Source organism: Rhineura floridana, chromosome 2, assembly GCF_030035675.1.
Source record: "Rhineura floridana isolate rRhiFlo1 chromosome 2, rRhiFlo1.hap2, whole genome shotgun sequence".
Classification (NCBI taxonomy): Eukaryota; Metazoa; Chordata; class Lepidosauria; order Squamata; family Rhineuridae; genus Rhineura; species Rhineura floridana.
Genome location: NC_084481.1, coordinates 187,810,759 through 188,936,404, shown reverse-complemented (window position 1 = coordinate 188,936,404; position 1,125,646 = coordinate 187,810,759). Strand labels below are relative to the sequence as shown.

The 1,125,646-nt window shown below is 41.7% G+C and overlaps 4 protein-coding genes, 1 long non-coding RNA gene and 1 pseudogene across 9 annotated transcripts; 4 read left to right on the top strand and 2 right to left on the bottom strand.

Moving 5' to 3' along the window:
* Nucleotides 1–78,165: 78,165 nt before the first annotated feature.
* LOC133378527 (5S ribosomal RNA) lies at nt 78,166–78,284 on the top strand (annotated as a pseudogene).
* Nucleotides 78,285–90,116: 11,832 nt separating this feature from the next.
* FOXA1 (forkhead box A1) lies at nt 90,117–96,737 on the top strand. The gene is made up of 2 exons (XM_061613228.1): nt 90,117–90,281; nt 93,714–96,737. Exons 1-2 carry the CDS (start codon nt 90,207–90,209, stop codon nt 94,992–94,994), a joined length of 1,356 nt encoding a protein of 451 aa, XP_061469212.1. The 5' UTR covers nt 90,117–90,206; the 3' UTR covers nt 94,995–96,737.
* Nucleotides 96,738–175,942: 79,205 nt separating this feature from the next.
* On the bottom strand, nt 175,943–471,312 carry MIPOL1 (mirror-image polydactyly 1). Its single transcript, XM_061611676.1, has 15 exons — nt 471,121–471,312; nt 419,677–419,779; nt 408,917–409,024; nt 407,037–407,116; nt 387,565–387,805; nt 386,705–386,840; nt 383,116–383,221; nt 351,052–351,181; nt 348,441–348,474; nt 348,011–348,181; nt 297,261–297,368; nt 235,950–236,044; nt 197,143–197,373; nt 180,078–180,195; nt 175,943–177,214 (listed from the first exon to the last, which is right to left on the bottom strand). The coding sequence occupies exons 5-15, from the start codon at nt 387,633–387,635 to the stop codon at nt 177,083–177,085; spliced, it is 1,332 nt and encodes a 443-aa protein (XP_061467660.1). The 5' UTR covers nt 387,636–387,805; nt 407,037–407,116; nt 408,917–409,024; nt 419,677–419,779; nt 471,121–471,312; the 3' UTR covers nt 175,943–177,082.
* On the top strand, nt 471,073–477,116 carry LOC133377494 (uncharacterized). The gene is made up of 3 exons (XR_009760721.1): nt 471,073–471,556; nt 473,603–473,880; nt 475,755–477,116. It is a non-coding gene; the product is annotated as an uncharacterized LOC133377494 (long non-coding RNA).
* A 1,916-nt stretch (nt 477,117–479,032) lies between these two features.
* Nucleotides 479,033–1,011,103, top strand: SLC25A21 (solute carrier family 25 member 21). Of its 2 annotated transcripts, XM_061611677.1 has the most exons (10): nt 479,033–479,389; nt 818,490–818,538; nt 890,548–890,631; nt 979,468–979,534; nt 987,207–987,266; nt 992,796–992,903; nt 1,001,349–1,001,513; nt 1,004,365–1,004,546; nt 1,005,927–1,005,979; nt 1,008,573–1,011,103. In XM_061611677.1, exons 1-10 carry the CDS (start codon nt 479,323–479,325, stop codon nt 1,008,632–1,008,634), a joined length of 897 nt encoding a protein of 298 aa, XP_061467661.1. In that variant the 5' UTR covers nt 479,033–479,322; the 3' UTR covers nt 1,008,635–1,011,103. The 2 variants fall into 2 exon arrangements, with proteins under 2 accessions (XP_061467661.1, XP_061467662.1); XM_061611678.1 differs by lacking the exon at nt 890,548–890,631.
* A 5,514-nt stretch (nt 1,011,104–1,016,617) lies between these two features.
* On the bottom strand, nt 1,016,618–1,065,508 carry PAX9 (paired box 9). Of its 4 annotated transcripts, XM_061611673.1 has the most exons (6): nt 1,064,577–1,065,508; nt 1,062,677–1,063,303; nt 1,057,156–1,057,315; nt 1,055,331–1,055,473; nt 1,022,463–1,022,565; nt 1,018,788–1,018,875 (listed from the first exon to the last, which is right to left on the bottom strand). In XM_061611673.1, exons 1-5 carry the CDS (start codon nt 1,064,578–1,064,580, stop codon nt 1,022,471–1,022,473), a joined length of 1,029 nt encoding a protein of 342 aa, XP_061467657.1. In that variant the 5' UTR covers nt 1,064,581–1,065,508; the 3' UTR covers nt 1,018,788–1,018,875; nt 1,022,463–1,022,470. The 4 variants fall into 4 exon arrangements, with proteins under 4 accessions (XP_061467656.1, XP_061467655.1, XP_061467657.1 ...); XM_061611671.1 differs by lacking the exon at nt 1,022,463–1,022,565 and having other exon boundaries at nt 1,018,615–1,018,875; nt 1,064,577–1,064,848; XM_061611672.1 differs by lacking the exons at nt 1,022,463–1,022,565; nt 1,057,156–1,057,315 and having other exon boundaries at nt 1,016,618–1,018,875; nt 1,064,577–1,064,841.
* Nucleotides 1,065,509–1,125,646: the final 60,138 nt, after the last annotated feature.

Here is a 1,125,646-nt window from a genome sequence, read left to right as displayed (position 1 = left end):
TAATATATAATCTTGCTAACCAAATGAACTTAAAGCAATGTAGATAAGCAATGGCATGCACAGGGTCACTTAAATGCCAATTTGACTGTTTCATAAACTTTGGCATTCTTTTCCCGTGAGTCTGCTCTCAGTTACTTAATTGAAAGTAATATCCATTTACAAACTTCAGACCTGCCATAAAAAGGATCTCTTCCGTATCCAAGAAACTTGCCAGGCTTGGAACACAACAAAAGCTAGTAATTAAAGCTTTTTCCCTACATCAATAAAGTACTGAAGTGGTAGCTCAGGGTATTTCAAAACACATTTGGCCATAAGATGTTACTCTGCAGAAAGAGAATGAAATGAAATGAAAATAAAATAAAATAAAGGAAATGGTACCAGACAGATTACAATGCCAGCCTAATACCAAATACACTTTATGTAATGATTTCTATAGAATGCAACAAAACGTACTTCCAAGCAAACATGTTTCAGATCACAGCTAGACATCATTAAAAACTTGCTAAAATATGCATGCGTAAAATTAATAAGGAAGCCATTCCATGCAGGGATCACTATGTATGCACCCAGAAACGTAAGATTTCAAAAAAAATTGAAGCCATGGAGGAAAATGTTTTTTTCCTTAGGGTTTCAGGAAAAAATATAAATTTTGGGGAAAACGGAAAAATATGCTATCTATATTTTTTTAGTAACCTTTACAGATCAAAAGTTGCTTTGTTACTTTAGGAACATAAAATGTATTATGTATAATTTGGATAAAATTATCATGTTTGGTATATTAAAAGTACAGTTTATTCAGTCAATAATTACAAGTTAAATTTACTTTTTAAACATTTTTTAAAAAATTGTTATAAATTGAGCTACAAGTTGCTGAACTGTAAGAAACCTAGCATCTCTTTGGTTTTGCCAGTTTATGAGGAGCAGGCGAAACACTAGAAGAAATCATCAACATTATATGCATTTATTTACTTACTTATTGGTTACATTTATATCCCATCCTTCTTCCCCAAATGGCTCAAGATGGCAAACAAACAAGCAATAAAGCATCTAAAAACGTCTTTAAAAAGGTAAAACAAAGAAAATTATTGTATATTCTGAAAATTGTCTCCTCTGGTCCTCCAGTGTCAACCAGATGTAAAGCACTCATTTCCATGGCAAGAGCTGAGAAAAAGAGGGGCGGACCAAGAATCAATGAATACTACATGAAATTTAATCAGCTTCTTTTTCTCTTTCACTATCTTTCTGCTTTTTTGTGTTGCTCTGTAACTTCTCCCAATCCCAGTCCTTCAAGGCCTAGTCAAGAGCACAGAAAAAGATTCACCAACTATGCCAACATAAGGAAGCACAAAAGCACAGAATCCTTCTTCGTTCTCTTGTGTCAATGGCAGTGCTTCCTGGAGACAATGGCAGTGCGTCCTAGAGACAGAGACACATCTTACTCTTGCATATGAGAATTGTACTCTCAATATTTATCTCAGGATTTGCTTGTCCTCAGTATACATTATTTTGTGTTATGTGCAACTTTAAGTCAATTACAACTTATGGTGACCCTATCAATCAGCAACCTCCAACAGCAGCTGTTATAAACCACCCTGTTCAGATCTTGTAAGTTCAGGTCTGTGGCTTCCTTCATGGAATCAATCCACCTCGTTTGGTCTTCCTCTTTTTCTACTCCCTCCTGTTTTTCCCAGCATTATTATCTTTTCTACTGAATCATGTCTTCTCATGATGTATCAGAAGTATGATTAACCTCAGTTTCATCATTTTAGCTTCTAATTATAGTTCTGGTTGAATTTGTTCTAACACCCAATTATTTATCTTTTTCGCAGTCCATGGTATTCGCAAAGCTCTCCTCCAACACCACATTTCAAATGAGTTGATTTTTCTCTTATCCACTTTTTTCACTGTCCAACTTTCACATGCATACATAGAGATCGGGAATACCATGGTCTGAATGATCCTGACTTTAGTGTTCAGTGATACAGCGTTGCATTTGAGGACCTTTCCTAGTTCTCTCACAACTGCCCTCCCCCCAGTCCTAGCCTTCTTCTGATTTCTTGACTATTGTTTCCATTTTGGTTAGTGACTGTGCCAAGGTATTGGTAATCTTTGACAAGTTCAATTTCCTCATTGTCAACTTTAAAGTTACGTTAGTCTTTTAGATAGCGATGCCAGGTCTCTGCCAAACAGCCGGAGACTCCGGCCCCGCCCTTGCTTTTCTCACCTCCGGCCTGAATGGCCCCCATGTTGTTTAATCTCCAGTTTTCAGTTGGAGTCTCCAGTTTTTTGGGGGGGGCCTCCAGCTCTCCGGCTAGCCCCCCTTAATCTCCGGACTCTCAGCTTCAATTTTAAAAAAAATTAAGTTTCTAGGTGGTCTGGTTCCCGACATATATACCAAAACATCAAATCCCCCCCCTCCACGCGACTATTTTTTACAGATCTTTAGAACAATTCCTTGCTCTGGCTACAACTCCCATCAGACCAATCCAGTGGCCATGCTGGCTGGGGCTGATGGGAGTTGTAGTTTTAAAAAGTAACTTTTCAAACCTCTGGCTGTAACCCCGCCCTTTCAGGATTGTAGCCAATGAAGCCAGGGTTGTGACTTGTTGATCCAGGCATGCCTAGGCTTAATTTCAACATCAGAAAATGGTGGCTGTAAGATTTTTGCAGTCTGTGTAAGTAATATGGCTTAATGGTTTTTTTCCTCTTCTGTCCAAGAGTCAGACCCTGGGCTATAAAATATGAAATTATTTAATCCAATATCTGCTTTTCTGGGAGTAAAGCAATTCTAATAATCCCATGTACCTGGAGTAAACCCCATTGAACTCCATTAGGACTTACTTTTGAGTAGACATGGTGAGGATTGTGCTGTAAATTAATGGAACTTATGAGTAAACATAGAGCTGACTTGTGTTTGTGTTGTAAATCTTTCTCTCCCCCTCCAACCCTATTTTTAAAGAAATTAGGCAGGGTTTATCACAGTTTTTATTATGTAGGAAACTAATACTTATTTTTTAAAAAAATGAATGAAGTTTATTTATTTATTTTTATTTATTTATTATTTGATTTATATCCTGCCCTTCCTCCTAGTAGGAGCCCAGGGCGGCAAACAAAAGCACTAAAAACACTTTAAAAATCATAAAAACAGACTTTAAAATATATTAAAACAAAACATCTTTAAAAACATTTTTTTTTTAAGAAAAGGTTTAAAAATATATTAAAAAGTAATTCCAACACAGACGCAGACTGGTATAAGGTCTCAACTTAAAAGACTTGTTAAAAGAACAAGTTCCTTATCACTTCAGGGTACAGTTTTCCCTGGTTGAGTAAGCCCCATTGAATACATTGGGACTTGCTTCTGAGTAAACAAACATAGGATTGTACTATAAATATCTTTACAGGTTGTGTAAATAATAAACATATTTGATAGTCATGCTTATATAAATATTTTTATAGAATCATAGAATAGTAGAGTTGGAAGGGGCCTATAAGGCCATCAAGTCCAACCCCCTGCTCAATGCAGGAATCCAAATCAAAGCATTCCCGACAGATGGCTGTCCAGCTGCCTCTTGAATGCCTCCAGTGTTGGAGAGCAATTGGTTCCATTGTCGTATGGCTCTAACAGTTAGGAAGTTTTTCCTGATGTCCAGTCAAAATTTGGCTTCTTGCAACTTGAGCCCATTATTCTGTGTCCTGCACTCTGGGACAATCGGAAAGAGATCCCGGCCCCCCTCTGTGTGGCAACCTTTCAAGTACATGAACAGTGCTATCATATCTCCCCTCAGTCTTCTCTTCTCCAGGCTACACATGCTCAGTTCTTTCAGTCTCTCCTCATAGGGCTTGGTTTCCAGTCCCCTGATCATCCTTGTTGCCCTCCTCTGAATCTCTTCCAGTTTGTCTGCATCCTTCTTTTTTTTTTTTTTTTACAATAATTTTTATTCAAATTTTCATAAAACATACAAAACAAAATCATAAAACATTCAAAGACAAAAAACAAAACAAAACAAAAATGATTAAACAAAAAAATAAAATGTTGACTTCCCATTTGTCGCAGATCAAATCAGTTATAGGTCTACAATATATAACAATCCTGTCTCTTAAATTATATTATAAAATCACTTTCCTCCAGTAGTTACCTTAATTAATCATCAAATCTCATAAACATTACTTTATTCTTTCCACAAAAAGTCAAAGAGAGGTTTCAATTCTTTAAGAAATATATCTATCAATTTTTCTCCAAATAAACATGTCGATTAATCCATCTCGTTAATAATAATAATAATCTTATTGTCATAACCATAGTACAAATAAACATATCGATTAATCCATCTCATCAAAATCTGTTAGGTCCAATAATTTCAATAGCCATTATTCCATTATCCCTATTAATTCCATCTTTCATCTTCAATAGTCCTGTTAAGTCCAGTAATTTCAGTGTCCAATCTTCCATTATCAGTATTCCATAATAATCTTGCTGTCATAGCCATAGTCATATAATAAGAGTCTGATGGGAATTTCCTCTCTCCCAAATATTTTCTTGCCATCAATTCTAAATAAGTTGCTGAAATATTGTTGTAAAGTCATATCTCTGTTCTTCTTTTTTACAAAATGCGCTGGTTCATCTCTTGAGAGTTTTTCCATTGTCACATGGCTGCTGTTAGTTCCATAGATTTTCTCTATATCAAGCTCCATCACGTCATTCCAGTCCAGAAGATTATCCAAGCCATTGATAACTTTATCTCTAATATCTTCATTAATTTCTTCAGAGATAACGTTAAATTCCAAACAGTAGATTTTATTTCTAATATCCATAAACTCCAGAACTTTTTCCAATTCCACATTTGTTCCAATCTCCAGGGCTTGTATCTTCCCTTTATTTTTTCTTTTCTCATCTCTGATCTCATTCTCCTCTCTCACAGAATCCCCTATTTCATTAAGGTCCTGCGTCATTTTGCTCAGTTCAATTTTCAGCTCCTTACTGCCCTGTCGCAGGGTTTGTTTCGTTATCTCAATCTCATCCATTATTTTCTGAAACATAATTACTTCCAGATTCTCAGCCACTTTCTTGATTGCCATTTTTTAAAACCACGAAAACAAAGCAAAACAAAAATAAAGAAGAACCACTTCTTATTTCAGCAACAATTGGGTTAATATTCCAGGCTTTTTTTTTTTTTTTTACAATAATTTTTATTCAAATTTTCATAAAACATACAAAACAAAATCATAAAACATTCAAAGACAAAAAACAAAACAAAACAAAAATGATTAAACAAAAAAAATAAAATGTTGACTTCCCATTTGTCACATATCAAATCAGTTATAGGTCTACAATATATAACAATCCTGTCTCTTAAATCATATTATAAGATCACTTTCCTCCAGTAGTTATCTTAATTAATCATCAAATCTCATAAATATTACTTTATTCTTTCCACAAAAAGTCAAAGAGAGGTTTCAATTCTTTAAGAAATATATCTATCAATTTTTCTCCAAATAAACATGTCAATTAATCCATCTCGTTAATAATTATAATAATCTTATTGTCATAACCATAGTCCAAATAAACATTTCGATTAATCCAGCTCATCAGAATCTGTTAGGTCCAATAATTTCAATAGCCATTATTCCATTATCCCTATTAGTTCCATCTTCCATCTTCAATAGTCCTGTTAAGTCCAGTAATTTCAGTGTCCAATCTTCCATTATCAGTATTCCATAATAATCTTGCTGTTGTAGCCATAGTCATATAATAAGAGTCTGATGGGAATTTCCTCTATCCCAAATATTTTCTTGCCATCCATTCTGAATAAGTTGCTGAAATACTGTTGTAAAGTCATATCTGTGTTCTTCTTTTTTACAAAATGCACTGGCTCATCTCTTAAGAGTTTTTCCATTGTCACATGGCTGCAGTTAATTCCATAGATTTTCTCTATATCAAGCTCCATCACATCATTCCAGTCCAGAAGATTATCCAAGCCATTGATAACTTTATCTCTAATATCTTCATTAATTTCTTCAGAGATAACGTTAAATTCCAAACAGTAGATTTTATTTCTAAAATCCATAAACTCCAGATCTTTTTCCAATTCCACATTTGTTCCAATCTCCAGGGCTTGTATCTTCCCTTTATTTTTTCTTTTCTCATCTCTGATCTCATTCTCCTCTCTCACAGGATCCCCTATTTCTTTAAACTCCTGCGTCATTTTGCTCAGTTCAATTTTCAGCTCCTTACTACCCTGTCGCAGGGTTTGTTTCGTTATCTCAATCTCATCCATTATTTTCTGAAACATAGTTACTTCCAGATTCTCAGCCACTTCCTTGATTGCCATTTTTAAAACCACGAAAACAAAGCAAAACAAAAATAAAGAAAAACCACTTCTTATTTCAGCAACAATTGGGTTAATATTCCAGGCTTGATGACATCACAGTATAAACAGAGCAACCTGCCTTATCTCTCTATGTTCAAGAATGCAAAACAAATTTAGTTCCCAGCATCAAAACAGTTAGCGGCGTCGTGAAGAAGCAGATTCGTCAAAATAAAATAGACCAAAAAGAGAATAGTCCCAGACAATATAATATTCCTTGGAATAGAAATCAGGAATAGAAATCCCTCTTCTGTGTATATCTTTAGAATGCACTTCCAGGACAGCTTTTTGCGACAGAAACAGAGATAAGCTGTTAATTTCGTGGATAACAGAGAAGAGTTATAGCTCACCCAGAAGCTGTCCAAAGCCGATCAATCTGACAAATCTCCTTTTGCTGCAACAATTTAAACCAAGTAAAAAAAAATAATAGAAAGAAGGGTGCTTGCCTGTTAGTCCGTTCTCTCTTTAAAGAAAAGATAAACGTATCGCTTAAGCAGATAGAGCTTGTTCGAAAGTCCGTCCGGCATTGTTGGCTGGACCTTATCTCATAAATTAATGAAATCCAGTCCTCCCAACAAAAACAGGCTTTTGAGGTTGATCTCTACGTTTCTCCCTGCCCGGGAGAAATTTCATCAGTCAAAAAAAAAATTTTCTGACTGATTTATATCTGAATAAGCTTCTTTTGAGGCGGGAGCCCGTCCCAAAAGCAGGCACAAGCGAAGTCACCCTTCCCGGAAGTCCTGGTTAATATTCCAGGCTTGATGACATCACAGTATAAACAGAGCAGCCTGCCTTATCTCTCTATGTTCAAGAATACAAAACAAATTTAGTTCCCAGCATCAAAACAGGTAGCGGCATCGTGAAGAAGCAGATTTGTCAAAATAAAATAGACCAAAAAGAGAATAATCCCAGACAATATAATATTCCTCGGAATAGAAATCCCTCTTCTGTGTATATCTTTAGAATGCACTTCCAGGACAGCTTTTTGCAATAGAAACAGAGATAAGCTGTTAATTTCGTGAATGAGAAGAGTTATAACTCACCCAGAAGCTCTTTAAAGCTGATTAAATTGACAAATCTCTTTTTGCTGCAACAATTTAAACCAAGTAAAAAAAATAATAGAAAGAAGGGTGCTTGCCTGTTAGTCTGTTTTCTCTTTGAAGAAAAGATAAATGTATCGCATTAAACAGATAGAGCTTGTTCGGAAGTCCGTCCGGCATTGCTGGCTGGACCTTTTCTCATAAATTAATGAAATCCAGTCCTCCCAACAAAAACAGGCTTTTGAGGTTGATCTCTACGTTTCTCCCTGCCCGGGAGAAATTTCATCAGTCAAAAAAAAAATGTTCTGACTGATTTATATCTGAATAAGCTTCTTTTGAGGCGGGAGCCCGTCTCAAAAGCAGGCACAAGCGAAGTCACCCTTCCCGGAAGTCGTCTGCATCCTTCTTGAAGTGCAGAGACCAGAACTGGATGCAGCTCTCAAGAGGAGGCCTAACCAGTGCTGAATAGAGGGGAACGAATACTTCACGTGATTTGGAAACTATACTTCTGTTAATGCAGCCTAATATAGCATTTGCCTTTTTTGCAGCCACATCACACTGTTGGCTCATATTCAGCTTGTGATCAGTGACAATTCCAAGATCCTTCTCACATGTCGTACTGCTGAGCCAAGTATCCCCCATCTTATAACTGTGCATTTGGTTTCTTTTTCCTAAGTGTAGAACTTTGCATTTATCCCTGTTGAATTTCATTCTGTTGTTTTCAGTCCAAAGCTCCAGCCTATCAAGGTCCCTTTGAATTTTGTTTCTGTCTTCCACAGTATTAGCTATGCCCCCCAATTTTGTATCATCTGCAAATTTGATAAGCATGCTCTGTACCTCCTCATCCAAGTCGTTAATAAAAATGTTGAAGAGCACTGGTCCCAGGACCGAGCCCTGTGGTACCACTCATTACTTCCACCCAGTTTTGTCATGCTGTGTCCCTATAAGTATCCAATTGCATACTATGGTTGTACAATACTTCCTTTACATTTTAAGTATGCCTTGGGGTAGTCATGGTTCTCCATTGTTTTCATCCTGAGGGGCAGATAGGCTGAGAGATGGTGAGTAGCCCATGGTCACCCACTACAGTTTATAGCTCATTTCCATTTTGAAAAATTAATTAAAACAATTTACAGGCAGGCAAAATTTATTAAGTGGATTCACACAATACGTGTAAAGCATATCCAACTCACATTTAAAGCACATGACTTCCCCATAAGAATTCTGGGGAGTGTCATTTCCCCCTCACAGTTATAGTTCTCACCACTCTTAATAAACTGCAGTTCCCATGATTCTGTGGTGGGATTCATGTGCTTCAAATGGGTGTTGAATGTGCTTTAAATTAATGGTGTGGATCTGCCCTAGGCATGATGTTCATTCAAGAGTGAATTGAAAAGAATAATTTTAAAAGATACTTCTTACTCTTACTCATTTCTCAGACCTCTTTCTGAAGGGTCAAATCTGTAAAAAAGTTTGGAGCAGCCACATTAAAAGATAAGGGCAGGGTATTCCAGGCAGGGGGTTGCTAACCTTGCTTGGATATGGATGTCTTTGCAGAAGAACCCTAGTCAAGGTTTACCAACAGCACAATCCAAATTATATCTACTTAGAAGTCAGTCCTGTTGAGTTCTATGGGGCTTAATCCCTTAGTAAGTGTGTTTAGAATTGCAGCCTTCAGGAGCATCCATCTTTACTCCCCAAAGCTCCCATCTAACATCTCCACAACACTAGGCTCCTTTGTCCCTGCAGTGGCCTTCTGGTGACTGCCCTGGCCTGAAGGCACTTAACCCTTCTTGCTGAAAGCAAGTAGGCTAGATTAAATGTTCCCTACCCAGGCTCCATCTTTTAGCTAAGATTTCTATCTTAATTTCCAATCAGATTTTTTTTAATTGTATGCTCCAAGCAACTGTGATTGATGCTTAATGTATCATGCTTAATGACATCACTCGGGCCCACCCCGTGACATCACTCGGGCCTGCCCCATGACATCACTAGGGCCCACCCCTCAAATCTCAGGTTTTGGGATGCTTCTGACCTGGCAACCCTACTTTTTGATGTTCAACTGTAGTCTTGCTTTTGGGCTTTCCTCTTTAACTTTCATCAGCATTCGTTTCAAATCATTACTGGTCTCCTAGTAGTATGGTTTCATCTGCATATCTTAAATTATTGCTATTTCTCCAATTTTCACACCTCCTTCATCTTGGTCCAGTCCCATTTTCTGTATGATATGTTCTGCATATAGATTAAACACCACTATCTCACACCCTTTCTGATAGGGAACCAATCAGTTTCTCCATATTCTGTCCTTACAGTAGCCTCTTGTCCAGAATATAGGTTGCGCATCAGAACAATCAGATCCTGTGGCACACCCATTTCTTTTAAAGCATTCCATAGTTTTTTGTGATCTACACAGTCAAAGGCTTTGCTGTAAAGCACAGGTGATTTTCTGCTGTATTCATTATTCATCTGTATTCATTCTTTATTATTCAATACAGGAATAATTATCTAATATTGTACACAGTCTTGCTTAAAAGTCTTCTTGTTCCTTAGTTTTTGAAATTATTTTGGGGGTAGGAAATATATAAACATCCTGTCTTAAACATTTTTATTCATCATTCTAAAAAAATCATGATCCAAAATTTTTCAACTTGCTAGAAAAACAAACAAACAAAAAGGCTTCAGGAAAAAAATGGAACAACAAGAGAGGGGGGGTCCAAAGTTTTCCAGGGCCTTCACATCTCCACATGCACCACAGCCTGCCACAAGGAAAGTATATCACCATATTTAGGCCTTTGTGAATAGCAGAGCGTGGAAAAGTTACTTTTTTGAACTACAACTCCCACCAGCCCAATCCAGTGGCCATGCTGGCTGGGGCTAATGGGAGTTGTAGTTCCAAAAAGTAACTTTTCCAAGCTCTGGCGAATAGTACATATAATTCATTACATCTTCAGCAATTCTATGGATTATAGCATAGTCACTAACAGCACAAGCCTATGTATGTCTGGGCAGAAGTAAGTCCCATTGAGTTAAATGGGTTCACTCCCAGGTGAGTATAGGATAACAAGACATGCAAAATTTCAAGGAATTATGTGTAGCACTTGGCACATAAATATTCCAGACAGTATAATTTTAAGAAATAACACATAAAGTAGGTTTGTTTCAAACATGTGGTTCTCCTCCTGAATTTTTGTACATTCAGGGAGGTTACGGGTGCAAAACCCTTCCTGAAGATCGAGGGGGGGGGCGACAGACTTCAGGGGAGTGGGCATTCAGGTGGGGGATTTTCAATTTAATTTACAGTAATATATGAGGTGGCCCTTCCTTCTTTTTTCTCTTTTAAAAAGGTAAGCCACAGCTTTGTTCTGCCTCAGCAGCAACCTGGGTGCCACATACTTTGAAAATGTGGCTGCAAATGCCCTTGGGAGTAATGCTACATGATAATTTACACTGTTCCCTGGAAGACAGAAACAAAATTCAAGGGGATCTTGATAGGCTGGAGCATTGAGCTAAGAACAACCTAACAACAATTCTAAGTTCTACACCTAAGAAAAAGAAACCAAATGCACAGTGATAAGGTGGAGGATACTTTGCTCAGCAATACTACATGAATGAAGGACCTTCGGATTATTATTGATCACAATCTGAATACGAGCCAACAGTGTGATGTGGCTGCAAAAAAGGCAAATGCTATTTTAGGGTGCATTAGCAGAAGTATAGTTTCCAAATCAAGTGAAGTACTAGTTTCCCTCTATTCAGCACTGGTTAGGCCTCATCTTGAGTGCTGTCTCCAGTTCTGGTCTCTGCACTTCAAGAAGGATGGAGACAAACTGGAACAGGTTCAGAGGAGGGCAACAAGGATGATCAGGGGACTGGAAACAAAGCCCTATGAGGAGAGACTGAATAAGCTAGATTTCAGCTGAACACCAGGAAAAACTTCCTAACTGTTAGAGTGGTATGACAATTATCTCTGCCAAGTCAGAAGCATCACAAACCTTGAGATTTCAGGGGTGGGCCCTAGTGATGTCATGGGGGCCAGTCATAGTGATGTCACAGGGTGGGCCAGAGTGATGTCATGGGGCAGGCCCAAGTGATGTCACAGAGGTGGGCCCAAGTGATGTCATTAAGCATTATAAATTAAGCATCAACCACAGTTGCTTCCAGCATACAATTCAAACAAAAACATTTTGCTAATTGGAAATTAAGACAGAAATCTTAGCTAAAAGATGGAGCCTGGGTAGGGAACATTTAATCTAGCCTACTCGCTTCTGGCAAGAAGGGTTTAAGTGCCCTCAGGCCAGGCTAGTCACCAGAAGGCCATTGTAGGAAGAAAGGAGCCTAGTGTTGTGGAGATGTTAAATGGGAGCACTCAGGAGTAAAGATGGATGCCCCTGAAGGCAGCAATTCTAAACACACTTACTAAGCCCCATAGAAGTCAACAGGAGTTACTTCTGAGTAGATATGGTTTGGTTTGTGCTGTTGGTAAAGCATGAGTAGGGATCCTTTGCAAAGATATCCATATCCAAGCAGGGTTGGCAACACCCTGCCTGGAATGCCCTGCCCCTACCTTTTAACATGGCTGCTTCAAACTTCTTTACAGATTTGACCCTTCACTTCAGAAACAGGTTTGAGAAATGAGTAAGAGTAAGAAGATTCTCTACTCTTTTCTGTCTACCCTGTGGCCTGCTATAAACACTGTGACAGCCAATCCAAGTCCCCTGAGTAATAATTGACAGAGAGAAAACACACATGGTTTTGCCAGAGCTTGGAAGTTACTTTTTTTGAACTACAACTCCCATCAGCCCCAGTCAGCATGGCCAGTGGATTGGGCTGATGGGAGTTGTAGTTCAAAAAAGTAAGTTTTCCAAGCTCTGGTTTTGTCTACCTTCACAGGCAGTAGATTAGGAACAACAGTAATTGAAGCCACACTTCCCAGTATGTGAATTCTCTTTTATCACTATTGGGCAAGAAACAAACTGTCATGCAACCAGTAAGGTGCAACATCAGTGGGTTTAAGTGGGTTGAGCTGAACGCATGGAACCACTGCTGTTGCTTCTATGGATATAAGGGAGTGAGGTTAAAGGTAAATTAAATGCAAATAGAAAAAGAAAAGGAAAAGACGATGATTTCCTACACCATATGCAATACCATACCAACCACAACGAATTTCCTCTGAGTAACGCAGAAAACTCAGCATCCCACAACCAGTCAGGATTCCTAACCACAAACCAAAACTAAAAAACTCCTGGCAGCCAGTCAGCCAAGGTCACAGAAATCCCCATGCATCACAACCTGACTCGGGGACTACAGTTAGTGCAGAATGCTGTGGCACGATTGCTGACATGAGTGAGACCCTATCAGCACATAATACCTCTGCTCTGAAATCTGCAATGGTTGCCAATTTGCTACAAGGCCAAGTTCAAGGTGTGATTTCCATATTACAGGTGCCACATAGTACTTGTTCTGCTCTTATAAGAAATCAATCCTTTAGTGTGGCAGCACCTACGCTTTGGAACTCCCTGCCTAGTAACATTAGGTAGACACATTCATTGCACTCATTTGGCACCTGCTAAAAACATTTTTGTTTAGGCTAGCCTACCCAGGCAGGCAGAAGCTATTGTATTTTTAATGTTTTTAACTCATCATTGGTTTTATTATTTTGAATGTTTTAAAATACCTGTCTTTAACTGTTTTTGCCAATAATTTTATTATTTTACTTCCTTCTATAAACCGCTCTGAGATTTATTACAATACAGCAGTATATAAATGTTGTAAATAAAATACATAAATACATTTTGGAGTCACTGTGGCCCTTGGGTCTCTTTCCACTTTGAGGAAAAAGGAATCTACCTTATACTGAGTCAGGCCATTTGATACCATCAAGCTCAGTACTGATCACATGGACTGCTCTCCAGAATCCCAGGCAAAAGTTTTTTCCTGAAAATTAAATTTTGGACCTTTGCATGCAAAGCATATGCCCTACCACTGAGCTACAACGTTTCCCCTGTTTAAAAAAGTATCTTTTAAAATTGTTCTTTTCGATTCACTAATGAATGCACATCATACCTAGGACAGATCCACACCATTCATTTAAAGCACATTCAACACACATTTGAAGCACATGAATCCCACCACAGAATCATGGGAACTCTAGTTTGTTAAGGGTGGTGGGAACAATAACTGTGAGGGGGAAACTACATTTCTTAAGATTATTTAAGGGAAGTCATGTGCTTTAAATGCAAGGTAGATGTGCTTTAAATGTATTTTGTGGATCTACTTAATAAATCTTGCCTGCATGTAAATTGCTTTAATTAATTTTTTTTAATGGAAATGAGCTATAATGTTTACTGGGTGACCATGGACTACTCACCATCTCTCAGTCTAATCTGCCCCTCAGGATGAAAACAAGAGGGGGCCACGAACACCCCAAGGAAGAAGGGCACATTTAAAATGTAGAGGAAGTAATACTGTACAACCATAGTGTGAAATCAGATATTTATTGGGACATAGTATGAAAAAATATTTATATAACCATGACTGTCAAAGATGTTTATTATTTATACAACCTATAAAAATATTTGTAGTGCAACCCTATGATTGTTTACTCAGAAGCAAGTCCCAATGTATTCAATGGGGCTTACTCAAACAGGGAAGTGTGCACAGAACTGCAGCCTCGATAAGGAACTTCATTCACCCAACCCAAAATTCACAATCATGCCACTTTAAGCTGTTTTGCAACTGTTTATACTTGTTTTTATGGTCGTTGGATTTTAAAGGGACTTTTCTTGTTATGAGCTGCCTTGGTTTCCAATCACCAACACCAAGTGTTGTTGGGAAAACTCCATATATATACACACACACACTGGAGATGTAAAAATACATAGACCCCAGATAATAGTTTATTGTCAAAAGCAGTTTGTCACTGCAGAACATTTTTTTTAAAAAAATAAAATCAGTATTAGTTTCCTACATAATAAAAGCAGTGATATCTATGTAAGCCGTGCCTAATTGCTTTAAAAATAGGATTGGAGAGGGAGAGAAAGATTTAGAACACAAACACAATTCTTTTTTCACTCAAAAGTCCCATTAATTTACAGCACAATCCTAACCATGTCTACTCAAAAGTCCTATTGAATTCAATGTGATTTACTCCAGGTGTGGGAGATTAGCATTGCAGCTTTACTCCCAGAAAAGCAAGTATTAGATTAAAGCTTCATATTGGGAAGGTTTTCAAAACACTGCCATCTTCAACAGCCCAGGAAAATTTAAACTCAACTCCTGTACACAAGAGAAAAAATGACTTTTGGTGCTGCTCAAAGCTATATACTTACTCAATTTATGAGATTTTCAGATAAACAGGAAAAGAAGAACAGTTTCTACCTTTGCAGTGGGGTCTGGAAGCCAAGAAATCCCTTGTCAATCACAACCCTGACTTCACTTGTTACAAATCTGAAAATGCATGGTTACAGCAGCCGGCTAACAGATCATTTCACAGAAGTTGCAGAGGGGGGCTAACATTTTGGTGTATATCTTGGGAACCAGACCACCGAGAAACTTAATTTGTTTTAAAATGAAAGCAGAGAGTCCAGAGATTAAGGTGACTTAACTCAGAGACACAGAGAGGTCCCCAAAAATCTGGAGTCTCCAGGCAAAAACCGGACACCTGGCAACCATTGTCATTGACAATGAAACCAATTACCTAGAACAGTAGTTCCCAATCTTTATGAGTATGGGAACCCCCCTTTGAAAGCTCAAAACATTTCATCGTCCCCCCCAAGCTAATTGTAATTTTAATGGTTAACGAGCAAAGTCAAGGAAGCTCTTAGAGGCAAAAAGTCTTCCTTCAGAAAATGGAAGTGTTGTCCGAATGAAGAAAATAAAAAAGAACACAAACTCTGGCAAAAGAAATGCAAGAAGACAATAAGGGATGCTAAAAAAGAATTTGAGGAGCACATTGCTAAGAACATAAAAACCAACAACAAAAAATTCTATCAATACATTCAAAGCAGGAGACCATCTAGGGAGACGATTGGGCCCTTGGATGATAAGGGAGTCAAAGGTGTACTAAAGAACGATAAGGAGATTGCAGAGAAGCTAAATGAATTCTTTGCATCTGTCTTCACAGTGGAAGATATAGGGCAGATCCCTGAACCTGAACTAACATTTGCAGGAAGGGATTCTGAGGAACTGAGACAAATAGTGGTAACGAGAGAGGAAGTTCTAGGCTTAATGGACAATATAAAAACTGACAAATCACCGGGCCTGGATGGCATCCACCCGAGAGTTCTCAAATCTCAACTCAGATGTGAAATTGCTGATCTGCTAACTAAAATATGTAACTTGTCCCTTGGGTCCTCCTCCGTGCCTAAGGACTGGAAAGTGGCAAATGTAACGCCAATCTTCAAAAAGGGATCCAGAGGGGATCCCGGAAATTACAGGCCAGTTAGCTTAACTTCTGTCCCTGGAAAACTGGTAGAAAGTATGATTAAAGCTAGATTAACTAAGCACATAGAAGAACAAGCCTTGCTGAAGCAGAGCCAGCATGGCTTCTGCAAGGGAAAGTCCTGTCTCAGTAACCTATTAGAATTCTTTGAGAGTCTCATCAAGCATATAGATAGAGGTGATCCAGTGGACATAGTGTACTTAGACTTTCAAAAAGCCTTTGACAAGGTACCTCACCAAAGGCTTCTGAGGAAGCTTAGCAGTCATGGAATAAGAGGAGAGGTCCTCTTGTGGATAAGGAATTGGTTAAGAAGCAGAAAGCAGAGAGTAGGAATCAACGGACAGTTCTCCCAATGGAGGGCTGTAGAAAGTGGAGTCCCTCAAGGATCGGTATTGGGACCTGTACTTTTCAACTTGTTCATTAATGACCTAGAATTAGGAGTGAGCAGTGAAGTGGCCAAGTTTGCTGATGACACTAAATTGTTCAGGGTTGTTAAAACAAAAAGAGATTGCGAAGAGCTCCAAAAAGGCCTCTCCAAACTGAGTGAATGGGCAGAAAAATGGCAAATGCAATTCAATATAAACAAGTGTAAAATTATGCATATTGGAGCAAAAAATCTTAATTTCACATATACGCTCATGGGGTCTGAACTGGCGGTGACCGACCAGGAGAGAGACCTCGGGGTTGTAGTGGACAGCACGATGAAAATGTCGACCCAGTGTGCGGCAGCTGTGAAAAAGGCAAATTCCATGCTAGCGATAATTAGGAAAGGTATTGAAAATAAAACAGCCGATATCATAATGCCGTTGTATAAATCTATGGTGCGGCCGCATTTGGAATACTGTGTACAGTTCTGGTCGCCTCATCTCAAAAAGGATATTATAGAGTTGGAAAAGGTTCAGAAGAGGGCAACCAGAATGATCAAGGTGATGGAGCGACTCCCTTACGAGGAAAGGTTGCAGCATTTGGGGCTTTTTAGTTTAGAGAAAAGGCGGGTCAGAGGAGACATGATAGAAGTGTATAAAATTATGCATGGCATTGAGAAAGTGGATAGAGGACTTCCGGGAAGGGTGACTTAGCCTGTGCCTGCTTTTGAGACGGGCTCCTGCCTCAAAAGAAGCTTATTCAGATATATCAGTCAGATTTTTTTTTTTTTGACTGATTAAACTTCTCCCGGGTAGGGAGAAACGAAGAGATTAACCTCAAAGCCTATTTTTGTTGGGACGACCAGATCTCATTAATTTGTGGGACGAGGTCCAGCCGACGAAGGTGGGACGGATTTTCAACAACAAGCTCTATCTGATAAAGCGAACGTTCATCTTTTCTTCAAAGAGAGAACGCACTAACAGGCAAGCACCCTTCTTTCTATATTTTTCTTTTACTTGACTTAAATTGTTGCTGTTTAAAAGAGATTTGCCAGATTGATCAGTTTTTGACATCTCACCGGGGAGCCATAACTTCTCTCTGCTATTCACTAATTAATAGCTTATCTCTGTTTTTGTTGCAAAAAGCTGTCCTGGATTTGCACCCTAAAGATATACACGGAAGAGGGATTTCTATTCCTGATTTTTATTCTGAAGAATATTATATTGTCTGAGATTACTTTTTTCCTAGTTCATTTTATTTTGACGAATCTGTTTTCTCACGACGCCATTAATTGTTTCGATCCTGGGAACTGCATTTTGTTTACTTAAGCATGGAGAGATAAGGCTGTCTGTTCTGTTTACGCTGTGATGTCACCAAGTTTGGAGTATTAACCCAATTGTTGCTGAAATAAGAAGTGGTTCTTTTATATTTTTCTTTTAAAATGGCAATTAAGAAAGTGGCTGAGAACCTGGAAGTATCTATGTTTCAGAAAATAATGGATGAAATTGAGATAACGAAACGAACCCTGCGACAGGGTTGTAAGGAGCTGAAAATTGAAATGAGCAAAATGATAGGGGTCCCTGTGAGAGAGGAGACTCTGGAGACTGGAACAAACGTGGAACAGGAAAAAGACCTGCGACAGGGTTGTAAGGAGCCGAAAATTGAATTGAGTAAAATGACACAGGAGCTTAAAGAAATAGGGGTCCCTGTGAGAGAGGCATGGATAATCTTCTGGACTGGAATGATGTGATGGATGGAATTAACTGCAGCCATGTGACAATGGAAAAACTTTCAAGAGATGAGCCAGTGCATTTTGAAAAAAAGAACAGAGATATGATCTTACAGCAGTATTTCAGCAACCTATTCAGAATGGTTGGCAAGATAATATCTGGGATAGAGGTAATTCCCATCAGACTCTTATTGTATGACTATGGTTATGACAGCAAGATTATTATGGAATACTGATAATGGAAGATTGGACACTGAAATTACTGGATTTAACAGGACTATCGGAAGATTGGACACTGAAATTACTGGATTTAACAGGACTATCGAAGATGGAAGATGGAAGATGGAACTAATAGGGATAATAGAATAATGGCTATTGAAATTATTGAACCTAACAGATTCTGATGAGACGGATTGTTTGAAATGTTTATTTTGACTATGGTTATGACAATAAGATTATTATAATTAGTAATGAGATGGATTAATTAATATGCTTATTTGGAAAAAAATTGATAGATATATTTCTTAAAGAACTGAAACCTCTCTTTGACTTTTTGTGGAAAGAACAAAGTAATGTTTATGAGATCTGATGATTAAGTAAGATAACTATTGGAGGAAAGTGATTTTATAATATGATTTAAGAGACAGGATTGTTATATATTATAGACTTATAACTGATTTGATATGTGACAAATGGGAAGTCAATATTTTATTCTTTATTTTTTTTTTCTTTTTGTTCAATTATTTTTGATTTTGTTTTTTGTCTTTGAATGTTTAGTTTTGTATGTTGTATGAAAATTTGAATAAAAATTATTAAAAAAAAAAAAAAGAGAAAGTGGATAGAGAAAAGTTCTTCTCCCTCTCTCATAATACTAGAACTCGTGGACATTCAAAGAAGCTGAATGTTGGAAGATTCAGGACAGACAAAAGGAAGTACTTCTTTACTCAGTGCATAGTTAAACTATGGAATTTGCTCCCACAAGATGCAGTAATGGCCACCAGCTTGGACGGCTTTAAAAGAAGATTAGACAAATTCATGGAGGACAGGGCTATCAATGGCTACTAGCCGTGATGGCTGTGCTCTGCCACCCTAGTCAGAGGCAGCATGCTTCTGAAAACCAGTTGCCGGAAGCCTCAGGAGGGGAGAGTGTTCTTGCACTCGGGTCCTGCTTGCGGGCTTCCCCCAGGCACCTGGTTGGCCACTGTGAGAACAGGATGCTGGACTAGATGGGCCACTGGCCTGATCCAGCAGGCTCTTCTTATGTTCTTATGTTCTTACTCTCTGTTAAGTGAAAAAAATGGTGCATGACAAAATCACATCTCCAAATATCCCTTTCCAGACAGGGAGGTGTTGCTTTCTTTTCTTAATGCAAAGGTCCAATCAAATTAGTAGCCCCCTCCTATACACACACACAGTCTGAAGATGTACAGTCCTGTCTCCCATCACCAGTGGGTTACACTGTTGGACTAAGAACCAGGTTCAAATTTTCACCCAGCCGTGAAGCCCACTAGGTGACCTTGGATCAAACACAATCTATTAGCCTGACCTATCTCACAGGGTTGATGTAAGGATAAAATGGAAAGGGCAGGGGAAACCATGTGCACCACCTTGAGCAACTTGGAGGAAAGGTGGGATATAAATGCAATAATTAAATAAATACATTTCTGTTGCAATACCAGGATTTCAGCCTCAGTCAACCTGTTGAGCTTTTTATAATAATAATAATAATAATAATAATAATAATAATAATAATGAAGCAGCAATGTGGTGGTGATGGGGATGCTAGATTGTTCACTGCAGACAACAGGGTGGATAGACTGAGGAGTGGGGTTAGCGCTTTTAGGACTTGGGATGATAATCAGAACTAATGACTTGGTTAGTGTGCACTTGGGGAATGGGAATGGAGCAGACAACACACACAAACATACCTGCCCCTCCTGCAAGCATCTGCAGGCATTTGGGCACATGGGAGGCGGGAAACCCACAGCTGCCACAACATCTTGGAGAGAGAGATTGGGAGGGCAGAGTGTAGGTGGAAGAAAGGAGGGACACTGGCACACACACTTAGCCTCAGAAATGGGTGGCAAGGAAGTCCTGAGCTTCCTCACTGCTTCTTGGCTCTGTCTGGACTGAAGGTACAATCTGGTGGACTCACAAATAAGAATAAATTTTAAAAGGAGGTGGCTGCGAAGCAGGAGTCAAGAAAGGCAGGCGGGCTGGCTGCCTGTCAGGAAGTACAGGAATACCCTGCTATACGGACCTTCACTTAACGTACACTCGCTTTTACGGACATACTCCATACTCCACCATGCCCCTGTTTACGTACACTTGTTTCACACTTACGGACTCTTAATGGTGCGTGGGGGTGGAAATAGACGCGATCGCGCCACCGCAAATCAGCTGGGAGGCACGATAGCGATCAGCTGAGAGGCGCAACAGCGCAGCAGCAGAGGCTTTAACGCGGGGCTTTGAGGCTCCGCATGAAGGAGAGGTAAAAAAAGTTTTAAAAGGTAGTGCTTCACTTTAAGGATATTTTCATTTTACGTACTCACTCTGGTCCCATTGAGTACATTAATGCGAGGTATTCCTGTAAGGGGGAAAGCAGGCTTTCCTTGAAGCCTTGCTTCTTTTTGCTTCACAAAAAGCCCTCTCCTCTTGTTCTGAGCAAGGGAGTTGTGGCAGTGCAAGGAGACAGGAGTCGGTGATAACAATTCCCTCTTTTTCCTAGTAGCTCTGCCTTCAGCCTCCTGCGGGGTCTGCCACTTGTTTTATTGACAAATGCCTGCCCTTGGTGCACCTGAAAGATGCTCTGCCACTTCAGCAAAAGTCTTCCCCTCTCATTTGGAGCAAGGGGGAGGTGTCATCTGCAGCAGCAGTGGGAAGCAGACAGCATCCAGGGAGTTAACACCTTTTTAAAAATTAATAAATAATTCATTTCTTTACTGTCCGCACCCCCACCCCCGGATTACTTTATGGCCCCCCAGGGGTCATGGCCTCCACGTTGGGAACCACTGACCTAGAGAGGTGGTGGGCTTTCCAACACTAGAGGCACTCAAGAGACAGCTGGACAGCCACCTGTCAGGAATGCTTTAAGTTGAATTCCTGCATTAAGCAGGGGGTTGGAGTTGACGGCCTTATAGGCCCCTTCCAACTCTACTACTCTATGATTCTATAATGTACTAAACGAAAGATGGCTGACCCCATGGACATTTTTAGCATGCTGCGCGTGGCAGAGGCAGAATCTGAAAGAAGCTTCCCTAACCTGCCACTCATAAAAACTGCAGGCATTCGTTATGGGGCAAGAATGGTTAAGCAATCTAACTATTTTGGCTACCAAGTGTCAACATAAGAGAAATTGGTTTTGGGGAGATAATTCATGAATTTATGGTGAAAATTGCCAGATTTATTTTCTAGTACTTTATTTCTGGCTGAAATTTCTTTGTTTCATAAGTAACAATGAATAGATGTCAACTGCAAATAATCAACTTGAAGGCACATAACAACATGCAAATACAACATTAAAGTAAGCTTGGCAGCTTCAACATTTTTACCTTCGCTAAATACAAGTAAAATAAACATGCTAAATTAGATCATTCTGTAGGACCTCAGAACTTTTTATGATACAAATTTTAAAATTTCCAATGCAAATTACCCTGTTTATTTATTTATTTATTGCACTTGTATACCGCTCCATAGCTGAAGCTCTCTGGGCGGTTTACAGCAATCAAAAACATTAAAACAAATATACAATTTAAAACACATATTTTAAAAACAATTTAAAACACAATTAGCTTAAAATAGCATGGATCTTTTTACTGGAAAATCCACATCATTGATAAGGATAAATCAAAACATTCAGAATAGAGTGTTTTTCCTTGACACTGGGAAAAAAAGAGCAGCATGGCTAAAAAGCCCCTTTGTCAGCCATGATTAAATTCAAAAATCTGTTTACTGAGACAGATTTTGTTTTATATACAACATATAAGAGTTAACTGTACATGTGCAGTTATAGGAAGGGTTAAGTTTGAAATAAAGTAACAATTAGTGGCTGGCAGTTGGCATTTATATGTGACTGGCTTGGGAAGCTAAGATTCTTTTTATACTGTGTTAAAGAACTGTAACTGTTCTGATTGGCTAGCTGGGTTCTTGGGTCAAACATTGGACAGAAAAAGTGGTCTGATGAGGAGAATTCTATGCCACTCATATCTATTCGGTTGAAGAGTAGGCTGGTTAGAGGCCAGTTCTGCCACTGTTAGGAGGAGAGACAGCTGATAGGAAGGAGAAAGTGAAGAAAACAGAAAAAAAGGAAGTCGAGTTGAGGCTAGTGGAAGTGCCAAGTCAGAAGATGGGCAACAGGCTATTGAAGAGGCTAGGAAAAACCTGGAAGTATAATCTGCCCCAAAAGAGCTGCATCACTGGCTTAAACCACAGATTGGCAGGGAACCCATTAAAGGACAGTAAGCAGTGAGAAGAGTTCAGTAAGGAGCTTCTGGAGCCAACCAGAGAGAAAACTGCCTCTGACCCTGGCTCATGGAAAAACTGCAGAAGTCCTCTGTACCCAGAGGTGGTAAGATTGACTGACTGGGGAAGAGGGACTAAGGGTAATTGGCATATAAATCAGCCAGCCAACTTGGCCATCTTTCCCTCCCTTCTCCCTAACTGGCTTCTCTTCTTTCCTTTCTTCCTTCTTCCTTCTCCTCCACCCCCACCTCCACCCCACTTCCAGCCCTGCTTGCCTGCCATGTAGGCACCTGGAGGAGCCAGTAGCAAGTTCAGCAACCTGCTGCACAAATTCAAGTTTCTTCTCAATCATCCCAGAGTGAAGGACACGGAATAATGGGCTCAAGTTGCAGGAAGCCAGATTTCAACTGGACATCAGGAAAAACTTCCTAACTGTTAGAGCCATACAACAATGGAACCAATTACCTAGAGAGGTAGTGGGCTCTCCAGCACAGAAGGCATTCAAGAGGCAGCTGGACAGCCATCTGTCAGGAATGCGTTGATTTGGATTCCTGCATTGAGCAGGGGGTTGGACTTGATGGCCTTATAGGACCCTTCCAACTCTACTATTCTATGATTCTAAGTTGGTTTTCCTCAGAGACTAGAGTGGTAAGCGCAGGGCTGGGGCTGAGGATGGGGAGCGCTGCAGGTGAAAGCATGGAGGGTGGGAGGTTGCTGGAGCAACAGGAAGCTACACGGAGGCAGGATTACCCCCCACCCCTTGGGTGAGGGAGTACAGGGTAGTGGTAGTGTTATGCTCTCAAATGTATACGGTGCCTCACAGAATTATAAAAGCAAAATCAGGTAAGATGCCTCTCCCCCCCCCAAGTCAACACCTGTGTAAAATCTCATGCCCACAAATAGACTTTCACATACCCTATCTTTCCTGGGTGGGCAGCTGATGAGGCTCTCTCTGTGTGTGTGTTTGTGTGTGTGATGTCATTCTAGGGAATTTTGTGAGAAGTCCTTAAACAAGTTCAAAACTAAAAGCATTGCAGCTGCACATTAGTTAAGTGTGTTAAATGCTTCTCTTCCACAGTCCCAGACATAATACTGCTACACCACCACCACCTATTAGCTGCCCTCCTCCTGAACTAGAGGCAGACTCCTCCACAGAATCGTTGTGGGTGGTGATACCATGCCCCAGGAGGGACTTAATACTGGGAACGATCTATCGTCCCCCTGATCAAAATGCTCAGGGAGACCTGGAGATGAGATATGAAATTGAGGAAGCATCCAAACTAGGAAATGTGGTAGTAATGGGTGACTTCAACTACCCGGATATAGACTGGCTGCATATGTGTTCCAGTCATGACAAAGAAGCAAAGTTTCTAGATATTCAAAATGACTATTCCCTAGACCAGTTGGTCATGGAACCGACCAGAGGGACGGCAACCCTGGACTTAATCCTCAGTGGGGACCGGGACCTGGTGCGAGATGTAAGTGTTGTTGAACCGATTGGGAGCAGTGACCACAGTGCTATTAAATTAAACATACATGTAACTGGCCAATTGCCAAGAAAATCCAACACGGTCACATTTCACTTCAAAAGAGGAAACTTCACAAAAATGAGGGGATTGGTAAAAAGAAAGCTGAAAAACAAAGTCCAGAGGGTCACATCACTCGAAAATGCTTGGAAGTTGTTTAAAAACACTATATTAGAAGCTCAACTGGAGTGCATACCGCAGATCAGAAAAGGTACCGCCAGGGCCAAGAAGATGCCAGCATGGTTAACGAGCAAAGTCAAGGAAGCTCTTAGAGGCAAAAAGTCTTCCTTCAGAAAATAGAAGTCTTCACAGGAGATTAAAGACATAGGGGTCCTTGTGAGAGAGGAGACCCTGGAGACTGGAACAGGGGTCCCTGTGAGAGAGGAGACCCTGGAGACTGGAACAGGGGTCCCTGTGAGAGAGGAGATCCCGGAGATTGGAACAAACGTGGAACAGGAACAAGATTTGGAGTCTATGGACTTTAGAAATAAAATCTATTGTTTGGAATTCAATGTTATCTCTGAAGAAATTAATGAAGATTCTAGAGATAAAGTTATCAATGGCATGGATAATCTTCTGGACTGGAATGATGTGATGGAGCCCAATATAGAGAAAATCTATGGAATTAACTGCAGCCATGTGACAATAGAAAAACTTTCAAGAGATGACCCAGTGTATTTTGAAAAAAAGAACAGAGATATGATTTTACAGCAGTATTTCAGCAACCTATTCAGAATGGATGGCAAGAAAATATTTGGGATAGAGGTAATTCCCATCAGACTCTTACTATATGACTATGGCTTTGACAGCAAGATTATTGTGGAATGCTGATGATGGAAGATTGGATACTGAAATTACTGGACTTAACAAGACTACTGAAGATGGAAGATGGAAAATGGAACTAATAGGGATAATAGAACAATGGCTACTGAAATTACTGAACCTAACAGATTCTGATGTGATGGATTAATTGAAATGTTTATTTTGACTATGGTTATGACAATAAGATTATCATAATTAGTAATGAGATGGATTAATCGATATGCTTATCTGGAAAAAAAAATTGATAGATATATTTCTTAAAGAATTGAAACCTCTCTTTGACTTTTTGTGGAAAGAATAAAGTAATGTTTATGAGATTTGATGATTAAGTAAGATAACTACTGGAGGAAAGTGATTTTATAATATGACTTAAGAGACAGGATTGTTATATATTATAGACTTATAACTGATTTGATCTTTGACAAATGGGAAGTCAATATTTTACTCTTTATTTTTTATTTTTGTTTTTTTTTTTTCTTTTTTTTCTTTTTTTCTTTTTGTTTAACTATTTTTGATTTTGTTTTCTGTCTTTGAATGTTTTATGATTTTGTCTTGTATGCTTTATGAAAATCTGAATAAAAATTATTGAAAAAAAAAAAAAAAAAGAAAATAGAAGTCTTGTCCGAATGAAGAAAATAAAAAAGAACACAAACTCTGGCAAAAGAAATGCAAGAAGACAATAAGGGATGCTAAAAAAGAATTTGAGGAGCACATTGCTAAGAACATAAAAACCAACAACAAAAAATGCTATCAATACATTCAAAGCAGGAGACCATCTAGGGAGACGATTGGGCCCTTGGATGATAAGGGAGTCAAAGGTGTACTAAAGAACGATAAGGAGATTGCAGAGAAGCTAAATGAATTCTTTGCATCTGTCTTCACAGTGGAAGATATAGGGCAGATCCCTGAACCTGAACTAACATTTGCAGGAAGGGATTCTGAGGAACTAAGACAAATAGTGGTAACGAGAGAGGAAGTTCTAAGCTTAATGGACAATATAAAAACTGACAAATCACCGGGCCCGGATGGCATCCACCCGAGAGTTCTCAAAGAACTCAAAGGTGAAATTGCTGATCTGCTAACTAAAATATGTAACTTGTCCCTTGGGTCCTCCTCCGTGCCTGAGGACTGGAAAGTGGCAAATGTAACGCCAATCTTCAAAAAGGGATCCAGAGGGGATCCCGGAAATTACAGGCCAGTTAGCTTAACTTCTGTCCCTGGAAAACTGGTAGAAAGTATTATTAAAGCTAGATTAACTAAGCACATAGAAGAACAAGCCTTGCTGAAGCAGAGCCAGCATGGCTTCTGCAAGGGAAAGTCCTGTCTCAGTAACCTATTAGAATTCTTTGAGAGTGTCAACAAGCATATAGATAGAGGTGATTCAGTGGACATAGTGTACTTAGACTTTCAAAAAGCCTTTGACAAGGTACCTCACCAAAGGCTTCTGAGGAAGCTTAGCAGTCATGGAATAAGAGGAGAGGTCCTCTTGTGGATAAGGAATTGGTTAAGAAGCAGAAAGCAGAGAGTAGGAATCAACGGACAGTTCTCCCAATGGAGGGCTGTAGAAAGTGGAGTCCCTCAAGGATCGGTATTGGGACCTGTACTTTTCAACTTGTTCATTAATGACCTAGAATTAGGAGTGAGCAGTGAAGTGGCCAAGTTTGCTGACGACACTAAATTGTTCAGGGTTGTTAAAACAAAAAGGGATTGCAAAGAGCTCCAAAAAGACCTCTCCAAACTGAGTGAATGGGCGGAAAAATGGCAAATGCAATTCAATATAAACAAGTGTAAAATTATGCATATTGGAGCAAAAAATCTTAATTTCACATATACGCTCATGGGGTCTGAACTGGCGGTGACCAACCAGGAGAGAGACCTCGGGGTTGTAGTGGACAGCACGATGAAAATGTCGACCCAGTGTGCGGCAGCTGTGAAAAAGGCAAATTCCATGCTAGCGATAATTAGGAAAGGTATTGAAAATAAAACAGCCGATATCATAATGCCGTTGTATAAATCTATGGTGCGGCCGCATTTGGAATACTGTGTACAGTTCTGGTCGCCTCATCTCAAAAAGGATATTCTAGAGTTGGAAAAGGTTCAGAAGAGGGCAACCAGAATGATCAAGGGGATGGAGCGACTCCCTTATGAGGAAAGGTTGCAGCATTTGGGGCTTTTTAGTTTAGAGAAAAGGCGGGTCAGAGGACACATGATAGAAGTGTATAAAATTATGCATGGCATTGAGAAAGTGGATAGAGAAAAGTTCTTCTCCCTCTCTCATAATACTAGAACTCGTGGACATTCAAAGAAGCTGAATGTTGGAAGATTCAGGACAGACAAAAGGAAGTACTTCTTTACTCAGCGCATAGTTCAACTATGGAATTTGCTCCCACAAGATGCAGTAATGGCCACCAGCTTGGACGGCTTTAAAAGAAGATTAGACAAATTCATGGAGGACAGGGCTATCAATGGCTACTAGCTGTGATGGCTGTGCTCTGCCACCCTAGTCAGAGGCAGCATGCTTCTGAAAACCAGTTGCCAGAAGCCTCAGGAGGGGAGAGTGTTCTTGCACTCGGGTCCTGCTTGCGGGCTTCCCCCAGGCACCTGGTTGGCCACTGTGAGAAAAGGATGCTGGACTAGATGGGCCACTGGCCTGATCCAGCAGGCTCTTCTTATGTTCTTATGTTTGGGCTGAATGGGAAGGTGTGCACTGCAAGCTCTCTTGAATGGGAGTGATTCAGCTTGCATGCATAGTGGCTGCACAACTTCAAATTACTCAACATGAGTTCTATATCTGCTAATTTTCTGCCAGGCAGCCACTACACATGTAATCTGGATCACTCCCATTCTAGAGTGCCTAAACTGCACACCTTCCCACCAAACAAGGCGTGCAGGGGGAACCCAGCCCAGACTGAAAACCTGCAGTAAAGGGACAAGGGAGTGGAGGCAGGAGTGGTTTCTACCAAGGCTTTCCTCCTCTCTGATGAAAGGAGCAGCGTTGGGCTGAAAAAGTCAGAAGGGATGTTTTCTTCTTCTTCCCTCCTGGCATGCTAGCTTCTTGAAAAGTAAGAGGAATCCCTTTTCTTGAGGGAGGGGAGAAGGGGGGGAGAGAAGAAGCCAGTGCACTTGTTGCATTGAAATTAAAATATCGAAACAAGTTAGATGTGGAACCAGATTTAAGGTTGAAAGTTACATCGCTTCAACCAGACTTCCAATCTCTGACAGCTGCAAAACAGTACCAGCCTTCTCATTAACTCAGTTATACCATGTATGTATGAGACTGATTTTAAAAGCCTGTCTACACTTAATTACTTGGTCACCTGGACACTCTTGGGCTGCATTCACTGTACATTTGTTCCACTATTATTGCACTTGAAACAGTTATGGCTTCCCCCAAAGTATGCTGGAAAGTGTAGTTTCTAAAGGGTGCTGAGAGTTGTTACAAGACCCTTGTTCCCCTCACAGATATACAATTCCCAAAGTTTCCTAGGAAGAGGGTTGGAACATTATAACCACTCAGGGAGTTGTAGCTCTCTGAAGAGAACAGGAGCCTTTTAACAAATCTGAGCACCCTTCACATACTACACTTCCCAGGCTTCTTTGGGGAAAGCCGTCAGTATTTAAAGTGGAATAATAGCAGAATAAATGCATGGTGTGAATGTGGCCTGGTTTCACACTTTTTCACATTGTGGGTTTCAGAAGTAATTATCTGAGCAGATTCATTTGGGAAGGAACCTGTTCTGGAGTCCTGGGGGTGGTGGTTGGTTGGTGCGTGAAGCCAATAGTTACCTAGTAAGTTGACTATCCTTCAAAGTTTGTTAGACGTTTATATTCTGTAACCTGCCCTGGGACTTTCTGGTGAAGGGCAGATAATAAATATCATCATATCTGTTGTTGACATGAATAAAAAATGATATTACTTAACACTTCATTATGTATTTTTTTCAATTAACAGAGAGCAAAATTACAACAATTAGCATGTGGGGGGGTCATTAATTTTTTTGAGTTTACAAAGGGGGTCCTGTACTCATAAAGGTTGGGATCCACTGCTCTACATTATACTACAGCCAGCATGGATTTTTCACATTCCACAATATTAAATTGAAAATGCCATTCTGATGCTTCCCATAAACTCATTTCAAAACAAAACGTTACAAAACTTATAGTCCTGAACTCAGAAATGCTTGCTTAAGAACCCTCTGAGTTTTTATGGTGATACACAAAACACGCAAAGAGAATCTAGAGTTCAAAGTATAAAACAAAAGAAAAAAATCCAGACCATTATTGGGCTTTTTTCTGTCAGTGGTCTCATAATTTGTTGAAATTTAGTAAAAATCAGCCATGTTCACAGAGTACCTATAATCCTATTACTGACCTTGAACCATACTCTGACCTTCATCGTCTGCAGTATAAAAGTTTAAAAAAATGCCTGGCTGATTTTTAATTAATTTAAGAAATTTAACATTGAAGTAAATGATAAGCATGGTAAGAACCAACTGTGTTCTAAAAGCCAGAATCAAAGCTGTTTGCCTTGGCTAATCAGGTGGCCACACCCACACCAGTTTGTGAAAGGTGCTGGAAGGAGACTCCTATTCCCCTGACAGACCTCCAGTGGTCAGAGCGATTTAACAATCAGACCCTCTTCTGGGGACTGTAGGTATGTGAGGGGAATAGGGCCTCTCCTAGCAACTCTCAGTATCCTTCACAAACTGCACTTCCCAGGATTCTTTGGGGGAAGCCATGAGTGTCTAAAGTGAAATAAAGGTTTAGTGTGGATGTGGCCAGTCACAGCTTTGGTTTAAATTTGGGTGGGAGGCTACATGTGCCTACTATAGAATAAAAAGTTTGGGGAAACCCTGAAAAATAATGATATTGTTCACAATGTTTTTCTTTTGGAAAGGAAAGGGGCTTTCCCTCTGCCCAGTGCCCACCCACCCAATCTCCTCCCCCCTCCTCCCTCTCCCTTTCTCCTTCCTTCCTACCCCTACTCTTCCTCCCCCTCTTTCCCTCTTCCGCTCCCCCTGCCCAATCTATCCTAAGCATGTTTGCACAGGAGTAAATCCCACTGAACTCAAAAAACATGCAAATGATCAAATCTGCCCTCCCCTCCTCCTCCCTCCTATCCCCTCCCTCTTGCCCCTTACCCTTCCTTTGCCTCTCCCATCCCCTTTTAATCCCCTCCCTTCTCCTTCCCCCTTCACCCCCCTCTCCCCTCCCTTCCTCCTTCATTCTCTTCTCTTCCCCTCCCCTTCTTCTTCTAATCCCCCATAGTCAGCTTTACCTATCCTAAGCATGACTGTACAGCAGTAAATCCCACTGAACTCAAAAAGCATGCAAAAGATCAAACCTACCATTCGCTCCTTCTCCCTACTATCTCCTCCCTCCTGTCCTTCCCCTTCCCCTTCCTTCCCCCCTCCCCTTCCAATTCTCTTCCCCTACTTCCCTCTCCTCTCCCCCTTCTCCTCGTCCCCCATGGTTTCACCTATCCTAAGCATGATTGCACAGGAGTAAATCCCATTGACCTCAATAAGCATGCAAGTGATCAGACCTGGCTTTCTGCTCCCCCCTCCTCTCCTCTCCTTCCCTCTCTCTCCTTCCCCTCCCCTCCCCCTCTCCCCTTCCCACTTCCCCCTCTCCTCTCCCCTCCTCCTCCCATCCCCTCTTCCTTCTTCCTCTTCCCTTGCCCACTCCAGTCCTCACCCCTCCCTCTTCTCCTCCTCCCCCGTGGTCATTTTCACCTATCCTGAGCTTGATTTCAGGGGAGGAAATCCCACTGAACTCAATAAGCATGCAAATGATCAATCCATTCTCAGCAAACTTGCACAGGATCCCATTTCTTACCTCCCAGATTAAAAAGCAGAGAAGTTCACTAATAAGCAAAACAAAACCCTTGCAAATTAAGAACGTACCTATACCCAACAGATATTTCTATTAAACTTTAAAAAGCAGGGAAATTGGGCAGCTATAGTGAATGCACCAGGGGAGCAGGAGACCTGACCTCCTCTCTGATATTGTACTGCCCTACACATTTGTCAAAATGCAAACACAATTTGGGTTGGTCTTTCACAGTCCAATCCACTTCCTGTGTAGCTTGGAAGAACTGGGTAACATGTGCCTCTGAGCAACACCTCCAACACCTCCAAGCAGCCCAAATAACAGAAACAAGACATGTGTTGTGCTGATCTTGTTTTAGCAGCGAGGAACCAACAATACTAAGACAGATATCGTTCAATTCATCATTGTAAATATTTGATTTACTTTGCAATTTTAGTGAAACATTTTCTTTTGCTTCTGTTTCTGTGAATATGTGAAGTACAGCAAGGGGTTTTTTTTGGCCTATTAGTGAAATTATTTATCAGAGTGAGTAAATGATTAACATTTTCTTAAAATGAGAACTATTTGATTTATTGGCAACAATTTATAGGGTTGTTGTACTATGTTTTGAAATGAATTGGTATTAGACTGTTTTATTGTAATTTTGTATTGATAAGTATTTTTGCTGTTGTGAGCCACTTTGTGCATTTTTATGTGGAAAAGAGGCCTACAAATTGAAGTAATAATAAGTACAATTAATTGCATGTACCAAACAGGAACACCTGTTGCGCACCTCCCCAATCTTCGAGAGGTGAGATTTCAGGGGTCCCTGCGCTCATCCAGGGTTTCCTTTGGGAAGAAGGTCAGTGGAGACTGCGGTGCCTTTATGAAATATGGTTTATTTATTTACACACATTCCAACCTGAGATTAGGATGGAGGGGTTCAAGACATCAGCAGTCCAATATCCAGCTTTTCCATCTGGGTTGCAGGAGGCATCCTAAAGCCATGGTGCATTCTCCAGACAACTCTCAAAACACTCAAAGCACAAACTTCTGCTAGCCGCCAGGAAGGGGGGGAAGGCTCTCCTGCAGTGTTTAAATGACAAAAGGATCTTCCTGGCTCATTCACCAGTTGCTGGGCACCTGAAAGACCCATCAGCAACGTGGCCACGCTATTAGCTTAACAAAAGAAATTCATCTGGCCAGCACAGCCAGCCCGAAGGCACAGGATTCCAAATCAGAGGCTGGAAGGGGACCCACAGGGATCATCCATTCCAACCCCCATGCTCATAACACACCAATAAACAAAACTCCAGACCAGATAAAAGGCCTGAAACAACAATGGCATGACAGGTAAGCTAATATAATATTCAGTCTCAATATGCATCTAATGTAAGAGAAGACAATCATTGTTATCATATATGTCATAAAGAGATAGTTAACCACCCTTAAGTGAGGTGGTTTAAGCATAGCAGGCTGAACACATGCATCTTGGGCAGGCCAAGTTTTTTTCAACAGCTAAATTCATTGCTTAAGTTACAACATATTGTAATCAGTCTGATTTTACATCAAACTGTAGTTTCAGATTCAACTGTAAATGCACCTAAAATAGAAATAGAACATAACCTCCAGTTTGAAACACAAAAGGCTGTCTTTACCATCATATGATACTGACCAATAAAAAGACTTTGATATTAATAAAAAATAAACTTGACACAGGTTTCTATGATGAATAATGAGAGAAATATCATTTTCTAGATTACATGCTCTGTAGAAACATTAGTAACACAGGAAAGAAGCAAAGCAAGAACACCAACTAGCATACAAAAATGTAATTCTTCATCTTTGGAGATATAGTCCTGATTGCAAGAGTTCAGAGGCACATATTACCAAATTCTTCCAAGCTACACAGGAAGTGGATTGGACTGTGAAAGACCAACCCAAATTGGGTTTGCATTTTGACAAATTTGTAGGGCAGTACAGTATCTCAGAGAGGAGGCCCGGTCTCCTGCTCCCCTGGTGCATTCACTATAGCTGCCCAATTTCCCTGCTTTTTAAAGTTTAATAGAAATATACGTTGGCTATAGGTACATCCTTAAACCGCAAGGGGGTTTTGCCTATTAGTGAATATTAAGTGGTGTTGCGGAGGGATCAGCAGGAGTCGTCTCAATAAAATGGACATCTATCTCTCCCCCAGTCTTCCTACACAGGGATACATGTTCAATAGCTTACTTTTATCCATGCATTATTGTCTACAAATTTGGGATAGTAATGGTACTTCGAGATACTTAACAATATCAAAAGAGCATATGATTATAATTTATTAAATATATTAGTCTCTCTAACCTAATATATGAATGTATGTAAAAGAGAATAGCTGTCAGAGAGTTAAAATAGTTATAAGAATGCTGCATTTTATGACTGCTTGTTGTGTTCATTAATTAAACAAATGTTTATGTTTCCCAATCTGTGTTCTGGTCTGGGTGGATTCTAAAGTAAAAAAAGGCTCACACAATATCTGCTGTCCAAACAGTACATAGGTAATATTACAGAAAGAGAGTAATGACCATCAGGACGCAGACCCTAAGGAAGCACCCTGAGAAGTCACAGTTTCCTAATACCACAGGCAGAATATATATAACAAAACAACATAGGAAGCTGTTTTATAACAAATCAGACTACAGGCCCATTTATTTCAGTAGTGTCTACATTGGCATGGGCAGAGAATAGATCAGGATCTCTGGAAGATCTGTAGTAGATCAGTAAGGATTTCTGACTCCTGTTTGTTTATTATTTATTGCATTTATATCCCACCTTTCCTCCAAGGATCTCACAGTTGCATACATGGTTCTCGCCCTCCTCATTTAATCCCCACGACCTTGTGACATAGGTTAGGCTTAAAGACAGTGACTGGCTCAAGGTCACCCAGTGAACTTCATGGCTAAGTGGGGACTAGGGATTCCAACCTTGATCTTGCAGGTCCTACTGCAACACTCTAACCATAATGGCAACAATAAAATCACTCCCCCCTACCAAAAAAAAAAGAACGAGAGGAATTATTCTGCTGAAATGGTGGGTAACTGGGAGTGGCTTTGTATGCAGAAGAACTATGAGCAAAGTTCATAGAAATCTTTAACTCTATGGTTTTTGCACCAAGTTCCTGTTGGTGGCTTTCAGGAGTCTAGTAAAAACAAAGTAGATCCCATAAACTTGATGTCTGCTCACTCCTGATCTACACTGACAGCAGTATTTTAAGGCTTCAGGTAAGAATCCTTCTCAGCCCTCTTTGGAGATGGCATGGACTAAACCTGGGGCCTTTTAGCAGTAAAATCCCATGCTTAACATTGAGAGATGGCCCTTTCCCTACTTTAGGCAAGTATATGAAACAATCTTTGCAATTTAGGATAGACTCTTCTGAACTCTAGAACTATTTTTGTACATTTACAGTGCCATAATGCAGCAAGTTGTTGTGGTGTAGCTACTAATACTTCTGTCACCTCTGCCATGAACTCATTAGGTAGCCTTAGACCAGCCTTTCCCAACCAGTGTGCCTCCAGATGTTGCTGGACCACAACTCCAATCAGCCTCAGCCAGCATTGCCCATGATCAGGAAAGATGAGAATTGTGTCCAACATCTGGAGGCACACTGGTTGGGAAAGGCTGCCTTAGACAAATCACTAGTCTCATCTGAAATTTGGAGATAATAATATGACCTATTGTGTATGGTGCTTTAAGGATTACAAAAAAAACCTGATGCAAAATACTTTGAAAGCTCTGAAATGCTATATAAATGCAAAGTATTATTATTAATTAGTGGTAAAAAATGAAATATTCTTAAACTCACTTGATCTTTGTAGTCCAAGTTGAAAGCAGAGACACAGGCTGGTGTTCAGAAAGATCTTCAAAACTTCTCTGAATTTCGACTGCTTTAGCCTTTGGAAATGCTTTTCCTTTTATTTCCAGATCTGTGTCTGAGGACACCAACTCCTATATAGGGATAATACTCAATATTAAAGCCAAAAACATGATAAAAGTATAACCAAAAAAAAGCTTTCTGAAACCTCTCAATTCAGGTTTGGGTCATTTGTCCAGATGCACATTTAGATTCTAGAGACTAACACATTATATACCTGAAACTCCAAACAGGTTTTTCCTATGTCCCTCATCAAAGGAGAAGTGCCTATCTTCAAGCAAGAGGACTGGTCCTTTCAGAGTCTGTAGTTCTCCAACAAAGGCAGCAGAGACCAAGAGGGGTAGATAAGAGGCAGAGGGTCAAACGGTCTCTACCTCCAGCCCTTGTCAGACCACATTGCTCATTCAGAACAATTTGTGGGATTGCAACCATTGGCCTGCCTCACCACATCATGCCTTGTGTGCTCCTTTTGGGGTACAGGACAGGACAGCTAGCTTCTTGAGCTAGAGAAATAGGACTTGCCCTCTTCCTACCTGTCACCTGCCTATATGACACATGCCCTAAATTCCCTTCAATACTCCTGATTGAAAGATTTCCCTCCATCTATCAATCGTCTCCACATCTTCCAGACTCTAAAGAGACAATATATCACTGGTTTTCTAATGAAAGTGTCTATCTTAAAACGTGTGTGAGAGACCCTTGCTCTATGCAGATAAATTGCTGATGCTCTGAAAGTTTGTCTAGTGTAGTATATTTGGTAGGGGTAGATTTGGACAAATCCCAAGGCAACATGGAATGCCTTGGATGGATTTGGGGCTTGTCAGAGGTTAAACAGGGTCTCTATGAGGTACAAGTCACATCAAGAGCCTCTGAAGTGCTTTGTGGCACTATAATGATTCAGACATTAAAAAAATGTTGTTAACTAGTGTCTGATGAAAGCAAAGGTAAGGTCTCTAAAATTACCATAATGCAAAGGTGGGATGATAGAGGAAGGAAGGGCAAACACCAGTGGGGAGAAGATGCAGAGAGAGAGGACTGATAGGTCAAGCTTGTAATTAGAGCAAATTATCTAACTCAGAAAGAAAATCCCTTAATTCTTTCCACCCCAAAAACCAACTTTTAAAGGGTGCATAGCACAAAAACAAACCTATTTCTCTTCAGTTTGGCAGATTTCTCATATCTGCAATTTTCAGAATAATTGCCTGCAAAATACTAGAGGAGATTAAGCAATTCCCACCCTAAAATTATAATTGCTGCCCTTGTGGGGAAACCACTGTAGCTATCCTCCTGAAATTTGTAGGAATTTCTTTTATTTAACAAATCTTTAAAGGCACCCATCACAAAGCTATTATGCCTTCAAATTTCATCCACTTCTATCAAAAGAAAAAAGGTATGTGTGTGTTATGTGCTTTCAGGTCGATTATGACTTATCGCGACCTTATGCATCAACGACCTCCAGTAGCATCTGTTGCAAACCACCCTGTTCAGATCTTGTAAGTTCAGGTCTGTGGCTTCATTTATAGAATCAGTCAATCTCTTCTTTGGCCTTCCTCTTTTTCTACTCCCTTGTTTTTCCCAGCATTATGGTCTTTTCTAGGGAATCATGTCTTCTCATGATGTGTCCAAAGTATGATAACCTCAGTTTCATCATATTAGCTTCTAATGATAGTTCTGGTTTAATTTGTTCTAACACCCAATTATTTGTCTTTGTCACGGTCCATGGTATCCGCAAAGCTCTCCTCCAACACCACATTTCAAATGAATGGATTTTTCATCAACATTTATTTCAAATCATTACTGGTTTCTGCCAGTCTGCATATCTTAAATTGATATTTCTCCCTCCAGTTTTCACACCTCCTTCAACTTGATCCAATCCTGCTTTCCGAATGATATGTTCTGTGTATAGATTAAACAAATGGGGTGATAAAATACACCCGTGTCTCACACCCTTTCCGATTGGGAACCAAACGGTTTCTCCATATTCTGTCCTTACAGTAGGCCTCTTGTCCAGAATATAGGTTGCGCATCAGAACAATCAGATTCTGTGGCACACCCATTTCTTTTAAAGCATTCTATAGTTTTTCGTGATCTACAGAATCAGAGGCTTCCAGTCTGTGGGCCACTGTTTAGTTTTCCATATTTGCTGACTTTTTTTCAAAATTTGGACAGATTCACTCCCAGTAACGTGTAGCAACTCTATTGGTATGTCATCTGTTCCTAGTGATTTGTTTCTTCCAAGTATTTTAAGAGCAGCTTTCACCTCACATTCTGAAATTTCTGGTTCTTCAGCACAGTTCCTCTGTGAATGAATCAGTCATCCTTGCATCTCAGTGTATTGCTTCCCTTCTTCCTTTTATTTCATCTCATTCAGTCAGTGTGTTCCCATTAATTATTCAACATTCCTACTCTTGGTTTATATTTCCCTTTCATTTCTCTAATCTTTTGGAATAGGGCTCTTATTCTACCCTTTTCGTTGTCCTCTGCTATTTCTATACAATAACTATTGTAATAGTTCTCTTTGTCCCTACGTACTAGTCGCTGTATTATTGCATTTAGGGTTCTGACCATGTTTCTGTCTCCTTTTGCTTTTGCTTTCCTTCTTTCTTTAACCATTTTAAGAGTTACGTCAGTCATCCATTGAGGTCTTTCTCTCTTTTTAACTAGAGGGATTCTCTTTTTGCATTCTTCCCTGATAATGTCTCTGACCTCAATACATTGTTCTTCTGGTTCTGTATCAACTAAGTTTAATGCCTCAAATCTGTTCCTTATTTGATCTTTATATTCTTCTGGGATGTTATTTAAATTGTATTTTGGCATTATGATTGCTTTGTTGTTGTTCTTTAGCTTTACTCTGATTTTCGATATGACCAGTTCATGATCTGTACCCCAGTCTGCTCCTGGTCTCATTTTTGCCGTAAGTATGGAACTTCTCCATCTTCTGCTACCAATTATATAATCAATTTGATTGCTATATTGACCATTTGGTGATCCACATGTACAGTCGTCCTTTCGGTTGCTCAAAAAATGTGTTTGCAAGAAACAAATTATTGGCTTCACAGAATTCAATAAGTCTCTCTCCTGCTTCATTTCTATCCCCTAAGCCCCATTTTCCCACAATTTCTAGTTCTTCTCTGTTCCCTACTTTTGCATTCCAGTCCCCCATGATTATCAGAACATCTTGTTTTGGTGTGTGATCTATTTCTTCCCGTACTTCTGCGTAAAATCTCTTCAATTCCTCTTCTTCTGTGTTTGCCATTGGAACATAGACTTGGATAACGGTTATGCTAACAGGTTTCCTGTTTAATCTCATTGATATCACTCACTCAGACCTTGCATTATAGCTCCTAATTCCTTTTGCTATATCACTTCTCACTATTAGCGCAACCCTGTTTCTTCTTAATTTCTCATTTCTTGCATAAAATATTTTGTAAGTCTGGTGTCACAGCTTTGACCATTCTGTCTTGGGTGCCCCTGCTAGAAGTCTAGCCTCTTGGTCTAGATTTCTGACGGCATTGCTTTCAGCTTCTTCAACGCTCTCAAACACATTCCAACCCAGTCCACACCACATAGTGGGTAGGATTGTATTCTTCACAGTCCTACTCTGTCCCACTGGTTTGAGGATTTTTAAAAATATATATTCCATTTTATGTGGCTCCTATGTATGGAAATCCCACTTCCCCTTCCAAGCCAAATCCTCCTTGAATCTTAGGATGCATTGTTTAAACAACAGATTTTTTTTAAAGCACTTCAACATTCCATCTAAACAAATATTTTTATCTATATTTATGCATTCATGGGATCATTTCTACCCAACATACTCCCTCCTTTATTTTTCCCTGAGTGGGAATCAGTGAATTGGTGTAGAGACAAACTTACTGTGGTGCCAGTTCCAGTGTATCTCCACCTCTCTTTTCTGTAAACAGGGACACACGATGCTAGTCAAACCCCACCCCTTTTTACTCTAAACCCCTGGTTGGATCAGCTTAAGTGTGTTTTATATTTTAATTTAGCTTCAGGCACATTTCGTAACTGATTGGTAGATCAACCTGTTTGTCTTTCAAGTGTGGCCAATGGAAATGCTTTGCTGCAGACTCAAGTAGAAACAGGGATTGACCCAACACTTTGCTGTGGGCAATCCTGAAAGGTTGGAAGTCAGCAGTGGAGAAGGGAAGTGCAGCCAGCAGAGGGCAGAGTCGCTTCAAAACACAGCCAGAAAAACATTTCAGTTGCTTTTGAAGTGACTAGTGTGCCTACAGCCTTGATGGCTGGCGAGTCCTTTCTATGCTAAGGCTTTCCCAGATCTAAATATTAATTAATGGTATTTTAGCATTCCTCTCTTACCTTTGATTCTATAAAAGCGACCGTTTCCAAATCTTTTCGCTCTGCAGAAGAAGCTGTCTCTTGTAACTTTTCAGTCTCTGAAGATGAACACTCTTCACTCACTTGTATGCTTGATAGCCCTTGTGAGGGTGTTATTAAGACATGTACAACTTTCTCCCTGGAAGTTTCAGTCACTACTTCTTGTGCCTAAGAGGACATTTTAGTCTAGATATAATTTTTTTTTTAACTTTCCTGAATTATAAAAATTCCACTTCAGACCTAGCTAAGTACCAAAATATTTAGTTCACAGATATAACTTTGAAATACTGACAATTCATTAGATGTGTAAAGACCTGGCTTAAAAATTAACAACAGCTTAAGTCTTCCAATCAATTCTTTTCAGAAGTTAAACCATCCTGCCAGACCAGCCTCTGCTGCTTTGTTATTCCTGCTACCACATCACTCAGTTATCTCAGCAGGCAAAGGCATAGCAGTGCCTTTTTAAAAATATGTTTTTTTCTTCCCGCAAACCATTTACTTCCTGCTTCTCTGGGTGCACTCATCTGCTGCTCTCCAGCCCATCTCTCTTTTCAATTATCTTATCCATTCTCCCCCCTCATCTCTCCTATTACTCATAGCTGCAAAATCAGTGGTGGTAGCAGTATTCATTTCATTTATGAGTTGCTGCCCAGGAGGCACCCCAAAAATTGTTGGAAGAGGAAAGTCTTCAAAAGGTGCCGAAAAGATAGCAGAGATGGCGCCTGTCTAATATTTAAGGGGAGGGAATTCTTACTTCCAAGTAAACATGGATAATATTGCACTGTAAAAGTACCACACTTTCAGTCTTGCTATTTTGGGGGGAAGTAGACTACAAACTTGATACTGCTGTCAAATTAGTCAAATTAGACATGATATTGTTCACATGGTTAGCCCTGGTGTGAATGATTTTTTAAACAAACAATTTGCAGGAGGGGGAACAAGGCAAGGTTCATGATCTGGGGGAGGATTTTTTAATCCTTTGCCCCCACTACAGTCCTAACTGGAATCGGACCACCACACATGCACCAGCTTGTCACAATGGGGGGGGGGGATTCCCACTGGCATCAATAGGAGTTTTCCTCCCATTGTGGATAGCAGTCCCAGAGGGCCCAGTTTCAATTACCCCAGGCCATGGTCCTTATCCAGTTTGGGAAGCCCCATGCTAACTGTTTAAAAAAATCATGCACACCAGAGCTAACCCTGAGACTAACCGCATCTATTTGGTCTTCATGTCTGCTTTGGCCCTACATCAGGGCCAGAGGACCAAGCATCACTAGACAGTCACTAAAACTCCATTAAATGCTATTTGCATGATTTTATTAGACTCTGTTCACATCTACACATAGACCAAAACTGCTTAGTGTGTGAAATTGAAGGATTAAAAATAAAAAGGATGCCTACCACAACAGCTGGAAAACAGAGTAACAGTGTCAACAAACAATGAATTCACTAATAGGCAAAAAACCTTGCGGTTTAAGGACGTACCTATAGCCCACAGATATTTCTATCACACTTTAAAAAGCAGGGAAATTAGGCAGCTATAGTGAATGCACCAGGGGAGCAAGAGACCTGACCTCCTCTCTGAGATATTGTACTGCCCTACAAATTGGTCAAAATGCAAACCCAATTTGGGTTGGTCTTTCACAGTCCACTCCACTGCCTGCGTAGCTTGGAAGAATTTGGTAACATGCCTCTGAGCATAAGCTGAGCAGTGGCAACACCTGCCATCTCCAAAGATAGAGAATTATATTTTTGTATGTTTGTTGGTGTTCTTCTTACTTTGCTTCTTTCCTGCGTTACTAATGTTTCTACAGAGAATCTAAACTAGAAAAGTTTATTTCCCTCATTCATTCTAGAAATCCGTGTCAAATTTATTTTTATTAATTTCAAAGCCTTTTTATTGGTCAACGTCATATGATGGTGAAGACAGCATTTTTTGTGTTTCAAATTGGAGGTTATGTTCTATTGCTATTTTGGGTGAATTAATAGTGGAATCTGAAAATGCAGTTTGATGTAAAATCAGACTGATTCCAATATGTTGCTACTTCAGCAATGACTCTAGCTGTTGGAAAAAAGAGGATGCATGTTTTCAGCCTGCTATGTTTAAACCACTTCATTTAAGGCAATTAAATGGGTGCGGTCAATTAAAAACATAGAGCACACCTAGCATTTTGCTAGAATATATTTTACCTCCCACTGTTTTATCTATTGCAAATTGAGACACTCCTGAGGTCCACTGGAGACTATTCTGCAGAAGTAAGTGCCATTATTCCACAATTATGTTTGGAGTTTTTTTAGTGTAAATTTTGCAGAGTGTTGCTGTACTTCATATATTCACAGAAATAGAAACAAAAGAAAATGATTTCCTATAAGAAACTTCACTAAAATTGCAAAGGAAATCAGACATATTCAAAGTGACCATCTGAACTATATCAACTGTCTTAATAATGTTGCTTCCTCCTTGCTAAAATCAGATCAGCACAGCACATGTCTTCTTTCTATTATTTGGGCTGATTGCAGGTGTTGCCACCACTCACCATATGCTCAGAGGCACGTTACCCAATTCTTCCAAGCTACACAGGAAGTGAATTGGACTGTGAAAGACCAACCCAAATTGTGTTTGCATTTTGACAAATGTGTAGGGCAGTACAATATCTCAGAGAGGAGGTCAGGTCTCTTGCTCCCCTGGTGCATTCACTATAGCTGCCCAATTTCCCTGCTTTTTAAAGTTTGATAGAAATAGCTGTGGGCTATAGGTACATTCTTAAACCGCAAGGTTTTTTGCCTATTAGTGAATTTCCCTGCTTTTTAATCCGGGAGGTAAGAAATGGGATCCAGTGCAAGTTTGCTGAGAATGGATTGATCATTTGCATGCTTATTGAGTTCAATGGGATTTCCTCCCCTGAAATCATGCTTAGGATAGGTGAAACTGACCACAGACGATGGGGAGGGGAGGGGGAGGAGGAGGAGGGAGGGGAGGAAACTCAGAGGGGAGGACTGGGAGGGGAGTAGGCAGGAGGGAGAGGGGTGGAGGACAGGTTTGATCATTTGCATGTTTATTTAATTTTGTGCAATTTACTCCCATGCAATCATGCTTAGGATAGGTAAAACTGACCGGGGGGGAGGGAGGGCTGGAGTGGGCAGGGGAGGAGGAAGAAGGAAGTGGGGAGGGGAGGAGGAAGGGAGAGGAGAGGGGAAGGAGGGGGAAAGCAGGTCTGATCATTTGCATGCTTATTGAGTTCAATGGGATTTACTCCTATGCAATCTTGGTTAGGATAGGAAAAACTGACCATGCGGGAGGAGGAGCGGGAAGGGGAAGGAACGTATTGGAGGGGGGCAAAGTAAGGGGGAGGGGAGAGCAGGTTTGATCATTTGCATGCTTATAGAGTTCAATGGTATTTACTTCCATGCAATCATGCTTAAGAAAGGTAAAACTGACCATGGGGAGGAGGGAGAGGGAAGGGGAAGGGGGATCGGAAGGGGATGGGGATGGGAAGGGAAGAGCAAAGGAAGGAGAAGGGAAGGGGCAAGAGGGAGGGGATAGGAGGGAGAAGGGAGGGAGGGTTTGATCATTTGCATACTTTTTGAGTTCAATGGGATTTATTACTATGCAATCATGTTTGAAAATGGAAACGAACTGCCTTCAAGTCGATCCCCACCTATGGCGACCCTTTGAATAGGGTTTTCATGGTAAATGGTATTCAGAGGTGGTTTCACCATTGCCTTCCTCTGAGGCTGAGAGGCAGTGACTGGCCCAAGGTCACCCAGTGAGCTTCATGGCTGTGTGGGGATTTGAACCCTGGTCTACCAGGTCATAGTCCAACACTGACCCAGGGAAGGGGCAGGGAGAGGAGGGGGAGGAGATTGGGTGGGTGAGAACTGGGCAGAAAGGAAGCCCCTTTCCTTTACAAAAGGAAAACATTGTGAACAGTATCATTCTTTTTCAGGCTTTCCCCCACCTTTTTATTCTACAGCAGGCACATGTAGCCTCCCACCCAAATTTAAACCAAAGCTTTCCCAGGCCACATCCACACCAGGTCTTTATTTCACTTTGGACAGTCATGGCTTCTCTCAAAGAATCCTGGGAAGTGTAGTTAGTGAAGGGTGCTGAGAGATGCTAGGAGACACCCTGTTCCCCTTGCAGACCTTCAATCAGAGTGGCTGACTGTTAAACTAGACTGGCCACTGAAGCTCTCTCAGTGGAACAGGAGTCTCCTCTCAACACCCTTCACAAACTACACTTCCCAGGATTCTCTGAGGGAAGCTATGACTGTCTCAAGTGAAATCAAAGTCTGGTGTGGGTGGGGGCCCCTGATTAGGCAAGCCCAGCAGCTGTGAGTCTGGCGTTTAGAATTCTGACAGTTGGTTCTTATTGAGCATGCCCCACGTTATCATAGGCTGCCAGCCAAACTTTCTTAAATTAATTAAAAATCAGCCAGGCATTTTTTTAACTTTTAAACTGCAGAAGATGAAGGTCAGAGTATGGGGCAAGGTCAGTATTAGGATTACAGGTACTTTGTGAATATGGCTGATTTTTAATGAATTTCAACAGATTATGAGAACTCTCCGAGAAAAAAAGTCCAAAAGGGCTCTGGGTTTTTTTTTTCTCTTTTTAGACTTTGAACTCTCTATTCTCTCTGACTGTTTTGTGTATTACCATGAAAATTGAGAGGGCTGAGTTCAGCACTGTAAGTTTTGTAAGGATTTGTTTTGAAATGAGCTTATGGAAAGCATCAGAATGGCATGGGGGGTATTTTCAATTTAACATTGAGGAATGTGAAAAACCCAGGCTGGCTATAGTATACAGCCACTCTCATGGCTGTATAATAATCAAGGAACAGAAATGTTTACAATTGTGTGTATTTCACCTCAGCTTTGGTAGTATCTTCTCCCAATTCTGTGGCTTCATGTTGCGCTTTGTGGAAAATACTCTCCTTCTCTGAGCTTCTAGGTATATTCTAGGAAAATAATAAAGGACAAGAACAACGCACTTTCTACAAGGAAAATACAATGGGTTGTCTTCAATGTAGCACTGAGGAGATTGTTTCACTGGTCCAAGCATTTCTGCTTGCCCAATGGAACAATCTCCCCTCTCATCTCCGCATGCACTGGGGTTCTCTGAGGCAGATTTGGGGGAAGAGTGGGAGCACATGGGGGAGGGGGGAGTCCCATTGTGCTATTGGGATCTTTGCTCTGGCTTCCACTCATGCCATGAGTTCATTGAATATGGCCCAATGGAAGTAAATTGTCAATCATCATGGAAGCAGTGATATGCTATGGCTACGTGATATAACTAATGATTTTTCCTTGTCCAGATCCAGGGATTACAAACAGAATATTCTCAAAGACAGCAATAATAAAGGTAGTGATGATTATGCTTCATAACAACATACTTTTGGAGAATTGTAACTGCAAATAAACCAAATACACCACAACAAAAGGAATATTAATGAGATTTCTAAAACAAGAGAAAAAATGGTAGACTCTTTCAAATCAGGAACATTAACTGTAGAAATAATATTAAATATTAAAAAATAAAGTTTGGTTTTCATCTCTCAATAAGGACCAAATTTTTAGTGTCCTATCTTTGAGAAAGTAACCAAACCATTTCAGACTGCTGCAAGTCAGGAAAAGAGCACTAAGCACTACGTGACAGGTGCTAGACTTGACAATGCATTGCAGCACTAATATTTATTTATTTAAGAATATTTTTAATACCACTCTTTGTCAACAAATGATCCCAGGACAGGATACAATGAAAACCAAATAAAAATACAGCTACAGTTCCAACAATATAAAATAGCAGGCAGATAAAAACAGAAATCAGAGCAATAATAACACAACAATAAAAACTGATTAAATAAATAAATGGCATCTTCTCAACAAATGCCTGTGCAACTAGATGTGCTTTTCTGTCAGCACTAACCATGTCAGAAAGGACAGTTATGCACAATTGGAATGCCTCACAGGTTGCTGCATAACCAATTTCATTCAACTGTGGAACAACTAAATGATCCTGCGGAGATGGTATTAACTCATGAGCAGGTCAGTAATTTAGGTTCCAAGCTATTTAGGGCTTTATAGATCATCACAAGCACCTTGAATCTACCTGGTACCATACTGACAGCCAATGAACTCTGCAGGATAGATGTGAGATGATCCCAGTAAGCTGATCCAGTCAACAACTGAGCAGGGATGGATCTCTCTCTCCCATGAGGTCTGGTAGGGGGGTGCCCAAGCTTTTACTTAACATCTCAATTTTTTGTTTTTTTTGGCTTTTCATGCCACCAAGGCAGAGTTCTGTTGGGGGAATGCACTCCTCCTTTTCTGTTGAAAAGGCCTTGAATCCTAGGGGACATCAGTGCAGTTTCCCACCATGATTTGGTCCCAGGACATGCTCTGAGTGTAACATCCACTGGCTGCCCTGTGGTGGTGGTGGTGGCGGCAATCAGAATGAGAGCAGCAATTCTGTTCCTTTGTCTGCTCTGCTTACTGTTTCTTTTGGATTCAGGCTGGTAAGTCAGGCTGGTATGAGAGGATGCTAGTTTCACTAGCGGAGCCCTGCACTGGGGAGCTACTTAATCCAGCCAATGGAGAACCAATCCACAACAGAAGTTCCTTTCTACCTTCCCAAACTAATTCCGTTTGTAACCTTGAAATCCCTATCAAGGATGAGTCAAAGGGGTGGGGAAAGAAGGCTGAAAAGAAGCCTGGCTTTTAAAAAAGGTGAAAAGGATGATCCTAAGTTCCCGTCATGAGAGGAGGACTGAACAGAGAGCTCGAGCTACCACCACATTTGAAGTGCTGCTGCTCACATCAGTCAGGATGGGAGGTGGTAGTGTTTTCATATTTTTTGCTGTGGCAGCTCCAAGCTAGTAAAGCAGAGAGGCCTAGATCAGGCCCATTCACCAGACGCTAACAGGCCAGCTCAACCCCCTCCCCACTCCAGAAACATCACATTTAAAGGGCTGACACTGACTACTGCCACTAACTACTGATGTGTGCACAGAGATTTCTGTAGTGGCAGAGTACCCCTGCTGGTACAGCTGACTAGAGACACCCCCTTCTAGCACAGCAGATTGGGGTTGTGATTACTTTGCCCAATATTTAACGCAATTATGGGTTGGGCTCTTAGGAGCACCAACTTGGCTGCCTACGTTGCTCATGAAGAGGATATGGGCTAGGATTCAGGCAGTCCCTTCCTAATTAGACTGGCTGCACCAGCATGCTCCAGAGGGATGCGCTATCCCACAGGAAGCTGCCTTATACTGAGTCAGACCACTAGTCCATTGAGATCAGTATTGTCTACACTGACTGGTAGTGGGGTCTCCAGGGTCTCTAGGGTTTCAGAAATGGATTTGTCCCAGAAGCAGGAGACTGAACCAGATGGTCTATGGCGCTTCCCTAGTGCCCTCTGGAAGCCTCTGGAGAATTACCCACCAACAGGGCATCCATCTTGTTGGGATTCAGTCTCAGCTTTTGGTCCTCATCTAGAATCTGCACAGCCTCGCCTAATTCTGAAGTCAAGACAAATAGAGCTAGGTGTCATTGGCATATTGGCGGCACCCTGCTCCAAGACTAGGTTCACAGTGACTAAACAGATGGTATGTGTAACACAAATATAAGAAAAAGGATGCATAAAAGAGCAGATTGGAAAGAGAATTACAAAATCAGCAAAGAAAGGAATAGCAAGGAACAGGAAAGTTTAGAATTTTGATATTTCACCTCAACTGCAGCAATATCTTCTCCAAGTTTTGCAGCTTCTTGCTGAATTTTGTGGGAAACTGTCAGCCTTTGCGAGGTTTCAGGTATTTCCTGGAAAAAATAAAGGTCAAATATACAATCTATATAAATGGAGGAAAGCAGTGATTTTCTATAAACAACCTGTAACATCTACACCAGGAATAGGGAGCCTATGGTCCTTCAAATGTTGTTGGACTACAACTCCCATTATCCTTAACCATGCTGAACTAGGGATGCTGGGAACTGTAGACCACAACATCTAGAGGGCACCAGCTGGGGAAAGTCTAATGTATATTAATCAGAGACCCAAGCTTATGTTTGTCAACCCAAAAGCTGCTTTTGCAATTTTCCTATTGCCACAAATCAAGGGGCTTGAGTAGGTTCTCTAAAGCAAGGCACTATTGGCACATTTCCCATGAGGAAACATTGGTCTACATTTCCTCACACTTCACATGGTCACCTGTGGCTGCTGCCTAATAACAGGTTCTAATACACACCTGCCTAAGTACTTCTCAAGCACTTCTTGTGGCATCTTAAAGACTAACAGATTTATTATGGTGAGTCCAATGTGTTGCCCTCCAAAAGTTGTTGTGCCCTGGCCACAAATGATGTAAGCTGTAGTCCAACAAGATCTAGAGGGTCACCAGTCTCCTTTCCTGATCTACACTCTTTTCTTGGCCCAGCCAGAGATATCAATCAGAATATTCTTAAAAGTAACCATTATAAAGGTAGAAATTGTTACGTTTTATTACAAGCACGTAGCAGCCCATGTGGCGGAGCAAAGGCATCAAGCCACCCTCCCAACACTGGCAGCGCTGCAGATTAACTGGATGGGAAAGGCAGCAGTGAGGGTGAGGCTGCCCAGACAAAGCAGCAAAAACAATGAATTAACTGCCAGTGTGCCTGTGCAACCCTGAGCTCACCACCACCTTTTTGTACCTCACCCAGCTCCGGCCCAGACAGGTAAGCTACAGTGATGCCAGTGTCGGGAGGGCGGCTCCATCACACAATACAGGCAGCTACTGATTACAACATACTTTTTTGCATTTTAACTGTAAACAAGCCATTGTTTACAAAAACAATTCGAGGAATATTAATGAGATTTTCAAAAAAGAAAAGACTATTTCAAATGAGAATATTTAAGTGTAGAAATAATATAAAACTAAAAAAAGTTTGCTTTCAGTTCTTCATAGATTCATCACTTTCAACAGACATAAAAGAGTTTAAATACAGAGTATATTGCAAAGTTGATGAAACAAGTTCCATCATAGTAGTTTTCCGTAAGCTTGACAGCCCAATTGATATATGGCAACTTAATGCAAACTAAGCCCGTCTTGCCTCTAACTGCCCTACCCCCACTTTTTTGCAGGTGCAAGTTTGTTTTTTATCCAGTCCAAATTAGGGGCTATACACAATGCCAGCCTGTGCAGTGCTCCCACCCCACATAAAGCCATTTTCCCAACACCAGAACAATGGCATGTATTCTCTTTCTTGGGACGCTTAGTAATAAATTCTATGCTCTCCTGCCATGAGAGAGCATGGCACAGGATAAAGGGTTAAGAAAGAAATGTCTTTCCATAACAGCAGCTTAAGCTATACCAGTGTTGTTTGTTCAGCATCTGCCGGTGTCACTTGTTCAGCTTGAGCTTCAAAATCTATTGCCCAAGGTTCTTTTTTAACGGGTGATGGCTTAATTGAGAAAGAAAAAAAACAGTATTAAGATTAAAAAACATGATTTTTTAAATATATTTTAAATTAAAAGTTGTACAACATACAACCTGTAATCAAGTAATCAAACAATAAAGCAAAGGGGGGAAACAACAGCAAAAAAACCCTAAAAATAAATTAATAAACCAAAAGTCGTTGCTGAGGAGAATATAATATACATATGAACTCTGTTAAATTAGACAATCATCTTCACTACCCGTTACCCAAAGTGCTATATAACGAAACTCAAACCCAATCCATACTAAGTAACATGGAATGCCAGAGAGCACACACAAAGCTGTTGTAGGTACTAGATGTACACACCAAACACACACACACACTTTAAACAATAATATATAAAAGTAAAGAGAATGAAATAAAAACTATCCAAAACCATCCCTCCTCAAGCAATCATGATTAGATGGTAGAGAGAAATCATGTTTCAGCATTGCCTCATCATCATCATCAATAATAATAATAATAAATTTATATCCCACCTTTCCTTCCAATAGAAGCTCAGGGCAGCATAACTAACAAACATGAACCATTTTAAATAAAAATTGTCTTGTTTATTCGGATTTTTTCTCAGCCGCCTTGGCTGCATTAATTTTTCTATCAAAGCTAAATTCCAGACCTGTTGATACCATTCTCCCATAGAATCCTTAATATCCATAAAAGCATAATTTTTGATGACACATTTTAGTCATACTGGAGGCATTTGTTTACCTAATATTTAATTCTATGTGAAACAAATTTGATTTCATATTTACAGCCTGGATCTAACCTCTGCTCACATAGTGGGGGAGCTGCGTTACCAATTCCCACAAGCTGCTTTCTTTATCATGTCACATGCTGCTCTAGAAGGCACACAAAAGCTCCAGAGCAGCTTCTTTGGGAACGGATCACTGGTCTCATCTGAAAGGTGGTTTTCCCAGGTATCATGCCATCAGGTGGGCTCTAGCGCCACGTAGTGTCTGAAAGCAGGAATGCTCCAAAGTCAAGATTTGGGCTGCTCCTTCTGGTCTTCACTTCAGTCCACTCCAGACAAGGCCGAAGGAAGATATTTTGACAGCAGTCGCATGGCAAACACGAACACACAGCATAAAAAGAACACATAGGCAGAACAACTGCACTGAGAAAGGAGCGGCCAGAACATTGGCAATCAAGTCTTGATTATTTAGAAAAAACACTCAGATAACAGCCTTAATAAAACATGTACTGAAAAAACAGCAGCCGCCTAGCAGGGAGGGCCCTGATGGCAAGATATATGGGAAAACCACCTTTCAAGTGAGATCAATGGTCCATTTTCCCCGGTAACATGCCATCAGGTGGGACATACCAAAGCAGTCCCAGTAGGGAGGGTGAACCCTGGCTATCTAAACTTGAGCTACCACTTGTTGCAAAACCCATCTCCCAGGAGGCATCAGCAGAGACAAAATTATCTATTTTATAACATCTGATAAAAGAGTCCGGAGTGGACCAAACAGCAGCTCTACAGATATCCCCAAGAGGGGCATTCGTGGCAAATGCAGCTGAAGTTGCTGCAGACCTAGTGGAATGCACCATGATATTACTAGGTACTGGGAGCTTGAGGGACTGATATGCCAGAGCAATACAGGCCTACGACCAGCAGGATAAGGAAGAACTGGAAACCTTCTTACTTAAGGTCCTAAGATAAAAGGAAACAAAAAATGACTCCATCAACCAGTTGTCTCGAGTGAGGGCCAGATAAAACGTAAAGCTCTGCGAACATCCAGGGAATGCCAGGACTCCTCCAGGGAATGTGTTGGGTTCTTTGCCAACTGACCTCCGTCAGGCCCCTTCCTTGTTATGCTTTTGTCAGGCCTTGAAAACCTGGCTCTTTAACCAGGCTTGGGAAGGGGGTTAGGGTGGCAGAGGGTAGTTCTGAGGGGATTTATTCAGTTTTTAAATTTTATACTGTTTGCTTTTTGAATTATTTTTACATGGATTGTATTGTATTTTGTTGTACGTCGCCCAGAGTGGAAGATTAACCTCTGCCAGATAGGCGTCTAACAAATCTAATAAATAAATAAATAAATAAAGACAAACGGAAGGCAGAATAACGTCATGGTTACGATGGAAAGCTGAATTAACCTTAGGCCTAAATGATGGATAGGTGTGTAAGATGACTGAATCCTTATGAAATGTACACAGATGGTGAGCCAAGGACAGAGCCCCCAATTCTGACACTCGTCTCACCAAAGTAATGGCCACAAGAAAAAGAACCTTGAAAGACAAAATTTGTAATGGGACAGCCCTGAGAGGTTCAAATGGGGGCCATTGCAGGGCCTGCAACACCTTCAGTAAGCTCCAGCTGGGGAATCGATGAAGAATTGAAAGTGAAAGTGAAGTGGCTCCCTTCAGAAAACACTTGACCAAGGGGTGTGAGTCCAGGGAGATGCATGATGGTGTGACCAATAAAATAGAAGAAATGGTGGAGACCTGATGACACAAGGTATTCAGCTTCAGCCCCATCTTCACCCCTTATGGAGAAAGTTCAGAACTTGCTGCACAGTGGCCATGGAAGGTGGAAAACCTTGGGAAACATACCAGTTGGAAAACTTGGACCACAGACTTTGATAGACCTGGATGGTAGAGGACAGCCTAGATGCGAGCACTATATCAGTGACCTCTTGGGAGAACCCCAATCGAGTCAACTGGTGCTGCTCAAATGCCAGGCTGTCAGATTCAGCCAGTTGGGATCTTGATGCCAGAAAGGCCCCTGTGCCAGAAGATTATCAACCTCCATGGTGTCCCTACCAATAGACTTAGGAGATCCAAAAACCACACCAATGTGGCCAGTAAGGAAGCACCAGTTGAGCCTGTTACTGGCGAAGTTTCCTCAATGTTTGGCTAAGCAATGGGACCATTGGGAAGGCACAGAGTAGACCATCCAGCCAAAGGTCCATGAATGCATCGACTAACTCTGCACTGATGTCCAGATATCTTGAGAAGAACCGGGGAAGTTGAGCTCAAGGCGAAAAGCTCTATGCTCAGAGGACAGAACAGATATTGCAGCTGATGAAATACATCTGAATGAAGTTTCCACTCCCCTGGTACCAACTGCCGCATCATTCAACTCTCCCTTGAGATGTTCCGCCCACATGAGCAGCAGGTGACACTCTGTCCAGTTGAAAATGAGGGTGGCCTCTGCCTGAAGACTCCCTTCCCAGTTCAGATGCTATTTCACAAATGTGTTTTGGTCCTGATCAAAACATGGGTTAGATGAAACTGGCGATGAAAATGAAGCAGAGCCAGACAGACCGCTTCTAATTCCAACCAGTTTATGCTGCGAGACTCCTCAGATGCGCTCCAGGTGCTATGTACAAAGTGGGTGTTAGGGGGGGCCCAGCCGAGCAGGCTGGCATCTATTGTGATCAGGGTCCAGACTGGCTCACGAAATGGAGAACCTCTCCAAAGAAAACTGGTAGAAAGTATTATTAAAGCTAGATTAACTAAGCACATAGAAGAACAAGCCTTGCTGAAGCAGAGCCAGCATGGCTTCTGCAAGGGAAAGTCCTGTCTCAGTAACCTATTAGAATTCTTTGAGAGTGCCAACAAGCATATAGATAGAGGTGATCCAGTGGACATAGTGTACTTAGACTTTCAAAAAGCTTTTGACAAGGTACCTCACCAAAGACTTCTGAGGAAGCTTAGCAGTCATGGAATAAGAGGAGAGGTCCTCTTGTGGATAAGGAATTGGTTAAGAAGCAGAAAGCAGAGAGTAGGAATAAACGGACAGTTCTCCCAATGGACGGCTGTAGAAAGTGGAGTCCCTCAAGGATCGGTATTGGGACCTGTACTTTTCAACTTGTTCATTAATGACCTAGAATTAGGAGTGAGCAGTGAAGTGGCCAAGTTTGCTGACAACACTAAATTGTTCAGGGTTGTTAAAACAAAAAGGGATTGCGAAGAGCTCCAAAAAGACCTCTCCAAACTGAGTGAATGGGCGGAAAAATGGCAAATGCAATTCAATATAAACAAGTGTAAAATTATGCATATTGGAGCAAAAAATCTTAATTTCACATATACGCTCATGGGGTCTGAACTGGCGGTGACCGACCAGGAGAGAGACCTCGGGGTTGTAGTGGACAGCACGATGAAAATGTCGACCCAGTGTACGGCAGCTGTGAAAAAGGCAAATTCCATGCTAGCGATAATTAGGAAAGGTATTGAAAATAAAACAGCTGATATCATAATGCTGTTGTATAAATCTATGGTGCGGCTGCATTTGGAATACTGTGTACAGTTCTGGTCGCCTCATCTCAAAAAGGATATTATAGAGTTGGAAAAGGTTCAGAAGAGGGCAACCAGAATGATCAAGGGGATGGAGCGACTCCCTTACGAGGAAAGGTTGCAGCATTTGGGGCTTTTTAGTTTAGAGAAAAGGCGGGTCAGAGGAGACATGATAGAAGTGTATAAAATTATGCATGGCATTGAGAAAGTGGATAGAGAAAAGTTTTTCTCCCTCTCTCATAATACTAGAACTCGTGGACATTCAAAGAAGCTGAATGTTGGAAGATTCAGGACAGACAAAAGGAAGTACTTCTTTACTCAGCGCATAGTTAAACTATGGAATTTGCTCCCACAAGATGCAGTAATGGCCACCAGCTTGGATGGCTTTAAAAGAAGATTAGACAAATTCATGGAGGACAGGGCTATCAATGGCTACTAGCCGTGATGGCTGTGGTCTGCCACCCTAGTCAGAGGCAGCATGCTTCTGAAAACCAGTTGCCGGAAGCCTCAGGAGGGGAGAGTGTTCTTGCATTCGGGTCCTGCTTGTGGGCTTCCCCCAGGCACCTGGTTGGCCACTGTGAGAACAGGATGCTGGACTAGATGGGCCACTGGCCTGATCCAGCAGGCTCTTCTTATGTTCTTATGTTCTTAAGATTCCAGGATGATGACCACCAGCAGAAGGAATAACAGAGGTAGAGAGAGATGAAGTCTGTGGTGCCTGGAATTGGCTATGGGTAAAAAAGCTCACTGGAGCAATCTGCTATGATGTCAGGCCCATGGGATGATCTGAATGGTGCACAGAAACAGACCCAATGCCTTCACAAGCATCATTTTTTTTACAATATATTTTTTTATTTTTTTAAAGAAAATAAAATACAAATAAAATACAAAAGAAAAAGAAAAAAAGAAAAATGCAAAAACAGATGACTTCCGATTATCTTCGATCAGCTGTAACAGATACATATAGAGATACCTTGTTCACTGATAAATTACATAATCTCCTTTTTTTCTCAATTAAATAATCTAATTAATAGTCAAATCCCAATATCACAAATTCATTTTCTGTGTCTCGCAAAAAACTCAAAAAGGAATCCCAATCCTTGAGAAATGTGACTATTGTTTTTTCTCTCAATAGGCATGTCAGCTTATCCATTTCTGCCAGGTCCATTAATTTTAGTAGCCATTCTTCAATTGTTGGTAATGTTGTATCCTTCCATCTTTGCGCATATAGTAATCTCGCTGCAGTAACCATATATTGAATCACTCTTCCATGATTCCTTTCCAATTGTATTGTTAGTCTTTAAGATGCCACAAGCCCAACAAGAAGAGTTCTGGTTTATATTGAATATTAATCTTTAAAATTCTCTGCATTAATTTATATATTTGACTCCAAAACGTTTTTGCTTGTTTACATGTCCACCACATATGGTAGAAAGTCCCTTCCTGTTGCTTACTGAATATTTTTCATTTGTTGTTTCTCCATACTATCTTTAAATCTTTCCAAAAATTCTCTTGCTTTCTGTACAGTATTCAATCTGAACCGCTGGTGTTTATATATAAAAATAACACCTTCCAGTTTGTCCCATCGAAATTGGATATTACTTTGTTTGAGTTTATCTGTCAAAAGCATATAGCCCCTTCTTTCAATAATCTTTTCTGCATTCTTGCCTGTCTTTCTTGTATTCATATGTAGAAAATTTAAAGGGACAAACCTCCCCAACTTCTTTTTTTTTTCTTGTTCTTCCGGCTCAGGCTTGTAGCTTGTAACTATCTGCCGTCCAATCCAGCAAGGCAGATTTATCAGATGAAAAAGCAATGTTTTTGAGTCAGAAAGTCTTCAGTTTTCAAGGATGAAAACCCCTTATCCATTACACGCTTTCTATATCCAAGTTTCTTTTAAGCTCCTTGCAATTTGAATTTAAATAAAGTCTCTTATAACCACTATTTTACTTTGTTATTAGCACGTAAAAAAAAAAGTAATTCACCAAGGCTTGAATTTCAACTGACCTTCGGTAGAGCTCTCTTCCATCATAAATAGCCCCAATAAAGTGATTAAGAAGGTGAGCTGTACTCGGATCTTGTGCCTAAACAAGGCTCTTTTAAGTGGTAAAGCTTGTTTGTAATCCTAGGTCTCGTTCTCCGCTCCGCCCGCACTCAACCTCCGACTCCCCAACAGTCTCCCACGAACAAAAGCGCCTCGGGACACCCATGGTAAATCTCAGACACTCTCTTTATCCAGAGAGGATCATTAGCTGCTCAAAGGAATGCTCCTGAACAGCATATTTACCACTTGAAATTTCCCTGATACAGAGCTCACTCAGGGAACCTCAACCTGCCACGGATGCTCACCTGGAAGTCCTGCCTTCACAAGCATCATGATGTCAGCCATCCTGACACATGACAGAAGGCATGCCATATCTATGACTGCTGAAATTCGTTCCAGGGGACAGATGCACCATGGCTTGAGCTGTGTTCAGTATGGCTCCCAGGTGCTAGATCCTCTGTGATGGAGACAGCTAACTCTTCTCCAGATTGACCAGCAGCCCATGGTCTCGCAGGGCTGTGAGAATGTAGTGTACGTGAGCTGTAGCATGATGTAGGCTGCCCGCCCAAAACAGCAGATTGTCCAGGTATTTATTTATTTATTTATTACATTTATAGCCTGCCTTTCTTTTCATTATAGAAACCCAAGGTGGCTTACATATGGTTCCCAGGCAGTCTCCCATCCAGGCACTGACCAGACCTGACCCTGCTTAGCTTCAGCAGCGTGCTGGCCTCATGTGCCTTCAGACCATGGTCTGGGACTATGGGTACTGGTAGAGGTAGATATCCTGAAGGTGGAGATGAGCCACCAGAGTAACTATCGCCTTCGTAAACACTTTCAAAGCCAATGAGAGACCAAACAACAGGGCCCTGTACTGGAAGTGTGAATGGCCATAAATCATAGAATAGCAGAATTGGAAGCGCCTATAAGGCCATCAAGTCCAACCCCCTGCTCAATGCAGGAATCCAAATCAAAGCATTCCCAACAGATGGCTGTCCAGCTGCCTCTTGAATGCCTCCAGTGTCAGAGAGCCCACTACCTTTCTAGGTAATTTCATTGTCATATGGCTCTAACAGTTAGGAAGTTTTTCTTGATATCCAGTTGAAATCTGGCTTCCTGCAACTTGAGCCCATTATTCCATGTCCTGCACTGGGACGATCGAGAAGAGATCCCAGCCTTCCTCTATGTGACAACCTTTCATGTACTTGAAGAGTGCTATCATATCTCCCCTCAGTCTTCTCTTCTCCAGGTTAAACATGCCCAGTTCTTTCAGTCTCTCCTCATAGGGCTTGGTTTCCAGTCCCCTGATCATCCTTGTTGCCCTCCTCTGAACCTGTTCCAGTTTGTCTGCATTCTTCTTGAAGTGTGGAGACCAGAACTGGATGCAATATTAAAGATGAGGCCTAACCAGTACTGAATAGGGAGGAACAAATACTTCACATGATTTGGAAACTATTCTTCTGTTAATGCAGCCTAATACAGCATTTGCCTTTTTTGCAGCCACATCACACTGTTGGCTCATATTCAGCTTGTGATCAATGACAATTCCAAGATCCTTCTCACATGTCGTACTGCTGACTCGCATATCCCCCATATTATAACTGTACATTTGGTTTCTTTTTCCTCAGTATAGAACTTTGCATTTATCCCTGTTGAATTTCATTCTGTTGTTTTCAGCCCAATGCTCCAGCCTATCAAAGTCCCTTTGAATTTTGTTTCTGTCTTCCACGGTATTAGCTATGCCCCCCAATTTTGTATCATCTCCAAATCTGATAAGCATGCTCTGTACCTCCTCATCCAAGTCTTTAATAAAAATGTTGAAAAGCACTGGGCCCAGGACCGAGCCCTGTGGTACCCCACTTGTTACTTCCACCCAGTTTGAGAAGGAACCATTGATAAGCACTCTTTTATGATTCTGGAGCCAACTGTGGATCCACCTGATAGTTGTACCATCCAGCCCACATTTATCTAGCTTGCTAATCAGAATATCTTGGGGCACTTTGTCAAAAGCTTTGCTGAAGTTGAGGTATATTATGTCCACAGAATTCCCACAGTCTACAAGGGAGGTTACCCGGTCAAAAAATGAGATAAGATTAGTTTGGCAGGATTTGTTCTTCATAAATCCCATGTTGGCTCCTAGTAATCACTCCATTGTTTTCAAGGTGCTTACAGATTGACTGCTTTATAATCTGCTCCAGAGTTTTTCCAGGGATTGATGTAAGGCTGACTGGTCTGTAGTTCCCCAGTTCCTCCTTTTCCCCTTTTTTGAAGATAGGGACAACATGAACCTCAGGAAGCGTCTGTGAGCCACACATATGGGCATGTGCAGATAGGTCTCTATCAGGCGAATGGATGCTAAGAAATCTCCTTGTTCGAGTGCTTCCATAATAGAAGAGAAGGACTCCATTTTGAAGTGGCAGTACCTCATGAAATTGTTGAGAAATTTTAAATCTAGGATGGCTCTCCATAAAACGTCTTTCTTGGGGACCGCAAACAGAATTGAGTAGGCTCCTTGGTAAGCCTGTTCTGGACTCACTGACTGTGGCTTGTACGTCCAGAAGGTGGCGAATGGCTCTCCCCATCACGGCCTACTTCTCCAGAGTTTGGGAAATAGGGGAGGGAACAAACCTGTTCAGGGGAGGAAGATGAAAGCCTATTGCATAGCCAAAGGAGACCAGGTCTCTTACCCAGGAGTCCACAGTCACCTGTTGCTAGGCAACTGAAAATTGAAGCAGTCTGCCCCTCACTGGAATGGTGTCAATACTGATGGTGTGAATGACCCCCTCATCCAGAATTCATCCTTCCTTGGTTCTGGGTCTGACCATGAAAACACTGCTTTGACCAGGAACCCCTTGGAGCACAGAAGTCATGACCCCTACCTCCAGGCCATGCTCCCCAAAAGAGCTGGAAAAAGTGGTATGGGGTAAATCTCCTGAAAGGCTGGCGATCTTCCTTCTTATTGTTAGCCAGGACTGGCTTTCATTTTTCTTTAGGGTCTACCAATACTGACTTGAGAGCCTCCTCACCAAAAAGCATGATACCAGCATATGGGGCTGTGGCAAGATTGATCCTGGCAGTGTTATCAGCTTCCCAGTGATGGAGCACAGTGTCCGCTGTGCCACCACCTCAGCTGACATGGCACAGGCTGCGAACTGGGTCACATCCAAGGTGGTATCAGCCACAAACGCAGCCAACTTGTGCAATGAGACAAGGGTTTTCCTCACAGGATCAAGATCCAGATCATCGAAAAGGTCATTCAGCCAGATCATGGAGGCTCTAGTGAAAAAGGACACAGCGCATGCGGCTCAAATGGAATAGGTCATGGCATCATGGTTCTTCCTAAGAGCAAAATCCAACCTCCATTCAGATGGATCCTTAAGTTGAGAATCCCCTTCCTTGGGCAAGAGAGATTTGGAGACCAAGTTTGAAACCGGTGCATCTACCTTTGGGACTTTCAAGAAGTTTATGAAGTCAAGATTCAAGGAATAGAACTTATTTGCAACCACTGAGGTACGTTGAGCATGTAAAGGACAGGCCCATTCATTCTTGGTTAACTTGCCCAGCGGATCAGAAACTGGAAAAGCATGGACAGCAGATTTGGGAGCTTTCAACACCTTGGCACTCTTTACCAGGGGCAGGGTAAGCTCTGAAGGAGTTTACTCCAGTCCTAATGTGTCTAGAGTCATGAAAAATGGGGGCAGGAAGTCAGCTGACTCGAACAGGCAATGGGAAGTATACTCCTCCATAACTGACTCGCCACTCCAGTAGTCCACATCCCCATCAGGCAGGATGGATGGATCTAATAGGTCCACCCCTTGGTCCATGGCTCTACCTATGGGACTGTCAAAGGGACTGGAAGAGGCAGAGGAACATGCATCAGATCAACAGTGTAGAGAAGAGGACCTGATTTGGGACTGAGCAGGAGGCCATAGAATAGCTGAAGGGACCAGCCACCTCAATTCTGCTGAAAGCGGGTCTAACAGGGTGTCCTTAAGTTGAACCACAAACTCAGGGGTCAAGTGGAAACCCAAGAATGGGACCTATGCTGAACAAGAGAGGTAACCCTGTGCAGTTGTAGTGGTAAGGGAGACCAGACTGGTGAAAAGGAACAGAACTGATTGCGGACTCTGAAGTCCCTGGGAGGGCTGGATCCAAAACCAAGTCAGCAGTGTCTGATTCAGTGGCACCTTGACCTGAGTGCACAATGGAGCAGCGTGCTGGAACTGGGCACTGTTGGGCAGTACTTATTGGAATCTAGAGGTTGGTCCAGAAAACCACTAAATTCCTCATCAGAAGACACCTACAGGGAGTAAAACAGAGCCACCAGCTTCTGTTGACCACCAGCAGCCAACAAAGGTTCCACATCTGCGATGGCAGCCAAGATGGATGTAGCAAGCTCGCCTAGCTTTTAACGGCTTGCTAGAGTGCTTAGACTTGGTAACAGACTTGGTAGAGTGCTTGTCAGTCTTGTGCTCAGACCTTGCTTTGACCACTGGGGCTGTAGATTGTGAAGGTAAGATTTGATGGGCATCCATCTGTCCCACCTCATCTGGTTGCCTTTGGGTGGATACAATGACAGACTGGCTTTGAGTATCTACAGTAACAGCTGGTGCTGGTACCATCATAGCGTACACACACAGGCCAAGAGGTGTAAAAAGAGATCCAAAAATCACACAAGCACTAGAAGAGTGGTGCAGTGGAAGGAAACAGGAGCTAAAGCACACACACACATGGTAGAGGGGTGTGGTGAAACTCTAAGCAGAGGTTACTATGCATTGAATTTTCTCCCCCCTCCCAATGCGCATAACTGTAAAAACTACTAGAAAACTCTCTATTCTTGTCCAGAAAGGAAAAAGGAGAGAGACAACAGACAAATGGCACACAGAGAAAATGCACAGGGAAAAAGGGCAGGAAGCAAAAACAAAATGGCGGATGGAGGAAAGGAGAAGAAGAACTAACAAAATAGTGGTCAGAGAAGCAAACGGAGGAAAGAAGGCAAACAGAAGGAAAGTCTCCAGGGAAAACAAACACAGGCAATGGAGAGAATGTGGGGCAAGCTGCAGACGCAACTGTGCGCTGTTAATGGAGAGTCATCGCTGTTACAGACTGGGAGTTGCGGTCACCGAGAATGAGGGCAGATGTGGCAAGCTCCTGTCTCCAACCCAGGAAGACCAGAGGCTGCGGCTGCAGGTCCCTTTCAAAATTAAAGACCCCCCCCAGCCATATAAACCCCACAAGTGCAGGGAGGCCAAGGAGACAGGAAGCAGGGGGCTTCGGAGCCACAGCTGCAAACTCCAAAAAAGGGGGGTTGCTGAGAAAAGGGGGTTGCTGAGGAAAGGGGAAGGCAACGGGCATTGAGGAACTCCAGAACTATAGCCACAAGTCCAAAGGGAGAGGGGGGAAATCGCCGCCAAGTGAAAAAGAGCACCACCCCAGGAAATAAAAGTTCACACAACAAAAGGACCAAACCCCTCTCAGACAACACACAAGCTTCACTCACACAGAACATATCCACAGAACAGCAAGAAATCAGTGGAGCTAAAGCTGGAGCAAAGTGCCTTGAATGAGGCAGGAATGGACTAAAGACTGGAAGGAGCAGCTGAAGTCTTTACTTTGGAACAGTCCTCCCTTCGGACACTAGGCGGTGCTAGAGCCCACCTGATGGCATGCTACCTGGCAAAAATTAATATACTGCAAAGGGGAGCGGAATTAGTGGCCCTATGCCTGTGACAGGGCAAGTAGGGGTTTAATCTGAACGATAGTCCTTAGTTTCAGCCTACAGCAACTTGGATTACAGAAGATATAATAAAGGGAGTAAAAAAGACTTTGTTAGAACAGTTGGCTGTAACCACAATGAAAAATTAACAACTTTCTCCAATAATGCTTTGAGCTTTACCTTTTTTCTCTCTTCCATTTCCGCAGGTGTAACTTCTATAGTTGCACACTCCAATTCACTTGTCTGGGTTTCTTTTTTAAGAGCTGGTAGCTTTAGTATACAAAAAAATAAATATATGAACGTTAGAAAGCACAAATGTGTGATAATACATTTAAGTCCCTTTAGAGGCATTTCGTATTCATCAGCAATATTTCTCCAATTATCAACTTTCATTTTATCAAATATCTAAACTATCTGATCAGTCCTAAATGAAAACAGATAATTATTTTGTAGTTGTTGATCTTAGAGAGAATAAAGATGATGAAACTTTAGTAACAATAAAATAAATACTAATGAAATCTGTTCAAAAATAGGCATTATCTGGTTGATTGTCCCTAGAAAGTATACCATGAAAAGCAGAATAATGTATTGGGTTAGACCCAGGCAGGCAGACCAATCTAAACCCTTCATATGCCACACAAGAGTGGGTTTGGATGCAACAGAGGCATCACTCTGCCTGGCTCCACTCCATTACCTCCAGCTGGAGACTTCAGCTGCTGTAGAGGTACCTGAAGCACCCATCAAAAGCCCAGGCACACTGAAGCTACCAACAACAACCCCACCATCCGCACCCACTGTAAAACTCCAAAGCAGGGTGTTTCTGGGGTGTGGAGGGGCAAAGCCGGGCCAACCGAGGATCCCCTGGATCCTACACCAGTCCAACTACTTGTGATGGGCCTGATCCACGCCTTTCTGCTGCACCAGCTTGCACAGCAAAAAATGGGGAGGGACATGCCCCACCTTGCCTTAGCTAGTGCGAGTAGCCAGATTTCAATGTGGTGGTGGCTCTGTCACTCTGTTCAGCCTTGTTCAATTGTCCACAACTAAAATCAAGGAATGCTAAAATATAATTCATGAGTTTTTTTATATACTAAACTCATTAGTTTCAAAATATCATTGAAAATAAACTAAGCCTGCAATCCCAACCCAATTTACTTGGGAGTAAGTCCTATTGAATCCAGCAGGACTTACTGAGTAGACAGTTAGGATTGTACTGCAAGTCTGCAATTCTAAACACACTAAGCCTACAATCCACTACATGTTGATTCAGAAGTAAGCTCCACTGCGTTCAATGGGACTTACTTCCAGGTAAGTGTGTATTGGATTGCAGCCTAACCTGGTAATTTCTCTCATTGAACTCAAGTAGGCATTTATAGGATTGCACTGTACATTAGGGAACATTCCTAGCTCCTGGCTGGAAGCAGTGGGGCTAAATGGAGCAACAGAGCCACCACCTCATTCTAAGTCTTGCCCTTACACTGGCCAGCTCAGGTGAGCAGCCTTTTTTTCCGTTTTTTCCTGCACCACCTCCAGTTTCAGAGTTAGCAACAAGCTTTCAAGGCAACTGATTCCAACCGCTGTAGAATCATCAACAAAGACCCCTTCTCGCAGAATACAATGCCTAGGGTTCCTTCATGGGGAAGTTATGTCTATTAAACCAGTTTAAACTTGTAGCATAGATGAACATCTCCATAAAACCTCCATGAGAGATTATTCAGAGGTTTAGGCAGAGATATTACCAATATCCAGATAACACACAGCTCTACCTCTCATTTCAGTGGTCTAATCCCAGGGAAGCAGTGAAAAACTTGAACATATATCTGGAAAAAAATCTGGTATGGATAAGAGCAAATAAGTTAAACTTAATCCAGAAAAGACTGAAGTGCTATTGGTTCAGAAAATCACAAGTCTGAAAGAAGGTTTGCAATCTGTCCTTCACTTTAAAGTCCTAAATAATTTGGGACCAGGTTATTTTTAGGACTGCTGGACCTAAATTAGGTCATTTAAACCTGCCCAGGCCCCAAGATCAGCCTTTAGAAGCCCTTCTCTCTAGTCCACCACCAGGAAATATTAGATTAGTGGCTAGCAGGGACAGGGCCTTTTCAGGAGTGGCCCCATATTTGTAGTTTTCCTTACACCAAGACCTGCAGCCAACCTTTTTGGATAGTTTTAAACAGACTCTGAAGATAGAGGTTTTATTTAGCTTTTCCCTGACTGTACTTATACTAACTACTTGTTGTTTTGCCTGCTGTTCACCTTTAACTTTACATAGATGTTTTATTACATTCATGAAGGATAAGGCTATCTATGGCTACTAACCCCGATGGATATGTTCTACCTTCACAGTTGGAGGCAGTATGCTTCTGAATACCAGCTGCTGGAAAGCACAGGAGGGAAGAGTGCTATTGTGCTCAGATCCTGTTTGTGGGCTTCCCATACATATCTGGTTAGTCACTGTGAGAACAGGATACTGGACTAGATGAGCTACAGACCTGATCAAGCAAGTTCTTTTTATGTTCTTATGTTTTTTAAATTCCTGATTGTAAACTGCTTTGTTAGGACTTTGTCCTGAAAGGCAGGGTAAAAAATGTTAAAAATATATAATCATGCTTCTCTGTAAAGAAGTAGTTCTGTCTTTTTATCCCTTTATACATGGAACCCAAAGCTGATCTGCATAGGTTAGAACATGCATGAGTCTTGAGAATAGATTTTGTGGTCTGAACATCGTGATCCTTAGGAACTGGAATGAGCCCACAAATACGTCTTACTTATACCAAACAATGGTAAAGTTTTTTGCTAAATAATTTTGAGAGCCAGTGTGGTGTAGTTGTTAGAGTGTCAAACTGAGACCTAGAAAACCAGGGTTCAAATTTCTGCTTAGCCATGAAGTTCCTGGGTGACCTTGGGCCAGTCACTGTCTCTCAGCCTAACGTATCTCACTGGGGTATTGTGAGGAAAAATTGGGAGGGGAAGCACCATGTTTGTATACCACCTTGAGCTCCTTGGAAGAAACAAGGGATATATGTAATAATAAATATATAATACATAAATAAAGTTAATGGTAATGTAAGTTTGGAGTCTCCAGTACAAGTTTTCAAAAAGCATGTTCTATCAATAACTACTCTATTGTGAACCTATACATTTCTGGGCCCAGTTCAAGCTGTAACATGTCTATCAGCTTGAGCTCTACACAGCTTAGACACTGCATTCTTCCCTATATTCCATCTCACTTTTGAAGGCTGTACATCAAATTCAAACATTGAAGGCATGTAGACAGGCATTCTCAGTAAGTGTTTCACATCCATGGAACTTTCTTCACTAGGGCCCTAGCCAGAACACATATCAGGAACCACAATAAGACCTACCCATCAGTCTTTTATTTTATTTATTTATAACCATTGTAGTTCACCTTTTGGCACCAGGATGAAGGATATAAATAAATAAATCGTTACAGGCAGCAATAATGATGTTATGTACATATAACACTCTTCTACTGATACCTCTACTTAACTACAGAAAACTTTTCAAAGGAGGATGCATTTAAATTTGCTCAATTTAATACTATTAGTTTTACTCTCTTTTTTGTCTGTGTTATAATACATGGTAGGCTTTGCAGGAAAAAATGCAATATTTTTAAAAGAAAACCACAACATATTTAGCTCATTTTAGTATACCTACTTCTGTTTTTACACTGTAGTCCTGACCAAGAATACTCTCCAGGAGTTCTTTGATCCTCAGGTCTGAGGGAGTTGGAGAAGTAGACTTCAGGGATGCAATTATTTCATCAATAGACCGTGGAACCATTCCAGTAGAAAATTTTTGCAGGGAAGCATTTATTTGTGACTTACTCTGTGGGAAGTGCTTCACTTTTGAAAAGTCTGATCTACTTCCAACCCGAATTTCTTCCAAAGACTCTGGAACAGACTTCACACTAGATGAGCCACTGCTTTTTTTACTGCATGCTCTTTCAACGTCAACTGTTGAAGTTAATAAACTTGGTTTTGAAATTTCTTTAGATATCTTACATAATTTTTCACTTGAAATGGAAATCACAGAATATGCATCGTCACATTCTACAGTGAGAGTGCTGGGTCCTGCAACTAAGGAAACTCCTTGTTCAGAAAATTTTTGTTCTGGTTGTTCAGTATCAAAACTGCCTTTCTGTAGAGAGCTGGAACGTTTAAATATTGATTTTGCACGAAACTTTCTATATTTGGGTTTAAGTGGGGGCTCTGGTTTCTTTAACATGGTGATTTGTTTGCTGGTACCTACTAAAGAGGCTATTACTACTGGCACTTTATCACATTCATCTTCTTGGCTATCACTTTTATGTTCTAGAATTGTTTTCTTAGAGCTACAGGGGGTTTTTTTGTCAGCACTGTCCTCTTTTTTAGGAGATTGCTTTTGCTGAGTTGTGACGTGATGTATTTGATCTTCTATGCTTATAATACTAGTAGAGATCCTCACTTTTTTCAGAATTTTAGAAAAATCCGATTCAAGGGAAGAATTTGTCCTTTCAAGAAGCAGGGGTGGGCTCTTTGAGCTCCCTCGAGAACAAGGTTGTATCTGAGGTGACAAGGTTGTATCTGGTGGTACAATCTCCAATAAAGGTTTGTTCAATTCTGTATGAACAACAGTTTCTTCTTTAAACTTCTGAAATTCCCGCTGAGATTCTTTGCATATATTCTCACGCTCCTTAAGTATACTCAGTTCTTCCAAATAGCTTAAGCCAAAATGTTCATGTTTTCTAGCCATTTCTTGGCACCTTACAAAAAATAAGCAAAATATTTTGCTTATATGTAAATAAAATACATAACTATAAATGATGTTTACATTCTTGCCTATGTAAATTAGCATATCTGGGATCACCAATCAGCTTGTCCGCACAAAGTTCTCAATGGAAGCATCACTAAGAAGTTTGAAAAAGGGGAGAAAAAAACAGAAAAATCAAAAACTTTTAACTTACAATAGTTATTAAGAGATAAGAATTGGTGACCCCAACTGTGCCATTTAATTTTCCCTTTCCCAGTACCACATGTAACACATCAACCAAACTGTATCACTGACTGATAGATTTATAAAATGTTCAACCCATGCTTCTATACAAAAAAAATCCAGAATTATAAATTGACACTAATTTGACAAAAATGTTTTGGCAATAAGAGTATCACAGTCAGTTAATCGTATCAGTTTAGGTCAATTTGCATAACTGTGCTTATAAGTAAATGCAACAGTTCTGAAACAATAAGTGTTACTGCATTTTTACCTGTGTAGGGGTTAAGCACCCACAGCCCTCCAGAAGTTGGTTGGCTACAACTCCCACCACCCGACCACCCTGGCTGGGGCTGATGGGAACTGAAGTCCAACACCAACCAAAAATTCAACAGGGAAAGCTTTTCCTCCCAAGGGGTCTCCATGATGATGAAACCCGCACCTGTTAAATTTCTCCTATGCAGCTGCTAAAAAACAAACGCAAAAACGCACCAAGCCCTATTTTTTACATTAACTGTGCTGCCCCGGCCCTCAACCACCACCAAAATAGTCCCGCAAAATATTTCAAGCAACCTCTCTTCAGGTTAAGAGGAGCATTTCTGACGCGATTATTCCCACGTCAACTCAGATCGTTTATATCCCTTCTTCGGGTCGATTCCAAACGGTTCAACCCTGTTTATGCTGAGGGGCGTGCCGGCACCCCGCCCACTTTGATCCCAGCTACATCCCTCGCTCCCTTCGGCCCTCAACTCCACACCCGCCACTCCAGGTAGAAACGACACTCTCGAGTCCCTCAGGCGCCCAGCGAGACGCGAAATGTCAACCCAGCCCCCGCCGTAGTGGGTCCGTCAATTTCTCCACATCTCCTTCGTTTCTATCTTCCCTTTCAGCAGTCGTCGACCACAACGACTCTGGCCAGCCAGGCGCAGGAGGGAGGGGGGACGCGCGCGCGGTCACTAAGCAACCGGCTTGGACACAGAGTCAAACTAGTGAGACGGGCTAGCGGGCTGTGGCTGAGAGGGAAGGGAAAGTGGGGATGCGCCGTTGCCGAGGGCGCCCCCTGGGGCAAGGAAAGGCCGTGCAGAAAATGATTCCCTTGGGAAGGCGGAAGAAAGGGGGGCGGGATTGTGGCAGCCTGCCATCTGTATACTCGTTGCTGGGAATCACAAATGGGGAGAGTGCTGTTAAGCAGCACGGCTCCTCTTAATGTTCTTATGCTTGGGTGCAATCCTATGTCCAATTAAGGGGTAGGTGATAAGAGAAAACCTTTGCCCATCTAAGTAGACAGTGCTGGGCTAATTGGTCTGGCGTAGTCGAAAGCAGTAGAGTCAAACGTGGTCAAGCGTATAGATATCCCCCCTCTGCTAAGTTATTATTTAAGGCGTGTTGACTTCTGTTTAAGAGTCGGTGTGGTGGTAGTGGTTAGAATGACAGACTAGAACAGACCCAGGTCCAAAGTTTTACTCAGCCATAAAACTTGATCAGGGCCCCTCCAGACTAGATTTTGTTTTTGTTTTGCCCATGTCATTGATGCAGTAATAGTGCATTAGTGCTTGATTTATACTGGACCCATACTGGACCCTTGATTTATACTGAACACATTCCACTTTATTGGTTGTTCTGCTACGTTTCTCCAGTGTTGCTGCATTATTGCCATCTTGCATTACAGTGCAAACAAAAGCAGGACGAAAAATAAACTGGACTGTTCGTGGTATAAAAAGTTACAGGATTTCCCCCAGGGAAGTTATGGGACATGCACTAATTGGAAATGAAGCAGTATGCCCACCCTGAAACTTTTGTAAGCACGAACGGTATGGGAAGTGGGATCATATATAGTTATCCAGATACTATCATGAGCTCAAATAATCAAGAAAGGCACAATAAAAAGGACATCTGGAGCCTCACAGGATTCTTGGGAGAGATTAAAAAGGTAGAGAAGAGAACTATGTATACCACCTTGAGCTCCTTGGAGATGCACAATGCAATTTTATCCATGTTCAGTAGGGCTTATTCTTAAGTGAGTATAGGATTCCTGCCTAAAACTGGATATTTATGTTCTTTAATGAAAAGTGAATTCCCATTCTGCTATCCAGTACTGTTGTCTACAGTTCAGTTTTTTACTACTTCAGTTAATGCAAATAGTGTGCGGAAAAGCCTCATTGCTTATCCTCCTAAGTGTCTTCTAACAGTTCTTCTAACAGTTTTCTCTTCCAGTCATGAATGAGTGGGGGAAAGAGTGATAGTAATTAGGAAGAGAGTCATACAGATAGGATTTTAGGGAGCAATTCAAACAGCAACTAATTGTAAATAACAGTAAATTAAAAAAGCATGCATCGGATGAGGTGGGTCCACAAAAGATTATGATGTAATAAATTGTACTAGTCTTTCAAGATGCCAGAAGGCGCTTTGTTGTTTTTAATAGTAAAAAAGGTCATCAATATGCCATTTTAGGCAGCCATGACACCTCTCTGTGGGAGTCCCAGCAGGAGATGGAGGACATGGCAATGAATGTAAAGAGCTATTAGCATCAGGAAGGAGGACCTGAATGGGATGTTGGGATTTGCATCAGGAAGGAAGCAAAGGAAAACCCCACAATAGGCAGAAGGGTAGCCCTGTTAGCCTGTGCCACAATAGGTTCTCTGTAGATCAGGATTCTGGCACAGTGGTAAGGGACAGTTTCAGAGAAATTGGCACTGTTTATTTTCCTGCACTATAGCTCTGTCATTGCAAGGGATCTGAGCCCTCTTCAAAGTTATTCACTTGCACAGCAAGGAAGGCTCAATCCTAATCCCATTGAAATTAATAAGAATGTCCCTTTTATCCTCTGTGGGAATAGAGTTGTAGCCCCAGTGTGCAACTTCCTTCCTAGTTTCAGTTCCATAGAAAGTTGGTCAGAAGTCAGAAAGAGAAGAGTAGAAAGAGGAATGTCAGAATTATATAATGTTTGAAGGATTCACATTAAGTCAAATATCTATCTAGACTGTTTTAAGTTTTGTTGGTAATCAAAAAATCAGTCAGCTAGACATTACACTGCTGGCATTTTATTACCCATACCAGGGGTTCTCTGCTATATCAAACAGTAGTCTGGATGTGTGGCTTGTTTGGTGAAGGCAGGAAGACCAGATTACCTGGATCACAATGACGGAGAGAGGGGCAGGCACTCAGTCGACATAATGCAATTAGTATTCCCCTAGATTTCTACTATTATTTCTTACCAATTTTTCAGACTGATCATTCTCTTTCCCTATACAAACTAATTTAGTGAAAAGATGAAAGGGCACCCTTGCATATATTTTGAATTGCCTCCTTCCACGCTCTTGTTTGTAAAATCTACACCTTAAGATTCATATACGCTGCAATCCTATACACACTTTCCTGGGAGTAGGCCCCATTGAAGTCAGTGGAGCTTACTTCTGAGAAGACATGACTAGGATCATGATGTTTATTTTTTATTATTTATTTATGGCACCTATAACCAGCCTTTCCTCCAAAGAGATCAAAATGGAGATGGACTGCCTTCAAGTCGATTCCGACTTATGGCGACCGTATGAATAGGGTTTTCATGGTAAGCAGTATTCAGAGGGGGTTTACCATTGCCTGCCTCTGAGGCTGAGAGGCAGTGACTGGCCCAAGGTCACCCAGTGAGCTTCATGACTGTGTGGGGATTCGAACCCTGGTCTCCCAGGTCGTAGTCCAGCACCTTAACCACTACACCACACTGGTGGTGTGCAAATATGGTTCTCCCCCTCCTGATTTTACCCTCAAAACAACCCTATGAAGAAGGTTAGGCTGAGAGGCAGTGACTGACCCAAGGTCACCCAGTGAGCTAGTAGGGATTTGAACCCTAGTTTCCCAAGTCATAGTCCAACACTAACCACTTAGTCACATTGGCTCTCTTTTAGTATCTGTATTTTCACCCAATATGAAAAAGGCACATTGCCACTTCCTCAATGGTCTGTTGCAATGTTAATAGTTCCAATTTACATATTACACATGGGAAAATATTGCCATATCTTTCAAACCAATTTGCCAGATAGTGTAGATCACCAACAAATCTGTGGTGTGGCTTGTCATGCAAACCCAAATAATAATTTAAAATATGAAAAGAAGTATTAAGGCTCAGTCTTATACCCACTTACGTGGAAGTAAGCCCCATTGAACCCTACAGGATTTGCTTTTGGTTAATGCTGCCTAGGATTGTACTGTAAAGGTTGCAAAACAAAATTGCCACTGAATACTTAATAAAGTCTCCTTAAAAATATCCTTAAGAGCAAATGAAACCACTGAAGAAGACCAGATCAATCTAAGTGTAGATTGACATCACTTGTACAGTATATTAAAATATATTTTATAAAGCAAGTTCCTCATCTTTATTTGCCTGAAAGGGGCCACTAATTGCAGTTTGTTTATCATGAAGCAATTTGTGTATATGTATATTGGAGTAGCATATAGGATGTTTGTTTTTTACCTTTGTAATGAAATGTGTTTTATGGATTCTTAAGTGTTTGTCTAATTTGGACTTTTGCATTTATTAAATATTATTTATCCCAACTTCTGTTTGTACTTTTTAGGTTTACTGTTGGTTTGATTTCCTTTTGGGTTTGCCTTTTTTTAATCCAATGTGCCCAGCAAAAAAAAAAAAAACCCAACAGCCCAGAAAAGGTCTGTTCTGGACATTCACACACATATATATATGTACATTCACATTCAGAGAAATGTTTTTTAAATGTTAAGAGATTCATGGAACAGGGAAAACATAATCCAAGGCATAAGAACAAATGCTGATATAGCCAGTTGAATCAGTGGGAGTCCACATGTGGAATTACAAAGACATAAAGTGCCCACTGGGAAGCTTTTTGGGGAAAATATGTACATTTGGCTCTCAGATGTCAGTTGCAATTTCATCATATCCAGGTGCTTCCTCTTCTTTTCATTTTCCCAAGCACCTTCCCTCAGCTATTTCTCACTCTCCAAGTAGTCTAGGGTTCCATGCTAGCATAAAAAGGTTGCTTTCAGTACATGCTTAGTTCTTACATTTACTATGAAGTTAGGTCCCTTTGAATACAGTGGGACTTGCTTTGAAGAAAACAATCCTGCTCACTTACCCATATGGGATTCTGCATATCAAAATGATCACTAAGAATGTGTCATCAGAAAATAAAAATGCATGAGAGACAGCAAATAGGTATTAAGCTGTTGAATAAAGCACATGGAAGTCTCTGAGAGGAGAGCTAGAGCAGAAACAGGTACCTTTAAACTCAGCTTCACCTTAACAGAAAAAATGAATTAGATACTAACTATAACACACTTCATGCAATAAAAAGACCCTTCAACACAGCATCAGTAAAAGATGCTCATTCTGGTTTATTACTTGTCAATAAGCTATCTGCAGCCATAATACCCCCAAAGGAGCCCCATTACATTTGATCTCAAAGCCATTTGTGTAGAACATTTTGCAGTTTTAATTAGAAACCAGGAAATTATATCTGAATTATAGATAGAATACATTGCAATTATGTTGATGATGTTCTCAAATCGCAAGATTTCTGTGAATAAAAGACATCTCAAAGTGCAGCCCCACAATGTTATCGGGGCTTCCTGCATTACAGAGTAAGAAACAGAGTGAATAAGACAAATGTAATGGACCATAAAAAGGACCTGGAAAGTAGCCAAAGGTTTGTGCAACACCTTGCTCAAATGAAAGAACTTTTCTGAATTGAGTGGTGATGTTTCCAATGAAATACTCTTCCACAAGATTGGCTAGTGGAAGGACATATATGGGTCCAAGTTAGTACTTCTAGCAGCGTTTAAAAGTAGACAGAGTAATGATTGACATCAGTGGAGACTGATGGCTCCAATGTCAGTGGGGCAGTGAATCCGCTCCAGGTTGTAATCTGAACTTTCAAGGAGCTGTCCAAGGTGCTTTCAGCTCCTTGAACAGCTCCTTGAAAGTTTTGATTAAAACCTGGAGCAAGTTCACTGCCTCACTGACATCGGAGCCACCACTGGATTATCATTTATACAGGACTTCCAAGTATTCAAAACATTATCTAGATGTAATCCTTACAACACCCCTGCAAGGTAAGTACATTAGAATATGATACTGAAATGTTTATACTATACATGAAACATTCAGGCGCTGCTGTAGCAATACTGGGGGGGGGAACCCTACATTTGAAACTGGATTAGGCATTCCTAATTTTTGCATATATTCTATTTCTTAACTTCAGGTGAGAGTGCCCACTGTTCTGGAGCCAAAACAGGAACACTCTCACAACAGAGGGAGATATCAGCAGATTTGAAGGAACTCCAAGGTTTGCAGAAGTACAAAAACATTTTTTGGGGAAAAACAAACAGCCCAATTAGGACTCAGTGACACAGAATGTTGAGGTTTGTAAAATGGCATACTAAATCACAAGCATGTGGAAATGGAGCAAATTGAATTTAAGATTGGAAAAATAAACAGAGAAATCTTCATTACAGATTTGCCCATCTCTGTCCGTGGTCAATCTGCATTTGAGAGGGACCATCGCTGAATAGTGGATGGGGTTGTTGTCAATAGCAGATGGGAACTGTCATCCAAAATATCTGGAGGGCATCAAGTTGCCAACAACTGGGGCAAACAGCACAAGGAATAATGAACCAATAGTCTGATTCAGTATAAGGGAGCTTCATATACTTGACATAAACAAAAGAAATCACGTTGCTTTAAATCAGGTAGGCAATCTGCAGCCTGAGAATTGCAGACCTTGACCTAATTCCATTTGGGTGGAGAGCCCAGAGCCAGGAGAGAAGAAGAGTCAGATGGGGGGAAAGCCAAAGGATGGAATGATGGACAGGGAGGGAGCCCTCTGCATGCAGACCTCTGGCAAGTGCAATCTGTTCTGTCCCCCCACACCCCCACTGGGCAGGAAGGGAGAGATGGGGGAAGCTGTGGCAAAAAGAAACTTTTGACTGACTTTTGGCTTTGGGCCCCTTCCCCCATTGGCTTCAACCTCATCCACAGCTAGCCTATGACGCCTCCCCCAAAAGAAAGATGGTTCCCCATCCTTTGCTTTAAATACATAGAGTAATGTGAGATCTTCTGAACATCTTGTGTTTTCTCCTGTACACCACAACAGCATTTGGAAAGAAAGTCTTCTTGCGTATCTCAAGATTTCAACTTCTGTGGGGAGAAATGCCTACCTCCATATATCGGAGGACACTATTCACACAAAGCTCTGTGGACCTAACTCTTAGACGATATAAAAGTGTTTCAGAGTCCTCCCTCCTCATCGTAACTCCAAAGAACGGGCTATTTCACCATTTTAAAGGCCATGCAAAAGTTAATGTGTCACCACCACTTAAGCGGTCATGGCACCAGAAAGGCTCAGAAGAGGGGGATGATTGCAAGCGTCCTCTTTGCAACCATATCTTGGCCATCAAGAATGTACTGAAAAACAAGATGCAGGAGCAGGGAGGGTCTTTCTCTATCCATGCATGAATTGTGTGAAAGGGGACGATCCTTAGCCACCAATGATACATGAAATTCCAAAGATGGAGAAAAAAGAGCTTTTAACTACCCTATGTGCACTCTGCTTAACCCAGGTGTTTAATTAGTCAATAAATACCTCTAGCCAGCAGGTGGGACTCTTAACTAGGAAGATTTCTACTACTGACTCCCTAGGTACACGTTTTTCTAATGATGTGTCCCAGTACTGCTAAAGTAACTGTATATACATAGCATCAGCTTATCTATTAGGATGCTATAGTTTTAAAGAGTTTTTATTCAAAATATAAGTAAATATTTATTAGTGAGAACCAGTGTGTTGCACTGGAAGGTGCTTTGGGTTTGAGTTAGGGATACTTAAGTTTATTAATATCTTTATTAATATTTACTGAATTTATGCATTGCCTACACCAGAGTCTTTAAGAAACTTTCAAAAACATACAATATCACAAATACAAAATTTAAAACACACAATTTTAAAAACAACATCAAACAAATAACCCCATTATACAAAAACATAAAATTTCCCATATCACAGTAACAATAGTAGCAACTCCAATAAACAACAATTTAAAATCATCAGCTAAGAAGATGAAACCCCAAGACTGTGCTGCTGTTGAGACTAATAAAACTATTAAAATTACAGGTTTAAATCCCTGCTCACCTGTGAAGTTCGTGGTATAACTGAGCACATCACTATTTCTCACTGTTGTAAAAGTAAAATGTTTGGAGGGGTCAGGGCACTTGGAGGTTTTCAGACAGAAACATCCATTTCCTTCATCTTGTGAAGTGTTGATCATGATGCATTCATTTAGATCATTTTAGACTCCGGAATTAATAATCTTACAGGTGGGGCCTTCTTTAGATGGTAATGTGTATTACTTCACTTGCTTTAAAATGTGGTAAGCGAGCCTTGCTGTGTTTGGGAAATGGAGGGCATGGCTCATTCAGCTGATTACTGCCCCAAAGTCCTACCCTGCTGGCACCACTGAGTATTCACATGGCGATGTCTACACCAAAAGCACAATCCTATGCACATGTACTTAGCAGTAAATTCTACTGAGTGCAGTGGGACTTACTCCCAGGCAAGTGTGTCTGGATGGTTCACAGCAGGTGAGGGGAAGCTTTGGCCCTTCAGATGTTGCTGAACTACATCTCCCATCAGTGCCAGCAAGCATGGCCAATAGCCAGGGATTGTGGGAGTTGTAGCTGAGCAGCACCTGGAGGGTAAAAGGTTCCCAAGAGCTGGTTTATACCAAGAATGGGAAAACTTTGGCTCTCTAGAAATTGTTGAACTGCAGCTCCCATCATCCCTGACCATGAGCATGCTGGCTGGAGGGAATGGGAGTAAGAGTCCAATCACATCTGGATAACCACAGTTTCCCTTGCTCTGGTTTACATTATGAACTGTACTATTTCTTCTTCACAGTCTTCAACAACTTGATCTGAAGATATGAGCAGGTAAAGCATTTTGCTTCAGGAACATAAATATTATTTCCTCATGTCTGCAGCTCAAAATGAAATGGACTGCCTTCAAGTCGATCCTGACTTATGGCTACCCTATGAATAGCATTTTCATGGTAAGCGGTATTCAGAGGGGGTTTACCATTGCCTCCCTCTGAGGTTAGTCCTCCCCAGCTGGCTAGGGCCTGCTCAGCTTGCCACAGCTGCACAAGCCAGCCCCTTCCTTGTCAGCAACTGCCAGCTGGGGGGCAACTGGGTTCCTTGGAACTATGCAGCTTGCCCACGGCTGCCCAGGTGGCAGGGCACGTAACCCCTGAGCCACTCACTGTGGGGGTGATCTTTAGCTGGCCCTTTACACCCAGGAGACACAAGCTGGGATTTGAACTCACAAACTCTGGACTTCCAGCCAGGCTCTCCTCCCCACTGTACTATACCAGCTGTCCTTGTCTACAGCTCAAGCTGCTGTTAAAGGCAGTTAGGCCCAAGAAAAGCAGTGGGTGCACTAGGGTAAGCCTCTGGGGAAGAAGATCCACTCAGCAGACTAATCATGAGGGCCGCCAAATGCAAAAAGGTGAGCTTATAACATTTTGAAGTAGGTAAAGCAATACATATTACCATCCAAAGGGGGAGGGTGTCATCCCTGTAAGTTCATTAAGTCCAGAGTCTAAAAGTACTTAATTACACCACTTAGTAAAAATATACTAATTCTACATAGTATTCATGTTAAGAATTGCTTTTTAATGGGCAACATGTCTGGGTCTTTAACAGCTACTCACTATGCAGAGATAAAGTGTTTTCTAATGTGAGGATTCCTATCATGGATCTCTCCATTATGCAACTGTTAAAAGGCACAAAGCTTGAAAAATGACAGCAAACCTACTACATCAACTCCCATGTTGCAGGATTGTCCCTTCATAGCATAGTTATCTCTTGAGATTTATGATGCTTTGAAAGCAGTCAGTCCTTTAATTATTTTATATAGGGCCATCTTGCAATGAATTCACACAGAGGCTTTTCTGTGTATTTGACAATCTGGCTTATGCTTTATTTCTTTGCCAGTTTAAACACAGATATTTCCTTAACAAGCCAAACAAAAACACGGCTATTAATTTTTTTTAAGCTTATATTAAGTCAATAATATCCTTAATAATTTTGATGTTTTGATCAAAGTTATTTTCAACATTTTACAAGGAAAGTTTTCCTCCACTTAACAAACAGAAACTAACTGTTGATTTGTGATACTTCAAAGCCACAGCACTCCTAAACTGGATAGGTAGGTCCCCCATTATTACAAGGTCTAAAATATAAATTTAGTTTACTGTACAAATGGTCATGAACTTTATTATACCAAGAAACCCAGCACCCTTTCTGGCTTTGATATTTATCTGTGTAGTATTGTTGCTTGTAGAATTAACAAGATAAACTTTATCATTTCCTCATGTCTGCAGATCAAGATGCTGTTAAAGGCAGAGGAGCAACTAGTAAAAAAAATTGCAAACCTACTAGAAGATAAGTTATATATCAACAAGACAGAAAAAAATTGTTGGACTGATATTCTATAAAGTGTGTGTGCATGCACACACTCGTGAATTTCTGCTTCCTGCCTGAAAAGGTTTCTGTGAAATTCAGAGGCTTGTATATATCCACCAAGAGGGGCCATTAATCATACACAGCATTTGTATGAAAACATTCACATTAGTGCCCTAGTCATCTTTTAATTCAATGGCACTTACTTCTGAGTAGATAGGCATAGGATTGTGCTGTGAATCATGTATCCTGAAGACAATGAGCTCCCTTTCACACACTGAGGCATTGCATTGGCATGGGTGGAATTGATTATATGGATCTTTCCCACCCAACTGGTACCCTCCTTCTCAGACAGTGCCAATGTTACTGGTGAGTATGTAGACTTGCATAAATGTTGACCTTGAAATGTGAGTTGAAATATACATTCATGTTTTGAAGTTAAGCTCCTTTGAAGACCTCTGCTGGACCTTAACCCTACTTTTGACTTTGGGGTATGTTACGAGGCTTTTAAATAATGGGTGCTGTTAGTGCTCCATCACTGGTGGGGTTTGGTGACTTTCCTATGAGGTTACTTCGTATTCAGCCCCCTCTCTCTGCTGCTGTAGGGTAGTTCTGGTACTTATCACTTAAATCTGATGAAATCTATTTAAAACAAATCCTTAAGCCCCTTTCTGAGTTTCCAAAGATTTCATAAACTACAACCTAATCCATCAAAGATTGTTTTTTCTCATTCAAAAAGATGGGAAAGAAGGCATTCAGCACTCTAAGGCAGCAATTCTTAGCATACTTCCTAGAACATGTAAGTCCCATTGAATGTAATGGGATTTACTTCTGAATAGCTATGTATAGGATTGGATTGGATTGTAAGTAACAGAACTAGAACAGAGGCTGGAATGAGTATCTATCACTTAAGAATTAAAAGCTACCATGCAAAAAACCTTTTCTGGCTCTAAGGCTGTAATCCTATATCCACTTACCTGGAAGTAAGAAACACTGAAACAAATTAGATTTCTTTTCAGTAGACATTTTAATCCTTTGAATGGGTTAATACAAAGAGCTACAAAGTCGAACCAATAAGGTGATGAAATACCTTTAATATCTAAATATTTGTGGAAAAGGTGGCATATCCCCTGTGCAAAGGGGATTCAGCATCTTCTACACTAGTGGTTCTCAAACTGGTCGGCAGACCATTGATGGTTTACAGAAAGACTGTAAAATAGTAGAGGTATCTGCACTTAGTTCTGCACTAGATTAATTTTTTTCTGTTTATGCAGATTGAGGCTTTGTTGAGCAAAACTAGGTTATACAGCCACAAGAGTGGCTGTATACTATAACCAACATGGATTTTTCACATTCCGCCACGTTAAATTGAAAATACCCCCATGCCATTCTGCTACTTCCCATAAACTCGTTTCAAAACAAATCTTACAAAATTTATAGTCCTGAACTCAGAAACTCTTGTTCAATAATCCTCTAGGTTTTCATGGCAGTACACAAAACACTCAGAGAGAATCAAGAGTTCACAGTGTAAAACAAGACCAAAAAAATCCAGACCCCTATTGGACTTTTTTCTGTCAGTGGTCTCATAATTTGAAATTAATTGAAATTAATTAAAAATCAGCCATGTTCACAGAGTGTCTGTAATCCTATTACTGACCTTGCCCCATACTCTGGCCTTCATCTTCTGCAGTTTAAAAGTTTTTTAAATGCATGGCTGATTTTTAATTAATTTAAGAAATTTAACATTGGAGTCTATGATAGAGCAGGCATGCTCAGTATTGTAAAAGCCAGACTCACAGCTGTTTGGCTTGGCTAATCGGGGGACATTATAATCAGCTAAATGGCTAATCAACCAGACATTTATTCCACTTTAAAAGGTCATGCCTTCCCCTAAAGAATCCTGGCAACTGTCATTTGTAAAGGGTGTTGTGAGTTGTTAGGAGACTCCTATTCCCCTGACAGAGTTCCAGTGGCCAGAGTGATTTAACAGTCAGCCCCTCTTCTGGTGACTGTAGCTTTGTGAGAGGAATCGGGCATCTCCTAACAAAGCACCCTTCACAACTATACTTCCCAGGATTCTTTGGGGGAAGCCATGACTATTTAAAGTGAAAAAAGGTCTGGTGTGGATGTGGCCAGGGATAGCTTTGGTTTAAATTCAGATGGGAGACTAACATTTGTCTCCTGTAGAATAAAAAGATGTGGGAACCCCCAAAAAATAATCATACCATTTATAATGTTTTTCCTGTCAGAAATGAAAGGGTCATTCCCTCTGCCCACTGCCCACCCACCCACCCAATCTCCTCCACCTTCCTCCTTACTCTTACCCTTCCTCCCTTTCTGTCCACTCTTCCCTTCCTCCTCCAGGTCAGTTTCACCAATGCTAAGGATGACTGCACCTACAGCCATACTACCCTGAACACACATGATCTTGTCTGATCTCGGAAGCTAAGCAGGGTCAATCCTGGTTAGTACTTGGATGGGAGACCACCTGGGAATACCAGGTGCCATAGGATAGAGGAAGGCAATGGTGAACCACCTCTGAATACCTCTTAACATAAAATCGTATGAATATATCCAAAAGATTCATAGAGTCACCATAAGTCGTAATCAACTTGAAGGCATATAACAAAAAAAAGCAAAGGATGATTGCACAGGAGTAAATCCCATTAAACTCAATAAGCATGCAAATTATCATCCCTACCTTCCCCTGCTCCTCCCCTTTCCTCTCCTCTCCCTTTCTCCACCCTCTCTCCTTCTATTCCTCCTACCCCATAGTCCCTTTCACCTATCCTAAGCATGACTGCATGGGTGGAAATCTGACTGAACTCAATAAGCATGCAAATGATCAGACCTGCCTTTCTCCTCCCCCTACCCTTCCCCCTCTCTTCTTCCTCTTCTCCCCCTCTTCCTTCTTCCTCCTCCCCTGCCAACTCCAGCCCTCCCTTCTCCCCCATGGTCAGTTTCACCTATCCTAAGCATGATTGCACAGGAGTAAATTTTAGCATGTGTTTTTAAATTGTGTTTTTAAATTGTTGTTTGTGTTTTAAAATTTGTATATTTTTATTGTTTTTAATTGCTATAAACCACCCATAGAGCTTCAGCTATGGGGTGGTACATAAATGTAATAAATAAATAAGATAAAATAAATAAATCCCACTGGACTCAATAAGCATGCAAATGATCAAACCTGCCCTCCCCCTCCCACCTGCTCCCATCCCCCCTCTTCTCCTCTGCCATTCCTCCTCCTCTCCCTCCTCCTCCCTGTGGTTAGTTTTACCTATCCTAAGCATGATTACAGGGGAAGAAATCCCATTGAACTCAATAAGCATGCAAATGATCAATCTGTTCTCAGCAAACTTGCACAGGATCCCATTTATTAGCTCTTCGATTAAAAAGCAGGTCTCACTAACAGGCAAAAAAACACCCTTGTGGATTAAGAACATATCTATAGCTAACAGATATTTCTATCAAACTTTAAAAAGCAGGGAAATTGGGCAGCTATAGTGAATGATGGCAAACTTGCAGTCAGGACTGCATCTCCAGATGGAGAATTACATTTTTGTATGCTTGTTGGTGTTCTTTTTACTTTGATTCTTTCCTGTGTTACTACTGTTTCTACAGAGAATCTAAGGTAGAAAATTATATTTCTCTCATTATTCATCCTAGAAATCTGTGTCAAATTTATTTTTATTAATGTCCAAGCCTTTTTATTGGCCAATGTCATATAATGGTGAAGACAGCCTTTTGTGTTTCAAACTGGAGGTTATATTCTATTTTGGATGCATTAACAGTTGAATTTGAAACTGCAGTTTGATGTAAAATTAGACTGATTACAATATGTTGCAATTTAAGCAATGAATCTAGCTGTTGGAAAAAACAAACTTGGCCTGCCCAAGATGCATACTGTATGTTCAGCGTGCTAAGCTTAAATCACTCCACTTAAGGAAAAGTGGGCATGGTCAATAAAAAACATGGAACACACCTAGAAATTTGCTAGAATATATTTCACCCCCCCGCTGTTTTATCTTGTGCAAATTAAGATACTCCTCGTGTCCACTGGAGACTATTCTGCAGAATAGTCAGTGCCATTATTCCACAATTGCTTCTGGAGTTTTTTTAATGTAAATTATGCAAAGTGTTGCTGTACTTCATATATTCACAGAAACAGAAGCAAAAGAAAATAATTTACTATAGGAAATGTCATTAAAATTGCAAAGTAAATCAAACATATTTGGTTCTTCCTTGCTAAAAGAAGATCAGCACAGCACATGCCTTGTTTCTGTTATTTGGGCTGATTGCAGGGTTGCCACCACTCACCATATGCTCAGAGACACATGTGTTATGACATGAGTCAACCCAAATTGTGTTCGCATTTTGACAAATTTGTAGGGCAGTAAATATCTCAAGAGAAGAGGTCAGGTGTCCTGCTCCCCTGGTGCATTCACTATAGCTGCCCAATTTCCCTGCTTTTTAAAGTTTGATAGAAATATCTACTGACTGTAAATACGTTCTTAAACTGCAAGGTTTTTTGCCTATTAGTGAATTATCACATAGGCTAACAAGCCCCTGGTCCAGGGCCTGTGAAGTTCATAATAGAGCCCCTGGTACAGTTTCCAAATTTTCAGTAGCTTGGCTTTATTAAATGATCTGCCAAGACATGCAGCAATTGTCAAATGGGGTGTGTGTGTGCATAAGTGTGTGTAAAATAAACAGAACGTTTGTATATGGAATATTATCTTGTCTGAAGATCATTAAAAAAATTTACAGCCAACTTTTTCAGACTGATGAAGGCTGCAGTTCAGCTCTCCCCACTCTGATACCCTCTGGATATTTTGAACTAAAACTCCCACCAGCCCCACCTTGTCCTTTGCTGCTGATTGGAGCCAATCAGAGTGAAAGGAGACGAGTCAGCCACTGAGAAGAGTCTTCTCAGTAGCTAACACTCTCCCCTTTCACGCTTATTGCTTATTGTCTCCTAGGAATGTCTATTGTGGGAGAAGGCATTAACAAGGATCTCATTCTCAACCCCACAGCAAAAAGGGGGAGATGAAGATGAAGGGACCCTGCTGTTATGAATTTGCCTATATACGTGTGATTAACGCCCTCGGTGCCCTGTTTTTGAGAACCCACTCGACCCCCTTGATCTGTGGCAATAAGAAAATGGCAACAACAGTCATTGGGCTGACAAACCATAAACTTGGGTCTCCGATTAACATACAGCAGCCTCTATTTGCCTACTGCTGCTGAGGTGCATGATAGGGGACACCACGCTTATTCGAATGTGTCCAAACACCGCTATTGGTGGGAAATGCGTCCGAGCTGCTGTTGCGTTGTTTGCAAGGGAACAAGAGGCTTCAGGCCCCAGTTGCGATCAAAACCTGTTATCCACATCAGCGGGAGGACCGAGGCAATTTCGTGTACGGAGGGGGAGGAGGCGGCGGAGTGCTTTGTTTCCCTTCCATTGGTAAATAAATGATACTCAAGTTACTTCCACACCATTCTATGGGAAAGGCACTCCCTAGAAAATAGAGATAAGCAGGATCAACAAAGCTGGCAGAAATCAAAAGGAAGAAACTGGAGATGTTCGGAGCTGATGCGATGGGTGGACAGAGCTGGTCTTGGCTGTGGGTTCAGGTTCTGCCCTGACTACCCGACCCTGAAGTAACGGCCTTTCCCTTCCGATCCGCATCCAACCCTTCTCTGGGAGTTGGGGGGCATACACACCATCCCTTTAAAGCACTTTTCCCCTGGACATCCAGGGAACTGTAGCGTGCCTCTCATTTGTGCCCCATGTCATTAGATGGCCTTGCTTTTGGATTCCCTACATTTACAGACCGCCTTTCAGGCGTAACGGTTCCTAAGGCAAGCCACTCCGGCTGCGATATGGAGGTCATGGATACTCATCTAACTTAGATTGATCGTGTGGGTGGGTGCCTGCCTGTTTGTCTAGGGCTTTGCGCACTTTAGAGCTTATAAAAAAGCCAGGGTGTGGCAGTGGTTAATAAAGTGCTGGGCTGAGATAGGGACACCTAGGTTCAAATCCCTGCTCAGTCACAAAACTTCCAGGCTGACCTTGGGCCAGTTGCTGTCTCTCCACCTTACCTACCTTACAGGGTTGCTATGATGATAACAGCACAATCCTATACCTGTCCAATCTGAGCCCCATTGAATTCGACAAGGCTTCCTCGTTGAAAGGAGATAATGAGGTAGACATCTAGATAGATTTTCAGTTTTGCACCTATTTGGTAATATCCCATTAAGCTCAGTGGAATATTTTGGGGTGGGTTGGCCTATCTAAGTAAATTGGTGGTAACAGTAGAAGCAGGTTTGCTGGGGAGATCCCCCATTTAGCTGAAGAAGCTGCAATCCAAATCCTTGCAAATTTGTTTATTTTGACACTCTTTTGAGTATGATTTTCACTTTCTAGGATGTAGATCATCTGTCCATGAACTGCTCTGAAAATATAAAATTGAAGGGCAGTAGAAAGACTGGAAACAAACTTCCATTTATTGTCTTAGTTCTGGACCCAGCCTTTCCTCAGCTAAACTGCCTTATTTACCTATTGCTAATTCAGATACCGCATAACGGGGTGGCTCTCATTCACTTTTGGCCATACCTGGGATCGCATGCCAGCAGTGAGTGTGGCCACCTCACATTCTCACAGGAACACATACACACAAACAAACACAGGGCACAGGCGCCTACACGGAACACACACGGATATCCCTTCCCCATCAGCTGAAGTGGGACTTATCGCCCCCTTCCTATCTGATGAACTGGGACAGGTGATTTGCACCACCGTCTCGGAGCTTGGCTGGGCAGAGAGGTTTAAACCCCTGTGGCCTATACACATTATTTTGTTTTTCTCCTCCAATTTCGGTGGGGAGATCAGTGGGACTTGCTTCTGCAAAAATGTGTAAATAATTGTACTACGAATTTGCAAAGCTCGCATTGATTAAGTGGAGCAGGTTTGAATTTGTCCTAAACTCTGGAAACGGTTAGAAGTTCATATGTAGAAGACACAAGATGCTTGACATACTTAAGCAGACAAACTGGTAGGAAGAGCGGGCGACAAGCTTCTTGCCTCTCTAAGTCCAGAACTTTCCTGCTGGAGGATCGATCCTTTACCCCATCTAGGTCTGATTCTAAACATATATACTAGGAAGTTCAATCCTTTCCATATTGATTTGCGCTTGTGAGGCTCCCACTGGCTGAGCTCGTGAGATGCCTCGGAATGTTCACCAACATTCCACTCTCAGGTAACAAAGTTAACAACGTCTGCAAACCAGAACATATGAATGAAGGGAATGTTGTTTTGTGGATGAGGCTGGGAACTGGCAAGAGATCCCAAAAGGTAAGGAAACTAAGGTCAGAGATCCCAGAAGCGAAGGAGCTGAAGGAACGGTTGAATAGTAGGCAGCAGACTCAAGCTGCAATTCACACTTATTCGGGAGTGAGTCCCATTGCATACAGTGAGATTTACTTCCAACATGAATAGAACTGTGCTGTAAAAAGAGGGTAGATAAGAAGAAGGCTTGAGGGGAAAGGGAAAAAGAGAAAAGGACAGTTAAAAGAGAGAGAGAGAAAGGGGAATGAAATGGGCATATTGAATTAAAGCCCCGTTTGGGGGCTTCTTTCTTTGAACTGGTGCTTACACTTAACACTTGTCTGTGTTTCAACTGTGGGGTTTAGGAACAGCCGGGAAAAGGGAAGACTCCGCTGGGAGTCTAGGGGAGGAATGTGGACGCCTCAGTTGGTGCTCGCTAACCCTCAGTAAGGCGCGCAGAAGCAGTTTAAAGCCTCAGCGCCTTCCCACAGATGTGGCTATCCCTCCTCCTCCTCCTCCGCAGCCAAGGAAAGCGTTGTTAACCATTTTGCCTGCGGAGAACCACCGATCCTTTGACAGGACTCCTGCCAAAGCCCCCAGGCCCTCTTTCTGGGCAGGGCTTCACTTCCACAGCGCTGAATGAGTTTGAAGGAGAGAGTGTTTGCGGGATCCTTTCCTTTGGTAAAATCAAAGGCTGCCTTTCATCCTCCTTTGTCCAAGCAGGACAGAAGGCGTTCAGTTTTGGAAGGAGAGCATCTCCCCTCTTTTGCTTCAAGAATGAACGAAACTACCCAACTTTGGTCGTGTAGGAAAGGAGCGTAGATAGTCTTGCACTAAACAGAGAGGGGGGGGAAGATAAATCGTGTGCGTGTGTGTGAATGATATTAGGATCTATAGATAGATAACCACCCTGCTGCGAAACTGGCTGTCACATCTGGCTGGCCACAGTCGGAGGAGACCACGCTGACCTAAATAGACCATTGTTGTTAGTCAGCAAGCGCATCCTTTCGGTTTACGAGGATTAGATACGAAATTCCGGTCATCCGGAACTCCATTATCAGGTTGAAAACAAACAACATAAAAAACTACTGCTCATCCACTTTTTCGAAGGAGGCCACCCTTTTTCTTTTTTTACACTGATTTTAATGTAACGGTCTTAATGGAGAAACCTAAACATAGAGGAAAACAAGAAGCTCCGGTTTTCCTCTTCTAAGATAGAAGAGGAAGCTGAAGCCACGGGGAGGGGGGTTAGGAGAGCCTTCCCCCGCCCTCACTCACGTTAGAAATTGGATCCTTAACTCAATACCTGACAAATCCAGCTGCTAGTTGTCCGGGGTCTCCGGGGTCTTAGTCCCCTTACTTTTTGGGGAGCAGGGTCCCAGCATCCTACGAGCCAATCAGCATGAAAAGGGAGTGTGTTAGCCGCTGAGAAGAGTCTTTTTATGTGTTTCCTTGTCCTTTCCTGCTGATTGGAGCCAATCAGAGTGAAAAGAGATGAGGTGAGTCAGCCACTGAGAAGACTCTTCTCAGTAGCTAATACTCATCACTTTCATGCTCATTGCCTCTTCGAGATATCTGTTGTTGTGGGAGAAGGTGTTAACAAGGATCTCATTCTCAACCCCACAGCATAAATAAATAAATAAATAAATATTTTTTTAAAAAAAAGTAAAAGGGAAGGGGCATGACTGTGACTAACAGGAAGGGACCCCGGACTTCTGAATTTGCCACTACACTTCTGGACAAATCTCGATGAGAACACTCCTCAATATCAAGGTTAAACTGAAAACAACTTCTAACCTAGCGAAATTTCTGCCACCCCCACGCCTAAGTGAAGCTGAAGCAGTTGGATTTAAGGGGGGTGTCTAGTAATGAGAACTGCCCTCCCAGTGCTAAAACAGCTCCTTGAAAAGTGCCTCGCTGAAATCAATGGGAAACACTGCCTTATTAGCCTTTGCCGTGTTAATTAATGTATGTTAAGAAAAGAATGTTGTGTCACCTGAAACACCATCGTATTTATTATGGTATCAGCTGTGGGTCACACTCCACTTCATCAGCTGAATAAAGTGTAAACCTGAACTGATAGTCAAATACTTGCCATTTCAGAATAATCGCGCATCTAACGGCTGGTCTATGGTCTACGGAAGCATATGTCGTACTTCTGCAGTGATCGAGTCGCTCCTCGAAATGATTCGTGTGTAATTATTCTCTCTCTCTCTCTCTCTCTCTCTCTCTCTCTCTCTCTCTCTCTCTCTCTCTCTCTCTCACACACACACACACACACACACACACACACACACACACACACACACACAGGAGTCTTGGAGCATCTTCAAGGTGAACAGGTTTGTGGTGCAGCGAGCTCTCTTGGTCTAGAGTCCGCTACACCTCACGAGGCGGGCTTGTTACTTCATGAAGGTTTCTGCCCCAATTCACCTTTAAGGTCCCTGCTGTTTTGCTTTTGCTGTGACAGACTAACAGAGGATCCCTCCCCGCCCGTGGATTCTCTCCCTCTCCTTCACCCCCACCCTTGTCCATCACCCCTAAGCCAGGAGAAATGACACAAGACAAACGCTGAAATTCTCGCCCTCCCCACGTCCACCCCCACCCCCGTTTTCTCGTTTTCCTCCAGGCAGCAGAAGAGAGGAGGACTCCAGTGGCTTTACACCCGGGGGACAAGTAGCATCGCCCCCGGGGAGTTAAAGATCAGGGATGTCCCGCCTGTCTAGCGCCCCATCACCCCCCAAGCCATCGGAGGCATGCAAAAGCGCTTTGCAATAATGTCGTCCGTCCCCCACCCCCCGCCGCCTTCTGACAAGTCTCCTTCCTGCGCAGTTTCCTTTGAAAATGTGGGAAGAGGTAACCTGTGAATGAGCCCCGCTAATCTGTTTTTTCCTCCCGCGATGCTTAAGTTCAACAGAGGTGGGCTTTTGGTGTTTTTTTAAAAAACGAAGCCTAGGAACAAGAAGGGATTCGCAGGTCAACACACCTGAGCTTTTCCCCTCTGTGCTCAAGAGACCCCCATCCGCTACATGCCGCCGGGAAGTGAGCGATGGTCTTATTTGGGCACGTCTTGCATGCCACAGAGGCGTCAACTCCGGACCCGTGTGATCGTGGCGTCCGGCTGAAGCCAACAGCAAACCTGGCGATCGCTTGGGTGGCTGGGCATCGGCTCCTCAGCTCTTTCTGCCACTCGCTAGTGCGCGCTTGAGGTTGCGGCCGGTCGACAGGAGGCGCTGTATTATCACAAGCCGAGCAACTTCCCCCAGCAGTCACCTCAGTCTTACCGGCACACACAAATCTCTCATCAACCTCTGAGCAGATAATTCCCAACACATACACAGAGAGCGAGAGAGAGCGCGCGGAGGGGGAGCGTTGCTTTGCTGATGTTGTTGCTTAAGGTTTGCGCCCCTCGCAAACAAAATGTTTTAAAAGCCTTAAACCTTATTGTACACAAATATATATTATTGGTCAGCTTTGTCTTGCGAAAGTTTTGAACACTATTGGAAAGTGATCGGATCAAGATAGGAAGAAATAATAATATCAGCAGTAGTAGTGCCACAACAACCTTATTTGCACGGCTCTGTTCTGGTGTAATGTGTTTGGGGGCAGCTACACACATAATGGGGCTGAGGGCACGAGGAACGACGCGCTTTTGCTGAATGAATGAATGAAAAGAGTTTCGAGAGTGCATCGGTCATTTAGGCTGACCACGCACCGCCTTTTTATTTATTTCTTCTGCTTTAGATTAAGCTCCACATTGAAATCGGCGGAGCTTCTTTCCACACACAAGCGTTGTAGGATCCGACGGTTTGAAGACGTTCAGCCAGAACTGATACCTAATCATATACCCATCGGCCTAAAAGGGGAGGAGGAAAGGGGGGATCAAACAAGGCTGCGATCCTTAAGACTGGAAGTCATTCCCCTTGAAGTTGCCGAGATGCTTTTCACTCCGGTTAGGTTGAGATGGAAAACGCGTTCAGGATTCCAGTAGCACAGTGGCATTTTGATTTTAAATGAAGTGGACGCTACCCTGCCAAATGAACGAGCTCCGGTCCGCTGAAATGAACGAGACTCACAACTGCTTAACTGAAATTAACAATTGCATTAATTCCATTTGACTGGAATTTACTTCAGGTAATGCGTTTAGGCTGAGAGAATTCCATCAGTAATACAAACAGTAGCATCTCTCTTCCTTCCCCTCCCCTCCCCTCTTTCTCTTCAAGTCACAAGCAAAGGTTGTGTCTTTCATGGCAAGGCGTCCCACAACCACTGTATTTCAATAGGACTCCTTAATTTAGTGTGACCATATTCAAAAGCAGTTTGCCCTCTAGTTAGCTTTTTCCTTTTTATTTCTTTAATGACACATTTTCCTCCTCTCCAGCTGATTTGAGACATTTGTTTGTTTCAAGGATTTAACAACTCTGTTGCCAGATTGCGGGGGAGGCGCGACAGGGCAAGAGACTAGGGACAAAGAAAGAAAGGGATGAGAGAGGCGGCCTTTAGACGTAACTGAAAATTATGTAACTGAAAATTATGTATCGCCCTGCTGAGTCCCAGGAAAAGAAAAACTGGATTCCCAACTCATGTAAACCGAAAGGCTTATTCCGGACAAGTCTCTCAGCCCTCCAGCGACACCAGCAGAAATACACGATCTGAAATTCCGCCGAAGCGCCTGCGATTCTCGAAGGACGTTTCCAGGGAAGAAAATTCAGGTGTCATCAATGGGAACTGGAATGCTTCAGGATGCCGGCGTGTTGATTGGGTTGTGGATTAATCGGGCAGTAAATGCAGACGTGCACCTTCCATCAGATAAACACGTGGCCCGTAATACATTCAGTGCAAAACTGGCCCATCAGTTCGCTCAACTTCCTTGCAATTTTCAAATTCTTGAGAACGTCAGAAGTCCGTTTCGCGTCCGCCACCTCCACCGTGAAAAAGTCAGCCAGCCAACTGGCAGGCTGATCCCAGCATCTTTTCCTAACCAAAAGTACGCAGCTCGGAAAAGAGCCCACGTTCCACTTAGATCAGTCAGGACAAGACGCTTGAATTTAAGCACTGTTTTATTCCAGTAATAGTATTGGAACCAAATCGGCTTGCAGCCTCAATAAGTCCAAATGACCTACCCCTGAGGAAGCATTGGGGCACTCAGAAGCGACATTTTACTGTTACTTTTCACCGTGGGGCTTACACCCAAGTAGGACTGCAGCCTTTGGATTGCAGGTATTGGGCCAAATACTTGAAATTATGTAGGATTTGGATCAAGCCGAGAAGCCTCGGTCTTGACTTAAGCTGCAGTCCTATACACTGAACTGGCAATGAGTACCTTATTGAACATAGCGGGACTTACCTCCCAGTGAAAATGCTTAGGATTGCACTATAAGCAGAAAGGACGTTGGACTCATACTACGTTGCCTCAGCTTACCAATGGGAAAGTTTATTCATAACTTGACCTATGCCCCATTGATTTCAATGGGAGGTAAGTTCAGCTAACTTAGGCTGGATCCAGCCCATGGAAAGGATCTTCCACTGCCCACCCCTGTCAAGAGCCACAGCGCCCCAGAAACAAATATCTGATTTGCTTGTTTTCACGAATTTCTATTACATGATTCCCCCCGCCCTCCGCGGCCACCAACGGCGGGGATAATGAAGAGTGCACACTCCAACTGCGATCCGCAACTCATTTACTCAAAAGTAGCACTATTCAAGTTAAGGGAGCTGCTTTGCGGTCTTAGACCGCCTTCTCAAACTTCACAGTAGCTGCAAAGGTTCCTGGCAGATTCACTATGGAAAGAAGAGCCGTTGAGTTCAAAGGAATCGCCGCCTTCGGCCCTCGCGGTCGGGTTAGGACAGGCAAAGGGGTCGTGGACCCGAACCACTGCCCAGTTCGAGGGAAGTGCCGTCCGCCCAACTTTCCGTGGCTATCACCTGTTATTTACTCGCCCAGGCTGTTCCTAAGGTGACGATTACCAGGTAGGCAGGCGAGGCGCGGGGCTGGCGGGAGGGACGGAGGGCGGGCTCAGGCCGAGAAAGCCGTGAAAATGGTCGGCCTGACTCACCTGGGCTGCTTGCCAAGTGTTGGTTTCAGCCGAGGAGATCCGCATTTCAGACCTCTATTCATCGGGACGGCTTAACGTCACGAGTGTGACTCATTCACACGGCTCGGGGCTTCTGGACGGCAGGGGCAGAGGGCCAAAAAGGAGCGGGAAAACCCGGCGAGCAGAGCGACCGAAACGCTCCTACTGCAAGGGATTTTCAAGGCGATGGGGCGTGAGGAGGGGTGGCTGTGGGGTCAGGGTCATGATTCTCTTCGGGGGCTGGGAGAGGGACACACTTGGCGGTGGCCTCCCCTGCGACCCCACCCGAAAGTTAAAGGAGTCTCCAGCTGCCCACCCCCAGTCAGCAAAACACGCTCCGGGCACTGGCCCTGGCTGCTCTTTTCCGCCGGCGATCCAAACAGAGAGGGCTGCCCTCGTCTGTCTCTTCGAATCGACTCACCCCCTCTCCATACACAAAAAAAACCCCCACAGAAGCCATCCCTGCCTGCATTTCCAGTGGAGGGGGGGCGCGGAGAGAAGGGGAGGATTTTCCTGTTTTCCCTTCCCCTGCCCTGTGGGTCTCTCTCTCACCCTCTCTCTCTTTCCTCCCCCCTTTTTTCCTTTTCGTCGTCTCTTCTCCCCCCACCCCAACGTCGCTCGGCTTAAACCAATTACACCGCTTTGCAAATAAAGTGCCGCCCCGGGGGAGTTGCAGGGGAAGTGGAACTGCCTTGTTTGCAGGTGCATCGCCGGCTTTGTAGGTGCGAACGTCTTTGTGCGTGAGGACAAATGGGGAGAGGAGGAGGAGGAGGAGGAGGAGGAGGTGGGCGCTGCTGCTGTTGCTCCTGCTGGTGGCGCGACGTAAGATCCACATCAGCTCAACTCCACTCACATCCCAGCCGGCACTTCCTCACTTCCTCGAGTGGCTCGCCGCCACCCAGCGCTCTCTGCCTCCTTCGGGGGGCTTGATCGAGCCCTCCCCGAGGGTCGGTTTCCTGCTAGGACTTGGGGGGGCTCCCTCTCCCGCCGCTCGCCAGAAGGGGCTGGATGGTTACACCGGGCAGGCTGGCTCCATGATGTTAGGGACTGTGAAAATGGAAGGGCACGAAACGAGCGATTGGAACAGCTACTATGCCGATACGCAGGAGGTGAGCGGAGCCAAAGGGCAGGCGGAGGAGTGGGGGGCATATGGCCGGGGGGGGATTGGAAATGGAAGCCGGGGTGGGGAATTCAGCCAGAAGGGGGATCGAGGGTCCACGCCAAGATCCTGATGGGGTGGATTTGCCTTTCCCAGCGTTACAGCTGGCGGCAAAGCCAGGAAGAAATGCACCTCATTTCCAATAGTCCCACGAGGGAGGCCGCCGATCGTGGGGTGAGAGAAAGGAAGTTACTGATCTCCTTCTAGGATCTCGGTTTGGCACGCAGGACGGGCGCTCCTCAAACTCCTCTTCCACCGCGCCACAGTCTTTACAGTTAGGGCCTTGATCTGGAGGGTGGTGGTGGAGGAGGTGGCAGTGATCACTTCTACTCCTCCCTTTGGGGAAAGCGTTACACTTTGTTGGCAGACCTCTCCCCCAGCCCTCACCTATGCTGATATTGTACGCTGCTGGGCATAACAATAATTTATGTGTACTTTGCAACACGCTTCTTTAAGGGGGTGGTGGGGGAAAATGAAAAATAAAGGGAGCAATTCTCCGTGTGACCGGCGGGTGGCGCTGCAGAGAATAGGATATCCGAGTTTGTAACCAGGAACCTGGCTCTTTTTCATTGTCCATTCATTTCCACGTTCCTTATTTTACAATATGCTCCAAAGAAGTGAAAAGAAAAGATCAAAGACGACCCAAGGAACAATAACGGGTGGGGGAGCATGTAAAATCCCAATGGAGGGATGAATGGGCCTTCTGACTGAATAGGGAGCGAAAGGCGGAAAAATACATAAAATAAAATAAAATATGGCTTCAACGCCGCGAACGTAGCCTTACAAAACGTGAAAGGGAAAGTAACGAGAAGGCATGAACAAAAATAAAAGTAAAGGAGGGGGAGGGCATCCCAGAGCATACAGACAGAACTGCGTGTACAAGAAGGAAATGTTGCTTAGCAGTGCCTTACCAGAGTTAATGTCCCAGGTTCATGCGCTAAAATGCAGGCTGTGGACTCCAGCTCAACATGTGTTTGTGTAGGCTGCCGTATCCCGGATTCTTATTTAATACTGAAGGGTCAACAGGGGGCAAAGAAGGGGTTTAGATTAAATGTATGCTCCACAGGTACTCGATTGGAAAAAAACCGAAACTGCTCCTCCTATGCTAATATGAGGCCCGTCATTTGTAGACATAATTTACCCTCGTCTGCGCCAGATTACCCCCTTTAATTTAATTTTTCAATGTTAGAGTGACAATTTTACGCTAAATTTTATTTACCATACCACACATACATCCACAAATATTACTTCCCACACCAGTCTTGCCGCTATGCAGGATATTTATTTTGTTGCTGCTGCTGTTGTTTTTAAAAGGTATTTTTTAAAACCATAGCGCTACAGGCGAGGAAAAAATCATGCCGTTATGTAGAAATAATTGCATATAAAATAATGTGTTTATATAGAAATAATTTTCTCCATCAGTTATACTTGGTTATAGTGCATAATCTTAGGTTTGTTTACTAAAAAATTGCCACCAGCAGGTGGATGGTCTAGCTGTCTATATATAGACACTTCTAGATATGTGAACGATGTTGGAGAGCTATTTTACAAGAAATCTCAAATGCCACCATATCAGAAACCTCTTTGCTTTTAGGAACCTGGCATTCTAATTATCCCAGAGAACCCGGCCTACAACTATGATATGCTGCAGTGACAAACTAGGAAGGGAGCCAGTGGGACATCCCCCTTCACATCCAGTTTCCCAAACCCGACTGACAGCGCGCATTAGCTGCAGCGGTCTTAGCAACTAGATTTTAGTTTATTTTTGAGCAAGGGTTAGACTTTTCAGGTCCATTCTTCTTCCAGGCTGTTCCCTTCGTGGGGAAACTTTCTGAATCTAATTTAGACTCTTGAAAGGTTTAATGAAGTGAGCGTCGATTGGCTTTTACTAGTCAGCCAAAGCCAAAGAAAAAGAGAAAAGGGTGAAGAGAAAGGAAGATACCTCCCACCCCCCCTCGCAGAAGAATGTGGTCATAAGCTGTTTGGTTTGGGGTCAAAAAGGTGCAATGGTTCATTTTGTCGAAAACTTTCCTCGCGGCTGTTCTGGGATGGGGAGGGGGAACCAGCGCAGGACAGCGGGGAGAGAGAGAAAAGGGGGTGGGGGTCTGTGAAAGAGGCCCCAAAGTTTGCTTTTCCCACCAACCCTCGCTGAGGCCTCGGGAAGGCTTGGCCGGCTAGAAGGCGCTCAGGGGCAAGGAGGCCGCGGATGAGCGCCATTCTGGTGCCTTGGAAGCAGGCGCGGGGTTTGGGGAGGGCCTCCAGGTTGGGCCTCCCGCGGCCAGCACGGCTCGGCCCTCTGGCCCATCCGCCACCAGCGTGCCTCAGTTCGGCAAGCCGTCGGATTGCCTTGCTTGCCTTCGATCCGCTTTGTTGAGGCCTGGGCAGCTGAACTGGCAGGCTTCGAGGGAAGAAGAGCAGCCTAGGGTCGTTCGCCTTCCATTTCCGTCTTGTTTTGTTTTGTTTTAAACAAAATAATAAATGATCAGGCCTTCAAGGGTGGACTAAGGCCTTGCGAAAGGGGAATCTCTGGAGAGAGCCCCTCGCTCGCCTAGATCTAACTTTAGATGCCCGTCGTGGTGATGTGGGGTGGGTTGTCTCCGCCGGAGCTTCGCGCCGGTGTGTGGCCATTTGGGCTGGCGCGTTCTCCTTCCTCCGCGTCCCCGAACCTCCGGGTTGGTGGGTATGATTTGGCGCACGTGGTCGCACACTGGCGCGCCGCATCCGTACTGTACCCGAAGAGGCCTCCTCGATGTAGGCCCCATCCAAACGTCTCCTTCAAGTCCTTTGTTTTGCTTCCTGAGGACGATAGCGCTGGCTATAGATGTTTACTCTGCGATCCTAAGCACTCTTTACTTCGGAATAAGAAACATGTTAAGCATGATGTGCGACCGGTTGCAACGTTGTCGATTCCACCGTGATATTTACAGATACCTTTGGCTTTTCCTACAAAGCTGGATGGAGTAGATTCATAATGTGGCTGTCTTTCAAATGTAAACCATTTCTCTCTGTGTGTGCGTGTGAAACCTCCTTTCCTCCCAGTTTCCTTGGCACACATGCCCTCCCCAACTGATAATCCAGGGCCTATATATTTCTAGAGTTTGGGGCATAATTTTGGACAGGCTAATAGTAGGGGCTGGCTGGATAATTAAGAGCTGATGTGTAAAGAGCCTTGCAATGACGTTTACGGGAGAAAGTGGAGATTCTAATCCTAGCTAGTTGGACGCTGGAGGAAGGAATCCTGCAGGGGCAGTTGGGAATTAACTGAGGTGGCCTATAAGGGTATGCGATTTGGTGACTGTGCGATGCTGCTGCAGCAGGGGCGGGGGTAGGGAGGGAGACCTTTCCTTTCCTTTCCCCTGTCTAACCTGGTTCCTCTCCGCAGGCCTACTCGACGGTGCCCGTGAGCAACATGAATTCGGGCCTGGGCTCCATGAACTCCATGAACACCTACATGAGCATGAACGCCATGACCACCAGCGGCAACATGACGTCGGGCTCCTTCAACATGTCCTACGCCAACCCCAGCCTGGGCGCGGGCTTGAGCCCCGGCGGGGCCACCGGGGGCGCCATGAACAGCATGTCGGCCATGGGGTCGGCGTTGAGCCCCGGCGGCATGAACGCGATGGGCAGCCCGCAGGCGTCCCTGAACGGCCTGAGCGCCTACGGCGCCATGGGCCCCTGCATGAGCCCCATGGCCTACGCGCCGGCCAACCTGAGCCGCGGCCGCGACGCCAAGGGCTTCAAGCGCAGCTACCCGCACGCCAAGCCGCCCTACTCCTACATCTCGCTCATCACCATGGCCATCCAGCAGGCGCCCAGCAAGATGCTGACGCTCAGCGAGATCTACCAGTGGATCATGGACCTCTTCCCCTACTACCGCCAGAACCAGCAGCGCTGGCAGAACTCCATCCGCCACTCGCTCTCCTTCAACGACTGCTTCGTCAAGGTGGCCCGCTCGCCGGACAAGCCCGGCAAAGGGTCCTACTGGACGCTGCACCCGGACTCGGGCAACATGTTCGAGAATGGCTGCTACCTGCGCCGCCAGAAGCGCTTCAAGTGCGACAAGCAGCCAGGAGCCAAAGCCGGCCAAGGAGCGGGCGGCGGCAACTGCAGCGACGGAAGGAAAGACCAGGGAGGCGGAGGCGGCTCGCCCTTGCACCGAGGCGGTGGCCAGGGCAAAGGAGGCCAGCTCGAGGCCGCCCCGTCCAACCCCGGCGGAGCAAGCAGCCCCCAGGACCTGGACCACAATGGGAATGGAGCCGAGCTGAAGCCCTCCGTGGCCGCAGCGGCGGCGGCCGCAGCGGCGGCAGCGGCTGTAGCGGCCGCCTCCGTGCCCCCTGGCCCGGCCTTGGCCACCCTGGGCCACGCGGGCCACTCGCTGGGGCATCACGAGTCGCAGCTGCACCTCAAGGGCGACCCCCACTATTCCTTCAACCACCCCTTCTCCATCAACAACCTCATGTCCTCCTCGGAGCAGCAGCACAAGCTGGACTTCAAAGCCTACGAGCAAGCGCTGCAATATTCCTCCTACGGGGCGGGCCTGCCCGGCGGGCTGCCCCTCAGCAGCGCCTCCATGGGCGGCAGGGGAGGCATTGAGCCCTCGGCCCTGGAGCCTTCTTATTACCAAGGTGTGTATTCCAGACCGGTCCTAAATACGTCTTAGCTGGCAGGGACTCGAGGCCCCCCGAGCTGAAGCTTCCTTCCCTGCCTTGTGGGCTCGTCCCCCGTCTCTCTCTCTCTCTCTCTCTCTCTCTCTTTCTGTCCAAATTGGCGGTGCGTTTCCCCAACACTTTGCACCGTTCGTGCGAGGGGGGGAGCAAAAGAAGAGACTGTTACTTTATTATTATTGTTGTCGTCGTTATTCTTATTGTATCCCAATGCATTGTGTTTATTCTGTTTTGGCCTGGAAAGTCCCGCAAGTCCCAGCTAACGCCATGCGCGGGCGCGCGCGCGCACACACACACTGTATATACCGGCCCTGCCATCACCACTGTAGACCTTGGGAAAGAAAGAAAAAGAGTTTTCGAGCTTGTAAATTATTGTTTTTTATTGGTGAATTTTCCCCACCTTTTCTTCTCGGGGGCAATCTCGCGAGATGTAGAGGTTTGCGGTGGGGCTTCCGCCAGGAGAGGCGTGAGGGTGCCTTCTTGGCGTGAGTCGGGCCGCTGGCCGTCCCGGCTCCTTTGACAGCAACTGATGGCGGCTTGCTTCTCTTGAGGACACAAGACGGAGCTGCTCAAGGTTCCTTTTGCTCCTCCATCCCAGCTACTCTCCCCCCACTTTTTTTAAGAGATGCAAACTGGGGCCTTCTGCTTGTGGAGCCTGAACTCCACCACTGAGCGATGGCCTTTCCAGAGAAAGTACCAAAAGGAGAGGTTTAAGTTAAATTCAGATGAGAAAGCTCTGGAGGGACGACGACGCAGTGCTAAATAAACAAGCAAGGAAACCACAAGGGAGCCGTCGAACAGGGAGAGAAGTCAGGCCCGACGTGAGCCTTGGGAAAGCCCCAGTGCCATGGCAAACGCATCTCCCCCACGCGCCCCGGAACTGATCTGCCAGGCTCGGAGTGGCTCCCTTGGGAGATATAGGTTACCCGCGCGCCTGGACAGTGAGCCAGTTCCGGACTCCTCCGGCTGTGTAAAGTGGCGTGGGTGGAGGCTGGAGGTCAGGATGGGACCTCCGCGCCTCCAAAATGGCCTGGGATTGGGATAGGATGCAAAGCCACAGAGGTCATGGCCATTTAATTCCCCCCACCAAGCTGTTACTAAGGAGTCTCCTTTCACAGGAAGCTTCCCGGCCACGTGGATGACCGATTATTTAATCCCAGAACCCTTTCCCCGGCGTGCGTTCAACAACTATAACTATCTGTAACAACGTTATTATTATTATTATTATTATTTTACCCTCTCTTTCTCCCCCCCATTCTAATCTAGAAGCTATTTTTTCTCTCCGCGCTACTCTTCCTCAGATCAGTCTATCCACAGCCATTATTGCCCCCCCATTCCCTGTGGCCGCCTAATGATCGCCGTTGTTAGCACGTTCATCCAGTGTTAATGCACTTTCCACCGTTTTTACACGATGTTTTAGCCTAGCCAGATGGTTTTTCTGTTTTTGTTTTGTTATTTTTTTTCCTGTTCGCTTTCACAATGCCCTTAATTTATTTGCACGGTTTATACTTTCTTTCTTTACAGCTTGAAAGTGCTTTAAATGACGGTTTTAGAATGACACGCACCATTTTAAAGAAAATTTAAAAGATCTTAATTTTATAATAAATGTGATTGTAATTGAAAGAAATGTTTTGATTTTTTTTAAATGGACAATATAAGTATGTTTCCCCACCCCACACCCCTTTCTCTCTCCCTTTCGATAATTTGCAGTTAAGGACTTTAAATAAATCACATATTATCAATGAGAGATTTATGGGTTATTTTATTTTGTTCCATGATTGGAAGAATGGTTGCTTCCATATGGATTCAACTGATCCGGAGTAGAAAAGGAGATGGAGGCGCAAAGATCAGAAGAGGCTGGCTTTCCCCCTCTTCCAAGTTGGCGGATTCGAAGCGCCTTGGGGCTGCCCTGGTGAAGGGTTGGGGAGGTCCATACACGGACCTTGTGAGGCGCCTATTAAATACTTCTTGAACATTTCGCGTATTTAACAATCAGCACAATGCTACAAATACAACTCTTTCACAAATATCCGCTCTGTACGCATAGAAGACAACAACAGAGCTATTGTCACCATCTTCATTTGTAAAGAGGGAGTAAACAATGGGAGAGAAAAGTTGACTTCAGTTTGGGAGACGGTTGTGGATATAATTTAGTAGCAATGAGTTGTCCCGATGAATACTGCACCTCACCCCTCTGTTTGATACTATAGAAGACTCTAGTTCTAAGCGGCCACCATTAGAGCTCAGGTGCAAAATACCTGCAGCATCCAAAACTGGGATACTGCCGTTGACTTTAGTGGGAAATGGGTTGTATTCGCTTTGTGAGTTTTTAAATTTTTGGACGTGTCCGATGCAAAAACTGGCTATGCTGCCCTTGCTTTTTGTTCACTAGAGTGGGCTTTGGGGTCTAATGGATTCTGGATTGACATTTCCATTTTTCCTTTAAAAAAACACCACATGAAAAGTGGTTTAATTCTGTCCAGTTCTGCAGGCCACCTCCGGTTGGATTCTAGATAAACCTTGCTTTTGAAGAAAAACGTATTTGCAGAAGAACACCTTATAGGGTACTGTGCAAAAGGTTGACTTCTATTGGAAGCGCATTTCCTGGGAACTTTACTTGTACTGGAATTTAGCACCAAGTTAGTAAATTAGTAGGAATCTGTGCTTTCCTGGTGCTATTTGCATCTCCCTTAACATTAAATGAGGTTAGTGCTTGCAAGGTTTTTTGAAAATTAAATTCCCCCCCCTCCAATAAGTTTACAAATGCACACTTTTTGTGTATAGACTTGCTGGTTAGTGTCTGTGTGTTTCATATTTTAGCTGTTCATATTCAGGTTATGCTGTTGATCCTTGGAATATTAATACTTACTTTTTAAAAAATAAGACTTTCTATTAATAATATATCACCATTAGTGTGCATGGCGCAGGACAGGTAACTGTTTTGTGGTGCTTACAATTTGAAATGCAAACCTGGACACACTTTTGGGGGCTCCATTGAATTCAGACGGACATGGACCCTTACAGAGGGAGCCATATCCTATGCACGTTTCCTGGAAGGTAAACCCCACTGAGTGAATCTCGTAGGTGCCTAGAACTGGAGTCTTAACTCGAAGGCGCTTCCCCTTAGAAACTGAAGATCCAGCAAGGCAGCCGCTATGTAAGCTCCCAGGAGCAAAATGTGTAGATTGTTGTTCCTGCTACAGGTGTAGAAAATGTAGCAATCCCAAATTCAGGCTCTAGAGAGTCTGATGTAACAAAACCAGCCAGAAGTCTTGCAACACTTAAAGATAATCTCATACAGTAGATATCTACATAGAAGTTATTCGGGTAAGCGTGTAAAGGATTGCAGCCTAAAGCATCTATCCTCGTCTAAGGTTCTCTGGGCCTTTTCTGCAGTTCTAATTTCACACACAGGCCGGTTCCACATCCGTTTACTTGGAAGCAAATCCTACCGTTTTAGATGTAACGTTGTGCATTGTGTTTTGAATTATTATTATATTCTGCTGTTTCATGGGGGTCCCCGGTGATCTTCCATCCGGGCAGCGGATCAGATAATATATATGCTTACGTTAGGACTGCTGCAACCTCAGAAGCCTCCAACTTATTTTCGTGACTAGGATCCAGATATTGGTTAGAAAGAAGCCTCCCTGGCGTCATCTTGGAGCTTTCTTCTTTATAAACACGTTTAGGGGGAAAGGGGTGTCGAAAAGGGGGAGGCTTCCAAGGCCCCTTCTTAACACTCGTCTGAATTCACTCCATTAATTGGAAGAACATCAGCCCTGAAATCAACAGGACTTGTTTCCAGGCCTAGGACCTGCGACGGGAAGACCTAAACAGCTGGCTAGAAACGAGAGGAGGCTGCGGTCAGCTCCACTCCTCGCCGTCCCCTTTTCTTTGCCTGATTTGCTGCGATGGGCACCAAGAACAGCCACCAAAACAACAATCCTCTGACAGTCATCTCGCCCACTCTAGACAATCGCGCAATCGCTCTCCCTCCCTGCAATCAGTTGTGCAAAAACTGCGACAAACTCTGTCGTCAAATGCTCGTGCGAGGATGCCTTTAGAAGGGTTATTAGTTCACTCACTGATCACGTCCTCAGTTCCTCAGAACCTTCCTTCCGGCAGAGAGAAGGGAAATAATTAGTTTTTTGAAGGGAGGGGGACGGCTCAGGGAGAGAAGGGAAATCATTTGACGCTTCCAGGTCCATTGATCCGAACTGGAAAGCATGCACACTTTGGCTGGGTTAATAAAGGCATTGCTCTGGTATGGATTTTGGATTTTATTTTTACTTTTTGTGACACTTGCTTGGGACTTCCTTCCGAGTAAACTGGGAGATGATCGGGCTACACATGCATTTACTTGGATCGATGTGGTTTTCTTTATTCAGGTAAATATATATTCAGGACTTGCAGAGCAGTTAAGGAGCTTTTGAAAATGATTGTGGGGAAGGAAGGAGCCGTTTCCGCAAGACGGAAGAACTGTGGGCAGTGCAAGTGACAAGCAACTCAGGACGAGTTACTTCTGAGTAAATATCTGGCCCTTACATCCTTCAGTTGGTCACTTTGGCTGCAATCCTAAGCACGTTTAGTAGCATTGCGATCCTATAACACATTTACCTGGGAGTAAGTCTGATAGAACTCGCTAGGGCTTACTTTTGAGTAAATATGCTTGGGACTGCATCGTTAGCACGGATCCTCTATTGAATCTAAATGCTGATGTGTGATCGAAGCCCAGGGAGTAATATGTTGGACTCTGTCTCACGGACTTAGGCTCCAACTAGAAGTATAGGCCGCTGCAGTGCACAATGAATAAGATATCAGTATGGGCGACATGTTTTTTAAATTAACAGACTTTAAAGATAGCCCGCCTCGGACTTTGTTTCTGCTCATCTGTATCTCAAATCGTTAGGAGAAGTGCAGGTGCTAACCGGGGCCCTTCCTTCCTTCTCCAGCCTTGGCCAACCTGTACAGAGTTTCTGTTAAGAGATTGCTAAAGATCAGCAGGTCCCTGGGCTTTTGCTAAGGCTCTTTTCTTTTGGAAATGTCCATTTGTAAGGGCAGTCGTTTCAAAGCGACCAACGAGGAGAAATAAACAGGCCATTTCAAGGCACAAGGTTTGCTAGATTACGGCCATTGCTACTACTCTTCATTATTTTCCACAACGTGTTTTCCCCCCTCCTTGCCTCACAAAATAAAGCAGTGATCTTTAAGATGGTGTCCGGGTGCCGCCTTCCACCGTGGACTACACGCCATGTAATTGACTCGGAGCCTGTATAATAAAATATATTCACCAGCTCTGAATTGCTTCCTTCCCAACATCCCCCCGCAACCCCAATAGTGCTAAGCATAATAAGCGCACATCTTTCTATTTACTGGATTGGTTAATGCATAGCACTTCTGGAAAATCCATCTCTATACGACCTTTGTTCTTAATCAAAGGGGCTAGAGTACATGCATATGCGATACCCTATACCCCAAAGCGCCTACACATTTTATGGACATTTTGCTGCAACAGCCTACACTGCTACTTCTCTAGAAATATAAAGGACTTTGGTTTTTAGAGGCACACTTACCTAGTAATGGGGTCCCTTTATTTTCATTGGATTGAGGAGAATGTAATAAATATTACACAAGATTTATTATTATTATTATATATTATATTATATAAATAATAATAATAAAGACGAAGAAACAGTGACGGTAAAGAGACAGCATCGCATCTGGACAGCAATGGGGCGGGGGGGGCAGGGAGGGTTCATTCATTACAACAGGCTTGTAAAAATACTTTCGCTATTCAAACCACTACTGCGTTTGTTTCGATGTCAAATCCAAGCCAACAGAAGGAAAGCAAAGCTGTTTATTGTTTGGCCAACTCTCAGCTGTCACCATCTCTGGTTTCTGAGGCTCTCTCTCTCTTTCTCTCTCTCCCTTTTTTTTATCTTTGTGAACAAGGAATCTTCAGCACCAGAAGAAGAAAAAAACAGAGAAGGCGTCCTGGAAAGGGGCATTCTCTGAAAGTCTCGATTCATAATATGCATAAAGAGGAAGAGTGTTTACTTTTTCCAGCGAACTCAGTCACCCTCCCTGCAGCCAGTTTATTCTCCAGGGGATGTTCGTGATCTGTTTCACTGTCCCTTAGGACACTAAAGACATAGATACTTTTCGGTGCCAGGGGGATGCTCTAACTTGCTTCCCTTCTTCCTGTGGATCCAGGAAATGTCTTCCTTTTCAAATGCAATTACCTCCTTTAATAAGCCACGTGCTAGCCAGCTAAAACTGTTGCCATCATTCAAGCTCATTTAACTCCATTAAACTCAAGCGGGGAGTAATTCAGCACATTACTGAAGCCTGAAAGAGAGCTAACTGGATTTTGGCTCGTGTAAAAGACCCAAATAGGGAGACAGAGGGAATCGTTAGATTCTCCGGACAGCCAGAATAGGGGTATTTGCCAGTGCAACACCCCCCCCTCTGCTCCGTGTAATTAATTATACTGAAACCCCAGATGCAAACTATGTGGATCGGGAACTGCTTTATATATTCTGCAGTTTATTTTTCTCGGTGGTTTATTTGTTCAGTAATCCAGTTACAGGCTTTAACCATTTAAAAAGAAATGAAGAAAATATTCTACCTCGAAGGACAGATTGCGTTCCCCACAATCATGTAATCATTCCTGTATGCACCACAGTATTGTCACAAAACCTCCACTTTATTGATTTAAAGTAAGATGGACGTGCTGATGGCTAAGTTGAGTTGGTTTGTGGCGTTAAAATTTTGCCCGTTTTTTTAAAGAGAGAGGTTTTCTAATGGCGTTCATTCAGAATACGCAAGAATAAACAAAGGCCTTAAGGAAAGGATATTTTGTGATTGTTCCAGATAACATTTCCATGACATTTGCCCATCTTTCTAAATCACATGCACAGGAAAAAATTACAATAAGGGTGTGCTTGTGTCTGAGATACAAGCTGCCGTTTAATTTTAATTAATCCCTGTCATACTCCTAGGGTATGTGTAATCCTAGGAGCTGCCCACTTGGAAGAAAGTGCAATGGAAATCAACAGGACTGACTTCCCTTAAAAGGGATTCAGGTGCCATGATACAATTAGGGCAGAGAAAACAAATCCGAAGACATAGTTATCATCTAAGTTTGGAAGTGATTTTGAACCCGAGGTTCCGTTGATACTGACCTTTTCCTTATCAGTGATTCAGTTCTATCTGAATCTGTTGTTAGATCCCAATTGCCTAGAACTCTCCCCACCCCCCTTCAAGGTAGCACAACCTGTTTTCAAACATCACGTTGAAATTGATTGTTAAGGCTGATTTATACTGGATGCGGAGAGCCAGTGTGGTGTAGTGGTTAGAGTGTTGGACTGCGACCTAGGAGACCAGGGTTCTAATCCCCACACAGCCATGAAGCTCACTGGGTGACCTTGGGCCAGTCACTACCTCTCAGCCTCAGAGGAAGCCAATGGTAAACCACCTCTGAATACCGCTTACCATGAAAACCCTATTCATAGGGTCGCCATAAGTCGGGATCGAAGGCAGTCCTCATACTGGATGTAATCTACATTCTATTGAGGTCAGAGGGGAACCTCTCATTGATTAGAATGGATGCGCATTGCTCCTAATGAGTGTGTTCTGAATCTAAATGGGCTTGCCTCTATATTGAACGGAATTGTACGGATATTTGCAATGAAAACAAAGGCCGGTGCCAAAACTAGCACCAATTGATACTAACACGGTTATGAATTGATTTCCAAGCCTAGCACAAATCTTTAGGTTACAGAACTTATAAGTTACAATGGTTGCAGTCCTATGCCCACTTACCTGGAGGTAAGCCACACTGACCTCATTAGGAGTTACTTTTGAATGTACATGCATAGGATTGCATTGTTACACTTCAGTAGAATAGGGGTGGGGAACCTATGTTGTTGCCTTCCGGCTTCCATCAGCCCCAGCCAGCATGGCCAATGGTCAGGGATGATGGGAGTTGTAGTCCAGCAATGTCTTAAGGCAGCCTTTCCCAACCAGTGTGCCTCCAGATGTTGTTGGACCACAACTCCCATCAGCCTCAGCCAGCATTGCCAATGGTCAGGAAAGATGGGAATTGTGGTCCAACAACACCTGGAGGCACACTGGTTGGGAAAGGCTGTCTTAAGAGCTACATGTTGCCCAGCCCTAGTCTAAGATCTTAACCTTATAGTCTGAGCATATTAACTCAGAAGTGAGTTGCACTGAGTTCGGTAGAATGTAATTCCTGGGAAGCATGCCTAGGGTTGTAGTTTTGAACTCACTGGACTGTATTAAGTTAAGTCCTCCTCATGGTAGACCCACTAAAATTAATAAACCTAAGCTAGACACGTCTATAAGCTTCAATAGGTCTATTGCTCTGAACACCACCCAATAAATGTATCGTATTGTATGAGAGCAGGTTCTCAATTGGACTTACCTCTGTGTTTATGATGGAGATGTGAAGCACAAATCGTTTGAATTTATCGATGTTTGGGTTTAGTCTTTTCACTTTGTATACCGACCTGGGATCCCACTGGGCAATTTAGAAATATAATCAACCAGTTCATTAATTAATGCTTTCTTGTTTGTACCTTGTAAGAGATAATGGCTGCAATTCTTTCCACCCTAACAGGGCGAGGAGGTTCCATTGCATTCAGTGGGGCTCGCTTCAGAGCAACCATGTTTAGGATCCCAATGCACATATGGACAAGGGTGTCACTCCCCCTCCCCGTTTACAGTCCAGGTGTCTCAATTTCTCAGCAAATGCAGAATAAATGGCTCCTGGGTTTAAAAGAGACAGGGTTCCAGTCACCTGTCGAGGGTAAAGATCCACGACTATTCTTTCCAGGGGATCAGCCGTGGAAAAGTAAGTGAAGATAGAAAGGTGACGAAATGGAAAACTGCCTTTGTTCTCAGTGTGTTCTTTTCCACTAATTATTCTGCACTCGGTAACAGCTAAGGACAGATTAGTCGAAATCACCTCTCCTGTTCGCAGTACGGCGCCATTTTCTGGCCCAAGCCTGTGTTTTTCCTCTCTCTCAGACACACATCCCCCACCGAGGTTTCACAGCTTTGAACTTTGGTCAGACCAAGCTACCAGGTTTTCCCTTTGTTGTAAGTTTCAGTCTAGTGATAAACACCCGACACAGAATGCCCTCCCCGACTCTCCCGACAGACTACAGCCAGGTGCCCAACCGGATGGCAAGGATCCGCACCCGTCTCCTCAACCCGGTGCTTACTCCCATTCATTGCAATCACAGGTAAACAGACTGCCATTTCCACTGCAGGCTTTGACAACCCTTGCTCCCTCGGATGCAGGGGGGCGGTGTCAACCCACCCCGAGGCTGATGGGGGCCTCAGAGGCACTCTGCAGGTTTTGTAATTGATGCAGATTCAGCGTAGGTCAGCTATGGAAGGCTTGGCCTTTGCCGTCCATTGCACAGCCGAATGTCTCTGCGGACTTCAAACAGGCCGAGTGGCTTTGACACAGCTGCCCGTTCTCGGCATTTCTTACAAGGGCACTGTTAATGTTTCTGTTTAGGACTGCGCCCTAAGGGTAACTAAGCTTAGATCCAAGTACTTCGGCTTAACTCTGGCGGGGATGGAGCTGCAGGGGGACACATGCGATTCCCAACACATTTCCTGTGTTCCATCGCAGTCAATAGACTTGCTTATTGCTACGTACAAGTCTCGTGGATTTCAGCGGAGCTAATTTCCCATTGTCAGGAAGAGAGTGTCAAGCAATTCCCATTCATTTCTTACATCTCAGTTCTAAAGAAATTTACTCGGACGCACGTCCCATTGATTCCAGCAGAGTTTATACCAAACAAGTCCTCGTAATGATCACTTCCATTAGCCTTGAGAAGCTAAGCTTGTAGCAATATGAATGTTCACCCTTTTTTTCTGGAAAACTATTAGGGTTTTAGCATAATTTTAATTTACATCAATATCTGATATATTTATATTTATTTATTCAAAGCAGAAGACAGATTGCAAATAAATTAGCCAACTATTTTTATATGTTGGATTTTTCTTCTCCACTGTTTTGCCATCTTGAACATTAAGAGCCGGTGAAAGTCCATCTTTTAAACATATTAGAAATTTGGAGAGCTGTTGCCAGGGTCTAAAAACAATCACTTAAAAAAATTATCGTTGTTTTAAGAGTCAGAAAGGGTCACATGCAATATCCTGCAGCAACTGGTTGCCGGACAGCACATGCGAACAAAATACGAATATAGGAACTAGGCATTTACTTGGAAGCAAGCCCCATTGATTTACATCTTTAAATTACTTGTTATTTTAAAAAAGAAATAGGGTGTCTTTTACAGAAGACCAAACAGAATGGAACCCAATCATAGGATACTCTGATCTAATCTTTCCCTACAAGAAAGAGGACCTAAAAGAGAGAGAAAAGAATGGCTTGAAAATATATTCCAACTGCCACACCGAGTGCTTTGCAACTTTTTTTGCGTTTCTACTGGAAACCAAGCAGACAAGCGTTGTAACAGCTGGAGAGCAAACACAATGCATTTCAAGGAGGGTGTAACTGAAAGCTAACATCGCCTAGCAAACTTAGGCACCAATGCGGTGCACATTTACTTAGCAGTAAGCGCCACAGACCGGTGGGACTTCTTTCCGAGTAAATAGTCTATAGGACCGGGATCTCGAGCAAAGAGAACACATTGCAACTACCAGGTATCCCTCCTCGAAACCAAACATAAAGCTTAATTCAGTTGCAACTTTGTCCCAGCCCAATTTTTACTGGTGTTTTAAGTCGATGCCACATTTTCAACTGCTTTGCACTCCGCTTCGAAACTTTACTTGACAGTAAAGTCCCTCTGATTTCCAATGAATGGATTCGGGGGGGGGGGAGGAATAAAGGACGTGTGGGGTGTGGTGGGGTGTGGTGGGGAAAACAGAAATCCACCTCTCCATTTACTTGGGTTAGGGACCGAGCCTGGTCTTATGTACAGTGCTGCTGTAGAAGATCATCCAGTATGCACTGCAACTCTTGTGCACGCGAAGACCCAAATAGAAAAATATATTATTGTGGAGTGGAGGCATGGAAGCCTCAGATAAAACGCGTTTTAACAAATATGCCTTTATTTTAATGGTGGGCTGTTGAGGGTTTGCTGAAATAATCCTCAAGCCACTTACCGAGCCTGAAGCAAGCCCGGTGAATGACAACAGAGCCAATCTGATGACTTGAGCATCCTAGCCAAAAATTATTTTAAGCAGAGACACACAGCTGAATATTGGAGAGCAAAACCAGAAGGATGCAATCCGTTTTTCATTTAAACAGTAAAATCCCACTCATTGTAATGGTTTGCACCTGTTGTGAGACCCAAATTAAAAGCAATAAAAATATGCTACATCGACTAAAGCTGAAGTAACCTACCTGTATACCTTATGCAAATCAAGCAGATATTTGCAGGTATTTCTGTTATTTGCTGTTCTGCTTGCTCTAGCTACAGGGAAGAGCAGAGGAGAGCATTGCAATTCTTTGCAAGCTACTTGGAAGTAAGTTCCATTGTCTCCAACGGGACTGACTTCCCCATGAGCGAATTTAGAGTTGCACCCAGCAGACTGGAGTGGACAAGCTTTTCCTCTGCATGTGCCCATATTTCTCTGTTCATTGAGTTGAGCCTGTCCATGGAGAAACATCCGAAAGGGCTTCCCCAGCAGCCTGAAGTGGTACAGTCTAAGAAAGCCTGCGTCTGGATGGGCTTCAAGGGGTCCGTGAACCAGGCGCTAAAGTAAATAAATAAATAATCCGTTTCCAGTGCAATAACATAAATTGTATTTATTTGTTTTTATGGGTTTCCCTACCTTCCATCAGAGTCTCAAATGGGTCCGTGACCCCAGAAAAGGTTAAGAACCATCGCTCTAGGGAGAGACTCGGCACCATAGGAAATTGTAGGGAGGATTCGTTTGCGCATTTTCTCTCCCTGTCTACACACCATACCTTTAAAGCGCCAACCATGTCTTTATTTCGATGGTAGACGTTGGCACACTTCGCCCCCTTCACCTCAAAACATCCTGGAAACTTCCTTTATCCTTCACACAGCTACAGTCCCCAGCATCCTTAATAAACTACAGTTTCCAGGATTTTTGGAGGGGGAGGGAAAGAGGGATATACTTTGAATATACTACAAAGGTATGGTGCATACGGATGAAATCTGGAGGAGCCACACCGGATTTCTGCTATGAGCACCGTAAATGACGGTCGGTCCACAAAGTGCCCAAGCGCGATTGTTGTCCTGGTTTTCCGCAGCTGTAGCGGCACCATCTAGAAAACAGACTCTCCGTGTCTTCACTTTGAACACGGCGCTTTGGAAAGAAGTCAAAAATATACAGGTTTACACAAATTAGCGAAGAGAATTCCAACTCACCCTTCCCTGCTTTTGCAAAACAAAACCCACCACCCCTAAGATGTTGGGGAGAAAACCGTGCCCTTTGGTTCTTGGCCCAAATCCCGATCGGCTTTCCCCGCTCAGATAATTCTCTGGCATCCAGTTCAAACCCTTTGGACACGATCCTGGGCAAAGACAAATACTCGAGAGTTAAGCAGACGCCTGAAGTCTGCCGCTGAAACAGCTGGATCTCAAATACATCTGACTGAATCTTGCTCATTGCCTGGAAGTCCGTCCCAGTGAAACTCAGAGGACTTCTGAACAGAAAGCAACCAGCGCTGAAGTGTTGACTTCCAAGGCTCGCATTTAAAGTCTTTACACACAGAGTAATCGAGACTTGATATACGAACCGCCTTTCCTGTTCATACAGCGGGGGTAGCTAAAAGAATTAGAGAAAGGTGGGCTTTGCCTCTCCCGGTATGTTTCTGTACTAACAGGTTATTTCATGGCTGAGCTAATAGGTATTCTAGACTCATTAATCAATACCTTGGCACAGTCATTAACCTAAATGGAGACAATAGTCAAGAAATCAGAAGAAGGCTAGGACTGGGGAGGGCAGCAATGAGAGAACTAGACAAGGTCCTCAAATGCAAAGATGTATCACTGAACACCAAAGTCAGGATCATTCAGACCATGGTGTTCCCGATCTCTATGTATGGATGTGAAAGTTGGACAGTGAAAAAAGTGGTTAAGGGAAAAATCGACTCATTTGAAATGTGGTGTTGAAGGAGAGCTTTGCGCATACCATGGACTGCAAAAAAGACAAATAATTGGGTGTTACAACAAATTAAACCAGAACTAACACTAGAAGACAAAATGATGAAATTGAGATTATCATACTTTAGACACACCATGAGAAGACATGATTCACTAGAAAAGACAATAATGCTGGGAAAACCAGAAAGGAGTAGAAAAAGAGGAAGGCCAAACAAGAGATGGATTGATTCCATAAAGGAAGCCACAGACCTGATCTTACAAGATCTGAACAGGGTGGTTCACGACAGATGCTACTGGAGGTCGCCGATTCATAGGATCGCCATAAGTCGTGATCGACTTGGAGGCACATACCAGCACATTAACCAAGATTAGCAATATGACTTTGTGAATGGTCTCCAGGTGATTTGCCCCACAGATAGATCCCAGATACAATTCTCATATCTCGGATTTGGCACCAAGTCAGATTTGCAGCTCGATTTTATGCATGTTTACTTGGAAGTAAGGCCCACTGAGTTCAATAGGTCTTTCTCCCAATAAAGTGTACAAAGAAAGAACTGCAAGCTTGGTGGTGTAGTGAAATGAACGCAGCTGTCACCCCTCTCAAAAACCCGGTTAAGGCGAAGTATTTGAATGTCAACAAATCCACACATTCCAGTCTAAACACATCATGTGCTGTGGCTCCAGCTGAACCAAAAGGAAAGAGAGAGGGAGGGAGAAGAGAACTAGGGAGGTTAATCCCCTGCACCTAGCATGATACTATTCTTAAAGAGGCTCCTTAAGCAAAATTCCACTTCAAAAAAGCACGATGATGCAACTCATATCAACTATCCAAATAAAATATATCTACATATTCTTGTTGGTCTGTTTTTGAACCATCCTACATCACCTTTCCTGCTCCTTCAGAGTCACCTAAGTTACCCTGCTACCGACTGCTAAATTCTGACTCACCCCTACCCCCCACCCCCATTCCTGACAATCAAGTTTAAATTGTAGTCCACTCTGGGGCAGGGACTTGATCAGTTGATGCTAGATCCAACTCCTTATATGCGGTTGGAGATAAATTAATGTAAGCATTTGACAGTAGGAAAAAACAGCTTAATGATTTGGTTGTTTATTTTCTGACATTTACATCCCACCCTTCTTCTGTTATGGAACCCAAGGAGTTGATTTCCATGTGGCTCTCAGGAGGCACTGAGCCACATTCTGGAAAATGGGAACCTCAAGGGCCTTCAGATCTTACAGCGAGAATCTGGCCAAGTGATTGGGATAGGGTGAGGATACTATATAAAGGGATATATACTATCCTCCAAGGGTACTGTGGTGTGAGGGGAAATTAATCTACACAGTTATTTCCCTCCCCCGACAGGACCTGTTCAGGATGTGCACGACTTTTGTCCATATTGTTAGACTAGGCTATGCGCCACTTTTACCAGCTCTGCTCCTGTGCCTTTAATAGCAGCCTGTCCCGCAGAAATGAAGCTAGTGAAGCCACACACACACACCGATGATTTCTCCCCATGCCAGGTAAATTTCTGGTAAATTTCTCCCAGGTAAATTTATGTGCACCTGGTTGCTGTTAAAGGCACAGCCTTAAAAGCCAGGAGAAAAGGAAGAAATTAATGAAGATTCTAGAGATAAAGTTATCAATGGCATGGATAATCTTCTGGACTGGAATGATGTGATGGAGCCCAATATAGAGAAAATCTATGGAATTAACTGCAGCCATGTGACAATGGAAAAACTTTCAAGAGATGACCCAGTGTATTTTGAAAAAAAGAACAGAGATATGATTTTACAGCAGTATTTCAGCAACCTATTCAGAATGGATGGCAAGAAAATATTTGGGATAGAGGTAATTCCCATCAGACTCTTACTATATGACTATGGCTTTGACAGCAAGATTATTATGGAATACTGATAATGGAAGATTGGATACTGAAATTACTGGACTTAACAAGACTACTGAAGATGGAAGATGGAAAATGGAACTAATAGGGATAATAGAACAATGGCTACTGAAATTACTGAACCTAACAGATTCTGATGTGATGGATTAATTGAAATGTTTATTTTGACTATGGTTATGACAACAAGATTATCATAATTAGTAATGAGATGGATTAATCGATATGCTTATCTGGAAAAAAAATTGATAGATATATTTCTTAAAGAATTGAAACCTCTCTTTGACTTTTTGTGGAAAGAATAAAGTAATGTTTATGAGATTTGATGATTAAGTAAGATAACTACTGGAGGAAAGTGATTTTATAATATGACTTAAGAGACAGGATTGTTATATATTATAGACTTATAACTGATTTGATCTTTGACAAATGGGAAGTCAATATTTTACTCTTTATTTTTTATTTTTGTTTTTTTTTTTCTTTTTTTCTTTTTGTTTAACTATTTTTGATTTTGTTTTTTGTCTTTGAATGTTTTATGATTTTGTCTTGTATGTTTTATGAAAATCTGAATAAAAATTATTGAAAAAAAAAAAAAAAAAGCCAGGAGAAAAGGCAGCAATCCTTCCTTAAACAACACACACAACACCAAGAAGGTGGGTCTCCTGTGATGTCCACTGGATTTCTTAGGTGTCAATAAATGCTACAGGGGAGGGGGAGTCATAGCCCTTTCAGAACTGAAGCAAGCTTCTAAGCTGTACTGGGGTTTGGGTCCCCTAAAGATGATAAAGCAGGGTCTTTAAAATGCTCTTGTAAGTGCTTGATTTGGGATGAAGGTTTATTTTTAAAAAACAAGGAGACGCTACCTGAAAGGCAGCTCTTCTGTCTTGGAATCCCCTCCCACCCAAACCCACATGTATAGAAAGAATGAAAAGTACTCTGATTACTTTACTTGCTCCAAATTGGAGCAGTGGCACTGACAAAAGATTTAGGAGCTAAGCCGGCGGGAGAGGCAGCAGGGTTGCCTCATCTGAAGCTGATTGCAGCAGCCTTCCCCTGAAGGAAAAGGTTGAATTTCAACCTGTCTCGCCTTTCTCAGAGGCACAAGGCTGTGCCAGAAGGACATCCCACGGAATGAGAAGCAATGTAGCCCCCCTCAGGGTGGAATTGCTCCGCTCTGAAGCTGCTTCAACAAAGACCCAAGGACGGAGAGCACTTGCCTGCTTCACCCCGAGGCGGCTTCTGATCCCGGGGAGCCCACCCAGCCTGGCCAACACCCTGCCTGCCTGCCTCAGCTGGCGCAGGCCTGGCCGCGCCTGCCTTTGTGCCTTTAGCCGCTCTCCAGTTAACCGCCTCAAGGTTAGCAGCAGCCAGCCCTCGGCCCTTCTTCTCCCAGCCAGGCAGGCCTTTAAGCCGACGGACATTTTCTCCGGCTTCTTGCAAGCGCCGAGGGGAAGGTCAACAGCTTGGTAACCGGGAGAGAGGGCGGGAGTCCTGCGCTCTCTTCTCTCGCCGGTGGCGCTTCGCAATGACCTCCGTTAGCATGAAAATAGCTTCCTCCGAGAGGCGGGGAGACTTCAGGCTGGGGGGAGGGCAAGAATGGCGAGGCGCCCGGGAGGATCCTTTGGGGACCGGCTCCCTTAAGCTTCTCTCCACCCAAGGAAGTCGCTTGTTATATCACAATCGCCTATGAGGGCCGGGGGAAGAGAAGGCCATCCCCTGGCGCCGCCAAGGGAGGATTTTCGGGCAGAAGTCCAGGGCCCCACTCAGCAGAATGAGCAAGAGGGTCCCCAAACAGGGTTGCCAGGTTCAGGGCCTGAGACTGATCCTGTATCTTTAGCAGAAGAGAAAGTCAGCCAAGTGCAGGTGTTCTTGCAACCCTGTAATGAGAAAAACCACAAGGTGGAATTCTCCCTTCCCCCTGCACAACTTTTAAAGATACAGAAGACCTCTTGGAGGCTGGGCCTAAAGATCTCCTAAAGATACAGGATCAGTCTCAGGCCATGAACCTGGCAACCCTATCCCCAAACGAAGATGAGCTGGCGGCTTATCACGTTGAGAAGTAAGGGATGGATTGCAGCCCCCATCCAAAAGGGGGATCCCTCTAAGGTCATTAAGTACAGAGTTTATAACCAGTGTGAGTGTAGTGGTGTAGAGCCAGTGTGGTGTAGTGGTTAAGGTGTTGGACTACAGGGTTCAAATCCCCAATCCCCACACAACCATGAAGCTCACTGGGTGACCTTGGGCCAGTCACTGCCTCTCAGCTCAGAGGAAAGCAATGGTAAACCCCCTCTGAATACTGTTTACCATGAAAACCCTATTCATAGGGTCACCATAATCGCCATGAAGGCAGTCCATCAGGGTTATAATGTCTCACTGCACAACAGGTAGGAGGAGATTGCCTTGTCATTTTTAAAAAATGACAATATTGCCATCGGTGGCTGTTTGAATGTGGCCTAACAATGTCCTAAACATTTTTATCCTGAAGTAAATCCTACTTCTCGATCTTACTCTTCTTTATTCAAAGTTCCAGTGTTTTATTTATTTATTTATTGCATTTGTATACCGTCCCATAGCCAAAGCTCTCTGGCCAGTTTACAACAATTAAAAACATTAAAAACAAATATATAAATTTAAAAACACATTTTTAAAATGCAAATTAAAAACACGATAAAATGTTTGATGAGTCTTACTTCGAAATAAATATGTGTAGGGATGAATTAGGGCCCTACGACCGAGTACTTATACACAATGCTGTGGCCTTTAGCCAAGAAAGCTGCATCCACAACAGGAAATTTCCAGAAATAGAGGAGTCCTTTGGGCCTACACAAACTGCATTCCTCAAACCAGGAGCTCTTCCCCAAGTTTTTCATAGACTGATGTGGCTTCTGGAGCAAATGCTTTATACACTGCAAGCTGACTAGGATTCTAAAGGCATCTTCTGTTGAACAAGGCCTTTTGATTTTCACGTAGCTTAAGTAAATAAGCTTATGACAACACCTTACTATCCTAGTCCTAAACAGACAAAGCAGGGCTGCAATCCCATGCACATTTATTTTGAAGTAAGCCTGACTGAATTCAGCAGGACTTACTTCCAAATAGGGTTGCACATCGGTAGAATTTATTTTCCAGCAAAGTGTTTAGGATGCGCGCGTGCATGTGTGTGTGTGTGTGTGTGTGTGTGTGTGTGTGTGTGAGAGAGAGAGAGAGAGAGAGAGAGAGAGAGAGAGAGAGATCTTTACATCTCAAACACTTCCTAGCCATCCCACTGAAGTTAATGGAGCCAGCCCAAAGTCAGTGATCTGGCGATTTCATCTCCATGCTGGTTTCAGTCTGGAGCTTGACCAGCACGACTGAGGACCCAGTTTAGCTGAAGCATGAAAAGGATTCCTATTTTTTTCTCAACAAAGTGGTTGCTTAATGGTAACATTTTGTTGGGAAAGAGTGTTCCACTAAAATCAGAACAGCTGGTTTTTACCTAAAATCTGTGCGTGTGGAGTGTCCCGGCCAGGGAGTGGTTAGATTAAAGTATTTCTGCTTATTGGATTTGCAATGGGGTCCTCCACCAGTAAATCAGGAATCCTCCTTTGACCCTTTGAGATGTACTCTAGACTCTGTTTACACATGCAGATGCATGTTCATCAGTTGACTACTGCATCCTTAAGTGATGATGTGGCTCTGAAAGACTGGTCACCGACCAAAACACTCACTGAAAGGTTTTCACATTGTTTCATACCTCACCCCAGCATGCACTTAACTTGATTACACTTGCTCACTCTCCATGTGCCCGGCAGCTGAATGTGTGAAAAATCTGAAGTGATGTGAGACTATTTCAGAGTCCTGTCTTGTCCTTTGAGGTCTTTGACCACTCCTTCACACATACACTTCACCATTTCAGGATGCTGTCTCTAAGGCTGAAAACACATCAGTCACCAGCTCAAAGTGTTTCCATTGGCCACACCTGGAATGGGAACGAGTTGAGCTGCAGATCAGCTGCAAAAACTCTTTGAAGCTGATTTTTTTTAAAAAAAATGCACTCAAGCTGATCTTACCAGGTTTTACTGTAAAAAGGGGTGGGGTTTAACTAGCATTGTGTGCCCCCATTTTCAGACGAGAGAGGTGGAGATGCACTGGAACCGGCTGAGCAGTGAATGTGTTTCTATCCTAAGAGATCAGCTTACCTTTGTGAGCCAGCCCTTAGCTGCTTGCTATTGCCACCAAACGTTTAGAAATCGGTAATAATGAGAAAAAACCAAGTTGTCTTAAATCAGGAGTAGGGAACCCTTGGCCCCTCAGATGTTGCTGAACTACAACTCCCATTATCCCTGACCATTGGCTATGCTTGCTTGTGCCAATGGGAGCTGTAGTTCAGCACCATCTGGCGGGCCAAAAATTCCCCACTCATGTGCTAAATGCACGAGTGAACCAGTGGTAGGAAATCTCATCCGTGCTTGGTCATGGCAGAGAGTGTCATGCTAACCCGCCATAGGCCAACTCCTCCTTGAGCTTGTATTAATGCGGGACGTTATATGCCATCAGGTCAGAGGCGGCGGCAGCCCAACTTTGCCCGGCTGATCTCACTTGTTGCGCAACTGACGAGGCGGTTCTCATCTCCGCATCAAAAGCGGCCGGTCTTTCTTCAGCCTGACAGGGGAAAAATGCGAGAACCGCAACCCTCGGCCCCCTTCACTTCAAAAGCCGCTATCAGGGAGGCTCCCCGGCGAATTGGTCTGCCTGCCTTTCATTCTCCGCTGGAAGAAGGGGGCGGGGGTGGGGCGGATGGAAAAGCCCCTACAACAGGGCCAGGGCGCTGCTAATACGCTTTGATGGGGATTGAATTCATTATCTCCAATAACACAATTGTGCTTGGCCAACGAAAAGAGCAAAGTAATACTCATCTAGAATTAGAGCGAGGGGCTCAGAAGAAAAGGGCCGGAGGGGCCATTTCAAAGGGAGCAGGGGCGAAAAATGAGAAAACACCTAGCTGGACAATCGGCTTGGAAAGGGGGTCCCCCAGTTTAAATCACAGAAGTGTATTAAGTGGGCCATTGCGAGGATCAAGGCGCGTTGGTGGTCCCTGACTGCGCATTCTTGCCTTTGCCGGCCAAGTCGACGTTAACAAGGCCGGGTCCTGACATTTCCTTTCCTCGAGACAGAGAGCTTATATCCCACCTCCTCCCCACTCTGCTCCTCTCATCATATTTACTTGGAAGTAGGATAGTCGGACCCAAAGGAGGCGGGGGCCGGGGGGAGGAACACACTCGCGTCTCTTTAGCGCCTTCTGTGCAAAAGAAGGGATGTTGGGAGCATGAATCTTGTCCGCAAGAGCGAGGAAAAATGCATCTGTAGTAAATATTAAAGGTACAGGCGTTTTGTTCTTTTCAGCATCTGGTTGCCTTTGCTGGGGAGGGGGAAAGCTTCGATTTCCGTCAGATAAAGTGCCGGAGCCAGTAGGCTGAACTGGACACGGGAAGGCAGCGGTCCGGATCGCTCGTTAAAATGGGAACAGGCAACCTGTCCCCCTCCACGCTCTACATCCTTGGATTACACCTCCTACCGTGCCTGACCACTGGCCATGCTGGCTAGGGCTGACAGAGTTGGAGTCCAACAACATCTGGAGGACCACGGGTTCCCCACTCCAAGTGATCGCGTGCCGGTATGGTTAGAGTAGAGGATTGTGACCGGGAAGGCTGGGGTTCAGATCTTCACTTAGCAAAGAAGCTGTTTTCCGCATTGCTAGTTCTCTAGCTCACAAGGTTGTTGTGATGATAAACGTCGGGGAAAAGGAAAACAACATCACTTGAGAAGGATGGGGTTGAAAGCGGGCTAGCCAGCGCGGGGCCTTGGAGATACTATTGGACTCCCAGCTCCCATTGGCTACAGCCAGCAAAGGCAGTGGTCAAGAATAACGGGAGCGACATCTGGAGGGCTCCACGTTGGCTGTCCTTGGCTTTAAAAACATGACGATAAATAAATGGCTTCTTTGAGTGGCTTTGGGGCTGGAATGTGGCGAGACCCTGAAACTGACAAGCCCTCGATTCATATGGGATACCTCAGGCGTCGCCCCGGAATCCGGGCTGAGCGGACGAAATTCTGCCCCTTGCAGGAGGGAGGGGGAGGAGGGAAGAAGGGGGGAAGTTGAGGGAGGAAGAAGCTGGGGCAACTGCAAGGGGCAAAGAGGAGCCCTTGAGCTCCCTTAACCGCTTCAGTATCTAATGCCTCAAGAAATAACAACAACAATAATTCCAGGAAATGTATTTTCCAAGGCAAGCAGAAAGCCAAGGCGTTTACAAACCATTCCTGGCACATCACTTTTTATTCCCGGAGAGCGCTCAGGCGTTATTGCGCTTTATTTCACAAACGTTGATGAGGCACGCCCATCCAGATCGAGAATCAGCAGGCGCGCTTGCAGGCGCTTCCAGCCAGAGCCCAAGGGAATGGCTGGGACACCAAGCAGACGACGGGGAAACCGCTCGGAAGAAGGCGGCGGGCTTTCCGCCAGGCGCTGCGGCGAGATGGAGGGCTTCTTCTATCCCGCCCCCTCCGCCCCCTGCCCTTCCCATCACATTTACTTGGAAGCGGGATAGCAAAGGAGGCGCGGTCGGGCTCCCGAGGGGGGTCCCGTCTCTTTAGCGCATTCTGTGCAAATGAAGGCATTCGGGAGAGGCTCGCGTGAAACTGACAAGGCCACTCGCCTGGCCTGGCCTCCGCGCGCTCAGGTGGGTGGGCCGCCACCAGCGGCCTTATCCCGCGTCTAATCGAGTCAATGTTTCACAGGCGGGCGACTGAGACCCCCCCAAGTGGACTCTGCCAAAACCCGCCGCTCTATTGAGTGCAGGGCGGGTCCAGAGTGTGCCCAGAGGGATGAGGGGCGTGGTGCGAGCATATGCCCTGACATCGAGTCTTATTGACCGTTTCAAAGGAGCTGCGCCAGCGAAGACGCCGGTGAACAAACACGAGGGCTTGGCAGCTACACCCCCCGCGGCCAGCAGACTTGGCTGCGTCCTTTATTGCAAGAGGGAGGGGGCGGAAACACAGAAGGAAAGACGGACACACGCCGGAGTGCGCGGAAATGGCTTAGCGAGAGCGGTGGCCTCGCCGATCGCAGAGAGCCAGAGCCACAAAGCCAAGGAGAAATGGCACCATGTCTGGGCCCAGCTATGCGATGAGGAGGAAGATCAGAGTGTAAATTAGGATAGCTTTGCCCTGCGTTTGACTTTGACTTCCACCTTCCTATTAAGAGTGCCAGTTATGTACAGTAAACAAGAGCAGCTTTGCCATGGACTTTCACTGGGCGTGAATGGCATCCTTTCCCCCTCTGCCTAAAACGAGACACCAGAAACAAACTTCATTAACTTCATCAGGATTTCCAAACAAGATTTTAATACCCTGGTTGTGAGCCTTGTCTTTACCCAGATTAATACCGTTAAGAAAAATACTGGCTGCATGTTCAGTCACCAAAGTGGGTTAGCAAACTGCCCACTGTAGAAAAAAATATTGGATGAGTATCTTGTAGGTAGACTTAGTATTACCATTTCCTAATTTCCAAGGTATCTTTGCTGCAAGGCACTGCGGAGTTGTTCTGTTAGAGTGAATTGCTAATGGAGGTCCCAGGCTATGGTCTGAAAGTGCATGAGGCCAGCATCCTGCTGAAGCTAAGCAGAGTCAGGTCTGGTCAGTGCCTGGATGGGAAGCTGCCTTGGGTTTCTATCATGAAAAGAAAGGCAGGGTATAAATGTAAACAAACAAACAAATAAGTTTGCAGTTACACAGGAAATGGCCATCATAGGAGTATTTCTCTGGTTTACACGGGTGTAGTTGTCCAAGGTCTCAAGAGGTCTTAGGCCCCTTACTTTTTTGGGAGCAGGGTTCCTATATCTCCAGCATCCTACAAGTTAATCAGCATGAAAGGGAAGTGTGTTAGTCACTGAGAAGAGTTCCTGATGATTGGAGCGGATCAAAATGAAAGGAGGAGAGTCAACCACTGAGGAGACTCTTTTCAGTAGCTAACCCTCCCCCCTTTCATGCTTATTGGCTCCTAGGGGCCTCTGCTGTCCTGGAAGAAGGCGTTAACAGGGATCTCATTATCAACCCAGCAGCAAAAGGGGGTGGGGTGGCTGTGACTATCATGAAGGGACCCTGCACTTCTCAGTTTGCCACTACACTACTGGGTTTACATAAACGTTATCTGCATTTGAGAGGCACAGCCTGAGCAGTTTTAGGATGAGGAAGGATTAGCAGTTGAACTCCCTCACACACACATAAGAAGCGCTTCTGGTTCGAAATGAGAGCCAACGTCATTCACTATTTCATTCAATGTGGAGTATATTACCGAGATGAGCCTCTCCCTGCTTTTTTGGCGCCCCTACCGGAGCCCTCAGGAACAGCAAACAAAAGAGAGAAGCAGGAAACCCATGAAAATCTTGACACCAAGCCTGAGAAGCAAAGTGGGAATGTAGAGGTGGGGGACGGGAGAAATGGAATAGAGTGCAACCATCCTAAACATATTTACTAGGGAATAAATCTTAGTGGGCCTTATTTCCAAGTAAACATGCATAGGATTGCGCTATAGCAGAACTCCAAACGGGAAGCTCCTCTGCTAAGTCAAGGGCTGCCTGTCCCTGATTCACCATTAATTTATAGCTTCAGAGACTGGAGTAGGGGTGAATGTGGCTGGGTGGTGCTGTATCACTCGATGCATCCTCTGAGGCCTTACTCTAGGTGACCCTGCTGTCTGACATGCAGTCGGGTGGCAACTGCACAGACAGCCTTTTCTGTGGTGGCTCCTTGCCTTAGGACCAGTCTGGAGACCTCCTTACTATCATTTAGGCAACCAGCAAAACCATTTCTGTTTTCCCAGACTTTAAAGGATGGATAATGTATGCATTTAACTTGGAATAGCTATCTAATTCTCTGTTTAAATGAACTGTTGCTGTTTTAGCTTGATGTTTTTATTTGCTGTATTCATTTGTATCATCATTATTTTAAATTGTACTTTTTGTTTCTTACTACTCTGTTAACTATCCTGGGAACACAACATTCTGTTGATGATGCAGGGCAGAAATCATGCAAATAAATATATAACTCAATAAAGCAAGCACAATTCTCCTTCACTGCTTACTATTCTGCACATGGGATTCAACTAATGCTGCTTTCATCAGTAAGTAGCTAGAGCCATCACCATCCCACATCTATTGAGGGAATAAGGAGCAAGATATTTAAGTCAAAATGTGTGATTTGAGACTCAGCACCTTTTCCTTTAGAAATTAAGCAAGGCATGCAACCAGTCTTGGCCTGCTCCAGCATCTGACATGCATTTGGCTGTGCTGCACATGTGATGAACACATCACAAGACTGGGTTTATCTGGATCCGCACTGCAATCCACTCCCAGGGTCTGACAACGTGACATGTTATTTTGTTCATGGAAATGAGATGACTTAGGGCTAAGCCAAGGTGCTAAACATCTGCTCCAAGATGCTGAGTGCCTTTGCTCCCCATGGGGTTTTTATCTTGCTTAAGTGCTCTGCATGCAAAGGAAATTAAGGTGTTCAGCAAGTTGCAAGCTTTGAAGCTATCTAGAAGGGAACTGGAGAAAAGGATATCAGGCCTTCACGGATTACATCTTGGGTGTGGGGAAGAAGCTTAGAATGGCTCCATGCTAGGCCCTTCGTATCTTGAATGTTAATACTTTTGCCTAATGCTGTTACCTGCATAGACTTCTCCTGAGAGTTAAGATTAGAAGGACCTTTGGGAAGGGAGCTGAGGGGGAAAAAAAACCCTAACAAATACTTTCAGAAGGTCAAATGATAAAGACTACCTTGTTAAGCTCATTGTAGCTTTAGTTACATGTCAGTTATGGCTGCACATATTTTCATTCCATTGTGCAGAGAAGGAGAAATTAGCCTTTTACATTTCAAATCTTTCATTAGATTTCATTAGCATTTATAGAGCTTTAAGTGAGGCCTAACCCACAGTAGAGCAATACCTTTATTCTGACTTCTCCAGAACTCTTCAACAAGCTGGATCCTAAGCAAAATAGTGGGGGGGGGCAGTGAGAGAAGAGGGAAGCTGGGAGTGGTGTGCTTGCTCTCCAGCTTTGCATTTTGTAACAATCTTGAGCTGGAATGCAGGAGGCATTTTGTGGACCACACTGGATTAGCTTCCCAAGGTACGAGACAGATTGTAAGATAAATAGGGACAAAGAAGCAAAACTGGATGTTCCCCCATTTTTTTAGACTATAACACAGTGGGGAGGAGAACCTGGCTGGGAGTCCAGAGTCCGTGAGTTCAAATTCCTGCTCGTGTCTCCTAGATGTCAAGGGCCAGCCAAAGATCACCCCCACAGTGAGTCGCTCAGGGGTTATGTGCCCGCCACCTGTGCAGCTGTGGGCAAGCTGCATAGTCTCAAGGAGCCCAGTTGCCCCTCAGCTGGCAGTTGTGGACAAGGAAGGGGCTGGCTTGTGCAGCTGTGGCAAGCTGAGCAGGCCCTAGCCAGCAGGGGAGGACTAGCCTCAGAGGGAGGCAATGGTAAACCCCCTCTGAATACTGCTTACCATGAAAACCCTATTCAGAGGGTAGCCATAAGTCAGGGTCGACTTGAAGGCAGTCCATTTTCATTTTCCAAAATCCAGTAGTTACTCATTTTTGTCTCATGCAGGCCCCTTAGAGGCAGAAAACTGAAAGCAACATGGGTGTCTTTATATTAGCAAAGTTGGAGATGAATTTTTAGGTGGTGCCAAATTAAGTATCTGGCTAGAGAATATGTAACTCTTTAAAGGGAATTCATATTTAGGTAGTAGAAAAGCCTCTTCCTTTCATTTTACAGTCCCTGTCCTTGATGGCTATATTCAGCTTTCTCCGAGACAATTAAAAAGCAGAGGCAGCAGTTATGGCCCAATAAGGGAGAAGACTCAAACCCACAGCAGGACAGCAAGCAATTTTTCAAGATCTTCAGAGCTCTTCATTAGGCAGGATGTTAAACAAAATGGGTGTGTGTGTGTGGGAGAAGCGAGGACTCTCTCTTTTCAGACTAATGTGTCCTTCAGATAAAACCTAAAGCCAAGGTTCAGAGCCTCTTTCAACCATTTGAAGCACCCGACAGTGTTTCACAAGAGACCTTTTGGGCAAACTCCATGTTGGGCAACCAGGATTCTAGACTTTTCTTTAGATTATGCCTGAATTCTCTACTGCGTAGATTGCTGTGCTGTATAGTATATATATTCAATGCGTGTTGACTCATAAATGAGTCCCACGTAGGTCATTTGGGCTTGTACTGAGGTACATGTATATGCACTTACCTAAGAACAAGCCCAAATGTTCTCAGTGGAAGTCACTTCTTAGTAGACACATATTGGATTGCCCTGTTGAAGTGGGAAATTTACTTGAGTTAATGATTTGTGGTATATGGCAAATTAAAGATGTGTATAAAACACTGAGGTTATGATATTCCCACTTTTCTGGATCCTTTCAGTGAAAGTACAGCATTAGTTTTAGGTTCTGTCAAAACACATCCCTTTTCTCCCTAAACATTATACTGCACAAAGGTAAAGACGGTTAAATTATTACCATCAACCTTATTTTTTTCTGTCTCAGTGGATTAGTCTGTAGCATCATCACAACATCTCTGCAAATCTATCATAATGCCATCTTTTATGGTGCAGGCAGAGCAGTCTTTGTATCTCATTCAAATATTCCTTCCTTCCTTCCTAATTGCTAATTTGCTAATGTGGCAAAGCGGAATAGAAATCTTGGGATGTAACAATTAGCAGTAACCAAGTAATAAAGTTGTTGTTGAATGGGCCTTATTCCTGGCAGGAAATTATTGTCCTTTTGTGGATTCATGTGAATCCAATCAGTGGTGACTAATTCCAGCTGTGACTTCTAGGGTGTGCAGTCACCACTGGTGACTGGTGATCGTGTTGCTGTTAATGTGTCACACTTTCATTTCCTGCAAAACAATAGTCTTTCACTTTATAGATTGCATTTGTGAATACATTGTCAGGTTGGGACCCATCCACACATTTAAAGCACATAAATTCCCCCAAAGAATGCTGGGGCTGTAGTTTACCCCTCACAGAACTGCAATACCCAGCACCCTTGACAAGCTTCATTTTCATTGATTCTTTGGGGGAAGCCATATGCTTTCACCATACTTTAAATGTTTGGTGTGGATGTGTCCTTAATCATGACTTAATTCATATTCTTTCTGCTAGTCTGAAGAAAATGAGGCCTGTGGAGATCACAAAGCGGTTTTCAAATGCACTTAATAAAACAAACCATAAATCAAAGTAACACAATATTTAAAATGGTAAAAAGTAAAATAGCATAGATTCCACAAATAGTCACAATACTACAGCCCAGCGAAATATTCTGTCATCCAGAGGACACCAACCAAGTCCATTGTAAGCCTGGGTCAATAAAGTATGTTTTGAGTTGGCAAATGAAGCTCATCAAGGATGTACATTCCTGGATGAAACCGATTTTCTGGATCCATTCCAGTCTGGGTTCAGGCCTGGGTTTGGGACTGAATCAGCCTTGGTCACCCTGATGGATGACCTTTACAGAGAGGATAGAGGGAGTGCCTCCTGCTTGGTCTCTCAGTGGCTTTCGATACCATTGACCTTGGTATGCTTCTGAACCAGCTCTGTGGGATGGGCATTGGTGGCACTGTGCTGTGGTGGCTCCATTCATACTTGCAGAGTTGTGTCCAGAAAGTAGTATTGGGAGAGCGCTCCTTGACCCCATGGTGTTTATACTATGGAGTGTCACAAGGTACTATCTTGTCCCCAGTACTATTCAACATCTACAAGAAGCCATTGGAAGAGTTCATCAGGAGTCTTTGAGCAAGGTGCCATCAGTACATATTTCTCCATTACATCTGAATCAGGAGAGGCATTGCAAGTCCTGGACCTGGACCTGGATGCAGTGGTGGACTGGATTAAGGTCAATAAACTGAGCTTGAATCCTAGAAAGAAGAAGGTCTTGTGTGTGGGGGTGGCTCCCATGTGCAGGAGGTAGGTCAATTGACTGCCCTGGAGGGGGTTGCACTCCCTCTGAAAGAGCAAGCATGCAGTTTGGGGGTACTCCTTGATCCATCTCTGTCACTAGAGGCTCAAATGAGCTTGTGGCGTCCTTCCCTGGTTCTTCCTGTCAGGTTCCCACCTGCTTGTGGCTACTGCCTTTCACTAGGCACCACCAGCGACACCACATGTCAGGACCGTCCTTTATATGGTTTCTCACTCTGCTCTAGCACAGATCTCACTAGATCCCACTGCTAGGCAGCACCACCAGTCACTTCCTGTAACCAATACTCCCAGAAACTTTGCCTAAGTCTCTCTATAGCTTGTTACTTTGTGACTGTGTGCCTATGCTGTTCCCAACCCCGTTGTATCTTTATATATAAAGCATACAACTCTGGGTTGCTCTGGATACTTGACTTGTTACAATATCTCCCTTCACCACTGCCACCATTAGATACAGTTTCTGTTCAGCCTTGGTAATTACCTTGCCCTCCCTTCTGGTCTGTATATTCCCCCAGCCAAGGATCAGGCCTTTGGTAAACCAAATAAGTATTTATTTACTAACAACAGGAAATAACAAGATTACTTTAGGAATGTTTCACAAGCATATGGTTCCATATATGGTCACTCTTTATGTTTCTGTTCATATATATACTCTTTAAATATCAGCCAAATAGATGAGGTACGCCTGGCGCCGACGCTGCTATCTTTTCGGCGCCAGGTGAAAACCTTTTTATACTCCCAGGCATTTTAAAATGTTTCTTAATAATTGTTTTTATCGTGTATTTTAAACAGTATCTTATTATTGTTATATTTTGATGTTGCTTGGTTGTTGTTGTTTGTTGTTTTGACTTTTGATTCTGTTATATTTACTGTATTTATATATTTTGCTTGTTTTATCTTTTATGTACACCGCCCAGAGAGCCTTTTTGGCTTAGGGCGGTATATAAATTAAATTAAATAAAATAAATAAATTAAATAAATCCAAACTTCCCTCAGAACTCTGCCAACCAACCCTCACCAAACGACCTCACTCCAACCAACTCAACAACTTCTCCTCCCGACACAACTTTCATCCTCACGTTTATACCTTCAGCCAGCTAGCCACTCAGCCAATCATCATCCAGCATACTTCAGCTTCTAACCCATGTACTCCCCCTTTCTCTCTCAGTCATTTACCTACATCACCTAATAGACCCGCAATTACCATATTTACAGATGCTAATTTACAGGAACATCACAGAGCTCTGTGGCCAGGAATGCTTTCTGCCAGCTTCGGCTGGTAGCCCAACTGTGTGAGCATCCTGGACCATGATAGCCTGAAGGCAGTGGTCTATGCATTGGTAACCTCAATGCTCGATTATTGTAACACGCTTTATGTGGGGCTGCCCTTGTATCTCGTCTGGAAGCTGCAATTAGTGCAGAATGCAGTAGCCAGACTGCTTACAGGAACAAACTATTGGCAACATGTAACCTCACTATTGAAAGAGTAGCACTGGTTGTTATTTGCTACCAGGCCAGGTTCAAGGTACATCTGTTAATTCACAAAGCCCTGAACGACTTGTCCTCAAGGTACCTTAAGGACCGCCTGACTCCCTTTGTTCCATCTTGATCATTGAGATCTTCTGATTGGGCACTTTTGGTGGTTCCCCATGCCCCTGAGGTTCAATTGGCCTTAACCAGGGACTGAGCCTTTAGTGTGGCAGGCCCTGCCCTGTGGAACTCCCTACCAATAGAGGCTCTTATGGAACCATCCCTTCTTTTTTTCAAGTGTCTCCTGTAAACTGAACTTTTTAGACAGGACTTTTAACATGATCCCACAACCCCCGCAACCAATATGGTATTGTTGATACTTTTATTATTGTCTTTGATGAAGTTTTCATTGTTTTTAATTTTTATTATGCCTTTGTGTCTATAAGCCACCTTGATGTACTCTATGAAAAGTACCGCTTATAAATATTTTAATTAATTAATTAAGTAAGTAAGTACGTACGTAAGTAAGTAAATGTGTCCAGGGTAAAGGGGAATCCAATAGCTGGGGCACAAGCATCAAGAAGGTTGTATTCCACATCATGAGCCACACTTGCATGGGGGACTGTGAGGTAGCTATAAACCTAGACAACTGGTACTCCAACAAATACTTAGGTGCCACTCATTCAGAGCTTTTATATGTTAACATCAACACTTTACATTGGGCTCAGTAATATATAGGTAGCAGATCCCAAAAGCTGGGTGTTCTATGGCTGTGCACCAAGGTGCCAGTCAGTACTCCAGAATTCTGCACTAGCTGCAGTTTCCAGACCATCTTCAATGGCAGCCTTTGAATGTGTCCTCAAACTGTAGTGATGTCTTAATGTTGCTTGCCTGGACAAAGGACAGTACTTTCAGCACCTTGGACAGCTCCTTGAAAGGTTGGAGTAAAACCTGGAGCGGATTCACTGCCCAGCTGACATTGGAGCCTCCGCTGTGTGTAGGAATGTTTCACTTTTGTGCAGCTGGAATGTAGAAGGTAAGAGTCGCATTCTTTGCTCCACCCACTTTTTGCCTCTGGGCCTGCCTACCACTGGCATGCAGCCTTTGGAAGGCTGCCCATAAGGGAATACAGTCCTTGGGTTGAAAAAGGTTTCCCACCCCTACATGATATTAAATTAATTGATCTATGAATTAAATTAATCATCTTCTGTAACATAGATTAATCATGCATTCAAAAATTCATCAAATAGGCCAACAAGGCACACACAAAATGTATCCAAAAACAGAACAAATGGAGGCAAGGCCCCAAAGACTCTCCTCACCTCCTCAGTGAGGCAGGCACACCTGAAGGTATGTAATTCTAGTTTCACATATTCTAAATTTATGCAAGAATGAGGCGTGTCCCATTTAACTTGCCATTTAAATTCAGAACAGTATGTGTCAGCTATCAAAAGTCCGGGAAACTCTAAATGCACAGAGAGAATCTACATATTTTTTAGCTGAAACATTTAGCTGGAGGGAAGATGCCAAAAGTACAGTTCTGGATCTTAGGTTAAGGCTGCTCTCACCACTGATCTCATTTGAAGGCACTTAGGAAGGTATTTATTAATGTAATATAGAAAAGACCATCAAAGGATAGCATTAGAAAATCTTGATTCGAATGTGAATGATTGGATGGAAAGACTGAAATTGGAGTGATGGATATGCTTGTAAATTAATGGCTGGAGTGGGTTGGCTGGCATGTGTAGAAGGAAAGCAGGGCCTGAAAAGAGTCTTGGGGTAGTTATAGCAACCAGATCAGTCCCTGTCTCCTCTCTGCCTTCTGAAGCCCTTTCTGCTCAGACTGCCAGAACATGTTTTTAATTAAAGCGTATAAAAAGTTGTTTTGTAATGGCTCTCATCATCCCACCAGTTTCAAAACAGTTAATCAGGCATCATCCCCTTTTGATGTTCAGGGAAGCATGGGGGACTACCTAAAATGGCCACCAAGAGAGTTATCTTTCAATCAGGATCCCTACAACAGAGAAACTATCATCATGCCACTTACCAGAGGAAGGCTTCAGAAATGTGGCCCTTACAAAACTTGCAAGCTCAAAGTTGTAGTGAGTGTTTGGGGATTCAAAGGGGCATTAGGCAGCCTGTGACTCCTTCCCTCCTCCCTGCCCCTCCAACCCTCGCTTTTTCTGTGCTTGGATTTCCCCACATCAATCAGCCCCTAATGGATCAGCAGGTAGCCTTTCAAATGGTCACCACAGGAGGCAGCAACTTCAACCAGGCCGAAGACACAGCCCCTCACATGTGTTAGCACAAGCATGTAAAAGAGAGGCAGAATTCAGAAGGGGCCCAGCCTGGCCTGGCCTTCCCACTTATTTTAAGGATGGCCCAGCCTACCTAGTTACTATTTCTTGGGGTCTCAGTCTTTATGTTAGGTTAACCAAGAAAGAAAGAAAGAAAGATTAAAACTTTTAAAAATTTACTTTATTTCAAGCATTTATAAACCGCTTCATTTAAAAAAAAAAAAAAACCTAAGTGGTGAAGAATATATAAACAGTCAACAATATCATTAAAACAAAGTACAACATAAAAACAGTAAAATAGTAGTATAAAAGCATATAAAAACAGATCTTAGGCATCAGGGAAAGCCTGGACAAAAAGATAAGAAGTCTTTACAAAACATTTGAAGCAACTGCTGGAGGGAAACCTTTTTCGCTTAGGCAAGCCTACTCAGCCATGTAATTTTATTAGGTATATTTGTTTTTTAAACTGCTGATTTTATTTATGTTTTGATAATTTTATTATGTCTACTTGTTTTTACAGCCTGTTGATTTTATCAGTGTTTTCTTATTAATATTTTGCATTTTTTGTGTAAACCACTTAGATTTTTTAATTAAGTGGTATATCAATATTTTTAAATAAAATAATATAAAAAGTTAGACACCTCCATGTATTAAATAGACTACAGCAGACTACAGAATCTCAGATTTGTTAGATGTTTGTTGGCTCCTGTCTACAAGGAGTCACAATTTGATGTAATGTTTTTGGATGTCTCACAAAATCTATGGGGGCCTACCTTCTCCTTTAGTTAGAATTCCACCCCTGATGTAGTCTCCCTACATTATTTATTCATTAGATTTTTATGCCACCCTTCAGTACAAGGAGAGTTTACAGTAAAAATATGAAATTATAAAAGTACAATTAAAAATCAGCCATAAAATGACAAGAAAAATAAACATAAAATCAGATAATAATACTCCTCAGATAGTAAAAGCCCAAAAGAAATAAAAAGTCTTCACCTGCTAACAGAAAGACAACCCTCCATGGAAAGAGAGTCCCATAGGTTGTGTGTCATAGCAAAGAAGGCCTTCTTGGCTGCCGTAAACCTCACCTCAGTTGGCAGGGGCACCTTTGATCACTTTTTAAATTAAATTTATATCCCATCCTTCCTCCCAGAAAGAGCCCACAGTGGGATGCAAAGGACTGTGACATATTATTACCGTACAGAGGTTGGTTGATGTGGGAGCAGACATACCGACAGGTATCTGTATTCCAAGCCATGCAGGGCTTTAAAGATGGACATCAGCACTTTGAATTGGGCTTGGAAATGGACTGATAGCCAGAGGAGATCTTCAACACAAGTGAGATATATAGCCAACAACCAGCTCTATTAACATCTAGCGCTTTTCAGTTCATCTACAAAAGCAGCTCCATGAATAAAGCATGGCACTAGTCCAGTCTAGAACTACCAGAGCATGAATAATCATGGACAGGCTATGCCTGAAATCCTGCACCATAGAAGAGACCGTTTTGAGCCACACATCTGTTGAAAAGCTGTCACATAGCATCTGTAGGGTGGCCCTAGGCCAATAAGTAAACATAGTGCCATTCTTCCTCTCTTTCACAACTGTTCTAAAATCCAGAGAAGAAGGGAATATAAAGGGAATTTACTAATGTTTCTTTTTTACAGATATGGAAGTCCCATCTAGGAATACAGAATGAGTTAATGGCAGAGGAAATATGTCTTTCAAGATCCAAACCTCTATCCAGTGGACCAATTTGCGGTATAGATGTCAACCACATTTCTGCCTTAACGTGAAATATTAAAATGCCCTTCATTCTTCACATCATTGTGATATTTTTAAGCCTCTCTGTCCCATCAGCACCATTTGCCACCTCTGTAGGCCAAAGGCAGACTATTTTTTCTAGCCATTATGTACACCTGGTAAATGAGATCAGGACTATTTGAGGAGGGGGAAATCCAAAGACAGGAACCACACCTCCAGAGTGGATTTTCTCTTCTCTTCATTAATGGATTACTCCCATTGTCCCAGTTCCTTATCTTCCTTGGTGGTTTGAACAAGAGTAACCTCCAATGGTTTGTGACATAAGAACCAAGTCCTAAGAAGCAAACTACAGCCAGCAATTAGAAACCATTGTGAACTTCTTTCTTTTGCTGGAGAGGCCCTGAGATCTGGGGATCATGGATCAGATGCTTTTGCTGGGAGCAAGAACATGGAGGCTGAGGGGGAAAGGCTACAGATTCGTATGTGTTGTCTTCCCTCGTGGCCCAAATTTTTTTCTGAAGTGGTGGTGGTGTTCAGAATAGTACAGAATGTCACAGGACTTTTGGTGTCTGGAATCAGCTCCCTTCAGTGTCTCTGGCATCATGACAGCCCCCTGCCTTGCTACCTTGCCCAGATGCAGTTGGCTCAACACCCACTCCAGCTTTCAATCATTGCTTTATGAAGGAAGATGGGGCAGCTGACTTAGGCAGCAGTGTGCAAGCACCACTAGGCAGGAGTGAGGAACCTGTGGACTTCCAAATGTTGTTGGACTACAACTTCCATCAGCCTCAGCCAACACAGCCAATGCTCAGGGATAATGGGAGCTGCAGACCAGAAACACCTGGAGGGCCATGGGCTTTACACCCCTGCACTAAGGGCTAGGTGACCATGTGTGCTACTTTACAGGAGATGGTGCTGAGTTGAAAGGGCTGTTTGGTCCAAGTACAGTTTAAAGATAGAAACTCAGAAGAAGGGATAGCAGGAGCTCTGAGGTTGTCCATCAGCAGTTACCTTCTAGACAGCTAACTAAGCAGGCACACCGACCACCTGGTCACAGTCTTCACCACTACAGTGCAATGTATTATATTTCTAGTTAAGAGTATGGTAATTATTTATAGATTTGCATCTATACTTATAAATTAGCTTATGCATTTTTTTATGCAAATCTATAGGCAGTATTCAATGCACTCGTTCCATTTGCACAAGAATTTACACTTGCACCACTAAACTCGCCCTCTCCCCGCCCTGCATGCCCTTCACCCTCCCCAAATCTGCTCTGGAGGATTAGGGTAAAGCCCAGACCAGATTTAGGGAGCATGTAGGGGAGGAGAGGGGGAAAAGGTCCACTGTGCAGCCATCAGTCCTTTCACTAACAGAACTAGTTACTTAGCTCTACATTGGATACAAGACAGTATCCTTTTTGTCCTCTTTTTTTTTTTGGCACCAAGTTGGTTTTTTTTAATGATGTCTCAGTGGTCACTCTGCTTAGGACTGCAAGGCAAGGGGCAGACAAATCCACTAGAAATTCTGTGTATGCCGTTAAAAGCAAGAGGAACTGGGCAAGATCATATTGGTGCTCTTCTGCAGCTGCTGCTCATGTAAGTCATGTTTGCCTAGGTAGGAAAACTTCCCGGTAGATTGTGCCCCTTGGATTCCATTTGGATTTTACTGCCTCTGGCACTCGTATCTGGCCCTGAACAACAATATATTTTCTGTCCCACCACCAGCCACAGTCTTCAGTCTCCTTGATGAGAAGGCTTTTGCCACCTTCTGGAACAGGCACAGACCCAAATACATTATCAGGGGGCCAGTTTCAGAAAGGTTGATCTAGATTCTTACAACTAGAATTCACAGCATGTTCAAACATTAGAAAGAAGTGCTCCAAAGGGTGTAATGTACCAGCTGCAGTTCAATCCGATCAGCATGACAAGCTAGGCAAGTGTTGCTAAAGCCTGGAAAAAGCCTGGCCCCTTGCTTCCAAAGCTAAGGAGGTAGGTCTATAACCCACAGAGGGTGGGTCCGCACACATATGGCTTTTAACTGGTAAACCCTGAGGTTTACTGCTGCCAGCGTTACAAAGCTACAAGCAGTAATGACTCAAGTTAGATAAGGGATTGGATGGGTGGAGCAAGTGAACAATACGCTAAAGTGCTTTTCTTTCAGCAACCCTGGTTCAAATGAAGGTTACATTCCAAGGGGAGTGAACATTTTTTTCCCCAAGGAAAGCACTTAAAGGCCCTTATTTTCAGTTTTGAAATGGCTAAGAAGGGCACATGTGACTCTAAAGGTTCTGATTTGGAAGACACATTGAGTTCTCTGGGGGATTAACCCAGGGTTGAGAACCCTTCGGTGAGTATATTCAGCACCTTACATACCTATAGCTATGATGAAGAAGTCCCATTAAAGGCAATGGGTTGGATCCAGCAATTTGTTAAATGGGAAAATGGCTTGAATTCTCAAATAAAGAATCTCAGCATCCTCAGCAAACTACCATTCCCAGGATTTTCCCCTCTCCTTTCCTTCTGCAAGCATAAGTATAATCTGGCCAGGGAATCATAGGCTGCTTTGTGTGATATAATCTTCATATGGTATAACCAAAGTGCCAAGAACTATGGGCCCAACACTTGGGTAGACCTACATGCTGACATGCTCTTAGCAGAAGAGATCATAGACAAATGTCCTACATTTCCCGTTATCTCTTACTGAGTGACTTCAGTGCTGATCTGGGGGGAAATGAAATCCACCATTACGGAAATGTTGGGTCTGACAATACATGTTTGTAGAGTTTATAGAGTAGATAAGCAACATGGCTTCAATTAAGAGGGCCAGGAACACTGCTTCAGCCATGCCATCCATATTAATGGCTTATGGTGGTAGTGCAGGATGTCTAGGATTTGCCTTTTCCTGTTATGCTTTCTGACCTCCCATTTTCTGTATATCTGTTTATATTTAAAGGTGTACCCCACTTTTTCTGCTGCATGGTCCTCAAAGTGCTTGTACACCATGGATGGGGAGCCTTAGGCCTGGAGCCAAATGCGGCCCTCCAGGCCTCTCTATCTGGCCCTTGGCACTGTCCCCAGGCTGCCCTCCCTCCTCAGTGACACCCCTTACCGACTTGGCCTTGCACTCTCCTTGAGTATTTTTGCCCGGCTTGAATGTGTCCTTGAACTCTGGCATGTGTCCCGCAGGTGACTGTCCAGAAGGGAATGTCACCCTCATGCTGAAAATGATTCCCCATCCCTGCTGGACACTATACTAATGAAATGGAACCAGCACTGGAAATCACCAACAGGATGTGCCTCATCCTTCTGCTTCTGGTCCCAAAATCAAAGCACAGCATGATAGACTCCCTGTTGTACATTCTCTATAGCTACCTTCTTGCATCAAACACCGAGTCAAATCTTCTTTGCTCTTTCATTATGCAGTTTTCGTCCCTTTGCTCCACTTTCCAACCAGTCCTTCTGCAGAGTCAAGCAACATCACTTCCCCCTTTGGATTTTGCTAAAATTCTGCTTGTAGCTAGCATTCCACCACGAACCACCCACCCATTGCTCTTATAGTACTCGATAATCCTTTGATTTAGCTCATGTTACAGTATAATTAAAAGCATCAAAATACAAAGCTAAGCCAACAAGATTAACTACTTTGCTTTTATGTGGCAGCCTTTCAGCCTCACTACTAGATGTTGTCTGCTTGGACTGTAAGCTATTTGGGGGCTAGGTAGCTGTTTCCTTTATTTGCCTTCAAGGCCCCATTGCACACCAATATCACAAAGAAACCCTTGATGACGGTGACTCCTTTGACTGTATATTGAAAAGGATTGCAGAAGAGTATTTTAAACTGTTTCTTCATTTTATACTCACAACAGCCCTGTGAGGTAAGATGGTGACTTTTCCAAGGCCAACCACAGGATCCATTACATCACACCATGGCTGTGAGCCTCAGTGGAAATTCCAGTCAGCCCAATGAGCCCTGTTTACAAAAGCACATATGGTTTGAACACTAAGGTACAATTGAAACACTAGCCAGTGTATGATGTCTAAAGCATTTGCAATGTGAGAAGTCCAGATTATTTTTAATGTGCACATACACAAAAATCTCATTAGGTGGCATTATGGTTGATCCACCCATACAATGTGGTGAAGCTATCCTGGGATTATACCACTTCAGGAAGACTGGTACACGTCCAGTGGGGCTAAACCATGTGATTTCTCTGAAGATGACAATCTTTTCTTTCTCCCCAACTCTCCAAAGGAGATATACATAAATCTGTTGTTACCTGATCTGTATGAAACAAACTAAGGTTTTAGTGGGAGAAGGAAGAATTGTATTATGAATGTCTTCTGTATCTTTAAAAGTTGTGCAGGGGGAAGGGAGAATTTCACCTTGTGGTTTTTCCCATTACCGTGTTGCAAGAAAACCTGCACTTGGCTGAATTTTCTCTTCTCTTATACAGAATCATTCTCAGGCCCTGAGCCTGGCAACCCTAATATGGAAGGATCATTTGGATGAACCAGTGCCTCCATGTGGGCCGTATATCTACGGCCACTTCAGTTCCCATGACAGTCCCACTTTTAGTGACTCAAAAGTGGGTGGTGATTTGCATGGAATCACACAAAAATTGTGGGAGAATAATTCAGAAGAACCAGATTGTTGTTGTTGCTGTTTAAATATATATATCCCATCCATCCTCCCAGAGGAGCCTAGGGCAGCAGATGATATAGTCTATTCTCAGATCTGTACCATTTCAGGACAAAACTCCTGCATCTAGAAAACTAGCACACCAGGGAGAAGGCTAGGTTAGATTTCTTCAAACTGGCATACACGATTTCCATAGTTGGGGCATTTTTGATGTGCAAGAGACCACTGACTCCATAGTTGCTACACTTGAATTGAGAAGTGTTATAGTCCCGGGAAGGATAAATCATGTGATATTTCTTAATGTGTGGTTTAGCTCAAAGACTATGAAAACAAGGGGCCTTTTTCTAGAGCTAGAAACCAATAGTATCAAAAGTTTTTTTCTTTTTAAAGGAGATAACTGAGCTGAGTAATAGGAGCATCCAGCAAACACTACATGAGCAGCTCCCTGCCAGTAATGTTAGGCTGCTAAGGGAGGATTTAGATAATATCTGTACAAAAAACTGAAATGGCTGTGAAGAGATTTGACACTCATAAGCGGGGAGTGGGGAGACCAAGAGACTAGCTTGATAACATACCTTATGGCATTTAAAAGGAAATGAGGCTTCGATGGGTGAAGTCTTAAATGAGCAATATTCTCCCTGATGAGAGCTGTTCTTTGACGGACAGTTAATGACTGGAACATTGCAGGCATAACATGATTATTGAAAAAAAGGCTTGCCATTGGCTGGGTGGAGCAGACCAGAAGCAGCCAGCTGGTGCTAGTTCATGAAAACAAGATCTGCCAAAGGAATAAGTTAATTAGATACAGGCTAAACGAGGCTTATGATGGGGACGTTTTGCTTTCAGAGCTTGGAAAAGTTACTTTTTTGAACTACAACTCCCATCAGCCCAATCCAGTGGCCATGCTGGCTGAGGCTGATGGGAGTTGTAGTTCAAAAAAGTAACTTTTCCAAGCTCTGCTTTAGACGTTCCCACATGAGAGGGAAATCTCATGGACACCAGCAGCGATGAGATGTTATGGGATCAACTGGGTAGAATATTTTGTAAAATGCGTATCAAAACTATCTAGCTCCTTGAAGGCTAACGTTGCAGGAGGTCCTGTCTCCGAGGGGTCTCTAGAAAGTAGAACTTACTGCAGCTAGGCTAAGATGGCTATTCTAAAATGGCCCACCCGCCCACCAGACCTAGATAACAACATATTTTATCAAATAACCTCAGTTCCTGTTTTTCACACTTATATGATGTATTTCCTGGGAAGCTGAATAATATTCCTAAACGTACTTTACGCCTCCTTCGATTGATCTGGTCACACAGAATGTCAGTACTATTCTCAAGCCAGAAATCAGACCAGTTGCAACACGGGGATCTGCTGGTTAAGACAAAGGGGCTAAGGCCTGAAGACATACCGGTATGGACAGAGGTGCCAACAGGATTTCCTGGGCTCGGTACATTGTAGGTAGATGGGAGCCCCTACATGCCCACCCACTGCCAAAACATATTGGCAAGAACTGCTGCTTATGTACATATGTTATATTATTTATTTTTATTTATTTAACAAAATTTATATACCGCTTGAATGCAAAGACCTCTAAGTGGTTTACAAAAAAAATCAAAATTATCAATAAAACAGTTAAAAACAAGTAATTAAAAACATATTTAAAACAATTAAAACAGATCAACATCTATATGTCTGGATAGGCTTGCCTAAATAAAGCAGTTTTAAGCAGGCACCAAAAGGAATACAGTGAAGGTGCCTGCCTGACATCAATAGGCAGGGAGTTCTAAAGGGTACGTGCTGCCACACTAAAAGAATGATTTCTTACAAGTGTGGAATGAGTATTGTGTGGCCCTTGTAACAGTGCATGTTCCGCAGAGCGAAGTACCTGAGGGGGCAAATCATGGGGTAAGGCAGTCTAGCAAGTAACCTGGTCCCAAGCTGTTAAGGGCTTTATATACCAGGAGTAACACCTTGAACTTGGCCTGTTGACATCAACTCCAGGAAATGGAGTCTTAGACCCTTCGGAGGCCCACTGTGAATTGTTTGCAAGGCACTTTGAGGATAAAGTTGCTCGCCTCCGTAGCAGTCTTGATGCCCCATCTACATATACTGTAGTCCCCAATGAGGTGTCCAGTGCAACGTCTGCTGCAATTTCTTGGAAATGGTTTCAGTTGATACGGCCTGATGATGTGGACAAGGTGCTTGTGATGATGCGGCCAGCAATGTGTCTTCTCGACCCTTGCCCTTCTTGGCTTATTAAAGCTTGATGAGGGGGTCTGACCGAGAGGATCCAGGGTGTGGTCAATGCATCATTGTGGGAGGGAGTGGTTCCAGCTGCCTTGAAAGAGGCGGTGATTCGACCACTCCTGAAAAAGCCCACCCTGGACCCATTGGTTTGTGACAACTACCGACCGGTTGCAAACATCTCCCTTTTAGGGGAGGTGATTGAGAGGGTTGTGGCGCAGCAACTGCAAGTACTCTTGGATGAAACAGATTATCTTGACCCACCCAGGTCTGGGTTCAGGCCTGGTTATGGGACTGAATTGGCCTTGGTCACCCTGATGGATGACCTTTATCGGGAGAAGGACAGGGGGAGTGTGACCCTGTTATTTTTACTTGATCTCTCAGCAGCTTTTGATACCATTGACCATGGTATCCTTCTGGGCCGACTTGGTGAGATGGGTATTGGAGGCACTGTTTTACAGTGGCTCTGATCCTATTTCCAGGGTCGTTCTCAGAGAATAGCATTGGGTGACTGTCTTTCGCCCCCCTGGCAGCTGTGCTGTGGGGTGCCGCAGGGTACCATCTTGTCCCCCATGCTGTTTAACATCTATATGAAGCCCTTGGGAGCAGTCATCAGGAGCTTGGGGCGAGGTGTCAGCAGTATGCTGATGATACCCAGCTCTATTTCTCCATAACATCTGAATTGGGAGAGTCCGTGCAAGCCCTGGACCGCTGCCTGGACTTGGTGGTGGACTGTATGAGGGCCAATAAACTGAGTCTGAATCCTAGGAAGACAGAGGCGCTGTGGGTTGGTGGTTCCCAAGTTCAGATAACTGGTCAGTTGCCTGCCTTGGACGGGGTCGTACTCCCTCTGAAAGAGCAGGTCCGTAGCCTGGGGGTGCTCCTGGATCCATCTTTGTCGCTAGAGGGCCAGGTGATCTCAGTGGCTAGGAGTGTCTTTTACCAGGTTCGGCTGGTGAGACAGCTGCGGCTGTTTCTGGACCTGGATAGCCTGACCACTGTTGTCCACGCACTGGTAACCTCCAGGTTGGATTACTGTAATGCGTTCTATGTGGGGCAGCCCTTGAGGTTGGTCCGGAAGCTGCAGCTGGTGCAAAATGCAGCGGTGAGACTGCTCACTGGAGCAGGATATCGCCAATATGTCACCCCGCTGCTGAAATAATTGAACTGGCTGCCCATTTGTTACCAGGCCAAGTTCAAGGTTCTAGTTTTATATAGCTCAGGACCAGGTTACATGAAATACCGTCTTATCCCTTACATATCCAGTCAATCACTGCGCTCTGCAGTTGAGGGCCTCCTGCAGATACCATCTTATCAGGAGCTTTGTTCTGCACAACATAGGAAACTGACCTTTAGTGTGGCAGCACCTACCTTGTGGAACTCCCTCCCTTTGAATATTAGGCAGGCACAATATCTGCTATCTTTTTGGCGCCTTTTGAAAACTTTTCTTTTTCAACAAGCCTTTTAAGTTGAGAGCTATCCCAGTCTGTCTCTGTGTCAGATTTGCGTAATATGTCTTTAATAATGTTTTTGACCTTTTAACACTGTTTTGTCTTAATGTATTTTAAGGTTTGTTTTTAATGATGTTCTAAAGTGTTTTTAGTGCCTTGTTTCCCGCCCTGGGCTTCTGCTGGGAGGAAGGGCAGGATACAAATAAAATAAATACATAATAAATAAATAAACAAATTGGCAACCAGTGCAGATCTCTGAGCAGAGGTGTTATATGCAGGAGTATAGTCATCCAGTTTCTCGGGGGGTCTTAGACCCCTTACTTTTTTGGGAGCAGGGTCCCAGCCAAGTCCCTATGTTTCCAGCATCCTACAAACCAATCAGCATGACAGGGGAAGTGTATTGGTCACTGAGAAGAGTCTTCTAACATGCTACTGGGAGGAAGGGCGGGATATAAATCTAATAAATAATAAATGCTTCCTTGTCCTTTCCTGCTGATTGGAGTCAAAGTGAAAGGAAGAGAGTCAGCCACTTAAAAGACTCTTCTCAGTAGTTAACCCTCTCCCCTTTCATGCTTATTAGCTCCTAGGGATGTCTATTATTGTGGGACAAGCTATTAATGAGGATCTCATTCTCAACCCAGCAGCCAAAAAAAGAAAAAAATTGATAGGAGGGGGCATGGCTGTCACTATCATGAAGGGGCCCTGCACTTCTGAATTTGCCCCTATGCTACTCGTTATATGCTGAGATGGTCCCACCCCCGTCAGCAATCTGGCCACAGCCTACTGCACTAATTGCAGTTTCTGGGTCAAGCGCAAGGGAAGAGGCACGTAGAGTGCATTGCAGTAACCCAATCTTGAATATTGATATTACCAACATGAATAGTTATTTTGAATCCATAGTCTTGATTTAAGAAGCATTTATTTAACAGTTTTTAACCTGTCTTTCAGAGTTCCTTCCCTCACAAGGCATGTTACAAGTTATAAATAGTTCAAAAACCATATAATTATTAAATAACATTTAAACATTAAAATAACATTAAAAAGATAGGAGCAGCTACAAAATCTTGTGTAGCTTGACTGAATCAGCTCTTATCTCAACCTACCTCACAGTGTTGTTGCACAGATAAAACAGTGGGGAGGACCCAGGAAGAAAAGTGAGGTGCAAATATATTATGCCATATTCACAAACCATGCAGTGAAGGGGAAAAACATGCACAAAGGCAGTCTCCCAATTGCTTTAGCTGTAACATTCCACAGTTCTGATATTTTACAGCAAAATACAATGCCCCCAAAACTTGCCAACACACACACGCACATGCACACACGCACACACACACAGCATGTAAAAGTGGGGGGGCACATGTGCTGCTGCTGAAAACTATAAAGGCAAGCAGGAAAAGGCAGCTATTTTCAGGACTTGCAAGGGGTTCTAGCTATTGCCTGGATGGAGGTCAACAAATCCCTCATCAATCAAACCTTTGACTTCACTTAAAAACCTGAAAGGGCAGGGATTGGAGCAACTGGCTACTACCTCATTTAACAGAAGTTGCGGGGTTGACATTTTTGTATATCTCTTGACCCAGAGCACTTAGGAGCTTAATGTTTTTTTTAAAAAAATGAAAGCTAAGAGTCTGGGGCCCATGATGGCCCCAAGTACAGGAGAAAGAGACGGTTTTAGCCCATATGCTGGCCACCCTGGGTGTGGAACACTAATGAGTGACTGGATAACTACAAAAAAGGATGCATAACCAACTATTGCGGGAATGTTGGTACTGGAGCTTCTTCTACTCCTAGTTCAGTGCTTTAGCTTACAGTTCGATATGTGGAAGAAGAATCTGTGCATGTGTGGAAAAAGCAAGGTGTGATGTGGGGTTTGCACATCTATGGCACTCCTTTCCCTATGTGGGCTGCATGCCTATGGTCCCTTGCCTTTGCTGTATGGTCAGGTGGAAGTGCCATTTAGTACAGGTAATAGCAGCTTGCAAAAATTGAATGTGGTGAACACATGCACTGGAAAGACCCTGGCCACACTTAGCCCTGAGCTTTTCCAGGCACACTTGGTTTCAATAGTATATATTTGGTTGCTTGCATCCCTCCATACAATTCCATGAATATGGGCAATACTAACTGGATCTAATCCATACCGACAGGACAGGGTTGTGGCTCGGAAATTTTAGCAAGCTCAGGGAAATGATGGGTAGGATCCCGTGGCTAGATAGACTAAAGAAAAAAGGAGCCCAAGAAGCGTGGGAGTTCATGAAGAACGTATTACAAAAAGCGCAATCGCAAACAATTCCAAAGAGGAAGAAAAACGGAAGACATTGGAAAAAGCCAATGTGGCTACACAGAAGACTGGTGGAGGAGGTAAAAGTAAAAAAGAGCATGTATAAAGAATGGAAGGAAGGATGCATCACCAAGGAAGAGTACCGACGAGTGGCTCGGGCTTGCAGGAATAGCGTAAGGAAAGCTAAAACCCAGAATGAGCTGAGGCTGGCGAGGGAAGCGAGGAACAACAAAAAGGGGTTTTTCAGATATGTTCGAAGCAAGAGAAAGACCAAGGAAACGGTGGGACTGCTGCTCAATGAGGATGGCAAAATGTTGACAGATAACAAGGAAAAGGGAGAACTGCTCAACACCTATTTTGCCTCCGTTTTCTCCCAAAAAGGAAACAGTGTGCAACCTTGCATCGGTAGCAATCTCAGGAAGGGGTCGGGATTGTAGTTCGAGATTGATAAGAAGATAGTCAAGAAATACCTAGTTAACCTAAATGAGTTCAAATCTCCAGGGCTTGATGAACTGCATCCCAGAGTATTGAAGGAACTTGCGGATGTACTCTCGGAACCTCTTGCCATCATCTTTGAGAAATCCTGGAGAACCGGAGAGGTGCCGGAGGATTGGAGATGGGCAAACGTCGTCCCGCTCTTTAAAAAGGGTAAAAAAGAAGATCCGGGGAATTACAGGCCGGTCAGTCTGACTTCAATACCGGAAAAGATATTAGAACGGATAATAAAAGAGTCCATTGGCAACTATCTAGATGACAATGCTGTGATTAGTAGGAGCCAGCATGGGTTTGTCAAGAAAAAGTCCTGTCAAACTAATCTCATCTCTCTTTTTGATCTGGTCACTAGCTTAGTAGATGGTGGAAATGCTGTAGATGTCATCTATCTAGATTTCAGCAAAGCGTTTGACAAAGTCCCCCACGACCTTTTGATTAGCAAACTCGTCAAATGCGGACTAGATGGAAATACTGTCAGGTGGATTCACAACTGGTTGGAAAATCGTACTCAAAGAGTGGTCGTCGGTGGCTCTGCTTCGGACTGGAAGGAGGTTTCGAGTGGAGTGCACAGGGTTCTGTCCTGGGGCCGAAACTCTTCAACATTTTTATCAATGACTTAGATGATGGGGTGGAGGGAAGCCTTATGAAGTTTGCGGATGATACGAAACTGGGAGGGATAGCTAACACAATGGAAGACAGGAATAAAATCCAAAGGGACCTGGATAGACTAGAAAATTGGGCTGAAATTAATAAAATGACATTCAATAAAGACAAATGCAAGATTCTGCATTTAGGCCACAAAAACAAAATGCATGGGTACAGGATGGGAAATACCCGTCTTAGCAGTAATGCGTATGAGAAGGACCTTGAAATTGTAGTGGATCGCAAGTTGAACATGACCCAGCAGTGTGATGCTGCGGCAAAAAAGGCAAATGCGGTTTTGGGCTGCATAAACAGAGCTATAGATTCCAGGTCGAGGGAAGTAATAGTCCCACTATATTCTGCATTAGTCAGGCCTCATCTGGAATACTGCGTTCAGTTCTGGGCGCCTCATTTTAAGAAAGATATAGACAAGTTAGAGCGGGTTCAGAAGAGGGCGACAAGGATGATAGCCGGTATGGAGAACAAGTCTTATGAGGAAAGGTTGAAGGAACTTGGCATGTTCAGTCTGGTGAAGAGAAGGCTGAGGGGCGACATGATTACACTCTTTAAGTACCTGAAGGGCTGTCACATAGAGGAGGGTACAGATTTGTTCTCTGCTGCCCCACAGGGTAGGACTAGGTCTAATGGTTTTAAGTTGCAGGAGCGTAGATTCAGATTGGAAATTAGAAGGAACTTCTTGACAGTAAGGGCAGTTCGGCAATGGAACCGACTGCCTAGGGAGGTGGTGGGATCCCCTTCGCTGGATGGCTTCAAGCAGAGGCTGGACAGCTATCTGCGGGAGATGCTCTAGCTGTGGATTTCCTGCTGTGAGCAGGGGGTTGGACGCGATGGCCTACAAGGCCCCTTCCAACCCTATGATTCTATGATTCTTCCATGACACTGTCTGATTCTCCAGTCCAGTAGCTTAAGTATAAATGTTTGCACTGGCTGGTATAATCATATTCCTCTTACACTCCTTTTATTTTTTAACGTTGGAATCAAGTCATGAAAGTATCCATTCATTATAAATGTAGTCACAAAAATCCAACATGGATGGCATCCACATCTTCTTGCTCTGCTCCACATCTTAATTTGACTTTTGGTAGTCTTCCATTGAACAGAGCTAGTAATGACTTATCAAGTTAACATTTCACCTTAGTATCAGAGCTGAGCTTCAGGTGGCTAACAATTGGAAGCCAAGAGACAAAAACCAGGAATCACACCAGTGATCAGAGATGGGGGGAGTCAACTGGGAGTTGGAGTCAAAGCCAAGAAATGTCAAGAGTCAAAACACATCCAGAGCCAAGAAATACACTTATGGCTTAGACCAAATCCCAGCCTGTAGAAAATTCCTTTGTAGACCTTCCTGTTGATGACAGCTAATGGCCAGCTTGGATAGATGGATGGAGCCAGTGTAGTACTCAAGGATCCTTCACTGCCTAAGGGTAGAGACACCCTTAATGTTGTGCCAGTTCCAGAGTGTCTCCACCTCTCTTTTCAGAAAACAGGGGCACATGACGCTAATCAAACTCTGCCCCTTTTTACTCTAAAACTCTGGTCAGATCAGTTTGAGTGTGTTCTTGAAAAACTCATCTTCAGGCAGATTTTGCAACTGATTGGTAGATCAATGGAAACACTTTGGTGCAAGCTCAGGCAGAGACAGTGATTGGCCCAATGCTTTCCTGTGGGCGGTCCTGAAAAGTCTGAAGTCAGCAGTGGGGAAAGGAGGTGTGGCCAGCAGAGGGCAAAGACGCTTCAAAACACAGCCAGAAAAACCATTCTGGTTGCTTTTCAAGTGACTAGTGTGCCCACAACCTAAGACAAGCTCCAACTATAGCCCTGCTGCCTTACCACATTGGGCAGCTGTGTATAGAGCTGAAAGTTCCTGGTCTTCGACCCAGCAACTTCTGACACCTTGGAAGGACCTTTATAAGCTCTCTCTATATTTATTTATTTCTTTATTTATTTATTACATTTATATACCACCCCATAGCCAAAGCTCTCTGGACGGTTTACAGCAATTAAAAGAATTAAAAACAAATATACAAATTTTAAAACACAAAAAACAATTTAAAAACACATGCTAAAATGCCTGGGAGAAGAGGAAAGTCTTGACCTGGCACTGAAAAGATAACAGTGTTGGCACCAGGCGCACCTCGTCAGGGAGATCATTCCATAATTTGGGGGCCACCATTGAGAAGGCCCTCTCTCTTATTGCCATCCTGCAAGCTTCCCTCGGAGTAGGCACCTGGAGGAGGACCTTGGATGTTGAGCGTAGTGTACAGGTGGGTTTGTGTCGGGAGAGGCGTTCCGTCAGGTATTATGGTCCTAAGCCGTGTAAGGCTTTATAGGTTAAAACCAGCACCTTGAATTGAGCTTGGAAACATACAGGCAGCCAATGCAAGCGGGCCAGAATTGGTTTTATATGTTTGAACTGTCTGGTCCCTGTTACCAATCTGGCTGCTGCACTTTGCACAAGCTGCAGCTTCCAAACCGTCTTCAAAGGCAGCCCCACATAGAGCGCATTGCAGTAATCAAACTTGGAGGTTACACAAGCATGGACAACTGAAGCCAGGTTATCCCTGTCCAGATAGGGGCATAGCTGGGCCACCAACCAAAGTTGGTATAAGGCACTCCGTGCCACAGAGGCTACCTGAGCCTCAAATGACAGAGATGGTTCTAGGAGAACCCCCAAGCAACGAACCTGCTCCTTCAGGGGGGTGCAACCCCATCCAGGACAGGTTGAACATCCGCCATCCGGTCAGAACAACCACCCACTAGCAGCATCTCAGTCTTGTCTGGATTGAGCCTCAGTTTATTAGCCCTCATCCAGTCCATTGTCACAGCCAGACACTGGTTCAGCCAGAGCTTGGAAAAGTTACTTTTTTGAACTACAACTCCCATCAGCCAATCTAGTGGCCATGCTGGCTGGGGCTGATGGGAGTTGTAGTTCAAAAAAGTAACTTTTCCAAGCTCTGGGTTCAGCACATTGACATCCTCACCTGAAGAAGATGAAAAGGAGAAATAGAGCTGCATGTTATCAGCATACTGATGGCAACACACTCCAAAGCTCCGGATGACCACACTCAACGGTTTCATGTAGATGTTGAACAGCATGGGGGACAGAAATGGCCCCTGAGGAACCCCATACTGGAGAGTCCAGGGTGCCGAGCAATGTTCCCCAAGCACCACCTTCTGCAGCCGACCCGGCAAGTAGGAGTAGAACCACCGCCATGTAGTCCCTCCCACTCCCAACTCAGCCAGTCTTCCCAGAAGAATACCATGGTTGATGGTATCGAAAGCCGCTGAGAGATCAAGAAGAATCAACAGAGTCACACTCCCCCTGTCTCTCTCCCGACAAAGGTCATCATACAGGGCGACCAAGGCTGTTTCCATGCAAGAACCAGGCCTGAAACCTGAAATGTCTGGTTGTAAAGGTTTTAATTAAATTAAAGAGTGTTTCCAAATGATGGTTTGGGACTCAGCATCATCATAGGAGAATATAATAATCGCTATGGTTGGTCAGGCCAACATTCAGCCTAATTCAGCATTTTATCTTCTGTAGTGGCCACCCAAATGTCTCAGAGTTGCAGTAGACATTAGGGCAGCATCTCTCCCTTTTCACTAGTCTCAAGCATTTAGCAGCCAGAGGTTGAGACTCTTAAAAAATTTTTTTTTTGCTCTCATGGATAGTAGAAAACCAACTACAAAACTGTGAAAGCATTACAGCCGGGGGGGGGGGGGAGGAGGAAGGCACTGCAAGTGCTTGAAAGAAGATTTATTTCATGACTAAGCCATTTTGGAAAAATCCTTCTTTGGGGCCACATTTTGAGCCCTATTTTTAATCAAGGGCATAATACACTATCGTATCTTCCATGTTCTACTGTATTATGAACTTTATGAGAATTGACAGGGCTGAGGAGAAGGTGAAATTAACACTATGGAGTACAAATACAAGTCTAAAACACAGAATAGAAAAGTGACAAAAATATGAAAAAGCAAAAAAAGGTCAGGCAAGTTTATTCAGCCAGGGCTTTGTTTCAAAATCATGATGAGGTGATGAGGGGGACAGTGTAAGCCAGTCATGGGATACTCAAGCATTATTAGAAGAAGAAAAAGCTAATGAGGATTCTGCTGAAGTAGAAGAACAGAGATGCACTAGCACTGTTCAGGGAAAGAATAGATTGGTCTCACATAATGTTAAGTATTGACATACACTGTTTGCTATTTTCTATGTTGTAAACCACCCTGGGGTCTCTTGATAAAGGCTGGTATATAAATTTTAATTGTAATTTAATTTTAATTTTAATAATAATAATAATATCATTATTGTATACTTCATTGTGAATTAATTTGCCTGCATACTTAGCACACCAGAAGAAATCTGCATATTTTCCCTTTTCATTTTTGTGTATAAAATGAAATATGAAATATGTGTTCTTCAAACATCAAGTAAATACAGTACTAGTGTACAGTATTTGCAGGAAATTTAGGATCATCATGAATTTTCTGGTCCTACTTTGTACATCCTGTACAAAATTAAAAAAAAGTAAAACTATTTACACCAATGGAAATAGCATAAAATTAGCCTGAACATAAAGTACATCTCTAAATAATGTTGAATATATTTTAAAAAATGTAATACAAAAATTATTCATTTTTCAAGGGTTATTTTGAACAGTGTTATTATTAATAAACACACTACCTGTCCTATCCTAATAAAAGTTTTTCTTTTACTTTCAATTTTTCTTGCCCTAAATCAAACCTAAGTCACTTAAGAGCTTGTTTAAAGAAAGTAGTAACTTTTGGTTTGTAATAAGATTTAGGGATGTGGGCCCAATCATGCATCTTGCCCTGGGCCCAGTGACAGCTCTCAGTAGCCCTGGCAAAACATACCCCTGAGAAAGGATTGTTCTGAAACAAATTTTCAGATCAAAGTGTGGAGTTTCTTCCTCTTTCCCCCCTATAATCGTGGACAGCAGCCACTAGTGTACCAGTCTTCCATGAATTTGTGTAAAAAACTTATAAAATGCTTAGTGCTCATCAGTCACCTTGTTCCACAAACCCTCTTAAGTTCCACCTTTTGTCTGTCTTGCACCCTGATCTTATTCAAGTTTACTTTGAACAAAGTTCCACGGAATTTAGTGCAACTTATTTTCTAGTATGCTTGCTTAGGACATTTGCTATGTAGTTACATGCATGTCTACTCAGAAGTAAGCTCCATTGATTTATTGAGACTTACTCCCAGGTAAGTGTGCATAGGACTGTAGCTTTATGTCTGGCTTTAAGTCAGGTGCTTATCCTTTTAGTAGAATAACCCTAGTTTCTTGAACTATGAGAGCAAGGCATTTTTTTCTGTTTACTCCCTCCACATCACTAGATTTATAGATCCCTAAAGTACCTGCTGAACCACCTTCTCTTTTTTCCTAAGTGGAAGTACCTAGATGTCAGATTACTGGGAAAGTATCACACCATTGCAGGTTTGCCGAAAGTAGCTTAAATTGGCAGCTGCAGAGAAAACATGGTACTGCATGTTGGTTTCTCCAGCTGGAGATATCAGTTGACCACTGCACATTACATTTCTTTACATTACACTGCATCATTCAGCATGGATTCACAACATATGACTGTTTGCTCACTGCATTCATGAGATGACAACTGGAAAAAATAGGATTGATTTAACCTTTCCACTCTTGGCTATGAAATTTTTGTGTTGGTGAAATAACACACACTAATGCAGGCTGCTTATTTGTTGAGTGTTGCAGAGCAAAGTGCCTTTGCCAAGTAACCTTAATGACCCTGTTAAGAATTGCTAATTTTATTTGCAGGAAAAATAAGGGGATTCCAACCTATTGAAAGTTCTCAAAATCCTGCTTGTTCATGGCCTCATATTTCAGAGGCTGATATTTATAAATAGTTAAGGGAGAACACACCCACCAGGTGACATAAAGAACTTGTGAAACAATAAAGCAACATCTGTGAAAGTCAAATACTGGAGAACAAAGCTCTGGGCCTCCAGATGTGCATGTTTCAGCAGTTCCCAGACAGTTTTGTATCATGTATCTTAATTTTTGGAATTCCCTTTTAGTTGTTTTGCTTTGGAAAAATATTGGTCAACATTTCTTGTTTTCTGGCAAATGCAGGAGAAGGGATACTGTCTACCATCAGACTTCCTGCAGGGGCAGAGTTTTTGTTGTGATTGTGGGACTGGAAAGGGCCATCATATTCATAATTTTTCATAGGTATCGTTCCAAAACAAAAACAAAAATGCCCTCAGCAGATTTGAGTCAGGAAATCCACTGTGGTTAGTTGTAATTCACCAATCAGCCTATCTGAATGTAGCAATAAAAAAGGGTGTTGCTAATGTACCATAACTCCAATAACAAAAGCAAATAGATAAAAGAGCTATAACTCTGAGTAAAATTTAGGAATTTCCTGAGGAGGCAAAGAGATTTATTTTGATCTCTCTGTGGAGTTCTGAACCCCCTGGGATATTATGGAATAACCCCCCCAAAACTCAAACACAGAAGCACAATAAATAAAACTGGGCACAATCTGGCCCACGCACAGAGGTCTCCATGTGTGCAAAATGGTCCATGGCTCTTGCATCTCATCTCCAGGAACTAGTACTATACCAGGAACTTGTCTCCATGGGAAACTGTGGCACAGCAATGGCAAGCTCCTTCTTGCCTCCAAGGAAGGTTGCCTTTCACATTTCTTGGACTGCACAGAGGAGTGGCTGGAGCCATGTTACAGCAGATGAGTGTGTGTGCTTGCCCTGGGGACACTCCTGTAACCAGCCTTTATTGTTAGGTGGGGCAGCAACATTTCTAGGTGGTACAGTTGGGGAGGAGAGGCTCATAGCACCAGCAAATTCACCCACACCTACTGGTGGAGAGGATGTGAGCCAGGCCAGGCAATGACCTTCCCCCTCACTCCTCCTCCATCCAGAGTGTGTGTTAACTTAGGTGAATGAAGTTTAATCGGTTGAATTGTCTCACCAGTTTTTGAGAGATCACCAGGAATACCAGACTCAAAAGCTTGACTTTGCCTATAGCTACAGTTCTCTTTCACCTGTGGTCTGTCCCTGTGTTCTGATTCTTCATGAACTGAATTACTTCACGATACCTGTTGGAACGCCTCTCCCGATACGAACCGGCCCGTACACTACGTTCTGCTACGAAGGCCCTCCTCCGGGTTCCGACTCATAAAGAGGCCCGGAGGGTGGTGACAAGATCTAGGGCCTTCTCAGTGGTGGCCCCCGAACTGTGGAACAGTTTCCTTGAGGAGGTGCGCCTGGCGCCGACACTGATATCCTTTCAGCGCCAGGTTAAAACCTTCCTCTTTTCCAAAGCATTTTAATTTAAATTAACCTGATTTTCATATTTGGTGTATTGATTTTAGATTGTTCTTATTTTATATGTTTTTATTGTATTAAATTGTGTATTTCATTGTATTCTTTGTGTTCACCACCCAGAGAGCTATTGCTAGTCGGGCGGTATATAAGTCTAATAAATAATAATAATAATAATAATACTTGGATAAAGACAGTGAGCTCCTCAATTTGGCTTTGATGCTGGATTAGGTATCTCAGTTTTAGATTCCACCTGAAAAACAAACTTTCCATACTACAAGTTTAGGGAAGGGCAGAAAGAAAAATACTTTAGGATGTGTTTGTTAACTCCTCCTTGAGGGTCTATCCTTCTAGTCCTGGTTCCTGACCTTTAGATTTTTCTTTCTGTGGAACAATCAAGGGAAAACTTTTAAATTCGTTACTATATAAAGATGTAACTAAGCAACTGGAAACTAATTCTGGAAAGCAATTGAATTTTTTTTTTTTGCTGGTGCTGGATTGATTTTTCTGTCCCTAAACTCTGAGCTGCACATATTCAGAAAATCAGAAATTAGGATTGAGTTATAGCCTAGGTAGCCAGCCAGCCAGCTAGCTAATTATAATGTGCACAGCAATATTTCTTTTCCTCTAGAGCTGTTTTCTATCTGTGCCACCAACAAGGTTGCCAGGTTCATGGCCTGAGACTGATCCTGTATCTTTAGGATAAGAGAAAGTCAGCCAAGTGCAGGTGTTCTTGCAACACTGTAATGAGAAAAACCACAAGGTGGAATTCTCCCTTCCCCCTGCACAACTTTTAAAGATACAGAAGACCTCTTGGAGGACGGGCCTGGCAACCAAAAGGTCTTCTGTATCTTTAAAAGTTGTGCAGGGGGAAGGGAGAATTCCACCTTGTGGTTTTTCTCATTATAGTGTTGCAAGAACACCTGCACTTGGCTGACTTTCTCTTCTCCTAAAAATACAGGATTTGTCTCAGGACATGAACCTGGCAACCCTAGCCACCAAGTTCTCAAGAAAAAGAAGGAAAAATAACCACTATGATTGTGAGTATAGTGAGTGCTTTAAAAGAGTAAACTTTAAAAGGGTAACTTAGGGTAGTCATTTCTTCAGATCACTTTAAGTTATCCCTTTATTTCATCCTGTGCCAATAAGTACCCAATCCTGCTCTACTCATTATAATAACTGCAGAATAAACAAACTCTTACTTCTTACTTCAGGCAAACAAATATACTTCTTTATTGCTAGCTGGGTAGAGAACAGAATTGAAACTGAAAAGCAGAGCAAAGCAAAGTCCAAAGGGTGAAGTCCAGCTCCAGCCCATAACACAAAGTTCCAATATTTTTAATTCTTCAAGGGTTATGTTACTATAAAGGTAAAGGTGTCCCCACACTTGTAGTGCGAGTAGTTTCCGACTCTTAGGGTGAAGTCTTGCGACGTTTACTAGGTAGACAGTATATATGGGGTGGGATTGCCAGTTCCTTCCCTGGCCTTTCTTTACCCCCCAGCATATGCCGGGTACTCATTTTACTGACCACGGATGGATGGAAGGCTGAGTGGACCTCGACCCCTTTTACCGGAGATTCGATTTCTGACTGCTTTTTTCAGGATCACTTAAGTAGTTATAGGGTGATTGTGATCATGAAAAATCCACTCTCCATCAGGAAAAGTCTTGGGTGAGCAGACTTTTGGGTGCTCTTCCAGATAAGACTTTTCTTTGCATAAAAACATATGAACGCAAGAAGAGTCTGCTGGATCAGGCCAATGACCCATCTGGTCCAGCATCCTGTTCTCACAGTGGTCAACCAGTTGCCCACGAGAAGCCTGCAAGCAGGACCTGAGTGCATGTCGAGCCCCAGGTGACCCAGGGGGGCCTGGATCAGGAGGTGGGGGACCCCCAGGGCCCCTTCCCAGCACAGAGTGACTCTGGGGGGAGCTCTTCAAGGGCGCACCCCCAGCTCTGCAGATGGGAGAGTTGTCAAATATGGAGGATGCTCCTGAAGATCTGGGGGGAGGAGACATGACCAACCACTGTCTGGTTCCACAGGAAATTTTCCCACTCACGTGGAGACCCCTCCCTTGCAAAGTGACTCAGGAGAGCCATTGGAGCAAGACCTCACACGCGCGCCAACTCCACCCCAGGATTCCTTGTCTGGCCCTTCAAACGCCTCCCTGCCAGAAACGTCTCCTCCCCCTTCAATGGAGCCGGCACCTGAGGAGTCTAGACTGTCGGATGACCAGACGTGTGCGCTGCTGAGAAAAGAGGCTTGGCCAGAGGGAGGTCCTGCGCAGGAGTCAGAGTTTATGAGCGAAAACCTTTCCTACTTAAGCCCGCGCCCCCCAGATGAGCGTGCTGAGTCGACTCCCCTTACATGCTGCAGAGTAAGCCTGAGTAGTCTAGTTAGGGATTACAGTGAGCTAGTTAGCAAAATCTATGAGACGCCTTGCCTTCGATGTTACTCTAATAAAACAGGAATTAATTCCAGTCTTGCCTCCGTTTCATGATTCTCACTCTGGGCAGGACAGCGCAAGAGCGCTCTCCCCTCCTGTGGTTTTCAGCAACTGGTATTTGGAAGCATACCGCCTCCAACTATGGGGGCAGAGCGTAGCCATCATGGCTAATAGCGACTGATAGCCTTATCCTTCATAAATGTGTCTAATCCTTTTTGAAAGCCATCCAGCACTTGCCCCACCTTATTCCCTGATTTTTTCAGAGGGCCCTGTTCTTAAATTACTCCTGTTTTTGAAACAAGCTATCATTCTTTAAATGGCGGCTGTCATTGTCTGTCATGTCACAAATAAAAAAGAAGATAATTTCTCTCCAAAATTCTAGGGGGGACAAAGCACAGCTGGGGGGGGTGCTCCCATTTGCCTCCCCTTAGCTACAGGACTGCCTGGGGGAGCTCATGATGGGGTAGCAATCACATGCTGGAGGGATCTTGTATGTCTTACTTAGGCTTATGGCTTACCTGGCCATGTCCTGTGTTGTGGGAGGGCACAAGAACAGGCCCAACGATGGCAGCATAGAAGCCTTTGGGGTTCTGCAACTAGCATGCTTGCAACCCTAATATTTTTTTATTTATTCCATAAAAAGGGGGGGGTGGAGAAATAAAAAGAAATCTGGACTATCAATATAAACATTTAAATCCCCCTATTTTTGATTTTTACAGTTAATTTCAGACTCGCATTCATGCAACAACAATCCTTCACATTGAATTGTTTTTAAAAGCAACCTTTACAAAGACTATTTTAATAAAAGGATTACAATCTACAAAAGGGTAAGAGACAGGTAACTTGAGATGCAATTTTGGAACGTACACTTCTAGTTCAAATGTGCAAGCTTGAACTTAACAAATGTTTAAAATATTTGAGTTTTTTAAACTGTGCCAAAATAAACCACATCTTTTCTAAAGACTACATATTTAGCTAGGCACTGGCAATGTAAATCATTCAACCATTCCAACTATTTGTTTAAAAGCCTCATGGAACACGTGCAGCTCCAAGAAAACTGAAGAATGAAAAGTCTAGACTGTTGAAGACTACAGGCTGACTTACAATCAAAGTAAAACAAGTAAGAAACTTTTGAGAGCTTCATTAGGACTTCAGTAATGACATTATTTTTTAAAATGGTGTGTGTGGGTTTTTTTTAACACAGACCTTGTGTTAAATGTGGAAAAAGGACTAAATTGAATATAGCATTGGTAAGCAAATTTACCAATATCTAAATTCTAGATTCTAAAAAACTGATATACTTCCTCTCATCCTTTCGATGTAGAGCAAAACAGAATCTCATATGCTTTAATATTGCAAAGGAGATGGGTAATTAAGAACTGGCACATCCCATCATTGGTTGGAAACCATGCAAAGTTTGGCACTTAGCACATGGGCCTGTGTGTGTGTCTCCTGACGCTGAACTGGGAGCTACACGCAAAGCACCAAGCAGATTGCTAATAGCATCATATGTTCATAGGAATCCTGTTCCTGCTTCACTCTTTCTTTGTCCTAGGCCTAGGGAAAGTTTGGATCCACACCCTCCCATCAAATGCTGTTTGATGGTGTTAAAGCTGATAGCATGGCCCATCTATTGGGCAATTTAGCACTGGCACATGTGTTCATACTGGGATAGAGGCATGGCCTGCATTCGCAAGGGATGTCGCTCTCTGGAACAGTATATAAAAGGAAAACAGTTTTTTTTTTTTACTGGACTTTAAAGCAAACTACAGAAACATGCTATATATTTTCAACCCAGTCCCAAACACAGTTTGCACCGATCCAGCAAGGGTGATCTCTATGTGAAGCAAGTTTCTGCACATCAGTCACCTTCTAGATCATGAACAGTGAGTGCATGCAGTTCTGTTACTAAATTCCCTCATTTAGTAGGCAAGGCTGCACAGAGTCCCCACTGCTGGAGTGGAAGTGCATGCACCTGCTTAACAACCAGTTGGTACTGTCAGCTTCAACAGTTCATATCACCTGCTTGATGGTTGGCGGGGAGAGTGATTGGTTTGTTGACATCTGCAGTCCACTGTGGCACATGTACCTTTGAATTGCAGCCATTTGTGCACCACATGTCTCAGTGTTATAATGGTATTAACTTTCAACATGCATTTTGGTAACAATGTGGAAGATTGCAATACTAAGCACATATATAGTTGGAAGGGCATTTCACTGAGATCATCCAGAAAGTCAGTACAGATTTTTGGCATGGGGAGTCTCTCACTAATTGTTGTGTATGGGTTAAAGCAAGTAACTCATGAGAGGGCCTTCTGGCTGGTGATCCTCAAACTCTGGAACTCCCTACCGTCAGGAACTCTCTGTGTTCCCTATGGAACATAAGGAATTTTCAAAAACATGCAAAGGCGTATCTTTTTACCAAGGCTTTGGGGAATGTGTAAAGGTTGTTTATTCCCTGCAAATGATTGTATTTGTTGAGTGCTGCTTTAACTGTTTACTATCAATACATGCATTTTACTATTGCATTGTGATGTAACCCCCTCTGGGATCTTTTGTGTAGGGAGGGTAAATAAATGTGCTTAATAAATAATAATAATAAATAAATATGATGCAACCAGAAAAGGCTGAAGCGCAGTTCCTTTTATGAAACTTGTCCAGGAGAACTTGGCTCATGCCTCAGATCTGTCTCACTCTACTGCTCTTAAGAGTGCCTAAAATCCACTGCAACACCCTCACATGGCCTCAAGGACGGCTTGCCTCTGCATACAGGTGGCTGGCTGGCTGGCTGCTGGACCATCTCGCAAACAAGGAAAGAACCTTCCACCATCTATGATGTACCAGAGGCCAGCAAGGCTATATATGGTGGCTCTGCCTTCTCTGTTCAAAAATTCACCACTATGAGCGATGTGGGATATGCATGGGGCGGAGCAGAAAGAAGGATGGGAGTGCAACAGTCTGTGTGCATCTCTTTTGTATTTCCAAATGAGCAAATGTGTTCTCTTCTTGAGTAGATCCACAGTCAGTACACATAAGAACAGCTAGCGAGCTTCCTCACTAGAGCAGATAAAGAGGAATCGTCCAGCCCCAATAGAGCAACCATCGGAAACTTCCCAAGCAGTCCTTCAACTGCAAGCCATGTTCTAAGAAAGCATCCTGTCCTGATTCCATTTTGCATCTTCCTCCAAAGTCCCCTCCTGCCAGGGCCGGTTTTAGGGGTGGACAAGCTGGGCAGTCACCTGGGAGGCTGAGCTGAGGGAAGCACCAAGCTGAGCTCAGTGGCTGTGTTTTTTGAATGTCCTGTCTGCGGTGAGCGAGAGTGGCACAAAGCAAGTGTCTGTAACCTTTCCCCCCAAGGTTCTACAAGTTGTTTGGGTACTAACTACAAAAATGATCTTCTTTCAATTAGCTTTAACGTATGTTTCTTTTTCAATTTCCACTTTGATGTGATTTGCATTAGGTAAAAATCAGTGGAGTGAGTGAACATTACCTAAGATGTTCAGGCGAGGTCCCACTGGGGAGTAATTTTCTGCGGCAGTAACTACAAGGAGACGTAGGAGTGTTGTGAGGCCAAGCCTTAAGGGAGAAATCCTTCCTGAGTAAGTAGTGGAGACCAACAGCAAGCCATAACCAGAAAACCTATGAGGCTGAGCCCCAGGAAGCAGAAAGCAGCTCTGTCAGAGAGGGTTTGGAATTTGGAGGAGGTGTTCAGGAGAAGTACAACCTGATCCTTATTCTCTTATCCCCATATAAGAAAAAATGAAGCACATTTATCATTTTGCTTGATCTCAGGGCAAACATCACACCTGCACCAGGCCCCATAAACCTTCTTTGTGCCCCTGCAGAGATGACCTCGGGAGAGGGGGCGGCAAAGGCATTCCTCGCCCAGGGCGCTATTTATCCTAGGGCCAGCCCTGCCTCCTGCTGCAATGCCAGCCAATGTGTAGCCTGTACAGTTATGTTTTAGGAATTGTACTGCGTTAGTGGGAAATATGCACATTGAACAATGGATCCCCATCCTGAAACAGATCCTCTCTTCTTTTGGCTATAAAGAAAACTGCTTGTGAATGGGTCCCAGTAATATATGCACCACTCAGAGCAGTGATCTAGGGGGCTCAGCATCCACAGCTCCAGATGCAAGAGGTACCTGTGCCACAAACAGTGTAGATAGGATTTCCATCACAACCATCTAATGGACAATTCACCAAGGGTGTGGGACTTCCTCAGGGGTACTGCCAGTCTCACTGGAAGAACCAATTAAGGCAGGTGTGGGCAACCCGCAGCCCAGCCCTAGCCTTGGCCTAATTTCATGTGGGTGGCAAGGAGTTAAAAAAAGGGATGGTGGGGACAAGAGTAGCAGAAAAAAAGAGAGTGCGCTAGCTTAGTGGCATAAAGAGAGAGAGAGAGCAATCATCAAGATGACCCTAGCAATGCTGTGTATACCAGGGTGTGCCACTATCCTGATACACCAAGTTAATAGAGGGATCTAGGGCCCCAGGAATCTAGGTGAAACAAACCAGTCTTAGGATAGGAGACACCCTACACCCCCCCTGCCCTTTTCAGAAGGGGGGCAGGTATAAGAGGATGGCAGGGTCGAGGGATTCCATTGTACAAAATACCACGGTCAAGTTATGATTGGGGGCTGAATGGGAAGTATGGCTGGGTGACTAAAGGTCCCCAATTCTTTCCTGTTCAAGTTGACTTGTTGCAATATACTTAATTAGTGAGGGCTTAGGGAAGGCTTACCATGAATCTAATTACAGTGCTGAAAAGCTTTAATAATGTTCTTATTCTGAGACGTGATGCTATTTACATATTTTACCATGGCATAGACCATGGCTGGCTCACAACTCACTGTGCAATCCTGCTGAAAAAATACACATGCAGCACTCAAGTAATGGTGACACTACTCACTACTCAGAGGCTGAGCTAGAGGCAGCTGTCAAAGGTAAGCCAGGAACCAGGAACTAGAAGCCTGGAGTTGAGCCAGTCAGAGCTGAGAAACCAAGCCTGGACTCACAGGACTACACCAGTGCTAGGAAGCCATTGTTGCTCAGACAAGGCCCCAGCCTAAACAGGGAAGCCTTTTATAGCCATTTCTGTACAGGTAGGCCCATCTGATCACATGTAGCCAAGGCATAAGAACCAAAGGTTCCTGGTTCTATCCCTGGCAGAGGTTGAGATCTGTGTATGATCACCTTTTTGAGAGGAAAGGAGTCTACCTATGTGCTTTAATACAATGCATGGAGGTGTCTAGAATCTAGAGGACGAACTTTGCAGCAGGTTTGGGGGGGTCGTAAGGTTAAGGCTATTGGAATCTTCAACAGATTTCTTCCATCTGTTTTCCCTCCAAATCTGTACTATGCCAGGAATAGCCATATACATTTGTAGTATTAAAAAGACCAAAAATTCGGAGAGATTTTAAGGAATAAATGCTTTACAGCACTTTGAAGGAGCAGTGTCTACTTCTTCAGTTGTATGAAATGGACTGAGAAAGTGGGTGTACACACACACACACGGCCCACCACAGTAGCTCAATTTCTGTGTGTGCACATGTGTGCGCATGCACAGCGAGAGACAGAGAGAGAGAGAGAGAGAGAGAGAGAGAGAGAGAGAGAGAGAGAGAGAAAGGTACAATGGTGGATAAACCAAGTTAACGAGAATATAAGAATTATTGACTCACAGTAAATATATCATATGGAATTTGTTTCCTCCTGTTCTTCATTTTTCCACTGTAATCTTTTTACTGAATCAGTAACACAATAATCAAGGAAAACTGGAGAAAGAAATTGCCTAGGCAATTCTAAATGATAAGAAACTGACATGGATGTACCTTTCTTAGTGGAGGTTATCATATTGCCAGCTCATTTGCTTTTATTGAGAGGGTTTGTAACAACATGGACTGCTTAAAATGGAATAAATGAGACACACCGAATCCTCTATGCGTCTGTACAACTTGAGGTAGGGGATCCTCAAAGAAACAACTCTGATCAATAAATATTTGAACCAAAATAATTTGTTACTTTAACAGGAAATGCTTACTACTACTTGATGTCGATTGGGTCTCTGTTTTCATTTCCCCTGAAAATGGTATATATATGCCTTTCCTTCAGTGTGCTTGCACAGGGACAATCTTCATTTACCTGTACATTGCTGACAGAAAATGAGCAGCATGCTTAAAGACAAAACATAACATTTTAAATTAGCCACAGATATTTTTTTATTCTGAGCATCTCCTATCAGTTGCATACATGCTGAATTCAAGCATAATTGGTTAACTTCAATATTCATGTTCAACCCAGTGGATTTAGAGTTCTAGAATACTCTGCAATATTGTGCATCTTAAATTAGGCAGAAAGAGGAAGACCTGACTAAGCTTTGTCTTGTAGTAGACTACACTCTGTAAAGAAAGAATTGCCCACAGTGTGCGTGCATTTATATATATGTGCACATACACCCCTCTCCAAAGGCTCACTAACTCTACCAAAGTAGATCTGCAATGAAAGTAAATAAATGTTCATTGGGATACCTTTGGACAAATCACAGAACTCAGCAGCCAAGTGGTTAAACATTTATGATTTGATTTTATCTCAGCTTGGAATGTCGTTGGAGTGTCCCACTTCTAACAACTGTTTGCTAAGTTAAGGCTTTAATGTTTACACAGTGCTGAATGAAGCAGCCTGGCCACCAGATGTGAATGCTTCCCCAGACTGGGGTTTTCTGTCAGATCACCGTCCTAATGGTCCCCGCTCCAATCTTCTTCCTTAGGACGTCCACCAGCCTTTGCAACCTGGAATGGGGGAGGGGAGTGAAGAAAGGAAACTAATATTAGGAATGTCCTGACTGAAAGAGACAGTGTTTACCCTGGACCAATAAGTCCCAGGGGTGGTCATGCTAGGAAACAAAGCATTACTGTAACAGAGACAGGCTCCCAAGGCAGAATGCAGACAATTTGTGAGGAACTTTTAACCTACAACCCAGCTCTGTCACAGTCAGAAGAGTGTGTTAACTCATCTCCCACTTTGTAGTAAATACAATATCTGAGAACCTCACAGTCCCTTGAGTTTGCACAGTACTCCCAACTGCTTGCATGTGAAGCTTCTTACAGAGATGCTTTACACAAGCAGAACATTCAGTTTGGGGGTGGGGGGGAGAGAGAGACCCTGGTATGGTGGTTGTTGCTCTTGTTACATGGAACATCCAATTCTTTTTTGTCATTTAAAATATCCCTGCACTCATTTCTACCTCATCCAGCAGTGATCTTCAGTTGAATGCATGCTGCATATTTAAATTTTCCCATACATGTTAATGTAAATTATCATTTGCAAAATTGAGGAAACTGGTGGGTTCATGAGATAGGGTAGCTGCTAGAAACCTTTAGTTGGAGGATCAGGCCCCCTCCTTTTTCTTTCTAATATGATACCCCACAATGAACTCTGCTCACCTCATTTCCTAGCTGCCCAGATCATCCTCTTCCATATATATAAGTTACTAACCCTAACCTTACCCCTGCTCCCCCTTCCCCCTAGTTATGGAATATTCGCCCTAGAGAGGCTCACCTGGAACCTAATGTTCAGGTTTTAAAAACCCCTTTTTCTTCTCCCAGGCCTTTAAACATAATGTTAACATTTTAAAAATATCACTTGACATAATTTAAACGTTGTGGTTGGGAGGTATCTGCCCTTGGTTCCATTTCTCTGTGATGAGGTCGTATAGCTATGGCTAAAATATTTGTTTCCTCTCTGTTCTGTGTTTTATCGGATTTAGTGTATATCTTGATTGCATTAAATGGATTTTTGTTTTAAATTGCTCTGCTGTACATTGACCAGATAACCTAGGTCTGGGATAGCCAACATGGTGCCCTCCAGATGTTGTTGGATCCTTAATTCCTACCAGCCCCAGCTAGCATGACCAATGACAAGAATGATGGGAGAGGTAGTCTAGCAACATTTGGAGGGCACCATATTGGCAACCTTTGACCTAGGCACTCTGGGTGATATCGGTTATTGGGCAATTAACAAACAAACAAACACCCACACCCACCTGTTCTATCCACACACTTTCAACAGACCTAGGGCACTAAGAAATACATAGCAAGTGCAGTTTTCTCCAGTATCTTCCCGCTTCTTGAACTCATCACCCTAAACAGCATTACTTTTCACTTTGTTTGGAAATGTGGAGATTTAGATCCTAATCATTCAAAGACCACTTGAGAGCCCCTGAAATTCAAGGCAACAGGAACAATGATTCCTAGAAACATACAAGGTTTTCTTCTGGGCACATGTTACTGTTGTCACAGGGATGCCACCAAAACAGCCTTTGGGTGAATCATCCTTGCACATGCTACAATGTGTTCAAGCACTCTTCACATGAGCTGAGGACATCAAATTGGTATGAACATACAAAGCTACATTATACCATTGGCTTAGTACTACCTATGTGATAGTGGCTCATCACAGTCTTAGGCAGTGATCTTTCCCAGTTTCTAACTGAAATCATTGTAACTAGAGCTGCTCAGGACTGAGCTTTTCTGCATGAAAAACATTGCTCTGCTGCTGAGCTACAGACAGTGGTAAGAGTGCATTGGTTGTGTCTGCTCTCCTACTAGTGGGACAGAGAACGGGCAAACCTGTCCAGCTTGGGCTGATGCCACTTTTGCATGTTTTTACCCATCATTCTGTTCCATTTCCTCATTGGAAAAAATCTCCCCAACTAGTATTTAGATGATGGTGATGATGTCACATTTTTCAAAACTGAACTTATTTTCATATGAATTTAAATGCATACTTTCTTTCAAAGTACATGTTTAAATACTGTCTCACAATATTTGGGGAAATGTGAAATCCATTGAGTAGCGTAAATTCTGGTCCACACTTTTGTCACAGAGGTATAGATTCAATATTTTTATATTGAGAATTTTATACAGGAATTGGCAGATCAAATTCCTCAAGCATCTCTATTTGGGAGCAGGTGTGAACACTTACAACATTATAGTCCCAACCTGCTGTGAATACTTCCATATGTTTATTTATTTACAAGATGTTGCTGTTGGGGTAGGGATGATTTAGCATGGGAGGCCTTGTTTAGCAGGCTGTAACATGCACTTCAACTCTTGGTTATTTATTTCTTTGGGTTGGGGGGTGGGGAGACTATCCCACTCTTCAGGTATTATACAGCCATGACAATGGCTGTATACTATAGCCAGCATGGATTTTCCACATTCTGCAATGTTAAATTGAAAATACACCCCCATGCCATTCTGATGCTTCCCATAAGCTCATTTCAAAACAAAACTTACAAAACTTATAATCCTGAACTCAGAAACGCTTGATTAACAACCCTCTAAATTTTCATGGCGATGCACAGAACAGTCAGAAAGAATCGAGAGTTCAATATTTAAAAAGAGAGAGAGAAAAACCAGACCCCTTTTGGACTTTTTTCTGTCAGAGTTCTCATAATTTGTTGAAATTAATTAAAAATCAGCCTTGTTCACAGAGTACCTGTAATCCTATTATTGAACTTGCCCCATACTCTGACCTTCATCTTCTGCAGTTTAAACGTTAAAAGAATGCCTAGCTCATTTTTAATTAATTTAAGAAATTTAGCATTAAATGATAAGCCTGGGCATGCTCAGTAAGAACCAGCTGTCAGTGTTCTAAAAGCCAGACTCACAGCTGTTTGGTTTGGCTAATCAGGGGGCCACACCCACACCAGACCTTTATTTCACTTTAGACAGTGATGGCTTCCCCCAAAGAATCCTGGGAAGTGCAGTTTGTGAAGGGTGCTAAGAGGAGACTCCTATTCCCGATAGAGCTCCAGTGGCCAGAGTGGTTGAACAGTCAGCCACTCTGACTGAAGCTCTGTGAGGTAAAAGGGCATCTCCTAGCAACTCTCAGCACCCTTCATTAGCCAACACTGTCTAAAGTGAAATAAAGGTTTAGTGTGGATGCAGCCAGTGACAGCTTTGGTTTAAATTTGTGTGGGAGACTGCATGTACCTGCTGGAGAATAAAAAGCTAGGGAAAATGCTGAAAAACAACGATACCGTTCACAATGTTTTCCTTTTGGAAAGGAAAGGGGCTTTCCTTCTGCCCAGTGCCCACCCACCCAAACTCTTTCCCGCCACCTGCCTCCCTCCTCTCCCCTCCATCATGGTCAGTTTTACCTATCTTAAGCATGACCTGCATGGCAGTAAATCCCAATAAACGCAATAAGCATTCAAATGATCAAACCTGCCCTCCCCTCCTCCTCCCATCACCTCCCTTTTGCCCCTCCCCTCCCCCTTCCTTTGCTCCTCCCCCTCCCCTTCCAACTCCCCCTGCTTCCACTCCCCTCTCCCCTCCTTTCCTCTCCTCTCCCCTCCCCTCTTCCCCCATGGTCAGTTTTACTTATTCTAACCATGATTGCATGGGAGAAAAATCCCACTGAACTCAATAAGCATGCAAATGATCAGACCTGCCTTTCCCCTCCTTCCTCTCTTCTCCCTTCTTCTTTCCCTCGCCTCTTCCTTCTTCCTTCTTCCTCCTCAGCCCACTCCAGCCATCCCTCCCTCGGTCAGTTTCACCTATTCTAAGCATGATTGCAGGGGAGTAAATCCCACTGAACTCAATAAGCATGCAAATGATCAATCCATTCGCAGCAAACTTGCACAGGATCCCATTTCTTACCTCCCAGAGTAAAAAGCAGAGAAATTCACTAATGGGCAAAAAAAACACCCTTGTGGTTTAAGAACGTACCTATAGCCTACAGATATTTCTATCAAACTTTAAAAAGCAGGGAAATTGGGCAGCTATAGACCTGACCTCCTCTCTGAGATATTGTACTGCCCTACAAATTTGTCAAAATGCCAACATAATTTGGCTTGGTCTTTCACAGTCCAATCCACTTGCTGTGTACATTCTTAAACCTCAAGGGTGTTGTTGTTTTTTGCCTATTAGTGAATTTATTTTTTAGAGTAACATGACTAACATTTTTTTAAAAAAGTTACTGAGAACTATTTGATTTATTGACAACAATTTATAGGATTGTTGTACTATGTTTTGAAATGAATTGGTATTAGACTGTTTTATTGTAATGTTGTATTGATATGTATTTTTGCTGTTGTGAGCCATTTTGTGCATCTGTTATGTGGAAAAGAGGCCTACAATTTGAAGTAATAATAAGTACAATTAATTGCATGTATCAAACAGAAACACCAATAAACAAAACTCCAGACCAGATAAAAGGCCTGAAACAACAATGGCATGACAGGTAAGCTAATCTAATATTCGGTCTCAATATGCATCTAATGTAAGAGAAGACAATCACTGTTATAATATATGCCATATAGTGATGGTTAGCAAAAATTCAAACAATAAATATAGGAATGATGCAATCCATTGTTCCCCCTGGGAAGGCATTCCAGGGGTCATAGGAGATTGTAGACCTCCTTCTATATGGGCAGAGAAGGAGGTCTGTCCACAGGTAGAGAGATCTGTTGCCAGAAGTTCTCCTTTGATTGTGGTGTAGCTTTCTGTTGCCGTGGCTGCCCCTCTGGTGGTGCTCCTCTGGTGGTAGGGTCAAAAGCAGGGTATTTGGGGGGGAGTGTTGGGGAGAGCTAGCTCTCGTTTCCCTGACATGTCCCTGAACAGTGTTAGAAACTAGACCAGCCTGAGAGCTGATGTAGTTAATTCCCTCCCATTGCAGGCAATGGGAAGGAATCAAAAAAGAAAAAAAGGCCAGCCCTCTACCTTCTGCCCTGGCTGGCCTGAGCTGTCAGGGCTTAGGAAATGGCAGTAGCTTCATTGTGGTTCCTCCACCCAACTGATATAATTGTTCTGGAAGACAACATAAAACAGGAGCAACAGAGAACCATCATAAATTAAATAATACATTTGTTCTTTCATCCTGAATAGTGGAAAACCAGTCACAAAATCTATACATTGATCATGCGGGTCCATCGTCGGAAGATCTTTTGGCTGACGTTCTAATAACAGTGTATTCTAGCCATATCCATAATTTATCTATGAAGCTTTCTTTGAAGGTTCTCCCACACACAAACACATGATGTAAAAGAATACATTGAAAGGAGGGGAGCAAATCCAGCACCATACCCAAGATATTAAATATACAGTACTTTTTGGCCCTTGGGAGTTCAATAAATTGCCAGTGATAAAGTTAGAAACATGGACATAGTTGTACAACAAAGAAATAATGCTCCTTCACATGTGCAGGTTGGAGAATTTTTGAGCACAAATAATTTTGTTCTAATGGATGAGAGAATATGTTGCAAACTCTACGAAGATACCTGCTTTGGTTTTAATGATACAAAACATCTGATATTGACAGAGGTGCACAATAAGTATCAAAACCCTCACATTTTTTCCAGGGGACTCTAGGCTCCGCCCGTGCTTTTTATTGCCCTATTCAGAAAACTTCATCCCTGAAACTAGATTAGGAATCCACTGTACAAAAACAATTGTAGGAAGAAGGCTTTCAGCAAGAAGCAGGAAATGATGCCAGGAAGACTTAAAGGCTATCACCTACTTTTTCCACGCTCTGTGATACTGAAAGAATTTACCTTAATTCAGGGAACCACGAGTGCAACAGGAGGCTGCACACATGCTGCTGTGGTTATGGCTACTTAGAATAAGCTGCTGCCTATGGGCTATATTCAGTTAAGTCCTACTCAAAGTATACCCACTGAAATTAATGAACCCAAGCTAGTCATGTCTATTAACTTCAGTGAGTCTACTCTGAGTAACACTAGCACTGCATACTGCTCTATGGGTCCACATAGGATAAAGGATGGTGTGTGACACCCCACACAGTTTCCATACAGTGCACTTCCACTATATAGCCATGTTAGTCTGCTGTAGTAAAACAGCAAAGAGTCTTGTGGTTGCATCCAACGGTTGTACATGTAGAAGGCAGCTTGTGTGACCATCTTTTTCCTTCCTTCCTTTCCTTCCTCCAATTTATAACCTCCTGCACACACCCAAACCCTCTTCAGGGCCCCTCTGAACAGTGAGGGTGGTATCATCTAAAATCAGGTGGAGGAATCTTGCACCAGACAGAGCAAGATCTCTCTGCCCAATTTCATACATGGTGTATAATCGTATTCTTATCATTTGGCAGGATGAAACAGACAACCTCACAGTTCAGCTATCTGTGTGGGCTTAGCGTTGCCTAAGATGTAGAAAAAGCTGGAAAAGCACCAGTCTAGTCTGACTGCATGAAATTTGAGAGATACAGGCTAAACACTGTGGTACTGCTTATTGTGCAAAAGTTATATTATGAAAGGAGTTGCAAATATTTAGAAGTCATGGGATTCTTCAGGGAGAACAAGCTCTGTATACACCAATCTGCAGGTAGTGTTCCTTGCATTGTCTCCGTTTTTTGAGATCAACCATAGCAAACCACATTCCATATCAATGTGGCTCTCATTTTGTTTCTTTTTTCTCCCCTTTAGCAACAGAAGAAAGTCTACTAACATTTGTGAATGAATTCAAATACTATTCAAGCTACACAACTAATACCATGCATGGTGGGGGCATGGAGAAGACAATGGTTGGAGGGCTTATTTAAGAGCCTCAAGAGTACATAAATATAGGGAGATGTGACCAACTAACTTCAGGGAACACCACAATTGACAAGTCAATGAGGAGTCACCCATGCTTGAAAAGAAATACTCATAAGATGAAAGTTGCTGTCTTCTGGTTAACTTTGAATCTGTCAGGCCTCATTGAAAATAATGAGGCTTAACAATCATGGCTCTTGCTCTTCAAATGAATGATGATGGCTATCATCAAAATGAGGTAGGCCATACCACACATAAGGAATGCAAGATCACTTTGCTCTTTGTTTTACTCTGGAACAAGTTTGCATGTTTAATCAAAGTTAACTAGAGGAATGAGGCTTGTTTTTGTTTTTTTTAAAAAAATAGACCCAAACCAGAAGCCACATCTCAAAAATAATCCCAACTCCCCAAAATCATGTCCTGCACCTGTTATATGCAAATTTCAGATGAACAGAAAAGTATTTATTTAATAAAATTCTTTTCATTCAAAAATACACTCAGGATAGTGCATCTGTACTAGGCTGGACTGACTGATTTCTTCTGAAGCCGCTGACATTTTTTGATTGCTATCCCAAAAGCACTTGGTTTAGATATAGTCAATGCTGCTACTCCAGAGTAAAATGGTTTATATTTGTGGCCACTGAGCTTCAGATGGTAGATTGTGCATATTAGCTGCATTGATTCTGCATGCTTGCAAACCCTTTGCATACCATTACTGGAGATTGAACTGGATCAATGGGTTCCCTTGCCCTGTAGATAAAGATAATGATGGTGATAGTGTAATAGGAAGAATACTTTTCCCAGTTTGTTGGGTGAATCTGTCAATTTTGGTTTCTCTCTCATTTTTCCTATCTTCAGTTTGCCACCTTTCTTCGTCAGTTTGCAGTTACTATTTTTAAACAAATCTTCATGAAAATTCATCAGCATTTTGTGCACATTTCTCCTAATATACATTATAACATGCATTTTCCCCAATATACACATTTTTGCAAGCAATTTTCTCTAATAGAATACATTCTTGCATGCTGCTGTCACTAATATATTCATTTTTATGCACACTTTCCCCTAATATATGCATTTCTGTACACATTTGGTTGGAAAAACTGCATTGCAAAATTTGGAAAAATGCTAATTTTCTAGGATGGCTGTGTTTTGGTTCACATATTGTTTTGGGAAGTGTGAATTAGGGATTCACATTAAAATGTGAACTGAACCAAATTTCTCCCCCATCCCTACACATTATGAAAATATGCTTATATTACAAATCATACAAACTATCAGTGGGTTTATATGGGCACCTCAAGGCTTCTTGTGAAGCAGACTATGCCCACAAAATTCCACCACATTCCTAATAAAAGATTCTAAGAAGCAAAAGGGCAAGTATTTCCTCAGGTCTCCATTGAAACAGGCTGCCATCCAAAGGAAAACACACACCACACTTCCTCCTTAGATTTTTAGTCACAGAAGTTTGAGGGAGCAGCCCATTTCTTTGTGATCTTCATGTCCACTAAAACCCGACAATGTAGCCTCTCCAGATTGTGCCTGTCTAATGGAGAGCTTTCAAGAAAAATTTCATATGAACATATTTGGGATAGTGGCTGCTTTAAATGAAGAGAGACTCTCTAACCTATGGGACGACCACCATGAGCCCTGATTTCCCAGATTTCCAAGACATTGTTGAAGTATGACTATGGTAACTTCACAATGTAATCAAGCGTTTAGAGAATGCATTCCATGTGGTGGCTGCATTAAAAGAAAGTGGTATTTAAAGATTTTAATTAATGAATACAACTAGATTTAACATCACGATACAATAATTGTCATAATTAATGTAACTTTTTCAGGTATTCATGGTGCCTCACATGTATCATCTTCTTGTAATCCTCACACCATCCTTTGGATTTGAGTGGGGTTTAAGTAAAATATTCCACTGTGGGGGTCCCTAACTACGTTAGTGGGCCCTGATGGGCTTACCTGGTGGGGTAATGGCAGCAATAGGCAGCAGTGCTGCAATCAGCACTGGGTGGCTTGGAGCTCCCACAATATCATGGAGTGTCACTGCATTGGAGATATTGAAGGAAATTAAAATGGCAGCTCCCAGTCATTTTAATTTATGCCATTTGGCGTAAGGTTCGTAAGCCACAGGGCAGCTGTCAGAGCCTTGGAGCCCAGTTGCTTGCTGAAAGATGATGCATGCTGTGGCTGGGAGTGGGTCGCATAAGGTCACCGAATGAGTTAATGGCAAAGGCAAGATTTGGAAGAGGGACTTAACTGTACACACTATGCTACACCAGCTGTTACAAAAAGTTAATAATAATTTTAAGCAGCCAACATTAATTAATTAATGTTTATTATTTATGTACTGCTTAATGCCAAAATAGGCTTCTAAGCTGTTTAAAAGTATAAAAACCAATTATTTAAGCATTAAAATATAAACATCCATAATTTAAATAATAAAACAATCCCATTAAACAATAAATATCCATAATTAAAATAACCAATAAACCTCACGCCAAATATTTGTTTATGTATTGATTATACTTCCATCATACCCTTGCTCTAAAGATGCTCAGGATGTTGTACCTGGGATACCGACAGCAACCTGTTACGGTAAATTAACGCCAAGAAAAGGTGACTTGCTCAAGCCTACATGGCTGAGCAGGGACTTCAACTTGGGCCTTCCTGGTTGCAAGCCATCCCACTGCTCTAGGCCTAAAGGGAGCCACTGTGATCAAGGAAGCTGTGAACAGCCCCTTCCAGCCCCAGCCCCCCAATCACACAGTGGGAAACTGGCAAAGCCGTACATAAAAGGTAGATGAGAGAAAGAGATGGAGAGGCAGGATACTTTCTAGTCTTCCATATATTTTGAATAAGCGCTGTTCTTAAGATATTCATAACCAGAGATATTCCTCTGTATACAATCCATCACAGCATGTATGCAGTGATAACTGGATCACACTTAGATATAATGTGCAATGCTGAAGTTTTTATGACACACATTGAGGCTAATCATAGAACAAAATAGTTGTTGATGAAGAAATACTAAGAGTATGTGGATACTTGCCTTTATTATTCTTATATTATGATATATCACACTGGTTCTCAAAGTACCACACTGGCTACCGAGCCCAATTCAAGGTGACAAGTAAAGCCCCAAATGGCTTGTGGCTCCTTGCAGGAGCACTTCTCCTTGCACTGTCCTGCACATGACTTGAGAACCGTTAGGGAGGCTCTGTTGACAGTTCCACTGCCCAGTGGGGTTTAGTGGTCTGACTTTCCAAATGGAGGGGCCTTCTCAGCAATAGCACCTCAGCGATGGAGTTCACTCCTCCTGGAGGTCCAGCTGGCATCAGTGATGTCTGCTTGACAACTGGACTTGGCATTAAATTTGGCTCATGGTTTAAAGTACCTAGTGGATAGTGCTGGAAGGGATGCTTGGCAGAGAGAGAACACAATATTAAAACTGTTAGGGTATGTGGGGCTTGAAGGAGGAGTAGCAATTTCTACCACCCCAGGTGAGAGATGGGAAAGTGATTGAGAGAGGAGTCCCACGGTGAGAGCTGAGAGGGAAGGTTGCCGCAAGTGAGAGGTGTGACTACCATCCAATGCAGGTACATTAAATGTATTATATACGACCGTTTTATTTCTGTGTTTAGCATTATTCTCTCTCCTGTTCAGTTTTAAGTTGTTAAATTAACATTGGTATTGTCTTATACAACGGTATATGGATTAATTTTTTTAAAAAAGTTTGATTATTTCTAACTGTTCCTAATATGCTTTTTGAATTGTTGTTCTTGTTCATTTGAGATTTTATGAGCTACTTTGGGTGCCTGCCTTTCTTCAAGAGTATAAGACCGCAGGTAATTAGTCCATGTAAATAGTGACAGATAATAAAGCTTTTAAATGTGTGGTACTGTGTGGTGTTTCAATGCTTATTGATCACTCTGTGTGTTATTGTTGTAACCCATCCTGGGTTACAAAATGGGTGGGATATAAGTTTTAAAAGTAAACAACCAGATAAAAAAGTAGCAAGAGGCTTATTTCTCATTCCTCTTATAAGTCTCGATAGGGAGTGGAATATAAAATAAACAATCAATAAAATACCTGAATGTACTGTCTAGAATAGGAGCAGAAAAGAGGGCTTTGCCTGTGACAAAACTTACCAGTTTGATTGGTTGGGGCTATGCAACAGAACTACAATGTATATGCAACTCTAAAGGAAGACAGTTGGACTGTGTACTACAAATGAGAAACAACTGAACATTTATTCTGCAAAATTTCATTCTTGTAAGTATTCACCATTATTGTGCAACACAAAATACAGTGAGAGTGCAATTGCATATATTCCTATTCAGAAGGCACTTGAGTCCAATGGGACTTACTCCCAGCTAAGTGTGTATAGAACTACATCCCAAGAGACTTATTTTTATACATAAAAATATTTCTGTCACTAATCCTTTCATTTAGGATTGCTTGTGGTTTCCTAAGGAACCTGGGACCAAAAAAAACTGAGTGAGGCTGAAAGACTGACAAATTTATTATGGCAGAGTTGTTAGTTGTGAGACTCTTTGTTGTTTTTGCTACAGCAGGCTAACAGAACTACTCTTCTGGAAACTGGGGACCCAAAAAGTTCAAAAAGAACTGCTATTTGGGTTTCCATAGCTTATATCCTAGAAGCTGTCTAGACACCAAATTGGCAACAGGAGCTTTTGGCCTTAACCTCTGTGCTATATGGGAGCAGAACAGTGAATACTCTTTTTCTCTGGAATGACTGCTCCTCAGTGGAAGCTGCCAAACAGTGAGGAGAGGGTATGAATCTTGCTGAAGTTCATGACTTTTTGAGGTAACCAAGACAGTGTGCTCCTAGTATTCTTCAGGAAGCAGTGATTTCACCTCCCTTCAAACTAATAAATACTTCAGTCCAAATGTTGTCTGTAGTAAAGATAGCTCACCTTCATGAACAAACTGTTGCTATTGCATGTGCGTATAGGTTCACGTATATGTAGTTACATCATTAGCAGAATACTTTGGTAGTGTAATAACTTGCTGTGGGTGTTTACACAACCACATTCATTAAGCAATGCCTGCATTATTTGACCACACACATATAATGGCAGTAATACTACCAATAAGAGCATTTTGCAAAATATAATTGTTAGTAGAGTTCACCTTTGTTGCACACAAAACACAGTGAAAAACTTTTTCTTTTACTTCTGATTTGCTCTTGTCCATGATATGCAACATGAAAACATCAGCATTACACATATCTGAGAGTGACCAAACTATGCAATGCTGCTATCTCTAAAATTACCTGAGGTTTTGAGAAGGTATTCTTCCGGTGGTTAATACTGGTTTTTCATGGGGGAAAGTGTGGGCTGATTCACACAACTACCTTACTTATTGTGACCATTTTTCTTTGCCCAAAGTAGTTCCTGCCTATGAGGAACTAGTATCTAATGAGCTTGCTCAATGCAAGAATTCAGGTTAAAGCATATCCAACAGGTGGCTGTCCAGCTGCTTCTTGGAGAACCCACCATCTCCCTAGGTAATTGGTTCTACTGTGATACTGCTCTCACAGTTAGGAAGTTTTTCCTGATGTTTAGCTAAAATCTGGCTTCCTTTAACTTCAGCCCATTATTCTGTGTCCTGCACTCTGGGATGATCGAGAAGAGATCCTGGCCCTCCTCTGTTTGACAACCTTTCAAGTACTCAAAGAGTGCTACCATATATCCCCTCAGTCTTCTTAAAGCTAAACATGCCCAGTTCTTTCAGTCTCTCCACATGGGACTTTGTTTTCAGTCCTCTCATCATCTTTGTTGCCCTCCTCGGAACCTGTTCCAATTCATCTGCATCCTTCTTAAAATACATTGTGGAGAACTGGATGCAGAGAAGGCCTAACCATTGCTGAACGGAGCTGAATCAGTACTTCATGTGATTTGGAAACTATACTTCTGCTAATACAGCCTAAAATAGCATTTGCCTTTTTTGCAGCCACATTACTCACATTCAGCTTGTGATCAACACCAATTCCAAGATCCTTCTTGCATGCAGTATTGTTGAGCCAAGTATCCGCCATATTATAACTGTGCAATGGGTTTCTTTTTCCTAGGTGTAAAACTTTGCAGTTATCCCTGATAAATTTCATTCAGTTGTTTTCAGCCCAATGCTCCAGCCTATCAAGATCACCTTGAATGTTATTTCTGTCTTCCAGGGTATTAGCTATTCCTCCCAATTTTGTATCATCTGCAAATCTGATAAGCATTCCCTGCACCTCCTCATCCAAGGCATTAATAAAAATATTGAAGAGCACTGGGCCCAGGACTGAACCCTGTGATACCCAGCTCATTCCCTCCCCTCAGTTTGAGAAGGAATGCTTGATAAGCACTCTTTGAGTATGATTCTATAGCCAACTGTGGATCTTTTCACCCAGCCCAAATTTAGCTAGATTGCTAATCAGAATATCATGGGGCACTTCGTGAAAAGCTTTGCTGAAGTTGAGATATATTATGCCCACAGCATTCCCAAAGTCTACCAGGGAGGTCACACAATCGAAAAATAAGGTGTCTGGCAGGATATGTTCTTGATAAATCCATGTTGTTGTCTAATAATCACTGCACTGTTTACAAGGTGCTTACAGATTGACTGCTTTATAATCTGCTTCAGAATTTCCCCAGGAATCGATGTCAGGCTGACTGGTCTTGTAGTCCCCAGGTTCCTCCTTTTTGCCCTTTTTGAAGATAGGGACAACATTAGCTGTTGTCCCTATCCTCCAGTTATCTGGCACTTCACCTATCCTCTACGATTTTGATAATAGACAGTGGTTCTGAGAGTTCTTCAGCCAGTTCCTTCAATACTCTAGGATGCAGTTTATCGGGCCCTGGAAATTTGAACTCGTTCATAGTGATTAGGTATTCCTTGACCATTTGTCTATCAATCTCAAGCTCCAATCCTGCCCTTTCAACTTCAGATTTCCCAGGAGGGTCATAGACCCTCTTTTGGGAGAAGACTGAGCCAAAGTAGGAATTGAGCACTGTGACGCCCTTCCCTGGCTCTCCCTGTCAGGTTCCTTCCTACCTGCGCGTGGCTACTGCCTGTCACTAGGCACCACCAGGGACTCCACCAGTCCGGACTGTCCTTTTTTATTGTTTCTCTCCCCGCTCTAGCACAGATCTCAACAGATCCCCCTGCTAGGCAACCACCAGTCACGTCCTAATACTAGTATTCCCAGAGACTCTGAATACTGGTATTGTTATTTTCTTCACCGCTGCCACCATTTGTTACAGTTTCCCTTCAGCCTTGGTCATTACCTTACCCTCCCTTCTGGTCTGTGAAACCCCAAATTAAGTATTTATTAAAGATAACAAAGCTAACAAGATTAACAAGATTTCTTCTTAAGGCACATAAGCATATGGTTTTACTCAATACTAATCCAAACTCCACCCCCCTCCTTCTCCACTCTCTCCTGGCAAACAACTCTCTAAACCCCACCAAGCAACCCACTCAGTTTCACCTCATCCACCACCTAGATTCCACTCTCACTCTTCCTTTTATACGTTCAGCCATTTTAAACACTCAGCCAATCATCTAGCATTCTACTGCCCATTCACTCCCCCTCCTCTTTCACTCCACTTACCATGTATCTTCTAAACAACTAACACTTACCATATATACATGGTATATATACATGGTATATATACATAGGAACGTCACAAGCACTTCTGCCTTTTCTTTGTCATCTGTTATTTTGCTATCATCACTGTGTAACTGAACCACCATTTTTCTCTGTCTTTTACTATGCATGTACCTGAGAAGCTTTTTTGTTGCTTTTGGCATCCCTCTCTAACCTTAGCTCATTCTCAGCTTTAGCCTTCCTAATGCCATCCCTGCAATTCTGTGCTACCTGTCTGTACTCTTCCCTTGTGGCCTGGCCTTCCTTCCACTTCCCATGTGTGTCCTTTTTTGTTTTCAGGTCACCCGTAAGCTTTTTGTGAAGCCTTACTGGCTTCTTCTGTTGTCTTCCACCCTTTTTCCTTTTTGGAATGACTGGCAATTGTGCCTTTAGAATGTTCTTTTTTAGAATCTCCCACCTGTCTGGACTCATTAGGGTTGCTTGCCATGGGACCTTAGTTTTCACTATTCTGAGTTTATTAATATCAGCTTTCCTGAAGTCCAGGGTACGTGTATAGCAACACTCAGCTTTTGCTTCCTTTAAAATCAAGAACTCAAGTATAACATGGTCACTTTCCCCCAGAGTTCCTGTAACTGCCACTTCATCCATTTAGGCTGTGATCTAGTGCATGTCTACTGAGAAGGAAGCTCCATTAGGTTCAATTGGACTAATTTCCAGGTAAGTGTGTATTGGACTGCTGCCTAAGTCATCTCTACTGGTTAGAATCAAGTCAAGGATAGTTGATCCTCTGGTTCCTTCCTCCACTTTCTGTTAGAGAAAGCTATCAGCAACCCAAGTCAGGAATTTCTTGGAGGGGCTGTGTTTGGCAGAACTTGTCTCCCAACAGATATTGGGGTGTGAAGTCCCCCATTACTACTACATCATGCATCCTTAGAACACTATTTCATCTGAAACCATCAAAGAGATGCTTCTGCCAGATGACCCCGACAAGACATCTGGCAGAACTCCATAATTCATACAAATAAAATTTTAAAGGCTTGACATTTTTTTTATTTAACTGGAGTATTCAAGGTGGCCCTCTTGCATATTTTTTCAAACATTTTTAGCAGTTATATTTTATTTCATATATTTATGTTCAGCCAAGTTTTAGGACTGTTTGAGAATGATTTTTACAAAATGAAACAAAAAACATTTTGAAAAACCAAAATGTTATAGATGTATTATATTTGGAAAGTAATTTAAGCAGACAATAATTGGCCAGGTTACTTGCTTCTTTTATAATATAAAACTGGGCCTAACAAGATGAGTGATAGCAGTTATTCAAATTAGCTAACATAGTTCTCAAAAAGGTAATTTAATAGTTTGCTTTGGAATAGTTATGGATTTTAAAACACTAGGTAAACATACTTCTTAGTTTTGGACAACGCATACAACTCTTGAGATCTAATTTGGTTGTGTCATTGGTTTTGCTAAATAGTAGTTTCTGCTGGGCTGATGGTTTACTCCACTGAACTTCACTATGCCAACATTTGGGTTTGCTCTGAAGTATTCCACAACATGCTGACGTTATACAACAGCAGCCCCTAACCTAGCTTTTCCAGTTTACTGAGTATACTTAGTATATTTTGCCATTGATAAATCAATGTACAAACTTCCATCTCTCTGAAGCTGTTATAAGCAAACTGTAAATGAACACTCAGGTCAGAAAATGTGATGTGATTATGTTGACTCTGAAAACATTTGACTTTTATAGAGTGAATTTTATTGTTTGAGGGGGAGGAATGTTGCAGCAGTGCCTGCATTTTCATGAAATGTAACAATAAAAATTGTGTCAGGGATAAATCACCTGCTCTTAGCTGCTCAAGAGTGAAAAACAAGTAAGTTAAATATCCCATCTCTGTGAACGTCCATGTTCCTTCACAACAGAAACTACACTTTGCGCAGCGAGGGATGCCCCTCCAGTGTCAAGCTTTCCTTCTCTTATACAAGAGTGGTACGTTATACATGCAGAGAACTCTATATAGCCTTAAGATCACAATAGTCTTCCTTCCTTTGTTTTTTACACTGGTAGTTCCATGCTTTAAAAAGCCAGTTATATCGCCCATATGTAATATGCAAAAAAAGCACATATCATCAGTTTTCTATTTTGCATAATTTAGTCTCCTTTTATTAATCATGAGGCAGAAACAAGTTACTATGTACTTAAGCTCCCTCACCTGACCACTGTCCACTTATTTTCAAGTCCTTTTCAACAGACATCAAGATGCCATTTTCTCAGAAAGGAAAGGCACTGCAACAGCTGGAACCAGTGAGATAATGGACTAACTTTTCATGAATGGAGAAGTAGCTCCAGGTTTTCAAAACCATAGAGGAGCTGGCCCTCACAGCATGTCCACCATGCACTCATAACATCCTAACCAAAACCTGTTTACACTAGAAAAAAGGCTATGAAGTTTTCCTTCTGAGCTGCTCAAGAAATGGTTCAGAGGACCACTCCTTCACAATTAAAAAGATAAACAGAGTGTTGAGTCAGCAAAATTTTGTTTTTGCACCATCCTTAGTAGTTGCCACAGGAGTCCACAAATCAGCCCACCTCACCAAGACTGGCCAGAGGGAACATGTGTCTCACATTGGCTTGAAAAATGAAAATTAACTCAATAACTTAATGTCCTATGTGTCACATTAGCGTCTTCTATTTTAATAAATTAGCTTTATTAGTTTAATAGTATAGAACAGTATTCAGTCTGATTAATTATAATCCACTCTTGGCCTGATAACATCTCTATGATCATAATAAATGCCCTAGACCAGGGTTGGGGAACATTTGGCCCTTTGATGTTGCTGAACGACAGCTCCCATTATCTTTGATCATTGGCCATGGTGGCCAGGGCTGATGGGAGCTTGAGTCCAACAATGTATGGAGGGCCAAGTTTCCCTAGATAATCCAAAACTGACTTTAACTTGTAATTTCACAAATGGATATATAGACACTTTCCTGGTTGTTAGCTAGTGTTCTATGTTATGTGCATTCATATTTTAAAAGGATAGCAGGGATTCTAAGAGGAAACTAATCCTGCATCTCAGTTTTTCTTCTGCTATCCAGAGAGCACTGTAATTCCTTACATTCTATTTCTTGTTTGTTGTTTTTATTAGTGTTTCCAAGACACTTTTTATAGCTACATCAATTAACAATGGAGAAAGACTCATCATTGTGATACATGACTTACGTAATTCCTACTAAGACACATTGGAATAATATTTAGATAATCAGCGCCAGAGCTCAGGAAGTCAGGAAATGCCATTATTAAGGTTGCCCACTATTGCTTGATTTAATCCACCCCTCCCTTTCCCATCTGTGCATTTTCATCAGGATATAGTGTGAAAATCTGTGATAATCAAGGGCCCTGATTTTATATTTTCAGCCTGTAATGTGATTAATTACTACATCTGGAAGGATCACTCTTTCTTGACCTCTTCAGGTAGTTACAACAGCTGAAAGAACTGTTTGAGGAAATAATGAGAGAATACCTGCTTTGTCTTTTCAACTTTCACATAAACTGGAAAATCCGTAGACTGTATACTTTTTCAGAAAGTAATATTTTGATTGCATTGCTCAGGCAGAGTTCATGAACTAGCCACACAGTAGGTAGTTCTGTATAAACCTGGAAGAACTGTTGGACAAATTAACAAGGTGCCCAATGGCTTCATATCTTGTATTTCTAGACTACCCTATCTCAAAAGGCTTGGAAATACACTGAGATGACATGAAGTATCTAACTTAAAGCAGATAGAACATGACAAATGCTGGATCCCAACTCTTCTGTTGGCTCCAGGCCAGCTCAAAGAGGAGTTGCTTTTACTTGATGCTTAGGTAGTCACCCGAGGAACAGAACGTCTCTGCCCCAAGCAATTAAAGGGCTTGTAGGTTAAAACCAAAAACCTGAATTGTGTGTGGAAACCCACAGGGAGCTCTGGTATGTGGTGGTGAGACAAGCCTCATCAGCATTCACTGAAGGACAATGGATTTACCACTGTATTAGCTTCTTCTATATTTTGTTCTTATTAAGCACCTAAAAAGAACTAGACTGTCAAGATAAAATAAGGGCAGCTTCTGATCACAGGCTGATCAGAACAAGTTAATTGTAAAACCACCGGCAATGGGAATGAAATGGAAATGGAACAGAGAGATATGAGCAGACCTTTAGTGTTGCGACACCTACCCTTTGGAATTCCCTCCCCTTAAATATTAGACAGGCGTCATCTCTGTTATCTTTTCCGTGCCTATTGAAGACCTTCCTCTTTCAACAGGACTTTTAAGTAGAGACCTTATCCCAGTCTGCGCCTGTGTTGGAATTGCTTTTTAAGATGCTTTAAAGATGTTTATTTTTAAGTTTTTAGTGTTTTGTCCCTTGTTTGCCGCTCTGGTGTGAAGGCAAATGATACAGCATCCTTGCTGAAGCTGGGAGTGGTAGTCTACACCTGACTAGGAGACCAGCTAGGTAAACTCTTGTATGCTGTCCTATTCCATCATGGAAAAAAAGGTGGGGAATAAATGAAATAAATAAAACAAAAACTTCTTTATTTCAGTAATCTTGCAAAGGCTTTTCATGTCTGGGAAAGGTAAAATTATGTCCCCAAAATACCTCAAAATGAGCAAAAGAATACTTAAAAGGCTGCTTTAAAAAAATAAAAATAAACAAGCCATTCAGCATTTGCAGATAGGATGACCACTTATGCATCTCCATAAAAATAGGAAATGTGTCACTGCACCAGAAAAGAGAATATGGATTAGCATAAAATTCACTTATACAAATTTATATGCGTGAATGCAAATTTAGAAATACTGTAATTTAAATAGAAATACAGCTCACCATAGTGGGGAAGACTGTGACCTGTATATCTGGTCTTTATCCTGTCTGTTCAGTTGCTCACTGTTGATGGGCAAATTCAGGGCCCCTGTTCTCCCTTCCTAAGGGACTTAATCCCTAAATTGGACTTGGATTGAACAGTTCTTCAAATAGAGGACTGTTTTCTGATAGCCCTTCATGTTCAATATTGGGCCACTGGTGATTGTGCTTTGTGGTTATGTTATACAAAACTATCACTTTACCATGATTTCAAAGAATGTTTTTTTCTGCCCCAAGATTATTTTCTTCAGCACTTCATGGAGGATATTCATGAACATCATGATGTTCAGGTCCTCTGAATGTTTCAGGACATGGTCAGCTAACAGGCCATTTTGTATTCAAGATTTTAATATGATTTTCAGTATTCTAAAAAATTAGTCTCCTAGATGATGACATAAAGTAGGGTGAAGTCAATTCTTTCCCCCCTAATATATTTCGGGTTGGATCCAGACTAACAATAAGCAGAATTCAACTCATGGGATGCCACTGGTGTGCATGTGTGTGTGTGTGCGTGCGCAATTTGTGCCAACTCCTCTTTCCCCCTGAAGCTCTGCTAGAGGATTGGGGAGATCTTCTAGAATGGTTTGGGAGGTTATGTCAGAGGCTGCAGGGGATCAGCAAAAATTGGTTCTTCACCTCCATCTTCCAGCATGAGCCTCCACTGAATCAGAGTCCCTTCCACAACAGGAAGGCGCCTGTTCATTCACAGAAAGGCATGCCTGGCTTCAGCCCACTGGTTTTTGCTGTTGTCAGGTGTTGACAATCAAATGGAAAGGATCATCATACTTTTCACAGCTAACATTTGTTGGATAAGCTCTAGATCTCCATAGCTCGTCCAACATGCTTTAGTGGTGAAGTCCATTGTGAATTGAACCTGTCAGGCAAACAGTGGCCAAATCAGTCAACTTTGAAGAAAATGGGCATCTTTTCTCTTTCCATATTCTTCTTAACCATCTGGCTGAGTTAACCGTCACCACCTTAAGAGACAATCCAACATTAATTTATAGACATATGAAATTCAAATATTGATTCATATTTAGTCTTACAAGAGAACATTATTCTGAATCTACATGGACTCATTTTCTGCTTTTTGTTTGTTTTCTCTTCTCCATCTCTTCCATTATTTCTTTCTTTAAAGAAGTGAAAAGGTTTTAGAATGTGTAGGATGATTTTGCTACAATGACAAATTGTATATGTTAAACCTGCAAACTCCTTGCGGTTAGGGATGCTTAACATTTTTGAGTTCTCCAACTTCTGATCTGAACTGACTTGATCTGCACCTCACAAACTAATGTGCAAGTCTTTATGTAATTATTAACATAAGAACATAAGAACAGCCTGCTGGATCAGGCCAGTGGCCCATCTAGTCCAGCATCCTGTTCTCACAGTGGCCAACCAGGTGCCTGGGGGAAGCCCGCAAGCAGGACCCGAGTGCAAGAACACTCTCCCCTCCTGAGGCTTCCGGCAACTGGTTTTCAGAAGCATGCTGCCTCTGACTAGGGTGGCAGACCACAGCCATCACGGCTAGTAGCCATTGATAGCCCTGTCCTCCATGAATTTGTCTAATCTTTTAAAGCCATCCAAGCTGGTGGCCATTACTGCATCTTGTGGGAGCAAATTCCATAGTTTAACTATGCGCTGAGTAAAGAAGTACTTCCTTTTGTCTGTCCTGAATCTTCCAACATTCAGCTTCTTTGAATGTCCACGGGTTCTAGTATTATGAGAAAGGGAGAAGAACTTTTCTCTATCCACTTTCTCAATGCCATGCATAATTTTATACACTTCTATCATGTCTCCTCTGACCCGCCTTTTCTCTAAACTAAAAAGCCCCAAATGCTGCAACCTTTCCTCATAAGGGAGTCGCTCCACCCCCTTGATCATTCTGGGGATGGAGTTATTTGGGGTTTGTCGCTCAAAATATGCAAAAATGCATTAGAATGCATACTTTAGTATAGAACATGTTCAGAAATGGACACAAATTATTTTGTGATACAATATGTATCTAAATATGAATTTCCATACACACACACAAACAGATTAATGTGTCAACAGGATGGAATGGGCATGTGCATAATTATCAGGGACCAGAAATGAACTGATCCATCCTTGCTAGTGGCTTATTCTTAATGATAATCAGGCTTACACAAATTGGCAGAAACTGTACTATTAAGAATGAAGGGCTTACTCAAACATCTATCCAATTTGTAAACCCCTAACTTGTGGTGGGGTGGAAACCCAGACCTCATGAATGCACATGCCATCATGTGGATGACACCAAATATAGACCTTCATTTTAAAATGTTTTAAGTCTGCTGTTACTTAATTTATTTATGGGGTTTGTTTGCTTTTAATTGTTGCAATCTGCCCTGAGTGATACAAATTCATAGGAAGTACATGTGGTTTTAAATAAGTAAATAGAATATGAATGTTTTCCTGGATTTTTGTAAACTTTTTGTTCCCCTAAAGCAGGAAGGGGGAACCTACTGCCCTCCAGATGTTACTGGACTACAACTCCCATCATCACTGATCATTGACCATGTTGGCTGGGGCTGATGTTTATTGTAGTCCAAGAACAACTGCAGGGCCACAGGTTCCTCACTGCTGCACTATGAGGTGTATACTAGCCATGATGGCTGTGCTCTGCCACCCTAGTCAGAGGCAGCATGCTTCTGAAAACCAGTTGCCGGGAGCCTCAGGAGGGGAGAGTGTTCTTGCACTCGGGTCCTGCTTGCGGGCTTCCCCCAGGCACCTGGTTGGCCACTGTGAGAACAGGATGCTGGACTAGATGGGCCACTGGCCTGATCCAGCAGGCTCTTCTTATGTTCTTATTAGCAGACTTCCAGACTCTATAGAGAAACTATACATTAGTTGTACATTGGTACCTTTTAAAAAGGTAATGACCCAGAGCTCAGTGATAAAGCACATACTTTGCAAAACGTCACAGGTTCAAGCCCTAGCATCTCCAATTGGTAGTATTTCTGGGAAACACCTCTTCTTGAGACCTTCAAAAACCACTGTCAGTCAGATATGACAAAGGGGCTAGCCTGTGGTGCTCCAGATTTTTTGGACTATAACTTCCATCACTGCTGACCATTGGCCATGCTGGCTGGGGCTGATGGGAGTTGTAGTTCAACCAATGGAGGGCCATACGTTAGCCACCCCTGAAATAGATAGTACTGGGCAAAATGGTTAAATGATCTTGATAGATAATACAGCTTCATAGATTTCATTTGATCTATATTGTTAGCTTGTTTTGGTCAAAATATTGGGTAAGGGAAGTGTATGTCAATTAATTTGTAAACTTTTCTGTTTTAATAGGATTCACTTTCCATAACTACTCACAGAATTTCCTTTGTTGGAACACTGGTAGCCAGCAGAATTTAACAACTCTTAAGAATATATCTTGCCTTTAAATTACTGGACTTCCTATTAAAATTTGTTTGTATGCATATAGCTTTAGTTATACCCTAGTGATAATTGATCTAGTAGACTATTGACTTTTTAAAAAACTCACACGGTACATGTCAGTTCTTGGGGGGGAAAACACCTTTCTGTACAAATGAATTTTCCTGAGTGGAGTAATAACTGGGATTACAGAAGGGTTTAAAACAACTTTGATGTGTGCTATCAGTCTTAAATACCTAAATAAACGTTGTAAGTTCTCAGTTGGATCACACACAACCTCCTTTATACATTGCAATTAGTCTTAATTCTACACAAACCTTAATCCCTAAGGCAGACTTAGTTTGCACATCCACTGTCACAAAATCCAGTGACTTTACTGTGCCCTTTATTCACATATTCCACAGCTTATATGCCAATTAAAGACAATCTCTTCACCTTACTTTCTTCAATTTTAGACTTTCTTCTCTGGGGAAACTTGAATCCATTGTGTTGCATCCTGCAGAATTCCTTAAAATGTCCCCAGTACTTTGCTGCATATTGAAAAAAATGGCATCTGCCCAAGAAGGTCATATTAAATATGTAAAAGCTAACAAATAAGATGGTCCAAACAAATCCCATTGAATATGAATAACCTTTTAAAAAATCATAATTCTGTCCAGTTTGATGTTCTGATCACAAAACATAAACTAGTCTCTTTAGACCAAGAACTGAAAAGAAAATGGGGGTATTTCTCCCAAGTAATTGTGTAATTTCTGCCTCAAGCTTGTCAGAAAAAATAAAATAAAATTAGGGTGGAAACCCTCAATGCCTTGATCCAGAGTGTGTGTATACTAATTCTTCCCATGTCAGCAACCTTCCCATTCATTTCAATGGAGGAGCTATGTGTAAACATTCATAGCTGCAAAATTAAATGGTTGAGCTGAGTAGCTGAAAGTAAGTGATCAACTGGCTACAACATGGCTAGACCCATGTACATTTTAGGGACAGTGTAGCTCTTAAACTTTCAGAGGAAGTGCCAGCTCTCAGAACCCCAGTGATGTAGCATGAAGAAAAGGGTAAGGAACTAGGTGAGTTAAATACTTGTGTGAATGTGCCAACCAAGTGAAGAGACCAGGCAAGAAGTTCCCTGCTCCATCCTTTTGGCAAACTTAAAAACAAAATTTGACTAACCTTACAACATTACACTTGGCTTTCAATATATCTTAAATACAAAAAAAAAATCTAGAAAGGAAATGGAAGTTATCCAGTGCTTTTTACAGTGACACATGTATGAGTCTATCTGCTTACTGGGCAGAAGCTACAGGCATGTGCTCATGCAATAAGCATCTGGCTCTTAGGAAACTACATAATCTCCCCTTAAGGCCAAGGTGGCTGACATGGAAAACCTGAGACAGGCACACAGGTATGCTGATAAAGACCTACAGAAATGTTGTACAGGCACCCCAGTCCCATACTGAGAGGGTCTTGGGGCAAGACAGCATCATACCGAGGAAGAGGAAAGCAGTAATTTGGAAGGGACCTCCTTTGCAGGTGGTTAAATTATATATTCTTACAATGAGAATATGTCTCTAGGATAGAAGTCTTAACTCACAGAAGGAAAACAAAAACAAGCACAAATTCTGGCATCAAAAAAAGGTAAGTTGACAAGAAAGCAAGTGAAAACAAGTAACAAGCCTGATATGGCTTCTGCAAAAGGAAGTCCTGCCTTCATAATGCTTCTGATGAAGCTTTAGGGAGATCTTCAATATGAAGAGACAAACTCTGCTAAGGCAAATGGAATGCTCTTTTTACCTTACAGTGGACAATTTAGCCCTAAAAATTAAATTTTCACTTTAAACTTAAAACTATATCAAATATAAACAGAGAACTCCCAATAAAAATCTCTATAACAAACTCACTAAAAGATGCAAAATATAATAATTTATTTCTGCAAGTAAAACAAACAGATTTTTTAAAGTTCTCAAAAGTTCAGTCAAACTTTTTTTAAAATGACAACAAATACTGCTTATTTCTTCATTATTATTTCACTGGTGTAATGTTACTTATAATTTTATTAACCAGACCTAGCCTGATTTTAGAGGAAAAATTAAAGTCATGTATTGGATTTGATAACATAGTTTCCTGCAAATACGATTAGCCATTCTGTTTTGCAGAAAGGCCATTCATAAAGTGGCATTGGACAGAAAAAAAATGAAGAAGGACTGATATCCATAAGCCCCGCTTTGAGTTTGCTTTCTATTTAATAGATATTGTACTCTATAGAATGCAATCTGTACTTTAATGATTTAATGTTTGCATTTAAAAATCTCAGACTTTAGACCTACATATAAAAGATAGTCATATTATTCTTTTCTGAGACACTGACCTGTTTCCTCATTTAAAAATGAACAACCCATCTTTATGTAATTAAATCTTTGTTTTGATCTATTAGTATTCAGCAAAGTGCCATTTTATAAAACCTTGCACTGAATAGGCATTGCTGGAGGTAACCATCTGCAGCTTTAGAGTCCGAATTTGAATTGATGAAAAGAGCTTTGTGTTTTCATTGCCAAGGTTGATTCTTCCAGTCATTAGGCATTCCCCTCAGATCGAATCAATGAAGCTGAAGCTCTTACACCCATGTGTTAAATTCTCTTCCTCTCATGTCTTCGTTTGCCAGCTATACTCCAGAAAGACTACTGGATCTTAGCCACATTCTTCTCACAGCTGTGTTAAAAAAGAACTTCAGAGCGTCTTGCCACAAACCCATATGGGTAACTGGTCAGTCCCCTGTCTGAGGGTCACCTCACATTGTGGTGCGATTATTCAAAGATTCATTCTTGTTCTTGAACTGCACTGCTCAGATCATTCTGAGAAAGATTATATCCTCCAGTGGGCGCTGGAGAATGTCTTGGACATTGGTGTGAAACGCACACAATTTCTGTGCTCAGAGAAGGCAGATTAGTATTTATTTTCTGAGGACTAAGATGCAAACACCTATTGAACAGGCTGTTCAAGTGTGTGTTTTTCCATGCACATTTCATGTGTCATAGGCCAGCATAACATAGAAAACAGAGTTTTCTAAACAGATTTAGTTGTGCAGAATGCACCACATGAAATAGAACGTATTCTGAAACATGACAGTTACAAGTGTTTCATTGTTTTCTTGCTAAACACACAAAATACATGCATGATTATAAAAAATGGCTATATATGCAATTCATTAAATGACAAAATGAAATTATGCTAATCTTGTGTGTGTATACATTCTACCTTACAAAAGTTAGGTAATGTTTCTTGGGAAACATTATATTGCGCTAAAATATAGTCTTGCAGTGCAATACAATCAACTGAAATATTATTTGTTCTGATGAATGGTAGTACACAAATATTTTAAATAAATGTATGCAAATTGCAAGCACATGCTATGATATCTACAAATTGCTTTGCTAATTTTTCTGCTATTCTTTATTCACATGAAGCACCTATGTTATTCATTTAGTACCTTTTTTCCATGAAGGTCACATGCCCAGGAACACTCACAAAGTAGCCTTGGGCATATTTGACTTTTGAGTCGTCCCACTATGTTCAAATGAATTTACTCCCACAGGACTAATGTACATAGGACTTACCTGAGAGTAAGCTCAATTCAACCGTGGGACACTTGCATCTCTAAGACAGCACTGAAAAATTATCTATTATACATAGTTACACATATACATTGCGAGGGCACGAATTAATGCACATTTACTTGGAAATAAAGGGAACCTATTTGCAAATGAATTGGATTTGAAATCTTATTAATCAGAAAATAAGAGATAAGCATTCAATAGAATATTGTGCTATTCTTTACAGTTACATCAGGATAAGCATGCCCTATTTTCATCAGTGAAATGTTATACAGAATTGAAACTGTACCCAATAAAATCTCTTTGGGATTACTCTGATGTATTTTTCCTCAGGTTCAGAGCCTTTATGACTTTATGGCTGCTGTTCAGGGTTCTAGGCCCTCCATTCCATCTCTCCTGTGCTTGCCTCCCAACAGTCACATAGCATTACATGGTCACTCACTGGGCTGTTTAGGTGGCAATATTTACATTAAAGGCTTTTCTAAAGCTTTTTTTGTATTTCTGTACACCTTGGGGTTCCCCATCAAACCTGATGATAACTTCCTCTGGATAGTATAATTTTGGGTGTATAAGTGACAGTACTCTAAGTCTTAACATTTGCTCTTGCTTCCAAACCCATCACAAAGCAACACCACAAACGGCAGTTTTGCAGTGGATCCCACTTTGCTGACAACGACATGAATGAATTCAGAACATTTCCCATTTCTCTTTACATTCTTCACTTGGAATGAACACCTTTGGCTCCAGATGTCCCAAGCCTCATAAGCGACATCCCATGAGTTGCTCAAAGTAGTGAACTGATGATGAAAATAAACACTAGTACTACATCACACACGTAAATGGAATAAAGTCGCATTGATATAAAGCAAGCATGCTTTGGTGAAAAATTCCTTAGGGAGTGTTATATTTCAATTAAAACCCTTTCTGGTCCATTTGTTAATCACCAAGGAGATTTATTTCAGCTAGTATTGAAAAGAAGCACTCAAAAATGTAATGATTTTAAATGTTTATATATATCACTTAATGTTTCAAGCTAGACACTTATTTTATAATGATTCTTGTATGTCCAGATAATATTTCAAAGCACAAATATGCAACCTATTGCAGAAAATGGCATATTTCCTAGGGAGTACATGGGGCTGTACCCAAAATACCTGTGTTCCATAAAATTCTGAGCTCATGTCCATACACTCGCCTATGCCAAAGTGAATAGCCACATCCTTGCAAATCTCCAGAATTTAAATTCAAATATTTTAATTTATGCTGATGTTTCTATACTGGTCAATTGACTATGTCCTCTGGGTGGTTCACAAATTAAAATCAATAAAATATAATCACAATTCTATAACAATCAATATAAAAACAGCACCAGCATGAAATTAGCAAAACCTAGCATAAAACCATACAGCAGCATAAAATCAATGAAACAGCAGTAAAACCAACACGGGGAAAAACAAAATAGTTCTAAGAATTAAACACATGGAATTTAAAAAGCCTGGGGGAACAGAAAGGTTTTCACTGAACTCCAAAAACGCTTAAGGTGCCAGGCAACCTTCTCTTATACATAAAATAAAGTATTATCTATAACAGATGCAAACTTTAACTGACTAAAATTAGTTTTAAAAGCCCTATTAATAATAATGGATAAGAATAGCTCTCAATCATTATCAGAAAGCAGATCTCAATATTCAACTGTCGCTCCGTCTGATTCACATCTGTACAATGAATGTATATGCTCGATCCTCATATACAAGCAGTCACAGTGAATTGGGAGCATCATAAAAGCTACGTGATTGAGAAGCCCAGAGTTCTCATGTTAGTAGGTACAGATCTGTTTCTGATGTTGCAGCAAGACATGCATCCTGGCCATGATTAATCATATCCCAACAACCTCCAGGCTGGACTACTGTCATGCTTTGCAACTGCAGTTACTACAGAATGCAGCTGCTAGGATACTAACTGGTGCTGGAGGTTGGGACCCACCTCCCTTTGTTTAAAAAGCTAGACTTGGGGCTGGACCTACGATTAGGCAGAGTGAGGTCACTTCCTCAGGCAACTGATTTTGGGTGTCATGAAAGGGCAGCAAATGGTTAATTCTTTCATGTATTATTGTTGTATTTTTTGGTGGGATTTACTGCTTTCCATGCCAAAATAACTTGACAGGCCCAGGCACCTATGTGGTATCCCTCTTAAGGAACTTTGTCCTCAGAGAACCTTGTCTGGGAACTCAGTGGCCAATTTTTTATGAACCACTTCAACAACTGTACATGGAAGGGTGGGAGAAAAAAACGATGGATAAATAAATCTAGGTTCACCATGACCATGTCTTTTCTGTAATGCTTGTGAGGTGAGCCACTTACTAGGCATGGAAACTGGAAAAAGAACTAATGAAGTGAGGACCAATTCACATTATCACTCATGCTAGCTACTTTCTTCTTCAAAATATGATGAACTACAAACACGTTCTAAATTAGTACTAAGAAACAGCTGATAAATTCACACACATGTACAAAAATTAAAATATGCTGTATAGCAATGTGTATACAAATGCTGTATACCAAAGATGCATCCAGAACCCGATTCCTGAATTAAGAACAATGTTCTATGATCTGAGTTCTAATACTGCGCGAGGTCTGGCCAGATGGACAAATTATGATGTAAATGACCTGTTTAGTGGGACAGTTGGGGAAATGGCATATTGGCATGTAACACATATGGAACATAATTTATCTCTTTACAGTTAATGAGACTGATTTATAAAGATGTTTATTTCTGAAGAAGTGTGTGTTGCAAAACAGGATTAAACTGGGATCCTGTAAAGACCTTCATTCACATCAATATACAAATTTCCTTTTTTGTATACAGTATGTCTATCACTAATGTGGTGTTCAACATATTTGTATACAGCATGTTTTAATTTTTGTACATGTGCATGAATTTCATCAGCTTTTTATTAGTGCTAATTTTGTATTTATTTATTTGTTCCCCATATTTTATAAATTATACACTTGAATATACAAAATTTCTTCAGTTGTGTGTTTATTAGCATTGGTGTTTGGTTTTACATACAACTGGTGTTGTGCAACAACTGGTGCCTTAGATTGTGTTGTTACTTTCTTCTTCAGTCTTTGCTGGACTCCTTGCTTGCAATTAGGGATGGATAAATCTATCAATTTTAGGTTCTCTCAATTTTTCATTTTTCTTCAGTCTTAATTTAAGGTCTCCATATCTTTATAGCAATTTGTGTTGTTTTTTTAAAAAAAGAAGTCTTCAGCATTTCAGTGCTAAATTCTCCTATTAAACATTATTGTATGCAGTTTTGACAAATATACACTTTTGCAAGCAATTTCTCCTAACGGAATGCATTTTGTATGTTATTTTCACTAATATATGCATTTATATGGACACTTTAGTTAGCTGGAAAGCTGCATTGCAAAATTCAAGAAAGTACAAATGTTGAAGGACGGCTGTGTGTCACTTTGCATATTGTTTTGGAAAGTGCAAATTTGGTAACTTTGACTTTAAATGAAAACTGAATCAAATTTCTTCCCCATCCCTGCTTGTGATGAGAACATTTGCAAATTGCGCATAATCTGTAGGTTTGTATGCTGTTGCAAGCCATCTCTCTTTTATGATGGGGGTAGCACACAACACTTGCAAACTTTTGGATTATATGACCTTCTTTTCCATTAACATGGAAGAACAGCCATGACAAAAGTAGCAGCAAGGAGCTCAGAGGTTGTGCGATTTATATCATCATTTGGGAGTTTAAAAAGTTTCTTAAATTAATTTATGATGTTAGCTGCCTTGGGATCGCCAAGGAAAAACAGGATATAAATATTTTAGATAGAACGATCTATAAAAATATTTGTTAAACTTCTGCTATCATAGTACATTATGAAGACTCCAATATATAAAGAATTATTTCATAATTCCTTCAAAGATGATCAAAGGACTATCATAAACTGGCAGCTAACATAAAGGACTCAATTTCAAGTGCCTGCTACATTCTTTAAAAAACTTTAAGGTCTATAACAGAAAAAAGTGGCAGAAAATTTAGAACATTGGATAACACAGTTTGGTTGCACTGCTTGTCATTATTTCTTATGCAAAGCATGCACTTTGCTTTTTTAAAATTTGAGCAAGAATACTTCATTTCCTATTACAAATAACAAGAACTGTCTCCTTGGGGAATGGTGGGAGTGGGAACCCTGGACAAAAATAGCCTGGTAGGAAGTCTTTCAGTACCAGGATCAGTCAGTTCCCTTAAAAAACGTAAAATACTTTCTATCTCTCTGTTTCTCATTAATAAAAGCTTACAGAAGTAATTCTGGCCTAATTGTAAAATACTGATTTGTATGAAGCAGTTGAGGTGACAAAGAAATTGCAAATTCTTAGCCTGGTTTCCCCGCTGATGAGTAAGAACCGTCTGTGTGGCTCTCCCAGAGGTGTCAGTGGAATCTCTATAGTGCCACACAAGGGTTCTTAGCTCAAAGTAAACATACTTTCCACAAACTCAGCTGCTTAATCTGTTTGCAGGTTGAATTATAAGATGGAATGGATGACTGTGGTGCTGGGAAGATGCAGCAAACATTTCCACAGTTTCTCGATAAAAAGGGCATACTGCTGTTGTCAAAAGAATTTCCCCAGCTGTTTAATTTTGCTACAGGCTCAGAACGCTGACTTTAGCATTAACTAACCTGGCAGACATTTCCCCCCCCAAGTACTTAAGCATGTCAAATTGAATTAATTCTTTTCTCAAAAGCTCGTGTTAGAGTTAGCATGGTTCAGGTTATATCTGCAGGTCCATTACAGCACTCCTGGTTTGGGGAGGATTAGAGCAAAGCTAGAAAATTTCCTCTGAGATAATCCTGGCCTATACATGACTACTCTGTTGCAACAGCAAATTATTTTAACACAAATTCAAAATAATAGAAATAGGATACCTACATAAGCATAGCTGTTCATGTCATCTGCCCAGATTCACAGCTCACTGGATTGAACTTTTCAAAATATTTTGCCCTCTGACACGTAGCAATCTATCTATCTTGCCTCCTAGAAAGTGGGCTTCCAAATTCAGTGAAAATCCTAGATGACTCTCTCCCACCCAAGATAATATTTTTCTCCCTTGAAAGGAAATGATTGGGACCTCACCTCAGAGACTTTGGTGGCTTCTCATTTGGGATCTGAAGTTGCCTCCCCAGACACTGATTAAAGCTTTTGTAACTATGGTTACTACTATTATTATTTAAATTTATTACCTGTCCTTCACCATGAGGTTCCATGAGCAGGTTACAACAGTGTAAAATACAGGCTTAAAAACAGTTAAAACAACTTAAAATCAGAACATCACAAAAAACATGGTAGATCCTTAAAATATGCATCTCACGTGTCAAAGGCCAGGGTAAAGGTGCCTCTCGAGCATTCGCAGAAAAATGTGCAGTAAGTTACCAGATGCACCCCAGTGGGGAGGGCATTCCACAACTTAAGGGCTGCAACAGAAAATGCCCCCTCCTGGGCCACCACTTCGAGCTCCTGGCTCTTGAGCTTGTCACAAACCCCGAAAGCCAAATTAAAGTTTTATTAAGAACAGGACAAAGAGGCAAAAAGGGAAAGCAGGATGATACTTTAAGAAAATAAACATTAAAAACTAGCTAATCTCAGGGCTGGCTCTACCATTAGGCAGAATGAGGTGCCCACTTCAGGCAGCAGATGAGGGGTACAGAATGGACATAGGTGTGAGAGCCACATTGCCTGAACTATATGGCACTAAACAAGCCTGCTGCCCTCAAGCGTAGTGGAGGATGCTGTATTGCCAGTGATGAAGTAAGATTCAACCGCTGGTTTGGCTGGCTGTTGTACATGGAATGGAAGAAGCACCACCTCGTCCTTCACCTCAGGCAGCAAGCAATATGGCAGCTAACCTACAGAAGACTACTACAGATGGGATGACTCCATAACTGGAATAAAGCAATTGAAGGATATAACTTGTTCAAAAATAACAGAAGGAATAGAAAGGGAGGTGGAGTCACTATATGTTAAAAATATATATCCCTGCATAGAAATACAGAAGGATGAGCTTGGTAGCTCCACTGAGAGTATCTTGATCAAAATAAATGGGACAAGAAATAAAAGGAATGTGGTGGTTGGAGTCTACTACCGACCACCAATCAAGGAGAAAACAAGGACAAAACGTTTGCAAGGCAAATTGCCAAAGTTTCGAGGAGACATGATGCAGTAGTAAAGGGAGACTTCAATTACTTCGATATCTGTTGGAAGACAAATTCTGCCAAACACGGCCCCTCCAAGAAATTCCTGACTTGTGTTGGAGATAATTCTCTCCTACAGAAAGTGGAGGAAGCAACTAGAGGATCAGTTATCCTTGACTTGATTCTAACCACTAGAGATGACTTGGTGAATGAAGCGGCAGTTACAGAAACTCTGGTGAAAAGTGACCACGCTATACTTGAGTTCTTGATTTTAAAAGAAGCAAAAGCTGAGAGTAGCCATACGTGTACCCTGGACTTCAGGAAAGCAGATTTTAATAAACTCAGAACAATGAAAAGTAAATTTCCATGGCAATCAATCCTAATGAGAAAAGGAGTGCAAGATGGGTGGGAGTTTACAAAAGAGAATATTCTAAAGGCACAATGGCAAACAACTCTGTCAAGGGAAAACGGGGGAAGACAGCAGAAGCTGCCAATGGGGCTTCACAAAAAGCTTAGAGAGGACCTGAAAACAAAAAAAAGGGCACATACAGGAAGTGGAAGGAAGGCCAGACCACAAAGAGAAAGTACAGACAGGTAACACAGAATTGCAGGGATGGCGTCAGGAAGGCTAAAGCCAAGAATGAGCTGAGGTTAGCAAGAGGTGCTAAACACAACAAAAAAGCTTTCTTCAGGTACGCCCATAGTAAAAGACAGAGAAAAGAAATGGTGTACAGCTACTCAGTGAGGATGGCAAAATAATAGATGACAAAGAAAAGGCAGAAGTGCTCAATTCCTACTTTGGCTCAGTCTTCTCCCAAAAGGGGGTCTATGGCACTCCTGGGAAATGTGAAGTTGACGGGCAGGATTGCAGCTTGAGATTGATAGACAAATGGTCAAGGAATATCTAACCACTTTGCACAAGTTCAGTTCTCCAGGCCTGAGAAACTGCATCCTAGAGTATTGAAGGAACTGGCTGAAGAACTCTGGGAACCACTGGCTACTATCTTTGTGAAATTGTGGAGGATGGGTGACATGCCTGATGGCTGGAGAAGGGCTAATGTTGTCCCTATCTGTAAAAAGGGCAAAAGGAGAAACCTGGGAACTACAGACCAGTCAGCCTGACATCAATCCCTGGGAAAATTCTGGAGCCGATTATAAAGCAGTCAGTCTGTAAGTACCTTGAAAACAATGCAGTGATTACTAGAAGCCAACATGGATTTATCAAGAACAAATCCTGCCAGACTAATCTTATCTCATTTTTTATAGGGTTACCTCCCTGGTAGACTGTGGGAATGCTGTGGACATAATGTATCTTGACTTCAGCAAAGCTTTTGACAAAGTGCGCCATGATATTTTAATTAGCAAGCTAGCTAAATGTGGGCTAGATGGAACAATTATCAGGTGGATCCACAACTGGATCCAGAATTGTACTCAAAGAGTGCTTATCAATGGTTCCTTCTCAAACTTGGAGGAGGTAATGAGCAGGGTAATGCAGGGCTTGGTCCTGGGCCCAGTGCTCTTCAACATTTTTATTAATGACTTCGATGAGGAGGTGCAGGGAATGCTTATCAAAATTTGGAGATGATACAAAATTGGGAGGGATAGCTAACACTGTGGAAGACAGAAACAAAATTCAAAGGGATCTTGATAGGCTGGAACATTGGGCTGAAAACAACAGAATGAAATTTATCGGGGGTAAGTGGAAAGTTCTACGCCTAGGAAAAAGAAACCAAATGCACAGTTATAAGATGGGGGATACTTGGTTCAGCAATATTACATGCAAGAAGGATCTTGGGATTGTTATTGATCACAAGCTGACTATGAGCCAACAGTGTGATGTGGCTGAAAAAAATACAAATGCTGTATTAGGCTGCATTAACAGAAGTATAGTTTCCAAATCATGTCAAGTATTAGTTCCCCTCTGTTCGGCACTGGTTAGGCCCCATCTTGAGTACTGTGTCCAGTTCTGGACACCACACTTTAAGAAGGATGCAGACAAACTGGAACAGGTTCAGAGGAGGGCAACAAGGATGTTCAGGGGATTAGAAATGAAGCCCTATGAGTGAGACTGAAAGACGTGGGCATGTTTAGCTTTGGGAAGAGAAAACTGAGGGGAGATATGATAGCACTGTTCAAGTACTTGAAAGGTTGCCACACAGAGGAGGGCCAGGATCTCTTCTCTATTGTCCCAGAGTGCAGGCCATGGTATAATGGGCTCAAGTTGCAGGAAGCTAGATTTCAGCTGAACATCAGGAAAAACTTCCCAACTGTTAAGAGTGGTACGACAACGGAACCAATTACCTAGGGAGGTGGTGGGCACTCCAACACTGGAGGCATTCAAGAGGCAGCTGGACAGCCACCTGCTGGGTATGCTTTAATCTGGATTTCTGCATTGAGCAGGGGGTTGGATTTGATAGCCTTATAGGCCCCTTCCAACTCTACAATTCTATTCTATGATAGCCCCAATACTCACACAGGTAAAGTTACTCAATGTAGATTCAGCATGCAGCACCCTTGGACAGTCAAAAGGTGGGAACAATGGAATATAAGCATCATATTCCATATTTATGTTGCTTGAACACAGGTGGCTTAGACTGAGAGGCTGTCTTATGCAACTAATAGGCTGAGTTGTTTTTAGCTGGAGACACACTTTAGAGTCATGAGATGAGGTTGTAAATATGTTAACATCACATCAGCACTTTAAAATGGACCCAGAATAAAGAGCCAATGAAACTGGTAAAACACTGGCATAATAGGATTGAAATGTGCAATTCCAGTTAATAATCTTGTAGCTCTATTTAAAAGTGTACAAAAATAACATTAAGGTTGCAAGCCAATGCACACTTACTATGGAGTAAGTAAGCCACAGTGGGCCTCCTGACTGATAATACATGCTTAGGATTGCACTGCATGAGATATAACAGAATCATTGAACCAAGGAAACTGTTTCACAACAGCTGCTAAAATAACTGAAAAAGAAAGAATATCACAAAACATGAACTTGAAAAAAGGGTCTTTGTTTTCACTGTTCTAAAATGAGCCAATATTTGCCTGACTATCACTGGGAATTAACCAATATCTAAGTGACTGTCATTGCATAATTGTATCGTTATATAATAGCATTTTGTCAGCTCACTCTATGGAACTAGGTATTTATATGTATGACCCCTTGATTGCTAGACCAAGAAGAAAATTACTGCATTTACAGGTTTGGCAGCTGAAAGTCTGGCTCTAAGGTGTGGCAAGTGGTAAGCAAGAATTTGCTGGTAATAACTGCAGCTTCTCTTTAATGTAACATGACCATGAGATGCTATTCTGGAGTACAACTTATTTGCTCCCGGATATATGTCAATGTACACAAGGTGTGAAACAGTCCTGTGACTATTTTGAACTGTTGTGTAATTTCTGGTTAATTTATATATTTCCTTTCTAATAAGCTCTTGTTTGAAACAAAGATCTGGAGAGTAGATGTTGCTCTTTCCTTGGCAGGGAACAAATAAATAATAGGTTTCCAAGCGGAGTTTGAGACCTAAGGAGCATAATGGCTTCCTGGCACAGTGACTGTCACAAAATATTATTGCAGGGGCCTTGTTGGTTGCCAGAATTCCTTTAGCGGAAAAGCAGGAATTCTTGGTGGCCACACAACCAGGATTGCAACAGGGCAATGTATGAGCTGAAGGAGAGGCTCTTTTGCCTCTGGCAGGTGCTGGCAAAGACTGTACAGAGCACACACAGAGCACTCTGCAGATCTGCTCAGCTACAAACTATTTTTATACCACCCTGTATTCAATTTAGAAAAACAATCAGTTATCACAATGTAAATACAATAAAACAGATAAACAATTTAATAATTACATAGGATCCTAAGAAGCAGCATGTGAGTCAGACCATTGGTCCATCTAGCCCAGTATTGTCTACACTGACTGGCAGCAGCTCTCCAGGATTTCAGGCAGGGGTCTCTCCCAATCTTATCTGGAAATGGCAGGGACTGAACTGGGACCTTCTGCATGCAAAGCAGATACTCTACCATTGAGCAACAGCCCTTTCCCAATTAAAACTTACACAAGCTTAAAAATGACTGGGTGGATACAAATATTTTATCTTGGGACCAAAAGAATGGCAAGTTGGCTGGCTGGTGAGCATCTGTAGGGAGGCCATCCCAGAGGCAGGGTGCCATTACTGAGAAACCCTTTCCTTTGTTGTTGCATTCGGTATCTCTGACAAAGGTGGCTGAAAAAGGGCCCGAGCAGGTTAACGCACAGGAAAGTTGGTATAGGAAGCAGTACTCCTTCATGTACTTGGATACCAAGCCATTTAGGAATGTAAAGGTAAGTACCAGCATCCTGAATTGGGCCTGAAAACCAATAGGTAGCCAGTGGAGTTCCTTTAAAACTAGTGCATTATACATATGTGTTTGGCGAGAAAACTACTGCCAATGACTGAGTTTTGCACAGTCAGATATTTTTCAAACAGTTCAACTTCAAAAATGCACTCACTTTTCCTTCCTTTCGAAAGCTTTTCCCATGACACAGAACAGACAAGAAATATGATGAAAGTGTGCTCAGGGATTGTTATTAATTTGTTTTATACTGCAAAGTAGGCATGAACAACCTGGCCTTTGGGAGTGGGGTGCTGGATTTTCTGGTAAACTGATTTGGACATTAACTTCTCTTTTCAGGAGAAGTTAACACACATTTGGATTTAAAGTACCATTAACAACAGCTAAGTCTATTCCACTTCAGTCTTGCATGAGGAAAAAAAGGCACATTCACTGATTTTAATTTCATCTGGACTCTTCTGGCAATGCAAGTTGGCAACTACATGGCAGAACAACATGAGAGATGCTGTGCCTAGAAGCTGCTGGAAAGCATGAAGCTTTTCCACCATTAATCATCATGCTTCAGCTGGTCTGGATCCAGAAGTGTCCAAGTATATGGGAAGTGTCACATTTTCTCTAAACTGAAACTGGGTAAGACCAAGAAGGGAACACCGTGACAGGCAGAAAAAGCAAAGGAAAGAAGTACAACTCAATCTGGGTTATGGAGAAGTTGTCTGCAATAACTTGTCTTTTCCCAACCCAGATAGGATTGGAAGGGAAGAGCTTGGTGTCTATCAAAAGCAAATTGTAAGGAAAGGTAACGAGAGCAGGCTCCAAATGCACTAAAGGAGGAGCCAAGAAACAGAAGATGCTTTAACCATGAACAGCAATCATAGTCAGAAAGTTGAGAAGTATTTATCTCATTGAGCAGTTTTATTCAATTCTGCTTTTCACCCAGCACTGACAGACTAAGACTTTACATAAAATTAGAATAATAGGGTAGTATCCAACAAACCTATTCCATCAACAGAAGGATTTCAACTTGTACAATGAAATGTCCCCTCTCCTTTCCCTACATGCCCCCTAAATCTGTTCTGGAGGTTCCCTCAGCTCTTCGGAGCAGATTTGGGGAGGACGCAAGGCAAGCACAGGGGGCGGGGGAGTTCTGTTGCACAAGTGGAAATCCTTGCACTTGTTAGTTGAATACTGCACACAGAATTGAAAGGAATCTCAATCTAACTCCCTGTCAATGCAAGAAACCCATTACAAAGCATCCCTGATAGGCAGCCATCTAGCCTCTTCTTAAAAGCTCTAACAAAGGAGAGTCCACCACCTTCCAAGGTAGTCTGTTCTACTGTCAATCAGCCCATATTGTCAGGACATTCTTCCTAAAGTTGACTTGACATTTGTGTGTGTCTGTGCATGCGGGGGGGGGATCCACTGGTTTAGACCCAAATCTGTTAAGCTTCAGCAAGGTGGTGGCCTCATGTGCCTTCAAGACCATGAATGTTCCAAGAAGTGGAAGGAATAGGAAATGCAAGTGCCTTATGCTTCCTTTTCTCTGTGCTTTTTGGCTTCCACCTTGTAAGATGTGAAAAACATTAATGCATCAGAAGCTGTGCATCTCACTCCACACATATATGAATTTCTAGCTTGGATGGGCTAGAGAAGTACAAGCAGTACAAAGTAGAGTAAAAATCCAAAGCAAATCTTATTCAGTAGGAACAAAATGAAAAATATGGAGGCACCTTAAATTCTGAGTTTTCATACTTTTTTTCTGATTCAAAAAGACAGACACTTGTCCTTCAATCCATGGTCTCCCATTTGGTTCACTCCCAATGCTCTTGGACTAGCAAGGTAGTGTGGGAGGCATCAGTTACTCAGGCCCGGAGGAAAGCTCTGGCTCTGTAGGATCCAGTTCAGTGGGCTGCTGCCTGCTAGCTTCAGGTTCGGTTGGTCCCTAATCATCAATATCAGACTCAGAGCCTGGAACCTAGTCCGGCTCCTCAGCCAGTGGCCCTGTAGCCTTCTGAGTTAAGATCCTGGTTACTGCTGGACTCAAAGGTCATGACAAGAACTGATGTGTGTACAACATGTTGTTTAGAAAGGCATGTGCATCTCTCAGTAACCCTGTGCAAGCATTCAAAGCCTCACACAATTAAACTCACGCAAAGTGAGAGCTTGGGCCCCATCTCCTCCATTGCATCACTGCTGCCAGGACTCCACGCAATGTTGTCCCATCATCTGGCCCTGCTATCCTCCATGCACTGGGAGAATGAAGGTCTACAGTAGTTATGCAAGTTTACTGTGCAGTTTAAAACCCTAATCAAGCCAGGATTGACATGACTGTGGCAGACTCACAGTTTGAAGACCTTCACTCTCCCAATGCATGGAGGGTGTCAGAGCAAACAGCACAGGGCCAGCAAGTGTGTTCCCATTCTCCCTCTTATTGCAGGAGGACAAGTACAACTGAATAGGGCTCATGTCTCACAACTACCAAACTGGAAAGTCTAATATTCAAGGCATTTCAGCAGCATACACAAGGTCAAAGCAAGAGTTGCTTCAAATATTACAAGGCTACTCACTAACAGGCAAAAACCCTAGTGGTTTAAGAATGTACCTAAACCTAACAGGTATTTCTATCAAACTTTAAAAAGCAGGGAAATTGGGCAGCTATAGTGAATGCACCAGGGGAGCAGGAGACCTGACCTCCTCTCTGAGATATTGTACTGCCCTACAAATTTGTCAAAATGCAAACAGAATTCGGGTTGGTCTTTCAAAGTCCAATCCACTTCCTGTGTAGCTTGGAAGAATTTAGTAACATGTGCCTCTCAGCATATGATGTTTTGTTTTAGTATGTTTTAAAGTCTTTTGTTTTTAAGATGTTTTAGATTTTTTTAGTGTTTTTGTTTGCCACTGTGGGCTCCTTCTAGGAGCAAGGGTGGGATATAAATTTAATAAATAAATGAAATATATAATAAATATGGAGCAACCATTAAGAACATATTTTATTGAGCAGGGGTAGGGAACCTGTAGCCCTGGGAGTCGGAGTCTAACAAAATCTGGAGGGTCACAGGTTTCCCACCTCTGTTACAGACAATAAGTAAGATCCTATCCCTTCTGCAGATGGTGGGACAATGCAGTGCTAAATTATGTAGAAGCTGACAAAGAAAAGCGCTGCTGTTTTGTTGCTTAAGTTAAAGAAAATGGGTCTTCTATTAAGTCTAAATAAGTATTTAAACAAGTTTGGGTCCACTAGTTCAGGGATTCTGTCTTTTAACTTCAAACTCTATTTTGTATCACAGGAAGAGGAGTCCATTTAGGTGACAAATGGTATTTTTCAAAAAGGAAGATAATGGACTTACTTTTGAAGTTCCTCACTGGTGTCTTGCGAAGCCTGTAAAGAGTGCTGAAACTTCAACTCCGTATTTGCTCTCTCTTCTGCCATTTGCTGAAGATGGGCCGCTAGCTCCTCATTTTGAAGTAGCAGCATGGACACAACATCTTCTCTGTTTTTCAGAGCTTTTTCATACGTCATAAGAGTGGAGTCAAACTGATCCTTAAGATTCACTTCTTGAGATAAAGATTGGTGTAAACTGGGAAAACAAAAAGCATGCATTTCCATGATGGGCAACACATGCCTAGAGGCTTTACTCCAAAAGTATGGCAGGTGAAAAGAGGCCTTTAAAAACGTACAAATATTCCATGGCTAAAATATTTCATTATAAAATACAATTGCAATTCAAGAACATTTGAAGCGCTGATGCTAATACAATACATTAAATATTAACATGTAGCTGAAACAACCATTTCAGGAGGACACATGCATATAGTACTTCTAACATGCAAAATGATCTATTATTATTATCTAATTATTATTATCTAAAATTTATTAGACGCCTATCTGGCAGGTAAAATCCTGTCACTCTAGGCGACGTACAGCAAAAATATAATACAGATACATGTCAAAACACAAAATACAAAACAGTCAATTAAATCAAATTAAAAATCAAAGGAAACAGAAGACCAATCCACACCTTTAACTACACAGCTCTGACAATTTCCTCCCCCCTCCTTCCTCTATTTTGTGGTATCCATAGCAGTTTCTTAGATGTCCAAATGTGCTCCTGGCCCAAAAAATGTTGGGGACCCCTGTCTACAGCTCCTTTCCCTCACAGCAACACTGTGAGATGGAGGCCCCTGCTATAGCCTATTCCCATGAAACAAATAAAAACCTCAGTATTCAATTACATAAAAAGAACATAATACTGACCAACAACATGACATTTTGTTAGAGCCAAGGGGATAGCCCAGAAGCTGAGACAAGAAGTATGAATAATTTGCACTTTCCTTTCCTTATGTTTTGGGGTCTTGTACATCCTCCACGGCAAGATACATGTTCTCATGATGCATTAACAAATTGTGGATTGTATCCAAGAAGACATGCCATTACATGTGATGGAATATTTTCCCCTCTCCTCTCCCTGTGCCCCTCCTCATATCTGCTCCAGAGAGTTGGGGGGACCCCCAGAACAGATTGTGGGCACAGAGGGAGAGGGTAGAGAGAAGTTCCATTGTGCAAGAGGAAGTCATTATGATAACAGGAGGACTTGGTTGGATACAACCATGTGTATTTTATTTCTGCCGATGTGACTGAGAAGTGTTGGAATAGGAAGTATGTCTCATCCTTCCTCTGTTGCCACTTCTAGTGAACATCCAAAGCTAACCAAAATCTAAGACTTAATGAGGACAACACCATCTGGAAGGCCGTAAGTTCCCCATCCCTGCTGTAGAATTTGGGGAGGGGAAAGGTTAATGATACTTACTACTTCCCCCCCCTCCTGAGCTCACTACAGAGAGCATACTTAACAAACATTGAGCTACCAAGATCAGATCAGCATCCCCTTCAGCTTGGTGGCCAGGGTGAGCCACTCTCCTTGCTCACCTGTAAGGCTGACTTTGGCTGGAGCAAAGTCCAGGTATACCATCTTTGGTCTCTTAGAATTGGATCATCTGATTGGTTACCCTTGAATGGGTGGGAGTTAGTTACTATAAAGAGCCATGTAAATGTTGCTGTAAGGCTGCAATCCCACACACACTTACCTGGGAGTAAGCCACACTGAACTCTGTTGAACTCAGTTCTCAGTAAATATTCATAGGAATGCACTGTAGAGCAATTGTTGGAAAGTGATGAAACAAGCTCGGTATGTATTATTTATCACAGTTTTACCCGTTCTTTCTATAAATTCCATAGTGTGGCACATCTGGGGTTATTCTGTTTTTCCGCATAGGAACCCTGTGAGGCAGATTAGGCTAAGAGTGACTTACCCAAGGTTACCACTTAGTGAATAAGTGGATCTCTTATATTATTTTTTGTTTTAAAATGAACAGGTTCTGAAACTTTTGCTTTATGCTGCTTCCCCCCCCCCATAAGTATTTTTGTGTGTGCTTTCTTGAGACTATTAGGTGTATATACTGTGTGCCACAAATGTGAATGATCGTGCAAGTAAGAAATTAGGTATCAATTGTATTTTCCTTTTTTGAGATTTGAAAAGTGAGCACTGGATAACAAACATAACTCTGTGTCAAGATGGTTGGGCAGCACCATCCTTTCCTTTCTGCAAAAAACACGACCACATTGCCTTATCCTATAGAAATTAAAACCCTCTGTGCATGCATAAGTAAAATATGGCTGATTTAATAGGAATCTAAAAGTTAAAGGTCAGAGTATTGGTATGTCATTACACCTACCACCTGAGGTTGTTTGAAAATGGTGCGAAGTACCTATTCAATTAAATAAGGACATTCTGAAACTATAAATAATGTATAAAGAGATACGAAAAATCCACAGAGCAGAGGCTGTCAAAAAAAGAAAACCCCTTGAAGAGTAGCAGATAAAATACATTGACTCTTTTTTCAGAAAAAGCAGAGAGAAAAATAAAATACTCAGGTATTTCAAAGGAAAACTTAAAGCTATAAACTGAAGACCACTGTCTCACTTTTAAGGCATCCAAGGAGTTTTATAAACAGAAGCCTAGAATTCGGTTTCTAATGTCGCAATCCTATGTGCAGTGACTTACTGCCAAATAAAGATGCATGGAATAAGGCTACACATCCAACATTAGGGAACCTAAGCAAATAGTTTGATTTGCAGAACATCAGAGAGCTCAAAGGCCTCTGGCTTATGTTTACTGCACATGAAGCTACAGGAAAAGATCACATTTGATTTGGCCTCTTTGGCAACCATATACTTCATCTTTTGTCACTTATATGCTACACTATTCAATCCACTCCACTTATGTTAGTTTTCTACTTCCAGAGATTTGGGGGAGGGGGGGAGGGAGCATTAAAATGTGATCCTCACACTATGAAGTGGTGCCACCTCATTCTGTTGCTTGTATAGAGCTTAGAAATCATATATTCTATTGACTATTCCCTAGACCAGTTGGTCATGGAACCGACCAGAGGGATGGCAACCCTGGACTTAATCCTCAGTGGGGACAGGGACCTGGTGCGAGATGTAAGTGTTGTTGAACCGATTGGGAGCAGTGACCAAAGTGCTATTAAATTTAACATACATGTAAATGGCCAATTGCCAAGAAAATCCAACACGGTCACATTTGACTTGAAAAGAGGAAACTTCACAAAAATGAGGGGATTGGTAAAAAGAAAGCTGAAAAACAAAGTCCAGAGGGTCACATCACTCGAAAATGCTTGGAAGTTGTTTAAAAACACTATATTAGAAGCTCAACTGGAGTGCATACCGCAGATCAGAAAAGGTACCGCCAGGGCCAAGAAGATAGATTAACTAAGCACATAGAAGAACAAGCCTTGCTGAAGCAGAGCCAGCATGGCTTCTGCAAGGGAAAGTCCTGTCTCAGTAACCTATTAGAATTCTTTGAGAGTGTCAACAAGCATATAGATAGAGGTGATCCAGTGGACATAGTGTACTTAGACTTTCAAAAAGCGTTTGACAAGGTACCTCACCAAAGATTTCTGAGGAAGCTTAGCAGTCTTGGAATAAGAGGAGAGGTCCTCTTGTGGATAAGGAATTGGTTAAGAAGCAGAAAGCAGAGAGTAGGAATAAACAGACAGTTCTCCCAATGGACGGCTGTAGAAAGTGGAGTCCCTCAAGGATCGGTATTGGGACCTGTACTTTTCAACTTGTTCATTAATGACCTAGAATTAGGAGTGAGCAGTGAAGTGGCCAAGTTTGCTGACGACACTAAATTGTTCAGGGTTGTTAAAACAAAAAGGGATTGCGAAGAGCTCCAAAAAGACCTCTCCAAACTGAGTGAATGGGCGGAAAAATGGCAAATGCAATTCAATATAAACAAGTGTAAAATTATGCATATTGGAGCAAAAAATCTGAATTTCACATATACGCTCATGGGGTCTGAACTGGCGGTGACCGACCAGGAGAGAGACCTCGGGGTTGTAGTGGACAGCACGATGAAAATGTCAACCCAGTGTGCAGCAGCTGTGAAAAAGGCAAATTCCATGCTAGCGATAATTAGGAAAGGTATTGAAAATAAAACAGCCGATATCATAATGCCGTTGTATAAATCTATGGTGCGGCCACATTTGGAATACTGTGTACAGTTTTGGTCGCCTCATCTCAAAAAGGATATTATAGAGCTGGAAAAGGTTCAGAAGAGGGCAACCAGAATGATCAAGGGGATGGAGCGACTCCCTTACGAGGAAAGGTTGCAGCATTTGGGGCTTTTTAGTTTAGAGAAAAGGCGGGTCAGAGGAGACATGATAGAAGTGTATAAAATTATGCATGGCATTGAGAAAGTGGATAGAGAAAAGTTGTTCTCCCTCTCTCATAATACTAGAACTCGTAGACATTCAAAGAAGCTGAATGTTGGAAGATTCAGGACAGACAAAAGGAAGTACTTCTTTACTCAGCGCATAGTTAAACTATGGAATTTGCTCCCACAAGATGCAGTAATGGCCACCAGCTTGGATGGCTTTAAAAGAAGATTAGACAAATTCATGGAGGACAGGGCTATCAATGGCTACTAGCCGTGATGGCTGTGGTCTGCCACCCTAGTCAGAGGCAGCATGCTTCTGAAAACCAGTTGCCGGAAGCCTCAGGAGGGGAGAGTGTTCTTGCACTCGGGTCCTGCTTGCGGGCTTCCCCCAGGCACCTGGTTGGCCACTGTGAGAAAAGGATGCTGGACTAGATGGGCCACTGGCCTGATCCAGCAGGCTCTTCTTATGTTCTTATGTTCTTATGACTGTTAGCCACAGATCGTATTTTGACAAAGTTATTTTTGCCAAATTATTGGCAAATTAAATTATTAATCCTTGCATAAGTATGTTAAAGAAATACATTAGGTTCATCTAAACCTTGACTTCATTTCTTTAACTGCATATAGTTTAACAGGAATGCTTTGAATGTTATCTAGGACACTACAATGTGATGCACTTTCCTGGGAATAGGAAGCTGCCATATACAGAGTCAGACCATTGATCCGTTTAGGTTATGCTTGCCTACACCAGAGGTGAGCTAAATATGGGGGAGAAATTCAATTCAGTTTGCATTTAAGGCAAATGCACCTAAAAAGCCCAGAAATTTTGAACCAAAACACTCTGTTTTGAGCCATGCTCTGAACTTCACTCTCCTCCAAATTTTGTAATGACATTCTCTAGCCAAATAATGTGTACAAAAATGGATATAATGGGGGAAAGTGTGCATAAACACATATATTAATGAAAATAACATTCTCAAACATGCATTATATTAGAGGAAATTGCTTTCCAAGTAAGTATATTAGGCAAAACTCGTTATAAAAATGTGTGTATTGGGAGAAACTTACATTAAAATGCTAACAATTTTTCATGAGGACTTAAAAAAAATCGCAAACTGATGTGGAAATGTGGAGAACTGAAAAGATTGGGAAAATGAGAAAATGAAATGGGCAGATTCACCCATTGCTAGGATGGGCAATGTTTCTTCTGTCAAGGGCCACACTGAACCGGAAATCTTCAGGTGAAAAGCATGTGCTACAGCCTTTCTCCATTATTGTACTTTCTCCTATTGTACTACAGCCTTTCTCCACAGGGAATAAACCCCTCTGAACACAGTCAGAGTTAAATATGAGTAAACATGTGGTGCATGACCAAAATGCCATTGGGCATGAAGAACTGGTGAGAGTAACCATCCTAATTTCATGCAGAAGGTACAGGGCTAAAACTCCCAAGCAAAACAGGAGTTTGCATCAAAAACATACTGACAGCATGATGTCACCTTAGTATATCTTTTTAAAAAGAGACACTTGAAGGAGCAACTCTACAGTTTCTGCAAAGTGAATTATGTGAAGTGGCCATTCAGTTAAAAGTGACACTTCTTTGATAACAGCAAATCTCTTTGCGCTGGAACACAACTCCAGCATTAGAATCACCTCAAAACAAGTCCAACTTAATGGCTGTGCTATATGTCATTTACTTTTATTATAGTATCCAGGGAATAGGTCTACGCTGCTGTAAAATTTATACTGCTCATTTTGCAAGCTGCTTTTTAAAAATTAGTCTGAAGGAAATAGTGATTCAGGAGACAGAGCGGAAATCAATTCCAATTCGATATTGATAGCTACTGTGAGATGTATACTGTGTGTTCTTTCTAATTAAATGTAAACACGCTTAGTTCTAAAGTCCAGCAGAAATGACAACAGCCACTAGAATGGATTGCTTAAGCATTGATCAACCAATTTGTCTGAACCTTTTGTTCATATCGTAGGTATTCTTGAGCAATCTGTGGCAGGGTTAGTGTCAGTTCCAACTGACTTTAGTTTAGGTCATCTTCAGGTAAAAAAAAAAAGATTTGACAAGAATGTGGAGTGCTCAGTAATGCCTAAAGTTATTCATTAACTATGTCCTTCTGATAGCTAATCAATACCATTGCATGGAGCCAAGCACACTGCTCTGAACTGCCCCTCTTCCAAAAGCCAAGTCTTGGTAAATATTTAATGGCAGTAAAGGTGTTTTGGGTTGCTATCAAACTGATATGTTAAAGAACTCTTAAAAGAAACTTTATCTTCCCTCCCTCTGCAGAATTTGTTCAGCAATTATATAGCCCTGATGCAAAGTGGTTAAAGGAATGCATTTCAATTCATCTTTGGGATGGAGGATATTTAATTCTGGCATGTAAGTGAAAATAGTTTTGTTATAAAAGAATAAAGAGATAGCTTTTAAAAGCCCATATTTCATTTGTAAAACATGTATCTATATAAAGCAGGGAGGGGAACCAGGGACCCTTCAGATGTTGCTGGAGTATAGCTCTCATCATCCCTGACCATTGACCATGCTGGCTGAAGCTGGTGGGAATTAGAGTCCAACAACATCTAGAGGGCCACAAATTTCACAACCCTGTTATAAAGCAACCCAGCCACTTTGTACACCTTCTTGACAAAGAAAGCAAAAGCTATGGGAGCTCTGAAGGGGCATGACAGACCTTTATGATGAGGGTTGCTGTGTTCTAGTTCTCTAAATCCATACCTACTTTGTATATTATGCAAACTGTTTGTTAATTAATGCAGTCAGGCACATTAACTATTGAACAGTCTACCAGCTGCTTCCTGTATCTTCCTAGCAAATACCTTGAAATGTTGGGGAAGGATCAGAAGGAGCATATTTTTGTAATAGCCATTTGCTCATGCCAGGATTTGCTATGCTTTCCTTTCCTTGAAATAGCAAAGCTTATTAGAGACAGAGATGTTGCAAGCTGCTTGTGTTACTGTCTACAGTTCTGTTGCTCTAGCAGTACATGCTCTTCATCCATTCAATTAATGTGCAACCAGAAACGCCAAGGAAGGGGTTCCTCCAACTGTTGAACCAAACATTTTTTAAAAAAAACTTAGCCTTGGCTAGAAAGAAATGGAAAGTCCCCATAGGCCCCTGAAGTAAGCTAGGCTGCTCTCCTGTGCACACCTACCTGGAGTCTATTCCATTGATTCTAATGGGGTCGGTCAGTCAGCCAGATTTTTATTGTTTGTGGCCAGTAGACCATACAGTTTTAGCAACAAAAACTTTTATTATCGGTTCTAACAAACAACGATCCTTAACATAATAAAGTGCCTTAATAGTTCCCACTGACCAGACAGATGACATTTTAATTGCCTCCAAATAGGTGTGCCATAGGGTGTTTTCACAAAAATGAGTACTTAAATAAGCATCTAATGTTTGATATTATGACCATCCACAGCCCATTTTTATGCTGCTTTTGCTTTATGGCAAACCCAACCACTTTGATCTTACTGTACTTAATAGATAAACCTTGCTGCATCGAGTTCTAAAGTTCCAAATTTAGAGAGAGTAATCTTTTCATAACTCCTTAGGATAATGAAATAACAGCCATATCATTTGGAAGGTTCTGATTGCCAACTGAGTGGGTAGAGGAAAGAGGAGAAGAGAGCTCCTGAACTACAACATTTATGTAGAGATTAAATAATAGCAGGCCCAAAATGCAGCTTCATTTTTACATCCCTTAAATACTGAACCTGAAAGAAAGCTTGTAAATGCAGTTCAGATCCCAACATCACTATCAGAGTACAGCTGCTATATAAGAAACAGCTAACATTTATCCAATGAAATAACTGATACTTTCCCCCATAGATGCGGCCGGTCTATGGAGTCAAAAGTAGATGATGATGATGATGATGATGATTATATCCTGCCCTTCTTCCCAATAGGAGCCCAGGGCAGCATGATGAGAGATCTTATTCTGTCTCAGATGACAACTCTTATTCAGAAGTATGTTGTATGTCAGAACTTTTTGGGTGGGCCACTAACGTACTTCTGAATGAATGAATGAATGAATTTATTTCGGTCATGGACCAGCCAAAACGTACTTCTGAATAAGATAATTCATAACAGAACACTAATCCATTGTGCTATGATCCTTGCAAAAGCCAGCCTGCATAGAGGACAAGACCTGGTTCGCTTTGACCCACTGCTCTAACCAGTGGCGGCTGGTGACTCCATGTCAGTGGGACAGTGGAATACACTCCAAGTTTTAGTCCGGATTGTCAAGGACAGCTCCTGAGCAAGGGCAGGGGGTGAACAGAGTCAGCTGGGGCAGTTTCTGAAGGCTGTGCATTTCTCATCTCCCTCAGGTAATAAAAGCTCAGCGCCTTGCCTAAGGTATGAGCCGTGAAACAGAGCCTGTGGCCACCAAGACTATGGCCAGAGCCTGTGGCAGGTCCAACAAGGGGAGAAAAATGACATTACTGGATTTTCCTGTCTGAGTACATGCAGGAAATCACTGCTTTCCTTATATGACAATAATATCTATGATATCTATATCTCCTTCATTGGCTATAGCAACAGGAGGCAGGAATGGGCTGATGTCTCACTGAATGATTAGGCAGAATACTATTGGCACATTTTGCCTCATATCTCCATGTCCACATGACCTACACTGTAAAGCAGGGACAGCAAACATATTGACTTCCAGATGTTGTTGGATAGCATCTCACACCAGCATGGCCAGTGGTTAGAGCTACTGGGAGTTGAAGTCCAACAACATCTGGAGGTTGGTGAACCAACCATCTTACTACTCCTGCACTAGAAACTTGCCTTTTTTTTTTAAAGTGGGCCAGCTAATGGCCTAAATTGGCTCCGAGAATCATGGCCAGAATATGGGCAAAGTCTGAACAAGGGAGATAGTCAGTAAGCCTGGGTGGTGTTCCATGCTAGTCCTATTCAGAGTAGATCCATTAAAATTAACAGACATGATTGAGGCTCATTAATTTCAGTGGGTCTATTCTGAGCAGGACTTAGGTGAATACACCTCCTGTAACATTATGAACTTTATGAGCAGTATGGAGATATCAGTTCTCTCTCTCATATGGACAGGTAGTAGATTCAAGACAGGCTAATAAAAAGTATGTCTACCTATTCTGCATAATTCACTGCCACAAAATGTGATGATGGCCACTGGCTTAAGGGATTAGACAAATTCATAGAGGAAGAAAGGTCTTAATGGCTATTAGTCATGATGGCTAAACAGAGCTTTCATGCTTAGAAGCTCTTCAGTCTGAACAACAGGTCACCTAGGGAAAACATTCCTAGTCTTCCTCAGTGAAGTCAGGCAAGCTGATATATGACCATGCACATCACCTGTCAGCCACATACTCACCTGAGTATTCTTCAATGCTGGATATAAGCATGCTGTCATGCTGAGGATATAGTACTGTGCTCCTGACATATATCCCATGATAAATTAAGAACAATAATTTAAGAACAAATTATAAAGGAATAAAGTGTGTGTATAAAATAAGCAGATTTCCTTTCTGTCTGTTTTCACAACAACATTGATCAAGAAATAAAAGAAAGCCACACCACAAGCCATCCCAAACTCTTCTAGCAGTGGTGCCACTAACGTTTTTGATTTGGCACCATGTGGCTGGAGTCACCAAAAATGGCTCCCTAAAGGAAGCAAATGCAGCAGCATTGGATTGAACCAAATCAGACAGTATATTTGGGGCAACCCAACTAGTCATGTGAAGCAGAAGGAGGGAACATCAGTCCTTCCCGCCCCCCAGTACACTCTCTTCACCTCTGCTGTTCCTCCACCCATGTGTGGGAATGACAAAGTTGGACTATGTGTATAATATCAACCTGTAACTGAGCAGGCAAGGAAAAAGCCAGGAATGCCACTTTATATTTGTCTAGGACTGCAAAATGGCTCCTAACCAAATACTTCTTGGGAGAAACACCATGCTATTCCTGTAACGGTCGATGCACCTCAGGCTTCAACAGCAGCCAGCTAAATGCCACAGAATATCCACAGCTGAGGCCTTGGCAAACCTATTCTTTATGTATTAGTCTTTTAATATCTATAGGTCAGTGATGCGATGGGTGAAGAGATACTGGCTTTTGTTGTCTGAAAATCTGGCCTCTGTCAATTTAAGGTATAGCTCTGAGTTGTGTTGTTTTTACAGTACTTCCCTATTTAGCATCTAATCCACATCACTCATGCCTCCTATACAGCTCCATCATTTTATTTATTTATTTTATTAGATTTATATCCTGCCCTTCCTCCCAAAGGAGCCCGGGCTGGCAAACACATGTGTAATTTAAAAAAATCAAAAACAAAATAAAAACATATTTAAACCATTTAAAAATGGTTAAAAACATCTAAAAACAATGAAACACTGTAAAAAATCAGGTGGTAGAATAGGCTCACCAAACAGAAACCTTTTCAGCAGGTGTCTATGAGAATACAATGATGGTGCCTGCCTAATGTCAATAGGCAGGGAGTTCCAAAGTAAAGGTGCAGCCACACTAAGGGCATGACTCCTTATGAATGAAAAATGGACACCACATGGCATTTGTAAAAGTGCAAGTTCTGCAGATCAAACTGACTGAGTCAGCATGTATGGGGTAAGACTATCCCTTAAGTACTTTTAATCATGCTTACTTGCAATCATCTCTATTTATCCTAAAACACTCTGTTTAAATCTATTTTGTAAAGATGATCTTCTTACCATTTTAATTGCTTTTTCTGCAACTTCATCAGGGAAATCTCCCTGTAACTTGATATATTTCTGAATGTTTCTGGGGCAAAGTACATCTAAAGTTACTCTAGCCGCTGTGGGGCTAGGGATGGGAAATGGAGGTCAGAGTTCTGCTCATCCGTTAGGAACAGAGGGATGTACTGGCAAACTAAAATAATTCGTTTCAAAAAGCTCCTATTCCCTATTGTAGTTTCTTGGATTTGCTTGTTTCAATAATCTTTAGCATCCTAGAATGAAATAACTATTTCCAGAGAATAACAATGCAGTTATTTTTCTAAGTAGATATAATTCCTCTACCCCACTGAAACCCTGGAGAGCCGCTGCCAAGTCAGTGTAGGCAATACTGAACTAGATGGGCCAAAGGTCTGACCCACCATTGTCATTGTCATCTTATTTGTATGCTGCCTTTCCACAAAAAATTGTGCTCAAAGCAGCTTACAACAAAGAGAACAGCAACACATCTCAAAATCAACAACTGCAAAATAGCAACGTAACAGCAAATATGGGGATGGACTGCCTTCAAGTTGATCCTGACTTATGGCTGCCCTATGAATAGGGTTTTCATGGTAAGCAGTATTCAGAGGGGGTTTACCATTGACTTCCTCTGAGGCTAGTCCTCCCCAGCTGGCTAGGGCTTGCTCAGCTTGCCACAGCTGCACAAGCCAGCCCCTTCCTTGTCCACAACTGCCAGCTGAGGAGCAACTGGGCTCCTTGGGTCTATGCAGCTTGCCCACGGCTGCACAGGTGGCAGGGCACGTAACCCATGAGGCACTCATTGTAGGGTGATCTTTAGCTGGCCCTTGACACCCAGGAGACACAAGCAGGGATTTGAACTCACAGACTCTGGACTCCCAGCCAGGCTCTCCTCCCCACTGTGCTATACCAGCTGTGCAGCAAATATAACAGCAAACGAAAAACAACTTTTCAGTACTATAAATGTAGCATTACATCTCATAGCAGGCAGCATTGCACTTCCTGGCAAAAAAAACAAGAAGGAAGTTTTGATAGTTTCACTTTAGTCCTAGAAACATCTATCCCACAATGTTATTCGCAGTCTCTCTCTTGCAGCAACTTCTTACAAGGCTTCCAAATGGCAGGGGGTAGTGGGGTAGCTGGAATGCTACTCAGTATAAGGCATGTCCCTAACCCAAGACTGTAGGACTACTTACAGCAATTGGATTGAAAAGGTTTTTCGCAGAACCACTGAGGCAGGGGGTAAATCAGGTATTTGAAAACCAATTTCAAAAGAAGGGGGAGGGAACCAAACTGTGTATAGTAACTGATGCAAGAATATGTTGTTACTACTATATTATTTTGATGATAGTGCCATTAATTCCCTCTGCTAAATAATTTCAAAGATGTATTTTCTTAAAAAAAACAACTTATGCAAGGATAATGGAGTAGGTAATCAAGGTAATCAATAGACACCCTATTGGATTTTTTTTCAATATGTCCCCAAATCATAATTTCATAGCAAGTAGCATGACTCCTCTATTTAACCAAGAGTTAAAATATGCACAATAAGTTCTTATTTTCATAATATTCCTTTTGACAAAGATAACAGCCATGAAAACAGTTCCTACCTGGCTAAACCTGACATACAGGTTTTGTTGAGAAAAAAATGCATGACTTAATTATTGAAATGAATCTATTAGAACTGTCCCCCAATCCACCTTGCTTGCCCCACCTACAGATAAACTTCGAATGACCTGTTTTATGCAAAAAAAGAACTGTAATAACTTGCATTCAAAGCTGTTATAAAGCTAAGTAAGACAAAAGCATTATTCAGAACTGTGTGTGATGCCCCTAGAGGAGAAAGTCACCTTTTACCAAGTTTACATTCACAGTGAATAAATAGCTAAAATAATTTGAACCATGTTGTAACCTATTTTCTTAGCATTAATTATGCTTGGTTTCATTAGTCGTTGATACTGTCTATTGTCTAAATTGATTTCATTAAAACAACAGACAAAGTCAAGAGAAACACAAAGAAGAGACATTGTCTCCCCAGGCATTCCTTGAATAAAAAGGGCAGTTTTACAAGGGCTCTTTTCATTTTCCCAGCCAAATAATACTACTATAAAGGACCTTGGTGAGAATATGTTTTAAAAATATGAATGTAAAAATCACTTAAGAACATAAGAACATAAGAAGAGCCTGCTGGATCAGGCCAGTGGCCCATCTAGTCCAGCATCCTGTTCTCACAGTGGCCAACCAGGTGCCTGGGGGAAGCCCGCAAGCAGGACCCGAGTGCAAGAACACTCTCCCCTCCTGAGGCTTCCGGCAACTGGTTTTCAGAAGCATGCTGCCTCTGACTAGGGTGGCACAGCACAGCCATCACGGCTAGTAGCCATTGATAGCCCTGTCCTCCATGAATTTGTCTAATCTTCTTTTAAAGCCGTCCAAGCTGGTGGCCATTACTGCATCTTGTGGGAGCAAATTCCATAGTTTAACTATGCGCTGAGTAAAGAAGTACTTCCTTTTGTCTGTCCTGAATCTTCCAACATTCAGCTTCTTTGAATGTCCACGAGTTCTAGTATTATGAGACAGGGAGAAGAACTTTTCTCTATCCACTTTCTCAATGCCATGCATAATTTTATACACTTCTATCATGTCTCCTCTGACCCGCCTTTTCTCTAAACTAAAAAGCCCCAAATGCTGCAACCTTTCCTCGTAAGGGAGTCGCTCCATCCCTTTGATCATTCTGGTTGCCCTCTTCTGAACCTTTTCCAACTCTATAATATCCTTTTTGAGATGAGGCGACCAGAACTGTACACAGTATTCCAAATGCGGCCGCACCATAGATTTATACAACGGCATCATGATATCGGCTGTTTTATTTTCAATACCTTTCCTAATTATTGCTAGCATGGAATTTGCTTTTTTCACAGCTGCCGCACACTGGGTCGACATTTTCATCGTACTGTCCACTACAACCCGAGGTCTCTCTCCTGGTCGGTCACCGCCAGTTCAGACCCCATGAGCGTATATGTGAAATTAAGATTTTTTGCTCCAATATGCATAATTTTACACTTGTTTATATTGAATTGCATTTGCCATTTTTCCACCCATTCACTCAGTTTGGAGAGGTCTTTTTGGAGCTCTTCGCAATCCCTTTTTGTTTTAACAACCCTGAACAATTTAGTGTCGTTAGCAAACTTGACCACTTCACTGCTCACTCCTAATTCTAGGTCATTAATGAACAAGTTGAAAAGTACAGGTCCCAATACCGATCCTTGAGGGACTCCACTTTCTACAGCCCTCCATTGGGAGAACTGTCCGTTGATTCCTACTCTCTGCTTTCTGCTTCTTAACCAATTCCTTATCCACAAGAGGACCTCTCCTCTTATTCCATGACTGCTAAGCTTCCTCAGAAGCCTTTGGTGAGGTACCTTGTCAAACGCTTTTTGAAAGTCTAAGTACACTATGTCCACTGGATCACCTCTATCTATATGCTTGTTGACACTCTCAAAGAATTCTAATAGGTTACTGAGACAGGACTTTCCCTTGCAGAACCCATGCTGGCTCTGCTTCAGCAAGGCTTGTTCTTCTATGTGCTTAGTTAATCTAGCTTTAATAATACTTTCTACCAGTTTTCCAGGGACAGAAGTTAAGCTAACTGGCCTGTAATTTCCGGGATCCCCTCTGGATCCCTTTTTGAAGATTGGCGTTACATTTGCCACTTTCCAGTCCTCAGGCACGGAGGAGGACCCGAGGGACAAGTTACATATTTTAGTTAGCAGATCAGCAATTTCACCTTTGAGTTCTTTGAGAACTCTCGGGTGGATGCCATCCGGGCCCGGTGATTTGTCAGTTTTTATATTGTCCATTAAGCCTAGAACTTCCTCTCTCGTTACCACTATTTGTCTTAGTTCCTCAGAATCCCTTCCTGCAAATGTTAGTTCAGGTTCAGGGATCTGCCCTATATCTTCCACTGTGAAGACAGATGCAAAGAATTCATTTAGCTTCTCTGCAATCTCCTTATCGTTCTTTAGTACACCTTTGACTCCCTTATCATCCAAGGGTCCAATTGTCTCCCTAGATGGTCTCCTGCTTTGAATGTATTTGTAGAATTTTTTGTTGTTGGTTTTTATGTTCTTAGCAATGTGCTCCTCAAATTCTTTTTTAGCATCCCTTATTGTCTTCTTGCATTTCTTTTGCCAGAGTTTGTGTTCTTTTTTATTTTCTTCATTTGGACAAGACTTCCATTTTCTGAAGGAAGACTTTTTGCCTCTAAGAGCTTCCTTGACTTTGCTCGTTAACCATGCTGGTATCTTCTTGGCCCTGGCGGTACCTTTTCTGATCTGCGGTATGCACTCCAGTTGAGCTTCTAATATAGTGTTTTTAAACAACTTCCAAGCATTTTCGAGTGATGTGACCCTCTGGACTTTGTTTTTCAGCTTTCTTTCACTTAAACTAAAAGTGGTTGTCAATGTGCTTTGGGAAGTGAACTCAGTAATGATCTCCCCATTTTACACCAACCCTATTTCCAATGTCAGGGTTCAGAGGTGAGGGGTTGGTGCTTATGTAACCAAAACAGGACTACCCACACACAAAGGAAAGTATTGGTAGGCTTGGGGACAACCCAAGATTTGAAGAACAAAAAAATCTTAATGGAGAAAATAACTATGGGGAGGGGAAAGAACCTCAAACAGCTCAATGTGTGCTCAATGGCCACTGAATGCTAAGTGTCAGGGTGGGGTGGAGGAGACAGAAAAATGGAAATGGAGTATCTTGAATGACTGAAGCACTGGACAGAAATACCCCAGACTGTAACATTTTGTTGCGTGTCCCACTTGTAGGACTCGATTCTGTTTACACTTGGCTGTATTGATACTCACACTTTCATTAATGCTGGTAGATTTTGCACTACCTACTTCTAAACATATAGGATTCCTTCCCTCAGTAATGGTATAGCTGCAAATTTATTTGCCACGTTTATGTACCACTTTTCTGCCAAAGCACCCAAGAAATGATATGAAAGGGGGCAGGAAAAATTAATGGAAAGGAAAAATTAAAGGCTAAAACAACAAGCATCCTGTAGCACCTTAGAGACCAATAAATCCATGGTGGCAGAGGAAGCTGTGGCCTAGAGTCAGAAGGACTCTAGTCACAAAAGCCTATGTCAGGGGTCGGGAATCTGTAGCCCTCCAGGTAATGCTGGACTTCAACTCCCATCAGCCCCCGCCAGCATGGCCAATGGCCAGGGGTGATGGGAGTTGGAGTCCACCATCTTCTGGATGGCCACAGGCTCCCCATTCCTGGGCTATGCCATACTAAATTCATTTGTCTCCAAGTCATGGCAAGACTTCTAGTTGTTTTTGTTGCAACAGACTAATACAACTATACCTCTGGAAGTTACTAGGCTGCAATCCTAGACATACTGTATGTACTAGGGAGTAAGCCCCACTGGAGACAATGGAACTGACTTAAGAATGAACAAATATAGGATTGCATTGTCAGCCATGGTGACTAACAGCAACCTCCAAGTTCAGGGACAATACTTTCTGAATACCTGATACTAAGGGCAAAAAAATGGGGGGACTGTGGCGAATTTCAAGATGATATTCCATTGTCCACAAAAAAAAAATAGAAGTCTGGACTAGATGTGTCTTTGGCCTGATCCACCAGGGCTCTCTTTATGTCTTCTTACTACATGTTATCTCTTAAAAGCCCTACTATTGCAATACCCCATTTTGTATTTTCTACCATAACATGCTCACTAACTAAACCAGGGACTTAAAGAAAGACAAACAGCCCCCTCCTCATTTTTATACTGGTTTAGGGGAGAGAAGTGAGGAAAAGGGCAAGAGCATCTTAGGCTTGGAATGTTGCAGCCTGTAAAATCCCCTCCAACTAGTCAGGTGCAGCTTTCTTTTACAGCTGCAGTCAAAAATTATAAACCTTCTAGACATATAAGAAAATTTCATTTGGTCTGCATGTTTAAGGAAACTGATTTGATCAGTACCGCCCAGATCAATGCATAGTTCAGAATGCAATTATCCTTTGGATTTTGCACTTCTCCAAGTTTCACTATGCTGTTGGCTAAAAAAAAAGTTCCAAAATTTATTTTAAAATGGTATTTTAGGCAAAAAAGCAACGATCAGGGGTATTCTGGTGATGGCATTAGTTTTCTTGGGATTGTTCCATTTATGAAAGTAGATGACCATGGACAGCCTACTCTTTATATCATGGGCCAGTCAAAATTAATCTTGGAAGGCATCAAAGACCAGGGATATCTGTGAACCTCAGCCAATCTGGACCATCTTGTCTTGTGTTTTCTCAACATCCAGGGTTGTGGCCATAGGACTAAAATAACCCAGAAAACCCCAGGGACTGGCTGTATATCTTAGATAAAACTTAGAACAAGGAGATCCTAAATGGAAAGATTGCCTTGATCAAAAGATGGCTCAGGCTGGAGTGGCCGATGCTATATCCTGGGAAGGCAGTCTGGTAAGGCCATCATGCAGAGTGAGGCACCTGCCTCACGTAGCATATTTAGAGGAAGGGGGCAGGAAGTCACTGCAAGATGTTGGAGCTGTGTGTGTCACATGACTTGCTGGTACCCCCTAAGCTAGCCTGCTGCCTTCTGGTGGAGTGGAGGACACTTGTTCATGTCACCAGTTCTAAAGTATGATTCAACTGGCAGACTGGTCAGCTTCTGTTCACGGAATGGGGGGTGCCATCTTGTCTTTAACCTCAGGCAGGAAAATGTTGGGCTGACTCTGCGAAAGGCAGTGACTTTCCTCAGAAAAGCACACCTCTTCAACTGTTGTGGAGACTGAGGCTGCAATTCGACACATATTTAGCTAAAACTTAAGTTTCATTGAATTTAATGTGACTTCCATCTGAATTGATTGTACAGGATGGCACTGATAAAGTCCATTCTTTTTTGGACCCATTGCTCCATATAGCCACGAGTAGATGGTGAAAGGGTCACACAGACCTTTATGCATGTAAACCAGGGCTGTGGAGAGTCGTGGAGTCGGGAGTAATTTTGGGTGGAGTTGGACTCGGAGTTGGTAGAAATGTACTGACTCCGATTCTGACTCCTTCATAAATGGCAAATGTATATTAACTAGTAATAACAAATTTACTGTAGTAAAATGGTAGCACAAGGCATTTTATCACCACCACATGAATCCATAGCTTGGAAAAGTTACTTTTTTGACCTACAACTCCCACGAGCCCAATCCCTGGGGCTGATGGGAGTTGTAGTTCAAAAAAGTAACTTTTCCAAGCTATGGATTCATGTGGTGGTGATAAAATGCCTTGTGCTACCATTTTACTACAGTAAATTTGTTATTACTAGTTAATATACATTTGCCATTTATGAAGGAGTCGGAGTCGGACAGTAGAAAAATAGAGGAGCCGGAGTCCTGGAGTACTGACTCCACAGCCCTGATGTAAACACTGGTTCACATTTAAAGGTTATACATGTGATGGGGAAGGGTGCACAAGTCCAGAATATATGTCTGACATGCCTGCCTGTGTGGTGTGCAACTGTCCCTAACTTATTTATTTTATTTATTATTTGATTTATATCCTGCCTTCCTCCCAGCAGGAGCCCAGGGCAGCAAACAAAAGCACTAAAAACACGTTAAAACCTGGTAGCCTGGAGGTTACCAGTTCATGGACAACAGTGGTCAGGCTATTCCAGTCCAGAAATGGCTGCAGCTGTCTTACCAGCTGGAGCACTCCTAGCCACTGAGGTAATCTGGGGCTCTAGCAACAAAGATGGATTAAGGAGCATCCCTAGACTACTGACCTGCTCTTTCATAGGGAGTACGACCCCATCCAAAGCAGGCAACTGACCAATTATCTGAACTCAGGAACCACCAACCCACAGCGCCTCCATCTTGCTAGGATTCAGACTCAGTTTACTGGCCCTCATCCTTGAAAGCCTCCCTCTGTTTATTTGCCACTCAGATAAATTCTGCATTATGTTAAGTCTTCACAGTGGCATATTTTAGCTGGAATAAAGTTGAAAAAAATCTCTCAACAATTACTCAATCTTAATAGTACTTCCAGTAGGACATCTATGAAGTAACTGCCTGCTTTAAAAAAGAAAGTTAAAATGCAGGAGATGAGAGCAGTTTGTTTTTGCAATTTGCTTTGACTGAACCTTTCTTGAAGAAAATACCTAATAAATAATAGTAATAGTAATAATATCAGATACATACATTCTCAAAGTGAAAGACAACAAGATTTCCAGATTACCTGAAGTAAAACAACCTGATTTTTGCCATAGTTGGGAGCAAAATTAATGCCTATCACTTAGGTGAAATGGAGGATAAGCTTTTTCATACTCGCCTATTAGTTTTTGAACCTAGAAATACTTATTTTAAATGTTATGTATGATGCTGTTTCCTTCCCAACACTTCCATTTTAACATTCAGTGGTCAGAATCTTGATTTATTTACTCTGAATGTTATCACTCCATGGTTCTCAATGCAAACACTTCCACTGAATCAAGCATATTTGTTTGTGTGCTGAAGGTAAACAGATGGTTTCGTATGGAATTGAAGAGGAGGTTGTTGAGACCCACTGTTCAGGAAGAGCTTTCTAGGCCATGACCTTTTAGAAAGTTGCTTGGCCTCCAGGGACATTGTTAGGTGGTGGCCCAGAGCCCTAGATTGTTTGCACAGGGCCCTCATCCCCTACCCCTTACCCCTTTTTAAAAATACACACACACACATACATATATACATACATACACACATATATATGTAAATTAAACTTTCCTTACAGGGTGCCTTTCCCTTTGAAAGTATACCTAAAGTTTACATATATGCATATAAATTAACATATGACTTATGCAAATTTATGCCATGAGCGTATGTCCCAAGTCTTTTAATGACCTAGCAACATTCCCTGTGGCTTCTGACACAGCCTATGTATTCATAGGAAGGTGAATCTTTAATCCAGGCATGGCCTTTTAAAAGAACAAGCCTCTAAAGGGCAGAGGCAGTAACACTGTCAACCCAAAATATGCTTTGAGGATGAAAAAAGTCCTTTGTCAAAGCACCACAGTCTATCAGATTGTCAAAAATTCTGGAATAGACAAGAGAATCTCCAGCATGAAGTAAAATGTTAAAATATCAACATCAGTTTATCAAATTTAGATACGGGGTACATTAAAGACGACCTTAATAGGGAGATGGTGGGGGTGGGGGAGAGAGAGAGAGGAGCTAAGATATTAGAGTGAGAGACTATACTATGGAGAAGAATGTCAGCAGCTTGCCTCATCAAGTACTGACAAATGGAATGTGAGAACTGTTCCTTAGATGAAAGGAGGCAGACTGAACAATTCAACTAATGGGATCACATTGAGCTAATGGGATCACTCTGACTTGCTTGGCTTCTGTGGGCATATGTCAAAATGCTAATGTTATTTTAAGGTAGTTTCTTTTATTTGTATATTCACTAGCAGTCGGCCATGACAGGTTTAGAGAATTGTGAGGCCGTTAAAACACATCCACATACTTTAAACGTTGTAGGACAAAAAGCAAACTCCCTGAAAAAGAAAAAAAGGGAGGGGGGAAGCAGATGCACACACACTGAAGCCAGGTTCCCTTTCACTAGCTAAACCCCCAAGTTTAACCTCCTCTGATTTTTTTTTTTGAGGGGAGAACTAGTTTGACTGTTCAGACTGTTTGTAAATTGAGGAAAGTTGCTGCTAAAAAATCTCTAATACTCCCCCCCAACTTCAATAGCTGACATGTAGCCTAATCTGAGGTATATAAGTGAAGCTGTTTGTAAAGGCAACCAAGTACAATGGAACTAACTTGCTCCTAAGTGTGATTAGGGCTGTGGCCTTAGTTTACATGCAGAGATGAATGTGTGTTGCATGTTTCTCTGGTACAGTACTCCCACAATGCTTTGTCAGTATTGTTAAGCTCACTGATGCATGTGAGAGAAAAGTGTTTCCAGAACTCTGTGTCTATCCAATTCCTGCTCATCTTCCCCACTGTGGGTACTTCTTTGAATTATAAAATTTATAAACTGAAATAAAATTAAGAAAATGATGGCATAACATGGCTTTTGTAGAACTGAAAAGTTCACACATTTATTTTTTAAAAATATCTTCACACACCATGATTTGTGGCATTCATCAAGTGCTTAACAAAACAACTCTTAAAAGGGCACCTGCGTGGATATCTACACAGAACTAAATCCCACCAAGTTCAACGGGCCTTACTTCCATGATAAAGTACGTATAGGATTGTAGCCTAAGCATATATGGCACAGCTTTTGGATTCTCACTATACTCAGAAGACTAGGCTCATAACTTACTGATGCCAATGACATCCAAGATATTGTACACTGAAAATAAATGGGATTTTCTAGTAAAGATATTGATCCCTCACTCAAACTCATTTACCTCAAAACATGTTCAAGTGATTTCAGTGGAACTGTTTCTAAGTACAAGTGTTTAGGACCACAGCTTTATTCTGTACTGGGGGCTGCATACTTGAAACTCCTCAGTGAATGCACAGAAGGCTAATTAAATAGCAAAAGAATTGTAATATTTCAGCTTTGGTTCATGAAGTTAAGTATTTTATTAATTTTGCTTTTTAGAGGAACTAACATTCCACAGTTTAGCCATCATATTTTGAAGCTAGTTCACAAAGCTATTCAGAGTTGCTCAAGATGTTACAAAAATTCTTACACACATTCTGGGTAGAAATTAGTATGAAATGACCAGCATGTAAATTGTCCTGTCTGGTGATCTTATATACATTATTGCTGCAAGCACGGGCAAAAAGAAGCCACAACTGGCTATAGCTTCCTAGCCTGCAATACATAGCAGATATATAAATGAAAAACCTCTATGTAGTTTTGTCAGATATAAAAACTACATGAGGTTTTCATGCTAATTCTGCGATCTCCCCATCACCCTTGTTTCTGTGCACCATCTGTAAGAAGCTGTATGTACAGCAAATGCTTTCTTCTGTATAATTTTGTAAATCTGGCTAAGGTCACCAAAATTCTGTGAAACCTAACATCTTAGAGTTGCCATTCATTAAAAGGCTGGGGTCACTGAGCTCCGCCCTGGAAACCTAACGATCTGATAAGATTACTTGTATTATCTACAACATCATTAGCTTTAATACAACTAGTGGTTAAACACAGATAAGCTTTTGAGATACTATTGTTATTGTCTATTTTGTAACAGTGGGCATCCTATTGTGACTTCACACTGGTCTTCTTCTAACCGCTGCTCCTTTTTCTTACTATTATCCTCTCAAAGAACAGGCTAAAGAACTTAAAGAAGCTTTTTCTGATGCAAATACATGAAATGCCACATAAAATCAGTATGAACAAATTTGAGGTTCCAACCCCACAACAGATCCCCCAATTTGAAGAAAAAGAAATAGCCAACTATCTATTGCATAAACAGGAACAGCAAGACTTGTGATGCCTTAAACACATTTGTTTCAGTATATAAGCTTTTGTGGAATAGAGTTCCCTTCATTAGAAGCATGCAGTGTAAAGTGGGAGGTATATATACACATGGTTGGCTGGGGATGAGGGAGGGAAGGATTGTAACCAGTGGGGGGTACAAGAAAATGAACTGCAGGATGTAGAGACCATGACAATTTAATCAAAGCTTAAAATGTACCTAAAATTGTGTACAGTGACATTCACAAATCACTGTTGTGGATAATACAATGTCCCAGAATTGCTAAAATAATTAACACCAGTGGTGTGAGATAATGATGTAGTACAATTTACTATTTGATCAAATTAATGTAGCAGAAGTAATCTATACGGAACAATAACAAATTTCAAATCTGGTAAAGATTTCAAGGAGACATACACTGATTGCCACTCAATTGTCAGTGTTTGTTAACAATTACTTAAACATTTACCCTAGTTCAAATGGAAGGAAAATACAGACTTCTTGGTGTGCTGCCTGATGAGGTTTAATTTCACTAGATGTATAGGAGCAATGATGGAAAATATTCTTGGTAGAAACTCTGAGGTAAAGACAAGTTCAGGAGTTTTCAAAAAATAATTCCAAAACATTTTTTAAAAAAGAAAGAAAAAAAAATCCCAAACATGAGTCAAATACAATAATAGTCTCTTCATAAATATTAATTTAATGCATTGATACATATATCTATATGATTTTAATGACAATTTATATATCTGTCTTGTTGGCTGGTCCAGCTATTTGTCATGTCTTATTGATTTAATGCACATATGTTATTGTTATTATTTGATTTATATCCCACCCTTCCTCCAGCAGGAGCCCAGGGCAGCAAACAAAATCACTAAAAACAGTTTAAAATATCATAAAAAGTCTTTAAAATACATTAAAACAAAGCATCTTTAAAAACTTTTTTTTAAAAAGCTTTCAAGACATCTTTTTTAAAAAAGGTTAAAAACATATTGTTAAAAAAAGGTTTAAAAACATATTAAAAAGCAATTCCAACACAGATACAGACTGGGATAAGGTTTCAACTTAAAGGCTTGTTGAAAGAGGAAGGTCTTCAATACGTACTGAAAAGATAACACAGATGGTACCTGTCTAATATTTAAGGGTAGGAAATTCCACAGAGTAGGTGCCGCCACACTAAAACTCCGTTTCCTATATTGTACAGAACGGACCTCCTGATAAGATGGTATCTGCAGGAGGCCCTCACCTGCAAAGTGCAGAAATCGACTGGGTATATAAGAGATAAGACGGTCTTTCAGGTATCCTGGTCCCAAGCTGTATAGGGCTTTGTACATCAAAACTAGAACATTGAACTTGGCCTAGTAGCAAATGGGGTATATAACCCCTTTTGTGTCACAATTGACCTCAAAGGCAGTTTGCATTAAAAAAACAATGTATCACTATGAATCACAAAATACAATTAGGAAAACAGTAAAATATTAACAACATCAATATCAACACTAAAACAACAAAATCAGCATTATAAAACAAAACAAACACAAGGCTCAGACACAGTCTAACCATAGCATGTCTTGCAGTGGAGGTGGTGAGTAAGATTTTCTTTCTAAGGAAAGTCCAAAGTACATCAGACCATTCTATCCTAGCTTTTGGATCAAAGCTTTGTCATAGAGCACGGGTAGAAAAAGTGTAGCCTTCTAGATGTCCTCTCATGGAGGACCGGTGAAGTGCCGGATGACTGGAGGAGAGCTCATGTTGTCCCTATCTTCAAAAAGGGCAAGAAGGAGGAACCGGAAAACTACAGACCACTCAGCCTAACATCAATCCCTGGAAAAATTCTGGAGCACATTATAAAGCAGTCAATCTGTAAGCACCTTGAAAGCAATGAAGTGATTACTAGGAGCCAACATGGATTTATGAAGAACAAATCCTGCCAAACTAATCTCATCTCATTTTTTGATTGGGTAACCTCCTTTGTAGACTGTGGGAATGCTGTGGACATAATATATCTCTACTTCAGCAAAGCTTTTGACGAACTGCCCCATGATATTCTGATTAGCAAGCTAGCTAAATGTGGGCTGGATGGAACAACTATCAGATGGATCCACAGTTGGCTCCAGAATCGTATTTAAAGAGTTCTTATGAATGGTTCCTTCTCAAACTGGGTGGAAGTAACAAGTGGGGTACCACAAGGCTTGGTCCTGGGCCCAGTGCTCTTTAACATTTTTATTAACGACTTGGATGAGGAGGTACCAAGCATGCTTATCAAATTCGCAGATGATACAAAATTGGGGGGCATAGCTAATACCATGAAAGACAGAAACAAAATTCAAAGGGACCTTGATAGGCTGGAGCATTGGGCTGAAAACAACAGAATGAAATTCAACAAGGATAAATACGAAGTTCTACACCTAGGAAAAATAAACCAAATGCAGTTATAATATGGGGGATACGCGAGTCAGCACTACTACATGTGAGAAGGATCTTGGAATTGTTATTGATCACAAGCTGAATATGAGCCAACAGTGTGATGTGGCTGCAAAAAAGGCAAATGCTATATTAGGCTGCATTAACAGTAGTTTCCAAATCGCATGAAGTACTAGTTCCCTTCTATTCAGCACTGGTTAAGCCTCATCTTGAATACTGCATCCAGTTTTGGTCTCCCCACTTCAAGAAGGATGCAGACAAAATGGAACGGGTTCAGAGGAGGGCAACAAAGATGATCAGAGGACTGGAAACAAAGCCCTATGAGGAGAGACTGAAAGAACTGGGCATGTTTAGCCTGAAGAAGAGAAGACTGAGGGGAGATATGATAGCACTCTTCAAATACAAGAAAGTTGTCACATAGAGGAAGACTGGGATCTCTTCTCGATTGTCCCAGAGTGGACATGGAATAATGGGCTCAAGTTGCAGGAAGCCAGATTTCAACTGGACATCAGGAAAAACTTCCTAACCATATGACAATGGAACCAATTACCTAGAGAGGTAGTGGGCTCTCTGACACTGGAGGCATTCAAGAGGCAGCTGAACAGCCATCTGTTGGGAATGCTTTGATTTGGATTCCTGCATTGAGCAGGGGGTTGGACTCGATGGCCTTATAGGCCCCTTCCAACTCTACTATTCTATGATTCTATGTTATTGGACTCCAATTTCCATCAGGCCTGGCTAGAATGGCCAGTGCTCAATAATGCAGTATGTAGTCCGGGACTTCCGGGAAGGGTGACTTCGCTTGTGCCTGCTTTTGAGACGGGCTCCCGCCTCAGAAGAAGCTTATTCAGATATAAATCAGTCAGAACATTTTTTTTTGACTGATGAAATTTCTCCCGGGCAGGGAGAAACGTAGAGATCAACCTCAAAAGCCTGTTTTTGTTGGGAGGACTGGATTTCATTAATTTATGAGAAAAGGTCCAGCCAGCAATGCCGGACGGACTTCCGAACAAGCTCTATCTGATTAATGCGATACGTTTATCTTTTCTTCAAGAGAAAACGGACTAACAGGCAAGCACCCTTCTTTCTATTTTTTTTTTAACTTGGTTTAAATTGTTGCAGCAAAAAGAGATTTGTCAAATGAATCAGCTTTAAAGAACTTCTGGGTGAGCTATAACTCTTCTCTGTTATTCACGAAATTAACAGCTTATCTCTGTTTCTATTGCAAAAAGCTGTCCTGGAAGTGCATTCTAAAGATATAAACAGAAGAGGGATTTCTATTCCGAGGAGAAAAAAATAAAATATATGAACTTTGGAACATTATATTGTCTGGGACTATTCTCTCTTTGGTCTATTTTATTTTGACGAATCTGCTTCTCCACGACGCCACTAACTGTTTTGATGCTGGGAACTAAATTTGTTTTGTATTCTTGAACATAGAGAGATAAGGCAGGCTGCTCTGTTTATACTGTGATGTCATCAAGCCTGGAATATTAACCCAATTGTTGCTGAAATAAGAAGTGGTTCTTCTTTATTTTTGTTTTGTTTTGTTTTCGTGGTTTTAAAAATGGCAATCAAGAAAGTGGCTGAGAATCTGGAAGTAATTATGTTTCAGAAAATAATGGATGAGATTGAGATAACGAAACAAACCCTGCGACAGGGCAGTAAGGAGCTGAAAATTGAACTGAGTAAAATGACGCAGGAGCTTAAAGAAATAGGGGATCCTGTGAGAGAGGAGAATGAGATCAGAGATGAGAAAAGAAAAAATAAAGGGAAGATACAAGCCCTGGAGATTGGAACAAATGTGGAATTGGAAAAAGATCTGGAGTTTATGGATATTAGAAATAAAATCTACTGTTTGGAATTTAACGTTATCTCTGAAGAAATTAATGAAGATATTAGAGATAAAGTTATCAATGGCTTGGATAATTTTCTGGACTGGAATGACGTGATGGAGCTTGATATAGAGAGAATCTATGGAATTAACTGCAGCCATGTGACAATGGAAAAACTCTCAAGAGATGAGCCAGTGCATTTTGTAAAAAAGAAGAACAGAGATATGACTTTACAACAATATTTCAGCAACTTATTCAGAATCGATGGCAAGAAAATATTTGGGATAGAGGAAATTCCCATCAGACTCTTCTTATATGACTATGGCTATGACAGCAAGATTATTATGGAATACTGATAATGGAAGATTGGACACTGAAATTACTGGACTTAACAGGACTATTGAAGATGGAAGATGGAATTAATATGGATAATGGAATAATGGCTATTGAAATTATTGGACTTAACAGATTTGATGAGATGGATTAATCAATATGTTTATTTGGAGAAAAATTGATAGATATATTTCTTAAAGAATTGAAACCTCTCTTTAAGAACATAAGAACATAAGAAGAGCCTGCTGGATCAGGCCAGTGGCCCATCTAGTCCAGCATCCTGTTCTCACAGTGGCCAACCAGGTGCCTTGTATACTTACTCTTTGACTTTTTGTGGAAAGAATAAAGTAATGTCTATGAGATTTGATGATTAATTAAGATAACTACTGGAGGAAAGTGATTTTATAATATAGTTTAAGAGACAGGATTGTTATATATTGTAGACCTATAACTGATCTGCGACAAATGGGAAGTCAACATTTTATTTTTTTGTTTAATCATTTTTGTTTTGTTTTGTTTTTTGTCTTTGAATGTTTTATGATTTTGTTTTGTTTGTTTTATGAAAATTTGAATAAAAATTATTGTAAAAAAAAATAATGCAGCATGTAGTCCGACAATGTCTGGAGGGCCACAGCCCCCTCCCCCCGGCATAAAGAGTGGGAAGGCACTCAAAAGGTCAGTTTGCTCAATCCCAAGCTGTGAAAGCAGGACCAACCATTCATCTTCTTATCCAACATGACACGATTATCCATCTCCTAGGCAGGCTTAATCTAAAACTTGCCCATCTCAAAGAGGACTATGGCCCTAAATCCTTTAAAATGCCTTAACGTGCAATCCTATGCAGGTCTACACATATGTCCCACTGACTTTAATGGAGCTTATCCCCATTGTAAGTATACAAGGCTGCAGCCTAACACTCACTAAATTAAAGGCTTAGCATTGGTAACATATGGTCTTGCTAAGATATTGCGGATGCAAGCAATTTTAGGGAAAGATTCACAAGAGAACGTGGTGCTCAACTCCTCTAGTGGCTATTGATTCTCTTCCACAAAAAATCGAAAAGGCTAAATTTCAGTTTTGGATCCCAGTGGGGTGAGGGAGAGAGAAGGAGACTGAAAACTATTGGAAGGCATTTGCCAGAGAGAAATAGTGGTTAGAGGAAGGGTTGTACCCCCTCCAGTGATTCTTCCCTGCAATGACCTCTAAGCTCTATATTAGCATTACAAGGGAAGCAAGGGGTTTGGTATCCCATGTTCCTCTTGGAATTTCTAGTTCTACCCTAACCAATCTCATGAATAGAAAAATAAACACTCAACGCCCTGTAGGAATAGAAACACCTTCCTGTCTGCACTGGTCAAAAGAGGATTGAGAGTCTTCTTCCCTTGTCTCCATTCCTTTTTTCAGTCATAGAACATCTAAATGTGTATTTTGGTAGAAATACATATTAAATTGGGGATTTCATGTAAGCATATTGATAAATGAACAGAACACAGGATTATAAGAATCAAGGCTTAATTGGTTTTGCAAGACTAGAACACCTCCGATAACTAAAACACATAAAAGGGCATCATAAGTGGACACTGATTTTTTTAACTAATGAAGTGCAAACAGCACACTTGGCATTTCCTTACTTTTTCTTTATCCCATTTAAATTGTGCTATATCAAGTTGCACTGGGTTAGGTTCTTTCATATGAAGCGAATAAATTGAGACATATCACATTGTGTCCCACGGCACAGAGTAGGTAAACAAAGACCTCTTCTTTATGGCAAAGCAGAAAAATATAATTCCTTCCCCGCCTTTAGCTTCCCACCCTGTACATACTTGATGGGTCTTTTGTGGAGCAGGCAATCTGAAGCATAAAAATGAGACTGTCAAGCCCAGATACCTTTTCTATTCTGAGTGCTGCTATCTCTCTCACACACACACAAATACACACACATTGCTAGTAAAAATAAGAATTGCTTTCTGCAATAACATGTATATGTGTGTGGCATGCACATATACATTTGTATATTTCATATAGATTCCCACAACGGTATGAGCAAAAGAAAACAAGTTATCAAATAAATAGTATAGTATACTATAAAATGAAACTAGAACAGTTACATTGTTAGGCTTGAAACTTTACTTAGGCTGCAATCCAATGCATGTCTACTCAGAAGTAAGCTCCATTGGGTTCAATGGGGCTTATTCCCAGGTAAGTGTGTATTGGATTGCAGCCTTAGTTTCTATGGTTATACATAGGTCTGCAGACATTAAAGGAAGGGAGAACAAAACGGTCTACTCAAAAGACTTTCTTTAAAATATGTTCTGTTTGGCACTTGTAAATGTCAGATCTGCAGATCAAAATTGTACATAAGGGACAACAATAACAGAGGATTTTTTTGTCTTGCTGGTAATAACTGAAAAATCATAAGGCTATGTTCAGACTTAAGTCTTTCTTAGAGGTCATTTTAAATAGGTCTACTCTAAGTATGGCCAACCAATCACACTTTATTTCAGGCAGAGAGGTGCAAGTGTGTGGATTGAGCTGAAGCATCTCTCAGCCTGGCTGCCCCGGGCTTCTGTCTGTCACTGCATGTGCAGAAAGGACCCCACCCTAGTGGGCTCTCTGTCAGCACAGACTAGTGAAAATCCCTGAAACAGGGTGTTCCTAGGACAGGAACGGGGAGGGGCTGAGAGAACCCAAGTTCCACTGAATCCTGCGCCAATTTCACTGCAGGTGTATGACAGCATCAGGCCCAATTCAGACCCAACTGCCATGTCAGTAAGGAGCTGGGATAGGGATCAGTCTTGATTGTCCTGTCCTCCACCTTCCACTACAGCTGCCATGAACAACTGGACTGTGGATGAGGCTCTGCAAAGCCACTCCAGTGGTGGGTGGTTGTTTGGACTGCACCCTAAGTCTGGATAGTACAATAGGCACTGAAGTCAGTTAAGAAGGATTTGCTTATTCAAATTGCAGTCGTAGATATACTTAGGAATACAGGAAGGTGCCTTTTACTGAGGCAGACCACTGGTCCATCTAACACAGTATTGTCTACACTGATTGGAAGTGGCTCTCCAAGGTTTTAGATAGAATCACAACTGAAATGATGACTGTATACATGGACATCACCAAATGGTCAATATAGGAATAAATTGATTATATAATTGGTACTAGAAGATGGAGAAGTTCCATACTTTCTGCAAAAACAAGACCAGGAGCAGACTGTGGTAAAGATCAGGAACAAGTCATATCGAAAATCAGAGTAAAGCAGAAGAACAACAACGCAATCATAATGCCAAAATACAATTTAAATAACATCCCAAAAGAACATAAAGATCAAATAAGGAACAGATTTGAGGCTTTAAACTTAGTTGACAGAGAACCAGAAGAACTATGGAGTGAAGTCAGAGAAATTATCAGGGAAGAATGCAAAAAGACAATACCTTGAGTTAAAAAGAGAGAAAAACCTCAAAGGATGACTGAAGAAATACTTAAAATGGTTGAAGAGAGAAGGAAAGCAAAAGCAAAAGGAGATAGAAACACAGTCAGAACCCTAAATGCAATAATACATTGACTAGTACATAGGGACAAAGAGAACTATTACAATGGTTATTGTATAGAAATAGAATAGGACAACAAAAAGGGAAGAACAAGAGCCCTATTCCAAAAGATTAGAGAAATTAAAGGGAAATTTAAACCAAGGGTAGGGATGTTGAATAATCAACAGGGGAACACAGCGACTGACCGAGATAAAATAAAAGGCAGATGGAAGCAATACATGGAAGAACTCTACAAAAGAGATACAAAGATGACAGATTCATTCATAGAGGAACCCTATGATAGAAATTTTAGAATGTGGGGTGAAAGCTGCTCTTAAAATACTTGGAAGAAACAAATCACCAGGAACAGATGGCATACCAATAGAGTTGCTACAAGCTACTGAGACTGAATCTGTCCAAATTTTGACAAACATTTGTCAAGAAATATGGAAAACTAAACAATGGCCCACAGACTGGAAGTGTTCAATATACATCCCAATTCCAAAGAAAGGGGATCCCAGGGAATGCAGTAATTATCCAACTATTGCCTTAATATCTCATGCAAGTAAAGTAATGCTCAGTATTTTACAACAAAGGCTCTTACCATATATGGAATGAGAAATGCCAGACGTCCAAGCTGGATTTAGAAAGGGAAGAGGTACCAGAGATCATATCCAAAACATACGTTGGATAATGGAACGGACAAAGGAATTTCAGAAGGAAATCACCCTGTGCTTTATAGATTACAGCAAAGCCTTTGATTGTGTAGATCATAAAAACTATGGAATGCTTTAAAAGAAATGGGGGTGCCACAGCATCTAATCTGCGCAACCTATACTCTGGACAAGAGGCTACTGTAAGGACAGAATATGGAGAAACCGATTGGTTCCCCATAGGAAAAGGTGCAAGACAGGGGTCTATTTTATCACTCTATTTGTTTAATCAATATGCAGAACATATCATATGGAAAGTGGGATTGGACCAAGATGAAGGAGGTGTGAAAAGTGGAGGGAGAAATATCAATAATTTAAGACATGCAGATGATACCATACTACTAGCAGAAACCAGTAATGATTTGAAACAAATGCTGATGAAAGTTAAAGAGGAAAGCGCAAAAGCAGGACTACAGCTGAACGTCCAGAAGACTAAAGTAATGACAACAGAAGATTTATGTAACTTTAAAGTTGACAACGAAGACATTGAACTTGTCAAGGATTATCAATACCTTGGCATAGTCGTTAACCAAAATGAAGACAATAGTCAAGAAATCAGAAGAAGGCTAGGACTGGGGAGGGCAGCTATGAGAGAACTAGAAAAGGTCCTCAAATGCAAAGATTTATCACTGAACACTAAAGTCAGGATAATTCAGACCATGGTATTTCCCATCTCTATGTACAGATGTTAAAGCCGGACAGTGAAAAAAGCAGGTAAGAGAAAAATCAACTCATTTGAAATGTGGTGTTGGAGGAGAGCTTTGCACATACCCTGGACTGCGAAAAAGACAAAGAACTGGGTGTTAGAATAAATTAAACCAGAACTGTCACTAGAAGCTAAAATGATGAAACTGAGGTTATCATACTTTGGACACATAATGAGAAGACATGATTCACTAGAAAAGACCATAATGGTGGGAAAAACAGAAGGGAGTAGAAAAAGAGGAAGGCCAAACAAGAGATTTTATTTATTTATTTATTTTTAAAACTTATATACCGCCCGACTAGCAATAGCTCTCTGGGCAGTGAACATAGATACAATAAAATACAATATAATACAAAACATCAGTCTAAAATCAAATTTCACAGTCTAAAAACAGCAAAGGCTAAAATCAAATTACAAACATTACAATCATTAACAAAAAATTAAAATGCCTCGGAGATGGATTGATTCCATAAAGGACTCCACAGATCTGAACTTACAAGATCTGAACAGGGTGGTTCATGAGCGATACTACTGGAGGTCTCTGATTCATAGGGTTGCCATAAGTCGTAATCGACTTGAGGGTACATAACAACTCTTATCCCTACACGATAAGTTTGGGAATTAAATGTGGGACCTTGTGCATGCAAAGCAGATGCTCTACCGCTGAGCTGTAGCACCTCGTCTCAATAGGGCAGTAAGCTCCATGCTTTAGCTAAAAGAATCGATGAAACAGGCAGCGAAGCAACAATTGCCATTAAACTGAATATATACTACAGCCTTCTATTTTACCCAGGTTTCAATCAGGAATTGAAATTGGTCTTTTTTTGCCCACAGGTTATATGAAAAGATGATCACATACCCCAGAGGGCTCCGCTTGGATTGTCTACAGACCCTAAGCTATTTGCCTCGGTAACATGTTTCTTTCATAACTAGCACAAACTCATGTTAAGTTTATCTGCGAACAGTATGAGTCAACTCCAACAACAACCCAGCATGGCAGGTAAATGGGAGAGACACTTCTAAAAGGAAGGTCTTTCAAGGTAGTCCCTGAAGAGGAAGGGGGAAAGGGAACAAACATAGCTTATCTCTGGTGGGCCTATCATCCAATCCTTTCATTGTTCTTCTGCCTCCAACACAGCCCTTGCTTTATGCTAGCCCCAACACTCTTCAAGGAAACACACAGTCCTTAACAATTTTTCCTCCACCATGTACCAAACCTATTCATGTTCAGGCACCAGATTAAAACTTGATTTTCCCAAAGCCTTTAGCAGTATTATTTGTTGTATTGATAGTGACTCTTCTTTAATTATGTTGGTTTAAATCTGTATACACACCATACATTTAAACCACTTCTCCCCACCCCAGAATCCTGGGAATGATAAAAGGTGCTGGGAACTGTAGCTCCCTCTCTCTGTGTGGAGGGGTTAACTACAGTTCCCATGATTTCTGGGGTGTGTGCCTGCAAATGTGCTTTAAATGTATGGTGTGAATGCAGCCTGACTGTACATTATTTGAGATATTTTATTACTCTTGCAAGCTGACTTAGAAACCATAAGGCAGGATAAAATTGTTCTAAATAAAATCATTTCCATCACTTCAAAAATATATGCATAAAATAACAGAAAGCCTGTGAGTTGTATTGAATTGTGTCCTGCCACTGACAGAAGACTCACTGATCCAATGGAGGCTTTTATGAACCAATAGGGGAGGGGGAATGCTTTTCTCAAGTTCACCCTTTTCCCTGCAGTCTCCTGCACCACCTACCATGCTGTTGCAAAGGATCCCCCAACCCACTCAAGAAAATTTGGGGGGCACGGGAGGTCTGCAGAGGGAAGGGGGAAACCAACAAAACTAATCTCCCTTCTCTTTCCGTGAACAGAAGCCTCCATTGGACCAAACAGTCTTCTGTCAGCAGAAGGACACAATTGGATACAACACTATCAGTTTTACAAATTAAGAAATATGAAGAAATTGTTAGAGTTGTTATTTGTTCATGCCATTCAGATAATGTATAATTCCACTCCCTCCTTCTCACTGGTAATTTTATCTTCCTCTTATTAGGCCTACAGATAGGGATTGATGTGCACTTTTATTTATTGTAAAGTATTAAGTACACACTAAACACTTCAGAAATAATAAATGATGATCCTGAATGTCCCTCCCTTTGCTAATGAGTATTTTTTGATCATAGCGAAAACGTTACTTGCAAAAGATAACACGATAGAAGTTTCAGGTGTGCAGGCTTATTATGCCAGAAGTTATCTTTTGAAAAATGTGATTGGATAAATCTAACATGTGACTTGGAGGCCCTTCTAGACCTTTTCTATTTATGCCAGTAAATAAACAAACAAAAACCTCTGATGAAGTGCTTCCTTTCTTCAAGAGAAAAAAAACTTGAAGAGGACCCCACTTCAAGTCACTTTTTTTGACTTTCAGCTTCTCATATATTCCTGTTATGTGCAATGCCAGTTCCTGGGTGCCATCATACTTGATACTGAAAGTCTAGAGTGATCAAAGAGAAGTATAGGGCTGGCTCTACACAAAAGGGGCTGGTTCAGTTTTCAGCAGTGACCCTTGAGTTCTGTGAGAGAAAGCAGAGATCATACTCTAGGAAAGAAAATTCTGTGATGTTTTGAGTATTTTCGTTTCCAAGCTTGAATATTGGGACCAAATGTTATTAGAGCAGTATTACTAGGACAGTAAACAGCACCTTCAAGGGTGAACAGAAGCTCTGTGTGTGTGTGTGTTGTGTGTGTGTGTTGTGTGTGTTGAGAGAGAGAGAGAGATTGGTGGGTGCAAGATCTTAGTCTGGATTGGGAGCACAGTGCCAGATTGGGGTCTCAAAACTCATTTTCTGTGGCAGCATTAAACACACTTTTAAAAGTAATTAATATAATTTGTAGTTTGGCCATTAGATATGTATTTATGATTCAGCAAAGCTGACACGTATACAAGTTCAGTCCTTATGAGACCAGAGACCCTTGCGAAACAGGAAAAGGGACTTAAATAACTCAGGCTTTACTGGATGTTTAATAGTAGAAAATAGAGGAAGGGAAGCGGGCTGAACAGAAGAACTGGAAATGGGAAGAAGTTAGAATCTGTGTTCCATATCGCAGTGGGAAGAGGACTTGGCAAATTTTAAGTGAAAAGAAGAGGTACGGAGAGACACTAAAAGGTGAAATGTGAAAGGAGGAAGTAAGATATATTTGGCTGTTTTTGTTTGCTTGTTTTTTTACTCCTGTATCTACAGGTCTGCAAAGGCTCCTGCCTGGACAATTATCAATCAGATAAAGCAACCTGTTTATCAAGCCTCTTTTTAAGGGTATAAATCTGGCCAAAGGTCTTGAATAATGAGGCCACTTATAGGCTGTTTTTTTTAAAAAAAATCTTTAAAATGTTTGAGAGCCTCCACCCTGAGTGTTCCCTGCAGTTCTAGAATATATGCAGTTTGAATGCTATTATTTCTTTACAAACTGGGGCATAAATGGGAACCCCTAATCCCAGATGCTGAAGCCACTGGATACAAGGAATACACACTGCTGGAATCTCTACACACGCAGTGACAGTTGTTTTGCTATAGAATATGGAAATAAAATTATGAAATAAAGGTAGTTTTGAGATTAGAGGCTTTGTGATACACACTCCTGTTACTGGACTGGACTGCCTTCAAGTCGATCCCGACTTATGGTGACCCTATGAATAGGGTTTTCATGTTAAGCGGTATTCAGAGGTGGTTTACCATTGCCTTCCTCTGAGGCTGAGAGGCAGTGACTGGCCCAACGTCACCCAGTGAGCTTCATGGCTGTGTGGGGATTCAAACTCTGGTCTCCCAGGTCGTAGTCCAGCACCTTAACCACTGAATTTTAAAATTCAGTTTTTTAAAAAATACCTGTAGCATTTATTATCATGACAGAAAGCAGTTAGGTATGGACCCAACAAGTCACAACAGAACATCACCTGCAGAGATAGGCCTCTTCCCTGTTGCAGCCTCTTGCACACGCACACCCCTGAGACCCTTGGGAATGGTGTAGGACATGGTGCAAGGGGCTGATGATGGACCGGGGAATTGGCAGCAATTGTGGACAGCCCCCTTGCACAAGTGGAAGTGCCTTACACTTGTACTATGGTCCCTTTGGATCCTATTCACTGTATATGGGCTCCTTCTGGGAAGAAGAGCGGGATATAAATTTAATAAATAAATGAACAATAAACAATATAAATAAATATGCAGAATGGGGTTCCCCGCTGCCCAAAACTCTCAAGTATCTTAAAAGATTGTAACACAGAAACATGATCACGTATGGTAAGTGAGCCTAATTACCAGGTAATGAAACACAAGATGTTCAAATACAGTTAAAAAGTTTCCAGGGTATGGTTTGATGGCCCATGAAGTTACCACCTTGCTAAAGCTCAGCAGGTCTGGGTATGGACACCATAGGGATAACAGCGTAGTTCTCAAACTCTTCCCCCCACAGACCAATTGAAAATGTCCATGGGTCTTGGTGGTCCATTTAATGGGTGGTATGCAATGCTAATCCTACTCTTGAGTTGAAATTAATGAACACAACTAACTTCGGTTCATTAATTTTAATGGGTCTCCTTTGAGTTGGACTTGATTTTTTTTTCTGCCTGTGGTAGCAATTATAATGCACTGTGCTACAAGTATGGTTTTTAATTGTATTTTGATTTGATTGCTTCTTTCATTTCTTATATTGTATTTTATTGCATTACAACTTGAATTCCATGGGATTCTATAGAATTCAGATTGTAAGTAATTCATGAATACAAATTCATGGAGGACAGGGCTATCAATGGCTACTAGCCGTGATGGCTGTGCTGTGCCACCCTAGTCAGAGGCAGCATGCTTCTGAAAACCAGTTGCCGGAAGCCTCAGGAGGGGAGAGTGTTCTTGCACTCGGGTCCTGCTTGTGGGCTTCCCCCAGGCACCTGGTTGGCCACTGTGAGAACAGGATGCTGGACTAGATGGGCCACTGGCCTGATCCAGCAGGCTCTTCTTATGTTCTTAAGTATTCTTCACAGACATGCCACAGACGACCTGAATGAAGCTTGTGGACCACTGTTGGTCCACAGACCACAGTTTGGGAATCCGTATGATAGAAGATTGCCTGGGAGCCACTTGTATGCTGCTTTTGGTTCCATGATGAAAGAAAGAGGTAAGGGGGAAAAACTGCATCATATCAAGATACTAATATCAAGTAATAATTTTTCTATGTTCTACAAGGATTAAGTCATTTTTTAAAAAAATATTAAAGCTATAATACGTTTGCATATGGTTATTTTAGTTAGACTCTTATGATGCACTTTAGTATACCTCATTTTGGTATAATTTTTATGTTTTCATTATACAGGAGAATGAATTATCCCAGTATCAGCCCAGCCTTTGCACAATATATCCAGGTTTTTATGATTTGCATTAATCACCACCTCAGGAATACAGCAGTTAGAAAATTAGAATAGTTAAACTGGCAACACTGTAACTTCTAACTGTTATGCAAAGCTTTGTTTCAGGAATGATTTTCAGATATTGAATCAGGCTGAATGGCACCCTGTCCTGAGTCACAACACAAGGAAAGAACTTGCCTGTCTTCATTCTCAGCCAACTTTTTCTTGGCTCATGAGACTGAGGTAGATTCCTTTTTATTTTTCTCCACCCCCACTTGTTTCTTTCTTAGATTAAATAGATTTTTAGTTATTTTGGAGTAACCTCATGTTTTGCTTTTCTAAAAAAGAAGAATTAAACTGAAATACAGCAGTCTCTGGAGAAAGACATGTTAAATGAACCTTTGTGTGACCATAAGAAAACTTTCCTCATTGAAACGCCTTTTTTGAACTTCTAATGCCACAACAGTTATCAACAGTGCGGCTTCAAATTTGAGGAGTCCTTGGAAAATGTCATCTAGTGGACCCCCTCCAACATAGATCGCCCCCCTCCTATGTCACTGGGTTTACTTGACAGTGACAGCAGCAGAAGCACTCTGATCAGTACCAGGCAGCAGGATCCTGCCATTTTAATTACCCACAATACCTCTGTTAAGTACAGGACACTGAGGAGCATTTAAACAGCAGCTCCCAGACCTAGCTGCATCAGCACCAGAAACTTTTTTTAGAAAAAGGAGGGGGCTCATGGCAGGCATCAGTGCTGAGACCCCATCAGCTGTTGCCATGTGCTACAGGACGGTAGAATCATTAAAAAAAATCACACATAGATCTTAATAAAACTTAAGGAAGTTCACAAAAGGAAAGTGTCCTTTCCCCTCCTCCAACAGCCCCCTGCCCCTCATCCCATATTGTTCACGAGAGTCCCCAATATCCAGAGAGAGGCTTTCTGGATAAATTCTTCCACAAATTTCCTTAACTTACCTTAGGAACCAAGCTAGAGAGCCAATGTGCTCCAGTGGATCATATATTGGACTTAGATTTGGTTTTAATCCTAATGTGGCCAAAGTTAGACAAACCTCAGAAATAATCATATTAATATTTTTCTTTTATATTATATAGAGATGGAACTTTAATGCATTTTTAGGGACAAACTATACAGGACAAAATGTATCTGATAAACTGAGTTCAGGGATATTAGTACTATTTTCTTGATTTGCACATTTTTGTATACCTAGGAATAATACAGCAATACATGTTTTTCAATGGATAGTGATTTTTCAATAGTATAAGTTATATTACCTGTAATAAATACGAAGGGTCTGGAGTTCTTCTTCCAGTTTTTTATATTGCTTAATGATAGCTTCTCTTTCTTGTTGCATAGCCATCAATTTTTCCTGCAAAAAGATAGTCAGTTTAATTTTTCCCTCTTTTCTCAGAATAACAGAAGTGCATTACTTCATGAATGATAGTTGGCACTGTATTCTATGGAAATAACTTATAACAATGCGTACTCAGAAATAAGTCCTACTGAGTTTAGTGGAGCATACTGCCAGATAAATGTATACAGGATTCAGTCTAAGAGGCCAGCTACATCACACCAAAAGCCTATCTAGCATATCGTATCCTATAGCAGCCAGCCAGATGCCTCTGGGAAGCGCACAGTTAGAACAAGATTGCAATAGCAGTCTCACACTGTTGTTCCCCAAAACTGGTATCTTAGAGGTGGAAAATAGATGTAATGACTAATAAACCACTTTGGGTGTCATGAGCCCTGTGGAGCATTCCTGGTGCTATCAGGAAGAAAAGAGATAGAATGGAATCCAGAAGGGGGGCCCAGTGGCTTGCAACAGGGAGGTGCTAAAGCTGAAAGCTTCAGCACTTTTGAGTGTGACAACTCTTCCCCCTTAGCTCCAGTTATAAGAGAGGGAATTCCTGCTGACCAGAAGCCAGCCCCTTCTCCTCCTCTCCTTTTTGCCCAAGGCACCGCCACCACCACACACACCTCCTCTAGAGGAGGAGGACCTCAAACAAGTGCTGCCGCTGCCCTGGACACACAGACAGATGCACCGGAAGGCTCAGAGGGCCCCACTTTTCCAACTAGAAGTGCTCGCTTGCTCATGCATTCCCATTCTGTTACATTTCCCCCACTAAAGTAGAAAGAACCCGCCCCAAACCTACTTAAGGGTTGTAGGGGGGGTGTCTAATTATTGCGACAACATCTTAGCTTTGAGTAGTCATGCTTAATTAGTCTGTGTAGAGATGCAGAATCCTGTGTAAGCTGATCCATGAAATGCTCTTGAATGAAGACATTAAACATCATGGAGAAAACACACTAGTGGGTCTGAGTCTGAATCCAATGGGATTAGCCAGGACATTGAGTGCCTTAGCAGAAAGGCAGTATATAAATGCAACATATAAATAAATGCCATTAATAAAGCTATCATTTCCAGCAACTCCTTCTAACTATTCTTTTTAATATAACCTAACAAGACCTCACGAAAATCTGGAAGTGAATATTTAGTCATAATCAGTGCAATTTTTAGAATTATAGTAATCCTTGTGTATATCCTCACCATATACATTACTTTTCTGCTAAAAAAAAATTCTATACAAAAATTTAGAATCAAAGCATAATCAAAACAAAATAAAATCAGCATCAGATTATCTACATCAGAAAATATAAAGCAGCAATAAATACAGATCTAATCCAGAGTCATTCAATAAAAAAAAAACCTGTAAGAAAATAGTATTAGCTTATCCAGACAAAAGAAATGAGGCACACATTCCCCTAGGAAGGAATTTCCACATTATTGGTGTCACTGCTTGGAAGGCCCTACCCAATGCAGCCACAGTGCTTCAGGTAGAAAGGGCAAATACAACAGTGCCTCTGAGGAAGATCTTAATGCACAATTAGAATCATATGATAAAAGGCAGGCCATCAAGTATCCCGAAACCACTGCATTTAGGGTATGTTTGATCAACACCAGCACTTTAAATTGAGCCCCCAAACCAATCAAGAGCCAATGTAGCTGCTATAAAATAAGCTCTGAGCAGCCAACTCTAATCAACAGCCTGGCAGCTACATTCCGTACCAACTGAAGCTGCCAAACATTTGCCAAAGGCAGCCTCAACTAGAGCACTCTTATATTCAGTAATCCAGTCTGGATGTGAACCAGGCAAAAGTTACAATGCAACTGTGGGTTCCTTTAAGCATAACACTATTTAAGGCATTCACCTTGTCTGAGCCCACAGAATGCATTACAAGGAGCAGATGACCAGATAGGACTATCCCATTGAACCTATGCAGGGCCAGCCCTACCATTAGGAAAAATGAGGTGCCTGCAGATGAGTGACAGAGAGCAGATAGAGACCCCTACGCTTCCTCAACTAGGATAATACCTTCAGGTGTGGTGGGCCTCTGTCTCATTCCCTATGTTGAAATAAGACTCAACTGCCAGCCTTGTCAGCTTTTGTACAAGGCACCATTTTGTCCTTCACCTCAGGCAGCAAAATGTTGGGCCACCCCTGTAGCTATGAATCAGCACCATACCAAGCAAAGGATGGGGTAACAATGCATATCTGGCCTGGGAGTTCACTTTAAAACTAGAGGCACTTGCTTTCCTGTGTTAAGCTTGCACAATGGCATTTACTTTGCTGCCACACTTTGAACAGACAAACACTGATTCCTGAAAATAAGCAGTTAAAATTCCATTTATATTTTGCAGCTTGAGCCATTTATATTTTGAGCCTGGTGCTGCTTTTAGGCTCACACATATAAAACCACAAAAGAATGTTAGCCAAACCAAACTATTTTCTATAATTATACTGTACTGTTGGTGAACCAATCTTCTTAAATATTGGGGGAAACATGCCTGAATCAAAGTAGGTGGGTTGTTCCAAGAGGCCAATAATTAACATCCTTGACAATTTTCAGTGTACTGTGAACTGCAATTGAAATGGTAGACTGGAAGGAAATGTTTGTAGCAGACACACCCACTCACCAAGAGATTACCAGCTAGATTCTTTAGAGAGGTATCACACCTGATATCCTTTTAGGATAAAGGTCAGGAGACATAGGTCTTGACTCTCCTTTCACTTACACCCATACTGGTCTGGCACTACTTTACAAGGCCAGCTCCCAGTTTATTGCAACATAAGAGAGGAGAGAATCGACATAAGTGGGTTTAAGGCAATCAGTCACTGAGAAAGGAAATAATAATAATAATAGGATTGTTGCTAATCTCAGCATAATGAGTGGGATGGGAGTGGAACCCTGGTAAAGCAGAGTTATCAAACATTCCAAGATGGGATTTAGGTTTAGGAGCATGCTACCTGTGACAGAAGCCTTGTTCTCACTAGGGTGGTAAACCCGTGTCTTGACTATACCACTTCAGTTTTTTTTTGGGGGGGGGAGGCTGGCATGATTACTTCTGCATAAAAATAATAATCATCATAAAAATCCATGCATACAGAAAACTAGATCTTAAAAAGCAAGCTGCTTCCTCTAGAGCTGTTGTTGTATTTAAAATGTGAAGGGATTTTAAAAATTATTACTATATGGAGGAGTAAATGTGAACCCCCTACCTATAGTCTGAAATGGTATAGTCCACGCACAAGTTTAGCATCTTAATGAACTAGGTTAAAATCTTATTTGGAAAGTTTGTATTTAGATAATAAAGAGTATTTGCTTGCTAACTATTATATCTGATTATTTGCTTGCTATATTTTTATCCCATGTTTGAGACAATTCTGGTCTCCCATCAATAAATGACCCTGCCATCAGGCTTACAAACTAAAAAAATACAGATATGCAAGAGAAGAGGAGTGGGAGAAAAAGAAGAAGATGAGTTTTTCAAGGTCAGAACGAAGTGGTGAGCTATATGAATTTATAACCAGTTTGGGCCAGGCTGCTCTTCTTTTGCTGGTGTTCTTGCTTAAACAGCAGTTGATAGTTCTTTTGGTTTATGGCCTATGAGATTACAGGGACATTCTACACAAACTGAGTTGTTTCCAACTAAGTCATACTCAGGGCTCATCCAGACGACTGCAAAATGTGTGACACGCCCACTATGTGTGTTCATTATTTTTCGGTCGTTCAAATGACGTCTCGTGCTGTTACGCATTTTCGCGGGTTAAATCTGCTCCTTGCAATACCGGCAAAAATGCGATTTGCTGTTTAAAATCGGGAATCATCCGCTGTGCCTTCAGAAGGTAGGATGCAATACCGCGGACTTTACAGCTGATGGGTGGTTCTTGGGTGTTACCCCTTGCCCCTTTTCCTCATTCCAGCCAATCACGTATCAGCAGTATTGCGCATTGTCCACAACAATTATGTAGTACATTTATTATTTACATACATATACACACATAGAATGATCAGGGATTGTGCAAGAGAGGTAAAGTAATTCAGACAGATAAAGGAATTTTAAAGTATGATTGCAGTTGTCTACTGAGAAACATTTTACTGGATATGGTATTTTAGGAAAGCTAGAGCAATGTTGTTTGCCTAGAATTGCAGTGCTGGAAAGATCTCAAGGATTATCCAGTTCAACCCTTACTGCACTAAGACAGGAATCATTATACCTTAAGAACTCCAGACAATTGTTTATCTATGGCCTTCTTTAAAAAGTCCGCTGACAAGTTTCTATGACTTAATCTTTCAGTTAGAAACCTTTGTTGAACATTTAATCTAATCTACTGTCTTTCTTATAACTCTGCTGCCTCTCACCACACTCTCATTGGCAATAAATAACAATGGCTTTCTACCTTATTTATAGCAAATGTTTGAAAACTGCTTTGGTCCCTAATCTTTTCCCTGGAATCGTCTTTAGGAATGCACCAAATATTCTGCACTTTTGATTTTCAAGCTGAAAATAGAGACTTGGGTGGGATATAAATATTTCTTCTAAATGCTTTGAGCTGTCTCCAACACTCATCATAGAATCATACAGTTGGAAGGGGCCTTGTAGGCCATCGAGTCCAACCCCCTGCTCACAGCAGGAAATCCATAGCTACAGCATCTCCCGCAGATAGCTGTCCAGCCTCTGCTTGAAGCCATCCAGCGAAGGGGATCCTACCACCTCCCTAGGCAGTCGGTTCCATTGCCGAACTGCCCTTACTGTCAAGAAGTTCCTTCTAATGTCCAATCTGAATCTACGCTCCTGCAACTTAAATCCATTAGACCTAGTCCTACCCTCTGGGGCAGCAGAGAACAAATCTGTACCCTCCTCTATGTGACAGCCCTTCAGGTACTTAAAGAGTGCAATCATAGAATCATAGAGTTGGAAGGGGCCTTGTAGGCCATCGAGTCCAACCCCCTGCTCACAGCAGGAAATCCACTGTGTCATGTCACCCCTCAGCCTTCTCTTCACCAGACTGAACATGCCAAGTTCCTTCAACCTTTCCTTATAAGACTTGTTCTCCATACCGGCTATCATCCTTGTCGCCCTCTTCTGAACCCGCTCCAACTTGTCTATATCTTTCTTAAAATGAGGCGCCCAGAACTGAACGCAGTATTCCAGATGAGGCCTGACCAATGCAGAATATAGTGGGACTATTACTTCCCTCGACCTGGAATCTATAGCTCTGTTTATGCATCCCAAAACCGCATTTGCCTTTTTTGCCGCAGCATCACACTGCTGGGTCATGTTCAACTTGCGATCCACTACAATTCCAAGGTCCTTCTCACACGCACTACTGTTAAGCCGGGTATTTCCCATCCTGTACCCGTGCATTTTGTTTTTGTGGCCTAAATGCAGAATCCTGCATTTGTCTTTATTGAATGTCATTTTATTAATTTCAGCCCAATTTTCTAGTCTATTCAGGTCCCTTTGGATTTTATTCCTGTCTTCCATTGTGTTAGCTATCCCCCCTAGTTTCGTATCATCCGCAAACTTCATAAGGCTTCCCTCCACTCCATCATCTAAGTCATTGATAAAAATGTTGAAGAGTATCGGCCCCAGGACAGAACCCTGTGGCACTCCACTCGAAACCTCCTTCCAGTCCGAAGCAGAGCCACCGACGACCACTCTTTGAATACGGTTTTCCAACCAGTTGTGAATCCACCTGACAGTATTTCCATGTAGTCCGCATTTGACGAGTTTGCTAATCAAAAGGTCGTGGGGGACTTTGTCAAACGCCTTGCTGAAATCTAGATAGATGACATCTACAGCATTTCCACCATCTACTAAGCTAGTGACCTGATCAAAAAAAGAGATGAGATTAGTTTGACAGGATTTTTTCTTGACAAACCCATGCTGGCTCCTACTAATCACAGCATTGTCATCTAGATAATGGACTCTTATTATCCGTATTATCATACTCAGAGTAGGCCCACTCAAGGTAATGGATCTAAGTTAGTTGTACTCACTAATTTCAGTGTGTGTACTCTGTGATGTGAGAGCAATTTGGTTGTAACATCTGTCAGCTCATTGTTTTTCAGGGCCTAGTTTTTTATAAGTTCAGACTAAAACCTGGAGCAAATTCCACTGCTCCACTGACATGGAGCCACCAGCAGCCACTGGCCTACTCTGAATGTAACTACTATTGGATACAACTCATAGACGTTGTGATTATTCATTTTTCCCCTTTTTGGTCCTGTTTAGTGCAGGTGTTCTCCTTGCTGTTGCCTCTTTGGCAACCCCTCCCCCATTTCTTGGCTGCTTCTTTTTTCTTCTTCCTGGACTAGAAATATTGGTGATGATAGCCAATAACGGATTGCACACTGAGGCGATGATGTTATAGCACAAGCAGGCAAAGAGAGAGAGAGCAGTTTCTCTATGGGCACTGAGAGAGGTTTTGGTCAAGGTTGAAATCTCAACAAGAGGGAACTGCTCAGGTCATACTTAGCTGCTTAGCATACTTAACTATGCTGGCTTCAAGAAGAAAAGAAGTTCACTTCAACTTTAAAGGAAAATATGGTGTCCTTTCAACATTATGCTTTTTATTAATAGGCTCTAGTTAGGCAAACTTGAAGATCCTCCGGGGGAGGAACTGGCAATCCCACCCCATATTTACAGTCTGCCTAGTAAACGTCGCAAGACGTCACCCTAAGAGTCAGAAATGACTCGCACTACAAGTGCGGGGACACCTTTACCTTTAGGCAAACTTGGGTCCAGATACATGGATAAATCCTCCCCAGATGGTGACTTTTTGGGGGGAGTGACTTGCATTCTCACGATTCAGAGTTTTCATATGGGTGCTATGTTGTTTAAGTAGGAAATGCTTGGATTCAGAGAGAAGCAATTGCATGCCTTTGTTTTCTCTGGAAAGAACAAGATGTGTAATCAAGTCATGCAAATGGCTCTTACAACTCAGCTTCCGACTTCTTGCTACAGTCTCTTTCAACGCTTGCATCAAAGAAAAGACACAAAGAAATGGTAAAACTGTCCATTCCCTGTTGATTATTTTTGGCAGCAGCAATTTAATTATTAGGGAGATCATAAATATTTGTTATTGAACATACTAGCCTCCAGTGTGACTGTTTGGTCAGAGCACTGTTTGGTCAGACCAAAGGCCAACTAGACCAGCAGCTTTTTTGCACCTATAGCCAGCCCCTCCATTTGCCCTCCCTGCTTTGGTTACTCAGCATCATCAACTGCCAGCAGGAGGCAGCTCTCTATTACCAATCAGATTATTAAAACATGTCACCAACAGACTCTTGTCTCTATTCTTAACCATTTTCTAATGATTTGGTACAGGCATTTTACCCAGCATTGATTTTGTTCACTGCCTTGAGCCTGCTAATGGAAAGCAAGCAAACAAACAAACAAAGAGGAAGAAAATCATCATCACAGTCATATGTCTAAGGCTGTAAATCCTGCTCTGTTAAAATTAATGGGAGTTTTGTTCTTGTCTTGAACACCATTTACCAAATTCACCCCTGATTTTGACCAATTTTTTTTTTGCAATGATCTTGAAAGGTGCCTGTGAACAAACATCAGTCACTGCAGACCAAACTCCCATGTGCAAACCAGCTGTCTGTTAAAATTGAGCTGTAAACTTTCCCCGACATGCCAATGCCCTTCTGCATTTGGAATCTTTGCCAATGCTTTTGTTTTTGTTTGTTCAAAGGATCTCATCTGCTGTCACTGGGACTACCTTACCGTTCAACTCCTGAACACCTGCTGAAGTGAACCTGTCATGCCAGAAATGTTTCTAAGGTTGGGCAATCTCCATTCAGTGGATGGCAAGCACTTGGGTACTATTTCCTCTCTACCTTTCAACATAACCAACAGACAATTGGAGAACTGACTGTACTGAGATATTTGCCAACTGAACTGTTATTAAAGCAAGTTTAATCAAGTTATCTTGAACGGCAAAGAATGAGTGTATTGCTGGCAAAAAAATAAAATAATGAAAAGATCAAAAAAATTACCAGATTTAATTGCAATACTGGTAAAATGGAGACTATTTCATTATTATGTCCTGTTAATGAAAAGAAAAAAAAATCGATAATATAGTCTTGACTTTCCTTGTATTTTTTAGCCACAAAGGTCAGTGTGGGAAATGATTGATAATTTGTGCTATTTCTATACCCATACTCAATGCCCATACACATAGATCAATGGGACTTAATTTAGTCATTGATTTCAATGGATCTGCTCTGGGCCTGATGTGCAGGACAATCCAAACCCACAATCTGCTGTGCTGGAGGAGGTTTGGAAGGGGCAGAGGTGTTCCTCCACCTAGTCCTGCCTGGCTGTCCCAGCCTCTGCTGTCAGAAGAGCTCCACTGTTGGTGAAGAAGGCCTGCCGGTGAGGAGTGCCCCATGCACCCACCCAAATGGCAGGGAGATGGAGGCTACTACTATCAGCATCTCTGCTGGCAGTACCCAGAGCATTTTGTGGGATCTGCCAGATCCTTTGCTGATCCTTTTGTTGTCATGTGATGGCAATGGATCCCATCCAGGCCTCTTTGCTGTGCCAACCTGGGCACTGATGCAGCACGAGGATATTTTCTCCTCTCTGCCACCTTCTGCCCTGACAAGCAAGTGTGGTGGAGCTGTGGAGGCAGCGCTGGCTATGCCACTCCATCAAGCTCCACTGCTGCTGGCCAGGAGTTTGGATTGACCCCTAAATTTGGATCCAACCTGTACCTCTTGTATGTTATGATCTTTTGGCTCTGTTATGCCACCATAGGCTCCTTCTGGGAGGAAGGGTGGGATAGAAATTTAATCAACAACAATTTTATCATTCATTTCATTCATTAAATTTATATACCGCCTGACTAGCATAGAGGTGCAGGTGGAGGAAGCAGATAAGTACTCTGACATTTTCCTATGGGGATGATCTAAAAAGTTTGTGGTTTTTATAAAAGTTATAAAGATGTGAACTGTATGGCTAGAGATATATTATTCACTCTGTTAAAAGAACAGAAGTTGCAGTCATCCAGCAAAACTGGTTCGCAGTAGGTTCAACAAACAAAAGGAAAACATTCACATACCACAAATAAATTTATGGCCTCACAAGATGTGGTGACTGCTTGTTCAGTGGCTTTAAAAAAAGACATAGACGAAGTCATAAAGGACGTCTATCAATGTTTTTCATTTGTTATGGCTAAGAACAGAACCTCCATACACAGAAGCAGTATACAGGAATACCCTGCTATATGGACCTTCACTTTACAGACACTCGCAAGTACGGACATATTTACAGTAGCACCATTCCCCTGTTTACGTACGCTCGCTTCGTAAGAACGGACACTTAACGGCATGACACCACCACCCAATCAGTTTCCAACTACAAACTTGGAAGGCCTACTGTGTTTATTTTAGTTATAAATGCGTTATTTACATCAGTTATGCCCGTATATGATGATTGCAGTGCAGTATATGCATCGATAAGTGAAAAAAGGTAGTGCTTCACTTTAAGTACATTTTCGGTTTACGTACTCGCTCTGGACCCATTGCATACATTAATGCAGGGTATTCCTGTACCTACAAAGTAAAGTAGGGCTGTATTTTTTTACTGTTTTATTATTAAATGGTAAGGCATGTTTGTTAATTGTTAATTTATGGTATTATCTTTGTTGTGTCCTGCTTTGGGCTCTTCAGAGGAAAGGTGGGATATAAATATTTTGAATAAAATAATAATACATTTAATGAATTATTGCATCCAGGCAGTGTTTAAAACCAAATAAAGATCCAAAGATAAATAAAAAATACAATGTAATACAATTAAAATAGCAGAACATGGAAAACATATGGTACAATGGTAACAACCTAAAACCTTGTGCCAAAAAGACATAAGGCTTGGCATCTGGTGAACATCTTTGAACAAAGTGTTTTGGAGATAGAGTGCCACAACTGAAAAGTCCCTTTCCCTTATCACTACCTGTCTCACTTATTAATGACCTAGAATTAGGAGTGAGCAGTGAAGTGGCCAAGTTTGCTGACGACACTAAATTGTTCAGGGTTGTTAAAACAAAAAGGGATTGTGAAGAGCTCCAAAAAGATCTCTCCAAACTGAGTGAATGGGCGGAAAAATGGCAAATGCAATTCAATATAAACAAGTGTAAAATTATGCATATTGGAGCAAAAAATCTGAATTTCACATATACGCTCATGGGGTCTGAACTGGCGGTGACCGACCAGGAGAGAGACCTCGGGGTTGTAGTGGACAGCACGATGAAAATGTTGACCCAGTGTGCGGCAGCTGTGAAAAAAGCAAATTCCATGCTAGCAATAATTAGGAAAGGTATTGAAAATAAAACAGCCGATATCATGATGCCGTTGTATAAATCTATGGTGCGGCCGCATTTGGAATACTGTGTACAGTTCTGGTCGCCTAATCTCAAAAAGGATATTATAGAGTTGGAAAAGGTTCAGAAGAGGGCAACCAGAATGATCAAGGGGATGGAGCGACTCCCTTACGAGGAAAGGTTGCAGCATTTGGGGCTTTTTAGTTTAGAGAAAAGGCGGGTCAGAGGAGACATGATAGAAGTGTATAAAATTATGCATGGCATTGAGAAAGTGGATAGAGAAAAGTTCTTCTCCCTTTCTCATAATACTAGAACCCGTGGACATTCAAAGAAGCTGAATGTTGGAAGATTCAGGACAGACAAAAGGAAGTACTTCTTTACTCAGCGCATAGTTAAACTATGGAATTTGCTCCCACAAGATGCAGTAATGGCCACCAGCTTGGATGGCTTTAAAAGATTAGACAAATTCATGGAGGACAGGGCTATCAATGGCTACTAGCCGTGATGGCTGTGGTCTGCCACCCTAGTCAGAGGCAGCATGCTTCTGAAAACCAGTTGCCGGAAGCCTCAGGAGGGGAGAGTGTTCTTGCACTCGGGTCCTGCTTGCGGGCTTCCCCCAGGCACCTGGTTGGCCACTGTGAGAACAGGATGCTGGACTAGATGGGCCACTGGCCTGATCCAGCAGGCTCTTCTTATGTTCTTATGTTCTTATGTTTAAAGGCAGAAACTCCAAGAAGGGCCTCATAGGATGATCTTAAAATGTGGGCAGTTTCATGTGGGAGAAGAAAGTCCCTTTAGGTACCCTGTTCTGAATCCAGAGTTTAAAGGTAAGCATACAGCACTTTGACTTGTGCTTGGAAGCAGACCAGAAGCCAGTGCAGTTCTATAAGAAATGGCAATATATGGATGACAGCCAACATTTGTCATACTCAGAGAAGACATATTGAAAATCAGTGGACTTAAGTAACTTAAGCCCATCCATTTTAATGGGTCTATTCTGAGTATGACTTAGATGGATATCACCCTGTGTACTGTATGGCCAGACCTGGCCCTTTTGGTTGTTCCACCATCCTCAAAAGCTCCGGAGGTGGTGGCCTGGGAGAGGGCATTCTCTGTGGCAGCCCCTAAGTTGTGGAACTCACCCCCCCCACTGAGGTGTATCTGGCAACTTCGCTCTACAGTTTTAGGCAAATGCTGAAGATGCACATCTTCACCCTGGCCTTTGACACCTGAAATGTATTTTTAGGAAGCACCCAATTTTGGGATTTTATGTTATTTTTAAAAGTCGTATTTTAAAGAGGCCCTGGGACCTTTGCGTGAAGGGCGGATAATAAATGATGATAACAACAAAAATGGCCAAATGGAAGTCTTCAAAGGCAGTCCTGTGTACTACACATTACAGAAGTTTAATCTGGATATTATCAGTGTGTGGACAGCACTAGCCAGGCTCTCTCTGTCCAGGAGAGTCATAGCTGATGCATTAACTAAAGCTAGTGGAAGATGCTTCATGCCACAGATGCCACCTGAACACACAAAGACAGAACTGGATTCAAAACACTTAAGACTGCAAGCCTTCTCTGTCTGCCCTCTAGTTTTTGATGTTATTGATAGACCTACTCTGATGTCACAGTGGGTCTGAGCAGGCACAGACCATGACATCGCTAGTTCTCATTAATTTAGATATTATGAGACCCATACTAGCCATGACAGTGGCAGACCAGTGGGCAGAGTTGAGTCTACTGTTTTTTCTCACCTTTGCTACCAGTGGGAAGTAACCTCCAATGGGACAAAATGGCTAAAAAGAAAGTGATTTGGAGTGAAAATGCAATTTCACCCAACATTTCTGAGGTTTTCGCATCCCCTTTAGGGTGCAATTTCACCTAACATTTCTGAGGTTTTCGCATCCCCTTTAGGGTGCAATCCAACTCATATTTCCTGGGGGAGTTGGATGCAGTGGCCTCCCAGCTGAGCTGGTAGGCTCCTGGTGCCACTGGGCTCTGCCAGCAGAAGCCCCCCACCTGGCACCACTGGGACCTGCCAGGGCATTCCAGGGCCGGGGGGGGAAGACTTCCGCAAGATCTTCCTCATGTTCAGAGCCCTCCTCCGAGTCCTGATCCAGCTGAAAGGCTGGCAGAGTAAAAAATTGTAATGAGAGTCTAAGGGGAACGCTCACTCCCCAGGAGGCTGAATTGTGGCAGCCGGCTTCTTCCTTCCTGCTTGGGTGCACACCTCCTGATGGAGCTGGTCCTCAGCTGGGCCGGTGGCTCCCAAGCTGGAAGTGGATGCCATGGAGCTTGCCATGGAGCTTTCCGCCAGCTCCCCCTCCACAGCCCCCCCTCCACTGGCTTCCCACCATTTGGATTGCTCTGCCCGAATTCTGTTGAGTAGCCTTTGAGTACCCAGCTCCTCTGTGTAATGTCAGGATACAACTAGATTTGCCAGGCACAACACAGGTCCTGCCAATTCCCTGTAAAGCAGTGCACAGGGTGATTATTCAGAATTATACACTCAATTAATAACTCAAATTATTTTATATGATGGTGACTATCATGCTTAGGTTAGTCAGAAATTCACATGACCACCAAACCCTGATAATGTCTGAATTTCTTTCAAAGAGGAGCTCAAATGTATGCAAAAGGCAGGCACCTTGCATCTTCTTTTGGAGGCAAAAACTTGTATTAGTCATATTGCTCAGGATAGACTACTACAGAGTTTGGCTGTTGCGCAGAACTCCACAAGTGCTTTTGATCCATTTTATCTTGCAATTTAGCAAAGAAATGTTGCAATAAGAAACACCAACAAAGACATGAAAATCTTAAGCTCTGGATTACCATATTGTGTTCTCCTGCCATTCAATGCATCAGACAAAGGCCGTGGTGTTCAAAGTAAAAGGAAGAGAGAAAGGCAGGGAAAAGAAAGGAAGAAACTGGTCACAGAAAGTGCAGAATACCAAGTCAATAATATTCGTCCACATCTTTCCTCTTTTCACAGATTGGATGTTAAAAGAGGTGCAGCAATTAGGCTTTTGTTAATTACCAGCTGTTGAAACAGATGTGTTGACTGTCCTTATTAGCCCACAGCTGGGACAGGAGAACAATTGATGCTCACTAAAACCACAACCAGCTGTTTTGCAGTAATTATCTCCTATAAATAATACAGGTGATAAATGCAGTAAAGCTTCTGTCTGTGAGTTTCAATAACAAAAGCACAGTTACTACATATATAATAATCTCCCCCCCCCCAATTTAAATGCCAGATCCCCCCATCCTAAATATTTGTGCACAAACCTTTTTGGAAGGTTTGTGATGTTATCTTGGTGCAGCAGATAGCATTGTACCTAAACATTTATTTGCTGGTCCAGCAGGCCTCAAAATTCCCTCAACATGGCATTTTTGCATTAACCAAAAACCTATAAGGATGGTTTGTTCTAGATGTTTCTATGTTGATCCAGAGAATGTGAGATCCAAAATAGGAAATAATACCTCTATTACTGAACTTTATTATGTTTGTGCAACAAGATTCAATTTGAATTTAACAAAATTCTGATGAAGAGTCTCCTGAGTGTCTTGAATGCTTGCACACTTTTATACAGCCTCATTGTCCCGGTAAAACATATATTTGCCTTCTTTATCTTCATTTTCTTCATATCTCTCAAGAGTTTTTGCAACCAGATTTTGCTATGATTTGGCACAGAGTTTGTACAGATTATTTAATTGTTTTTAGCATCTGTTGAATTGATTTTATTGTTTTTAGCCCTTGATGTATGTGTGTTTTATTTTGTTTGTATCTTGTACACCGGTTTTGATGGCTATATGCTGTGCAGCAGTCTATATTTTTGTTTAATAAATAACAATAGCCATATAAGTGTTAAAATATATTTTATAAAATATACATTATAAATAAATATAAGTGTGTGCGTGTGTGAAATGAATTCATAATTCACACCATTGGAAAACATCATACAATCTGAAACCCCCCCAATATATTCTGAAGGAAATAGCAATATTTCTTTTTCATCTGGACACATTTATTTCAGCCCCAATTATACTTACTTAATTTATTTATTTAAAGTCAGATTTTTGACATATACCAATAATGGAAATAATGTGAAATTTCTGACTGAAAAGTTGATAAATGTTACAATAAAGAATACAATTTTAAGAATAAGCTAAAGAAAGAAATATATTTTTTCACTGCCTATTCTGGTTTTTCTCAGCATTAATGTATTTTCTAGTGAATCATGTCTTCTCATTATGTGTCCAAAGTATGATAACCTCTGTTTCATCATTTTAGCTTCTAGTGACAGTTCTGGTTTAATTTGTTCTAACACCCGTCTTTTTTGCAGTCCATGGTATGTGCATGGTAAGCCCTCCTATAACACCACATTTCAAATGAGCTGATTTTTCTCTTATGAGGAAGACCAAACAAGATATGGATTGGTTCCATAAAGAAAGACCTGAATTTACAAGATCTGAACAGGGTGGTTTATAACAGATGCTATTGGAGGTCGCTGATTCATAGGGTAGCCATAAGTCCTAATCAACTTGAAGGCATATAACAACCACCACCTTTTAAAATAACGTTATATCCATGTGATAGCAAGTGCTGAAAATTTGAGAAAGTTGACATTCACATGTGAATACTGATAAACCCACAGATAAATGTTATGAATGTTAAAAAATAGAGATGTCCCCACTTTTAGGATATACACATTTAGGTGCTTGTCAGCATTTTTTCTTAGTTTTCAGATTTTAACGTAATTTTTCTGAAATTAACTTGCACATGCAAATGTCTATATTCACCACATTTTGGATGTGCACTGTAACATCCAGATTACCTGTTGTGTGGGACACCAATATGCCTAGAAAAATAATATATCACACATTGTTAACATAGATGGTCATGTGGTGGTTTATTTACACTGATTCCTAAGCATATTCCAAATGTTTTGTCATTATAACTTATTAAGATTTTTTTTAAAAAAAAAAGTAATGCAAAATAGAAATTTTGATTCTCTTATGTAAGCAAAGCTGTTCATCACAGTCCAACAAAAGACAAGTCTACAGGAATTTAAGTCTATCCACTAATTAGTCCACATTAAAGATACCATCTTCCTGAAAACAAGGATTAAGGCTGGCTGAATATTCACCCTTTTATGTCCTTCCTTCCTTGTGTCTTGGGTAGAATCACCATAAAAAGCCTGTTCAGTCAGCTTTTAAGTAAAGAAGCTTGACAATAATCAAGTCTCTGCTCATTAAGAGGGACAATATCAATTAAGAGACATTACAGGGCAAGCAAAGAAATAAGAAATTCAACACGCACAACCCACACAATGTTCATGAAAGTGGATTTCTAATACTGGGATGTGTCTTAAATTTTCTGCAAAATTACTATTTAAACAAAGTTCATTATTTCGTATCTCAAAATCCTAAATGAAACACACATTGACCTGCAAATACAAACAAAATGAATTCTCTTAGCACCTAGAGAATTCCATTTATGAGGTGACCAATAAAGGTAAAGAATATATAATGCTTATTAAGGAATCGCAGCTTGAGCATTGCGTTGTCTATACACCATTCCATTTTTAATATGATTTAAAGCAAAAGAAAACCAAAATACAGAATTTGTATCAGGTTTCTGTTTTTGAACTAATACCTTTCCCTACAAAGCTACATCTCCTTTTCCAGCATAAACTTTAGAAACAGTTACTTAGTGCTGCTGCATGTGAATATAGCAGTAAGACACAGTATGGCCTGGTATAAAATAAAGCAAATCTCATCAGATTTCTATATCAATACTAAACTGAACAGATAAACACAAAATGCAAACTTTTACTAAGCTATGTTTGACACTTCTGAGCAAGGCATCTGTCCACCATACCGTTGTGAAGACAGCTGAAAAAATAATAGTAGGGAGAGACCTGTTTTGTCTGCTCAGAATAATTGATCTAGTTAATCTGTAATACGTTTAAGAATCCTTTTGTAAATACAATTTAGACTGGTGAAGGGTGTTAAAGGAATGATCTCTCCCTTCTCTAATTCTTTTGTCTTTTATTATTTTTCCATAGTTGTCATGCTGATCTACACTGGTAACTATACATGCAAAATCAGAGGATGGCAGTTATTCAGAACTGAGCAATCTGGAGAAAAAAACAAGACTGATTCCTTTACTCCAAGATTTACTTCTGGTTCCTTTTGATTACTGTCATACTCAGTCTCACACAACGATAACTACACAGACATATCCCCACATGCATTATTTGGACATTTTGAAGACCAGCAAGGATCTCTAGATCTGCTGCCATATTTTGGGCAACATATAGCTTAACTTCGGCCACTGATTTACAAGCAATAATTCTTAGCTATAGCTAGTATGTGAATAATTTTGCCTTAGCTAAAAGTGAGGAGGGAAACTTTATTTACACATGCTTAAAAATAAAGGTTAGTTATCCTTAATTCATACATAGTGAGAAGACATTCTATATTCTGTTTTTACGTGGCCTCGAGGACTTCTGGTTAGTGAAACTGCTATGTAAACAGAGATTCTTCAACATTCAAGCAATTAGAGCATGATATAAAAGTTTGCTCCCCAATTTTTTCAGATAATAAATATTTACTAGATTGAGTAAGACCCATAGTTTTCTTTCATTATATTTTTGCATTGTTTTCATCTATGCATAGGGTATGATCTACACTTATGTCATGGAAGTCCATGGGAAAATGAAAAAGATTATAATGGTAATGGATTGCATTCATGATGTTTCCCACATATAAAACACATGCACACTTTTCTTCTGTCAAGGAAATGGTATATTACCGGCTAATATACAATTTCAAATTGTGTCAGGTCATGGGGGCACAGGTGGTTTTCGTAATACATTAAAAGGCATAGTAAGAACAGAATTCTATTAAAATTCTAAACTGCTGCAAGCTGTCTATAACCATTCCTTCCTGATATATCTCATAAAGTACTGGTAAATGCTCCAATCAAGCTCCCAACAAAATTCACCTGGCAACAGTTGCACTGAAACAAAGTTACTGCAGCAACAAGCAACGTCATGGCGTTAATAATTGACATGAAAAGAATGAAACGGTGAGCAAGGGATAAAGATGACAAAGGAAAGATTTCAGTATAAACTTATCCCAGCAAGTAATCAATCAAATGGAGGCTGAAAAAGGGTTTGACTAAATGTCATGCTAAAACAGAAGCAAATTTCAATATTTTATTTTTACTACGTTTTTACCATGGTTCAAAGAAGGTATCAGCACTCATATTTTTAATTTCGTTACAGCATGAAATGTAGAATGTCAGAAAGAAAAACCCACTAATTTCTTTCTTTCCTCAACGGCTATGATTAAGAAAATCCAAGGTAGCACCAAAACAGTGGCACCAACTGTTTGGTGTTTCTAAGGAAATAAAAAAGTGGTTGAGTCACAGTTTAAAGGTGAAAAGGGAATCAGCAGTGGGTTGCTGGATTTAAATCAATCTATCAAGTCACTCCTTTCTGAGAGAGGTAAAATTTCCTAGTGATACTATTTAGATTAATGTGATTTGCATGACTTATTAACAACCTTGGGTGAATTTTGCTGTTAACATCCATGACAACCATTGCTGGTTGCATTACAGCACAGAATTCTTACGAAGAAGAAAAACCTAACAAAACCAAGACTGAGCAAAAGGGGAATCACACCAGGTGTGGGATGCTGATGGTAGTGACTCTTTGTTCCTCTGGTACATAAATACACACAAAAATATTAGTTCCCAGGGTTCCAATTACATTACCCCCCCCTTTGTTAAATAATTGCAAAAGCATGAGTAAATGCATCACTCAAAGGTAACTGCATACTTTTTGCTGGAAAAATCAGAACATGTGAATATATAAACGAGAACATTAAAATGAGATTAAATGGATTCAAAGGCTCTATGCCATTATTCATAGGATCCTGGGCTTGAAGATTCAGCCCCCTAAAACATAGTGCATATTGGATACAGCACTCCCCTTAAACTGCATATTGATTTCAGTTATGTCAAGATTATTTATATAGAATGCTCTATGAAGCTAGATTCTTTGGTTCTGCGTTAAAAACTGCTAATTGAAGTAATTTCCCATACCCAATGTTATTCTCTTTGATTAAAAAACAAAACAAAGACCCTGGCAGACAATGAAGAGGTTTGCCAACTATTAAAAAGCTAATTCTTACAAAAGGAGACTAATGCCTCATTGGGTTTTAAATTTAAGTTGAACATAATATTAGAGAGTATAACTTAAATAGGTTTCCTGTTAATTGCAGCTATCCACTAGATTTTAAAGCCAACATGGAGGGCTTTAAAATAGGATTAGACAAATCCATGGAGGATAAGGCTATCAATGGCCACTAGCCATGATGGCTATGCTCTGCCTCCATAGTCAGAGGCAGCTGCTTCAGAATACTCCTTGCTAAATTGCTAGACACTACAGGAGGGGAGCGTGCTCTTGCGCTCAGGTCCTGCTTGTGGGCTTCTCCCAGGCATCCGGTTGGCCACTGTGGGAACAGGATGTTAGACTAGATGGGCCACTGACCTGATCCAGCAGGCTCTTCTAATGTCCTTATGTTAGGTTTTGGTTTGCCACCTATCAATATTTCCTGCTTGCTTTTCATGCAGGTAGAATCAGAGCACTATTAATCCATTCACAATTATTATTCCACTATTAGTAAAAAGAAATAATAATAATAATAATAATAATAATAATAATAATAATAATAATAATAATAAATTTGTTTGTCACCTATCTGGCAATTACCACTCTAGGCGACATACATTAAAAGAGATAAAATACAATAACAGATGTAATCACATTAATCACAATAGGTAAAATACTGGACAGTCATCAATACATATAAAAGCAATTATAATAACAACATACGATAAATGACAGAATCATGGTGATTTACCCAATGACCTCAAAGGCTTGCTGGAATAGCCACGTCTTCAGGGCCTTGCGGAATACATCTAGGGAAGGGGCATGTTGAAGATCATATGGGAGGGTGTTCCAGAGAGTGGGGGCCACCACAGAAAAGGCCTTCTCCCTAGTACCCACCAACCTAGCTGTTTTGGTTGGAGGGATTGAGAGAAGGCCTTGTGTGGCTGATCTAGTTGGGCGGCATAATTAGTAAAAAGAAAGAATCCTGCTCAGCATGAGTGTCAGGCTTCTGTTGGACTTTACCAATATTTCAGGCTGAAAGAAAGACAACATTATCATTTTGGTCACAGCAACTTCACAATAGCATTTTTTAATATTTCATAGAGGAGGTGTACTACAACATCACGAAGTCATCATTTAATATGAACCATCTATCAGTACAGAAAAGCAGTATTTGCAAATCTATCTCCCTATGCAACCTTTTTGCAAAACTAGATTTCTAAAATTAAATTTGAAGTGATTATTTCCATGTCTCTTTCTCAACCAAGGATGCAAGAGAGCCAATCTTCACTTTAAATAATAACATCCAATCAGTGAAATTCCCTGACTAAAAGGGTCAAGGTATTGCCTATTCTGTAGAATTTGTGACATCTCAAATTTAAAAATATATATAGCTACTTATACAGAACAAATCTTTATGGTAAACTCCTTGAGTTACCGTATATTCCGGCGTATAAGACGACTTTTTAACCCAAAAAAATCCTCTCAAAAGTTGGGGGTCGTCTTATACGCCCAGTCGTCTTATACGCCGGAATATTTCTCCTGCTCGCAGCCTGGCCCGGCGTCCCCTCCCCTGAGGGGAATCCCCATTGCTCCTCCGTCCCCGCCATCTCCGCCTCCTCCACCGCGGCGAAGGCGGTGCCCTGCATGGCCTCCTCTGCCTCCTCCTCCGTTGCAAAATGGTGGCCGGGGTGGGGAGCAGCAGCAGCAGCAGCCTCCCCGCGTCCTTCTCCTCCGTGGCGGCCTTGCCTGCGCCGCCTCCCGCCGCTGCTGCTGCTCCTCCGCCCGTGGCTGCTCAGGCGAGCGACGGGGCCGCGGTGGCGGCGGCTGCTCCTCCTCGGGCGGCCAACGGCGGGCCGCTTTTGGCACTCTCGCTGCCGCAGGCCGCGCAGGCACCTCCACTGATGCACAACCACCGGGCGACGGCAGCAGCAGCAGCAGCGGGAGGCGGCAGAGGTGGGAACCCGCTGCCAACAGCTGCCCCTGCGGCCTCCTTCTCGGCGCCCTCCGCCGCCGCCTCAGGCCCGCTGGCGCCACGGGAGCCGGCCTACAACTGGCAGGCGACGAAGCCGACCGTGCAGGAGCGCTTCGCCTTCCTCTTCAACAACGAGGTGCTCAGCAACGTCCACTTCTTGGTGGGCAAAGGCCGCGCCGGGGCGCAGCACATCCCCGCCCACAGGTCGGTGCGGGCTATGGGGCGAGGGGGCGCTGACCACGCAGGGAAGAAAGGGGAGAGGGACGCTGGCTTTTTAAACGGGGATCAGGGTCAAAAGTTGGGGGTCGTCTTATACGCCCAGTCGTCTTATACGCCGGAATATACGGTAAGTATACAATGTTCCTCCTGTTGTCTTTTAAATGATAAGCCTGTCAGCAAGATTTGTTCATATGTAATTAACATTATAGGCCACATATCTAGTATAATTTTAATGTTTAAACATATTATAGAATTTTATTTTTTGGGAAATAAATCTGTCAGTATCACTAATCAAGCATAAACACATTTGCTAATAATCACTACCATGTGGAACCTCAGTCCTACATCTATTTATTGATTCTAGTGGCATATCTTTCAGAATAACTGTGCTGAGGATCTAACTGAGCTGTTCAGGGAAATCCTAAGCATCTTTGCTCTGAAGTAACTCCTATCTTGTTCACTGGGACTTATTTGTGGTTTGGATTGCAACTCTATAAAGAGATACTTAGGTTTTGAAACTTGTTGCCGCAAAGATTGAAGCTATTAACCAGAATGAACAATACATACACTAGCGATTGGGGAGAGGGGACAATCAAGAGTATGCAATACAACTAAATGTAAGCATTTAAATGGGGTTAATTGTATGTTCTATTGATTTCAGGTGCCACTGACACTGATCACAATCAACAGGATTTTTAAAAAGTTCTTTACTATGGCTCGTTCCCTAATTAATGTAGCATATACAAGATTATTTCTGTACCTGCTGAGGTTTTTCTTCAAGCTTTTATGTGAAATTATTTGTTGCCAAGCTCTCAGACTCCAGGTCCCATCAGCCCCAGTCCACATGGCCAGTGATGGGGTGATAGTCCAACAACATCTGCAAGGCTGCAGGTTCCCCAATCCTGCTCCAGAGCATGAGTGGTGTGCAGAAAACAAAATAACTTATACAGCCACAAGAGTAGGTGTATACTATAGCCAACATGGATTTTTCGCATTCCACGTTAAATTGAAAATACCCCCCATGCCATTCTGCTGCTTCCCATAAGCTCATTTCAGAACAAAACCTTACAAAATTTATAATCCTGAACTCAGAAACACTTGCTTAAAAACCCTGTTCAGTTTTCATGGCAATACACACAACAGTCAGAGAGAAGCCAGAGTTCAAAGTGTAAAACAAGAGGGAAAAAATCCAGACCCCTTTTGGACTTTTTTCTGTCAGTGGTCTCATAAAAATCAATCGTGTTCACAGAGTACCTGTAATCCTATTACTGACCTTGCCCCATACTCTGACCTTCATCTTCTGCACTTTAAGAGTTTAAAAATGCATGGCTGATTTTTAATTAATTTAAAAAATGTAACATTTAAGTCTAATAATGTTGGTCATGTGCAGTAAGAACCAACTGACAGACTTCTAAGAGCCAGACTCACAGCTGTTTGCTTGGCTAATCAGGTGGCCACACCCATGCCAGACATTTTTTCCTCTTTAAACACTCATGGCTTTCCCCAAAGAATCCTGGGAAGTGAAGTTTGTGAAGGGTGCTGAGAGTTGTTAGGAGACTCCTATTCCCCTGACAGAGCTCCAGTGGCCAGAATGGTTTAACAGTCAGCACCTCTTCTGGGGATTGCAGCTCTGTGAAGGGAATAGGGCCACTCCTAGAAACTCTCAGCAACCTTCACAAATGACACTTCCCAGGATTCTTTGGGGGAAGCCATGACTGTCTAAAGTGAAAAAAAGATCTGGTGTGGATGTGGCCAGTGACATCTTTCTTTTAAATTTGGGTGGAAGGCTACATGTGCTTGCTGTAGAATAAAAAAGTGGGAGAAACCCTGAGAAACAATGATACTGTTCACAATATTTTCCTTTTGGAAAAGAAAGGGGGTTTCCCTCTGTCCAGTGCCTGCCCACCCAAACTTCACATTGTGAAGAAAAGCAACTAACAAATTTAATAAATAATAAATAATACTACATTCTAAGCAACAAAATCTTTCAGGACACCACCCATTTCAAGTTTTGTAATGAACAGAATATGTATATTCTTCTAATCTCTCTCATATCACCTAAATTGTTAAAGGTTAATTCACTAAGTACATGCGCTACAGTACAGGTTATCTTTCCCAGCTGATGAAGATTTTATGATTAAGGTATAAATACTTGTTTACCACATTTCCCTATATTTGTTTCCATTTGAATTATGAGGCACAATATCAGTCTTTTGATTGCTCAGTGATCCAAAGTCGTAAGATACAACCTACCATACAAAGCCCTATCTTCAGTTCATTCAAGTGAGCAGCTATTCTTTTATCAACTTGTTTAATCTCCTCATCAGAGTAATAACCATATCGTGTTATTAGAGCAGAAGTGGTTTCTGCCAGAGAATATGGAAACAGATTAAAAAGAAGGCTGCATTTAATTCAGGACATTCAGTATTTCCCACGTCCTGAATAAAAATATTCAGTGGGTGGACACACACAAACATTTACCAAATAGGAAATTATTAGGGATGCAAGTTATGTAACCATTTGGTAAGATAGTCAGTTGCAGATGTTAAGGAGAACTGTACCATTTCCCACCTCCCTATATTTCTGAGCACTGCTTAGTTACGTGGTAGGTTACACTTGTTAAAAAGACAACTATCTTCACCTGATGAGAGACAATAACTATAGCTTCTGACCTAACTAACCTGTGACCTCCACATGTTGTTGTTGTTATGTGCCTTCAAGTCAATTATGACTTATGGTGACCCTATGAATCAGAGACCTCCAAGAGCATCTGTTATAAACCACCCTGCTCAGATATTGAAAGTTCAGAGGTCTGTGGCTTACTTTATGGAATCAATCCATCTCTTGTTTGGTCTTTCTCTTTTTCTACTCCCTGCTGTTTTTCTCAGCATTATTGTCTTTTCTAGTGAATCATGTCTTCTCATGATGTGTCCAAAGTATGATAACCTCAGTTTCATCATTTTAGCTTCTCATAGATAGTTCTGGTTTAATTTCTTCTAACACCCAATTATTTGTCTTTTTTGTGGTCCTCGGTGTGTGCAAAGCTCTCCTCCAAAACCACATTTCAAATGAGTTGATCTTTCTGCCTTTCTCACTGTCCAACTTTCACATCCATACATAGAGATTGGGAATACTCTGGTCTGAATGATCCTAACTTTAGTATTCAGTGATATATCTTTGCATTTGAGGACCTTTTCTAGTTCTCCCAGAGCTGCTCTCCCCAGTCCTAGCCTTCTTCTAATTTCTTGACTATTGTCTCCATTTTGGTTAATGACTGTGCCAAGGTATTGATAATCTTTGCCAAGTTCAGTGTCTTCACTGTCAGCTTTAAAGTTACACAAATTTTCTGTTGTCATTACTTTAGCCTTCTTGACGTTCAGCTGCAGTTCTGCTTTTGTGCTTTCCTCAACAGCATTAATTTCAAATCATTACTGGTTGTCCGGAGGCAGAGCTGGGGTCCCGGGGAGTTGGAAGAAGAGGATTCCTATGGATGGCAGAGGGGAGGGGGAGGAACTTCCCCCCTTTGGAGTGAAGACGAAACAGAGGAAATGCCAGTGATAGAGTCGCCTAGCAACGGGGAGCCTGAGAGCTTTGAAGTTTCAGAATACTCCCTAGACATTCTCACGCCTCCCCTTCTTCGAAGCTCAGAGCAAGAGGGAAAAGAGGGAGGGCTGACCACAGCAGAAAAGCGGCGAGGCAGTTTACCATCAGTCCCTCCCCTATCCCCCATACTGGAATCGGAAACTTCAGAAGAGGAGGGGCCGATGCTTCCCCCCTCACCGCGCACACGTAGACAGCTGAAAAGACAGGACAGAAGGGGGGGGAAGGCGGGCAGTACCTGAGGGGCAGTTAAGGAGGAGCAAAAGGTTGCGCGCCCGTTTGGCCCCTTCTTAAAGAACAGGCGGGAAGCAGCCCCTTGCTCTGTCAACTTTCTCCCAATGCCGCAGGACCTATATCCCTGTATTGCTTCATGAGAAGACGCAGTTTTTGCTTGGACATTACTCTAATAAAACACAAATTACTTACAACCTCTGGTCTGGTTCCTGAGTCTCATCCTGGGCCTGACAGCTTGACAGAGCCAACTAAATCACCCTCAACGCTCTCTTCACTTGACTGGGACAAGATGTCAAAGGGAGCAGCGGGGGGGACGAACCCCACTTCTGAGACGGAAGAAGTGAAACTGTTGAGGACTAAGGTAGCTGATTTGCAGACGGATGTTCAAGCTCTGCTAGCAGCAGTCAAGGCACTGAAGACGGATAATCAAACCTTGAAGGCCACGATAGACCAGATGTGAACAGCCCCTCCAGCTGCCGCAGTAAAGGTTCCCATTGGACTGCCCCCAAAATACGCAGGACAAAGTGATCAGTTGGCAACCTTCGTGGCTCAATGTGAGTTATATCTGGATGTCAGGCACACGGAATTTCCAGACGATGGGGCTAAAGTAGCTTTCGTGATTAGCCTCCTGGAGGGAGAAGCTGCAAAATGGGTGACTCCATATCTCGTGAGAAAGGATACTGTCTTAGGAAGGTACAGAGGATTTATACAAGAGATGACCGAGATGTTTCAAGACCCGCAAAGAGCTGAAACAGTAGCGCGGCAGCTAGGCGCTCTGAAGCAAGCTAAAGGGACAGTTTCCGAGTACACTAATGCTTTTAAAATTCTGTCCCAGGAAACGGGTTACAATGATGCCGCCCTGATGTTTATGTACCGGAGTGGATTAAATGCTGAAATCCTGGATGAACTGGCCAGGACCTCCCCCCCCCCCGCTGACCTACCAGGGCTCATCCGGCTATGTCTACAGATAGATCACCGGATGGAAGGAAGGCGCCTGGAAAGGAAGCAGGAGGTCCCAAGATACTCAGCCTCGGCATCCCGCAGCAAGACCCTTCCCACTGCAGGGATGACAGGTAATGCAACTGAGGGACAGGGAGGGGCTAGACCAAGACTGTCGGAAGAAGAAAAGGAAAGACGACACCGGGAACGTTTATGCTTTTATTGTTCAAAGCCGGGCCATGTGGCCAGAGACTGTGGACTGAAAGGGGGGAAAGCCGAGCCGTCGGGAAACTAGAACACCCAGTCCATGTGCAGGCCGGTGGACTGGGGGCAGCGTTGTATAAAGGCCCCCCAGTGATCCAACCTCCCGCAAAAGGGGTGTTGGTCTTGCCTATTCGGATTACATAAGAACATAAGAAGAGCCTGCTGGATCAGGCCAGTGGCCCATCTAGTCCAGCATCCTGTTCTCACAGTGGCCAACCAGGTGCCTGGGGGAAGCCCGCAAGCAGGACCCGAGTGCAAGAACACTCTCCCCTCCTGAGGCTTCCGGCAACTGGTTTTCAGAAGCATGCTGCCTCTGACTAGGGTGGCACAGCACAGCCATCACGGCTAGTAGCCATTGATAGCCCTGTCCTCCATGAATTTGTCTAATCTTCTTTTAAAGCCGTCCAAGCTGGTGGCCATTACTGCATCTTGTGGGAGCAAATTCCATCGTTTAACTATGCGCTGAGTAAAGAAGTACTTCCTTTTGTCTGTCCTGAATCTTCCAACATTCAGCTTCTTTGAATGTCCACGAGTTCTAGTATTATGAGACAGGGAGAAGAACTTTTCTCTATCCACTTTCTCAATGCCATGCATAATTTTATACACTTCTATCATGTCTCCTCTGACCCGCCTTTTCTCTAAACTAAAAAGCCCCAAATGCTGCAACCTTTCCTCGTAAGGGAGTCGCTCCATCCCCTTGATCATTCTGGTTGCCCTCTTCTGAACCTTTTCCAACTCTAGAATATCCTTTTTGAGATGAGGCGACCAGAACTGTACACAGTATTCCAAATGCGGCCGCACCATAGATTTATACAACGGCATTATGATATCGGCTGTTTTATTTTCAATACCTTTCCTAATTATCGCTAGCATGGAATTTGCCTTTTTCACAGCTGCCGCACACTGGGTCGACATTTTCATCGTGCTGTCCACTACAAACCCGACTTCCAGAGGAGTGGTGTTCAATTCCACTGCCTTAATTGACAGTGGAGCCTCCACAAATTTTATTGATGCAAAGCTAGTCAAGCGTCATGGAATTTCCCGGTGGAAACTGGACGCTCCCCTAGCTGTGGAGACCATCGATGGGAGACCCCTGAAGTCAGGAGGGGTGACACAAGCCACGGAGGAAGTGAAACTTCAAATCCCTGGGCATGAAGAGTTCATTTCGCTATACGTGTCAGATCTCTCGAACTTTGAGGTGATTCTGGGAGTGCCCTGGCTAGCAAAGCATGAACCCAAAATAAGTTGGAAGGAGGCGGTGGTGTGGTTCACCTCACAGTATTGCCAGGAGAACTGTCAACCTGAAGGAATCAAGAACACCTTAGCGGGGGCAGTGCAAGAGATCGAGCAAGTGACCCTGCCGCTGAAGTATGAAGAATTCAAAGATGTGTTTGATGAAAAAGAGGCAGAGACTTTACCCCCCCACCGCCCTTACGACTGTGCGATTGATCTCGTGCCAGGAGCCAGCATCCCATCAGGGAGAATCTACTCTCTCACAGAGATTGAGAGGGAGGACCTGAAGGAATTCCTGGATAAAAACCTGAGGCGAAGATTCATACGCCCCTCACAGTCCCCTGCTGGAGCGCCACTATTGTTTGTGAAAAAGAAGGGGGGGAGAACTCAGACCTTGTAACGACTATCGCACATTGAACCAGATCACCATCCCTAACAGCTACCTGCTGCCCCTGATCTCAGAGTTGCTGGATCGACTGCGCTCTGCAAAAATCTTCACGAAGCTGGATTTGAGAGGAGCGTACAATCTGATCAGAATGAAGGAGGGAGATGAATGGAAAACAGGATTCTTGACCGCTTACGAACAGTATGAATACCTGGTCATGCCGTTCGGGCTTTGTGGGAGCCCAGGAGTGTTTCAAAAGTTCATGAACGATGTGTTTAGAGACTTGTTGGACACGTATGTAATCTGTTACTTAGATGATATCCTGGTGTTCTCAAAGAACCAGGAAGACCATGACCAGCATGTGAAAACGGTGTTGAAGAGACTGAGAGAAAATCACCTGTATGCTAAGTTAGAGAAATGTGGATTTGACCTCAAGTCTCTAGACTTCCTTGGGTATCGAATCTCAGCGGAAGGCGTGGAGATGGACCCAGGGAAAGTAAGCTGTATATTGGACTGGGGCCAACCTGTCACCAAAAAGGATGTACAACGGTTTTTAGGGTTTGCCAATTATTACAGAAAGTTCATTCTAGGGTTTTCCAAATTAACAGCTCCTCTGACTGACTGTTTAAGGGGGAAGAAGAAGTTTCAATGGACAGAGAACGCCACCGAGGCCTTTGAGGAGCTGAAGAGAAGGTTTGCTACCGAGCCCATTCTGCGCTTTGCTGATCCGAACCGCCCTTTCGTCGTGGAAGCAGACGCTTCGGATTTTGCCATCGGGGGGGTCCTTCTGCAATTAGACCAAGAAAGGAAGGAGCTGCACCCCTGCGCGTACTTCTCTCGGAAGTTAAAGCCTGCAGAGAAGAACTACACGGTATGGGGAAAGGAACTGCTGGCCATCAAGGATTCTTTTGAAAACTGGAGACAATACCTAGAGGGGACCTCTCATCAGATTGAAGTGCGCTCCGACCACAAGAATCTTGAAAGCCTCCAAACAGCCAGAAAGCTGAACCAGAGACAGATAAGATGGTCCCAGTTCTTCACTAGGTTTAACTTCAAGATTACTTACCATGCCCAAGCCAAAAACCAGACAGCGGATGCCTTATCCAGACAGCCACAATACAAAGAAAGTGAATCCGAGTACCAGCCTCAGTACGTGATCCCGCCAGAGAAATTGACGTTGGGATCATGCCAGCCTTCATAGGAAGAGGAACTCAAAAAGGCACAACAAGAAGATGCAGACATGCTAAAATATCGGCAGGAGACGGGACAAGGTCAAGACTCAGACGTAACCTTTCACTGGAGAAATGGACTGTTATGGTTCAAAACAGCCAGATATGTGCCAGAAGGGGAATTAAGACTCAGAATCCTACGCCAGTGCCATGATTCCATCACAGCGGGACACTTTGGGATTTACAAGACCATTCAGAACGTGGCCAAGGACTTATGGTGGCCTAAAATGCGTCGGGATATTGAGAGCTATGTAAAGTCCTGCTCTGTCTGTCTGCAGACAAAAACACAAACAGGAAAACCAGCAGGACTGTTACAACCGTTACCTGTCCCACACGAACCCTGGAAGGACCTCTCCATGGATTTTATAACTGATCTACCCAAGTCCCAAGGAATGACAGCCATCTTAGTAGTGGTAGATCTACTTACCAAAATGGCGCATTTTCTTCCTTGTGCAGGGGCCTTAGAGGCTAAAGAAACGGCCAAGTTATTCATCAAAGAAGTCTACCGGCTGCATGGATTGCCAAACAGCGTAGTCTCAGACCGAGGAACTCAGTTCACAGCCAAATTTTGGAGAGCAATGTGGAAACAGTTGCAGACGGAACTAAAACTCTCCTCCGCCCATCACCCCCAGACAGATGGGCAGACGGAACGCTTGAACGCCGTTTTGGAAAGATATTTAAGAAGTTATGTGTCCTATCAACAGACTGACTGGGTATCATATTTGCATTTTGCAGAGTTCGCCTACAACAATTCTCTGCACTCCAGCACTCAACAAACCCCGTTCTTCGCTAATTATGGATTCCATCCTAAAGTCTTTCCAAGCAGCTCAGAAGGAATGCTGGTACCGGCAGCTGAGGACTTCCTTAAAGAATTGCAAGCGGCACAACAGACACTGAAACAGCAGTTAAACGAAGCCAAAACGGAGTACAAGCGAGTTGCTGACCTGCACAGGAAGGAGGCCCCCCCCCTTCAACCGGGAGACCAGGTATGGCTGTCCACCCGCTTCCTCCAGATGCCGGGCAAATGTAGAAAATTACAAGACAAGAGGGTGGGTCCTTTCGAAATAGAAACTCAAATTAATCCCGTGGCGTACCGACTGAAGCTACCCGACACGTTTAAAATACATCCTGTGTTTCATCGATCCCTCTTAACAAAAGCCGCCCCTCCCAGTGAGTTGCGGCCAGAGGAGCCTCCCGGGGCTCCACTCCTGGTAAATGAGCAGCTTGAGTTTGAAGTTGGGGAAATCTTAGATTCCAGGATCAGATGACACAAGCTGCAGTCCTTAATTCACTGGAAAGGCTATGGAGTGGCTGACAGATCATGGGAAGATGCAGCTGATGTGCATGCTCCAGATTTGGTAAAACTTTTCCATCAACGTTTTCCCCACCGCCCCAAGCCAGACAGGGGGAGGGAGGCACAGCTTGGGAGGGGGGATGGTGTCCGGAGGCAGAGCTGGGGTCCCGGGGAGTTGGAAGAAGAGGATTCCTATGGATGGCAGAGGGGAGGGGGAGGAACTTCCCCCCTTTGGAGTGAAGACGAAACAGAGGAAATGCCAGTGATAGAGTCGCCTAGCAACGGGGAGCCTGAGAGCTTTGAAGTTTCAGAATACTCCCTAGACATTCTCACGCCTCCCCTTCTTCGAAGCTCAGAGCAAGAGGGAAAAGAGGGAGGGCTGCCCACAGCAGAAAAGCGGCGAGGCAGTTTACCATCAGTCCCTCCCCTATCCCCCATACTGGAATCGGAAACTTCAGAAGAGGAGGGGCCGATGCTTCCCCCCTCACCGCGCACACGTAGACAGCTGAAAAGACAGGAGAGAAGGGGGGGAAGGCGGGCAGTACCTGAGGGGCAGTTAAGGAGGAGCAAAAGGTTGCGCGCCCGTTTGGCCCCTTCTTAAAGAACAGGCGGGAAGCAGCCCCTTGCTCTGTCAACTTTCTCCCAATGCCGCAGGACCTGTATCCCTGTATTGCTTCATGAGAAGACGCAGTTTTTGCTTGGACATTACTCTAATAAAACACAAATTACTTACAACCTCTGGTCTGGTTCCTGAGTCTCATCCTGGGCCTGACACTGGTTTCTGCTAGTAGTATGGTATCATCTGCATATCTTAAATTGATATTTCTCCCTTCAGTTTTCACACCTCCTTCATCTTGGTCCAATCCCACTTTCCATATGATCTGCATATCGATTAAACAAATAGAGTGATAAAATAAGCCCGTTTCACACCCTTTCCTATGGGGAACCAATCTGTTTCTCCATATTCTGTCCTTACAGTAGCCTCTTGTCCAGAGTATAGGCTGTGCATCAGGATAATCAGATGCTGTGGCACCCCCATTTATTTTCAGTCATTCCACAGTTCTTTCATGATCTACACAGTCAAAGACTTTGCTGTAATCTATAAAGCACAGGGTGATTTTCTTCTGAAATGCCTTGGTCAGTTCCATTATCCATCGTGTGCTTGCGATATGATCTCTGGTGCCTCTTCCCTTTCTAAGTCCAGCTTGGACATCTGGCAGTTCCATATATGGTAAGAGCCTTTGTTGTAGAATCTTGAGCATTACTTTACTTGCATGGGATATTAAGGAAATAGTTGGATAATTCCTGCATTCCCTGGGATCCCCTTTCTTTGGAATTGGGATATATATTGAATGCTTCCAGTCTGGAACATCTGGAGGGTCACAGGTTAGTTACCCCTGTTCCAGAAGGAAAGTACACGAGACATAAACTGATGAGGGAATGGGTACTAGGTTAAAGGGAGGCTTTGAAACTGGATTAGTGTTGTTGGTTGTAAAGTACTAAATTAATAACAAATATTTTTTTCATTTTAAGTCTACATGGAGGGCCTTGTTTAGCTGTAATTTCTAATACAGTACTTAGTTATGTTAAATATTAGACAGATACCATCTCTGTTATCTTTTCAGCACCTATTGAAGACCTTCCTCTTTCAACAAGCCTTTTAAGTTGAGACCTTATCCAAGTCTGCGTCTGTATTGAAATTGCTTTTTAATATGTTTTTAAATCTTTTTAAACAATGTTTTTAACCTTTTTTAAAGATGTCTTGAAAGCTTCTAAAATGTTTTTAAATATGTTTTGTTTTAATGTATTTTATAGTCTGTTTTTATGAAGTTTATGTTTTTGTTTGCCGCCCTGGGCTCCTGCTGGGAGGAAGGGTGGGATATAAGTCAAATAATAAATAAATAAATAGATGCTTAAGAAATACCACCACTACCAATAAAAATAATAAATATGACCCCCCCTCCCCTAATTTCTATCTTGGACATCTGCCCCAAATGTAAACCGCTAGAGAACATCAAATGATGGGTGGAGGACGTTTTTGAATCCTAATGATAACTGGTCCTATTATGGCATTTTGATCTTGGCTAGAGATGTATTGGACTGAATAACACTACAGAGGTGCTATTGTGAATTGTCAGCATGCATCGGACGGACTAGAATCACAGCTAAAAAAGAACATTCAGCAGATAGCTACCAGATGATGCCTCATGGCAGCAACATGTTGCAGGAAGTACTTTTTGTATGTATGCTAGTGGATGGGTAGGGTCTGCAAATAAATGATATTTGTATACATCTGACGTTTGATAGATAGGAAGAAAAGAGGTGTACAGCGCTGTTGAAAAGATAGGATAGCTGAGGAGTAGATTCAGATAATGAATCGCAGAGGGAGACAAATAGTAATGGATCAGACAAATTTGCTGTAAGGCTGAAGGGAAGTAGTGTGTATTGGACAAGGCTTTGAAAGTATCTTTGAAAAAAGCTAGGGTTGCAAGCTTAAATGCATTTAACTGGTATATTAACTCACTACAACTTTAGTTTATCAATTGTTTAGTAATATTTAATTGATAGGATTGAGTTTGAAGGACACACTTGTTGAAACCATTCTTTGCTCTGGCATACTATGTAATAAAGAATTAAAATTAAAATGTTAAATATGAACTTATCTTGTACCAATGATTAAGTAGCACTCCTCTTCCAAGAGCTAGGAAAGTTCCCCTACGTTTTAACCTAAATCTGTGGTTTTATGATATTTTCAATACGTTGTACAAGTCTCATTACAGAACAACCAATGTGTTCCCCCCTCTTCTTGCTGAAATCCTGTCACATGTTTGAAAACATTACTATTACTTTAGCAGTATATTGTATGGTTTTGTATTGTTTGTTCTCTACCCATGTGTTATGTGGTTTTGGTACTATTATTATTTCAGCAGTAAATTGCATTTCAGCTGCACAATCAGTATAGTGACTTTTCTTTGGTTATGCATGTTTGAAAACTGACAGCATGTTGTCTCTTTCTGTAATCTGTAAATTGATTATGTAGGGTTGCATTTGGTTTCCTCTGAGCTCTTGGATCTATGACCTAAAGTGGATTCGTGGGTATTCTGACTAAAGTCTGTGTGTGTTTTCCTTGTTGTAATTTTTTCCCCTGTGCATTCCAAAGAGGTTTGGAGAAAGATAAGACCAAACGAAAACTTGATCAGAAAATTATGAGCCAGGGTAGGTAACCATTATTGATCCAAGGGCCACATACACCATTGGCCTGGGGGTTGCATGCCAGTGGTGGGATTGGCCAAAATTGGGCCACTCTCTTATGCACTCTCTTGCATGCACACATCACACACAGGCAGGCACATAGCTCCTCCTCCCCAGCTGATCCATGCAGACCAGCTGACGAGGGTGGGGTGCTATTGTCCCCTCTCCACTCATCAAATGATCAATCTGATGACCAGGGAGAAGGCAGTTTGGATCTCCATCAGGGGTTCAGTCAATCCCAGCACTATAGTTACTTTACATTTTTTTCCTGTTTACTGCTGCTACCAAAATCAGTGGAATTGGGGGGGGGGAGAGGTCAGGCCCCAAACTGGGGGTTAGCCACCCATATTATATACAAATGCATACTGATAACATAATGAGATATATAGGTCTATATTCTTATTTTATGTACATTATGAAATATGTATCTTGGGCACATGCTTAAAAGGTGAAGGTAAGGTGAAGAGAGATAATGCTACCAGACCAAGAACACCTGAGCCGGCTCTGGGCACTTCCTTGGGAGGGTTCTGGCTGGTATTTGGGTCAGAGATAAGAGGAGACACCACTGTGAACTATTTCCTGGTGGCGGCAGCAATATTAATAGCAATCAGCATAGGCTGTAACATCTGAGCTGGGGTGACAATTTTCTTGCACTTTTGTATTGTAATGTTTTTTATATTTTTTATTACTTGATATGTTTTAATTACGTGATTGTTTTATGATGATTTTAAATATAATGTTCATGTAATCAAATTACTTGTAGGATTGTTATGTTTTGCAATAATTTTGTATTTGATTCTTACTGATGTAATGAGTTATATTTTTGTTGTTCTGTTGTGAGTCACTTTGAGCATATTTATATTCACTAATAGGCAAAAAACCGGTGCGGTTTAAGAATGTACCTATAGCCAACAGATATTTCTATCAAACTTTAAAAAGCGGGGAAATTGGGCAGCTATACTGAACGCACCAGGAGAGCAGGAGACCTGATCTCTGAGATATTGTACTGCCCTACAAATTTGTCAAAATGCAAACACAATTTGGGTTGGTCTTTCACAGTCCAGTCCTCTTCCTGTGTAGCTTGGAAGAATTTGGCAACATGTGCCTCTGAGCATATGGTGAGTGGTGGCAACAACTGCCATCTCCAAAGATGGACAATTATATTTTTGTATGTTTGTTCATGTTCTTACTTTGCTTCTTTCCTGTGTTACTACTGTTTCTACAGAGAATCTAACCTAGAAAACTATATTTCTCTCGTTATGCATCCTAGAAATCTTTGTCAAATTTATTTTTATTAATTTCAAAGCCTTTTTATTGGTCAGTGTCATATGATGGTGAAGACAGCTTTTTGTGTTTCAAACTGGAGGTTATGTTCTATTTCTGTTTTGCATGCATTAACAGTTGAATCTGACACTGCAATTTGATGTAAAATCAGACGGATTACAATATGTTGCTACTTAAGCAACAAATCTAGCTGTTGGAAAAAACAAACTTGGCTTGCCGATGATGCATGTTTTCAGCCTGCCTGCTGTACTTAAACCACTCCACTTAAGGAAAGGTGGGCACGGTCAATTAAAAACAGAGCACACCTAGAATTTTGCTAGAATATATTTCACCTCCCACTGTTTTATCGGGCAAATTGAGACACTCCTCATGTCTATTGGAAATTATTCTGCAGAATAATCAGTGCCATTATTTCACTAAGGTTTTTGGAGTTTTTTAGTGTTGCAGAGTGTTTCTGTACTTCACATGTTAACAGAAACAGAAGCAAGAGAAAATGATTTACTATGCAAAATATAATTAAAATTGCAAAGTAAATCAAATATATTTAAAGTGACTATCTGAACTATATCAACTGTCTTAATATTGTTTCTTCCTCCCTGCAAAAACAAGATCAGCACAGCACATGTCTCGTTTCTGTTATTTGGGCTGATTTCAGGTGTTGCCACCACTCACCATATGCTCAGAGGCACATGTTACCAAATTCTTCCAAGCTACACAGGAAGTGGATTGGACTGTGAAAGACTAACCCAAATTGGGTTTGCATTTTGACAAATTTGTAGGGCAGTACAATATATCAGAGAGGAGGTCAGGTCTCCTGCTACCCTGGTGCATTCACTAAAGTTGCCCAATTTCTCTGCTTTTAAAGTTTGATAGAAATATCTGTTGGCTATGGGTACGTTCTTAAACTGCAAGGGTCTCCCCCCCATTAGTGAATTTCTCTGCTTTTTAATCCGGGAGGTAAGAAATGGGATCCTGTGCAACTTTTCTGAGAATGGATTGGTCATTTACATGCTTATTGAGTTCAATGGGATTTACTTCCCTGCAATCATGCTTAGGATAGATGAAATTGACCACGGGGGGGAGGAGGGAGAGGACGATGGGCAGAAGGGAGGAGGGTGAGGGGAGGAGAAGGGGAGGAAGAGGGCAGGTTTAATCATTTGCATGCTTATTAAGTTCAGTGGGATTTACTCCCGTGTAATCATGTTTAGCATATGTGAAACTGACCATAGGGGGAAAGAAGGAAAAGAAGAAAGAAGGGAGGGCTAGAGTGGGCAGCGGAGGAGGAAGAAGGAAGAAGGGAGGGGAGAAAGGTGGGAGGAGGAAGGTACAGAAGAAGGGAAGGAGGGAAAAGGCAGGTCTGAACATTTGCATGCTTATTGGGTTCAATGGGATTTACTCCCATGCAGTCATAGTTAGGATATGTAAAACTGACCATGGGAGAGGGGGAGCAGGAAGGGAGAGGAGAGGGAAGGAGGAAGGGAGGGTAGATGGGTGTGGGAGGAGGGGGAGAGGGAAAGAGGGGAGTGGAAGGGGAGGGAGAGAGAGGAGAAGAGTGGAAGGGGTGGGAGAGAGGGAAGGAGGGGAGTGGAAGGGGCGGGGTGAAGGAGGGGAGTGGGAAGGGGCAAAAGGGAGGTGATGGGAGGGAGGAGGAAGGGAAGGCAGGTTTGATCATTTGCATGTTTATTGAGTTCAATGAGATTTACTCCCGTGCAATCATGCTTAAAATAGGTAAAACTGACCATGGAAGAGGAGGAGGGGGAGGGGATGGGGAGTGATGGGCAAAGGATGGGGAGGGAAGGGGATGAGGGAGGGGATAGGAGGAAGGAGGGGCAGACTTTATAGATCATTTGCAGGCTTGTTGAGTTCAGTGGGATTTACTCCTGTGCAATCATGCTTAGGATAAGGGAAATTGATCTGGGAGAGAGGCAGGGAGGGAGGAGGAAGGGGAAGGGAGGAGATTGGGTGGGTGGGCACTGGACAGAGGGGAAGCCTCTTTTCTTTCCAAAAGGAAAATATTGTGAACACTATCATTGTTTTTCAGCATTTCCCCCACCTTTTTATTCTACAACAGGCACATGTAGTCTCCCACCCACATTTAAACCAAAGCTGTCGCTGGCTGCATACACACCAGGCCTTTATTTTACTTTAGACAGTCATGGCTTCCCCCAAAGAAGCAGCTGTGAGTCTGGCTTTTAGAACACTATTGGTTCTTACTGAGCATGCCCAGGCTTATCATTGACTGTAATACTAATTTTCTTAAATTAATTAAAAATCAGCTAGGCATTTTTTTAACTTTTTAACTGCAGAAGATGAAGGTCAGAGTATGGGGCAAGGTCAGTAATAGGATTACAGGTACTCTGTGAACATGACTGATTTTTAATTAATTTCAACAAATTATGAGAACTCTGACAGAAAAACATCCAGAAGGGGTCTGGTTTCTCTTTCTCTCTCTCTTTATACTTTGAACTCTCAATTTTCTCTGTTTTGTGTATCACTATGAAAATTTAGAGGGCTATTAAGCAAGCGTTTCTGAATTCAGGACTGTAAATTTTGTAAGGTTTTGTTCTGAAATGAGCTTATGGGAAGCAGCAGTATGGCATGGAGGGTATATTCAATTTAACATTGCGGAATACAAAAAATCCATGCTGGCTGTATAATGAGAAAGCAGCATACAAATTTAAATAATAAATAAAATAAACATGCTGTGGATTAGATACATCAGAAAGCTTCTCAGGAGGACGTTTTTCACATAAGACAGCCTTCCTTTCAGATATTATGGACTACAACTCCCATCAGCTCCAACCAGTAGGGCCGATGGTCAGGGATGATGGGAGCTGTAGGTTGAGCTTGGCTCATAAGGGGTTGCCAGGGACTAGCTCTCTCCCCAACTCAACTTTTAAATTACCAGTTGTGCACAAAACATATTTCTTGTTTGATCCAAAAACAACAGTAGGATAATACCTTTATTAGGACCAACTAAAATGCCACAAATGCCCATGTTATAAATGAGATACTTTTAAAATGTATAGACTGCTCACATTTCAACTATTTTTAGGGAGGGATAAAAACATTTACAAAAGGGAGAACAAACTATTTTGAATTAGGGTCAAAAGTACTGTTAATGATTAGCTGTGTTAAAGGCCTGATTTTTTTCTCTCTCTCTTTTGGATTGCAGAGGCAACTCTGCCACCAGGCAGGTCTATCTCCCTTCATTCTTTGGCCACTTCCAGCAGATTGAGAAAAGCTGGAGAGTAAACACAGGTGTTTTAAAACTGGAGCTGCTGTCATGGACAACCACAAACACTCTCAACTCGACTGTGGATATGCCTCTTTCCCGCCCTCTCCTTTTAAAAGGAGAGCTTAACAAGAAAATGTCAAATGTTTCACCTTTCAACACCTCAAAATAACTCGGAGCTTAAGGTATTGTCCAGGAAATCTCAAGCAAATAGTTCCTTTTCTAACTTTCTTTTCAAATGTAGCCAACTTAGAATTAGTCATGAATTTTTTTAAAAATTTTTTTTACTAATTACTTCGGAAGATAAGTTTGTTGGAAAGGACTATAGTTATAGAGTTGTATTCAATTAAGTTCTAGAGTAGACCCACTGAAATTAATAAACCTACATTAGTCACATCTATTAACCTCAAAGGGCCTAATCTTGCATTGAATACCACCCATAATGTACAATGGTCGTGATCCAGAGAATCAGCTGACTAATTTCTTAGATCCATTGGGACTACTGAATAATCTGTTTTTAGAAATATCAGCCTTTATCGTCAATCACGCCTTTAGTGACCCCCTTAAACCAGCTCTACTTGGAACTGCCTTTGAAGACAGTTTGGAAACTTTTAACTGGTCCAGAATGCACTTGCCATGAGGTTATCTGGAGATGGCAGATCAGAATGTATAACTCCAATTCTGTAACCATTTTGCACTGTCCATCAATTTGCTTCTGGGCTCAAAGTGAAGTGCTGGCTTTGACATTTAAAGCCCTAAACAGTCTGGGGCCAAAGTATCTTAAGAATTGCCTCCAACTGTGTAAAACTACAACCCCATGGTGCGAACGCATTTGGAATACTGTGTACAGTTCTGGTCACCTTTCTTGAAAAAGTTATTGTTGGAAAGATTCAGAAAAGGGTCAGCAAAATAATAAAGAGGATGGAGCAACTCCCCTATGAGGAAAGGATGCAGCATTTGGAGCTTTTTAGGTTAGAGCAAAGGCGAGTAAGAAGTGACATTACAGAAAGGTATAAAATTATGCATGGCATGGAGAAAGTGGATAGAGAATTCCCCCCTCCCTTCTCTCATAGCATTAGAACTCATGGACATCCAATGAAGGTGAATGCTGGAAGATTCAGCACCGGCAAAAGAAAGTACTTTTCATAGAATGCACAGTTAAACTGTAGAATTTGCTCCCACAGGAGACAGTGATAGCCACCAACTTGGATAGCTTTAAAAGAGGATTAGACAAATATATGGAGGATAAGGCTATCAATGGCCACTAGCCATGATGGCTATGCTCTGCCTCCATGGCAGAGCTTGGAAAAGTTACTTTTTTGAACTACAACTCCCATCAGCCCAATCCAGTGGCCATGCTGGCTGGGGCTGATGGGAGTTGTAGTTCAAAAAAGTAACTTTTCCAAGCTCTGGAGGCAGTATGCTTCCAAATACCAGTTGCTGGAAACCAGTGCTCTAGTGCTCAGATCCTGCTTGTGGACTTTGTATGCGCATCTGGGTGGCCACTGTGAGAACAGGATGCTGGACTAGATGGGCATTTGACTTGTTCTAGCAAGCTCTTCTTCTGTTCTTAACACTGTTTGACCATTAAGATCATTCACTGGAACAGAAGAAATCTCCGTATTAGAGTATTTGTCCATCTAGACCAGTATTGTCTACTTTGACTGGCAACAGCCCTTCAGGATCTCAGGTAGGGATCTTTCACTTTACCCATGTGATCCTCTGTTTGAACCTAGGGCCTTCTGCATGCAAAACATGAGTTGCTTTTCCACTGAACTATGGGCTTTCTCCAAACCTGGAAGGCACTACCCAATGAAGTTTTCCTGGTTTCACTACTGCTCAGGTAGATGGTTTGAATGCATATTTAAGACATCTCTTTCAGCAGGCATTTTGTCACTCCATCTAGGTTTTACTGCTGCCACTGTTATTGTAGTTTTATTGCAATTTTGATTATTTTAATTGCTATCTGCCTTGAGTGTATTTTCATATTAAAAGGCGAATGTTACATGCTTGCATGGCAAATCACTTCTGAAACTTGGGGGTTTGGGGAAAGAGAAGTTCCAGTAGATGTGCATGAGCACTTTCACAAATCCAAAACAAGGTCTCTGGATTGTGGCCAGAGTAATTTTCTTCACTTCCTTCCCCATTCCACTTAATGATTTAGATGGCTTGACTCACATTCAGATTTATCTGTAAAAGGAAGAGAACACTGCAATAGCTAATCCAAAAAGTTAAAGATATAGGGGCCATGCATGTTGGTCATAGCACATGAACAGAAGAAACACTGGAAAAGCACCATTCTGGGATACAGCGTGTCATCCTTGATGACCGCTAAGAGCTTCTGGGGCTAACCAGAAGGAAAATATGAAAAAGAAAAGCAGAAGAATTCTCCATAAGAGACTGCAGCAGAGTTAGAAACCCTGACCTGCCTGCTGCCTATTAAAACACTCCATGGGCTCCAGACCTTGATGGAGCAACATCCTCAGCTGCTGCTCTTGAATGCCTGTATCCCGGGCTGGCATCAGGCATGCCTGGACCCTTGGGCACCAGCCTGCCCTGGGCTTGTGGTGCCAGAGTTCAACCCTTCCATACAGGCCGCACGGGCTAATAAACCCACCGCTAATAAACCCGACCATGCATCCCACAGACCTTTATTGCTCCTGTAAATGATGTGCACACTGTGTGTGCATGGCTGCCATCAACCAAGATGGTGGTGAGAGCATCACCGCTGAGGGAAGCCTCTGTCATCATCTTGGTTGATGGTAGGCATATGTGTGCAGTGTGCATGTCATTTACAGGAGCGATAGAGGTAGGTGGGACATGCGTGGCCTGCACTGACTGTATGGGGGGGAGGTGCCTGGGAGCTTCCTCTCCACAATCCATGGCAGGGTCGGGAGCTGACACTGCCGTGGATCACAGAACAGGAGCACTACCCCTCCCACCCTAAGGAGAGGCCCCTCTGGGTCACAGAGGCCCTTGGCCTGGGCCAGCATGCCAGTACCCAGCTTGGATTCCTTTCCACTCTACTTGGAGGTGTCCATTGTTCTCTTTTCCTGCCTTAACTCTTGCTGCCACCACTCCCCCATTCTGCATGTGACCTTTGCCTGGAACAGGACAACTACCAGAGCATAATCCAAAGCAGCACTAAAAGCTACAATTGGAAAAGGGGCAATTGCAGATATATTTGGGCATACACACCAGTCCCAGTCATTATTTTGTAAATCTGCTAAGCAAGAAGTTAAGCTTTGAAATGGCAAAAGTACCAACCATCTCCCATACTGTGTAATGGGTTCAAAAGGCAAATATAAAAAGAAACAGTGGCTGAATCACACTATGAAATCTGCATATTTAGGCAAGAGTGACTTAAAGATTTGGACAGTTGGGAGGCATGTGGGATACTAGTAGGTCTGGGTAAGGAAAAGTAGAGATTCTGCACTGAAATAGGAAAGATATGCCTACTTGTAAGAAAATACCTCAACTCTACATTAGGCAGTAAATCCCTAGGAGCTGTCATAGTGAAGGGACCTTCTCTCCCTCCGGCACATCCCTTTTGCCTTGGCTGGCACCAGCAGTGGGATTCTGGATGCAGTGGTGACTATGCTGCTCTGGCACTGCTGGCCAGGGGATTGCATTGCCCCTAAATCATTTTCAGTCATCTTTAAAAACATATTAAAATAAAACATCTTAAAAACATCTTTAAAAAACAACTTAAAAGCAATGCCAACACAGATGGAATCTGGGATTCATTCTCTACTTAAAAGGCTTGTTGAAAGAGGGTCTTCAATAGGTGTTGAAAAGATAATAGAGATAGTGCTTATTTAATATTTAAGGGGAGGGAATTCCAAAGTTTGAGTGCCACAATGGAAGAATTTCTAGTAATAAGTTTCTATACTCTTTTAGGAGATACGCTTAAGATATATCTAATTTCATCTGCAGAGAACCATGAACATTAGACAGACCAAAGGGGGTTGAAGAAGTGACAATGTGCTCATAGTTTGGATTTGAAATGTGACACCATTTCCCCTCATCTCCCCTTTTATAAAATGGGGGCAGTAAAATAATGAGATACCTTTCATTGGAAGGTTATACAGATTAAGGCTACAACTGTAACACACTTACTAAGGAGTAAGTCCCATTGTACACACACACTAGGACTTAACTTCTAAGTTAACATGTATAGGGGCTTATAATATGTCTATAAAAACATGCACATTTAAGTGTAAACTGAAGTGACAGATAGCCTATTAAAGTATAATAAACTGGGTCCTTTATTTTCACAGGCCAACTCATCCTAAACATCATTATTTGTAGTATTAGGGAGTATGTAAACTGTAGTGAAAACAGATGTAAGAGTGAACAATGCCATCAACTTGCATGCTACTTGCTTCTTTATTTGTATTAAAAATCTACTGTGCTAGCTGTATTATTTGTGCAAAGGCAGATGTTAGATTAAAACAAAGGATGCCACTTACATGTTTTGCTTGTCACACAGACTGAATAGTATTGCATGCTGAGATCAACATTTGAAACATGGAGGCTGTTCATATGCAGTGTTATGGTTTCCTTAAGGATATTACTCTGTTCATTAAAATGGCCAAGGGAACAGGAACCCTGTAATCATTGTGCTTTACTGTGTCAGATAGAAGAGGAGAACATTTCAACATGTCCATATTCCTGGACAATGTGTAAAAACATCCTCATTTGTCTGGCACTTCCTGCCATGGCTTGCTCCTTTATATCCGTAAGGAGAATCTTCTACCTTTCAAACAGCCCAGGAGGTCAAGCAAGCTAAAGAACATATACCTATATTTCAAGGTGCTGTCATGAAGTTACTGAAATTCAACACCTCTGATTGACCATTAGTTTCCACTTTCCATTAGAATGAATTTCATTAGTTTGTTAATCTCTCAAGTCCTGCATATCCTGCCAATGACCTTGCAGCCTCAGGCTTGGAACTCTTTGGAATAGATTCCGGGTAGAGACACACTTATTGTTCTGCAGGTTCCACTGCATCTCTTCCTCTCCTTTCTGAAAGCAGGGGCACACAATGCTAGTCAAACCCCACCCCTTTTTACTGTAAAACCTGATGGGATCAGCTTGAGTGCATTTTTTAAAAAATGCTTCAAAGAGGTTGTGCAGCTGATTGGCAGATCAACCTGTTCCCCCTCCAGGTGTGGCCAATGGAAACGCTTTGCTGTAGGTAACTAGTATGTTCACAGCCTATTTTTTTCATTGAATTCCATAGTTGCTGCAGGATCCCCTGACCAGGATCTGGACTGTGATGGGTAGGGAGGGTGAATTTAGCCTTTCCATGCCCTGCTGAAATCCCAATTAAAATCACTTACTCCCCTCCACACACACTATTTGCATTGGGAGGAAAACTTCCATTGGCATCATTGGGAGCTCTTCCTAGTGCAAACAGTAGCATTGGAAGGGGGGATTTTTGCCAGGATTGCAGCAGGAGGAAACAGTTCAACTACTACTCCCTGCCTGCCTCAGTCCCAAGTCTACTGCCCTCCCCCAAAGCAGCTGTTTGAATTTTAAAACTGCATATTAAATGCAAAAATGCAATTCATGTAAAGTTTAATTTGGCCCTTTCTGCTTTGGTTTTTGCAGCCTAACGCGGCTGTTCCCGACTCCCAGTTGGTTTATCTTTGCCTGCATGCTTTTCATGTGCTACATATACCTCACAATGTTAACCCTGACTGACATTTGCACAGACAGCTTTCATCTACATTAGATAAAAACCAATAATACTTCTTACATGTCTCCTTGTGATATGGGCAGAACAGGCTCATATGCTGTAATCTATCAATTGCATAGACCTCCACCCTGGCCCAGCTCAGATTCCAACTTTGGGTCTACACAAACGGATTACCTGTGCCTTGCAGCCAGAAACCATTAATCCAAATCACTTTATGCAATCTTGAAACTGCTGGTTCTTTAGTAACCTAATTGATTTTAATATGTTTGTTCTGGAATAAGTGATTTCTAGGACATATGACTTTTAGCCTTCACATAACTGCCCTTGGATTATGGAACACTCTTTCTCTATCCCTCCCCCAGCAATCCTTTCAATTTCTAAAGAATCTATTTTGAAAACATCAACCATAGATTTGTTGGGATAAGTAAGCTTGTATGCTTTTAATAGGGAGATGTCCCTTCTAGCCAGAATTTGAGGACACCTCTATGCTTGTTTACTGTGATGTAACTTCCTATTGATAGATGTTATTTTCCCTTCTTCTCTTCCTCTTCTTTGTTAAGAGATGTTCTCTTATTAGCATAATTCTCCATTAAGCCACAGGACAGAGAAGCCTCCACAGGCTTCTCTGCCAGATGATCCCAATCATGGACCAAAAATCTACGACCTACTTCTATATTTTCTCTCCAAGCTAGAGCCTATGTTTCCTGAACATATGAAAGTTTGTGAATAAACATTCTTAATACTTTTTACCAAAGAAGACTGTCTCTGTTTGTTTTTATTCAGCTACTTTGTATGAGGGGAAGGTGGGCTGGTTAATTCTCATTCTGCTTTGCAAAATATATACTCTAAGAAACAGAACTACTGAACTGTTTCTATTTTATTTTAAACCAAATAAGATATGTAATGAGTATCTGGTAAATCTGTGAATGTATTTTCTATAAGTCAGTTTAACAATATACATGTCTGTCAAGCTAAATGAAGTCAAACCATAATAGTGCTATTATTACTAGTGCTAATGATCCTGTCAAAGCCCTGGCCTTTGACAGGACGAAAGGGGAAGTTGACACGATTGCTCCTGAGCATCCTCTCCGGTGTTGGGGAACCTGAGTGGCTCTTTAGTATTCTGGGGAGCTTTAGGCTATAAAGCAAGCTGGATGAAGACTTGAGCACAAGTGGTATAAGTCTCCTTCCAAGCTGACTGAACACCAGTTAGCACACACAATCTTGCCTACCATGTGGCAGTGTGGGCTGCAGAGAAAGCTCATTTTGCAGCTTGCATTGCATTCTTCAGTAGCCAGCCAGCAGAGTTATTTCAAGCGGTTCAGAGGTTACTGACTCACACTGTGGGGGAGGGGCCTCTGGAGCATTCGAAGACCTACTGTGACCAACTGGATACACACTTTGAGGATAAAGTTGCTCGACTGCAGAGTGACTTTGACTCTGCTGTGGTTAGTTTCAGATGAAGTACCCAATGCTGCAGTCAATGATGTGTTGTGGGATCAGTCAACTGATGTGGACAAGGTGTTGGTGGCTAATTGCCTGACCACATGCCCTCTTGACCCATATCCCTCCTAGCTTATTAAATCTAGCAGAGGGGGGTTGACTTATTGGGTCCGGAGTGCGGTTAATGCTTCATTATGTGAGGGGGTGATCCCTGCAGCCTTGAAAGAGGTGGTGAATAGGCCATTCCTAAGGAAACTGGCCCTGGACCCCTTGGATTGGAATAACTATTGACCAGTCGCAAATACCCCCTTCTTGGGGAATATGGTAGAGAGAGTAGTGCTGGGGCAGCTGCAAGCATTCTTGAATGACACAGATTATGTAGATCCATTCCAATCTGGGCTCAGGCCTGGCCACAGGACTGAGTCAGCCTTGGTTGCCCTGATGGATGACCTTTACAGAAAATGGGATGGGGCAGGGCAACTTTGCTCCTGCTTCTCAATCTCTCTGTGGTTTTCAATACCATTGACCATGGTATCTTCCTGGACCTGCTCCATGGAATGAAAATTGGGGGGACTATGTTACGGTGGTTCCAACCCTACCTATAGGACTGAGTCCAGACAGAAGCACTGGGTGATTGTTCTTTGGCCACAGGGCAGTTGTGCCATGGGGTGCCATAAGGTACCATCTTATCCCCAATGCTATTTAATATCTATAAAAAGCTGCTGGGAGCAGTCAATTAGGAGTTGTGGGGCAAAGTGTCATCGGTACGCTAGTGACACTCAGCTCTACTTCACCATAACATCAGAATCAGGAAAGGCTGTGCAGACTCCGGACGCAGTGGTGAGATGAATAAAGGAAAACAAGCTGAACTTGCATTCTTGCAACACAGAGGCACTATAGGTGTGTGGTTCCTATGTCTGAGAAAATGGTCAATTGCCTGACAGGACACAGTCTGGGGGTGCTTGTGGATCTAGCTCTGTCACTTGAGGTCCAGGTAGCCTCAGTGGCTAGAAATGCCTTTTATCAGCTGCACTTGGTAATACAATTGCTACCATTTCTGGACCAGGAGAGCTTGGCCACAGTAGTTCAGTCACTGATGACTTCAAGATTGGATTATTGCAATGCACTTTATGTGGGCCTTCCCTTGCACTTGACTCAGAAACTGCAAATAGTGCAGAATGCTGCAGCCAGATTGCTAATGGGAGTGAGACTCTGTCAGCATATAACACCTCTGCTCAAGGATCTGCACTGGTTGCCGATTTGTTACTGGGCCAAGTTCAAGGTGTTACTTTTGGTATATAAAGCTCTTAACAGCTTGGGACCAATTTGCTTGCAGGACCAGCTTACCCCATACGTGCCCTCTTGAGCAGTTCAATCTGCGGAACAGGCACTATTACAGATGCAACATAATACTCATTCTGCACTTGCAAGAAATCATTCTTGTAGTGTGGCAGCACCTATTCTTTGGAACTCCCTGCCTATTGACATCAGGCCTTCGCTGTATTCCTTTCAGCGCCTGCTTAAAACTTTTTTGTTTAGGCAAGCCAGACTAGTTAGCTGTTATTTTAATGATTTTAAAATGTTTTAAGTCCTTGTTTTTAATTGTTTTATTGATAATGTTTAATTTTTTTGTAAACCAACTTTTTTACAATCAAGCAGTATATAAATGTTGTTAAATAAATAAAGAGTAGTAACAGCAGAGAGAGCACAAAATAAACTGTTGTAAAATGAATTATCATTTAAAAAGTCAATCTACTTTTATTTCCAATAAATAAATCATACCAAGTTTGCAAGTCTTTTATTATTTATTATAAAGAGTGTATGAGTTTTATATAATTAATAATTTTGTATTGTAACACTGTAGCTTGATGGATATTTATATACAGGTGATATCCAACTTATTAAGTTAATGGGTCTGCTTTAAGTAGGACTAAAGTTGGACATCATCCACTGTGAATTTATATAAGCTTGAAATAAAAATTATAAAATAAAAAAAGATTTGCATGACTTTCTTAGAAGACCCACAGATCTACATTTTAAAAACAACAAACCCCCCATTTGTTCTTACAGAAGTTATTCCAAGATGAAATTCCAGTTTGTGAAAAATGTTTTTTCTGGACTCACATCTGCTAAAATGCAGACTGAATTGAAGTTTGGATTGCTCTTTAAGCTGTGCAGGTAGGAAGCTAGAGTGGTGTTACTTAAGCTGCTTCTGCTCCTACAACAATGTCAATTCCAACATGCAAGTTTTTTTAAGTCCCTAAAGAGAGGAAACATGAAAGCTGATGTCATTTTCTTTTGAACATAAACAAAAAGCAGCAAGAGCGTGAATCTATTTTTCTGAAGAAAAACTGAAAAAACAAAACTTTGAGAGAGGTAGACATTCCTCTCCAAGGTCATAGCTAATAAAACATTTGGAAGATGACATGACACAATTTAGGTTTAAAGGTTCACTTAACTTTGTTTTAATGTTTTGAATTTGACTGGCTCACATGTCAAAAGATGTTTACATTGTTTTGTGGTTTGACAACTGATCTGCAAGAATAATTTTTAAGGAGCTCCCCCCCCCGTTTTTTTTGTTTCAGTTAAAATTAAAATCCATGCTGCCTAATCCTTGGAGTCAATCTGTAATTAAGGGGATTTCAAGAGAGACCATGCACTGAATTAAAGATAAAATTTAATATCTGTTTAATACTCTAACAAAAGAATGAAAACTAGGCAATACACAAAAACATCATCCCATCAGTATTTGGTGTGAATTTTATACCACTACTTTCTCTAGGAATAATAAGATGCATGATGTTTATACATAGGTTTTTGTGATTTAATATCAATGTAACTTACAGCTAAGTGATCCTAAGCACTTTCAGGCCGTAATCAGATCCTAAGATCTTTTAGTCTTTGACATGGTGATCAGATGCAAAGGAGAACCCTTTAATGGTTGTTTAGGAGAAGGAATGTTAGTAGGTGAAGTTTGCCATGAAGGTGTAAGGAAAGCAGCGGCCACCAACATTTCTTCTCCTGCACACCTCTTAACAGGTAAAGCAGCCTTATTCACCTGGAAGTGGTATGCTGCTTCTTGGCATATACCTGGCAGTTCCAATACTTCTCCTATTCCATTTTGTGAGAGACACCCTGTGTTTTCTCCAGTCTGACAACTCTGCAAAGGCTGTAAAAAATCTTTAAGCAATGTGTTACATATTCCTGAAAGTGCCTTCATATTGTTCTTTAATATGATGTTGATTTCTCTACAACAGGGATGAGGAACTGTGGCCCTTCAGATGTTGCTGGACCACAGTTCCTATAATCCCTGGCAGTTGGTCATGCTGACTGGGACTGAAGGGAGTTAAACAACATCTGGAGAGCCAGATTCCCCATCCATACTCTACAGGGAGTGTTTGGTTCATTGTGGGATCCTATTGTTAGTCTCGCCTCCAAACTACCACCCATGGTGTGAAGCTGCCTTGTATAGTCAGACTATTTGTCCATCTAGTTCAATATAGGCTACTCCAATTGACAGTGGCTCTCCAGAGATCTTTCATATTAGCAGCTACTTGATCATTTTAACTGGAGATGAATCTGGGACCTTCTGCTATAAAGAATGTACTGTGCCACTAATCTATGGCCCCTGTCCATAATAAGAAGACAACACATGCTGTAAGAGTTCCCCCCCTCCAAACTGTACACACATACCTACAAAAGCAAGGGAGCAGGAGGAGGTGCAATATGTGCATTTCAGCAAGAACTGCTATTTATGCAGATGTATCCATGTCTCTCTCTCTCTCAAAAAAAGGTGCATTCTTGCCTCTGGCCATACACATATCCCTCTAAATGCCATTTTAGACTGCTTAATCTTCATAAGTGTATAGCCTAGTCCAGGGGTTCCCAAACTGTCACTGTAGACCACTAGGTGGTCTGCGGTGTGTCTGTGGTTGAATACAGGAGATCGCACATCCATAGCATTACATATTCATATTGATTTTTAATTGTATTTTCTTGCTTCTTTTACTTCTTATATTGCATTTTATTGTGTCACAATTTGAATCCTATGGAAACAGAGTTACTACAACATGCAGAAAAATCATTAAGTGGTCTGTCAAGACCCTCAGCAATTTTTAAGTGGTCCATGGAGAAAATTTTTAGAAACCACTGGCCTAGTCTACAGCTGTATTAGACTGACGTTCTTGGATTCAACATACATTCCTCTTATGGATGACTATGGACTGGAGTACACTTTAAAATCCAAATACATCAGGTTACTGGTTTGTGAATTGGGCTCCCCTTAATTGCAAATTTTGTTCTCCAGTGTGAACTGACTAAGTTCATCACAAGAAGTTATTACTGGCAGACTTTAGGCAAGTGGTATTCAGTTAATTCTGCTTCTAAACTGGACTATTTTTAGTTTAGCTGTAATGTTAACATTCTTTGTGCTTTTTCTATTAGCTACATTTACATTTTTCTCTTTAATGGAAGGTAAAATTTTGAAATCATAAAACTGCTAAGTGGATATTTAAATCAGTGGGAATACCAGGGCATTGTATTTATCACTATAAGAGAGGAGAAGAACTTCTCTGAGCTTATTGCTTCCTACTGAATAATTCATTTCTGTATAAGCATAATGAAATACTCAAATCAAAGTACATGCCAGGACTGAGCAATCAGGTTCTGCAAGGACGACACATCCTAATATAGTCTCTACTGAAATCTCCAAGTATTTGCACTGCTTCAATATATTCCACAAAGTGGGACTGCATTCAGCTTGACTTGCTTTGAGTAGTCATGTTTAGTATTTGCGCCTAGCCCTTATGAAGGATCAACATGAACCAAAGAAGGACTTTTATTGTGGCACACCACATAGCTGATTGGCTTTCCAAGTCACAGAGGAAGTATGGGATCTTCATAGTTGATGCATAGTTAAGCCTATTCTGTGCATGTGAGGATCCATTCTACACATATGTTACAATTGTTTGTCTTGTGTAATGATACAACTTAAGTGACATTTAAATTCTATGATATCTTTATCTTTGATACTGGAACTGAAAGAGATAACCCAGTAATTAGAATAGCAGAAGACTTTAGATCAGGCCAGTGACCACTTTTATTCACAGATTTTTGTGGAAATGAATCATGGATACCAGATTAAAATCCAATGAAATACATGATATGTAAATGGTGGAGGAGAAGGGAAGTGCACCTTACTCTTTCAACACAAGGTGACTTGCTGGCTTAGTAATATATCTGAACCCAGTTTAGCTATGTGATCTACTCATCTCATGATCACAGTAGAATCTGATTTACAAATTACTGCAGCAGCAGTTCTGGAACTACTTCCCCATTTTCTTCCTACATAACAGCAGTAATGACAATAATGGGACTGCATAGACGGAGTGAATAATGAGGTTCCTTCCCATGCAAATGATGCTTGGCTCCCAGGGAAGGTGATGATCACATGGAAACCATGTCACTCTCCTCTCTCCACATCATTCTGGCATACAGGCATTAATGGGAAAACATAGAAGAAGCCACATGGAAGCTCCTCCCATGTCACTGCTTTTTATTGTGATCTGGTCTAAGAATGGCTTCAAAATACCTAGAATCTGTAAAGCAAATAACTTCAGAATGGAGTCTTAGTTGGCTGCCAGCACTCAGCAGGCCAACACATCAATAATGTTCTTATAAAAATCAACTGCCAACAACAACACACACAAAAGTGTTTATTTTCAACTGTTTCAAAGACACTGAAAATAAAGACCTAATCTACAGCGCTGCTGACAGATATTTTTTTGTCACAGGCACATGGAGTTGGTTCAGATGAAATGCCAAAGTTTGCTGGTGTGTCTGAACCAAAGGTAGACCAAATCTCACAGATGAGACCTCCAAGTGGTGCATGGATGTACACTGGATGAACTGATCAGTAGGTCTATCAAAGTACCCCTGAATATGTATCAGCAACATCCTATTGCTTTCAACTTGCACCAGCTTATTGCACATTTCAAATGGATATATGGGGAAAACCCTTTTGTTAAATCCAGCACATGAAGAAAAAAAACAGGAGTTCAAAGAAAATCTGAATGACTACAGTTGTGAGCTGGAAAGTATTGGGTTTAAATGAGATAGAAACAGTTTAGTAGTTCTATCTCTTAGCAGAGTTTGCAAAGTGGAATGAGAATTAACCAGCCAACCTTTCCCTCGTACAGTCTAGCTAAATAAAAGCAACAGAGATAGTCTTCTTTGGTAAAAAGGATTAAGAATGTTTACTCACAACCTTTCACACATTCAGGAAACATAGGCTCTAGCTTGGAGAGAAAATATAGAAGTAGGTCATTGATTTTTGGTCCATGATTCGGATCATCTGGGAGAAAAACCTGTAGAGGCTCCTCTCTCCTGTGGGTTAATGCAGAATATGCAAAAAAGAGAACAACTCTCTTAACAAAGAAAGAGGAAGAAAATGGAAAAAAATCCACCTGCTCAACAGGAAGTTACATCACAGTAAACAAGCAGAGAGGTGCCCCCAAATTCTGGCTAGAAGGGACATCTCCCTATCGAAAGCATGCAAGCTTGCTTATCCCAACAGAAAGCAGTATATGGTCTCTAACTGAGGTGCTACCTTTTTCTGTCAGGATCTCCTATGCAGGGCTAGCCATGCCATATAGCAAGGTGAAGTGACTAGAGGTGTGAGGGCTCAGAAAAAACCTGGAAAAATCCTGTGATAAAAAACTGGAAAATGGGGAAAAAATGAACTCCCAATTAAAAAAAACACAAAGAAAAATGACCCCCTCCCCCCCAATCTCTTTTCCCCCCAGGACTTCACATCTCTAGAAGTGGAAACAGACCTTTAGTGTGGCAGCACCTACCCTGTGGAATTCCCTCCCCTTAAATATTATCAGGTGTCATCTCTGTTATCTTTTCAGCGCCTATTGAAGCCTTTTAAGTTGAGACCTATCCCAGTCTGCATCTGTGTTGGAATTGCTTTTTAATATGTTTTTTGAAACCTTTTTTTTCTAAACAATATGTTTTTTAACCCTTTTTATTTAAGATGTTTTTAAAGCTTTTTTAAAAAAAGTTTTAAAAGTTGTTTTGTTTTAATGTATTTCAATGTCTGTTTTTATGCTGTTTTAAAGTGTTTTTAGTGCTTTTATTTGCCCCCCTGGGCTCCTGCTGGGAGGAAGGGCGGGATATAAATCAAATAATAAATAAATAAATAATAAATAGAAGTGACCTGACATCAGGCAGCACCATTGGGTGAGATAGAAGAATGTAGGAACTGGTGTCTGTTTAAAAGCAAGACTTTTTAAAGTGTGAGCCCTAATGGCGGAGGGGCATCATTTGGGCTCCCACTTGGGCAACAAAATATCTTGGGTCAATGCTGTTCCTATACCTTTAACAGATGCATGACTGATATTCAACAAGTGCAGCTTTCCTCCTAACTGTACTTTCATGACAGGAACGTTGCTTTTGTTGAATTTCCACCTATTGTATAGCTCTTAAAAACACAAGAGCCCTGCCTGCTATTCCTCTAGTGTGGACTGTAACAGCAATAGCAGAATCCTGAGAATTTCAGATAATATTTAGGCTTAATTCAAATAATACATCAAACTATGGTTTGTACTTGCTATAATTTAGATCCGAAACCATGTGTATTTGCCAAACAGATAGGGAAACTATTGTTTGAAATTGCTTGTCTATGTTCATTTCTCATCACTTCTGTCTCTATGGTACAATAACTTCTGAAGGGAGAGCAAAGACTGTAGCTATGTTTTGTAAGATATCACATAAACAAAACAAAAGAAATAAACAGATCAATGAAAACTAACAAAAAGAAAAAGTATGCAAAAATTGCACATAATTTTGTCAAAAATGGAGGAGAATTCTGCCCAAATTGGAGTTGGGACTGGATTTTTTAAAAATCCACCTATCTGTTCTCTTTGCAGACCGATCCTGAAAGCATCGGATTTACACTTTCTTTTCTAAGACCTGGTTTTTAAAAATCGAATACAATTAAAGGGTTAATGCTACAGAGATTAAGAGGAAATCCTAGAGCATCTCACTCACAATAAGGAGATGCTATAGAATTCCCTGTTAATTTCTCTAGTTTCAACCTTCCTTCCTCCTTAAAAAAAAATCTAAAAGGAGGGAGGGAGAAGTTGCGAGCTGTGAGAGAAGCTGCATGCAGCATGGCCTCTCTGGGCTCTCTGCAACCTTCTCAGAGGAGAACGAGGGAAACCGGATAGCCCATGCAGGGGAATCTGCCTCCCCAGCCCAGGCTACAGCATTCACCACACTTTCCAATGCCGCAGAGGTGGTCGGGGGGAATTGGGATTTGGGACAGCCTGTGCTGCTGCAGGGAGCCCAACGGAGCCAGCAGTAAGCTGGGAACAGGAGGGAGGGAAAGGCATGGGGTCCCATCCCTCCATTCCCTCACAAGTTCAGAATGCATGACTTCTGGTTCCAAGTTCTATATTGAACCGGAACAAAGCAGGTGTTTGTGGAAAAAAGGCAAGTCAAAATGGAATTTCATTACATTTTGACAGAATGCAAGCGGATTGGGCTTAGCCAGTGGATCCCAACCCTAAGTTCAAACCAGGGTTTGCAAACCCACTTCAAACTATGATTTTTCATTAGTTTGCTGTCTGATTGCAAACCATAGTTTGTCAATTCAGATATCAAATCAAACTACAGTTAAGCCTCCTTATTTATTTCCATGCTATTTTCCCACTTGAAAGTTATCAACCTACAACAATAATAAATCACTACTAAAACAAAATTTAAGCAGCAAAAATCTAAACTAATATCAATACAAACAGACATAGGTTGCAACATCAGTAAAAAAACAGAAACACTATAGCATTCAATGACCTGATTCAGACATAATGGAAACTAGTTTTCTGCTACATGACAGAACCTGCCTGAGTCTTGAGCATCTATACTCCTCCTCCCCTCTCTTCCTCACCAGAGGAGGAGGTCAGAACCTTCATTTCACTTTGAAATTAACCACAGTAAAAGCTTGGGCACATGTGTTCACATAGTGGAAAACTATGTAACAGGTAGGGTTGCCAGGTTCATGGCCTGAGACTGATCCTGTGTCTTTAGGAGAAGAGAAAGTCAGCCAAGTGCAGGTGTTCTTGCAACACTGTAATAAGAAAAACCACAAGGTGGAATTCTCCCTTCCCCCTGCACAACTTTTTAAGATACAGAAGACCTCTTGGTTGCCAGGCCGGGCTTCCAAGAGGTCTTCTGTATCTTTAAAAGTTGTGCAGGGGGAAGGGAGAATTCCACCTTGTGGTTTTTCCCATTAGAATGTTGCAAGAACACCTGCACTTGGCTGACTTTCTCTTCTCCTAAAGATACAGGATCAGTGTCAGGCCCTGAACCTGGCAACCCTACTATGTATGCTGCTATAGCTCTCATGTCCTACATATGGGATCCCCATTGGCATCTGGCCAGCTGGTCACTGTGAAGACAGGATGCTGGACTAAGCTGGGCCTTTGGCCTGTTCTACCAGGGCTCTGTTTATGTTCTTAAGTTCTTATGATGTCTGAATTGAATCTCATGGCTGCAGAGAAAAAAATTACAAATATTTTGTCCGTTTCTGTTAAAATGGGAAACAAAAACAATTGGGGATTTTCATGGGTAAAATTCCTTCATTTAGCATAGCTCTCATTTCTGGCTCACATCCCTGACTACATTGCTAAATGTATCTTTTTCCTTATTGTTTCACTTTTTGAGTAGAAAAAAAACACATTTATGGAGGACCACTGTACTTGGAGAGAGCCAGTGTGGTGTAGTGGTTAAGGTGTTGGACTACAACCTGGGAGACCAAGGCTTGAATTCCCACATAGCCATGAAGCTTACTGGGTGACCTTGGGCCAGTCACTGCCTCTCAGCCTCAGAAGGAGGCAATGATAACCCCCCTCTGATTACCACTTACTATGAAAACCCTATTCATATAGGGATCGACTTGAAGGTGGTCCATTTCCATTTCACTGTATTTGGATGGGGTTGTACTCCCTCTGAAAGAGCACAATTGTAGTCTGGGGGTGCTCCTGGATCCATTTTTGTCAGTAGAGGCCCAAGTAATCCCAGTGGCTAGGAGTACCTTTTACCAACTTTGACTGGTAAGACCACAGTGGCTGTTTCTGGACCAGGATAGCCTGATCACTGTTGTCCATGAAATGTTAACGTCCTGGCTGGATTACTATAATGCGCTCTATGTGGGGCTGCCCTTGAGATTGGTCTTGAAGTTGCAGTTGGTGCAAAATGCAGTGGCATGACTGCTCACTGGGGCAGGATATCGCCAACATGTCACCCCACTGCTGAAAGACTTGCACTAGCTGCCCATTAGCCCTATACAACTTGGGACCAGGATACCTGAAAGACCATCTTACCCCTTATATACCCAGTCGATCACTACGCTCTGCATGTGAGGGCCTCCTGCAGATACCATCTTATCAGGAGGTCCATTCCTCACAACATAGGAAGTGGACCTTTAGTGTAGTAGCACCTACCCTTTGGAATCTCCTCCCCTTAAATATTAGACAAGCACCATCTCTGTTATCTTTTCGGCACCTACTGAAAACCTTCCTCTTTCAACAAGCATTTTAAATAGAGACGTTATCCCAGTCTGCATCTAAGCTGGAATTGCTTTTTAAGATTTTTTTAAAGCTTTTTTTTAAAAGAGATGTTTTTAAAGATGTTTTGTTTTAATATATTTTAATGTCTGTGTATGATGTTTTGTAGTGTTTTTAGTGTTTTGTTTGCCGCCTTGGGCTCCGACTGTGAGGAAGGGCGGGATATACATTTAATAAATATATAATAATAATAATAATAATAATAATAATAATAATAATTTGAAGTTTATTCCTGTTTTAGAATGTAAAGCTTGGATATTGCCATGGTATAGAGTTTGGTAATCGTTTCAGGGTCCTGAAAAACTATTTCCACAAGTATATCAATTTCAGGAACTGTATATCTGTTCTGATGTCCTCATTGGTCACAGAACTGCATTGAAGAAGATTTTCAGATTAAGAATGAAAGAAGAGCTAAAAAGTGGAAATATGTTTTCAGCCAAAGCTAGCTTGCAGCCTTCAGAATGTATCAAGGCCTCTCTTGCTTTTGCCTCACCTCTTCAAGGAAAAATGTACTCATTCATGACATCTACAAATTTCAAGTCACACAAAAGAACGGGGTCTGTCAGGTAAAGGGGCCCTGGTACTTTCTTTTTTAGAAAACAGCCAAGGCTTAGAAATATTTATATATGCCTTGCCCCACCTATGTCTCCTCAGTGTCTACTACAGACCGAAAGTGGATTCTATTAACTTGGAACGGCATTTCAGATAAGGAGGTCATGGATGGGTCAGAGAAAGACCTTTGCTATTTAGAGCTTCCTATGGCTTACTTTGGGGTGAAGGGTTTAGGTAACCAGTTTTTATAAGATTTCACTATAGAGCAAACAACAACATATCATTATGTACTCAAGGTGAAGAAGAAAATCTGAGGATTATTTTGATACTTGATCTTTACTATCAGTTCTTTATTTTCAGCATCAATTCCTAATATTTTTAGCTTTTTCAGTGCTGCAGTACACTGAGTAATATTTTAAGTGAGTTCTCCACCATGATGCCAGGGCTCTTTTACCAGGTAATGTATATTCAACCAGTGTGTGTAAGACATTAGGACTTCTTGCTTCCCTGCTCTACATTTAGCTGAAAATATCTCTGCAATTCTACAGTCCACATGATCTGCTTGGTATTGTAATCAGCCTGAGTTTAATCTGAAAGTGTAGCTACTTTACTGTTTACTCGATTCCAGATTTTTTAATTATTATTATGTTTAAAATAAATACCAATCCCAATATACAAACTTTTCTGGGAGGGTGAGTGGAGACAATTCTCTTAATTGCCTTTGCTAACCTGGTGGCCTCCAGATGTTTTGGATTACAATCCCATCAACTGTACCCTAGGTGGCCATGCTGATTGGGCTGATGGAAGTTGTAGTCCAAAACATCTGGAGGGCACCAAATTGGCAAAGTTAATTGGGAAAAATCCCTCCTGAAGTTCATTTCCTTCACAAAAAATGGCTGACAAAGCTTTATGTGTAACATTTTTTTTTGCCCAGGAATTAATAATCTAAAATTACACAGACAGAGAAAGTCAAGGACATATTGGAAAGCAAGTTTCACAGTTGTGGGGCCACAAGAAAAAAGGTCTTGCTTCCCAAGTTTGATCCTGCCCTAAATAATACAGTTCATTACTGGCACCTTTTAAAAGGCCCCCTTTAAAGCCCCAGATACACTGCAGCTATGTACCATACATGAATAATAGTGTAATCTTTCAAATGCTGCAATCCTATAGATACTTATTTAGGAGTAAACTGCTTTTTGTTTTTTTGTAAACAATTTTTATTATTTTAAAGTATTGTCCATTTATCAAGAATAATGGCTTTACATAAACATCAGAACATCATTGTGGATGAATAAGAAGAAATAGATAAACATATAATATTAACAAAAATAAACCACAACCAAACGTTTGGTGTGCACTTCTCTTTTGGAGGAGAGAACATAGTAAAAATAATTAATAACTCATGGGACTTACTTCTCAGTACACACATATAGGATTGTGCTGAAATTCAGATCCGTCATGAGAGCCACTACATGCTCTGTTGTGATTCTATAGAACAATACAACTTTAAAACAAATAAGATATTTAACATTTCATCAGTGGTGGCTGCATATCAGAGGGGCAGTGGAACCTGCTCTGGGTTTTAGTCCAAACTTTCAAGGTGCTGAGTGACATCTCTCTTTTGTCTACAAAACTGGTAACATACAGACATGCAGAAGTAAAAGTAAGGTATGGACTGCCCCATCTTATTACTATTATTTAAACATTTTGATCTGCAAATTCTGTATAGGGCTGGAAAATCCCACGCACCTAAAAGTTTTGATTCTTAAAAAACAAACCTGGGACAAGACTAGAAAAAAACTGAAAAGGTACTGCCTCCTATTCATTTGAAATGTTTTTCTAGACAGGTGTATGTGCTTGCACATATAATCTAACAAGCTATTATTAAACGTTTATATTACACTCCCTTCCTTCAGGCCTTAATGTACACTGAGATTAACTCAGCACTTATATCTAATCTATTTTGCTTCTGGAAATATATTTTCCTTGACCAAATGTCTCCTTCTCTTAACCACAAAGAAAAAGGCTGCTGTGCTCTCAATCCGTTTGTCTTTGGTAACAAGCTAAAGAATACTCTTGCTAATATGTACTTTCATCTCCAGTGAAACAGACACTTACGCATACAATTAAAATTACTCATACAAATGAGTCAATAGTACTATTTGTGTAAAGAGAGCCACATATGTAAATATCAGCTGAATCAAAATCTCACCGTACAAAGTAGCATGCTACTTTTAAAATGTGTGTGGGTTTTTCTTATTTGGCAAAATGGCCAAGTGAACCACTTGGCAATGCCACTTGGCTAGTTGTTTCTGTGCAAGAGACTCTTATACTTTGGGCTTTCAAGAAAACGAAATGTGGCCATTTTCAGATGTTTTCTGAACTTACGACCATAGTCTATTCATGTTATTTGTGAAAAGTGAGGTTTCTGATCTTCAAAGTGGCAACATGTGTGATCTGTACAGTGATTTGTCTACTTCAGAAATTACAACAATTGATGTTCCTGAAACTTGAATGTTTCTATGCCACAAGTAGTATCAATCACATTAAACATATTTATATTGTGCTTTAAGAATTGTAAGATATCATCAGGAGGCCATTTTCTCAATCTATTCAGTCTATATTGTACTTCCAATGCCAAGCCTACAATACTTAGTACACATACCTGCTGTTGATGAAATAATGGATAAAGCAGATGAATACCAAGAGAAACAAAATTGGATTAATATATAAAGAGTAGTGTGGCAGCACCTACCCTTTGGAATGCCCTTCCACATATCATACAGATGCAATTTTTCTTGTCTTTTTGGTGCCAACGGAATACTTTCCTTTTTTCAACAAGTCTTTGAAGAACAGATTTTATTTGCATCTGTATTGTGTTTAAAATTGTTTTTATATATGAAATTGTTTTATATACGTATTATGGTTGATATTTTAATTGTTATATAATTTGAGATGTTTCATAGGAAGTGATTCATAAATGGAATTAAATAAATAAATATGGGGCAATATTCAATTACATTTTGTGACAGCAAAATGGAGGGTTGGGGGAACCTCCCAGGACAGATTTAGTGGGAGTGAGGAGGAGAAGAGAAGGAGATCATTTCATCATGCATGAAGAAATCCTTGCACCGACGGAACAATCTGCTTATTGTTACGTTGAATACGACCTAAATTTCTTCAACGTGGAAGAAATAATACAAATATGGGTTAAATTTTCCTAACTAATTTAGCCAAATTGAAAGCTACCACAATACTTTAGAAAGACTGAAATTTTTTTAAAAAAATCTCAGAGACAGATATTATATGTTGTAAAGTAGACATTTTGCTTAGGAGAAAAATTGCAGACTTTTTGTGTTCAGATTATGTTTGTATGCTTGCACACAATGTTGAATGAATGTAAACTCAAATGTCTTGCAGTAATACATGCAAGCTTTTAGCCCAATCTTAAGGCTGGGGCTACAGTGCAAAAGTGCATAGGGTAGGTTATAACGACTGCTGTGGCACAATAACTTTAAAATATCTAATGTGACAACTTTGAGAGGTTTTACTCTAGTGTCACAAGCAGGTACGCATGCACAAATATTTAGGACTGGGTGCCAGTTTGATAGTTTAGCCCTTTAGAATGATAAATACTGGCCTTGAATCAAAGAATAAGTAATTTTTTAAAATGTTTTTGTGATCTTTATTGTGTACAATTTTTATGTATGTGTTTGATTTTATTGTAAGCTGCCCTGAATTCCCTGTAATAGGGTAGAAGGGCAGGATAGAAATATTTTAAATAAATAAAATAAAAGCACATGGAATATCTGAGGATGAACAAAGTTTTTTTGACAGCTTCCTAAAATTTCCTCTCATCTAAGTGCTTTTTGGACATTCCCATGACACCCAAACTAGGAATGGCTCTTTGTTACGTTGTGAAAGTTGCATAATCACTGTACTCTAAAAGTAAGTCTAAACAACCAGTTCAGTTTCATGAGTCCATTTACTAATGGTGCCCAGGGTTGGATAAATCTGTCAATTTCAGTTTCTCATTTTTCCAATTTTAAATTCTCTACCTTTCTACACCAGTTGGAGATTATTTTTTAAAATTCATCAGTATTTCAGTGTGAATTTCTCCAAATATACACATATGTATGCAATCTCCCCTAATATAACCCATTTTTGTATGCTATTTTTGCTACTATATGCATTTTTATACACACTTTACTGTGGTAAATACATTTTTGTACACATTACTTGGCTAGAAAACTGCATTGCAAAATTTGGAGGAGTGTGTTTTGAAGGATGTCTGTGTTTTGGTTCACATATTAATTCGGAAAGCGTAAATCAGGATGGTTTACCTTTAAATGTGAACTGAATCAAATTTCTCCCACATCCCTAATGGCAACAACTGTATATAGACAGTAGAAATGCTGATCCTCAGAACAAGTTAACAAGAACCAACGTGAAAAATGAATACAAGTTTAAAGTAATGTAAAAACTGTAGGCTCCAAACATATTTCTTTCGTTTTCTTTACATATGTTTGGTGACTGGGAAGTAGATGGAACTTTTAAAAACATTCTTTTAAACTGTTGCTCCTTTTGGTCCTAAGAGTATATATTAAAGAAATACTGTGGTGCAATGAAATGCCCTTTCTAAAACTAAAGTATAAAGCCCTCTCAAATATTCTCACTCATCTCCCTTTTATCCTCCCCTTCTTCCTTCTCTCTTCCTCCTCCTTTTTATGTCACCTCCCTTTTAGCCTTTCTGACAAGATTTTTTTCACCTGAAACTGGCAAGGACTCATAAGCTACCCTTTTGCAAACATCAGTATCAACTATGTGGTCACTACTAGGATAGGTCAACAATCTTATTAATATAGCACACACTACCTGAAGCATATCAAACAGACACTCTTTAAAAATATTCATTTTGTACAGTTACCGCTGGTACAAACAGCGACAATTCCCCCCCCCCCCCATGAAATATAATACTGCCAGAAGAGAATCTGTGTGAATTGAATGTTAGTTACCATAACACAGCCGGTCAATTTGGAGAATATGTTGTTTTTATCTTGTTGTGCTCATAGACACACACACCACAAAATAATACCATAACAGAAGGGTGCTGTATCTGTGTTTAAAGAAGGGGTTGTTGGCAAACAGCGCAGCTCACTTCTGCTGAAATGTACACAACTGATATATGCAGCAGAGAAAGCTGGCACCCAGGGCTTACAACCTTAATTTGCCTGCAAGAAGGAATGGAGATTTACCTTCAGAGCACGTTCTTGATTGTTTTCAGCAGTCAGATGTCTCGTGTTGTTTGCAGAAGTCTGGTTCTGCTCTTTCATATGATGAAGCTCCTGCTCCAGTCGTTTGCACTGCAACGAGGAAAGAATCCCATTAAGTAAAGGAGCTGGGACAGATCTTTTCTCCTCCAGCAAGCCAAATGAATTAGCATAAATAAAACATATTATATTATATTATATTATATTATATTATATTATATTATATTATATTATATTATATTATATTATATTATATTATATTATATTATATTATATTATATTATACAGTTAAATTTCAGTTAAACATATTGTGATTTAGGAAATGAGATAACACAGATTTTGGTTTATTTGTTCTCTTGTGGTATAATTATTCATGGACAAAAATGCAAATTTTGAAGAGGAATGCAAAATATCTGAAAGATGACATAAATTATTGAGAAATTATTAAGTCAGAATGAAGACCAATTTTAGTATTAAACAGTTACACACACACACAAACATTTGTCCTCATATTGACTTAGATTATTTTATATACAGAAAAGTTGTAGTGTAAGATGTTGAATTGGAAGATACAGACACAATGTTATACAGTGCTTCTTAACAACAAATGAAACAATAGATTATACTCATTGCCACCTTATCTCATGCCATTTAAAATTACAGCTATAAACAGCATGTGTTCATAATAATGAGTTTAGTACTGAATAGCAGAATTTTTAATTTTTTGTGTGATGGAGCATGCTTCAAAGAATTAAGCAATCAAGATATAGGTCAAAATGCTGGATGCATTCAAATGGCCATTTAACCAATTGGTCGTTAAACCAATTTTCAAGAAGGATATGAGGTGCAATCTCTGGATATCCTGGCTTGCTTACAGGGAAAAATCCTAAGAAAAAAATTCAAGACCCAAAATTCATAAGGTATCTAGAGGAGAACAACCACAAAAGTTAAAAGGAAAGAAGGGTACCCGTGAAAGCATATAGTTATGCAACATCAACACGGTAAAACAGTTTGTTTACCAGAAAATGTTAAGAAAAGCATGCCATAATAATATGTGCTTAACATTTGGGCATTCAACAGTTGTCACCTGAATGACACATTTCTGGATATGTGTCAGGAACCTTTGGAAAATCCATTTTGGGGTACAATCATGCTATTATGGGGGCAGGGGAGACCCAACGACGTGCCAATGGCCATGGTGATACTTCCCCTTTCTCTCTTCCCTATGCAGTCCTCCACACTCCCTTCATTCTGATCCAGAGGGTCACCCAACCATTCAGAGCAGATTTTTCAGGGGGTGGGACTGCAAGGGGAGGAGAGAAAGGGCAAGTCTATTTGCATAAGCAGAAGTCCGTTGCAGAAGTCGGACACCACATTTGGATATCACCCATGAGGTATGTGATTTAATGGAGATTTTACATACATACGGATATATAAAATCTGTTAATCTCTGAATAAGTACAAATCTCTTCTCCAGTGGATAATAACATTACAAAATTAACAAAGCTTCAATATAAGCAATTTATGAATGCCAATAAGCAAGAACAGATTTTAGTGGAAAATAAGACATTTTTCATATTGAACTATTTATTCTCATAAGCAACATCCAGATGTGCAGACTGGCTAGAGGCCAATGCACAGTTGCAAATGCTTAGGTCCTGCTAAAACCAATGAAAATTAAATATGCTTAACTCTGAACTGGATTGGAACAATTATCGCTTTTATTGACTATTAGTTTAGTGCTGCCCAAGGTGATAACTGGATTGATGCAAATGGAGTGATGAGATAGAAAACAAATATAATTTAAAATCATGCAGCATCTAGCATAGCGCATTATGATCATTACATCAGGTCAAAAAATCATTACGTGGACCCTCAGCTATTTTCAAGTGGTCCAATGGGGGAAAAAAGTTTGGGATCACTGGTGTAGACTGTACTGAGCTAGATGGACCAGTGATGCGGCTTGTTATAAGCAGAGCTTGGAAAAGTTACTTTTTTGAACTACAACTCCCATCAGCCCAATCCAGTGGCCATGCTGGCTGGGGTTGATGGGAGTTCAAAAAAGTAACTTTTCCAAGCTCTGGTTATAAGGCAGTTTCCTATGTGCTACCTTGCACATAGGATTCCCATGCCACTGACACCCTTCACCTATCAGCAGCACACTTCAAATAGCTTTCATGCAGGATAGCCTGGACTGATCTTTTACTTGGTCACAAGTCATCAAACCCAGAGGGACTGTGAGTAAACATGCATAGGCTCAGGCTATTAGTGAAAGAGACTAGTTATGTTTATTAATAGCATGATTACGAGAGTAAACAGGAACCATTTATTCAGATCTCAAAGCTGCTTTTTGTCTATGAACTTTCAGTTGTAGCTAAAGTTTTTATTCATTTTAATAATGTACATCCTATCTTTTTATCAAAACTGAAAATCAATAGACATGTTGGAATACAACTCTATGCTCCAGACAAAGACAGTTTAAGTTTTCCAACTTGTTTTATTATTCTGTTCTCCTTCTCTTTATTTTCTTTTGAAAGATCTGCACATGAGGACAGTTTCTGACCCAAAAATCCCTCAAAGAAAGCAAGCAGTTTTCACTGTGATTTTTTTTTTAAAAAAAACAGTCTCCCCCTTGTCCCAAATTCATGATTGCTTGAGAGGCAAATATCTCACCACTTGGATGCTACACTACTCCTTCCTTTGCAGACAAAAATAATATCAAACTCTTCCAGTCAAAACACAAACCAACCTTTGGTGTCAATGTGAGTTATGTACTTTGAGCAGCAGATGTTTGGAAACACTTGTATTTATCTAAATTGATTTTATCCTTTTCTTTTCCATTTAAAAGAATTAATTTTTTCTCCACTACATGATGGTCTAGATAGATTTATTTAGTTACGCCATTATTCTGAATTAAAGTTTTTTCCCCTTCGTTTAAAAACTGTGAAGTCTTTGCTCTACAGTTCTGGCAAACGGTCAACAAGAGTGCTTAAGTGATTATTTTTATAATGCCCAGCCGTTTTAAACCTCCTGGATTTCAGGACAGAAAAAAAGGAAAAACTTTGGTAGAGGTCAGACCCCAGGAACATCTGCATTTTTTGAAATTTTTTATTTGATTAGGAAAAGAAACGTTTCAACTTAGGGGAAAAATGCAACGCAGTTCCAGTGTCTTGCCAATCAGAAGCTTCAAAAGGTCTGATTAAATACTACTTGTTCTCACTGCTGTAATCCAGTCAGAATTTGAAGCTGTTGAGGACTCAAAGAGAACTTTGTATATTTGGCTTGCTCCTAATAAATATCAGTTTTTGAACAATAGGATGAAGAAATATACAATGCAACATTTCACTAAAATAAGGCAAACATCTCTCACTTAAGAGCACAAAATATAATTTGATTTGCATGAAGGTTAATGGAGCTTATGATGGAACTTAGGGCACTTTCATGCAAAACCTTCCAAAATAAAGTTTCCTGGAACAATGAGTACATTACCAAAATGAAACAAACAATGCATGTGTTGACAATCAGTCAATATCTCATCTCTCTCAAGGGACATAATTTTTTTAAAAATCAGGTAATTTTGTGATGAAATAATTCAGTGGCAGAGTACATGGTTTGCCTGCTAGAATTCCCTGGTTCAATCCCTGACATAGCCTTATAGGAATGGAAAGACTCCTGTCGGAAACCCTGGAGAGCTACTCTTCATAGACCAATGAGGTAACCCTTCATATATGTCACCAATATTTAGAGACCTTTGAGGTAACTAGTCTAAACTAAAATGCATGGGAGTAATTTTTTAATTAAAAATACAAAGGACAACCATTTCATGATTCACACAGGTGTTGTGCTTTTGTAATTTATTGGATTAATTCATTGCTAGTTCAATCCTACAACACATTTGAGTGGGCACATATGGGTTAAGGGAGTCCCACAAGTAAATTGGTCCCAAGCTGATAAGGGCTTTAGATACCAATGGAACTTGGCTCGGTAACAAATGGCCCACCAGAGCAGGTCCCTGAGCAGAGGTGTTATATGCTAACAGGGTCTCACTCCCATCAGCAATCTGGCTGTAGCATTCTGAACTGAAACTAATGGCAGTCAAGTCAATGAAACTAATGGGTCAAGTGCAAGGGAAGCCCAACACAGAGAATATTGGAGTAATGCAGTCTTGATGTCACCAGTGCCTGTCAAGCTTTCATGGTCCAGGAATGGTCGTAGTTGTTTAACCAGGCGCAGCTGATAAAAGGCACTTCTAACCACTGAGATTATCTGGGCCTCCAGTAACAGAACTGGAGCACAAATCCCACTGATACAACCCCATGGTTGTCATGGAGGCCATGAACGCCCATGCTAGCCCAACGGCAGCCTCTGCATGGACTATTGCCTGGGGTTCTTCCAACACCATGCCAGAGACCACTTCAGCCAGCTCAGTCAGCGATGCCACTGGGTAACAGACTGGTCAGCTCGACCAGCAGCATCCCCAGTCTGTTACTCTGGGCTTCTTTCCTCTTTTTAATAAACCGATTTGGATTTCTTAATCAAGCAATTCTCCTTTTTTGGCATCTTGGGGTCCCCCCTCCTTCTTCCCCTTACTCTGGCCCAACACCAGATGCAGACCCTCTAATCCCATCCCAAGATCCCAAGTTTTTCTGGTGAAGGAAGTGTTGCTTCTGTGGACAATAGTAACGTCCCCCTCGACCCCCTAATCTGGTCTGGTGCTGTACTGAGTATTCAGAGGGGCATAGCCGAGTTAGTTTAGGCTCCCCCATCCAAATCTCGGTAATACATGCCAAGTCAGCCCCTTAATCCATGATCAAGTTGTGGATGAGTATGGTCTTATTATGGACTGACCTGGCATTCACTAACAACAACAGACCAGAGGACTCTGCAGATAAGCTACCAGTAACTTCCAGGGACATGAGAGGGCTGAAATAGGGGACAGGGACCAAACATCTAGGCCTGCACCCCAGACGGTGGTCAGTCCCTCCACTCCTTCCCCTGCCCACCACCACTGAAATGGGTGCAGCATCTCCCTGCAACCTGCCCACCCAAACACAACCTAGTACCATCAACTGACACAATATGCAGCTGGGAGATGAGGGCCACAAATCACAAGCTAAGGCCCAGTGGTAGATGCCTCCCACACTGTCAGGTGGAAGATAACAGTGCCACTCCAACACTCCTCCTCTTGCCCGTCACTCAGGGGGAACACCACCAACCAATCTTCCCCTCCCCCAGGCTGGGTAGGAGTCACAGGCCTGTCATCGACAGTGCCTGACCTATAATTCTGTATCCTGACTGACTGGTTCACACAAGCATGTACATAATAGTCCCTCATAACTAATCAACACTTGAGAATTCTCAGCTGAATCTGTAAGACAGATATGTTGCTGGCAGAACACACTTTCAGAATATCCCTAACCAGTAAACTTTTTGTATCAACTCAGATGCTTCATGAACCAAAAATAAGCTAAGGATATCTAGTGATATCAAACTGATGAAAAGCATATTGGCTTAGAACCAATTTTGTCCTGCAGGAGTTGAAAAGCACTACTTGCATCTCCCTGTTTCTGCTGGTTTTGGCCCTCCTGTTTCAGTCCTCCCATGCCATTTTGACAGAGCTCCCAACCTTCAGGTGAAGCTGCAGTGGGAAGAACAGGCAGGAAAGACCCATTGCACGAGCAGATCCAAGTCATTGCATTTGAGTTGACAGTGGCCTGGTTCACGCATAATCCTAAACCAAACTATGACTTAGCATGAACAAGCAAGTGTGCTGGGACACAGTGAGAAAATTGTGGCCATATTGCTCCTCCCCTGCTCCTACTGCACTACCAGGAGCTACATTATAGCTTGGGTTAGCATTATGTGCAAACTCAGGCTTATGGTTTATCTTGCTCCAAGCAACCCACAAGCTGTAACTAAGCATTGTTCTTGGCTCGCTGCTCATGATTTGTGAGCCAAGCCATGGGTTACCTCCTGGTATGCAGGGCACCAGCAGCAGGGCAGGAAAGAAGCAGAAGCTATTTTTTAACTATGCATCAGCTTTCCTGCTGTGTCTTTACCTACCTAACTTAACTTATGTTCAGATCCAAGTCGGCGTATTTCACTTCCTTACACTCAACCACCAGCTATGGTACCTTCAAAAAGACATAACAGTATGCTAGTCCTAGCAAACCATGAGAATATGCATTTGGTACACTGGAATTTTGTGGAGGGGAAAACTACTTGGTTGGATTAGATAGTACATTTGGGTACATTTTCATTCATTCTTTTTTACCTTAGTCCTCCCTGCCATGTTTTCCTCAGCCTTGTCTTCTATTTCCATTGAACTTGTTTCGGCAGAAGTAAATTCTAATTACTTTTAAATCTGGATCAGATGTCTTGTGTGTGATTTCATACTAGACTTAAAAAAATAATTTACTCATCCTTCAGGATTTATTTATTTATTTAAAAAGTGTCCCTCATATATAAATAAGAGGCTTCTGTTTTACATGGAGGCGCTATTATTCATTCAATTTTCTAATTTCATGCCTCTTATTCAAATAAATTATTTATAAACAAAGCATGTAAGATGATAAATAGTACTCAAGGTAGTAGATTAGTATGCTCAAGCACACTTTACAAACCTGAGATAATGCACCTTCGTTCAGTTGTTCAAACAATAGGCATCCACTGTAGTACAATGGGCTTCAAAAGGTTCAGAGTGATGATTTGTACATCCCAGAACTATGAACATTTCCAACAATACCTATTAGTGCTGCACAGAAAAATTTCTCATTAATTTCCAGCATAGGACTAGATGTGAACAAGTTATCTGCTGGTCATATATATCAATTGACAAAGGCCAAGGTTCTAACAGTCCCTTCACAAATGTAGCAGAATTTTTTTTCAATGAATGTTAATCATTTTGACTTATTTTGGTTATGTCTTATGGACTGGAAATGAAATACTACTACTACTACCACCACCACTAATAATAATAATTACACTTGTATAACGGGCTTCACCACTCTCTTCTGCAGTTGAGGGTGCTGCACTGATTGCATCTGATCCACAATTTCAACATAGTCTTCCACATCTTGATCAGAAGCCAGGAGAATGGGAACCTCAAAAAAGGCCAATCTGGTGTGTGTGTGTGGTGAATATTTAGGAAGTCATGCACCACTCAAGGGGAGCCAACGTGATTACCCTGCCCTAGAGACTTCTGCATCTGCACAGAAGCATCCAGGCTCTCTATTTAGCACTAGAAAGTCCAGGTTAGAAGCAACTGTTTGCCTAGATGGGTCTGCCAGTTGATCACCACTGCCATGTAAATACAGATAAATACTGTCAGTATTTATCCCATCATGCAGCCAGCACTGCCTCTGCCATAAACTGCAGTGGCTATGCAGATAGGCATGGAAACTTGAAATCATCTTTCAATGAGTAGGATGATTAGCTGCTGCTAATGGGCTGGTTTGGATGTAATGTTAAACCATGGTTTAGTATTAAAGGAATTAGTCTAGTCTCCGCTTTAAATCATATTCTTTTTTGATGCAACAGCAAGGGGAAGTTTGTAAACTTTCACTTCTGCTTTGGATTAACTCCAGTTTACTGTATAAACCCAACCAAACCATTGTTAATCTTAAACAATGTTTGTGAAAACAAGCCAACTTCAAACCATTGTTTTTGAAGCCAGCTTGTTTTTACTTACTACAGTTAAGATGAACCACTGTTTAGCATTTGGATGACACACTAAAGTGCGGTTAATGTAAAGCAGAAGCTCAAGTTTCTAATCTCTTTCTTGTGTCTGTACCATGGGAGGGGAGGGAGGAGTTTGTAAGTGTGGGAGGAGGCTAGGTTCATTTGCATAATACCAAACCTTAATGTTATGTCTTGATGTAGCCAATGTGAGTTTAAAAAATGATGATTTAGCAAACTCACTTCTTGTTTTAACATCGTACCTGGTTTGAAGGATATGATGCATAACAGCAATCATTCCATCAGGATATATGTAGGAGAAGGAGAGAGGTGGTACTGCAGGACATTTCTATCAACTCTGCTGAAAAATAATTAACATCAGGCATCTTATCTCCTAGAAATTCTTCCACTCCAGCAGGCCATTCCAAGAATTCATTTTTCTTATCCTCCTTTCTCAATCTCTTTTCCTTCTGTGTTGTGTCTTTTAGATTGTAAGCCTGAGGGCAGAGACTGCCTAATCACTGACATTTTTAAGCTGCTCTGGGAGCTTTTTGACTGAAGATAGTAATAATAATAATAACCACAACAACTAAGTCATACTCAAAGTAGACCCATTCAAAGTAATGAACCCAAGTTAGTCATGTCTATTAACTTCCATGGGTCTACTCTGAGTAGGAAGAGCACTGAAAACCACCCTGTGTGTCTGCCTGCATGTATCAGTCTCAGTAACTTGTAGTATCTCTATTGGTATGCCATCTGTTCCTGGTGATTTGTTTCTTCCAAGTGTTTTAAGAGCAGCTTCCACCTCACATTCTAAAATTTCTGGTTCTTCATCATACGGTTCCTCCATGTATGTATCTGTCATCCTTGCATCTCTTTTATATAATTCTTCAGTGAATTGCTTCCATCTTTCTTTTATTTTATCTCGGTCAGTCAGTGTGTTCCACTGTTGATTAATTAAAACCCCTACTCTTGGTTTAAATTTTCCTTTAATTTCTCTAAAGTTTGGAATAGGGTTCTTGTCCTACTTTTTATTATCCTCTTCTATTTCTCTACAGTAACTATTGTCCCTATGTACTACTCGCTGTATTATTGTATTTTGGGTTCTGACCGTATTTCTATCTCCTTTTGCTTTCCTTCTTTCTTTAACCATTGTAAGAGTTTCATCAGTCATCCATTGAGGGTTCTCTCTCTCTCTCCATTAGGAGCCAAGGCGGCAGTAGGTATTGTAGGTATAGAGGTATTGTCTTTTTGCATTCTTCCTTGATAATGTCTCTGACTTAGAATCATAGAATAGTAGAGTTGGAAGGGGCCTATAAGGCCATCAAGTCCAACCCCCTGCTCAATGCAGGAATCCAAATTTATTTATTTAGTTATTTTATTAAATTTATATACCGCCCCATAGCCGAAGCTCCCTGGGCAGTTCACAACAATCAATATCAAAATACAATAAAACACATTTTAGAACAAATTCAAACAACAGTAAAAATGGGCTTCCTTAAAAATTATTAAATTTAAAACGTTTATAACACATATTAAACACATATTAAAACACATATTAAAATGCCTGGGAGAAGAGGAAGGTTTTAACCTGGCGCCGAAAAGATAGTAATGTTGGCGCCAGGTGTACCCAATCAAAGCATTCCCGACAGATGGCTGTCCAGCTGTCTCTTGAATGCCTACAGTGTCGGAGAGCCCATTACCTCTCTAGGTAACTGGTTACATTGTCGTATGGCTCTAACAGTTAGGACGTTTTTCCTGATGTTCAGTAGAAATCTGGCTTCCTGCAACTTGAGCCCATTATTCCGTGTCCTACACTCTGGGATGGTAGAGAAGAGATCCCTGCCCTCCTCTATGTGACAACCTTTCATGTACTTGAAGAGTGCTATCATATCTCCCCTCAGTCTTCTCTTCTGCAGGCTAAACATGCCCAGTTCTTTCAGTCTCTCCTCATAGGGCTTTGTTTCCAGTCCTCTGATCATCTTTGTTGCCCTCCTCTGAACCTGTTCCAGTTTGTCTGCATCCTTCTTGAAGTGTGGAGACCAGAACTGGACACAGTACTCAAGATGAGGCCTAAACAGTGCTGAATAGAAGGGAACTAATACTTCATGTGATTTGGAAACTACACTTCTGTTAATGCAGCCTAATACAGCATTTGCCTTGTTTGCAGCCACATCGTACTGCTGGCTCATATTCAGCTTGTAATCAACGACAATTCCAAGATACTTCTCACATGTTGTATTGCTAAGCCAAGTATCCCCCATCTTATAACTGTGCATTTGGTTTCTTTTTCCTCAGTATAGAACTTTGCATTTATCCCTGTTGAATTTCATTCTGTTGTTTTCAGTCCAATGCTCCAGCCTATCAAGGTCCCTTTCAATTTTGTTTCTGTCTTCCATGGTATTAGCTGTGCCCCCCAATTTCATATCATCTGCAAATTTGATAAGCATGCTCTGTACCTCCTCATCCAAATCCTTAATAAAAATGTTGAAGAGCACTGGGCCCAGGACTGAGCCCTGTGGTACCCCACTCGTTACTTCCGCCCAGTTTGAGAAGGAACCATTGATAAGCACTCTTTGAGTACGATTCTGGAGCCAACTGTGGATCTACCTGATAGTTGTTCCATCCAGCCCATATTTAGCTAGCTTGCTAATCAGAACATCATGGGGCACTTTGTCAAAAGCTTTGCTGAAGTTGAGATATATTATGACCACAGCATTCCCACAGTCTACAAGGGAGGTTACCCAATCAAAAAATGAGACAAGATTAGTTTGGCAGGATTTGTTCTTCATAAATCCATGTTGGCTCCTAGTAATCACTGCATTGTTTTCAAGGTGCTTACAGGCTGACTGCTTTATAATCTGCTCCAGAGTTTTTACCAGGGATTGATGTTAGGCTAACTGGTCCGTAGTTCCCCAGTTCCTCCTTTTTGCCCTTTTTGAAGATAGGGACAACATTAGCTCTCCTCCAGTCATCCAGCACTTCATCAGTCCTCCATGATTTCATGTCAATCAGGCTTTCGGCCGGGTTTTGGTACAGAAACAGCCTTGGTCGCCCTGTATGATGACCTCTGTCGGGAGAAAGACAGAGGGAGTGTAACTCTGTTGGTTCTCCTTGATCTCTCAGCGGCTTTTGATACCATCGACCATGGTATCCTTCTGGGACGTCTTGCGGACTTAGGAGTTGGAGGCACTGCTTGGCGGTGGCTGTGCTCCTACCTCAAGAATCGTCTCCAGAAGGTGGTGCTTGGGGAGCACTACTCGAGTCCCTGGATACTCCAATATGGGGTCCCACAGGGTTCAGTTCTGTCCCCCATGCTCTTTAATATCTATATGAAGCCGCTGGGCGAGGTCATTAGGAGATTTGGAGTGCGTTTCCAGCAATATGCTGATGATACACAGCTCTACTTCTCCTTTTCATCTTCTTCAGGTGAGGCTGTTAATGTACTAAACCACTGCCTGGCTGCGATAATGGACTGGATGAGAGCTAATAAACTGAGACTCAATCCTGACAAGACTGAGATGCTGTTGGTGGGGGGGCTCTCTGCCCAGATGGTTGATGTCCGACCTGCCCTAGATGGGGTTACACTCCCCCTAAAGGAGCAGGTCCGTAGTTTGGGGGTCTTATTAGATCCGCTCCTGTCACTGGAGGCTTAAGTAGCCTCGGTGGCACGGAATGCGTTCTACCAGCTTCGGCTGGTAGCCCAACTACGACCCTATCTGGATAGGGAGAACCTTGCCACAGTTATCCATGCTCTGGTAACCTCTAGATTGGACTACTGTAATGCACTCTACATAGGGTTACCTCTGAAGACGGTTCGGAAACTTCAGCTGGTGCAGAATGCTGCGGCCAGAATTCTTACTGGGACAAAAAAATTTGATCATATAACACCTGTCCTGGCCCAGCTGCACTGGCTACCAATATGTTTCCGGGCCAGATTCAAAGTGTTGGTTCTTACCTATAAAGCCCTTAACGGCATCGGACCGCAATACCTGGCGGAACGCCTCTCCCGCTATGTACCTACCCGGTCGCTGCGCTCGACGTCGAAGGCCCTTCTCCGTGTCCCAACGCATAGGGAGGCACAGAGAACGATAACTAGAGCTAGGGCCTTCTCAGTGGTGACCCCCGAACTATGGAACGCCCTCCCTGATGAGATACGCCTGGCGCCTTCTTTGCTATCTTTTCGGCGCCAGGTAAAGACCTACCTCTTCGCCCAGGCATTTTAAAAATTTAAAAATTTGAATTTAAAATTGAAAATTTTTAATTATGTTTTATTGTGTTTTTGTATTTTAACCTGTTTTATTATGCTGTACACTGCCCTGGGAGCTTATTGCTATAGGGCGGTCTAAAAATGTAATAAAATAAAATAAATAAATAAAATAAAATGATTTCACAAAGATAATAGACAGCGGTTCTGAGAGTTCTTCAGCCAGTTCTTTCAATACTCTAGGATGAAGTTTATCAGGCCCTGCCGATTTGAACTCGTTCAAAGTGATTGGGTATTCCTTGACCGTTTGTCTATCAATCTCAAGCTCCAATCTTGCCCCTTCTACTTCATGTTTCCGGGGAGGGTCACAGATCCTTTTTTGGGAGATAACTGAGCCAAAGTAGGAATTGAGCACTTCTGCCTTTTCTTTGTCATCTGTTATCATTTTGCCATCCTCATTGAGTAGCTGTGCCACCATTTCTTTTCTCTTTCTTTTACAATGAATGTACCTGAAGAAAGCTTTTTTGTTGCTTTTAGCATCTCTCGCTAACCTCAGCTCATTCGCTGCCTTAGCCTTCCTGACACCATCCCTGCAATTCCGTGATACCTGCCTGTACTCTTCCTTTGTGGCCTGGCCTTCTTTCCACTTCCTGTATGTGTCCTTTTTTGTTTTCAGGTCATCTCTAAGCTTTTTGTGAAGCCACGTTGGCTTCTTCTGCTGTTTCCCCCCCCCCTTTTTTCCTTGTTGGAATTGCTTGCCATTGCATTTTCAGAATTTCCTTTTTTAGAAACTCCCACCCATCTTGGACTCCTTTTCTCATTAGGGCTGCTTGCCATGGAACCGTACTTACAATTGTTCTGAGTTTATTAAAATCTGCTTTCCTGAAGTCCAGGGTGCGCGTATGGCTACTCTCAGCTTTTGCTTCTGTTAAAATCAAGAATTTAAGTATGGTGTGGTCACTTTCCCCCAGAGTTCCTGTAACTGCTCCTTCATCCACCAAATCATCTCTATTGGTTAGAATGAAGTCCAGGATAGCTGATCCTCTGGCTGCTTCCTCCACTTTCTGTAGGACAAAGTTATCTGCAACATAAGTCAGAAATTTCTTGGAGGGGCTGTGCTTGGCAGAATTGGTCTCCCAACTTCCCAACTTCAATCTATAGTAACGGAGCAAGAAATTTCAGAAGGATATCACTCTGTGCAAAGCCTTTGATTGTGTAGATCATGAAAAACTATGGAAGGCTTTAAAAATGGGGGTGCCACAACATCTGATTGTCCTGATGCACAACCTATACTCTGGATGAGAGGCTACGGTAAGGACAGAATATGGAGAAACCGACTGGTTCCCAATCGGAAAGGATGTGAGACGGGTTTATTTTATTACCCTATTTGTTTAATCTATATGCAGAACATATCATATGGAAAGTGAGTTTGGACCAAGATGGAGGTGTGAAAATTGGAGGGAGAAATATCAATAATTTAAGATATGCAGACGATACCATACTACTAGGAGAAGCCAGTAATGATTTGAAACAAATGCTGATGAAAGTTAAACAGGAAAGCACAAAAGAAGGACTACAGTTGAACATCAAGAAGACTAATGACAGCAGAAGATTTATGTAACTTTAAAGTTGACGAGGACATTGAACTTGTCAAGGATTATCATTAACTTGGCACAGTCATTAACCAAAATGGAGATAATAGTCAGGAACTCAGAAGAAGGCTAGGGCTGGGGAGGGCAGCTATGAGAGAACTAGAAAAGGTCCTCAAATGCAAAGATGTATCACTGAACACTAAAGTCAGGATCATTCAGACCATGGTATTCCCAATCTCTATGTATGGATGTAGAACTTGGACAGTGAAAAAAGAAGACAAGAGAAAAATAAACTCATTTGAAATGTGGTGTTGGAAGAGAGCTTTGTGCATAGTATGGACCGCGAAAAACACAAATAATTGGGTGTTAGAAGAAATTAAACCAGAACTGTCACTAGAAGCTAAAATGATGAAACTGAGGTTATCATACTTTGGACACATCATGAGAAGACACGATTCACTACAAAAGACAATAATGCTGGGAAAAACAGAAGGGAGTAGAAAAGGGGGAAGGTCAAACAAGAGATGGATTGATTCCATGAAGGAAGCCACAGCCCTGAACTTACAAGATCTGAACGTGGTACATGACAGATGCTATTGGAGGTTGCTGATTCATAGGGTCGCCATAAGTTGTAAGCGACTTGAAGGCACATAACAACAAATCTATGATAGATGTATTGCCATCTTCCTTCCAAGAAGCTCAGGGTGGTAGATGTGTTCAAATCTAAATTTCAGCTGCAAAGACACTAGTTATTCTTAGCAAGTCTCTATTCTCTGAGCCTTAACTGCCACAACTAGAATGGGTCTGTTTTGACCAATCCTCACCTGAAATCCTCCTTGCTAATTCATTTTTACAGAGGTGATAGTGACAATAGGAATGACTTGATTTCAGCCCATGCTATTGCAAAGATGTGTGTCAGGCTCCAGGGCAGCCAGGAGCTTTGAGAAATGCAGTTTACATAGTTTCAAGCATCCCTAGACATTTCCACAAAATGTGCATGGCCACTTTCAGAGACATTGGGAATCATGCAAACTACACCTTCTGTGGTTCCTGGCATCCCTGGATGCTGCTGCATATGCTCATGCCTGAGTATAGAGATGTTGTCATCTATGGGAAGTTAACATTTCTCATTTTCGCCATTTCTCATTTCTCTTGATGCTGGACAGATGCTCATGACACCATCTAAGGCTCTGTCATGGCACCTATCATGAGCTATCCCAACTCCCACAAATAAGGGAAAAGGAGGTCCTGGGGAAGGTTTGCTGGCAGCACCATAAAAGGAGCCTAATCTGCTCCAGATCCAATTCTGGGCCAGGATTCTTTTGCCAAATACAGAAACCAACTTAGTTTTAGTGTGGATGGGAAGGTGTCTGCACATCACTAGAAAAAATAATTATTACTAATATAATTTATTCATTGGCAACTCAAATGAATTGAACCTATTTTCAGTATCAACATTTAGTTCTGGAAATGTTGAAGTAATGATAAACTGGGAGCAATGGGGCACATGCAAAATGCCCTTTCTTAAAATCACAACCTAAAGATCTAAATATCAGCTATAAACACACTAGCGCTCTCACTCTCTCTGTTGCGGAGTTCAATTGGCTCTGAGCACAGAAAAAGTATACTGCCATTTTCCCCTCTACAATAAATTTAGAGCAATCATTTAGCTTAATCTGTTTCTTGTCTAATGATTTCTCAGCACTGCAATAAAAGAATCTTTGATTATTGCAGAAGGAGCTGATAAACACAGGCAGCCTTTTTGTATAACTGTAACTCTTGCTTGGTTGAATGCCACCAATGTAAGTTGATGGACAGGAAAACAAAATTCTATAAACAATCTGTCATTCTAATGAGCTGGTTTTGAAATAAGCTTCAATGGATTTTCTTGGAATCCATATGCAAACAAGAATATTGCCTAAATGTTAAGTTGGCAGTTATAACACAAAAGGACAAGAATGTTTCTTGTCCTTTGCAAAATACCAGCACATTATTTCAAGAAACAAATACTGTGGATCACTGTCTCATATTCACCACCAAATCATTTATTAATCTTCTTGTTCAGTAATTATTTTTCAGATCAGCAGTTTGCAGGTGCCTCCATATGGTACACAAATATTTGTTTGCCTTTTTACATACTGTGCTCTCAGTTCAGCTGTCAACTGCTTAAGTATCTCTTCTAGCTGGTCCTGTTGTATAATGTGTATTCCCTAAAACATCTTTAAATGCTAACAAAATTACTTAATAGTAGACAGGCTGCAAGAAACTGAAAATGCAACACTCAGAAGCTTCTGTGGAAAGTATCAACACTAAAATTCTATAGTATGCTTGAAACAAAAACATTGAGAAGTTGTGTTCTGTGCTTTGGAACAACTGCTTCTTCTAACGAACTTGGATAATAAAGCAATTTTCAAAACACATGCTTATAACTGGGATGGTCTTAATGGAAATAGCAATGTAGTAGATGATTGAACTTAAAGGATGCAACCACACATATTCTGGGTTAGTTCATACATTCAGCAGAACCAGTTTTTATTTTATTTATTTATTGCATTTATATACCGCCCCATAGCCGAAGCTCTCTAACACATTTTAAAAAAGCAATTTAAAAACACGTTAATATGCCTGGGAGAAGAGGAAAGTTGATAAATTGACTGATTTAAATTCACAATATTGACACTGATTTAAGAATTCTTTCATCGGGTGAGAGTCCTAAAATTATTTCTTCAGGTGCAAACATGCCTTAGGGGGCAAGCAGTCTGGGTAGAAAGCAAATCCCATCAAGCCAAACTCTCTTGCAATCAGAAATGATCCAAAGTACATGCTGGTTCCAGTGAAGTTGGACGGGACAGACAAATGAAATTCTTGGAGGTTTCACAATATGGATGGATCCATTCTTCCTCTCTCGCCTCTTGCGCTGGGGTTTTTTGCTGTCTGAGTTTTTCCCTTCCATGTTTGAATGCTTCTACACAAAAAATCCTCCCTACATATAGGGAAATAGAGGATTAGGAGGAAGAACACAGGAAGCTGCTTTATACCAAGTCAGACCATTTTTCCAACCAGCCCAGTACTGTCTGAAGGGCAGATAGCTGCTCTCCAGGACATTAGGCAGAGGTCTCTACCTGTGACCTGATCTTTCTTCACGGGAGATGCCAGGGATTGAATGTCGAATCTTATGCATGCAATGCAAGTAATGTCATGCCAGCTTGCCAGTCTTACTCTGGCCTGCAGTTAAAATGGCTAACTCCCAAAGCCTTATGGGGAATTCTTCCCCTTGACATCTTCCTTGTTAGCTTGCTAGCAAGCAGTTAAATCTTTGATGTTCTTTCATCACTGTGACTTGGTAATTTTTATAACACAGCTGTACCTGCTTACAGTATTTTTGCACCTTCTTATCAGTGGAAGGGGCCTGGTTCCGTCAAGGCCGTAAAACTCCTTGCTTTGTTATGGGAAACCAAGAGGAGGTGCCAGGTGCTGTGGGAACATTGTTTTTTCATCCCTTTGATGAAAATGTTAATTGGTTAATTGTCTCCGGCTGGGAGGGAATTCTCCTCCATAAGAGGAGGCTCAGAACTCTGGGTTTGTGTTCCCACTTTGGAGCACCACCTTGCCTATGGTGATGTTCTGTTGTGGCTCCATTTACATCTTGACTTGCAACTCCCTGAGGGGAAGAAGGCTATCCATTGAAAGATCCTATGCTCTTGTAAGTATAGCTAAGGCAGATAGCTTTGTTATTTTGATTTGTGCCAAGAAACTTTCCTTTACCTTTGTCACTAAACACCTTACCCGTTTGGGTGTATGGTTTTAGGATTCAATTTGCTGCTACAAATTATTTGTGTGTACCTTTTTGCTTTTTGTAACCTTTTTTATGCTTTTCTTATTTTCTTTTTAATAAACTTTAATTACTTTAAACCAACGTGTGTTTATTCCAGAGAAAGTGGTCAGTTCCTAAATTCAGTCCTTGCCATTTGACCACAACTACCGTGTAACAGAGAAACGTTTTTACCTAAGACTTCAGAAGGAGCCAGGAGTGTATCTAGACTCTGGTCCTGAGAGGCTCAGGTGTTTAAGTGGGCTCTGGGGTTCCCTTTGCCCCAGAGTAGCTAACCAGTTGAAGGGTGGTGGCAGTACTACCTTGCAGGGTTGGTGTTGACGTGCACAACCTTGGCAAACCAGGATTTGCTGGGATCAATTGCCCAAGGCTGGGGATTGACTCCTAGGACAGTGAGAGCAGACGGGGAAGAGCTCCCCGCTTTCACTACAAGTAAGCTGCTGCCAAGTTTGTGTCTCTCCACTGAGTTAGTGAAGTCTTTCTCCCCAACATGCTAGTTTTGGATGCTTTTAGATAGGGATCAGCCTAAAGAACTTGTCCACTTGATTTTGCTTAAAGTATAAACTGGCTTGTTTGTTTACTGAGCTTTTTGACCATAACACAGGAAAGGTGCTTCAGTAAAATTAGGTGAATTTCTTCTAAGAAGGAGAAACTCCTGGGTATTATGATTAATTGATGGTGTGACAGGTGTAGTTCATGCGGCTGTGTGGTTTGGGGTGAGTCCCAAGGGGAGATAAGAGAGCACCAGAAGGCTACATTTGGCCCTGGCCCTGTGGTTCCCCATTCCTGCAATAAACGGTTAATAAAGGCCCATTTCCTTGACTGCCTCAATCTGCAGAACTGTTGCTATTAATACTCATTCCACACATAATGCTCATTCTGCACTTGTAATAAATAGTTAGTATGGCAGCACCTACATTTTGGAACTCCCTGCCTATTGACATCAGGTAGGTGCCTTCACTGTACTCTTTCCAGCACATGCTTAAAATTTTTGTTTAAACAAGTCCATCCAGACATGTAGATATTGATGTGTTTTAATTTCTTTTTAGTGTACTGTTAAATTTAATTAGCTTTAAAATGTTTTAATTACTTATTTTAATTGTTTTTATTGGTAACTTTTAATTTTTTTGTAAAATTATAAGTTTTACTACAATCAAGCGGCATATACATTTTGTTAAACAGAAATAAATAAATACATACTCCAGCAGTGTAAAAATGCATCTGGGACTGTAGAGGTGAAGGGAGGTACACACTGACCTCTCTCACTGTAGAGCCATCAGCCATCTGCTCCCAATCATCTGTTCCCATTGGTGGTACATGCCCTGGTCTCCTCTCGCCTAGACTATTGTAATGTGCTCTACGTGGGGCTACCCTTGAAAATGGTCCGGAAGTTGCAACTGGTACAGAACACGGTGGTGCGCCTGATTAAAGGCAGCCGACGATGAGATCATATCACTCCAGTGCTAAAAGAGTTGCACTGGTTACCAGTCGCTTACCGGGCCCAATTCAAGGTGTGGGTTTTGACCTTTAAATCCCTACATGGTTTTGGGCCAGTCTATCTGAAGGAGCGCCTCCAGCATCATCAGCGATGCTGCCCAACAAGATCAGCCTCAAAAGACCTTCTCTCCATCCCACCAGTTAAAACAGCCAGACTAGTGAGGACTAGGGAGAGGGCTTTTTCTATTGTGGCCCCCACCCTGTGGAACTCCCTCCCAAAGGATCTCCGCCATGCCCCTTCCATTATGAGTTTCCGCCAAGCCTTGAAGACCTGGCTCTTTAGGCAGGCTTTTGGGGTGGGCTAGGTTTTACTATTATTGCTTCGGATTTTTAATGTTTAATGTATTTGTACGTTTTATTTTGTATGTCACCCAGAGTGGCTGGATAACCAGCCAGATGGGTGACTAATAAATTTAATAATAACAATAATAATAATAAAAGCTGCTCCCATGGCTGCTTTCCTTTCCCCTTTATATTCTTATTGTATTATGCTTATTAGATGAGGTTATATGAATAACTTTTAAGAGCTGAACAGTGCACAGAAAACTAGATGCTTTATTAAATAATAGTATTCTGTTTCTTCTCTACAATATTTCATTTAATAAGAGCTTTTGCTCTTATCATGCTTGCACACATTTCATGTAGGGCAGGGGTGGGGAGCCGTTGGCCCACAAGGCCATTTCCCCCAAACTACCCCTACCTACTTCACACCTGATGTAATCAGTGAAGTCAGGTGAGTGGGGTGGGTGGACATGCAGGTGACAATGCACAACTGGAAGCCTTAAAGTGCATTCCTGATTGTGCATGGGCAAAGGAGGCTTGCTGTCATCAACTATCAGCTGATTGGTGCTCAGCTCAATCTTCCTGGGACTGGCTTCACTAAGTTCAGTAGTACAGCTAACCTCAATTGTGACAGGTACTTTGCTAGCGCCATGCTCAGTGCTTGGAAACCAATGATCACAGGGCTTCCAAAGTGCTTTGTGCAGTGCTTCATGAACACCCAACAGCCAGCTGCTTAGTGGGTGCTTTGGAAGCACTGTGCAAAGGACTTTGATAGATGTCACTCACTTGACATCATTGTGATGGCAGATAATTGACAGCTGGGTTGCCCCGCCTACCTTTCAAAGTTGGCCCACAGGAATGGGGTCTGATAAGGATCCATTGGGCCAAAAAGTTTCCCTACCCCTCATGTAGGGAATTGCCTAGATTGTTTCATTTAGGACAGGGGTTGTATGACTCTGTTAGTACTACTAAATCTCTCAGAGGCTTTTGATTCTATTCACCATGGTACCCTTCTGAACTGTCTCTTTGAGGCAGATGTCAGAGGCACCAGGATCAGTTTCAAAAAATAGCATTGGGCAATTATCTATCAGCTCCCAGGTAGTTGTGTTGTCAGGTGCTTCAGGGTACCATCTTGTCCCCAATACTATTTAACATCTAGATGAAGCTGTTGGGAACAGTCATTAGTTGATACAGGGCAAGGGATCACCAATATGCTGATGGTTACCAGCTCTATTTCTTTGTAACATCTGAATCATCTGAATATGCAAACCCTGGACACGATGGTAGGCTGGATGAGAGCCAACAAACTGAGCCTGAATCTTGGCAAGACAAAGGCATTGTGAGTGAGTGTATCTCAAGAATGGATAATTGGTCAATTGCCTGCTTTGTAGGAGTTGTACTGCCCCTGAAATAATATAAATTAAATGCTTTCTTAGAAAAGGGTGTTAGGCCCAGAATGCACCTGGTACATGATTGTTCCAGACTTTGGGACTCACCTATTTTAAGACAATGGATCCAGGATTGCCCGTTTTTATATACCAGGGAGCTAGAACTATTCCTCAGTCACTGCCAGTGTCTAACAGATTAGCAGTACAATGCTTTATTGAGAAAGAAGGCCCTCTAAGCTGAGTCCATCAGGAATGTCAGTTAATGGAGCAGAGCCAATTTTTGTTGATTCACCCTCCTCCCTGAACAATCTGTTCTAGAGGATTGGAGGCCCCTTTAGAACAGATTTTCAGGGGGCTGCTGGAGGCTGCAGGAGGGGGGCAAATGTGCAAAACCTGACTCCCCTCCTCCTACATTAACAACATAAAAAGAACCTGCTGGATCAGGCCAATGGCCCATCTAGTCCAGCATCCTGTTCTCACAGCAGCCATATAGATAGAGATAATCTGGTTGATAGAGTGTTCTTGGACTTTCAAAAAGGTTTCAATAAGGTACTTCACCAAAGACTCCTGAGTAAGCTCAGCAATCATGTCATAAGGGGAGAGGGCCTCTTGTGGGTTAGGAACTGGTTAAGTAGCAGGAAGCAAAGAGTAGGAAGCAGTTCTCCCAAGGGAGGGATGTAGAAAGTGGAGTGCCCCATGGATCAGTATTGGGACCTGTACTTTTAACTTGTTTATAAACAATCTAGATCAGATCAGCTTTCATACCTGAAGACTGGGAGGTGTCCAACGTAACACCAATTTTTTAGAAGGGATCCAGGGGCATCCTGGAAATTACAGGCCGATTAGCTTAACATTGATCCTGGGAAAGCTGGTGGAAAGTATTATTAAAGATAAAATAACCAAGCATATAGAACAACAAGCCTTGCTGTGGCTTCTGCAAGGGTCTTGTCTCCCCAGCCTATTAGAGTTCTTTACGAGTGTCAACAGGCATCTAAGTTAAACATATGGCATATATTAGTGAGCATCCCAGTTAGATCAAAAATCCTTGTGTTTGTGTAAGAGCACTAACTGGATTCAGCCTAATATTTGAACATTGTTTATGCCCATGTATATATGAAAAGGATTACAGTCTAAATTGTTGGATTGAGGCCTGACTCCAAAATAACCATATGACTACTACTAGCTCTGCCCATCAGAAGGAACTTTGCATGTATGTTTATCAAATCAGCAGCTTCCTCACCTCTATGCCACATGGCAAACCTATTTTGAAAGCAAGGAGAGTTTTAAAGTAGGATGTAATATTGGATGGAGGTCTCCTGTTCAAAGGAAAATGAAAAATAAATGAACAATAATCCAGTGGTAGCTGCTTGAAAGCTACCCTGAGAGTTTTTATTCCTGTTGAAATGCACCTGTGAGTTTGAAGGCAGTAAAAAGATTTTTAAAAAACCTCACACAGATGAGAATTCTAAAATAAAAGAAAAATGGAATATGTTTTTCTAAGTACCTTTCATCTAATGTTCAAAGAACTTGACAAATTCAGTTACATTTTGAATAGTGCAAACCTATATGGAATGGTTCTTCTTGCTTTAAAAATCCCTCACTGAACTATTAATGTAATGTATATGTTTGTAATAAAAATATAATAAAAAATAAAAATCCTTTTAGTTATTTAGACATGAGGAAATCAGAAAGGCAGAAAAAAGCCCTTCACCTCCATGTATCATTTCCCCATTATTAAATGGTTTTTAACACATTTCCTCGTATGATGTCATTCAGTACAGAATGTAACAAAAACAGCAAAACTGGAAATTATAAAACAAAGAGTCATTCACCTGCATGATCTATGAACAGCTACAATAAGGAAATGTTCATGGGGAACTGTCCTTGTGAGTGTGCTGTTTCTCTACCTATTTTAAATGAGGAAAGAAAAAGGGGGATTCTACAACAATGTGGCTTTCCTCCCCCTCCATTAAGCACTGAGTCAACTGGTATAGTCTAGAATAGTCTTTATTTAATCTTTTCATGTACAGGAAGTAGTATGTGTGTATTAAGGAAACATACAAGGCTTTGACAGATTTCAATCGCAGATCATTGTGTAATTTTCACCGCTTGATGGATGCGTCATTCATTCAACAGAGGTAGTTCTGTACCAGCAGGAGTAACTCCACTGAAGTAAATGGGAAGATGAGTTGTATAGAAACTATGAACAGGCCCAGGAGCTCCTGCATGCACATGTAGCTGCATCAGAATACAGCATCTTTCTCCAACCTAGTGCCCTCAAGATGTGTTGGACTACAAATCCAATCAGTGCCAGCCTGCTGGGCCAATGGGAGTTATAGTCCAAAATATCTGGTGGGCATCAGGTTAGGGAATTCTGAAATAGTACAAAAGATTTTCTTTTTAGAAATAACAGTAAAATACATTGGCTTTGAGTTATAACGTTACATGCATATTATGGCTAAATATATTGAGAACTTCTTTACAGATGTGTTATTGAAGCCAGCTACCATTATACAAAACCATTTTATGTTTCCTTCCGGGGTTCCAACATTAAATATTTAAATTCATTCCAAAAAGTGGTCAGGGAGTCTGATCTGTATGAACCTAGAGCTTAGCCCTATGACAGAAGAGTCAAACAGCAATTAATCTAACAAGCTCTCATGTAAATTTAGGGACATTACCTAGACTCATTTTCAAAATGGGAATGGCCCTTAAGTATTAGAAAGAAGATGAATTTTCCATGTTAAAATTAATTAATATTTGTAATTAAAGATAGATTTAATTGTGCCCTCAGCAGACATGGATTTTGTAAATTCTACACAACACCATTGTTTGAACAAGCGCAACAGGTGATCTTACAATACAAATAACAGACATTCCAGGGCAAAAATTTGATACAATATGTGACTATAAACGGAAGATTCATTTAAATGTGCCAACAACTTCAGAAAAAATATTCATGGATGCACATTTCTTCTTACCTTTAAAATCTAAGCAGTATAAAGAAGAAGAGAAAACCTGCTGGGATTCTAGATAATCTTTGCCAATAATCTTTCCTCTGTAGAATGTTTCTTTATGGTATGACTGGTCATTCCATTACAGCTACAGTATAGTTTGAGTTAATATCCTAGGATAGACAGTTGACATACACATCATATCTCATATATCATGCTTAATTTAGTATTGTTCCTACAGTGGTAGTCCTTCTTGAGCCAAGAGGTTACACTTTGAACTTGATTAATCTATTTCTTTGTGTTCACTTTCACTTACTTCTGTTAGGTCAACATCCCTTACACCAATGGTGGGAAACTTCCAGCCCACAGGCCAAATTAGGACCGACTGGGGTCCTAATCTGACCCACAAGGCCGTTTTTCTCAATTCATGACCACCTGTCCCACACCTGATGTCATATGTGATGTCATGTGTGGGGGAGATAAAGACATGACTGCAAAGGAGCAGTTGGGAACCTTAATCAGAAGTCCTGGGCTCCTGTTTGGAGATACAAATTTAATAATGCACTCACAATTTTTCCTTGGTATTCCAGTCCTGATCAGCACTGACAGCAAGCCCTACACAGAAGGGCTTCATGTAACATATTGTCTGAAGTCAAAGGCAGCCACCAATCAGTTGGGCAAAGGAAAAGTCTTCATGGTGACATCAGGTGATTGACAGGTGGGCAGCCCCGGTCATCTGTCAAAGTGGCTTGCAGGAGCTGAGAGAGGCTTACAAAGACTTTATGATAGTTGTTATCACTTGATACTGGATAACTCGACCTCTTCCTCAAAATGACTCTCCCTTTATTAATCCAATTTCCTATTGGGAGGAAGGGTGGGATATAAATCAAATGAGTGAATGAATGAATGAATGAAATATAGCCAAAATGCTTTCCAACAGCTCAGGGGTGGGAAGCCTTTTTCAGTCTGAGAACCACATGTCGTCAAGAACAACCTCCTAGGGGCTCTTGCCAGTGGTGGGCAGGGCCAGAAGCAAAAGAGAGTGGTGCAACAGATGTGACTCTTCCCTTTGTGTGTGTGTGTTATGTGCCTTCAAGTCGATTACGACTTATGGTGACCATATGAATCAGCAACCTCCAATAGCATCTGTTACAAACCACCCCGTTCAGATCTTGTAAGTTCAGGTCTGGATTCCTTGATGGAACCAATCCATCTCTTGTTCAATCTTCCTCTTTTTCTGCTCCCTCCTGTTTTTCCCAGCATTATTGTCTTTTCTAGTGAATCATGTCTTCTCATTATATGTCCAAAGTATGATAACCTCAGTTTCATCATTTTAGCTTCTAATGATAGAAGAAATTAAACCAAAACTAACACCCAATTATTTGTCTTTTTCATGGTCCATGATATCCACAAAACTCTGCTCCAACACCACATTTCAAATGAGTTGATTTTTCTCTTACCCACTTTCTTCACTGTCCAATGTTCACATCCATACATAGAGATCAGGAATTCCATGGTCTGAATGATCCTGACTTTGGTGTTCAGTGATACATCTTTGCATTTGATGATCTTTTCTAGTTCTCTCATAGCTGCCCTCCCCAGTCCTAGCCTTCTTCTGATTTCTTGACTATTGTTTCCATTTTGGTTAATGACTGTATTGATAATCCTTGACAAATTCAATGTCTTCGTTGTCAACTTTAAAGTTACATAAATTGTCTGTTGTAATTATTTTAGTCTCCTTGCCATTCAGCTGTAGTCCTGCTTTTGTGTTTTCCTCTTTAACTTTTATTAGCATTCTTTTCAGATCATTACTGGTTCATTACTGGTTTGTGCTGGTAGTATGGTATCAACCACATATCTTAAATTATTGATATTTCTCCCTCTAATTTTCACACCAATTTCATCTTCATCCAATCCCGCTTTCCGTATGATGTGTTCTGCATGTAGAGGAAGGCAATGGTAAACCACCTCTGAATACCGCTTACCATGAAAACCCTATTCGCTGGTGCCTCTTCCCTTTCTAAATCCAGCTTGGACCTCTGACATTTCTCACACTATATATGGTAAGAGCCTTTGTTGTAGAATCTTGAGCATTACTTTACTTGCATGGGATATTAAGACAATAGTTTAATAATAACTGCATAACTGGGCCATTGTTTTATTTTCCATATTTATTGACAATTTATTGTCAGAATTTGGACAGATTCACTCTCAGTAACTTGTAGCAGCTCAATTGGTATGCCATCTATTCCTGATGGTTTGTTTCTTCCCAGAATTTTAACAGCAGCTTTCACCTCACATTCTAAAAGTTCTGGTTCTTCTTCATACGGTTCCTCTGTGAATGAATCTCTCATTCTTGCATCTCTTTTATATAGTTCTTCAGTGTATTGCTTTCATCTTCCCTTTATTTTATCTCTGTCAGTCAGTGTGTTCCCCTGTTGATTATTCAACATCCCTACTCTTGGTTTGAATTTCCCTTTGATTTCTCTAATCTTTTGGAATACGGCTCTTACTCTACCTTTTTTTATTCTTCTATTTTTGTACAATAATTGTAATAGTTCTCTTTGTCCGTACGCACTAGTTGCTGTATTGTTGCATTTAGGGTTCTGACCGTGTTTCTATCTCCTTTTGCTTTTGCTTTCCTTCTCTCTTTAACCATTTTAAGAGTTTCTTCAGTCATCCATTGAGATCTTTCTCTCCTTTTTACTAGAGGTATTGACTTTTTGCATTCTTCTCTGATAATGTCTCTGACTTCACTCCATAGTTGTTCTGGTTCCCTATCAGCTAGGTTTAAAGCCTCAAATCTGTTCCTTATGTGGGGTGCTTTCACACTGCAGTTTATTCCGTTAGTCTGACAGTTTCTTACCTGTTAATTTCCTCATTATATTTGACCTTTCACACTACGCACAAGCTAGCTCCGGAATTCTGGTGGAATGTAGCAGAAGTTTAGCACTAATTTCCATGACAAATGATACCACAAATAATCCGTTAGCATGGCTGGGAATATGGAAAATCACAGGAGTTTTCTGCTAGTTACAGCCGCTCACATGACAGGCATCCCAAGATGCAGTGTGGAACAGAGGGGAAAGATGAGCAGCAGCCGCCTTAAAACAGAGGGGGGAAACTAGCAGGGGCTACCTTAAACAGAGGAAGAAAATGAGCAGGAGCTGCCCGAGGAGCTGCGTTAACAGCCACCAAATGACTGGGGCCAAAGAAGGGTGAAGGGAGGTGTGTTATCAGGCGCTTCCCCACCCCACAGCCGGGAGCTCTGGTATAGTCCAGCCAAGACAGGGACAGCAAGGATAAAATGAGCTGCCTCCGCGAACTCCCAACAGCCGCTGAAGCTGCCGCTGCCACCCACAGCCCCCCAAATAAAAATTAAGAACAAGGAGAGCCACCTCTGTGAGCTCTCAGTGGCTGCAATAGCAGATGCTGCTGCCCCCCAACCCCCAGGGCCACCTCCACGAGCCTTGAAAACCAAGTTGCGGGGAAAATACAACAAACCCCCTAAAATGAAGGGGGGGGAGAGAAAAACTGCTCTGTTCATTGTAGCTCTGTGTGTGTGTGTGAAAGACTGTTGCGTGAAATGCCAGTATAACAGGTACTGCAGTATGAAAGAGAATTTAGAAATTGGGACAGAAGCGCTTCCTTTTTAATCAGTTAAACTAATGCAATCAGCCTCATGTGTGAAAGCAGCCTTGGTCTTTAAATTCTTCTGGGATTTTATTTAAATTGTATTTTGGCATTATGATTGCTTTGTTCTTCTTTAGCTTTATTCTGATTTTCGATATTACCAGTTCATGATCTGTACCACAGTTTACTCCTGGTCTTATTTTCGCAGAAAGTATGGAACTTCTCCATCTTCTGCTACCAATTATATAATCAATTTGATTCCTATATTGAACATTTGGTGATGTCCACATGTACAGGTGTCTTTTTGGTTGCTCAAAAAATGTGTTTGCGAGAAACAAATTATTGGCTTCATAGAATTCAATAAGTCTTTCTCCTGCTTCATTTCTATCTCCTAAGCTCCATTTTCCCACAAGTTCTAGTTCTTCTTTGTTCCCTACTTTTGCATTCCAGTCCCCCATGATTATCAGAGCATCCTGTTTTGGTGTGTGATCTATTTCTTCCTGTACTTCTGCATGAGATATCTCCATTTCCTCTCCTTCTGTGTTTGCCATTGGAGCATAGACTTGGATGATGGTTATGTTGATAGGTTTCCCGCTAAGGCTGCTTTCACACTGCACTTTATTCCATTATTCTGACGATTTCTTACCTGGTAATTTGCGCATTATATTTGATCTTCCACACGTCTCACAAGCTAGCTTCAGAATTCTAGTGGAATGTAGTGGACGTTTAGCGCAAATTTCCATAATAAATGATACCAGAAATAATCCGTTAGCAAGGCTGGGAACCCAGAAGTTCACAGGAGTTTTCTGCTAGCTGCAGGCACCCCAGCATGCAGTGCGTTCCCGCCCTTTAGTCACACAAGGTTTTGTGGTTTTTTTTGCCTGATGAATGTTCTACTGGTATTCCTGCATTGGCGCAGACAGCAGCAGCATTTCCCACACACACCTGTCTTGATACAACTAAAACAATTTAAAAAGTCAGATCCTAAAGGGAGAGAGCTTGCATGGCAATGGAACGAGATCTTAGACCTCCTACACAGTGGGGAACAATGCTCCTGGGGGACGGACGAAAACAAGCAGAGTGAAAGAAAAAGCTGCTCTTCTTTAATGCAACAGGTACTGCAGTGTGAAAGGGATTTTAGAAATTGGGACAGAAGAACTACCATTTAATCCGTTAAACTAATGCAATCAGCCCCATGTGTGAAAGCAGTCTGAATCTCATTGATATCACTCGATCAGACCTTGCGTTGTAGCTCCTAATTGCTTTTGCTACATCACTTCTAACTATTAAAGCAACCCCATTTCTTCTTAATTTATCATTTTCTGCATAAAATATTTTGTAGTTGCCTGACTGAAAGTGTCTGATTCCCGTCCATTTTAACTAGCCTTTATTTCAGGTAAGAAAAGAAAGAAAGACAGACAGACACACATATCTCCATCCAGGCAAGCAAGTGGCACTTTCACAGTTCAAGGACACATTCTGGCTAGGTAGAAAACACTTGGGGTGGATGCAGAGCAGGGCTGATGAAGGGTGTGGCCTGGGGGAGAGGTGTCCAGAGGGCAGGGTTGGCCCACAGGCCTGAAGTTCCACATCCCTTCAATAGCTCAAGAATTCTTGGCATGAGATCTCTAGCTATACCAGAAGGCAAGAGCATTTCTTTGCTTCCTCTTTGCTGTATAGCAATGGGACAGTATCGCTGACCAAACTTTTGACAGGTAGGCTTTGGCCCCCAAGTATAGCAGGTCTCCACACAAAGCTGGAATGACAGAAGCCTCGAAACTGCATTTTTCATGATAGCAAAGTCAGAAGTTCAATCTATTGAACTTCTGTGTGCATCTGATTTTATGTCCCACTTCATGTCCTCTTTCTTCTGAAAAAAACTGAACACACACACACACTCCTGATGTTTGTTTTGGGAATTCAAAAGTTCTGACCTAGACTCATACAAACCTCAATCTACTTGGTTCTATGCTAACTTGGATAATATTTGTTGGGAGAATGGGATGGTGAGGAAGTCTGTGCAATAACTAAGAAAGAGGTAAAAAGACTGAGGGGTAAGATCTGGTATGGTCATTTACATACTCTCTTGCTGGAGATCACCAAGCTGATGGAGCTTGGACTTCTTGCCATTCCATTCGCTCTTCATCCCAGTCGGCCAGCAGGGGCAGACTTTTTTTTTTTTAAAAAAAACCAAGAACGCTTCTGAGAATGATGCTACATCTTGGGGTAGAGTCATCCCCATTCAGACACTCTCAGGGAGGAAAGCTGTTGGACTACTGCTCCTCCTCAAGTGTTTTTGCCTGGCTATAATATGTATTGAACTCTGATGATGTCTCTTGCTTCCTTGGATGTAGGGCAGCATGGGGTGTGTGAAGAAACTAGCCTAGTGTACAATTTACATTCATTGTTCCACCCATTTTGGCCCCTCCCATCACTGGCATATGGCTCCCAGAAGGTTGCCCAGGAGGGAATGCAGCCTTCAGGCTGAAAGGGTTTCCTTGTCCCTGCGATAAACTTACGTTGGCATGTTCTTTACTATTATGAGTTGCCTTAATAAAAAACTGCAGCCTTACTTATTTTGTATCTCATTCCTTAGAACTACGCCTTAAACTCAATCCCTGGCATCTCTGGTTAAAGGATCCTAGGTAACAATGCTAAAAGACCTTTGTCTTGGGCAGATAGTTCTGGGCTAGATTAATCCATGGTCAGTATAATGTGCATTCATATAGGTTCATAGTAGACTGTGAAACTCAAGCAGCCTGACCCGGGGACGATTCCAATGCACACACAGCATTCTTGCACGTACTCACTCTCTCTCTCATTCATTCATTTAAACTGAGATCTATACACATAAAGGGAATGGGACTGCCCTCATAGGAAGGTGGTGTGTGCCCACAGAAATGTTCATGATCAAAGCAGCACAGGATTGTAACAGGGTTATAGTGCTAACCACAATCATTATTTTGCATTGCTCTTCTCTTAGAGACATTCATGACCATTTTAAAAATTACTTATGACCAAAGGTTTTCCGCGACCACAGTCTGAACTTATGGAATAGGTGCTCCTCTGTCACAGGTACATATTAGACCAGGTCCAATTATTAGTCAGTCTGGCCCTGTACTGTCCGCTGTGACTGGCAGGCAGTGGCTCTCTGAGTCTTAAGGAGCAGATGATGGGAAATAGGGATTGAACCCGAGAACTTCTGTGGTGCAAAATATGTGCTCTACCAATGATCTATGTCAAGACTTCCTAAATTATTATCAATATGGAGCAAAGATATGGATTTCCCTACAACCATTTGAAAAAAGTTACCCCTGTCAATCATTGCTATTTCTACCCCAGCTGCTTCCAGTGATACTTTAGGCATAAAATCTTAATTTAAATTAGAATTTTAATTTTTACTATTTATTTTCCCCCATTATATTTATTCCACTTTAAGGGCAGAAGTGACTATCAGTCAAGAAGGGGTTTTCGGAGGAAAATGTCTTGGAGGTAATCCCTGGCTGTTGATCTACTGCATTCACTCTGCACATACCTACTGATTAGACATTGCTCCTTCACGCCAAATCTCAGACACACACAAAAATTGACAACAAAGCTGGGAGAGGAGACCTTGCTGATGCTGCAAATCAAAGAAAACAGACAGATGAACTGGAATAGCTAGAAAGGTCTTAGGACAGCTTAGGCTGCAGCCAGCCTATGACATGTCTTTGTATTTTAGCCCATCCTTCATATTGTTAAAGGAGGTAACATTTTTAAACAAAGCTATGAAACATGGCCTATTCACTTAAAAGAAAGACAGACCATTAATGTTTGGTGCATATGGCTGGCTAATGTGATTATTGTATCACTGTGAATTTTACATTTTCATGAATTGTATTATTATTTATACTGTTTTTATTGTACAACTTTATTTCTGTGCACTCCTTTGAAATGTAAAAATCTAAAGCAGTATACAAATCAATCAATCAATCAAGGGTTTTTAAAAGTTTCTAATTAATGTATTGATTCTTTAAAATGAAGTGCTTCAAGTTCACACATCTCTCTCAGATTGATAGTTTGTGCAATTTTTCCTAACCATGCCTGTCCAAACAGAAAAGTCCTACATTTCTGTTGTTAAGATACTGGGGTTATGCACCCCCACATGATTTCTTTGACCACCCAAAATGACAGATCCACACAACCAGTACTCTGTCACCTACTAAGCATCATAGCATCATATTCCATATCTTTGTTTTGGCACAAGACACTGTCACAGACCCTATCCCCACGTCAATTATACAAAAAATATGTATATATATGAATGAATAAGGACCTGGGAGCAGCATACTTAACAATGTTTTGCGCCAACAAAATTGTTAGGGTGGACACAATTTTAGGGTGCCTCATAGGAGACAGTTTCATTGATGGTGTTGGAGTCGACAAGTGAAGTGTTCCAAAATTATTTGGAAGTGCACAATCCCAGTTCCTTTTCATTTCTATGTGTACTAGCAATTGACATGAAGAAACTGCTAACACGCTTGATGGTGTCTTGCAGCAAACACACTTGCCACCTTTGGAGGAAGATGTGGGATAGAAATTTAAATAATAAATAAATATATAAATAAAAAGTAGCACTGAGCCAAACACAATGCAGTGCTGTCTAACAGTCTCTTCGTAGCGTGCTGTTTCTGATGGGGTGTGTACCTCATTATGGTGGGTTTAAGTTTGGTGAATATGTTGCTCAGCACATTATGCTGCACATTTTGGTACAAAAACATTGGTGTTGTAATTTTGTTGAGGTCATAGATGAGGAACACAATCCAGTGAGGATCCAGCTCTAGGTTTTATTGTCTCCATCCTAGATTATATGAGGTAAATTAGTTTGAGGGAGTTAGTTTGAGAGGTAGGGACCATCCAAAAGGTACCTAAGAGAGCTTCATGGCTGAGTGAGGATTTGAAGATGGATAGCCCCAGTCGCAGTCAGGCACTCTAATCTAGGGGTAGCCAATGTATGTCTTCAAGATGTTGTGGACTTCAACTCCCATCAACCTGAACCAGCCTGGCCAATGTTCAGGGATTATGGAAATTGTAGTCCACAACATCTGAATGGCAGCATGTTATCTACCCTTGCTCTAAGCCAGCCTTTCCCAACCAGTGTGCCTCCAGATGTTGTTGGACCACAATTCCCATCTTTCCTGACCATTGGCAATGCTGGCTGAGGCTGATGGGAGTTGTGGTCCAACAACATTTGGAGGCACACTGGTTGGGAAAGGCTGCTCTAAGCACTGCAGGAATCCAGGAAGCTCATAGAAATACCCTTTTAAATATTCAGTTTTAACAACTTGGGGTATTTTGTTTTTTAAAAATAATTTCAGAGAATACTATGGTAATGTAGCATTGTAAGGCACACAGATTCCTAAATTCAGATGAAGCAATCTCTATTTTTTTTTGCATTTAACAGCTTTTTAAAAAGAAAAAAAACACCTTGCTTTACCTCACAGGTGTAGTTCTTACATGAGAAATGTTTGTTCGCCTGTGGCGAGAATGCTTGAGTGCTTTCTGAATTGCAAAAGTTTTTTTTAAAAAAGCAATTTCAATGTTTCTCTTTGGTAAACTGAATTGCAGAAAAGGTTGTTCTAAAGCTGGCCCATGAGGCCTTTTGATGCTTACTGGTTATCAATGACTAGCTGGAACTGATAAAGATGGGCAGTCAAGTGTGCTGCTTCTAAATCTTTGTGCTCTCAACGACTGAACAGCAGCAGGCCTCTTGCCAAGTGGTGCCATGAACAGGAGAAACAGCCTTTAGTTCGTTTCAGATGAGCAACTGGGTGCGTGCCAATTTTGTTCATGAACAGTCATAAGCATGTTCCTGCAAAGCAGGATGTGATCAAACTATTCAGAGCTGGAAAACCAGGTTTGCTTGCCAATTACGTTATTGCTTCAGTGCCGAGTATTAAACAGACAGTGCCACTCTGGCCATAAAATGCTTCTTTTTCTCTTCAGCAACAACAAATTCTACATCTTTTGCTCTTTGGCTAGACTGTACCCCTAATAACAGCTATAAATGCAAAAAGTACAGAAGAAATCACACCCAATATTTAAAGCCCCCTCTTGCAAATTAAAAACAGCAATTTCCCTGCCCACAAACATATAAGGAAAACTAGCCATCCATTCCTCAGTTACCTAGTTTCGGCTGCCAAGCCTCTCGCACGTTAAACATTCCTGTCCAAAAGGTGTAAGTGGCAAAGGGCCAGCAGCTGCTCTGAGATATTTTATCATACTGCCCACTACTGGCAATGATTTGATTAAAAACCCAAGCTGTTAACGTTAACATTTAATTAGAGCTAAAATGCTCAGTCTCCTTTACTTGACAGCTAGAAAAAAAATTCATGAGAAATTGAGAATATATATATATATATCTCCAACCAGCTTTTTCATTAATATACTGTCTCACTGGCTTTGTTTAGATGTCATGAGAAACAATGGGAATGAGCCTAGCAGGCTTGGACATTCTCATCCCTCCTTCTGTGTGGCTGCAAGGAGTTCAGAAACTTTTGCTTCCATTTTTGATTAACCATAGCTCATTATCACTGGTCCGACACATTGGGCAGGACACACACTATAATTGGCTTTTGCTCCAGGGGTGTTCTGGAAATGGGAGTGGTGGATGTCACCCCATTGTCGTGGTCAGACCACTTCCTGGTGAAATTTAGACTTATGGCTCCAATCCTCCCCTGCAGGGGTGGTGGACAGATTAAGATGGTCTGCCCCCGGAGACTAATGGAATCCATTGGATTCCTGAATGCCCTAGGGGAATCCCCAGTAGATACAGCAGATGACTCAGCTGAAGCCCCTGTCAAGCTGTGGAATGAGATGTGTCGGGCTCTTAACACGGTTGCCCCTAAGCACCCTCTCTGGCATTGTGGAGTCCAGTTTGCACCTTGGTACATCAGTGCTGCTTCTAAATCTTTATGCTCTCAACGACTGAACAGCAACAGGCTGGACAACGGCTAGAGCACAAGTGGCAAAAGACATGCTGTGAGGCTGATCGGGCATGAGTAAAACAGCATAACGGTGGCTACTGTGTGTTGGTGAGGCAAGCGAAGAAGGCCCAGTTCTCTGCCTCCATCATATCCTCAAGTAGTCATCCAGTGGAGCTTTTTGTATTGTCAGGAGTCTGTTAACATAAACTCCAGGAAATGGAGTTTTAGACCCTTCGGTGGCCCACTGTGAATTGTTTGCAAGGCACTTTGAGGGTAGAGTTGCTCACCTCCGTAGCAATCTTGATTCCCCATCCACATCTCGTGTAGTCCCCAATGAGGTTTCCAGTGCAATGTCTGCTGCAACTTCTTGGGATCAGTTTCAGTTGAGGCGGCCTGATGATGTGGACAAGGTGCTTGTGACAATGCAACCGCAACATGTCCTCTCGACCCTCATCCTTCTTGGCTTATAAAGCTTGCTGAGGGGGTATGACCAAGTGGATCCAGAGTGTGGTCAACACGTCTTTGCAGGAGGGAATGATCCGGTTGCTCCTGAAAAAACCCACCCTGGACCCATTAGTTTATGAGAACTACCGCCCAGTGGCAAATTCCTCCTTTTTAGACAAGGTAATTGAGAGGGTTGTAGTGCAGCAATTGCAAGTAATCTTGGATGAAACAGATCATCTTGATCCATTCCAATCTGGGTTCAGGCCTGGTTATGGGACTGAATCAGCACCTACTGAAGACCTTCCTCTTTCAACAAGTTTTTTAAGTAGAGACCTTATCCCAGTTTGCGTCTGTGTTGAAATTGCTTTTTAAGATGTTTTTGAAGCTGGGGTGTTTTTTGAAGGTATTTTAAAGATGTTTTGTTTTAATATGTTTTAAAGTCTTTTGTCTTTAAGATGTTTTAGTGTGCTTTTAGTGGTTTTGTTTGCTGCCCTAGGCTACTTCTGGGAGGAAGGGCAGAATATAAATAAATAAATAAATAGTATTACCCAGACCCAACAAACTGTGGTTAATCTTAACTATGGTTTGTTTGATATGTTTGAATCAAGCCAACTTCAAACTGTGGATTATGAAACTGGTTTGATTCAAACAACTCATAATTAAGATAACCCATAGTTTAGGGTTCAGACAATGCTAACTATGGTTCAGGTCAGGGAGAGGCTAAACACATCCCATCCCAATAAACCATGGCTTATCATGATGCCTGAATCCATCCTCCATTCCTTTAATGCATTAACTGTTTCCTAGAACAGCCATAAAATAAGTTCCATATCTCTTGGCTAACAAATAAAATCTTGACAACTGAAAGGAAATGGCTGAGAGTTTTTCCTCCCTAAAGGGCCCAAGAGTTAGAAGAGAGACTGCTGTCAATGTTTAGCTATGCTTTAGTTGTTTGTTTTTATTCTCTTGAAAATACATACAAAAAGTAGTATCAAATATTTGACTTTATGCCATTTTATTTGTTTTTGCACACAGAAAAAGCAGTTTGCATATTTGCTCAGCAATCTAGTGAATGATCTTAGATTATACACATGTACCATTCAATCCAATAATGATAATGTCCATCATTCTGTTAAGACAATGTGCTCACATTTAAAATCTTCCATAAGACACACATACATAGATATCTGGGTCTCGGCCAGAACTTTTACAATCCACTCCCTCCAGAAAACACAAGCAGAGCAAAGTTGGAGGGAAATTCTAATTTAAAACATTTAAGTGCACAGTCGCATGTTTATTATAGGCTAATTAAAACTTCACTGCATTATATACAATGTGATGTAATACCATACCTGAAAGACTAGTTCAAATACGGCCACTAGACTATAACTGTATGCTCAAGGAAAACACAAACTGCTATTACTATACAGCAAGTATTAAATAATATTGCCTTCTGAACCTAAACTAAAGTGAAAGTGGCATGATTTCCAAATGTTACTTTCTTACTGACTGATCCATGATATGCACTTTGTTGTCGCAGAGCGTAGAACTAAGCACAAGAGGCCAACAGTAGCTACATGGAGGTTCGTTGTTGTTGTTATATGCCTTCAAGTCGATTACAACTTATGGTGACCCAAGAATCAACGACCTCCAATAGCATCTGTCATGAACCACCCTGTTCAGATCTTGTAAATTCAGGTCTTTCTTTATGGAATAAATCCATCTCTTGTTTGGTTTTCCTCTTTTTCTACTCCCTTCTGTTTTTCCCAGCATTATTGTCTTTTCTAGTGAATCTGGTCTTCTCATGATGTGTCCAAAGTATGATAACCTCAGTTTTATCATCTTAGCTTCTAGTGATAGTTTTGGTTTAATTTGTTCTAACACCCAATTATTTGTCTTTTTCGTAGTCCATGGTATGCGCAAAACTCTCCCTCCAACACCACCTTCCAAATGAGTTGATTTTTCTCTTATCCGCTTTTTTCACTGTCCAACTTTCACATCCATACATAGAGATCGGGAATACCATGGTCTGAATGATCCTGACTTTAGTGTTCAGTGATACATCTTTGCATTTGATGACCTTTTCTAGTTCTCTCATAGCTGCCCTCCCCGGTCGTTGTATACCTGCCATCCACAATATGACTGTCTACTAGGGCTACAAGTGCCAGGACAAGCTTGTGATAGCTTCAACCAGTAGTAAATGATTCAGTGGCCCTTTCCTTGTCAGGATGAACCACTCAATAGGACTGATATGCAAGAAAATAGGAAGCGTAACTGGTTCCCAAACTGGGTCTTTAAAGCTGAATAATCCATGCAGACCAGTCAGAGGTCAATGAACTATTTTGAGAAGTGTAGTTAGTGCACTTTTATTTAATAATGGGGTATTATTTTGAAACATGGAAGTTGTAAGGAATTCCTTGCAGGTTTTCAGTTTGTGCATTAACTTATCCCCAGAAGAGAGGTATTATGGGTTGGATGGGCTGTCCCTGGATATATCCCATACATGTGGTAGGAAGAGAGCACACCTTTCCTCCCTGCCTACCTGGTGTACCTCCACTGTCATCAGATGCACGTGTGGGAGAACAATCCCTGAATAGGGGCTAGGTGCATAAAATCCAACTCAGAGGCTTAGTTTGCATAGCCAATACCTCAGATAAAATCCAAATCAACTACATAATCTGGGCGTTTGTGCATAGGCTCACTCTGAACATTGCATACCTGCAAAGCCATCTAGCAACAAGCACTCTGAGTGGGTAGGGAGGGTTGCCACCGTCTTGCTCTCCACTATTTGTATGGAACAGAGCTGGGAAAATGCATATAGCTAGAAAAGACTCTTGCATAGCTTCTATAGTTCAACCTGCTCTAAACCCCCTGAATGCTTGTACTTTCACAGGCAATCATCACCTATTTATCATCATCTTCCTTTTTAGACCAAACCACTATAAACATGATACCACTTTGCTTAACTTAGTCTCATGAATTCTTGAGAAAATCTCATTTCCTATGCACTCTGAATTCTATATTATTCTCAAAATTAAATCCTTAGGTGAAAAAATCCAATCAAGGAGCAGAAATCTGTTTCTGAAGTTAAGGGTAGTGATCCACCAATAACTCAGCCAGTTAGCACCCATTCATCTCAATGTAAGCAGCACAATGAAGGACCAGGGACAGGTTATTCCTTTTCTTAATCAAAATAAAAACCCTCCTTTATTCACTTTGCAGGTCAACTGCAGAACAGTGTTAATTACAAAGTAGCTAAATTTATTATACAGCTTGTTCTCTAAAGACCAACCAGGGAATAAATGGTGGGGCGGCACAGAGAGAGATAAACAATCTAATAGCTAAATTCTAACAGATGTGATGCAATAAATTTATCACTGGCACTGCTACCTCTAAGAAGTCCATAAAAATGCATTGCACTCTTAAGTATAATGCGTATCAGGTAGAGCAGTACTGCTTGGAATCAAATATTTGGAGTGCAGTATACTTAAGATAAAAGTGGCATTTATGGCCTGCACAATCTCCTTGAAACTTCCAGAGTGCTGCACTGACACAGATATGCATTAGGTGCCAGCAGCATGGAACCAAGAAAATGCTCTGGAAGAATGGCCTTTATTGTTAAGTTTGTATTCAATATTTTGGACACCAACTTACAGCTCAAAAGAAACCCACAATTTGAGTCCACAGTTCAGAGCCTAAGTTGCATTTGACAAATCTTTTTGGAAAGCATATTGTGACAGAAATGCTGAACAAATCAAAGCTGGCACAAACCAGATATAAAAATCCCCTCTTCCTTTGTGGTCATCTTTTCTCTCTTAATTTGAGTGTTCTGTGTTAAAAAAAATATACAGTATGTAAAGAAAAATATACAGCTTAAAAAATAAAGATCCTACTGTGGGTATTTCCCAGAGGCAAATCGTTCTGTAATTTAAATTTTAAGTATATTCTGACTAGCAAACTAGAGGAACAGAAAATGACTTAATATACTCCATTCTTAATTAGCAAGCTAAAATGTGAATCACAGTAGCAGTGGGTCTTATAAACATTCAAAACAACATGAGAACATGGTTTTATGCCCCTGAAAAGCCATACTGGAGAGCTCCCTGACCTTCATGCGTGGCTCTTCACAGAGGCTGCAGTCATAGGGACGAGATCAGCAACATCCGTGCACCTCCAATGAGCAGAAGTATTTTGTACTCGCAGAGTACATTTGGATCTTTGGATACAAGCCAGAAAGTTGTCTTACTGGTTGTCTTACAGGTCAATATTCTTTTGCCAGTCAGTGGACAGCTAATTATCGTTGGAAGCTCACAGGCAAGCCATGAAGATGAAGTCTATCCCTCTCATTTATCCCCAGCACCTGATTATATCAAATTGCACTGGCTGTATTCAGAGATCATAGTAAACTATGGTTTAGAAGGACTTGAATGACCTATCTTCCTCCTTGGCTTATGCATTTCTCCCTCTCCTCCTCTCATGTGGATGGGAGAGAGGAGTTTGAAAATGTTTGTTTCTATTTTGAGTTAACCACAGGTTGGCACTTCATGTAGATCATTAACTGTAGCTAACTTTAATAGAATATAAATATTTTTAAGTTAAGTAAGCTAGCTTCAAAACCCATGATTTTAAATTGGTTTGTTTGAAATTAAAGATTGTTAATGTTATCCAATGTATGTCAGGTTCAGATGGCTGTTAGCTAAAAGTGGAAGGAAATGTTTTGGGAATCTTCCCCCTGGTCATGCTAGAGGAGGAAAGGAGTGGGGAAAAATAAGTATGTGAGACAAGGTGGAGGCTAGGCTCATTCAAATTTCATTAAACCATAGGTTAGTGTGATGTCCGAATGCAGTCACTGTCGCTGAACACAAAGAGTCCACGTAGTGATTAAAATAAGTCACTAGTACAGCTGATAAAAACTAGCACGCTTAACATGCTGTGGTAATGGTTGTTGTTGCTATGTGCCTTCAAGTCGATTATGACTTATGGCGACCCTATGAATCAGTGACCTCCAAGAGCATCTGTCATGAACCACCCTGTTCAGATCTTGTAAGTTCAGGTCTGTGGCGTCCTTTATGGAATCAATCCATCTCTTGTTTGGCCTTCCTCTTTTTCTAATCCCTTGTTTTTCCCAGCATTATTGTCTTTTCTAGTGAATCTGGTCTTCTCATGATGTGTCCAAAGTATGATAACCTCAGTTTCATCATTTCAGCTTCTAGTGATAGTTCTGGTTTAATTTGCTCTAACACCCAATTATTTGTCGCAGTCTATGGTATGTGCAAAACTCTCCCTCCAACACCACCTTTGAAATGAGTTGATTTTTCTCTTATCCACTTTTTTCACTGTCCAATTTTCACATCCATACACAGAGATGGGAAATACCATGGTCTGAATGATCCTGACTTTAGTGTTCAGTGATACATCTTTGCATTTGAGGACCTTTTCTAGTTCTCTCATAGCTGCCCTCACCAGTCCTAGCCTTCTTCTGATTTCTTGACTATTGTCTCCATTTTGGTTAATGACTGTGCCAAGGTACTGATAATCCTTGACAAGTTCAATGTCCTCATTTGTCAACTTTAAAGTTACATAAATCTTCTGTTGTCATTACTTTAGTCTTCTTGACGTTCAGCTGTAGTCCTGCTTTTTGCTTTCCTCTTTAACTTTCATCAGCATTCGTGTCAGCTCTTCACTGAGATAGCAGTGTCGGTGGGGGTGCAGGCAGGGCTGGAGATTCCTTGGTAATTGCCAGGCCGTAAGTCCTCAGCCGGCAGCTTGGCTATAAATCTGCCAGGCTAGCAAGGAGGAAGCAAGGTAAGGGCAGAGGCCGTTCAAAGCTTACGTGCCAAGCCAGAAATCCAGAAGAGATGTCAGTGAAGGTCCGGGTCTAGTTTGCCGAGAGATCAGTCCAAGTCAAGGTTCAGGGGATAGGAAGACACACAGTGGTGTCACGCCTGACGTTGTAGTCAGCAACAAGCTGAAGCCAAGGTTTGACTTTTAAGGAGCAGGTTTGTCAGCAGGTGTGAGCCATCAGCATTTTGGCCTTAAGTGGACAGGCCTGCCCCTCTTCTGCCTGACCTTCTGCTGTCTACGTTCTGCAGGTGAGGGGGGAGTATCCTGTTCACTGTCTGCGTCTGGCTGAAGGGCTTCAGCTGTGTCTGGGGTGCTCTGCAGCTGAGGGGGAGAAGGAACTGGGTTCTCAGGAGTTTCCTCCATTTCTCCTTCTGGGTCTGCTGCTTCTGGGTCTGCTGCTGTTACTCCCGAGTCATCCTCGTCTGATGAGTCCTCTGACAGGGCCATGACAATTCGTTTCAAATCATTACTGGTTTCTGTTAGTAGTATGGTATCATCTGCATATCTTAAATTATTGATATTTCTCCCTCCAATTTTCACACCTCCTTCATCTTGGTCCAATCCTGCTTTCCGTATGATATGTTCTGCATACAGATTAAATGAATAGGGTGATAAAATACACCCGTCTCACACCGTTTCCGATTGGGAACCAGTCGGTTTCTTCATATTCTGTCCTTACAGTAGCCTCTTGTCCAAAGTATAGGTTGCGCATCAGGACAATCAGATGCTGTGGGACCATTTCTTTTAAATCATTCCATAGTTTTTCATGATCTACATAGTCAAAGGCTTTCCTGTAATCTCTAAAGCACAGGGTGATTTTCTTCTGAAATTACTTGGTCCGTTCCATTATTCAACATATGTTTGCGATATGATTTATTTTTATTTATTTATTTTATTAAGCTTATATACCGCCCGACTAGCAAACAGCTCTCTGGGCGGTGAACATAAAAACATATACAATAATAAAATTACAGGATCTAATACAACAAGTATATAAAAGTACACCATCTAAAATAAAATTACAACATTTACTCAAATTAACTTAGATTAAAATGCCTCAGAGAAGAGAAAGGTTTTAACCTGGCGCCGAAAGGATAATAGTGTCGGCGCCAGGCGTACCTCCTCAGGGAGACTATTCCACAATTCGGGGGCCACCTGGTGCCTCTGCCCTTTCTAAATTCAGCTTGGATTTCTGGCATTTCTTGCTCCATATATGGTAAGAACCTTTGTTGTAGAATCTGAGCTTTACTTTACTTGCATGGGATATTAAGGCAATACTTGGATAATTACTGCATTCCCTGGGATCCCCTTTCTTTGGAATTGGGATGTATATGGAACACCTCCAGTCTGTGCGGCATTGTTTAGTTGTCCATATTTCTTGACAGATTTTTGTCAAAATTTGGACAGATTCAATCTTAGTAGCTTGTAGCAGCTCTGTTGGTATGCCATCTATTCCTGGTGATTTGTTTCTTCCAAGTATTTTAAGAGCAGCTTTTACTTCACATTCTAAAATTTCTGGTTCTTCATCATAGGGTTCCTCCATGAATGAATCTGTCATCCTGGCAACTCTATACAAGCTAGTGAGACTGAATCTTTCCCAATTTTGACAAAAATCTTATTGAAAGAGGAAGGTTTTCAGTAGGCACCGAAAAGATAACAGACTTGGCATCTATCTAATATTTAAGGGAAGGGAATTCCAAAGGATAGGTGCCACTACAGTAAAGATGGTATCTGCAGGAGGCCCTCACCTGCAGAGTGCAGTGATTGACTGGGTATATATGGAGTAAGATGATCTTTCAGGTTTCCTGGTCCCAAGCTGCATAGGGCTTTGTACATAAAAACCAAAACCTTATATTTAGCCTGTTAGCTAATGGGCAGCCAGTGCAATTCTTTCAGCAGTGGGGTGACATGTTGGTGATACCCTGCCCCAGTGAGCAGTCTCGCAGCTGCATTTTGCACCAGAGTACATTACAGTAATCCATCCTGGAGGTTACCAGTGCATGGACGACAGTGGTCAGGCTATCCTGGTCCAGAAGCAGTCACAGCTGTCTTACCAGCTAAAGCTGGTAAAAGCACTCCTAGCTACCAAGGCCTCTGACGACAAAGATGGATTCATCAGTACCCCCAGACTAAGAACCTGCTCTTTCTGAGGGAGTACGACCCCAAACTGACCAATTACTCAAACTCAGGAAAAACCAACCCACAGTAATTTCGTCTTGCTAGGATTCAGAAACAGTTTTTTGGCCCTCATCCAGCACCACCAAGTCCAGGCACCAGTCCAGGGCTTGCATGGCCTATCCCTATTCAGATGTTACAGAGAAATGGAGCTGGGTATTGTTGGCGTACCACTGACACCTTGTCCCAAGGGCTTCATAGAGATGTTAAACAGCATCAGGGACAAGATGGTACCCTGCATCACCTCATAGCACAACTGTCAGGGGCCCAAAAGACAATCACCCAATGCTATTCTCTGAAAACGACCATGGAGGTAGGATCTGAACCACTGTAAAACATACCCATATCTGTCTCACCAAGTCGGTTCAGAAGGATACCATAGCCAATAGTATCAAAAGCTGCCAAGAGATCAAGTAAGAATAACAGGGTCACATTCCCCTGTCCTTCTCCTGACAAAGGTCATCCATCAGGCTGACCAAGGCTGATTCAGTCCCATAACCAGGCCAGAACCCAGATTGGAATGGGTCAAGATAATCTGTTTCATCCAAGAGTACTTGCAGTTACTGCGCCACAGCCATTTTGATCACCTTCCCTAAAAAGGGGGTACAGTAGGGCCCCGCTTACCGGTGCTTCACTTCCCGATGTTCCACTAATGCGGCGGCTTTCATTTTCTATTTTAAAGCCGATTTTTGCTCTTTTGCGATGTTTTGCGACATTTTTGCATCATTTTTGCACGAAGGCCCCATTATAGTCTATGGGTTCCACTTTACGGCGATTTCCACTTTACAGCGGGGGTCCAGAATGAAACCCACCATATAAGTGGGGCCCTACTGTATTTGTGACCAGGAAGTAATTGTCACAAACCAATGGATCCAGGGTGGACTTTTTCAGGAGTGGTTAGATCACTGCCTCTTTCAGGGTGGCTGGAATTCCTCCCTCCCACAACAATGTGTTGACGACACCCTGGATCCACTCAATCAACCCCCCTCAGCAAGCTTTAATAAGCCAAGAAGGGCAAGGGTCAAGAGGACACACTGCTGGCCGCATCATCGCAAGTACCTTGTCGATGTCATCAGGCTGCATTAACTGAAACTGATCCCAAGAAGTTGCAGCAGATGTTGCACTGGACATCTGGGGCTTACAGTAGATATGGACAGGGCACCAAGATTGCTGCGGAAATGAGCAACAACAATTCACAGTTGGCCTCCAAAGGGTTTAAAACTCCAATTCCTGGAGTTGATGACAACAGACGTCTGACAATAGAGAAAAGCTCCACTGGATGGCTACTTGAAGATACAATGGTGGCAGAGAAGTGGCCCTTCTTTGCTACCCTCACCCACACATAGTAGGCATGGTTATGATGTTTTACTCGTGCCCAATCAGCCTCACAGCACGGCTTTTGCCACTTGCACTCTAGCCATCATCCAGCCTGTTTCATTGCCCTGTTTCATTGCCATATATACATATATATATTTTGAAAGCAACAAACAGAACTCCACTCAAGCTTGCTCTGGATCCCTATAAGGATTCCGTTAATCACCTAAAATATATATAAAAACGTAATTGTGATTAACCAAACAGAGGTTTTTATTATATTAACAAAACGTTTCAGCTTCCGCCTTCATCAGCTGCTGTTACCAAGGTGGCAGTTATAGAGCTTTGAGGATGGAATGCTCAGAGGGGCTTCATTTGCAGAAGCTAAGTAGTGGTGGTACTGTCCTCCAGGTTCAGGCCATGTGGTGCCAATGTGTCCAGAGAGTAAATCCAAAAGTTCTCCCTTTTGGTCAGTGCTGCTGGATCTGCTGGCATCTCTATCACTGTAATGGAAAAGTCCAACAGGCTGTGACCCTCGATGTTAAAATGCTTTGCAACTGGTTGCTCTACTTCTTTTGTCAAGATTGCCGACGTGTGGTTCCTGAAGCACGTGCGTAGGTCAATTGTGGTCTTTTATATATATTGTATTTTATGTATTTTAATTTATTTTAATGTTTTTGTGATTTTATTGTTTACAATTTTATTATGTATGTGTTTGATTTTATTTTTGTAAGCCGCCCTGAGTGCTCTATTATAGGGTAGAAGGGCGAGATAGAAATATTTTAAATAAATAAAAAATAATAAATCAGGAACAATCGTGTCAAGAGCCTGAAGCACCTCATTGCTCCACAGAGTAACCAGAGCTTCGACAGGGTCACCTCCTCTATTTACTGGGAATTCCTCTTGGGCATTCAGGAATCCAGTGGATTCTGTCTCCAGGGGCGGTCCTGGTTACTAGCTTGAGATATGTTCTTAGTTTTAAAGGAAATAAATAAAGTGTTCCATGTTCAGGCTTCCCTAGCAATTGTAATGTTCCACATTTCAGTTTTGTATCTGCAGTTGAAATATGTTAACTATTTAGATACCCTGAGTCAGTGAGCTCAAACTTCTTGAGATAATAGAATGAAATTATTTCCTCTTAGTATACTGGAACTTGAAGTCATCTGTTGCAAGTCAATGACAGTCATTCAAGATGGGGGGGGAAGTACTTTGTATAATCTCTAATTAACTGATGGAATTTATAGGAACATGGAATGTGAGAAGCATGAACCAGGGACAGTTAAAAATTGTCAAACAAGAAATGGAACGTATCAACATTACAATACTTGGCATGTGTGAATTAAAATGGACAGGAATGGGACATTTTCACTCAGGCAAATACAAAATATTTTATGCAGGAAATGAGAAATTAAAAAGAAATGGCGTTGCTTTAATAGTAAGAAGTGATGTAGCAAAAGCAAATAGAAACTATAACGCAAGGTCTGAGCGAGTTATATCGATGAGATTAAACGGGAAACCTATTAACATAACCATCATCCAAGTCTATGCTCCAACGGCAAATGGAGAAGAGGAATTGGAGAGATTTTACACAGAAGTTCAGGAAGAAATTGATCACACACCAAAACAAGATGTGCTGATAATCATGGGGGACTGGAATGCAAAAGTAGGGAACAGAGAAGAACTAGGAATTGTGGGGAAATGGGGCTTAGGAGATAGAAATGAAGCAGGAGAAAGACTTATTGAATTCTGTGAAGCCAATAATTGGTTTCTTGCCAACACATTTTTTGAGCAATTGAAAAGATGACTGTATACATGGTCATCACCAAATGGTCAATCTAGAAATCAAATTGATTATATAATTGGAAGCAGAAGATGGAGAAGTTCCATACTCTCTGCAAAAACAAGACCAGGAGCAGACTGTGGTACAGATCATGAACTGGTAATATCGAACATCAGATGCTAAAGAACAACAACAAAGCAATCATAATGCCCAAATACAAGTTAAATAACAACCCAGAAGAATATAAAGATCAAATAAGGAACAGATTCGAGGCTTTAAACTTAGTTGATAGAGAACCAGAAGAACTATGGATTGAAGTCAGAGACATTATCAGGGAAGAATGCAGAAAGACAATACCTCTAGTTAAAAAGAGAAAAAGACCTCAATGGATGACTGAAGAAACTCTTAAAATGGTTGAAGAGAGAAGGAAAGCAAAAGCAAAAGGAGACAGCAATACAGTTAGAACCCTAAATGCAACAATACAGTTATACAGTTATTGTATAGAAATAGAAGAGGACAATAAAAAAGGTAGAACAAGACCCCTATTTCAAAAGATTAGAGAAATTAAATTAAAGGGAAATTCAACCCAAGAGTAGGGATGTTTAATAATCAACAGGGGAACACAATGACTGACCAAGATGAAATAAAAGGAAGATGGAAGCAATACACTGAAGAACTCAACAAAAGAGATGTAAGGATAATATGGAGGAACTGTATGATGAAGAACCAGAAAATTTTAGAATGTGAGGTGATTTGTCAATAAATATAGAAAACTAAACAATGGCCCACAGAAGTGTTCAATATACATCCCAATTCCAAAGAAATGGGATCCTAGGGAATGCAGTAATTATCCAACTATTGCCTTAATATCCCATGCAAGTAAAGTAATGCTCAAGATTCTACAACAAAGGCTCTTACCATATATGGAGCGAGAAATGCCAGATGTCCAAGTTGGATTTAGAAAGAGGAGAGGCACCAGGGATCATATTGCAAACAAGCGTTGGATAATGGAAACGGATGAAGGAATTTCAGAAGAAAATCACCCTGTGCTTTAGAGATTACAGCAAAGCTTTTGATTGTGTAGACCATGAAAAACTATGGAATGATTTAAAAGAAATGGGGGTACTACAACATCTGATTGTCCTGATGCGCAACCTATACTCTGGACAAGAGGCTACTGTAAGGACAGAATATGAAGAAACTGATTGGTTCCCACTCGGAAAGGGTGTGAGATAGGAGTGTATTTTATCACCCTATTTGTTTAATCTATATGCAGAACATATCATACAGAAAGCAGGATTGGACCAAGATGAAGGAGGTGTGAAAATTGGAGGGAGAAATATCAATAATTTAAGATATGCAGATGATACCATACTACTAACAGAAACCAGTAATGATTTGACACGAATGTTGATGAAAGTTAAAGAGGAAAGCACAAAAGCAGGACTACAGCTGAACGTCAAGAAGACTAAAGTAATGACAACAGAAGATTTATGTAACTTTAAAGTTGACAATGAGGGCATTGAACTTGTCAAAGATTATCAATACCTTGGCACAGTCATTAACCAAAATGGAGACGATAGTCAAGAAATCAGAAGAGTAGGACTGGGGAGGGTAGCTATGAGAGAACTAGAAAATAGATGTATCACTGAAGACTAAAGTCAGAATCATTCAGACCATGGTATTCCTGACCTCAATGTATGGATGTGAAAGTTGGACAGTGAAAAAAGTGGATAAGAGAAAAATCAGCTCATTTGAAATGTAGTGTTGGAGGAGAGCTTTTCACATACCATGGACTACAAAAAAGACAAATAATTGGGTGTTAGATCAAGGTAAACCAGAACTATCACTAGAAGCTGAAATGATGAAACTGAAGTTATCATACTTTGGACACATCATGAGAAGACATGATTCACTAGAAAAGACAATAATGCTGGAGAAAACAGAAGGGAGTAGAAAAAGAGGAAGGCCAAACAAGAGTTGTACTGATTCCATAAAGGAAGGCACAGACCTGAACTTACAAGTTCTGAACAGAGTGGTTTACGACAGATGCTGTTGGAGGTCACTGATTCATAGGGTCGCCATAAGTCGTAATCGACTTGATGGCACATAACTACAACAACAGGGGTCCATTATACCTGAGGAGTAAATTTTACTGTAAATTACCTGCAGCAGACTGGCTTTTGTCTTGACATAGGAGTTAATACACTCATGGCTCAAAGTTGCAGAATTCCTTTTTTATTTATTATGTTCTTTTTGGAGGAATAAACCCTATTGGCTCCCTTCTTTTCTTTACAATGAGCCCGGTATTTCACCTAGGCATTTTTGTTTGTTTCCTATTTGTTTTCTCTTTTGTTATGAACCCACTATTCCACTTATGCAACACTTCTGTTTTCTCCTCTTGGGCTTCTTGATAGCTCAGTGAAGAATGTAAATTAAAACTGAGGGGCCTAATGTACCCCAGTAGTGTTTGTGTTACACAGCTGGTATAGCACAGTGGGGAGGAGAGCCTGGCTGGGAGTCCAGAGTCTGTGAGTTCAAATCCCTGCTTGTGTCTCCTGGGTGTCAAGGGCCAGCTAAAGATCACCCCCACAGTGAGTGGCTCAGGGGTTATGTGCCCTGCTACCTGTACAGCCGTGGGCAAGCTGCAGAGTCCCAAGGAGCACAGTTGCCCCCCAGCTGGCAGTTGCGGACAGGGAAAGAGCTGGCTTGTGAAGTTGTGGCAAGGTGAGCAGGCCCTAGCTAGCTGGGGAGGACTAGCCTCAGAGGGAGGTAACGGTAAAGCCCCTCTGAATACCGCTTACCATGAAAGCCCTATCCATAGGATAGCCGTAAGTCAGGATCGACTTGAAGGCAGTCCATTTCCATTTCAGTGTTTGTGTTGTAGACTAGTCTATGGGCAAGATCCAACTACATAGATCCGTTCATGCAAGGATTTCTACTTGCCCAACAGAACTTCTTCCTCTCCCCTCCCCACATGCCCGCTAAATCTGTTTTGGGTTTCTCCTCAAACCTGCATAGAGGGTGCGGGGAAAGGAGAAATTGCACTGTGAACATGGAAATCCTTGTATCAGCAGTTCTTTTTAGCTGGATACCATTACCATTCAATGTTCTTGTAATGCAATACCAACAAAATCTGTTTTTATGTTAAACTGGAGCCGTTTGGCTATGAATTATATTTTTATTAAAAAGCCCAGGACTTTAAAAGAGGCCAGTGTGGACCCCATTAGCTCATGGGGGTTGCCAAGTTTTCTGGGCTATTGGGCACACTTGGAATTTTGAGAAAGCGGCATGGGATCACTTCACAAAATGGCTGCCTTGGGGGTATGACATAACACAAAATGTATTCAGTGGGCTGTGACCTAACACAAAATAGTTGCCACATCTAAAAGAGCAGAAAAAGAGACAGGGCCACAAAATGGTGTAGGCATGATCCCCCAGCAGCTGTCCCAACGGGAAAAAGGCACCTACACCATCCACTGCTGTGATACTCACAGACATAAATATTGTGCACTTCTCCTCTGCTCAGAATGGAAGCGAGGGTGGGCATTGAATCCTGGCATCCAATGAAATGTGGGCATATTTAATGGGATGTATTCAATGAAGGAGAGCCTGAGCCAGTGCAAAAAGGAACTGAGCAGGAAGAGCAAAATGGGCTTTTGTGCATTGTGGAATTTTAAGGGGATATTTACTGAGATCTTTTGCAGGCGCCACAGGAGGTACTGGTGGGCACTTGGGCACCACTCTACGAGGGTTTGGAAATGCTTTATTTAGGAGGAAAGGTACTCTGAGCTCTTTTGTGTCATACTTCTTCCGGGCTGCGATCCCTCTCCTCTGGGCTTTAGGAATCATGGGCATTATTCTCTTTGTGATTCTCATGCACCACTGTTCTGTTCCAGTGTTCCCAGCCCTACTACTCCATGCATCCTCCTTCCCACAGCAACTTACCAGTGCAAGCTACAATGGCCCAATCACCACCTTTCCCTCTAATCAGATTGCAATGTGATGCACTTCAGGAGTGCTCGGACAATGTCAGCCGCCGCTCACCACAGGCCTAACCTCACTATTTATTCCCCCTAGGTGCAATTCTTGGAACCTCCCCCCCAAAAAAAAATACTGAGAAAATCCTGCAAACAGGGGATTGGATCCGGAGATTCTGTGAGCAGACTTCAACTGAAGGACAGGGAGTCCATCTTTGTCGATTCTCTCTTTTTCTGCAGCCCCATGCCCCCCATCTGATCCTGGAGGGTTGGAGAACCCTCTGAAATAGAATGGAAAGTTGCATAGGTAGTAGTAGGTGGAAACAATGAAAAACGTTTCCCTTCCCACTTCTGTGAGCCTCTGTTGGATCACCACCAGCTCTTCCATAAATGAAAGCCTTTCAACTTCCGGAAAGGCTACTCTCCTTGCAGTACCTCAGCACTGCTGCCCAAAAGCATATTGCAACAAACCTATACACCTCTATGTTTCATAAAATGAATGTGGAATCTGCACTGTGCATCCATGATGAGTGGGAAGTCTTTCTCTCTTTTCCACATCACCTGGAATGAAGGGAACCACAGGCAGTAGGCCCCCTTCTTCAGGAAAGCAATTCATTTTTGGGAAGGGGATGACAAATACTTTTACACTGTTGATTCACATTTAGACTGTGATCTAGAAACCCGAAGTCTCTCACAACAGCCCTTGAACCTACCTATCTCCTTCACATTTTGTATTTATAGTATACATTAGTTTTCAAACACACATGTGTGGTTTTTCTAATGCCCTCCATTGTAGTGTGTATCACTTTGCATTTCTCTATGTTACATTTAATTTCATCCATTATAATTTCTCACTTTGGATTTTAATCTTAGCCTCTGGTGTTTGAGGTTTCTATTTCACCTAGATTTTGTCATCCTCTTTCCCTAATGATATCATGCATTATTATTTTGAACAGTGGCTTGGAAGTTTGGAACAGCCACTTTATATATTATTCTTATTTCACTACATTGTGACAATGACAATTTCCTAGGATGGCTTTATGCACAAGGAACTTTTCTTTACAAAGCTAAAATCTTAAACAGGAAAGCAATTCCTTTACCCCAGCAGTGAACAGAAAGGGGTGGGTGGATATCTGCCAACAAATCATTTTTAAAAATAATGTGGACTTACTTGAGCCAATGCAGCATCTCGTTCCTCTATCACTGCATTCATTTCTTCAGCTGTTATTTTCTTTTTCCGTTCCTGGGTCCTGTATATTCGATCGACAATTATAGCTCCACTCCTCCATATCGCCATCCCGGTGTCTGCATTGTTTATTCTGTTCAGTAATTCCTGTAATGTCTACCAACAGCATTATATGTTAGTCAGACATGAAGTTTTAATATATTTTATTTAATATAGGGTTTTAATTAATAGGCACATGTGAATTGTAAATTGACTGAGTGAAGTTATTGAATTTTCATACTGCAGCAAAGATGTACATTATTAGTGTGTCAATTCTTCTTTTCCCCACATCTTAGTTCCTGAAACCCACTCAATTGAACTTAAGCCTCTAAGATATAAGACTGACATCAAGAAATCTCCTCAGAGAATGGCTTACCATGTCATTTTCTTCAGGGTTAATATTTTCTAGCCTAGAAAAAAGGGACACAGAAAGCCTGATCAGTAGCATTTCCTTAGCGCAGCAAAATGAGTTCGCTTTTTAAATCTTTAGAACCTCAAGTAATTTCATTCTACTAGTCTTTAGAGTCAACCATGACACTGAACATATTAAAGTGCCACCTGCTCGATTCCATCTTTCAATAATGCTCCCTATCTTCAGTACTGACTTCAGAATGTTAAGTTATTAATGTTTACTGCTATATATGACTACAAGGATCAATTGTTCATATGTGCTTAGATGAAGAAAGTTCCCCAGCGGCAGGGGCACAGATGCTCTTATTGTCTAGATCTACAACTTTCAACAGAAATTTATATATTTTAATTTTGTTTAGTGCATCCCTAAAAAGAAACAAACCACCGGCACTCCAATCCTAAACATATTTACTTGGAAGTAAATCTCACTGCCTTTAACAGCACTTACTTCCAAGTAAGTTTGTGTAGGATTGTAGTCTAAATCTGTGGAAAGAAGGATGAGATTGGCTTACTATGTTTTTGACTTCTCAAAAAAGGTCAGAAAATGAGACAGAACTGCATTTGAAAATTCTTTCAACTCATTTTAAAGCTTGTGTCTCCATTTACGTGTCTCCATTTGCCAATTCTTGAGCATACATAGGATCTGCACCACTTTTACAGAAAATATGCTCTTAGTAGATTTACAGCATTGTCAAAACCATTCTGCAAATTTGCACATAGATAGCTATTACAATTACACTAACTGGATCCTCCCCTATTTTAAGAAAGAGGCTGGAATTAAGTCATAACACTCTTAAACAGCATCTCTCTCTCACTCCCCCACCCAGTGCTAATTTGATTGAACCAGCTTTTCACACAGTATAAAGAATCCACCTTTTCGTAAAATTAAATTAAAATAATGTTTTAGGACCCATCTTATTTTTTGTGATGTTTTGATTTGAAGTTGTTTTTATTTTATTTATTATTTATTTATTTAATAAATTTATATCCCTCCCTTCCTCTCGGAAGGAGCCCAGGGCGGCACACAAAAGCACTAAAAATACTCTAAAACATATTGAAAACAAAATACTTTAAAACATATTAAAACAAAACATCATTAAAAACATATTAAAACAAAATGTCTTTAAATACATCTTTTTTAAAAAAGCTTTAAAAACATCTTAAAAAGTAACTCCAACACAGAGCAAGACTGAAATAAGATCTCTACTTAAAAGGCTTGTTGAAAGAGAAAGGTCTTCAGTAGGCTTCAAAAAGCTAACAGAGGTGGTGCCTGTCTAATATTTAAGGGAAGGGAATTCCAAAGGGTTGGTGCCACTACACTAAAGGTCTGCTGTAACAACTGCCATGATATTGATGGTGATCTGCCACTTTCAATAGCTCATCTTTTGCATAAAGGCCCCTATATTGTTAATGCAGTAGAACAAAATATGAACAGATCCAACTAAGTCATACTCTGAGTTGTTGTTATGTGCCTCCAAGTTGACTACGACTTATGGCAACCCTATGAATCAGTGACCTCCAAGAGCATCTGTCATGAACCACCCTGTTCAGATCTTGTAAGTTCAGGTCTGTGGCTTCCTTTATGGAATCAAAAAGAATTAAGGCTCATTGACGTCAGCAAATCTTCTCAGAATGACTTACTTGAATAGGATCTAGATAAATGGTTTTATTTTAAAATTAATAAAAGAAATGGTTTTGCAACATAGAAGATGCAGGGAGGAGGGACGATACATGCTTTGATTACCACTCTGTTATAACCAGAGGTGTTTTTTCCTTGCTGAAAAATGTCTACTGGCTTCAAAGGTTTGATTGATTTTCTATATAGTGAAACTTCAGACCGACAGCCTTGTAGTCCAAGCACTAGACCCTTGTATGAAATGTCACACTTCCTTGATTTATTCCTGGAAAAAATCAATGCTGATCTTTTTCTCCCTACATCTTTAGCCAGTCACCTTGTTTTCTGTCTCAGGAGCAAAACTGTGACCTCAGATCAATAATAAAAAACTGCAACAAATAAAACCAATGTTTAAGACTCCTTTTTCCCAGTGTAGCAAAACAAAAGTGCAACACTCATTGATGTTTATCACTGCAGATCTTCTCCTAACAAGAGGATCATCCAAGTATTAAGACAGCCAATGGGCCACTCCATGGTCTATTCCTCCCTGCCCCTGCCCACAAGTGAGGGCCCCTGGCCAGCTATTTCACTAATTATAGGTTGGAAAACTTGTCATACGGTTTCTAAGAAACCAGGAAGTACTTCCTTCCTTCTCTCAGGTACAGGAAGCAGTCTTGCACTAGGGAACGGATATACAGCACTAATGAAGGCTAAATGGGCTTTATAAGACTATAGCTGTCGTAAGTGACCTTTCCCCCCAAGGCAGATAAAATCTGCAGTGGCTGTGGGATAGAGGCTGAAGTGATAACCAGATAAGGGGTGTGTGCATGAGTGAGTGAATATGCATGCACACATGTGTATTTGTCAAGTGTGAAAAAAGGAGTCAGATCCAACAGAGTTCTTACCCAGGACATTTGATCAAGCAACAAGAAGTTTAAAATATATCAGGTTATGTACGTACATGTCAAAAGATTGTTCCAGTAGTTGTATTCGTTTACATGCATCATCTCTCTCTTCATTGGCAAGCTTCAGTCTGGTCATGATAGCTTCATCACGGTCTCGTTGTGCAGAATGAATTTCTTCTACTAGAGCTACAATATAAGGAAGCATTTTAAACACATGAAAATGATAGAAACATTCAGGTGTTGCACACCTTTTGTGTGTATGTCTTGTGATTTGTTGCAAACTTTAGACTAAGCTTGTAACTTTCCAAAGTAATGACTTTCCACTAAATCACAGCTAAATCTGGGGCCTATTTATTTATTTATTTAGGCAATTTATATATCATTTAATTACAATCTAAGTGGTGTACAAGTAACTTAATACAGTAAAAGATAAAAATCAGTTTTCAGCTAAAATGCATGCTGAAATAAAAGAAGCAGGAAAGCTTCAGGGGACACTGTAAACAAGGCTAAATTCCAGTCGGAGAGAAGGGGGAAAAGGAAACTCCACCGATACATACAGGGAGAGAGTCATCTCAGTCCTTGCTAAAAAGGGCAGCTTTTCAGCTTTCCTGAAACACAACCACAAGCTCTGTTTCCCTAGGTTAAAGAAAGGTCAGGCTGTTCTAGGTGGGAAAACAACAAACAAAAAAGACTTGCCTGGAAGGCGCAGCCCCTTGCTGAGATTAAAAGCAGCCAAAAGCTTAAACAGCCCCACCCCTCGCTCAGGAAGGAAACCTGCCTTCCTGTCTTCAAAGGAAGGAAGCCTGAGAGAATCCTAAAGAGTTAAGCCCCAGCTGATAGTTGAGCCATCAGCCTCAAGTAACACATCATTGGCTGGCAGCAGTAGCTGGGAGGAACCAGCCACACATATAAAGTCAGAGCACCCTAGCGAGGGAGCCTGCTCCACGAGCTAGAGGGAGCCCCAGCTGACAAAGCATCAAGGCCCCAGCTGACGAAGCATCAAGGCGAGTTAAGCAACAGAGTGAAAAGAGGGTAAGTAGCTCCCATTTATTTCATTATTTAATTGAATTAAAACAGCTCAGAGCAATAAGGGCAGCTAGGAGCCAAATCCTGAAAGAACCTGTATCTTAGGAGACAGATCCTAGGAGAAGGAAGCCTATAGAAAGCTAGTTTTCAACACCACCCTAGCAGGAAAGCTTCAGGGGACACTGTAAACAAGGCTAAATTCCAGTCGGAGAGAAGGGGAAAACACAACCACAAGCTCTCTTTCCCTAGGTTAAAGAAAGCACCAAGGACCCAGCTGACAAAGCGTCAAGGCGAGTTAAGCAGCAGAGCGAGTTCGGCAGCAGGGCGAGGAGGCCAGGCCCCCCCACTCTGCCCGTCTGTTCCCTGACCTCAACTAAACCGCAGTCTCCAATCCATTGATGTAATAAACCTTAAACAAAACTATGCAGGTAAGAAGCCAGCAGGGGTGCGGGGGCTTCCCAGTGTTTTGCACCGCCTGCAGCATGTACGACTATCTGCCTGTTGGACAGAAGTCGTGGGTGTGCTCTCGGTGCAATGAGCTCCTGGCTCTCCGGGAACAACTTCATTTCCTTGAGGCCAAGGTGGCGGACCTGGAAAAGCTGAGAGAGGCAGAGAGGTGTGTGGAGGAGGCCTTCAGGGATGTTATAGCTGTGTCCCTCCAACGATGATAGCTTTCCTGCTATCATGGAGAACGATGGTCTCGGGGAAGGAGAGCATCCAGCTGAGGAAGAGGGAAACGATCCCTTAGAAGGGACCCATTCCTTGGGGGATGAGCAGCTATCCTCTCATGCCGAGGATATATCTCCAGGGGGTGGAGGGATCCTTGTAGTGGGTGATTCGATCATTAGGAACATAGACAGTGGGGTGTGTGATGGGCGTGTAGACCGCAAGGTGTTTTGCCTGCCTGGTGCGAAGGTTGCGGATATCGCCCATCATTTAGATAGTTTGGTAGACAGTGCTGGGGAGGAGTCAGTGGTCGTGGTGCACGTTGGCACCAACGACATGGGGAAATGCAGCCGTGAGGTCCTGGAAGCAAAATTTAGGTTGCTAGGTAGGATGCTGAAAGCCAGGACCTCCAAGGTGGCTTTCTCTGAAATGCTACCGGTTCCACGCGCAGGACCAGCCAGACAGGCCCAGCTTTGCAGTCTCAATGCGTGGATGAGACGATGGTGTCGGGTGGAAGGGTTTGGATTTGTTAGGCACTGGGGAACATTTTGGGACAAGCCAGGCCTGTACAAAAGGGACGGGCTCCACTTGAACCAGAATGGAACCAGACTGCTGGCACTTAAAATTAAAAAGGTAGCAGAGCAGCTTTTAAACTGACTTGAGGGGGGAAACCCGACAGGAGCTGAGGAAGGTCCGGTTCGGAATAAACCTCCCCCCGGGATAAAAACCAAAGAAATGATGAAATTTTAAAAGGGGTAGGCCTAGAAGTAGGCATTGTGAGAGCAGGGGCACAGGATATAAATTCAGAAGGGCAAAATTACCACAGGCCAAACCACAAGTGCCAAAGACACTTGAAGAGAGACACTGCTTACAAGTGCCTGTACGCTAATGCTAGGAGCCTCCGAACCAAGATGGGAGAACTGGAGTGCTTGGTCTTAGAGGAGAGCATTGATATAGTGAGCATAACGGAGACCTGGTGGAATGGAGAAAACCAGCTGGATACGGTTAACCCCTGGATATAAACTATATCGGAAGAACAGGGAAGGACGTATTGGTGGCGGAGTTGCTCTATACGTGAAAGAAGGCATTGAATCCAGCAAGCTCGAAACCCCAAAAGAGGCAGACTCCTCCACAGAATCGTTGTGGGTGGTGATACCATGCCCCAGGAGGGACTTAATACTGGGAACGATCTATCGTCCCCCTGATCAAAATGCTCAGGGAGACCTTGAGATGAGATATGAAATTGAGGAAGCATCCAAACTAGGAAATGTGGTAGTAATGGGTGACTTCAACTACCCAGACATAGACTGCCGCATATGTGTTCCAGTCATGACAAAGAAGCAAAGTTTCTAGATATTCTAAATGACTATTCCCTAGACCAGTTGGTCATGGAACCGACCAGAGGGACGGCAACCCTGGACTTAATCCTCAGTGGGGACAGGGACCTGGTGCGAGATGTAAGTGTTGTTGAACCGATTGGGAGCAGTGACCACAGTGCTATTAAATTAAACATACATGTAAATGGACAATTGCCAAGAAAATCCAACACGGTCACATTTGACTTCAAAAGAGGAAACTTCACAAAAATGAGGGGATTGGTAAAAAGAAAGCTGAAAAACAAAGTCCAGAGGGTCACATCACTTGAAAATGCTTGGAAGTGCATACCGCAGATCAGAAAAGGTACCGCCAGGGCCAAGAAGATGCCAGTATGGTTAACGAGCAAAGTCAAGGAAGCTCTTAGAGGCAAAAAGTCTTCCTTCAGAAAATGGAAGTCTTGTCCGAATGAAGAAAATAAAAAAGAACACAAACTCTGGCAAAAGAAATGCAAGAAGACAATAAGGGATGCTAAAAAAGAATTTGAGGAGTACATTGCTAAGAACATAAAAACCAACAACAAAAAATTCCATAAATACATTCAAAGCAGGAGACCATCTAGGTAGGCGATTGGACCCTTGGATGATAAGGGAGTCAAAGGAGTACTAAAGAACGATAAGGAGATTGCAGAGAAGCTAAATGAATTCTTTGCATCTGTCTTCACAGTGGAAGATATAGGGCAGATCCCTGAACCTGAACTAACATTTGCAGGAAGAGATTCTGAGGAACTGAGACAAATAGTGGTAACGAGAGAGGAAGTTCTAGGCTTAATGAACAATATAAAAACTGACAAATCACCGGGCCCAGATGGCATCCACCCGAGAGTTCTCAAAGAACTCAAATATGAAATTGCTGATCTGCTAACTAAAATATGTAACTTGTCCCTCGGGTCCTCCTCCGTGCCTGAGGACTGGAAAGTGGCAAATGTAACGCCAATCTTCAAAAAGGGATCCAGAGGGGATCCCGGAAATTACAGGCCAGTTAGCTTAACTTCTGTCCCTGGAAAACTGGTAGAAAGTATTATTAAAGCTAGAATAACTAAGCACATAGAAGAACAAGCCTTGCTGAAGCAGAGCCAGCATGGCTTCTGCAAGGGAAAGTCCTGTCTCAGTAAGCTATTAGAATTCTTTGAGAGTGTCAACAAGCATATAGATAGAGGTGATCCAGTGGACATAGTGTACTTAGACTTTCAAAAAGCGTTTGACAAGGTACCTCACCAAAGACTTCTGAGGAAGCTTAGCAGTCATGGAATAAGAGGAGAGGTCCTCTTGTGGATAAGGAATTGGTTAAGAAGCAGAAAGCAGAGAGTAGGAATCAACGGACAGTTCTCCCAATGGAGGGCTGTAGAAAGTGGAGTCCCTCAAGGATCGGTATTGGGACCTGTACTTTTCAACTTGTTCATTAATGACCTAGAATTAGGAGTGAGCAGTCAAGTGGCCAAGTTTGCTGACGACACTAAATTGTTCAGGGTTGTTAAAACAAAGAAAGATTGCGAAGAGCTCCAAAAAGACCTCTCCAAACTGAGTGAATGGGCGGAAAAATGGTAAATGCAATTCAATATAAGTAAGTGTAAAATTATGCATATTGGAGCAAAAAATCTTAATTTCACATATACGCTCATGGGGTCTGAACTGGCGGTGACCGACCAGGAGAGAGACCTTGGGGTTGTAGTGGACAGCACGATGAAAATGTTGACCCAGCTGTGAAAAAGGCAAATTCCATGCTAGCGATAATTAGGAAAGGTATTGAAAATAAAACAGCCAATATCATAATGCCGTTATATAAATCTATGGTGCGGCCGCATTTGGAATACTGTGTACAGTTCTGGTCGCCTCATCTCAAAAAGGATATTATAGAGTTGGAAAAGGTTCAGAAGAAGGCAACCAGAATGATCAAGGGGATGGAGCGACTCCCTTACGAGGAAAGGTTGCAGCATTTGGGGCTTTTTAGTTTAGAGAAAAGGCGGGTCAGAGGAGACATGATAGAAGTGTATAAAATTATGCATGGCATTGAGAAAGTGGATAGAGAAAAGTTCTTCTCCCTCTCTCATAATACTAGAACTCGTGGACATTCCAAGAAGCTGAATGTTGGAAGATTCAGGACAGACAAAAGGAAGTACTTCTTTACTCAGCGCATAGTTAAACTATGGAATTTGCTCCCACAAGATGCAGTAATGGCCACCAGCTTGGATGGCTTTAAAAGAAGATTAGACAAATTCATGGAGGACAGGGCTATCAATGGCTACTAGCCGTGATGGCTGTGCTGTGCCAGCCTAGTCAGAGGCAGCATGCTTCTGAAAACCAGTTGCTGGAAGCCTCAGGAGGGGAGAGTGTTCTTGCACTCGGGTCCTGCTTGCGGGCTTCCCCCAGGCACCTGGTTGGCCACTGTGAGAACAGGATGCTGGACTAGATGGGCCACTGGCCTGATCCAGCAGGCTCTTCTTATATTCTTATGTTCTTAAGTCTTTGACAGGAGTTGGAAATTCAACAGGAAAGGGGCTGTCTAACCTTAACTGGAAGGGAGTTCCATTAAAATTTGGCCCACAATAATGAACACACAGCTCCTGGTGGATATGAGCTGTGCGTCTGAGCTATGTGGGACCACTAAGAGTGACCTCCAAAGACACAGCGATTGGGCAGGGTAATTAACAGGCATTGTAATGATTTCCAGAAGGATAGCCATATCAGTCTGGACCAAATTTAATTTTCCAAATTAAAATTCCAAATTCAGTTGGTGTGTCAGGCCCTACTACAGGGGCACAGTCTGATCTAAGGCAGGTTGCAGTACTAACACCATACAAATTGATGGCAAAAAATTAAGATGTGGTCTCAAAGCGCAAGTTTGAGTTAAAGGTGGGTCCCAAGTCCAAAAAGGTTGAAGATTACAGCTCTAGGCATGTCTAAAGGACACCCAAATAAAATGTGTGCATGTGTGTGTGTGTGTTTAAGCAGATGCTCGGTCTTCCTTGGTGCCAAATTAGACATTCTGCTGCCACCTGCATCTCTTCCCTTTCCCTGGCATGTAGAAAAAGACAAAGCATGATGTGAAATCGTTTCATTATTTTTCTCCACTCCTGTTCCACTTCCATTGGATGGTTGTGGAGGCATGAAAAATGACTGCAATTATATCATATCTTAGGGCCTTAAGGGAGATGTAAGGAGATATAGACCTGCTTTTCAGTGGTGGCGTTTGCACACACCAGCCTAGAATGGCATTCAGCTTCAAGAGTGGCTTGCTAAGTGGCAAAAAGGGCAAAAGTGTTTTTTTTAAAAAAGGTCAAAATGTGAGAGGTGCTCAAAGTAATAGAATTATTTAGAGCATGGCTTAATATCTCCCATAATGTTTTCACCCTTAACAAACATTTGCCAATAAAATATAATGCAATGTCATTATTAAACTTTTATTTAATACAAAATAAATTATACAATATAATTTTATCAAACAATCTGTGTCCTAAAACTATGCTAGACCACTTTCTTTCTTCAAAAATTCTCCAAGCAGATTCTCCTGATCTCGAGAAAAGTTTGTAAGTGCTCCATTTTTGGCCATGATGAGATAGATAACCAGCTGGACAGCAACAATCTGGAGAAAGATTTAGGGACTAGATGTGTTGAAGCATCACACTGTCGACCATTAAAGCCACTGCTTCTTGAACCAGCATGGGACAATGGATAGAGCACCAGACTTGGAAGGAGAGATAACATTTCAAATACATGCAGGTCACTAATCACTATCAGCCTATTTCATACAAATTGAAGATAAGGGGAAAAATGTCATTCTGAACTCCTTGGAGAAAGATGGCATTAAAAATGTAACAGGTAAATAAGTTACTTCGATGCTAGCATTATTTCCAACTCAAAAATAATATTGCCATGCTACTCAGCACTGGTAAGACCACGGACAGAATACGTTTTGTTCACTTTGGGGCACTACAGTTCAAGGACTTTGACAAGCTGGAAAGGATCTGCGAGGAGAGTTACTTAGACAAAGGGTCTAGAAGTCATATAATAAAAGAACAGGCTAAAATAAATTAGTTATGCTAAGCCTAGGCATACGGAAGTGGTGAGTATATTAAAAATTATATCAGTAAGAAGAGGGACAAGCTGTTGAGTCCAGCCAGTGAAGACCAGGGAAAACTGAAGCTGTCTTCAGTTACAAAGATTCTGATTTAAATTAAGTATCACTCTAAATTAATAAAAGTATGGACTTGAGTGTTAAGAAATCTATTCACAGTGCCAAATGGAACAGGATAGCTTGCTGAAGACATGAGCAGCAAACCAAAGACCACAGGTTTAGTGGTCTTCCCTTTGCAAACCTTTTGCAAATGTGAATCAGTTCCTCAAAACAATGGGCATTATCTTCCACAGTTCAATGGAAACCAGCATCATTTTTATTAACTTTATTTATTTAACTAATTTATACACCGCTTCATAGCATGAAGCCACGGAAGTGGTGTACATGATAAAAAATAAAACACAAAAGCACGAGCTCTAAAAATAATAACATCATATATACAAATTCTAAAAACAATAGAAGCATTTCTGCAAATGTGCAATTAATATTCCATAAATAATTGGGTCACACCTCATGGAAAGCCTTTTTTTTAAAAAAAAAGTCTTCAGCAGAGATCTAAACAGCATGCCTCTAGGTGCCTAATTTCAGCTGGTAACTCATTCCAGAGAGCTGGAACTGCAACACTAAAAGCCTGGTTTCTAGTACAAGTTAGGTGCACCCTGGAACATGTGGTACCCTCACCAGGTGTCCTACTGAGGAGCATAGTTGTTGGGCAGGGATATATGGGGTAAAGCGGTCCCTTTGGTAACCTTCTCCCAAGTTGTCCAATGGACAATTCTGGAGGAAAAAAAGAGAAGGGGTTACCTGCTATGAAGAGTTCTGGGTAGTTTATTTTACTTCAGTGGGACTACTGGCAAGGACTTCTAGGACTCTTGTTCCAAGGTCACCTTTGCTATTTCCTGGAACAGCTAAGTTTACCTTGGCAACAGAGTTTCAACCAAGCCTAAAGAATTTTTTTTAAAGTGACACTTTAATTGAAATGTGAAGCTTATTGAATTCAATGTGCATATTCAATGTCAGGATGCCACGATATGCTAAGTGGGGGGAGGGAGATAAGGAATTGGAGATAAGGAATCTGCCAGAGTTAAACATACATACTGTGGAATTCCCTCCCCTTGAATATTAGGCAGGCGCCATCTCTGCTATCTTTTTGGGGCCTTTTGAAGACTTTCCTCTTTCAACAAGCCTTTTAAGTTGAGACCTAACCCAGTCTGTGTCTGTGTTAGAATTGCTTGTTAATATGTTTTTTTTTAATAATGGTTTTAACCTTTTTTTAAAGATGTTTTTAAAGCTTTTTTAAAAAAATGTTTTTCTTTTGTTTTAATGTATTTTAAGGTCTGTTTTTATGTTTTAAAGTGTTTTTAGTGCTTCTGTTTGCCGTCCTGGGCTGCTGCTGGGAATAAGGGTGGGATATAAATCAAATAATAAATAATAATAAATAAATACTTAAACCCATTGATTTCAACAGAAGTTAAGCATGACTACAACTCTGACAGTTCAAACAAATCAATATGCACCACATTTTCCTTCATAAGTTACAGAAAGCATAGGTGTTCCATTATTAAAACACATATTTATATTATTTATTACAAGACTACCTTGTCAGCATTTGAATATTAGATCAGCAATAACAGAGCCAAACCCAATACCTAAGCCTATAAAAAATATTTTCCCCTCCAGAAAGATAATTGTACTAAACCCATCAAGTCTAATACACTTGTCGATTTAAAACAGATAATAACTGTAAACAGACAGTTTTTGTAAGGCACACAGCTATTTCAAAGTTCACTTAGAAAATCAACACAGCATTTTAGCTGGAATTTGCTAATTAAATACCCATAACTGCAATGGAAATTATGCTGGAATGCATAAGGCAAATACATATGCTTCTTTCTTTTTATTAAATGTAAAATCTGCTGTTAATTACATAGGCTATGTCATATAAACTTCTCTTTTAACTATTAAACGGAAGTCTTTACAAAAGTCATTAGAGCTCCTCATTCTTCGACTTGTATAAATTTCAATATTTGTTCAGTAAAGGTTCACAGCAGTTAAATTACATTAACAAATATTATTAGCTACTATGTAAGCCAACTAAGTAAAATACTTATATTGCAGATAAAACGAATCATTGGGTGTTTACGATAATATTTGGATATGTCCATTTTTAAACAAGCTCATCAAATATCCTGTAATTCTTAGTCAAATGAGAGAGTCTCAAAGTAGATCTTTTCCCCCAAATGCTCAAATTTGTTTAGTAAGCTAATTGTTTTCTAATATGGGAAAAAGCAAATATGAAGAAGCTGAACCGTTCGGAGTATGAGTTTGCTGAGTCAAAGCAGTGTACATATTTTCTTAGTTAAACCTGATTCGGTTGGCAAACCTTTTGGCCACACTTTTAAACTACCTTTAAAATACAGTAGTAGCAAGAGAGGGTGTTAGAAATCATGCTAGTATAAACATTGGTTCATGGTTCTCCAAACAGCAGAAGCTTGGAGAGGAGGTGGGTGAGGAGGAAGAGAGAGAGGGCATTTCGCAGAAAAGACGTCTGTTTGCTGATTTCTTAGGGGTCATCTGAGTAAATATAGAAACTGAATGAAGGACAGAAGAAATAGCTGGGATTTAAAAAAAAGTCTGCTGCAAAACGGACACAGTCTGATTTTTTTAAAAGACTTAAAACTGAGACAACAGGTTAAGATGTACAAGTAAAACAATGTGATTGTGCACAGAACTACTCTGTACTATGCTGCACTGTAACATGCAACTCTGAAAATTATTTTTTGCAAATAGTCCAATATGATTACTTTTTTGTCCCTAAAATGAGAAAAATATCTATAACCCCGCTGCAAGAAAAAGTAAAACTAAACAAAAATATCTTATAAAATGTCAATATCCTCAGAAGCTACCCCCCCTCCCTCCCTTCCCTCCTTCTGTTATGTACATTTTCAGAGTTTTAGTAGTTGTGGTTGCAATCCTTGCTTAGGTATCTGCAGCAGGAAAAAAAGAAAAGAAAAAGAAATTTGCTGCAATAATGAGGAGACTGTTGTGAGTAGTTTTGTGATTTTGGATTTAGTATTCAGGATTAGGGGCTGTTGAACTCTGAGTGACCTAGGATTTTCCTTAGAGCTGGTGAAGGACTTCACAGGACTTCTAATGGATATGCACAGATGTCTTCTACCCCAAAAGGTCAATAGAAGGCACGAAAGGGTACTCTTTACATTGAGGACATTTCTAGTAAAGATAAAGCTTTTCTAATCTGAAAGATATTTTTCAAATTATACAGGCCTATATAGAGTTAATATAGCATGCAAATGGAAAATGGAGAACAAATAATATTTTTTGATTTTTGTTCTCTATTTTGAAAGGGCGCAGGGGGTGGAGAAGATAAAGCTTGTTCTGTCATGCCATCCTTTGAATCTGAGATTTCTGCACCGGGTTACTCACTTTACCCCTTCTTAGTTCATTTAATGGGAAACCTATAATTATTTTTTGTTAATTTCCCTGTAAAGAAGTAAAAAAAGGATATTGTTTGGGAAGAGGGTGGGAAGATTCAGATTATGTTGTAAAGAAATGTCTTTACTTCTTTTTGTTTTTTATGCAATTGTCCCAACCCAGAGAGCTTTGGATCCTGTCTGTGCCCATATATAAGTATGTGTGTGTTTGTATATACATACACAAAACACCTTCCTTCTATATTTATATATCTCAAAAAATGGTAACAAATAAATTTAGTGCATCTGCATGAGAATCACTAGAATAGGCTACTTATCTTGTACGTACAACATATGGCAAAATACTGATAAACCTGGAAAATATTCTAAGGACCAGACTGTGGTCCTATTAAAATGATTGTAAATAGTCCCAAGACACTATACATTTTTATGACGTTGCTCTGACGTCATTAGGATAACTGAAAAAGTAGAAGCATTAGAGAGATGCATAAATAAAAGATTAGTAGAACACTTTTTTGACGGGTCAGTACTAGGAATTACAGACTTACAACCATTTACATATAAATGTGACTTTGCAGATAAAGCAATGTGTGCAAACACAGATAGAATACGCTGACACCTTTGTTGCTTTGTATTTAGTTTGAGGTACTCAACAGCTCCTAAATTTCTGGTGCTGTAAATGGACTGATTTTACCACAGAACCTGAACTGTTTAGCAATAAAGCAAGTAAAAAGACTGCACTGTGACATTTCTGTTTACTTAGATACACAGAGAGAAAACGAAAGAGAAGGCACACAAAAGAAATACATACGTTTTCTTCCACTTCATTTAACTATGCATTTAACTATCTCCGTTTCTTAGCAAAACCAATCCTTGTACCAATGCTAAAGCCACCCCTCCTCCTTTCAAAATAATAATTTTGGCAGTGATGACTTTTCAAAAGTATCACCACTACTTGGCAGTAGCAACTCCAAAAATCCTCACTTAACTAAATAAGGAAATTCAGGATCACAAGTTAATCAAAGGGGACATTGGGATTCCTCTGAGTCTATAGGACAGCATTTTACAAGCAAGAACATATTCAATTAACTACTAGACTGAATTATTCATACACATAACACAAGTATATTGATGAATGGCAGCACAATTCTAGCAATGCTTACTCAGAAGTAAGTCCCACAGAATTCAGACTGAGGCTGATTTCTAGTTAAGTATAGGATTGCAGCCTCATTCATTGAAAACTATTCTGTACAATAAAAAATATGTTATCCAGCATTTGTGAAATAAGCTTATTGCTTTATAGAGGTTCCCATATTTTCAGAATAATCTTTTACAGTGAGAAGTAAAAGCAAATACGCTTTCCCACCCCTTACATATTGTCCATTTGAATTACCAGAGTTCTTGAGGAGTGAAATCACTTCCTTGTTTCAAATTTCATAATACTCTTAAGTTTAGCAACTTTATGCTAAACTTAGCATAATTCCCCTCTCACTGAAGTCCATGGCAAAACCCAACAGATTTTAGTGGAACTAAGCCACACCTATAGTGTATTAAAGGTCTTTGCCTTTATGAAGACACCATCCAATGAAAGGTTTAAGAAATGTATATGCATAACGTAACAATCTTACAACAAAACTGAGGCTAAGTACATACTGTATATAGAAAGAATAATTTTAGGAATGAATTATTAGTAAAACTATGTTCATTACATACTTTTAAAATAGAATGTCACACATATTTAGATTTATAAACACAAGGGTTGGGAACGGTTGAGATCTTTTGGCTAAAGCCCAATATTGGCCTTATTTCAGTTTAATTGGAAGAGGATCTCAAATTCATCTTCTCCATGAGATATCAGGAACCTGGATTTCTCTTTGTATCAAAGGTTAATAAGAAATGTGTCTGCAAAAGTCAAACAGCATTAAATATCAAAAACTGATTATTATTCTACAGGAGTTGTTCTGTCATTCATAATCTCTCCATGCTCCGACCTTCCACAGCTAATCTTTAATGGATGACATGCAAGAAAGAAAATAATAAATGGCATCTAAAAAAGCCATTCGACTGAGCTTAAAAGAAATGGTAGATATTTCCCTTTACTGATGAGAGACAGATAAAAAAAGGGAGCACATTTAAGGTAACATGGAATTACCAGTGCAAATAATCCTTATGTTTTGTGGCTTGTTTTCTTTTTCAAGTAAAGCCCAAATTCTTGTTTATTTACCACAATGATCAGAACTTTTCCAGCTTCATTTAAAGTAACCCATGCCACATTTCATCTAATTTTAAACCCCCATTTAAGATATGGAAAGTACAGACAGAATATAGATGGAGGAAACTCTGAAAAACACTCCCTGATATTTAGGCCATCATCTCCTGAGACAATACAGAAAGCCATAAACTCTTGACAAATGAGACCATTATATTCAAGCTGGGTGTTTGGAACCAAAACCCCAAGTTCCAAACTGAATTGTTCTATGATACTCTGCAAAATTATTTTTTTGTGTAGTCTCTTGTTCAGTTTCTCTCCACCCCGGTTTTCTGTCCACTCAAAGTTTGCAAAGGATATTATCTTCCACCTCCTCTCTCCTTCTGATGTTCATGCTAAACTGCTGAAAGTCTTTGTCTCAAGCAAGAGGCACCATTTTCATACAAATGAAGAAAAAGCTTTTAAATTATTGTTAAAGGTTATTCACCTGATATGAATTCTTATTAAAACAGTAGCAATTATCTGATTTCAAATTAGACAATATATTTTCTCAATGGCAACGTGGCTAACAGCCAAGGACTTTAATAAAACAACAAATATTAACAAACTGGCTGGCTGGCAATGTTTATCTGGAACACCCCACCCTCTTACATGTGCTGAACCAGCTACAGAAAGTTTTAAGGTGGTTTTGTAAGATTTATTGCAGTGGCATTTAGCTACCTCATAGCCTACAAAACATAATATTCATTGTCCTCCCCTCCAGTCTATAGATGTGTAGACCTGTGGGGGAACTCCAAATACACACTTACGTGTATGTTTCCAGGGACATCTAAGGGCTGCCCCAAACCCTTCAAAAGTTGGGGTAGGAATGGGTGAATGTCCATGTCACCAGGTTTTCATTGCTTCTCCCGCCCTGGATTTAGAGTTCACAGTGCCAGATTTTTCAGCCACACTGCATAGGCCACTTTTGTCCAAGACTCCCTTAGTATGCTAGTTAAGAACATAAGAAGAGCCCTGCTGGATCAGACAAAGGATTATAGTCCAGTTTCCTACAGTGGTCAATCAGATAGTAATGGAAAGCCTAGAAGTAGGGCATGATTGCAATAGCCCTCTCCTGCCATTCTACAGCAACTGGTATTCAGAGGCATGGTGCCTCTGACCCCATCGCAACTCCATAAATTGCCCAATCCCTTTTTAAAGCCATCCAAGTGGGCAGCCATCGCTCTCTCTTACGGCACAGAACTACATAGATTAACTATGAAGTGTGCAAAGAAATACCTCCTTTTGTCTATCCTGAACCTTCTGTGCTTCAGGTTCATTGGACAATCCCAGATTCTAATATTACAAGAGACTGCAAAAACCTTCGTAAGAACATAAATTTTGTGTGTTACCACCATGGAACCTAGCAAGTAGAGATGTCAGAGCTGGGGAAGCAAGAAACAGCAAAAATAGAAAATGAAGGGAGAAAAGGAGGAAACTGAGATATGTAGGGTTGCCATATTGCCCGGTTAGCTGGGTTTTACCCGGATTCTATGCATGCCACCTGGCGCCCGGCTAGCCCCTTAGGTGGCCCGGATTCTCAGCTTTAATTTTTTTAAAAAATTAAGTTTCTAGGTGGTCCGGTTCTCGAGATATACATAAAAACGTCAGCTGCCCCCGACCGTTAAATCTTTCTTTAAACAGTAGTACTATAGCACTTCGTAGCTTTAACCCCGCCTGTTCAGCATTGCAGCCAATCAGGGATTGTGTTTCAGATTCATTCACCTGAGGCAGTGTCTAGAAAACAAAATGGTGGTTTCCCCCCCTGTTTATCTGAAATCTCATAAATTGGGTAAGTATATACATTTCAGTTTCTTTTCCTCTTGTGTGCAGGAGTCAGATCCTGGGCAGTGTTTTCAAAACCTTCCCAATACTTGCTTTTGTGGGGGTAAAAGCATGCTAATCCCATATGCCCAGAGTAAATCCCATTGAATTCAATAGGACTTACTTTTGAGTAGACATGGTTATGAATGTGCTCAAAATCAATGGGACTTTGGAGTGAATGTAAAAAAGAATTGTGTTTGTGTTCTAACTCTTTCTGCCCCCTTCTCCAGTCCTATTTTAAAGCAAGTAGGTAGGGCTTACTTAGGTATTACAATTTTTATTCTGTAGGAAAGTAATACTGATTTTTTTAAAAACTAATACTGATTTTTCTGCAATGACTAACTGGTTTGACAATAAACTATTATATGGGCTGTATGTATTTATACATCTGCAGTGTGTGCGTGTATGGAGTCTTTCCAACACCCCTGTGAGGTAGGGTCGGAAACCAAGGCAGCTCACAACAAGAAATAAAGCCATTTAAAATCCAATAACCATAAAAACAAGTATAAACAGTTGCAAAACAGCGTAAAGTGGCATGATTCGGAATTTTGGGTTGTGTGAATGAAGTTGCTTATCACTTGAGGTTGCATTTCTGTCCCTGTTTGAGTAAGCCCCACTGAATATGCTGGGACTTGCTTCTGAATAAATAAACCTAGGATTGCACTATAAATATCTTTACAGTTTGTGTAAATAATAAATATATTTGATAGTCATGCTTATATAAATATTTCTTCATTTATCATATTTTTGGTTTTTGGTTAGGAATCCTGACTGGTTGTGAGATGCTTAGTTTTTTGCCTTACTCATAGGAATCTTGTGGTTGGTATGGTATTACATTTAGGAAAGTGTTACTGCCTTCTGTGTTTTTTTTTCCTATTTGCATTTCACTTATCTTTAACCTCACTCCGTTACAGCTATAGAAGCAACAGCAGCATATGCAAGATAATTAACTCCCATTAGTGATAAGAACAAGAATTTATAATTATTATTTCAATTAAAACAAGAGGCTTATCAATACTTTGAAGAGGACCAGATATTTATTTTCTTTCTGAGCCCAGGACTGGGTCTTTCATGATGCCCGGTGGGGGGGGGGAGCAGGAGAGTAGTTGATAAGACAGACATCCTGGCATTGGTAATCTAATTAGCAAGTTATGTGTGGAGTTGTTGCACACTTCCAGGCCCAGTTTCATTTTGAGTATGGAGATGGAACCTGTGTAGATGTGGTTGATCAAAGGGAAAATAAATTTTGAGTTAAGCAAAGCTCTGCTTTTATAAAACCTAAGAAACATACAAATACTTTGAATGTCTGAGTGCCTGCACCAGTGGAATACTGGAGGAACTTGTAAAACTTGCTGCAACAGTATTTAGAACTGAGCATGTGGTGTGAAAGACTCCTTTTCCTAACATTTTGGCTTCTTGTTTTTCTCCACCCACCACATCTTTGAAATATATCGTATATGGTTAACCGTACTGCTGCCCTGACTTACTTTATGTTTGTTGCTATTTTGTGTTTTTATTATGTTTTTATATTGATTGTGTATTTTTATTGTTTTTATTATATTTGTAAGCTGTGCTGAGCTCTGTTTTTAACAGCAAAAGGGCAGGATATAAATTCTCTTAATCAATCAATAAATACTCCCTAGTGTTGGAAACTAGAGTCTAGGCATTTAAGGCTGAAAATGTCACTTTTAAAAAAAAGATTTCTCACATCTTTCCCCAGTTTTTGGTGGTAATTCCTAGGCACAAAAACAAAACAACTGGACAATCCAAATTTTAATATGCAAATAATATGCATAATATACAAATAATATGCAAATAATTTGCATAATATGCAAATTAACCTGCCCGGATTTGTGGAACTGGAATATGGCAACCCTAGAGATATGGGAGTAGAGACAGACCAGAGAATAGGGAAATGGAGGAAACAGACGTTTGGTAGCACACAGAAGAGTGCTCATTTTGAAGTGGACAAAGGAAAGGAGGGAGGATTAATACAGGGAGGGGTGCTTGGGAAAGACCCGTAGTGGCACAGAATGGGCTATATAAAGGTCAGATTAACAGAAAATATAATATGAATAACAAGAATTAAATGACTGGCATATTTTTTGTTTCATAAGGATGTTAAGGATACTGTCAACAAGGGGATGCTAAAAGGTATTAACTCCTTTTTGAGGGTCCCTCCTTTTAGTCATGTTCCTGAACTTTAGATTTGCCTTCCTGTTGGACAACCAAGGGAAAACTTTTTAAAAATTAATAATAAACTTTATTGAAAATAAAATCTAAATACGACATACAATTGCAATTCGATTACATGAAACCATTAAAAGAGGGTACAGGATGGACGAAAAAAGGAAGAGACGAAAAAATGGATAAGATGAGAGAACATTAAGATTAGCTCTTGGCAACCAAGGGAAAACTTTTTAACTGGTTGCTATAAAAAGGAATAAGTGATTGGAAGCTAATTGAGGAAAGCACCTGGAATGTTTTTCAGTAGTTGCTGGGTTGATTTTTTGCCCAGAAACCCTGAAAAGGCCTCATGCTGAGTTGCACACATTGGGAAAACCAGAAATTAGGCCTGAGTTACAGCATAGGTGGCCTGCCAGCCAACTAAATTTAGTGTGCAAAGCAGTGTTTCTATTCTTCTAGGGCTGTCTTCATCCTTTGCCATCAAGTGCTCAAGAAGAAAAAAATAGCCACTATGATTGTGAGTACAGTGTGTGCTTTAAAAGGGTAACTTACGGTAGTCCCCTCCCAGTTCACGTTAAGTTACCTCTTTATTTCACCCTTTAGCAATAAGTACCCAGTACTGCTCTACTCATCATAACTACAGAATAAACAAATTCTTACTTCTTACTGTAGGCAAATAAACATGCTTCTTTGTTGCTGGCTAGATAGAGAACACAACTGAAACTGAGAAGCAGAGCAAAGGAAAGTTCACGGGGTGGAGTCTAACACTAGACCATAATATAAAGTTCTAATATTAACTCTTCAAGGGTCTTGCTACTATACAGGCTGTTTTTTTCAGGATCATCTAAGTAATTAAGAGAGCCAGTATGGTGTAGTGGTTAGAGTGTTGGAGTGGGACCTGGGATACTAGAGTTCAAATTCCCATTCAGCCATAAAGCTCACTGGGTGACCTTGGGCCAGTCAGTTTCTCAGCCTAACCTACCTCACAGGGTTGTTGTGATGATAAAATCGGGATGGGGAGAAATATGTTTGTATGCCACTTTGAGCTCCTTGGAGGAAAGATGGGATATAAATGTAATAATAAAAAAATAAAAAATTATAGGGCGATTGTAATAATGAAAAATCTCCCCTCAGTCAGGGAAAGTCTTAAGTGAGCAGACTTTTGAGGGCTTTTCCAGATAAAGCTCTTGTTGTGCACTCGCCCTGCCTTATTCACTGAATTTTTCAGAGGGTCCTATTCTTAAATTGTTCCTGTTCTTAAAACAAACTGTTATTCTTTAAATGCAGGCTGTAATTGTCTGTCATGCCACAAATTAAAAAGACAATCCCCCCAAAAATACTAGGGTAGCAGCAAAGCACAGCTCTAGGGGGGCAGTGCATCCATTTGCCCCAGCCCGACTACAGGGCTAGCTTGGACTGTGCTAATGCCTTTTACTTGCCTGGATGAAAAGGTATGTATTGTTGCGAGCTTCCCTAATCTCCGAGTGGTGAGATTTGGTTTGGTTTCCTTTGGGAAGAAGGTCAGCAGAGACTCCCATCAGCCCCAGTCAGCATGGCCAATTGTCAGGGATGATGAGAGTTGTAGCCCAACAACATCTTGAGGACAACAGGTTCCCCATTCCTGCTGCAACAGAACAACCACAAATGGTGCTTGCAAAGGAGGTTCATGAATGCATATCTTGGATTGAAATAACATTAGCTAATAGTTTGCTTGATTCAGGGATGGCTGGAAGAAGAGTAGGACTTGGTTAAAAAGCCAGAACAGTGCTTAAATCTGATTCACTGAATGCAGAAGGTCAAAGACTAATTTATTCAAACCCTAGCAGGAAAATACTATAGTGTGGGAACAAAGTGGCTGAGATGCAAACCAAGTAGTCTCTGGTTCACATCTTGCTTCTGCGATGAACCCAACAGATGACTTATGCAACCTCCAGTTTCCCAGTCCCCCGTCTGCAAGTTGGGAATGATCCCTCTTACAAACTGCTTTAAAATGCTAAGTACAGTTATTAATATAAAACTTTAAATGCAGCCTCTTTACACATTATTGTTACTTATAAGATAAATATAAGGGACCCAATCAATAGCCCACCTTTCCCTGCAAGCATTACTAAGAAGAGGTACTATAATGTAAACATATTCAAATTTTAAAAGGAGCACATTTCAGGTTGAAAATGTTTTACGGTCTCTCTTATCTTCACACTAAGGCAAGTTCCTGTCCTCCTTATTCAGAGACAGTCAACAGTGATTTAGATCCAAGATGAGAGTCATGCCCCCTGACTATGTCCAACACTGTATTTATTTATTAAAACCTGATGCCATCTTCAGGGATTTGGCTACCACCCTTTGGTGGACTATCTGCATGCTCAACAATGTCAGGCTGACGTTACTGAAAAAACAAAGGCATTTTTAAATGAAGAGATCAATCATAACATGAGGAAAATTAACAGAAGAGTCCACAGACAGCTCTACTCGTTAACTGGATATCATGATGAAAATTATAGCTTCAGAGTCATATTCGTTTTCAAATTTTCCTCCTCAAAATATTGATTGCATGGATCTTAGATTAAAAAAACATTTTTATGTTATGGTTATTTGGCAAGTCTTTATGTTAGAGCTATGCATCAAAGGGAAGCTCAGTATCTTGGAAACCAGAACACATACTGTAAGTATCAGATGACAAAATGTTTCTACTAATCCCAATTACTGCCTGTTCGTCTCCTTAAATCACTCACCCACTTAACATTAATCTGCTTTAGTAGCAGGCATATTCACATCTCGTGCAGTTATGGGTTCTCCTAATATTTTCATTTCTCTAGTGTGTTTCCTCCTCTTCCATCCCACTTTCTATTCTATTCTATTCCTGCTCTCACACCTTTGACATGTACCTCTTTCCCTTCAACTAAGGTAAGCTATGAAACAGTAATTGTCATACTGCAACAGGCATTCCATCAGCCGCAGCATCAGGAGATGGAAAGCAGGGTCAATCCATCAGGCCAGCTGAGACACCAGCAACTTTTGGCTTTTCATCTTCTTGAACTGCTTCCATTATAACTGGTCATTATAAAAACTTTGTAGTTAAGAACTAGTGCCAAAATTGGCTTTTATCCACACTCCATTCTAGTCCCTCTTCTTTTTGTGTGTTTGGGAAGGTGAGTACGCTTAGTGATGGACCATATAATTGCATGCAGAAGGTCCTCGGTTCAATCCCCAGCAGTCAATCCCCAGGTAGAAGATGTCCCTTATCTGAAACCCGGGAGAGCCTCTACCAGTCAGTGTAGACAATACTGAACTAGATAGACTAATGAGCAGACTCTGCATAAAGCAGCTTCCTAGGTTCCCATGTTTTTAGGCTGTAAGCCTGAGGGGCAGGGATTGTCAATCTTTGTAAATTTTTTGGGAAGCCTTTTGGCTGAAGAGCAGAGCAAAAATGCTTTTAAAAATATGAATAAAACAGCCACTCAGAAGAAACAGCAGCCTCTAGTGGCCACAGAACTGAGCTGGTCAACTGACCAACTCTTCCAAAAAAAGTCCCTGTATTTCTAAAGAAAGACACACCAAACCTAATGTCTAATTTTGTATAAAAGAATTAAAAAGTATACTAACAAAAATTTTACCCAGGTCTTTTAATGTGAAAGTACTGAATCGTAAAATACTTAAAATACTTGGAAGAAACAAATCACCAGGAACAGATGGCATACTAATAGAGTTGCTACGAGCTACTGAGACTGAATCTGTGCAAATTTTGACAAAAAATTGTCAAGAAATATGGAAAATTAAACAATGGCCCACAGACTGGAAGCACTCAATATACAGCCCAATTCCAAAGAAAGGGGATCCCAGGAAATGCAGTTGCCTTAATATCCCATGCAAGTAAAGTACAGTAATGCTCAAGATTCCACAACAAAGGCTCTTACCGTATATGGAGCGAGAAATGCCAGATGTCCACGTTGGATTTGGAGAGGAAAGAGGCACCAGAGATCATATTGCAAACATACGTGGGATAATGGAACGGAGCAAGGAATTTCAGAAGAAAGTCAACCTGTGCTTTATAGATTACAGCAAAGCCTTTGACTGTGTAGATCTATGGAATGCTTTAAAAGAAATGGGGGTGACACAGTATCTGATTGTCCTGATGCACAACCTATACTCTGGACAAGAGGCTACTGTAAGGACAGAATATGGAGAAACCGATTGGTTCCCAATAGGAAAGGGTGTGAGACAGGAGTGTATTTTATCACCCTATTTGTTTAATCTATACGCAGAACATATCATACGGAAAGCAGGATTGGACCAAGATGAAGGAGGTGTGAAAATTGGAGGGAGAGATATCAATAATTTAAGATATGCAGACGATACCATACTATTAGCAGAAACCAGTAATGATTTGAAAAGAATGCTGATGAAAGATAAAGAGGAAAGCACAAATGCAGAACTACAGCTCAACGTCAAAAAGACTAAAGTAATGACAACAGAAGATTTATGTAACTTTAAAGTTGACATTGAACTTGTCAAGGATTATGAATACCTTGGCAAAGTCATTAACCAAAATGGAGACAATAGTCAAGAAATCAGAAGAAGGCTAGGACTGGGGAGGGCAGCTGTGAGAGAACTAGAAAAGATCCTCAAATGCAAAGATGTATCACTGAACACCAAAGTCAGGATCATTCAGACCATGGTATTCTCGATGTCTATGTATGGATGTGAAAGTTGGACAGTAAAAAAAGTGGATAAGAGAAAAATCAACTCTTTTGAAATGTGGTGTTGGAGGAGAGCTTTGCGCATACCATGGACTGCGAAAAAGACAAATAATTGGGTGTTAGAACAAATTAAACCAGAACTGTCACTAGAAGCTAAAATGATGAAACTGAGGTTATCATACTTTGGACACATCATGAGAAGACATAATTCCCTAGAAAAGACCATAATGCTGGGAAAAACAGAAGGGAGTAGAAAAAGAGGAAGGCCAAACAAGAGATGGATTGATTCCATAAAGGAAGCCACAGACCTGAACTTACAAGATCTGAACAGGGTAGTTCATGACAGATGCTCTTGGAGGTCACTGATTTGTAGGGTCACCATGAGTCACGGTCGAATTGAAGGCACATAACAACAACAACTGAATCTTAATTTGTCTGCATAGTAAGTCACTATTATTCGTATTTTCTGTCTAGATATAGAAAATGCTAGGACTCATCTAAAGGCATCCAGTGAATTGCTGGATGGGATAAGTCTTGAACACAGGTCCTGGGTACAAGTACACACCTATGCATATTTACTGTGTATGCTAACATAAGTACCCACATTGGTGGACTATATATTCCATCACCATCCACCCCAGCATTTCCTTGCTGTTTTAATCCTCCATCTGCTTCCTCACATTCTTTCCTCTAATTAACCTCTTCTTAAACGTCAGCAAGCAGTGGTCTTAATGAAAACTATAAGCATATGCTTAGGAGAGCTGAACACAAGGCAGAAAGTTTAAGCTGCAGTCACTTGCACTGCTAAAAAGGCAAGCCACGTCTGAATTTCAGAACCTGTTTCTTCAAGAGTATGATTGGCTATAATGGAAATGCCGTGGAATTTTTTTGCATGCGTTTTCCCCATGTACATATATAAATTTGTTAGAGATATGTAATTTTTATAAATGGTATCTCACAACATTTATAAACTGATGAAAATATAATTTTAGATAATATTGAGGGATCAACTTTCCTCTGTATTTTGTACTTGTCCTCTCATCAGACCTGAAAGATCATCTTACCCTTATATACCCAGTCAATCACTGCACTCTACAGGTGAAGGCCTCCTGCAGATACTATCTTATCAGGAGCTCTGTTCCACATAACATAGGAAGTGAACCTTTAGTGTTGTGGTACTTGCCCTTTGGAATTCTGTCCCCTTAAATTATACAGCCACAAGAGTGGCTGTACACTATAGTCAGCATGGATTTTTCGCATTCCGCAATGTTAAATTGAAAATATCCCCATGCCATTCTGATCCTTCCCATAAGCTCATTTCAAAACAAAACCTTACAAAATTTATAGTCCTGAACTCAGAAACACTTGCTTAACAACCCTCTACATTTTCATGGTGATACCCAAAACAGTCACAGAGAATTGAGAGTTCAAAGTGTGAAAAGAGAGAGAAAAAAACCAGACCCCGTTTGGACTTTTTTCTGTCAGAGTTCTCATAATTTGTTGAAATAAATTAATTAAAAGTCAGCCATGTTCACAGAGTACCTGTAATCCTATTACTGACCTTGCCCCATACTCTGACATTCCTCTTCTGCAGTTTAAAAGTTTAAAAAATGCCTAGCTGATTTTTAATTAATTTAAGAAATTTAGCATTGAACTCAATGATAATGTTGGGCATGCTTAGTAAGAACCAACTGTCAGTGTTCTAAAAGCCAGATTCACAGCTGCTGGGCTAGGCTAATTAGGGGGCCACACCCACATCAGACCTTTATTTCACTTTAGACTTTGATGGCTTCCCCCAAAGACTCCTGGGAAGTAGAGTTTGTGAAGGGAGCTGAGAGGAGAATCCTATTCCCCTGAGAGAGATCCAGTGGCCAGAGTGGTTTAACAGTCAGCTCTTCTGATTGAAGCTCTGTGAGGGGAACAGGGCAACTCCTAGCAACTCTCAGCATCCTTCATCAACTACACTTCCCAGGATTCTTTGGGGGAAGCCATGACTGCCTAAAGTGAAATAAAGGTCTGGTGTGGATGTGGCCAGGGACAGCTTTGGTTTAAATTTGTATGGGAGACTACATGTGCCTGCTGTAGAATAAAAAGGTAGGGGAAACCCCGAAAAAGAATGATACTGTTCACAATGTTTTCCTTTTGGAAAGGAAAGGGGCTTCCCCTCTGCCCCGTGCATACCCATCCAATCTCCTCCTTCCCCTTACTGCCCTCCTCCTCCCCTCCCTGCCCTTCCCCCAGGTCAGTTTCACCTATCCTAAGCATGACTGCACAGGAGTAAATCCCACTGAACTCAATAAGCATGCAAATGATCAAACCTGCCCTTCCCTCTTCCTCCTGCCTATCCCCTCCCTCTTTCTCCTCCCCTACCCCTTCCTTCACCCCTCCCTTTCCCTCCCCCATCCCCTTCCTGTAGTTTATTGGCTCTCCAGGCTTGCCATACCAGGAACTGCTGAGTCAGCCCCAGGCTGTGGCAGTTTCAGTTCCAGGCCTGCCTTACAAGCAGCACCATGCTGTGGGCCTTGTTCTCTCTCTATAATTAGTTATAGTAAAGTTCTCGTTATTGTTTAGATCCTGTGTGGTCTCTTTCTTCATGATACTTTTCACTGGCGACGAGGATGGGATCTGCTGAGGCACACAGAGTGTTTTCTTCATGCATTAGAGGCTGAAAGGGAGAGAACGTTTCTCCTTAGACTGGATTAGGACATCGGCTTGGGCCTTGTGAAAACCACTGCAAAGCACTTCAGGTCAGTGTGTATCTTGTGGAATATGGCCACCCAAGGGCAACTTGAAGAATTTAACCCTGCATGTCCCAGCAAGTGGGAAAGTTATGCAGCCATGCTGGAGTTTTACTTGGCAGCAAATGGCATTACAGAGTCAGAGAAGAAGCATGCTGTGTTACTCAGTGTCTATGGGCCGGACACTTTTGATCTAGCCCAGGCCCTCGTAGCACCAGCATCTTATGAGGATATTCTGAATGTTTTACAAGGACATTTCTCTCCAAAACTAAATAGCACAACGCAATTCTTTCTACAAATGAATTCAGGGCCCAACAGAGAGTGTGTCACTGTATGTTGCTGAACTTAGACACATGGCAAAACACTGCAATTTCCCAAACCTTGAGAAGATGCTGCGTGATTGCCTGGTCTGTGGGTTGCATGATGAGGGCCTGCAAAAGTGTCTGTTTGCAAAAGGACAGCTCACGTTCAAAACTGCATTAGAGGAAGCTCTGGCTACAGAAGCAGCAGCAGCAAGCACCCGAGAAGTGCACTTGGCAAGAAACTCACCCTGTTCAGAAACCCAGCTGGCTAAAGATTCAAATCATCAGCTTCTAGAGATCCACAGGCTGCAGTGCAAATGCTCATCAACCAGAGTAGGTGCTGCAGGACCTCTGAGATCCAGACAAGTTTCTCCAGTGAAATGTAAGAGCTGTGGCGGATCCCATGAATGACATATCTGCCGTTTGAGAGGTTCACAGTGTCAGTACTGTCAAAAAGTTGGGCATACTGAGTGAGTATGCCAAGCCAAAGCGGAAGCAGCCACCCCCAGAAGTGCAGTGGAAGGGAAAACACCACCAAGGACACAAAACAGTACCACACACACTGTACATAAGTTTTCCACATATGACAACGCAGAGGAGGTGATCAACCACATTAAACCAGGGTTGCAGTACTCCGCCAATGTGAGGAAGGTGAAGGTGACAGTCACCATCTAGGGCACTCCATGCACCATAGAAGTTGATTCGGGCTCAGGTTATACCAGCGTTACCCAACCTTTTTTGACCCAATGCCCCTTTGCAAAATCTTTTTGTGCCCAACGCCCCCCTCAGATTAAGTACATGCCAATGCAGATATAGGAGTTGTTTCTTATTTCACAAATCCTAAAAACATAAACAAAAACTAATTAAGTCCACACAGTATGAACCAATAGAATACACTGTGCTACTTAACAACAAACTCATTTAGTTTACCGGCATTGTTTCGTTAAACAAGTTCATTTAAACATCACAGAAACAATGGGTAGCGAGTGTGTCCCATTCCTGAAGAAAACCAGCGAATAACTGACTGACTGCGTCACCCGTTTGCACACAGCACTCATCCGTTGGAAGAATGCGCCCTCCACCAATACACCCAGCTTATCAAACACTCTCTCATGATTGGTTCCAAAATCCCTCAAGACAGCATCGGAACATTACCTAGTGCCGGGGCGTGGCTAATATCCCCATTCCTTGATATGACACTGGCCACTATTCAGAATTTCTTTACTAAAGAACACACACTATTTATAGTGTTATTTCCATGAATTGAGACTATTAAATACATTCTAACTGGGGACAAAACAGTTTAAAATTAATGATTTGTTTATTAAATAAAATTAAACTTAAATGCTTCAACTGTCGCATCAGACCGCCAAATGTCAATGCCCCGTAATGAACCCAAATGCCTCCTAAAGTTTGTAGTCATGCCAACGCCCCCCTGAAAGGCTGTAACACCCCCCAGGGGGGTGCTACCGCCCACATTGGGAATCGCTGGGTTATACTATTGTCTCATCGGAAACCTACCAGCAAATATTTCCTTGTGGGGGGCCACAAATTGTCCCTTTCCACTCCAAACTTACTGATTACCAGGAAAATCTGGTTCCAATAAAGGACATCTGTGAAGCTGAGGTGCATTACCAAACTTTCCATGAAACTTTACCGTTATTGGTTGCTCAAGGGCATCACACCAGTCTCCTTGGCTTAGAATGGTTTGAGCCATTGGGCATTGCTCTCACGGGGTCCACTAGATTGGTGAATCATTATGGGATAGCATCCTAAATGATTTCAAAGCTGTTTTTGATAAAGGTCTTGGAAATATAAGGGGCCTCCTATTTCGTTGTTCTTGGATCCTACTGTGGCCCCCATCCGTATGAAACCCCGTTGTATTCTGTTTGCACTGCGAGCAAAGATTGATGCTGAACTTGATCGCCACATCGAACAAGGCATCTTGGAGCCAGTGACACACCCTCCATAGGAGAAACCCATTGTCACTCCATTGAAGGCCAATGGCGACATCTGCACTTGTGGTGACTACAAGTGCATTATCAATAAAGCCCTGCATCAGCATCCATATCCAATCCCAGTGGTGAGTCATCTTTTGGCATCACTTTCACAAGGTAAAGTTTTTGCGAAGTTTGACCTGGCCCAGGCCTATCAGCAACTGTTTGTGGATGATGCTACTGCCGATGCTCAGACTATCACCACTCATTGTGGAGCATTCAGAGTAAAACACCTCCAGTTTGGTGTTTCTGTGGCCCCTGGAATTTTTCAGAGCTTAATGGAGGACATTCTCAAAGGAATACCAGGTGCCACACTGTATTTTGATGATGTCTTGGTTGCCGGCAACTCCATTGCTGAACTTGCCTCACAGGTGCGGGATGTATTGCACCATTTTGCTGTTGCTGGTCTCTGGGTCAAGCATGAGAAATGTGTATTTGGTGTTTCCCAAACTGGATTTCTTGGCTACAGTATTGATGCCGCTGGCATTTGGCCTACCCCAGAAAAATGTAAAGCAATTCATGAAGCCCCAGTGCCCTGTAATAAACAGGAACTCCAAGCCTTCTTGGGACTCTTGAATTTCTATCACACCTTCTTGAAACATAAGGCTACAGTGGCAGAACCATTGCATCGCCTTCTTGACAAGCATGCTGCATGGCAGTGGACAGCCCAGCATGATAAGGCTTTCTGTGATGTAAAACACCTGTTATTGTCTGACAGTGTCTTGGTGCACTATGATGAACGGAATATTTGACGCCTCAAATATTATTTCCACGCATGTTGCGGTGGGTGATTTTCCTGAACGTGTATGATTACACAATGCAACATCGGCCTGGCAGGAGCATTGCCCATGCTGATGCTTTGAGCCACCTTCCTCTCCCTTCTGCTGGGGTTGATGAAACCCCTCCGCTGGATGTGCTCTTGTTAGAGTCGTTACTGGAACTGCCCCTCCATGCTGGGAATATTGCCACAGCGTCATCCAAGGACCCAGTTCTTGCCCGTGTTTTCAACTGGGTGTGGAGGGGATGGGCATTAGGGAAGCTTGAGGAGAAATTCAGACCATTTGTACCTAAACAACATGAACTATCAGTGCACAAGGCATGCCTCCTGTGGGGAAACAGAGTTGTCATTCCTACTGAGTTGAGACATTGGGTGTTGGAGGCCCTACATGTCGGACATCCTGGTATAGTGTGAATGAAGGATCTGGGGCACAGCTATGTATGGTGGCCCAAGATGCACAGCAAAATTGAAGAATGCATCAAGAGATGTGAGAAATGTCAGGTTTCAAGACCAGCTCCATCACATGCCTCAGTGCACCCATGGGAATCGACAAAAATGCCATGGTCACAGCTTCATATCGACTTTGCAGGCCCCTTCCAGGGACAAACTTTCTTGATTGTTGTCGATTCACACTCCAAATGGTTAGAAGTGGTTCCGGTATCGTCAATGACATCTCGTATTGTTACCAAGACCTTACGCAGGCTTTTCACAACACATGGGTTGCCAAACACCATTGTCTCAGATAATAGGGCCCAGTTCACATGTGCGGAATTCTGCACATTCCTGGATAATGGACTGATTCGGCATGTCACTTCAGCCCCTTTTCATCCAGCAACCAATGGTCAGGCCGACAGGATGGTCAGGACAACAAAGGATGCATTGAGACGGATTGTAGAAGGTGACTGGGACTGACGCCTTGCAAGTTTTCTCCTGACACAACACATCACACCTTGTGCCACAACTGGAAGGAGCCCAGCTGAGCTATTAATGAACAGACAACTAACCATTCTGCTTAATCGGTTGCATCCTGACTTGACCAAGGAACAACCAAAGGAGCCTGTTGCAGTTCAAGAATCTGCATGGGTGATCACCCCAGGTGACACTTTGTATGTCAGGAACTACGGTGATGGTGAAACATGGATTCCTGCCACTGTGACCCAAGCCACAGGCCCATTGTCCTACAGGGCTCAAACACCAGATGGCTATGTATTACGTCGACATGTGGACCAGATGAGAGGACGAAGCCCAGCTCCATCAGTTCTTTCTGAGAGTGCTGGAAATACTCAAGTGGAAAGAGAAATTGAGCCAGTGGCTGCTCCTGATGCTGGACAAGAGCAGTTGCGCCTGGACCCTGAAGTGGACCAGCATGAACCAGAGCCAAATGGGGAACTAGGGGATGTTTCAGAGGCACATGTTACCAAATTCTTCCAAGCTACACAGGAAGTGGATTGGACTGTGAAAGATGAACCCAATGGGTTTGCATTTTGACAAATTTGTAGGGCAGTACAATATCTCAGAGAGAAGGTCGGGTCTCCTGCTGCCCTGGTGCATTCACTATAGCTGCCCAATTTCCCTGCTTTTTAAAGTTTGATAGAAATATCTGTTGGCTATGGGTACGTTCTTAAACTGCAAGGGTTTCCCCCCCCCATTAGTGAATTTCTCTGCTTTTAATCTGGGAGGTAAGAAATGGGATCCTGAGCTACTTTTCTGAGAATGGATTGATCATTTACATGCTTATTGAGTTCACTGGGATTTACTCCCCTGTAATCATGCTTAGGATAGATGAAATTGACCACGGGGGGAGGAGGAAGAAGGACAGGGGGAGGGAGAGGAGGATGGGCAGAAGGGAGGACAGGGAGGGGAGCAGGTGGCGAGGGGAGGAGAAGGAGAGGAAGGGGGCAGGTTTGATCATTTGCATGCTTATTGAGTTCAGTGGGATTTACTCCCGTGTAATCATGTATGTGAAACTGACCATAGGGGGGAAAGAAGGAAAAGAAGAAAGAAGGGAGGGCTAGAGTGGGCAGCGGAGGAGGAAGAAGGGAGGGGAGAAAGATGGGAGGAGGAAGGTACAGAAGAAGGGAAGGAGGGGAAAGGCAGGTCTGAACATTTGCATGCTTATTGGGTTCAATGGGTTCTTATCCAGGGGGCCATCCATACAGATGCCACTTCTGCAAATGGATCAAAGCACATGCGATTTTATTCACATTTTTCCTCCATGGGCTTGAATGAGCAAGGAAAGTCTATCCTGAATAAAATTATTATATGCAGAGAAGTAAAACACTGTGCAAACATCCCCAAAACAAACATATAACTTGGAATTTAATCCAAACAGTTCACATACTAAAAATGTTTAGTTGGTAGATAATAAATATGTAACTATGATCTAACTTAAGTGTTTTATCGTAGGTGTATATATGGGGTTACTTTAAATATGGATTTAATTTGTGTTGCAAATAGTTAGGGTTTTGCCAATGTGTTTCAGAATGATTAGCCTATCTGACAAATGTTGGCAATCTCTCTCTCACACACAGATTGATTTAGGCCATATCTATACTACACATTTAAAGTGGAATCTTGGGAACTGTAGATTGTGAAGGGTGCTGACAGTTGCTAGGAGACCCCTATTCCCCTCACAGAGCTACAATTCCCAGAGCAGTTTAACAGCTAATCCCTCTTCCCAGGGAACTCAGCCCACTTCCATTCAGTTTGCCAGAGAGATACCTAGTCAGATCCATTGCACAAGGTCCCTACTACTAAACATAATAATATCACTAAGAATTGCCTTTAATAATTTTAATGACATTTTCACAATCATACAACAGAAAGAGTTGTATTCCCATTTCTATTTCAAACCTATCAGTTGCTATCAGTATTACGGCTTCATAATATTGTTACTATGTGTCAACATGTGCATACCATTGCACAAAAAGGAGTAAAAAAGGTAAATAATGCTTCACCTGGGGCGGCATGGCTACCTTACTTGGACAGCTGGAGAGAGGAAAATGGAAGCAAATCACAGATATTACCTATTCCAAGAAAAAGGGGACAGAGGGGGGCTCTTTCTCAAGGGTCTGCTATGAATCTGAAGGTCATCTTTGTACCAGGGTTACATGGGTGATTTCTTACAAACTCTGTGATGAATAGTTTGTTTTCGTTTTTTAGACAAGATGCAACTTGTTATCTAGAAACATCTAGGAAAAAACAGTTGTAATGGAGGCCTGAGGTCTGACTGAGCCCCTGTAGGTTTCCTTGAGCCCCATATGGCACAGCCCTCCTCGATGGTCTTGGAGGGAGGAAACTCAACATTTGTAAGCCATCCATTGAGACTTTTGGGGGTGAACAGTGGGGTATACATGTTATGAATAAATTCAAACTATGAGTTCCTTTGAGTCCTTGCAAAACCATATATATATATTTTTAGAAATGGATGAAGGGAAGGAAAACTAGGGAATGGTTGGGTGAGGCAGAAGTCATGGGTAGGAAACACAGTAGATAGAAACTAGAATCCTGGATTTTTTATTCCTCTTGAAGACTTCACTGTGTAAGGGTGGGCTTCTTAAAAAAAAAAGAAGAACAGAAGAGTATCTGAAGTACTGGTGGGATTTTATTTTTTTGCCACCTAGAGAGATTGTGTGTGCACATTTTGGGTGGAGGTCCTTAATCTTAAATGGAAGTTAATGTCTTTCATCAGTGGGTTGTACAATGCCCTCATGCAGTCCTCTGGTTTGCCAAGTAATATTTGTGTTGCAAAGACTTGATTGCATTAGGAACCAAGTAAGGAAGAAGGCATCGCATATTTGGGAGTTCCTACACTTCTCAGAAAGCAGAAATCACTCTTGTTATACACACCAACAAGTCTGCAGTTTTCGTGCCCTAAGTGACTATGGCTGCAATACATGTCTACTCAGAAGTAAACTCCATTGGGTTCAGCGGGACTTACTCCTAGGGATCGTGTGTATTGGATTGCAGCCTAAATCTGAATATTAGTTATAAATCTCATTGGCTTGGCTTGAACATCACATTAAGCAAAACCATGGCTTAGTGCAAATGCACAGGCTCCAAAGGAGGAAATTGTGGTCACTTTCCTGCTCCCCAGTCATTTTGCTACCACAATGTTAATCCATACCACAATGTTAATCCATAGCTTGGCATCAGAAACTGGGCTCATGGTTTAGTTCTCCTGGACATTTGCACTAAGATGTGGTTTGGCTTAGTATGAAGTATGAACCAGACCACTGGCTGAAGATTTGTTGTTACCCTTAATCAAAATTTCTTTCATTTGTTCAAAGCCAGATTTCTCTGCTCACCAAACAGAGGTTCAGGTCTCCAACTGAGAAAAAGATGAGTGTCTCCATAAAAAGGTGTGTAGAAGGAGGGGTATCACTCTGAACAAGCTAAAACAATAAGTGGGTATTTGAACTGCTGGTTGAAAGGTAGTGGCCGTGGTAATCATTATTTTCCATGTTTGTTCAGGACCTTCCAACAAAACAAACAACCTTTTTGTGATTGGATTGACATGGTGTTAACAATTCATTTAATGCCCAGATCAGTATGAATACAGGTAAAGCTCTCACTAATACCAGTACCAGGATGTTAAAGCCACCTATTTTCTAAGCAACTTTAAACAGTCTCACATAAAAAAGTCAAACCATCCCTCCTTTAGTAAATATATCTAATGTTCATTAGGCCACGTCATATAGCAACCAAGCGGGATGTATGAGCCATATGGCCATCTGTTAAACATGCATCTATTGTACCTGCAGCCTTTTCTGCAATCTTAGCTTCTGCCACTCTCTCACGTAGCTCTAGGTCCAACTTTACTGTCTTCAGTTCTTTGTCTTTTTCAGACAGCTTGTCCTGAAGCTGTATTGAAATTGTGATATTGTTATCTATATGTAAAAGTGCATGGGCATTATATTAATTTAAAACAAAGATATACATTCAGTTGTCACAAAATGATACTCTCAACAAACTTAATCACTGTGCAATGTAAATGCAATTCTTACAGATTTCTTTCATATAAGTAGTTTTAAAAAGGACAACATTCATCCTATCCCAACTTGTTTTCATTTTCTCAAGGAATGAAATGAACCTATACTCCAGGTTTAATTTCACACATACTCAGTCTACCTTCTGTGGTGCTATTAGACACACAGACACAAAGGAAGATGAAATGCAGTGCTGCACTAAGTGTGTTGTCTAGGGGTGAGGGCTTTGGAGTTCAACAGGGCTTACCCCTCAAGAAAGGGTGCAAAGAATTGCAGCCTTCAGCAACAGGCTACAATCCAAGAAGTATGCTAATGCCTAATGCACAATTTGCATGGTTAAGTTTTCAGATGTGGGTAGCAGTTCCATAAGAGTTGGCCACCATATACTATAGTAGAATTCAGAGATGATAGCAGAGCATATCTTCTCTATAAAAAGCTGAGGAATTGTCACCATCCAGCTGCCATGGCAGACCCTCCCTCCCTCCCACAACTGTCACCACAGGGGCATCTGCAGTACAGCCATCTTGACCCGAAGGGAGAGAAGAAGCTGAGGAACTGTCACCATCCAGCTGCCTTAGTGGGCCCTCCGTCCCTCCCACAACTCCCCCACAGGGGCATCTGAAGTAGAAACATTTTGACCCGAGGGGAGAAGAGACAGGAAGAGGAAGGAGAGGGGAGACAGGAAGAGGAAGGAGAGGGGACAGGAGATAGGGGAGAGGAAGAGGAACTGTCACCATCCAGTTGCCATAGTGCCCCCTCCCTCCCCCAACTCCCCCACAGGGGCATCTGCAGTAGAACCATCTTGACCCAAGGGGAAAGAAGCTGAAGCACTGCCACCATCCAGCTGCCTTGGTGGCCCTCCCTCAACTGTCATCACAGGGACATCTACAACAGAACCATCCTGACCCGAGGGGAGAGAAGAAGAAGCAGTAACAGATTTTTCTGAAATAAGCAGTCTTTCTCATTTTATTGTAACTTTTAAATAAATCATTACTTATTGTTGTAATAATCTTACATAAACTGCTGTGTGAGGTCTGCTTGAAAAGCGGTATATAAATGCCTTAAATAAATAAAATAATAATATCCATATGATTAACTTGATTTTCTTATCCCCAACCCCACCCAAATTGTAGCTCTAGTGTCACATCCTAAGCAGCTTTGGAAGTTCAAACACTCTGCATAGTGAAGCCCAGACAGGTGGCTAGGAACAACATGAACAAAAAAATAAATAAATAAGAAAGGCACACTGGGCCACATGACCAAGACATTTGGTAGGGCTTGAGTTACTATGCCAGTTGCTATTGATTTCATCATTTGTTGTTTATCTATGGTTTGCTAATTTTTAGCTAGTGTTTTATACTCTTGTGTTTAATGATTTTACATGGTTTTTTGTGGCCCACCCTGAAATCTCTTGATGAAGTGTGGGGTTATAAATGGAATTATCATCATCATCATGTCTTAAAAATTAAAAGAACTAATAAACTCAGCTCAATAGAAGTTTCAACTACTCTAGCAATTTAAAGTAAGCAAAAATTAAGAACAAAACTTGGATACATTCTTCATAATGAAAATATTGTTTCATTTGAGCAGAAGCATAATACAGCCATATTTTTGAGAATTTGAGGTCTACAGTAGTAATTTCTAACCTATTTCTTCAGTATTTTTATTCTAAAACTCAAAAGACATAATGAACTTCTATTATTTAAGAAAAATTCAATGACTACTCTGCAGTAAGATTTTGATAAAGAAGTGCATGTATATTGGCAAAACAATTTATTGCAGATTTTATCAGCACTATTAAAAATTATGAAAACTAGATTGCTACTAGTATAACAAAGCAGATTTGTGGGATGCTTTATCTGATAACTTCAAAAAGCTTACATAGACTGATTTTTCTGAGAATTAGTATTGCTAATATATACAATTATTTATCTACAATGGCTTTCTTAATCATCAATGCAAACTAGAGAGCTTGTTTTGTTACATGGGGGGTATCTCCCTATCAGTTTTGATTCAACATCTACGGAGGGTATTCAGAGTGTTTAAGTGAACCACAGCAGGTTCTGAACAAGTTCCGCCTTTCCCAGAGCTTGGAAGTAATTCGTTACAAGTACCTTTTTGAGGAATGAGTGGGCAATTCCTTTATGTTTTGATTGTAATAGAACTAGGAGTAATTTTATTACTTTTGTGGAGTAATTGTAATGTTTCCAGCATTACCTTTGGGCATTACTTGGGGGGAGGAGCAGGGGAAGTCTTCTGCTCCTCTGATTTGTGGATGAAAATCATGTGCCTAAAACTGCGCTTCTGTGCAGCATTGCTCTTCCCTAATGCTCTGTGCGTGGGTAGGAGGCAACAAGGGAGGAGGTGGAGAGTGAGACAGGGTGGAGTGGAGAAAACAATTGTTTAAAAAAATGGATGGTGGTGGTGAAGAATGGAGTGGAGGGAAAAAGGAACTGGAGGGCAAGAACATGGATAAAGGAGGCGGAGGTGGCAGCAGCAGAATGGAGATAAAGAACTGTGGAAGTGAAAGATGACAACATATGTGTGTGCATGTGTTTGCACTTGGCACACAAAGTGGCCATCACCCTCCCTGGCTACTGTGCTGCATTTGCAGTATTTTAACTTTTTTGCATCTCAGGGGAAAATGTTTGCTTGGGTTAGTGTCCCTTAGTTGGTGGCAGGGCAGGGTCTGGGAGGTGGTTAAGTGAGAGAGATTATGTTTGCTGGCTGAGTGGGGTAGGGGTGGCACTTGGTTTAATGTGCAAAGATTTGAGTAGTGGCCTCTGCCTCCCTCTCCACCCCCTTTACCAGTGGAGATACCACCATTGGTATCTTATGGATAAAAAGAATTATTCTTCTACCTCTGTATGTGTGTTTATTTTTAATGTTGTTTTAGGCTAGTTAGATGTGCAGCAGCCAAGGCCAGCACCTTATAGGTGTTTTTTTTTTAAAGTTACTGAAATGCAATTGTAGTGATTACTTTTGAGAAAAAGTAAAGTAATCAGTTACTTTCAGAGCAATGTTAATTACTACTTTTTTGGGCCATGTAATTGTAACTGTAACTTATTACTTTTTAAAAGTAATCTTCCAAGCTCTGGCCTTTCCAAATTTCCAAGAGCCCTGAGCCAAAAAGAACTGCATAAGAATCTAGGTGGCACTCATGTACTATATCTGTGATGCCACTAATTAAAAAAAAGAAACATCAAGGCAGAAAAAGGAATATACTAAGATTAACAAACCATGAATCAAATGGTAATCAGACATTCCTGCAACAAAAGAAAGCTATAACTTGTCAATCAAAACAAACAATAAAAGTAAAATTAGAGTAGGTTAATAGGCTTAGAATATTTCATCGTACCTTTTTATTGTTTGCCCTTAGAACGCCCAATTCCTTTAAGAGGAATGCAATATCCTTTTCTTTATCTAGGTCTGCAGTGACATGAAAAGGATTCATGTTAGCAGACATAACTTCTCTTCCTTGCCTTTCAGCAGAACTATCAATAAAAAGAAATTAAAACGTCACTGATCAGTTCAACAAAGGATCTCTCATTCAACCAGATATTTGCTACATTCAGGGGAGGGGCCATATCTGAGTGGTAAAAACACAGACTTTACATACATTCCACATTCATTCATTGGCATCTTCAGATAAAAAGCTCAAAGGAAGTAGGGCTGGGAAAAAACTCTATGTAAGACCTGGAACACAGTTTTATGCCACATGGATCTGTACAAGACAGCTTCTTACATTCATTTTGTTCACAGATTTTAAAAACTTTTGAGAAGTACAAACTACAAGTACAAGATACTGGCACTTTTAAAGTTTACATAAGTAGCATTGTTTTGAAAAAATACATAAATCATTTTGTATAAATGCATACATCAAAATGAAATGAACAGGCTGTGAAGTCTTCTGAACCGGAAAAAAGTAGCAGCAAGTAAATATGATAAAACTGTAAATAATAGAAAGCTGGAATTACCCTGGAGTGGAAATAAGAACCATAGAGGGAACCAGAGAGTAGTCTGGTGGACCACACACACCCTTTCCCTTTCTGTTATACACCCTCTTCTACTCTGCAGTCTCAACAATTGTGCAAGTACTTATACCAGTCTCATTCCATCAACATGCTACTACTGATCACTGAATTCTTGTTAGTTTATTTTAAAAAGGTCTGCCTTGATAATAAAACTATCTTTAAATGACTAGAACAGCTTGCTTACCTTAAACTTTCATGAGTACAAGGTGCAGTAAAGTTACTTGGATGTAAAGTTTGGGTACAAGCAGTTTGCATAACACTTAAGCTGGATGTTGGTTCATCAGGACAATTTAGTTGTTCACTTTTTGTCTGGGTGGCTTGTTCTCTTCTTGGTAGCGATCTTGCTGAAGAGGTTTGAAGATTCAAAGAATTGGGAAGAGAGAAATCTTTCCTTCACTCAGAGTTCTGCTCCATATTACAAGTTTCTATTTGGAAAATAGCAACATTTTACTGTTTAATTAAAGTACATGTAAAAATAAGCATTTCATACAGCTTAATAACCACATTGCTGGCTTCTAAACAAGTTCAGTAAAACAAGCAAAATGTAATGCCAATTTAACTGCCAGGATTTGTACAGCATGGACAACCAGCTGCATAGACTGGTAGGTTCAACACAACTTGCATTTAAGCTCCACAGAACAGGAGCTCCAGCACATTTCCAAAATATACTCAGTGCTGAACTATATTATTTATTTATTAGATTTATATCCTGCCCTTCCTCCCAGTAGGATACAAAATATATCACATAGCACAGCTCATCAAAGACTATGGTTGCAGTCAAACATAGTCTCACTGAAAACATTACCCAGAGTTTATACATTCTGAAGACATGACAAACTGTGGGTAATAAAAAATGGAAGTGAGAGCTCCTCAAGGCTGGGAGATCATTATGGCTTATTTTTGTCACGCTAAACTTGGTCTAGCACAAGGGTGGAGAACCTTTTAGAACCAGTGGACCAGATCCTTATCAATCCCCACCCCAGGAAGCCAACTTTGACAGAAGGTCCGAGGTTTAATTTCTGACATCTCCAGGTAGGGCTGGGAGACACTCCTGTCTGAAATCCTGCAGTCAGTCAGTGTATCAGTCACTGTAGACCATACTGAGCTGGATGGACCAATGGTCTGACTCAGTATAAGACACTTCCCTATGTTCTTACGCCTTCTCAATTAATGAGCAATTTATAAGAACTGAAATGCATGCTCTATTATTGAGCACAGTTATCTCACTTGGCCCTTAGAATTAACAAAGAACAAAGAACTGTAGTTCCAAGTAAAATATACAGTGTGTGTGTATGTGTTGCATAAGCTGTCACTTTGTCACACTGCATTACATGGGGCTGGGGCGCAGTGCAGTGGTTGGGCAACAAACAAGGCGAGGGTGTGGGAGAAGTACAGATAGCCGGCAGAGGGGGCAGGTGACCGAGCAAGCAGGGCAGCCAGGTGAGGGCAAGCGAGGTACGTGGACAGCCAGGGGCTGGTAAACACCCTACATTGGGAAGTGGCCTAGGTGTGTTGCATGGCGCTTTGCAGCAGCGCTGCTTGCTGAGGGGGAAGCAGTGGTGTGGGACAGCAGTAGGGCAGTGACACAGTACAGGGGCAGGTAAAGAGCGTTAGTAGGCCCATAGTGGCTGGCACACGCCACTGCCTGGAGGCACTGGGGGGAATTGCAAGGGGAGGCTAGTGAAATGAGTGGGGTGCCTAGGGACTTCTGGGGAGCATTTTCAAGTGTCTGAGGGGTGTATTTGCATGTGTTTTGGAGTCCCTGTGTGTGTATGTGAGTCCATGACATGGTGAGTCCATGTGTGTGTGCATTTGGGAGTGCCTGGTGTGTATGTATTTGTGGGGTGGCAAATGAAGTTAGCAGGGGAGCAGAGCCCCCCCCGTACATGTGTGTATTAGCAGCAAATCAATGTGTTGCTCTTCCTCCCTCAAGTTGAGTGTGTTAAAAGAAATGTTATTTGCTGAGACCTGTGATTGATTTGCAAATCTGAGCCTACGTAGCTACAGGCTAGTTCATCAAGATATTTTCCTACACAAGCCAAAATGAAGTGAAGAGGAAATGTACAAGAGCTTCTGATCTAAGGGACAATTTAGGTGTTACCTTCTTGTTACATAAGAACATTCCCAGGAATATGAACATTACCTATATGATGGTTGGCTCCCCACCAGGATACGTGCATTGTATTTACTCGCCTGAATCAGATTATTATACATGCACAGAGCATATAAGACAGTCTGAACATAGTTAGTAAAGTGAGGAAGATTACTCTGACAGTTTGAAAGGATAGTATGATTGCAGTCCAGGCTGACCTGCCCGTCACTTCCTATACTGATATCCAGGCCTCTTCCTGAACCTCGGGCCCAAGATTGCTGCTGTGACTTCTCTTGCTCCCATGCGTGTCATTAAAAAACTTGCCCACATGATATTCCTACAATATCTATGCACATTTTCTTGTCATAGATCATGCTGATTTAGGGGGAATAAAGAAACCTGTTTTACTTATTAGATTAAGTAGTCTGCTAAAAATTCCCTGAAAATTCCGAAGTGCCTCCACTGGACTGTGTGCATGTCTTTTTTGTACTTTTAATGAATCTATTATATTATGGGCATTTTCATGCAACCCACTAAAATACATACACACAAATATTGGTATATTCACTAATGATAGTTGAAGGATAGCATCATATACATTAAGTAGGGTTAGGGCAGTACTCTGCATGCAGACAACTGGAAGCTTATCCAAGAATACTCAAATGAAGTTAATTCCTCAAAAATCTACATGACATTTGTGCAATCTGCTTTTCTTGAGGAACAACACCACATTCAGTTGCTGCTAATGTTGTTCTAATGCTGTACAGGAAATAGTTCCCTCAGGTTGGGAGTTTCTCAAAGCCAATTAGTGATAGAATGCATAGTTCCATTTACATTGTGGTGGCTTCTAAAGTGATAAGTGGAGGAATACATTCTTATTTATTTATTTCTAACATTTATACCCCGCCTCTCTTTTCATGATAGAAACCCAAGGCGGCTTACATATGGTTCCCAGGAGGTCTCCCATCCAGGCACTCAGCAGACCTGACCCTGCTTAGCTTCAGCAGGGAGCTAGCCTTATGTGCCTTCAGACCATAGCCTGGGACATGCTTGCCATACAAAAAGCCCTAGCTTCAATGCCAGTCAGTGTAAACCAGGAACAGGCAACCTGTGGCCCTCTAGACATTTTTGGACCACAACTTTCACCATCCCTGACTATTACCCATGCTGGCTGGGACTGATGGGAGTTGAGAGGACCACAATCTGGGGGACCACAATTTAAGAAGGCATTTAATGAATATTTGTGCTCCATGGATAGTTTATTCTGTGGCTTTTTTCAGTCACCAAAAATACAGCAGACTCATATAGAAACACATAGAAGATGATACTATGGACTTTGACTCCTGCTAGTAAATAGCAGATACAGACAGGATATAGTTTTCTCATGTTTGATCTTGTTTCGTTGAAGACCAAAGTGAAAGTTGGCAATATTTTCTTTCACATGCCATGTAGTTTCTACTTATTAAGGACAGTACTGTTAATAAAAGTTTCATCCTTCCAACTGCTGCTAATCAATGATTAGTAAGTTGACAATCACAGAAAGAGTTTTGTACACCACGTTTCTCTCCCTACTCAATATTCCTTAGCTCTCTGTGTTGTAACATAAGCCCTGGGTTTAGTTAAGTAATAAGACTAAAATCTGTGGAAGAGAGCTGATCAATATATATATATAAACAGCTAGAAAGAAATACAAAATGGACCTAGAAACATCTGATTTGTGATTTATAAAAGTATTCAGGTATGATTGTGAGATATGCAATGCGCTCTACGTGGGGCTACCCTAGAAAATGGTCCGGAAACTACAACTGGTGCAGAATGCGACGGCTCGTTTACTTACAAACAGCCGCCACCGTGATCACATCACGCCAGTGCTATTTCATCTACATTGGCTTCCAGTTGTTTTCCGGGCCCAATTCAAGGTGTTGGTATTAACCTTTAAAGCCCTATACGGTCTTGGCCCAGTTTACCTGAAGGAGCACCTCCAGCACCACCAATTAAGCCGCCCGACTAGATCAGCCACACAGGGCCTTCTCTCAGTCCCACCAACAAAAACAGCTAGGTTGGTGGGGACTAGAGAGAGGGCTTTTTCAGTGGCGGCCCCCACTCTCTGGAACTCCCTCCCGTTCGATCTCCGCCATGCCCCTTCCCTAGATACATTTCGCCGAGCCTTAAAAACTTGGCTCTTTGGACAGGCTTTCGGGACCTCCGGGGTGGGCTAATTTTTTATGAGTGTTAATTGTTTATTGATTGCCCTACATTGTCTTATACTGCCGCTATTTTAAAATGATCATTCTTGACTGCATTGTATTTTATTTTGTATTGTATTGTATTTTATTGAATTTTAATATGTACGTCGCTTAGAGTGGCTTTGGCCAGATAGGCGACACAAAAATTAAATTTATTATTATTATTATTATTATTATTATTATTATTATTATATGTTGACAATAAAAAAATAAAAATGAGACTTGTGCCATCTGTATGCCCAATTTTGTGGTAAATACTATTTCATAGGGTTGAATCGAGAGAAGTATGTCTGAAACTCTTTACATTCACTGGGGCTTTGTCATTCTTCTCCACTACAGCATCTTAGTCTTTATCCCATAAAAAGCTGATCTTGAGGGCTGGGAAGCACAAAGGGGCTGTAGTGGAAATAGGCATAAACTGGGGAGGGAGGCTGGCACGAGCAGAATCCAGAGGCTATACCATATCACTGTTCTTTTGGAAAGTGAAACCACAATGCAATTTGAGGATGGGGTATTTTCAGCCAAACTATTCCCAAATTTGAATTCTGATTCAAAAACACTGTTTCACATATTCTTCCCCTAACTGAACATTTCAAGTAGGTTCTGAATTCTTTCCTTATAAACAATTTAGATGAGTGTCTCTTTAGTGTCCTGCTCTAGGTGCTTTTACATTGTGCACAGCCTTATTTTGAACCTTACTATGAACAACTGAAACAAAGTTTAAGTTCCTGTAACTGCACTGCCTCAGGTTCATTCCTACCACCCTTACCCTTGGCCTTTCCTTCCCAACCCCTGTTGTCTTCCCACTGTATTGACATTTAGATTGCAAGGTCTTTGGATCAGGTATCTGTCTTTGTTGTTCATGTTTCTCTGTAATGCACCAAGAATTGCTAATAATAATAATAATAAAAATAATGATGGAAATGCCATTATTTAAATATAATTATGGTCCACCAACCACAAAAAAGGTTACAGTATGTAAAATATATAAGAGTGTTAATAGAAACCCCATTAGCAAGAAAAAGAAGGCAATAGTTTTAGCAGCCATTGAGCTTTTAGTTGTAGATAGGCAGTTTTAAGAAATCCCAAAGATAGCAATTCTGTTTCTCCAATTCTAGAAACATTTGTTTATTTTTCTCTACACAGTGTACAGTATAAAAAAGAAACTCATTAAAACAAAACACAACCTAAATCAGTAAAACAGCAATATAAGAATACATATAAGAATATAAATGCAAATAGAACAGAAATTCATACGATTCAAACATGTAAAATAGGGTCCAAGCTTATGGGTCAGGGAAAGCCTTGGCCAAAAAAAACCTTCACAAGCTGTCCGAAGCCACCGATGGTTGCTGCTTCATGTGTGGAAGAAGAAAAGACATTCCAGACATTTTACTATCAATCAATGGCGATGACTCGTGACCGAGTAAGATTGTCTTCCAAAATAAAGTCTTTAACAGTGGGTCCATAAGTGACTAGATCCACACAGCCTCCTACAGTAAGGACATAGGTTTCCAGATAGATGGTTGCGATGAGGATTTGTTTGATGTGCCTTCTGCTTGGCTTGCTTGTCCCTTTCGCTCTGTATTCGTGCTTCTTCAAAGTCCATAGCACCTTTAATAATAGCCGACCTCCATTTGGGATGCTCATGGGCCAAGACTTCCTAGTTCTCAATGCACATGTTGTATTTTTTAGGTTATTTTTAAGAACATCTTTAAACTTCATTTACTGTCCACCGATATTCCATTTTCCATCCTTAAGTTGGGAGTAGAGTAGCTGCTTTGGCATTTGAACAACATGGCCGGTCCAGTGAAGTTGATGTTGGAGGATCACTGTTTCAACGCTGGTGGTCTTTGCTTCTTCCAATACGCTAACACTAGTCTGCCTATCTTCCCAAGTTATTTGCAGAATTTTCCGGAGGCAACGTTGGTGGAATCTTTCAAGAAGTTGGGAGTGGCGTTTATAGATGGTATATGTTTCACAGGCGTACAGTAAGGTCAGTAGTGCAATGGCTTTGTAAATAAGCATTTTGGTGTTCCTGTGAATATCCTGATCCTCGAACACATTGGGAGAATGCGGCACTCGCAGAGCTCAGACGATGTTGAATTTCAGCATCGATGTCAGCTTCTACAGAGAGATGGCTGCCAAGATAAGAAAAATGATCAACATTCTCCAGTGTCGCACCATTTAGCTGGATTGATGGTGCTACAGGGGGACTAGTTTGCACCTGCTGATGAAGCACTTTGATTTTTTTGATATTAAGCAATTATCAAAATTTTATATTTTGATATTAAGCATGGCTTAACATCAAATGCACATGTTTTCCATATGCTTCTGCAAAGACATTTAGAATAGTTTGAAGATCTTCCTCTGAATGTGCGGAGACTACATTATCATCGGCATATTGAAGTTCTATGCAGAGGCTGTAATTACTTTACTTTTTGCTTTCGGCTTACTTAGATTAAAAAGCTTTCCATCTGTTCGATATGTAATTTCCACACCAGTGGGAAGTTTCCCCTCAACAAGGTGTAGAATCATGGCTGTGCCAGCCTAGTCAGAGGCAGCATGCTTCTGAAAACCAGTTGCTGGAAGCCTCAGGAGGGGAGAGTGTTCTTGCACTCGGGTCCTGCTTGCGGGCTTCCCCCAGGCACCTGGTTGGCCACTGTGAGAACAGGATGCTGGACTAGATGGGCCACTGGTCTGATCCAGCAGGCTCTTCTTATGTTAAAATGGCAAATAAGGTCAGAGCAATGATGCATCCCTGTTTTATGCCTGATCCCACTCTGAATGGATCAATTTGAGAGCCATTGTTATCCAAAATTGTTGCCGTCATGTTGTCATGGAGGCGTTGCAAAATATTCACAAATTTGTCAGGGCATCCAATTTTCAGAAGGATGGTCCAGAGAGCGATAAAATTTACAGTATCAAAGGCCTTAGTAAGATCACTAAACACCATATATAGAGGTTGGTTTTCCTCCCGGCATTTTTTTGAAGCTGTCGTGGCAGTAAAGATCATGTCCACTGTCCCCCTGGAAGGGCAGAAATTATTTTGGGATTTGAGAAGGATGTCTTCTGAGATAGGTAGGAGGCGATTTGTGAGGATCCTTGGAAGGATTTTACCTGCAGTAACAAGAAGAGAGATACCTCGGTAGTTCCCACAATCTGTTCTATCAACCTTCTTAAAAAGAGTGATAATTATGGCGTCCCTAAAGTCTTCTGGGATCTCCTCCCTCATCCAGACCTTTTAGATGAGCTTATGAAGTTGTTGTGTAAGTTAAGGCCCACCTTCTTTAAAGACTTCAGCAGGAATCCCATCAGGTCCACTTGCTTTGTTATTCTTCCTTTGTTTGATGGCTTTAATAACTTCATCCAGATTTGGGGATACTACAAGCTTGTCTGTAGTTTGTTGTTGAGGAATTTGGGAGAAGACTTCATTAGCCACGATAAAGTTACAATTAAGGAGGTCGTGGTAATGCTCCTTCCAACACAGTGCAACAGACTCTTTATCCTTAAGTAGTTTGGTACCGTCTTTTGAGCATAAGAGATTTGTACCATAATTTGTTGGTCCATAGATGGCCTTTGTGGCATTAAAAAAGCCCCGTATATCATGAGCACCTGCAAAATGCTGGATTTCTTGAGCTTTCTTCATTCACCAGGCATTCTTAAGTTCTCTAGTTCTTTGTTGCACTGGCATAGATTTTCTTCTTAGCAGTACAGTCAATGTCATTCTGCCATATCCGGAAGGCCTTCTTTTTCTTGTCGATAATATGTTCAATCTCAGTATCATTCTCATCAAACCAGTCCTGATGTTTCATAGTTTGGGATCCAATAGTTTGTTTACATGTTGCAATAATGGAACTCTTCAGTTTAATCCAGTGTTCCTCGACGTTTTCAGGGATTTCCATAGGTAGATGTTTCTTAAGTGTTGTTGGAAAACAAGCTCGCAGGATCTTGAAGAGCATAGGTTCATTTTATGCCTTGGTTTTCTTCCTCGGAGCCTACATTGAGGAACAATATTACTTGCCACAGTGGATCGAATTAATCTGTGATCTGTCCAGCAGTCATCAGCACTCGTCATGGCCCTAGTGAGGAGTACATCACAACGATCTCTAGCATGGACAATTACATAATTTAGGAGATGCCAGTGTTTCGACCAAGGGTGCTTCCATTATGTTTTAAATTTATTTTTCAAAGAGCGTGTCTGTAATAACAAGATTATGCTCTGCACATTTAGTCAGAATTCCATTCAGGTTGCTCTGCCAGCTCCTTCTTTCCCAATGGTTTCTGGCCATAAATCAAAATCACACCCAACTCTTGCATTGAAATCGCCCAGGAGGATAATTTTATCCTCCTTAGTTATCTCTGATGAGGTGGTGTCCAGCTGGGTATAAAATATTTCCTTTATGTCTTCATCAGCATCTAATGTTGGTGCATAAGCACTTAGAATAGTTGCCCGCCTTTTTATTGGCAAATTTTAACCAGAGAGTTGAGAGCCATTCATTAATGCCAACAAGAACTTCTGGCAAGAGCTTCACAAGATTATTTTTAATAGCAAAGCCTACTCTATGTATTCGTTGTTCTTGTTCAGGCAGTCCTTTCCAGAAAAAGGTATAACCTCCTTTTTCTTCCTTCAATTGACCTTCTCCTGCTCTTCGAGTTTCTTGGAGTGCTGCTATGTTGATATTAAAATGTCTCAACTCCCTCACAATGATGGCAGACCTATGTTCAGGACTTTCGCTATCTGTGTTGTTCAGTAATGTCCGTATGTTCCATGTTCCAAAATTCAATTGTCTTTTGTGATGGCTAAGTGGTGACCCCACTGGATGCAGTAATCTGTCAGGGAGAGATTAGGCAGACTGTTTAGGGCACCTTTTCTAGCCCCCTCCCCATATGGGGTGAACAGAGTGGATCCTGAATAGGACTGCTCAGTCGTGGATCTTCTTTTTGGCGATCACTTGTGACCGAGTAAGATTGTCTTCCAAAATATAGTCTTTAAATGTAGTCATGGATACAGCTGCCAAACTACTCAACTGCCTCGGTCCTTAAGCCAGGACGACTGAATCTGTAACCGCTGCCCATGTGCCAGTCCATGACTAGGGGCTTCCGGATTTCACAGTCCTGCCCCCATCGCCATTTGCCACAGGACTTCTGTTTTGTTTTGGAAGATGCCTGTGCATGAATTTGTTTTATGTTTTGTTTTATTTTTAGTGGGATTCCACTATACAGGTGAACGTTAATGCAATCATACTTTTGTTCACATTGCATCATACTTACTGGGGCTTACTCTCAGGTAAATACACAGAGAAGGGCAACGTATGTTTAGTTCCCACCCCTTATTTGGTAGATCCAGCATTGCATAACCTCTTCTCAAAGCTAGTTAATCATAATTTTAGTGCTCAATGTCAACTGTGATCATTAAGCACTTACTGTGTAAATATCACTGGCTTCCTTAGGTATTTGCTTAAAATTTTGCAGTTCATTAACATGATATGATTTTCCAGCATTAGATTTTGGAAAGAAATCAGTTTTACTGGTGCAGATCTTTTTGTCTGTGCATTAAACGCATTTTTGAGATTCCACACACTTACAATCAAAATAGCAGTATTGCCAGCCAGATAGCAAAAAAAAAAAAAGGGGGGGAGGGCAAATTCAATGAAACACAATGTTAGTTCTAATGGACGGATGATTGTGTTTGGTCTTTTGAAACTTTGAAGTATAGGTAAGTCTTGATCACACAAATTAATAAATCCTAAAGCTGGAGTTAACAATAACCATTACACCCAAATTCTGCAGCTTAGCCCAGGCAATTTTTCAAAAGGTCAGGTTGTGAACTGGAGAAGATCAGGGAGGTCCACCGCATAGCTTTGTTGCCAGGCATCTTCCGTCTGGATTGTTGCAGGCATTTATTAGTATTCGTCAGCAGACTCAACAAAGCAAACAAGAAATTCAAGCACGAATAATAAAATGAAAATGCTGCTATATAACCCTTTGTCATTCAGCAAATATGGGACTTTTTTGCTACATTGTTCCTAAACCTGGGTTACTACTTTAATTTTTCTCCACAGTGCTGACCTAGCGAGTATGCATGTGTGTTAAATGCAGAGCTCCCTTAACAACTGCAGGACTGCCATTTAATCTGCTGGTAGATGGACCACTTCCTGTGGGAATTCTAGCTATGACTTCCAGATCCACCAAATAAATCTCAGATTAGGAATCCAAATGAAACCTGCCTTTGGCAGATAAAAAAAATGTCAAGATGGATATAAACAGTAAAATTATAAATTATCTAGGTGTTGCACACTGACTTGATCTGCTGGGTTTTCTTTGTGTGTTGTTTACATTTTCCTGCAGTATCACAACTACACAAGGTATTCATCAAATACCACACTTTCATAATATTGGAGGCATCATTAAAACTGTTTGGCTAAGGACCCTGAAGTGTTTAAGCAGTAGCTCAAAAGTATATTTGTGCAAAGTAGAAGAATAAATTTACATATCAGCAGCAGCTCATAAGGGATGAGTAAATATTCTGTTTATCTCACATTGTAATTCAGGTTAGTTTAAATACAGGGTTTCAGGATATCATTACAATCTATATGGATTTATTACATAATTTCCAAACACAGTGTCTGGGGGAGTTTTACTCAGGCAAACTAGTACTTGGGTTGTCTATCTAAACCTGCACGTAAGTCCTTCCATTGTATTTTTATTTTGTTACTATGACACTTGACAGACCACACTCTTACTATAAATGCCCTCATCAATTATCCCAATCTTAATTATCTAAATTTTATTTTTATCTGGAGCAAGGTCATGTCTCTGTACACCCTTTAATTAAACACAAATCCTCTCCATCACCCAAATCTATTCAGACATTAATGCAGATATGATAAAATCTATCATATTTAGAATGGTAAAATTAAACAAGCACACCAAACATACACACATGAACACCCTCCCCTTATTAAAACAACATACCTTTAAAGTATTTTTAAATTTTTTAGTGTGCATCACAATAAAGTTAAGCCCACTTTAGGCAATAATAAACCAATAAATGTCATTCTCAGGAAAATAGTATATTAAACAGGCAGGTGAAATCTTTGTTCATCTCATTTCATTTCTGATGCATCTCCCTAGTGGACATGAACTGGTTTTTAATGAAAAAAAGAAGTCTTTGCTCATTTTATCTGTAGTAATGCTAGCCTGATCTAAATTTAAGCTTTGTACTTCCTGACAATAAAAAGCTTTGTACTTCCTGACAATAAAATACTATCAGGGAAGACTTATAAGCAAAGCAATGGTCAGGCATCTGCGATAATTTTTGTGATAATTTTCCTAAACCTTATTTGGTAGCATATAGAATACATGACAACCCCAAAAATGCGCAATACTGGCAGCACAAAGCCATAGAGTCCAAGTGGTAAACACCAAATTATATTAAAGGTGAAGAAATACAGCATTAAGGGATGCCTACTTGCCTTTGAGAATGAACAGGGATACTTAGCAGTCACTGTTCTCCCTTTTCAATATACTGTATAAGTTTTCAACAAATTAAATTAAACCTCAAAAGAGTTGAGATACTGTGTTGCTTTGTGTAGAAGGAACTTTTCAGCTGGATTTGAACAGCTTTTTTTTTTACCCCTCACAGTATTGCTTTTGATTCAACTTTTTTTTAGGAAGTTGAGAAAAATAAAAACAAAACGCTGTGGGAGGAAGGAAAAGAGTGGGCCATTTGGTCTTTAACTTAAAAAAAATACTGAATATATTCTTTTAAAAATACTGTGGCACCTAAAAGGCTTAACACTTTATTGTGGCGTAAGTTTTTGTGAATTGCATACATCTGAAGAAGCGCTGTCTAGTCACTGAGCTCAGTGTGTTGTAGCCAAAGCCACAGGGGTAGAAATCCGCACATGCAAAGGGTCTTTATTGTCCCTCTTCCCCACAACAGATCCCTGTGCTCCACAAAAAGCGTCTTGAGGATTGGAGGCCCTTCACAAAAAGCCTAGAATGTCAAAAGGCTTGGAAATTGCCCTGAACAGGGGCAGAGGCAGTTTTTGAGATCAGCATCTGACTTGCACAAGCTGCCCCAGCCCAACTAAGGGAGATCTCTCCATCCCACTATAGCTCCCTGTACCCCATTCAAAGTGTTTAACTCTCAGGAGAGGGTTTACATTTAGGTTTGTTAAATTTGTATATCACTTTCCACTAGAAAGTCCTAAAAAAAATTATAGACAAGTTAAAAAATACAATTACAAAAACATATCAGAAACATTATATTAGATCATAAAATCGAATTGGTGCTGACCAAGTGAATGGGAAAATAAAAACATATTTGCCTGGTGCCAAACTGATGGCAGGAGAGAGGGCTGCTAGAGTGAAGGTCTGTTCTTCAGTGGCTTCCCTGTGGACCTTCCTTTGAGGTGGCATGCAGAGAAGGGCTTTAGATATCTCAAGGTCCAGGAAAGTTTATATGGGACAAGGCGGTCCTTTAGGTATAGTGGTCTCAAGCCATACAAGGCTTTAAAGGTCAAAACCAGTACTTTGAATGAAGCCCAGAAACAAACTGGCAGCCAGTGCACTTGGATCAGTGTTGTATGTTCACACCTTCTTGCTCCAGTTAACAATCTGGCTTCTGTATTTTGCACTAGCTGTAACTTCCAAACAGTCTTCAAACACATGTACAGCACATTGCAGTAGTCTAACCTGGGGGGACTAGGGGCTGCAGTGGGGAGGAGGGCAAGGGAAATCGCTCTTATGCAAGTGGCTCTCAGCTCATGGACCATCGGACACAAGACAATGGAGCTTTCTCCCTATGAAGTATGCTTAGGTTTGTAGCCTCAGTCTTTTATAAAAGGTGCCGCAAGACTCTTTTCCCTCCCTGAAACAGACTAACATGATTACCTGTCTAGAAAAAAACCCTTAACCCTTTTCTGCCCCTTCTTGGCACTTCTTTTGAGGCACTCTAGTTTCACATTCTTCTTGCTAACTTTCCCCCTTTTCTTCTTTGTGCAACACTGCCCTGGGCTCCTGCTGGAGGAAGGGTGGGATATAAATCAAATGATAAATAAATAAACACACACTGAGGAGGACCCATCGTTCTGTTTCCTGGCATTTTCTTTTCCCTCCATTGCTCTTTGTCCATCATTTCTTTTTCTTTTACATTGTTAAACACCAAGAATCACTTATAGTCACCAAACCACAAATGGAATATCGGAAACACTACTCCCCCTCTCACCACTGCTGAAATAAATAGGTTCCTTATCTTCTTCTACACAGCCACTGCAGTTTTGGAGAAGAGGCAGAAAGGGCTTAAGATTCCAAAAAACGGAGTGAATGTCTTTACTTCAAATGAAATAGGCTTATGCCATTGTGGTGGGATCTGACTTTCTATTGATGAACAAGTACATCAGAACAATTGAATATTGTTAAGATCCTAGGTTTTATGAAGTTTTGAAATATTTGATCTGTACAGATAAGGGGACAAAAAGAGATTACTGCAAAAACAGCTGCGGCTGTTTCTGGACCGGAATAGCCTGACCACTGTTGTCCATGCATTGTTAACCTCCAGGCTGGATTACTATAATGTGCTCTATGTGGGGCTGCCCTTCTGGATGGTCCAGAAGCTTCATCAGGTGTAAAATGCAGCAACACGACTGCTCACTGGGGTAGGGTATCACCAACATGTCACTCCTCTGCTGAAAGAATTTCACTGGCTGCCCATTAGCTACCAGTCCAGGTTCAAGGTTGTGGTTTTGGTGTACAAAGCCCTATACAGTGTAGGACCAGGATATCTGAAAGACCATTTTACGCTTATATACCCAGTCGATCACTGCACTCTGCAGGTGAGGGCCTCCTGCAGATATCATCTTATCAGGAGGTTTGTTCTGCACAACATAGGAAGTGGATCTTTAGTATGTTGGCACCTACCCTTTGGAATTCCCTCCCCTTAAATATTAGACAGGCGCCATCTCTATTATCTTTTTGGTGCCTACTGAAAACCTTCCGCTTTCGACAAGCCTTTTAAGTAGAGACCTTATCCCAGTCTGCATCTGTATTGGAATTGCTTTTTTAAAAATTTTAAAGCTTTTTTTTTAAAAAAGTTATTTTTAAGATGTTTTGTTTTAATATATTTTCAAAGATGTTTTGTTTTTAAGATGTTTTAGTGTTTATATATATATAGGAAGGAAGGGGTGGGGATACTGCTGAGCTCCTAGATCATGGTATCCTCCATATGTTGTGAACTATAATCCCCATCATTCCTGAGCATTGGCCATGGTGCCTGGGGTTGATGGGTGTTGGAGTCTGCAACAACTGGAGAGCAGCATGTTGGCCGTTTCTGACCCAGGTGATTGTAGCTTGCTTTGCCAGCCTGAGTGTCCATATTGTAAAGTATTTAAAAGTACTGAAGAGTACAGAAGGTTTCAGTTGAAACACTACAGGTAAGGGGTGCTAGAGTATCAGTTTGACATGAGATCTTTAGTACCTGTAGAGTGCCTTGCTCAACGCAAATCATTTGAGATGACAGGTGATATATTCCAGGATAAATGAGAATGCCAAGTAACATATAAAATATAACCCATTTTATATGAACTGCTTGCTACTCCTCATTGGAATTCCAGCAACTAAGGATATTTTTTCATGAGAAAAAAAAATGAAACCAGGCACCTGGCAGCAAGATATTTGAGCAACTGTTTAGATAGAGGAACCGAGATCTAAGTAGCTTGCTTTATCCTCTGAACAACTGTCAAGAAGAGACTCTGCCAGGTTTTTGCATTTATGGCCAACCTTCTTGGCAAGTGTACCAGAAAAGTCAATTATATAATCCATTTTGTTGTGTATAGGTGACTGAGAGAGGAAAGGATGAGATGCAATTGACAGGATCATTACAGTGACACTTTCTCCAACACTTTTATCAACACAGCTAAGACAAAATGAAGAAAAGCTCAGCATCTCCAGCATGTGTTAGAAACAGAAAAAGGGAGGCCAAACAAGAAAATGTTTAAATACACGACACAAGAATTCTTCCATATTCTAGGGCTGCAAGTCTCAACACACTTACTTGGAAGCAAGTCCCATTGGTATCAATTGTTAGGATTGGACTATGACAGGGATAAGCCACTGTGGTGCCCTCCAGACGTTGTTGGACTCCAGCTCCTATCAGCTCCATCCAGCGTGGCCAATGGTCAGGGATAATGGCAACTGGAGTCCAACGACATCTGGAGGCACCAATTGGCTGCTCATGGACTGTAAACTCCATATGCAATTCTTTGAATTAGTTTATGATTTCTGAACTACAGCTACATTGCACTGAATAAAATCCTAATGGGAAATAAATCTTAAAATAATCAGAACATTAAAAAAATGAATAGAATTTACCGTTGTAGCACTTGCTTCCTAAGCCTCCAATGGCTATGACTGATTTGGGATTTTGCAAATGGAACTGTATCAGAACATAAATATATTATCCTGCATTGTTTCTAATTACTCTCTATCCATCAACATTATTTCAGTTGGTATTGCATAGCCAATTAACATAAAACTACCTTCCATTGCAACACAGACATTGGGAAGTACAGAAATAAAAGCACAATTTATATTGGTCCATTGCTTATATGGCCCATTGTGTGGAAGGACTATTCATCTGAAAACATTATTGGAACCTGGCATTATTTAATGTATAAGTCACAAGTAACTTGCAAATGGTCTCTTTGAAAGAATTAACCTTTTGAACCTTTCTTAGGGTATAGTGACCCCTAAAGGTACTAAAGCTGAACTGGTTGCGGAAATTCTGAGATGTAGTATATTGAAGACGTGTTAGCTAGAACAAGGGGAAACTGAGCGTCACCTTTGGATTTTGTTGGTTCCAGGGTTCCAGATTTCTTTGAATCACACCCTAAAAACCTTTATATGGCAATAACAGAGAAGAAGTTTGACAAGAAGGTATAGTGACCATTCATGGCACAGCTTTAAGCCAATAAAACATCCCTGCGGACATCAGGACAACCAATGCCATTAACAGACTCACAATTATCTAATAATTAGGAAGGCTTGCCATGGAGATTTCTCTCATGACGCTTTTCTGAAAAAGCATCTGTGCTATTCAACACTTAAACCGTGTCCCCATCATTTCTCTATATTCCCACTTGCATGCTTTATGGTCCAATTTCATGAGCTATTGTATCCACATAGAAACTTACAAAGCGAGCCAAGAGGATGGGGAAACTCCAGTCCATAGGCCAAATGTGAGCCCCCAGGCCTCTCTATCCAGCCCTTGGAACTCTCCCCAGGCTATGCCTCTTTCCCCAATGTCTATGTCCCAGTGGTGGCTGGTGGGCCCATGTCAGTGGAATCCGCTCTGGGTTTAATTCTGAATTTTCAAGGAGCTGTCCGAGGTGCTTCAAACTAAAGCACTGACGTGGCACCAGCCACCGCCAACTGCTGGTTTCCTATTTTTATAGTAGAAGTATTATGCTGGTACAACTGGCCATTGACACAACAGGTTACTGGAACGGCAGCTTCATCTAGTCTGAATTTCAGTCCTTAACCTTTCCCCACACACACTTGCACCCTGTTTACACTTGCCTAGCTCTAGTACACTTGGTTCCCTTTGATGTTTGAAAACAACTTCACAACAATGCCAAAATTGCACCCACATTCAGTAAACAGCCCACCTTATACATACAAGCTCCACAAAGAGTGGAGCTCAACACGAGACAAACGGCCAGGTAGGGAAAAGAGAGAAATCTCTTTCTCCATTTGGTAGGAGGAGTTAAGTGGGGGTGATCTGTATTGTCAGCTCTATGCTAGAGGCAGCTGAGTATGTGACATGTTCCCCTTAAGACTGAGACTGAAGCCACGTGAAGCACTAGGGTGCATACACAAGAGTGTGAATCTTCTGTGATTCTAACTAGGTACCTTCTGATCTATTCATTGGTGTCCCTTGTGGCAAGCCACTCACAACTGTGGAATAATAAAAAAAACCAATACTCCTTCTTCCTCCCTTATATAGCCTTGACTCTTTTGCTACAAGGGTCCCCAGTGGATAGATCAGAAGGCTCCTGGTTCAAATCATGATCAACCCAGAATCCAGTTCCTAACCAGTTCCCAGCCTCCAGCTCATTTCCCATTGCAGTTTTATGCCTGAAACTGCTTTCCCCTTGCTTTTTTCTTTCCCTAGTAGCACATCCATTTAACTGCTTATTATATAAAATGAAAGCCAAAGAGATGGCTGGTCTCTTCAGTTTGCAAGGGATTAGTACTGGGCAAGGATGTTGCTAGCCTAGAACCTCTCCATGCCTGCAACTTCGGTGTGTGCTTATAAGTCAAAACACAAAGATGGACCACAAGAAAATTGATGCCATTTTAGAGCCGGTAACCTACAGCTGTCAGACCAGCCAGAGAAGCACCATGGAAACAGTACAAAAATGAGAGGCAAAGCATGGATTGCAGTGGTGGCAGAAGGGTTTGTAATTTTGATCAAAGTGGGTATTTTTTTAGAGAGAATGAAATCAGTATGTCAATCTGATATTGACTCAAAAGTTGGCAGTGACGGAAAGAATGGCTGAATTGCTAGTGCTGATGTACTTTCTTTTATTTGCACATATAATCCATTGCTTCCTTGGAAATTAGAGAGAAATGGAGGTAGCACAATCAAAAGTGAAGTATACCGCTAGTGAATTGCCAAGAAGGGGGCAGGTCTCTTGCATTATTCATAAAGATTTTTTAAATACCTTCCTCAAGAATTTGAAGGGGGGGATCCTTTGTAGTTTAGTCACATGCACCAATCTAACCAATGACAGTAGGATGAGGAACCAAAGTGCAACATATGACATTTCTCTCTCTCCCCACAACAATCTATTTGCCAAGGCTCCACACATGGACCCCTCACAGCCTAGACGCAATTGAACTGACCAGCTGTTTGGGAGGGAGAATGAACAGGTGTATATACATGTTGTGTGCAGTCCCTCCCAGGTGATCACTGCATTTATTTACTTATTCACTTACTATTTATACTTATAGCCCACCCTTCAACAAATGGTCCCAAGATGGGATACAAAATTATCACAATTTAAAAAAGCAGAATTTACATTAAAATTAAAACCACAAACATCCAATGACAAAAAACAAAGCAAAACAGCAGTTTACAGCAATGGCTTTTTTTAAAAAAAAAAAAACCAGGGTTCCATACATGTATGGAAAGGTCCTGGTTATTTCAGTAATGTGCACCTGCCTAAGCAGAAGCTTCACTGTCCTCCTAGCCTGGACTTTGCTACCGGCTTTGCTCATGGATCTGACCTGGGGAGTGAGAAAGTGCTTCAGGGGAGGGGCTGCTCTGGGCAAGATAACCAGAACCACCACTGACATTGGCTCTAACTTTCAGAACTGTAATTTTCAGAATTTGTGCTTGGGCTTGCTTTTCTCTCCTCCCTCCCATCCCTTTTTCCTTGTATGTCATGTCTTTTTTGATTGTGAGCCTGAGGGCAGGGACCATTTTAGGGCTGGTTTTTATAAAACACTCTAAGAGCCTTTTTTGCTAAAGGGCAGGGTATAAATGTTGCAAATAAACACACACACAAAATATTGGACAGTAGAGCAAGTATTCATTATACATGCATAAATAATGTCTAATTTGCTTGCCACAGTGTTTTTACAGTGTGAAGGGGAACCCTACAGGAGTAAAATGCAAGAAAAATGGATTGATGGTGTTACTTTAACTGTGTAGCTAGGACACACACTTAGGCTTTTTCTTTCTAAGTACAGACATAGTTCCCTCTGCAATTGGCATCAGGACTGCAGTGCATGGGGAGGAGAAGTTTAATCCTTCTCTCGACAGCCACAATTCCATTAAAGATTGCTCTCTCCGTGCCCCAATGCCACAGTTAACCTCAGGGAGAAAATTTCCATTGGCACCAATGGAAGCTTCCCCCACCCCCAAGGCTAAATGCAGCACAGGGCGGGCGCTCATTGCCAAGATCATGGCTGGAAAGAGTTAAACTTTCCCTGCCTACACACTGTAGTCCCAATGCTAATTCCTCCCCCCATCTGTAATTAAAGAAAGAAAACCCAGGTGTGCTTTCTAGCTGCTATGTAATTAGCATAGCATAGTTAGGCCCTCGGTTATGTATATATTGTCCTCACAGAAAAAATAAAAGGTCTAGTTTAGAAGCAACGTGCTTCCAGCTACATTATTTTAAAGAAAAAAAATTGACTTTTAAGAAGTCATTTTACCTACCGGCAAGAACAAATGCATTCCATCCAGGCATTGCCTAGCATTGGCACAGCCCTGGGGTTATGTACCAATACCTCAGAAGTCCTTACCTTTTGACCAGTCCTCCATTTGTATTTCTGAACTTGTTTGATCTGGCAAGGACTCCGTGTCTTGCTCCAAGACTTCAGAGCTAAAATAAAGCAAAGTCTAGATAAATAAACGTAAAACAATATATCAGAACACACCTATACCTTGCCCTTATTTGTCAGAGAATTTACAAGACAAATGACTCAAAAAAAGGTTCATAATAGGACAATAAAACCTGTTTATTTTAACAGGTGACATTAAATTGACTTTCACAGTAAAAGATTTTTTTGTTCACACTTTCAGTTTAGATAGTGATTTATCCTATTCCCCATTGCATTTAATGATGGTGTTGAGAAACATATTAGTCCTCAAAGCCCGATTCCAACAACAGCTATTACAAAATAGAATGAGTAGGTCCAGAAGAGCAAATGTGATTACTTTTTTCTTGCTTTGCATTACTGGTGGAAGTGAATGCAGGAATGGGACATGTCATGGCTCTGCCCTGCCCAATTCATAAGTATATATGTAAGTATTATGGAAGGAAAGTTCTCACAATATTTTCAGACTTGTATTAAAATATATAACTCACCACATTAATGTTTCTAATATGTAAAATAGCATGTTTGTTAGAGTCAATGGAAAAGTGCAATTAATATCACTGCATTACCACATCTTTTTGACTTTTTGGTTTGTTTTAATAAAGATATTAGCCAACTATGGTTTTTGGAGGGTTCCCCCCCCCCTTATACACCAACCTGGCTACCCTTCTTTTTTAGTTCGCTATCATAAAAATGTCACTTCTTAGGAACCCCAAATGACAACAAAATGAAGTCAAATGAGAAATGTGCTCACAATGTGGTTATTCAGTTCAAACTAAGTTTAAAGAAGCAAAACCATTATTTTAAAGTTATAGACAAGTAACTTATACAGTCTATAGTTGATCCTTCTTTAAGAATACATAGCGAAAGCAAGATGAGAGATTTTAAGGGAGTTTGTTTTCAGGAGTGAGGGGGCATAATAGCTCAAACCCAGAAACCTGAATACCTTACAAAAAGTCCTCAAATGAAGTTGTAACGGGGCTTTTTTCAGTTATGTGTAACTGTGTTGATTTGGGGTTCGCAATTTTTTTAATCTAAGTTCCTCATTTACTTTTGGATTAGCTGGAAATATAGAAGGTTATTATTAATATCAAAGAAATGTGTTTTAAGTCAATGAAGCCTTTCCCCTACATATTGCACAAAAAGGTCCATAATAATTGCAGTCTTTTAATAAGGTATTCATATAGCAAGAGATGAAGAAAATACAGTCTTTAATAACCTCTGGAGTATTTTAAAACATGCCTTAGGGCCTTAATGTGCCTAGTAATATACTATTTAAAACCACAATATTATCCCTCCACAATATACAGTCATATATCCTCACCATTTACCCAGCTAATGAATGCCAGCAATTAGTAAAATGTAATCCCACTGCACAATCAGTTTAATGCTTTTAGCACTCAGAAAAGTAAACACCAAATTAATACTGCTCAAGCCATATCAGATCCTACTTGGAAGCAAGCAATTATAGTTCAGCTCCTCAGGTGTAATTAAATGATTGGAATGATTTAGTTCCATAAATGCAAGTTAATTCATAAGCAAGAGACAAATATACTGGGAGTAATTACAAGAAACATTGGCAGTCTAAGCAGGGCATGCTCTTTTATACACCTGGTATAGGAAAATGCTGCCCTCTCCTGGATATATATTGTGAATATCCACTCAAACAGCTACACTAATTTGAAGTCTGGCAAAATACAAGGTGTGAATACAGCAGAATCTTTGGAGGTTAAAAGCCATTCTTGCCTTTTGCTTACACAAACTATGAACCGCAGTAGCCATAGTAAGTTGCTAGCAAGAATTACCTAATTTCCATACAACCAGCATTCATCAACTTGCAAGGAAATGGTCTTGTTGATCCACAATAGACTTAGAAGGGCAGCTTTATTCACAAAGTTCTTCCCACATGAAACCTGTTGGGAGAAAAGCATTCACAGTCACATACTGTATAAAGATTGTGCAAAAGTCTATTTTGCAGAATGTACACAGTTTTAAAAGTGGCAGTTTAGAACTTGCATAATTATTATATATGACTACACCTGCAATCCTATACCCATTTAGCTGGAAGAAAGCCACACTTACTCCTGAGGAGACAGGAACAAGATTTCATTGTTTGTACACATTTCTCCCTATGCAGAGATTATATCCTATCCACATTTAAAATACCACCCCTAAACAAATGCATGTAAGATTTCAGCCTGCCCCATGAAATATGAGAGGTGAAGCACAATTTAATCCAATACAATGATGATGATGATCATCATCATCATCCTGCCCTTCCTCACAGAAGGAGCCCAGGATGGCGAACAAAAGACAAAACAGTATCTATAAAACATATTAAAAAGAAAGAATATTCTACATGTAAAATATTTGAAAACACTTAAAAAAAATCTTTAGCCTATACTAGGAAAAGTACACCCTGGACTGTTACTGGTGCATCTATAATCAATAACCTAACAACATTATCAGTACTGCCAGCTAAAATAATGAATACCTATTTTAAAAAAATAATTATGTATAATAAATGTAGAAAGTTGGCAAGTTAAATATTGTACCAGTGAAAGATTCACACTTATCACAAAAACTTATTTTTAGAGTACAACAAAATACATAATACCTTATCCATGTTACAATCTAATTCAAATTGGTTGCACCTAAGACCCTCTGAAAAAAAATTATTTGCAACTGCCTTGATATTGATGGGATTTAAGCATTAGTTTGAGCTATGTTGTAATTTTAAACAAGGTTACATAATTTCAATTGGTGTTGATCTAACCAGTTTTTCTGTTTTTGCTTTACACTGCCTTCAGATAGCGCACAATGATAATTATCTTCAGCACTAATATTATTTACAGTACTGCAATAAAGAGAGAAGGAAACAAGCATTACACAACTGTGAAACCACATACACCGCTTCTCTGAATGAGTACCACTTCTGCGTCAGCATTGTTTTCGAAGCTTTAAGCAAATCAAGAACACAAAAACACTTGGATATTTATTTACATCAGCCACCAGCCACTGCAATTTGTGTAAAAAGTAAAAAAAGTATAATGTACACTAAGCAGATAATGTTGCCAAATTATACAGATTAAAAGAAACACTAGAGTATACCACCCTTTCCCAACAGACAGAAGCAAATCAAAAGGTTATTTTAAACAAACAATAAATATGGAATTTGAGTCACAATCCTGGATTTTTAAAGACTTTGTGTTTCAGTCTGATGCTCTTTATGGATGCAGTTTTTTGGTAACAAAATATTCTTCTTTCATTAATCCTTAAATATTTTTAAATAACCTTTGTGGATATGAATTCAATTATTTTATTAGAAGACATATTACTAATTTTAAAATGTACAGCACATTTGCTTTGCCCTTTAATGTCATGGTCTTATTTTTCTATTCAAATCTTGCACACTGTAAGTTAATTGCTTTTGGAAACTACTTATTATTCATGTAAAAATTAATGTGCCAATGTGTTTAAATCCTTTTAAATGACCATTCATGCATCCTCCTCCTTTAAGTACCAATGAAATCTGTCAAAGATATCAGTGCAGGATGGTTTTAAAGAAAGTTCTAATAAAGATTTTTTTCTGCTAACATAAGATTTTCATTTTCACCAACTTTACTTGGATTCCATTAATTTTTTAAGCTGCTTTTAATAAATTCACCAAGTAAAAATTTTAGACCCCCATAGTCTTGTCATTTGTGTTCCAGCTGACTCTATGAATATTAATAACAGTGTTATCCTGATTAAATAGGCTTCATATGAAATCCCTGTGAATCCTATAGCTCAGACATCTCATTTTTCCAACTCTTTATGAATTTGGATTCAGACATTATACTGGAAGAAATCTTTAATAACAGATCTAGTGGTACATTTGTGTATTCTTAAGCAAAAATTCTAATAATTCAAACAATTAAAAGAAGCACGTCTACATCTTAAGGTTTCAGGCTTTCTGTAAATACATACAACAAATCTTAACTTCAGCATTTTCCAGAACAAAGGACTGGATATCTATTATAAAATATTACTAATGTCTGTCCTTATATCCACCTTATTGGGTCCTAATTCATAGGTGCTTTGCAGTTACAAACATGAGGCTAAAGATAGAGATGATCTGTAGGTATATATGTATGGAGCTGCACTGGACTCAAACCCAACACTTGGCACACACGTCTGTTTTGTAGTTATATTTTTCAAATGAAATTTAATAGTAGTAACCTCAGTCAGTGATATCTTTAAGCATAAGCAAATCTTACTATTATAATTTCTTTAGCATGTTTTGGTTATAGTTCTGAGTAGAGTTATACATACACAAAGCAATCATGGAGCCAAGTCTACAACTTTCTCTCCCAATGGCCAATCCTACATGCTCTGTGAGTAAAGAAGCTGATTGATAGGATACATCGGTTGATTCTCCCCACCCCACAATGTTTATACTCTTTACCCCATTTATGTTCATAACTTCCCTTCAAGTGCCCTCCATCCTACATATAAGAAACAGAGACTGAATCAATCCCAGTACTGAATTTAAATCTAATTTTCATTGTTAAATAGCCTAAATATATCATGGGTTAGAAGTCTTGTGACAAACATTTCACTGAATTTCAGTCTCCTAACATGCACTATTCATAGGAAAAAGTATCCCAGAAATTGCTAAGAGCCTGGTGTTGTATTTTAAAGTGTGTTTTGAGGTTTAAAATTCCTAGCTCTAGCACCATGCTGGAGTTTAGAAAATGAAATACATGGTTCCAATTATATAAGTAGTGATGTGCGAGAACCAATCTTCCCCCCTCCAATTCATACAGTATATTGCAATGAAGAGATGACCTCATTATCTCTTCTACCACCATTAAGAAACAAAACAAGGTGGGACTCTGAACTAGGACTGACAACCACAGAGGAACAATGGCTAATGATGTGGTCAAAGCCTTTATATTCTATGTCAATAACATCTGTGAAAACTCCCTGAAAATTCCACATAAATGGTATCTTACTCCTGTGAAACTTTCTAGGGTTACAAAAAGTATGAAACCAGACTGTTGGAGATCTTGTGGTGAGCTTGGGACTTCTCTCCACATACGTATGACTCCACATCTCCACATATGGTTCCAGTGCCCTAGGATAAAGACCTTTGGACAACTGCATTTTCTGAAATCACTCTTATCACAGATCAGCCTTTAGAAATGTCCCCAGCCTTAGCCTTACTGAACTTATTTAAAGGTGCTAACCAAGATATCTTGTTCAAGGACTTGATACTACCTTTTAGTGGTGGTGAACCTAGAAATAGCACACAAATGGCGCACATTAAACTCATGGTATGGCTGGGTTTGGACTCTTGCTCTAGCTGAAAAATCTACTTGTCAACTTTGCAGAGTGGAAGGACACACAAAAACAGGCAATTTCCCCATCACTTTTATTCAGTTCATTGGAACAGAGGCAACAACCACCAACCATGCATGGTGACATGTGGAAAGAGACACTTGGACACTGATATGCATCCTGTGTGTGCATCCTGGATTATTTTCAGATGTAACATGTTCATTCCCAGCAATGTTCTTACAGTTGCAATTGCCTTTAATATTTTATTATTTTAATAACAGCAACAACAACATTTTTTTAAAAAAAGAAGCCTAGAACTGTGAATTAGGAGTGAAACACTTTATTGTATTCCTGGTGACTGCACTTATTTACAAGTAAGAAACATCAGTTAGGCATATTTCCAATTAAACATGTATTTTTTGGTGTAGAGGTGAGTTCTCTGGAAACAACTGATGCTGAAGCAGTTTCTTAGATTTATGTAAGAACGTGATTTAATAAATATATGCATTTAAATGTATAATATCATACTAGTTTTCTAAGCTTAATATTGAATGGCAGCATGGTCAAATAAAAGGTCAACAGCCAGCCTGCAAACATTCACACAAATTGCTGGCAGCTAAATTTAGTAAAGACCCGGAACTGATGCTGCAGTAATTCCTCTTCCTATCTTCAGCTTTACGCAGAAAAGGAAAAAGCTGCAGGGACTGACAACATAATTGTGCAGTAGCTCATGGAACCAAACAGAGGAGAGGAAACGTTGCACTTTACCTTGAGTGGTGCCTAGGGCTTACTGCAAGATGTGTGGTGTTGAAACAATTAGGAATAGCAACCACAATGCCATTAAACGTAGCACAGGGGTTCCGTAACTGTGGTCCATGGACCACCAGTGGTCCACAACCTTCTTTCAGGTGGTCTGTGGCATGTCTGTGAAATTGTGGTTGAAGCTGGGATATGGCACATCCATCACACTGAATATCCATAATTGTATTTTTATTGCTTCTTTTCTTTCTTCTATTGTATTTCATTATATTACAATTTGAATGATATGGAATTACAGTTGTTACTACCGGCAGAAAAATCATTAAGTGGTCCGCCAAACCCGCAGCAATTTTCAAGTGGTCTGTTGGGAAAAAAGGTTGGGAACCACTGACTTAGCACATAGGAAACTGCCTTATACAGAGTCAGACCATTAGTTCATCTAATACAATATTGTCTACATTAGGGGTTGGCAACTTGGCACCCACAGGCACACATGTTCACAGAGTTTTTCCCTGAGGCCCATAGGTCCTTTCCCCTGCCAAAAGGTCATGATGTGTGTTTGGTTGCAGTGTGTGTGTGTGTGTCACCCACAACAGTTTCTCCATTTTGCCAATGTAGCCCATTGCCAAAAAAAGTTGGCAACTCCTGGCCTACACTGACTGACAGCAGCTCTCTAGGGTTTTAGGTATGGGTCTTCTCTGATCTTTCCTAGGAGACACCTGGGAACGTCTGCATACAGAGACAATTCTCTATGGCTGCGCCATGGTCCTTCCCTTCTCTGCAAGTGGTCAGCTGCTCACAAAACTCAACACAGTCAGATCTGATTTTTAAAAGGAAACATTTCAAATAGAATAGGATTAGTAAAAAGAAGTTGAGAGTGCAGTGTGTGCGAGTGTCAAATCTCTCTAGAATACTTGGTATGATTTAAAAGATAGATGCCAGCTTGGTTAATGAGCACAGCTGAAAAAACTATAAAAGGCAAGAAGGCTATCTTTAAAATGTGGAAGTCTTGCCCAAATAGGAATAGGGGCACAAACGCTAACAAAACAGATGTAAGCTGATGATGAAGTTAGTGGGGGGGGGAGAATTTGAACAACATACTGCTAAAACATTAAAATGAACAATAAAAGTTTATTTCAATACATCAAAAGTAGGAAGTCAGCTGGGGAAGTGATCAGACCATTAGACAACAGAGTAAAAGGAGTGCTAAAGGAGAATAGAGAGATGAGAAGCTTAAGACATTCTTCCCATTGGATTTCACTGCAAAAGGTGTTGCACAAATACTCATAACTGGACCAGTTTTTTAGGGATGGCATTTGAAGAACAGAGTCAAAATACTGATGAAGTCTTTGACTAAACTGACAAACAAAAGATTAACAAGTCATTTGGTCTGGATGGGCAATCTGCATAGAGAGACAGTATATAAAATTAATAAATAAGTAGATTAAAAGTTCATAGAAAAACACAAACATGAAATTGCTGGTCTCCGGACAAAAATATGTAATTGATGATTAAAATCAGCGCCTGTGCCATAGCATTAGAAACTACCAAATATTAATGCCATTTTTTTAAAAAAGGGGGTCTGGGTGAAGCCTGGAAATTACAGGCCTGCTAGACTTGCATCTTCTCCAGGCAAATTGGTAGAAAGCATTATTATAGAACAAGTCTTGGTGAGGAAAAATCACCATGGCTTATAATGTGAAGTCTTGTTTCATCAACTTTTTGGAATTCTCTGAGAACAAGCATGTGGATCCAGAATACAATTATATATTTCCTATAAACTTTTGGCAAAATTCCCTCACCAAAAGCTCCTGAGCTTAGGATTCAAGGGACAAGAGGACAGATCCTCTTATGGATTAGTAACAGGTTACACAGCTGGAAGCAGAATTTAGGAGTAAATGGGCAGTTTTAATAATATAGGAATTAAGCAATAGGGTTACACAAGAATCTGCACTGGGATTGGTGTTATTTATCTTCTGTGTAACTGCTTCGGAGTTCAGGTTGTACAGGGAAATTTGTGGATAACACCAAGTTATTCAGGATAATTAAAAAACCCAAGTAGATTAAGGCTGTGTACACACCATACATTTAAAGCACATCTCCTCCCTAAAAAAAAAGTCCTGGGAACTGTAGTTTACCTCACAGTGCTACATTTCCCAGAACCCTTAAACTACAGTTCCCAGGATTCTTGGGGGGGGGGCTTTAAGTGTATGGCATGTACATAGCCTACAAAGAGCTTGAAAAGGATTTCTCCAACAGGAGGAATACGCAATAAAATTGCAAATGAGGGTCAAAAGTAAGGGCAAAGTGCTGCACATTAGGCAAAAAAAAAAAAAGCTTTTAGGGACTATCCAAGAAAGATCTTCAGATTGTGGAGAATAACTCAATGAAAACTTAACAGCTGTGGCAGTTAATGACAGAATCATGTCCCAGGGAAAGGTACTGATAATGAAAAAAAGCTAATATGGTAATATTTTTATATAAATAAATGTGGTCACGTTTATAATACAGCAGGGCCCCGCTCATACGGCAGGTTCCGTTCTGGACCGCCGCAGTAAAGCGAAATCCGCCATAAAGCGGAACACATTGACAAACATTGTCTAAAATGGCGCCCAACACCCAAAAAGCACTGTAAAAGTGGAACAAGCACCTTAGGAGCAGGGCCGTTCTGCAATTGACAACCTCTGTATCAGTGGAATGCTGCAAAGTGGAGCGCCGCAAAGCGGGGCCCTACTGTAGTATATACAACTCTGGTTGCTTTCCTTATCTCGAAAAGGATATTGGAGAGCTAGGAAAGGGGCAGAAAGGAGTAACTAGAACTTGGAAAAAGCAGATAGGAACCTCATAGGAACATAAGAAGCTGCCTTATACAGAATCAGAACATTGGTCTATCTAGCTTGGTATTGCCTACACTGACTGGCAGCTCCTCTCCAGGGTTTCAGACGGGATATTCCTAGCCCTACCTAAAGATGTCAGGGGTTGAACCTGATGCCTTCTATATATAAATCAGATGCTGTAACACTGGAGCTACAACCTTTCCCCAAAAGAAATTGTATTGGTAATGGGGAAACAACTTTCAGTGATTCACATTTGTAGACTTCTGATAGCTTTCTCAACTTGTCAGTTTATTCTCTTTTCCAGGAATACTATAAATCCCTTTAAAAAATAGCCTCAGGACCTAACTGCCTCTGAGAGAGGCATAGTGTTGTGAGACTTCTGCCTGATAACTGTGTATGGACTATCACTGTAGATTTGACTTAAAGTAGGGGATGGAGAACCTTTCTCAGGCCAAGGGCTGCATTGCCACATCCTCAACCTTCCATGGCCACATGCCCATGGTGGACAGTGCCAAAACAAAAGTGGGCATGGCCAGAGTTGGAACACATACATCATACACAAACACCACAGGGTGGAGAGAGAGGAAGCCCCCCAGGGTGCATCCAGTCTGAGGACTGGCAGTTTCCCATCCTCTTCAAGCAAAGCCTGATCATAGTCCGAGATTTGACAAAAGAATGTTGCTCTTTTTTATGGCACAGGTGGGCAACCTGCAGCCCCTGAGCCAATGTTATGTGGTCTCTGACATCTCCTGACGTTACTGCAGTGTTTCATCCCATCTAAGTTTCTTCCTTCCTGTTAAGTTTCCTACTTTCCCCCCCCCAGCTTCTAAAAGTGTTTTGTTCCTCTTTCTATGTGGTTGCAGAACAACTACTATATCTGATAAACATTTACAGTTTTTAAAACTAAGTTTTCCTGGGAAAAGAACTCCCCCGCCCCCAAGTTGGCAGGCTCTGTCTCTCTCTCTCTCTCTCTCTCTCTGTGTGTCTGTCTGTCCCTGTCGTCCACCTCTGCTTTATGGTATAATAAAATGGCAAAAAAGTGTGTTGTTTTTTTAAATACAGTGATTTCTCTGAAATGTTTGTTTGAAATGAGAAAGCCCTCTGATTTTGGAAAAGAGGCAGAGCTGTGTGTGTGTGTGTGTGTGGGCACGCGCAACAGAGAAACAAAAGCAGCAGCTGTGGTGTAACACGGAGGATCAGGGGAAGAGACAGAAGGAGAATGCACAAGCTGTGAACTAAGGGCTGGAAGCATTTTGGGGTGCACTGTGCCTTTCTTATGTGAGGTTCATGGTAGGAGCTAATACGCTACTTGCTTCCACAGATGTTCTATTTGTATATTTGTAAAATAAATCAAATATACAAAACATATCTCTCCAGTGATCTCTCTTTTAAAGAAGCCAAACCCAAGTAGCACTTCTCACCACTTAGGGAAATGTGGAGTGCATAACAACATTGTCCATGGCTATATTCCAAGTGATCAGGGTGAGCAACAGTCTAGCTGCAGAAATATATGGAAAAGTAGTTTTAGTTGCAGAAAAATAGCAGACTGAATTAATGCACGGAAATAAGGATAATATGCAACATGAAAGGGAGCAGGTTCAGAAAGCAACGCCACATGGCTACATACCAATGTTCTGTATTCACCTTGTTCATCCTGAATAAAACTAGAGCAGGGATTAATTTTTAAATGCAAGTGTTCCAGGTCACTGAAAGCAAAAAAGAAAACAAAACAAAAATGCAATGCCACCCACCTTCCCCGCAGCTGGGCCTTCTCCACCCCCATTGCTATTTCGGGATGAGGAGAGGGAGAGAAATGACAAGTAAGGAAACCAAAGTTAAACTAGGGAGACAGTCACATTGGACTTAGTGGGCCTTGCTTTGGAATAACCATGTATAGCGTTAAGACAGCATAGGATGTATCTGGTGAAGCTATCCTTGACTGACTGATAGTCTCAATATCCCCAAAGAGGGATGAATTAAAGAAGAGGAGATTTATGGATTAATTCACAACACATGAATCAGGGTGGGCAACCTACAGCCCTCCAGATGTTGAACTCAAGTCTATCAGCTGAGCAGTGTACAAAAAGTCAGGGATGATGGGAGTTGTAGTCCAACAACATTTAGAGGATCACAGATTTCCCAACCCATGGTTTATATTAAGAGGTGGGTGCAAAAACTTGGAAATGAGTGGAAGGACAGCTTTCTTGTTGCTATACTCTGGTTTCTCTCACACATCTTCTAATCAGTTGCCAGAATTAGAAAAAAAAAGCAAACAATTGTTTTTAAGTAGCAAAGACTAACAAGTTTATTATGGCATAACTTTTCACAACTGCAGTCCACTTCATCAGATGGGTGAGAAAGTGATGGAAATGTCTAGAGAATAACGAAGTATAAGATGAAGAATGGGAAGAGCAGAAGAAGAAAAGAAAAAGACCCTGAGATGGATGAGTGAAAACATGGGCTACACAGGAATTGGGTGTTTACATTTCTAACACTGGAGATAATACACAACCATTATGGCTAGCAACCATTGATAGTTTTTTTCTCCACGAATTTGTGCAACATTCTTTTAAAGTCATCACTACATCTTATGGGAGCGAATTCCATAGTTTAACTATGCACTATGTGAAGAATTATTTTATTTTGCCTATCCTGATATCAATCCTTGGGTGACTCCATTTTCTACATCCTCCTATTGGGGGAACTGTCCATTGATTCTTATTCTCTGTTTCCCATTTCTTAACCAGTTACTGATCCATAAGAGAACTCCACCTCTTATCCCATGACTACTAGGCCTACTCAGGAGTCTTCAGTGAGGTATTTTGTGTACTTTTTCAAAAGGCTTCCGACAATGTCAACTGGATCACCTCTTTCTCATACACACTCTCTCTCCTCCTCTCAAAGAATACTAAAAGGTTAGTGAGACAGGTCTTGCACTTGCAGAAGCTATACAGGTTCTGCTTCAACAAGACTTGTTCTTCTACATGCTTGGTTATTTTATTTTTAATCATGCTTTCCACCAGTTTCCTGGAACAGACATTAAGCTAACCAGTATATAATTTCCCAGATCCTCTCTGGATCCCTTTTAAAAAAGTTGTGTTACATAGGCCACTTTGTAGTCATCTGGTACAGAGACTGATATTAGGGACAAGTTGCATATTTTTGTTAGATCAGCAATTTCACATTTGAGTTGTTAAGAATTTGGAGGGGGTGCTAATGATTTGTCACGTTTTATTTTGTCAGTAAGGCCTAGAATTTTGTGTGTGTCATCACTATGTATTTCAACGTATGCCTATGACTCTCCTAGGAAACCTGGAGTTGAAGGAGCAGAATTACTGCTTGAAATTGACAGACAAATGGTCAAGGAACACCTAATCACTTTGAAAGAGTTCAAATCTGCAGGGCCCAATGAACTGCATCTTAGAATACTGAAGGGACTGGCTGAAGAACTCTCGGAACTACTGTCTATTATCTTTGTGAAATCATGGAGGACTGGTGAAGTGCTGGATGACTGGAGAAGGGCTAATGTTGTCCTTATCTTCAAAAAGGGCAAAAAGAAGGAACTTGGGAACTACAGGCTAGTTAGCCTGATATCAATCCCTGGGAAAATTCTGGAGCAGATTATAAAGCGGTCAGTCTGTAAGCACCTTGAAACCAATGCAGTGATTACTAGAAGCCACCATGGATGCCAACGACGTCCTGGTGATCCTGGTGTCCTGGAGCTTCTCCCACCATTGGCTGCCTTGGATCCTGGTTGTTGAATGAATGAAATATTTATTAGTCAATAGACCTTCAAGTCGGAAAAGATACAAATATTAGTATAAAATACATAAGAACATCCCGTCAAAGGACATTAAAACTTATTTAAATAGATATTAATAAAATGTACTTAAACAGATTAAAATGATTAATTGATTAATCCGATCTGATTATCTCCTTAGATCGATATCTATACACAATAAAGTTGTATTAGGATAAAATTAAATTGTTTATAAGATGGGATAAAGCCTAGATTCCCAGCCTCTAATTTAAGGGTAGGGAAAATTCTTCCTTATCTGTATGGCTGTGTTGATAAATTTGGCCACAGTCAAGGTGATCTTTTCGTTGTGGCCCTGTAGAACAATTATTAGTAATGCTTCAATTGAACGGCCGGGAAGCTTTGATATAATTGGTAAGAGAAGATCTTTTCTAGGTTTCTCATATAGTTTACAAGAGAATAGAACATGGGAGATGGTCTCTATTTCTGAGTCGTTACAAAGACAGTACCTGTACATTCTCAGTATTTTTTTATATCTACCGGAGAGAAAGTTTGATGGTAGGACGTTGAATCGGGCTAGCGTAAATGCCCGTCTGTATTTAGGGACGGATAACCAGTATAGGTATTTCATCCCTTCTGAATTTGGAATAATATTCATGCCCAAGGCCCTCAGAGAACAAGGACCATTCATTGAGCTTATTATAGACTGGTTGTCGATGTCTATTAGTCTAGATTTAACCATGGTTCTAGCATTATTATAGTCCAAATCTAATATTTCTGAAGGGTGGAGACCCATCGATTTTAGCTTCTCCGTAACCTTTTCTGTCCATGTTACATTCGATAATGGGTCATTTAAAAAGCAGGCCAGGTAAGATTCAGATGTTAGTAATTTATAACAACGGATCCAGAAGTAGATGATATGTTTCCATAGAAGGCAGGACAAGGAGTTCATCCCAGCTTCTAATAATAAGGAAGCTCCTGAAACGCAGCTAGGGACTCCAAATAGAGATCTTAGTGCAGAGTATATTATTCCATCCAAATTTCCTTTATAATAAGGAAACCAGACGGGGGCACCATAAGTCAACATTGGGATGATTTTAAATTTTATAAGCCGTATTGCTGCCGGGATGTATTTTCCTCCGTTAGTGAAAAAAAATCTTATAGTTGCCCCGAGATTTTTATTTGCCTTAGCTTTTAAATAAAGAATATGGGAATTCCATAGTCCAGTCTCCTGGAACCAGATCCCCAAATATTTGTACGAATTAACCTGTTCGATTATTGTGTGGCCCATCTTCCAAATGTGTCTGTCTTTTCTTCTCGAGAATATCATGATCTTAGATTTGACATAATTTATCTCTAGAGAATTTTCCTTGCAATAAGAGTTAAATCTCGTAAGTAATCTATTGAGTCCAAGGCGATCCTGGTTGTTATCTCCCTGGCAAATGTCTTGATCTGAGGAGCTTGCTGAGTGGGGCTGGCACTTGCCATCTCCCTCACTGTTGTCAACGGTGGCCATAATCTCTTTACCGGTTGCAACAGTTCTGCCCTTCCAGCTGATGCCTGCACTGTGATAACAAACGAGTGCCCTTTTGACACTACCCGCATCTATGACACAGCACTGGACCTCTGGCTTCCTTCCTTGTTGATGGCAGCAGTGGAAGCCGGTTTGACTTCCTGGTGTTGCACAGCCTCCCTCTCTTTCTGTGGAACTGGCCCCTCTTCAGTCTCCTACAAAGTGGTCCTGCTTCAGGAGGTGGCTGCAGAGGAAGGCTCTGAAGAGGAGCCTCACCACCAGCCTCTGGTTGAAATGGACGAGGAAGAGTGCTGCCTTTGAGGGTGGAGGGAAGAGAGCTACCCACTTTTGCTGCTAGACTGTCCTTCATGTTCTTGAATGGACAGATGGGCTTGTGTTCAAGGTGGAGAGCTGGCCAGGCAGGAATCTCCCCCAAATTGTTTTTTTTTTAATGTGTTTTTAAATTTGTATATTTGTTTTTAACGTTTTTAATTGTTGTAAATTGCTGAGAGAGCTTCGGCTATGGGGCGGTATACAAATGTAATAAACAACAACAACAATAATAATAATAATTTATCAAGAACAAATCCTGATAGACTAATCTTATCTCATTTTTATGGGATAATCTCTCTGGTAGACTGTATGAAGGCTGTGGACATAAGTATCTCGACTTCAGCAATGCTTTTGACAAAGTGTCCCATGTTTTTCTGACTAGCAAGCTAACTAAATGTAGGCTGCATGGAACAACTATCAGGTGGATCCACAGTTGGCTATAGAACTGTACTCAAAGAATGCTTAGCAAGGGTTCCTTCTCATACTGGGGGGAGGTAACGAGCAGGGTACCGCAGGGCTCAGTCCTGGGCCTAGTGCTCTTCAACATTTTTATTAATTACTTGGATGAGGAGGCGCAGGGAATGCTTATCAAATTTGCAGGTGATAAAAATTGGGAGAGATAGCTAATACCTGGGAAGACAAACAAAATTCAAAGGGATCTTCATAGGCTGAAGAAATGGGCTGAAAACAACAGAATGAAATTTAACAGAGATAAGTGGAAAGTTATACATCGAGGAAAAAGAAACCCAATGCACAGTTATAAGATGAGGGATACTTGGCTCAGCAATACTACTTGTGAGGAGGATCTTGAGATTGTTGTTGCTCACAAGCTGAATGAGCCAACAGTGCAATGTAGCTGCAAAAAAGGCAAATGCTATTTAGGCTACATTAACAGAAGTATAGTTTCAAAATCGTGTGAAGTATTAGTTCCCCTCTGTTCAGCACTGGTTAGGCTTCATCTTGAGTACTGTGTTCTGTTCTGGACATTGCACTTTAAGAAGAATGCAAACAAACTGCAACAGGTTCAGAGGAGGGCAACAAGGATGATCAAGGGGCTGGAAACAAAGCCCTGTGAGGAGAGACTGAAAGAACTGGGCATGTTTGGCCTTGTGAAGACTGAGGGGAGATATGACAGCATTCTTCAAGTACTTGAAAGGTTGCCACACAGAGGAGGGCCAGGATCTCTTCTCGATCATGCCAGAGTGCAGGACACGGAATAAATAGGGCAACCACCAGTTGGGTGTACTTTAATTTAGATTCCTGCATTGAGCAGGGGGTCGGAGTCGATGGCCCTGTAGGCCCATTCCAACTCTACTGTTCTATGATTCAATTCCTCAGACTCCCTTTCTGTGAAAATCAGCTCGGGCACAGGATTCGGCCCTATATTTTCCACTTCCAAGTTTGGTGCAAAAATTATAAGTTCACCAAACTTTGAATGTAGCACAGAGTTAAATCAAGTGTTTCCCCTTCAATATGGATCAGACATTTAGGTAGTATATATTAAATGTATAAAGCCTTTATTAAATGTATAAAGTATTATCTACATTTTAACATTAACAGATAGGGAAGAGAAACCTGAAAAATGTACCCCTGTTTTCCTAGTGTTAATCAGATACCAGGATCTTTTAAAATATCCTGAAACGTTTTGCCCTAGGCCAGGCTAAACTAAATCACTTAATCTAGGAGGGTACAGCATATAAAAGCAAAGTTAGCTTATAGAATAGTTTCCCCAGGGAACAAACAGCCTGTTTTCTTAGCACTCATATTCATGCCAAGTTTTGATGTAATGACAAACTACACCACAAAAGGAGTTGCATTTCTACACAGCTAGAAAAATTTACTGACAAATCTAAAGGTCAAAAAATTAATAGAAGAAAACTCTACTCAATCTAGAACAGGTGCTATGAGAGGTTTTCACTGCAGAAAGGATAAAAGGTTATAGGCAATTTTTTAAAAATGACTAGCTAAAAACAAAAGGGTCTGTATTTCAGGGATATTTCAATACTATCTCCATCTCTAAACTGAAGCTGCGGTTTGGACAAAGCTAGCTACTTTGAGAACACGTCATCAAAAAAAAAAAAAGACTACCTATTCTACAGTAACATTTCTTGCTGTTACAGACACTACTTTGAGCACTATAAAACTTTGTATTTGTGACCATAACATTCCAATTCTATTCCTTGTTTCTCATGGTGGATGGCTTACACCAGAAAATGAAAGGGTGTGAGGGAATTGTTATTCCATTAGTTCTCCTGGACCTCTCAGCAACTTGCGACACAATCAGCCATGGTAACCTTCTGAACTCTCTATTGAACAGAATTTAAGTGACAGAGTTTTCTTTTTATTTATTATTAAATTTATATCCCACCCTTCCTCCTAGAAAGAGTCCAGGGCTCCTTTACAGTGATTTTAGTGCTTCCTGGGGGAATGGTTTCAGAAGGCAGGTACTGGGAGACTTCAGTTAAAATGAGCTAGTTCAGTTGAATGAAGTTTACTCATGTAGTTAAAAAAATCTCTGAAATACACAGTTCCCATAATTGCTGGGTGAATTAAAGGTGAATTATATTCATTTTAGAATAGAACTTTGAACAATTTCTAGTTCATCTTCAGATGCATTGGCCCCACCCTCAGCAGGAAGCCTGGGCTCAGCTTTCATTTTTCAAAAAGTCGATGGACATCTATAAGGAAAGTTAGAAAGGAAAATGTGGAGGCAATGTTCTAAGGCGTATTAGGCAAATACAAGAGGCACTGCTGTTGCTAAGGGCACTTCATCACTTAATCACTGTTGCTAAGCGATCAGAAGGAAGAAAAGTGAGGCATTTCCTGTATCTCCCCTGCTGAAGATATCTGATCACTTCCCAAAGGAGCAATGTGCAGCAAGAAGTACAGGTAGAGGTACAAAGTGAATGATGCCTTTTGCCTTCAACAGCTGTGTGGCCAGTACAAATTAAATAGGGTAAGCCTTTCCTTATATGGAAATACAATTACGGGAAAAGCTTCACATTCTGTCCGTCAGAGATCTTATTACAGGCACACCCCACTTTAACGTTCGCAATGGGACCGGAGAGTATACTTAAAGCCAAAATAAACGTTAAGTGAAGCAATTGTCTTCACTTGTAGTGCACACAATTACCACTAGATGGCAGCAGCGTCATGCCAATAAAGTATACATTAAGAGGGGGAATGGGGACAAATGGAGCATGTACATTATAGCGAGGCAACGTTAAGCGGGGTATGCCTGTACTTATGTGTAAAAAGTCACACAACAAGTGTGTGTAAAAAGCCACTGATTTACTTTTGGACCCTATATGTCAGCACAGCAGCTTGTAATGTTCTGAATGCTGTTGCATTTTTTAAAATTTGTTTTGCTTTGCAGAGAACGAACTTGAACTGAGTTAGTTTATTTTGTAAAAGGGCAAACTTGAACTAGTTCTTTTGGACAGGATGAACTTGAACTAGAACTAGTTTCTTTTAGAGTTGAACTTTTCAAGCACCAGTTCTACCCCATGACCATTGGTTTGCATCTCCCATGTTTTTTTAACAGGCTTGTTAGACTAAACAAAGGTGCAAGATGTTCACTTGTTGATTTATACGGCTCAGCTATTACGCACACAGTTACACAGACTTGCATAGAACTCTGCATGTTAATAACTGTACAAGTTCTCCTGGAACTGCTCAGGTGGCGTGTTTTACCAGCTTCTACTGGAGTGCCAACTGTGGCTCCATCTGTTGAGTTCAGATCTGGCCACAATTATCCATGCTCTAGTTTCATAAATAAATCCAGCCTGGATGTGTTTGTTTATGTTATTATTAAAAGCATTTCTATACTGTCTCCTGCATCAAGTTTCACGGCAGTGTACAATATACATATCAAAATGTTAAAATACAGGAAAAAATACACTTAAAAGCTAGGGCAAAGTTAGAATGATAATATACCGAGATAAAGCACCAGCAAAGGCCTGGGAATACCGCCGTAGTCTATGGGGCGGCTGCTTTTAGAGACAGTTCAGAAACTTCAGCTGGTTTCTGAATGGAGCAGTTCGAATCCTAATGGGGGCTAGATGGTTGGATCATGTGACACCATTACTGTACCAGCTGCACCCTGGCTGGTGGTGTGTTTCTGAGTCAAACTTAAATGGTGGCGACCTTTCAATGATTTGTGTCCAAGTAATCTGAAAACTCAACTACACTAACAGCAATCTGACCATACTTTTAAGACCAGCAAAGAAGGTCCTTTTTACTGTCCATCTTCAAGAGCAGGCAAGTTTTCGGAATCATGGAAGAGAGCATTTACTGCAGCAGCTCCATGGTTGTATTATTATTATTATTATTATCATCATCATCATCATCATCATCATCATCATCATCTCCCAGTAGGAGCCCAGGGGCTGTTCTGGAAGTCATTACCAACTGGGCTTTGTCAGGTCACAACTCATTCAGGTCTTTAAAACTTAGCTGTTTTAAGTGATCTTGTCTCTCCCATTTTAAACAAATTGTATTGGTAGTCAAAAACAACACATTAGTTATGACATATAGACAAAAAAAGAAATCTAAAAAAACCAGGCTTTTGAGTACTTTACACTGATGCAATGACATTAATCCAAAATATCACCCAAAATATTTAGATCAATCATGTATTTATCTTCCCAGCACAATCTGGAGTTCAGTGGTCTTTTCTTGAGTGTTTTATCTGATTTACTGCATGTTTTTGCTGCCTTTTCATCAAAGTTATGTTTTGGGGGGAGCTGGATGTATGTCTCTTACTGTTGGCTTTATCACTGTTTGGGATTTTGAAAGCACTGGGTCATATCCAATGCTGCTGTTCTGCTGGCGCAACAGACTTTTGCACAAAGGAAATTTCCCCTCCAGCACCCTGGGTATCCTCAAAATATGCTCTAGAGAATTAAAGGACCCATTTAGAACATATTTTGAGGGAACCCGGGGAGATGAGAAGAAAGGGAAGCCCTGTTGTGTGAGCAGAACTCCGCACATGCAGTGTTGCTATTGCGGAAGCTAACCTGAGATAATTATATTCTTTAAAAAACAGCCTATAAATAATTTTTAAATAAATACATAAATAAAACTGTTCAGCATGACCTACAGAATTATACATTTAAGATTTGTCTCAGGACCAAACTGATGTTAATGGTATGAATGCAATTAACATGCCCATTTTCTGTTATGCAAAAAGGAGAGGAAAGGGAAAACCTGAGCAGGCTCAAGGAGGTGAAGAGGAAGAATATAACTCTCTTTTTGCCACAGTCTGAACAGAAAATTACCTCTCCACAAGCTGCTATTTCAAGGCTTCCCTTGAAATGCAGCTTTGGAGAGAATTTTTCTGGTCAAGAAGGACCATAGTGGGGGAGGTTGGAGAGAGAGAGACCTGCCATCATTCCAAGTCTGCTCAGGTTTCTCCAGGGCTGCCATTCACATAAGAGAACACATACATGTTAATTGCATTCACACCATCATCCTGCGACAAGGATTTTTGGAATTATTTATTTATTTATTTATTTTATTCGATTTATATACCGCCCACAGCCCGAAGGCTCTCAGGGCGGTGCACAACATAGGATAAAATACAATAAAATCACCAAAATCAGTAGAGCATAAATATTAAACAATAAACAACCTAATATACGTTAAAAGCTTAAAAGATAGATTAAAATGCCTGGGAGAATAAAAAGGTTTTCACCTGGCGCCGAAAAGATAAAAGTTTAGGCGCCAGGCGGACCTCATCGGGGAGACTGTTCTATAATTCAGGGGCAGCCACTGAAAAGGCCCTAGATCTTGTTACGACCCTCCGAGCTTCTCTGTGAGTCGGAACTCGGAGGAGGGCCTTAGATGTTGAACGTAGTGAACGGGTAGGTTCATATCGGGAGAGGCGTTCCGCTAGGTATTGTGGTCCCATGCCGTGTAAGGCTTTATAAGTCAAAACTAGCACTTTGAATTTAGCCCGGAAACGGACAGGTAGCCAGTGCAAATGAGCCAGAACAGGTGTTATATGTGCAGACCGCCTAGTCCTCATCAGCAGACTAGCAGCTGCGTTTTGCAATAGCTGTAGTTTCCGAACTGTCTTCAAAGGCAGCCCCACATAGAGCGCATTGCAATAATCCAATCTAGAGGTTACCAGAACATGCACAACTGAGGCGAGGTCGTCGCTTTCCAGATAGGGACGTAGCTGGGCTACCAACCGAAGGTGGTAGAATGCATTCCGTGCCACCGAGGCTACCTGCGCCTCAAGAGACAGGAATGGATCGAAAAGAACCCCCAAGCTACGAACCTGTTCCTTCAGGGGGAATGTAACCCCATCTAGAACAGGTTGAACATCCACCATCTGGTCAGAGAAGGCACTCACCAACAGTGTCTCAGTCTTGTCAGGATTGAGCCTCAGTTTATTAGCTCTCATCCAGTCCATTATCGCGGTCAGGCAGCGGTTCAGCACATTAACAGCCTCACCTGAAGAAAATGAAAAGGAGAAATAGAGTTGCGTGTCATCAGCATACTGGTGACAACGCACTCCACAACTCCTGATGACCGCACCCAGCGGCTTCATGTAAATGTTAAAAAGCATAGGGGACAAGACCGATCCCTGCGGGACTCCACAATGGAGAGTCCAGGGTATCGATCCATACTCCTCAAGCCCTACCCTCTGGAGGCGATCCACCAAGTAGGAGCGGAACCACTGCCAAGCAGTACCTCCAACTCCCAGCTCCATGAGTCTCTCCAGAAGGATACCATGGTCGATGGTATCAAAAGCAGCTGAGAGATCAAGGAGAATCAACAGAGTAACACTCCCTCTGTCCCTCTCCCGACATAGGTCATCATACAGGGCGACCAAGGCTGTTTCAGTGCCAAAACCGGGCCTAAAACTGGATTGAAACGGATCTAGATAATCGGTTTCATCCAAGAGCACCTGGAGCTGGCTGGCAACCACCCGTTCTAAGACCTTGCCCAGGAATGGAACATTCGCTACCGGTCTATAGTTGTTCAAATTATCTGGGTCCAGGGAAGGTTTCTTTAGGAGTGGTCTCACTACTGCCTCTTTTAAGCAACTAGGGACCACTCCATCTCTCTAGGAGGCATTTATCACTTCCCTGGCCCAGCCGGCTGTTCCAACCCTGCCAGCTTTCACTAGCCAAGAGGGGCAAGGATCCAGTACAGAGGTGGTTGCACGCACCAGTCCAAGCACCTTGTCAACGTCCTCAAGCTGTACCAACTGAAACTCATCCAATAAATGAGGACAAGACTGTGCTCCGGATACCTCATTAGGTTCAACTGCCATAATACTGGAGTCTAAGTCCCGGCGGATGCAAGAGATTTTATCTTGGAAGTGCCCAGCGAACTCGTTACAGCGGGATTCTGAAGGTTCTATAATATCCTGAGGGCTAGAATGTAAAAGCCTTCGGACAATTTTAAAGAGCTCCGCTGGGCGGTTGAGAGATGATTTAATAGTGGCAGCGAAGTATCGCTTTTTCGCTGCCCTCACCGCATAGTTGCATCCGTCAGGAGTACGCCTCCATCTACACTCAAGCCTTCTCCTCTCTTGCTTCATCGCTCTCAGCTCCAGGGTATACCACGGGGCTGCATGAGCTCTGCATGGGATAGGGCGCGCAGGAGCGATCGTGTCCACGGCCCAGGTCATTTCCGTATTCCACAGTTCGACCAGGGCTTTGACAGGAGCGCCTGTCTTATCAGCCGGAAAATCCCCCAGAGCCCTTTGGAAACCCGAAGGATCCATTAGTCTCCGAGGTCAGACCTGCTTAATAGGTCCTCCACCCTTGCGGAGGGAAAGGGTGGCTGTAAGCTTAAACTTCAGCAAGCGGTGATCTGTCCATGACAATGGGGTCGATAAAAAACTCCCCACCTCCAGATCACCATCTCCATGTCCAGTGGCAAAGATCAAATCAAGAGTTTGCCCCGACACATGCGTTGGGCCAGTGGCAAATTGAGACAGCCCCATGGTTGCCATGGAGGCCATGAAGTCCTGAGCCGCCCCAGATAAAGCAGCCTCGGCATGGATGTTGAAGTCTCCCAGTACTAATAGTCTGGGGGACTTCAACAGTACCTCCGAGACTACCTCTGACAGCTCAGTTAGGGAAGCTGTTGGAAGCTTGTTTGGAGGGGCTCTGGGACATAAGGCTGGGAAAATGTGGCTTGCTTTCTTGCAACAAACTACAGATGCTTTGGCAGCTCCCAACTATTCCTGGCACATTACTTCAGAAGAGTAAACTTGAGTTATTTCTGGAATCATGCCAGAATTGAGGAATGGCACTTTTTAAGCTTGCAACTGAGGTCAACCTTGCATAGAATGTAATCAGACAGTAAGAGAAAGACTTATCTAGCCTGAGGGCTCTTTCTATGCCAATTGCAATCAATGGCAAAATCAGCAAATATTCAGCAGGATGACTGATGACAGGCAACTCCTGTGCAGGCATTCTTCTCTTCATGTGATTTGAATCACCTAAGGCAAGATGCACCAGCTAGCTCTACCCCCCCCCCACATTTCCAGGGAGCCTGCTGTATAATAATAATAATAATAATAATAATAATAATAATAATAATAATAATAATTAAATATCCCACCCTTCCTACCAGTAGGGGCCCAGGGCAGCAAACAAAAATACTAAAACACTGTGGAACATCATAAAAACAGACATTAAAATATATTAAAAACAAAACATCTTAAAAAATATATTAAAACAAAACATCTTAAAAATATTTTTAAAAAGCTTTAAAAACATCTTAAAAACCAATTCCAATACAGACGTATAGGGGGCAGGAGGGGCAAAGGAAGGGGGAAGGAAGGGGCAGGAGGGGAGGGCAAGTTTGAACATTTGCATGTTTTTTGAGTTCAGTGCGATTTATGTGAGATGCCCTATTCCCCTCACAGAGCTACAATTCCCAGAAGAGGGGATGACCATTAAAACTCCTCTGGCTACTGGAGCTCTGTCAGGGGAATAGGAGTCTCCTCTCAGCACCCTTCACAAACTACACTTCCCAGGATTCTTTGGGGGAAGCCATGACTGGTTAAAGTGGAATAAACATCTGACATGGGTGTGGCCCCCTGATTAGCCAAGCCATGCAGCTGTTAGTCTGGCTTTTAGAACACTGACAGTTGGTCCTTACTGAGCATGCCCAATGTAATAATAGACTTCAATGTTAAATTTCTTACATTAATTAAAAATCAGCCAGGAATTTTTTTAACTTTTAAACTGCAGATGAAGGCCATAGTATGGGACAAGGTCAGTAATAGGATTACAGGTACTCTGTGAGCATGGCTGATTTTTAATTAATTTCAACAGATTATAAGAACTCTGATAGAAAAAAGTCCAAAAGGGCTCTGGGTTTTTTTTCTCTCTTTTTAGACTTTGAACTCTCTATTCTCTCTGACTGTTTTGTGTATCGCCATGAAAATTGACAGGGTTGTTAAGCAAGCGTTTCTGAGTTCAGGACTATAAGTTTTGTAAGATTTTGTTTTGAAATGAGCTTATGGGAAGGATCAGAATGGCATGGGGGTATTTTCAATTTAACATTGCGGAATGCGAAAAATCCATGCTGGCCCTAGTATACAGCCACTCTCATGGCTATATAATATATAGAAATGTACCTTAAGGTCAAGTACAATAGAAGGTCATGGCTGTCCTAAAAATCCTGGACATGTGGAATGACCTCTGGAAGCATAATTGAACTTCCTCTCCATTTTGTCCCTCAGACCCCCATCTCCTCTGGAGGGTTGGGGGAAACCCCAGAGGAGATTTGGGGACACATGGAGAAAGGAGAGGTAAAGGAAGTTCCGTTGTGTTCATAGAAGTCATTCTGTGGATGCAATCATTTAGTTGGATACAAGCCCCTGATTTGTCACGAAACTTCATTCACATTTTAAAATAAATAAATCTTCCTTACATATGTAAGGTGTTTTTTTTTTTTTAAGTTGTTTGTCTCTTTCACTTAAGAAGTTGCTACTTGGATCATGAATATAAATTTACTGGCTTTGTCCTATGGCATAAAGAGAAGTTGCAAACCTTTATACAAATGATGTGTGTGACATAAGACATATTATATTACCTGCATAAGAAATGAGAGTAGAAATGAGCATTCTTTGGGACTGAGGTGTTCGTAAAACAGTCCTCTGCAGAACATTTGTATGGAGTTCAGGTAAATTCAGGGTCAAACAATTGCCAAGAAGTTTGTTTTCTATAGTTCAGGACTTGCAAAATAGATGGCTACAACAAAGGTGATTTACCAAATTGCTCAACAGAAGTAAAAAAAAAAAAGTTTCCTGTTGAGACACGGTGTATGCCTCACATTGTTCAGCAATTTGGACTATAACAAAGTCTTTATTAAAATCTATTGAATTTGATCTTAACAACAAACTTTCGGTGACAAACAGAAATTTTCCACTCCTCATTCCAAGTAAGGCACTACTCTGTCACATGGGTGCTATAGTGGAATCCAGTTGGTGCCTTTGTACTCACAGAAGCCCTTAGGTGAGCACAATGGCATCAACTGGATATTACCCAAAACTATTTTTTTTAAAAAAAGTATCATTGCTAACATAAGTGGCAGTTTACGGACTATGTAAAGCTACATGAACCTCTGACATAGCTCCCCTTACTAGACTGTCCTGTTTTTGTCTGGTGAAGGAGCCCACAAGGTAAGGTGGCATGGTGGGTGAGTTGTTGCAGCACCACAGAGAGGTCTGAGTGAGCAACTTGCTCTGACAAAGGGTAGAGAAAGACTGAGGTCTTTTGAGCCTCAGTGTCATGGCCCCGTCAGAGGACTCCTCAGATGAGGACTACTCGGGAGTAACAGCAGCAGACCCAGGAGCAGCAGGAGACACGGAGGAGCCTCCTGAGAATCCAGCTCCTTCTGCCCCTCAGCTGCAGAGCACCCCAGGGACAGCAGAGGCCCTGCAGCCAGACACAGACAGTGAACAGGATACTCCCCCCTCACCTGCAGAACGTAGACAGCAGAAGGTCAGGCAGAAGAGAGGCAGGCCTGTCTCCTTAAGGCCCAAATGCTGAGGGCTCACACCTGCTGTCCATCCTGCTCTTTATAAGGCACTCCTTGGCTGCAGCTTGTTGCTGACTGCAACATCAGGCGTGGCTTTGTGTAGACCTAGTTTCCCTGCAGCATCTCTTTGACTGACCTCCTTGGCAATTGATCCCGGACCTCCACTGACCTCGCTTCTGGACTTCTGACTCGGCAAGTACGCTTCGGATAGGCCTGGCAGATTTACAACCCGACTGCTGGCTAAGGACTTTCCTTCCCTGCCAAAGACCCAGGAATTTCCAGCCCCCCCGACACTGCTGAGGCAGTGTAGAGCTGACAGTTTGCAGTCAGCCCAAACAAAGCAGGCAACAAAGGAGTGGGGGAAGTGCTGACCATGGAGCAACTCCAGCAGGAAAACTTGCTCCTGCGCTCACAAGTAGACCAGCTGCTGTTGGCCGTCCAAGGCTTGCAAACCCAGCTAGCAGCAGCCCCACCCCCTCTCCCTACAGGGAGAGCCAAGTGCCCTGTGACTCTCCCAGATAAATTTACTGGGGCTTCCGACCAGCTCTCAGCCTTCTTGGCCCAGGCCCAGCTCTTCATGGAGTTACGCCCAGAGGCCTTCCCAGATGATAAGACCCGGGTGGGATTCTTGATTAACCTCTGCACCGGGGCGGCAGCTAGATGGGCCACGCCCCTGCTCCTCGAGCGGAGCCCCATGCTCAACGACCTAGCCGCCTTCTCCAGAGAACTGAAGGCTATGTTCGAGGACCCAGTCCAATCTGCCACAGCCAACCGCCGGATATGCAGGCTGCGGCAAGGCCGACGCCCCTTGGGGGAATATGTAACAGACTTTCGTCTATTGCAACAAACCCTGGGCTGGAACGAAGCCGCTCTCATGGACCAGTTTCAGGAGGGGCTGTCGGATGAGCTCCTGGATGAGCTAGCTAGGGTGGAGCGCCCTGGAACCCTGCAAGCCCTCATACGCCTGTGTCTCCAGATTGACGGGAGGCTGGAAAGCAGGCGTGCTGCCAACCGACCCCGGCCAGTCTACAGAGCATCAGCCCCAGTGGCTGGGCCCTTGGAGCCTGTCGGCAAGGACCCTACACCCCCGGCAGAACCGATGCAGCTGGGAGGGGCTCGGCCACGTCTCTCTGCGGCCGAAAAGCTGCGATGCCGGCAACAGGGCCTCTGCCTGTATTGCGGGGCCCCGGGACATTTTGCAGCCCAGTGTTCCGCGAAACGACCCACAGCCCCTGCCTCGGGAAACGCCCATGCCCCGGCCTTCACAGGCCCCTGAGCCGGGGCAACCTCATGGTTCAAGGGGCCCGCCACCTCAGTTCCTCACCGCCCAAGCATCTGACCGTGTTGATCGCACTGACAGTCCCTGGAAGGGGGACCCTACAAGTACCCACCATGCTGGACTCAGGATCCACCAGCAATTTTATGGATGTGTCCTTTGCCAAGCTCCACCGGGTTCCTAGTCAACCCATTCACCGCCCCCTCCTGGTGGAGACTATTGATGGCCGGCTTCTCGCCTCGGGCCCTGTAGTACAGGAGACAGTGCCGCTCGACATGGCCCTGGGGGAGCACGAGGAAAGCCTCCAGTTCTACCTGGCTGCCGCACCCCACTTCCCGGTCGTGCTGGGCCTGGCATGGCTCCAGCGGCATGACCCCATCATCCAGTGGTCCACGGGCCGACTGACCCTCGGATCCCCCCATTGCCAAGCCAGCTGCTGGAGGCCGAAGGAGCGCATCCTGATGACCCAGGAGGCAAGCTCCGTGCCCGAGGCCTTACCGGAACGGTACCGGAAGTTCGCGGATGTGTTTGGGAAGCAAGAGGCAGACCAGTTGCCGCCCCATCGTCCTTACGACTGTCCCATTGATCTGCTCCCCGGAGCCAAGATTCCCGTGGGCCGGCTTTATTCCCTGTCAGAACCCGAACTGGCAGCCCTCAGAGAGTTCCTCGACAAGAACCTGCGCCGAGGGTTCATTCGCCCTTCCACGTCCCCTGCAGCCGCCCCTGTCCTCTTTGTCAAAAAGAAATGTGGGGAACTCCGGCTGTGCAATGACTACCGCGCCCTCAACTAGATTACAGTTCGGAATCGCTACCCTCTGCCCCTGATCCCAGAACTGTTAGAGCCACTGCGGGCCGCTCGCATTTTTACCAAACTAGACCTGAGAGGGGCCTACAACCTGGTGCGTATGCGGGAGGGCGATGAGTGGAAGACGGCCTTCCGCACCCGGTATGGGCACTTTGAGTACACCGTGATGCCATTTGGCTTGTGCAACGCCCCTGCCGTCTTCCAGCACTTCATGAACGACATCTTCCGGGACCTCCTAGACCGCTTCCTGGTGATCTACTTGGATGACATCCTGATCTACTCGCGGAACCCCTCGGAACATAAGGAGCACGTTCGAGCGGTGCTGCAGCGCCTGCGGGAGCACCGCCTCTTCGCCAAGCTCGAAAAATGCACCTTTGACCTCACGACCGTGGATTTCCTAGGCCATCGGATCTCACCCTCGGGTATCCAGATGGACCCCGCCAAAATTGAGACCATCCTCCACTGGGCCGCTCCGTGAAGCCCCAAAGATGTGCAGCGCTTCTTGGGCTTCGCCAACTATTACCGCCGGTTCATCTCCCACTTCTCCGAACTCACCACGCCCATATCAGACCTGCTTCGAGGCAAAGAGAAGTTTGTTTGGACCGAGGCCGCTCAACAGGCCTTCCGGCGCCTCCAACACGCCTTTACATCTGAACCCATCCTCCAGCAACCCGACCCTACCCGACCTTACATAGTGGAGGCCGATGCATCGGATAAGGCAGTGGCAGCGGTCCTACTTCAGCCGGTGGGGAGCAAGCAGTCCCTGCTCCCCTGTGCGTTCCACTCCCGGAAACTCAACGCTTCGGAACAGAACTACACCATTTGGGAGAAGGAGTTACTGGCCATCAAAGAAGCCTTCGAGACCTGGCGTCATCTCCTGGAAGGGGCACGCCATCCGGTGCAGGTACGAACAGACCACCGAAACCTGGAGCACCTGCAAAGCGCCCGATGGCTGAACCAACGCCAGATCCGGTGGTCCCTGTTTTTCTCCCGGTTCCAGTTCACGGTCACCTACCTCCCTGGCCGCCGAAACACCCTAGCAGACGCGCTCTCTCGCAAGCCAGAATACCGAGCCGAGCAGGTCGATCGCCCCCTTCGCCCAATTCTTCGCCCAGAGAACTTCGCCGCTACCCACCAGCCACAACCCCTCCTGGACCGGGTGCAGGAACAGCAGCAAAAGGACCCCTACGCCCTGGCCCAGCAGCGAGAGCTCCAGTCAGGGATGCCCGCCCGGGACAGCCCCTTTTCCTTGCAGCAGGGCCTCTTGTATCACCGGAACCGGTTGTACGTTCCCCTGGGAGCTCTGCGGGGCGAGGTGCTCCACCTCTGCCATGACAGCCAGCCGGCAGGGCATTTTGGAACGTATAAAACCCTCCACCTGGTCCTACGGGATTTCTGGTGGCCCCGGGTCCAAGCGGACGTCAAGGACTATGTAGCGGCCTGTGATACCTGCCAGCAAGCCAAGAGCCACCCCGGCAAGCCCCCGGGGCTCCTGCTCCCACTGCCTACCCCCCCAGGCCCTGGCGCTCGGTCTTCCTGGATTTTATCATGGACTTACCGGCCTCCCGGGGAATGACCACCATCCTCGTAGTCGTAGACCTGTTCACCAAGATGGTCCATTTCCTCCCCTGTGCCGGCCTACCCTCTGCCCCAGAAACTGCGCAACTGTTCTTGACCCAGGTTTTCCGGTTACACGGCCTCCCTGACCACCTGATCTCTGACCGAGGAGCCCAGTTCACCGCCCGGTTCTGGCAGGCCCTGTTTCAGGCCCTGAACGTCCAGATCCACTTGTCCTCCGCCCACCACCCTCAATCAGATGGACAAACAGAACGTACCAACGCCACCGTCGAACAACACCTGCGGTGTTACACCTGCTTCCAACAGGACAATTGGGTGGATCTGTTACCGCTGGCGGAGTTCGCGTATAATAACTCCGTGCATGCCTCCACGCGCCAGACCCCGTTCTTTGCCTCTTACGGCTACCACCCCCTATTCTTCCCCTCAGTGCGACCCCCATCGCCGGTCCCCGCTGCGGATGTCATGCTGCAGGAGTTGCAGGCTCTGCAGGCAGTCCTGAAGGAGCAGCTGGAGCAGGCCAAGGACACGTATAAGCGCTTTGCTGACCACCACCGCCAACCAGGCCCGCCGCTGAAGGTAGACGACCGGGTATGGCTCTCAACCAAATTCCTGTGGTCGCAACGGCCGTCTCACAAGCTGGCGGCTCGGAATGCAGGTCCCTTCCGGATCACCCAGCAAATTAACCCGGTGGCGTTCCGGCTCCAACTCCCTGCCTCCTTCTGCATTCACCCTGTCTTCCATAGATCACTGCTGACTCCCGCTCTCCCGCCTCACCCCTTGGGTAGTCAACCACGGCCCCCACCACCGATACAAGTCAACGGGGAAGAGGAATTCGAAGTGGCGCAGATCCTGGACTCCCGGAGGCATCGGGGCCGCCTCCAGTACCTCATAGACTGGCAGGGGTACGGCCCTGAGGAACGCTCATGGGAAGATGCAGCGCAGGTGCATGCCCCTCGTCTGGTCCGGCGCTTCCACCAGTGCTACCCGGATAAGCCGGGCCCCGGCGGGAGGCGGAGGGTTGGTCGTGGGGCGGGGGATAGTGTCATGGCCCCGTCAGAGGACTCCTCAGATGAGGACGACTCGGGAGTAACAGCAGCAGACCCAGGAGCAGCAGGAGACACGGAGGAGCCTCCTGAGAATCCAGCTCCTTCTGCCCCTCAGCTGCAGAGCACCCCAGGGACAGCAGAGGCCCTGCAGCCAGACACAGACAGTGAACAGGATACTCCCCCCTCACCTGCAGAACGTAGACAGCAGAAGGTCAGGCAGAAGAGAGGCAGGCCTGTCTCCTTAAGGCCCAAACGCTGAGGGCTCACACCTGCTGTCCATCCTGCTCTTTATAAGGCACCCCTTGGCTGCAGCTTGTTGCTGACTGCAACATCAGGCGTGGCTTTGTGTAGACCTAGTTTCCCTGCAGCATCTCTTTGACTGACCTCCTTGGCAATTGATCCCGGACCTCCACTGACCTCGCTTCTGGACTTCTGACTCGGCAAGTACGCTTCGGATAGGCCTGGCAGATTTACAACCCGACTGCTGGCTAAGGACTTTCCTTCCCTGCCAAAGACCCAGGAATTTCCAGCCCCCCCTGACACTGCTGAGGCAGTGTAGAGCTGACACTCTGTCTCCAGTTCACCTCTCTAGGATGCACTCTGTTCCTCAAGTCTAGGGGATGGTGCCCATGAGGCTCTGGCACTGCAGGCCCTGATGCTGGAGGATCTGGTCTAGGGAGCTCTTGGCTGCCAGTCTCGGACTTAGTGGTGCCCTAGTTTCCAGGATCACTCTTCTTCGCTGGTGGCTGTGCAGCCTCCGACTGTATTTTGATTGCTGCTGGAGGATGCAGTCATGACAGAGGCAAGCACAAAACATGTTCAGTACAACCAGTATTTCCCTATAAACAGCAACAGCATCCCTCACCTTCCACAACCTAGGCCAATTCCAATATAAGCTTACATAATTACTTCCTCATGCCTAAAGGTGGGCAATGGGTGGCAACTGGAAATGATTATTTGAAGGTCAAATTCCTAGGCAATATATTAATCTTATTTGCCTTAATTGGGTGATTATTTTATGCTGGAAATGAACAAACAAACCAGGTAACTGACAACTAGCAAAGAATTAGAAAGAGAAAGAAATGAAACAGGAGGAAAACTGTCTCTGCTTTTCCAGAAGGAAACTAGAAGAAATAAGGGGTTATGTGGGAAATATGTAACTTGTCCCTCGGGTCCTCCTCCGTGCCTGAGGACTGGAAAGTGGCAAATGTAACGCCAATCTTCAAAAAGGGATCCAGAGGGGATCCCGGAAATTACAGGCCAGTTAGCTTAACTTCTGTCCCTGGAAAACTGGTAGAAAGTATTATTAAAGCTAGATTAACTAAGCACATAGAAGAACAAGCCTTGCTGAAGCAGAGCCAGCATGGGTTCTGCAAGGGAAAGTCCTGTCTCAGTAACCTATTAGAATTCTTTGAGAGTGTCAACAAGCATATAGATAGAGGTGATCCAGTGGACATAGTGTACTTAGACTTTCAAAAAGCGTTTGACAAGGTACCTCACCAAAGGCTTCTGAGGAAGCTTAGCAGTCATGGAATAAGAGGAGAGGTCCTCTTGTGGATAAGGAATTGGTTAAGAAGCAGAAAGCAGAGAGTAGGAATCAACGGACAGTTCTCCCAATGGAGGCCTGTAGAAAGTGGAGTCCCTCAAGGATTGGTATTGGGACCTGTACTTTTCAACTTGTTCATTAATGACCTAGAATTAGGAGTGAGCAGTGAAGTGGCCAAGTTTGCTGACGACACTAAATTGTTCAGGGTTGTTAAAACAAAAAGGGATTGCGAAGAGCTCCAAAAAGACCTCTCCAAACTGAGTGAATGGGCGGAAAAATGGCAAATGCAATTCAATATAAACAAGTGTAAAATTATGCATATTGGAGCAAAAAATCTGAATTTCACATATACGCTCATGGGGTCTGAACTGGCGGTGACCGACCAGGAGAGAGACCTCGGGGTTGTAGTGGACAGCACGATGAAAATGTCAACCCAGTGTGCGGCAGCTGTGAAAAAGGCAAATTCCATGCTAGCAATAATTAGGAAAGGTATTGAAAATAAAACAGCCGATATCATAATGCCGTTGTATAAATCTATGGTGCGGCCGCATTTGGAATACTGTGTACAGTTCTGGTCGCCTCATCTCAAAAAGGATATTATAGAGTTGGAAAAGGTTCAGAAGAGGGCAACCAGAATGATCAAGGGGATGGAGCGACTCCCTTACGAGGAGAGGTTGCAGCATTTGGGGCTTTTTAGTTTAGAGAAAAGGCGGGTCAGAGGAGACATGATAGAAGTGTATAAAATTATGCATGGCATTGAGAAAGTGGATAGAGAAAAGTTCTTCTCCCTCTCTCATAATACTAGAACTCGTGGACATTCAAAGAAGCTGAATGTTGGAAGATTCAGGACAGACAAAAGGAAGTACTTCTTTACTCAGTGCATAGTTAAACTATGGCATTTGCTCCCACAAGATGCAGTAATGGCCACCAGCTTGGATGGCTTTAAAAGAAGATTAGACAAATTCATGGAGGACAGGGCTATCAATGGCTACTAGCCATGATGGCTGTGCTGTGCCACCCTAGTCAGAGGCAGCATGCTTCTGAAAACCAGTTGCCGGAAGCCTCAGGAGGGGAGAGTGTTCTTGCACTCGGGTCCTGCTTGCGGGCTTCCCCCAGGCACCTGGTTGGCCACTGTGAGAACAGGATGCTGGACTAGATGGGCCACTGGCCTGATCCAGCAGGCTCTTCTTATGTTCTTATGTTCTTATCTGATGAGCACAGCTTCATTGAAAACTAGTACAGACCTCGAGAAAGTCTGTGCCAAGAATCCCAGGTAACTGCAGAACCTGAATATGTGAATGTGAAAAACAAGGCCATATATTTAAGTTTACTGTAGAAATGGAAATGGACTGCCTTCAAGTGGATCCCGACTTATGGCGAGCCTATAAATAGGGATTTCATGTTAAGCGGTATTAGAGCACCTAGTATTTTTAGGCATTTTACTCATTAAATATAAAGACGTCACTGTACTTCTTTTAAAACTCCATTTTAGGTTTACGGAAAAGACCCCAGTGATAAAGCACTTAACTTTGCATGCAAAAGTTCCCAGACGGAACCCCAATCTTCTCTAGGAAGGGCTGGAAAAGACTCCTGCTTGAAATCATGGAGAACCCTTGCCAGTCAGTGCATACAAAACTGACAAATCTGACCTGGTATAAGAGAGTTTCCTGCAACCCCATTACCACTAGATTTAGAAACACAGGAGACAGCCTTATTCTGGTCCGGTATGCATGTCATGCTAAGCCAAACCATGGCTTACTGTTAATGTGCAAGCACGCAGATGCTCACAGTAAAAATCACTACCCTGAGCTAAGTCATGTTTGGCTTAGCATTACATTCAAGGCCAGGTTCACGTCTTGCCTTGCTCTGGAGAAACCATGAGCTGTAGCAAAGTTTTGTTCTTAGCTTACCACTCATCATTTGTCTGTGGGATATAAACCACAAACCCAGATTCTGATATAACACTAGGTCAAATCATGGCTTAGCTCTACGTATTGCAGCAGCAGGACAACTGGACTAGGAGCAATGTGCCCACAATTTTTACTATGAGTACCCATATGATCAGATGTTCTCACTTAACCAAGGTCTGGCTTAGTATCATGTACAAACTGGGCCATTGAAGCAGACCACTGGTCCATCTAGCTCCATATTGTCAACACTGTCTGGCAGCAGCTGTCCACAATGTCAGACAGGGTTCTCTCCCAACCTAAAGAGAGATGCCAATGAATGAACCTAGAACCTTCTGCGCAAAACAGAAGCTCTACCACTGAGCTATGGCCCTTCACCTGGATCACACACCTCTACCTCGCCCCAGGACAAATGAGATTTTAAACCTAAATCAGTTTGAGAGGAAAATCTTCTTTAGGTACCAGGTACAGTAATAGAAATGTCATTTCAAATGTGTATAAATTATTTTAAAATGTGCAGAAATATCAATCCTAATCTGCTGAACAGCTAAGGTACCATGTTATCCTTGGAAATTGTGTAAGTAAAGGTCAAAGAGCAGCAAGCAGAACCGCAATGGCTCTCTTATATCAGGAGTATTAATTGCAATGACTTTTCCAAATACATTACTGCAATGGCCCAACTTCTGTGCCTCTGTATACAGTTCTACATAAGAAAAGGATATTTACTATTGCATGTAAAAGCTTTTTTGAAATGTAAAATAGATAAATTGGGGGGTGGGGTGAAGAGAAGAAAGGGAGAACAGAATCATAATTAGTAACCTTTATTAACTATAATATCACTTCAAATCCCTAAAAAAAAGGCTGGAAATAAATGTTAGCCTTACCAAGATGGTAAAGGGATGGATCAAATTACATTTTGAGGGGGAAACTGTGTTTTAATTAATGCTTCCTAGTGCCTTTCCACAGACAGCAGTCACCTTCAGTGCTGACAGAGAGTAGCTCATACCCCACTATCACACAATATGGACTGAGAAAAGAGTTCCCAACAGGACAAGCAATTATGAGGAACACAGTGGGATCTTTCTTCTCCTTGCCTTGACATCCAGCTCAGAACACTGAAGTTAGCTGATGAGGGGGAACTTAGATGAGTTTCTGGATTTTTTTTTTTTAAAATAAACCCTAACATCAAAATTCAGACCTTGAAAGCAGAAAAAGTGAAAAATACTAGACAACTGATTGGTTTGATGACAACAAGTTTTGAATACTGTGCATTCATCCAGATGCTTTTTAAAACAGCAATAATAAAAAGATATCTGAAGTCCCTCCACTGATCCAAAAGTGGCCATCTCATGAGGGTTTTTCCTCACTGTACAAGTGCCAATAATTCCACCAGAACCACCTAGGGTCTCCGTTAGGGTTGCCAAAAAAGAAAATAAATAGAGTTTCCGCTGGGCCGTTAAGACCTGGCTCTTCAGGCAGGCTTTTGGGGTGGGCTAGATTTTATCGTCATTGTTTCAGATTTTTAATGTCTATTGTATGCCTATTTTGTACATCGCCCATAGTGGCTGGATAGCCAGCCACATGGGCGACTAAGAAATTCAATAAATAAATAAAAGAAAAAAAGAGGAAATGCATCACCCAAAGATGAGGACAAAGGAATACACAGATGTACATAAAATTTACATGTGCTAATTAGAATGCAAGTCTGATTATGTGAGAGACAGTATGTATACCTGTATGTACATACAGAAATTTAGAAAAAAATTGCATAGTAGGTAAGACTGTGACCAGGTGATCAGTACATCTGCTTTCTAGGTAGTATTTATTTATTATCTGATTTATATCCCACCCTTTCTCCCAGCAGGAGCCCAGGGCAGCAAACAAAAGCACTAAAAACACTTTAAAACATAATAAAAACAGACTTTAAAATACATTAAAACAAAACATCTTTAAAAACATTTTTTTTAAAAAAGGTTAAAAACATATTGTTTTAAAAAAAGGTTAAAAACATATTGTTTTAAAAAAAGGTTTAAAAACATATTAAAAAGCAATTCCAACACAGACACAGACTGGGATAAGGTCTCAACTTAAAAGGCTTGTTGAAAAAGGAAGGTCTTCAATAGGCACCTAAAAGATAACACAGATGGCAAATATTTAAGGGAAGGGAATTCCACAGGGTAGGTGCCGCCACACTAAAGGTCAGTTTCCTATGTTGTGCAGAATGGACCTCTTGATAAGATGGTATCTGCAGGAGGCCCTCACCTGCAGACCACAGTGATCGGCTGGGTATGTAAGGGGTAAGACAGTCTTTCAGGTATCCTGGTCCCAAGCTTTATAGGGCTTTGTACACCAAGACTAGAACCTTGAACTTGGCTCGGTAGCAAATGGGCAGCCAGTGGAATTCTTTCAGTAGCAGGGTGACATGTTGGCAATAGCCTGCCCCAGTGAGCAGTCTCGCCATCACATTTTGCACCAGCTGCAGCTTCCAGACCAACCTCAAGGGCAGCCCCACATAGAGAGCATTACAGTAATTGAACCTCGAGGTTACCAGTGAGTGGACAACAGTAGTCAGGCTGTCCCAGTCTAGAAACGGCCACAGCTGTCTTACCAGCCGAAGCTGGTAAAAGGCACTCCTAGCCACGGAGGTCACCTGGGCCTCTAGCGACAAAGATGGATCCAGGAGCACCTCCAGACTACGGACCTGCTCTTTCAGAGGGAGTACAACCCCATCCAAAGCAGGCAGCTGACCAACTATCTGAACTTGGGAACCACCAACCCACAGCGCCTTTGTCTTGCTAGGATTCAGACTCAGTTTACTGGCCCTCATCCAGCCCACCACCAAGTCCAGGCAGTGGTGCAGGGCTTGCATGGCCCCTCCTGATTCAGATGTTACAGAGAAACAGAGCTGGGTATCAGAGTACTGCTGACACCTTGCCCCAAATCTCCTGATGACCGCTCCCAAGGGCTTTATAGAGATGTTAAACAGCATGGGGGACAAAATGGTACCCTGCGACACCCCACAGCAAAACTCCCAGGGGGCCACAAGACAATCACCCAATGCTATTATCTGAAAACGACCTTAGAGATAGGATGGGAACCACTGTAAAACAGTGCCTCCAATACACCTCTCACCAAGTTGGCCCAGAAGGATACCATGGTTAATGGTATCGAAAGCCGCTGAGAGATCAAGTAAGAGTAACAGGGTTGCACTCTCCTGTCCTTCTTCCGATAAAGGTCATCCATCAGGGTGACCAAGGCCAATTCAATCCCATAACCAGGCCTGAACCCAAACTGGAAAGGGTCAAGATAATCTGTTTCATCCAAGAGTACTTGCAATTGCTGCACCACAACCCGCTCAATCACCTTCCCTAAAAAGGGGGCATTTGCAACCGGTCGGTAATTGTCACAGACCAATCGGTCCAGGATGGGCTTTTTCAGGAGCGGTCAGATCACTGCCTCTTTCAAGGCAGCTGGAACCACCCCCTCCCACAATGATGTGTTGACCATACCCTGGATCTACTTGGTCCAACTCCCTCGGCAAGCTTTAATAAGCCAAGAAGGCCAAGGGTCGAGAGGACACGTTGCTGGCTGCAACTTGAGGATGTGATGGAGGCAGAGAAGTGGGCCTTCTTCGCCACCCTCACCGCCACACAGTAGGTACAGTTATGATGTTTTACTCATGCCCGATCAGCCTCACAGTACGTCTTTCACCACTTGCACTCTAGCTGTTGTACAACCTGTTTCATTACCCTTCATTCACTGGTGTACCAAAGTGCAAGCCGGGTTCCACAATGCCAGAGAGGGTGCTTGGGGGCAACTGTGTCAAGAGCCCGACACATCTCACTGTTCCACAGTGTGACAAGGGCTTCAACAGGGTCACCTGCTCTATCTACTGGGAACTCCCCCAGGGCATTCAAGAATCCTATGGATTCCATTATATGGATGGGCATGAGCATTGTTATGATATTTTCATTAAGCAAGTTTTTTCTGTGCATTGTTATTTTCTGTGGCTCTTCCATTCACTGAACAGTGAACTATAACATCCCACTCATCTAGAAGGCTTATCAAACCAGGTTACTGAGGTAGAAGTAGATTTGTATCTCTTCGGCTCCAAAGTGTATGGCAAGGACCCCCAGGAAGCTGATATCCTACAGGAGTTGAAGCCAGATCACACAATTCTGGAGCTGCTGCTTCCTATAGGCTGGGAATAGGGAACGGCGGGTCTCCAGGTGTTGTAGACTATAACTATTGTAGACTATAACTCCCATCAGCCCCAGCATAGCTAATTATCAAGGATTGTGGAATCTGCAGTCCAGCAACAACTAGATTCTAGAGGGCCACAGGTTCCCCATCCCTCCTTTTGAGTCCCCCCTTTCTGGATGGCATTGTCAACAGGATTCTTATTTCTCTTTCTCCAAAACATATTGAGAAACTCGAGGCCCAAAAGGGCAGAAATTGAAGAAAATCAGAAAATCCTGGAGGACAGGAGGGTGAATTGCTATAGGGCAGTTGAGCAGAAGAGAAGACTTGGCAGCTGTGGTGGCAGCAAGTCTCAATTTGAGGCAAATCAGGCACAGGCCCAAATTTGGAAGGGTCTGGGCTTGCCCTGGAGTGAGCCTTTTTGAGCTGGGAAAGCTCATTCTGAACTTCCTTAACTAAAAACTGTGATTGAGAATTTGGAATAGAATACAAAGAAAGAGTTGCATCTGCCAACCATGAAGTCTATTCTCCCATGTTACTTTTTCTTGAGAAGCTTTGGTTTCCACTAGGAGTAGGAAATTAATTTGGTCCCCCCCCTTTATTGTTTTAAGTTGAAATTTAGCCTAATCAAATAAAGAGATAATCTCTAAAGAACCTCTTTGTGCATGCAAAGTTGGAATAAACCACCTCTGAACCCACAGCCATCTGAATATCTATTGTACAAGAAACCAAGTTGACAAGAAGCCTGCTGAAAATGTGGACATGTCATATACATAGAAGAAGATATAAAGCACACCATGCTGGTAAAGAACTATTTTAAATTGTAATAAAGAAGTTGTATTAAATACAATGCGAATTAGAGATTCAGATTGTTTTCACTTGCAGACAAACTCTAATCACTTTATTTACTTTGGACAGAACCTTTACTTTTATTTACTTCTTAAGCATCAAATGATGTGAACAGCACAGCTCTATTATCTATACTTTAAAATGTCCACGTGTAACATTAGGGCATACTATAGAGGAGAAAACTCTTCAGTAAAAGGTAGTGAATAGGTTTGCCACAATGACCTCTTTAAATAACATTAATTCTAGAATTGATATAGTATGGACAACAGTGTATTTCTTCACATTACAAAATGTTTCTATATAGAATTGCTCACTTTTTAAAAGATGCTTTGGAAGGAGTTGTACCAATGCCAGACAATGCAGATCAGCAAATGTTACACAACACTAGCTAATGAAGGGAAAGGTCATAGCTCAGTGGTACATTGAGCAGGGAGGGTGGACTCGATGGCCTTATAGGCCCCTTCCAATTCTACAATTCTATGATCTATGATCTACAGCCTCTGAGGTCCCTGGTTCAATCCCCAGCATCTCTAGGAAGGTCTGAAAATGCTCCCAGTCTGAAATCCTATAGGGCTGCTGCCAGTCGGTAGACAATATGGCGCTAGATGGACCAATGGTCTGACTCTGTATAAACCAGCTTCCTAAGTTCCTCTCCACCCTCCTCCCAATCATTTATATGAATAGCCCTGGTGTCATATCATATATACGTTTCGCTGAAATATAGCTCTACAACATTTACACTGCCTCATTCTACAAATTGTGATAAAAACTGAGTGTATGTTATGGGGGAGGGAAATAGATTTCCTAACAAATTTTATTCACACTGTATTTCCCTCAAAAGTAATGTATTCTCTAAGTGAAGGGTTCTTCATGTTCTGACCTTGGCATCCATCAGGACCATACTGTGATTTACACTGAAAATTCCAAGCCTTTGCCCAATCTTATAAATAAATGTAAAATACTTAAAACAATTACCCTAGAATAAAATTGAATTTTATATCTCTATAATCAGCCTTTGTCTATGCTACAAATTTCTATGTTTGAATACATTTCAAAATTAATAACAGCTATAATTTATTTTCTGACTTTTCATTACCCTGACATTTTAGCAATCTTTTTTTATATATATACTCAGGCTTCATCTAAGGCTTCAACCCCACACAAGTTTATTTTTAGCCATGCATGGGGCACTCTCCTGGAATTTCTATTTAATGAATATGCTTATTAAAGCAACACACTTCCCACTTACAAACCAAAATATATAGCATAATGAAATGTGGTGGGTGGGTGGGTAGGATTTGCTGCAATGTAAATACAGATTTAGGGAGAATTTATTGTGTTGCAAGTCAACGATCCAAGGACTATGTGCTCTTCTGATTTTGGTTACAGCAAATCAGGCTTAACGGGTAATAATACAGACAATTATGCTATAGTTTCCTGCTGATTTTTCTGCTGTTGATCGGCTGTTTGTTTTTATCTTTTTTATTTTATATAGATGTTTTATCCCTGTATTCTTTTTATCATGATATTCTTATTGTATAGTCTGACAGCTTTGCTGAAGAGCCATACAGCCTAAAAATCTTTTTAAACAGATATAAAAATGATTTTTTAAAGGTTTTATTCAGAGGTGTATGTCTAAGGAATTTATGAATAAAATTCAGCAGCATGCAGACTGGGCTATATAAAAGGTGAATCAGGATTTCCTTCCTTCCTTCCTTTGTCACACAGTTATTTTTTTCTCTAAAGCCTTTGAGAAACAAGTTATGATGGAACACTTGCCCAGGTCCATTGAATTAAAGATTTAGTGCCTCAATCTTAGAGGAGGGATTTCAACTTTTGTTCCAGAGATGGGGAATCTGTGGCCCTCCAAACATTGATAGGGCTCCAAGTCCCATCTTCCTCGACCATTGGTCATGTTGTCTATGGCTGATGGGAGTTGGAGTACAATAACACCCACATTTTTTTATTTCCAGATTTAAACACAACCCCACCCTCAAGACTCGCAATAAATCTGCTGAAAGTAGCTACTTCTGTTTTGAAAATGAAATGGACTGCCTTCAAGTCGATCCCGACTTATGGCTACCCTATGAATAGGGTTTTCATGGTAAGCGGTATTCAGAGGGGATTTACTATTGCCTTCCTCTGAGGATAGTCCTCTCCCAGCCAGGCTCTCTTCCCCACTGTGCTATACCAGCTGTTTTGCTCATTCATAAAAACCAAGGCATTAAACTGACTTAAATAAGCTAGCAGATAAAATCAGGAACAGAATCAAGATCTGCAGTCATCTTTATTTAGAAAAGCATAACTCTTCTCTGATACCCAAATGCTTAACACATTGCCACAAAATAGAGTCTCCAGTACCAGTTCTTACAAGAACCTTTTCCCCCATTCAATTCTCTACGAGTATGAGGACATCTTTGGGAGCAAAAGCTGTCCCCTCTCTTTTTAAATAAACATGACAGCCCTTACAAGTGTGGTACTTCCATGTGCATATCAAGTTCTAACAACTGCAATGAAATAACTGGATTAGGCAAACTGTTTGGATGCAGGTTTGATTGAAATATGTGGAATTTCTTACATTTTGGATTCTTCTACCTGTTTTGGGGCTCTCCGACAAATGCTGCCTCATTCTATGTGGGATTTGAGGCAATTAAAATCTCACCCATTCAATGTGTGGACTAATTAATTAAATGACTCCAGCACCAAGCAAGTAATATGAAGATATGTATTATAAAAAGAACCAATTATTAACTGTTAATTATAACTGGTCATGGTATAATTCACCCACCTGGCCCTGATGCACCAAGACTTGCAACTGCTAGAGCGCAGTGCTGTGTCTCCCACTGGAGAGATGTAGCCCAACAGGAGCACCCAGGCCTAGAAGATGGGCTCTTAATCCCAACTGTAAACACCTAAACACCTTCCTGATTTTGACTACAGCTCCTATCAGCCCCAGCGAGCATAGCTGTGCTGGATGAAGCTGATGGGAGTTTTAGTTCAAAATATCTGGAGTTCAGCAGGTTGGGGAAGGCTAACCTGGAATCTAATCCGTACTTTATCTTGAAAAAAAGTTACACTGAGCTTGGCCCAGAGAAGTTTAGGTGCATCTAAATCCTGTTCATGATTTCAATATGCACTTGAAATCAAACAGAGTTAATACTTCAACTCTTGATCACGCTCAGATTTGTGATTATTTAGGACCGAATAATATATTAAAAGCATATTTAAGAAATGCCCTTAATCTTTCTCTTAGTCAATCTTTCTTTAGAAAAAGCAGCTGCAGAGAGGGTAGAATTCAAATAATGAGGTAAGAGGGTTACCCCTTTCTCCCACACACATAAAAATACTACTTTATTGCCTCCCAAAAACTGCTACTTGCAGCACAGGCTCAACTCTCCCACTGAACTTTGGCTTGAACCTGGGCCACCCACCATCAGTACTGCCATGCCCTCATCTTCCCAAGATGCAGTGTAGCAACACTATTCAGGATGTTAACTGGCACAACAACAGTGCACCAAAAGGATCCAGCAAGGATGCAACATACTAACTCTGCATTCTGAAGACATTTTGGCCATCAAAGAGCCAAGACTCCATCAACACATTTGCTCTTTACCTAGGGCAGGGGTGGGAACCTCCAGCCTCCAGGCCAATCAGGCCCCGCTAGTGGGTCCAATTTGTCCTGTGAGGCCATTTTCCCCAAACATGCCCATCAGTTGGTATCAATAGTGATGTCAGCTGATTGGCAAGAGGACATGGTTTAATGCTGCATTGGCTGTATAATCCTGTTCCTAGCAGGGAACAAAATCATGCAGCCAAAGCAGCATAGTTTAATCCCTGCTCATCAGCAGAGTGGTGATTAAAACCCTGTGCAAAAGCACCCTTTGAAGCAGCTTGCATGCAAGAGCTACTTTAAAGAGGCTTTTGCAAAGATTCCATTTTAAAGACTTTTGCAAGTCTCCCCCTTTCCCTTTAGGTCACTGATCTTGGGGACTTAAAAGAGAAACACAAGCGATTTTGATAGGTAGGAACTAGTCCTACATACCTAACAATCATGTGACATCACAATAACACTATCTGAATGACACCATCTGATTGGGCAGCCTGCGAGGCAGATGCTAATAAGGTCCCCCACCCCTGGTGTAGGGTCCGATACTAACCCAAACTATGATTTGTCCTTCTGTAGTTAAACAATGACTATAGAATCAGGGTGACAATACTTTAAGAGAACTACATGACATTTACTACACACTTAAGGCTAGATTTCATAATTAGAAACTTTCATGATCAGGAACTTTTTGGTAATCACCTTAAAAAAACAAGCACACAAACATTGAGGCACAGGCACACACTCACACAGTAGCTAACTGAAGAAACAGTTAAAATTAAAAGGCATCTGAGCAACAATTTAGAAGCAGCTGGTGTAATTCTATGCTTGATGGCAAAGTAATGAAGCTTTTGGTGGCTTGACAAGACAAGCTGCAAGGTTGAATGAAATTGTTCAGCTAAAAGAATTAGAATGAAGTTGATGACGGATGCATTACTGAACATGACAGGGTGTCATCTATTTTAAACAGGATCTTTACTAGGATGTACTGAAAGCAATTTCCCCCTACCCCACTAAGACTTGTCTCAGTAAAATCTTAAAAAGAGCTTATTGAGACAATAGGCTTGTTCCAATTGTTACTATTTAAATTTAATAAAAACAGGCACTGTAATCTCTTTTCAGTGCTAATTCTTCAAATTGGGTGTGTGTGTGGAATTATAATCTGTGCTATTTCTACATCCACTCCATAAAAAAAAAGCCCCAACTTTTGCAACGACTCTTAACTATGCACTTAACTTCTTAACTAAAGGGTCTATCAAAGGGTACATCCTGTACCCTTTATTGTAATGGCAGGCATCCATTTCTTATTATAAAGTGGCGACTAGTAATTAGGTAGTTTAATTACATGTCCCTATATGTCAATGGGTAAAGCAGGGACAGGGAGCCTCTGGGGTTCCAGGTGTTGTTTAACTCCAACTCTCATCAGCCCCTGCCAACACAGCCAATGTTGTAGTCCAGCAACATATGGAGGACCACAGGTTCCCCTACTTACTCATTGACATGAGTACCAGTTTTCTCCAATGCAGAAGAACTAAATAATAAATGAAATATGCATATGCAAACACATTATATCCATTTGGATGAACTAAATATTAAGGAATGGGTTGTGCTCACAGTTGCAATCCAATTGAAGACAATTTGAAAAATTAATTGATAGATTAAATGTACATATGGGTAAAAATAATATTTGATGAAAACATGCATGTGCTAGATTTTTAGATAACACACAGTGTGCCACAGCAAGTATTACTGTGGAAGAGACATCCCCTCTCATGCAGAGAAAAGGGAGATTGCCTGTTAAGATATTAAAAACTGCAGACAGCAAGTACTAAGTATTTTTAATAAAAAGCATTTCAACTAAATATTAGGAAGAACTTCCTCATGGTGAGCTGTTTAATAGTGGAACAGACTGCTTTAGGAACTTGTGGACTCTCCTCTGTTAGTGATAAACTCTCCTTCTTAAGCAGAGGATGGATGGTCACTTATCAAGGTTGCCTTGGTAGGGGCTATATGAACTGAGGATACCTTCAAATTGTGTTGAAAAAAAACTTTTAAAAAAGTTGCTGCTGGTTGAGGACACTTCTTATTGAATTAGAAATTGCTTTAACTGTTTAATCTAGCCGATCAATCAAACACGGCAGCCCTAGCTGTGTCATAGTTTCAGTTTCCACACATGCTGAAGCTGGCACTGGCAATCAGGTGCAGCAAGAGATTTTTTATTTTATTTTGTGCTGTTTCTTTACCTTCTCAGAGTTAGCACCCTCATTTAATCAAAACCTGTCCACTATCAGTAGCACTTACAGCCTGATTTGAATGTCATGACATCACTACGCAGCAACAAAGGCAGGGGTATAAAATGGGTTAATGGCAGAGAATGTGGCGCTAAAGTGACAAAATAAGTTAAGAGGATACATGCAAGTTACTTAGGAGAAATCAAAAAGTGGACACACAAAACTGTTTGGGCTCACAGGATGCAAATCATCACCCTTTTAAATCCAAACGAAAAAAAAAATTGTGAAGCTCTGCCCAACCAAGAAGACTCAGAGAAATTCACTAGTGGATATCAAAACTAGGCTCAAATTCAACAGGCAATAGTGTGAACAGAAGGCAATTCCAATCTTACAAGCGATAGTGGGTGTCCTTGATTTGTGCCAATTCCACCTTCATACCACATTGCTTGTATGATATCCAATGCCATGCTAGAGGATTCCTCAACCCCCAGGTGTGGCTTTTCAGGACATACAGTCATTTGCAGCAGGAGAAAAGATGTAGGCCAGCCTCATTCTGCAAATGGGACTCCACTTGTAATTTGATGGATCCAAGCTTAAATGCTTGTTCTAGGATATGGCTAAGGATTGCATAAATAGGACACAGCTCTTCGCATTCCAAGATAGATTTGTTCTGAAGACAGACATGAGCAAGCTACAGTTCTGAACTCACTAGACAGACATGGTACACAAAAGAAAATAACATGCTAGTATGGACTGAACTATTTCAGACTACAGAGAGTGTACCACTTTTCCTAGCTTCAAGTCTGCTGGAAAACTGCGGATCTGCCAGTTAGCTCAACTGATCTTGCCTGCAGATTTGGAAACTGGGAAAAGGGAGGTGAGTTGGAGGAAGGAAGAGAGGCAGGATGGTCACTAGTTCAGCAACTCCTGCCTGCAGATTTCAAAACTTTAGAGGATGAGGGGAAGAGAGGCAGGAAGTACCATAGCTCAGCAGCAGATTCAATCCCAGGTTTAGTCCCCAGCATCTTCAAATAGGGCTGGGAAAGACTCCTGTCTGAAAGCCCAAGGGGCTACTGCCAGACAGAGCAAGGGTCTGACTTGGGTATAAATTAGGACTGTTTGATAGTGTGTTATGGCTATAACACTTTTCTAGTCAAATGGGTGGCTTACCAAAAGGAGTAGTGTGAGTATTTTTGGAATCCTTTCCAACCCTTGATACCCGATACAAGCAGGTTTGGTGAACCAATTGCCCTTCAGCACAGCCAATGTTCAGGGATAATGGTGGTGGTAGCGTAACTATATCTTGAGGGCCATAGATTCCCCATGTGTGTTCCCCCCCTTTTTTATGAACGGCCCTTCAAACATTTTGTTTTAAGTACGCTTATAACCTGCCCATGAGTTGTGTAATACTACAGAGTTCAAATGAAAAAGAAAATCCATGTGGCTAATCTTTGCAAGCCAATAATATCCAAGTGAGAAGCTCAAATTTATTTCATCCATCAAAGACAACCCGAACAAGGAAAAAGGTACTATTTCAACAGAATTCTAAGTTGCTTTGTTCAATTACTTTGACAAATGTCAAAACATTACCTTTCCCTGCCTTGCATTTAACACTGTTCCTTGAAGCCTGAATGTGTTAGTTTATACTTGCATAAATATCAGTGAAGACTTCTGCAGATTCCTGCTCTGTATGCTGCACAATGACATGACTCAAACAAATCCATAACCTTTGAAAATAAACTTTACACCTTTCTTCTGGGATATCAGATATAGCTCAGGAGCATAATTACACTACAATAGTGCTAGTCAAATCTAGGTCACCTAGATTGTGTGTGACAGACATGAATTACAGAAGCCTCAACTCACAGACATTCCCTTTATGACATAGTTTCATGTTTTTGATGCTTCACTGCTAATAAGAAATTCCCCCTAACTAAAGTGGTATTGTTTTGTAGCTGTTTTGTATTATTTTACATAAAAAGATGTGCCATATGTGAAAAAGCTAATTTTCCCCTCCCCAAAGTTCAACAGTTAACTATAATTAATATTTTTTAAAAAAACAATTACATTACAAACCTAAGTGAGTGTCACCAATTGCATATTTTCATATGAAGCTTGGAGAATGTACACAAATTTGAAGTGGGGGGGGGAAGGATTTTCATGCCCCTGCTCAGTGAATACACATACCCTCCAAGTCATATTGAAGGTTGCTGAGTTGGATCCGGAAAAGAGTGATGGCTCATGTAACAGGCTTTCCTGGCTCATCGTCCCATCACAATTCCCTGGACTGTCAAGAGCAACTCTTCAGGTTGAGGGACCTTCTGGAACTGTGATGCAACATGGGGGGGGGAGGACCCTATAGTGGAACAATAATTCAGAAAAATTTGGCAGTGCTGCTCTGTGCAAGTCGAAGTGTCTTTCTACACATGCAAGACACATAAGATCAGCCGGAGGAACACTGTTAATTGTCCCATGTTACAGAGGCCTGACTAGTCTCAGCCAGAAGTTGGGCATTTTGCGTAGCTGGTTCCATGCAGTAGAACACCAGAATACAATTAGCATAAACAAACACACAAACCTGTGTTTAAGTACCCTCTCCATTCACTTTACAATACTGTAAGAAATACAATTCTGAATTATTTGGCCCAGATATTTTCACTTGTTCCATCAATGTGATTTGATCCTGAACATGTTTTCTGAAAGTCAGCCTCACTGATTTCGATGGAATGCAACCTCAAGTATGTGATCCTAGACCTATGACAAGGTGATTAGATACACACTGTTGGCACATAGCTCCATCTAGTGGCTACAAGTACTATAGACGATACTGAACAGCACTATTTTTCATGATAGAATTTTTTCATGCATTACCACATAATAGCGTAAGTGCTTGGCTTGTTCCATTATGTTCTCAAAGAAAGAGATACATTTTATTCACATTATTGTAAATTATGCAAGTAGGTATTTTCTTGATCCATGGATCAATTTACAATTTTATTTTAGGGTTAGGATGACATACACAAACTTGAAAATTAAGAAGATATTACCATGTTCAGCATAGATAATTTAGGCATATCAATTCTTCTAGAGTTACAAACTGAAATATTTCTCTATGATCTGGTATATTATATGATGCATTTGCTTTCTATATCCTATCAGTTGCCATATGTTTAGTATACAAAATAAATTCAGAAACCCAAGTAAAAGATAGAAAATTAATATCGAGGCACAGATACAATGTACAATAAACATATTTAACTTCCTTATACATTGCCACACCTCAGTACCTCTACTGGCATTATAACACTATTGTTTATTTTAACAATAAAAAATGGTGCTAACAATATGCACACTTTTGTTAGTTTTATGTGCTGTTCCTGTAAATAGCAGAGGGAAATGAGAAGGGAGTCCATTTCACAAGGATGTAAGTGTGGACCTAGATCCTTTTTCATTCACTAATAGGCAAAAAAACCTTGCGGTTTAAGAATGTACCTATAGCCAACATATATTTCTATCAAACTTTAAAAAGCCGGGAAATTGGACAGCTATAGTGAATGCACCAGGGGAGCAGGAGACCTGACCTCCTCTGAGATATTGTACCGCCGTACAAATTTGTCAAAATGCAAACACAATTTGTGTTGGTCTTTCATAGTCCAATCCACTTGCTGTGTAGCTTGGAAGAATTTGGTAGCATGTGCCTCTGAGCATATGGTGAGTGGTGGCAATACCTGCCATCTCCAAAGATGGAGAATTACATTTTTGTATGTTTCTTGGTGTTCCTCTTACTTTGCTTCTTTCCTATGTTACTACTGTTTCTACAATCTAACCTAGAAAATTATATTTCTCTCATTACTCATCCTAGAAATCTGTGTCAAATTTATTTTTATTAATTTCAAAGCCTTTTTATTGGTCAACGTCCTATAATGGTGAAGACAGCCTTCTGTGTTTCAAACTGGAGGTTATATCCTATTTCTATTTTGGATGCATTAACAGTTGAATCTGACGCTGCAGTTTGATGTACAATTAGGCTAATTATAATATGTTGTTACTTAAGCAATGAATGTAGCTGTTGGAAAAAACAAACCTGGCCTGCCCAAGATACATGTTTTCAGCCTGCTATGCTTAAACCACTCCACTTAAGGAAAGGTGGTCACGGACTGCCTTCAAGTCAATTCCGACTTATGGAGACCCTGTTAATAGGGTTTTCATGGTAAGTGGTATTCAGAGGTGGTTTATCATTGCCTTCCTCTGTGGCGGTGTGGGGATTCGAACCCTGGTCTCTCAGGTCCTAGTCCAATTAAAAACATACACCTAGAATTTTGTTAGAATATATTTCACCCCGCAGTTTTATCTTGTGCAAACTGAGACACTCCTCATGTCCATTGGAAACTATTCTGCAGAATAGTCAGTGCCATTATTCCACAATAGTTTTTTGAGTTTTTTAGTGTTGCAGTGTTGCTGTAGTTCACATATTCACAGAAACAGAAGCAAAAGAAAATGATTTATTATAGGAAACTTCATTAAAACTGCACAATAAATCAAACATATTTAAAGTGACTGTCTGAACTATATCAACTTTCTCAATAATGTTGCTTCCTCCCTGGAAAAACAAGATCAGCACATGTCTCATTGCTGTTATTTGGGCTGATTGCAGGTGTTGCCACCACTCACCATATGCTGAGAGGCACGTTACCCAATTCTTCCAAGCTACACAGGAAGTGGATTGGACTGTGAAAAACCAACCCAAACTGTGTTTGCATTCTGACCAATTTGTAGGGCAGTACAATATCTCAGAGAGGAGGTCGGGTCTCCTGCTCACCTGGAGCATACACTAAAGCTGCCCAATCTCCCTGCTTTTAAAGTTTGATAGAAATATCTGTAGGCTATAGGTACGTTCTTAAGCCACAAGGGTTTTTGCCTATTAGTGAATTTCTCTGTTTTTAAATCTGGGAGGTAAGAAAAGGGATCCTGTGCAAGTTTGCTGAGAATGGATTGATCATTTGCATGCTTACTGAGGTCAGTGGGATTTACTCCCCTGCAATCATGCTTAGGATAGGTGAAACTGACCACAGGGGATGGGGAGGGGAGGAACAGCAGGGGTAGGGGTAGGGGAGGAGGGAGGGAGGGAAGGAAGGGCGGAGGGAAGGAGGGGAATGGGAGCAGGCAGGAGGGGGAGGAGGGCAGGTTTGATCATTTACGATGAGGTGCGCCTGGCGCCGACGCTGCTATCTTTTCGGCGCCAGGTGAAAACCTTTTTATACTGCCAGGCATTTTAAAGTGTATTTTTACAGTATTTTATTACTATGGTGTATTCTGGATGTTGTTTGGTTTTCGTATTGTTTGTGTGTTTTTGTTTCTTGAGTTATTGTATTTATTGTATTTATATATTGTGCTTGCTTTTACCTTTTATGTACACCGCCCAGAGAGCCTTCGGGCTTAGGGCGGTATATAAATTAAATTAAATAAATAAATAAATAAATAAATGTTTGTTGAGTTCAGTGGGATCTACTCCTGTGCAATCACGCTTTTTTGTTGTTATATGCCTTCAAGTTGATTACAACTTATGACGACCCTGTGAATCAGCAACCCCCAAGAGCGTCTGTTCAGATCTTGTGAGTTCAGGTCTGTGGCTTCCTTATGGAATCAATACATCTCTTGTTTGGCCCTCTTTTTCTACTACTTTCTGTTTTTCCCAGCATTATTGTCTTTTCTAGTGAATCATGTCTTCTTATGATGTGTCCAAAGTATGATAACCTCAGTTTCATCATTTTAGCTTCTAGTTACAGTTCTGGTTTAATTTGTTCTACCCAGGGCTGTGGAGTTGGTACGCCAGACCTTCGACTCCGACTCCTCTATTTTTCTACTGAGGGAGTTCTAGTTTAAAAAAGTAACTTTTCCAAGCTCTGGATTCACGTGGTGGTGATGAAATGCCTTGTGGTACCATTTTACTACAGTAAATTTGTTATTACTAGTTAATATACACTTGCCATTTATGAAGGAGTCGGAATCGGTACATTTCTACCAACTCCGACTCCACCCAAAATTGTTCCTGACTCCGACTCCACAGCCCTGGTCCCAGCACCCAATTATTTGTCTTTTTTGCAGCCCATGGTACGCACAAAGCTCTCCTCCAACACCACCTTTCAAATGAATTGATTTTTCTCTTATCTGCTTTTTTTACTCTCCAGCTTTCACATCCATCCATACAGATCGGGAATACCATGGTCTGAATGATACTGACTTTAGTGTTCAGTGATACATCTTTGCATTTGAGGACCTTTTCTCATTCTCTCATAGCTGACCTTCCCAGTCCTAGCCTTCTTCTGATTTCTTGACTATTGCCTCCATTTTGGTTAATGATTGGGCCAAGGTATTGATAATCTTTGAGAAGTTCAATGTCTTAATTGTCAACTTTAAAGTTACATAAATCTTTTGCTGTCATTACTTTAGTCTTCTTGATGTTCAGCTGTAGTCCTGCTTTTGTGCTTTCCTCTTTAACTTTCATCAGCATTTGTTTCAAAATCATTACTGGTTTCTGCTAAGAGTATGGTATCGTCTGCATATCTTAAATTATTGGTATTTCTCCCTCCAATTTTCACACCTCCTTCAATCCTGTTTTCCACATATGTTCTGTGTATAGATTAAATTAATAGGGTGATAAAATACACCCCTGTATCACACCCTTTCTGATGGGGAACTAATTGGTTTCTGCATATTCTGTCCTTACAGTAGCCTCTTGTCCAGAGTATAGTCTGAGCATCAGGACAATCAGGTGCTGTGGCTCCCTCATCATGCTTAGCATATGTAAAACTGACCAAGGAGGAGAGGAGGGGAAGAGGGAGGGAGGGCTGGAGTGGGCAGGGGAAGAGGACGAAGCGAGGGGGAAGGGAGAGGAGAGAGAAAGGAGAGAATTGGCAGATCTGATCATTTGCATGCTTATTGAGTTCAGTGGGATTTACTCCCATGCAATCATGGTTAGGATAGGTAAAACTGACCATGGGAGAGGAGGAGGGGAGAGGGGAGGGGAAGGAGGAGGAGGAAAGAGGGGATTGGAAGGGGTGGGAGGAGGGGCAAAGGAAGGGGGAGGGAAGGGGCAAGAGGGTGGGGATAGGATGGAAGGTTTCATCATTTGTATGCTTTTTGAGTTCAATGGGATTTACTCCTGTGCAGTCACACTTAGGATAGGTGAAACTGGGCAGGGGCAGGGGGGAGGGCACGGATGGGGGAGATTGGGTGGGTGGGCACTGGGCAGAGGGGAAGCCCTTTTCCTTTCCAAAAGGAAACATTGTGAACAGTATCATTGTTTTTCAGCGTTTCCCCCACCTTTTTATTTTTTCTACAGCAGGCACATGTAGTCTCCCACCCAAATTTAAACCAAAGCTGTCACTGACCACATCCACACCAGAGCTTTATTTCACTTTAGACAGTCATAGCTTTTCCCAAAGAATCCTGGGAAGTGTAGTTATTGAAGGGTGCTGAGAGTTGCTAGGAGATGTCCTGTTCCCCTCACAGAGCTTCAATCAGAGTGGCTGACTGTTAACCATTCTCTCAGGGGAATAGGAGTCTCCTCTCAGCACCTTTCACAAACTACACTTCCCAGGATTCTTTGGGGGAAGCCATGAAAGTCTAAAGTCTTGGGGTTCTTTTCGATCCTTCCTTGTCTCTTGAGGCTCAAGTGGCCTCGGTGGCAAGGAATGCGTTCTACCACCTTCGGTTGGTAGCCCAGCTACGCCCCTATCTGGACAGGGATGACCTCGCCTCAGTTGTTCATGCTCTGGTAACTTCTAGGTTGGATTACTGTAATGCGCTCTACGTAGGGCTGCCCTTGAAGACAGTTCGGAAGCTTCAGCTAGTGCAAAACGCAGCAGCCAGACTGCTGACGAGGACCAGCCGGTCAGCGCATATAACACCTGTTTTGGCCCGTTTGCACTGGCTACCCATTTGTTTCCGAGCCAGATTCAAGGTGCTGGTTTTGACGTATAAAGCCTTACATGGCGTGGGACCGCAGTATCTTGTGGAACGCCTCTCCCGCTATGAACCGACCCGGTCACTTCGCTCAGCATCTAAGGACCTCCTCCGGGTACCAACCCATCAGGAAGCCCGGAGGACAGTTACTCGATCTAGGGCCTTTTCTGTAGTGGCCCCCGAACTGTGGAACAGCCTCCCCGAAGAAGTACGCCTGGCGCCGACGCTTCTATCTTTTCGGCGCCAGGTTAAGACCTGGCTATGCTCCCAGGCATTTTAAGCGTTTAATGTTATAATTTTAAATCTTTTTTTGTTTGCTGTTTATGTTTACTGTTGGTAGGTTGATTTTATTGTGATATTCTGTATTTTAATCTTTTGTACACCGCCCAGAGAACCACTCGCTATGGGCGGTTTAAAAATGAAATAAATAAATAAAAATAAAGTGAAATAAAGGTCTGACATGGGTGTGGCCGCCTGATTAGCCAAGCCCAGCAGCTGTGAATCTGGCTTTTAGAACACTGGCAGTTGGTTCTTACTGAACAGGCCTGGGCTTATTATTCACTTTAGTGTTAAATTTCTTAAGTTAATTAAAAATCACCTAGGCTTTTTTTTTTAACTTTTAAAATGCAAAAGATGAATGTCAGAGTATGGGGCAAGGTCAGTAATAGGATTACAGGTACTCTGAACATGGCTGATTTTTAATTAATTTCAACAGATTATGAGAACTCTGACAGAAAAAAGTCCGACAGGGGTCTGGTTCCCCCCCCCCTTTTTACACTCTGAACTCTAGATTATCTCCGACTGTTTTGTCTATCGCTATGAACATTTAGAAGGTTGTTAACCAAGTGTTTCTGAGTTCAGGACTACAAGTTTTGTAAGGGTTTGTCTTGAAATGAGTTTATGGGAAGCAGCAGAATGGCATGCGGGTATTTTCAATTTAACATTACACAATGTGAAAAATCCATGCTGGCTATAGTATACAGTCACTCTTGTGTCTGTATAATATAGTTCATTTTTCTATCATAGAAATCTTTGGCATGAGAATACTTTGTGCGCTTTTTAAACTTTCCCTATGTTTACTATAACTAAATGCTCACAACTTAAAAAATATAAAATTGCAGCAGTAACAATCAAATGGATTAAAACAGATGTAAACCAAGGGATGGTTTCTATGTAATTGCCTAATTTTGAAATACTGATGCCAATACTTTAGACTGAAATAGGATTTTAATATTCAACATACTAAGAGATAAATATCTATCAAAGTTGCAAGCACACATTTTCCAAACAGCTCCCATCCAGGCTCTGACAAGACTCAAACCTATGTAGCACCAGCAGGGCTGCTACATCAAGTACTTTCAGAATATATCCCAGTCCCTACACATTGGCACCTTATTACCAATAATAACAACCACCAAACTTCTGTGCTAAGTTAGTTATTAGATACAGAACAAGTGCAGTGTGCAACAAAAGCTATTATATTCTGTGCTAAGTTACACTTATTAGATACAAAGTAAGTGGAATGTACAACAAAAATGTTGCAGCATGGAGTGCTCCTCTTCAGTATTCTAGTCACTCTATTGCACCCTCTCTCCTCCATTACCCTCCCCCCACCCTGCTGTCAGTCACTGTACTGCCAATAATGTTTCAGAATCCATTTTCCCCGCTATTTTTCTACTTCTGCGAAATGCGGGGTTCCCTAAACCTGTGGGTATTTCCCTCTTGCGAGTGGATAGTGGCTTCTTAGCTACATAAACAAGTAAGTGGAAATGATTATGCTTGATCTCTACCACATTAGGGAAACTGTATCCATCTTGGCTGTATTTTTACATACCGCAGGCTCCATTCACTTTCAGACAAGAACTTGTCAAATGCCAGCTTGAGCTATCTTGCTGTCTTGTCCAAATATACTTTGCCTGTATTGAACAACTGCCCTGTGCTATTAGACCTCACAGATTCTTACTACCAAGCATAACTTGAGTTCACCAAATAAATACTCCCATTTCTCCACAGATGATTCTTGCTATTGGAGATGTGAAGGCTCAGAAAAAAGCTGGAAATGTTTTTTGAGGGGAAGTCATCCCCACGATTTTTTCCATTTTTTCCCTGAAAGCATGGGGAGGGACACAAGGGGAAAAACTTTTCACCCCCAGTTTTTCTGGTGTTTTCCCGGGCCTTCACATATCTATTTGCTGTGTTCTATGGACTAATACAATAAACACTATTCTGGTCTTCACAGATGACTCCTCGTTCTGTCCAGGTTGAAAAGTAATTCCCAAACCACATGAGTAATATGCATCAAGTCTTTAAGATGGCAGTGGGGAATCTTTTTCAGCCTAAAGGACACCCCCCCGTGACACTTTTCCAGGGGTTGCATGCCAGTCGTGGGCAGGGCCAAAGGCAAAAGTGGGCAGAACAATTAACGTAATTTAACCTTTCTGCAGTAGGCTAATTTAGACATACACGTACGCACACACCTAACTACCTCTTGTTCCCATCCAGGCTAGCAAGAAGCATTATCAGTTTGAGGGCACATTTTAGCTATGCCAAAATACTCAAGGAAGTTGCAAAACAGTGCCAGCAAGGGTCCCAAGGGCTAGACAGAAAGGCTTGCGGGGCCATATTCAGCCCTCGGGCCTGAGGTTCCCTACCCCATTTAATATTTAAATAAAATAGTGCTGCTTTGGGTTATTGGCCAATGACGACATATGCCTCTAATTCGGGGTGGTTATCATGGGGCCCAGATCCAACCCAGGAAGCTGCAGAAAAAGACCAGACAGCCCGAAATCTGGTTGAGCGAGAAAGTGTTCTGTCTAATCTTCAGTGTTGGAATATGTGGTTCAACTCCAACTGGTGGGTGGAGGCTGCATGGGATTAAAAAGGATAGCTAGAGAGGAGACCAGAGCTTGGAAAAGTTACTTTTTTGAACTACAACTCCCATCAGCCCAATCCAGTGACCATGCTGGCTGGGGCTGATGGAAGTTGTAGTTCAAAAAAAGTAACTTTTCCAAGCTCTGGAGGAGACCTCCTGATTGCTAGGCTAATACATATCCTTTGATCTCCTGCTGACTCTCCCTTCCTGCTAGACTGATATGCTTAGGATGTTGACCACATCTCCTCCGTCCTTCTTTCTCTTGAGAGGGAGAGCAGACATATTCTCTTTGTCTCTCCCTCTCCTCCAAGCATGAGGGCAAACTCTAGGCTTAGTGTTGGCATCTCCAACTTAGCTAGTTAGCTAGATGTAGAACTCTTTCCCATCAAGTATATACTTCCAGAATAAAGTAGTTATTTCTTATTTTAAAGCTTAAAGTCTCTGTCTGACTAATTCACAGGGAAGGTGTAATCTTAGCAAAGATTCAAACAGACAAAGGCTCACTCAGTTTCTCCATTCCCAATTTCGCCACTCTGCGACACAGAGAAGATCTCTAAAGAGCAGTCAGAGCAAGAGATAGCCGATCAAGCCCTCTGCCTACTTGTATAGTAAAAAATCAAGATTTTTTCTCTCACTGGGGTGGGTAGAAGTGCTGCCTTTTACTTTCTGACCATTCAGGCATATATTTTCAATGACCACATTGCCACTATAACTCAGAACAATTTTGCCTTCTCCATGTGGTAAGTCCAAGACCTTCTCTTTTTAGATTCAAGCCCTGTGATCATTATTCACTTCTTTGCAGACTTAACACTGAGTTGTAAAGCCTGTGGAAGCCATGTCACTTGTTACAACTGTATTTCCAACAGGGTTAGGGTGAAAGAAGCACAAGGCATGTGTTTGGGCTTTCAATATTTTGCCCAACCATTATGCAAGATAAGGGCCCAAACTTGTATATGCTACAAACTAGGACACCACCTTTCTTTCCTCCATCTTAGTGCTAAGATACATTACAAGCCCCAAAGATCAACAAATAGTAGAGCTGTGAACTGGATTTGACTGAGGCCCGAGCCAAATCAGACCTATTCGGAGGTATTCAGGTGTTGGACAAGTTAGTTCAGACAGCCACAGATTGCTACAGGTGGAGTTGGATAACCCAGAGCAAACCATGGCTGTAAGGAGTATCAGGAAAGAAGTAGAGCCAGGCAGGGCAGGCAAGCCCCACGAAAAGGCCAAGACCTACCTTGGATCGCCAGCTGTGTCTTTTGGGAGAAGGTAGGCCCAGCTTCGCCCCTCCCCCCCTCCAGGAGTGATACTGCAGGGGTGTGGCTGATGATCCGCAAGTAACTTTCTGAAAGGAAAATCACTTGCTGAGGATCACCCACACAGAATCAAGGGGTTGATTCTGCAGGGTGTGGGTGATGCTCCATTTGCAAGGATTGACCCCTCTATTCAACAGCTGTTCAGCAGAAGGGTTGATTCTGCAGGGTAGTGGGATGCCCCCCAAAACAATGCCTCTCTCAAGGCACTGATCGGGGGGGGGGAAGGCATCACAACACCCTACAGAATTGGCCCTTGTCTCAGTTGGGGGGGGGAGGAGATGCAACGTCTCCTTCCCCCACCACTTTCCCAGCTATATATTTAATTAGGGTTTTAAAACCCTAATTAAATGTTAGCCCCGCCCTGAACTTATTCAGGACTGGGGATGGTCCTCAGGTCAATGCAAGGCGGTTCGGCCTGATGTCCCCCAGATCAGACCACAGGAACGATGGGGAAGCTGTGCACAGCCCTAACCGATAGCACTCCAGGGCAATTCTGAAAGACAGAAGAACAGAAAGATTACCTCAGTGGAAGCTCCTCATCTTGGCATGGCATTTAAAGATTTATACTCTACCTTTTTAAGTACAAATACTGAGATTCCTTCTTAAGGTTTACCAAATCTCAAGACTGTGCAACTTTCTATTGACATGACACTAGACTTTTCTATATAGGGAAAAACTTTTAGAATGCAATAGTTTAAAAATGAATGGATTGGATCCCAAGTTCTGCAAGAGGAATGCCATTCATAAAACAGAGATGCTTTCAGGTCTTGCCTTCGGTTTCTTCCTGCAGTCCCTTTGCACCTTCCAAAAATCTGCTCCAGAGGTGGCATGGGGAATTGTCATGCTTCCACTTCCATGTGCTGAAGAGGCTTGGATCCAACAGAACCTTTAATGGAAGGACTGCTTACATTTGTGGTAGAGCTCTGCTCATTCTGACCCAATACTGTTTAGAATTCATCCTAGCATATTCATGCTTAAATATAATAAACATTTTTTTAAAAAAATTAAGGTATCTATCCCGAGAGGACATGAACCATCTTAGTCCTTCATTAACACATACTAGACAAACTATTCAAGTAGGGATGGAGAACCTGTAGCCCTCCAGATGTTATCAGACTATAACTCCCTTCATGCTTGATTACTGAGCTTGGGGGCCAAGGCTGAGAGGAGTTGGAGTCCAACAACATCTGGATGGATACAGGGTCCCTGTCCCTGTGCTAAAGAGTGCAACTCTGTGCACTTATGAGCACAGCATTATTTCTTTAAAGAAAGCAGGAGAATGCAAGTATTTTGGCACTGGAAATTTATAGAGGAAAAGGAACAGACACACCCCATGGAATAACCCACAAGAAGATGGGCTGGGATAAGACCAAAAGGTTTGCAGGAAACCAGAATCCTTTGTCTTGGGACCTGCAGGTTGTTATGAAAGGGAGATGAAATATTACTATGTCATATTCGTTTTCTAGTCATCATGCATTCTGAATCTCTCTTTACTTGGGGCAAGCACTAATGTTGTAGAAGTAAAGGCTAGGCTGGAAAAATCCTGAGAGGAGCTACCTGTTGGGAGGAGGCCAAGCAGTGTTGACTCTTGTCAATTTGTGGAGCAATGGGACTCACGAGAACTTCCAGCGCTAAGGAAGGCTTACAATATTGCGCACCAGCTAAACAGAATTTAATGGTGTTCTGTGATCTAGTGTCTGTTATTGTTTAAGGTTGCCCCCGCCCAGAGAATTCTTTTAACTTTTAACATTTTTAAGTCTTATTGCAAGCTGCTTTGTAGACAGTAATGTAGAAAAGTTGCATAAAATAAATAGGCACATCCTGATAAACTCGCTTCCTTATTTTAAAGTTTCTAGTCCTTAAAGGTGGAAAGTTAGGCTTGAAATTGGAAGGGAAGAGAGGTAAAGTCTCTTGAATTTGAAGAAGCCAAAGCATGGATTGAGCAGGATTTCCAGAAGTCCTCCATAACTCCTTGCCCCTCCTAATGAGTAGGAGAAGCAAAATACATGTTCACATTTGTTTATAATTTCAGTGATTTATAAAGGTAACAAAATTCTGCTTCTGCTTTGATGCCTCTCAAAAGATTATTGCAACTGATGATGTAATTTTGTACAAGAATAAAGTTTGGAAACAACATGAAACAGCACGTGAACTGAATTCTTTGGATGTTAAATGTGCAGTGCAGAACTCAATTCCCATATTTGCTTGGCCTAGCTGAAGTAGAATTGAATCTGAAATTATAAAATTTGGGCCCCAAAAATCCAACTTTGAATTCCTTGCCCTCAAAATCTAATTTTTACCTTTGATGTTTAAAAGCACATTTTGGATTTTGGCTCTTGAAAAATAAAATGTATACAAAATATAAAATAATTGTATAAATAAACAAACGTCAAATTCCAAGTTACCAACAAAAATATGTATTTTGTGAGTTTCAAAGTTACTTATTCAAATTTTTATTAACAAGTTTCAGAGGCATGAAGTGCACCAAACAGTGTTTGTGCTTATTTAAAATGCTTTTATAATATGCTGTGCCTTGTACGTACATGGTGCTTTACAAAGAATGAGAGGATAGGTCCCTACTGTAAGGGTCTTACAACCTAAAGACAGAGACAAGGAAAACAGAGGAAGAGAGGGAAAATGAGGCAGGGGATAACAGGTAGATTTATTTCAGCTGCTTGGGAACAATCCTACTCTCTACCCCACTCCCAGAGGCTGGCTGAACAGCCATAGGGTGTGGCAGAAGTATTATTCTACCAGGGGACAGGGAGGTCCATTTGCGGTCAGCACTTCCATCCCAGATGTACCCATGGAAAGCAACCTGGCCACACAAGTACTGCAGCATTTCTACTGGTGGTAGGACCTGAAGCAGGGCATTCCAGGGGTAGGCTTTAATCCACAGGATCCCAGTCTCCTTCGTTTCCCCTGATTAGTTTCAAAAATGTGTCCTTCAAACTACACCCGCCCTAGAGTGTGCACAGTTAATTTCCTTGCAAGTTCTGCAACAGGAGAGGAAAAGGAAACAGGGAAAAGTTTTTAAAAGGGGGAAAATCATGACCCCTCCTGCTGCAGCTGCAGTGAGATGGTGGGGCAATGAATATGGTGGAGCCCACACACACAATAGGATTGTTCTGCTTCACATATTTAGGTTTAGTTACAAAAGGGCAGGATTCCTCAGCTTGGTGCCCTCCATAGGTTTTGGACTAAAACTCACATCAGCTCCAGGCCATGCTTGCGGGGTTGATAGGAGTTGTAGCCCAAAATATCAGGAAGGCATCAGTTTAGGGAAGGCTGTAATAGGATATTAGGCCTATGATGTCTGGGACAGCAATGAGGAACCACTAGCCGGTGGGCTTAATTAGGTCTGCCAGGCCTCCCTAACTGATTCGCAAGGCTGTCGCAGTTAACTCATGTACTTAGGAAAATTTGTTTTTACTGCTTGCAGAGCCTGGTGCAGAAGGTTTTGCAAGCCTTAATGATCAGCTAATTGTTGGCACTTGCAAACCCCCTCTTAGATCAGCCCAGTCTTTAACTGTCCCATACCTGACATCACATGCAACCTTTAAAACAAGTGATTGAGATTAAGGAATAAATGTCCCCAGTATCTACCAAGAGTGTCAAAGAATCCATATTTACAGGAGCATGTGGGCTAAATATAAACATTAGCACTAATGGTATTTATTCCCTTGTAATTCTCCCTTCCCATAGATCACACTAAATTTAAACCAGAACAATAAGACAAATTTTCCTAATTATAGGGGAAAGACAAAATAAGTCTTAACCTATCATTGCCTGTATGACCTCATGTTCCTTTTTTCTTCTATCTGACATCTGCAATTGCCAAAATGATAATCCAGATGGGAGGGACAACAAACCATTATCTAGTCCCAGGCTATGGACTGAAGGCACATGAGACCAGCTCCCTGCTGAAGCTAAGCATGGTCAGGTGGTGCCTGGATGGGAGACCACATGGGAACCATATGTAAGCTGCCTTGGGTTTCAATCATGAAAAGAAAGGCGGGGTATAAATGTGATAAATAAATAAATAGTCATTTGACACCTACAGAAATTCTGATCCTTATCCAATGTACTGATGGATGGATGACCACAATGAGGAACCTAACTTTCTTTCTGTTCAAATTAGGGTTGCCAGGCTCAGGGCCTGAGACTGATCCTGTATCTTTAGGAGAAGAGAAAATTCAGCCAAGTGCAGGTGTTCTTGCAACACTGTAATGGGAAAAACCACAAGGTGGAATTCTCCTTTCCCCTGCACAACTTTTAAAGATACAGAAGACCTCTTGGTTGCCAGGCCCGGCCTCCAAGAGGTCTTCTGTATCTTTAAAATTGTGCAGGGGGGAAGGAGAATTTCACCTTGTGGTTTTTCCCATTACAGTGTTGCAAGAACACCTGCACTTGGCTGACTTTCTCTTCTCCTAAAGATACAGGATCAGTCTCAGGCCCTGAACCTGGCAACCCTAGTTCAAATTAAAATTACTTGGATTCCCAGACTTTATTCTGGCAAGATATTTTGAATCAAAGGAGGGGGAATGTTCACCCCTCCCCAAAATTAACTAAAAAACAATATAAAAGATTGTAAAAGTCCTGCTTGTATATGTCTAACTAAAGGCAGAAAAATGAAAGAGAAGGAACCATTTATATTCACAGAACAGTTAAAGATGCATAAGAGAGGGAAAACATGGAAATAGAAGGCCTGTGAAAAATAAGGAGTTGCTTATTGATCTTCTACTCTTTCAAAATACAATGTTTAGCACCAACTGGGAGTGGCAGATGAGGTTTTTTTTTCCAGGTTAGACATGCATGCAAAAATATGATTGAAGGAGTGTTCATAACATGTTGCCTGTACCACCAAATTCAGGTCTTTAAGGACACCTGTCTCACTTTGAGAATGAGTTTATCTGTAGTATTTTAATTGGCCAGGCTTAGCAAAAATAATATCAATGCGCATGTTAATTGTTCTGAGCTTCTTGTGATTTTGTGGGCTTTTTTGTAATGCAGTATTTCTCTAGAACACCAGCATACCAGAATGCAATTAGAAACACATACATGTTCAGAACATAATGTTCAAACACCAGCTCAACCGAGACACCTGTTTTTAAGATGGCCAGGAGAGATGCACAACACACTGTGATTCTCTATTTGACCTCCACATACTATGTAATGGAGTGAGGGCAGGAAGAGGAAAAATGCAAAATATCTCTCTATAACAGCGTATTTGAATAAATGCCTGTGATCTACTAGTGGTACTTTGGATCTGCAGCAACTATATTATTATTCCAGCAACACAGAGGGCAGCATCTCCTTCAAGAAATTAAAACTGATCAGGCTAACTGGCAACTTAATAGCATTTTTTATCTGCCTGATTTATCCTATACGTTAAACCACATCTTTCCTTTAAAAAAGGAATGTGGTTTCTTTTGTCCTCTACCTCTTTCCCATTCCTCTAAGACTAAGTTGTTTTCCTCTAAGAGGGCCTCTTTGATCCTCTTCAATAACCTGATGACAGCAACTAATACCATCTGGAAGGGTCTCTCAGACCCAGATACAGTCTCTTAACATACAAAAACAGAATAATAATACTAAATGAAATGCTCAAAGGTGCCAGAGAAAATAACATTCCAGCAAGTACAACACTACAAGAAAATAATAATACTAAAAACCTTCTGCAACACACAGTATGGACATTTCATGCATGTTGTACCTTCTATATGTGCAGTAGTAGCTTTTAAAGTGGCCTCTCAGGTGGCTTTGAATAGCAGCATCTTGACTGAGAAGCATACCATTTGGACTTTGGCGACTATCTCTTGGCTTTGGAATTAAGTGCTGCCTGACTCCACTTTGTTGTCCCCACACGACACTGTCAAATCTGACTGCAGATAGAGTTGAGTTTTAATTTAGAAGGCTTTCAAATAGCCTTCTACTAATCAGTATAATGTTTTGGTGGCCAATAAAGCCCATGGAGAATAATGCTATCAGTGACTCCTGGTCGTAATGGCTATATGTTACCTCCAGTATCGGAGACACGATGCCTCTGAATACCACTTGCTGGGAACCATATGCAGGAAAGAGCTATTACTGTATGTCCGGCTTGTGGGCTTCTAATAGGCATCTGGTTGGCCATGAGAACAGGTTGGCCATGAGAACAGAATGCCGGACTAGATGGGCCTTTGTTCTTCCTCCTATGTTCTTATCAAGCAAACCAGAACAGTGGAATCACTGCTCAACGAAATTCAGCTTCTGGTCTTAAGTGGGAGGAAACAATTCAGAGATACTGATATTTTTGTATGATTATTATTACTATTATTGTTGCTGTTATTATTGTTATTTTGTTAAACTTCTGTGTGTTCCCCCCTTCCTCCCAGAAGGAGACCAGGGCAAAACAGTACAAACATCTTAAAACATCTCAAAAACAAAACAACTTAAAAACATTTTTAAAATAAAACATCTTAAAAATGTATTTTTTTTAATACCAAGTGGCATCACATAAAAAGGGAGGGGAGCACCATCTCACAAACCTATGCACCTCCAGTTTCCAAACTAGATTTTATAAATCTGTTATCAAGTTAGACTCGGAGCTGCATTGTTTTCTTGTGCGGTAGAAAGGTAGCATCTAAATCACCATTCCTTAAAGAGTCAGAGTTTAAAATAACTGGGGGGGGGCTGGGGGGGAAAGAAATATCTCTTCTTTACTTTCTTGCAAAGCCACTTCAACTTCAGTTCTGTGACCAAAGTACTATTAAAGCACAGCACCCTTCAAAACTTAAGCTGCAATCCAATACATATCTACTCAGAAGTAAGCTCCATTGGGTGCAACAGGACTTACTCCCAGGTAAGTGTTATTGGATTGCAGCCTTACTCTAAACTGTAGAGTCTCGAGTCTGAAGTAACCCAAGTTACCATCAGTCCAAGTCCAGGAAGCCCCGCCTAAACATATTTCTCTGTGGAGGATAAGACTAACGGCGAGCACATTTGGCAGGAAAAATACCATACAATATGAAAATCAAGAAGAGATTACAGATTCACATTCATTATTATTATTATTCATTATTACTGTTATTAAGGGCAGCAGCGCCAGAGACATCCTCCATGCCCATTCGCTTCCTCTGGTATTCCCATCCCCGTAGGCTCTGCCAACCGCTCCATGGTCTCAGCCAAAGCTGCGGGAGTTTCCGCGTAAGTGCTAAGTAAACAATCCTAACCGTTCAAAGGAAAGCAACACTACGCGCTGGGATCCAGCCTCGGTGAAAGGCTACCGTTACCTGCTGGTTTCACCGGTACGTCCCAGGGCTGGCCAAACACACGCGAAGGCAGAAGAAACTCCTTCTGCGTGGGTACGTCTCTAGAAAGAGCAGGCACTACTCAGTACCGTACACTTATAATTATTAGACTAACACAAGCTACCAACTTCCGGAATCCTTGAGACTTTTTTTCCCCTCCGGGCGGAAGTGAAAGGGGCTGTGTGGATGAATCCCGGATTTGAGCGTAGCAGAGGCAGCACCGGCGCGCCTGCTGGTCTCCGCAGGCAAGAAAAACCAGCAGCAAAGGCTACAATCCAATACCCACTTATCCGGGAGTAAGTCCCACTGAACCCAATGGAGCTGACTTGTGAGTAGACATTACTGGATTGCAGCCACAGACGTTTGCTCTACCTAAAGTAGGACTTCGCGTGAAAAAAGAAGTGATGGAACGTTAAACGTAAGACATCCTTGGCTGCAAAAGTCATTGGAACAGAAAGCTATTGACACTAGATTCGGGCCGGGAAACGGGTGTGAAGGGAGTGATTTAAACAGCTTAGTATAGGATGGCACTTTTTAAAAAATATTACATTTATATCCCACTTTCCTCCAGGCAGCATATATGGATCTATTTCTCCCCATTTAATCCCACAACAAGGTAGGTTAGACTGAGAGACAGTGATTGGCCCAAGGTCAACCAGTGAATTACATGACTACCTGGGGATTTGAATCCTGATCTCCCAGGTCTAAATCTGACACTGTAACCACTGCAGCACACTGCCTGCAAGGGTATAACAATCCAACACTTTCACAACTACACCACATTATGACTCTGATTGCTGCACAGATATGCTGCATGATATTCCTTTAAAGACAGGGTGGGGAACCCATGGTTTTCCAGATGTTGTCAGCCTACAGTTCCGATCATCCCTGGCCATTGGCCACACTGGGTGGAGCTGTTCAACTCCCAACAGCTCCAACAACATCCGGAGGCCACAGGTTCCTCACTTCTGCCAAGAAAGGAACACTGCTCGACACCCTGGACTCTCCATTGTGGAGTCCCACAGGGATCGGTACTGTCCCCCATGCTTTTCAACATCTATATGAAGCCGCTGGGTGCGGTCATCAGGAGTTTTGGAGTGCGTTGTCACCAGTACGCTGATGACATGCAACTCTACTTCTCCTTTGCATCTTCCTCAGGTGAGGCTGTTAACGTACTAAACCGTTGCCTGGCCGCGATAATGGATTGGATGGGAGCTAACAGACTGAAGCTTAATCCAGACAAGACCGAGACGCTGTTAGTGAGTGCCTTCTCTGCCCAGATGGTGGATGTTTACCCTGTTCTGGATGAGGTTACACTCCCCTTGAAAGAACAGGTTCGTAGCTTGGGAGTTCTTTTCGACCCTTCCCTGTCTCTTGAGGCTCAGGTAGCCTCAGTGGCACGGAATGCTTTCTACCATCTCCGATTGGTAGCCCAGCTACGTTCCTATCTGGACAGTGACGACCTCGCCTCAGTCGTTCATGCTCTGGTAACTTCTAGATTGGACTACTGCAATGCGCTCTACGTTGGGCTGCCCTTGAAGATAGTTTGGAAACTACAGTTAGTCCAGAATGCAGCGGCCAGATTGTTGACGCGGACCAGAAGGTCCGCTCATATAACACCTGTTTTGGCCCGTCTGCACTGGCTTCCTATTTGTTTCTGGGCTAAATTCAAAGTGCTGGTTTTGACCTATAAAGCCTTACACGGCATGGGACCGCAATACCTGGTGGAGCGCCTCTCCCAATATGAAACTACCCGTACACTGCGCTCAACATCTAAGGCCCTCCTCCGAGTACCATCCCATCAAGAAGCTCGGAGGATGGTGACTAGAAATAGGGCCTTTTCGGTTGTGGCTCCCGAACTGTGGAATGGTCTCCCCGATGAGGTGCGCCTGGCGCCGACGCTGCTATCTTTTCGGCGCCAGGTGAAAACCTTTTTATACTCCCAGGCATTTTAAAGTGTATTTTTATAGTATTTTATTACTATGTTGTATTCAGGATGTTGTTTGGTTCTTGTATTGTTTGTATGTTTTTGTTTTTTGAGTTATGGTATTTATTGTATTTATATATTGTCCTTGCTTTTACCTTTTATGTACACCGCCCAGAGAGCCTTCGGGCTTCGGGCGGTATATAAATTAAATTAAATAAATAAATAAAATAAAAATAAAGTTAGAGAAGTTGGTGGACAAGGCCTTCAGAGATATGAAAGTGGTACCCCACTCCCAGGTTGATTGCTCCACTGCTGGCATGGAAGCGCATTGAGGAAGGAAATCTAATTGATACAGGCATACCATTTTTACAAAACCTTTTTTTTAAAAAGAAAAACTTTAGTTAAGAAAATATCCACATTTTCCACAATTTGTTTTGCACGTGAAAAAAGACTTTCTGCTGCACCCTTTTGTTTCTGGGCAGACATGCCACAGCCCAATTGTAGCTAAAGCTTGGTTTTGTCCCTTGTTTTCTCTAGGCATCTCTCACTTCCGCCCGAGGGGAGAGAGGGAAAGGAACCAAGAAGCTCCATGTCCTTACAACAGGCTTTGATACCACCATATTTTCCTATCTCTGTGCTCAGGCCGGCACAACAAAAGCCCACAGTGTGAGCGAGCGGAATGGCTATGGCTAGTAATAATTATTCCCTAAAGAGACGGTGATGCAGCTGCTGTGGAGAGCCGGTGGAAGGCTGTTACTAAGCGGAGGAGGCAGGATAACTGACCACATGGACTGATGGGTCTTTGATCACTGTAGGTGGGTGGGAAGTCTTGGAATATTTTAGGAAAACGAAAGTTTTTGAGCTTTTACTACTGATTTGTGGAATCTGTGCTGGTGTTTTCTGGAGCAGACTCAATCTCCGAAAGAGAAATAAGATATTTATTATTTTAAAAACTGCATGGAAGGGTGTGTGGAAAAGGGACGAAATTCAAGTTCCGGGGGCCTCCAGTCTGCTGTGAGTGGTCCTGGCCAGCGCCACGTACCCTGCGGGATTTGGGTTTTTTTGTCTACCGATAATGGTGGTAGGGCTAAATCCTGCACTATGTGAAAAAGAAATGTGCAGTATAGAATCATTTGTGTGCAACATCTCATCACAAATATGTTTCTGCTGTGGTAGATCTTTCTGTATCAAAATAACATTGCCAGTGCTCAGAAGCAGCATGAAGAAAGCAATTTGGTAGATGCGACTCCATATTGCTGCACTTGATTAACTTGCTGCGTGGAACAATCCCAAGGCAAGTACAATCATGGAGCAATTGCTGGAGATAGGTAGAGTACGAGTTTTATGACACAGCAGCATCTCCACTCCCTCATGCCTACATTAAGCACACTTCAGGCAGTTCAGTTTAAGATTCTACTCATATGTACCTTTTTTTCCTGCCAGCACCCAGGACTCATCATTTCCAGGGTCTCCAAAAGAGATCAGCTGGCTAATTGTATTGATAACGTGAAGAAAGAAATGTAGGCATATATGGTCCACATCAGTGGCTGTATTTGCAGAAAACTTTGGCAAACACTTAAAAAGTGTAGTCACCTGCACAACACATTTAACTAGGCGAAAAATGCTAGCAGGCATGCACAGTGATGAGGCCTCCTTCAACCAGTCCTATTGAATGACAACTGGCAAGCCATGATGGTGTAATGGTTAGAGTGGTAGACAGTTGACCTGGGAGACCAGGGTTTGAATCCCTATCCAGCCATGAAGCTCACTGGGTGATCTTGGGTGAGTCACTGTCTCTCAGCCTAACCTATCTCACAGGGTTGTTATGAGCCATGTACACCACTTTGAACTCCTTGGAGGAAAGGTGGTATATAAATGTAATAAACTTCTGTCAGCCATTCTTGAATGATGAATTTGGATATTATCAGCTTATTCGTTTGGGCTCAGTGTTTATTGTTTCCCAGAACACCAGCAATCTAAATTTGGAGTAAAATCACTAAACAGCATCCCTGAATGCCTAACAGAATGTTGGATGGCCATCTTGGTAATCTGATCAGCCAATTTGTTCTTAATTCCAATATATCCAGAAGACCAACAAAATAACTTGCAGAGAACAAAAATCTCCAACTGGGAAAACTTGTAAGTGGTAGGAGCGTGCAGATGTAGAGGCTCGCAAACTCTAAGGTTCATCAGAAGCAGCTTGCAAGGTGGGACATAGCTGCTACACTGGCTTCTCAGCAGGTGGACGACTCTTGCTTACCAAGAAGTACAAGCTGGAAATGGTGCAAACACACCAGCAGGAGCACCAGATTGGCTTTACTAATGTTTGGACCACACCAACCTCCCCTCCTGGTAAGCAACAGCAACCTATCTCCTGGGAACCTTTTATAGTAGCTATGCCCCACCCACACAAGGAGTGTCGAAGCTTATATGCATGGTCCACAAGGACATTTTTACAATGCAATCCTATACAGGTCTACTCAGAAGCAAGTCCCATTGATTTAAATGGTGATCACTACACCCAGGCAAGTATTAGGATTGCAGCCTTAAGAGTTTAGATTCTTAGCAAATTGGCATGTAAAGATGCAGTTCCAGGTTATCCATGTTTATATCCTGCCAGAAAGCCACTGCTCTATAAGCTATGTGGCTCAGGGGTTTCTTTCTTATTAATTTTTATTGTATTTTTCAGAAACAATATACCCCCCCGAAAACCCCAAAGACACTGAAACTCCCAAAGAAGAGGCAGTCACTTACATAACTTCATACAAAAACTTCAAGAATTATGAAACATACTACAAAACAAAATGTATTACATCATTACAGTATTACATTATCCATAATGAAAACATCTTGTGAACAACTCTTTTATTAGACTTATTCGTAAAAGAAATAAAACTCCAACAGTCAGCTGAAAAAGTGCCTTTGTATTTCTTTCTTTAAGCTATTCTTAATTTTTTGCATAAACTTTTCAGTTAAGGCTAGTTGCCACACTTTATCATATCAGTGAGAGATTGGCTTCCTTTAAGTTTTTCCAAAATTTTGTAATAATCACTCTGACTGCCACCAAAAGATATCCTATTAGTGGCCTGTTTTTTCAGTCTATATGATCCTTCAAGAATAGATTTAACAGTGCCTGTTTCATGGTTTTTGTGATTGGTGGGGTAGTAGTTTTTGCTTTTTGCTCTTTCCTCAAACTGCAGGATGTTGATACTTTTGTGCATGTCTATCCTATATGCTGTAAGGAGACTGTCAGTGCAGCCCTTCCAGGACATTGCTGAAGCCAGTTTTTAAAAACAAGATGAGGGACATTAAATACAATTCTTGTAAGTTTTAGCAACAGTTCTTTGATATTGGCTGAGATTTGTATGGGAACTTGTCCCACATCGTTGCCCATTGTTCATCAATTTCTATTCCCCAACCCATTTATCCAAACTTGCTGTAAACCATCTACAGAGCCTGTATGAAATTGAATGATAAAATCTAGATACTAGGTCCTTGTCCCTCATAGTAAAGCCTCAAACTATGTGTGATCTCAGGTTGCTTGCTTTACGATGGAATGCTGCCTTATCAAATTACCAATCTGATACCATAATGGCCACATGATATTACTATTTTTAACTGATTTCACCACGTCTCTCTAGGAACAGATTGAGTTCCTTTGTAAACGTCTCTAAGCCTTATATATGAACTATCTTAGACACCTCACTGTTGAATTGCTTGAGGGGTATTTTTTCTTCTTAAACAGATAACTGCACCCCCTGTGTTGCAAAGAACCACCATGCCAAGAAAGTTACATAGAATAATGACAATTATCTGAATCCACTTCACTCTGGGTTCAGGCCTGATTTTGGGACTGAATCAGCCTTGGTGGCCCTGATGGATGACCTTTATTGGGGGAGGGGAGTGCAGCCCTCTTACTTGATATCTCAACAGCTTTTGATACCATCAGCCATGGTATCCTCCTGGACTGAATGTGTGGGACAGGTATCAAAGGCACTGTATTACAAATGTTCCATTCCTACCTGCATGGTCAAGTCAGCAACTAGCAATGGGGGAGTGCTCTTTGACCCCTAGCACATGTGTTATGAGGTTCCATAGGGCACCATTTTGTCCTCAATGCTATTTGATTTATCCCAGTGGATATGTGCTTTGGATTTGAATTGATTTTATGTATGTGTTGTTGTTGTTCTAAACTGCTTTTATAATTGTTTTATATATACAATTGTCTTCTATTTTTATATATGTGGCTGTCTTACATATGTTACTGTATTGTAAATTGCTTTGGAATGCTTCATGGGAAGATATTTATAAATGAAATAATAAATCATGTTGGCATGCAGTCAATCATAAAACAGATGGAGCAATCCTAACCAGACAGATATGCCAGCTTGTCTCCTGTGTAAATGACACTGCATCCTAGCTGTTTCTGCCCTGGGTATGTGTGGCCAGGTTTGTTGAGGAGGGGAATAGTGCACACCTCCATTTTCTGCCCCCCATTGACTGAATGAATTTAGTTACAGCTGCATTTTGGGGGATGTAAGTTACACCAAAGTCTGAGTGGGAGCAGTGAATGAAGGAGGTTAGGAAGCAGTATGACATTTATTCCTTCCTCTGTACCCCTCCCCCAGCACCACACCCATTCCCTGCTCCTTTTTTGCCTTCTACACCAGTATAACTTATCGTGGCTTCATTTATACCAGAAGGGCTTACCCTCAGCAAATATAAGTAAGTACACCAGGTCAAATCATTTACACTTAGCCAGAGGCTGGGAAGATACATCACATCCAAACCTCTCTGAGGTGGTTACTTTAAACAGCCATGGCATCCCCCCAAAAATCCTGGGAAGTATAATTTGTGAAGAGAGTTGTTAAGAGACCTCTATTCCCCTCATAGAATATAATTCTCATAGGAGGGACAGTCTGTTAAACCATATGGTGAATTGTGACTCTGTGAGAACAGGGAGTCTCCTAACAACTCTCAGCACATTTCACAAACTACACTTGCCAAGATTCTTTGGGGAACGCTATTATTGTTTAGAGCTATTATTTATTAAATTTATATCCTGCCCTTTCTCCTTGTAGGAGTCCAGGGCAGCAAACAAAACACTAAAAATACTCTAAAACATCTTAAAAACAGACTTTAAAACAAATCATCTTCTTAAAAAAGCATTAAAAATATTGGTTTAATAAATAGTTATTAAATTTATATCCCACTCTTCCTCCTAGAAAGAACTTGTGTCTTTAGAACAATAAACATACTAAATCTATCATTCAAGCTGCAAGTAATCACAGCTGTGAGGATGGATCCTATATTTTATTTTTTGATGGCCCAGTAAACTCTGTAAAGTAAATTATCTACCTCACAGTGTTAGGCAAAAATGCAGAATGGATGCAGTAGGAATTCTTTCTGATTTTGCAGGAGACTATTACAATCATGTGGATGATGCTGTCCATTCCATTATCACACATGTATTGTTTTCTCATATCTCACCAGTAGTATTGAATAGTGGGATGAGCAATGAGAAGATACTATTGTGCCACCTGTTTGCCTTGCTGCCTTTGCCAAGTCTCTAGGCAACTTCAGTATCTATATTTTCATTTACCATCTTGAAAAATAGTGATAAATTATTCCACAAGTCTCTTGCAACAGTGGGAAAGTATAGATGATGTTTTCTCTGTTCTCTTGCTACCAGAAGCGACAAGGGAACATTGTTCAAGAAGGTGGCTCAGCCGGCCTGGTCCTCCAAGCCACTCTCTTCCTTCTTTCCTCCTCTCTGTGTCTAAACTATTTGAAGAAAAAAGGATTCGTATTGACGTTCCGGGCGGATAGCCCGACATTACTGGAGCTGCCGTGGTCTCTTCCATGTAGAGCAGAGGCTCCGGCCATTATGCCGGTTCTGGCTCGGATCCCAGTCGTGCCGTATAAAAGTTGCAGTGCCGAGGGGGGTCCAGAAAGGCTTTGGAGGGAGAGACAGCGGCCTCACCTTCGCAAGGGTGCATGGGCAGCTGAACTCTGAACAGCTTGATCCCTCCCTTCTCCCTTAGTCGCTATTTCTGAGCCCAGGGGACGCCTTGCCTCCTCTCCCCTGCAAGCTAAAAGGAGGCGCTCCAACCTCCCCCAAGCACGGCTCTGCCTCTCTATCACAACCCCGGACCGCCGACACGTTTTGAAGCCGCGCTGCTGCGCCTGTACTGCGAGTCCACAATCGATCCACGCTGCTTTCCTCCCTTAGTTTCTTTTCCTGCGTGCGGGTGACGATGGCAGGGAAACCCAGGCGGTTTTGGCACGAGGCGTCCCACCAGATTCTGGCCGGTGGCTCGGCGGGTAAGTCAGCCGCGACTCCGTCTTACCTAGTGAATCCATCTTCGCGCGCCCTCTTTCCCTCCCATGCTGGCTTCTCGGCTATTTGCAGCCCGAGGGCTCTCGGTTTCAACTCAACTCAAGTTTGTCCTAACGTCTGAAAATCCCCCTTCTCTTCACTCGCTCTCGTTAGGCCCGCCTCTTCAAAGCAATAGGCTCCTCTTCCTGGGTTTCTGACGGCCGCCCTTCCCACTTCGGCTACAGGAAGTACAGCGTTGCAGTTGTCTGCCCTAGTTTGATTCCTTCCTGCGAGGACTCCTCTTTTGCCTTGAAAGGAAGGGAGGAGTTCTTGGTTAGGGCGGGTTGTTTACTTCTGTAAGTGAATTGAAAGCGTGCGTGGATGCGTGCGGCTTTGTTATATGTCAGACGATTTTTTAAAGCATCAAGCCGTACTTTAGACAAGTTTCCTCTGGAAAATTGCACTAAACTATTTATTACAATGACTGGCAGAACTGAGATATCAAAACGTTAAGCCAGAACTTGTCGGCTTCCACCTTCTTCACCTGCTCTGATGTGAATCCAAGGGCGCTGTACCTAAGGTGGTAGTTGCAGACCATTGAGGATTTTATATTCGGAAGGGTGGCTTCGATCAGATGGCATATCTATTAATTGATAAATTAGAGAGACTGTGATTATCCGAATTGGTAGTTCCAATTTTGTCACATTGTGGATTTATTGGTTTTTAAAATGTGTGTGCAGCCAGTTGTTTATATTGTGTAATAGCATCCTGGCCTTTTGCACTCAGTGTAAATTACATTGCAGAGGCTGCAGGTTGTTTGTTATAGTTGTTTTGTAATAGTAAGGTTGTGTAGTGCTCTTGAAGTTTCCCTGAGATAAACGCAAGCGATACAGTATTTGGATTCACAGAGCCTTGCATGCAGAAGGTCCCAGATTCAATCACTGACATCTCCAGGTAGGGCTAGGAGAGAATCCTTTCTGAACTTCTGGAGAACCGCTGTCAGTCAGTGTTGACAATACTGAGATAGATGGACCATTGGTCAGACTCAGTATAAGGCAGCTCCATATGTTCCCATGACCCGGAATGGCCGATTGCTAGCTTGAGTACAGCTGATGTTAACAATCTGTGTAGATTTGGAGGGTGGTGGAATGCTTTAGTCAGATGTTCAGAGTTTGCTAACAATACGTAGCTTTCTCTGATTGCCAATTGATAGTTAGGAGTTGTTAGTATTTGTTCCTTTGCAACATGTCATGTCTGTCATATATAATGGTTTACAGCAGGGGTTCCCAAACTGTGGTCCACGGACTACCAGTAGCCTGTGAGCTTCATTCAGGTGGTCCATGACATGTCTCTGGACTGGTGGCTGAATATGGCACATCCATCGCATTGAATTGCTTTTAATTGTATTTTAATTGTTTCATTTTATATATTGTGTTATTGTTTTACAGTTTGAATTCTGTGGAATACAATAAATTGTAATACATAAGAAATAAAAGAAGCAATAAAAATACAATTAAAAATCATGCAGCATCTAGCACTACACATTACAATAGCTACAAGAGGCAGAGAAATCCTTAAGTGATCGGCCTAGACTCTCAGCGGTTTTCAAGTGGTTGTTGTTGTTGTTATGTGCCTCCAAGTCAACTATGACTTATGGTGACCCTATGAATCAGTGACCTCCAAGAGCATCTATCATGAATCACCCTGTTCACATCTTGTAAGTTCAGGTCTGTGGCTTTCTTTATGGAATCAATCCATCTCCTGTTTGGCCTTCCTCTTTTTCTACTCCCTTTTGTTTTCCCCCAGCATTATTGTCTTTTCTAGTGAATCAGGTCTTTGGGAACCACTAGTTTACAGAGTATTTGTACACTAAAGGTAGTAGTGCTTTTGTTGGGATAAACTGGAATGTCACAGCTTTTGAGTTCACCAGAACTCTTCTTTAGCTGGCTGTTAAGCAAAACAACGAGGGGAGGGGAGAGAGAAAGGTGGGCATGACTGAAACTATAGACTTCGGGACTTTTCTAACAGTCTTAAAGTGGAGTGCTGGAATGTTGATGTGTGTGTGTTGTTGCGTGAAACAGCATACGTTACGTTGGAGTTAAGTTGCTCAAGAAACTTCTCAGATGCATTAGATCAGGTTAAGAGTCTTTTATTAAGACATTATGGCTTAAGGCTTTAAGATCCCCCCCTCTAGGAGAGAAGTTCTCAGTTCAAAGACATTACACAGAAGACCAGCCTCACAGTTCAGAGGCAATATTCAGAAGACACAACTTACAGACTCTGTTAGAACTTTCCCAGTTGCTATCTCACGTTACCATGACAACCGCTGGCCTTGGATGTCTGCTCTCTCTCCGGCCAGGAGATAACAGTTACTTCTCCAAACTTGCAGGCTCTATGGAAAACAACTAGAGACAGTAATGCCTATGGGTCACAGCCCAACATGGAAGAGTTTAATAGGGATATAAGGAAGCTGTGACCATTGCCACATCTAGGTCAGTATTGCCTATGCTGACTGGCAGCAGTTCTCCAGGCTTTCAGACTAGAGTCTTTCCCAGTCCTATCTAGAGACACTTAAGAGATTGAACATGGGCTCTTTTGAATGCAGAGCACAGATGTTACTACTGTACTGTTGTGTTATGTCTGATCCAAATCCTTAAAAGTATTTTAGACATTAATTGGATGAACTGTATTCTTTAATTCAGGGGTAGCTAACAAAATATAATAAGCTTCTAGGGCTCCTTTTGTTTAGCCACCAGGTGGTTGGTAAAAGCTTGTGGATCAACTCTTACTTTAAAAAAAAATAAAAAATTCTAGACTTTAGTGTTCAAGTATACAATGGAAATGGTCTTGTTCCACACCCAGAAGCAAAGTTTCCAGTACTACTGATTGGTGTGTGATTGGTAATGGGAAAGAGTGCTTAATACTTACAAATATATTGTAAACAAATCTTTCATTCTTATGCTATGAGTACAGCCTAAATACTCTTGTGAAGTTGTTCAGTGTGGGTATCAATGTGCAGTATTAATACCAAGGCTGCAATTCTGAGAATACACTGATGGAAAAACTATTAAAATTAGCTGGGCTTATTCTGAGTAAACACGCTTAAGAGTGGGCTATAACAGTACATGTAATAATACATCTGTGATCATGAACCACAAGTGTAACACTACTGGTGGCCTTGGATACAGATGTGCATACCCATTTGCATCAAAAGATGTATTCAGTTAGTTCAATGAGATTCAGAGGCATATTACAATGCAAATAAAGATTGTATGCGGATGTTTTATAATCAGAAATGTGCGCAGAAAGCTGCTTACACATGCAGAGCTCTTTTATTTTGCAGGCTGCTTAGTTTAGGATTGTGTCTTATATAAAGGTCCAGTGGTTAAACAGAAGATTGCTTGGACACCATAAAATTGAAACAAACTGCAGAGATCTCACAGCCAGAAATATTTTCACTGCTTTAAGTGGTTGAAAATATTCCGCCTGAGGAAGAGTTCTGTTTAATTTGAGGTCTTTTATTTGTATTGTGGTTGATTTATCCCATTTTACTGATCTTCTAAACTGAGTTCTGGTGGGCAAGCATTACTATTTTTTGATCTTCATAGATGGTTTGAACCTGTTTGAACAACATTGTAGTTATTAGTGTATGTGTATGCTACATATGCACATACTCAGTGTTTTCTTTTTAATTCCATTGGATTTCCTGATTGTTTTCGCAGTCTTGTCTATCTCTCATTCAAGTGGTAAAAGCGATAGCTACTCTTAGGAAATAATAGAGGCCATCAGTATTTTATCATTGGGCAACATCATTCTCCACTCCCTGCACCGAGTTTCCCATATTCCCAACTGTGTTGTTTAGCACCACTCACTACATGAATCACATTAATATTGTTGCGCGCCTTCCCAATCTCCAAGCGGTGAGATTTCAGGGGTCCCTGCGCTCCTCCAGGGTTTGGTTTCCTTTGGGAAGGTCAGTGGAGACTGTGGTGTTTTTATGAAATATGGTTTATTATTTACACACATTCCAACCTGAGCTTCAGATGGATGGGTTCAATGCATCAGCAGTCCAATATCCAGTTTTTCCATTGGAGTTACAAGAGACATCCTATAGCCATGATGCGGAGAGGCAGCCTCTCTGTCTGCCCCCAGTCTCCAAGCATTCTCTAAAATGTAAATGTACTGCCTTTAAGTCGATTCCGACTTATGGCGACCCTATGAATAGGGTTTTCATGAGGCTGAGAGGCAGTCACTGCCCCAAGGTCACCCAGTGAGCTTCATGGCTATGTGAGGATTCGAACCCTGGTCTCCCAGGTCGTAGTCCAACACCTTAACCACTACACCATGTATTCTCTAGACCCTACTAAAACTACAAGTTTCTCCTGGGCTCCAGGCAGGGGGGATGCTCTCCTGACAAGTTTCAATGACAAAAGGGTCTTCCTGGCCCATTGTTGGGCAACTGGGCCCATTATCTTACTTGGTCACTCTATTTGTTTAACAAAGGAGAGACTCATCTGACCAGCAGAGTGAGTTCCTCATTCCAAGGTCCAAATCAGAGGCTGGAAAGGGGACTAACAGAGATCATCCATTCTAACCCTCATGCTCATAACAATATATTTTGCTGTACCTGCCAGTTGCTGCCAAGGACGTGGAGTGGAAGTGAGAGCTTTATTGCATGGTGACCTGAGGTCATGTGAGCACTCCTAAATGATGTAGCTGTGGGACAGGAAACGTGTCACAAATATTGGTCTCTGTGATAATCATAATGTGTAGTTAGAGAAAGGACTTTATTACTGAGGACTCCCAACACTGCAACTTTCTAACCACTAAATAACCATGCTTAATTTCATCTGCATTGCCTATCTAATGTGTTTTCTGAACTTATTTCACCTGTGCTATATTAAGGGATTAACTGTTTTGAATTTTTTAGTTATGAAAACACATTTGTCTAGTAGAGATATATTTGTGTATAATAGCCTCCCCCTACCCAGGAAGGGTTACTTCCTGTGCCAGCTAAGAATTGCCTACAGGTAAACTAGAAGAAAAGCTTTTGTAACTGAAAATAATGATAATTTAGGCCAGGGGAACTAAATCCTGGGTAAATGCAGGTACCCCAGAAGTCTCACACTGCTCAGAGATTGGGGTACATGCAGCAATACTGTCTGTGCATTATGTTGATGATAACACTATTAAAGTGAGTTCTTTTCCTGATTTCAGAATGTCCAAAAAGTGATGTTCTGTTCATACATCTACTTTTGATTATGTTGCACTGCTTCATATGCGTAGTAGTATTATAGCAGTATTATATCTTGCTGTACTTAACATTGCTTCCTTGGAGTTTAAGTAAAGTTTGTCGGTTACAATCCTTCTGAGAACCTGATTTGATATGGAATGTTATATTATAGTACTTGTCTACCAATGCATGACTTAATTTCAGAGTTTGGTGTGAAAAAAGTTAAAAACAGTGTGTGGATTGAGATACTGCAGGAAGTCATAACAAATGTAAGGAATAATCTATAAAAAATATGGCAGATTTTGGACTGTGACTATTCTATCTGAGAACAGAATTTGGCAGGGAAAGATATGTAAGATTTGCCCTGATTTTATGAATATTGGTTCGAGTAAGTTTACTGCTGGTCAAACAGTAACAGAGATCAAAACATACCGTATAAATCTAGTTTTTGTATCTGTTTACTGGATTTTCTTCCCTACAATTTACAAAAGATAGGAAAAACATTTTCGTGACTTCGTTCCTGGGAGGTCTAGCAAGACCAAAAAAGTTTTCCATCCAGCTTTCATCTTTCAAAAATGCCAAGCAGTCTCATCCCATTTATTTATTTATTTTTTGCTTTGAACAGCTATGCCTGAAGAATTCAGTATATTCTTAGTTCTACTTCCAGTATTTTTAGCATTAGTTGTTCTAATTGTTAACACAATTACTCTGTGCATTTTATTCTGTGGGATCAACATAGCTATCAAAATGTTGATTCATGTCAGAGTGTTAATTCCTTCCCCCATGTGAGCTTTTTCACACATTTCTCCCAGTTCTAAAATAACCATGACCTGGAAACACTTTACTCAATCAAAAATGTGTGAATTGGACCCCAGGTAGCATATAAGAATAGAAGCTTGTGGGTGTTTTTTTTAAGAGTGAGGTTGGCTCCTGTCTCGACATGCAGAATTGCTAACAATTATAGCTATTGAAATGTGTTCCTAAAATACGAGTGTTATTCTGAAGGCCATGTCAATATTCTGACCAGATAGAAAGGCCAGGGATTTGTAGGGATTACGTTTAGCCATAAGAGTATTGTGTGCTATAGCCTGGGTAGGTGAAGTTCTCATGAGTTGAAACAAGCAAATGCACTGCATTGAAATTCAGAATAAAGCATGTCATCCAGGAAGGTAAATACTGCTTTCTGATAAATCAAAAATGAGGAAAGGGCGAGTGCTCTGCAGCTATATGGCATCTGGAGTAGGGTTGCCAGGTGTCCGGTTTTTGCCTGGAGACTCTGGATTTTGGGGGTCCTCTCTGGATCTCCGGGTGAGTCACGTTAATCTCTGGCCTTTCAGCTTTAATTTTTTTTAAAAAAATTAAGTTTCTAGGTGGTCTGGTTCATGAGATATACACCAAAATGTAGCTGTCCCCTGCAACTTTGGTTAAATCAGCTTGTAGCAGGCTGTCCTATCCCTGCCCTTTCAGGTTTGTAGCCAATAAGTGAAATCAGGATTGTGATTTGTTGACCTCCAGGCAGTGCCTAGACCCCATTGCAATGCCAGAAAGTAGTTGTTTTTTTCCTGTTTATCTGAAAATCTCATAAATTGGATAAGTATATAGCTTTCAGTCTTGTTCTCTCTTGTGTGGAGGAGTCAAACAAGTTTAAATTTTCCTGGGCTGTTGAAGAGGGCAGTGTTTTGAAAACCTTCCCAATATGAAGCTTTAATCCAATACTCACTTTTCTGGGAGTAAAGCTGCAATGCTAATTCAATAGGATTTACTTTTGAGTAGACATGGTTAGGATTGTGCTGTAAACTAATGGGACTTTTGAGTGAACATAGCAAAGAATTGTGTTTGTGTTGTAAATCTGTCTCTCCCCCTCCAATCCTATTTTTAAAGCAATTAGGCAGGGCTTACATAGGTATCACAGTTTTTATTATGTAGGACACTAATACTGATTTTTAAAAATGTTCTGCAATGACCAACTGGTTGGACAATAAACTATTATATGGGATGTATGTATTTTTACATCTGCAGTGTGTTTGTGTATATGGAGTCTTTTCAACAAACCTGTGAGGTAGGGTTGGTGATTGGAAGCCAAGGCAGCTCACAATAAGAAATAAATCCCTTTAAAATCCAATAACCATAAAAACAAATATAATCAGTTGCAGAACAGCTTAAAGTGGCATGATTGTGAATTTTGGGTTGGGTGAATGAAGTTCCTTATCACTTGAGGTTGCAGTTCTGTGCATGCTTCCCTGCTTCAGTAAGCCCCATTGAATACATTGGGACTTGCTTCTGAGTAAGCAAACATAGGATTGCACTATAAATATCTTTAAAGGTTGTGTAAATAATAAACATCTGTGACAGTCACGCTTATATAAATATTTCTTCATACTGTGTCCCAACAAGTATTTCATTTCACACTATGGTTGTAGATTATTATTTCCTCTACATTTTAAGTATGCCCTTCTTCCTTGGGGTGATCATGGTTCCCCTCTGTTGTTTTCATCCTGAGGGGCAGATAGGCTGAGAAATGGTGAGTAGTCCATGGTCACCCGGTACACTTCATAGCTCATTTCCATTTTGAAAAAAAAAAATTAAAATGATTTACACGTAGGCAAAGTTTATGAAGTAGATCCACACAATACATTTAAAGCACATCCAACTCGCATTGAAAGATCTTGACTTCCCCTAAAGAATCCTGGGAGTGTAGTTTCCCCCTCACAGTTATAGTTCTCACCACCCTTAAGAAACTATAGTCCCCATGATTCTGTGGTGGGATTCATCTGCTTCAAATGTGTATTGAATGTACTTTAAATGAATGGTGTGGATCTGCCCTAGGCATGATGTGCATTAATTAGTGAATTGAAAAGAACAATTTTAGAAGGTACTTTTTTAAACAGGGGAAGGGTTGTAGCTCAGTGGTAGGGCATATGCTTTGCATGCAAAGGTCCAAAATTCAATTTCTGGAAAAGACTATTGCCTGGAATCCTGGAGAGCCAATCCGAGTCCATGTCAACAGTACGGAGCTAGATGGTACCAAATGGCCTGAGTGGGTATAAGGCAGATTCCTTTGTTCCTAAAAGTGGAAAGAGACTCAAGGGCCACAGTGACTCCAACATTTATTTATGTATTTTATTTACAACATTTATATACTGCTTTATTGTAAAAACTCTCAAAGCGGTTTACAGATGAATTAAAACAATAAAATTATTGGCAAAAGCAGTTAGACAATTATTTTAAAACATTCAAAATAATAAAACCTACAATGAGTTAAAAACACAATAGCTTCCACATGCCTGGAGAGGCTTGCCTCAAGAAAACTGATTTTAGCAGGTGCTGAAAAGAGGCATCTGCCTAATGTCAATAGGCAAGGAGTTCCAAAGTGTAGGTGCTGCCACTTAACAGGACTGATTTCTTACAAGAGCAGAACAAGTACTATGTGGCACCCATAACATGGAAAGCACAGCTTGAACTTGGCCTGGTAGCAAATCAGCAACCAATGCAGATTTCAGAGCAGAGGTATTATGTGCTGATAGGGTCTTACTCATGTCAACAATCGTGCCGCAGCATTCTGCATTACCTGCAACCCCCAGGTCAGATTGTGCTTCATGGGGATTTCTGTGACCTTGGCTGACTGGTTGCCAGGATTTTTTTTGGTTTTGGTTTTTTGTTAGGAATCCTGACTGGTTGTGGGATGCTGACTTTTCTGCTTTACTCACAGGAATTTTGTCGTGGTTGGTATCATATTGCATTTAGGAAATCATCACTGTCTTTTGTTTTTCTTTTCTGTTTGCATTTCATTTACCTTGGACCTAACTCCTTTGCATCCATAAAAGCAACAACAGTGTCTCCATATGCTCAGCTCAACTCCCTTAAACCCACTGATGATGCACCTTGTTGGTAGCGTGATGGTTTGTTTCTTGCCCAATAGTGGTAAAAGAAAATTCACATATTTGGACGTGTGGCTGCAGTTGTTGTTGTTCCCAAGCTGCTGCCTGTGAAGGTAAACCAAACCATGTGTGTTTTCTCTCCGTCAGTTATTACTCACTGGAATTGGGTTGGCTGTCAAAGTGAGTTTATAGCAGCCCACAGGGTAGACAGAAAGGGGTAGAGAATCTTCTTATAGTCTTACTCATTTCTCAGACCTCTTTCTGACGTGAAGGGTCAAATCTGTAAAGAGGTTTGGAGCAACCATGTTAAAAGATAGGAGCAGGACATTCCAGGGACGGAGTTGCCAACCCTGCTTGAATATGGATTTCTTTGCAGAGGATCCCTAGCCAAGCTTTACCAACAGCACAAGCCAAACTATATCTATTCAGAAGTAAATCCTGTTGAGTTCTATGGGGCTTAGTAAATGTGCTTAGAATTGCAGCCTTCAGGGGCATCCATCTTTACTCCTGAGTTCTCCCATCTTACATCTCCACAATACTAGGCTCCTTTCTTCCTACAATGGCCTTCTGGTGACTGGGTAGCCTGAGGGCACTTAGATCCTCCTTGCCAGAGGCAAGTAGGCTAGAGTAAATTTTCCTTACCCAGGCTCCATCTTTTAGCTAAGATTTCTATCTTAATTTCCAATCAGAGAAATGTTTTTGTTTGAATTGTATGCTCCAAACAACTGTGGTTGATGTTTAATGTATCATGCTTAATGACATCACTTGGGTCTGCCCCTGAAATCTCAGGGTTTGAGATGCTTCTGACCTGGCAACCCTAACTAGGAGAGCATGGCTGAATCATCTTGGTAGCCCTGTGCAGGGTACATATAATCATGGAGGTGGGTGTTTTCCTTTTCTGTGTACCTGCCCTCTTGTTGTCTGTCTTCAGGGTCTTGTGTCTTCTTTCTCTCTTACACTTCACTCCTTACCTGCTGGCTAGCATTTCAGTCCAAGCCCCTTCTCTATGTTCTTCCTAATGTTTACAAGGAAACAAACAGCCAAACTCTGTAACCAGATCTACTCAAGTGCGTGGATGAAGTTTAATGTTCCTTAGGATCCTGCAAGGTTTTTATATTTTGGCCCTTGGGCCTCTTCCTGGCAGCTGACCAGGGAAACATTTGTGTGAAACTGCAATCTACTGTTCCTGTTTCTCCCACTTTTTCTCTAGGCTAGGCTAACCAAATTATACTCTTAGTAGGCCCAGCATCTATGGTTGGGCATCTACTGAGGGCCCATACCCCAGCAGGGGCCCACTGATGAGAGACCCCTGGACCTGCTCAGTGAGGACTGGGGCTCAGTTAGGGAGGGAAGCCTTTAGACAGTGTCTTATCTAAGGACCCTCCAAAACCTGGAGCTGACACAATTTCTTGGGGCCCAGTTCTGGAATTTACCATTGCCCACTCCTACTTTGATATATGTTGATGAGTTTACATATTCTATTTTTTTTAAAAGAAAAGTTAAATACCCTGCACTGTCTGCCTGTCCTCTCTATTTTGTGAACTGCCACATGTTCACAGCATTGAGGCCCAATATGGGGAACTCTGTAGCGCTTCAGATGGTGTTGGATGGTGTTAGCATGGCTAATAGTAAGGGATGATGGGAGTTGTAGTCCAACAGAATTTGGAGGGCCATAGGTTCCCCATTTCTGATTTAGGTGTTGTTTTGTGGATAACAAGAATTTTTTTTAAAAAAATGGTTACATGTAGACAATTCTAGACATACCAAAAAACACATTCAGACATATAAAAAAACACATCCCCCCTCAAATTACACTACTTTATTTTCTCCATAAGCTGAAATGACAGTACTCTTAACTGCATTAATTACTATTTGATGGAATTTCCTTCAGATTTAATCTATTGTGTAGCCAAACGTAAATACTGGTAAAATAATCCGCTATTTACATGAGAGTTAATAAAATGCCTTTATTATGGGCAACATGCGTATGAAGAGATTTCTGTACTCTGCAGGGACCCCACAGGCACACTGTAACACTCCCATAGGATTCCAGTTGATAGAGGCTGGGTTGAGGTCGCATATGGATTTTGCTTCATTGCCCCCAGTTACAGTGCTTTATTTTCACCATATCACAAATGGCAGCAAGTCATTTAGAGGGCAGAAAGTGGAAGTGTATTTAGAAAAATGTTTTGGGTGAGATTTAAAGCTGTCTTGATGACTCCAGTGTCTGCAGCAATGGTTAAGGTTTTCCTCTTCTTGGCTGTGCCCTAGAACATGGAAAATAGACTATCTGCTGTAAAAACTTTATAGGAACCCTTGTTAATTGAGTCAGTTCTCACCATAGGTCAGTCAACTGCACATCATCATGTCCATGTCTTGGTGTAATATTAGGATGTGATGGAACTCTGGGAGGTAGCTTTTATTTATACAGAACTGTTAAATAAGCCAACAAACAGTTTACAAATAGTTTATCCAATTTACTTGATTGCATTACCAAATTGGACCTCTGGGTGAAATCCAATTTTATCTGTAGATGAGTGGAATAGACTTCTGCTCATGCAACAGGAGTTCCCCTCTATCATCTCCCCTTGTAGTCCCCCACACTCCTCCCACAAATCTGCTCCAAAGGATTGCAAGACCTTCAGAGCAGATTTTCTTTCTGTGCCAGTCTGCATGAATAAGTTTTTAGGTGGTATTTAAGGGAAAATGTATATTGCTATTGTTTAAGTAGAGTCAATAATTTAGGTCTGTTAGCAGTACAGAAATGTCTTTTTTATTAGTATGCTGCAGTCCTATATGCATGTACTGTGCATGAAGTTCTGTTGAAGTCACCGGGACTCTCTTCTGTGTAGTACAGAACTACAATCTTTGTTGCTTAAGACACTTGGTTAAGTCCACACACATACCCACACACAAAACTGTCATTTATGTCTTAAATTGGCCACTGGATGGCAGTGTAATGCTGCTTTAACATATTAAAGAATTTGAGAAAAGAGTAAAAAAATGTGTTTTTAAATTTGTTCTCTTTACAGGTGAATATCAGATTTATTTAACTTGGATGGGAAAAGAGTTTAGTGGGGAAAATGAGATACCAGAGGAACTTGCCATCTTTATGGACAAGAGGCTATGTTTGTTTGTTTATCTTCTATTTAAAAATAAAACTACATCCAGCCATTCCATTCCTAGGGCTGTCCAAGGCAGCTCACAACAATTACTAAAAATAATGCATTTTAATAAGACAGTACAAAATTAAAATGGAAAAATTACAACAATTTGTCACTCAACAGCAGTAAATTATGAGTGAACTCTTCACAGATTTGATGTTGTCAAAACGTGGGTGACTAAAGGTTTTCAGTTGTTATCTAAAAAGTTACTGCATAGGTCCTTGACAGATGAGTAGAAATGGGGAAGCAGCTTGGTTCATACCCTGAATATGAATTTGTTCCTTTATCCCATTCAAGCAACGATTCAAAGCCCCTTTAAGGGGGTCTTTGAGTGTCAGAAAGGGGAGTCCAGTTTCCTCTGCCACTCTCTGTCCTTTTTACTTCTTTGTGTATGTGTAAGAAGTGAACCTTGGGGGGGCGTCAAAGTACTGGCAGTGGGGGGAGTAAATCACTACTTTCTCTTCTTTAGATCATTGCAAGGCTGTGTGCATTGAACTGCAGTGCTGATGATTCACTAGTGGTGTCCTTTTACAAGCAATGAGGGGCTATAAAGATTGCTGCTGGCATTTTCCGGTAGGCAATGTAGTTCAATGCTATTTCTCTCCACCTCCTCACCAATCCTCAGTGGGAAAACAGTGCTGCCAGGTTCACTGCCAACATCTTCACACTGCAAATTTGGAGCAGGAGGAGAGTCCCCCCCATTCTTCCATCTTTGAGGGAGCCCTCCACTGCCTCTTCCCTAAGCTAATTCCCTGCCCTCCTCTTGGCTGAAGAGGTGTCAGGCCACAGAGCACATATTGGAGCCTCAGTGGGATGGCTTCAGCTGAAGTTCTTAATGCATGGGTATTTTCATATAAATTGAGAATATGGGTATTCAAACATGCGTTGGATAATAGAACGGACCAAGGAATTTTAGGAGAAAATCACCCTGTGCTTTATAGATTACAGCAAAGCTTTTGATTGCGTAGATCAGGAAAAACTATGGAATGCTTTAAAAAAGAAATGGGAGTGCCACAGCATCTGATTGTCCTGATGTACAACCTATACTCTGGACAGAATATGGAGAAACTGATTGGTTCCTAATCAGAAAGTGTGTGAGACGGGTGTATTTTATCACCCTATTGGTTTCATCTATACGCAGAACATATCATATGGAAAGCAGGATTGGACCAAGATGAAGGTGGTGTGAAAATTGGAAGGCAAAATATCAATAATTTAAGATATGCAGACAATACCATACTACTAGCAGAAACCAGTAATGATCTGAAGCGAATGCTGGTGAAAGTTAAAGAGGAAAGCACAAAAGCAGGACTACAGCTGAATATCAAGAAGACTAAAATAATGACAACAGAAGATTTATGTCACTTTAAAGTTGACAATGAGGACATTGAACTTGTCAAGGATTATCAGTACCTTGGCACAGTCATTAACCAAAATGGAGACGATAGTAAAGAAATCAGAAGAAGGCTAGGGCTAGGTAGGGCAGCTATGTGAGAATTAGAAAAGATCCTGAAATGCAAAGATGTATCACTGAACACCAAAGTCAGGATAATTCAGACTATGGTATTCCCGATCTTTATGTACGGATGTGAAAGTTGGACAGCGGGAAAAAGTGGATAAGAGAAAAATCAACTCATTTGAAATGTGGTGTTGGAGGAGAGCTTTGCGCACACCGTGGACTGTGAAAAAAACCCAAATAATTGGGTGTTAGAACAAATTAAACCAGAACTATCACTAGAAGCTAAAATGATGAAACTGAGGTTATCATACTTTGGACATAGGAGAGGACATGATTCACTAGAGAAGACAATAATGCTGGTAAAAACAAAGGAGTAGAAAAAGAGGAAGACCAAAAAAAGATGGATCAATTCCATAAAGGAAGCCACAGACCTGAAGTTATCAGATCTGAACAGGGTAGTTCATGACAGATGCTATTGGAGGTTGCTGATTCATAGGGTCGCCATAAGTCGTAATCGACTTGAAGGCACGTAACACACACACAGTCACATATAGGAGCAGGCAGTCCTTCAGATCACCTACCCATATTGAGACTAATATGCTGAGGTAATGCAATTGAATAAACATTTCTGCTACAACTGAATCTACAGCAAACATTTATATAGATGGCAAAGGGGTGAGTGTGTGTGATGGTGGTGGTGGGAGTATGGAGTGAGTGTGATATGCACGAGTGCATGCACACACATTTTCAAATGTTTGCAAACATTTTTAGGAGAGTTCATTTCCAGCTTTGCATACTATTAGAGGTAGACTGTACTTGTTTAAGAGCCAAGCTACTTGTTACACTTTACAAAGCATTCTTAATGTGCTTAATGTTGGCTGCTTCCTTTTTCATGAAAATGCAGCAGTATGCTCTCCCTGCCCCAACTGGGAGTGTAACATGTGGGAGGCAGGGATTAACTTTCTCTTTCCTGTGCCAGATAGCAGCTGAAACTCACCCTGCTCCTATTTGCCCGCAAAGGTGCTGTGAGGGAACAGTGGGGCCAATTTTGAGATTATTAGACGGAAACAGGCACAGAAAGGAAAAACTTAACCCTCCCTCCATCTCCGTGTGTCCACATCTGAATCAGGGCCCATTTTCTTTAAAAAGTGGCAGAATATAGCAGTGACATAAAATATAATTGCAGAAAGTTCAGTCTTTGAGACTCCCATACTAGATCAATATTCTGGAGTTGCAGCTATTCTCCACTAACATTTGGATACATAAGGCAGTGTTATTTATAAGCTTAAACTGCAACCCAGTATTAAATGGCACCAATTCCAAAATAAACACCCATCTGAAAACACTCTAACCCTAACCTGATGTGTATGGGAAGCCCACAAAGAGGACTTGATTGCAACAGTGCTCTCCCCGCTTGTGATTCCCAGCAACTGGTATTCAGTGGAAGTAGAACATAGCTACTGTGGCTAGTAGCCATTGCCAGCTTTATCCTCCATTATTCTGTGTAATTGTTTGTGGTGGGCCACCAGGGCTCACAAGTCGTTTGCTAGCACCTGGCCCTTTAAGTAGGTCCTGATTCACACCACCAGGCACCAACCATGCAAAGACGCCTGAGAATACCATATTTGGAAATTGCCTGGGGATTTCACCTGTGGGGGAAGTAGGGTAGGACATTCTGCAGCAGCTGCGAAATGTCTGGGAAGAAGCTGAGCTTAAGGCAGGTGGGAAGGCAAGGAAGTTATAAAGGGGGAATAGAGGGAAGAAGGAGGAGACGCCTAGTGGAGACATACGGAACAAGCCTAAACAAGCTGGGGAAATGTGGTCCTTGCATTCCTGGTGGAAGCCGCCTTCAAGCTGTTTCCCTAAGTCCTGTTGGGCACGGCCAGAGAAGGAATACTAACAGCCTATGCTTATTTATCCCCCTTGCTTGCTGGGAAGGCAATAGGAGCCTTGGATTCATCTTCTCTGGCCTAAGGCCACTTAGGCACTAAACACTTTTAAAGTGTATAAAGTTGCACCACTTTAAACAGTTATGGCTTCCCTCAAAAAAATCATGGGAACTGTAGTTTTTTAAAGGGTGCTAAAAGTTGTTAGGAGACCCATATTTCTCTCACAGAGCTATAATTTTCAGAGGTTCCTGAGAAGAGAGATTGATTGCTAACCTACTCTGAGAATTGTAGCTCTGTGAGAGGAATGGGGGGGTGTCTCCAAAAACCTCTCAGCACCCTTAACCTACACTTCACAGGATTCTTTGGGGGGAAGCCATGGCTGTTTGAAGTGGTATGATACTGCTTTAAATGTATAGTGCCGATGGGACCTTAGTGAGGCTGAGATTATATTCAGTCACAATCCTTAGTAGTAGTTTACTCTGCTACTACTCTACACCAGCTCTTTTAAGTAAGATCTTTACCTTCCTTAAGATCTATTACCATTCTTATTACAGTCCTTTTTGCTTCAGCAAAAACAGGTAGATATTATGTGTTTTAATTTTTTTGTTTTACTGTTAATTACCTTTTAAATATTTTACTTATTTTTAATTGTTTTTATTGATTTATTACTATTTTTGTTAACTGCTTGGAATTGAGTATTATATAAATTTTGTTAAATACAAATTAAGCAAGCACCATTGGTACTATGTTTCAGATACCTGCTTTTCTGTTTACACATGTCTTTTCCATTGGTTATTGTGTATTACTGTGCATATGTTGACTAAGTATTTTTATGCTGTTTTATGGATGTGTTATGTTTACTGCCGAGCTACTTTGTTTATTGTGTGGCACAGAAGCAAATAAATAAAACAAGGAGGTTCCTTTCCCTTCTGCAGTTCCTCTTCACTATATCATTGACGGGGAAATTAGGGAGAGGGGGTGAAAGAATGTGACATGGGGCTGCTCTTGGTGGTGATGGTCAAGCATTACATGTCCTATTGATTTCAGCAAGTGAGTTAAGTGTGGTTGCACTGGTGTAGAGTCATTCCATGTGGTATGGAATCAGGGAATGGACAGAGATGGATACCACACATTATAGCTGTTAAAGTGCTTAGCTTTGGCTGATTATATTCTTTTAGAAATAGATAAATAAATCTTGCTGTTTAACTCATTTCTTCCATTATACTGCATTAGTGCAGGCCCCCCAAATATAAAATTGTCAAAGAGCAGGTCTTCTTTCTCAAGTATTGACTAGAAGCTATTACTCAAAATTAGAGTAAATATAGATCAGTGTCATATTCTTCGTATGAAATTATGTTACTTTAATGTCAATAGACTTTAAATTCAGACTTTTCTTATTAGAATAAACGTTTCCTCTTAAAATTCATGATAATCATAATCAAGACTAAATTTGTTCTGTTATTTATTTTTTAAATGATTGTACATGTTTAGCAGACTTTTGATTTAAATCCCCATGGATATATTGGAGACAGATGTTTAGATGACCTCATATTTAAAGTAATGTTATGTTATATTTGGACACCAGATTAAATTTTCTTTAAAATCTTTCCTAATATGTGAAACTGTTAGAAGTCAATCAATGTATGTTAGAAACATGCCATTTTATTAAATGACATTCTTAACATTTATAGGGCTGTGTGTGTGTTTTATAAAAATCTATATTCTAGAAAAGTTCTGATTATGCAACAGTTGTTTACATATGAAAATAACGTTTCTGGCTGGAAGGTTAAATGAGAAACAGATTTTTGAAGTCCCTTTCATTTGAATGCAAATTTGCCATGTCATTCTGCCTCCCCCCTTTGGTAAATGGCTGCAGTAAGCTTTTAATAGAACTGGCAGGAGAAGACTTTAATTTTGAATTGCAGATATCTTATAACTCACTTTTTTAAATAAGCAGCACCATCCTAACCATGTTTGCTCTGAAGTAAGGCTGACTGACAAGTGTGTTTAGGATTTCAATCAGTGACAGTCCTCTAATTACGTTTTAAGTAACATAGTAGTAGACAGGTATGTCAGATTTTAAATATTAAAATACAGAACAATTATAATCATTGGTCTGCTAGAAATATATAGTTATGCTACTTTAAAGTTAAAATGATAAACTGAGCTAAATTGAAATATCTTATTGTAGGTACTTTCTTTTGTGTTTCTAATAAGCAAGGTTTATGCAATAACTACATAAACTTTTACAGTTGTTAAAATGCTGCCATTAATTTGAAGAATTCCACACACTTACTATTACTCACTGTAGTAAATATTGTTTCTTAGCTTTTAATGTCACAGTATTAGCTTATTTATTTTATCTGAAAACTAAAGAGAAAATTTACAGTATATGCTAATGATGAATCAAGAGTGTTTTGCAATCAAGAGTTGGGCCCATGTAGTGAAACACACAGCATGTCATACACAGATCTAAAGTTACCAAACTGGCCAGAAAAAAGTTGGCCTGCACATTCTTATTTTGCTTTTGGGCCAGTTGTCTGAAAAATAAGCTGGCTCCCCTCTGTCATCTTTTTTTAGCTGTACAGCTTAAGTCAGTAGTGTAGTCCCACACACACACATACCTGCCAAAAATACTGCATGAGAGACAGCAAAGAAACAGGGCTAACTTTCAATTTTTTCCAACCCCATGCTGGGTATGGCAGCACTGATACATCACTGCCTGCCAATGGTACAAGAGCCTGCTAGAAAAGGAGTGCAACCCTTCCTCCTCCAAGGATCAGCTGTATGCAGACTGATCACTGTTGCACCTGGTTTGGCTGAAGACCTATTTTGCCCTCTGCACTGAAGCAGCCTTCCCCAACCTGGTGCCCTCCAGATGTTTTGTTCTCCAATGGCCATCAGCTCCAGTTAGCATGGTCAGTGGTCAGGTATGATGTAAATTGCCTTGAGATCATGTGGTGTAAAATGTTATTATACCTTTATTTATGTTTCAACAATGGAAGTTGGAAGGTACCAGATTGGGAGAGGCTTGGGAATTTATTTATTTATTATTTGATTTATATCCCGCCCTTCCTCCCAGCAGGAGCCCAGGGCAGCAAACAAAAGCACTAAAAACACATTAAAACATCATAAAAACAGACCTTAAAGTACATTAAAACAAAACAACTTTAAAAACATTTTTTTTAAATTTTAAAGACATCTTTTAGAAAAGGGTTAAAATATATTGTTTAAAAATAGTTTTTTAAAAAAAACATATTAAAAAGCAATTCCAACACAGACACAGACTGGGATAGGTCTCAACTTAAAAGGCTTGTTGGAATGGGAAACATCCTTGCATATGTACCTTTTGGGCTGCTGGGAAGCAGACTGCCTTTGGCCAGATTCTCAGTAGGTGGCCGCAAGTCAGTGGTTAAGGGAGAATATGACCACTTAGATGCGCTTCCAACTACCTTTCTTCAGCTTCCCCTCTCCCAATTCTTGGTGCCCCTACTATATATAATTTGAGATCCACCTGCTGAGGCAAGTAGCTGATTCATCCCATGGAAGGAGTTGCAGAGCGACACAAAATATCTGCTGGTACTATATATTATAAAACAAGACTTTTCTGTAGTTGTTTTTAACATACTTTTTATTTGAAAGCATGATTTGTACAGAAGCCAAAAATAGTTTACTTAAGACAAGTATTAAGATCAAGTTACTGACAGCCAGATTTCAGCTGAACATCAGGAAAAACATCCTTACTGTTAGAGCAGTACAACAATGAAAACAATTACCTAGGAAGGTGGTGGGCTCTCCAACACTGGAGGCGTTCAAGAGGCAGCTGGACGGCCACCTGTCAGATATGTATTAACTTGGATTCCTTCATTGAGCAGGGGGTTGAACTTGATGGCCCTATAGGCCCCTTCCAACTCTACTATTCTATGATTCCATAATCCACGCTTAAAACACACACACACACACAAACCCCACAACAAAACCCTTTGAATTTGATTAATGTGTAATACTAGCATTTGAATCAGAAGACGGTTCTTCCCTTGCCAAATCGCTGGGGTCATGAGGTTCTTTAAATGGAGGTCTTAATTGTTGTCCATATGTTCAATCTAATGTCTAAAGCAGTGGTTCTTAACCTTTTTTACGTCATGGACACAATTGAGAATCTGCTGAAAACTATGGACCCCTATAAATAATAAAAAATATTATTGCATTGGAAATTGATTTTTTTGTGTCCAGTTCACAAACCACCTGAAGTCCATCCATGGATCCCTAGCCATGGACCATAGGTTAAGAACCCCTGGTTGATAAAGTGCTGTCTGCTCAGTGTTTTCCAGGAAGATTTAAGATGGTTAAGTAACCAGTATGCCCACAGTCTTTGAAGCTATGCTGTTACAAGTAAGTGTGAAGCAGGTGAGGGCTGTGGACAGAAATATTTATAATATTTATAAGACCAAGTTTTCCTTGGAGAAGAATTTAGATTGTTCAGTAAATTTCAGTTTGCACCTATTACTGGATTTAGTCTTCCTTGACTTCTGCTGAGTTAGTACAATTGCCTTATACTGTTTGGAAATGCCAAAGGGTTCAAGAGTTGAATTCAGCTAGAATTTATGTATATCTTGCATCCATTGATTTCAGTGGGGACAACTGTGGTTGCTCCAGCTTTGCTGTTTTGTGAATCACACTTGACACACTTTGATTTCGTAGTGTTCTGGGATAAATTTAATGTGTTTTTTGAAAAGAAAATTCTTCACAGCTGTAGCCTCTCACTGTACATATTAATCCTTAACTTTAAAAATGAGAACATGCTCTTTTTTATTGGAAGGATATGTTTTTGTGGCTTTGAAATGCATCACTTTAAAAAGTTTCCAATAACACGAGCCTGACTCCAAAAGCAATGTCAGATCATGAATAAGATTACCTTTAAGGTTGAATATTTTAGAAATGTTCTAAGATCCCAACAGTATGTATGATTAATGCATTGCGTATTTGTAAAATGGCATGCATTTTTAGAGTTAGGCATTTCTCTCGAACCTTCCAATGGTATCAAATTGGAATTACTTGATAGCCCCAAGTGATTATGTGGACAGTTTATGTTACTGCCAGAATTTGCTTATTTTACCTTGCAAGTGAAATCTTTGACACTTACAGCATTTTGAAGAAGTATGTGGGCCTGAAATAACATACATGTGATATGTTTTTGTTCAGTTTAAACTATTTGTTTCTCTAGCTGCTGAAACTGTATTTACGATTGCAGGTGTTTCTGCAGGATATGCTTTTTAATAATATTAAACTAAAACTTAACAGGTTATACTATTTTCCTGTCTTAATTTCTATCAACTCATAGTTCTTATTGAAACTGAGATTTTTTGAAAAGCTATAGTAGTGTACCAGGGGAAAAAACATACCAACAATTCTGAAATTATAATGTGAAACAATGATTTTTTAAAGTGTGTTCTCCTTTCAGCCCAGGTCTATTCCTTGTTAGGATAGGGTTTGTGTGTCCCTTCCTCACTGTTTTTCACTCTTCACCATTTAAACATAGGGAGGTGGCTGAAACATGAACAGATTTCTTTTTTTTTGTCATTTGATAATAGTCACAAGGGTGAGACACATATGGGCAAAGTCCTGAAAAGTTAATCTACCAGATGCATACCTTGGATTTTCAACACTCATTATCTGTGAAATATCTGTGGCCATTTTCTAACTATTTTTATTTGTATCATGAGAATACTGTGAGCTTTTGTTCTGTTACTGGAAGATTTTAACAACGACTCTTAAAAACTTAAGAGTTCTGCTGGATCAAACCAAAAGCCCGTCAAGCCAAACATACTGTTTTCCCACAGTGGCCAGACAGGTGTCTATGGGAAGCCAATAAATAGAATAGGAGTTCAGTAGTCCTTTCCTTTAGGTCCTATTCAGGCGCAAGGTGGTTCTGATCCTGGAGGTTGTACTCTTATAATGAGACTGCTGTTGAGACATCCTCTCTCAAGAATTGGTAAAAGGGATAGCCTATGTAGTGCCCTCCAGATGTTATGAACTACAACTTCCATGAGCCTTGCTGAATGGTCAGTGGTCAGGGATTATGTGAGTTGTAGTCCACAACAAATGAAGGCATTGTGTTGGCTACCCCTGCATCAAACATTCCATAATTATTATTTTTTGTTCAAAGACTAGGGGACTGTTTTTATATGGGCAGCTTATCTCTTGGTTGTGCATATTTTTCTACGTTCTCATCTGCACTGCTGATTTCATCAGAGATAATATTAACCATGCAGTAGCTTTTTGCTGAGAACCCTAGGTGGTGAAAGAAGTGGAGCAGAAAGATTTTTTACAAATACTTAGGAACCAACAATAGCATAGTAAAACAATAACATTAAAAACTACCAAATAAACAATCAAACCCCATAACAACAGAAACCAGAAGACCAGTAGATCAACACAAATATACCAGGGAATGCAATTAAGAACACAGTACCTGCCATCTGAGCACACTCAAAGATAAGGGGCAAAGAGTTCCATGATTTGGCTGATGATGATGAGAAGTCATGCTTCTGCATCCCATGTCATCCTTGCCTCTAGGTTGGAAGGATATACAAAAGGGCCTCTCTGCAGATGACCTCAGCAGATGGGGAGGTTCAGCCAGTAGGAGATGATCCTGTGGATAATCCTATAGCTCCTATAGGCCTCAAACTATTTAGACTTTTAAATGTTAAAAAGTAGTAGCTTGCATTGGGGCCAGAGACAGACTGGTAGCCAATGTAGCTAATAAAGCACAGGTATAATATGGTCATATTACCGGGCTCCCATCAACATCCTTGCTGCTGCATTTTGCATTCACTGCAAATTCCAGATACTTTTCAAGCACAGTTTCATGTAGAATGTATTGATTAGTCTGACACCTCTACTAGATTCCATTCACGCAGATTCATGCCACAGTGGCTCAACCAACCCAACTTCACTAATGTATGAGCAATTCTGAGCTGTGCACCTGGGCCTTCAGGGGGCTACAATTCTATACAGAACAGGTTGAACACCTCTTTCCAGATCAGCCCTCCCAGTCTGCATCTTATTTGAATTAAGCCTCAATTTATTTGCCCACACCCATGTTCTTCACCAATCTCAGGCACTGATTTGGGACTTTTCTGGACTCAGGTGGAAATGTGAGAGAGCTGGGTATCATCAACATACTGATGACACCACCCCAGAATTTTGGATAACTTCTCCCAGCAGTTTCATGTAGTTATATTTAACAAACTCAACTTTGTTCCAGATTAGGCTTCTATATTCTTCAGAAAAAGAGTTATGGAAGGCTCCAGAACACGAGCCATTAAATCCATTTTTATCATTGTCAATGAGCTTCACAATACGTCCTGCCCTTATTATGATTACATTTATTACCTCTCCTTCACCAGCAGGTCCTAGGGCAAGTTGCAACCATTTAAAATCCAACATTAAAAACAATCAAAATATTACAATCACAGGAATAGGATGGGTCCTGAAAACATACACCCTCAAAGGCCAAGGTAAAGAGGTATATATTCAGCATTCTCTGAAAACTGTACAGTGAAGATGCCAGACACATCTCTGTGGGGAGGGAGTTCCACAACTTAGGTGCTGCCATAGAGAATGCTCTCTCCTGGGCCACCATCCCATGAACTTTTGAGGGCTGTGGCTCCTTCTGCTGATCTTAACAAAGGTTCTATAGGGATTGAGGCATTTTCTCAGATATTTGGGGCCTAAATCGTTGTAGGGCTTTAAAAACACTAGTGTGAGCACCTTAAATTGGGCCCGGAACTGAACTGGCAACCAAAGCAGTTGTTTTAGAACAGGGGTTATATGAGTTCTAAATGAGTTCATTGTGGTATAGTAAAGTCTGGAAATTAGCCTTATTGGAGAAATTGTTGCAGAAGCTAAAGATGGTGAAAGGACAGAAATATAAAAATTATGGCAGAGTGGGGGAGCTTTATTACATACACCAATTTAGCAGACAATAAAAACATGGTTCCTCAGGCTTTTCAAAATTCATAGAACTTATAAAGGTGACCAAATAGTAATAACTGAGTATTTGCTTGTATATTAAAGTGCAGGAAATTTTATTTTGTATATCTGTGATTCACCCCTTAGTCTCAATTGATGTATGATGTATTTTGTTGAAAATTAATAAATGATGAAACTGAGGTTATCATACTTTGGACACATAATGAGAAGACATGATTTATTAGTAAAGATAATAATGCTGGGAAAAACAGAAGGGAGTAGAAAAAGAGGAAGGCCCAACAAGAGATGGATTGATTCCATAAAGGAAGCCACAGAGCTGAACTTACAAGATCTGAACAGGGTGGTTCATGACAGATGCTCTTGGAGGTCGCTGATTCATAGGGTCGCCATAGACGTTTCCGAGTCATCGTCAAGGGCAGCTTCATGTAGAGCGCAGTGCAATAATCAATCTGGAAGTTACCAGAGCATGGAGTACTATGGCCAAGTCATCTCTGTCCAAAAGGGACTGTAGCTGGTGAACTAGCTAGAGCTGGAAATAGGCACTCCTTGCCACCTGGGCCTCAAGTGATAACCTTGGACCTAGGAGTACCCTCAAGCTATGAACCTTCTCCTTCCAGGGGAGAGCAACCCCATTCCAGACATGCTGTCTTCCTACCTCCTGGACTCGAGAACTTGGAACACATAACACCTTTGTCTTTTCAGGATTCACCCTTAGCTGACATTGTGATGCAGGATTGTTGTGGAATTTACGACTGGGTTTCTTTTGGAGGAGACTCAATAAGGAAGCCAATGCCTGGTTTAAGATTATTTACTCAGCAAACTGCTTCGCTGGAGCAGAGTACACAACCCAACTGTAAAATGGTGGTCAGGCACAAGCTTATATACCGTTACATGGTTACATGTTACATGCATCATAGCCCTAGCAACAGCTCTAACCAATCATCAACTGACCCCGCAAATTCTTTGTCTAGGTAGTATTGCATTTCCCTGCAGGTCTCCTGAACTCAAGCCTTTACACATGCTCAGTTCATCTAAGTGTCTCTGCCTCTAAATGCATCAGCTATTGTGTATGGTGTTGCTTGGATTACAAAGAGTAGTGTCCTGAATACACATCATTCAGAATACACATCACTCAGAATCCACATCACTCAGAATCTACATCAGTATCAGCCTAAAACAGGATATGGTGGGACAGACCATAATCTGTTAAAGTAATAAGCTTTGGTTTTTAATATTATTGTTACAATTATAAAGATTTATTAGTCGATTGATGAAGGTTCCCAAGCAACTTACATAAAGGTAAAACAAAAACTATAAAACACTATAAAGACGTAACAAACAACAAAACAATAGAAATAGCACCCCCACATAGCCACAGGAAGGCTTGGCAGCATGTTAAAACATATCAGTCTGTCAAATGCCTGGGAGAAAAGGTATGTCTTTACCTGGTGCCGAGAAGATGACAATGAAGGTGCCAGATGGACTTCACTGGGGAGCATATTCCACAGATGGGGAGCCACAACTGAAAAGGCCCTCTCATCATCACTCTCTAAGCCTCCCTCAGAGGGAGACCTGGAAACGGGCCTCAGAGGAAGATCTAGGGGTCTGGGTAGGTTCATATTGGGAGAGGCATTCCAGAAGATATTGGGGTCCTGAGCCGTAAAGAGCTTTATAGGTAAAAACCAGTACTTTGAATTGGGCTTGGAAGCATATAGGCAGCCAGTGCAGTTGGAACAAGATAGTTGTTATATGCTCTGTTTGCCTTGAACCTGTCAACAATTGGGCAGCTGCATTCTGCGCTAAATGAAGCTGCCAAACCATTTTCAAAGGCAGACCCACATAAAGTGCATCGCAATAATCCAACCTTGAGGTTACCAGAGCATAGATTTACTGTTCCCAGGTTATCCGTGTCCAGAAAGTTGGACCACCAGCCACGAGTTGGGCCAAGTCAAGTAGTTTGCTAACCCTTACCTGAGATAAACTGAGGATAGGCTGTTCCAATGTTGTACAGGGTTTCTAAACCAAGTATGCATCTTCTTGAAGATGTCTATCACTACTGCAGGAAAATCTCTGTGTCACTGTGTATTTCCAGGTAAGCAACAGTGTACTACGTATTATGGGAAAGACTTGAGGAGAAACTAGGAAGAAACACTTTGGGTTGTATTCAGCTAAGCCCTACTCGCATTACGCACGCTGAAATTAATGAACATAAGTTAGTCATGTCTATTAACTTCAGTGGGCCTGCTCTGAGTAGGACTAGTGTTGAATACCACCCATTATCATTTGGGTCACATCACATGTAGACTAGAACAGGACATTTTGCTTCCTGAATGGAAACCCAAATGATCCCCCCCCTCTTGCAAGGCCCAACGGCTTAAAAAGTGTTGCTGCACCATCAAGGCACTAATTCCTGCCTTTATCCATCCTGCCTGATATTGCCACCTGAAATAGGTCACTTCATGTGCATGCATGGTAGGGTCTGCCACTGACTGGCTCTGAAATGTTCATTATTCCAACTTTTGCATGAAATGGACCATGTGTACTACTTCAAAGGTTAATTATTGTCTTACAATAATGTCCAATGCATTAACAAGCCACACTTCTATTTCCTGTTAGCATAGCATTATATAGGAGTATTTGTTCCATGTCAGCAAGTTTTAATTCCTGGCTTTGATATCTTCCTTCCTGTTCTGCTACCACAGGGGTAGGGAACCTCCAGCCCACAGTCCAATCCTGGCCTGCCAAGGAGGCCATTGTCTCCAAACTACGTGCTCCCATCAGCTGATGTCACAGGGTTAAATCCAGTATTGGCTGTGCTTCCTGTTCTCAGTAGGGAATTAGGCACTTATGCCCAAAGCCTCAGGATTTAATCCCTATTTATCAGCTGATGAGCTGATGTTAAATCCTGCTCAGTACTAGGTGATCAGAAGCGGATGGGAATGGCTGTCTGTCTGAAAGCTCTTTGCGACAGGAGCATGGAAGCTGCTCAGAAAGGAGTGCAGTGGTGGTCTGGAAGCATCAGCAGACTCAAACAGGAGGGGGGCAGTGTCTGAAATCCCTTTGTAAACAGCGCAAATGCATTTGGACAGCACCCACACTCCTGTTTGAACCTATGGATGCTCAAACAGAAGCAGTGGGAAGGCTTGAAAGCCCTTTTGCTATTCAAACAGCACTGTGCTGACTTCGAAGTCCCAACTACGGTGACTTCAAAATGCAACATCACTTGACATTGTAGGGATGTCAGGTGATTGACAGGTGGGTGGCCTTTCCCATCTCTCAAATTTGGCTTCTCAGGGGCTTGGGAGATAACATTCTGGCCTCTGGCCAGAAAGGTTCCCCACTCCTGTGCTACAGAAACAGAATCTCTCCCATAATTTGTTTTGCCTTCATAATTGTTCACACCATCTCTTGTTTCATGTCTTAAAAAAACACACCACACCTGCATATCCTCCCGCATAACCAATGAAGGTACAGCTTTTAATTCTGTTGTGCTCTTTTAAATTGTTTTAATTTTGATAGATTGGTATCAGTTGCACTTTTTCCCTTTCCACTATAGTTTCAAAGTGATACTTAATGTGGTTTGAACAAGTTTGGCCAGTCTATTCCTCCAGATCATCTTTTTACATGAGGGTTTTTGATTTCTTTAAAAGGAAAATGATAAATACCAATATAATTTGAAGCCTACAAACCCTGGGAACCTTTGCCATCACACTGTTATTGTAGTTTATTTCATTATTGTGTGTAGCAAGAAAAGCAAACAACTGGATTTTTCAGGGGTATGAGAAGTGTACTGTCAAGACATGTACAAAATTCTTATTGCATTGCATATTTCAGTAACATGGACTGGACAAGGAGTTTCGGGTTCAAATCCCCTTTCAGCTTTCTGGATGGCCTTGGGCCAATCACTGCCCCTCAGCCTAATCTACTCATCAGGGTTGTTGCGAGGCTGAATGGTGGAAACAATCCATTCTCATGGTAAGCATTGTTTGTCATTCTGCCCTTTAAACATGTGTATGATGAACTATTTGCCCAACAATTGCATCACAATCACAAAAGCTATACGCCACCATAAACCTTCCTGAAATAATTTGAAAATGGAAATGGACTGCCTTCAAGTCAATCCCGATTTATGGTGGCCCTATGAATAGGGTTTTCATGGTAAGCAATATTCAGAGGTGGCTTACCATTGCCTTCCTCTGAGGCTGAGAGGCAGTGACTGGCCCAAGGTCACCCAGTGAGCTTCATGGCTGTGTGGGGATTCGAACCCTGGTCTCCCAGGTCGTAGTCCAACACTGTGACCATTATGCCACACTGGCTCTTGAAGTAATTTGACCCCCATTTAATACCTGGTTTCTTACCTGGACTTTGGGAACTGCACTGACTGCCTGTATTTGACCAGGTCCATTGTAAGGTTCTGATACTAGTTTAGGCTGAGGACCCAAATACTTGAAGGAGAGCTTCCTCCAGTCTCTACTAGCTTGTGCCTTGCGATCAGTGGGGGAGGCCCTGTTGATGGTCCTGCATATGGGGAAGAATGTTTGGTAGTAACTTAGGCTTTCTCTGCATTGGTAACCTGATTGTGGAACCCCCTCCTTTTCGCAGTTTGATAATCCCACTAAATAGTAACCTTTTGATGCCAGCTGAAGATATTTCTATCCAGGCTTTTGGGGAGTTATAATGTGAGCTATGCTGCATACCAGAATGCTGTGGAGTTATGCTGTTTGCTGCTTATGTTTTAATTCTAGTTTTAGATTTTGTGGTTGTAGATTTTAAACTGTATGAGATGTTATATTTGTATTGTAAGCCTCCCTGTGGTCCTCCAGACGTTGTTGGACTCCAGGTCCCATCAGCTCTAGCAGCGTGGTCAAAGGTCATGGATGATAAGAGCTGTAGTCCAGTAACATCCGGAGGGCCACAGGTTCCCCATTCCTGACTTAAGCTGTCTATCACATTTAAAATACACCTAGCAGTTAATATACAGCAATCTGTCTTAAGAAAGAGGATAAGCAGTTTTAAGGCCTAAAATAATATTGCTGACCTTGTCGGAATTTAAGGAAGATCTATTTAATTTAAAATATATACCTAAACTTGTAAATTTTAAATGTATATGCAACTTAATGTTCAACAATACTAATTTTTGCAGTTCCTTTTTAAAATCACAGGGTGAGATCCAACGTAACATTCGCATAAGACGTTTGAGAGTTAATGTTGTTGTGCAAGAGGTAGTGCACAAAACTTAGCTGTCATTGAGTATAACAGGATTGTGCTAGGTATTGCACAACAACTTTTGCAAGTATAAGACACCCATTAAAGTTGGCTGTTGAACAACACTAAGAACAGAACTCCCGCTAGCGGAATGTGAGCAGGCTCTCACAATTGGCTGTCATCATCCAAACTTTTCCTATTGTTCTGCTAAACATAGCCATCTTGTGGTAGTGCATAATGGACTTCAACATAACTTGAGCAGAAATTTTAGAATTGCACCTATTTGGGTGTTTATAATATGCAACCCAAGTTTATTCATGTTCCCTCCTATGCAAGCGTGCATATAGATTAATGTGCGCTTTCAAAGGATTATTGAAGTCAATGGTGTGTGTGTGTAGTTTCTATTATATATTTATATTTATAAGAAACACACAAAGTTGTGCTATGATGCATTTTTAGCTGTTTCTGAGGAAGGCTCTGCAAGTAGAAGAAAAAACAAGCATCAAGTAATGGAAGCAGACAGGAAATGAGAGTTGTTACTCTCCAGAGAATGACTGAAGAAGGCTGCAGAAGTTCCCTGATGTTCCCACAATCAAAGTCTTATGTAAAAACATATGCTTTCCTCAATATTGAAAAAGTTCTTAGCTGAAAAACATAGGTAACTTTAAAAGTAGACCATTTGGTTCATGAAACTGACAATCCCCAGTGGAACCATGGGATTATACAGCCACGAGAGTGGCTGTATACTATAGCCAGCGTGGATTTTTCACATTCCACAATGTTAAATTGAAAATACCCCCATGCCATTCTGCTGCTTCCCATAAGCTCATTTCAAAACAAAACCTTACAAAACCTATAGTCCTGAACTCAGAAACGCTTGCTTAACAACCATCTCAATTTTCATGGTGATACACAAAACAGTCAGAAAGAATTGAGAGTTCAAAGTCTAAAGAGAGAGGGAAAAAAACCCAGATGCCTTTTGGACTTTTTTCTGTCAGAGTTCTCATGATTCACTAGAAAAGACAATAATGCTGGGGGAAAACAGAAGGGAGTAGAAAAAGAGGAAGATGAAACAAGAGATAGATTGATTCCATGAAGGAAGCCACAGAGCTGAACTTACAAGTACTGAACAGGGTGATTCATGACAGATGCTACTGGAGGTCGCTGATTCATAGGGTCGCCATAAGTCATAATTGACTTGAAGGCACATAACAAACAACAAAAGTCTCAGTGATCTAAATGCAGGGTAAAAGCTTGCTACTTAGGTAATTACACACACTGGCACACATGCATCTCAGACTGCTCTCTGCATGTATATACAAATTTCCATAACAGTGTTAAGCTAACTGGCCCGTAATTTCTAGGATCCCCTTTGGATCCCTTTTTAAAAGTGGTGTTACATTAGCCACTTTCCAGTCTTTAGGTATGGAGGCTGATCTGAGGGACAAGTTACATATTTTTGTTAGAAGATCAACAATTTCACATTTGAGTTCTTTGAGAACTCTGGGATGGATGCCATCCAGACCTGGTGATTTGTCAGTTTTCATTTAGTCTTTCTTAAAAGATATTTTAAAGTATGTTTTAAGAAGTTTTAGAGTGTTTTTAGTGTTTTGTTTGCTGCCCTGGGCTCCTTCTGGGAGGAAGGGTGGGATATAATTTTAAGAAAGAAAGAAAGAAAAAGAAAAAAGTCTAATAGGCTTAGAACTTCATATTTCATCACCACTACCTACCTCACTTCCTCAGACTCCCTTCCTGCAAAAAGTTAGTTCAGGCAAATTACAATTTTAGGCGACTTTTTAAAAAAAAGTTGACTCTTTTACTTTTGGGATAACTTGTCATGTTACGTTGATTGATTGATTGATTGATTGATTGCATTTATATACCACCCCATAGCCGAAGCTATCTGGGCGGTTTACAGCAATTAAAAAAAATAAAAACAAATATACAAATTTTAAAACAAAAAACAGTTTAAAAACATAATTTTAAAAACAATTAAAAACAATTTAAAAACACATGCTAAAATGCCTGGGAGAAGAGGAAAGTCTTGACCTGGCTCTGAAAAGATAACAGTGTTGGCGCCAGGCGCACCTTGTCAATAACATCATTCCATAATTTGGGGGCCACCACTGAGAAGGCCCTCTCCCTTGTTGCCAGACTCCCAGCTTCCCTCCCAGTAGGCACCCAGAGGAGGGCCTTAGATGTTGAGCGTAGTGTATGGGTGGGTTCGTGTTGGGAGAGGCGGTCCATCAGGTATTGTGGTCCTAAGCCGTGTAAGGCTTTATAGGTTAAAACCAGCACCTTGAATGGAGCTCAGAAACATATAGGCAGCCAATGCAAGCGGGCCAGAATCGGTTTTATGTGTTCGAACCATCTGGTCCATGTTACCAATCTGGCTGCTACATTTTGCACAAGCTGCAGTTTTTGAACCGTCTTCAAAGGCAGCCCTATGTAGAGCACATTGCGGTAATCTAACTTGGAGGTTACCAGACCATGGACAACTGAAGCCAGGTTATCCCTGTCCAGATAGGAGTGTAGCTGGGCCACCAACTGAAGTTGATAGAAGGCACTCTGTGCCACAGAGGCTACCTGAGCCTCAAGTGACAGAGATGGTTCTAGGAGAACGCCTAAGCTATGAACCTGCTCCTTCAGGGGGAGTGCAACCCCATCCAGGACTGGTTGGACATTTTATTTATTTATTTATTTAGTTGCATTTCTAAACCGCCCTATAGCTAGCAGCTCCCAGGGCGGTGTACAACATGATAAAACCACAATATTTAAAATACAGCAAGTGTGTATTGCGCAAACAATATAAAACATTATATAAACAAAGTAAAAGAAAACTAGAAATAAAATAAGTAAGATTAAAAGCATAAAATACATTAAAATGCCTGGGTGAAGAGGTGGGTTTTTACCTGGCGCCGGAAAGATGACAGGGAAGGCGCCAGGCATATCTCATCTGGTAGGGCATTCCATAATTCGGGGGCCACCACCGAAAAAGCCCTAGATCTTGTTACTGTTCTCCGGGCCTCTGTATGGGTTGGGACCCGGAGAAGGGCCTTAGACGTCGAGCGGAGTGAACGGGTAGGAACATAGCGAGAGAGGCGTTCCATCAGATATTGCGGTCCAGTGCCATTAAGGGCTTTATAGGTAGGGACCAACACTTTGAATCTGGCCCGGAAACATATTGGAAGCCAGTGCAGTTGGGCCAGAATAGGTGTTATGTGGTCGAATTTCTTCGTCCCAGTAAGAACTCTGGCCGCAGTATTCTGCACTAGCTGAAGTTTCCGAATCGTTTTCAAAGGTAACCCTACGTAGAGAGCATTACAGTAATCCAATCTAGAGGTTACCAGAGCATGAATAACTGAGGCTAGGTTCTCCCTGTCCAGATAGGGTCGTAGTTGGGCTACCAGCCGAAGCTGGTAAAACGCATTTCGTGCCACCGAGGCTACCTGAGCCTCAAGTGACATCCACCATCCGGTCAGAAGAACCACCCACTAGCAGCATCTCAGTCTTGTCTGGATTGAACCTCAGTTTATTAGCCCTCATCCAGTCCATTTTCGCAGCCAGGCACCGGTTCATCACATTGACAGCCTCACCTGAAGAAGATGAAAAGGAGAAATAGAGCTGTGTGTCATCAGCATACTGATGGCAACACACTCCAAAGCTCCGGATGACTGCACCCAACGGTTTCATGTAGATGTTGAACAGCATGGTGGACAGAACTGACCCCTGCGGAACCCCATACTGGAGAGTCCAGGGTGCCGAGCTATGTTCCCCAAGCACTAACGTCTGGAGTCGACCTGCCAAATAGGAGCGGAACCACAGCCATGCAGTCCCTCCCACTCCCAACTCAGCCAATCTTCCCAGAAGGATACCATGGTCAATGGGGTTGAAAGCTGCTGAGAGATCAAGGAGAATCAACAGAGTCACACTCCCCCTATGTCTCTCCGGACAGGTCATCATACAGGGCAACCACGGCTGTTTCCGTGCCAAAACCAGGCCAGAAACCCAACTGAAATGGATCCAGATAATCGGTTTCATCCAAGCATGTCTGGAGCTGGCTTGCCACCGCTCGTTCAAGGACCTTGCCCAGGAATGGAACATTTGCTACCGGCCTATAGTTATTAAGATTTTCTGGGTCCAGGGAGGGTCTCTTCAGGAGTGGTCTCACTACCGCCTCTTTCAGCCAGCCAGGGACCACCCCCTCTCACAGAGAGGCATTAATCACTTCCCTGGCCCAGCTGGCTGTTCCATCCCTGCTAGCTTTTATTAGCCAAGAAGGGCAAGGATCCAGCACAGAAGTGGTTGCACGAACCTGTCCAAGCACCTTGTCAACGTCCTCAGGCTGTACCAACTGAAACTCATCCAAGGAATCAGGACAAGTCTGTGCTCTGGATACCCCGCTTGATTCACCTGCTATAACACTGGAGTCTAAGTCGTGGCGGATGCTAAAGATTTTATCCTGGGAGTGCCTAGCAAATTCATTACAGCGGGCCTCAGATGGTTCTACCATGTCCTTGGGGCCAGTGTGTAATAGTCCCCAGACAATTCTGAAGAGCTCTGCTGGGCGGCAGATTGATGATTTGATAGTGGCAGCAAGGTAAGTAAATAAGTTTATTACGGTCAATGACCAGAAAGATATATCATACAGATCTGTATATCATACAGATACGAGCTAGAGGGAGCCCCAGCTGACGAAGCGTCAAGGCCCCAGCTGACAAAGCGTCAAGGCGAGTTAAGCAGCAGAGCGAAAAGACGGTAAGTAGCTCCCATTTATTCCATTATTTAATTGAAGTAAAACAGCTCAGAGCAATAAGTAATAAGGGCAGCCCAAGGTCACCCTGAGCTAGGAGCCAAATCCTGAAAGAACCTATATCTTAGGAGACAGATCCTAGGAGAAGGAAGCCTATAGAAAGCTAGTTTTCAACACCACCCTAGCAGGAAAGCTTCAGGGGACACTGTAAACAAGGCTAAATTCCAGTCGGAGAGAAGGGGGAAAAGGAAACTCCACCGACACATAGAGGGAGAGAGTCAGCTCAGTCCTTGCTAAAAAGGGCAGTTTCAGCCTTCCTGAAACACAACCACAAACTCTGTTTCCCTAGGTTAAAGAAAGGTCAGGCTGTTCTAGGTGGGAAAACAACAAACACAAAAGACTTGCCTGGAAGTCGCAGCCCCTTGCTTAGATTAAAAGCAGCCAAAAGCTTAAACAGCCCCGCCCCTCGCTCAGGAAGGAAGGAAGCCTGCCTTCATGCCTTCAAAGGAAAGAAGCCTGAGAGAATACTAAAGAGTTAAGCCCCAGCTGATAGCCATCAGCCTCAAGTAACACATCATTGGCTGGCAGCAGTAGCTGGGAGGAACCAGCCACACATATAAAGTCAGAGCACCCTAGCGAGAGAGCCTGCTCCACGAGCTAGAGGGAGCCCCAGCTGACGAAGCGTCAAGGCGATTTAAGCAGCAGGGCGAGGAGGCCAGGGCCCTCCACTCTGCCCGTCTGTTCCCTGACCTCAACTAAACCGCAGTCTCCAACCCATTGACGTAATAAACCTTAAACAAAACTATGCAGGTAAGAAGCCAGCAGGGGTGTGGGGGCTTTCCAGTGTTTTGCACCGCCTGCAGCATGTACGACTATCTGCCTGTTGGACAGAAGTCGTGGGTGTGCTCTCGGTGCAATGAGCTCCTGGCTCTCCGGGAACGACTTCATTTCCTTGAGGCCAAGGTGGCGGACCTGGAAAAGCTGAGAGAGGCAGAGAGGTGTGTGGAGGAGTCCTTCAGGGACGTTATAGCTGTGTCCCACTCCAACGATGATAGCTCTCCTGCTATCATGGACAACAATGGTCTCGGGGAAGGAGAGCATCCAGCTGAGGAAGAGGGAAACGATCCCTTAGAAGGGACCCATTCCTTGGGGGATGAGCAGCTATCCTCTCGTGCCGAGGATATATCTCCAGGGGGTGGAGGGATCCTTGTAGTGGGTGATTCGATCATTAGGAACATAGACAGTGGGGTTTGTGATGGGCGTGTAGACTGCAAGGTGTTTTGCCTGCCTGGTGCGAAGGTTGCGGATATCGCCCGTCGTTTAGATAGTTTGGTAGACAGTGCTGGGAAGGAGTCAGTGGTCATGGTGCACGTTGGCACCAATGACATGGGGAAATGCAGCCGTGAGGTCCTGGAAGCAAAATTTAGGTTGCTAGGTAGGATGCTGAAAGCCAGGACCTCCAAGGTGGCTTTCTCTGAAATGCTACCAGTTCCACGCGCAGGACCAGCCAGACAGGCCCAGCTTCGCAGTCTCAATGCGTGGATGAGACGATGGTGTTGGGTGGAAGGGTTTGGATTTGTTAGGCACTGGGGAACATTTTGGGACAAGCCGGGCCTGTACAAAAGGGACGGGCTCCACTTGAACCAGAATGGAACCAGACTGCTGGCACTTAAAATTAAAAAGGTAGCAGAGCAGCTTTTAAACTGACTGAGGGGGAAACCCGACAGGAGCTGAGAAAGGTCCAGTTCGGAATAAACCTTCCCCCTGGGATAAAAACCAAAGAAATGATGAAATTTTAAAAGGGGTAGGCCTAGAAGTAGGCATTGTGAGAGCAGCGGCACAGGATATAAATTCAGAAGAGCAAAATTACCACAGGCCTAACCACAAGTCCCAAAGACACTTGAAGAGAGACACTGCTTACAAGTGCCTGTACGCTAATGCTAGGAGCCTCTGAACCAAAATGGGAGAACTGGAGTGCTTGGTCTTAGAGGAGAGCATTGATATAGTGAGCATAACGGAGACCTGGTGGAATGGAGAAAACCAGTGGGATACGGTTATCCTTGGATATAAACTATATTGGAAGGACAGGGCAGGATGTATTGGTGGCGGAGTCGCTCTATACGTGAAAGAAGGCATTGAATCCAGCAAGCTCGAAACCCCCAAAGAGGCAGACTCCTCCACAGAATCGTTGTGGGTGGTGATACCGTGCCCCAGGAGGGACTTAATACTGGGAACGATCTATCGTCCCCCTGATCAAAATGCTCAGGGAGACCTTGATATGAGATATGAAATTGAGGAAGCATCCAAACTAGGAAAGGTGGTAGTAATGGGTGACTTCAACTACCCAGACATAGACTGGCTGCATGTGTGTTCCAGTCATGACAAAGAAGCAAAGTTTCTAGATATTCTAAATGACTATTCCCTAGATCAGTTGGTCATGGAACCGACCAGAGGGACGGCAACCCTGGACTTAATCCTCTTTGGGGACCGGGACCTGGTGCGAGATGTAAGTGTTGTTGAAGCGATTGGGAGCAGTGACCACAGTGCTATTAAATTAAACATACATGTAACTGGCCAATTGCCAAGAAAATCCAACACGGTCACATTTGACTTCAAAAGAGGAAACTTCACAAAAATGAGGGGATTGGTAAAAAGAAAGCTGAAAAACAAAGTCCAGAGGGTCACATCACTCGAAAATGCTTGGAAGTTGTTTAAAAACACTCTATTAGAAGCTCAACTGGAGTGCATACCGCAGATCAGAAAAGGTACCGCCAGGGCCAAGAAGATGCCAGCATGGTTAACGAGCAAAGTCAAGGAAGCTCTTAGAGGCAAAAAGACTTCCTTCAGAAAATGGAAGTCTTGTCCGAATGAAGAAAATAAAAAAGAACACAAACTCTGGCAAAAGAAATGCAAGAAGATAATAAGGGATGCTAAAAAAGAATTTGAGGAGCACATTGCTAAGAACATAAAAACCAACAACAAAAAATTCTATAAATACATTCAAAGCAGGAGACCATCTAGGGAGACAATTGGACCCTTGGATGGTAAGGGAGTCAAAGGTGTACTAAAGAACGATAAGGAGATTGCAGAGAAGCTAAATGAATTCTTTGCATCTGTCTTCACAGTGGAAGATATAGGGCAGATCCCTGAACCTGAACTAACATTTGCAGGAAGGGATTCTGAGGAACTGAGACAAATAGTGGTAACGAGAGAGGAAGTTCTAAGCTTAATGGACAATATAAAAACTGACAAATCACCGGGCCCGGATGGCATCCACCCGAGAGTTCTCAAAGAACTCAAAGGTGAAATTGCTGATCTGCTAACTAAAATATGTAACTTGTCCCTTGGGTCCTCCTCCGTGCCTGAGGACTGGAAAGTGGCAAATGTAACACCAATCTTCAAAAAGGGATCCAGAGGGGATCCCGGAAATTACAGGCCAGTTAGCTTAACTTCTGTCCCTGGAAAACTGGTAGAAAGTATTATTAAAGCTAGATTAACTAAGCACATAGAAGAACAAGCCTTGCTGAAGCAGAGCCAGCATGGGTTCTGCAAGGGAAAGTCCTGTCTCAGTAACCTATTAGAATTCTTTGAGAGTGTCAACAAGCATATAGATAGAGGTGATCCAGTGGACATAGTGTACTTAGACTTTCAAAAAGCGTTTGACAAGGTACCTCACCAAAGGCTTCTGAGGAAGCTTAGCAGTCATGGAATAAGAGGAGAGGTCCTCTTGTGGATAAGGAATTGGTTAAGAAGCAGAAAGCAGAGAGTAGGAATAAACGGACAGTTCTCCCAATGGAGGGCTGTAGAAAGTGGAGTCCCTGAAGGATCGGTATTGGGACCTGTACTTTTCAACTTGTTCATTAATGACCTAGAATTAGGAGTGAGCAGTGAAGTGGCCAAGTTTGCTGACGACACTAAATTGTTCAGGGTTGTTAAAACAAAAAGGGATTGTGAAGAGCTCCAAAAAGACCTCTCCAAACTGAGTGAATGGGCGGAAAAATGGCAAATGCAATTCAATATAAACAAGTGTAAAATTATGCATATTGGAGCAAAAAATCTTAATTTCACATATACGCTCATGGGGTCTAAACTGGCGGTGACCGACCAGGAGAGAGACCTCGGGGTTGTAGTGGACAGCACGATGAAAATGTCGACCCAGTGTGCGGCAGCTGTGAAAAAGGCAAATTCCATGCTAGCAATAATTAGGAAAGGTATTGAAAATAAAACAGCCGACTTCCCAGGAGGATCCCTACACCTGTGCAGCCTCTGAGACGAGCTCCGTCTTGGATGAAACTTATCCAGTTTAAATTCAGTCAGAAGGCTCTTTTCTGACTGGGAATAATTTCTTCCGGATAAGGAAGAAACGTGAAATTTCCCACACAGCTTTGTTTTGATTGTTGGAGTCTGGAATTCGTCAGAATTGTCTGTCTTCCAGCAGCTCAGACAGAGCGAGGATTTTTATGCTAGCTCAGCTGGATAAGTGATCCGTTTTTTTTTTACGGATTAACAGGCAAACATCCTCCTGTCTACATTCATCATTTTCTTATCTATACAGCTAAAGAGATTTGTCAAAGTAACAGCAATTGAGATAACCTAGGTGAGGTAAGACTTTCCTTTTTTTATTCATGGAACTAAGGGGGAAGAAAATATAAATAGCTTATCTTTTTTATTGCAAAAAGCTGACATGGAAAATAGCATTTTAAAGATTACAACGGATGGGAGATTTCTGATTGGAAGAGATAAGAAATCTTTTTGATTTATAAGACTTTTGTGTAATATATAGCTTGGACTATTTTTCCTGATCTACTTTTTTTTTTGACGAATCTGCTCATTCTCTCTGCTACTAGTTATTTGGACGCTGTGAACTAAAGCCATTCTTACACTTCCGGGCAGATAAGAGATAAGGGCTGTCTAGCGTGTGACGTTAGTTGGTTGGAAAGATTAACTCCTTAGTAACTGGTTAAAGAAATAAGCTGCTCTTTGTTTGGGACAATTTAAGAATGACAATTAAGAAGATCATGGATGTACAAGAAGGGACTTTATCTCTAGACATGTTTCAGAAAATAATGAATGGGATTAACTCAATAAAACAAGAACTGAGAAATAATAGACAAGCGTGGAGAATTGAATTTCACGAAATGAGACAGGAGCTGAAAGAAACTCAGGATTCTATGAGAAAGGAGAATAAAGATAGATCTGGAAAACAAAAAAAGGATGAAAGAGAAATTAAAGGCAAGGTTCAAACTGTGGAGATTGGCTTAATTATGGACATGAAAAAAGATTTGGATTTCCTGGCTGTGATGGATCCTGGAGACAAATATTACAGTTTGGAATTCAGCACTGTCCCTGAAGGAATTGAAGAGATTGGAGATAAAGATATTATCGGTTCAAAAAAATTCCTGGACTGGAAGGATTTGATGGAACTTGAAATGGAGAAAGTTAACAGAATTAATCCCTGTTTTGTGTCAATGGAAAAATCTTCAAGAGATGTACTAGTGTATCATGTGGAAAAGAGGAACAGAGATGCGGCTTTGCAACAATACTTCAGTGATACGTTTGGATTTGATGGCAAGAAAATATCTGTGATGGAGGAAATTCCTATCAGACTTTTATTATATGACTATGACAGCAAGATTTTTGGGTGCGTAAAGATGGAAGATGGAAGATGGACCCAATATGGATAATGACAGAAGAGCGATTTAAAATTACTGGACTTAGTAGATTTGATGAGTTGGATTAATTGATATGTTTATTTAGTAAAAAAAAATGATTGATATATATCTCAAGGATTGGAAACTTCTCTTTGACTTTTTGTGGAAGATTAAAATGATAGGATGTTAATGAGATTTGAAACTAACTAAGATAACCGCTGGAGGAAGGTGATTTTATAATCTATTAAGAGATAGGTTTGTTATACATTATAGATTTATAGCTGAATTATAGCGATTTGAAATTACTGGACTTAGTAGATTTGATGAGTTGGATTAACTGGCATGTTTATTTAGAAAAAAAATTGATTGACATATATCTCAAGGATTGGAAACTTCTCTTTGACTTTTTGTGGAAGATTAAAATGATATGATGTTAATGAGATTTGAAACCAACTAAGATAACCGCTGGAGGAAGGTGATTTTATAATCTATTAAGAGATAGGTTTGATATATATTATAGATTTATAGCTGAACTATGACAAATCGGAAGTCAATATTCTTTCTTTTATATATATATATATATATATATATATATATATATATATATATCTTTTTGTATTGTACTAGTTATTGATTTGTGTTGTTTTCTTTTTGTATTGTTTTGGTTTTGAAAATTGGAATAAAAATTAATTGCAAAAAAAAAAAAAGAAAATAAAAGAAAATAAAACAGCCGATATCATAATGCCGTTGTATAAATCTATGGTGCGGCCGCATTTGGAATACTGTGTACAGTTCTGGTCACCTCATCTCAAAAAGGATATTATAGAGTTGGAAAAGGTTCAGAAGAGGGCAACCAGAATGATCAAGGGGATGGAGCGACTCCCTTACGAGGAAAGGTTGCAGCATTTGGGGCTTTTTAGTTTAGAGAAAAGGCGGGTCAGAGGAGACATGATAGAAGTGTATAAAATGATGCATGGCATTGAGAAAGTGGATAGAGAAAAGTTCTTCTCCCTCTCTCATAATACTAGAACTCGTGGACATTCAAAGAAGCTGAATGTTGGAAGATTCAGGACAGACAAAAGGAAGTACTTCTTTACTCAGCGCATAGTTAAACTATGGAATTTGCTCCCACAAGATGCAGTAATGGCCACCAGCTTGGACGGCTTTAAAAGAAGATTAGACAAATTCATGGAGGACAGGGCTATCAATGGCTACTAGCCGTGATGGCTGTGCTGTGCCACCCTAGTCAGAGGCAGCATGCTTCTGAAAACCAGTTGCCGGAAGCCTCAGGAGGGGAGAGTGTTCTTGCACTCGGGTCCTGCTTGCGGGCTTCCCCCAGGCACCTGGTTGGCCACTGTGAGAACAGGATGCTGGACTAGATGGGCCACTGGCCTGATCCAGCAGGCTCTTCTTATGTTCTTATGTTCTTATGACATAGACAGACATAGATATTACAAAACAGGGTTACCTGTACAGTAGCCACTAAAAGTATGCATATACAAGATATTTAGGCAAATGCTGCGAGGTGCGGCAGTCCCTGGCTTATAAGTACTTTGCATAAGTCGATCGCTGCAGCAAAAAAATCGCGACCTTATATGTAATACGAGAATCTGTGTCTGCAAAAAAATAATGCACATAGGAAGTTACGTCCCTACCTGGCAAATTCTGAAGAAAAGGGGTAATAAATCGTCTGCGGAGATCAACATAAAATATACATTCTAGTAAAACATGGTTTGCGGTCTCAGTAGCCCCTGTATCGGATGGGCAATAACGTTCAGCAAGGGGAGTTTTACGGTACCTTCCCTCTAAGAGAGCAGATGGAAGAACATTATATTTGGCCAGTGCGAATGCCTTTCTGAGCCTAGGAGTATGGAGAGATATTAAATACTGCACCGGGGAGAAAGGCTTTAAAAGTGGATTAAAAACAAAATTATAGTTGATAAGAGATAAAAGGTGTTGGAATTCCACATCAAAGATTATCTGCGTAATATCCGCCAGAGCCTTAGATGGTCCGGATGCTAAAATATTTGGGGGAGAGAAGCCTAGAAGAGCAAGTTTAAGAAATAGAGATTTCTTCCATTTTGATTGGTAAAAGTCCAGCAACACAAGTGGGGCCAATCCAACTGGGGCAAAGATCAATTTGAGCCAATACCTAAATTTGAGTATCCATATGCGAGCCTCGATAGTTGGAAGGCCAGCATCGAGGCGTAGTTCCGCGTTGGAAACACAGGAAGGGGTGCCAAAGATGCTCCTAAGAAACTTAGATTGTACAGTTTCTAAGGGAGTATAGGTACCATAGGTACTTGTCTGGGCACCATATAGCAATTGTGAAATCACTTTAGCGGAGAACACTTGTAGAGCAGATGGCACATATTGGCCACCATTCGTATAGAAGAAGGACAGAAGAGCCTTGGTAGTCCTCTTAGCAATCGCACTAGCATTCGCTGATAGTGGCAGCAAAATATTGTTTTTTTGTTGCCCTCACTGCCCCTAAATACAGCTTACCTTAGGCACTTACCAGGTAACTGCATCCACCAGGAGTTCATCTCCATCTGCACTCCAGCCTACATGAACCTAGATGAACTAAAATGATAGGTCTGTTGTTCTCTACAAGGACTGTTCCAGAAAATGAAAAAAAGCTGCACATGAACAATTGTGATATCAACACCTGCCCTTATATACAGACTTCCTCTACATTTCAACCTTCCCCCCCCGAATTGCCATGTGAATCAGTTTTGTGTTGCTCACAGCACCACCAGCCTACACTCTCCACAGCAGCCTTTCCCATTCTGGTGTCCTTCAGATGCAGTTGGACTCCAAATCCCATCTGCCCCAGCTAGCCTAGCCAATGGTCAGGGATGATGAGAGTCCAAAACATACAGAGTCACCAACTTGGGGAAGACTGCTAAATGCAGTCCGATTTAAAGCAGCCACTAAGTGAACATTTTGTGTACAGCTGCCCACATGTAAATGGGACCACTGCTGGCTTGCCATCTGATTCTTGATGGTGGTATAGACAGCAGTACCTGCCAAAAGGAAGCTCACTCACTCTCTTCTTTGATGATTTTGCTCTGTAAGCATCACTCTTGACTTTGGGAATGGGAAAGGCTGCTGTATCCCCATAAGTAAGGGCCAGGGTGGGGTTGAGTTGGATCAACTCTTTTATGCATATTACAGGTGAGCACCTTAGGCTCTTTTTACTCCTGTTTTAACACTTGTTTTTAATGTTTTTCCCTGGAAAAAAGTAACTAATAATAATATAGTAGATAGTGTCAGAATAGGACACAGGAGATTCTAATGAACCCTTACTCAGGCCTATCATTATGTCAGTCTAACCTACCTCACAGGCTTGTTGTGGGGCACCCTTCACCTATCTGGTGCCCTCCAAATATTTTGGATTACAGTTCACATCAACCCCAGCCAGGCTGGTGAAAATGGGGATAAAATGGGGGGCAGGGAGAATCAAACCAAGTACACCAGGCATGGGGAACTTATGGCCCTCCAAGTACTGTTGAGCTCCAAAGGTTTCCCATGCCTAATATGCACAATCTTAAAAATGTAGAGCATGTTCCTACGTTTGAATCTCCCTTCAGCTTCTCATACTATGTCTGTGAATGCCTGATCATTCTTAATGCAAAAGATGATAGTCCTATTCCTATGACATATGCAAAGATATGAACATATTGAGGAGTAGACTGGGATCCCATGTCCTGATCCTTCCCCAAACTTTGCACATTCCTGCACAGTTCTGAAGAGAGCTTATGTGTGTTCAATTTGAACCTCATATCTGGTAAGGCAGGGGTTACCAACCTTTTTGGACAGAGGACACATTTCAAACTTTTAGAGAGTGCTGGCAAGACCATAGACAGGTGCAGCATAACACAAAATGGCTGCCATGGGGAGGCGTAGCATAACACAAAAATGGAGAGTAGTCATGGTGAAGTTTTTCCCACAATTGTATTTCCTTACTATAAAAGGCTTATCCTGTTGAATTTCTGCTTCCGATATGGCTGTTAAAGGCCTAAGAACCCTGTTTTTCCTCAATGCCAACCCTAAACCAAAACCTAGACTGCCATCCTGTACCCACTTACCTCCAAGTAAGCCCCATTAAACAGAAAGATCCTTATTTCTAAGCATATATACATGCATAGCATTGTACTGTAAGTTAACTATACAGTGAATTCTTAATGAGTCCCTGGTCTTTAGACATTCCTAAATAGGGTTGCCAGGTCCATGGCCTGATCCTGATCCTGTATCTTTAGGAGAAGAGAAAGTCAGCCAAGTGCAGGTGTTCTTGCAACCTCTGGGAGGCTGGGCCTAGCAACCAAGAGGTTTTCTGTATCTTTAAAAGTTGTGCAGAGGGAAGGGACAATTCCACCTTGTGGTTTTTCCCATTACAGAGTTGCAAGAACACCTGCACATGGCTGACTTTCTCTTCTCCTAAAGATACAGGATCAGTCTCAGGCCAAGAACCTGGCAACCCTATACCTAAACCTCTTTGCAAATTTTTCACATTTGCCTTTTGTGGGAGGAGAATTCTTTATTATTCACCCAATCTTATTGTGTAGTAATATTTGCAGAAAATAATTTCTAGGCACTAATCTCAGGTGAACCCAGCACAGGAAAGATGCATCCTGGTTGCTAGGACAAAAGCAAACTATGGAGATTCCAAAGACTAGGGGAACAAAAGTCAGAAGCAGGAAAAGTACACTAAAAGAGAGGGCAAAACAGCAGCTCTTTAGGACCCTAGGGATTCCTATTGCCTAGTGTCCAAACAACTCACTTATCAATCACAGGTCTGACTTTGCCCATTGGCTCATAACACTGACAGTCAGGAGCTGCCAGGCTGGCTCATTTCATATAAATCACTTAGAAGGATGTCTGCACATTTTGCTTCCATAATTTTCTTTCTAGGAGGGCTAGAGACTTTTTAAAAAAAGAAAGCTCAGATTCTGGGCTACCTGCTGGGGGTGCCACTGAAAGCTTCACAGGTGCCCTGCACCCATGGGCAACGGCTTGGTGACTCCTTTCGTAATTTCTTTGAGAAGGGGTCCCACATTGTGTGTCCTACACATAGTTGTGTGTCTGGAGACATTCTTCATATTTTTGCATAGATGAGTGGAGATGTGGTACAAGACCAAGAGAAACTTGTACCTGCACTCATTCCTAGCCGTACAGGTCACAAAGTGGTAGTGAGCTATTGGCAATGCAAATTTACATCCTGGGCAGTACAGGTCTTACATCTTATTACAAACAAACCTACTGAAGTGAGAACTACCTTAAATCTTATGTATGAAAACTCTACTCAAAACTTATAGGAGAATATGGTGCCATTCCAGTGAGGGGCAAAATGCTCAAGGGTCTGATGTGAAGTCACAAATTTCCTCACATCAAATGCTGTGTGAAGGGAGCCAACTGCAGCATTAATGCAAAGCTCTTTGACTGATCTCTCCAGGAAGGAGAAGGGAGAGAACATCTGTACATGCCTTCTATCATCCTGCTGATTATCAGCATATTTCCATTGTTCTTATGATGCTACTCAGTCAAAATGGCTAGAGATGGAAATAATCTTCTTGTTTATTATGCTTCTGCCTGTGCAAGATTATTCTCATTATCATGATTTCTAATGTGTGTCTAAAGTGTCCCAAGTGACAAAGTTTTCAACACTTCCTTTATAGACTACTTCACAGTCTATAGATTTCACTGCAGGAAGCTATTGCTGATATTTAGCCTGCTTCTTCAGCTTAAAGTTGTCTTTTCATCTCATCTTCCTGCTGTTGAGTGGTGTGCTATTCCAAAACAAATTGAATGTTGGTGGCCAAACTGAGAGGCTTTATGGTTAGAATACTGAGGAATGCTTAAATCGACAAGAGCACATTCTTAAAATTGATTCCTATAGTACTTCTAAAATAACCTAAGGGAACTCTCACACAATTTAGCATCTGGCCTAGGGTTACCAGGTCCATGGCCTGATCCTGATCCTGTACCTTTAGGAGAAGAGAAAGTCAGCCAAGCGCAGGTGCTGTTGCAACTCTGTAATGGGAAAAACCACAAGGTGGAATTCTTCCTTCCTGCACAACTTTTAAAGATACAAAAGACCTCTTGGTTGCCAGGCCCAGCCTCCAAGAGGTCTTTTGTATCTTTAAAAGTTGTGCAGGGGGAAGGGAGGATCCCACCTTCTGGTTTTTCCCATTATAGGGTTGCAAAAACGCCTGCACTTGGCTGACTTTCTTTTCTCCTAAAGATACAGGATCAGTCTCAGGGATTGAACCTGGCAACCCTAATCTGGCCTAACCAGAAAAGAGAATTCTTCATTTTAAAACCAACTCACAAAATGATAGAAAAGCCTTTAGGATTTGCTAAGTGAGGAAAACTGTCTCTTTTGACACTTTCTCCACCTTCCAATCTGCATAACCATAGTACTTGCTACCTGGTGGCAGGTAAGAAGAATTGCTTGTCAGTTTTGTTATCACTGCTAAATACCTGCCTAGAATGGCAAGATGCAAAAAAGGACAAGGCTCCTGCACCTTTATTTGTTGTGTAGAAGAGGGAATTTCAGCAGGTGTAGCTTATCATGCGAGCAGGTGTAGTGAGGAGCTATATACCTTCTAAAATTCCCTCTTGTATAGATGGTATACAAGATGCTATAGATGGTATCCTGTTCCCTTTTTTCATCTAACCACCGCACTCCCACATTCTCATTTGCTAAAATTGTTTGGGATTCTTGGAACGAGTTTGGGGATTATTCAACTGTTGTTTCAGCTATTTCATAGTTCTCAGTTGTTGTAGAGTACTACAAGTAACCGTAATGAAAATCTCAGGGTAGAACCAACTCATCCTAAAACAGGCAGGGAATCTCTGGCTCATGGGCCATACGTGGCCCAACGGCTTCCTCATCCAGCCAAAGGACTTCCATTCTTGTCTTGACTGTCCCCTGCATTGCAATTACACAGGACGCCTAACTGGTGTGTGTTAGATGTCTTCATGTTTGCTGGGAGTGGGGGGAGATGAGTGTGTGTTTGTGTGTGGGAAAAACAATGAATGAATAGGATGTTATGGGTGAGAATGGATGTTCTGTGTGTGTGTTGTGTGTGTGAGAGAGAGACAGGTGGCTCTGCCCAATTTTTTCATCAGCCCCACTACCATCAGCATGCTGTTCAGGGAAGATTAGCTATTCTGAAAGCTATTGTTTTGTGCCAGGGAGAGGTTGCCTTTAGTGTTGCAGGTCCTGCCCTGTGGAACTCCTTGCCAACAGAAGTGTTCTTGCACTCGGGTCCTGCTTGTGGACTTCCCCCAGGCACTTGGTTGGCCACTGGACTAGATGGGCCACTGGCCTGATCCAGTAGGCTCTTCTTATTTTCTTATGTTCGACACAAGTCGTCTTTTAAAACTCTGTTGTTGAGACAGGACTTTGCAATGTGAACTTTTTCTTACTAGTTAGTTTTTATTGATATATTGTTGATACTTTTACTGTTGTTATTGTAGTATTGTGTTTTTACATTGTTTTATGCCTTGCTATTTTTTTAAGTGAAAGTGAGGTTTATAAATATTTAAATAATTAAATAAATGGCCACACATATGCTGGAAACTATAATGTTAATTATGGCAGTGTGCTATTATATTATGTTGGTATATCAAGCCCAACGTTGTTAACAATGAGTTTGAAAATCAGTTGTCTTCTGTCTCAGGCAGAGATCTTTGCCAGCCCTGCTGCTGTCTGAGATCACTTACCAGGAGAAATTAGGGATCAAAATTAGAGTCTATATATGAAACATATGAAGATCTTTCCTCAATGAAAATTTGTTAAATGTCAAGTATAGTGGAAGGTCCCTTTCTCTGTCCTGGACTATAAGATGCACTAATCAGGGACATAAGAAATCAGCTCCTGAATGTGAGCAAAACTCATTTATGCATCTTTAAAGAAAGCCTGCATGTAGGAGACCATTGTCACTCTCTTGAGTCTCCTGGTCCTCTTTGCTGTCACTCCCTATGTTCACCTGCCATATCTCTGAGCATACAAGCTTTGACAAGAGTAAGGAGAAACAGTAGCATCTTCTTTCTCTGGGTAATCATATGAATTGGGTCTGGAGAGATAGGGCAAGTGGTGGTGGTACCTTGGAGAGGAGGAGACTAGACCACAGAGAGGGATAGCTTATTCATGGGCTTCCAAAACCTGAAGCCAACACGGACTGTAAGATCTGATGAAGAGGCCCTTCTTGATGAATGCTAGATCAGTTGAGGGATATGAGTGGGTCTTTTATGTAGCCACCAGCTCTCTGGTCATGAAACTCCACGAGAGTGGAGAGTGGCTGATGGCCAGCCAGATAGGCGATTAATAAATGTAATAAATAAATAAATAAATAACTCTTCTGTGGGAAAAAGTTGTGGCAATCTCTATTTTTAGCTTCCACCAACAGGTGAAGGTAGGCTTTCTATTAATTTTGATATTTTAAGCCAACTCTGTTGTTAATTATTTACTAAGTTACTTTTGATTTTTTGGCTTTTACTTGTTTAAATCATTTAATTGTTGTTTGATTGAGTTTTGAATGTTTTTAGATGCCCTGAGTACTACTTTCATAAGTAGAAAGGCAGGATATATATGATATCATCCAGGGATGATGTAAGGTGTAGCCTAACAAATATGGAGATCTGCAAGTTCCCCATCCTTGTTTCAAGCAAACAAAGGAACAGCTGGATGTTTTCCTGTGCAAAATGTTATGCATTGGCAGATAATTTAACTAAGATGCGGCGGAGTTAAGCTACGTGTGCTAGGAGTAGGCTTTTACCCTGCATTCAAATAACTGAGATTTTAGATTTTGTAAAATAAGAAAAAGATACTTTATTTATAGAAATACATAGTTGATAGCAAAGGCAAAACTAGTTCTTACTAAGTTGGAGACACAAAGGTTAGGCCTGGTCATTCGCTCCATGCTAGAGGAGAGGAACATAAGACAAAATGTCTCCTCTCCTTCGGCTGGATGGAGAAGAAGGAAGAGAGGATGGAAGTGAGCTTCTTGAGAGTATCAGTTTACAATGGAAGGAAGATAGAGGAACACAGGTAAGGTTAAGCAGCTTAGGCAGCTGGAGCACCCTCTCTCTATCTCTTCTTAAGTATGCAAAGAGAACCAAACAGGGGTTGTTCTTGCCACACTTCCAAAACAAACTCCACTGAAATCAGAATGTATGAAGTGCTGTATTCTGGTGTGGCTCCTATTCATTTCAATAGAGTATGTGCAAGAAAACTTCCAGGCAGATTATACCCAAAGACCATGTTTACATGATAATTGAGACTGGAATGTTCATTGGATTTCAAACAGATATGAAGGGCAGGATTCCATCTTGGTAGGCTGTAGTTTTTATCTGTAGAAAACAAGGAACAATATTGTATAAATGCAAAAGTGTGAGAACTTTATCCATTCAATGCTCCTGAACAATATTTCCTGCTTTTTCTACATCCATGATTGGTTATTGTCTTATTCTGGTCACCTCTCAAATGGATGCTGAAACATTCTTGATGTGTTACAGCAGATAAAACAAACAATTTATAAAGCCAAAGCACATGATAAAAGAAGAAACCTTGAAATTCAGTGTGATAATTAACCTTGTTTAATACAGTACTAAGTGAATAGGCCTCATTTAGCTCTATTGTTTCATCATTTTGTTTTAAGTGTATAACATCCTGCCTGCAATCGGTATGCTGACGGAAAACTGTCACAACAGTGATCATTACAATCTGGAAGTTAAGTTTGACTGAAACATATGTCTTCAATTTTAATAGCTCAGCTTCCCAGATGCCCTAGAGGAGAATATTGCCTGAGAAGGAGCTTTTCATGTAAGAATAATTTGTGTTAAGTAGCTCAGTGATCTGTTTGTTAGGTTAGAGCTGACAGTTTGTTTATATTTCTAAAGGGGTATGATGAATGGGGGAGAAGTTGATGCTAATTAGCCTAAATTGTTCCTAAAGAATGCAGAACACTTTGCCAGTTTCATTGTTTCTGTTTCTTTGCACTTTTTCAATAATTGAATGGAGCTCAGATCATTCATCATAATTTCAGGCAACATGGAAATAAGTGAATATAGCACGGGCCTGCCTGTGCGATGGAAGATGTCACATTGGAGGTCAATTAGGTAAGACATCAGCCTGGGACTAATGTAGCATGTTGTGCAAATGCAGCAAACGTGAACATTGTCTTCAAAGAAATTAATTTTGTCATTATATACTAGCATAAAGTATTGCTACTTAGAAAACTGCTTTGTCTAGTTAACATAGTTCTTTCTTTGTACTTAGATGGTAACCTCGAGATGTAGTTTGGTGATATTCTATACTTGAAAGATGCTTATCAGGAGACATATCAAATGCAATAGCAGCAGCAAAACTCGCAGACGAGTGAAGTCTGTTGATGGTAGGGGACAGGTGTTCTGTTTGTTGATGTTGTAGATGTAAAAATGTGGCAAATTGATATGAAAGCCACCAGGTACAGTGGATAAAATGATGGATTGGACCAAGAAAGGCAAGGTTCAAATATTTGCTTTACCATGAAGATCAACGAGTGACCTTGGGCTGGTCACTGTCTCTCAGCTTACACACCTTGTCCTCACATGGTTGTGAGGATAAAATGAGGGGGGAGGGAGCCCATGAGAAACGGTGGGGCAGAGCCGCAGCATTAGCTTCCCAGCAATGGAATTGCTACTGCTTATTGAGAGGGGGAGGCATTGGGGAGGTTGGTGTGGAGCAGGTATACTGGTGGGAGCGTCAATGTGGCTCTGCCAGTGCGCCTGCACAGTGCCAACACCACCACCACCACCTCGCCCCTCTTCCTCCTGGCAAGCGGCAGCAACCTCACTGCCGGGAAGCTGGCATTTCAGCTCCACCCTACCAGGTGAGCTGCTTCTGGAGACCGTGTATGCTATCCTGGACTCCTTGGTTTTATTATCATTTTATTGATGGTGCTACTTTATTTATTTATTTATTGTATTTGTATACTGCCCCATAGCCAAAGCTCTCTGGGCGGTTCACAGCAACCAAAAACACCAAAAACAAATGTACACGTTTAAAACACATCTTTTAAAAACTATTTAAAACACACTTTAAAAAATTTAAAACAATTTAAAAAACATATGCTAAAATGCCTGGGAGAAGAGGAAAGTCTTGACCTGGTGCCGAAAAGATAACAGTGATGGTGCCAGGCGCACCTCATCAGGAAGATCATTCCATAATTTGGGGGCCACCACTGAGAAGGCCCTCTTCCTTGTTGCAACCCTCCCAGCTTCCCTATAACATTTTGTCTCACTCTTTCTTTCAGGGCACCCAGGGCAGTGTACATGTTTTTGTTCCCTCCCCAATGTTATTCTCACAACAACACTGTGAGGTAGGTTAAGATGACTGAGAGAGCTTCCTGGCTTAATGGGGACAAAGTTATCACAACAGCTCACTAGCATACATAGAGAGCATTGTATTGTTTTGATTCCCTTTTGGTTTAAATGTAAAAATTATAACTTTTAATATCAGACTCAAAATGGTTTCTCTCTGTATGTATATGGGTCTCTCTCACACACATTTTGTAGAGGAGTTTATAAAATCCATGTTTAGTGCAAGATGAAATCTACACATGTCAAATCCAGGCCTTACTCAAGACCATTCTTTTTTAATTTATGCACATATAGTATCACAGGAAGAGATGGAATAAATTTGCGGACTGTGGCGAATGAGAGAACATTTTTGAATCAGGATCTTTAAAAGGGGTGAAATTTGAGTATGATTAAGTTAGGAAAAAGACTCGTTTACAGCGGAAGTCAGAGACACTGTGTACATTATAGGCATGTCATTCCCTCCCCCCTTTTATATCTAGGTTAGACTTTTATACAAATTGTAAAGGAATTTGCAGTTCTGAGAATAGAATTATGTGCCTTTACAAGCTTTTATAGAAGTGCAAAATACAACAAAATACAACGAGAAATAGCAATTAGTATTTAGTATTCAGATCAAGAGTGAACTTAGCTGTAGGGCAGACTGGTAGTTTATACTGCATGGGAGTCTTGCTCACCACTAATTTTCTCGGAAGGAAATGATCCCATGGCTTATGCTATCCACGTTTTGTGCATATTTGCCCTATAATTGGCATTTATTAAAGAGACTTTGGGTTTGATGGATGACTGTCAGGGTACAGCCTGCCAGCTTTCATGCAGATTGCCTTTTTCTTTTCTTTTTTTACATTAGCTCATTAGAACTCTGCTCTGTTTCAACATGTTGTTTACCTTATGATGATTAAGATTTTTTTGAACTCCAGGTTTGGAGAGAATTAGCAGAGTTTTATTCAATTATTTGCATTTGTAATTTTGACAGAAAGAAAACCAATAGAGAAGCCCATGCATTCCAAGTTTGGAAAGAGTTTAAAATTCTAAGGTGACTGTAATTAGTTGCCAGCTTCATAAGGTGATTTTGAAATGCTAAGCCATATTTAAATATTTTCAGATACAGGGTTAAATTCCTTGTACTTTACCTTCCTTTCAAAAATACAACAAAATAAAACACAGTTGTTATCCTATAAAATCAGAATGTATAGTAATATTTTCACAGGAGGTTTTAAACCAATGAACATCAACAGACCTGCATTTAACACCATGTTCATCTGGAAATATGTTCCATACATCTCATTTTTTCAATTACTTAGTTGATTTCAATGAGCTTATTTTAAAGTGTGTTTAGGATCATAGTGCCAGGCATGTAAGGTCTTATATAAGCCCCATTGACAATAGTGGGATGACTGCTGAGTAAATAGGCATAAAATTGTGCTGGACAAGTGCTTTAGCTGGTGCTGGATTGTGACCTATCTATATGTTTCTTTTTCATATGCTATGACACCATTTTCTTTCTCCTCCTAATTCAACATTTGAGTGCTTACATAATAGTTAAAAGCACCCTGTGAATGTAATTGAAAAATACCATAAATAAATAAAAAATATTTATTTTTATTATTGCATTTATATCCCGCCTTTCCTCCAAGGAGCTCAAGGTGATGTACATGTTTCTCTCCCTCTCCATTTTATCCTCCCAACAACCTTGTGAGGTAGATTGGGCTGAGAGGCAGTGAATGGCTCAAGGTCACTGATCATCTTCCAGTTATCTAAAAACTAGTTAAAATACCATCACATTTGGCATCTGGGGGAAGACTCATCTATTTTCTTTCTCTGCTACTCAGCTTCCCATCTATCATTGATGTGATTGCCTCAAGTCTGCTTTTCTAAACCTAGGCTGGCCCATGACCCCAGCTGTTAGCCCTGCTGTTAGCTCCATCACAGGTTCCACCTCTTAACAGAATATTGATGCAAGCAATACTTAATGTTTAGACCTAGCTTTTATCTATACAGAGAGGATCTCTTGCTTAGCATAGCAACTTCTCTTGAACTGAGCATGCCCATTGCCATAAATGCTTTTTGTTCTCTTTGTGTTGTTTGACAATGGTTGATCAGCTTGAAAGTTCCTTGAAGGAAAAGAATACCCCTGAAGACTCTATGAACAACCACTAAGAATTTTTCAACTTCCCAAAATGACTGGTTCATCTAGAATCATGTTGGCAGTGGCTACAAGAGAGCTCACATCTCTAAAGCAGAGAGTTGTCGAGTGCCTTACCTCAAATATAAAATATATGTAGCTTTTTGAATCCTGCCAAAGCAATCCTTTATTATGTTTATATTATTTAAATTAAGCAATGCAATGTAGATTAGGCTGGGGGGAAATGTAATTGGAGTGGCTAGATCGTATGGTTAGATAGACTTTCACCCCTGGGAACATTAATTTAAATTCCACGTTGAGACTGAAAAGAGGGTATGTTTGGTCTCGTCTTTAGTCACTGTTGAGGCACATTATGAACCCACCAGATAATTTGGCATGACTGCCAGCCTCTCATCAAGTGAATCAAGGAAAACTGAAACCATGTAACTGCTTTCTACATGGAAGAGAAAATGTTTGTGAGCTGAATCCATATCTACAACAAAGGACAACTGCTGTTGAAACATTGTTCATAATCTCCCTTGTCCAATAGGCTGATAGACTTATTAAAAATTATGTATAATTACACTGAACAACATTCATACTGTTACATATAATATGTAAAGGAAACTGCTAATATGGCCATGGTTCCTCCCCTTGTAAGCTTTGAATATCTTTATACTGACACGCTTAAGTATTATCATGTGGACATTGTATGAAACTAAATCTTTACGAGAAGGAAAATGGCAAAATGATTTTGGAAGGCTGTTGCTGTAGGTTGGCAGAGAACTGTGAGAGAATGGTGGTATGAGAGTTCCTGTGGACTAGGGATGGGGAGAAATGCAATTCAGTTTACATTTAAAGTTGAGTTTATCAAATTTGCACTCTCTGAAACAATATGAGAACCAAAGCACAGCAATCCTTTGAAATCGCACTTATCCAAATTTTGCGATGAAGTTTTCCAAACAAACAGTCAGGGCCGGCTCCAGGGATGCCGGGGCCCTTGGGCATCAGCCTACCCCCAGCCCCTCTGCTCCCCTTCCGCGATCCGTGGCACGAGCTGCGCTGCAGATCGCAAGACAAAAGCTTCCGAGCCACCATCCGCCGCTGCTGCCCGCCACCATCCCCTCCGCCACCATCCCCTCCGCCACCATCCCCTCCGCCACCATCCCCTCCGCCACCATCCCCTCCGCCACCATCCCCTCCGCCACCATCCCCTCCGCCACCATCCCCTCCGCCACCATCCCCTCCGCCACCATCCCCTCCGCCACCACCCGCCCGCTTCACCCGCCCGCTTCACCCGCCCGCTTCACCCGCCCGCTTCACCCGCCCGCTTCACCCGCCCGCTTCACCTGCCTTTCTCTGCTGTTTTTTGCAGCTGTGCACACTGCTCACGCAGGGTTGCCATCAATCAATATGGCGGCCGAGGTTTCCGTAAGGGACTGAAGCCTCTGCCACCATCTTGGTTGATGGCACGCAACGAGCGCAGTGTACACAGCTGCAAAGAACAGCAGAGAAAGGTAGGTGAAGTGGGCGGATGGTGGGGGGGGGATGGTGGCGGGCAGCGGCGGCGGCAGCGGGTGGCTCGGAAGCTTTTGTGTTGTGATCCGCGGCATGGCTTGTGCCACGGATCGCGGAAGGGGAGCAGAGGGCCCCTCAGGGCCCCCCCAGGGGCTACTGTAGCTGTGGGGCCCTCAGGCCAGTGCCCAACCTGGCCGCCCTTTGGAACCGGCCCTGCAAGCAGTATTTACAAAAATGTGTATATTAGGGGAAAATGTCATAAAAATGAATATATATTTGTGAAAATATCATAAAAATGCATTATATTAGGAGAAATTGCTTGCAAAAATGTGAACTTCAGTCAAAAGTGCATACAAAAGTGCATAGTAAAATGCTGAATTTTCATGGGGATTTTTAAAAAAAATAAAATCACAGTTTGCTGCAGAAATGTGGAGAACTTAATTTAAGTTTGGGAAAAATGAGAATCTTAAAGAACTGAAATGGACAGGTCCTTCTACCTACTTTGGACTGCCATGTACAAGTGTTACATTTTGTTACCTTTCCATGAATATGATCTGGGGTGGAGATATAAGTAATAACAAAATATGGTTTTTGGAAGATGGTTTATTTGCAGTCATATGGGTTTTAGCTTTATAAGTGTGTGGGAGAGTCACTGAAGTAATAGATGGTATAGAAGATGAAGAAAAAAGAGATGATCTAGTTAGAAACTACCGAACATGTTCTGCGTGCTTTGACAAGACATCTAAAAGAACATGAAGCATTAGTACTCTATCATCAGTATGCTACTGATACTTAGTTCTATGTTTGGTTACTCAGTAGAACTTAGATCTTGGAAGCATTTACTGACCTGAACCCCATTAGAATAAATCTTGGTGGGGATAGTGGGAAAACAGTGGGTAGATGGTACACAATGATTTCATTTTGGGGTTTTTTGTGGAAGGATGCTCTTTTCCTGTGGTGAGGTACACCTGTTTACAACTGAAATAAATATGGAGACCTTGATCTTCCCTCTCAAATGTGAATCTTCAGTAGAGTCTCCATGTTTCAGCAACCCCTACATTCTCCCTGTTGTTACATTTGAATACAGAGACTTCAGAAAAGGCAGAAGGCATCTACTTACTAGGAATGGAATCCTCTCCTTTTTATGTTTCATTTTTTAGTGTGGCCCCTTACCGGTCGTTAACGATCCGATTCCTTTTTCCTCTGATCTCTTTTCATTTTTACGATCTCCTCTGATATATATATTTGCTTTGCAGAGAATTATCAATATGATAATCGCTATTTATTCATGAGTTTCCACTGGTATAGATCTTTATTCTGAACTCTGTAATTATTCAGAAATGCAATAATTTCAAGGCAGATAATCAAGTCGGTGTCTTCCCCTCTGCTGCTTACAATCAACACCTCATCCCCCCCCGCTGCTTTCTGTCTGTCAGTTATAATCAACACCTTCATTGACATCAGTCAAAGGGAATACACATTTGAAAAGCTCACATAGAAATTAGACGGATAAAAGAATCAGTCACACTATCGATGATTTCAAAGTGAATTCACTAATAGGCAAAAAACCCTTGTGGTTTAAGAATGTACCTATAACCATCAGATATTTCTACCAAACTTTAAAAAGCAGGGAAATTGGGCAGCTATAGTGAATGTACAAGGGGAGCAGGAGACCGGATCTCCTCTCTGAGATATTGTACTACCTTACAAGTTTGTAAAAATGCAAACAATTTGATTTGGTCTTTCATAGTCCAATCCACTTCCTGTGTATGTTGGAAGAATTTTGTAACATGTACCTTTGAGCATATGGTGAGTGGTGGCAACACCTCCCATCTCCAAAGATGGAGAATTACATTTTTGTATGTTTGTTGATGTTCTTCTTACTTTGCTTCTTTCCTGTGTTATTACTGTTTCTACAGAGAATTTAATCATTATTCATTCTAGAAATCTGTGTCAAATTTATTTTTATTAATTTCAAAGCCTTTTTATTGGTCAATGTAATATGATGGTGAAGACAGCCTTTTGTGTTTCAAACTGGAGGTTATGTTCTATTTCTATTTTGGGTGCATAAACAGTTGAATCTGAAACTGCAGCTTGATGTAAAATCAGACTTAAGCAATTAATGTAGCTGTTGCAAAAAACAAACTTGGCCTGCCCAAAATGCATGTTTTCACTCCGCTATGCTTAACCCACTTCACTTAAGGAAAGGTGGGCATGGTCAATTAAAAAAATAGAACACACCTAGAATTTTGCTAGAATATATTTTACCTCCCACTATTTTATCTTGTGGAAACGGAAACACTCCTCATGTCCAGTGGAGACAATTCTGCAGAATAGTCAGTGCCATTATTCCACAATTCCCATCATTGTCAGACGCAAGAGCTCTGGCAATGGTGGGCCTTTGCAGTCATGCTGGGGAAGACCTGGCATGGCTTCAACACCCCTCCCCTTTTGGGTGTGGCATGGCCACACATGCCTGTCACATAGGGGGTGGAGCAGGGTGGCTATTTAAGCCCTGTTCCACCTCCCCTCGGCCTCTTTCTGGCCTGACGTGACTGCGGAGCAGGTTGCTAGGCCTTGTTAGGTGCTTTAGGCCTTAGACGGAACAGGTTGCTAGGCCACATTAGGCGTTTTGGGCTTTGGCTGGTTATCTGTTTAGGTGGTGCACAAGGCGGGAGAGAGAAGACCTGGTCGGTCAGCTTCTCAGCATTGGAGCGTGAGAGAGAGACTCGGAGCAGTTGAGGCAGGGGGCCTGCAAGGTTTGGAGTCTGGGCAGAGAGTCTGTGCTAGCCCTGGCAGGCCTGCTTCACTTACCAGTCTCCTGTGCAGTCTGGCTGGGCTGGAGGGCTGGGATCGCAAGGTTCAGAGTTGGGGCAGGGAGAGTCTCTGCTAGCCCTGGCAGGCTTGCTTCATTTGGAGGCCTCCTGGGTGGCCTGGCTGGCTTGTATGGGCCTGGAGGGCTGGAATCATTTGGGGCCTACAGTTAGTGTTGGAGCATGGGTGGTAGTTTGGGGGTGTGTGACTGTGAGGCAGCCATTTTGGGAAGGTTGTCATTTGATAGGTGATTGGCAGACATTTTGGAAAGGTCATCTGGAGGGTGGCTATTTTGGTGAGATCATCTGGAAGGCAGACATTTTGGTAAAGTCATCTGGAAGGTGGCCATTTTAGTAAGGTCTTCAGGAGGGTGGCCATTTTGGTAGGGTCTTCTGGAGGGTGGCCATTTTGGTAAGGTAATTTTTAGGTAGTAGCCATCTGGGTTGTGGGCCATGCCTCAAGCCCCCAAAGCAGCCTGCTCAGCAGTGGCCTCCTTCACTCAGGACCTGTCATCCTCTGTGGATTAGGGCCCTGATATCGTATCTGCATATTCAGGGGCAGTATTTGCTGGATATGGAAGGGGTGTTTCTCCTTTTGCCCAGAAACAGCCTATGAGTGATGATTGTAGATAGGTTGGGGCCTCCGTGCAGGGGCTGCCTACCTCACTGCTGACCCATTGTCTTCTGTCCAGGTTGGTGCAGTTCCATTTGGGGAGATGTCAGCTCCTCTGGGGGCCCATTTGCTGTTGGCATCAAGGGAGCGTATTTGGAAGGAAGAATGCATGGATGTGTTTTCCCTGTTATACCGAGAGCCCGAGCAGAAGGAAAGGGATAAGCAGGAGGAGAGAGACAATGAGAAATTTTAAAAGGAAAAGGTGGATAGGACCTGGGGTAATAGGATGGTAGGAATTTTAATTTATATGGGGGTGGTGATTCAGCGCCAGCCTATGAGGGCAGCAGAAATACCTGGACATAATATTTAGGGTGCATACAGAATTCATGGGGTCAGCATGGCTGGCCTATGATAAATCTTTTAGGATGAGAGTGGCAGTGGATATAAACCTACAGTGGGACAGAAAGGACCCTGGCTGTGGTTGCAGTTCATGATTGTAGCTTGACCCGTGCAAGAGGATAGGGCAGATAGTAGGCATTTACTGGGTCAGTCTGACACTGTGGCGCCTTCCTGTGGGTCCACGGGGCAGGGAGTTCAACTCTGCCTGCTCTGTTGGGAGTTCATTGTTAAGGGCTTTTGCAACAGGAACCTGTGTGAAGTTAGACATGAGTGTTCTATCTGAACTGGCTCCCATCCTTTTACCAGCTGCTCTAGAGCTGAGGGGTTTAAGGGTTTTCAGAAGGGGGAAAAGCTCAGATCTGGAGGGCAGCCTTCAGGTAAGCGGTCCCACCCTGATTAATATTTGTGGGTTTTGTGTTTGCTCCGTCAATATACTAGGCGGGCGGACGCACTCTACGTGAGGAAAAGTTTTTGGTTTGGTTTTAGGATTTCATTTGTTGGGGAGCATAGCCCTTACATGTCAGGGAATTTTAAGTGAGTAGTTGGAATGGCGTTAGTGGTGGAGGAGAAAATAGATAAGGATAATTTTTTTTAATTGTTTTAAATTTTTAAATTGAGTTTTAAATTGTTTTTAAAAGATGTGTTTTAAATTTGTACATTTGTTTTTAATGGTTTTAGTTACTGTAAACCGCCCAGAGAGCTTTGGCTATGGGGTGGTATATAAATACAATAAATAAATAGCCGAGAGAAGGGTATTGGGTCTATTTGACTACCCTACTATGCTTGCTCACAGCAGTGTTTTGTCCTATGTCTGTATTTTGACTGGTGTCTGCTGAGCTAGGGGTGCCTTGGCCATGGGGAAAACGGAAGGTCCTTCACCTGTACTTACCTTTTTGGGGAATTGAGCTTGACTCAGTGGTGCAAGCTTGCCGTTTACCAGCAGTGAAGTTAGGGGAGTTGAAGCGTAGCTTGGCCAGCATTAGATGTACCAGGAATTTCAGAGCAATTTAATTGGGTTTCTTTTGGTGATGGAACTTATTATTGGAGGTGGAGTGTAAATTCACTCTGTTGCCTCTGGGGCTTTGGGTTTTGGGGTTATTTTTTAGGATAACTGGTGTGCAAAGGCATAGCCAGCGGAATGGGCTGAGGCTGTTGGGCTTTCATGGGCTTTGGGTATCTTTATGTAGTTCTAGCTCTGAGGCAGTCTGATTTCATGCAGTGCTGTTATAGCGTGTTTTTGTTTGTTTGTTTGTTTTGTTTGGGGGCGGGGGGCTTTTGGATGGGAGAGTTGCTTTGCCCTCTTTTTTAGAAATGACAGATCTTGTCGGGGTTTGGGGGAGGTGATGTTTTGGTAAGTGGCAGCTGTGTTTGGATTTAATTGCGCAAGTCAGAGACTGACCAGAGGGGCTGAGGTTTGGTTATCACTTTGGCCTCTTCCATGTACACAGGCTGTGTGCAGTCTGGGCTTTAGGTTCATTTTGCAGCTTAGAGGTAAGTCTAGAGGGTTGTTATTTTGTCACCAGGATGGTCAGACTTTGACTAAGTTCCAGTTTTGGTCCATTGTCAGATGGGCCTTGGCACTGTAATCTGACCAGTTTCTGAGATGGGAGGAACAGAAATAGCCATCTTTGAGACTTGTATCAGGAGTAGCAAACACACCTGAGAAGTCGAAGGGATGAACTTTGCACATGGTGCATTGCGTCCAAGACTGTTGTGGCCATGATTTATTAGGGATCATTTCATCAATTCTTTCCACATGCCATATCTAATCCCAACTGATCTACTGTTATGCTTAGCCAGCAAGGGCTGCTCTTATAATAAGGATGCAATTACCCAGTATGGACATTATGGAAACTATTACTCACATTATAATAGAGTGCGGTGACCGCTCTCTGCCTTTGAGGGGCTGACTGGAGCTTCTAATTACAGTCATGTTTGGGGTTGGATCCCAACCAGTTTGGTACACACTCTTTCCAGATGGGTGTAGCTTCTATAGTAGCTACGTTGGGCTGTGGGAGCACAGCCATGCAGGCAGGGGGGCCCTGGCAGTAGGCCATTTAAGGGCCCTCCTTAACTGTTGTGCTGCTGAGCATATTGATAATTGTTGTTTCTGTTTTAGCAGGTTGGAGGGTGCTGGAGAGAGTCAAGGTACTCATGTGTGGCCACAGATGGAGTTCTGGGCCAAGAGGAGGGCGTCACAGATCAGGCACGAAACCCAGTTGTGGATCAGCCATTGCGCTGTGGTCCAGTGGCTGGGTAGACGTGGCATGCTGTGGGAACGCCTCCTTCCAACGCTGTTTGATGCTTCGTTGGTGCAGCACCCTCCGAGGATTTGAATATACATTTGGGTGGCAATGGCCTGGGAATGTTGAAGGGGAAAGCCCTTATCATTCAGGCTTGCCTGGACTTTGCGGACATATGCAGTAGGTGGCCTAGGGCCATGATTGTTTGGTCTGATATCCTGCAGAGGAGGATTTGGTGGGAATGATCCCAGAGGCCTGGATAAGGCTAATCGAAAGGTAAATAGGGAAGTCTGGCTCGCCCTTGCTGATAAGCAGGACGAGGTAATACATCATCCACAGGTGAAGTGTGGCAGGGCTGATCTTTACTGGCCAGACGGTGCTCATATGTCTGACCTGGGTAATGATCTGGTTTTGACTGATCTGCAGAGTGCCCTGCGCATAATTATTTGTCGCAGGTGAGGGGAAGAGGGACTAAGCTGAGGCTTGTCCTCTTCTGTGGCGGATAGGTGTGGGAATTTCACAGGATAGGGTTTGGTGACCACCCTTAGGCACCCTTTAAGGTGATCGGTGGGTTCTGAGGCCTGCCTTCCAGGTTGTGCGGCCTGTTGGCAGGATAAGGCTCACCTTTGGGGCTAACCTGTAACACCCACTCAGAGGTTGTGCAGCCCTGACGGGGGGTGGATCTGGAAGGCCTCCCTAACCACCCTGTGGGGATGGGGTCCGGAAGAGGGGATTGGCTTGGACCACCCCCTTTCCCATGGCAGGGTGCCCTCGCCCGACTGGGTAACAGTTAGGTCCCACACTTGTCTCTGCAGATCATTTATTATGCAATCATGCATTTAATTGGCTTTATTTAAATAAACGTGGCCCTTGATTTACCCACAGTTCATCTTGTCTTGCCTCTTCATTTCCCGGCTATGCACTGCAATTGTTTTTGGAGTTTTTTAGTGTAAATTTTGCAAAGCGTTGCTGTACTTCACATATTCACAGAAACAGAAGCAAAAGAAAATGATTTACTATAGGAAACTTCACTAAAATTGCAAAGTAATTCAAACATATTTAAAGTGACTATCTGAACTATATCAACTGTCTTAATAATGTTGCTTCCTCCCTGCTAAAATAAGATCAGCACAGTACATGCCTTGTTTCTGATTGCACATTGAAGGTGTTGGGCTGATTGCAGGTGTTGCCAGCACTCACCATATGATCAGAGGCACATGTTACCAAATTCTTCCAAGCTACACTGGAAGTGGATTGGACTGTGAAAGACCAACCCAAATTGTGTTTATATGTTTACAAATTTGAAGGGCAGTGTAATATCTCAGAGAGGAGGTGAGGTCTCCTTCTCCTCTGGTGTATTCACTATAGCTGCCCAATTTCCGTGCTTTTTAAAGTTTGATAGAAATATCTGTTGGCTATAGGTATGTTCTCAAATGGCAAGGTTTTGTGAATTTCTCTGCTTTTTCATCTGGGAGGTAAGAAATGGGATCCTGTGCAAGTTTGCTGAGAATGGATTGATCATTTGCATGCTTATTGAGTTGAATGGGATTTACTCCCCTGCAATTATGCTTAGGATAGGTGAAACTGACCATGGGGGGATGGGAAGGGGAGGAGAAGGAAGCACAGGGGGAGTGGAGGAGGGGGATGGGAGCAGGCAGAAGGGGGAGGGGAGGAGGATGGTAGGTTTGATCATTTGCATGCTTATTGAGTTCAGTGGGATTTATGTCTGTGCAGTCATGCTGAGGATATGTGAAACTGACCGTGGGGAGGAGGAAGGGAGGGAGGGCTGGAGTGGGCAGGGGAGGAGGAAGAAGAGGGGAGGGGAGAAAGAAGGAAAGAGGAAGGGAGAGGAGAGGGGAAGGAGGAGAAGCAAAGGACAGGGGGGAGGGAAAAGGCAGGTCTGATCATTGCATGCTTGAGTTCAGTGCCATTTACTCCCATGCAATCATGCTTAGGATAGGTAATCCTGACCATTGAGGAGAAGGAGGCGGAAGGGACAGGAGATGGAAGGAGGAAGGAAAGAATGGGGAGGGGTTTGGAAGGGGAGGGGGAGGGAAGGGGGAGGGAAGGGACAAACAAGAGAGGATAGAAGGGAGGAGGAGGAGGGGGAAGTAGGTTTGATTATTTGCATGCTTTTTGAGTTCATTGGGATTTACTCCTGTACAATCATGCTTAGGATGGGTGAAACTGACTGCGGGAGGGGCAGGGAGGAAGGAAGGGGGAGGGGAGGAGATTGGGTGAGTGGGCACCGGGCAGAGACAAAGCCCCATTCCTTTCCAGAAGGAAAACATTGTGAATAGTATCATTGTTTTTTAGAGTTTCCCCCACCATTTTATTGTACAGCAGCGAATGTAGTCTCCCACCCAAATTTAAACCAAAGCTGTCACTGGCCACATACACGCCACACCTTTATTTCACCTTAGACAGTCATGGCTTCCTCCAAAGAATCCTGGGAAATGTAGTTTGTGAAGGATGCTGAGAGTTGCTAGGAGAGAACTATTCCCCTCACAGAGCTGCAATGCCCAGAAGAGGGGCTGACAAACCACTCTGGCCACTGGAGCTCTGTCAGTGGAATTGGAGTCTTCTCTCAGCACCCTTCACAAGCTACACTTCCCAGGATTCTTTGGGGGAAGCCATGACTGTCTAAAGGGGAATAAAAGTCTGACGTAGGTGTGGCCCCGTATTAGCCAAGCCAAACAGTTGTGAGTCTGGCTTTTACAACACTGACAGTTGGTTCTTACTGAACATGCCTAACGTTATAATATTCAATATTAATTTTCTTAAATTAATTAAAAATAAGCCAGGCTTTTTTTAATTTTAAACTGCAGAAGATGAAGATCAGAGTATGGGGCAAGGTCAGTAATTGGTTTAAAAGTATTCTATGAACATGACTGATTTTTAATTACTTTCAACAAATTATGAGACCATTGACAGAATAAAGTCCAACAGAAGTCTGGGTCCCCCCCCCTCTTCTTTTACATGTTGAAATCTAGATTCTCTCTGAGTGTTTTGTATATTGCCATGAAAACTTAGAAGGTTGTTAAGCAAGCATTTCTGAGTTCAGGACTATAAGTTTTATAAGGTTTGGTTTTGAAATGTGCTTATGGGAAGCAGTAGAATGGCATGGGGTTATTTTCAAGTTAACATTGCGGAATGCAAAAACTCCATGCTGGTTATAGTATACAGCCACTCTTGTGGCTGTATAATTAACAAATCAGAAAACTTGAAGAAGAATGAATCAGAAACCAGGCTCAGTCAGTTGCTACTTCAACATTCTCTCCGCAAAGATAGAGAATATCAGATATAATAATAAATCCGATGGCAAATCCAATTACTGTAGAAACTGACCCCCTTGCTACTAGTTACTACAGAAGGAACTCTTGAGTCTTAGAGTCTTCATTTGCTTCTGGTTTGTTTCCAATATTATTCTGAGGGTTGAAGCTTAATCTATGAGATTTGAGATCTGTTTACTTTGATTATCCTACTATGCTGAAATAGGTTTTTGTTTTCTAGGTTTTCCCAATCAAGAAAGACAGCTGTATTCTGCATCCTGAAATTTTATTTAACATGCAGGCAGGCAGCCACTCTTTTTTTTTAAAAAAAGAAGAATTTTGTTTGGAACTGCACCTTTGTCCAAATTGCTCAATTGCTGACCCTCTTAAGATTTAGTAAAACAACAGGAAGCAGAGATTAGGTGTATGCAGGGAGTTCTCACAACAGAAGAAAGGAACAAGTGGAATGTCCAAAGGACATTTTAGGACCAGTTAAACTGATTCATATAATTCTAGAATTAGGGGTGAACAATAAAATGGCCAAATATGTGGGTGATAGCAAATTAGTTGTTGTTGTTGTTATGTGCCTTCAAGTTCATTATGACTTATGGCGACCCTATGTATCAGTGACCTCCAAGACCATATGTCGTGAACTGCCCTGTTCAGATCTTGTAAGTTCAGGTCCGTGGCTTCCTTTATGGAGTCAATCCATCTCTTGTTTGGCCTTCCTCTTTTTCTACTCCCTGCTGTTTTTCCCAGCATTATTATCTTTTCTAATGAATCATGTCTTCTCATTATGTGTCCAAAGTATGATAACCTCAGTTTCATCATTTATTAATTTTCAACAAAATACATCATGCATCAATTGAGAGTAAGGGGTGAACCACAGATATATAAAGTAAAATTTCCTGCACTTTAATATACAAGCAAATACTCTCTCTCTCTCTCTCTCTCTCTCTCTCTCTCTCTCTCTCTCTCTCTCTCTCTCTCACACACACACACACACACACACACACACACACACACACACACACACACACACACACACACACACACACACACACACACACACACACACACACACACACACACACACACACACACATTCATAAGTTCTATGAATTTTGAAAAATTCCCTTCTGTTTTTCCCAGCATTATTGTCTTTTCTAGTGAATCATGTCTTCTCATGATGTGTCATACTCATTATGAGTATGATAACCTCAGTTTCATAATTTTAGCTTCTAGTGACAGTTCTGGTTTTATTTGTTCTAACACCCAATTATTTGTCTTTTTCACAGTCCATGGTATGAGCAAAGCTCTCCTCCAACACCTCATCCTGACTTTGGTGTTCAGTGATACATCTTTGCATTTGAAGACTTTTTCTAGTTCTCTCTTAGCTGCCCTCCCCAGTCCTAGCCGCCTTCTGATTTCTTGACTATTGTCTCCATTTTGGTTAATGACTGTGCCGAGGTATTGATAATCCTTGACAAGTTCAATGTCCTCATTGTCAACTTTAAAGTTACATAAATCTTCTGTTGTCATTACTTTAGTCTTTTTGACGTTCAGCTGTAGTCCTGCTTTTGTGCTTTCCTCTTTAACTTTCATCAGCATTCGTTTCAAATCATTACTGGTTTCTGCTAAGTGTATGGTATCGTCTGCATATCTTAAATTATTGATATTTCTCCCTCCAATTTAGACACCATCTTCATCTTGGTCCAATCCTGCTTTCCGTATGATATGTTCTGCGTACAGATTAAACATGCAGGGTGATAAAATATACCCTGTCTCACGCCAGATCCCATTACAGTCTATCTGAAGTTAGATTCTTTGGCTCACGGTGCATCACTTTACACTTTTTAAATTTATTATTATTTTATTATTTGATTTATATCCCACCCTTCCTCCCAGCAGTAGGCTCTACATGCATTTAACCTCTCTTGTTTCACAAGATTCTTCAGGAGAGCTTCCCAGTTACCTTAAGTTTTCGCCATGCTAACTAATTTGCTGTTCCCCCCTTTAGGATGCACACCTTAACATGATGAGGGGGGTTGAGAGTGTTGAAGAAGCTGAGAGCAAAGCCGTCAGGAGTCTAGACCAGGAGGCTGATCAGGATTAAGATCGTCCGTCCCCAGAGACTAATGGAATCCACAGGATTCCTGAATGCCCTGGGGGAGTTCCCAGTAGATCAGTGTTTCTCAACCTTTTTTATTTTTTTGTTTCTGGACTACAGTTCCCATAATTCCTGACCATTGGCCATGCTGACTGGGGCTGATGGGAGTTGTAGTCCAGCAACAAAAAAATAAAAAAAAGGTTGAGAAACACTGCAGTAGATAGAGCAGGTGACCCTGCTGAAGCAATTGTCACGCTGTGGAAAAGCGAGGCCGTCAGGTTCTTGACACGGTTGCCCCCAAGCACCTTCTCCGGCATTGTGGAGCCCGGTTTGCACCTTGGTACACCTGTGAGTTAAGCGCAATGAAATGGCTGGATGACGGCTAGAGCACAAGTGGCGAAAGACGTGCTGTGAGGCTGATCAGGCACGAGTAAAACATCATAACCATACCTACTGTGTGGCGGTGAGGGCGGCGAAGAAGACCCACTTCTCTGCCTCCATCACATCCTCAAGTTGCCACCCAGTGGAGCTTTTCCGTATTGTCAGGGGTCTGTTGACATCAACTCCAGGAAATGAGTTTTAGACTTTTCGGAGGCCCACTGTGAATTGTTTGCAAGGCACTTTGAGGGTAAAGTAGCAGTCTTGATGCCCCCTCCACATCTACTGTAGTCCCCAATGAGGTGTCCAGTGCAACGTCTGCTACAACTTCTTGGGAATGGTTTCAGTTGATGCGGCCTGATGATGTAGACAAGGTGCTTGCGATGATGCGGCCAGCAACGTGTCCTCTTGACCCTTGCCCTTCTTGGCTTATTAAAGCTTGCCAAGGGAGTTTGACAGAGTGGATCCAGGGTGTGGTCAATGCATCATTGTAGGAGGGGGTGGTTCCAGGTGCCTTGAAAGAGACGGTGATCTGACCACTCCTGAAAAAGCCCACCCTGGACCCATTGGTTTGTGACAACTACCGATCGGTTGCAAATACCCCCCTTTTAGGGAAGGTGATTCAGAGGGTTGTGGCGCAGCAATTGCAAGTACTCTTGGATGAAAGAGATTATTTTGACCCATCCCAGCCTGGGTTCAGGCCTGGTTATGGGACTGAATCGGCCATGGTTGCCCTGATGGATGACCTTTATTGGGAGAAGGACAGGGGGAGTACGACCCTGTTATTCTTACTTTTGATACCATTGACCATGGTATCCTTCTGGGCCAACTTGTTGAGAGGTGTATTGGAGGCACTGTTTTACAGTGGTTCCAATCCTATCTCCAGGGTCGCTCTCAGAGAATAACATTGGGTGACTGTCTTTCGGCCCCTTGGCAGTTGTGCTGTGAGGTGCCGCAGGGTACCATCTTGTTCCCCATGCTGTTTAACATCTCTATGAAGTCCTTGGGAGCAGTCATCATGAGCTTTGGGGCGAGGTGTCAGCAGTATGCTGATGATACCCAGCTCTATTTCTCCGTAACATCTGAATCGGGAGAGACCGTGCAAGCCCTTGACCAATGCCTGGACTTGGTGGTGGGCTGGATGAGGGTCAGTCTGAATCCTAGCAAGACGGAGGCACTGTGGGTTGGTGGTTCCTGAGTTCGGATAATTGGTCAGTTGCGTGCTTTGGATGGGATCGTGCTCCCTCTGAAAGAGCAGGTCCATAGTCTGGGGGTGCTCTTGGATCCCATCTTTGTCACTGGAGGCCCAGGTAACCTCTGTGGCTAGGAGTGCCTTTTACCAACTTTGGCTGGTAAGACAGCTGCGGCCGTTTCTGGACCGGGATAGCCTGACCTCTCTTGTCCATGCACTGGTAACCTCCAGGCTAGATTACTGTAACGTGCTCTATGTGGGGTTGCCCTTGAGGTTGGTCTGGAAGCTGCAGCTGGTGCAAAATGCAGCGGTGAGACTGCTCACTGGGGCAGGGTATCGCCAACATGTCACACTGCTGCTGAAAGAATTGCACTGACTGCCCATTTACTACCAGGCCAAGTTCAAGGTTCTAGTTTTGATGTACAAAGCCCTATACAGCTTGGGACCAGGCTATCTGAAAGACCGTCTTACCCTTATATACCTAGTTGATCACTGCACTCTGCAGGTGAGGGCCTCCTACAGATACCATCTTATCAGGAGCTTTGTTCTGCACTATATAGGAGACAGAGCTTTAGTGTGGCAGCATCTACCCTGTGGAATTCCCTCCCCTTAAATATTAGGCAGGCACCATCTCTGCTATCTTTTTGGCGCCTTTTGAAGACTTTCCTCTTTCAACAAGCCTTTTAAGCTGAGACCTATTCCAGTCTGCATCTGTGCTGGAATTGTTTTATATATAAAACAAAGCTCTATAACTGTCACCTTGGTAACAGCATTTGTATGTTAGCAGCTGATGAAGGCGGAAGCTGAAACATTTTGTTAATACAATAAAAACCTCTGTTTTGTTAATCTCAATTGTGTTCATATGTGTATGTGTGTGTTAACCCTTTTTTAAAGATGTTTTTTAAAGTTTTTTAAAGAAATGTTTTTAAAGTTGTTGTTTTGGTGTATTTTAAGTTCTGTTTTTATAATGTTTTGATGTGTTTTTAGTGCTTTTGTTTGCCGCCTTGGGCTCCTGCTGGGAGGAAGGGCGGGATATAAATCAAATAATAAAATAAATAAAATAAATAAGCAGGACCTGAGTAGAGACTGACGGACACCTATTTGAGAAGGAGATGGATGGTCATTATGATGACTAATTTGAAAATGAACAAATGAGATCATATATGTCCAGGAGAAACTAAATATTCATAACAGCAGACTGCAATGATTGTGCATTGTTTTGCTTTGTGCAAAAACAACACCTTTTGTCGCAGAGAATGATGATGCATCTTAAAGGGGAGAGTTTCCTGTTGATGGAGATGTGTAATAGGAGGTATCATAGCTCATATTTTGAAACATAGGGTCAAACTATCTAGGCTATTCACACAGCAATTTGTTGAAAAAGGAACTGGGAACAGGGCACCAAATTCAGGATCATAATGGCCATAACTGCAAGGTCACTACTTATTTTCCAACTATTGAGGTATAGGTCTTGCAAAAAAAATCATTCAGTCTTGTTCAGCACACTTGGTACCAGTTTCAGTCCTGGCTCGTGTACTTTGTCACAAGATGTAGTGATTGTCACTAGGTTGGATGGCTTTAAAAGGGAATTAAAGAAATTCAAGGATTTATCAATGTCTGTTATGATGGCTGTACTGAATCCAGATCCAGAGGCAGTATGCTAATGATTACTGTTTGTTGGAGAGCAACAAACAAGGAGTTCTGCTGCCTTCATGCTGTGATTGCAGGCTTTCCAGGGGCATGCGGTTGACCACTATGAGAAAAAGAATGTTAGACTAGATGTTCCTTTGGTCAAATCCATTAGTGCTTTCCTTATGCAATAAAATCTGCAGTTTGTAATTCGTCTTCCCTTACACAAATAACATGGGAGGCGGGGAAATGGCATGGTTGTCCAATTAATTTTTTCTGTCTTGCTCTGGCAAAAATTAGCTCTCGAAGTTTTGTATCAGACCAATTATCCATTCGCATAGCAAGAAGAGACAGTGCTGTAGGAGGTGTATCAAGACTGGGTTGTAACCTTATGCTAGATTGGCGATAGTAACTACCTTAGTTCCCTAACACTTGGAAAAAAATACTCAGGGAACTAAGGTGGGCTGACCACAGAAATTCAGTACATATGTTCTAATTATTATTTTTTAAAAATATTTTTAATTTTTTTTATATACAATGGAAAAATGGGGGGTGCTTGGAAGGCTATAAAAACTTCTTGGTATCATGGCATCACAGCAGGGACTCATAGGAACAGTCCTTAAACTGACAAATTGGAGGGGGTCTTGGGGGGCACAACATTTGATGTGGGGGTTGCAGTCTGCAGGATGTAGGTTGGCCATTCCAGTGGGTTGGCCATAGCTCAGTAGCAGAGCATCTCCCGTGCATACAGAAGGTCCCAGGTTTAATTCCTAGCACCTCCAGGTAGGGTTGGGAGAGAACCCTGTCTGAAATTCTGGAGAGGCACTGCCAATCAGTGTACAGACAATACAGAGCTAGATGGACCAATGTTCTGACTCAGGGTAAAGCTTCTTGTTCTTGTGTTCCCATGTATGTGTGCAAGATGGGAAGAGCTTGCTACCGTGATGTCACCCCAAGTGAATTCATTTAGCTCACCACAATATCTGGAAGGCATTTAAAAGATGTTTCGAGCTGCTAGTAAGCACTGAATTCCAGTCAAAATTCTCTTTGAACACCAAGAATTCATCTTAATGATGACTGGCACTGAGGAACTGTAATAAAATGAAAAATCCCTAAATCAATTTAATAGCATTGGCCAACATACAATTTGTTATGGCAAGGATTGCTTGTTCCCTTTCTTTTCCATCACATCTTTCAAGCACGTCCTATTTTAGTGATATTTCTTCCTCTATTGGAAGTTTAAGGGAAAGACATGCTGTTACTAATGTGTAAAAGATTAATGTTTTCATATTGCTTAATTAAATTAATGGAGAAGGTTTGATTTCTGTAGAAATTTCTATTGCAGGCTCATACATGACTAGTTGGAAGTATATCCCATTGAGTTTGTTGGGAGTTACTCTTAGGTGTATAGGTTTATTTATTTGTTTAGATTTCTTATTCACCATTCACCACAAGGTCACAGAGTGGTTACAAGAAGAAAAAAATATAATCATAAAACAAATGAAAATGTTACAACCACAAACAAGGGTAAAACAAAATCAGTTCCATATATAAAAACAATGCAAACATTTAAAACAATTTCACATATAGAAACAGTTAAAAATAGTTCCAGTGCAGATACAGACTGACTTAAAGCTATGGATTGAGGACATAGCCACCTTCGTATGGAAGAATCCATGTCTTGGTATTTCTTGCATGGCTCTGTGGTTTCGATTAGAAAAATTGGATACCCTTATCTGGGTGCAACTTTTTGACAATTCACTTTCTCTTTAAAAAAAATGGAGATTCCACAAGGAAAACAGAAAATTTCCTAATACATATTTCAGAGGATTTGTATTTATTAATTAAAATTTATTTACTAATTAAAATTAAAAATATTCCCATAAGTAGATCTAAACATAAATATCTTTTTTCATTTATTTAATTTATAGAGATCTATGTTTACATAAAATGTATTTATTTTATTTATAATAGCTTGGATCCTAGATCTGTGAACAGGAGGTAGTTCATGGGGCAGGGCTGTTCCATCCACTATTACTCCTTCCTGCAGCTCCTGAAAAGCCTTCCAGAAGCTTTGGTGTGGAATTGGACATGTACATAGGAAATAGGGGGGTGTCAGAATCAGGCTGAGGCATCTTGTGCAAGAAGAGATCCACTTGCTCATGCAGCCTCTACCCTATATTTCCTCCTTCCCACTGCAGCCCATCCATATTCCATCCCGCACTGTTCACAAGGATCCCCAACACTCTGGAAAGATATTTCAAGGGGGTGAGGAGGAATAGAAAAGCCTCTTTCTGTAAACTGCCTTTCATTCATAGATTCACAGATCTAAGGCTGTGGGCACACTAATATTTTGAAAAGCAGCCGGAATAGTTTTTCTGGCTGCATTTTAAATCAACTCTGCCCTCTGATGGCCACGACTCCCTTCGCCACTGCTGACTTTTGATCTTTCAGGACCACCCACAACAAAGTGTTGGGCCAATCACTGTCTCTGCCTGAGGCTGCAGCAAAGTGTTTCCATTTGCCACACCTGGAAGACAAACAGGTTGATCTACCAATCAGTTGCGAAATCTGCCTGAAGCTGGTTAAAAAAAAAAAGCACTCAGGCTGATCTGACCAGGGTTTTAGAGTAAAAAAGGGTGGAGTTTGACAAGCATTGTGTGCTCTCGTTTTCAGAAAAGAGAGGTGGAGATACACTGGAACTGGCACAACAGTAAGTGTGTCTCTAACCTAATTCTCAATATCAGAGGGAGAATATTTTTTTTCTTTCTGTCAGGGCTAATCTGCTGGAGGCTGCATGCCAGTGCTGGGCAGAGTAACAACTGGTGGTCGGTAGAGCCAGGGCCGGCTCCAGGAATGCTGGGGCCCTTGGGCATCAGCCTGCCCTGGGCCCCTCTGCTCCCCTTCTGCAATCCGTGGCACAAGCTGCGCCGCGGATCGCAAGACAAGACCTTCCGAGCCACCGCCCGCCACCATCCCCCGGCTTCACCTACCTTTCTCTGCTGTTCTTTGCGGCTGCGTGCACTGCGCACACAGGGTTGCCATCAATCAAGATGGCGGCCAAGGTTTCTGTAAGGGACTGAAGCCTCTGCTGCCATCTTGGTTGATGGCGCGCAGCCACAATGAACAGCAGAGAAAGGTAGATGAAGCGAGGGGATGGTGGCAGGTGGCGGGCAGCGGCAGCGGGTGGCTCGGAAGCTCTTGTCTTGCTATCCGTGGCACGGCTTGTGCCACAGATCGCGGAAGGGGAGTGGAGGGCTTCTGTAGCTGCGGGGCCCTCTGGCAAGTGCCCAACCTGGCCGCTCTTTGGAACCGGCCCTGGATAGAGCCGCCTTTGATCTGTTCCTACCTCCTTCTTCCTCCCCATCCAATGTGATGCTAGTGAAAGGACCTTTTATTCTTAAGAACATAAGAACATAAGAAGAGCCTGCTGGATCAGGCCAGTGGCCCATCTAGTCCAGCATCCTGTTCTCACAGTGGCCAACCAGGTGCCTGGGGGAAGCCCGCAAGCAGGACCCGAGTGCAAGAACACTCTCCCCTCCTGAGGCTTCCGGCAACTGGTTTTCAGAAGCATGCTGCCTCTGACTAGGGTGGCACAGCACAGCCATCATGGCTAGTAGCCATTGATAGCCCTGTCCTCCATGAATTTGTCTAATCTTCTTTTAAAGCCGTCCAAGCTGGTGGCCATTACTGCATCTTGTGGGAGCAAATTCCATCGTTTAACTATGCGCTGAGTAAAGAAGTACTTCCTTTTGTCTGTCCTGAATCTTCCAACATTCAGCTTCTTTGAATGTCCACGAGTTCTAGTATTATGAGAGAGGGAGAAGAATTTTTCTCTATCCACTTTCTCAATGCCATGCATAATTTTATCCACTTCTATCATGTCTCCTCTGACCCGCCTTTTCTCTAAACTAAAAAGCCCCAAATGCTGCAACCTTTCCTCGTAAGAGAGTCGCTCCATCCCCTTGATCATTCTGGTTGCCCTCTTCTGAACCTTTTCCAACTCTATAATATCCTTTTTGATATGAGGCGACCAGAACTGTACACAGTATTCCAAATGCGGCCGCACCATAGATTTATACAACGGCATTATGATATCGGCTGTTTTATTTTCAATACCTTTCCTAATTATCGCTAGCATGGAATTTGCCTTTTTCACAGCTGCCACACACTGGGTCGACATTTTCATTGTGCTGTCCGCTACAACCCCGAGGTCTCTCTCCTGGTCGGTCACCGCCAGTTCAGACCCCATGAGCGTATATGTGAAATTAAGATTTTTTGCTCCAATATGCATAATTTTACACTTGTTTATATTGAATTGCATTTGCCATTTTTCCGCCCATTCACTCAGTTTGGAGAGGTCTTTTTGGAGCTCTTCGCAATCCCTTTTTGTTTTAACAACCCTGAACAATTTAGTGTCATCAGCAAACTTGGCCACTTCACTGCTCACTCCTAATTCTAGGTCATTAATGAACAAGTTGAAAAGTACAGGTCCCAATACTGATCCTTGAGGGACTCCACTTTCTACAGCCCTCCATTGGGAGAACTGTCCGTTTATTCCTACTCTCTGCTTTCTGCTTCTTAACCAATTCCTTATCCACAAGAGGACCTCTCCTCTTATTCCATGACTGCTAAGCTTCCTCAGAAGCCTTTGGTGAGGTACCTTGTCAAACGCTTTTTGAAAGTCTAAGTACACTATGTCCACTGGATCACCTCTATCTATATGCTTGTTGACACTCTCAAAGAATTCTAATAGGTTACTGAGACAGGACTTTCCCTTGCAGAACCCATGCTGGCTCTGCTTCAGCAAGGCTTGTTCTTCTATGTGCTTAGTTAATCTAGCTTTAATAATACTTTCTACCAGTTTTCCAGGGACAGAAGTTAAGCTAACTGGCCTGTAATTTCCGGGATCCCCTCTGGATCCCTTTTTGAAGATTGGTGTTACATTTGCCACTTTCCAGTCCTCAGGCACGGAGGAGGACCCAAGGGACAAGTTACATATTTTAGTTAGCAGATCAGCAATTTCACCTTTGAGTTCTTTGAGAACTCTCGGGTGGATGCCATCCGGGCCCGGTGATTTGTCAGTTTTTATATTGTCCATTAAGCCTAGAACTTCCTCTCTCGTTACCACTATTTGTCTCAATTCCTCAGAATCCCTTCCTGCAAATGTTAGTTCAGGTTCAGGGATCTGCCCTATATCTTCCACTGTGAAGACAGTGCCAGAGACCTCAGCAGATTGCTTGCAGAAGATTATTTGCCCCCTTTCCCATTGCTCTGTCCATTTCAGTTCCCCCATTTCCCAGCTCCTTGCCAGAGATTTAAGTCAATTGTTTGTAGATGGCTTCTCCCTTCTTGCATTGCTCCATCCATTTTAGCCCCCCTTTCATCTCCCACCATTCTCCTGTCTCTCTGGGGTCTTCCTTCATGCATTAAATTAGACTGAGGGCTGCATGCATTCTTTGGGCTACAGTTTCCCTACCTCTGCACACATCTATTGTGTTTTTCAGTATTTGTTGTGAGCCAAGCAGGGAGGGGTCAGATGGACGAAGGGGAATCCGAGGATGAGGACTTGGACTAGGAACTTGGGAAGGGAGCAGATATTGGGGTGACCACTCAGGGTGACTCAGCCCCCGAGTTGGACAGTTCAGCCCCCTCTGCTCCTGACCCCCCTGTGGTACTGGCACCACCACCAGAGCATTGATCTTGCGTGCCAGACATTCCCCAGCCGAGGTCTGCCCCACTTCCTCCACCCAAACCGTCAGTTAGCAGCCCTTCTCCATCGGAGTTGGAAGCTGAGATCAAACCACCTTCACCCCACGCTCGGAGGCGCGAGAAGCGGGAAATTCAACAGACTGAGTTGAGAAGGAGCTTGCATGTGCGCACGAGATCCAAGCCTACTTAAGGGGACTTGGGGGGGATGGGACTCAGTGCTGAGTCAACATCTTAGAATTGCGAAGACATGCTTAGAGTTCAGAGTCAAAATTCCTAGAAAGCATAGTTAGGTTAATGAGGTAAACTGCTCTTGATGTATCTATAGCTTTAATAAAAAGAGAAAAAACCTCAGACATGACTGAGACCGAGTCCTTTGGCTTCGAGCAGGAAAGTATTGTTGCATGCCACCCCAATCTCTGAGTGGTGCGAGACTTCCAGGGGTTTGTGCACTTACCCAGGGTTTGATTTCCTTGGAAAGAAGGTCAGCAAAGACTATGGTGTCTTATAGGATATATGGTTTTTATTTACACATATTAGCAACCTGAGTTTAAGATGGAGAGGTTCTCAGCTTTAGCAGTCCATCAGATCTCACTTTGTCATCAGGCTTGTAGAGAGGCACCCCAAAGCCATGGTGCAGAGAGCAAGCTCCTCTGTGTGTTTTTCTAATTCCCAGCTTCTCCAGACAGGACTAAAAAAAACAAGCCTCTCCTTGACTCAAGAATGGGAGAAGGAGGGCTTCTCCCCTGAAAAGAGTTCCAATAACCATAGAATTTCTCTTGGCCACATCCCTTTGGATATGCAGATTGCCCATTCAATAAGTCGATTAACTCACAGGCTGACTTGGCTAAACTATTAAATGAAGCTAGTCGAAGTGCAGATGTCTGCCAAAATCTGCTGAAAGAGTGTTGCACAGAATTAGAGTTGCCAGGTATCCGGTTTTTGCCCAGAGACTCCAGATTTTTGGGGTCCTCTCTGGGTCTCTGAGTAACTCACCTTAATCTCCAGACTCTCAGCTTTCATTTTTTTAAAAAATCGAGTTGCTGCGTGGTCTGGTTATCTAGATATACACCAAAATGTCAGCCATTCTCCCCCCACAATGTCTGTTAAATGAGCTTGTAGCTGGCTGTTCTAACCCCCCTTTCAGGTTTGTAGCCAATAAGTGAAGTCAGGGTTGTGATTTGTTGACCTCCAGGCAGTACCAAGACCATATTGCAAGGCCTGAAAACGGTTGTTTCATAAATTGAGTAAGTATATAGTTTTCAGTCTTTTTCTCTCTTGTGTGCAGAAGTCAAACAAAGTTAAACTTTCCTGGGCTGTTGAAGAGGGTAAGGTTTTGAAAACCTTCCCAACATGAAGCTTTAATCCAATACTAATTTTTCTGGGAGTAAAGCTGCAATGCTAATCCCACATAACCAGAGTAAACCCCATTGAATTCAACAGGACTTATTTTTGAGTAGTGCTGTAAATTAATGGGACTTTTGAGTGAACATAGCTAAGAATTGTGTTTGTGTTGTAAATCTTTCTCTCCCCCTCCAATCCTATTTTTAAAGGAATTAGGCAGGGCTTACATAGGTATTACTGCTTTTATTATGTAGAAAACTAACACTGATTTGTTTAAAGGTTCTGCAATGACCAACAGGTTTTAACAATAAACTATTATATGGGGTGTATGTATTTTTACATCTCCAGTGTGTGCGTGTATATGGAGTCTTCCCAATCTGGGTGGTTTACAGCAATTAAAAACAATAAAAACAAATATACAAATTTTAAAACATAAAAACAATTTAAAAACACAATTTAATTTTTTTTAAAAAAAACCATTTAAAAACACATGTTAAAATGCCTGGGAGAAGAGGAAAGTCTTGACCTGGCACCGAAAAGATAACTGTTTGCGCCAGGCACACCTCATCAAAAACAGCATTCCATAATTTGGGGGCCACCACTGAGAAAGCCCTCTCCCTTGTTGCCAGACTCCCAGCTTCCCTCCCAGTAGGCACCCAGAGGAGGACCTTAGATGTTGAGCGTAGTGTATGGGTGGGTTCATGTCTGGAGAGGCGGTCCATCAGGTTTTGTGGTCCTAAGCCGTGAAAGGCCTTATAGGTTAAAACCAGCACCTTGAATGGAGCTCAGAAACATACAGGCAGCCAATGCAAGCGGGCCAGAATCGGTTTTATGTGTTCGAACCATCTGGTCCCTGTTACCAATCTGGCCGCTGCATTTTGCACAAGCTGCAGTTTCTGAATGGTTTTCAAAGGCAGCCCTATGTAGAGCACTTTGCAGTAATCTAACTTGGAGGTTACCAGACCATGGACAACTGAAGCCAGGTTATCCCTGTCCAGATAGGAGCGTAGCTGGGCCACCAACCGAAGTTGGTAGAAGGCACTCCGTGCCACAGAGGCTATCTGAGCCTCAAGTGACAGAGATGCTTCTAGGAGAACGCCTAAGCTGTGAACCTGCTCCTGCAGGGGGAGTGCAACCCCATCCAGGACAGGTTGGAAATCCACCATCCGCTCAGAAGAACCGCCCACTAGCAGCATCTCAGTCTTGTCTGGATTGAGCCTCAGTTTATTAGCCTCATCCAGTCCATTTTCACAGCCAGGCACCAGTTGAGCACATTGACAGCCTCACCTGTAGAAGATGAAAAGGAGAAATAGAGCTGTGTGTCATCAGCATACTGATGGCAACACACTCCAGAGCTCCGGATGACTGCACTCCACAGTTTCATGTAGATGTTGAACAGCATGGTGGACAGAACTGACCCCTGCGGAACCCCATACTGGAGAGTCCAGGGTGCCGAGCAATGTTCCCCAAGCTCTAACGTCTGGAGTCGACCTGCCAAATAGGAGCGAAACCACCACCATGCAGTCCCTCCCACTCCCAACTCAGCCAGTCTTCCCAGAAGGGATACCATGGTCAATGGTATCGAAAGTTGCGGAGAGATCAAGGAGAATCAACAGAGTCACTCTCCCCCTATCTCACTCCTGACAGAGGTCATCATACAGGGCGACCAAGTCTGTTTCCGTGCCAAAACCAGGCCTGAAACTCGACTGCAATGGATCCAGATAATTGGTCTCATCCAAGAGTGTGTGGAGCTGGCCTGCCACCACTCGTTCCAGGACCTTGCCGAGGAATGGAACATTTGCTACCGGCCTATAGTTATTAAGATTTTCTGGGTCCAGGGAGGGTCTTTCAGGAAGCCAGGGACCACCCCCTCTCGCAGAGAGGCATTAATCACTTCCCTGGCCCAGCCAGCTGTTCCACCCCTGCTAGCTTTTATTAGCCAAGAAGGGCAAGGATCCAGCACAGAAGTGGTTGCACGAACCTGTTCAAGCACCTTGTCAATGTCCTCAGGCTGTACGAACTGAAACTCATCCAAGAAATCGGGACAAGGCTGTGCTCTGGATACCTTGCTTGATTCACCTGCTATAACACTGGATAAGTCGTGGTGGATGCTAAAGATTTTATCCTGGAAGTGCCTAGCAAATTCATTACAGCGGGCCTCAGATGGTTCTACCATGTCCTTGGGGCCAGCGTGTAATAGCCTCTGGAGAATTCTGAAGAGCTCTGCTGGGCAGCAGATTGATGATTTGATAGTGGCAGCAAAATATTGTTCTTTTGCTGCCCTAACTGCCCCTAAATACAGCTTACCAGTGTGTAACTGCATCCACCAGGAGTTCGTCTCCATCTTCACTGAAGCCGTCTCCTATATTGTTTCATCGCTTTCAGCTCTGGGGTATTCCATGGAGCTGTATGAGCTGTACACAGGAGAGGGTGCTCAGGAGCAATCATGTCAACTGCCTGGGTCATTTCTGTATTCCACAGTTCAACCAGAGTTTTGACAGGAGCACCAGCCCTATCAGCCGGAAGACTCCGCAGAGCCCTTTGGAAACCATCCAGATCCATTAGTCTCTGGTGGCAGACCAGCTTAATAAGTCCCCCACCCTTGCAGAGGGAAAAAACCGCTGTAAGTCTAAACTTTAGCAAGCAGTGATATGTCCATGACAGAGGGACTGATGTAAGGCCCCCCACATTCAGATCACCATCTCAATGTCCAATTGCAAAACCCAAGTCTAGAGTATGCCCTGCTATATGTGTTGGGCTAATGGCATGTTGGGACAGTCCCATGGTTGTCATAGAAACCATGAAATCCTGAGCTGCCACGGATATGGTGGCCTCGGCATGGATGTTGACATCCCCCAGAACCAACAGTCTGGGGGATCTCAACAGTACACCCGAGACCACTTCCGTCAGCTCAGCTAGGGAGTCTGTTGGGCAGCGGGGTGGGCGGTACACCAACAGAATCCCTAGTCTGTCCTGCTGACCCATCACAAGGTGCAAACACTCCAGACCGGTAGTCACATGGACAGGGTGCTTGCAGAGGGAGATGGAGCTCCTATAGACCACAGCAACCCCCTCCCTGACCCTCAGGTCTACCCTGATGCTGAACCAGGTACCCTGGTGGACATAGCTGAGAGAGACTGACTTCTCCTGCCCACTCACCCAGGTCTCAGTTATACATGCCAGATCGGCTGCCTCATCCACAATTAAATCATGAATGAGGGAGATCTTATTATGTACTGATCTGGCGTTTAGGAGCAGCATCTGAAGGTCTGAGAGCTTGCTGATAGGGCAACCGACACACCTGCGGGTGTGGGGAGGACCGGAACAAGGCACAGTCGTTAACTGCCTGGGCTGCGTTCCCCTTACCTGGCAAGTCCTCCTCACAACGCCATATCTCCCTCGACCTGTCACTACTCTAATTGGGACCCCCTCAAGTCTCACCGCTTGGTTCTGAGTCCTCTCTCCCAGGCACATAACTCAAGACCTCCCAGTCCAACAAAAAGCCAGGAAATCTACAAAGCAGGAGCCACCTCAGCCAGCGAGCTTATGTATCCCCTTCAGGGAAGGGACAGGTGGACAAAATCAGCAACAGCTGGCTGAGTACCTGGGGACCTGGTCCTGCAAGGCGTGACAACCTGCAGAGCAGAAGTCCAACAGGGAGAGGGCAGTGGTGGCAGCACAGCAGCAGCAGCAAGTAAGCAGGCAGGCAGTCAGGCAGCCGCAGCAGATGGCTCTCCCTCTTCCCTGGGCAATGGTAGTCCCCCTCTTCCTGCAGGCACTGGGTATAAACAGTTGCAAAACAGCTTAGAGTGGCAAGAGTCTGAATTTTGGGATGGGTGAGTGAAGTATCTTATCACTTGAGATTGCAGTTCTGTGCGTGCTACCCTGTTTGAATAAGCCCTATTGAACACATTGCGACTTGTTTCTGAGTAAGCAAACATAAGAAGGCAATGGTAAACCACCTCTGAATACAGCTTACAATGAAAACACTATTCATGGGGTCACCATAAGTCGTAATCAACATGAAGGCAGTCTTTTTTTTTCAAGCAAACATAGGATTGCACTACAAATATCATTATAGGTTATGTAAATAATAAACATCTTTGATAGTCATGCTTACTTGAATATTTCTTCATTTAAAGCACATGAAGTCCCCTAAATAATCCTGGGAAGTCACAGTTATAGTTCCCACCACCCTTAACAAACTATAGTTCCCATGATTCTGTGGTGATTCATGCGCTTTGAATGTGCGTTGAATGTACTTTGAATGATGTGTATCTGCGCTAGGAATGATCTGCATTCATTAGTGAATTAATTTTTTTTTTAAAAAGATACTTTTTTAAACAGGGGAAGGGCTGTAGCTCAGTGGTAGGGCATAAGCTTTGCATACAAAGGTCCAAAATTCAATGTCTGGAAAAGACTATTGCGTGGAATCCTGGAGAGCCAATGCTAGTCCATGTCATCAGTACTGAGCTAGATGGTACCAAATGGCCTGAGTCAGAATAGGGTAGATTCCTTTGTTCCTAAAAGTGGAAAGAGACCCAAGGGCCACAGCAACTCCAAAATTTATTTATGTATTTTATTTACAACATTTATATACCACTTTATTGTAAAAAATATCAAAGCAGTTTACAGAAGGAATTAAAACAAAAATTATTGGTAAAAACAGTTAAAGACAGGTATTTATTTAATTATTTATTATTTGATTTATATCCCGTCCTTCCTCCCAGCAGGAGCCCAGGGCGGCAAACAAAAGCACAAAAAACACATCAAAACAAAACAAAAACAGACCTTAAAATACATTAAAACAAAACACCTTTAAGAACATTTCCTTTTAAAAGCTTTAAAAACATCTTTGAAAAAGAGTTAAGATCATATTGTTTAAAATAATAATAATAATAATAATAAATTTAATTTATGTGTCGCCTATCTGGCCAGTGGCCACTCTAGGCGACGTACATACAATAAATATAGCAAAATACAATACAAAAATACAGTGTAATAGTATAAATTATAAAACTAACAATACATAATAGGAGGCATGTAAACAAAAAATATTAAGCCTCCCCAGAAATCCCAAAAGCCTGTTGAAAGAGCCAGGTCTTTAAGGCCTTGCGGAACATATTCAGGGAAGAGATGTGCCGAAGATCTTGTGGGAGGGAGTTCCAGAGGGTGGGGGCCACCACTGAAAAGGCCCTCTCTCTAGTACCCGCCAATCTAGCTGCTTTGGTTGGCGGGACTGAGAGAAGGCCTTGTGTGACCGATCTTGTTAGGCGGCATGATTGGTGGCGTTGTAGGCGCTCCTTTAGATAAACTGGGCCGAGACCGTATAGGGATTTAAAGGTTAATACCAACACCTTGAATTGGGCCCGGAAAACAACTGGAAGGCAGTGTAGATCGAACAACACTGGCGTGATGCGGTCCTGGCGATGACTGAGTAGTCGAGCCGCCGCATTTTGTATAAGTTGTAGTTTCTGGACCGTTTTCAAGGGTAACCCCACGTAGAGCGCATTACAGTAATCTAATCGAGAGGTGACCAGGGCATGCACTACCAGTAATAATTAGAAGCAATTCCAACACAGACGCAGACTGGGATAGGTCTCAACTTAAAAGGCTTGTTGAAAGAGGAAAGTCTTCAAAAGGTGCCAAAAAGATAACAGAGATGGCTCCTGCCTAATATTTAAGGGGAGGGAATTCCACAGGGTAGGTTCCGCCACACTAAAGGTCCATCTCCTATGTTGTGCAGAATGGACCTCCTGATAAGATGGTATCTGCAGGAGGCCCTCACCTGCAGAGCGCAGTAATCAACTGGGTATATAAGGGTAAGACTGTCTTTCAGGTATCCTGGTCCCAAACTGTATAGGGCTTTATACACCAAAACTAGAACCTTGAACTTGGCCCGGTAGCAAATGGGCAGTCAGTGCAATTCTTTCAGCAGTGGGGTGACATGTTGGCATTACCCTGCCCCAGTGAGCAGTCTCACCACCACATTTTGCACCAGCTGCAGCTTCCGGACCAACCGTATTTAAAAACATTCAAAATAATAAAACCAACAATGAGTTAAAAACAGATTTAAAAAACCACAATAGCTTTTATATGCCTGGATAGACATCCCTAAACAAAAATGTTTTTAGCAGGTGCTGAAAAGAGCACAGTGAAAACATCTGCCTAATGTCAATAGGCAGGGAGTTCCAAAATCTAAGGGCTGCAACACTAAATGACAGATTTCTTACAAGAGAAGAACAAGTAGTGTGTGGCAGCCGTAACATGCAAAGCACACCTTGAATTTGGCCTGGTAGCAAATCGGCAACTAGTGATGATTTCAGAGCAGAGGTAATATGTGCTGACAGGGTCTTGCTCATGTCAGCAATTATACCACAGCATTCTGCACTAACTGTAGGCCCTGGGTCAGGTTGTGCTGCATCAGAGTTTCTGCGACCTTGGCCAGGTTTTTTTTAGTTTTGGTTTATGGTTAGGAATCCTGACTGGTTGTGGGCTGCTGAGTATTCTGCCTTACTCATAGGAATTTTGTTGTGGTTGGTATGGTATTGCATTTAGGAAATCATCCCTGTCTTTTTGTTTTTCTATTTGCGTTTCATTTACTTTAACCTCACTCCCTACATCCATAGAAGCAACAACAGTGGTTCCATGCTCTCAGCTCAACCCCCTTAAACCCACTGATGATGCACCTTGTTGGCTGCATGAGGGTTTGTTTCTTGCCCAATAGTGGTAAAAGAGCAGAGCTTGGAAAAGTTACCTTTTTGAACTACAACTCCCATCAGCCCAATCCAGTGGCCATGCTGGCTGGGGTTGATGGGAGTTGTAGTTCAAAAAAGTAACTTTTCCAAGCTCTGTAAAAGGGAATGCATGTACTGGGAAGTGTGGCTGCAGTTGCTGTTGTTCCCAAGCTGCTGCCTGCGAAGAGAGACCAAACCATGTGTGTTTTCTCTCTGTCAATTATTACTCGGTGGAATTGGGTTGGCTGTCAAAGTGAGTTTATAACAGCTCACAGGTAGAGTTGCCATATTGCCCGGTTAGCTGGGTTTTACCCGGATTCTTTGCATGCCACCCAGCACCCAGCTAGCCCCTTAGGTGGCCCAGATTCTCAGCTTTAATTTAAAAAAAACATTAAGTTTCTAGGTGGTCCGGTTCTCGAGATATACATAAAAATGTCAGCCGTCCCCCGACTGTCAAATCTTTCTTTAAACAGTTCTGTATACAGTACTATAGCACTTCGTAGCTTTAACCCCACCCGTTCAGGATTGCAGCCAATCAGTGAAGCCAGGGTTGTATTTCAGTTTCATTGACCTGAGGCAGTGTCTAGAAAACAAAATGGTGCCCCCCCCCTGTTTATCTGAAAATCTCATAAATTGGGTAAGTATATACATTTCAATTTCTTTTCCTCTTGCGTACAGGAGTCAGATCTTGGGCAGTGTTTTGAAAACTTCCCAATACTTGCTTTTTGTAAAAGCAATGCTAATCCCATATGCCCAGAGTAAATCCCATTGAATTCAATAGGACTTACTTTTGAGTAGACATGGTTATGAATGTGCTGAAAATCAATGGGACTTTGGAGTGAATGTAAAAATAATTGTGTTTGTGTTCTAACTCTTTCTGTCCCCCTCCTCCAGTCCTATTTTAAAGCAAGTAGGCAGGGCTTACTTAGGTATTACAGTTTTTATTCTGTAGGAAAGTAATACTGATTTTTAAAAAACTAATGCTGATTTTTCTGCAATGACCAACTAGTTTGACAATAAACTATTATATGGGCTGTATGTATTTATACATCTGCAGTGTGTGCGTGTACGTGTATGTCTTTCCAACAACCCTGTGAGGTAGGGTTGGAAACCAAGGCAGCTCACTACACAAAATAAAGCCATTTAAAATCCAATAACCATAAAAACAAGTATAAACAGTTGCAAAACAGCGTAAAGTGGCATGCTTCGGAATTTTGGGTTGTGTGAATGAAGTTGCTTATCACTTGAGGTTGCATTTCTGTCCCTGTTTGAGTAAGCCCCACTGAATACACTGGGACTTGCTTCTGAATAAATAAACCTAGGATTGTACTATGAATATCTTTACAGTTTGTGTAAATAATAAATATATTTGATAGTCATGCTTATATAAATATTTCTTCATTTATCATATTTTTGGTTTTTAGTTAGGAATCCTGACTGGTTGTGAGATGCTTAGTTTTCTGCCTTACTCATAGGAATCTTGTTGTGGTTGGTATGGTATTGCATTTAAGAAATCATGGTACGAAATGGCCTGAATCAGTATAAGGCAGATTCCTTGGTTCCTAAAAGTGGGAAGAGACTCAAGGGCCACAGTGGCTCCAACATTTATTTATTTTTATTTACAACATTTATATACTGCTTTATTGTAAAAAAATCTCAAAGCGGTTTACAGAAAGAATTAAAACAATAAAATGATTGGCAAAAGTGTTAAGGACAGATACTGAAAAACGTTCAAAATAATAAAACCAACAATGAGTTAAAAACACAATAGCTTCCACATGCCTGGAGAGGCTTGCCTCAAGAAAACTGATTTTAGCAGGTGCTGAAAAGAGGCGTCTGCCTAATGTCAATAGGCAAGGAGTTCCAAAGTGTAGGTTCTGCCACTTAACAGGACTGATTTCTTACAAGAGCAGAACAAGTACTATGTGGCACCCATAACATGGAAAGCACAGCTTGAACTTGGCCTGGTAGCAAATCAGCAACCAATGCAGATTTCAGAGCAGAGGTATTATATGCTGATAGGATCTCACTCATGTCAGCAATTGTGCTGCAGCATTCTGCATTACCTGCAACCCCCAGGTCAGATTGTGCTGCATGGGCATTTCTGTGACCTTGGCTGACTGTCTGCTAGGATTTTTTTAGTTTAGGTTTTTGGTTATGAATCCTGACTGGTTGTGGGATGCTGACTTTTCTGCCTTACTCGTAGGAATCTTGTTGTGGTTGGTATGGTATTACATTTAGGAAAGTGATCTGCCTTTGTGTTTTTTTTCCTATTTGCATTTCACTTATCTTTAACCTCACTCCGTTACAGCCATAGAAGCAACAGCAGCATATGCAAAATAATTAACTCCCATTAGTGATAAGAGCAAGAATGTATAATTATTATTTCAATTAAAACAAGAGGCTTTGAAGAGGACCAGATATTTATTTTCTTTCTGAGCCCAGGACTGGGTCTTTCATGATGCCCGGTGGGGGGGGGAGCAGGAGAGTAGTCGATAAGACAGACATCCTGGCATTGGTAATCTAATTAACAAGGTATGTGTGGGGTTGTTGCACTTCCAGGCCCAGTTTCATTTTGAGTATGGAGGTGGAACCTGTGTAGATGTGGTTGATCAAAGGGAGAAGAAATTTTGAGTTAAGCAAAGCTCTGCTTTTATAAAACCTAAGAAACATACAGATACTTTGAGTGTCTGAGTGCCTGCACCAGTGGAATACTGGAGGAACTTGTAAAACTTGCTGCAACAGTATTTAGAACTGAGCATGTGGTGTGAAAGACTCCTTTTCCTAACATTTTGGCTTCTTGTTTTTCTCCACCCACCCCATCTTTGAAATATATCGTATATGGTTAACCATACTGCTGCCCTAACTTACTTTGTTTGTTGCTATTTTGTGTTTTTATTACGTTTTTATATTGATTGTGTATTTTATTGTTTTTATTATATTTGTAAGCTGTGCTGAGCTCTGTTTTTAACAGCAGAAGGGCAGGATATAAATCCTCTTAATCAATCAATAAATACTCCATAGTGTTGGAAACTAGAGTCTAGGCATTTAAGGCTGAAAATGTTGCTTTAAAAAAAAGATTTCTCACATCTTTCCCCAGTTTTTGGTAGTAATTCCAAGGCACAAAAACAAAACAACTGGACAATCCAAATATTAACATGCAAATTAGCCTGCCCGGATTTGTGGAACTGGAATATGGCAACCCTACCCACAGAGTAGACAGAAAAGGTAGAGAATCTTCTTACTCTTACATTTCTCAAACCTCTTTCTGAAGTGAAGGGTCAAATCTGTAAAGAAGTTTGGAGCAGCCATGTTAAAAGGTAGGGGCAGGACATTCCAGACAAGGGGTTGCCAACCCTAGTCAAGCTTTACCAACAGCACAAGCCAAACTATATCTACTCAGAAGTAAGTCCTGTTGAGTTCTATGAGGCTTAGTAAATGTGTTTAGAATCGCAGCCTTCAGGGGCATCCATCTTTGCTCTTTGAGTGCTCCTGTCTAATATCTCCACGACACTAGACTCCTTTCTTCCTACAATGGCCTCTTAGTTACTGGCCTGGCCTGAAAGCACTTAAACCCTTCTTACCAGAAGCAAGCAAGCTAAATGAAATGTTCCCTTCGCAGACCCCGTCTTTTAGCTAAGATTTCTTAATTTCCAATCAGAGAAATGTTTTTGTTTGAATTGTATGCTCCAAGCAACTGTGGTTGATGTATCATGTTTAATGACATCACTTGGGCCCGACCCTGTGACATCACTAGGCCCTGCCCTTGAAATCTCAGGGTTTGGGATGCTTCTGACCTGGCAACCCTACACAGCATGGAACCAGCAACACTAAATGCCCACCTTCTGATTGAGGCTAGTCAGGCCTTTGTAACATTGGGGACAACTAACAACACCCCTCTGTGATTGGGCTGGAAAATAAGGGCTCAGGCGGTCCTGAGTTGTTATGTCTGCTTTAGACACTTTGCTTCCAATCTGCTCAGCTTTTTCAGCAACATAAAATAACCTATTTCAAAGACACTTTAAGTCTATTGCTCTGTCTCTCATTCAAAGGAAATGAAGGTTTGTAATGCTACCCCTGGACTTCTCACTGCTGGTGGAAGCATGTAATATACAGTTGAAGTAAACAGTTGGTTTAAAAAGCAGGACTAAATTAATGACAAACATGCATGTTAGTTCAAAACGAGAAATAAAAATATAGAGATTTCAAAAACTTTGGCTTTCTAAAGAAAATAGTTTCCATTGTGTTTCTAATATGCTTGAGTAAAATGTCATTTATGCTAAGTCATATGCAACATCTTATTTAAAACTTTAAAAAGAAAGATTTTCTTGTGGTTACATTCACAAGTGGAAAATGGGAGACCATGTGTGTCTGTGTGTCTGTGTATAACATAATGTGAAGATAGCTGAATAGGGTAGTACACAAAAGAAAGAAAGAAAAGAAAAAAGTATCCATTTGAAATCCAGAGACCTTTACAATGCTACAAGTAAGTAAAAGCAGATGTGGTAAAGTTTAGAAAATCAAGACATTATTTTCCTGTTTCCACTGAATTTTTCTAAACACATTATAAATAAGCTTTGAAGTAATACAAAATACCCTGTTTGTTTTGCTGATAGCATCTTTTTGTAAAAAACTTTATCAATGCTTGTTTAAGTTATAGACTAAATGATACCTTAGTCCGCGGTTAAACAATTAACTCTATCCCTTAACAAATACAATGCTAAAAGGCTGGCAAGGCCTGAAATGCTAACTTGCAGAAGCCTATCAAAGTAGTTTTGAGTTTAATGTTGAGGAGCAAGACTATTTGCCTGCTTTAATACGCAACAATATACTTAGTTCTATAGTTGTCTCAAAATAGTAAATAGCATAACTCTTTTTTTCAGTTTTATATTAGATCTCCCCTGCTACTCCCAAAAGTCATCTCCCCTCCCTCCACTGGCAGGATCCTTCCACTTGATCAAATGATGCCCATGAATAAAAGGAGGATTTCCATCTATGGATGTTAAAGTCTGGGTCCAGCCATATCTTTCTGGAACTCTCACAGCAATTTAAGTTTGAAATATTCTCATGTTGTCTGATAGGCATATTTTCTGCAAAGACACAACTGTTAAAGGGTAGAGTCTATTCTGTACTACCCAATGAATTTAATTGGTGAGATTTTTTTTAACAACAGTCAAGAATTGGAAAATATATACAATGAATTTACTTTACTGTAGTTAACAATAGTTGATACGTTTTTTGGACTTTCCGTTGGCCTTTGAGTGGTTATTTTAAGAGTTTCAGTTTCCATGTATGCAATCCAGTAGCAGATGGCATGGTGTAGCAGAGGTGCATTCCGTACTTCCTGGCTGCTTACTGAGAGGGGTGAGGCAGTGGGAGGGTGGCATGGTAGAGCATCAAATTGGCTAGTGCACTTGCACCTCACCAATCTCACAATCACCTTGCCCCTCCCAGTAGGGTTGTCAGCTGTCCAGTTTTCACCTACATCTGTGTCTGGAATGAACCACTTCAGATTGCAGGTGGGAACTAGGGTTGCCAGGACTCCAGTTTTCACCCGGAGACTCTGGATTTTTGGGATCCTCTCTGGGTCCATGGGTAAGTCACCTCAACCTCCAGACTCTCAGCTTTCATTAAAAAAAAATTTCTAGGTGGTCTTGCTCCAGATATATACACCAAAACACCAGCCACCTCCCCCAGCTTCTGTTATATAAGCTCATAGCTGACTGCTCTGAAGGACTCTAACCCCGCCCTTTCAGATTTGTAACCAATATGTGAAGTCAGAGTTGTGATTGAGAAAGGATTTATTGACCTGCAGGCAATAGCTAGAACCCATTGCATGGCCAGAAAACTGTTGTCTTTTCCTGCTTGTTTGAAAATCGCATAAATTAAGTTTATAGCTTTCAGCAGTAGCAAAAGTACCTTTATCTCTGTGTGTAGGAGATGTAGAAAAAAAATCCACAGCAGAATCTTGGTAGGCAGTTGTTTACTGTAAACAATTATAGTTATGATTATAATTAAAGTATACATGCAGGGTTTTTAAATTACTTGCAAATCTAGCAGATTATACATTTCATCTTTCAAATAATTTTTGAACAGAAATTTTAAAAAAGTGTACATGCAGCTTATTACAATGTGCTATACTTTTCTAATTATGGGGAGTCAAACAAGTTTAAATTTTCCTGGGCTGTTGAAGATGGCAGTTTATTTGTCTAATTCATAGCCTGTTTCGAAAACCTTTCCAATATGAAGCTTTAATCCTATACTCACTTTTACTGGGAGTAAAGTTGCAATACTAATTCCACATACTTGGAGTAAACCCCATTGAATTCAATAGGACGTACTTTGAGTAGACTTGGTTAGGATTGTGCTGTAAATCAATGGGACTTCTGAGTGAACGTAGCAAAGGATTGTGTTTGTGTTGTAAATCTCTTCTCCAATGCTATTTTTAAAAGCAGTTAGGCAGGGCTTACCTAGGTGTCACTGATTTTATTTGGTAGGAAACTAATATTTTTTAAAAAAAATCTGCAATGACTAACTGGTTTTGACAGTAAACTATTATATGGGGTGTATGTATTTTTACATCTTCAGTGTGTCTGTGTATATGGAGTCTTTTCCAACAAGCCTGTGAGGTAGAGTTGGAAACCAAGGTAGCTCACAACAAGAAATAAATCCCTTTAGAATCCAGTAATGATAAAACAAGTATAAAACAGTTGCAAAACAGCCTAAAGTGGCATGATTCTGAATTTTGGGTTGGATGAGTGAAGTTCCTTACCACTTGAGGTTGCAGTCCTCTGCACACTTCCCTGTTTGAGTAATCCCCATTGAATACATTGGGACTTGCTTCTGAGTAAACATGCATAGGATTGCACTGAAAATACCTTTACAGGTTGTGTAAATAGCCATGCTGTTTACACAGCCTGTAAAGGTTGACAGTCATGGTTATATAAATATTTCTTCATACTATGTCCTGAAAAGTATCTGATTACACACTATGGTTGTACATTATTATTCCCTGCATTTTAAGTGTGCCCTTCTTTCTTGGGGTTTTCATCGTCCCCCTCTGTTCTTTTCATTCTGAGGGGCAGATTAGGTTGAGAGATGGTGAGTAGTCCATGGTCACTCAGTAAACTTTGTAGCTGATTTCCATTTTTAAAAATTAATTAAAAAGATCCGCATGCAGGCCAACCTTATGAAATAGATCCACACAATACATTTAAAGCATATCCATCTCACATTTAAGGCACATGATTTCCCCCAAAGAATCATGGGACAAGTAGTTTCCCCCTCACACCACCCTTAACTACAGTTCCCATGAATCTATGGTGGATTCATGTACTTCACATGTGTGTTAAATGTGCTTTAAATGAATGACGTGGATCTGCCCTAGGTATGCTGTGCATTCATTAGTGAATTGAAAATAACAATTTTAAAATATATTTCTTAAATAGGGGAAGGGCTGTAGCTCAGTGGTAGGACATGTGCTTTGCATGCAAAGGTCCAAAATCCAATCTGTGGAAAAAAATATTGCCTGGAATCCTGGAGAGCCAATGCTAGTCCATGTCATCAGTACTGAGCTAGATGGTATCAAATGACCTGTGTCGGTATAAGGCAGATTCCTTTGTTCCTAAAAGAGGAAAGAGACCCAAGAACCACAGTGAGTCCAACATTTATTTATGTATTTATTAACAACATTTATATATTGTTGTTGTTGTTATGTGCCTTCAAGTCGATTATGACTTATGGCGACCCTATGAATCAGTGACCTCCAAGAGCATCTGTCATGAACCACCCTGTTCAGATCTTGTAAGATTTATATATTGCTTTATTGTAAAAAACAAACAAACCTCAAAGCAGTTTACAGAAGGAATAAAAGCAATAAAATTATTGGCAAAAACAATTAAATACAGGTGTTTGAAAACATTCAAAATAATAAAACCAGCATTAAGTTAAAAACAGATGAAAACATCATAGCTTCTACATGCCAGGGTAGGCTTCCCTAAACAAAAATGTTTTTAGCAGGTGTCAAAAAGAATACAGTGAAGGTGCCTGGTTTATGTCAACAAGCAGGGAGTTCCAAAGCATAGGTGCTGCCACACTAAATGATGGATTTCTTACGAGAGAAGAACAAGTAGTGTGTGGCACCCGTAACATGCAAAGCACACCTTGAACTTGGCCTGGTAGCAAATCAGCAACCAGTGCTGATTTCAGAGCTGAGGTTTTTTTAGTTTGGGTTCATTCTTAGAAATCCTGACTGGTTGTGGGACGCTGAGTGTTCTGCCTTATTCATAGGAATTTTGTTGTGGTTGGTATGGTATTGTATTTAGGAAATCATCAGTGTCTTTTTCTTTTTCTGTTTGCATTTCATTTACCTCTGAACTCACTCTGTTACATCCATAGAAGCAACAACAATGGTTCTATGTGCTCAGCTCAACCCCCTTAAACTCACTGATGATGCACCTTGTTTGCCAATTGGTTTGTTTCTTGCCCAATAGTGGTAAAAGAGAATTCACATACTGGGAAATATGGCTGCAATTGCTGTTGTTCCCAAGTTACTCCCTGTGAAGAGAGACCAAACCATGTGTGTTTTCTCTCTGTCAATTATTACTCAGTGGAATTGGGTTGGCTGTCAAAGTGAGTTTATAGCAGCCCACAGAGTATGCAGGAACGTGTAGAGAATCTTCTTAACTCTTACTAATTTCTCAAACCTCTCTGTGCAGTGAAGGGTCAAGTCTGTAAAGAAGATGGAGCAGCCATGTTAAAAGGCAGGCAGGGCATTCCAGGCAAGGTGTTACCAACCCTGATTTGATATGGATATCTTTGCTGAGGATCCCTAATCAACTTTAACAACAGCACAATCCTAACCATATATATTCAGAATTAAGTCCTGTTGAGGTCCATGGGGCTCAGTCCCTTAGTAAGTGTGTTTAGAATTGCAGCCTTCAGGGGCATCCATCTTCACTCCTGAGTGCTCCCATCCAACATCTCCACAACATTAGGCTCCCTTTTCCCTACAATGACCTTCTGGTGACTGGCATGGCCTGAGGGCTCTTAAACCCTTCTTGCTAGAAGCAAGTAAGCTAGATTAAATGTTCCCTACCCAGGCTCTGTAAGCATGTGAGAAGGAATGATCCCATCACTTTAGTTGGACCTCAGAACACCCTCATTTAGCTAAGATTTCTATCTGAATTTCCAATCAGATTTTTTTTGTTTGAAGGGTATGCTCCAAGAAACTGTGGTTGATGCTTCATCTATCATGCTAGCCCCCCCATGATATCACTAGGACACACCCCATGACATCATTAGGTCCTGCCCCTGAAATCTCAGGGTTTTGGATGCTTCTGACCTGACAACCCTACCTCCCAGTAAGCAGCAGCAACTCACCTGCCCAGGAGGTAAGGTAACTGTGTTCATCCCATCATGCCATGCAGTGCTGGTGCAATCTGTCCAGTCTGGGCTTGTGCCATTGTAGTGTAGAGAGATTTACAAGTCTGCTCCGAGAATTAGAAAGATGTGGAAGATCATTGGATGAAGATTTACAAAAAATTACTTTGCTGGACTCTCTAAATCAACATCATTATATAACGGCTTGCCTACTAGAACAGACAGATCAGAACCTGGATCAGATTATGGCATATCTGAAAGATCAGGACTATAAAGAGAGACAGGAACAAGCTCTATCTAAAAAAGCAAATTTCACTGTGGGCAGAAACAGCAATGAAAGGCAGGACAGAGAGATGAGTCATGTCCCGAAGGCACAGCAGGGTACTGATGAACAAAAGAAGAATTGCTTCAAATACAAATCTCTCACCTTCAAATAAATTGTCCTGGAAGGGAAAGAGGAGAAAGAGTTGGTTTTAAACAGAAGCAAGCTGAAAGAAAAGCAAATAGCCAAACTAAAGTTAAGCATTCCAGTTACTATGTATCTGATGGAAAGAATGATGATAAAACTAGATTTTTAATTGACACTGGTGGTACCTCACATTTAATAAATGATAAAAGTTTGTTTAAGAACTTTAGACCCCATACACAGAATGGACTTACAGCATCAGGAAACATTTTCTGTTCTCAAGGAATAGGCAGTGTGGAGCTACTTTGCAAAATGCCAGAGGGCGTCAGAGAGCTTGAACTGAAAAATTGCCTATTTGTTCCACCATTTAAAGAAAATTTAATTTAATAAGTGCCACAACGATAATGGAGCTTGGAGGTGAACTGCATTTATATGATAAAATTTGCCAAGTTTTAGATGAAGAAAAAATATGTTGTATTGCAAAATTGAAAAATGGACATTTGCATTTGGAATATTTTGAAACTATGCATGCAAATACAGCCAAAGAAACCTGTGATTCTGGATGTTACATGTTTGACGTCAAAGAATGGGACATTCCAGCTTAGTCAGGATCAATGATCTAGAGAAAGAAAATTTGGCTAGAGGCATTAAAATTGGACACTGTAAATGCACAGAAAAATGTGAATGTTGTATAAAAACAAAAAGTGTGAAACCAACATTTCCTAAGAAAAGTGAGAGGAAAACTACAAAACCTCTAGAATTAATTCATATTGACATTTGTGGACCCATTATAACGCCATCACAGGGCGGAAATTTATACATGCTTACTTTCATAAATGATTAGTCGACGTATTCTACAATGTACCTACTGAGAGAGAAAAGTCAAGTACTTAAAAAACTTAAGGACTATGTCAGAATTGTATCCAGCAAATTTGGCTGAAAGCTACAAACTATAAGATCTGACAATGGAGGAGAATTTGTGTCCAGGGCTATGCAAGACTTTCTACGTGAGGAAGGCATAGAGCACCAGACTACTGTTGTTTATACTCCAGAACAAAATGGGGTCATAGAACACATGAACTGGACTCTTGAACAGATGATTCATTCCTTGTTAGAAGATACACAGTTACCACAGACGTACTGGGGAAAGCAGTGGTTACTGCCACCTATCTGTAGAACCGATTTCCAGCAGCTGCAAGCAACAAAACACCATTCGAGCTATTGCATGATTGGACACCAAGTGTGTCTCACTTTCGTATATTCAGCTGCAAGGCCTTTGTACACATCCCAAAACAAAATAAGTCAAAATTTGACCACACTGCCAAGGATGTAATATTCATTGGATATTCTTCAATGCAGAAGGGATACTGAGTCATAAATCCCAAACTGGTGAAGTTGGAGTATACAGAGCTGTCCACTTTGAGGAAGGACTATTAAAGCAACACCATTTCTTCTTAATTTCTCATTTCCTGCATAAAATATTTTGTACTTGCCTGATTGAAAATGTCCCATTCCCGTCCGTTTTATTTCGCTCACACCAAGTATTGTACTGTTGATGCGTTCCATTTCTTGCTTGACAATTTCTCACTTTCCCTGGTTCATGTTTCTCACATTCCATGTTCCTATTGTGTGCGTCATACAACTCCGGACTCTCCTTTCGCATCTGCGCGCATCAGCCTCTGGGCTTCCTTTCAGCTTTGACCCAGCTGCGTCATTAGTCACAGCACTACTCGTACTTGTCATTTGTTCTTCCCCAGTAACTCGGTGAGTGCCTTCTGACTGGGGGTCTCATCTTCCAACACTATCTCGTGTTGCATTTTGGATACTCTGTTCATAGGGTTTTCGTGGTAAGAGATATTCAGAGGTGGTTTACCATTGCCTTTCTCTGAGTTTGGATGCATCTTAATCTGGTGTTTGGAGACAATAGTCAAGAAATCAGAAGAAGGCTAGGACTGGGGAGGGCAGCTATGAGAGAACTAGAAAAGGTCCGCAAATGCAAATATGTATCACTGAACACTAAAGTCAGGATCATTCATACCATGGTATTCCCAATCTCTATGTGTGGATGTGAAAGGTGGACAGTGAACAAAGCGGATAACAGAAAAATCAACGCATTTGAAATGTGGTGTTGGAGCTGAACTTTGCGCATACCATGGAATGCGAAAAAGACAAATAATTGGATGTTAGAACAAATTAAACCAGAGCTGTCACTAGAAGTTAAAATGATGAAACTGAGGTTATCATACTTTGGACACATAATGAGAAGACATGATTCATTAGAAAAGATACTAATGCTGGGAAAAACAGAAGGGAGTAGAGAAAGAGGAAGGCCGGTTAACTGGTCCACTAAGTGCAGGGTTTGCTGATTTTAATTTCCCTACTTCATCAGTGTTTCGTCCCTATAGCCAGGGAGGTAAAGAATCCATTAGAGCCTGTAATTTAGAATCCATGGCTGACGTTGAAACCGATGTGCTCTCTGCTAGCCTGCTCATGCACTGAAAAACTCTATCTCCTGGCAGATGTAAATATATTCCTTCTGGGGAACACCTAATAGTAGCTTGAAGCTTGCAGAGTAAATCTCTTCCTAACAAATTCATAGGGCCATCAGCTAACAGAAAACTGTGTTCAACAGTCAAAGGTCCTATTTGTGCTTTTACTAGTTTGGAAATAGGACAGGCTAGGGGGTCTCCAGTAACACCAATTATAGTCTTTTTTTTTCTTTACTGCTGGGGGCAGCTGAAGATGGCAGTGAGGAGAGGGTTGCTCCTGTATCTATTAGGCATTCGTAGGTATGATTTCCAATTTTTGATTCAATGGTGGGGCTCTGTGGTGTTAATTCCCATGTGGCAGCTAAAAGGCAGGGGCAAGGGTCCTCTCCATTTAACCATCATTCTTCCGAATAGTCGTCAGAAGTAAAATCAACCAATGCAGGAGCCTGTGCAATTGGTCCTGAGTCTGAAGGGGACTGTTGTTGGGGATTAAATCCTCCTCTGCCTCTACTCCTTCCTCTTCCTCTCACTCCCCCTCTGCCTCTTCCTCGTTCCTTTAAACAGTCTCTTCTATAATGGCCTTCTTTCCCACATCCATAGCACATGTATTTACTTCTTTCTGGCCCTGGTTGTCCCTGTCATGGGGCTCCTTTACCTTGCACTTGTTCTAGGGCTGTCGCAAACATGTGGATGGTCTTTTCCTCCTCCTTCTTTTCCTGCTTACTTTGCCTTTCTCTATTATTAAAAGCTGTGGTTGCCCAAGTGAGGATCTGGGACATATCAACATGATCGTAAGTATCCTTGCTATTCAACATTCTTTTGACATATGGGTCAGTCAGCCCTGCTTTGAACGATCCTTGGAGCAAAGCCATATTATTTCGGTCATCGGGGTTCATTCCCCCCCAGATGCATATTTATTTATTTATTTATTTATTAAACTTATATACCGCCCCATAGCCGAAGCTCTCTGGGCGGTTTACAATAACTAAAAACAAATACAATTTAAAATACATCTTTTAAAAACAATTTAAAACACAATTTAAAAATTTAAAACAATATAGAAGACATGCTAAAATGCCTGGGAGAAGAGGAAAGTCTTGACCTGGCGCCGAAATGATAACAGTGTTGGCGTCAGGCGCACCTCGTCAATAAGGTCATTCCATAATTTGGGGGCCACCACTGAGAAGGCCCTGTCCCTTGTTGCCATTCTCCGAGCTTCCCTCAGAGTAGGCACCCGGAGGAGGGCCTTTGATCTTGAACGTAGTGTACAGGTAGGTTCATGTCAGGAGAGGCGTTCAATCAGGTATTGTGGTCCCAATCTGTGTAAGGCTTTATAGGTCAGTACCAGCACCTTGAATTGAGCTTGGAAACATAAAGGCAGCCAGTGCAAGCGGGCCAGAATCAGTTTTATATGTTCAGACTGTCTGGTCCCTGTTACCAATCTGGCCGCTGCAACCTGCAGTTTCCAAACCGTCTTCAGCCCCACGTAGAGTGCATTGCAGTAATCTAATTTAGAGGTTACCAGAGCATGGACAACTGAAGCCAGGTTATCCCTGTCCAGATAGGGACGTAGTTGGGCCACCAACCGAAGTTGGTAGAAGGCACTCCATGCCACTGAGGCTACCTGAGCCTCAAGTGGCAGAGATGATTCTAGGAGAACCCCCAAGCTACGAACCTGCTCCTTCAGGGGGAGTGCAACCCCATCCAGGACAGGTTGGACATCCACCATCTGGTCAGAAGAATCACCCACTAGCAGCATCTCAGTCTTGTCTGGATTGAGCCTCAGTTTATTAGCCTCATCCAGTCCATTTTTGCAGCCAGGCACCAGTTCAGCACATTGACAGCCTCACCTGAAGAAGATGAAAAGGAGAAATAGAGCTGTGTGTCATCAGCATACTGATGGCAACGCACTCGAAAGCTCTGGATGACCAAACCCAACGGTTTCATGTAGATGTTGAACAGCATGGGGAACAGAACTGACCCCTGCGGAACCCCATACTGGAGAATCCAGGGTGCCGAGCAATGCTCCCCAAGCACCACCTTCTGGAGCCGACCCGCCAAGTAGGAGCAGAACCACCACCATGCAGTCCCTCCCACTCCCAACTCAGCCAGTCTTCCCAGAAGGATACCATGGTTGACGGTATCGAAAGCCGCTGAGAGATCAAGGAGAATCAACAGAGTCATACTCCCCCTGTCTCTCTCCCGACAAAGATCATCATACAGGGCAACCAAGTCTGTTTCTGTGCCAAAACCAGGCCTGAAACTTGACTGAAATGGATCCAGATAATCGGTCTTATCCAAGAGTGTCTGGAGCTGGCCTGCAACCACTCGTTCAAGGACCTTGCCCAGGATTGGAACATTTGCTACTGGTCTATAGTTATTAAGATTTTCTGGGTCCAGGGAGGGTTTCTTCAGGAGTGGTCTCACTACTGCCTCTTTCAGGAAGCCAGGGACCACCCCCTCTCACAGAGAGGCATTAATCACTTCCCTGGCCCAGCCAGCTGTTCCATCCCTGCTAGCTTTTATTAGCCAAGAAGGGCAAGGATCCAGCACAGAAGTGGTTGCACGAACCTGTTCAAGCACCTTGTCAACGTCCTCAAGCTGCACCAACTGAAACTCATCCAAGAAATCGGGACAAGTCTGTGCTCTGGATACCTCGTTTGATTCACCTGCTATAACACTGGAGTCTAAGTCGTGGTGGATGCTAAAGATTTTATCCTGGAAGTGCTTAGCAAATTCATTACAGCGGGCCTCAGATGGTTCTACCATGTCCCTGGGGCCAGAGTGTAATAGCCCCCGGACAATTCTGAAGAGCTCTGCTGGGCGGCAGATTGATGATTTGATAGTGGCAGCAAAATATTGTTTTTTTGCTGCCCTTACTACCCCTAAATACAGCTTACCATAGGCACTTACCAGTGTGTAACTGCATCCACCAGGAGTTCATCTCCATCTGCACTCAAGCTATCTCCGATATTGTTTCATCGCTCTCAACTCTGGGGTATACCATGGAGCCATATGAGCTGTACACAGGAGAGGGTGCTCAGGAGCAATCATGTCAACCGCCCGAGTCATTTCTGTATTCCACAGCTCGACCAGGTTTTCGACAGGAGTGCCAGCCCTATCAGCCGGAAAACTCTGCAGAGCCCTTTGGAAACCATCCGGATCCATTAGTCTCTGGGGGCGGACCAACTTAATAGGTCCCCCACCCTTGCAGAGGGGAAAAGCCACTGTAAGTCTAAACTTCAGCAAGCAGTGATCTGTCCATGACAGAGGGACTGATGTAAAGCTCCCCACATTCAGATCACCAACTCCATGTCCAGATGCAAAAACCAAATCTAGAGTATGCCCTGGTACATGTGTTGGGCCAATGGCATATTGGGACAGTCCCATGGTTGTCATGGAGACCATGAAATCCTGAGCCACCCCGGATAAGGTGGCCTCGGCATGGATGTTGACATCCCCCAGAACCAACAGTCTGGGGGATCTCAACAATACACCCGAGACCACCTCCGTCAGCTCAGCAAGGGAGTCTGTTGGGCAGCGGGGTGGGTGGTACACCAACAGAATCCCTAGTCTGTCCCGCTGACCCAACATAAGGTGCAAACACTCCAGACCGGTAGTCACATGGACAGGGTGCTTGCAGAGGGAGATGGAACTCCTATAGATCACAGCAACCTATAGACCCTGATGTCTACCCTGATGCTGGACCAGGTACCCAGGCGGGCATAGCTGGGAGAGACTGACTCCACCCTGCTCACCCACCCAGGTCTCGGTTATACATACCAGATTGGCTGCCTCATCCACAATTAAATCATGAATGAGGGATATCTTATTATGCACCGATCTGGCATTTAGGAGCAGCATCCGGAGGCCTGAGAGCTGGCTGATAGGGCAACCAACAAACTTGCGGGTGTGGGGAGAACTGGAACAAGGCACAGTCGTTAACTGTTAAGCCTTTGGCAATAATCTCCTGGATGTTCTTCTGGTTTCTGCTTCACTTCCCCTACTTTTTGCCTACTCACTTGTTTCCCTGCTTCTTCAATTCCTTGTAAAAAAGCCTGTTTGTATTTTTCCAGTGCCCAATGATGATTTACGTTATTAATGTTCCAGCCGGGATTTTGTGTAAACAAGAGATGGGTCAGTTCTGGGACTTGTGCTGTGGTTGGGTCACCCTGTCCTCGTACTTGTATTCGGGTTAAAATTGGCCCTGCTTTTCAATTTATTTCTGCTACCTCTGCATCTGTTAAAAGGGCTTTAATTAGAGCTTGAATATCAGTCTATTCCATGAAGAGTGAAGGACTGAAATGTTTGCTTATCAGCTGGTGAGCAGAGATACTGGGTACTGCTTAATCTATGTGTTTCCTGCAGGGAATGTGCTGACAAAGCAGACTTCTCCCACCACCCCTGCAGGTCCAGTTTGACAGGCAGATAGGTCCGCCCACCTATGAGCAGAGCTTGGAAAAGTTACTTTTTTGAACTACAACGCCCATCAGCCCAATCCAGTGGCCATGCTGCCTGGGGCTGATGGGAGTTGTAGTTCAAAAAAGTAACTTTTCCAGGCTCTGCCTATGAGTTACCTGATGTCATCATGACATCAGATGATTTACAGGTGGGTGTCAAAGGTGGCCTGAAGGGTGTGGGGAGATAAATATCTGGCCCACTGGGCCAAAAATTCCCCCCATCCCTGCTGTAGCCCCATCTCTCACTTGTTTCATTCAAACAAAGCAGGGGAAAGTTATTCTAAACTCAATTTATAGTACTTTGGGCTTCAATAAATAAACAAATATCTCTTTAACTTACAGGACCACTAATTAAAATGGGCTCTTTTTGGTTAATTTAAAGCTTTAGTTTGTTTGGTGTACTAATTAATTGAATTAAAAGATTGCTGCCTTGGTTCTAACTGCTTTTCTTGGGTGGCATGGCATTGGCTCTTGCTTGTTTCATTTTGAGCCTTTTAGTTGTAGCACTACTTCCAAAGGTTCATTGTTTCTAAAGCAAGCAACTCAAGAACCTGAAAATTATGCTACCACTGTGGAAGAATATCCTATAAGGAAAATTTAAGCATGACTGGTGCAATGCAGTGATTTCTTGCTAAGAATATCACTGATGTCTAGACATTTTGTGATATGCTTTTCATTAGAAAAATCTGGGCCTCATCAAACGATAAGCTAAATTAACAGAAAACATAAGTAACTTGCCCACCCATTCCTTTTCTTTCACTACCACTAGCAATGGAAATGTATTGCATGTCTCTAAATCAATCTTAAATTGCTCATTTCCAGAATTCTCGTTTAAAGCTTATTACTACCAGAGGATATATTAACTTTAGTCTTTATCCCCATGTTGCTTTAAATATGTAAGTAATTCTCATTAGTACTATTTTATTATTTACTAAAATGTTATATTGCATAATATAATAAAAATCACAAAGCAGTTTACATAAAAACACTAAAAATACATTAAATTAAATATCCTAGAAACCAGATGAAAGTAAGACATAGACCAAACTCAACTGCATATCACAAATAAAACTGAGCAATGTACAAGATATAAAATAAAATATAAAATAAAAGAGTTGAAGTCCATGAAAGCTTGCATAAACATTTTAAGAAGCATTTCAAGGTTTTTACTGACTTCAACCACCTCTTGGTTTCCATCTTGGCAGGATTCAGTCCCAATTTATTGATTTAACAAATTTATATACTGCTTGATTGTAATAAAACCTCTAAGCGGTTTACAAAAGATAAAAATAAGACATTAAAATTATCAATGAAAGACCATTAAAAACAGATATTTAAAAACATTCAAAAGATAATTAAAATCAACAGTAGGCTGAAAAGACTTGTGTTTTAATCGTAACTTCAACTATTAGCCCTCATGTAGCCCACGACTGCATTCAGGCACCCGTTTAGGATATGCATGACCTCTCCTGATTCAGACATTACAGAGAAATAGAGCTGGATATCATTAGTATACTGGTGACACACCACAAATCTGCCCTCAGTGCCTTCAGTATAGATATTAAATAACACTGGTAACAAAATTATGCCCTGCATATATCAGCTGCCAAGTGGCCAAGGTACAGCCACCCAATACTGCTGTCTGGAACTTACATCACAAGCAGGAGTGAAACCACCATAAAATGGTGTTCCCAGTGTCCAGCTCATGGAAACATTCTAAGAAGATATCATGGGCAACGTTATCAAATGCCACAGAGAGATCCAGGAGAATCAAGATGGTCACACTCCCCCTTCCCTCTGCTGAAGCAGAAATCTTTCATTGCACGAAGAAAAAGTTAACTTTTCAACTTGCAAAAATCATGAGTAACTCTGTTGGTCCATCAGAAAACTCCAAAAGTCACAGTAGGGTAATATCTTTATGAGGACCAACAGAAATGTCAGAGTCATGAGAAAGCTGTCAAATTCTTCATAACTCTTTTTTGGGCTGGGTGTTGTTATTATTATTTTATTATTTATTAAATTTATTAGTTGCTTTTCTTCATAAAAATGAACCCAAGGCAACATACAATAAAAAATTACAACCAATATAAAACTAACATAAAGTTTTTAAAAAACATAGTACATAGATAAGAAGGTGGAACAACCTACTCCCTAAAAGAGACTGCAACGTCAAAAGCCCTCCAAAACCTTCCAAAAATTAAGAGCTGAATACTTGGGAGAAGAGGAATGTTTTTGCCTGGCGCTTAAAGATAAATAATGATGGCCCCAGACATACCTCTCTGGGGAGAGTGTTCCATAGGTGGGGGGCCACCACTGAGAAGGCCTGTTCTCATGTTGCCATCCTCCACACCTCCTTTGCAGAAGGCACACAAAGAAGGGCCTCAGATGCTGAACGCAGGACCCAGGTTGGTTCATATGGGGAGAGGCGGTCCTTGAGGTATTGGGGTCCTGAGCCATATAAGGCTTTACAAGTCAAAACCAGTACTTTGAATTGAGCCTAGAAATTAATTGGTAGCCAGAACAGTTATGCCAGAGTTGGTGTTATGTGCTAAGACCATCTTGCCCTGGTGAGCAGTCTGGCTGCTGAATTCTTCACCAGCTGCAGTTTCCAAACTGTCTTCAAAGGCAGCCCCACATATAACACATTGCAATAATCTAAACCAGACGTTACAAAATGTAGACCACAGAAGTCAGACTATCCCTGTCCAGATAGGGTCGTAATTGGGCCACCAACCGAAGCTGATGGAAGGCATTCCTCACCACTGAAGTCACTTGAGCGTCAAGCGACAGTAATGGATTATGAAGTACCCTCAGGGCATGGGAAGAAAAAAAAGCCTGCATTCTGAAGCAGCCTTAAGTTAGGGTGTGGAATGAATTGTGCAAACTTAATTAGCCTCTGCTAGGAGCTAAACAGTCTTCATGTTGCACCATGAGGAACTGGGACAAAGATCTGGAGAACTTTGCTCAGCTCATGACTTTGTTACACTGTGGTTGGTCCTAATAGAAGCATAACTCTACTGTAGGAATAGAAGTATCTGTCAATTGCCATTCTCTCCATTTATCATTTTTCCAGTCTCAAATTTGGTTCTGCATGTTTCTGCATTAATTAGTGATTTTTAAAAAACCAAAATCCTCATGAAAATTCTTAAGCATTTTCATGCAAATCTCTCCTAATAAACACATTTTTGTATGCAGTTTTGACTAATTTACACATTTTTGCAAGCAGTTTCTCCTAATACAATGTTATTTTCACCACTATATTAATTTTAATGCTGACTTTTCCCTAGTATATGCATTTTTGTAAATACCATTTCGTTGGAGAACTGCACTGCAAAACACAGATTTGCGAATTTCGAATAATGCCTGTGTTTTGATTTTCAGATTTTTTTGGAAAGTGTGAATTTGACACATGAGGCAAACTGAATTGAATTTCTCCCCCATCCCTACTCTATCGGGCCCTTATAAATTATTTTTAGTCTGTAATCATGATAGATTTGAGACCCCCACAAAGGAAACACATTCCAATTTATCACTATTGAAATGAATAGTCATTCAGATTTTGGTCCCCCTCCCTGCAACCCCAATTTAATATACTACATTTTGGCAACTATGAAATTATTGAAGTACTATCATTTTTCAAACATGAAATATTTTATATTTGGTCTATGCAGGGTCATGCATAATTGTGCTGGGCAGTGTATAAGCTCAGATTCAGAAGGGGGCTTACCATGTGATTGCATGTGGTATATTGGTTAAAATGCTGCGCTTTGACCTGGAGACTAGGGTTCGGTTCCCCACTCCACCAGAGTTGGTGTGAGGATCAAATGGGGAGGGGAGAACCATGTATTATGCAATCTTGATCTTCCTGGAGGAAAGGTAGGATATAAATGTAAGGAAGAATAAATAAATAATACATTTGTGGCACTGCTAATACATTGCTTTTTTGTCTGCTTTATGAAACAAATTTTTAAATGTGTTTTGTAAAAAGCGTCATGTGTGGGAGTATGCCTCCAAAATATTGATGGCCCTGTTAGTTTCCTTGAGAAGCTATTGTAGGTTGTCTGGAGTTGTGAGTTCCGGTGGCACCAGTATGGTGATGTCACCCAACTCCGGTTCCCCTTTCAACCTAAATCCAAGGAAGCTGTTTTCGTTCTAAACCAGTGTCTGTCATGAATAATGGATCGGGTGTGGGTATACAAATTGAAGCTTAATCCAGACAAGACAGAAGTGCTCCTGATCAGTTGAAAGGCAAGCCACGGAATAGGGATTTAACCTGTGCTGGATGGGGTTACCCTGAAGACACAGGTTTGCAGTTTAAGTGTGCTCCTGGACTGAGCCCTGAGCCGGGATGCACAGGTTTCAGTAGTGGCCAGGAGTGAATTTGCACAGTTACAACTGGTGGGCCCACTGCACCAATTCCTGGAAATGTCTGATCTGGCCACTAATATGCCTCAGTTATATCCTGTTTGAATTACTGTAACACACTCTATGTGGGGCTGCCTTTGAAGAATGTTTGGAAACTTCAGCTGGTCCAAAGACCTGTGGCTAGATTGTTAAATGGGGCAGATTACAGGGAGCATACAACGCCCATGTTACAACAGTTCCACTGGCTACCACTTTGTTTCCGAGCACAGTTCAAAGTGCTGGTTATGGCTGGTGTCCAGGCTGTTTGAAGGGCCGTATGTTCCCATATGAGCCCATTCAAGCTCTAAAAGTTTTGGGGGAGGCCCTTCTCTTGGTCCTGCCACCCTCACAGGCACATCTGAAGGGAACACAGGAGAGGGCCTTCTTGTTGGCTGCCCCAAGGCTCTGGAACTTCCTTCTTAGGGAGATTAGACCTGGTTTCTCCTTGCTCTCCTTCTGCCAGCAGGTGAAAACGTTTCTGTTCCAATAGGCTTTTCGGAATTGACTTTGGGCTTTTTTAATGGCTATGTTTTAAATGGTTTTAATTCTTTAGATAGTTTAATTACATTTTAACAATAACATTTTGTCAGAGCTTGGAAGATTACTTTAAAAAAGTAATAAATTACCGTTACAGTTACATGGCCAAAAAAGTAGTAATTACCGTTACAATTACAATTGCTCTGAAAGTAACTGATTACTTTACTTTTACTCAAAAGTAATCACTACAATTACATTTTAGTTACTTTTTAAAACAAATTGCCTACAAGGTGCTAGCCTTGGCTGCTGCACATCTAAGTAGCCTAATGCAACATTAAAAATAAGAACGCACACACACACAGAGTAGTAGAATTTTTTTATCTGTAAGATTAACAGAATGGCATAACAGAATCTCACATCCCCCACCCTACCCCCAGCAATGATGATACCCCAACACACACATAATTCACTTGAAAACAAATTTTACACTTGAAATGCTGCTTTTACAATACATTTCTGTTATGTCTCAAAAGAACAGGATGCTCAAAGAGCACGCCAGACAAGGAATGTCTTTTTACAGATTATGTTGCCACCAGTACTGAACAGGCGTTCTACTGCGGCGCTTGAAGGCATGCCTGTGTTCTGCTGCAAAAAACAACGCAGCACCCCTTTCAACCAAAACACATTTTGATCAATATGGCAAAGAAAAATGCAAACTTTGATACTTTACTAATTGCCTTTGTAATTGTTTTTTTGTCAGTAGTATAATTTAGAGGTAACTTAATCCTGTACATAGTTACCAGGAAATGTCCCATTGAACTCATTGGGTAGACATGTATGCACAAGTGAACAGTCAGAAGCAGAAATTAAGAGACATAAAGTAGGTAAACAGAAAATGCACATATCAAAAGTAATCCACCAGCATAAACATTATGCCTTCTCCTGCAATTAAAAATGTGGTCTTGCCCAGCATATAGTGAAACTATGGAAGTTACTACCACAAGAAGCAGTGATGGGCACCAACTTGGATGGCTTTAAAAGAGGATTAGCCAAATTCATGGAGGATAAAGCTATCAGCGGCACCTAGCAATTTTGGCTATGTTCTACTTCCATTGTCAGAGATAGTATGCTTCTGAATATCAATTGCTGGAAATACAAGTGAGGAGAGTGCTGCTCGTGCACTCAGGTCCTGATTATGGGCTTCCCTTTAGGGCATCTGATCAGCCACTGTGAGAACAGGGTGCTAGGCTAGATGGGCCACTGGTTGGTTCCAGCAGGCTCTTCTTACGTTCTTGTATGCATTGCAACAAACAACAAAAGTTACTTGTGGGGCCTTACAGATCAGGGATAGCCAACATGGTGCCCTCCAGATGTAGGACTACAATTTCATCATCCCTGATAATTGGTTATGTTGTCAAGATGCTGAAGTTGGTTCCTAGTTCCCAGTTCCTTATTTGCTTGAAAATTCAAAACACTAAAAAACAAGAAAAGTTCACAGCTACAGTAACTCCATAGGAAAGTTAACATGTCTCTGAACCCTAAAATATAAGTTGGGGTACCCCATATCATATATCGCTGTGATCTGGGGACTCTCCCGGGAAGAATAACAACAAATTTATTCAGACAAAATTATCAGACTTCTGAAATGCTCATAAATGCATAATGATGTCATAAAAAAATAAGTAACTGAGTGTGCCCACCCCAAAATCTGATCTGGGTCGGGACAAATCACACACCCCAGGAAAGGGGAGGGTGTCCTCTACAAAATGCCAGTACTTCCCGCCTGGCCCACAACTTTTTCTGGGCACAGGGCAGGGATAAGGACATCTATGCACAACCAAAACAGACAAAAAGATGCAGAAAAAAATAAGAAACTGAGGGTGCCCACCCCACAATCTGCTCTGGGCCAGGACAAATTATACACCCAAGGAAAGGGGAGGATATCTTCTACAAGATGCCAATGCTTCCCATCTGGCCCAGAGTTTCTGTTGGATTCAAGGCATGTATAAGGGCATCTATGCACAGCCAAAAGAGACAAAAAGCAAAGTAAAGAATAAATATCCACAAACTCTTCTCTGGGCCAAGACAAATCAGACACCCCAGAAAATGATAGGGTGTCCTCTATGTTATGCCAGTGCTTACGGCCAGTGCTTATGATCTATGTGGATTTTTAAAAATTTTGTATTCGTCTTCCCTGTTACTTTGTTATAGCTCAATTATTATTTTTAAAAGCCATTGATGCTGGTGACAGAGGGATTTGTGGCAGGGTCAACAAACAATGATTTCTTGAAGAAGATGTAATTTCATAGACGACACTCTAAAGTATGCTTGGATGGCATCTCATAGAACACACTCTCCCATATGCATGGAGGTATGATATGTGGTGCCCCAAATAATCTTTTAGGATGGGCACTCCAGTTTCTTATTTTCTTTCTTCTACATATTCACTATTTTTCTAATACATATATGCCCTTGTCTGTACCATATATACAAAAGAAGCTCTGAACTGGGTGGGAACCCTCTCCTGCATGCATGGATGTATGACTTGTAGTGCCCAAAGCATGTTTTGGGGTGGGAACCCACAGTTCCTTATATACGTTCTACATTGCTTGTTGTGCATAGATGCACATATCAGTTTCGTGTGTCCACAAGAAAATCCATTACAGGCAGGATGCAGTGGCATCTTGTTGAGGACACTCTCCCCTTTGCTCAGGTGAATGATGTTTCATAGCCTACAGCAGATTTTGGAGTGGTCACCCCAAATTACATATTTTTCTCTACTTACTCTTCATTATTTTAGTTCTGCACAGATGACCTTATGAGTGCCCTGCGCCCAGCCAAAACTATAGGCCAGGTGGGAAGTACTGGCATCTTGTAGAGGCCACCCTCCCCCTTCCTGGGATGTATGCTTTGTCCTGGCAGCAGGGGTGTAGTTGTCCAGGGGCTCAGGGAGGTCCTAGACCCGTTACTTTTTTGGGAGCAGGGTCCCTATGTCTCCAGCATCATATGAACTGATTGGCATGAAAGGGGAGTGTGTTAGCCACTGAGAAGAGTCTTCTAATATGCTTCCTTGTCCTTTCCTGCTGATTGGAGCTGATCAGAATGAAAGGAGGTGAGTCACCCACTGAGAAGACTCTTTTCAGTAGCTAATACTCTCCTCTTTCTTACTGATTGTCTCCTAGGGACATCAGTTGTTATGGGAGAAGGCATTAACAAGGACCTCATTCTCAACCCAGGAGCAAAATAAGGAGGGAGGGGGTCTGGCTGTGGCTGCGACTATCATGAAGGGACCCTGCACTTCTGAATTTTCCACTACACTACTGCCTGGCACAGTGCAGATTTTTGGGTGGGCACCCCCAATTTCTTATTGTTTTCTGCATATTTTTGTCGCTTTGGGTTGTGCAGATGCCCTTATCCCTGCCCTGCACCCGGCAAAAGCTCTGGGCCAGGCGGGACACACTGGCATCTCTTAGAGGACACCCTTCCCTGGGGTGTATGAGTTGTCCTGGCTCAGAACAGATTGTGGGGTGGGCACACCCAGTTACTAATTTTTTATGATTTTATGACATCGTTATGCATTTATGAGCATTTCAGAAGCCTGATAATTTTGTTGAATACATTTGTTGTTATTCTTGATGGGGAGAGTCCCCAGATCACAGCGATAGATGATACGGGGTACCCCAACATATATATTGGGGTTCAGAGACATGTTAACTTTGGCTTGGAGTTATTGTAGCTGTGAACTTGTCTTTTTTAATGTTTTGAACTTTCAAGCAAATAAGGAACTAGGAACTAGGGACCAACTTCAGCGTCATGTTATCTGAGACTGATGGGAGTTGTAGTCCAACAACATCTGGAGGGCACTATGTTGAAGACCCAATTAGATTCTGATCCACATATTGGCTGAGAAATGTTGATCAAGAGTTTTCTCCAGACTGTGCACAAATTGAATTTGTCAAGCATCCTTAATTAAAACAAAATACAACATATACAAATATATGACAACACTAAGATAGCGATTCAGCATGGCAGATAAAATCCCTGGATTAAAATATCAATAAAAAATAAAAAATAATTGGCCTGGGCATATAAAAAGCTGATGCTGAAAACAACTGTAACAAAAAAACAGAGTGCTCCAGGCAAGCATCACGGGGGTGAGAGTTTTAAAAACCTCCAGCTGGTGCCACAGCTGAAAAAGCTCTCTTCAGTGGCCTTCCACTGGGAAGGTTCATGTTTGATAGTGGTTTATGATGGATAATGAGAAATATCGGTCAGGATATTTAGTTAATAATGGGCGCTTTAAACAGGAAATACAAGAAATTATTTAACCAAATATGAGTAATCATTTGTAAATACTAAATCAACAAAATATCAAGATATTAGGAATAATTATTATCTGGAAAGAATTTTAAGATGAAATGGGACAGAACACTATATAACAATTACAGATTTCAGTGAAAATAAATATTTGCAAAGGGCACCACCAATTCATGTGCATAGGAGGAATCACTACATTGTTTTGTATAATTTATAACTGTCCGCATGAAATATGAATAACATGATAAGATCTATATGATTAATAGTTTTAGTGGCGAAGATGTCACCAGCTTTATTCATATTGTGGACTTGGTCATTAATAAAGGCATATTAGGTTAAAATAATTAAAGAGCTTGAAAGGATGGCAAATTATATCCCTCTGTCTAAAAATTATTTTATTTTGTGCGTATGGATTTTGTGGTACAAAATTTATGCCAGCATTTAGCTGCAAATGTACTAATTGTAACCACAATTACTATTGCAAAGAATTGGTACAATCCTCTATTACAGTTAATAAATGTAACTGAAATGTTAACTGAAATTGTTAAAATAAGGAATGAAAGACATAAATTTAAATGTTATTGGGTTGGGTCTACTTTCATGAGGGGAAGCCTTCTTCTGTGAGCTAAAGACAGGCCAAGATACTTGGGTGAGAAAAGAAAACTGGAATTCAGAGGTGTGCTTCTTGCACAACATGTCAAGATACCACAAGGTGTTTCCTAGGGCTGGTTCACACAGTTTTAGTGCGGGTCTGGTGCTACTCACAGCCCCTTTTAATTTGCATGGTTCTCATGACATGCTGTTTTCATCCGAAAAGGGAAGGTAAATACATCTCCAGTTCATATCTCTAGGGGCTTGTAAATGCTTTACTCCGATGCTTCCCCTCTCCACGCCCACTCTCTCCTCCTCCCTTTGTTCATGTCATTTCCTGTTTGGCTGCGAGCTCCAATTCTGCAAGCCTGCTGCAAACAGTGCTTTATTTTTGTTTCCCCCCCTAATCTGTGCACAAAAGCATAACGCTGTTCAAGCAAATATTTGCATTCCAGCTTGGGGGGGGATATGAAACTCCTGTACAAACTGAGCATGCTCAGTTGCCAAGGTAACCAGAGGAAGTGAAATCTTGATCTTAAGAGAGCGTGGTCATTAGAAAGCTGCGTGATTTATCTTTCCTTTCAGTGTGAATGAAAAGCACCGTGTTTGCAGCTGGCTTTGACCCCCTATGCGGACTGTGCAAACAGAAATCGGAGGTAAAAGCAGCATTTTTAATACAGTGTTTTGCTCCCATGTGGATAAGCTCTTAGTCTCTTACAGTTCTTTTGCACTACAGTTTACACAATTTCTTCCACTAGCACATCTTGGGAAACAAAAGTATAATGATGTAAGTGCATATAATGTGACATGTGCTCTCTCATATTATAATACCAATGGTATATTTTATTACTTATTTGGGGCTGGTTCACATGGCGATTTAAGGTGAGATGGGTTCTACTTGCGTGCCCGTTTAATTCGCAGTGATCACATGATGTAAGAGACAAAGGGAAGCCATCTTAGTGCTTTCAACTTTTAATCCACAGCAAATAAATCCAAGTTTAATCTGAAAAGGGAAGGGAATACTGTCTGTACTTCATATCTCTAGGGGCTTGTAGATGCTTAGCTCCAATGCTAATGGTGACGGTGGTGAGAGCGCCGAGCTTGGGGCACGAGGGAGAGTGGCCGGGCGCGAGGGGATCACGGAGGATCTTGGCTGGGCCTGGCAGCGGTGGCAGCGCCGCGGGAAACCCCGGAAGCGCCCGGCGAATGGCATTTGAGAACCGAAGGGAATGATACGGAGGCTGGCTTTTCTCACCCCTGCGCTTAATACGGAGAGTCGGGAGGAATATTGGCCCGACAGAGGTGAGAGTATCGAGGGAAGCCAGGCGTGGGGCGTAGCCCGGTGGTGGAGAAGCAGCTGAGCGTTAAGAGTGCGGCTTGGCGGTGGCGGCGGCGGACAGACGCGTTAGAGAACAGCAGTGGAGGAGCGCGAGAGAGAGTGGCCAGGTGTGGAGGGCCGTGAAGAGCGTTGGTCCGGCAGCAGTGAGAGAACAGCAGTGAGAGTGTGGGCGTGGTTTGAAACGACTGGGGAGCATCATAAAAGGTGGCCAGAGACTGGATATGATCTCCCCCCTCACCTCGGCGAGTAACTTGGACACAGCTTGGATGGTTGGGGGGGTTGGGGAGTACTGGCCTGGTGGGTGCTCAGACCCACGCCTCTGGTGGCTGCTGGCACTCTCCATTGCTGGTTCTCACAGTGGCTAGGTGGGGGGATAACGGGATATTTTGGAACTTTAGGTGGTCCTGTCTGGAAGTGGGGGGACTTTACTTGAGTCTCGGCGGGAGGGAGGCATGTGCTTGGCAGAGAAAGTTCTTGTGGGGAGGGCGGATGGCCATGTTATCGAGAGGCTAGGTGGCAGATGCTGGAGGGGTACGAGGCGCAGGCCATGCCAGCTTAGGGGAACAAGGGATAGATGCATAATATCCATCCCCTGTTCCGGGCCTGCGCACCACCAGAAGACAACTGGGAGATGTACGACTCCACCCAATCTTCGACTGCTGTTGTGTAACGCCAGGCCTGTGGTGCAAAAAACATCGCTCATCCATGACATGATCATGGATGAGCATGCAGACCTGGTGTGCATTACGAAAAAAAGCGTACTTCTCTGCCACCATTGCGTCTGCCCAGTGCCATCCGGCAATGCTTTTTTGGGTGGTCAGGGGTCTTTTGGGTTCTGGCCCGACAGCAGACTCTGAACCATCAGTTGCTTGCTGTGAAATGTTTGCAAGGCACTTCGCAGATAAAATTGCCCGCATTCAGATTGACTTGGACTCCTTGTTAATTACAGTTGTGCCAGATGTCCCCATTGCTACCTCTGGTCATTTTCCCATGGATACTTTTCAGCTTGTAAAGCCTGAGGAGGATGTGGACAGGATTCTGGGAGAAATGAGGGCTACTACCTGCTTGCTTGATCCTTGCCCATCCTGGCTAATTAAATCCGTCAGATTGGGAGTAGCTGGTTGGTTGACATATCTGATTAACACCTCCCTAAGGGAAGGCTCTATGCCAACATTGTTGAAGGAGGCTGTGAATAAGACCTTTGTTAAAAAAGACTTCATTAGATTCTGCGGATCTTAATAACTTCCAGCCAGTCTCTAATCTCCCTTTTCTTGGCAAGGTGATTGAGAGGGTGGTGGCGGCTCAAGTTTTCATCCACATTTTCCTGGATGAATCGGATTATCTAGACCCTTTTCAATCAGGCTTCAGGCCTGGTCATGGGACAGAGACTGCCCTGGTCATCCTGCTTGATGACCTATGCCAGGCATTGGACAGGGGGAGTGCATCCCAGTTGGTGCTGCTGGACCTCTCAGCAACCTTTGATGCCATCGATCATGGTATCCTTCTGAGCCGTTTTGCTGGGATGGATTTAGGAGGCACTGTTTTACAGTGGTTCCATTCCTACCTGATGGACAGGACCCAGAAAGTGGTGCTGGAAGGCTCCTGCTCGACCCCCTGGCCGTTGGCCTACAGGGTACCGCAGGGTTCCATTCTGTCTCCCATGCTCTTTAACATTTGCAGGTATTGGTCTGCAGGTATGCTGTCCCCAGCGTGTGGGGGGAGATGGTGGCGGCAGCGGCGGCTCTCGGCCTGCTCCCCATGTTCATCTTTGTTGCCTGCTACCCCACCGCAACCGAGGAGCCTTCCTTGCTCAGCGGACTCATGAGCAGGACTCTCCCAGAGGCGCGCCAGTGCTGTTGGTCACTCGACGCTGCTGCTTGAGATCGGGCCACCAGGGAAGAGCTATGGTGGGCGGTTGGTGGGGACTGGTGGAGTTTAAAAGGACTTTTTGTTACTAGAAGAACGAGACTGTGAATAACATCATGGGTGGGGTGGTTCTAGTAGCTAAGCTGAAGTTGAAATTGTGTTACTTCTCTTCTACTTTTGCCATATTGACTAGTTGTGTAATAGGATTGTTACAATGTGTAGGATGTAATTAGGATTGTTACAATGTGTTATATTTATAGTGTTGGTATGGTTTTTGTGTTGCTGTTATATCTGCCATTTGTTATTTTCTCTATTATTGTTGTATTATTTTGCTTGAAATTGTTCTTGCCGTTGTTTGACTTGCTGTAAGCTATTTCATATATGGTGTGTTTTTGTTTTCCTTTTTGTACATCCCTTTGAGTCCCATTTTTGGAAAAAAGCGACTAACAAATGCTATAAATAAACAAATAAATAATAAATCTAAAGTGCTGGTTTTGACCTTTAAAGCCCTAAACAGCCTTGGAACAGTGTACCTAAGGGACATATGTTCCTACCCTAGATTTAAGATCATCTGCCTCTGGTCTCCTCTGCATGCCTGGAATGAAAGAAGTTAGATTGACAGGAACGCAGGAGAGAGCCTTTTCAATTGTGGCTCCCAGACTTTGGAATTCCCTGCCCCAAGAAGCCCGCTTTGCTCCCTCCCTGATGGTCTTCCTGAAACTTGTAAAAACTATTTTGTTCCGGAGAGCATTTGGTTGGGACTGACAGGTCAGCCTTGACACTGTTTACAGTTTTTTGTCTTTTATTTTTTATCTTTTTAGTTCTTTTATTCTCACTCTCTTATATGTGTATGCACATATATACATGTTTGTATGTGTGTGTATGTGTATACATAATGCATTTTATATATTTTAATTGTATTTTATGCATTTTAACTTACTGTAATGTTTGTGTTTTTATTGTGTATCTTATTATATATGTGTGCTATTTTCTTGTAGCCACCCTGAGTGCCCTATTGTAGGATAGAAGGGCAGGATAGAAATATTTTAAATAAATAAATAATAAATAAATTTGCAACCTAAAATCTAGCACAGGTGAGATAATAGAGGAAGGGGAGGGAAATGGAGGGGAAAATTAACAATATAACTTACTGCAATTATTAAAGTTTAAATGCACTTAAGCATAGCTATGCAGTTACATATAGGGACTAGAGGGTTATATTAATGAAAAAAGAGGTTGGGATGTTTGTGCAGTATAAGCCAAAAAATGGTAAGTACTGCAATGGATGAGCATAGCCTCAAATATCTTCTTCAGTCAGCATTCTGGAAAAATTCTTACTAGCTTTTGACCTTGTTTCCCACCCCAGAAATATTGCCATGCATCCCTCCACAGCAGATGGCTGATCATAAGGGGAGCATGAAACAAGTGGCTAAATGGAGGAGAATGTGCAGCTGCACTTGAAATGCGTTTTATGGATTGTTTGCATATTGCTACTGAGGAGATCTGCTAAATGCATTATTTTGATTATGAAAAAATGAAAGTGGCAGTAAACATTGCAGTGCTTTGGGAAGTGAGCCTGACATCTGCTCTGTAAAGAGCTGGCTAGGGAATATGCTGCAATAATATCAGCTTTACAGTCTACAGTACTTTTGGCACATTACTTTTGACAGTACAAATTAAGTGTGTTGTATAATATTCAATAGCCGCCATTACTTCTCAGATCCAGTTGCAGGCTGAAAATATTTCATGGTAACTTGCTAAGAATATATGCTAATAAATTAGCATAATAGTATTTAGAAAGGGAATGGATTTAACTTTCAAAAAATAGTTAGCACTTCTCACATTTTTACGTAGTCACACCCAAAACATATGAGCACCCCATCCTGTATTGCCTCCAGCTGTTATGTAAGTCTCTTCCCAGATGTGTGTATTCCCTCTGATGTCACTGGAGATACTTGGACCCTAAACTAGTACACATGAGCGAGTCCAAATTTATCTTCAGAAGCTCAAGGAAACATATGGGAAACTTGCTAAATTGTTGTGATTGGAATGACAGTTGCTAAACAATGTATGATTTATTAAAAATAAGAAATTGGCATAGGAAATGTATTCACATGTAACATTTACATGTTGAACTGTTTCTTTTCCATTCCATATTCTACCCCTTTTCTGCTTCAAGTGAACATATGAAGCGGCATTATACTGACTTATTATTTATTTATAAAAATATTTGTATAGCACTATTTTATTACAAACGTCAAAGCAGTTTACAAGATGTTTAACACAACAACTATAGAATAAAAAAAATGAAAACAAAGGTCAACTGTTGCGAAAAAAGGATGTTCTAAAAGCATGTTTGCCTGCATAAGCCTGGCAAAACAGAAAGGTTTTCAGCAAGCGCTTAAAGTTAAAACGGAAGGCACCTGCTGAAACTCTGTTGGGAGAGGATTCCAGAGAACTGGGTCGATGACACTGAAGGCTCAATTTTGTATTGATGTTAAATGAGCTTTGCCAATTCAGAGGATAACCAAAGCTGCTCCTGCAGGTAGTTTCAATGATCGAGCTGGGATATAAGGGTTTGAGCGGTCCCTAAGATATCCTGAACCTAAGTTATTCAGGGCTTTGTAAATTAATACAAGGACCATGAACCTGGCTCAGTAGCAGATGGGCAGCCAGTACAGATGTTTTAAAAGTGGTGTCACATGTTGTCAGCCATGTGCTCCCATCAGCATTCTGGCCACCACATTTTGCACCAGCTGGAGCTTCCGAACTAGGACCAAGGGCAGCCCTACACAGAACACATTGCAGTAATCCAGACTTGAGGTTACCACGTGTGGACTACAGAGGTCAGGCTATTTCTGCGAGGAATGGCCTAAGCTGATGAACCAGACAAAGCTGGTGAAAGTCACTCCTAGCCACTGAGTATACTTAGGCCTCTAGTGACAAAGATGAATCCAGGAGTACTCCTAGGCTATGGATCTGGTCCTTCAGAAGGAATGCAACTCCATCTAGAAAAGGTAACCTGTCTATCTCCTGGACATGGGAACCATCTACCCAAAGAGCCTCCACCTTCCCAGGATTCAAGCAGAGCTTATTGGTCCTCATCCATTCCACTACAGCATTCAGACACCAATCCAGAGCGTTCACAGCCTCTCCTGATTTAGATGTTATGGAGAAACAGAGCTGTGCGTCATTAGCATATTTCTGACACCTTGCTTCAAAACTCCTAATGACTGCTCCCAGTGACTTCATATAGATGTTGAATAGTACTGGGGAGAGAACAGTACCCTGCAGAACCCCATAGCACAAATGCCAGGGAGCCAAGGAACACACACAGTGTTACCCAGACCCTTAAATTTTCTTCTGAAGCACTTCTCCAGGTCCCCCTTCTGAGGGAGGCTCGGAGCGTGGTGACAAGGGAGAGGTATTTTCAGTTGTGGCTCCCCGTCTGTGAAGTATGCTCCTCAGTGAGATCTGCCTGGTGCCTTCATTGACATCTTTTCAGTGCAGGTAAAGATGTACCTTCCCCCCCCCCCGGCATTTGATAGACTTAAGATTATGGTGTCTGTATTATTGTGCTGCGAAAGCTTTCCATTGTATGTGGGTGGTGGTTGTTTAATTATTTTGTTTTATGATATGATATATTTATTTTGGTTTTTAACAATGTTGTATGTTGTAAGTTGCTTGGAGACTTTCAGGTAACAAGCTAATAATAATAATAATAATAGCACCCTTGGCAAACTTGATTGCAAGGCATTTCTGAAAATGGGATATTTTCCATTTGAGAGAACTTACGTTGCCAGTGTTTAAGCAAATTTGCAAGCCAAGCCACCTGTAGAAATGAATGGTGGGCTGTGACACTTCATAAAATCATAGAATAGTAGAGTTGGAAGGGGCCTATAAGGCCATCAAGTCCAACCCCCTGCTTAATGCAGGAATCCAAATCAAAGCATTCCCGACAGTTGGTTGTCCAGCTGCCTCTTGAATGCCTCCAGTGTCAGAGAGCCCACTACCTCTCTAGGGAATTGATTCCATTGTCGTATGGCTCTAATGGTTAGGAGGTTTTTCCTGATGTTCAGTCAAAATCTGGCTTCCTGCAACTTGAGCCCATTATTCTGTGTCCTGCATTCTGGGATGATCGAGAAGAGATCCTGGCCTCCCTCTGTGTGACAACCTTTCATGTACTTGAAGACTGCTATCATATCTCCCCTCAGTCTTCTTTTCTGCAGGCTAAACATGCCCAGTTCTTTCAGTCCCTCCTCATAGGGCTTTGTTTCCAGTCCCCTGATCATTCTTGTTGCCCTCCTCTGAACCTGTTCCAGTTTGTCTGCATCCTTCTTGAAGTGCGGACGCAGTATCCAAGATGAGGCCTAACCAGTGCTGCATAGAGGAGAACTAATACTTTACGTGATTGGAAACTACACTTCTGTTAATGCAGCCTAATATAGCATTTGCCTTTTTTGCAGCCACATTGCACTGTTGGCTCATATTCAGCTTGTGATCAACGACAATTCCAAGATCCTTCTCACATGTTGTATCCCCCATCTTATAACTGTGCATTTGGTTTCTTTTTCCTAAGTGTAGAATTTTGCATTTATCCTTGTTGGATTTTCATTCTGTTGTTTTCAGCCCAATGCTCCAGCCTATCAAGGTCCCTTTGAATTTTGTTTCTGTGTTCCATGGTATTAGCTATGCCCCCCAATTTTGTATCATCTGCCAATTTGATAAGCATGCTCTGTACCTCCTCATCCAAGTCGTTAATAAAAATGTTGAAGAGCACTGGGCCCAGGACCGAGCCCTGTGGTAGTCTAGCTGAGGCCATAACAACAACAACAAATGTAGTGGCAATTTCAGAAGTGCAGGGTCCCTTCATGATAATCACAGCCTCACCCCCTCCCATCATTTTCTTTTTTTCCCCATTTTGGTGCTACTGACAATGAGACCCTTGTTAATGCCTTCTCCCACAACAACATACATCCCTAGGAGTCAATAAGCATTGTCAATTAGCTACTGAGAAGAGTCTTTTCAGTGACTGATTCACCTCCTTTCATGCTGATTGGCTCATAGGATGCTGGATACCTAGGAACCCTGATGGGACCCTGTTCCTAAAAACGTAAGGGGTCTAAGACCCCAAGACCCTGGGCAACTACACCACCACATTTAACTCTTCAAGACTCATGGCACTATACAGGCTGGTGTTGTTTTTAATTATATTTTTATTGAAAATTGAAAATATACTAACAAAATATACTAACTATACAGGCTGGTTTTTTCAGGATCACTTAAGTAATGATAGGGTGATTGTGCCCATGAATAACCCACCCTCAGTTAGAGAAAATCTTGAGTGAGCAGACTTTGGGGGCTCTTCCCGATGAGGCTTTTGTTGTGCATTCACCCAGCAGTATTCACTGAATTTTTCAGAGGGCCTTAAATTGCACCTGTTCTTAAAACAGGCTGTCATTCTTTAAATGGAGGTTGTCATTGTCATGTCACAAATTAAAAAGAAGACCATTTCCTCTCAAACTCCTAGGGTGCATGAAGTACAGCTCTGGGGAGGGGCCTCCTGCCTACAGGCCTGGCGGGTGGGTGAGAGGCTGCACTTGGGAGGAAAGGAGGGAGAAGTCCTGCAGCCCGAGTGGACAGCTACTCACACTATATTGGATCTGACTCACTGTTGCTCAGAGTTGTGTGGTTAAAAGGAAGAGGCCATGCAGCCTTCAAATCCTTAGAGCAAAGGTGGAATATAATAATAAATAATGTAATGCTTGTCCTTATTTTCATTTTACAGATATGGACTTAAAGCTAAGAGAGGGCAATTTTATCAAAGTTGCCCAGGAAGTCTTTGCCTGAACAGTGGCATCAAAATTAAAAGAAGATCTCCATATTGTTTCGTGCATTAATAAGGGAATGATTGGGAAACTGTTTTTAATATTTGCTGTGTGCTCTCTTAGCAGTGTTGATTTAGTAAAGCAAGAGGACATCTGGGATGAAATAGGAGCAAAAGTCAAGTTCCACCTATTTCATTGTTTTGTGTTTATATACATTGCAAAATTGCCACAGCTTTACAGAGAAAAATTTGAATTAATATCTTATTCTTGTCCTATTTCTTTCATACACAAGCTTTTAAAAACAACATGTAAGCTGTTCTTGGAAATCAGGGTAGGCATCTAGCTAGTTATTTAAGTTATGCTTTAACCTGCCATGAGGTAGGACAGATGAGAAATTTCACATTCTACATTCTGCTTGCTCTCTTGAAAAAATGCATCAACAAGTATAAGGTATCAAATTCACATGTCTGTTTTTCCAGGGCACATCAGGGTTACCCAGAAGGTATTACGAGAGGAAAAACAAGCAAGAAGAACATTGTTTTGAAAAGCAGCTCCTTAGCACAAAAGCTGCTGTGAATATTCTTTTAAACACATATTCTTGCTGATGTGGGTTACCAGAATGCAGACTTAGTAAAGTCTTGCTGTAATACTTCAAAGTCCACAACCAAAGTTAATCTGATTTAATTTTATTGTAGTTACTTGATCAGCTCCTTTATCTACAGCCCTTTTCAGCAGCATTCTGATTCACTATGTTAAACATGGTATAGCGTAATTATTTTGCAAGACAAGAACTTGCCAAATGCTATTTTGGAAATTTGCTCTCATCACAATTTTATTATGTGAAAATAGGCTGTTAGACAACAACAAGGTTTTCTATATATCTCCTCCATTTGGACATTGCTGCTGAAGCCAGACTGCACAGCTTATTATGCAGACTTGCCAGTAACAGTATAATCAGAGCTTGGAAGATTACTTTTAAAAAGGAATAAATTACAGTTACTGTTACATGGCCCCAAAAATGAATAAATTACCATTACAATTACAATTGTTCTGAAAGGAATTGATTACTTTATCGTTACTCAAAAGTAATCATTACAATTATTACAAGTTACTTAAGTGCTGGCCTTGGCTGCTGCATACCTAAGTTGCCTAAAACAACATTAAAAATAAACACACACACACACAGAGGTAGTAGAATAATTCTTTTTATCCATAAGATAGCAATGGTGGTCTCTGCTGGTAAGGCAGGCAGGGAGGGAGGCAGAGGCCACTGCTCAGATATTTGCATGTCAAACCAAGTGCAGTCCTCCCCCCCCCACACACACACACTCAGCCAGCAAGTGTCATCTCTGTCACCCAGCCACTTCCCGGATCCTGCCCTTCCACCAACTATGGTAAACCCACCCAAGTAAAGATTTTCCCCTGGGGTACAAAACGTTAGAACACTGCAAATGCAGCTAAGCAGCCAGGGAGGGCAATGGAAGCTGCTTTGCATGCTAAGTATTCTCTCTCTCTCTCTCTCTCTCTCTCACTCACTCACTCACTCACTCACTCACTCGCACACACACACATGTTGTCATCTCTCACCTCTACCCTCCTTTATCTCATTCTGCTGCTGCCTCCTTCTCCTCCTTTATCCATGTTCTTGCCCTCCGGCTCCTTTCTCCCTCCACTCCATTCTTCACCACCACTGTCCATTTTTTAAAAACAATTGTTTTCTCCACTCCACCTCTGTCTCACTCTCCACTTCCTCCCTCGTTGCCTCCTACCTACCCGCAGAGTACGAGGGACGAGCAATGCTGCACAGAAGCCCAGTTTGAGGCACATGATTTTCATTCACGAGTCAGAGGAGCAGAAGACTTCCCCTCTCCCCCCCAAGTCATGCCCAAAGGTAATGCTGGAAATACTACAATTACTCCTCAAAAGTAATAAAATTACTCCTATAACAATCAAAATGTAAAGAAATAACCCACTCGTTCCTCAAAAAAGTAATAAATTACAAGTAATTCATTTTTTATAACTAATTACATCCAAACTCTGAGTATAATGTATATTTTTTGACCACAGATCCTGCTAATATAAATTTCAATGATACTGTCACTGTAATAATGATAACACACAAGAGTGAGTTTACATATTCATTCATATACAGTAATAGCAATCTTAATTCTCCAAATATCTGTCCTTATGTTGCTAAAATGCCACAGCCCACAAGCAACAGGGAGGTCTCAGCAGGCTTGGGAGAATCTCAAGATCTGGTGAAGTTAAGAAGAAGAAAAAACTAATTCAAAAAACTCCCCCCCCCAAAAAAAAACACCTCCGTTCATTATAGACTGAACATGCAGAATAATTGTTGAAGGGGAAATGGAAAACGTTGTTGTTGTTGTTGTTGTTATGTGCCTCCCAGTGGACTACGACTTATGGTGACCCTATGAATCAGTGACCTCCAATAGCATCTGTCATGAACCACCCTGTTCAGATCTTGTAAATTCAGGTCTGTGGCTTCCTTTATGGAATCAATCCATCTCTTGTTTGGCCTTCCTCTTTTTCTACTCCCTGATGTTTTCCCCAGCATTATTGTCTTTTCTAGTGAATCATGTCTTCTCATGATGTGTCCAAAGTATATGATAACCTCAGTTTCATCATTTTAGCTTCTAGTGACAGTTCTGGTATAATTTGTTCTAACCCCCAATTATTTGTCTTTTTCGCATTCTGTGGTATGCACAAAGCTCTCCTTCAGCACCACATTCCAAATGATTTTTCTCTTATCCGCCTTTTTCACTGTCCAACTTTCACATCCATACATAGAGATCAGGAATACCATGGCCTGAATGATCCTGACTTTGGTGTTCAGTGATACATCTTTGCGTTTGTGGACCTTTTCTAGTTCTCTCATAGCTGCCCTCCCCAATCCTAGCCTTCTTCTGATTTCTTGACTATTGTCTCCATGTTGGTTAATGACTGTGCCAAGGTATTGATAATCCTTGACAAGTTCAATGTCCTCATTGTCAACATTAAAGTTACATAAATCTTCTGTTGTCATTACTTTAATCTTTTTGACGTTCAGCTGTAGTCCTGCTTTTGTGCTTTCCTCTTTAACTTTCATCAGCATTTGTTTCAAATCATTACTGGTTTCTGCTAAGTGTATGGTATCGTCTGCATATCTTAAATTATTGATATTTCTCCCTCCAATTTTCACACCTCCTTCATCTCAAACCAATCCCGCTTTCCATGTGATATGTTCTGCATACAGATTAAACAAATAGGGTGATAAAATACACCCCTGTCTCACACCCTTTCCGACTGGGAACCAATCGGTTTCTTCATATTCTGTCCTTACAGTAGCCTCTGGCCCAGAGTATAGGTTGCACATCAGGACAATCAGATGCTGTGGCACCCCCACTTCTTTTAAAGCATTCCGTAGTTTTTCATGATCTACACAGTCAAAGGCTTTGCTGTAGTCTATGAAGCACAGGGTGATTTCTGAAATAGAAAACTAGAGGGCAAGAATAGAATGGAGTGGCTAGACTGCTGAACAGACTCACTCTGTACTGCAGGGTTTGTTGTATTTATTTTACTTATTTATTTTTTAAATTTATATCCTGCCCTTCCTCCCAGAAGAAGCCCAGAGTGGTACCACTTCATATATATTTGGCCAAAATTTCTAACTCCTGAGTTTATTTAGAGTCTTAGCATTTATCTAATATTAAGTGGTGCTATTTGAAATCCAGTATTTCCAGACCTGTTGGTTTGGGGAGATGTCAACATTCACATCAAGGCTGCCTTGGCTGGAGCATCTCAGGACTTCATATCTGCCATGACCACCATGGGGATATCCCGGCATACCATCAGTCCACTACATAGCAGGGCACACTCTGGATCAGGTTTTCTCAGCTGCAGAAGTAGAGTGTGATATGAAGACAGGTGACTTTGTACTGGTTCCTTTGTCACTGTCAGTTCATCTCCTAGTGAGTTTTAAACTAACAGTGGCATTCTTCCTCTGCAGGAGTGGGGGACCTGTTATGATAGTCTGCCCCTGAAGGCTAATGGATCTGGATGGTTTCCAAAGAGATTTTTCTTTTCTTACTGGTGCAGTTGGTGTTCTGGTGAACCTATGGTCAATCCGTGGAATGGTTAGATAACCTGAACAATTGACACAATTGCCTGAGCTTATACTTAGTAGAGCCCAGAAATCTCCATTGTATATGGAGATGAGAGGAGATGAGAGGAATGAAGCAGGTCAGGATACAGCTTGAGGGAAGTGGAGAAAGATACCTATCCAGTGGTGGTGAAGGCAGTTTAGAAATCCATCTTCTCTGTCTCCATTGTATCCTCTGTAAACCATCCAGCTGAGCTTTTTCAGGTGGCTTGTTCAGAACATACTATTTTCTGACTCAAGGTGTAATCCTCCAAAGCATAAGAACATAGGTAGAGCCTGCTGGATCAGGCCAGTGGCCCATCTAGGCCAGCATCCTGTTACAGTGACCAACCAGATGCCTATGGGAAACCTGCAAGCAGGGCCTGAGTGCAACAGCTCTCTCCCCTCCTGCAGTTTCCAGCAACTGCTATTCAGAAGCATACTGTCTCTGACCATGCAGGCAGAGCATAGCCATAGTTCAAAGCCCACTGAGATGTTTGTAAGCTTATTGAGGATAACTTTGCTTGCATCTACTGGGTCTTGTTAATACACATGTTGAGGTATCTGGAGCACTTTCTTGTCCAGTGCTGTTGGATGAGTTTCGGTTGATGAGGCTTGAGAACATGAAAAATGTGCATGGCTAGGTTCATGCAACTGCCAAGGTACAACCTTCTGCTTCTCTCAGACATCTGATGGAAGATGATGAGGTAGAGGTAATGTTTGGTTGGCTCAAATGCTGGTGATATTTTGAGCTGCTGGTGATGCTTCTGAGTTATTTTTTTTTAATTGTGCTGTTCTTATATATCATTATTATATAATTATTGATTGTTGCTATTTTAAAAAAATGTTTTTAACTTTGTTGTAAGTTGCCTAGAGGCTGCCCTGAATAAATAATATCAGTTAATAATCTGATTTGATATCAATATTTGAGATATTTGACAATATTTGGTAATTGGTATTTGCTAACATTGATGTACCTAGGTTGCATGCATTGAATTGGTATTATTGTATAATAATAATAATAATAATAAATTTGTCTGCTGTTTACCATGAGGTCCCAGAGCAGGTTGCAATAATTTTAAAACACAATATTAAATAAAAGCAGATTTATGCTGCGATCCTGTACACATCTATCTTAAAACAAATAGTATTAAACTTAATGGGACTTACTTCTGAGTAGAGACGCACAGGATTGTGTTATTAGTGCATTTGGTATTTGATAAGTACAAAAAACTATCGAGTGTCCAATAAGCCTAAAGCACTCACATTTTAAAGTTATAATATGACTTTTGGGATGATACAGCCAGCAATAAGCACACATTAATTGTATTTGGATGTATGTTTATGCATACAATAATGGAATATATAAATTAAAAGTATAAGTTCAAATGCTCCTTGTCTTCTTGAACTTTTGACACTCCAAATTTGTTTTAGATTTAACTGTAATAGTTTATATAGTTAATATATAAAATTATATAAAATGCATTCTTACATGAACAAAGATAAATAAAGTTATACATTTCCAATGCTAAAAATGTTCCATGCCTAAAATATATGGTTGTACCTCTGTTTCTGTACCTCAAATGCAGCTGTATTTACATTGCTCATACAAGGAATTCAAGACATTCCCAGTCTTATGGGTAGAAATGTTTTATGGGAAAAAACTATATATGTAAGTTTATTCTTAATTAAATGAAATACCATGCACTGCAAAAGTGTTGGAAAGTCTTAGCAGAAGGACAGTCAACTGACAATGAAAGAAAACAAACAGATTTTAAAACAAGCCAGATCCTGGCTTTTTTGATCTTGCTATCTCCAACTTCTATAGGGTTTTTGTGGGTTTTTTGTACTGGTATAAAATCAATAGGACAAGATAGTCATGACTTGCCCCATTGTTTCCAGTGGGGCTTATGGGGAACTGTCTGTCTCTGAATTGGGGGATTTTCTATATTTTTAATATTCCAGACCTCTGATTATTTTTTAAAAATTATTGCAGTTTTTCTCTGTCTCAGAAACATGTGAAATTGGCAAGATAGCAATTGCAGTTGAAAGGACTATTTAGATATTGAATTATATATTTTCTTTTCTCTGATTCTTGGTTGATGTTTTACACTCTTCAGGTTAGATCTACATTAAATCAATTTAACCTTCCTTTCTGATAAGGACTTTTAAAAGATTTTCATCTTTATGCATACATTGTTCAAATTGCACACTTATGTTACAGTAAAAACTTAGTTTTTTAAATTTTAAAAATCGCAATTTCCCTTTTAAGTTTTTTTTTGGGGGAGGGGGAAAATCATATGTGAGTGATGTAGCAAGTTTGTTCTGAAGTTCAGAATTCAAAAATGCCATTTCTGACTTGTCAGTTCAGTTAAAGTGTCATCCTTAGAAAATTTTCCTCCTGCCATATTTTAATGTAAAGTTTAAGCCTGGCAGGACAAATTAATGAAACAATGCTTTCTGCTGTTTCTTTGTTTTGTTTAGTGTGTTAACGTTTAATGTTCTCTTTGGCGGAGCAAACTTACATAGGAACAATACTGGTGCAAATTTTACTAGTGAGACAGAAGTGCAAGCTATAAAGTTCTCAGTTTCATTTTCTTTTCTTTTTTAAATGTACCATTTGGCCAACAGGAATGAGTGCAGAAGAGCCAAAGATTTTTAAACTTTCCCCTAACATCTGGGTATAGCCGTGTATTTTTACTCCAAGCACAATAAAGCAATCCTACTTGCTGGTGGTATATGACATAATGACCCAAATATGTTTTTAAAAAATCATTTATTGCTGTACGTAAACAGCTAAGTTAGCACTAGGGATGATAAAATAACAGTGGTAATTCTTCCTTAAGCTGAGAACCATTGGTGGCCCATTAGAATTCCAGATGTGGCCATGTGTGCTTTCCCATTTGTTTTCCAATGTCTAGTGCTTGGACCTTTGGTATCTTGGCTGTGGTTGTCAGGCATGTTGGCTTTTCAGCTTGAGGTCTTCCTGGAGAAACACACTGACCTAGCTAATAGCTATAAAGCAGCTTATTGTCTTGGGCCTAGTTTGTTAGGAATAACCAGAGAGAGGCCAGTCTTTTGTCAAAGGTCAAACACCAGCTTGACCAAGTTTTCTACACAGTAAACACTTGCAATAGGTCTGCAAAATGATGATGGTGTTTGGGCAGGATAAATAGTGAAAGTAAGGTATCAGCAGCTCTTTAAAATTACTAATACCACAGTCTTCATTGTGTTCATTCAGAATTAAATCTCACTGAGTTCACTGGGATTTACTCCCCAGTAAATGTATTTAGGACTGAGCCTTATTGCTTAAAGTGTCAGTATGTGTTCTAAGCATCTCATCTGAGTACTTAATAAGGAAATACAATGTTTTAACTGTAGCAGAAATGTCAACAGAGCCAGCCACAAGAGAAATAAAGAACAATGACTGTTTTGTAATCCAGAATAGAAAATCAACCCTTTTTAGAAAACAGACGTGGTGTGTTCCAGACATGGATTCTATATAAAATTAGTGCTCGTTTTATATAGTTTCAGTTTTAAAATGTAGCATGCCAGTCTAGTTGATGAAATAAATATTATGAATGCAGTTCTGGATTATTTGAAATCTTTAGTTCATTTGGGAGCCATTTTTCATTTGAATATTCCCAGTGAAGCCGTTGGACCCACCCATGTAAGTACTCACCAGAGGGATGAATGAATTCCCTCGCAATATTTCAGCAGAGCATAGTTATTAGTGCTATTCAGGAATGACTGTGGCATAAGAAAGCTAAACAGTTATTTAATAAAACCTCTTCCTTGGTGAGTTGGATGATGACCAAATGCACAATTTAAATAAGCTGGGTGTGTCAATCTTTCAACAGGTCTTCAGTTTGTTAGTGCTGAATGTGAAATAGACCTGTCTGTCTGAATACCATTGAACTCCTTTTGGCAGAGGTGATTTTTTCCTACTGATGACAGCCTCTGATGTATTCTCATGGCCTGTCAAAAGGTGCAAAGCTATTTTTACCTTTCCTTTTGATACAACATATAGTAAACTGTCCAATGATTTCAGGAGCAGCCCTTCAGGCCTTCTTTTCTCCCTAGCATTTTCTAAAAACTGGTTTCATTGGGTGATTAATGGTAACCTACCAATATATACCAGCTATAAGAGCGCACAGGAGTTGGGGGCAATTGGTACAAGAAAGGCTTCTGCAGCCTCTTTGGTGTGCTATTCATCCCTGGAATTGTTTTCAGCACAATATCCAGTTGCCCCCCCCATTCCCCCCCCCCAATCTGAGCAGTAATTGAATGTGCCACTTATCTGGGTCTGTTTCCAGCTTTTGCTGCTTTCTCTCTCTTTTCCCCCCTCTTGAATTATTTATTAAATAGCTGCCTTGCAAGTCCTATATGGATGGAAAGGTGGAGCAAAAATATTTTAATAGAGAATGTCACATTTGCATGTCACACTAAAGCATGTTGTAGTGTATGTGACATGCATGAGTTGCAGCTTCCCTCCTCTCTCTCCTTCCATGTGGCCAAGAGTTGTAGTTCAAAGCATTTGCTTTTGGTTAAACACAATTTATTATTTAATATTTCGTGACAAACTGGTTAGCACTAACTATGGTTAATTTCAAAGATGCCAGCTTCAAACCATGGGCTATGAAGCTGATTGTTGAAATTAACCATCGTTAGTGTTAACCAGAATTGTGGGGCCAGATAATATGACAGACTGTGGTTAACTAAAAGTAGAATGAAAGCTTCTGAATTCATCAGCCACACAGGAGGAGATGGGAGCATGGGAGCCCAGGGCTTGTTGCAGCTCAGGCATGTTGCATTTGACCAGGGATGAGGAACCTTTGGCCTTCCAGATGTTGCTGGATGCCATCTCACATCTTCCTTCACCATTGGCCATGCTAGCTGGGGTTGATAGAAGCTGGAGTCCAACAACATCAGGAAGACCAAAGCTACAACATGGCTTAGGGCGCAATCCAACTCACTCTTCCACCAGGTTGGGGTGAGTTGGATGCTGTGGATCCCAGAAGTCTCTCAGCTGTGCTGGGCTACGCCAGCAGCAGCCCTCCGCCATGGTGATGTGGCTCCACTAGGAGCCTCCCAAGTCCACCAGGGACAGTCAACCCAGGAGACAGAGGGCTGGTGAAAGCTGGTGGAAGGCCCAAAAATGGGGTGTTCTGGAGGCATGGCGGGTGAGGAGCCACGGGGGAGGGATTTATGCAGGATTCTTCTAACATTCAGACCCCTCCCCCAGGGCTCAATCCGCCTTCAAACTCCACTGGCCGAAAGGCTGGCATAGTTAAATACAATAAAATAAACCCCATTGTGGCCTACAGGGAACTCTGACTCCTCAGGAGGCCTCTTGGTCAGAGCTGGTGCTCTCCAGCCAGCTCGTGTGCATGGCTTCCAAGCGAGAGGACGATCCCAAGGAGCTACCTCTTATATTCTAAATCTTATTTCTATTCCTTGGGCAGTTGAAAGACTCCCAGCACTGGATTGGAGATCTGCTCTAGAGTCCATCAGCTGTCACAGTTCACTAGGAACCTTCTACCAGTACCAAGAGTACTTTGCTTTAGTCTTATAGAAAGAAAGCTTGTTTCCTGCAATGGAGCCGTAAATCTTTTGGCCTGCACATGTTTTTTCCTTCTCCTCCTCCCCTTAGCCGTTGTGGTATAGAATTTAATACAGTCCTCCTAGGTCTGTAATATTTCAAGTGTAAATATTTCTCCAAATACTATAATTTCCTGCACAAAGAAAACTACAGCATGATGAAGAAGACTTGGTTACAACCCTTTTCCCTGAAATGCTATCTTTCCATGGGCAAGAAGCTTTTGAGGTGGGGAAACCTTCAGCTGTGCGTGCACACACATACACAGACTTCTGATGCAGAGTGATTGCAGTAGAATGATAAAGGTATGCAGATGTTCAGACTATGTAAAGTGAATGTGTAGGGGAGGGGACCTGCACATGTTCAGTTAAGGTCTGCACAATCTGGAATTCTGCTCTTCTAAGTTTCAGATCACGCACAGAGCGCTCCATGAGGTATCGTCATGACCATCATCTTCATCCTAAAATTTCTGAGTGGCCTACAGTATAAACATAAACCCATACAATGTAAATAATAAAAAGTAGAAATATGGCAACCAATTTCAAAAAGCAATAAGAAAAAATAAAATACAACCGACACAAGGAAACAAAAACCTAGCAGCAACTAAGGTAAAAGATTACACATTAAAACTGGCAGCAATAAAACTAGCTGTTAGCACATTTAAAAGCCCACTGTAATAAAACTGTTCTTAATTTCTGACAAAAAAAGATGGAGCCTGACTAATTTCATCCAGGAGAGGATTCTGGAGTCATGGCTCCACCACAGAAAAGGCCTGTCTCTTATGCTCTCATTTCTCAGATGTCCCAAGATCTTTATTTATTTATTAAATTTATATCCTGCCCTTCCTCCCAAAGGAGCCTAGGGCAGCAAACAAAGCAGTAACAACACTCTAAAACATCTTAAAAACAGACTTTAAAATATATTAGAACAATATATTTGAAAACATCTTTTTTTTAAAAAAGCTTTAAAAACATCTTAAAAAGCAATTCCAGCATAGACACAGACTGGGATAAGGTCTGTACCTAAAAAGGATTGTTGAAAGAGGAAGGTCTTTAGGTGTAGATAAAAGAGATGGCACCTGTCAAATATTTAAGGGGAGGGAATTCCAAAGTGTTGATGCCACAACACTAAAGGTCCGCTTCCTATGTTATACAGAACGGATCTCCTGATAAGATGGTATGTGCAGGAGGCCCTCACCTGCAGAGCGCAATGATTGGCTGGGTATATAAGGAGTAAGACTATCTTTCCAGTATCCTGATACCAAGCTGCATAGGGCTTTGTAACCAAAACCATAGTGCTGAGAGCAAGGCATCTAACATTAATCTTAATTCCCAGGCAAGTCTATAGGCAGGTAGTCCCTAAGATAACCTGATCCTAACTTTTATAGGGCTTTAAAGGCTAGAACCAAAAAATAAAATGTTCTATCCCACCGTTCTAGTGCCCATGCATCATCATAAGAAGACACTTGGGCTGATATCAGATTGGAATTATACTAGGGTTGCCATATTGCCTAGTTAGCTAGGTTTTACCTGGATTCTAGCCATGCTACCTGGTGCCCGCTTTGCCCATTAGGTGACCTGTATTTCCAGCATTAATTTTTTTAAAAATAAAGCAAGTCTCTAGCCCTTGTGGATCCAGAGATACAAGGCAAAATGTGGAGGCAGTTTTCTGCCCATTTTGTGAAAAATCAGCCTATTCCAGCCTTCCATTCTTCTTAGCCATTGAAGGACACCACTGCTGTTCTGGGAAAGTCAAGAATTTGAATCTGTCTGCCTGCTGCATATGCAGAATCTAGCATCAAGCAGAATTTAGAAAACTGCACATGCTCACTTAATCAACACATGCATCTCCACCCCTTATCCATAGACTTTATGGTTGACTTTTCTTGCAGCCTTCATCTCAATTGCCTCTGTGTCTCAGGGTATGTGTCTTAAGTGGTGGATGCAATGGGAGTGTCTGCCTGCCATCATGGAAAATGGAATCATGGGGTATGAATCCACCAAATGTTCCTTCCCCTGAACAAATACAAGATATAAAAGCAAACCTCTCTGTAAATAAAACTGCGGTATTAGCATTTGCATTTTTTGGCCCTGCCCCCAACCTGTTAAATGGTGCTTACTCCCAAGTAAAGTTGCATTAGAATGCAGCCTCACTCACCCTGTTGCTCGGCAGAGCCTCTGTTCAAGGAATTCAGAAAAGGCTAAAAAGTATTTTTTATATACTATCCTTCTTCAGAATGACTGGCAGGCATCTCCCCACTTCAGTGTGTGTGTGTGTGTGTGTGTGTGTTCTTTTGTGTACATAACCTTTCCCTCCCTTAAGACCAAGAGGAATGGAACAGCTCAGGTCTCTAGAATTCACTGCATTTTTTATTTTATTTTTTTAAAAAGAGGATCCAGCACTCATTCATTATAATAGAAAGCTGTGTTTCCTCTCTCCTTGATCTGGTATGTGAGAGTCAGTGTACTAAAGACACTTCTCACACACTCAGACACTACTCTTTTTATATAAGATGATTGACTGAACTGCTAATATTGAAATCTTTATTTCTCTCTGCGTTACAAGTTGTAATGGTGTGTTCATTTCACATTTTCTAATTGTTGGTAGAGATAATCTCTATCAGGTTATCCTCTCAGATAACCTCTCAGTCATAATGTTGCTTTTAATTGATGCTTTGCTGGCTTTTTGTTTTATGCTGGATTTTTATACTGCTGCATTGACTTGTTTTATGTTTTTTTCTATTTTGTGTTTGATTATGTTTTTATATTGATTATTTATTTATTATTTTATTTATATCCCGCCCTTCCTCCCAGCAGGAGCCCAGGGCAGCAAACAGAAGTGCTAAAAACACTTTAAAACATAATAAAAACGACCTTAAAATACATTAAAACAAAACAATGTTAAAACATTTTTAAAAAGCTTTAAAAACATCTTTTTTTACAATAATTTTTATTCAAATTTTCACAAAACAAACAAAACAAAATAAAAAACATAACACAATAAGAATAAAAATAAAAATAAAAAATTTGACTTCCGATTTGTCACAGATCAGCTATAAATATATAATATATATCAAACCTGTCCATTAATACATACAAAATCACTGTTCTCCATAGTCTATCTTAATTAATCGTCAAATCCCATTATCATCATTTCATTTTGATCTTTCAACAAAAAGTCTAAGAGAGGCTTCCATTCCTTAAGAAATGTATCTGTCGATTTTTCTCTAAGTAAACATGTCAATTTATCCATCTCTACTAAGTCCATTAATTTCAATAGCCATTCTTCCATTGTTGGTGTTGATTCCATTTTCCACTTTTGTGCATACAATAATCTGCCGTAATCATATATAATATTATTCTTCCATATTTCTTTTCTATTTGTTTATCCATAAAACCCAATAAAAAAAATTCTGGTTTTGACTGAATATTTATCTTTAGGATTTTTTGCATCATCCTACCTATCTGTGCCCAAAATAATTTTGCCTGTTTACACAAACACCACATATGATAAAATGATCCTTCTTGTTGTTTACATTTCCAACAAGCATTAGAAACATTACTATACATTTTTGACAACTTTTCTGGAGTCATGTACCAACGATACATCATTTTATAGAAATTTTCTTTAAGATTATAGCATAATGTAAATCTCAAGCCTTTTTTCCACATATTTTCCCATTGATCCATTTGTATATTATAACCAAAATTTTTTGCCCACTTTACCATACACTCTTTTACTTGTTCTTCTTCCATATCCATTTTCAGCAAGAGTTTATACATTTTCGCAATTATATTTTCATCATTTGTACGCAAACCTATTTCAAAATCAGATTTATTTATTTCAAACCCATACATTTTCTTATCCATTTTATATCTTTCTAACAATTGTAAATAGGCAAACCATTGAGAACTATATCCTTCCTTTATCAGTTGTTCTCTCTCTTTCATTATATATTCTCCATGTACATTTTCTAATAGTTCTTGATATGTTAACCATTTCTCTTTTCCAGCCATTTCTCTTCTATAAAACGCTTCTTGACTTGAGACACATAATGGTATTTTCGAATAAAACCTTGGTTTATATCTATTCCATATTTTCAACAGAGGACGTCTTATAAAATGATTATTAAAATCCACATTAACTTTTACTTTATCATACCATAGATATCCATGCCATCCCCACTTCAGGTTATGGCCCTCCAAATCCAATAGCCTTTTATTCCTCAATAAAAACCATTCCTTTATCCAGACTAAACAACAGGCAGCATAATAAAGTCTCAAATTTGGTAATCCCAGTCCTCCTCTTTCTTTGGCGTCTTGTAATAATTTAAATTTAACTCTTGGTTTTTTCCCCTGCCAAACAAATTTAGAAATATCTTTTTGCCATTGTTTAAAAGGTAAATCAGAGGATATTACAGGTATTGTTTGAAACAAAAACATCATTCTCGGCAGTACATTCATTTTTATCACCGATATTCTTCCCATTAATGACAATTGTAATTTATCCCATCTTAACAAGTCTTTCTTAATCTCTGTCCATAGTTTTTCATAATTATTATGAAACAACTTTGAATTTTTATTTGTCATAATAATACCTAAATATTTCAAAATATTAAATATTAAAATCTGTCTTGTCCATCAACTCTTTTTGTTCTCTTGAAGATAAATTTTTCACCAACATCTTTGTTTTTTTATTGTTGATCTTAAATCCTGCTAACGGTCCAAATTCTTTTAATTTGTCCATCAATGCATTAATTCCTTCCAAAGGGTTTTCTAATACAATTATCAAATCATCAGCAAATGCTCTCAATTTATATTCCTCTTTTTTTACCTTTATTCCCGAAATCCTTTTATCTTGCCTTATATCTCTAAGCAGCACTTCCAAGACCAAAATAAATAAAAGGGGAGATAATGGACATCCCTGTCTTGTACCCTTTTGTATTTCACATGAGTCCGTTAACCCCCCATTAACAATTATCTGTGCCTTCTGAGATGTATAAATAGATCTAATCCATTTTATAAAGTTATCTCCAAAATCCATTTGCTCCAGGACCTTAAACATAAATTTCCAATTCAAAGTATCAAATGCTTTCTCAGCATCTAAAAAGATCAAAGCTGCTTGTTTATCATTTCGTTGTTCTAAGTATTCCAACACATTCAAAACATTCCTGACATTATCACGTAGTTGTCTTTTAGGTAGAAACCCTGCTTGATCTTCCTGAATAAATTGTTGCAATATTATTTTCATTCTTTCTGCCAAAATCGTTGTAAAAATTTTATAGTCATTATTCAATAAAGATATCGGCCGATATTTTTTTGTTTTGGTTAGATCCTGCTCCTCTTTAGGTATTAATGTTATATTGGCATTTTTCCAACTATCCGGTATCTTCCCCTCTTGCAAAATAGAATTCATTGTATACTGTAAAGGTAATAAGAGTTCCTCCTCCAAGCATTTATAATACACTGCTGATAGTCCATCCGGTCCTGGCGCCTTTCCTAATTTAATTTTACTTATAGCCTCAGATATTTCTCTTGACGTAATAGGACCATTAATAGCTTGTCTCTGAAAATCTGTAATTTTAGGCAAATTCTGTTTAGATATATACTCTTCTATTTTTTCAGAGGGAATTTCCTGACACTTGTACAAAGTTGAATAATATTGATGAAAAACCCTTTGGATTTTTACATTGTCTGTCAACATCTGATCTCCTTCTTGTATCTTTAAAATAAGATTTTTTTGTCGTTCTTTTCTTAATTTATATGCTAACCATTTCCCCGGTTTATTTGCAAATTCAAAAGTCCTTTGTTTAGCAAAGTTTAATTTCCTTTCAATTTCTCTGTCAACATTGACACTTGTTTCTGTAACATTTTAATTTGATTTACAATAGAAACTTTAGATGGATTCTTTTTCAATTCTTCCTCTTTTTGTTTTATTTCTTCCAAGATTAATTGCATTTTCTGTTGTTTCTTCTTTTTTAATTCAGAGTTACATTTAATAAAATATCCCCTCATAAATGCTTTACTTGTATCCCAAACAATATTTTCATCTGTTCCTTTATGTAAATTATGTTCAAAAAACTCTTTTAATTTCTTCTTACATTCTTGCACTATTTTATCATTCTGTAATAAAGATTCATTTAGTCTCCATCTAAATCCAAGATTTTTTTTTTTTAAAGTCAATATCACTGGATTGTGATCCAAAAAGGTTTTTGGTAATATATCCATTTTGGAAATGTCTTTCACTAGGTTTTTAGACATCCAAATCATATCAATCCTTGAGAATGTTTTATGTCTTTCTGAAAAATAAGTAAATTCTTTTGCATTGTCATTTATATATCTCCAAGCATCCACCAATTCTAAATTTTCCATCAATTCAAAACAAATCTTTACCCTGTGTCTCTTTAATATTTTTCTCAGAAAGTCTGTCCATTTTTGGTAAAATTACTCCATTCCAATCACCCATAACACACCAATGATCATATGAAAACTCTGACAATTTTTCCATAAGTCCTATGTAAAACCTTCTTTTATCTTCATTGGGGGCATAAATGCCCACTATCAAAATTTTTGTACCTTGTAAAGTAATTTCAACCCCCACAAATCTACCACTGTCATCCAATAATATCAATTTAGGAAACAATTGTGGGTTAATATAAAGAACAACACCATTTTTTTTTGATCCAGCCGAAATAAATTCTTCACCCAAATTTTTACAAATCAAATATTTAGAATCTTTCTTCTTGATATGAGTTTCTTGTAGACAAATTATATCCAATTTTAATTTTTTCAAATAATGAAACACTTTCTTTCTCTTCTGCGACGTATTAGCTCCATTTATATTCCAAGTTAGATATTTGTAATCCATCTTTAAGCATGTATTTTAAAAAGTACCTGATGCTCCCTTTAATCCATCATCTTCCTTTCCCTCCTCTGCATGTTCCTGTTGTCTTTGTTTCCCAGGAATTATATCCATTTCTTTGAGTTTGTCTTCTTCCATGTCTTTTGAAGCTTTTCTCAAGAAGTCCCTTGCTTTTTGAACAGTATTCAATCGATATTTTTGTTGTCTGAATGTAAAAATCACTCCTTCTGGAACATCGCACCTAAATAGAATTTTACATTGTTTAAGTTTTTCTGTAAAGAAAGCATATTATTTTCTCTTGCGTAAAAGTCTAATAGGGATTTCTTTCATCACCAGTATTTCCTTGCCATCAATTTTAAAGATATTATTGAAATGTTGTTGTAGTACCATATCTCTGGTCCTCTTTTTTACAAAATGCACAAGCACATCTCTTGGAATTTTTTTCATTGTTGCATATCTTGAATTGATTCTATAAGCTTTATCTATTTCAAATTCCATCAGATCTTCATTCCAATCCAAAAATTTTACCAGAGCATTAACCATTTTATCTCTGATATCTTCACCTGTTTCTTCAGGAATTGCACGAAATTTCAAACAATATTCTTTATCTCTCAATTCCATCACAGCGATATGATCCAAATTTTTTCCAATTCCATATTTAATATATCTGTTCTGTTCTCCAAGATTTGCACCTTTCCTTTAATGTTTTTTACCTCCTGTGTTATTTGCCCAATTGTACCTTTAATCTCATCCACTTCTATTTTGATATGTTCTTTTATATCTTTCAATTCCATCTTCATTTTGCCAAATTCATCTTTGATTTCTTGTCTATCCTGTTTCATCTCTTGTTTGAGATCTTGTTTAAGATCACTAATCCCATCCATTATTTTCTGGAACATGTCTGGGGAGACAGCCCCTTCCTGTGCATCAGTTGAACCTCTTCGCTCCAGGGCTTTAGTTGCTTTCCTAGTTGTCATTCTTGGAAAAAAAAAACCTTTAGTTTCTGCTATTAACCAATGTTCCCAAACCTAGAGGCAGTCTGTTTCTTTTTTTTCCCCCAACAACAAAAGAGTTAATATTCCAGGCCTGTTAGTATGATCTAGCCAGCACAGTTCTTATCTCCTGCGCATCCAGGAATGCAAAACAAGTGCATTGGTTCACAGCACCCAACCGTCAGTAATATACACGAACAGCAGATTCATCCAAAGAGAATAGTCCAAAGAAAAAAGAAAAAAAAATAGTCCCAGATATATTTCCTTCAAATAATCAAATCATCTTATCGGATAAGTTGCCTCTCATCCGTTTTAATCTTTATAATTCCAAATTCAAGCCAGCTTTTTGTCATTAAACTATAAATTAAGTTCTTTAAATTTTCTTTCTTCTTTAATTTTATATAAAAGGAAAAAAGTGTGACTCACCCAGGTTTCTCAATTGCTGATTCGTAAACAAGTCTCTTTTACTGTAATAATTTAAACCAAATGATAAGATTTAGACAGAAGGAGGCTCGCTCGTTATAGAACGTTTTTAAGGGGGAAAAAAAGTATCGCTTTTTTTCAGCACAGCTTGCTGGAAGTCCTGACTTCATCTTCCGCTGCTAGATAAGCCTTCTTATCTCAGGGGATTCCTGATCAATTCCAGCTATCTACAGCTCAACGAAGTTCCGTGGATAATCTCTTCGGTTCACCTTTGCCTTGGAGAACATTTACGCCAGTCAAAAATTCCTCTTGACTGGTTTTTAACTGAAAAAAGCTTCCTCTGAGACAGAGCTCACTCAGAGGCACCACCAGCAGAGCACTCCTTCCGGGAAGTCCTAAAAAAAAAAAAAACTTTTAAAAAAGGGTTAAAAACATTATAAAAAACATATTAGCAAGCAATTCTAACACAGACACAGACTGGGATAGGTCTCAACTTAAAAGGCTTGTTGAAAGAGGAAAGCAGGGCTGTGGAGTCGGTATGTCAAACCTTTGACTCTGACTCCTACTCCGACTCCTCTATTTTCTACTATCCGACTTCGACTCCTCTATTTTTCTACTGTCCGACTCCGACTCCTTCATAAATGGCAAATGTATATTAATGTATTAATATTAATAAATTAATATTAATATTAAAATATTAATTTTATTTTGAAGTCGGAGTCAGTACATTTCTACCAACTCCGACTCCATCCAAAATTGCTTCCGACTCCGACTCCACCCAAAATTGCTTCCAACTCCAACTCCACGACTCCGACTCCGATTCAACAGCCCTGGAGGAAAGTCTTCAAAAGGCGCCGAAAAGATAACAGAGGTGGTGCCTGCCTCATATTCAAGGGGAGGGAATTCCACAGGGTAGATGCCACCACACTAAAGGTCCATTTCCTATATAGTGCAGAATGAACCTCCTGATAAGATGGTATCTGCAGGAGGCCCTCACCTGCAGAGCGCAGTGATCAACTGCATATGTAAGGGGTAAGATGGTCTTATGAATTTTTATTCTTTTTATTATGTTTGTAAGCTGCCCTGAGCTCTGTTTTTAACAGTGGAAGGGCAGGAAGCTACAGTTAACAAAAGGTACTTCAAGCAACTGCCACCACCTGAGCATCCAGGGAAAACAATAGCTCAGTGAGTACCTCTAAATGATGTTTCTTCAAGGGGAGTGCAGCCCAATCCAGGACAGGTTGAACCAACACATCCAGATTGCAAGAGCTCTTGAATAATATTATCTCTGTCTGGACTGGATTGAGTTTCATTTTGTTAATCTCTATCCACTCCTGACCTGGCTCAGACTCCAGTGTATCATTGCCACTGCCTCCGTGAGATTATATGATGAGAATGAGAGGGAGTGCTGTGTGTCACCTGCATACTAGTTATATCCCAGCCTAAACCTCTAAATGATCTCACCTAGTGGTTTCAGGTAGATATTAGAATGGGAGGAGACAAGATGGAACTTTGTGGTACCCCACAACCAAAGGCTATGGTCTTATGATATAGAACAGCAATCTCCCTTCTGGAGCCACTGAAGAAGAATATCACATATACTCATCCCAGCCAGATGACCCAGAATGATGCCACAGTTGATCATACTAAAAGGCAGGAGAATCAACAAGGGCACCCAAGACAGTTTCTTTTCCAAAACCAGGCCTCAAGCCAGACTGTAATGGCTCCAGATAATTAGGTTTATTCAGAAAAGTCTGGAGCTAAGAAGTAGCCACATTCTCAAACACTTCCCTGAGATGTGAACAGTTGAATATATTAACATATCAAGGGTAGATTTTTTTAATAATGGCTCCGCCTTAACCTCTTTCAGAACCATGGGAGCCACTCCCTTTCTAAGGGAGGCACTAACTACTTCTGAGACCCAAGTAGACATGGCTAATCTTGACACTTTAAGTAGCCAAGATGGGCAAGTGTCAATAATATACATGGTTGCAGTCACTTCTCTATGGAGTCTGTCCTCAGGGCCAACAATCTGAGTGGTATCCATAATGGTGTCCAGATGACACCACACCTCCTTCCATCTCTGATCTTGTTTCAAAAGAGGAGTCCAGGTTGGAACAGATATGAGTGATTTTATCTGCAAAATGTCTTGCAAATTTGTAACAGCAGGCAATTGATGATTCTGTTACTTGGTTAGATTTTAGAAGGCTTATCACTATCCAGAAGAGCTCTGCCAGACAACAATGAGGAGATACAGTGGGGGCATAGAAGTAAAATTTCTTCACTGTGATCACTACCACAGAGCAGGCCCTAATATGCCTCAGTGTTCAGTTGGATTTGTCATCTTCCATTTTGTTTCATTGTTCGCAGCTCTTCAGAAAATCAAAGAGTCAGCTGAATTCAACGAATATGGGCATTTATATGGGCTCCTGCTGGGAGGAAGGGGAGGATATCAATCAATCAATTTATGAGCAATTGTATCAGTATTCAGGATAATTTCCCTATTCCAAAGATCATTCAGGGTTACAACAGAACTACATACATGTCAGTTGGAAAATACTCATCAGGAACAGTTTAGATCCATAAGATTTTTTTTGGGGGGGGGGAGCAGACCAACTTAACTGACTCCCCACTCCTGCAGAGGATATCCCATGTCACCAACAGCCCAAACCTGATCAATGTTCTGCCCATGATAACAGAAGCAATGAAGATTCACCCACCCAGAGATCACCTCCTGATCTCCGCAGAGCACCAAATCAAGTGTATTCCTAGGTAAGTGCATCAGGCCTGATATAGTCTGAAATAGGCCATGGAGATCATGAAGTCTCAAACAGCTCCCAATAAAGGGGCCTCTACAGGGATGTTAAAATCTCCCAATACTATATGTGACAACATGGGGTCTTCAACACTACCATCAAGAAGACCACCTCTTAGTTCAGGAAGGGACCCTGTCAGACAGTGGAAGTAGGTAGTAAACTAACAGGATACTTGCCCAGTTTTGAGGATCCAGCACTACATGCAGATACTCATATCTAATGGAATGTTGGACAAGGTACCTGGTGAAAGAGACTTCTTGGCTAGGAGAAATGTATTAGATTTTATGGTATCAGTATTATGTTTATTTTGTGACTGTGCTGATTTCATATTATGTTTTCATATTATTGTGAGCCACAGTAATGGAGTTTTGTAGGGTGAGGGATTGCAGAAGGCACCCTAGAAGCAGAGTATGATCTACAAGTTGAAACAAGGGATACAGCTATGGGTTCAAAATTCTCTAGCTGAAGCCTTATAAAACTTTTTTTTAACCCTCCATCTGGTCCACACACGTTGCAACCTACAAGTTTGAATACAGACTGCCAGTAATAAATGATGGCCCATTAGGGACTTAGGTTTTTGCTGTCTGGGATCGAAGAAGGGGGAAAGTTGCTAAGCACCTGGCTCGCAATGGCTGTTGGACTGTCTTTAGCTTGGTTTCAGGGATGTTTTGATCAAGCAGCTCATTCTGTAATGCTTACTGAGAATTAAAGGTGAGCTTGCTAGAGCAGACCACTCTGTGTTACTGGATGATTTTAATTAAAGAAAGCTATTTCTTTAAAGCAGTATCATGACACTTTATGCTTATTAGTACAAGACAAAACCAAAACATCTCCAAAACATCTCTGTCTCAGCACAGAGATATTTGCCAACTGGTTTCCAAGATGACAGGATATATTTTTATAAACGGATGTATAGGCCAAGAGTAGTGTTTTTAAACATAGTGAGGTGGTTACATAAAACAATATAAAATGTGTGTTTGAGAGAGACATTGCTAGCTGTTTTCCAACACAGAATTCACCATATAGGCTCTAAAACATCCTATCAGTATATGATTTACACTTTGTAATTAACAGCAATACAGTTTAGAAAGGGGTCCAGTCCTCAGAGGCCTGGAAAAACTGCAGTGGGGAAAATATGTAAATTTGCCATTTTTGTTAACCCTTTACTTCAGCCAAGTTGGCCTATGACATAAGTTGCACAAGGCTCACAAATTAAATTTCACAAAACTGCAACAGTCTCCAAGATTTATGCCATGAACTGTGGTTTCATAGACTATAGCACAGGGGTGGGGAAACTTCCCCCAGTGGGCCAGATCTGTGTCTGCTGCCTTTATTCCTCATGTGCCTAATTTGACAGGTAGCGGAGTACCACCTGGTGTCACAATGATATCAAGGGACAAAGCTCTTCTAACTTTCAAAAGGGCTTGCTTCAGGATCAGGAAGGGGTTTGCATTGAAACCCCTCCTAGCTTTAGTAGGGATTTCAGTGCAAACTTTCTCCTGATCCTAGAGAAAGGTGCACTCCCACCAGCCATCAGCTGATCAGACTCAGCTGATGGGTGGTGATAGTGAGTCTTGTTCCAGTAAAGGAGGAACCAGGAGCTCACTTGAAGCTCTTGATTGTTTCTTCAAAGCCACGTTGGTACCTTCCTCATACTTCACATCACAAATGACATCAGGTATTGTTTGTCAGGAAGGGTCTGGTGGGCCAAAGATGGCTTGTGGGACGGAGATTCCCAATACCTGCTATAGCAGGTTCTGTTGTGAAGAGAGATGCTTCCCCCCTGCCTTTAGAAGGTGAGAAATATAGACTGAAATATGTTTTGCAGTTGTTTAATTTGCCACTAATGGTGACTAGGATATTCAGCTGTACTGTACTCAGTGGGCAAACAATCCAGCAATTGTTAGTTGTGACTGTAGCCCACTTCTCAATATTGGTGCATGCACTGTGTGAAGCGGCTTCTGATCCTGCCCATGATCTCCATGCATCTGCTGGCCCCACCTCTGCCTGTTAGGCAGGAGGTGATGGTGAGCTCTTTGTATGTATGACCAGAACCCCTGGTGCAATCATCACCAGTACAGATCCCATTTACATGCAGTTGTATGCATGTTGAACCAATTTTCAGCTGCAATTGAATTAAACATGGGGGAGGGAAAGAGCCAGTGACTTGGAACCCATTCTTCATCCATGTGTCCAGTCCATATGTAACAGAAAGTGAGAATAGCTTTAAGTTATATAACATCAATGCAATTTTTAGTTGCAAGTAAATCCAGTTCCATTGCTGTGACTGATGTGGGTTGTGCTCAACATGTGAAGTTGCTATAACCATTTCTCAAAGATACTGAAGAATGACAGGATACAAACCTATGGATGAGCTACCTTTTTAGCCAGATGTTCTCCCTTCCCATATTTATGCTAATGAATGTCAGAAGCATGGCTGAAGCACAACTTACATGGCAGAGCCATGTCATTGACATAAGGAAACTTAGCTCCCAGTGGAGACAGGGTCAGAAGAATAGAAAGGAGTCTTTAAACCCGGTTTCCTTTCCTCAGCTGCATGAGGCTTTCTGGGGATGGTTGGCTGGGAGCTCTAATCCATAACAATTGATAGTGAGAGCATCATTTTGCCCTTTCCCCCTTGATGTACTTAAATAGCTTGGATCTGGGAATCATTCCCACATTGAGAATCATGCAGAGAAGGTTTCAGATTAAGTTTCCATTTCAAAACAGTAGAATGCAGCCCTGTATATGTTTAACAGTAAGATTATGATTCATTTCAAGAGAATTTGAGTACGAGTTAATGTCTGATCCTTTTAATAACCTACAGTACACTGGAATCTTTCTTTCTTTCTTTCTTTCTTTCTTTCTTTCTTTCTTTCTTTCTTTCTTTCTTTCTTTCTTTCTTTCTTTCTTTCTTTCTTTCTTTCTTTCTTTCTTTCCATTAAACACTTAATTGCATTATTGGAATCTAAAAATACATGTTAATTTACCACACAGTTTTAGAATGCAGACATATTTTAAAAGGATTGAGCTGAAGGGAAATGGCTGGCCTTTTCCCTTGGTGTTTCATCTGGGTATAGATTATTTTAATTTTTCACAGCAAGGAAAATGGACAATACTCAAAATCAAGCAGGATGATGTCTTCTGTGCAGAACAGAAAGACATAATATGAGTGCTTGTAAAAGGCCTCCTGAAGCATTTCATTTTTCAAGTCAGTTCATGGTTTGATTCAGGCTGGTTGTTTGCTGTTGACCTAGTGTAGTTGATCTCCCATGGTATGAATAAGGTCTTTCCCAGTGCAAATTATCTCACTATGTGACCTTAGGCAAGCTATTCTCACTCTCTGTCTCTCAGCCTCCATCTCAGCAGCTGAATACAGATATAGATATTATGGGCCTATCTTTACAGGACTGTTGTAAGGATTGCAACAATGCAGTGTATCCTATATACAATAATGCAATGTATCCTGTACTTAGAAGTAAGCCCCACTGAGTTCAACCTTAAGATTATAAATGGATGATGGTGGTGGCGATGATAAATATATCACACAAATCCTATCATTGGAAAATCCTGACTCTTCAACTAAGTCATCAGAGTGATGAGCACTTCATTTTGGAACCTTTTTTCAGTACCTCTGTTGTGTTTCTTTAATCAGCTCTTAAAGTAGTGGGGAACATGAAATAGGTTTATAAGCTTGTGCATGGTGTGGAGAAAGTAAATAAGAATAAGTCCTCCCCCTCCTTCATAATACTTGAACTTAGAGCTATCCAAGCAAGTTAGTGTTGGAAGATTCAGGACAGACAAAATAAAGTATTTAACTATGTTAAAACAATGAAATTTGCTCTCACAAGTTGTTGTAATGGCCACCAACCTGCATGACTTTAAAAGAGGATTAAATAAATTCATGGAGGGTAAGGTTATCACTGGCTACTAGCCATTATGGCTATACTCTACCTTTACCGTGAGAGGCAGCATTCCTCTGAATACCAGTTGCAGAAATCATGAATATGGAAAATTCTGTGGAAATTCAGGTCCTGCTTGCAGACTCCCCATAGGCTTCTGGGTGGCAACTGTGAGAACAGGATGCTGGACTAGATGGGCCTTTGGCCTGAACTAGCAGGTCTCTTAAGTTCTTAAAGTTACTTTATCCATATTTTAAATTAATGTTTAAATCCAATAATGTTTAGTAAACTGATAATGATTCAAATCTGTAGCTGGGATGAGACTGGGAGCCAAATTTTAAATTTAAATTTTCCAGAACTTAAATGTTTATAAAGCAAACTTAGAATGCAAAGTGTTCCCTTATTGTTTAGATTAATTTTTTATAATTATCTTTTATTTTATTTTTCAGAATATACAGAAAAATGAGCAGTTAATCAACAAACATGGAGTACATTGTATATACAAATGATGTTGATAATCCAATCTTGTGTCCAAACCTTAATAAAAACAAAATGGCATTTTATAATTATTTTTCACTCATTGACTTTATTCTCTCTGTCGTTCTATAAGTTTCTCTGTGTTAGTGTGAAAGATAGACCCTCTCCATAGCGAGACCTGGGATATTGGGAGAGAGAAAACTGGTAGAATTTTGTTAATATAAACTATGAACGGGTACCACACATCGTCAAATTTGTCTGTTTTTGCTAAGCCGCAAATTTTTCTATTGTGTCGCATAAGTTTTTCAGAAAGTGCTATTTCTCATACTCTGCCCATCCATCGTTCAGTTGAAAGTTCGTCTGCTAGTTTCCATTGAAGTGAGATTTCCATGCGGGCTGCCGCTAGCAACAGGATAACCAGGTCTTTGTGCACAATGGGTACTTTTAAATGTCCTGTATAGGACACCAAGGCCAAGGCCGCATCCGGAGCTAGCAATGTTTAGACTAATTGGCTCAGCTTCTTTAAAAAAAAAAGTTTTCCAGATGCATTTCATCACTGCATGGCATCCAAAAGTCCATGACATACTTAAAGATGTTAATATTTTTATTTATTACACTAGTTTCAATATAGATTGTGAAATGTCAGAAATTTAGTAGTTACTTGTATTACAGAAATGCTATGTAACCATGTTTACAAAAGAATGGCTTGCCAACTTTGAATATCTTAATAACTTCAAATCTTTGATCTCTGTTTGCATGCTAAATTTTAAAATGGGATTTACTCCAGGAGTCAGTGTTGTTTTTTCTGCAGTATTGATGTGGAAAGAAGGTATTCAATCACTAGTTTGCAAAGTCCAGCTAGTCTATCCTTTAATAAGTGATTGCCCATATGCAATGCATAATGCCCATATATAATGCATCATGCAAGAAGAGAATAAGAAAGAATACAACTGGAATGGCTTAACATTTGAGACTTAAAATATCATTTCCTTAGTACAGATATTCTACCTTAGTATGACATAAGTAAGTGTTGTGTAATTGTGTCTTGAAAGGCATAATAAATTGGCATTTAGAAAAGCCTGTAGGTATATCCATAGATGATTATATTTCTAGATATTTTTATATGCATACAGTGGAATTTCTGATGCTACAGTAAATTAAGAAGTTGGATGCTTTTCATAAGCTATCCTATTTCAGTAACACAGAACAACCTTGAACCACACTAGAGCAATAATTACCTAACCTAAATCAGAGGCAAGCCCAGCCAAACAGCTGTTTTCAGTTTGTTAGGAGATCCATTTGATTTACTCTCTTGGTCAGCTTTCATTACTGTATAAGACAAAACTTCAGTTTAGTTTTTAACCCTGAATTCCCAGTCTTGTTTTCAAGCTGCTATAAAATTGCATGCTTGAACTGTCAGAGCCATTCAGCATGCTAGAGAGCTACTGTTATGTTTGGAGGTATGGTTTTTTGGAAGGAGACATTTGAGTTACCAATTGTACAGGCAAAACAAAGCCTTAGATCCACACAATATCCCCAAAGCAAATGGAAAATTAACCTCCAGAAGCTCCTATTTACTGGCATGCCATCCAGCCTGTAGGACTGGTCTATTCTCAACAGATTTTTATACAAAAGGGTACGGAACTGTCCATAACCAGCATCTAATATGGAAGGAGGAGCTGAGCAAAGAAGTTATGGAGCTCTGTAAATAAGGTGGACTTAAGGAACTCAGTAGGGAGCTGTTGACCTAGCAAGGGGTCCAGAGGACATTGAGAGGCTTATATCCTCACTACCAATTCCTTCTCAAGGAGGGGTCGTAGCTAAGTGGTAGAGTATCTGTTTTGCATGCAGAAGATCCCAGATTCAATCCTCAGCATCGCCAGGTAGGGCTAGGAGAGACCTCTGCCTAAAACTCTGGAGAGCTGCTGCCAGTCAGGGTGGACAATACTGGGCTAGATAGACCAGAGCTTGGAAAAGTTACTTTTTTGAACTACAACTCCCATCAGCCCCAGCCAGCATGGCCACTGGATTGGTCTGATGGGAGTTGTAGTTCAAAAAAGTAACTTTTCCAAGCTCTGAGATAGACCAATGGTCTAACTCATAAGCAGCTTCCTATGGACCTCTTCTTCTTGGTCATCTGATAGGTTATTGTTCACCGCAAAGTCTTCTTCAACCTCATGAATAAACCTTTGCTTCTGAGAAGACCCCTAGAAATACAGCCTTTTAGCAGCCCAAGAGGCACTTTTATGCTGTCTCTAGGCTTTCCACTAGGTCCACTGGTGCCTTCACTCTTGAGGCCTGGTAATGGAGGAAAATCAGTAATAAAGGCAAGGCCTGGCTTTGGTCAAATAAGTAATTGGAGGGCTCAGATGAGACACCGATGAGTCAAGACACTTCAGGGTTCCTTGAGACTTTTATGGGTTCTTCCATGTCCTCAGTTTTCCTCAGGCCTGACATGAATTCGTAAGATCCCATAATACTGAATAATCACTGCTATCTTAATGTGTATGTCAAATCTCCAAAGAAATCATAAAATGCTTGATTCTGTTAAATTTGCACCTCAGTAGTTCAACTGGTTCATACTCTAAAACTAAGTTCTGAGGTGGTGATGGTGGTGGGGTTACAAGTGCAGTGGGGTTACAAGTGGGGTTACAACTGTGCTATGGAGCCTTCAACATCTTTTGGGAATCTTTCAAGCCCACACCCTTGTTGCACTATGTGCTGTGTCAAGAAGTTATTTCTTTTCTCTGCCTAAATCTTCCAACATTCAGCTTCCTTGGATGCCCTTGGGTTTTAGTATTGTGAGAGAGGGAGAAAAACTTTGCTCTATCCACGTTCTCTGCATCATACATAAGCTTATATACCTCTATCATGTTCCCCCCCACGTACCTTTTCCTAAACAAAAACTCCCTCATGGGGCAACCCCTTGATTATTTTGTTTGCTTTTTTCTGAACCTTTTCTAGTTCTAAAATATACTTTTTGAACAACCAGTATTCCAGGTATGGTTGCACCATAGATATGTATAACAGCATTATGATATTGGCAGTTTTATTTTCAGTAAAATAAAATCATGGAATTTTCACAGCTCACGGGTGACAGTGCAATGACAAAAAACAGGTACAATGTGATCCCAGCATGCTGCTCAACCCAACGGTCAGGCAGCTACATTCTGTATCAATTGTAGCTTCATTCTGTATCAACTGCAGCTTCAGGATCATCTTCAAGGGTTGTTGTTGTTATGTGCCTTCAAGTCGATTATGACTTATGGTGACCCTATGAATCAGTGACCTCCAGTAGCATGTGAAATGAACCACCCTGTTCAGATCTTGTAAGTTCAGGTCTGTGGCTCCCTTTATGGAATCAATCCATCTCTTGTTTGGCCTTCCTCTTTTTCTACTCCCTGCTGTTTTCCCCAGCATTATTGTCTTTTCTAGTGAATCATGTCTTCTCATGATGTGTCCAAAGTATGACAACCTCAGTTTAATCATTTTAGCTTCTAGTGACAGTTCTGGTTTAATTTGTTCTATTATTTGACTTTTTCGCAGTCATTGGTATGCACAAAGCTCTCCTCCAACACCACATTTCAAATGAGTTGATTTTTCTCTTATCCCCTTTTTTCACTGTCCAACTTTCACATCCATACATAGAGATTGGGAATACCATGGTCTGAATGATTCTGACTTTAGTCTTCAATGATACATCTTTACATTTGAGGACCTTTTCTAGTTCTCTCATAGCTGCCCTCCCTAGTCCTAGCCTTCTTCTGATTTCTTGACTGTTGTCTCCATTTTGGTTAATGACTGTGCCAAGGTATTGATAATCCTTGACAAGTTCAATGTCCTCATTGTCAACTTTAAATTTACATAAATCTTCTGTTATTACTTTAGTCTTCTTGACGTTCAGCTGTACTCTTGCTTTTGTGCTTTCCTCTTTAACTTTCATCTGCATTTGTTTCAAATCATTACTGATTTCTGCTAGGAGTATGGTATCGTCTGCATATCTTAAATTATTGATATTTCTCCTTCCAATTTTCACACCTCCTTCATCTTGATCCAATCCCACTTTCCGTATGATATGTTCTACGTATAGATTAAACAAATAGGGTGATAAAACACACACCTGTCTCACACCCTTTCCGATTGGGAACCAGTCGGTTTCTCCATATTCTGTCCTTACAGTAGCCTAGGTTGTGCATCAGGATAATCAGATGTGGTGGCACCCCCATTTCTTTTAAAGCATTCCATAGTTTTTATGATCTACACAGTCAAAGGCTTTGCTGTAATCTATAAAGCACAGGGTGATTTTCTTCTGAAATTCCTTGCTCCATTCCATTATCCACCGTATGATTGTGATATGATCTTTCGTGACTCTTCCTTTTCTAAATCCAGCTTGGATGACTGGCATTTCTCGCACAATATATTGTAGAATCTTGAGCATTACTTTACTTGCATGGGATATAGAGGCAATAGTTCAATAATTACTGCATTCCCTGGGATCCCCTTTCTTTAGAATTAGGATGTATATTGAACACTTCCAGTCTGTGGGCCATTGTTTAGTTTTCCATATTTCTTGACAAATTTTAGTCAAAATTTGGACGAATTCAGTCTCAGTAGCTTGAAGCAGCTGTATTGCTATGACATCAGCTCCTGGTGATTTGTTTCTTGCAAGTATTTTAAGAGCAGCTTTCACTTCACATTCTAAAATTTCTGTATCTTCATCATATGGCTCCTCCATGAATGAATCTGTCATCCTTGCATCTCTTTTATAGAGTTCTTCAGTGTATTGCTTCCATCTTCCTTTTATTTCATCTCGGTCAGTCAGTGTGTTCCCCTGTGGATTATTCAACATCCCTACTCTTGGTTTAAATTTCCCTTTAATTTCTCTAATCTTTTGGAATAGGGCTCTTGTTCTACCCTTTTTGTTGTCCTCTTCTATTTCTATACAATAACTATTGTAACAGTTCTTCTTGTCCCTATGTACTAGTCGCTGTATTGTTGCATTTAGAGTTCTAACCATGTTTCTGTCTCCTTTTGCTTTTGCTTTCCTTCTCTCTGTAACCTTTTAAAGAGTTTCTTCAGTCATCCATTGAGGTCTTTCTCTCTTTTGAGAGATTATTTGTTTGTTTGTTTGTTTGTTTGTTTGTTTGTTAAATTTTTATACCGCCCCACTAGCATAGCTCTCTGGGCGGTGTACAACAAAAATATAAATATATACCATAGGATCCCATAATAATACAGCAAAAACATATATAAAAGAATAAGAATTCTAAGATCAGTTACAGCAAATTTTAAAACTAAGTTAAAATTAGATTAAAATGCCTTAGAAAAGAGGAAGGTCTTAACTTGGCGCCGAAAGGATAGCAATGTCAGCGCCAAGCGCACCTCATCAGGAAGACTATTCCACAGTTCGGGGGCCACCACTGAAAAGGCCCTAGTTCTTGTTACCACCCTCCGAGCTTCTCTATGAGTCGGAACCCGGAGGAGGGCCATTGATGTAGAACGCAGTGTATGGGCAGGTTCATATCGGGAGAGGCGTTCCCGCAGGTATTGTGGTCCCGCACCGTATAAGGCTTTATAGGTTAAAACCAACACTTTGAATCTGGCCCGGAAGCATATTGGTAGCCAGTGCAAGCAAGCCAGAACAGGTGTTATGTGGTCAGACCGCTTGGTCCCCGTTATCAATCTGGCCGCCGCATTTTGCACTAGCTGTAGCTTCCGAACTGTCTTCAAAGGCAGCCCTACGTAGAGCGCATTGCAGTAATCCAATCGCGAGGTTACCAGAGCATGTACAACTGATGTGAGGTCCTCCCTGCTCAGATAGGGGCGTAGCTGGGCTACCAACCGAAGTTGGTAGAATGCATTCCATGCCACCGAGGCTACTTGAGCCTCAAGTGACAGGGAAGGATCTAAAAAGACTCCCAGACTACGAACCCGCTCCTTTAGGGGGAGTGTAACCCCGTCCAGGACAGGGTGTATATCCACCATCTGATCAGAGAAACCACCCACCAACAGCATCTCAGTCTTGTCTGGATTTAGCCTCAGTTTGTTAGCTCTCATCCAGTCCATTATCGCGGCCAGACAACGGTTCAGCACATTGACAGCCTCACCTGAAGAAGATGAAAAGGAGAAGTAGAGCTGCGTGTCATCAGCGTACTGATGGCAACGCACTCCAAAACTCCTGATGACCGCACCCAACGGCTTCATGTAGATGTTGAAAAGCATGGGAGACAGAACTGACCCCTGCGGGACTCCACATTGGAGAACCCACAGTGTCGAGCAATGTTCCCCCAGCACTACCTTCTGGAGACGACCCGCCAAGTAGGAGCGGACCCACTGCCAAGCAGTACCTCCAACTCCCAACTCCGCGAGCCTCTCCAGAAGGATACCATGGTCGATGGTATCAAAAGCCACTGAGAGATCAAGGAGAATCAACAGAGTTACACTCCCTCCGTCCCTCTCCCGACATAGGTCATCATACAGGGCGACCAAGGCTGTCTTGGTGCCGAAACCGGGCCTAAAACCCGATTTAAAAAGATATTGTCTTTTTGCATTCTTCCCTGATAATGTCTCTGACTTCACTCCATAGTTCTGGTTCTCTGTCAACTAAGTTTAAAGCCTCAAATCTGTTCCTTATTTGATCTTTATATTCTTGTGGGATGTTATTTAAATTGTATTTTGGCATTATGATTGCTTTCTTCTTCTTCTTTAGCTTTACTCTGATTTTTGATATTACCAGTTCATGATCTGTACGGGAGTCTGCTAGCCCTATGTAAAGTGCATCTCAGTAATGCAAACATGAGGTTATCAGGGCATGCGTAAGTGAGGCCTGGCTAGTTTTGGTCCAGGAACATCTGTAGATGGTATCTCAGCTGGGCATAGGCAGTTCTTGCCATAGGCTGCCTGGCTTTCAGCAAAAGCTTGGAATCAAAGAGCACCCCAAGCTATGGACATGCTCTTTCAAGAGGAGCAGTTGAAATGGACAGTCTAATGGTAGTTTCAGATATGCACTTTTCATCACCTAATCCTGATTGTTTTTTGGTATGCTGGATCGTCACCTTTTAGTGGTGAGTGGGTTTGTATGTTCCAATGAACCCTGTGAGCGATGCCATCGGGAGTCATGTACTCCCAGCAAGGTCACCCATGGCGGTAAGGTCAAGGGAGAGGAAGCAGACAAAGAACGATCCAAGAAAGTCCTCAACGGCAGAACATGCAGAGGATAACAATGTGTACATTACAATGGCTGTGAAGGCGGATGAATGCTGCAGCAGATAAAAGACTTCCTATCATCGTGGTATCCATGCTATTGGATCAAAGTCTTTTTCTGTCAAGATTGTGTGTTGATTGTTGTTCACCAATCTCCCCACATAAAACGAATTCACGCACAGGCGTCTTCCAACCAAACCAAACCAAACCAAAAGTCCCATGGTGATTGGCGGATGGTGATGGGGGCAGGACTGTGAAATCCGGAAGCCCCTAGTCATGGACCGGCACATGGACAGTGCATACAGACTCAGTCATCCTGGCTGAAGGACTGAGGCAGTCAAGTAGTTTGGCAGCTATATCCACAACTGAGCAGTCCTATTTAGGATCCACTCTGCTCACCCCATGTGGGAAGGGGGCTAGAGAAGGTACCCTAAACATAGTTTGCCTCATCATTCTCCCTGACTGGATTACCGAGTCCAGTGGGGTCACCGCTTAGCGGTTGCAAAAGACAATTGAATTTTGGAACATGGAATATACGGACATTGCTGGACAATATAGATAGTGAATGTCCTGAACGCAGGACTGCCATCATCGCAAGGGAGTTGAGACGTTTTAATATTGACATAGCAGCACACCAAGAAACTCGAAGAGCAGGAGAAGGACAACTGAAGGAAGAAAAAGGAGGTTATACCTTCTTCTGGAAAGGACTGCCTGAACAAGAATGACAAATACATGGAGTAGGCTTTGCTATTAAAAAATAATCTTGTGAAGCTCTTGTCAGAAGTTCCTATTGGCATTTATGAACGACTCTCAACTCTCCAGTTAAAACTTGCCATAAACCAGCAGGCAACTATGCACCAATATTAGATGCTGATGAAGACAACAAGGAAGATTTTAATAACCAGCTGGAGACCATCTTATCAGAGATACCTAAGGAGGATAAAATTATCCTCTTGGGCGATTTCAATGCAAGAGTTGGGCATGATTTCGATTTATGTCCAGAAACCATTGGGAAAGAAGGAGTTGGCAGTACCAACCTGAATGGCATTCTACTTCTGTCTAAATGTGCAGAGCATAATCTTGTTATTACAAACACACTCTTTTGCCAGAAAAATAAATTTAAAACATCATGGAAGCACCCTCAGTCAAACCACTGGCATCTCCTGGATTACGTAATTGTCCGTGCCAGAGATTGTCATGATGTACTCCTCACTAGGGCCATGACGAGTGCTGATGACTGCTGGACAGATCACCGATTAATTCAATCCACTATGGCCATTAATATTGTACCTCAATGTAGGCTCCAAGGAAGAAAACCAAGGCATAAAATGAACATCCATGCCCTTCAAGATCCTATTAAGCGAGCTTGCTTTCAAACAACTCTCAAGAAACATCTACCGACTGAACTCCCTGAAAATGTTGAGGAACACTGGATTAAACTGAAGACATCCATTATTGTAGCATGTGAACAAACTATTGGACACCAAACTAAGAAACATCAGGATTGGTTTGAAGAGAATGATAGTGAGATTGAACATATCTACAAGAAAAGGGAAGCCTTCCAGATATGGCAGAAAGACATTAACTGTGCTACTAAGAAAAAAAATCTATGCCAGCGCAAAGGCTGAGGTCCAAAGAAGATCTAGAGAACTTAAGAACGCCTGGTGGATAAAGAAAGCTCGAGAAATCCAGCACTTTGCAGATGCTCATGATGCACGAGGCTTTTTTAATGCCACAAAGGCCATCTATGGCCCAACAAATCACGGTACAAATCCCTTACATCCAGTGGATGGTACCAAACTTCTTAAGGATAAAGAGTCTATTGCACTGCACTGGAAAGAGCATTACCACAACATACTTAATCATAACCCTATTGTGGCTGGTGAGGTCTTCTCGCAAATTCCACAACAACAAACTAGAGACAAGCTTGCAGTATCTCCTAATTTGGATGAAGTCTGTAAAGCCATCAATCAAATTAAGAACAACAAAGCTAGTGGACCTGATGGGATTCCTGCTGAAGTCTTTAAAGAAGGTGGGCCTGAATTTACACAACAACTTCATAAGTTCATTGAACAAATCTGGATGAAGGAGGAGATCCCAGAAGACTTTAGGGATGCCATAATTATCACCCTTTTCAAGAAGGGTGATAGAACAGATTGTGGGAACTATCGAGGTATCTCTCTTCTTGCTATCGCAGGTAAAATCATTGTAAAGATCCTCGCAAATCATCTCTTACCAATCTCAGAGGTTGTCCTCCCAGAATCCCAAAATGGTTTCCGCCCTTCCAGGGGGATAGTGGACATCATCTTCACTGCACAACAGCTTCAATAAAAATGCTGGGAGCAGAATCGACTTTTATATATGGTGTTTATTGATCTGACTGAGGCCTTTGATACTGTGAATTGAACTGCTCTCTGGACCATTCTTCTGAAAACTGGATGACCTGGTAAATTCGCGACTCCTTCATGGCAACATGACAGTGACAGTTTTGGATAACAATGGCTTTCAAAGTGATCCATTCAGAGTTGGATCAGGCGTAAAACAGGGATGCATCATTGCTCCTACCTTATTTGCTATCTTCATTGCTATGATTCTACACCTTATTGAGGGGAAACTTCCTACTGATGTGGAAATAATATATCGAACAGATGGAAAGCTTTTTAATCTCAGTAGGCTGAAAGCAAAAAGTAAGGTAATGTCAACCTCTGTCGTAGAACTTCATTATGCCAATGATAATGTGGTCTCCACACATTCAGAGAAAGATCTTCAAACTATCTTAAATGTCTTTGCAGAAGCATATGGAAAGCTTGGGCTCTCACTTGATATTAAAAAAACCAAAGTGCTTCATCAGCAGGTGCAAACTAGTCCCTCTGTAGCACCATCAGTCCAGCTTAATGGTGCGACGCTGGAGAACGTTGATCACTTTCCCTATCTTGGCAGCCATCTCTCTGTGAAAGCTGACATCGATGCTGAAATTCAACATCGTCTGAGCTCTGCGGGTGCCGCATTCTCCCGAATGAAGCGTAGAATGTTCGAGGATCGGGATATTCACAGGGAGACAAAAATGCTTATTTACAAAGCCATTGTACTACCAACCTTGCTGTACAGCTGTGAAACATGGACCATTTATAAACGCCACTCCCAACTTCTTGAAAGATTCCATCAACGCTGCCTCCGGAAAATTCACCAAATTACTTGGGAAGACAGACAGACTAATGTTAGTGTTTTGGAAGAAGCAAATACTACCAGTGTTGAAACAATGATCCTTCAACATCAATATTGCTGGACTGGCCATGTTGTTTGAATGCCTGATCACCGTCTTTCAAAGCAGCTCCTTTACTCCAAATATAAGGATGGAAAACGGAATATCGGTGGACAGCAAAAGACGTTTAAAGATGTTCTTAAAGTGAATCTAAAAACAATGTAACATGAACATCAAGAACTGGGAAGTCTTGGCTCATGAACATCCCAAATGGAGGTCGGCTATTATCAAAGGTGCTGTGGACTTCGAAGAAGCACGAATACAGGGCGAACGGGACAAACGAGTCAAGCGGAAGGCATGTCAAACAAATCCTCATCGTGACCATTTTCCATCCGGAAAACTATGTCCTCACTGTGGGAGGCTCTGTGGATCCAGAATTGACCTCCACAGTCACTTATGGACCCACTGTTAAAGACCTTATTTTGGAAGACAAGCTTATTCGGCCACGAGTGATCGCCAATGAATGAATGACAGTGCTTGGCAGCACACACACAATGTTAAGCCTGAAAGGTGTTTCCCTCAAGAAGCCAAAGGATAATGCACCACTGAAAGAAAAACAGTATGCTCCAGAATGTTTCTGTAAATTATTTTTGGGGACATTGTTTTGTATGCACAGTGATGAGGGCCATATGTGCCCAAAACCATGACTTCAGATATGGCAACAACACTTCTGAAGCCAGCTCTCCTAAAGGAAATATTCTAGAAGACATGGCACCACTATAGTTTCCTTTTCAGGGTGCATTGTTTTCTACTACATTGTTGGTAATCAAAAGTTTCTAGTATGCTATAGTAGAAAATCCAGAATTTATTAAAATGAACAAGTATGAATGTTTTACAACATGGAGGTGTTGAGTAGGATTGTTGTTTTGCATTATCAAAACTGCGTAAAGTGTTGTTGTTTCCTAGTACTACTTATACAAATAAATGCAATGTTACAATGGCATATGTCCAGAAATGGTATCGTTCCAAGAGACGGGGTGGGGGGACCCTTCATCCTATTCCATTGCACTTGGAGACCCAACAGTTCAAAAGGTTTGCTGCTACACAGGAATGTTTTGTATGTAGGAATGTATGTATATATAATGCAACAAAAATACCCAAGGTGAAACAGGTGACCTCAAGAAATGACTTTGGTAAACCAAATGCATATCTTTATATCAAAAATTTAATTATTTGCCTTAAATTTGTACTCCTTGGAGCTTAATGCCAGACCATGTTAAATAAACCTATTGTTTCCGTTTTTCATTTAACCAATGGGTTATACTATGACAAATCTGTTTTATATCCTCAATCAACAGATGATTGTATTTGGTAATAATTTATCAAGAATAAAATCTGTTTTTGAAACTAATCACCTCATGTTCGGTCTGCCCTTTTTCAAACCTACCATCTGATATTAATTTTGTCGGCAAGACAAACACAGTGATGAAAATGCATATGCCACAGGATATGGACTGTGGAATAAAGCATTTCTAATTTCTCTCCCTCCCTTCTCTTTCTCTCTCTGTCACACACATACACACACTGACCTGAAATATATGAAACATCTATTTTCCTCCCAACACATGAGCCAAATTTTCATATTGAAGAGGGGGCGGGGAATCACTTTTGCATAGTACCTAAACAATTGTGAAACCAGAATTATGTAATTCTGATTAGTTTTGCATTTTAGAGTCCAGTGAAATGTATGGGTCAATGCAGCCTACTTCCAGGATGTAAAATTTGAAAAAAGAAAATGATTTGCCTTTGCAAGCTCAAATACAAATTGCCTCTGACTGACCAAAGAAAAATCACAAGGCACAAGATTGTTGGTATAGAATAAACTCTTCAGCCACTATGGATCATGTACTGAACTTGTTTCCAAAACTGTTTGTTTATATATTTTCAGTACTGTTTATTTATTAAATGTGTTAAATCATACTGTGAAAAATAATAACAATTCATTAAAATTAAAATAATTTTAAACAAAAGATACAATCAAATTCATATTAAAAGCCAGAACCAGCATGGAGAGGAAAACATGATAAAAATCACAATCAAGTCACCATTAAGGGAGCTAAAACAATGCCATTAGGGCCAAAAATAGCCAAATTTTATCAAAAGTAGAGACTAATAATATACATATCAAACTTCAGAATATATTACAATAATATTTAACAGGGATTGAGAGTTGTTAAAATATGTTAAAATAATTTTAAAAGCCTTGGGATGATGATGATGATGTTAGTATTGACCTAGAACTGAAAATATATTAGCATCGGTGCCAGGTAAGCTCCTCTCAGGAGAGCCTTTCATATCTAGTGAGGACACCACCAAAAAGGCCGTCTCTCTCATAGCTACCCTCCATACTTTCGCTTGAGGAGACACGTGAAGGAGAGCTTCAGTTGGTGATCTTACAGCACAAATAGTGAGCCTGTGTATCTTCAGATTTTGATGGACTGCAACTCCTATCATTCCTCCTACCACTGGCTTTGCTGACTGGGGCTGATGGGAGTTGGAGTCCAACAACATATAGAGGGCCACAGGTTCCCCATCTCTGTCTTAAAACATAGGTAAATACATAAAGGAAAAGGTGTTCCATTAGATACTGAGGTGCCAAGCCATGAAGAGTTTTATTGGGTGAAGCCAGCACTTTGATTTAGCCCCAGAAATGAAACAGAAGCCAGTGAAGGTGAGAAAGGGCTGGCATTATATGTTTGTAATGCATAGTCCCAATTAAAAATATGTTTCTGACATATTCTGCACCAGCAGTTTTCTGACCATCAACAAAGTCATTACCATGTACAATGCACTGTGGTAATCTAAACAGGAGGTTACTAGAGGATGAATAATTGAAGTCATGTTATACAGTGCACACATTGTATACACATGTATTCCTGATTGTCCCCTGGAAATTCCTTTTTATGGGATGTCCTCATAATCCTCAAACTGACTTTTAAATTTCCATGAACTGAGAAAACAGTTTGGTGAATAGACATGAGAACTTTTTTCAAACAGAGATACTCTCAGTACACATGTATTTTATCTGGAAAGAAATTCAGGGAGGGTGGACTGTTCTATGGAACAGGTACATGTACCTCACCAGAACCCACTTCTAGCCTCTCCATCTACTATATATTTAGGAAAGTTGTTTGTTTGCTATGCATTTGGACACGTCTTAAGAATTTGTAACGAAACTTTGCATGACGATTCCTGAGATCAAAGAGCAGGTTTTCATTTGTGCTTGGATACAGTTAAGATGGCATACTGAACCTTTTAAAACTGCACTGATCTTAACGACTGATTTCAAAACTGTTCCGATTTTTGGGTTTCTTAGAATTCCTGAGCAACACCAGGTACGAGGTCGCCAGTATGTACTATTGTGCTAATTGATTTGAGATTATCAAGGTAATTCTGTCATTGCTGTCACACTGGGTCCAGAAGATGATTGATGCTTCTTTAAGAGAGAGTGAGATCCTTGCTGCCTTGAAGGAGGCAGTTGTGAGACCATTTCTAAAGAAACCCTCCTTGGGCCTGGAGGATTGTAGCAACTATTGGCCAGTGGCAAATATACCCTTCTTGCTGATTCAGTAAGTGGCTGCAGTACAATTCCAGCCATGGTTGGATAAATCTGATTATCTTGATCTATTTCAGTCTGTTTTTAGGCCTGGTTTTGGCACAGAAACTGCCTTGAGCACTCTGACGGATGTCCTGTGCCAGGAGGAGGACAAGGAGAACTTGGTCCTGTTAATTCTCCTTGACTCCATTGGAGATGCTGAATCAGTATCCAGGGGCAGTCATGAAGTGGATGAGCGCCAAAAACAAGCTTAATCCAGGCAAGATAGAAGTTAGTAGGGCTGGTTTTTTATGACCAAGGAGGTAGCATTTAAAGCGGGGGTGGGAAATCTCTGGCCCTCCAAATGTTACTGGATTCCATCAGCTCCAGTCAGCATGGCCAATGATCAGAGAGTTGTAGTTGAACAACTCCTAGTGAGCCACAGTTTCCCCAGGCCTGTTTTAAAGGAACAGATTCACAGGTTTGAGGTACTGATTGATTCATCATTATCACTGGAGGCTGGGATCTGTAGCATGCACCGTTTTTGCCAGTTAGGGCTGGTGTACCACCTGTCTGCCATTTGACAGAGATAGCCAGACCACAGTGGTCCATGCAATTTTACCTCAGGTGTACTGGGTGTGCTCCAAAATACATATTTGCAATGTTGCAGAAGATTCTGAGACACTACTCTTTGATTGTGTGATGCTGTATGAGATGGCAAGATTTTTCCCTGACTGACCTAGAAGGAAGAAACATAAGGCCTACATTACAAATCACACTGAGACCTCCAACATGGGGTGGGAGGTGCGGATGGAGAAGAGAGGCCAGAACACAGTGGGGGAGCACTTGCTTTGCATGCAAAAGATGCCAGATACAATCCCTGGGATTTCCAGGGATAGGAAATATTTATTTATTATTTGATTTTGATTTATATCCCGCCCTTCCTCCCAGCAGGAGCCCAGGGCAGTGAAAAAGCACTAAAAACTTTAAAACAACATAAAAACAAACTAAAACACATTAAAACAAAACATCTTTAAAAACATTTCTTTAAAAAAGCTTTCAAAACATCTTCTAAGATTAAAAACATTTAAAAATACTAGTGTTTGAAATCCCAGAGAGGCACTGCCAGTCAGCATAGACCAAGGGGGGGGTCCAATCTCCCCTCCCCCCCAGTTAAGGGTCACATTTCCTCAGGAGTAATCTGTTGAGAGGCACATGCCAAAGGTGGATAGGACCAAAGTCTGAAGTCTCTCTCTCCCTCCCTCCCTCATCCACCCCACCCAGCAGGCTGACAGGAGAGGGACAGGAAACTCTTGCCAGAGGTCTGATCATTTGCAAAGGCCTTTTGAAATTAGGCTGACAGCTGCTCGAGATTGGGCCAAGAGCTGCATGTAGCCATCAGGCTGCTGGTTGCCCACCTGTGGCGTAAACAGTGCTGAACTGAATGAACCATTGGTTTGACTGTATAAAACATCTTCCTGTGTTCATAGGGGTAAAACCATAGGGTGGGAAGGGAGATCTTCTCAGGAACAATTCCTTTAGTGAACCAGTTACTTACAATCACCAGGTCTCATGCAGCCTTCCCCTGCTTTGAATATTTAGAAACTAGCTATTCTTTTGGGAGCAATGAATTCCTGTGAAACATAAAGTGACCTATCAAGTTGTATATTTAGGAAAGGAATTCCTTAAGTGTTAATTTGAGACAGCTATCAGGGCAGCAGCATGATATTCAATAATGGCATGGTTATATAATAATATATTTTTAAAAAATGTTCAGTCAGTCTCTACGACTAGTATCTATCAACTATTATAATGCAGAATATCCTGTCCCTGCCCTGGCTAAAGATACGTTCATCAGCCACCACTATGGGATGATTGTGGGCAGAAGAGAACTCACATCATTACCAGTAACTGACATGGTTGCTAACTGGCTAGCTTCCCCTGCATGGACATTAACTAGTCATTCAGCTACCACACACTTGAATAGTGTTGACTAAAGTGACTCCTGCCTATACAACAACCTAATGTAAGTTTCTGGTAACAATGGGAATTCCCTTCCCTCCAGCATTGGTCACTTAGTCTGCAATGATGACCAGTGGTTCTTACTAGCACACTTCTTCACTGGCCACCACTATGTATGTTTGGGTCCAGAAGGTTGATTTGCATGTAGAAGCATGTAAAATGAATAATCTTAATGGATTCTTCATGTATGCATAAATGTACATAGTATATTAAATATAATCTAATTGCTGGTCCTTTTTACCTAATTTTGTTAATCCACTGACCACCTAGCACTAAGAGTTTCTTGGACACCAAGATACCTTAAATGTTATTTTGGAAAACAAAGTTGTGGGGAAAAATGAAATACAGCTGTTTACAGAAACACACACACACAAAAACAAAGCTTAAAATCCTTTCTACTGATTGGCTGGATTACATATGTTGTGGGTCATTGCTTTGTAATAATTACCAGTTATTTCCCCCATTAAAATGAGCACCAACTAAATATTAGAAACAGCTTTGAAAATGAACTGGGAATGTGGAAATGCCTAGAGCCTTTATTTTCATTGCCTGCATAATAATAGGATCTAAGAAGGCAACATTTCGCATGCTCTAATGTCTTTTGTTATATAATGACATTTAATTTGATTTTCCAGCATAGGGAATCCTAGAATAAGACACAAGGAATCCTAGAATCCTGTGCTCCAGAGACAAGCTTAGTAGGAAGACAGATGCCAAATGTTCCCAGGTGTCCATGTCTACAAAAACATAACATTCCTAACTATTTTATAAAAATAAATCTTCTGTTTTCTCTCTGTTCAAGCATCTTGCTAAAAATTTGGCAAGTTACTTTTATTTTAATGTTTTCAGAAAATGTTTATTCCTTAAAGATAACATGCTGATGATACCCTGCTCTATTTCTCCATTTTATTTATTTATTTATTTATTTATTTGATTTATATCCCACCCTTCCTCCGAGTAGGAGTCCAGGGCGGCAAATAAAAGCACTAAAAACACTCTAAAACATCATAAAAACAGACTTTAAAATATATTAAAATAAAACATCTTTAAAAACAAAAAAGCTCAATTTTTTTTTTTCAAAAAAGGATCAACTCAATAAAACAAGAACTGAGAAATAATAGACAAGCGTGGAGAACTGAATTTCATGAAATGAGACAGGAGCTGAAAGAAACTCAAGATTCTATGAGAAAGGAGAATAAAGATAGATCTGGAAAACAAAAAAAGGATGAAAGAGAAATTAAAGGCAAGGTTCAATCTATGGAGATTGGCTTAAATATGGACATGAAAAAAGATTTGGATTTCCTGGTTGTGATGGATCCTGGAGATAAATATTACAGTTTGGAATACAGCGCTGTCTCTGAAGGAATTGAAGAGACTGGAGATAAAGATATTATCGGTTCAAAAAAATTCCTGGACTGGAAGGATTTGATGGAACTCGAAATGGAGAAAGTTAACAGAATTAATCCCTGTTTTGTGACAATGGAAAAACCTTCAAGAGATGTACTAGTGTATCATGTGGAAAAGAGGAGCAGAGATGCGGCTTTGAAACAATACTTCAGTGTTACGTTTGGATTTGATGGTGAGAAAATATCTATGATGGAGGAAATTCCTATTAGACTTTTATTATATGACTATGACAGCAAGATTTTTGGGTGCGTAGAGATGGAAGATGGAAGACGGACCCAATATGGATAATGACAGAAGAGCGATTTGAAATTACTGGACTCAGTAGATTTGATGAGTTGAATTAATTGACATGTTTATTTAGAAAAAAAAATTGATTGACATATATCTCAAGGATTGGAAACTTCTCTTTGACTTTTTGTGGAAGATTAAAATGATATGATGTTAATGAGATTTGAAACCAACTAAGATAACTGTTGGAGGAAGGTGATTTTATAATCTATTAAGAGATAGGTCTGTTATACATTATAGATTTATAGTTGACTTATAGTGTTTTGAAATTACTGGATTTAGTAGATTTGATGAGTTGGATTAATTGGCATGTTTATTTAGAAAAAAAATTGATTGACATATATCTCAAGGATTGGAAACTTCTCTTTGACTTTTTGTGGAATATTAAAATGATATGATGTTAATGAGATTTGAAACCAACTAAGATAACCGCTGGAGGAAGGTGATTTTATAATCTATTAAGAGATAGGTTTGTTATATATTATAGATTTATAGCTGAACTATGACAAATCGGAAGTCAATATTATTTTTTTATATACATGTATATGTATACATATATATGTATATATATGTATATATGTATATATATGTATATTTTTGTATTGTATTAGTTATTGATTTGTGTTGTTTTCTTTTTGTATCATTTTGGTTTTGAAAATTAGAATAAAAATTAATTGAAAAAAAAAAAGCTTTAAAAACATCTTTTAAAAAAAGCTTTAAAAACATATTAAAAAGCAATTCCAATACTGATGTAGACTGGGATAAGGTCTCTATTTAAAAGGCTTGTTGAAAGAGGAAGGTTGAGTGAAGTGTTATCTGAGTCAAATGGGACTTTGTAAGTGCTGGACCCCTCTCTGGCCACTGTAATGATATTGATGAGGGTAAAATTAACTGAAACTGAATTCTGACAAGATGGATGTTCTGTGGGTTGGTCGTTGGGAATTGGGTGTTTGACCTGCTCTAGATAGGGTTGTATGCCCCCTCAAGGAGCATGTATCTAGTGCTTCTATACTCAGTCGTGTTCCTTAAAGTTGAAGTAGCTTCAGTGTCTCAGAGCACTTTTCGTTAGCTGTAGCTGGCCTGCCAGCTATGACCATTCATGGATTGTTCCTACTCCTGCTTTTTTTTCTTTCCATATTATTTAGTATGTTTCCTTATTCAGTTGGCAATAGAATGCATAAACAAAGATTCCTAAATTTCCAACAATAACCAAAAGCATTCATATTTTTGTACCTTATATAAAATTGATGTAATGTATATTCATTTATCTCACTAATTTCACTCTTCCAGATAAGTTGTATAACACTGCATTCCCTAAGATGGGACAAATACATTTAGTGAGTCAAAACTTCCCACAAGTACAATAAAGGCCAATTTATTATTTGGGAAGAACTGGAGACTAGATGACCACAGCTTTGGTTTTTGGGGGATATGTAGCATAATTAATCAGAATGATGTTAAAAGATAATAGATTTTTTTGTAGCCAGTAGATGTTTCTTGGATACCATAAATGCCTAATGGCAACCTAATACTGTAATTTAGTTTCCAGTTGACTAGACAACTGTTCCTCTGGGAGTAATTTAAACTTTAATTTTAAGGAATGTGTCCTGTTACAGGTTAAACATCTGTATACAGAGGTTGTATCTTTGTGGTCTGCGCTATGCATATGTACTGCTTCTTTCCATATACATTTTAAATTAAATCTGTGTTCTATGAAATCCACATATTGCCTTCAGAGACCACCTACATCAAAACTCTGACATCATGTTTTCTTTGAGATTCATTGTGGTAAATTGTACAGATCATGCTTGCCAGCCCTTACTATTGTTACAAGTGAGCAGTTTGCTAATCATGCAGAAGAGAGGTAATTGCAGCAATACTTTCTGGATGCACATTTGTTTATACTTTTCAGGGAATAAAAGAATTAATCTAATCTGTGTATGCTCTTAGGATTCCTCTACTTGACGTTAATATATGAATCAGTCATCTCCATGCATTATGATTTAATAATGACTTCAGTCTAAACCAGTTTAATTTCTCTAACATAAATTGCACTATTTTATGTTTCTGCCTATCACTTAATAAATACAATTATTTCCTTTGCAAATATGCTTTGAAATACAGAAACTATATTTAAAAATGTATTTTATTATAATTGTTATTCATTCTCAAGCCGTTTTGCTTACTTTCTAGGTTTAAGGTGGCATGAAAACAGGGTCTTAATGGGCTCTTCTAGTAAATATGTAACAATGATAATCTAACAGTTGTTATGCTCAGATGGCTACAATTTCAATGACATTGAATGGGCGGCATATGATTTTCATAAAACTCAAAGCTGTAAGAGCATGCTTTCATATCTTTGTTAACTTCAGCAACAAAAACAATTGCATGTAAATTATTTCTTCCTGAACTGTGTATCTTACAGTGCTTTGCCATGTGTATAGTAGGCCACTGATTTATTTAGTGCATTTGCATTATAATTTTTTGAATGCACATTTTCACCAAAGATCATAAAAAACACATTGTGCAAGACTAGGCAGAATAGAAATCTATTCTAACCAGGAGGTCCATCTTCATTGCTGAGAATGCTCTATTTCATATCCCCATTCTCTGCATGCAACATTCCCTGACATTATATGATTAAGGTTAACCCCTCTTGCTCAGAGTTGAATGTGACACAGGAGCCTCTTCATTTTCATTCATTCATTGGCGATCACTCGTGGCTGAGTAAGATTGTCTTCCAGGGTAAGGTCTTTAACAGTGGGTCCGTAAGTGACTGTGGAGGCCAATTCTGGATTCACACAGCCTCCCACAGTGAGGACATAGGTTTCCAGATGGAAGATGGTCACGATGAGGATTTGCTTGACATGCCTTCCTCTTAGCTCATTTGTCCCTTTTGCCCTGTACTCATGCTTCTTCAAAGTCCATAGCACCTTTGATAATGGCCAACCTCCAATTGGGACTCTCATGGGCCAAGGCTTCCCAGTTTTCGATGCTCATGTCACATTTTTTTAGATTAGCTTTGAGAACATCTTTAAACCTCTTTTGCTGTCCACCGATATTCCGTTTTCCATCCTTAAGTTGGGAGTAAAGTAGCTGCTTTGGAAGATGGTGATCAGGCATTTGAACAACATGGCCGGTCCAGCGAAGTTGATGTTGGAGGATCATTGTTTCAACACTGGTGGTCTTTGCTACTTCCAATACGCTAACATTAGTCCATCTGTCTTCCCAAGTAATTTGCAGAATTTTCCAGAGGCAGCATTGGTAGAATCTTTCAAGAAGTTGGGAGTGGCGTTTATAGATGGTCCATGTTTCACAGGCGTACAGCAAGGTTGGTAGTACAATGGCTTTGTAAATAAACATTTTTGTCACCCTGCAAATGTCCCGATCCTAGAACACTCTACGCTTCATTCGGGAGAATGCGGCACCCGCAGAGCTCAGACAGTGCTGAATTTCAGCGTCGATGTCAGCTTTTACAGAGAGATGGCTGCCAAGATAAGAAAAGTGATCAACATTCTCCAGCGTCGCACCATTAAGCTGGATTGATGGTGCTACAGAGGGATTGGTTCGCACTTGCTGATGAAGCACTTTGGTTTTTTGATGTTAAGCGAGAGGCCAAGCTTTTCATATGCTTCTGCAAAGACATTTAGGATAGTTTGAAGATCTTCCTCTGAATGTGCGGAGACTACATTATCATCAGCATATTGAAGTTCTACAACAGAGGTTGTTATTACGTTATATTTTGCTTTCAGCCTACTGAGATTAAAAAGCTTTCCATCTGTTTGATATGCGATTTCCACGCCAGTGGGAAGTTTCCCCTCTACAAGGTGTAGAATCATGGCGATGAAAATAGCAAATAAGGTCGGAGCAATGACGCATCCCTCTTTGATGCCTGATCCCACTTTGAATGGATCACTTTCAGAGCCATTGTTATCCAAACTTGTCGCAGTCATGTTATCATGGAAGAGTCACAAAATATTCACAAATTTATCAGGGCATCCAATTTTCAGAAGGATGGTCCAGAGAGCAGTTCAATTTACAGTATCAAAGGCCATAGTCAGATCAATAAATGCCATGTACAGTGGTCGGTTTTGCTCCCTGCATTTCTCTTGAAGCTGTCGTGAGGTGAAGATCATGTCCACTGTCCCCCTGGAAGGGCGGAAAACATTTTGGGATTCAGGGAGGATGTTTTGTGAGATAGGTAGGAAGCGATTTGCCAGGATCCTTGCAAGGATTTTAGCTGTAGTAGCTAGAAGGGAGATACCTTGGTAGTTCCCACAATCTGTTCTATCACCCTTCTTTAAAATAGTGATAATTATGGCATCCCTAAAGTCTTCTGGGGTCTCCTCCCTCATCCACATTTTTTCGATGAGCTTATGAAGTTGTTGTGTAAGTTCAAGTTTTTGAATGCACATTTTCAGCAAAGATCATTAAAAAAAACATATTGTGCAAGACTAGGCAGAATAGAAATCTATTCTAACCAGGAGGTCCATCTTCATTGCTGAGAATGCTCTATTGAATATCCCCATTCTCTGCATGCAACGTTCCCTACCATTATATGATTAAGGTTAACCCCTTCTTCTCAGAGTTGAATGTGACACAGCAGCCTCTATGTGATACTAGAGATGCTGAACTGGGACAACTATGCATTAGGGATGCATGAGAAGGTACATGAAATGATATTATCCCCCAAGTGGGCTTGTATAAAACAAACCAAACAAACAAACAAACAAACAAACAAATAAAATAACTTTATACTGGTTTGGAGATACAGATGAGACCTTGGATGGAGACATCTTAAAATTTTGATCACATGGAACACCACCAGTGTTATCATTATGTTAATCAGAAAACAAAGCAATACCTAAAAAGAACTCTGAGATGGCAGAGAACTAACACATCTCTTTGTAGATGTATTATGATCAGTAGCAGCTCCTACTGGGAGGAAGGGTGGGATATAAATCTAATAAATAAATACATACATAAATAAAATAAATAAATAAAAATACTTGAATGAATGGTGTGAGAAGAATTGGAATCAGGCCTGCTGTCCCCACTCCTGATCTCCTGATGTGATAGTTTGTGCAGAGCCTATGGATTCAAACAGCTTCCACATGTATGCTCTCTTTACATAATCTGGCACCAGGGGTGGCCCAAGTGATGCCTATCTCCAAGTATTCCAGGTATAGAAGCTGACAGAAAAGATATTAACATCTGAAGCAGATAGTCAAAAATGCACACACATCTCTACTTTGGACTAGATGCATATATGGAGATTGTAGGCAGGAAAATGCTACCTCTTCTTGTATATGCTGCTGTAAGGAATCATGTCACATTGCTTCATGGCAAGCCTAGCCCTGGGTATGTTGTATGGAGGAGAGACCTGATGGATAGTTCCAGACACTCTTGGATGAGACCAATTATCTGGATCCATTTCAGTTGGGTTTCAGGCCTGGTTTTTGCATGGAAACAGCCTTGGTCACCCTGTATGATGACCTCTGTCAGGAGAGAGACAGGGGGAGTGTGACTCTGTTGATTCTCCTTGATCTGTCAGCGGTTTTCGATACCATCAACCATGGTATCCTTCTGGGAAAACTGGCTGAGTTGGGAGTGGGAGGGACTGCATGGCTGTGGTTCCGCTCCTATTTGGCAGGTCAGCTCCAGAAGGTGATGCTTGGGGAACATTGCTTGGCACCCTGGACTCTCCAGTATGGAGTTCCGCAGGGGTCAGTTTTGTCCCCCATGCTGTTCAACATCTACATGAAACTGTTGGGTGCGGTCATCCGGAGCTTTGGAGTGCATTGCCATTAGTATGCTGATGGCACACAGCTCTGTTTCTCCTTTTCATCTTCTTCAGGTGAGGCTGTCAATGTGCTGAACCGGTGCCTGGCTGCGAAAATGGACTGGATGAGGGCTAATAAACTGAGGCTCAATCCAGACAAGACTGAGATGCTGCTAGTGGGTGGTTCTTCTGACCGGATGGTGGATGTCCAACCTGTCCTGGATGGGGTTGCACTCCCCCTGAAAGAGCAGGTTCATAGCTTGGGAGTTCTCCCAGAACCATCTCTGTCACTTGAGGCTCAGGTAGCGTCCGTGGCACGGAGTGCCTTCTACCAGCTTCGGTTGGTGGCCCAGCTATGCCCATATCTGGACAGGGATAGCCTGGCTTTAGTTATCCATGCTCTGGTAATCTCCAAGTTAGATTACTGCAGTGCGCTCCACGTGGGGCTGCCTTTGAAGACGGTTCGGAAACTGCAGCTTGTGCAAAATGCAGCAGCCAGATTGGTGACAGGGCCCAGACGGTTTGAACGTATAAAACCGATTCTGGCCCGTTTGCATTGGCTGCCTGTATGTTTCTGAGCTCAATTCAAGGTGCTGGTTTTAACCTATAAAGCCTTACATGGCTTAGGACCACAATACCTAATGGACCGCCTCTCCCGACACGAACCCACCCGTACACTACGCTCAACATCAAAGACCCTCCTCTCAGTGCCTACTGGGAGGGAAGCTGGGAGTCTGGCAACAAGGGAGAGGGCCTTCTCAGTGGTGGCCCCCAAATTATGGAATGACTTGCCTGATGAGGTGTGCCTGGCACCAACACTATTATCTTTTCGGTGCCAGGTCAAGACTTTCCTCTTCTCTCAGGCATTTTAGCATGTGTTTTTAAATTGCTTTTTAAAAAGGTGCTTTTAAATTTGTATATTTGTTTTTAATGTTTTTAATAATTGTAAATCTCCCAGAGAGCTTTGGCTATGGGGCGGTATACAAATGCAATAACCAACCAACCAACCAACCAACCAACCAACCAACCAACCAACCAACCAACCAACCAACCAACCAACCAACCAACCAACCAACCTACCTACCTACCTACCTACCTACCTACCTACCTACCTACCTAGGAGGTCTTGATTCTCCCTCCTCTTCCCCCTCAATGTTAATCCTATTCCCCTTTGTTCTGACCCTTTTTTATCAACACATGAGTGGTAGTATCAAAATGCATCCTTGTTTGTGATGCATGGATGTGAAACCAACAGTGTCTGATTTATTTATACAATTTATTGTTATTGGCAATTGTTTTGCTTATACAGCCACAAGAGTGGCTGTATACTATAGCCAGCATGGACTTTTCACATTCCACAATGTTAAATTGAAAATACTCCGTGCCGTTCTGGTGCTTCCCATAAGCTCATTTCAAAACAAAACCTTACAAAACTTATAGTCCTGAACTCAGAAATGCTTGCTTAACAATGCTCTAAATTTTCATGGCGATACACAAAACAGTCAGAAAGAATAGAGAGTTCAAAGTGTAAAGAGAGAGAGAGAGAAAACAGACCCCTGTTGACTTTTTTGTCAAGTGTTCTGATAAATTGTTGAAATTAATTAAAAATCAGCCATGTTCACAGAGTACCTGTAATCCTAATACTGGCCTTGCCACATACTCTGACCTTCATCTTCTGAAGTTTAAAAAATGCCTAGCCGATTTTTAATTAATTTAAGAAATTTAGCATTTAACTCAAAGATAAGCCCAGGCATGCTCAGTAAGAACCAACTGTCAGTGTTCTAAAAGCCAGACTCACAGCTGCTGAGCTTGCCTAATCAGGGGGCCACGCCCACACCAGACTTTGATTTCAAGTGAGACAATCCTGGCTTCCCCCAGAAAATCCTGGGAAGTGGAGTTTGTTAAAGGTGCTGAGACGAGACTCCTATTCCCCTGACAGAGCTCCAGTGACCACAGTGGCTCTTACTGAAGATCTGTGAGGGGAACAGGGCATCTCCTAGCAACTCTCAGCACCCTTCAATAACTACAATTCCCAGGATTATTTGGGAGAAGCCATGACTACCTAAAGTGAAATAACAGTCTGGTGTGGATGTGGCCAGGGACAGCTTTGGTTTAAATTTGGGTGGGAGGCTACATGTGCCTCCTGTAGAATAAAAAAGTGGGGAAAACGCTGAAAAACCATGATACTGTTCACAATGTTTTCCTGTTGGAAAAGAAAGGGGGTTCCCTCTGCCCAGTGCCCACCCACCCAATCTCCTCCCTTCCCCTCCCCTTCCTGCCCCTCCCCAGGTCAGTTTCACCTATCCTAAGCATGATTGCACAGGATTAAACTCAAAAAACTAATTGAACTCAAAAAGCATGCAAATGATCAAACCTGCTCTCCCCTCCTCCTCCATCCTATTCCATCCCTCTTGCCCCTTCCCTCCCCCTTCCTTTGTTCTTCCCACTCTCACTCCACCATCCCCTTCCAATCCTCTCCTTCCCCCACCACCTCCTCCCCCATCTCCTCCCCCTCCTACTTCCCCATGGCCAGTTTTAACTATCTTAAGCATGATTGCACGGGAGTAATAATAATAATAATAATAATAATAATAATAGTAATAATAATAATAATAATAATAATAAAATTTTATTTCTAAGCCGCCTATGTGGCCGAATTAACGGCCACTCTAGGCGGCACACATAATAGGATAAGACAATACAATATAAAATACAACATATAATAAACAAATTGAATAAATTGAAGCTCAATCCAGATAAGACTGAGATGCTGTTGGTGGGTGGTTCTCCTGACCAGATGGGAGAACCTGTCCTGGATGGGATTGCACTCCTCCTGAAGGAGCAGGTTCGTAGTTTGGGAGTTCTTTTAGAACCATCCCTGTCACTGCAGGCACAAGTTGCCTCGGTGGCACGGAGTGCTTTCTATCAACTTCGGTTGGTGGCCCAACTACTCCCCTATCCGGACAGGGAAAACCTTGCTTCAGTTGTCCATGCACTGGTAACCTCAAAATTGGACTACTGCAATGCTCTCTACGTGGGGCTGCCTTTGAAGACGGTTCGGAAGCTGCAGCTTGTGCAAAATGCGGTGGCCAGATTGTTAACAGGAACTCGGAGATTTGAACATATAACACCGATTCTGGCCCGCTTGCACTGGCTGCCTATACGCTTCTGGGCTCAATTCAAAGTGCTGGTTTTGACTTATAAAGCCCTACACGGCTTGGGACCACAATACCTGATGGAGCGCCTCTCCCGATATGAACCTACCCGTACACTACGTTCAACATCAAAGGCTCTCCTTCGGGGACCCACCCAGAGAGAAGCCCGGAAGGTGACAACAAGGAAACGGGCTTTCTCTGTGGTGGCCCCCGAATTATGGGATTCTCTCCCTGATGAGGTACGCCTGGCGCCAACATTGTTATCCTTTCGGCGCCAGGTAAAAACCTTCTTGTTCTCCCAGGCATTTTAACATTTTAATATCTACTTTTAACACTTACATCTATCACTCACAATCTTAATTTTAGTAATTTTAACATTAACATCTTAAACAGCTTAATATTTTAACTGATTTAATACGTTTTTATACTTAACATTTTAGGATTGTGTCTGTCGTTGTCCATGTGTTTAACTATGTTTAGTTATTTTGTTATATTGTTTCAATGTGTTTGATATATGTTTTTAATTGTATACTGGATGTTCTTATGCTGTAAACCGCCCAGAGAGCTTCGGCTATTGGGCGGTATAGAAATATAATAAATAAATAAATAAATATAAGCAAAAAAACATCAACTGTAATTAATCTAAAAACCACCCACAACTGCAACAAGATAAAAACTAGTCCGCCCCAAGAATCCTGTAAGCCCATCTGAATAACCAGGTTTTCAAGGCTTGGCGGAAACTTGGCAGGGAGGGGGCATGGCGGAGATCATAGGCCACAATCGAGAATGCCCTCTCTCTGGTCCACACCAGCCTAGCTGTTTTAACTCTTGGGACCGAGAGAAGGTCTTATGAGGCTGATCTCATTGGGCGGCATATTTGGTGATGCTGGAGGTGCTCCTTCAGATAAACTGGGCCGAAACTGTAAAGGGCTTTAAAGGTTAATACCAACACCTTGAATTGGGCCTGGTAAACAACTGGTAACCAGTGTAGGTCTTCTAACACTGGAGTGATGTGATCACGGCGACGGCTGTTCTTAATCAAATGTGCCACCGCGTTCTGTACCAGCTGTAATTTCCGGACCATTTTCAAGGGTAACCCAACGTAGAGCGCATTACAGTAGTCTAAGCGAGAGGAGACCAGGGCATGTACCACCCGGGGGAGCAGATGGACAGGAAGGTAGGGTCGCAGCCTCTGTATTAGATGTAATTGATACCAAGCTGCCCGGCTCACTGCCAAAAACTGAGCCTCCATGGACAGGTGGGAGTCAAGAATGACCCCGAGGCTGCGGACCTGGTCCTTCAGGGGCAGTCTTACCCCATTAAACACCAGGTCTATATATCCTAACCTTCTCTTGTCTCCCACGAGCAGCACCTCAGTCTTGTTGGGGTTTCGTTTCAGCCTATTACCTCCCATCCATTCACTTACGGACTCCAGGCACTTGGAAATGGTATCCACAGCCAACTCTGGTGAGGATTTAAACGAGAGATAGAGCTGAGTGTCATCCGCGTATTGGTGACACTGCAGCCCAAATCTCCTGATGATGGCACCCAGCGGCTTTACATAGATGTTAAATAGCATGGGGGAGAGGATAGAACCCTGTGGCACACCACAATTGAGAGGCCAAGGGTCTGAAACCTCATCTCCCAATGCTACCCGTTGATGCCTGTCTGAGAGATAGGAACAGAACCACCGTAAAACAGTGCCCCCTATTCCCATTCCCTCTAGGCGATCTAACAAGATACTGTGGTCGACGGTATCGAAAGCCACTGAGAGATCCAGGAGGACGAGGAATGCATGTTCTCCCCTATCCAACGGCCTCCTCAAATCATCCACCAGAGCGACCAAGGCTGTTTCAGTTCCATGTCCAGTCCTGAAGCCCGATTGGAATGGATCTAGATAATCTGCTTCATCCAAGTGTCTCTGTAATTGTTTGGCCACCACACTCTCAATCACCTTGCCCAAGAATGGTAAATTAGAGACTGGGCAAAAGTTGTTCAACTTTTGGGGATCCAAGAAGGGCTTTTTCAGAATGGGCTTTATGACCGCCTCCTTGAGGGCTAAAGGCATTACCCCTTCTCCCAAGGAGGCATTCACCACTACCTTGATCCCTTCTCCCAGTCTCTCTTTGCAGCTCATAATGAGCCAGGTGGGGCAAGGGTCACACAGACAAGTGGTCGGCTTCACAGTCGAGAGCACCTTGTCCACTTCCTCAGAGGGAAGAGGCTGAAACCGATCCCACCGGACCGGAATGCAACTGGCTGACTCTGGCCCACTTCCTGTATCCACGGCGTGCGGAATCATGCTCTTCAGACGCTCAATTTTATCAGCAAAGTGTTTAGCAAATATGTCACAGGAGGCTTTAGAATGTTCCATGGGTTCCTGTGCAACTGGACCGACCAGGCTATGGACCACTTGGAACAACCTCCTGGGACAACACTCTGCAGATGCAATAGGGGCAGCAAATCCCATTGAACTCAATAAGCATGCAAATGATCAAACCTGCCCTCCCCTCCTCCTCCCTCCTATTCCATCCCTCTTGCTCCTTCCCTTCCCCTTCCTTTGTTCCTCCCTTCCACTCCCCCTCCAATCCCCTCCTTCCCCCACTTCCTCCTTCCCCCTCTCCTCCCCCTCCTCCTCCCCCATGGCCAGTTTTATCTATCTTAAGCATGATTGCACGGGAATAGATCCCATGGAACTCAATAAGCATGCGAATGATCAAACCTGCCCTCCCCTCCTCCTCCCTTCCTTCACCCCTCCCCTTCCAATGTCCTCCTTCCCCCTCCTTCTGCTCAACTCTCCCCTCCCTTCCTCCTTCCCTCTCCCCTCTCCCCTCCTCCCCTATAGTCAGTTTTACCTATCCTAAGCATGATTGCATGGGAGTAAATCCCACTGAACTCAATAAACATGCCCTCCCCCTCCCCCTCCCCCTCATCTCCCTCCCTCCTCCCCATCCCCTGTGGTCAGTTTCACCTATCCTAAGCATGATTACAGGGGAGTAAATACCACTAAACTCAATAAGCATGCAAATGATCAATCCATTCTCAGCAAACTTGCACAGGATCCCATTTCTTACCTTCCGGATTAAAAAGCAGAGAAATTAAAAAGCAAAGAATAGGCAAAAAAAAGTTGCGATTTAAGAACATACGTATAGCCCACAGATATTTCTATCAAACTTTAAAAAGCAAGGAAATTGGGCAGCTATAGTGAATGTGCCAGGAGAGCAGGAGACCTGACCTCCTCTCTGAGATATTGTACTGCCCTACAAATTTGTAAAAAGGCAAACACAATTTGGGTTACTCTTTCACAGTCCAATCCACTTCCTGTGCAGCTTGAAAGAGTTGGGTAACTAGAGTCCACTTCATCCCCAAAGGTTGTGCCATAATAAGTTTATTAGTCTTTAGGGTACTGCATGGTTCCATGTTCATTTTGCTAGGGATAGCCAACATGGTGCCCTCCTGAGGTTATTGGAATACAACTCCCATCATCACTGATGGGCTAGCTATGCTGGCTGGGGCTAATGGGAATTGGAGTCATTAACATCTGGAGGGCACCACGTTGGCTATCCATATGTTAAATCTACTGCAGCAAAATGAACATGGAATCATGTGGTACCCTAAAGACTAATAAACATTATGGCACAAGGTTTTAGGATGAAGTAGACTCTAGTCCTCAAACATATGCCATATTAACTTTGTTAGTCTTTAAGGTTGTTTAGACTGTTGTTTACAAGACTGTTGCTTTTTAATCTGCGGCAGTAGCAGTTGATAGAGATGAGAAAGTATTTCCTGTGTTACAAAATAATTAGAATTAACTATAACATATCATCTCTATAAAGCAGGGGTGGGGAATCTTTTCTGGTCTGTATTAAAAAGCAGTTCCAACACAGATGCAGACTGCGGTAAGGTCTCTACTTAAAAGGCTTGTTGAAAGAGAAAGGTCTTCAATAGGTGCCAAAAAGATAACAGAGATGACAGCTGTCTAATACTTAATTATCAAATCTTTATTAATACATTTCTATGTATCTAGCTTTGAACTGAAACAAAGCAAAAAGCCTTAGCTTTTCCAAGTTTGGATACTGGTAGACTGGTTGTAGTTCATGAAAGCTTATGTCACAATAGATCTGTTAGTCTTCAAAGTGCTCCAAGAGCCTTATTGTTTTCTGCTACAACAGATTAACATGGCTATCCTTCTGGAAGATTCTTTGGGGAAAATGAAATCTCTTCTAGTGACACAATTGTGTTAACCCTCCATTTCTATCACTGTACAGCTTCAAAATATTTGCCTTTTCCAAGTTATTTATATACCTGAAAATGTTCTTCTACACTTTCCCCCCTCACATCCTGCGCTTCAGGCAGGGGTGTCAGAAAAATATATATTGAAGGGTTAAAAATGGAGAAGTGGAGAGAGAACAATAATTTTGCTTTTAAAATGGCAGCTGCCCAAAACTGCTCATGGGCTTGGAATGTTAAAACAACTCCTGGTGAGGTGTATTAATGGGCAAGTGGTGCAGTCATAGGTATCACATGCCTTTCCAGTTTATCATAATGCCCCCTCTTTACACACACACAGACACACACACACACACACACAGAGAGAGAGAGAGAGAGAGAGAAAGAGAGACAGCTATATTTGTGTAGAGGCATGGGGGTAGGATTCCACAGCTAGTGAAAACACAGCTCCTCTCTCTCTCACACACACACACATACACATCCTTAATTGCATCTCATGATAGGATGACTTATTTTTAGTTACATTTTTTCTTTGGGAATTAATACAGATAAGTAGTCTGTATGAAAAAGTAGAACACATAAGATTATCACTATAATCAAGAAAATATTAGTATTTCAAAGGATTTTGAGATGAAGACACAGTCATTCTATGTGGGATGCAGGAAAGGTTGAGCAGAATTCTGCTTCCCCAACAGGGCTTTCTTGGACCCTTCCCCCATCTCAATATTGCCTCCTAACCCTCCCCCCAAGCTGCTTCTGAGGATGGGACAGGGACTTGGGGAGAGGGGACGGTGCAGCAGGATGGGAATATCTGAAGAATCCAACAGAACTACCTTGCCTTTTCATTCACACAAAACACCTTTGTATCCAAACCTCTGTAAATATGATTTTGTTTTGGTTCACATTTATTTATTTTATTTATTATTTGATTTATATCCCGCCCATCCTCCCAGCAGGAGCCCAGGGCAGCAAACAGAAACGCTAAAAACACTTTAAAACATCATAAAAACAGACTTTAAAATACATTAAAACAAAATGTTAAAAACATTTTTTTAAAAAGCTTTAAAAACATATTTTTAAAAACCACATATTAACAAGCAATTCTAACACAGACACAAAATGGGATAGGTCTCAACTTAAAAGTCTTGTTGAAAGAGGAAAGTCTTCAAAAGGCACCAAAAAGATAGCAGACATGGTGCCTGCCTAATATTCAAGGGGAGGGAATTCCACAATAGGTGCCGCCACACTAAGGGTCCGTTTCCTATATTGTGCAGAATGAACCTCCTGATAGGATGGTATCTGCAGGAAGCCCTCACCTGCAGAGTGTGACTGGGTAAATAAGAAGTAAGACGGTCTTTCAGGTATCCTGGACCCGAGCTGTATAGGGCTTTGTACACCAAAACTAGAACCTTGAATATTAGGGGAAGAAGCAGTTATGTTTTTTCCATTCAGCTTTCTGCAAGCAGAATCTAGGCTTTTAAAGGGCTCCTTTAGGTTGTTTGAAATGTCAACACACAAAGTTAGATAGGAAGATAATAAGGTTTATCCTCTTGGCCATTACTCCTAACAAGCTTCAAGTGTGTGCTACAGCATTTGTCCACATTCTTCGCTCCTAACCCTTGTTTTCCTCTCCTTCCTTCCCACAATTTTCAATAGTACAGTCTTTGTTTATGTTACCTATGTATCCCTTTAAGGTACCATATATACTGATGGTGTGGTATAAATAATTATAGCCACACATCAGTTAGATCACATTAGACAATCTTATGAAATTTCTCTCCTCATCACAAGTTGTGCCTAGCAAAATTCCTTCTTCATGCAAAACTATCTAAGGTTCAGATGCCTTGTTATCCTCTGCGTTTGGTTACCCTATGAACTGTGGCAAATGGCAGAATCCCCAATCTATGTCAAGGCTTCAGCGCTAGAAATATATATATTTGATACTATACACTTTCAAGAGGCCAGAGCATCTCTCACTCTTTCTCATCCTCACAGTTCATGGCCTAAGGCTGATGTTGTATATAGAGAGTACTGACCAGTTTACCTATATCAGCACCAACGCCAGTGCCTTTTCTGTTGAGGCCTTCGTAATGCATGCATAGTCAGTGGCTTCCTTCACCATGTGTCCTTCACCATTCCTTCACAATGTCACAACACCATAAGGTGGCCAGGAGCACCTCTTTTGGAGCTTCTGAGTGTACATACCCAGCATGGAGGAGGTTCTAGATCAGTGATAGGGCATGTGCTTGTATGCTGAAGGCCCCATCTTCAATACCTGGGAAATACCCCTATTTGAGACCCTGGAGAGCTGCTGCCAGTCATGATAAACACTGAGCTAAATTGGTCAAGGGTCTGACTCAGCTTCCTATGTTCATAAGTACTCTGGACAATTATTGCTTTGAAAGAGTACTTGTGAATCTTGCACTTTTATTTATATGTCTTTGGTAACGATAGATTTTATTTTAATCAAAGATCAAATTGAGGTATATCTTTTCTGAATGCCTTTGTTACATAGTGATTTTGCCACAGTTGTGTATATCAACAAATGTATCAGGAGGCAGCAAAAAACACTGGTAAAAAATTAACCATTACTTAAAACAAAAAGGGAAATGTAAAAACAACAATAAATACGCAACCAGCCAATCAAATATACTTGCTTGGGCAATTTTTGGCTGGAAAAGCATAAATGAGTAATTAGATAATTGCTGCCCTGATTGAGCTTAATAGGAAACATTTCAATTAGGCTAAAGCTACATTCAGAGGAAGTAGGTTTTTACAAAGGGAAACATTCCTTGCCATGCAACTGTCAGCTTTTGCCCACACTGAGAGATGGAATTAAGTGGATCGATGCAAGGGAAACAAAAAGAAAGAAAGAAAGAAAAATGATTGCTGTAATTAGACATACTTGAACATTCAAAAGTTAGACTTACAGTCAAACTGATATAATTTCTTGATGGTTCTTGCTTTGATAACATTGCTGTTATAAATCTCTTGCCTGTAACAAATTAGAGTGTTAAATCTGTGGGACAGGATAGATTTCTCCTCGATGAGTGGGAATTAATATTAGCGTTTTCTGCAATGTGACTTTGGTGAATTCCCAAGCTACCTACAAAGTAAAGAAAACAGTTAAAAACATTTTGCAATTGGTTTACTTGGTTGCTGATATAAGATGAATGTATTGATTTACAGCGAACTATTCCATTTTAAAATGTTCCATTTGATGGAGCATGTCAGTTGAAGAGGGTGTGTTCATACATAACCCTAGTAGATGGGCAATATTTCAGGGTGCTTCTGCATAGATTTTTTCTTATGAACTGTACAACTGACTCTTTGGCATGTACAATCAGAAGGGATCTGCAGTGGATAAGAACTGTGAACTGGAAGTATAGCAAGTGGCCTGCTAGAAGTTATATGAAATTACTAGCATGATCATACCAGTCTTGCATATATGAACATACAAAGCTGCAAAGTTATGCTGAATCAGATTACCAGTTCATGTAGCCCAGCATTGTCTGGTCTGTTTGACTGGCAGAAGCTCTTCAGGGTCTCAGAAGGAGGTTTTCCTAGTCTTTCTATCTTACAGCCATTAAATAGATATGGTAAGGCTTGAACTTGTGTTTGTATGCATGCAGCATTTGTGCTCTGGCACTGAATTACAGCCCCTCCCTGTCAGGGGGCTGCATATACCCATACATTTAAAGCACTTTTCTTCTTCCAAAGAATCCTGGGAACTGCAGTTTACCCCTCACAGAGCTACAATTCCCACTACCCTTAACAAACTAAAGTTCCAGGATTCTTTGGGAGAAGTCATGTGCTTATGCTGTGTGTATACACATCCAGGGACAGAATTGCTGAAACTTAATTGACACTCATTTTCTATCATAGAACAATTCTATCATAGAGTACTTTCCCCCCTCCTTTTTTTGACATGAAAAGAAATCTTAGATATTGTCTTGCAGACTCTTTCCTGTCAAAATGTATCTGAAAATGGACAGAGGGAGAGAGAGGGTGAAAAGTCAGAATTACCAAGTACATTGAGCATGAAATTGAAGAGCTCAAGGGAGAGTTTCATTTTCCTGCTTACAATCAGAAAGGAACCTGGCTCCTGATGATAATTCTAACAAAAAAGACCAAACTGAATGATTTATGTCATATTGTTTCCTCATCAATAAGTTATAAAAAGCAAAAAAATAAAAAATCATATACTGACATTTGTTTAACTCTCTGTGTGTGCATCTATTTACATTGTGTAGCAGTAAGTCCCTTTAAAGATCATTCTGGAATAGTTCTATTAATGACTGGTGTTGAGTTTGTTTAGCCTGGAAATACTTGGTCTAGGGTAAAGAACCATTGGAGATTTGCATATCCACAGTTATAATTTAGTCATTTGTGTTTGGACAATGTATGACAAAATTGACTAATGACTGCCCTGAAGAGAAATGCTTGCCAGCCTGACATTTTGGATGCTGAATTCTCAGATCAATACTCTGGCATGCTGTCTTCCTGTACTAAAGGACAGAGATGATTCTGCTGGTCCCTTACACTTTTGCTTTTCCCTCAATTTGTATTCAGCTTGTAGTCTTTTTTCCAGGAGCTGGATTTAGATGAAGTTCTGTATTCTGACAGAAGCTTGACTCTCTGCCAGAAAAACTGGAAATGGAGGCAACTTAAAGTAAATACTGATAATATTTCTCTCCCTCTCATACTCTTGAACATTTTTAATAAAAAGGAAAGGCATATGTTCATAGCCTAACTTGTCCCAATAGAGGGTCAATTACAACCATTTGGCTGCAAATCCAATCCAAGAAAAATAGAGTAAAGAAACAGCAACAGCAGGTACTGAGGGCCCCCACTACAGTCAGATGTTCTCGGTACATGTCAAATGTGAACATAAAGCCTATGGGTAAGATATTTTTCATCCTTCAGTTTCCCATGAAAGTCCAAAATGAATCAATAAACCAGGGAGACATTTTTGCATAGTTAGGTATTTTCCTGGATGGTCCTATAAACGTCTACAAATGTGAGTTTTTTTAATAGGAATCATGAGAGGAATAAATTTATATCTGATTTAGATAAAAATTGTCTGGCCAGGTATTCACATACAGATGCAAATACAAATTTATGAGGGCAACACAGAGACTAAAATGTAAGGCTTACAAAGTTCAAATGCTGACATATATATAGTTGGCCCCAAAGAATGGTTGGAATTAAGCACCTGATGTAGTTCCATATCTGAAACTGTGTAATTAGGAACTACCTTGGAATCAATCATCCACATTTCCACCATATGCACATTTAGTACATGCAAAAGGGGCAAGTACGTTTTTCTTGATGTTTGTGTCCATGAAAGCACACATGGGACTTTGGATTGAGATAACTTATTTCAAAGTATAGAGCAGCCTTTCCCAACTAGTGGGCCACCAGATGTTGTTGGACCACAACTCCCATCAGTCTTAGCCAGCATTGCCAATGGTCAGGAAAGATGGGAACTGTGGTCCAACAACATCTGGTGGCCCACTAGTTGGGAAACTCTGGTATAGAGCATTATTATTTACAAAGAAACTACCTGTCTTCTCTTGATTTCAGTCTATGTAAGGAAAGCACTATAAACTGCCTTTGGAAGGGAAAAGACAGAAAGGGTTCCAGAGTTAACAGTTCTTAATGTCCTTTGTTAATTAATCTTTATCATTTAGAACAGTATTTGGAAACTGACACAAATATTCAAATTAGAGATGGAACAATTATTTTAAGTCACAACTTAAAGTAGGGATGCTTGAGGAATTTGATCTTTAGGAAATAACTGGGCGTCATCCTGCTCAGACTAACATGCAGCTTGGAACTTAGCTATCCACTGGATTTTGCACTTCTCTGAATGTTGTCTTGTGTTTCTTGTAAGTTTAAATGTATCAAAATACACATTCAATTTCAAGTATGTATTTAGGAGAAAATACTTATTTAAATACATGGTAGTTGTCTATTGGGATTTCATTGTTCTGGCCAGAAGCCCCATTCAGCTTTCACTGGGTTTTGAGTATGTGTTTTTGAAGTTGGGTGTTCAGGATAGATTGAACAGGTAATTCAGTCCACCTTTTCTGTTCTGTTCTGTTCTGGGTAATTAGAGAGCTTTTGACATTGTAGCCAACGAGGTGGAGAGGACTGCTTGGTAGCTCTCTCTAACAAATTTGTGAGGCATTTTGCAGATAAAGTCACTTCCATAAGTTTCAGCTTAGATACTGCATTTGGAGTTGCAGGATGCACCACTGCCGCCTGGTCTCCCTACCTGACTGGTCAAGGTCTTCTCAGTGGTAATGGTGGAGTCTCCCATGCTGGTTGTTCTTGGGGACTTCAACATCCATGTTGTGGCCTTCCTTTTGAGAGTTCATAACAACCATGGCAACTACCAGGTATATTCTGATGTCATACATTCAGCTGGACACACTTTAGACTTTATTTTTTTTCTGCTGGATGAGATGAGACAGATCTCAGTGTAAGGGAACTTGATGTTATTCCAGTGTCATGGACGGGCCCACTGATACCCCAGATCTTTTCAGGGACCTATTAAGATGGTCTGTCCAGGAGAATGATGGATCTAAATGATTTTTAATGGCTCTTGAGGATTTGCCTGTCACACAGTCTGGTAATCCTATTTAAAATATGATTGACCTCTGAAGTAGGGAAATGGTCTGTGTGCTTGGTACAATTGGTCCTGAATATCTTCTCCCTTGATGCACAGCCAAATTAGTGTGTTAGTGTTAGTATTCTGAGAGTTGACAGCAATGAAATGGCATAGGACAGCCTTCGCCACCCTGGTGCCCTCAAGATCTTTTGGACTATAATGCCCATAACCCCAGCCAGCACAGGCATTCTGCCTGGGATTGATGGGAGTAGTTGTTGTTGTCGTTGCTGCTGCTGCTGTTAATCACCTTCCATATATACATATATATATCAAGACAATGCACAAACTATAATAAAAGCTAAAAACAGTTAACAGCAACACAAAAACAACACAATTTGATTTAAAACAAAACAAACGGACAAAATGGATACCCATGGCAGAGACCTATTCATCCAGCTGGGAAAGCTTGTAGGAATCCAAATATCTTCAGTTGTTTCTGGAAAGTGCAGAGAGTGGGTGCCTGTGGTATCTCAACAGGAATGCTGTTCTAGAGTTGTAGTCCGAAACATCTCAAGCACATCAGGCTTGCCAGATGTGGCAAAGACTAGCATAGAAGATGACTAGATGATGTAGAAGACTCGTGATGAATACAGTCAAACACAGGCTAGAACTTGTATTAAAACTTACTTAGGTAATGGCAGCAAAGAAATCTTACTTTTCTGCTCAGAGCCAACCAACAGAGCTGTTCTGGTTAATTAGAGAGCTTTTAACATTGTAGCCCATGGGATGGAAAGGATTGCTTGGTAGCCCACTCTAATTTGTGAGGCATTTTGCAGATAGTCACTTCCAATTTAGATACTGCATTTGGAGCAATATTTAGATTGTGCTTGTCCAGTTAGATTAGATAGGTTTAATTTGTGTAGCCTGAGGATGTGGATGTCATCTTCCCCTGCCCACTCTCTGCCTTGTGGAGGTAGACATACTTTTATCACACACTAAGAGTAAAGCAAAGCTGTTTCTAAGGACTTTGTCATTACCTGTTCCCCGCTGCCTTTGCTTACAAATTGCCCTGGCAACAGTAAGCCTCAACCCCTCTGGATATTTTATAGCATCTAAAGATACCCAGTAATTGTTTCTCTCTACTGGGTATTTCACTGCCACCATATATAACTGTATCTGCCCTCATTTACCTTATCCCAACCTACTGCGATAGCGTTGTCACCAGCCTCAGTAAGACTTGCTCTTTATGGTAACTAGGGGCGCAATCCACTTCCTAGATACACCTGGCTGAGGGGCTGCTGGATGCAGCGTAGCTGCAGAGGAGGAGGAGGAGGAGGAAGGGTGTTGGCACTGTCAGGCTGTGCCAGAAGAAGTCCCCCCTGGGTGCTGCCATGGCACCACCAGGGAACTCCACCACCACCTGAGCACACCTGTTCCAGCCAGCTCAGTGGAGACCGGCGCAAGTGGAGCCAGCAGAAGGCCCAAAAAAGTGGTGTTCTGGGGACATGTTGGGGTGGAACCAGTGGGAGGGGTGGCAAAAGGGAACATACATTCCATTTCCTTTTGCCACACCCTACCAGCACAGCGAGCATCCTCCCCTCTGAGCAGCTCCTGAAGGGCATTTGTATGTGGTGGCCCCTTCCGCCAGCTCCACTCCTGCTGGCTTCCTCTGAGTTTGTTTGCTCTGCCTAACAAGAATCAGACGTGTTACACGAATGGATTTTATTTAGTTAATGTAATAAATATAAACAAATTTACTCAATATTTAGGTTCTGAAAGTGTGTGGTTACAAAATAATGTTCACTGGTTTCATTTATGTTACACTTGTCAAAATATCCTCAAAGAAAGATGCAATCCTGCCTATCCTACCCACTCCCTCAAAATCCAGAGCTCTCTGCCCTATCTGACAACTCTCTCACACACAGACAAACACACCACCCCCATTTACTCAGCCAAGCAGCACACAACATTCCTCAACATTCTAACTCGCTGGCTTGCTCCCCCTCCCTCCCCCTCTCCATACCATTTTTACTCTAATATAGACCCACTCCAAAATATTACCTGTTTAACTGCTTATAACAATATATGTGAAACCACAGTGGACAGTATTATTGGAGATGTGAAGCCAATTACATGTTTACCTTGCTCATCTTGTCACGTCAGAGCAGCCAGAACTGGACTGGCCAAGAGGGTGGTAGGAATGATAAATGCCTCATTGTCAGAAGGTGTCATTCCAGCCTGCTTTAAAAGAGATTGTTGTGAGGCCCTTATTGAAAAATCTGTCTCTTAATTCCACCATATAGCAGGGGTGTAGTCATCCAGGGTTCCGGAGGGTCTAAACTCCTTACTTTTTGGGAGCCAGGTCCCTTCAGAATCCCCATGTCTTCAGCGTCCGACAAGCCAATCAGATGAAAGGGGAGTGTGTTGGCCAATGAGAAGAGTCTCAGTGAGTGTCAACAGAAAGCAAACAGTTATTATTTCCTACTTCAAAAAGCCAAGTTGTGGAAAGTGAGTATTCTTTAATTGCAGAAGAAGAGACAGTGAATTCTGATGATAACATCCCCTCTACATCATCAAGCAGTTTGGTAGCAACAGGAGACACTGAATTCAGTAATTCAAGCAATATCTCTGACAGTGAGAAAAGGCAGTCAAATGGCAACGTAGATAAAGAAACAGAAAGCAGAATTCAAGCTTAGCCTGATTATTCAGTAATCTTAGAAGATTGTATAATATTAGCAGGGAGGTGGCTGTGAGGGGGGTGCCTGTGACTATCATGAAGGGACCCTGAATTTGCCACTACACTACTGCATATTTCTTTATTTCTTTATTGTATTTATATACCGCTCCATAGCCGAAGCTCTCTGGGCGGTTTACAGCATATAGGAAAACTGTAAAGGGAGATGTGATATAGGTGTATAAAATTATGCATGGTGTGGAGAAAGTGGATAGAGGGATAAGTTTGTTTCTCTCATAGTACTAGAACGCAGGGAAATCAAATGAAGATGAATGGTGGGAAATTCAGGATAGACGAGAGGAGATATTTGTTCACACAGTGCATAGCTGACTGTGGAATCTGTTGCTACAAAATGTGTTGTTGGCCACCAGTTGGAGGGGGGACAGCTTTAGAAGGGATTAAACATGTTCAAGGAGGATACGATCATCAATGATTACTAGGATCCAGGATCAGAAGCAACTTGCCGCTACATACCAGTTGCTGGGGAACAACAGTGAGAGAGGGCTATTGCACTCTTGTTCTGTTTGCGGGCTTCCTATAAGCATCTGGCTGGCTACTGTGGGGAAAAGGATGTTGGGTTAGGTCACCCTGTGGTCTGATCCAACAGGGTTATCTTAGGTTTAATTTTTAGCATTTCTCCAACACTCCTTTTTCAGGCACAGTGCTCCACTTCAGGTTTTCCTATTATCAATCTAGCTTTAAGCCTGGTTTGAGACTATTGTCTCATAATTCTAAAACTTGGGGACTGTGATGTTCCTGGTTATAGTGTAAATATGGTAAGTGCTGTTTATATAGAAGACATATGGTAAGTGGAGTGAAAGAGGAGGGGGGAGTACATGAGCAGTAGAATGCTGGATGATTGGCTGAGCGTTTGAATGGCTGGGAGTATAAATGGAAGAATGACAGTTGAATCTGGGTGGATGTTGGGAGTGTGGAGAAAGAGGTGTTTGAGGGTGGAGGTCAGGAGTGTGGAGAAAGAGGGAGTTGGAGTTCTGATTAATAATAAGTCAAGTACAAAACAAGAATAGATGAAACCATACGCTTGTGAAACATTCTAAAACTAATCTTGTTATTTCTGATATTTAATAAATACTTATTTGGTTTACCAAAGGCCTGATCCTTGGCTGGGGGATATACATACCAGAAGGGAGGGCAAGGTAATTACCAAGGCTGAACAGAAACAGTATCTAACGGTGGCAGCGGTGAAGGGAGGAATAATAACAATTCAAGTATCCAGAGCAACCCAGAGTTGTATGCGTTATCTATAAAGATACAAGGGGGTTGGGAACAGCATAAGCACGCAGTCACAAAAGTAACCAGCTAGAGAGAGACTCAGGCAAAGTCTCTGGGAGTATTGGCTATAGGACGTGACTGGTGGTGCTGCCTAGCAGGGGGATCTAGTGAGATCTGTGCTAGAGCGGAGTGAGAAACCATATAAAGGACGGTCCGGACTGGTGGTATCCCTGGTGGTGCCTAGTGAAAGGCAGTAGCCACAAGCAGGTGGGAACCTGACAGGGAGAACCAGGGAAGGATGTCACAGGGACATCCAATAAAGATTCATGACAGACAAAAGAAAGTACATCTTCACACAGCACATAGTTAAACTGAAATTCACTCCTACAAGATATAATGATGGCCACCAATGTGGTTGGCTTTAAAAGATGATTAGACAGATTCATGGAGGATAAGGCTATCAACAGCTACTAGCCACAATGGCTATGTTCTGTCTCCACTGTCAGAGGCCGTATGTCCCTCTTTGAGAGTGTCAACAAGCATATAGATAGAGGTGATCCAGTGGACATAGTGTACTTAGACTTTCAAAAAGCGTTTGACAAGGTACCTCACCAAAGACTTCTGAGGAAGCTTAGCAGTCATGGAATAAGAGGAGAGGTCCTCTTGTGGATAAGGAATTGGTTAAGAAGCAGAAAGCAGAGAGTAGGAATAAACGGACAGTTCTCCCAATGGAGGGCTGTAGAAAGTGGAGTCCCTGAAGGATCGGTATTGGGACCTGTACTTTTCAACTTGTTCATTAATGACCTAGAATTAGGAGTGAGCAGTGAAGTGGCCAAGTTTGCTGACGACACTAAATTGTTCAGGGTTGTTAAAACAAAAAGGGATTGTGAAGAGCTCCAAAAAGACCTCTCCAAACTGAGTGAATGGGCGGAAAAATGGCAAATGCAATTCAATATAAACAAGTGTAAAATTATGCATATTGGAGCAAAAAATCTTAATTTCACATATACGCTCATGGGGTCTGAACTGGCGGTGACCGACCAGGAGAGAGACCTCGGGGTTGTAGTGGACAGCACGATGAAAATGTCGACCCAGTGTGCGGCAGCTGTGAAAAAGGCAAATTCCATGCTAGCGATAATTAGGAAAGGTATTGAAAATAAAACAGCCGATATCATAATGCCGTTGTATAAATCTATGGTGCGGCCGCATTTGGAATACTGTGTACAGTTCTGGTCGCCTCATCTCAAAAAGGATATTATAGAGTTGGAAAAGGTTCAGAAGAGGGCAACCAGAATGATCAAGGGGATGGAGCGACTCCCTTACGAGGAAAGGTTGCAGCATTTGGGGCTTTTTAGTTTAGAGAAAAGGCGGGTCAGAGGAGACATGATAGAAGTGTATAAAATTATGCATGGCATTGAGAAAGTGGATAGAGAAAAGTTCTTCTCCCTCTCTCATAATACTAGAACTTGTGGACATTCAAAGAAGCTGAATGTTGGAAGATTCAGGACAGACAAAAGGAAGTACTTCTTTACTCAGCGCATAGTTAAACTATGGAATTTGCTCCCACAAGATGCAGTAATGGCCACCAGCTTGGACGGCTTTAAAAGAAGATTAGACAAATTCATGGAGGACAGGGCTATCAATGGCTACTAGCCGTGATGGCTGTGCTGTGCCACCCTAGTCAGAGGCAGCATGCTTCTGAAAACCAGTTGCCGGAAGCCTCAGGAGGGGAGAGTGTTCTTGCACTCGGGTCCTGCTTGCGGGCTTCCCACAGGCACCTGGTTGGCCACTGTGAGAACAGGATGCTGGACTAAATGTCCACTGGCCTGATCCAGCAGGCTCTTCTTATGTTCTTATGTTCCCTGAATACCAGTTGCTGAGAATCACAAGTGTGCTGTTGTGCTCAGAGGCCCTGCTTTTGGAACAGGATGCTATACTAGATGGGCTATTGGCCTGATCCAGCAGGCTCTTCTTATGTTGAGACAAGACAGATATTTAGTTCTTCTGGGGCTTGGGGCCCACAAGGAAGATGGTAACAATTACCAGAGCTGCTTCCAATGTAAGGGTTTATTTATTTATTGTATTTCTATACCGCCCCATAGCCGAAGCTCTCTGGGTGGTTTACAGTAACTAAAGGGTTTACTCCTATCCAAACTCAAACCTTAAGGCATCTTCAGATGAGGAGCAAGGGAAGAAGAATCCTCCAGCATATTTCCACACTGCCAATCACCCTGAGGAGCCATTGGATCTGAATATTCCTACCACAGGGCTGGAGATCCTCATACCAGCTGCCTGGGTTCCTTCTTGGGTCTCAGACCTCTCCTCCTACAAGTTCCCCAGAGCATAGGAGGCAACAAGCCACTGAAGTGCCCAGTTAACTGCCCTTGACCCTACCTGGGAGGATGGAGAAGCACAGGGAAACACCTGCTCACATCAGGGGATAGCCAGGAAGGGATGGATCCTCCAGCTCCTATATAAACCCCCAGTCTGAGCCATCTGACCTAGGGAAATGGAAGGCTGGGCTGGGCACTGCTGGCTGAGATATGGAATATGTTATCTCAACCAAGGATCAGAGTCATCTGAAGATTTAAGAAGGCTGGCAGTGTCTTCCCTTCCAATGGCTCCAGTCCCTTCAGAGAGCTGTAGGTAATATTCCAAAAAGGGCCCAAAGTGGATTCTCCCGTCACATGCTCTTGTGTGGCTGTGGAGTGAGAGCAGCAACAGGAGAGTCATCCTCAGATTCTGAAGATGATGAGACAGCCACATTCTCAGGCCTGGACAGTGTAGAAGTGAATGCTGAGGACTGAGTAAGGTGACTAGAGAAACGCCTGAATCAAAATCCTTAGTCAGTACTGAGACCCTAAGGCAGGGGACATGAAACCAGCCATGGCAGATGGCCTAAGTCAGAAATTGGATAAGAGGAATATGCCACTCTTCATTCTGCTGTAGCAAAAGCCCCTGGGAATTTCTGTCAACCATGGTGACCAGCTCACTGGGATTGGAATTGGGGTCATGGAGTTACCCTACTTCTGGTCCTTCCTGTTTCAGAAGCTGGTGTTGGGAGACTCTTGTTCAACACCTTGGCCACTGGCCTACAGTGCCTTGCAGACTATTTGTCTACATGAAACTGCTGGGAAGGTTATCTGAGCTTTTGGGGTTCAATATCACCAATATGCAGAAGGCATTCAACTTTATCACTTCTTTCTCCCCATTACAGGATATGGAGGGATTGAATTATTGTCTGGACTGGATGTGGGCAAATAAAATTAAACTAAATCCAGACGGAGTCAGAGGCGCTCATGGTCAGCAGAGGTGACCCAGGAATTGGGGTTTAAGTGGTGATAGATGGGATAGCACTCTCCTTAAAAAAATCAGGTTCATCATTTGGGCTTCTGGACCTGGCCTTGGCCATGCATACCCAGATTTCAGCTGTGGCCATCTAGTTGTGACTTGGCCCAGGTGAAACAAGTGCACCAACTAGGCCTGTTCCTGGAGGATGCAGATCTGGCCATGGTGGCAAATGTATGAATTTTTGTGAGGAGTACTCACATAGGGCTGCCTTTGAAGAGTACTAGGAAACTACAACTGGTCTGCAGTGTGCCAAGCAGGTTATTGACAGGAACAGGAGCATATAGGAACCATGTGACTCCCTTATTGAAACAACTGCACTGGCTTCCAATTTGTTTATGGACACAATTCAAAGTCCTAGTGTTGACCTTTGCAGCTATATTTGTTGTTGGGCTGAGATATCTGAAGAACTGCCTTCTTCCATAAGAGCTTGCTCACCTGTTGGGATCGTCTTTGGAGGCCCTCATATGTGTCCCAACATCCTAAGGAATATGCTCAGTTACCTTTTCAATGGCCACACCTAGACTACGGAAATTCTTTCTGAGGGAAGCACGTCTCATATCCCTTCGAGTGGCCTTTTAATCCCAGTCTATCTGTATTAGACTTGAAATTATTCTTATATGTTTTTATTGTTGATATATTTATTGTTAAATCGCTGTGGGATATTTTATGGGAAGCTTCATAAATAAAATACATATAGGAAGGCATTTGGGCTGTAAAAAGCTGCTTTTATGTAATTAGTTTTAATTGTTAAAAGTGCCTCTGGATTTTTGAATAATGTTTATTGCTGCTGCATTCTTTCATTTCCTGCAGCTGTTTCAGTAATAGATTGTAAAGGATATTTTACATTGTTAATTTATGGTTACCTTTTTATTGTTAGCAACCTGAGCTTTTTGGAGGAAGTATTTTAAATAAATGTAAATAAAATATGTAATTTGAGGGAATAAAAACCAAACAAACCTGCAGATTAATGTTGGAACAGAATGGAATTATGGGTTAAACATATGAAAGTGTCATGGACTGAAAATAGTCAGATTCATCGATCCCTAGCTTGAAGAAAGAGTTGAATGAATAATGAATAGGAGTAAACTGCTGTGAAGGGTGTTTGGGATATACAGATGGAATAAGTCAGTTATGAGGAATGTGTGGCCCTTCAGATAATGTTGGACTAGAACTTCAATTACCATTGGCCATGCTGGCTGGGACTGATGGAAGTTGGAGTCCAACGATATTGGAAGGGCCTCAAGTTCCACATGTTGAATAAATGTTGTCATCTTTTTAGGAAGAAATGCACATATCTCTAATTTGAATAAGGAGCACAATCCCAATCAACATTTATATATTGAGAATATGCCATATATCCCTTTTGGGATAAGCAATTGGGATAAGCAAACTGTCTCTGTTTCAGGAGTATTCTCCATAATTGGTAGAAAGCCTGTGACAGGGATTGTCTATATTTTCTGAGATAGAATTAAATTTCTGAACAAACATTGATCACAGATGCCTCCTGTTTAAGAAACACATTCTTTAAAAAAGTTTCTATGGGCTACAGCATCAGGAAGTATACTTTTTTTCTTTTCGTTTTTAGGCAAAAAATTGATAGTTATTTTATAGAAATATTCACTAATAGGCAAAAAAACCCTTGTGGTTTAAGAAGATACCTATACCCCACAGATATTTCTATCAAACTTTAAAAGCAGGTAAATTGGGCAGCTATAATGAATGCATCAGCGGAGCAGGAGGCCTTACCTTCTCTCTGAGATATTGTAGTGCCCTACAAATGTGTAAAAAGGCAAACACAATTTGGGTTGGTCTTTCACAGTCCAATCCACTTGCTGTGTAGCTTGGAAGAATTTGGTAACATGTGCCTCTGAGCATATGGTGAGTGAAAGACCAATCCAAATTGTGCTTGCATTTTGACAAATTTGTAGGTCAGTACAATATCTCAGAGAGGAGGTCAGGTCTCTTGCTCCCCAGATGCATTCAATAGCTGCCCAATTTCCCTGCTTTTTAGAGTTTGATAGAAATATCTGTGGGTTATAGGTACGTTCTTAAACTGCAAGGTGTTTTGCCTATTAGTGAATTTCTCTGCTTTTTAATCTGGGAGGTAAGAAATGGGATCCTGTGCAAATTTGCTGAGAATGGATTGATCATTGGCACGCTTATTGAGCTTTAATCATGCTTAGGATAGGTGAAGCAGGGGATGGGGAGGGGAAGAGGAGGAGGCAAAGAAGGACAGAAGGGAGAAACGGGATGGCAGGAGGGGAGGGGAGTTTTGATCATTTGCATGTTTATTGAGTTCAGTGGGATTTACTCCCGTGCAATCATACTTAGGATAGGTAAAACTGACAGGGGGACAGAGAGGGAGCTGGAGTGGGCAGGGGAGGAGGAAGGTGGAGAGGAGGAGGAAGGGAGAGGAGAGGTGAAGGAGGGGAAAGGCAGGTCTGATCATTTGCATGCTTATTGAGTTCAATGGGATTTATTCCTATGCAATCATGGTTAGGATAGGAAAAACTGACCATGGCGGAGGGGAAGGAGAAGGGGAAGGAGCAGATTGCAGGGGGACAAAGGAAGGGGGAGGGGAGGGCAGGTTTGATCATTTGCATGCTTATAGAGTTCAATGGTATTTACTCCTGTGCAATCATGTTTAAGTTAGGTAAAACTGACCATGGGGAGGAGGAAGGAGAGGGGGAGGAGTGGGAAGAAGAAGGAGGGGATTGGAAGGGCAAAGAGATGCGGAGGGGAGTGAGTGGCAAAGGAAGGGGTGGGAAGGGGCAAGAGGGAGGGGATAGGATGGAGGAGAAGGGAGGGTGGGTTTTATCATTTGCATACTTTTTGAGTTCAGTGGGATTTATTTCTGTGCAATCATGTTTGAAAATGTAAATAGACTGCCTTCAAGTCGATCCTGACTTATGGCAACCCTATGAATAGGGTTTTCATTGTAAATGGTATTCAGAGGTGGTTTTACCATTGCCTTCCTCTGAGGCTGAGAGGCAGTGACTGGCCCAAGGTCACCCAGTGAGGTTCATGGCTGTGAGGGGATTTGAACCCCGATCTCCCAGGTCATAGTCCTAGCATAGGTAAAACTGACCATGGGGGAGGAGGAAGAGGAGGAGTGGGAAGGAGGGGATTTGAGGGGGAGAGGGGAGGGGAAGGGAGGGGGGAAGGAAGGGAGAGGGAAGGGGCAAGAGGGAGGAGAACGAGGGAGGAGAACGGAGGGAGGGAGGCCAGGTTTGATCATTTGCATGCTTTTTGAGTTCAGTGGGATTTACTCCTGCGCAATCATGCTTAGGATAGGTGAAACTGGGGTAGGGCAGGAAGGGGGAGGAGGAGGGGAGGAGATTGTGTGGGTAGGCACTGGGCAGAGGGGAAGCCCCTTTCCTTTCCAAAAGGAAAACATTGTGAACAGTATCATTCTTTTTCAGGGCTTCCCCCACCTTTTTATTCTACAGCAGGCACATGTAGCCTCCCACCCAAATTTAAACCAAAGCTGTCCCTGGCCACATCCACACCAGACTGTTATTTCACTTTAGGTAGTCATGGCTTCTCCCAAATAATCCTGGGAATTGTAGTTATTGAAGGGTGCTGAGAGTTGCTAGGAGATGCCCTGTTCCCCTCACAGATCTTCAGTAAGAGCCACTGTGGTCACTGGAGCTCTGTCAGGGGAATAGGAGTCTCGTCTCAGCACCTTTAACAAACTCCACTTCCCAGGATTCTCTGGGGGAAGCCAGGATTGTCTCACTTGAAATCAAAGTCTGGTGTGGGTGTGGCCCCTTGATTAGCCAAGCCCAGCAGCTGTGAGTCCGGCTTTTAGAACACTGACAGTTGGTTCTTCCTGAGCATGCCCAACATCACTGAGTTCAAGCCAAAATTTCTTAAAGTAATTAAAAATCAGTCAGGCATTTTTTTAACTTTTAAACTGCAGACGATGAAAGTCAAAGTATGGGGCAACGTCAGCAATAGGATTACAGGTACTCTGTGAACATGGCTGATTTTTAATGAATTTCAACAAATTATCAGAACTGTGACAGAAAAAAGTCCAAAGGGGGTCTGGTTTCTCTCTCTCTCTTTTTACACTTTGAACTCTCTATTCTCTCTGGCTGTTTTGTGTATCGCCATAAAAATTTAGAGGGTTGTCAAATGTTTCTGAGTTCAGGACTATAAGTTTTGTAAGGGTTTGTTTTGAAATGAGCTTATGGGAAGGATCAGAATGGAATGGGGGTATTTTCAATTTAACATTATGGAATGCGAAAAATCCACACTGGCTATAGTATACAGCCACTCTGGCTGTATAACTATATTTGGTTGCAATAAATCCTTTGATATTGTAATCACTGATGCAGTGAATGGTGAACTGTCCATATTTTGCAAAGGTTAAAGGTGACAACCCTACTAAAAAAATAGGTGTGATTCAAGCAGAGCATGGATTGACAGATAAGATTACAGATTGTCTCTAGAGATCTGTCTTTTAGATCCCTGGTGGTCGAAAGCTTCTTGTGAAAGTTGTGATTCTGAAATGGCAGAGGAGGTTTTATTATGGAGAGGGTGGGGGCCAGGGTTAAGACACTGATATATTATTTTTCTTTGAAGGTAACATATTTCCTCCATAAGAGGTTAGGCTCATTCAAGCTTCCAATTGCTGAAATGGCATTTGACCTATATGAAGGAAAACAGTGCTTCCTCCCATCTTGGCTTGTTTATTTCTGTTTCTGTTTTAGAACCCTCATTGGTGAGTAAGACAGTAATTCCTGTCTCATTTACACACTGATGTCTCATGTAATGAATTATGGAACTGCCGTTGTAACACAGGGGCTATTTGCTCAAAATAGATACAACCAAACAGAATGTAAAGAAAGGAGACTGATTCAGCAGAAGAACTGGCTTTTCTAAAGAAAAAAATGAGTGGATAAAATATGCACCATCCAAGAAGAAAACAAAATGGAAAATTACTGTCATCATCTTCACTGTTTCCAACAGGCCTCCTAGCTGAATTGGAATCACTTCTGGATTTGATTTGGACTAATCTGGCTGCTGAATATTTCTAGCTGCTGAGTATCTTGTAATTGAGACAATTTAGAAACATTTTCCCCCAGAAGCATTATTTTAAGATAACAATTTTTTATCTGTATGATAGACAGAATCCAAATGCTTACTTGTAAAAATAGCAAAATACATCCGTGTTGCTTTTTCTAAAACATTGGAAATACCGAGCTAAAGTGCAAGTATGTAATTTTTCACTACTAAATGGCTGAAGCTCCAATCCTGTAATGACTTAGTTGAAAGTAAGTCCCACTGAACTCAGTGGGGTTTACTTCTGAGTTGATATGTATAAGATTGCGCAGTGCAGAAAGATGGTACATTAATATTAATATTGGCTTGTGATTTCATTTGATGTTTTGGAGTTGTTTGTCCCTGATTATTGCTTTCGGATTGTTTTGTGTTGGGGTCGGTTTCTATATGCTGTGTCTTTAGGAACATAGGAAGCTGCCTTATACTAAGTCAGACCATTAGTCCATCTAGCTCAGTATTGTCTACATTGACTGGCAGCAGCTCTTCATGATTTCAGGCAGGACTCTCTTCCAGTCCTACGTGGAGATGCCTGGGATTAAACTTGGGACCTTCTGCATGCAAGGCAGATGCTCTGCCACTGAGCTATGGTCCTTCCCCTATGATTTTCCGAGATATTTGCTATTTTCTCTTCTGTTAGTTCCCTGTAGCCAGGTCTGTAGCTTTCAGTGTTTAGTTTTTGTCCAGGGTTTTAAAGAGGATTAGAAGCTTTTGCAGCTGTGTGAAAAATCATGGGATGTTATATAGTTGCCGTGTGAGCCTTTAAAATTTGCATGCTAGTTCTTTCCTTCAATGCTGCTGGGGATCAGGTATGAAGTAAACCATATGTCCCAAGTTGAGGTACCAAAAAATAAGTTTAACAGCAATTAAAAAATGGACACCTATTGCAAAGACCTATTCATCCAACTGGATGAAAGCTTGCCAGAAGCGTATATGCTGCTGTTCATTCTATCTGGATTTCAGGGCAGTGTACAATGAAAAATTATATCATAATACAATATACCGCTAATAAGACTGCACTGGCTACCTATTTGCTTCCGGGCGAGATTCAAGGTGCTGGTTATGACCTATAAAGCCTTACATGGCGTGGGACCGCAATACCTGGTGGAACGCCTCTCCCGCTATGAACCTACCCGCTCACTTCGTTCAGCATCTAAGGCCCTCCTCCGGGTACCAACCCATCGTGAAGCCCGGAGGGTGGTTACTAGATCCAGGGCCTTTTCTGTGGTGGCCCCCGAGTTGTGGAATAGCCTCCCCGAAGAGGTACGCCTGGCGCCTACATTATTATCTTTCCAGCGCCAGGTAAAGACCTTCTTATGCTCCCAGGCATTTTAATCATTTTAATCTTTTTATCTTTTTAATCTTGTAATACTAATCTTGTAATACTAATCCTTTTATCATCTTATATTTTGTTTAATTGTATTTTGTTTTCATTGTGTCTTATATGTTTTGTGATTTTATTATTATGATGTATGTATTTTATCCTATTCTGTTTACCGCCCTGAGAGCTACTTGCTATGGGCGGTATATAAATGCAACAAAATAAATAAATAAATAAATAAGACAGCAGATGAAATAATTGAAAGCATACAAGTTTACAACGGATTAAAACGCTGGATTAATAAAAATGTTTTTGTCTAGCCCTGAAAATATTGCAATGTAGGCTTCAAGTGGACCTCTTTATGGAGAGTATTCCATGACTGGAGCGGTGACTGAATGGTCTGATAAAAGAGGCATGCCTGAAAAAGGGCCTTAGCAGAAGATCTTAAGATGAAGGCAGATTAGTCTGGAAAGAGATGCTTCTTCAGGTATTTGGATCACACATTGTTTAGGGCTTTAACTGCAAGCAACAAGAAGGCAAAGTCAAGAGTATATTTCATATGATTAAAGGCAGGGCAGAGTGCAGCCATACTAAGAACATAAGAACATAAGAAGAGCCTGCCGGATCAGTCCAGTGGCCCATCTAGTCCAGCATCCTGTTCTCACAGTGGCCAACCAGGTGCCTGGGGCAAGCCCGCAAGCAGGACCCGAGTGCAAGAACACTCTCCCCTCCTGAGGCTTCCGGCAACTGGTTTTCAGAAGCATGCTGCCTCTGACTAGGGTGGCAGAGCACAGCCATCACGGCTAGTAGCCATTGATAGCCCTGTCCTCCATGAATTTGTCTAATCTTCTTGCCCACAAGCAGGACCCAGGGGCTTTTGCTACAGCAGAATGAAGAGTGGCATATCCCTCTTATCCAATTTCTGACTTAGGCCATCTGCCATGGCTGGTTTCATGTCCCCTGCCTTAGGGTCTCAGTACTGACTAAGGATTTTGATTCAGGCATTTCTCTAGTCACCTTACTCAGTCCTCAGCATTCACTTCTACACTGTCCAGGCCTGAGAATGTGGCTGTCTCATCATCTTCAGAATCTGAGGATGACTCTCCTGTTGCTGCTCTCACTCCACAGCCACACAAGAGCATGTGACGGGAGAATCCACTTTGGGCCCTTTTTGGAATATTACCTACAGCTCTCTGAAGGGACTGGAGCCATTGGAAGGGAAGACACTGCCAGCCTTCTTAAATCTTCAGATGACTCTGATCCTTGGTTGAGATAACATATTCCATATCTCAGCCAGCAGTGCCCAGCCCAGCCTTCCATTTCCCTAGGTCAGATGGCTCAGACTGGGGGTTTATATAGGAGCTGGAGGATCCATCCCTTCCTGGCTATCCCCTGATGTGAGCAGGTGTTTCCATGTGCTTCTCCATCCTCCCAGGTAGGGTCAAGGGCAGTTAACTGGGCACTTCAGTGGCTTGTTGCCTCCTATGCTCTGGGGAGCTTGTAGGAGGAGAGGTCTGACACCCAAGAAGGAACCCAGGCAGCTGGTATGAGGATCTCCAGCCCTGTGGTAGGAATATTCAGATCCAATGGCTCCTCAGGGTGATTGGCAGTGTGGAAATATGCTGGAGGATTCTTCTTCCCTTGCTCCTCATCTGAAGATGCCTTAAGGTTTGAGTCTGGATAGGAGTAAACCCTTTAGTTACTGTAAACCATCCAGAGAGCTTCGGCTATGGGGCGGTATAGAAATACAATAAATAAATAAACCCTTACATTGGAAGCAGCTCTGGTAATTGTTACCATCTTCCTTGTGGGCCCCAAGCCCCAGAAGAACTAAATATCTGTCTTGTCTCAACATAAGAAGAGCCTGCTGGATCAGGCCAATAGCCCATCTAGTATAGCATCCTGTTCCAAAAGCAGGGCCTCTGAGCACAACAGCACACTTGTGATTCTCAGCAACTGGTATTCAGGGAACATAAGAACATAAGAAGAGCCTGCTGGATCAGGCCAGTGGCCCATCTAGTCCAGCATCCTGTTCTCACAGTGGCCAACCAGGTGCCTGGGGGAAGCCCGCAAGCAGGACCCGAGTGCAAGAACACTCTCCCCTCCTGAGGCTTCCGGCAACTGGTTTTCAGAAGCATGCTGCCTCTGACTAGGGTGGCACAGCACAGCCATCACGGCTAGTAGCCATTGATAGCCCTGTCCTCCATGAATTTGTCTAATCTTCTTTTAAAGCCGTCCAAGCTGGTGGCCATTACTGCATCTTGTGGGAGCAAATTCCATAGTTTAACTATGCGCTGAGTAAAGAAGTACTTCCATTTGTCTGTCCTGAATCTTCCAACATTCAGCTTCTTTGAATGTCCACGAGTTCTAGTATTATGAGAGAGGGAGAAGAACTTTTCTCTATCCACTTTCTCAATGCCATGCATCATTTTATACACTTCTATCATGTCTCCTCTGACCCGCCTTTTCTCTAAACTAAAAAGCCCCAAATGCTGCAACCTTTCCTCGTAAGGGAGTCGCTCCATCCCCTTGATCATTCTGGTTGCCCTCTTCTGAACCTTTTCCAACTCTATAATATCCTTTTTGAGATGAGGCGACCAGAACTGTACACAGTATTCCAAATGCGGCCGCACCATAGATTTATACAACGGCATTATGATATCGGCTGTTTTATTTTCAATACCTTTCCTAATTATCACTAGCATGGAATTTGCCTTTTTCACAGCTGCCACACACTGGGTCGACATTTTCATCGTGCTGTCCACTACAACCCCGATAACAGATAGCTAGATAACAGATCAGGAAATGCAAGGGATTGCACAGCCTGAGGCGAGGAGCAGCTCAGATCAGGCATTCTGGGTGAGGTGGCCAGGAGAATGCCAGTGCAACCACAGCAGTTTGCTGTGGTGGCTAGAAAGGCTTTTTAAATGTAAAATATTTCTAAGTTTAAATACCCTTTCTAGCCAATGTGGCAAATGATGGCACTGGTGCAGGCATCTTCATGGCTACCTCACCCAGAATTTCTGGGTCTGAAGAAGGACCCATTGGCCCTTTCTCAAAGCGAGACAAAATGAGGCAGCGATGTGGTGTGAGAGATCGTTTGCTCACGGACCGGGCAATAATGAGGCAGGGGGGTTCCAATTCACTGCCACCTCACTTGTCGCATGAGACAGGGGGCTCATTCTGCCTTATTATTAGGCCAGCCCTGGGAAGAAAGTACAGGCATACCCCGCTTTAACGTTCGCAATGGGACCGGAGAGTATACTTTAAGCGAAAATAAACTTTAAGTGAAGCAATTGTCTTCACTTGTACTGCACCCAATTACCACTAGATGGCAGCGGCGTCATGCCAATAAAGTGTATGTTATTGCGAAGCGCGCAAACGTTAAGCGGGGTATGGGGACGTATGGAGCATGTACGACGTTAAGTGAAGCCACGTTAAGCGGGGTATGCCTATATGTGGGACAAAGAGGGACTGGGGTTATCCAATATATTCCCCCCTGCACCCCCCAAAAGTGAGGAAAAATGTGTAGGTAAAGGCATGAGTCCCACTGCTTTCTATCTATAATACTGGTTTCTGTCTTCTAGGTATAATATATTTGCTATATTAATAAGATATAAAATAATATAGGTTTGTTTAAAATGGATTCTTAAGTATCCTCCATCACATCCTCAGGTAGCCGTCCAGTGGAGCTTTTCCATATCGTCAGGGGTCTGTTGACATCAACTCCAGGAAATGGAGTTTTAGACCCTTTGGAGGCCCACTGTGAATTGTTTGCAAGGCACTTTGAGAGTAAAGTTGCTTGCCTCCTCAGCAGTCTTGATCCCCCATCCACATCTACTGTAGTCCCCAATGAGGTGTCCAGTGCAACGTCTGCTGCAACTTCTTGGGAACAGTTTCAGTTGATGTGGCCTGATGATGTAGACAAGGTGCTTGCAATGATGCGGCCAGCAACATGTCCTCTTGACCCATTTGACCCCTTCTTTGCTTATTAAAGTTTGCCGAGGGAGTTTGACCGAGTGTATCCAGGGTGTGGTGAACACATCATTGCGGTAGGGAGTGGTTCCAGCCACCCTGAAAGAGGTGGTGATTCGACTGCTCCTGAAAAAGCCCAGCCTGGACCCATTGGTCTACAACAATTACCGCCCAGTCACAAATACCCCCTTCTTAGGGAAGGTGATTGAGAGGGTTGTGGCACAGCAATTGCAAGTACTCTTGGATGAAACAAATTATCTTGACCCATTCCAGTTTGGGTTCAGGCCTGGTTATGAGACTGAATCGGCCTTGGTTGCCCTGATGGATGACCTTTATCAGGAGAAGGACAGGGGGAGTGCAACCCTGTTACTCATACTTGATCTCTCAGCGGCTTTTGATACCATTGACCATGGTATCCTTCTTGGCCAACTTGGTGAGATGGGTATTGGAGGCACTGTTTTACAGTGGTTCCAATGCTATCTCCAGGGTTGTTTTCAGAGAATAGCATCCGGTGATTATATTTTGGCCCCCTGGCAGTTGTGCAGGGTACCATCTTGTCCCCCATACTGTTTAATATCTATATGAAGCCCTTGGGAGCAGTCATCAGGAGCTTTGGGGCGACATGTCATCAATACACTGATTATAAAAAAAGGTAAAGGTGTCCCTGCACTTGTAGTGCGAGTCATTTCCGACTCTTAGGGTGACGTCTTGCAATGTTTACTAGGCAAACCATATATATGGGATGGGATTGCCAGTTCCATCCCTGGCCTTTCTTTACCCCGCAGCATATGCCGGGTACTCATTTTACCGACTACGGATGGATGGAAGGCTGAGTGGACCTCGACCCCTTTTACCGGAGATTCGACTTCCTCCTTCCGTTGGAATCGAACTCCAGCCCTGAGCAGAGCTTCGGCTGAGTTACCACCGCTTACCACTCTGCGCCACGGAGGATCTTACACTGATTATACCCAGCTCTATTTCTCTGTAATATCTGAATCGGGAGAGGCTGTGCAAGCCCTGGACCGCTGCCTGGATTCGGTGGTGGGCTGGATGAAGGCCAATAAACTGAGTCTGAATTCTAGCAAGATGGAGGCTCTGTGGGTTGGTGGTTCTCGAGTTCAGATAATTGGTCAGTTGCCTGCTTTGGATGGGGATGTACTTCCTCTGAAAGGTTCGTAGTCTGGGGGTGTTCCTGGATCATCTTTGCCACTAGAGGCCCAGATGACCTCAGTGGCTAGGAGTGCCTTTTATCAGCTTCGGCTGATAAGACAGATGTGGCCATTTCTGGACCGGGATAGCCTGACCACTGCTGTCATGCACTGATAACCTCCAGGCTGGATTACTGTAATGCGTTCTATGTGGGGCTGCCATTGAAGTTGGTCCAGAAGCTGCAGCAGGTGCAATGGCTGCTCACTGGGGCAGGGTATCAGCAACATGTGACTCCGCTGCTGAAAGAATTGCACTGGCTGCCCATTTGCTACCTGGCCAAGTTCAGGGTTCTAGTTTTGGTGTACAAAGCCCTATACAGCTTGGGACCAGGATACCTTATATACCCAGTCGATCACTGCACTCTGCAAGTGAGGGCCTCCTGCAGATACCATCTTATCAGGAGGTCCGTTCTGTACAACACAGGAAATGGACCTTTAGTGTGGCGGCACCTACCCTGTAGAATTTCCTCCCCTTGAATATTAGACAGGCGTCATCTCTGTTATCTTTTCGGCACCTATTGAAGACCTTCCTATTTCAACAAGCCTTTTAAGTTAAGATCCTATCCCAGTCTGTGTCTATGTTGGAATTGCTTCTTAATATGTTTTTAAACCTTTTAAAAAAAAAAACAACCAATGTTTTTAACCTTTTTAAGGTGTCTTGAAAGCTTTAAAAAATTTTTTTTAAGATGTTTTGTTTTAATGTATGTTAAAGTCTGTTTTTTTGATGTTTTAAAGTGTTTTTACTGCTTTTGTTTGCCGCCCTGGGCTCCTGCTGGGAGGAAGGGCAGGATATACATCAAATAATAAATAAATAAAAATAAATAAGTATACACCACAATCAAAGGTAGCATACATGGTAGTGATTTGGGGTTGGGGGAGGGGGAGGGGGAGAGAGAGAGAAATGTGCTAACTAAGCTTTTTTGATATTTTCCCCACAACCATTTTACCTGCTGAAGAGACATATTGGTTTTAAACTGAACAGTAGCTTGCCTCTTTGGCAACAGGATGCACTCTGGCAAAAACCTCAAGAGAAAGCTGTGGCAGCACAAGTGATCATTTGCATGTGCATATATAACTTCACCATAGCCTAACTAGAGTGAGCAGGCCAATGCCCCTTCAGAGACAACATTCTCACATAAAACTGTGAAAACCATAGAAGTATACTGTCTCTCAAGAAGATGGAAATAAGGAATGATTCTTTCCTAAGAGTTTCTCAAACACTTGCTCTCCTACCACCACCACCAGGCTGCACATGCAAAGTATCTTGTGGCCTGATGTAAGTTGAGGGGTGAGAACGTGAGCCTCCTCCTGCTGTGTAATGAAATGAAAAGACAACCAGTGAGTGGCTATACATATGTATACACACTGAGGTTATGCCACTCACTGGGGTGTCTGTCCCAAACCTAGTCCTGGATATGCCTGAGTTGTTGCATTCCTTTCCTTTCTTCTCCTCGTGCTTTTTCTTTGCTGCACTACTGGTGGTCTGTTGTACTATGTGCAGATGTTTCTCCCATGCTATTTCATGCTTACTTTAAAGTGGCTGTTTAGTAAGGGAATGGAGGATCAACACGTGGGGGGCCATCTGCTCTGATGGTGTTTCTAAGCAAACAGCAGATACCACTGCCACTGTCTTTGATCCCATATCGCTGCTTTTGGCTTAAGTTTCAGGCTGCTGAGCAAAGGGGCATGCAAGCTTGTGCCTTCTGCCCTTTCCTTCACAGTAACAGTATTTACAGATGTTTGCTCTGGGACTTTCTATTTCAGCCTGTTTCTCCTGTCACTGACTATTACTGGATGACTTTCACAGTCTTTTCTTTTGACTCTCTCGCTTTCTCTTCCTCCTCTGTGAAACTGCTACTAGAGATGCTTCCAGTCACTGACCTGTTTCTCAGCTGTTCTGCTGTTTCTGCTGTCCTGGAGGACCCTAAAAACACTACCTGGGTTTGATTTCTCCTATCAGAGGAGGCCAGTCCCAGAAACAAATGCTATAATTCTTCCGAAATCAGGGTGTCCCACTTATAAAAGAAGAAGTTGATATTTGTGTCATTAAAGACAGCACAGTAAGGATTGTCCTAAGTATCAAGAGTAGATAGCAGTTCTGCAAAGATATGGGTGGCATTTGGATGCTTTGATTTTAAATGGTATTTGGGTGCTTTGATTTTGGTTATATTCACGACCATGCATTTTTTTGTTTACCTAAGAGATTTCTCAGTATTTGTCCTCCAGAGACAAATGCCCCCTCATGAATGAGGGTTGTTAAAGCTTCCCTCTTTCTATCAGAGACAGAGGTTACAGCCAGGCAGAGAGAAGGAAAGGAAGAGAGCAGAAACACCTGCAAAGGTGGCATTTATTTACTTGTTCCTTTCTTACATTTCTGTCCCACCTTTTCTCTGTCCAGGAACCCAAGGCAGCATACATGTGCTTCTCTGGCAATCTCCCATCAAGATACTGACCAGATCCAGACCTGTTTAGCTTCATCAAGATGATGGCCTCATGTGCCTTCAGACCATAACCGGCGACCACATAGGCTGCTCTATGGTTGCACTTAGGAAACTAAAATGTCAGTGCCCTGTAGAAGATTAGTTGTACTAGTGCTATAAGCACATTGGGCCTATAAGCAAAATGCCATAATTGGGACTCACTGCCTGTGAGCTGACTAGGCTTCTTGCTGTGTTATAGTACATCCCAGAGTCTCTTGCAGTGCCAGAGGCATGTTTGCATGGAGTCTGATTAGGCCATCTTAACCACCAAAATAAAAGTGGTAATAAGAATCCTCTGCAGAAGTGAGATGGTGGCAAAAGAAGTAGGATTGATCTCAGACCCCAGAAAGACCTGAATTCAAAGTTCCCTGGTGATAGTTGTCCTGGCAACAATCCTTAATGTAACTATTAGGAGAAGATTGGAAATGCTGGATTGCTTCCACTGAAGTGAGTGCCGAGCAAGTCTGCTCACATAGAAGTTTCATGCATACATCTGGATACTTATAATTGCTGGATGGGCACAGAGGTCTCTAAATTCTGATTCTGTTTTGAGTATTTTAGTTTTTGATCCCACTTGCAAAGAAAGTGAATCATGTTCTGCTTCCAATGCCATTCCACTGGTTGTGAGCTTTATGTACTTTTAGCACTTTTACTCTAGAGTTTCCAAACTTTTATTATAAAAAACTCCCCAGAAACCAACAACACATTTTCCTTTATATTATTTATTGGATCATAGTATCATGTTACTTTAATTGGTAAGTTCTTGTTTTTCTCTTACAGTATATTGGTGTGTTCTTGTTTTTCTTTTATATAGGTTTCTTTTGACCAGTTCAGTTCCTTCTCTGATAAGGCTGCTGCGTTATCCACACTTACTTGAGAATAAGTCCCATTGCACTCACTGGGACATAACTTCTTAGTAAACATGCATAGGATCATTCAGCAGATCCTATGTTCATTCCCGAGTTCTATATCAAACCAATTCTTATATGAAATAATTCTGTTCTCTTAATCCCTTTTGAAAGAGATTAATAAATAGAATGTTTTGGTGTGTGTGTGTTTTCTATAGACAATTGGAAATTACTGTGCTGCTGTTCTATTTTCCAGATGTGGAAAACAGCTTGTCTTTCCCTTTCCTGTTTTAAAGAGGAGGCTAGTCTAGCTGAATTTGTTTCAGATGGCAAAGAAATTAGAGGCACACATGGAACTGGCAATGTTCATTTTTGCATTACCCCACTAATTAATAAAGAGTGATGAAAAATCACTGCAGAAGTCTTCACTGGGCTTTTTAATCAAGTTAAACCCAGACACAGTATTGCTGCTTTTAAACATTTCAGTTTGAGCTACTTTATTAAGTCAATTTGGTTTGCACCTCAGTCTACATATTGCATGAAATAATGCATTTCATTGGAACTGTACTGTTGAACATGAACATGTGCGACTTTAATGTTGTGAATGATGAATCCTATAAAACATGAAATGCTTCCCAGTTAAATTCCTCATTGGAAGCTAGACTTGGATGCTGCAGCTACATGTGAAGAGGGTTTTAGAACCTTACCTCAGTAACGTGTGAACCTCTGCACTGCCACTGCTTCCCATTCTGCTGGGTACTAGGAGGAAACCCAGACCACATTCCAGCCAGGCAAATCATTTGAGGACAACATGGAGAAAGGCTGGGGAAGGGTGTGGCTTGGAGAGAATCCTGATGGCTCTATAGAAGAGCTCGGCATTCAGTCCCCAAACCTGAGATTCTCCTGCTCTTAGACTCTGACCAATTTGTGTACATTCTGCTGAAGGATGTCACTTTATCTGTATCTAAAAAGTTTCGGAAAATCTATATAACTGTCATACCTTTAATCTCAGGCGTGTAGATTGCACTCTGTATAAACTCAGATACACTCTTATTTCCTGTGCTTCAAGGCCAAATTATGGTATATTACAAGGTTCAGTCCTAACTTTTCCTGGCATAAATACATCCCTGGGTAGTGCTGAAGCTTCCTTGTTTCTGTGCCCACCCATCTTACTCTCTCCATGCTGTGCATGGTAACCATCTTGCTCAGTCTTTGTATGGACTTCTCTGCATGGTCTTTTTCGCACTGAGAGAATGTATTTGATGGGAAAACTTTGTTGCTTGTCTGGGTCAGTCTCCATTGATACATAATTTTATAAGACTCCCTTAATTTTAGCACATATTGAATACATTAGTGATGTTTTAATGTCAACCCACTGCTTTCTCAAGACACTGTATCTACAGGCTTTTTCCACCTCCTTTTAAAGAACGGCATATAAAACTGCAAAATTAACTTTGAAAAATCTTGTGAAATCATCTGCTTAATGGCTAGTTTAGCATTGCCAAGTTTTCAGGGCAGTTGACAAACTGCAGTTTAATGCATCAGAATCATGGAGCTTCTGGGTCATAAACCTACTGGTTGTAAATATTGCTTTGATCTTCTGGTTGTTGTTGGGTTTTTGTGCACTTAATTTAATAATTTAATCTAAGAAACAAAAGAAAATGAATGGAGCAAACTTGTATTCCATCGATTTAGGCCGTCTCTAAATTTTAGAGAAATAATGTATCTTTATTTAATTATATTGAAGAATCGGTAGTTAGACCGTTGTATAAGGACTATGTAGTTAGACAATTATAACTTAGCTGAAGCTAAGCAGGGTCAGGTCTGGTCTGGTCAGTGCCTGGATGGGAGACCACCTGAGAACCATATGTAAGCCACCTTGGGTTTCAATCATGAAAAGAAAGGCGGGTATAAATGTAATAAATAATAAATAAATATCGGGATCAAATGACGAACTATTGGAACAAGCAGATCAGAACCAAGCAGCGAACGCCATCCCTAGTCACAACAGGCACTGTTACTATAAGAGACATTCCCTCCTGTGTGAAGGTAAAGGAGGAATACTTCTAACAAGGTGCCTGCCACCCATGAATTGACAAGTACTTGAATTACAAAGAATTAACAATCTTCTGCCTGATTAACCAGGGGTACCCTATTATCAAAAGGATTTTAATCAATCAATCTAATTAATTAATCAAGTAAACATTGGATCATTTCTATAATGGGGCAATCAGAAGGTTTATATCAGGTTGGCAAAAGTGATACTTGGGAGGTCATCTATCTTGTGTGTACATGTGTGTAGCAGAGCAGGACAAACAAACTAATAAGGTTATTGGGACAGAAGGAATGGTTGGGGAAGAAAGGCAGAAATTGTTCCACCTATGTGACATGGGAGAAGTGGGTGGTAGGGGCACCAAGGAACGTTTGCCCAGAAATTGTCAAGGCTTTTTTAAAATATAGTTAGTGATATTCTGTGCCAGCAGTAGAACAGAAGGGATTTATGAACTGGTTTACAAGATGCTAATAGTTTGGAAAAGAAGAGTCTAAAGGAACCAAAAGTCTGTCTATACATAGAAGTGAAAGAAAAGTCTGTACTACAGGTTCTACATGTTACAGCTATATCATGTGGAGTGTGCTTGAAAAAGACAGTGTGTGTGTGGGGGGGCTTTGCATTGTTGTACACTCTCTGCATTGTAGAGGACACCTTGTAATATGGATCATGACACATTATGTGGAGAGTTTCCACAGTGGTGGCGGCACAAAACCCTCCACATGATGGGGACCATCCATGTGGTGACCTCCTGCTGCACTCATGACACTCTTGTGTGGTTCACCATACAGAAGAGACTTGAAACAAGTCTTCTCATGGTGGATGTGATGTGAATAAATGTAATACTTTTCTTTTTTAAAAAATAGAGAAGTTAAATTACTGCTTCGCTTTGATGGAAGGAGTTGATTTCAGCTTTGTTGTTGGTATTTATTAGATTTCTTCTCTGCCCCTCACCATAAGGTTCCAGGCAGGGTTATAACAATTTCAAAATACAATCTGCTAAAACAAATTGCAGTCAAGAAAATAAGGTGAATTCGAATTATTTATTCTTTTGGTATTCTTTCAGTAATATTTTGGGTATTATCTCTGTGTGGAATGACATCAGGCACAGACCCTGAGGGGATTCCCTAGCTTTTAGAAGTTTTGTGGAAAGCAGAATGTCACCAAATGGAATTTTCCCCTCACGGGAGACACAACTGATTTCCCCTTTTTGTGCAGACCTTAATGGAAGAGGATCTAGAAGCACCATCTGGTGTTCTAACAAACCATGTATATTGCTGTAAGCCTTACTTACAGATGTACAGCAAAATGCTATCCCCTTTTTAAAATGTGTTTTGCACTTTGCTTTCTAGAAAGCACACTCACCCTGCAGTGGTAAACATAGTGGCATCAGGTCTCTCTGCTGGTGCTACATGGAAAAGATAATATCACTGGAGGCTTTAAATCGTCATATTGTTGTGGCTTTTTAGTTTTGCCAGGTGCTGTGTCTTGGTCCTAACACAGCCTGGGAGACAAAACAGTTGGAAACTTGGAGAATGGCACTAAGGGTCAGTGAAATTTACTATGGGCAGCTGCTGCTTCAAAGCAGCTCTCTGTACAGAAGCCTATTAAGAAGTAGTAGGTCACTTTCCTGCAGTTTTCCCTAGCATGATGGATGATGTTCTGAAAAGTGAAAGGATTTCCTGTGCCATGGAGGTTGTGTGTGTGTACGCGTGTATGTGAGGGCAAGATATTCTTTTTGAGCTAAATTTCCAAATAGTGAATGCTATTAGGCTGTTCAATACTGAAACTTTTGTTCAGGTAATTTTTGGTACACTAACGTTTCTTCTTCTGGAACAGTATTTTCACATTTGTGATCTTTAATAAGGCTCTTTGAATTATTATTATTATTATTATTTATTATTATTATTTAAAATATTTATACCCCACCCTTTCTCAAAAGACTCAGGGCGGCTTACAATTAAAACATAATTAGACTAAAAACCAAAACAATTAAATCAAACAAGAATACAATTAAACAGTTAAAAGTACATTAAATCCTGAATAGATTAAAAATGATAAACATTATTAATTAAAAGCCAGTCTAAACAAAACAGTCTTCAACTGGGTACAAAAAGATGATAACGAGGGAGCCGTACGAACCTCATTGGGGAGAGAGTTCCATAATCTAGGGGCAGCCACTGAGAAGGCCCTATGCTGTGTCTGCGCAAGAAAAACTTGCGAAGAAGATGGAATAAAAGAAGAGTCTCACCAGATGATCTCAAAGGCCGAGCAGGTTCATAAGGGGAGATATGATCTAACAGATAGCCTGGACCTAAGCCGTATAGGGCTTTATAGGTCGAAACCAGCACTTTGAATTGTGCCCGGAAACAAATTGGCAGCCAGTGGAGCTGGTACAATAGAGGGGTTGTACATTCTCTAAGTCCAGCACCAGTTAACATTCTGGCTGCAGCTCTTTGTACCAATTTAAGTTTCCGAGCAGTCTTCAAGGGCAGCCCCACGTAGAGCGTGTTACAGTAGTCTAATCGGGATGTAACTAGTGCATGTGTCACCATAGTCAAGTCTGACAAATCAAGGAACGGGCGCAGCTGGCGTATCAATCTTAATTGAGCAAAAGCACTCCCTGCTACAGCAGAGGCCTGTATATTACTAATATAATAAAACCAGCATATAACACACCAGTATTAGAGAATTCAGGTATGGCCTTGATGTCTTCAGATATATTGCTCCTGTCTATAGTTATATTGCAGAGAGCCAGTGTGGCATAGTGGTTAGAGTGTTGGACTACAACCTGGGGGACCAGGATTTGAATCCCCACACAGCCATGAAACTCACTGAGTGACCTGGGGCCAGTCACTGCCTCTCAGCCTCAGAGGAAGGCAGTGGTAAACCTCCTCTAAATACCACTTACCATGAAAACCCTATTCATAGGGTAGCTATAAGTCAGAATCAACTTGAAGGCAGTCCATTTCTATTTTCATAGTTATATTGCACATTAGAGTTTTAGTCTAGAACTGAGTTTCCCAAACTGCAAGTCTAGTTTTTATTTATTTATTTTTGTTTTACAGTGGAAAATTTGAACATATACACACATGCGCGCACACATACTACCCTTCCTTCAAGGAGCTCAGGGTGCCATATATGAACTTCTCCATATTTTATGTTGGATTTTGCATATCGGAGATCTGGGTTCAAATCCTAGTTCTGCTTTGAAATACACTGGATCACTTGCCTCACAGGATTGTTGACTAAATGAAATTAACCTTAACTCTAGGGTGTCGGGAGGATGAGCTGGGCTCCTGGGGGGTTGTCAGAAGAGGATTCAAATGGCTGGCAGAGGGAGGAGGGAGGAACTTACCCTCTGTGGAGCGAAGCCGAAACAGAGGACATGCCAGAGATAGGGTCGCCTAGCAACGGGGAGCCTGAGAGCCTTGAAGTTTTAGAATCCCCCCCAGACATTCCCAGGCCCTCCCTTCTCCGCAGCTCAGAGCAAGAGGGAGGGCTGATCACAGCAGAAAGGCGGAGAGATGGTTTACCCTCAGCCCCTTCTTTATCACCCATAGGGGAATCGGACACTTCAGAAGAGGAGGAGGTGATGCTTTCCCCCTCACCGCGCACACGCAGACGGTTGAAAAGACAGGAGAGAAGGGGGGGAAGGTGGGCAGTACCTGAGGGGGAGTTAAGGAGGAGTGAAAGGTTGCGCGCCCGTTTAGCCCCTTCTTAAAGAACAGGCGGGAAGCAGCCCCTTGCTCTGTCAACTTTCTCCCAATGTCGCAGGACCTGTATCCCTGTATTGCTTCATGAGAAAGCGCAGTCTTTGTGGGACATTACTCTAATAAAACACGAATTAACTACAACCTCTGGTCTGGTTCCTGAGTCGCATCCTGGGCCTGACAGCTTGACAGAGCCACCTAAATCACCCTCAACGCTCTCTTCACTTGACTGGGACAAGATGTCAAAGGGAGCAGCAGGGGGGACGAACCCCACTTCTGAGACGGAAGAAGTGAAACTCTTGAGGACTAAGGTAGCTGAATTGCAGACGGATGTCCAAGCCCTGCTAGCAGCAGTCAAGGCTCTGAAGACGGATAATCAAACCTTGAAGGCCACGATAGACCAGATGCAAACAGCCCCTCCAGCTGCCGCAGTAAAGGTTCCCATTGGATTGCCCCCAAAATACGCGGGACAAAGTGATCAGTTGGCAACTTTCATGGCTCAATGTGAGTTATATCTGGATGTCAGGCACATGGAGTTTCCAGACGATGGGGCTAAAGTGGCCTTCGTGATTAGCCTCCTGGAGGGAGAAGCTGCAAAATGGGTGACTCCATATCTCGTGAGAAAAGATACTGTCTTAAGAAGGTACAGAGGATTTATACAGGAGATGACCGAGATGTTCCAAGACCCGCAAAGAGCTGAAACAGTAGAGCGGCAACTAGGCGCTCTGAAGCAAGCTAAAGGGACTGTTTCCGAGTACACTAACGCTTTTAAAATTCTGTCCCAGGAAACTGGTTACAATGACGCCGCCCTGATGTTTATGTACCGGAGTGGATTAAATGCTGAAATCCTGGATGAGTTGGCCAGGACCTCCCCCCCCCACTGACCTACCAGGGCTCATCCGGCTATGCCTACAGATAGATCACCGGATGGAAGGAAGGCGCCTGGAAAGGAAGCAGGAGGTCCCGAGATACTCAGCCTCGGCATCTCGCAGCAAGACCCTTCCCTCTGCAGAAATGGCAGGTAATGCAGCTGAGGGACAGGGAGGGGCTAGGCCAAGACTGTCGGAAGAAGAAAAGGAAAGACGCCGCTGAGAACGTTTATGCTTTTATTGTTCAAAGCTGGGCCACGTGGCCAGAGACTGTGGACTAAAAGGGGGGAAAGCTGAGCCGTCGGGAAACTAGAACACCCAGTCCACGTGCAGGCCGGTGGACTGGGGGCAGCGTTGTATAAAGGCCCCCCAACGATCCAACCTCCCTCAAAGGGGGTGTTGGTCTTGCCTATTCGGATTACAACTTCCAGAGGAGTGGTGTTTAATTCCACTGTCTTAATTGACAGTGGAGCCTCCACAAATTTTATTGATGTAAAGTTAGTCAAGCGTCATGGAATTTCCCGGTGGAAACTGAACGCTCCCCTAGCTGTGGAGACTATCGATGGGAGACCCCTGAAGTCAGGAGGGGTGACACAAGCCACGGAGGAAGTGAAACTTCAAATCCCCGGGCACGAAGAGTTCATTTCGCTATACGTGTCAGATCTCTTGAACTTTGAGGTGATTCTGGGAATGCCCTGGCTAGCAAAGCATGAACCCACAATAAGTTGGAAGGAGGCGGTGGTGTGGTTCACCTCACAGTATTGCCAGGAGAACTGTCAACCTGAAGGAATCAAGAACTCCTTAGCGGGGGCAGTGCAAGAGATCGAGCAAGTGACCCTGCCGCCAAAGTATGAAGAATTCAAAGATGTGTTTGATGAAAAGGAGGCAGAGACTTTACCCCCCCACCACCCTTACGACTGTGCGATTGATCTAGTGCCAGGAGCCAGCATTCCATCAGGGAGAATCTACTCTCTCACAGAGATTGAGAGGGAGGCCCTGAAGGAATTCCTGGATAAAAACCTGAGACGAGGATTCATACGCCCCTCACAATCCCCTGCTGGAGCGCCGCTATTGTTTGTGAAAAAGAAGGGGGGGAACTCAGACCCTGTAACGACTATCGCGCATTGAACCAGATCACCATCCCCAACAGCTACCCGCTGCCCCTGATCTCAGAGTTGTTGGACCGACTGCGCTCTGCAAAAATCTTCACGAAGTTGGATTTGAGAGGAGCGTACAATCTGATCAGTATGAAGCAGGGAGATGAATGGAAAACAGGGTTCTTGACCACTTACGGACAGTATGAATACCTGGTCATGCCGTTCGGACTTTGTGGAAGGCCAGGAATTTTTCAAAAATTCATGAACGACGTGTTTAGAGACTTGTTGGACACATATGTAATCTGTTACTTAGATGATATCCTGGTGTTCTCAAAGAACCAGGAAGACCACGACCAGCATGTGAAGACGGTGTTGCAGAGACTGAGAGAAAATCACCTGTATGCTAAATTAGAGAAATGTGGATTTGACCTCAAGTCTCTAGACTTCCTTGGATATCGAATCTCAGCGGAAGGCATGGAGATGGACCCAGGGAAAGTAAGCTGTATATTGGACTGGGGCCAACCTGTCACCAAAAAGGATGTACAACGGTTTTTGGGGTTTGCCAATTATTACAGAAAGTTCATTCCAGGGTTTTCCAAATTAACAGCTCCTCTGACTGACTGTTTAAGGGGAAAGAAGAAGTTTCAATGGACAGAGAATGCCACCCAGGCCTTTGAGGAGCTGAAGAGAAGGTTCGCTTCCGAGCCCATTCTGCACTTTGCTGACCTGACCCGCCCTTTCATCGTGGAAGCAGATGCTTCAAATTTTGCTATCGGGGGGGGTCCTTCTGCAATTAGACCAAGAAGGAAAGGAGCTGCACCCCTGTGCGTACTTCTCTCGGAAGTTAAAGCCTGCAGAGAAGAATTACACAGTTTGGGAGAAGGAGCTGCTGGCCATCAAGGACTCTTTTGAAAACTGGAGACAATACCTAGAGGGGGCCCCTCATCAGATCGAAGTGCGCTCCGACCACAAGAACCTGGAAAGCCTCCAAACTGCCAGAAAGCTGAACCAGAGACAAATAAGATGGTCCCAGTTCTTCACCAGGTTTAACTTCAAGATCACTTACCAAGCCCAAGCCAAAAACCAGAGAGCTGATGCCTTATCCAGACAGCCACAGTACAAAGAAAGTGAATCCGAGGACCAGCCTCAGTACGTGATCCCGCCAGAGAAATTAATGTTGGGATCATGCCAGTCTTCGTGGGAAGAGGAACTCAAAAAGGCACAAGAAGAAGATGCAGACGTACTAAAATATGGGCAGGAGACGGGACAAAGTCAAGACTCAGAAGTAACCTTTCACTGGTGGAATGGACTATTATGGTTCAAAACAGCCAGATATGTGCCAGAAGGAGAATTAAGGCTCAGAATCCTACGCCAGTGCCATGATTCCATCACAGCGGGACACTTTTGGATTTATAAGGCCATTCAGAACGTGGCCAAGGACTTCTGGTGGCCTAAAATGCGTAGGGATATTGAAAGCTATGTAAAGTCCTGTTCTGTCTGTCTGCGGACAAAAACACAAACAGGAAAACCAGCAGGACTGTTACAACCGCTACCTGTCCCACATGAACCCTGGAAGGATCTCTCCATGGATTTTTTAACTGATCTACCCAAATCCCAAGGAATGACAGCCGTTTTAGTCGTGGTAGATCTACTCACCAAAATGGCGCATTTCCTCCCTTGTGCAGGGGCCTTAGAGGCTAAGGAAACGGCCAAGTTATTCATCAAAGAAGTCTACCGACTGCATGGGTTGCCAAACAGTGTAGTCTCAGACCGAGGAACTCAGTTCACAGCCAAATTTTGGAGACCAATGTGGAAACAGTTGCAGACGGAATTAAAACTCTCCTCCGCCCATCACCCCCAGACAGATGGGCAAATGGAACGCTTGAACGCCGTTTTGGAAAGATATTTAAGAAGTTATGTGTCCTATCAACAGACTGACTGGGTATCATATTTGCATTTTGCAGAGTTCGCCTACAACAATTCTCTACACTCCAGCACTCAACAAACCCCATTCTTCGCGAATTATGGATTCCATCCTAAAGTCTTTCCAAGCAGCTCAGAAGGAATGCTGGTACCGGCTGCTGAGGACTTCCTAAAAGAATTGCAAGCGGCGCAACAAACACTGAAACAGCAGTTAAACAAAGCCAAAACAGAGTACAAGCGAGTTGCTGACCTGCACAGGAAGGAGCCCCCCCCCCCTTCAACCAGGAGACCAGGTATGGCTGTCCACCCGTTTCCTCCAGATGCCGGGCAAATGTAGAAAATTACAAGACAAAAGGGTGGGTCCTTTTGAAATAGAAACTCAAATTAATCCCGTGGCGTACCGGCTGAAGCTACCTGACACGTTTAAAATACATCCTGTGTTTCATCGATCCCTCTTGACGAAAGCTGCCCCTCCCAGTGAGCTGCGGCCGGAGGAGCCACCTGGGTCCCCACTCCTGATAAATGAGCAGCTTGAGTTTGAAGTTGAGGAAATCTTGGATTCCAGGATCAGACGCCACAAGCTGCAGTATTTGATTCACTGGAAGGGCTATGGAGTGGCTGACAGATCATGGGAAAATGCAGATGATGTGCATGCTCCAGAGTTAGTAAAACTTTTCCATCAACGTTTTCCTCACCGCCCCAAGCCAGACAGGGGGAGGGGGGCACAGCTTGAGAAGGGGGATGGTGTCGGGAGGATGAGCTGGGCTCCTGGGGGGTTGTCAGAAGAGGATTCAAATGGCTGGCAGAGGGAGGAGGGAGGAACTTACCCTCTGTGGAGCGAAGCCGAAACAGAGGACATGCCAGAGATAGGGTCGCCTAGCAACGGGGAGCCTGAGAGCCTTGAAGTTTTAGAATCCCCCCCAGACATTCCCAGGCCCTCCCTTCTCCGCAGCTCAGAGCAAGAGGGAGGGCTGATCACAGCAGAAAGGCGGAGAGATGGTTTACCCTCAGCTCCTTCTTTATCACCCATAGGGGAATCGGACACTTCAGAAGAGGAGGAGGTGATGCCTCCCCCCTCACCATGCACACGCAGACGGTTGAAAAGACAGGAGAGAAGGGGGGGAAGGCGGGCAGTACCTGAGGGGGAGTTAAGGAGGAGCGAAAGGTTGCGCACCCGTTTAGCCCCTTCTTAAAGAACAGGCGGGAAGCAGCCCCTTGCTCTGTCAACTTTCTCCCAATGTCGCAGGACCTGTATCCCTGTATTGCTTCATGAGAAAGCGCAGTCTTTGTGGGACATTACTCTAATAAAACACGAATTAACTACAACCTCTGGTCTGGTTCCTGAGTCGCATCCTGGGCCTGACATAGAGGATATAACATACCCTCTAATATTTCAAAGATGTTGCATTTGCAACGTTCATATTTTCCCACCAAGAAGGGTACTTGTTCAACCCTATTGCACATCACTGAAGGCTTTTTTTCTATGTGCTGTTTACTGTGCTAATTTATTCTGTAAAAGTCTGTCTTTCACCAATTTAAAAATAAAAGGATATTTATTCTTTTGGATAAAATATACTTTGGTGGGGGATTGTTCTATAATATACTGCCAACAGTTCAAAATTAACCTCATCCTCTGCTGTTTGTGAAATGGCAAGCCATCCACAAAGGTGGTGCCTTAATGTTCATGTGCATCCACCTATGTACATGTTCACTAGTTACAAGATGTATCCACCCACACTCAGATTTAGGCTGCGGTGCTATATACACCTTCTTGGGAGTGAGTTCCACTGAACTCAATGGAATTTAGGAGTAGACATGTATATGATTATGCTATTAGGCTATAATCCTATACTCAGGGGTGACCAACCTTTTTCTTTCCCAGGGCCATGTGTGGTGATGGTCAGTTGGCTGGGGGTTGCATACCAGTGGGTGGGGCCAAATCTGGTGGTGGACAAGGCCAAGGACCACATCTCTCTTGCCTCCTCTTATACTGTTATACAGACTCTCGCATTCATACTCACAGATACCCATTTCCTCCTCCACATCCTTCCTTCCTCACACACAGATACACACACACACACAGAGAGAAGATTGTATTCAACTAAGTCCAACTCAGAGTAGACCCACTGGAAGTTATGTCTTAAGTTCAGTTAGTCTCCTCTAAGTAGGATTAGCATTAAATGCAACCCATAAAAAACAACCTTCTCCTACCACACACACAAACAGGCTTGTCTCCCCATCTCTCTCTCTCTCTCTCTCTCTCTCTCTCTCTCTCACACACACACACACACACACACACACACACACACACACACTTCAACCCCTCTATCCTCAGAATTCACAATCCAAAAGTCTTGGTTCAAGCCTCCACTCCCTGAGGATCCTGATGCAGCCAAGATCACTGCCCCAGACTGCTAATAGCAGCGCAGAGACCACAATCTAGTACAATATCTGAAGAGTAGAGGCCTTCCACTTCCCCTGCCCAGTCATCCCAATGCAGCCAAGATGGTTGTTCCCATGCTGCCAATGGTAGCACAGGCACAGCCATCTTTTGTACATCAGGGTCTCTGAGGAGCAGAAGCTGTAACTACAACTGTCTCCACGCAATCCCAGTGCAGCCAAAACCACAGGAATGGTGATCTTTCTTCTGCTGCCCACTTGATGGTTAATTAGCTGGGCAGTGAAGAGAAGTGGGCATGGCTCCCTAGCATTTTGTGGAAATGCTGCAAGGAAAGCGGCCTAGGGTTTGTATATGGCTCACAGGCTGTAAGTAGTTTACATGTAGTAGTATTTATATTAATTCATTATAATAATGCACTTACCTGGTGGAAGCCCCATTGAACGTCTGAGCAGAAAAGACTCAGATTGTGTTGTCATCTTTTAAAGATGTTTGCTGCAGTCCTTTTTGCTGTCACTGTAAATGCTTGCTTGAGCAGAGTGGCATGCCTAAATTCTACTGCAGTTGCTTAATCTGTGAAGGGATAGTCCTCTCATGGGTTAAAAGGTCTTATAGGGGAATTCGGCTCCCTCAAGGCCAGTTCTCTCCCCCACTTTAGGTCCCAGGCTAAATAGAAGCATGTGGCAAAGTTACTTGTTTTCCTGTGACCTAACTCTTAGCTTTGCTGGCTGATGATTTGTGCTTGTTCAGTGCTCTCTGCTGCCAACGTTCACTTGCAGCATAAGGACCAATGTCCATGGCCCAGTCTTGGCTGGAGGGAGGTCCCTCCCCAGAAACATGATTTTTCTGCATAGCTCAAAGATTCCCCCCAGCCATAGGAGTCCACCCTTTCTCTCTCTCACCTTATGTTTGGGTGCCCAGGTTGAACCCAAATGACACCCACTTTGCTAATAGGGAATGTTATTGGAACATATCTTTACTGTTGTACTGTTCAGTAACATTATTAGTAATCCCAGGTATGGTCAGCTTCTCAGAACACATTTTCCCTTTCTCATTGTGTTTCTACAGTTGTGGGGGTTATCATCCTCCTTCCTATTTCCATGCTGTTCTCCCCACACAAATGGAGAGCTCATCAAATCTATTAAGGTCACATATTCAGTACACAGAAAGAGATAAGCTGTCTGTTATTTCTCTCCTTATCAGCTTCATATACAACAGGTAAAATCTTCTACGTGTTTCCTATTGAGAAAGGATATCAAGTGCTAAGTAATTGGACACTGTGCATAAACCTCTACAGATCCAGTTGTGCAGCATGTGCATGAAGGAAACAATGTATGCAACAAGTCTCCTGTCTCCCTTCATCTTCCTGCAGAATTCCCCACTGCATATGCCCATTATGATACTTTCTTTCACCCACATAAAGCAGGATAACATCTGGCCCGTGACTGAAGAAATAATAACAATAAAACTTCAGCACAAATGTTCCAAGAATGATGTTCAAACAACCAGCTTTAGTATAGTGATTCCTATCAGTTTAGGAAACTAGAACCAATGGCACTAAATATGTGCACAGGTCCTAAAATTGCTTGCAGGTGCTTCTTTCTTTGGGTCTTTCAGATGTGTTGAGATGCTTTTATGCAACACATAGTTACCAGAGGATAGTTTTCTGGGATCTTTTTGAGGCTTATTGTTTATAATTATCAGTATTACTATTGTTGGATATCAGTCAGTAGCTAGCAGAAACTGTAGATGTTCTTTCCCAGCTGGATACTCTGTTGTTATATCATCAGTTAGAACTGGACTATAGATCAAGCCTTAGTATCTATTATTATGCAATGTCTAGTTATTCTTCGGTAGAATATCTAATCCTGTTTAGGCCATTCTCCTCAGAAGGAAAGCATTCCTCTGCCTTTGTACTCTGCCTAGAGGCCTGTCATTGCATTGTCTTTTTACCTCATCCATATACCATCTCTTCTATCTCAGTCTGATTCAGACTTCTATATTTGATCATGTGCACTTACACGTTTTTTATTTATTTTATTTATTACATTTGTATACCGCCCCATAGCCGAAGCTCTTTGCTGTTCAAGTTATTAATAAATTGTAATATTGATTTGCATGAAAATGTGAATTAGATATTACTTTAGCTAACTGGATGGACTACACGACCTGCATGCAGAAGATCCCAGGTTCAATCCTTGGCATCCCCAGATAGGGCTGGGAGACCTGTTTGAAATCTTGGAGTGCCACTTGCCATTCAGAGTAGACAAGACTGAGCTAGATGACCAGTGCTCTGACTCAGTATAAGGCAGCTTCTTATGATCCTAGTTAAACCAACCCTTTATTCAGAACAATGTGGACTAGAATCTTTTGACCTTTGTTAAAGAACTTTTCTGGGAAGGGATATAGCTCAGTGGTAGACAATCTGTCTTGCATGCAGAAAGTCCCAGGTTCAATCCCTGGCCTCTCTAAGTAAGACTGAGAGAGACTCCTGCTTAAAATCATGGAGAGCTGCTGCTAGTCAGTGTAGACTATACTGAGGTAGATAGACCAATGGTCTGATCCACTATAAGGCAGCTTCAAATGTTCCAACCCAATGTGTGCTGAGATCAAAACAGATTGATGCAAAAATTGTGAATGCAAAACTATATTGTCACATCTTTCAGAGAATGAACCTGCATACGTTTGCATATGCTAATCCAAATCTAGTTTGATGACAGCTTAAATTTAGGCCTTTCAAAAATGGATCAGTTTGCAGCTCTATTGACTAGGAGTCAGCATGACACTAAACTTGCTGCCCTGGGCTCCTACTGGGAGAAAGGGTGGGATATAAATCTAATAAATAAATAAATAATAAATTAAATAAACTGCAAATAAATAAATTCCATGAAGACTTGGACTTGGTCAGTATCTGGGTTGGGGTCAGACTGGGAACCCTGTCTGTGGTGCTTTGCCCTTTTTGGAGGACGCAAATTAACAAACAAACAATTAGATGTCCTCAAAATATGGAAGTTATATTGGCAAGAAGAGAAGGCCCAGAGATATTATACATAATGCATGGCAAAATGAGCATATATTAACAATGTGATGTGACAAAAAAGAAGTAAATACTGTACTAGAATGTATGTTAAGAAATCCCGTAAGAGAAAATATTGTACTCTGCTTTAGTTAAGGCATGGGGGGTGTTGTGTCCCATTCTGATGCAATATTTTAAGAAGGCACAGAAAAAGTGGAAAGGATTTTTAGTGAAGAGCAGCAAAGATGGCAAGGGATAAAACAGATTGTTGAATAGGGAAATATTAAATAAAATGAGCATGTTTGCCTCTAGAGAGATAATTTAGTCTTGACAGTCTTCAAATATTTAAAAACCATCCAGAAAAACATTTTTTAACTGTTGGCAACAGATTATGGGACACATTTTGTTGTTATGTGCCTTCAAATGGATTACGACTTATGGCAACCCTATGAATCAGCGACCTCCAGTAGCATCTGTCATGAACCACCCTGTTCAGATCTTGTAAGTTCAGGTCTGTGGCTTCCTTCATGGAATCAATCCATCTCTTGTTTGGTCTTCCTCTTTTTCTACTCCCTTCTGTTTTCCCCAGCATTATTGTCTTTTCTAGTGAATCATTATGTGTCCAAAGTATGATAACCTCAGTTTCAACATTTTAGCTTTAGTGACAGTTCTGGTTTAATTTGTTCTAACACCCAATTATTTGTCTTTTTCACAGTCAATGGTGTGTACAAAGCTCTCCTCCAACACCACATTTCAGATGAGTTGATTTTTCTCTTATCTGCTTATTTCACTGTCCAACTTTCACATCCATACATAGAGATCGGGAACACCATGGTCTGAATGATCCTGACTTTAGTGTTCAGTAATACATCTTTGCATTTGAGGACCTTTTCTAGTTCTCTCATAGCTGCCCTTCTGATTTCTTGACTATTGTCTCAATTTTGGTTTATGACTGTGCCGAGGTATTGATAATCCTTGACAAATTCAATGTCTGGACAAACACTAAGGAAACCTGGTTACAGTCAAGTGAGCCCTTCCTCAGTAAAGGAATGAAATAGGACTCTATGCAATAAACATTCTTATTGCAAAGACCAGTACCTCCATACATTCCATATCTCTTGAATGGTCATTACAATTCCAGAACACAAATTCTGACGAAGCCAGCACAGATTGATTTCGGCCACAGATTTCTTGGATCTTGTACAGGGGGAAAAAACGTTTACTCTTTACAGTTTTCCTTATGGTAGTTAGTCAGTCATTCCAGTCCTGTTTATTTATGTCCTTGCAGGCTTTCTGTAACCCCGCCCCCCCTTGACCCTAGGTCCAGCAGCAACCTCAGTGAAGCCATATGTTATTCCTGGCTGTGTGAGCTGGAAGAAGTGTAAAAGAGAATACCTCTTGTGTACCCTGTCCCTGCATGTGTTGGAGAGAGGCAGGGAGAGGTAGTGAACCTCTGCCCGTTTTTTTGCTTTGCTCTGTTGAAAACAATAGAGGAGGGAGAAAGCCCTTGTTTTACTGCCAAAATCAGGATCTGAAGAAAATGTAGCATCTAAGAAAGCTACTGGGGATTCCAAATTTATTTTAAAAACTTGAGCCTTTTATGTAGCCACGTAAGAAGTGTGTGTTACTCTCTGTACATCATTTAGCTTAGCAACAAGCAAAAGCCTCTGTATTCCTCATGTCCTGCTGAGAAGGTGAAAAGAGCAGAGAAGGAGGAGAAGGAGGCCAATCACAAGAGCCTGATTTTTATTTGTTATTCCATTCTTCTCATTGGCTGTGATAATCAAGTACATGAACGTGGCACAGATGATTGAGCTGCTGTTGTAGCCAGTTTTGCTCATTTTTAGCAGATCCTGGCACTGCAATGACCTATTGCTAAAAGGAAGGGTCAGATGGGGACAGCTGAGTAGTTATGCCAAAAGAGAAAGGGTTCTTGAGGTGGAAAATGTTGAAAACAGCTGAGCTGCTATGAGATTCCAGGTTCTGCATCAACACCTTTCGGGAGATGTCCAGGGTAGCTCTGAGGTCCCCTCTATTGGTTAGAGCAGTGGTCCCCAACCTTTTCCCCCCACAAACCACTTGAAAATTGCTGAGGGACTTGGAAGACTCCACTTAATTATTCTTGTACTTGTAGCAATTGTAATGGCCCATTAGTACTATAATTTCCAAATGCATATTGACATAACCTCATAAAATTCATGTATTTTTACATTATCTTAATAGTACCAAAAGCCAAGGATATATTATTTATTTATTTAATTTGTGTCCCGCCCTTCCTCCCAGCAGGAGCCCAGGGCAGCAAACAAGGCACTAAAAACACTTTAAAACATCATAAAAACAAATCCTAAAATACATTAAGACAAAACAGTGTTAAAAACATTTTAAAAACTTTTTAAAAAGGGTTAAAAACATTATTAAGAAAAACATATTAAGCAATTCTGACACAGACACAGACTGGGATAGCTCTCAACTTAAAAGGCTTGTTGAAAAAGAAAAGTCTTCAAAAGGCGCCGAAAAGATAGCAGAGATGGCGCCTGCCTAATATTCAAAGGGAGGGAATTCCACAGGGCAGGTGCAAGTTAGCTTATAATTAAAGGTCAACTTTATACTGGTAATTCTTGGCTTACAGGCTATGGTCTGAAGGCACATGAGGTCACCACCTTGCTGAAGCTAAGCAGGTCTGGGTCTGGTCAGTGCCTGGATGGGAGACTGCCTGCGTACCACATGTATGCTGCTTTGGGGTCCAGGGTGAAAGAAAGGTGGGGTATAAATGTAACAAATAAATAAGTAATGTGCTATGTTAGGTGCTGTATTTTTAAATTGTATTTTTACAGAATTGCTGCAGACTACCTGAATGGAGCTTGTGGACTACTGGTGGTCCTTGGACCATAGTTTAGAAACCCGAGGTTAGAGTGTTGGGTTTAGACTAGGGAAATATTCCAGATTAAAATGCCCACTCAGCTGTGAATCTCACTGGGTGACATGGACCAGGCACTGGGTGTGTCCGACTAAATGCCCCCCTCCCTGTGCTTCCCTTACACACACCCCAATCTGCCCTGGGGGTTCCTCCAACTCTCTGGACCAGATCTGGTGGGATTGCAAGGATGCATGGAGGGAGGGGAAGTTCCATTGCGCACCCAGAACTTGTTCACATGCACAATAATTTAGTTACATACAACTCACTATCTCTTTTCTGAATCTACTTCACTGGGTTGTTGTAAGGCTAAAATGGGGAGGGCATAAGCTTGGAGAAAGGATCGTATAAAAATGAAATGAATAAATACCATAATAATAGTGCAACTTTATTTGCACTCAGAGTCCTGCTGTTCTTTCCTCCATTCTGATGCAACCCCACCAGCTCACACTTCCTCTTCCTCTCCAAGAAAATGCAATCCAACCTCCAGAACCAGCACTGTGCCCTCCACACTTACCTCAAGCAATAAGAACTTCCAGGGGTAGCATAATTTACATTTGCTTTGGGGAGAGAGATGCACAGGTTGTGCATAAGTGGAGACTACAAGCATATACTCCTACAAGGCAGCATATTCTTTTCCCCACAATAGCTTCACAGAGAAAGAGGCCTTACATCCCTGAGCAGCCTTTAGCCAATTCACAGTTCTACCTATGGTGTTTTTTTTCAAACTTGCAAACATTAGCATTGCCAGGTCTCTGAGTTTTGGGGGTCCTCCTGGATCTCTGGGGGATTCACCCCAATCTCCAGGCAAGCAAGGAGTCACACATGACCTCTCGCACGATTCCTTGCCTGCCCGAAGCAATGGCGGCAGCAGCAAGCGAGGGAGCCCACACCTCCCCAAAGGTTGAGCTGGAGGGAGGCCTGTAAGCACCCAATGTGGGGCACCAACAAAAGAAGGTGGCGTGAAGGGATAGGAGGGAAAGTGCCTGAGGGGGTGGGTGGGTGAGTGGGTGGGGAAGTGAATGGGATGGATGAGGGCTAGGAAGATGCCTGGGGAATGCATGGAGTGGGGGTAGGTAGGAAGGTGCCAGGGAGAGTGATGTCACTGGGGCCTGCCTCTGAAATCTCAAGATTTGGGATCCTTGTGACTTGGCAACCCTAGGAAACATGCTTCTTCTGCTCTCTCTCTGTCTTGCCCAAACCTGTCAAAGACAGACACAGACATATGGATGAGCTTTTCTTTAATAGATTTAATGGAAGGTTTCCATTCATAGTGCTTAATGAATCAGCTTACAGGTTACACAAGATTCAGCATCTTTACAGGAATAACTAGGCACGACTACACTGCACTATGACATTGTCGCAGCAATTCAACATGCCTCCTGACCAGCCTTAAGTAAGGATGGCCAGACTCCCTACTTGCATGAGGAATGTGCCAGTGCTCCCCCTCAGAGGGACAGTAGGAAGTCTTTGAGGCTTCTGGCACCACAGCCTACGAGTCTGGCGTGAGGGTGGCTGAACTACCTCCTCAACATCCTCCTCAGGAGGGGGGCTGCATGGTGGCTGCGGCAGTGAGGGAGTGAAGGGAAGGTGGAGAGGCAACTTCTAGATCAGGCTGTGCTTCCTCAGTAGTAACTAGATCCATAGTGGCAGAGTTATTGTCAGCAGCACAGGAACCTTGAAACTCAACTGCGTCTGAGGGTGTGTCACTATTGCATTCCTTGAAGTCCACGTCTGTCTCCTACTTGTTTTCCTTGTCACTCCACGCCCTTTCCATAGGACTCATGGCTCTGTCTGTCTGTCTGTCTGTCTGTCTGTCTGTCTCTCTCTCTCTCTCTCTCTCTCTCACACACACACACACCGTTTATCCCTCCCTCCCCTCAGCTGGAGGGACATCACCATCCCCAGACTCTGATGGGCATTTCATTCAAACAAAAGAGATCTCCAGCTATCTACCATTAGTTCACATTGAGAAAACATTCTGGACTGTTATCCATACCATGGCCCCATCTGAAGGTGGATAATCTGCCTGCATTGATCCATGCTTTGGATCCTCCCATGCAGAGACTTGCCAATGAGATGTCCTTCAGATGTTTTGGACCACAGCTCCCATCAGCTTCAGCTAGCATGGCCAATGGTTAGGGATATCAGGAATTGTAATCCACAATATAGCAACAACGAGATCTAGGGCCTTCTCGGTGGTGGCCCCCGAATTATGGAATGCCCTCCCTGATGAGATACGCCTGGCGCCTTCTTTGATATCTTTTCGGCGCCAGGTAAAGACCTACCTCTTTGCCCAGGCATTTTAGTTTTAGTTTTAGTTTTGGTTTTGTGTTTAATTTTAATGTTATAGTTAATTAGTTGTATGTTCTATTTTTGTCTTAATCTGTTTTAATGTGTTTTTATATTTACATGTTTTATCCACATTCGCTGGTTTTAAATGTGGTTTTATCATATTGTACACCGCCCTGAGAGCCTGTTGCTATAGGGCGGTTTAAAAGTGTAATAAAATAAATAAATAAATAAAAATATCTGGAAGATACCATGTTGGCTGTTTGTGCTGTAATGCATATGGGGCTACCTCTGAAAACTTCAACTGGTGCAAAATATGGCAGTGGTAGTGTTAACTTGAACTATATTGTGCTGGTCTATTTTTTCCTTCACTGACTTCATATTAGTCTCTAAGCCCAATTCAAAATGCTGGTTTTGACTTATAAAGCCCCACATATCTTGGGATCCCAATTCCTGATGACACACCTCCTCCCATATGCACCTACTTGCACCTTAAGGTCATCTGCAGAGGCCCTTCTCCAAATGCTCCCTCAGTCCAAGGTTCAGGGGGTGGCCCTGAGAGTGAGGACCTTTTCAGTGCCTCCCCCTGACTCCACTGCGGAATGCTTTCTCTAGGGAAGATCACTTGGCACCTATGTGGTTATCCTTTTGGCATCAGGCTTTTGTTCTCCCAGATGTTTTGAGATGTTCTTTTAGTCCCTTAAGTATAGCTGGTGGTTTTAGCTCCTGTATTTATTGGCTGTTTTTAGTTCCTGTGGTCTGTATTGTATTTTATTGGGCTTTTTTATTTTAAAAAAGGGGCATTGTGCTGAATTGTATTTTTAAGATTTATTGTGGATTTTTACTGTTTAATTGTTATGCTTTTAATTTATTTGCTTGACATCTAGAAAAGCTGTGTGTGAGGCATAAATAACAAACAAAACAATCTACCTATAAAAGAGTGGTCAGCCAGAAGCATAATACCACCCCCCTTGCCAAATAAATTCTGATTCCCAAACAATGCTAAAGAGTCTCTGGCTCTTGATAGAAAAGAAGATAAGATAACAAGAAACCAAAACTATTCAAGATGATTAACATTTCATATCATAAAATATCCCCCAATAATGAATACAAGTGTTGTTGTTTTCTTTAAACTATCCCCATTTAGATCCCAGTATCAGAAATCAAGCCATTGTTTCATTTACAAATACACACTTGTGCACATGAAAATAACAATTCCTTCAAATTCAGGTTTTTTTCCTACTCAAAAAACACAGTAGAACTTTATAAAACAGGATAGATCCATCTCACTGTAGGAAAGTTAGCCAAATATTCAATTCCAAAACATATGGTTTACTTTATGAGCCCTGCTTCTCTTTGTTCTGGGGGTGAGTAAATTTCTATATATGCAGTAATTTTTGTTGCTTGCCAAAGGATCTCTAGGCTTCACTTCAAATGAACATGGGTAGTTAATGATGGAAATAATAATAATAATAATAATAATAATAATAGAGATTAGTAGCTGTCTTGGCTTTGAAAATAGTCAAAGTATATGGAATAACCTGATGTGGAACTGAAATGTCCAGAATCAGAACTGGCAACCATAACTTCCATGGACATCTGCTGAACAAAACTGAGAAACCATGCCACAAAAAACAATTTCTCCAGCATGTTTTGCTTATAACTCCTTATCAGGGTGGCTATGAGACTTATATTTGAAAGGCTGTGCAGCCCAAATTTAAAGTTAAAAAACTATAAGAAAGTTGCCCATTGACAGTTAACACCTAGACAGCAGGAATACAGGTCGCCATGTCACAGGCCACTGTAGTGAGATGTATTTCTATTTAAAGTATAGATTTCCCCCACTAAATTTGCATCTAAATTAACATATGCATTTTTTCTGTTTTGCAAATCTTTGGGTTTTTTTGTTCTGCCCTTCTGGTGATATCCTCTTTTTTGATGATGCATAAGCGGCTAGCCTTATAAACGTTTATTTGACTTTCTGAACCTATATATTTTATGGTCAATTTGTAGTCGATTGCTGATTTTAGGGTTTCTTAATAAGGGCTGCTAAACTCTATATTTATTTAATTAATTATTTGTACTTTATACCTCTTAATATAATAAAAATCTGTAAGTGCTTTGCATAAAAACAATAAAAATACAACCATTTTCAATAACATTTCCTAAAAACTAAATAAAAACAAAACACAACTGAGCAATGCACACATAAAAAATTAAAACTTAAGAGTCACAGTCAAGGAGAACTTGGATAAGTATATGTTTTTAAAAGGTGTGTAAAGGTCAATTCTGTCACTGCCTCACAAATAAACTATAATACAGGCTTTCTGGTGATAACGGGGATTGTGTGTCAATCCAGTTCTCTCATTAGCATCTCACAACCAAACCAAGCCCCTAGTTCCATGTCTTGTTATTATTTGTGAAAGAGTTCAAGAGCAATTAAGCTTAACATTTCTCATAACTATGTGAAGGGAACCACTAGTTTTCTCTAGCAGGCAAGTGCTAGGACATTCAGTGAGTAAATATTACACATGTACACAGAGAGAGTTACTAAGAAATCAAAATGCGGTCATGATGAGCCTGCATCTCTCAGCAGCCATAGAAAGATTGGTTCTCTTCCAAATTCTGTGAATCAAACTGCAGAGGTCCATTTTGTGAAGAGAGCCCTGCAGGATTCACACAGCTATAGAGAAAAAACTAGTACCTAATACAGCTGAAACAATTCCAAAATCCAGCAAAGCCAGTCAAGCCACAAAACTGTTGTTTTCTGTTTTTAATATTTTTGAAATGTATTGATTACATGAGAAATGGTTTCCTTCTTCTGCCTCTGCTTAACTCAAGGAGTAACTATTAATAGGAATCCTGTCTTCTTTTGTAAAGGGAAGAATACAGTAATACTTCAGTTAATGAAGTACAGCATTCCTGGACATTACTTCTTCAACAGAAACTTTGGTACCAGAAGTAGGAATAACATGGAAAGTATAGGGATAGGTTCCTACACCACAAAAAAGAAAAGCAGTTCAACATATTTCAGCAAACTTTTTATTCAAAACTAACAATACACATCTCTAAAATGAAACAACTAGGTCAGGTTGTATACAGACCACTTGAAGGCTTCTTCCAAAATGCATCCAAGGATGCCTGTCTTGCCTTTTTTCTTTTATCTTGTAGCATCTTGCTACAGCAATCTAAAGCTTTGGGCACAGTTCTCCTCTCTGTACACTTGAGCAGGCAGGAAAAGGGCAGCTGCCTCCACCAATCTTTGCTGGGTCACTCTCTTTCTCTGCCATCCTCCCGTATACACTCCAGCAGACGTGTTTGCAGTAAACAGTGTTTCCAGGGCACCCGAAGCACTGTTTACTGCAGAAGTGTCTGTGCCACCTGACAAGGAGTGCCATTTTAGCCACATGAGAGAGCTGCCTGCAGCAGCCACAATCCAATAGACAAGGAGCCATATTCTGACTATATCAGAGTGTGCCCCCCACCCCATGCACCCAAAAAAGACTTGGTTAAAAGGAAATTCTTTTCTGGAGAATTTGTTAACTGAGGTATTATTGTAATGAAAATATGTGTATTATTCAGAATGGGTTGGATCCAGAGATTGATTACTGGAACTGTGCTAATGTTTTTAAGGTTTCCCTGATTCCTCCTCCTACCAACCATAGCTTCCTGTGCCCTCCAAAAAATGCTCCTGAGGGTTGGACCCTCTGGAATGGTGTGTAATTGGGCATTGGAACTGGAAAATTAGGAATATTCAGTCAGACCTCTTGGATCCAGTGCCTAGACCCAACTGAGTTAGGGTTGTGAGGTGTCTGGCGTTTGCCCAGAGACTCTGGTTTTGGAGGGGTGGGAGGACTTTTAGCTTTCATTTTTTAAAAAAATTAAGTTTCTGGATGGTCTGGTTCAAAAGATATAAACCTAAATGTCAGGGGCTGCGCCCCCCCCCCGCAACTTCTGTTAGTACTGGCTGCTCTAATCCCTGCCCATTCAGGTTTTCAGCCAGTAAGTGAAGTCAGGGTTGTGACTGACAAGACTTATTGATCCCTGGCAATACCTAAACCCCATTTCCAGTTCTGAGAAGAGTTTCCTTTTTCTGCTTGTCTCACATCAGGCATTCAGTAGATTTATAGCTTTCAGCAGCATAAAGAGTACTTTCAAGCAAGGATTGAGACTTGCATTTGAGTAAACATGCACAGGATTGCACTACAACAGAATATCACAGCAGGATCTTGGTGGGCATCTACAGCGAACAATTTTAGTTATAATAAAAGTGTGTATGCAGGGGTTTTTTAATTACTTGCAAAAATTGGATATTATACATTTTGTCTTTCAAATAATTTTTGAACAGAAGTTTTAAAAAGTGTACATGCTGCAGTGTTGTGCTTTTCTAATTAAGGAGTCGAACAAACTGGATTGCTGAAGAGGGCATTTTGCCTTATTCATAACGTGTCTTATTTAATAATTTGTCTTATTCATAACATGTTTTGAAAACCTTCCCAACATGAAGCTTTTCTGGGAGTAAAGCTGCAATGCTAATTCCTGGGAATTAACCCCATTGAATTCAGTAGGACTTATTTTTGAATAGACATAGTTAGGATTGTGCTGAAAAATCAGTGGACCTTTTGAGTGAACATAGAAAAGGTTTGTGTTGTAAATCTTTCTCTCCCCCTCCAATCCTTTTTTTTAAAGCAGTTAGGCAGGGCTTACTTAGGTGTCACTGATTTTATTTGGCAGGAAGCTAATACTTTAAAAGAAAATGTTCTGCAATAGCCAACTGGTTTTGACAATAAACCATTATATGGGATGTATGTATTTTTACATCTCCAGTGTATGTGTATATGGAATATTTCCAACAACCCTGTGAGGTAGGGTTGGAAATCAAGGCAGCTCACAACAAGAAATAAAACCATTTAAAATCCAATAACCATAAAACAAGTATAAAACAGTTGCAGAACAGCTTAAAGTGGCATGCTTCTGAATTTTGGATTGGGTGAGTGAAGTTCCTTTTCACTTGAGGTTGCAGTCCTTGTTTGAGTAAGCCCCATTGAATACATTAGGACTTGCTTCTGAGTAAACATGCATAGGATTGCACTATAAATATATGTACAGGTTGCATAAATAATAAGCATCTTTAACATTCATACAATATCTTGATATCTATCTGATTTTATGCTATGGTTGTAAATTATTATTTACAAATTATTATTTCCTCTACATTTTAAGTGTGCCCTTCTTCCTTAGGGTAGTCATGGTCCCCTTCTGTTGTTTTCACCCTGAGGTGCAGATTAGGCTGAGAGATGGTGAGTAGCCCAACGTTGTAGCTTATTTCCATTTTAAAATTTAATTAAAATTATTTATATGCAAGTAAAGTTTATGAAGTAATGCAGATCCACACCATGCATTTAAAGCACATCCAACTTGCATTTAAAGTGAGTTGACTTCCCCCAAAGAATCCTGGGAAATGTACTTTTCTCCTCACAGTTATAGTTCCCACCACCCTTAACAAACTACAGTTCCCATGATTCTGTGATGGTATTCATGTGCTTCAAATGTATGTTGAATGTCCTTTAAATGCATGGTGTGGATCTGCCCTAGCATGCTGTGCATTCATTAGTGAACTGAAAAGAACAATTTTTAAAAATACTTTTTTAAACAGGGCTGTAGCTCAGTGGTAGGGCAAATGCTTTGCATTTAAAGGTCCAAAATTCAATCTCTGGAAGAGACTATTGCCTGGAATCCTGGACAGCCAATATTAGTTCATATCATCAGTAATGAGCTAGATGATATCAAATGGCCTGAGTTGGTATAGGGCAGATTCCTTTGTGCCTAAAAGAGAAAAGAGACCCAAGGGCCACAGTGACTCAGAAAACGGTTTATATATTGTATTTTACAACATTTATATACCACTTTATTGTAAAAAACCTCAAAGTGGTTTATAGAATGAATCAAAACAATAAAAATATTGGCAAAAACAGTTAAAGAGAGGTATTTAAAAACATTCAAAATAATAAAACCAATGAGTTAAAAACAGATAAAAAACATAATAGCTTCTACATGCCTAGGTAGGCTTGCCTAAACAAAAATGTTTTTAGCAGGTGCCAAAATGAGTACAATGAAGCGCCTGCCTAATCTCAATAGGCAGGGAGTTCCAAAGCGCAGGTACTGCCACACTAAAGGATCAATTTCTTACAAGAGCAGAACAAGTGCTATGTGCAACCCGTAACATGCATGCCTTGAACTTGGCCTGGTAGCAAATTGGCAACCAGTGCAGATTTCAGAGCAGAGGTATTATGTGCTGATAGGGTCTCATTCATGTCAGCTATCATGTCACAGCATTCTGCACTAACTGCATCCCCAGGTCAGGATGTGCTACATGTGGATTTCTGTGATCTTGACTGACTGGCTGCCAGGATTTTTTTTAGTTTTGATTATGAACCTTGACTGATTGTGAGATGCCATGTTTTCTGCCTTACTTGTAGGAATCTTGTTGTGGTTGGTATGGTACTGCATTTAGGAAATCATCACTGTCTTTCATTTTTCTTTTTCTATTTGCATTTCATTTACCTCTGAACTCACTTGGTTACATCCATAGAAGCAACAACAGTGGATCTATGTGCTCAGCTCAACCCTCTTAAACTCACTGATGATACACCTTGTTTGCCAATTGGTTTGTTTCTTGCCCAATAGTGGTAAAAGAGAACTCACATACTGGGAAGTGTGGCTTCAATTGCTGTTGTTCCCAAGCTACTGCCTGTGAAGGTATACCAAACCATGTGTGTTTTCTCTCTGTCAGTTATTACTCACTGGAATTGGGTTGGATGTCAAATTGAGTTTATAGCAGCCCACATAGTCAGAAAAGGGTAGAAAATCTTCCTAACTCTTACTCATTTCTCAAACCTCTCTCTGCTGTGAAGGGTCAAGCCTGTAAAGAAGTTTGGAGCAGCCATGTTAACAGGCAGGCAGGGCATTCTAGGCAGGGGGTTGCTGACCCTGCTTTGATATGAATATCTTTGCAGAGGATCCATCAAGCCTTACCAACAGCACAAACCTAACCATATCTACTCAGATGTAAGTCCTGTTGAGTGCTATGGGGCTTGTTGTTCTCACGTGCCTTCAAGTCAATTACAACTTATGGCAACCCTATGAATCAGCGACCTCCAAGAGCATCTGTCATGAACCACCCTGTTCAGATCTTCTATGTTCAGATCTGTGGCTTCCTTTATGGAATCAATCCATCTCTTGTTTGGCCTTCCTCTTTTTCTACTCCCTTCTGTTTTCCCAGCATTATTGTCTTTTCTAGTGAAACCAATCGATTTCTCCATATTCTGTCCTTACAGTAGCCTCTTGTGCAGAGTATAGGTTGCGCACCAGGACAATCAGATGCTATGGCACCCCCATTTCTTTTAAAGCATTCCATATTTTTTCATGATCTACACAGTCAAAGGGTTCGCTGTAGTCTATGACACACAGGGTGATTTCCTTCTGAAATTCCTTGGTCCATTCCATTATCCAACATATGTTTGCGATATGATCTCTGGTATCTCTTCACTTTCTAAATCCAGCTTGGATACCTGGCATTTCTTGCTCCATATATAGTAAAAGCCTTTGTTGTAGAATCTTGAGCATTACTTTACTTGCATGGGATATTAAAGCAACAGTTGGATAATTACTGCATTCCCTGGGATTCCCTTTCTTTGGAATTGGGATGTATATTGAATGTTTCCAGTCTGTGGGCCATTGTTTAGTTTTCCATATTTCTTGACAGATTTTAGTCAAAATTTGGACAGATTCAGGGCTCGTTCACATGGCAATTTAATATGAGATCGAAGCTGGCTGCATTCCCTTTTAATTTGCAGCTATCGCATGACGTTTTTTGGAAAGGGAAGGCAAGCCACTGCATTTCCCTTTAAATGCGAATCAAACCAATCCGCTGAAAATCCGAATAGTAAGGAAAAAACTGCCTCTGCTTCACTGCGTCCCGCTCATGTAGTCCCTTATTTCGATGTTTCCTGTTGGGGAAGGGGGTGGATTGTAACTTGCAGATACTCCTCTTTCTCCACCCACTAAACTCCCCATCAACTACATTTCATTTCTATCTGTTTAGCTAGCCACTTCTGCCGCTCTAGCCTTCCTTTCCACCTGTTCACTCCCCCCCATAACGTTAATGCAGGTTTGTGGGTGTGCGAAAGGGCAACGTTAATCCCCCCCCAGTGCAAGCAAAATAAACATCTGGGAGGAAAAGAACACAACTTATAGTGTGTGTGTGTGTGTGTGTGTGTGTGTGCGCCCACACATACGTGCGCACACCACACACACACATACACAGAGAGAGAGAGAACCTGATTTCCCCTTCCTTAGCTCCCCCTCCCATCCCCATCAGCTGTTGGGCTGGAAAAGAGAGGCTTTTCAGCCCAAGAAAGCTCAGTTAAAAACCTCCTCTAAACTTTGTTTGTATAATATTGCAAAATTGCCATTGTAGAAATATTATTCAATATTTGATTTTATGTTTGATCGCAAAATAGTAGATTTAAAAAAAAACAGATGTGAAAGGACCCAGTTCACTATCAGAAGCAGGAATGAAAGGAGAAGGCTCCGTCTCTCTGCTGCCTGCAAAAACTGCCCTACTTTGCTTTCATTAACTTCCTCCAAGTTTCATGTCAATTCCCCGCCCAGCCTGCAGAGAGGAGTGTAATTAACAAGAAACAATGAAAGTGACAAAAAAAACCCCTTCCCCTCTTCAGTAGCGAAATTGAGAGAGAAGGGTAATAATGACTTCAGGAGAGCCTGGAGTGCATAACAACTAACAACTTTGATGGTCTCTCTGTCAGGAGGAGCCTCTCTATGGTTATCAGTGATGAGCCCTGAGTGGAGGGTAAGCACTGTTGAGGCTTACTTCTGAGTAAGTAAAGACTGGGTAGTCGCTTAAGGATGCAGAAGGCATACATGCACTTGTGCGCGCACACATACACTTCCACTAAAAATTGCATTTCATAAATACTTTGAAAAGGGATTCCCCCCCCACGCTCTTCCTGCCTCAGTGTCAAATTGACAAGAAACAATGGGAAAAACCCTCTCCCCTTCTCCATCGGCAATACTCCAGGGGAGTAAACATGCAGATTTGGGGGCGGGGCCACAAGGAAACAGTGATACTAACCCTTTCCAGAAGAACACCATGTGAATTGAAAGTAAAAAAAAAAAGTATTGGAAGCTGGGGAGTGTAAATCTTCCAAAGCTATCGCGATGGCAAAAGGTGTGTATTTACTATGAAGTTAAGCTCCCGTATGAACCAGCCCTCAGTCTCAGTAGCTTGTAGCAACTCTATTGCTTTGCCATCTGTCCTGGTGATTTGTTTCTTCCAAGTATTTTAAGAGCAACTTTAACCTCACATTCTAAAACGTAATCCGCCCAGAGAGCTTCGGCTATGGGGTGGTAAATAAATAAATAAATAAATAAAATTTCTGGTTCTTCATCATACAGTTCCTCCATGAATGAATCTGTCATCCTTGCATCTCCTTTATATATTTCTTCAGTGTATTGCTTCCATCTTCCTTTTATTTCATCTCAGTCAGTCAGTGTGTTCCCCTGTTGATTACTCAACATCCCTACCCTTGGTTTGAATTTCCCTTTAATGTCTCTAATCTTTTGGAACAGGGCGCTTATTCTACCCTTTTTGTTGCCCTCTTCTATTTCTATACAATAACTATTGTAATAGTTCTCTTTGTCCCTAGGTACTAGTCCCTATATTGTTGTATTTAGGGTTCTAACCATGTTTCTATCTCCTTTTGCTTTCCTTCTCTCTTTCACCATTTTAAGCATTTCTTCAGTCATCCACTAAGGTCTTTCTCTCTTTTTAACTAGAGGTAATGTCTTTTTGAATTCTTCCCTGATAATTTCTCTGACTTCACTGAATAGTTCTTCTGGTTCTCTGTCAAGTACGTTTAAAGCCTCAAATCTGTTCCTTATTTGATCTTGTGGGATGTTATTTAAATTGTATTTTGGCATTATGATTGCTTTGGTGTTCATCTTTAGCTTTACTCTGATTTTTGATATGACCAGTTCATGATCTGTACCACAGTCTGCTCCTGGTCTTGTTTTTGCAGAAAGTATGGAACTTCTCCATCTTCTGCTACCAATTATATAATCAATTTGATTCCTATAGTGACCATTTGGTGATATCCACATGTACAGTCGGCTTTTCAGTTGTTTAAAAAATGTTTGCAAGAAACAAATTATTGGCTTCACAGAATTCAATCAGTCTTTCTCCTGGTTCATTTCTATCTCCTAAGCCCCATTTCCCCACAATTCCTAGTTCTTCTCTGTTCCCTACTTTTGCATTCCTCTCCCCCATGATTATCAGCACATCTTGTTTTGGTGTGTGATTAATTTCTTCCTGTACTTCTTTGTAAAATCTCTCCAATTCCTCTTCTTCTGCGTTTGCCAGTGGAGCATAGACTTGGGTGATGGTTATGTTAACAGGTTTTCCATATCTCATTGATATAACTCGCTCAGACCTTGTGTTATAGCTCCTAATTGCTTTCGCTACATCACTTCTCACTGTTAAAGCAACCCCATTTCTTCTTAATTTCTCATTTCCTGCATAAGATATTTTGTACTTGCTTCATCGAAAATGCATTATATATATGGGGGGTTTAGTACCTTAGTAAGTGTGCTTAGAACTGCAGCCTTTAGTAGCACCCAGCTTTACTCCTGAGTGCTCCTGTCTAACATCTCCACAACACTGGGCTTTCTTTCTATAATGGCCTTCTGGTGACTGGCCTGGCCTGAGGGCATTTAAACCTTTCTTGCCAGAAGCAAGTAGGCTAGATTAAACATTCCTTACCCAGTCTCTCTAAGTAGGTGATCCCGTCACTTCAACTGGACCTGGGAACACAATCATTTAGCTAAGCTTTCTATCTTAATTGCCAGTCAGATAATTTTTTTGAGTGGTATGCTCCAAGCAACTGTGGTTGATGCTTAATGTATCATGCTTAATGATATAACTAGGGCCCATCCCTATGACATCACTAGAACATGCCCCCATGACATCACTAGGATACACCCCCATTACATCACTAGGGCCTCTCAGGGTTTGGGATGCTTCTGACCTGGCAACCCTAAACTGAATAGTTAAAAACTGCAACATCCAGGCTCTTGGGGGTCTGGGCTCCAATCTCCATGCCCTGGTAATAACCAGGATAGATTACTATAACGAGTTATATGCGGGACTGCCTGTGAAGACCAGAAACTTCAGATGGTCCAGAACACATCAGTCAGACTGCTAACTGGGACAAGCCAGGGACAGGGCCTTTGTAAAAGGAAACCTCCTTAAGTTCTTGATTTGCAGAGAGGTGCTTCTGCTTCGGTGTGGTGCCAGGGACTGGCACTGACACTGGCATTGCTCCTTAAACATTTCTTGCGCTATGCTCCAGTTGCCATATAAACATTTCCCCCACAAAACGTTAGTATAGAGGCATTACTGCCTACTGCTGCTGCTTTAGTGCAAGGGGCAGGGTCTGCTTGCACTGTTGGAGGAAAGAAATGAGGGGTCTATCCATCCTGGTATGAGGAACATCGAACCCAATTGTAGAATTGATCTTCTAGTGTTTTTTGTTTAGTTTTTAATTACATAACAGTATTTTTGGTTCATCTATGCAAGTAAAGTTTTAGTTTGATCTCTATATTCATTCATTCAGTGCACGTATTGTGAATCTGTGCCAGCCTCTGAACAGAGCTGGAAAAGATTTACATGTGTCTGAACAGACAGTGAGAAGCACATAAATTTACATAGTAATTCTCAGAGCACTCATGCTTGATATGAGCTTAATTCAATTTTGTGACATTTGGAAAACTTCCTCTAATACTAATGCTTGGTTTTTATAGTAGGTGGTTATTCTGACAGACGTACTGTTGAAATAAAAACTTGAAAGGATGCACATCAGATTTTACAGGTGCACAGAACATTCATTTGTAATGACTAATATATCTTTTTCTTAAAGGCTGACATAATGTTGAAAGGAATGTTTTGTTTACATACGGTGCTTTAGTTTATTGACAAGTACCAAAATGTATGACCAATGGGGATTTTGCGCAGCCTGATATTATTTTTTTCTGGAATCCTTCTCTTTATCCCCCTGACCACCAGCAGGTTGATTTGGATTACTGTATTATTATTTCTAAAGGAAACAATATTCCTTAAAATGTAGAATAAAGCAGAAGTTTTTCCCCATAAAAATTGACAAATATATTATAATAACATATATCTTATAATAGACTATGATATTGTACTTGATTTCTGAAAAATAATGAAAATGCACTTACTGTCATCATTAATGTCACATGTCTCCTGGGTAGGCTTATTGACATAGTGTCAAAAATGCTGGATACCAGATGGAGTGGCAAGCAATTGGGAGAGGGATGTCAGCTGGAGTGCACAGCTGGACTGATGTCATCACTCAGCACCAAATGCACAGCTGGCTGTAAATTGGGCATGAAGGGTTCAGAGGGGGAAGGAAAGACTAGGCAGCGCAGCAGTAGCAATAGCCTCATCAAATCTTTGTGTTGTGCCAAGGATTTCTTTTTTGCTATTGGACAAATCTGAAAGCAATGCAAACAGATTGCTTTCTATTATCTGTCTTGGATGTAAGTGTTTAAAATTGTCCCACACTAGCCACATCACAGTAAAAGTACTGTTCAAATTATATTTTGTAAGATCTTTAGAGATCTTGCCTCATTGGTTCCAACTAAGGATGGGAAGATCTGTCAGTTTCAGTTCTCTCAGTTTCTCATTTTTCCAATCATAAATTCAGCTCTCCACATTTCTGCAGCAATCTGCAATTTTTTAAAAAAAAATCCTCATGAAAATTCTCTGTCTTTTTAGTGTGAATGTATCCTAATAAACACATTTTGTAGACAGTTTTGAGAAATGTACTCATTTTTGCAAGCCATTTCTCATCATATAATGCATCTTATTTCACTCATATATTCATTTTTATGCACACTTTCCCCTAATATATGCATTTTTGTAATTGTGTAGTTGGCGAAGTGCATCACAAAATTCAAATAAGTGTGAATTTTAGAGGATGGCTGTATTTTGGTTCTCACATTGTTTTGGAAATTGCAAATTTGATAGATTCTGCTCGAAATATGAACTGCACTGAAATTCTCGCCCATCCCTAGTTACAACCTCTCAGTATAAAAGCTGTAGAAAGAAGTAGGGAGAGGCTGCTAGCCAGTAATTTTTGCATGTTGTTCCTTGATTGTGCCTCATACAAGACCTTGCATCCATGAACCTTCCTGCCTTTGGCTCGTTGCTTCTTGCTCTGCCTTCCCTCTTTTGTATACTTTATTATTATTATTATTTATTATTTTATTACATTTTTAGACCGCCCTATAGCAATAAGCTCCCAGGGCGGTGTACAGCATAATAAAACAGGTTAAAATACAAGCGGATGTAAATACAATACACAATAAAACATAATTAAAAATTTTCAAATTTAAATTCAGATTTTAAATTTTTTTAAAATGCCTGGGCAAAGAGGTAGGTCTTTACCTGGCGCCGAAAGGATAACAGAGAAGGCGCCAGGCGTATCTCGTCAGGGAGGGCGTTCCATAGTTCGGGGGCCACCACTGAGAAGGCCCTAGCTCTAGTTATCGTTCTCCGTGCCACCCTATACGTTGGGACACAGAGAAGGGCCTTCGACGTCGAGCGCAGCGACCGGGTAGGTACATAGCGGGAGAGGCGTTCCGCCAGGTATTGCGGTCCGATGCCGTTAAGGGCTTTATAGGTAAGAACCAACACTTTGAATCTGGCCCGGAAACATATTGGTAGCCAGTGCAGCTGGGCCAGGACAGGGGTTATATGATCAGATTTTTTAGTCCCAGTAAGAACTCTGGCCGCAGCATTCTGCACCAGCTGAAGTTTCCAAACCGTCTTCAGAGGTAACCCTACGTAGAGTGCATTACAGTAGTTCAATCTAGAGGTTACCAGAGCATGGATAACTGTGGCGAGGTTCTCCCTATCCAGATAGGGTCGTAGTTGGGCTACCAGCCAAAGCTGGTAGAACGCATTCCATGCCACCGAGGCTACTTGAGCCTCCAGTGACAGGAGCGGATCTAATAAGACCCCCAAACTATGGACCTGCTCCTTTAGGGGGAGTGTAACCCCATCTAGGGCAGGTCAGACATCATCCATCTGGGCAGAGAGCCCCCCCACCAACAGCATCTCAGTCTTGTCAGGATTGAGTCTCAGTTTATTAGCTCTCATCCAGTCCATTATCGCGGCCAGGCAGCGGTTTAGTACATCAACAGCCTCACCTGAAGAAGATGAAAAGGAGAAGTAGAGCTGCGTATCATCAGCATACTGCTGGAAACGCACTCCAAATCTCCTAATGACCTCGCCCAGCGGCTTCATATAGATATTAAAGAGTATGGGGGACAGAACTGAACCCTGTGGGACCCCATATTGGAGTATCCAGGGACTCGAGTAATGCTCCCCAAGCACCAGCTTCTGGAAACGATTCTCGAGGTAGGAGCACAGCCACTGCCAAGCAGTGCCTCCAACTCCTAAGTCCGCAAGACGTCCCAGAAGGATACCATGGTCGATGGTATCAAAAGCCGCTGAGAGATCAAGGAGAACCAACAGAGTTACACTCCCTCTGTCTTTCTCCCGACAGAGGTCATCATACAGGGCGACCAAGGCTGTTTCTGTACCAAACCCCGGCCGAAAGCCCGATTGACATGGATCCAGATAATCAGTTTCATCCAAGAGAGCCTGGAGCCCAGGAACAGAACATTTGCTACCGGTCTATAGTTGTCAAGATTTTCAGGGTCCAAGGAGGGTTTCTTTAGGAGCGGTCTCACCACCGCCTGTTTCAGGCAGGGTGGTACCACTCCCTCTCGTAAAGAGGCATTGATCACCTCCTTGGCCCATCCGGCTGTTCTGTTCCTGCTAGCTTTTATTAGCCATGAGGGGCAAGGATCCAGAGCAGAAGTGGTCGCCCGCACCTGTCCAAGCACCTTGTCCACATCCTCGAGCTGTACCAACTGAAATTCATCCAATAAAACAGGACAGGACTGTGCTCCGGACACCTCATTAGGCTCAACTGCTACAATATTGGAGTCAAGGTCCCGGCGGATGTTCGTGATCTTATTTTGGAAGTGTCTCGCAAACTCATTACAGCGGGCTGTTGATGGTATTATTGCGTTCTGAGGACCAGAGTGTAAAAGTCCCCGAACAACCTTATAAATTTCCACTGGGCGGTTAGAAGATGACTGAATGGAGGCAGCAAAGTACTGCTTCTTCGCTGCCCTCACCGCCTTCACATAGAGCTTGGTAGAGACCTTCACAAGTGCAAGACCACAGCCGTCGGGAGTTCGTCTCCATTTGCACTCAAGCCGTCTCCTTTCTTGCTTCATCACTCTTAGCTCCGGGGTAAACCACGGAGCCAATTGAGCTCTGCATTTGTCCTAAATTACTTCCTAGCCCTGATACCTTGCTTGCCCCTTACCAATCTGCCCTGGTCTTCCTAGACCTGATCTTGCCAAAACATACAGCACTGAATCAAGTAACATTATTTACAAACTCTGACTAAGGGATACTTAGCAAACCAGTGAGATGCAATCACCACCTTCAAAACAAACAAAACAATTATTTGTTCTGAAGAGTTGACGATAAATAGGTATACCATCATTATAACTTATCACAATAAAAAAAACCTTTTATTTGGTCTCTTATATTGCATGCTTAAATTAAATTAAGATAAAGTTCAGACATCTGCACTTAAATGTGTAGGATGAATGAATTCATCAGTGTACAAGGTAATACTCCTTGTGGAAGTCACCCTATGTTTGTGTAACAAATTGAAGAGGGGAAAAAATGATATACATCTAGGCGCTTGACTCTTTTTATGGCACACACATTAAAAACATCATCAGGTGTGTTGGGGGACTTTTGGAAAACTCTATGTCATCATGCATTTTAGAGCAGACATGGTAAATCTATTCATCATGAAACGAAGACCACCACTGTGTTTGCAGAGCAGAAAGCCAGCCTTTCTTTTCTGGATAATAAATGATCACAGTGCTGGAAGTGAGTCAGACTGGCCAGAAGAAAACTATCTTTCATTCCAGTCTTCTGGATTCACCTGTACGTATTCAGGTGCTCAGCAGAAATGGGTTTTGTCTTCAAGGCTGAAAGACCCTTTAGTTTAAATTAGGGGCATTTCACTGGACTTCCCCGAGAAAGTAAAATAAATTTGCTAGTGGTTACAAGTTGTAAAAAGCTGTTAAAATACACAGGTTCTGCCTCATTTCCAATGAAATGCTGTGACTTAAGAACACTCGTTTATTGTTACACACTACGCTGCCAGACTGTCCAGGTAGATGAAATTGGATAGCCTTTCGTATTTCTTTAAGCATTTCATTATCTTTTACGGGTTGTTTTGAAGGATGAGGAGGGGTGAACTGAAAACTAAAGCCCTTGGAGAGAAGTACAAACTAACTTTCAGCAATGTGCAGCTGAATGCATTAAGAAAGAGAGAAAGAAAGAAAGAGGAAGAAAGAAAAAGAAAGGATGCCATTTGACCTTTGACTCAGGAGGACTCTTCTGGTTTTCTTTTACTATGGAAACAAGTTTTCTTAATGGCAGCCCCATCACTGGCGAGATGAGTAAAATAAGCTGTTATATAATGAAACATGAAGAGACATATATAAAGTATTAGAAGCTTGACTGGGCAAGTCAGTCTGTGTCAACAATGCATTAAGAACATCTATCATAGTCCAACTTGAGCACTTATGCCCAGAGTGTGATACCCTGACTGCACATTAGGTATGTAATAAGAATAGTGAAGTCTAGCCCTCCATCATTAACATGTTACAGTGGTTTGAATTATGAATGTCCATGTGGAGGAGCTCTCTGTGGGCTACAGTGAGAAGACTTGACTATGACTAGATCCCTGCCACTCTTTTTATTGTTAAAGAATATTTTAGTAATATGAAGATAATCTTTTGACTATCATTCTCTTTCTTTCACTAATAATGTAAATAATGCCATACAGCTGGTGACTACCTAAGTTATTTTTACATAGGCTTTATGTAATTTTGACAATTCCATTATTCATATAGGAGGCTCAGGGCATAATTGAAAACTTTAGTATACAGTGGAAGAAACACCTGGTCCAATTCAAATTGTTGGTACTGGTGTACACCCTGAGGCCCAAGTAATTGAAAGAGTAACTCCTATAGGGTCTTCTGGCCAATGCTTTAAGATGTGGAAGACAGGTGCTGTCAGTGGATGAAGCCAATGGCTGGTGGTACTAGGCAGGGCCTTCTCAGTGTCAACCCCCTGACTATGGAACTCCTGATTAAGATTTGGTGGTCCCCAACAACGTAGAACATATTGTTATGGGTTTGGGGCTGAGATGGATGATTTCTATGAGTCCCCTTTCAGCATCTGATTTGGAACCCTGCACCTGGAGGTGGGCTCTGCAGCAGAGAAATCTGTCAGATGAGTGTCTTTTGTTAGTCTAGTAGAGTGGCAGGTAGGCTAATGGATCTATCAAGTGTCCTTTAACTGGCAAATGGGCCAGAGAGATCCTATTGTTATTGAAACTCTTCAGGAGGGCCCTGTCAGGACCCCACCTGCGGACCCCACCTTGTCATGGTCCCACCTCAGGGTCCTGGTCTCTTAACGGTTCTCTCACCGGCTCTAGCAAAGATCTCTCAAGATCCCACTGCTAGGCAGCACCACCAGACACTCCCTGTAAACAATATTGCCTTGAGACTGTGCCTTCCTCTCCTCCTGGCTTATTGCTACGTTGTGTCTGGGTGCACATACAGGCCTCAACCCCCCCTGTATCTTTGTGCCTATAAAGATTACAGCCCTGGGTTGCTCTGGATACCTAATGATGTTACACTGTCTCTTCACTGCTGCCACCATTGATACTGTTTCCCAACCTTGGTATATGCCCTGCCCACCCTTCTGGTCTGTGAAAAACCAGCCAGGGATCAGGCGTTTTGGTAAACCAAGAACTATTTATTTAAATACACAGGGAATAACAAGATTACTTAAAGGTTTAGTCAACAAGTGTGTGGTTTCATAAGATGCATTACTCTTTATGTTTCGCAGTCATCAATATCCTGCCTCACTACCCACCTAATCCAATCCACCCAACAACCCTCTCCAAAACCAACCAAAAACCAACCGACCCCCAAAACCCTCAAAACAAACCAACCAACAACTGTCATCTTCTCTTTTATACCTTCAGACACTCAAACGCTCAGCCAATCATCATACAACATTCTTCAATATTCCAACCCATGTACTCCCCCCTCTCACTCAGTCTACTTACCACATATACTCTAATATGCCTGCACTTACCATATTTACAGTATTATATATACAGGGACATCACAACCCCCCCCTCCTGTGGCCTGAGAGAGGCTTGTGTTTTTAGTTGAGTCTGAGTAAAGGCTGGGAACTGGAGATATGCAGGGAGGCTGGTTCCCTGCACCATGGCTTTAGGATGCCTCCTGTAAGCTTGATGGAAAAGCAAGATTTATTGGACTGCTGATGCTTTGAACCCCTCCATCTTAAGCTCAGGTTGGAATGTGTGTAAATAAATAAACCATATTTCATAAAGACACCACAGTCTCCGCTAATCTTCTTTGCAAGGAAACCAAGCCCTGGATAAGCTGAGGGATCCCTTGAGATCTCTCACCGTTCAGATACTGGGATAGTGCACAACACTGATGTCAAAAGTGGGTTTGAGTTTCCTGGAAGGAGCATTGGGAGCAAGATGTGCCTGAGTCAAAATGGAGGGAGAAACAGCAACCCTCCTAGAACAGATAAGATTGATGTTCCAGCAGCAAGCAGAACTGATTCAGAAAGGTCACCAGGAGGACCAGCAGCAAAGGCAACGAGAGCACCAAGAGCACTGGCAACAAATGGGGGAGATTTGGAAGCACTTTTGGAGAGAAAAAGGAGACCCTATGTGAGCAGATGAGAGCCCTGCATGATCAGGCACTCTATTAGACTAACAAGAGAGACTCATCTGACCAACGGAGCAGGTTTCTCCACTGTAGAGCCCATCTCCAGGTGCAGGGTTCCAAATCAGAGGCTGGAAGGGGACTCATAGAAATTACCCATCTCAACCCCAAACCCATAACACTACCCCCTTTCCTGACAAAGGTCTGTCCCAGACCTGCAAACAAACAACAGAATAACAGCTTTTCCTGTAAAGAAATAACAGATACAGGTTAATAAGACATTGAAATATACATCATCAAAAGCATAGTCATAGTACAGTCACATTTCCACACAAGAACAAAAACAGTCCATTCCTTTATAGCAAGTTTTCAATTAATTGTTCTCTCTTGAGGCTTCCTCTTCTTTCTTGGAGCTCCCAGTCACAGTTCTCTATCCAGACCATTTATCCAGTCCTCATATTTGGCAGTTCTGAGAGTTCTTCAGCCAGCTCCTTCAATACTCTAGGATGCAGTTCATCAGGCCCTGCAGATTTCTTCCAATCTAGTTTCTCAGCTGTGGTGGGGGATAGAGACAAAATCTGCCCTACCCAGATTCCAAAGGGGATTCACCTGATCAGATTTGGAGTGTCCCGTCCAGAGCCAGAACCACGAGACTGAGACACGGGTGCAATTAAATCTCATTTTATTAAAGTAATGGATACATCAAAGGCATTGCACTTCATAAGGAACACCTATACTGGCTCACTTGAATCCCTAACTACACTCTACACATGCTCTGCGACGTGTGAAGAAAGTTGACTCAGCAACCCCCCGGTGCGCTGCCAGCTTAAGTAGGGAATGTTTTCGAGCGTAATCTCTGACTCCTTCGCAAGTCCTGTCTCTGCCCTGTCCGCTTCTCATGGTGGTGAGCGAGGCGATGGGGGGCGGGTCTCCAATGGTTCATTGGAAGACACCTGCTCCAGAGTAGGCTCGAGGTCAGGAGGCTGCGTCATGCTGGTGGCATCCTGAGAACTGCTTGGCTGGGGAGGATTTGGCAGAGTCTCCTGAGCTTCCCCCAATGGCTCCTCTGCGGCAACTGAGGGCGGTGCGGTCTCCTCTTCTGAGAGCGCGCTATCAGTGGGAATTGGCTCAAATTCAGGCTCGCTTCCTCTCCCAAGGTCCTGCTCAGACTCAATAATTCCTGGGTCTTCCGCGCCCTCTGACAGCTGAGTCGCCTGCAACTCATGCCTCCCCCCTTCCTGCCCCTGAAGGGAGAGCCGAGGCTCAACATGGAGAGATCATAACCTGGATTGGAGCAATGGTCCCCTTCAGAATCCACAGTCCAACGGATTCCATTATGATGTGGTTTGAGGGCTACATGTTGACTCTGTCCTTTATGGTATCAGACATTAGTCTTCAACTGTGACTCAAAACAGAGTCAGGTAGGATGCAGCAACAGCTTAGATGCCTTTTTGTTGCTGCTTTATGCCTTTCTTAATGAACAAAAGAGATTTTTTAAAAAGAGCAGGAGGGACAGAGGTGGAAAATAAACTGCTCAAAGTGAATCAAGAAAAAAATTGCTGGACATAAAAAATGGCTGCTTTCTGCCAGGTATTAAAGTGGTTACTCATGTACAATTTAAAAGAGGGATGTCTACAACTGTGTGAAAAAATGCAGTGTGCTAATGTGCTTATAAAGTTGATTGCAAAAAATAAATGTATCAATGACAAGAAACACAAGCATGCCCATTTCTATGCATACATACAGTTATAGACTCCCAGGAAGCTTAATACATATGCTGATAGCAGAAAAACAAGGATGAATCAGTGCATGAATCCAGTTTCATTGCTCTTTCTGGAATACATTCAATGTCTCTATGATTGCTTATGTGAATGGAATTCAACTTACTTTGTGTTTCTTGTTAGTGATACAATTGTTTTTGTAATCAGCTTTATAAACATATTAGTCCATTGCATTTTTTCCACACAGTTTCAGATATCTTTCTTTGTTTCCATCAATTACTCTTTGGGGAACTTTGTCTCCCCCCCCCTTCCCTTCTTCTACTCTTTATAACCTGTGTAGAGTATACAGTTGAGCAACACAACATTATGCACATGGGTAGAATGCGTTCAGTGCCACTTTGGACATTTAAAAACAGGCACCATTTATTTATTTGTTTATTTATTTAAACTTTAATACTACTTCATTTTCGTTTCAGCAGAGTTGAGAATGACTATAGTCTTATTCTGATTCTCGTATTCATCTTGGGAAATTAGCTACATCCTTATGAAAGAATGAAAATTATACATAATTCCATTCCTATTTTTCCCCTTCAAGTAAAGTCCAGTGCATGAAGTCACAGCTGTCTCAGGTGCTGCAGCTTCCAATTGTGTTACTACCATTAATCCCCGAGATCATTCTAAGACTCGTTAACCTTGGCAGTCTGGCATGCTAACCACCACTATCAAGTACAAATTAGTTTTCATTGCACATATGTTATTTCTAGTCAATCAAGCTATTTCAGATATTACAAAGTAACCTAACTCCATTAAATTCTCTTGTGTATAGTGGACACATTGTATGGGTTGGATAATAAATGATGATTTTATTGTGGGGTGGGGAAGACTCTCTTTCCATGTTGACTTCAAGGGAGTAAGTCAAGGAATGAACATGAAATGTATATGTCAGTTTTGAACTAGCATAGTTCATTTTGGCCAAATTTATTGATGCTAGTTTAAGCCTTAGAGAAAAATTGATCTTGTTTGTGGACATATGAAACTCATGGCAGCTCACTCGTTCCATACTAGGGGGTAAAAGATGCTTGTTCAGTACAGCAGACTCAGCAGCTTCTGCTGTGATAGTTCCTCTCCCAGGGACAATAGTGGCAGCAATTAGTCACTTTGCAGCCAATTTCAAAAGACTCTACTTACTAATAAGGATGTTTAGAGAACATTTCTTCTGTTTCAATATGACTGAAATTTCAAATTTTGGAATCAGTCTGCCATCAACATTTGAAAATTCAATATGCAGTCAAACGCACAAAAGGATTATACTGCTCTGCAATTGCCCAGCAGTATAGTCATTTCTTGATCAGATTTTGTAGAATTTAAATGGACAGGTTAAATAATTCAAATAACAAATCTCAAATTTTAAACACATTTAAACACACAGTTTATTGTTATGTGCATGGGGCTCAGGCTTCTCCTCTTTGCTCTATTATGGCCTAAGGAGACTGGAGCCAGTGTGATGTAGTGGTTAGAGTGTCAGATTAGGACCTGGGAAACCATGGCTCAAATCCCCACTCAGCCATGACGTTCACTGGATGGCCTTGGGCCAGTAATGATCTTTCAGCCTCACCTACATCACAGGGTCATTGTAAGGATAAAATGGAGTATGGAGAACCATGTATGTTGCCTTGAGCTGCTTAGAGCAAAGGCCGGTTATATATGTAGTAAATAAATACATTTTTTGCTTCCAATTTCATTTTTAACCACATCCAACCCTCCTGTGGTTGATATTAACTGTGGTTAGTTGAAACAAGGCAACTTCATACACTATGGTTTGAATCTGTTTTATTTCAACTAGCTATCGTTTGGATTAACTGCAGTTTGTCTCTGTTTGGATATAGACCAAGATTCACTTTGGCTCATTCCCATAACAATAAACCATGGTTTATCATTACATCCAAATGGGGCCATTGGGTTGGACTCAGTTAGTTACAGTTAATTTCCACTGAAATCAGTAGGACTTAATTTGCGACTAGCTTGTCCCACAGAATTTTACTGGACTTAAGTTCAACTAACATGTTGAAATTCTATGCATGTTTACTCAGAAGTAAATTTCACTGTATTCAGTGAAGCTTACTCCCAGGAAAGAATGCATAGGATGGTAGCATGAGCCTGGATCCAACCCATTGTGATTTATGCACTCCACTGCACAAATGGTCCCCTATGGCTCAGATGCACAGCTTGTGTCCACCAGAATCCATGCATTCAGTATTGTGGGCACAATTTTATGGAACTCCCTTCCAGGTGAGGTAAAACAGGCCCCCTCCCTGTTGAATTTCTAGCATCTACTGAACACTTTTTTATTCCATCAGACATTTTATCTGAATTTTGATTTTATAATTTTAATTGATTTTTATTTTCATTGTATTGAGGTTTTTGTAGAGACTATAATAATTAAGTGGTATATAAATTGTCAAAATAAATACATAATGGAATGATAAATAGGTTTTTTAACTTTACATTTTAAAGAAAATGTCTGATGTGAAACCATTCTCAGATACTTTAGACAAATAAATAAATAAATAAATACAGTTAACACACTCATAAATCCCAACAGACCTGACCAAAATTACTTCTTTGATAATAGGATCAAATCTGGCAGTCCTTCTGAGATGTGCAGTGGGTTGAGGAGGCAGTTTAGCTACTTCTCCCAAAATTGTGCGTAGTAGAAACTTGCAATTATTTGTCAGCATTACATGCCATAAAAGTGGATGGAGACAAGGAATGTCAAGGGAGACACAAGGGCAGCACTAGACCGTTATATCCTTGTGTTATCCTAAAGACATTTCTGCAATTACTAAGCCATCAGTAGGCCATTTCAGATGGCCCACAGTGGGACACGGAACGGTTTGGCATGCAGCCTTGATTGTAAATTGAGGGTTATAGCATAAATGCTGATACGTTTAGGAGGTGTCACTCATTTGATCTATTCACCAAAAAGATAAAATGAGTGAAGCCTACTTAGGAAGTTTTGTACATGTGCCCTTTAAGAGCCTACATGAAGCAATGGGGTGCCCCATAGCCCACATACTACAGCTTTCGTGCATCAGGTCTCTGTGAGACCTTTATGCCTAATATTTGGCAATATAGTGAAATCCAAACCCTGACTGGACAGTGGTAGGGCATGACAGAGTAGCAGAGCTACCACCTCAGCTGCAGCCATGTTGCTCATGCCAGGGCAGAAGGCCAGGCAAAAATCTTTTCTGGGCCACGCCAGCCTACAGCTGGCATAGCAATTGGGCCTGGATCAAGCCCAATTATGTTAAGTGATCAGCTTGGGATCCAACAAATCCCAAGCCAGTTCAGCTCCTCCCGCCCACAGAGTGCACTGGGCTGCTGCTGAAGGGAAGGCTGCTGCTGGTACTTTCTGCATAGGGGCTGGTAGACCTTTTCTGGGCTTGGTAGAAGGACACTTCTGCCTCATCCACACACAAAAACCTCAGTGCAACAGATCAGGAATATGGATTGCACCCTAAGACAAACTGATGGTTCCCCATATATCATGAGTCACAAATTACTCTGTACGCTATCTTAACTAAGCATATTCTTAATGAAAGGAACAGGAAATCAGTTTCAATTCAGTCATTTCTTCCCAGAGTATTTTAGTAGAGCTGTGTGAAAGAAAACTATTGGCCAGGCAAGAAGATTGTGGTTAGAAGTAAGTAGCTACTATTAGTACTACATATTTATGTTATTCCCTAGAGGAAATGTACATTCTTTAACATTTTGTAATAAAGGATGAATAACTGAAATGTATATTCAAGGTGAACCTGTCAGCTAATGTAACAGCAATGCAGTCACTGGAGTTAGGCCACCATAAATTTCCCCTTACAGTTTAACTGGGTCTATACAGACATTAATTTGACGTGCAATATATTTTGAACTTTCTCAAAGAGTAATAAGTTGCAGAAATAAAATGCTAGGTGAATACTTCTACTACCTTTATCCACTAGGTGACAGTACAACCCTTTTACCTTTTTACTATTAGACAAAGGTAATGGAAGTAAAATAAAAAGGTAACATAAACAAAAGCTTGCTGAATATGTGCTGTCCAGTTGAATAAATATTATGTAATATGTGTATGGAAATTATCTTTAGCTTTCGTATTACTGTGAGGAAATATTTCTCTTGATTGAAACATCTGGGTGAGTGGACCTTTAAAACAAAACTATACTCTTTCTGCTCATTTCAAAAAGACCCTTTTACCAGGGCAGTTTATTGTAGACCTAAAGCAAAAGGTTAATAATGGAAGTTGTTAATGAAAATACTTAAGGTAAGGAATATAGAATGTTTGTACTTTAGAAGTTAGCACGTGTTCTGAGAGGAAAGGTACATAATTAAGCTCTTTATGATTAGGTTAGCAATGTATGAAATTAGCATTGCAAACTAAGCAAATGTATAATCTTTTAATCTTTAAACATGGTCTTAACATCTAATTTTTACTGTACTAAACACATTACAGGAATGGTTAATTCCAGTTATATCAAGAATAACTCCCTTTTGTGAAATGAATTTTTTCCTAAGAATGTTTAATTGGAAGTCTCACCGAGTTCAGTGGATTTACTCATGTGTACATTTCCCATGAATTTATATTTTTTACCCTGTTCATAGGGTTGCCATAAGTTGGAATCGACTTGAAGGCAGTACATTTACATTTTATTTATATTGTGAATTATGAAATAAAAATATATACAGAGTGTTTTTGGTTAAAAATAATACTGTAGAATCTGTGAAACTAACAAGCAGTTAATTTCCTTTTTCAAACAACAGTGTAGATGGTTAGCCTTCTGCAAAATACTTGACTGTTTTTATTCGTTAAAAGCTTACCTGTGTAAATGTTTGGAAGGTCACAGTCTAGAGCATTATTATTCCCACTTACAAACAGAGCTGTATTTTGTTGCACATACTGTGGAAGTATTACCTGAAATATAGTATAACATAATTTATTGTTTATACAAAACTAGGCATAATTTTAATATTTTAAATATAAAACCAAGAATATACATAGCAGCAATTTTAAGGCAAGACTTTAATATTGTAGGTGCAAATGCACATTTCTAATTACAGCAGTTTTCTAAATAAGGCATAATATGCTCTTGCATTGTTTTGTTGGTGGGTGAATTTTCTGTTTGTTTTTAAAGAAAACTTATTATTTTTGTAGTACTCAGTAGACTGATAGCTTATTTACACTCCACATGTAAAGCATGCAAGAAAGTCAAGAAGTTAGCCCATTTTTTATTGGTTCCAGAGCACAAGAATTTATACTGTCGAAATACATGCAGTATTATAATCATCCACTTTAAACTTTTATCTTGCACCACTACAGCATGGATGGAAGCACACTGCTGTGCATGGATCTCCCTTTTTCAAATGGACCTGTTCATGAAAAAGAGTGTTCTCTCTCTCTCCCTCTGGTCCTCTCACATCCAAAATATAGGACATATGCATAGTGTTCCTGCACAATATGTGAACCACTGTCAGCTCTAATTGCACTGATCATCTGTTGGTAGTATTATAACAGGGTGACCTAATTCCCTCTTGTCCTAGTAGATTATTAGTGTTTTGGAAGAGAAGAGTTTCACACACAATACTGGCACTCATACCACTGGTTGATACTAGGATTTCTAAACTGGAGTTAATGCATTTCACTCTTTCTAAAAAAAATGTTACTGTCTCTCTTTAGGCATGTGAGCAAATTGTGCACGTATGCAGTACATATACTCATGTTCAATACATAACACATTACTTGATTTCACTGCAAATCTCTGTTGCAAGACAAACTTAAAATACAAAACGGCAGAGCATTGGTACAGGCTGAATGGTAACAGGCAAGCATGTAAGTGCAATCCTAATCATGGTTACCTGGAAATATTTCCCAGTGATTTCATTTCAGTGGTGCTTCCTCTTAAGTAAAGATTGCAATATTATACATTTAAAATACATATCTTGTAAAAAGTCCCAGAATGACATGGGCAGAGGAAAGTTGTGTTATTTGTCTAAGACAATACCTAGTAGGTGGCTGTGACACTTCACAATTACATTCTATGCAGTAGTCTCAATGAGCAGTGGATATATTTCCTGGGGGACGAATCACTTGCTACCAGTAAAGGGAAAAACTGCAAATTTTAATGAAAAAAATGCTTAGAAAATGTGGGGCCTCCTCAACAGAAGTACATTCTCGATGAAACACGCATGGACTGCGTGCAAGCTAAGGGATAACAACTTCACACAACTAGTTGTTGGAAGAAGGAAATTATCTGTTAATTTTATAAAGGCTGTTAAAATACTGTAATCTAAAGTGTTTTTTGTGTGTGATTGTTTTAGGTATAACAGGAATACTGCACTTTAGAACAAACATTGTCATCTGCACCATAAACCTGTTTTTAGTTGTTTATACGTAAACCCATAACTTTCAAGTGGGGGGGGAATTAAAATTATTTGTAAGCTCTCTCCTTGGCAATGAACTTATAGTTCTCACTTGGAAAAAATATGTTTTCCTTATTAAAAAATATAAATTTTGAGTGACCATAATTTCAAGCTTGTTTTACTTTTCGAATATATTCAGTTCTTGACATATATGGCAACTAAACTGTTGGTATCTGAATGCATGAAAACTATTGTATTGTCAGCACCTTTTTCAGAAACAAGCATTTAGTGAGCCATGTTATACCTTCAGTTTCTATGGAACTCCTCTCTGTGATTAGCAGAAAGTTGTCTGTAATGAAAATCACTTGAGAAAACATAGTACACTAATCATAAACTCTGGATGTGGTGGTTCCCTGCAATGTGGTTATATAGAGTTTTTCTAATGTTTGTTACAAAGACTTACAGATTGCATTCAGAATCCGGCTCAGTTGGTGGGGAAGCTGAATGTGATTTTACCCTCATTTATGTGCATACCTATATTTGTTCAACTCGGAAGTCAATAGGACTTGCTCCCAGGTACATAGGTATAGAATTGAAGCCTTAAAGTCTTTCTGTATGTTAGTTTGTTTTTTCAAATCAATACATTAAAAACTACTCTTGCATGACAACCCATTTTACTCTTATGGACACTATGTACTTAATGATATTATTAGTGTTCAAATCCTTTGAGTATGAGTATGTGTGTGTTGTATGTACATTTGTAAATATTTTGTTTAACAAATACATTAAAATATTTATCGCCTGGTGCATGCTGACATTTTCTTTTTAATGGTAAGGATGTGTGGAAATGTCTTTGTGGATCACATGAAGCTCAAAAGTTATATATCGCCTAGTCCTGGAAAAGTGATGAAAAGTGAGAGAGAACAGAATATATGTTAAGTACAGGGGAGATCTGGTTAAATAGCGGATAATGATATTCCCAAGGTTTATACATACACAAAACCAGTTCTGGCATTAAATTGATTTGTTCTCTCTTCATGGAACTCTGTACTCCAGACATAACTGAGATCAGGAATATGTTAGCTTTTCAGTTATTGAAGCTGTAGAGCTCAAATCCCCCCCCCCCCCGCAACAATCCAAGAACAAGTTGTTATTCTGAAACATTTCTAGAAACAGTAGAGAAGGAATGTCCACAGACAACTCCATGGTTTTATTAACTTGTACTTTATTTGCAGGTGAGGGATAGAAAAAAAATGAATCAAGTGTCCAGGTACAAAAGAAGCACAGAAGGAAGGGCATAAAAATGAACGTTGACTGTCCAGAAATAACTGCAGCATTTTATTGGGTACACAATGAAACAGCCACAGGTTTTCAGTAAGCCTCTGCAAATAAGTAAATGAAATGGTAACAGCAGCGCTGTCTGTCTCACCAGGATTCATTTTTACTACTCTAAAACTAAAGGTTCCTTCATCCATTTGTTGCAGTGGATCTATTTTACTGCTACCAACCTTGACTTCAGATTATATACATTTGCCTAGATGAATTAGCCGTATTTTTGGAAAATATTCAGATTGTCTCCACCCTCGTTCTAAATGCCTACTCCATATCTTACTTTGTACACATATGGCAGATCATTGTGGACAGTGAGTGATAGCTACCTTCTTCTGCTAGAGAGTACTGCCTGAAAATTCAAGATATATCTATAGATAAAACTGTTCAAATAGTTGCAATGCCCTAGGTACAAGTATAGAAGAACTGAACTAGGCTGCATCAAAAACATTTCTTTTCCTATTGAAACTCTTCTAGCAATGTCTCGTTTAGCCATGAAAAACATTATCTATTTTCCCATGGTTTCCTTTTACACTGCACTGGGAAATTTTTTATTTCATAAGGGGCCAACTTCCATTGACCTTGGTAAAACAGGGCCAGGCCAGGAGTGCAATCATGATTAGATTGCTTTTCAATCATTTAGCAAAATAACAGACTGCAGAATTTCAGATGAAAGCTTTGTTTCTTCCATTGAATGTTTTTATTGTTACAAAAAAATGAGAAAATGGAAAAGAAAACCATAGGAAAAGAGGTGTATCTAGTGTGGGAGATAATTCTTAAGGGGAGAAGAAACACCTAAAGAATTTTCTGTGTCTGAGGGGTTTTTTTTACGAAAGATATCAGTTACTGTAATGAATATGCTGTTTTGCAAATGAAAAACCATATCCATTCCATTTTAATAGTGCTATTAGATCACTTTTAAAGTTGCAGATTAGTTATTAGTATGAATGAACTATCAACATGATGCTGCAAAATGAAATAATCAGCAAAAAGGTATGAAAACATCACAAAAGGAAGTAAAGAATGGCAGATAAGACAGAGAAGCTTTTTGTCTGTTTTTTGGAATTACAGAATGGACAACGATTTCTTGATATATACCATTTTGCTTGGATGATTAGTTTTTTCATTCACATGAAAAAATAGTTCTGGGGATTAAAGTTAGTTTAGGAATTAAAGGATAAGTTTACTTGATTTACATGCAATCCTATACATGTCTACTCAGAAATAAGCCACATTGATTTCAATGGGACTTTCTCCCAGATAAACATGTAAAGGATTACAGCCAATTCTATTCATACTTACCCGTGAGTTAGCCCCACTAAAACAATGACACTTAATTTGGAGCAGACGTATATGGAATTGCACTGTAAGTTTCTTTTTTTTTACTCATTTGTAATTTTGTATGGCTTGTCTTAGCCTCATGAAAACCCTATTCATAGGGTCGCCATAAGTCAGAATTGTCTTGAAGGCAGTACATTTACATTTTTATCTTTTTCAATCATGTGAAAAGTTGAGTTTATTGACTGATTTTTTTTCTGGAAAAATACTCCTATATGCTAGTCAGTTATATGCTTATCCTTTGGTATTTTGAATTTCTGTAGGGCTAGCCTATGATTTTTCTCTGAAATGAACTATTTGAAGACTTTAAATAGAGATATAGTCAACAGAAACCTTATAGCTGCAGTCCAAAGCACACTGGTAAATTCCATTGCAATCAGTGAAACTTCTATGTAAATGCACAGGATCGGGATTTATGGCTATAGATTACAAGGAATACTCTGCAGTGTAAAATCTTTCCAAAAGATTATAACTTTTGCTTAAGCCCTTAGGTGAGCACCCCGTTTTTCAAAACATACATATTCCAATTCTTTCCATTAGGAATAACTTTGAAAAGGGGTGTTTAATCATAATCATGAGGATTAGACTTTTTGGAGTTTATATTGTCACATTCCTACATGAGAACAGCAGAATGGGCAGTTATTAAACTGTAAGCAAGGAAACCCCAATAATAATAAAATTAGCTTATGATATATTCATTCTTTAATTTGAATTATTTTAATTTATAGCAGGGTTCTGTCATGTCTGTGAGGCTGCTTTTTTCTTAAAACAAAAATGAAACTTTATGTTCAGATATTGATGTTATCACAATAATTTTAAGGACCTGAGATCATTAATTGTCGTTGCTGAAGCTTGAGGCTACATACAATATATTTCCAAACGTTAGTGGTAAGCTAGTGCAGACAACTCATGATTCAAGCTGTGTGCCTACTTTTAAGGCACAGAAGTAACAAGAGAACTGAAAACACCAAAACAGGATAGGCAGAAAGAGAAATGTTTTGTTAAAGGAAGCATTCCGATCTATTTAGCAGCTTCACAAGTCCTAATGAGATGATAACTCATTGAGTCAAGCTTATTTGTTACTTTCAGGAAGTGCATGTTACGTAAACGAAAGGAGTATTTGAAGAAGGATCATAGAAGGGTGGGGACTGTTTGTGATTTAGCTAGGTAAAGGCAGGCACAGATTTACTTTGGTGTTCAGTAACCCACTAGTATCTGGTTCCCTCTGGCGTGGCTATCTTGTCTTTATCTGGTGTGATTCATGGCTTGTGAACTGAGGAGATGGAAAACACTTTAGAAATGGTTATCTCTGTAGGAACAGATAAAACACTGTGTACAAAGGCCCTACTTTTTACTTAATTTAAGAGATAAAACACATGAAGATCAAAAATGAGTTGGGCAATTGCAGTTTGAAATATTTCTACTTGTTTACTATGTTACTATGAATCGAAGTTGTGTCGAAGATTATTATCAAATTTATGTAACAGTATACTTGTTACATCTGTATCTCATTGTTCCACCGGTTGATATATGTAAGGTTATCCCATATTTATCCTCCCAACAACCCTGTAGGGTAGATGAGGCTGAGAGGACACATCTTGCCCACAGTAATCTACAGAGTAGATAGGCAGCATTATTTTTGTGGGGGCTGGGCTGTTTAAGTAAGTTGCAACTCCAGGGAAGATCTTTAATCTAAACAGGAGAAGAGTTCAACAGAACACCAGTTTCCTGATCTTCCCTGGAGTTGCTACTTAGTAAAACACAAAGGTTTCTGGCATGTCTAGTTTTGCTTCTTGTGAACACAGAAAAGGCGGTATAAAAAAGAGGCTATTTGTAGTTATCTAGAGCAGATTCAAGACAACCATAGGTTGGAAAGATCCCATGAGCAGAGTTCAGTCTACTCTGGACATTGGGGGCGGGCAACTTCTGGAACAGTATTAGACAGCTGGTTGGGGGAATTTTCAGCGGGGAGGAAACATTGGCAAAAATTGCCTTTCCTCTTTCAGTAGCAAAAGTCTGTGCTGGATTGAAGGCCCTTCTGCTCATGGAATATGTGCTTCGGAGAATGGAAGAGCACCTTTGGATCCAACCCTATATTCCTTTGCAAATGGGGCAGAGCTGAATGGGACAGTCACACTTAGCAGGAAAATGTCATAGGTACACAGGTCTGTAAGGCTAGGCTAACAATGACACTACAGCCAAAATCCAGAGGAATAGCATGCCTTAATTTGCACATCCAGTGGGGCCTTGGACTTTTTGTTTTAAATAGTGTATTGGTAACCCATTGTGGAACATGGGGCCTTTATGAGATAATGTGAGGGTTCTCATGCTTAAAGAAAGATGTTTTAAGATATTTTAAAGTGCTTTTAGTGTTTTTGTTTGCCACCCTGGGAGGAAGGGCAGGATATAAATTAATTAAATACATAAGAAATAAAGAAAAGCAATCAATTATTCAATTTGTGTTATCATGGCAGGGGGAAAAGCCCTAAAGCTCAGGTATAGGAATCCTGTGGCCCTTCAGATGATGTTAGACTCTTAATGCCCATCAGCCCCAGCCAGCATGCCCAACAGCCAGGGATTATGGGAGCTGAAGTTCAACAAGTGGTTCCCCATCATTGCTGTAAGTCTACAGTATGTGAATGTGTGTCTAAAATCCATTACTGAAATGGTATGGCAGTAGTGGAGAAGAGGTGACAGCTACACAGTGACTTCAACATAGCTTGCTAGTTTCGCAAAATAAAGTTTCTTAAACTTATGCCACTTTTAAAAAGTATTTAAGGTAGTACAAGACTCTCTTGTTTTGTCACAGATTTAATATTTTGGTTCCCCCAATTAATAATAACTCTCATCTGAGTGGAGATTATGATGAATTCTAATTATGATTTTAAGCCAATATTTATTATTTCTTTCATGGAATGTCAGTCTGATTTGGAAGACTTCCCGCCCCCCAAAGAATCAGAATTGTTGACAGAGGCTTTATGAAATTCCATTAAAACTACTGCCAGTAGGAAATCTACTGCCAATAGGTGATGATGTAGGGCTCCTCTTTCTTTGTAGTGGCACCCTATTTGTGAAATATTCTCCTTTTCGAAGTGTGATTGGCGTCAATATGCTTATAATTTTAGTGCCAGATCAAGACTTGTTTATATGCTCAGGCATTTTTAAGGGTTTGGGGAGTTGGTAATTGTTTAAGCTGCCCTGTTGTAGGTGTTCTTCGTTTTTTAGCTGCTTCTATTTGTTTGGATGCAGTATTTTAGAATTTATTATTGTACGGTGTGTTTATTTTATCTTCGGAAACCTGCCCTGTCATCTGTATTGAAGGGTAGGTTATAAATGTTTATGATAATTTTATTTATTTATTTATTAGATTTATATCCTGCCCTTCCTCCCAGTAGCAGCCCAGGGCAGCAAATATTGGTCCTAAATTAAAAACAGAATGGTGTAGTAAGGAGGTAAAAAGAAGGAAATAGATCATTGGAAAATAATTAAAATTACTCTCACTTTTCCCCCAATATTTGAAAGCTTTTTCACCATTTTACAATAGATTTTGCTAGTTTGGTGAAATGGCTTCTTTACTCGAAAACAGTTTGTTAGTGTTAATTCATTATTTATTTGATCCCCCTCTGGGCAGAAAGCCACAGGATCTTTTTCATCAGTCATTTTTACTTCCTGCAGATAAACTCTTGTTTGGGCAGCTTAGAAAATTTTTCAACTTCCCTCCCAGAACAATTTTTAATCAGGGAAAGGGGTACTTTTCAGAACAGGCATTTTATTTGCACAACGTATGGTCCGATGATTAACCAGATGTAGAGAAATAGATGTTAGCACTTAACTGAGCAATTCAGTATTCTCCACTGGGTTCCACATTAAGAGACCAAATAAAAATTGTAATTAAGCAGTTGTGAATGAATGACTCTGCAGCAGCACACTTACGTACAGAGCTTCTAAATGTGTTTCTTTAAATACTGGGTATGTCCACCCATTAGAAAACAGATGTTCTGCCAGTTGACATGTCTGCTGGGGAAGTAAAAATTGTAAATGTACTGCCTTCAAGTAGATTCTGACTTATGGCGACCCTATGAATAGGGTTTTCATGAGGCTGAGAGGCTGTGACTGCCCCAAGGTCACCCAGTGAGCTTCATGGCTATGTGAGGATTCAAACCCTAGTCCAACACCTTAACCACTACACCACACTGGCTCTCGCTGGGGAAGTAGCTGCATATTATTATATCATTGAATGAATGTAGATGACTATTTACGAAGTGGTAGCATGAGGCCAAAGGAAAAAAGACAAGTTTGCAACCGTATGGCAGGATTTTATTGTTTTAGCTAATAATGTTCAGCATTATGAATGTTCTCCTCCAATGGCATATGTACACCTTTGAGCTTCATAGTTGCGATGTAACAGGGAATTTTGGTTTATCTTTCCTTGTATAATGATATGGGATTAGACTGCCTATATTTATTTATTTATTATTTAATTTACATCCCTCCCTTCCTCACAGCAGGAAGCCCAGGGGCAGCAAACAAAAGCAGTAAAAACACTTTAAAACATCATAAAAACAGACCTTAAAATACATTAAAACAAAACAACTTTAAAAACATTCTTTAAAAAAGCTTTAAAAACATCTTAAATAAAAAGGGTTAAAAAAACATTGTTTAGAAAAAAGGCTTTAAAAAAAAACATATTAAAAGCAATTCCAACACAGATTGGGATAGGTCTTAACTTAAAAGGCTTGTTGAAAGAGGAAAGTCTTCAATAAGCGCCGAAAAGATAACAGAGATGGCGCCTGCCTAACATTTAAGGGAAAGGAATTCCACAGGATAGGTGCCACCACACTGAAGGTCCGTTTCTATGTTGTGCAGAACGGACCTCTTGATAAGATGGTATCTACAGGAGGCCCTCACCTGCAGAGTGCAGCGATTGATTGGGTATATAAGGGGTAAGACAGTCTTTCAGGTATCCTGGTCCCAAGCTGTATAGGGCTTTGTACACCAGAACTAGAACCTTGAACTTGGCCCGGTAGCAAATGGGCAGCCAGTGCAATTCTTTCAGCAGCGGGGTGACATGTTGGCGATACGCTGCCCCAGTGAGCAGTCTCGCCGCCGCATTTTGCACCAGCTGCAACTTCCGGACCAACCTCAAGGGCAGCCCTTATATATGCTTTATAAACCTATATTGTATAATTGCTTATCTTTGCATTGCTTTGCCCACTAATCTACGAGTTTGTCTTGTGGGTGGTGGGGCAGGAGGTGAGGAAAAAGTATTATTATTATTATTATTAAGTTGATATTATATTATTTGTATTTCCAAACTGCAATGTTATTTCAATCAATATTAATAAAGATGTTTAAAAAAATTAAGTCATATGGTAAGTCTGTAATGTCCTTTGTTTCAAGTAATAAAGAGATTTTTCATTACACATCAGCACTTGATCACAGGTCCGGGGAAGCAGGCAGAATGTTTTTGGTTTTTTTGGTGCTTATTTTATATTCTGTGCATTTTCATTTGCATCAATGGTAATAATAATAATAATAATAATAATAATAATAATAATAATAATAATAATAATAATAATAATAATAATAATAATAATAATAATAATATCTTGCTAAGTTAGATGTGCCTTCTTCTATATCCAGTTGGTCTATGTTGTGCTTTTGATTAACCCAAAGGGGTGGGGGAGAAGTCTAAATATTAGCAAAGTGGACTTGTTATGGTAGAAAAGCACTTTACATACAAACTCATGTAATAAAAAACTCTGATGAGTGCTTCTTCTAGACCAGGGGTAGGCAATGTGGTGCCCTCCCAATGTTGTCAGACGCTAGCTCCCATCAACCCCCACCAGCATGGTCAATGGTCAGGGATGATGAGAGCTGTAATATAGTAACATCAGGAGGGCACTACATTGGCTATCCCTGTTCTAGAAAAACCAGCTTTGGGAGAAGTGATTTGATGTGGACAAGTGAAAGGGAGACAAGATCTTTGCTCTTCCCAAATCATCTGTTTCGATCTGCAACTTCCCTCTCAGCTGATTTGCCCACTGTAGGGTTCTAGATGTTTATTTGCCTTACATATACACATATGGAACTGTGCAGGGCGGGGAGGCAGTTAGGAAGAGTTGCAGAGTGGAAACAGTAGGTGCCAAACCTTTTGATCGTTCAATTTTCATTGACTTAAAAAAACCAAGTATCTAGTCCTTTTACTTATAGTAAAAGGTATATAAGTAAAAAAAAAGTGCAAACACAATTGCTCAGTATGAAGTAAGCCTATACCTAGGTTCCAGTGTTCTAGCCAACAAATGCAAAGGAACTTGGATAATTTACAAGTCCTATTTTTAATCTTATTTAATACAACCAAATAGCTTCAAAATGTATTAGACTGCTTATATTCTGGCTACTCTGCATTGACACACATATCTCCCCCATATCCTAACTAACTAACTAACCAACCAACCAACTAATGCTACAGACCTGCATATAGACATTCTACTTTCCTATATTTATCAAGAACAATTGTTTTATTTTTGTGTTAAACTTGATGAGTGAGTGCTTGAATGTTTGAAAGCTCCCTCCCATAAAAAAAAAATGTGTATTACGTTTTCTCTCATATATTAGCTTAGTGTGCACATTATACTTTAATACTTTAACATAAGAAGCACTCCAACTTGGAGTCCCTCATGAGCCTTCTGAAATAGTTTAGTCACATCAGACTTTTTGCAAATATTTAAATCACCTTTTTCTGAATATTTGAATGGGCTTTTAGTAATTTCTCATGGCAACCCATGTTTATTTTATTTATATTTAGCATTTCTCTTTGTCCCTATTTTCCCAGTTACCAGTTTGGAAATACCTAACTGAGTACTCACTTTTCCTTCCACCATTAGTCTTCTTGTTGTTTTGATATTGTTGTAAACCGCCCAGAGAGCTTCAGCTGTGGGGCGATATACAAATGCAATAAATAAATAAATATCCTACCATTCCACAGCGTGTATTCTTGAGGCAGCTAAGCCATATCTTTACCAAAATATTATGAAGAAGAAAATGTACCTTTGAATTATTAGTGTTTTAATATTATCTCCTTAAATTGACTCTGGGGTGAAAGACCTATTGTCTTTCTCTTTCTATTATATTTTCATACAGATGGGCTTCATTAGCTCATCCTGTCAGGTTTACCAAGCAAGTGTTGATGAATCGCTCTCCTTCCTCGAGTCCTTCCTTCTTGAAAGCAGAGCAGTTTGAAAAGTTTCCATGTTGTTTTACATTTAAAAGCCTAATCTGAAAAAGAACTTTTACAATTCCACTCACAGATAAGTTTTAAGAGTGTATTCCATTAGTTATTTTAAAAGATAGTTAAAGTCATATGACAAAGTATTAGGTTGTTTTCACAACTGTTTTCATATCTGCTCACTTTAAGTGGTTGACTATAAATTCTGCTTTTTAACAACTGGCAATCAGTTGTCTTAGATGATATGAAATTACCCATGGCAGCACCTCACCTTTCTCTCTCTAATTTTTTTCTGATATAGACATTTTTGCAAAGCAATTACCCCTAATATAATCTGGTTTTGTATATTATTTTCATTAATATATGCATTATATGCACACTTTGCCCTAGTATATTCATTTTTGTACACAATATTTGGCTGGAAAACTACACTGCAAAATATGGAGAAGTGTGAATTTCAAATGATGGCTGTGTGTTTGCTCATGTATTGTTTTGGAAAGTGCAAATTCAGTAAGTTTGCCTTTAAATGCAGACTGAATCATACTTCCCCCTCATCCCTATTTATTATTTTATTTATTTATTTAATTACATTTCTAGACCGCCCTATAGCAGAAAGCTCTCACGGCGGTGTACAACAAATAAAATCACAATTAAAATATGAGCAAGTGTGGAAAAATATATATATATATAGTACAATTATAAAACATTAATAAAATTGCCATTGAGATTTAAATTAAGATCATATTAAGTTTAAAATGTTAAATTAAAATATTTAAAAATTTACAAAATTTAAAAAGCCTGGGCGAAAAGGTAAGTTTTTACCTGGCGCCGAAAAGATAACAGAGAAGGCGCCAGGCGTATCTCGTCTGGGAGGGCATTCCATAGTTCGGGGGCCACCACCGAGAAGGCCCTAGATCTAGTTGTTGATCTCCGGGCCTCTTTATGGGTTGGAACCCGGAGAAGGGCCTTCGACATCGAGCGTAGTGAACGGGTAGGTACATAGCGAGAGAGGCGCTCCATCAGGTATTGCGGTCCGATGCCGTTTAGGGCTTTATAGGTAAGAACCAACACTTTGAATCTGGCCCGGAAACATATCGGTAGCCAGTGCAGCTGCGCCAGGACAGGTGTTATATGGTCAAATTTCTTTGTCCCAGTGAGAACTCTGGCCGCAGCATTTTGCACTAGCTGAAGTTTCCGAACCGTCTTCATAGGTAGCCCCACGTAGAGTGCATTACAGTAGTCCAATCTAGAGGTTACCATAGCATGGATAACTGAGGCAAGATGCTCCTTGCTCAAATAGGGTCGTAGTTGGGCTACCAGCCGGAGCTGGTAGAATGAATTCCGTGCCACCGAGGCTACCTGAGCCTCAAGTGACAGGAGCGGATCTAATAAGACCCCCAAACTACGTACCTGTTCCTTTAGGGGGAGTGTAACCCCATCTAGGACAGGTCGAACATCAACCATCTGGGCAGAGGGTCCTCCCACCAACAGCATCTCAGTCTTGTTAGGATTGAGTTTCAGTTTATTAGCTCTCATCCAGCCCATTATCGCGGCCAGGCAGCGGTCTAGTACATCAACAGCCTCACCTGAGGAAGATGAAAAGGAGTAGTAGAGCTGCGTATCATCAGCATATTGCTGGAAACGCACTCCAAAACTCCTGATGACCTCACCCAGCGGCTTCATATAGATATTAAAAAGCATGGGGGACAGAACTGAACCCTGCGGGACCCCATATTGGAGTACCCAGGGACTCGAGTAATGTTCCCCCAGCATCACCTTCTGGAGACGATTCCCAAGATAGGAGCAGAGCCACCGCCAAGCAGTGCCTCCCACTCCTAAATCCGTAAGTCGCTCCAGAAGGATACCATGGTCGATGGTATCAAACGCCGCTGAGAGATCAAGGAGAACCAACAGAGTTACACTCCCTCTGTCTTTCTCCCGACAGAGGTCATCATACAGGGCGACCAAGGCCGTTTCTGTACCAAACCCCGGCCGAAAGCCCGATTGAAATGGGTCTAGATAATCAGTTTCATCCAAGAGAGCCTGGAGTTGGCGAGCGACCACATGCTCTAGAACCTTGCCCAGGAATGGGACATTTGCTACTGGCCTATAGTTGTCCAAATTATCAGGGTCCAAGGAGGATTTTTTTAGGAGCGGTCTCACCACCGCCTGTTTCAGGCAGGGTGGGACCACTCCCTCTCGTAAAGAGGCATTAATCACCTCCTTGGCCCAGCCGGCTGTTCCATTCCTGCTAGCTTTTATTAGCCATGAGGGGCAGGGATCCAGAGCAGAAGTGGTCGCCCGCACCTGTCCAAGCACCTTGTCCACATCCTCGAGCTGTACCAACTGAAACTCATCCAATAAAACAGGACAAGACTGTGCTCTGGATACCTCATTAGGATCAACTGCTACAATAATGGAGTCAAGGTCCCGGCGGATGTTCATGATCTTATCACGAAAGTGTCGCGCAAACTCATTACAGCGGGCAATTGATGGTGTTATTGCGTCCTGGGGACCAGAGTGTAAAAGTCCCCAGACAACTTTATAAAGTTCCGCTGGGCGGTTAAGGGATGACTGAATAGAGACAGCAAAGTATTGCTTCTTTGCTGCTCTCACTGCCTTCACATAGAGTTTGGTAGAAAGCTTCACAAGTGCATGATTACAGCCGTCGGGAGTTCGCCTCCATTTGCACTCAAGCCGTCTCCTTTCTTGCTTCATCACTCTTAGCTCCGGAGTAAACCAGGGAGCCAATTGAGCTCTGCAACGGAGAGGGCGCACCGGGGCGATCGTGTCAACTGCCCGGGCCATTTCCGTATTCCACAGCATGGCCAGGGTTTCGACAGGACCGTCAATTCTATCAGCCGGAAAATTCCCTAGAGCCATCAGAAAACCCTCAGGATTCATTAGTCTCCGGGGACGGACCATCTTAATTGGTCCTCCACCCTTGCAGAGGGGAGAAAACAGTGTAAGTCTAAACCTTAATAGGCGGTGATCTGACCATGACAAAGGAATAGATGAAAAATCCCTCACTCTCAGATCACCATCCCCTAATCCAGTGGCAAAAATCAAGTCCAGAGTGTGCCCCAACACATGCGTAGGGCCAGTAACAAATTGAGACAGCCCCATGGCTGTCATGGAGGTCATGAAGTCCTGAGCTGCTCCAGATAAAGCGGCCTCAGCATGAATGTTGAGATCCCCCAATACCAAAAGTTTGGGGGAACGCAACAATAGATCCGAGACCACCTCTGTCAGCTCAGTTAGGGAGGCTGTTGGGCAGCAGGGTGGACGGTACACCAACAGAATTCCCAGTCTGTCTCGCTGACCCAACGTTATGTGCAGACACTCTAGACCATTAGCCATCTGGATAGGGTGCCTAACAAGAGGGATGGAACTTCTATAGACCACAGCGATTCCCCCTCCCCGACCCTCGGATCTACCCAGATGCTGAACCGAATACCCAGGTGGGCACAACTGGGAGAGATTAATACCTCCCAGATCGCTCACCCAGGTCTCGGTAATACATGCCAGATCGGCCGCCTCATCCACAATTAGGTCATGGATGAGGGAGGTTTTATTATTTACCGATCTGGCATTAAAAAGCAGCAACTGGAGATCTGAGGGTTGGCTGATAGAACTACCAGCAATCCTGTGGGTGTGAGGAGGACCGGAACACGTCACAGCCACCAGTTGTCTGGGGCGAGTTCCCCTTAACTGGCATGTCCTACTCACAGCGCCATACCTCCCATTACCCGTCACTACACTAATAGGGGCCCCCTTTGGTCCTCCCTCCCACAACACTGTCCTCTCGCCCAGGCACATAATAAAAATAAAATAAATAATAAAACTCATGGCATATACACACAATCACACACTCACTCATACAACCCACTCATACATTCAGACAACACAGCAGCATCCGAGGAGCTTCAGCAGCCGATAATCCGTAGTAGCTGATGTAATGGGGCCCAAGAACGATGGACAGCAATGACCCCCAACTTGGTGATAATGACAGCAGCAACAGTGGCATACACCTCAGAAGAGGCAACAGCAGCACTTCAGTCTCGCATTCCAGGACAGCCCAACGGCAGCAACAGAAATGTCCACGTCCTGATCAGGATCAGGCCTGGGGCCTGGTCCTGCCAGGCAGAAGTCCCTCTGGGAAGGGTGGTGGAGGTGGTGGTCCCACGGCGGCAGCAGCAGCAGCAAGAGCAGCAGCAAGAGCAGCAGCAAGAGCAGCAGCAAGAGCAGCAGCAAGAGCAGCAGCAAGAGCAGCAGCAAGAGCAGCAGCCTCTCCTTCCCTTGGGCGATGGTCTCTTCCTCCTGCAGGCCCTGGGTCTCCCAGGCCACCTCAGCCAGCCGGCTTATGTATCCCTCCAAAGAGGGACAGGTGGTAAGAATCAGTCCTGGCTGGCTGGGTACCTGGGGCCTGGTCCTGCCAGGCAGAAGTCCCTCAGGGAAGGGTGGTGGAGATGGTGGTCCCACAGTAGCAGCAGCAGCACAGTAGCAGCAGCAGCACAGCAGCAGCAGCCTCTCCTTCCCTTGGGGCGATGCTTTCTTTCTCCTGCAGGCCCTGGGTCTCCAGATGAGCACAATGAAGATGAGCACAATGGGGGAGCTTAGAGCACCGAGTTGGAATATTTTGGTGTAAAAAGTGAGAAATTTGGTTTGGTTGCCAGATTTTTTTTAAAAAACCCGGATGTTCTGAGTAATAGTCAACAGTACCATATTCATTTTGCATGCATACATAGACAATGTAGCCAGCATATGCACATTACAGTGCTATCTGTAACAGACCATGTCACTCACTGCTCTTGTTTCCATGTGTATGGCTCCTCCATAACTGTCTCACACATACAGTAACGCTCAAGAGTGATGAGACAGAGTATGTGGTTGCAGAGCAACATGATCACATGACAGCTACAGAAATTGCTGTTGTTATGTGCCTCCAAGTCAACTACGACTTATGGCGACCCTATGAATCAGCGACCTCCAGTAGCATCTGTCATGAACCACCCTGTTCAGATCTTGTAAGTTCAGGTCTGTGGCTTCCTTCATGGAATCAATCCATCTCTTGTTTGGTCTTCCTCTTTTTCTACTCCCTGATGTTTTCCCCAGCATTATTGTCTTTTCTAGTGAATCAAGTCTTCTCATTATGTGTCCAAAGTATGATAACCTCAATTTCAACTTTTTAGCTTCTAGTGACAGTTCTGGTTTAATTTGTTCTAACACTCAATTATTTGTCTTTTTCGCAAAGCTCTCCTCCAACACCACATTTCAAATGAGTTTATTATTCTCTTGTCCACTTTTTTCACTGTCCAACTTTCACATCCATACAGAGAGATCAGGAATACCATGGTCTGAATGATCCTGACTTTAGTGTTCAGTGATACATCTTTGCATTTGAGGACCTTTTCTAGTTCTCACAGCTGCCCTCCCCAGTCCTAGCCTTCTTCTGAGTTCCTGACTATTGTCTTCATTTTGGTTAATGATTGTGCCAAGGTATTGATAATCCTTGACAAGTTCAATGTCCTCATTGTCAACTGTAAAGTTACATAAATCTTCTGTTGTCATTACTTTAGTCTTTTTGATGTTCAGCTGTAGTCCTGCTTTTGTGCTTTCCTCTTTAACTTTCATCAGTGTCGTGGAATTACAACTTAGTTCTTTTTGAGGAGACTTAATAATGAAGCCAAAGCCTGTTTTAAGGTTGTTTATTTAGCTAAGCGCTTAGCCAGAGTAGAGTACAGGACTCAACTCTCTTCCTCAAAATGGTGGTTAGTTACAGACAGTTATATCAATCAAGGCAACAGTTACATTCCATTATTCTATGTTACAATGCTACAATGATGCTCTGCCCCCTGTTCCATCCATCCTCTCTCCATTCCTGCAACATCAGTGTCCTTGGCATATTTTCACTACAACAGCACTATTCTATTATCTACATGACTCCCTGTCAGAGAAGAATGGCAGTCAGACTTGTTCAGTATTGATCGAAATCCGCCTCATCAGCATTCGTTTCAAATCATTACTGGTTTCTGCTAGTAGTATGGTATCGTCTGCATATCATAACTTATTGATATTTCTCCCTCCAATTTTCACACCTCCTTCCTCTTGGTCCAATCCCGCTTTCCGTATGATATGTTCTGCGTACAGATTAAGAGCTTGGAAAAGTTACTTTTTTGAACTACAACTCCCATCAGCCCAATCCAGTGGCCATGCTGGCTGGGGCTGATGGGAGTTGTAGTTCAAAAAAGTAACTTTTCCAAGCTCTGGATTAAACAAATAGGGTGATAAAATACAACCCTGTCTCACACCCTTTCCGATGGGGAACCAATCGGTTTCTCCACATTCTGTCCTTACAGTAGCCTCTTGTCCAGAGTATAGGTTGCGCATCAGGATAATCAGATGCTGTGGCACCCCCATTTCTTTTAAAGCATTCCATAGTTTTTCATGATCTACACAGTCAAAGGCTTTTCTGTAATCTATAAAGCACAGGGTGATTTGCTTCTGAAATTCCTTGCTCCATTCCATTATCCAACATATACTCGGCTGCTGCGCTCGGAGGATGCCTGCATCTGCTAAGTGTCGATTAAGAACAGCATTGACAGGAGAGACGGCTCTACCTGAGATTATTGCTGCTGTTGCTTGTTGATTAACTCCATCTACGAATCTTAGTGAGAGTTTTACTCTTTGCAGACTTCAGCTGTACTTCAGTGAGTTTGCCATCAAGTGCTGATTCGTCTGCTGGTTTACTTGTGCAGTGACTGTGTCATAAGTTGTCTCAGTACATTCTTCATGAGCAGTGTTTTGCCAGCTATAAGAACATTTCCAAGAACAGTGATAATCCTAGTGGGGAGCTAGGTCAGAAAGATCCAGGAGTTGGACAACGATTAGGTTATCCTAAAACATCAGTCGTGAAGAGGATTCCTCCTTCAGGAACACCACTACAGGAGAATCGCTGTTAAACAACTACACTATCCTCTTATGAGCCAGCTCCAGGCGCTATTGGATGAAACCGATTATCTAGATCCATTTCAATCGGGTTTCAGGCCTGGTTTTGGCACTGAGACGGCCTTGGTCGCCCTGTTTGATGACCTATGTCGGGAGAGAGACAGAGGGAGTGTAACTCTGTTGATTCTCCTCGATCTCTCAGCGGGTTTTGATACCATCGACCATGGTATCCTTCTGGAGAGGCTCGCGGAGTTGGGAGTTGGAGGCACTGCTTGGCAGTGGTTCCGCTCCTACTTGACGGACCGTCTCCAGAAGGTAGTGCTTGGGGAACATTGCTCGACACCGTGGGTTCTCCAATGTGGGGTCCCGCAGGGTTCGGTTTTGTCTCCCATGCTTTTTAACATCTACATGAAGCCGTTAGGTGCGGTCATCAGGAGTTTTGGAGTGCGCTGTCATCAGTACGCTGATGACACGCAGCTCTACTTCTCCTTTTCATCTTCTTCAGGTGAGGCTGTTGATGTGCTGAACCGTTGCCTGGCCGCGACAATGGACTGGATGAGAACTAACAAACTGAGGCTCAATCCTGACAAGGCTGAGATGCTGTTGGTGGATGGTTTCTCTGATTGGATGGTGGATATATATCCTGTCCTGGATGGGGTTACACTCTCCCTAAAGGAGCAGGTTCGTAGTCTGGGAGTCGTTTTAGACTCTTCCCTGTCACTTGAGGCTCACGTAGCCTCGGTGGCATGGAATGCGTTCTACCAACTTCGGTTGGTAGCCCAGCTACGTCCCTATTTGAGTAAGGAGGACCTCACATCAGTGGTACATGCTCTGGTAACCTCGCGTTTTGGACTACTGCAACGCGCTCTACGTAGGGCTACCTTTGAAGACAGTTCGGAAGCTACAGCTAGTGCAGAATGCGGCGGCCAGATTGCTAACAAGGACCAAGCGGTCCGAGCATATAACACCTGTTCTGGCTCAGCTGCACTGGCTTCCAATATGCTTCCGGGCCAGATTCAAAGTGTTGGTATTAACCTATAAAGCCTTATACGGCGCGGGACCACGATACCTGTCGGATCGCCTCTCCCGATATGAACCGGCCCGTACACTACGGTCTACTACGAAGGCCCTCCTCCGGGTTCCGACTCATAGGGAGGCCCGGAGGGTGGTGACAAGATCTAGAGCCTTCTCAGTGGTGGCCCCTGAACTGTGCAATAGTCTCCCTGAGGAGGTGCGCTTGGCGCCGACATTATTATCTTTTCGGCGCCAAGTTAAAACCTTCCTCTTCTCCGAGGCATTTTAATTTAAGTTAACTTAATTTTAAATGTGTTGTAATCTGATTTTAGACTTTGTAGTTTTTATATGCTTTGTTGTATTACTGTGTAATTTTATTGTATTTTTTTATGTTCACCGCCCAGAGAGCTATTGCTAGTCGGGCGTGCTCTGACCTTCAGTTGTTGCTGTGCAATGCCAGGTCCGTTGCCCAAAACACATCTCTCATCCATGATATGATATTGGATGAGGGCGCAGATCTGGCATGTATTACGGAAACCTGGCTGGATGAGGCCGCAGCTCCCATCCTTGAGGCCATGTGTCCAGCTGGGTTCCTATATGCGCAGCAACTGAGGGTCGGGAGATGGGGAGTGGGAGTGGCAGTCAGCTATTGGGGGTCCTTAGTTCTCACCAGACCTCCTCTCCATGAGTCCAAGGTTGCGGATTGCATGTACTGGAGGTTGGGCCCAAAGGGCAGCTTAGGGATTCTGCTCGTGTACCGTCCACCCCGCTGACGACGGACTCCCTGGCCGAGGTGCTGGAGGTGGTCTCGGATGTGCAGGTGCAGTCCCCGAATTTGCTGGTGCTAGGGGCTAGGGGATTTCAAAGTACATGCTAGGGCCGCCCTCACAGGGGCACCTCAGGATTTCATAGAAACCATGGCTTCCTGGGAACTGCGCCTTATTTTCATGGGGCCCACCCATGTAGCTGGTCATGCACTTGACCTTGTATTTGCCTCAGGAGAGGAGGGGAGTGATCTGAAAATGGGGGCTACATCTCTTACCCCCTTGTCATGGTCAGATCACTATTTGGTGAGAGTAGACCTTTCAATGCCACACACCCTCCGTGGGGGCAAAGGACCCATTAGGATGGTCCGCCCCAGGCGTTTGATGGATCCAGATGGATTCCTGAATGCACTTGGGGATTTTATGGAGCCTGCAGACGGGCACTCGGTCAACTTCCTGGTGAAGGAGTGGAATGAGGTGATCACCAGGGCATTAGACCGGGTGGCTCTGTAACGCCCTCTCCCCCTGAATAGGACTCAGACAGCACCGTGGTATACTCCATGGCTGCGAATTCTGAGGCAGGAGGTGAGACGGCTAGAACGCGGGTGGCAGAAATCTCGCTCCAAGGACGATAGGACACGGGTTAGAGCAGCTGCAGCAGCCTACCATGTGGCGATAAGGGCAGCAAAGAAGGATTTCTATGCTGCCTCTATTGTGTCCACAGAGTGCTGTCCCAGGAGGCTGTTCCAAATGGTCCGAAGCCTGGTCGGTCCAGTTGCTTTGGAACCAATGGGACATTCTAAAACCTCCTGTGATGAGTTTGCAAAGCACTTTGCGAATAAAATTGATAGTCTAAAGAGTACGATTCCGCACGCTGTGGATACAGTGAGTGAGCCAGAGTCGGCCAGTGGTTTTCCAGTGATGTGGGATCAGTTCCAGCTTCTTCCTTCTGATGAAGTGGACAAGGTGCCTGCAACCTTAAGGCCAACCACCTGCTTACTCGATCCCTGCCCATCGTGGTTCATCATGAACTGCAAGAATAGACTGGGCGAGGGGGTCAAGGCGGTGGTAAATGCGTCCTTGGAAGAGGGCGTGATGCCATCAGCTGTCAAGGAGACAGTAATAAAACCAATTTTAAAGAAGCCCTCCTTGGATCCCCAAGATTTAAACAACTTTCGCCCAATCTCAAATTTACCATTCTTGGGCAAGGCGGTTGAGCGGGTGGTTGCGAAGCAGTTGCAAGCGCACTTGGAGGAAGCGGATTATCTGGATCCATTTCAGTCGGACTTCAGGCCTGGACATGGGACTGAAACAGCCTTGGTCGCCTTGGTGGATGATATGAGGAGAGCGTTGGATGGGGTGAATGCACCTTCCTCGTCCTCCTAGATCTCTCAGCAGCTTTTGACACCGTTGACCATGGTATCCTTTTGTACCGATTGGAGGGGTTAGGCATAGGGGGCACTGTTCTGCAGTGGTTCCGTTCCTTCCTCTCTGATAGGTACCAGAGTGTGGCATTGGGGGATGAGGTTTTGGATCCTTGGCCTCTCTCTTGTGGGGTGCCACAGGGCTCCATCCTCTCCCCGATGCTATTTAACATCTATATAAAGCCGCTGGGGGCTATCATCAGGAGATTTGGGCTGCAGTGTCACCAATATGCGGATGACACACAGCTCTATCTCTCATTTAAATCTTCACCGAGGTTGGCTGTAGAAACCATGTCCAAGTGCCTGGAGTCGGTGAGTGCCTGGATGGGAAGGAATAAGCTGAAACTGAACCCTGACAAAACCGAGGTACTGTTCGTGGGAGACAAGGGAAGGTTAGGGGATTTGGACCTGGTGCTCAATAGGGTACAACTGCCCCTAAAAGACCAGGTCCGCAGCCTCGGGGTCATTCTTGACTCCAAACTGTCCATGGAAGCTCAGGTTTCAGCTGTGAGCCAGGCAGCACTGTATCAACTCCATCATATATGTAGGCTACGCCCCTACCTTCCCAATCATCTGCTCCCATCGGTGGTACATGCCCTGGTCTCCTCTCGCCTTGACTGTTGTAATGCACTCTACATGGGGTTACCCTTGAAAACGGTCTGGAAGCTGCAACTGGTTCAGAACACGGCAGCGTGCCTGATTAAAGGCAGCCGCCGGCGAGATCACATAACTCCAGTGCTCAGAGGGTTGCACTGGCGACCAGTTGCTTGCCGGGCCCAATTCAAGGTGTTGGTTTTGACCTTTAAATCCCTACACAGTTTTGGCAACCTGGCCACTCTTTGACGCCGGCCCTGCCCAAACTTACATATAAAACAGTAAACAACTTTGAACCACTACTTTCCTATTCATTGCTGGCAGTGATGTTATAGAATGCATTTCCTGCTGAAATATGAGAGGCTGCATATTTATTGGCATTCCACTGGCTTCGGAAGACTCACTCACCTGTTTACATAGGCATTCCCTTGATTGCTCATCATGAGTCTCCTAATGGCTGTGTTGTTTTAATGGAATTGTTTTACTGTGTATTTGTTTCTATTTTAATATTTGTGTAATTGGTTTTTATAGCTGTAAACTGCTTTGAAGCCTATTTTGGCATTAAGTGGTATATATTAATTAATTCATTAATTGTTAATACTAAACTCATTTCTACTATGCATATAAACTAGGAGTGTGCCTTGGCTTTGTGTATACCCCAAATTATGCAGCAATTTGGGGTGATTCAAGAAAGGTTCTCACACTTACAAATCAAATCAAGCTGTTAGCAAGGTATCTCAAGCCAGATCAGGGATTCCCTAAGGGTCCAAGACACATTGTGGCCTCGGCTGTCCAAAAAACATTTTCTGAGAAATGAAACAAAGCTGACTGGGGAAGCACCCAGAGCTCAAGGAAGGAAGAGTTACAGAGATAAGGGAATAATTCATGTTGATGGACTGGTCTGGTCTAGCTTTCAATTACAGTGAATTATTTTCCCAGGGCACTCCAATCACACTGATTTGGGGAGGGATGAAAAACATTTTATTTTTTCACATGGAGCTATGTTTTTCCCCATGGAAATCTATAGAAAGATCTCCATTGTATCCCAAAATATCTGTGTGTTGGAGGGTAGAAGCCCCCCCCATGGTCCTTTAAGTAGCAAGGTTGCTTCACTCTAGTCTTTCCTAGGGATCCATGCTCTTTTTTTCCACCACCTTCCCATGATTCCTACTGACATTGTGGGAGAACCACTGCAGCTATCATTCTGAAATTTGATAGGCTTCATCCTTTCAGAAGGAGTCACTATGCCTGCAAATTTCATCTGATTCTGTCAGAAAATGAAAAATGTGCCCTGCACGAAAACCTCTGATTGCATCTGTGGGCAATTTAATCCAAACAGAATCAGCTTCTATAACTTAAAATTTCATCTACTTCTGTAAAACGGAGATGGGAGAAAAAAAGAGAAAGTCAATGTTAGATTCACTGTTACAATGAGAGAGAGAGAGAGAGAGAGAGAGAGAGAGAGAGAGAGAGAGAGAGAGAGAGAAGTTCGTTTTTAACAGATCTAATTTGGTTAAAAAAACGCATAAAAGATACAGACAAAAGTCAAATCTTATGGCTGGTGCACACCTCTAACATGAACTAATGCCTCTGTTTAGGTTTACAAGTTTTTTGGAAGGGAAAGATGCAGACCTTCCATTGAGAGCAAAACCCACAACATTTAATTGCTACCCATCTTTTCAAGTACATTTCATATTTTTATAGTTTCTCAGGTTGTTCTGAATAATACAAATAACTAAATATTCCATGTAGTCTCAACTCATAATGCTTATAACCCCTGAATGCACATGAGAAGACAGTTGGATCGTGATCCCTTACTGACTCACAGCCTTCTCGTGGTCTGTCCTGTTTCAGTTCAAGGAAGGGCTTTCACCAGTACCACAAGCTGGGTGGAGACTGGCATCCCGATCCTTAATACATTTGCTTAGAAATCCACTATCCCTATGCTTAGCAGGAGTGATGCAGGTACAGAGGAGGAGCTAAAAGCTCTCCCTGACTGCTGACACAACTGAGGCTGTGGCAGATGGAAGTGAAGTTCTTGCTATTACTGGATGTGTCTCTTACTGGCAGCAGAGCTATAGCAGGGCCAGAGATTATTCAGGCTGTAGAGTGTAGGTGCTGTGCTTGAAGAATAGCTAGCAACAGTCAGTAAGGCCTTCTTAGACGAATGTCATTGGCCCATGTTGAATCGATGTTCAGTCTAACCGCTCTTCAGGTACAGTGACTGCATTATGAATCCTGGGTGAGTCTGGCCTATCAGCCAGTGTCCATTACTGCCAAGGAAAGTTCTCGTAATGTAAAGACCCCTTCCCCCTGCCTTGGTCACCAGTGAGTATAGCAATGAAGTAATTATTTCAGTTTCTGACCACTGCACAAACACCACTGGTGCTTAAGATCAAAGGCTAAGTACCCGATGTTCTTGATACATGTTGAGTCCTGTCTTTTGTTCCACTTTGACAGGGAATGGTTATTGTGCCCAAATTGTAAGATTATGTTGTCTTTATACTGGTTGGGAGAGCATCTCGTCCTCCTGGCAGTGTTAGGACCCATGCTTTTTAACTTGTTCATACATTTATTTATTGCATTTATATCCCACCTTTTCTCCAAGGAGCTCAAAGTGGTGTTCTTTGTTCTCCCACTGTGTTAGGCTGAGAGGCAGTGACTGGCCCAAGGTCACCCAGTGAGCTTCGTGGCTGAGTGGGGATTCGATCCCTGGTCTCCCAGATCCTAGTCCAACACTCTAACCATTACACCACACTGGCTCTAGAGTACATTTTATACATTTATTTCCTTTTAATGTTAATTTAATCCTGGTTAAATCAGAATCATGTTTATTGCTCACGGCCCAGAGACCACCGCAAATGCATATCAGAAGTTCATCCGAACAGTACAAATTCCACCAGGTATACACAGAGTTAAAATCTACTAAAACACAAATAAATCGTAAAAAGGAATACATATTAAATATAAACAGTTTTATATCACTAAAAGGTGAAGTTATTTTAAGAGGTTTGCTCTTATTTTCGCCGCAGCAACAGCGAACTTAGCAACTTGACGCGTAATAAAATTATCGTTTCCAGCTAATAAAAAACAAACTTGCTCGAGTAAGGGCCTATCCTTTATCTGGTTTCTGATACGGGATAAAAATTTGATCCATGGCTCGTTATAAAGAGGACAACTTAGTATATAATGGGAAATATCCTCCACTTCCCCTAAGTTGCACAAGCAGCAACGAAGATGTAACGGAATACGTCTATATCTCCCATCCAAGAGCGCCGAAGGCATTGTCTGGAAACGCAGGGCAGTGAACGCAGTTCTTAGCCATGGCAGTTCTAGAAAGGAGAGGTAAGGCTCCAATACAGAATTGGTTTTATACATAGGAAACCAATAAGAGAAGGAGGATTGAGTAGTAGCCACCAAGTCCCACCTTTTGGCGTGGGCAGATATTCTGTCTCTCAGCCGAGGCTATGCACTAACTGAGACATAAGTTGGGGCTGATTCAATGCTAATCCCATAGAGCACTAAAATCCCTTTGGTCCTACTCAGCCAGTTATTTTCCCCTGGATTTTGAAGTTGCTCAAGAAAGCATTTTTTCGGCAACCTGGAGTCATCCATAGCCATTAGTCTTAACCAATAAGAAGCAAGGGCCGCATGGGCCAATGCTTCTAGGGGCTGTAACCCAGTTTCCAGTCTCATAAAGACCGTCAGGGTCCCCTTTGGTAAGGCCAGGATCCTTCGCATAAAAGCATTTTGAAGTTTCTCTAAGGCTGGTATCTTCACATAGCCCCAAATCTCAGCACCATAAAGTAACATAGGGGTGAGTTTCTTTTGAAAAACCTCAATCGCAGGGGGAACTAGCCTTCCGCCTTTAAATTGAAAAAAGCGGAAAAGTAGTTGCATGGAATAAAAAGTCTTGAAGTTTGTTGCTGAAACATGGAGAGTCCAGGAAAGGGGAGCAGTAAAAATAAGACCCAGATAATGGAATTGGCGTTGCTGTTGAATAGTCCTACCGTTTAATTTCCAGACATGTTGCTTGATCTTCTTACCAAAAACCACTACAACCGTTTTGGTGTAGTTAATGGAAAGCTGTTCCTTCTGGCAGAAGGAACCAAGGGTGCGCAGTAATCTCCTCATGCCGACTAAGGTAGTAGAGATCAACGCTAAGTAGTCGGCATAGAGGAGTACTGACAGCCTTACATCTAAGATCGAGGGAGAAAAAAAATCTGGTCCAGTCAGAACATCAACAATGCTATTTACATATAAATTAAAAAGCAACGGCGCCAAGAGACACCCCTGCCATACACCTCTCCTTACAGGAACTGAATCGGAAATAAACCCATGCGCACCAACTCTAACTCTAAGGGACATGTTATGGTGAAATAGTTGAAGCAGGCAAAGGAGACGGCAATCGATATTTGTAGAGGCCAGTTTTTGCCAAAGTCTCGCCCTATCAATTAAGTTGAACGCCGAAGAAAAGTCCACAAACGTTACAAATAGCTCTCTTGTCTTACGGAGAGCATATTTCTGGACTAAATGAGCAAGAGTAAAACAATGATCTAGAGTAGACTTACCTTTCTCAAAACCCGCTTACTCCTCTGCAATGCTCTTATTTTCACGGGCCCAATGCTGTAGTTTCCCTAGTAAATATCTAACATACAATTTTGCAGAGATATCAATAAGGCTAATGGGTCTATAGTTTTTAGGATCAGCTTTGGGACCCTTTTTGTGAATCATAATCACAATGCTTTCCGTCCAGCCCTTAGGGATAGTGCCGAACTGATTTATAAAAGTAAATAGTTTAGCGAAAATAGGAGCCCACCAATCTGGGGCAGCTTTAAAAAGTTCGGCAGGGATCATATCCTGTCCCGGGGCTTTCTTAAGGGGTAATGCGTTAATCAACAGAGAGACTTCATGCGGACTCACAGGAGACCATTCTTTACAAGCCTGCAAGGCCACTTCCACTGTACTAAAGGAGGGTTCCAATAAAGGGACCACTGCAAAAAGATCCCTAAAATGTTGACACCATTGAGAGGGAATAATTTGGTTGTCTATCATAAAAAAGTCCCCTTTAAACCCTTAAGAAATCAGGGTCCAAAATTTAGTGGAGTTGTGATCAGCCAAAGAGTGGGTCAAGTCCAACCATTGTTGTCGGGCAAAATTTGCTTTCTTTTTATGCAACAGATTTTTATACATCCTACGAAGAGAAATAAAGCAACTAAAGTTATCAGAGGAATCAACTTTTCTCAGGGATCTGATGGCGCTAGCCAACAACCTTTTAAGTTGCACACATTGGCCATCAAACCAACCATACTGCCTCTTGACATAGGGTCGAGAAGAGGATACCAGAGGTCTCAAGACCTCAATAAGGTCCTCATATAAAGCAAGAGGAACATCAGTACTTAAGAATTGATCTCTCCAAGAGAGTAACGCTGGGGAGTAAAGAAAGGCTATCAAGCCATCTTGAACCCTCCTATCCCAGCGTAACCTCCTGGGCCCAGTTAGAGTAAGGTTTCCCGTAGGGATGCCACTGAGAATTTTCAAGGGAGTGGGGAGGGAAAAAAGGGTGCGTATGGGCATGTGGTCACTTTCAGGTCTAGAAAGAACTGTGAAGTTCACAAAGGCACCACATAATGCTGGTGAAAGGAACATAAAATCAATAACGCTTCGCCCTCTATGGCCAAGGAAAGTATATGAATCAGCACCCGTATTTTTAGAAAAACCATTACAAATAAAAAAATGAAATTTGACGAGAAGGGCAAAAAGTGAACATCCTGAGGATGATATTACTGAACCACAGGAGAACCTTGGGGGGCAGAAAGACAAATCCTCTGGAGATAGGCCTAGTTTCTCCCCGATGGCCAAATTATTTGCCCCCAGACGAGCATTGAAATCCCCAGTCATAAGTATATAGGGGTCGCTCTCTAACTGAAAAATTTCACTAAGGGTCAAGTCTAAATCTGACCAGAATGCCACAGCTTTTTGCTTGTTATTTGCAGGGGGGGCATAGATGTTTATAAGGAATAATTTAAAGTTTGATGGCCATACCATCTGAATGACCAAGATATTGTTAATGGTTGAGGATGAAAGCTGCGTAATAGATACATTTAAATCAGAGGAGATCATTGTGACCAAGCCACCTAGTGGTCTGCCACCCTTAGGCGAGGGAGTTGCTGGGCAAAAAAATGACTCATAACCTGGAAGGGAAGGACCTTCATCAGTTACCCAGGTTTCCTGGAGACATAATACCTGAGATTGAACACAAAAATCCCGAAATGAATCATCTGGCAACTTGTTTGCCCAACCCACAACATTCCATGAGGTGACAACGACTGAGTGCGAGGTCGTTTGCAAACAAGGACTAAGATGTCAGGGGGAGGTTTGATCTTTCATGCCCTTCCGCCTCAAGGAAAGATCATAGGTTTCCGCGGGGTGTATGAGGAAATCATCTTCACAGGATGGCCTACTAACATTAGAAATCGGGAATGAGGAAAGGGGAATCATTGGCATCGGACAACATTTTGAAGGAGAGGCTAGTTCTGAAATATCCAACCGTCTTAAATCAGTCCAGGAAGGGTACATTGGATTATCCAAGGGCTCACCCCTAGGAAGTAGTGGGTTGCCTCGAGTTGGCTGATAGCTAGTTACGATGTGGGAATCCTTAATTCCGATAATTTGGTTGAAGCGCCCCCTGTCAGGGCTTGTTTGATTTTCAACAGAACAACCAAGAACCCTCTCAGAAATTGGACCTTGTGGTAAGGCCCCCGTGTCACATGTCGAGTTGGAGACCATCAACACAGGGGAGGATGATTCCAAAAGTGTCATTTTAGATTTTAAACAGTCAGTGAGTAATTGTAATCTGGAGAGAATCTCCTGTTGAGAAAGGGGGGAGAGAGATCCAAAACTTAAGAGAAGCTCCCTATCTTCATCTATAAAAAAGGAGTTATAATCCAACAGAAGGTTATCACCATGACCATGCTGGACCTTATCAATCTCTGGTGACTTAGGTGAAGTAGTTGGAACAGCTTGAGATCATTCTAATACATTCGTTTGAGGGGTGGAAATCACAGGTTGCAACATTTTGAATATCTGATTCCTTTAACTGACGAAGGGGAACCGCCTGAAGCAAGGAGTGGATATGGCGCTTCCGATGGAATAAAGAGCCTCTAAAGTAAAAACCGGAACAGATCAGAAGGATAATTTTGTTTCTACTGTATTTTAGCTTCCAAGGATGGTTTTGCTTTTGTATACTAACAATCGGAGTGGGTCCCCTAGGATGCGCCAATACTGACTGGCATAATAAAGATGGAGGCTCTTTCGGATGGATAGCAACAATAGGAGACCCCCCTGAGAGCAAATCCATTTCTTGTTGTTTCATTTGGGGGGGGAGGCGGTCCTGTGGAAGGGAGGGTTTTCCTTGGGGACGTGTCACTTTTACTAGCGAGTCCAGAATTTTGAAAAGTTTAGAGAAATTCATCTTCTGGCACTTTGAACGTTTATAATTCTTGATGTTTTTAGGTTTCTTTCCTTTAAACACAGACTTCCACTTGCAGGAACGTTTACGAGATCTCAGCAAGGGGGGGACTTAATAAGAGTGGGCGAGGGAGAAATACGCCCTTCCTTCATTGACATCCACAGTTCTTTAAATCCCTCCGTCAGCATAGTAAGCAGGCTATTAGCCTCTTTTATAAAAGCCCTAATACACGAGATTTCCCGCAGTGTAGATGACAGAAGACATTCTAGCTGTCTATAGTTGTGACTAGATTCTTCGCCTCAACAACAAGGCAAGGAGGGTTGAGTAGCCTCCCTTCGTGAGGCTTCAGTAAGCGGTGGCACTGTGAGTGAAGGTTCATTTGTAATTAGAGTTTGAACCGAGCCACCAGAGGGCTCTCTGGGCTGAAAGAGAACTTCTCCCAATTCCTGGGCTAAAGACCCTAGGTCCTGCTGATCCAGTTCCCAGGCTAAGTTGCCTCTCAGGTCTACAGACCAGTCCAAAACCTCCTGCTCAGCCAGAAGGTAACTGTCTTCCCCAGTAGGATCATGCTCTTCTAAGTGAATTAAAGGGGACACAGCCTTTCTTTGATTCCTCCTCCCTCCATCCTTCCGAGAAAAAAAGGAGGTAATTTTAGGTTGAAAAGAAGGAAGAGAGTAATTGTTTATATCTTTAGATGGAGAGAGCCCTAGCTCCTTATACTTTCTCCTCGTGAGAACCATGCTCAGCCGTTCGTAGAGTTCATAAAACTTATAAACTGTTTGAAGAAGAAGAAAAAAACACGAAATACGGTCTTTTCGTCGCCTCATCTGTTGAAAAACTTTTCTCAGGGGGCCGCTGTTAAACAACCGAGGAAGCTCCCTTTCATAATAAATTTGGCATTGTCAAGTGCAGAGAAAAGGGAGTAGACCTTCCAAGGACATCAAATACCTTAACAAACTACAACTCTAAGAGCTCCGCGAACTCCAAAAAAAAGGGAGCATCAAAGGGCAATCTTAAACAAACTAAATAACAGCAGGAAATTTAGATTAGAAGCTTAAAGCAGATAAATAAAAAGAAAGAGTAAAATAAAATACTAAACTCCCTGACTAAGCATCCTTAGTCGGCGCCATCTTTTTTGCAACCGCTTTAGAGTGTAGAAATGATCTAGAGTTAGGGGTGAGCAATGAGGTGGCCAAATTTGCTGACAACATTAAATTATTCAGGAAGTTAAAAACAAAAATGGATTGCAAGGAACTCCAAATGGATCTCTCCAAACTGGTAAACAGGCATTAAAATACAAATGTGATTAACTGTAAGCAAGTGTAAAGTGATGCACATTGAGCCAAAACAACCTAATTTCATATATATGCTTATGGGATCAGAATGGGTGGTGATTGACCAGGAGAGATTGTGGCATCATGGTGGAATATTGATGAAAATGTCAACCCAGTGTGCAGCAGCTATGAAAAAAGCAAATTCCTTGTTAGGGATTGTTAGGAAAGGAGTTGAAAATAAAGCTGCCAATACTAAAATGCCATTATCTAAATCTCTGATATGAGTCCACTTGAAATACTGTGAACCATTTTGGTCACTACATCTCAGAAAGGATATTTTAGAGCTGGAAAAGGTTCAGAAAAGGGCAACTACAATGATAAGGGGGCACAGGAGTAACTCCCCTATGAGCAAAGGTTACAGTGTTTGGGACTTTTTAGTTTTGTTTTTGTCTCTGTCTCATAATAGTAGAACCTGGGGTCATCCAGTGATGCCGAATGTTGAAAGATTCAGGACAGACAAAAGGAAGTACTTCACACAACACAAAGTTAAAATACGGAAGTCACTACCACAAGGTGTATTGATGGCCATCAGCTTGGATGGCTTTCAATGGGGTTAGACAAATTCATGGAGGATAAAGTTAGCAATGGCTGCTAGCTATTATGGCTAGTATTGGAGGTGGTATGCCTCCAAATATCAGTTGCTGGGGAGCAAAAGTGGGAAGATTGCTGTTGTGCTCATGTCCTGCTTGCAGCCTTCCCCTATACATCTGATTGGCCATTGAGAACAGGATGCTGGACAACATGGACCTTTGGTTTGATCTGGCAGGGCACCAGCCTGCCCTGGGCACTGACACACGCACGCACGTATGCCCTACCTACTTACTTACCTACCAGACGGACAGAGGAGCAGGAGGTCAGGCAGGCGACCGAGTGAGTGAGCAGGGGGCTGGATGGCAAGCGAGCTAGCGAGCGGGGGGGCAGGACGGTGGGCAGACTGGTGAGCAAGAGGGATGGCAGGCGAGTGAGCAAGGGGGCAGGATGGCAAGCGAGTAAGTGGGGGGTGGGCAAGTGAGTGGGGGAGTGGGATGGCAGGTAAACGAGCAAGCGAGTGGGGAGGCCGGATGGCAGGCGAGCGAGCAGGCGGGCGGAGGGCGAATGAGCAGGCAGGTGGAGGGCGAGCGGGCAGGGGGAGGGGAAGCGAGGGAGCTAGCGGGGCAGAGAGCAAGCGAGGAAGCAGGTGCGGGCAGGCCGGTGTGATCCATGGCAGGGAGCCTGCTGAGGAAGGGGAGCGCTACTCCCCCACCATAACAAAGGCTCGGCCCGGGCCCCACAGGAGCTGGCCCTTTAGCTCTTTTGTAAAAGTTCAGGCAACCATTCTGGAATCTGCCATACTACTACTACTTACTTGTTTGTTTGTTTGTTTGTTTGTTTGTTTGTTTGTTTGTTTGTTTGTTTGTTTGTTTGTTTGTTTGTTTGTTTGTTTGTTTGTTATAGGCTTTTTTCACCAAAGTGACTGAAAGTGACTTACATTTAAAAACCAGATAGAAGCACACATAGTCAATAAAATCTAAAACTCATCAATACATTAGAAACCAAACAAAGAGATACATAATAGCCAATACAAACTTACTTGTTTTAATGCATATATGACTATGCTTCTATTGTAACAGCCTATGGCAATATACAATAAACTGTTGATTGATTGAACTTACTGAACGTACTGAAAACTTAAAGCCCATGAAATACAGAAAGAGTAGCTGGGCTGCCACACATCAAGGGCCAACAGCCTGGGTGAAGAGTATGGTGTTTTCCTGGCACCTAAAGATGGATAAAGATGGTGCTAGGCATGCCTCCTTGGGGAGAGTATTCCACAGGGCCACCCCTGAAAAGGTCTGTTCTCATGTTGCCATCCTCCAAATTTAAGGCTGTTTCGTATATCACACATCACCAAACTCAGGGTTGCAACCATGTATTCAGCAGGAAGCTGCAACTAATCCCAGCTCTCCAACAACTGTATGTGTACACATGTATTTTCAAATGCTTTTTAATCACATTCTGATCTACATTTTTAGGTGTGATTGCAAACCTTTTTTGGGTATGCACTAAAAAAAATCATAAGTGAAGCAGCTCTTAGGGCAAAAAATAGTTCATCCATTGCTACAAATTATGTTGTCCTCTGGCTTTCATTGGACATTCCTGGTCTTTGTAGATATCCTAAAGCAAGAGCCAATTTTCATATTCCCGGAGGCTGGTCTTCTGCTGATGTGATATGAGTGTAAAATGCAATCTAATTCTAGAGATGGCTGTGCATGTTGACATTTCCCAGTTAGCACACAACTCATGGTAGATTTCTGTTGAAACTCAGCCATGATATCCTGCCAGAAAATGGGAGTGGTGAAAAATATTCGGAAGACCAGAGGAGGCTAAAATAACACAAAATAATAATACTGTCATCACCTGTTTCCATAGCATGGTATTTAACAAAACTTGAATAGTTGCCAGACATTTTCATGATTTAGACAGTTTATTTTCAGTCCATGAATATGTATGTATGGTATTGATCAGCAATTATATGAGCCAAGTTTATTGTTGATACACATACACATAAACAATATTATTTCTAAATATTTCCACCCCGGTGTTCTGTTGTTGTCAGCTGAGAATAATTGCTTGATAGTGCTCTCCTTACATCAAACAGGAATTGCAGATGTAGGGTGGAGCCCACAGAGATGCATTCTTGATGGCCCCTCTCCTGCTATATAACTCTGGCCTCCAAAATATTTTGTATTAGCAAGTTTTGGAGAGATAGGGATAAGAACACAGATTTTGCATATTTTTATTTGTATCTGTATTCTTACTATATTTCTTTTAGTGGCCTCTTCTGTTTTGGAATGATTGGTATACATCCTGGGCTTTAAAGGTTCAATATACAAATCAGCAAACTAGTTTATACATTATGAGTCAAATTATAACTGAAAGAATCAAGTGGAAATGAGTAAAATGATTAACTTAGATACTTGGGAGTGTATTAGACCTAAAAATAAAATAAGTAGGGTTGCTTTTGTTTTTGTTTAACAATAGACCTACCTCTGCTGCTGTACAAGTTCCTTTTCCCCAGAATTACTAGACAAAAGGAAAATGATTATTTTATTTATAAAAATATTTGTATACCACAATGTCATAAAAATTATCCAAGCAGTTTACAACAATTACAGTACAACAAAAACCACGTAAAATTTTAAAATCAGGTATCATCAGCTAACTATTACAGAAGACACTTAATTGTTTGCATAAGCCTGGCAGTATTCTTAATCACAAGAAGAGAAAAGTTGTTTGCAAGTCCATATACCTCATATACTTCTAATAGTGGCCTGATCCCAAGTAATTTTCGTTTCAGACATTCATAATCAGGGCTTCGCCTCAAACCCAACTGTTTGCCTCAACCCAACAATGTCCTGTAAGCAAGTGAGCTCGGATGCAGAGACAGAGCACCCCTTTCTCAAAAGAGCTTTCCTGTTTGCTTTTCCTGAGGGGGGCACAGGGTAACTGTGTGTGTACAGATTAGTTCTGTGCTGAATCCTGCCCTCATACTCCTAGATTATCTTCTCCCCATGCAAAAGAGGCTGGAGTTTTTGTTTTCCAGCTTCTTTCTCAGGATCTTTTATAAATTGTTTTATATTTTCATTTTAGCAGAGTACTTATGAAGTGGCTGAGGGGTCTGTTGAGTGACTGACCTCTTCTACCGCATAGTCATCTCTTGGTGACCTTCAGCTTTCCCATGTTAGACTTCCTCAAACTCCATTATGTCCTTGCCTGGCCTTTCCTGTAAATGTGGGTCCTTGGGAAGGCTATAGAGTGCAGACCACTATAGAGATGATTTGTAAAATGGAAGAACTCACAAACGCCTCAAAAACAAGGTAGGTAAGCACAACAAAACTCTCACATCCCATTCATGAGGATTTCACCCAAACTACCTCCTTGATCATTTTTCAAATGCAGTTTCTTTTCTCATTAACTGATGGAAAATGGTAAGGGAGAAAGCAGTAGAAATTTTCAGCACAGCACTAGTACAAAAGGGATGTAAATGGGTGTGTGGATTGCTTAATTTTTTTATTGGAATTTCGTACATTGTAGAATCTGGCAAAAGATGTAGGTCTTTGAGAAGCATTCTGCACCACCAGACCCACCCTGCTGCCAGGATGTGTTTGAAGATGTGTAAATAATTGTCTTGATCTCACAGTTGCTGGTGTGTGGGCTTCCAGGTACACAAAGAGCTTTCTGACCATATGGAATTTTCACTGGAGGGACAGCTCTGTTTGTGCCACATGCTGAAGTGAATGGAAAGCTTGCATGTCTGGGGAAACTCCATGAGCATAAAGACTCCCTAGATCTGCAAAAGCAACAATTATGCAGAGACATGTTCTTGAAGACTACATGAATCTCCGTTATGGCCTTCAGTCATCTTTCTCAAAAGATATAGTCCTGTTGTTCATGCATTCATTCATGTTATTTTTCTTGCCCCAATTCCAAATTTGGTCAAAAGAGAAAAATCCAGGGCATCATTCTGTCTGATTCCATGGGGATTCAGAGATTGCTTCTATTCCTATATTTTCAGGTCTGCTTCTGAGTAAATGGGAAAATGGTTCTTTGGGAGAAGAAACTAACATTGAGCTTTTGATTTCCAGTAATATTTCAAAAGGCATGTTGAGCAAATAATATGAAATAGTTATGGAGCAGGATATCAAACCTAGTGTTTATCAGGGGAAATCCGAGAAGGATTTGGGAAGAGCCATTGGCCAACATTTGGAACTGGTTTTGGTTTAATGTTCCTAAAATAACTCTCCATATGAAACTTAAGGAGAGCATTTCACAAGTCTGCAGTCCTGGGATTTAACCTGGGACTGGATTTGCAGTTTAGCAGGCGCTTGGAGGCGGGAGGTCAGAGTGCTAGGAAGCACCTTGGCACTGGTGCAGGGCAGAGGATCGGCTGGGACTCCAGCGAGGGCCAATCAGCAGTCTGCCTGGCTCTCACAGGAGTAGGGCACATGGGTAGACCAGAGGGAGAACTATCCTCCATCAGGTCTGCCTATGGCCTATTTAAAGGATGCCACCTCATCCTCCACAGCCAGTTTGGGCAAAGACTTTCCCACCCATCTTCCCTTGACCAGGATGTTTGGTTTTCCGTGGTTTCCCTCCTGCTATGGATTTTATCAGTTGCTAGTTGATAGGGATGGAAAGAATTTTGCCCCAGGATGATTGGCCATTCCTGGGTTTTTTCTTTTATTTCATCCTTTAAATCACTGTCACACTTTCATTGGCAGGAGTTGGCATTGGGCAGGATCCATTTCCAGGAAATGGAGGTGAATCTCCCAGTTCCCAGTTGAGCAGTCCCCTTATGGGATATTTTGGGTGCAGCCAAAACACCCCAAAGCTCCAGCTCAGGGAGGCAAGATGGGTGGAGGCACCCCCACTTGGCAAGGGCCTCCACAACATCAGTCCACACTGAAGTCTCAGCTCCCCTCTCTTCTTCCTCCCAATGGGGAGATGCCAACACCCTAGGTTACCCTCCCAGCACTCTTTCACATCACATAGCAAGCAGGTTGTACAAGGATTGGATCCTGCCCTCAAGCCAGGCCAAACCCTTGATGTCCCTGTAATTAATAACAAGTTGTGGCCTTGTTCTACCCCTAACTGTCTCATGTCTCCTTATGTTTCACCTTGGCCCCGGGAGCACATCACACCTGGAGCCACAAGATGCTGTTTATGGCATTTTTTCATAGGGTCACCATAAGTCGTAATCGACTTGAAGATATATAACAACAAAAACCCCATCTAGATTGAGCTGAATGTTGGAAGTATGATTATGCTGAACAGATCTGCTTTATATGTATTGGAATTGGACCTAATATTCATTTTTGGATGTAAGTTTTAGATGATATGAAAGATATATGCTACTTTTAGCTCTGTTAATATTATTTTGAAGTTTTTAAAAATGATAGTTGTGTCAAAGGATTTGGAAATGCTTATGCTCCTCTTAATAGCAGCCTTCATCCCCAACCTGCATAGAACAATAGTCGGAAACAGTTCAAAACAGTCCGAAACACATTACCCCACCTGAGGAGGCAGAAAAGGACACGTGCTCTTCCTTGCTGTGAGGAAATATTTTGTGAGGAGACATACCCTCATTAGGCAAAGGCCGGCAAGGATTACAGTCCCTTCAATGTAAAATGTTTTTGCCCTGAAAGCACTACAACTTGGTGCTGTTGAAAGATGCTGGTGGGTGTACTCAGCAGACTCTGGCTGGTGGGAGAACTTTGTAATGGCAGTGTGGGATGATGAACACTGGATTAAAAAATTCAGAAAAAATATTCTGCCAGGCTTGCAGTCCGATACTCATTGAACTTTGTTGTGATGTGCCTTCAAGTTGACTATAACTTGTGGCGACCCTATGAATCAGCGACCCCCAACAGCATCTGTCGTGAACCACCCTGTTCAGATCTTGTAAGTTCAGGTCTGTGGCTTCCTTTATGGAATCAATCCATCTCTTGTTTGGCCTTTTTCTACTCCCTTCTGTTTTTCCCAGCATTATTGTCTTTTCCAGTGAATCAGGTCTTCTCATGATGTGTACGAAGTATGATAAACTCAGTTTCATCATTTTAGCTTCTGGTGATAGTTCTGGTTTAATCTGTTCTAACACCAAATTATTTGTCTTTTTTGCAGTCCATGGTATCCACAAAGCTCTCATCCAACACCACAGTTCAAATGAGTTGATTTTTCTCTTATCCGCTTTTTTCACTGTCCAAATTTCACATCCATACAAAGAGATCAGGAACATCATGGTCTGAATGATCCTGACTTTAGTCTTCAGTGATACATCTTTGCATTTGAGGACCTTTTCTAATTCTCTCATAGTGGCCCTCCCCAGTCCTAGCCTTCTTCTGATTTCTTGACTATTGTCTCCATTTTGGTTAATGATTGTGCCAAGGTATTGATAATCCTTGACAAGTTCAATGTCCTCATTGTCAACTTTAAAGTTACATAAATCTTCTGTTGTCATTACTTTAGTCTTCTTGACGTTCAGCTGTAGTCCTGCTTTTGCACTTTCCTCTTTAACTTTCACCAGCATTCGCTTCAGATCATTACTGGTTTCTGCTAGTAGTGTGGTATTGTCTGCATATCTTAAATTATTGATATTTCTCCCTCGAATTTTCACACCTCCTTCATCTTGGTTCAATCCTGCTTTCTGTATGTTCTGCGTATAGATTAAATAAATGGGGTGATAACATACACCCCTGTCTCACACCCTTTCTGATTGGGAATCATTCAGTTTCTCCATATTCTGTCCTTACAGTAGCCTCTTGTCTGCCAGAGTACAGGCTATGCATCAGGATAATCAGATGCTGTGGCACCCCCATTTCTTTTAAATCATTCCATAGTTTTTCATAATCTACACAGTCAAAGGCGTTGCTGTAATCTATAAAGCACAGGGTGATTTTCTTCTGAAATTCCTTGGTCCGTTCCATTATCCAATGTATGTTTACAATATGATCTCTGGTGCCTCTTCTCATTCTAATTGAACTAAATGAGGCTTATTCCTGAGTAAATGTAAAGGACTGCACTGTTTTTAACAGAGACAGAGATGTATAAGATTGCACTGGTTCAGTCCCAGCAATTTCAAAAAGGCCATTTTGTACTTCAAGCATGAAAATCACAACTTAACTTTGACTTGATTATGTCCTATATATGACTACACCATAGTTCATCTCCACTGTACCTCTCCACCGCACTGTACCTCTCCACCTACTTCACAAGATCAATAGCAATACAATGAGCTTTATATATTTTCTCAACTTAAAATTTAAATATTCAGAAAGTACATAGGGAGGACTTTAAAGGTGCACACGTGCAGTTGTCTCCATATAATATCCATGGAAATGAGTCTAAGATATTCAGATATTTGTGATAACAACACAAGACTTGAACAATCAATAAGTCCAGTACTGTAAATACTCACAGGGGTAAGTCTTAGCTCTTTCACACTCTGATAGCCTTCCCCAATAGCCCCATCAGACTCGCCCAGCACAGCCATGCTGTTTGGATTTGAAACCCTAATCACAGTCTTCTGAATTTCTACACCGTGAGCACCGTGCTGTAATTATCTGTATTTGTGAAGGAATTTGTGTTAGTTTTGTAAGAATATCCTCTCTCTCTCTCTTTGTGTGTGTGTGTGTGTGAGAGAGAGAGAGAGAGACAGAGACAGAGAGAGAGAGGGTCCCCCACCCTGCAGGGAAAGAGAAACATGCCATAGACTTGACTATAAAATAAAATAAGGGAAGTGCCATGTCAGTCTGGCAGTTTAAGAGGAAGAAAACCTTACTTGGTGTTCTTACGTAATGTTCATAGTTAAGAGATGCAAATGGAGAAGCTCAAAGATTGGAATATCCATCTGGAAATTGGTTATTAGATGTTTACTGGCACGACTTACCAACATTTTATATCCTTGTAGTAGAAATGCAGTTTCCCTAAGGAGAAGCTAAAAAAGGTTTGGTTTTGATTTTAGTTTAACCCTTAGCCCAACTGCCTGCAAAGAGGCCAGAAGAGACTGTGTATCAGTCAAATACCAAGGTCCCGCATGCCCCCCTCCCACATGTAGGGGTTGAAAGTTGTCATTCAACACCACCCTGCTAGAGGGACCAGTTGCCTTCCCCACCAGTCTATCAAGTTTTTTTTCTGGCCAACAGGAGGGCAGAATAATAAGACTGCCAAGCATTTTTTTCTATTTTATTTTAAATGAGGATACATTTTTAAAAAACATGTACGTTTGATTTCAGCTGATGTGAGTTGCAGGGAGACACTTGTAACTATGGAAAAGCCATAACTTAGTGCAGGTTCAATCTTGGCATCTCCGGGTAGGGCTGGGAAAGACTCCTGTCTGAAACCCTGAAGAGGTGCTACCCATCAGTGTAGATAATATTGATCTAGATGAATCACTGGTCTGACTCAATATAAGGCAACTTCCTATGAAAGAGAGTTGAGATACCTTGAATGTTGATTGCTGTATAGAATCATTTATCTGGCGTAGTCTCTGTGTTTTCTATTTAGCTAAAACTTTTTCAGAAGTATAGAAATATCATGCAACACATCCTTCCTGGTCTGTATCACTGGATATGGTAGTTGGGCTTATTTATATATTTTCTTGTTTGTTTATTTGGACATGTATATCCCACTTTTCTGTGATAAAAGGTCAAGGTGGCTTATAAATAAAAATATAGATCACAACAAAATTAGAAAAAATACTAACGATAAAAATTAAGCAGTGGGAAAAAAAACATAAAACATAATTATTAAACCATATCAGCCACAGCAGACAAAAAACAAAATGATCAAAAATTAAACTAAAACATTTTTGTCAGAATAAAGCAGGCTTAACAGCCTATTTAAATGCAGGCAAAGAGTGAGCCTGATTAGCCTATCTTGGGAGACTATTCAGTAATATAGGTGACACCCTGGAAAAGGCCATATGTCTCATCCCAAACAAGCTACTCTTCTGTTGGCAAAGTGATGATATGGAGAGCCTTATAAACTGAGCTCAGATCTCCAACAGGTTCCTTCCTTTGGGAGGAGGTGACTCATGAGACACAGAATATCCTGGCTTTACAGATTGGAATGTTCTTCCATATAGAAGATACCACTGCATGTGGAGAGCAAAACCTTTAGGAGAGAAGGATTTAAAACTTTTTGCAGTTCAGTCCTGTGAACTCAACGGGTTTACTTCTCAGCAGACATGTATAGTATTGCACTGTTAATCTACATTTTTCTCCAAAGTACTAACTTTCCACCTATGGAGAGCCTTTACATAACGAAGGATGGATATGTTTCAGTGATCATAGCAAGATGTTTTTGTAGCTGCTGCAATCCCAGAAATAGCTACGGGGTGCTACATGAAATCTCATATATGTAAGAACTGCCTAAAGAAAACAAAGATCTGTTTGCATGACTGAACTAGGAATGTTTCCTAGCTGTAACAAGTGTTATAAAGTAACTGCATTTTTTTTTACTTTTCAGCATTTACATTTTATTTTTGACCACATTTTATGTCTCTGTCTTTGTAATGTTTTATATTCTAAAAATGTGCATTTAGCAGAAAGGCTTTACTTCCAGGGAATATAAATAAATTTATCTTGGAATCTTCTAATTAACATTACCAGGCATGTTTTGATTTAATAAATACAGATTTCCATTTATGCTGTAATGTTTGGACTTTGACAACACATTTTCCTGCTATGTAATTGTCTTTGAATATGAAAATTCCTAGTTCATTTTAGAGGTTACAGTGCTGTAATAACGTATTGACTTAATTCAGAAAACTAGCAGGAGGCTGATAGATCCCATTATGTCTGTGGATAAACAGTGCTTGGTGTGCAAGTCTGTGCACATGTGGATGAGATAATGTAATGCATGAAGTTAAAAACAGTATAAAATAGTTGAGTTAGTTACCATCCCACCCCAACCCTCACGCAATAGACTTTTGCACACCCAAGCCAGCATCAGATTGGCCACAGTGGCTGGCCACTGTGAGAACAGAATGCTGGACTAGGTAGGCCACTGGGCTGATCCAACAAGCTTTTCTTATGTTCAGATCTACATGCAGAATCTTAATCCTGCAGGAATCCCTTGCTTCCTGCAGACCTTTTTCATTTAGGACTGATTTTGAATTTGCAGAACATTTTACAGTTACTTTTTCTTTTTTTTACCCATTTATTTATTTATATTTATATTGTTTATTATTTATTTATATTCTGCCCTCTCCCAAAATACCAGGGATGTGTACAACAACATAAAAACATTTAAAAGCAATATAAATATATTCTCTCTGTGTGTTTTAAGGGGAATGTAGGTTAAGTGGTTAATGTGCATAATTAATGTGCATAATAACCGGTCATTGTGCTCAATGAGCTCAAGGAAACATCAATTGCTGGAGCCACGGAGCAGAGCAGGAAAGAGGAATAAGGCTAAAATGGAGGCAAGGGCAAGAAAGAGGGAAAGGAGACCTGCTTGAAGCAGAGCTTCTGTGTGCTGGCAATGAATGAGCTTGAGGGAAGGAAAGAGGCAAAAAACAGGGGAAGAAACTTTGGAGGACTCACACTGCAATTTTTAAAAAGTCTACTCAAGTAAATCCCATTGAGTTCAGTGGGGCTTATTCTCAGGTAAGTGGAGTTAGAAGTGCCTAAAAATGTGAGACATTCTGTCAGGGAAGCTAGAGCGAGGAATGGACTCTAAATTCTTAATTCTAAAAAATTAAGTTTGTTTTACAAACTTAAATAAAGTTCAAGCCTGTTGTGGTCTCAGTCAAGCGAAAACCGCTGTACAAAGAGAAGGCAAAAGGAGGCAGGGAAACAGAAACCTAGTGAGGGGAGATACGAGGGGGCAGCTTCTGAGGGCTCATTCTAAAGACATCTACTCAGAATTAAGTCCCCCTTCAGTGGGGCTTACTCACAGGTAAGTGGAGTTAGGATTGCCTTAAAAAAGAGTGATCCCTGTCAGGGAAGCTAGAGTTAGTTGTCTAAATTGTTACTGGGTATCTAAATTGTTATTTTTTTTAAAAAAAAGTTTGGTTTACATCTGATTTACATTCACAGTGCAATCTTAACCAAGCCTACTCTAGAGTAAATCCCATTCAGTTCAGTGGGACTTACTCCCAGGTAAGAAGGATTAGGATTCCAGCCTCATAGAAGAAACAGTTGGGGGGCAGAGAAAGGGAGGGGAAAGAGTTTGTCTGTATTGTGTCTGCTCACAGTAGAGTCCTAGCCATGTTTACTCAAAAGTAAGTCCAGGTAAATGGGGTTGGGATAGGATTGCAGCATCACTTTGAGGTGAATGTAGGAAGAAGTGAAAGGACAACAGAGAGGTAATGAAGAGAGAAAAGGCCAGGGGGGCTTAAGACTCTGAAGTAGAACTTGTGTGGTCACTGTGGGCTCAGACAAGTAAAAATTGCTATCTTGAGAGAAGGTGGAAGGATGTATCAATAATCTAGTAAAGAGGGTGAGGAGAAAGATTCAGGAATCTGAAGTTACAGTGGAGTCCTAACTATGTTTATTCAGAAGTAAGTTCCACTGAGTTTAATGGGGCTTACTCCTGAAGAGAAAGTGAAAATAGAATTACAGCCTTTAACATCTAAATTAAATTCTTTCTTTTATATGCTAGGTGATTTAGCAATCAATATTATAAAATTATAATATGTCTGTGAAATGTGTCATCATGTGACACTTGTTGCTTGCTACGGAGTAGCACAGCTACTCTTCAGGATTGTGCCACAAGTAGATTCCAAAAAGTCTGCTTTAAACTTGCTCCAAACCCCTGTGGCATATAATGAATAATAGCTGCAGTCACAACTGCAATAATAAAATAACTTATTGGCTAGGTAACATATTGCTCAGAAATTATAGTTATCAATAAATAATAAAAACTTGGGGTAATAGATATCTCTTGTGTCTTAACAACATAATCCCAAGCAGGTCTACTCAAACGCAACTTTCACTGTTCAAAGGCTAAGGAAATACATGCCTTTAGCCATCTAGCTATAGTTGATTTTGACACCTTGTGGCCTAGAGTCGGAGGATGGAATGATACCAGCAGAGATTCCGATCTACGGAATTGAGCTGTCCTATTGATGTATACCTTCAACGCCCTCCTCGCATCGAGGGAGTGCCATGCCCTTTCCATGGGGTGTTTAGGATTTGGGCAGAACGTGGGCAGCACAATCTCCTGTTGCAGGTGAAACTGAGACCTGACCTTTGGTATGAAGCTAGGGTCGATCCTCAGTACAACTCTATTGTTATGGAAAATGCAGAGGTGTTTTTGCAGTGATAGAGCCTGAATCTCTGATATCCTGCGTGCTGACGTGATTGCTATGAGGAACGTGACTTTGAAGGTGAGTATTCGCAAAGCAACCGTCTGCAGGGGTTCGAATGGAGATTTCTGTAGTGCGGTCAACACTGTATGGAGGTCCCATGAAGGAAATCTGTGCACTACTGGAGGGCTGATAACGGTTGCTCCTCTTAGAAATCTCTTGAGCAGCGAATGTGACGCTGGAGAGACCCCTTCGTCTAAAGATAGAACGGATGCAAGCGCCGATAGCTGACGTTTGAGGGTGTTAGGACATAGACCCTGGTGGAGGCCGTCCTGGAGGAACTGCAGGATATGTGGTGCGGATGCCGTCATAGGATTGGTGTCATGCGCTGTACACCAACGCAGGAAAGCTGCCCAAGTGGATTGGTATATCCTGAGCGTAGATGGCCTACGTGACGCCAGGATAGTTGCTGTCGCATCAGGTGAAATATTTAATGCTAACAGCCTGCTCCGTTCAACCTCCAGGCAACTAGCTGAAGCCAGGCTGGGTCTGGGTGGAGGACCGGTCCCTGATGTAACAGGTCGTGTCGATTTGGAAGTGGAAGGGGGGTTCTGACGCTCAGCTCTATCTCTCATTTAAATCTTCACCAGAGTTGGCTGTGGAGACCGTGTCCAAGTGCCTGGAGTCCGTGAGTGGATGGATGGGAAGGAATAGGCTGAAACTGAACCCTGACAAGACCGAGGTACTACTCGTGGGGGACAAGAGAAGGTTGGGAACCGTTGACCTGAAGTTCAGTGGGGTGAGTTTACCCCTAAAGGACCAGGTCCGCAGCCTCGGGGTTGTACTTGATTCCAAGCTGTCCATGGAGGCTCAGATTTCGGCTGTGAGCCGGGCAGCTTGGTACCAACTACACCTTATACGTAGACTGCAACCCTACCTTCCTGTTCATCAGCTCCCACTGGTAGTACATGCCCTGGTCACCTCTCAATTAGATTACTGTAATGCGCTCTACATGGGGTTACCCTTGAAAACGGTCCGGAAACTACAACTTATTCAAAATGCGGCAGCTCGATTACTCACAAACAGTCGTCGCCGGGACCACATCACGCCAGTGTTGTTCGATCTACACTGGCTTCCAGTTGTTTTCTGGGCCCAATTCAAGGTGTTGGTTTTAACCTTTAAATCCCTACACGGTCTCAGCCCAGTTTATCTAAAGGAGCGCCTACAACACCACCAATCATGCCGCCTGACAAGATCGGCCACACAAGGCCTTCTCTCAGTCCCGCCAACCAAAGCAGCTAGGTTGGCGGGCACTAGAGAGAAGGCCTTTTCAGTGGCGGCCCCCACCCTCTGGAACTCCCTCCCACAAGATCTTTGGCACATCTCTTCCCTGAATATGTTCCGCAAGGCCTTAAAGACCTGGCTTTTTCAGCAGGCTTTCGGGACTTCTGGGGAGGCTTAATATTCTTCTGTTTTAAATGCCTCCTATTATGTATTGTTTGCTCTTATAATTTATATATTTCACTGTATTTTTGTATTGTATTCTGCCATATTTATTGTATGTACGTCGCCTAGAGTGGCCACTGGCCAGATAGGCGACACATAAATTAAATTTATTATTTTTTTATTATTAAATGCGCATAGGATTGTAGCCTTAATTTTATTTAATGCCTTATTTCCTTTAAGTCTCAACTTTCCTGCAAAGAGCTCAATGTGGCATACACAATCCTGCACCTCCCTAATATATTGTTGTGCGCCTCCCCAATCTCCAAGCGGTGAGATTTCAGGGGTCCCTGCGCTCATCTAGGGCTTGGTTTCCTTTGGGAAGAAGGTCAGTGGAGACTGCGGTGTCTTTATGAAATATGTTTTTTTTATTTACATACATTCCAACCTGAGCTTAGGATGGAGGGGTTCAAGGCATCAGCAGTCCACTATCCAGCTTTTCCATCAGGGTTGCAGGAGGCATCCTAAAGCCATGGTGCAGAGACCCAGCCTCTCTGCCTGCCTCCAGTTCCCAGGCATTCCCAGACAACTCTAAAAACACTCAAAGCACAAACCTCTGCTAGCCGCCAGGAGGGGGGGAGGCTCTCCTGAAGACTTTCAATGACAAAAGTTTCTTCATGGCCCATTCACTAGTTGCTGGGCACCTAATAGACCCATTAACAACCTGGCCACGCTAGTAGCTTAACAAAAAAAAAAACTCCAGCAGAGCCAGCCCCTCACCCCAAGGCACAGGATTCCAAATCAGAGGCTGGAAGGGGTCTCACAGGGATCATCCATTCCAACCCCCAAACTTACAACAATATCCTCAGAACAGCCCTATGAAGTGGCTTAGGCTGAGAAAGTGATTAGCCCAAAAGTCACCTAGTGAATTTCATGGCTGAATGAGGATTTGAACCCAAGTCTCCCAGACACTGGCCAAGTAGACTTATCAATACATCACACTGGCTTTTGCATAACCTGTACACTACAATACCTCTATTAATCACTGTATACATTACCCACTATACTTTTCTTCCTTGGTCTTTTAAAACCTACTGAAATCAATGGTAATGTAAATTCTGTTGTGTGCTTTTTATTTCCTCCTAAAGATCAAGAGAGAGAAATATAGCCAGGACTCTTACAATAATTTGATGGGCATAGGTCAGCAGTGACACATGGGGGGGGCAGAATAGCAGTTGCACAAAGATGGCAAGGTTGGGGGTACTTTGGTGAACTGCAGCACTAGCCTGCAGCTGTGTGCCCCCCCTGCTGCAGGATGGTGGTGCCACCAGCCTTGAACTGGCAGGCACCTTGCCCTGTCCCCATTCAGTGAGCGGCAGTACTGCTGGGAGAGCACTGCTGTTGCAGAGTCTGGGATCTACCCTGTGTTTTACTAGAACCCCAAGAGCCACTAACTACAGCCAGCTGCAAAAGATCTAGTATGAAAGAACATGGCATCTCTGAGAAGTTGCAGAGCACAGGGTTATCAGAACTGAGATGAGTTCACAGTATTCCCACACATAGATCCATTCCTACTTTCCACAAGTATTCTTAATTTCAGTTGTCAAATTTCCAAAAGGCTATGTGTCCCTTTGTTGCTATTGTTAAACAACTGGAAGCCAGAAGCACTTGCCAATTGACTACAAATCTTCCAGGGATCTACCATTAGATACAGTCTACCTTCTGGCCACCCCTGCACTAAATCATTTGTATGGGCACAGGCCTACCTTGCAGGGCTGTTGCAGCATGGTTCAAAAGAGTGCTTGCAAGAATGAAACTACAGTAGCAGAGGTAAGACTCTTCAAAACATTGCCAAAGAAGGCATTCTCAAAAAATGTCACCTTTCTACTGTGTACCCAGAAACTAAGAAGAAAAAATTACTAATTTGCTCACCTCTACACAGCTCACACCTGCGTCAAATGTAATGCGTCAAAATTCGACACACCTGATGGTCAAACGTATGATAATGGCTGCCTCCATTAGAAACTGCTGCCAGAAGTAGCTGCATCACACAGTTTTATGGTAACACAACCTTGTCTTGTAGGGTTGTAATATACTAGATCAGGATGGTTAGACTTCAGGTTTTTGGTATTGATTTTGTTTATCATTGCTGTTACAAAAACCCAAGATCCACCAACCAGAGCAAGCCACAAAATATATACACTTAGAATTAAATAATTCATAGCCCAGGGATTTGCTTTGAGTTCCAGGACTGAACTGAGCTCACAGTATTTCCACACGAAAATCCTCTCCTGATTACCAACCCCCAGCTTTCTTCTTTTCAGCAGTATAACGGTGGAGTGGTCATTTTCTTGTTTTCATTGTGAAACAGGAGTCTGAAATCCTCACTGATCTTCTGAGAGTCACCCTGAGCTATACCAATACATTTCGATCTACTTTCTGCCCACCCTGCATTTAAAGTGCTATCCAAAAGTCAAACATTATGACATAGATCATACAAAGAGATGATGATGATCACTTTTTGATACTGAGCTACAAACTTATTTTATTTATGCTTCTTTTCAGTCCTAGGATATTGTATTAAAAGATGTCATATAAAGATGTCAGTTACTTATTTATAAAACAGAGGAAAGGTAAGATACCTTATTGTTGTCTTTCCTCTTCCCAGTTACACTTGACTATTAAGTGTTTCCTACTAAAACCAATATGAGCTGTGTGAATTTATGTGCTTGAAAGTATTCTTTTTTAAAAAAAAGTTTTTGAAGAATTTTATTACTATATTGCACACACTACAAAGAAGGGAACAAGATGTATGTTATTGAACTAATGCTCTAATATGCAGGGTTTGGGAGATTGGCCTTAGAAGTTGACAATACCTTCTTCTTGATGCGGCTGAGCATGGATTTTAAATATTAAGACTGCTCATAGCCCTCCCAGGGTAATGTGGTGGTAGTCCAACAACATCCGGAGGGCACCATGTTAATTACCCCAACTTAGAAAGAAATGTGAAACAAACAAGTGTGGACCTGCAACAAGACATTGCAGTGTATCCCCAGTCCTTAAGCTGAGTGCTCCTGTTGAGGCTCCTGTCAGTTGAAACAGGGCCGTGTAACACTGTTCAGGCTTCACAGAAAACTCTTGCTCACCTTCCTAAAACATTGAACATAGAAAGCAGTATTATAAGGAGTGGGACCATTGACCTATCTAGGCTGGTTGTCCCCAGGGCCGGGCCGAAAGGATGGCCAGGTGGGGCCCTGGCCAGCAGCCCTACAGCCCTCAGCGGCCTGTGAAGGGCCCCTCATTAGGGTGTGGGAGTAGTGCCTCATTAGGGTGGGGTAGTAGTAGGGTCCCTGCTGTGGATCACAGGAAGGGGGCTGCCCGCCTGCTCGCCAGCCTGCCCAAGCCCATTCACTTGCCCTCACCCCCACCCATTAGCTCACCCTCCCCCCGCCCACTTGCTCGCCCACTCATTGGCCTTCCCCCCACCCACTCGCTTGCCCGCCTGCCCGCTAGCCCTCCCCTGCCCACCCACTCCCCCACCTGCTCACCCGCTGTCTCGCATATCCCACACCCAATTGCCTGCCCGCTCACTTGCTCACCCGACCTCCCGCCCCTCTGCTCACCTGCCTGCTAGGTAGGTGGGTATGCGTGTGGGTGCCAGGGCCCAAGGCAGGCTGGGGCCAGACCTGGTTGTCCCTTACCTTCCCCCACTGGGAGGCATAGAACCAAAGGGAATGGGAACTGGGCTGGCTCCCAGTCTTGAGCCTAAGTATTTTACAGCTATATAGCTGCCAGGAAGGACAGCATGGGAGGAGAGTTTTTAAGCACTGGTGCACATAACCCAGCACTCTTTTTGTTATGGAATATCGGCACCTCTTTTCTTCTTCTTCTTCATGTTTTTCTGCCCATGGCAACCATTTTGTGATGGCACCAACTGCACTTTTATCAGCACCTCTTCTTTTCAGTAGTGTAGTAGCAAATCCAGATGTGTAGGGTCCCTTCATCATAGTCATAGCACCTCCCCTCCCCTCCCCTTTGTTTTGCTAAGTGAGGTCCTTGTTAATTTATTTATTTATTACATTTATATACCGTCTCATAGCCGAAGCTCCCTGGGTGGTTTACAGCAATTAAAAACATTAAAAACAAATATAAAAATTTAAATACACATTAAAAAAAACAATTTAAAAACACATGCAAAAATGCCTGGGAGAAGAGGAAAGTCTTGTTCTGGTGCCAAAAAGATAACAGTGTTGGCACCAGGTGCACCTCGTCACAGATCATTCCATAATTAATGTCTTCTCCCACAGCAACAGACATCCCTAGGAGCCAATAAGCATGAAAGGAGAGAGTGTCAGCTACTGAAAAGAGTCTTCTCAGTAGCTGACTCACCTCCTTTCATTCTGATTGGCTCCAATCAGCAGGAAAGGATGAGGAAGCATGTTAGAAGACTCTTCTCAGTGGCTAACACATTCCCCTTTCATACTGATTGGCTCATAGGATGTTGGAGACATAGGGACCCTGCTCCCCAAAAAGCGAAAGGTCTAAGAACCCCCGAGATCCTGGATGACTACACCTGTTTCTTTTTTTTACAAAAATAAAGCACTGCACATACTCATGACCTTAATGCTCACCTTCAAGATATTATAGCTATTTGGGGATCAAGCAGGACAATTCCCATTCTCTTTCTTCTATTACATGGCTCAATTGCCCTTAACATAGGTTTAAAGTGCAATCCTATGCACCTCTCAGACCAAGTTGTTTTTAGGCCTTAAGCCCAACCTCTTATAGCTTTCGGCTTAATTTTATTATTATTGTTCTATTGATTTTTAAGTAGCACAAATGATATCAAAGTGGATACTGAAGAAGAAGCATACTTTAAACCTAATTGAAAGAAAATCACTGTTGTGGCTAGTACCCAAACAACCTGTAGAACCTTGGGGAAAAGGTTACAGACACTTACTTTTTGCTACCCTAGTTAACTGCAAGCAGTACATTAAAAAAATAGCCACGGAACTCAGCTTGGTGCCTCCCCCACAGCTTGGCATCCTGGGCAACTGTCTAGCTCACCCACCTCTAAGGTCAGCCCTGAAAACCAAAAAACCATTCCAACTAGAGTTATCAGGTCTTTGGTTTTTGCCCGTAGACTCTGGAATTTTGGTATCCTCTCTGGGTCTCGAGCCACTAGGGTTGCCAGGTCAGAAGCATCCCAAACCCTGAGATTTCAGGGGTGGGTCCTGTTGTGTAAATTTGTATAGATATTAGCAGAGAACATCAACGGTCTGAGATGCATGTGTGCCAGCGTGTGCATTTACCTACGTGGCAGGCTTTTACTCTGCATTGAGATCACTGAGACTTAAGACTTAGTAAAATAAGAAAAGCTACTTTATTTATAGAAATACATAGTAGATAGGAAGGCATACCTAGTTCTAACTAACTAACTAAGCTGGAGGCACAATGCTCAGGCTTGGAAGTTGCCCTCATGGCTCAGGAGAGAGAGAGCAGAGACAAAGGTGTCTCTTCTCTCTCGGACAGTCGAAGAACAGAAAAGGGGAAAGGGCAGAAGGAGGAGGGGCAGATAAGCTCCCTAAGATATATCAGTCTGTGACAGAAGGAAGTCAGTCAGAGCATCACAGATAAAGGTAGTCCAGCCTAATCATCTGGAGGACCCTAACTCTATCTCCCTTCTGGAACATAAACAAAAGAACAAAACAGGAGTTGCTCTTGCCCCACTTCCAACAAGCCCTAGTGATGTCACAGGGGCAGGCCCTAGTGATGACATTAAGCATCTTACAATTAGCATCAACCACTCAAACAAACAAAAAATTGGAAATTAAGATAGAAATCTTAACAAAATGAAGGTGTTCCTACATACAGCTGTCTGGATAATTCCTTCTCATCTACTTAAAGGGAACATTTAATCTAGCCTACTTGCTTCTGGCAAGAAGGGTTTAAGTGCCCTCAGGCCAGGCTAGTCACCAGAAGGCCATTGTAGGAAGATAGCCTAGTGTTGAGGAGTTGTTAGATGGGAGCACTCAGGAATAAAGATGGATGCCCCTGAAGGCTGCAATTCTAAACACACTAAGGGACTAAGCCCCATAGAATTCAACAGGACTTACTTCTGAATAGATATGGTTAGGATATTGTGCTGGTAAGGCTTGATTAGGGATCCTCTACAAAGTTATCCATATCAAAGCAGGGTTCGCAACCCGCTGCCTAGAATGCCCTGCCCCTGCCTTTTAACATGAATTTTGTGCCTGTGCATGCAAATCATGTGCCTTACGACTGACCTACAGCCCTTCCCATGTTTAAAGAAGTATATTTTTTAAGTGTTCTTTTCAATTCACGAATGAATGCACAGCACACCTAGGACAAATCCATACCATGCATTTAAAGCACATTCAAAATACATTCAAAGCACAAACTGTAGTTTGTTAAGGGTGGTGGGAACTATAACTGTGAGGAGGAAACTACACTTCCCAGGATTCTTTGGGGGAAATCATGTGCTTTAAATGCAAGTTGGATGTGCTTTAAATGTATTATGTGGGTCTGCATTACTTCATAAACTTTGCTTGCATATAAATTATTTTTAAAAATGGAAATAAGCTACGAAGTTTACTTGGTGACCATGGGCTACTCACCATCTCTCAGTCTTATCTGTCCCTCAAGGTGAAAACAACAAAGGGGGACCACGATCACCCCAAGGAAGAAGGGCACACCTAAAATGTAGAGGAAATGATAATGTACAACCATAGTGTGAAATCAGATACATTTTGAGACATAGTATGAAGATATATTTATATTCACTAATACGCAAAAAACCTTGCGGTTTAAGAATGTACCTATAGCCCACAGATATTTCTACCAAACTTTAAAAAGCAGGGAAATTGGGCAGCTATAGTGAATGCACCAGGGGAGCAGGACACCTGAACTCCTCTCTGAGATATTGGACTGCCCTACAAAGTTGTCAAAATGCAAACACAATTTGGGTTGGTCTTTCACAGTCCAATCCACTTGCTGTGTAGCTTGGAAGAATTTGGTAACATGTGCCTCTGAGCATATGGTGAGTGGTAGCAACATTTGCCATCTCCAAAGATGGAGAATTATATTTTTGTATGTTTGCTGGTGTTCTTCTTACTTTGCTTCTTTCCTGTGTTACTAATGTTTCTACAGAGAATCTAAACCAGAATATTTCCCCCCTCCTTATTCATCGTAGAAATCTGTGTCAAATTTATTTTTATTAATTTCAAAGCCTTTTTATTGGTCATTGTCATGTGATGGTGAAGACAGCCTTTTGTGTTTTATATTGGAGGTTATGTTCTATTTTTATTTTGGGTACATTAACAGTTGAATCTGAAACTGCAGTTTGATGTAAAATCAGACTGATCACAATATGTTGCTACTTCAGCAATGACTCTAGCTGTTGGAAAAAAGAGGATGCATGTTTTCAGCCTGCTATGTTTAAACCACTTTATTTAAGGCAAGGTGTTCACGATCAATTAAAAACATAGAGCACATCTAGAATTTTGCTAGAATATATTTCACCTTCCACTGTCTTATCTTGTGCAAATTGAGATACTTCTGAGGTCCACTGGAGACTATTTTGCAGAAGTCCGTGCCATTATTCCACAATTATGTTTGGGTTTTTTTTAGTATAAATTTTGCAAAGTGTTGCTGTACTTCACATATTCATAGAAACAAAAGCAAAAGAAAATGATTTCCTATAGGAAACTTCACTAAAATTGCAAAGTAAATCAGACATATTTAAAGTGACCATCTGAACTATATCAACTGTCTTAATAATGTTGCTTCCTCCCAGCTAAAACAAGATCAGCACAGGACATATCTTCTTTCTATTATTTGGGCTGATTACAGGTGTTGCCACCACTCACCATATGCTCAGAGGCACATGTTACCCAATTCTTCCAAGCTACACAGCAAGTGGATTGGACTGTGAAAGACCAACCCAAATTGTGTTTGCATTTTGACAACTTTGTAGGGCAGTCCAAAATCTCAGAGAGGAGTTCAGGTGTCCTGCTCCCCTGGTGCATTCACTATAGCTGCCCAATTTCCCTACTTTTTAAAGTTTGGTAGAAATATCTGTGGGCTGTAGGTACATTCTTAAACCGCAAGGTTTTTTGCGTATTAGTGAATTTCCTTGCTTTTTAATCTGGGAGGTAAGAAATGGGATCCTGTGTATGTTTGCTGAGAATGGATTGATCATTTGCATGCTTATTGAGTTAAGTGGGATTTACACACACACACACACACACACATGGCAATCATGCTTAGGATAGGTGAAACTGACCACAGGGGATGGGGAAGGGAGGAGGGGGAGGAGGGAGGGGTGGAAAGGCAGAGGGGAGGACTGGGATGGGAGCAGGCAGGAGGGGGAGGGGAGAAGGACAGATGTGGTCATTTGCATGTTTATTGAGTTCAGTGGGATTTACTCCCGTGCAATCATGATTAGGATAGGTAAAACTGACTGGGGGGAAGGGACAGAGGGCTGGAGTGGGCAGGGGAGGCAGAAGAAGGAAGAGGGGAGGGGAGGAGAAAGGGAGAGGAAAGGGGAAGGAGGGAAAAGGCAGGTCTGATCATTTGTATGATTGAGTTGAATCGGATATACTCCTATGCAATCATGATTAGGATAGGTAAAACTTACCAGGCTGGGCCTGGCAACCAAGAGGTCTTCTGTATCTTTAAAAGTTATGCAGGGGGAAGGGAGAATTCTACCTTGTGGTTTTCCCCATTACATTGTTGCAAGAACACCTGCACTTGGCTGACTTTCTCTTCTACTAAAGATACAGGATCAGTCTCAGGCCCTGAACCTGGCAACCCTACCTCCCACCCAAATTTAAAACAAAGCTGTCCCTGGCCACATCCACACCAAGCCTCTATTACACTTTGGACAATCATTATTTATTTATCTATTTATTTAGTGTATTTATATACCGCCCCATAGCTGAAGCTCTCTGGGCGGTTTACAATAACTAAAAACATTAAAAACAAATATACAAATTTAAAAACACATGTTTTAAAAACAATGTAAAAGAATTTATCATGGCTTCTCTCAAAGCCATGGCTCAAAGCCAATCATGGCTTCTCTCAAAGAATCCTGGGAAGTATAGTTAGTGAAGGGTGCTGAGAGTTGCTAGGAGGCACCCTGTTCCTCTCACAGACCTTCAATCAGAGTGGCTGACTGTGAACCATTCTCTCAGGGGAATAGGAGTCTCCTTTCAGCACCCTTCACAAACTACACTTCCCAGGATTCTTTGAGGGAAGCCATGACTGTCTCAAGTGAAATCAAGTCTGGTGTGGGTGTGGCCCCCTGATTAGCCAAGCCCAGCAGCTGTGAGGCTTTTAGAACACTGACAGTTGGTCCTTACTGAGCATTCCCCGTGTTATAATAGGCTTCCAGCCAAAATTTCTTAAATTAATTAAAAATCAACCAGGCATTTTTTTAACTTTTAAATTGCAGTAGATGAAGGTCAGAGTACAGGGCAAGGTCAGTATTAGGGTTACAGGTACTCTGTGAACATGGCTGATTTTTAATGAATTTCAACAGATTATGAGAACTCTGGCAGAAAAAAGTCCAAAAGGACTCTGAGGTTTTTCTCTCTCTTTTTAGACTTTGAACTCTCGATTCTCTCTGACTGTTTTGTGTATCACCATGAAAATTGACAGGGTTGTTAAGCAAGCGTTTCTGAGTTCAGAACTATAAGTTTTGTAAGGTTTTGTTTTGAAATGAGCTTATGGGAAGCATCAGAATGGCATGCGGGGGTATTTTCCATTTAACATTGCGGAATGTGAAAAATCCATGCTGGCTATAGTATACAGCCACTCTCGTGGCTGTATAATAAGCATAAATGTCAAATATGTTTATTGTATACACAACCTGTACAAATATTTATAGTGCAATCCTATGCATATTAACTCAGAAACAAGTCCCTATGTATTCAGTGGGGCTTACTCAAACAGGAAGCATGCACAGGACTGCAACCTCAAGTGAAAAGGAACATCACTCACCCAACCCCAAATTCAGAATCATGCCAGTTTAAGCTCTTGTGCAAGCTTATACTTGGTTTTGGTTATTGGATTTTAAATGAATTTATTTCTTGTTGTGAGTTGTCTTGGTTACCAACCCTACCTCACAGGGTTGTTGGAAAGATTCCATACACACGCACACTGGAGATGTAAAAATACACATGCCCCATATAATAGTTTGTCAAAGCCCATTGGTCATTGCAGAACTTTTTTTAAAAATCAGTATTACTTTCCTACCCAAAAAAGCAGTGACACCTAAGTAAGCACTGCCTACTTGCTTAAAAAAAAGGAGAGAAAGATTTACAACACAATCCTTTGCTATGTTCACTGAAAGGTCCTGATTTACAGGGCAATCCTAACCATGTCTACTCTAAAGTAAGTCCTATTGAACTAAATGGGGTTTACTTTCAGGTATGTGGGATTAGCATTGCAGCTGTCACAGTCCAAGATGGAGGGAGTTCCACAATTTAGTGGCTGCCACAGAGAAAACCCTCCCCCAGGTCACAATATCCCACACTTCTGAGGGTGACAGAACTACCAAGAGGGACTTCTCTGTCAATCTTAATATCTGAGAGGGTCTATAGGGAAGAGATCAACTTTCAGATATTTGGGGCCTAAATAGTTTATTGGTGTATTTAAAAATACATTTGCTGCAAGTTTCTCTGTCCTTTTCCACTGGACTGGCACTCTTACTGCCTGCAGTAATTTGCAAAGCCGTAATATCATGTCACACATTTTGTAGTACTAAATGTTCTTGGAAGAGAGAGGAAAAGGAGAAACAGAGGTGTTGTTTTTATCAGCAGCAGTCATGCATGAGTTGCAGTGTCAACTTCTGTTCAAAAACTATTGCTACTGTTTATTAAGTCTTTTTATTTATTTATGCAGGAACTTTACAACCCACTATCCCACTTCCAGAATGGAGGTGCCTAAAGAAGCTCACGTAATTACAATAAAATACCATTACAACAATATCAATCAGATAAATGAAAAATGAAAAATGAAAAAACAGCAGCAGGAAAATAAAAAATTAAACCAGAGAAGAAATAAAATTGAAAAAGAAACTTTGGAGCAGGAAAAAAAGAGCTTGGGTTAGAATATTTTGTACCACATGTGAAATAATAAAAATATCAAGCACAATCCATTACAAATTAAGGCTCCTAGGCTTACCTATGAGTAAGTGGTGCTTACTTCTGCATAAACATGCACAGAATTGCTTTTTAAGTTGTTTTTATGTCCCAATGTTAATGGATAGGATTTTAGGCACATACTTAGCATTCCTTTTGAATCAATGGGAATCAGAAGTGTTTAACATTGCTGCATTGTGCTCAGAGCCTGCAGGTTGCAGACGGGTAGTGGCCCCTCATAGGTCCTAGGTCTGTAGAAATTCTACACATTCTCTGTGAATGCAAAAATTTCAGGAAACTTGAAACTATGCACCCATGTGTTTGGTGTTTCTCTAAGCAGTAACCCATTCAAGTCTAACTATATATTGAGTTAACAATGTGATTAGCAAACACTTTATTTATTTATTTATTTGATTTATATCCCACCCTTTCTCCCAGCAGCAGCCCAGGGCAGCAAACAAAACCACTAAAAATACTTTAAAACATCATAAAAACAGGCTTCAAAATATATTGAAACACAACAACCATTATATACATATTAAAACAAAACATCTTTACTAACATTTTTGAAAAGCTTTAAAAACATTTTTTTTTAAAGTTTTAAAAATATATTAAAAAGCAATTCCAATACAGATGCAGACTGGGATAAGGTTTCTTACTTAAAAGGATTGTTGAAAGACGAAGGTCTTCAGTAGGTGCTGAAAAAATAACAGAGATGGTGCCTGTCTGATATTTAAAGGGAGGGAATTCCAAACGGTAGGCGCCACAACACTAAAGGTCCATTTTCTATATTGTACAGAACGGACCTCCTGATAAGATGGTATCTGCAGAAGGCCCTCACCTGCAGAATGCAGCAATCGACTGGGTATATAAGGGATAAGACAGTATTTCAGGTATCCTGGTCCCAAGCGCTATAGTCCTTTATACACCAAAACTAGAACCTTGAACTTGGCCCAGTAGCTCATAGGTAGCCAGTGCAATTCTCTCAGTAGCGGAGTGACATGTTTGCAATAACCTGCTCCAGTGAGCAGTCTTGCTGCTGCATTTTGCACCAGCTGCAGCTTCCAGACCATCCTCAAGGGTAGGCCCACATAGAGCGCATTACAGTAATCCAATCTAGAGATTACCAATGCATGGATAACAGTGGTCAGGCTATCCCTGTCCAGAAACAGCTGCAGCTGTCTTACCATCCGAAGCTGGTGAAAGGCACTCCTACCCATGGAGATCATCTGGGTCTCTAGCGACAAAGATGGATCCAGGAGCATGCTCAAACTATGGACCTGCTCTTTCAGAGAGAGTAAGACCCCATCCAAAGTAGGCAACTGACCTATCATCCGAACTCAGGAACCACCAGCCCACAGCACCTGCGTCTGGCTAGGATTGAGAGTCAGTTTATTGGCCCCCATTCAGCCCACCACTGAGTCCAGGCAGCAGTCCAGGGCTTCCACAGCCTCTCTTGATTCAGATGTTACAGAGAAATACAGCTGTGTGTCATCAGCATACTGCTGACACCTTGCCCCAAATCTCCTGATGACTGCTCCCAAGGGCTTCATATAGATGTTAAACAGTATGGGGGACAAGATGGTGCCCCGCGGCACCCCTTAGCACAACTGCCAGGGGGCCAAACTACAATCGCCCAATGCTATTATCTGAAAACAACCCTGGAGATAGGATTGGAACAACTGTAAAACAGTGTCTCCAATGCCCATCTCACCAACTCAGCCCAGAAGGATACCATGGTCAATGGTATCAAAAGCCACCAAGAGATCAAGTAAGAATAACAGGGTTGCACTCCCCCTGTCCTTCTCCCGATAAAGGTCATCCATCAGGGCAACCAAGGCTGATTCAGTCCCATAACCAGGCCTGAACCCAGACTGGATTGGGTCAAGATAATCTATTTCACCTAAGAGTACTTGCAATTGCTGCGCCACAACCCTCTCAATCACCTTCCCTAAAAAGGGGGTACTTGAGACCGGACGATAGTTGTCACAAACCAATGGGCTTCTTCAGGAGCAGTCAAATTACTGCCTCTTTCAGGGTGGCTGGAACCACTCCCTCCTGCAACATTGCGTTGACCACACCCTGGATCCACTTGGTCAAACCCCGTAGGCAAGCTTTAATAAGCCAAGAAGGGCAAGGGTCAAGAGGACGCATTGCTGGCCGCATCGTCACAAACACCTTGTCCATGTCATCAGGCATGTTCCCAAGAAGCTGCTGCAGACGTTGCACTGGACACCTCAATGGGGACTACAGGAGATGTGGATGAGGCATCAAGATTACTACAGGGGTGAGCATCTTTATCCTCAAAGTGCCTTGCAAACAATTCACAGTGGGCCTCCGAAGGGTCTAACATTCTATTTACTGGGGTTGATATCAACAGACCTCTGACAGTGTGGAAGAACTGCACTGGATGGCTACTTGAGAATGCGATGGTGGCAGAGAAGTGGGCCTTGTTCACCGCCACACAGTAGGCATGGTTATGATGTTTTACTCATGCCCGGTCGCTACTTGCGCTCTAGCTGTCATCTAGCCTGTTTCATTGCCCTTAGCTCACTGGTGTAAATGGTGCAAACCAGGCTCCACAATGTCAGAGAGGGTGCTCGGGGCACCGTGTCAACAGCCCGACGCACCTTGCTGTTCCACAGCGTGACAAGGACTTCAACAGGGTCATTTGCTCTTTTTATCTATGGTCTCAGGCTATGGTCTGAGGGCACATAAGGCCAGCTCTCTGCTGAAGCTAACGAGAGTCAGGTCTGATCTGTGCCTGGATGGGAAACTGCCTGGGAACCATATGTAAGCTGCCTTGGGTTTCTATCACGAAAAGAAAGGTGGGGCATAAATGTAATAAATAAATAAATAAATAAAATATCTACTGGGAATTCTCCCAGGACATTCAGAAGTCCAGTGGATTCCATTAGTCTTCGGGGGTGGACCATCTTAATCTGTCCATCACTCCTGCAGGGAGCCATAAATCTCAACTTCACCAGAAAGTGGTCTGGCCATGACAATGGGGTGACATCCACCACCCCATCTCCAGACCACCCCTTCCTCCATTTGGAGCAAAAACCAAGTTGAGGGTATGCCCTGCCCTATGCGTTGGGCCGGTGACAACTTGAGACAGCCCCAAGCTGGAACACTGGTGACAGCCTCAGCATGGACATTGAAATCACCCAGCACTATCATTCCAGGCTGTTCCAGTACCACAGCCAAGCTCAGTCAGAGAAGATGCTGGGCAGCAGGGTGGATGGTACACCATCAGCAACCCTAGTTTACTGTCTCCTTGGTCCAACACCAGGTGTAGGCCCTCACACTGAGCTCCAAGACAGAGTGGTTTCCTGGTGACAGAGATGGAAGTTCTGTAGACAACTGCAACTCCTCCTCCCAGTACCTGCAGCCTGTGCTGGTGTTGCACCGAGTATCCAGGTGGGCAAAGCTGGGTCAGATCAACTCCTTAATCCATGATCAAATGATGGATGAGTGTGGTCTTATTGTGTACCAATCTGGCGTTAAACAGCACTCCCAGGCCAGTGGGCACAGTAGATGAGCAACGAGGAATCCATCAATGAAAGAAGTGGGAGTGAGGAACAAGGCGTAGATAGCCTTGCCTTCGTCTTCTATGGTAGTTCACCACCTCCCCATGGCTATTCCTCCCTCTACCCTTGATCACTGAAATTGGGGTGGCATCACCCATGTTACCCCTTACTAAGACTCCTCCTAAACACCTAATATGAACCCAACAAGAGCCCACGAACAAAACCTACTTGAACCAATTATTGCCTCTGAGAGAATTGGGAAGTCAGACCCACTCAATATTTTTCCACACGGCACATCTACTTCCCCCCCCATCTTACACCCAGGGAGGGCCAGTCTTCTGCCATTTACAAACTCTCACTCTGAAGGGATCTGGAAACTTTCTCCTATCATTCAGGTTACTGCACAGGCTCTCACCCTGTGCAGGAACTACACATACACCACACACCCTCCCCAATACCAATCTCCTCCTGGTTGGTTTAAAAAAAACAGAATGGTGTATCACCCTCACCCTCAAGACTCTCTAAGGGGCTCCCCAATGGCAGGCAGGCTTTTATGCCCCCTGACCCAGACACGAGCTGATGCAAGAGGCTGCAAGATTGATTGTAGCCTCTCTCTGGAACCAGGGTCAGGCAGAAGGTCCCAGTCCTTGCAGCACTTACCAGGGACTTCAGCAGTCTCGAGAGATAGCAACTAAGAGGAGTGAGCAAGCAAGCACCCAGATGCTCAGGTACGCACTCCCAGGGCAGGTCTTCTCCAGTCCCCCAGTGCTGCAGCTGTTCCCCTGTTCTCCCCATGCCATTTTTTTCTTTTCAAAAATTAAATACCAGGTTCAGGGTGCATGTGATTGTTATCAGTACCACAGCATAGAGGGAGAGAAATTTCAAGCCTGCCCTCCTTTGATCTCTATGAAAACCACCTCCAGCAATTGACATTTGCAAAAAAAGCCCCTCCTATTGGTTCCAAATGGGAGATTTTTCCCCTAATGCTAATTGCCACCCTGGGGCGTGAACATCATCAAGATCGTGGCTGGGAAAGGAAGGCTTAAACTTAAACACGTGGACATCACCAAATGGTCACTATAGGAATCAAATTGATTATATAATTGGTAGCAGATGGAGAAGTTCCATAATTTCTGCGAAAACAAGACCAGGAGCAGACTGCGGTACAGATAATGAAATGGTTGTATCGAAAATCAAAGTAAAGCTAAATAATAATAATAATAATAAAATTTTATTTTTGAGTCGCCTATCTGTCCGGGTCAACGGACACTCTAGGCGACGTACAATAATATAAACCCAAAGTAGACACAGTATACATATCAAAACAAAGCATAATTAATCTAAATTCAACCTTCAGTTAATACAGCATAAAACTAATCCACCCCAATCCTGTAGGCCTGCCTGAAAAGCCAGGTCTTTAGTGCTTGGCGAAAACCTATCAGGGAGGGAGCATGTCGAAGATCAAAAGGAAGGGAGTTCCAGAGGGTGGGGGCCACAATCGAAAATGCCCTGTCTCTGGTCCGCACCAGCCTAGCTGTTTTAACCGGCGGAACCGAGAGAAGGTCTTGTGAGGCTGATCTCGTCAGGTGGCATACTTGGTGATTCTGGAGGCGCTCCTTCAGATAAACTGGGCCGAAACCGTATAGGGTTTTAAAGGTCAACACCAACACCTTGAATTGGGCCTGGTAGACAACTGGTAGCCAGTGAAGATCTATTAACACTGGAGTGATATGGTCACAGCGACGGCTATGCTTAATCAAGCGCGCCGCCGCATTCTGTACCAGCTGTAACTTCCGGACTGTTTTCAAGGGTAACCCCATGTAGAACGCATTGCAGTAGTCTAAGCGGGAGGAGACCAGGGCATGTATCACTCGTGGGAGCAGATGAACAGGAAGGTATGGTCGCAGTCTCTGTATCAGATGTAATTGATACCAAGCTGCCCGGCTCACTGCCAAAACCTGAGCCTCCATGGACAGCTGGGAGTCAAGAATGACCCCGAGGCTGCGGACCTGGTCGTTCAGGGGTAAACTCACCCCATTAAGCACCAGGTCTGTAATTCCCAACCTTCTTTTGTCTCCCACGAGCAGCACCTCGGTCTTGTCGGGGTTTAGCTTCAGCCTATTCTCTCCCATCCATCCACTTACGGATTCCAGGCACTTAGACATGGTATTCACAGCCAACTCTGGTGAGGACTTGAATGAGAGATAGAGCTGAGTGTCATCCGCATATTGGTGACACTGCAGCCCAAAACTCCTGATGATGGCCCCCAGCGGTTTCACATAGATGTTGAACAGCATGGGGGAGAGGATAGAACCCTGTGGCACTCCACAATTAAGAGGCTAAGAGTCTGAAACCTCATCCCCCAATGCCACCCGTTGGTGTCTGTCTGAGAGATAGGAACAGAACCACTGTAAAACAGTGCCCCTAATCCCTCTAGACAATTTAAAAGGATACCGTGGTCAACAGTATCGAAAGCCGCTGAGAGATCCAGGAGGACGAGGAAGGTATATTCTCCCCTATCCAACGCCCTCCTCATATCATCCACCAGAGCGACCAAGGCTGTTTCAGTTCCATGACCAGTCCTGAAGCCTGATTGGAATGGATCTAAATAATCCGCTTCATCCAAGTGTGTCTGTAATTGTTTAGCCACCACTCTCTCAATCACCTTACCCAAGAATGGTAAATTAGAGACTGGGCGAACGTTATTAAACTCTTGGGGATCCAAGGAGGGTTTTTTTAAGATGGGCTTTATCACCGCCTCCTTGAGGGCTGATGGCATTGCACCCTCTTTCAAGGATGCATTTGCCACTGCCTTGATCCCTTTGCTCAGTCTCTCTTTGCAACTCATAATGAGCCACGAAGGGCAAGGATCAACCAGACAAGTGGTTGGCTTCACAGTACTGAGCACCTTGTCCACTTCCTCAGCAGGAAGAGGCTGAAACCAATCCCACTGGACCGGAATGCAACTGGCCAACTTTAGCCCACTTCCTGTATCCACGGCGAGCGGAATCATGCTCTTCAGGCGCTCGATTTTATCGGCAAAGTGTTTAGCAAAAGTATCACAGGAGATTTTTGAATGCTCCATGGGTTCCTGAGCAACTGGACCGACCAGGCTTCGGACCACTTGGAACAATCTCCTGGGACAGCACTCTGCCGACGCAATAGAGGCAGCAAAGAATTCTCTCTTTGCTGCCTTTGTTGCCACCTGGTGGGCCACTATTGCTTCTCTAACCAGTGTCCGGTCATCTTCAGTGCGAGATTTCCACCACCAGCGCTCAAGTCGTCTCACCTCCTGTCTCAGACCCCGCAACCGTGGTGTATACCAGGGTGCAATCTGAGCTCTATTCAGGGGGAGAGGATGTTTCAGAGCCACCTGGTCCACTGCCCTAGTGATCTCCCTATTCCACTCCATCACCAGGGTTTCGACCGGGCGCCCTTCAGTCAGCTCCATATCACCCAGCGCATTCAGGAATCCCTTGGGCTCCATCAGGCGTCTGGGGCGGACCATCCTAATAGGTCCTTGTCCCCTGCGGAGGGTGTGTGGCATCGAGAGGTCTATATTCACCAGATAGTGATCTGACCATGACACGGGGTTAGAGAAAATGGCCCCCATTTTCAGAACACTTCCCTCTCCTCCCGAGACAAACACAAGGTCAATAGCATGACCGGCTACATGGGTAGGCCCTGTATTACTAAGGTGCAGATCCCAAGAAGTCATGGTTTCCATGAAATCCCGAGGGGCTCCCGTGAGGGCAGTCTCGGCGTGTATGTTAAAGTCCCCCACAACCAATAGGTTGGGGGAAAGCAACCGCATGCCCAAGACCACCTCGAGCACCTCGGTCAGGGAGTCTGCTGTGCAGCGGGGTGGGCGGTACACAAGTAGAATCCCTAAACTGCCCTTTGGGCCCAACCTCCAGAAGACCAACAAAGCAATCATAATGCCAAAATACAATTTAAATAGCATCGCAGAAGAAGATAAAGATCAAATAAGGAACAGATTTGGGGCTTTAAACTTAGTTGAGAGAGAACCAGACAAACTATGGAGTGAAGTCAGAGACATCAGGGAAGAATGCAAAAAGACCTCTAGTTAAAAAGAGAGAAAGACCTCAATGGATTACTGAAGAAACTCTTAAAATGGTGAAAAAGAGAAGGAAAGCTAAACCAAAAGGAGCCAGAAAACGGCCAGAACCCTAAATGCAACAATACAACACCTAGTATGTAGGGAAAAAGAGAACTCTTACAACAGTTATTGTACAGAAATAGAAGAGGACAACAAAAAGGGAAGAACAAGAGCCCTATTCCAAAAGATTAGAGAAATGAAAGGGAAATTTAAACCAATAGCAGGGATGTTGAATAATAAACAGGGGAACACACTGACTGACAGAGATAAAATAAAGGGAAGATGAAAGCAATACACTGAAGAATTCTATAAAAGAGATGCCAGGATGACAGATTCATTCATGGAAAAACCGTATGATGAAGAACCAGAAATTTTAGAATGTAAGGTGAAAGCTGCTCTTAAAATACTTGGAAAAAGCAAATCACCAGGAACAGATGGCATACCAATAGAGTTGCTACAAGCTACTGAGACTGAATCTGTCCAAATTTTGACAAAAATCTCTCAAGAAACATGGAAAACTAAACAATGGCCCACAGACTGGAAGCTTTCAATATACATCCCAATTGCAAAGAAAGGGGACCCCAGGGAATGCAGTAATTATCAAACTATTACCATAATATCCCATGCAAGTAAAGTAATGCTCAAGATGCTACAGCAAAGGCTCTTACCATATATGGAGCAAGAAATGCCAGAAGTCCAAGCTGGATTTAGAAAGGGAAGAGGTACCAGAGATCATATTGCTAACATACGTTGGATAATGGAACGGAGCAAGGAATTTCAGAAGAAAATCACCCTGTGCTTCATAGATTACAGCAAAGCCTTTGACTGTGTAGATCATGAAAAACTATGGAATGCTTTAAAAGAAATGGGGGTGCCACAGCATCTGATTGTCCTGATGCACAACCTATACTCTGGACAAGAGGCTACTGTAAGGACAGAATATGGAGAAACCAATTAGTTCCCCAGCAGAAAGGGTGTGAGACAGGGGTGTATTTTATCACCCTATTTCTTTAATCTATACGCAGAACATATACGGAAAGCAGGATTGGACCAAGAAGAAGGTGTGTAAAGTGGAGGGAGAAATATCAATAATTTAAGACATGCAGATGATACCATGCTACTAGCAGAAACCAGTAATGATTTGAAACAAATGCTGATGAAAGTTAAAGAGGAAAGCACAAATGCAGGACTACAGCTGAACGTCAAAAAGACTAAATTAATGACAACAGAAGATTTATGTAATTTTAAAGTTGACAATGAGGACATTGAACTTGTCAAGGATTATCAATACCTTGGCACAGTCATTAACCAACATGGAGATAATAGTCAAGAAATCAGGCTAGGACTGGGGAGGGCAGCTGTGACAGAACTAGAAAAAGTTCTCAAATGCAAAGATGTATCACTGAACACTAAAGTCAGGATCATTCAGACCATGGTACTCCCAATCTCTATGTATGGACGTGAAAGTTGGACAGTGAAAAAAGTGGATAAGAGAATAATAAACTCATTTGAAATGTGGTGTTGGAGGAGAGCTTTGCGCATACCATGGACTACAAAAAAGACAAATCATTGGGTGTTAGAACAAATTAAACCAGAACTATCATTAGAAGCTAAAATGATGAAACTGAGGTCATCATACACATTCACTGGGAAAGACAATAATGCTGGGAAAAACAGAAGGAAGTAGAAAAAGAGGAAGGCCAAACAAGAGATGGATTGATTCCATAAAGAAAGCCACAGACCTGAACTTACAAGATCTGAACAGGGTGGTTCATTACAGATGCTATAGGAGGTCACTGATTCATAGGGTCGCCATAAGTCATAGTCAACTTGAAGGCACATAACAACAACAAACTTTCCCTCCCTGTGTGCTATGGTGCTGATGACAATTGCCCCCTTTGTATTTTTTTTTTAATGATATGATTCCTAATCAAGTCATTGGCATAAGATGTAGTTAGGCCCTCAGAATAGCATCCAATTTTCTGTAGAACTTGATGCTCTAAGTCAGTGATTCTCAAACGGTGCGCCCAAGCACACTGGTGCGCCCTAAGAGGTAGCTAGGTATGCCTCAAATATTATGAAAGTATATTTTAAAAATGAGAAGGAACCCATTTGTATAGGGAAAGTAATAGTTTTCTATAGTTTATTTCTATTCATAGTTTAAGATATATTAATATATTCTTAATTTTGTACACAAAGTGCTCCAGAAATTTTTTATATGTTTTACAGTGTGCCGCAAACCAAAAAAGTTTGAGAACCACTGCTCTAAGTGTTGTGTCAACCTGCTATTTTCTAACATAAACTGAGCTGAATCTGAAACCAAAGATTTCTTCCTTTTCCAGTATTTATTCAGTAGATTATTTTGTTATATTTTGTTGAAACGTATGCAACGGTGCAGTACTTAGGAGCAGATCACAGGGCTTATAGACTGTTGAATATATGACAAGGAGGCTGTAAAAGTTCTGGTCAGATGAAGTTAATCAACGGTAAATGAAGGACAGCTGCGTTTTATGAATGTGGCACATCTTTGATCTGCTCTACCCTTCAGACCTCTGTGGACAAGGTAGTTAAATACAAACTAGGAGGCCTATTTTAAAGACATTAAGGCCCTCAGGGACAAGGAGTGACAGTCTATGCAGCCATGAGCTGTTAGCTTTATTCATTAGAGAACTTTAAACATGTCAGAAAAATAGAATAATATCCTGCACTTAGTTCAGCCTGAACACTGAAGATTACCACAGCTTTGGGATATATGAATGGGCAAGTGCCTGGCAACAAGTTTATTGAGAAAGATTTGTTATGCAAGCAGAGAATATTTGTGTGTGTGTGCATGTTCAAAAAATTATCTGGTTAGCTTACATTATCGCTGTGTATATGTTTGTACATACTTTATATATCATCTCTCTCCCAACTGGATCATCATGTCCAGTGGGGTCACCACTTAGCGGTCGCAAAAGACAAATGAACTTTGGAACGTGGAATATACGGACATTGCTGGACAATACAGATAGTGAACATTCTGAACGCAGGACTGCCATCATTGCGAGGGAGTTGAGACTTTTTAATATTGACATAGCAGCACTCCAAGAACTCGAAAAGCAGGAGAGGGACAACTGAAAGAAGAAAAAGGAGGTTACACCTTCTTCTGGAAAGGACTGCCTGAACAAGAACAACAAATACATAGAGTAGGCTTTGCTATTAAAAATGATCTTGTGAAGCTCTTGTCAGAAGTTCCTACTGGCATTAATGAACGACTCTCAACTCTCCGATTAAACTCGCCAAAAACCAGCAGGCAACTATTCTAAGTGCTTATGCACTAACATTAGATGCTGACGAAGACATCAAGGAAAAATTTAAAACCAGCTAGACACCATCTTATCAGAGATACCTAAGGAGGATAAAATTATCCTCCTGGGCAATTTCAATGCAACAGTTGGGCGTGATTTTCATTTATGGCCAGAAACCACTGGGAAAGAAGGAGTTGGCAATAGCAACCTGAATGGAATTCTACTTCTGACTAAATGTGCAGAGCATAATCTTGTTATTACAAACACACTCTTTCGCCAGAAAGATAAATTTAAAACATCATGGAAGCACCCTCGGTTGAAGCACTGGCATCTCCTGGATTACATAATTGTCTGTGCCAGAGATCGTCGTGATGTACTCCTCACCAGGGCCATGACGAGTGCCGATGACTGCTGGACAGATCACCGATTAATTCGATCCACTATGGCCATTAATATTGTTCCTCAATGTGGGCTCCAAGGAAGAAAACCAAGGCATAAATGAACATCCACGCCCTTCAAGATCCTATTAAGCGAGGACTTCCGGGAAGGGTGACTTAGCCTGTGCCTGCTTTTGAGACGGGCTCCTGCCTCAAAAGAAGCTTATTCAGATATATCAGTCAGTTTTTTCTTTTTTTTTTTTGACTGATTAAACTTCTCCCGGGTAGGGAGAAACGAAGAGATTAACCTCAAAGCCTATTTTTGTTGGGACGACCAGATCTCATTAATTTATGGGACGAGGTCCAGCCGACGAAGGTGGGACGGATTTTCAACAGCAAGCTCTATCTGTTAAAGCGAACGTTCATCTTATCTTCTAAGAGAGAACGCACTAACAGGCAAGCACCCTTCTTTCTATATTTTTCTTTTACTTGACTTAAATTGTTGCTGTTTAAAAGAGATTTGCCAGATTGATCGGTTTTTGACATCTCACTGGGGAGCCGTAACTTCTCTCTGCTACGCACTAATTAATAGCTTATCTCTGTTTTTGTTGCAAAAAGCTGTCCTGGATTTGCATTCTAAAGATACACACAGAAGAGGGATTTCTATTCCAGATTTTTATTTTGAAAAATATTATACTGTTTTGAGACTACTCTCTTTTTGGTCTATTTTATTTTGACGAATCTGTTTCTTGACGATTGCCATTAATTGCTTCGATCCTGGGAACTGCATTTTGTTTACTTAACTATTGGAGAGATAAGGCTGTCTGCTCTGTTTATACTGTGATGTCACCAAGTTTGGAGTATTAACCCAATTGTTGCTGAAATAAGAAGTGGTTTTCCTATATTTTTCTTTTAAAATGGCAATTAAGAAAGTGGCTGAGAATCTGGAAATAACTATGTTTCAGAGAATAATGAATGAGATTGAGATAACGAAAATTGAATTGAGTAAAATGAAGCAGGAGATTAAAGATATAAGGGTCCCTGTGAGAGAGGTGACCCTGGAAGGGGTCCCTGTGAGAGAGGAGACCCCGGAGATTGGAATAGGGGTCCCTGTGAGAGAGGAGACCCTGGAGACTGGAATAGGGGTCCCTGTGAGAGAGGAGATCCCGGAGATTGGAACAAACGTGGAACAGGAACAAGATTTGGAGTCTATGGACTTTAGAAATAAAATCTATTGTTTGGAACTCAATGTTATCTCTGAAGAAATTAATGAAGATTCTAGAGATAAAGTTATCAATGGCATGGATTATCTTCTGGACTGGAATGATGTGATGGAGCCCAATATAGAGAAAATCTATGGAATTAACTGCAGCCATGTGACAATGGAAAAACTTTTAAGAGATGACCCAGTGTATTTTGAAAAAAAGAACAGAGATATGATTTTACAGCAGTATTTCAGCAACTTATTCAGAATGGATGGCAAGAAAATATTTGGGATAGAGGTAATTCCCATCAGACTCTTATTATATGACTATGGCTTTGACAGCAAGATTATTATGGAATACTGATAATGGAAGATTGGATATTGAAATTACTGGACTTAACAAGACTACTGAAGAATGAAGATGGAAAATGGAACTAATAGAGATAATAGAACAATGGCTACTGAAATTACTGAACCTAACAGATTCTGATGTGATGGATTAATTGAAATGTTTATTTTGACTATGGTTATGACAATAAGATTATCATAATTAGTAATGAGATGGATTAATCGATATGCTTATCTGGAAAAAAAAAATTGATAGATATATTTCTTAAAGAATTGAAACCTCTCTTTGACTTTTTGTGGAAAGAATAAAGTAATGTTTATGAGATTTGATGATTAAGTAAGATAACTACTGGAGGAAAGTGATTTTATAATATGACTTAAGAGACAGGATTGTTATATATTATAGACTTATAACTGATTTGATCTTTGACAAATGGGAAGTCAATATTTTACTCTTTATTTTTTATTTTTGTTTTTTTTTTTTTTTTCTTCTTTTCTTTTTTTCTTTTTGTTTAACTATTTTTGATTTTGTTTTTTGTCTTTGAATGTTTTATGATTTTGTCTTGTATGTTTTATGAAAATCTGAATAAAAATTATTGAAAAAAAAAAAAAAAGATCCTATTAAGCGAGCTTGCTTTCAAACAACTCTCAAGAAATATCTACTGACGGAACTCCCTGAAAACGTTGAGGAACACTGGATTAAACCGAAGACTTCCATTATTGCAGCATGTGAACAAACTATTGGACATCAAACTAAGAAACATCAGGACTGGTTTGATGAGAATGATACTGAGATTGAACATGTCATTGACAAGAAAAGGAAAGCCTTCCAGATATGGCAAAAAGACATTAACTATGCTGCTAAGAAAAAAATCTGTGCCAGTGCAAGGGCTGAGGTCCAAAGAAGAACTAGAGAACTTAAGAACGCCTGGTGGATAAAGAAAGCTCAAGAAATCCAGCATTTTGCAGATGCTCATGATGCACGGGGCTTTTTTAATGCCACAAAGGCCATCTACGGACCAACAAATTATGGTACAAATCCCTTACGTTCAATAGATGGTACCAAACTTCTAAAGGACAAACAGTCTATTGCACTGTGTTGGAAAGAGCATTACCATGACCTCCTTAATAGTAACTCTATTGTGGCTGATGAGATCTTCTCGCAAATCCCGCAACAACAAATTAGGGATGAGCTTGCAGTATCCCCTAATTTGGATGAAGTCAGTAAAGCCATTAATCAAATGAAGAATAACAAAGCTAGTGGACCTGATGGGATTCCTGCTGAAGTCTTTAAAGAAGGTGGGCCTGAACTTACACAACAACTTCATAAACTCATTGAAAAAATCTGGATGAGGGAGGAGATCCCGGAAGACTTTAAGGATGCCTTAATTATCACTCTTTTCAAGAAGGGTGATAGAACAGATTGTGGGAACTACTGAGGTATCTGTCTTCTAGCTACCTCAAGTAAAATCCTTGCAAGGATCCTTGCAAATCATCTCCTACCTATCTCAGAATACATCATTCCTGAATCCCAAAATGGTTTCCGCCCTTCCAGGGGGACAGTGGACATGATCTTCACTGCACGACAGCTTCAAGAAAAATGCAGGGAGCAAAACCAACCTCTGTATATGGCTTTTATTGATCTGACTAAGGCCTTTGATTCTGTAAATCGAAAAGCTCTGTGGACCATCCTTCTGAAAATTGGATGCCTTGGTAAATTTGTGAATATTTTGCGACTCCTCCATGACAACATGACGGCAACAATTTTGGATAACAATGGCTCGCAAAGTGATCCATTAAAAGTGGGATCCGATGTCAAATAGGGATGTGTCATTGCTCTGACCTTATTTGCTATTTTCATCGCCATGATTCTACACCTTGTTGAAGGAAAATTATCCACTGGCGTGGAAATCACATATCGAACAGATGGAAAGCTTTTTAATCTCAGTAGGCTGAAAGCAAAAAGTAAGGTAATTACAACCTCTGTCATAGAACTTCAATACGCCGATGATAATGTAGTCTCCACACATTCAGAGGAAGATCTTCAAACTATCCTAAATGTCTTTGCAGAAGCATATGAAAAGCTTGGTCTCTCGCTTAACATCAAAAAACCCAAAGTGCTTCATCAGCAAGTGCGAACCATTCCCTCTGTAGCACCATCAATCCAGCTTAATGGTGCGATGCTGGAGAATGTCGATCACTTTTCTTATCTTGGCAGCCATCTCTCTGTAAAAGCTGACATCGACGCTGAAATTCAGCATCGTCTGAGCTCTGCGAGTGCTGCATTCTTCTGAATGAAGTGTAGAGTGTTCGAGGATCAGGATATTCGCAGGGAGACCAAAATGCTTATTTACAAAGCCATTGTACTACTGACCTTACTGTATGCCTGTGAAACATGGACCATCTATAAACGCCACTCCCAACTTCTTGAAAGATTCCACCAATGCTGCCTCTGGAAAATTCTGCAAATTACTCGGGAAGATAGGCAGACTAATGTTAGTGTATTGGAAGAAGCAAAGACCACCAGTGTTGAAACAATGATCCTCCAACATCAACTTCGCTGGCCGGCCACGTTTTTCAAATGCCTGATCACTGTCTTCCAAAGCAGCTACTTTACTCCCAACTTAAGGATGGAAAACGGAATATTGGTGGACAGCAAAAGAGGTTTAAAGATGTTCTCAAAGCTAATCTAAAAAAATGTAACATAAGCATCGAGAACTGGGAAGCCTTGGCCCATGAGTGTCCCAATTGGAGGTCGGCCATTATCAAAGGTGCTATGGACTATGAAAAAGCACGAGTACAGGGCGAAAGGGACAAACGAGCTAAGCAGAAGGTACGTCAAGCAAATCCTTATCGTGACCCTCTTCCATCTGGAAACCTATGTCCTCACTGTGGGAGGCTGCGTGGATCCAGAATTGGCCTCCACAGTCACTTACGGACCCACTGTTAAAGACCTTACCCTGGAAGACAATCTTACTCGGCCACGAGTGATCACCAATGATATTTACTAATAGGCAAAAAAACCTTGCGGTTTAAGAACGTACCTACAGCCAATAGATATTTCTATCAAACTTTAAAAAGCAGGGAAATTTTGCAGCAATAATGAATGCACCAGGGGAGCAGGAGACCTGACCTCCTCTCTGAGATATTGTACAGCCCTACAAATTGTCAAAATGCAAACATAATTTGGGTTGGTCTTTCACAGTCCAATCCACTTCCTGTGTAGCTTGGAAGAATTGGGTAACATGTGCCTCTGAGCATGTGGTGAGTGGTGACAACACCAACCACATCCAAAGATGGAGAACTACATTTTTGTACGTTTGTGGGTGTTTTTCTTACTTTGCTTCTTTCCTCTGTTACTACCATTTCTACAGAGAATCTAACCCAGAAAATTATATTTATCGCATTATTCATTCTAGAAATCTGTGTCAAATTTATTTTTATTAATTTCAAAGCCTTTTTATTGGTCAATGTCATATGATGGTGAAGACAGCATTTTGTGTTTCAAACTGGAGGTTATGTTCTTTTTCTATTTTGGGTGCATCAACAGTTGAATCTGAAACTGCATTTTGATGTAAAATTTGACTGATTACCATATGTTGCTACTTAAGCAATGAATCTAGCTGTTGGAAAAAACAAACTTGGCCTGCCCAAGATGCATGTTTTCAGCCTGCTATGCTTAAACAACTCCACTTAAGGAAAGATGGCACGGTCAATTAAAAACATAGAGCACACCTAGAAGTTTGCTAGAATATATTTCACCTCCCACTGTTTTATCTTGAGCAAACTGAGACACTCCTCATGTCCATTGGAAGCTATTCTGCAGAATAGTCAGTGTAATTGTTTTTGAAGTTTTTTAAGTGTTGCAAAGTGTTGCTGTACTTCACATATTCACGAAACAGAAGCAAAAGAAAATGATTTACTATAGGAAACTTCACTAAATTGCAAAGTAAATCAAACTATCAACTGTTTTAATAATGTTGCTTCATCCCTGCTAAAACAAGAACAGCACAGCACATGTCTTGTTTGTGTTATTTGGGCTGATTGCAGGTGTTGTCACCACTCACCATATGCTCAGAGGTACATGTTACCCAATTCTTCCAAGCTACACAGGAAATGGATTGGACTGTGAAAGACCAACCCAAATTGTGTTTACATTTTTACAAATGTGTAGGACAGTACAATATCTCAGAGAGGAGGTCAGGTCTCCTGCTCCCCTGGTGCATTCACTATAGCTGCCCAATTTCCCTGCTTTTTAAAGTTTGGTAGAAATATCTGTGGGCTATAGGTACATTCTTAAACCACAAGGTTTTTTGTCTATTTTTGTATTTCTCTGCTTTTTAATCCGGGAGGTAAGAAATGGGATCCTGTGTATGTTTGCTGAGAATGGATTGATCATTTACATGCTTATTGAGTTCAGTGGGATTTAGTCCTCTGCAACCATGTTTAGGATAGATGAAACTGACCACAGGGGATGGGGAGGGGAGGAGGAGGAAGGGCAGAGAAGAGGAGGAAGGGCAGAGAAGAGGAGGGGGAGGGGAGGAGGCAGGAGGGGGAGGGGAGGAGGCAGGAGGGGGAGGGGAGGAGGACTGTAGGTTTAATCATTTGTATGTTTATTGAATTCAGTGGGGTTTACTCCCGTGCAATCATGCTTAGAATATATAAAACTGACGATGGGGGAGGAGGAAAAGATGGGGAGGGAGGGCTGGAGTGGGCAGGGGAGGAGGAAGAGGGGTGGGAAGGAAGAAGGGAGAGGGAAAGGGAAGGAGGAGAAAGGCATTTCTGATCATTTACATACTTATTGAGATCAATGGGATTTACTCCCATGCAATCATCCTTAAGATAGGTAAAACTGACAATGGGGGAGGAGGAGGGGGAGGAGGAGGGGATTGGAAGGGGAGGGGAGGGAGGGTCAAAGGAAGGGGAAGGGAGGAGGAGAAGGTGAGGGCAGGTTTGATCATTTGCATGCTTTTTGAGTTCAGTGGGATTTACTCCTGTGCAATCATGCTTAGGATAGGATATGGCCCCCTGATCAGCCAAGCCAAGCAGCTGTGAGTCTGGCTTTTAGAACCCTGATAGTTGGTTCTTACTGAGCATGCACTGCCTGTAATGCTAAATTTCTTAAATTAATTAAATATGAGCTACGTTTTTTTAACTTTTAAACTGCAGAAGATGAAAGTCAGAGTATGGGGCAAGGTCATTAATAGGATTACAGGTACTCTGTGAACACGGCTGAATTTTAATTAATTTCAACAAATTATGAGAACTCTTGACAGAAAAAAGTCCAAAAGGGGTCTGTTTTTTCTCTCTCTCTTTTTACACTTTGAACTGTTGATTCTCTCTGACTGTTTTGTGTATTGCCATGAAAATTTAGTGGGTTATTAAGCAGGCATTTCTGAGTTCAGGACCAAAAGTTTTGTAAGGTTTTGTTTTGAAATGAGCTTATGGGAAGCATCAGAATGGCTTGTGTTGTATTTTCAATTTAACATTGCGGAATGCGAAAAATCCATGCTGGCTATAGGATATAGTCTCTCTCTCTCTCTCTTTGTGTGTGTGTGTGTATACACACACACTGTTGTGAAGATGTTTAATATCCAGACTCAATGCAAAGTACTAATTTTGACCTTTGAAGCTGTTCACAACTTGGGCCGAGTGAACATCCAGGATAACCTCCTCAAATCCTAAGATTTCCATCTGAGACCATTCTCTGAGTGTCCCCAGCAAGAGAGGTGCAGTGTGTGGTTACTATCCAAAGGACCTTTTCAGTGGTGGCACCTCAACTCTGGAATGCTCTCTTCAAACAGGCTTTCCTGGTGTCTACCTTAATGTCATTTGTTTCCCCAGACCTTCTAATTTGTTTAGGTTTGAATCATTTCCTGCATGTGATTTTTATGCAGCTTTTATTTTTTATTTATATGTTTTTTGTTTTATGTATGTGACCTGCGGAACTTTCAAATCCACAGTAAGTTCAGCATTTGAGTTTGAGGTTGTCTTCTGGCATAATTATTGAGTTGGATCCAGAGTTACACAGAGCAGAATGCCATAAATTGGAATATTCAGTATAGAAGGTGGTTTTTGCTGATCCCACTGCAGACCTGAATCCCCTAAAACTCTGCTCTGGAGGAGCTATATTTCAGTTTTAGCTGTTGTCTTTTAGTTTTTATTATTTTATGATAGTTTATGTTTTGCTGTTTTTGTCTTTAATGATTGTTTACATCACCGTGGGATCTATTCGGATGAAGAGCAATTTAGAAAATATTAAAATAAATATATAAAATAGCAGGTGACCAAAACAAATTTAATTTCATTGATTTATTTTTTGCTGCCAGTTGCCCATTACTTCAATTGCAAGAATATTTTAAATTCACAAAGATTTCAATCCAATCAAAATATCAAATATTATCCATATTTGTAAGTTCTCTATTGTTTTTACTGAATACATTTTAATTGCAATGGCTTGTAGCTAATGCAAATAAAAGATTATTGAAAACCTTTGCCTTCATAGCACCTGCAGACTGAGATGTTCCACAATTTGGTCTTGAATTAACCACTAGCAAAACAAATTGAACTCAACTTTTCTGAAATGTATTATTGGAATCTTCACAACCTATATTAGATAATATCTTAAAATGTTAGATCCATGACAGTGATATTTGATGTGGCTGTTTTTCAAATCATTATGATAGGCTTGTTTGAACCTGTCACTCAGATTACCAATATCTGCTTATGTTGTCATCAATGTGGAAAATCCTAGCAATGTACCTATCCAATACAAAATAAATCTAGCATGAGAAGGAGGCATATCTAGTTAATAACAATATAATATTTACATTTAGCACAATTTCTAAGCATGTTTATTCAAATGTAAGTTCCATCACATTCAATGAGATTTAACTCCCTAGTGAGTTTATGATATCTGTTTTAGTTACATTTCCACATTTGCATCTAGTTGACCAAACGGGGTCTTATTAATGAAGTACAGTTGCCAGAATTTCTATTAAGGCTTTCTGGTCAAAATGCAACTTATATTTTATAACTATTGGAGGTGTATTTTCCCATTTCTCAACAAACAACTGTGGATTTTGTCCAATGTTACTGCTCCATGCATGGAGAGAAGGAGTTTCTATGAATGGATGGAGAGCTGTACTCATGGAAGGAGTGCATGAGTTCCATGAGCACAACTCACTTTCCATGAATAGACGCTCCTTCTGTTCATGGAGTAAAAACATTGATCACAACCCTGTGTCTTCACATCTTTTGTCTAATTGTGACTCCTCTTGTAGTGGCACGTCAAGCGCACATTTAAAAATCATGTTTGGAAAAAGAAATCTTGGATTCCAGGCATGTGTAAGCTATATCCTCCGGTTGTTAGACCCAAACTCCCATCATCCTCAGCCAGCATGACCATTGATTAGGGGCAATGGGAGTTGTAGTCCAACAACATCTGGAGGACAAAAGATTGCCCAACTGTCATTTATACAGTGCCTGAAGTCGGACGGGGGGGAGGAAATAAGATAGATTGACCAGACTTATTTATGTCTGCCTGAAAAGAAGTGAAATGGTTATAGAGCTGCCTGAAAAGAAGTGAGGTGCCATCCCACCCCACTTTGAGCACTGGGTTTATGCAGTTTAATTACAGAATGTATTAGTCACATCTTTGGTGTTGTGAATAACTACCAGAAGATGTCTTGGTGATGGTGATTATTATTTATTTGACGTATTAGTTGATCGCTACAAACAAGTCTCTAAGGGCACAATCCAAATCACCGTTCTGCTGGGCTGGGGTGAGTTGGATGCCATGGAGCACAGGCTGTGCCAGGATGCTCCCAGCTCTGCTGGACTCCAGCAGCAGCAGCCCTCTGCCGCAGCAGAGATGTGGCTCCGCTAGGAGTCTGCCAGCACCGCAGGGATCGGGGGTGGATGGCTAGCCTGGTGGATGGAGGCCCAGAAGAAGCTGGCAGAAGGCCCCAAAATGGGGCATTCCAGAGGTGTGATGCAGGAGAAGCCATGGGGGGAACTTACACAAGATCCTCCTCGCATTCAGACCGCTCCTCTGGGTCGTGATCTCCCTTCAAACTCTGCTGGCCAAAAGGCTGGTGGAGGAAAATAATTTTAACAATGCCCCATTGTGGCCTATGGGGAGTGCTTACTCCCCAGGAGGCCTGGCTGGAGCTGGAGCTTCCTGGCTGGCTTGTGCTTGAGGCTTCTGAGAGAGCCTGCATTCAGCCAGGGCGGCGGCTCCTATGGAGCTTTCTGCCAGCTCCTCCTCTGCCAGCCCTGCTTCCACAGACTCCCCGGCAGTTGGATTGCTCTGTAAGCTACTTAGAAAAAAGTAAGAGCCAAAGGCATAACCTAAAAACAAAACATTAAAATGAAACATTACAAAGATCGATAAACAAACCCAGCAAAATAGTAGAACATTTATCCTCTGATCAGCTAGTATTTCGAAAGTAGTTGGGGGCAATTTTGAGACAAAAAATGGCAATTAGGGAAAGAGTTAAGCACCCTTCTCTCTCCCTCCACCCTTCCCTCTACCACCGTCACTTCCCCACTTAAAATCCACTTTCTAGAAGCTACTTTAAAGAGTACTGGGGCTGCATTACATGCATTTGTGTGTAACATGTAGTTTACCCTTTACCATAGCTAAGAGCCCCTGTACTTTCCTTGTAATCTTGAGGCCACACTTCTGCCACAATCTCTCGTATGACAATGGGAAAGAAAGGTGGTCTGTGTTTTAATGAAGGAATGCAGAAGAGTTATATGTGTCCCTGATATGAAACCAATGAACAAACTCTCCAGCTAGTATGCTGCCTTGAAACATTCATTTTTATAAGTCACTCAAAATAATGAAAAACTTACATTTTAAGACTGTGAATGGTGAGAGCTACTCTGTGGTTTATTTTATCTTTTTGTTTATGTGTTTGTGAATCACCCTTCCTCCAAAGGATCCTAGAGCGATGTACAATAAAGAATAAAGCAGCAAAATACATCTCATAAATAAACATAGCAACAACTGAATATAACTATAAAATATCCATAAAATTACGGTGATAAAAAACACACAAACCAACCTGCAGATGTTAGGTATTAAAACAATTTAATTTAATTTGTAAAAAACTGGGTAAACAGATGTTTTTAGCTGATGGCTAAATTTACAAAGTGAGGAGAACAAGGCTAACAAGGAGAAGAACATTCCAAAACCAGGGTGCCACCATGCAGAAAGCCCTGTCATGCTTCCCTGCAGCATGAATCCACTATGAAGGGGGAACATGAGCAGAGCCCCTCTCCTGCTGAACTTAAGGATGCTGTTGACTGGTATTGCAGGAGGCATGCCTGGCTTTAGGGAATGTGTTCCTGGTTGAAAGTCTTCTTTGAGAAATAAGAGGAGCTGTGTCTCTATAATTAAACATTAAATGGATGAAACAAGCATCACCAAGACAGCCGAGGTAAATGTGACGCTTTAGAGGTAACAAACATGTCCACATGGGGCTTTTTGTTATGTAACCACCTGTAACAAGCTACACGCACTCTGAGCTGAGTTTGTGCTGGTCCTCTACCCAACCACATGACAGAATGGGACTGTGCCAGCAAGCCAGGAATTCGGGGGTCCCACTCAGCAGAATGAGCAGGAGAGCCCCCAAACATAGCACAACTGGCATATCAAATTTTGAAGTACATTGAGTAATATACATTACCACAGAGAGAGCAACCTGGCCACCACAGCCTCCCCTGCCCCCTGGGTGAATCTAAAATTACCTAGCTGTACCACTGACTATAAAAAACCCAATGTGGGTTGTTCTGACTACATAACCCACAGTGTCAGCATGGGCTTCTTCCATGTCTGCTTTGGTGGGAGGACTTTTCCCAAAGTGTTTTAAGGGAAAGGAATGAACTGAGTGTTGGCAAAATTCCTATACAGATGCATCTTTATGTTTGGCATGTAGATGGTATAAAATATGTATGTACGCTTACCAAAAAAGCAAATGCAAAATTCATATTCTGTGACAAGGAGATCCAAAGATCCTGTGGGAATAAATCTCAGTACACACAAAAAAGAAAAAACAATTTAAGTCTGTAAACATGTACTGGAGCCGATCCACAACCAACATTTTATATTTGCTAGAGATCACAATGTGGAATCAATAGCTGTACCTTTTCTGTTTTGGGTCCAAATTATGGACTGAATTGCACTCTTTATAGCCAGCAGAAGCTTTCATGGTGCTTCAAGCATTTGTCATGTCAAAAACATTCTTTTGGCAGCAAAGGTACTGATTTTGAAATGAAACTGTAAAAAAATAACACAAAACACCACTTTATGAAGACTAAATAATAATTAGTTCAATTCACATTTAAAAGTTTCACAGTAGGACATATTTTTATAAGGGGAAAGCAAGATACATATTGAAATATTTATTGTTATTTTGCATATTCTGACAGATGTGTTTGAATGCCAAAATAAATATACAGAGTTCCAACTATATAATATACAGTGCTTGACATGTGTTTCTCTCTATGAGCACATTTCCATTGTGTTTTGTTTCCTCTGTGACTATCTTATTCCAGGAAAATGAATAAACCACACTGAGGAAGGTGAATAATGCTTTCTGCACTAACAGAGGTTTCTGCACTAAAATGCATGCATCATACATCCTAGACCTATCTTAATGGTGGAACAACATATAGAATGTTGAGGCTCTAACATGGTGTATCAGTCACATCTATATAGGCAGAAGCCCTTGGAAAACCTATGGTAGCCACAATTTTTATTTTCTTTCTTTTGCTATTGATGTGTTTTAATTTCCATGTTTAATATATTGGATGTCGATGTCAAAGATGATGCTAAGATATCTGACAGGAATATTTCTGAATAACCCTCCCTTTTTGTGAGACCGTTTGTCCTCTGCAAGCGGGGAGGGGGATATTAAGTGATATTGGGGAGGGGTTGGATTCAAAGAGTGTTTGCCTTACTTTTTGTGTGAGGTGGCCGAGTGTTTTTCCTTTTCTTTTCCCCACCCCATGTGCTGTTCTGGCTGCACAAGTGTTTTTCCTTTTCTTTTCCCCACCCCATGTGCTGTTCTGGCTGCTGTCGGAGCAACCAAGGCACCACTTGAAGCAGTGGCAAGGGGAATTTTTTTAGTTGTTGTTCAAAAAGATGAAAAAAAAGACAACAATTATTCACATTGGAATGCTCTGTACCAGGGGTTCCCAAACAGTGGTCCACGAGCTTCATTCTTGTGGCCCACGGTATATCCGCATTAAATATTCATGTTGATTTTCAATTTGATTTTATTGCTTATTTCTTATATTGTATTTTATATATTACAGTTTGAATTCTGTGGGTTTCTATTGATTTTTTTACTTATACTGTATTTTATTGTGCTACAATTGTATTGTTATACAATAAATACAATATAGGAAATAAAAGAAGCAATAAAAATACAATTAAAAATCATATAGTACCTAGCATAGCCAGCCCTGTAGCCAGCTTTCCTGGTTAGGTGGGGCAGCCACATTTCTAGGTGAGGCATTTAGGGGGGAGGTGCATAGTGCTAGCCGATCCTCACACACACACATGCAGTCACACATACACACACACACACTCATTGGTGAAGAGGATGTGAGGGTCAGGCCAGAGGAAGAGGACGATCTTCCCCCTCATTCCTCCTTCATGCAAAGTTTGTGTTAACTTATATAATGAACTATCTAAAGGTCAAGTTAACAGAAAATTTAGTGTGAACACTAGGCATTAAATGACTGGCATATTTTTTGTTTCATAAGAAAAAAGGATGTTAGGATACAGTGAACAAGGAGATACTAAAGATTAGGGTGCCTTTGATTATTTCTCCCTAAGTGTTCCTCCTTCTAGTCCTGTTCCTGTCCTTCAGATATTCCTTCCTGTTGGACAATCAAGGGAAAACTTTTAAACTGGTTGTTACATACAGGATAAACTAAGTGATTGGAAATTAATTGTGGAAAGCAATTGTTGGATTGTTTTTACTGATTGCTCGGTTGATTTTTTACCTAGAGACCCTGAAAAGACCTCATACTGAACTGCACATATTGGGAAAATCAAAAATTAGGCCTGAGTTACAGCCTAAGTGACCTAACTAACTATAGTGTGCACAACAGTGTTTCTGTTCTTCTAAATCTGTTTTTATCCTTTCCTACCAAGTTCTCAAGAAAAAGAAGAAAAATTGTGACTATGATTATGAGTATAGTGAGTACTTTAAAAATAAATAGTAACTTAGGGTAACTAATTAATTAATTAAAATTTATATACCACTTGATTGTAAAAAAAACCTCTTAAGCGGTTTACAAAAGACATTAAAATTATCAATAAAACAGTTAAAAACAATTAAAATGTCTAATTAAAATATTTTTAAAACAAATTAAAAACAGCAAGAGACATCAAAAATTATTTATTAAAATTTATATTTTTTCAGATCACTTTAAGTTATCTCTTTATTTCATCCTTTAGCAATAAGCACCCAAGTGTGAAGAGACCCCTATTCCCCTCGCAGAACTACCAGCTCCACTGGTCAGATGAGCCTTCTTTGTTAATCTAATAGAATGGCCAGGTGGGCTAATGGGTCTGTCAAGTGTCCAATAACTGACGAATGGGCCAGGGAGATCCTATTGTTATTGAAACTCTTCAGGAGAGCCCCCCTCCCCGGAGCCAAAGACAGCCTTGTCTTTTGTTTAGTCTGAGGAAAGGCTGGAATGGCTTCACAATACCTCCTATAAGCCTGATGGAAAAGCAACATCTATTGGACCGCTAATGCTTTGAACCCCTCCATTTTAAGATCAGGTTGGACTGTGTGAAAATAAAAACTGTATTTCCTAAAAGATACCACAGTCTCCGCTGACCAGGGCTGGTTTTAATGGGCGGCCAGGTGGGGCACTGGCCTGAGGGCCTCTGGAGCTACAGGAGGGCCTCTGGAGCTACAGGAGGCCCTCCGCTCTCCTTCCGAGATTTGCAGAAGCATCCGCAGACCACCATCCCCCCGCTACCCCCCACTTTACCTACCTTTCAGTTGTTTTTTATGACACGCAGATTTGCCATCAATTAAGATGGCGGCCGAGGTTTCCTTAAGGGGCTGAAGTCTCTGCCGCCATCTTTGCTGATGGCACGCATACGTGCTACATGCGTGCGTTGCTGCCATTAACAAAGATGGCGGCAGAGGCTTCAGCCCCTTAGGGAGACCTCGGCCGCCATCTTGATTGATGGCAAACCTGCACGCGCCACAAAAAACAACGGAAAGGTACGTGAAGTGTGGGGCTAGTGGGGGGATGGAGGGCGGCGTGGAAGCTCCTGTCTTGCAGTCCGTGGATGCTTAAGTTCCACGGATTGCAGAGGGGGAGTGGAGGGGCCCAGTGCAGGCTGGTACCCAAGGGTCCCAGCATGCCTGGGGCTGGCCCTTCTGCTGACCTTCTTTCTGAGGAAATCAAATCCTGGACAAGTACAGGGACCCTTGGAGATCTCTCACCACTCGAACATTGGGGTGGCAACCATAGCTTTTTAGTAAGTGGTCTAGGGCCCCATCCTAAGGTTTTTCAGTTCAGATCTCCATGTGACTCCTGTACATCCATTGAGCTCCCATGAAGACTGACTGTTCAGTTAATTAGGTGATATGATCAAAGGGTCTACAAAACTAATGGGCATTATCTGAAAGAGGTATCATACTTTTAATGTTCCAATCTGCATCTCAAGATTGCTGGAAATACAATAGGGTTACCATAGTAGGATGCTGTAATCATTAGCATAACTATTACTGTTGTTGGGGAAATGTTCTTATCATTTCCACCATTTTCTGCATAGCTTTTGTGTGCATTTTTGTTTAATAGGGCCCCCTCCTGATATCTGTGCACACATTCTTCGTTATTATGCAAAGAGTGCTGCCTTGGGAAATCAACTAACTATGCAAACCTACTGTGTAATTAAATGATGAGAACAAAGGAAAGATTTTTATCCTTTAGGAAACACAGAAAGCTAATAGAATCATGAAGTTACCAAAACATAGTTCTTGCCAATAGAATGGAATTCATCTGATTCATTTGCTGGGAAAATGCCTGCATTAAAATTTGTCTTGTACAGGCTATGAAATTAAAACTAGTGTTGCGCCAAATTTGCATGAGGTTTGGGTTTATATGCTAAAAGTGGGCTTTGGGGGATTCCAAAAACCGCCTTGGAAAAATCAGGTCAGGCACTGGGCAAGTTTGTAGATTGACCACCATTGGGGGTCCAGTTCTGGTACAAGTAGGCTGAGGTCTGAAGGTCCAGAGGCAGATTATGTGGTCACAGACATTCTGGGAGTCAGATTCCAGGTGAGATAACAAGGACCAGGGACAGGAGGGGCAGATGTGGTCGTGGACAGGGTGGTTCAGACATACTAGACTAGTAAGGCAAGAGGGAAAGTCTTCATAGAAAATTGGTGCAATGAGTTGCTCAGACTAAGGATCCAAATCTGGATCAACAGTTATATAGATCCACAACCATGCACACACACCATTAGCCCTCATGTCGCCTGGCCAATTTGATGCACAGGACTTCTCTGACACTGCATGAGTGGCACTGCAGCACAGTCTAGTTACTCCTTCAGTCTACAAGCTTCCTTGGTGATCCAGGGAGTACTGCTGACTGAAACCCTAGTTTGAGTGATCTGGCACCTTACAAAACCCTGCCTTGGTTGGTCTTTCATGATTTCTTGCACCTAAGGCAAATACCTATAGGCAAATAATTTCTAAACTATAGGCAGAAGAACTATGGAGTGAAGTCAGAGATATTAAGAACATAAGAAGTTTCCGCCGAGCCTTGAAGACCTGGCTGTTCAGGCAGGCCTACGGGACCCCTGGGTTGGGTTAGCTTTTAATACTGTTATTAATCAGAATTGTAGTGTTTAGTCTAATTATTGATTGTGGCCCTCACTGTTTTATATTGTATTTTATTGTATTGATGTACATCGCCTAGAGTGGCTGTTAATTCGGCCAGATAGGCGACTCATAAATAAAATTTTATTATTATTATTATTATTATTATTATTATTATTAGAGCCTGCTGGATCAGGCCAGTGGCCCATCTAGTCCAGCATCCTGTTCTCACAGTGGCCAACCAGGTGCCTGGGGGAAGCCCACAAGCAGGACCTGAGTGCAACAACACTCTCCCCTCCTGAGGCTTCCGGGAACTGGTTTTCAGAAGCATGCTGCCTCTGACTAGGGTGGCAGAGCACAGCCATCATGGCTAGTAGCCATTGATAGCCCTGTCCTCTATGAATTTGTCTAATCTTCTTTTAAAGCCATCCAAGCTGGTGGCCATTACTGCATCTTGTGGGAGCAAATTCCGTAGTTTAACTATGCGCTGAGTAAAGAAGTACTTCCTTTTGTCTGTCCTGAATCTTCCAACATTCAGCTTCTTTGAATGTCCACAAGTTCTAGTATTATGAGAGAGGGAGAAAAACTTTTCTCTATCCACTTTCTCAATGCCATGCATAATTTTATACACTTCTATCATGTCTCCTCTGACCCGCCTTTTCTCTAAACTAAAAAGCCCCAAATGCTGCAACCTTTCCTCATAAGGGAGTCGCTCCATCCCCTTGATCATTCTGGTTGCCCTCTTCTGACCCTTTTCCAACTCTATAATATCCTTTTTGAGATGAGGCGACCAGAACTGTACACAGTATTCCAAATGTGGCCGGACCATAGATTTATACAACGGCATTATGATATCGGCTGTTTTATTTTCAATACCTTTCCTAATTATCCCTAGCATGGAATTTGCCTTTTTCACAGCTGCCACACACTGGGTCGGCATTTTCATAATGCTGTCCACTACAACCCCGAGGTCTCTCTCCTGGTCGGTCACCGCCAGTTCAGACCCCATGAGCGTATATGTGAAATTAAGATTTTTTGCTCCAATATGCATAATTTTACACTTGTTTATATTGAATTGCATTTGCCATTTTTCCACCCATTCACTCAGTTTGGAGAGGTCTTTTTGGAGCTCTTCGCAATCCCTTTTTGTTTTAACAACCCTGAACAATTTAGTATCGTCAGCAAACTTGGCCACTTGACTGCTCACTCCTAATTCTAGGTCATTAATGAACAAGTTGAAAAGTACAGGTCCCAATACCGATCCTTGAGGGGAGGGCTGGATTATCCATTAGGCTTAGTAGGCTGAAGCCTAGGGGCCCGGAGCTCTTGGGGGCCCGTGGGACACTGGCCCGAGGGCCTCTGGAGCTACAGGGGGCCCCTCCTCTCTCCTTCTGCAATCCACGGAAGCATCCGCAGACCGCCATGCCCCCGCTATCCCCCCACTTTACCTACCTTTCCGTCGTTTTTTGCAGCGCACAGATTTGCCATCAATAAAGATGGTGGCCGAGGTTTCCTTAAGGGGCTGAATCCTCTGCCGCCATCTTGGCTGATGGCACATATGCATGCTACACGCATGTTGCTGTGATCAACAAAGATTGCGGCAGAGGCTTCAGCTCCTTAGGGAAACCTCGGCCGCCATCTTGATTAATGGCAAACCTGCAGATGCCGCAAAAACAAATGGAAAGGTAGGTGAAGCGTGGGGATAGGCCCCCCCAAACACCAATCAGCCTAGGGGCCCTCCTCAGCTTAATCCAGCCCTGCTTGAGGGACTCCACTTTCTACAGCCCTCCATTGGGAGAACTGTCCATTTATTCCTACTCTCTGCTTTCTGCTTCTTAACCAATTCCTTATCCACAAGAGGACCTCTCCTCTTATTCCATGACTGCTAAGCTTCCTCAGAAGTTTTTGGTGAGGTTCCTTGTCAAAAGCGTTTTGAAAGTCTAAGTACACTATGTCCACTGGATCACCTCTATCTATATGCTTGTTGACACTCTCAAAGAATTCTAGTAGGTTACTGAGACAGGACTTTCCCTTGCAGAAGCCATGCTGGCTCTGCTTCAGCAAGGCTTGTTCTTCTATGTGCTTAGTTAATCTAGCTTTAACAATACTTTCTACCAGTTTTCCAGGGACAGAAGTTAAGCTAACTGGCCTGTAATTTCCGGGATCCCCTCTGGATCCCTTTTTGAAGATTGGCGTTACATTTGCCACTTTCCAGTCCTCAGGCACGGAGGAGGACCTGAGGGACAAGTTACATATTTTAGTTAGCAGATCAGCAATTTCACCTTTGAGTTCTTTGAGAACTCTCGGGTGGATGCCATCCAGGCCCGGTGATTTGTCAGTTTTTATATTGTCAATTAAGCCTAGAACTTCCTCTCTTGTTACCACTATTTGTCTCAGTTCCTCGGAATCCCTTCCTGCAAATGTTAGTTCAGGTTCAGGTATCTGCCCTATATCTTCCACTGTGAAGACAGATGCAAAAAATTCATTTAGCTTCTAAATATTATCAGGGAAGAATGCAAAAAGACAATACTTCTATTTAAAAAAGAGAGAAAGACCTCAATGGATGACTGAAGAAACTGAAGGAAAGCGAAAGCGAAAGGAGAGAGAAAGAAGGTTAGAACCCTAAATACAATAATACAGCGACTAGTACATAGGGACAAAGAGAACTACTACAATAATTATTGTACAGAAATAGAAGAGGATAATAAAAGAGTAGAACAAGAGCCCTATTTCAAAATATTTGAGAAATCAAATGTAAATTCATATCAAGAGTAGGGATGTTGAATAATCAACAGGGGAACGCACTGACTGACCGTAATAAAATAAAAGCAAGATGGAAGCAATACAATGAAGAATCATATAAGTGAGAAGTAAGGATGACAGATTAATTCCTGGAAGAAGAACCAAAAAAGTTAGAATGTGACATGGAAGCTGCTCTTAAAATACTTGGAAGAAACGAATCACCAGGAATAGATTGCATATCTATAGAGTTGCTACAAGTTACTGAGACTGAATCTGTCCAAAATTTGACAAAAACCTGTGAACAAATACGGAAAACAAAACCAAGGCTCTTACCATGTGTGAAGCGTGAAATGCCAGATGTCCAAGTTGGATTTAGAAAGGGAAGAGATACCAGAGATCATATCACAAACATACTGGTATGATAATGGAATGGACTTTCAGAAGAAAATCACCCTGTTTTTTTATAGATTACAGCAAAGCCTTTCATTGTGTAGATCACAAAAAACTATGGAAGGCTTTAAAAGAAATGGGGGTGCCACAGCATCTGATTGTCCTGTTGCGCAACCATACTCTGGACAAGAGGCTACTGTAAGGACAGAATATAGAGAAAACAATTGGTTCCCAGTCGGAATGGGTGTGAGACAGGGGTGTATTTTATCACCCTGTTTGTTTAATCTATATGCAGAACATATCATACGGAAAATGGAATTGGATCAAGATGAAGGAGGTGTGAAAATTGGAGGAAGAAATATAGATAATTTAAGATATGCAGACGATACCATACTACTAGCAGAAACCAGTAATAATCTGAAACGAATGCTGATGAAGTTAAAGAGGAAAGTACAAAAGCAAGACTATAGCGAACATCAAGAAGACTAAAGTAATAACAGAAGTTTTACGTAACTTTAAAGTTGACAGTGAGGACATTGAACTTGTCAAGGATTATCAATACCTTGGCACAGTCATTAACCAAAATGGAGACAATAGTCAAGAAATTAGAAGAAGGCTAACACACACACACAGGCTAATGCTGATCTGCTGCTGCTGCAGCAGTGCCATTTTTAGGCCTCTTTGTTATTGCAAAATCCCAACCAATGAGGGTCAAAATGATGTCACAATGCCACCACAATCAGATTTGTCATAATTAGATTTGGCTATTTGATGACATCACTGAGGGCACAGAAAGCCCTCACATTCTCCTGATTTGGAAGGATCGTGTTCTTATTTGCCGATCCACTGAGAGATGCTCCCTGTCTTGCCATGCTGTGCTAGTGGTATTTCCCTCAAGTACTGTAGGGCAAGAATTTGACCCTGCTTCAACTCAGATAGAGCATAGTTATCCATAATGAGTTGGGTAGAATGTTACTGGGGATGTGTATTTGAAGGCCCCTTCCATCTCTATGATTCTATGATTCTATATGCATATGAATGCATATCCTATTAAAAGTAATATCGTGGAGATCAGCCTTCCCTAACTTTGTGTCCTCAAGATGTTTTGGACTACAACTCCCATCAGCCCCAGCCACACAGCCATGGTGATAGCCATGTTTGGATGTGTCTCCAGATGTGGATCTACATTCAGTTTTATAGGATGTGATTTTGGTTGCCCATCCAAGTGCACATTCCCAACAACATTCAATCCTAAGTGATCAACAGCACAACAATGGGTGGATGTGGGATTCATTGGACCAATTGCTTTAGCAACATGGATGTATTTTCTTGTCTGCCTAACATTTACCTCCTTGTGAACATTTTCACACTGATCCACGCGGGGTGAGAGAAATCACTCAAAAACACAATTCACAGAACATGAATATGTTCATAAAATACCAAACACACTTACAGCTAATTAAAATGAAAATCTGTTACTTTTTAGATTCTCTCTCCTTAAAATGGGCATTACAGATGTAATCCTATACACACTTACCTGGAAATAAGCCCCATTGAACTCAGTGGCACTTACTTCTGAACAGACGATTATGGACTACGACTGCACTATTAAACTATAAAATAGAAAAGGTTGAATACTATTGGGTGCAGCCTTGTTTGTTGGGAATCATTTACCTTGCAATTTGCTTCCATTTGTTTCAGTGAGACTGGGGTTGCTGTCCTAATAATAATCATAATTATTAGCCTTTTTCATGGTACATTTCAAATGTTCTAACCAACCACTTATCTTAGTACTACTTGAAACTACCCTGTGAGGTAGACTAGCAGCATCATTTCAACATTGCAGATGAGATGCTGAAACAGAATGGATCAATATAACCACAAAGCGAATTAGTGTGCAGTCCTAAGGACCCTGGCAATAGAACAGCTTGAATCTACCCCTCTGATGTCAGAGACAGAGGCCACATTCACACCACTCATTTATTCCACTATTATTCCACTTTAAACAGTCATGGCTTCCCCCAAAGAATCCTGGGAAATGAAATTTGTGAAGGTGCTAAGAGTTGTTAGGAGAGTTTTATTTCCATCATAGAACTATAGTTCCCAGAGTGTTCTGGGAAGAGGGACTGCCTATTAAACTACTCTGGGAATTGTAGCTCTGTGAGGGGAATAGGGTTCTCCTAGCAACTCTCAGCACCCTTCACAAACTACATTTCCCAGAATTCTTTGGGAGAAAGCCATAACTGTTTAAAGTGTAATAATAGTGGAGTAAATGTATGGTGTGAATGTGGCCGGAGATCCAGTGTCAGAGCATCCATCTCCACCATCATTGACTCAACCCAAGTTGGAGCTGTGATACAGGTAGGAAGTTGCTTGGATCCAAAAGACCCGAAATCCTGATTGTGCCCTGACACACCCCAAACTGTGGTGACAATTTAGACATACTTATGTGTCTATATCTCCTTCCTGCTGCTTCCAATTAGAAGCAAAATGCTTTTATTTTTTTTAAAAAAAATAAATTAGGTAGAAAATAGAGAAAGGAATATAAGAACACTCTTCTGAGCCACTTTAGGATTGCAGCCTAAATTGCTGAGATGAAATTTGAACCAGCAAGCTCTCAGAGTTGTAGGCACCTTTTGCAAAGATTATTTTTTTACAAAGATTCTTTTTGTCACAAAACTTTACCTTGTCTCCAAAAGAAAACCCTTGGAGAATATAAGGAGAACGAACATGCCTTTGTGTTAAACTTGCTCTCTTCACTGAACATGTTTTGCATGGGAACACTTTATACTTCAATAATTGTAGAGATCAAATGTATTTACCAGGCTTCTCTTCTCTATCATCTTACAGGTCTTGTAGAAATTTGCCTGATGCACCCCCTCGATGTGGTGAAAACCAGGTAAGGTTCTGCTTGAACAAGTTTTATTGACACTGGAAGACATCCAAATTGGAAGCTGTCAGAACTTAAAACGCTAGAACTTGTCCAAGGAAGATAACTTCTCCCTTTAATGGCATTTATATTTACTTACTGTTTTTCATAGCATTTGACAGGCAGAATTTGAATAGCATGATGCATTTCTGCTTGGAGGTCATCTGGAGGTGCTAAATACTTCTTTATAAATGTGCTCTTCTTGTGACAGCCTGAGATCCTATTCTGTTAAAGGGGGCCTGGTTATATTTTATTTCCTACCATGTTTATCATCTGAAGTAATGTTTTGACTTGAAACTAGAAATGTCATATTGCCTTAGAAATAAAACAATATTGATGGTAAATACGGCCTGACACAGCTAATCATGCTTTCAAGTCAGCAAAAATGAGAAATTTTCAAACTTGTATTTGCACATGCCAGTTGGGTGGTTTCATGCTAGCTACCTTTCAGGCATGTTCGGTGACTTCCAAACATACATTTGTGGCTGGGCAGGTACACCTTCTTGGCAGTTTGGAAAAATACTAGCCTAAACATTTCAATTCATTCCTTAGCCATAATAATAATAATAATGTTTTAGGTTAAACGGGCAAAAAATGAACCAGGGTTTTGTTGTCAAGTTAAATATTTATGTTTAAATGCACAGCGCAAGCTTATATATATCTACTCAGAAGCCCCACTGATTGAAGTGGGAATTACTCTTAAGTAACTGTGTGTAGGATTGCAGCCACAATCACTGCCAGAAGCAACTGGGAACTCAACAGGGTAGAATTGGGCAGGGCTGTTGTCTTCCTTTGCTCTCTTATTTCACACACAATCAAATGGCAGATTTTCTGCATTCTAAAATCACAAAACTGAGGCATTTAGCTACCTATTATTATTATTATTATTATTATTATTATTCCCTTCCTCCAGAAAAGAGCCCAGGGTGGCAACCTACCAGTAGGCTTGTGTGTTTCTATACCTTTTTACATTTTCTTCTCTCTTGACTAAACACACACAGGAATATGCCAGCCAGATTCTGAATTCCCACTTTTACCTTGGTTATGAAATGTAAAAATTTCTAGTAATATTCCTGATATGCTTCTTAGTCACATGGACATTCTTTTGTTAAGGAATGATCCAACCAAATAAAGCAATTTGGAGTCCCAATGATTTCAATGGGATAATCATGTGCTTAAGGGCCAAACTTAACTTGATGGTGACATCCATGCGTATTTGTATAGTTTTTTATATGAAAAGGATTGTGTGGGTGTGGGGCTAAAGCCCTCCCACTCATAGTTCTCCAATGCTTCAAGGGATTTTCTTTCCAACCCAGCTCACTTTCCCTGTCCGAGTTAGGCCAGGATTAAAATGTTCCAAGCAATGGACCACAGTGAGGTAAGATAGGGGAATCAAGACTTATGAGACCTCATCTTAAGTTGGGCCCCAAAATTTAACTGGTCAGTGTCTCTTCTTTCAATTTTGACAGATTTAGTTCTGATCCAACAGCACTGGATCGAATATCTATTTTGTAATACCAACTGTGCTATTATTTTGAGATATTACATCACAAACAACAGTCAGTATCTGAAAGCAGGGATAAATTGACTAAAGAGGAATGAACCAGGAAAATAAATAAATAAATATTTGCATGCAAATAAATAAATATTTGCATGGATTTATATGCAATTGTGCTTCTTCTTTTCCTTTGTTTGCAGTTGAGTTTTGCTGGCATAAAGTTTCCTGAAAGAGAAATTTCAGTTTTGCCTGAGCAAGTATCCTCAGATACCAGGAGGTCAGCTGGGATGCATATGTTTGCTCTCAGTTTCCTAGGGTTCATCTTAAGGGGATAGGCACATGTGATCAGTCAATAAAGACTTGTTCATTCCTGTCCATTTTGTAGAAATTCATTAAACAGAACAATTTCCTAAATATAGTTGTCCCCTTCTGATTCTGGTATGTTTGGGCAACATATATCTGAAAATTATATCTTAAAAATGTACACATTTTAATAGGCAGAGACAGGGCTCATCCACATATAGTCAAGAAAAGTTTGTTTTCACCAATAAAGTCCAGGGTTCATAGGGGAGGCGAAGAAGGCTACCACAACTGGCTTGCTGTTCTGCTTTTCAGCAGAATAAATATATGTGGAATTATTTTTTAAAAATATGTTGGTGTATTCCTGTATCAGAGTACTGGAAGACCAGGATTCAGTGGCAACCTCATCTCTGTTTCTCCCTGGCGTCACCTCATTAGAGGGCTGCATCTCTTATTCCTGGTGGCTGCTTCCCAGGAAGGGCCGTAGCTCAGAAGAAAGGGCCATAGCACAGGGGTAGAGCACATTATTTGTATGCTCAAGGTCCCAGGTTCAGTCCCAAGCAGCTCCAGGTAATGCTGGGAAACACTCCTTGTCAAACACCTTGAGAGCTGCTGCCAGTCACTAAGGTAGATGGATCAATGGCCTGACTCCATGTTCATATGCTCCAGTTGGCATGAAATCTCTGGATGTGATCAGGGATATCCAGCTTTCCATTTTGAAATGTTACAGCTCACACACACTGTACTGCCATGTGGAAGTGTTTTTCTTGTAAACAACATCCTGTAAATATAAAAATAGAATATGAGGAAGAAAGGAACCAAATTAGCCTAATCTTCTGCTGGACATGCTAATGTTTGGGCCATATCTCAGTAATAGAGCAGATGCTTTGCATGCAAAGGGTTCCAGGTTTGATTCCTGGCATCTCCAGCTAGGGATGGGCAAGACTTCAGCTGGAAACATGGAGAATAGCTGCCAGTCAGCACAGACAATGGTGAGTTAGATGGATCAACCGTTTCATGCAGTTTAGGGCAGCTTCATATGAAGGAAGTGCTCACAGTTTTGTTTTTTAAATAATAATAATAATTAGAGAGCACTGAAACATGCATACAGTCTGAAATGATCTGAGATCTACTGATAGTCCAGCAAAAACTACTTCATGTGATTTTGCTCTCTCTTTAGCTTGGATCATAGCTAAACTATGATGAAAAATATTTTGAGTTGAAGAATACAATCAGGATTGCAACAGCTGCTCAATGTTTGAGGACTAAAATTCTTGAAGTGGCAGTACCACATTTTGGGACAGATTATCTTTAGGCCTGTAAAGAACCTTTTTTAAAAAAACAATGTTAATATTTTGTTATTTAAATTTTTGTGCACTGTATTCTTTTTTGATGTGTATTTTGTATTTGTGTTTGTTTGTTTTTTGTGAGCCACCTTGAGGGCCTTTTGGCCAAAAGGCGACGTAGAAATAGAATAAATAAATAAATAAATAACTAGGGTCACAGTAATGAAGTAACTTTGGCTAACATGTAGAACACCCATCTCATCGCACTTTTAACCACATCATATTAAGTAAACATTCCTAAATTTTGGGAGAGTTTGTTGTCTCATATTATCTAGATTTCAATGCTTGCTACTGCCTACTAGCTAAAACAATACTCTGGGTCAAAAATCTCTTGGACTATATGAAACATAGGCATGATATGGCAAGGGCCCATTTCTAGAAAAAAGATTAATCTCACATTTCTACTGGCTATTTTTCAGTTTATTCTCATTTTTCAGTTTATTCTTGTTAACTTCATCAGAAGTTAACTTCTGATGTTTTGGCTTTATTAGAGTAGCTCTGTTTCCAACATGTGTTTCTGATCTCTTTCCAGCTGTTGTTTTGTAAGTGCTTTCTCCCTCTTTGATTCTTTGCATTTTTTTCTATTTAAGTAAACACTGCTGAAATTTATTCTAAAGATACTAAAGTTCAAGATAATTATTACTATCTTATGTTCCTTTATTTCTAACCTTACCTGGATCCACAGTGGTGACCTATTTTGTTGGCCTTGTTAAACAGAATTTATTGTAAGTAGTTAGGGTAATTCACGATCCCTGTGTACAATCTGAAGATCTTTATTTTTTACTATTGGCCTTTGTTGAGTGCCATTATACTCCATTATGAGATTCCCTAGCTGGCCTTCTGTTTTTAGCACTCAGAATATGTATTCTCAGAAGATCTTTTGTTTCAAACTTCATACAATTGGAATTTATCGGGCTTACATTCATTTCAATGTGGATGTGTTTCAAGACGCTATCATTTGCTATTTGTTAGATTCTAAGTGGAAGCACCCCCTCTAGGATGCACACCTTAACGTGGTGAGGGGGTTTGAGAGTGTTGAAGAAGCTAAGAGCAATGCCGTCAGGAGTCTAGACCAAGAGGTTAGACTCCTAGTAGGGGCACACAAGGGGAAGAGGCACCAGAGATCATATCGCAAACATACGTTGGATAATGAAACAGACCAAGGAATTTCAGAAGAAAATCACTCTGTGCTTTATAGATTACAGCGAAGCCTTTGACTGTGTAGATCATGAAAAACTGTGGAATGCTTTAAAAGAAATGGGGGTGCCACAGCATCTGATTGACCTGATGCACAACCTATACTCTGGACAAGAGGCTACTGTAAGAACAGAATATGGAGAAACTGATTGATTCCCAATCAGAAAGGGTGTGAGACAGGGATGTATTTTATCACCCCATTTATTTAATCTATATGCAGAACATATCATACGGAAAGCGGGATTGGACCAAGATGAAGGAGGTGTGAAAATTGGAGGGAGAAATATCAATAAGATATGCAGATGATACCATACTCCTAGCAGAAACCAGTAATGATTTGAAACAAATGCTGATGAAAGTTAAAGAGGAAAGCACAAAAGCAGGAGTACAGCTGAACATCAAAAAGACTAAAGTAATGACAACAGAAGATTTATGTAACTTTACAATTGACAATGAGGACATTGAACTTGTCAAGGATTATCAATACTTTGGCACAGTTATTAACCAGAATGGAGACAACAGTCAAGAAATCAGAAGGGCAGCTGTGACAGGACTAGAAAAGGTTCTCAAATGCAAATATGTATCACTGAACACCAAAGTCAGGATCATTCAGATCATGGTATTCCCGATCTCTATGTATGGATGTGAAAGTTGGACAGTGAGAAAAGTGGATAAGAAAAAAATAAACTCATTTGAAATGTGGTGTTGGAGGAGAGCTTTGCACATACCATGGACTGCGAAAAAGACAAATAATTGGGTGTTAGAACAAATTAAACTAGAACTATCACTAGAAGCTAAAATGATGAAACTGAGGTTATCATACTTTGGACACGTCATGAGAAGACATGATTCACTAGAAAAGACAATAATGCTGGGAAAAACAGCAGGAAGTTTTTCCTGCCACTGAGAATCAAGGGATCCTGCCACTGAGAATCAAGGCTGCTCTTACCTTCATAGCCCCATAATACTTTTGTTTTTGCTTTGGTCACACTAAAGTGTTATGGAATGTTGGAAACTGGCGTTTTTTATACAGATAGTTTGACAAAGCTCTGTTTGATTGTACTATCACCTTGATTATGTCATCTTGCTATTTTAACAACCCATCCAAAGCAGGGTCAGCTCCAGGTTTGAGAAAATTTTGCCAAAATGTCCTTTAGTGCCCCTCTTCCTACCTTGGTGGGCCCTGGTGGCAACAGCAGCAGGCAGAAACAGTGTTCTGAATCAGCACCAGGTGGTGCTGTTTTTATTTACCGCAGTGCCCTAATGTAGCATTCCTCCTGGACATGGTGTGAAAATAAAATGGCCCAGCACTTTTTGCAACATTAGCAGCAAGAAAAACATATTTGGGAGGGGCAAGGCAAGCATTAGCAGTGGGCCCTGCTGGGGATGCTGGTGTCCTGGCGACTGCCCAAGAATGGTATGTCCTAATGAAAACCACACATTTGTTCATTCATATATTTGCTGTGGTAACATAAGTCTCTAAAATCTATTAATGGATGGATGCAGTCGCTGGTAAAATTAAGAGAAAACTTCATTGGAAGACAGGAACCAGACTTTTTATGAAATGCAAGCTTCCATCAATCTAGGACAGTTGTTGATATTACTAAGCAGATAACCTAATTTCCACTTGTTTATGTGTAGAGCTCCCACACATAATAAATAAAGGTGTCATAAATGCCATGTGTAGGATCAGAAAATACATGTGAGTTCATGAGCATGTCTTCTTTGATAAGTTGTTGCCCACCCCAGTCACCTCATGACAGAGATACTGACAAATCTGGATCTTAGGAAAGCTCATTCTTCATCATGCATTCATTGGTGATCACTCATGGCCAAGTAAGATTGTCTTCCAAGACAAGGTCTTTAACAGTGGGTCCATAAGTGACTGTGGAGGCCAATTCTGGATCCACACAGCCTCCCACAGTGAGGACATAGACGGAAGATGGTCGCAATGAGGATTTGTTTGATGTGCCTTCTGCTTAGCTTGTTTGTCCCATTCGCCCTGTATCCGTGCTTTGAAGTCCATAGCACCTTTGATAATAGCCGATCTCCATTTGGGACGTTCATGGGCCAAGACTTCCCAGTTCTCGATGCTCATGTTACATTTTTTAAGATTCGCTTTAAGAACATCTTTAAACCTCTTTTGGTGTCCACTGATATTCCATTTTCCATCCTTAAGTTGGGAGTAAAGTAGCTGCTTTGGAAGACGGTGATCAGGCATTTGAACAACATGGCCAGTCCAGCAACGTTGATGTTGAAGGAACATTGTTTCAACACTGGTAGTCTTTGCTTCTTCCAAAACGCCGACATTAGCCCGTCTGTCTTCCCAAGTAATTTGCAGAATTTTCCGGAGGCAGCGTTGGTGGAATCTTTCAAGAAGTTGGGAGTGGCGTTTATGAATGGTCCATGTTTCACAGGCGTGCAGTAAGATTGGTAGTACAATGGCTTTGTAAATAAGCATTTTTGTCTCCCTGTAAATATCCCAATCCTCGAACATTCTACGCTTCATTCGGGAGAATGAGGCACTCACAGAGCTCAGATGATGTTGAATTTCAGCATCGATGTCAGCTTTTACAGAGAGATGGCTTCTACAATCCTATATTAGACAGACCTAATATTTGGTGTTTTCTCAATATTCTGTATAGACTACATTTTGATCATTTTATTCATCCATCTGAATTTTAGCCCATTCTTCATCAACAAGCATTCCCAAGGCGTGGCACAATAAAACACTATAAAGCAATTAAAAAACAATATGCCAGCCTTCGCTAAATGGATGCCCTCCAGATGTTGTGGCTGCTGGCTGGGGCTGATGGGCATTGTAGTCCAAAACATTTGAAGGGCACCAGGTTGGTCAAGGTTGCAACATGTCATAAAACCATAAAAGGGCAGAGAACAAATACTGAAGGGCAGATAACAGTACAGCAAAAACAACAGATAACAAGGTCTCAGCACTATAATATATAATAAAAGAATCATTTGGACGTCAAGTAAAAGATACTGGGGTGGGGGCATGTTTTTAATAAATAAATAAATCTTTATTTGAAAATTAACATATTGTACAATAAACAATTAGAAAAGTAAGGTATTTTAAAAAGTATAAATTACGCAGTGAAAATTCAACATACACCATTAAAGATTGTTTGGCAATATATTTTTAATTGCCCTATTAAAATAGTTATTACCACAAATTGTTTTAAAATATTAGAAAATATAAAATATTATTTCAATGTTAAATTGCAACCTGATCACCCTTCAGTGCAAGAGAAACATCTTTTGTATCCTTTTCCTTTTTCCTCTCTTTTTTCTTTTCCTCTTTTGCTGGGGGTGGAAAATTGTATACATTCAGCCAGTGAGGCATAGTGGTTAGAGTGTTGGACTATGACCTGGGAGACCAGGGTTCGAATCCCTACATAGATAGCCATGAAGCTGAATGGGTGACCTTGGGCCAGTCACTGCCTCTCAGCCTCAGAGGAAGGCAATGGTAAACCACCTCTGAATACCGCTTACCATGAAAACCGTATTCATAGGGTCGCCATAAGTCGGGATTGACTTGAAGGCAGTCCATTTCCATTTTTCCATCCAGAATGGGGAGACTTTTGTAGGGAAACTGAGGATTAGAGGAATTTGAGGTTAAGGGTAACTGAGGAATAGAATGTATTTCCCTTCTCTGTTTTAACATGTTGTGTATTATGTATATTTTAATGTATTTTATCTTCATCACCCTGGGAGCTGTGCCAAAGGGCGATATATTTTAAATACATAAATAAACAAACAAACCTTGGGTAAGCTGCTGGCTGGAAGACGCTGTTTATAAGCTTGCATTTCTGCTGCTTGCCAAAATTGGTTAACCCTTCTAGATCACCATGTCCCCAGCAGCCAGAGGGGCATTGCTGGAAATTTGTCAAGACTATTAGCCTGAGGGTTTCCTTCTATAATCCATATTTGCAAGTACATCTTTAAAAAGCCCATGCCAGCACAGTGTGTTTGCTTGCCCTTGTACAGTATCTCTGCTGGGACAGAAAGGGAAGTTGCTTAAAGTTTGGTGCACATTTTCTTACTGTGGAAAATGCTGCACTTGATTAACTCCGGTCTCATGCTGCAGTTACCAAGAAGGGATAGTTGCAGGCTTCATTGTGGAAACTGCACAGTTGTTTCTTTTGGTTTCCCCCCAAAAAGGTATTGAAATATTGTCTTTCATGTCATAACACTACACTATACTTTCTGTTGTGTACATTGTATAGTAGGAAACTTGTGAATGCACCTTCCTCATGGGGAAAGAAATACATTACTGGTTCTATATAAGTTACCCCCCCCCTTCTGCTTTGAGGATTAATCTACAGAAAATGCAATGGACAGAAGTAGCTGGTGCTCTCTAGAATGGGTTCCTGTAGAAAATAGCTACATTTCCATTGAGAAATTTAACCTCATATCCCAGTATTGTTATTTTTCTGAATACTTAGAGAGCTGACTAACGGAGAAATAATGTATGTTCTCCAAGCAAGGATATAAAATTACTCAAGAGATATGGGAACAACTAGCTGTTTTTTAAATTGTTGAATGAGACACACTTGTTATCTTCTCATATTTAATCAGAGATGTAGGAGTAGGGATATAAGGGGTCAGGTAAGATATTTTAATATGGGCTCCGTTGAGAGGAAGGGCAGGATATATATTTAAGAAATAAATAAAAATAATTAGGATGCCCCTTCAAGATGCCTTTTGCCTGGACTGTCTATATATCTTTTGGGCAACAGCCAGGCTGTTCTTTGTGTGCATTCATGTTCTAGGGTTATCTTTTTGTCAGGTCTTCATGATCTTCCTCTGTCTCCCAGCCAATCTGCTCTGTTCCCAGTTCCCAGTGTCCCTCTCTGCCTGCCTCCCCTCTCAAGCCACTTGCCTGCATCTTCATTTGAGGGCTCCCTCCCTTTTGATGGATTTCCCAGCTCAAACCCTGGTTCTTCTTCCAGACTGACCCTCATTTGGCTCTATATTCCACCCAGCTCTGCTCTCAATCCTGCCAGGACTAGTACTTCATCTCCCCATGGTCCCGTGCTGACAAAACCCACACTATGATTTTCCTTCACTGGTGGCTTGGTAGGACTGCCACCCAACCAGTGATTTTCCTGCTCTGACAAAAAAAGCCATTTTAAAATTTTGCTAAGTCAGTATCAGGGACAGTAAAAACAATAACTACCACTTTAGGCTCTGGCTTTTGTTCCACCTGCCAGATTCTGTCCTCACTTCACCCTTGACCCACCAGACTTCTTGTCCCCTAATCTGATAGGTTCTAGACTGTCTGCCTATGCTTTGGCTCTGCCTCTTAACCTGATTAAAGAGGCCTGTACTTTTTGTAAATCAAAATTTGGTGAATCTATTGGTTGGCAATTCTACATTTCCAAAAAGGCAACAGAAGCTCAGCAACCTAACTCTTCCAGAAGTTCCTTGAACTGCCCACCATCAGCAGAATTCTTGTACCCAAGATTTGTATGGGCCCCTGGTTACAGACTCCTCACTGTGTCTTGGCTCCCAGCCATGTCATGGATCCATGACTGGCCCTACCATTAGGTAGAGTGAGGCAGCCACCTCAGGTAGCTGATTTTGAGTGTCATGAAAGAGTAGCAAAAAGTTATTAATACTTGACTGGTCTTGTGGTTACTTTGCACCTGGACATGGGATAGTGTCATTTACTAGTTCCACTTCAGGCAGCAAAGTGCTATGGGCCAGCCCTCGGGTGGCCCCAAATCCGCTCTCATCCACCTGCCCCTTTGCCCTATACAAGTCTGCTATCACCACCTCACAAACAACAGGGAGAGAGGAGGATGCAGTCCCTCCACCAACGAAGGAATAGGTTAGCCAGATAACCTCTTTTTCACAAGAAAGTCTGGATGTGAAGAGCTCTCCAGGGGCATGTCTGATGTTTCTGCATATTGGATATTCTGAATATTTCAGTGTCTGATTTTTCTAGACACACAGACAATAGGGTTCATACTATTACACAAGATGCCTGGCAGTCCTCCTTATTTTTCTCCTCCTCTTCCCTCCTCCTCCTCTTCCTAGCTCCTCATTCCAAAGGTGATTGCACCTTCACTGGGAAGAAATGTCCAATGAACAAAGGTGGTGGTGGTGGTGAGACATTTACCTAGCCCTAGTTAGCACCCCTGAATAATGGTAATTAATTAAAGGGAAACTTGTTTGGGATTATATGGATAAGATATTAATTTGGGGTGGGTGTAGATTAATTTAATGTATTTGGAGTGAAGTGAGTGGATAATTATAATAGGAAAAGTTTATTGAAGGGGGATTGATTTAGATGGAAAAACTTCTTGACTTGCCTATTGTGAAATTAAAATTCTAGCAGTGATTTCTAAATTTGCATCTCTGTATAAATTAGCATATGTAAATATTATGCAAACTTATGCCCTCTTTTTTGGTGACGTGTTTCCTCTTTTTTTGGCAATGCATAAGTGTCCGCCTTATGGATGAAATGGAATTGGTAGTGGCACACTAACAGAGGAGAAAGTGCAGTAGCAGGGAGGTACCTGATTGTGCTGCTTTGTGCCTCCAGACTTGCTTGCACCATCCTTTCCCAATGTGCTTCTGTCCACCATAAAGATAAGGACCACTTCCTATCTAGAAATGGAGAAAGTTCACTAATATTAAACCTGACTAATATGATTCCCTTTTAGTGGAAAAAGTGGAAGATGTTCCCCACCTTCTGCAAATACGCATTTTTATGACTGGTGAATAAATAAGTTATGCTCCACGAACAACCCCTTCAGGAGTACCTCATGTAATTTTTCTTTGTTCATGTGAATGCAGCAACTTACCTGCTACAATAGAACAAATGTAGCTAAATAGGAACATAGGAAGAGGCCTTATACTGAGTCAGACCACTCATCCATATAGCTCAGTATTGTATACACTGATTGGCAGAAACTCTCTAGGATTTCAGAGATGCCAGGGACCTTCCGTATGCAAATCAGTTGCTCCTCCACTGAACTACGGCACTTCCCCATATAATTTATCACCAAATACCTAGAATATTATTCCAGATCCTCAGTCTGAGATAATGATGCTAAAGCCACCCATTTATTACTACAGATTTGAAATCATTGTATAGTAAGAGGTGCTCTGTCCACTTAAGAGTAATATGTGCTTCTCTGATTTTCCAAAACAAACTATTGTCCTGTTCCTTTCCTTTCCAAGTAATAGTTTAGAATTTGCTATATGAACTTCTCACCCTTTCCAAAACGCATGGTTTTTTATATATTTTTTCTTCCTGCCTTGTATCTTCAGATATTCCTTTCTTCCACGCAAGCCTCTGCAATGAGAAAATGTTCATATAAATGGGTTTTCTAACTATGGAAAAATCCACCCCTGCTTGCATATGACTACTGCGTTGCTGTTTTTTAAAAAAAACAAATACCTGTACATTAAGAAATCATAAAAGACATTTGGCAATAGAAAAGAAAGTGGAAAGTATAGTGGATTATATATACAAGAAAAATACATTTTTAAAAAAATGGAAATTGGGGTGGAGAAGTGAGTGGATATTGGAGCTGAAGAAGAACCACAGAGAAAGGAACAGAGAATAGTGGGTTTTTTTCTTTATGTAGATACATTTTTAAATGGAGTATTGAAAATGAGCAGCTGGGAAAGGTTAAATGGGATGAAGATGGAGATATCCATGGTGCACATAAGATATTTCAAAACAATTTGAGTGAGTGGGTGGGTTATTAACAGATGTTAATGATTTGTTGGTGGTACAAAACATTAAATCACAGTCAGGGTAGACTGTGGTCATGCCTAGTTTCTTACCCTGGACACAAATTCAGGGTTAGACCACTGTCATGCCTGATTTCTAACCAGTAACGGAACATTTCTGAATTAAGTAACCAAGGAACCACTTTGTTTTAAAGATAAAACAAAGCCCCCTATATTTAACTCCCCTTCCCATGCAACTAAACTAATGTGAGAAAATATATGGGCACAGCCTCTGTTTAGCATATTCTTGAAGAGGAGGAAGAGTCTACCTCTTTATTAAGTGTGTGTGTGTTTTTCAGTTCACTGCCAATTAAAAAATTCTGTTACAAAAGAAGAGAGCCACAAATGCTTGAAGTGCTATATAACTGTAGCATTGCCAATGATTCTCATGAAAGTTGGCCATTAATGCTGTATTTAAATATGGCCCTAAAAATAACTGTATTAAGCTAATGGTTGCCAAATAAATCCTGTAAATAAATAAAAAGTAAGATAATATCTTGCTTTATGAGCTTTCTGTGTGTTTTTGCTAGCAGATGTAGCACTGTATATTCTAGGCCTAGAGGGGCTTTTGAAGAAACAAGAATCCTCTCAGTGAGCAGCTTATGAGAGAAAAACATAATCTTCAGTGTGTTCTTGGCAAGAAAGAGTTCCATTTTTATTATTCATTTCTCAAGAGAATGCAAAAACATTTCTAAAGAAGTAGTAACAATGTTTTAACTCTTTGTCATTGTACAGTATGGTGGATAGTGAAAATGTGGCAAGATAAGCTCCACTTCACAGACAGGGCAGTGTGATTCCTGAACTATTTTTAATTAGCATTTTTAACATGTAGCATTATGAAGAAATACAGTCCAGGCCTAAACCTCAAGTTGTGCCAGTGGAGGGGAGCTTCCACTGGTAGGGAGAGCTCTGCTGCTGCAGAGACCCTCACTGCACCCAGCAGAGCAAGAAGTTACTGTAGGTGATACTCCCACCGGTGGAAGCTAAAGGTGGGGCACTGCAGGGTGCCAGTGGGGCATCAGTGTTTTGGGTTTAGCACAACAAAAGAAGAAGAAATGTCTCCACCTGGCCACCATGAACAGCAGGGCTTGGGATGTGGCAGTTGCTCTGCTTTGCTCCGCCCCACTGCTCTCCACCGGAAGTTAGGACTGCATGGTCCACCACAGTAGATATAATCAGTAGGGCATAGGAGTAATCTTGGAAAGAGGATTGCTTGGTTGCCCTTGACCTTCTCATCACTGCAGTGGTAGTATTGCAACTGACAGGGAACCAGCATCAATCAGGGACAACTGCTTCCACTTCCTTTTGCCTCCCTATCAGCTCCAATGCTGATATATTCAAGAGGAAGTTCATTTTAAGGACAACTGTATGCATATGCAAAAAGATTGTCCCAGGCATAGAATATAGGACCTAAACTGTTCATGGTTTTGTATGTCAAAACCAGCATCATGATTGCTTTAATCCCCCACAAATTGTTATTAATGGTTTTCCTCTATGTCCAAGCCATGGAAAGTTGGCCTTGTGTCTCAAACCCTACACAGTAATGTATTCAGTGACAGATGGCCTAGTGTGACAAATTAATGAGAAGTGTCACATTAGCAAATATCAAACATTCCAAAGGAGGATCATCCAAGTGCCCTGGAATCCAGCCTCTTCTACCATTTGCTCTGCTTCTGAGTTAGATAACAATGGCAGATGTCAAATAGGACAAAATTTTCCATTGGACAAACTGCACAGTGAATGCCTTCTGGGTGCAGGCATTAAATGGGGCACTTAACATCAGTGGCGTCACTAGGGTTGGTGTCACCCGGTGCGGTAACTCATGGTGTCACCCCCCATGGACCTCCTCCCATACCAGACCTAGGGTGCCTAGGGGCAGGGTGGCTCTGGGTTAGGGTTGCCATATTCCAGTTCCACAAATCCGGGCAGGCTAATTTGCATATTATATTTGCATATTAATATTTGGATTGTCCAGTTTTGTTTTTTTGCCTAGGAATTACCACCAAAAACTGGGGAAAGATGTGAGAAATCTTTTCTTAAAGCAACTTAACATTTTCAGCCTTAAATGCCTCGACTCTAGTTACCAGCACTATGATTGATTGATTGATTAAGAGGATTTATATCCTGCCCTTCTGCTGTTAAAAACAGAGCTCAGGACAGCTTACAAATATAATAAAAACAATAAAAATGCACAATCAATATAAAAACATAATAAAAACACAAAATAGCAACAAACATAAAGTAAGTCAGGGCAGCAGTACGGTTAACCATTACATATTCGATATATTTCAGAGATGTGGTGGGTGGAGAAAAACAAGCCAAAATGTTGGGAAAAGGAGTCTTTCATGCCACATGCTCAGTTCTAAATACTGTTGCAGCAAGTTTTACAAGTTCCTCTGGTGCAGGCACTCAGACATTCAAAGTATTTGTATGTTTCTTAGGTTTTATAAAAGCAGAGCTTTGCTTAACTCAAAATTTCTTCTCCCTTTGATCAACCACATCTACACAGGTTCCACCTCCATACTCAAAATGAAACTGGGCCTGGAAATGTACAACAACCCCACACATACCTTGCTAATTAGATTACCAATGCCAGGATGTCTGTCTTATCAACTACTCTCCTGCTCCACCACCACCACCACCGGGCATCATGAAAGACCCAGTCCTGGGCTCAGAAAGAAAATAAATATCTGGTCCTCTTCAAAGTACTGATAAGCCTCTTGTTTTAATTAAAATAATAATTATAAGTTCTTGCTCTTATCACTAATGGGAGTTAATTATCTTGCATATGCTGCTGTTGCTTCTATGGCTGTAATGGAGTGAGGTTAAAGATAAGTGAAATGCAAATAGGAAAAAAACAACACAGAAGGCAGTAACACTTTCCTAAATGTAATACCATACCAACCACAACAAGATTCCTATGAGCAAGGCAAAAAACTAAGCATCTCACAACCAGTCAGGATTCCTAACCAAAAACCAAAAATATGATAAATGAAGAAATATTTATATAAGCATGACTATCAAATATATTTATTATTTACACAAACTGTAAAGATATTTATAGTGCAATCCTAGGTTTATTTATTCAGAAGCAAATCCCAGGGTATTCAGTGGAACTTACTCAAACAGGGACAGAACTGCAACCTCAAGTGATAAGCAACTTCATTCACACAACCCAAAATTCTGAATCATGCCACTTTACGCTGTTTTGCAACTGTTTATACTTGTTTTTATGGTTATTGGATTTTAAATGGCATTATTTCTTGTTGTGAGCTGCCTTGGTTTCCAACCCTACCTCACAGGGTTGTTGGAAAGACTCCATACATACACACGCACACACTGCAGATGTATAAATACATACAGGCCATATAATAGTTTATTGTCAAACCAGTTGGTCATTGCAGAAAAATCAATATTAGTTTTTAAAAAATCAGTATTAGTTTCCTACAGAATAAAAACTGCAATACCTAAGTAAGCCCTGCCTACTTGCTTTAAAATAGGACTGGAGGGGGGGGGGACAGAAAGAGAACACAAACACAGTTCTTTTTACATTCACTCCAAAGTCCCATTGATTTTCAGCACATTCATAACCATGTCTACTCAAAAGTAAATCCTATTGAATTAAATGGGATTTACTCTGGACATATGGGATTAGCAATGCTTTTACCCCCACAAAAGCAAGTATTGGGAAGGTTTTCAAAACACAGCCCAGGATCTGACTTCTACAAACAAGAAGGGAAAAAACTGAAATGTATATACTTACCCAATTTATGAGATTTTCAGATAAACAGGGGGGGAAACCACCATTTTCTGGCCTTGCAATAAGGTTTACTAGACACTGCCACAGGTCAACCAAACACTTCACTGATTGGCTGCAATCCTGAATGGGTGGGGTTAAAGCTACGAAGTGCTATACAGTAGTTTAGAAAAAGATTTAATGGGGGGCTGACGTTTTTATGTATATCTCGAGAACCGGACCACCTAGAAACTTAATTTTTTTAAAAAAATAAAGCTGAGTATCCGGGCCAGCTAAGGGGCTAAACGGGCACCGGGTGGCATGCAAAGAATCCAGGTAAAACCCGGCTAACCGGGCAATATGGCAACCCTACTCTGGGTGACACCCCCCTCTCATGGTGTCACCCTGGTGCGGTTCGCACTCCCTGCACCTGGCTAGTGACACCACTGCTTAACATCCAGAGACAGGCAGCACTGCCAGTGATGAATTTACTGATGAAATTTATTGTTTTGTTTTCAGCATTTATATACTGCTCAATAACAAACATTCTCTGGGCGGTTTACAAGTACAACATTAGGACCACAGAACAGAACATAAAATCTAAACTAGCAACAGAATAAAACCAATAGCAGAGAATAGCATCAGTACAACAGATATGAAAAGTGCTAAAAACATTTTAAGATTGAAATCTGGAAAACGATAAAGGTATTCATTGCTGCTAAAAAAAAAGATCGATGCCTAATGGCATGATTGTGTGGAGTGCCTTTCATCAGTTTTGATGCACCAGCTGCATCCCTTCCTTGACATAACTTGCCACACTTATGCTTTGCCATACTTAGCTTTGCAAAAGTTTGCAGAGGATAAAAAGAAATGTAGGGGAAAACTCCTGGGGGGAGGGAATCTTTCAAAACAGTCCAATGACGAACAGTGACGAACAGTGAGGAACCTGGAACAGTGGCCATGGAATGCTAATTGATGCTGGGGGGTTGGCAGGCTGGCTCTGAGCCTATAAACATGAGACACTCCACCTCAATATGGTCTATATGATTTTTTAAATGGCTTCAGTTTGGTTCACTTTGCAAAGAGGCTACTTGAGACCTCTCAACTGAGAGGATGTTGCCAGTCATATGCAGAGGTCATGGCGTTTGGCAATCCAATCCAATCAATGTAATCCCCAAAATAATTGTAAAAGTTTGCACCTCAGGAGAGGAGGCCATTCTTCAAATCTGTAATTTATCAAGCTAGCTAAAAAGTGAATGCCACCACCTGTCTTCACGAAAGAAAAGCCCATTACCCTGACCATACCTCATAATATGTATGGAAATTAAGGAAAGACACCTGCCTGATCCTATCAATTCTACATTCTCCTTGGAGATTTTTGTCCAGAAAGGTGTAAAAATTAACTCCAAGAGCCATTTTTTACTCTTGGTTCTGGTTGCCTAGTTCCACTATGAAATCACCTACTGAATCGCTGTTCTGGGTTCTGGTATAAAGAAAATAAACCTTGACAAGAGAACAAATGGAAAAACAACAAAAATCAATGTCTAAATAGACATAATAAGAATCAAAAATATGAAAATAAATAGTAGAAAACAAACAAAGCTGGTAGTTGACAGAATGCACAAAGAAGCCCAATTTCAAATGCACAGGCACTTTAGTAGCAGAGTGTGCTGCAAAATGTTGACTCAGAAAACAAAATATACACATACCACACAATATACCAACAAAATGCAGAGATGTACAGTTACAGAAATATGAAAATTAAAAAGATAAAATGCACAGCAAAAGTCAAATAATATGCTAAATATGCCAGACGCGTTTTGACTTAGTTCAAGTCTTCATCAGTGGCATCTATTTGGAGAACTTCTCTTTGTGCATTGATTCAATTTCTACAATACTTAAAAATATAAAACACAAAAATAAAGTGCTTTTATTAACCTAAAAATTTATACCAATTTTTTTAAAAAAATTAAATTGCAGCCACACTTCCCATATGTGAATTCGCTTTTACCACTATTGGGCAAGAAACAAACCCTCATGCAACCAACAAGGTGGATCATCAGTGGGTTTAATGGGATTGAGCTGAGCTCATGGAAACACTGTTGTTGCTTCTATGGATGTAAGGGAGTGAGGTTAAAGGTAAATGAAATGCAAATAGAAAAAGAAAAGAAAAGGCAGGGATGATTTCCTAAATGCATTTCCATACCAACCACAAGATTCCCATGAGTGAGGCAGAAAACTCAGCATCCCACAACCAGTTAGGATTCCTAACCAAAAACCAAAAATATGATAAATGAAGAAATATTTATATAAGCATGACTATCAAATATATTTATTATTTACACAAACAGTTAACCAAGGTCACAGAAATCCCCATGCAGCACAACCTGACCCAGGGGATGCAGTTAATGCAGAATGCTGTGGCATGATTGCTGACATGAGTGAGACCCTATCAGCACATAATACCTTTCCTCTGAAATCTGCACTGGTTGTGGATCTGTCAGCAGGCCAAGTTCAAGGTGTACTTTCCATGTTAAGGGTGCCATATAGTACTTGTTCTGCTCTTGTAAGAAATCAGTCCTTTAGTGTGACAGCACCTAGGCTTTGGAACTCCCTGCCTATTGATATTAGGCAGGTGCCTTCATTATACTCTTTTCAGCACCTGCTAAAAACATGTTTGTTTAGCAAGCCTACTCAGGCATGTAGAAGCTATTGTGTTTTTAATCTGTTTTTAACTCATTATTGGTTTTATTATGTTGAAGGTTTTATATACCTGTCTTTAACTGTTTTTGCTGATAATTTTATTGTTTTAATTCCTTCTGTAAGCTGCTTTGAGATTTTTTTACAATAAAGCTGTATATAAATGGTGTAAGTAAAAATACATGAACAAATTTTGGAGTCACTATGGTCCCTGGGTCTCTATCTGCCTTATACTGACTCAGGCCATTTGATACCATCTAGCTCAGTACTGGTAACATGGACTAGCATTGATTCTCCAGGATTCCAGGCAATAGTCTTTTCCAGAGATTGGATTTTAAACCTTTGCATGCAAAGCATATGCCCTACCACTAAGCTACAACTCTTCCCCTGTTTAAAAATGTATCTTTTAAAATTGTTCTTTTCAGTTCTGTAATGAATGCACATCGTACCTAGGGCAGATCCATACCATTCATTTAAAGCACTTTCAATGCTGTTTCTGTTTCCAGACTCCTAACAGAGCAGAGGAGAGGGAACTGTCTCAGTTGGTCTGCAGGTGAGGACATATAAACAAGCCAGCTTTCAGAGAGCAAGCGAACAGGGAGAGCAAACAGAAGTTTGAGAAAGGAGCTGTAACAAGCAAAGGAAAAAGGCCAAGAGGGCTCTGAGGCCCTGTGCTCTGAAGCTGTGTGCTCCGAAGGGCTCCATAGCAGCTTGATTGGAAAGGGTGTGGCTTGTTAGCTATTGGTTTAAGGGTGTGGCCTGAGAACTACTGAGGGCAACAAGCAGCAGCTGTGTGTGCTGGGACTTTCATTCTGTTTCCTGATGCAGAGCAGAGCAGAGCAGAGCGAGCTGTCTCAGTTGGTCTACAGGTGAGGACATATAAGCGAGCCAGCTTTTGGAGAGCGAGTAAACAGGGAGAGCAAACAGGAGTTTGACAGGGGAGGTCAAGGGGGAGGTATGTAAAAAAAACACCAAAAAATTACTAATTCTCCTTGTACAGAGCACAGCATACCAGTGAGACTCTCAAGTTTACCCTGTAGTAGGACAAGACAAAGCACAGGCCACTCCAAAACAAGTAGTTAGAAAGAAACAAAAGGTAGAAGAGAGTATGAACACAAAGGATTCTCCAGTGGTTGTGACCTGCAAGGTGTGTGCCATGTTTGTTTTCTTGCCTGAGAACAACATGGCGTACACGTGCAACAAGTGCAAGCTTGTGGCACTGTTGGAAGAAAAAGTGAGAGGCCTGGAACGGCGGGTGGCCACACTGAGAACTATAAGAGAAGATGAAGAGTTCTTAGACAGAACACTGGAACAACAGCAGCACAGAGAAGTGGAGGTGGAAGAGCAACAGCAGGTGGTAGCAGAAGAGGAGACTGCTTTGGAGAGGAGCAACGAAGTGGAGGAAACTCTGTGGGAAAGGCTGACAGTTAGGAGCAGAAGAGCTAGAAGACACCCTTCACCAGTGGAACTATGGAACCACTTTCAACCACTCGAGGATGAGACTGGAGGACAGCCTGTGGTGGAAGAATTACAGGAGACCCCGTGTGACAACAAGCAAGAGGCTGAAGCTCAATCAAGCAGGGCCAATGAAACCTTGCCCCACAACAAGAAGAGAAGAGTACTAGTAGTGGGAGACTCCCTACTGCGTGGGATCAAAACCCACGTAATGCAGAGAAGATCCATGGACTCGCCAGGTATGCTGTCTACCAGGAGAATGGATTAGAGATGTCATGGAAAGGTTGCCATCACTCATCAAGCCCACCAACAGGTATCCCTTTCTTCTCATCCGTGTGGGAACAAATGATACTGCCAAACGGAGCTATGAAGAAATCACATCAGACTTTGAAGCTCTGCGAAGGAAACTCAAGGACTTTGGGGGCCAGATAGTTTTTTCATCCATCCTTCCAGTACTTAGAACAGGAGTAGAAAGGGAAAGAAAAATACATTGTGTGAATGAATGACTACGAAGGTGGTGCCGATGTGAGAGATTTGGATTCTGGGACCACAGGCTATGTTTCCTGGAAGATTGCTGGCAAGTGATGGGTTGCATCTCACAAGGACTGGGAAGAATGTGTTTGGCCACAGCATGGAGAAGTTCATCAGGAGGGCTTTAAACTGAATCCTAAAGGGGAGACATAAACTTGGTGATAACAACTAATGAAGACTTGTGCACAGTAATGGGAACAGAGAGATCAGCTGTAATAGGGACCAGTAACAGTCCTCAGAAAAATATAGTAAGGAAGCCAAGCCATAAATCACATGGTCTTCAATGTCTGTATACTAATGCGCAGAGCATGGGAAATAAGCAGGATGAACTTGAACTCTTAATACAGGAGGGCAATTATGACTTGATAGATATAACTGAAACTTGGTGGGATGACTCCCATGACTGGAATACAGCAATTGAAGGATACAACTTGTTCAAAAAGAACAGAAGGAATAAAAAGGGAGGTGAAGTTGCGCTATAAAAAGTATATATCCCTGCACAGAAATACAGGAAGATGAGCTTGGTAGCTCCACCAAGAGTATCTGGATTAAAATTAATGGGGCAAGTAATAAAAGGAATGTGGTGCTTAGAGTCTATTACCGACCACCCAATCAAGGAGAAGATGAGAATGTAACTTTTGAAAAGCAAATTGCCAATGTTTCAAGGTGGCATGATGTAGTAGTAATGGGGGATTTCAATTATCCTGATATCTGTTGGGAGACAAATTCTGCCAAACATGGCCCCTCCAAGAAATTTCTGACTTGTGTTGCAGATAACTTCCTCCTACCGAAAGTGAAGAAAGCAACCAGAGGATCAGCTATCCTGGATTCTAACCAATAGAGATGATTTGGTGAATGAAGTGGCAGTTACGGGAACTCTGGGGGAAAGTGACCACACCATACTTGAATTCTTGATTTTAACAGAAGCAAAAGCTGAGAGTAGCCATATGCGCACCTTGGACTTCAGGAAAGCTGATTTTAAGAAACTCAGAACAATTGTAAGTACGGTTCCATGGCAAGCCACCCTAATGAGAAAAGGAGTCCAAGATGGGTGGGAGTTTCTAAAAAAGGAAATTCTAAAAGCGCAATGGCAAGCAATTCCAACAAGGAAAAAAAGGGGGGAAACAGCAGAAGAAGCCAATGTGGCTTCATAAAAAGGTTAGAGATGACCTGAAAACAAAAAAGGACACATACAGGAAGTGGAAAGAAGGCCAGGCCACAAAGGAAGAGTACAGGCAGGTATCATGGAATTGCAGGGATGGTGTTAGGAAGGCTAAAGCTGAGAATGAGCTGAGGTTAGTGAGGGGTGCTAAAAGCAACAAAAAAGCTTTCTTCAGGTATGTCCATAGTAAAAGACAGAGAAAAGAAATGGTGGCACAGCTACTCCATGAGGATGGCAAAATGATAACAGATGACAAAGAAAAGGCAGAAGTGCTCAATTCCTACTTTGGCTCAGTCTTCTTCCAAGAAAGGGTCTGTGACTGTCCTGGAAAACATGAAGTAGAAGGGGCAGGATTGGAGCTTGAGGTTGATAGACAATGGTCAAGGAATACCTAATCACTTCGAATGAGTTCAAATTGGCAGGGCCTGATAAACTGCATCCTAGAGGTTTGAAAGAACTGGCTGAAGAACTCTCAGAACCGCTCTCTATTATCTTTGCAAAATCATGGAGGACGGGTGAAGTGCCAGATGACTGGAGGAGAGCTAGTGTTGTCCCTATCTTCAAAAAGGGCAAGAAGGAGGAACCGGGGAACTACAGACCAGTCAGCCTAACATCAATCCCTGGAAAAACTCTGGAGCAGATTATAAAGCAGTCAGTCTGTAAGCACCTTGAAAACAATGCAGTGATTACTAGGAGCCAACATGGATTTATTAAGAACAAATCCTGCCAAACTAATCTTGTCTCATTTTTTGACCGGGTAACCTCCCTTGTAGACCGTGGGAATGCTGTGGACATAATACATCTCGACTTCAGCAAATCTTTTGACAAAGTGCCCCATGATATTCTGATTAGCAAGCTATCTAAATGTGGGCTGGATGAACTATCAGATGGATCCACAGTTGGCTCCAGAATCATAGTCAAAGAGTGCTTATCAAGGGTTCCTTCTCATACTGGGGGGAGGTAACGAGCAGGACACCGCAGGTCTCAGTCCTGGGCCTAGTGCTCTTCAACATTTTTATTAATGACTTGGATGAGGAGGCGCAGGGAATACTTATCAAATTTGCAGATGATACAAAATTGGGGGGCAAGCTAATACCGTGGAAGACAGAAACAAAATTCAAAGGGAACTTGATAGGCTGGAGCATTGGGCTGAAAACAACAGAATGAAATTCAACAGGGATAAATGCAAAGTTCTATACTTAGGAAAAAGAAACCAAATGCATAGTTATCAGATGGGGGATACTTGGCTCAGCAATATGACATGTGAGAAGGATCTTGGAATTGTCATTGATTGCAAGCTGAATATGAGCCAACAGTGTGTTGTGGCTGCAAAAAAGGCAAATGCTATATTAGGCTGCATTAACAGAAGTATAGTTTCCAAATCATGTGAAGTATTAGTTCCCCTCTATTCAGCACTGGTTAGGCCTCATCTTGAATACTGCATCCAGTTCTGGTCTCCGCACTTCAAGAATGATGCAGACAAACTGGAACAGGTTCAGAGGAGGGCAACAAAGATGATCAGGGGACTGGAAACAAAGCCCTATGAGGAGAGACTGAACGAACTGGGCATGTGTAGTCTGGAGAAGACTGAGTGCCACACAGAGGAGGGCTGGGATCTCTTCTCAATCGTTCTAGAGTGCAGGACACGGAATAGTGGGCTCAAGTTGCAGGGAGCCAGATTTTGACTGAACATCAGGAAAAACCTCCTAACCGTTAGAGCCATACATCAATGGAACCAATTACCTAGAGAGGTAGTGGGCTCTCCAACACTGGAGGCAGCTGGACAGCCATCTGTCGGGAATGCTTTGATTTGGATTCCTGCATTGAGCAGAAGGGTGGACTTGATGGCCTTATAGACCCCTTCCAACTTTACTATTCTATGATTCTATGAACACACATTTGAAGCACATGAATCCCACCACAGAATCATGGGAACTGTAGTTTGTTAAGGGCAGTAGAAGAAACTATAACTGTGAGGGGGAAACTATACTTCCCAGGATTCTTTAGGGGAAGTCATGATCTTTAAATGTGAGTTGGATGTCCTTTAAATGTATTTTATGGATCTACTTAATAAACTTTGCCTGCATGTAAATTGTTTTAATTATTTTTTTTTAATGGAAATGAGCTATAAAGTTTACTTGGTGACCATGGGCTACTCACCATCTCTCAGCTTAATCTTCCCCTCAGGATGAAAACAACAGAGGGGAACCATGACACACACCCCAAGGAAGAAGGGCACACCTAACATGTACAGGAAATAATGTACACTCACAGTGTGAAATCAGATACATATTGGGAAGTACTTATATAAGCATGACTGTCAAAGAAGTTTATTATTTACACAACCTGTAAAGATATTTATAGTGTAATCCTATGTTTGTTTACTCAGAATCAAGTCCCAATGTATTCAATGGGGTTTACTCAAATAGGGAAGCGTGCACAGAACTGCAATCTCAAGTGATAAGCAACTTTATTCACCCAATCCAAAATTCAGAATCATGCCACTTTAAGCTGTTTTGCAACTGTTTATACATGTTTTAAAGGGATTTATTTCTTATTGTGAGCTGTCTTGGTTTCCAGTCAGTGACCCTACTTCACAGGTTGTTGGAAAGACTCCATATGCACACACACACACACTGCAAATGTAAAAATACATACCCCCCATATAATGGTTTATTGTCAAAACCATTTGGTAATTGCAGAACATTTTTTTAAAAATCAGTATTAGTTTCCTACATAATAAAAGCTGTTATACCTAAGTAAGCCATGCCTAATTGCTTTAAAAATAGGATTGGAGGAGGAGAGAAAGGTTTACAGCACAATTTTTTCCTGTGTTCACTCACAAGTCCCTTTAGTTTACAGCATAAGCCTAACCGTGTGTACTCAAAAGTAAGTCCTATTGAATTCAGTGGGGTTTACTCATGGTATGTGGGATTAGCATTGCAGCTTTACTCCCAGAAAAGCAAGTATAGGATTAAAGCTTCATATTGGGAAGGTTTTCAAAACACTGCCCTCTTCAACAGCAGGAAACTTTAAACTGATGTGACTCCTCCACACAAGAGCGAACAAGACTGAAAGCTATATACTTACTCAATTTGTGAGATTTTCAGATAAGCAGAAAAAAATAACAGTTTTCTAGCCTTGCAGTGGGGTCAAGGTACTGTCTGGAGGTCAACAAATCACAACCCTGACTTCACTTATTGGCTACAAACATGAAGGGGCAGGGTTAGAGCAGCCAGCTACAAGCTCATTTAACAGAAGTTGTGGGAGAGCAGATGATGTTTTGATGTATATCTCATGAACCAGACCACCTAGAACCTTAATTTTTTTTTTAAAAAAAAAGAAAGCTGAGAGTCCACAGATTAAGGTGACTCACCTGGAGACCTGGAGAGAGGATCTAAAGAATCCTGTCTCCAGGTGAAAACTGGAGACCTGGCAACTCTAGATGCAATACTACAGACACACCTGTGTGCATGTTGAGTTCCTCCATGCCTTGGCATAGAGGACCTATGCATGTGTAGATCAGTACATATTAGAGCCTATTTATGCACTGGCCAAATAGGTAGGCAGTGAGGGGTGGTGCCACTTTTTATATTGATGGTGAGGGGTAGGGCAAGTCTGCATAGCCCCATAGCCCAACTTTTCTTTCAGTGTTCTTTCAATGCTTGGAAGGGGGGGTCATCTGAATTCCTCTTTTGCATCTTCTAGCTCTATATTTAGATGCTTAAGACAGTGTATTGAGACTGGAGTTATCCCAATTTGGCCATGCCATGCATTGATGTGACCAACATTTTAAATCTTTCTATGGATTCAAGTGGTAATAATTTGAAAAATACGTTCTGAAAGAACTTTTGGTGCCTCACTGAATTTGCTATAGGATGTGAAATAGACTTGCTTGAGTGAGTCTAAGCTTAAGGTTACCCATGCATGCCAAAATGACAAAAACCAAAACAATGATGGACCTCAGGACTCATCCATATCCTTGGTGGTTTAAAAACAAAATGTGACCCTACGTTGAAGCTCACTCTGTATCTGTTTCTGTCCAAACAGAAAGGAATCTTGGCACATAAGATATAACCTGCTAGACTGAACCTTGATGACTTCAACATTCCGCCCCAACAGATTTATTTTAGCATTTTAAAAACAGTCACACACCCTCCCAGCAAATGGTAGGTGCTGTGCCATTTCTGCCTCTAGGCAGGGTGGGTCCTACCATTAAGACAAAGTGAGATATACACTGCACTACAGGTAGCAGATGCTGATGGGGTGGCAGTTCCAGCAGCCTCCTGCCCCACCCATTCTTCCTGAAGGTCCTGTGATGTGGATAGGATCTAGCTGCACATGTCATTCCCCATGGATGAAGGCAGAAAGCGGGGGGTCATGCATAAATCCATAGAACAGGAATGGGGAACTTGTGGCCCTTCAGATGTTCTTGGACTCCAGCTCTCATCAGCCCCAGCCATCATGGCCAAGGGTCAGGGATGATGGGATCTGTACTGCAGCAGCATCTGGAGGGCCACAGTTCTTTGTGTTTTGGCCTTGCCTCAGTTCTTTGTGTTTTGAGGGCCTATATCTTCGGCCCTAAAGGAAGAGTAGGCAAAAAGGATAGTTATGTGGATTATGTTTGCACTGTCTATTAATCAGAATTAAAATGTTCTTTAAAACTAATTCTGTGCATGTTCAGGATTAATATGCACTTTGAGGGGGAACATTTGCTGCTCTGTCTTAGGCAGCAAAATGACTTGGGCCACCTTGGCTCTAAGAGCAGCTGTATTTATAGCTGTTAATGGGTGCTATCCCTCCAGGGCTAAAGCATGAATGTAAAAAGGAAAGAGTTGGGGACTAGGTATTTTTAAAAAGAAAAGTAGCATCCCTTTGATTCACTCAGTTGGCTCTTGAGGATGTGAAAAAAACAAGTCATCATCCTGTCTTCCAAAATTGGAGCAGGAGTCAGCCACATCTGAAGCGTTAGAAGGCCCCCAGCAAAAACCACAGTGGTTTTTGCCTGCAAAGAATGGTCAAAGCACTCAGAAGTGCACAAGGAGGTGTCATTTTGGAACATTTAGTAAGCAACATGCAGTTGAAAGGATTGCAAGAGTTAGAGTTCAGTCAAAACAAAGCAACCCTCCGTCACTGAGTGCACACAGGCAGACACCTCCATCAGACCACTTTAGAGTCATATTAGCTAAGCCACTAAATTGCTGTCTTTTTCAAGCTGTAAACAGCTATAAATCTTGGTTTTTTAAAAAATAAACCAAAAAATGTAGCACATTAAACATGAATTAGACATTGCACACTACCCATAAACTGTACAATAACCAGATCATGTCCCTGTAGCAGAGTTATGATTTCTGGCAACCCACTAGAGAAGAGCTCATGGGCTTTCTAAATGAGCGGCAACATAAATCACTGAGCACATGAACCTCATTTTTCACAAGTGCCTTCTGAAATCCTGATGAATGATTTTATAATTGATAGCTTGAATGACTGGGAAGCAAGGGTGCTAACATCTTCTTACAGAGATGGGGCAATGGATCTGAAAATACAGCATATTGACATGTGAGACTCTGAGAGAAGGTTCCTATGACTCAGGAACAGATACTCAAGAATATAATACTTGAGTGGCTTTGGCAAATGTAACTCTTGCCTGTATTATTCATTTATTAGATTTATTACCCACCCTTCAGAAGAAGGTCCTAGAGTGGAACACAACAGTATAAAAAGTGTCAAAGGCCAGGGTGAAGAGGTGCATCTTCAGCGTACGATGAAAGCTATATAATGAAAGTGCCAGATAGACCTCTGTGGGGAAGGAATTCCACAACTTAGGGTTAACCACAGAGAATGCCCTATCCCAGGCCACTCCCCTCCAAAGTCTGAACTATATAATGTTTTCCTAAGCTGTTGCGCCATCACACAGCATCCCATGGGGCAAGGTGAGGATGTGAGGGAAGCAAGGATGGCAGGTGAGGAGGCGACCAAGCAAGTAGGTCAACCAAGTGTAGGAAGAACAAGGTGAGTAGGTGGTTGTAGTGCAGGTAGCTGAGCGAGTGAGGTGACTGGGTGGATGTGGAGCGAGCAGGCAAGCGGGGGGGGCAAGTGGGCGGGGGGGGGCCAAGTGGCACCAGCAGTTGAAGCCTTGGTGGCATGCAGGTAAATGCCCTAGGTGGGGAGGGGGTCTAAGTTTATTGTGCGGAGCTGTGTGGTGGCACCATCTGTCCAGACGAATGTGGTACTGTATGGCGGCAGTGGGGCAGCAATGCAGTGCAGGAACAGGTGAGTAGCATTAGCGGGCGCATGCTGGCCAGCGCGCCAACACCAGGAGGCACTGGGAGGAATCAAAGGGGGGCTGGCAAGGGGAGTGGGCAGCTTACAGCTGACAGGCAGCAAGAGAGTGCCTTGCTCGCTTCTCCCTTCCAATGCTGATCTCTGAAGCTGGTCCATATAGCTCCTTTCAGCATGTAAAGCCCTTTGTGAGCCTCCCCACACTTCTCCTTGGCACCTCCAACATCAGGGTATAAAGGAGAAGTGTGGGGAGGCTTGCAAAGCTGGCAACACCCCTTGCATTTTGGTTCCTAAGCTTAGGAACCCCATGCAAGGGATTTTGACAGGTGAGCTGGACAAGCTGTCTGTCAATCATGTGATGTCATAATGACTTAATGTGATTAACAGGTGGGTTGCCCCACCCACCTGTCAAAATTGGCCTGTGCAGTGGGGGCAGGTAGAGATCTGGCCCCCAGAGTCACAAATGTTCCGCTTTAGATGCTGAAATACCAAGCCATGCAGGTTTCTAGCTTTTGTGCTTGGGCATGAAGTCTCAAGTAAAAAATGAATGGGTGGCTTCGTAAATGTGAACCATGCCTGTGTATATTCCTCTTCTTCCATTAACATATATATTCATAGCAGTTGGGTCTGTATTTTAAGGAAGATCATAATGAACACGGGTGTGGGTCACATATGTTGATCTAGTTGTATTTTCACACCTGAGTGAAGAAAGCCTCAAAAGAACTGGCCCTCAGTTTTAACAGTTATTTACAAACCAACGAAAACAAAGTTCCTAAGCAGTCCTATTTATTTATTTATTTAAAATATTTCTATCCCGCCCTTCTACCCTATAATAGGGCATTCAGGGCAGCTTACAAAAATAAAATCAGACATGTACATAATAAAATTGTACGCAGTAAAATCACAAAAACATAAAATACATAAAATACAATTAAAATACATAAAATACTATATATATATATATATATATATATATATATATATACACACAATGTATATATACACACACACACATATACTTATATACAGGGATTGGTACTAAAGGGACTACAAAGGTAAAATTTAACATTGAAGACATAAAATCAGTGTCAGGCTCTACCTTCAGTCCCTCCCAAAGGCTCTGCGGAACAAGATAGTTTTCAGAAGTCTCTGGAAAACCAACAGGGAGGGAGCAGAGCGAACGTCTTGGAGTAGAGTATTCCAGAGCTTGGAGGCCACAGCTGAAAAAGCTCTCTCCCGCATGCCTGTCAATCTAACATCTTTCAGTCCAGGCACGCAGAGGAGTCCAGAAGAATAAAGAATCATTCCACAAAACTGGCCAAATGGGCAGGATAATTTCATTGTAAAAATGTGTTTAACTTCACTGGAAGAAACTACTTTTGTATACTTAGTTGCACAGAACTAAACAATCAGTATGCAAACATCATTATTTGATATTTTCCCCCATTAAATCCTATACATGTCTACACAGAAGTAAAGTCCATTAAGTTCAGTAGGGCTTACGCGCAGGTAAATGGGTCAATTCCAGATTGGTGTAGCAATTAGGCACAGATTCGGCCTGATAGCATTGTGAGAAGGCAGTGAGGCCAGCTTGGGATCTAGCAAATCCTGTGCTGGCTCAGCCCCGCTCTACCCTCAGAAGCCCCCGTTTCAGGGCCTTTTACTGGTTACTGCCAGCAGCAGCCCACCAGTGACACGCCCATCTGCTCACATGTGTGGTAGCCATCAGGAACCCAGCTCAGCCTGGGGAGCTAGGCCAAACTCTCCCCCCACCCCAGGCCAGCATATAGGGGAATTGGAGTACACTGTAAAGTTATGGTTTACCAAGGGGATTTATGTCATTTAGCTGGACAGAACATAATATACTCTCAAAGCCCAAGCAAACACCCAGCAGCAACAAAAGAACTGGACTGGTACCTGGACTCGATGGTGGGCTGGATGAGGGCCAGTAAACTGAGTCTGAATCCTAGCAAGATGAAGGTGCTGTGAGTTGTTGGTTCCCGAGTTTGGATAATTGGTCAGTTGCCTTCTTTGAATGGGGTTGTATCCCCTCTGAAAGAGCAGGTTTGTAGTCTGGGGGTTCTGCTGGATCCATCTTTGTCGCTAGAGGTCCAGGTGACCTCAGTGGCTAGGAGTGCCTTTTACCAGCTTCAGCTGATAAGACAGATGTGACCATTTCTGGACCGGGATAGCCTGACCACTGTTGTCCATAACCTGCAGGCTTGATTACTGTAATGCACTCTATATGTAGCTGCCCTTGAGGTTGGTCTGGAAGCTGCAGCTGGTGCAAAATGCAGTGGTGCAACTGCTCACTGGGGTAGGGTATTGGCAACATGCCACCCCGCTGCTGAAAGAATTGCACTGGCTGCCCATTAGCTACTGGGCTAAGTTCAAGGTTGAACAAAGCCCTATACAGTCTGGACCCAGGATAACTAAAAGACCACCATATCCCTTATATACCCAGTCAATCACTATGCTCTGCAGGTGAGGGCCTCCTGCAGATACCATCTTATGAGGAGGTCACACAACATAGGAAGTGGGTGTTTAGTGTAGTGGCTCCCTGGAATTCCCTCCCCTTAAATATTAGACAGGTGCCATTTCTGTTATCTTTTGGGCACCTACTGAAGACCTTCCTCTTTCAACAAGCCTTCCAGGTAGAGACCTTATCCCAGTCATCCATATTCTAAATGACTATTCCCTAGATCAGTTGGTCATGGAACCGACCAGAGGGACGGCAACCCTGGACTTAATCCTCAGTGGGGACCAGGACCTGGTGCGAGATGTAAGTGTTGTTGAACTGATTGGGAGCAGTGACCACAATGCTATTAAATTAAACATACATGTAACTGGCCAATTGCCAAGAAAATCCAACACGGTCACATTTGACTTCAAAAGAGGAAACTTCACAAAAATGAGGGGATTGGTAAAAAGAAAGCTGAAAAACAAAGTCCAGAGGGTCACATCACTCGAAAATGCTTGGAAGTTGTTTAAAAACACTCTATTAGAAGCTCAACTGGAGTGCATACCGCAGATCAGAAAAGGTACCGCCAGGGCCAAGAAGATGCCAGCATGGTTAACAAGCAAAGTCAAGGAAGCTCTTAGAGGCAAAAAGTCTTCCTTCAGAAAATGGAAGTCTTGTCCGAATGAAGAAAATAAAAAAGAACACACTCTGGCAAAAGAAATGCAAGAAGACAATAAGGGATGCTAAAAAAGAATTTGAGGAGCACATTGCTAAGAACATAAAAACCAACAACAAAAAATTCTATAAATACATTCAAAGCAGGAGACCATCTAGGGAGACAATTGGACCCTTGGATGATAAGGGAGTCAAAGGTGTACTAAAGAACGATAAGGAGATTGCAGAGAAGCTAAATGAATTCTTTGCATCTGTCTTCACAGTGGAAGATATAGGGCAGATCCCTGAACCTGAACTAACATTTGCAGGAAGGGATTCTGAGGAACTAAGACAAATAGTGGTAACGAGAGAGGAAGTTCTAAGCTTAATGGACAATATAAAAACTGACAAATCACCGGGCCCGGATGGCATCCACCCGAGAGTTCTCAAAGAACTCAAAGGTGAAATTGCTGATCTGCTAACTAAAATATGTAACTTGTCCCTCGGGTCCTCCTCCGTGCCTGAGGACTGGAAAGTGGCAAATGTAATACCAATCTTCAAAAAGGGATCCAGAGGGGATCCCGGAAATTACAGGCCAGTTAGCTTAACTTCTGTCCCTGGAAAACTGGTAGAAAGTATTATTAAAGCTAGATATACCAAGCACATAGAAGAACAAGCCTTGCTGAAGCAGAGCCAGCATGGCTTCTGCAAGGGAAAGTCCTGTCTCAGTAACCTATTAGAATTCTTTGAGAGTGTCAACAAGCATATAGATAGAGGTGATCCAGTGGACATAGTGTACTTAGACTTTCAAAAAGCATTTGACAAGGTACCTCACCAAAGGCTTCTGAGGAAGCTTAGCAGTCATGGAATAAGAGGAGAGGTCCTCTTGTGGATAAGGAATTGGTTAAGAAGCAGAAAGCAGAGAGTAGGAATCAACGGACAGTTCTCCCAATGGAGGGCTGTAGAAAGTGGAGTCCCTCAAGGATCGGTATTGGGACCTGTACTTTTCAACTTGTTCATTAATGACCTAGAATTAGGAGAGAGCAGTGAAGTGGCCAAGTTTGCTGACGACACTAAATTGTTCAGGGTTGTTAAAACAAAAAGGGATTGCAAAGAGCTCCAAAAAGACCTCTCCAAACTGAGTGAATGGGCGGAAAAATGGCAAATGCAATTCAATATAAACAAGTGTAAAATTATGCATATTGGAGCAAAAAATCTGAATTTCACATATACGCTCATGGGGTCTGAACTGGCGGTGACCGACCAGGAGAGAGACCTCGGGGTTGTAGTGGACAGCACGATGAAAATGTCGACCCAGTGTGCGGCAGCTGTGAAAAAGGCAAATTCCATGCTAGCGATAATTAGGAAAGGTATTGAAAATAAAACAGCCGATATCATAATGCCGTTGTATAAATCTATGGTGCGGCCGCATTTGGAATACTGTGTACAGTTCTGGTCGCCTCATCTCAAAAAGGATATTCTAGAGTTGGAAAAGGTTCAGAAGAGGGCAACCAGAATGATCAAGGGGATGGAGCGACTCCCTTACGAGGAAAGGTTGCAGCATTTGGGGCTTTTTAGTTTAGAGAAAAGGCGGGTCAGAGGAGACATGATAGAAGTGTATAAAATTATGCATGGCATTGAGAAAGTGGATAGAGAAAAGTTCTTCTCCCTCTCTCATAATACTAGAACTCATGGACATTCAAAGAAGCTGAATGTTGGAAGATTCAGGACAGACAAAAGGAAGTACTTCTTTACTCAGCGCATAGTTAAACTATGGAATTTGCTCCCACAAGATGCAGTAATGGCCACCAGCTTGGATGGCTTTAAAAGAAGATTAGACAAATTCATGGAGGACAGGGCTATCAATGGCTACTAGCCATGATGGGTGTGCTCTGCCACCCTAGTCAGAGGCAGCATGCTTCTGAAAACCAGTTGCCGGAAGCCTCAGGAGGGGAGAGTGTTCTTGCACTCGGGTCCTGCTTGCGGGCTTCCCCCAGGCACCTGGTTGGCCACTGTGAGAACAGGATGCTGGACTAGATGGGCCACTGGCCTGATCCAGCAGGCTCTTCTTATGTTCTTATGTTCTTAGTCTGCGCCTGTGTTGGAATTGCTTTTTAAGATGTTTTTAAAGATGTTTTTAAAAAAATGTTTTTAAAGAGGTTTTATTTTAAAAAATTTAAAATCTGTTTTTATGATGTTTGAGTGTTTTTGTTTGCTGCCCTGGGCTCCTACTGGGAGGAAGGGTGGGATATAAATAAAATAAATAAATGTGTCTGGGAATCATAAAAACATTGGAATTTTTGTATTTTGTCTTCCCTGCCTAAAAGAGACAGACTTTACTCAGCAATAGCAATAGTATGGGCAACTGCAGAAGTATTGCACTAACAGTGAAATGGTCAAAAGGACAACTGAATTATCCAGAGCTGTACTTATACTATCAAAATTATTATTAAGTGGCAAACATGTCAATATTTCTTAATATTATTTGTGAACTGTTTTTAAGTTTGAAACTACTAGGTTTAATAAATATATCCAAAGTTTGTTTTGTTAACTTTTTTCAAATGAGAAAAAAGGGGTTTTTATATACCCACCCAGTGAACACACACATTTTCCTTTTTGAGTGCACTCAAAAGATTAAAATTATGAGTGGAATGTCTACTTGTAATATGGTAAAATGATGATATGATGTCATATAAACTTACTTGGTGCTGAAAGAAAGTCTTTGACAGATAGGTAATGAAATAAAAACAAAATAGGGTAATGCTTAATAAAAACACCCATTTTAAAATACCCTATTAATGTGTATATATTTGAAATATGCCTTTAAAAATTCAGTCTGAGCTGCTGGTGAAAAGATAAAGATGTGCCACGAGGAAGCTATTTTTTGTTTGCCCATTCTGTAGTGCTATGATTCAGATGACCAGGCATTTGTTAAACTCTATGATGTCTGAGCTGCAGAAACATTTACATGGATTAAGAAGGCCTAATTTTAGGTTCTGAAATGGTGTTGCAGCATTTCATTAACTTAGAAACCTCCTATTTACATGGTTCACAGCCTCGTCTCAGCTCAGTTGGAGGTAACAAAGGGTGTCAGGGACAAGAGTAGTGCAGGGGGGTTGCTTCTCTGGGGCTGCCATCTGACTTTCATCAGGTCAACTGTTTTAACTCCTGCCTCATTAGGCAAAATAAAATGGAGATTATGGTGTGCAGAAGGATCAGATTACCTGGAGCTGGTTCTGTCTCTTGATACTTGCCGTTGACTCTGTATTTGGACAAGGTCTTGCTCACTGTGTTTTCCATTTAGCAGGGCAACAGGCTTTAAATTATGCTGAAGACAAGATCATTTGTAATGTATCCCCTTTGACATTGCAGAGGTTAGGTGTGAAGAGAGTATCATAATGGGGAAGACACATCAGTCTCAGAGGTAGTTTACCTACTAGAGAGATGTCATTGTCTGGCTTGGGTTTAATACTGATAGAAGCAGTATTTCATATCAAGTGATGGCTGCCTCTTCACTTTCAAAGATGATGGTAAATTATTTTAAAATAAAATTTGGCGAAGTGAATTTATTATTGACCTGCTGCCAAAGATAATAGCAGTATTTCAGAGGATGTTTTGTTAACCAAGGCTTTCAGGCCTGTTCATGTTTTCCTGTTGTAAAAAGGTGCCCTGTTACTGTTCAGTGTCATAAGCCAGGTCAGAGGGTGTGTGGTTTGAAGTTAGCTGTCCTGATGGTGTATTTTTAGAATCAAGGCAAGATAATTAACAAGCAGATGAGAATTAAACAGGGCAAGTTTAGTAAACCAAGCCAAGGGACAGAACTGAATGGGAAATATGTCCATAACTTCCACTGGTAAGTGGAAGAATCAACGGAGAACCTATCAGTTCAGTTCTAGAAGCTTAGCGCATTGCCTTCATAGGGTATTTGGGGAACAATGCAGAAGTTGGTAAGATACCAGGAAGAAAGATATCAGCATGAAAGACAAATCCAGATCTGAAACTTAGTGGAGATCAAGAACAGAGTGATGCAAAATGTGCCAAGTGTTATTTGGGAATCAAGGACATGCCATTGTAGCAAAGGAAGAAGCAGGATTGAAATAGAAAGGTCTGGTTGGAATGCAGGCAGGATGAACCTGAAAAGAAATGATACCTTAGTGATATAAGACAAGGAAGGCATCTGGAAAAGAAATAGTGGGCCTGATTTTTTTAGGGTATAGATAATCATGGGGATGCCCTGTGGGTTATCTGGATTTATTAGAATCATAGAATCATAGAATCTTAGAGTTGGAAGGGGCCTTGTAGGCCATCGAGTCCAACCCCCTGCTCACAGCAGGAAATCCACAGCTGGAGCATCTCCCGCAGATAGTTGTCCAGCCTCTGCTTGAAGACATCCAGCGAAGGGGGTTCCATTGCCGAACTGCCCTTACTGTCAAGAAGTTCCTTCTAATGTCCAATCTGAATCTATGCTCCTGCAACTTAAAACCATTAGACCTAGTCCTACCCTCTGGGGCAGCAGAGAACAAATCTGTACCCTCCTCTATGTGACAGCCCTTCAGGTACTTAAAGAGTGCAATCATGTCACCCCTCAGCCTTCTCTTCACCAGACTGAACATGCCAAGTTCCTTCAACCTTTCCTCATAAGACTTGTTCTCCATACCGGTTATCATCCTCGTCGCCCTCTTCTGAACCCGCTCTAACTTGTCTATATCTTTCTTAAAATGAGGCGCCCAGAACTGAACACAGTATTCCAGATGAGGCCTGACTAATGCAGAATATAGTGGGACTATTACTTCCCTCGACCTGGAAACTATAGCTCTGTTTATGCATCCCAAAACCGTGTTTGCCTTTTTTGCTGCAGCATCACACTGCTGGGTCATGTTCAACTTGCGATCCACTACAATTCCAAGGTCCTTCTCACATGCACTACTGCTAAGCCGGGTATTTCCCATCCTGTACCCGTGCATTTTGTTTTTGTGGCCTAAATGCAGAATCCTGCATTTGTCTTTATTGAATGTCATTTTATTAATTTCAGCCCAATTTTCTAGTCTATCCAGGTCCCTTTGGATTTTATTCCTGTCTTCCATTGTGTTAGCTATCCCTCCCAGTTTTGTATCATCCCCAAACTTCATAAGGCTTCCCTCCACTCCATCATCTAAGTCATTGATAAAAATGTTGAAGAGTATCGGCCCCAGGACAGAACCCTGTGGCACTCCACTCGAAACCTCCTTCCAGTCTGAAGCAGAGCCACCGACGACCACTCTTTGAGTATGGTTTTCCAACCAGTTGTGAATCCACCTGACAGTATTTCCATGTACTCCGCATTTGACGAGTTTGCTAATCAAAAGGTCGTGGGGGACTTTGTCAAACGTTTTGCTGAAATCTAGATAGATGACATCTACAGCATTTCCACCATCTACTAAGCTAGTGACCCGATCAAAAAAAGAGATGAGATTAGTTTGACAGGATTTTTTCTTGACAAACCCATGCTGGCTGCTACTAATCACAGCATTGTCATCTAGATAGTTGCCAATGGACTCTTTTATTATCCATTCTAATATCTTTCCCGGTATTGAAGTCAGACTGACCGGCCTGTAATTTCCCTGGATCTTCTTTTTTACCCTTTTTAAAGAGCGGGACGACGTTTGCCCGTCTCCAATCCTCCGGCACCTCTCCTGTTCTCCAGGATTTCTCAAAGATGATGGCAAGAGGTTCCGAGAGCACATCCGCAAGTTCCTTCAATACTCTGGGATGCAGTTCATGTTGGTCAGTGACGCAGGTTGTGAGACTCACAGACAAGGTTTTTAGCAGAGAGAGAGAAACCTGAAGCAGAAGGGTTAAGCTGTGAGAACAGAGTTCCAGACAATCAAGGTCAGAGTGGCTGGCTGAGAGTGTGATAAGGTTGGAACTGGCAGGAACTCGAGTGTGGGGGAAGAAATGTCAATGGAGAAAGATGTCTCTAATGTCTTTGCCTAGTAAAGACTCTTACATGATACTTGCCTGGCCTGTCTTATTCCTGTTGTAAACGGCTTTTGGATTCAAACCACGTCTGACCTACACACGCAACTCGCAACAGGGGTTATGGGCCCAGATTATGAGGCGTGGTAGCGGGTTCGAGAGCCGGTGAAGTGGCGTTGTTGCAGAGAGAAACAAAGCGCAAGTAAGAGGCAAGTAAGAGTGGGCAACATGGCTGTAAATCTGTCTTCCGGGATGCCGATGGAGAGGCTGAATGCTGTAAATTACTCCAGCTGGAAGTGGAGGATGAGAGCAGTTCTGATTAAAGAGGATTTGAATGATGTCGTGGAAAACCCCCCTCCGGCAGCTCCTTCAGCAGCGTGGCTGAAGAAAGACGAGAAAGCGAAGGCTTTTATTACTCTGGGGCTATCAGATTCACAACTATTGCTGGTGAGTAATGAGCCGACTGCTAATCAGATGTGGGAAAAGTTAAGAGCCGCGCATGTACAGCAAACTGCGGGAAGCAGGCTGTGTTTAGCACGGAAGCTATATCAGATGCGTTTTACAGATAATGTGACTATGGAAGAGCATTTGGCTGAATTTCGTAGATTAAATGCAGAGCTGCAAGATCGAGGCGTGCATCATAATGACTTGCAGATGGTGTATCTCCTGTTATCTTCATTTGATCAAAAATGGGACGTGCTGGTCGCTGGTCTGGAAACCCAACCTGACGGGAATCTAACTTTGGACTTTGTGGAACAGAAACTTCAACAAGAGTGGTGTAGGAGACAAGAGAATAAGAAAATGGACTTAAAAGAGGCTGAGACTGTGTCTGTACAACAACGAAATCAAAGAAGCAGGGAAGAGACTAAAACATGTTATTTTTGTGGATCACGTGGGCATATACAGAGACATTGTTTAAAGAAGAATTACAGAAACTTTGAAAGTCAGAGAGCAAGCGTGAACTTTGTTTCTAAGGAGAGCAATAAACTCATTAACTCTAAATGGCTTCTTGACAGTGGAGCGTCTAATTGCCTAATCACAGACTCTAGTTTATTTTTCACTTCAAAGCCAACGCAGGAGAAACTTTATCTGGCTGACGGATCAACTCAGGACGCTACTGCGAGAGGAACGCTGAAGATGGGTAATTTGGGAATTTTAACAGATGTATTATTGATTTCTGGTTTAAAATATAACATTCTATCAGTGAGAAAATTGGCTCAAATAGGTTGTAAAGTTACATTTGAAGGGGATAGATGTTTTGTGAGAAAAGATGGTGAAATATGCATGCAAGGGAAATTACAGAACAATATGTTTATGGTTGAGTGCAAGCTTGATAAAGACATGTGTGCTTGGATAGCAGTAAATAAAGAGAAACATGATAATTGTGTCCATGAATGGCACAGAAAACTAGCACACACCCATTTTCAAAAGATACAAAACACCCCAAAATATAGTCAAGATTTGAAGTTAAAACACTGTGAGCATGTGGATTAGTGTGAGGTATGTTATAAAACAAAAATGACTGTGAATCCAGTAAATAAGAGCTGTGAAAGCACGACTACACAACCCTATCAGCTTATACATGTGGATTTAGCTGGACCTTTTCAGTGCTCAAAAGGTGGAGCAAGGTTTTATTTAGTGATTGTGGATGATTTTTCCAGATTTACACATGTGTTCTTATTGAAAAAGAAAAGTGATGCAGAAGAGAAATTAAAGGCATTCATACAGAGAACAGAAACACAACATGGGGTTGTTATCAAAAATATCAGATCAGATAGAGGTGGTGAATTTACCAGTAATTCATTTCAAACATATTTGGAAAAGAAGGGGATAATTCAAAGTCTAACTGCTCCCTTCAACCCATCCTCCAACGGAACGGCAGAGAGGAGGAACCGGTCATTGCAGGATTCATTGAGAGCAATGCTAGCAGATGCTGATATGAATAACACTTATTGGGGTGAATGTATTCTGTACACTGTTTATATTCAAAACCGCCTAATGCACAGAACAATAGGCATGTCTCCCTATGAGAAACTGACTGGAAGAAAACCCAGGGTGAAACACATAGAACGTTTTGGGGCAAAATGCTGGGTACATGTAGTAAAACAAAGAAGACATGGTAAATTAGGCTCAAGAGCGCAGGCAGGACGCATTTTGGGATTTCAGAATTCATATTATAGAGTTTGGTTGCCTGAGAAACAACAAGTAGTGTTAAGCAGAAACATAAAGGTGATAGATAAACCTTGGAGAGACAGTCAAACAGTGATCTTAGAGAGTGAAAGCAAACAGGAAGCTGCGGATGTTCCTTTCGGGCAGCAAATTCCATTAAAAACTGCATTAAAAGATTTAATTCATAGTGGCAAACGCACTGTTAAAAGACTGAGAGGTGGAGACATAACAACACATGATACAGAAATACCTAGTACTAGTGGTGCTGGTCCGAGTAAAATTGAAAGTGAAGAAGAAATGGAAATAGATAATGTCAGGAAATCAGAGAGAAAAACGAAAGGTCAACCTCCTCAGAGATTTGCATTTAATGTTACACAACAGAATAATGAAACAGATGAAATTCCAGTAGAATGGGAAAAAGAGGGATCAATAGATAAAGAAACAATGGATCTAATGTGGAAGTTTTGTGTTGAAGAATGAAATGTAATTGTATCATCAAATAAAAGCAAACATGAATCTGTGAAACTTGTGTAAATAAAGAATAAAGAGAAACTGAACTGAACTGAAACTGTAAATAGAAACTGTAAGAAACCATGTACTGAAATGTATTTGTAATGAAAAGTTAATGTTGTAGAAATGTAGTAATTGTAACATGAAGGTTTGTAGTCTGTAAGTCTCAGGTGGGGGCTGTTGGTCAGTGACACAGGTTGTGAGACTCACAGACAAGGTTTTTAGCAGAGAGAGAGAAACCTGAAGCAGAAGGGTTAAGCTGTGAGAACAGAGTTCCAGACAATCAAGGTCAGAGTGGCTGGCTGAGAGTGTGATAAGGTTGGAACTGGCAGGAACTCGAGTGTGGGGGAAGAAATGTCAATGGAGAAAGATGTCTCTAATGTCTTTGCCTAGTAAAGACTCTTACATGATACTTGCCTGGCCTGTCTTATTCCTGTTCTAAACGGCTTTTGGATTCAAACCACGTCTGACCTACACACGCAACTCGCAACAGTTCATCAGGCCCTGGAGATTTGAACTCATTTAGGTTAACTAGGTATTTCCTGACTATCTCCTTATCAATCTCAAACTGCAATCCCGACCCCTTACTGAGATTGCTACCGATGCAAGGTTGCACACTGTTCCCTTTTTGGGAGAAAACGGAGGCAAAATAGGTGATGAGCAGTTCTGCCTTTTCCTTGTTATCTGTCAACATTTTGCCATCCTCATTGAGCAGCAGTCCCACCGTTTCCTTGATCTTTCTCTTGCTTCGAACATATCTGAAAAACTCCTTTTTGTTGTTCCTCGCTTCCCTCACCAGCCTAAGCTCATTCTGGGTTTTAGCTTTCCTTACGCTATTCTTGCAAGCCTGAGCCGCTCATCGGTACTCTTCCTTGGTGATGCGTCCTTCCTTCCATTCTTTATACATTACACTTTTTTACCGAGCTACTCTGATGCAAACTGGAATATGACCTGAACTGTTTTCATGATGAATCTCAGGCAGAACTGAGTTTGGGGCACTAGCAGATCTCACCTTTCTGAAAATAATCTGGCTATACTACATCATGGACACAGAAATCCTGTCATATTATTCTCAATTATCTAGTTGTCTGTTGGACAGCCACTTCTGCTGCTAAACTGGTCTCTAGCAACCATAGATTAATATAAAGCTTTTGGTCTCTATATACAAATGATGGCTGAGTGGTGACCACTCAGGCAGACTGAGCAATGCTTTCTTATAAGAAGTGTTACGACACGTGAACCTGAGTTAGCCGAGCACTCGTAACAGATGTTTATAGAAAAGAGATTTTTTAAAAGACCTGTAAAACTAACTTCACTATGGGATTCTTTTACATATGCCACAGCTAACCCTAAGTGAGGTTTCAGCAAATGCAGATTTTTGACAACATGAGCCTGTCTCTATGACATTTTCTGCAAGTGCCACTGGTGGCTGAATTGATGCATCTGAATCCCACACAGTAGCCAAACGGATCTTCCTAGCAGTCTACATGGCAAACTGTAGAAAATGCAAGATATTAACCAAGTAGGACATGGAAAATATTGATCAACATAGTTCCTTTTGTTCTGCACATTTTCAGTAGTTATTTTCAGTAAAGCACCAAACCAGAATGCAGAACACTTTTGAAGAATCAGCCCAACATACATATTTTGGGGGCCAATTTGATGCCACAGAAGCGTAATAACATTAACCACGATATGCATCCATTCAAATTAAGCCACACATTATGCTCACCATGTGAGCATGGCTCCTCCTGCTCCCACCTGCTGATAGAGACATACGGAGTGGACCAGCAATTGCACACTCAGTGAAGAAGAAGCTTCTCTTTGCTTTTCTCCTTCCGTTATTTAGCTGTACTTGTCTGTAGCCTTAGCAGCTAATATTCCTGAGGAGGTGAGGAGAGAGAAAATTAGCTGCTAAGGACTGAGGTAAGCAAAGATGAAGAAAGACAACCAGCAGCATCTCCTTCCTTGTGTAGGTGGATTGCAGGTCCCTCCAGCTTTCTCTGCCTGTAGGAATATCAGAATACTTAACAGGCAGAAGCTGTTACGTGGAATGAGTGTGCCTTGCAGTCTATTACTTAGCTAAATTCTTGAAAGTGAGTGTAGCCATTTGTCAGCCAAAATGATGGTTGACAATTCCTGTAGAATTGGGTCTGGAAACTCTTATAATGGGCTTCAGTTTTGAATGTTGTGTGTGAAAGCATCTTTCAGGGCCTCATTGTATTTGCATGGAATTAATCAGTATGCATAATGCCAATATAATGGCCACTTAATCCTTTGATATATAGTTAAAGGGCAGAAGGAGCTCTGATTTCCTCTTAAACAGCGGAAGGAACACTGCATGCATGGCTTTCTACATTGTGTTTAAAACAATAACAAATACAGATGTGGTAGTACTGATTGAATAAAAAGAAAATTAATACTGTTAATATTTGCACTTAAAACATAAACTATATTAATGGGCAATGCTTTCTTTTGTTGACCAAGGCTCATGTTAACTGATTTCACACTGAAATGTGTTGATTTGCAGTCCTTAGCATGTTTGGAGTCTACCTGCAATAAGTTGGACAAATTTACCTAGTTTGTGACTAGGGATGGGAGAATCTGTCACTTCTGGTTTCTCTCAGTTTATCATTTTTCCAATCTTAAATTCAGTTCTCCACATTTCCACATCCTTTTGCATTTTTTAAAAAAATCCTCATGAAAATTCATCAGTGTTTTAGTACAAATTTCTCCTAATATACACATTTTTGCAGAGCAATTTCCCCTAATATAATGTATTTTTGTATGTTAATTATATGCACACTTTACCCTAATATTTGCATTCTTGCATACTTGGATGGAAAACTGCATGGTAAAATTAAGAGAAGTGTGAAATTTGAAGGTTTGCTGTGTTTCAGTTCACATATTGTTTCAGAAAATGAAAATTAGATAGGTTTGCTTTTAAATTGAACTGAATGTCTCCCCCATATTTAGATGTGACCAATGGCAAATCACTGGAGAAGGCTGTTAAAGACACTAATCACAACTGGATCAATGATTCATATATAATATGAAGCAGTGGGAGACAATTACGTGTAAAAATGACTTCTTTCTGCAGTCTATTGTATCTTGAGGAATGGTTTATGGGTGAACAGTGGGATCTGATTGCTCTTCATCCAAACAGATCCCAGGGCAGTGTACAACAATAACAATTGTAAAATACAATCAAAGCAAAACACCAGCCATCATAAAATAATAAAAGACAACAGCTAAAAAACAGATCCCCTTTAAAATGCCTATGCATGTCGCAGGGCAACAGACAAAGGTGCAAAATTCAAAAAGCACCATGTTGTACCAATAGCTGCTCCCAGTTCTTCCTTTTCAGTTTGGCCCCACAGGTTTGCCTGCCCTGCATCTGATGTCATATGATGCCAGGTGATAGACAGGTGGGCATGGCTTGGGCCAAACAATGCCATGGGCCAAATGGGGAGACCTGATGGGCCTAATTAGGCCCATGGGATAGAGGTTCCCCACTGCTGGTCTAGTGAAACAAATTGCTGTATTCCTAGCTTCCTACCAATTTCATATTTAGGCTGCAGCTTGATCTTAAAAGTACTAAGGACATAGAATTCTCTGAGATATTTAGATATTGGAACCGCTATATTTTGGACTATTCTTGGCTGTGCTACTAGCCATGCTTCAAATGTTCCTAGATAAGTTGTATTAATTTAATTATTTTTAAATCTTTAATATGATGAAGATCATAGAATTTGGAATCCAATATCCAAATTTGACAATAATGTATATATTATATGTGTTTAAAATGCCATATGCCACTCTACACAGCATGTGAATAAGAATATTTACATTAGTACACAATCTTGCTGTCTTTATAACTGATAATTAGTTACCTTTGTGCTCCACTTGATGAATTCAATCTGTGGAAATTTATCTGGGTCTGAATCAGAGCTTGGAAAAGTTACTTTTTTGAACTACAACTCCCATGAGCCCCAGCCAGCATGGCCACTGGATTGGGCTGATGGGAGTTGTAGTTCAAAAAAGTAACTTTTCCAAGCTCTGGAATAAATACAAGGGTTTCCTTTCCCACTACAGATGCTAGTTAACACATCATTTCCAAGTTGAGTATTTTATCGCTAATCACTGCTATTTTAAAGGGTTAGGGTTATTTTACATACATTATAGTGTAGTTGAATTTGTGCTGTCTGTACTTATGCATTTCATTTCCCTCAGACGTTGCTGTTTACAGTTCCCTCCCCTCCCTGTATATATATATAAGCAACTAGGCTCTTAATTGAGGAAAAGCTATACTTCAGTGTGGTAACACTTTACATGCAGAAGATTCTAGGTTCAATGCCTGACATCTTTATGTAGGACTGGAACTATCCCATGTCTGAAACCCTGGAGAACCACTGCAAGTAAGTGTGGACAAGACTGACCTAGATGGACCAATGGTCTATCTCAGTAGGAGGCAGTTTTCTATGAACTTATGCATCTGATGGAAGTGGTCTCTAGTCCATGAAAGCTTATTCCATAATAATTGATGTTAGTCTTAAAGACTAACAAAATGTCATTGAGTTTGCTTCAATAGACTAACAGACCTACCCCTCTGTGGAAATGTGGGAGGAAAATAACAGCATGGCTCAAGTATATAGTATACGATAAACATAGTATAGTAATAGAGCTATTCCCTCCTGCAGCATGGAGATATCTGATCCACTTTGTGTGGACTGGAAATTCTCCTATTTTCTTTGAATGAGACTTGGGGGTCTATTCAGTGAATGCTAAACTGAGTTTGAGACTTGCTTTGATAGTATCCTTGGGATAGGTCCTTAGGTAGGAATGTCTTGATTAAGTTAATATATCTAAAATGTCTTCTTGTTCATTCACATTTGTATGCCATTTCAGCCATTTTTGCATTTAGTATTATATCAACTGACATATTGTAAACACATGTCTGTATGTAGCATGTTTGTGGCTCTTTACAGAGCTCTGAAAAGATAAAATGTCTCATGTTTTCTCTGCAGGAGGTCTGGCGCTTTCAGCCAAATTTAATAGGTATTTATGCATTGCAAAGATTTTATCTCATGTCCTATTGGTTCCGGGTCATTCCTAGGCTCACATTATACTGGAGTGTAGGGGGAGAGAGAGAGCAAGTAATTTGTTAATGTCATATAAGATGAACTTGGTTAGTAAGGGAAGTGTACACACTTTATAATAACACAAGTGTTTCCTTGCTAATCCCTTGGCAGGTTCATTATCTATAGAGCCTCAGGCAACAGTTGGCCTATCGTGAGAGAGAAATTTAACCCACAGCATGAAATTAATCCTCAAAGACTTGTGCCTGCCCATTCTAGAAATAATAAATCTAAAGTGATTTTTATAATTCCCCTCTAACTATATGTAGAAGTGTTCAACTGGTCCTAAGCTCTGTGCCACATGCCGGCCTGTTGATTTACATTAGTTAAGGAATGTTAAGGAAAGAATGAATCAATGAATGATAGTAAGAATATAATGTATGAAGATTTTGTTTGCTTGTTTGTAGTTATGTGTTTAGTGGGATTCTACTCTATAGATTCAAAAATTTAGCACAAAATACATATTTTGTACTTTACCTTAAATGCTTTATAAAATTCTTGTTAAGAAAAAAAAGATGGGGGGCAGTATCCAGGCAAAGTTGTATCTATATAGTTACATACACTTAGCAAATGATAACTTTTAAAGTAGAAACTAATGTATTTAGCTGTTATACGGCTATAACCAGCACTGTTGTTCTCTTTGTGCAACAGACTTCCACTTCTGCAAAAGAACTTCCTCTTCCTTTCCTCTACCCTGCACACCCTCAAAATTTGTTCCTGAGGGTTGGGGGATTCTCCAGAGTATATTCGAGGGGTGCAGGGGGATGGAGAGGGAAGTCTTGTTGCAATCGGAACATTGGATACAACCCATAGTTATTTTTTTTTCAATTTCAGAATGATAGGAATATGTAAAAAATATTCTCTTTGTAAATCATTTTGTTGAAAGCATGGTCGTATTTTGCATTAGAGTAATTGCTGTGCATGTGAGATAAATGACTGATCTTATGTGATATGCCAAGTTTACAGCATGAAGCAGACAACTTGCATGCGGTGATTTTTGTGTTCTTCATTCCTGAGTACAGCCTCTGTTTTAGCACCAGCTGAGGCAGCAATATATGAGCTGGTTTTATTTTTAATGGTATTGGGGATAGAAACATTCAACCTACTAATAGCTGACCAGTTGTTCATGTTAAACTAGAGCGGGGGCAATATAATAAAGTCTTGGAATCATTTTTAAAAGAATATTGATCTCATTTTTGTCTAGTTCCCCAGTTAGAGAAGCTTGTTTACACTCAACGTTACTTATGAGACAGACAGTGAAGAATATTATATTAACATTAATTGACAGGACAGTATTAAATATGTGGTTTAAAAATATGTCCAAATAAAGGGAGTGCTGTTAACAATGGGGAAAACATAATGGCAACACATGGAGTTGTGGTGTAATGAAGATCCGGGTAACTGAAATTGAGATAATTGAGATTCATTGCTAACTTTATTCTTCATAGAAGGAAAGAGAGGAATTGTAAGGGACAGCTGAATAGTATGAAGTGTTCTGCTGAAGAATTTACAATCATTATAAAAGAGTTGCCACTATGGGAAAGAAGAGGAAACTGGCTTGAATTCCCACTGATGGTTAAATTAACACTTTTCTTAATTCCAGGGGTGAAAGAAGTATTAAAAGTTGTGAACATTGCCTTAAGATGTTTCTTAGATCTGAAAATTTTCATGAGGTTGGAGACAGTTATTTAACAGCATTGCTCTTCTTTCCCCAATACTCCTTCTTTAAAAAGACATAAAGCTACAAAAGGGGCAGTAAAATCTGTTGCAAAGTATATGCCTTGTTGATTTCTGCAGCGTCTGCTGCCCACAAACTTTTGGCTAGCATTCTTTCCCCTTCAACGAAAAATCATGTTGCTTTGTAGCTTTAAAATTGTCAGTACATTAAAAAATCTTGTTAAACCTAAAAGAAAGGCCCTGTTTCAAATGCTGATGAAAAAAGGGGAAACTCTCCTTTTATTCCTGAAGTCAGTAAGAAATATTATGGAAAATTGTATTAACTCTTGCAAATCCCTCTACAACTATAAAAGTGCAAATGAGATTATCCCTGCTGTTTCAGTCAGGCCTGTGAACTTCAGAGCAATTGGATATTTATAAGAAAATTCCAGACATAGCAGTGGAGCCGTGATCCATATGACCCAAACTTTGCAGTCTTTGTCTATCCTCCTGTCTTTAAGGAAAAACAGAGGGGCATAAAATAAAAACTTGGAAGAGCACAAATCATTGTTATGACTCATTATAATGAATGATTTGTGTATTGCTTTATAGATTAGTTAGGTTGAGCTGTTAAAGAAAACTTTTTTTACTATTCTATTCTAATTCTCAATCAACTCTGTGCCCTCAAAATAACAGGACTCTTTTGCAGCACTGCCTTTCCATCTCTAAGTTTTTTTACAGCTAGGAAAGTGTGTGCTCAAGTGCAAGTTAGCACCACGCTTGTCAGGAGGCTGCTAGTGTTTACATCTTGGTATTAAATTCTGTTGCCGCAATCCTAATCACATCTACTCAGAAGAAAGACCCATTAATTCAATGGCGCTTACTGCAAGGCAAATCAGGCGAGAGGAGCTAGGACTGCAGCCTTAATCATACAATAAAGCAGATGCCAACATTCATTTATTCTATTTTTTTTAAATCATTTCTTTTATGAATCATTTCCAATGAAACGTTCCATAGTGATTAACACAAAAGAACCAATAAAAACATATATATCCAATACAGATACAGATTGAGATGAAAATCTCCACTTAAAAGGCTTATTGAAAAAGGAAAAGCTTCTGTAGGTGCTGTAAAGACAATTGAGACTTGTCTGATAAGGAATGAGAGGGAATTCCAAAGGTAAGTACCACCACAGTAAAGGGGCAATTCCTACATCGTATGGACCAGTCCTAAGGTTGTCAGGTCTCCTGTTTCTGCCCAGAGACTCTGGTTTTTGGGAGTCCTCTCCGGTGAGTCACCTTCATCTCTGGACTTTTAGCTTTCATTTAAAAAAATAGTTTCTAGGTTGTCTGGTTCAAGAGATATACACCAAAACGTTAGCTGCTCCCCTCCACCATGTTAGAAGTCGGCTACTTTATTCCCCGCTCTTTCAGGTTTTTAGCCAATATCTGAAGACAGGGTTGTGATTGACAATAGATTTGCTCACCTCCAGGCAATAGCTAGAACCCATTGCAAATCTTGAAAACAGTGTCATTTTCCTGTTTGTCTGCACATTAGAATTTTGAGTGAGTGTATACTATCTTCTACTTTTCTAATTATAAGGAGTCAAATAAGTTTAAATTTTACTGGGCTGTTGAAGAGGTCCGTTTTTTTGTCTAATTCATAGCCTGTTTTGAAAACCTTCCCAATATGAAATTTAAATCCATTGCCCACTTTTCTGGGAGTAAAGCTGCAATGCTAATCCCACATACCTGAGAGTAAAACCCTGACTGGTTGTGGAATGCTGAGTTTTCTGCCTTACTCATGGGAATCTTGTTGTGGTTGGTATGGTATTGCATTTAGGAAATCATCGCTGTCTTTTGTTTTTCTTTTCTATTTGCATTTCATTTACCTTTAACCTCACTCCCTTAGATCCATAAAAGCAATAACAGTGGTTCCATGTGCTCAGCTCAACCCCCTTAAACCCACTGATGATGCACCTTGTTGGTTTGTTTCTTGTCCAATAGTGGTAAAAGAGAATTCACATACTGGGAAGTGTGCCTTCAATGGCTTTTGTTCCCAAGGTACTGCCTATGAAGGTAGACCAAACAATGTGTTTTTTTCTGTCTGTCAATTATTGTTGCAGAGTAGAGAGATTAGGTATTTGAGCTTTGTGTATTTGAATCTTTGCTAAAGATTACATCTTCCCTGTGAATTAGTCAGACAGAGACTTTAAGCTTTTAAATAAGAAATAACTACTTTATTCTGGAAGTACATACTTGATGGGAAAGAGTTCTACATCTAGCTAACTAGCTAAGTTGGAGATGCAAACACTAAGCCTAGTGTTTGCCCTCATGCTTGGAGGAGAGGGAGAGACAAAGAGAATATGTCTGCTCTCCCTCTCAAGAGAAAAGAAGAAGGAAGGAGACTGGAAGATGTGGTCAACATCCTAAGCATATCAGTCTAACATTAAGGGAGAGTCAGCAGGAGATCAAAGGATAGGTATTAGCCTAGCAATCAGGAGGTCTCCTCTCTATTTACCCTTTTAACCCCATGCAGCCTCAACCCACGAGTTCGAGTTGAACCACATATTCCAACAATTATTACTCATTGGAACTGGTTTGGCTGTCAAAGTGAGTTTATAGCAGCCCACAGGGTAGAAAGGAAAGGGTAGAGAATCTTCTTAACTCTTATTCATTTCCCAAACCTCTCTCTGCAGTGAAGGGTCAAGTCTGTAAAGTGGTTTGGAGCAGCCATGTTAAAAGGCAGTCAGGGGTTGCCAACCCTGATTTGATATCTATATCTTTGCAGAGGATCCCTAGTCAAGCCTTACCAATAGCACAATCCTAACCATATCTACTCAAATGTAAGTCCTGTTGAGTTCCATGGGGCTTAGTCCATTAGTAACTGTGTTTAGAATTACAGCCTTCAGGGGCATCCATCTTTACTCTTCTGTACTCCCATCTAACATCTTCACAATACTAGGCTCCCTTCTTCCTACAATGGCCTTGTGATGACTGGTCTGGCCCAAGGGCACTTAAACCCTTCTTGCCAGAAGCAAGTATACTAGATTAAATGTTCCCTACCCAGGCTTCCTAAACAGTGCTTCTGATCTGGCAATCCTAAATGGTCCTCCTGATGAGATGTTATCTGGAAGAGGATCTCTTCCATAGAGTGCATGGAACAGTTGGTATATAAAGAATATAATGATCTTTCAGGTATCCTAGTCCCAAGCTATGCAGGGCTTTGTACACCAGTACCCACACCTTGAACTTAGCACAGCAGTTAATTGGCAGCCAGTCAACATCAACAGCGCAACATGATGGTGATATTCTGTGCCAGTGGACAAATGCCCTGCTGCATTTTACACTAGCCACAGCTTCTGGGCCAACCTCTGGGGCAGTACCACATAGAGTTCAAAGCAGTAATCCAAGACACAGTTTACTAACTCATGGATGAGAGTGGAAAGGGTGTCTGGTCCAGAAATTGCCGTAGCTGTCTTGTCAGCTGAAGCTCATAAAAGGCACTCCTAGCCACTGAGGTCACCTAGGCCTCTAGTGACAGAGATAGATCCAGAATCTGCCCCTTCAGAGGGAGTACAACCCCATCCAGAGCAGCCAAATGACCAATTATCCAGGTTCAGGAACTGCTCACCCACAGTGCCTCTGTCTCGGCCTGCATTCAGACCACCTCCAAGCCAGGATTTGTATGGCCTTTCCTGATTCAGATGTTACAGAAAAATAGAGCTGGGTATCATCAGCATACCAATCACATCTGAGCCCATATCTCCTAATGAACAATCCCAATGGCTACATATAGATGTTAAATATAAATAAACCTCTCTATGCTGCCAGTCTTATGCAGGAAATTAAGAAGATATCTTTTTGCAAAAGTGAATGATTTCTGCTTTTAAATCTTTTTATATGGCTTTACTCTGTGTGTGTGTGTGTGCGTGCTCGTGCACATGCGTGTGTGTGTGATGGTTACAAACCATTGGAACAGTGCCCCCAGTACCCATCACCCCAAGGTGGTTCAGGAGAATACCAAGGTCAGTGCTATCAAAAGCTTCTGAGAGATCAGGTAAGAATAACAGGGTCACATTCTCCCTGTCTTATTTCCAACAAAAGTCATCCATCATAGAGGACCAAGGCTGATTCAGGCCTGTCATCAGACCTGAACTGTGACTGATATGAGTAAAGATAATCAGTTGCAATCCTAGGCTTACTACTTTAGAGTAAGCCACACTGAATTCAGTGAAACTTCCTTCTGAGTAAACTTGAACAGTGGTTGCACTGCACATTACTACCATGTGCTTAGAATAACAAAATGCCCAGAAATTAATCAGGTTGATTTGCTTTTACTAAATCTTACAAATAGAAAATTAAGATCACTGGTTTAAATGTCGCCCTTCATGGGCAATACTGAAGGCAAGTATTAAATGGTCACTCACTTGTAGCTAATAATGAAAACTATATTTAATATTGGGCACAGCTGTGTGGTCAGAATGGAACTTTAGCTATTAATTCTAAATTTCTAGCTTCAGTGAACTCTATTTAGAACATCAGTGGTGTTGTAATAGTGCTCTCTCTGGTTTTGCAATGTACATTATAGCCAGACGTATCAACAAGGGTTATTATTTTTTCAGTGAAGTACAGATCTGTTGTTCAAAATGTTGATGCAACAAAGGACATAATCTGATATTTTCTGCACTTGATCCTAGCCAAACGACCGAGAAGTGATAACTGGATATTTTAAAGCAGATTTTAGCAGAATATTTTATCTAAAAGTGGAATAACTGTACTTCTTAATACTAAGTCTTAGATCTGTACTTGGACTATACTAGGGCAACTAGTTATTTAACTTGAGAGACAATGCTTTTTATATTTGATTTGTTGTCTGGTTGAAATAATGTTTTTAGGTATTTGTGTTCCTGTGTTACCAAGGAGTTAATTTATTTATTTTATTTATTATTTATTTTATTCAATTTTTATACCGCCCGAAGCCGGAGGCTCTCTGGGCGGTGCACAACATAGCATAAATACGATACAATAAAAATACATTAAAATGACAATAGTAACACTAAGCATATATGTTAAACAATTAACAGCCTGGTCTATGTAACAACAAAAATTTAAAATATTAAAAAAGCCTGGGAAAATAAAAAGGTTTTAACCTAGCGCCGAAAAGATAGAAGTGCAGGTGCCAGGCGAACCTCGTCGGGGAGACTATTCCATAGTTCGGGGGCCACCACTGAAAAGGCCCTAGATCTTGTTACAACCCTCCGAGCCTCTCTGTGAGTCGGAACTCGGAGGAGGGCCTTTGATGTTGAGCGTAGTGAACGGGTAGGTTCATATCAGGAGAGGCGTTCCGCTAGGTATTGTGGTCCCGCACTGTGTAAGGCTTTATAAGTCAAAACTAGCACTTTGAATTTGGCCCGGAAACCGATAGGTAACCAGTGCAAACACGCCAGAACAGGTGTTATATGTGCGGACCGTCTGGTCCTAGTCAACAGTCTGGCTGCTGCGTTTTGCACCAGCTGTAGTTTCCGAACTGTTTTCAAAGGCAGCCCCACGTAGAGTGCATTGCAATAGTCCAATCTAGAGGTTACCAGAGCATGCACAACTGAGGCGAGGTCGTCGCTGTCCAGATAGGGACGTAGCTAGGCTACCAACCGAAGGTGGTATAACACATTCTGTGCCACCGAGGCTACCTGAGCCTCAAGAGACAGGAATGGATCAAACAAAACCCCCAAGCTACGAACCTGTTCCTTCAAGGGGAGTGTAACCCCATCCAGAACAGGTTGAACATCCTCCATCTGGGCCGAGAAGGCACTCACCAACAGTGTCTCAGTTTGTTAGCTCTCATCCAGTCCATTATCGCGGCCAGGCAACGGTTCAGCACATCAACAGCCTCTCCCGAGGAAGATGAAAAGGAGAAATAGAGTTGCGTGTCATCAGCATACTGATGACAACGCACTCCAAAACTCCTGATGACCGCGCCCAGTGGCTTCATGTAGATATTAAAAAGCATGGGGGACAGAACCGATCCCTGTGGGACTCCACAATGGAGAGTCCAGGGTATCGAGCAGTGCTCCCCAAGCCCTACCTTCTGGAGACAGCCCACCAAGTAGGAGCGGAGCCACTGCCATGCAGTACCTCCAACTCCCAACTCCGTGAGTCTCCCCAGAAGGATACCATGGTCGATGGTATCAAAAGCCACTGAGAGATCAAGGAGAATCAACAGAGTTACACTCCCCCTGTCTCTCTCCCGACATAGGTCATCATACAGGGCGACCAGGGCCGTTTCAGTGCCAAAACCGGGCCTAAAACCGGATTGAAATGTATCTAGATAATCGGTTTCATCCAAGAGCACCTGGAGCTGGGTGGCAACCACCCTTTCCAAGACCTTGCCCAAGAATGGAATGTTCGCTACCGGTCTGAAGTTGTTCAAATTATCTGGGTCCAAGGAAGGTTTCTTCAGGAGTGGTCTCACCACTGCCTCTTTCAAACGGCTAGGGACCACTCCCTCTCTCAAGGAGGCATTTATCACTTCCCTGGCCCAGCCGGCTGTTTCAACCCTGACAGCTTTCACTAGCCAAGAGGGGCAAGGATCTAGTACAGAGGTGGTTGCATGCACCAGTCTGAGTACCTTGTCAACTTCCTCAAGCTGTACCAACTGAAACTCATCCAACAAATGAGGACAAGACCGTGCTCCGGATACCTCATTAGGTTCAACTGCCATAATATTGGAGTCTAAGTCCTGGCGGATGCATAAGATTTTATCTTGGAAGTGCCCAGCGAACTCACTACAGCAGGTTACCGATGATTCTCTAATATCCTGAGGGCTGTGATGTAAAAGCCCTCGGACAGTTCTAAAGAGCTCCGCAGGACGGTTGAGGGATGATTTAATAGTGGCAGCGAAATATCGCTTTTTCGCTGCCCTCACCACTTCTGTATATAGTTTCGTAGAGGCACTTACCAAGGCGTGATTGCATCCGTCAGGAGTACACCTCCATCTGCACTCAAGCCTCCTCCTCTCCTGTTTCATCACTCTCAGCTCCGGGATATACCACGGAGCTGTATGAGCTCGACATGGGAGAGGGCGCACAGGAGCGATCGTGTCGACAGCCTGGGCCATTTCCGTGTTCCACAGTTCGACCAGGGCTTCAACAGGAGCGCCAGTCTTATCAGCCGGAAAATCCCCCAGAGCCCTTTGAAAACCCAAAGGATCCATTAGTCTCCGAGGTCAGACCAACTTAATAGGTCCCCCACCCTTGCGGAGGGAAAGGGTCGCTGTAAGCCTAAACTTCAGCAAGTGGTGATCTGTCCATGACAATGGAGTCGATGAAAAACTCCCCACCTCCAGATCACCATCTCCCTGTCCAGTGGCGAAGATCAAATCAAGAGTATGCCCTGACACATGTGTTGGGCCTGTAACAAATTGAGACAGCCCCATGGTTGCCATGGAGGCCATGAAGTCCTGAGCTGCCCCAGATAAAGCAGCCTCAGCATGGATGTTGAAGTCTCCCAGTATCAATAGTCTGGGGGACTTCAGCAATACCTCCGAGACTACCTCTGTCAGCTCAGTTAGGGAAGCTGTTGGGCAGCAGGGTGGGCGGTACACCAACAGAATTCCCAGTCTGTCTCCTTGACCAGCACAAGGTGGAGGCACTCCAAACCAGTCGTCACCTGGACAGGGTGCTTGATGAGCGAGAGAGAACTCCTATAGGCCACAGCTACCCGCCTCCCCGACCTTCGGATCTACCACAGTGTTGAACCTCGTAGGTGGGCAAAGCTGGGAGAGAGCAACTCCTCCCTGATCACCCACCCAGGTCTCGGTTATGCATGCCAGGTTGGCGCCCTCATCAGCAATTAAGTCGTGGACGAGGGAGATTTTATTATGTACCGACCTGGCATTTAGGAGCAACACTTGGAGATCCGAGAGCTGGCTGATAGGACAACCAACAGTCCTGCGGATGTGAGGAGAACCGGAACAAGGCACAGGCACAACTTGTCTGGGACGAGTTCCCCTTATCTGGCACGTTCTCCTCACAACACCATACCTCCCATTACCCGTCGCCACATTAATTTAATATGTGTGGTGTTGCTGTCCACAATATTTTTTTCTTGCTTCTTCATTAAAACATAATATATCAATATACCAGTTCTTCAGAGAGTAAATCTCTCTCTATCTCTATCTCACACACACACACCCCAAATACTAATGAAAGTAGAAAAGGCACATTTTAACTCCATGTTCAAAAGTGATAATAAAAAATAGCTTTGCAAGAAACCCACAAAGTAGTAGCCATTTGCCTTGCTAGTCAGAAAGAAAGTTCCTGTGGCATAGGGAAAATCATAAACCTCATAAAACAATTGTGCAGAAATGCAAAGGTCTTTTTGTATGGAGCATTTCATAAATGCGTAACTAGGGAGTGGGTCAATGGAATTCCACTGGCTCCAAAGCAACTGAACTAGTGTGCAATCTGGAGCCTTTTATGCATGGCAATTAAAAGGTAAAATGGAATTCAGTGTTAGAGCTTATTTGGTATGTGGAAAAAACTAGTTTATCCCTGATTTGATATTGTTAGGATTAATCAGGAGTACTAGAGCATTAGTGAACACTAGCTTTGTATCTCCTTTTCTGTTGTGAAATAATTATTTATTTGCAGTTTGGAATTGGGGATATATTGATGATACTGCAGTCTCATAACCTCATTTGACAATCTAATGGAGTGATGACATGATGACTCCATGTAAGAAAGTACCATCAACACACTAAGCTAGCAACTGAAAATGGAATGGACTGCCTTCAAGTCGATCCCGACTTATGGCTACCCTATGAATAGGGTTTTCATGGTAAGCGGTATTCAGAGGGGGTTTACCATTGCCTCCCTCTGAGACTAGTCCTCCTCAGCTGGCTAGGGCCTGCTCAGCTTGCCATAGCTGCACAAGCCAGCCCCTTCCTTGTCTGCAACTGCCTGCTGAGGGGCAACTGGGCTTCTTGGGACTATGCGGCTTGCCCACGGCTGCATAGGTGGCAGGGCACATAACCCCTGAGCCACTCACTGTGGGGATGATCTTTAATTTGTTCTAACACTCAATTATTTGTCTTTTTCGCAAAGCTCTCCTCCAACACCACATTTCAAATGAGTTTATTATTCTCTTGTCCACTTTTTTCACTGTCCAACTTTCACATCCATACAGAGAGATCAGGAATACCATGGTCTGAATGATCCTGACTTTAGTGTTCAGTGCTACATCTTTGCATTTGAGGACCTTTTCTAGTTCTGTCACAGCTGCCCTCCCCAGTCCTAGCCTTCTTCTGATTTCTTGACTATTGTCTCCATTTTGGTTAATGACTGCGCCAAGGTATTGATAATCCTTGACAAGTTCAATGTCCTCACTGTCAACTGTAAAGTTACATAAATCTTCTGTTGTCATTATATCCCTATACATCTATAATAGAACCCAAGGTGGTATATATGTGGTGGTCATCTATCCAGGCACAGACACAACCAAGATTTGCTTAGCATCAGCAGGTTAGTGGCTTCATCTGCCTTCAGACCATGCCCTGGGAGCTGAAGAACATGGTATTGTGTACTTGTCTGGTGTACTTTTTAGAACAATCTAGATTGCTGTTATACTTGCCAGATTGCCTGAGACCGCATGACACGGAGGGGGTGTGGGGGGGACTCTCGATGGTCACCATGTAACAGCCACTCTTATCTCCCCCCCAAAAAACCTCTTTGGAACATCATGGGTGGTATTTAATGCTACTCTTACTCAGGACCATTGAAGTTATTTGACATGATGCAATGTCATTCTGAGGCGATCTCTGGCAGGAATAAATGGTGGCCTCCAGTGAGTTTAGTCAGGTTTTTAAAAGGAAAAGAAACTGCTGCTACTGCTGCTAATGCCATCACACGGTAAGCTCCCGCACACTTTCATTGCCTCTCAGTTTCACTTCCCACCAACAAATTTTTATGATTTTAAACCTTTGACTCAGACTTAGTTCTGTCCAGCACTCACACTCTGTGATCTCACTCAGAATAAATCATCATCATTATTATCATTATTATGAGTTGCATTTATTAGCGGCATATTTCATGAAAAGTGACCGAAACTGGCATACAAAGTGATACAAAAATTAAAGCCAAGTATAAAACCCAGAATAAAATGCAAACCCCCAAAACACATCCATACTTGAAGTAACTCAAACATCACACTAAAAGATAAGCAAGAAAGAGGCCACAAATAAAGGGTCAAAACCCTAGGTTAAAATAAATGTTTTTGCCTGGCACTTAAAAATAGATAATGATGGTTCCAGGCATGCCTCCCTGGGAAGAGCATTCTTCAAGCAGGGAGCTACCACTGAAAATGCCCATTCTTGTGTTGTCACCCTCTGTGCATCCTTCAGAGGGAGGATCTTAGATGAAGAGTGCAGGATCCAGGCTGATTTATTCAGGGAGAGGCAGTCCTTGAGATATTGGATTCCTGAGCTTCATAAGGCTTTGTAGGTCAAAACTAACACTTTGAATAGAGCCCAGAAACTAATTGGTAGCTACTGCAGTCATGCCAGACTTGGTTTTATATGTTTGGGCTGTCTTGCCCAGGTCAGCAATCTGGCCACTGAATTCTGCACCAGCTGCAGTTGCAGAACCATCTCCAAATGTTGCCCCACATAGAACACATTGCAGATACAAGACATAATTTAACCTAGAGGTTACCAGAACTTAGACAACAACAGTTAGGCTATCCTTGTCCAGATAGGGGCACAACTGGGCTACCATTCAAAGGTGGTAGAAGGCACTCCACACCACCAAGGTTACTTGAGCCTCAAGCAATAGTAATAGATCCAGATGTATCCCAAGCTACGTACCTGATCCTTAAGTGGGAGTGTAACCCCATCCAGAATGGCCAGTTCCTATACATCCAGTTTACAGAACCACCCACTAACAGTGCCTCAGTCTTATTGGTTCTCATCTGGTCCATTACTGAGGCAAGATATTGGTCTAGCACATCCACTGCCACACCTGCAGATTTAAAGGAGAAATAGAGCTGTGTATCATCAGCCTATTCCTGACAACACACTCCAAAACTGTGGATGACCCCACTGAAGAGTTAAAATTGGTAGGGGTTAAAATCAAACCCTGTGGAACCCCACACCAAAGGCCATTCAGCCATGGGGCTGAATAATACACCCCAAGCACCACTCTCTGAAAATGGTCATCCAATTAGGAATATATCTAGCTCACTGCTCAAATCACATAGCATATGTTTTGTCCAATTCAAGGCCTCTTTTGATGAAGAAAAGTGAAAGCTGTTTATTTTTATTTTCTTTCTTCAAATACATGTGAGAGCCAAAGTGTTGCCCAGAATGACGGCTGAGCCACAAGGTGTGTGTCATAGACATTCATCTCAAACTTTGGGGGCAGGGGGTGAAAAGGAGGGTGAAGCTGAGGGCCAATTTTGGGCAATACATTAGAAGTTACCATACTTCCATTCTTCTGCGCCATCCACACCACTGGAGTTATAGTGTGACACATCCAAGCGTGTAATAAGTCCAAGCCAATTTGACTGAATGCTGAGCCATGTTCTCATTTTGTCATTACAATAAAATGCTTGTATAACAGCCTTACAGCTTGACTGACATCTTTAATTTGGAGTAAAACTGTAGTAATGTTCACTAAAGTGGATGATTTAGTTCTGAAAAATGCTACTTGCAAATTAGATTATCAACATATTTATGGCTAGAACTGCACTATGCCGTGAGTCTTTTTGAAAGAGGCGTTAAAGTATTTGTGTCATGCACCAGTGAGACAGCTATAATTAGTTATTTTTGTTAACCATTAGTATAATTACTGTAGCAGATCTCCATGCAACTGTTCCATGAACAAGTTAAACCTGCTCCCAGGCGGGTTTAATATATGTATCTTCAGCTTTGCCAAGTATTCTCTTTTAATTATTTCAAACATAGTACTTAGTTCTGTCTTTGGAAAGCTCCTGTATTTTTGACTGACTTTACTAAAGATTCTGGAAAATTGGATTAATCTGAAGAGAAAATTATTTCATAATACTCCTAAAATTTTATCTTGATCAATGGCCAAGATATTTGTCTTATCATCAGCACTACTTTGGGAATGGTTACGGTATTTATTTTATAAACATTTACTTTGCAATCCTATGCATGTTTACTCAGAAGTAAGCCCCATTGTATTCAATGGCATTTACTCCCAGGTAAGTATGTTTAGGATTCCAGCTTTAAGGTCTAACACACTTACGTAGTCTGTATTCCTTACATTTCATTTTTATCTGATCTCATTGCTAACCACTTTTCTTTATATACCCATGTGTGAGTGTGTGCGTGCACACACACACTCTCTTCTGTCAGCTAGGATGACATTGGATACATCTGATGAAGTGTGCTCTTCTCCACAAACGCTTATGCCAAAAGAAATTCAGCTACCCATCAGAAAGTCCTGACAAAAAGGCAGCACCCGCCCACCAGCAGGCACTTTGTCAAGGCCTTCTTAAATCTGGAATCAGCCCTGCCCCCTCTTCCCACTGTATATGTGAAAACAGGAAGACTCATGAATAAATACATGTGGTTGTTACACATGCATTAGCCAGTTTGTAATTTACGTCCATACATATCATTGCATTAAAGTATGCAACAGTGTGTATGAATGTATTAATCTTCCCAGAGACAGTTCAACATTAAATTCACACTTGTGGTTTATCACTGGATACTGATGGAATAATCACTAGTCTAGGGCTTACTCTTAGCCAGTAGCAATTTATTGTTAAACTGTCACTGGGGAGATCCAACAGCAGTTTCATGCTAATGGCATCAGAATGATAAAGGGACAGCATAAAAGGTTTCTGGGTTCAAAGAAGCACCTTCTGTACAGTAGGGCCCCGCTTTACGGCATTCCATTTTCCGGCGTTCCGCTGATGTGGCAGCTTTCAATTAGGGGAAATTCCCCATTTTAAAGCCGATTTTGTGCTTTTGCGGCATTTTTGCGCGATGCTACCCATTATAGTCAATGGGTTCCGCTTTACGGCAGGGGCCTGGTCCCTAACCCGCCGTATAAGCGGGGCCCTACTGTACTACCAGACAAAAATTAAAAATGATGAGTTAAATACCCATTCTGAATGGAATAGTGACTAAATGGAATAGTCAGTCGTGGTTTTCAGTATGGACAAAAGCAGTTGTTTAATCCCTACCAAAGAGGGGGATTTAGTTTAATCTCCACTGAACACTGAGCACTGCAGAACTGAAATACATTATTTCTCATGTTGGAGTTAATGCTGGAGTGAAGTATATGCGTTTGAAAAGTTCAGTGCTAAATTAAAATCTTTGCCTGTAAATAACTGAGGCTGATTCAATCTCATGAAGTCTTGTTGAAATCGATGGAATTTATACATTTAATTTGCATTTTAATTCAGTTTATTTCAGTGTGCCTTAATTTTCACAAACAGCAGGTGATGGCAAATCTGTGTCTGAATTGAACCACTTAAGATTACAGGGGGAAACTAGAGTTGCCAGGTCTCTGGTTTTCACCCAGAAACTCTGGACTTTTGGAATCCTTTCCTGCTGTCTGTGGGTGAGTCACCTCAATCTTCGGACTCTCAGCTTTCATTTAAAAAAACGTTTTTAGGTGGTCTGGTTCAAGAGATATACACCAAATGTCAGCCGCCACCCCCTGCAACTTCTGTTAAATGAGCTCATAGCTGGCTGCTCTAACCCTGCCCTTTCAGGTTTGTAGCCAATAAGTGAAGTCAGGGTTGTCATTGACCTCCAGGCAATAGCCAGAACCCATTCCAAGTTCAGAAAATGGTTGTTTTTTCCTGCTTGTCTGAAAATCTCATAAACTGAGTAAGTTTATAGCTTTCATCAGTAGCATCTCTTTCTTGTGTGCAGGAGATCTAAATGCTATTACAATGTGTTATGCTTTTCTATTTGTGAGGAGTCAACCAAGTTTAAATTTTCCTGGACTGTTGAAGTGTATTGAAAACCTTCCCAATATGAATCTTTAATCCTATATTCATTTTTTCTGGGAGTAAAGCTGCAATGCTAATCCCACATACCGGGAGTAAACCCCATTGAATTCAACAGGACTTACTTTTGAGTAGACATGGTCAGGATTGTGCTGTAAATTAATGGGACTTTTGAGTGAACACAGGAAAGAATTCTATTTCTGTTGTAAATCATTCTCTTCCCATCCAATCCTATTTTTTAAAGCAATTAAGCAGGGCTTACCTAGGTGTCATTGCTTTTATTTGGTAGGAAACTAATAATTAAAAAAAAAGTTCTGCAGTGACCAACTGGTTTTGACAATAAACTATTATATGGGGTGTATGTATTTTACATCTCCAGTGTATGCGTATATGGAGTCTTTCCAATATCCCTGTGAATGAGGGTTGCTGATTAGAAACCAAGGCAGCTCACAACAAGAAATAAATCCCTTTAAAATCCAGTGACCATAAAAACAAGTATAAAACAGTTGCAAAATAGCTTAAAGTGCCATGATTCTGAATTTTGGGTTTGGTGAGTGAAGTTCCTTATCACTTGAGGTTGCAGTTGTGTGCATGCTTCCCTGTTTGAGTAAGTCCCATTGAATTGGAACTTGCTTCTGAGTAAACATGCATAGGATTGCACTATAAATATCTTTTGTAGATAATAAACATATTTGCCAGTCATGCTTATATAAATATTCCTTCATACTATGTCTTGATATTGTATCTGATTTCACACTATGGTTGTAAATTAATATTTACAAATTATTATTTCCTCTATATTTAAGTGTGCCCTTCTTCCTTGGTCCCCCTCTGTTGCTTTCACCCTGAGAGGCAGATTAAGCTGAGAGATGGTAAGTAACCCAGGGTCACCCAGTAAACTTTATAGCTCATTTCTATTTTAAAAAATTAATTAAAATGATTTACATGCAGGCAACATTGCTGAAGTACATCCACACAATACATGTAAAGCACATCCAACTCTCATTTAAAGCACGTGACTTCCCCCAAAGAATTCTGGGAAGTGTACTTTCCCACTCATAGTTATAGTTCCCACCAGCCTTAAGAAATTACAGTTTCCCATGCTTCTGTGCTTCAAATGTTTGTTGAATGTGCTTTAAATGAATGGTGTGGATCTGCCTTAGGTATGTTGTGCATTCATTAGTGAAATGAAAAGAACAATTATAAATGATACTTTTTTAAACAGGGGAAGGGCTGTGGCTCGGTACTAGCGCACATGCTTTGCATGCAAAAGTCCAAAATTCATTCTCTGGAAAAGACTGTTTCCTGGAATCCTGGAGAGCCAATGCTAGTCCATGTTATCAGTACTGAGCTAAGGTAAAGGTGTCCCCACACTTACAGTGCGAGTCGTTTCCGACTCTTAGGGTGACGTCTTGCAACGTTTGCTAGGCAGACCGTATATATGGGGTTGGATTGCCAGTTCCTTCCCCGGCCTTTCTTTACCTCCCAGCGTATCCCGGGTACTCATTTTACCGACCACGGATGAATGGAAGTCTGAGTGGACCTTGACCCCTTTTACCGGAGTTTCAACTTCCTCCTTCCGTTGGAATCGAACTCCAGCCGTGAGCAGAGCTTCGGCTGCATTACTGCCGCTTACCGCTCTGTGCCACGAAGCTAGATGGTAACAAATGGCCTGAGTGGGTATAAGGCAGTTTCCTCTGTTCCTAAAGGTGTAAAGAGACCCAAGGGCCACAGTGACTCTAAAATTTATTTATGTATTTCATTTACAACATTTATATACAGCTTTATTGTAAAAACCTCAACGTGGTTTATAGAAGGAATTAAAATAAAATTATTGGCAAAAACAGTTAAAAACTGGTATTTAAAAACATTCAACATAATAAAACCAACAATGAGTTAAAAACAGTTAAAAAACACAATGCCTTCTACATGCCTGGGTAGGCTTGCCTAAGCAAAAATACAGCGACTACAATGAAGGTGTCTGCCTAATGTCAGTAGACAGTGAGTTCCAAAACATAGGTACAGCCACACTAAAGGACTGATTTCTTACAAGAGCAGAACAAGTACCATGTGGCACCTATAACATGGAAATCACACCTTGAACTTGGCCTGGTAGCAAATCAGCAACCAGTGCAGATTTCAGAGCAGAGGTATTATGTGCTGATAGGGTCTCACTCATGTCAGCAATCATGCCACCGCATTCTGCACTAACTGCAGCCCGCAGGTCAGGTTATGCTGCATGGGATTTTTGTGAGCTTGGCTAGCTGGCTACCAGGATTTTTTTAAATGTTGGTTTTGGGTTAGGAATCCTGACTGGTTGTGAGATTTCTGCCTTACTCATAGGAATCTTGTGGTTGGTATGGTATTGCATTTAGGAAATCATCACTGTCTTTTTGTCTTCTCTGTCTGCATTTCATTTACCATTAACCTCACTGCCTTACATCCATAGAAGCAACAACAATGGTTCCATGAGCTCAGCTCAACCCCCTTAAACTCACTGATGATGCACCTTGTTGGTTGCCTGAGGGTTTGTTTCTTGCCCAATAGTAGTAAAAGAGAATTCACATTCTGGGAAGTGTGGCTGCAGTTGCTGTTGTTCCCAAGTTACTGCTTGTGAAGATAGAGCAAACTATGTGTGTTTTCTCTCTGTCAGTTATTACTCACTGGAATTGGGTTGGCTGTCAAAGTGAGTTTATAGCAGTCCACAGGGTGGACAGAAAAGGGTAGAGAATCTTCTTACTCTTATTTCTCAAACTTGTTTCTGAAGGGTCGAATCTGTAAAGACATTCGAGCAGCCATGTTAAAAGGCAGGGGCAGGGTATTCCAAGCAGGAAATTGCCAACCCTGCTTTGATATGGATATCTTTGCCGTGGATACCTAGTCAAGCTTTACCAACAGCACAATCTAAACCACATCTACTAAGAAGTGTCCTGTTGAGTTCTATGGGGCTTAGTCCCTTAGTAAGTGTGTTTAGAATTGCAGCCTTCAGGGGCATCCATCTTTATTCCTGAGTGCTCCAATCTAACATCTCCACAACACTAGGCTCCCTTCTTCCTACAATGGCCTTGTGATGACTGGCCTGGCCTGACAGCACTTAAATCCTTCTTGCCAGAAGCCAGTAGGCTAGATTAAATGTTCCCTACCCAGGCTCCACAAGCTGGTGAGAATGAATGATCTTGTCACTTCAGCTGGACTTGGGAACACCATCTTTTAGCTAAGATTTCTATCTTAATTTCCAATCAGAGACATTTTTTGATTGAGTGGTATGCTCCAAGCAACTTTGGTTGATTCGTAACATATTATGCTTAATGACATCACTAGGGCTCACCCCATGACATCACTAGGGTCCGCCTCTGAAATATCAGGATTTGGGATGCTTCTGACATTGCAACCCTAGTGGGGACTCATGTTATTTTATGCTCAGTCACACACACACAAATCCTTAGACAGTGGCTGTGTTTGTAAATTGCATTCAACCATCGTTAAGCATGATGTGTCAAGCCATAACGACTCAAAGCAATCTCCCCCACCCCACTCCTCCTCCAGTGCAGACATGACAAGAAGTTTGCACTTTTCAAACAAAACCTAGTTAACCACAGTATGTCAGTTTGCATAACACAACAAGTAGTTAGGCAACAGCAGAAGTGAAAGCTTCTGAACTCCTTGCAGTTTCAGTGGAGGTGGGGAGGGGAGAACATGTGAGTCCAAGGTTTGCTGTCACTTGTTCTAGCTCATTTTTGTTTCAGTAAACTGCGGTTTAGCATAACATCCACACAGTCATAGAAAACTAGCAAAGATAAGTGTTTTCATGGAAGACTCTCCCATCCTATCTGAAGTGGTATTGCTCAAAAAAAGATGGAACGAGGTAGTACTGTTTCTGGGCTATAACATTTCAGACTGCATGTTTGAGGGTGCACAGTTAAATGATCCTTCATGGACTTTTTCACCTTATAGTCATTCAAATATGTAACAAGCCCCTATCCTCAATCTGATACAGGAACTGCTTGGCGCATACTATCTCTGCACATTTGAATTGGTGCAAAGACAGCTATACAAATATTGTGTTGTGTGAATGATACATTTGCATGAATAACCACTTTCATTTCTCAAAACGTTTTCCATCTTCTAACTTTTTTATTTAAGAAGGTTCTCTTATTCATAAATAACATCAAAACAAGTACATTTTAATTTACATTAATGTTGGGATTGTACTTTTTTTTAATCCAAGTTTACGCAATGTCAAGACAGAAACAGAATTAAGAAAATAAAGTAACATATCAGGAGCAAAAGTGTGGCAAAGGTCAATCAGGGAGTGCAGCTATTGAAAGATCTACTAAAAGAAGATAATTTCCTGTTTTTGCACTGCCCTCCTATATTATCTTTTAGGCTTGTACTTAAAATATTTTTGCAATATTACAGTAGTTAAAATATAAATTCCCATATTGGCAAAATTTATACCTTTGACTTAAAATAATTAGGTATTTGTTTTGAATTCTAATGTCCATATTTTCAACAGTTTATGTGATTTGAAAGATTTACTCTTCAAATAAACTGCAGAATTATACTCTCAATTTACTTATTATTCTTGGTAAGTAATATAAACAACCTGCAAATTCTGTTCCAGATGGTGGAATAACTTATCAGTGTTCATTCTGTAATAACTAAGCTCCTAATGAAATCTAAGCATAAGTAATGACAAATGCAATATATATATATATATAATGAACAGAACGCATTAGAGTAAATGTTCAAGTTAAATTTGACAGCTTAAAATATAACCCTGTTATATTTGAATGTAACCATTTGAAACAATAAGTATATAGCCTTGGACTATTCATTTTGAAAATGGGTTATGCTTTTAGGAATAGCAAATAGGAGGTTTCAGAAAGTAGCTACTTCTTATAGCCCTTTCTAACTCAAACTCTCATGAAAGATAAGAACAATGTAAATATCAAGCCCCAGTGCATTGGCAATCTTATTAAATAATAAAAAATAACCATGATCTTATTATCATAATGTATTTTTATGACAGAAATAGTATTATGATAAAACATATCATTAGAACAAGGAAGAACATTGGTCCATCTAGCTTAGTATTGTCTACACTGACTGGCAGCAGCCTTCAGAAAGAGATCTCTCCCTGCCCTACCTAGAGGTGCTGGGGATTGAACCTGAGACTTTTTGCGTGCAAAGCAACATCAGTTTATTTTTTATTTAGCAAATAAATAAATACCATTCATTTCCTAATGCTGGGATCCTGAGTGACTTGCTTTCAAAGATGTGTGCTTAAATTCAGGGATCAAATGAAATGGCTAAGAAAAAAAGTATGTATGTGTTCACATAGGAAAATAAATATTTCAGGATACTCTACCTCTCCTCCCCCTACCTTTCTTTGATTCGTCTTTAGCACAGGTGCGGAGGGCTAAAGTGGGGCAGTCTCAGATGTTGCAACACCAGGTGATTATGACTTTGGTTCTTTCTTTACTTTTCTTACTCAGCATTTTCTGTGCTCAGATTGATGAGGAGGTGATCTTCTAGAGTTAATGAAAGGTAACTTCACGCTAAAGGTAAGGACAATTAGGATGTGATCACCAAACAAACAACTAGTGCTTCCAGTTCAGCATTTTAATCACAACCAGAAGTATAACTCTCCTTGCATGGTTTTGCCTGGCACAAATGTGTCCTTGAACTTTAATAATTCCTTTTCTTGCCTGGATGTAAGGATGTAAGAGTGTGTGTCAAAACTAGCCTACTGTACAAAGGTAGGATTTACATCCATTGCTCTGTCCACTTTGTCCTCTGACCTACCCATCACTGGCATGTGACCGACCCCCTGAAGGCTGGCCAGAAGAAAATGTGGCCTTTGGACTGAGAAGGGCTCCGTACCCCTGCTCTAACTGATAAAACCTTTGTGCTTGACTAATCAATATAGGCCTACTCTACTGTCCCCTTCAGCATGCTAAGCGGAGTGTGGAGGACCTTTTCAAATGGTAAATCTCCCCTACTGGATTTGTGGCATATATACTGCTGCTGTGTTAAGCATGCCCCAATGAACCAAGCCATTACCTTCCTGCATATTACACTGGCCTAAAACTTAATGGCACTTTAGGCTGATTGGGCAATTAATGTAGCATAGAAGTCTAACCTCAGTAGCCTGCTTATTTTTCTTCCACTGCATAAATTTATAAACATTAGTCAATTTTTTTCATAATGCTCAGTCTTTCAACATCTACTCCAAAGACAACACTTTTTGAAGTGAATTCTGCCACCTTCAATTAAATTAACACCGCTTCTTTTGTCTACCGCCTGGCCATGTGCTCCAAGTAAACCAATTTTTGAGTTCACGCGTGAGCTTTCTTATAACAAGTACTGGCAATCAATTAACTAGTTCATTAACAAGTTATGCCTGATTTTATTGAGCCTAGCAACTTCATATCAAAGACCTATATTCACATAACTAAATTACAACTCTTAACTGGCATGTAGTTTAGGGTTGCTATTAAAACCATAAAACTGACTTTTTACAAAAAGAACAAATCCAACATAACTAAGGAAAGGAATGTTACTCTGTATGCAACATTGTTATTTAGTACTAATACCTTGTTTAACAGTATAAAGGTCTTATCTATCATGATCCATCAAACCTTTCACTTATTTCCCTGCCTCGTTCCTTTATTCAGTATATGCAGATTAGTAACCATTTAAGGAAGGAGCCAGTCAAAGTGAAGTACTTTTGCTACTCATTATGTCAATGGGAGTGTTAGATCAAATGCTCTTAAGTACTTAATGTTGACTTTATTGTGCCCTTATTAATTATTTTGCTATGTAATTATAACTATTAGGACACGGAGACTCTTGAACTACATTGTCTACAATAGAATTCAATGTGGAAAGGGCCACTTTTGAAAAAATTGTGTGATGAAGATGTGTGATGAGAGAGGAAGGTAACATCATTGCTGTGACCACCAAAGCACAACCACTTCCTCCTCTTGCCTCAATCCCTGGCCTTCACTACATGATAAAACTCCACATGTAACCTTGCCATCTCTCTTCCTGCTTCATCCCAAACTAAGGCCTGGCCTACAGCTGCAGCAGAATGAGATGGAAGAGCCCTGAGGTGATAGAATGGATAGTACCACTTCAGATTTCAGGTGTGGTTTCATATCTATGAATGCTCCCTACATTAAATAAAAAAGATAACACAAATATTGCAAGTAAAAAATTATCACATCAGACAATGAACTTTGCTAGAACTTTAGTGTGCTAAAATGTGTGCCTTTAGTGTGTGCCTTTTACTTGCAGGAAGATTTTAACACATTGGAGCATTCAAAACCAGCATATCCCACCTGCAATCTGCAATCATGCTGACCATTTTACCACCTCATTTAAATGTATGTGTAGACAGGTCCTGTGGTGAATTTTGGGAGCATCTGTAGCCCTTTTCAGGCATTCAGATTCCATGGATACAGTGTGTGTGGCGGTATGTCAACAAACTACACTCCCGCTACGAATATTCATCCAAAAGTCATGTTTCCTTTCGTGGTTGCTCTTCTACAACATTCAAAATAACCAGGGCCAGCCCCAGGCATGCCGGGGCCCTTGGGCACCAGCCTGCCCTGAGCCCTGGCACACGCAAACATGCATGCCCCACCTACCTACCAGGTGGGCAGAGGAGCAGGAGGTCAGGTGGGCGAGGGGGGCAGGATGGTGGATGAGTGAGCAAGCAAGGGGGTGGGGGAGGGGGAGCGAGCAGGGGGAGAGGGGGAGCGAGCAAGCAGGCAGGGGGAAGGTGAACAGGCAGGAGGGAGGGTGAGTGGGCAGGAGGGCAGGCGAGCGAGCGAGGTGGGGGTGGGGGAGAGTGAGCAAGCAGGGGAGAGGGTGAGCGAGCAGACTGGGGAGGGTGAGCGGGTGGGGGTGTGAGGTGATCGAGGGAGCAGATGGGGTGGAGGGCAAGCAGGCAGGCGCAGAGGAGAGTGAGCAAGCAGGCGTGGACAGGCTGGCGAGCAGGTGGTGAGCTCCCTCCCTGCAATCCGCGGCAGGTTCCCTGTCGTGGATGGGGAGTGCTACTCCACCACCATAACGAGGGGCCCTGTGGACTGTGGAGCCCTCAGCCAGGGCCCCACCTGGCTGCCCTTTGAAGCTGGCCCTGAGCATGGCCACTGTAGTCTTTGCACTGGTAATCTTGGGACTGAATTACTGCAATGTCTTGTATATGGGGACACTCTTGAGACTGGTCAGAAAACTTCAGCTTCTGCAGAATGCAGCACCTAGACTGTTGATGGAGGCAGATGGCTGACGGTATGTGACATCTCTGCTAAAACACGTGCACCAGTTGCTCATATGCTACCAGGCCCAGTTCAAGGCCCTAAACAATTAAGGTTCAGGTTGTTCAGGACCACCTGAGCCTTATATCGCCACTTGATCACTGAGATCATCTGGAAGAGTGCTGTTAGTTATTCCTCATGTCTTAGAGGCCTGTTTTCAGCTAGACGTATCTGGTCCTATGATGTGGAATGCTCTTCCAGCAGAGATTCAGCGGGCATTCTTGCTGCTAACCTTCAGATGTCTCTTGATGCCAATAGGCTATTCAGTTGTTTAATCTCTTTTTTTAAAGATCAGTCAGCCATTCTTGTGATTATTTTGTATGGTTTTATTGTATTTTATGTTTTGTCGTATTTGCATATATTATGGTGCACCACCTTGATATTTTATATGAGTGAGTAGTATATAAATGGACCACTGCCTGGACTTGGTGGTGGGCTGGATGAGGGCCAATAACTGAGTCTGAATCCTAGCAAGACAGAGGCGCTGTGGGTTGGTGGTTCCCAAGTTCAGATAATTGGTCAGTTGCCTGCTTTGGATGGGGTCATACTCCCTCTGAAAGAGCAGATCCATAGTCTGTGGGTGCTCCTGGATCCATCTTTGTCACTAGAGGCCCAGATGACCTCCGTGGCTAGGAGTGCCTTTTACCAGCTTTGGCTGGTAAGACAGCTGCGGCCATTTCTGGACTGGGATAGCCTGACCACTGTTGTCCATGCACTGATAACGTCCAGGCTGGATTACTGTAATGCACTCTATGTGGGGCTGCCCTTGAGGTTGGTCTGGAAGCTGCAGCTGGTGCAAAATGCAGCGGCGAGACTGCTCACTGGGGCAGGTTATCGCCAACATGTCACCCCACTGCTGAAAGAACTACACTGACTGCCCATTTGCTACTGGGCCAAATTCAGGGTTCTAGTTTTGGTGTACAAAGCCCTATACAGCTTGGGACCAAGATACCTGAAAGACGGTTCTACCCCTTATATACCCAGTCGATCACTGCACTCTGCAGGTGAGGGCCTTCTGCAGATACCATCTTATCAGGAGGTCTGTTCTGCAAAACATATTAAACAGACCTTTAGTGTGGTGGTACCTACCCTGTGGAACTCCCTACCCTTAAATATTAGACAGGCGCCATCTCTGTTATCTTTTCGGTGCCTATTGAAGACCTTGCTCTTTCAACAAGCCTTTTTAGTTGAGACCTTATCCCAGTCTACTTCTGTGTTGGAATTGCTTTTTAATATGTTTTTAAACCTTTTAAAAAAATGTTTTTAACCTTTTCTTTTCTTTTTTTTTAAGATGTCTTGAAAGTTTTTTTTAAAAATATTTTTAAAGATGTTTTGTTTTAATGTATTTTAAAGTCTGTTTTTATGATATTTTAAAGTGTTTTCAGTGCTTTTGTTTGCGGCCCTGGGCTCCTGCTGGGAGGAAGGGCGGGATATAAATCCATCAATCAATTAATAATGCTTGCATAAATAAATAAATATCCTGAAAAGGGCACACAAAAGAAAGTATGCATGGTGTGGAGAAATTGGATAGAAGTTTTTCTCCCTCATAATATTAGAACTCAGGGATATCTGATGAAGCTGAATGTTGGAACATTCAAGACTGACCAAAGGAGATACTTCTTCACACAACACATATGGAATTCTCTCCCACAAGATGTAGTAATGGCCACCAACTTGGATGGCTATAAAATTCATGAAGGTTAAGGCTGTCAATGGCTACTAGCCACAATAGCTATGTTCTATATTCTCTTGGAGACAGTATGCCTCACAATACCTGTTGCTGGGAATCGTAAGTGGGAAGAGCATTGTTCAAATCAAATGTCTGTTGCACCCACTTTCTGCTTACAGACTTCACATGGGCATCTGATTGACCACTATGAGATGGGAGACTGCCTGGGAATACCAGGTGCCATAGGCTTAGAGGAAGGTAATGGTAAACCAACTCTGAATACCTCTTGCTATGAAAACCCTATGAATATATCTAAAAAATATTCATAGGGTCACCATAAGTCATAATCGACTAGAAGGCATATAACAACAACAATGCTATGATATGGTAGAAAGTGACTGGAAAGCTACACTTTGGTTTAGTCCTATTAAAATAATCTAAATGCTGTTAACTTATGTAAGAAAGCAAAGTGTAGTCAATGAATCATATTGCTAGACTTGGACCTTGGAGGTTTGGGGTTCAGGTTATTATGGAAATATGAGCAGAGTAACACAGTGGTCTGAGCTGCATGTGCCAGTGTGTGTACAGTCACCTAAGAAGCGGGTCTTTACTCTCCATTTAAATCATTAAAGTCTTAGTAAAATAAGGAAAAGCTACTTTATTTATAGAAATACATAGTAGATAGGAAAGGCATACCTTGTTCTAACTAAGTTAGAGGTACAATGCCCAAGCGTGGGTATTGCCCTCATGATTCAGGAGAGAGAACAAAGACAGAGACGTCTCCTCTCTCCTCAGATAGTCGAAGAAGAAAGACAAAGGAAGGAGGGGCAGATAAGCTTTCCTGAGCATATCAGTGTACAATGGAAGGAAGTTGGGTAGAGAGGAGCATAGGTAAAGGTAGGCAAGCCTAGCCAGCTGGAGGACCCTAACTCTATCTTCCTTCTGGAATACAAACAAAAGAACCCAAACACGAGTTACTGTTGCCCCACTTCCAACACAGGTTCCACTCCTTCTGTGAACTGGTTGTATACTATTTCCTATTGCACCATCAGTGTGGATGGCACATTTCGGAGCATAAGATGATTTGAGGAAACATAATGCCTTTAGATGGCTGAGAGTGGTGGAGTAAAGGTCATAGGCAGGGATAAATATTGAGATAAAATAACAGAAGTGGTAAAGGGGGCAAGTTTGTAAAGGGCTTTGAAGGTAAGGACGAGGAGTTTGTGCTGGACTTGGGAGCAGACAGGAAGCCAATGTAGGGATTTAAGGACAAGTATTATGTAATCAAAGTAACAAACAGGAATTATTTCTCAGTTCCTCCATCTGTGCAATGGGGATAATGGTTATCTCAGAAAACTTTGCAGATTTAAAAGCTGATATAAATACATAATTAGACAATGTTGAAGAAGAGCATGAATGGAATTTATGAAGTTGAATTTGCCTTTTAAATTCCTTGTGTTTGACCTATCATGAACTACTTTTCATAGGTTTCAAATTCAGAGAGGAAAAACTGATCCGTTCAGTTACAAGAGCCTGGGAGACAGTTTTAGGACCATATTCCGTGCAGAAGGGTAAGAACATATGTAACTAATATAAAAAACCAACAATTTACTTTAATATCATTGTTTCATTTCATATTTGTAATCTGTTTTTCCTTTTGAGGGGAAACCCAAAGTAACTGACATAAGTGCAAAAAAATCTAAATTACAATCAATATAAACAAAATATATATGTCCTGGCCCAACCTGTTTGAATCAGACTCAGACCTGCTGGTGTATCTTTCTCCAGTATGTTTAATGAAAAAATCCAGTTTAGTCTGCTTCATGCATTAGTTTACAGGTTACACAAGATTCTGCAGCTCTATATGGCATAACTACCTAAAAGATAGTCGTATCCCTTATATATCCAGTCAATCACTGCGCCCTGCATATGAAGGCCTCCTGTAGATTCCGTCTTATCAGGAGATCCATTCTGCACAACATAGGAAGCGAACCTTTAGTGTTGTGGCACCTACTCTTTGGAATTTCCTTCCCTTAAATATTAGACAGGCACCATCTCTGCTATATTTTTGGTGCCTATTGAAGACCTTCCTCTTTCAACAAGCCTTCTAAATAGAGACCTTATCCTAGTCTGGGTCTGTGTCGGAAGTGCTTTTTAAGATGTTTTTAAAGAGAGCTTCAGCTATGGGGTGGTATACAAATGCGATAAATAAATAAAGCTGTTTTTTTAAAAAAAAGTTTTTAAAGATGTTTTGTTTTAATATGTTTTTAAAGATGTTTTCTTTTAATGTGTTTTAAGTCTTTTGTTTTTAAAACTAAGCATGTGTCTAAGTTTTTTTGTGTTTGGGTGTGAAGTGTTTAGAATATTTCCTAAGTAACTATGAAACTGATCTTATTTTATTAACTGTTATTGAATGACGAGGTTTATGCAGTACAGGTGCATGAGGTGATGCTGACACAACGGGAAAGTTGGTGTATGGTAGGTAGGAGGCATAAAACATTCTACATTCATAAAACACTACGTAAGAGGCTTGTTTCCTTAATACATTTACATTAAATCTGCTTAAAAATAAGAATATAACAATCCCTTAACATATAGATTTAATTCAGAGGCCCAGTTCAGAGCCACACTCCTTCGCATCCAGGAACAATAGCAACTGCTTCTAGGAAATCAGCAGCATCTCCTTTGGGCCACCAAAACATTATTTCCTAAGGCTGGAAAAAGCACTATAGTATCATGAGCAGAAACCTTTAACAATAAGAGCAGTTTCACAATGAAATCAGTTGTCTAGGATGATGGTGGGCTCTCCTTCGCTCCAGGTGTTCAAGCAGCCATTTATTGAGAATGCTCTAGCTTTCATGCATTGAAATTCCCGCTCTTCCTCTTTCATGCCCTCAATGGAGAGAACTAAAGGTTCTACTTTCAGTATTAAATGAACCACAGCTCCATGCAACAACCAGCCTCAGTGAACTGGGATCGAACTGTGGTTTTGGGATCCTGGCTTAGCAAACTACAGTTTAAACAAAACACATTTCCCAAGGTTTTGATATCACAGGCAACATTGATTAGTTCAATTTGTGGGTATGTAATAGGGGTGCACACAAATCTGTGGCTATGGCTTATTCTTGGACTGGAAGACTATAGTTTCCTGTTTCATCTTAACCTGGTCTAGGGATGGAAAGATCTGTCAGTTTCAGTTTTCTCAGTTTCTCATTTTTCCATTCTTAAATTCAGTTCTCTATGTTTCCGTAGCAATTTGTGATTTTTAAAAAAAATCCTCATGAAAATTCTCCAGCATTTTAGTGCAAATTTCTCCTAATGAACACATTTTGCAGGCAGTTTTGAGAAATGTACACATTTTTGCAAGCCGTTTCTCATTGCATAATGCATTTTTGCATTTTATTTTTACTCATATATTCATTTTTATGCACACTTCCCCCTAATATATGCATTTTTGTAAACATTGGTTGGTGAATTGCATCACAAAATTCAAATGCATTGTAAAATAAGTGTGAAGGATGGCTGCATTTCAGTGTTCATATTGTTTCGCAAAGTGCAGATTTGATAGATTCGGCATGAAATGCTAACTGAATCAGAAATCTGACTCATCCCTAACCTAGTCAAAGTGTTCATAGGCTAAACAAGGGAGAGGGGATACTTTTGCAGTTGACTAACTAGCCCTTGGTAGAAATAGGTAGTTTGTCACACTGAGACCCAATTTATATAGGATGTGAACCACAGGAAAAGTACTCATCTGTGTAAATGTTCCATGCATGTCCTGTCATATATGAATGCACTTGTGTTATCCATACACATGTAGTATTAGTACACCATTGGCTTGCCCACATAACTCACTGGTAGTGCATCTGCTTTGCATGCAGAAGATCCCAGATTTCATCTCCATCATCACAGGTCAGACTAGGAATGCTCCATGTCTGAAGCCCTGGGAAGCCACTGCCAATCAGTACTGAGTTAGATGAACCAATGGTTTGACTTGGTACAAGGCAGCTTTCTGTGTTCCTAATTGCTGGGGTGCTAAGGCTACCTATAGATAGGTCACATGGTAAGTGCACTTGAACATAACAGTATATGTGAGGAACACTTGCACAGGCACAATGGCCCAAAGCACATATAAATCAGGGCCCAGATGTGTACTGTACTGCAGCATTGGTTCATAACTATAAGATTGTTTCATAACCACTATCATTTTCAAACATTTCCCCAAGGCCGAAGATATTCTTCTTACCATCGTGATTTGTTGGCCTCAAAAAAATGTCTTCAGGCAAGTTATTTTTCACATTGATTTTAACAGGCAGTCTTTTAAAACAATATAAAAATAACTTGCTAAATCTTAGTATGGAATAAGAGGACAATAACCTTTTGAAAAGCATCTGCTCCTAGACTTTTCTCTGTCAACACCAAAGATTAGTGAATGTAACACTTACTCTTTAAACGCAGCAGACATCGGCTTTTCTGGTGAGCACTTTCTTACTCATTGCAAACCCTTTGGTGAGCTTAGCTGCTGCCAAACAATAAGTGAAAACTTTTGTACTGGTGTTAGGCTGAGTGAGAGCTGATTAAGAATCCGAGAGTCAGCCACAGGCAGGTCATAGTGTTGACAAGAAGAAAGCATGAAGAATTTTGTTTTCTTTTTCAAATCTTGGTTTTCTCAGTCCAGGGTAAATGGGGGGAGAAGCCCTTGTCTGCTAGCTACAATATGAGAAAACTGCTCCTATTTGAACAATAAAAGTTGTGTACACTTCACTATGTGTTCTCATCACAAGGCTGTTAGTTTTCTTTAATTCTGCCACCATAAAATCCAAAGTGAAATTTGGACTGAGCCAATGAAAAGTAGGGTCATTTCCATTGTGGTATTCAGCCTGTGGAATTCCTTCCCCAGGGAAGCCCATTCGGCTACCTTACTGAAAACCATTTAGGAAACTGGACGACTATTTAAAAACAAACAAACAAGCAAACCAAAACTCAGATTATTTTATGTTTGGCTGCCACATTTGGTTGCCCTATCTAAATATTTTGTAAGAGTATTTGCTTTACACACCTGAGGCACCTGGGAAGGTTATTGTCTCAAAAATTTCAGCGTAAACTAGTCAAGGAAACGCAGGGCACTAAAGCTCAATTAACTATGAACCATATTTGGGGGTTCATAATTAATGGGGCTGGGTAGTAATATAGCTTAGCTGCCAGAATCTATAATAACTCCCTCTTTTTCCAGAGCTGGGCTGGGCTATGAATCTTCTCTAGCGTAGAGTTTGGTTGGACAAACTAAGATTCCATGGCTTCCTTCTTTCACGACTTGAAGATGTCACTGGCTTGACCACTGGGCTATTGAACTGTTGATGTGTCCTCAGTGGCTCCCCAAAATCCTTTGTTTTAATAAATTAATAGTGTTTTATTCCCATGACTATTTAACACGTCAAAATTCACTGGGGGGAAAGGGAAAACAATTGTGTGGATTTGCCTTTGTTTACTTATGTCAGACAGGTATAAAAATGTTAATAAACCCTTTAGTGGAACTACAGTAATGTAATATCCTGGTCCTCGTCTTTCGTCCAACTGAGTGGCAGAACCTAACATTAGTTCACTTAGAACAGAATGATCCTGTGAAATTCCGACAGCTGTTGGACCCATTAGACAGGGCAAAGATGCATAACAGAACATGGTGTGGGGACAGCATCATTTGATGAACATGGAAGTTTCTGCTTCAGTAAAATAAGCAAAGAAAATTTCTGATACTGCAGAAATTTTTCTGTGGTTTTGCAATCTGCTTCTAAAGCAGGGATGTGGAAGCTGTGGCCCTCCAGATGTATTGCACTCCAAGTCCCATCAGCCGCAGCCAGTATGATCAGTGGTCAAGGATGATGGGAGTTGGAGTCCAACAATATCTGGAGGGCCACAATTTTCCCATCCTTGTTCTAAAGAACATTTCAGCTTCCCAGAAAAAGATTTGGGGCAACTTCTTATGTTACTTTTTCACTAATGCAAAAGGATGTTTAGAAACATTTATGTGTGTACAAATTGCCACTTTCTTTCATAGCTTATTTGTTAATATGTGTATTATTTTATTCTAAACTTCATGCTGCATAGGAAAGTTTGTGTTATTTAGTTTAAACTGTAACAAAAATCTCTAAATTAAAGAGTATTTTTAAAAGTAATTCAAAGGCTTTCCCATGTGAGGTTTGTGCATATTTTAAAGGGAAAAGTAGCTATTTCTACTAGGGTTGCCAGGTCAGAAGCATCCCAAACCCTGAGATTTCAGGGGTGGGCCCTATTAATGTCATGGGGTGGGGCCCTAGTGATGTCATTAAGCATGGTACATTAAGCATCAACCACAGTTGCTTGGAGCATTCCACTCAAACAGAAAATGTCTCTGATTGGATATTAAGATAGAAATCTTAGCTAAATGAGGGTGTTCCCAAGTCCAGCTGAAGTGACAGGATCATTCCTTCTCACCTGCTTAGAGAGCCTGGGTAAGAAACACTGAATCTAGTTTACTTGCTTCTGGCAAGAAGGGGTTAAGTGCCCTCAAACCAGGCCAGTCACCAGAAGGCCATTGTAGGAAGAAAGCCCAGTGTTGTGGAGATGTTTGATGGGAGCACTCAGGACTAAAGATGGATGCCCCTGAAGACTGCAATTCTAAACACACTTATTAAGGGACTAAGCCCCATAAAACTCAACAGGACTTACTTCTGAGTAGATATTGTTAGGATTGTGCTGTTGGTAAGGCTTGACTAGGGATCCTCTGCAATGATATCCATACCAAAGCAAGATGGCAACCCCCGGCCTAGAATGTCCTGCCTGCCTTTTAACATAGCTGTTCCAAAGGTCTTTACAGAGTTGACTCTTCACACAGAGAGAGGTTTGAGAAATGACTAAGTTAAAAAGATTCTCTACTCTTTCCTGCCTACTCTGTGGGCTGCTATGAACTCACTTTGACAGCCAACCCATAATCGACAGAGAGAAAGCACACATAGTTTGGTCTGCCTTCACAGGCACAACGGAATCTGTCTTATACAGACTCAGGTCATTGGGTATTATCTAGCTCAGTACTGATGACATGGACTAGCATTGGCTCTCTAGGATTCCAGGCAATAGTCTCTTCTAGAGATTGAATTTTGGACCTTTGAATACAAAGCATGTGCCCTACCATTGAGTACAGCCCTGTTTTAAAATGTTTCTTTTAAAATTGTTCTTTTCAATTCACTAATGAATTCACAGCACACTAGGGCAGATCTACACCAATCATTTAAAGCACATGCAACATACATTTGAAGCACATGCATCCCACCACAGAATAATGGGAACTGTAGTTTGTTAAGGGTGGTGGAAACTATATCTGTGATGGGGAAGCTACACTTTCCAGGATTCTTTAGGGGAAGTCATGTGCTTTAAATGCGAGTTGGATGTGCTTTAAATGTATTATGTGTATCTGCATTACTTCATAAACTTTACCTGCATATAAATCATTTTAATTAACTTTTAAAATGGAAATCAGCTACAAAGTTTACTTGGTGACCATGGGCTACATAGCATCTCTTAGCCTAATCTGCTCCTCAGGGTGCAAACAACAGAGGGGGACCATGACCACCCCAAGGAAGAAGGGCACACTTAAAATGTATAGGAAATAATAATTTGTAAATAATAATTTACAACCATAGTGTAAAATCAGATGCAATATCAAGACATAGTGTGAAGAAATTTTTATATAAACTTGAATGTCAAATGTGTTTATTATTTACACAATCTGTAAAGATATTCATAGTGCAATCCTCTGCATGTTGACTCAGAAGCAAGTCTCAATGCATGGCCGGTGCCAGGCATTACTGGGCCCTTGGGTACCAAACTGCCTGGATGCATGGCTCCTTCCTGCTCGACTACCTCTCTCCTGTCTCCTGCTGTGCACGCTGCATGTGCAGAGCTACCATCAACCAAGATGGTGGAAGCTTAAGGGGCTGATGCCCCCGATGCCATCTTAGTTGATGGCACAAATGCGCAGTACGCTATGTGTGCACACTCACCCAAGATGGCAGTAGGCCATCAGCCCCTTAAAGAAGCCTGCACCGCCATCTTGGCTGATGGCAGCCCTGTGTGCACAGCACATGCACCTACTGAAGACAGGAGGGGTAGAGGTAGGTGGAGCGACTGAACAGGTGGACAGCCTGGAAGCTTCCTCCCTGTGATCTTGCACCATACAAGGGGCCCTTCAGGGGCCCTCAGCCAGGGCCCAACCTGGCCGCCCTTTGGCACTAGTCCTGTCCTAGTGTATTTAATTGGGCTTACTCAAACAGGAAGCATGCACAGGATTGCAATTCAGTGATAAGGAACTTCACTCACCCAATCCAAAATTCATAATCATGCCACTTTAAGCTGTTTTGCAACTGTTTTATACTTTTTTATGGGTTATTTGATTTTAAATGGCTTTGTTTCTTGTTGTGAGCTGCCTTGGTTTCCAACCCTACCTCATAAGGTTGTTGGAAATATTCCAAAGATGCATACACTAGAGATGTAAAAATACATACACATCATATAATAGTTTATTGTCAAAACCATTGGCCATTGCAGAACTTTTTTTAAGCGTTAGTTTCCTGCCAAATAAAAGCAGTGACACCTAAGTAAGCCCTACTTAAGTGCTTTGTTTTAAAGGATTGGAGGTGGAGAGAGCGATTTATAACAAAAACCTTTTCTATGTTCACTCAAAAGTCCCACTGATTTTCAGCCAAATCCTAACCAAATCCTAACTAGTAGCCATTAATGCCCTTATCCTTATCTAATCTTCTTTAAAGTCAGCCAAGTTGGTGGCCATGACTACATTTTGTGGTAGCAAATTCCATAGTTTAACTATGTACTGTGTGAAGAAGTGCTTTCTTTTGTGTATCCTGAACCTCCCAACATGGAGGTTCATTGGATGAATCCTGGTTCTACCATTTTAAGTGCTAGCAGTCTGGTTCCACCCTGGTTCAAGTGGAGCCCATCCCTTTTGTACAGGCCCAAACTGTTCCAAAATGTTCCTCGGTGCCTAATAAATCCAAATCTCTTATCCTGACATTATTGCCTCATCCACATATTTAGACTTTTATTTTGTCACAGATCCACACTTCAGTAACCACTGGGGGCTCAGAGACAATTAATTCAAGTCCAGTACCAATACAAAACCCAGGCTTTCTTTAGCTGAGTTACCAGAATTGGCAGATCTAACTCAAAGGAGCAAGCCAGATCTGAAAGAAACAAAGATCACAGATTTAAACCCAAGAAAAAACCCAGGAAGTTTGATGAGGCAGAAAAGAAGTAGCAGAGAGTGGATCTTGAGATGAAAGACGCTGCAATGAAGGAAGCTTCCTTAAGATGGGATGCCCACCAAGCAATTCGTTCAGAAGGATCATCAGTAGATTCAGTTATGCTGAGTGAGATGTGACCACAGGTGATGCTGTCCAGTTCCTTAGTCTGGCCATGGGAGTAGATGGTTTAGGGATTAATATCCTGGCTTGCCTGGATTTTATAGTTGATTTCTATGATTGCTTTAGAGAAGGAAGCCATCATAAGAATGGAGAATCAATATGACTGATTATGAAGTTACTGAAGTTCAGAAAAGGGTAAAGATAGCGCTTTCCGGAAGAGAGAGAAAACAACCATTAATCATTTACATGTGTTCATTATATACATTTGTTTTTAAGTCATCTAAGGCAAGAAAGGATTAAAGAAAGGCACTATTACAATGTCAGACTAGAAAAATCAAAAGTTAGAGTCCCTTTCTATAAAATCAGCCATAACCTTATATAGCCAAAGTCTTGGTAATACTTACCGTATATTCCGGCGTATAAGACGACTTTTTAACCCAGGAAAGTCTTCACAAAAGTTGGGGGTCGTCTTATACGCCGGGTGTCGTCTTATACGCCAGAATATAGTACCGTATTTCTCCTGCTTGCAGCCTGGCCCGGCGTCCCCTCCCCTGGGGGGAATCCCCATTGCTCCTCCGTCCCCGCCATCTCCTGCGCGGCCTCCTCCGCCGCAAAATGGCGGCCGGGGCGGGGAGCAGCAGCAGCAGCCTCCCCGCATCCTTCTCCTCCGTGGCGGCCTCACCTGCGCCGCCTCCCACCGCCGCTGCTGCTCCTCCGCCCGCGGCTGCTCAGGCGAGCGACGGGGCCGCGGCGGCGGTGGCTGCTCCTCCTCGGGCGGCCAACGGCAGGCCGCTTTCGTTGTTCTCGCCGCCGCAGGCCGCGCCGGTGCCTCCGCTGACGCACAACCACCGGGCGGCAGCAGCAGCAGCAGCAGCCTCCCCGCGTCCTTCTCCTCCGTGGCGGCCTCGCCTGCGCTGCCTCCCGCCGCTGCTGCTGCTCCTCCGCCCACGGCTGCTCAGGCGAGCGACGGGGCCACGGCCATGGCGGCTGCTCCTCCTCGGGCGGCCAACGGCGGGCCGCTTTCGCTGCTCTTGCCGCCGCAGGCCGCGCCGGCGCCTCCGCTGACGCACAACCACCGGGCGGCGGCAGCAGCAGCGGGAGGTGGCGGAGGCGGGAACCCGCTGCCGACAGCTGCCCCTGCGGCCTCCTCCTCGGCGCCCTCCACCGCCGCCGCTGCCTCCGGCCTGCTGGCGCCGCGGGAGCAGGCGACGAAGCCGACGGTGCAGGAGCGCTTCGCCTTCCTCTTCAAGAACGAGGTGCTCAGCGACATCCACTTCTTGGTGGGCAAAGGTCGGTGCGGGCTATGGGGCGAGGGGGCGCTGGCCACGCAGGGAAGAAAGGGGAGAGGGACACTGGCTTTTTAAACGGGGATCAGGGTCTTTCTTGCGGCTGGGGGCAGGTTGCTATGGGGGCAAGCGGGTTGAAGAGTTGTGGCTGTGGTTGGGGGGCTGTTATTCCAGCGTATAAGATGACTTTTTAACCCAGGAAAATCTTCTCAAAAGTTGGGGGTCGTCTTATATGCCCAGTCGTCTTATACGCCGGAATATACGGTAGTTAAAGCTAACACCAATATGCAGGAATTTATACAGGACTTGGAAGGCCAGCTGACTTTCCTTTACAGGCCAGCTAATATGCGATTCAGCCAAATTCACAACCCACTAGCTCTTCTTCATTCATGGTTTGTTTTTGTTTGTTTTTTAAAAATTATCTTGGTCTGTCTTTGCCACCTTGTTATGGCAATTGTGGAAATCATCAGACTCAGTAATCAGGCAACCTTAATTGGATGTTGGCTATTGAACAGAGCTGAAGGATTTTCTTTTTATATAGCAAATGGTATTCTTCCATGTATATAATTGAAAGGTATGTTGAAATATGTGGTCATCAAGCCTTGATCACACGCCAGGAACAAGCAGCTGCAGTTTTTTTCCTCCTCTATCTGATAAATACCATGCTGACAGTACTTCCCATCTGACCTGTCTCATAAAAATAAAGCTGTGCAGAAATAAAATATAAACTATCATGATTTGCAGGCCTTAGAGATTTCAGCACTCATTCGCCTTTTTTTTTTTTTGGCTTTAGAGTTCAAAAAACAAAGCAGAAGGCCAATTTTTATTTTTTTTAGATTTCCATATCACCTAATTTCAAAGGCTCTAATTCTAGTGAGTCTATGGTCTTTTGAAATGTAGGACAACTCTCCTTTCACAGCACTGTCTCCTTTCCATTCAGTACCTTCCTTCCCCCCTCCAAAAAAAAAATCATTAGGATACAGCAGACAGCATATTTGGTCAAATGCAGCATGTGTTCCTAGATGTAATAAAATATAACACAGGAAGAAAATGTTCTGTGGCATGCTCTTTCTCTCTTAATTTTAATCATTTCATTTGCCTAATTTCATTAACTTTGTTTCCAAAATAATTGTAAATGCTGCCAGATTTTTTAAAATAGGAATCATTTTCCTTCCTTTAGCCAAGAAACAGCTAAAACCTATTCCAAGGGTAATTGAAGCCCACAGATCTTTAGAGGAAATATAGTATTATTTTCACAATCTCTTTAAAGAGAGAGAGAGAGAGAGCCACCTGCATCTGTTCAGAACTGAAGGCTAATAAGTGGGATTAAGAAAGTTGGGGGCCCATATTTGACCCATAAGTCATGTTTTACCATGCCAAGAGTTTCATACACAGCTGGTCTATTCAAACTGAACATACACATGCACGCATACAGAACCCCCCCCCCCCAGTAACATCCACCTCATCCTTTCCTGGATGAGAAAATACTACAAGCATTTTCTACAATGCTCAAAGAATTTTGTGATTTATTCTCTGGCATGTCTCATGCCATTCCACTGTAAAGTCTTGCTGAGCAGGAGGTGTTGGGTTGATATTCTGACATCTGAACTTCTTAGGAGCACTTCCTCTGCTTTTTTTATTTATTTATTTTGCGTATAGACACCTATGTATAAAATGAACATGTCTCTGGTCAGTTTGTGAAAGTATGCTTAAACTGCCATGCTTCTCCTGAGAAAAGGGGGCATGGGCCCATTTCTTTGCCACTGAGAAAAATGTGAATTTATGCTGACACAAGATGTATGTGCTTTCTCACTGACATCTCTATGCTGGAGTCCAAAAGGTATTGTAATATTGTCACTTTCAAAAGTTTCCAAAACAAGGCTACTTCTAGCATCCACATTTTTCTTCAAGGAAACGATGCTTGATTTCACATAGCTGGAGTGGGGGGAAGTACTTTCTGACGGTCAAGACAGGCAGTTGGATTGCCAAGGCTCTGAAGCAGCAGTTGTTCCTTGGGCCCAGGCGTGGCTTCTGCTGCCTTGTTTCTCCCGCGACCTCTTTCACAGAATGTTCCCTCTTTTTGTGGGAACTCTTGTCCCAAGCAGGACTCTTGTTTTATTCAATGTTGATTGAGAGAGTGGATAAAGACATTGGAAGAAGAGTGGAGTGGTAGAAGCAATAGCTACACCCTCTTTTGCTACTGTGGGGCTGGTAAAGCCATATCCCAGGCTCTCCTGGGGCATTTCAGATCATCTGTTTAGTGAGCATTCATCCTGATTTGTTTTCAGGGAGATTAGACAACATTGGCTATTTAATGAGCATTCATTCCAATTTGATTGTGGGGAGATAAAATGACATTGCATCAGAGCAAGTGCTGTCCTTCACTGTCCAGCGCATTTTTCTGTCACTTTCCTTATTGCAAATAGTCTGATTTGGGGGGAGGGAAACAGGTTTGTCATGGAAGACCTTTCAATCAACTATAATTGCGCAATCTGAGTTTGCTGGTATGTGACTGAATCCCATCTGAAAATAGTGACAGTCTGTAAGCACCCCAGGATTACGGTCTGGCAATCTTAAGCAATCCTCCACCAGCAGCTTAGCTTTATTCCACATCCCACAAAAAAAGCTCCAAATAGTTCTTTGAACTTTCCCAAATTCCCAAGGCAGTATAAGATTAGGTATAAGAGCTGTTCCAAATACTGAATTTGCATTCATGGTATTTCCCCTGGATTTTTCTTAAACACCCCTCATTTCTCATTACAAAAATTGTTTTTGGAAGTCAGAGGAGTTTTAAAGAGCCCTGAAGGGCTGCGTCAGGAAAAAAAATACTTGCGCGTGCATGTGGAAAGTGTGTGCACACTCTTTTGGATAATAATTAATGTAATGGGTTGTATCCGATGCTGCCTGTGAGTCGGCTTCTGCTTGCAATGTGAGATTTCACATTCCTCTCTTCCCCCCTGCAATCCCCTACATGCCCTCAAAATCTGTCTGGGGGAAGTCCAAGCAGACATCCACTCATGCAGTGTTAGACTCTGCCCATTGCTTTTATTTTTAAACAATTTAATGTTATATTGTATCATTGTTTGTTGCCTGGAATATCTATGATAGAAAGGAATGGCATAAATGCTCAAAGTAATAAAGAAAGTTTTGAAAAGCTTCAATAACTGAAATATAAAATGAGCACAGGGGTTTTAGGTGAAGCATTTCCCAGCGTCTTCTGAGGGTCTTTCCATTCTTTACATATGCTGGCCAGTACAAAAACACAATTTCTGAAGAGCTGTCTAGGGGAAAATAAATTGTCCCAATAGGGAATTAAAATCTTCAAAGTAGAAGTCATCCCTTGAACTTTGTTCATGTATTACAAGAAAACGGGAGCCACAAAACATAAAAATTTAATTGAGACTTGCTAGAGTCAGGCTCTGTCTAACAGAGTATTAAAGGTCACATTAGCTTTCTGTTAAGGAGAAGCAGATCAGATCCTTGTGAAATTCCTGTGAAACTTTCCAATCAGTGCCTATGATAATATCTATCCTCGTCTGCTAGGGTGAGCTTTTTGTTGAGTTTCTCCAAATAAGACTTTTACAACTGCGTTTTTCTATGTTTGATAGGGTTTTATTTAAAAATTGACAGTCCTTTGACAGCAGACCTAGAGTCACCAGAGTAAATCTGTTCATTGAGGACTGACAGGTTTATAGCCAAACATAATCTGATGGTTATTGTGGCAAAAGTTGAAGCAGGATAAGCCAAAACTATTGACCAAAGGAAATTATTTTAGCCTGTTCAGATGCTATAAATAATAGTCTGAACGATATCTGTGCTTATGACTGCACACTTAAATGTATTCCTCTGTTAATGATTTAGTAATTGAACTGCTAAGAATTATTAAACCATGGGCGTGGCAAGAATATATGCATAGCTTAGCCTGTTTTGCCCATACAAAACATTTTACATAACAGATGCAAAGGCAGTTTATTAATAAATTTTTGATGAACTCCTAGGTTTGCCAATAAATGTTGTTTTAGGACTTTCTAAATTTTAAAGTTGATTTTAAAGGTGAAGGCCAACATAACAGTTTTGAACTTTGGAAGCATGTTCAGCCCAACCATATCTCTCCAGGACTGAGCTCTGAAAAATCTGGTTCTTCAAGTTTGAAGATATGCAGAGTGTTGATTGGCTTGATCCTCACATTATCATCAAGAAATCTCCCAGTTTTGCACTTCTGTAGACTTTTTTCTTTTTTTAATCAGTTGTGCTAAATGTGGTGTGGTAGTTTGGAATGCTGGACTAGGACCAGAAAAAGTTGATCTTAGATCGCCACTGAGCCCTGAGGTTTCATGGGTGGCTAGTTACTCTGACCCATCTCACAGGGCTCTTGTGAGGATAAAAAACAGGGAGAACCATGTATGCCACCTTGACCTCCTTGGAAGAAAGCAGGGGTATTTTTAAAATAAATTAAAACTGATAAGTTGGTGAATGAACACCAAAACAGCCATGCAGTGCATTAAAAAAAAAGGCAGGCAACCAGCCTCAGACATGGGCCAGCATTCGATTTGGTGATATGCATATCTGTCATTTCATTTACACAGCCTGGTGGAATGTTTGATCACCCCCAGTTGACAGACATGCTGTGAGCTTTTTTCAAAATGTGTTGTATCCAGTTTGTATCCCTTCACTTGTGGAAGGCTGTTTGGTCCAGCAGATCTTCTATGAACAGAAAGGAGAGGGGGGGCTTGCAAATTTCCCTTGTCTCCTGTGGTCCCTTCCCTAGGCCACCTCCTGTGCTTTTCCAAAGGATCCCTCGACTTTCTGGAGCAGATTGGAGGTGGATCGATCATCAGTGGGTGTGGGAAATTAGAAAAAAAAATCCCCTTTCCCCTTTCCATTTAAGGAAGCTTCTGTTGGATTGAAGAGCAGAGGAGCAACTAGATACAACACATTGTCTGTTTTCCGCTAATAATGAAGACAAACATGTAATGGCTCCAAACCGGAGTAAGACAGCAGCAGCTGTTTCTGGACCGGGATAGCCTGACCACTGTTGTGCATGCACTGGTAACTGCAGGCTGAATTACTGTAATGTGCTCTATGTGGGGCTGCCCTTGAGGTTGAAAGCTGCAGCTGGTGTAAAATGTGGTGGCGCAACTGGTCACTGGGGAGGGTACCATCAACATGTCACCCCGCTGCTGAAAGAATTGCACTGGCCACCCATTAGCTCCTGGACCAAGTTCAAGGTTCTTGATTTGGTGTACAAACCGCTATACAGCCTGGGACCAGGATACCTGAAAGATCATCTTATATACCCAGTCAATCAGTGCACTGTGCAGGTGAGGGCCTCCTGCAGATACCATCTTATCAGGAAGTCCATTCTGCACAACATAGGAAATGGACCTTTAGTGTTATGGTACCTACCCTTTGGAATTCCCTCCCCTTAAATATTAGATAGGCACTGTCTCTGTTGTCTTTTTGGTGCCTACTGAAGACCTTCCTCTTTCAGCAAGCCTTTTAAGTAGAGACCTTATTCCAGTCTGTGTTGGAATTGCTTTTAAAGATGTTTTTAAAGCGGTTTTTTTAAAAGTTTTTAAAGATGTTTTATTTTAATGTTTTTAAAGTTGATTTATTTCAATATGTTTTAAGTCTTTTGTTTTTAAGTTGTTTTAGAGTGTTTTTAGCATTTTTGTTCACCATCCTGGGCTCCTTCTGGGAGGAAGGGTGGGATATAAATTTAATAAATAAATACGTGAATAAATAATGGCTAGCCAGATGCCTCCAGGAAGCTTATGGGCAGGATATAACATCAATAGCCCTCCCCTGTTGTTCATCACTGCCATCTGTTATTCATGGTACAGTGCCTCTGAACATGGAGGGCCATGCAGTTGGAAATCTAAGCTTCTCTTTCTGAAGGCCTCCTTCCCATGCTGCCTAAGAAATTCACCTCAAAACTGGGGAAAGGAAAATTTAGAAACAGTTTGGGACACAGTGTGAGGAGCTGCAAAAAATATTGTAAAGCTATAACACAGCCTTCCCCAACCTTGTGTCCTCCAGATTTTGCTGGACTACGTCTCCCATCATTCCTGACCATTGGCAATGCTGGCTGAGGCTGATGGTAAGTGGAGGCCAGCAACATCTGGAAGGCACCTGGACTGGGAAAGCTGTTATAATGCATAATAAGAATAAAATCTAAAACCGAGGGTAGAAACTCACTCACTGTTCTGCTAGTTCCAGTGTGTCTCTACCCCTCTCTTCTGAAAACAGGCATACTACCAGAGCTTGGAAGATTACTTTTTAAAAGTAATCAATTACAGTTACAATTACATAGCCCAAAAAAGTAGTAATTACTGTTACAATTACAATTGCTCTGAAAGTAACTGATTACTTTACTTTTTCTCAGAAGTAATCACTACAATTATAGTTCAGTTACTTAAAAAAAAATGCCTACAAGGTGCTGGCCTTGGGTGCTGCACATCTAAGTAGCCTAAAACAACATTAAAAATAAACACACACATACAGAGGTAGTAGAATAATTCTTTTTATCCATAAGATTGCAATGGTGGTCTCTCCGCTGGTAAGGGTGGTGGGGAGGCAGAGGCCACTACTCAGATCTTTGCACGTCAAACCAAGTGCAACCTCCCCCACCCCACTCAGCCAGCAAGCATAATCTTTTTCACTTAACCACCTCCTGGACCCTACCCTGCCCTCAGCTAAGGAACACTCACTCAAGCAAACATTTTCCCCTGAGATGCAAAAAAGTTAAAATACTGCAAATGCAGCACAGTCGCCAGAGAGGGTGGTGGAGGCCACTTTGTGTGCCAAGTGCAAACACAGTATATTCTCTCTCTCTCTCTCTCTCTCTCTCTCTCTCTCTCTCTCTCACACACACACACACACACACACACACACACACACACACACACACACACACACGAGTCATCTTTCACCTCCACAGTTTTTATCTCCTTCTGCTGCTGCCTCCTTCTCCTCCTTTATCCATATTCTTGCCCTCCAGCTCCTTTTCCCCTCCGCTCCATTCTTCACCAACACCATCCATTTTTTTAAAACAATTGTTTTCTCCACTCCACCCCATCTCACTCTCTATGTCCTCCCTCATCGCCTCCTACACACCCACAGAGCATGAGGGAAGATCGATGCTGCACAGAAGCCCAATTTGAGGCACATGATTTTCATCCACAAATCAGAGCAGAAGACTTTCCCTGTTCCCCCCCCAAGTAATGCCCCAAAGTAATGCTGGAAACATTACAATTACTCCACAAAAGTAGTAAAATTACCCCTAGTTCTATTACAATCAAAGTGTAAAGGAATTGCCCAGTCTTTCCTCAAAAAAGTAATAAATTACTTCCAAGCTCTCCATACAACGCTAGTCAAACCTCGCCCCTTTTTACTGTAAAACCTGGTGGGAGCAGCTTGAGTGTTTTTTTAAAAATCTGCTTCAAAGAAATTTCGCAACTCATCAGCAGATCAACCCATTCCCTCTCCAGATGTGGCTAATGGAAACGCTTTGCTGTAGGTGACTAGTGTGTTCACAGTCCAAATGAACCCAGCAACAAAAACCAGCATAAGTAGCAGAATCAATTAAAGCATTGGCTGCAGTATTCAATTAACATATGCCTATTCTGCCTCAAAAGAGATTCACCTTCACCTGGTCCCTAAAGGCCATTAATGATGGAGTCAGATGGACCTACCCAGGAAAGGAGTTTCACATTAGCACAACACACACAATTATAACCCTGTATCCTGCTTTTCCAAGGCTGGATTGGTGTACATAGATGTGCCGGCTAGAAATACTTGCAGTGAAACTAGAAACTTCCCCCCTCCCCAAAAAGGTTAGCCATTGAATAATATGAAATGTAATTGCTGCTCAGTTGGTTGCAGTAGTTGTAAGCCACTGTGAAATGGACTTGTGCAAGAGCACAAATTTGCCATGCTGGTGTTATTTCAGAGAAGGGGTAGAGCCAATTGATATATATGCACATTGGTGCTTGTTTTCTCCATGTGCTTCCCATGAGTGTAGTCATCCAACATCTCAGAGGGTTTTAGACCTTTTACTTTTTTGGGAACAGGGTCCCTATGTCTCCAGCATGCTACGAGCCAATCATCATAAAAGGGGAGTGTATTGGCTGCTGAGAAGAGTCTTTAAACATGCTTCTTTACCCTTTCCTGCTGATTGTAGGCAATCAGTGTGAAAGGAGGTAAGACAGCCACTGAGAAGACTCTTCTCAGTAGCTAACCCAATCCCTTTCATGCTGATTGGCTCCTAGGGACATCTGTTGCTGTGGGAGAAGGCATTAACAAGGATCTCATTCTTAACCCAGCAGCAAAAATGGGGGGAGGGAAATATGTGTGATTTTGTTCCAGCCCAAAGCCAGAAGTAAGGGAGGAGGAAAAGAGAGAGAAAATACATTGGGGGGGTTGAAAGTGTGTGTTTGATGGTGTTTCAGCTTTTAATGATGGTGTGTGTGTGCCTGTGTGTGTTGTGCATGGTAAGGTGAAATGAAAATGAAAATGCCTAAGAATGTGTGTGTGGTACAGCCAACACCAGAGGCTAGGATCAGGAATTTCCATTCTTAACATTTGTCCTAAAACTTATAAGCTCTGCCCAAATAGAGTTATTCTGCATCTTAGTATGGCAGACAAGAAGGGAAATTCAGCAAAAAGTTCCTTATCTTACAGCATAATGATGATGATAAAAAAACTACCTGAATGGGCTGAAACCCCTATCTTTTTCTAACATTCTAGGTATGTGTGACAAGCAATAGCTTGGGAACAACAACAGTTGCAGCCATACTTCCCAGTATGTGAATTCTCTTTTACCACTATTGGACAAAAAAGAAACCCTCATGCAACCAACAAAGTGCGTCATCAGTGGGTTTAAGGGGGTTGAGCTGACCACATGGAACCTCTGTTGTTGTTTCTGTGGATGTAAGGGAGTGAGGTCAGAGGTAAATAAAAGGCAAATAGAAAAAGAAAAGAAAAGAGATTATTTCCTAAATGCAATACCATACCAACCACAACAAGATTCCTATGGGTAAAGCAGAAAACTCAGCATCTCACAACCAGTCAGGGTTCCTAACCAAGAACCAAAACTAAAAGAATTCTGGCAGCCAGTTAGCCAAGGTCACAGAAATCCCCATGCAGCACAACCTGACCCGCAGGCTGCAGTTAGTGCAGAATGCTGAGGCATGATTGTTGACGTGAGTGAGACCCTGCTCTGAAATATGCACTGGTTACCAATTTGCTACCAGGCCAAGTTCAAGGAGTGATTTCCATGTTACAGGTTCCACATAGTACTTGTTCAGCTCTTGTACGAAATCAATCCTTTAGTGTTGTAGCACCTACGCTTTGGAACTCCCTGCCTATTGACATTAGGCAGGCGCCTTCATTGTACTTTTTTCAGCACCAGCTAAGAACATTTTTGTTTAGGCAAGCCTACCCAGACATGTGGAATCTATTATGTTTATCTGTTTTTAACTCATTGTTAGCTTTATTATTTTAAATATTTTTAAATACCTATTTTTAACTTTTTACCAATAATATTGTTTTAATTCCTTCTGTAAACCACTTTGAGGTTTTTTTACAATAAAGTGGTATATAAATGTTGTAAATAAAATATATACATAAATTTTGGAGTCACTGTGGCCCTTGGGTCTCTTTCCTCTTTTAGGAACAAAGGAATCTACCTTATATCCACTCAGGCCATTTGGTACTATCTAGCTCAGTACTGATGACATGCACCAGCATTGGCTGTCTATGATTCCATGCAATAGTCTTTCCCAGAGACTGGATTTTGGACTTTTCCAAGCAAAGCATATGTCCTACCACTGAGCTACAGCCCTTGCCCTGTTTAAAAATTATGTTTTAAAATAGTTATTTTCAATTCACTAATGAATTTACAGCATACCTAGTAGGGCAGATCCACACCATGCATTTGAAGCACATTCAACACACATTTTATTTATTTATTTGATTTATATCCCACCCTTCCTCCCAGAAGGAGCCCAGGGCGACATTTGAAGCACATGAATCCCACCACAGAATCATGGGAACTGTAGTTTGTTAAGGATGGTTGGAACTATAACTGTGAGGAGGAAAGTACACTTCCCAGGATTCTTTGGGGGAAGTCATGCACTTTAAATGCAAGTTGGATGTACTTTAAATGTACTGTGTGTATCTGCATTACTTCATAAGCTTTGCCTGCATATAAATCCTTTTAATTAACTATTTAAAATGGAAATGGAAGTTTACTTGGTGACCATGGGCTACTTACCATCTCTCAGCCTAATCTTCCCCTCAGGGTCAAAACAACAGATGGGGAACATGACCATCCCCAAAAAGAAGGGCACACTTACATTGTAGAGGAAATAATAATGTACAACCATAGTGTGAAATCAGATACTTATTGAGGCATAGCATGAAGAAATATTTATATATGACTGTCAAATATGTTCATTATTTATACAACCTGTAAATATATTTATAGTGCAATCCTATGCATGTTTACTGAGAAGCAAGTCCCAGTACATTCAGTGGGGCTTACTCATACATGGAAATGTGCACATGACTTCAACCTCAAGTGGTAAGGAACTTCACTGGAGTTAGACAAATAAACTGCCCTCTTCAACAGCCCAGGAAAACTTAAACTTGTTTGACTCTTTATAATTAGAAAACTATAGCACATTGTAATGGCATCATAAGTTGGATGTACAGCTTTTTTAAACTCCTGTTCAAAAATTATTTGAAAGATAAAATGTATAATATGTTATTTTTGCAAGTAATTAAAAACCCCTACATGTACACTTTTATTATAATCATAACTGAAATTGTTTACTGTGCATGCCTACCAAGATCCTTCTGTGATCTTGTTCTAGATCTCCTGCTTGAGCATTATGCATACAGAGAAAAAGGTACTCTTGCTGCTGCTGAAAGCTATAAATTTATTCAACTTGTGATGTGCAGATAAGCAGGAAAAGGAAGCTGTTTTCAGGACTTGCAATGGGTTCTAGCTATTGCCTGGAGGTCAACAATAGTCTCATCAATCACAACCCTGACTTCACTTATTGGCTAAAAACTTGAAAGGATGGGGATTCAAGCAGCTGGCTATTAGCTCATTAAACAGAAGTTGAGGGAGGGGATAGCTGACATTTTGGTACATATCACTTGAATCAGACTACCTAGGAACTTATGGTTTTTTTAAAATGAAAGCTAAGAGTCTGGAGATTGGTGTGACTCACCTGGAGACCTGGAGAGTACCCCAAAAGAACAGAAATCTCCAGGTGAAAACCAAGATCTGGCAACCCTAAGATGCACTGGGTTGCAGTTACTACAGCCACCGCTATATGTTTTGGAGCCAACATGAGTTTCAAAATTGCAGCAGAGTGTGTCTACCAATGATTTACATATCACATTTTTCTACATAGGATCATACCAACAGATTGGGAAGAATTGGGAAGAAATGACTTGCCTGCATGTGGGTACCACTTTTATTTGTTGTACTTAGCTAAATTAAACAATTATCCAATGGTGATGGTGGTGGGTTCCTCATATGTTCCAAATTTGGTTCATCTTCTCTCTCCATATACACTCAGAGTCCATTTTCCCACAGATTGCTTTTAGCTTTCATTGGACAGACTCTTACGTTGCATTACCCTTCTTGCATTGGTTTTGCATCTTTCTCTTTTTAAAAAGTGACCTGCTCTCCAATTTTTTTCCTTTCTAGGCTGAATGACTGTAATGAAAAAATAGGCTTTTATTTAATTTCTTGTTTTGTTATATTCCACTTTTCTATCAGAGACCTTCAAGGCACCAAACTGTACATACTGGGGGGGGGGAACAGCCAGTTTTAAAATATGAAAACAACCACAAGGAAAAAAGAAGTAAAAACCCAATTTGCTATTTCCAGGAGCAACAAATAAAATTAAACAGGCCAAACACATTCTTAATATGTCACATTTTGCCTACTCATCGAAAGGCAAGCAGCATGGTAGCCATGTTGGGGCCTCCCAGGAGAGGGCATTCCACAGTCTAGACATCACAGTTGAAAAAGATTATCAGGTGACAGAGCTGGAGGTGGGCAACTCCCTGATTCCCAGGTTCAAATCTCTGCTCAGATATTAAGTTCACGTGATGGTCTTTGGTAAAATCATTGGCTTTTAGCCTAACCTATATCACAGAGTTACATAGGCAGCACAGCAAGCTGCCCTATACCGAGTCAGGCCATTGGTCCGTCTAGCTCGTATTGGCTGCACCAGGGGTGGGGGACCTATGGCCCTCCAGATGTGGTTGACTACAGCTCTAATCCCTGAACATAGGCCATGCTGGCCGGTGCTGGTGGGAGTTGGAGTCCAATTCCATCTAAAGGGTTTTGAAGATTCTCCACCTCAGGCCTTCCCTGACGGTCAGCACCTCTCCATGGTTTCAGATGATATGTAGCATGTGTAAATATTTTGCCTTAGGAGTCATACAGGACTCTCCACAAAATTATGATGCCAAGGCTCAGCTCTTAAGGTGCTGCTTTTGACTTGCTCTGTATTTCCTGGGTAGCCTAGTCCATGCCACTTTCACATTTTCTTACCCACAATTCCATTCCATTTCTGCATTAATTTGCAAATTTTTAAAAAATCATCTCAAAAAATATATTTAAATGCATACTTTAAAATCTATTTAAATGTGTGTGTTTTCTCAAAATACTATTTTAATACCTTTAAAGTGGTGATAATTGCATCACAATATTCATAGAAATGCAGTTCTCTCATTGCTCTGCAAGGATCAAATTCCTTAGACATCCCTAGTTTTTTTGTTTCTTCCTTACACACATGGCTCAGGGTGTATGGTTTCTGTTCCAGGTAAGAAAGTGAGGCTTCCAGGCATATCTGAGCTAATAGGTATCTTAACAAAATAGAGATTGATCCAATGATACCTAGTAATGCCAAGCAGCACAGCTTCGTGTGAATTATGATATTAAACCCACGGCCAGACGCATCCTCTTGGCCCCATCAGCACTTATAAATTGGGCTCGGAGGAAAAATGGGGGGATTGCCTCTTCCTACCAGTGGTTTGCAGACTCTGCAATCATTCTGCACCATGAGCACAAAGGAAATTATCCACTGGGAATTAGCCCTACTGAAAGTGATGGGAGCTTTGTAAAAGTGTTTTTTGGACTTCTCTTTCTGTACATTTCTAATAGTGCAAACAGTTTTTGCAGACTTTACATTTTCATTTTAAAGGGAAAAATATGCTTTCTGTCTCTTGGGGTTATGAATGAAAAAACATCTCAAACTGAAGCCAAAACATTTCTAAACTGTGTGATCTGCTAACAGCTGTGCAGTGGCCAGTTGCATTTCAAGGAAGTGATAACTCTGACACCTAACAATGATGTAACTGGTGAAACTGTTAACTAGTTTGGCAGGAAATACACCCATATAAACTGGTTCAATATTAACGTTTTTTACAAACTTCATTCAAACAAAAAATAAATAATGAAATTCAGAATCCATTTCAAATGTGGTAGTAGTGTTGCTTTTAAAAATGAGAACAATGTTTTTTTCTGTAATTTGTGGTTTTGATTGCTGTTAATAATTAACTTCTCACATAAAGAAAACTTCCATTGTGTCAAGAAAATACCCTCAGTGAACACAGTACATGTCCCATAAATCACTTTTATGTCTTTAAAACAGCTGACTTTACATTTTTATTACATTATTTGAAAAAGTATCATTTCATCTGGAAAGAATCAGTACAAAATGTGATTGTCAACACAGCTAAACCAGTTTTCTGAAGAAAATGGTTGCTTGTGAAGCTAAGCTAATTATGACAGGGTTTTCTTCACAGACATTAGTTACAAGAACCAGAGAGATTTGCATGGGGATGTACACAGGAAATACCTGGCAGACAATGTAAAATGTTCTCTGAATGCAAAGCTTAGCTATTCCTTTTAAGTTATGGAAAGCAAATATGTCATGATGAGGAACAATCTAAGCATTTGAAGGTGAACTGACTTCTTCTTAAAGGGTGTTTGGCAATGTTTTATGTAGTTCAAATAATACCACATGTATGTGCATGTAAACTTATGTTTAACAGAATTATTTCTGTTTGCAGGGGAAAACTCTATTTTGTATCCAATTTAATCAGCATCTTATTTAGATTTTTAGAGCTAAAGTCTATTTTATGCTTGCATTAAGGCCATTACATCACCTTCCTTTATTTCCATATCTATTTATTATTTTTACAGTTCTGTCAACATCCAGCCCCCTTTAGGATGCAAACCTTAACGTGGTGAGGGGGTTTGAGAGTGTTGAAGAAGCTGAGAACAATGCCATCAGGAGTCTAGACTAAGAGGCTAGACTCCTAGCAGGGGCACCCAAGGCAGAATGGTCAAAAGCTGAGACACCAGACTAAGATGCATCCAAACTCAGAGGAAGGCAATGGTAAACCACCTCTGAATCCCTTTTACCATGAAAACCCTACGAACAGAGAATCCAAAATGCAACACAAGATAGTGCTGGAAGATGAGACCCCCAGGTCAGAAGGCACTCACCGAGCTACTGGGGAAGAACAAAGGACAAGTACGAGTAGCACTGTGACTAATGATGCAGCTGGGTCAAAGCCAAAAGGAAGCCCAGATGGTGATGCGCACAGATGCGAAAGGACAGTCCAGAGTTGTATGACACACACAATAGGAACATGGAATGTGAGAAGCATGAACCAGGGAAAGTTAGAAATTGTCAAGCAAGAAATGGAACGTATCAACATTACAATACTTGGCATGAGTGAATTAAAATGGATGGGAATGGGACATTTCCACTCTGGCAACTACAAAATATTTTATGCAGGAAATGAGAAATCAAGAAGAAATGGGGTTGCTTTAATAGTGAGAAGTGATGTAGCAAAAGCAGTTAGGAGCTACAATGTAAGTCTGAGCAAGTGATATCAATGAGATTAAACAGGAAACCTATAACAAAACCATCATCCAAGTCTATGCTCCAATGGCAAATGCAGAAGAAGAAGAATTGGAGAGATTTTATGCAGAAGTATAGGAATAAATTGATCACACACCAAAACAAGATGTGCTGATAATCATGGGGGACTGGAATGCAAAAATAGGGAACAAAGAACTAGGAATTGTGGAGAAATAGGGCTTAGGAGATAGAAATAAAGCAGGAGAAAGACTTATTGAATTCTGTGAAGCCAATAATTTGTTTCTTGCAAACACATTTTTTGAGCAACTGAAAAGACAACTGTACATGTGGACACCACCAAATGATCAATATAGGAATCAAATTTATTATATAACTGGTAGCAGAAGATGGAGAAGTTCCATACTTTCTGCAAAAACAAGACCAGGAGAAGACTGTGGTACAGATCATGAACTGGTCATATCAAAAATCAGAGTAGAGCTAAAGAAGAACAATCATAATGCCAAAATAAATTTAAATAACATCCCAGAATAATATAAATAAGGAACAGATTTGAGTCTTTAAACTTAGTTGACAGAGCACCAGAAGAACTATGGCGTGAAGTAAGAGACATTATCAGGGAAGAATGCAGAAAGACAATACCTCTAGTTAAAAAGAGAGTCGATGGATGACTGAAGGAACTCTTAAAATGGTTCAAGAGAGAAGGAAAGCAAAAGCAAAAGGAGATAAAACACAGTCAGAACCCTAAATGCAACAATACAGTGACTAGTATGTAGGGACAAAGAGAGCTATTAACAATAGTTATCGTATAGAAATAGAAGAGGACAACAAAAAGGGAAGAACAAGAGTCCTATTCCAAAAGATTAGAGAAATGAAAGGGAAATTTAAATCATGAGTAGGGATGTTGAATAATCAACAGGGAAACACACTGACTGACAAAGATGAAATAAAAGGAAGATGGAAGCAATACACTGAAGAATTCTATAAAAGAGATGCCAGGATGACAGATTCATTCATGGAGGAACCGTATAATAAAGAACCAGAAATTTTAGAATGTGAGGTGAAAGCTGCTCTTAAAATACTTGGAAGAAACAAATCACCAGGAACAGATGGCATACCAATAGAGTTGCTGCAAGCTACTGAGACTGAATATGTCCAAATTTTGACAAACATTTGTCAAGAAATATGGAAAACTAAACAATGGCCCACAGACTGGAAGCATTCAATATACATCCCAATTCCAAAGACAGGCGATCCCAGGGATTGCAGTAATTATTGAACTATTACCTTAATATCCCATGCAAGTAAAGTAATGCTCAAGATTCTATAACAAAGGCTCTTGCCATGTATGGAGTGAGAAATGCCAGACGTCCAAGCTGGATTTAGAAAGGGAAGAGGTACTAGAGATCATATTGCAAACATACGTTGGATAATGGAACGGAGCAAGGCATTTCAGAAGAAAATCACCCTGTGCTTTATAGATTACAGCAAAGCCTTTGACTGTGTAGATCATGAAAAACTATGGAATGCTTTAAAAGAAATGGGGGTGCCACAGCATCTGATTGTCCTGCTGTGCAACCTATACTCTGGACAAGAGGCTACTGTAAGGACAGAATATGGAGAAACTAATTGGTTCCCCATCGGAAAGGGTGTAAGACAGGGGTGTATTTTATCACCCTATTTGTTTAATCTATACACAGAACGTATCATACGGAAAGTGGGATTGGACCAAGATGAAGGAGGTGTGAAAATTGGAGGGAGAAATATTATACAGCCACGAGAGTGGCTGTATACTATAGTCAGCAGGGCTTTTTCGCGTTCTACCATGTTAAATGAAAATACCCCCCCTCCTTTCTGGTGCTTTGTATAGTCCCAATTCAAAACAAACACAAGTCTTATACTGTTGGATTCAGAATCGCTTGCTCTACAACTCTGGAAGTTTTCTTGGTGATACACAACCCCACCCCCCATGGAGAATCCACAGGTTAAAGTGAAAAACGGGAGGAAAAAAACCTAGAAGCCATTTGGACTTTTTTTTCTTGAAATTGACATAATCTGTTGTCGTTGATTACAACTCAGAGATGACTGTAAGGTATCCCTAATCAAATCCCTGAGCTTGCCCCATACACAGTACTTCATCTGAAGTAGGTTTAAATTTAAAAAAGGGCATGGTTTATTTTTAATTAAGTGATTAAAAAATGCCTTATAGTGGGTTATAACGTACCGCATGCGCAGAAGAAACACTTCTTTCGTTTCACTCTTTCTCCCCTCCCCTTCCAGTTACTTGGAAGAAGCAGGGGAAGTCTGCTCCTGTGATTGGTGGGCAACAGACATGTGACTCACACTGGCCTTCTGCTGAGCTTGAATCTGTGTGAGGAACCCAGAGAGAGAGAGAGAGAGAGAGAGAGAGTCTGCTCCTGTGATTGGTGGGCAACAGACATGTGACTCACACTAGCCTTCTGCTGAGCTTGAATCTGTGTGAGGAACCCAGAGAGAGAGAGAGAGAGAGAGAGAGAGAATGGCTGAAAATGGAGGGAGAAAGCAGCAGCAGATGGGAGGTGAGTGGGACAGAGTTAAAAAATTTCTTTCTGTTGTTCTCTAGTCCTGTTTTAAAGCAATTAGGCAGGGCTTACTTAGGTATTACAGTTTTTTATTATGTGGGAAACTAATACTGATTTGTTTAAAATTAATACTGATTTTTTGCAATGACCAAGTGGTTTGACAATAAAGTATTATATGGGCTGTATGTATTTATACATCTGCAGTGTGTGTATGGAGTCTTTCTTTTTTTTTTTACAATAATTTTTATTCAAATTTTCATAAAACATAGAAAACAAAATCATAAAACATTCAAAGACAAAAAACAAAACAAAACAAAAATGATTAAACAAAAAAAAAATAAAATGTTGACTTCCCATTTGTCACATATCAAATCAGTTATAGGTCTACAATATATAACAATCCTGTCTCTTAAATCATATTATAAAATCACTTTCCTCCAGTAGTTATCTTAATTAATCATCAAATCTCATAAACATTACTTTATTCTTTCCACAAAAAGTCAAAGAGAGGTTTCAATTCTTTAAGAAATATATCTATCAATTTTTCTCCAAATAAACATGTCAATTAATCCATCTCATTAATAATTATAATAATCTTATTGTCATAATCATAGTCCAAATAAACATTTCGATTAATCCATCTCATCAGAATCTGTTAGGTCCAATAATTTCAATAGCCATTATTCCATTATCCCTATTAGTTCCATCTTCCATCTTCAATAGTCCTGTTAAGTCCAGTAATTTCAGTGTCCAATCTTCCATTATCAGTATTCCATAATAATCTTGCTGTTGTAGCCATAGTCATATAATAAGAGTCTGATGGGAATTTCCTCTATCCCAAATATTTTCTTGCCATCCATTCTGAATAAGTTGCTGAAACATTGTTGTAAATTCATATCTGTGTTCTTCTTTTTTAGAAAATGCACTGGCTCATCTCTTAAGAGTTTTTCCATTGTCACATGACTGCAGTTAATTCCATAGATTTTCTCTATATCAAGCTCCATCACATCATTCCAGTCCAGAAGATTATCCAAGCCATTGATAACTTTATCTCTAATATCTTCATTAATTTCTTCAGAGATAACGTTAAATTCCAAACAGTAGATTTTATTTCTAAAATCCATAAACTCCAGATCTTTTTCCAATTCCACATTTGTTCCAATCTCCAGGGCTTGTATCTTCCCTTTATTTTTTCTTTTCTCATCTCTGATCTCATTCTCCTCTCTCACAGGGTCCCCTATTTCTTTAAACTCCTGCGTCATTTTGCTCAGTTCAATTTTCAGCTCCTTACTACCCTGTCGCAGGGTTTGTTTCGTTATCTCAATCTCATCCATTATTTTCTGAAACATAATTACTTCCAGATTCTCAGCCACTTTCTTGATTGCCATTTTTAAAACCACGAAAACAAAGCAAAACAAAAATAAAGAAGAACCACTTCTTATTTCAGCAACAATTGGGTTAATATTCCAGGCTTGATGACATCACAGTATAAACAGAGCAACCTGCCTTATCTCTCTATGTTCAAGAATGCAAAATAAATTTAGTTCCCAGCATCAAAACAGTTAATGGCGTCGTGAAGAAGCAGATTCGTCAAAATAAAATAGACCAAAAAGAGAACAGTCCCAGACAATATAATATTCCTCGGAATAGAAATCAGGAATAGAAATCCCTCTTCTGTTTATTATCTTTAGAATGCACTTCCAGGACAGCTTTTTGCGACAGAAACAGAGATAAACTGTTAATTTCGTGAATAACAGAGAAGAGCTATATCTCACCCAGAAGTTGTCCAAAGCCGATCAATCTGACAAATCTCCTTTTGCTGCAACAATTTAAACCAAGTAAAAAAAATAATAGAAAGAAGGGTGCTTGCCTGTTAGTCCGTTCTCTCTTTCAAGAAAAGATAAACGTATCGCTTAAGCAGATAGAGCTTGTTAGGAAGTCCGTCCGGCATTGTTGGCTGGACCTTATCTCATAAATTAATGAAATCCAGTCCTCCCAACAAAAACAGGCTTTGAGGTTGATCTCTACGTTTCTCCCTGCCCGGGAGAAATTTCATCAGTCAAAAAAAAAAATGTTCTGACTGATTTATATCTGAATAAGCTTCTTTTGAGGCGGGAGCCCGTCCCAAAAGCAGGCACAAGCAAAGTCACCCTTCCCGGAAGTCCGTGTATGGAGTCTTTCTAACAACTCTGTGATTGGTTTGGTGATTGGAAACCAAGACAACTCACAACAAGAAATAAATCCCCTTAAAACCCAGTAACCATAAAGCAAGAATAGACAGTTGGAAAACAGCCTAAAGAGGCATGATTCTGAATTTTGGGTTGAGTGAATGAAGTTTATTTATTTGATTTATATCCTGTCCTTCCTCCCAGTAGGAGCCCAGGACAGGAAACAAAAGTACTAAAAGCACTTTAAAACATCATAAAAAACAGACTTTAAAATCTATTAAAACATCTTTGAAAACATTTTTAAAAGCTTTAAAAAACATTTTTTTAAAAAAAGAAAAGGCTTAAAACATATTAAAAAGCAATTCCAACACAGACGCAGACTGGGTAAGGTCTCAGCTTAAAAGGCTTGTTGAAAGAACAAGTTCCTTATCACTTGAGGCTGTAGTTCTCTGCACACTTCCCAGTTTAGTAAGCCCCATTGAATACATTGGGACTTGCTTCTGAGTAAACAAACATTGGATTGCACTATAAATATCAAATACAGATTGTGTAATTAATAAACATATTTGATAGTCATGTTTATATAAATATTTCTTCATACTGCGTCCCAATGAGTATTTGATTTCACACTATGGTTGTAGATGATTTTTTCTCTACATTTTAAGTGTGCCCTTCTTCCTTGGGGTGGTCATGGTACTCTGTTGTATTAATCTTGAGGGGAGGATAGGCTGAGAGATGGTGAGTAGCACATGGTCACCCAGTATACTTTATAGCTCATTTCCATTTTGAAAAATTAATTAAAACGATTTACATGCAGGCAAAGTTGATTAAGTAGATCAACACATTTAAAGCACATCCAATTCACATTTAAAGCCCATGACTTCGCCTAAAGAATCCTGGGAAGTGTAGTTTCCCCCTCACAGTTATAGTTCTCACCACCCTTAACAAATGAAAATTCCCATGATTCTGTGGTGGGATTCATGCAGAGCTTGGAAAAGTTACTGTTTTCAACTACAAATCCCATCAGCCCAACCCAATGGCCATGCTGGCTGAGGCTGATGGGAGTTGTAGTTCAAGCTCTGGATTCATGTCCTTCAAATGGGTGTTGAATGTACTGTAAATAAATGTTGTAGGTATGATGTGCATTCAAGAGTGAATTGCAAAGAAATTTTTTAAAAGATACTTTTTTAAACAGGGGGAGGGTTGTAGCTCATAGTTAGGGCATATGCTTTGCATACAAGGTCCAAAATTCAATTCCTGGAAAAGACTATTGCCTGGAATCCTGGACAGCCAATGCTAGTCCATGTCATGAGTACTGAGTTAGATGGTACAAAGTGGCCTGAGTCAGTATAAGCAAGATTCCTTGGTTCCTAAAATTTGGAAGAGACTCAAGGACCACAGTGACCCCAACATTTATTGATGTATTTTTATTTACAACATTTATATACCGTTTTAGTGTAAAAAATCTCAAAGGTGTTTACAGAAAGACTTAAAACAATAAAATTATTGGCAAAAGCATTGACAGATATTTTAAAAAGTTCAAAATAATAAAACCAACAATGAGTTAAAAACAGATTTAAAAACACAATAGCTTCTACATGCCTGGAGAGGCTTGCCTCAAGAAAACTGATTTTAGCAGGTGCTGAAAAGAGGCGTCTGCCTAATGTCAATAGGCAAGGAGTTCTAAAGCATAGGTGCTGCCACACAAAAGGACTGATTTCTTACAACGGCAGAACAAGTACTATGTGGCACCCATAACATGGAAAGCACAGCTTGAACTTGGCCTGGTAGCAAATCAGCAACCAATCCCGATTTCAGAGCAGAGGTGTAATGTGCTGTTAGGATCTCACTCATGTTAGCAATTGTGCTGCAGCATTCTGCGGTAACTGCAGTCCCCAGGTCAGGTTGTGCTGCATGGGGATTTCTGTGACCTTGGCTGACTGTCTGCTAGGATTTTTTTAGTTTGGGTTTTTGGTTATGAATCCTGACTGGTTGTGGGATGCAGAGTTTTCTGCCTTATTCATAGGAATCTTGTGGTTGGTATGGTATTGCATTTAGGAAAGTGTTACTGGCTTTTGTGTTGTTGTTTTTTCTATTTGCATTTCACTTATCTTTAACCTCACTTTGTTACACCCATAGAAGCAACAGCAGTGGTTCCATGTGCTCAGGACAACCCCCTTAAACCCATTGATGATGCAGGGGCATCAAATATTTGCAGTTGGTGTAATACCATATTACACTAATGAGGTGGCCAAGTGGTTTTTCTGTTTATGACCAGTAGTGCAGTAGCAAATTAAAAAGTGCAGGGTCTCTTCATGATAGTCACAGCCATGCCCTTCCTTCATTTTTTGCTGCTGCGTTGAGAATAAGATCCTTTTTAATGCCTTCTCCTATAAGAATAGATGTCCGTAGCTCAGTATTGACTGACAAGATTTCAGATAAGGATCTCTCCCAGCCCTAATTGGAGACTCTGGGTATTGAATGTGGGGACTTTTGCATGCAAAGCATGTTCTCTGCCACTAAGCCATGACCCTCTTGTAAAGATAAAGGCATTCTTGATGGTAATATATCATTTAAAATACACTGCTGAACTATTTCTGTTACTGCTGGTGCTAATTTGCACAGGATCCCATCTCTTACCTCCCGGATTAAAAAGCAGGGAAATTCACTAATTGGCAAAAAACCTTGCGGTTTAAGAATGTACCTATAGCCCACAGCTATTTCTATCAAACTTTAAAAAGCAGGGAAATTGGGCAGCTATAGTGAATGCACCAGGGGAGCAGGAGATCTGAACTCCTCTCTGAGATATTGGACTGCCCTACAAATTGGTCAAAATGCAAACACCATTTGGGTTGGTCTTTCACAGTCCAATCCACTTCCTGTGTAGCTTGGAAGAATTTGGTAACATGTGCCTCTGAGCATATGGTGAGTGGTGGCAACACCTGCAATCAGCCCAAATAACAGAAACAAGACATGTGCTGTGCTGATCTTGTTTTAGCAGGGAGGAAGCAACATTATTCAGACAGTTGATATCGTTGAGATGGTCACTTTGAAAATGTCTGATTTCCTTTGCAATTTTAGTGAAGTTTCCTATAGGAAATCATTTTCTGTTGTTTCTATTTCTGCGAATATGTGTAGTACAGCAACACTTTCCAAAATTTACACTAAAAAAACTCCAAACATAATAATGGCACTGGCTTCTGCAGAATAGTCTCCAGTGGACCTCAGGAGTGTGTCAATTTGCACAAGATAAAACAGTGGGAGGTGAAATATATTCTAACAAAATGCTAGGTGTGCTCTATGTTTTTAATTGACCGTCCCTACCTTGCCTTAAATGAAGTGGTTTAAACATAGCAGGCTGAAAACATGCATCCTCTTTTTCCCAACAGCTAGAGTCACTGCTGAAGTAGCAACATATTAGAGTTAGTCTGATTTTACATCAAACTACAGTTTCAGATTCAACTGTTAAAGCACCCAAAATAGAAATAGAACATAACCTCCAATTTGAAACACAAAAGGCTGTCTTCACCATCATATGACACTGACCACTAAAAAGGCTTTGAAATTAATAAAAATAAATTTGACACAGATTTCTGGGATGAATAATGAGGAAAATAAAATGTTCTAGTTTAGATTCTCTGTACAAACAGTAGTAACACAGAAAAGAAGCAAAGTAAGAAGAACACCAACAAACATACAAAAATATAATTCTCTATCTTTAGAGATTGCAGGTGTTGCCACCACTCACCATATGCTCAGAGGCACATGTTACCAAATTCTTCCAAGCTACACAGGAAGTGGATTGGACTGTGAAAGACCAACCCAAATGGTGTTTGCATTTTGACCAATTTGTCAGGCAGTCCAATATTTCAGAGAGGAGTTCAGATCTCCTGCTCCCCTGGTGCATTCACTATAGCTGCCCAATTTCCCTGCTTTTTAGATAGAAATAGCTGTGGGCTATAGGTACGTTCTTAAACCGCAAGGTTTTTTGCCAATTAGTGAATCAATAATTTAAGATATGCAGATGATACCATGCTACTAGCAGAAACCAGTAATGATTTGAAACTGCTCCATGAGCTAGACGGAGCCCCAGCTGACAAAGCGTCAAGGCGAGTTAAGCAGCAGAGCGAAAAGAGGGTAAGTAGCTCCCATTTATTCCATTATTTAATTGAAGTAAAACAGCTCAGAGCAATAAGTAATAAGGGCAGCCCAAGGTCACCCTGAGCTAGGAGCCAAATCCTGAAAGAACCTATATCTTAGGAGACAGATCCTAGGAGAAGGAAGCCCATAGAAAGCTAGTTTTCAACACCACCCTAGCAGGAAAGCTTCAGGGGACACTGTAAACAAGGCTAAATTCCAGTCGGAGAGAAGGGGGAAAAGGAAACTCCACCGACACATAGAGGGAGAGAGTCAGCTCAGTCCTTGCTAAAAAGGGCAGCTTCAGCCTTCCTGAAACACAACCACAAGCTCTGTTTCCCTAGGTTAAAGAAAGGTCAGGCTGTTCTAGGTGGGAAAACAACAAACACAAAAGACTTGCCTGGAAGGCGCAGCCCCTTGCTGAGATTAAAAGCAGCCAAAAGCTTAAACAGCCCCGCCCCTCGCTCAGGAAGGAAGGAAGCCTGAGAGAATACTAAAGTGTTAAGCCCCAGCTGATAGCCATCAGCCTCAAGTAACACATCATTGGCTGGCAGCAGTAGCTGGGAGGAACCAGCCACACATATAAAGTCAGAGCACCCTAGCGAGGGAGCCTGCTCCACGAGCTAGAGGGAGCCCCAGCTGACGAAGCGTCAAGGCGAGTTAAGCAGCAGAGCGAGTTTGGCAGCAGGGCGAGGAGGCCAGGGCCCCCCACTCTGCCCGTCTGTTCCCTGACCTCAACTAAACCGCAGTCTCCAACCCATTGACATAATAAAACTTAAACAAAACTATGCAGGTAAGAAGCCAGCAGGGGTGTGGGGGCTTTCCAGTGTTTTGCACCGCCTGCAGCATGTACGACTATCTGCCTGTTGGACAGAAGTCGTGGGTGTGCTCTCGGTGCAATGAGCTCCTCGCTCTCCGGGAACGACTTCATTTCCTTGAGGCCAAGGTGGCGGACCTGGAAAAGCTGAGAGAGGCAGAGAGGTGTGTGGAAGAGGCCTTCAGGGACGTTATAGCTGTGTCCCACTCCAACGATGATAGCTCTCCTGCTATCATGGACAACGATGGTCTTGGGGAAGGAGAGCATCCAGCTGAGGAAGAGGGAAACGATCCCTTAGAAGGGACCCATTCCTTGGGGGATGAGCAGCTATCCTCTTGTGCCGAGGATATGTCTCCAGGGGGTGGAGGGATCCTTGTAGTGGGTGATTCGATCATTAGGAACATAGACAGTGGGGTGTGTGATGGGCGTGTAGACCGCAAGGTGTTTTGCCTGCCTGGTGCGAAGGTTGCGGATATCGCCCGTCGTTTAGATAGTTTGGTAGACAGTGCTGGGAAGGAGTCAGTGGTCGTGGTGCACGTTGGCACCAACGACATGGAGAAATGCAGCCGTGAGGTCCTGGAAACAAAATTTAGGTTGCTAGGTAGGATGCTGAAAGCCAGGACCTCCAAGGTGGCTTTCTCTGAAATGCTACCGGTTCCACGCGCAGGACCAGCCAGACAGGCCCAGCTTCGCAGTCTCAATGCGTGGATGAGACGATGGTGTCGGGTGGAAGGGTTCGGATTTGTTAGGCACTGGGGAACATTTTGGGACAAGCCGGGCCTGTACAAAAGGGACGGGCTCCACTTGAACCAGAATGGAACCAGACTGCTGGCACTTAAAATTAAAAAGGTAGCAGAGCAGCTTTTAAACTGACTGAGGGGGGAAACCCGACAGGAGCTGAGAAAGGTCCGGTTCAGAATAAACCTCCCCCCTGGGATAAAAACCAAAGAAATGATGAAATTTTAAAAGGGGTAGGCCTAGAAGTAGGCATTGTGAGAGCAGGGGCACAGGATATAAATTCAGAAGAGCAAAATTACCACAGGCCTAACCACAAGTGCCAAAGACACTTGAAGAGAGACACTGCTTACAAGTGCCTGTACGCTAATGCTAGGAGCCTCCGAACCAAGATGGGAGAACTGGAGTGCTTGGTCTTAGAGAAGAGCATTGATATAGTGAGCATAACCGAGACCTGGTGGAATGGAGAAAACCAGTGGGATACGGTTATCCCTGGATATAAACTATATCGGAAGGACAGGGAAGGACGTATTGGTGGCGGAGTCGCTCTATACGTGAAAGAAGGCATTGAATCCAGCAAGCTCGAAACCCCAAAAGAGGCAGACTCCTCCACAGAATCGTTGTGGGTGGTGGTACCGTGCCCCAGGAGGGACTTAATACTGGGAACGATCTATCGTTCCCCTGATCAAAATGCTCAGGGAGACCTTGAGATGAGATATGAAATTGAGGAAGCATCCAAACTAGGAAATGTGGTAGTAATGGGTGACTTCAACTACCCGGACATAGACTGGCTGCATATGTGTTCCAGTCATGACAAAGAAGCAAAGTTTCTAGATATTCTAAATGACTATTCCCTAGATCAGTTGGTCATGGAACCGACCAGAGGGACGGCAACCCTGGACTTAATCCTCAGTGGGGACCGGGACCTGGTGCGAGATGTAAGTGTTGTTGAACCGATTGGGAGCAGTGACCACAGTGCTATTAAATTAAACAGACATGTAACTGGCCAATTGCCAAGAAAATCCAACACGGTCACATTTGACTTCAAAAGAGGAAACTTCACAAAAATGAGGGGATTAGTAAAAAGAAAGCTGAAAAACAAAGTCCAGAGGGTCACATCACTCACAAATGCTTGGAAGTTGTTTAAAAACACTCTATTAGAAGCTCAACTGGAGTGCATACCGCAGATCAGAAAAGGTACCGCCAGGGCCAAGAAGATGCCAGCATGGTTAACGAGCAAAGTCAAGGAAGCTCTTAGAGGCAAAAAGTCTTCCTTCAGAAAATGGAAGTCTTGTCCGAATGAAGAAAATAAAAAAGAACACAAACTCTGGCAAAAGAAATGCAAGAAGACAATAAGGGATGCTAAAAAAGAATTTGACGAGCACATTGCTAAGAACATAAAAACCAACAACAAAAAATTCTATAAATACATTCAAAGCAGGAGACCATCTAGGGAGACAATTGGACCCTTGGATGATAAGGGAGTCAAAGGTGTCCTAAAGAACGATAAGGAGATTGCAGAGAAGCTAAATGAATTCTTTGCATCTGTCTTCACAGTGGAAGATATAGGGCAGATCCCTGAACCTGAACTAACATTTGCAGGAAGGGATTCTGAGGAACTGAGACAAATAGTGGTAACGAGAGAGGAAGTTCTAAGCTTAATGGACAATATAAAAACTGACAAATCACCGGGCCCGGATGGCATCCACCCGAGAGTTCTCAAAGAACTCAAATGTGAAATTGCTGATCTGCTAACTAAAATATGTAACTTGTCCCTTGGGTCCTCCTCCGTGCCTGAGGACTGGAAAGTGGCAAATGTAACGCCAATCTTCAAAAAGGGATCCAGAGGGGATCCCGGAAATTACAGGCCAGTTAGCTTAACTTCTGTCCCTGGAAAACTGGTAGAAAGTATTATTAAAGCTAGATTAACTAAGCACATAGAAGAACAAGCCTTGCTGAAGCAGAGCCAGCATGGCTTCTGCAAGGGAAAGTCCTGTCTCAGTAACCTATTAGAATTCTTTGAGAGTGTCAACAAGCATATAGATAGAGGTGATCCAGTGGACATAGTGTACTTAGACTTTCAAAAAGCGTTTGACAAGGTACCTCACCAAAGGCTTCTGAGGAAGCTTAGCAGTCATGGAATAAGAGGAGAGGTCCTCTTGTGGATAAGGAATTGGTTAAGAAGCAGAAAGCAGAGAGTAGGAATAAACGGACACTTCTCCCAATGGAGGGCTGTAGAAAGTGGAGTCCCTCAAGGATCGGTATTGGGACCTGTACTTTTCAACTTGTTCATTAATGACCTAGAATTAGGAGTGAGCAGTGAAGTGGCCAAGTTTGCTGACGACACTAAATTGTTCAGGGTTATTAAAACAAAAAGGGATTGCGAAGAGCTCCAAAAAGACCTCTCCAAACTGAGTGAATGGGTGGAAAAATGGCAAATGCAATTCAATATAAACAAGTGTAAAATTATGCATATTGGAGCAAAAAATCTTAATTTCACATATACGCTCATGGGGTCTGAACTGGCGGTGACCGACCAGGAGAGAGACCTCGGGGTTGTAGTGGACAGCACGATGAAAATGTCGACCCAGTGTGCGGCAGCTGTGAAAAAGGCAAATTCCATGCTAGCGATAATTAGGAAAGGTATTGAAAATAAAACAGCCGATATCATAATGCCGTTGTATAAATCTATGGTGCGGCCGCATTTGGAATACTGTGTACAGTTCTGGTCGCCTCATCTCAGAAAGGATATTATAGAGTTGGAAAAGGTTCAGGAGAGGGCAACCAGAATGATCAAGGGGATGGAGCGACTCCCTTACGAGGAAAGGTTGCAGCATTTGGGGCTTTTTAGTTTAGAGAAAAGGCGGGTCAGAGGAGACATGATAGAAGTGTATAAAATTATGCATGGCATTGAGAAAGTGGATAGAGAAAAGTTCTTCTCCCTCTCTCATAATACTAGAACTCGTGGACATTCAAAGAAGCTGAATGTTGGAAGATTCAGGACAGACAAAAGGAAGTACTTCTTTACTCAGCGCATAGTTAAACTATGGAATTTGCTCCCACAAGATGCAGTAATGGCCACCAGCTTGGATGGCTTTAAAAGAAGATTAGACAAATTCATGGAGGACAGGGCTATCAATGGCTACTAGCCATGATGGCTGTGCTGTGCCACCCTAGTCAGAGGCAGCATGCTTCTGAAAACCAGTTGCCGGAAGCCTCAGGAGGGGAGAGTGTTCTTGCACTCGGGTCCTGCTTGCGGGCTTCCCCCAGGCACCTGGTTGGCCACTGTGAGAACAGGATGCTGGACTAGATGGGCCACTGGCCTGATCCAGCAGGCTCTTCTTATGTTCTTATGTTCTTATGTTCTTATGAAACGAATGCTGATGATAGTTCAAGAGGAAAGCACAAGAGCAGGACTGCAGCTGAATGTCAAAAAGACTAAAGTAATGACAAAAGAAGATTTATGTAACTTTAAAGTTGACAATGAGGACATTGAACTTGTCAAGGATTATCAATACCTTGGCACAGTCATTAACCAAAATGGAGACAATAGTCAAGAAATCAGGCTAGGGCTGGGGAGGGCAGCTATGAAAGAATTAGAAAAGGTCCTCAAATGCAAAGATGTATCACTGAACACCAAAGTCAGGATCATTCAGACCATGGTATTCCCTATGTCTATGTATGGATATGAAAGTTGGACAGTGAAAAAAGTGGAGAAGAGAAAAATCAACTCATTTGAAATGTGGTGTCGGAGCTGAACTTTGCGAATACCATGGACTGCAAAAAAGACAAATAATTGTGTGTTAGAACAAATTAAGCCAGAACTTTCACTAGAAGCTAAAATGATGAAACTGAGGTTATCATACTTTGGACACATCATGAGAAGACATGATGCACTAGAAAAGACAATAATGCTGGGAAAAACAGAAGGGAGTAGAAAAAGAGGAAGGCGAAGCAAGGGATGGATTGATTCCATAAAGGAAGCCACAGACCTGAACTTACAAGATCTGAACAGGGTGGTTCATGACAGATGCTATTGGAGGTCACTGATTCATAGGGTTGCCATAAGTCGTAATTGACTTGAAGGCACATAACAACAACGTCAACATCCATAGTGTTTTTCTAGATCATAGCTGTAATGAGCTTACAGTGTAAAGTTTGGGCTGATTCAGGTGACCTAAAAGTGAGCTGTGAACACAGAAAATTCATGGGACACTTCACCATGTGGCAAGAGGCATGTTGATGTTCGTTGCACTGGTGGACAAAAAAATACCTAGTACTATAGCTGACAAATGGTGCCAGCATCCTCTGAAGTGGGCCCCACAGTTTGTATGACTCTCTTTGATTCATGTGATAATGTCGCAAAGAGTGCAGTGGCAATGCTAATCCATATTAATGATTCTGAAAACTGAACCTGATGACAATATTTGTTTTGGATTAATTAATCCAGAATAAATAACTTGAAAACTCAGACTAATGCACTGGAACGTACACTTTATTAAGTTACAAGTTTTAAGTAGAAGGAGAGAAAGAGAGGCCTTTGGAGAAGGAATGATTCTACAGAAGGACTTGGAAGGGTGAAAGAAAGGGGAGATAGAATAATTGCGTGTTATTATCCAGGGAGGACATTTGAAGCAAAAGGAGCAGTAAGAAAAGATATGCTAAGAAATCATTCTATGAATTTCCATTTTTTTTGGTATGATGTCTTTAAAAAGAAACATTTTCCTCTGATTAAGTCAAGTTTTTCATTTCTAGGTGTTTTTTTAAAAAAAAAACAATTTCTACAAAATTGTATCACTCAAATCTATAATGAAGAACAATAAGACCAAGGCTGAAATCCCATGCATACTTACCTCAGGGAAAGCCACATTAAACCCAGTGGTATTTCAAAGTCAGAGTTACAGAATCTGTGGCTCCTCCAAAAGTTATTGGACTCCAGCCCCAGTCCACTATGGGCAAAGGTGAGGGATAATGATGGGAGATATAATTAAACCTTATAATTAAACCTATATATATATATATATATTATAATATTTTATATTTGTATTTATAAAATATAATAATATAATATATTTGATATAATATTTATGATATATAATATAATAATATTTATAATATAATATATAATAATATTTATATATTATTTATTTAAATTACTTTTTGTGCTGCTTTTCAGATTAATTGATTCTCCCAAAATGGCTTACAATAAAGCAACAATACAATCAATGTTATTATTAAATTGTCATTAAAATCAGTACACAAGTTACATGAATGAGCTATGGTTTGAAAGAGTCTATTTTCAACTACCACCATCCCGGCAATATTCATTTTTTCCAAGACCTTTGGGTTATTGCTCCCCCCCCCATTTCCTTTAAGAATTAGAGCAGTTACTATGGTCGTTGCTGCATCTGCTAATCTTTCACCTTGGATGAAATTCTCGAGATGATATTTCTGTTTGCAATTTCCTTCACATAAATGATGCACCATTTGAAGAATTCCGATATATCATCTCTCTCAGTTGAACTAGATACTTGAAAATCAACATGGTTGATCACCAGCTAACTATTAATCTAAATGCAACAATGGTGATAGCCTTTCTGTGCCCAAATGTGCATCTAATTAGTCATGAATCCTTGCCAATCATGGAGGTTTTCCACAGAATTTTCTTTATAATAATAATAATAAATTTAATTTCTTCGTCGCCTATCTGGCCAATGGCCACTCTAGGCGACTACAAAATTATTAAAATACAATTAATAAAATACAGTAATACAATAAAAACAATAGATCTACAACAACAATATTAAAACTGGGTAGGAGGCATTACAATTATATCGATTAACCCTCCCCGGATACCCCGAAGGCCTGCTGAAAAAGCCAGGTCTTTAAGGCTTTCCAAAATACATTTAGGGAAGAGGCATGCCGGAGATCTTGTGGGAGGGAGTTCCAAAGAGTGGGGGCCGCCACTGAGAATGCCCTCTCTCTTGTACCCGCCAATCTGGCTGTTTTTGTTGGCGGGATTGAGAGAAGGCCCTGTGTGGCCGATCTTGTCGGGCAGCATAATTGGTGGCGTTGAAGGCGCTCCGTGAGATAAACTGGGCCGAAACCGTATAGGGATTTAAAGGTCAATACCAACACCTTGAATTGGGCTCAGAAAACAACTGGAAGCCAGTGTAGGTCGAACAACACTGGTGTGATGTGATCTCGGCGGCGACTATTCGTAAGTAGTCGAGCCACCGCATTTTGTATCAGTTGTAATTTCCGGACCGTTTTCAAGGGTAACCCCACGTAGAGCGCATTACAGTAGTCCAAACGAGAGGTGATCAGGGCGTGTACCACCAGTGGGAGCTGATGAACAGGAAGGTAGGGTTGCAGCCTTCGTATGAGGTGTAGTTGGTACCAGGCTGCCCGGCTCACTGCCGAAATCTGAGCCTCCATGGACAGCCTGGAATCAAGCACAACCCCAAGGCTGCGGACCTGGTCCTTTAGGGGTAAACTCACCCCATTGAACTTCAGGTCAATGTCACCCAACCTTCTCTTGTCCCCCACAAGTAGTACCTAGGTTTTATCAGGGTTCAACTTCAGCTTGTTCCTTCCCATCCATCCACTCACGGATTCCAGGCACTTGGACAAGGTCTCCACAGCCAACTCTGGTGAAGATTTAAACGAGAGATAGAGCTGAGTGTCATCCACATATTGATGACACTGCAGCCCAAATCTCCTGATGATTGCTCCCAGCGGCTTCATATAGATGTTAAATAGCATGGGAGAGAGGATAGAGCCCTGTGGCACACCACAATTGAGAGGCCAAGGGTCTGATACCTCCTCCCCCAATGCTACCTGTTGGTACCTGTCGGAGAGAAAGGAATGGAACCACTGTAATACAGTGCCTCCAATTCCCAATCCCTCCAGGCGAAGCAGAAGGATACTGTGGTCGACAGTATCAAAAGCCGCTGAGAGATCGAGGAGGACAAGAAAGGTGGATTCTCCCCTATCTAATGCCCCCCTCAAATCATCAACCAGAGCGACCAAGGCTGTTTCAGTTCCGTGACCAGTCCTGAAACCCGATTGGTATGGATCCAAATAATCCGTTTCATCCAAGTGTGCTGACAACTGGTTGGCCACCACTAGCTCAATGACCTTGCCCAGAAATGGTAGATTCGAAATTGGGCGGAAGTTATCTAACACTTGGGGATCCAAGGAGGGCTTCTTTAAGATGGGCTTTACAATTGCCTCCTTGAAGGCTGATGGCATCACACCCTCTTTCAAGGATGCGTTTACCACCGCTTTGATCCCCTCGCCCAATTTCTCTCTGCAGCTCACAAGGAGCCACGAAGGGCAAGGATCAGTAAGACAAGTGGTTGGCTTCACAGATGAAAGCACCTTGTCCACTTCCTCAGAAGGGAGAAGCCGAAACCGATCCCAATTTACCGGCTTGCAACTGGCCGACTCTGGTTCATCAACTGTGTCCACGGCGCGCGGGATCGAGCTCCGTAAGTGTTCGATTTTATCAGCGAAGTGTTTTGCTAATAGGTCACAGGAGGCCTTTGACTGTTCCAAGGGTTCCTGAGCAACTGGACCAACCAGGCTTCGGACCACCTGGAACAGCCTCCTGGGACAACACTCCGCAGACGCAATAGAGGCAGCAAAGAAAGCCTTCTTTCCTACCTTTATTGCCACTTGGTAGGCAGCTACTGCTGCTCTAACCTGTGTCCGGACATCTTCGGAGCGGGATTTCCGCCACCGGCGCTCTAGTCGTCTCACCTCCTGTCTCAAGCTACGCAACCGCGGTGTATACCATGGAGCTAGCTGAGTTCTATTCTTTGGACAAATGAAGATAGAATGGAGAGCTCCTTTTTTTCATATGCTTTGTTCCATGTTGTGTTTGCACTAACTTTGCTTATGTAGAAAGAATAGATTTCTGCAGGTGTAAAAGGAGTTTGCTTGAATTTTTAAAAAAGCAAATTGTCATGATTCAGATAGTATGACTAGTGACGGTGGATACTGTTGTATTTGGTCTGTTTTATTTCTAATAGTAATTTTTAAACATTGTTTACATTGATACATCACAGTCCAGTCAAAGTTAAGCGCTTTTATGCTCCCATTATTTATTAATTTATTTAGTGCATTTCTCTCCTGTCTTTCAGAGCACATTGCCCTCACAAGGCAACAACTTACAAATAGAGAAAAGCAGAGACGTGTGTGTTTAAAAAAAATAGCAAAACGCAATTAATTCTCTAAAATAAATTTTAAAGTTAAAAACCAGCAGCAATCAAAACTTCTAGCACAGCAAATTAATAAAACATGGACTAGAATTAAAATAACATTTCAAAATTTCTTTAAAAAAAATCTTTTTATAAACCAGCCACAACAGGGCCATACATCCCTCCTTGGGGAGTGAGTTCTAAAGATATGGGAGGCACTGCTGAAAATGTCCTGACTCTGGTGCCTGCCAGTAAAGCTGTTACTGGTGGACCTGAGAGCAAGACCCCCAATACTGATCTCAGACCTTGGGCAAGATCATAAATCACTGAGATTGAAACATGCTTTATTTTGACTGGATTGTGCCCATATTAATTAATCTCCAAAACAGCTTCTATATCATAATTCAACTGATCTGCAACATGAAAGCATTAATGGCAATTTTGCCATTTATTTATTTATTTAAAACATTTATACCCTTGCCTTTCCATTAAAATGCTCCAGGTGGATTACTCATGATCCCAGTGCAGCAGTTCTCTGGTATGTACATTGGTGCTTAGATGTGGGCATGTAAGCTGTGCGGTAACTGAAAAGTTGGGAGAAAGACCACACATACAATAAGAAGCTTGTGTAATGCTCCTGGAACGCCATGCCACAGCCATAAGTGACACAATCCAGCATGCATGTGTGCAAAAATCAGCCTCATTTCATCTGTGTCATCAAACATAATTTTGAGAATAGTCACTTTCATAAGTAAAGCATGCATTTCCATACGAACTCTATAAAGTTGTGCTACTTCCATAAAATATCACGATTTGTTTGAGATAATGATAACAATGTATATAAGCTCAAATCTTGTATGGGCAAATCATCATCATCTTCGCTGATGGTGTAGTAGTCTGCTTCCATGCCTTGTCCATACTTGCCTCGTTAGTGTTGCATGACTGACTGACATGCTTTAGATGCTGGAAGAAATGTTGTTGAAAAAATTAAACATTCCCTGGTGGTATATTATGCTGGCAAGACAAAACTTTGGTAGCATGCTATGGAAAACTGAAGGCTTGAGACTACATATCGGCAAATAATTCCTTCAGTTTTGGTGGGAATATTGCCACTAAATACTTTCAGAATTGTGGCACTTATTGTAATTGGTGTTTTCCTGAAGCAGGATCTAATCCTTACTGCTCACACATGATAGTGCCTGCTGTTGACAGGAAGAATTAGGATTTGTTTTGAGAGTAGATAGAGAGAGATAAAAGCAACTTTTCCAAGCTATGGGTGTTGGGTTTTTTGCAAACTTTATTTTCCTTGCTGTTTTTTTAAAAAAAAGAATCTAACATTTATCTAACTTTTGTAACATGAGTAAAACATTGAAAGCAACATTTTATGCATGCATTCATAATATTGTAGCAAAGGAAAATAACATTTTCCATCAATGCTAGGTCTGCATTGAACTTCATTGCAAGCAATACCACAACTACTCCATTCTTGTCTGGTAGTGAATTGAAGGATATGTAAATGCTGCTGTGAGCAGTTGTATTTTGTATGCAAAGCTTAGTTTTAATTTTCTGAAGAAGTTATATTGCCATTAGATTATTTCTTGAGAGGATCCTGTGAACTTGCTATACTCAGATCACCAACCATGTAGGGCCAGTATAGGGCTCAATATACCACCTGCTTAGCATGTCTTCCTGAAGTTGCACAAAATGGGGAAGTGGTTTTAAGCCACACATCTAGCATTTTAAATGGTTAGTGAACTGATTCACAAGTTACATAGGCCTGATTTGGATTGTTCTCCATTATTTGCATCCTGAAGGCATCCCAGGGGAAGGGCAGCTTTTTCACTGCTATTCTTTGCTTGTGATATGGTATAGGTTGGGCTGAGGAAGTTAGTGCATATCTTAAGTTCCTGTGTAATGTTTACTACTTGGAAAAGCACTCTCTCTCTCTGTGTAGGAATTCCCCCCCCCCGTTCTCATGGGAGAATGTTCAGTATGTCTCCCACCGCCCATGTAGCAGATTGGACATTTTCTGTTGATGGTAATTGGTTTGTGACATTGCCCATCTATTGAAGGCTGGTGCACAGCTTGGTCTCAGATGATCCATAAAGAGGAATGGAAGTCTTGGGAAGTCAAAGCACCACCTGACAGGCTCACTGTATCACCCTTCCTTGACAGAAGCTCTTTGTTTGGGGCTGTTGGCAATTGCAACCGTTTCCAACTTAAGATAAGAGCCAGCGTTCTCAGGTAATGTCCTCGATCACACCTGATGACAGACTCTTGCATGCAAGTTTTTTCAGGTGTTCTGTTTGTTCAGTAATCCTTCAATGCCAAACGTTTCTAAATAGTGAGCAGGTCCCATCATTAATGGACATCAGCCATTAAGCTGGTAATATTTGTCATATATCAGATTACAGCTTTGTTATTCCAGTGTGATGAATGCCTGTTATGCTTTGAAAAAGATAGAGTGCAATACATTTAGCAGTATTCCAGAGACGCTGCTGCTTTAGAATTTTATTCCAAGCAAACTGAAATTAATAGGAAGAATTGCTTCAACTATACCAGGTCCCAGCTCTTCATGTCCTCTTTTATAAATCTCAAATAAAAAAGCAATATAAGTAACATCTTTCATAAGACAAAAGTTTATACATATAACAATTTTTATAACTCTATTTTCTGGCCCTATGTATTATTTTAATGAATTTAGCTGGTCTATCTATTAAGTAAAAAATCCTGGCTCTTTACCAGCATGGAATCTAGTGGATCTATCAGGGTGATATTTTTCTTTAAACATGAAGTTTCTAGCCCTCATTTTTGTCATTAAAAAGCCTAAAAATATAGTGATAGTATTAGGAGCCTGAGGGAAAGTGTGTGGTCATTTTAGACAAGAGATGGATCAACTGTTTTGACCCAAGAACTGCATCCACCCTTGGTGACATGCCACATTTTTCCTGGGGGCCACATTATTGTTGGGTGAGAACACCCCACATTCTCACATACATATATAGGACACACAGCATCACCCTCAACTGATCTGTGCAAATCAGTGAAGGAGGAAAAGTTAACATCCTCTCCCCTCTCTGATAACTAGGGAGGGGGCAGGCTGAATCCCCATCAGGTCTCTGGGCTAGGCAGAGAGATTTTCATTCGAGTGCTCAGTGGAAAGGATCCTGATGACTTTGTAATATGTTTAAAATATTGAATTTTTAAAATATCCTGAAAGGTGGGATATTAAATTTGTAACAAATAAATAATAAAATTAAACCTTATCATTCACCTCAGCACTGTCTATTTTGTTTTTGTTTTTTAATTATTTTTGCCATCACTACTAAAATAGGTGGAGTTTGTTTGCGGAGGGCAGAAAGAAATTGCTTGGAGGTGGCAGATCAGGCGCCTGGGCCTGAGGTTTTTGATTAACGAGGGCTAAAGGCATCACTACTCCTCACAACATTCAGTCTCTCTATATAGATTCCTGTCCATGACTGACCTACACTATTCTTATGTCCAAGAGAAAGCTAGTTACATCTAACAGTGGCTGCCAGATGTAGGTAGCATCCCTATCCATATCGAAAGATATATTTAAGGGGGCTCAGATTAACATTGCTGTGCGGATGAGGATGTGTCCTTGTACCTGAATCATACGCTGAAGGCTAAACACCATCCAGCAGACAGACAGACACTCACAAATCTTTCTTGCTGGATCAGAATGCTAATGCCTGGGGGTCACCAGTCTTCCCTCCCTCCCCATGGATCTGTTGGCGTGTGCGTGTATAGATCATACAAGGATGGAATCCAAGAGTCACATAGAACAGGAATAAGCCAGGCCAGGCAAGTTTCTTGTAAGAGTCTTTACTAGGCAAAGACATTAGACACAGTTCTCTTCACAGACAACGTTTCCCCCACACTCAGCTTTTCCAAGCATCCCACCTTATCAGGCTTCCCAGCCAGCTGCTGACCTTGGCAAACCTGGCGCTCTGTTCTCACAGCTTAACCCTTCTGCTTCAGGTTTCACTCTCTTTGCTAAAAACCCTGTCTGTGAGTCTCACAGCCTGCTTCACTGACCAACAGCCCCCACCTGAGACTCACAGATTACAAAACTTCATTGTTCATTATTACATTTCTACAATATTAACTTTTCATTACAATACATATCAGTACATGGTTGCTTACAGTTTCTATTTACATTTTCAGTTCAGTTCAGGTTTCTTTATTTCTTTATTCACACAAGTTTTACAGAGTCATTTTTGTTCACTTTTATTTGATAATACATTTATATTTCATTCCTCAACACAAAACTTCCACATGAGATCCATTGTTTCTTTATCTATTGGTCCTTCTTTTTCCCATTCTACTGGATATTTATCTGTTTCATTATTCTGTTGTGTAACATTAAATGTGAATCTCTGAGGTGGTTGACCTTTCGTTTTTCTTTCTGATCTCCTAACATTATCTATTTCCATTTCTTCCTCACTTTCTATTTTACTTGGACCTGCACCTGTTCCTGCACTGGTACTTGGCATTTCTGTAGCTTGCATTGCCATGTCTTCACCTCTCAGCCTTTTTACAGTACGTTTGCCACCGTGTATTAGATCAGTCAATGAAGTTCTTAATGGAATTTGCTGCCCAAAAGGAACATCTGCTGCTTCCTGCTTGCTTGCACTATCTAGGATAACTGTTTGACTGTCTCTCCAAGGTTTATCTATCACCTTTATGCTTCTGCTTAACACTACTTGTTGTTTCTCAGGCAACCAAACTCTATAATATGAATTCTGGAATCCCAAAATGCGTCCTGCCTGAGCTCTTGAGCCTAATTTACCATGCCTTTTCTGTTTTGCAACATGTACCCAGCATTTTGCCCCAAAACGTTCTATGTGTTTCACCCTGGGTTTTCTTCCAGTCAGTTTCTCATAGGGAGACATGCCTATTGTTCTGTGCATAAGGCGGTTCTGAATATAAACAGTGTACAGAATACATTCACCCCAATAAGTGTTATTCATATCTGCATCTGCTAGCATGGCTCTCATTGAATCCTGCAATGACCGGTTCCTCCTCTCTGCTGTTCCGTTGGAGGATGGGCTGAAGGGAGCAGTGAGACTCTGTATTATTCCCTTCTTTTCCAAATATGTTTTAAATGAATTACTGGTAAATTCCCCTCCTTGATCTGATTTGATATTTTGATAACAACCCTATATTGTGTCTCTGTCCTCTGTATAAATGCCTTCAATTTCTCTTCTGCTTCACTTTTCTTTTTCAATAAGAACACATGTGTAAATCTGGAGAAGTCATCCACAATCACTAAATAAAACCTTGCTCCACCTTTTGAGCACTGGAAAGGTCCAGCCAAATCCACATGTATGAGCTGATAGGGTTCAGTGGTCGTGCTTTCACATCTCTTATTTACCGGAGTCACAGTCATTTTTGTTTTATAGCATACCTCACATTCATCCACATGCTCACAATGTGTTAATTTCAAATCTTGACTATGCTTTGGGGTGTTTTGTACCTTTTTGAAATGTGCGTGTGCTAATTTTCTGTGCCATTCATGTAAACAATTATCATGTTTATTTTTATTAACTCCTATCCAGGCACACGTGGGTTTATCTAGATTGCACTCAACCATAAACATTTGGTTCTGTAATTTCCCTTGCATACATATGTCACCATCCTTTCTCACAAAACATCTATCCCTTTCAAATGTAACTTTACAACCTATTTGAGCCAATTTTCTTACTGATAGAATGTTATATTTTAAACCAAAAACCAATAACACATCTGTTAATATAGTTCCCAAATTACTCAACCTGAGCGTGCCTTTTGCAATCGCGTCCTGAGTCGATCCGTCAGCCAGATAAATCTTCTCCTGTGCCGGCTTTGAAGTGTAAAATAAACTAGAGTCTGTGATTAGGCAATTAGACGCTCCACTGTCAAGAAGCCACTTAGAGTTAATGAGTTTATTGTCCTCCTTAGTAAAAAAGTTCACGCTTGTTCTCTGACTTCCAAAGCCCCTGTTATTCCTCTTCTTTAAACAATGTCTCTGTATATGTCCACGGGACCCACAAAAATAACATATTTTATTCTCTTGCCTGCTTCTTTGATTTTGTTGTTGTTGTACAGCCACAGTCTCTTTTAACTCTGTTTTCTTAGTCTCTTGTCTTCTATTCCACTCTTGTTGAAGTTTCTGTTCTACAAAGTCCAAATTCAGATGTCCATCGGGTAAAGTTTCCAGACTAACGACCAGGCCATCCCATTTTTGATCAAATGAAGATAACAGTATATAGACCATCTGAATGTCACTATGATGCACTCCTCTATCTTGCAGCTCAGCATTTAATCTACGGAATTCAGCCAGATGCTCTGTCATAGTCACTTCATCTGTAAAACACATCTGATAAAGTTTCCGTGCTAAACACAGCCTGCTCCCAGCAGTTTGCTGCACATGAGTGGCTCTTAGCTTCTGATTAGCTGTCGGCTCATTACTCACCAGCAACAGTTGAGAATCAGACAGCCCCAGAGTAATAAAAGCCTTCGCTTTCTCGTCTTTCTTCAACCACGCTGCTGAAGGAGCTGCCGGAGGGGGGTTTTCTACGACATCATTCAAATCTTCTTTAATCAGAACTGCTCTCATTCTCCATTTCCAGCTGGAGTAGTTTACAGCATTCAGCCTCTCCATCGGCATCCCGGATGACAAGTTTACAGCCATGTTGTCCACTCTTACTTGCCTCTTTCTTGCACTTTGTTTCTCTCTGCACCAACGTCATGTCAACTGCTCTCGAACCCGCTACCTTGTATGATAAGCTGGGCCCATAACCCCTGTTGGGTGTGCGTGTATAGATCATACAAGGATGGAATCCAAGAGTCGCATAGAACAGGAATAAGCCAGGCCAGGCAAGTTTCTTGTAAGAGTCTTTACTAGGCAAAGACATTAGACACAGTTCTCTTCACAGACGACGTTTCCCCCACACTCAGCTTTTCCAAGCATCCCACCTTATCAGGCTTCCCAGCCAGCTGCTGACCTTGGCAAACCTGGCGCTCTGTTCTCACAGCTTAACCCTTCTGCTTCAGGTTTCACTCTCTTTGCTAAAAACCCTGTCTGTGAGTCTCACAGCCTGCTTCACTGACCAACAGGATCCCCTTCCCTCCTCCCCCATGGGTTTCCCCCCTGAGTCCCCCTCCCTTCACCTCCATTGACCAACTGACCCACCCACCAAGGGCCAGGCCTGTCCAGGCATAGCTGCCACCGGGCGCCTGGCTTGCCTCTACCACAGTCCCACTCGTTCATTCACGCTTGCCATGGGTGCTGCCACCGCCACTGGGCACTGGGCAACTTGAGCCAGGTGACTCGCACCACCACCAGGCACCAAGCATGCCACTGCCACAGCCAGGCACCTCGAATGCCAATGCCACCACCACTGGGCACCTTGAGCGAGAGGTGTCACCATCACCACTGCCACCCTATCTCATAGTGTCATGCAATGCTTGAACACTTCTGCACAGGCTTGTGCCTGCACAGAAATGTGTAGTGTGATGCTTATGAAAGTGTTGTGCGCCATCCCAATCTCTGAGTGGTGAGAGATTTTCAGGGGTCCCTGCACTTGCCCAGGGTTTGGTTTCCTTGGAAAAAAGGTCATCAGAGTCTGCGGTATCTTTATGAAATACGGTTTATTTACACACATTCCAACTTGAGCTTAGGATGGAGGGGTTTAAGGCATCTGCGGTCCAATAGATCTTGCATTTTTCTTTACAGGAGACACCCTAGAGTCATGGTGCAGAGAGCCAGCCTCTCTGCCTGCCTTCAGTCCCCAGCCTTCTTTTCTCTCTCCCTACTCCAAACTCAAACCTCTCCTTGTCCTCAGGAAGGGGAGGGAGCTTTCCTGAAGAGTTTCAATAATGATAGGATCTCCCTGACTCATTCGCCAGTTAATGGGCACTTGATACGCCTATTAATTCACCTGGCCACTCTATTATACTAACAAAGGGAGATCTGGCCAGCAGAGCAGATTTCTCACCTCCAGGAGCAAGGTTCCAAATCAGAGGCTTTACCCAAATCAACCCCAAAACCATGACAATATTATATAGGAAGAAATTTGTAAAAATAGTTTCATTAGGTTGTCTCCAACTAAGTCATATTCAGACTAGAGCCTCTGGAATCAGTAGATGTGTGTTGATCATGTCCATTGATGTTAATGGGTTTACTCTGAGTAGGTGGATACAACTCAGTGTTAGTAAAAGTGGGAAAATAGGAAATATAAAGTCTTTTTTAAGAGTAGTTTTTCAAATTGCTGACTTTGGGCCACTTGGTAAGATGCTTTTCAACTTTTCATCTTTTTATTCGGTGATTATTGACAAGCTATAGTCAAGGGGAATTCACCTGAGTGAAATTAAACAGGAGTATTAACATCCGGTCCTCTGCCCCAAACCTCAGATAAAATGATCACTGAGCACAAACTGCATTTGAAGATGATTCCTTTTTTATTGCCCATGCAGGAATTGGATTTCCCAAGAAAAAAATATAAATATACCAGAATTCTTTTAATTTCTCCTGCCTTTAAAATGCAAAATGCAGCCTTAAGCTTTTGCATAAAACATACTAACTGGAGTGCATCTGCTGTTCACATCTATGCATATTTTGCACAACTGTTTATTACAATAGGGACCAATACGGGCACTGACTGATATATAAGCTCTCCTACCTTGTTACTAGCCTCCTTCACATTTTCTTTGGTAAGTATTTTCCTGTTCGTTGATTAAAATGTGTCTATTCTGTACAGAGGATTAAGAAATCTACCAGGGGATAATGCAGTTTATGGAATGTGCCATCTAACACAGAATATTGTCTTCTATTAAGGAATCAAGATATGAACAGGGTGGTTTATAACAGATGCTATTGGAGGTCGCTGATTCATAGGGTCACCATAAGTCAAAATCACATAACAACAACATCATTAAGGAATCAGCTTGCTTTGATAGATAGATAGATAGATAGATAGATAGTCCTCAGCTTCAAAAAGTGAGACACACTTTAGTACCATTGAAGTCAGTGGAACAAGCTAGTTATTTCTGACTGAAGCCCCATTGTTTTCAGTGCACCGGATCTAGGAAACTTGTGGGTGGGGCCATACCAATTTCTCTCATGGAGGAATGGAAGAAGACTTTTTTGCCTATTCCTCCTATACCCCCTGTGCCCCCAAAAGCTGCTCTGGAGGGCCACAGGACCCTTCAGAATAACCTGGAAGATGGTGCTGGGCAGAAATCACCTCCCCACTCTCGTTCCTCCAGTGGGAAGCTCTGATGTTTCTCAGTCCTTTATATTTGCTGAAGGGTAAGTCTGGATCCAATGTAATGGAACTAAAGCATGATTAACTTAGTCTGGGTGCAATCCTATGTGTTTCATGATTCTTGACCATCCTTCAGCAATCCAAAATTTACCAGACAACCCGTTCTACTTTCCCCTGAATGAAATACAATATAGAAGTTTCTGCAGATGGATCTGATATGCATAGTTTAGTCCAATTTTGCCATTAGTTGTTTTTTGGGTTTTTTAAATGTAGAACGCCAGGTCTACCGACTTTGCGATTTGTGGATTGTACTCAAATTGCTGATAGCTTCACGTAGTGGAAACCAACAATTAACTGCACCCAGGAGTGTGGGTTAAAAATATAAATTGCTTCGCTGAATGTTGTATGAATGTTTTCCTGTGCATGATCTTCAAGAAGATATATTAAAGTTCCCAAATGAGCGCTGTATGTGGAAGAAATTCTATTAGAACCTTTTAAAGGGACTACTGCAATTAAGACATCAAAAGTTTCTTAAAACAGATAAAAAATCCTGAAGATTAAATTATTGAACCAGTCCTTTTAATTTTTACATGATCATTTCATTTTAAATAGCACATTCTTGTAAAATAGCTTTGTCCTAAAATTAGGGCAAGTAATTAATTTTTGTTAACCTGACACCATTCAAATGGACATAGTTCACTGTCAGAGAATCTGTTTTGCATGCAAAAAGTTCCAGGTTGAATCCCTGACATCTCCAGATAGGATTGGGAATGTCCCCTATCTGAAATGCTGGAAAACAACTGCCAGTCAGTGTAGACAGTACTGAGCTAGATGGACCAATTGTTTGATTCGGTTTAAGGCAGCTTCCTGTGATCCTAATGATAGCAAATGAACATGTACAATAGGATTGATGTTCATCTTGAAGACTACATTTCCTTTAGAAACTGATGTATGACAAGGAAACAATCCCATGACAAGTTCTTCTCCACATACTCTGATGTAATTTATGTCTGGCTGTCCACTGTAGGTCCCTTTTAATTTCAATGGGGCTTGCATTGAAGAGCTTCCTGGTAGATTCTAAATCTGCTTTCATGGTGATTCATTTAATAGTTTTCTAAATGTTTGTAAATAATGTGGAGATAATTTGCATTAAACATTAAACTCTGTTGATACATTCATGGTGTCTCAGGGGCCAGTGTGGTCTCATGGAGACATCCAGGTTCAACCCTTCCTCCCTAGGTAGAAATCAAGCAGACTAGTGAGGGAGGAATGGAGAGATTGTCCCTCAATCAGTCCAGTCTCACCTGCATGGAATTTCTGATTGCCTATGGTTACCAGGTGAGTTGTTAAGCACATGGTTACAATATTGTGACTAAGACTGCAATCTCCTGTACACTGACCTGGGAGTAAGTTCTATTGTAGTGGATTATTTCTGAGAAGACATGTATAGGATTGTGTTGCAAATGCTATGGTGTGTATGTGTGCATGCACAGGTGAGAAGGATATTCTCTCTTTTCTTTATCATCTACCTAAAGAAGACTGGAAACCAGAGAAGGGACCATATTATTTATGTTCTGTACAATGCCTAGCATATTACTGATGCTTTATAAATGTGCACTACTTCCAATGGTTGTAGTAGTGAGGAAGAGAATCTGAGTATATACTGAAGGAGGGAGCAAATCTTTAAGAAAAATGGACATTAGATGACTCCAGAAATATCAGTCTGATCAAACCCGCATTTCTCAAAATGAAGTTTTGTACAGGCAATAGCTTCTCAAAGTCTTGAGCATGGCACTGTAATGCTATCATTGCCCACATTATGCAATTTCATTTCTTTGCTGTCTCACCATATTCTCTGAACAAGCTGGTTTTGCAGGTTTCTGTAATGCTGTGAACAGTACCTGGGAACAGCACAGTACCTTGATTTTAGCAGTGTGACCAGAAATGCTACAATATAGGTTATGCATACTTTGGTGTGGCAGCTCTAGGCATCTGTTGGATAGTGCCCATAATGAGTAATGTAATGAGTAATATAATCCCTCCTTGCATGCCTAGAACAATTTTGGACCTGCTGAAAAATGCCTCTTGGCTCTCAAGTGCATTTCTTTTTCACCCTCTTATTTTTTAAAAAGTTTTGAGATGTTACTGATTGTCAGATCTAGTCAATATAACTGTGCAAAGGTAAGGTCAATTATGGAGACTTCATTAATGCAGAAAAGCTTATTCAGGCTGCAATCCTATACCCACTTACAGCCAGAATAGGTTCTTCCCTCTACGTGAGGTTCCCATAATTGCCATTGCCTTTGTACAGTTATCAAGCTACCGAAATCGGATAAGAGTAAAAATAAAAAGTTCCCATTACTCTTCAGAAATTATTGTTGTCATTGTTGCAAGATATGGTTACAGCCACTGGCTTAGATGTTTGGACAAATTCATGGATGTCTATTGATCCATCAATGTCTGATAGTAAAATGAAATGACAGTCAGTGTGGTACAGCGGTTCGTGTATTGGACTAGGACCTGGGAGACCACAGTTTAAATCCCCACTCAACCATGAAACTCACTGGGTGACCTTGGGCCAGTCACCAACTCTCAGTGTAACCTACCTCAGCAAAGTTGTTGTGAGGATAATATGGAGAGGGGAGAATCATGTGCACCACCTTAGAACTCTGGGAGGAAAGGTGGGATATAAATGTAATAAATAAATATCCATAGAAATAGGTAACATGATGTCTTGCTTGTGAGCTTTCTAGAGGTATCTGCTGAATGCAGGATACTGGACTCAGAGGACCTTTTGTCTGATACAGCAGGACATTTTTGTTCTTACATTAGGCTTAAACAGAATGGTATGATGTACAGTTTGAATAACAGAATGGAAATGGGGGGGGGTTCCTTAGTTAATTTTTGTTTCCTGTTTTGTCATGTATGACTTGACCTACCCAGAAGAGTCAATATTAAATTAAAGCCAGAACCAATTATCGTCAATATAAAGAAGGTTTTGTTTTTCCTATCAGTTTTGTCTTTCTTGTATACTAATTTCTCAGCCAGTATTTTGTTTGATATGAAGCCAGGTTATAAGAATCCAGGGCAAGAATCAGAAAATATGTGGGAACAGAATTTAACCTTTAGTGTTTTGGGCATTCTCAGGAACATTAAAAAAAACCAAACACCCACTAGATTAATGGAATGCAATGAACAGAGGAACGTTGGTGCACTCTTGTAATTTGATTATTTATGCACTTCCCATAAATTCAGGATCTCTTTAAAAATATCTTATGTATGTGCTTTATTTATTTAGCTGTAAAGTTTCCTTGGGCATCTGCAACAGTGCTGAACTCCTGAACTAGAGAGAGAAAGAGAAAGAGATTGTGTCACGAGTCACACATGTAATAAAGTTATTCTGGCATCCACTACATTTTACAGTTCTCCTTACCAGACCTTTAATTCTTTGCTGGTTCCTCTTAGGAGCTCTGTATCCTCAGAACATTAATAAAGGCCAAGCAGCAAAAAAAAGGATCTATTTATATGTGTCTGAATCTTGCAAAGGACAACAAAAAGCACTTTAGATTGCTTCCATTTCAGTCAAAAGTTTTTATTTATTCAAAATAAAATCCTGACAGCCAACACTTCTTAGATGCCTTCACATTCCATGAACTACCTACATCAACATCCATTTTCTGCCATAGCTAACACTTCCTACTCCTGCCGGTGGCTCCCTTTAGTCCCATCAGTTGTACTCCCACCCTGCAAAGCCATAAAGTATCAATTCTAGTTACATTACCGCTTGTATTTTCTCTTGCATTCCTGTTGCTTCTAGAACATGATATTGCTGGGCCACTCTATAACAAACAGGTGAAGTGCCCACTCTTCCCCCAGGCCAGTATTCCATGACTTGGGTGCCCCTGGATCAGGCATCAAAGTCATCCTGCTCCTCTCTGTGTCCAGTATTATGTATCTATTCCACTCTTCTGTCTCTGACCAGCTCTTTGGTTCTTGGAACACAGGAAGCTGCCTTATACCAGGTCAGACTATTGTATCATCTAGTCCAGAACTGTCTATTCCAACGGGAAGCAACTCTATAGCATCTTGGACAGAAGTCTTTCCCATCAAGTGCTTACTGACACTTGTAACCAGAGGTTGTAGAGAATGAACTTGGGTTCCATGCAAAGCGTGTACTTTACCAATCAGTGTGGTCCCTCTTTCAATATGTTTGTGGAAAGAGGAACCACACTTCATCCTAAGCAGTCAAAACTTTCTTTTTCTTTCTTTCTTTGCAAGCATTTACAAGTATTATTTTCCAAAGGGGATTAAAAATCCTACAGCCTGATCTAACTTTGATTATTTGTTTTATGCTGTTTTAATATGATTACTTTTGTTTTACTGTAAAAATGTACAGATGTATGTTTGCTGCTTGAATATTTTAACAGAAGACTGGTGTAAAAATACTGACAAATAAATCCTCCATAAAACACACACTTGTGTCAAATTGTACTTTGTCCCATTACTAAATATGCATCACAAAGGGGCAAATCTCTTTTTTAAAAAGAAAAAATAAAGAAAAGGAGGAAGGTTTGCGCACTTAACTTGCTTAGCTAGTGCATAGGTGCATTGTAATTGTTTATAATGCTAGTGACTCAGTACTCAGAGATGCAGGGCACTTCCAGACAGTCACTAGTTTGGGATGGGATTCAATCACATACTGACATATTCAGTTTGTGCAATTAAAGTTGATTTGGAGGTCTTGCACAACAACTCTGCTTTCCCAAAAGATTGGACTTTTTCCAGTAAGGAAAGTGATAGTGAAATGCACTGGAAATACTTGTTTGACACAGTGTCATCTGCCCTCCCTGCAAACAAATCAATGTGGAAATGGAGGAGTTGGGGAATCTACATTTCCTGCCTAGGAGCTATGAAAAAATATTACTGTAGAAAGGAGTTAATGGATTGGGCAGGGTAGCATGGATAGGAATCAGGGAGGTGTCATAGCTCAGTGGAAGAGCATCTGCTTTGCATGGAAAAAGTCCCAGGTTCAATCCCTGGCATCCTCAGGTAGACATGCAATTGTCCCCTGCTTGAAATCCTGGAGAACCGCTGCCAGTCTGTATAGACCATACTGAGCTAGATGGACCAATGGCAGCTTCCTATGTTGCTATGAATGTGGCTGAAGAACGTATAATATTCGTTTTATGTTTGCTTGTGCTAGTGATCTGCTAGAGATGTACTGCATAAGCCACTTGGCATTTTCTGTAAGGTTAGACTGGCTGGTTATTGAGATGTCAGAGCCAAGGTCAACAGGCGAAGTGCCTGCTCTTCCCCACCCTGCCTTGTCATATGAAGGTGAACACCACTCCAGTTTATAATGCAGAGCCACTGGCACTGGCTACAGGCCCAAATAATGTCACTTCTTGCTCTGGTAGCTGGCTTCCAGGTTTTTGTGGGATCATAAATGTACATGCATTCCCTCTTCTTCAGGGGTGTCTTTCTTCTGCAAGGGTGAATGGAAAGTTCCGGAAGCAGTAAGGCACAAATGCTCTCCATAGGAAAAGGGACAATGCTACACATCTGAATGGAAGTATTTTTTTCATGTTTTATTCTGCTCAAAAGCAGACCTCTCCTCATGATGTGAGTATGCTTGTGCTGCCCTGTCTGATATTTGGACTATCAAATGTTGGTCAAGCCTGTTTTTCTGGTGTTCACTCTTTGTTTTTTTAGTCCCAGTTGGAGGTGACTGAAAATGTAATCGTTATTTACTTTGGGTTCCTCCTCATTTCTTAAGGTTGTGGAAATCTAACACTGTGTGCATGGTATTCTATTATACTACTATACTAACACTACAGTTTGTCAAGTACCATTCAGAAAAAGCAGTAAAGTTAACAGTTTGATCCTAACCATATTTACCTGGAAACAAGTTCCATTGATCTTAAGAAACATCATTATTATCATCATCATTTATTATATACTTCCAAGTAAGCATACTCAGGATTAAGATGCCAGTAAATTATAGCTCTGGAGTCTCATTTTTAACGTCCAGGAATAAGAGAGTCCTTACTCTTATCCTCTTGGCCTAGGATAATTATTTCCATTAAAAACAAACCCTGCAGACTTCCAGCACCTGGAGTGGTGAGAAACCTGAGGTCATACCTGAACCAGAGATTCTTGTGTGGCAGCAGGTTGCATTACTACTAATTGAGTCACAACCCCAGCTGTGTTTACCTATCTCAAGCCATTCAAAGTTAGTGATCTTTGTTTCAGAAACTATGGAGTGAGCTTTATTTTGAATTCATCAGTTACTTTGGGAGGGGGGGGCGGGAAATCCATCATTTGGCTACCATCCAAAATGGCAATGGGAAGTGAATGATGTCTCTTTCCTTCGTTTTTAAAAAATATTTTTTGCCATGTAAGTTCCCTAGTTAATGGGAATATTATTTAGCAATAGGGAAATTGAGTTTTAATATAAGCTAAATTCACTAATAGGCAAAAAAAAACCCTTTAAGTTTAAGAATGTACCTATAGCCAACAGATATTTCTATCAAACTTTAAAAAGCAGGGAAATTGGGCAGCTATAGTGAATGCACCAGGGGAGCAGGAGACCTGACCTCCTCTCTGAGATATTGTACTGCCCTATAAATTTGTAAAAACGCAAACCCCATTGGGTTGGTCTTTCACAGTCCAATCCACTTGCTGTGTAGCTTGGAAGAATTTGATAACGTGCCTCTGAGCATATGGTGAGTGGTGGCAACATCTGCCATTTCCAAAGATGGAGAATTACATTTTTGTATGTTTGTTGGTGTTCTTACTTTGCTTCTTTTCTGTGTTACTATTGTTTCTGCAGAAAATCTAACCTAGAAAATCATATTTCTCTCTTCATCCTAGGAATCTGTTCAAATTTATTTTTATTAATTTCAAAGCCTTTTTATTGGCCAATATCTTATGATGGTGAAGACAGCCTTTTGTGTTTCAATCTGGATGTTATGTTCTTTTTCTATTTTGGATGCATTAACAGTTGAATCTGAAACTGCATTTTAATGTAAAATTAGACTGATTACAATATGTTGCTACTTCACCAATGACACTAGCTGTTGGAAAAAACAAACTTGGCCTGCCCAAGATGCATGTTTTCAGCCTGTTATGCTTAAACCACTCCACTTAAGGAAAGGTGAGCATGGTCAATTAAAAACATAGAGCACACCTAGAAGTTTGCTAGAATATATTTCACCTCCCATTGTTTTATCTTGTGCAAACTGAGACACTCCTCATGTCCATTGGAAACTAGTCAGTGCCATTGTTCCACAATTATTTTTGGAAGGTTTTTTTGTATTGCAAAGAGTTGCTGTACTTCACATATTCACAGAAGCAAAAGAAAATGATTTAGGAAACGTTACTAAAATTGTAACATAAATGAAACATATTTAACGTGACTATCTGAACGATATCAATTTTCTTAATATTGTTGCTTCCTCCCTGCTAATATAAGCTTAGCACAGCACGTCTCGTTTGTTTTTTGGGCTGATTGCAGGTGTTGTCACCACTCACCATATGCTCAGAGGCACATGTTACCAAATTCTTCCAAGCTACACAGCAAGCGGATTGGATTGTGAAAGACCAACCCAAACCGGATTTGCATTTTGACCAATTTGTAGGGCAGTACAATATCTCAGAGAGGAGGTCATGTCTCCTGTTCCCCTGGTGCATTCAGTATAGCTGCCCAATTTCCCTGCTTTTTAAAATTTGATAGAATTATCTGTTGGCTATAGTTACGTTCTTAAACCGCAAGAGTTTTTTGCTTATTCGTGAATTTCTCTGCTTTTTAATCCAGGAGGTAAGAAATGGGATCCTGTCCAAGTTTGCTAAGAATGGATTGATCATTTGCATGCTTATTGAGTTCAATGGGATTTAACCCCCCGCAATCATGCTTAGGACAAGTGAAACTGACCACAGGGGATGGTGAGGGGAGGAGGAAGAGGAGGAGGGGAGGAAGGGCAGAGGGGAGGAGGGGGATGGGAGCAGGCAGGAGGGGGAGGGAGGGGGAGGGCAGGTTTGATAATTTGCATGCTTATGGAGTTCAGTGGGATTCACTTTTGTGCAACCATGCTTAGGATAGGTAAACTGACCATGGGGGAGGGGGAGAGGAGAAGGAGGGGGAAGGAGGAAATTGGAAGGGGATGGAGGAGGTGGAGGGAGGGGCAAAGGAAGGGGGAGGGAAGGGGCAAGAGGGAGGGGATAGGAGCAGGGGAGGGCAGGTTTGATCATTTGCATGCTTTTTGAGTTCAGTGGGATTTACTCCTGTGCAATCATGCTTAAGATAGGTGAAACTGACCTGGGATGGGGCAGGGAGGGGGGAAGAGGAGGGCAGGAAGGGGAGGGGCAGGGAGGAAGAGGGTGGGTGGGCCCTGGGCAGAGGGGAAGGAAAACATTGTGAATAGTATCATTGTTTTTCAGTGTTTCCCCCACCTTTTTATTCTACAGGAAGCACATGTAGTCTCACACCCAAATTTAAACCAAAGCTGTCCCTGGCCACATCCACACCAGACCTTTATTTCACATTAGACAGTCATGGCTTCTCCCAAAGAATCCTGGGAAATGTAGTTAGTGAAAGGTGCTGAGAGTTGCTAAGAGATGCTCTGTTCCCCTCATAGACCTTCAATCAGAGTGGCTGACAGGCCACTGGAGCTCTGTCAGTGGAATAGGAGTCTCCTCTCAGCACCCTTCACACACTACACTTCCAAGGATTCTTTCGGGGACGCCATGATGGTCTCAAGTGAAATCAAAGTCTGGTGTGGCTGTGGCCCGCTGCTTAGCAAAGCCAAGCAACTTTGAGTCTGGCTTTTAGACCACTGACAGTTGGTTTTTACTGAGCGTACCCGGGCTTATCATTGACTGTAATGCTAAATTTCTTAAATTTACTAAAAATCAGCCAGGCATTTTTTAAACTTTTAAACTGCAGAAGATGAAGGTGAGAGTATGGGGCAAGGCCAGTAATAGGATTACAGGTACTCTGTGAACATGGTTAATTTTTAATTAATTTCAACAAATTATGAGAACTCTGACAGAAAAAAGTCCAGAAGGGGTCTGGTTTTTTTCTCTCTTTTTACACTTTAAACTCTCGATTCTTTCTCACTGTTTTGTGTATCACCATAAAAATTAGAGCGTTGTTAAGCGAGCATTTCTGAGTTCAGAACTATAAGTTTTGTAAGATATTGTTTTGAAATGAGCTTATGGGAAGCATCAGAATGGCATGCAGGGGATATTTTCAATTTAACATTGCGGAATGCGGAAAATCTACGCTGCCTATAGTATATAGCCACTCTTGTGGCTGTCTAATTGGGTAAAGTCCAGATGGTCTATTGGATAATGAAGCATTAATTGACAAGAGATTGTTCTTGAAAACCCATATTCTCACACTGTTAAATGTTGATGTATCAGTTATTTTTCTCATAGGGGTTCATGTACATTACTTCTTCCTCCATTAGTAAAGTGGGCATCCTGGATATGAACATATGGGTGGGGGAAAGGACAGGCGAAGAGAGCTTTACTGAATCCCAGGGTGGCAGAGCTGAGGTATGTAGGAAAATTGGTATTCTTACACACACACACAACCCACAGGGACTGAGTGTTGTTCAGGAGTGTTGCCCTCATAGAATCACAGAATAGTAGAGTTGGAAGGGGCCTATAGGGCCATTGAGTCCAACCCCTTCTCAGGAATCCAAATTTAAGGCATACCTGACAAGTGGCTGTCCAGCTGCCTCTTGAATGCCTTCAGTGTTGGAGAGCCCACCACCTCCCTAGGTAATTTGTTCAATTATCATACCACTCTAACAGTTAGGAAGTTTTTCCTGATGTTCAGCTGAAATCTGGCTTCTTGTAACTTGAGCCCATTATTCCATGTCCTGCACTCTGGGACTCCAAGATGGAGGTGGTAGCAGTGGGTTCCGCGTCTGGTCCTGAACAGATCCTTTGATTTCTCAAGAGTATGATTTCTCAGGAACATGCCAAAGGGTCACCTTCCTGTTAATCTCCCACTTTGTATTTGGACGTGAGTTCCTTGCACTTTGACCCCCCCTGCTGGCACTGTACTCAGTGCATGCCTTACCCGCATGCTACTCGGAGCACATGCCTTACCTGCATGCCTTATCCAGCCATGCCCTGCTTCAACAACCTGACTGAGTATGAGAGTTTCCTGCGCCGCACTTCAGGCCGTCAGCGACGGACCCCTGGGCGCAGCAGCTGCTCTGCTGGGACATGTACCCGGAGTCAAGCCGGCCAGCCCCCGCTGATCCCGAGCATATCCAGCATCTCTGTAGCCTCATGGTGGCTAAGGAACCCTAGCAAAAGGCGAACTAGAGGGGCAGAGCGTTGGGGTGGAGGGCGCTGTGCAACGTGCTTGCAAAGATGCCTCATGGCTTCAGCAGCAAAGATGTGTTTTGTTTCCATGCCAAAGCTGATCCATCCATGAGCTGTTTCATCGCCTCTGCTGAGCAACTAGGTGTCCTTGCCCTCCTCAGTAGCCATCATGCTATCAGGCTACCTGCTTCCATTCCAGTTGGTCATGATAAGAACTATAATTTAAGCACTGGTGCCTGAGCTTGCTTTTCTCCTTGTTCTTCCCTGTCCCTTTTCCCTCATGTGTCGTGCATCTTATATTGTTAGCCTAAGAGCAGTTATTTAACTTTTGTAAATTGTATTTTGTAAATTGTATTATTTTATTGATGTATTTTATATTGTATTTTTATATTTGTGTTTTTTGTAAGCTGCCTTGAGGGCCTTGGCTGGAAGGCAGGGTATGTATGTATGTATGAATGAATAAATGAATAAATGATGTTCAAGAAGAGATCCTGACCCTCCTCTGAGTGATAGCCTTTCAAGTACTATAGTCCCAGGCTATGGTCTAAAGGCACATGAGGCCAGCACCCTACTGATGCTAAGCAGGGTCAGGTCTGGTCAGTGCCTCAATGGGATACCACCTGGGAACTATATGTAAGCTGCCTTGGGTTTCTATCATGAAAAGAAAGGCAGGGAATAAATGTAATAAATAAATAAATAATAAATAAGTACTTGAAGAGTGCTATCATATCTTCTCTCAGTCTTCTCTTCTCAAGGCTAAATTTCAGTCTCTCCTCATAGGGCTTTTTTTATACTGCTTGCAAATATTTCCTTCAAGGTATCCTTCAAGCCCATTTTCCCCCATGAGATCCTTTAAACTATGAAGGAGACTGCCACCATACAATGTCAAGAACAAGGGGATTGTTTTGGCTGAGGCTGGATTCTCCTGCCTGCCTTGTCCATACAGCCATTAGAGAAGAGGTCTCTCTGCCAGGTGGTAGCCATCTCTTGACTATCAGGTTGCCCTCCATGGCCATGCAGAGTTGATAGACAATCTTAGAGTAGCCATGTGTCCTCTTTAGGACAATACTCTATTTGAAAGACTATCAGATAACAGTCTGTCATTTGAAAGGGTGTCTGGTCGAAGTCTGGTTTAAAGATAAAGATCCGTAAAGATAAAGAATATTAAAGATGAATATTAAAGATAAAGAACCATAAATAAGGGAGAATAGAGACTTTGAAATTACCCATCAACAGTTAGCACCTGGATGGCAGATTAAGCAGGTACACCTGATCTTCTGCACCATGGTAAGATGTATTATATTTCTATTTTAATTGTAGTAGTCATTTCTAAATTTTTATATATGCATATAAATTAAATTATGCAAATTTTATGGACATCCGTGTCCTCTTTTGTAATCTTTATTGAGATGCATTTCCCCTTTTTTGGTGTTGTGTAAATGGCAAATGTACACCCGAAAGTATCCCCCTTTTGCAATTTTCTAGGGAAGGGACCTCAAAGTATGCACAAGTGTTTCCTAGGAACCAAGTAATATATCAGCCCATTGCCTAGGCAGTCAGTTCTCTGTGTTGCTGTACTACATTAACAAGCAATTAATTCCCTGGTACAATGTGGTAAGATAGCAGGCATCACCTATGATCTTGGCAGTGGGCTGTTATGTTTCCTCTTCACTCTTCCATTGAGAGGGAAGGCAATGTGAGAGCTTCATTGGCCCTTGATGACTCACCATGTAGCCAAATTTGAGTCATCATCTGTGTGTCATCATGCTGGGTATGTGATTCCTGATTGGGTGGAACCACATAGCCAGCAATAAGAACACTTTGTTGTTTTTGTAATGGCAACCAAGCAGCTGCTAAGAGGGGCAGCAAACAGGCACAAAAAAGCAAGCTTTGGGGATGGTATCTGTGAACATTTTGGATTCTCTGAAACCCTCCTTTGTGTAATAAAACTATCCACTCCCAAACATTCATTGGAGTCCTAATGTAAACTACCTTTTCAAAAGAATCTATCTTACTAAAGTAAATTGAGGATGAAAAGAGACTTTTTTTTCAATGCCAGTTACTTTGGCAATATATACTTTGGTGTGGTTAAGACCAGAATTCTGAATGTCACTGATCTGAAACTAATGCTCCCACAACATGAAATGACATTTCTAAAATGCGTTTAGTTTAAATTCTTTTTGTTTTCTGAGGTTCAGTTTGGCTAGTTTCCAGAGGGCAACAGAAGTATTCCTATTACATTATCATGGGATCCTGCCCTTGGTATTTCTTCAAATTTGAAAAGGAAGTAACAATACGTTAACATAGCCAGCAGCTCCAGTAAAACGGGGGAAATTAAAGTTATGTAAATCTCCCACACATCTTCACAAAGTGTTCAACTCTCCAAACTAAAATCTGAGTTTTAGGGCCACTTCACATGCCCCTAAACCTGCAAGGCCAATATTTTTTTCTGGCTATTTGGCAACTTTACCTGTTCCACAAACTGCTTGCTTATTGTGCCATAGCTAGTTTACAGCTAGCCATCTGCCATATGGGATTATTTCCTGATTGTTTGGAAGCCCTGATAAAAAGACTGATAAAGAGTGCTCTTCCCATCACTATGACCACTAGATTTGATCTTTAAAGCAGGTGTGGGAACATGTGGCCTTCCAGATGTTCATCCCTGACCACTGCCCATGCTGGCTGAGGCTGATGGGAGTTGAGAGTCCAGCAGTATCTGGAAGGCCACAGGTTACCCATCCCTGTTTTCAAAACAAGTTCTTTTCCTTCAGAGAAAGGTCTCTCCTGTTGGAGTAGCTTTCTAATGTTAAAAATGGAAAATGGAAATGGACTGCCTTCAAGTCAATCCCGAATTATGGCGACCCTATGAATAGGGTTTTCATGGTAAGCGGTATTCAGAGGGGGTTTACCATTGCCTTCTTCTGAGGCTGAGAGGCGGTGACTGGCCCAAGGTCACCCAGTGAGCTTCATGGCTGTGTGGGGATTTGAACCCTGGTCTCCCAGGTCGTAGTCCAACACCTTAACGACTACACCACACTGGCTCTCTACACCACACTGTAATGTTACAGCCCCGTATTGTTTGAGCTGACCTGAGGTGTGTATGGCAGTTCTAAGTTAGGAAAGGTTGGGTTTGATCTTTCTTGCCTATGCAATCAGGTCTGATGTCTCAGTCAAGATCAATGATATTACTGCAAAAGAGTAGGAAGAGGACAGAGTGCTGGAGTAGAATTAGGCAAACTCAAGTTCAAATCCTCCTCAGCCATGATGCTCACTGGGTGTTCTTGGGCCAGTTATCATCTAACCTACCTTTATAGAGTTATTGTGCAGATAAAATGGGAGAGGGAAAGACCAGGTGCACTGCCCTGAGGTCCTCGGAGGAAAGGAGGGATAAAAATATAATTAGATGAATGAATTAAAAAAATTATTCAGGAATTCTAGGTAGATATTAGGTGTCTGATTTGCAGTGATTTAATGCTATTTCATTAAACATTATAATAGAACAAAGGTTATCTACCTAGAGGCTAAATTAGTTCTAAAAACGTGAGTTAATGAAATGGTGAAAGACAAATGAAATCTTTCTTGTAAGTTTAATTTCTAACAGCCTCTTTCCAGCATGGATTTCTTAGTGGTTAATATGTTTCTGCTGCTTTTTGCAGTGGCTGACTTAGGGAAAAGTTAAAGAGGCACATTCTGCTCCTGTACAAGCCTGAATTGGGGTGGGTGGGGGAGTTGCATACAAAGATATAGCAAATGATCAAAGGGTTTGAGGTGGGCACAGTTTCCCCTCAAGCTGACCTTTACTTGAATTGGAGCTTGCACCCCACTTTTGCCACTCACTGCTCTCCCTTCCAGTCTGCCTTATCCAAGAGGGAAATAGCCATGTACTGTAGGTAACAGGTGGAGGAGAGTTCCTATCAACACAGATTTGAGCCCCATGATCCACTGTGAGAGCAAGTGCTTTGCATGCCATTTGCTCTGAGATTTGCCTCCCCTGTCTGCTACTTGCTTCTCCAATGCAAGGCTTTCTTTTCTTTTTTGCTTGGGAAAGGCGAGCAGTAGTAGGGAAATAGGAAAAGCAATTTTGAGTGATTCTTATGAACACTCAACAAACCTAATTTATTTTATTTTATTTAATAGCCACTTTGAGCATTATATTCTATGAAAACACGGAATATAAACCAGGGCAAGGGAACATGTATTCCTTCAGCTGTTAATGGCCTCCATCTCCCATCATCCCTGACCCATTGGCCATGCTGTGTGGAGTGGATGGGAACTGGAATTCAACAACATCTGAAGGGCTGCAGGTATTCTTTCATAGATAGTGATTTACTCCATTACTCTTTTAATTACATGTGATATGATATATGAGAACATTTGATAAAGCTCAAAATGAAAGTGTTTTTTGCCATGTATACAACTTCTGAAATGACTTTTGTCCATTATTTTAAAAAATAAAATTTCCAAATTATTTTAGGGACACTTATTTTTACTTTTACTTTTATTGTTTGTAATAAAACAAAGTGCATATTCACTATTTGCCAGTGTATTGATTTCTATATGTTTTCATTCTAATACTTCACATGCAAATCATTTCCAGAAGAATGTTTTTATATTTTGTTGTTGTTATGTGCCTTCAAGTCAATTATGACTTATGGTGACCCTATGAATCAGTGAGCTCCAAGAGCATTTGTCATGAACCACCCTGTTCAGATCTTGTAAGTTCAGGTCTGTGGCTTCCTTTATGGAGTCAATCCATCTCTTGTTTGGCCTTCCTCTTTTTCTACTCCCTGCTGTTTTTCCCAGCATTGTTCTCTTTTCTAGTGAATCATGTCTTCTCATGATGTGTCCAAAGTATGACAATCTCAGTTTCATCATTTTAGCTTCTAGTGACAGTTCTGGTATAACTTGTTCTATCACCCAATTATTTGTCTTTTTTGAAGTCCATGGTATGCACAAAGCTCTTCTCCAAAACCACATTTCAAATGAGTTGATTTTTCTCTTATCTGCTTTTTTCACCGTCCAACTCACACATCCATACATACAGATGGGAAATACCATGGTCTGAATGATCCTGACTTTAGTCTTCAGTGATACATCTTTGCATTTGAGGACCTTTTCTAGTTATCTCATAGCTGCCCTCCCCAGTCCTAGCCTTCTTCTGATTTCTTGACTATTGTGTCCATTTTGGTTAATGACTGTGCCGAGGTATTGATCCTTGACAAGTTCAGTGTCCTCATTGTCAACTTTAAAGTTACATAAATCTTCTGTTGTCATTACTTTAGTATTTTTGATGTTCAGCTGTAGTCCTGCTTTTGTGCTTTCCTCTTTAACTTTCATCAGCATTCGTTTTAAATCATTCCTGGTTTCTGCTAGTAGTATGGTATCATCTGCATATCTCAAATTATTGATATTTCTCCCTCCAATTTTCACACCTCCTTGTTCTTCCCTTTTTGTTGTCCTCTTCTATTTCTATACAGTAAATGCTGTAATAGTTCTCTTTGTCCTACGTACTAGTCGCTGTATTGTTGCATTTTGGTGTCTGACCGTGTGTCAGGTCCAGGTTGGGACTCAGGAACTAACCAGTTGTTGAAAGCAAATCAGTTTTTATTAAAGTAATATCCAGACAAAAACTACGCCGTCTCATGAAGTTTCACTACAAAGCATAACCTGCGACTTGAAAGAGAGTTGACAGAACAAGGAACCACTATTCCCCCTATCCCTTAAGAAGGGGGTAATCGAGCGCGAATTCTCTCACTCCGCCTCAAAGTGCTCTCATCCACACCCCTCCTTTCCTCTCTCTTTTGCCGCCTCTTTAACTGCCGTCTTGTACGTGGTGAAGTGGGTACTACTGCCCCCTCCCCTTCTGAGGACTCTGACTCAGGTATGGGGGAAAGCGGGGGGGCAATGCTTAAAGCATCTGGCTGCTTCTCCTTGTTTTTCCCTGGATCAGGAGGGGGTTGGATTCCCCCTTGCCCTCCCTCCTTCTCCAACTGCTCTGAGCTCGAAGGGGGAGGTGGCGTGGGAAGCTCCCAGGAAGGATCTGTGTCTGTTGGACTTTCAAGGTCTTTGCTGCCAGACGGTCCTATCTCTGGGATTCCCTCCCCCTCCTCTGCTTCTCCTTCACACAGCTCTGGCCAAATGACCCCCTCCCTCTCCTCATCTTCTGAAACATCAGGGCCCCAATCCTGCATCCTGACACCGTGTTTCTATCTCCTCTTCCTTTTGCTTTCCTTCTCTCTTTAACCATTTTAAGAGTTTCTTCAGTCATCCATTGTGGTCTTTCTCTCTTTTTTAACTAGAGGTATTGTCTTTTTGCATTCTTCCCTGATAATGTCTCTTATTTCACTCCATAGTTCTTCTGGTTCTCTGTCAACTAAGTTTAAAGCCTCAAATCTGTTCCTTATTTGATCTTTATATTCTTCTGGGATGTTATTTAAATTGTATTTTGGCATTATGATCGCTTTGTTCTTCTTCTTTAGCTTTACTCTGATTTTCGATATGACCAGTTCATGATCTGTACCACAGTCTTCTCCTGGTCTTGTTTTTCCCAGAAAGTATGGAACTTCTCCATCTTCTGCTACCAATTATATAATCAGTTTGATTCCTATATTGTCCATTTGGTGATGTCCACGTGTACAGTTGTCTTTTCGGTTGCTTAAAAAATGTGTTCACAAGAAACAAATTATTAGCTTCACAGAATTCAACAAGTCTTTCTCCTGCTTCATTTCTGTCTCCTAAGCCCCATTTCCCCACAATTCCTAGTTCTTCTCTGTTCCCTACTTTTGCATTCCAGTCCCCCATGATTATCATCATATCTTGTTTTGGTGTGTGATCAATTTCCTCCTGTACTTCTGCATAAAATCTCTCCAATTCCTCTTCTTCTGCATTTGCGTTGGAGCATAGACTTGGATGATGGTTGTGTTGATAGGTTTCCCATTTAATCTCATTGATATCACTTGCTCAGACCTTGCGCTGTAGCTCCTAATTGCTTTTGCTACATCACTTCTTAATTTCTCATTTCCTGCATAAAATATTTTGTAGTTGCCTGATTGAAAATGTTGAAAATTTCCAATAGTGTACACGAAAAAAAAAAAGCCATACATGAAATGAAACAGTAAAACCATCATAAGACCAAACGCTACCTTACAATTCTGGAACAAGAAAGTCTTAGTCATGCGCCTGAAGTTCAACAAGGTGGATGCCTATCTAATCTCAGCTGGAGGTAGTTGCACATGCTTGGGCTACACTGAAACAATGGTTTCTAGTCATTGCAAGCAACACATCTGAGCCTGGGGGACCACCAAAAGAGATTCCCCCAAAGATCACAGTGATCAGGCTGGGATATATGGATTCAGATGGTCCTTAAGATATTCTGGACCCAAGTTTATTAAGGGCCTTCTAAATTCATGCAAGAGCCTTGAACCTGGCCTGATTAAATATGGGCAGCCAATGCAAAATTTTAAGCACGGGATTTACATGCTGGCGATAATTCCAGCATACTCTACAGGGAGAGGAAGTTCCCCCAAGAACATCTCTACAGGAGAGATGATGCCAGGCAAGTGTACCATCTAGCTGCTGTTGCTGCTCTTGCCGGGTTGACTCCACCTGTGGGACTTCTGTGAGAGATCTACCTCCTTGCAACCCAGGCCCCATCAGCTGTGACTCAGCAGTTTCTGCCAGCAAGTACCACCTACCCCAGCTGTAGCAGTTGAGGGGCTGGCAGATAAAAGCAGGACTCCTGCGGGGGCAGGTCTGCTGGCGGTGGGGTCGCTGCCAAAGGGGGCAACACTAAAGGGAGTCGCCCCTTTGGGGGAACACAAGGGCAAGGGCTTGTCCTGCTGCCCAGAAGAGGGGAGGAGGGTGCAGAACCACAGAGAAGTGGGGGCCTGGTCGATAAGTAATGATTTTAAATTAATTGTTGGTGGGGGAAAAGGTTTTTTGGGGGTTTTGGGGTTGTTGTTTGGTGGTTTTAAGGGTGGGTGGCCTGCCTGAGTTGTGAAAGCCAATGTCAGGGGCATGTGTCTATTGGAGGGGGGGAGGGGGAGGCCAATATATAATGAGGCTGGAGGCAGATGCTGGTGGAGTGCTAGGGGCAGGCCACGTCAGGTAAGAGGAACTAAGGAGAGATGCGTAACATCTGTCCCCTGTTCCGGGCCTGCCTAGAGCCGAAAGATAGCTGGGGTATGCTTGACTCCATACTCTGGCCTTCGATTGCTGCTGTGCAATGCCAGGTCTGTTGCCCAAAAAAATCTCTCATCCATGATATGATATTGGATGAGGGTGCGGACCTGGCATGTATTACGGAAACCTGGCTGGATGAGGCCGCTGCTCCTATCCTCGCGGCCATGTGTCCAGCTGGGTTCTTGTATGCACAGCAGCCGAGGGTCGGTAGTCGGGGAGGGGGAGTGGCAGTTATTTACCAAAGGTCCCTGGTTCTCACCACGCCTCCTCTCCGTGAGACCAAGGTTGTTGACTGCATGTACTGGAGGTTGGGCCCAAAGGGCAGTCTAGGGATTCTGCTGTTGTACCGTCCACCCCGCTGCACGACAGACTCCCTGGCCGAGGTACTGGAGATGGTCTCAGATGTGCGTGCGCAGTCCCCAAACTTGTTAGTATTGGGAGACTTTAATGTACATTCGGAGGCCACCCTCACAGGGGCGCCTCGGGACTTCATGGAAACCATGGCTTCCTGGGAGCTGCACCTTATTCCCACGGGGCCCACCCATGTAGCTGGTCATGTACTCGACCTTGTGTTTGTCTCGGGAGAGGAGGGGAGTGATCTGAAAATTGGGGGTACATCCATCATCCCTTTGTCATGGTCAGATCACTACTTGGTGAGGGTGGACTTCTTGGTGCCACAAACCCTCCGTGGGGGTGGAGGACCCATTAGGATGGTCCGCCCCATACATCTGATGGATCCAGATGGATTCCTGAATGCGCTTGGGGATTATTTGGAGCATGCACATGGGCACTCGGTTGAGACCCTGGTGGAGGGGTGGAATGCTGCAATCACCAGGGCATTAGACCAGGTGGCTCCAACATGTCTTGTCTCCCTGAATAGAGCTCAGATAGCACCGTGGTATACTCCACAGTTGCAAACTCTGAGGCGGGAGGTGCGACGGCTAGAGCGCCGGTGGCGGAAATCCTGCTCTGACGACGATCAGACACGGGTTAGAGCGGCTGCGGCAGCCTACCATGTGATGATGAGGGCAACAAAAAAGGATTTTTATGCTGCCTCTATTGCGTCCGCAGAGTGCTGTCCCAGGAGGCTGTTCCAAGTGGTCCGGAGCCTGGTCGGTCCAGTTGCCCTGGAATTGATGGAACATGCTAAGGCCTCCTGTAATGAGTTTGCAAAGCACTTTACGGAGAAAATCAATTGTATTAAGAGTGCTATTCCATGTGCTGTGGACACAGTGAGCGAGCCAGAGGCAGCTAGTGGTGCTCTGGTAGTGTGGGATCGGTTCCAGCTTCTTCCTACTGATGAAGTGGACAAGGTGCTTTCAACCTTAAAGCCAACCACTTGCTTTCTCGACCCTTGCCTGTCGTGGCTCATCATGAGCTGCAAGGACAGACTGGGTGAGGGGATCAAGATGGTGGTAAATACGTCCCTGGAAGAGGGAGTAATGGCATCAGCTCTCAAGGAGGTAGTAATAAAACCAATTCTAAAGAAGCCCTCCTTGGATCCCCAAGATCTGAACAACTTTCACCCAGTCTCAAATCTGCCATTCCTGGGCAAGGCGGTTGAGCGGGTGGTGGCGAAGCAGTTGCAAGTGCATTTGGAGGAAGTGGATTATCTGGATCCATTTCAATCAGGCTTCAGGCCTGGACATGGGACTGAAATGGCCTTGGTCGCCTTGGTGGATGATATGAGGAGGGCATTGGATAGGGGCGAACGCACCTTCCTTGTCCTCCTAGATCTCTCAGCGGCTTTTGATACCATTGACCACGGTATCCTTCTGGACTGCCTGAAGAGGTTAGGCATAGGGGGCACTGTATTGCAGTGGTTCCGTTCCTTCCTCTCTGGTAGGTACCAGAGAGTGGCATTGGGGGATGAGGTTTCGGATCCTTGGCCTCTCACTTGTGGGGTGCCAGAGGGCTCCATCCTCTCCCCAATGCTGTTCAACATCTATATAAAGCTGCTGGGGGCTATCATCAGAAGATTTGGGCTGCAGTGTCACCAGTATGCAGATGACACGCAGCTCTATCTCTCATTCAAATCTTCACCGAGGTTGGCTGTAGAAACCCTATCCAAGTGCCTGGAGTCGGTGAGTGGCTGAATGGGAAGGAATAAGCTGAAGCTGAACCCTGACAAAACTGAGGTACTGTTTGTGGGAGACAAGGGAAGGTTGGGGGATGTTGACCTGGTGCTCAATGGGGTACAATTGCCCCTGAAAGACCAGGTCCACAGCCTGGGGGTCATTCTTGACTCCCAGCTGTCCATGGAGGCTCAGGTCTCGGCTGTGAGCCGGGCAGCGCTGTATCATCTTCATCTGATACGGAGGCTTTGCCCCTACCTTCCCAACCATCTGTGGTACATGCCCTGGTTTCCTCTCGCCTAGTCTACTGTAATGCGCTCTACGTGGGGTTACCCTTGAAAACGGTCCGGAAGCTGCAACTGGTACAGAATGCGGTGGCTCGCCTGATTAAAGGCAGCCGCCGGCGAGATCACATCACTCCAGTGCTGAAGGAGTTGCACTGGTTACCAGTTGTTTTCCGGGCCCAATTCAAGGTGTTGGTTCTGACCTTTAAAATCCTATACGGTTTTGGCCCAGTCTATTTGAAGGAGCGCCTCCAACATCATCAGGGATGCCGCTCAACAAGATCAGCCTCAAAAGGCCTTCTCTGTATCTCACCAGTTAAAACAGCTAGACTGGTGAGAACTAGGGAGAGGGCTTTTTCAATTGTGGCCCCCACTTTGTGGAATTCCCTCCCAAATGATCTCCGCCATGCCCCCTCTATGATGAGCTTCCACCGGGCCTTGAAGACCTGGCTCTTCAGGCAGTCTTTTGGGGTGGGTTAGGTTTTATTATTATTGTTGAGATTTTTAATGTTTTAATGTATTTGTATGTTTTTATTTTGTACGTTGCCCAGAGTGGCTGGACGGCCAGCCAGATGGGCAACTAATAAATTTAATAAATAAATAAATAATCTGTGCCCATCAGCAGTCTAGTCACAGGATTTTGCATCAGCTGGAGCTTCCAGACCAGGCACAATGGTAGTCCCATGAAGAGCTCATTGCAATAATCAAGTCTTGAGGTTAACAAAGCTCCTTCTGCGAGGAAGAGCGAGATACAAATTTAATAAATAAATAAATCACAGCAGCCAAGCTATCCCTGTCCAAGAATGGCCATAGCCATAGCTGGTAAGAGTCATTACTAGTCACTGAGCCTCAAATGACAAAGATGGATCCAGGAGTACCTCCAAACTACCCATCCATTCTTTCCGAGGGAAAGTAACCCCATCCAGGACAGGCAAATGGTCAGTCTCCTGAACACTGTATGACTAATATTTATTTATTTATTTATTTATTTATTTATTTCATTAAACTTATAGACCGCCCCATAGCCGAAGCTCTCTGGGCGGTTTACAAGAACAATATTGTTACAGAGATTTCCAGTGACTTCCCTTTTCATTGCACAAACAAAAGATTTCCTGGGTTTTGTTCCACCCCAATAAAATGTTTGATTCTACGCCATAATTAAAATGACCCCAGGGAATCCAAGCAATTCTTAAAGTCAGTTAAAAATTCAGGTCTTGGTAAGTCTTTATTTGATGCCAGTTCAGATCCCTCCTTAGTGTAAAGTTTTGTGCTTGGCTTTGGTCTCTTCTTTTCAGTGATATTTTAGTTGTTGTGAAGAAAAAAAAAAGAGATGAAGGCTGGGCAGGCCCTATCATTAGCCAGAGTGAGGCAGTTGCCTCAGATGGAAGGTGCTGGGGGGTAATAGTGGCCTCATCCTCCTGAGTCCTTTGGCCATTCCCTCAGAGCTATGTGCGCCATAGACTTGTCATGCACCCCGTAAATGAGATTGTTGCCCTCAAGTGCAGTGGAGGATGCTATCCAGTTGCCAGCAATGAAGTAAAATTAGACTGCCAGTCCAGCTCAGCTTCTGTACATAGAATGAGGGAGTAGGAGATAGCATTTTGTCTTTTTCCTCTGGCAGCAAATATCTTGGGATGGCCCTGGAGGAAGATATATAGTAACTTCTTCCCATGAGCCGTTAGGCAAGGATAAGAAAGCAAATCAAACTTTTATGGCTTGGAAGAAATTTTTGTCTCAAGTGACTATTTTCTTGACAAATGTATGGAGAGGCGTTTTTACAAAATCTCTCCTCATACTGTCTGCAGAGAATCAAGTTTGTGTTGTATCTCTGCATCTCTGCTGTACGAAGGCAGATAATCATTTAGTCATGCCCAATGAGCTGCTATTTGTGTTGGCTTTGTGACGGGTCTTCTGATGAAGCCAGATGGCTGTAACCAGCTTGTGGAATCACTGTGCATTACATGAGTTTGATGCTAATCTACCCTAGTCTAGCTCAAAAATGAAAAGTCAGTTACAGGGAGTTGATTTTAGTTTGTTATATCATCTGTACTGTAATTTTGGACAGGAGCCTAAGGGCCTTTGGAGACATTTGGCCTATTTTGAAGAAATATGGAATGATAACAACAATAACTATGGTGCTGCACACATAAGATTAATTGACATTATTTTCTTGCATGCCAAGATGGCAGCTCTTCTTTGCTTGAGCTGGAACATTTGGCTGATCAAAAGAACACAGATAAAGAAAACATTCCAAAAAGGGAACCAAACTTGCTGAGGCAGGTTGGCTGTTCAAAGAACACATTGCAAGGTGCTTGAAAAATAAAATCCGTAAGGACTGTCACATTACAGTGTGTGTGTCACTGCTAATCTAGACAGACAAGAGAAAGGACCTGTCTGCGTTATAGGTTGAAGGATGGGTTGGCTAATGATGGAAAGGACTGAGAAAGTTCACAATGAAAATATTTTGAGGTTAAAAAATTTGTAAGGCAATATGGTGCAGTGGCTGGAGCAAAAGTAGGGAAACTGTGGCTTTCGAGGTGTAGTTGGAATACAATGCCCATCATCTTGACCATTGCCTATGCTGGCTGGAGGTTATGGGAGTTAAACAACATCTAGAGGGCCACAGCTTCCACATTCCTGAGCTCGAGTGTTGGGTTTGGATGTGGGAAAGTGTTAAATAAAATAAAAATAAATAAATCTTCAAATTCCTGTTCAACTATGAAACTCACTGCATGGTGTTGAACAAGTTATCCCCCCCCTTTCAAGCCTGCCTCAAAAAGAGACAAAAATTGCAGGTAGCCATGGCAGTCCATTTGGAGGAGAAAAATCCTCCAAATTTAAAAATATGGTAATACCTTTAAGATAAGAAGAGCACAGCTGGGTCAGGCCAAAAGCCCATCTAGTTCAGCATCCCATTCTCACAGTGGTCAACCATATGCACATGGGAAGTCTGCAAACAGGACCTGAATGCAACTGCACTTTTTCCACTTGTGAGTCTCACTAAGAGGTGGTCTTTCAGGTAACATGGCTCCAAGTAGTTCAGGTCTTTATATGTCAATAGCAAGGCCATGAACAATACCCAGAAGCTAATCAGCAGCCAGCACAAGTGTAATATATGTGCACATCCAGGTGCTCCACTCAAGCGGCAGTTTCTAGACCACTCTCAAGGGAACCCCATGTAGGATTTACTTATTTATTTAGAGGATTTATAGTCTGTCCTTCACCCAAAGGAAACACATAAACATTAAAATCAGATTTACAATATAGGCTAATAAAAAATCTCAAGCAATAAAACCGCAAACAATAAAAACCATAAGGCAGCAGCAGTGGCAAAAAGAAAATCTTGATTCCAAATGCACTCAATACATTTCACCCCTCCCCAAAGGCCTGGACAAAGAGGTGTGTTCACTGCCAAGGGAAGGACAACAAGAATGTTGACATGAGATGTGCCTCAGAGGGCTACCATAAGAACATAAGAAGAGCCTGTTGGATCAGGTTAATGGCCCATCTAGACCAGCATCCTGTTCTCACAGTAGCCAACCAGATGCCCATGGGAAGCCTGCAAGCAGGACCACAGAGAAAGCTGTCCCACGCATCCCCACACCATGGATTTTATAGGGCGTGGGGACCACCAAGACGGTTTCATCTTCCATTTATAAGGTATGGGCACTTTAGGTGATGCAACCTTACAAAGTTCCACTTTGGATGCAATACAACTATAATATATATTAGCACCTTGTGAGGTGGATAAGGGACTCATCCAGTAAATTTCATGACAATTTTAATCTTAGTTTCCCACATTATCATTATTAATTTATTGTTATATTTATTAGTTGTATCATACAATAAGTCTCTAGGTGATGTACCACACCAACATATGAAACAAAAATTGAACACACAGAAAAGACACACACAAAACAATTCAACTAATAACCAAGCCTAGGGAGGGAAAAATAAGGAAATATCAACACCAGCACAATAATTTAATCATCCAAAAGACGTAGGACACCCTCACCCACAAACTAAAAACAGCTAATCACCATAAATTTATCAGAGGCTAAAATTAATGAATATTGAGCTCACATGAATGCAATGTCTCTGATCAACACTGGGGATGGAAGAAGAAATTACAGGTGATGACTGATGAATGCAGGACTGTCAAACCTTGTAGGGGATTCCCCCTTGGTTCAAAGTACTTCATATATTTCTTGATCAGTTTCTTAGCAAAAACACATTCATCACTTTTATTGACTGGACTTTCACAAGAACATCATCTGATGTCATCAGCATGTGCCAAATATTTATTTCACATTTATTTATCTGGACACTTCTGTAAATTAGATCCATGTACCACTGTTGTTTTCTATACAAGACATGCAAGAACATACTCCACATGTTGGAACTACTGCCCCCTTCAAACTTTACCCAACCCATACAGTGGATGCTTATAAGTGAAGTGTAGGCTCCAAGTGTTTCTTCAGATATTATACTTTTCCTATACAAAAACATGTCCATGTATGAAGAAACATGAAAATCATTTATACATCTTTATATAAACATGCTTCGTAAATATACCTATGTACTTGTACCAGCAAGCCACAGTCAATTGCCTCTAGTACACTGTTCTTCAATCTTGGATCCCCAGGTGTTGTTGGACTACAACTCCCATCATCCCCAGAACCCAGACAGCATAGTCAATGGCCAGGGTTGATGGAAGTTGTAGTGCATCAACATCTGGGGACCCAGGATTGAAGAACACTGCTACACCCAAGCCCTATTCACATGTTATCTGCATGTAGGCTATCATGTGAAGAAGGCGGAGTGGGACTACATCATTGGTTCTGCCCTGGTGGTGCATGCCCTGCTGGCAACAACAATTCTGTGCATTGAGCATGGACATCTGCAAAGGAGGGCCTAAGTGTGAGTTGCTGAATGTGCATAGGCACTCCATGTGATTGGGACCACTGCATGATGTGGTGTACTGATCACATGAAGCACCTACACACATACTCCTACTCAGGTGTACGTGGCGTCTGGCAGACATTCATGCTGAATGCACAGGAGCTGAGGGGATGAAGCTAATAGGACATGCATCCACTGGATGGGGCCAGCAGTGAGGTCCCTTTACCATTTTTCCACATAAACTATCATATCAATAGGGCTTCAGTACAATTATCACACATGACATAATCTACATAATTAATTGATGACATAATTGTGTAGATTATATTTATGTATATATTATTATGTAGATTATGTAAATCTACATAATTTCTGTGCTTTTTCCTACATATAAATGCTGTCCATGAAGTGAAAGCTTAATATTGAAAAAGTCCTTAAACTTCACACTTCGCTCAAAAGTTGCGTATGAAGTTTTGTGGGGGAGGGTTGGTTGTAATCAGTAAGTAGTCTATACTGAGTGGCCTTGCGCATATACCCCTAGACATGAAAATTCAAATATAAGGAACTCTAAGCAATATGTGACCTTGTATGCAAGGAAAAATGGAACAAGATTATCTTGTCATACATGTAAATGCTTTATGACTGTGTATTTGAAAGTGCAAATCATTTCGGGCAGTATCTTGCACCTGCAGTTTTATTTGCCTACAAGTGAGCTTATTTAGATATTGAGGCTATTTATTTTAAGTACAAATTTGGTTCTTTTAGGTAATCTAAAATGCAGGTTTCAATAAGTGGAAATGTAAAACTGTGTGGCTACAGAAGTGTTTGCAAAAATTCTTGCTTGTGTCCCACTCAAAATTGTGTGTAGTGTTAAGGTATCTAGAATGATTTAAAAAAGTCTGAAATACACACAATGATCTCTAATGCCTTTTGGATTTTTTATTTAAGAGCCGTATGGGAAAAAATAATCTAAGAATTAACTCTGTCCAGTGAGGAGATATAGATACAGATGTAGATATTCCAAAGAAGGCTATCAATCTGCAATGAAACTGATTCCCTCCTAATCCATCCTTTTGTGATGACTTTAAGTAGCTTAATTCTGCATCATTTTGTCATAGCATGTCTAAAGCCCTGTTGTGCACTCAGCATACAACTGGAAAAGTTTATCTTTGGTGACGTCAGAGAAAAGGACAAAATGCTGCTGTCCTTACACAACAAAAGTTTCAAGTGCATATTCTTACATTTTTCAAAATGAATAGACCTAGGTGTGGTGCAATATTTAACCAGTGACTGCTTCCTGCTGTACCTGTTATGCAAAGAACAGTTCTGTTAGCAAAAGACTAAAAAGACTCCATCTATAATTTTTGACCTAGTGTTTGGACAGCTAAACATGCATTCTGATCATTCTGCCAGTTCTGACAATCTGATGAAATGAGATATTTTTCTGTTTTAGAAGCTTTGGGCAAAGTTGTTTTGGTGTGCCTATAATTGCTTTCTTTTGCAAACAGAAGAACAGTTATAAAAAAAAAGCCAAGTAGGGATATGTGTGTGTGTGTGTGTGCATAATTTGTGTGTGTGTGTTTAAAAAGGTGGCACAGACAGTACAAATTGACACCGCAATGAATGTATGCTCCAGTTGTTTCCAATGCAAGGGTGGGGAACCTTTGACCCGAGGGCCAATTCCTTTGTTGCTAACATGTCAGAGGTAAGCAGAGCCAAATAGGTAGATGGGGTCAATATTGGCAGTGGGCGGGGTCACACACAGAGAGAACCTTCAGTTATAATCCTGAAAGGCCTAGTGAAACAAAAACGTTTCACCCTCTTTCTGAAGTCTAGAAGGGAAGAGCCAGTGTGGCGTAGTGGTTTGAGTGTTGGACTACGATCTGGGAGGCCAGGATTCAAATCTCCACACAGCCATGAAGCTCACTGGGTGACCTTGGGCCAGTCACTGCCTCTCAGCCTCAGAGGAAGGCAATGGTAAACCACCTCTGAATACCATTTACCATGAAAACCCTATTCATAGGGTAGCCATAAGTCGGGATTGACTTGAAGGAAGTTCATTTCATTTCAGAAGGGAGCTAACAGTGTGCATCTCAAAAGGAAAAGATGGGGTGGAAAGACTGAGGAGTCCCTGGTCTTCATGAATGCAAACCTCACATTGGCCAAGGAAGGTGTCTAGAAAAAGACACATCAGATTATCTTTGAGGACATTCATATGGGACAAAACGTCCTCTATGGCAGCCTTTACCTAACTGGTGATCTTCCTTATTTCAACATGTTGAGACCTTTTGGTTCAGCTCAATTAGTTACATAGAAGGGTTATGCATCCCCCTCTGTTCGATTTTCAATATCTTGTTTTATATTGCATTGGTAACCCATCTCACAACTTTGATGTATGACTCTCAGGTCACATGTAATTAATTCCAGGGTTAGATAGCATCCATGCTGACCATGTTACAGACTGAAGGAATCCTGGGAAGAGCAGGGGTGATGGGAGCCATATAGGGCAAGAGTTTGGGGAAAACCTTTGGTCAAAATAACACATCTACCACCCTCCACATACATACATACATACACATACATTTACAGATATTTGGTTGTTCAACTAGGAGCACAGGAAACTATTGTACCAATATTTACAGTTTCTAACTAGTCAGTGTTTACAGGTCTAACCAATACAACCTTGTTCTGGCCGATAATCAGTAAACTCCACTTCTGCCAAGTTCCACCTACAACTGTTTTACCTCATCTACTAGATTCTACCATGATTCCACCCCAGATCTGCCAGATTTCAAGTTCTACCTCATAACTATCAGGTTTTCCCCTCGTTCCACTTCCTAACCCAAACAAGGCTTATACTTTTTTTAAAAAAAGCACCACCACCACAGATTTGTAACTCTGTTGATACGGCCAAATACTCGGAAGCTGGTTCATAGCATTCACAATAAGAATAAACAAAGATGACAAAGTTCATTTCTATTGTTCAAAGCACTGGCTGTATATTTACTTAAATATTTATCTGCCACAAATGCAGTATTACAGTACAATATACACCCATTGCCATTTCATTTTCTGGAGAAGCAAGAAAAGTCTGTAAACTCACATTCAGAACAAGATGTGGATTTCTGAACCACAAATGAATACTCTATGTTTGCTGCAGAGTACACAGCTGAAGTCATAAGAACCGTTCCCTCTAGACTTTATAAAAAATATACTTCACTATAACAATATGTAGAGAGAGTACTACAGCCTACAAATGAGTAAGATTTGATTTTAATTTACACACTTTTTTAAAAAGAGGGCAATTGTTTCAAGTTTCACTTTCTGTTGCTGAAGAAAGGACAGTTCTCATCTTTCCTTCTCTTGCTGAATCTATTTATAGGTGTGTCATGTACAGAACAGGCAGCCAAAAATTAGCAAGGGTTTTGAGCAAGAGATTGAGGGGTGATTAATAACTATGGAAGGGAGACTTGTTTCTCTGCAAAAATAACAAAGTCACATGGATGATGGCACACAACTACAACTTAATCTGACCCATATGCTGTAAATATGGCAATGACTGTCATTCTGAATAAATTAGATTGGTGCTGATTATTCATCCGTATGTTGGCCAACCCAGTGTTTCATGAGCCAGTTCTGAGCTGGAATCTTCAAAAGTAGTGTAAAAATATATTTCATGAAAATCCTCACTGTCTTAGATTGCTCCTTTTTGCACAGTATATGTGTCTTTCTCTTTCAGGCTGCCCTTTGTGTCATTATCTTGGGAACTTGGAACTTTGAGAACCAGTGTGGTGTAGTTGTTAGAATGTTAGATTAGGACCTGGAAAACCAAGGTTCAAATCTCCACTTAGCCCAGAAGCTCACAGGGTGACTTTGGATCAGTCACTATCTCTCAGAGTTGTTATGAGGACAAAAAGGGGAGAGGGGGGCATGTATGCCTCCCTGGGCCGCATGGAGAAAAGGTGGGATATAAATGTAGAGGATAAACTTCTTATTCTAAAGGGCATATTGTAGCATGAATATTATTTAAAATGTCAGACTTCTTTTTATGAGCATAACTTCAGTTTGTGTTCATAGGAGCACAGTAGGCCTGTTGCCATATTTTCCAATTTTGCTATCAAATACTGAATATGAAATTTTGAATACAAAATTCATATTTGCATTTTAAATGTGGTTTTTTCCCCTAAAAATTGTTGGTTGATTTGACACACAGTTAGTAAAAAAAATTCACCAGCTATTGACTATTACGTGCTGTCAAATACTAAGATAATCTTCCATGACAGCCAACAGATATTAATGCCATAGCATGTCATCTATTAACTATGATTAAATACTAAATATTATTACATGTCTGCAATCAGATATAGTCAAATATCAAATACTGAAATAAAATAAAGGTCAACAACAGACATCAATATTCAATAAATATTTAGTAAATTTGACCTGCAAATATCTGTAGAATATTAAACATAATTTTAATTGTATACTTAATGTTGGGAGCAAATTCATTTCAACTCTAGATTATGAGCTGGAATGAACTTCAAACAAGCCACCTACCTTAGTTTCCTGGACTGTGGTAGGATAGTACCATGTCTGATGGTAGTGAACGCCCCCAACCCAGAGCATTATAGCTGAAGGTACTGGAACATCCAAACAGCAATATATAAACCTTTAAAGATTAGGTCTATGTTCAACTGTGTCTGATTAACTTCTGAAGAGGTATTTTGTATACTTTAAAATAAAGGATTACATTCATTTTTACTATAATCCCTTTGCTTATAAATTTCTTAAGTGAATATATGTAAATTCATATGTGTACTCCAACTTGGCCTACATACAGCTAGTAATAATTAAAATGGAATAAAAACACATACAGCAAAAATGTTTTGTACTGTAAATAATGTGTGGTTTATATAGGCTGTGGTCAGACATTTGAATGTAGCAATATACTAAATGTATTGCCAACTGTGGTCTGCCTTATGCATTCAGGCTTGCATCTTCCAGCAGTGGGGCCCAAATGCACATGCAGTTCACTGGATGGGGAAACATACTGTGTAGGGTGATATAAAATGTGTCAATTGTGACACTGCAGCTATGTATAACCATTATGTTACATTTTTGTTACTGCTACTGCAAATGTTAAAAGTACAGATCAAAGAGGGGCTGAAGGGTGCTTTCCTATATTCCTTGATACTATATCCTGGCAGTGGTGTATCAGTTTCCCATGTATTTAGATCCTTTTAAAGTTAAGATTATGTTAAATAAGGTTAAGAACATTTATAGCAGCAGTAATAGATTTATTGTCATCATTATCATCTGTAATTTTAGTAGTAGCAGCAGTAGGAGGAGCCATTCTTGTTCATTAAAAAATATACAGAAGCAACAGTGATACTTTTTTTCAATAAAATAAAAACAACAATGGCTCCTTCCCACTTTTTCTTTTACTTTTTACTGAATATCTAGCCTATTAAATAGTCAGATTTATTAGCTTTTCCTATTAAAGATATCACACCGCTGTCATTTTTGGATTCTAGAAAAGACAACAATGCTGGGAAAAACAGAAGGGAGTAGAAAAAGAGGAAGACCAAGCAAGAGATGGATTGATTTCATAAAAGAAGCCACAGACCTGAACTTACAAGATCTGAACAGGGTGGTTTATAACAAATGCTATTGGAGGTTGCTGATTCATACAGTTGGCATAAGTTGTAATCGACTTGAAGACATATAACAACAACAATTATTGTTGTGTTAATATTCAGTGATGGTGGTGGTGAATTATGATCCAGCAGAGGAAGAGGGGGAAGCAATTTTTGCATATTCCCCTTCCCATACAGCCGACAGTGGCAACTCCCATGCTGTTCTAAAGGTCCCCCAACCTTCTGGAGCAGCTTTTCAGGTGAAAGGAGAAATCACCTCCCTGTCTTCTTCCAGCAGAGCATCGCCATGAGCAGAACTTCACTCATGCTAAGTCTGGATCCAACATTCATCACTGGATCCAGGTCTGACTGTTTTCACCTTTCATGAGTCATAAATGATTAATTCAGCATTGTATGGACAGGCAGGGCTTAGAGAGAGAGAGAGAGAGAGGGAGAGAGAGAGAGAATGAATATGAATATATCATTTCTGGGCTTGTTTGTAATGCAATAATAATGCAAAAACAAAAGAGCTCCCCCCAAAAGCTTTCTGTCATCAGTTTATTGAATTAATTTAAATTGAGAAGCCACTCTTCAAATTGCAGTTGAAACATTCCTATGATATGCTCACTTATCTACTTTGCACTATATTGTTATATATTTTTTAAAACCCTCATCCCATTTGCCTAACTGAAAAAGTATTTCTAATGCCAATAATATTGTACATTTTACACCAAATATTCTGTGCATCTTCACTGGCAGAACTCTGTAACTCATCTAAATCCAGTGAACCCCTGATTCATGAAGGACAAGGGAACAGGGCCCTAAAGGTACTTTCTGTCGTTGTTTCCATTACAGAAGTATGTGGGTAACAGGCTTGGATTTGACAGCAACTGAAGAAAGAGGATATTATATGCATGCCTTCAATCAGCTTTGTATTTGATCCTTAAAGGGAAAATTATGTGAGAGACAGGGGAGGAAAACAACAAACTAAGCAAGATCCCAATTTCAATATAATTTGGAGAAAATAACTGATTTGGGTTGGACATGTTGCCAAAATGGATGACTCAAGGCTTCCAAACAAGAAATGGAAACCAGAAGGATGCCTAAAGCCTTAAAGAAGAACAAATTGGGAAGATATGATTGACTGTAATGTTTCAAAATCAACTATTGCAAAGACGAATTTGGGTGGTTGCCCAGAACACAATTGAATGGTGATGTTCATTTAGATGCTTAATGTTGAAACAAAATAATGCATTTTAACTGTGCTTCAGCTAAAGTTGTAGCTGTTAACTCTTTCCATTTTGCTAAAAATTTAGACATGTAATGACACTTTTTTCCTCCTCTTTAGTACTGAAAATTTGTAACAACATACATGTGGCTGATGATGCCATCCTTTTCTTCGAACAATAGCAAAAATGAAAGAGAATATAAAAAAGAAAGTCCTAGAATTTGCCATGGGACCTTTAGAACTATCTCTGTCTTGGAGCCCATCATCTTCCCATTATCATCCCTGTTGCTTTCCGTGAGTTGAAGGGATATCTTCTGAAATAGGGAGCCTTTTCTACTCATGCAGGTTCCCTACACAATTTAGAAGCTTCCAGGTATCTAAATCACTCAGGGAGCCTACACACGTAGAATAGGCTACTCATTGCAGACACACTCCCTGTTCCCCTCCATGTGATGGTTAATTGTGAGTGTGGAATTGCCTGAGTGTCACTGCCGCTAATATAATTGTCGCTATAGTCTTATTATATATTTATCAGAAGTATTTTTTGTTAACAGGCACAGAAGGTTTCTTTCTTGACTTTCAGGCTGGAGCTGAGCACTAATCCTCACTTTTGTCTCCTCCTTTACTCCTCCTTTGGTCAGTCACCATAAAATAACTATGGTGGGACACTCCATGCAATCAACTTGCACTGGCCCTACCATTAGACAGAGTGAGACAGCTGCCTTAAGCAGATAATTTTGGGTGTAATGAAAGGACAATGGATTCTTTAATTTATTGTTATTGTAAATTAATTGACAGAGATGGAGAAAGGCATTTGTGTGGTTTTCTGCATTAGGTGCCAGAATAATTTGACTGGCCTTGAGTACTAAGCACCCTGACTTTTGGTGAGGGTGGAGGGTGCCATTTGCTGCTCTGCCTCAGGCAGCAGAATGTCTTGGGCCTGCCTTGAACTGAAATGCATATACTGATATATATCAAAGTGCCCTTTAATAGCACCAAAAATCTTCTAAGTTAAGAACCAAAGAAGGGAGGAAGCAGGGGAAGGGAGTCAAAATAAATTAGATGTCTACCTGAAGAGCAGCTTAGAGAAAAGGAATTGACCTCCAAAAAATGTTGAAATGTATATATACAGTTTTAGAACAGAGCTGCTTATGAACCCTATCTTTCCATAAAGTTATGGCTTAGATCCAGAGTTTGCACAAGCTTCCTCTGTGCAATTTTCTCTGAATCCCCTTCCTTACTTTAGCCCTCTACACTGTCAGGAGATGCTTTTCGAGAAAGTACAGTTGGCTGCATCAGAGAGCAGGAATAGAAAAGCCCAACTGGGCAAGCAGTTTCCTCTCACACAAACACTGCCCAATAAAGGTGAATCTTCTAACCATCATGAACATCATCACATGAATTCAGTTCCTCTGTATAATATTCTTGGATTCACATTCATTTCTAACTCTGTCATCTACAATTTATGACTGATAGACTTGTCTCTTACTTTATTGAAATAAGTATGTCAACATTTGAGCATAAACCTTAATGAATCTTTGGTCAGTAATATTTTGTGGATGGCAGAGAACTGTGATTTAGTTTAATATGCACTTCACAAAATAATACATGGACTGAAAGGCAGCTATCCTTTAACGTTCACTCCCCTCTGAATTTTGTGCTGCAATTCTCTAACCAAAAGAATTTATAGAAATGCTTAGATTCGGGGAAAGGGTGCATAAAATGCAAATATTAGTGAAAGTAACATAAAAACGTGTATACTAAGAGAAATGCACACCAAAATCACTGAGATTACTTGTGTGGTAGGAGCATGTTGCACCCCCTTTAGCAACAGGAATAACTCAGACAGACACAGGTTTTTGGGTGAAGTAGGGCCCCAACTTTATTGATCAGAGCAAGTAAAGTGGGTTTGGCATGGCAGTAGGGCCAGGATCCACTTCGTTCAGGCATCCCTTGCTGCAGGAATGCTTAGTCAACCCAAGAAGCAGTTGGGAACTACTCTTGGGAATTGGTCTGATTTAGACCCAAATGGGGTGTGAACCCGAGGCACCTGTGGTCCCGCTGACCAACCAGTGGGAGGGGTTGTGGGCTGGATGAGGCAATGACCCTCCCAAGATAGGGGCGTGGCCATTGTATACCCCACTGGACTCCTTATGGGAGCCCCCCTTATGACTGATTCTGCCCAATGCCACTTCCAAAATCACTGAGATTACTTACAGAAGTACCTTTGGTTGTTCCCCAAGTAGGAGTGGGGGGGATTTGATTCAGTTCTTATTTAAAGCTGAATCTATCAAATTTGTACTTTCCAAAACAGTATGAGAATGGAAACACAACCATCCTTCAAAATTTGCACCTATCCAAATTCTGCAATATAGTTCTTCAAACAAAGTTTACAAAAATGCATAATTGTACGGGAAAGTGTGCATAAAATGAATATATTAATGAATATAGCAGACAACACTGCATTATGTTAGGAGAAATTGTCTGAAAAATGTGCCCATTAGTCAAAACTGCATACAAAAATGTGTTTTATTAGGAGAAATTAGCACTAATATGCTGACGAATATTTTTGTAAAAAAAACCCCACAAATTTCTGCAGAAATGTAGAGAACTGAATTTAAGACTGGAAAAAAGTAAAACTGAGAGAACTGAAATTGACAGATCCTTCCATCCCTACCTTCCATGGCTGGTGAGGTTCATCTGATATTAACACAAAACGGAGGCTTCAGTGTTATCAGCTGAGTCCTGTGGAATGCTCTTCCAACAGAGATTCAACAGTGATCAGTGATTTTTAAATGTTCTCTGCAAACATTTCTATGCTGCCAGGCTTGTGCAGAAAAACAATTCTGTTACAATTAGCCAGTAATCTATGATTTTGGTTTTGGTGTGATTTTTATTGTGTATGATGCTAATGAATTTTCATGAGGACTTTAAAAAGAAATCACAAACATATGAGGAAATGTGGCAAAGTGAACATAAGATTGGAAAAATGAGAAACTGAAAGGAACCAGAATGGACAGATTTGTCTATCCCTATAACTGAACATGAAGTGGATGGTGCTAAAATGGACAATGTTTTTGTGTGGTGGTCTTCTGAAACATGCTCGTGCACATGTATTAAGATTTCTTTTCTGAAGCCCAAAATCTACTGCTTAAGGCAGCTGTCCCAACTTACCTCCTAGTAAAACTGCTTCTGTAGAAATATTTGTAAGGACACATTTCCATCACAAGACATCCTGGTTATAAATCGGGCAGTTTTGGGTTTTCATTGCTCACACTGCACATGCTTTCCATTATTTGCTATTTCCCATGTTCCTAGGTTGAAGGCACATTTTCTTTTCCCAATTTCCACAACCACTGAGTTGGCCTGCCTCTTGGGGTGCACAAACAGACTTCAAGTTGAACCCTTGTAATGCAGCACCAAAGCTGATTCATAGATATGTGAGGTGCAGACAAGACAGGTCAGATGTGTGTTACATAAGCTACAATCCACTAATGACAAGTCATACAAAACCTCTGGAGACAAGGTGTTTAAGGGAAGAAATTTATAGAAATGCCCATCATCTGATTTTCAGCAAAGCAGGTGATGATGAGCTGCATTTGTTGTACTTTTAAGTACTACCTTTATCAGCTCACAGTTACCATCTGCTTTCAGTTCTCCTTTAAATAAAATCTATTCAAGCATCATGTAATTTCTAAAGCTGTGCCATTCACAAAATGGTGGCAAAGGGCCACGTGAGGCTAGTATAATTCCAGGGCAGGAAAAATTCACATTCATTTGACTTCACATAGATAGCTCTACTGGAAAATATGCACAAATCTAATAGTGAAATTAAATTGTAGCTGTTCCTGCATATTGAATTAAATTTTGAAGGAGCCATCCAAACATATACCTTTCATTTTTTATATGGTTGGGGGGGGTGCTAGCTGTGTGTTGAATTTGAAATTACTTCTTGCTTCTTGTTTCAGAGGTGTAACTCAGATTTGTGTCATGATCCTCAAATAATTTATTGCAGTTTAGTCCTGTTGAACTCAGTGGCATTAACTCAGGGCAAGTAATTTAAGGACTGCAGCAGCAGTTACACAATAGGTATGAAAACAGAACATCACTATTGACAATAAGGGCTGTTCTGAATAATTAAGAATGCCTTGAGATTAGTTGTTTTATTCTGAAAAGAAAACAGGTTTACCACTTGGCTAATGTTCATATATACCTGCGTAACCTTTTCTTCTTTTTCCTTCAATAGATTATTTGGTTTCTACAAAGGGATACTCCCTCCAATCTTGGCTGAAACACCCAAAAGGGCAGTAAAGGTAGGCCATTATTTCCTTCAAAAGAAAGAAAGAAAGAAAGAAAGAAAGAAAGAAAGAAAGAAAGAAAGAAAGAAAGAAAGAAAGAAAGAAAGAAAGAAAGAAAGAAAGAAAGAAAGAAAGAAAGAGCCAAACCCCACCAATAGAGTTAACTCTTGTGCAACATATGAAAGATAATATCAGTAATGGTGAGTGCTCACCTGACCTCCCATCCCCCATGTTGCTGCTCTATATTAGGAGGTAGAAGGGGAGGGGCAAGGTGGCAGTGAGGTCAGCACATTGTAAATGCACTGGTGGGAGCACTGGATTGGCTCCACCAATCCATTTGCACCATGTGACTTCACCGCCACCCCACCCTTCCCCCTTTACCTCCCAAGAAGCAGCAGCAACATTGGCCATGGAGATCAGGTGAGTGCTGCTGCCCCGCCCCACCGACTGCTATTGGATAACACATGTCTTTCCCTACAAAATTGTAACCCACTGACATTAAACCTTTAGTTCTCATCCAAAACTAAGGTGAAGTCCAAGGTGTATGTGAGACTATATTTGCTCTCTTTCATCTGAACTGTCCTGGATGCTAAAATAGATGGGCTCTTGATGTGATCCTGGAGGGGGTCTTCTTGTGTCTTGTTACTCTGGTCCTTCCCCTCTCTCCTCTTCCTCTGTCCACACACACTGTCTAAGTTTAATTTGCAAGTTTCTAGGAACAAGAACCTGTCTTTTATTTATGCTGTCATGTGAAATGCTATGTAAGCTGTTGGTGCTTAACTATCTACTACTACTACTACTACTAACAACAACAGCAACAATGATTACTATAACTATATAATAAATAAATAATGAGCTTACCATCTTTTAAAATCTAATACTTTTTTATTTTCCAAATAGAGGATTGAACATTCTATCTGATTAAGAGCTTTTTCACATATAACCTGTTGCATTCACAGATGGACTTTATTTGTTTTTTTATGTCAAACATTTATTACCTGCTTTCCCTGTGCTCAAAGCAGCTTCTAGCAAAACATATGAAAATAAATAAATTATAAAATCTGGACTGTTTAAAATATTTTTTTAAGGGCTCAAGCTGCACACTTACTTGGGGAAATGTTATGTGGGGGGGGCGCAACATTTCCTGGAAATATTCACAACCATGATTTAGCTTGAGAAAACTGATGAGGGTGGCCAGTCCGCATATAACACCTGAGCCAGATGAAACTGCTCCTTGCATCAATTCTTTTAAAAAGCCAAACCCTCAAACATGAATGTTTGGAGTCTTTCATGAAATAGATGGACAGTTAAGCAAGTATTATGCTATGTGGAATGTCAGATAAAGTGCTTAGTTCACTTCAGAGCCCCATTAAGCTGAGTGTGGACCTCTTTTCACATAACTCACTATCTGTCTTGCTGGAATAGTGGTGTCCTGGTTCCACTTTTCTTCACATATGTCTGGAATTCAGTTGTCTGCTGGTAACCTTGCATTTCATATAGAATTGTTGGATTGCTTGCTAATCTTTGATTGAAAATAGAAAAGAATGTGGAGTGCTTGACTTAGATAAAGAAACAGATCTTGTGGTTTCATGCATGTGAATGCATACACACACTCAGTGTTCAAAAATCTAATGATAAATGTGTAATGATTGCAAACTAAAACTTTCATAGTAATACATGTATACACACACATTCTCTCATATATATGTATATATATATATATATATGTATATATATATATATATATATATATATATATATATATATATATATATATATATATAAAATCCAACAGTTTCTATAATTGGATACATGCATAATTATAAGAATATAAATTTGAGGGTTTTTTATTACAGTTTGTAGTGAAAGGAGATAACTTTTCCATTGTTTCAGCACTTACAATGCAACCCTGTACATGTCTACTTAGAAGAAAGTCACATTGAATTTGGTGGGACTAATTCCCAGAGAAGTATGCATAGGATTGCAATCTTGTAACTAGGTAATTATAGATTTCCCAATATACCCAGAGAAATGGAAGTGATGTATTCTGATCACCAAATGTTTTGTGGAGAGGGGGTGCTGGATGACCCTTGGATTTCCTTCCAAATTTGATACAATAATTTGAGTTGTATTGATGTAATTTTGTACAGCTGCGTCTGTACCTGCCATCCACATCTCAGAAACTTGCAGAGAAAGGCTGCCTTGAATTATAAAACTGCTGTGCTGATAAAAGATCACTCAGATAAACAAACAAGGCCGAGTTCCTGTTGAGAAGAAAAATATAATTGTCTATTCCTTTGGTAAATCCATTTGCATGTAAAAATAAAGCCATTATAATTAAGGTAATATGTCACTTGGACGCCATGTGTCAAAGACAATTTCACTTTGAAGAGTTCAGACCCTTTTGTCTGTCTGTGCCTCTCTGTCTTTCTCCCCCACCCCCAGTTTTTGAAAGAAAGCTGGTAATTCTGAAGGATGAAAAGCCAAACTTTATAGCCCTGATTTAGTCTGCACTTGAAGAAAAGACATGAACAGTGCCAGCACAATGGTTAACAGATGATCTTGTTGGGCAAATACATATTTTACATATGCTCCTTCCTAGACATTTTTATCTTAATGTTATTGAGACATATGGTAAGTACTCTGTTGTGTTTTCCCCCCTCTGTGGAACGTAGATTTAAATGAATCTTTGCCAGATGGACAGCAATGGTTATTAGATACTGTACATGACGACATATATTTTACAACTATTTTTCCGTGGAATTTTGTGAAGAAAGCTTTTTTTTTTAACAGCAAAAAATACCAAATCACTGCTCAGCAACAAAAGTTCCTTCTCTCGATCATGATAATGATATTTAGAGCTCTTAAATAAAGTGAAGCGTGGAAGCAAACAGTTAGGTTTTCTGACAGACTTAATTCATACTTGGTTTGTCCACTTCAATCCTTCGTTTAGAGTTTCCTAATATTGTTCAGCTCCAAAACTGTGTACATAATAGGAAACAGAGTTGCTAGATACTAACTAGTTCTTCTGTGCATGGCTTTGGGTAGCATTTGGTATTTTGAAAGCAATTTTTAAGAACAAAAGCTTGCTAGGCAACATACATGGAGAACATGGAAAACATTAAGAAATATCTATATTTCCATTAGGTGCAACAATGAATAGAAAAGTGTTGCATGTGTTAGTTTCAGGAGCAATATAAAAATCTGCTTTGATACTTAGGCTTCAATCCTATATACACTTTCCTGGGAGTAAGTCACACTGAACTCAATGGTGCTTACTTCTGAGAGGACAGGCAAAGGATTTCACTGTAATTCTGCCATTTAGGCTTTACATAACTTGAGGCTGCTGTGCTCATTTCACCTAGTTTTGCACAACCACATTGATTTTGTTTGCCTCAGAATATAGGTGATTTACAGTGTAATCCTGTATGAGCCTACTCAGAAGGAAGACCCACTTACTTGAGTGAGGCTTATTTCCAGAGCAGTGTATATAGGATTGCAGCTTTACAGAACAATTCTATGCTCACTTACCTGGGAGTAAGCCCAATCAATCTCTATGGCAGTTACTTCATAGTGCAAATAGATTGTACTATGAAGGATCATTGTCCAAATATATTGATCATAAGATCAAAGTAGCACCGTTTTTAAACATTGAGTCCTATACTTTATTCAGTGCATTAAACTTGTCAAGTTGTGATTTGCAGTTTTCATGAGATATTTTAATATAACAATAGGATGGATTTTCCATGTGCTAAGCAATGTAAGTTGACATTTTTCATAATGCTTGTGCCTCATTCATTAGCACATGTTTTAGATCTCTTTAATAAAATCCCATCTATATACTACAAGTCATCATATATGACACTCACTAATTCACTCACACACTCACGATGAAGCATCAAAATTGTTATGGTACATGACACAACAAATTGTTACGATACTTCCACAACAAATTGAATATTGAATTTTGGTACATGGGTACCCTGATTCATAGAGGTCTGAAAATGGGACATTCCTCAGAAGGAAGGATTTCTGGCAGTGGTCCGGGACAGTCTGCTCGTGTGCAATGGTCTGGAAAGTTCACATGGTACAAAATGCTGCTGCCCAGCTATTGGTTTGAGCCAGGCAGTCAGGATGTATCATCACACCTCTGTTGTGCCAGTAGCACTGGTTGCCAGTGCATTTCCAGGCGAGGCCCAATTGTAAGTGCTGGTGACAACTTTTAAAGCCCTAAATGGCTTGGAATCAAGTTACCTAAAAGACTGTCCATATCTGTACCAACCTGCCCATATCTTAAGATCTGTTTCTGAGGCCCTTCAGGGGTGCATGCCTATAAAGGAAGCCAGATTGGTGAGTGCACACAACGAGGACATTCTTAGGAGGGGCCCACAGCTGTAGAATCAGATTCCATAGGACATAGACAGGTGCCATCCCTTGTGGATGTTAAATGGATCTTTACCACTGCCTGTAGCAGCTAATTTAATCTGAGTTGCAGAACTCTCAATTTTTGATAAATCTATATTATGCTGGATTAGTGTTGGTCCTTTTGCCTTTGAGTAATGTTTTCAAATATTGTTTTGAGATTTTTATGGTGTTTTATGATTTTAAATTGCATTTTATTGTAAGAAATGTGACTTGTAAACCACTTTGGGGAGGTTTTTTTTTAATCTATAGAAATGTATTAACTGACTAAATCAATAAAAACCAAGGCTTGTGGAATGCATGCTGTGTTTCTAATAATCCGGTAGAAATCTCTGCAATGCTCCCATGGTGGGGACCAGGGAGAAAAATCAGGAGCAACGTGCTGAGCTGCCTACAATTTGGTTTTGAGAGTAGAGGAGCCCAAGCATTGCTGCCCCCAGCATGTCTCCTTGATGGAAATTGCCTGAAGTGGGTATAATGTGGGAATAGGAATGGCACAAGGAAGAGGATGACACAAGTTGACACCTGCTGCCCTAGAGGTACAGCTGTGAGACCATTCCAGTTAATGGTCCAGCTAGCGCACCCCAGAGCCTTCAAGCTGGGGAGGGGAACCTCAGGCCCAGGCCCCAAATCTGGCCCCCAAGCCCCTCTATCTGGCCCTCAGTACTCTCCCAAGGCCCCATCCCTCACCAACCCTACATTGCACCCTCCTGGAGTGTTTTTCCCTGTCTGGAATGTGCTCTTGATCATGTTTATCAGGATTTGCTTGCATGGATAGGGGGTAGAGCATGGTGTACAAGCAAGTGTAGAAACGAGCATACTGCCCAAGAGGAAATTTCTCCACCCACTTTTGCCTCTGGTCCCACCCACCCCTGGCATGTGTCCTCTGAAGGTTGCCCAGAAGGGAGTACAGTCCCTGGCTGAACACATGTTCCCACTTCTACCTTAAACATTCTTAAAGGGCATGCACACACACCCATCCCAGTTCATTCATGTTGCAGGAACAACTAAATGTTCCATTACACCTCTCTCTAATCCACACCGAAGAGCTCCTTATGCATCTTCAACCCCATTTAAACAGGCCCAAACATACTCCATACCCCTGTAGATTTCGTTTCAAAGGAGTTAAACATTGAGAGGGAGGCGGAAATGATAGAAACACAGTATTTATAGAAGATGAACTGAAGAAAAAAAGATTGCTTCCAAGGATGCCGTGCATGCAATTTGTTAAAATGGGGGGGGGGGAATGGAAACGCTATGATTTAAAAAGAAATGCTGTATATTATGTACTTTACAAAACAGTGCTAACCCTTAGCATCCTGAAAAGCAGGATTACCAACTACACAAAATGCTATGCTTTTCAAGGCCTGAGGTAATCCTCTACAAGAAGGTGCTGGCTGTTCCTGCAGGTCAGTCTCTGGGACTCCCTTCGGCTGCTCCGGTTTGTCTCCTTCACTGGATGTCAGTGCAGATTGTTCTGCTCCAGGATGCAGCTGTGCTGCTGGCTGCTGAGCATTGTTGCCAACTCTATAATGTCTTTTTCTGAAACTTTAGATGTCATGGGGATTTCTTAAGTACTGCGCATGCACAGAGTTTTAATCGAGCCAGATAGCCACAAAAAGTGCTGGCAGCAAATATCAAGACCAGAGAATGGTGGTGGGAAATGACAGGAAGCTGCAGGACTCGGCAAGGAGAGGTATCCTATAGATCAAGGGTAGGGAGCCTCTGGCCCATGGGCCAGATTTGGTCTGCAAGGCTGTTTCCCCCAAACCATGCCCAACTGCCCCACACCTGATGTCATATGTGACATCAGGTTTGGAGCAGGTAAAGAGCGAGTTCCATGGGGAACTCAACAACACAGCCAGTCCCTGCAGAAAAGCAGGGATGAAGTCACCCCTCATCAGCTAATGGGAAGTGACTTCAAGCCTGCTGAATGGGTTGTGTGACTGAGTTCCCCAGCTAATCCCTGCATAAAAGCACCTTTGTTGACTTTCACCCTCCAGCATGTGGAGAGTGACAGGGTTGGGCATGGAAATACAACGGAAAGGGTGGGGTCAGCCAGCACATTCTTGCTCTCTCTCAGATAATTTAACCATGGTGGGACCTACATGCCCAAGTAAAGCTAATGTTAGGAAAGAATCTGTGGGCCAAACTAGATGTGATGCTAAACGTGATGCTAAACTTGAAGATGTGGTTTGGTGTTTTTAAATGTAGTTAGCTATTGGGAGGGCCATGTCCTTTCCTCGTTTGCCATGGTGGTGCTATAATGTGTGCAGTGATAACATCTCCCCAAACAACCACAATAGTGGTATCCCTGTGGCCACCCACCACGTGTAGGTTCTTGAGCTGGGTTCATGATAAAGCAATCAGCCAAGGTTAAAGCAAATGAAAATGAGTTCAACATTTTGGCAAGCTCAGTTCTTCCATGGTGCCTCCACTTAGTTTTGCTATTTCTCCTTCCCCATTGCAGCTCCACATGCCAGATCTCATGAGAGGATGTGGGAGTAGGCTCAAGGGGCTGCAGAAGGCGTGAATGCAAAAGTCAGGCAGGCAGCCTTGGACTTGTGCACCTGTGAATCTAATCCATTATTTTGTTTTAAAAAACAGTGATACTAATAAATAAAATATCTGTTAATATTCTGCTTAATCCCATATAACACTGTTCTTAAAATATTTTAAAGGAATAAATCCCTGCATCAGAGTGATTCTGAATCATTTGTAAGCTGGTAAAAGAGTGTTAGCATAGAATTGTTGATCTCAATGGATTTTGCAACTATGAGATCTGCCTAAGATGTTTAAACTGACATTAAATGATAAAACGGAAGCTTCCCTGTAGCCAGGAGGAAAGCTTTTCACATTTTTGTAAGGAGAATTCTGTCCTCGGAATAAGAAGCTACACAAATGACAAATGGCTGTTTGGTTTTGGAAGGAGTTTGGAAAGTAGTGTTATTTTCTTTCTGGTATAAGAATGAAAAAGATATTGAGATGTTGCCATAAATTGGATTGAGTGCTTGGTATCTGTATATATGTGTGTATGTGTATTCTGTATATTTCTAATATATGTTTTTGAGTGATCTGAGCACAACTTTTGCCCAATTCAAGTTTAACCAAAGCCATGTGTGCAGCACTAATCGCTCAACAACGTACCACCAGATCAAATCCTTCTTTCTTTGTCTTTTGTTAGACTAATAAAGGTAAACAGCTTTCTATGATAAAATCTCTACTCCATTCTTGAGTTTTAAATTTCACTGTGTTTACTTTCCAGTTTTTCACCTTTGAACAATATAAGAAATTACTAGGAAATGTTTCGCTGTCACCAGCACTGGTAAGTGAGGATATACACTTTTGTATTCACGTTTGATTTTGTCATGGGGATAAGGAGACTCACGTATGAAGGCAGTGTTTCAATTCCCATGATTCATCCCTCTTCCTTCTTCTCCTTTTCTCCTCATATTGGTCCAATTAATGGAGTGGGATGAGCAAAGCAAGGGAAAAGTTATGTGAGATCCAAATGCTCTGTGGACCAACAGAAGAGCTTTGGCTTGCATGTGGTAGAAGAGCAAAAATTCCTTCCATTGGCAGTCCCTCATACGTTCTGGACCTTGAGAGGGTATTTTTTAGAGGGGGATCACATGAAGGAGGAACTTTAAACCATCATATGCTAGTGGAGCTACTGTTCTTGCCAGTCTGGATCCTACCCTCTTTTCTTATGTAAAATGTGGAAGAGAATTTATGCCTGGATGTTCTTGGGCAGTATGCATCTCATAAGCCACCCAGGAATCAGTCCATGTAGCTGATTTTAATGCAGTTACCAAAAAGCAAATTGGAAGAGTGCACTGACAAAACATCTTGACCATCTGGATTATAGATTTCCTGGTTTAACGAGTTAAGGGATTGGAAGCATTTCTGGAGTTTGGCTCTCTCAGTGGAAGTTTTGTGACAAGCATATGTTTGCTTATCATATAATGCAAGAGACTTCCTATTAGAATGTACATAATTGGCCAAAATGAAGTGAAGTCATCATGAAATGGGAGACACTTTAAATCATCACTTTTCTAGTTATTAAATTTGTTATATTACCATTATGACTGCATTTGTCTCTGGTTCTTAAAGATTCTTTCTCACCCTCTCTCAGTCTCTCTCCCCTTTTCTTTTTTCTGGACTGTCACATTTTTCAGAGAATATGAGATAAATCCTTAAAGTAATAGAGAAAGCTCTAACTCATCTTGCAAATGTAAGGTACTAGGAGAAAATGATGCTACTTTACCCACAAATAATACAATGGTTCACTGAGCTTCATAGACTGTAGGATACTTAACTGTATGTTATAAAGCCATGGTAGAGGAAGTAAGAGTAATGATGCAAGAGCTGTTCTGAATGGAGGTGGTGAAGATGAACAAGAGATATACTTCCAAGCTGGGGAGAATGCCTCTGGATCTGGTAGAGTTTACCAAACAAGGACATGCTTTTTCCCAGCTGAATAAAGGGTTGGTGTGGGGTCTACAACATCCATAATCCAGCATATATATATGTTTGCTTAGATTCATTGATTTCAGAGGCTATATTCCAACCCAACCCTCTTCAAATCAATTGATTACATTTCCAGATGTTGTTTCCAGATATGTTGCATTCCCAGTATCTGGAACTCCTTGCTAAAGAAGGCCTTGTTATGCTACCTCCATCTCTGATTAACTTCTTCTTGCAGGAACTACAGTTTTATTTAGCCAGCCTGTGGCCCCTAAACTGACTGTAATTGATTTTTTGTAGGATTTTATCACCACTTAGAAATTCTGAATATTAAATGGTATATAAATATTTGGAAGAAAAATAAGTGTTTTACCTGTCCCTTAGTCTTATCTCTTTTTAAACATTATATTTTATTGCTGTTTGATTGTATTTTATTATATTTGTATTACAGTAGGGCCCCGCTTTTCGGCGGCCCGCTTTTCGGCGGCCCGCTTTTTGGTGTTCCGCTAATACGGCTGCTTTCAATTAGAGTACGGCCCCACTCATACGGCGCTTGTACCGCTTTTACTGCATTTTTCGGGCGTCAGGTGCCATTTTATTGACGGAGTTCCACTTTTCAGTGGGTTTCACTTTTAGGCAGGGGCAGAGCTTGGAAAAGTTACTTTTTTGGACTAAACTCCCATCAGCCCACTCCAGTGGCCATGCTGGCTGGGGCTGATGGGAGTTGTAGTTTAAAAAAGTAACTTTTCCAAGCTCTGCAGGGTCTAGAATGTAATCCGCCATATGAGTGGGGCGCTCCTGTACTAGCCTCCTTGAGCACTGTTTGATGGGAAGGTGGGGTGTAAATTTAACAAATAATTAAAATACAGATAATATATAATTATCTCTAATTGCCTTTCTGATATTATTCCCACCATTAGGAGAGTCAGACAATGTTCAATTGAGTGGGGGGGCAATGAGGAGAGGAGAATTTCCCAAGATTATGGAGGTCTGTCCAACTTTGGGTGATTTCTCCATATCTCAGCAGTTTCCTGTTATCCTGCATTGTTCAGGAGAACTCCTGGAATGGCTTTTCAGGATATGCAGGGAGGTATAGTAGGGAAGAAGGGATAAAAAAAAATCCTTCTATGAATTTCCTTAAGTTATTTTAGGATCCAAGCCAATGCATTTAATAATGAACATATTAAGTGTGTGGTGTCTCAGCACAACCTCCACTTTCAGAAGCACTATGCCTTGGAATAACAGTTGCTGAGAATTACAGGTAAGGTGCTATTGCACTCATGTTCTGTGTGTGGACTTTGCATGGATGTATGGTTGGTCACTGTGAGAACTGGATGCTGAACTAGATGAGCCTTTGGCCTGGTTCATCAGGCTCTTCATATGCTGTTTTGTTTGACGGTCATAAATTTGTGATTGATGAGGTTTTGCAGCTGCCACATGGAAAATTCAACAAAACGTATGTACAGTGTAATGTTACTTTCTGTAATCACAACCATTTTACAGTAAACTGAATATTGTCTTGCAATCTAAATCTTTCTCCTATATGTTTTTAAGCAAATAAATGAATGAACTGAACTGAAGAAATTCTTCAATCATTGGCCAGTTCTTAGCAATGGATAGAGTAACTCTGGGATAGGCCCTGACCACCCAGGTGGGTTTTTTTTCTGCTCAGACACCACACTCTTGTGTGGGCATCAACAGGACTTGCCAAAGAAATGTTGCTGCCTGAGGTAGAAAAGATTGCATCCACCTCATTCCATATACAGAAGCCAACTGGACTGGCAGCTAAACCTTACTTCAACAGAGGTGATGGGACAGTGTCACCTGAAGGCTGCAGGTTACCTTCAGGGGCTCAGGACAGGTCACCTGGCACAAGAGATGGACAAATCTATTGATGTTGGTTTCCCTCAGTTTCTCATTTTTTCAGTCTCAGATCTCTACATTTCTGCATCAGTTCATGAATATTTTAATGTCCTTCTGAAAATTCATCAGCATTTCAGTGTATGTTTCTCTTAACATGCATATTTTTGCAAGCATTCTTTCTTAATATAATACATTTTAAAAATCTTGTCTGCATTTTAATCCACACATTCTCCTAACACACACATTTTTATAACATGTTTTGATTCGAAAACGGCATTGCAGGATTCTGAGAATGTTGAAGGATAGCTGTGTTCCACTTCTTGTATTGTTTGGGGAAGTGCAGATTAGATACATTTGCATTAAAATGTGAACCAAATGTAATTTCTCCCCCATCCCTACTTGGCACACACAGTTTTGCCCTCTAACACCTCACCCCCACCTCAGCAACTGCTACAGAAGATAGCTGCCTCAATATGCCCAATGATGGGGCTGCCACTGGGTATTAAACTGTAAGTCAGCAGGCAATTGGGCCTTAACTCTCTCTGGCCTGATGGCAAGGTGAGTGTGTAGCTTCCTCCCTCCAGGAAGTCAAGGATCAACAAGCCCTTTTCAGTTGGTCTCAGTTCTTTTATTTATTTAAAAGGCCAATACAATGCATGTTACTCTTGTTCTCAAGAGTGAGTCACTTGCACTGAGGAGAGAAAAAGACCTGGATATGGAAGGTGTGCACAGACATCCCATACACTGTAATTCCCTGGTGCGTTGCCTGGGCATGAATAGAGGAATGGATAACAGGGCTGTGTCGAGTCCTATGTGTCAGTGCTATACCTGTGGTGGCACTAGACTGTGCCATTATTGCACTTTGGTATGATTATATCTGACTATATGGTGTGTGTGTGTACACACACATACACACACACACAGGATGTGCAAGAAATTTAATTTAGTTCACATTTAAAGCTGAATTTATCAAATTTGCACTTTCCGAGTCAATATGTGAACCAAAACACAGCCATCCTTTGAAATTTGCACTTACTCAAATTTTGCAGTGCAGTTTGCCAACCAATGTTTACAAAAATGCTTATGTTAGGGGCAAGTGTGCATAAAAATGAATATATGTGAAAATAACATACAAAATGCATTATATGATGAGAAATTGCTTGCAACAATGTGTACATTAGTCAAAACTGCCTAGGCCAAAGTCACATTAAAATGCTGGAGAATTTCCATGAATTTCATAAATTTTCATTTTTTAAAAAAATCACAAATTGCTGCAGAAAATATGGAACACGGAATTTAAGATTTGAAAAATGAGAAACTAAGAGAACTGATATTGACAGAACTTTCCATCCCCAACACACACACAGCACTCATTGGCTTATTCACTCAGTGTGTGAAAGAATACTGAAAATTAATTCTGTTGTACTTATGAAGTGTGGGGTCCAAAAAGGTCCTCACCACGTAATCCTACTCAAACGTAAGCCCCAATGTGTTCAGTGGATCTTAGCAGCATATGAGCATGCTTAGGATTGCAGTCTCTGTCACGCTCAAGCACTTCCACCCAACTGATCTGCAGTTTCCCCATTTTTCCTCCAACTCCCCGCAAAGTTGGAAGCTTCTCCAGAAATGGTCCCTACCCCAGTTTTCAGCTATCTTTGGAAGAGCCAGGAAATTCAAAAAACCCACTGTAATTAAAATATGTTGCATGTTAGGAAATAGTATTAATAGTATCGGTTCAAAGATGATTGAAATCAATGCTCTTAAGCAAAACTAAGGGTGTGCTGGATTATGGCCAGAGGTTAAATATTAGGTAAACTATATAAAGTTTGAATTGTTTTACTTATATTGATGCCTTGAATGCCAGTTGTAGTTTATGAATTATTATAAGGCCAAAGCAGCAAAGCAGTCTGTTATTTGGTATATATATATGTATTCATTTTCATTATTACTAATACCTCACTTAAGTTGTTTCAGAGGTGAAATTTTCCCTGGAGAACTATTCCTTTAAGAAGATTGTTTGTTTAATTGGAACACGGCAATTTAGTCCTGTTTTTTCTTTATATTAGATTTACTACATGATTAACGCATTGTTTTATACTCAGCTGGTAAGCGATTTTAAGAGCTGTCTTTGTGGCTATATTATACACATTAAAATGTGTAAATTATTCTTCATGGATAAGACTCTCCCTAAATTGCATGTGGAGGGCATGCTTTACCACATATGCATTTCTTAAATCAGTCACAAAGCTTTTCCCCCCCATTTAGACAGAATACGTTGTTGATAGGACTTTGACATTTTATTTTGAATATTTGGAATGTGGTTTGTGGCTTTTGTAATTTCTTCTGCATGAACTGTCAACATCTAATCAAGGACGAAAGCTGTTTAGTAATGGTATACTACTGCACAAGGGTAGGTCTCTCCACTTTCATCATATCAGTCAGCTTAATGCTCAACTTCAGAATGTGATGTACGGGGATGTTTTACCGCAGTGTGCATGAAAACTGATTGATTTAACTCTTTTAGACATTTGCAGTTGCTGGCTTGGGATCTGGATTAACAGAAGCAGTTGTGGTTAACCCTTTTGAAGTAGTCAAGGTTAGCCTGCAGGCAAATCGGGATGCTTTCACAGAGGTACAGCAACTGAAATATTTTTTCAATATGTTGGGAAATGCAAGTGCTTGGATAATAAGTATAAAATGTTAATCAAGAGCTGTGCAACAGTTGTAGGAAGAGGGGAATATCTTGGGGCAATGTAAAACAACTGATGGTCCCAGTTTAAGTGTTGCCATTTTGCTGGACAAGCAAATTTGATACGGATGATGCGGTGAAAAATATGTATTTGGCAGTGGCTCCTCAATGTTTCTGGAGCATCCTTTGCTCTATAATAGGAAATGGAGTTGTGACAGCAGAGAACAAAGGAAAGGGAATAGAAGGAAGAGCAAGAGAGAGCAAACATAGAAAGGAAACAGCCTTTTGTTTTCAAAATACGTCCCCTCTCTAACAGTGTGGAAGGTAAACCTACATTTTTGGTTTTTCAACATTCCACAGTAAAGACTCCCAGGATATTATTATTTTTCTAATATGCTGAAAATCAGTGATTGGAAGGGAACATTGGAAGTTCTCAAAGCCACCATATGTATAGGCTTTTGTATTTGCTGGGAAAGAAAATTTAGAAGCTAACCCTCTGAAACATGGAAGCAGCCTTATACTGAGCCAGACCATTGGTCCATTTAACCCAGTATTGCCCCGAAGGGGCTCTTCTAATGGGGCAGAGACACAGCAATAACCTTCCAGCAGAGATGTCACTGCCAGTTATCAGGAGGGATAGGGATAAGGCAGCAGCAATGTTGTAGTTGTGCAGTTCTGGACAGTACACCCATATAGCCCCAAATTTGCTTCCACCTCACTGCTCCTGGTACTGACTACACTGACTGGCAGCCAGCAGCTCTGATAGGAGTCTCCCAGGCTTGCCTGGAGATACCAAGAATAGGACCCAAAATTTTCTGCTTGCAAGGCATCTGCTCTAGCACTCTGCTATGGCCTTTCCGCTGTCATGCAATACATCTGTGGATTAGAATGGTGGCAGTGGGATAGGGTTGCATTCATCAGCCATTCTGCCTGACTTCCACATGTTCAAGAGTAGCCTATAGAGCACATGGCTTCTGTGTCACAGCTTCCAATTAATGCTTACAGGTCAAAGGTAGAACCAGTTGGGTGCAATTGCTCTCTCCACCCCTACACATTCATATCCACAGATATGCCAAGTATACAAGGTTCCAGTTATATGTTGGATGAAGCACTGAGGTTTTATTTATTTATTACATTTATACCCCGCCTTTCTTTTCATGATAGACACCCAAGGCGGCTTACATATGGTTCCTAGGCAGTCTCCCATCCAGGCACTGACCAGACCTGACCTTGCTTAGCTTCAGCAGGGTGCTGGCTCATGTGCCTTCAGACCATAGCCTGAGCCTGCATAGAGAATGGAAATGGACTGTCTTCAAGTCGATCCCGACTTATGGCAACCCTATGAATAGGGTTTTCATGGCAAGCAGTATTCAGAGGTGGTTTTACCATTGCCTTCCTCTGAGGCTGAAAGGCAGTGACTGGCCCAAGGTCACCCGGTGAGCTTCATGACTGTGTGGGTATTCAAACCCTGGTCTCCCAGGTCGTAGTCCAGCACTCTAGAAGCAAACCATAAATTTACAGTTGTATTTTTAATGTACATTTAGAAGTGCTTCAGCCAAGACAATTAGGCTATGATCCAAGTGCTACATTAGGTGCAAGGCTTGGACGTTCCTAGCACAGTATTTTGTCTCCCCATCTCTCACACACAGCAAATTCCCATGCTCTGTGACAAACTGCCTTTAAAAGTTCTCTCCCTTTCAACAGATGTTTGCAACATGACCTGTTGAGAACAGTGGAGACCTCTTTTTGAGAAACATACACCCAAAGATCTCTTGGGTGCACAGTACTGGTTGTGTGTTTCTTTGGATCTCAGCTGTAACTCTTGACCGACATAGAAATTAATCCAAGTTCATCTCATTCAGCCTCCTCCAGTGAAGCAATATTCCAACGATCTTTACAAATTTTGAGTTTTGTAGCAAGATACTTTTCTGTATGCCCCATTGCTAAGGGCCAAACTAGACATGACATGGAATGTGTCTTTGCATCTAAGGTGCAGTTTTTTTAGAATGCAAACAGCATTAGCTGGTGGCATTAATAATCACAAAATCAGAATAGGCAGGGAGGTAGGAATGTAACCCTTTTAGTTTTGATTTATTTATTTGTAAACATTTCTATACCACTTTTTCTTACAAATATCCAAAGCAGTTTACAGCGAAAAGCATGTTAGAACCAATAAAAAACTAAAGCTGTTCAATAATTAAAAGTTATCTCACATAATATGCATAGTGCTGATGCCATAAGACACTCCAGTATCACCAGTTGGGGAAGCTATGGATGAAAAGATATGTGTTTCAGCATGTGCCAGAAATTCATTAAGATGGCACAAGCTTAGTGTCTGAGGGGAGGCTGTTCTACATGGTAGCTGCCGCTACCATAAAAGTTCTGTTCCTATTAGATGCAAGGCCAGCCTCCTTTTCTGTCCTTCTGCAGGAAAATCCCTTCTCTGGAGGTGCTCTTTGGATTAGGAGGAAACTCCCTGTTCACATCTGAGCATCAGAAGTAGGGTTTTTCTCAGGACCACAGCAGGGAAGGAAAGGGTTACATCCCTTCTCCATACCTGCTCTGATTATGTTAGTTATCAGTCCCCAGCCTCTACTATTTGCATTTTTAAAAAACTGCACCTTAGATATATACATTTACCTTCACATGTGGTTTAACCCTGAGATCTTGAAAGAGATTGAGGTGCATCATATGGCAAAGGGGCTTGTTTAAAGAGCAAATAGGCACTAGAAGCACAGGGTGATTTGAGCAGCAGTTTTTTCCTTTAGAATCTTTCCCTTCCAGAGCTTTGGGAGGACAGAAAACTGTACTGTAGACCAGAGCACAGAAAACAAGTGCACTTAAAGCAGAGGAGCATATAGAAGTCCACAGTATTCTTCACCACCTCCTTGGTGGAATATAATTATTCTGTATGCCTTTCATAAAGGGCTCCTATGTAAATAAACATGGTTTTTTCCTTTAAATGCAATAGAAATGAATCTACCAGTGAACAATATGTCTTAACATGTTTGAATATGCTCAAGAACTTTTTGAAGAAAACAGGAAACTAGTAGAAAATTCCTTTCCTTGGTTAAATAAATGAGATATTTAAAAATGGGTAGCAAAGATGTTTGTACTTATTCATTTGACTTTTTGACTAAATCTTAAAGGCAGCCACAAAAATTAACTGAATGTAATCTTGTTAAATAAACAAATACTGTTTTAGCTTATTGTTCATTTTAATAAGTTTTTGAATGTCTTTAATACCTGTTTTAGCTATCATTTATTGATAATTTTATGATTTATTTTATTTTTTGTTTTGAGGTTTTATTACAATCAAGTGGTATATAAATTCTGTTAAATAATATTAAAATAATTTTTCCTAATAACAGATAATAATCAAATTGTAAACTTAAGGATGAAATGACTAACAAAAATGCTAAATGTTTCTTCATCCTACTGAAATCAATGACACTAAAACCTGGTTTGTGTATAACAGTAAGATAAACCATGGCTTAGCAGAAATGAGCAAAATGTAGGCTCCTTGAGAAAAAATTGTAGCCTCAACGCTCATCCCCTGGTTCTGCTGCAGCTGCACTACCTGGGGCTAAGCCATGGTTTGTCTCATGAATCCAGAGCTTCTGGCACCTCTTAACCACCCCAAAATGCCTTGTCTCTTGGCTTTCTGGTGACTACAAGTGGCAGGGGAATCAATCAAGCTTCCCACCTGCCAAGCCACAGCTCAGGGCCTCCACCACAATGGATCCTCCCCCAGGAGTGGTGCTCCTCTCTGCCAGTGGAGAAGTGACCATGCTCAATCCTATGCTTTCCCTGTCAGGGAGAGTGATAAGATTGCACCATTGAAAGAAATACGGCTTACTTCTGAGTAAATAGTTATAGGGATTCACTGTCTGATTGCACTGTCTGACTGCAGTCTTGTACATAGTTACTTGGACATTAGCCTCATTGAACTCAATGGGGTTTACTTCTGAGTAAACATGCATAGAATTTCACTGTTAATGTCCCTTAACTTAGCCTGGGTCATGCCATAAGTTTCCACATATGCAACACATTAATCAAAGCATATTTTTTACTTGAATGTGTATCATTTCTTTTGAGTATAACCTTAAGAAGTTTTACATAATCGTGGGTTTTTTTACTTAAGCCTTTTCAAAAAAGATCACTCCTATTGTTTTTGAGACTACCTACAGTATAGCAAGATCATGTTCTGGACAGACCTGCTGAAGCAGGCAAATATTATTGTAGCTATTTATTTATTTATTTATTTATTTATTTGTGGTATTGGTATGCCTCCCCATGACATAAAGTTTTCTGGGCAGCTTACAATAAGTAAGTTTTTAAAAAACCAAACAAAATAAAACAATATGTGATACTGGAGAGTTGTGTGAGGTTGTTTTTTTTTACTTTTACCAAACAAGTCATCTATCCTTGTTAAATATATGTAAATCAGGGTGAAACAAAATATGAAAAGAAAGTTCAGCTTGGCTGTCACCTGAATAAGCACTAACCTGATGTACTGGATATTACTGGGATCATTTGGCTGATTCTGTTGGCTGTTTTTGCTGGCATTTTGCAATGGAAGCTCATTAAACAAATAAGTGTATTGAAATGCGTACTGTTTACAGAACAGTAGTCAAAATTTTCTTCATTTCCCTATTTAAGCATCATTGGGGAAGCCATGTTTTGCCTTTCTAATTAAATATTTGATTACACAAAGGTAACATTAGTGAAAAGCAGAGCTAAGCAAGCAATTGACTAGAAAAATAATCTTTAACTTGGGACTAAAGACATAACAGTAAAAATGTTAAAAGCAATCTTTCATACTAATACATTGTTTCACATTGGAGTATTAAACGTTTAAGACTCCAGAAATGGTCACACAGCTTGTTTATTTATTTAACAAAATTTATTTGCGGTTAAAAAACAAACTCTAAATGGTGTACAATAAATATTAAAATTATAAGACTGTTAAAAACGAGTAATTGAAAACATTAAAAGACAATTAAAGCAGCAGTACATTAAAAAGAGATTACAACATATTGACTCTACATGTCTGAACAGGCTTGCCTAAACAGAAATGTTTTAAGCAGGTGACAAAAAAAATGCAGCTAAGTGCCTGCCAGATATCAATAGGCAGGGAGTTCCAAAGTGTAGGTGCTGCCACAATAAAAGAACAGATTAGATACAAAGTTCCTCTGTTCTGAAAGTAGCCTCTCCCTGGATAATCTAAAAAGGAATGCTTACAATTGCTGATTAGAAATATTGTTTTATAGAAAACTGGCATTTGTGGTTGTGGTACAAGGGTGGCCTAAAGCAGGAATGGGGAACTTGTGGTCCTCCAGATCTTGTTAGCCTCCAACACAATAGGTTTTCCATAGGCCCCTGGCACTGTGAGAATAGGTTGCTGGACTAGATGGGTGTTTGGTCTGACACAGCAGGGCTTTTCTTGTATTAACTCCCATTAGCCCCAGCCAGCGTAGCCAATGGTCAAGGACAATGGAAGTTGTAGTCCAACGTCTGAAGGACCAGAAGTTCCTGATTCCTGGGCTAAAGTGTGAGACTTTTCTCACACTCAGTCAAGATATTCCCAAAATGAACTAAAGGAAGGGTCTAGAACAAATGTGGGCAATCCTTGGCCCTCCAGATATTACTACAACTGCCATCGTCCCTGGCCATTGGCCATGCTTGCTTGGGCTGATAGGAGCAGAGCTTGGAATAGTTACTTTTTTAAACTACAACTCCCATCAGCCCCAGCCAGCATGGCCACTGGATTGGGCTGATGGGAGTTATAGTTCAAAAAAGTAACTTTTCCAAGCTCTGGATAGGAGTTGTAGTTCAGCAACATCTGGAGGGCCAAAGGTTCCCCACCCAGGTCTAGAATGTTTATAATTGTTCTTTAGAAATATGTGTATAAGGGAAACTGACACTTTTCCTTCAGTGTCCGATTCATTTATTGCCTAAAGGGTGAGAGTTTCCATATCTTACAGTCAAGATAATCAAAACTAGGTGTTAAGAGAGATTACAGTGATGATTTCACCATGAGGTCCCAGGGAGTATTGCAACAAGTTAAAAATTCAATGTTAATAACAGTTTGCAATCAAGAGAATAGTGTGGGTCCTAAAATATCTATCTCAGGTATCAAAAGGCCAGGATAAAAATGTGAGTTTTCAGCATACAATGGAAACTGCATTATGAAGGTGCCAGATGTACCTCTGTGGGAAAAGAATTCCACAGCTTAGGGACTGCCACAGATAATGCCCCTCCTGGGCCGCCACCTCCTGACCTTCTAAGGGTGGTGAAACTACAAAAACGGCCCCCTCTGCTGATCTTAACACCCAAAAGCATCTGTAGAGAAGGAGGAGGTGTTTCAGATATTTGGGCTATATTGTTTAACGCTTTCAACACTAATGTGAGCACCTTGAATTGGGTCCAAAAATTAACTGACAATCAGTGCAACTGTTTCAAAGCAGGGGTTGTGTGAGTTCTAAATGTAATCTGGCTGCTGTAACTTGGGTTGTATTCAACTCAGCCCCACATAGAGCCACCCTGGGCTCCTACTGGGAGGAAGGGCGGGATATAAATCTAATTAAGAAATAAAGAATATAAAGCATATTGCAATAATCCAGGCTAGAAGTTACCACAGCATAGAGTATGGTGGCCAAGTAATCTATGTCCAAAGGGGCTATAACTAGCAAACCAGCCATAGAACAGGCACTCCTAGTCATCAAGGCAACCTGACAATGTTGGATCCAGGAATATTCCTATTCTAAGGACCTGCTCCATTGAGTCCTGAGAACTCGGTATACATAACACCTCTCTCTTATCAGAATTCAGCTTCAATTTATGGGCCACTCATTGGAGTATGAATGTGGAGTGGAGTGTGGCTCATTTATTGGAGGCAGTTCAACTGTTGAGGCGTAAACAAACGTTTATACAGCTGTAGCTAAAACAGCATCTTATACCAGCTGTCTAGTGTGGCAGAACTGGGTCAGTGTGGTAGCAATGCATCTGCCAGCACAACATTCCTATAGCTCTGAGTGTCAGTAACACATAACACAGGAATTAGGTGCCTATGTGGTGGTAGTTATTTATTTATTTATTTATTTATTTATTTATTTATTTCTAAGATTTTTGTATGGCAAAATGAGTCCTGCTACCACAGCAGAGAACAGAGAAGAGGCAAAATGATCATCATTGGGGTGGGAGACACTGTTAATGCTTCCTGTCTCCTTGAGCTGTTAATCAGATGCAGTCAAGGAGAAACAAGCCTATCTTATAGGCATCTCCACTCTTGCGGCCCTATGACCAAGGAGCATTTCCCTTTACTAGGAGCACCTTCACCTGCTCTTTAAGGACTGCTTCTGCTCCCCATGTTTGTGCCAAGAATTTGTCCACAGACAAACAGGATGATAGAATAAATCACACATGTGCATGTCCATGTACACAGGTGGGCTTAAGTATTTGTATGACCTTGTTAGCACAAATTCTGAAAAGAATCAGTATGTCAGCGATGACTGCAACAGTTTTTGTTACTTCACATGGAAGTTAATATACAATGCACACACATTCATGTGTTTCATGCTGTTTTGCCATAGTTCGGTGGTAGCCTGTTTTGCATGCCGAAGGTTCCAGATTCAATTCCTGACAATATCAGATAGGGCTGGGAAAGACTTCTGTATGAAGCCCTGGACAGCGGCTGCCAGTCAATGCAGGCAACAATGTTGATGGAGCAGTGGTCTCAATTGGTTTAAGACAGCTTCCAGTGGGCTTTCAGCACTTCGGGTGATGTGGTGCTACAAAAAAATCCTGTCGGGTGGTATTTAATGCTAGTCCTACTCAGAGTAGATTCGTTGAAGTTAATAGACAGGGCTAACACAGGTTCATTAATTTCAGTGGGTTTACTCTGAGTAGGGCATAGTTGAATACAGCCTATTAATTCTGTGGGAGCCCAAAGCTGCCCCTCAAAGAGCCTAGCAAGTATATTGTATAGAAAAAGCCTGAAACCTAAACACACACTGAGATTGGCCCCTTTCATTGAAGCTCATTTCTTCCCATCATCCTGAACTTTCCAAATGATACTGAGCTCGATGGATCCATGGCAGCCTTCTCTGTTCCCAATGTGACAGCCCTCACTGCCTGCTATCTATGGGAAACTTCATGATAGTTGAAGAATATGCATGTTGTTAAGTGAAGATCTGGATACATACAAGTGTGCATAGGCAAGTAATATAAGTGCATCTGTTTGCTCGGCAGATTAATATCCTGGTTTATATTTTAAACATGTTATTTCACTTGTTATCTGTACAACTAAGATTTCTTATACTATCCAATTAAAACTAAGGCTGTGAGATTGTTTTTGCCTTGTGCTGTTTTGCTTTCCTCATACAGCAGCCATCCACCTTTGCCAAAGCTCGGCAGATTATTCAGGCCAACGGGTTGGGACTCCATGGGATCAACAAAGGATTATCTGCTACCTTGGGACGCCACGGAGTTTTTAATATGGTTTATTTTGGATTCTACTTCAATGTGAAAAACATCATTCCTGTCAATAAGGTTAGATGCATCATTCTATAAAACAAGAAAAATAATATGATCATGAATGAAGTCATTTGGCTGCAGTGGTGGCTGCTGCTAATTGAGACTGGTAGGGCAGGGAAAGATAGGTGGAGCCAGAACTAAGAACAGACAGAGCCAACTAATTTTAGTTTTGTACCCCTCCTCCTCCCTGCTGAGTTCTACAAGGACTGAGGAGGAGGAGGAGACTGATGGGCAAGGCCACCCCTTGGGTTGCTTGTAAGTAAGAAGGCAGTCAGGTGGGGGCTGGCTAAGGGCAAACTAAGGTTGGTGGGGCAGAGCCTTAATTGCCCAAATAGACCACCCTTCATTGTTTGGCTGATTCCGTACCTTTCCTTGAAAAAGTAGTGACTGGTGCCTCCAAAAATGGGAGTGCTCCAAGTAGGGATGTGCGGATTTCAGTTTCTCCCCATTTCTCATTTTTTTCCAGTCTTAAATTCAATTCTCCAAATTTCCACATCAGGTTTTTAAAGTCTTCATGAAAATTCATCATTATTTTAGTGCAAATTTCCCCTAACATCCACATTTTTCTATGCCACTGTGCCTAATATGCATATTTTTGCAGAGCAATTTTACCTGATTGCATGCATTTTACTGTTATTTTCACTGATGAATGCATTGTTATGCAGACTTTAACCTAATATATGCATTTTGATACATGGTATTTGGCTGGAGAACCGCGTTGCAAAATTCAGAAAAGTATACATTTTGAAGGATAGCTGCGTTTCAGTTCATATATGGTTTTGGAAAGTGTGAAGTAGGTAGGCTTGCCAATGCAAACTGAATTACATTCCTCCTTCATCCCTAGCTACGAGTCCCACTCCCTCTGTCAAGCTACTCCACTGCCCCTTTCTTTGGCTCCTCCCACCCAAAGTTCCTCCATGGGTTCACCCATACAAGAACAAATGGATCCTATATGAATATCAGATGTTGGGGCAAGCAACAGAGGAATGCTGTTGCCCTGATAAACTTCCCAGAGGCATTTAGCAAGCCACTGTGGAAAACACAGTGTTGGACTAGATGGAGACAACTGGCATGCCTAAGGCCACAACCTGAACAGAAGGCAAAGGTAGATTCTCAGCCACAAACCCAATGACCAGCCCTTTGATCCCACATTTATTCTGCAATATCCATTTTACAGAAAGCTAGCTAAGGCGGCAACAATGAGTACAAGGCACAATGAGTACAAGCCACAAAATGAGTACAAGGCAGACTTGGGAGTCAAAGCCCAAAGCTAATTATCACTCCTTTAACTCACCATTGTATGGTACTGTTCAATGGGAGAGTATTTCTTTTCGAATAATAGAGAAAATGTTACTAAATGTTGTCGTTGTTCCGCAGCCTTCCCAAAGTTTCTTATAAGCTATTTTATACTATAGGCTATATTCTGCTATTTCAATCTGCTAGTGATGGGGGTGTTATTTCTTGACCTCTAATATATGAGCTGCAATCAACATACTCCCTACCATTTTAAAAAAAATCCTGCTTGCTATGAACCCATCCAATCTTCCTAACAAGAAAACTCTGGAATCTATTTATACCCCAAAATCTCTTGTATTGTATTAATTACATTAATTCAGAGTTCTACTTCTTGACCTTTTGGCTAAGATAGCGTGCTTTGAATTTTAAGATGCCAAGCTTGTGTTTTAAAATACCAAACTTTGGCTTTTCAGTGTTGACAAGCATGCAGAATCTGGCCTGGTCCCACCTGTGGATTTTACATTTGATTTGCACTCTTTAAGGAATCTTCTTGCAATGATCACAACAAATGTATCTTAGTACATTGTTTAGATTTTAGGGGATCTTTTCTTACTTCCCTGGTTTAAAAAGAATTTTTAGAAGTCATATTATAAAGTACCTAAAAAATTCTATATGATAGCATTTGCTGGCAGCTCCCAGCGTTCACACATATGGGATTAGACTTCATTAAGGAAAAATTCCCTTCCAAATAAACTAACTGAGCACTCTGATGTTCCAGAGAGCACATGGGTAGGATGGGTGTCTGAGGAAGTATGAACACAATTGGATTGTCTCAGTACATACAGAAAAACATTGTTTTAAGGTTGATTTTACAACCGGCTTCTACCTTTTTAAACCAGGGCAAAACAGTCAGCTTTGGAAACAATGCATTGTAAATTCTTCAGCCAGTTAGCTTAGTGAGTTACTACAGGGTGCTGATGTCTGCTTTGCAGTTCTACCATTGCTGAATTGTTAATAGCCGGAAGCTGACACTGCTTAGTACAGTGCATCAGCTACATGTGAAACTAAATGTAAAAAACCTGGAGGGGAAGGCAGGAGACTGAGATTAGCCTTTATTTAATTTAACATTTGGAGGTCCAATACACAAATGAGCATTTTAGTAGGCTTCATGGTGGAAGTTGCTGTCATTTGTAAAATATTCTGGCCAATTAGCTAATAGTGTGCTTGGATTTCTCCCGTTTTGATACAGTAATACTAAGTACATTGTGAAGCCCAATTATACAAATCATCCCCATATGCCGTACCGGTCTTGCTTTATGAACTGTGTTTATAAATCCTGTGTGAGGAAATGTGTACTTCAGCAATTTAGACCATGTGTAAAAACATAGCCAATAGGATTGTCAAGAAAACAAGCCCCAGCATAGGAAATCCTAATGTGTTCCGCTAGAATAACAGGAGTGTGTTGTGTCGTGCAAGCCTTCTGATTAAATGCATATTACTTTATAGTCTTTAACCGACTGAGGTGCTTCTGTTCCTCTTAGTTTTTCTTTCCTTCCTTCCTTCCTTCTTTCCTTCATTTCCCCTTTTCCTTTTGTTTGTTTGTTTATTTATTGTTTGTTTATTTTTCTAGGATCCAACCATGGAGTTTCTGAGGAAATTTGGAATCGGGCTAGTCTCAGGAACAATAGCCTCGATTGTTAACATCCCTTTTGATGTTGCAAAAAGTAGGATTCAAGGACCACAGCCAGTTCCCGGAAAGATCAAGTACAAGACCTGTTTTAAAACTATGGCAACAGTCTATAAAGAAGAAGGGTAAAACATTCTTATTTCAGTCATAAATATCCAGGTCTCTGGCTTGTTCATATGAATCCATAAGACCACATTGTTGTGTTTCAGATTTGATTTAAGCACCCTTCACACTGCTTATGTAACAGGAGTGCTCAAGAGTTTAGCATTTCAGAAATGTGGAAATAAAAATTACCAAAAAAAGTCTTCATTTATCTGAGTTTTCTGGAATTTCATTTATTTATTTATTGTACTTATATACCGCCCCATAGCCGAAGCTCTCTGGGCAGTTTACAGTAACTAAACATTATTTACAATATTTATAATATTTACAATATTATACCACCTTAGCATCAATTTGGTACATGGAGACTTCTTTCAAACTTGTTATCTTTAGTAGTGTAATTAGAAAAGATATCCTCTATTGTATTGCTCCATTTGTGAATTGGGAAGAATTGTAGCTCAGCAATAAGAACACATTGTGCATGCAAAAGGTCCCAGGTTCAGTCCTCAGCTTAATCAGATATGGTTGAGGCAGGAAAATCCTGTCTGAATCTCTGGAGAGCCACTGCTATGCAGTGTCAGCTGTAGTGAGTTAGGTGGACCAATGGTCTGTCTTGGTATAAGTCAGATTCTGATGTTCTAATATTCCTAAGTAACGTCTGGCATAAGTGCTATTTTGTTGGGGAAATATTATTTCTAACCAGTATCTCAGTTCATGCTTAAAAAGAATGAGTATCTATAGAATGGATAAAGAACATCTAAAAAGGTTCACATTTCAGGGTTGGTCAAAAACATATTCAGAACATTGAGATCACCAAATTTATCTTAGTCTCTCTCCCTTTCTGTTCTTTCTGGGACTTCGAATATTTTTGTTGACCATTCCATCCTAGCCTCAATTGGAGGATGAGAATGTAAACATCTGCTTGATGTATTTGTACCAAATTGGTCCAGTACAAGTTCCCTCTTTTTGGGGCCACTAGGGCAGCAACACCCTGAACTTGTATACATGTAAAATATGTCTAAAGTGAGAACTCAGTCACAGCAATATTATTAAAGTATAGTCCATGGCACTGTATTTGTATTTATATATTTTTTTCATTCTGTATACGCCACCCAATATCCTCTGGGCAATTAAAAAATTAAAAAATGTGTGTTGCAGCTGCTGTTAACCAAATCATCTTGTAAATGTCTCATTAATTAAAGTCATGTTTTTAGTAGAAGGGATCACATCAAACTTATTGTAACTGAACATCAATCAGCTGCTTATCCTGATGTTAAAATCCAGAGATTGTATACATTTGTTATTTCGTGTAAGTTTTTCTATGCATTGTCCCAGCAATTGACAAATATAAACCATATCCCCTTATCCATTTAAATAAAAACATTATTTGTTGTTTTCTACAGATTTCTAGCTTTGTACAAAGGATTGGTTCCTAAAATCATGAGGCTAGGACCAGGTAATTTTTTTTAAAAAAAACCTTGTTTGTTTGTTTATTGCATTTATATACCGCCTCATAGCCGAAGCTGTCTGGGTGGTTTACAACAATTAATCCTTAATTGTATCTTTAATCTTGCCTTGATCATATTTTTGTAACATTTATTTTTATTCAGACTGAAAATATATACAGTACATACAAATATTGTAATATTGAAATTAAGCTGCTGTTTGAATTGTGTTATTGCAATAATTCATTGGTCTTATAGCAATTGGTGCTCCCTCAGTCACAGTTGCCTACTGCTCAGGTTGCAACATTATTGTAAGAGCAGAAGAAACACAGAAGGAAACCTGTGAAGGAGAGGCCAAAGTCTGCTGGGTCTACATGCCCACTTGCCAAGAAAAGGATCAGGGTTTCATTCTAACAATGCAAGTCACTACTTGCATTTCTTCCTTTATAGCTGATCCATATAATCAGACAGACACCTTGTTATGTGTAATGTCATTAGCCCACATATTGTGTGCTTTGAATGCACTAATGGGACAACTTCATGGGATACAACCCATTGATTTGAATGCATGCACAAGTGCATGTGGCCTAATATAGTGGCCCAGCAGTGGCCCACAAGCTTCATGGAAGTGGTCTGAAGCATGTCCATGTTCAATATTCATCTTGATTTTTAACGGTATTTTATTGCGTCATTTATTTCTTATATTGTATTTTATTATATCACAGTTTGAATTCTATGGAATGCAAATTGTAATACAATACAATAAAATATAAGAAATAAATGAAGCTATACAATTATAGCACCTAGCACCGAAAATTACAATTGCTGCAAAAGACAGAAAAATCATGAAGTGGTCCACTAAGACCCTCAGCAATTTTCAAGTGGTCTGCAGGGGAAAAAAGTTTGGGAACTCCTGCCCTAATTCATATAAATTGGGAATTCTGATCTGCACCCAGTAACAATGGCTCGTAGAAATCATACATGCAGAGCCTACACACATTGGAGTATACCTGTGCACTAGTTACAGGAAGGTCAAGAGCGTTGCTGGCAGCTTCAGTGTCATTTCCCTCCTCCATGAATTCATTTCTACATTATTTGACAATCTGCCCATTGCTAAAATGCCAATTTGCTTTGTGCTCTGATTAATCATGCTGTTGCCTATAGAGCTCATGCCATAAATAAACTGATATGTCTCTATAAATGTCCACACAATATTTTTCTCTTTGGATTGGCTCAAGTCACACATTAATGCTCATTACTTGATGACTTCCATGTGTTAGTAAGCCATCACAGATAGAATTGCCATATCACTTCACCTCAAAAACAATAGTTGGATGTTTTGTATAGCTTACAGTGATGCAATGACAGTTGTATTAATCAGAGAACATTCCTTTCATTAACAGTAGCTCCTTCTGGTCATGGAGCCAAAACATTGGATACAATCTAGTGAAGACTGTTCACACAGACAGCTGCGAGTCATAAAGAGATGAATCGGCCCTTAGGCCCAGTTCATGCATTTACCTGAGCTGTGAATGGTCTTTTTGTGTTGAAAGGGAATGCATCTCCTCTCTTCACATGTCTCATGTGATGACTTCACATGTATGGTCATGTGCTCATATATGTCGTGTCCCTGCTTCAGATATTGTTTATGTATGAAGTTGAAAGAGAAGCACACGCCTGCTCTTCCACCAAAAGAAGAAGATTCACAGCCCAGGTGAGAGCAGGAAGTGGGCATTAAACACTGTATGTTTTAACATCAAGTTCTAATATCATACGAACTGATATTCAGGAGTGGCTGTTGTGTTGGGGCAGTGCTGTGGAGCTGCCTTTCTGACTGTGTTGCTACAGCTTACCTAGATGGAGCAGGGTGTGGCAAAGCAGTGGTGATGTCAGGATGATTTGGCTGTGCTGGTGTTCCTACACAGCCCCATCCTCACTACCACTCTGTACCACTTAGGGTTGCCAGGTTCAGGGCCTGAGACTGATCCTGTATCTTTAGGAGAAGAGAAAGTCAGCCAAGTGCAGGTGTTCTCGCAACACTGTAATGGGAAAAACCACAAGGTGGAATTTTCCCTTCCCCCTGCACAACTTTGAAAGATACAGAAGACCTCTTGGAGGCCTGGCCTGGCAACCAAGAGGTCTTCTGTATCTTTCAAAGTTGTGCAGGGGGAAGGGAGAATTCCACCTTGTGGTTTTTCCCATTACAGTGTTGCGAGAACACTTGCACTTGGCTGACTTTCTCTTCTCCTAAAGATACAGGATCAGTCTCAGGCCATGAACCTGGCAACCCTAGTACCACTCCTAAGCTATCCAGGTAAGTTGCATGATGCTGGTGCCAGGACGGCACTGCCCCACACCAATGACTCCTGCTAATATTGTATGGCCTACTGCACATCTGTTGGGATAATTTTCCACTTGACTTCCTATTGATACAAACTGCAGCTTGGATTTTTGTTTGTTTTCTTGTACTTCAGTCATGGTTTTTACATCAATTTGTGTAGAAGTGTCCCATGTTGGACCTGCTGGAAAAAGTTGCTATGTATGTTGCATAAATCCTTAGGGGATATAATTTTGTATTTCATAAAATAATCTTCTCTACTCTAGGTGGTGCAGTGATGCTTCTGGTTTATGAATACGCTTCTCAGTGGCTTCAAGAAAACTGGTGATCAAAAATATAACTTCTAAGTCAAGAGACTGTTTAAAGCAATGCCTGTTAAAATATGTTTCAGTATCTCACATAAATAATATGACTATGGATCCAGTGCTCCAAGATGGTTTCGTGGTCAGCCATCACAGCACTTTGCAGGAATAAATCCTGAGATTATATTTCAGCAACACAATACATGAGCTATTCCAACAAAGAAAACAAAAAGCTACAGAAATAACATTATTTTAAAAATATTTGCAAAATAAAAAGGAAGCCTTGGGCTTTTGGGGGAGGAAATTAAGGAGGATATAAATGTAAACATTAGGCTGTCAAGCAAATTAAGAATGTTTAATTGAATAACTGTATGTCTTTGATGACTGATTGTTAGATAAATCTGTACATTACCAAAACCTTAATTTAGGCTACAGTCCTAAACTCACTTATCAGGGGGAAAGTACCATTGCACTCAGTGGGTCTTTCTCTTGAGCTGACATGTATAGGATTCTCCTACTAGATGCTATGTTGATGTACTGAAGGAACTGTAGCATAACGTTTAACAAGCAAAAACTATCACTAATTGTTGATAGAAAGGCCATGTTTAATAATTTTATTAACCTCCATGTTTTTCCCTTCATGTGTATTTTTTTCCTCATAGGCAGAACCAAAACAGTTTTTGAAACACATTCTCTGAACTTGAAATCCCACTATTTAAAAAATTGCCCCCAATTAATTAACTGATAATCCTACATTTGATCTGCCAACCAAGAATGCAATCTAATCCCCTGCTGGCAAGGCTTTGCAGAATGACGCAGCCACTGCATGTGAACTGCATGTTCACAGCATGGCTAGTCTTAGCAGCCACGGTAGAAGGGGGGTACAAGATGATTGGGCTTGATCCTTGCACCAGCTCCAGGCTGGCACAGCAGTCAGGTCCAGACTGAACCCGATGCCATCGCATGATGGCAGTGAGGCTGGCTCAGAATCCAGTCATTCTCAGGTGAGCTGAGCCCTGCATCTTCCCTGTCCTCAGAATGCCCCATTTTGGGTCTTTCCTCTGGCCCCTGCCAGCAGGAATACTGCCAGCCGGCCTCCTACCTAAATGTTCAGTTCCTCTCCCCGCAAGTTATATATTTGGGGATGGAGATGAACTCTGCAGATCTAGTCCTGCTTGCAGATTTGTGGTTCTGGATAAAGCTACATGTTATATGGGAGAACTCTCTTAATTTCCCAATATTTTAAAAATTATTTTAAAGCAGGGGGAGGGCTCTGGTTTTGATTAGTGTGGCAGTACTGGGGAAAGAGGGTATTATGGGCTGTCCCCATATATTCATTTTAACTGTTTTCCTTGCATCATTGCCCTAGTCTGAATCCCACACACACACTTTTGGCCATTACCAATTCATACGGATGGATCCAGAGTCCCTGTGAAGAGAACCTTGCTCATGAGGTGCTGGCACTGGAGCAAGGGGAAGATGTGATTTTTGGCTATTTCTTCTTCCTCCGGAAGCCTCCTGTACTCCCTGAAAAGCTGGTCCAGTGTGTTGGAGAACCTTCTGGAACAGTATGCGATGTGGTGCAGGGAGCTGCAGGGGGGAAGGGGAAGCGGTGAAAATAGCCTTCTCCCCCCCCAACTTCCTTCAGCAGGAGGTTCCACTGGATCTCCACTCCTTCCTCAAACGGAAGCAACCTTTCCATTTGAGAAAAGATATTCTGGATCCACCCCATAGAGCTTTGAAGACTGTATCAGAATCTTCTCTCCTGAAGCACGTAGCCTGTTTCTATATTGAAATACATCAAGAAAAAAGTATAATAGTATGATAACCAGCATGAGGCTTAGATGACCATAAGCATTTCTGACCTGTTTGGCTGTGTGAATATCAACTACAGTCACAACATACTAAGGGTTGTATCCAATGCTAGTCCTATGGAGAGTAGACCCATTGAATACAACACACATGACTACTTTAGGTCCATTAATTTCAGTGAGTCTACTCCAAGTATAACTTAGCTGGGTACAACCCAAAGGGTCAAACTTTGTTGTTTTAAAGACATGTATGAATCCTGTCCGTGGAATTTCCTTATAAAAAACAGGTCCCAATCTGGGCCCAGACTCTATATATTGTCCTGAGGGAAATATCCCTACCACCACAGATCTACTATTTGCCCCTGAAGCGGTTATTTTTCTTATTTTATGTTATTGTACATCATACCCAGAGAGGGGAGGCAGTTTTCAGCAGGAAAACAGTACAAGCAGAGAAGGGTAACCTTACCCATGCTCCCCCATTTTGGACTGGGGCCTTCTACAGGTGCTTTTTATAAAGAAAAAAATATACAGAACCCCAAACAAGCAAGGGTTCCAAACACACTTTCAATGTAACTGGTCACTTGACCTTAAATGAACAAATTATCTCAATTAACATTATGTTTATATCATTTTTTTGTTAGTTCCATGTTTTCTTTCCGAGTACTGCTTCACATATGGTATTTCAATGGATAATTTTATATGATGAACTATCAATCTGTACTTTCTCATAATTGAACTGATTTTCTTCAATAAACTTGTATTTTAACCTTATTTTTCTCCTGTGTGTGTGTCCCTCCACATTACATCATCTCCGACCAGTTGGCCATGCTAGCCAGAGCTGATGAGAGTTGGAATCCAACAACATCTGAAGGGCCTCAGGATTCCCACGCCAGGCACAGAATGTACATAAAGTGCAGCTCCTGTTAGATGAGATGAATACATAACTGTTTTGTGGGCTATAGACGATAAAAGCCAAACTTATACCATGTACATGTTTTAATTACTACATCTGAATCCTGTTCTTTCTCCAAAGAACTCAGGACTGGCATTTCAACTTCACAGTGGCCCTGGTGAAGTACATTAGGCTGATGGAAAGTGACATACAGCAGCTGCATATTTGGTTCTCCTATCCCCCTGTATAGAACCCCTAGTAGAAATGACGTTGTTCTACTGAGAAAGGGACTATAGCTCAGTGGCAGAGCAGATGCCTTGCATGCCAACATGCCAAATTCGGTCCCTGGTATCTCCACCTTAAAGGAAAAGGCTCCAGATGATTTGAAACATCAGAGAAGTGCTGCCAAAGGAAATGATATTGGGATAGATGGAGAAAATAGTTCTACCAGTTACATGGTGGCATTTTCATTATATTCATGACATCACAATGTTCTGCATTTCCCTGCATCCACTCTGTGGCATTTGCTAGGAAGACATCACAACACAAAATATGTTCGACTAGACAATACAGTTGTTATGTGCCTTCAAGTCGATTACGACTTATGGTGACCCTATGAATCAGTGACCTCCAAGAGCATCTGTCATGAACCACCCTGCTCAGATCTTGTAAGTTCAAGACAATACAGAGAAGGCAGTTAAGAACATGGTTGCCATTTTGAGCATCAACTGCATGTACGGGGTAAAAGTTAGCTCAGCCCTCTGGGGATAGCTGCATATTACATGTATGTAATCAAACTCCATTTGTACCATTTGTCAAATGAAAAACGGGTTTGGGAAAGGTATTTTTTAGTGAGAGATGTGGATTTCTTTCTCCATGGGGTTCCAAATGTGTTTACCCTGACATGTACAATGTAATCATCTCCATTTTTTAATCTCATATCTGAGTTGGAATTGCATTTACCACAACCAGATATAGCACTTTACGACTTACAGTTTTCAGAATTACTGGCTGAGTGCTTTCTGTCCTGATATTTTGGAATTAATTGTGTTCAGAAAATTGACTCCTAAAAAAACTAAAAGGTTTGAGAGTGATGTTGTAATGTTCAAAGTTATATGTGTCACATGAAGATTTGGGTATGCATCCTATAGGATCCAGAACTAACTACCCATACACATTGGCGTCCAGCTTCCATGCAGATTTGCAAAACTATGTTCCTAAAATTTCAAGCAAAACTAGTAGGGATTGCAGTATTTATTTATTTATTAAAAATCACATTATTGAGGCATCCACTGCACAGTAAAAACAGTGATTCCTTCTCAGCAATTTTAACTAAACCTGTGCTGACATGAATAGCAACATGTTTCTTTTGTCTGGATTTGACGAGGCTGTCTTCTTTGAGATATGCTTTGGTAGCTAAAGTCAACAAAAAGGCAATTGGTTCATTTTGTCTCATAGCTAAGGCAAGTCTTTTGGGAGGGTCATTTTGTCATCAGTTATGCATTGGTTATCTCCAGTGAAGGAGTGAACATTTTTTAAAAGGAAGTAAGATCCATCTCAGTTATTATTTTCTTTATTAATTTAGAGCATTCAAAATATAAAAATAAAAGGCTTTATACATACTGTATATACAAAAATAGCCTTCTGTTATACATTGTTTCCAACATGTTTTCAATTATATTTTTAATTCCATATTTCATTAAAACAGAACCATTTGAAAGTAACCTCTCCTCAAATACAAACATTTTAATGGGTACAAAGTTCTGGATGTTGGGTTTTTTTTGCTAAACCCACAGTTTTTTAGCCAAATTTGGTCTCCAGATTTCTGTTAATGAACTTGTTTTTATCACACTCTAAAAATAAAACACTTTCATTTCAATCAGGTTCTTTAGAAGTAAGTCCCATTGATTTCAATAGGATTTTGAACTAAACATCTTGATTCGAATAACGGAAATGTGTATGGGGAAAAAAGATGTTCAAAAGCCAGCTGGTGGCAAGGGGAAAAAACATATCCAGCAATCAACAGTGTACTTAGCGTACAAGGTTTTGATGGTGCAGAACCAGCAGCCCCATTATCCTAATAAGCAAAAAGGAGATAAGAAAGGCTTCCAAGTTACAATTTTCGCAAATTAGGTAGAGCAGGGGAAGAAGGGGCACCCATACTGGCTTAGAATCCTTGCCCCTCCAGCTGGTAATCTGTGCTGTGAGAAAATCTTGTGCAAGGTGCTAGTGTAGCAGGAGCACTAGGAGGACATCCCTCCCTAACATCCATTCCCATCCTGATTGGTACTGTGAAAGGGTTCGAGCCTTCCTGAGTTCTGCATCATGACTGGAGAGAATTGGTTGTATTTTCAGAGTGGAGGTGGTGTGCGAGTTCCATCGTTGCCTATGGAAAGTCACACATTCCAACGATAATATCTGATCCTGATCCAGCTATAGTTGGGACAACAAATGATACATAACAACTGGTAACCCCTGGATGCACATGTACATTTCCCCTTTGAATCAAAAGATGTTCCCAGCGAGATGAATGAGGCTAAGGTGAGTGTTACAGTGCAGATATACATCTGGATGTGTATCTGCATCAGCAAATACAAAACATATGCTGATATCTCTTGCTGAATCAGGTTTTCACAGGTTTTTCAGGGGTTTGTTGTGCTTTAAAACCCCTACAAAACCTTATGAACCTGTTCATAAGGAATGTATAGACTGCAAGTAGGGATGGAAGGATCTGTCCATTTTGGTTCTCTCAGTTTCCCATTTTTCCAGTCTTAAATTCACATTCTCCACATTTCTGCAGCAATTTAATTTTTTTTTTTAAATGATGAAAATCCTTCAGCATTTTAGTGTGCATTTCTCCTTAAAAAGCCCACCTTCTTGTATGCGGTTCTGACTAATGTACACATTTCTGCAGCAATTTCTCTTGATGTAATTCTGGATGTTACTTTCACTAATGCATTCATTTTTATACACACTTTCCTGTAACATATGCATTTTTGTAAACATTGTTTGGTCGGTGAACTGCATTGCAAAATTTGGAGCAGTATGAATTTTGAAGAATGGCTGTTTCATTTCTTTTATTATTTTGGAAAATATGAATTTGAGAGATTCAGCTTTAAATGCAAACCTACTCTAATTTCTCCCCCATTCCTAACTGCAAGCAATGATGTCCTTATCATGTCACTTTCAATTTTTGTTGAAACTACTGTTGACCTCCTGTTGAGTTTCTTGAACGGAAGTGAACGTGTTTTGACCTGAGTCAAGGCAGGAGTACAATCCTAAGCCACTCATTTGCAAATATGTTCCATTGAAGTCAGTGGGACTTGCTTCCAAGGAATGTGTTAAGGATCAGCATGAAAGTTTTAGAAGTACCCCTGCCCATCTGAGGAATCTTATCAACATACCCATCATTCACACCATATGAAATACATATGAGAAAGATATAAAATAAAATATAGATCTAATTGTAAGTTTGGATCAAAATAAATTATTTGAGCAGATGTGTTATACCTATAAAATCAAAACTGTGATGCTTTAAAAAACTGAAGTAACTTCTTTTTCCTTACCTATTCTATAGTAATTACCAGAGCAATATTTTAAGCAAAGTCAATGGGACCACTTTTATTTAAATTCTCTGATCTGATAAATTGATCTGATGAAGGTGTAAAAGAGAGTTGAGCTAACCATTTCATCTTGCACTTTGCCTCCTATGCATGCCTTATAATAAATGTTCTTAGACAAATGTAAATTCTTCTTAATACAGTGAAAATTAATTTTAAAAAAACCTTAAGAAACCAATGACATATAGTTCAATGGGCTCCACTGACCAATCCCTTTACCTCAAACAGCATTATTTTTTAACAGCTAGCCCAATAGCTTTTCCTTAGATACCAATCAGCAGGTAGAAGGTTATCAAGGTTTGGCCTTCACTAAAAGAATGCAAACTATGTAAACAACCTGTGATTAAGTAATAAATATTAATATTTTCACAAGAGGCCTAATTGCTTTCAATATTGTTTATAGATATTCATATCTTATGGGACATTCAGAAAAGGTGGTATTTATTCCAAATGTAAAAAGCATTTGAGAATGTCTCAATCAGGAAAATAAAAAAGGTGGTAACAAGTGCTTTAATATTTGTAATATATGGTTTTGTAAAAAACTATTTCCCCCTGTTCCCTACTCCTCCCTTTTTTGCTATAATGCATTCATGTTAACATGTCACATCTATGTAAAATGCTGTTCATGATATAATTGACTTCCTTCTAACCAGGATGGTGGCAAGGTCAGGATGGTTTGGGCACACTGGTGGAACCAATCTTGTGGTCCCACTGGTGTGCCTGAAACTCCCCAACCTCACAGCTGCCCCATATGAGTCCTGCAATCTGGCACCCCTTCCTGTTGGCTGCTAATGAGCTCCTGCACAATCCTATGCAGGCTTATTCAGAAGTAAGTCCCACTGAGTTCAATAATACTTACTCCAAAGTAAGTGTGCAGCATATTGCAGCCCAAATCACATATTCTAGAGTGTCTGGGTGAGATCCAATGTGGCACAAGCGGATGTCCACATATACAATGAGATGTCTCCTTCCCTTCCTCCCGCTGTATCCCCATGGTTTTCTAAAATCTGACCTGGCAGCTTGGGGAACCCTTGGGATCAGACTTGGGGGGAACACAGAAGGCTGAAAGAAGAAAAGAGAAACCAGACATCCTATTGCACAAGCGCATTTCCATTGCACAAACAGGTGGACGTTATTGGATATCATTCTTTATTTTATTTTAAAATATTTATAGGTTGCCCTTCTGAGTAAAAGTCTCTCAAGGTGGCTTAAGGGAGTACAAATCAATAGGGCTTTTCTATTGACTGCACTAAGCATGTAGCCAAAACGAATTGTGACCCATGATCCAAGGGTAACATACAGCAGTTTCCTTTGATTAAAGATTCCAGTGCATCAAGCACTATCACTGCACACAATTCATTCATGTCAAGCCGGCTTGCATTTAGTTCCTGGTCAATTGGTTCTGTTGTGTGCCAAAAGAAAATTGTAATCCGGAGACTGTCTGCTCATACTGATTATATCTCATGAATATTCTCAATTCAACGTATGTCATGACTAAATGATTGTAGTAGGAAAATGTTTTGGAAAATTTCCCAGGAAGTATCAGCATGACATCACACATTATTTTCTTTGCACTGCCTTAGAAATCTACTTTGCTGGCATTTTAAAACAAAAGCATGAAATTCTCATAAAAGAGACAGGATCTTATCTTGCAGTTTCTGCAGTATATGTAATATGGCTAGGAAGAAACGGAGATAATTTTATTAAAGCAGTTTTTCAAAATCTGTATTGAATGATGTTTTTACATTATTGCACTAGACTTACAAAAATACATAATATATTAATATTTTATAATGCTAGGAAATATGTCAATTTTCAAATCTTTTCGTGGTTAATCTTCAGCACACATCTGCAAGCTTGAGGAGGCTTTCTGAAACTATATTCACAACTTTATTATTGTCCAAGGAAAACAGGCCATCTTGAAGAGATTATACTGTTAAGGGGAAAGATTGAAAGAGAGCAATCGGGATCCAAATGACCATGAAATGATGCGTGATACAGAAATGCAAAAATGGAATTTTGTTAACACTATAAATAATATCTGTAGTACCGCCACCAATATGCCTATGAATGAAACATGCTTATGTACAATAATGTAAACTTTACTGAAAGTCTTTTTCTTTTTTCTTTTTACATTCAATAAAGCAGGAATTTAAGACAACTTTTTTTGCTTTGCTCTTTTAAATGACAACATAAAGTTTTGGGCTGGAATTACTGAACACAGGTAAGCCAACAAATTTACAGTACAATTTTCTTTCACAGTGGTTTTGTTAACATGGGGCATAACTCACCTACCTCCTGCACAAGCACTCACTGAAATGAATGGGAGGTGCACAAGAACTCTACCATGCTTGGGCAGGAGAACTGCTTGGTGGATTGTGCCCTTGGCTTATTAAAAATCTCTGCACAAAATTTCACATTAAATGCAAGCTTCCATTTTGTTCAGGTCCTTTCCATCCATGTCTCTTTCATATTAGTTTGATGATATGATTTTAGGAGATTGGGTACCATAAGGAAAACTTTAATCAGCCCTAATCCAGAGAACGCTAGTCACACTCAAGTGCTATTGAAATCAGTGAGTTAGATCCAGAGTTTGTGTGAGAACACAAGACACTTCTACTGGAGTAATGGAGGGGAGGGAGATGCCATATTTACTAATCCCTCCTTCCCCCTGGACCCCTTGAAAGGATGTTCCAGAGTTGTGGGAGACCCTCTGAAAGTGTAGGACATGGCTTTGGGGGCTACAGGGAAAAGGAGAAATTGGGGAAAATGGCTTTCCCCCCTTTCTACAGCAGAACCTCTGTTGGATTTAGTCTCTTCTGCCAATGGCAAGAGTCCTTCCATTATTTGCAGAAGGGACACTCTGAATCCAACCCAGTGGAATTGAAGTGGGTCACTTTAAGTTCTCTGCTGAAGAAACAAAATGCTTTTCATGAGATGCAGGTGCCTCCACCTTGTGCCCAAAATGTACTCAAAGGAACTGTCTAAACTTGAATCATTTAAGGTAAAGGCCATTGTCAAGAAACAAAACAGCAAATGGCTAGGGTGTCACCTTTTACCAACAAAAAGAAAATGGAAATTTGAGTAGTGGACACACAAATTATGACCAAGGACCATATTTACATATAGAAAACAAAAGTATTACTGCCTTTGTAATCACAATAAAATACAGGATAAATAAAAGAGCCGTGCATTCATTTGGTTCTATCATTTGTTACTATAAAAAGTCAATGGTTAACCAAAATTGTTGTTCATTTGTCCATACAATTTTTTTCAAGAAGAAGAAGAACTATTGAGTGATCCAGAAGAGAGCTTCTATTTTTGGTCGCATTTCTCAGTTAGAATTGTAGCCTTATCTACTGGTTTTCCTTGACAGGTTTTTCACAAATCTGAAACAATTGCACGTTTGAGACAGTCCTGTTGATTTAGAATAAATATGTGTGGTTTCACCAATGAATAGTCACACAACAAGCCCTCTGAGGGTTGTAAGATCTTTAGGCAAAACAGTGCAAGGGGCAGCAACACATTTGTCACTTTCTTACATTATTTACACTTACTGAACCCCAAGGATTAATTTTTAAGGGAGAAAAACATTTCAAATGTCGCCAGCCTGCAAGGTCCATCTGTGAGAAGGAATTCTAGGGTAAGGGAAAGAGCTGGATTGAAATTGTTCTGCCACGTTTCTGATATCAGAGGGCAGAGGCTGCGATGGAGTGACTACCTTCTCTGGCTGTCTGCATACCCTTGAAAGCCAGCGACGCAGGGATGTCACAGTTGTGGGGCGACAGTGGAGTACCTCCAGCATGCTGCCAGCCGTGACCAGCTACGTAACCAGAAGGAGCAGCACTGTACGCCATATACGGAGAGACCTGCGCTGCTGTAGGATAAGGCGCCATTGTCGGTGCAGAGACAAAACTTCCAACAGTGGGAAGACAACTTGGTGCCTGAAAGAGAGGAGAAGGAAAGCATGACGAGTGTTGCTGCTTGAAAAGGAATAAACACATGAATTGTAATGGGGCCAGCCCTGCCAGAAGGCGGAGTGAGGCAGCTGCCTCAGGCAGCAGATTAGGGGTATCATGAAAGGGCAGCAAATTGTTTATTTATTTATTTATTTTATTTATATCCCGCCCTTCCTCCCAGCAGGAGCCCAGGGCGGCAAACAGAAGCACTAAAAACACTTTAAAACATCATCAAAACAGATCTTAAAATGCATGAAAACAAAACATTTTTTTAAAAGCTTGAAAAACATATTTTAAAAGGGGTTAAAAACATTATTAAAAAACATTAACAAGCAATTCTAACACAGATGCAGATTGTTAGTTATTTAACTTCAGTACTGTACTTTTTACTGCCTCAGAGTGAGGGAGATGCTTGTGGAATGTTCTCCCTCAGGTCCCATGTACTTTGACTGGGGGGGGGGCTGGGGTTGCCTCAGGCAGCAAAATGTCTTGGGTCAGATTTTTAAATAATTATTAACTAACATGATGTTGGTTTCAGAGGTGCCACTTCACTTTCCAGGATGAGGTGGATAGACAAGATTCAGGAAGGTAAAATCCAACGGCTCTTAGATACATTGAAGGTTAGGCGAGGTGGGGGGAGGATGGTGTTAAGATTATCTTCTATCTTTCTTTCACCTCATAACAACTATAGCAAACTTCTTAACGTTACCCATGCCTTCTAAAAGAAATCGCCTAGTGGTTGGCTAGAGTCAGGCTGCACTTTTCCTGTTTCTGAGCTGGGTGTGCTGTTTATTGTTGCTTCATTGAGGGATTTTTTGGGTTTTTTTAATTTGCTGAGAGGATGCTTTTAACCCTATTTACATCCATTTAATTTTTATTTTAACCTTGTATACCACTGGGGTTGCTGTGTGCTGCAGAGGATGCAGCTCATAAATACCATATATTTAATATTTTTAGTCTACCAGGGGAGAAACTACCTCCATCCCATTTGATTTAGGTCTGCAATGCTGTACATGCCAACCTTGGAAGACATCTCATTGAACTTCTGTGTAAGACATGCATAGGATTGTCCTATAAGATATATAAGGGGAGGGGATGCAGCTCAGTGGCAGTGCACATGTTTTGTATACAGAAGGTCCTGGGTTCAATCCCTGGGTAAGGCTATGGAAGACCCCGGTCTGAAACCATGGAAAATCACTGCCAGTCAGTAAATACAATATGATGGACCAATGGCCTGAGTCAGTGTAAGCCAACTTCCTATCGTGCTTCTTTTGCAAGCACTGCTGTCAGTGATATAAATGTGAATGGACACTTCATTGCACCTCTCTAGTTTGAAGGTCAAGAAACATCCATTCCAAGTCATGAAGACATGTCCACAGCAGAACTTCTTGTGCTCATGGCTTCTTGTTGCAGGTCAAAACCAGAAGGAGAGTAGCAGGAAATAGGGATGGAAAGATCCTTCTATTTTAGTTATCTAATTTTCTCATTTAGCTTGACCGCTGTTGTCCACACACTGGTAACCTCCAAGCTGGATTACTGTAATGCGCCCTATGTGGGGCTGCCCTTGAGGTTGGTCCGGAAGCTGCAGCTGGTGCAAAATGCAGCAGTGAGACTGCTCATTGGGGCAGGGTATTGCCAACATGTCATCCCACTGCTGAAAGAATTGCACAGGCTGCCCATTTGCTACAGGGCCAAGTTCAAGGTTCTAGTTTTGGTGTACAAAGCCCTATACAGCTCGGGACCAGGATACCCGAAAGACCATCTTACCCCTTATATACCCAGTCAATCACTGCGCTCTGCAGGTGAGGGCCTCCTGCACATACCATCTTATCAGGAGGTCCGTTCTGTACAATATAGGAAACGGACCTTTAGTGTGGCGGCACATATCCTGTGGAATTCCCTCCCCTTAAATATTAGACAGGCGCCATCTCTGCTATCTTTTCGGCGCCTTTTGAAGACTTTCCTCTTCCAACAAGCCTTTTAAGTTCAGACCTATCCCAGTCTGCATCTGTGTTAGAATTGCTTTTAATATGTTTTCTTTAATAATATGTTTTAACCCTTTTTTTAAAGATGTTTTTAAAGCTTTTTTAAAATGTTTTTGTTCTGTTTTAATGTATTTTAAGAACTTTTTATGGTGTTTTAAAGTGTTTTTAGCATTTCTGTTTGCCACCCTGGGCTCCTGCTGGGAAGAAGGGTGGGATGTAAATCAAATAATAAATAAATAAATAAATTTGTCCAATCTCAAATTCATGTCCACATTTCTGCAGCAATTTGCAGATTTAAAAAAAAATCCTCATGAAAATTCTCCAGCATTTAGTGCTAATTTTTCCTAATGTACTGCCTTCAAGTCAATTCCAACTTATGACGACCCTATGAACAGGGTTTTCATGAGGCTGAGAGGCAGTGACTAGCCCAGTGAGTTTCATGGCTATGTGGGGATTGGAACCCTGGTCTCCCAGGCCGTAGTCCAACACCTTAACCACTATGCCACACAGTTTTGAGTAATGTACACATTTTTGCAGTTTCTCATCATATGCATTTTTATGTGTTATTTTCATTCATATTCATTTTTATGCACACTTTCAACTAACAAACATTTTTGTAAACACTGTTTGGGTGGTAAACTGCATTGCAAAATTCAAATAAGTATGAACTTCCAAGGATAGCTGTTTCAATTCTCATATTGTTTTGGAAAGTGTGGATTTGATAGATTTGGCTTGAAATGCAAACTGCTTAATCACATTTCTTGCCCATTCCTGGTAGAAGAGGTGGTGCTTTGTCATTTCCCTACAGGTTTTGTATCTGTACCCTATGCATGTATCATAGAACTTTCCTATCGTCAATCTAAATAACCCATGTTGCGAAGACATAGTTGGCTTACATCAGACTACCAGCAAAATGAAATGTTGAATGAATTTTTTTTAAAAAAAGATTGAATGAAAACCTGAATTAATTAGCATGCAAATTTGATTTCCAAGTGTCTGACATCTGATTGCTGGGCACACGGGACGTTCTCTTATAAAAGCCACTCTGAAATTAATGCACAAAAGCATTGCCAAACCCATTTCTGTGGAATCCTTGCTGGAGAATTTTGTGGGAGATTCCCAACCATTTCGAGCTGAGCGTTAAATTTAGCCCTTCTACTTTAAGGCTTCATTCCTGGGGAAATAAAGTACTAAAAGACACAAACAAAAAGACAGCAAAACAGCAGTGGGAGGGATCTTGTTTTGAGGACAGGAGGCATTTTGCAGTGGTTTAAAGAACCTGTTTTGTTTAGGTAAAGTGCCATTCATTGTGAATTCCTACTGTGACAGAGGGATGCCTCTCCTTTCTTTATACAAACAGACACCTGGACCACAAGCTTGCACAAACACTTATGAAGAGTGCTTAACAACTTGAGGCCCAATCCTGCTCTCATTCTGCTGAAGGGAACTACCGAGAAGTCACAGCTCATTCTTTTAAGTTCTAAATTTGTGGGAGTTTTTTTAAAAAAACCTTGGACAATCTATAATTGCAGATCATCAAACACTGACACCAACACCCCGTAAAAACAGCAAAGAAGCTTGTGTCACCTTAAAAGTTAGCAATTCCACATGATTCTTAGTTGCTTTTGCTGCAATGGACTATTATAGGCAGCTACTCCTTTGGAAATGGTTACAATCCCCTGTAATGTAACTGAATAGAGAAGTATGTAAATATTTTGTTTACACAGTTGTATTCTAGCTTCTCTTCAAGGATTTCAGGGTGGTTTATGCAGGGTTATCTCATTTTCTCCTCAGAGGTGTCTCTGCAGATAAAATAAATCCTTATTTATCCCCTCAGGCAATTGTTGTGTTCAGATACTTTTAGGCTCCCATGCAATTTAGACACCCAGCAGGAGTGTGAAAGGCTGCTGTGATTTCACAAACTGTGGCAGCCATTTGCCCAGTCCTACATGGTTGGCATTTCAATGTATGTGAGCCATGGCGAAAACCCAGTTCCTGTAGTCAATAGTGTAAAGCACCCAAAAGCATTTGGACTGGCCCAGTGATTTGTCGCTGGGCCAGTGATTTGAACTTGGATTTTCCCCACCCAAGTCAACTCTCTAACCATTACACTGGATCTTAGTGAAATCTTGATTTCTTGCATAAATACAGAAAATGATGTTATCTTAAAATATGAGACCTCCATTCTGCATATCCTTTTTTTTTCCTTTTAAAGCCCCTTGAGTGTCAAAAACAGTTTGCTATGCGATATATATGGGTGTGCCAGTGTAGTGTTGTATTTAGTGTGTTGAACAAGGACCTGGGAGCCCAGGGTTCAAATACCCACTCAGCCAGGAAGTTGAATGGGTGACCTTGGACCAGTCACTCTTTCTCATCCTAACCTACCTCACAATGTTGTGAGGATAAAATGGGGGGGGGGGAGAAAACCATGTATGCTTCCTTGGGCTCTTTGGAGGAAAGGTGGGATATAATTGCAGTACATAAATTTTAACACACATGTTCAATTATAGTTTGCCTTATTTAAATAATACTAGATCCCTCTACTGTTAAAACATTACTATCACCTTGAAGGGTGACTTATTTCATAGACAACACCCTAGCAAGAGATTTCTTGTGAAGTTATTTATATGCAGGATAGAAGGTGGGTGAGACCCATTTAAAAAACAAAAACAAAATCTACATTCCAGACAACGTAAGTCATTTGAATAACAAACATGGGGAATGCAAAATTTGATTCAAATGTCACTTTTGAAAAAAGGTCATGCAATCCTGTACATGGTTCCTTAAAAGCAAGGTCCACTGAATTCAGTGAGTCTTACTCCTGAGTAAGAGTAGGTAGAATTGTAGCCACACTGTTGGGGCAACCTGAGGGAATAGTTTGTAATTTAGGTTGCATGGGGTAACCGTGGAATTGACTCCCATTTGTTAATCTGGCATTTCTTACAAGAAGTGCATTCACCTAAAATTGAAATGGAGGGGATTAAATTCCAAGGCCCTGCATATATTGGGCCAATAATTCATCCAATGCATTTCAATTTGAAGGAAATGAACACCAAAATGCAAAGTCAGGAGCTGGGAGAACCCCGTGGTGTTTATGCGTTTGTAAGGTACTTCGAAGTCTTTACTTAAGCGCTGGGTTTTGTGAAACAGTTTTTTTTAGTTCTGTGAAGATTACTCCCATAATCGAAGCCATTGTTTATGAAAGGAAATTTAATTATTTAAGAAGTGCTCATAGCTGAATGTAACCTATGTTCATTTTTTGTCTGTTCTCTAAGAGGCAAAATCCACAGGGGAGACATTTTGGATTGCTCAAAATTAACGTTTTGCAGGAGTCAAAGGGAATTGGAACTTCAGAAGATCCAGCTCTAACCCCCTTGTCTTTTTGATGGTTTAAATATTTAACAAAAAGCATTTATGCAATTCTATTGTGGCTGACAAAAGATTTACAGTGCAAAAGATCTAACTTGAGAGTTACCCTCAATTACACCAACTTAAAATGTGTGTCTGCATGGAATCATAGAGTTAAAAAGTGTTACATTTCCCACACATGTATATCAGTGTTGTGCTATAGACGTTTTTGGACACCATAATCTGTATCGTGTGTGTGTGTGTGTCAAGATAGCACCCAGTGTCCTTGTCCCCAACTTATGTACATTTAGTCTGTTGCAGTGGTAGCAAACATGCTGTCCTCCAGATATTGTTGGACTGCAACTGCCATCCCTGACCAATGGCCAAGCTTCCTGGGTCTGATGCAGAGCTTGGAAGATTACTTTTTTAAAGTAATAAATTACAGTTACAGTTACATGGCCCAAAAAAGTAGTAATTACCGTTACAATTGCAATTGCTCTGAAAGTAACTGATTACTTTACTTTTCCTCCAAAGTAATCACTACAATTACATTTCAGTTACTTAAAAAAAACCCGCCTACAAGGTACTGGCCTTGGCTGCTGCACATCTAAGTAGCCTAAAACAACTTTAAAAATAAACACACACATACAGAGGTAGTAGAATAATTATTTTTATTCATAAGATAGCAATGGTGGTCTCTCCGCTGGTAAGGGTGGTGGGGAGGGAGGCAGAGGCCACTACTCAGATCTTTGCACGTCAAACCAAGTGCAACCTCCCCCCCCCCGACTCAGCCAGCAAGCATAATCTTTTTCACTTAACCACCTCCTGGACCCTACCCTGCCCTCAACTAAGGAACACTCACTCAAGCAAACATTTTCCCCTGAGATGCAAAAAAGTTAAAATACTGCAAATGCAGCACAGTAGCCAGAGAGGGTGGTGGAGGCCACTTTGTGTGCCAAGTGCAAACACAGTACTCTCTCTCTCTCTCTCTCTCTCTCTCTCTCTCTCTCTCTCTCTCTCATACACACACACACACACACACACACACGTTGTCATCTTTCACCTCCACAGTTCTTTATCTCCATTCTGCTGCTGCCTCCTTCTCCTCCTTTATCCATGTTCTTGACATCTGGATCCTTTTTCCCTCCACTCCATTCTTCACCATCACTATCCATTTTTTAAAATGTTTTCTCCACTCCACTCCGTCTCACTCTCCGCCTCCTCCCCATCCACAGAGCATGAGGAAAGAGCGACACTGCACAGAAGCCCAGTTTGAGGCACATGATTTTCATCCACAAATCAGAGGAGCAGACTTCCCCTTCTCCCCCTCCCAAAAAAAAGTAATGCCCAAAAGTAATTCTGGAAACGTTACAATTACTCCACAAAAGTAGTGAAATTACTCCTAGTTCTATTACAATCAAAATGTAAAGGAATTACCCACTCGTTACTCAAAAAAGTAATGAATTACAAGTAATTCGTTACTTGTAACTAGTTACTTCCAAGCTCTGGTCTGATGCAAGTTGTAGTTCAGCAACAACTGGAAGGACAAAGGTTCCCCACCCCTGGTCTAACCAGACCTGCTTGATGCATTGGGGGTCCAGGTCAGCGCTGGCATCAAGGGCTTACTAAAACCTAATGCCAGTCATGCTAGGGAGAAAGGGAGCTGGAGACTTTTGTGTGATTGACGGTGGAGGAGATTGATCAAAGGTACAGGGAAGAACATGTCAAGATAGATAAATGGGGACAAGGCCATGGAGGGTTTCAAAGGTAAGTACAAGAAGCTTGTGTAGGATCCAGAAGTAGACAGGAAGCCAGTGTAAGAATTTAAGAAATGGTGTCAAATAGTCAGAGTGATGTGAAAGGTGAATAATTTTGTGAATAAAACTGCATGCACATCGGCTTGGTTCCCAGTTACACTGACAGGTCTATGCACTTGCAGCTTCAGGGTCTGTTGTCTGTTGTAGGGTCTGTTCAGACGGTAGACTTAGCATATGTAGGTTGGGGATGGAGCAAACAGATCGTTGCACATTGAGTCTATATGCCACATCATCCAAAAAGGCCTAATATATTTCAACATACGTACATTTGTAATTGCATACCTTAGTAACACTCTTTATGCACAAGACTAAGATTTTTTTATCACAAGAGGCCCAAAGCTGGACTATGGCTCATTATGAAAGTAATTCAGGTGTGGGGGGGTTATGTTTTTGCAGCAGTGCAGGGAAACCAGTTTGCACTGGGAAACCACTTCAGCTTTGAATCTTACATGACTGGAAATTGGATTGATCCTAGTTGAGCTTAGTGTTGACTCACACAACCATTTAAGTGAACATCAATGTTGAGAAAGTCCCACCTCAATCCGACTTCCAGGTCACATGCACTTGTTGGCCTGTCACTGTACAGTCCCCACCCCAAGGGCTTTCCTTTTACAAAATGTAGCCATGGAGGAAGCCAAAATGTTTCGCAGAAGTCTGAGTGAAAGGAGAAGAGTGTCTGCATCCTTCCCCCCCCTTTTGGATGGTTTCCCTATGAACAATCTACCCAGTTGCTTTTCACCCTGTGGCAGAAAAGATTAGGGTAATTACATCTTTCCCCATCTGGGCAAAAACAGCCTGAGATTGTTTTGTTTGAGTGGGGAAAGTACCAGAGGAGAAAGGATTAAAAACACACATGTAAAGAGGGGGTATCACAAGACCTGAGGAAAAGACTGGATCCGCAGTGGCAGACAAGGGGGCAGACTGGCAGTGGCAATACTTCCTCTTGTCAGGATGGGATGGAGAGAGGTGGTGGCCACTGCAGACTAGAATCTGCTCTGGGTTTTAGTCCAAATTGTCAAGGAGCTGTCCAAGGTTGTGAAAGCACCTCAGACAGATTCACTGCCCCACTGATACTGGAGCCACCAGTCTCCACTGGTATTGGCACTCCTGCAAAGCTACTGTGAACTTAGAGCTCCGGTAGCCCCACCGCAGCCTCAGCCCACTCCTGCCCATTCCAGCAAGCACAGTGAAGCACTGCTGCCACTCAGCTCCCTCATTCATCGCTGCTGAATCTTACTATATGCTGATTTTTTGCTTGTATAAAAGTATAAGCAGTGTTGCAGTGGGTTCATATTAGACACTGGGCCTCATGTCCCTTATGAGGGGACCTTCTTCAGAAGGTGCTGTGTATGCTTTCCTGACTTCAAAATGAGATATGCCAGCCCTGCTGCACTTGGGAGACCTCCTGGTCATTCTGCTTGCTGAGGTCCTGGACTTCTGGCCCAAAGGGGTGTATCCAGCAAGGCCATTGGCACGAAGACTTCTCCCTACACAGCAGGACTTCATCTCACTCTCCTCATCCACCCTCCAGGTTTTTCCTCCAGCCCCTCAGAGAAGATGGAGGGGGCACAGGGAGAGGAAGTTCCATTGTCCTGGTGGAAGTCTTCGCATGAATGGCTTCACTGGATACAAATCCTGCCCTGATGGCATCACTTAGTATGGGAATAGAATTAGCAACAATCACATAAAAACTGGAGGCAGGATACTTGAGCAGATCCTGACAGAGGGCAATGCCAAGTGCTAGAGCAGATGGAATGTCCTGGAAGAAAGTGAGGATAAAGAAAATGCTAAGCCCTGGAAGGTGGATTCCTTAGTAAAAGCAAATTCTGGAAACCCCTAATCTATGAATCTTGCCATTGTACAAGGGGTGATCTAGGTCCTATAATCCTTCCACCGTGTAGTTGCAAGGAAGCACAAAGAGAGAAAGCAGATTTGATATATGTGGAGATTGGGGGTTGGGTGGGAATCGATTCACACTTAATTCTCACTTCCTGAAAAATATGCAAACTGAAAGGCTGCTATGCTTTGAAAGTTCTCCAAGCAAAAAAAGTGTAAAAAATTATATATTAGGGGGAAATGTGAATAAAAGTACATCTGCTAGTGAAAACTGCTTGCAAAAGGTACATATTAAGTGAAATGATGCTGACAAACTTTCATAAAATCACAAACTGATAAAGACATGTGACAAACAGAACTTCAGGCTAAAAAAATGAGAAACCGAAAGAAGCCAATATTGACAGACTAATCTGTTCCTTGATATCAGTGAGGAACATAATTCAAGTGGTGATTATGTTTCTGGAAAACCCCAATGATTTATCCATATACATATTATTCAATTGATGCTATTATCTTTAATGACCTGCTGCTCTTGGATATGCTTTATTTTAAAATGGAACCATGACTGCAGCTCTGTGTGTAAGCCAATCTTCAATGTTTGTTGCTAATGTAATGACATTGTTAAAATGTGAGCTGGGATGGCCCAGTTTCAAAGTTCAGCTCAGTTATAAGGTTGTGGGTTGACCCCAGGCCTCAACAATAACATGTAGGAAACTCAGCTTACAAAAGTACAAAATCATAGAATGTTAGAGTTGGAAAGAACACTGGGATCACTGGAGATCATTGGGGTCCAACCCTCTGCTCAATACAGGATCTACAATGAATGGAAAACTCTTTCTTGCCATTGTACTGAACTTCTTTTGGCTCTCCTAACCATTCAAGTGTGCTTCTTATCAGGAAGGGCTGTAGTGGTAGAGCACCTGCCTTGCATGCAGAAGGTCCCAGGCTGAATCACTGGCATCTCTAGGTAGGACTGGGAGAGCCGCTGCCAGTCAATGTAGCCAATACTAGATGGGTCAATGGTCTGACTCAATAGAAGGCAGCTTCCTATGCTCGTATGTTCCCAGGGCTGGCACCAGCCTGACCCCGGAGATACTAGGAGATACCAGGAGCTTTTGCGTATGCCTTCTGAGTTTCAGCTGGTGGCAAAGAAAGTATTTCCTGCAGTAGCACTCCAGCTGTGGAATCCCGTCCATAGACAAATGAGACACCAGACTAAGGCTGTCCTTTTGTTGGTTCCCCAAGTTTTTAATACCAGTTTAAATTAGTCTGCTGAAACTGTTTTGGTGGCATGTTTATTTGTGTTGCTCACACTAATTTTAATTTTGTTTTATTTATTGTTGCTGTTTTATTGTTTTAATCTGGAGTTGCACCCTGCCAGAGTAGTATTGTTATTTATTTATTATAACTTTATTCATGTGTCGCCTTGTACCCAAAGCAACATATATAGTGAACAAATATTAAAGATTTTTTTTAAAAAAGAATAGCTAAAAGTGATCATGCTAAACATCCCTCTCTGATACATATTTGCCACCATGAAATTTTCACAAGTGATCACCATAAAACAGCAAGCTGCTAAAAACCATCCAATGAGTGAGAGACCGATATCAATATCTCAGTGGTTGGATGTATTAAAAATTCTTAGCTCAGCACCAAAAATATGTTAGACTTGTAGCCAGAGATATCTCCCTGGGGATAATGTTACAAAAATGAAGAACATTTTTGCAGAATAAGCCCTTTTGTATGTAGCCACCCTCTGTACCTCCCTTGGAGGGGGTACTTAGAGAAGGACTGCCAAAGATGAGGGTCTGGGCAGGTTCATATAGGAAAAGATGTCCCATAAGGTAAAGGGTTTCCAAGTTGTATATGTTGATGTGTGTGCGTTGTTGCGTGAAACAGCATACGTTACGTTGGAGTTAAGTTGCTCAAGAAACTTCTCAGATGCATTAGATCAGGTTAAGAGTCTTTTATTAAGACATTATGGCTTAAGGCTTTAAGATCCCCCCCTCTAGGAGAGAAGTTCTCAGTTCAAAGACATTACACAGAAGACTCAGCTCAACACAGATAACTGCTAGAACTCTCCCAGTCTATCTTGATGCTGCCATGACAACGGCCTTGGCTATCCGTTCCCAGACTGGGCAAATACATAACTTCTCTTAGCTACAGTTTTTCAGACTTGATGGAAAACAGACTCAGTGACAGTGCGGTTCAATGGTCAACAGTATAAAGTTGTATAGGTTAAAATAGGGTCCCCGAACAATGGTCCATGGACCACCAGTGGTCTGCAAACTTCATTCAGGTGGTCCATGGAACATTGTTGGATTTGTGGTTGAAGATGGGAGATGGCACATCCATCACACTGAATAGTCATATTGTTAATTTTAATTATATTTTATTGCTTCTTTTATTGCTTATATTGTATGTTATTGAACTACCATTTGAATTCTATGGAATTACAATTGCTATAATAGGCAGAAAAATCATTAAGTTGTCCACCAAGACTGTCAGCATTTTTCAAGTGGTTTATGGGAAAAATGTTTGGGAAGTACTTTGAATTTGGCCCTGAAACCAACTCAAAGCCAGTGCAGAGGGCCCAGCACCTGTGTTATAACTGGGTGCAGGAGGTCCGAACATTTAAATCTAACCACTGAATTTTGCACCAGCTGACGTTTCTGAAAAGTCTTCAAAGGCAGGCCCACATATAATGCATTACAGTAGTCTAGGTCACCAGAAAATAGACAACTGAACTCCAACTATCATCCAGACAGCGGTGCGATTGGGACACCAGCCAAAGCTGGTAAAAGGCATTCTACACCACAGAGGCCACCCAGGCTTTCAATAACAGTGATGGATCCAGGTGCACCCACAAGTTACAAACCTGCCTTGAGAACTAGTATAGCAGAAAGGTGGGTTAAATCTCTTAAAATCAATCCTTCAATAATACTGGTGCTGCTACTGGATCTCTAGGTACGGCTGTGCCTCATTATTATTATTATTATTATTATTTATTACATTTGTATACTGCCCCATAGCCGAAGCTCTCTGGGGGTTTACAATACTTAAAAAACATTAAAAACAAATATACAAATTTAAAAACACTTAAAAAAACAATTTAAAAACACATGCTAAAATGCCTGGGAGAAGAGGAAAGTCGTGACCTGGCGCCGAAAAGGTAACAGTGTTGGCACCAGGCACACCTGATCAAAAACATCAATCCATAATTTGGGGGCCGCCACTGAGAAAGCCCTCTCCCTTGTTGCCAGCCTCCCAGCTTCCCTCGGAGTAGGCACCCGGAGGAGGGCCTTTGATGTTGAGCGTAGTGTACAGGTGGGTTCGTGTCGGAAAAGGAGTTCCATCAGGTATTGTGGTCCCAAGCCGTGTAAGGCTTTATAGGTTAAAACCAGCACTTTGAATCGAGCTCAGAAACACAACTTCTTGTGCTCAGACTATAAGATTCAGCAAACTTCACAAATGGACTGCACCAAGGCACAGTCATCCCTTAACCATGCACTACACAAAGACATGAAAACATCTCTTTTCAAATAGAAAAGATTTCAGCATTTGAAAGCTGTTCTTTCATCACCCTTCTCTTCAGGGCATTGTCATTCCTATGCAAACAGATTAATTCCCCAACTACCCGTTTGAAACCTAAAGCTCAGCAGAATATAAAGATGCATGTCCAACAGGCTAAACTTCACATGTGCGAAATAGCTGTTAAAATCGTATGTTTGCATAATCAAGGAACATGGCAGCATTGCTGCATACTTGCTTTTTTTTTTTTACCAAATGAAGCAATGACCTTAAAATCTATTTAAACATATTTCTTGGAAATAACACCCAATTTTCCCCTCAAAAGATCATACTTCTGAGTGTGGACTGGGATGTCAGTCATATATGAATAATTATAAGAGGAGTAATGTAATGAGAAGCGAATGTAAGCCAGGTGCAATATACAAGATGTGAACATACTGCATCACTTCTCCATAGGATAGTAAATATCATTTATATAATCAAACCAATTTATGCAATCCCAAGAGAAGACATTATTCAAATACAACTTAGTCAGCAAACATGTGATGGAAATCTTATTCATTGATGTGGCATTTAGTAAAGTTGCAATTAACACAATTGTTTCTTCAGAATATAGGCGTGCACACACACTGTTTAAAATCTGGCACATTTCTCTAAAAGCAAATCCCACTGATTTCAAAACTGAACTTCTAAATAAATGGGTAGTATCAGTGTGCTATACAGGATTCTACATTTTTTGCCCACTGTTAATTCTAGATACAGTGCCAGAGAGCACAAATACTTATATGAAATAATAATCAATTAATTGAGTTTCTTTTCCAAGCATACAGTATTTTATTTGCCTAGAAACTTGCAAAAGAGAATAATGAGAAATCAGTCCTCAAGTCCGTTCATAAAGAATATCTAGAACGGGTGGGAAACCTTAGTCTTCCCGGTCTTCTTGGACTCCAGTTCATATCAGTGATAAGGAATGGTGGAAGCTATAATCCAGCATCATCTAGAGGGCTACAAGTTTCCCATCACTGATCTAGTTTGAAAATAGCTACATTAGGAGGGACAGAGAGATTTGACCTTCACATGCTAAAGCTCGTAATAAAAAGCATGCCTGAATGTTCTGCAAAGTTTCCTTAGAATAGCCAAAAATGCATTGGTACAAAACAAGAAAAAGAAAAGGTTTTCAGAGTTGTCTGATTTATATTTGGCACACATGTAGTGGGCATCAAATAACACCAATAGACACCGTTTACAATTTACAGCAGCCCTATATTTTTGGCCTAATGTTAAAAATCTGCTACCTCAAATAAGGCAAACTTTTAGGCTATATACTTGTTATGACCATTGACCAGATAAATTTTGCCCAGGAAGAAATCCTATGCAGGAAACAAACTGGCTAGGAGATAGTAGATAGCTTGACAGAGTAGAAGAAACAGTGTTTTGAGAGTGGCTTCAGTTTACATGCTGCACTCACATCTTTATTTTGCTCCACTATCACTTCTAGTCAAACTGGTTTTGCAGGTTTTTGAAAAATACCAGACAAATCCTGTTAACATTTCTGCTTAATATTAAGATCTGCTACCAGCAAGGCAACAAATATACTTGCCATGAGGTGAAAGTGGGATAAATGTATAGGTCATATGCAACAATCCCTTCTTCAAACCACCGTAAGTTCTCTGGAAAAGTATATTGTTTGTCTTCAGATTCAGCAACTTTTCTTGAGGAATAGGAAGAATATTCCTGCATTAAGCAAAGGGTTGGACTCAATGGTCTTATAGGCGCCTTCTAATATTCTATGAATATAAAGAGCAGCATGGAAATAGTACTGCTTGTTCTCCATCATTTCAGCATCACAAATAAAAGAAGCTTTGCTCAGCAGGGGAACTTTTGTTTATCAAAGCAGTCGTCCATCAACAAAGTTAACAAAGACTGAAAACAGAAGACAGCAAGGTCTTCCTAAGAATTCAGTTTTTCAGAGCATAGAAATAATGTATCCACGCTATGGTTTGTCTTACCATGGTGCACATTTCAAATGTTACATTGAAACCAAACCTAGTACCCGAACCATATCAGAAATCCTGGATTTGATTATCACTCTAGCAGCATTGCCCAGAAAAAGACACAGAAAACCCAGCGGCTGATCAGCATAAAAGAAACCCATAGAGACTGATCAGCATGATTTGTAACCCATTCTGGAATCACAAATGTGATGAAGAGTAGCATATAAATCTAAATGATAAATAAATGATAAAATCGCTTTCAAGAACCATACAGGAGGATCACTATTGCAGCAACAACTTGTTCTAGCTGTCATTTCTTTGGCAATCTGAAATTATCCACCCACTGCAATTTAAGCCAATAATAATAAATCTGTGTCTTTGCTTTCAGTGGACCCTAGGTCCAAGTAAGTGTGTTTTAAGATTGGCATGATTAAATTATACATTGCTTCTCTGCCCTAAGATTTGCTACACCTAAACATAGGTGCTACAGTAATATGTAGGCGTATATTAGCAACTATCCCAGGGCATTCTCAAAACATCAAGATGCTACACTGGCACTACAGAGGCATTATAGCAACATCATAAATAGCTATGGCAGATTGTTTAGGTTTAGGGTGAAACACAAAGGAGCCCACAGAGAAGAGTAATGTCAGTATGTTCGCTCCATTCAAAATATACTGCACAATTATTTGGTTTTCATATCTCAAATAAATCTGCCATTAGAAATAGCAATCATAAAATGAGATCGACCCTGCATTGACAGTTACCCACTTGCAAAAATATTGTGCAAACAGTAGGGTACAACAATCAGAAGTGAGGAGTGCTTTCTTAGTGAGTCAGTCAATGAAAACCAAACCAGATTATCTATTAGAAACAGGTGGGGGGGGGGAAAGAGCTACAAGAGAAAGGGGTAATAAATTTGGAACCCCTCTGGGAAACTGGGGCTAAATATTTTCAGATATTGTCTGCTGAAACAAGAACACAGATGGATTTCATACTAGAGAGAGTCCCACAATGAGGAGCTTGCCACTCTGTGGGAAGGGGCAAAAATACCCTGCAAACTGGAAGAGAAGAGTAAGTAACATATTTGCAAGCATTTAAATATTCAGTCAGTGGGAAGGCTGGTCAAAAGGTATTGAGTGTGTGGAATCCTATTTTATGGGTTTGATGTTTTCTTGTATTGTATACTGTACTTCATTTTTATTGCTTATTGTAATACAGTACAATATTAAATAATATTGTATTTAATTTTATTTATTTATTTAATATTAAATAATATTGTATTTAATTTTCTTTGATTTTCTTTGTGATCTTTTTCGTTGAAAAGCAGTATATGAATACTTGAAATATACTTGAAATAAATAACCAAATCATACATACAAAAATGTGTATATTGGGGAAAGCGTGCATAAAAATGCATATTTAAAGAAAATAACATAAATGCATTATATGAGGGAGAATTGCTTGCCAAAATATGTATGTCCAGCAGAGTTGCATAGAAAGATGTATATGAGGAGAAATTTACACTAAAACTCTGACAAATTTTCATGAGCATTTTTTTTTTACTGTTATTATTGTAAACTGATGCAGAAATGTGGAGAAGTGAATTTAAGATTGGAAAAATGAGAAGCGGGGAGAAACTGAAATGGACCGATTCGTCCATCCTTAACAATGTGTGTAGCTTGTGACTTTTTATGTTGTGATGCTGGGTGATCTCCAATTAAATGGATAGATTTAGTTTGGTTTTTAAAGATAAGACAAGGATCCCATGGGTACATCCAGAGCTTTGCAATATCTTGCAGTCAGTTTTTTGTTTTTTCAGATGATCACTCAGTCCTAAACCTCATGTTTACCCACAGCCAGTGTCCCTAATACCCAGCAAGGTGCTTAGGACCCAGGCTGTTCAGGTCACTCTTGTAAGCCCACAGGCATCAAAATCCATCACCGACTGATTAGATAGGCAGTATTTAGTAGTATGCCTGGTAGTATGAGTGCAGACAGCCCCCACTGGCTAGGGTGACTACATGCAACCATTTCCCAACTGGGAAGCCCCCTTGGAGGTACACGGAAGTTCTTACTAAGCCCCACAGACAATGAAACTCTTCCGACAGGGTCAGCACTCTCACCCTAGAGTCGCTTGGCCTTCTGTATCTCTATGCCAAGTGGAAAAGAGTATTTTAGTACTCATTAGGTACAGATGTGTGTCAAAAAATATGAGGGTAAATGGTTGCCTGTATCCATTTTATCATCTTGCCAGTGGTGAGGAGACTCCTACCACATCTCTGAAGCAAGGGAAGGTAAGATTCTCCTCACCACTTCTGGCAAATAACTTAATAAGCGGTTACATGCACATCCCGTAACAGATCACTTAGTAAATTGACTATAAATACATCTGTTCCTCCATCCACACACACATGCACTCGTACATACACGGCCAACTGTCCATTCCACACTGTCATTCTTTTCCTTCCCACCCCCCTCTTTTTCTCCCTTTCGGACTTCTCCTTCTCTCTATTTCTTCCCTGGGATGGCCAGCTGCCTCCAAGCCTCAGCCCTGCCCCTCCTGGCACAACAATTCAACTTTGGGGGCGGGGAAGCTTCCTTTTCTTTCAAAGCTTAATTTCCATGCTGGGTGTGGGTGGACGTGGTGACAGCATGCAGGGAGGGGAGGGTTAATCCTTCCCTCCCCAGCTGCCACCACATTGCCAAAAATCACCCTCTGTGGAGCAATTCAATTGGGAGGCGATCCATTTGTGTAAATCCCCCCCAAACTTGCCACTGAAGGGGGGGAGGGCAGACAGAGGAGGGGAAGCTACAGGCCTGCAGGCCAGATCTGGTCCCTCGGGTTCCACATGGCCATTGCTCCTATGCCAGCTACAAACAGAATAATGGGGATCCCGCCACCAGCTTCCTATACACTAAACACAATAAATGGAGAATGGCTCTGTTTGTGGCCTAGAGAAAAACCTGATAACATTGAATTTATTTATTTATTTATTATTACATTTATATTCCATCTTAAGGAGCTCAAGGAGGCGAACATGGTTCTCCCCCCTCTCCACTTTATCCTCACAACGACCCTGTGAAGTAGGTTAGGCTGAGAGACTGTGACTGGCCCAGTCAGGATTTGACTCTGGCTGAGTCAGGATTTGAACCCTGATCTCCCAGGTCCTAGTCCAACACTATAACCGCTATACCACGCTAGCTCCTTTGCCTCTTCTGGTGGCACAAACTTGGTAGCCCCAATGAAGCTCCAAGTTAGTGAAGTCCAGGCTATGAGCAGATGGTGTTCCGATTAAAACATGGCTGGTACCATCCACTCATCTCTTGGGCTTGCTTTCTTAGATTCCTCCAGATAGAGTACCCTGAAGCTGTATGACTTGTTGGATAGAGTATTGTGTTTTGGGCATAGAAGCAGGTGGTCAGTAAGGAGGAGGTCTCAAAGCTAGGATTTAAACGGAGCTCACTGCGGTTCACCTGGAAGAATCAGGTGTATGTAGTGGGATCAACTTGCACCCCTTCATCCACAACCTACAATGACATGGTTAGCTTTACCTCATTACTGTTAGTTTCAATGGCAATTTTTAGTCATGAAAACATGTACAGATTTTCTAATCAAGGTAAATTAATAGCATAGGAACAAAATACATATGGCAGGTTTGTCATCATGGACCACCAAATGCTGCCAAATCCATTAATATACTGCATCCACCATCATCCAGTCCAGAATTTTGACACAGAGCAAAATAATTCCAAATAGCTACATATACACAAGCAATTGTATGAACCCTATCAGAATAAATAAAGCAAACAGATCAGGCTACATAGAGGCTAACTGAATTGAAAAGGTTCCTGCCATTTTCCTAATCTGGGCCTGACAAGCCTGACAAGGGAACAAATTCAATAAGAGGGTGCCAGAGGTGAAGAGGTCCTGTCCCTTGCACTCGCCTCTGTCTCGCCTCTGGAGGCCAGGTACTCAGAGCAGGGTCTCTCCTGATGACCTGAGTGCATAGGGGGAGGAAAGGTTACATACAGGAGAAGGCAATCTCACTATGTCCAAATTCATAGATCTCTTATCACCTTTTTATTGCCAGGTTTAGTATGAAATCCAATGAGAGGGTTAAGCATTTAGATTTCCATATTCCATATGCAGCAGTGGGTTCTGTGTAACTTCATGCAAAGCCAATTCAGGATGCAGCCTGGCCAATTTTAAACCATCCACAAAACCTTACCCAGGCTTGAGGAGTGTAAGTGGAGATATAAAGTTCTACTCTAAGTTGTGCAATTCTAGGCACACTTATTTCTTAAGTCTTACGGATAACATTTTTCAGCAGTGCACTTATTTATTTATTTATTTCCCCCCTCCCTCTCACTGTCAACATTCAGACTATACATTCTTTAGGGCAGAAACTTGCTTCCCCCTCCCCCCCCCCCACCATGCTGCTTAAAAAAAACCCCTTCTCTAGCTCTGTAAAATTCCTTTGCCATATATATAAAGCAGTTCTTGTGAAAGTAATTTACGATTGGGACCTAGGTAGGAAAGACCTCAGATAAATTCTCTGCTGCATTCTGCCCAAAGCATGGCGACCCTTTTGTCTCTGAGGCATCACATGTGAAACTCAAGGTGTTTTTAGGCTGAAATCTGCTTTGCACACATTATGCTCTGCTATTCCAAATGCAGCTGTGAGATATAAAATGGTAGTGGAGTGTGCTCCAGTAAGCAGGAGAAGAGGGTAGATAGTCAGAGCAGGGTGTGCCAAGGCCTCTTTCCCCACACCAGCAGGGCTCTTCAAAGAGCCAAGAAGGTGCTCCAGGTTGCAACCTAAAATCATGCAAGGCATGAAATTAGGGCTAAACATAAGGCTTTCTCCTCCGTATAACAACTGCTCCTTCTTCCAGCCTGCACCTAAGTGGGCCAGTAAGTAGGGACAGAAAAGAGAAACGGAAAAAAACTTGCCAGGATGGTTTTCTTCCTGTCCAAGGGTCACTTCATACACAGTAATTTTTCCTGCACAGGCGATATTCAACTAACGTCCCATCAGCGCAAGGATTTCCACTAGCACAACAGGACTTTTCCTGCTGTCCTCCCCAAATCTGCTCTGGAGGGTTGGGAGAACCCCTAAAAACAGATTTAGTGGGCATGCAGGGGGAGGGGAGCAAGTCCTGCTGCGCACTGTTGGGACTGAGACATTGTGCGACATTTGATACAACCCATAGTATTTTGTCATTCTTCACCCCACCCTGAGGATCCTATAAGAGCTTATGTTTGTTTGTTTTTTAAAGTTAGCTATAGCTGGGCAGAGGAGATTGGGCAAAGGAGCCCCCTGCATTCTTGCAGCTGCCCATTTGCTTGCCATGTCCTTCGGGCCCCAATCAGCCCCACTGCCCAGAGGGAGAAGGCACAGCAAGTGGAGGATGCCACTGCCTTTCATTCTGGTCCCCACTCACTTGCTCAGGGAGGCCAAGTATCAGGCGGTTGCAGCAAGGAAGAGCAGAAAAAACAGAGTTGGGGGCTCTGCTAGGACCTGGGCTTCAGCAGATGCCCAATGATGCTGACACTGGACACAATCCCTGTTATGGGGAAAGATTCACCTGCTGACTTACAGATATAGGGGCCCAGCAAAGAGAAAGTGATAACCATATTGCTTGCAAGAACACAGATAAGAAATCTGACATGCATTCTTGTGGCATAAAAAAACCCTTAAGATGCTGCAAAAGTCTCATTTATGAAGCAACCGCAGGACTACCTTTTGAGATAGGACAGAACATCAAGAGAGTCCTGCTGAATCAGACCATAGGCCCATCTAGTTCAGCATTCTGTTCTCACAGTGGCCAACCAGATGCCTAATGGGCAGTTCACAAGCAGGACATGAGTGCAAGAGAAAGGGCTGATTCACATGGGAGATAAACTTCGAATTAAAGGTGCAGCTTTTCCCATCGCAATAGATTTGCAAGATTCACACTACCTTCCAATCCGCTGTTTTCCATTCACAGTTGGTGTTCCTATGGAAAGGTTTAGTATCGCTGTTTCCTTGTGGCCCTGCCCCCAAATTTACATGTTTACTGCTTTCAGAGTATTGCTAATGGAGAAGGAAAGGGGAGTTTCATTGTTTCTTGTCAATTGCATGCTGAAGCCAGGAGATCATGGGGGGTGCAACTGATACAAAAAAGCTTTTTGTCAATTTCATTTCCTCCTGACATAGCAACCCCCCTTTTTTACTAAGTACTTATGAAATGCAATTTTTAGTGGAAGAGTGTGTGCACGCGCGTGTGCACACGCCTTCTGTCACATCACTTGCACAGTGCACAGGATTATTTTGTAAAGCTCAATGTGGAGCCAGAACGTGCCTTTCTCTTTCGCCATGTAAGGCCAATGATCATTTCCCTCCTCCTCCTGTTCTGCCTGCTCTTCCCCCCCTCCTTTTCCCTCTCCCTTACCCTGAAAGCAAAGTCTTAACTGTGGGTCTCACCCTGACATTTCCCTTTTCTCTTTTAGTTATTGCTGATCTCTGGGAAAAGAACGGGTGATGGGAAGGAGAGAGAGAGAGATCAGCATGGGCTATGCATGTGTGCACGCTTGTGTGCACGCTTGTGTGCAGCTACCGAAGTTGCTAGTTGTTATGCACTCTGGGCTGCCTCATTTCTATCACACCAGGGTATTGCTGCCGCCACCACCACATGCTTCACAGTCCAATTTCGCTTTTACAAAGCCCGAGGGAGTTTGGGTAGAAAGAGTTCGAACTCTGCTAAAGTTTTTTTTTTTAAAAAGAAAGAACGGCATCAGTGATAGTAGTAGTAAGCGCCAGTAACAAATCACTTCCTCCCGATGTGGGAGGACAGAGCGAGTTGGAAGCGGCTGTTTGAGCCACCAGAAAGAAAATGGAATTCATGGAGAGTTTAGTGGGCAGAGAAAGGGGAGTATCTGAAAGTGACGATCCACACCACAGCAAAAACATCTGAACAAAGCCCCTACATGCAGCAAAGCAGAGACAGTTTTTCCTTCACTTTTTGCATTTTCAGCAGGTTGGTTTAATTTGGATTTAAAGGGAAAAGCAGTGACACACCTTCCCTTTGCTTGCAACGTCATGTAAACCCTGCGAATTAAATGGGGATGCAAGTAGCGCCTATCTCACATTAAATTGCCGTGCAAACCTGCCCAAAGTCTCCTGGGATGTGGGATCTACGACAGGACCATCAGGGTTTGAAAAAGAGTGTTACTGTATGAAAATACATTCTCAGCCTGATAGTAGGCTTATCAACAGATGTTAACTATGCCACCAATGCTCTATTTTCAGAAGCAATCTACCTCTGAATACCAGCCCATGGGGACAATCAATAAGAGAAAGCTGTTGCTTCCATTCCTTAATGTGGGCTTTCCAAAGACATCGCCCTGGTTGGAAACAGAATGTACTAGTAGATGGGCCTTTTGATCTAGCCCAGCAGGGCTCTCCTTGGGTTGTTAAACACAGCCTGTCCAAGGATTATGAGAAACAGAGAGGAACAAGTACCTCAGACTGACAATATCTGTGGAAAGAACGAACATAAATATACTGGGAAGCTTGAGTTTTCAAAGTTCAGTTGGGAATTAATCACTTAAAAAATCACAAATAACCAAGCATAGAGATGTTAATCAGCTAGCTGTTAGGCAGAATAATGCTATGTAACTCAGACAAAAATCTTTGTAATATTTCCACTAAATGCAGGTTGTACTGTTTGTTTGTTTGTTTTACACTGGTGACAACTTCACTGACCTGCGGCAGTGGTGTAAATGTAAAAAGTATTCAAGGGATGAATCTGTCCCACTAACTTCAGGTCAGCCTATGTTCTATGGATGCAATTACAAAACCACCACTTCCTGAACAGAATCTCAGTAATCAGGTTTCATTCAGGAAACTCTGGAGATTAGGAAAACGGCATTCAGCCCTTAACCCACAGGCAAAACACTTATTTGACTATAGGAAGGCAGGGGGGGAAATGCCTGTGATTTCTCTATATCACATTATCTGCTCTGTTCATTGAAAGGGCAGGATATAAACTAATTAAATAAATAAATAATCAATCAGTCTTAGTTACATACGTATAAAAGGCCCTGATATGCAACCAAATATCACTGGTGAGCAGAGAATACTAGAAACTTTTTTTTCTCATATAAACACAGACGAGTTGTTTTCTGTTTTCATAGAGAATAATAAACCAAGGCTGCCAATTGATTCAAGATTTTTAGCTGAGTGATTGTTTGCCTTTCAATTCGTTAATGTTAATTAATTTATTACATCCACCCATTGGAGAAACCAAGGTCTAGTGGTAATGTTTTCTTCTTAGATGCTGAATGAGGTATGAGACAACTTACGGGCAAAAGGTAGCAATCAATATAATAGACAAAAGTCCAACTTTAATCTTTATTTTTTACCCCATTGCTTACAACATAATGTAAATTATCTGTAAAAAATAAACAAGCATACCCTTAACTCTCAGGCCCACCAATTTAAACTGGACCTCTGTAGTTAAAATTGGCATTTCCCAAATAGCCAATGAAAGCCAGTTTTAGTTGATTCACCTACTGCTTAAACTGTTTAAGTCTTATAGCCTTACTAATAGCAACACAGAAGTTAGAGGAATTTGTACCATTCATGGCCATGAATTAGCTGCTTCGTTCTCTGAGGGCCTGATATTAGTATTCTTTTGCATCTGATGAAATGGACTCTGTCATATGAAAGCCTATGCTGTAACAACTTTAAGGTGCCACAATAACTTTTGTGTTTTCAATATTCTCTTATCCCAGATAATAAAAGATGAGGATTACGGAACACAGTCTCTCATGCATCACAACAGTTAGTATCACAGTTAGTTTCTGCTATGGTGCTACATCACAAACCCTTTTCCAAAAGCAGTTACTATGATTCATGTGCCAGAAATGGAATTTTGCATGTGGGTTGCTCCCACTTTATGTCCATGAGGCTAGTGCAGTGGGAGGAAGGAGGGAAAGTGAAGGCCCATATGCAGCAACCCAGGCAGGTACTGGTTAATGCTTTAGCACAGGGATGGAGAATCTGTGGCATTCCTGTCATCCCTGGCCATTGGCAACGCTGGCTAAGGATGATGGGAGCTGGAATCCAACAACATCTGGAGGACCACAGGTTTCCCCTCTCTTCCTTAGCATTTTTATTCTCCCGTATTATGTGTTCCACATGCTTAGAATCACAGAGTTGGAAGGGACCTCAAAGGTCATCCAAAACCCTCTGCCAATACAGGAAATCCACTATTGTAGCACCCCCAATTTCAGTAATTCTTACTACAGCACTATTGAACAAGCTATTCTTATGATCCTCATATTACAGTGGTGGAGGGGAGGGGAGCGGCTGAGCAACTGGAGACAACTAAGGATGTCTTGACTCATCGTTTATGTATTTAAATACATACCAACCTTTCATCAGTTAGTACCCACCCTAACCCTATAGTACACACTCCTAACAGTACTGGTGTGCACTGATCCCTTGCAGGAGCAGCAAAGAGACTCATTTCAGCATCAGCTGGATTTTGTATTCTTCCTTCCCACCCCCCGCCGCCCAGATTTCTTCTACCAAAGAAAGGAGGGAAGCAAAACATTCCTCAGGCAGCTCCTTCCCTCACTTAACGTGCTTCCAGTTTAGGATTACATCACTAGATCCATAGAATGGGAAGCTGCCATGCGGTATCACCCCAGTGTGATTAGGGCAAATGAGAGTCCACTTTCCATAGGCCCAGTCGTACATACGTGCATTTGAATCAGTGGAACACAGCATGGTTCTTTTGTGCCCAGTTTCTTATTTAACCAGTGCGCCATGAGCAACCTGGGCAACGTAAACTTTGCGCAACCACACATCAGATGCCCTACCACAGGGTAAATACTGAAAATTCAAAATGAAATCTGCATTACATTGTACTGCCACAACTTTGTTGGTGCTATGAGTTGTGTGTCACCTAGCTGGGGGAGGGTGAGAGAGAAATACCCTTTTACAACTTCTTCAAAAATACTGGGTTGGATCCAGACTAAGTTGCATTTAGTTCCAAATGAAATCAAACTATAACCAACCTGCCCCATTTATTTCAATGGGACCTAAGTTCAACTAACTTAGCAAGCAATTCCTGTGACTGGGAATCCTCTGTCTCCAAGGTCTGCCCCTTGGTTCACTGGCAATACACTACATCCGAGCCCAGGAGGAGAGAGGGAAAAAGTGTTGCAAGAGGAGTGATCCTCATTTTACCCTATCCTCTTCCACTGGAGTCAATGGCTTCCACCAAGCCCTCTCCTGGTGCTGATTCCCACCATTTTTCATGGGCCTGTCTATACAATAAGGGAGGGGGAGGGGAACTAAGGATTGGTGTAGGTGTGTTCCTCCCCTGTGCTGCCCATGGCACCCCCACACCTGCCCTCTTCTCAGCTGCTCTGCCAATGGGATTCAGGTGTGTATGTGTGCAGAGCAGCAGGGGTCTTCTTATGCCCCCCCCAAGAGTAGGTCCCTCTCTGTTAGTTCCACCACTTCCAAGAGCCATTCACCCAGTGGACCTCAGAGACAGTCTTGTACCCTATGTCCAGATCCAACCTGTTGACTTTGCTACTCGACAGTTTCAGGAAGCTGTTCAGGCAGCACAATACATTTTGCAGTAAATGAACAAGACCAATGAAAGGAAAAGCACACTACCTTAAATTCTGCTAAACTGGTCTATGGCAAGGATGGACAGAAGGTGGTTTGGATCTACTAATAGATCTCTTGGTGATTTGCAAGAGACTGGCAAGAATTTCTGGCTCCCAATCGTTTAATACTAGCAACAAAGAAAATAGCCTCCTCTACCACCATTTATGCCACTGAAGTGAACAAAGACTAACTTGAGCCACTACAAAATGAGAAGAGGATGAATGGCAAGAACTGTGAGCTCAGCACATATATTGAAAACAAATTCCTGGGCTGAGAATGTACTCAAATTCTAAGTATATAACTGATTCCAAAGCCAGTGTTTTTCACTTGGGCTGAATTGGTGGATCCTGGGTTCCAGCAAAATACAAAGTAGTTCCTGCAAGCCTGCAAGCCTGAAAGCCTTCCTGCCCCTACTTTGTGGGCTATGCCAGTGATTTGCAAACTGACCATGGTTGTTCATGATCAGTTTCCACCATTACCCATCTTTCTCTGCAGTGTACAGTTGCAGGGCAGCATTGGATAAATTCCAGGACAAAATTAATTGCAGAGCAAAACCTGATGTCTGTTTCAATCTAGAATGTACCTTAGAGAGTGTTCCAGGACTGTTTTGTAATACACAGGGGCGCCATGGCTGATGCACAGGGATTTGGAAAGGATTTCCCAAGGACAGAAAACCATTGAGTTCGATTGATTAAAAGCCTCACTTAATGAAAAGTGTTAAACTAAAAATTGCACCAAATTTTCAGAAGGTTGTTTAAATTTTAAGTGTGCGCATTCTTGGTCTAAAATGCAAATAGCATGTAAAGGTGCAGCCTTTGTAGGATAGGGGGGCTGAATTGTCCCTATAAACATACAGATTCATTGGATCAGAGCTTGGAAAAGTTACTTTTTTGAACTACAACTCCCATCAGCCCAATATAGTGGCCATGCTGGCTGGGGCTGATGGGAGTTGTAGTTTAAAAAAGTAAATTTTCCAAGCTCTGCATTGGATGTAGATATCAAAGTATAGTGCAGTGCGGATTATGATGCTTGTTCCAACATGGAATCACTCTGTAACTGAGGTTTTATTAAAGTAGGTTACACATACAAAACACACTGAAATTCCATTGGGAAAAACTCAGATTCACTTATAAGCAACAAGCAATCAGATGCAGAACTAAATTGTGACAGAGTGACTGTAGTGCTTGATTGAAAAGGGGATTGCTTGTGTTGATAGCATCAAAACATTATATGAATGCTATAGATTTTAAAGAAGGTTTTAATTATATGCTTGACAGAACTGAAGTTTTTATTTGTTTAATACCCTACTAAAGTTTTAGAGATGGTTAACATATATTTTGACAATTTGTCTGGGGAAGTGAAATAAATAAATAAATAAATCACAATCCGTTTGGTAATCCAAATACTTTCTAGTACATAGAATAAGACTTTCCAAACAATTGTTATGACACAAACAGCATAAAAAGTATTTTGTATTCTTTTGTATTTTACTGATTTGGTTTTGCAATTGTTATTATTAGTAGGAGTAGGAGTAGTAATCACATTTTAAACCCTCCCTTCCTCCAAGAAGCATAGGGCAGCATACATGTATGTATTCCATTTAACACAAAACATTTGACAAAAAAAGGCCCCAAGCTACCAAGTAAAGAAACCCAGCAAATAGCAGAAACAAGTTTTCAGCTGGAAAGCGAGCAGGGGTGTGGGGACTATCCAGTGTATTGCAAAGAATGTCACATCTGTGCTTAGTGCTTTCTAGGCATATGTCATTGGTGTGTGCTCAATGCAATGATCTCCTAGCCCTCAGGGAACAAGTTTGCTCCCTGGAGGTCAAGATAGCCAACCTGGAAAAGATGAAAGATGCACAAGTTGATGGATAAGGCCTTCAGTGATATGACAAGAGCCCCCCTACTCCCAGGATGCCAGCTCCTCTCCTGTCATGAAGAATAAAGGTCTCAGGGAAGTAGGGTCTCATTCTGAGGAAGCGGGAAATGATTCCTCAGAGGGACTCATTCCTCAGGCTATGAACAGATATCCTCTCAGACTAAGGATACAATATCCCTCCTGGGAGCAATAAAATAACAGGACAATTCCGCAATTAGAGACATAGACAGCTGAGTTTTGAGACAGGCACATAGATCGTGTGGTGATTTGCCTATCTGGCATAAAGGTTGGAGATGTCATGCATCATCTAGATAGCCTGGTAGATAATGTTGCATTCTGGTTCTGCTTGCAGGCTTCCCTTGGGCATCTGGTTGGCCACTGTGAGAACAGAGTGCTAGACAGGGTGGACCCTTGGCCTGATCTAGCAGGGCTCTTACGTTATTTTCTTGGGAGGAAAAGTAGTCAGGTGCATGTGTGCAACAATGACATGGGGAAATGTGGTTGTGTGTTCCTGGAAGCAAAATTTAATTGTTAGGTAGGAGGTTGAAAGCCAGGACCATTCCACGTGCAGAGCCAGCGAGACAGGCACAGTTGAGAAGTTTCAATGTGTGGATGGCACAGTTCTATTGGGAGCTGTTGTATTTGTTAGGCACTGGAGAATGTTTAGGGACAAGTCAGTCCTGTACAAAAGGGATGCGTTCCACTTGCACAAGAGTGGAACCAGATGGTTGGCATTTAAAATGAAAAAGGTGGCAGAGAAGCTTTTAAACTGATCATGGGGGGAAAGATGACAGAAGCTGAGGAGAGAGAGGCACCATGTGTAAGTGATTATATCCTAACGCCAGAAGCCAAGATGGGTAAACTGGAGTGCTTGGTTTTAAAGGACAACATAGATATGGTAGACACAACAGAAACATGATGGAATAGAGATAACCAGTGCAACATGACTTTCTCAGAACACCAACTCTATGGGAAGCACAAGAAAGGGCATGTCGAGGATGGTGTCATTCTGTATGTTAAAGAGGGCATAGAGTCAAACAAGCTAGATATCCCCAGCCAGCTTAGCCAATGGCCAAGGATGATGGGAGTCGTAGTCCAAAAACATCTGGGGAGCCAAGGTTGAAGAACACTACCCTAGAATAGTTGCTCAAAGAACCTAAAAGTGATGAAAGATTTGGGACATATAAAAGGAGGTACTGCTTCACACAGCACATCATTAAACTATGGATTTTGCTACCACAAGATGTGGTAAAGGCTGCCAGATTGGATAGGGGGATTAGACAGATTCATGGAGGAAAAGGCCATTAGCTGTTACCAGTCATGATGGCAGTATACCACTTCCAGTGTCAGAAGCTGTATGCCTCTGAATAATACCTGTTCTGGGGGAACCTAAATGGGAGAGGGCTGTTGCTCTCAGATCCTACTTATGGGCTTCCTATAAGGATCTGGTTAGCCAGGCTGGACTACATGGGCCTTTGCTGGACGACATCCAGCATGGCTCTTCTTATGTTCTATGTTCTTAAACACGTTCATTTTTTATCCAGTTGGATTGCTTCCTCAACATGTGGCAAATTTACCCTCCACAAAGATAAATTGGGGGAGGGTATGATTTGTGTTTAAATGTATGCATCCCCAAGGGAGGGTAATCAATATACAGAAAGAAGCTTTCACAGGTGGATCATCCTTCTTAATGTAAAACAATACATACTGCTGCATGGAGAAAGTACAGAAGGAGGCACACCTGGAGGAACGTGCTCCTGTATCTTTGCTGCACACATGGGTCACTGGAGTGAGAGCAACAAACCGGTCTGAGGTTTAGTTTTTTAAAATGGGGAAAGAATGAATGGAGATCTTGCAACACAATTCTAAAGAGGTCTATTGGGCCAGGTAGTGGGACATAAATACATAATCGAACAAACAAAGCAAACATTCAAGGTTATTCTATGGTCCTAAGGAGACTGTGGGGTCTATTCAGGTGACCAAATGAATGTAGTTTTTATGTGGTAGTCTCCACTAGTCCCCATCCAAGCTGAGCACTTTGAAATCCCATTGATTAAGCATGTTTACTCAGAAATAAGTCTTACCAAGTTCAATGGGACTTTGTCCCTAGTACAGGTGCTTAGTCACTGTGCCCACTTATCTGGGAATAAACCCCAATGGACACAGTGGGACTTACTTTTGATTAAACAGGCCCAGGGTAGAACTGTATTTCTCTCCTGTTGAAATCAACAGGATGCTTCACTGGAAGTTGCCGAGAGACAGTGGCACAATATCCAGTTTGCTCATAATGGATTGGATTGGGAAAGGAACATCTTGCTGTGAGAAGTTCAAGCCTTGTTTATGCTTGCTCCACCCACCTTCCAAGCAAGCAGGAAACCTTTTAAGAACTAACTAATCTATAAGAATTAAAGCAAAGGGATCTTGATCTGACAGACCAGTGTTGTGGGAGGAGGGGTAGCCTTGCTGGGGCCTGCCATTTATTGAAAGGCTAACTCAGCCCTCCCCACATTAGAGAGTGGCACAACCTCTAAAGCACCTCAAAATAAAACAAAGCCCCCAGCCCCTCTCCAACATATATCTGATCTCCAAGTGACAAGTTGCACATACAATGCTCAATGCTAAAAAAACTGTTTACTCAGGGTTGGAACCAGACAAACAGCACAATCCTATGATCCTAAGTATGTCTATGTCGACTTACTGCCAGGTAAGTGGGTACAGAGCTGTAACCTAAATTAGTTGACTGAACATCCCATTGAAATCAATGGGGCATGTGAGTCATCTCTTGACTTAATTTAAGCCTCATTGAATTCGGTTGGAAGGAAGCTCAACTTACTTAGTCTTGGACCCAATCCCGATGTCAGTATGGGCATTGAGGCTGCCGCCCAAACATATTTCCAGCTAAACTCTTCCGTCAGGAACCTGGAGTTGCTGAAGACAGAGCAGAGCTTTCTTCAAAGCACATTTTGTTTGTGAGTATACCCCATCCCTGCCAGACAAAACAGGAGGACAGAAATCTTGGGACAGCAAACTGCTTCGGAGCAATGGGGGAGGTTGGCTGCCTGGGCTGAGGACTGGGAAAGCCCAGTTAAGATGTGTGTGTGGCAGGGTCAGTCACAGGAACCTGGACTGGAGAGGACAGTGAATGGTCGACATAGTGCTCTTGCCATGAAGCTCATGGGAGTCTTACAAAAAAGCAGAGCAGGCCGCATAATCTAGCCTGCATGCAGGGCTATTAGCTGTTTACAGTAACGTAGTGGCAAATTCAGAAGTGCAGGGTTCCTTCATGATAGCCACACCCCTTCCCATCCTTTTTTTCCCCCTGCTGGGTTGAGAATGAGATCCTTGTTAATGTCTTCTCCCACAACAAAGACATACCTAGGAACCAATAAGCATGAAAGCACAGAGTGTTAGCTACTGAGAAGAGTCTTCTCAACAGCTGACTCACCTCCTTTCACTCTGTTTCACTCTAATTAGCAGGAAAGAACAGAGATGTCAGAAGACTCCTCTGAGTGGCTAACACATTTTCCTTGTTGGAAGTGGGGCAACAGCAACTACTGTTTTGTTCTTTTGTTTATGCTCCAGAAGGGAGATAAAGCTAGGGTCCTCCAGATGGATAGACTTGTTTACCTTTACCTGTGATGCTCTGACTGACTTCCTTCTGTCGCTGGACTGTGATGTCTTTAGAGAAGCTTACCTGCCCCTCCTCCTTCTGCCCTTTCCACTTCCTTCTTCTCCCCTTTCCACTTCTTTCTTCTCCGACTGTCCGAGAGACAGGAGACATCCCTTTGTCTCTCTCTCTCTCCAAGCCATGAGGCTAACACCTACACCTGGGCATTATGCCTCCAACTTAGTTAGTTAGTTAGAACTAGGTATGCCTTTCTATCTACTATGTATTTCTCTAAATAAAGTAGCTTTTCTTATTTTATTAAGTCTCCAGTCTCAGTGATGCTGATGCAGAGTAAAAGCCTGCTTTCTTAGGTAAATGCACACATGTGCTGGCACACTCGCATTTCAACATCTGCTGTTACTCTGCTTGCTGTGGTGCTGCTTTAAACCAAATTAAGCAACACAAACACCCACAGCAAACAAGGGTTACGGGCCCAGCAAACTAAGTTGAAAGCAAGTTGTAGCTGAAGCTAAAAGTGCTTGTGTGTGATTTACAAGGGAGACTTTAAGTTAGGAAGAAAAGCAACAAAGATAGAAAAGGATGGCTGAAGTTTCAACGCTTGAGATGCATTCCAAGGCTTGAAAAAGATAACTACGATCTGTGGGAACTGAGGTTCAGAGCCCTGCTTGACAGAGAAGGTTTGGAAGAAATCCTGACTGATCCAGAACCATCGGCTGGGGATACGAGCGCAACGGCTTCATGGAGACATAAGCATGCAAGAATAAAATCTCTGCTTATTTCTGTTCTATCAGATGAAGCATTAAATCTCTGTGTTGGGTGTGACAGTGTAAAGGAAATGTATAACAAACTTGGAGGAGTCTATAACAAGAAAACAAAGAGCCACATCACGTATCTTTACAAAGAGTTATTTTCTCTAAAAGAAACTACTGAGAGTGGCAGTCTGAATAAATACATAGAAAAGTTTTCAGAACTTTTGGCAAAACTGGAAAGGTGTGGCAGAGTCTTGGATGAAGAATTAAAGAAAGGATGGCTTTTAAGCTCTCTTAATCAGGATCATAAATTAATTTCCTGCATGCTAGAAAGTTCTGATCAAAGTCTGTCAGCTTATATCGTATTTAAAAGACCAGGACTTTAGAGAAAAGCAGGAAGAGAAAGGTCTGTCTCAAGAAGCAAACCTTGCTAGAGGGAGACAGGAAAAGGACAAAAGAATGAGTCATTGCCCCAATCCACAAAAGGGGGAAGACAGACGGAATTTTAAATGTGGCTCTCCAAACCATCTTCAAAGGGAATGTGATAGGTGGCAGATGAGAGCAAAGCCTGACCTCAAACAAAGGCCGGGTGAAATCAGAGATGGCCCTAAGCAGAGAAAGCCAAAAACAGAGACTTCCAGCTGTGTGTCTTATCAGGGCAAAAATGATGGCAAAAACAGATTCTTAATTGACTCAGGATCCACCTCACATATTATAATTGATAGAAACCTGTTTAAAAGTTTTAAAAGTCACAAGCAAAAGATACATACAGCATCTGGACAAGAAATTTTCTGTGAAGGAATAGGGACAGTACAATTACTGTGCAAAACCCCAGATGGGCAAAGACAGATTGAGCTTAAAAACTGTCTATATGTTCCAGTTTTTAAAGACAATTTAATAAGTGCCTCCAGGATTATGGAATTTGGAGGTCAGCTGCATATGAGAATTTTGCCATGTTCTAGATAAAGGAGTAATAAGTTGCACTGCAAAAGTGAAAAAATGGACTTAATTCTAGAATACTTAGGAGTCATGTATGCAAATGTGGTCAAGGAAAACAGTGATTTTGAATGCTTGCATATCTGGCATAGAAAGATGGGACATGCCAGCTTAACTAGAGTCACAGCTCTTGAAAAAGAGAATTTGGCAATAGGCATTAGAATGAAAAAGTGCAATTGTGCAGAGACTTGTGAGTAGTGTATTAAAACCAAAAGTGTGAAGCCAATATTTCCTAAGAAAAGTGAGAGGAAAAACAAAAAGCCTCTAGCGTTAATTCACACTGATCTTTGTGGGCCAATGAGAATGCCCTCCCAGGGTGGAAATTTATACATGCTGACTTTTATAGATGACTACTCCAGGTATACTACCACGTATCTGATAAAGGAGAAAAGTCAAGTACTTCAAAAACTGAAGGACTATATTAGGATTGTGTCCAACAAATTTGGCAGAAAGCCACAGATCATAAGATCTGACAATACAGGGGAAATATGTATCTAGGGCTATGCAAGACTTTCTCCGTGAGGAAGGCATAGAGCACCAGACTACAGTTGTGTCCAACCCAGAGCAAAATGGGGTTGCAGGACACATGAACTGGACTCTTGGACAAATGATTAATTCCTTGTTGGAAGATGCACATTTACCAAAGCAGTACTGGGGAGAAGCTGCGGTTACTGCCACTTACCTGCAGAACCAACTTCCTGCATCTGCAACCAACAAAATATCATTTGAGCTGTGGCATGATAGGATACCAAGTATGTCTCACCTTCGTGTATTTGGGTGCAAGGCCTTTGTGCACATCCCAAAACAAAAGAAATAAAAACTTGACAACACTGTCAGGGAAGTAATATTCATTGGATATTCTCCAATGAAAAGGGATACAGAGTAATAGATCCCAAAACTGCCAAAGTTGAAGTATGCAGAGCTGTCCATTCTGATGAAGGAAAGTGTGCACACCGACCAGAAGGGGTGTCACACCAAACAGATGACAGCGAAATGGAAGAAGAAGCTGAGTTATTCTTCCACCACAGAAGGTATAACAATATACCTGCAGAGGAAGGTGAGGAGTCTGAACCAGAAGAGGCAACTGAGCCAGAAGAGGCAACAGAGCCAGAAGGGGCAGGCGCAGCGCCAGCACCCAGACTCTCTGAACACACCAACAGAGGTGTACCACCAGAGAGACTTGCTTACCTCGTGAGAGATCAACTTCCAGAACCAGAGACCTGGAAAGGGATTGATGCCTTACCCAAAGCCGAAGCTGAGAGGTGGAGGCAGCCAGCCAAGGAAGAGCTGGAATCTCTACACCAAAGCGAAACTTGGACACCAACCAAGCTTCCTCAAGGAAAGAAAGCTGCAGGCTACAAGAGGAAATTCAAGAAAAAGCCAAATGCTAAAGAAAAGTCTGTATTTCAGTACTGTTACCAAGCCAGATGTGGTGGTAGCTGTGGGATACCTGTGCTGAAAAACCAGCTCGCCAACCAAAAGGGACTGGGAAGCAAGCAAAGATGCAACAGACTCTTGGAGTCAGAAGGGGTGAGTTCACGCACCAAGTACATAGATGTGAAGCACCCACCTACCGCAGAGGACTACTCAAGATGGAGTATTGTCCAAGAGAAGACTGCAGATGCTCTCACGAAGGCGTTGGGCAAAGTCAGACATTGCAAGCTGTGAGACAAGACGAATCTCGTGGACTGAACCAAACATTCACTGAGAAGGGGTGTTGGAAGTGGGGCAAGAGCAACTCCTGTTTTGTTCTTTTGTTTATGCTCCAGAAGGGAGATAGAGCTAGGGTCCTCCAGATGGACAGGTTTGTTTACCTTTACCTGAGATGCTCTGACTGACTTCCTTCTGTCGCTAGACTGTTGTGTCTTTCGGGAAGCTAACCTGCCGCTCCTCCTTCTGCCCTTTCAACTCCTTTGTTCTCTGGCTGTCCAGGAGAGAGTAGACAACCCTTTGTGTCTCTCTCTCCAAGCCATGAGGCTAACTCCTACACCTGGGCGTTATGCCTCCAACTTAGTTAGTTAGTTAGAACTAGGTATGCCTTTCTTTCTACTATGTATTTCTATAAATAAAGTAGCTTTTCTTATTTTACTAAGTCTCAAGTCTCAGTGATGCTGATGCAGGGTAAAAGCCTGTTTTCTTAGATAAACGCACACATACACCGGCACACTCGCATTTCAACATCTGCTGTTACTCTGCTTGCTGTGGTGCTGCTTTAAGCCAAATTAAGCAACACAAACACACACAGCACAATATTCCTTTCGTGCTGATTGGCTCATAGGATGCTGGGGACAAGGGGACCCTGCTGAGACCTTGCTCCCAAAACAGTAAGGGATCTAAGCCCCCCTGAGACCCTGGACAACCACACCCCTGGCCGTTTATTGATAATAGCCCTTGGGCTTTCTCATTAAAGAAATCTTTCCATCCCACCCACAGCCAGTGTACTCCAGGGCAGTTTCGCTCTCTTGACTTAAAAAAAGTAACTGGATTTCAGATTGAGGCCTGCACTCAGCGCGGTTCTATCATCTATCATCTATTCCGTTAACTCATGGGCTTTCATTAACTCAGAGAGCTGCGATAGCCGTCGTGGTGCTCTCCAGATGTTGTATTCCAACTCCCATCAGCCCCAGCCATTGGCCATGCTGTCTGAGGCTGATGGGAGTTGGTCCAGCACCAACAACAACTGGGCTCCACATTGGCTACCTATGTGCTAGCTCGTCAGTGGAGGTCCTTGGAGGCTTGTGCACAGATGCATACAATCCTGTTCTGGTACACCATCCTTCCCTGGCTAGGAGACTTTGGGTTAAGGCCAGAACGATCCTCTCTTGCATACCTAGTGATGAGGGGGTCATTACCCATTAGGAATCCCCACTCTAGCTGCCCAGGCATCAGCTGTGGAGCTGCCTTATTTTAAAGAAGCTCTATCCTAGCACATATACAAGAATTGTACTCAGCCCACACCCATCCCAGAAAGCAAATGCAGAGATGCAGTGTAAACTGAAGAAGGTTTACATGGGAGCAGGCCCCACCAAACGCTTACTCCAAAAATAAGCTTGCGTAGGAATCACAGACGCGCAGCACAATCCTATGCATGTTTTCTCCCATTTTCAGAGAAGTTTACTTGCAGCTAAATATGTGGACCCAAAAGAAAGACCCACTGGATTAAAGGAATCCCAAGTAAATGCATTTAGGACTCCCTTTCTGGCTGCTCTTCTATACCGCTTACCTGGAGGAAGCCCTAGTGAAGACAGTGGTCTTGATTCAAAGCAGAGATAGTCCATGTGGTGCCCTCTAGATGTTGTTGGACAGCAGTTCCCACCACCTTCAGCCAGCATAGCCAATGGTTAGGGCTGATAGGAGCTAGAGACTAACAACATATGGAGGCTGCCCTTGATTTAGAGTAAGCATGCACAGGATTCGGCGGGGCCCCCAAAAGAAGCATCCGGAATAGAGTTTGTGACACTCAGGGGAGTTTCTCAAGCTATTGGTGATACCATAATGTCACCCTTAAGAGGGTGGCGTGGTGAGGGGGTGACACCCCCCCCCCAAATAAGTGCATTTCTCACTTAGAGCGTTTCATTGGATTCTGGCTTTATTGTGTAAGCGGCTATGAGGAGGGCCGGTTTTGGCTTTGATCCGGACGGAATCCAGATCAGATCTGGTTCGCAATGCCTCCCCCCCCCTTTTATTCTTCTTCCTCTTGCAAGCGTTTGGGAGCTTAAAATGATTCTGCCATGTCAGCATGTTAGACCTTCTCAACCGGGACACGTCGCACAGAAAGGAAGAAAAAGAGTGAGGCTCGCTCCTAACCTCGCTTACCTGGGAGAAAGCCCCACGCACGGCATTCCATCGGGCTTACTTCTCTACGGAGACGCGGTTAGGCTTCCCCAGGAACTCATTAGCAGGCGCAGCCGTACCGGGGAAGGGGCAATGAGAGCTTCCACGCACCCCCCCCCGGTCTCCCAGCCCTTCTTCCTTCCGAGCGACCGGCGCTCTCCTTACCTGACTGTATTTGGCCTCCTGTTCCAAGGAGTTCTTGTCGAGCCCGTTCACCGCAACGTGCTGGGCCGTGGCCGCGAAGCCGCTTCTGCTCAGGCTGCTCCACTCTTCCACCTTGGGGCTGTGGTAGGGCGAGCTGTCGCTCACTGCGGGCAAACATAGGGCAAGGGAGCGTCAGGGAGGATCGCTGAACCGCGCCGCGCTCCCCAGTACATGCGCGTAGGAGTGCGCTTAGGCGGGCCGGGCGCATCTTCCGCAGAGGCGGGCCTCCGCACCCCGCTAGGCGCCGGGATCCTTCACGGGCCTTTCCCCCTCGAAATCCTTCTCTGGCTACACCAGGCTAGCCACGGTCTCCCGAGGAAAGAGGAATGGCGGTTTACACTCATGCTTAACCGCATTTACTCGGGAGCAGTGCTTGGAAAAGTTACTTTTTTGAACTACAACTCCCATCAGCCCAATCTAGTGGCCATGCTGGCTGGGGCTGATGGGAGTTGTAGTTCAAAAAAAGTAACTTTTCCAAGCTTTGCTCGGGAGTAAGTCGTTTCAGCAGAACTTAGTGCTCAGCTGGTGCATTGAGGATGGCAATTTGGATCTCTGGACTCACTTCCTTGTGGCTCAACACAAAGGATACCAGGCCCTTTTCCTCGGGTGCTGAAATCCCTTGGGAATCAAAGGTATCCTCTGAAGCAGAAAAATATAAATAGAGGTGGGATGGAGTTTCATTGTTTGCTCAGGGATCTCCACTCCTCCAACCTAAAAACAACCTTCTCCCCTCCCCTGGAGAAAAGCCGTGAAACTAATCAAATTTACTTGAAATTATTTAAATTAATGGCATTTATTTCCATTTAATGTACCTAGCATTTAGGGGTTCAGATGGTGAGAGCTGTCGTATCGATGACAACGGATCTTCAAGTGATATCCACATGTGCAGACGGAGCCTAGAACGGTTTACTGTGAAGTAAATCCCACCGTGTTCAATTAGGGGTACTCCCAAATAAGGGTATTTAGTATTGCAGCCCTGAAGCAGGATCCTATGCACGTTTACTAGGACGTGAGTTTCACTGACTCTGGAGTAGGTAAGTTTGCTGAGGCCACAATTCTAGAGCTCCAATAAGATTTATATGGTTTCAAAGGCGATGCTTCATATGCGTTGGATCATGGCTTAAGGGACCTCGGTCGAACTTCAAACGTAGTTTTAGGGTTGCAGTTCCATCGCAAGAGATAGGACCTACTTCCCAGTAAACCTACTCTAGGACCGAGGTGCCAGTTCTACCGAAATCAACAGTTTAAGCCTAGTAATCCCTAGTAAATCAGCTCAGCTAGGCGGTGGATCGGTTGTCTCCTCACCATCCAACATACACATTCAAAGAAAGAAGGAAAAAATGAAAGCAAAAGGGACCCCAGACTTGGAAAACGTGGAACCTCTTTCGCATCGCAGTTTGCTACTACAGCCGCCAACTCTAAGCATCCCTACCGAAGAGTTCCTCTGTCCAGATCAACAAGGCTTGCCCGTCAGACAGACAGACAGTGACGGCTAAGTTCAAACTGTGGATTTAACGGCAGCTCGTAACTCCCCGCCCCACCCGGAGTCTCCTTATTTTTCGAGGAAACCTCCTTCATTGCCCCCGCAGTTAAAGTACATTAGGAGTGCGCCTAACGTAGGCGAGCGTAGTCCCCTGGTACACCCTCAGCCTCACACTCCTGGCTGCTTGCATGCTGCCCAGAGACCGTGAGCTGTGATCGGACCTGGCCAGGAAGAGACTTCTTGAGTTCTTAAGCAAGAGCATACTCGGGATCACTTAATACAGGCTTGGTTATTATGCCTTACCCGTTAAGAGATCCTGGTTTTGTACGCGTAAAGTACAACGGTGAACCACTGACTGGATAAGTCTGCTCGTAAACCGCTGCAGTCCTATATATACTTGCCTGGGAGCAAGCACCGTTGAACTCAGTGGGACTTACTATACGTCGACATGTATACAGTTGCACTGTAAGAAAGTGAGTAAAACAAAATAGGCTGAAGTCAGCCATGTCCTTGGCCCTCAGTACATTTTCCCTTGGGAAGCGCTGACTGGAAGTAATTGAGACACTAATCCTATGGTCCGATAAATTCCTACGAGTACTTATAAATATATAAACGTGCAGAGGATCAGGCTGCACATGTCTTACAGTAGGACGCCCAACCAAGAAACAAGACAATCTTATACAATGTTTACTCGGAAGTAAGCCCCTCCGTGTTCAATGGTGCTTACTCGCTAGTAAACGTGTTCAGGATTTCAGCCATAATGTGGAAGGGAGAGAGCTGTGATTGTCCCACACTCAAAGACTGAAAAACCTGACTGCATTTCTTTTTCTGATAATCGCAGCTAATATCCCTGACACATGGAGTTGCAATCCTAATTATTCTAACCAAAAACAAATTGCATTGCAATTCAAATTCTACAGGTCTCACCTGATAATGGGGTGTGTGTGTGTATCAAACGTTAAAATACCCTTACTAGGCAATCATCATCATCACCGTAGCTCTTTATTGGAAAACCAAGGGGCATTTATGCTGCTTTTTTAAAAAAAAAACTATGTTAATACTTCAGGATGGAAATTCGACTATAGTTTGACTGTAGTCTTTGTTTGACTATAGTTGTGCAAATATTCTATGCCCCCCCCAAAGTCTTCTCCAAACGTTTCCACTGGGTCTACCAGAGGTGAAAGTCATACAACTGACCATTAGCTTTGTCTACAGGAAAGTCTAGCTTAATTTAGAATTAGCTTATGAGTGCAAATATTAATTTAATTAAAATATACAAACCACACCTAAGGTGAAGAGTAATTCATGGATTCTACAGAACTCCCACTTAATTCAATGGAAGCTATTTTCTCCTAACATTTTGCCCATATTGCTGTGATTTGGGTTGCAACGCTCTGTCACTGTCCAGCACCTATAGATTTTCTTTGCCCTTTCGGTCATCCTGAACGTGTTTCTTGACGCTGAGTTCCCAACAGTCTGACGATCACAATTCATATTTTTAAAAAGCGACTTGGGACTTTCCCATCTTCAAAGCCACCCCAGGGAGGATTGGCCACGCAGTCATTCGCTTCCAAGAATTAACTATAATCGATTATAAGTAATATATTTAATGCAATATGTATAGTACAGAGAATTTCGGATATCTCACTGGGAAATATTTCCGCCTTTTTGGAACACTTTATCGTGATTGTGGTTTCAGGCATAAATCCACTTACTCCAGAGTAGTCCAATTGGTTTAATGGGTCCATCTGGCCGTAGGTGGATGGAACCTTACAGTGCAGTGCTATGCCTGTCTACATAGAGGTAAGACGCGTGGAGTGTGTGACTGGCTTGAATTCACAAAGTCCAAAGGAGGAGCGAAAATGCATCTACAGTGATTAAAATAATTCGATTCTAATCTTCTTGTGCACGGTAATTAAGTCCTCGTGAACTTACAAATGCTTACTTCCAAGTAGATATATTTAGGATAAATATGAACGGAAAGATCTAACATTCCGCCTTCCATACAGTTTTCAACGCCAGTCCTACAGTTATTCCATCCTAACACGAAGGAAGGAAATCATTGGGCCTAATTGGAGTGCGAAAGACTCCAGAGTCGTTGAAATTCACCCATCATTCTCTCTGGCTGACAGCCACTGCATAGTGATAAGTATCTTTGACATAATTATTTTCTAGGTAGATCTGATGGAATAGCGTCACTTTTTTTCCTTAAGAAAGGAGATTCATATTGAAAAATAACTCGGAAAATACTATGGAGGGTTTTTTGTTTGCTTTTGTTTTTTAAAAAATATTTTGGTTGCAATCCTATGACCAGTTATGGGGGTAGAGTGAACCCTACTGAGCTCAATGGGCCTTACTTCTGAGTGGACGGATACAGGACTGCATTGTTTGAAAGCTGTTTCGCTGCAACAGCTACCAGAAAGAGGATTTTTCTCTCTCCATCCTAAATCAACACTGATTTAGAACCTACTTCCAAATATGATTAGGATCTATATTTCTTGTGCTATGAAGCAAGTGCACTGAAACCACTGGGTTGGCTGACTTCTTTTCACCTATGTACCCCCGTAGGATTTAGGAGATACACTTTGATCCTATTACTACTTGTGAACAAGTCTTCAACTGGGTCTTAATTCGAAGTCATTTGGGAAAGCTGACAGAGGCAGCGCTCCTTTCTTCGCTTTTGACGGGATCCACAAGCCAGTTAAACCAAGGCTTTTGGGTTTAAACGCAAGCACTTCGGTTTTATAAGGCCATGAAAGTGTTCGGAACTCAGCGGCGAGAAACACGTTTAAGATGAAGGGCCAGGAAAATTCTACGGGTGGTCGAGAAGGCCATAGAACCCCCGCAACAGCCACACGTGGAGCCCCCCCCCCCGATTAAAAATGTGGTATCGAAGCGAAGGAATCCGTTCGGCTGAACTTCTCTCTGGGATGGGAGCCCAGTCGCTGGCTTCTTCGTGCCGACAAGCACTGCAGCTTAGCCAGCACATGGCTAAAGTTGTCTTAAGAAACCAAGCTGTCTCTCCCGAGCTCCCTTTTCTGCTGATCTCTCACTTTCCCATGAATAGGGGCTTCCTTTCCGTGTCAGCAAGGTCAGCTTATCCAATAAATCAAGGGCAAACAGCCCTCAGATGCAGGCAGCTTCGCAAACCGGAGCGAGGGGGGGGGGTTGGGGGGACGAAAGGCTGGGCTGGAAAACCTCGTCATTCAGATCCCACCCGCTGGACGGCTACCGACAGAGGAGGCCTTGACCACGGTGGCGTTAATAACACGAGGAAATCGCGCTACTTCGCCTCTCTGTCTCGTTCGGCTCATTCTCTCTTCCCTCACCCCCCGACACAATTTACATTTGCAAATATCCCCTCCACCCTGGCACAAAACGGAGGCGACATTATAATTTTTCGTAGGACTGGCAACATTTATTTCCCTGCGAAATTCCCATTTGGAATCTTCAAAGAGGGAGGTAACACCTAATATTTTGTTGTTATGACGTTTAGTTCTGCCCTCCACAAATAGGGCAGTGTGCAATATTTTTTTAAAAAAGCTAAAGATCAGTTTATTAAGATAAGACATTATTTTTGCCCAATCATATAGTTGTTGCTCTGGCAGGCAAAACAACACTCATAATCCAAATAATAGTGTCTGATGGGGAAAAAAAATAAAATTGATGGGGGGGAGGAGACTATTGCGGGAGGGGTTGCCTAGATTTAGAGACACTTTTTAAAAAACTTGGTACCATTAAAATCTATGGGACTCCTCTGTAACTACATATCGAGATCGTGGGGCAGCATCACATTTTGAAATGGGGAGTAGGCAAATATTTGATACCATGTGTTTAATTTGAGTTCACTGTTAGGGACAATCATCCTTGCCTTTTTAAAGGCAAGGTTTCCAATTCTGGAGCAAAGTCAGTAAAAGCGATCAGAGCAGCAGTTCTTTGGAAGGGGCTAAATGCTAGTTAAACATCAGTAATTTCAGTTTTCTGGACCACCGCTTTGGAGGAAAACAAAGTGAAGCAGAAGAACGAAAGCAATTAGGTGACATTTGAACTTCCTGTCTGAGCAAATTTGGCCTGATTGCAAGAACTGGTGGTGGATTTGCCTGCAATTTCAAGGAGATGCCTTTCCTGTGGAATCCCTGGCTTGAAAGCAAACAGCATACAACAGGCAGAAAGGCCTGGCGGGAAAAGTAAATATACCTGACAGCTTCTCTCTCTTTTTTGGTGCTTGCATATTGCTTAGCTTGTATATTATTTAATCACACCATATGCATCTAGAGTTTTAGTATATATTAACATCTCTCTCTCTCTCTCTCTCTGCCAATCTGAAGGTGACACTTTATGCATCTGAGAAACTCAGCTATGGTCTACAGAAACGTTAGGGCACAATATCATTGGTTTTAGGATGCCACAGGATTCATGATTGTTCTAACACTCTCATGTGGAAAGGGCATTTATACAACTATTTTTATATATTTGCATACTGCCTTGATATATTCTTATGAAAGTGCAGATTATAAATAAATTACCAAGTATACTAAAACAGCAAAGAGTCTTGTGTCACCTTCAAGACTAACAAATTTATTGTGGTATAAACTTATGCCATAACACATTTCTTAAATTTGTCACAAGACTCTATTGTTTTTGCTGCAATGTTAGCCATGGTTATATTGTGTTATGTATAAAGCAGTATGCTCAGTAAGGCAGGAGTTACATCAGCCACATATATGTGGAGAACTAGGCTGTCCGCTATAGCACTATATAGCACTGGCAAGTATATTTCCAAATATATCAGTAGGCTTGAGTGCCATATCACAAATACATAGCTGCAGCCCTATCTAAAAATGAGATGCAGCATTTACTTAGAAGTAAGCCTTATTATGCTCAACGGCACTTAAACCCTATAACGCATATGTAGGAATGCAGACCATGCTGGTCTATGGATAGCCCAAGCCTGTGCATGTTCACTCAGAAGCAAGTCCAAATAAGTTTAATGAAATTTACTCCAAAGTAAATGTGCAAAGTATTGGGTCATACATTTAAGCAGATTGGGTCTATTTACATTTGGAACTAGGTCACTTTAAATAAATTGGGAGATAAGAGCAAATATACAATATACATTTAAAATGTGTTCACATATGTTTCTTTTCATGCATTTGATCTTCACTAGCTCAAACGAATTTGAGGTACTTTAAATTTGGGCTGTCTATTTCTTGGAAAGAAATATATAGAGTGATATACAATGTGTGTTTGTGTGTGTGGGAGTCTTAATGTATGTGCACATTATTACCCGGAACATAAAATACTGTGGATTAGCATGGAATTTTCTGGGAAGATTAGTTTATGTGTGCGTGTGCTTCCTCAATAAAACCTTTGAATTGTATTTACTTTATTGGTTAAAATTGCAATTTGCCATTTAGGAGATGCACCCACAGCATTAACCAGCAACTAAAAAGAAGAAAAATGTCATCTTGAGAGTTGAGATTTACTTGGAAGTAAAGCCCACCAAGGACAATGACACTTATTTCCAAGTAGATGGGTTAGCCAGAGGCTCAGAGGCCATTATGGATAGCTTTCATCCAGGGCAAAGTAATGAAGGATTTCTATTTCATTGTATACCTTGCTGGAGGTAAAATTCATAGGATTTGGGACCCATGAAAGCTTCTAATTTATAAAGAAAGGAATGATTAATGGGACACACACACACCCAACCCCCCCATGCACCCCCCACAAATAGGACCTGGGTTCTCTGGGGATGGGAAGTGGAGGCCTTCTTCAGTGTGGCTTGCCAATTACTGCCCTTACTCTGGTCTCAAGGAGCTCTTACCTTGGTCGGTTATGGACCTGATTCCTAAAATGTCGGTGACGGAGTGGGAGGAGGGCCAGGTCCGAGGCATATGGACGGCGCTGTGGATGGTTGGCACGCCCGGTGGCGTGGGCACCTTGGCCCCCGCCGCAGCGATGGGGCTCGGGTAGGAGTAGATGTGGTTGTAAGGCAGGGTAGGCTGCGGAGCCGTCTGGTGCTGCTTGTAGGATTCGTAGTGACTTTGCTGCGAGAGGTTCCCGATCTTGTTGCGCAGGATCCGGCTGATGGAGCTGACCGAGGGCACGTTATACTTGTCGCACACGCCGTCGGCCAGCAGCCGATCCCGGATCTCCCAGGCAAATATGCCGGGGTCCCTTTGTTTGTAGGTCCGGATATGTTTCACCACCGTCGGCGTGGTGACCCGCGGCTTGCTGCCTCCGATGGCCCCCGGTAAGATGGAGCCGGTCTCGTTGTAGCGCGCCAGGATCTTGCTGACACAGCCGTGGGAGACGCGGAGTTGCCGGCTGATGTCACACGGTCGGATGCCCAGCTGGGCTAGTTCCACAATCCGGAGCCGGATGGCGTTGGGCAAGGGGCGCCCGTTGACAAAGACCCCGCCGAGCTGGTTTACCTCCCCGAAGGCTGGCTCTGCGAGCAAAACAGAGGCACCGACACATAGGAATCGCTGGGTGGACGCGGCAGGCCAAACCCCTCTCAGGGCTGAAACGCTTCCTTGGGACCAAGTCCCATTTAATCTAATGTGGCCTGCCTTCCGAGTAAACACGTTAGAGGATCGGGCTGCACGCCACTGATGCGGAAGCAAATTCATTGGAGAGCCGGGCCCAACTTCTACGTCAACTGTCCCCAATTCACTGGCTTTGGAAGCAAGCGAGGCCCGTTGTAAATTGCCACGAAAGTCCATGGAGGCCGGTGCACACTTACCTGGAAGTAAGTCCCTCTGAATTTAGTGGGGCTTACCTTCAAAGTAAATGCTGTTTCAGGATCGGCCACCCTATGCCGTTTGGAGGAAAAGCAGCGCAGGTCTTTTGAAAAGTTCCTTACAGATTCCCATCCTAAAGCATCACTAAGCAGCTTTGGACCGGGCACGGCACCTCAGGCTGAGATCCTAAGCACACTACCTTGAGAGGAAGTCACTTCCATGAAAACCAATGAGACCGTTTTGCAAGGGGGGGGGAGAAAGTTCGCCCCGAGGCGTTAGTTGGAAGCAAGTCCTGGAATGGCATTCCCTTCCAGTCAATGTCCTTAGGATCACAGGCTTAGGCTGCAAGCTAACCTCATTTACCTGGGAGTAAGCCCCATTGAATTCAATACGACTTACTTCTGAGTAGGATGGTTAGGATTGCGCTGTTATTTTTGATTCCAGATCGTCCACTCCAGATGTGAATAAACAAGAGAGGGGGTGTCTCAACGACTCATTTCTGCCCTCTCCCCTTCTCCCTCCCTCTCTCTTTTTCCTCCTGGGGGTGTGCGGGGAGGGGGAAGCATGATCAAAACGATCTAGAACCGGAATCCTGGAAGCTTCAAGTTCTGGGAGCGGTGAGCAGCCCGCAAGAGCTGTTTAATTCCTTTCTGCTCTCTACTCGTCGCCAGCAGCGCTTGTGAGATTCCCCGCTGAAATACAAACAGTTTAAAGGTGGGGAGGGGGAGCGCATGGGACTGTGGCAGCTCGGGGTCCAACTCGCCCGAGCTTCAGAGTCACCTGCCTCCTTCCAGGCCAGCCCTAAATAGCAAGCTGAGTGCGAACCTTAGCTGGCTCTGTCCGGTGCGCCTGACCCTCAACGCGCCCCTACGATTTGTAGGGCCACGAGCGAAGTCAATAAGGCGCTCGCGGTTGCCGCGCACACGATCTCAGGCGGTTCCTTCCACATGGGCAGCCCCGCCGCTTCCCGGCCAGACTTACCCATGGCTCCAGTCAGGACACCGAGCGGGCGACTTCGTTAAAGTCCCCGAAGAAAACGAGGCGACTGAGTCGGTCTCGCCCGGCCTCCCGCGATCCGCGCTGGAGAAGGCCCCGGCTGCCTCCGGTTTCCACCGTGGGAGACGGCGAGGGTGTCAAGAAAAGGACCCCACGGAAGTCACTTTCCCGATGCAGGAGACTTAAGTTCTGCATTTCAATCTCGCAGCAACGTGGGCTGGGCTGGGTTGGCCGGGGCGTCTCAGGCTATCACTCACCAGAGGCACGCCCCCGCAAAGGGCGGACCTAAAGGGGAAACGGCCTTCTCATTGGCAGCGAAGGATGACAGACGTTCTCGCCCTGGAAGGCCCTTCCGTTCCCTTTTGCAGGCGTGCTGGATCAGCACCTGGATTCCCAATGCAGTGGCAACGCGTAGCTACGTGATAGCTGTGCAGTGCAAAGTTACACATTAGCGGGGAAACTAATTCTGGATTGTGTTAGATACATGAACACGGCGGATAAACAGCTCAAGACTGTACAGTTTTTCATAGAAAGTGTCCACCTTTTCCTTTGCTCTTAAGCTGTGTGTTCCAGGACTTACAGACTTTCAGCGGTTGATTGAAAACAGCATCTTTTTGTTATACATTTTTAGTAAATATATAAGCGGGGAGAGTAATATTTTCAAAATTCGGAAAGGAAACCCCTCCCAAAGCATACTTTCTTTTTCTGAGACATGGGTTATCTACCATAGGAAACTGTCGAAAATTTTAAAAGAGCTCCAAACCGCAGTCTAAACAAAGTCTGAATACAGTTATCAACGGATAACTAGTGGGGAGTCAACGGGTCCTCTTTTCTGCACATGGAAAAATAGCGATAACTTTCAATTTCGCTCAGCCATGAACGAAATTACCACACATAACATATACACATTTAAAGCACCCATGCTGATCTCTATCTACATAAATTATATACCACCCTCCTTCCTCCCATTTTTCCTTCTGCACTGAAACCCGGTGCAATTAATCAAGGTAGATTTTTATGGGAGTCACTTCCTCATAGCATCTCCTTAGGACGGCAATCTAAAAAAAAGTGTAGCCGAAACTACAACTACCCAAAGGCACACAGATGATGCACTCCTGCTTGGCGGGTACAATTTCCCCTAGGCATCCATAGGTCCGTAGGCAATTTTTTTTAATGTGATTCTTGCAGGGTCCTAGAACGAGAAGGCCGCTGGCTCGTTAATATTCCTCTTCTTTAACTGTTGGCCTGTCTTTAAACGTAGCTCCCACTCCAACAACGTGAAAATTTAAATAATATTGTAGGAGTTAAAGGAAAAGTGTTAGAAAGTGTTGGCTGAGCTTGTGGTGAGCTCGGCTCTGTAATACTTTTGTGGATGTGAAAGGCTGTAATGTGTGTTTTGGCTAGCACAGTTGTGCTTCTGAATTGAGAGGTATAATATGCAGAATATTGACACGTCGCGCAGTTAACACCCACAGAAGCCTCAAGCCAGAGTTTTCTGAGCATTTTTTGCGCTATTGTCAAGCAGAAATATTTTTCCCTAACTCGCGATCCATACACACGTCCTTTACAAATCCGGCCGTCCTGCCAAATAACGTGTTTTAGGATCGGGTGGTGAAGGAGTTCTCATCCAAGAAATACTATCGAGGCCATTAACGACTGCGTGTGAAAACATTCAGCTAGAAAAGTGGAAAATCTGGCTGGGATGCAAGCAAGTCTCGTTTCCAAACGGACTGTGGAAAGCGGTCGGGCAGTTTTAAGGATAAATAAGGCTGTCGGGAACCCAGCACCGAATTAAACAGGGTCGTTGGGATTTGAATTGGAGCTCTGCGTGAAAGCCTAAGTCAAATGCGCCTAACCCAGAGTGTCTGACATACCAAAGGGGGAAGCCCAAGGCGAAAGAAGTTGCCTTGTCACCACTGTTGGTGTAAGAAAAAACGGGTTTACCGGACGGGAAGGTGGGATGGTTTCAAAAGCTCGGAATATCGATTGGAACCTTTGCTCTGTACAAGAATGAATGAGTGCTTCATGTGCTTCTGGGCTGATATCCGGAACGTGGTGTGAGGCTGCTTACAAATCAACACTCATATTCTAAACAAAGAGATCCCTTCCATGCTAGGACGTGCAGACCTAGTGGAACAATGCAGCCCCATAGCAAGGAGATGTGTGGTCACCCCCTGACTACAGAACCCTTGCCCAGAGATAACCGATGAAAATTAGAGACCAGTGAGCCAATAGTTCCTTTGGTGTTAAAAAGGAGGCCCTATCTGTGGAGCATCAACGGGCATGATCATGCGGACTAACTTGAGAAATTGGCAATTATATCGTTTGAAAGTGAAAAGATGAAAACGTCGGAAGGAATCAATAATTATTTCGCAGTTTAAGCAGCTCTCCTAAGCAACGCTGAAGAATTCTAGGAAACACAGAAGTCTGCATATGCTTCCACCAACTGAACATTACCACTTAATGGTAGACGTAGGTCGACAGACGGGACCTAAATCACAGCACGATTCATAAAAAGGCTGAAGTATTTCCCCCCTCTTTCTCATATCCCCATCTAATCCTAAACCCATGAGGTGGAAGTAAGTCCACTGAAAAGAAATAATAATTATGATAATAATAATAATAACAACACCTTTCCAAGTAATGAATTTAGAATCAGGTTGTTAGGTGTAGTCAGTAGCACTCGCATCTCAGTCCCAACGAGTTATTTGAAGTCCCGTTTATTTCAACGAGCTCTGTAACTGCTGGCACACAAGAAAGCAGCCTAAACACCTTGAAATCCTAATCCTTCCATTAAACTGGCCTGTGTAGATCGGGCTGCTAATAGTCCAAAACTCCCACTGAATTTACCCAAGAGTGAAACTTTGACCCACGACCCAGTGAAATCTAGGTAACTCGACTGACCATACACCTCGACCCTAATTACACATAAAACGCGATCACGACAAAAATCCTGTGGATTTTCATGGAACCTCCTTTCAAGAACCTGGAGCTCATCAGAACAGTGTAGTCCGAAGCCTTCAACAGGAATAAATTCAGACATTCCAATTTCATGGGGGCGGGGTCCCCGTGATTAGGGGCCTGCTAGACCCACTCCTAAACATGTTTTTTTTACGGCCAGTTTCATGGATTTTATATTGGGACTTATTTCTAATCTAGGTGGCAGTCCTATGTAAACTTATTTATTTCCAGTAAAGGTATATGTAATTGGGCCCCTTTGCCTGCTTAGGATCACAGACGTAATAAGGATCTATATTTCAGGCAAATATCCGCACTCATCATTTTAAATAGGTTGGATAGGCTTGAAATAGACCTCTCTGCTTAGGGCTGCAACCCTAGGCACAGTGACTTTAGAGTAAACCTCGCTTGAACTCATTTTGGTGAATGTCCTGCATCGGCCGGGGGTTGGACTAGATGAGGTCTCAGGTCCCTTCCAACTGCATGATTCTATGAACTTATTTCCGAGGAATCGTGCCTGGGAGCGGGCTGTCACCTCCAGAGGACAGCTCATGTTCCGACCCATCTCGGATCAGCGACCTGTGGGTGGTTGGCCCATTGGGCTCATTGATTCCTGGGAATCCTGTCATCCAGCTTGAGTGCAGAGTCTGGCTGGCAGGGATGTACGAGGCTTTGTTTTCCATGCCCTCCACCATCGCCCTTCTGGCTTCCTTGAAACGAGTCTTCGGGCGATCTGCGTTCTGTTTGGCGCGTCCGCTCCACCCCCCTCCGCAGCCTCTTCCTTTTCCCAACCTGCCTGATCTATACCTTTCCGACCTCCCCCCCCCGCCGCCGGCGGACCCTCTCCCGACCCCAGCCACAACAACTCCAGCTCCGCCTTTCCCATCCCTGAATGTTTCTCGGTTCCTTTTCTCAATGTGTGTTCCTGATGTGGTCCTGTAGGAAAAGCTCGTTTACTCTGCCCGGGTCCCCAGTGGTTTAAGGATAATGTTTATCAGGAGTGAACGTGCTCAACTTGTTTCCATTGAACTGCTGAGTGTAGGCTGAAATAACAAAGGTCACATCCACAATGAGCCGGGCGAGGGCCAGGGAGCCGAGAGGAATATGAAAACATTATAATAAACAGCAGCCTGTTGATCGCGCTGACCTGCCTGGCAAAAAGATTAATTTCAGGTGCAAAATAGTGAAATAATTGGAGGTAGAGAGGAAAAAGAGGGGACGGAGGGGGGGCTGGGGAGGGTGAAAAGAGAGTTTCCTTCCCAGCAAATCTAATCGTGGCCAAAAAAAAAAAAAAAAACAGATACCAATTGATGCACGACTTGGAAAGCTGGATAAACCCTGTAGCTGGGCTGGGAGGCATTCCCAGTTTGGGGACTGTACGGTTCGGGCACTCAGACGAAAGCCCCCTTCCCTCACCTTCCTCTTTCTCCACCCTACCCTCACAAGGGTAGAGGAAGGGCTCTTGCTCAACCCTCCTCAGGCCGAAGGGTCTGAGGAAAGGAGGCTGGTAGGCTGGGTTTGAACAGTTCAGAATGTAACAGCGCTTTGTCCTAGAGATGGGGAGCGAGACTACCCATGCTCTCATAGCCTCGCAACTCCTCCATTGAATTCAATGGAACTTGAATGGGTTTGGCTTTTCAACAACAGAAATCTCGGCACAGAGGGAGGTGACAAAGCACCCAGGGGGATCTAAAAGTGCTGCAGAAGTAAACGATTCTCAGTAATTATTAATGCAAAGAGTGATATGTTGATGCAGCCTGTGGGTCATGTTGGAAAAGAAATAACTCCGCTGCGGAGATGAACCGCTGCAGAGGTGGCGCACAAGCAGTCAAGCTGCAGTCCTAAACACAGTTACCTGGGAATGCAATGGGATTTGCTTCCGAGTAAACATGAATACGATCGGACTGCAAAACTGAGACGTTTGTAAAGGCAAATGGTGATTGATTTCCTGAGTCATAATTCAGCTAAGTGGAAACGTTTGCATTTCAGCCAGTATATTGCTCTGGCATGTTAATCCTTCCCTGATTATTCCAACAGGATTCTCCTCCAACGCCTCAAGAGGTTTTTGTTTTGTTTTGTTTTCTGTTTTGTTTTTGTTTTTTGGCTAAGAGGAAGTAGAATCAAACCAAACAATAATCAGTCTGATCCAATGCAGAGTGCCTTGGCAGATCCTATGGAGATTGAGGCGTCCATTGAAATAACGGACTTCATTGTACCAAACTCTGCACAGGATTGGCGTGAAAAGCGTCTAGGATGGGAGTGCGTTAACGAAATTTGCGGCTGGGGCTTAAATTCTTTTAATTCCAATCACCTTGGCTTAACCGTCTACTCAGTAGACTTTACTGGATGAGGCTAGACTAGACAGACTAAAAGAGGGCTGACTAGTACTTCCCTTGCAGTGGCTCCCGGATTGGGCTGAACTAAGGAACAGGGGCGAGAGCGAGGGCAACTTTGTAGCGAGTTGAGATCGTCTGTTTTATTCAGATGCAAAGAACGCGGTGCCCAGGCTTGCCCGGGATGTAGGAAAGCCAAGATTAGAAATAATGGGAATGTGAGTAGGATCTGGCACAAGATCTGGAACTCTGGAGGAAGCGCATGGCTAGATGATTTGGTTACATCTCTACTCAGCCTTTCCCCACACCCCTGTCCTAGTAATTGGCCGTAAATTGCTATTATCTCCTGAAGCCATTTAACAACAATTGTTATTATAGGGTCTCCAAACCCGGTAAAAAGTGCCATTCACAAACGACTTACGCCGGAGCGGTTGCTGGTTTACATCAAGACACTAATATTGGAATCAATAGATCTTCTTCCACAGGCTGTACATGATTCAGTCAAAGGTAAACATTTGTGCAGCCCGATTCCCCCCCTTTTTTCTGTTACTGTGGGAATTAAGCCCTACTGGATCCGTAGGCACTTACTCCCAAGTAAAAGTACCTGATTCCAACCCTTAAAATGCTTAACTTTGGCTGGATTGTGTCTATTATGATAGACTGCAATCATACGCCTAAGAAACGGGTTAAGTGGAGTTCAACGGGACTTACATCTAGGTCAGTTTGTATGGAATTGCATCCTTAGGATAGGCTGTCAGACTTTGCGCTCAATCCTAAATAATTGGAAATTAGTTATCAATGGACATGCTTAGGCCTAAGTATGATAACTGACCTATGGATTGCAACCCAACTTGAGTCTTCTTTTGGTACTGTGTTTAAGCTGCTAAGTGTGTTGTTCACTTAAGGGTGTGATCCAATCTACATGTAATGGGAAGTAGGTTCCACTGAGCAGAAAAGCTCTTACTTGCTAGTATAAATACAGTATTACGTCTTTACTGTGAAGCAAGCATGCTTGGATCAGCCTTTCAGATTTGAATTGTCACATATATCCTGTGAAGCAAGCCCTACCGATTTCAATGGAACTGTTGGCTGTGTGTAATTTGTGTATTTAATTTCGTTTAAAGCAACACAACAGCAGCAGAGAGTAATAGCAGATGTTGAAATGTGAGTGTGCCAGCGTGTGCGTGCGTTTGCCTAAGAAAGCAGGCTTTTATCCTGCATCAGCATCACTGAGACTTCAGACTTAGTAAAACAAGAAAAGCTACTTTATTTATAGAAATACATAGTAGATAGAAATGTTGGAAGTGGGGCAAGAGCAACTCCTGTTTTGTTCTTTTGTTTAAGCTCCAGAAAGAAGATAGAGCTAGGGTCCTCCAGATGGACAGTCTTGTTTACCTTTTACCTGTGATGCTCTGACTGACTTCCTTCTGTCACTAGACTGTGACGTCTTTAGGGAAACTTCCCTGCCCCCTCCTCCTTCTGCCCTTTCAACTCCTTTGTTCTCCGGCTGTCCAGGAGAGAGGAGACATCCATTTGTCTCTGCTCTCTCTAAGCATGGGGCTAACTCCTACACCTGGGCAATATGCCTCCAACTTAGCTAGTTAGAACTAGAGATGCCTTTTCTATCTACTGTGTATTTCTATAAATAAAGTAGCTTTTCTTATTTTACTAAGTCTTAAGTCTCAGTGATGCTGATGCAGGGTAAAAGCCAGCTTTCTTAGGTAAACGCACACACACGCTGACACACTCACATTTCAACATCTGCTGTTACTCTCTGCTGCTGTGGTGCTGCTTTTAAACAAAATTAAGCAACACAACTACACACAGCACAACAAGAAAAGCAAACCTAGTTCTACCTAACTAAGTTGGAGGCGTAACGCCCAGGTGTGGGAGTTAGCCCCATGCTTGGAGAGAGCAGAGACAAAGGAATGTCTCCTCTCTCACGGACAGTGGGAGGACAAAGGAGTGGAAAAGGCAGAAGGAGGAGGGGCAGGGAAGCTTCCCTAAAGACATAACAGTCTAGCGACAGAAGGAAGTCAGTCAGAGCATCACAGGTAAAGGTAAACAAGCCTATCCATCTGGAGGACCCTAGCTCTATCTCCCTTCTGGAGCACAAACAAAAAAACAAAACAGGAGTTGCTCTTGCCCCACTTCCAACACCCGTTCTCAATGAGTGTTTGGTTCATTCCATGAGATTCGTCTTGTCTCGCAGCTTGCAACGTCTTGACTTTGCCCAACGCCTTCGTGAGAGCGTCTGCAGTCATGTCTTCTGTTGGACAATATTCCATCTTGAGCAGTCCTCTGCGGTAGATGGGTGCTTCACATCTATGTACTTGGTGCGTAAACTCACCCCTTCTGACTCCAAGAGTCTGTTGCATACTTGCTTGCTTCCCTTTTGGTTGGCGAGCTGGTTTTTCAGCACAGGTATCCCACAGCTACCACCACATCTGGCTTGGTAACAATACTGATATACAGACTTTTCTTTAGCATTTGTCTTTTCCTTGAATTTCCTCCTGTAGCCTGCAGCTTTCTTTCCTTAAGGAAGCTTGGTTGGTGTCCAAGTATTACTGTGGTGTAGAGATTCCAGCTCTTCCTTGGCTGGCTGCCTCCACCTCTCAGCTTCGGCTTTGGGTAAGGCTTCAATCTCTTTCCAGGTCTCTGGCTCTGGAAGTTCATCTCTTACGAGGTAAGCAAGTCTCTCTGATGGTACACCTCTGTTGGTGCATTCAGAGCGTCAGGGTGCTGGCGCTTCGCCTGCCTCTTCTGGCTCTGATGCCTGTTCTGGCTCTGTTGCCTCTTCTGGCTCAGTTGCCTCTTCTGGTTCAGACTCCTCACCTTCCTCTGCAGGTATATTGTTATACCTTCTGTGGTGGAAGAATAACTCAGCTGCTTCTTCCATTTCGCTGTCATCTGTTTGGTGTGGCGCCCCTTCTGGTCGGTGTGCGCACTTTCCTTCATCAGAATGGACAGCTCTGCATACTTCAACTTTGGCAGTTTTGGGATCTATTACTATGTATCCCTTTTGTGTTGGAGAATATCCAATAAATATTACCTCCTTGGCAGTGCTATCAAGTTTTGATCTCTTTTCCTTTGGGATGTGCACAAAGGCCTTGCACCCAAATACACGAAGGTGAGACATACTTGGTGTCTTACCATGCCACAGCTCAAATGGTGTTTTGTTGGTTGCAGATGCAGGAAGTTGGTTCTGCAGGTAAGTGGCAGTAACCACAGCTTCTCCCCAGTACTGCTTTGGTAAATGTGCATCTTCCAGCAGGGAACTAACCATTTGTTCAAGAGTCCAGTTCATGTGTGCTGCAACCCCATTCTGCTCTGGGTTGGACACAACTGTAGTCTGGTGCTCTATGCCTTCCTCACGGAGAAAGTCTTGCATAGCTGTTGATACATATTCCCCTGTATTGTCAGATCTCATGATCTGTGGCTTTCTGCCAAATTTGTTGGACACAATCCTAATATAGTCCTTCAGTTTTTGAAGTACTAGACTTTTCTCCTTGATCAGATACGTGGTAGTATACCTGGAGTAGTCATCTATAAAAGTCAGCATGTATAAATTTCCACCTTGGGAGGGCATTCTCATTGGCCCACAAAGATCAGTGTGAATTAACGCTAGAGGCTTTTTGGTTATCCTCTCACTTTTCTTAGGAAATTTTGGTCTCACACTTTTAGATTTAATGCAGCACTCACAAGTCTGTGTACAATTGCAATTCTCATTCTAATGCCTCTTACCAAATTCTCTTAAGAGCAGTCACTCTTGTTAAGCTAGCATGTCCCATCCTTCTATGCCAGATATGCAAGCATTCAGAATAGTTGGTTTCCTTATTTTATTTTTATTTTTTTATTAATTAAACTTATATACCGCCCGACTAGCAATAGCTCTCTGGGTGGTGAACATCAAAAAAATACAATAAAATTACACAATCTAATAGAACAAAGTATATAAAAAATGTACAATCTAAAATCAGATACAACAATTTAAAATTAAGTTGACTTAAATTAAAATGCCTCAGCGAAGAGGAAGGTTTTAACTTGGCGCCGAAAAGATGATAATGTCGGCGCCAAGCGCACCTCCTCGGGGAGACTATTCCATAGTTCGGGGGCCACCACTGAGAAGGCCCTGGATCTTGTCACCACTCTCTGGGCCTCCCTATGGGTCGGGACCCGGAGGAGGGCCTTTGTAGTAGACTGTAGTGTACGGGCTGGTGCATATCGGGAGAGGCGTTCCAACAGGTATCATGGTCCCGCGCCGTATAAGGCTTTATAGGTTAGTACCAACACTTTGAATCTGGCCCGGAAGCATATTGGAAGCCAGTGCAGGCGAGCCAGAACAGGTGTTATATGCTCCGACTGCTTGGTTCTTGTTAGCAGTCTGGCCGCCGCATTTTGCACTAGCTGTAGCTTCCGAACCATCTTCAAAGGTAGCCCTACATAAAGCGCGTTGCAGTAGTCCAGACGCGAGGTTACCAGAGCATGTACCACTGATGTGAGGTCCTCCTTACTCAGATAGGGACGTAGCTGGGCTACCAACCGAAGTTGGTAGAATGCATTCCGGGCCACCGAGTCTACATGAGCCTCAAGTGAGAGGGAAGAGTCTAAAATGACTCCCAGACTACGAACCTGCTCCTTTAGGGGGAGTGTAACCCCATCCAGGACAGGGTATATATCCACCATCCGACCACATTTGCATGCATGGCTTCTAAGCATTCAAGAATTAAAAGTCAATTTTTCACTTTTGCAGTGCAACTTATTACTCCTTTATCTAGAACATGGCAAAATTCTCCACTCATATGAATTTCGCCTCCAAATTTTAATATTCTGGTAACACTGATTAAATTGTCTTTAAAATCTGAAACATATAGACAGTTTTTCAGTTCTATCTTTCTTTCCTCATGTGACACTTTGCATAATAATTCAACTGTCCCAGTTCCTTCAGAGAATAATTCTTGTCCAGATGCTGTCATTATCTTTTGCCTGTGACTTTCAAAACTTTTAAACAGTTCCTATCAATTATAATATGTGAGGTGGATCCTGAGTCAATTAAAAATCTGCTTTTACAGTCACTCTTGCCTTCATGAGGCACATAGTAGCTAAAATTCTCTGTTTCCGGCTTTCTCTGCCTTTGCCTGGGGGCATCTCTGACTTCAGCTGGCCTCTGTTTGAAGTCAGGCTTTGGAGTTTTGCATATGAAACCCCTGTTGCTGTATTTGTCTTTGCCCTTTTGTGGATTCGGGTGGTGACTCATTTGACTACCTTTTCTTTGTTTGTTTTTCTCCACAGTAAAGTTTGCTTGCTCAGGCACAGCCTCCATTTCCTGCCTTTCCCAAAAGTCCTGATCCTTTAAATACAATACAAGCTGACTCAAACTTTGGTCAGAACTCTCTAGTACGCAGGAGATTAATTTATGATCCTGATTAAGAGAGCTTAAAAGCAATCCTTTCTGTAATTCTTCATCCAAAAATCAGCCACATCTTTGCAATTTTGCTAAAAGTTCTGAAAACTTTTCTATGTATTTACTGAGACTGCCTCTCTCAGTAGTTTCCTTTAGAGAAAACAACTCCTTGTACAGAAACATAATGTGGCTCTTTGTTTTCTTGTTATAGACTTCTTGGAATTTTTCATACATCTGTCTAACACTGTTACATCCTGTACAGAGATTCAATGCTTCATCTGATAGAGCAGAAAAAATCAGAGATTTTACTTTTGCATGCTTACGTCTCCATGAAGCCACTGCGTTTGCATCCTCAGCCGATGGTTCAGAATCAGTCAGAATTCCTTTCAAGTCTTCTCCTTCACGGAGGGCTGTGAACCTTATATCCATAGTTATCTTTTTAAATTCATAGTTATCTTTTTCAAGCTTCGGAACACGTCTCTTGAGCATTGAAACTTCAGCCATCCTTTCTATCTTTGTTCTGCTTTTCTTTCTAACTTAAAGTCTCCCTTGTAAATTACACACAAGCACTTTTAGCTTCAGTCACAACTTGCATTCAACTTAGTTTGCCGGGTCCCATAACCCTTGTTGGCTGTGTGTAACTTGTGTTCTTAATTTTGTTTAAAGCAAAACAACAGCAGCAGAGTGTAATAGCAGATGTTGAAATGCGAGTGTGCCAGCGTGTGCGTGTGTTTTGCCCAAGAAAGCAGGCTTTTACCCTGCATCAGCATCACTGAGACTTGAGACTTAGTAAAATAAGAAAAGCTACTTTATTTATAGAAATACATAGTACATAGAAAAGCAAATCTAGTTCTAACTAACTAACTAGCATAACGCCCAGGTGCGGGAGTTAGCCCCATGCTTGGAGAGAGCAGAGACAAAGGAATGTCTCCTCTCTCACGGACAGTCAGAGGACAAAGGAGTGGAAAAGGCAGAAGGAGGAGGGGCAGGTAAGCTTCCCTAAAGATGTAACAGTCTAGCGACAGAAGGAAGTCAGTCAGAGCATCACAGGTAAAAGGTAAACAAGCCTATCCATCTGGAGGACCCTAGCTCTATCTTCTTTCTGGAGCACAAACAAAAGAACAAAACAGGAATTGCTCTTGCCCCACTTCCAACAGGAACTTCTCCATAGAAAACTGATTTCCTTCCAAATAAGCATGTTTTCAATTGAGGTGAGTGGTCCTAAGGTCACAAAGGTGATATTGCTTTGAAGTGAGTATTGTAGGGAGAGGGCACCCAGATATCTGGGCAACCATTTGCCTTGAATGGGAGAGAAGGGGAAGGGAGGGCTTGTCCAAGGAAATAGATCAGAAATTTGAATCTAATACCTTTCCCTCCTCAAAGGCCACAGTGAGAATGGGTGTGGCCAAGTATTGGACCTTAGTGGGTTCCAATGTCTGCCCTATGTGCCTGGGCTAGGGGCGTTTGTATCTCCAGCACTGTCCCCATCTGTCCAATGGAAGTAATAGTAAGGTGCAATCCTATGCACGCTTGCTTAGGAGTAAGTCCCCTTGAACCCAGTGGGATTTTCATCAGAGTAATCGTGGAGAGACTCAGCTGCAACACTGCCACTGACGACTCGCTGCACCAGCAGCCAGATTCCTACAAGGTCAGATGGAAAACGTTTGACACCGTGGAGAGCATAGTCCACGTTTCTGTTGGAAGTGGGGCAAGAGCAACTCCTGTTTTGTTCTTTTGTTTATGTTCCACAAGGGAGATAGAGTTAGGGTCCTCCAGATGGATAGGCTTGATTACCTTTACCTGTGATGCTCTGACTTCCTTTCTTCCGTTGCTAGACTGATACGTATTTAGGGAAGCTTATCTTCCCCTCCTCCTTCTGCCCTCTCTTTCTCTTCTCCGACTGTCCAGGAGAGAGGAGACACCTTTGTCTCTGCTCCCTCTCTCCTAGCCTTGAGGTCAACTCCCACGCCTGGGCATTGCACCTCCAACTTAGTTAGTTAGAACTAGGTATGCCTTTCTATCTACTATGTATTTCTTTAAATAGCTTTCCTTATTTTACTAAGCCTTAAGTCTCAGTGATCCTAATGCAGGGTAAAAGCCTGCTTTCTTAGGTAAACACATGCACACACTGGCACACTCACATTTCAGACCGCTGTTACTCTCTGCTTAACTAATTTAGCACCACAACAGTTTCAAAATGAGAAAGTGGTTACGATAACAACCTCGAAAGAGGGTGTCCTTTAATTACATCGCTTTCTGATTTTCCACCAGCGTGGTGACTAACATTGCCAGCACTCTGATGGGATGTACTTCCTAAACCACATCTTCAGAGTCCTGAGACTCGACCCAACCCTAGACACAATAGCTTGGAAGAATCTCCCATAGAAATCAGTGGGACTAACACCTCAGTCTCATGTATGGTGACCTCACTGTATTCAACACAGCTGGAGTTGTTGAAACTTCCAACTGTAAGTACTTAGGAGAGTGGAGCATACTTATATGGCAACAAGTTCTGCTGAACTCAGCGGCACTTTCTTCTGAGTAAATGTGCGGAGGATCAGGCTGCCAAATGTTTAGGGCCGCAGCATGTTCTAGCAAGCAATCCTGAATCCATTTCTTTCAGTGTAACCATGTGGTGTGTAGGGTTCATAACCCGCAGCTGTAAAACTCTTGACATTTCCCCCCTCAACAGGAAGCACAATTTATAGAAAAAGCAGCAATGCGCGCCTGACAGTATACCTTACCAAAGCAAACATCTCCAGGGCCAGTTTCCTTGTAGAACTTGCACAAGGTCACCTGCTGTTGCTGAACATTACCAGGCTGGAGCCCACCTGCACATTTCAGGGTCTTTAAAATAACAAGAACAATTATGTAAAGAAGGTATTTACCCTTTTGACCCACTTACCAGATCATTTTTGGAGGAATGGACCAGGTTTACTGGGGGTTTAAGCCACAGTGATTGTGCATAGTAATTATGCACGGGATTGCAATTCTATCATGCACAAGTGCATAGGAGTGCAGTCTTAGGGTTTCTACCTATACCACTGTATTGATCTTGTTGATTTGAGGCCTTCTCTGGTGAGGGCCAGTTAGAAGTACCTGCAATGGAAGGTCGCAGATAGGTGATCGTGGGCGGCTCCTGCACACATGGAAAATGTTCAGCATTATGCAAGAGCACCCCTAGCATCCAGAACTGAAGGCCTCAACTAATGTTTATTGCAGAAGTGCCAAAGAAGTGCCTGTGGGAACAATGATACTCTTGAGATCTTCCACTGGAGCCAGCAAAGCCTCTGGGTCTTCACTATCCTTCACTGTCCCTTTACTCTGGAGGTGGTTAAAGGTGGTTCTTTTTCCCATTGATAAGCCCATATAGCACAGGAGGAGGAAGTTGGAAAAGTGTCACTCTTTCCAACTTCCTCTTTCATCTCTATGTGCTGTTCAAGGGTCATAGTAATTTTGGTGCATCCAGCTTTTTACCCAGATCCCTTGGTAAAAGAAAACATGTACACTTGAGCTTTCTTTCTAGTCAGTCTTGGAGGAAAAGGGTGATCAGAAGGTGGGGAGTGACCAGAGGGAATGGCACACTTGGCACTTGCTCAAAAATCCAAATGTGCTCACGGTCTCAAAAAGGTTAGTGATCCTTAGCCTGTTTATGTTCTCATACCCCTAAACATCCCAAATAACTCAACCTGACAACTCCACCCCCCCCAAATACTTTGGAAATAATCTCACCAACAGTGTGATCCTGTATGTCTGAATAAACGTGGATCCTATTTGTGAGGTTGTGTTTAGCACTCCAATCTAAGGCTGACATCTATGAGTTATGTACTGAAGTGAGGGGATACTTCCTCAGGGTTGTTCATAGGCCTCAGTGGGACGACTCTAAAGGAAGACAACCAGAATCAACTATGTTCAGCCTTATCTCCACTTCTATTGTCCTAATCTGAGGGGGTCCACTGGGGTGCCAAGAGCATTAGTTTTAATTCCTAGAGCTCGTCACTTAATTTAGATTTATTTATTTCCTTCACTCTCCCCCCCCCCATTCCAGCCTCCCTCCCACAAAACAAAAACACTTTCTTTTGGGTTGCTTCACCAAAAGATTTTCCTCCACAGTGGAATACAAATAAGGCTTATAAACGATGGCTATGAAAAACAGCAAGTAAGAAGGAATATATTTTAGAGATCTTTTAGAAGTAAGATTCTAACAGCCTTGTCTGTTGGAAGTGGGGCAAGAGCAACTCCTGTTTTGTTCTTTTGTTTATGTTCCAGAAAGGAGATAGAGTTAGGGTCCTCCAGATGGATAGGCTTGACTACCTTTACCTGTGATGCACTGACTGACTTCCGACTGACATACTTCAAGTTTGCCAGTTTTGGGATCTTTTGTTGGAATATGTGGTTCAACTCCTTGTGGGTTGAAGCTGCATAAGGTTAAAAAGGGGAGCTAGAGAAGAGACCTCCTGATTGCTAGGCTAATACCTACCCTTTCATCTCTTGCTGTCTCTCCCTTTCTGCTAGACTGATATGCTTAGGATGTTGACCACATCTCCTCCCTCCTTCCTTCTTCTTTCTCTTGAGAGAGAGAGCAGACATATTCTTTTTGTCTCTCCCTCTCCTCCAAGCATGAGGGCAAACACTAGGCTTAGTGTTTGCATCTCCAACTTAGTGAGTTAGCTAGATGTAGAACTCTTTCCTATCAAGTATATATTTCCAGAATAAAGTAGTTATTTCTTATTTTAGACCTTAAAGTCTCTGTCTGACTAATTTGCAGGGGAGGTGTAATCTTTAGCAAAGATTCAAACACACATAAGGGCTCACTCAGTCTCTCCATTCCCAGTTTTGCCACTCTTCAACATCTTTGACTCGCTATTCCTTCTGCATTGAAGAATATCCAATGAATATTACTTCCCTGGCAGTGTTGTCAAGTTTTGACCTCTTTTGTTTTGGGATGTGTACAAAGGCCTTGCACCCAAATACACGAAGGTGAGACATGCTTGGTGTCCTATCATGCCATAGTTCAAGTGGTGTTTTGTTGCTTGCAGATGCAGGAAGTCAGTTCTGCAGGTAAGAGGCAGTAACCACAGCTTCTCCCCAGCACTGCTTTGGTAAATGTGCATCTTCCAACAATGAATCATTTGTCCAAGGGTCCTGTTCATTCTCTCCATGACCCCATTCTGGGTTGGGCACAACTGTAGTCTGGCGCTCTATGCCTTTCTCATGGAGAAAGTGTTGCATAGCCCTAGACACATATTCCCCTGTATTGTCAGATTTTATGATCTGTGGCTTTCTGCCAAACTTGTTGGACACAATCCTAACATAGTCCTTCAATTTTTGAAGTACTTGACTTTTCTCTATTAGCAGGTACATTATAGTATACCTGAAGTAGTCATCTATAAATGTCAGCATGTATAAATTTCCACCCTGGGATGGAACTTTCAATGACCCACAAAGATCAGTGTGAATAAATTCTAGAGGCCTTTTGGTTTTCCTCTCACTTTTCTTAGGAAATTTTGGTTTCACTCTCTTTGTCTTTATACAGCATTCACATGTCTGTGTACATTTGCACTGTAGCATTTTAATGTCTCTTGCAAATTCTCTTTTTCTAGAGCTGTGACTGGTTAAGCTGGCATGTCCCATCCTTCTATGCCAGATATGCAAACATTCAGAATTACTTGTTTCCTTGACCACATTTGCATGCATAGTTTCAAGATATTCTAAGTGTAAAAGTTCACCTTTTAATTTTGCAGTGCAACAAATTCCTCCTTCATCTGGAATGTGGCAAAATTCTCCACTCAGATAAAGTTCACCTCCTAATTCCATTATTTTAGTAGCACTTATTCAATTGTCTTTAAAATCTGGAACATATAGGCAGTTCCTAAGTTCAAGCTCCCTTTGACCATCCGGTGTTTTGCACAGCAGTTCTACTGCACCAATTCCTTCACAAAAGAATATTTGTCCACTTCCGGGAAAGATTGCTTAGCTTGTGCCTGCCTCTGAGACGAGCTCTCGTCTCAGAGGAAGCTTTTTCAGTTTTAAAACCAGCCAAAAGGTTTTTTTGGACTGGTAAAAACTTTCTCCCAGGCAAGGGAGAAACGAAGAGATTATCCACAAGCTTTGTTGTGTTTGTTGGGGGACTTGAATTCATTATTTTATTTTATTTATTTATTTATTATTTCAATTTATATACCGCCCTTAGCAGAATAGCTCTCAGGGCGGTGAACAAACAAGATAAAATACAATATATCATAGTAAAAAATCACAAAAACATGTACAAACAAACAACAGAAAGCACAACAAAAATGAAATACAACACAAATTAAGAAGGATACATATTAAAAGTAGAAAGATTAAGAAAATTAAAAGATTAAAATGCCTGGGAGCATAAAAAGGTCTTTACCTGGCACCGGAAAGATAGAAGTGTAGGCGTCAGGCGTACCTCTTCGGGGAGGCTGTTCCACAACTCAGACCCTGGATGTACAGGAAAGGGTTCTCTATCTAGATATGTTTCAGAAAATAATGAATGAGATTAAGCTGGTGAGACAGGAGCTGAGACAGAGCAGACAAGAGATGAAAAGTGAATTTGGCAAAATGAGACAGGAGCTGAAGGAAATTCAGGATTCTGTGAGAGGGGAGGTGGATGAGACCAAAGATATGGCTGGACAAATAAAAGAAGATGAAAGAAAAATTAAAGGAAAGGTTCAAGCCCTGGAGATTGGAATAGATATATCAAATATGGACTTGGAAAAAGATTTGGATTTTATGGCTGTGATGGATCCTGGAGACAAATATCACTGTTTGGAATTCAGCGCTGTCCTTGAAGGAATTGGTGAAGAGATTAGAGATAAAGTTATCAACGGTTCAAAAAAATTCCTGGATTGGAAGGATTTGATGGAACTTGAAATGGAGAACGTTTACAGAATTAATTCCAGATGTGTGACAATGGAAAAACTCTCGGGAGATGTGATGGTGCATTCTGTGGAAAGGAGGAGCAGAGATGCAGCTTTACAACAACATTTCAGTGGTACATTCGGAATTGATGGCAAGGAAATATTTGTGATGAAAGAAATTCATATCAGACTTTTATTATATGACTATGACTACGACAGCAAGATTATTATGGGTGCAAGGATGGAGATGGAAGATGGAATTAACACTGAGAATGGCTATTGAAACTACTGGACCTAGCAGACTTGATGAGATGGATTAATTGACATGTTTATTTGGAGAAAAATCGATGGATATATTTCTCAAGGAGTGGAAGCCTCTCTTTGACTTTTTGCGGAAAGAATAAAGTAATGTTAATGAGATTTGATGATTAATTAAGATAACTACTGGAGGAAAGTGATTTTGTAATATATTAAGAGACAGGTTTGTTATATATTATAGACCTATAACTGATCTGCGACAAATTGGAAGTCAACATTTTATTTTATTATATTAGTTATTAATTTGTTTTGTTTTGTTCTGTTTTGTTTTTTGAAACTTTGAATAAAAATTAATGATAAAAAAAGAATATTTGTCCAGATGCTGTCAGTATTTTTTGCTTGTGATTTTTAAACTTTTAAACAGGTTTTTATCAATTACAAGATGTGAGGTGGATCCTGAATCAATTACAAATCTGCTTTTGCAATCATCCTTCCTCTCATCAGACACATAGTAGCTAGAACCCTCTGTTTTTGGCTTTTCAGTCTGCCTAGGGGCTTCTCTCACTTTAGTTTGCCTTTGTTTAAAGTTAGGCCTCGCTCCTGTCTGCCACCTATTGCATTCCCTCTGAAGATGGTTTGGAGAGCTGCTTTTAAAACAGAACTTCCGCCTGTATTTGTCTGTGCCCTTTTGTGGATTCAGGCAATGACTCATGTTGCTACCCTTTGTTTGTTTGTTTCTCCCCATAGTAAAGTTTGCTTGCTCCGACACAGTCTCCAGTTCCTGTCTTTCTCTAAAATCTTGGTCCTTTAAATGGAAATGGACTGCCTTCAAGTTGATTCTGACCTATGGCAACCCTATGAATAGGGTTTTCCTGGTAAGGGGTATTCAGAGCGGGTTTACCATTGCCTTCCTCTGAGGCTGAGAGGCAGTGACTGGCCCAAGGTCACCCAGTGAGCTTCATGGATGTGTGGGGATTTGAACCCTGGTCTCCCTGGTCCTAGTCCAATATATTATAATCTGACTCATGCTTTGGTCAGAATTTTCTAACACACAGGAAATTAATTTGTGATCCTGATTGAGAGAGCTCAGAAGCAGTGCCTTTTTTATATCATCATCCAGATCCTTCCCACACCTTTCAAGTTTAGCCAGGAGTTCTGTAAAATTTTCTATGTGTTTGTTCAGGCTGCCTCTCTCAGCAGTCTCCTTCAGAGAAAATAACTTCTTGTAAAGGTATATTATGTGGTTCTTTGTTCTCCTATCATATACTTTTTGTAGTTTGTCCCACATTTGCCTTACATTGTTACATCCTACGCAAACATTTAGTGCCTCATCTGATAGTGCAGAAATAAGCAGAGACTTCACTTTTGCATGCTTCCATCTCCATGAGGCTGTAGCAGTCTCATCCTCTGCTGAGGATTCAGGATCAGTCAGAATTCCATTCAAATATTCTCCTTCCAGCAGGGCTGTAAAACTTAAATTCCATAATCAGTAGTTGTCCTTTTCAAGCCTCGGGACATTAGTCTTTAGTGTCGATATTTCAGCCATCCTTTCCTATATTTTGTTCTGCTTTTCTTTCTAACTTAAAGTCTCCTTTGTAAATTACACACAGCACTTAGCCTTTTTACAGCTTCAGGCACAACTTGCAATTCAATTTAGTGCGCTGCGCCCATAACCCTTGTTGCTGGTGCTAAATTTGTTTAAGCAGCACAGCAGAGAGTAACAGCGGTCTGAAATGTGAGTGTGCCAGTGTGTGTGTACGTTTACCTAAGAAAGCAGGCTTTTACCCTGCATCAGGATCACTGAGACTTGAGAGTTAGTAAAATAAGAAAAGCTACTTTATTTATAGAAATACTGTACATAGTAGATAGAAAGACATACCTAGTTCTAACTAACTAACTAAGTTGGAGGTGCAATGCCCAGGTGTGGGAGTTGACCTCATGGCTAAGAGAGAGCAAGCAGAGACAAAGGTGTCTCCTCTCTCTGGGAGAGTTGGAGAAGAGACGAGAGGGCAGAAGGAGGAGGGGCAGGTAAACTTCCCTAAAGACGTATCAGTCTAGTAGCCGGAAGGAAGTCAGTCAGAGCATCACAGGTAAAGGTAAACAAGCCTACCCATCTGGAGGACCCTAACTCTATCTTCCTTCTGGAACATAAACAAAAGAACAAAACAGGTTGCTCTTGCCCCACTTCCAACAAATCTCAGTGATCTCAACGCTGGGTAAAAGCCTGCTTTCTTAGGTAAACACACACATTGGCACACATGCATTTCAGACCGTTGACATTCTCTGCTAATCTGCTAACAAATATACAAATTTACGCAACAACATTGCCCTCAGTCCAGTTAGGGGAACACACTTGCTAGGGAGCAAGCCCCATTGAAGATGAGATTTACTTTCCAGTAAGCATGGACATCGAAGCATGCAGCTTTAAGCTGATACCTAGGCATTTAAGTTGATCAGCCGGATCCCAACAATGTGTCCTCAGAAGTAAATTCCTACTTCGCTGAACCGGATATCTATATCTATACATCCTCTGCCGTCAGTGTCCATGGGCGCTTCACCAGAGGACAGATCCCTCTCCAGACGATTTGCAATCACAGGGGGGGCATCAGAGAAAGGGGAGGGAGGCAGGGGTAAAAAGGCAAAGTACACTTGTTGTTTTACTTGCATGTATTTAGGCTTAGTGACAACAGAGGCTGGCGACTGGAGGCTATGGCTGTAATCCGTACGTGGAAGTAAACCCAGTTGGACTCCATGGGGCTCACACAGGATGACAATCTTTTGAGCTGCCTTGTGTAGGATAGCCCGCTGTGGGCCTAAATCAATTCTCACCCAGATGCTTTCACAGAAATACGCTTTGGACTACAATGAAAGCGCGGACTGGAATAAACAGAAAGACTTAAATAAAAGGCCTCACCCTGACCCCTCCCCTTCTTCATGGACAAAGTCCCCTGTGTGCTTTTTAAACGGCTGGATATCGAGGAGAGCTGCTCAGGGAAAGCAAACGGCATCTGGGGTCCTTCTTCTCAGCTGGGTCTCCCGGAGCTTAAAGACACACAGAGATATTCAGGCCGCTGGAGGGAGGTTGGGCCAGTGAAGGACTCCACGGGACGATGGATTGCTTAATAAAAGCCGCTCCCCCCGCCCTTCGCCCAGCCGAGATTAACAAGGATGCGAGTGTCTTTGGGAAAGGCCCTGCGTTGGGGAGACCAGGAATGCCGCTTTTTTCCGAGCGCCGCAGCCAAACAGCAGTGGGTGTTATTCCAAACGCCTAATGAAAATAACAATTCGGAGCGAGACGCGGCCTTCGGGGAAGGACAGGAGGGGCTTCTGTGGAGGCTTCAGGCGGAGAACGGGGATGCCGGACGGGGCCGGAGGCGAGAAAGGGAAAGGCTTAGGTTGAGTTTCTGGAGAGCTCACAGAGAGGCCCTCTGCGCGTCTTTCAACACTGGCAAACGGTTCAGCGTGGGGAGGGAAGGATTCAGGTTATATAGCTCCACGACGTCAGCGGGACTAAACAGATCTCCTTGCAGAATTTAGCTGGAGCTAGGGCTTTGCCCTGGCACGTGTTTTCAACGCTAGGATTCCTAGTGCCGCAGTGTCTCTGAGAATATGCAGAGTGTGTTTCCATACTCCCCGAGTAGCCCCTAAAGCTCCTAATCTGAGATTCAGCCAAAACTGACTTCAATTAATGGTAAATCCGGCATCTTTTATTTAGATACAAAATTACCTTGCACTGGAGATCTAAGGATAACCTCTACAAACGCCTGTGTTGGACAAAGCTTGAACAATGTTTAAGTAGCATTTTAGACCAGACTTTCAAAATCTCTGCAGTAAACAAACTTGAGCTAAATTGACTTAAAAAATAGAACAAATGTTTTGAGAAATGTAACTTTGTACTCTTCTATCCCTTTCAATCGCCTTTAACAAATGAATAAGATAACGCAGGCTCCAATCGCGAGGGCGCTTAGATGGGGCCAATTCCGCTGCTTTCAGAATTCGCGTTTGAGTAAAGGCGTGGCTTCCAAATTAATCTCAGTTTGAGGGTACCAGATTAACAAACTGATCCTAGGCATGCTTACTTGGAAGCAAAGCGTCCTATTGAACTAGATGGGAATGATGCAGGATGAGCCACGCGTCTTGCTGGAAGAGCTTTCCTTTCAACCTGATCACAACCTGGTTACATTGACTTTTGTAGGTCTTTGATGTTCTAGCCAGGCTTCTATAAGAACTCGCCTCATTCAGAGTAGACACCTGTAGGATCGGGCCGCAAGCGGGCACTGTCAGAAAAACAAAGTTTGGTTAAGCAAAGGGATTTCCTTCCAAGTATTGTACGCAGTGAGATTTACTTCCAAATAGGTATGTTTGGGATGCTCTGGGTGGACGTCAGCGAGAGGATCGCCTTAACCGGGTTCTTTGGGAATTATGCTAAGCTCTTCCGGATGGGGGGGGCGGTTTCCTCTTCTTCCTCCTGGTTAACAAGCGGCGTTTTTGTTCCGAGCGTTTGTTTCGCCAGCACGAAGAAGTGAGGTGCGAAATGACCTTCTCTGTCTCGCAATGTTTTGAAAGGCGAAGGGGGGGGAGAGAGAAATCGCCTCTGTTTGCCCCGCCACCCCCGCCGCCAGATCTTTGAAGGGCAAAGCCGGGAGAGACGACAATCCCCCGGCGAACAAGGTGCTTCACGGAACCGGGGAGGATATAGCAGCGGCAGCGGCCTCAGGAGCAGCAGCCTTGGGCCGTGAAGCCCCTATTTGCCAGGAGCCCCATAACCTGCAGCTGGAGTAAGCCAAGAGGTTGGCAGTCCCACCTCCCCTCTTCTCCTGAACTGAGGGGAGCCCCTTCCTTCCTTCCTCTGGTAGCAGCCTGGAAACTCCCTGGCCTTGGCTTCATTGGTGTGTGCGTCTGTTGTTCGGGTTTGTTTTTAAACCGAGTCCTTTGGAAAAACAACAACACAAACCATGCACTTTTAAGTAAGGCTCTGACAGATCTTTGCTGCTGAAAGTGCCTTTCATTAAAAGAAAGGGAGAGAAAAATCTGAAAATTCCCCCCAGGTTCTGTCCTAATTGGTCGGAGACTTTACAGGTGGTGGGGAGAGGGAAGTCCCCCCCCCGCCTTGAGAGTCTCAAGGGGAACTCATAGTCTGCGAAACTCTTCGTTCTCAGATTTCTCTTTAAGTATAAACCGATATACAAATCTGATACATCACATCAAATCAAGTCCTCTCCCCGAAACCTAGCCATCCACCACATTCGCACAGTGCAGGTTTTTAAGGGTTCTTCCAGCATCACACACGATTCCCATCCGTAGCTCAAATGGTCTGCAAGCGCTGGCCTTGACAGAGTCGCTTGCTTGCAGTCCTCCCGCTGCACTAGAGAAGGGCTCCCTGGAGAGCTGCTGCCAGTCAGGGTAGACAATATTGAACTAGATGACCCAATGGCCTGACTTGGTATAAAGCAGTCTCCTACGAAATCAATCCCTTAAAAGTCAGCTGTGCTTACTCCTCTTCTGAATCCACCTGCATAGGGTCGCACAGCGGCTGAACTCCTGCTGGTTTCACTGTGTGGATCCACTACCCACAGAAGACCTCAGATGCCACAGAAATCATTGGGCTTCATTTCCCAGCAGAGTTAGGCCCACCCAACGCCACTGATTTCACAGAGCTTGGGCTCGGCTCATTTTGTATAATGAGAGCCTGTTCGGATAGCCAGAAGAGGCAGCGCATCCTCTAGGCTCGGTGCTTGTATGGGACGTTGTTTGTAAAAATGAATTGAAGTTTGGAGTGGCACAGACCTCCTTCATCAACGCCTGGAGCTCAGTGGGCCCTGCTCCCGAATAAGTACATTGACTTGCTGCGTTATTGGCTAATAAATTCTTCTGGATTCAATGTCCTTTACTTCTAAGTAACGACCTATAACCTCAGGCAACGCAGCTCTTGGGAGTATGTCTGTTCCACTGAAATCAATGGGTCTTACTTCTAAGCCATTGGCTTAGGAACCGGGTGCCACCAAACGGCTTTAACCCAAATGTTTTGTCTTCAGTGGCTTCCGGCTTTAGTTTTGAGATAGGCGCACGCCAACCTTAGTATTTCCTCTCCTTTGAAATCAATCCTTCGCTTGTGTGCCGCATTTGTATACACGGCCTTCCAAACTGTGCCGATGAACGCAGATATAATACTTACGGTGCTCTGTGCTCTGAAATAACCCTTTCCTTCTAGATTACATCCATGCGCATATCCATTATGATCAGATGTTCTCCCTAATGGATGGCTAAGGATTTCACGATGGAATGTTAATAGTTTTTAATAATGAATGTTAGACATTCCGCCTTCCCCAAAGACACTTAATTGAAGAAAAGGCCCTTTATCCCTTTCCCAAAATCGAGCACGGGTTTGCTTTCGCTTGGATGTGGAGAGTCACGTTTAAGACGTGCTTTTGCTCAGGGAATTCTCGGCAGGAGGAGCGCGAATTCGATTTGCCAAATAAAACAATCCAGAAGCCACTCTGCTGCTTTCAAGCCATGCAGAAGTAAACAAGACTTTTATGCGGGAAAGATTCGCCCACCAATTAAAACTGAAGACTGTGGCCTCGATCCGGCGAGGCAGGTGTGGTTTAGTCCCAGAGAAACCCACTCGCCTGCGCCCATGAATTTTAAAGGCCTCCGTAGCTCGAGCCAATGGCATGCTTACTCATCAGTAAGTGCCACTTTGTTCAATGGGACTAACTCCTAGGTGTAGCCTGTCGCAGGAGCGCAGCCGGAGGTTTCACTCCTAATGCACTGTTTCTTAAGGAATACATCCCCGCAGGTTTTCCTGCAGACCCACTTAGAATCGGGCTCTTAAGCGTGACTAATTGTCTCTGGTTTGGGGGTATGGGAATGGGAAACTGGTTGACCTTAAGAGTGCTGTTGCGGACAAAGAGTTTGCGAGGTTCAAAGTCAAGGAAGCTATGTCTGCCACTTTTGGGAATCGAGGCTGTTTTCCCCGCAGCCTTTCTTCAGCCTCCAAGCCGCGCTTCTGCTGTGGTCACGGCCGTACCACGTTCCAAGGAACCGGAGAAAACCAGTAAAGCTCGTCTTTGGGTCACTGCCCCATATCTAAATCCCTGCCTGATTGCGATTAGAGCCCTTGGCCTGTAAAGTCTTCTTCATTACAGCTGCCGGTCTAGTTTAATTCCCTCTCGGGAAGGCCAATCCATATCAATTTGATAGGACTCATTCGCTTCTAAGCCAGCGCGATTGCGTGCCATAAATCGACTTGATCGTTCATTGGGGAACCAACATTGAAGGCTCCGTGTGATTTGAAACTAAGGTCGCTTGTGTCGAAGATCTATGAGTGGAAGCAGGGAGATCTAGCCGAAAACGGGTTCTTATTCCAGGAGAAGAAAGAAAAGCTATATAGCTGGAATGAAGTGAATTTATTTTTCACAAACTGTAAAATCACCTCCACCACACTCCCCACAGACCGGTGTCCCGGCCCCAGCCTTTCTCAATTATTCTGCCGCTTCCTGGTCAAGATCCCCTTTCCACGTAAGTGGCTGGAGTCCGTCAATTACAGCAGGACAGCCGCTCTTGGCTTTCGAGCTTGCCCGGGAGTAACATCAACGTCTCGCAAGTTATGCCCGATCTTGGCTCCTCATATTGATCGCTTTGTTTTTTCTTAATGACGTGTTAGCTGCTTTGGGTGTTTTAACAACATTGCTTCCACTTGTTTCTGGCCAGCCCCATTGGATGGAAACTAGCCAGTGTCTAATTAGAGTTTTCCTGGAGAACATATTGGACTGAAATGTACAACACTGAGCTAATCTGCGTTTATATTTTTAAGTATTCTTTTTTTAAACGACGCAAAGGAAAATACACACATTTTAACGTCTAGAGCTCACAAACTGCAGAAAGCCGGATTTTAAAAGCATATTTCGTTTTAATAAAGAAATCGGTTTCTCATTTGTCACATGTTATACGAATTTAGAGTCGATGGGGAAAAAGCCTGTATTGTTCTGTCCTCAATTATAGTAAGCAATTGGGAATGTCTGGGCAATTTTCTCGGTCTCAACGAGGCTGAGAGAGATTTCGGATTGCCTTGTAGCAGCGCCATCTAGAGGACTGCCTCGTGCTTGGAGGCGTTTTGGATTTGAGGAATGCAGCGTTCGTATTTAGGATGATGCTACGTGTTAGCGCCATGTTTCTAATTTTAGGACTACTTGTCTGAGGCAGAAGTGACGATACACTGTGGAAAAGGACTTCAGGCCCTCTTGGTGTTTATTTGTCACGTTTTGTGGCTTGATGGTGAGGAGAGAAATGCCAAAAACAAAATTTAAAAGGAAGGGGGGGAGTTAAAGGGCCTGCCTTGAATCGTGTGAGGTGAAACGTCCCAAGTTGTCAATGGGCGCTAGAAACATTTCGCCACTGACTTGAGTGGGATGGGAGCGAAACTTGGTCACAATGCCTCCCTCCTCAGTGTCAGCCTAAAGGTTTCCTCCTGGCCAGCGATGAGCCTAAAGACTAAATCGCCGACTCGGTTTTAAGGCGACAAGCGATCTCAGTAGAGCCTAGTAAGGCACCACTAACAATAAGTGGGATTTTTGAGTAAATACGATTCGCAGGTGCGCCGAGCACTGAAATTGCTTCAGGGCGACTCCTTCAATGGGACTCTGTTGTGAACCGGACCCCAATAGGCTCCAGTAGAAGTATTTCCGCGTGTTTGACTTGTGGATGGGGCTGTCAGCAAAATAAGATTTATTTGTAATCATAGGCGTGGTAGGATTTAAACCGGAGTTATTCACCTGTGCTAGTAGGAGCTAAATTTGTGCGAGGGCACCACCCCGCAACCCTTTTCAGTTCTTGGCTTTTAGCCCTTGGGGCATATGATGTAACACTACGTAGGAGCGCCTGTCCCTCAGTAAGCATGGAGGCAGCTAAAGGGGTAGATTGGGCGGAGCCGAAAATCCGCGATGAAGTTTGTAAGGACGAACTCAAATGTCACGAAAGAATGAGGGAGCTTCTGAGTGCCCCAGAGCTTTTCATCAGGCAGGCTGTGAAGCACAAGGAGGCTGAGGTGGGGAGGGGAGAAAGAACACCGGGGTGTGGTATAGTTGCTCCCCAAATCGGCAGTCTGTAATAATCTTGAGCTGGAATACAGAAGGCATTTTCCAGGCGTCGCTGGTTTAACCTCTCAAGAGACAAAAGAAATTGTAAAATGCATCCTTGATCGTTGGGACGAAAGAACAAAATTGAATCGCCCCCCCCCTTCGGGAGAATATAAAATCCGGTCGTTGCTCGATTCCTTTAGTACTAGGTGATAGGACACCAGCCTCAGAGTGGGGTTTAAGGAGTCGGGCTGTCTGGGCAGAAAAGGGTGAAGACTGCGGTAGTGTTTGGCACTTTCTAATTTTTTTTAAAAAAAGAAAGAAAAAAGCTGCGCAGATGCTTGGGGGGAAAGCTCTATTGATTTAACATGGGACTTACTCCCAAGTAAACATGAACAGGATCAGGTTGCTGTTCTGATCCTGTCTTCTCAAAGTCCCCCCCCCCAAAAAAAACCATATTGAGCCCGAAATTCTTCATTTTGGCGTGTGTGTGTGTGTGTGTGTGTGTGTGCAAAAGCCGCACCTGCCTTGCCGAATGATTCCCTAGGTGCCTTACTCGGAAGTAAGTCCCACTGAATTCAATGGGACTTACTCTCGGGTTAGTACGCGTCCTAAGAGATACGTACAGAATACCGCCAGGAAAAAGGATATTGAAACACTTTGCACTTGACACACGCACCCGGGCGCACACAACAGTCATTAAAAAAGAAACCACCTGCAATTAGTAATGCCTGGAGAGGAAGACTATCGGGATGTACATCAGTGGTTCCGTCGAGGAAAAGAAAGGGTGTGTGTGGAGAACCTCTGGCAGATATTTTTTAATATTTTCTTGAGGGGATCGTTCTCTGCCTACGTCTGTCTAACAGAAATCTGGAGTGATTAATGGGATAATCGAGCAGCTTCTGTTTTTCTACTGCTCACGAGGGCAGAATTCTCTAGAATGGGGAGCTCTGCCCGGCAAGCCCCAGTGGAATGAATGGTAGCGCTCCTGTGCAGTTACCATGCTTTATGTATGGGTTCCCCAAGGAAACGAACGGCAACCTGTGGGCTTGCAAGAGACTGGATTCTTACAAGGCTATCCGAACGTTAAGACAGCTGTAAATAAATGCAATTGAAGACCAGAGCACTGTCAAATGAATGAGCTTTGGAAGAGGTCGTCAAACATACTATTGCGCATAATCTTGGGGGCGATTGTGGGAAATCGCACGGTCGTGCCACGTAGCTTGGTGATTCCTTGGGACAAGCCGGAATATTTAGAAATGAGGGTCATCGTGTACGCGTAGTTGTTTCCTAACTCTGAGCCAAATTGGGTGTGACGGCATGCACGCAATTTGCTAGTTGCATGAATTCCTTGGTCCTATTATGGAAATTTTTCCTGGTAGGTCTTTGGACTGGTATTTGAAACATCTTCTGGCTGATACCAACAAGGTGACCACAGAGCTAGTAGCTAAGTTCCTTGTTTCAGTTCAAATAATACTAAGATGGTCCTCTTTTTAAAACTGTAATGTTCCATTTTAAAGTCATATTTATATTTTATTGTATATTTTAAATGTTTTACAGACGGTTTTCTTTTATCTGATTTGCCTTATTGGGTCCATGACCGCACAATAAATTGAATTGAATTGAATTGCATGAATTGCTTTTTTTTAAAAAAAAGTAAATGGCAGTCGTGGTGGCCCGATCCAGATCAGTACCTTGCGCCTGCTCCTAAACAGCCATCTTTGAATGAATACAACAGTCCCTTTTTAAGGGAATAAGTAGGAGTCTAGCAATAACTGCAGACCTATATAAGCCACTTGCATAAACTCTGATCCTTTAGCTATTCAGCTTATAACCATCTAGTTTATTTAAAGGATGTTCCTGGATGGAAAAGAATAAAACCTCTGCATTGCAATAACTGCAGAGATGTTAGGACTCCTGCCGAGTTTGGTTCAGTGTGGTTGGACAAAGTGAAACTAGAAGCCAGTTGGCTTCAGAGGGACAATGAGAGTATTTATCCAGGAACATAAATTCTTTTGAGACATTAGTTTATTTTAATATGTATAATATCAAGTCTAAAAATATGTAAAACTATGGCAGTATAAATGGGATCAAGTTCTATTGGCATGAGAATATAGAAAAATCCTTTTGCTAAGCACAATGATGAGGAGTTCAGTGTAACTAGAAAGCTTGCAGTTTCTCCACTAACAATAATTGCATAGCAATAGTTGCATGGCAACTATTTTATCTGGGCTGCAACTGACTTGAAGTCATAATACAGGAAGGAAAAAAAACTGAATTCCAGATATATGAGAACCTGAGAGGACAGAGCTCTGGGCAAAACAGTATCTGCCATTAACTTGAAATCAAAGGGACAGTTGTGTTAGTCTTTTGCAGCAAAAATAGCCAAGGGCCTTGTGGCACCTTAAAGATGAACACATTTATTATGACATAAGCTTTTGTCCACTATCAGATGAATGGAATGTTCTTCTCAAGTTGTTTTCAAGGATATATTCCCTATGGGGTCACAGCCCTTTTTATCTTCTTCCAGAGCAAAGCCACTCTTTTGTTCCATTGTCTCTGTGGGGCTTGCTGTGGACTAGGTTGACCCAGTAGCATCCCTGTGAAACCCACTATTTAGGTTTCAGCCCCTTGATTCCAGGGAAGCAAATGGGGTCGTTGTTGCTAGTCATGATACCACTCTGCATCTTAGAAAGGCAGCACAAAGTGAGGGACAAAAGGAAGCACCTCTGTCCTGTTGTTGTATGTAAATTTGTATATTTGTTAGCAGAGATTGTCAACGGTCTGAAATGCTTGTGTGCCAGTGTGTGCATTTACCTAAGAAAGCATGCTTTTACCCTGCATTGAGATCACCGAGACTTAAGAGTAAAATAAGAAAAGCTACTTTATTTATAGAAATGCATAGTAGATAGAAAGGCATACCTAGTTCTAACTAAGTTGGAGGCATAATGCCCAGACTTGGGAGTCACCCTCATGGCTCAGGAGAGAGAGAGCAGAGACAAAGGTGTCTTCTCTCTCTCCGACAGTCAAGAGAAGATAAGAAAGGGTGGAAGGAGGAGGGGCAGATAAGCTCCCCTTAAGACATATCAGTCTAGTGAGGGAAGGAAGTCAGTCAGAGCATCACAGATAAAGGTAATCAAGCCTATCCATCTGGAGGACCCTAACACTATCTCCCTTCTGGAACATAAACAAAAGAACAAAACAGGAGTGGCTCTTGCCCTACTTCCAACACCCCTTCTCAATGAGTGTTTGATTCAGCCCATGATGTTCATCTTGTCTCACAGCTTGCAATGTCTGACTTTGCCCAACTCCTTCTTGAGTGCAGTCATTTCTTCTGTTGGACAATACTCCATCTTGAGTAGTCCTCTGCAGTAGGTATCTCTAATGAAATGGTGCTTCATGTCTATGTGTTTGGTTCGTGAACTCACCCCTTCTGACTCCATGAGTCTGATGCATCCTTGAGTGCTTCCCAGTTCTTCTTAGTTGGCGGGCTGGTTTTTTGGCACAAGTATCCCACTACTGCCATAACATCTGGCCGGGTATTGATATACCAACATTTTCTGATTGCTTGTCTTGCATCGCTCAATGTTTCCTTTAGCATTTGGCTTTTTCTTGAATTTCTTCTTGTAGCCTGCAGCTTTACTTTCTTGAGGAAGCTTGGTCAGTGTCCAAGTTTCACTTTTGTGTAGAGCTTCCAGCTCTTCCTTGGCTGGCTGCCTCCACCTCTCAGCTTCAGCTTTGGGTAAGGCTTCAATCTCTTTCCAGGTCTCTGGCTCTGGAAGTTCATCTTTCACAAAGTAAGCAAGTCTCTCTGGTTGTATACCTCTGTTGGAGCACTCACTTAGAGCATCTGGGTACTGGTGCTTCAGCTGCCCCTTCTGGCTCTGATGCCTGTTCGGGCTCAGATTCCTCACCTTCCTCTGCAGGTATATTATTGTTATACCTTCTGTGGTGGAAGAATAACTCAGCTTCTTCCATTTCGCTGTCATCTATTTGGTGTGGCACCCCTTCTGGTTGGTGTGTGCGCTTTCTTTCATCACACTGAACAGCTCTGTACACTCCAACTTCACCAGTTTTGGGATCTATTACTCTGTATTCCTTCTGTGTTGAAGAATATCCAAAGAATACTACTTCCCTGGCAGTGTCGTCAAGTTTTGACCTCTTTTGTTTTGGGATGTGCACAAAGGCCTTGCACCCAAATACACGAAGGTGAGACACGCTTGGTGTCCTATCATGCCATAGTTCAAGTGGTGTTTTGTTGGTTGCAGATGCAGGAAGTCAGTTCTGCAGGTAGGTGGCAGTAACCACAGCTTCTCCCCAGTACTTTTGTGGTAACTGTACATCTTCCAACAAGGAATGAATCATTTGTCCAAGGGTCCTGTTCATTTATTCTGCAACCCCATTCTGTTCTGGGCTGTAAACAACTGTCGTCTGGTGCTCTATGCCTTCCTCATGGAGAAAGTCTTGCATAGCCCTAGACACATATTCTTCTCCATTGTCAGATCTTATGATATGTGGCTTTCTGCCAAATTTGTTGGACACAATTCTGACATAGTTCTTCAATTTTTGAAGTACTTGACTTTTCTCTTTTAGCAGGTACATTGTAGTATATCTGGAGTAGCCATCTATAAAAGTCAGCATATATAAATTTCCACCCTGGGTTGGCACTTTCATTGGCCCACAAAGATCAATGTGAATAAATTCTAGAGGTGTTTTGGTTTTCCTCTCACTTTTCTTAGGAAATTTTGGTTTCACATTCTTTGTTCTTATACAGCATTCACAATTCTCTTTGCATTTACAATGTCTCATTTTAATGGCTCTAGCCAAATTCTCTTTCTCTAGAGCAGTTACTCTGGCTAAGCTGGCATGTCCCATTCTTCTATGCCAAATATGCAAACATTCAGAATTACTGGTTTCCTTGACCACATTTGCTTGCGTAGCTTCAAAGTATTCTAAATGTAAAAGTCCATTTTTCAATTTTGCAGTGCAACAAATTTCTTCTTGATCCAGAAAGTGGCAACATTCTCCACTCATATAAAGTTCACCACCCAATTCCATTATCTTAGTAGCACTTATTAAGTTGTCTTTAAAATCTGGAACATATAGGCAGTCTTTAAGTTCAAGCTGTCTTTGGCCTTCTGGCGTTTTGCAAAGCAGTTTCACTGTACCTGTTCCTTGAGAATAAAAAATATATCCGGAGACAATTTTTATTTCTTGTGTAAAGTTTTTGAAATACTTAAACAAATTTTTATCTTTTATTAGCTGGCTTGTACATCCTGAATCAATTAAAATTCTGTTTTTATAATAAACTTTCTTTTCATCAGATACATGGTAACTGGAAGCCTTTGTTTTTGCCTTTTCAGTCTGTCTTTGTTTAAAGTCGGGCTTTGCTCCTTTCTGACACCTAGGGCATTCTCTTCCAAGGTTTGGAGTTTTGCACATGAAACCCCTTTTGCTGTGTTTGTCCATGCCTTTTGTGGATTCGGGAGATGACTCATGTTGCTACTCTTTGTTTGCTTGTTCTTGCCCATAGTAAGGTTTGCCTTCTCTGACAGAGTTTCTTGTCTCTCTTTAAAATCTTGGTCTTTTAAATATGATATGATCTGACTCATGTTTTGGTCAGAATTTTCTAGCACATAGGAAATTAATTTATGACGCTCATGGAGAGAGCTCAGGAGCAGTGCCTTTTTCATTTCATCATCAGCCAAGCCCCTCCCGCAGCTCTGAAGTTCAAACAGCAGCTTTGTAAATTTCTCTATGTGTGTATTCAGGCTGTCTGCTTCCTTCTCTTTCAGGCAGGGTAAACAATTCCTTGTAAAAGTACATCACATGATTCTTAGACTCTCTATTACAGTAGGGCCCCGCTTACCGGCACTTCACTTCCTGGCATTCTGCTAATGCAGCAGCTTTCATTCCCTGTTTTAAAGCTGATTTTGCGTTTTTGTGGCATTTTGCGGCATTTTTGTGCGATGCTCCCCATTATACTCAATGGGGTTCTGCTTTATGGCGATTTCCGCTTTACGGCGGGGGTCCGGAACGGAACCTGCTGTATTTAGCTTCTGCCACATTTCTTTTACATTGTTACATCCTATGCAAACATTTAGTGCCTCATCTGATAATGCAGAAATAAGCAGACACCACTTTTGCATGCTTACATCTCCAGAATGCTGTAGCAGTCTCATCTTCTGCCGAGAGTTCAGGATGGTCAGGATTCCATTTAAATCTTCCCCTTCAAGGATCGCAGTGAACCGCAAATTCCACACTCCATAGTTGTCCTTTTCAAGTCTCTGGAGGATCCCTTTAATTGTTGATTCTTCAGCCATCCTTTCCTATCTTTTGTTCTGCTTTTCTTTCTCTAACTTAAAGTCTCCCTTTTGTTGATTTCTTTTGTAAATCACACACAGTATTTAGTCTTTTGAGCTTTAGGTACAACTTGCAATTCAACTTAGTTTACTGGGCTTCCCATAACCCTTGTTGTTGTGTGTAAATTTGTATATTTCTTAGCAGAGATTGTCAACGGTCTGAAATGCGTGTGTGCCAGTATGTGTGTTTACCTAAGAAAGCAGGTTTTTACTCTGCATTGAGATCACTGAGATTTAAGACTTAGTAAAATAAGAAAAGCTACTTTATTTATAGAAATACATAGTAGATAGGAAAGGCATACCTAGTTCTAACTAACTAACTAAGTTGGAGGTGCAACACCCAGGCTTGGGAGTCACCCTCATGGCTCAGGAGAGAGAGAGCAGAGACAAAGGTGTCTCCTCTCTTGGACAGTGGAAGAAGAGAAGAGAAGAAAGGGCGGAAGGAGGAGGGGCAGATAAGCTTCCCTAAGACATATAATGAGGGAAGGAAGTCAGTCAGAGCATCACAGGTAAAGGTAATCAAGCCTATCCATCTGGAGGACCCTAATTCTATCTCCCTTCTGGAATACAAACAAAATAACAAAACAGGAGTTACTCTTGCCCCACTTCCAACATGTCCATCCTCCTCCAGCCCAGAACTGGTATGGGATGTCAGAGGTCTGCTGGCTCTCTCTGCCTCTCTGCCTGCCAAGAGAAGCCACATCAGCCCTGCAGCCAGCCTGCTGGAAGTGGGGCAAGAACATAAGAACATAAGAAGAGCCTGCTGGATCAGGCCAGTGGCCCATCTAGTCCAGCATCCTGTTCTCGCAGTGGCCAACCAGGTGCCTGGGGGAAGCCCGCAAGCAGGACCCGATTGCAAGAACACTCTCCCCTCCTGAGGCTTCCGGCAACTGGTTTTCAGAAGCATGCTGCCTCTGACTAGGGTGGCACAGCACAGCCATCATGGCTAGTAGCCATTGATAGCCCTGTCCTCCATGAATTTGTCTAATCTTCTTTTAAAGCCATCCAAGCTGGTGGCCATTACTGCATCTTGTGGGAGCAAATTCCATAGTTTAACTATGCGCTGAGTAAAGAAGTACTTCCTTTTGTCTGTCCTGAATCTTCCAACATTCAGCTTCTTTGAATGTCCACGAGTTCTAGTATTATGAGAGAGGGAGAAGAACTTTTCTCTATCGCCTCTTTGGGTTCTTTTGTTTGTATTCCAGAAGGAAGATAGAGAGGGTCCTCCAACTGGCTAGGCTTGGCTACCTTTACCTGTACTCTTCTCTAATTTCCTTCCGTTGTAAACTGATATGTTCAGGGAAGCTTATCTGGCCCTCCTTCCATTGTCTTCTTGGACTGTGCAAGGAGAGAGGAGACATCTCTGTCTTTATCTCTCCTGAGTCATGAGGGCAATACCCAAGTTTGGGTACTGTTCCTCCAACTTAGTTAGTTAGAACTAGGTGTACCTTTCCTATTATGTATTTCTGTACATAAAGTAGCTTTTCTTATTTTTCTAAGTCTTAAGTCTCAGTAATCTAAATGCAGGGTAAAAGCCTGCTACTGAGATAAATACGCACATTGGTATACACAGAGCTCAGATGCTGAGCATCTCTGCATAAATATTTCCATAACACAGCCTTCTTGTTAGGTGGGCAGCCACATTTCTAGGTGTGACATTTGGGGGGGGAGCCACATAGTGCTAGCCAATCCCCCCCCCGTGAAGAGTATGTGTAGGCCAGGCCAGGGGAAGGGAAAGGCAGTGACCTTCCCCCTCACTCCTTTTCCAGGCAGAGAGTTTGTTAACGTATATAATGAGCTATGTTAAGGTCTATTAGAGCACTGTTCTTCATCCTTGGTTCCCCAGATATTGTTGGACTACAACTCCCATCATCCCTAGTCAGTTTGGTCAATGGTCAGGGATGATAAAAGTTGCAGTCCATCAACATCTGGGTATTGGAAGTGGGGCCAGAACAACTCCTGTTTTATTCTTTTGTTTGTGTTCCAGAAGGGAGATAGAATTAGGGTCCTCCAGATGGATAGGCTTGATTACCTTTACCTGTGATGCTCTGACTGACTTCCTTCTGTCGCAGACTGATATGCTTAGGAAAGCTTATCTGCTCCTCCTCCTCCTGCCCTTTCCTTCTCTCTTCTTCCACTGTCCCAGAGAGAGGAGACATTCCTTTGTCTCTGCCCTCTCCCTTCTGAGCCATGAGGGAAACTCCCAAAACTGGGTGTTACGCCTTCAACTCAGTTAGTTAGAACTAGGTATGCCTTTCCTATCAACTATGTATTTCTATAAATAAAGTAGCTTTTCTTATTTTACTAAATCTTAAGTCTCAGTGATCTCAATGCAGGGTGAAAGCCTGTACTTAGGTAAACACGCACACATCTCAGACTGTTGATATTCTCTGCTCATTCATACAAATTTACATAACACGGGGACCCAAGGTTGAAGAACAGTGCGTTAGTATTGGTAAAATTAGCAGAATTTAGCTGAGCATAGCTTGCTTAGTATTCTGTGTACAGAGAGTGTGTGTGTGTGTGTGGTTTAACTGAGAGAAAACAAGCTTTTACCTTGGTTGAATCCCTGGGACTTTAGAATAGTTTCAAAATAAAAAAGACTACTTTATAAAAACAAACATATACTTAATAAGAAAGGTTCTAGTTCTAGCTAGCTAACTAGGGTGGAGGTGCAATGGTCAGACTTGATCATTACCATCACACTTGAGAGAAAGAAAAAAGACAAAGATGTCTGCTCTCCCTTAGTTGGTCCAAGAAGATGAAGGAAGGAGAGTTTGGAGGTGAGGTCAGGTCCCTAAGAGTATTAGTTTACAATAGAAGAAAGATAGTCTGAGGAACACAGGTGAGAATAGGCAGCCTAGCCAGCTGGAGGACCCTCTCTCTATTTCCCCTTAGCGAAACCAAACATGAATTACTTTTGCCACACTTCCAACACACCTTAACAAAGAGCATTTGGTTCAGGCCATGAGGTTCATCTTACCTCTTCTGGTGTCTGATTTTGCCCAATGCCTTGGTCAGACGTCCCTTTGGTTTGACAGTACTCCATCTTGAGTCATCCTCTATGACAGGTATCTGTGATGTAGTGGTACTTCATGTGTATGTGCTTGGTTCATGAACTCACTCCTTCTGACTGCACAAGATTGATGCATGCTTGGTTGTCTTTGTGCTCGGTGATAAGGCCAGATTCTTTAAATGATGTTAGCACCCATGCCAACTGTCAGCTTGCTTCAGAAACTGACATGAACATTGCTTCTGTGGAAGAGAATGCTACAGTCTCTTATTTCTTGCTTGCCCAGCAGATCACTAAATCTCCATACCAAAAGATGTTTCCACTGGTGATTTTACAATCTGTGGTGGCTTCAGCCCAGTCAGTGTCTGCATATCCCATCAGCTTGGGATCTTGGGTAGCTGCCAACCTCAGCTGCTAACCTCAGCCTTAGGGTTGCAGTGCCCTTCAGGTATCTTGCCACTCTCTTGACTGCTTCCCAGACCTTCTTGGTTGGTGATAATTTTCCTGCCCAAGTATGCCACTGCTGCTACCACCACGTCTGGCCTGATAAGATTTCCGATATACAGGAGTTTTCCGATGGCTTGTCTGTAGCTCCCATGGTCTTCCCATTGTTGGTTGTTGTGATCTGATTTCAAGTATCCTACTTCAATTGAAGTAGGTGCTGGATGTGCATCTTTCAGTCTTGGACTCCCAAGAAGATCTTGGATCTTTTGTCTTTGACTCAGCAAGAAGGATCCATCTTCTTCTCTTTCAATTTGAATTTTGAGGCAGTGAGTGATATCACCTAGGCACTTAACTTCAATGTCCTTGTTTAGATGATTCACTAGCTGTTGCTTGTTCTGTGGGTCTTCATAAGCTAACAGTAGATCATCTATATAAGTCCATCCAAATCTGCTGTAAAAGCATGGTTCATCTATGCCCTGCACAAACCGTTCTTTCAGAAGCATTTGGCTTAGTTTCACATTCCAGGCTCTGGCAGCCTGTCTAAGCACACAGATGGATTTTTGCAGTTTGCATACTAGGGTTTCTTTTCCTTGAACTTCAAACCCTGGAGGTTGGCACATGTAGATTTCGTCTTCTGTTTTGCCATGCAAGAACACTGTTTTTATGTCCATGGGCTCCATTTGCATTTTCTTGATGGCAGCAACACTCCAGAAGTGTCCTGATGGTGTTATTTCTGACCACTGGAGCAAAAGTCTGGTCATAGTCTACACCATATTTCTGTGAGTAACCTTTGGCTAGCAGCCTCACCTTGTATCTCTTGATATTTCCTTCAGTGTCTGGCTTCTTTTTGAAGATCCACATGAAGCTTACTGCCTTTCTCCCTTGAGGAACCTTGGTCAGTGTCCTATTTTTTATTTTTGCATAGGGCTTCCAGGGTTTCTTTGGCTGGCTGCCTCCACTTCTCAGCTTCAGCCTTGGGTAAGGCTTCAATTTCCTGCCTGGTCTCTGGTTCTGGGAGTTCACCATCTCTCATGAAGTAGTTGAGTCTTAGGGGTGACACAGCTCTGTTGGTGTGTTCAGAGTATCTGGGTAATGGCAGTGTGGTTGCCCCTTCTGGGTCCAATGTCACTTCTGTCTCAGACTCCTCATTTCCCTTAGCTGGCACATTGTTGCCATCCCTTCTGTTAATAGCTCAGTTTATTCTTCTTCTACATCATCATTATCTGCTTGAAGTGGCACCTCGTCCGGTTGGTGTGTGCACTTTCCTTCATCAAAGTGAACAACTCTGTACACTACAACTTCACCAGTCTTGGGGTTTATGATTCTGTACCCCTTTCGCTTTGCAGAATATCCAATGAATATTCCTTCCCTTGCTGAGTTGTTGGGTTTTGATCTCTTTTTCTTGTGGATGTGCACAAAGGTCTTGCATCCAAACACTTTTAAGTGAAACATGTTTGGTAGGCATCCATGTCATAGTTCTAAAGGCATTTTATTGATTGAAGTTGTAGGAAGCTGCTTCTGCAGGTAGGTGGCAGTAACCACTGCTTGCCCCCAGTACTTCTGTGGAAGCTGCACATCTTCTAATAAACAACAAATCATCTCCAACATGGATTTATTCTAGTGTTTTGCAACCCTATTTTGCTTTGGAGAATAAATTGCAGTGGTCTGATGTTCTTCACTACCTTCTTCATGCATGAACTGTTCCATGGCTCTCAAGACATATTTTCCACCCGTTAGATCTCAGAATTTGTGTTTTGTAGCTAAATTTGTTGGAAACAGCTCTCACATAGTCATTGAATTTCTGAAGCACTTGACTTCTTTCTCTTAGCAGATACATTAGACTGTACCATGAATAATCATCAATGAAGGATAATAGGTAACAATTTCCTCCTTGAGAGGGGGTCTTTAAGGGCCCACATACATCTGAGTGGATGAGCTCTAGAGGCTTTTTAGTTTTCCTCTCACTTTGGTTTGGGAAGCTTGTTTCTTTTTTCTCTTAGCTTTCACAAGTTCCCATAGATGTGCATTTCCCAATTTTTATGCCTCTAGCCAAACTGTCTTTGTCTAGGGCATCAGTTGTGGAAAAATTGGCACTTCCCATTCTACAATGCCATAAACATGTACATTGTGAATTACAGAATCTTTGCACAGGTGGGTAATGTTCCAGTTCCAAGAGTCCACATCTGAGCTTAGCAGTACAACATATTTCTCCTTGATCATAAACATTGTATCTATCAGCAAACAAATGTAGTTCACTTCCCAATTTCATAATTGTGGTGGCACTAATTAAGCTATCTTTAAATTGCTGAACATAAAGACAGCGTTTCAGTTCACTCTTTCTAGTGCCACTTGGCATTTTGCATTGCAACATAACATTGCCTTCTACCTCGGCTTGGAAGCATCCTCCTTCTGGCATATAAACATTTATTGAACAAGGTCTCAGACTTTTAAATATTTGCTTATTGGTGAAGACATGATAGGAAGCTCCTGAATGAATTAGAATTCTGCCAGTTGTTTTAATTTCCTTTCCATCAGAAATGTTAATGCTAGAATGTTTTCTTTCTGATCAGTTTTTTTTAGATTTTTTTAAAAATCCCCTTTAAATTCAGCTCTGGGCTTTCTTGGGATGGGTATTTTCCCCACAGGAAAAACATTGTTTCTGTTGTCTGTTTTTCTGCTAGAGTCCTGGTTGGGGCTTGGGGCATGCAAATTGCCTTCCTGAGCTGTGTGAGAGATTTCATTAGCATTTTTGCTGAGACTCTCTTCCTAGTTTTGTTTGCATTCAAATACCTTCAGAGCTGCAATGACTTCTAGCAAAGATTTGTCAGACTGTTCTAAAATGCATTTTATCATTGTTAGTTTTTCATCACTTTCTAGATTTGCATCCAGGGCAGTCAGTTTCTGTTGGTCACTTATAACTTTACAGCATCTCTCCAGATCCCTGATTAAGCTTGCAAATTTGTCTAAATTATATTCAAGGCTGTGAGAGGGAAGTGTCCTCACTGTAAACAGCATCTTAAACAGGAACATAACATGCATTTGTAAAGATTTTTGATGCATCTGTTCAAGCCTTTCCCACATTTGTTTTGCAGTTTCAGATACCAGACTTGCATTCAGATCCTTATTTATACAATTCATAATCAAATTTTTAACCTTAGAATTGTCATGTGTCCTGTACTGTGGCTTTTTCATTTGGGGCTGCAGGTTTTTCTTGAGTAAGGAGTTTCCATAGTCTTCCCCTTACAGGTATGTTTTAACTCAAATGCTCCACAGTGATTAATTGGCTGAATCCAGCTTTCCAAGGACAGTTCGGAAGGATGTTAATTCCTCAGCCATGTTTTTATCTTTCCTATCTTGACCTTTTTAAAGTCTCCTTTGTAAAACCACATACTATTTCTCTCAAGTGCACAGATTAGCTTCTGGTGTCCATGACCTGTTGGAGCATTGGTAAAATTATTAGAGTTTAGGTGAGCGTAGCTTGCTCAGCATTTTGTGTTTAGAGTGTGTGTGAGTTACCTGACAGAAAACCAGCTTTTACCTTGCTTTGAATCACTGGGACTTTAGACTTAGTAAACTACGAAAAGACTACTTTGTTAATAGAAATACTTGACAGGAGAGGCTCTAGTTCTAGCTAACTAACTAAGTTGGAGGTGCAATGGCCAGGCTTGATCATTGTCCCCATGCTAGAGAGAGACAAAGGGAAGATGTCTGCTCTCCCTCGTCTGGTTGGAGGAGGATGAGGCTGGAGAGGCTGGAAGTGAGCACAGCTCCCTGATAGCATCAGGTTACAATGGAAGGAAAACAGTTAGAGAAACACAGGTAAGGAAGGCAGCCTAGCCAGCTGGAGGATGCTCTGTCTATCTCCCCTTAGGAAGGCAAAGAGAATCAAATAGGAATTTCTCTGACACACTTCCAACAGGTCTCAGAGGGGCAATGAAAGAATTTATCCAGGAACATAAAGTCATTGGGACATTACTTGGTTTGTTTCAATTGCAGACAAATGTATAATATCAGGATCAGAAAATATGTAAAGCTATGTCTCTGTAAATGGGATCAGGTACTGTTGGCATGTGACTATAGAAATCATCTTTTTGCTAAGCACGACAGGAGTTCAGTATAACTGGAAAGGCTGCATTCTCCTTCCTGAACAATAGTTGCATAGCAATGATACTATTTTATCTAGAGTGCAACTGACTTGAAGTCATAATACAGGAAGGAAAAACGCCTGGATTCCACATATATGAGTATCTAACAGGACAAAACTCTGGGCAAAGCAGTATCTGCCATTAAGGGGCAGTTGTGTTAGTATTTTGCAGCAAAAATAGCCAAGGGCCTTGTGGCACCTTAAAGATGAACAATTTTATCACGACATAAGCTTTTGTCCACCATCAGATGAATGGAATGTTCTTCTCAAGTTGTTTACAAGGATATGTTCCCTATGGGGTCACTGTTGGAAGTGGGGCAAGAGCAACTCCTGTTTTGTTCTTTTGTTTAAGCTCCAGAGGGAAGATAGGGCTAGGGTCCTTCAGATGGATAGGCTTTGTTTACCTTTTACCTGTGATGCTCTGACTGACTTCCTTCTGTCGCTAGACTGTGATGCCTTTAGGGAAGCTTACCTGCCCCACCTCCTTCTGCCATTTCCATTCCTTTGTCCTCCGGCTGTCCAGGAGAGAGGAGACTCCCTTTGTCTCTGCTCTCTCCAAGCATGAGGCTAACCCCCGCACCTGGGCGTTACGCCTCCAACTTAGCTAGTTAGTTAGAACTAGAGATGCCTTTTCTATCTACTATGTATTTCTATAAATAAAGTAGCTTTTCTTATTTTACTAAGTCTCCAGTCTCAGTGATGCTGTTGCAGGGTAAAAGTCTGCTTTCTTAGACAAACGCATGCACACGCTGGCACACTCGCATTTCAACATCTGCTGTTACTCTCTGCTGCTGTGGTGCTGCTTTTAAACAAAATTAAGCAACACAACTACACACAGTGCAACAGTCACAACCCTTTTTATCTTCATCCGGAGCAAAGTCACTCTTTTGTTCCATTGTCTCTGTGGGGCTTGCTGCGGATTAGGTTGCCCCAGCAGCATCTCTTTGAAACCCACTATTTAGGTTTCAGCCCCTCGATTCCAGGGAAGCAAATGGGGTTGTGGTTGCTAGTCATGATATCACGCTGCATCTTAGAAAGGCAGCACAAAGTGAGGGATGAAAGGAAGCGCCTCTGTCCATCCTCCTTCAACCCGGAACTGATAAGGGATGCCAGAGGTCTGCTGGATCTCTCTGCCTCTGTGCCTGCCAAGAGAGGCCACATCAGCCCTACAGCCAGCCTTCCTTGTTAGGTGGGCAGCCACATTTCTAGGTGTGACATTTTGGGGGGGTCCACATAGTGCCAACCAATCCCCCCTCCCACTAGCGCAGAGGATGCATAGGCCAGGCCAGAGAAAAGGAAAGACTGGAATCTTCCCCCTCACACCTTCTCCATGCAAAGAGTGTGTTAAATTACATGAGCTTTGTAAAGGGCAAGTTAACAGAAAATTTAGTATGAACACCAGTAAATTAATCACTGGCATATGCTTTGTTTCATAAGAAAATAGAATGTTAAGGACACAGTGAACAAGGCGATAAACAAATACAATTCTTTATGCTATAACTAAGAATTTAAAAACTAATGTGTAGCTTAGAATATTTTAACTACACATATTTTTGGAACCATTCTTGTTGGAAACTATGGCTCTCGCTGTTCTTCAGGTATAAATTAATTTTATCTGTTGAATTGTCTCAACCTTTTTTTGAGAGATTCCCAGGAATACCAGATTCAAAAGCTTGATGTTGCCTGCAGCTGCAGTCCTCTTTCACCTTTAGTCTGGTTCTGTGTTCTGATTCTTCATAAACTGAACTAATTTACTAATGACAGTGAGCTCTCAGCTTGGCTTTGAAGTTGATTAGGTATCTCAGTTTTAGATTCCATCTGAAAACAAACTTGTACATACTACAAGTTTCGGTAAGGACAGAAAGAAAATACTTGAGAGTGTGCTTGTTAAGCACAAGGGTCCCTCTTTCTAGTCTTGTTTCTGACCTTGAGATTATCTTTCCTGTTGGACCATTAAGGGAAAGCTTTATAACTGGTTGCTATATAAAGGATTAACTAAGTGATTGGAAACTAATTATGGAAAGCAATTAGATTTTTTTAATTTACTGGTTGCTGGATTGATGTTTTTGTCCAGAAACTCTGAAAAGGCCTCATGCTGAGCTGCACATATTGGGAAAATCTGAAAATAGGCCTGAGTTACAGCCTAGGTGTCCAGCCAGCTACCTACCTACCTGTAGTGTGCACAGCAGTGTTCCTATTCTTGTAGGACTGTTTTCACACTTTGCCATCAACTACTCAAGAAAAAGAAAAATAATAGTCATGATTGTGAGTATAGGGAGTGTTTTAGGATAGTAAAAGGTAAATTAGGGTAGATGTTTTTTCAAATCACTTTATCTCTTTATTTCACCCTTTAGCAATAGGCACTCAATCTTGCTCTCCTTGTAATAACTGCAGAATAAACATTCTTGCTTCTTACTGCAGTGAAACAAACATGCTTCTTTATTGCTGGCTGGATAGAAAACACAACTGAAGCTGAAACTAAAAAGCAGAGCAAAGGAACGTACAAGGGTGGAGTCTAACTCTAGCCCATAATACAAAGTTCTAATGTTTAACTCTTCAAGAGTCATGTTACTATAAGGGCTGTTGTTTTCTTTCAGGATCACTTAAGTAATTATCAATTGTTTGTGACCATGAAAAATCCATCCTCAGTCAGGGAAAGTCTTGAATGAGCAGAACTTGGGGGGCTCTTCCAGATGAACTTTTGTTGTGCACTGAATTTTTTAGAGAGTCCTGTTGTAAAATGTGTTTGTTCTTCTTTAAATATAATTCTTTAAGTGTCATTCTTTAAATGGATGCTGTCATTGTCAATAATGTCACAAATTAAAAAGACATTTTGCCAAAAAATAAGTGTGTGTGTGTGAGTGAGTGAGTGAGTGAGTGAATGAGTGTGTGTGTGTGTGTGTGTGAGTGTGAGTGTGAGTGTGTGTGAGTGTGAGTGAGTGTGAGTGTGAGAGAAGCACTGCTCTGGGGATATGTTCACCCATTTGCCCTACCCTGGCTGCTGTGAAGTAGGTTAGGCTGAGAGACTATGACTGGCCCACAGTCATCTAACCAGCTTCATGGCTGAGAGGAAATTTAAAGCCTGGTCTCCCAGGTCCTACTCCAACACTTTAATCACTGCACCTTAGTGGTTCTCGACTGGAGTGGGGAACCTGCTGCTCTCCCAGTTGTTGTTAGACAAGTCCCACCACCCCAGTCCACTGACTGGGGGTTGATGGGCCCAACAACATCTAGAGGGCCACAGGTCCCCCAGCCCTGCTTTAGAGAGCACTCTGTGGCTAGATCCCAGGACTGGGCTTTCTTTAACAGAACTTCACTAGATGAAGGACGGCCTTTTGTGAACATCTCTCTTTCCCCAAAGCTGAAGCCACTGCAGCTCTTTGGTGTTTGCTTTAAATCAATGAGGGCACTTCCTGTTTAAGAAGTCTCTGCTGGGCTAAATCATCCCCAAGGCCGGATACGTTCCATCAGGATATGATTACCACCCTAACCGAGAGGAATGTCTGTTTATTATTTGTCCATTGGAATGTACATTTCCTTCTTCCCTCCTCCTCCTCCTCCCAACTCCTTTCCATTTCCCAAACAAATGCACTTCTGTGCCTCTCACTGAAGATACCCAGCAGTTCAATGAGCCCTAACACTTCTTTGAAAGGAGCAGAGAGAGTGTTGGTTCGCAGCTCCTGGAATGATGCATGGGAGCAAATAGCTTAGTTGAGTCAGGTAGTTAGGATGCTTATAATTTAGCATCTGGAAAGGAGAAGAAAAGGAAGACTATAAGGAGTGATGGACCAAGATCATCTCTGTTCAGCCCATTTTACTTTTGTGCACTGAAAATTTATGTGTTTCTTTTTACAGGTTACCCATTCCTCCAGATAGTTCTGTGTAAGGGGACAGCTTGCCTACTCTTCCAGCCCTCTCAGAAGTCCAGAGAGACCTGGGCCACTTCCAGCTTTTGAGGTCCCTAGCAATAAGAAAAATGAAAAAGAGTGACGCATGCAAGCAAAATAAGGCACCAAAAAAGTGACTAGTTTGTATAATCAGTTGATCTGAAAGGACACATTCATCATTGTCTAATTGTTTGTCATCAGAACGGACATATTTTAATTGATATTTATGAACAGACTCTTTAATATGGCAAAATCTATAAAATGCCAGTGTGGTGTAGAGGTTAAGGCTTTGGACTACGACCTTGGAGACCAGGATTCAAATTCTCACACAGCCATGAAGCTCACTGGGTGACCTTGGGCCAGTCACTGCCTCTCAGCCTCAGAGGAAGGCAATGGTAAACCTCCTCTGAATACCGCTTACCATGAAAACCCTATTCATAGGGTCACCATAAGTTCGGCAGTCCATTTCATTTTTTTTTTTTAAATGTATTTTATCAAATCACATTTGCTTAAATTTGAAAGTCTTATGCTGGGAAAATATATCACATTTTTGTCTGATGTGGATGAAAACAAGTTGTGAAACTTATAAAATGCTTAAAATATTAACAAATGTCTAAATGTATGGCCCGCTTTCAGTTTGAGGCTCAGATGAAATGTTTCTCCCCGCCCCTTGTACCTGCTACTCTTGCACTAACACAGTGTTCTTCATCCTTGAGTCTCCAGAATGTTGTTAGACTATAACTCCTCGACCACTTTGGCCAATGGTCAGGGATGATGGGCTCTGTAGTCCAACATCTAGGGACCCAAGGTTGAAGAACACTGCAGTAGCAGAAAACAGGGAACAGAAGGTCTTGCTTTGCCTATTCCGAAATGCCATTCATATCCTAAGCCATTTCAATAAGTTTGAAATAAAGCCAATAATATTGCTACTTTAGAACAAGTAGTTTATAGACAGCAGTTCCTTTCATCTCTTGGGTTCTGTGACCTAAGAGGCAACAGTTGTCCATTTGGCACGTTTTGTCAGGCCAGTTTGGTGATCAGAGATCAAAGCTGGGGAAACCAGTAAAGGGAGGAGAGTGAGAGGCAATCTCTGAAACACCATTTGTGGAAGGCAAGAGAGAGTCCCATTGTTTCCTCATCCTTCTCATTGTATGTCTTGAGTGGCAGGAGGTCCTACTAACATGCATACATAGTTTATTTGCTTAAGATAAGCTTCTTCCAAGAATGGGGACAGCAAGGACCTATGCAGGAGCACAACCTAAGCTTTTCTAGCATTCATTTCTTCTGCCCTCAGTCCACAGGTCTGCTCTAAAGACCCGGGAATGTAAGTGTACTTTAAAAGCATACCTCATAAGAACAATGCGATCAACACAGATGGGACAATAATCCCCGCCCTCTTTTAAGCAAAGGGAGTTAAGCTTTTTGTATGCCTACTTAATCATACCCCCTCCCAATAGTTTATAACAATTAAGTGTGCAGAGTCATTAATCTAACCAGAGAAATACAGAAACTCCTAAGGAATAATGACATGCAGTGACTTGTCTAAGGCCACCTAGTGAGTTCAAATTTGAACCTAGAACTGTTTAAATCCCTGTTTACACTTTTAGGCACAGTTCTTGCAAAGGTACAAACAAATTTCAAATAAACTGCAGATTTGGATTCGGATGATTTAATGCTTCTCCATACAAAATGGGACATGTCAATTGAATACTGAATGTCAGGAAGAAAGGATTACATTTTGCTTGAAGGAGAATTCCATCACATGAACCCCTGCAGTCTGCAGTGGTACAGTCTGGACACAGGTTTACCACCTCAATGAGAATTAGACTTCAGTCACAATGCTATTTCAGTTCAGCCATGTTGTTAATCAAAATAGTCCTTATTTCCTTAGCCAGGCGTTTTAAAGTCTGGACAGAAGGGGTCCACAGTTTGACCTGCCTTCATAGCAGCACCCCTTTTGCAATGGCACTGGAGCCTGGCTCAGATTAAGTGCCCCAGAAGAGAGAAGAGACTTTGTACAGGTTTGGGCTGCCATTATAAGCGTTTCTGGCTCTCCCTAACGTCTAGAGAACTGCAGGTTTATATATGTATCTGTATATATATTTTGACAAAAGTCATTCATCAGGTTTCAGGGTTCTAGCCTAGCTGCCAAAGTTCATTCTGTGGTTCACTGCACATCCGCAAATCTCAGCAAGTTTCAAGTTCAATCCCAAAAGCTGGAGCTTGATTGATGAGTCATTCATCTTTCTTATGAACAGTTTGTTGCTGGGAGGGGACCCTGGCTTTGCGGTGCCCCAGTTAAGAGAGGGAACTTAAATCAAGCTCCTGAATCATTGGCTGATGGAGACACGGTGTCACAAACTCACTGTCCAATGGAAGCATCTGATTTGGCAAAGATGGCCTGAGGACATACAAAGCATCTTTCATCGGACGACAGAGGCCTCTTGGCTGGATCAAGGTGAATAGGGAGACTAACCTTTTCAAATAGTTTAACAAAAATCCATCTGGGTTTGCCCTGGTGTTTTGTTTTTTTTAAGCACCTGAACTCTAGTTGAGAATGCAAATAAAAAGAGCTATGACTGGTTAAAGTTTCAGTATAGCTGCACTATTCAAATTATTTTCATAGAAATAGTCCATGGCTACAGACAACAGCTGCACTTTTAATAGATAGGATAACTTTGGCCTGGTCCACACATGGCTTGAAAGTGGTACCGTCCAGTTGTGCCTTGCATGAACACTGAAACTGCTAGAACTGTTAAGATTCCCTCACCCACCCAAAGCTTTTCAAAGAGATCAGTACATACATGCAGCTGCCATCAAGTGTACAGTAATCTAGTGCACCTGCATGACAGCTGAAGCAGCCCACTGTTAAGCCCACATAGTTACTCTAAATCATTGGTTCTCAATCCATTTTCCTCACGAACCACTTCAAAATTGCTGAGGGTTGTGGTAGACCATTTCATGATTTTTCTGTCTCTTGTAGCAATTATAATACGTTGTGCTAGATGCTGTGTGATTTTTAATACTATTTTTGCAGACAATCAACAGACCATCTGAATGAAGACCACAGTTTGGGAATCCCTGCTCTAAATGCTATAACAGGGCTGCGCCAAAGCCCTCATCTCTCCTTTAACTCCTCACCGGAGTTGGCTGTGAATACCATGTCCAAGTGCCTAGAATCCATAAGTGGATGGATGGGAGAGAATAGGCTGAAGCTGAACCCCGACAAGACTGAGGTATTACTTGTGGGAGATAAAAGGAAGTTAGGAATTACTGACCTGGTGCTTGATGGGGTAAGTTTACCCCTGAAGGACCAGGTCCGCAGTCTTGGGGTCATACTTGACTCCCAGCTGTCCATGGAGGCTCAGATTACAGCAGTGAGCCGGGCAGCTTGGTATCAATTACATCTGATATGGAGACTGCGTCCCTATCTTCCTGTTCACCTGCTCCCTCAGGTGATACATGCCCTGGTCTCCTCTCGCTTAGACTACTGCAATGCGCTCTACGTGGGGTTACCCTTGAAAACGGTCCGGAAATTACAGCTGGTACAGAACGCGGCGGCACACTTGATTACGCATAGCCGTCGCTGGGATCATATCACCCCAGTGTTATTAGATCTTCACTGGCTACCAGTTGTCTACCGGGCCCAATTCAAGGTGTTGGTGTTGACCTTTAAAACCCTATACGGTTTCGGCCCAGTATATCTGAAGGAACGCCTCCAGAATCACCGATTGTGCCACCTGACGAGATCAGCCTCGCAAGACCTTCTCTCGGTCCCACCGGTGAGAACAGCTAGGCTGGTACGGACCAGAGAGAGGGCATTCTCTGTTGTGGCCCCCACCCTCTGGAACTCTCTCCCTTTCGATCTCAGACATGCTCCCTCCCTGTCTAGCTATCGCGGAGCCTTGAAGACCTGGCTGTTCAGGCAGGCCTACAAGATTGGGACAGATTAATTTATGTTACAATTGAATTAATGAATGTTTTTTTAGCTTAAAATTTGATTATGTTGATCTATATGTATTGTTTTTATTCTTGTTGTTCGTCGCCTAGAGTGTCCCCAACCCGCACAGATAGGCGGCTGAAAAATAAAATTTATTATTTATTATTATTACTCATGATGACCAATTTTCCAGAAGAGTAATCAGGCTAGTCTGTTGTAGAAGACAACACAGAGTTTTCTGGTAGTTAAAAAAACTTACTGTGCTATTCATCAACCACTTTTTGACCCAAAGGCCCCCAAATTCATGAACAGTTTATTGATACAAAAGAAAACAGACAATAAAAGTACAATAAATGCAATAAAACAATTAAAATACATTTTATTCAACTCTTGGAAGATCACTTCTTGATTTTCTGTTAGAATGCCCCCTCCTCCTTATTATTAATTCTTGCTACAACGCTTATCTCTGAGGTCTGGAATCCTCTACATACATCTTTTTTTAAAAAAACAGCAAACAAAAACAAATGAATCGCAGAGCAAGCATGTTACGCCACTCCCTTCCCTTCGAACAAGCCATCTCCCCTGTCCTTCTCGGTCCGGAGCTCCAGTTACAGTCCCGAAGAAGTTTTAAACTTGAAACTTGCGCGTTGGTTCACGCTTCGCTAGGCTCGGGCATTTGATCTGGGCGAAATGGTTTTCATTTGCAGGGGCCCCGCCCCCCTCCCTTAAGAAAGAGAGAGAGAGAGAGAGAGAGAGAGAGAGAGAAAATCTACCTTTAGCTTTTTCAGTGGATGTTTTCAACTCAACGACAAACATGTCATTTCAGCACATTTGGGACACCTTTCAGTGGGGCGATTAAACCACTTCAGGATTCGAACAGTGTGAACCCTAAAAACACCCATCGAGACGCAGCGACCGCCGCTTTCTATCGCCTGCCACCCACGGGAAGGGCCGGCCGGCGGGCAATTAGTCTTCATGTTCACCCGTCTGAACAAATGGCGAACCGCAGCAGTGGTCGACCGACTTTGCGCGCTGGGTTCGCGGGCTGCATTCGACCAGCCCAAGAGTCTCTTGCGCGCTTCTCTCTCGGGTGCTTCCTAAATCCCTGAACCTAGATGGCTTGTCTAGTCCGATATTGTCTACAGTTGCGACAGAGAAATCGCGATTTCATATGCTGCGCCAGGGTAGGCCAGAGGGGTCAGGGTACTCCCCCCCCCGCCGGAATTCGTCACCTAGCTCTCACTGTTGGATCTTTTCAAATAGCATTTTTAACATGCTCGCCTCACCACGAAATGCAATTGGTTTCATCAGTGCATCCATCTGTCTGTCTGTCTGTTATCTATCTATCATCTATCTATAATCTATCTATCTATCTATCTAAAATGAAGGCGGGGGGGAAGGGAAGAAGGAAGGAAGGTAGAAAGAAAGTTATAGCTGGAGTTTATACCGGATGAGAAGGTTTATGTCTCCATCTTGCATTCCCTCCCTGCAATGAGAATGAACCGAAGACAAAATATACTGTGCAGCGGGTGGGGGATCAGGGTGGTTATTCCTCCCACCCCCGACTTAAAACTTTCCCCAAAAATTGTTCTGGTGAACTGTAAATCCGGTTGAAAGATCAAAAAACAGGCAAGGAATGCCACTTTGCTGAGGGCGCATAGCTGTTCTCCAACCCCTTCTGTGCCCCTGTCTGTGGGGTTTTCCCTTCAAGGTGCGCTTCCATAAACCTGACTTCAGGAGGAAGCGGTCAGCCTCAACAAGAAAGTGCCGCTGCGATGAATACGAGGCATTTCCAGGTACATCTATTTAGGGTTGGTGTGTGGGTGTGGGTGTGATTTCTTCTTAGAACCGGCAGCTGATGCTTGTATGTACACCATGGCCAGCCCAGTGTTAGGGGCACAAGCCAGGAGGTTAAGGGCATGTAATCCGGCTGCCTTGGATTGTAGTCAAAGGGGTCCTGAGAAAAGCCGAAAGTGTCAAGTGATCCAGTGCCTTCCCTGGCTTGTAAAGAGTTAATGCACCCACCGAGGAATCGTTTTTGGAGGAGAAGCTGCGTATCGGTTTGGAGGAGGTAAAGCGTCTCTACGCCGGGGTCTGTCCTGATAGCCCAAGAGTTCAGTAGTAACTTTCAAAGGGCCAGAACGGGACGGCATTAGAAAACCACAGAAGTCAGTGTGGAGTGCGTTTACCAGGGGCTTCAAAGTGATGCCAATTTCTGTGTCTAATAAGACCGGCCACAATTCCCTGCTGAATAAACTCACATCGATCTGCACGGAACCGGCTTGTGCGCCCTTCCCCAAAGCATGATAAGCGACTTCAACGTATACATTATTATTTTATTTTATTTTTTAGAATTTACTTCCTAGTAAGTATGGGTAGGCGTAAGTCTTTTTCTTTTTCATGAGATTGCATGCTGAGCTCGCTTTGTTTTTCTTTCCCGATTCACTCAATGAGGCTTAATTCGCTTCCCTTTATTATTAAATAAAATGAGAGGAGGAAAGGGAGATCTCGGAGCTGCAGGTGTTGATTTAGGGTTACTTAGAGGGTTACTTAGGCATAGAAATAAGTTCTTGACTGCCGTCATGGTTAGCTTTCAGTGACAGAAAGGAGGTGCTGAGAGGAAATGGAAAAGGTGCTTTTATTTCATTTTCAAAATAGGATTCAAACTCAGCTTCAACAGAGCTGGGTGCAATATGAACGGATCTGTTGAGATCAAGGGGGAGGGGAAAGAGAGAAACACCTCGGTTTTATTTTAATAGTTCTAACATGACTACTCAGAAGTAGCTCCCAATAAGTTCCCTGGGTCTTACATCCAGGTGTGTCCATAGGATTGCAGTCCAACAGCGCAATCCTCTAAATCTCAGAAGAAAATCCTATTGAGCTCAATAGTACTTACTCCCAGATAAGTGTGTATAGTATTGGATTGCTCTGTTGCAATGCACGTCTACTCAGATCTAAGTTGCACTAAATGCAAGGAGACTTACTCCCAGGAAAGTATATATAGGATTGCACCCTTAATAATGTTCTTTCATTCTGCTGTCGGGACTAGATCTGGTTGTTGATCTAAAATAATAAACCACGTGTTGTTACACTTTATAATGGATTGCCACATTTAAAAAATGTTTTTAATTGTTGTAAACCGCCCAGGGAGCTTCGGCTATGGGGCGGTATACAAATGCAATAAATAAATAAATCCAGAATCGGCACTTTTTAGTATCAATATGAAAAACAAGGTTTTCCTGCTAGCTCATTTACAAATTAGAGAGAATCGCAAAATTCCAGCATTAAGAAACCTTCCCCAAATCAAGAGACTTCTGGACCATGACCACTGGCATTAATACTTATTTGGATGAGCAATAGGGCAGACAGAAGATGACTGAACAACCACCACGTGCTGTTATTAACGATGCACTATTATAAATGAGCGCAGGTACGCCAAAAGAGGATTACTCTGATCCAGAGCAGCTTCTTCAGCGATCTGAGAAATCTGTAGTTTTGGGAGAGTAATTTTTTCTCCATTCTCTTCCGTAATGGACTTTTAGCTAGAAATTACGGGCATGGCTTTTTGTGAATCGTCTTGAAGAGGGGGAAAGAAAGGTGAACAGAGGAATCTCTTGCTCGTCTACTCCGAAGGAGTAACTCAAGGAGATTTACTTCTGAGCAGATATGTATAGGAGAGCACTTGGAGTAATGCAATTCTAGATCTCCTTACTAAGGAGTAAGCCTCATTGAACTCAATGGGACCTACTTCTGAGTAGACATGCCTAGGGACTGCGCTGCCACTGGTGTAATGAGTTCACGGCTCTCTTGGCAGCAAGATTCCATTAATTTTCCCCAACATTCTAAGTCGAGTTTCTGACTTGACATCCCTCGGAATGCACATAAGAACCCTGCTGGGTCAGACCAGTGGCCCATCTAGTCCGGCATCCTGTTCTCACAGCGGCCCACTACTGGCAGCCTATGAGAAGCCGGCAAGCAGGACCTGAGTGTAATGGCAATCTCCCCACTTGTGATTTCCAGCAAGTGATCTACAGAGGCATCATGTGGATGCAGCCACGTTCTGCAGACCAGCTACTAGCATGCGCGGGCGTGAGTAATTGTGTGTGTGCGCGCGCACACTCTCTCTGATTCTCACTTGTTCCCTGGATGAATACATCTTCCATCTTCTCGGTCTGCTTCTCCAGTAGAGGCTGGACTCTCCCTGCCTAGGAAAGCTCGTGCGAGGACTAGGCAATTAGGGTACTTTAAACTCAGTGGCGCTTACTTGTGAGTAGACAGTGATGGGACTGCATCGTAACTGAAACCCTACTAAATTTTCAGGATTTTAAAATGCTTATATTTGGCTGGATCGTGTCGGATGGTTTCTGGACAGTTCCTTGCGGGCAATCTGAGCCAGATCGGGATTAAGCAGAAAGTCTTTGAGATAGGTAGTATTAATTCGCCTCCTTCTTTTTAAACATAAGCCCTGTAAAGTGTTCATCAAGTAAGTTTTAGAGGGCGTGCTTATCTCCTTAAAGCAGTGGTAAGGAGGCGGTGGCCCACTGCGTTACCTGCCCCGTGATCGGGGACGATGGGAGTTGTAGTCCAACGACATCTTGAGAGCCGCTTCATGCTCTCCGCCCTGCTTTAAAGAGAGCAGGATCGTGTCTTCCCATCGGGTTGTAACTTAAGAGTTTCGGAGGCTAGCAGTTAGTCTCTCTATGCCAACATGGATAGCTCTGAGCAGAGAGAACTTCTCTTCACTCACCTCTAACTGAAAAGTTGCAAAATAGGGCGACTAGCCCAAGTCAGACTGCAGGCTCTGGCTTCAGTCATCATGAACATTAGATTTTAAATGAGCACACACTCCCGTTCCCTTGGCTCTCATTAGCAACTGCAGCAGGACGTTTGCCAGCAGCCCACAGCATCTTTGGATGCCAAACGAACTTCCTTCCAAGTGGAGGAGTTTAAGGCCGTCGCCTTCATGCTTTGCTTGCTTGTGATGCTCTCAAAAGCAGCTGTCTGTCCGCGGGCCAGAACAGAGCACTCGATTAGACGGGTCCTCGGTGGAGAGAACGTTCTTATATTCCCAGGAGCACACAAGCTACACTTGTTTTTGGTTTGCCCACAAACTCGCAGACATTTTGCTTCTAGCAACAAACCTCTTTCCCTGGTGGTCCAATGAAAAACAACCTAACTCTCTCTAATATCTGTCCATCTATTATCCCCCCCCCCCAAGGAATTCATACACCACACCAGTTTGATCCATTATCTTTCTGAGAAAAATGACTGAGCTGTCAGAAATCTAACTCTTGAGGAGTCTCTTTCCACCCCCTCTGCATTTTCTTTCAAACCGAGGCTGCTGTCTCTTCACATCTGGGTGCTTTATGCTTCTTAACAAAGTCTTTAGACGGCTGGAGGCCGCCGGTACTTAATCCCCCAGGACATCCTTTCGAATGTCTTCTTGTTTGGAAACAAAAGATCCACGGGCTGCGGCGCCCTCTTTCGGCAGAATATGCGTTATAACACCCATAGTACCAAATATCCTGTCGCTTCGTCACTTTTTAGGGGACACGGAGTTCTGCTGACTTCATGGGCAACTGATCTCCGAGCCCCCGTGGTCCGTGGATGTCGTTCTATCTTGAGAACGGCGAAGGACGATCGGAAGGCAGGTTGACGATATAGACCTGACGAATGAAAGCTCAGAAAAGATACATTTCTTCGTAGTCATCTCCCACCCTCCCTCTTCTACCCTAAAACATGTGAAGAGAGTGAGCATTTCAACCAGTAATTACAGAGGGAAGGACATTTTAACATATGTGTCCTCTGAATGAGAACTTTATACATTTTATTTATTAAGAGCATTCCAACACTTCCAACACAGTTGAGGCTTGCAAGTTCAATGTGTAAAATTAACCCTATTGAAAAGCATTGTGCTTGAAGTTATGTGAAATGACATGAACATTCTGTTTGTGGTGTTATATCTGTTATATGTGTGACTGCGTCTGTGGTATAGCCAGTAGTGGAAGGGGTGGAGTGCTTATCTGATCGTCCTGCAGGTGAGTCGCTGCTGGGAGCGAGAGAACAAGAGGCAAAGTAGTGGGGAGGGCAGTGCTATGCAAGCACACTGGCAAGAGCACCAGACTGGCTCAGCTGGTGCATTCATGTGGTGCTGACCTCACCAGCATCTTGCCCTTTCCTAGGGTTGCCATATTGCCCGGTTAGCTGGGTTTTACTCAAATTCTTTGCATGCCACCCAGTGCCTGTTTAACCCCTTAGGTGGCCCGGATTCTCAGCTTTAATTTTTTTAAAAAAATAAGTTTCTAGGTGGTCCGGTTCTCGAGATATACATAAAAATGTCAGCTGCCCCCGACTGTTAAATCTTTCTTTAAACAGTACTGTATAGCACTTCGTAGCTTTAACCCCACCCATTCAGGATTGCAGCCAATCAGTGAAGCCAGGGTTGTGCTTCAGTTTGGTTGACCTCAGGCAGTGTCTAGAAAACCTCATTGCAAGGCCAGAAAATGGTGGTTTCCCCCCGTTTATTTGAAAATCTCATAAATTGGGTAAGTATATACATTTCAGTTTTTTTTCCTCTTGTGTGCAGGAGTCAGATCCTGGGCAGTGTTTTGAAAACCTTCCCAATACTTGCTTTTGTAAAAGCAATGCTAATCCCATATGCCCAGAGTAAATCCCATTGAATTCAATAGGACTTACTTTTGAGTAGACATGGTTATGAATGTGCTGAAAATCAATGGGACTTTGGAGTGAATGTTAAAATAATTGTGTTTGTGCTCTAACTCTTTCTGTCCCTTCTCCAGTCCTATTTTAAAGCAAGTAGGCAGGGCTTAGGTATTACAGTTTTTATTCTGTAGGAAACTAATACTGATTTTTTTTTTTAAATCAACACTGATTTTTCTGCAATGACCAACTGGTTTGACAACCATATCATATATGGTTAACCGTACTGCTGCCCTGACTTACTTTATGTTTGTTGCTATTTTGTGTTTTATTATGTTTTTATATTGATTGTGTATTTTTATTGTTTTTATTATATTTGTAAGCTGTGCTGAGCTCTGTTTTTAACAGCAGAAGGGCAGGATATAAATCCTCTTAATTAATCAATAAATAATCCATAGTGTTGGAAACTAGAGTCTAGGCATTTAAGGCTGAAAATGTTGCTTTTTAAAAAAAGATTTCTCACATCTTTCCCCAATTTTTGGTGGTAATTTCTAGGCACAAAAAGAAAACAACTGGACAATCCAAATATTAATATGCAAATAATTTGCATAATATGCAAATAATATGCACAATATGCAAATTAGCCTGCCCGGATTTGTGGAACTGGAATATGGCAACCCTACCCTTTCCCCTCCTGGTAAGCAACAGAGCGCTGGTTCACATGGAGGTTTAATGTGAGTCTGGTGCTTCATTCATTCATTCACTGGTGATCACTTGCGGCCGAGTAAGATTGTCTTCCAGGGTAAAGTCTTTAACAATGGGTCCCTAAGTGACTGTGGGGGCCAATTCTGGATCCACACAGCCTCCCACAGTGAGGACATAGGTTTCCAGATGGAAGATGGTCACGATGAGGATTTGCTTGATGTGACTTCCGCTTAGCTCGTTTGTCCCTTTCACCCTGTACTCGTGCTTCTTCAAAGTCTATAGCACCTTTGATAATGGCCGACCAATTGGGGCGCTCATGGGCCAAGGCTTCCCAGTTCTCGATGCTTATGTTGCATTTTTTTAGATTAGCTTTGAGAACATCTTTAACCCTCTTTTGCTGTTCACCGATATTCCGATTTCCATCCTTAAGTTAGGAGTAAAGTAGCTGCTCTGGAAGATGGTGATCAGGCATTCGAACAATGCTACTTGTATCCCCATTAAATTCACATGGTTCGCATGATATTGCAGGCAAAGAGAAGATAGGACACAGTTTTTCCCTTTAAATCTGCCTTAAACCAATCTGGGTGTAATGCAAAAAGTGAAGGAAAAACTGTCTTAGCTTTGCAGCGTTAATCTATGTAGGTGTTTTGCTTCCTGTGTTTTTGCTGGGTGGGTGGATCCTTGCTTTCACATAGTGCCTCTGCCCCCTGCACCATCTGGTACTGGGTATAGTCTATTCACACATGCAAACCACCATTTTTAAAGTATTGCATTCTAATGGGATTAAATGAGGTAGAAAAAGATGAGTAGTTCTTTCTCTTAGCAGAGTATGCTTGACAAAACAGAACTGAGAATTAACCAGCCCTCCTTCCCCTCATACAGACCAGCTGAATAAAAGCAAGATAGGCAGTCTTCTTTAGTAAAAACTATTTAAAAATGTTTACTCGTGACCTTTCATGTGTTCATGGAGAGAAAAGATAGAAATAGGTAGTAGATCTTAGTCCATGACTGGGATGTTCTGGCTGAGAAGCCCCTTTCTCCTGCTTAATGGAGGCTATGCACAAAAGAACAACAGTTCTTAAAAAAGAGGAAGAGAAGGGGGAATAACACCTGGTCATCAGGAAATTACATGACAGTAAACAAGCATAAAGGTGTCCCCAATTATGGCTAGAGAGGACATCTCCCTACTTAAGCATGCAAGGTTTCTTATACCCAACACATTCATCAAGTGAAGAATTTCATGTGTGTAATGACATCTGTCCTGTGCTTCTTTTGGGAGAAAGGGAAGAATAATTAATAAATAATAAATAACATAGGCATTTATTATGATTATTTATGATTATTTATCCATTGTGAAAATCCATGGCCTAGCTGAACAAAAGACCAATAAGTTCCTCTTTTTGGATTTGCCATTATTGTATCTCTAATTATGGACTTTGTGACAAAATGTCAGTCAACTAAAACTTCCTAAGGTAGAGTAACATTCACCAAGTGTGTCTATTTTGAATATGATTTAAGTTGGATACTGTCAGGATCCCACTGCTTCCACCACCTGTCAGGATGCCTCCTGCTGCCACCACCTGTCAGGTCCCACCTTGTGTGCCCCAGCTCTGGTCACCACCAGCCAGGATCCTGGTTTTTAAAGGGTTCTCATCGGCTCTAGCACAGATCTCACAAGATCCCACTGCTAGGCAGCACCACCAGACACTCCCTATTTCACAATATTGCCTTGAGAATTTGCCTTAGTCTCCTTCTGGCTTATTGTTACTTTGTGTCTGGGTGCACTTGCAGGCCACAACCCCCCTGTATCTTTGTGTCTATAAAACATACAGCCCTGGGTTGCTCTGGATACTTGATGATGTTACACTATCTCTTCACTGCTGCCACCATTTGATACGGTTTCTCCAGCTTGGTAAATACCCTGCCCACCCTTCTGGTCTGTGAAAGCCCCAGCCAAGGATCAGGCTGTTGGTAAACCAAGAAAATATTTATTTATAAACACCAGGAAATAACAGGATTACTTAAGTATATTTAACAAGCATAAGGTTTCATATATTGTGTTACTCTTTAAGTTTCTAGTCATATATAATCAGCCTCAATACCAGCCTAATGCAATCCAACCCACAACTCCCTCAACTCCTCACAACCCAAAACAACAACCCTCTCTCAACTGTCATCCTCTCATTTATACCTTCAGCCACTCAAACACTTAGCCAATCATCATATAGCATTCTCCAGCATTCTAGCCCATGTACTCCCCCCTCTCACTCAGTCCACTTACCATATATACTTTAATAAACCTGCATTTACCATATTTACAGTAATATCTATATACAGGGACATTACAGATACCCCTCCTACTTTTCTTATTCATGTATCTTTTTCACTCCATCCTCAGCCCATTACACCAGAACAATTATTGGTTTCAGGTGTCTGCCTTCTTTAATTATTATTACATTTATATCCCACCTTTCCTCCAAGGAGCTCAAGGTGGCATACAAATATGGTCCCCCCCCAATTTTATTCTCACAACAACCCTGTGAAGTAGGTTAGGCTGAGAGCCAGTGACTGACCCAAGGCCACCTAACCTTCCTCTTCTCTGAGCCATTTTAATTTAAATTAATCTAATTTTAATTTTAAATGTGTTGTAATCTGATTTTAGATTTTGTACTTTTTATATGCTCTGTTGTATTACTGTGTAATTTTATTGTATTTTTTGTTGTTCACCGCCCAGAGAGCTATTGCTAGTCAGGCAGTATATAAGTTTAATAAATAATAATAAAGAATAATAATAATAACAATATGCTTCATGGCTGAGCAGGGGTTTGAACCTTGGTTTTTTGGGTCCCAGTCCACTCTAACCACTAACCTTTGACATTATGGGCACAATACAGGGAAAGCTGACACATTTGAGGATGTAAGGCTGTAATTCTAAGCATACCTATTTGGAAGTTCTACTGAAATCAAAGGTACTCATTACCAAATAAAAATGTAATTAAGATTGAGATGTTCATCCTACTAATTTTAGTGGAATTTAGGATTGCTTCATTTGTGTTTAGGAGTGAGGTATCTCACTCAAATGCCCAGGAGACATTGCCAGCCCCAAGGAGGTGACTGAGGTGGCTGAAGTTCAACTTTCATAGTCAAATTTGCTTCTTGTGTTCAGAGAATTTAACTTGGTTCTAAGAAAAGGTTCTCCCTTGAAAGTCCTTCCTTGCCATACATTTCCAAATAGTCACTGTCAATATTTCAGATACATCATCAGTCTCTTTGCCTTAGTTTCCCATTTGTAAAATGGTAGTGATAGTAATCTGTCTCACTGGGTGTTATGAGGACAAAAATAATATTTCATAAAGGGCTTACAAAATAAAATATGATTTATTTATTTAAAAGCATTAATAAATTGCTTAATATTTAGGAATCTTCAAGTAGCATACAGAAACATGGATGAAGATTGAACTACTTTGTAGAACACAGCCTCTGGGAACTGGGACTAACTCCTGACAGCTATGATTTTAAGGGTAATGGAAATGCCATTTGGACTGACATATCCTCAGAAGTGTGACAGAATGTATGTAAATTAACATGTGATACAATTGTGTTAGGCATCATTATCACAGAATGTTGTTCAACCACCTTAAGGACAGGGTCTCTACATGACAACAGAAAAGGATGGTTTATTACTTCTGATGTATAAGTTGGTGCAATGCTCTTAGTTCTCCAAGATAAGTGGAACAAAATATAAGGAATATCCCTAGTCACTGTGTCACCTGTTAACACACATGTCTGTTGGGAACCTGAGTGTGTGAACCTGCCAGCCAAGTGGCCCATTAAACACACCTCCTTGAGAGGAGGGGATCTTTTGCTAGGGATAAAACAAGCACTTCGTAATGAAATGTGCCTAAATGGTGTGTGTATAACCCAAAAAATGCAGGTCCAAACCAGACTAAAACAAAACTGTCTTTTATTGAGAGAAGAGAAAATAATAGGATTACAAAATTACTGGGTGTGTGGCAGCATTAATCCTTAACATACTAACCCATTCATAATTTTAAATGAAAGCTACTTTGGGCACAGCTCACTGTGGAAAGGTGGCATATAAATAAACTCAATCAATCTCAATCAAATAAAAGGCCCCTATTGCTATAAGGAATGACAGGTAGCAGAGATTCTATCCTAGGCCCAGGACTGGGCAGTGGAATACAGCTGAAGTGATGTGAAGGAGCTCTGGCCCAAAAGCAGGAAGGAATATCTTTTCCTTAAGGTTTGCACCATTCTAGACTCCCTATTCTGTGGCCTGTAGTCCTGTGCTGCGTTCCTTGAGAGAGTAGTTACACATGTTGGAGCTCAGATCGCCATATTAGGTCTCCAAAACTGCTCTTAAATACCCTTTCCCTCTTACAAATCAACATGAAAAGGAGAGGTCTGGGTATGAGGTGATCTCATGTTGTGTGTGTATTTCTTGCTGACACTTAGGAAAACTAAGGCTACTTTCTAATGGTTTCTTTAAACAATGGGATTGTTCTGCTGGGCATGAGGGAAATCTGCCAAAAAAATGAGATAACATTTAATTCAGGGTCTTCACATTCCTCCAAAAGTACCACAAGATGGTCTTTGCTTCTTGTCCTCATTTCACAGTACTTAGGAGGGCACGAGTCAGAAAACAAGGTGTGTAGGGTGGGAAATGTAGTCCAGAATATTCCAGGGTGTTGCTACCCCTTCGACGTCAAATAAACCAAAGTGGGGGTTAGCCTGAGCAGTCATAACACACCCCTTGGAAATTGTTCTCAGCTTGCCTTTGATCCAGCCTTTCCCAACTTTTGGGTCCCCAGATGTTGTTGGACTCCAACTCCCATGAGCCCCAGTCAGCATGGCCAATGGTCAGGAATGATGGGAATTATAGTCCAGCAACATCTGGGGACCCAAAGGTTGGCAAAAGCTGGTATAAGCAACTATCTGTTTACCTCTGCAGCATAAAAGGAATGA

Coding starts and splice junctions, on each gene's coding strand:
- FOXA1 (XM_061613228.1), top strand. CDS start 90,207: ATGATGTTAGGGACTGTGAAAATGGAAGGGCACGAAACGAGCGATTGG. Junction 90,282..93,713: donor ACTATGCCGATACGCAGGAG/GTGAGCGGAGCC, acceptor TCCTCTCCGCAG/GCCTACTCGACGGTGCCCGT.
- MIPOL1 (XM_061611676.1), bottom strand. CDS start 387,635: ATGCAAACTGCTTGTACCCAAACTTTACATCCAAGTAACTTTACTGCA. Junction 386,841..387,564: donor TGTACTCATGAAAGTTTAAG/GTAAGCAAGCTG, acceptor TTTTATTGATAG/TTCTGCTGAAAGGCAAGGAA. Junction 177,215..180,077: donor CTAAAATTGAAGAAAGTAAG/GTGAAGAGATTG, acceptor TTGTCTCTTAAG/GTGGTGACGGTTAACTCAGC.
- SLC25A21 (XM_061611677.1), top strand. CDS start 479,323: ATGGCAGGGAAACCCAGGCGGTTTTGGCACGAGGCGTCCCACCAGATT. Junction 992,904..1,001,348: donor ATCGGGATGCTTTCACAGAG/GTACAGCAACTG, acceptor TTCCTCATACAG/CAGCCATCCACCTTTGCCAA. Junction 1,001,514..1,004,364: donor ACATCATTCCTGTCAATAAG/GTTAGATGCATC, acceptor TTATTTTTCTAG/GATCCAACCATGGAGTTTCT.
- PAX9 (XM_061611671.1), bottom strand. Junction 1,055,474..1,057,155: donor AAACCAGGATCTCTTAACGG/GTAAGGCATAAT, acceptor GTTTGCCCGCAG/TGAGCGACAGCTCGCCCTAC. Junction 1,018,876..1,055,330: donor AGGAGGCCAAATACAGTCAG/GTAAGGAGAGCG, acceptor CCTCTCTTTCAG/GCACCAAGTTGTCTTCCCAC.